Source organism: Leptodactylus fuscus, chromosome 5, assembly GCF_031893055.1.
Source record: "Leptodactylus fuscus isolate aLepFus1 chromosome 5, aLepFus1.hap2, whole genome shotgun sequence".
Taxonomy (NCBI): domain Eukaryota; kingdom Metazoa; phylum Chordata; class Amphibia; order Anura; family Leptodactylidae; genus Leptodactylus; species Leptodactylus fuscus.
Window position 1 is genome coordinate 126,176,588 of NC_134269.1, and position 1,147,561 is coordinate 127,324,148.

Below are 1,147,561 nucleotides of genomic sequence, written 5' to 3' on the forward strand. Positions count from 1 at the left end.
AGTGAATGGGAAGTGTTCGGCAGTCTGCCGTAATGCCGGCGTGTACGGCTCTCATACACGCCCGGCGTTACGTAGTCTGAATGCACCCTTAAGGTCGTTCTTTATGCTATGGGCATTTAATGGTTATAAGGCATGTTACAGTCCATTATATTATAAGATTATTTCAGGCATTTAAGACTTAAAGCATTTTTCTGATTTAATTATAAACATATAAATCCAAGGTCAACAAATTAATGGAAACCTAAGCATATAACATGAAATGTGAATGTCAGGAGGAGTGTTCTTATCTAGACTTTATCTTATCTTCGTTGCAAATTATTATTTAATTATAAAAGTATTGTGTTCGCATGTTAACCAAAAACAAATATTGAACTTTTTAATTAAGTAACAAAACTGCTGAAATATTTAAAAAAGATGATCCTGCAAGTTTACTTAGCTAGTAGTTAATCTTACTTTAATAGATACCAAGCACTTTACAAACAAAAATGAGAAACTATTATTAAACAGAATGAAAGATCAAACAGAGGAGAGGGTGAGAAAGTACAGGTAAGAAAATATAGAGCAGGCTATCAAGAGAAAAGAAGCTTCAACTTTTCTGTATTGACTAAGCTTATATTTCTAGGACAATTGAACCCCTAACTCATTGTGTCATACATGACAATTTAAAGAGTACCTGTCTCCAGGTACAAAATACTGAATTACATACTGTTACGGTTCTGTGTATATAAATAAAATAATTTTTAAACAACAGAACCTCTGGGCTGCAAGGCACTGCAGCGAGGTCCACAGGCCCTATGATGGGCGGCTGTCTGTCTGAGCGCAACAATATGACCGTACAGCACAGTGTGCACAAGGAGCAACACACATACGCCAGTTAAGTTCACTGAGCGGATGCGATGGTGCAGCTCCCAATGTGAACAGGGTGCAACTAAAACCTGCCAGTTAAACTCACTGGCCAGGTGCACCTGTACTGCAGAAGTAACAAGGCCGCCAAGGGTTAACGCCACCCCCGGTCAGCAACACAAATGTTCCTGCAACAGCTAGGAGTTTAACACTGAAGTTTGACAGTGCAGTAAGGCTATCTTCTGAGACCAACCTGCTGCAACTCTACAGGCTGGAACAGTCTCTACTGCTCCTAGCCTTGGTGTAGAGCTGACATAATTCAGGATTTACCGGTCCTAACTACCCAGTACCCAGATAACAGCAGAGGAACCCCACACAGAGGCCTAGTCTGGAACCCTGCCTGGACACTGGAGCCTTTCCCTGCAACTACTGTCATTAAGTTTTTCAGTCTTTCTGATACAAAATGTGAGCCCCGGGCGGGCGTCGGCTCACACTTTTTAAAGTGGAGTCCCCGCCCAACAGGGCGGTGGCCATGACCTCACTGCTCATGCTCAGTAGGCAAAAAGTGGCACTTAGCCTGTCAGTGACTCCAATAGGCCTGAGCATGCTCAGTGGGCCAAAATCTGGACTTACACTCCAGACACCTCACTACATGAGGCTGAGGGCGAGGGTTAGATTGACCTGCAGGTGGCGCTGTGCGCTGAGAGTGGACCCTGCGGGACCCAATCATAACACATACACCAAGTGATTGCCACTGCGCCCCTGAATATTTCCAAACTTATTTTCCCTTATTAAATCTATCCACTTGTACAAAGAAAGTAGCCCCCTGGAAGCTTATATGTAAATGATCTCTCATTCTCCAAGTGTCTGCCCACTTGTAGAATAAGAGTTATTTCACATACAACTTATCAGGGACTATATCTTTTGAACAGGTGGACAGATTAAAAAATAAAAACCAAATCATTCAATTATTCAGGGGCATAATGTTATTAGCATTTTAGTGACAGGTCTTCTTTGAGCACAAGATGCAAGGTGGTCAATATTTTTGAAATTCTAGGACCAAGTTCTTTGAAAGCCTCCATCAGCTACAGTAGCTGCACTCTATCAGTGACTATTCAATAAGTGACTGATACTACAGCCACTCTACATGTCTCTGCATCCCCACCAGACAGTTGTAAAATGAGGGGATGCTACACAATTAAAGACATGGCCCTGTTCCAACTTTTTTGAGATGTGTTGCTGTCGTTACTTTGTTCAAATAAAATAGAAAAATGTCTAACTTTCAACTTCTGATATGTGCTCTGTTTTCTACTTTGAATAAAATATGGTTATATGCAGGGGCGTAACTACCGTGGTAGCAGCAGTAGCAGCTGCCACAGGGCCCGGGCCATTAGGGGGCCCGGTGACAGCCGCTACCGCTGCGTTTTTTTTTTTTTTTTTTTTTAAAAGTCCGTTACGGGCCCCATTTACTTGCCGATCCTGGCTGGGCCGGGATCGGCAAGTGACACTGCGGGGCCCACAGAGGCTATCATTATACTCGGGGGTCTTTGCAGACCCCCGAGTATAATGATCGGCGCACCGGGAGGGGTAAGGTAACATAAAAAACAGTGTTACTTACCTCTCCACGATCCTGCCAGGCCTCCGTCATTCGTGTCTGACGTCACATGACCCAGGCCAGCTTCCCGGGTCATGTGACGTCTGACGTCATTAAAGCTGGACAAGAGCGGACAGGACAGCCGACAGGAACAGGTAAGCAACTGTCTCTGCTCTTTTAATGGTTTTAATCCCCCGGGTCTCCGATTATTATACTCTGGGGTCTTTTCAGACCCCAGAGTATAATAAATGTTTATAGGTGTCCACAGTGGGACATATGGGGACACTATGGGGGATAATACTGTGTGTGCAGGGGCACTATAGGGGTTAATACTGTGTGTACATTGGACACTATAGGGGTTAATAATACTGTGTGCATTGGACACTATAGGGGTTAATAATACTGTGTGCATTGGACACTATAGGGGTTAATACTGTGTGTGCATTGGACACTATAGGGGTTAATAATACTGTGTGTGCAGGGGACACTATGGGGGATAATACTGTGTGCATTGGACACTATAGGGGTTAATACTGTGTGCATTGGACACTATAGGGGTTAATACTGTGTGTGCAGGGGACACTATTGGGGATAATACTGTGTGCATTGGACACTATAGGGGTTAATACTGTGTGCATTGGACACTATAGGGGTTAATACTGTGTGTGCAGGGGACACTATTGGGGATAATACTGTGTGCAGGGCTTACTAAGGGACATAATAGAGTGCGGAGGAGGGGGTCAGTCGAGGTCTTCGGCATCGGTTTGGGGAGGGGGGGCCCCATGTCAAAAGTTCGCCACGGGGCCCCGCCATTCCTAGTTACGCCACTGGTTATATGATATTAGGGTTGCATATATTGGGAAATAGTTACATCATGAAAAAAAAGCACTGGAGGGCATATTTAAGGACACACTATCCAGTGGACAGAATTGACTGCTTTTGACTCCATCTACTCTATGATTACAATGCCTGGCGGCTGCTGAGTCTGTCAAGTTGGTGGCATTGCCGGGTGTCAAATCCCCACCAATCAGATATTAATGGCTTGTCTTGAGCATAGGTCATCAATATCTATTGCCGAAAAACCTCTAAGGCCCAGTTCACATCCATGTTCGGTATTCCATTTGGAATACTGCAAGTAGCATTTTTCTCTCCATGGACCCCATTATAGTCTATGGGGTCCATGTGGTTTCTTAGGTAACCGCTTTTTCATGTATATAGGTTTCCGTTTGGGAGGTCCCCAAGCAGATTTCCCGAACGGAATACCAAACGCAGATGTGAACCGGCCCTAAGTCTGAGGCCACATGTTGTGGAAAAGTTGCATTTTATTTTTCAGTTTTGAAGCAATTTTTAACCAAAGCCATGAATGGATTTAACGGAAGGGAAAAAAGGCTATATTCACATGACTAATGGACAAAATGACTGTGAAAAAGGGGATATTTTTCAAGTCCATTTTGCATACGAGAAGTGCCCGTTTATACTAATCCCTTAGAGATTTGAGTCTATTTACTGATCCATGAAAACAACTAGATATAGGGCATAATCTATTTATTTGATGCTTCTATCAATTATATTGAACTTAAAGCCTCCATGTAATGTCTGTTAACATTGATTGTGTGAATAAAGGCTTATGTGCTTTCTTTATATGTTCCATTCCACTGTTGGTATTGGCCCAAACCACAGCCTGAAAAACAGCAAAATCTGGAACTAAAAACACAGCTTTTCTGTTTTTTTTTTTTTTTTTTTTTTTTTTGTCTTTGTAAGGTAGGATTACCTATATTAGTTTATTGTTTGCATCTCCTTATATTTTATATCTTTGAGAAATAAGGAACCCCTTGAGCTATCTATGACTTTTCATTTAATTTTCTATTTAACGGTTTCATTAACATATTTTATTATATCTGAAACCTGCTGTAAGCCATTATGTAGCTCTCTAAATTAGGATTAGTAAGTACTGTAGCTTGAAAAGATGGTTAATGCAAACAGATTTTTTAAGAATAATCAGTTTTTATTAAGAACATAGAACACAAAGGTAACAATGACAGACGCCCATTGTGCACGGTGTTAGAAAGATAGCATGAAAATAAAGGAGCAGTACAATAGGCAATAAAGAGTGTTAGATCAGGTGCAAATGGTCAGCTGAATATAAAAAATGGAAACTACCGAGAGAAAACCAAATCAGACAGGGAGTAGAAGAAAAAGAGAAGGAAAGAAAAAGAGAGAGAATATGAGTGAGGGCAAAGAAAAAAGGAGGGGAAGGGGAGGGAGGTAAAAGGGCGCGGGGTGAGGAGAGAGACAGCCAAAGCTACCCATCCAATATCAACCAGACAGACCCCTGTCTGGGGGACACACAAATGTTATTGCTTCAAGTAGAGGAGGATTGAATCCAAGAGATGGAAAACATTGTGAGTTTTCATGAATTCTCGCCATAGTTACCAAAGCTGCAGGAAAGATTCTGTACAGCCACGCTCCTCTGCCAAAATCTCTTTGATCCGCATGATATGATGAGGAATTGAGCCTACCACATGCACATACTGTAGGTGGTACACAGGTATTTTCCTATAGATGGGAATTACCATGCTTGCTGATGATAAAAATAACAGAGCAAAGAATTCTTTAGCTTAGCTCCTGGGATCAGGGAGAGGCGTATAACCTGAGGAGTGAACAAGAGATCCGTCTCAAATGTACCACAAAATATATATGAATGCCTGTCATCCTCCAACTTCAACCGTATCGTATCATCTATCCCAAGTCAACAGGGTGCTAGAGCCTATTTTCAATTCTACAATTTTCCCCAATAAACTTAGCTTTTTACTCTGATATTATAATTACTTAACTCTTTCCCAACAACTGCCGTAATATCTGCCATATTTCTGTTGTACAGTAGAGAGGCAGCACTAATGCCCATTAACTTCCATGGTTAATGGTTCATTTTGTTGGGGATCGGCGGGTTTGGGTGGCGGAGAGTCAAAAATGAAAATTAAAAAAAGGTCACAGTGCAAGGGGGTTAAATATATCATTACATTCATATAAAGTTTCATTCAATTCCAAAAACTCCTTCTTGTATTATTTCTTTGGTCAACAAGTGCAGTTTTAAAAATCCCCACTGGGTGCCTCAAAGTGAATTCATTATCTGTAATCGTTTTGCAGTCTATGGAAAAATTGCTGTAAAGCTATTGAAACCTGCCACAGACAAAACTCAATAGCTGTATTTTTATAGCAGGCTTGGAAGCTTTTAGAAGGCTTCAGTCTGCTACAGTAATTGGACAGGAGCCGTGCTGGCACCTCAAAGTGACCAGAGTGGTGGAGGACAATTAGATGGGAGGGTCGGGAAAATTGGTTATTTTCAACAATCAGAATATCTCTGGTCAATAGCTATTCTAAACTGAATGTACCTGCCCTTGTCAGATTGCAGACACTATGCAGTTTCAGGCCTGGAAAGTACTAGAGTAAGAGACTGGCTGGGAATCCCTGGCTCTGTTGAAAAAAAAATATATATATGGCACCCTCTCTAGGTGCCATATTTAAAGACTGACATCATACTATTACAGCAGATGGCAGGAACGGGTTAAAATAAGCCATATTTCAGTGGCTTATGCTGGATGATAAATTTGATGTATTTTTAAATTGTCTACACTAGGCATATACCACATATTAGTTGTGCTGTATTACTTAGGGCTACAATTATGCATCAGGATTTTGTTAACTAAGTGCAGGGAAGCAGTAGCTGCAGGTCAGAGCAGCTGCTTGTCTGTCCTAAAGAGCTGCACTAATAAATTTAATTCCAGTGAGGTATAAAGAGGCAATTGTGTCTTTGGAACAATGCTATAGGTAAAGATTACTGTAAGTTAGTATGTTGATTTATGCAGTTATGATACAGTTTAATGGCTAACTGAAATAAATGATTTTACAAGGAAAGCTTTCAAGACTTCCTAGGCTTCTTTAACAGACATGGTATGACAACGCATATAAGCAAATGCAAACATATACAAAAAAGAACAGGAGAGAATTGTCAGAAATTTGAAAATGAGAAAAAAAACCACAATAATAAAATGAGTCAAAGAAGTAAATCCTTAATTTGTTTCCAGATAAGCAGTGTAAAAATGTTATTGTCTCTAAACTGATGTTAGTTAAGGAAAGTGATGACCCTACTGTGTTTGATGCCCTAACTATACCTTGAAGATATTTTTTTTATCAAGATATAAATGTCTACGACAGATTCCATCGTGTGTGTGTGTGTGTGTGTGTGTGTGTGTGTGTGTGTAAATTAGGTAGGAGTAGAGATGGGTGAACCTCTCTAGATTTGTTCTGGGTTCGGGTAGCTCAGGTCCAAGATTTGCTTGCGGTCAAACACAGTTGAAAAGATGTCAAATTGAAAGTGACATATATTTCTATGGAAAGCAGTGTATACAATCTCTGAGTTTAACCACTTGATTTTACGCATATTATCATTTAAAATGCTTCAAAAGATTACTCTTGTATTGGGAAAAAGTACAAGCCTGTGTTTTTTTTTAAACACACATGGCTGCTGTAATGCAAAAAGCAATGGTTTTGTAGAAAAATTGGTGCATTTTGTTGACTTGTAAGTGCAGCAGGCTTATTGTTATTTAGGAGATAAATTGGTGGCTCAGAAGCATTTAAAAGTGATGAAAAAAAACCACGAAAAATGATCTCTTTATGAAACAGAATGACGCACCAACATTGCATTGGGAATCATATACTGGTGCTCAAAATGACGCTCCAGCATATGCAACAGCATAACAACATAAATTCCACATGAAGTATAAATCCTTATGAGATGTGAGATTACCTTAATATATTGTATTCAGAATTTGATCAGGTGAAAACCTTCTGAATACTTTGTTTCTTATCTTGTAATCCCAGCATAGTAAATTAAACTTTGCCAGCTGTTTTCCATTAGTATGAATGGGTGAAAATCTATAAATATATCCTTGGAGAAATTTAGCATGGTGACATTGTAGGATAGAACAGTAAATTTCATTATTATTCTCACAATGGTCCACTGTCTCTTTCCTTCTCCCAACCAGTAGTATTTTCATTGTTTTCTACTGAATTCCTTATTCCTGATGTTTTGACCACTACGTGTGCCTTGATTTATGCTTAGAACCTTAATTTTTGGATATTGATCTTAGTTCAGTCTATCATTATTACTCGCATTTGCCAATTTCCTTGTACTGACCATAGACAGTCTTGAACTGCTCAACTGTAACATTGCCATGTGTTTGGGGATCCAGATGCGATCTCTTAGACTCTGTGTCATTGTTTGGCAGTGTCTAACAGCTGATGCACCAATATTGGTTGAGATATACAAGACATTTATTTTAATACCATTTATTGTGCACAAATATACTATAATGGGTTTAAAGTTCAACCATAAGTGTCATACTTTACGAAACATTTATATCATACCTTTGCATATAACAACTGGACTCGTATACAATACTGTATATGATGATTTTTGAAGGATGTTCTCCAATATAATAGTACTTATGCCAAATTCATGTATACCTGTGTGCTTTCTATAAATGTGGTGCATGTCTCATAGAATTTGTGTCATTTTTGCAGAAGGAAACTTGCTGGCAAAGCAATTATTCTAAATGTGCTCCATTATTCAATGCAAGTTCAAGGGTTTGCCCTTTCTTTTTATGGCTAAATATTTTATGATGTTTATTTTTACACTGCCAAACTAGATTGTTAAATTCACCATTGCAAATTGAACGCGTGCACTCATAATGTGTTATAATGCCCTGCTTTGTAGATAAAGTATTTTTGCAATCATTTAACACTATCCTGACAAATACCTTCTTGCAACAGTGCAAGACATAAACCTTTCCTTATTCAACTGTGATCGCACTGGATGCACTGCAACGATATCTGTAGCCGCTGTTGCACCAACCTGTCCTCAATGAATGTCCTGTATCACTGAAAACCTGACTATACCAAATTACAGCTCTAAAATGAAAGGGCATTCTTTAATAATAACTGAGTTTCCTTTAAAATATTTATAATCCAAACAGAACTACTTTTATTAAACAGGCACATTTTCTCTTGTGGCTCTTTACTCTTCTTTTCCAGCTATCTTAATATTCATGACTCTAAGATGTATATGTTTAAAGGTCATGCATTTTGTAATAAAATATTCAAAGTACATATAGAGGGCAGTATTTGAATGCATAATGGGCTGTGTGTACTGCTGCTGGAAATTGTTAACAGAGTACAAACCTACTCACTAGCTAATGAGAATACTGCTTATATTATACGTCAGTGAAAGCTAGTGTACTTTGGTGCCAGTTGTTCTTTAATAGCTCTCCTGCAAGCAAGTTCTTTCTCTTGGGGATTATTCACTTGCCTATTTTATATGGATGGAGGATGTGTTTGTTAAAGGGATTTTCCGGGCAGAAAATCTTTTTTTTTTTTTTTTTTTAAATAGAAATATCTGTTAGAGCTAGTAATGGGTTAATAAGTGCACCCATATACCTTTAGCAGTGTTTGGAGTGATTTGTGGGTGTCTCTGGAAGCTCCTGGCACCCTCTGTATTTGTTTACATAATGTAACTTCCTGATGTGCAGCTTCCTTTGTACCCTCCACACTAGTTCCCTTTCACTAAGCATCCCCTTCTCTCTCATTCTGTTCCTTCCCTGTCTCCCTAGCTAGGCTATCCAGCCCACTACTGGCCCCTCCCCCTGCCACTCTAAATTATCCCACCCATTACTAGCTCCTTCCTAAAAACGAAGCTATTCCGCCCACTACTGGCTCCTCCCCCAACCTCCAGCTAAGCTATTCCACCCAGAAACTGACAAAAAACAAATAAATCTCTACTAGAGATGAGCGAACACTAAAATGTTCGAGGTTCGAAATTCGATTCGAACAGCCGCTCACTGTTCGAGTGTTCGAATGGGTTTCGAACCCCATTATAGTCTATGGGGAACATAAACTCGTTAAGGGGGAAACCCAAATTCGTGTCTGGAGGGTCACCAAGTCCACTATGACACCCCAGGAAATGATACCAACACCCTGGAATGACACTGGGACAGCAGGGGAAGCATGTCTGGGGGCATAAAAGTCACTTTATTTCATGGAAATCCCTGTCAGTTTGCGATTTTCGCAAGCTAACTTTTCCCCATAGAAATGCATTGGCCAGTGCTGATTGGCCAGAGTACGGAACTCGACCAATCAGCGCTGGCTCTGCTGGAGGAGGCGGAGTCTAAGATCGCTCCACACCAGTCTCCATTCAGGTCCGACCTTAGACTCCGCCTCCTCCGGCAGAGCCAGCGCTGATTGGCCGAAGGCTGGCCAATGCATTCCTATGCGAATGCAGACTTAGCAGTGCTGAGTCAGTTTTGCTCAACTACACATCTGATGCACACTCGGCACTGCTACATCAGATGTAGCAATCTGATGTAGCAGAGCCGAGGGTGCACTAGAACCCCTGTGCAAACTCAGTTCACGCTAATAGAATGCATTGGCCAGCACTGATTGGCCAATGCATTCTATTAGCCCGATGAAGTAGAGCTGAATGTGTGTGCTAAGCACACTCATTCAGCACTGCTTCATCACGCCAATACAATGCATTAGCCAGTGCTGATTGGCCAGAGTACGGAATTCGGCCAATCAGCGCTGGCTCTGCTGGAGGAGGCGGAGTCTAAGGTCGGACCTGAATGGAGACTGGTGTGGAGCGATCTTAGACTCCGCCTCCTCCAGCAGAGCCAGCGCTGATTGGCCGAATTCCGTACTCTGGCCAAGCAGCGCTGGCCAATGCATTCTATTAGCCCGATGAAGTAGAGCTGAATGTGTGTGCTAAGCACACACATTCAGCACTGCTTCATCACGCCAATACAATGCATTAGCCAGTGCTGATTGGCCAGAGTACGGAATTCGGCCAATCAGCGCTGGCTCTGCTGGAGGAGGCGGAGTCTAAGATCGCTCCACACCAGTCTCCATTCAGGTCCGACCTTAGACTCCGCCTCCTCCGGCAGAGCCAGCGCTGATTGGCCGAAGGCTGGCCAATGCATTCCTATGCGAATGCAGACTTAGCAGTGCTGAGTCAGTTTTGCTCAACTACACATCTGATGCACACTCGGCACTGCTACATCAGATGTAGCAATCTGATGTAGCAGAGCCGAGGGTGCACTAGAACCCCTGTGCAAACTCAGTTCACGCTAATAGAATGCATTGGCCAGCGCTGATTGGCCAATGCATTCTATTAGCCCGATGAAGTAGAGCTGAATGTGTGTGCTAAACACACTCATTCAGCACTGCTTCATCACGCCAATACAATGCATTAGCCAGTGCTGATTGGCCAGAGTACGGAATTCGGCCAATCAGCGCTGGCTCTGCTGGAGGAGGCGGAGTCTAAGGTCGGACCTGAATGGAGACTGGTGTGGAGCGATCTTAGACTCCGCCTCCTCCAGCAGAGCCAGCGCTGATTGGCCGAATTCCGTACTCTGGCCAATCAGCACTGGCTAATGCATTGTATTGGCGTGATGAAGCAGTGCTGAATGTGTGTGCTTAGCACACACATTCAGCTCTACTTCATCGGGCTAATAGAATGCATTGGCCAGCGCTGATTGGCCGAATTCCGTACTCTGGCCAATCAGCACTGGCTAATGCATTGTATTGGCGTGATGAAGCAGTGCTGAATGTGTGTGCTTAGCACACACATTCAGCTCTACTTCATCGGGCTAATAGAATGCATTGGCCAGCGCTGATTGGCCGAATTCCGTACTCTGGCCAATCAGTGCTGGCCAATGCATTCTATTAGCTTGATGAAGCAGAGTGTGCACAAGGGTTCAAGCGCACCCTCGGCTCTGATGTAGCAGAGCCGAGGGTGCACAAGGGTTCAAGTGCACCCTCGGCTCTCCTACATCAGAGCCGAGGGTGCGCTTGAACCCTTGTGCAGCCTCGGCTCTGCTACATCAGAGCCGAGGGTGCGCTTGAACCCTTGTGCACACTCTGCTTCATCAAGCTAATAGAATGCATTGGCCAGCGCTGATTGGCCTATGTATTCTATTAGCCTGAAGAAGTAGAGCTGAATGTGTGTGCTAAGCACACACATTCAGCTCTACTTCATCGGGCTAATAGAATGCATTGGCCAGCGCTGATTGGCCAGAGTACGGAACTCGACCAATCAGCGCTGGCTCTGCTGGAGGAGGCGGAGTCTAAGATCGCTCCACACCAGTCTCCATTCAGGTCCGACCTTAGACTCCGCCTCCTCCAGCAGAGCAAGCGCTGATTGGCCGAATTCCGTACTCTGGCCAATCAGCACTGGCTAATGCATTGTATTGGCGTGATGAAGCAGTGCTGAATGTGTGTGCTTAGCACACACATTCAGCTCTACTTCATCGGGCTAATAGAATGCATTGGCCAATCAGCGCTGGCCAATGCATTCTATTAGCGTGAACTGAGTTTGCACAGGGGTTCTAGTGCACCCTCGGCTCTGCTACATCAGATTGCTACATCTGATGTAGCAGTGCCGAGTGTGCATCAGATGTGTAGTTGAGCAAAACTGACTCAGCACTGCTAAGTCTCTGCATTCGCATAGGAATGCATTGGCCAGCCTTCGGCCAATCAGCGCTGGCTCTGCCGGAGGAGGCGGAGTCTAAGGTCGGACCTGAATGGAGACTGGTGTGGAGCGATCTTAGACTCCGCCTCCTCCAGCAGAGCCAGCGCTGATTGGTCGAGTTCCGTACTCTGGCCAATCAGCGCTGGCCAATGCATTCTATTAGCCCGATGAAGTAGAGCTGAATGTGTGTGCTTAGCACACACATTCAGCTCTACTTCATCAGGCTAATAGAATACATTGGCCAATCAGCGCTGGCCAATGCATTCTATTAGCTTGATGAAGCAGAGTGTGCACAAGGGTTCAAGCGCACCCTCGGCTCTGATGTAGCAGAGCCGAGGCTGCACAAGGGTTCAAGCGCACCCTCGGCTCTGATGTAGGAGAGCCGAGGGTGCACTTGAACCCTTGTGCACCCTCGGCTCTGCTACATCAGAGCCGAGGGTGCGCTTGAACCCTTGTGCACACTCTGCTTCATCAAGCTAATAGAATGCATTGGCCAGCACTGATTGGCCAGAGTACGGAATTCGGCCAATCAGCGCTGGCCAATGCATCCCTATGGGAAAAAGTTTATCTCACAAAAATCACAATTACACACCCGATAGAGCCCCAAAAAGTTATTTTTAATAACATTCCCCCCTAAATAAAGGTTATCCCTAGCTATCCCTGTACAGCTATCCCTGTCTCATAGTCACAAAGTTCACATTCTCATATGACCCGGATTTGAAATCCACTATTCGTCTAAAATGGAGGTCACCTGATTTCGGCAGCCAATGACTTTTTCCAATTTTTTTCAATGCCCCCGGTGTCGTAGTTCCTGTCCCACCTCCCCTGCGCTGTTATTGGTGCAAAAAAGGCGCCAGGGAAGGTGGGAGGGGAATCGAATTTTGGCGCACTTTACCACGTGGTGTTCGATTCGATTCGAACATGGCGAACACCCTGATATCCGATCGAACATGTGTTCGATAGAACACTGTTCGCTCATCTCTAATCTCTACTAGTACCCAACTTATGAGCAAATCAGCAAAAACAACCAGTGGAAAAGTTCAAAACCCACTAGTTACAGGGTATTTTCTAAAATCATTAACTGTAAACAATAAAGTTATAGATTTTATAAATACCCTGTAAATAGTGGATTTTGGACTTTTCCACTGGTTGTTTTTGACCACTAGTAGCAGAGCAGAAGAGGGGAGGAGCCATTCCTGGACACAGGAAGGCTGGCAAGTATTGATGGGGATGGGGGGAGTAATGGTGATGTTCCATTTCGGAAGCGGTGAAACGGAACGTCACCAGTTTATCAGAAAGTGTCCCAGTGTCCCTGGGGTGGTTATATGACCACCCCAGAGATATTGATAATTATAGATTTTGTTTAACTGAAGTAAATTAGAAATTAGGTGGGTGGATGGGTGTTTTGTTTAGGGGTTAATTCTTAGTTTAACCTGGACAACCCCTTTAAGTACGGACTGCACACAAACCCATTGATTTAATGGATGCATGCAGTGGATACGCTCTATTTTGCAGACCACGGATGTCCATTAAAGTCTATGGGCCCATGAAAATCATGGCTAGCACAAAAATGCCATATGTGTGCTGTCCATTTTTCACAGGCCCTTCTTAAAACATTAAGAAGTAGAGAAAATTCTAAAAAAATGTATCTGTTCTTCACTGACTTAAAAAATAAATGAACCCCAAACAGCAAATGCCCATATACAGTTTTAGATGTAAATGTTAATACTGTGGCAGGCAAAGGTAAGATAACACTTTACATATACCATTACTTTAAAAAGTGTTTATGCTAAGTTATAATAAAGGTCTGTTATAAGTATACCCTGTTACAGAAGAAGGGTTACAGTTACTATTTAAATTATGAATACAGAAATAGCTGTGCTATATTGCAAATATATAGTGTATAGTACTAATATGTCACACACATACATAGTACTGCTATATGATAAATATATACTGTCTGCACATGCATATACATTGTGGACGTTTAACTCAGTAGAAGTATCTGCAGGTGGCCACCAGAAACACAGGCTCAGATTTAGTTCTGTGATTGGGAAAAGGTTTGTTAAAATCATCAACCCAACATGTCCAACTGAAAGCAGCTCTCTTCAGAAGTATGGCATCAAGTAGTACAGGGAAACATAAAAGTACTTACTTAAGGTGAAACATGCCAAAAAAAATGGTTAAATTTAACAAGTCCGTACAGTCGGAGTACAGCAGCTATTTAGCATGTCCATGAAAAAAAAAAATGCTTCTCCAGTGTCCAACTCCCTCAGCCTTGGTCTTTGGAGGATGGGATGGTACAGCTCTAGTGCCATACTTTATGCCAACTCTAACTCCTCAGCCTCTTCCAGCAGCAGATACTACAACGCCTCCTGTCAACGGACTTCACTGTGCCTCCTGGCACATAATTTAGACAACTGAACTCCCTAGCTCAGGGCTGACTTTAGTAGAGCCTTGGGCCATACTTTCCTCCAGTTGGGCTGTATTAGAAACCACTAGGTTTAAGAGCACAGAGTTAGCATTCTTTGCTCACTCCTAACTGCTACTAGTCACTAAACTGAGTCCCTAACAGTTTCTTGGAGATTTTCATCTCCCAGACCCCAACCAGTGGCCTGTGATAGGCCAGGGCTGTACCAAGTACAAGGTTTTTGAGTCACAGTAACTACAGGGAAAACAACATACAACAAACACAAGGAACACGGGACATTCAAACACAACCCAGAGGCACAAAAGACAAACAATAAAAGATGGGGCACTCTGGGATGCTGCATTTTGGATGGCAAGTGTAGTTAAAATAAAAAAAAAAGCAGGGGTAATGAATTAGGAAATAAAACTTAATATTTAATGTTAAAAATGTAAAATTTAATAAAACAGTTCCACAGAAAGTGGTCTTACCCACAAAAAGATGGAAGGAACAATCTTACCCTGGTTAGTAGAGCTGTTACCCAGATGACCACTATCTGGTCAGAAGTCAGTGTTAGTAAGCAAGATCTGGCAGGAGCATGTCCCTATGGCCACCCTATTGCCCTGCAAAAAATGATTCCCACCCTTACAAAGGAGGTCCCAAATCTTGCTCTATTCTAACCCTAGAGGTAGACAGTCTTCACTTTTCTTGACATGTTTCATCAAAATTCCCACATCAATATGGGGAACAAGGACTACTCAGTGGATTTAAAGAATAATGGTGAAAAGGGAAAGTTCCAAGCGAATTGACTAAGAGACCTTGTTCCCCATACTGATGTGGGAATTTTGATTAAACCAATTGGGTAAAAGGATTGTCTACCCCTAGGGCTAGAACAGGGCAAGCTTTGGGACCGTCTTTGTCATTTTTTGCGGATCAATAGGGTGGCCATAGGGACATGCACCTGTCAGATCTTCCTTATTAACACTGACTCCTGACCAGATAGCGGCCCTCTGGGTAACAGCTCTACAAACCAGGGTAAGATTATTCCTTCCATCTTTCTGTGGGTATGACCACTTTCTGTGGACCTGTTATTGAATTTTAAATGTATAACATTAAATGTTAAGTTTTAATTCCTCTTACAATACCCTTCTTTTTTAATTATAAATTTTGTCAGGTAATTCTTTGAGATTTTGATATTATATCTGCAGTCTCCATTCATAAATGCAATCAAAGCTGTATAAACATCTAGAAATATATTGTATGTAGTTATAATATATGAATGTCTGAAAGGAATATGGCTTAAAATATTGTTTCATATTTCAAAAATGTTTTAAATTCAACCAAGAAACATTTGTCTTAGAGTTGTTGATATTTAGAGATGTATATATTTAAGATGCTTAACTTTTTCAACTGGGTGCACTTCTCTGTGGAAATCTATAAAAAAGAAAATTACCATCAGAAAGCTACTACTTCAAATTTCAATTTATATTAATAAATTCTGATGTGCATGGCAACAGCATAGTATAGTCAGAAATACATAACTTTCATAAACCTATGTGCTGGAAAAAACGTATCCTAATTATAAATAAGTCTAGGTTTCTATTAGACTGTTATTCATATGAATTACAATAGGAAATACTGCATATTTTATTCTATTTTATTAGGTATTGGATTTAGCTAGAAAAAAAACACAACATATAGTTTAAGATAACATATAAAATAACACAGCCTACAGTCATTTCACTGTCAAGCAACTTCTTGGCAGCAGAGCACCAAGCTGACTTTCGCTGCTGAGTATCTGAGCCAATGTCTCTACTGAGCACAGCCCATCTGGCTTTTCTGCTGCTGAAAACTGAAATGGCGAAAATTAGGCTCAACTATCAACTCCCATACACACCACTAAGCACTGAAGATGCCTGATTGAGATATGTCACTGGGCCTTCAGCACATACACAGTGATGGAAAGATGCCGGGGAAATACACCCAGCTTCAGTACAGTGCTTAGGCTAGAAGGATTGTCCAGGAATTGGAAAAACTCCATAGGTGCCCTGGGCAGGTGTAACATAATAAAAAACATACTCACATGTCCCCAGAGTACTCCAGTGTGCCTCGATTCCCGGTAGTCCTACTCCCAATGTGACGGCTGAGGCCAATCAGCGACCTCAGCAGTAGTGGAATAGAGACCAGTGACATATTTGAGTGACCATCAATGAACGTACCTCATAAGTGAACTGCTGATTGGCCTCAGAGTGGAGTGCAGGGCTTATGGGGATGGAGGCACAGTGAATTATCGAATGGGCTATGATGGCAGTCCTCAGAATGGGACTCTAAAGGCACCAGCAACTTCAAATACCTGTTTGCTGTTTTGTAAATTTTTTTAGCAGCTGCTCTCTGACGGAAACCTTCCACATTATTCTTTAATATATACACAATCCTGTCTGTGCTCTGAATCAACCACAAATCTATTCACAGTACAATAATCATGATTACGTTTTTGTGAAATATGTAATTTTTCATGCCTTGTCCAAGGAATTGCACTATTTCATGCTTTTTGTCAGCAGAAAGAACCTTTTTCTTTTCTATATTGTTTGAAATCTGTGATCTGCTTAATATTGTGAAACATCCTTCCTAGGCTGAGGCTTTACGGAAACACAGCTATTTTTGTTGCAGATTTTAATGCATTTTTTCAGCCAAAGTCAGGGTTGACTCGAAAAGGAATGCAAAACATAAAAAATAGAACTTAGAGGTGTCCCTCTTGTTAAATCCACTCCTGGCTACAAAAAAAATGTATCAAAATCTCCAACCAAAAATGCTGCATTTTCGCAATATGGTGCTTTAGCCTTAAGTAGGTTTCCCTTAATTGGGCTCATCAGGCAAATTAATTAATTATCACAGGCATTTGAGACTGATTTCAGAAATCCAATGAGCCTTGGGATACAATAACAATCATGAGTATAATTAACCTCTTTCCAACATCTGCCATATTATTACTGCTGCAGAGCGGCTGCCATAGCTACTGGGTCTCTGCTGAATTTTTTTCCAGCTTCTCAGTAGGTCGTATAGAATATTAAATTATACCATTATGAAATACAATTTGTCCCACAAATACTAAGCCCTCACATATCTCTTTGAATAGGTTTGGAAGGCAGGGAGTCAAAAACGAAAATTTAAGACTGCCTGCCTGAAGGGGTTAAAAAACCAAAAAATTAAATCTTTATCACATTTAAATCCGATTTGTATAATAATTTGGAATGTGATGTATAAATTATGAAAACAAAAATAATAGAAGAATGATATGGGTACATATAGGGGAACTATGAGGAGAGTAAGAAGGAAAGGTCAAGGAAAGTGATAATCAGGGAGAAGAAGGAAAATGAAGGGAAGATGAGAGTATCCCCTCTCCTTGGCCGAACAACCTGCTCGACCAGCAGTGTACCCGTTGCAAGCCATGTAGGTAAGCCAGCAGATTCTTGAAATTATGTTCAAGAATACCATCTGAGAGCAATGGTGTATGATGCATTTAAATCAGATGCCTTTAAACGTTAAAGGTTTTGGACAGTATCCAATGGTTCTACCCACTGCAGCTTAGACTGAGGAGTAGGTTACCATAAGGACCAGGGAATGATTGGCTGCAAAACCAGCACAAAAAGTGTATAAGACCTTTTTTAACCTTGGATATCAACCACAAGAACATAGAATCAAAAAGCTTATATATAAGAGCCGTGATGTCCTGCCATAGAGACAAAACTCTGCAACACTCCCACCAGATATGTAACATTGAAACCAATGCCGTGGAAAATATCCAACACCTAATAGAGACTGAAGGGAGCATCAAATGTTGTTGAACAGAAGTTTTATACCATTGTGTCAAGATTATGAAGATTAGTTCCTATAAAACAAAAGACTGAAAGTTAGCGGAACAGAAAAAATTATTTAGCCCAGAGCCCCTCAGGGATAGACCTAACTAGGTCCTGATCACACTCCTCCACCATTTTGGGCCTAGCCTTGTTGGAAAACAGTCTTGAAGTATACCCTAAAACAGGAAAATGGCATGGGCGAGTGCAAAAATGTAAAGGCAAAGTTTCTCAAATGCTGTCAGGTCAGCAGAAAGCTGCAGAGTTGGAAATATTGGAAATAAGCTCCTTGTGGAGTTCTTCTACCCACATCTCAGAAAGGGGGCTATTTCCCCCTAGAGACATCATGTCTCTCACCCTAGGAATAGGATTCCTCAGCAATAATAGGACCGAAGTAAGATTACTGAAATAGGCAACCCCTGATAACCCACCAAAGGGACTAAAGGCCCAGGGGAGACTCCTGATCCACTCCATAGCTTAGGAATGAAGCTGACGTCCTATATCCACACAGAGGTTCACAATAGGACACCCGATTGTAAAGGAGGTCCAAGACATAGGTGCTGATACTGGCCCTGTGATACTTTGCAAGGTCAGCTCCACCCTGGATCTAGTGAGAAAACTAAATTCCAGACAAGGCCTAAAGTGTCTCCATATAAAGAGCAACACAATTCAACACAGCCAAGTGTAATAACATGGGGGATAGCAATAAGTATCATTTAGAACACGTATTGGAGTTTAAGCAAGGCATTCATTTTCAGTGTATGAATCTTACTGTTGTAGCAATTTGATATGCAGACAGAATTCTACTGAATACCTTCTGTGAAAACCTAATTAGTAAAACAAACATAGATCACAGACCCAGGAGACATAGATAAACGCAGTCTCATGGTATGTATCAATGTCTCATTTTATTGTAACTCAGTCTAGCTTTATATACCATTTTACAAATAAGACAACACAATGAACACAATACATAGACCAGATTCTAAGGTTGTACAAAATCTACAAGGATTGTAGATTGGCTGAGTCATCAAGTTTATTTGAGAGACAAATACAAACAATTGTAAAAATTGCCTGATATTGATTTTTTCAGATATAACTGTGTGTACTAAAAAAAAAAATCACAGAAAAGCACCTTCCCTCACAACAGGCACATTTTTGGGTCAAAGTTATCTGCTGTCATAAAGGAGTGCTCTAGATACTTGCTCCTGTTGTGTGTCTGGTTGGTACGGCAAAATGGAAAAATTTCTGGTTTATCATGTTCCAGATACTGTATTGCCAGCTGCTGCTTTTTCTGCTGCTATTTGTAGCACTGCACTGGCAGAGGAGGTGGAGTGCTCGCTGGGTGAGTTAAATTGGTTGGGGGCAAAGGCTACCTGAGCAGATATGCAACCGGCACTTGCAGTGGTCTCCCTAAAAGCTGCAACAAGCTGGGTATACAGCCTATTCTGATAATATGCCAATTTTGCCTCACTTTGGGATGCAGGGAACAATTCCTCTATTTTGGCTTTATAGCAAGGGTCTAAAAGCACATCTATCAAGTACTAATCCTTCTGCTTCATGCTAATAATACTTTTATCACTGTGTAAGCAGTAGAGCATACAGCCTGCCATTCTTGCAAGTGTATCCATGGACCCAGGGGACTACAATGGTTAGGCTTCTTGGGCAGCGTCGTTGTCATCATCATGAAACAAATAAGGGTCAGCCTTGGGTAAGCCCCTGGCTGTGAAATATTGAGACCCCCCCCCCCCAAATTAGAGTCTTCCTCCTCTTCTTCCAGTCTAGTAGTCCCAGAACCTTCACTACGATGATAACAGTGACCAAAAGGTGGTAGCTTTTCTTTTCTCATCTTGTGTGACATGTGTGTTTCCTGTAAGATGTATAAGGAGATGACCCCACTGATGCTTCGGTTGTGTCTGCTGACAAATTTGGTGGCCTCCTCAAAGGACTTTAGAATGCGACACACTTCCCTTATGAGCCTCCATCGTTGGATCTCATAACAACACATTGTTCACATGGTCTGATGCATGAGTAAACATTTGCTGCCTTCTGCTCACAGAGACTCTCCAGTATTCCGAGCCATACACGCGAGCGCTTCTAAACACTTCCCATTCACTTCAATGGGAGCGCTCGTGTGCTCCCATTAAAGTGAATGGGAAGTGTTTAGAAGCGCTTGCGTGTACGGCTCGGAATGAGCCGAGCGCTTACGCCGTGTCAAGGGGCCCTAAGAACAGCTGAAATGTAGAGACAATTTGCTGGTCATGAGCAGCACCTCCATCAAGTCACCGCGCTCCAAATTACTACAGGATTCTGATTTAAGGCATAACTAAACTTGATATTTTGGCAGTATTTCTGTCATTCATAAATTTTGTAGTACACTTTATTAACACCTTTTGGATCCTTTCTGTGAAATCCGTACTCCCATACACACTAACAGTAAGTGAGAGGCTGGACCAGCTTTCAATACAGAAGCAAGGGAAAGAGTGAAAAAATGCAGGAAATCACAGAAAGTATATTACAAAATTTATTAATGACACAAATACTGCCAGAAAATCAAAAGGTGCCATAAAGTTTAGTTCTGCGGCATAAAGGTTTATATTTTTGTTTTTTAATTAATTGCTGGTCATTACTGGTCTTGTGTCTCAGGGCTCTTTGAATCACTGAAGTCAATCTCCAACACCTGTGATAATTAGTTTGCCTGGTGAGCACAAGTAAAGGAAACCTACTCAAGAAGGATGTTGCACATTATTAAGCAGGCTACAGATTTCAAAACAATGTGGGAAAGAAAAAGGATCTCTCTGCAGCCGACAAGTGTGCAATGCCTTGGACAAGGAATGAAAACATTAGATATTACACGAAAACTTAAGCATGATCATCGCACTGTGAAGAGATTTGTGGCAGAGCACAGATGGGTTTGTGCACATGAAGACAAAATGAGGAAGGTTTCTGCCAGACAAATTCATCAGATTAAGAGAGCAGCTGCTTAAAAATATTACAAAGCAGCAGATATTTGAAGCTGCGGGAACCTCTGCAGTCCCACGAACCTCAAGGTGTAGTATCTTCCAGAGGCTTGCAATTAGGCATAAACCTACTATTAGTTCACCCCTAAACTTTGCTCACAAGCAGAAATGATTGCAGTGGGCCCAGTCATACATGAAGACCAATTTTTAAATAGTCTTGTCTATTGATGAGTGCCATGCAACGCAGGATGTTCCAGATGGAGTAACCGGTGGTGGGTTTATGGCCACCATGTCCCAGCACGGCTGCAACATCAGCGAGGAATCAAGTGGAGAGAACTGGAAGGTCGCTGAAGATGTGAAAATGATATTTGCAAAGTACATAGAGTTCCTGACTGACTACATTTTTCCATGGTACAAAAAGAAAAACTGTGTCTTCCATAGCAAAATCACCTTCATGCATGACAATGCACCATGTCATGCAGCAAAGAATATCTCTGCGTCATTTTAGTTGCCGTTCCTTCTGCTTGAACACAGATGATTTTGTCATGCTGCAACATATAAAATAATGCAATTAGATGCAATATGTATCCATTATGGTGTCTGCAGGGGTGAACCTGCCTTTTTTGCCGCCCGAGGCGGACGACAGAAAACGAAAGGGGCGTGGCGGAGCGGCGTTAGCAGGCACGGGGAGGACCTGCTCTCTGCCTGAGCGTGAGGGGAGGCCGCTGGAGCAGCGCTGCTCCAGCGGCCTTACCAATCCACCGCTCGGTGACGCTAAGGCAGTCCAGGACAGCTTGTCCTGGACTGGCTTAGGTCAGCAAAAATGCCACCCTCCCCGGGGCCCTGGCATAGCGCCGCCTGAAGCAGTCGCTTCAGGTCGCCTCATGGGAGGTGCGGCGCTGGGTGTCTGTCATTTGCTAGACAGAAAGTGCTACATATACAGTAGGTCTTTCTTAGCAGAGTTTTTTGGGAAAAAGTTGCACTGGAGGCTCCTAAAGTATCTCTGATGCACCCTTTGTAATCTCCTAGATAGCCTCCTAAAGTAATAATGCTCAAGCAGGGTGTCAATTCTTTCCTAAAAGGGTAGAGATACCTGGGCGTTTTTAAAAACCGCATGTGTTTTTATATTTGTTTTTGTGAAAACGCACTGTATAGACCAAGACTTTGGCATTATTCACACATCCGCATATCAAGTATGTGTGGCGTTCACATTTTTTCTGCTATATGTACCCATTCTCGGATATCCATGTTTTTTTTTCACTGATACCAGTGCATCAAATCAATTAAAGTCTATAGGTCTGTAAAAAAGAAGAGAAGACAAAGGTGTTTCATGTGTTTTTCACAGACCCAGACACATATGAAGTATTGAAGGTGAAGCACAAAAAAAAAATGTGATCTGTTTTTCACTTGTGAAAAGTAGATCATCCACGAACAGCAGCCTACCCTGCTCATTTGTGAGGGGAGATGGGTGAATGAGGCCCAGCACAGCACTTTTCTACTGAAGAACTGCATGCAGGTTTTATTTGCAGTAATGAGCCGCATGTTACTATGCACTAACCCCGCATTCACACACCCGTGATACTCGGTCCTTGTGTCTACCAGAACATCATATTGGGAGAGGGACTCCTAGCATTATAGCTATCTACGCTGCTAGGAGCCCCTGACCCCAGTAACATACTGCTATAATCACTACAGGACAGTATGTCACAGGGAGGCAGCATAGATAACTATAATGCTAGGAGTGCCCCTCCAGGTATGATGATCAGGCAGGTAATCATGGCGCACACACAGACTGAAGTTCACAGGTAAAACTCTGTGTGAACGCAGGGTAAGGGCAGCGTTTGTCCTGCGATTCCTTCACTAATCTTAAAGTGGTTTTCCAGGCAAAAAATCTTTTAGTGTTGGTCTGTTAGTGTTATTAATGGGATAAAAGTGCACCCATATACTTTTAGCAGTGTTATGAGTGATTTCTAGGTGTCTGTGGTATCTTCTGCATTTGTTTACGTGTGTAGCTTCCTACTATGTAACTTCCTGTCACTGCTCCCCACCGCTATCTCCCTAGCTAAACTACACTAAGTTATCCTGACCACTATTAGCCCCCCTCCTTCCCTAGCTATGCTAAGCTAGGCTATCCTGCCCACTGATAGCCCCCTCCCCAATCGATCCGATAGCATCTTCCTTACCTAGCTTCCATTGTGGGAGTTGGCTCCTCTTCACTGCGCACAGCCCGAAATGAACTGTGAGGCATGCATTGTAGAGATGGATTGCCATCTTTACTGCGCATGTCTTCAACTCACCTCCAGAGTGCGCAAAGTGATGGAAGAGAGGAGGATCCAACCCAGACACAGGAAGACACGTAAATATTGATGGGGATGGAGGGAATACTGGTGTTGTTCTGTTTCGGAAGCGGTGAAATGGAACATCACCGGATTATCAGGAAGTGTCCTTAGGTAGGTCACACGATCACCCCAGGGACATAGGTAAAAATACAATTTTTAAAATACAAGTAAATTAGAAGTTAGACAGGGGGAGGGGGTTTAGTTCATAGGAAGAATTTTTGTTTATCCCTTGACAACCCCTTTAATGATATACTGATGAAATTAACTGGTGCTTTACTAAGTGATAGTTACAACCAGTCCATTGTGTGCCACTTTATTCTACACATACAAACGTGTCAGGTAGAAGCAAGGGCTCTCCACAATTGTGCTGAGTGTGACTGAATTAGAAAAGATTATCACCCAGTCCAACAACAGGAGATTCATGGATGTGGGGGCGCCCTGGTGAGAATGCTCTACATGCAGCACTTGTATGGTGAGATAGTGGGCATACCAACACCCTACAGAGACGACTACGAGCCCACTAATCGGATCTGGAGGAGATATTTGGATGTGTGTGCCCATCAGACTACAAACATAAAGTTTCTCACTGGTAGGGACCACCATGACTGGCAAGGGCACCTCACTATATCTTTGCTTAGGATGCACCGGCCATTGTGTAATGTGTATAGCTGGCATACAAGGAGGCCCCTGCAGCTCTAACAGGGCAGCTGTGGCAGGTGGACCCCGCTCCTGGGAGGTGCCCTGCACTGTACTCGCTCACAGCCGGCAGCTGAGGTGACAGTGGAGCGGCACTGCTTGGCACTGGCGCGCAGCTATTCACAGGCTCGGGCGTGCGGTGTGTGGTCGCTCCCGGCCGCCTGGCACCACACTTGGCACTTTATGCCACTGGTACTCGGCTTGTAAGGGACTATTTCGGTCGGTGTAAATCACAGAGCCCTGGTCCCCTGGCCGGGCGCCGCTTGATGACGCGCTGTCTCCTCCTCCTTCTCCTCTGCCCTGCTGGAGAGTCGGCTGGCTGGCGGGGCGTTGCGCACGGTGAGAGCGCGTCGTTCGGTGGCCGTCTGGGTTGAGCTCTGGCGTGAGCCATGTTCCGGAGCCCATCTGTCGAGCCTGAGGTAATAACAATAACCCTCCATTCATGAGGCCGCCGCTTAGCCCCGCTCCCTCCCCTGTATGGCTGCTTGCTGCGCCTGATGCGCCCCAGCGCGCTCTCCTTGTCTGGCCTTCTTGGGTATAATGGATGGCGCAGACCCCCAGCGAGCGCCCCCCTCTCCTGTGCCGTGTAGAGAGTATAGCGGGAGGACAGGCACCTGCTGCCCCGGATACCGTGCCTCAGTCCAGGGCTTCCTGTAATGGCACCACTTGGGTTCCCTGCAGCCTGTGCCACTTGTCACGCACAGAAGAGGAAGGTGCAGGAAGGGTCTGTTGAGGGGCAGACAATCCCAGTGTGCGACCCCTCTGCCCTGTGCCTTACCTACATAGGGGTCTGCCCTATGGTACCCCCGTAGAACAGCCGGAAGAGCCGGGGCGCAGGGCGCTTCTCCACTCTTGTGTGCGCAATGCTCGCAGGCTGGAGCGCATGATCAGCTCTGTGTGGAGGAGAGCGCCGGCTCCTCAGCGCCAGCCCGTGCCATTGTGCTGTAGTCAGCAGGCAGTGTGACCCGGGCACAGCAGCAGAGAGTGACTGACCAAGCTCCTGCTATCACTCTGGGGGTCCTGTGTGAATATGGCCTAAATAAAGCTCCCTCATCCTGTAATAAAAAGTTCTGAAACTCTTCTTTACTTTTCAGTTCTTCACCATTAGTGTCCCTGCTTGTTGTCAGAATACAAACATCCAGTATTTGTGGCTAGAGGCTAAAACCTATCACTGGTCCTGGCAGATTTCTGGCATGTATATTGTGTATACAATTGTATCCATCTACACATGAAGATTCCAATGTCACAGGGCGGCATCACAACTACTGACTGCCTTTGTGTGGCATGACATTGCGGTGTAGCCCTTGCTTTAGGACTGGACTGTATTTTTTCCAAGCCTCTGGATGCAAATAAAGCTTTTTCCATTGAAACTGAGATTTACCATTGTACGTACGACTAAACCCTGCCGTAAACCAGAAGCATCTTTGGGCTAGAATTTTTTTCAACTGGCTATACATGTGGGTGTGCATAGTCAGAAGAAGTGTGCGTGGCTTAAATGCATCGCAATCCGCCAAAATAGTGTTGAGAAATTCTGGCATAAAGTAAGCCAACTAAAAGGTGGTAGAAAGGCAGAGTGGACCGTCTGAAGATACACCGAATTTATCATCCAGCATCAGTCACTGTGATAAATGTGGCTAAGGAGGCATTCATACTAGTGCCCTGTGTTTCTGCACTGGGCTTCCGTCCTCAGCCCTGAGAAACTGGACAGGGGAGGGATTCCCAGCGGTCAGTTTTAAAAACCCATTCATTAGATGAGTTTTAAAAGCAAACCGCCGGTGTCCACCAGCGGCCTCTCTGCGGGGAAACCGTTTTTTTTTGGCCGGACACAAAGTTGGACATGCTGGACTTTGTGCCTGGCCAAAAAAAAAAACGGTTTCCCCGCGGAGAGGCCGCAGGTGGACACTGGCGGTTTGCTTTTAAAACCCATTCAAATTAATGAGTTTTAAACTGACCACCGGGACGCCATCCCCTGTCCATTTTCTCAAGGCTGAGGACGGAAACCCAGCGCAATTGTGACTGCCCTCTAACTCCCAGATTGCCTAAGTCTACTATCTATTAGTAAATCTTTGCCATAGTACTTTACTATTGGATTAGAGACCCACCAGTTTTGGCCGGGTATATAGGATCCCACCAAAGTCAGGAAGATTACCTGGCGACTTTCTTCAAGAGTTGTGACTTTTATATGCATCTACAAAAGTCTGTGATACAATGGGGATGATATATCTAAAGTATCTGGAAAGTAAAATTAGGCAGTCTCCCATAACAACCAATTCAGACCTCAACTATTCAAAGCCCTTTTGAAAATGAAAGTACTAATCTGTGTGTAACTAGTAGATACATAGACAAAAAGTAGCCGGCGCTGACTTGGTATAAAGTGCGGGTCCAAAGGATCCCACCAAAGTTAGGAAGATCCCCTGGCAGCTGCTGCCCCTTCTTTAAAGAGGACCTTTCACCATATCCGGGCACAGGCAGTGTTATATACTGCCAGAAAGCTGACAGTGCGCTGAATTCAGCGCACTGTCGGCATTCCCGATCTGTGCCCGGTGTGAAGAGCTTACGACCCGGTACCGTAGCTCTTCTATGGTCAGAAGGGCGTTTCTGACTGTTAGCCAGAGACGTCCTTCTGCCTCGCGGCACCAATCGCGCTGTGCTGTGGAGCCGGGAGGAACGCCCCCTCCCTCTGCTCACACAGCTTGTCCATAGACTAGCATTATCAGGAGAGGGAGGGGGCGTTCCTCCCGGCTCCACAGCACAGCGCGATTGGCGCCGTGAGGCAGAAGGACGTCTCTGGCTAATGGTCAGAAACGCCCTTCTGACTGTAAAGCGCTACGGTACCAGGACCGATAGCGCTTTACACCGGGCATGGATCGGGAAAGCCGACAGTGCGCTGAATTCAGCGCACTGTCAGCTTTCTGGCAGTATATAACACTGCCTGTGCCCAGATATGGTGAAAGGTCCTCTTTAAGAGTTCTGACTGAAAACTTTAATATGTGCGTAAAGCGCATAAGATGCAGTGAGGGATGATTTATGGAAAATGGTATAAAAGAATAATGACGCAGTTGGCAATAGCAGCCAATCTGATGTCACGTGTCCCCTCTCCCATCCAATGAAAGTACTAATCTGATTAGTGATGCTAGACAACCCTGCAACTTCTCTTCTCATGTAGGATTATGTAGTAAAGTACACAATCTGTTACTAGCAGATACAAATTGTCAAATCCTTGAGAATGCTGCAGACAAAGGCTGATTTTCCACTAGTGTAATACAAGCCATGTTTGGGGTTATCTTCTAATAATGGTGTATGTCAGTGAAGCTAAGAATATGCAGTCTAGAGATAATGGCTAACAACAGTGAGAGCTATACTTCATAGGGACGTTATTTTTGGTCACTTCCACGTCACGTGGACCCACTAGATGGCACTGCCTTGGCTTTGGGTGTGTTAGCTGTGTGGTTAGTTGGGCTTGGCTAACACACCATCTGCCTCAGCATTTGGTGCTAGAGAATGGTCCAAGTGAAAACAATGGCCTATGTCTCTTCTAAATGTAGCCCAGACTGTAACCCTGCATGGTTGAACATTAGATTGTGCCCAATACTGACAAAGGAGGGGCTGTGGACACAGTATGTGGCGCCCAAGAAAACATCCTTATGGAATATGGTATTTAGTCACTATTGTGCTGCAGTCCTCTGATATTGGTGTATGTCAGATTATTAAAAATGAAGGCTCTGCAAACTTTCCATTAACTAATACGGGTCATGTGATATGCAGAAAGATCCTTGATTTCAAAGCCAAATGTGTTAGTTTTGCTTTTGAGAATATGCTGAGATGCTGCAATCCAATGTTAATGGTCTATGTCAGTGAAGCTAAGAATATACAATCTAGTTGCAACAGAGAGTGACTGCTGCAAAGCTGTGATAGTGGTGTATGCCTGTGAAGCTAACAAGAAAGGAGCAGCAAGCTTCTATTGGTTAATGCAGGTCATGTGATTAGTAGTACTAATTGTGAAACACACAATTTTTTTTTTCACTTTTGCACAAAAAAGGAGTTCCTGGATATATTTTTTATGTATTAGTACGGCTTTGACAGTCCTTCCAGACGGCACCCTAACTCATCACACAGAGTGCAGAATAACATATACCACAACATAAAATCTTCATAAGTGCCTGATTTAGCTATGTGGGGAAGAATGTTTGGCCATGCTAAGAATGTTTGGCCATGCACAAACAGACAACAGAAATACATTTTTCTATACAGAAGATAAGGCGAGGTTCACATTACCATTTATATCAAAGTAATGTACAATACATTTTTCCTTTTGACTGTTTTCTTGTTTTTTTAGACAAACAAAAACAGAAGCAGATAAAAGATACCTTGTGTTTTTAACGTGATGAAAACAAAGGCAGTCCTCTGATGGCATCAGTCAGTAAAACTTTTCTGTTTTGATCCTCTGATGGGTTAGAGCAATAGACTTTGTAGAGTCTGAGTCTGGGCTATGGAATCTGAGGCCTGGTTCACATTTGTGTTCGGTATTCCATTTGGGGAGTCCACTTGGAGACCCCCGAAGAGAATACCAAACGCTTTAAAAAGCGGTTAGCTAAGAAACCACACAGACCCCATAGACTATAATGGTGTCCATGTGTTTTCCACGTGGTGTGCAAGCAGTACTTTTCTCTCCCCATGACTCATGCGGACACGGCGCGGAAAACACAGACCCCATTATAGTGTATGGAGACCGTGTGTTTTCTTAGCTAACTGCTTTTTAATGTGTTCGGTACGCCATTCGGGGGATCCCAAGTGGACTCTCTGAACACTGATGTGAACCAGGCCTGAGGCCTGGTTCACATCTGCATTGGTAATCCGTTCGGGTGAACGGATGGGGACCCCCACCCCCGAATGGACTACCGAACGCGTTGGCAAGCGGCGTGCAGTGAAAGCACACAGACCCCATAGACTATAATAGGGTCCGTGTGCTTTCCACAGGTCTCCGCCCGAGTCATGCGGACAGGAAAGTAGATCGTGAACTACTTTTCTGTCCGCATGTTCCGTGCGGAAAGCACACGGACCCCATTATAGTCTATGGGGTCCATGTGCTTTCACTGCACACCGCTTGCTAATGCGTTCGGTAGTTCGTTCGGGGGGTCCCCTTGCGGTCTCCCCTGAATGGATTACCAACACAGATGTGAACGAGACCTAAGCTGGGACCGAATTTGTGTGGCAACACAGCTTCGGCTTTAAAATAAAATGATTATTTTGAATTATATTATACAGTTTTTATCAATATTGTATAATTGATAGATACATAATTGCATATTTATTTATCACTGGCATTGTAATGAATTAGAGAATTTTTACTGCTTCTGTCTGACCATATCAGCCATTTATGAAGCAATTGGAGTTGGTGGTTCAACCTACTAACTCCACAGTCTTGACCGTGCTAATGTAACCAAGTTCAAACAGGAAAATGAAGAGGACTCTGAGACGGACATCTGACTTGGATTCTTCTTCATTTTACTCTGAGGCGGAATGCCAGGCCAGAATCAAAGAATCACCAGGGAAGAATCACCAACAAGTGGGACAAAATTGTGTAGTGGAACAAAATTTATTGGATATTTTAAATTTAAACTTTTTTAACAAATAAAAAACTGAAAAGTGGGGTGTGCAAAATTATTCATCCCCTTTACTTTCAGTGCAGCAAACTCACGCCGTTCAGTTCAGTGAGGATCTCTGAATTATCCAATGTTGTCCTAAATGACTGATGATTATAAATAGAATCCAGCTGTGTGTACCCAAGTCTCCGTATAAATGAACCTGCTCTGTGATAGGCTCAGGGTTCTGTTTAAAGCACAGAAAGCATCATGAAGACCAAGGAACACACCAGGCAGGTCCGAGATACTGTTGTGGAGCAGTTTAAAGCTGGATTTGGATACAAAAATCATATTGAAATGGAAGGAGTATCAGACCACTGCAAATCTACCATAACCCAGTCGCCGCTCTAAGCTTTCATCTCAAACAAGGAGAAGACTGATCAGAGATGCAGCCAAGAGGCCCATGATCACTCTGGATGAACTGCAGAGATCTACAGCTGAGGTGGGAGAGTCTGTCCATAGGACACAGTCAGTCGTACACTGCGCAAATCTGGCCTTTATCGAAGAGTGGTAAGAAGAAAGCCATTTCTCAAAGATATTCATAAAAAGTCTTGTTTAAAGTTTTACAGAAGCCACCTGGGAGATGCACCAAACATGTGGAAGAAGGTGCTCTGGTCAGATGAAACCAAAATCGAACATTTTGGCCACAATGCAAAACGATATGTTTGGCGTAAAAGCAACACAGCTCATAACCCTGAACACACCATCCCCACTGTCAAACATGGTGGTGGCAGAATCAGGGTTTGGGCCTGCTTTTCTTCAGCAGGGACAGGGAAGATAGTTAAAATTGATGGGAAGATGGATGGACAGGACCAAGTACAGGACCATTCTGGAAGAAAACCTGTCGGAGTCTGCAAAAGACCTGATACTGGGACAGAGTTTTATGTTCCAACAAGACAATGGTCCAAAACATAAAGCAAAATCTACAATGGAATGTTTCACAAATAAACGTATCCAGGTTTTAGAATGGCCAAGTCAAAGTCCAGACCTGAATCCAAACGAGAATCTGTGGAAAGAGCTGAAAAGTGCTGTTCACAAACGCTCTCCATCCAACCTCACTGAGCTCCAGCTATTTTGGCAAAGAAGAATGAGCAAGAATTTCAGTCTCTCAATGTGCAAAACTAATAGAGACAAAGCCCAAGCAACTTGCAGCAAAAGGTGGGGCTACAAAGTATTAACGCAAGGGGGCCAAATACTTTTGCACGCCCCACTTTTCAGTTTTTTATTTGTTAAAAAAGTTTAAAATATCCAATGAGTTTCGTTCTACTTCACAATTGTGTCCAACTTATTGTTGATTCTTCCCCCCCAAAATTAAAATTTTATACCTTTGTTTGAAACCTGAAGTGTGGCAAAAGGTTGAAAAGTTCAAGGGGGCTGAATACTTTCGCAAGGCACTGTATATAAATTGGTTACACTGTTTGAGACTTTTTCAGGAAACTACAACTAGCTGACTTGATTTCAAGCGTAATCTAGATAACTCATTCCCCTCCAGAGAGGAGTGAGCCAGGTCTTCCATTCTGGATGAGATAAAAGGCCAGGTGCCTTGACAACAATGTGTATGGGAGGAGTAATTTCACTTAGCAGGCAAACAAAGCAGCATTTAGGAAAACTCTTGAATTTACATAAGCTAGCAGTATAGATAGGATACTTGAGGGGATACTCCTTTAAGGCAGCCTGCGTATACTTATATGCCAAAGTGGTTTCTCAAAGTGACATTACAGGTCCCCCCGCCTTTGAAATTTCACTGTGAACTGCTGCAACATGCTGTAACATCCCATGGCCACTGTAATAATGAGATGTCCAATTGTTATGCTGGAATCATAACACTATATAAAAAAAATTCACGGCATACTTTTTTTTTTTTTTTTTTTTACAACCCCCCCCCCCCCAAAAAAAAAAAAAAAAAACCCCAAAAACTTTAAAACCTATGAATGAGCAGTCCAAAGTTTCTGTGGTTTGGTAGCCCTGAATTCAGTTATTAAGATTTACATATCCGGTGACATCACTTTGGGGACTTTTATCATTTTCAGTATTTTTATAGTAATACATACCGTATATACTCGAGTATAAGCCGAGTTTTTCAGCACAGTTTTTGTGCTGAAAAAGCTCCCCTCAGCTTATAACGAGTCAAGCAAAAAAAAAAATTTTTTTTTTTTTGAGGTGGTCCCTATGACCAGCCGCAATAGTGATGTATAGAATCTCCCATGAAATAGTGAAAATAGAATACATATAAAAGTAGAAAATGACTGTGAAACACATGCACGTTAGGTATCCCTGTGTCTGAAAGTGCCCGGTCTACTGAATATAGGGTATCTGCAGTGCTCCTGTTCCGTCAGGAAGGGGTTAATAGGAGCACTGCAGATACCCTATATTCAGCCAGGCTGAATTCCAAATGGGGGAAAAAAAACCCAGTCCTCAAGAACAGGGAAAGGGCAGACAGACAACGAAAACACCCCCTCCCCTTCCCCAGCACCCAGCAACCACTGCACCCAAAATCTCCGACCATTTTAATTTTTGAGATTTTCCAGTAGCCACTGCATCCCCCCCCCCCTCGGCTTATACTCAAGTCAATAAGTTTTCCCAATTTTTTTTAGTAAAATTAGGGGCCTCGGCTTATATTCAGGTCGGCTTATACTCGAGTATATACGGTAGTTGAACATTTGTAAATTTATTATGGATAAATTATATTTTGCTTTTCTCCTTTTCCATGGTAAAGCTTTATACTTTGTATTACTGTATTTAGTTTGTCCATAGATTGAGATACTTTCAGTAAGGCTAGGTTCAAATCTGCATTGGAGTCCCCGTAGAAGACTGTGCTGCAGATTCCGTCTAAAATCAACAGAGAAAAGTCCTGATTTCAGTATAAAAGCAGTGGAAACCCAACGGACACCCAGCAGACTCCTTCTTGGTTAATGGAGTCCGTGGGTAACTGCTTTTTTTTTTCAGGTCCCCATGTGGACCCAAACAACAGAGAGACGAATGCCATTGTGATCCTAGCGTAAGGCTCTTTTTCATGTTCTGAGGACAATTCTGCCCATGTAGACTTGAGTGAAAAGTAGACTGTAAATTATCCTAACCAGACATCAACATGAGCAGAATGCAGTGCATGTATTTTCAAGATTGCTGAAACACTGTATCATGACTACAGATGAGCAGATCTTTAACGTTTGCTTTGTCAGCATTTTGCCGATCTATTATGTATCTGTTTTTGCCACATACATATGGTTTCATAACCTATTGACTTGTATACAACAAATAAAGAACCATAATAAACCTAATATTTGCTCATTGATAAAATGCCAACAAGACACATTTTTAGTGTTCTGCACATCTCTAGTTGTGATTTTAAGGCATTTTTCCTTTTCTTGCTTTCCTTGTCTATGAATCTAATGGAACATCTCCTGCCATTAGTCGTCTCATGGTGACTGCATAAAATATACTTTTCTCTTACAGTCTCTTGCAGCATCTATAGTAATACTGCCTTAAATTAAACCATGGAAAAAAATTCCATTACCCCCCGGAAGACACACTATTTGCGCAACAAGGTATTAACCAAATTTCTCCTTGTTTACCTGCATCCTTGCATGTGACTGCAAATTGCATGTGTGTATTTCAGTTGTACAATGTTTTGTGTTGGTGGAAATATAAAAAAAAAAAAACTTTTAAAATTTCAAAATTGTAATTCTTTCAACAGAGCAAACATGACATGGAGATGGAAGAAGCAAAGTCACCCACACAAAAACATTTAAAAGACAAGTATTGTCAGACTGACCACCATCGTGGTTGCTGCGTCTCAGGTATACTGCTTAATATTGAACGCTGCATTGTTAAACTAATGGAGCCTGTATTCTAACATCCTTTCTTTGCATATTTGCCAACTTTGGAGAAGGGGTATCAGAGAGGTTCTTAAGAGGGGGACAAAATGTAGTACCATTTACTTGTTTCCTTTCTTTTCTATTGGCTCAAAAAGTAGTATAGACCACACACCGTTCCCATCCCCCAAACAGAGACCTAACCAGGTCCCTAAAGGGTATTTCCTGCTCTCACAGTGTTTTTGTACTGATGACCTATCCATAGGATAGGCCCTCTTCATGTGGTCAGTGAGTGTACAACACCTGGATCCTGCACCAATCAGCTGAGCCATCCCAGTACTATAAACTACTGCACAGGTCGGAGCCAGAAACCGCCGTGCTCCTACTCAAGTAATAGGAACAGAGCTGCAACCCCGTCCACTATATAGTGATGGCACCTGGGTACAGCAATCCCAAGCCAACATCCTCTATATGGCAGAACTCTCCTGTATACAGAGCTCTGACTAGACCAGAGGCCTTAAATCCTTTAATCCCCTAATCTCGTAGCTCACACCAGCAGTGGAATGGATTAAGACTGTTATAGAAAATTACAGTCTTATAAATTCCCCCTGGTGTCTTTATTGTCCTTAAATTGTGTTTGGTACTGCAGATTATTCCATTGGGACTGAGGTGCAATACTATGTACAGCCCATAGATAAAACAGGTGCTGTTAATGGGTTGAAAAAAGACCTAGGTCCATCATTTTAAGTTGTTTTATATTTGTAATCCCACATTGATCCAGAGGAATACAAAGACCCAACCCAATTCACCATCAAGTAGACAAGATTTCCTTCCTGACTCATGTTGGCAAAGTGATAAATTCTAGAAAATATCTTTCCTTTTCTAAAGTTTATAAAGGGTTTGGTGTTGTTCACAGTATACCTAATACAGGGTATTGTGACTTTTTTATATATGTATTTCATGTCTATAGCATGATTTTAAGGTATATCCATTAAATGTTATGTTTTAGTTGTATCAGTGCTTGTTCTTTGCTGAATTTTTTGCTACAAAGGGACGCGGTCAAATATTTTGAGTACGCGTGGACTCAATTGCTTTGGTGCTTTTCTAAAGTTTACTGCTCTTTCTTTCCATTGCTCAATCGCTGAATAGCCCTTATTGCATATCTCTCAATTATTGAGGACCTAAGAGCAGATTCCTATTTAAAAAGAAATTGCAGTAGAAAATAAGTCATCAGGAATGTTTTTTTTTGCATATACGTAACCACCTGAGATCTCCATAAGACCATGGAGACTGGTCAGTGTCATCTGCTATCCATGAGCAGGAGCTGGAAACAAGTTGTCACTTTAAAAAATTGAACATCATTTTTTCCTGCGTAATACACCCATCACTTTCTGCAACATTACATATCTGCCACAACACATATGTCAAAGATCTCCAGCTGCACATGGCATGGAGCATGGTCTACTTCACACTGTTTATCATGCTGTGTGCTATTAATTTTTTTGTTATTATTTTCACTGTTTTGCTACGCTATCTAAGTCAATGGTGATCTTTCTATAGCTGTGTATTGCATTATAAGGTTTTAATCTATAGTAAAAATAATGCAGAGGATGTAGTGCAAAATGCACATTATAAACAGCCGCGTGTAACAATACTTACATATGTCAGAAGGATTATTGTGGCTATATTTATAATATGTATTGGACAGTTTCTTAAACATCATTTAAGTAGTGTTATATATATATATATATATATATATATATATATATACAGTATGTATATGTTATCATAACATATATATTTCTTAGTTTCAGGTTCCTGGGCAATTTTTTTCAGTAGCTAGAAATTGCTTACACATTTCAGGTGGTTTCCTGTTTTCAGTTTCTAGACTTCTTATTTCTCTGCAGAATTCTATGTAATGCACCAGTGTTTACTCCATCTACTCCTCTGCGCATGAAACTCACTTACAAGTCATTATTGTTAAAAGGAAACTGTGATCAGTAAGCTGCCTAGTAAGCTTTGATAGTATTTATTTGATGTTTTTCTTTATTTACCATGTCACTTACTATGTGAAAAAAGTCCTAGAAATATTGATATTTTCACACTGACTGCTAAGCATCTTAATAGTTTGAACCGTTTTCTAATAGCTACTTTTATGATTGTGAAATCCTATTTGTGCTTTTTATTGTGAATGTGTTCAAAAGAATGTGTTCAATAATTTCTTAGTATATCTTTAAAAAGGCCAGTGATCATTTTTCTAATGCAGAACTCCAGATTTCATGCATACACTTAGTTTGGGAACATAACATGTTCACTGCCTGGAGCTGCCAATAGAGGGAGCTTATTAGCTTACTTATTGCTGTTCTCTGCTCTATACAGCTGTAGTCTGAAATGACTTGCCCATAATTCTGTTGTATAAAATGTTCTGATAAAGGTGGAGACTCACTATATAGTGTGTCTCCAGTTCTAAACATCTTTTCCTAAGTGGATGGCACAGATTCGGATATAACACTTTGTTATAGCAGTTATTTTCTCTGTATCATTCTATAAAGGGGGGTGGGGGTGTTTCATAAGTCTATGAGAAAACACACTGAATTAATTGTTGCTGTTACACACTGCTGTTCTTTACTTTTTAAACACTTCTAAGAGGTAGATAAGAGGTCACTAGTTCACCATATGAGGCCATAAATCAATTAACCATCCTTCAAGGGGTTGTCTGGGATAGCTAGAAATCATTACACTAATCTAAACCCCCCCCCCCCCCCCCAACGTTCTCAATGACACCTAAACACCCCTGAACCGCCAGGGATATATGACAGAATTTATTTACAGTTTTACTATCTTATTTTTTAACTTCTGTGCCTTCATGTCCTGCTGACGCTAGGTTCACACCTGCGTTCAGCACTCCGCTCTACATGCAAGAAGACGGAAAGCACAGACCGGGTCCGGCCGTGAGTGGCGGTGAGCGTTTTATGCTCTCCACCGCGAAACCGTTTTTTAAAAATCGGGACACAGAGTACTGCATGTCCGGATTATAAAACCCGGTTTCGCGGCGGAGAGCATAAAACGCTCACCGCCGCTCACGGCCGGACAGCGTTCTCACCCATTCAAATGAATGGGTGAGAAAGAATCCTGCAGGTTTCCGTCTCCTGCTCAGTTTTGTGCAGGAAATGGAAACCTGCATAACGGAGTGCTGGGCGCAGATGTGAACGAGCCCTGAGATGGGGCTTACTCTGACTCTTGTACTGGCATATACTTGTTTGTTTTCCCTTGTTTGATTTCTTTTCATTTATTTTACTTCTGTAACCTGTAAAACCTTTCAGAAAAGAATGTGTTTCACTAAATGTTCTATGGATTTTCTGCTTTTCAGAAAATGTTGTGGAGCCAGGAGATCCACCCTTATTACAACAATCTGTTCCGACTTCAAAATCTGGCATACTACAAATTATTGAATGCTTTAGATCAGGTGTTGTATTTAACTTTTACCTAATTATTTTAAATATAATTTATAATTATATTATATTATAAATATTGTATTTTTTCATACTTAAGTAGCAAAACAGTAAAACAATGTTGTAATTGATTTTAAAGTCAACAGGAGAGGTCAGTATTCACTGGGTGGGACACCAGGACCCTGTGTCAACCAGCTGATTTCCATCCTGTTACTGCAAAGCTGAAATCCTGTCCACTGTATAGCAGTGGTACTGTAACTTTGTCCCTATTACTTGAATAGAAGTAGAGCTGCTTATGGTGCTGTGAGGCGGCTGAACCAGCTGATCAATTCAGGGTCTGGGTGTCAGACCCTCACTTGTGGGATACTGATGACATAAGAAACCAACTGAGGACCGAAAAACCCCTTTAGGCTAAGGCCCCACATTGCGGAAACGCAGCTTTTTTTTGTTTGAGATTTTGTTGCGGTTTTTTGAGCCAAAGCCAAGAATGGCTACAAATGGAATTGGAAATATATAGGAAGTCTTTAAACTTCTAACTTCTGCTCAATCTAGTCCTGGCTTTGACTCAAAAAACCGCAACAAAATCTGCAACAAAAAAAAGTTGTTTCCTCAACGTGGGGCCTTAGCCTTAGAGTATGTTCACACAGAGATTTTTGTAGACAAATTTTGAAGTAGGTTCCACCTCAAAAAAAAAAAAAAAAAATTTCTGCCTGCAATTCATTTTACCAGGGTTTGCAAGGTAGAATCTATCTGAGGATAGGTCATGACAGTTTTTTATTTTCCTCGAGCTGAAAAAATCTGCCAAATTCCCATTAAAAGGATTGTGAGTGTTGTGAGGCTTTTTTGAGGCAGATTATGTCTCAAACATCCACCTGCAAAAAACTGTGTGAACTCACCCTTCGACCAGGACACCATGTGGGGTAAACACAGCAGGAAAAATCGCAGCGTTTTACAGTCAGGGCAAAGTGGATGGGATTCTAGCAAATCCCTTGCTCACTTTGCAATAAAGTGCGTGCTGCGGACATGCCACAATTTTTAAAACCAGCATGGTTTTGGAAATCACAGTATGTCAATTATGGCGGTTTCCCCATAGGTATTATTGAAACAAAGGCCGCAGAGAAAATCTCTGCAAACTTTCTGTCTAAAAGTGCTGTGAGGAGAACTGCGATATGTTGCCGCCGCAGTTTTTGCTGCAGGACGCCACGTGGGGCCTTAGCCTTCGATAGTTATCTGAAACATACTTCTAATTAGGAACCAATTTTTCAGAAATAAATAGTACTGGTGAATTTAAAGTTTTTCTTTGAAAAGATATACTACAAAATTTCTTATTTTCTTGTACTATTCATTTATTACAAGTTACTTTATATGTACTCCATAAATTCTCAAATATAAAGGTACACTTTGAATTCTCAAATGATCAAAATTACGGGGCTTTTCAAATTGCCCCTCTTTTATTGAGTAATTTTTTTTTGTAGCAAACGCCTTTACTACAGTTTGTGAATGTGCTGCATGGACGTTGCTCAAAATTTGGGGGAACACTTAAAGGAAATTTACTGTATCACCAGAAAATTACCTATTTTTTAAACCACACTTTTATTTTAGACGTGTTCTTAACCCATACCCGACATTCGCCATAATAATACGATGGATGTCGAGCATTTAAATATTGTGGCCGCTCAGTAGAGACCTGGTGCTAATGTTCGCAATCAGTGCCCAAACTGATGGTGGGCATTAAGGCTCCCAGCTTTGACTGATGCGTCATTTTCCAGCAGTGCATGGTCTCCACCATTTTGGGGAGGATCATCAGTACCCGGAACGAGGTCTGGGGCTGGCGATCTCTTGCTATGACAGCCAGGAGCCATGACTGGTTTGGTGGTTGATCATGGATCGCCTGGGGAGGAATAGTCTTACAAAGTCTCCCAAATCTCCATGTGATGGCCAATGGTACACTGATATCTGTTGAATACGGAGATGAAATCCCCAGACCCATTGTCAGACCTTAGGCTACATGCACACAAACCGTGTAAAAGAAGAAAAAAAACAAAACATGAAAAACGTATTCAACTTTTTTTTTTTTTTTTACTTGTGTTTTGCATCCATGAGTTAGTCATATTCACAGATTTGCTAGAGTCTAGTGAAAGATCGTGAAAATGAACAAAATCAGACAGTCCATTAACAGACAGGCAAAAAAAATTGGACATGTGAGTAAGCGCCACTTCTAAACTGGAATGTTCTACTGGAATCTTTTGTTTGTGATCTGATGTGTGCTTTAAAGGGGTATTCCCACCTCGCATACTCACCAGTCTTCGCCCCTGTAAAATCTTCTTTCTTCCTGGTTTCTTGCATCATTTGGTGGGCGGGGATTCACATGCAACCTCCCGTTTAGCTCCGCCCCCAAATTCACGTGTAGCTCCGCCCACCCACATTGGACTATGAAGTACAGGCAGCAGCAACTCCATTCTGTGTTATATACAGAGACTGCCTGTCTCTGCCATAATGAACACAATTGAATTAGCTAGCCTGATAACTGGGAGAACAGAAGAAATGAAAGCAGCTCCTCTCCCCTATCTGATAGCAGGAAGATCACGTGGTGTAGACACAGGAATAGCTAGATACACAGGCTCGCTCCCTGCACTTAGCCCCTCCTCCCTCCCCCCCTGAGAGCAGGCAGATACATCACTTGACTTTTGAGCAGATATGTCAAGGGCTGTGTCAACAATGAATTGAATAAAGTAAGATAGTGGACAAACAAAGCAGTTTTGCTGAAGCAATGTATTTAGGAAAAGTCTTACATCCACATTAACAAGCAGTATAGATAGGATCCTTGTGATGGGACAACCCCTTTAAGTGTACAGTCTATAATTTGAGGTAATATGTTTTTGTCTATTTTTTGTTTAGGCACCAAACAGCTTAGACTGATGCTCTTACGAGAAGTAGATACTATATTTGAGTGCAGGTCTTGCCGCAGCCTTTTCCGTGGTTTGCCCAATCTGATCACACACAAGCAGTTTTACTGTTTATCCAAGCTCCATGTGGATGAAGGTAAGCAAAGAGCTAAGAAAATGTTGGGGAAGGGAGCTTATCCGAAGCATGGTTGTATTGACAATAGATGGAATTGGTCCAATCACACAAGCCGTTGACCGAAGAGTATTCACAGAAAATGTAGTCTGTGTTGTTTGCTAATATTTTTTGTCTATCAATTCTTAACAGATTTTTAGGATTTCTTTCACTAGTTATTGAATAACTTTTCATTGCATGTTTTCAGAGAATATAAATGTGTCCAGATTGTGTGATGGTCACACACCAGTTTTACAGTTGAGAAGCGTTTACACTTCTGAACGCCGAACACTAAAGATCTGATGAAGGGGTGGTGCCTGTGGAGCACCAAAGGACCCCGAAACACGTTATCTTAAATAAATCACGTTGTTGTTACATCAGCGTATCAGCATTTCATTCCACCGAAAGGAGCGCGCAACCGGTTCCTCCATTTTGAGGGTATATCCCTCAGAATAAGTTGCATTCATTGCAATCAGATTTAGGAAACGTAACCACTATTATTGCTGTTACATCTTATGACCTGAAGAGTATGATGTAGGTGTATGAGGACAAAAATGGCACATTAGGAATGTAAACAATACTTATGTATTATTTTATGTTCTGTCCTACAAGTAATTTGCTGATTATTTTTTCCTTGATATAGATCCTCCAAATGGGAATAATCAGAGCCAAGCAGTGAAAGATCTAGTGGAGTCTGTATATCCAAGAGCAAATAATCCTGACGTTGTCGTACAATTAGAATCTATTCAGACAAACCCGAATGCAGTTTTTCAAGTTGTTAGACCTGCCAGTGAAGTAAATCTTGATACCAATGTGTCCACCTCTACTGATATTCAAGAGGAGGAGTCTGTCCCTGACTCTCAACCATCCTTGACTGAAGAACCAGAAACTGTGATAACAGCTTCTGAGAATACTAAAAGAGAGGATAACTCTGGTTCTTCAAATGTAGAAAATGTGAATGTTTCCAGTTTTGGCTCAAGGTCTGTTAAGAAAGCTAGCAATAGCAATGCATTTTTATGTCGTGTTTGCAATAAAGATTTTAATTGTAGAAGGAGCATTCGTCGTCACATTAAAAAAGTACACAAGAAAAAGTTGGAAGATATTAAGAAATTTATTGAGGTACAACGAAATATACCCATGTCTTCTTCAAAAGGACTTGTTAGTATAATCCATTCAACAGGTAAAAGCTGCCACATATGCCAGAAATCATTTGCCACAAAAGCCAATACAAGGAGACACATTGATGAAGTTCACAAGGGTATGAGACGAGATTATATGACAACAGAAAGTAGTGCAAAGTCTAGTAAAAGTATGAATTCTGAAGTAGCGATTTCCAAAAAAGGAGCAAAGACAATTTCTCGTACAAAAAAGTCTTCAGCAAAGTCAGATTTCAGTCTTGCATCTTTTAGTTGTTCTATTTGCAATAGGCAATACAGCTCAAAGTACTTACTGAAGAAACATATGCAGATAGTACATCATAAACCAACTCAGTATGAAAAGAATACAAAGCCAGATGAGGGACATGTCACTATCACAAATGGTAAAATAAAACTTGAAGACTCCTCATCAAATTCTGGTACAAGTTCCCCTCAAAGTGAATCTAAGGCGGCAACAATGGAAAAAAAGAGTGCACCAGCAGCAAAGAGCAAAACAAAGGTGGATGGAGATTCTCCTAAAACTGGTTCTTCCCCTACCAGTGACAAAAAGAAATCTCGAAAGCCTAAATTATCAGCTGGCTTTGATTTCAAGCAACTTTACTGTAAACTTTGCAAACGGCAATTCACTTCCAAGCAGAACTTGACAAAACACATCGAGCTGCATACAGATGGAAACTGCATCTTTGTAAAATTTTACAGATGTCCTCTTTGCTCATATGAGACTCGTCGGAAGCGCGATGTGATTCGACATATAACAGTTGTACACAAAAAGACACAGCGTGCGCTGATTAAGATAACATCAAACTTGGAAAGTCGAGCCATCAAGAAACCAATTGAGTGTATTATGGATAAAGCCTCTAGAAAACATCTAAAGCAAGAAAAAAGTAAAAAAGCTGCTTCAAAAAAGGATTTCTCCATCAAAAAGAATGATGGGGGTGACACAAACATTGAGGTTAAAGTCACCAAAAACTTTTCATTACTGAAATGTAAAACCTGTGGTAAAGCCTTTGCTAAAAAGAAAGATTTAGAGCAACATAAAAAGAATCACAAAGTGAATTCAGTGGATATGAAAAAGAAAGGGAGAAGTACAAGGTCTAAAGCCCCAGTTTCCTAAGCAAACAAGAGCACTGAGAGATTCCATTCTCCAAGAGATGAATTATTTTATTTAGTCAACACAAGACGTTTTAGATTCTCCGTGCTAATGGACAACTAAGGAATTTGATCAAATCGAGTTTGGAAGACTTGAGATTGCTTCTCACTCTCTTACAGTGTTTTTTATAATTTTTATGTGCATTCTCTGCATGCTGCAAAAGTAAGCAGCCTGACCCAGTAGATTGCTTTACATCTTGTGTATTGTGTACATTTTTAATGTTAAAGGGGTTATCCATTTCAATAAAGTTGAACCTGTCATCAGAACCCAGCATATCAACCCAGACCCACAGATCGGTTAGGGTCACCTGAATCAATCTGGGCTGATGTGCTGGGTTCTCATGACAGACTCCCTTTTAAAGATAGTCGATCAGTTTTAGATTGGCAGGAGTTCCACTGCCAGAACCCACACAGATTATGCTGGGTTCACACCAGCGTCTGGGCTCCGTTAACAGGTTTCCGTCTTCTGCATGCAGAAGACGGAAACCTGTCATGCCGAGTCCGGCCGTGAGCTTTTTGAGCTTTTCCACGGCAAAACCGTTTTTTTTTTAAAACCGGACACAGAGTACTGCATGTCCGACTCTTTGTCCGGTGCTCACCAGCACTCACGGCTGGACACTTTTCAAACCCATTCAAATGAATGGGTTTGAAAAATGACTGCAGATTTCTGTCTCCTGCAGAACAGAGTCTCGGGCACAGATGTGAAATAGCCCTTAGCTGTTTTATCTGGACCACAGTTGCTGGCATTATTTTATATAGCAGAAACTAGAGTGCTCACACGTCATGTTTATATTAGTAGTGGTTATGAGTACAGCAACATTGTCCCCTATACTTGAATGTTACACTGTTACGGTACTTATAACCGCCTCCATAAGCCACAGTCTCATAAAAAAAAACCTAATCTACTGGGATCTGGACAGTTGCACTCCCACTAATCTATGATTGCTGGCCTATCTTAAGGCTAGGCCGTCAGATTTATTAACGTGGATAACCCCTTTAAGTTAGTAGAAACCTCATTTCTGTATGTAACTATATCACTTTCAGTCTATGTATTTTGTAAATACTGAACCATGCATTTGCATGAGATAGAATCACTGTAGATGGATATCCTCTTGCATAAGTCAGGAAGAATTCTCTCAAGAAAACCAGATTTTCCTGGAAGGCTATTATATTTTTCCAAAAAAAAAATAAATGTGAAGGAATCATCTATTGCTTTTTGAGATGCTCCTGTTTAGTACTTGAAGTTTTGAGATGATTTTTACTTTTTTGTTTTTAACATTATTGTTAACATAAATGTTATTTTTCTGCTTTCTAATACTTATTTTAGTGCTAAAAAATTTGTCTTTTATCTCATGACAATATTATGTATTTTAGATTTGAAATTAGGTTTGAAGCATTTTGTTTGAGAATAATAAAATCTACTTTTTGTTAAGCGTATGTAGCAAAACCAGGAGCTTGACACGTTATCTTTACTTGGTTCACTGGAATTTTTTTTTATGATGTTTGTGCTTGTATATGTGTATATAATTTATACACTCACTCGCCACAATGTAAAAATAGGATACTAAACTTGTCCATCATACTATAATTGGTAAGGTTATGGCATGTTTTGGTGTAATGTTCTTATGAGGCATGTAGTGTGTGTTCATATATGAGCTAAACTTTCATGGCGCAGTCCATCACACACACCATCCCTTTAAATTCAGACCAAAAGTACAATGATTGATTGTATTGAGCAAAGACCTTGGGGGGGAAATTTATTACATTTTTTGTCAGTTTTCAAAATTCTGCATGCAAATCCATGTTTTGTACAAAAAAAATTGCAACTTTTTCCTATTCTGCACTCCTGTCCACTTTATTCTCTGAAAAGTGTTTGGGGTTTAGTGGGAGGGGAGTGTCCTACTGGGGCCTGACAGATTTACTATAATTTATGCCAGCAACTGCCGTAAAGTGTAGCACAAACTGATACCAGCTCATAGGTTCTGCTGCCCTGACGCTTAGACTTCTAAGAGATCCTCCATGTTTATTAAGAGACTTATGCTTCCTGATAAGTTTGGTGAATCTCACTCTAGCACTAATGTTGAAACTGACGTAAAAAACCCACCAGTCTTAATAAATCTCCCTCCCCTCCAACCCTGCCACCCCACGTTTTGTAAGATGGTTTGTGTTCTTCCAGTTTTTTTTTTTCCTTTTTATTATTATTGATTTAATTCTTTAATTATGTATTTATTAGTTGTTTTTTTTTTTCTTTAGAAAAAGGTAGAGAAATTGTTTGGTTTCTTTATTATTGATTTTTTTTAATGTTCTTTTTTATTTTAAATGCTCATTTCATATATGGGTAATCCCATCAAAGACATTGCTGATATATCGCTGATAACTGCTAACTACGTACAATTTGTGGGAGCTCTGACCATATAGTTCAGTGTCTTCCTAGGGCAACTTCCACTTCCAGTAGTTCTAGTGATGCCACCAATGTCTGTGGAGAGACAGCACTTTTTAAGTTGTTATAAGCATCATCACTTCTTGTCATATTTCACCTAAATCAGTGAATGTAATTAGCTGTGACTATTTCTGTAAATTATACTTTAACATAAGTCATATTTGCAAACTTTAAGCTTTTTAGTTGTTTATATTGTAATAATAAATATAACTTATTTAATCTTGCTGTGCATAACTTGTTTTAATTCACATCCTTGCAAGTTAAAATTGTTACTAAGTGGTAACTTCAGACTGTTGGATGCTGCTCATGCTTTGTGATTAAACAAAATATATTGGCTGACCAATTGTTAGGAAACGTGAAGGATAGGACTGATTCACAAGATGGAAAGTAATAATGAAAGTAAACAAAACCATAAATTAAAACTATACACTATTTTTAAAAAATTTTCTTGAAAGTCTTCAACCTTTCCTTATTGCGTAGCCTATGCTAAGTTATGTAGCTTTAGGCTACAGGCCCCTCTTACAACATTTTGATCTCTGTCAGTCTTTGTACCACAAATCCTATCCCCCTACTCCGTGCATTATAGATTTTCAGATATGTCAGAAGTTCACTAACCTTGTAATCACAAAAGTAGCAGTAGGGTGGCTTTGGAGAAAAACATCTGCAAGTGGTACAGTATTCACATAGCACATATTGGTATTGAAGAAGCTGCCATATTTTACTCCATTCCTATTACTAAACCACCACTACTACTAATGTACTATGTAAGTGCACTACAGTAGTTTTTCACTGTGTACAACTGGTTTCTAAATAATAATTTGTGACTGCATTAAGATGTATACTACCATACATTGCGCTGAGCTGCTATATCTAAGCCCACCATGTTAAAACAGTGATCTTAGACTGAGGCCACATATTGTTGGAAAGTTGTAAGTTTTTTTGTTGAAGGTTTTTCCTGCACTTTTTGAGCCTAAGATAGGAGTGGATTTGCTAGAAGGACAAAGTTACTTTTATATGTTCCATTCCTGTCAAGATACTCTTGACCTTGGCTAAAAAAAAGTAGAAAATTGTGCAGCAACCAGTCAATAAAAGTTTAAAAACTTTTGAAATACTTGGAATTGTACCTCATTATGTAACACAAATATCTGAAATGGCAAACTTTGTGAAAACAAATTGTGAGGTTTGCATTCATGAGTCACTTAAAAGACACTGCAATATGACTGAAAGGTACAGACTGGCCATGGCTGGAGGACGAGAGAAGGTGCATAGAGGGCCCAAGTGAAAATTTTGCACCAAGACCCATGAGTCTTTAGCTATGTCCCTGCATTGACTGAATCTGTATTAAAAATAATAGTAACTTTATTTTTCACATCTATCTCCCCAAGCATATTCAACTGACTGAGAGCATTCTACAGTAATAAACAATATACCTTTTTTATGTATGTCATATTTCTGAAACCTATGTTGAACTCTTACGCCAATGAGGAAGTTGAAGCACTGGAGTCAGGATGGATTCACACCTGCGCCTGGTCTCCACTTTCAGGTTCCCGTCTTCTGCCCGAGAAACTGGACAGGAAACACTGACTGCCGGGTTTCCATCTCCTGTCAGAGTTTCTCGGTCAGAAGACGGAAACCCACAAAGCAGAGACCGGGTGCAGATTTGAACCCGCACTCAGGCTTTTAGCTTCTGGCACATTTCTCTTGCTGCTCAGACCACTGCTATCTCTTGCCTACACCAATCTGTGCAGTGGGAGGTAATTCTCCCCAATACTTATCCTACCCGAGCAGCAAGAGCAGTGCTTCAGCGACTTTAAAGGCCACTCCAACGCACCAATGACCTCCTCTGCTTTAGACTTCGTTATTTTTTTCCAAATTTACAAAAGTGATATATATAACAGAGCTAACAGATGTTTATCACTGTAATGTGCTCTATAACACTATGGTAGCAACTGAGTATATTTCGATGAGTGATAATTTCCCTTTAAAATGAGTATCACCAGTAATATGCAGTGTAATCTGCAGGCAGCATGTTATAGAGCAGGAGGAACTGGACAGATTAATAGATAAAAATTAAGTTTTTACGAGAACTTATTTATTCAGAATTCTGCTCTTTCTTTGCTATGAGCTTAAGGAGGTGATCTTGTCTTTTACTGACACCCACATCTCTGTCATTCACTGATAGAACCACCTCCTTGACTTTACAGTAAAGAACAAAGACTTCAATGAATAAATGAGAAGTTATACTAAATCTTTTCCCTCGAAATTTAGATCTCAATCTGCTCAGCTCCTCTTTCTCTATATAACACGCATCCAGCAGATTGCACTGCAGTTTCCTGGTAAGAGGTTTCCTTTAACAATCGGAGACATGGGAAATATTGAATATTGACTAAACAGGAAAATAAAAGCTCATCCTCAAAGATATTCTGATGGAGGGAGTTGTATAATTGAAATAAAATGAAAGCTGTGGGCAACGGATTATCCATTTTTATGTACAAAATGGGAAAATAAACTAATCTGACATTATCTGTGTCATAGTGATGCAATGAGGTTAGTAAGTTATGAGTTCCCTGTGACCAGGCAATTTTGTATGTTTTTGTAATTATTATATTATAATCCTTGAAGAAATTAATTTTCAGTGCACTCTTAGTTCTGAAAGCCAAAGCAGAGATCCATAGGATAGGTACAGCACAATATATTTATCTATATTTTACTAGAAATGATATAAATTCGTGTTTGACAGTGGATAGTGCAGCTATCATAACAATAGTTCAGATTGTGATGAGCTGTATGCTCATTTAGCTGAATGCTATTCCTCCTGATCCCTATACACATGAATGTTTACCTTAGCCTACAGTGTTGGCCAAAACTATTGGCACTCCTGCAATTCTGTCAGATAATACTCATTTTCTTCCAGAAAATGATTGCAATCATAAATTCTTTGGTATTATTATCTTCATTTAATTTGTCTTCAATGGAAAACCACAAAAAGAATTGTCAAAAAGTCAAATTGGATATAATTCCACAGCAAACATAAAAAAGGGGGTGGACAAAAGTATTGGCCCTGTTTGAAAAATCATGTGATGCTTCTCTAATTTGTGTAATTAACAGCACCTGTTACTTACCTGAGGCACCTAACAGGTGGTGGCAATAACCAAATCACACTTGCAGCCAGTTGAAATGGATTAAAGTTGACTCAACCTCTGTCCTGTGTCCTTGTGTGTACCACATTGAGCACAGAGAAAAGAAAGAAGACCAAAGAACTGTCTGAGGACTTGAGAAGCAAAATCGTGAGGAAGCATGAGCAATCTCAAGGCTACAAGTCCATCTCCAAAGACCTGAATGTTCCTGTGTCTACCGTGTGCAGTGTCATCAAGAAGTTTAAAGCCCATGGCACTATGGCTAACCTCCCTAGATGGGGATGGAAAAGAAAAATTGACGAGAGATTTCAATGCAAGATTGTGCGGATGGTGGATAAAGAACCTCGACTAACATCCAAATAAGTTCAAGCTGCCCTGCAGTCTGAGGGTACAACAGTGTCAACTCGTACTATCCGTCAGCATCTGAATGAAAAGGGACTGTATGGTAGGATACCCAGGAAGACCCCACTTCCTACCCAGAGACATAAAAAAACCAGGCTGGAGTTTGCCAAAACTTACCTGAGAGAGCCAAAAATCGTTTTGGAAGAATGTTCTCTGGTCAGATGAGACAAAAGTAGAGCTTTTTGGGAAAAGGCATCAACATAGAGTTTACAGGAAAAAAAAAAAGAGGCCTTCAAAGAAAAGAACACGGTCCCTACAGTCAAACATGGCGGAGGTTCCCTGATGTTTTGGGGTTGCTTTGCTGCCTCTGGCACTGGACTGCTTGACCGTGTGCATGGCATTATGAAGTCTAAAGACTACCAACAAATTTTGCAGCATAATGTAGGGCCCAGTGTGAGAAAGCTGGGTCTCCCTCAGAGGTCATGGGTCTTCCAGCAGGACAATGACCCAAAACACACTTCAAAAAGCACTAGAAAATGGTTTGAGAGAAAGCACTGGAGGCTTCTAAAGTGGCCAGTAATGAGTCTAGACCTGAATCCCATAGGACACCTGTGGAGTTTGGAGAAGGCACCCTTCAAATCTCAGGGACCTGGAGCAGTTTGCCAAAGAAGAATGGTCTAAAATTCCAGCAGAGCATTGTAAGAAATTCATTGATGGTTACCGGAAGCAGTTGTTCGCAGTTATTTTGTCTAAAGGTTGTGCTACCAAGTATTAGGCTGAGGGTGCCAATACTTTTGTCCGGCCCATTTTTGGAGTTTTGTGTAAAATGATCAATGATTTGACTTTTTTTTCATTCTCTTTTGTGTTTTTTCATTGCAAGCAAAATAAATGAAGATATTAATACCAAAGAGTTTGTGCTTGCAGTCATTTTCTGGAAGAACATGAGTATTATCTGACAGAATTGCAGGGGTGCCAATACTTTTGGCCAACACAGTAGCTCGCATTTGTTCTTAATAGGGAAATGGGTACAGACTGCTACCAGAAACTTTTGGCAGTGGCTTCTCTACCTTAATGGGTACCTGATATTTTCATGAAACGTTGAAAGATCTCCAGCGCATTATTGATCAATCTGGTCTTTGGCTGTATAAACCTCCATTAGTGGTATCATTTTCTTTTCTGCTGTTAATAGTCCCATTACGGCAACAACACATTTTGCATTTGTTGAGGCAGGGGGTGCGCATAATACAGAGAAGTCTGACAGTGAATTTCCTGACCCTAATTTCCCATGAGGTTTTGCATCTCCTTCTAAACAAAGAAATTACTCCTGACGCTGGGTTCACACCAGCGCCTGAATTCCGTTTTCAGGTTTCCGTCTTCTGCACGGCTGGAGAATTTTCAAACCCATTCAAATGAATGGGATTGAATCATGCTGGCAGGTTTCCGTCTCCTGCTCCTGTTTTGTGCAGGAAACGGAAACCTGCAGAATGGAGTACGGGCGCAGATGTGAACGAGCCCTTATACACAGACAATTGGAGATTCTCTGATATTCTGTCCGATACGTCCAGCACGGTGGATCAATAGTTAGCATTGTTGTTGATCCAGGGACACTGGAAACCAAATACATTTTATGATGCAGCTAACAAGATCCTTGACAATCAACAAAAGTGAGGTCTTGGCACAAAAAGAAAACCTGCTTGCTATCTGTGACTAAAATCCAATTCTCTCACCCACTTCTGTAAAACTGCTGAGACTGTGACAAGCTACAAAGTCCACTCTGAGACGTGTAAAGGCAGGGAGCACAGAGCATGTAAACATGCAGAGGCTTCAGAGAGAAGCCAGCGTGTGAAGAGAGAATTGTTCCTTCCTCTCCAATTCCTGTTTTCTGTCTTGAGCCTCTAGGTTTCTAAACTTAGACTTTCCCTAGTAACAAGGAGAGAACTTCAGAAGTGCAAGCAGCACTTTTCTCTCTGCTTGATTCGTGCGGACACCGCGTGGAAAACACACGGACTCCATTATAGTCTATGGAGTCCGTGTGCTTTCTTTGCTAACCACTTTTTAATGTGTTTGGTATTCCGAATTTCAAACGCAGATGTGAACCAGGCCTTAATCAAAACCGAACCCCCAATATTACAGACTAGTTCAGATGGAAAAACTTTATCTTCTCTAGATATAAACTGTTACTTTTAATGAATTCATCCATGAATGTGTTAAAGACTTTGGCAGACAATTTCTTTGTCCTTGATTTAATGGCACCAGAATATTTGCTTGTCGTAAGTGTTGACAGACAAGATATATTAGCAGTGCCTCTTTGTTAGAGTTTGTATTATTAATTGATTCACTTACACTAGCTGTATATAAATGTTCCTGATATTATACATCAACTATGGACCACAGAATATGTATACATGCATGTTGTTACATCAGAGTGGAGCAGCAACTGATTTTTATTTCTCTTTACTTTCAGTGTAAATTAATTTGGGTAAGAGGAAAGTTACGTTGAACTTTTAGTAGCATCAAACCTTATAGTTCCTAACTTCTATTACATCTGATGTTTTCTTTCACAAAATACATTTTTAAGTGGTGGCTTTGTGTTTGCATGTAAGAGTCATTTCCTGAACTGCGGTTGGATGCCAATTTCATTCCAATCTATGCAGTAGAAAATTATTTATACCATATTAGACATACATTATATATATATATAAGGATGTTCTAAGGAAAGGTATTATGATTAAGGCTGGAGCTACAGTCATCTTGGCACAGAGTCCTGTCACGCAGTCCAAGATCTCTCTCACTACTGATGTAGCAGTAGTAACTTTGATACATACAAATAGGCTAACACTAAATCACGTGTGGGAAATATAGAAAAAAAAAAAGGAAGCACACAAGAAAAATAATAAAGCGATGTAAGTTTATTATCCTATAAAAACATGTAAAGATATATAAAGACTAAAATACATGAATAACACACATAAAGGGGAGACTAGGAAGTCTAAATACCAGAATACCAAGACGGCAGGATAGGCAGGCAGGATATATTAAATGGAACTGGCAAAAAGATCACAAAGGTGTATATGTATATGAAAAAGCATCAGACACGAAAAGTACTGACATGTAATTAACAGAGAGAAAAAAAGCAGACAACAGTAAAAAAAAAAAAAAATCTATATCATGCCAGGAGAATCACATGGAAAGATAAATTATATCATAAGAACCTATCCACACTGCCACAGCAACGCCCATTGAGTTAATGCCAAAGAGCTCAATTTTTGACTCATCTGACCAATCTCGATGATTCTGAGAATGATTGGATTAAGGTGCTGTGGTCAGATGAGACAAAAATTTGGCATTAAGTCAACTCGCCATGTTTGGAGGAAGAGAAATGCTGCTATGACCCAAAGAACACCATACCTACTGTCAGGCATGGAGGTGGAAACATGTTTTGGGGTTTTTCTCTGCTAAGGGCACAGAACTACTTCACTGCATCAATGGGAGAATGGATGGAGCCATGTATTGTAAAATCCTGAGTGACAATCTCCTTTCCTCCGCCAGGACAGGTCGTGACGTGGTCTTCCAGCAGGACAATGACCCAAAACATACAGTCAAGGCAACAAAGGAGTGGCTCAAAATGAAGCACATTAAGGTCATGGAGTGGCCTAGCCAGTCTCCACACCTTAATCCCAGAGAAAACTTAGGGAGGGAGCTTAAGCTCTGAGTTGCCAAACGACAGTCTCAAAATCTTAATGATTTAGAGATGATCTGCAAAGAAGAGTGGACCAAAATTCCTCCAGACATGTGCGCGAACCTCATCATAAACTACAAAAAAACATCTGACTGCTGGGCTTGCCAACAAGGGTTTTACTACCAAGTATTAAGTCTTGTTTGCCAGAGGGATCAAATACTTATTTCTCAATGCAAATACATTTATAAAATTTATACAATGTGATTTTCTGGATTTTATTTTTGATATTCTATCTCTCACAGTTAAAATTAACCTGCCCTTAAAATTATAGACTGTTCATGTCTTTGTCAGTGGGCAAACTTACAAAATCAGTAAGGGATCAAATACCTATTCCCTTCACTGTAGATGTTATCATCTTTTTGTCATTCCATGATTTTATTTAACCACTCTTACATGTGTAAAGTGTCATTAAGGTGGATATATTGTTCCTGTTTGTACTTATGTGTATGTAATATTTTTTATATGCTAGTCAATTCAAAAAGAAACTAGATTTTCCATACCAATAATCTCATTGACCTTTAAAATCCAGAGGGAAAGAAAAGGGGGTTCCACTCTTTTTTTTAGCACTGCGGGATAAAAGCATGAGTCGCTATGACCCTATTTACCTGGTGTCCATAAGTTTAAAAAAAATTACTGAGCAGTTTAATGGATTTTGCTTTCATGTAGGATGCAACTAGGCCCTGTTATGTTTGCATGTAGTTGGTACAAGTGGGGTGCACGTCCATGGAGGTGCTGGGCAGCCCATTGGATCTAATAGTGTAGGGTGTGGCAAATAGGTTGCTCTTTGGCGCTGTGCACCTTGCATTATCATATGATTACCAATAGCACATATGAATAGTTTTATCTGTGTGCATTTGGAAATGCCGGCATCCACCCCCTCATGGATTGTAGGTGTGTGAGTGAGTGCTCTTAGAATTTTGTGTGTGTGCTTTTTCTACTAGAAGGGTCTGTCTGCATCCTGCACTGAGCCATGTTTCATCTGGCTTTGGGTAAGTGTGGCCTTATTCTGTGTATGTTTTTGTATGTTATCTCCTTTTTTTGTAATAATAATGTAATGTAATGTAATAATGATATGCCATTAATCTCTAACTAGTGATGTTACAGCTGCTGTATCCCCAGACCAATGGTCAGGAATAAGTGACAGCAGCACTAGGAAATCCTCAATCTATTTTGGTTTCTATTGGTTCACCATGTCTTTTTAAAAGCCATAATAGCCAGTCAAGTCATAATAGCCATAAGCATCTGACTTCAGATGTCACACAGCCAGATCAGGCTTTGATGGTCTTATATTTTGGTAATGCCATCAGTGTGTGCCTGTCATGGTGTATCACTGAAAGTCTAAACAATTTATTCTGTATAAAATACATAAAAATTACAACAGTGTGCTCAAATTCTATCATGAATGAAAATGCTTTAAAATATCCTATGCCCCTATTTTTTGTACAGTACACAGCCCTTGAATCTTCCCTAAAGAATAGATCCCTGAAAAGCACTATGTTGTATTTACACATAGACATGAAATCACACCCCAAGTACACACTTGGCTGGCAATAGTCTGATATCGTTCGCTACATCTTCATGTGCCTCTTGGAAACCACATTGAACCTTGTCATAATGGTGCCATGAAACACTTGACAACACTCTTTTAGGTTTACTGATTAGGACTGAGCTATAAATCTAATACTTGTGTTTTCCAAATATACGGCACACATGAAGGGTGCTTAAACTCCTTTATTTAAGGACAAGTTGCAGAAATAAAATGATATATTTATCACATAACATTCTTCTGTAGCTAAGAAAACTGAACTTGCTGTCCTGATATTGCCATATTAATTTTCTTTGTAACAAGAGCTGTCAAGTTTAATGTCTAATGAGCTAATTCATCTTACTTCAGAATGACATATTACATTGATTACAATTAATGTACTTGTTAATTGTAAGGCTACCGAGTGGCTCCAGGTCATTAAAACAGAGTGAAACCATGTTTTGTTTATTGAGAGCGATTTTACTTGTTACGAGAGTTTAACTAAAAAAAATTGAATGTTCCACGTTTCAGTGCATTGTGATTCTGCAATTGTTGCTCCTTCTTTTATTAGAATGCAGACAGTGAATACACAAATAATACATTCCATATATCACGAGAAGAGTTATATACCAAAATGCAACAAAAAAATGTCTTGTGTTTCATTTTCTTAAAAGTTTTGGACACTCTTTTGGGTTTTATAGTAGTTTGACAAGGAGGACTTGTGGGAAAGAGCCTAAGAGAGGCATAGTGGAAAAGAACAATCACTTAATATGTACCAACATGTGCCAAAAGTCACATCAAATCAAGATGCATCAGATTTATTACCTTGTTCAAAACAAAAAAAGTACACTTAAAAAGAAGTTTTTATTATGTATCCAATTAAAATGGCGAATATGCCATGCATCAATGATAAGATAAAAATGTGCACTGTTTCTAAAAAGCGTTTCAGGCTATGAGTAAGGAGCCCCTGTAGCGCTCCGAAACGCGTCAGCCAGACGCCGTCTTTTCCACTTGCCATCATGGACTATTTTTGAAATACTAATACCGACATATATTTTTTATTCTGGATATTTATCAAAATAAAGGCTACGTTTTAATCAGAGATTGTTTGCTGGATTCATCGTTTGCCCTTCTGTATAGCAGACATCTCAAGTTAAGCAGAAAAGCAGAATTAGGTATGTTTGCAAGGAATCAAAGTGACACAATGGCTGCCATTTAGATATTGCCCATAATGTATTCTTCAGGATATGGGTGATCAAGTAAAAGGTTGAGAAAGAGATCACTCAATTCCAAAATCTTTGTACAAAAGGGAAATCCCACAGGCAGTGGAAGAGTCTAGAGTTAAGGGCCTGACATCTCCACAGTGTCGCTCATCATATATCCCCATCCTATGGCTGCTGTGCGGAGTGGCACAGGAGTGATGTCATATTTGTAAATACAGAAGAGAGGTTTCTTCATGGGTTAAAGCCTTTAATAGCTTGGATGGAGTAAAGTCTGGCTGATCTAGCTACCGTTTAGTGAGTAAGCACTCCAAAGTGGAATAAGGGGATATCGTCACTCCATAAGGAGAGAACCACCATTTAGGTGTATGGAGTCTTATTATCATAGTTTGCTTGACTGAGAATATCTTCCTAATTACATCCTGGAAGATAGACTTGCACATTCTCAGTCAGCGCCCTCTATTGGTGTGCATACTTGAGGCACTGGCATCCTGATTACATCATGGAAGTCAGATTTGCATATTCTTCCCATGTTCCTTTGCACAGTGGAGCGCTCATGGCTTAATAAGACTCCACACACCTAAATGGTGTGTCTTTAAATTCTGAGATTATTAAAGGGCACCCATTCCCTGAACACGCTGTGGGTCCGTCCATCCTGGAATTAAGGATTCCTTATAAATGTTAAAAATATGCCAAAACTCCTCCATTTTAGCATTTATTCTAATTACATTCACGTTGTTTCCTTCAGTGACATTTCAGTCACATTGTTATGGAGTGTAATTGCTTTACCATGTATGAAAGAGTAGCCTTTATACAATATTCTCTTAACTTGTCTGTTCTAGCAAAGTCAGTTGAATTGTAGCAAGAAATTTGAATTGCTGACCTAAGGATCTCAGCCTTAATATACTTGCATCAAACTTCAGCTCCAACCTTCAAACCACATAAACCTGGAGATGACTGACGTGTATTGTTAACAGTCTTGAAGTATGTGGACACCTTTAACAGTTCTCTTAGCAGTATAGATGTGCGAGATCCCTTTTACATTCATAATTTATTGTTTATGGTCAATATACTGGATTGACATACAGCTCAGGTACATAAAATGCAATATACTGACAATAGAATTACATGACATCCACATCCACTACTATCTCATACCAGTGATTTTAATAAGTTAATAAAATGCCAGCGACACTGTAAAATCATTCACTTAGTCATACCAAAACCTGAGGGAATATATTTGTGCCACTAAAGCATGATTAAAAGTCAGAAGAATAATGCTCCCATTTTGTTGTGCTACATAGAAACTGACAGTTTTTGTGAAAATTCCAATAGAAATATTCTTAAATAACCAAGAATTATTCTAAATATGACTAATGATTTTGTTCATATCACTTTCACCGCTGACTTATCTTTGTCAACATTCTCATTGGTTTTGGACTGTTTTATTTTTTTCTAATGTTGTCTTATTCACTGCCTTATGAGTCGCTAACTAGTATATAAGGAATCTCATATGTCAATGTCATGAAAATTAACACAGAAGAAATGTAACTAGATAATATCAATTTGTCTAAGAATAAAAGGCGGTGGGAGAGAGAAGTTGATAAGTGAGATTACTTTAAAGTTTATATTGCTTTATTACTTAAAGGGGCTCTATCAGCAAAATTATGCTGATAGAGCCCCACATATGCGTGAATAGCCTTTAAAAAGGCCATTCAGGCATTGCTAATGTTATATTGAACTACCCCCCCGTTTCAAAATAATACCCTAAAAAAGAATATGATAATCATACCTTATCGTGGTCGCTGAGCGGGCATGCACGGTCCGACATCATCTTTAGCCATGCCTACATCTTCTTTCTTTTTGCAGCGATGTCCTTGGGTCCTGTCTTCCTAGTCTTATTCTTCCGGCGTCATTGCTTGTAATCCTGCGCCGGCACAGTAGCAGGGGAACTGAGCATACTGAGCATGCTCAGTTCCCCTGCTACTGTTCCCCTGCTACATCTCGGGTCCCAACTTCCTCGTCTTCTTCTTCTGGCATCATTGCTTGCATTCCCGTGCCGGCGCAGTAGCAGAGAAACAGTAGCAGGGGAACAGTATGCTCAGTTCCCCTGCTACTGTTCCCCTGCTACTGCGCCGACGCGGGATTACAAGCAATGACGCCGGAAGAAGAAGACGAGGAATTTAATTAAAGAGGAACTTTTATGTCCTCAGAGATAAGCGGTTATTATATACCACTAGACAGCCGACAGTCTGCTGAATTCAGCGCACTGTCGGCTTTACCGGTATGTGGCCCGCTGCTGGAGATATTAGTGCTGTTAATTTCAGCACCGATCTCTTGCCACTGTCAGAAAGGTGGGCCTTACTGAACTGTGAAGAATGTTCCCCCTTACAGTACTCTTCCATTGACCGGGAAAGCCGACAGTGTGCTGAATTCAGTCAGCTTTCTAGTGTTATATAATACCATGAGGATGTGAAAGGTCCTCTTAAAAGAAAGTTTTTGTACTATACTATAGCTAGGTGATCTATAGATAAGGGATGTGTAGTTACATCCATATACATTGTTTCTATACCAATTCTGTATTAGAAACAGTCTTGCTAGTTCTCTATTACTTTATACCTATAGTAAAATGTGCAGCTTATTTAATATTAAAACTACAGAAATTGTGAATATTTCATATGTCTTTCATAAATTAAAATTGGTGTTGATGACAACTTGTTATTGGCTTAGGCATCATGCACACCTTGTTCACAGACACTGTAAATCGGTGCATGGGGTCCTCAAGGCTCTGTATCGTGGACTGATGGGGCCCATATGGGACCATTGTATTAAGAAATTAAGTTAATTAATAAATAGATTTCTATGTGTCCTATGATCCACAATAGGCCTGTGTGGCAAGGCCTAAACCTCATAGTAAGGCTGGAATCACATCTGCATTGGAGTCTCCTTAGGAGAGACTCTGCCACAGACTCCACCTAAAATCGTCGGAGAGAAAAGTCCTGGGAGGAGGATTTATTAGAGTCTACGGGTCTGTGGGTAACCAGAGACCTGATCGCTAGTATGAATCTAGCGTAAGATGACTTGTATCCATTCATAAATGGCATATAGTCTATTGAACTTCATACAGGCTATATTAGGCTTAAGATGATCAGATATACTGGAATGGTGGGTAAAGGAATGCAATATCAATAGTCTTCAGAGCATAACAGATGAAATAAAAAATAACATTTAATCTGTTGTAAAATCCTCATTTGGTATCAGTCTTCATTTTAGTAAAATCAACTTTGTTTACTTCTTATATAAGAGCAACATGATTTCACAGGATTTTTAATATACACCTGCCAGTTCCACTTGCTGCCAACAAGCTGTTAATAAACAGATTTCTTCTGCAGAATACAGTTTGAAATATCATACTGAAAATGGTTAGGATATTATAATAGGAGAGGGAATTGCCAGGTGATGTATGGAGAAACAATAAATGTCATGACAATCCCCGGTGACAGTTTGCAATAATGATGTACTTGAAAATATCTGAATTTTAGCACTGCTAAATCACAATTTCAGGATTTATGGCTAGGCACAACAAATACATAACCAGCTGGCCTTAAAAAATGTTAATGAGATTTGTGCAAAGTGTAATGTTTACATCTGTTGCTATCATACTTCCTCTTGTAATATCCATGTGCATATAACATTTATGCTTGATAGCATCTGCAGATACCTTGAGAAGCTTGTGAAAAGAAAGCGAGTGTGCACAATGTTTCAAAACAGCAGAAAAAGGCAATTGGGCAGATTTACTAATCCTAAGCATGAAAAATGATTTCACTTTATTGGAGATTGGTCCAAACAATGGAAAATGTAGTCTTATGTTTACAAATGTAAAGTAATTCACTTGGGGAACCCTCTCTCTGGTATTGCATTGGCAGTTCTATATTAGCCAGGATTTCAGAAGAGAAGGATCTAGCGCTACTGATATCTGACAACCTAAAAATGAGTGCACAGTGCAGCCTGACAGCAGGGAAGGCAACACCTCCAACACGGCTTGCGGGGCAGAACTAGGCAGGCTCCCCCTATGGCTCACCATACAGAAGAGGGCACTAGTGTTCCAGGCACACATTCAGGGCAGCAACCCCGACTCCTACCACTACCAAGCATGGCTAAGCCACATAACTCGAAACAAACCCGACACCCCCCAACCAAACAACGGCCAACCACCAAACCAAAAACACCAACAGATGATGACCAGGGCCCAAATAAAGACGTCCATTGAGTCAAACAAAGAGTAGTACATCGAAGAATGGAATCTTGAATATAGGTGCTCCTTGTCCTTTAAAAATGTGAAAGACGTCCTCCAACAGGGATAGGGGCCACAGGGAGCTGCCCCATGTCAAAATTCAGGTTTCCTCTTTGGGTCCTCCCTGGGAGCACCTCGTCCGGACCCTCTAGGGTGGTATCTTGAGCGCCGCTATTGCAGTTGGCGGTTGTAACCAGAAGAAGAACCTCTGCCTCTAGGTGCACTTTCGGGGGAGGCCTCCAGGAATCCCACTGAGAAGGGTCCATTGGAAACAGAGACTTGAAAATCCTGGATAAGGAGTGTCCTTTCTCCGGTTGTTTCCATTGCTGACTCATAATATTGGCCAACGTAGCGTCCGCATGGAAGGTGATATGACCCCCAGAGGCAGACGTGGATGCTTCCCCATGAACATCCAGGTCCACTGTAGACCGGATGGACTTCAGCACCCTGGCAGTTTGATCATAATGAAACACAGGTCTGTTGGAAAGAACAGAGTCGTCCTCGGAGCATTCCTCATCAGCTACCCGAAGTCGTTCCAAGGAGGGAAGGGACAACGAACGGCTCTCTGGGCATGGTCTTTTGGAGAGCTGAGACAAGGTGGATTGGGAAACAACAAAAGAGTCCCAAAGGGATGTTCTTACCCTGTACCGAGGTGTAACCAGGTAGCTGAACAGTCAGAGTGGTTGAGCAGCTGACAGCAAAAGCTGCCAGCCAGAGGCTGGGTAGCCGGCTGGGAAGCGGCTGTAGCCAATACAGCAAGTAGCTGGAAGCTGGAAGGTAGAAGTTGAGCTGAAGCTGTACCAAAAGCAAGCTGTAGCTGAAGCAGCAGCAGAGCTGAGGCTGAAGCTGAATGCTCACAATCCTTCACATTGCTAGGAAGGTGAGGAGCATAGACACCAGCTGAACTATAACTGCCCCGAGTCGGAAGGGCCGGGGCTACCAGATGGCTCCCTGTCACAGTACTCCCTGGAGGAGAAGAAAGCCCCAGGGAAGCAGAGAAAAAAACCTTAACGGGGATTTAATCTTTTTGCCTTGTCTAAATATAATAAGTTTTTGTGGTCAGTCAGTACAGTAATTTTATGTCTGGCCCCCTCCAGGAAGTGTCTCCACTCTTCAAAGGCCCACTTAATCGCCAGAAGCCAACATCATAATTGGCCTCGGTAGTGGAGAACCTCCTGGAAAAGTAGGCGATAGGTTGGAGGTTGGTAAATGGTTCAGTGCCCTGAGACAGGACCGCTCCTACACCTACTTCTGAAGCGTCAACCTCTACAATAAAGGGCAATTCAGGATCAGGATGGACCAGGACTGGGGCAGAAGTAAAAAGTTGTTTTAAGGTGGCGAACGCTACCTCCATCTCTGGTGTCCAGGAGGCAGGATCCGCCCCCTTTTTGGTCAAATCGGTGAGAGGTTTAACAATAGAAGAAAAATTTCGGATAAATTTTCGGTAATAGTTGGCGAAACCTAGAAACCTTTGAACTTCTTTTAAGGTAGTAGGTTTCTCCCATTCAAGTACTGCAGATACCTTTCTGGGATCCATACCAATGGTACCAGGAGTAAGGATGTATCCCAAAAAACCTATCTCCTGGACTCCAAATTGACACTTGGATAACTTAGCACAGAGGTGGTTTTGACGTAGCCTAAGAAGAACCTCTTTTACATGTTGCTGATGTGACTCCCAATCCGGTGAGAATATGAGGATGTCATCTAAATAAATTACTAGATATCTACCTAACATATCCCTAAAAATGTAATTCACAAAACGTTGAAATACCGCCGGAGCATTGCTCAAACCAAAAGGCATAACTAGGTATTCAAAATGACCTTCCGGGGTATTAAATGCGGTTTTCCACTCATCCCCGTCTCTTATCCGAATCAAGTTGTAAGCTCCGCGGAGGTCAATTTTAGAAAACCACCGAGCCCCCACCACCTGGTTAAAAAGATCCGGGATGAGTGGCAGAGGATGTTGGTCTTTGACCGTAATTTTATTCAATTCCCTGTAGTCAATACAAGGTCGGAGGCCACCATCTTTTTTTTCAACAAAGAAAAACCCCGCCCCCACAGGAGAAACTGAAGGTCGGATATGTCCTTTAGATAAGATCTCTTTAGTGTACTGGCGCATGGACTCGCGCTCTGGAGCTGAAAGGTTAAAAATGCGACCTTTGTGTAGTTTAGCTCCAGGAACCAAATCAATTGCGCAGTCATAAGGTCGATGTGGAGGCAAGGCCTCCGCACTGAGCTCGTCAAAGACTTCTTTGAACTCTGTAATAAATTCCGGAATTTTGATATCATTTTTGATAGTACAAATAGTATTAATATGAGAAGTACAGGAATCTCCCCATCTAACCAACTCCGAAGTTTCCCAATTAAAGACTGGATTATGTACACGCAACCAGGGTAAACCAAGAATAACGTCTGCAGCCAGTTTTTTCATAACAAAAAATGACACTTTTTCAACATGTAAACTGCCGACAAAAAACTGCACCGACACCACATTTGAAGGAATACCATGCAGACGTAAAATGTGACGGATAAACAACCAGGCCAACAATTTAGCTGAAGGTAATTTTTTCAAGGCAACAAAGTGGGACATCTTAGAAAAACGATCTACTACAACCCAAATTACCGATTTCCCTTTAGAGGACGGGAGATCGGTAATAAAATCCATGGAGATGTGTGACCAGGGTCTATTGGGTAGCGGGAGTGGATGTAAAAGACCCGCTGGAAGTTCATGGGGCACCTTAGATCTGGCACAGGTCTCGCAAGAATGAACAACATTTTTAACATCTCGTTGCCAAGATGGCCACCAATACGTTCGTGATAACAGATTCCCAGTACCAGCAATGCCTGAATGACCCGCCAGAACAGAGGAGTGGATCTCCTCTAAGAGCTCCAAGCGGAGGTGACTAGGGACAAACAATTTACCTGGCGGTAGCGCACTAGGGGCAGCATCCTGAGTGTTGAGAATACGGGTTTCAAGATCCGAGGTCAAAACTGCCACTACCACCCCAGGAGCAAGTATATTTTCAGGTTCCCCATCAGAACTACCACTAAGACCAAAACTTCTAGACAAGGCATCTGCTTTAGTATTCTTTGAGCCGGGACGGTAGGTAATTACAAAGTGGAACCTAGTGAAAGAGTCCCTCTCTTATACTGTTCAGTTCAGTAAATCTGGCCAACACACAGACTGGTTTCATTGTGACATTCAGTCTTGTGAATGCAGGGTTAGATGATAGCAACTTGCAATGTTTCTCTGAAATGACTGATATGCAGACACTTATTTAATGTACAAAAATGAGGTACAAAAATTCCAAACCAGTGCAGTTAAGTGTGGTATGATTAATATTCATGATATTCCCATTTATGTTTCAAAGATCTACAAAAGGACCAACAATGGCTAACAGGGAAGCTACCTATAGATGGCACTAGAAAGCTTTCTTCCTTGTTTCCCATACAGGCTTGGATCTCCCCTGGAAAAATTTCCGCAGGGTATCTCTACAAAATAAATTTTTACCATAAGCCAAAAAAGTTAGTGTTTTTTTTTTTTTTGCACATCTTTTGAATTTACTGCTGAAACATACATTTATTTCACTTGCAAATTTAGAAAACCTCACCAAAAACCATATCAAATCTGCATACATTTTTGTCCGATGCAGTTTTGATGCAATGGTAACTGCATTACAACTGCATTGTGTGAATGCACCCTCAAAGTTATATTATTCTATACTGCCCACCCAGAACATAAAAATTCATAGCCCAACACAGTATATGGCTCCCCAGTGACCCCCTCTTTATAATGCTGTATCGTTGCCCAATTAACAATTTTCACCAAAGTCCCCAGACACCTAGTTATGTTTTCCAGTGAACCTCAGACACATAATAATGGTTCCCAGACACATTCTTATGCCACCCAGTTGTCTTCTTACACATAATAGTGCTCCCTAGTGGTCCCCAGAAGCCTTATAATGCTCTCTAGCGGTCCCAAAACATATAATAATGCTTCCTAGTTGCCCCTTCACAAGTAATAATGCTCTCCAGGGGGGCCACACGGTGGCTCAGTGGTTAGCACTGCAGCCTTGCAGCGCTGGAGTCTTGGTGTTCAAATCCCGCCAAGGGCAAAAAAACATCTGCAAGGAGTTTGTATGTTCTCCCCGTGTTTGCATGGATTTCCATCCCATATTCCAAAGACATACTGGTAGGGAAAAAATGTACATTGTGAGCTCTATGTTGGGCTCACAATCTACATTAAAAAAAAAAAAGTAATAATGCTTCCCAGTGGCCTTTAGACAAGTAGTAATGTTCCCCAGGGGTCTCACACTGTAGTTGTGACATATTAATAAAAACAAGCAATACTTACATTGGAGTTCTTTCCTTCTCTCCTGCACATGATGCATATACCACATGGTATAATGTCTCCTTAATGTCCCCCAAACAGTATGGTGTTCCCATAGTTTCCTGCAAACCAGTGTAAAGCTCCCTTAATAACCAACTCAGTATGATGCCCTCTTAATGCTTCCTACATACAGTAGTATGATGCCTCCATAGATTTTCTCACACTTAGCTGCTCTCTTAATGCTTACCATATAGTATGATGCCCTCTTAGTGCCTCAACACAGTGTGATGTCCCCTTAGTGTTTTCCCCAAACAGTATGATATCTCCGTAATACTCCTCACAGTATAATTTTTCCTTAGTGCTTCCCAACACAGTATAATGCCCATTATTGAACTCCAAAGCATTATAATGCCCCTACACAAAATAATGCCTCCTTAGTGCCTCTACACAGTATTGTCACTTAATGACTCTCACATCATATAGTTCCCCTTAGTAGATTACCTTTTAGTACCCCTCACATTGTCATGTCCTTTTAATGACTCCACACACTTTGATGCCCTTCAGCACCTCCCCACACAGTATGATGCCATCTCAGTATCTTACCATACAGTGATATCCCCTTATAATGCCTTATTAGATTCCCAAATACAACATAATGCCCCTTTAGCACTCTCTCTACATAGTATAATGTCCTCCTTAATGAGCTGTTATGGTAAGTACCCCCTTAGGCTTTCCTATGCAGACAAGGCAACGCAAGCATGATGTCTCCATAGCACCATACTTGCATGCACCAAGCCACAGATGGCAGGAGTCACAGGATGAATGACTGTGAGATCCCTTCTCTACCACTATATTCAAATGCATCTATTCTGAGGGCACAGATGAAATTGAAATACAGAACATGCATGCAGCCACTCAGAATTGTACCTGATATTTGGGATTGTCCTGCTGGCTCTGAGGTGGTAGTGAGGCATGCTTTTACTGAAGGGGAATCCAGGTCGGTATCCTGCTTCTCCCCACTTTTCTGAACCAACTGCTATCTTGACATTTTCTGTTGTTTTAACAATAATTTAAGCAGACCTGGTTGGATCCCACCTCATCTGTCACTCTATAGTGCTTAAGCACATCACTTCTATAATCTAATTTGCTAATATGCTATTAATTGTACATAACCTACTGCACTGAATATACAAATAATATAGGAAGGAAGTATATATCTTTACAATGACAATCTTCAAGAAAAATTTAGCTTACAAAACTGTAATTTTGCACTTACCGTATTTTTCGGACTATAAGACGCACTGGACTATAAGACGTTTTAGAGGAGAAAAATAGGGAAAAAAAAATTTCAGGCAAAAAATGGTAAAATATTTAATATATGGGAGTTGTAGTTTTGGAACAGCTGCAAGGCCACATTGACAGGTGACCCTGCAGCTGTACGGGGATGTATAGGGCGTTTTTTTTGTGGGGCCAGGTGTACTTTTTAGATATACCATTTTGGGAAATGTTTATTGCTTAGATCACCTTTTATTTATTTCAGAGGCAAAACAGACAGAAAAACCCGGCAGTTTAGCACTTTTGATTTTGACGTTCACTGTACATAAAACTATTAGTAGACCGGGCATTTTCAGACACAGGGATACCTAATGTGTATGTTTCACAGTAATGTTATACTTTTATATGTATTCTAGGGAAAGGAGGTGAACTTTTATTTATTTTATTTTTATTATATTTTTTTTAAGTGTTTTTTTTTTTTTTACTATTTTAATATCCCCCGCCTAGGGGGCTTGAACCTGCAATCATTTGATTGCAAGTCCCATAGACGGCAATACAAGTGTATTGCCGTCTATGGGAGATTCTATACATTACTATCGCGGAGGGTCATAGACCAGCCGCGATAGTAATATATATCTATGACAAGCCTCGGAGCCTTCATTAGGCTCCCAGCTGTCATCGGAACAGGTCGGCTCCTGCGGCCTCGCCGTGCAGGAGCCGGCCTGCATCACTAAAGGTATGAGGCCGGGGGGGGGGGCTAACTAACTGCCGGGACCTGCGGAGGAGGAGCGGATTTACAGCATGGCCGCGCTACTGCCACCGCTGGTTTTCTTCAGCGGCAGTAGCGTGGCAATCTGCAGGCCCCGGCAGCTAAGACAGTCCCCGGCATCTGCTATAATAGACCGGCGGATACCGGGGAGTGTCTTAGCTGCCGGGGCCTGCAGTATTGTCACGCTCCTGCCGCTGAAGAAAACCAGCGGTGGCAGTAGTGCGGCAATCTGCAGGCCCCGGCAGCTAAGACACTCCCCGGCATCCGCCGCTCTATTACAGCAGATGCCGGGGACTGTCTTAGCTGTCGGGGCCTGCAGATTGCCGCGCTACTGCCGCTGAAGAAAACCAGCGGTGGCAGTAGCACGGCCATGCTGCAAACCCACATTCAGACTATAAGACGCACCCTCATTTTCCTCCGAAATTTTGGGGAAAAAAAGTGCGTCTTATAGTCCAAAAAAATACGGTATATATAGAAGCAAAAGAACTAATTTCAATAATCTAAAAAGCATATTGTGATGTATTGGATTGGCTTGAGAGCCTCTAAATCACTGCATGCATAGGGCCACCAAACTAAATACTCTGCCATTGTAGCATGTCATGGCATGAAAACAGATAATTACCGTATGCAGCCAATTACTGAGAAGCCGTGTAGAATCACCCAGAAACTCATGTCGACCTTTGTCATATATTGATTTTTTTCAACTTGTTTAGACAAGAACTAGCTCACTAACAACCATTTATTACAAACAACATAGCCATTATTTGGAATGGATCTATAAATGCTGTAAATGTATTCTATCCATTGTTTGGCAATGTTATTTTTATCTGAACACTATTTAAGAGGGCATGAGGTGTATTACTGATAGTTGAACCTATCGTGTCCTCCATACATAAAATACTTCTGTCAAAATATGCTTGTGGGGTTCTGATATGAGTTTGGAATCATTAGTAGTGTCTACATACTGCATTGGGGATTATTAGTAGGTAATACACTCTTAATGCAGGTCATTATGAAAGAATATAGTCACCTTTATTGGTTGGTAACAACTACAGATAATACAGTCTTGGCCGTAAGTGTTGGCACCCCTGAAATTTTTCCTTAGAAGCTGGATCAAATACACTCTTTCAAGTGAGCTAACCACTGATTTGCTTCTATCCTTAGGATAGGTGGTCAATATTTGATTGGAGAGGGCCCATCACCTGGGACCCCCAAATTTTAGTTGTTTCAAGAGGCTGGCTGCATCACATTCATTGGTTACATAGTACAGCAGCAGCAGCAGCAGCTCAGTCTCATTCAAGTGAGTAGGGTTTAACTGCAATGCTAAGTTCCTATGCAATGCATGGTGCTGTGATTGCTATTCAGTGAAGAGGACGCAGTACTCATGTGAAGAAGCGGATCTATGAAGGTCTGGGGTGCCAAACTCCCATGAATTACACATTGATGAGTCATCCTAAAGATAACTCATCCATATATAAGTCACAGAAAATTCCTTTAATGATACCCAGTTGATGGAACACATTCGTACTAGTAATTACTAAGGAGATATCATATAGTCAGTTTTGGGCCCAGTTCTTTTCAACATATTTGTTTTATGTTGTAGAGGATTAATCTAGTTGAATTTAATTGAATTAAATTAATAAATGATGTTTAATGCAATTACCAAAAGTAAAACAGTCTTCTGTAACATGTGGACTTGAACATTTCGAGGTTTAGGAAATGAAATATCATTTAGATGTAAGGTTAATCATAGGTTACATGTGAGTGCATGTAACCAAGCTGTGATTAAATGGCATAGATGGCACATGGATTACATGGACCTTGCACACTACCAAGTCCCGTCCGTGGAAGATAGTCCATGTTAAGCATAGTTATGATGCATTGAGCTCCCAAATAGTTCAATCGCTAAAGTAATGAACTGACATAAGACTAAGCAACAGGGCCAATCGGGAGCTCCCTGTATCATAATTGACTAGTCCAGGTATTACAACCCACAACCTTTTTCTATGGATGGGACTTGGTCATGTGCAAGATAAAATTCTTTTACCATCAAAACAAAGACTTCTTCAATTAGAGAGCAGTAAAAATATGGAAGTTTCTTCACAGGATGGTATAACAGTTCAATGAAAGATTTAGTAGTCATTTCTCTTTGTCAGACAGTGACAAATATGTCAGTGTTGATTGAATTGCTGCCATTAGACACCAAGTCGACATTGGATGACTTCATATTGGAATGTAATAATCACACAAGGTTACGTATTTCCTTTGATCCTCTGCCTACTATGCTTCCAATGGATAAAAATCGTGTCATTGTCTCTGATTGTTTCTCTTTATTTTGACATAATTCTGCACTTACTACTTTACTGGGAATAAATCAGTCTTGTCCTAGCACATTAGATGGATGTTCTCAATGTCTTGGTGCTGTGAGTGTATAAATTATACTTTATGAAACCAGAGCACACAAGTTATGTTGATATTTCTAAAATGTCTGACTTAGTTTGATGAAATTACGACTGAAATCCAATAAAAAAGATAAACTAGTCCTTAGTGAGTGACTGCGCTCCCTTAACACTATACTACAAAGACGTTTTAAAACTTGCTGGAAACAGCTGCATTATTTCAAGTTGTGATCTAGTTTCAATGGGTCCTTTTTTTTATCAAGATACCGATTGTATTAATGGCATGTCACCTGGCAAAAAGCTTTGAACCAATTTCAACCTATGTGAACAACATGGCTCATTTTGTTTTTCTTCTACATGGTATAATATGGAGCAAGTATTCAGATACAGTAGAACTTGGGTTTTATCTTCTTCACTGTTTGTAACTGCTGGAATAGCTATGGTTAAGGGGTGACACGAAGGTAACATGTGCCCCCATGTGCTTAATCTATGAGTCCTGGGCCCCCGGATTAGGCAAATACTTATGGTTTAGCTGGATAATGGGTAGCATGCGTGCTCTTGTATATAGAGCGCTGCCTTATAATAATAAACAGAACTACTATTCTGTTTTTACCCTTGTTATGGGGGCACTATGGTATCGCTCTCCTGTTCAAAAGCTATACATGTCATGTCGAGAAAACCTATTAAATAAAATATATGCAAAAAACGTCAATCACAAAAAATGGCCATTTATTTGTGTGCTCCCATCCTTTCCGCCAACTCGTGAGAAATATACTACTATATGCGTCCTTTTGATGGAGAAGATAACAGTCACATTTATGGCTCCCATAATATATCGGGTTGATTAATATCATGCTGAGCCATTTAGGAATAAAAATATAACTTTGAAAAGGTCAATCACCTCATCGCAGCCTCCATGTCTGGTTAATTTAAAGGGAAAATACCATGTAGCGAGTGAAATCACTGAAATATTAACAGCAGTACAAAATAATTTTGAGGCATACCAATCCATAACTTATCCTGTCTAGGCCCTGTTCACATGGCTGGTTTTTAATCATCATTGGTGGTTCCACAATAAAAATAAAACAGCTACACATTGCTTGGGAATTGCATATTGATATATAGAAGCAGCAAAATGTAGAATTATACTATTGAGAAGGTGACAGGCAGAGTGATGGAATCTCGCTATATCGCCACCAGGTTTCTGACATATGTGTGATCCAGGGCAAATCTTGAGTAGGCCTCAGATCCAGGTGTAGATCCTTGGCTCATTACTGGATCAGAAAAAGGCTGCAGATTCTGCACTCCAATGCAAATCCATGGAGTGAAAGATGTGTGGTTCTTTTCTGTAAACCTGAGCTCAGTGATACAAAGTTGTGTTTGTTTTGTCTGTGTGGCTGTAAGTAAGCCACACGTATAGTTAGGCTAACCTACTGTTTTAGTTTGTCGCTCGGATGAGCAGGTTTTTATTTTGTTTTTGCCTGAAATTAAGGCTGTATTTTGTGTTGTTTATTTTATGCCTGAAGTCAAGGTTTATTTATTTTCCTGTTTTTTTCTAAATAAACCAGTTTGCTGCATATTTTGTGTCTCTGTCTTTACTGTTTAGGTCTGCACCACTGCTCCTACCGAGCTACATTCTCCACAACTGATAAAGACAAGAAAAGTCATTGAAATCTATTGAAAAGTTGAGTTACCACCTGGCACCACACTGTAGATAACCCATGATTCGTAATGTTAAAGATTGATAACTATGTATGCTATTCTGGATGTGAAAAACAAGAATAGGACATGCTGCATTTTTTCCATGAATGTTGTGGGTCTATGTGAAAAAAACAGAAGTGCATCTGGCCCCATTCACTGATATAGGCTTCATGTGCTGAGTCTAGTCCCTGCAAACACATGGATCTGAATCATTGCAGTTTCAATGAGTGCTGAGTATGAGTGTTTTCTCTTTGTACAGTATACTGTTCCACATGACATTGGTTGTATTGTGTAATGAGGTCTAAGGCTGGTCTTACATGGCCGTAATGTAATGCGGCAGGACACGGACGTCTGCGGAGTCTAAGTTGCCGATCAGCAACTAGTGTTGCTGATCAGCAATTTGCGGACTGTACATTCAATAGGGTCATGTAAGACCAGCCTAAGGGGTTAGGGTGCATTCACACTAAGTATACGCTGAGCTGATACTGAACATAAAGCACGTTCAGAATCAGCGCGTACAAAGCAGATCCCATTCATTTCTATGGGAGCCGGCATACAAGCGCTCCCCATTGAAATGAATGGGCTGATTTTTTTCCCTATTGATTTCAATGTATTACATGCGTATCACATTGAAACCAATAGGGAAAAAAGCAGCCCATTCATTTAAATGGGGAGCGCTTGTATGCCGGCTCCCATAGAAATGAATGGGATCTGCTTTGTACGTGCTGATTCTGAACGTGCTTTACGTTCAGAATAAGCTCAGTGTATACTTAGTTTGAATGCACCCATAATCTGATAGAATTCGAATTATCTTTGGCTCCAGGAGTAAGAGTCAGGTGCAGTATAATAATAACTCGATGGTCAGCATGACATAATAGTATGGCGCAGAGCAGTAAGGGGATTAATAGAATCTGTCAGTATACAAAACCTCTTAAAATTAAAGCATCAATGTGACACCATAATAGAGTTTAGAATAGAATTCTGTGTTAAATAATTGCTTCTTTGATATGATACAAGCAACTAGCAATTAGGGGCTGAAGTAGTTATACGGTACATTGTAACCCAGGCCTTTGACACTACAAAAGCTCTGATCCATGGATTAGATCAGATGATACATTTTGGCAATACAGGGATTAATATGCCAGAACTGTCCCAGATGAATTAGGAGATCACGCACCATGAGGACATTAGCCATCACAGTAGGTCAAGCATAGACTGTTGACAGTGTATAGAACATGTCTATAAACTCACACAGGTTATACAGAATTCTGACACCATATTTGTGATGGAACAAGTATCCATGAGATCAAGTGATACTTTTACAATTTTTGAGCTTTTTGGTTTTGTTGTAAAACTTAGACCATTATTTGGCCAACTGCTGTAATATCCATTCATCTCTATGGAACAATACGCTGTACATGTTAAAATGCCATACTTTTATTTAATGCCGAAGGGCGAGGTTATCAGCTAGCCTTTCCAGTTATTACAGAATCAGTAGGTAACATAATGATTTCTCTCGAATCCTCATAAGACTGCCTGGTCTCTCTTCATCACAGCTATTTTGACTAATATATCCGAGCTCAGTAATTGATAGCAGAAAGAAGGATGATTCATGTCTGAAGGCTGCTTCTAAATGCAGTTACAACCACTTTCCTGAAGATGGAACTTTTCTACCAAGTAAAATATCAACATTAAGGTCTGATACTTCATATGAAACCACTGGAAAATTGTATCATCCTGAAAATCAATATACAAGTTATTGGAAATGTTACATAATATTTAATCAACCATTTATATGAAATGGTGTTTATTGGTTATACAATATGACAGCCATTGAGTGTGTGATACCTTTGCTGCATGTATTAATTAGCATGCAGGATTAGCCATAGCTTTTAATGACAGAGAGCAGATGTTCAGAAAATAAATTCTCTTTAATTATAACGCAGTTGGATAAAGAGCGCTCCATCCTGGCAGACCATTCAGACTAGACCTGCACACATATGGATATGTTTTATCGTTCTTCCTATACTTGTACCTCTCTATGACCTATCTATGTAATTCAACTACACACATGCTATATATATATATATATATACAGTAAACCCTCCTCAAAAGACCACCATGTTGATATTATACATATATTATACTGGTTGTGTTTATTGAAAAGTCCAACCCTATAGAAGACCACTTTTCTGTGCAATTTTAGGTTATTGTCTCAAAGAGATTTCACTGTATAGTTTATTGTGCATATGTATATAGTTTATTTCCTGATCTTAGTGGGCACCCTATAGCTTCTGTGGTTGCTACATAGACAACCTCTTTATTATTTTTTCTTTTTTGACAGCCATATTGAGTTTTCTATATTACTTAAATAACAATTTCCTGAAATTGAATTGATGCTAAAATTTTAAATTAAGTTTCTGGATTTATTTATAAGGGCAGAAGAGACCACCGGAAAAAATATCTCTGTAACACACTACAAATGTCAGGTAAAAGACTATGAGCAATATTAACTGGGGAGTTGGTGAAAACAAGGAGACATTGTTCAGGTTGCATATACATGTGTTCGCAGTTGGCGAAACACGGTTATCCTAAAAGGGCTATTAAATTAGTCAGAATTTAAGTGCTTATTTCCATTATGAACAAGAAGGTTACAAATATAAAAACATATATTAATTGTAGAACATCTTGGGGTAACATATACTACATTTGTTATGTGCATTAAATGTAGCTATATCTTTTCTGATTGTAGATAACAACAAATCTAAACAGCATCTAAACCTTTTTTTTCAATGCTAGGAAGGGTCTCTCTCTTCATTCATCTTTACTGGTAGTGAGAGTGTTAACCTGCCTGCTAGGGGAGGGGAGGGTAGGAGGCTGCTGTGGAGCTGGGAAGCTTTCTGGATTTTTGTTTTGAACACTCGCATCTAGCAGGATTAAACAATAGGCAGGATCCCATCTATCAGTCCTGAGTTGTGGCCAGCGAGCTGCTTTGTAGTGCACATGTTCTCTTCTAGCTAGCCATACTCTTTCCAATACTATGACTATGTAGTGATGTGCTGGAATGACATGCTGGGTAATAGTGAGCTTCGCATGTCACCGTTGTGTTATTGCCTGCTGGGGAAGGGGGTGAGATCTCACAGCAATGTTTCTACATGCTATGATTAAGAACTTTCTTTAAGAACGTGTAAGCTAATGGAGATTCTGTTATCGTCTGGAAATAAAGCTGCAAGTTTTTCCTGCTCCGTGTCGAGTGCTGGATTGTATTGCTTCTGTTGGATAAGTCACTCGCTAGCTACTGCCGTGCACTGAACAGGGAGTGAACTCTGCAAGCTGGTGAGCTGACACTATATCTTTTCTCTCTTCCTATGGTTTGCCAGTGTCTCCTGGCTAGCTCGCAGCACTACACCTACTAGTTACTTATTAACAATGGAATCCCTGGGTGCGCTAATTGTGGTCATTGTTAAGGCGCTGAGATTCCTGTAGCCAGAGGATAGTATGAATGGAAGGATGCTGAAGAATACATAGCAGTCTGCAAATAAATAGACGACAGGATTGTCTTTCTGTCACTTAGGATAAGATTCCAGTGCCTGCCTGTGCCCTATGGATGTGGCAGCACCTATGCTTGCCAGTTGAGGGGAAGCTTTCCTTGCCCGTGGTCAGGGTGAGCGTCTGTTAAGAGGTGGATTAGGAGAGTTAGGAAGACCAATAGCTGCCAGTGGGAGTATTTGCAGTTCACATGGAAGAGAGGCTGTGGAGAGCTGTGGACGAGCAGCCTGCTTCAGCACCACGGACAGCTACAAGTGCGCTGCACACCAGCCGGGCAGCCCCAGCCATGCAGGACCAGGGACGGTGGGTACGACCAGCATGATATACACCAAATGTACATTGGTTCAATCTAGTGCATCAACTTACTGTAGCAATCCTGGGCTGCACGGGGTTATACTAATACTGTATTATATGCTCTATTAGTCAGTAATGCTAGCTTATTACCTGACTTATACTCTTTCTATCATGTTGCTCTCTTTCTGCAATGATGTTATCTAGTGAAGTGATTAGATATACAGGGCAGTGATACAGTGCTAATATTGGGAGTGCTTATCTGTGTATTTTCAATACCTACTTGGGTAGAAGGGACTTCCTAAAGAAAAGCAGTAAAAGTGGGAGTTGTGGGTGATCATATGTCTATGTCCTTTTAACAAGGCAGCTGTATAATCCCTCAAAGTGATCTCTTCAAGGAATTGATATAATTAATATAATGCAAAAGCCTAATCGCCTTATTATAAGAAGCCACTGTTTTTACTAATAGGAATGTGGTGCAGTTTTTTTTTTTTACACTACTTTGCCCCTCCTTTGCAGACTTGTTAAATACACCCTAAAGTGAATATGATGGTGACACCTTGGAGGAGTAAACAAGCAGTGGGGGATGGAGGGGGGCGTTATTTCAGGTTCATCTTGGGAAATTGGACGGTAGATTATGACTATGTATATATATATATATATATATATATATATATATATATATATATATATATGTAATATCCTGATCTGATCTTCTGATCTAGCTCTGCAGCTCGGCTTTCTTTAGATAAGACTTTTTTAATTGCCATTTAATATGTGAAGTCACCTCCCAGGGATAATATAACACTTCTTAATCATCCAATTCTTAGTGTAAATCCCATGATGTCTTATGCTTGAGCTAGGTTCAAAACTGGAGGCTTAAAACTTTATGTCTTTTTATATTAGAAAAAGCAGACTATTTGTAAAGAGAGTACTGTCATCCTTGATATGCTATGAGTCATTGCAGTCTTTACGTCTGAGCTAGGACCCCAGAAGATGAGGGGTGATATAAGATTTTTGGAATATATATGAAATTGAGAACCATGTTAGCAACAGTGAACCAAAATCCATCTGCTCAGCAGAATAGCGAGAAGATCCCTTGAGGCTTGTTCAGCTGGTGAAAATATAATAGAATCACACAGGACTCTGAATGTCTGACACATATTATTTTGTACAAATGAAATCCATTTGATTCTTTAACAATTATTTTATGAGGGGATGGTAATCCAATACATAGTTACAGCTCTGTATCCATTAATGCTTTTGTTGCTATACTTTCAGCATAGGTTCTCTCTTCATGGATTTACTTTACCCTTTAGGGTTTTAATTTTTCCTGTTTATAATGAGAATTTTTTTCGCATAATATAGGTTACAGCAGGAAACATTTGGGGCTGTGATTTTTTTTAAAGTTAATATATACCACACAATAGCAGATAATCGAAATCGATTACCAATGTAACTAGCACGTAAGGAAGGGTGCCCCTGACATTCAGGCTTCCAATACCTGTGACCTTTACAATGGGTCTTATTGGAAGAATATTACAGTCTCTTGGAAATAGAAGGAAGGTGTATTAAACTGTCTGTCTGGAATGATAGGAGTATAAAATGCATACAATGATCTTTATAGCATGAGCTAAACCATTAAATAGGATTTATGATTCAACATGTAATAGTGGATGGATTTTAGTATGTGTGGTTGAAAAATTGAAGATGCGAACATTCACCTCCTCTCTGTGGACAAAAGAGCAGAGTATAGGGAGATTCTCGAAGCCTGCTCCTTTTGATGAATAAATGCTAACATTTTGGACAAGTCTTTTCCTCTGATATCTGTAATGTTGAAAGAAATAGGAAAACATTGAACTGTATAGATTATACTTGGAACCAGAAAGTACATCACTTAAATTCGGCAAACTTGGAGCCATAATCGGTACAGAGTAATATATATAGTATCTAATTTTGGCTAGTGCATGGCACTGAAAGTAGTAGGACATTCATTGAGCACAGGGTTTCTCTACAGATAAATTAATGCTTATAAAAACCCTTTTTCCAGAAAACCGTCATTGTGTTCCATGGATGAATGATATTGGCAGTTTACTAGCCTTGTAAACTAATCCTGCAGATAATGGAGGAGATCTCTTGTAAATAAGTGTCTCAGGTAATTGACATTATAAGATATCTATAATCTATTTTTTCATTGTGTTGATTCTAGCATTTTCCTTTTTAGATTGACTTGGTATATACAAATCCCAAATGATTTACATGAGAATTCAGTCCATAGCAGGGAAGACTATTACGTTGAAGGGTGCAATAGTGAAATGCATTATGTAATCATCAGTATTTCTAGATTAATGTGATTTGCCATTATATTTCAGTAGCATAATGTTATACATTCAGAAGATAGTCATAAACCGATAATGTAAGGTGTTGTACCATTGAATATTACAGATGTATAATGTAATACAGACTACTATAACCATACATCAAGATACAAACAGATCTATTAAGTGGCAAGTTATAGGCCTGAAGTCTCCAGCAGAAATTTTGCCCCCCACACACTAGTCATTATCGCTATTTACAGTTAAGAAACGTGTATAACAATTTTGTAAGGGTTGTGTTGGATTGCAGTGGCTTTGGGTCTGTTGTGAGATGGAAAGATCTGTCCAGTCTCCATTTTATGGAGTACTGTTAGGGTGCGTTCACACGATGTAACGTGCCGCGTGATGTGGCACGTATATGGCGTGTGAGAGTTTGCACGCCGTAAAAGCTCCCATTCATTTCAATGGGAGTTAGGATTGTATACGTTGCGTTATTTTGCGGCACATTACATCGTGTGAATGCACCCTTAGACAGCCAAACCTCTCTTCTGCACTGATCTTTCAGACATTTGCATTGGGGCATTCTTCAATTTAAGGGAGTCTATCACTGCCCCCAGCTACTTTATACCGCTCCCATAGCGCTGTAGATCCTATCAGCAAAATAAAGATGATACCTTTATTATGTTTCAGAGCCCCAGGGATGCATAGAAAAAGCACTTTTATTCTTTATTCAAATGAGGATATTGGGGCACAGGGGGAGTTTTTTTCTATCACTGAGCACTGCTGCATGATCACTAATCACACCCATTCTGCATTCAGTTCAGTGTAAGTTGATCCTTGCAGTGTCCAGGGGGGTGGGTGGGGGAATGAGCTGAATGCAGGATTGTCCAGGTCTTCAAAATGTACAGGGTTTACGACTAAGTATCAGCTTATATAAGTTAAATGGCTACACAACATCTACCTGACACTGGGCAGGTAAGTCCAGATGTGCAGATGCGTGAGCACAATGTGTACATGTTGTGGTGAGCATAGGGGAATCTTTATACATATGACATAGGAATGTATTGTAATATAATTATTCTGGTCAGAAGATAATGACCTTATAGGTAACACTTTGGAGTTACCTTGGGTTTGTACTCCAGAAGTTAGGCTGCTGGGACTAATGAAGGACATTATTCCCACCAAGTATGGGAGGAAACTGTATAGCAGGAGTCAGCAACTTTCGGAACTCCAGCTGCGTGAAACTACAACTCCCAACATGCTCCACTCATTTTCATGGGAGTTCCAAGAACAGTAGAGCAAGTATGCATGTTAGGAGTTGTAATTTTACAACAGCTGGAGTGCCGAAGGTTGCCTACCCCTGCTGTATAGGCTTCTGCTCTTTTATGCAAAGAAAACTATCCTACTTAACTGGAAATCCCCCAAGGTCTCAATACTTTAACAATGGACACTGGTGGTTTGCTTTAATAATAACCCATTGAAATAAATAGGTTTTTAAACTGACTGTATGCAAGCCGCCCCCAAGCTGTTTTTCTGCTATTTTGGCAGAATCACGGCAGGTGGACAACAGCTCAAGTGTGAATGCTCCCTTAGACTTGTTGTAAGATGGTTTTGTAACCTATGTTTTCAAAAGCACAAATAAAGACTTAATAAAAATAAAGTACTGTAAATTGCAAAATGGAGTTTGACCTCTTGGTCTTGTTTCTCCAGCATAAGGCTCAATTGGACTAATATCTAGAGAAGCTAGAACCCATATCAAAATCTGTCACTATTTTTTCCTGTTCCTCAAACCATTCCTGAACAATTATCTAGCTAAAAGAGGTCACAGCCATTAGGGAATGCCATTACCTTGAAGGGATGTGCTTGGTCTACAACAATGCTTAGATATAAAAAAAAAGCTTAAAAATTGTTTTTTTCTGCATCTCCCACACCATTTTCATGAAAGATAAAGGTACTTGGGAGTTGAGATAGTTTTAATCCAGTTTACTAATGCAAATGATCAGTGAAATCTATACTAGCGCAGGAGCACAGCCTGTCGGAGGAGCCACTGCATTTATGAAGAAGCTTGTACCTCCTCATAAGTCAACCAGCCCTCCCCATTGCACTGAGGTATGTAAACCTGCATTTAATATGCCAGTCTTCATAAATATGCCACTATGTGCCATAGTAAAGTCAACAAGAACCAGAACTTAAAGAGAACCCATTTTTTTCCACCATAACCCGATGCCCAATCATGTTCAGGATCAAGTATCCTTTTCTGCGGCTTTGTAATTCTTATTTTGCTGCAAAGTCAAGTATACATGTTTGAAAACATATAAAGACAAATGCAAAGGAGAGAAGCTTGAGACTAGTCATGCTGTCTACCTGCTAAACAGGCCTCCTGGGCATCATTGACATCTCCCTTGTGATATCAATGGGACTGTGAGAGAGATGTCAATCATGGTTAGTGTGACTAGATTGAAGCTGCTCCCGCCTCCTGTGACTACTTAGGGTAATTTACATATGACTTTTTATGCTTTCAAACATTTAGAACTTCACTTTGCTACAACAGAAATATTACATAGGTCACCAATGGAAAGGGGATTATTTCATCCTGCACATGGGGGGAATAGTTTGTAGTGGAAAAGTTACCTGACAGGTTCCCTTCAAGGTTTCACTAAATATATTGCCCAGAACATCGCACTGCCTCCATTAACTCGCCTTACTCATATAGTGCATTTTGGTACCACTGTAAGATGGGGAACTAATCCCCATGTTTTGCATTATGTAGGTGGACCTTGTGACTTTTTAGGGCAATCTCTAATAAGTATGCTACTACTTAGGATGGGCACCTTAAATGCTCCAGGCAAGTATTTCTATTGTACCATGTTTGGGACTTATATATTTGTATGCAATTTACAGTATAATATATATGTTATACCATATGGTAATGAAATGGTTGAGTGGACTCTGTGTGTTGTGTATCACATATGTCCATTTAACCCTGCCATACCATACTTGAACAGGTCACAAAATCTACCATTTTTGGAGATGTTGAGATCCTTTTGTTTAGTCATCACAGTTAGGCCCTTGTCAAAAATGGAAAGATCATTAGGGCTAGTTCACACAGGGCAAGAGGGGATGGATTTTGGCATGGAATCCACCTCAAAATCCGCTCCCTCACATTAGAGGTCTATGTAGACCGCTAGCGTTCTTTTTTCTGCAAGCGGAAAAGAAGCAAGCTGCCCTATCTTGATGTGGAGGCCGCAGCGGAAACCGAAGTGGCGTGTCCGCGTCAAGACAATCCCTCCGGATTAAGGCCATTCATTTGGGCCTACTCCAGAGCGGGAAGCCACGACTGTTGGAAGTCACGACAGGTACATTTTGGTCCTGATTCTGACACGCTTCCTACGTCAAAATCAGGACTAAAATACGCAGTCACTATCCCGTGTGAACTAGGCCTTACATTTGCACATCTTTCTGTTGCTAACATCTTGGTCCCATATATCATGTCTCTCACGTGTTGTGAAATAAGGTGAAACATAACAAAAAAAAAATCGCACTCCCCTATCCCTTTGGCATCTGCTATCACTGTCCGTTCAGGCATGTGGCGTGAAACCACCACCTGAAGTCCTGTTCTGCATGTGACAACTGAGGGTAATAATTGACAGGAAAGGAACCAGTGACATATGGATGTCACACAGACTCACACTTACTGTATATCATATAAAAGTTGATTGAACATAAAAGGGCAGATTTACTAAAGTGGTCTAAAAGCAAAACTGTTTTAGTCATCCCTATATGCAGCTTTTACTTTTTTAGGAATACAAAATGAAAGTTGTTGTGGGCAACTAAGACAGTGTTAAGGTCAAAATTATTGACATGGATTTTAAGGATCAAGTTGTAAAGTGCTGTGGAATATGTTGACGCTATATAAATAAAATGTATTCTTCTTCTTTTTCTTCTTCTTCTTCTTATTAACCACTTCCGGACCGCCCATAGACTATATACGTCCAGGAAGTGGTTGCCTTGTTCTGACTGGATGTACCAGTACGTCCAGTCAGAACACAGTAGCTGCACAGAGATCGTGCAGCTACTGAAGCTGGGAGCGGCTTTAACTTCAGTCAGAGCTCCCAGAGAAATGGCAAGGAAGATTTATTACCTCCCCTGCCATCTCGATCGCTGTGTATACAGCGCTCAATGAGCGCTGTAAAAAACATTTCCCTGACTTTGGTTTTCTTGGTGACAATGCCACCAATTGTAATTTTTTTCTAGACGGATTCTAGTTTCAGTAACCATATAGTACCCAGCATTTGGGTTATGGGCCTTACAGGGATATCATGATCCCTACCACTTAGGTAAGAGATATGACTGTATAGATGTAAATGACTTAATCTATATAAATGGAATGCAAAAAGAATCAGCATCTCTATGAAGCTAAGGTCCCACAGCAAAAATGCTCTAGGGAAAAATCTGCGGCGGCAACGTATTGTAATTTTTCCTGCAATGCTTTTCACAGAAAATCCTCTGCGGAACTTCTGCTTCCATTATACCTATAGGGAAACTGCCACCGTTTCAGAAGGTATTATTCACGTTCTGCCATTTCCAAAACCGCATTTTTGCAAACACAGCATTTCCACTACAGATTTTTTCTGCAGTGTGTAGATGGAATTTGATAGAACCCCATCCACTTTGCAGGGACTGTAAAACGATATAACCTTATGAAGGGTCAGACCAGCATTCTGAATGTCTAATGCCAGACAGTTTGGCTTCCATAATTCCTTAGTTGTATGTAAATATCAATAAATATAGGGGTCTTTAAATGTAGCATAACTAAAAGCAACCATGCTTTTTTTGGGTGGTAATGTAAGGGTGCTTTCACACTAAGTATTCGCTGAGCTGATTCTGAACGTAAAACACGTTCAGAATCAGCACGTACAAAGCAGATCCCATTAATTTCGATGGGAGCCGGCATATGAGTGCACCCCATTGAAATGAATGGGCTGCATTTTTCCCTATTGGTTTCAATGTGATACGCGCGTTTCCCTATTGGTTTCAATGGGGAGCGCACGTATGCCGGCTCCCATTGAAATGAATGGGATCTGCTTTGTACGTGCTGATTCTGAATGTGTTTTACTTTCAGAATCAGCTCAGCGTATACATAGTGTGAATGCAGCCTTACATAATATTTTTAAAACCATTGGATATCTTTAAGTTTGTGAACATAAGTCTGTATACACAGCTGTTCAACTAAGCTTGGATCAGAAGTTCAGGACATGTTTTTTTACATTCTAGTAAAATAAAGCCTAGCTATAACTGTGATTATTTTGAGAAATATAAATTTACATTTATTACAGTTGTATAGTAACCATACACAGAGATTGGATTGGCTGACTACTAAATGTGTATCTGAGATTCCCAACTTGCCCCAAATTCAGGAATTACAACAAAATGCCTATGTATATGGCCACGTTACACCAATTGAAATATTTGTGAGATTGTTATCCAACATTATTATGGGATTGCTATGGAAATGGTTTTATGCAAATCAAGCCTTGTCCTCATTTTCTTTTTTTTTAAATGTAGATTGTGAGCCCCATATAGGTATCACAATGTACATTTTTTCCCTATCAGTATGTCTTTTTGTAAAAGGGGAGGAAATCCACGCAAACACTGGAAAAACATACAAACTCTTTGCAGATGTTGTTCTGGCGGGATTCAAATCCAGGACTCCGGCACTGCAAGGCAACAGTGCTAACCACTGAGCCACCGTGTTGCCCGCTTGTCCTTCTTTTTCTCATTAGTTCATATCTGCGACGGTACACCTAGTCACATTGTAGAATATTTATGATAGATTTGTACTTACAGTATAGTTGGAATAGATAAAATCCATCCCTATATCTCTTATTTATAAGATTACACCCAGCAGTGACCATGTGCATTGGTCACCAGTCCACTAACTACATATTAAGAACATTTTGGTAAGTACAGATTATAATGGCTATTTGTGGGGTTGAAACTTAATTACAAACCTAGGTTAAGTGTTGTCATCTTCGGACCAGATTTAGCAACACACTTAGTATCAACTGGACTATTAACAATAATCATGGGTATTTGAAGTTATCAGTGATACTGGGCCCACTGCCCAGCACAGCTGCCAATTTTAAAGTGTGCGTGACCAGCATTGATTCCAAATTATAACTTCAGTATATGAAACTTGAGTTTGTGATTTGCACTTCTAAGTCACCATATATACAGCCACATGTATGATAACAGGCTGTCCATGTACACTGTAAAGCAATAAGAAGTTAGTAGAGTTTATGTGCAGCAGACTTACACTATTCTCACTATCCACTGTACATCTGTACATACTTTCTATTACTTTGGCGAAAAAAAAACAAAAAACGCTGCAAAATCTGCAAAAACAAAAAACACTGCGTTTCCTTTAGGCCTTAGGATTACAAATTCCTTTATATTTGCCTGAAAGGGCAGTATGCAGTGCTATGAGGCTGCTTAAAGGATTTGAGTGGCCCCTTCACATGGCGTAAGCGCGCCGCTCATTTAGACACGTATACACGTGTCCGAGCGCAGCGCTTCAAAACAGAGCCCATTGATTTAAATGGGAAACATGTGTATATCAGCATATACGCGCGCTTCCCTTTGAAATCAATGGGCTCTGTTTTGAAGCGCCGTGCCCAGACACTTGTATATGTGTCTAAATGAGCGGCGCGCTTACGCCGTGTGAAAGGGCCCTAGACATATAGTTTCAGTAAAGGGTGATATTTATGCTACAGCATGTAAAGACATTTCAGGCATTTATAGGATTACAACTTTGTGGCAACAGTTTGAGGAACCTTCAAGTCATTTAATAGTGACTATCACTACTGCAAGGGTTATATACCAGCTCCTTTATAGAGCAATCACAAATGTCCTATCCCTTGAATATCAAACAGGCAATCGTTTAAGCCAGAGACATAATAATTATTCTTCCATTTCCATTTATTATCAGAAAGGTATAAAATTGATAATGAGAATAATAATCATAAATATGAATATGACAGACCTTAGTCCTTTGTTGTCCAGTTTGGCTATTTGAAGGAATCAACGGCCTTCACTCCTCATTGTGGCGGACTCCAGTGTACAATAGCTTTTTCTTATTTCAATCCATATATCCCAGCATATGTTGTAGCTTTGTTGACCTTTGTATGAAGTAGCCCATTCCTAACTTAGGGTGCATTCACAAGGAGGAAAATGGCGCTGAATTTGGTGTGGAATCTATGTCAGATTCAGCGCTGAAAAAAAAGCCTGCCATTGACTTCAATGTGTTCCTTTTTCTGCTAGCGGAAAAAGGAACCCATTGAAGTCAATAGGAGGCTTTTTTTCAGCGCTGAATGTAACAAGGGTTCCACACCAAATTCAGCGCCATTTTCCTCCGTCTGAATGCACCCTTAGGCTAAGACCCCACGTTGCAGAAATGCAGCATTTTTTGTTGCAGATTTTGCTGGATTTTATTGAGCCAAATTCAGGAGTCACCTAAAAGTAATGGAAAATATAAAGGAAGCTCTTGTTTCCCTTCTGTTAAACCTACTCCTGACTTTGGCTCAAAGAAACGCAGTAAAATCTGCAACAAAGAACACTATGTTTCCACAATGTTGGGCCTTAGCCTTAAAAAAGAAAAGCTACAACACGGTTATTTTCTGGGACTAATATAGATTGAAAGAAAAAAGCTATTGAATTCTGGAGTCCTCCACTCAAAGTGATAAATTCCGAGCTACCTGTCTATGTATCTATTATGTTAACTAGATATCCTTAACTAAATAAATATAACAAGATAGCTGTATGTGACCGTAGCCCTAGTTGTCATGTGGAATAATTTATTAAGCTATAAAAAGGTGAGCATGTAACGCCAATGGCAGTTCTTCCACATCTGTCACCTTTTGTCTGATTCTTTGAGCTCTACCTATTTGTATGTAGAAGCTTAATAAGTAAGCAATTCGTTGTTGCCATTTATTGTGATTCAAGCCTCTTTTCTTTATATTGAAAGAAGTGGATAGCGCTGATATTGGTTTTTCTTGAATAATTTAAGCCATGGAAACTAAAGCAAATACAAATGAAAAAGGTCATTTTAGTACATACCATGTAATTGAAATGTAGTTATTGTACTGTAAAAGGTAGTAGAACCTCACCAAAAAAAATAACCACACATAAAGGTTTTCTCAAGTTCTTTTTAATTGATGACCAGATATTTTTTTATTAATAAATAAAAGACCAGTGGGGGCCAACACCTGGTACTCCTGTTTGGAGGGGCCTAGAGTGGCATTTGCTGTTGTGCCTGTTGGTACCATAAGTAAGCAACCATTTCATGACTTACTTCTAACAACTTGGGCTTGATTCATACTAATGCTCCCTCTACATTCGGGGATTCTGTTCCCGAATCTGCTTAAAAATGTGGAGAGGAAAGTCCTGCAAGCAGGACTTTTTTCTTCGCATTTTTCAGGCAGAAACCTAGCAGACCCCGTTATAGTCTATGTGGTCCACGGTTTCCGCAGGTAACTGCTTTTTAAACAGATTGGGGTTCCGTTTTCTAGGTCCCCAAGCAGACCCGTAGAACGGAAAAAATAAGCGCTAGTGTGAACCTAGCATTAGCTGAACTCCCTATAAGCTGATGGCTGGTCAGGTAATGGAGGGGGTGTACATCTCACCCAGACTACTCAGGTGGGTGAGATGAGAAAACTCCAGGAATGTTTGTTCTCAGCAGACAACTTTCGTCTGCTGAGCATTTTGGTAAATGCTCAGTACTGGGCTGGATTTTTAGGAACGACAGGTAGGATTGGTAGTGGGACCTGCCATTCCATTCCCCCTCCAGTCCACACTTTGGGGATGTTCTGGCAGCGACTCAGCTGCAGAGAGTCTCCTCGTCAAGGAGGCTTAAGAAGCCAGCTCAAGCAGCAACACTTTGGCAGAGGTTGGCTGGAGAGCTGACAGAGAGGTCATATTTTTGGAGCTATGTCCTGAATAATTCTACTGGCTTTTTGGATTTCTGTTATTCTAAGTGAGGTAACCTATTCTATGTTTAGTTAGAGCGTAGCCGGGCAGGTATTTAATTTTGTATTGTTTCCTTTTGATGCTGCACTACCTTTTTGAGTGAAAATAAACTCTACCTTTGTTTTGAACTAAAAGAAACTGGACTTCTGTGTCTATGCCACCCCACCTAGCAACCCCAGACCCTGACATCCCATATATTAGATAGGCAGTTTTTCCTAATCTAGGAACAACACTTCCTAGAATGCTAATCACTAGCACACGTTCTGCGCATAATTATTGCCCATCGGGGTATAGCATTTAATCTCCATGTACTTATCATATCCCGTTAGATACATCCGCTGTGGCGGACTAATGAACAAAATAGCACAGCTAAAATCTTAAAATCTGGCAATTACTTCATATGCCTATTCTCTTATTCCTCGAATACCATTCCTCTGTGTCCTTCAGTGATTATCCATTCTGCATAGAATACAATACTTAATCTATGTGGTTTGTCCAACTACTGCCTATATTCATTCTCTAATTTCCAGATGCTTCCCTCTGTCTGTGAGAAAAGCCTTCTAATGTACGTATATCTTCTTCTGCTTGTGTGTTTACAGATGGGATAATATTCACAGAGAGTAAGCAGTTTTCCTCAAGTGCTCATAGATTACTCTTTTTCAGTGTCAGGGATCTTTGTATCTGCATGACGCCTTTTATTTGCCTTATATTAGCAGTTCAGTGTACCTGGATCTCCTACTATGCCCACTTTGCCTTTTCTCAGCTATTTGTTTGCCATTATACAGCTACTCCTGGCAGAATTACATATAAATAAACTAGCATTAGTTATAATGGATAGGAGGAAACATATTCTTTATTGTATCCACCCACAGCCTGAGAGAGAAATGTAAAACACGCTGCTAGAACACCATGCATGAAGACTAAGGGCCCGTGCACTCAGAGTAAATGCGCGCTCATTTTTGCATAATGCACGTGTAAAGAATGCATGTGTAAAAATCACACTCCCATTGACTTCAATGACATTTTTACACATGTAAAAAACACGCCAAAAAACGTGCGAAAGGCATTTTTTGTGCATTTTCTGGAACGTTTTTTACATGTGTTAAAAAATGAGAGTCTGATTTTTACACATGTATTCTTTACATGTGCGTTATGCAAAAATGAGCGCACGTTTAGTCCGTGTGCACAGGCCCTTATAAAGTCATAGACCAGATTGTCCAGCAAGACCCTGCAGGTATATCAACTTTTCATGAAATCTCTGGTACCCTGTAAAACTACCTTGAAAACTTATTTCTTCTCATAATCTGGTAAAGTCTCTTCTAACCTGCAGTGCCAGTGATGCCTCTACTCCACTCTCCAACTCATAATTCTGTTGTTGATATATTTCAACCCCAGATAGGTTGACAGATCTGGTCTATGGATAGATATGCAGCTGGACATTCATTTCAGTGTGTATTGGGTTGCTGTAATATCTATATGCGGTAATGCTTTGTTTCATTACAATGGTTACACCTAGATGTCAATTTATTTATAGACAAGTGACAGAAAAACAACACAACATAGAATTGCAACACAACTTCAGCATGGTTATTCATGGGGAATAAAAGTATTTTCTGAAACAATAGGGATAGCATGTCCTTTGGGGAAATGTAAGTGGGGCGGGGGACCCACAAAAAAAGATTTTTTTTGAGGGAAGCAGAAGCAGGACACAAAATCCACTGTCAGAAAAAAAGAAAAAGAAAAAAGGCACCGAGCCGACCAATGTGTAGTAATTTAGAACAGTGACTCAAGGTAAGCAGAATATTAGGCCGCTCACCTGGCAGGGTTGTATAGGATACAACAACCCTGATGGCATAAACATCGAATAGATTGGTAGGTCTAGGTAGCTGCAGGTCATATGCCAAGTGACGTCAAGGAATAACAATTAAGGACCGTCCTTCAATCAAGGAAAGGAGACCGCGCTCGCCCAAGAACCAACAAAATTTTATTATCACAGCACAACGCGTTTCGAGCTATAATGCTCTTTTTCAAGTGCATAGAATTCACCTTTTAGGTTGAAGGTTCAAGCAGGAACCTTCAACCTAAAAGGTGAATTCTATGCACTTGAAAAAGAGCATTATAGCTCGAAACGCGTTGTGCTGTGATAATAAAATTTTGTTGGTTCTTGGGCGAGCGCGGTCTCCTTTCCTTGATTGAAGGACGGTCCTTAATTGTTACAAAATCCACTGTGGAAACTTTCAGTCCATGCCCCTTTTAACACAAAGCCTCCATATATCACTACTCCCTCAATGTCTTCTGATGCCCCTCTAATGTCCTTCAATTCCCTTTATATTAATAGTCTCCCTAATGACCAAAAAACACCAATTATGCTCATCTACTTCTGATCTTCAATGCATACTACCACAGCCACTTTAGGGCAGTAGCTTATAAGAAGCCAAAATCACTGTTAGGACATGAATGTCCAGTCACAAGAGGCACAATGCAATGATATCAATTCACTACCTGGGCTGAGATGGAGACATCTGCTCCCAGCACCTTGTTGGCTGCAGGTCTAAGGTAGTTTGCAGTGGTAGGGCAGGAAGCCATTGACTTCATGCTCCACCTGTGAACCAGGATAATTTATAACAGGTTGAATACCTAAGCCTGTCACCCATATTAATGTTCCCCTTATATAAGTTATGTCTCCTTGTATTAATATTTTACCCAAATATCTCTCCTTATGTTAATAACAATGTCCTCTTGGATGTTTCCCCATACAGGATAATGCCCTATTGGTGCATGCACAAAGTATATTGTCTCCATCAGTGTCTCACAAAGTGTATTGTCCCCCTTAGTGCCCCCCCCCCAGTTTAATGTCTCCCTCAGTGCCCCCAAACAGACTAATGGCCTCTATCAGTGCCCCTACACAGTACAATAGCCCCCTTACTACCCCCACACAGTATGATACCTTTTCACTGGCCCCACACAGTTTAACTCTCCCTTTACAGCCCCTACACTGTTTAATATCCCCTTCAGTGCCATGCACTGCTTTTCGGCCCCACTTATACTCCTCACTTCCCAGTGCCTTATAGGCTGCAGGCCTAAGGCGGGTTGTGGTTTGAGAGTAGAGACATAGGCTTTCTCCTCTATCTGTGGTTTCAGAGCCAGGGTACTTCTTCTCCCCAGCCATGCAAGTCAGTAGAATGAGGGAGAACCTGCTGCATCAAACCCTTGCTTCTTTAGCTCCTTAAAATTTTGTCATATGGTTCAAGGAGCTATGACAACATGATTTACCTGTTGTGTGTTATTATGGAACATGAAAATGTAATAGTAGCATTTTGCATGTATACCATTTTAATACTAATTCATATGCGAGACAAATAAGTGATCCCTTTGGAATTACCTGTATTTCTATAATGATTACTGATAAAATGTGGGTTGATCATTACAGACAGGATCTAATAACTCATTAGCAGTTGCAATATTCATATCTTTTATTAAGCACAGTGAGTAAACTTCCACAGTACAGGGAGGAAAAATAATCCAACCTCTGTTAATAACTTCTCCAGTGGCCCCAGTATTTCAACTAAAGGTGCTGCTATAGTGTTCAGTACCCAGCCATAGGTGCATTCAGTGCGGGGCCTTACACTTATAAATAAGTGAAACACAAATTATTCACAGGCTACTCCTTTACTGGATCTGCAGTTTGCAGTTTTGTCTGCACTTATAAGTGAAAATACCTTTGGCCACATCATGAAATGTGGCTATGGGTGCATTCACACGGAGTAACGTGCCGCGTGACCTGGCACGTATACGCCGTGTTATTTCGCAAAATCACGTCCGCAAAATAATGCGGCGTATACGATCCAGGCTCCCATTGATCTTGGATGCAGATACAGGAAACATTTGGTGGGGATGATTATTCCTAAAGGTAGATCAACCTGTTATGCAATTCAAGGGTTAACTTACATTTTCTCCTTGCACTGCAATATTTCTCCCTGCAATGTTTGCTTAGTGGGGCAAATTACTATTGTGTCTGGAGTAAAGCGCACCAAAATGTCGTGCACTTTCGTGCATCTAAGTGCATTGTGGTATGTCTAGTTTGAATTAAAATTTTTCTGAACTTCCCGACAAGTTGGGGTGACTTTACTTGAAAATTTAGGTTTTCTTCTAGCTCAAAGTAAGTAATCTAATAGGTGGTTTACTCTTAGACTATACTGTCTATAAATGCTCCTGATTTATCAGTCAACATCAGCCACTATGAATAATCTGTCATGGGCTGTGCAACTGGTAGGAAATGTGTACTAAATAAAAGACATGAACACTAAAACTTTTTGTGTGTTATTAGTTTAGTTATCTTGTGTCTGTCTATACCTGTGATAATAATCAGAACATATTTATTAGCAATCCATGCATGTGGATATACACTCACCGGCCACTTTATTAGGTACACCTGTCCAACTGCTCGTTAACACTTAATTTCTAATCAGCCAATCACATGACGGCAACTCAGTGCATTTAGGCATGTAGACATGGTCAAGACAATCTCCTGCAGTTCAAACCGAGCATCAGTATGGGGAAGAAAGGTGATTTGAGTGCCTTTGAACGTGGCATGGTTGTTGGTGCCAGAAGGGCTGGTCTGAGTATTTCAGAAACTGCTGATCTACTGGGATTTTCACGCACAACCATCTCTAGGGTTTACAGAGAATGGTCCGAAAAAGAAAAAACATCCAGTGAGCGGCAGTTCTGTGGGCGGAAATGCGTTGTTGATGCCAGAGGTCAGAGGAGAATGGCCAGACTGGTTCGAGCTGATAGAAAGGCAACAGTGACTCAAATAGCCACCCGTTACAACCAAGGTAGCCAGAAGAGCATCTCTGAACGCACGGTACGTCGAACTTTGAGGCAGATGGGCTACAGCAGCAGAAGACCACACCGGGTGCCACTCCTTTCAGCTAAGAACAGGAAACTGAGGCTACAATTTGCACAAGCTCATCAAAATTGGACAATTGAAGATTGGAAAAACGTTGCCTGGTCTGATGAGTCTCGATTTCTGCTGCGACATTCGGATGGTAGGGTCAGAATTTGGCGTCAACAACATGAAAGCATGGATCCATCCTGCCTTGTATCAACGGTTCAGGCTGGTGGTGGTGGTGTCATGGTGTGGGGAATATTTTCTTGGCACTCTTTGGGCCCCTTGGTACCAATTGAGCATCGTTGCAACGCCAAAGCCTACCTGAGTATTGTTGCTAACCATGTCCATCCCTTTATGACCACAATGTACCCAACATCTGATGGCTACTTTCAGCAGGATAATGCGCCATGTCATAAAGCTGGAATCATCTCAGACTGGTTTCTTGAACATGACAATGAGTTCACTGTACTCCAATGGCCTCCACAGTCACCAGATCTCAATCCAATAGAGCATCTTTGGGATGTGGTGGAACGGGAGATTCGCATCATGGATGTGCAGCCGACAAATCTGCGGCAACTGTGTGATGCCATCATGTCAATATGGACCAAAATCTCTGAGGAATGCTTCCAGCACCTTGTTGAATCTATGCCACGAAGAATTGAGGAAGTTCTGAAGGCAAAAGGGGGTCCAACCCGTTACTAGCATGGTGTACCTAATAAAGTGGCCAGTGAGTGTAGACCATGCATGGATTGCTAATAAATCATCAGTGAGGGAGTTCATTTCTCTAATCTGTTTATTCCTTGAAATATGAAACACTGGTTTTATGTTTTGCAAGTTGGAAGCACTCATATCATCCGGATCTGCGGTTATTACAAAGAAGATTATTATTGATGAATTGAGGAGTAATACATGAACAAATGTCCACCTAGATGGCTAAAGGATCACTTACACTGGCCAGTCATCAACACATTTTGTGATGTAATGATTGTAATATGGATGTAATGATACAGGGCTTATAGGCTGAGGGGTCCCATTCAGATTCAAGAACATTGTTTCTTTTTGTGGCATAAACATGTTGATGGGTTCTGTTATCTAGTAGCATTATGTGCTATATATGGCAATATTATTATTTCCTTTTATTATCCTTAAAGGGATTGTACAATATATTTTGGTACTGTTGCTGTAGGGTGGAGAAGGAGAAACCTAGAAAAAAAAACATACTCACCTGTCCCTGGTGCTCTGGTGTCCGTTCCGCTGCTTGTTCACCACATGTGACTGCTGAAGCCAATCAGTGGCATCAGTGGTTACAGAAGAGAACCCCGGACATGGTTCAACTTCCCCGGCCTCCTGCCTCAGTACTAAAATATCCTAGACAACTCCTTTAATTATTACTACTTATGCTACAGTTTCAGATCACTACAGAGATGTCCTCCCTTGCCTGATCTACTAGCTAAATAAGTCCAGATATACTGTATGTGTCACAAGATGACTAGTTTTTGATGACAATATCGTTTAACAATATTGTGTCACAAAGTGATATGCTATATATGTCTATATACAGACACCTAGTGGTTGTGTTGCTAAAGTGGTTTTCTGTCTCCATATCCACAGGATAGGTCATCAATTTGTGATCTGTTTGGGTCCGTCACCCAGACCCCATACACAACAGCAGTTCAAGCAGCCTTCAAGTGATAGGAGTGTTGCTGCAATTCCCCCAAAACCACTAATATGCAGTCAATGGGGCTGTATATTGAATTGAATTGGCTTCAAGGAATTAGTTTTAGACTCTGTTCACACTAACCATATTCATGGGTAAATGATGGTTGTTATCTGTGAAAATTTGAGTTAGCTCTATAGCTCTACATTTTGATGGATTATAAACACGGCTCCATTTTCAAAGATCCAACTCTCCCATTGAAAGTCAATGTTAAAAAAACGATTGCCACACTGGTGCTGACCAGTTGTGAGCAATTATTTTTCTATGAGCCCTATGAAATGCCTGAACTGTAATGATAATGAAGTTGTCATTATTTATAAATGTCACTTGTAATGGCCATCACATTTGCAGTATGTCTTATTGCCCTGCACGCCCTTACTATTGCGACATGGATATGTTCATTAGCTAGATCCTTGCCAACAATTTCTCAGTTCACCGATTGGTACAGCCGCGCTCTTACAAAGTTCACACTAGAGAGTCTGTCCAGCTCCTTCTTTTTATGAATGGATTAGACTCATCCATTCTTTGCACCAACGTATTATATTCTTTATGTATAAGTACTCTACAGCGTAGACGTCTAATAGCAACTAGAATAGAAAATGTAGTAACTGTCTTCGTACCTCGAGTTTATACACATCGGGAAGACTAATGAAGATTAAACGCACAGTCATTCTTTTTATAACTGAACAGCAGATCATTCATTTTTAATCAGTTGTAAGTAGAGAAGAATAGATGTTTTTTATTCATTTGTCAAGGGATATTTTGCTAATATACTCACTAAATAAATGATAGTGAACAGCATCAACTTGAGGTTTGTATATAGTTTGATGGCACTAGCCTTTCTACTTAAAGAAAAGCCTGTATTTACAACATATGCCTAAGGGAAAGTTGGCCGTGGGCAATACTGTTAAAAGGCGCAGAAATGTTTATGTTAATTCTCTCTCACCATTTCTTTCTGTCTCTTATCCATTCATTAGCTTAGATGAAGCAAGTGAGACTGTATAAACCCTAAAGATGTACAGCAGCGGTTGGCAGACTACACTTGTAATATAACTGTTAAGTAATGTTTATTAACTCATAAATATATATACACGTACAGTATCTGAAGCCTAATACCGCAGCTAATAACAAGCAGTCTGATGGGACTGAAAACCTACTGCTTCCGTACACTTCCATCATCATCAGTCTTCATATTCAAAGGATGCCCACTATTATATTGTATAGTATGTACATCTGATAGACAGCAGAGGATAGGGTGGGAAAGGAAGAGGAGGCAGGAGCTGCCGGCAATTCATTTGAATTGAAGGGCAGCTCTTGCTATGAATTCTGGGGCATTGCTGGTAAAAATTATTGCTGCCAGCAACACACCAAAAATCATGTTAATGTTAGATGCATATATGTATTTTTTTTACTCTAGTCCATACTAAAACAATGTCATATACATATTAAATTAATCTTCCTACTTAAAATGTATTTTTCTTAAGAAAAGTAGAGAGAGTTCTCCTAGTAATCTATTTAATCATGACATAGTCTACTCATAAAAAAACACTTTTTTTTAACAGTAACCAACCCAGAGATAATCTAGTTGCCATACACAGGTATTGCTTCTCTAATACCGCTTGTCTATAACAATCTATAATACAAATAATGAGGGGATATTTATTAACTATTATCAATTCTCAAACTAGCGTGAGATGTGCTAGAATTATTAAGTGGGGTTTCCAAAGAAATTGATATTAATGATCTATCCTAAGGTTAAGTCATCAATATTAGATTGATGGGGTCCGACACCCCTGACTCCTGCTGTTCAACTGTTCTCACCAGTCAAAAGCAGGTAGCTCCATGTGGTGGCTGTGCTATACGAATGAATGGGAACTGAGCTGCAGTAACACAGCTGCTAGAATAGAATTATCATCTTTCAGCTCTCTTCTTTATATAATAGCCTCTGAGGCCAGCGATGTTGGACCCCCACCTATCTGTTGTTGGTGACCTTCCAGCACATCTCACACTAGAGGCACCCCACACTAGAAGCAGTACACGTATAAATATACTTTAAATAGGAAGATAGTTTATCACTATAATTTACCAGGAAATCCCCTTTAAATCCCCTGGCTACAATGAGCATATCACGTTCTGGAAAAACACAATACAGTTTTAAAGCTCTTCAACTTATCCAGCCAGGGAGCAGCAGAAGTTACCCCTGAATCCTCTTCCAGGAACTTCGGGTGATAGAAGAAAAAATAGAGTAAGAGCAAACCTTGTGCAAGGTCCTGCTGAGGGATTATTTTCCAAAAGTGAAATGCCCTCTGACCTCTGCTGCCTGCCAAGGCTCAATAAGCTTGCATTCCTCCTTTTTCTGCTGGCTCATGTTCTTCAATCGTGGTTGGTGGATGCCTCCCTATTGTGCCTCCTCCCTGTGTGCAGGGGGATTAACCATTCTTCTCCCAATAAACACATGCTCTCTGTAGTTCCTCACCCCCACTTTGACCTGCAGTATATATTACTGTCTTTTTTTTTTTTTTTAGCAGTCTTTAACCTCTTCCTCCCCCTCTAAGCAGTATAAATGGTAATAAAAGTTGACCACAACATCTGAGTGGCTAATGTGAAAAATTAAATAGTAGTTAGAAAAAAATATAAAAAGTATCAAAAGACCTTTTACAAATAATTTTATTATAGAAAAGATAAAAAAAAAAAAGACACATAATTGCTATACAATTGGTTCCTTGAAAAATGTCCCGCACAATACAATTTCTCATACAGTTACTCAGATGAGCCAATAAAACAATTAGGACTGCTGTAACACAGGAGGGAAAACATTTTTATTCTAAAAGCTAAAATTCCGTATTTTAAGGGGTTGAAATGCACTTAAAGGGGTTGTCCTATCTCAAGGATCCTATCTATACTAAAAACCCCTTAAAGGCACCTGTCATGTGGCAAGCAGATTTACTTCATATATAAATTCATAATCTACAATACATAAGGGACATTTTCAGAAGAGTTTTTACAATTTTAGGCTAAGGTCCTTCATAGTGAGCCATAGCCAAAAAACACGGTGATAAAAGCCGTGGTAGAAATGCATTGGGATTTTTCCAACAGTGTCTTTCACAGAAAGTCTGCAAAGTTTTCCTCTGTGAACTTTCTTTTCCTATAAACCAAAAAGGAAAATACCAATGTTTCTGCAGGTATAGTCGACTTGTGATTTTCTGCTTATCTGCTGTAGATTTTTTTCTGCAATGTATGGGATTAGCCAGAATCCCTTTGAATTTGCAGGTATTACAAAACATCAAGGTCAAATTGCGGAGTTTACATGACTTGGAGCCCCGGCCTTAATGAACTGTTAGGGGATTAAGAAGCACTAACCTAATAATAATCTGGCTGCTATGTCGGTGGTCCTGTGAATTGAATCCTAGATTTCAATTATAAATCCCACCAGTTTTCCCTGCCCCAGGCCACCTTGTTGCTCACCGCACTCTGCCCATTCTGTGATGAGAGTGGTGCAAGAACAGCATAGTGGTGCAGCTGTGCTGCAAACAGTGCCAAAGATGCACCATTTCTACACCACTTTTTGGCATAAATGTGATAATGTGGTAAGTTCCCTGTTATTCCTCATGAACACACGTCAACTTATAGATGTAGCAGAGTTTAACTTGACATTGATATCTTGTTGCAAAATAGGTAAGTTAAAGTTTGCTACATCTTTCCACTGAAATGTCACCTTAGGCCCAGCTCACATCTGCATTCGGTATTCCATTTGGGGGGGCCACTTGGGGACCCCCTGAACAGAATACCGAATACATTAAAAAGCGGTTAGCAAAGAAACCATACGGATCCCATAGACTATAATGGGGTCTGTGTGTTTTCCGCTCAGTGTCCACACGAATCATGCAGAGAGAAAAGTGCTGCTTGCTTGATTCGTGCAGACACCATGCGGATAACACAAGGATCCCATTATAGTCTATGAGGTCTCTGTGGTTTCTTTGCTAACCACTTTTTAATGAGTCTGGTAATCCTTTCAGTGGGTCCCCAAGCAGACTCTCAGAACAGAATACTGCATGTAGATGTGAACCAGGCCTAAAACAAGTTATGATTTAAAGAGAATCGTGTGTGTTTTTTTTAACATTTTCCAAGCTATTATTTATACTAAAAAATCCTAATAATTCTGCAATTCTGACTCTGGCTACTAAGCCAAATAATATTCTGAGACTTCCTGCTATTTGTAGGAGATTTCTTTGAGAAGCTACCTCCCTTCTCAGAACACTCATCACAGCTATCATGTATTTATAGACTTCAGACATAGAATCCACCAGTTACAATTGGTGATTTCAGCACTTATTTACTCTTCTCTAAGCATTGGTCAATAGGGTCTGCTCCAGATCATTGTGTCTGTGGCCTACAGTCCACCTCCAAGAGACAGGAAGTCACAAACTATATTAGACTTAGTGGCAAGAGTTGGAATTGCAAGATTTTTATGATTTTTAAAAGCATAGATAACATGTAAAACAACATCACCAAAAAATGTATCTAAAATATGTTCAACGTAAAAATGTGATTTAAACAATAGGTCATATCCTGATGACACTTTTCCTTTAAGGGCTCGTTCACATCTGCGTTCTCCTCTTTATACTGCAGGTTTCCATTTCCTGCATAAAACAGAGCAGGAGACGGAAACCTGCAGGAAAGATGTCCGGCCGTGAGCGGCGGTGAGCGTTTTATGCTCTCCGCCGCGAAACCGGGTTTTATAATCCGGACACAGAGTCGGACATGCAGTACTCTGTGTCCGGATAAAAAAAAAATGGTTTCGCGGCGGAGAGCATAAAACGCTCACCGCCGCTCACGGCTGGACCCGGTCTGTGGTTTCCGTCTTCTGGCATGCAGACGACGGAAACCACAGAACGGAGACCCAGAACGCAGGTGTGAACCTAGCGTAAGTAGGTTAGTTGACATGAATGTCAGTGTGGTGATGACTTTTACATTGAAATAATTTGCCCAATTTAAACTGAGATCCCAGTTTGACAATCCAACCAAAAACAAGCCCTCATAGAGCTACAGTGATGGAAAAAAACAAATTCTGACTCTTGGAATATAGTGATGTAGTAAATAGGGTTGAGCAATTGGGATCGGAAAAGATCAGATTCCACTCGGCGATCGAGTAAATTTCACAATCGCGATCAGAATTCCGATCCCAATCTTTTTAGGCAGGATCAAGGTCAGAGGTTATTTCCCACAATGCTTTGCTACTGGCCAAGCATTGTGGGAAAAGCTAACAATGTTACTAGCTAACATCTCTAGTAGCTAACACTTACTTGCACAGATCGCTGCCGCTCCCCGCTGTTCTTGCTCCTCTTCTCGCCTCTTCTCGCCTCACTGCCCCTGCCACCCAGGTTACTGTAACAGACCTATGACAAAGGCAGGGCTTGTGGATTAGGAGAGTGTGGAGGGTACTGGGAGGGGAGATGTGAGTGACGCCCTGTACCCGCCCAAACTCTCCTAAGCCACAAGCTCCGCCTTCTTCCTAGGTCTGTAACACTAACCTGGGAGGCAGGGGCAGCGAGGTGAGAAGAGGAGCGAGAATAGCAGGAGCGGCAGCGATCTGTGCAGGTAAGTGGACACCAGGGGGGACTAAGTAATCAGAGGATTATTTTTTAATCAATACACTGCGGGAAGTCTAAAAATTAAAGCGTTCAATTTTTAGACTCCATGCTGTGTAGTGAATTGGATCATTTTTAAAATCCGATCTTCAATTACTTAAAAAATCCCATTGACTTGCATTAGGATCAGAATTGGGATCAGGATTGGGTTTGAATGGAAAATGATCGGAAATCAGATTTTAAAACGATCCTGAAATCTCAAGATCGGCTCAACCCTAGTAGTAAACAAAAAAGAGCATTTTTGCTTCAAGGCCAAAATCTCCATGGTACCAAAGGTATAAGGCAGTGTAATGCACATTACTATTATTTATACCTCCAATGAGAGAAGGCTGGGCAATGAGTGAGATTGCAGAATATGTTCTTACAAAATTTACGCTATTCATATCTTTTCTAGAAATATGCAATTTAGCAGTTGTTTCAGCTCGAAAATATAACTGAATTCACAAGAAACTGGAATAACACTGAGTAAAAGTTTGGTCTCATAAGTCTGGTTCATGACTGTGGCAGTAGTTATTATCTCTAGGGTGTTCTGACACTGAATGGATTTGATACATACAAAGTGGTTTTTGCCCTAGGGCGGCTGATGGCCTATTTGAGTGAAGAAAATATAAGACACTATATTGCATTTTATTTTATTGTACATGTCCTCCCTTTAAAATACAACCAATATTAGAAAATATATCTTCATTGTGAGGAAGAGATTTAGGCACATCTATTTCGGTGAATAGATTATGTCTAACATTACGCATGTACTAGATTTACATATACACCATATATCATGAAAATATAGAAAGTGAGAATAAATGCTCTGGTTGCTCATGGCAACCAATCAAATCTCCTTTTGTAACCATCAGATAGAAAATATCATATCAAAATGGACTGCACTCGATAAATATAGACAATAATAAAATACTGGTTTTACTTTCTGTAAGGGGTTCAGGCACAGTATTTTCTACACCAAAAATAATATAGCCTGTAGAAAAGAGTCTAATGCTGAAATGTCATAAACAGACAATTATTTTCTAAAACATCTATAAAGTCATGTCCTAATAGTTAAAGGGTTTGTCCCATCTAAAGTATCCTATCTATACTAGTAGCCTATGTAAATTGAAGACTTTTCCTAAATATATTGCTTTAGAAATGCTGCTTTGTTTGCCTGCTATGTGACCTTATTCCTCCCATTGTTTACACAGTGTTGCTATAACCATGGACTTATAGGAAAAGTGAAGTCAGTCACTACTCTTGCCAGCAGGACAATCAGTTCAGCTAATTGAAGTTTGCTGATAAAGCTGAGTCTGTTATCTCTCTATGTAAACACACAAATAACACAGAGTCTGTTCTCTACAAGCATCTGCATATTATTTGATCTGTATAAGTTGTGGGATTTCTCAGGCCTGTTCAGCAAGAGGGAGGAGGGAGGAGACATACAGGAACTGAGAAGAAGAGACTGCAGGCAGCTTGGCTGAAATACTGAGATGGGAAAACCCCTTTATCCACTTCCGGACCGCCCATAGACAATATACGTCCGGGAAGTGGTTGCCTTGTTCTGACAGGACGTGCCGGTATGTCCAGTCAGAACACAGTAGCTGTACGGAGATCGTGCTGTTACTGAAGCTGGGAGCCGGCTGTAACTTCAGCCGGAGCTCCCAGAGAGATGGCAGGGAACATTTATTACCTCCCCTGCCATCTCGATTGCTGTGTATACAGCGCTCAATGAGTGCTGTATACACAGCTATGGACGCTGCCATAATTCAGCCGCCCTCTGACCCAGCGGACACGTGATCCACCAGGAGCAGAGTCTTACAAGGACTCAGATCAGCTCAGTAAGCTGTATATACAGCGTGCAGGAGGCTGGATTTCTCCTGCAACTAGGGTTAAATGTAGCAGCCCCAGTTATAATAGAAATCAGCCTCCAGTAGAAAAAAAAAGTGATCAGATGTCCCCAAGGGTCTCTTATCACCCTATGGGGACACAATCTGAAAAAAATAAATAAAATAAAAATATAATAAAGTTTTAAAAAATTTAAATAAAATAATAATAAAAAAATTAATAATACGCTAATAAAACGCTGTTATTAAAGGTTATACCCCCACCCCCAACGACACCATACAAAATAAAAATTACTGTAACGGAGAGGAAAAACTATATTATAAAGTTTTTCAGTGACAATTTGTGTTATTAAAAAAAAAATAAAAAATTGAAAACCAGACACAATTTCCCTCCTATTTTATTTATATTTAGCTGGATATAAAAAGTGGTTAATCCATGTTTTTCTAATTACTCATTGAGGTACCAAGTTCAACGCTTATTCTGGTTTGTACATTAATAGAAAAATATGCATGTAACATACATGAAAAAATACTACTACTACTTGCTACAAAATACTGCACTAGCAAGTCACTAAAACATTGTAATTATGGTAATTAAAATGCAGCTGAATCTAAAGCTGTATTCACACTGGCTGGATTTTCTGTTTTTCCCGTCTTGCCTTCACTGAAAATACTAAAGCAAGCTAGGCTGCGATATAAGAAAAAAGAGAGAATGTTTTCAAAGCCTTATTTCCGCCTTGTAGAACAAATCTGTGGGTTTGTTGCCGCCAATCTTTCATATGCAGAATGCTCTCTTCTGCTGCTGAAATGTGGTAAATTTTGCAGTGCCTACATTTGCATCATATTCCACATACATGGTACAAGCTTTTGAAGCAGATTACTTTGTGGCTTTAATACAGATTTCTCCAAATGTATAATGTAGCACATACAAAGCTACCTAGATGAGAAAGGTTGGATTACTCATAGCAACAATGGCATCTGTTGACATTCAATAATGTTGCAGTTTTTTTTTTTTTTAGGATATAGTAGTGTTTTTTCAGTGGGATTGTGGGGACAACACAATTGTATATCTTATCTATACGTTCATAAACATGTAATGAAAGTCATTTTTACATGGTAGTCCTTTGGATTTGCATAGGATCATTATAAAAATACTTGTCAGCAAAGATCTAATTCCCTGATATTACTGTTTATTTGTTTAACATGTAGATTTATCCATCATCTATCTTTATGCCAAACATACATATTCTCTTTTAGTGCTAATTATGTATGTGATGCTTACAATGTATGCAATAATGTTCATTATAATGTGTGGAAAACCAAGAAGAGAGAAAAATAAAATCATGCATTTCCATTCACAATAATGTCTTTAAATATTAAAAAATAGATGTGGGAATTGGTGCATAAAATGGTAAGCGTATCCTTGGAGATTTGCTGCATGTTCTATCTGATGATATATTGTATGTGTGCTGATGTCATTAATTGATGTTTAATAGCAAATGGAATAATGTGAAGTAAATATAGATTTCTTACATGAAATCTAAATATCTACAGGTTGGGTAGAGCTGTAATAAGACTTCCATAGAAATGTATTTTGTCTTTAATTCATCTCTGTCAAATGTTAGATTCATTTGGAAGCAAAAAACAGTTGCTTGTTCCATTGTTGCTTCTAGAAAAGAATATCTCTGTCCATATGGCACCCAATGAAGGGATTCCATATCATGCCATATCATGTGGCATCACCTTTTGTGTAATAGAGTTATGCTACCCTAGAAGCATTGCTTTTAAAGGGGTTGCCCTTGGGCAGGAGACTGGAGAAGGTGAAATATAAAAAAAAAATCATACTCACCTGCCCCTACACGTTGGGGCTTATGATGGCAGAGGTCCTCACCGCATGTGACTGCTGACGCCAATAAGTGGCCTAAGGAAAGGAACCAGTGATGTATGTGAGTGCCGGGGAATATCAGAGCACCAGGGACAGAAAAAGACGATTTGTTTTTTTATTTTTCATCTTCCCTGGCCTCCTTCCCAAGTATTGAAATTCCTGATAACCCTTTTAAGGGAGAATATCTGAGACCCACCTATTGCACTAATACATGTTATTATTAGTTTAGTGTTTTACTGGAATACTAAGTGTTTGGGGTATTTTAGGATAAGCAGACTGTATAAATTGCTATTCATGTCTTACAACCTATTACCTGCTTTTTGTTGGACATTTCCAGCTTATTTTCATGTATAGCACTTGGCTTGGGCTTGCTATACAACTGGAGTTTTATGAGACAGTTTAGTTGTTATGAACTAATGTGGCTTGAAATCTACACATATATGGTTCCCAAGTGATCGGCTCTGCCTGAAAACAAGTTAAAGCAGCTATTCTGTATCTGACTGCACAAATGTGGCCAACTCATTCATTTAATTACTACTACAAATGTCCAAGGTTGAGCAGATAGTTAAAGGGATTCTACCATTAAAAAACACATTTCAAACTAAAAGCAAGTAGGAATAGTCTTTATAAAGGCTATTCATCTCTTCCCTTAACTTGAAGGTCCGCGCTACCGTTTTTTAATTTTTCTTCATCCGTCATTGTGTTCAGAAAGTACAGGGGGTATTCCACCTGTGTTCTGAGCATAGCATTGTTATCCATCCCAGTGCTGCTTTTCTTCTGCTCTTTCGGCCAGTCTCCTCCTCTTCTTACAGGAGACCACCACAAAATGGCCAATGGAATAGCTTTCTACGCATGTCCTCCCGCCATTTTGTGGTGGTCTCATGTAAAAAAACCAAAATGGTCCACGGACATGCACAGTTGGCTGATCTGCCGGCCATTTTGTGGTGGCCTCCTGTAAGAAGAGGAGTGAAAAGGAGGAGAATGGCTGATGAAAGGTGTTTCTGGAATGGATAACAATGTTGTGCTCAGAGCACAGGTGGAATGCCCCCTGTACTTTGAGCACAATGAAGAATGAAGAAAAATTCAAAAATGGTGGAGCGGACTTTCTAGATGAAGGTAAGAGATAAATAGACTTTATAAAGGCTATTCCTACGTGTTTTGAGTTTAAAACAGGTTTTTTATGGTAGAATCCCTTTAAACCTAAGTAATGCAATGAATAAATCCAATCCACACATTTCTAATGAAAGCAACAGACGGTAAAGGCATCCATGTTATTAGGTAGTTAAAGGGGCTCTATCAGCAAAATTATGCTGTATGAGCCCCACATATGCGTGAATAGCCTTTGAAAAGGCTATTCAGGCACCGCTAATCTTATTTTAAACCTCTCCCCCCGTTTTAAAATAAAACCATAAAAACATATTTGTAAATCATACCTATCGTGCACAGTGGGCGGTCCTCCACAGTCTGACATCTTGCTGTCACGCCTTCCTCTTCTTTCTTCTTCCAGCGACGCCCTCCTGTCCTCGCTTTTCCCCACCTTCATCTTCTTTTCTTCCCGAATGAAAAAGTTTGCAAGCGCACTGCGCATGCGCAGTACGCTCGCGTAGTTTTAAGGGGTACTTAGAACTACAACAAAAATGACGCCGCGCATATATGGGGCTCATACAGCATAATTTTGCTCATAGAGCCCCTTTAATAATCACACAACCAAGTATAAAGACTTATGGAGTAGAAAAGTACTTTGATATGTGTTATTACTACCTTTGCATTTGGGTGCCGAGTTTCCTGCCAGTATACACATGAAACAGCTGGATACTTTGTAGACACTAGGATTGCAATACAACGTGAAATTTATTCCAGTGTAATGGCAGCTATTGCACAAGCAGTAAGGCTCTTAATCTCTTTTTATAAACAGCTGCTGTGTTTCCATTGTTAGAATATGTTATATATTTAATCTATAGGAAAGAGAAATAAATGAACTGTAAATGGGGGGAAATTGATTTGTTAATCCTTATATTCAGTTTGGTTTTGTAAAGAAAACAATACAGGAACTAAGTAGGTTTGGAAGTAAGGCTTTAGATATGACTATTCTGTATTTCTTATATATCTACCTCTCTCTTCTTCCCTCTTGATTCCTTGTGAGTTAGAAATAGCCTATTCAGTAGTAAGACAGTTGTGAATTTGGCCACTGTGCAGAAAGTATGCCTTTAGGCTGAGGCCCTACGTTGCGGAAACGCAGATTCTTTTGTTGCAGTTTTTTGAGCCAAAGTCAAGAATGGCTGCAAAAGGAATGGGTACTCTAAAAAAAAGTTCTTATACTTTTCCCTTCTACTCAATCCACTCCTGACTATGGCTCAAAAAACTGCATCAAAATCTGCAACAAAAAAAGCTGCGTTTCTGCACCGTGGGGGCTCAGCCTTAAAGGGGCTTCCAACATTAGGTAAGCAGGGCCACGTTCTTACAGAAACCACACCACAACTGTGCAAGGTTTTTTTTTTCCTTTTCGTATTCAGTTTGTTTTAATCCCAGAAATCCCTTTAAGAAGTAGCCAGTAATGGTCCTTTAATACTGTATTATAGAAACCCCAGTGGGATACTTCTTTTGCCATCTTTGTGCATGAACAAAGCAGGTAGTTGCAAGTGCCATCCTTCCATTTGCACTATGCAGAGAATAGAAAATGTTACAAGCTGTGAGTAGGGGAAAAAGAATAGCAAACACCATTTTTAGACGACCCAAGAAGAGTGATTTGTATAGTTAAAAGGGAAAAAAATTAGCCAATTTGTCCTGTTACTGGGAAGAATTTAGCCAATGATGTGGACACACACGAGTAAATGTCTAATGTCAGTTTGTAACGTTTCTGCGCCACCCTCCTCTTGCATATTGTGGCACAGGAAACGTGTTCAGTTTGATTGTTTGCTTAGGGTCCTTTCACACGGAGGAAAATGGTGAGGAATTTGGTGTGGAATTTCATCGCTGAAAAAAAAGCTTCCCATTGACTTCAATGGGTTCCTTTTTCTGCTAGCAGAAAAAAGAACCCATTGAAGTCAATAGGAGGCTTTTTTTTCAACGCTGAAATTCCACACCAAATTCCTCACCATTTTCCTCCATCTGAATGGACCTTTAGATTTTTTTGTTGCTCTGTGTGAACACTGCTATATTACCTATCCTCTGTAAATGAATTTCCACCATACCCATAACCTGCACATTGTTTCCCTCTGTTGATCAAATAGTTAATCTTAGCCTTGCCTGTGTGATTGACAACCTGTCTACCAGCCAAGTCTGGGGCAGGTCCTGGACTTCCTATTTACAGGTCATCAGTCCACACAGATTTGCTGGCTATTGTGACTCTGTCTTGAGACTTTGTCAATACTAAGCTCCACTTTCTGCTACTATTGTATTATTGACCACTGACCTTTGGCTTCCCTTGTGACTACTCTTTGGATTATGATTTTGTACTGCTTTGTCTCTCTGGCTTTGACCCTTTGCTTGCTGATTCCTCTTCTTTGTTGTTTGTCTTGTCAGCATTCTGTGTCATCATGTATATTTAGGAAGGGTTTTGCCGCCAAGTTTTCCTCTGTCTCCTAGGGGCAAGTAGGCTAGGGACAGGGGACAGGATCAGCTTAGAGCTCACTGTCTCTGTCTTCCCTTCTTCCATTTTTCCAACAACAGTACTAGGGAATTGCACAACTAGCAATTCCCTTACATAGTTATTCCAGCTTACAATACTCTCTTTTCTGCAACCATATCTGTTGTTTCCTCCAAAATATTTACCTGCACAGAATCTGTTTTTTGGACAGTGATATGGCAGTATCATTTGTTTCTAAAAACTTAAGGCATTCCCTCAATGAGTATTGAGCAAGGAGTTTGCATACACCCTGGTCAAGCCCTGAAAATATTGATTTATTTTATTTGTTACACTTCCAAGACGTGCAATAAGCAAACATATTGACGTAATATGTGTCTTTATTTTTTATTAAATATATCTAAAATATTGTAATTTATTTTTTAATTCTTGAATCTGCTTAAGGGAAAGTTATTTTTGGTTATAAAAACATAAGTATTTTTCTTCCCTTAAATGCTGAACATTATGATTTGGACTCGTAGTGATTGTAAACAACTCAGATTTCTCACATCAAATAATGAAGCAAATTATACTTGTTTTTCAGCACAAATCACATTTAATATTGTTTTCATGGTCATTGACCTGAATTAGGCAAGGTATGCAGTACAGGAAATGAGTCATGGCAATCTCAGAGCACAGTTGCATCTGTTATTTCGATGTATTTGTTAAGGTAATGCTAGTTATGTATTTGGCATAGCTGGAGGACAAATGTATATACTGAAGCATATTTTCTTTGTTCTCTTTTCAGGTGGACAGTACCTAATGAATATGACTTGGAGACGACTGCCTCACAATAAATCACTGAGAGACCTCTTGTATGTAATAATTTATCTGCATGATGTTCTGAATATGGAGAATGTACTATATTGAATCAGATGTTTATAGTTTTGGCTGTCTCTAGAAGTTGCTGCTGGTAGACCATCCCTTATTGTCACATACTGGGCACTGATGGTAGCATCTAGTAGATGCAACTTGAAAGGGTCTACGTCTTTGCATAATAAATTACAGCACTGGATTTTGGATTGTGAACATGTTTTCGTCAAGTTTGGCTTTGAAAAGAAAATCCTCAAAGTCTGGCGGCCTTTCCACCATGTTTCTGGTCATAAGGCTGTATTGGATCTTAAGCTTGATACATACAGTTGGAAGTCAAGAATATGCCCACTCTATCCGAGTGGAAGGGGACATTATACTTGGTGGTCTTTTCCCAGTCCATTCAAGAGGAGAACGAGGGGTGCCTTGTGGGGAACTTAAAAAAGAAAAGGGAATTCACAGACTTGAGGCAATGATGTATGCCGTAGACCAGATAAACAAAGACCAGGACCTTCTTCCAAACATTTCCTTAGGGGTACGGATCCTTGACACCTGTTCAAGGGATACTTATGCCTTGGAGCAATCTTTAACCTTTGTGCAAGCTTTAATAGAAAAAGATGCGACTGATGTCAGATGTGCAAATGGAGATTCACCTATTTTTACCAAGCCGGATAGAATATCTGCTGTCATAGGAGCTGCGGCAAGTTCTGTTTCCATTATGGTTGCTAATATATTAAGACTATTTAAGGTAAGGTATTTTGTTCAAATCCATATTTGCAGTTCTTTGTCTATGACTAACGCACTATTTCCTTCATGTAGAATAATTTATGCGGAGCATGCTTCTTTTTATGGTTCACATTGCCAAGCTCTGAAAGCAGCATGTGTTATTGGAGTACTGAAGTAAATGAAATGTTTGTCTGCCAAGAGTCTTTGCATTCTCACTTTCTTGTTTTAATGACCCATTTACCCCTGTTAGTGCTGGAATCATCTTTGTAGCAAGTGAATATAATCTGGTGACGCACAGTAATTTTGTACTTCTAGAAAAGATTTTTGCAATAAGATATGTTTTTGAGTTCCTCTTATAACCTCTTGCAAACAGGGAACACCATTAACAAAATACATGGATCAATAAAGTCAGTAAAGAACATTGTGTATATTGTGTCTAACAGAGGGATATGTAGATTAAATGAGAATCCTTTAGAATGCAGGAATAAATCAGGTCGCACTCGTAAACACTTCATCATTTCTTTTTACACCAGTGATGTCAGAAATGTCATAGAATTTCCAACCTTTCAGATGATCACTGCTAAAGGTTTATTGTATATCTGAAAATATAAATTTTTACTTTGCAGAATTTTGACAAATTAACAATAAATCAAGTTGAAAGTATTGATAATCTTGGTGTTATGAATGTCGTGCAGAAACCAAATGTCACAGTAATCCTGGTCATAGTCTTAGAATTTCTATATTCATGACAGGTGGAGTGATGAAAGTCCCCATATGTTTGAGAAGCTGTGTATATATATATACTGTATATATATATATATATATATACTGTATATATATATATAATGTATATTTACACGTTGTTAGAATTATTGTTCCATTTTATTTAGAAGTAAACTATTTTACTGTACCCCTAACTTTATTAAATGGGTACTGTTTTAATCTACTACATCAACCCCACACTATCTATGGGACTTTATGCGGTCCCCATATTAATATACACATATCCCTAATAATAATAATATGTATAATTGAAGATTTGCCAACTTCTACTTTAGTTCTGCACCCGGTTTGCATGCTGTGTTGCTTCTGCATTTTTCTACTACTACTACTACTAATGATAATAATACTTATAATAATACGTTATTTATATTGCACCAACATATCCCTAAAGTTGTTAATAAAATTACTTGTCATTCACTCACGCTGTCTTCAAACTCACAGGGAAAAATATGAATTGATAACAAACCCATTTCCATCTACAGCACTTGCAACAAAACCCAGACACCCCTCTGGGATTGCAATGAAATGACTTCCATTGGTGGACTGCAAACGTTGTTAGGATGGCAAATCACTAGCCTTTGAGAATCTACTATCAGATAACCAAATCTCATTAAGGGAACACTATCTCCAAATATGACATTTCCTTTCCTCACCTGTGTTTATCCCACATGTCTATTACATAATATCATTTGAGATCAGCTGTTAGACAAAGGACTTATTTTAATGCTATAGTGTTGACTTTGTGACACTATCTATACAGGTACAACTACCTACATGCAGGCTTTACAAGAGGAAACCCTAGTACCTTGCTTAAAGTCATATATTACCAACATATCTTTGATAGGACCAGTTCAGGGGAAATAGATAATCTGTCAGTAGTGAATATCAGAAAGAGTCACATAAAAGTTTAAAAATAAAAGCATCAAAAAATTGTTAAAAATATGTTTCTCATAAAAACTTGGTTTACAAAAATAGGCCATCTTAGGTGACACATCCCCTTTTTCTCTATTGCTTGTGCATTTGCAAATTGAAACCCTGATGTAGAGGCCAACTCTCCAAAGACATTAGCAAAAGAGATCTATACTCTTAAGATAACCTGACAGTTATTATGGTTGTGTGCTGCATCATTAAATCATTTTAGGATCACATTTATTATTCTTATTCTTCTTATTATTAATAATAATAAGAATAAAAAATGCATTTGTATCTTTGGAAGCTGATATGAACAATAGCATGGTTTATTGGAAGATATAGCTTTACAATGTAGATAAATATCAGGTATTCTTTAATAAACCTACAGAATCTGATAAGAAGCAGCTTTCGGTTGTCTCACTTGGTATCACCGATACAGCTTCCCACCCTTAGTTTAAACATGCCATATATAGACGTACAGACAGCCGTCAGTTGTCTGAATCAGCCTGTTATACATATAAATAAACTGTTATCTGCAGTCAGAGTTAGTCATAGTTGGCATCTTCAGGGGGGCCTGGATGACAAATACATAGCTCCTATACTGTTCCTGAGCGCCATCAGAAGAGGCAAGTACCAGGGCTTTATCTGACAGAATGATTAATCGATCCAGCCAAAGGGGCTCTTAGATTTACAGAAGATGTGTCTGCCCTTATGGGGTCCTCTTCTTAGAGAACATCTTATACAGTCATAGAACAAACACAAATATGTACATAGAAATATTGCTGTAATCATTGGTCAGTTGAAAGATATTTAAAGGGGTTGTCAGATAAACACCTGAGCATGTTATAAAATAACAAAAAAAGTCATATCTCACTGGTCCCACTGCTCCATTTATGACATATCTTGGGTCCCTCCCTGGTTTCTGTATTGCACAGAGGATGATGTTATGCCATGGAGCTGTGATTGCTGCCCCCAATTACTGATCATAGTAGTGTCTCCCTACATTGACTGCGTTGGTAGAGACCAGCAGGGGGATGCGGAAAGCTTCAGTGGCAGGGGATTGTGTAGTATGACTACTTATGATATTTATTAGAATGCATACAATATTTTTCTATTATTCCTGTACAGAGAATCCCTTTAAAGAACAGCTGCCCCCCATTTTGTGCTTTAAGAATTTGCCAGTCTGTGAATAAGTCTATAGATTGGATCTTATACAATTGTATAATGATTAGATTTTCTGCTGCATTCCTTTTCCCAGCAGTAAATGTGAGGTCATGTGGCAGGTGAGTCCACAGTCAGTGTGTCAAGCTGCTCAGTGATGTAATAATAATGCCGGAGGTCTGGACAAGGATAAGGCCCTTATCAGCTATTTTGATTATGAAACATGAAATTGCGAAATTATTCTCATTTGGAAAAAAACATATTTAATTTATCATTCTAAAGTGATTGCTCAACACCAATAGGAAAACATTACATTTATGACACATGCCCTATATGTATATAACCAAGATGTTAGTGAATAGTCAAACACACATGTATTAGAATTCTGTTTGTCCCAGGAATCATGTGACATGCAGTCAACCTGTACTTCAAAACTGTCTGTAGGATATTTAAGGGAGCCCTCCTAAGACTGCAGTCTTTACTGGCAGAAACTACTTTAGGCTAGGACCTCATCGCAGCATTTTATAGTCCCTGCAAAGTGGAATAGATTCCAGCGAATTTCATCCATACTGTTAGGAAATTGATGGAACAGCAATTCCCAGTAGCTGCTGGAAACCCTGGGAAAGGGGCACAAAAGACAGTGAGCCCTAAGCTGAAGCCCCCCACTGTCCCTTCCTGCTTGCCTGGTCCTATCCTACGTAATAGGCGGCAACTTGGAGACGGGCCCTTTCTATATATGTGAAACACAAAACGCATACAAGACAAAGAACAACAAAGGGAGGTCAGCTAGCCAAGGGTCAGGTAACAGTTGAGCAAAACAGTGTCAAAATTGATATCCAAAAGAGTAATCAATAGGGAAAGCCAGAGGTCAAGAATCAGAATACAAGAAAAAACAGCAAGAGAAAAGCCAGCACGCTCAAGGCAATAGCAAGCACCAATGTAAATGTGAGCCAAGAAAAAATAGGGTGGATGAACCCGCCCTGAACCTGATAGGAAGGCAGGTTGTCAATCACAGGGCAAGACTAAGCTTAACTATTAGAGGAGCAGAGGAAAATGAAGGTGAAGGCAGACGAGTGTGGTGGAAAATCAATTACAGAAATAGAGCCATGTTTATACTGTGCAACCAAAAACTTTAAGCAAGGAATGAAACTGCAAATGCCTCCTGTACTGCAGCATGCAAGCTGAGGGTGGCGCAGTGACCAGAACAGGCAGAGATGTTACAGATACATTGCAGAAAAATACAATGGTTTCCAAAACCGTCACGCTGGCGGTTTCCCTATAGGTATAATGAAAGCAGTAAATTCTGTGAAAAGTGACGTGGGCCTTAGCCTTGAGTACTAACTATACTTTTTTAAAAATTTTGGAACAAAAATCTGATTATACTATCAAAGAGATCAGACAGCTGAAACAAGATTTTCAATTATAAAAGGATCAAAAAGAGTTATAAAGGTGTAAGAAATATGTCAAGATTTGTCATATGTATTAATATGAATTCAGGAGAAGAACCTTAGCATTCTAAGCAATAAAGCCATTCAGCATCTCCCCCGAACATAAAGGTTAATAGGTTCTGATTACAGATGAGCGAACACCATTTGATCAAATAGGTATTCGATCGAATATCAGGCCATTCGAGGTATTCGTTCTCAATCGAATACCACGCGGCATATGCAGTAAAAATTCATATCCTCTTCCACCTTCCCTGGCATTTTTTTGCACCAATAACTGTGCAGGGGAGGTGGGACAGGAACTACGACAATGGAGGCAGTGAAAAAAATTGAAAAAACCTATTGGCTGCTGAAAACATGTGACCTCCCATTTATAAGAATGGCCACCGCCATATTCGCCATTTTTGCGGCCAGAGATAGGGAGAGAAACATATCTGCTGAGGGCTAGATAGGGTTTAGCTTCAGATAGGCAGGGAAAAACCGAAGAACAACAACAGCTCTTCTCAGAGCTATACACTGTAGGGACAGGAGTCCAGCTTTCCACGGACGGTGGAAAACAGGGATACAGAACAGTTACTTGTTGCTATATACGTGCAAACCAGCTTTTGTTAGGGTTGTCCCCACACAAAATAGCAGGAATCCACAGCAGTTACTTCTTGCTACATACGTGCAAACCAGCTTTTATTAGTGGTGTCCCCCAAAAATTGGAGGAATCCACAGCAGTTACTACTTGCTATATACGTGACAAACAGCTTTTATTAGGGGTGTCCCCCAAAAAAGAGCAGGAATCCACAGCAGTTGCTTCTTGCTATATACGTGACAAACAGCTTTTATTAGGGGTGTCCCCCCCAAAATAGCAGGAATCCACAGTAGTTACTTCTTGCTATATACATGCAAACCAGCTTTTCAGGCAGTGTGTAACCCCAAAACAGGGACACAGAGCAATTAGGTCCGGCTATGTACGCTCAATCCAGATATCCAGGGTGTGTACCCCCAAAACCTAGGTGGGAGACACCGAAATTCAATCCGGCTATGCACGCTCAATCCAGATATCCAGGGTGTGAACCCTCAAAACCTAGGTGGGAGACACCGAAATTCAGTCAGGCTATGTATGCTCAATACAGTTTTTCATGGTGTGCACCCCCAAAACCTAGGTGGGAGAGACAGAAATTCAGTCAGGCTATGTATGCTCAATACAGTTTTTCATGGTGTGTACCCCCAAAACCTAGGTGGGAGAGACAGAAATTCAGTCAGGCTATGTATGCTAAATCCAATTTTTAAGGGTCTACCCCCTGAAGCTAAGTGGGAGACAGACATTCTTTCAGTCAGGCCATGTATGGTCAATCCAATTTTTAAGGGTCTACCCCCCAAAAGCTAAGTGTGATACACAGCAATTCAGTCACGCTATATCAGCTTAATCCAATTTTTTGTTCAATCGAGTATTGTTTGCTCTCCATGATGTGAACTATGCCTTTGTCTCTTGAAAAGCAACCCAACATGAAGTCAGCCATGTGTGCCAGTGTGTTACTTGGCATGACTTCGCTGCCCCCAACTGTCACTCTCTATTTCCTCCATTTTACACTCCCCTTCACACCATCCGTGCTGAAGCAATGGGATGCACTGAACTTCACCCTTAAGCCTCGTGTGGGACAGTGACATGAAATGCCACTTCATCCCCCTCATCTTCCTCTAGCCAATGTTGAAAATATGACTGGAGTGTGCTCTGAATGTTTTCAGCCTAGCAGAGGCTACTTCTCACTTACAAAAATGGCCGCACTTTGACCAGTATATCAGGCACAATGGTGTAGGTTTCAAAGAACCTTTGCACCAACAATTTGAAAACATGGGCCATGTGTGGACCGTGTTTGAGTCTGGCAAGCTCCAGATCTGCTACCAGGTTCCGGCCATTATCACATAAGCAAACATGCCTGGGCCCAGGCGCAGCAGGGAAAACCATATTGCCATATCATCCTGGATGGCATCCTTCACCTCGGAGGCAGTCTGTCCCCAAGCTGATGAGCTTCAGCACATCCTGCTGACATCTCCCCACGCCAGTGGTACAGCGTTTCCAGTCGTAGTTGGGGTCGAGATTGCAGTGCAGGAGTAGGCTTTTAGAGAAACCCTGCCATGAATTTTGGGCTGGGAGAGGAGATAGACCACCCCAGTTTGCACCTCGGGCCCAGACTCCACTACATTCACCCGGCCTGTGATTAAAGATAAGCAGCAACCCTGACTGCAGGGGCTTGTCGATGCGTCGGTGGTCAAGTGGACCTTGCAGCAAAGCATGGAACTCTGGGCCCGACTGATGTTATGGGACATGTGCAGGCACAAGGCGGGGACAGCACACCAAGAGAAGTAGTAACGGCTAGGGCCAGCATAGGGAGGTGCCCCAGCTGCCATCTGGTGACGGAAGGCCTGGGTATTCAGAAGCATAAATGCCAACATCTCCAGGGCCAGCAGTTTTTAGATGAGGCTGTTAAAGGCTTGGGCATGTGGGTGGCTTGCGCTTTACTTCTGCCTGCAATGAAACGCCTGGGAGATGAGAAGTGGCTGGGAAGAGGCGTATGATGGTGCAGGCCAAAAGGGCGGATGAGGGTGAACTCCTCAATGTGTCAGAGACAGATGTGTATGTGTCCAGGCTGGTGTAAACAGTGGAAGAGGCAGTGTCGGCAATGCCGGGCGACGATTATCCTGCGTTTGCTCTCTCGCACTGAGCCCAGGGCTTGCCTTCCAAATAACAGTGCACGTAAAAGGTGGTAAGGTTGCTCTTTTCAGAGCCCCTACTCAGTTTAGACTTGCAAAGTGTGCAAACCGCACTAAATTTGTCATGTAACTGGTGACACTAGGCACCTCAGTGGCGGTAGTTTGGCCAGGGGGTGCCGCTAGCCTCCTGTGTGACAATGAAATCATCTGCCATTTCATCATCCTCCTCCTCCATCAATATACACTGTGAAGCGGACAGGAGTGTACACTGACTATCCTGCTAGAATGGTTCTGCTCCTATGCCCGACTACTCAGCGTACAATGTATTATCTCTGATGGTGATGAGGGATTCTTGCATCACACACAGGAGCGGGATTGTTAAAATCATTACTGCATCGTCAAAGCTGACCCTCTTGGTGGACTCCTCAAAGACACGGAGAGAGCTCGCATAAGTCTGGCAACATGGGCAAGTTTTGCATGAGTGGCTAGTACATGGAAAATCTTTGTCCTTGCTGCCTCTGGACATGCCTCTGCCTCTAGCCCCCTTTTTTCCTGCTTAGCTTGCCTCCACATCTACACTGCTTTCCCCGCTATACATCACCCCTGTCCATTTAGGGTCGGTGGCCTTGTCGTCCACCAACTCCTCTTTCAATTGCTCACTCTCCTCTTACTGCAAACCGCACATGACAACAGCATGCCCTGATGGCAACTGTGTCTCATCATCATCACTGAGGACGGAAAATGCTGGTTGCAGGTCCACAACCACAAAATCACCAGGTGATGGCGGATGCTCCAGTGTTTGGGCATCAGTACACACAGGGAGTTCCTGACAGTCTGTCAGGTACGTCCTTCTTCAAAGCAGCACCTATCGCACTGTACAGTGTGAGCAGGGAGGAACGCCCCCTCCCTCTGCTCACAGTGCTCGTCCATAGACGAGTATTATCAGGAGGGTAGGGGGCGTTTCTCCCTGCTCACACTGTACAGCGCGATAGGCATGGCTGTGGAGAAGGACATTCTTGACAGACTGTCAGGAACGCCCTTCTGACTGTAAAGAGCTATTGTATCGGGACCGAAAGCTCTTTACCCGGGACACAGATCGGGAAAGCCAATTGAATTCAGTGCACTGTCGACTTTCCAGCAGTATATAGAACTGCTTGTGCCCCAAACCATGAAAGGTCCTCTTTAAGGTCAGACTAAGAGGTTACAATATGCAATCATGTAGTTCAGTGTAGACCCTAAAGATCATCCTCACCTATTGAAGAAGAATGGAACTTTACGATTAACCTAGAAAATATGGGATTCCATTTTGATGAATACAAGATAGGTTTGTTGATCTTCCATAATTTTTGAGTGTCGCATACCTTCATTCAGTCAATTTATATTACAAATTGCAATGAAATTATCAATATGACTTTTTCATTTTCTAATTTATGTTATGTCAAATTCTGCAATTTCATATAGCCCCTAGATAATATGTATCATCTGAAATCTAATGATTTTATAATGCTGACGTTATATGCAGGAAACATGAGGATGCGGCATCTCTCACTGAAAGGCAATTGATATATTTTGGCTCCTGTCAGACAGTCTAGTTACTGTGGATATACTACAGGGTCGCTATCTCATTACTTTTGGAAACCTGCAATGTCCTTAGAGGCATTTTTTTGCCAGTCTGTCTGGCTTTGCTTTTTGTTACAGAGGTCCTGCCTCATAATCTGTTGGAGTGTAAGGAAAACAGCTATAGACAGAAGATTTCAGATAATCTTTCAAACCAGCAGGAAAAATGCTCCTTGAAAAACTCTATACCACCCAAAAGTTTTTCAGCAGCTATTTAGTTACTTATACTTTTGTTAATTTATGGGTGCTTTTAGGTATTAGTAATGGATACAACACATCCTCTTTAATGGCTGAAACCTTCATTTTCCTTTGCGCCACATAAACGTTCCAAGGATACCTTTCTCACATGCTAGAAACCATTCTAGACATAATACATTTCATATATTGAACTTAATATTTACATAGGTAACGTTGTTAAGGGTATGTTCACATGTGAAGTTTACACTTTAGATTTTTAGCATTTCCAGTAGCAGCAGGGTGATGAGATATCCATGCGGAAATTGACCTACATTGCGAATTTTAAATACACGGGATGCCAATTTATATTGTAGTTTCCACCATGGATTTAACTCTTCTGTTTGCAAAGGATGAAATTGACAGCAAACCTGCAACAAAATTCACATGCAAATATCCAGATTTTGCAATGAAATTTGCAGCAAATTCCATGGCTGTTTTCCAGTCCATATGTTCGAAGTGGATGTAATGTAAATTCTTTCCGCTACAGGAAACAAGGTTATTTAACCCCTGTTCCCAGTTTGGAGAAATGAATCTACAAGCAGCCACAGAAAGTCTGTAGAGGTTTCCTCTGTGGACCTTCTGTTTCTATTATACCTATAGGAAAACCACCGTCGATTCCATAAGTATAATTGTCATAATACAATTTCAAAACTGCAACGGTTTTGGAAATTGCAGCATGACTGCTGCACGTATTTTTCAGCATAGTGAGGATGGGATTTACTAGAATCTCATCCACTTTGCTGTGACTGTAAAATGCTGAGGGCAAACCACAGCGTTTACGCCACGTGGGGCCATGGCCTAAACCACTTATATGTAGGAAGCATTAAATAGTCAACATTCCTTTATGGTGTCAAAGTGCAGTCTTGTTACTGATAAAATCTAAATTTAATCCATAGGCAAATGAGTTGTATGGTGCACCATGGGCATGCATCAAAAAAGGTATGTTCACTATGCCACCAACAGCCCCTACAGCTCCATATAAGTGGTTTACAAGTGATTTTTCTGGTGGTCAACGCCACTTAATAGTTAATAAATAATTATGGTGGGAATTCCTCTTATACTCCCAGTATACAAATAAATTATGCTATAGTTTGTTGTGGGCGTTGGAAGTACAGAAAATAAATTTGAGAAAAAAAAAAAAAAAGAAAATTGCATTTCTAGAATATGTGATAATAACAAGCTGCAAGAAGACAGTAAGTAGTTGGCTTGAAATTCTTTGTGTGATATCTTTGAGGAAAAATACATCATTTCACAAAGAAGTGCTAAGGATAAAAAAAAAACTGAAAAACACAGTTTATCAAGCAACACCTTTAAAAATAAGCATTCCAATGGGATTTTCTTCTTGTAATAGTATTTCCGACTGCTGGTAAATAGGTAAAGCAGCTGTGAATGTGTATAGTATTTTTTATATGTGTATCAGAAAGAAGTAAAGGTTTGGCTCTGTTAATATTTGCCATTCATATTGATGTGATAGAGATACCATCACAAGTTAGTTTAATACATTGTAAGCAAGTTTGTGTTTTTAATAAGTAATTTTTTTTAACATTATGGTTCTGTGCAGGTTGCTGTCCTGAAAGTTTAGACAAGCTTTTCCAAAGCTCACTGAACTGGGTCGTGTGCATAGGAGCCACTGCATGATTCAGTGAGTTCCCGAATGGCCCGATCGCTACAGTAATGAACTGACATAACACTATCAGTTCATTACTATAGCATATGGAACATTCAGGAGCTCAATGTATCATAACTCATTATGATGTAGTGATCCTTATGCACAAGGCTGAGTTCAGTCCAGGTAATACGGCCTAAACACGTTCCCCATGGATAGGACTTTGTAGTATGCAAGAGCCCTACGGCTATATTCATACAATTGTGGATAGTAGTGGCCGTGAAAAATAGACTTCAGTCTATTGAGTGATCCGTGAATACAGGCAAAAAAAGACCTGTTCTAGCTTTTCATACACACAAAAAAAATGAAAAAAATATTGCAAAATACAGTGTATTAAAAAATATATATATATTTTTACAAGGGGCTGAAACTCGATTGAGTGAATCTAGGGATATTCTATCTTTGTCCATTTTGGCGGACATAAAGATAGCCATAGGAATAGACCCATAGACGTTCACACCGCCATTATTCTTTGTTATGTGAATAAGCCATTTCAACAAGCTTCAGTGAACTGACACTGCCATTTTTCATATATTGTCTCCTTTTTTGTCCCCCACGCTGTATGTTGTCCCTTTGTTTAGCCCACACACTGTATATTGGCCTTTTTTTGGCCATTCCATTGTATATTGCCCCTGGAGGACAAAGGAGAAGCGTAATGCAACCCACTATGGGGCTCCCCTGATTCCTGGAGCAACAAACAATTGTGAGGGTTGTGTTATGGCCAAAGCCACACCTGGTTTTAATAACATTGACATTGACCCAGATTTGCTATTGTGGTTATGACTAGACACTGGTGAAAAATAGGTACATTTTACCACAACCTGGTGCATCTAGTTTCTGCTAAATTCTAACTTGACATGTGAGCATGGCTTCTTAGGGGGCATTCACACTACCGTCGGTGTCCAACAGCTAGTGTCCGCTGCTAATGTCCATTCAAAATCTTGCGCGGACATTAGCATCAGACACTAGCTGTGTCCGTGACATTTTGCATTGATTTAAATGGACATCGGGTGCGTTTTTTTACAGTCCGTGCCTGTCCTTAACTGTCCGTTCCCAAAGATGTCCGACTTTTCAAGCGGACAGAAAAACCCGACATGTAGGTTTTTGCTGTCTGTTTGAAAAGTCAGACATCTTTGGGAATGGACAGTTAAGGACAGGCACAGACTGTAAAAAAACGCACCTGATGTCCATTTAAATCAATGCAAAATGTCACGGACACAGCTAGTGTCCGCTGCTAATGTCTGCACAAGATTTTTCACGGACATTAGCAGCAGACACTGGCTGTCGGACACCGACGGTAATGTTAACGCTCTCTTAGAAAACGGGACCTGGCTTAAGTGTACCAGTTCGTGAGAAATGCACTCCGATTTTGTTGGAAACTTTTGGCTCAGAGTAGGGTTACTACAACATGGTATGAACTTAGATTAGACAGTCTATAGATACATCAGATTTATCATCTAGCACCAGCAATTGTGTTATATCTGGTGCATTTTTAGACTTGCCATTTTTACACTATTTAACTACTAGTAATTCTGGGCCATAGTTTTGTTTTTCACTAATCTTCACGGTCTCCTTTTCATTGTTTACACCGCATGAGATCTGTATAATGGTGGCTGTGCAGGGAATTTCAGCCTTTTGTAATTCAAGTGAAACTACTTTTGTAGATGACAATGAAGAATACGAGCTTGAACAAGTGCCATGGCCCCTTCAAATAGCTTACTGATGTGTGTTTTGAGAATTTTACCCCATCAGTGTGATATAGATGACCTATCCCAAGGATAAAACACAGACATATGAAAAATTGCATTTATTGCATTTATGAAAAAGATTTTTTCAGACATGTTCAGTCAATATGTCTACAATGCTCTCCAAGTCCATGTCATTTGCAATACTGTAACATCCTAGCCCGTCCGAGCTTTGACGCCATCCCCCGGCCGCATGGAGACTTGTCCGGCTGTGATTTCTTCTTTTGTGTTCTTCTTGTATTGTCTGAACACTGTACTATGCCCTCACCTTGATAATTGATTTTCCACAACACCCATATCCTTCACCTTGGTTTCCCTCTGCTCTTCTAATAGTTAGTGTTAGCCTTGCCTGTGTGATTGGCAGCCTATCTTCCTATCAAGTATGGTGAAGGTTCTTACTTCCTATTTATTCTTGGCCCACATCCACATTGGTGCTTGCTATTGCCTTGTGCTTGCTGGCTATTTACTCTTGCAGATTTGTTACCTGTATTCTTATTTTTGACCTCTGGCTTTTTCCTTTAACTATTCTCTTGGATTACAATTTTGTACTGTGTTGCTCAACTATTACCAAACCCTTGGCTAGCTGATAGAGATGAGCGAGTAGTGTTCGATCGAGTAGGTGTTCGATCAAATACTACGGTATTCAAAATACTCGTACTCGATCGAACACTACTAGCTGTTCGAAGTTTAAGGTTCGATGCAGAACCAGGATTGATTGGCAGAATGCTATACATTCTGCCAATCAACGCTGGTTCTTCTCTTACCTTTAGGAGTCTTCTCCGCGCAGCGTCCCCGCGGCGTCTTCCAGCTGGAATTCACTCTGCCTAGGCATCCGGCCTAGGCAGAGCTGACTGCGCATGCGCGGGCATGCCCCCGCATGCGCAGTTGGCTCTGCCTAGGCCCCGATGCCTAGGCAGAGTGAATTCCGGCCGGAAGAAGACGCGGGGACGCTGCGCCGGGAGAAGACTTAAAGGAGAATCCAGCCTGACCATCACTCGTGGACTTGGTAATTTTATCGAATTTTGCATACCCCTGAAATGAGCATTTCCCCCCATAGACTATAATGGGGTTCAAAATCCATTCGAAAAGTCGAACAGTGTGTGGCTGTTCGAATCGGATTTCGAACCTCGGACATTTTAGTGTTCGCTCATCTCTACTTGCTGACCCTTGTGTGCGCTCTGTGTCACACATATACCTAGGAAGGGCTTGTTGACCAGTTTTCACCTGTCGCTTAAGGCAGAATAGGAAAGCAGGAAGAAATGGTGGTGGGGGTTTAGTTTAGGGCTCCCTGTCTTGTTGTGCCCCTCTCCCCAGGGTTCACCAGCAGATACTGGGGAATTACTACTCTAGTACAAACTAAAATAGTGCGTGCATCCTTTTTTTTGTATGTGGACCACTAGTCTGTATAAAAATATGATTGCTTGCATGTTATGGGCACAAGTGCTGTCTATGTGCAGTCTGTTGTACAGACACAGTTCATTGTGAACTGGTCTTCATTTTTTTATGATGGACTTTATTCATTGTTTGAAAAAAAAATGGATGTGTGAGTATTCTCATGGACTTTCATTGTTATGAAAATGGTTGTGTGCATGAGGCCTTAAAGTAAATCTATCAGGCTAAGGTGTCCCTGCCATGGTGAGAAGATCACATAATAGACAAAGCTTTGAGTCCGTGACACATTTTTTGGCTCAGTCATGCACCAGTTTTGCACTAGAAAATTCCTCCCCTATGTGTTATATGTGGTGCATCTTGAGATTAGGCACTCTCCTCTTCTTAATCCAACGCTTAGTTAATGTACTCTAGACCATTACTTTTCGCCCACGTCAGTAAAGACAACCGGCGCATTTTACGACTCGATCAAACTATACTGCCTTGTCTAGACATTTTTAGAAAGTTTCTCTTCAGTTTGTCAGAATCTGAAAGTTTACTGGTTTACACAATGCAACTCTAGTAGTTTTATAGCTTATGAGGTCATGACAGATTGAGGTACAGCTGTGATTCGTGGAATGGAAAGAAAAAGCTGGGATCATGAGAATGATTCTCGTAGGGAGTAATTTCCCTCAGTTATCAGGAATTTGTTGCAGGGCTGTGTATTAGGTTAACATTGCTCTGTTGAAACCTTAGCAGCTTTTCATCTCCTCCATTCTGAGCACGAGTATCAGATACTGTACTGCACAAGATTTGTGAGACTTATACCATGGCTTGAGGGGCTATCTTGGGATTATAGTGTGTTGCAAAAAACCAAGAACGAAAGAAAAAGCCTACAACTTCCAATAAGCCCTAGAGAAATTACTTAGCTTGTTCAGGCATGCCAAGGTGCACAAAAAAGAAATGAGATTAAAATGCTCCAGCTGGTTGGCTGTCTTTTTTCTCTGTCGTCTTATCTTAAATCTTCCTTTTCCCAATAACATAACTTGGAACATAATTATTTTTAATTGTTTATTCTTTATGTAATGATATGCTGTACATAATAGATCACGGTCAGATCAGATTTCAGTAGCCACATGCTTTGTCTACTTCTTTTTTCATATATATTCATATATATTAGCCACCGTATTGATTAAGATTTAATTGGGAAACTAAACTATAAACCTGAGATGAAAGTAACAGAGATGAGAATGAGGCTATGATTTGTCTCAAATACCAGCAATTTGTCTTCTGAAACCATGACAGCCAATGCCTGATTTCCATTATGCAATGCAACGGCATAGAACGTTCCACTGCAGTCTTGATCAATATGGGGTCACATGGTGTCTCCTGTGGGAAAATCTCCTATTTACCCATGTAATTGATGTTGTACAGTTTCCTGCAAAAGAAGGAGACATCTCCTTTAGATCTAATTATGGACTGCAGCTAAGTAGATTTTTTTTTGCTCAGAGAAAAACTCTATATTTGAAGAAATATATATATATATATATATATATATATATATATATATATATATATATATATTTAAATATATATTTAAATTAGGGTTTGATAAAAAAAAGGTTACAGATAAACCTGCACATTCATCCGATGCATAAAAACCTCATTAGAATTTTCTACAGCCATATGCGCCTGTGTTCTCATGTTAATTAGTGAATGTACACATCATAAATTAGATACAAAAGAGACAGCTCTAATTGTAGTGATAGGAGTAACATTGAGCGTAATCTTATGGAATTGTTTCTCTAGTTAATGAATTAGACTAAGTTCATATCTGCTTCTTTTACTGTATGTCCTGTGACGGCTCAGAACAACGGGTTAAAAAACTGATTATGGCCTGGGGTCCCACGTGGCATTTTTTTCCCTGGCGTTTTCCAGTCTCTGCAAAGGGGATGGGATTCTGGTGGAAAGTGGAGACAGAAGAAAGCTTCCATATTGTTTTATATATTACAGTGAAAGATGAAGTACTCAGACAGAATGTGCTCCCTCGGCATCCTTCTTTATTGTTGTTTTTTCAGTCCATTGTTCTGATCCTATGACAAATAATTACAACGTTTAAAAGAAGCAGAAGTGAATGTAACATTGTTAAATCCCATCCACTTTGCAGGACTGCAAACCGTGGTGTTTATGCCACGTGGGAACCAGGCCGTAAGGCTAGATTCCCTACAACTACATCTGGTTGGCACATTTGGAAAGTGATATCTAATGTGTGATGTAAAAAACTCCAATAAAGTTGTCACATTTAAAATTGACAGAAATTCTCACAATAAAAGAGGATAAATCAAGAAATATAAGTGCAGGGATCAGAGAATTTTTTTTTTTTTTTATCAAATCTGATAAGTGGACTAGAACCCCCAGCCATGTTGGGAAAAAGGTCCCAGCCACAAAACCCTAGTACATAGCTTGATTATTAGTCCACTTAGCCACCACCACTCATAGTGGTTTTTCATGGCGTGGCAGTAGTAGAGCAACTCAAACAGCCTTATTAGTATGGGGAACTATCCAGAAAGTGTTACCCAAAACTAAAGATGTATACTCCAAAGTTTAAGTTAATTGATCCAGAGAACTATATGAAAATTCTCTGAAAGGGAAATATTATAGATAAAGATGGAATCAATTCACTTTAAGGCTGACTAAATGCAAGCTAGGGTGCGCCAATATATCCCTAATCCCTGCAATGGTAACTGAAACAGTCAGATTCCCAGTGGATAAGCATAGGTTCTGGGGGCAGTCCCCTCAATATATGGAACTATATAAAACTCAACCCCCCCCCCCCCTGCTAATTCACTATGTTTTAATCCAAGTTGTTGTTTGACCCCAAACCAATAAGGATTTGAACCATTCTAACCTAAAAAAAAAAAAGAATCCTGAGGTTTTTACCATCTCCATAAGTGAAGCATGCTGTGTATTGACTCTTTATACTGGTATATATCTATCGGGGAAATATCTTCCTATGACTGCTTTTGCTGTAGATTACTACTTAGTTGCATTTTCTGTTTCCCCAGTGGAACCTTGGCTAGGCCAGGGAGAAAAGTGTTGGGTTAGGGATGTAAATATGGTTTACCTTTGACTATACAGTGCATCATTACCATACCAGTGGCTCTGCTATGGGAAGATGGTGTATATGAACCCCTTTCCTCTTTCCCTTTTATTGCCATCTCCATTCATGTGCCCTAGGCACAATTTTATGGGGGTAATTTTTATGGTATAGTGAGAGTTAAGTTTTAAGAGTGGTCTTCATTTCCATGCTGTGGTTAGCCATAAACCATGATGTCTCCTGTTATATATTAAGGAGTGCCTGCAGTCATTGTCACAAGGCATTATAGTGGAAAGGTTTTTAGTGAGCAAGTCATGTACTAAGCATTATCAGTTTATGTAAATGACAGATGATAGTCTGTGATTAGCTTTAAAGTCAAATAGGTCAATAGGCGTCTTGTAGCCTTCAAGATATTGAGTATCACTAAATGAATTCTACATTACAGCGGAGAGTCTTTCAGACTGGATACAAGTAATGTGCATCATATGCTTTTTCATTATCTATATGTGTGTAAGCTTCAGAAGAGAAGATCATCTGTGCTTTTTCCTCTACAAAGAAATATTCCCATTTAGCCTTTGTAATCATGCAAACACAGCAGCTTCCCTTGTGTTTAGAAATTCATAGTCTCAGCATTTATATTTTCCACTTGTAGGGCAATCCTAGGGAACACAATACAAATGCCTAATCTTGTTAGTGTGTTACTGAGTAGAGCTGAGCTGCATTAGCACGCTTTCTTTAGTTGGCGGCTCTAAAAATATGTATATGTTATATAAAGCACTAAATACATAAAGAGATATATACAGTGCAGTTAGATGTCTGGCTGCAAGCGCTAAACACTTTGGTGTAAAAAAAACCTCAATGCTCTATTCTGTACACAGACATACGTGCTCATGTGTTTTAGTGATCCTGGATGTATGGTGGTTTCTAAGGCCACAATTCTTTGACTTCTAAGCTGGATTAATCAAGATCTTAAGTGACCTTGGCATTCCTCTCAATTAGTTGACATGATGGGTTGCTTTAGGTCATCATAATCAGTATGTTATTTAACCACAAATAAGAGTTTCTAGTGCGGCTTGCAGGATTGCTTATTTCATTATGTCTGCAGAGGTTTGCTGAACGATAGCAACAAAATCACGGTTATTGTTCGACAGTATATAAGCAGCCCAAAAATCAATGCCTCCCTATGTAATTGCATTATGTATGCAGTACAGTAAGCGTAGTGCTTATGAGATATTTACTAATGGATAGTAATCTAGTAAATAATTGGACAAAGAAGATGTTTTTTTTAACGAACTGTTTTTTGCTCAATTTTCCACATTGCAGTTTGCAAAGATTTAACTGTCCTGATATAAAAATTTAAGCGAAAATGGAGCCCTACAATTTTATTGGAATAGGATAACTCCTGCACGGATGAACTTGAAATAGATTGACACAGTGGGAAATCTTGGAAATAAAAATCACTACTGGGTGTTCATGAAATTTTACTGTAGGCTATATCAGAATAACAAACTGATGGGTGACTATTTACCAAGAGTCAAGAGTCGGGTCAAATGCTTTTTCTATGGCATCAATAGACAAGGGCAGGCTCAGACTGGCTCACAGGGGAATCCCTTGGTGGATCTCCAAGCCAAGTGGGCACCCAGTTCACCCTGGCATGGCACAGTCACTGCACATCATACAGATACTTATCATACAACATTTCAATCAGGCTGTACATCAGTATAATATACTGGATAAATTATCCAGGAAATTACCAAGTTTATTCTAATATATTTTAAACTCATTGGGCAGCTGAGATGATATATAAGTGCAGAGTCAGACCAACCAGTATCCTTCCTCCTTGGGCCCATCTTCTCAATCACACTGTAGGAACTCTAGTTACCAATCATCTTGTAGTATTTTAGTGCAGCCTGAGGTCTGCTGGTGTATGGGCACATATATGGATTACATAGCTAGACTCTAGTGGCCTCCACATATTATAATATGCTCCCAAGTGGCTCCACACAGTATTATATGTTTCACAGTGGCCCCCACACAGGGTTATATTCTCTACAGTGGCCCCCCACACATTATTTAATGCTCTGAAGTAGCCCCCACAGTATTATATGCTACACAGTGCAGTATAATAAGTGGAGGCCCAGAAGAAGTGATTAAAAATAACAAACACTTATACTCACCTTACCTCATCTCTCCCAGCCATCCTCGCTCCGTCCTGCTGTCTGTGGCATCTTACTTGGTACTCTTCTGCCCGACAACTGAAGTCACGTTCCCCAGACGTCACTGCTGCGGCCTGTAACTGGGTCTCAGTGGGGCGCGATGATGTTATTATGTTGGCGCAGCAAATGTGACCGCTGGGGACCAATCATAGATCCCAACAGGGATGTTGGTGGCGTGCGACCTAAGTCACTGGCAGGAAGAGCCCCTGAAAGAATGCTAAGCCTAGGAGAGGTTAGTATAAGTTTTTTTTTTTTAGTCACCTCCTCTGGGCTGGCATCAGTTGGAAAGGGACCTGGCAATAGCTGGACACTTTTCCATTAGCGGTCAAGTAATCAGACTTTCCCCGACTGCTATCATGGTACCCGGAGCCATGACCATCTCCATCTGGCTATAGGCCCCTTACTCCTCCGGGCCCGGTCATAGTTGTACACACTGTGACCACAATTGTTACACCACTGCTTGTAGTCCATCTGCAGACTTTCTGCTTCAAGTATACACATGTAAAAAACATTACCGTTGCCGTAGGTATAACTGACATGCTGAGATGTTCAAAAATGCAACTGTTTTTGAAATTGCAGCATGTCCGCTGCAGATATTTTTCTGTAATGTGTGGATGGTATCAGGAAAAATCCTGTCCACTTTGCAGGTACTGTAAAACGCCACAGCAAAATCACGGTGTTTATGCTACGTGGAGCCGTGGCATTTTCTTGCATTAACTGGTTTCTTCTGTTGATATGTTTCATATTATTTCACTTGTGTCTGGCTAACTATCACACTATTAAGCCCCAGTGTAAATTCTGGATGATATCTGAGTACCAGGAGACAAAATGGATACCTAGGAAAAGCAACGGTAGGTGAAATCCAGTTTTGGCATCTGGTATATACCATTGTCGTGGGGCCACACGGTGGCTCAGTGGTTAGCACTGGAGTCCTGGTGTTCAAATCCCGCCATGGGCAAAAAACCATCTGCAAGGAGTTTGTATGTTCTCCCCGTGTTTGCATGGATTTCCATCCCATATTCCAAAAAAAGACATACTGATAGGGAAAAATGTACATTGTGAGCTCTATGTGGGGCTCACAATCTACAAAAAAAAAAAAAAAAAAAAATACCATTGTTGTTTCATTCCATTTGGATCTCTTTAAGTTGACACCAGAATCTTAGCATGGGGAGTTTTGGTCTCAGGTCTGGTTAACAGTAGAGATGAGCGAGTAGTGTTCAATCGAGTAGGTGTTTGATCGAATACTACAGTATTCGAAATACTCGTACTCGATTGACTAGCTGTTCGAAGTTTAAGGTTCGATGCAGAACCGGCGTTGATTGGCAGAATGCTATACATTCTGCCAATCAACGCTGGTTCTTCTCTTACTTTTAGAAGTCTTCTCCGTGCAGCGTCCCCGCGGCGTCTTCCGGCTGGAATTCACTCTGCCTAGGCATCCGGACGCTGCGCCGGGAGAAGACTTCAAGGAGAATCCAGCCCGACCGTCACTCGTGGACTTGGTAAGTATAATTTTATCGAATTTTGCGTACCCCTGAAACGAGCATTTCCCCCCATAGACTATAATGGGGTTCGAAATCCGTTCGAACAGTCAAACAGTGTGCGGCTGTTTGAATCGGATTTCGAACCTCAGACATTTTAGTGTTTGCTCATCTCTAGTTAACAGTACTTTATTTCTTTGACAATAAATTAAAAATACAGTATTCCCATTGTTCAAACAGTTTGGGTCTGATGAAAAACATGTATTAGAATTAGTCGAGTAGAAGATATCCTTTACAAATTTCACACATCCGTGCTTTAACTAGACATACAAAAGACCACCTATCTCTTGTATCTGTCCTTATTTACCAAAATACTCCCAAGGGAAACAGTATCAAACGTCTTACAGAACCGAATGACTTTGGAAAATCTTTCTACTTTAATAACTTTTGATTAAAGCATCTTTCAGCAAGAAGGGACACTTTAGTCAGCAGAAACTTTTCTGTAAGCATATGTTTTCATCACAAGTGATACATTTCCTTTCAGAGAGGTTATATTGAGCAGCGTGTTAATTACAACAACATAATTAATGTGACAACTAGCATTGGGTATGTGACACCACAGCTGATGTGATCCACTGTTAAAGGTACAACTTTCTCTTTGTGCCAATGTCATAGAATACCTTTGTGTAGAATAACCTATAATAGAGGACAAAAAATCTATTTTGATATTTGGTTCTCTCTCCCACAAGGAAGTAATGCATAAATTATGATGGCGTGTTTGTCATCGCATTTACATTCATTTACATCAGTTACAGTTTCTAACATTTCAGGTATAATAATCAGAAAAAAAAAACCATCTGAATAAACTTTTAGTAGGAATAAACAGCCTAGCTTTATCACAATTATAGCCTAATGCCTTAAAGTGAACCTGTCAGCTGATTTACACCCATTGATGCACCTAGATAGAAATATCGGATTCCTGTAAACCTCATCCTGCAGTTACATCTCAGGCAGACATGGAAAAGATTACATGTGTGGTCTGGCTAGAGACTGGATGTCTTCTTCAACAATTTGCCCATTTGGTGTGCTATTTTTTTTTTGCCAATGAATGTTGTACTACCTGAGAAGAAGATATCATATAGCAAAAAAGACTGGTCTCTACAAAACAGATGTAGCAATCACCAAAGGAACATTCAGCACATTGACTTACATTCAATTGACATTTTCTTTGTTAGAGAGAACCTAAAGGCTAAGAATAGTAGTAGCACAAACAGCAGTTGTCAAGGTGGCTTGTTGACTTAACCAAATCCTTGAGCTCTCCTCCTGTGCAGGTACAGGGTTCAGGGGGCCTGCAGGGTGCCTGATTGTGGTGGAAGTCATCTCGCTGAGCATGGGGTTGGAGTTGGAGTGCCCATGATAGTAAAGCAGAAAATTGCAACCATCATCTTCTAGGCAATGGAGGTACTACTCTTAGAAAATAGCGTCACTGTATGTATAGGATGAACTTGGTTGATAGTGGCGTACTAAGTGCCAGCCTCTTACCTTCTATTCCCAGGGTGCCTGTCTGTCCCATGGCTTGGCAGGGTCAATGCTCTGTGGTCCTTGTTACACTTGTCCTCAGACTCCACAGAAAAGCAGTTTACTGGCTCCAAAGTGTCTCTTTTAGAAGTTCTATTACCTGTACCAGAGCTGCGGTACAGTTCCGGGGATTCTTGGTACTAGCTCAGTTCACACACCCTTCATCTTTTCCACTGTCTCCTCCCAAACTCTAGAACATGCTGGCTAGACTATACCATTCCCTAATCCCCCACACACAGTGGATCAGCCCATTTAGGAGGGCACTATACAGGTTAACAAATACAACTAATTACTAATTAGTGACACAGTGCAGTGTCACAATCAATGTAGCAGTGTCCCCGGAAATGCCATTGAAAGTGAATGGCAGCTGCACTATGTAGTTTGCAAAAGTGAAAAATAAACGGTTAACCTGATATAAACTTTCATTCCAGTGCTGCTGCATCTGTATATAGGCTTATATGATTATTTCAAAGTAAAGAGCAGAATAAATCCTGACAGAACTCTGAATAGGGTCAATGGAATTCTTGAGTATTTTACCCACATTCACCAATTTCCTAATTTTGTTACTCATATCATTGTATATACACAGGACCAGGGTTGTCCTGGGCCCACCACCACATGGGCAGCACCTGACAAGTCACTAGATTATAATGGGTTTGTCAGGTTTCATCCTTGTGGTTTTTTGTGTTACCAGATAAAAAAAATAGTGCAACATTGTCTTTTTATATAGAGTGACTATAAAAGGAGGCAGGAAAAGGAGGCTGGGACAGGCCCACATAATTTTACTGGACCTAGGGCCTGTAATAGGCTAGGCTATGCCAGCTGGATACATAATGCGGGTTCGTGGGCGGGGAAGGGACTACATGACTGGGCTGCTTGGTATGAGCTACATGACTGGTGAATGCATATGGGCTACATGACTGGTGAATACATATGGGCTACATGACTGGTGAATACATATGGGCTGCATGACTGGTGAATGCATATGGGCTACATGACTAGGAGGGTGGACAGCTAGCAATGTAACATGGTGTTTGCTCAGAAGACCAGGCACGTGGTACAATAAGTGGTAGTGCAGCCCATTTTATTAGTATTCAGCAACATTATAAAACTCAGTGAATACTAATGAAGTGCCTTATAGTGGGCTAGATCACATAACTAAATGAAATATACATTTTGTCCTGACTGTTATTAACGTCACGCTGGCGCCACCCCTTTATAGATCACTGTGACCTAAATGGGGTGGAATTAGAGAAAAACTGTGCTTCTGCCACTTTCTAATGGGTGTTGATTTATGTTGTTCACCATGTAGACAAAATGACATGTTACCTGTATTTTCTGCGTCTCAGCATGATTACAGAAATACTACATTTTTATAGTTTTGTTTATGGTTTAACAGTTTGTTAACATGTCTTTATTTCCATATATATGGGGCTGCATAAGGTGGTTTTTTTGGGGAGCGATATGTACTTTTTATTTGTACCATTTTGGGGATTTTCTGATGTTTGGATTGCTTTTTTTTCAAAGTTTTGGCTAAACGGCAAAGTTTGTAGTTTGGGCATTTTTGGACACGCGGTTACCTAATCTGTTTATGTTTTACTTTATTTATATATTTTTATGTGTTCTAAGGAAACGGGGGTGGATTTTGAGTTCATATTAATATTTGTCCAAGGCATCAGCAGTGTTAATCCCTGAGATCAATGTGATGTGGCTGCCATATTTAAAGACGTGTCACCAACATACTCTTTTTGCAAATAACACATAGTAATATACTCTACACCACAGAAGTGTTATTTTCTTCACATACTTACAATCTGATCCTCTTTAATTTGTTTATAAATATTCATTAGAGGATGTTTCCCTGTCTAGCCTTTTACAATGCATGATTTACCAGTTTCCTTTATATATTGATATCCGAATGGCCTGATTTTCACTACTGAGCAACATGTAGAGGCAAGAAGTCCCTATAAATACTCATACTCGATCGAGTACCACTCACTATTTGAATGGAAAAATTCGATGCAGAACCAGCGTTGATTGGCCGAATGCTATATAGTCGGCCAATCAACACTGGTTCCTCTCCTACATTTAGAAGTCTTCTCCGCGCAGCGTCCCCCCGGCGTCTTCCTGTTCTGAATTCACTCTGCCAGGTATCGGGCCTGAGCAGAGCTGACTGCGCATGCCCGTGCTACAAGAAAATGGCCACTTTGACTGTAAGCGGCCATTTTCTTGTAGTGCAGGCATGCATAGTCGGCTCTGCCCAGGCCTGATGCCTGGCAGAGTGAATTCAGAGCCGGAAGACGCCGCGGGGACGCTGCACAGAGAAGACTTCTCAGAGAATCCAGCCCGACCATCACTCGTGGACTTGGTAAGTTCAATTTGATTGAATGTTGCCTACCCCTGAAACGAGCATTTTTCCCCCATAGAGTATAATAGGATTCAATATTCGATTCGAGTAGTCGAATATTGAGGGGCTACTTGAAACGAATATTGAATATTGAATATTTCACTGTTCGCTCATCTCTACCTATAAACTGTTATTTATTTTTCTTTCTTATATGTACTGACAATGTATTCCTTAGCACTTTACATACATTGTCATCTTTCACTCTCCCAAGTAGGGAGCCTAAATTGCCTTATCAGTATGTCTTTGGAGTGTGGGAGGAAACCCACATAAACACAGTGAGAAGGTATGAACTCCATGCAGATGTTGTCCTTAGTTAATCCAGGACCTCCATAATACGGGATATTTGGGCCGTTATTGTTGGCTGACAAGCATGCTGTTCTGATTTACTAAACAATATGTTCCAGAATTGGCGTACATATTTTACACCACATTTATTATGTGGTTTTTGTTGCAGCCTACTTGTCATGGACATGATTTACCCAGAACATAACTTGGTTTAAGATGCACTAATGTGTGTCCCATTGCTCTAAACTTTGGTTGTTCAACAAACTGTGCTGTACAACTTTAAACCTTGGACTGATTTGAACTTTTTTTTGTATTTTTTTAGAATTTTACTTTTTTCATTTATTTTTATTTATGTTTTTCTACATCCTAACCTTATGTATATAGTTAATGGACACGGCGGCAGACTGTACTACCTGAAGCACCATAATGCATGGAAATCATGAATCAGCTTTCAGAATTGAAGGGTTTATCAAAAGCGTATCCTGTAATGTACTTCATAATAGAAAGTATATTATCTACAGTGCTTTTAGCAAATGAAGTTTTATTAGTAGTGAAATCTACTGAGCAGTAGTAAAACATTTATTAGGGCTGTGTCATTTATTTTAAAGCAGAGGGATATTTAAGCTGGCTACAGGGAAATGTCTCCCATATGATGGATAACCATGTCACAAGCAATTAACTACATGTGTAGAATACTTTTGCTTAAAGTTTCAAACAACACAATTACAATTCATGCATGTTGTGCACGTAACGAAGAAAACTTTTTGGCTGCTAATTACAGAATACTCCGGCTACTATTGATTGTAACATATAATGGAACCAATTAACATTCAGAGGCTGAAAGGGGAGGAAATGAGAAAGATATAGCTCTTAGATCTTCCCTGCATATTGTGTGGCTGGTTGAGGCAAGGGAAGTGACAACATGTTACTTACCTTGCTACATTTTTCTACTAATATTTTTGTGTTTTTATCCTTCTCCGTCATTATTCACATTAAAGTGTCTTTTATTTTGACCAGGACTAATCTGGTCTTTAAATACATTTCTGCACAAAAATTTGAATCCTAGGGGAAACGCGGTGGCTCAGTGGTTAACACTGCAGCCTTGCAGCGCAGGAGTCCTGGGTCCAAATCCTGCCAGGAGCATCTGCAAGGAGCTTGTATGTTCTCCCCGTGTTTGTGTAGAATTCCTCCCATTCTGCAAAGACATACTGATAGGGAAAAAAAAGTACATTGTGATCCCTATATGGGGCTCACAATCTACATGAAAAAAAAAATAGAATAAAATTGAATCCTTGAGCTGACCGCCTACAATTGCATAGAAAAGTCACCTTTTACTGAAGTGGATTTCATTGGTCAGTGTGCATAATATACTGTATGATCGTCGTGAAAATCTGCCACAGGAAACATGGACTGGATGACGAGAATGTTTTTTCAAAAAGGTGTTCTTTTGAAGAGGTTTCGCAGTATTACTACTTTGGTTATGTGAGTCTTCTTACTTTAGTATAGTAAGGCATTCTAGTTACTTTGATGTAGACAATGCCCCATAAATAAAAAATATTAAATTATAGCCACATATAGTGGAATTAAGCAACTACAGATGACTTTATGTATCGACTCCATAACTAGGCAGTTTGACAAAAACTTTACATTTTCTATTGACTATATTGTTTTTCAAGCAGGTTTTAAAAAATAACTGAAGATAGGAATGTGGTCAGACCTAGGTACGTGGTGCTATCAATGTCACTTGTCCTCAGATATCGAGCCTAGAGAAGCAAACTGAATCTTACAGTATTAGCTATGCAGAACACACCTCAAGAAATTACATACACTGACTTAAAATACTTTTCAAGTCTAAAGGTAAAGTTCTTAAAGTGGCCATGCATATTAGTCTAAAGTTGGTGAAAGAACAATAGTCTATCAAAATTGTTCACTGAATAAAATTTACAGTAAACGATAATTTTAACTGACCAATGATAAGACTGTATTCATGGAAAAGAAGTTGAGTGTTTATATTTTTGGTCCTATAGTTACTTATCCATTTTTCAGATTGTCCGAAGCAAAATCCCAAAAAGATCCTTTGACCTTCATCTGCTTTCATTAAACATGTATGGTCAGTTTAAGCAAATGCAATGGCCAATATGGACTAAAATGATCTGCTGTTGTATTATAATTGTTCTCCAGACAATTGTTCGTTCAATGGTTGTTCAACCATCGGCGTGATTCTGTCTAATATGTATGGCCACCTTTACTATCTGCTTCATAATCTAATTCTCTACTTATATAGTAGTTTAACTTTACAAATAACATGTTAAAGAGGCTATCCAGGATTAGAAAACATGGCTTCTTTCTTCTCCTCAAGAAATGACATCCTGTTGATTAATCACAAAGCCATGCTGCAACTAAATCTCATTGTTAGGAGCTAGACCGGAGACTCCTCTACAGTGCACAGAGGCTGCCGGCCTGCTCCTCTGTTTGCACAGGGTCCAACGCTTCCGCGTACTTCAAGGGGAGGACCGGAACCTCTGCAATAGTTGCCGGTCTCCTCCTGGGACTGGAACCTGGACTTCTGGGGTTAGTAGGTTAGGTGGCAAGCTGGGGTCTATTTAAGTCTAACCCTAGCTCCGGCTCGCCGATGGTTATTCAGTTCTCTGATATCAGCTCCACTCTGCTTCATCCTGTTTGCCCCTGACCTTGTTTCCTGCCTTCCTATTGTGTATCTGCTGTTTGCCTCCTGTGTACAACCCTGCTTGCCTTCCAGACCTCTTCTTCTTGACCTGCAACTGTGTACCACGTAACCTCCTGTGTATGACCCAGCTTGCCTGAAGACCACCTCTCCTTGACCTGCTACTCTGTACCTCGTGACCTCCAGTGAATAACCCGGCTTGTCTGACTACACCCTGTCTCATCCCTGGAAACTGTGTGACCTTCTGATTACCGACTTGGCTAGTACGGCTACTCTGCTGTGTTTCGCCATATTCTGGCAAACTCCTATTACTGCATTCAACTCCGCTGACCAGCTTCATCTGTTTCTACACCCACCTAGGTCAGTGTTTTTTGGGTTTCTGGGTCCTGCTGTAACTTGTGGTGCGCTGTGTGTGTGTTACACCCTCTGGATGGCTGCGGTTCTGGGTCCCAGAACTTACCAGACTATCTACACCATCAGGAGCTCTGGCGAAGACCTCTGGGGCCTGGTTCTGCTCCACTTTGGAGGGCCTTGGATGCTCATTGCTGTTTTGCCTCAGTGTGCATTGGAGTCTGGTTGCACGGGACTAATTGTCCCTTCTATACTCTATTTGGTTCCTAACACTTATTCATTTGAATGGCGCTTAGCTGCATCATTGTCAAGTGACCAATGGATGAGATGATGTGATTTCCTGAGAAGAAGATAACAGCCCTGTTTTCTAATCTTGGATAATCCCTTTTACTACGCTGGCACAAAGTATTAACTTGACTTTATTTTTTAATAGATTTCAATTACTTTTGCTGTCTTCTGTAATATCATATCACATCACGGCACAGCAATGTATTCAGTGTAGTAAAAAATGTGCTACTTCAGCTGGTCATACTTTACCATTTAACAACTTCTACATCCACGGAATTCTTCTGAAACCCTTTTTTTTTTTCACTTTATTTCTTCATATAAAAGAAATGTCTTCATATATAAGCCATTTTCCTCTTTGAAAGTCTCCATGTAACTGTGATTTCTTGGTGCAATGCATCCTCAGCTTCCTTTTAGTAAAGAGCACAGTAAAGATGTGTTAGTACATCTTTCACTTACTTCCAAAAAGCGGTTGTTAAGAAAAAAATATAGTTTACCGGACTTTTTCACATTCATTTGAAATGCTGAAGAGCTGAAGTATATTTGCTATGTTACATAAATGGATTCATAATGAACTGAACTCATAAAACCTTATGTAAAGACCTAATTATTGGTTTTCATTTTATTTTCATGGTAACCATGGCAAGTGGCAGGCGCATTATCTGCCTAGAATTGCTGGTTAATGATTAGTCCATGCCCCTGTTACATATTTCAGAATGACCCCTGTTCTTGTTATTGCTCGCTGAGAATCTTCCTGTCTTCACCTTAGTACCAGAGTATCAGTAAACCGATTTAAGGAGTCCTCTTGGATAAATGAACCGCTGAAACCTTGTATTCCTAATGATGGAAAATAAGGAAAAACTTGTTTTCTTTGTAATCTTGTTAATCAGTGACAGGTGCACAAGGAAATATGAATATTTTATTCTACCAGCTTCTGGTTTATTGTCTCACCATTAATAAGAGGATTGTTCCCTTATCAATACATTTAGCTCCCTTGCCTTCATTTCTTTGAGTGTTCAAAGTAAAGGAGGGCAGGAACAACATCAAACAGTCACCAAAGTGAATATCAATCATTATGCTGTATTTTCATCAGCAGATCTCTACAAAGAGGAAGGAAGGCTTTTTTCTGCTTTGTTCTTGACCTTACATTTTAATTTGCCTTTGATAACTGTGGGTGCAGGTGGTTTGGTTTTATGAGCTGTATTGTTATTATTGTTTGTCTGGGAAATTATGATTGTAATTATGAAATGTCTACACATAACTTGAAATATCACCCACTGGTTTGCGGATGACTATTGATTGTCATTGACCTTGCACTCAAATCATGTGTTGTGTTGACAAGTGCACGTTGGGCTTTTTGTCACATTATTTATACAAAAGTCATAGGACAAAATATTCTTATAATTAAGAAAAAATAAAATCAGAAGAAAAGTGAAAACTTTTTATATAGGGAGTGTAATATGCGGTAAGGGTTTTGTTTGGTACATTACTTAATGAGATAGTGTGGGAGCCCTAAGGAACTATGAAAGCTTTAAGAATATTCAAGGGTTTATTGTGATTTTCAAACCCAAGACAAGCTTTTAGCAAATCTCAATAAAACTCTATTTTAGCCACTTTACAATATCCTCATGCCTAGTGGAAAGCTAAAAGTACCTTTCCTATACAATAGATATTAATAGATGTTCCCCTCTCAGAACCTTCTAAACCAAGGGGGCTATATTGGAAAAGCATGTTGTCAAATCTGAAAAACCCCTATTACAAGGTTATTCAAACAATAGTTTAGGTTGCTGAGAATTTATGAGATCCTATAATGTTTTTATACCTATGTTACAGGTACGTTGGAGTTGCTATTAAAACAAAACCGTTGTATAGATGACACTATTGTTACATTACATATTAACCTCTTATTTTTATGTATAAACTATGGTTTGCATTGTTCATTCTGTTCCATACAATGCATAATCTTGGAAAATTGGATGGTGGCTCAGTGGTTACTTCTAATGCTGTGGTCACCTGAGCACTTGAGTTTGAATATAACTAGAGATGAGCAGATTGAAGCTGACAAAATGGAATTAGATCCAAATTTCAGAAAATATTTGATTCGCATGGAATCCATATTTTCTCACACTTTGTGGTAATGAGTCGCATAGGTTCAGGTCCCGATCATGTAATGGTTGGGAGGCATTGGGAGTGGATGTTAGCTGTTACTGACAGCTAACACTCTTCTCCATAACCCCCGGTTGGAGCACATGACCACAGCTATGCTACATGTCTCTCTTGTCAATCCCCATGGCGAGATCAGGGGATGCTGACAGGGCCGGTGTCAGCAACACACATACCCGGGCAAGTGCTGGGGCCCCATGATAGCGATCAGAGAAAGCCTGGTTTCTCAACCGCTATACATACTGCTAATGGAGAGGGTCGGGTGATCGTTGGTCCCCTTTTCATTAGATGCCAGACCAGGGAAGGTGATTAAAAATAAAATACTGATATTCACCTTTCCTGGGCTCAGCATCCACTCCAAAGCCCTTCTGGTCGGTGACTGAAGTCTTGCTCCCCAGGCCTCACTGCTGGGTCCTGTGATTGAGTCCCAGCGATCATGTGGAGCGCGCCAGCGTAATGACAACATTGTGCTCCATGTGACCGCTGAGGCCCAATCACAAGCCCCAGCAGTGACGTCTGGGGAGCTGGACCTTTTTAGAAAGAAGAGAAGCGAGAAGGATACTTCAGACTGCTGGATACTCAGAAGAGGTGAGGTAAGGTGAGTATTAGTGTTTGTTATTTGTAATCACTTACCCTGGACCTCTGATTATTCTACTCTGGGGTCTGCCCTTGCAGATGCATAGGCTGACAGTCTCTATTCAATGCAGGATCAAGCAGGTATTCAGAAGCACAGTGATGGGGCAGACTTGAGTTCACTGGTCAGACTGAATAGGAGCAGGGGCACCTCCCCAAAACATTGCAGAACCCCAATATATAATAAAACAGATGAGATACCATGGTTATGTTTGACCATGGCATATCAGGGGTTAATGCCCACCATCGAACCTCAGCTTCAACATGGGGTATTAGAGGACAGTGTCAGACGGTATATAGGTTGACACCCACAAAGCATGTGTGCACATAGGTTAGCATCTACATGAAATTTGTATGTTGTAGAGCATATCTGTGCCTGGGGTCCCCAGTTGACAGGGACAATGTGATCAGCATATCTTGAGGGGAACTTCTAAGAAAAGTGGATTGTACAAAGTGGATAGTCTTTTTATTGTTACTATGAAGGTTTCTATCAAGTACCACTTTTATCTTTTTGAAACTCAGTATGCTTGTATAAGAAATCTTTAAAATCTCAGCAGAAATATTCTACAGGACTGTATTCTCCATGTTCTGTTTAGTTTATATACTAGGTATGAAAAATCCTAGCTTTCAAACTGATTAAACACTAGGTTATTGAATATTTGATATAATGACAAAACTCCAGATAACGTTTTTAGATTGACAGATCACCTGTAATAGGAATAATAAAAAGAAATGCAATTTTTATGGAAATAGCCAGAAAATATTAGAGAATTATTATTTTTCTATCTATACACTGTACAATGTAATTGTGTTTGCAGTATCATAGTATAGCAATTACTCCTAAAACAATCTGACAAGTAGGCCGGTAATAGTTGGTATGCAAAACTTTCAATAGAAAGCAGTAGTATACTTGTAAAATATTAGATTGTTGATCCACAGGTAATGAACATGTCAGACCTTAACCGGTTAAGGACCAGGCCCAAAAGTATGTTAAAGACCAGGCCTTTTTTTTCAAAACTGACATGTGTCACTTTAAATGGCAATAACTTTGAGACGGTTTAACTTACACAAATGATTTTGAGATTGTTTTTTTCGTAACACATTATACTTCATGTTAGTGGTAAATATTAATCAATATTTTTGTATTTATTTATAAAAAAAACTAGGAAATTTGATGGAAATTTGGAAAAAATTGCAATTTTCAAAATGTGAAATTCTCTGCTTTTCAGGCAGATAGTCATACCACCCAAATACATGAATAAATATTATCTCCCATATCTCTGCTTTATATCGGCATCATCTTTTGATTGTCTTTTAATTTATTTTGGACGTTACAAGGCTTACAAGTGTAACAGCGATTTTCTAGATTTGCAAGAAAATTCTCCAAACCAATTTTTAGGGACCGCTTCAGTTCTGTAAGGAATTATAAAGGCCTATATAATAGAAACCCCCATAAATCACCCCATTTTCAAAACTACACCCCTCAATTTATTCAAAACAGCATTTGGGATGTTTGTTAACCCTTTAAGTTTTTCATAAGAATAAACATAATATGGAAGTGAAATTTAGACATTTCATTTTTTTTCATTAATACATTCATTTAGACCTAAAATTAACACATTCACAAAGGGTTAAAGGAGAAAATGCATCTCACATTTTGTTATGCAATTTCTCCCGTACACAGAAATACCCCACATGTGGGCGTAAACTGATTTTTGGGTACACAGCAGTGCATGGAAGGGAAGGAGCGACACTGGGTGTGTGAACAGCAGATTTTGCTGGAATAATTTTCAGGCACCATACCTCATTTGCAGAGCCCCTAGAGTACCAAAACAATGGAAAACCTCCAAAAGTGACCCCATTTTAGAATCCACACCCCTCACAGAATTCATCAAGGGGTATAGTCAGCATTTTGACCCTACAGTTGTTCCACAGATTTTACTAACATTGGGATGTGTAAATGAAAAATTACTAAAATGTCACTTTATCCCCAAAGTTTTAATTTTCACAAGGGGATAAAGGAGTAAAAGCCCCCCACAGTTTGTTAAACAATTTCTCCTGAACACGGCAATACCCCATGTGTGGCCATATTCTGCTGTATGGGAACATGGCGGGGCTTGGAATGGAAGGAGCGCTATTTTGCTTTTGGATGGCAGATTTTGCTGGAATAATTTTTAGGTGCCATGTCTCATTAGCAGAGCCCCTAGAGTACCAATACAGTGGAAACCCCCTAAAAGTGACCCCATTTTGGAAACTACACCCCCCACAGAACATATGAAAGGGTAGAGTGAGCATTTTCACCCTACAGCTGTTTCACAGATTTTATTAACATTGGGGCATGAAAATGAAAAATTACTTTTTTTCCAATAAACTGTCAATTTAGCCCCAAATTTTTCATTTTCACAAGAGGATAAAGGGGAAAAAGCTCCATAAAGTTTGTTAAACAATTTCTCCTGAACACGGAAATGCCCCATATGTGGTAATAATCTGCTGTATGGGAACATGGCGGGGCTCAGAATGGAAAGAGCGCTATTTGGCTTTTGAAGGACAGATTTTGCTGGAATATTTTTCAAGTCCCATGTCGCATTTGCAGAGCCCCTAAAATATCTATATAGTGGAAACCCCCTAAAAGTGACCCCATTTTGGAAACTACACCCCTCATAGAATTTATCTAGGGGTTTGGTGAGCATTTTGGCCTCACAGCTGTTTCACAGATTTTATTAACATTGGGACGTAAAAATGAAAAATTACTTTTTTTTCACAATGTATCGTCCATTTAGCGCCATATTTTTAATTTTGCAAGTAGTTAAAGAATTAAAAGCCCCCCACAGTTTGTTACAAATTTTCTCCTGAACACGGCAATACCCCATATGTGGCCATAATCTGCTGTATGGGTACATGGTGAGGCTCAGAATGGAAAGAGAGGTATTTGGATTTTGGAGGGCAGATGTGGCTGGAATAGTTTTGAGGGGCCATGTCACATTTGCTGAGCCCCTAAAGTACCAATACAATGGAAACCCCTCAAAAGTGACCCCATTTTATAAACTACACCTGTCATGGAATGAATCAAGGGGTATTATCATTTTGTGCCTAAAATGCTTCCAAAAAATGAATGTCCAAAATGAAAATTGAAATTTTGAAAGAAATATGCCATTTCGGTGCCCAATACATTGCACCCACTTTGTGTTGTCAGAGACCTGCACTCCTAAAACTATTAAGGGGCCATCCCGAGGGGCAAAAAAATATATATGTGGGTGTAAACTGCTGCTTGGGTACACAGCAGGGCTCAGAAGGGAAGGAGCACTGCGCTTTTTAGCTTTTGGGGTACAGATTTAGAGGGACTTTCTGGGGGCCATGTTCCTTTTGGAGAGACCTGGAGGTAACTGTAAACCCCATTTTGTAGGGGCAAGTTTAGCGTCTCTGCAAAAGTGTCATGGCATCCAAAAACCAAACCATCTGTGCTCCAAAAACCCAATAACCCTTCTGTGTCCGTCTGTGCCCTAATATCAGTTTATAACCACTTATGACATTACGTACGTTATCCCGGGTACACCAGTGTCATACATGTGCCCTAATATCAGTTTATACCCACATATGACATTACGTCCGTTATCCCGGGTACACCAGTGTCATACATGTGTCATAAACTGTAGTTTGGGCACACAGCAGGGCGCAGAAGGGAAGGAGCGCTATTTTGGTTTCTGGAGCACAGTTTGGTTTTTGGACGTCACTTTTGCAAAGCCCCTGAATTGTCAATAAAGTGGAATCCGCAGACATGTCACCCTATTTTGGACACTAGCCCACTGATGGGATTTATCAAATGGAGTAGCGAGAATTTTTAACCCTTGAGTGTTGCATTTATTTAGTTTCCAGAAATGAAATCGCAACTGATAATGAGAAGTTAAAAATGAAAAATTTCCAGAGATTCGCCATTTCAGTACCCGATATGTTGTGCCCAACTTATGTCAGCAGAGACACTCCAAAAACTGGTAAGCGGGTGGTATCCTGGGCACAACAGCTTTCAGAGCGTTCATCTCTGATACAAGTCGGACACAACATATTACGCACTGAAATGACGGGTTCCTGGAAAAATGGTCATTTTCACCTCTCACAATCAGCTTCGTATTCATTTATGGATAATAAGTTATAGCAAAACTTGGGGGTTAAAAATGCTGTCTGTACCCCTGGATAAATCCTTCAGGGGTGTAGTTTCCAAAATAGGGTCTCATATCAGGGGATTCCACTTTACTGGCGTTTCAGCTGTGCAAAAGTGTCATGGCATCCAAAAACCAAACCGTCTGCGCTCCAAAAACCCAATAACCCTTCTGTGTCTGGCTGTGCCCTAATATCAGTTTATTACCACATATGACATTACGTCCGTTATCCGGGGTACACCAGTGTCATACATGTGGCATACATGTGGCATAAACTGCAGTTTGGGCGCACAGCAGGGCGCAGAAGGGAAGGAGCGCGATGAGGCTTTTGGAGTACAGATTCAGATGTTTGGTATCTGGACGCCATGTCATGTTTGTAGAGCCTGTAAAGGTACCAGAAAAGTGGATTCCCCAAAGGAGTGACCCCATTTTGAAAACTGCACCCCTCAAAGAATTTCTCAGGGGGTGTAGTGAGTATTAGTATCCGGACGTGACTGCACAGCGGATGGCGAAGAGGGAATGTATAAGCGGTGCGGAAAACATTGCAGACACCAAATTCCCTACTATGTCCCAGTAGCTCCTATGATTGGGGGAGTCACTCTGGGGGTCACTTTGGGGGTCACTTCTGGTGTCTGTTCCCTCATAAGCTGTAAATCTGGGGTGTCCCCTGATATTCGCTCACACTGCTTATACATTCCCTTCCTGACGCCGCCAGTTGTATTCTAATAATTTGGCGATTTTGGGGTTTTTTGTCTTCACATTGGTAGATGCTATATTTTCTTTATTCTTTTGGTGACGTGGCCATATAAGGGCTTGTTGTTTGCGGGATGTGATGTATTTTGTAATGACACCATTTTTGGGTGCCTACAACATACTGAATACATTTTATTAACTCTTTCTTGCTGGATTTAAAAAAAAAAAAAAAATCAATCCTGGCATTGAGTTGTACCCTTTAAATTTTGCACCATGCAGCGTACAGTATAAGTAACATGTAGCCTTTATTCTGCGGGTCAGTACGGTTACGGCGATACCTCATTTATAGTATTTTTTTATGCGATACTAATTCTGCAGAACAAAAACACATTTGGGGACATAAATCAGTGATTTTTGCATCGCCATCTTCTGAGAGGCGTAACATTTTTATTTTTCGGTTGACAGTGTTGGTTGAGGGCTTATTTTTTGCGGGACAACCTGCGCTTTTTATTGGTACTGTTGTGGGGTGCATATGATTTTTTGATCACTTTTTATAGCATATTTTGTAAGGTGATATGGTGAAAAATCATTACTTCCGGCGGGTTTTTTCCATTTTTTTTTTCAGATGTACACCGTATACATTAAATATTATTTCAGTTTTATTGTACAGGTTGTTACGGACGCGGCGATACCAAATATGCATTGTTTTTATTAATTTTTAGTACCTTTTTTTATATAATTCATTTTGTATAGAGAAAAAGGGATTTTTGGGCTTTATAACTTTATTACTTTTTTTTTTTTTTTTTTTAACTTTTTCATGTGTCCATTTAGGACACTTGAATCAGTTGATGCTTTGATGAAAGCACCAACTGATTCTGTATAGTAGCTTGCAAGACACGAGCAGGACATGAGCCTGCTCGTGTCCTGCAAGCAGCAGAGGAAGTGAGACACATCGCTCACTTCCTCCATCGGTCGGCAGGATCAACCAGGTATGTGGGGGCTCCGGTAGTCTGGGGTCACTGGCCAGACCCCAGACTACCTTCTACTGACATCGGCACCCCCCGATCTCGCCGCGGGGGGGTGCCGATCAGCTTCAATCTGCGGCGGATCCCTTTCGATCGCGCCGTGATGTTTCACGGCAGGATCGAAAGGGTTAAAGCGTTCAGTCGGAACTGAGTCCGACTGAACGTTGTTGAGGGGGTGGTTAGGTGTCAGTAACACCTAATACCTGCCCTCCCCCTGCCCCACCCCCTGCCTAGTGAGTCTCTGAAGACCGGCCGTAAATTTACTATCGGCTGGTCTTAGAGACCAGGACTGCTGGCCGTAAATTTACGGCCAGCGGTCCTTAACCGGTTAAAGGGGTTGTGCCATCTCAGGAATCCTATCTATACTGCTAGTTTATGTGGATTTAAGACTTTTCCTAAATACATTGCTTTATCAGAACTACTTTGTTTAGCCGCTATCTGTTACGGTTCTCTGTGTATATATAAAATAATAATAAACACAACCAGAACCGCTAAGCCGCAGAGCACTGTGGCAAGGTCCACAGGCCCAGATGGGCAGCCGTTAGTCTTAATTATGCACCACCAGTTGAACTGCACTGGCAGTGATGTTGTGCAACACAAATGTGAACAGGCGGAAACAGAGTCTCCTCAGTTAAACGACACTGGGAGAGCGTGCTAAAGTATACTAGTTGAGCAAGTGAAGCTTTGCCAGGAGCCCCTGCTATACAGCAGGAGAACCAGGCCTTAGCCTGTGCTTCACTCTACTGCAAACACACAAGGCTGCCAGGAGTTAGCTTCACTCCTGGTCAGTCACAAAACAAACTCCTAACTTTAAAGGAGATACAAAGCAATTGAGCTAGGAATGGGTAAACTGGTTTCAAAGGGCAGCTCCAAGGGATTCTAGCTGGATCCCTACTCAGCTCCTAGAATTGACAGGAACCTGGCCCTAACTTCCTGTCTCAACATATGTTAAGCAAAGTGTGAGCACTGGGCGGGCGTCGGCTCACACTTTTTAAAAGCTAATCCCCGCCCAACAGGGTGGTGGCATAACATCACTGATCATGCTCAGTAAGGCCAAACTGGGACTTAGCCTCAGAGCGGAGCCAAAATGCCTGAGCATGCTCAGTAGGGAGAGAATGGCACTTAGCCTCTGAGCGGCTCCAAAATGCCTGAGCATGCTCAGTGGGCCGAAAACTGGACTTAGACTCCAGACATCCTATTGCACAACGCCGAGGGCGAGGTTCGGATTAGCCCGCAGGTGGCGCTGTGCGCCATGATGGAACCCTGCGAGACCCGATCCTAACACTATCTTAATTTATTCACTTCATTGTTTACACTGTGTTTCCCTAACCATGGGCCTGATGATGAGCTTATCTCCTCGGTCCACAAGTGAGGTAGGTCCCTGCTCTTAGGGAGGGGGGGGGGCTGAGCTTGTATTTCTGAGCTGTGTATCTCTCTGCCACAGACAAGTAATGTAGCTCCTGCTCTCAGATAGGGGAGGGGGAAAGTGAGTGATCCGTGCTTGTATTTCTGAGACGTATGTCTCCTGCTCTTACAGTTATCAGTTGGTTTAATTGAATTTGGCTGATAAGGGGTGAGATAGGGAGTCCGGCACCTCTGTATGTAAACACAGACCTAAAACGGAGCTTATTGTAATCAAATCCAGCTCTGCTAAATCAGCTTCATATTGTGCATCTTCCAGTGATACTGTGGTAATTTATGTACAACCAATCCCTCATTACTGACTGCAAACATAATGCTATAAAGAGAGATAGCAAACCCTGCCCACCAATGTACCAAGAAAAGCAGGAAGTGAAGAGAGCATACAGCATACAGGTTGCTCAGCAAGTCAGTTGGGAATACTCCTTTTACATACATTGTGTAAGGCTGTAGAACTATAAAGACACTTTCCAGCTAAATATTGTATTTGATTGTGAACAACATTGAAATCTAAGGTATTGTTTAGCAAACATCCAATGATTGTGATGACAATACTTTAATGATATTCTGTCAAAAACCATGGGGCCATGCAAAACATCATTTTTCAATTGAAGCATCCAAAGCAACTGGACACTGGTAGTAGGTGTTCTGATAAGGGATTAAAACAACAGGAGATGCCATGACATGTATATAACAGCAATACTAGTGATAGCAGAACCACTTTGTCATGAACCAGATTCAACACGAATATTTCTAATGGCTATTCACTTTAGAGGAACAAAAATGGTTGCTGCCATGTGTTTCACTAGAAAATACAGAGGAGACAAGTGTGCAATGACTCAGACTCTGTCTGTGAGTTACTGTGACAATGTAACAACACTTGACAGTTTCTCAACCAATAGAAATCAATAGGTGGACCTTACAGTGCTAATGTCATATGGAGTATAAAAGTTTTTTACACTTGTGACCAGCCTTCAGTAGCTGTAAATGCTGGACATGCAAATAGATCTGTGGTCCATCTCTCAGGCTAGCACAGTCCAGAAAAACAACAGGAATTCCAGTAATAGTTAGAGGAATAGAATTTAGGGACTCAATCAATTACACAGATTAGTTTAGTGATAGAATTCATCAAGTGATAGGGTAGGTTCATAGTCAGTAACTGACAGTAAACCCTTTCATTGCAATAATCTAATTTTGTCTGTCTGTTCATAGCTTTTTGCAAAATAACTGCCATGTTTGTATAACCCCCCCCCCCAAAAAAAAAACAAAAAAAAAAAAAACAAAAACAGGGGTAGCATCTTTTCCCCCAAAAAAAGGATCATTTTGGAGCATTTTAAATGTTGAAATGTGTTAAGGCAAGTGTCAGTGCAGTGTGTGGTTACAGTTTGAGTTTGTATCCACTGCTTATCCTTCATTTTTCCATAGATATACATTTCACTTTCACTTCAACATAATTTCTGCTGTGTTTGCCTTAGAGAGCTAGAATTTGGATACAAAGGAGCTCTAAGAGAGTTGCAAACTATATTTTAAACCACTTTAAGGTGTGGTTCATATCGTACTTGTTCTATCTGACCTGAATCTTGGTCTTGAATTGAAGCTGAAACAAAACAAATCTTGAGAGTATCACCTATCTTTAAGCAATACTTGGATACAAGAGCATATTAAAAATGTATTTCCAAGTGAGAAATTGTTATGTATTACGTGATCTGTAAATACTATACGTGCCTACATGCACCCACCCAGATGTATTATGAAATTCTAACATATTGTTATATTGTACTAAATTGGTTTTGTGAGTCTGTAACCACAATGTAGCAGAGTTTAGGGTGGACATATCTGTACCTCCAGTGGCTGTGGGGTTTCATAGTAGCTGATTGGATGGGATGCCAAGAATCGAACTCCCGTGGATTAGACATTTATGACCTATCCTAAGGCGACACTGCAGTAAGCCATTACTATGAAGATCTTGAAAAAAACTTTACAATATATTCATTAGCACAATGCAATTCATTGCAATTCATACTTGCTGTTTTAAAGTGCAAGTCTCAAAGAAAGCACAAGTAACACAAAGTTTGTGGTCTTACTGTTCTTGTATGTTATTAAAAATCCTTTGCAGCCATTTCTTTCCTACACCTGTTTTTGATAGTTGAGAGACTACTTACATAGAAAGATATTGTAGTAGCATCAGTGGCGTAACTACCACCATAGCAGCGGTAGCAGCTGCCACAGGGCCCGGGGCATTAGGGGCCCGGTGACAGCTGCTACCGCTGCTATCATTATTCTCAGAGGTCTTTTCGGACCCCCGAGTATAATGATCGGGGCCCCCTGTTGGTGGAATACTTTCCACCAACAGGGGGCCCCGAAGCTGCAGCAACGGCTGAGACACAGGAGCTGCAGCTCTGGCTCCTGTCAGCGCTTCAGGATGCTCTCCCTCTCTCCCCCCTCCCTTTCTCTGCTGTCCTCTGCCCACCAATGAGAGGAGGAGGCGGGGCTTATCCCTGCCGAGCTCCTGCCGTCCTGCACTGGAGGAAGAAAGGAAGAAGGAAAATGAAACTAAAGCTACACAGGTACATACTGGGGTTACTTATTAATGTCAGGCATATGGGGTGATTACTTGTGTTTTAGTAACTCCATGTGCCTCATATTAATAGCAGTTAACCCCATCATCTCCCTCACATTAACCCCTGTGTGCCTCACCATAAGGGTTACTGATATGTGAGACATATGGGGGTAATAATAATGAAGATACTTTATTATTACCTCCATGTCTCTCACATATCAGTAACCCTTATGGTGAGGCACACAGGGGTTAATGTGAGGGAGATGATGGGGTTAACTGCTATTAATATGAGGCACATGGAGTTACTAAATTGTAATGCACATGACCAGATTTTTTATCCACAATTTGTCCTGGTATAGCGGTCAGCGGGTGACGTGACAGTATTTAGTCCTGTAGGGGCCACTATTGGGTATAATACTGTGTGCAGGGGACACTATTGGGTATAATACTGTGTGCAGGGGCCATTATTGGGTATAATACTGTGTGCAGGGGCCACTATTGGGTATAATACTGTGTACAGGGGCCACTATGGAACATAATAGAGCGCGCAGGAATGCGTAGGAGGGACTCGGTCGAGATCTTTGGTGTCGGGGGGGGGGGGGGCCCATGTCAAAAGTTCGCCACGGGGTCCCGCCATTCCTAGTTATGCCACTGGTAGCATAGTAATATATTAACATCAAATAGTAACCTACTACACGTGAAATGAGTTGTGGAAGGGCAAAAGAGGAGTTAAGTAAAGTATACGCTGCAGAGGCACTCCTGAAGATATATATATATATATATATATATATATATACAGTATATATATATATATATATATATATATATATATATATATTCACAAGTACACAAGTACATCTATTGCATGCAGTTTCTGAACCTTAAAATTCAATGGATTGTAAGGTTCTGCAAGAGACTGAAGAGACAATTATTGGAAAAATGTTTAGAAACGGTAAATAAAAGATTTTGCTCAAGGTCGCCGGCTTTATGGCACTTTTTAATTAGTGACTTAGCTTTAAATCTATTGATTAAACTGTTTTCTCCATCATAAACTACTATAGCACATTGACACATACTGTGCGTCATAATGTCTAGTGAGGGGTGCTTATTCCAGTAGAGGGGACAGGTGAGTGAACCTGCTCTGTCCTTTATGTACCTCCTATTCCTTTTAATGGACAGCGACCATGCCTGCATTGGGGTACATTGCTTAGGTGTGATGAATATACTTTAAATGAAAATCAATTTACATTTAATTTCTACAGTTCTTAAAATAGCCAAATATCACATATTTACATGTTAATACAGTGTGTATCAGGCAATTGCAAATAATGGTTCAGTCCATAAACTCAAATTACTCAACAATAAAGTACATGTCAGGTTGGTGGTAACTGAAATCTGCTGAAACATTGGTCATTTTGACCTTCAAATTCCCAGCTGGACCAAGATATATTCCTTCTTTTCTTCTTGACAGTGTCAACAGGGTGACTCGAAAATTGAACTACAGTATTATACTTTGAGTATACACATTTATAACAAAACAATAGGCTATAGCAAAAAAAAAACAAAAAAAAAAAAAAACACTACTGTGCTTCACAATACATGCATTAATATTGATTTCTTCAAAAAGTCCCGTTTCAGCAAAAAGTAAAAGAGCTGTCTGTGCCAATATTTTTCACTTAATTCTTGGAGAAATCATAATAGAACTATAAAAAATACAGGGTAATTTTACAAGGTTACTGATACTATACTTCCTGTATATACATTAGACACGTTTTAAGTTAATTCAGTTCTCTCCAAAATAAATGCAGGAATTGGAAAAAGTCACCAGAAAATAGACCTGCTAATTCCCTGACAAATCGGTAGCAAAATAAGCTGGAAAATAAAACCTTGGCAGGTATCTACATTACCATTAAGTGCATTTGATTAATCACCCCCATTATCTTTCTTAGCAGTCCTTGGATTTTTGCCCTTTTGTGCTTATACACAGAATGATTTAACTAATGCCACTTCTTTTATTAGAATATGTTCATGTTTCCTTCTCAAAAACAGAAACTTGCCATGCAAGATAGAAATGCAAATAATCATAATAGTAATTTGCATTATTATCATCATTATTTTGTATATTCTTCAACTAGCATATAATATAATATAATCGTGTCAGTAGAAAAATATTGTGTTAATAACATGACAAAATATAGCATATTTTCCTAAAAAAAAATTACAGCTTCAACACTGCCTAATATACAGTCAATTAAGGGACAATTATGAGCCTGAAACGTGTTGTGTTGAGGTTTTGAATAATGCATTCTACTAAGGAGATGCCTTGGTAAGCACAAATTTATTTTCTTTGCACCTTTTCTGACCCTGGAATTGGTGTTACTTTTGGTCTTCTTCTGATGATAGCTTCAAGCAAAAGTCATCTTCAATCCCATTCCTGCTGAAATCCCATTCCTGATAAAGGAACTGGCCAAATTGAGGCTATGTCACCATGTCTGCTGGAGGTTTCCTCTGTTGTAGATGAATCCAGCAAAATGACATAATAGATACCAAACTAACCCCATTACTATCAATGGAGTCAATCACGAACCCTTTGTTTTTATCAAATGGCAGAACCGTTGTGATTGGGGTTTCTACCTTTCTGTTTCTTCAATCAAGCAGAATAATGGAATCCCATTTGGCCTAATTAGGAGAAAAGTGAGAACGATGTGTAGTTTGGACTCTTTTTTTCCACATTCTTTCCATGCAAGGGGAAACCCAAGTTTCTGGAGGGAAGAGCTTCCCCTATGTGCGGCTACATGGGGGGATCCACTGTTCACATATGAGACAGAGGCATCTGCTTACATGTTTTGGATTACTGCTTACTTGGCATCTCATACATGATACTTGTATCCTTTTTTTGATTACTGCTTTAATAAAAATAGATAGACTGCTTGTTACAATATATCAAACTTGTGGTGGGACTCTTTAAATTGGTTAAAGGAGTTGTTTGGGGATATAAACATTTCTTTGGTTGTTTATGAAAGTACTGTCCAAGTAATAAAACCTTCTAATATAGTTTGTGTGAAAACTGCAATAATAGCCCAATTTTAGCGAAGGTCCTTAATCTGCACTTCTGCTATTGTTCTGACACAGGCTGGGAAAGTCAATGAATAGACCAGCACAAGGTGAGGATAAGTCTAGCAAACAAATCAGACACCATGGTATGGTTTACACTAAGTTCACACTTGAGCTAGGATTTCCATTCTTCGGATCCACTTGGGGACCCAAAGAATGGAAACCCAATCTGCTTACAAAGCGGTTACCAGTGGAAGTGCTTGCAAGACTTTTCTCTTTGCATTTTTCAAGTGGAGTGGAGAACATAATCCCCGAGCGCTCTCAGAGCGCAGATGTGAACACAGACTTACACATTTCAGATGATTAAATCTTACTCATAGGGGATACAGTCAGTTCTCTCTTTTTTTTGGTGACATACTTGAAGAGAGCTGGCTATCTGGCTTAGTTCATTAAATGGCTAGTCATGTCTCTGTGTCTGCCATTTTGAAGCATTGGCTTAGCTATTGACCTGAACCAGCTTTCTGCCTGTATCAGAATAAAAGTGGAACATCTGGATCTGCAAGAACGTCTGAAATTGGGCCATCGGTACAAATTTCATTATTAAATCTTATTAGTAAGTGTCACTATAATCTAAGACAGTTTGCATATTATAACTTTCACATCTATACTTTGGATTGAATTTCCGTCTCCATTTCCTCGATAAACTAAATGAAAAAAGATCGAAGGGAGACTGTAGATTATAGTATAAACTTTCCCGTGTCCATAACTATAATTTAATATCATTATTAGAGAGAGACACCATTTAGCACATCTTGTGTCTGTGGTGACTAATCTTTCTCAAAGAATAAGACTGCAGAACACAATATTAAGTATGATAATGTTAAGGTGCAGGAAATGTAGGTTAATGAAATGTTTTGCATTATGTTCTAGAGCTGTCAAATGTTTCCAATAATACAACGTATGACATTTACCTGTACCCTATGCAAGCAATGGACAATAACACGTTATTTGCAACACCCTAAAGCAATGCCATTTCATTTTATACAGCAAAATGTTTACAAAAGACAAAGTAACCATTGGTTCTATATTTCATGGCATCCAGTGATGCCGTTAATAATAAGCTGTCAATCCAGAATCCAGAATGGGTTAACAACATACTGTAAGGGTCATATGCTCTCTGAACATTAATCCAAAAGTGCCACAGGAGAACAGTAAAACAGACGGCAGAATGGCTGAGAGCAATATAAATCTTCCTGAAAACAGCCAGCTTACATTTTATAGTTGGTGTGGTTTTTACCAGTCCAGACATCAGAAATTCAAGTGCGCCAGATGAAACGTGCATAAATGTAGCATAATAAAACAGCTCTGATCTGTGCCCATAGGTGTACAATCATGATGGAGCACCTCAAGGAAATCTGTAAATCTGAAGAAAAGTGATGTATAGTGATGTATAGCAAGTTCTTTGGTTTCACATCTATTCACATATGATAGCATTGCTTTAAGCTCACCCCAAACATTTACCTAGGGTTACTTGTCTTGTAATTATAATGAGAGAATCTTTTCTTCTCTTCTTATATCCAAAGCATGTTTCTGTAATCTGTCTGGAGTTTATATGCACTTTGATGAATATGATCTAAGAGTATATATCTGTAAGTAGAGTTCTTTCATTCAAACTCCCATATTACATGGCACTAAAGGCAAGCAGAAGTGTGAATTTAGATGTGGATGAGAAGGAAAAAAATCATAAACTCAAAATCAGCATAGCATAAAGTAAAACAGATTATTGAACTGGTTGAGCAAATAAAGCCTATTCCTTGCATAATAAACAGTAATAATAAAGCATGCATCATTACATTAGTAAGGCTAGGACTTCGCAGCAACATGAGGACACCCTACAATTCATAGTAAAATAACAACATCCCAACAATTAATATATAACATTAAGGATTTGCAATGGAAATAGTGCAAGTTCATAAGGCCCATGAGGGTGACGGCTCACTCCTATGGTCACAGAGGCTTTGGAGCCAAATGACCTTACTGCCTACAGTGGCACAGTGATGAAGAGGTCACCCTTGTATGAAGTTAAAGGGTCTCCAGGGGTACTTCTTGTGTGTCTTCTGAATGCTGGTGTTTCAGAATGTTCTTGACACTTGTTGGTGAGTGTGAATGAAGCACAGGAGACAGTATGGCAGGTAAACAGGTGATGCTTACAGTACAGTTCCTTAGCCGTAGAGATGAGCGAACACTGTTCGGATCAGCCGATCCGAACAGCACGCTCCCATAGAAATGAATGGAAGCACCTGTGATGTTGACTTTGCCGGCGGCCGGCTGGCGTCACAGGTGCTTCCATTCATTTCTATGGGAGCGTGCTGTTCGGATCGGCTGATCCGAACAGTGTTCGCATCGGCTGATCCGAACAGTGTTCGCTCATCTCTACTTAGCAGGTTTCTTCCAGTCACAAAGCAACATGAAGGCACATTAATGTACAGTAAACAGTGACCTCATGTTGGATACTTTGTAAACACAAAAAGAAGCAGCATTTGTTCTTCCTTCCTTCTTCTAGTCCTCAGACTCTTGTGACCCTGGCGATCTGGCCATGGATACTAAAGATTATCAGTACATCAGTGATATTCACTTAGGCCCCGTTTACACGGGGCAAGAAGGGGCGGATTTTGGCGCTGAATCCACGTGATAATCCGCCCCCTCACAATAGCGGTCTATTTAGAAAAAAAAGAAGCGAGCTGCCCTTTCTTCAGGCAGATTCCGCGACTGACACAGATTTGCGTCCACCTCGCGACAGCACCCTCCGGACTAGACCCATTCATTTGGCCCTAATCCTTAGTAGAAAGTCGCAACGGGATGCCGTGTACTACACCGGCATCGCATCGTGGCAGCTGCGAAGGAATATGCACTGCGGCATCTCCGTGTGAACTAGCCCTTAGAATCAGTTACAGGAAGGTTTTTTTGTGATCAAAGGGGTCTGGTGATATGGGACTGCCCATTGTGGCCATAACTACCACTAAATAGCATGGAAAACTAAAGGCTCTTCCCCACAAACTAGTGCACTAACCTAAGGCTAATTCCAGACTCTCTGAAACAAGTCCAAACATACTAGCTAAAAGCTGGGATAAGCTTACAATGGCTAAGCTCCTCTACCATCTAGAGACCACTGAGCACGAGCCTGTTTTCAAAGCAGCATAGGAATGGTTTTGTTGAGCAAACAGTATAAAGCTGAGAAAGTGCAAAGATAGTAAATAACATTGCAAAACATATCACACATCAATAAAACGGTATACCACTATGAAGTAGCCCTTTTAGGAGAGTTATATATGCCACCTTTTTAAAAGAAAAGCAATTTAAGTTGAACAGCGACCAAAAATAGAAAGTTACAAAGCAAGAGCATATAAGACAGACAAAACAGCATCAAATACACAGGTCGAATAGTCACATTAAGTGTAAAATAGTCAAAGGTCAAAAGTCTCATTCACAGAAGAGTAATCCTATGAAGGCACCCAAGGTTGCTATAAACAAAGGTACATACTACACCTGGAAACAAGGACAAAACCAGTCGCCATAATAAAAGTAATTTCACATTATGAAGTGAAACCTGAGATTTTGCTTTGGAGTCATGGGTTTTAACAAATCAAATCAAATCAAAAAAGCTTTATTGGCACGTCCAAATGGGTATTTGGCATTGCCAAAGCTAGTAAAGTGGGCGGTGGGGGGGGGGGAAGTTGGCTTCGGGTGGGTGAGTGGTGGGTATAGGAGGTGGGGGGTGGGTGGTTTGGGTTATAACAGTCCATGGAGTTTCATCTTCCTTTTCGTTGGTGACCGCTATATGGGAAGGTGGGGTTGGAGGTGGTAGGTGGGGTGGATAAATATAACAGTCCATGGAGTCTCATCTTCCTCTTAGTTGGTGACCGCTATATGGAGAGTCTATCACCAGAATCCAGCATATCAATCCAGTCACATATAAGGTTAGGATAACTTGAAACGAAGTGTTTTCCCATTATGACTCATTGCCTCCATCGCCAAGGTATTGCCATTTTTGTCATCATGCAAATAAATTTTGGAGCAATGACAATGCCCGCATTGTTCCAAGAGCAGATTTGCAGGTTGATATAAACAATGATATGTAGGCCACAGACACACCACTTCACTAGGGGATAAATAAATTTGATTGGGTGACCCTAACCTATCTATCTGCAGGGCTGGGTTGATATACTGGTTTCTAGTGGCAGACTCCCTTTATGGGTTTATGAACTTTGGCATGGAGCTTATATGGCTTTCTATTCCAGAGCTTCACAGCCCCTGTGCAGGCTCCGTAAGGATAATGTATCTGTACATACAAAGTCTGAAAGAATGGCTTGGTAATTTCTATTGAATTTATATATAAGGCCTTGTATGCCTCTGTGTAATATCAGAGGTTACTGAAAGTACAGCACAAGACGTATGCACCTCTATCGCCATCTGCATGAAGTCTCACTGTACCTATTTGTGTGATCATCTCATGACCAAAAAAGATTGTCCTGTTCAAAGACTACAGGTAGAGATTTTTTCAAATTGAGAGGACCTACAAGGTTCTGTATCTCTAAAATATTATGACATGAAGCTGGATAGCTTTGTGAGTTGTTTTAGAATTCACATTCCTATTCCTGTGTAATGCCTCGTCTATTTTACCATTCTCTTTGTCTATCTGCTCTATCATTATTATTTGCATTCATAGTAAATCAACAAGTTCTAAGCAATGCAATCGAATGGATTTATTGGGTACACGTTCTTTCTTTGTGTACACTGTAAATCAACAAGCTGTAAACAAAGCAATAGATTGAAAGTCTTTGTTAAGAGGCCTAAATAACTAATGTACATTCGGGTAATTAAGGCCTCAAATATTGATGTGAATGCAGCTTTGCTTTTTTATGCGCTTATAATGACTTTGGTCTACCAGATTACATTTTTTGCCTTCATTGGTGGATCTCCTATTTAATGTATAAATTGCAATAGCTTTTTCAGCATTTTTTATTCATACTCTTTTTATTTTATTAGGATGATTATTTTGAAGCGCTTGGCATACATACCTTATGAAATATATATTTTATAGCCGTACAAATGATGTTCAGTTCAGAAGAAAAGGAAATTACATTATTTCATAAAATAAGTAAATTTATACATGGAATACCTTTCACCATCCAGATGCCTCAGATATTGCTAAATGACTTTAGCTTTGCCGTAGGTTGTTTAGATTCGATATATCTACATGTGTTGTACATCATTTATACCAATATTTGACTAAACAATTGTGAAAAGGCAACCAACATAAAAAAAAAGTTGCAAAAATTGTTGCAAATTCACTTCAGGATGGGGGTGATTTAAACAGCGGAGTAACATCTCAGGACAAAAATGGTAGGCTTAAAATTTCAGTAAATTTTTGAGACACAAAGAATTGTAGCATGCTGCATCAAATATTGTATAAAATATTCTTCTGCAGGGTAAAATAGATTAATAGTATAGCATCATGTGGAGCATCATACAAAGACACATGAAGCGCAAAAGGCTCTATAGTATTTTTTTGCTTGCATAGCATTTCCTTTTTGATCCGCACTTCAGCCTCCGACTCATAACTGTTCCCATCCAGTGTAACATGTACCTGGGATGTATTTCTCATAATGTTGATAGAAAATGCATAATACAGAAATATTTTCATACATTATCCATACATTCAAATGATTTACAGCACTTGACCTTAAGATTATAAAAGAACAGCTTCTAGTAAGAGCTGTATCTATCACTCAAACAAATGTATATACATGTATCTGGAGTTTTTCAAAACTACATATATGAGTGATAAAGTACTCAGAATATACTATATTCATGTGCACAGCAAAGAACACATTTCATGGCTTTAGTGCTGTTAGATACATTGTAGGTGACATGCTATATGGTTTGTCTAAATGTGATGTTTGCAAATGTAACCCTCTATTTGTCTCTACCTTTGCCTCATATCTAAAGAATAACATGCTATTATGATTACACTACACAACAACAAAAAACTTTCTGCGGATATCTTGGTATACAATAATTGATCTTAGTCAATTTGAACATGCTGATTTCGAATATGCAAACCGTTTTTCTGTATCACCCTCCATTCTTGAAATATCCACGATCTAACATTTTAAATTTCTATTAATTACTTCAAAACATAAGAAATGTAATTTTTGCACAACAACTTGTATTTTAAAAGTCATGGCTACATTAATTTTAAACGTAAACATGAACGTGGCTATAGCTACTGAAATGCTATATAACATACATAATTATATGATAATCAAAAATTTGGTTTGAATTCTAATATCTGTAAAATATGTGCAAAAATTTGTTAAACTTGTTTCCCTATCTCCCTTGTTTATAAAACAAATCCCTTAATAAAACTTGATTATACATAAAAATTCGTTAAACATGTTCATGGTTTAAATTTCTTGGCTGTGGACATCCGCTTATACTGATGAGTTGACAAATCACGCTGAAGCGTTCAACAGTAGTCTGCCAACATGGCTGCACTTCACCGACCCTGACAGAGTGACTCCTTCACCGAAATGACCTGCTGGTGGAAGCGCTCACCATGTTCATTGCTGACTGAGCCTAGGTTTTCTAGAAAGGCTATTCCACACATACTTTTTGTATGTAAATTGTCTCAGTAGATTTTGAATAAGTCCATTTTTATTCATATGCTACTGAGCCTTCTCCGTGCACCCGGAAATCTGTTCGTGCACTGTCTTCTGTTTATATAGCACAAGCTGCTGCTGCTGACTCCTCCCTGCTCTGTTCGGGGCACACCTAGGTATACTGCACATATACAGAGATGTGGCAGAGCTGAGACGCGGGCACAGGCGGATCTTCGGCAGCAACAATTGCATGCATATACGCGTGTCGTTGCTAACAACAACACGTGGACGAAGTCGCAGGCAGATGCTAGTATATACAGTGTTGGCCAAAAGTATTGGCACCCCTGAAATTCTGTCAGATAATACTTATTTTCTTCCAGAAAATGATTGCAATCACAAATTCTTTGGTATTATTATGTTCATTTAATTTGTCTTCAATGGAAAACCACGATAACTCGCGGCAGAATCAGCGCTGATAAAAAGACTCCCGCTAGGAACACATTGAAATCAATATGAAGCTTTTTTACCCACTGATTTCAATGTGTTCTGCGCAGAAAATGGAACCCATTGAAGTTAATGGGAGTCTTTTTATCAGCATTGATTCTTCCACAAGTTATCGTGGCAGAATCAGCGCCACTTTACTCCCCATCACAGGGAAAAGGCATTCAAAAGAAGATTACGCGGCTGTACTTGGGGCGCAGGGATAATACCCCCTGTACTCCGTGGAGCTAATTAGCATACGGATAAAAAGCTTTTTTTTTTACAAAATTACTGGGAGGCTCTTGCTAATAAAGAAATGCCTGGAATCGACTTTATAAAGGCTAATTCACTGTCTGATTACTTTCAAATTGAGTTTCTTAATAATAGACTTCTTTTAATTTTGCTTTAGTCAGATGAACAAAAACAAGCATTCAATGCCAAGGTGCGAATATCTTTAAAACTATGTCTCGCGGCAATGAGTAAGACTTTCATTACTTGTGAAGACCTTTGATTATAATCTATTAAATTTGTTTACGATTGTCATAGTAATTAGGAAAGTAGTAATAATCAAAAATATCGTAAAGAACTAAGCTAGTGCCAATTAAGTAAGCAAGAGACTTCAAAATCTTCAGGAATGGCCACCACTAGTGCATGCTACATTCTCGTACAACTACTGCACAATTCTTAGGTGCTTTCCATATTTTGGATCTGTAGGCATTTTATTTACTGCTGTATGGTTCCTCTCTATTTTAGTGGAGGACACTATGGAATTAGTCATGCAATTGAGTTCTACGTGATACAATTTTTCTCATGACTCTGTTTGAAATTAAAGGTATATATACCTCACATGCCAAATCACACTTGAATTTTTTACTTTTCAATTAAGCTGATGGCTGATTTTGTGTCTCAGGTTTCTTTCGATTACTGAAATCAATCTCAAACACCTGTTAGAATTAGTTTGAGCTCAACTAATGGAAACCTGCTTTAGGTTGGGGCCCCACGTGGCATAAACACTGTGGAAAAAAAAAAAAAAATTATAGTCACAGTAAAGTGGATGGGATTCTAGAGAATTCTATCCCAACATAGTGGAAAAAAATGCGTAACGGACATGCCACAATTTCCAAAACCATCGCGACTATGAAAATGGAATGCATGTCAATAATACCTATGGAAACCTCAGTGGTTTCCCTATAGGTAAAATTGAAACAGAAAGTCCACAGAGGAAACCAATGTGGACTTTCTATGAAGGGCATTGAGAGACGCTACGTGGGGTCTTAGCCCTTCCTATATGGAAATTAGGCACTGGGTGTACAGCAGGAAATCAAGTAAGCAAGTGTTCTAGGGATCAGTGTCAGTGCAAAATTAGGTTAGAATGAGAAAATTGAGCAATGTGAGCAACCTTGAATGAAGCATGGTCATTGGTGGTACATTAGCTGGGGCCATATTACACAGCAGCCAGACTTGTTTTCTTGTGCAATATTGTCATGTGTATATAGAGAGTGGTGAGACTGAGGAAAAACATCCAGAGAAGGGAGATCCTGTGGGTGTAAACAACTTCTTGACAAATGATGCGGGGAATCTGAAAAATCATCCTTCAGTTAGTGCAAAGTCGAGCACATTGCAGCCAAATTCAAAACTGGCGCTTCAACTAACTTGTCAGGGATAACAACTCAAGTTTTCTTGGCACAACCTTGGTTCCCTGAATACCTGTTAATGATATCTATGTATTTCATGAGACATTGCTGCAGTTCTGAAGGAGGAAACAACCCTGAGGCACTACTAGATGGGTATTTCTAATAAAGTGACCCTTCAGGGTATATACATATGTGAGAATGAATGTATTTATTATTCAGTCATACTCAACCTTCTCTGAGTTACTGCACCGCTATGGTTCACAATTAATAATGGATTGTAGCCTTTATTAGAAGGAGCAGAGGGAGAAAATGTGATTGTATTGTGTTCATCCTAATCTCTTTGGGGTAGTATTGATGGCTTTGCACTACTGAATTTCCCTCCTCAGATCATTTATACATCCTTCTTGATGGCTTCAGTAAGAACTGGCTGTAGTATGTGCTGATGAAACATATATATACACTAGTTTAGATAGATAGATAGATAGATAGATAGATAGATAGATAGATAGATAGATAGATAGATAGATATGTGTGTTTCACCTGGATTAGTTAATATTGCATCTTGAAATTCTCTTTCTCCCTATGCCATTATTCACACTGCCCTAATCTCTCAGCTCTCAGCAGGACGTACCACTGTTTGGTGCATTCTGCATTGTTTTCCTGCAGTGATATAATTAAAACATCACTGCAATGATAATTGGTGGAAGATATAGTGGAGGCTTTAATATTTTACTTTGTATCATAAAATAAAATCCGAATTCCCTGGGTTACTGTGAATTCAATGAGGTGCAGTTTATTTAGCAAATATTTACTCCAAGGGATGTAAAGCTTTGATGGAATGAAAACACATAAAACTCTTATTTTCAGTGTTCAGAGATACATAGTTTGCTTCCAACTTTGTGGTAATTGCCTCCGAAACATGAATAAATGACTTCAATATGGAGAGACATGGCAGAATAACACCCTCCCTCATGTATTGAATTTTTTGAGATGCATTCATTGTTTCCTAGAAGTGAAGGTAATATTTCTTGCTGTTCACTGTAACCCAAGCTGATGGGAACATAAAAACTCACAATGGTTTATATTGCATACTTTGCTTATGTATAGCAATATTCTTATTAATGAGCCATAGATTTGTCACTATAACGCCTTGCTATCTGCAGACATGTAAGCAGCATATGACACTTTCTACTTGCTGCCTATCTACAGGCTAATCCGAAATTGATATTTCAATTTCAGCAACAGCGTGCTGCACGCGTCATCTGCCACACACGGCGAGATTGCATTCGGCGTCTTAGGATATATGTAGAGACTATTTATGTTATTCCTTATGTATCATAACTCAAAATCAGGGAAGCCTACAAAAAAAATCACTACCATTGATGGATTATATATTTATTTTGCAGAATTAGGCTATTTCTCAGCTGAGGAGAAGTGACAGAGAGAAGTTAGAGTGACAGAGTTCAAAGCATCCTGAAAATGAAGTGAAATATGACCCAGCCGTACCATATAAAATGCCTTCTCGAGGATCCATTTTGTCTTAAACCGCTTCAACCATCATAAACATTCATCTCTATCTAGACCCTACAGCGGTGTTTGCTCATTCAATTTTACTAGACTTCTGTAAGGGATGATTAATAAGTCATCTGTATGTGCAGAGAGATGCAATGTGTCACCATTCTTAAGACTGCATTAAATCACAGAAGTACACTCAAATTTAGGAAAGCAAATGAAAACAAGTCATTGTAACAATAATTACAAAATAGTCTGTGAAAAAATAACTTTTATTATATTTAATATATATATATATATATATATATATATAAACTTTTTGGAATATCTTTAATGATTATTGATGCAAGTTTGGCAAAACTCAATAGGGTAAATGTTAGGGCTAGGATTTCCTATACCAGACTTGCACTGCCTAACTTATTAATAGGCTCATAAATTAGGTCTATATTTGGCACTCAGTGTGTTGGAAACTCAATTGTAAACCACCTAGGGATTGGCATAGAAATAAGCTAGAATTCTCATCAGTTTCTGGCATAAATTATAGAAAAGTATGTGTATCCTGGAAGGTCACTTCCCTTCTGCAAAAGTTGCATCAACATTTTAGAAAAGTGGCAAGTGCTGGGCAAAATATTAAAAAGTTGTAAATTGTTGAGCAAAAATGAACACGCACAAAAATGTCTGACTTTCTTCATGCCAACTGTAGCAGGGACCCCAGAATAAATTATTCCGCTGTGATCCTACATTTTTTATATAGTCTACAAAATGGAGTTTATACAAACTCCTTGCAGATGGTTTTTGCTCTTGGCGGGATTTGAACACCAGGCCTCCAGTGCTGCAAGGCTGCAGTGCTAACCACTGAGCCACCGTGTGGCCCCGCATGGGTTCCAGATCTTGACAAAACTGCTGCACTTACCCAAGTCCCAACTAGAAAGCTCCTCAAACCTACAGATGTGGTTGACCCTAGTAACCTATTCGAAAAGAGTAGGAGCGGTGGTCAGCAATAGAGTTGAGCTGATCTTGAGATTTCAGGATCGATTTTAAAATCCAATTTCTGATCATTTTCCATTCGAACCCGATCCTGATCAATGTAAGTCAATGGGATTTTTTTTAATAATCAAAGATCGGATGTTAAAAATGATCCTGTTCACTACACAGCGTGAAGACCAAAAATTGAAGCCTCCACGCTGTGTAGTGATTAAAAAATCAGCCGGCTACTTAGTCCCCCTACTTACCTGCACAGAACTGCTGCCTCTTCTCCCGGTGTGTACGCTGCTCCCCGGAGCTCCGTTGTTCTCTCCTCTCATCTTCGCACACCGGCATAGCGCTGTGCGCGCCCCCGCCTCACAAGCTAGTGTGACTGATGCTGTGAGAAGGCGGGGCTTGTTGTGGTTTAGGAGAGTGTGGGCGAGTACAGGGTGGGGAGACGTGAGTGCCTACTCCCAGCAGTAACACTAGCCTAGGGAGGCGGTGGTGTGCACAGCGCTCTGCCGGCATGAGAAGAGAGAGAGGAGAGGAGAGAACAACGACCCGGAGCTCCAGGGAGTGGCAGCGGTTCTGTGCAGGTAAATGGGGGTGAGCAATCAGGATCGGAATTCCATTCCCGATTCTTTTTTAGGTGGGATCGGAACCTGATCGTGATCGTGAAATTTACTCGATCGCCGATCGGGATCCAATCTTTTTCAATCCTGATCACTCAACTCTAGTCAGCAACCATCTCTGAGGAACAAGGAACTTCATTGCTGCAAGCAGGTGGGTCACCAAGTCACACTTGGAGGGAGTCAGATGGGTGTCAGGAAGAGCAAGTGCTATTTGGGAGAAAGAGATTTGGAAATTCGATCTGAGTATTACCCCCAGGGTGGATTCCTCTGACTTCCTGTACGTGTTTAGGACAGGACAGGACCACCAGATGTGAGAAAGAGAGCCAACTCCTTGACCGCAATGCTAGCAAAGATTACTATCCGCTAAGTTATATACATGCAATCACCCTGCACCACTGTGTCAAAAGCTTGTAATGATTCTCCTGCAGTCTCACACAGGAGGAGAACCTATGTGATGTTGTCAAAATCGTTTGACTTGGTCCTCTGTTAAGGAGAGACAGAGTTCTCGTTCCCAAGAGACTATAAAGGTGGGCCTAGTTAGGTCTCTTTTCTCTACATACATGTGAAGGATGTGAGCTATTTTCCGTAATTTGGGAAGGGGAGCTTGAATAAATTTTTCGAAGTTGGTGGATTCCTGCCGCATCGTAAATCTAGCATGAAAAAGCGAGGCTATGTGGAAAAGATGTTTCCAGTGCAGTATACTCAGAGTGGGTAGGTTTATGGGTTTTGAGAGTCGGACATCTGTCTGAAAGCGATTGGTCGTTGGGATGGACGACAGGGGAATTCCATTGAATTTGGACCAAAGATTACGAGGGCCATTGACCGAGAGCATGTCTGGAATCAAGGAGAGAGGCATCGCCACAGCCATCTGATATGTGCCAAAGAATGACTTATGTAGAAGTCATACATTTTCATAACATTAATTATTATTGTATAACTTCCCCAGTACTTTATGTAAACCTGTATATGGAAAACCCCTTTAGGCTAAGACCCCATATAGAGAGCTGCAGCCAAAAAACTTTGCGGGAAAAACCGTGGCAGAAACATATTGCATTTTTACCGCAGTGCTTTTTGCAGAAGATTTCCCCTGCGGACTTTCTGTTTCTATTATACCTATGCGGAATCCACCAGCATTTGTATAGGTATAATTGACATGATTTTTTGAAATCTGAGCATGTCCGTTGTGGATATTTTTCTGTAGTATGTGGATGGGATTAACCAGAATCTCATCCACTTTACAGGTACTGTAAAACACTGCGTTTTTTGCCGTGGCATTTATGCTACTTGGATCAATGTCCTCAAGGCAAAAGGAATAGGTTTGACAGTGTATTCTCTGATAACGCAGTGTTAAATATGTAATCATACACATGGAATCTAAGGATAAACTAGAGTATTATCTTATCTTGACTTTCCTAATCCTGTTATCACTTTGAAACTGTATTTTAGCAGTTCAGCTTCACAGTTAAGTGTTTGAAAGATCTTTGCAGCATTAAAAGATTTGATTTCTAAGAGTTGCTTTTATTTTATCAATTCCAGATTTATTTTTTCAATTACAAACCAACCAATTGACTAGATGTGTAAAGTTGACCAAGAACCCTTAATAGTTAAGCTGTGTATACACATGAATTGGCTGAATCAGCTGTTATCATCAGAACGGGCCTAATGTCTCGTATGTAGGGACCTTCCTTCTTCTTCAATGGCAGATTTTGAGGAAGATAAAGATCGGCCAGTTGGATGTCAACTTGTAGATAAGTCGCTGTCAGAGCAGCTAATATATAGAGCCAACGATAGAGTATTAGCCATGTTTTTTGGTACTTACTATGTGCATTTTTTATATCTATGTCCCTATGAAATTGTTCAATAAGCTTGTTTGGATTTGATTCCATGATTCGGAGGTGTGACCCTTGTTTGTCTCTTTTTGTTTAGTCCAGCATTAAGATAATATAAATTTAGTTCATACGGTTTTTGTGCTTTTCATTGGGTGTCACAATAAGGCATTACAATTACAGTAAAGGAATAATCGACACTTTCGAAAATTTATGGAACATATAAAAATGAGACTTCCTGAGTAGGAAAATGTTCTCTTTGGACCTATATCACCTTGTCTTTTAGGTTCTTTTCACACTTTATTGGAAATCATGGGTTTAATTTGTAAGGACACTAAAGAGATGAGGATTCTTGTAGAGGTAATTACTTGTCTTCAAGAAAATGTTGGACTTGTCAGATGTTCGGAGTTGGCTTCCCAAAGTCATTTTGCTTTCATTACCTTGTTACTTCTTTCCTGAACTTTAAACGTACAGCGGGCAGGGGGTCATGGGTTACAGTTCCTTTTCACTAAATTACATCTCATTCTAAATTGAACTAACGTTTAACACAGAACTGTGTTTTTTATTTTTTTTATTTCTCGCGCTATAATTTACAGTTATATCCTATTCTATTCTCATCCAAGTAAGAGCCTTTCTATTATTACTATTATCTTTATCATCCATTTTTTTATGTGTACGCACCTGCATATATGAATTAAGAGTCTGATCAAAATAATATTGCTGATATATTCCGGAAAATTTTTTTTGGAAAAAAAATATCAAATCTTAAGGAACAGATTGAATTTCGTTCTCAAAGTTATAAATTATTCAGTATTAAAATTTTGGACTAGACTAGCCAGCTACTCTCGTGACCCAATGTGCGTAGAGATCATGCTTTATTTTTCTTTTTCCTGTTGTAAACCCCATGAAGCCATGGTGAATTTAGTTCTGTCAGCTTTTGATGGAAATTCCCTGTGGTGCTGGCTTTTCATTAAAAATTGTATTGAAACGCGTTTCATAAGAGTTTATGGAGCATCCAAAATCAGCAGACAAGGAACATAGTGTATAGTATACATACAATAGCTTAGCACTGTGCAGCATGAACGAATAAAACAGATTCCCTTGGATCTTTAAAAATCTAATGTTTTAAGCGCAATGACAATGATATTGAAAGAGATATCAAGTAGATGACAGCAGGTTCCAGGTATAGCAATACTTTTTAGTTAACTTATTCTGACATCTAACTAAATGGGGACATGTTACCGACCCATTCATTCAGATATCATTGGGGAAATCATATGTCTAAGTCCCTTTTTTCTAACGTATTGTCTGACATTTGCATTATTCATATTTCTACTTCATCTAGCATAAGAATGTTTAGTCTCAAAGTTTCATTTTAGATGTAAATGTAAGAAAACGATTATATGATTTGACAGTTTTTTAAATTACGGTTTTATGGTTATGAAGATTATTTTATATTGTGTAGATATGGTCAGTTCAACATATATGGTGGTCTAGCATAAAAGTTTGGCACTATCGTTTTGTAAGGAAGGGTACAACACCTCTGCATTGAATCACTCTTTGTAGACAGTGTATTTTCTCTATTATGTAGTTTATTAGTAAACTTGCTATACACTACTAAAGTCATTCACATAATTTGCATCCATATTGCCCTTATAATAACTGCACCATTGACTATGGTTCTTACACAGTGGAGCTGCTGTAGATGTCATTCTGCTAGCACAATAGATGTAGGGAACATAATGGTCACTCTATTTGTGAAGGAGTCAAAAAGTTTTGTTTTTTTTTTACCCTGCAGAGTCATTATATTGTTAGTGAAGGAAAAATCACTGGTGACTGCTGCATTTTCTCTTCTCAGGCACAGTGACAGCTAAAGCAGCTCTACATGTCAGGATCCCTCATATCTCAGCTGAACTTCACTCATGAGAGTGTAATAGGGGAAAACTGTTGCCTAGTTAGTCTGTCTCTCTCCTTGTTCCACCTCTGCTTGTCCCTTCAACCAGTTCCTTGACTGACTGCCCATTGTCTAGTGAATTTAGCTAACGATATTAAATATGACATACAAGACTGTCCATAACCTGACCCTCAATACATCCCTTCATCTCCCCATAGAAAAACAGGTTCGCGCTCACTGGTGGGTCTTGAATCAGATGCAGTATTGGGAGGCAGGTTCTTTTTATTGTAAAACAATTAAAAAGCACGACGCGTTTCGGACCGCCACGGGTCCTTTCTCAAGTGCAAGTGTAGCTCTGTTAAATGATGATCACTAGCTTTACTCTTCTGTATTGTAGCTGCAAAGCATGAAGTTTGTGACCATATCTTTAAATATAGTCAGTAAATAAGCGCAAAAGCCAAGAAGCATGCCGATAGTCAAAGCAAATAACCTGGGACTGCAGGGATCGTCTCACCTCAGCAATAGCAGCAGCAGCAGTACTAGGAATTCATCTCCCCATACCTAGCTACATGTAAACTCTGATCCCACGACCTCCATTACTTATATAGTGCCAACATATTCTGCATTATTAACATTTCATGATTCACTTCAGATCCTAACCCCTTTGTGTCTCACAATCATATTCTAGTTTTATATATGCACACTAGGACCAGTATGTAAAGCTACTATCTACTAGTATGATACTGCAGTGCTCCTCCATTCTTATGATGATTGGGATCCCTGACTGTTATTCCTTACCAATTAGGCCTGGTTCACATCTGCGTTCGGTATTCAGTTCAGAACCCCATGAATGGTATACTGAATGCATTAAATAGTAGTAAGCAATGAAAGTACATGGACCCCATAGACTATAATGTGGTCTGTGTGTTTTCCGCGTGGTGTCCGCACAAATCATGTGGAGAGAAAAGTGGTGCTTGAAGTAGTCTATGGGGTCTGTGTGCTTTCATTGCTCACTGCTTTTTAATGCATTCGGTATTCCGTTAGGGGGATCCTCAAAAGGACTCTCCAAACAGAATACCGAACGCAGGCCTTAGAAGTGATGGCATACCCTAGCAATAGGACATATACTTTTAATGGTGGAAAAATCTTTAATAACTTTTGTAAATGGTGACAAGTACCAGTTATCATATTTACTGTTACATTACCATCCTCCCTTGTTTAAGACAATATAAGTCTGAAATATACAGTAAGCATCTTAGCCACAGTTCCCTTAGGGAATAAAGGACTTGCTATACAGCATATTAGCCTGCAAACCTACAGCCTTGTTTGGCAAGAGAATTGCCATTTCACCACACTCCTATAGGCTAGCCGTAATTCAAGTGACCTGCATTCTGATTTACCATAATTCCACAGTAACACCATTTTGAGCACAAGATGGCAGGAAGATTTGTGTTTGGCACAGGAATGAAGAACAGAGGTTGTCATAACAAGCTGCAAACATAGTGTAGTGATGTATTAGATTTTTACTTTGAGATTTTGGGAACCCTATCCAAGGTGATTATTCTAATGACTAAAAATACCCTGATGTATAATAACTTTTCATTGTTGGAAGGCACTAGCATACTCATGTCTCTTATGCTCAGAAGAGTCCTGCTCATAGACTCCCTCTGCATAAAAATTAAATCATTATCATTTACTTTAGAGCTTTCATTTTCATCTCAAGTAACATACGCTTGTCTCACAAGTGAACATTAGCCGGCACCATCATCTATCAGTGTCATTATTTTCCAAAGTCCTAATGAAAAAATTACACACGCTGCAGACTTAGAGGACAAGTCATTATTCTGAAACAAAATATTGACTTGTGAGCATTTTGAGAGCCGAGCGTAATGTTTGATGAATCAATCTTTTCTTCAATAGATGAATTGTAATATTTCAGTGCTGTTTTATTGTGTATGCTACCGCCGCGTTTTCCTTGTATGTGATTTGAATATGTTGCTGTATTCGCCAAACATCATCTGGATACGTGGCAGAATTGCTTGTCTCTCGTGCCAGCTTCCCTGTCTATTCATCCATGTCATTGCTGGCACGCTTTTCTTATGAAACACTCCTGCCACAATTCAATTCATTCTTGACATGCTTATGTTAATTAATGTGTTTTCATCATGTAAATTTCCTTGATCACCCAAAATAAAGCGCAAATGAAGAACATTTCACAGCTTATTTACCATGTGTACTGTTGTTTGTTTCTTTGGTACATTGCACCTAACCTTTAGACATTTATTGAGCATCACGAATGGCAACCCTCTGCTAAACCTTTGCTGCTTGTAGATTTCGAGGCATGACACTTGGGAACTGTACATGATATAGATGGTGATCTGTATTATTATTATTAAATGTGTTGCCTTTAAGAAGGGATTTGTTTACTCTTGTATTTCTGTAACTAAATAACACAACTTATTGGCATCTACTCCTGAAGCCCATCACCTAGGGCACATACCTCACTACCACATCTATAGTAAGCATGAATTATGACATATGTGAGCAATGTTCGTATATATAATAACTAGAGATGAGCGAACAGTGTTCTATCGAACACATGTTCGATCGGATATCAGGGTGTTCGCCATGTTCGAATCGAATCGAACACCGCGTGGTAAAGTGCGCCAAAATTCGATTCCCCTCCCACCTTCCCTGGCGCCTTTTTTGCACCAATAACAGCGCAGGGGAGGTGGGACAGGAACTACGACACTGGGGGCATTGAAAAAAAATGGAAAAAGTCATTGGCTGCCGAAATCAGGTGACCTCCATTTTAGACGAATAGTGGATTTCAAATCCGGGTCATATGAGAATGTGAACTTTGTGACTATGAGACAGGGATAGCTGTACAGGCAGGGATAGCTAGGGATAACCTTTATTTAGGGGGGAATGTTATTAAAAATAACTTTTTGGGGCTCTATCGGGTGTGTAATTGTGATTTTTGTGAGATAAACTTTTTCCCATAGGGATGCATTGGCCAGCGCTGATTGGCCGAATTCCGTACTCTGGCCAATCAGTGCTGGCCAATGCATTCTATTAGCTTGATGAAGCAGAGTGTGCACAAGGGTTCAAGCGCACCCTCGGCTCTGATGTAGCAGAGCCGAGGCTGCACAAGGGTTCAAGCGCACCCTCGGCTCTGATGTAGGAGAGCCGAGGGTGTACTTGAACCCTTGTGCACCCTCAGCTCTGCTACATCAGAGCCGAGGGTGCGCTTGAACCCTTGTGCACACTCTGCTTCATCAAGCTAATAGAATGCATTGGCCAGCGCTGATTGGCCAATGTATTCTATTAGCCTGATGAAGTAGAGCTGAATGTGTGTGCTAAGCACACACATTCAGCTCTACTTCATCGGGCTAATAGAATGCATTGGCCAGCGCTGATTGGCCAGAGTACGGAACTCGACCAATCAGCGCTGGCTCTGCTGGAGGAGGCGGAGTCTAAGGTCGGACCTGAATGGAGACTGGTGTGGAGCGATCTTAGACTCCGCCTCCTCCAGCAGAGCCAGCGCTGATTGGCCGAATTCCGTACTCTGGCCAATCAGCACTGGCTAATGCATTGTATTGGCGTGATGAAGCAGTGCTGAATGTGTGTGCTTAGCCAATACACGCCAATACAATGCATTAGCCAGTGCTGATTGGCCAGAGTACGGAATTCGGCCAATCAGCGCTGGCCAATGCATTCTATTAGCCCGATGAAGCAGTGCTGAATGTGTGTGCTTAGCACACACATTCAGCTCTACTTCATCGGGCTAATAGAATGCATTGGCCAGCGCTGATTGGCCGAATTCCGTACTCTGGCCAATCAGCACTGGCTAATGCATTGTATTGGCGTGATGAAGCAGTGCTGAATGTGTGTGCTTAGCCAATACACGCCAATACAATGCATTAGCCAGTGCTGATTGGCCAGAGTACGGAATTCGGCCAATCAGCGCTGGCCAATGCATTCTATTAGCCCGATGAAGCAGTGCTGAATGTGTGTGCTTAGCACACACATTCAGCTCTACTTCATCGGGCTAATAGAATGCATTAGCCAGCGCTGATTGGCCGAATTCCGTACTCTGGCCAATCAGCACTGGCTAATGCATTGTATTGGCGTGATGAAGCAGTGCTGAATGTGTGTGCTTAGCACACACATTCAGCTCTACTTCATCGGGCTAATAGAATGCATTGGCCAGCGCTGATTGGCCGAATTCCGTACTCTGGCCAATCAGCACTGGCTAATGCATTGTATTGGCGTGATGAAGCAGTGCTGAATGTGTGTGCTTAGCACACACATTCAGCTCTACTTCATCGGGCTAATAGAATGCATTGGCCAGCGCTGATTGGCCAGAGTACGGAATTCGGCCAATCAGCGCTGGCTCTGCTGGAGGAGGCGGAGTCTAAGATCGCTCCACACCAGTCTCCTTTCAGGTCCGACCTTAGACTCCGCCTCCTCCAGCAGAGCCAGCGCTGATTGGCCGAATTCCGTACTCTGGCCAATCAGCACTGGCTAATGCATTGTATTGGCGTGATGAAGCAGTGCTGAATGTGTGTGCTTAGCACACACATTCAGCTCTACTTCATCGGGCTAATAGAATGCATTGGCCAGCGCTGATTGGCCGAATTCCGTACTCTGGCCAATCAGCACTGGCTAATGCATTGTATTGGCGTGATGAAGCAGTGCTGAATGTGTGTGCTTAGCACACACATTCAGCTCTACTTCATCGGGCTAATAGAATGCATTGGCCAGCGCTGATTGGCCGAATTCCGTACTCTGGCCAATCAGCACTGGCTAATGCATTGTATTGGCGTGATGAAGCAGTGCTGAATGAGTGTGCTTAGCACACACATTCAGCTCTACTTCATCGGGCTAATAGAATGCATTGGCCAATCAGCGCTGGCCAATGCATTCTATTAGCGTGAACTGAGTTTGCACAGGGGTTCTAGTGCACCCTCGGCTCTGCTACATCAGATTGCTACATCTGATGTAGCAGTGCCGAGTGTGCATCAGATGTGTAGTTGAGCAAAACTGACTCAGCACTGCTAAGTCTCTGCATTCGCATAGGAATGCATTGGCCAGCCTTCGGCCAATCAGCGCTGGCTCTGCCGGAGGAGGCGGAGTCTAAGGTCGGACCTGAATGGAGACTGGTGTGGAGCGATCTTAGACTCCGCCTCCTCCAGCAGAGCCAGCGCTGATTGGTCGAGTTCCGTACTCTGGCCAATCAGCACTGGCCAATGCATTTCTATGGGGAAAAGTTAGCTTGCGAAAATCGCAAACTGACAGGGATTTCCATGAAATAAAGTGACTTTTATGCCCCCGACATGCTTCCCCTGCTGTCCCAGTGTCATTCCAGGGTGTTGGTATCATTTCCTGGGGTGTCATAGTGGACTTGGTGACCCTCCAGACACGAATTTGGGTTTCCCCCTTAACGAGTTTATGTTCCCCATAGACTATAATGGGGTTCGAAACCCATTCGAACACTCGAACAGTGAGCGGCTGTTCGAATCGAATTTCGAACCTCGAACATTTTAGTGTTCGCTCATCTCTAATAATAACTTTTTGTCAATCCATGAATTCCTTATGGTGTAGGGCTCTATTAAAGACAATTGATAACAATACTTGGATATTTAATACTACAAAAATTAGATTCAGAGGCTAATTTTACTTACAGTGTCATACCTAGTAACTTGTATTAGCTGAAATCCTAACCTTAAACTCCTATTGATATTATGTTATGCTAAATCGGAGCACTAAAAAGGTTGTTCAACTAGGACAACCACTTTCTTGTGACAAATCCTTCCAAGTTGCAATAATAGGTAGTGGTTAGAGATGTTAAACCATGTACTACATGGTCACAACAAGTCCTCCATGGTGATACAAATGGTTCTATTTTTATTTTAGCTCAAATTTGGGTAAGCATTCCAATTTGTCCTAAAGCCAGTTTAATACACTATCACATTAACCTTTGAGAGGCTGCAATTTACAATTAAACCATTTAGTGGCCAGACATACATTGGATAAACATTTTGTGACCGATTATCCTAGGATTGTGTTGTTTTGAAAATATGATCATCTCATCATATTCAAACTTTTGGATTAAAGGGATTCTATCATTAAAATACCCTTTTTAAGCTAAATACACGTATGAATAGCCTTAAGAAAGACTATTCTTCTCTTACCTTTATTATTCTGATCTGTGCCACCATTTCTTAGAAATATCTTCTTTCTTCCTTTTGCAAATGAGTTTTCTCGCAGCACTGGGGGCGTCCCCTGCGCTCAAACAGCACTGAGGGTGTCCCCAGTGCTGCTTGAAAACACTCCAGCGATGGACTCTGTCTTATTCTCCGCCTCCACAATTTCTCTCGTGCTCCTCTTCTCTTCTTTAAAAAGTGCCGACTGCACATGTCTGTCAGCCATTTTTCCTCTGGCCAAATGGGAGAGGCCACATGGAAATGGTTGACTGCGCCGACTGCACATGTGCGTCCGACATTTTCCTGTGGCCAAACAGGAGAGGCCATAGGAAAATGGCCGACGGACTTGCACAGTTGGTGCTTTTTGAAGAAGAGAAGAGGAGCGTAAGAGAAGAGACAGAGGTGGAGAAGAAGACAAAGTCTGTCACTGGAGAATTTTCAAGCAGCACTAGGGACGCCCCCGGTGCTGTTTGAGTGCTGGGGACGCCCCCATTGCTGCGAGAAAACTCATTTACATAAGGAAGAAAGAAGATATTTCTAAGGAATGGCAGCGTTGATCAGAATAATAAAAGTAAGAGAAGAATAGCCTTTCTTAAGGCTATTCCTATGTGTATTTAGTTTAAAAAGGGATTCCAATGATAGAATCACTTTAAACTTACTGAAGTATTTTAACCTATACACAGCTTCAGCTATCTTGCTTCATTTGTGTAATGCAGTTAAATATGCCTTCTCAATGTTTACCTAGGTTACAGACCACTTCTTTGGTTGGCTTTTTCTCAGGCATCTATATTCTCTTTTCTTTCTCTGTCTGCAAATTGCTAATCCTTGATAAGTGCAACTAAAGTTTCTTCATCAGGCCTTTTGTTATATCTGTATGTAAACCCAAAGGTAACTGTGCATTTACAATAAGCACAGAGGACACTGCTGGACTGAGATGAAAACAGGAAAGTGAAGGGGAGAGGAAACAGGAGAGCAGTTGTAATCCTGACATGGGAAATCTCATTTAAGCTTGCATTCACACAGAAATTAATGAAAACGGCCGTGAAAAATGTCCATTTTGCATGGCCATTTGACACATGAAGAGTGCCTGTTTTTACAGATGCTTCATATATTGAAGTGTATGGAGGGATCAAAAAGAAAGCTTGACCTATATTTTGACCATCTGTTACAATGGACCATCAAAATATCAGTCATGTGAATAGCTCCTGTGATAGTGATTAGCAGAATTAGTGTAATTAATGTGGCCATATGACGGTCTTTCCAAAAATGCCCATCACACGAGTGAATATAGGGTCGATGCATATATAGGAAGTGACATCACTTCCAGAACTTTTCATTATTTCATAAAATAATATTTTATTCCTGCTCTCTCTTATTGTTTTCTTTCAAATCTGTAACTCAGCGTGATTACCTCTTTTTGTAAAGCCTCAGGAATTATACTTCACTGTAGATATTCTGTATGGATTCCATAAATATCTATCTATGGCAAGGCTATATGTAGAGAGCCCATGTAGTGTAGTGTATGGAGAACCCTTTGGCACTGTGCTATGGAGTACTTTGTGGAATAATATCATGCCTCTGAACAACACTATTACAAATATTATGAAGCTATACTTCCCTTGAAGGATTTCTTGTGAAAGAGCATGGGAAGGATAGAAGTAGTGCTCTGAACCCGGGGTTGCTCTTCCACCTCTAACCATGTGACCTGAGGGTCAGGACAAGGCCCAGACTTCTGTGTCCATCATCATTATCCACCAGATTAGGTAAATTCATTTGAACTCCTCAGACAAACCCTTTGTAGTGTTTATTTGTTACATTTTTTTTTTCTCCCTAAAAGACTATTATGACTGCAAGAAGAGGTTTATAAAATAAACACAACAGTCTGCAATGGTAGGCTGGTGCTGTTAATTTGTAGAAGACATGTACTTGGATACATTACTTATGTGTCCCGGCATCTGTCATAGACAAATGAATTAAATTCCAAATACCGAGGTGATTTGCATAAAATGTATTTGCTATAATTGCACAGTGTATGTTTTGTAACTGGATGCAGATGGAAAGGGAAATGTTAAATTTAAGGTAATTGGATTTAGAATAAAACACATTCCCTCCGGTCTGGTCTTGCTTATTGTACCTTAAGTGTTTCTGGAATGTCATCCTCTCATTTAACCAGTTCATGGCTGACTCTAAGTGTATGCTAACATCTTGTCTATGTTCTGATAAATCAGTTCACCTGGAATATGTCTATCGTATCTCTGATGATACAATAGTCAGAGGCTCAAGAGCTAATGCTATTTATGCCGACTTGTTAAACAGTTGATCTTTTAATGAGTCAAAATTGTCTAATTTACATGAGAATGAGGAAGTAGCATATTGCGTAAATTATAACCGGGCATTTTCCCCCTCTATTAGTTACCTTATATGGTACATAAAGAGAGTTACTGAAAACATAAAATACAACTACAAATCTTAGATATTACACTTAAAAGAATAGTAGTTGTTTGTATTCTTTCAGTCCGATCATGCAAACATACTGGCACTTCACTCACAGGGAGAATGTAAGGGGAATTTCAGTCCTTCAATCTCCTGATTCATGGGGGTCACCGCGATCAGACCCCCAGTGAACTGACACTTATCCCTTGTCCTGTGGATAGGGTAAGTGTCTCTAATGGCACAACTCCTTTAAAATAAATATAATATACTCACTAGAGATGAGCGAACAGTGTTCTATCGAACTCATGTTCGATCGGATATTAGGCTGTTCGGCATGTTCGAATCGAATCGAACACCGCGTGGTAAAGTGCGCCATTACTCGATTCCCCTCCCACCTTCCCTGGCGCCTTTTTTGCTCCAATAACAGCGCAGGGTAGATGGGACAGGAACTACGACACCGGTGACGTTGAGAAAAGTAGGCAAAACCCATTGGCTGCCGAAAACATGTGACCTCTAATTTAAAAGAACAGCGACGCCCAGCTTCGCGTCATTCTGAGCTTGCAATTCACCGGGGACGGAGGTTTCCGTCCAGCTAGCTAGGGCTTAGATTCTGGGTAGGCAGGGACAGGCTAGGATAGGAAGGAGAAGACAACCAACAGCTCTTATAAGAGCTAAATTCCAGGGAGAAGCTTGTCAGTGTAACGTGGCACTGACGGGCTCAATCGCCGCAACCCAGCTTTCCCAGGATCCTGAATGGAATACACTGTCAGTGTATTCCCGTATACCCGATATATACCCCGATACCCGTTCCAACGGTGTGCCCCCCCACCTTCACCCCAGAAATACCCTGCAAGTCCCCTAGCAATAGAATTGGGGCTATATACACCCACAATTTTTACTACTGGTATACAGTGCCATTGTCTGACTGGGAATTCAAAGAATATATTGGGGTTATAAATACCCTCATTTCTTGCTACTGCCATATAGTGCCAGTTTCTGACTGGTAATTCAAAGAATATATTGGGGTTACGTGCACCCACAATTTTTACTACTGGTATACAGTGCCATTGTCTGACTGGGAATTCAAAGAATATATTGGGAATACAAATACCCTCATTTCTTGCTACTGCCATATAGTGCCAGTGTCTGACTGGGAATTCAAAGAATATATTGGGGTTACGTGCACCCACAATTTTTACTACTGGTATACAGTGCCATTGTCTGACTGGGAATTCAAAGAATATATTGGGAATACAAATACCCTCATTTCTTGCTACTGCCATATAGTGCCAGTTTCTGACTGGTAATTCAAAGAATATATTGGGGTTACGTGCACCCACAATTTTTACTACTGGTATACAGTGCCATTGTCTGACTGGGAATTCAAAGAATATATTGGGAATACAAATACCCTCATTTCTTGCTACTGCCATATAGTGCCAGTGTCTGACTGGGAATTCAAAGAATATATTGGGGTTACGTGCACCCACAATTTTTACTACTGGTATACAGTGCCATTGTCTGACTGGGAATTCAAAGAATATATTGGGAATACAAATACCCTCATTTCTTGCTACTGCCATATAGTGCCAGTTTCTGACTGGTAATTCAAAGAATATATTGGGGTTACGTGCACCCACAATTTTTACTACTGGTATACAGTGCCATTGTCTGACTGGGAATTCAAAGAATATATTGGGAATACAAATACCCTCATTTCTTGCTACTGCCATATAGTGCCAGTTTCTGACTGGTAATTCAAAGAATATATTGGGGTTACGTGCACCCACAATTTTTACTACTGGTATACAGTGCCATTGTCTGACTGGGAATTCAAAGAATATATTGGGAATACAAATACCCTCATTTCTTGCTACTGCCATATAGTGCCAGTGTCTGACTGGGAATTCAAAGAATATATTGGGGTTACGTGCACCCACAATTTTTACTACTGGTATACAGTGCCATTGTCTGACTGGGAATTCAAAGAATATATTGGGAATACAAATACCCTCATTTCTTGCTACTGCCATATAGTGCCAGTGTCTGACTGGGAATTCAAAGAATATATTGGGGTTACGTGCACCCACAATTTTTACTGCTGGTATACAGTGCCATTGTCTGACTGGGAATTCAAAGAATATATTGGGAATACAAATACCCTCATTTCTTGCTACTGCCATATAGTGCCAGTGTCTGACTGGGAATTCAAAGAATATATTGGGGTTACGTGCACCCACAATTTTTACTACTGGTATACAGTGCCATTGTCTGACTGGGAATTCAAAGAATATATTGGGAATACAAATACCCTCATTTCTTGCTACTGCCATATAGTGCCAGTTTCTGACTGGTAATTCAAAGAATATATTGGGGTTACGTGCACCCACAATTTATACTACTGGTATACAGTGCCATTGTCTGACTGGGAATTCAAAGAATATATTGGGAATACAAATACCCTCATTTCTTGCTACTGCCATATAGTGCCAGTTTCTGACTGGTAATTCAAAGAATATATTGGGGTTACGTGCACCCACAATTTTTACTACTGGTATACAGTGCCATTGTCTGACTGGGAATTCAAAGAATATATTGGGAATACAAATACCCTCATTTCTTGCTACTGCCATATAGTGCCAGTTTCTGACTGGTAATTCAAAGAATATATTGGGGTTACGTGCACCCACAATTTTTACTACTGGTATACAGTGCCATTGTCTGACTGGGAATTCAAAGAATATATTGGGGTTATAAATACCCTCATTTCTTGCTACTGCCATATAGTGCCAGTTTCTGACTGGTAATTCAAAGAATATATTGTGGTTACGTGCACCCACAATTTTTACTACTGGTATACAGTGCCATTGTCTGACTGGGAATTCAAAGAATATATTGGGAATACAAATACCCTCATTTCTTGCTACTGCCATATAGTGCCAGTTTCTGACTGGTAATTCAAAGAATATATTGTGGTTACGTGCACCCACAATTTTTACTACTGGTATACAGTGCCATTGTCTGACTGGGAATTCAAAGAATATATTGGGAATACAAATACCCTCATTTCTTGCTACTGCCATATAGTGCCAGTGTCTGACTGGGAATTCAAAGAATATATTGGGGTTACGTGCACCCACAATTTTTACTACTGGTATACAGTGCCATTGTCTGACTGGGAATTCAAAGAATATATTGGGGTTATAAATACCCTCATTTCTTGCTACTGCCATATAGTGCCAGTTTCTGACTGGTAATTCAAAGAATATATTGGGGTTACGTGCACCCACAATTTTTACTACTGGTATACAGTGCCAATTTCTAACTAGGAATTCAAAATGCGCAAGGCTCCCGGAAAGGGACGTGGACGAGGCCGTGGGCGAGGTCGGGGGAATGGTTCTGGGGAGCAAGGTAGCAGTGAAGCCACAGGGCGTCCCGTGCCTACTCCTGTGGGGCAGCAAGCATTGCGCCACTCCACAGTGCCAGGGTTGCTTGCCACATTAACTAAACTGCAGGGTACAAACCTTAGTAGGCCCGAGAACCAGGAACAGGTCTTGCAATGGCTGTCAGAGAACGCTTACAGCACATTGTCCAGCAGCCAGTCAGACTCTGCCTCCTCTCCTCCTATTACCCAACAGTCTTGTCTTCCTTCCTCCCAAAATTCCGAAGCTTTACAGAACAATAACCCAAACTGTCCCTGCTCCCCAGAGCTGTTCTCCGCTCCTTTCATTGTCCCTCAACCTGCCTCTCCACATCACGATTCCACGAACCTAACAGAGGAGCATCTGTGTCCAGATGCTCAAACACTAGAGTCTCCTCCATCTCCGTTCGATTTGGTGGTGGATGACCAGCAACCCACCCTCATCGACGATGATGTGACGCAGTTGCCGTCAGGGCATCCAGTTGACCGGCGCATTGTGCGGGAGGAGGAGATGAGACAGGAGTTGGAAGAGGAAGTGGTGGATGATGAGGACACTGACCCGACCTGGACAGGGGGGATGTCAAGCGGGGAAAGTAGTGTGGATGTTGAGGCAGGTGCAGCACCAAAAAGGGTAGCTAGAGGCAGAGGCAGAGGTCAGCAGCTTAGGCGAAGCCAGGCCACACCCGGAATCTCCCAAGATGTTCCAGTTCGTACCCAGCCCCGAAAAACTCCCACCTCGAGGGCACGTTTCTCGAAGGTGTGGAGTTTTTTCAAGGAATGCGCCGAGGACAGATATAGTGTTGTCTGCACAATTTGCCTCTCGAAATTGATTAGGGGCTCTGAGAAGAGCAACCTGTCCACCACTTCAATGCGCCGTCATTTGGAATCCAAGCACTGGAATCAGTGGCAGGCAGCAACGGCAGGACAAAGGCCGCCTGCCGTTCACGCCACTGCCACTGCCTCTGCCACTGCCTCTGCCTCTGCCACTGCCACTGCTGACTGTGCTGGCGATGCACTCCAGAGGACGAGCCAGGACACCACTTCATCTGCCTCCGCCACTTTGTTGACTTCTACCTCATCCTCCCCTGGTCCTGTCTTATCTCCTTCTCCTGCACCATCAAAGGCACCATCAGGCGTTTCTTTACAACAACCCACCATCTCTCAGACATTGGAGCGGTGGCAGAAATACACTGCTAACCACCCACACGCGCAAGCCTTGAACGCCAACATCGCTAAACTGCTGGCCCAGGAGATGTTGGCGTTCCGGCTTGTTGAAACTCCCGCCTTCCTGGACCTGATGGCAACTGCGGCACCTCGCTATGCCGTCCCTAGCCGTCACTACTTCTCCCAGTGTGCCGTCCCCGCCTTGCACCAGCACGTGTCACTCAACATCAGGCGGGCCCTTAGTTCCGCGCTTTGCACAAAGGTCCACTTGACCACCGACGCGTGGACAAGTGCATGCGGACAGGGACGCTACATTTCACTGACGGCACACTGGGTGAATGTAGTTGAGGCTGGGACTGCTTCCCAAACTGGCCCGGTGTACCTCGTCTCCCCGCCTAACATTCCTGGCAGGGACACGAGAAGAACACCCCCCTCCTCCTCCTCCTCTACCGCCTCCTCCTCCGCCACCGCCTCCTCCTCCGCCACCGCCTCCTCCTCCGCTGTTAGATTGACCCCAGCTACGAGTTGGAAACGTTGCAGCACTGGCGTTGGTAGACGTCAGCAGGCTGTGCTGAAGCTGATCAGCTTGGGGGACAGACAGCACACTGCCTCCGAGGTGAGGAATGCCCTCCTCGATGAGACGGCAATATGGTTTGAGCCGCTGCACCTGGGCCCAGGCATGGTCGTTTGTGATAACGGCCGGAACCTGGTAGCAGCTCTGGAGCTTGCCGGACTCCAACATGTTCCATGCCTGGCCCACGTCTTCAACCTAGTGGTGCAACGTTTCCTAAAGAGCTACCCCAATGTTCCAGAGCTACTGGTGAAAGTGCGGCGCATGTGCGCCCACTTTCGCAAGTCGACAGTAGCCGCTGCTAGCTTAAAATCTCTCCAGCAACGCCTGCATGTGCCACAACACCGGCTTTTGTGCGACGTCCCCACACGCTGGAACTCAACGTTTCAGATGTTGAATAGAGTGGTTGAGCAGCAGAGACCTTTGATGGAATACCAGCTACAAAACCCTAGGGTGCCACAAAGTCAGCTGCCTCAGTTTCACATCCATGAGTGGCCATGGATGAGAGACCTTTGTGACATCCTACGGGTCTTTGAGGAGTCCACAAGGAGGGTGAGCTCTGAGGATGCGATGGTGAGCCTTACAATCCCGCTCTTGTGTGTTCTGAGAGAATCCCTGATTGACATCAGGGATAACTCAGATCACACAGAGGAGTTAGGGATAGCATCCGATCCGTCACAGCTGGAGAGTAGGTCCACACATCTGTCCGCTTCACTGCGTTTAATGGAGGAGGAGGAGGAGGAGGAGGAGGAGGAAGAAGAGTTGTCCAATGATGTGATGGTGATACAGGAGGCTTCCGGGCAACTTCGAATCGTCCCATTGTTGCAGCGCGGATGGGTAGACATGGAGGATGAGGAGGAAATGGAGATTGAACTTTCCGGTGGGGCCAGAGGAGTCATGCCAACTAACACTGTGGCAGACATGGCTGAGTTCATGTTGGGGTGCTTTACAACCGACAAGCGTATTGTCAAAATCATGGAGGACAACCAGTACTGGATCTTTGCTATCCTTGACCCCCGGTATAAAAACAACATCTCGTCTTTTATTCCGGTAGAGGGGAGGGCCAATCGCATCAATGCTTGCCACAGGCAATTGGTGCAGAATATGATGGAGATGTTTCCAGCATGTGACGTTGGCGGCAGGGAGGGCAGTTCCTCCAGTAGGCAACCAAGTTCTCACCGGTCCACACAAACGAGGGGCACACTGTCTAAGGTCTGGGACACCTTGATGGCACCCCCTCGCCAAAGTGCCGCCACGGAGGGTCCTAGTGTCACCAGGCGTGAGAAGTATAGGCGCATGTTGCGGGAATACCTTTCCGACCACAGCCCTGTCCTCTCCGACCCCTCTGCGCCCTACACGTATTGGGTGTCGAAGTTGGACCTGTGGCTTGAACTTGCCCTATATGCCTTGGAGGTGCTGTCCTGTCCTGCCGCCAGCGTCCTATCTGAGAGGGTGTTCAGTGCAGCCGGTGGCATCATCACTGACAAGCGCACCCGTCTGTCAGCTGAGAGTGCCGACCGGCTCACTTTGATAAAAATGAACCACCACTGGGTAGAGCCGTCATTTTTGTGCCCACCTGTGTAAAGCACCCCAACATGAAACTCCATGTCTGTACTCAACCTCTCCAATTCCTCCGCATCCTCATACTCATCCACCATAAGCGTTGCACAATTCTGCTAATACTAGGCTCCCTCCACCCTGATTTCCCCCAACTCTGCTGGTTAGAGGCTCCCTCCACCCTGATTTCCACCAACTCTGCTGGTTAGAGGCTCCCTCCACCATGAATTTGCCCAAACTGGGCTGTTTAGAGGCTCCCTCCACCATGAATTGGTCCAAACTGGGGTTTTAGCGGCTCCCTCCACCATTAATTGGTCCAAACTGGGCTGGTTAGAGGCTCCCTCCACCATGAATTGGTCCAAACTGGGGTTTTTAGAGGCTCCCTCCACCATGAATTGGTCCAAACTGGGGTTTTTAGAGGCTCCTTCCACCATGAATTGGTCCAAACTTGGCTGTTTAGAGGCTCCCTCCACCATTAATTGGTCCAAACTGGGCTGGTTAGAGGCTCCCTCCACCATGAATTGGTCCAAACTGGGTTTTTTAGAGGCTCCCTCCACCATGAATTGGTCCAAACTGGGGTTTTTAGAGGCTCCCTCCACCATGAATTGGTCCAAACTGGGCTGTTTAGCGGCTCCCTCCACCATTAATTGGTCCAAACTGGGCTGGTTAGAGGCTCCCTCCACCATGAATTTGCCCAAACTGGGCTGTTTAGAGGCTCCCTCCACCATGAATTTGCCCAAACTGGGCTGGTTAGAGGCTCCCTCCACCATGAATTGGTCCAAACTGGGGTTTTTAGAGGCTCCCTCCACCATGAATTGGTCCAAACTGGGGTTTTTAGAGGCTCCCTCCACCATGAATTGGTCCAAACTGGGGTTTTTAGAGGCTCCCTCCACCATGAATTGGTCCAAACTCGGGTTTTTAGAGGCTCCCTCCACCATGAATTGGTCCAAGCTTGGCTGTTTAGAGGCTCCCTCCACCATTAATTGGTCCAAACTGGGCTGGTTAGAGGCTCCCTCCACCATGAATTGGTCCAAACTGGGTTTTTTAGAGGCTCTCTCCACCATGAATTGGTCCAAACTGGGGTTTTTAGAGGCTCCCTCCACCATGAATTGGTCCAAACTGGGGTTTTTAGAGGCTCCCTCCACCATGAATTGGTCCAAACTGGGGTTTTTAGAGGCTCCCTCCACCATGAATTGGTCCAAACTTGGCTGTTTAGAGGCTCCCTCCACCATTAATTGGTCCAAACTGGGCTGGTTAGAGGCTCCCTCCACCATGAATTGGTCCAAACTGGGTTTTTTAGAGGCTCCCTCCACCATGAATTGGTCCAAACTGGGGTTTTTAGAGGCTCCCTCCACCATGAATTGGTCCAAACTGGGCTGTTTAGCGGCTCCCTCCACCATTAATTGGTCCAAACTGGGCTGGTTAGAGGCTCCCTCCACCATGAATTGGTCCAAACTGGGTTTTTTAGAGGCTCCCTCCACCATGAATTGGTCCAAACTGGGGATTTTAGAGGCTCCCTCCACCATGAATTGGTCCAAACTGGGCTGTTTAGCGGCTCCCTCCACCATTAATTGGTCCAAACTGGGCTGGTTAGAGGCTCCCTCCACCATGAATTGGTCCAAACTGGGGTTTTTAGAGGCTCCCTCCACCATGAATTGGTCCAAACTGGGGTTTTTAGAGGTTCCCTCCACCATGAATTGGTCCAAACTTGGCTGTTTAGAGGCTCCCTCCACCATTAATTGGTCCAAACTGGGCTGGTTAGAGGCTCCCTCCACCATGAATTGGTCCAAACTGGGTTTTTTAGAGGCTCCCTCCACCATGAATTGGTCCAAACTGGGGTTTTTAGAGGCTCCCTCCACCATGAATTGGTCCAAACTGGGCTGTTTAGCGGCTCCCTCCACCATTAATTGGTCCAAACTGGGCTGGTTAGAGGCTCCCTCCACCATGAATTTGCCCAAACTGGGCTGTTTAGAGGCTCCCTCCACCATGAATTTGCCCAAACTGGGCTGGTTAGAGGCTCCCTCCACCATGAATTGGTCCAAACTGGGGTTTTTAGAGGCTCCCTCCACCATGAATTGGTCCAAACTTGGCTGTTTAGAGGCTCCCTCCACCATTAATTGGTCCAAACTGGGCTGGTTAGAGGCTCCCTCCACCATGAATTGGTCCAAACTGGGTTTTTTAGAGGCTCCCTCCACCATGAATTTGCCCAAACTGGGCTGTTTAGAGGCTCCCTCCACCATGAATTGGTCCAAACTGGGCTGGTTAGAGGCTCCCTCCACCATGAATTGGTCCAAACTGGGTTTTTTAGAGGCTCCCTCCACCATGAATTGGTCCAAACTGGGCTGTTTAGCGGCTCCCTCCACCATTAATTGGTCCAAACTGGGCTGGTTAGAGGCTCCCTCCACCATGAATTGGTCCAAACTGGGGTTTTTAGAGGCTCCCTCCACCATGAATTGGTCCAAACTGGGGTTTTTAGAGGCTCCCTCCACCATGAATTGGTCCAAACTTGGCTGTTTAGAGGCTCCCTCCACCATTAATTGGTCCAAACTGGGCTGGTTAGAGGCTCCCTCCACCATGAATTGGTCCAAACTGGGTTTTTTAGAGGCTCCCTCCACCATGAATTGGTCCAAACTGGGGTTTTTAGAGGCTCCCTCCACCATGAATTGGTCCAAACTGGGCTGTTTAGCGGCTCCCTCCACCATTAATTGGTCCAAACTGGGCTGGTTAGAGGCTCCCTCCACCATGAATTTGCCCAAACTGGGCTGTTTAGAGGCTCCCTCCACCATGAATTTGCCCAAACTGGGCTGGTTAGAGGCTCCCTCCACCATGAATTGGTCCAAACTGGGGTTTTTAGAGGCTCCCTCCACCATGAATTGGTCCAAACTTGGCTGTTTAGAGGCTCCCTCCACCATGAATTGGTCCAAACTGGGCTGGTTAGAGGCTCCCTCCACCATGAATTGGTCCAAACTGGGTTTTTTAGAGGCTCCCTCCACCATGAATTTGCCCAAACTGGGCTGTTTAGAGGCTCCCTCCACCATGAATTGGTCCAAACTGGGCTGGTTAGAGGCTCCCTCCACCATGAATTTCCCAAAACTTGGCTGTTTAGAGGCTCCCTCCACCATGAATTGGTCCAAACTGGGCTGGTTAGAGGCTCCCTCCACCATGAATTTGCCCAAACTGGGCTGTTTAGAGGCTCCCTCCACCATGAATTTGCCCAAACTGGGCTGGTTAGAGGCTCCCTCCACCATGAATTGGTCCAAACTGGGGTTTTTAGAGGCTCCCTCCACCATGAATTGGTCCAAACTTGGCTGTTTAGAGGCTCCCTCCACCATTAATTGGTCCAAACTGGGCTGGTTAGAGGCTCCCTCCACCATGAATTGGTCCAAACTGGGTTTTTTAGAGGCTCCCTCCACCATGAATTTGCCCAAACTGGGGTTTTTAGAGGCTCCCTCCACCATGAATTGGTCCAAACTGGGCTGGTTAGAGGCTCCCTCCACCATGAATTGGTCCAAACTGGGGTTTTTAGAGGCTCCCTCCACCATTAATTGGTCCAAACTGGGCTGGTTAGAGGCTCCCTCCACCATGAATTTGCCCAAACTGGGCTGTTTAGAGGCTCCCTCCACCATGAATTGGTCCAAACTGGGTTTTTTAGAGGCTCCCTCCACCATGAATTGGTCCAAACTGGGCTGTTTAGAGGCTCCCTCCACCATGAATTTGCCCAAACTGGGCTGGTTAGAGGCTCCCTCCACCATGAATTGGTCCAAACTGGGCTGGTTAGAGGCTCCCTCCACCATGAATTTGCCCAAACTGGGCTGTTTAGAGGCTCCCTCCACCATGAATTGGTCCAAACTGGGTTTTTTAGAGGCTCCCTCCACCATGAATTGGTCCAAACTGGGCTGTTTAGAGGCTCCCTCCACCATGAATTTGCCCAAACTGGGCTGGTTAGAGGCTCCCTCCACCATGAATTGGTCCAAACTGGGCTGGTTAGAGGCTCCCTCCACCATGAATTTGCCCAAACTGGGCTGTTTAGAGGCTCCCTCCACCATGAATTGGTCCAAACTGGGTTTTTTAGAGGCTCCCTCCACCATGAATTTGCCCAAACTGGGCTGTTTAGAGGCTCCCTCCACCATGAATTTGCCCAAACTGGGCTGTTTAGAGGCTCCCTCCACCATGAATTTGCCCAAACTGGGCTGGTTAGAGGCTCCCTCCACCATGAATTGGTCCAAACTGGGTTTTTTAGAGGCTCCCTCCACCATGAATTTGCCCAAACTGGGCTGGTTAGAGGCTCCCTCCACCATGAATTGGTCCAAACTGGGTTTTTTAGAGGCTCCCTCCACCATGAATTTGCCCAAACTGGGCTGGTTAGAGGCTCCCTCCACCATGAATTGGTCCAAACTGGGTTTTTTAGAGGCTCCCTCCACCATGAATTTGCCCAAACTGGGCTGGTTAGAGGCTCCCTCCACCATGAATTGGTCCAAACTGGGTTTTTTAGAGGCTCCCTCCACCATGAATTTGCCCAAACTGGGCTGGTTAGAGGCTCCCTCCACCATGAATTGGTCCAAACTGGGTTTTTTAGAGGCTCCCTCCACCATGAATTTGCCCAAACTGGGCTGGTTAGAGGCTCCCTCCACCATGAATTGGTCCAAACTGGGTTTTTTAGAGGCTCCCTCCACCATGAATTTGCCCAAACTGGGCTGGTTAGAGGCTCCCTCCACCATGAATTGGTCCAAACTGGGGTTTTTAGAGGCTCCCTCCACCATGAATTTGCCCAAACTGGGGTGTTTAGAGGCTCCCTCCACCATGAATTTGCCCAAACTCTGCTGGTTAGAGGCTCAATCCACCCTGATTTTCAAAACAAATGTTGGTGCCAACCTCAACTTACTACAAGGGCCAAATTCACTGCTGGTGACAAGCTCTCCTCACTGCAAGTGCCAAATACACATGTTTCAAGGTGTTTTCCTACTGTCAGAGAGGTGGTATTGAGTGTGTAAAGTGTGTAGTTGTTAGGCTGTGATGTTGGGGTAATAGAGGGTCTTTGGTGTGTTAGATGCCCCCAGACATGCTTCCCCTGCTGTCCCAGTGTCATTCCAGAGGTGTTGACATCATTTCCTGGGGTGTCATAGTGGACTTGGTGACCCTCCAGACACGGATTTGGGTTTCCCCCTTAACGAGTATCTGTTCCCCATAGACTATAATGGGGTTCGAAACCCATTCGAACACACGAACATTGAGCGGCTGTTCGAATCGAATTTCGAACCTCGAACATTTTAGTGTTCGCTCATCTCTAATACTCACCTGTCCATTTGGCTGGAGATACACCAGAGAGTCCTGGTCTTTGTTTACCACTTGCCTGTGCACGAGCGTGGCAGCACTGCTGAGCGGTTGAGTGCTGATGCTTTATTTCAGCAGAACAACCACTGATTGACTGACCTATCGGAGACCTGGAAAGACACTCTCTGCTGGATACACAGATGAAAAGACAGGTGTATATAGTGTTTGTTATTTAAGTCATACTAGGCAGTAAAAAAGAAATGGGAGACTACTTCAGCACTCAGCCTTACATCCTACTTATTGGATATGATATCTGTAGTTTGCTTTTTATTTATTTATAGTATGTAACATATTGAAGATGCATAGTGACACCATGTAAAAATGCATAAATTGTTTTATTTAAAATACATTCATAAAGAAACATTTTAGCAAAAAAAGACAGTCTTGAAAAGTAGGCCTATATTGTATACAACACATGTAACTGTGATTGAGAAGGCATACAGCAGAATATGGTCCCCTTTGCCAATCCCTTCACTGGTCACCCATTGCCCGGAGAATTGAGTTCAAGTTTCTAACGTTAACATACAAAGCCATCCACAACCTGTCCCCTCCATATATTGCCGACCTAATCTCCCACTACCTGCCCACACATAACCTCAGATCCTCCGAAGACCTCCTACTCTGCTCTGGTCTCATCCCCTATTCACATAACTGTCTCCAAGATTTCTCTTTTGCATCCCCCATACTCTGGAACTCCTTACCAAGACACATAAGACTGACCCCCACAATCACAAACTTCAAGAAGGCACTGAAGACTCGCCTATTCAGGAAGGCCTACAACCTCCAGTAACACTACTGTCACCACACCGCCATCTGAACAGCCTCTCCCCTCTCCTTCTGTGTCTATCCCTCTTCCCTCATAAATTGTAAACCCTTACGGGCAGGGCCCTCTGTTCCACTTGTTCCACTGTGCCAGTCGGTCATTGTTAATATTATATTTGTTTTTATATTTTGTGTACCATATGTAAACCCTCAAATGTAAAGCACCATGGAATTAATGGCGCTATATAAATAAACAGTAATAATAATAATAATATGGTCAAATAAATTAGGCATTAGTCAAGGAGGACTTGCAGGGGGATTAAGGGTATCATGGGTTCTTGGCTTGGGCATCCCTTTCATGACAAAGATCCCTGTGACAAAATAATGCCCCATAGTGGCCGTCAATGCAGTATAATGTCTAATAGTGGCCCCTCCATACAGTGTAATGTCCCATAGTGGCCCCTCCATGAAGTATAATGTCACATATCAGCAGAGCAGCACCTAGCCTTTCTTCTACCTGAGGTGAAAAGTAAAATGGCATCCCCCATATAATATTCCCCCACAAACAAGAACATATACTGAGAATTACACACAACATACAGGAAAAGAGAAGAGGTATTTTGCAGTGTCCATATATAAAGAATAAGGGCAGATACTAGGAATTATACTCAGCATACAGAACAAGAGTAGTAGTACTATGTACTGTCCTTATGTGCAGAATAAGAGAAATGGTACTGTACACCTTACATCGTTTGTGTGTAGTTTAAATATGTTTCAATTTATAATAATGCTGATATCCAGTATGGCAATCCAGTATAGGTGCAGTCTATTTATGGCTGTGTTGTTATGGAAACCTGGTAAATTAAATGTGAACTTATATTGGCTTATACACTTATACAATATTTAAAGACCTGCGAACTGCTATTGACTAGTACAGGTCCTAAATAGCTTGCTTGCTATGTCGTGTATGTCACCTGAAGAAACTGCAAGTTTTCATTGGTCCATAAGTGTCATGTGATCATGTGTATCTGTGTTTGGATATGAGCGAAAAACCTGCAATTGGTTGTTATGGAAACCTGGAGTAAAACTGTGTGTATGTGATCTTGTGTAACAGTGTCATGCACAGTGCCATGTCCCTTTAAGGCTGCTTTTCAGAAGTGAAGACAAATGGCTGGGTTGTTATGAAAACCTGGAGTAAAACTGTGTGCATGTGGAGACTAAGTGCCTGTGAGCTTCTATTGGCTGATAAGGGATATGTGATCATGTTTATGACAGTTGAAATATGAGTGAAAGACTTGCAGTCTTCTATTAGCTAATGCAGGTCATTTTTTTGGGGAATACTGTATCTCAGGAACAGTATGTCCTAGAGAGCTGAGATCCAGTCTAAAACTTTCCTGGACACCTGATGTACCTGTGTTTCAAATTTTGTGAAGATCGGTCCAGTCATTTGTTCGCGCATAAAGAATAGACGGACAGATGGACAGACAGATGGAGAGACAGGCAGACAGATAGACACTCAGACAAACAAAAACTCATATATATATATATATATATATATATATATATATTGAGATATGAGTAGATACTGAGAATTATAGCCAGCATACAGACTAGAGAAGTAGTACTATGCACCATCCATAACTACAGAATAAGAGCAGATTTAGCCACGTAATATTACAGAATTTTCTATGCAAAGATCTTGTAGTCATAGTCAAACCCCCCCCCCCAAAGAACCCCAGGCGATGGGAAGCTCCTGCACTGATCAGTATATGTGGGGACTAATGTACATTGCAGTCATGCACAATTTTTCCCTCATACACATGTGTTGGCTATACAAGTGTGTAGAACAGAAGACTTAATGACAACCCCCTCAAGACTGGGGTCATGCCACCTGAGGCCAGAGTCTCACCTTGCCTTATGAATGATGCAACCCTGCATAGCAATCTTTCATGCAGAATAATGTCCCATAGTGGCCCCTCCATGCAGTATAATGTCTCACTGTAGCCCCTCCACCCATGAATCATTAGTCTGGCATTACACATGTGACTGATGAGCCCCAATTACAGGTCTCAGCCCTCTCTGACATCATTCAGGAAGCCAAAAGAAGCCTGAAAAGGATACACCAGAGTCTAGGGGAGGTGAGTAACAACGTTCTTATATTTGCTGACCTCCCCTAGACCTCTGTTTATTATGCTCTGGCTCTGAAGTGTTAGGTATGAACGAAACTGCCGGTCGAATCTTGAGAATATTTCTAAGACAGATCTCACAATATTCAACCAACACATACTCGCCTCCAGTATACTCCGTGCCATGCCATAGTAATCAACTGTATTGTTGGATGCTAATGAAATTTATTACAATATTGGATCAAAATGGGGCAAATGTGCAGTTGCTGATGGACCCCCTTAAAGCATTTCCACTTGTTGGGTCATATGTTTGGGCAGCATTGACAAGGTGAAAAACCCTTATAACATACAGTAATATCCTCATGCAGATACCTGAGTGAAATGGCAGCAATAGAACATATCCTGAAGCACTGTGAAGAGATTGCTACCAGTCAAATCAGTCCCTGTGCTCAATCGGGCTTGCTATCTAATTTCCCTATCTCAGACAACACAAACTAGGGCCAATTTAATAGAAAGCCAATAATTCTACCTGTTAAAAAAATACAGAGTTATCCCAATGAAGTATCAATCCGTAGATCTCCAGGATTTCACAATAAAAGCAAAAACATTTTGAACTATTGCATCAGAGTGGATCTTTAATTGCTAGGTATGGAATGCTTTAATGCTAACATAAGCCTAATGAATGAAGATCTATTTGAAGCTATTACTTCATGCTATTGCTTTATGCTGCTTATTGCAAATTTCTTGAGTTGTGTGAGAGTACAGGGCTGAATCTTTGGCAATATTATTGTCATTATTGAGTTGTACAGTGGGGAAAATAAAAAAAAAGTTTTTCCACCTACAAAGAATAGAGAGGTCAGTAATGTTTATTGTTGGTACACTTCAACTGTGAGAGACAGAATATAGAAAAAAAAATCCAGAAAATCACATTGTATCATTTTTTAAAAAAATTAATTTGCATTTCATTGCATGAAATAAGCATTTGATCACATACCAACCAGCAGGAATTCTGGCTCTCACAGACCTGTTAGTTTTTCTTTAAAGGGGTATTCCCATGTACATAATTATTTTTAAATTTGTAAATAATTAAAAGTTAAACATTTTTGTAAATATAAGTAATTAAACATTTTGCAGAGTTTTAAAGATTTTCTCTAAATATCTTGTGGTCACAGTCCATGAATGCAGGAACTTTCTAAGGTCAGAAAATCAGCCATGATTTCTTTATTGTGGCCGGGATATCTTCTCATACATGTAATGTCCCTGCCTGATAACCCAGCTACAATAAGAAAATCATGGCTGGGTTCCTGACAAGTCCCAGACCGCAGAAAGTTACTGCATTATTGGTCGTAATCATTGGCAACCGATCAAGACAACAGACTGTCACCACTAAGAAAGTTGGAGAAAATCTTTAAAACTTTGCAGAATTTTTAATTACTTATATTTGCAAAAATGTTTAAATTTAATTATCTACAAATATAGATATGGTTATGTACATGGGAATACCCCTTTAAGAAGCCCTCCTAAGTCTACATTAATTAACTGTATTAATTACACCAGTTTGAACTTATATGTATAAAAGACACCTGCCCATGCACACAATCAATCACCCTCCAACCTCTTCCCTATGGCTAATACCAAAACGCTGTTGTACGAACACCAGGGATAAAATTGTAGATCTGCGCAAGGCTTTGATGGGCTACAGGACAATACGCAAGCAGTTTGGTGAGAAGGCAACACCTGTTGGTGCAATTATTAGAAAATGGAAGAAACACAAAATGACTGCCATTCTTCCCTGGTTTGGGGCTCCATGCAAAATCTCAGTTTGTGGGGTATGGATGATTCTGAGAAAAGTCAGGAATCAGCCCAGAACTACACAGGAGGATCAGGTCAATGAGTTGAAGTAAACTGTGACCACAGTCTCCAAGATTACTGTTAATAACACGCTATGCCTGAATGGATTAAAATCCTGCAGGGGATGCAAGGTCCCTCTGCTAATGCCAGCACATGTCAAGGCAAGTTTGTAGTTTGCCAATGACCATATGGATGATCCATAGGAGGCATGGGACAAGGTCATATGGACAGATGAGACCAAAATAGAACTTCTTGGTATCAACTCAACTCGCTGTGTTTGGAGGAAGAAGAAGGATGGGTAAAACTCCAAGAATACTGACCCAACCATGAAGCATGAAGGTGGAAACATCATACTTCAAGGGTGCTTTCCTGCAAAGTGGAGAAGGCGACAGAACTGTATTGAAGGGAGAATGGATGGGGACATGTATCACAAGATTTTGTCCAACAACCTACTTCCCTCAGTAAAAGCATTGAAGATGGGTCGTGGCTGGGTCTTCCAGCATGAAAATTACTTGAAACACACTGTCACTAAGGAATGGCTCCAAAAGAAGCAGTTCAAGGTCCTGGAGTGGCTTAGCCATTCTCCAGACCTGAAACAAATCAAACATCTTTGGAAGGAGCTACTCAATGTAGCCCAGCAACAGCCCAGAAACCTGAAAGATCTGGATCCCTGCTGCAGTGTGTGAAAACTTGGTCAAGAACTACAGGAAACATCTGACCTCTGTAATTGAAAACCAAGGTTTCTGTGCAATAAAATGCAAATTCATTATTTAAAAATCATACAATGTGATTTTACAGGATTTCTTTTTATATTCTGTCTTTCACAGTTGAAGTGTACATATCATAAAAATTACAGACCTCTCCATTCTTAGTAGGTGGGAAAAACTTGCAAAATCACCAGTGTATTAAATACTTGTTTTACCCATTGTATATGTATTTTTGTTGCTATGTTTACATCTGCTTATGTTCTATTTTTGGAGACTGTCGCAGAAACCACCGAAAATCGTCAGAGAGAAAACTCCTTCATGGAAGACATTTCTCTCTACCATTTTCAGTATAAAAACATTAGACACCCGATGGAGTCCATTATAGTCTACTAGCTGTTACCCGCGACTTCGTCTGCGGTGATTGTAGAAGTGGGTATATACAGGCGCGGGTAAGGTTTTCGTACTGTGTATAAGGTATGGGATATGAAATGTAACTTTGTATCTTGTTTTTGCTGTAATTCAGAGAATACATGAGACTTTTGTGTTGAAGTTAATTTGTATTTGAGCTGCTATATATACAGTGTTGTGAGAAACTTTACATAGTGACTTTGGGACAGAAGTATTTGAAGTTAACCCTTTCCTGCCGATGGCATTTTTTGATTTTCGTTTTTGACTCCCCTCCTTCTAAACCCCATAACTTTTTTATTTCTCTGCTCCCAGAGCCATATGAGGTCTTAATTTTTCCTGGGACAAATTTTTCTTCATGATGTCACCATTAATTATTCTATATAATGTACTGGGAAGCAGGGAAAAAATTCTGAATGGGGTGGATTTGAAGAAAAAATGCAGTTCTGCGACTTTCTTACGGGCTTTGGTTTTACGGCGTTCACTGTGCAACCAAAATGACATGTCCCCTGTATTCTGTGTTTCGTTACGATGCTGGGGATACCAGATTTATATGGTTTTATTTACAATTTGACCCCTAAAAAAATCCCAAACTGTGTTAAAAAATTATTTTTTGAAAAGGCGCCATATTCTGACAGCCGTAACTTTTTTATACGTGCGTGTACGGGGATGTATAGGGCGTCTTTTTTTGCGGGACCGGGTGTACTTTGTAGTTCTACCATTTTCGGGAAATGTTATTGCTTTGATCACTTTTTATTCAATTTTTTATCAGAATCAAAACAGTGAAAAAATGGCGGTTTGGCACTTTTGACCATTTTTCCCGCTACGGCGTTTACCGAACAGGAAAAATATTTGTATATCTTTGTAGAGCGGGCGATTTCGGACGTGGGGATACCTAACGTGTATGTGTTTCACAGTATTTAACTACTTTTATATGTGTTCTAAGGAAAGGGGGGTGATTTGAATTTTTAATCCTTTTTATTTATTTTTTTATATTTTTTTTACTTTTTGTAAACTTTTTTTTTTGCATTTATTAGACGGCCTAGGGGTATTGACATGGGTGGGCGGTGTTGCGGATTGTCAGAGTGGTGGGGGTCGGCAAACATGGCTGCTCCGGAGCGTTAAAGAGAGCCTCCTGAAGTATCGTTAAGGTGAGGGGCAAAGTGGTAAAGTGTATGTATATGTGATTGTGTGGGGTTAGGGGCGAGGCTGAAGAGGGCAATATGAATTTTGGGGCTTGCTATGGTCCAAAGTGTGTGAGATTGCAGAGATGGTGGTGTGAGTTTGGGTTTTGTGGGGGTCCTGGCACAAACGTATGTGCGCTATTATGACAAAAAGTAGCCTATTGCGCAATTGGGTGTATTAACTATGTTTGTGGAAAATTTCAGCCAAATCAGTGGAGCGGTTTTTCCGTGATTGAGGAACAAACATCCGAACATCCAAACTCACAAACCCACAAACTTTCACATTTATAATATTAATAGGATGAGGTCCACAAGGGTCTGCGGTTAACCACTGTTTTAATGGTTCAACTCTCCATTGTTCAGGTCCCGTGGCACACCCGAATAACAGATACTCATGCAAAGATGTGATCTTAGCCCCACTGGAAGAATGACGCTTCAGATTAATACATTTTACACCATATATAACCCTTGTTTTGTTAGAACTAGAGATGAGTGAGTACTATTCGAAACAGTAGTTTCGAATAGCATGCTCCCATAGGAATGAATGGACGCAGCCGGCACACAACCGGGGCCGGAGTCCTGCCGCTTAACCTCACTACCATTGAAACTACCGTTTCAAATAGCACTCACTCATCTCTAGTTATAACTATGTGTTGCTAACAATTTTGGCTTCATGGTGACTATGATGGACTAAACAATAATAGAAAAAAGTGTAATAATGATTTATTACAAAAATAAACAACAAGTATAAAAAAATTCCTTTAGCTAAATGTTTGTACCAAAATAAAAATAAAATACACATAATTGGTATCTCCATGTTCATAATGACCCCTATGATAAATTCTATATAAAAATACTAAAACAATGTTGAGATGTTTCCAATAATCCATAAAGAGGTTAACATAACGGGACGCCAATCCATGGTGCTACCCATACACTCACAATAAAACCTTGAATTATAAGCAAAATAGTTGTAAGATTTTACTTGTAATGCCAACTGTATGCATATCATGACTGCGGTGTCATGTTCTAAGCTTCAGCTGCCATTTTGTTACATTACACAACTAACTTTTTTTGGCTGCTATTTGGCTATTTGGAAGGAGAGGACCATTTTGAAATACATAACGGATGATATTGTTATATTGTACTAATAAGTTGTACTGCTATCTGCATCTCTATTCAATTAGAGGTTTGGTATAGTTTTAAGGATATTGCCATGCTCATATGCACCATTTTTATTCATGTATTAAGTTCAACACTGCTTCAGTGCATTGAGTTCTACTTAGATATACTTTAATCATTTTTAACGAATCCACTTTTATGAATGAAGTTAGCCTTTAAGTTACCACCATGGGTATAAATAATGTATGAAAATGGAAAATATTTAAATTGTAAAATCCATGTCTGAGGACATCTGCTGTAGAAAGTAGAAGTGTGATCACACTTTCCATAAATAAATCTGAAAAGTAGATCGGAGACTCATCAGTTCTGTTACCATAAATAAGACAAGATACATTATCCCAATCCCACAATCTGCTATATTTCTGTACACTTTTGGTGACTTGCAAGTTCATATTAACGTGAAAAGACATGTTTATGAGTCACATTGGTTCCTTCAATCCTTAACCATTCCAGCATTCCCAAAAACTGCTGTTAGAAGGCTACGAAAGACTACACCGCTACAGACAAATGCTATGTGCAGTAAATTGAGAGAATACGGCTCCTTTAAAAGACAGTGAGGGAAATGTATTGTTACTGGCACAGAGTAAGTCTGGTGTGTCTGTCATTTCCCCAGGGCGCGTGTGCCAGATTTATCAACCGAATGTGCATGCTGTTGATGTATCTGGCAGAAACAGAAAATAATGTCACGTTGGCATGGCGCTACTGTATAGCATCACCGATTTTATAGACACATTAGTTGTACAGATGCTTTATAAATATAGCTGTATAGATCCTCAAAAATATGTCAATGGAATCATAAAGCATCCATCAGTCTTTCATCTATTTTATGCTTTGGTGATACACTATCTTCAAGAGAGGAAGACAAATAAACTAGGGTGTGATCCATAATACAGACATCTTGAACTTTCTTTTTGATGTCCTGAATGTTTTTTAATGGGTATTTTCTCCTACAAAACTGAAATACATAGCCCATGCTGTTTATTTTATTCAATGATTCCTGTTTGAATGATAATATTGGTCCAACTGAGTTTGCACACAGTATTATAGACAGTATACTTCTGAATGGTTATTATATTACAGACTGTATTTTCTCCTAGGTACAAACACCCCTGACTCAATATCTATACTATATTCAGATGACAGCATGCCTAGGACAGTTTCCCATAGAAGTCACTGAACAACTCCACCTAATTATTAAAGGGGCTCTATCATTGGAAAAAGTCATTTTTAACTAATCACATCTTTGCTTAGCCTTTAGAAATGCTATTCCACACCTACCTTTAGTATGTAAATTGCCTCAGTGGTTTCTGAATAAGTCCGTTTTTATTCATATACTAATGAGCTTCCAGCCAGCACAGGAAGTTCCCAGCAGCACTCGTCCCTGCTATTATCTCCTATGCGTGTGTGCAAACAGGAAGCTGAGTCATAATCATCATCATCAGCAGCCTGTGCTGTATACACTCATAGGAAACTATAGCAAAGAGGGTGCACAATGCATCGTGCACCAGTCTAATTAGCATGTGAATAAAAACGGACTTATTAAAAAAACACTGAGGCAATTTGCATACAAAAGGTAGGTGTGGAATAGACTTTCTAAAGGCTATTCAAGGATGTGATTAGTTAAAAATGACTTTTCCCAATGATGGAGCCCCTTTAAGCTGCTTAGGCCATATGCCAAAACTTTCACCTTTTTACACCTTAACTGAGAAAAATAAATTGAAAAGGGATTTTGCTAAGTGTTTGTTCCATCCAAAACTCTTATACATGTAGTCTAAGACTGGTTGCAGATGACCGTGCTGCAACCAGCTAGCCGTGAAATAAAAGCACGGACTGTACATGGGGGACACAGTGATGTCCGCGTGTGCCACCCGTGCACTGGCCATGCTTCTGCAGCCCCTTTCATGAAATGAATAGGAGCCACGGAAGCAGGGCCTAAAAATAGGAAAGGAATAGGACCTGTCCTATCTGATGCGGCCCAAACTGACGGCTCGCACATGGGACCGTGAAAATCATGATCGTGTGTATGGACCCATAGAAAAGAATGGGGATAGCATATGGACAGCACACTGGCCCACAACATGGTCCTCTGCATGGGGCCTAAGATGGATTTTTCTAAAATTGAGTTGAAGATATTCAATAACTACATCTGAAATCTTTAAAGATTAGATGAGCAGTCCAAGAACCATGTTTGGTCCACGATCTGAGGAGTTAACTATGTAAATACATCTAGGTTGTAGATTCCTCAATTTAAAGTGTCATAAAATGCCATTGTATTCCCTTTTATTACACTTTAAGAATAATATGTGACAACTCCTGAACATAGTTATAAATGCAGACCGATAATGATGAGAAAATGTCACTATTTACATTTCAATTACAAAGAATTTTAATGTCACCGCTGCTTTTTTTTATTAGGAACTCAATAATTGACAGTTTTGGGCTTAATAAAAAAAAGAACAGAATCGCTCATTGTAGATGTACAGAAAATGCTAGGAATGACTAAGACATGCACTTCAGAGAAAAGTGTAATCTGGACACAGATAATTCGACGCTTGCTGGAATTTCCAGTTATAAATGTCATTTTTAATGATCTAGTCTATGTTTGTCATGACATTTGATATACGATTTTTATCTTTTAGTCTGCTACATGCCCCGATTTTCAACCTCATTTTGTGAGTAAATTTGTTAAATTAAATTGCCTCTTAATGTCAAGGTTAAAGGCATCCACCGCTATCCGTTTTTAAGGCAGCGCTTTTGTTACAATGACAATACATAACATTAGCTCAAACTAGGCACATACAGGCAATGTTTTGAATATACATTTAAAGTGTAAGACTATGTAGGGTGGAATGATAACATACACGACTGGATATAGAGGTAAAGTTGCTGTCTTACAAAGACATTTAAGATGTATTGACTGGTCAGCACCACAGAAGTGCAAATAATTCAATCATTTTAAGAATTATTTTTTTGTCTGGTTGTGACAATAAAAAAACTATTAAACCCAGAATCCAAAACTCATAAAACCTATGCATACAAAAGATTTGAACAAGTGCCAATAGAACTTTATATACCCATAGACCAGTATGAGAGTACAAAAATATAAATAGTTAAATAAATGCCCAGCAAACCTTAAATAAGTAATGTGGATACATATTATTTGTGCAGTTGGTTATAAGGTTTATAACAATATTGATGAATAAAGTGATGTTTCAGATCTTAAATCCTTTTTCAAACTTTCTAGTGTTACACCCCGTTCACACGGCGGAAAATGAAGAGAAAATTCCTCTTTATTTTCTGCCGCCGGCGTTTTCACATGGCTAGTCATGACGAGATGCCGATGCAGTGCATCAACATTCAGTCGTGGCATCCCACTCCTGATTAGGCCCGGATGAATGAGCCTGAGTCACAAGCCAAGGATGCCATGGCTGACCCAGCCGTGGAATCCGCCTGAAGATAGGTCATGTTGCTGAAAAAAATCACTGGTGGTAAAAAACTGCTAGTGACTGCCATTGAAATGAATGGGAGGCTTTTTTGCAGGCAGATTTTAAGAAAGATTCCTCATCAAAATCCACCTGAAAAGAACTCAGTGTGAACTGACCTTTAAAGGTCAGTAACTCAAGTGCGTTAGACTAAGTCCCCACATAGCGGACCGTAGCAAAAAAGTGCTGCGCTGCTCTGGCATTAGCCTGGAAATCCTATTACTAGACCCGCAACTGCAAAAAGCTGAATTGAAATAGCTGAGCCAGAGCTCACATGGCATTGAATGTCCGATTACGACCAGCAGCAGGAAACATAAAGCCCAATGGTTTGTTTGGACAACCATAGAATAGAGCAGATGTGATGCAATGGTACTACACGGTGCTGTAAGAACACTGCTATGAAACCAACAGACAGATTTAGGAAAATATCTAAAAGAAAAACTGTCATTGTTGCCCATTTTAATCAATCACAACACAACCTTCATTTTTAGAATGCACTGCATTGTGTTTGGTTACTATGAAGAATTAGAACATTTTATAAATCTGTCCCAAAGTCTGAGATTCTTTTCACAAGAAATAAGTGCAAAGACACTAGCAAGCACTGTGATCATGTAATAACAGATTAACTATGAAACTACCCATATGACGTAGAAAACATGCACGCTAGGTGTAAAGGCACCAATATAAATACACATCTTAGTAGTAACCATGACTGTTAAACTGGAAGCAGCAATAATGTCAGGGTCCGTATAGAGAATTTGTCAGTAGTACAGGTACAATAGTTATATGTAGTGATCCCAGATGATAGTGAAAGGCTTAAAGGTGAATGCAAGATAATGTTCGTGTAAGGCTGGGTTCACACTATTGCTCGGTTTTCGTCCTTCAGCTGTCCATGCGAAAACCATGCCTGCCTAAAAAAGCAGTTACCTGTGGAAACCCATGAACCCCATAGACTATAATGGGGTCTGCTGGGTATCCACACGGTTTCTGACGATTTTATACTGAAATATCTGGATTTAAGAGTAATCTCGGGCTGATTTGCCCAAACGCTAGTGTGAATCTAATGTAATTGATTACCATATTTTGCAATTACTGTATTCAGTAAACTAAAAGGAAGCAGAAGTATGCTGCATCAGAAAAAGCAATTTCTTTCATGATATTTTGCAGCACCACAATGTACCTTGTAGACAATATATACAGTCCTATGAAAAAGTTTGGGCACCCCTATTAATCTTAATCATTTTTAGTTCTAAATATTTTGGTGTTTGCAACAGCCATTTCAGTTTGATATATCTAATAACTGATGGACACAGTAATATTTCAGGATTGAAATGAGGTTTATTGTACTAACAGAAAAGGCGCAATATGCATTAAACCAAAATTTGACCGGTGCAAAAATATGGGCACCTCAACAGAAAAGTGACATTAATATTTAGTACATCCTCCTTTTGCAAAGATAACAGCCTCTAGTCACTTCCTGTAGCTTTTAATCAGTTCCTGGATCCTGGATGAAGGTATTTTGGACCATTTCTTTCTACAAAACAATTCAAGTTCAGTTAAGTTTGATGGTCGCCGAACATGGACAGCCCGCTCTCAAATGATCTGAAAACAAAGATTGTTCAACATAGTTGTTCAGGGGAAGGATACAAAAAGTTGTCTCAGAGATTTAACCTGTCAGTTTCCACTGTGAGGAACACAGTAAGGAAATGGAAGACCACAGGGACAGTTCTTGTTAAGCCCAGAAGTGGCAGGCCAAGAAAAATATCAGAAAGGCAGAGAAGAAGAATGGTGAGAACAGTCAAGGACAATCCACAGACCACCTCCAAAGAGCTGCAGCATCATCTTGCTGCAGATGGTGTCACTGTGCATCGGTAACAATACAGCGCACTTTGCACAAGGAGAAGCTGTATGGGAGAGTGATGAGAAAGAAGCCGTTTTTGCACGTACGCCACAAATAGAGTTGCCTGAGGTATGCAAAAGCACATTTGGAGAAGCCAACTTCATTTTGGAAACAAAGATTGAGTTGTTTGGTTATAAAAAAGGGCGTTATGCATGGCGTCCAAAAAGAAACAGCATTCCAAGAAAAACACATGCTACCCACTGTAAAATTTGGTGGAGGTTCCATCATGCTTTGGGGCTGTGTGGCCAATGCCGGCACCGGGAATCTTGTTAAAGTTGAGGGTCGCATGGATTCCACTCAGTATCAGCAGATTCTTGAGAATAATGTTCAAGAATCAGTGACAAAGTTGAAGTTACGCCGGGGATGGATATTTCAGCAAGACAATGATCCAAAACACTGCTCCAAATCAACTCAGGCATTCATGCAGAGTAACAATTACAATGTTCTGGAATGGCCATCCCAGTCCCCAGACCTGAATATCATTGAACATCTGTGGGATGATTTGAAGCGGGCTGTCCATGCTCGGCGACCATCTAACTTAACTGAACTTGAATTGTTTGTCCAAAATACCTTTATCCAGGATCCAGGAACTGATTAAAAGCTACAGGAAGCGACTAGAGGCTGTTATCTTTGCAAAAGGAGGATCTACTAAATATTAATGTCACTTTTCTGTTGAGGTGCCCATACTTTTGCACCGGTCAAATTTTGGTTTAATGCATATTGCACATTTTCTGTTAGTACAATAAACCTCATTTCAATCCTGAAATATTACTGTGTCCATCAGTTATTAGATATATCAAACTGAAATGGCTCTTGCAAATACCAAAATATTTAGAACTAAAAATGATTAAGATTAATAGGGGTGCCCAAACTTTTTCATAGGACTGTAAGGCCTTTTCCATAATGTGTGCTATCCACATCATTTGCAGGTAATAGGAGAGTATATATTGCAGAAAACCAAGATACATAAGTATCATGTAGGTATATAAGTTTACATCATAGCTAGAGATGAGCGAATACTGTTTGGATCAGCCGATCTGAACAGCACGCTCGCATAGAAATGAATGGACGTAGCCGACACGCGGGGGGTTAAGCGGCCGGCCGCCATCAAAGCGGAAGTACCAGGTGCTTCCATTCATTTCTATGGAGCGTGCTATTTGGATCGGCTGATCCGAACAGTACTCGCCCATCTCTAATCATAGCCTGTAGAACATGTAGATCAAATTTCTTATAATGGCTCCATTGTTTTTATTAGAGATGAGCGAACACTAAAATGTTCGAGGTTCGAAATTCGATTCGAACAGCCGCTCACTGTTCGAGTGTTCGAATGGGTTTCGAACCCCATTATAGTCTATGGGGAACATAAACTCGTTAAGGGGGAAACCCAAATTCGTGTCTGGAGGGTCACCAAGTCCACTATGACACCCCAGGAAATGATACCAACACCCTGGAATGACACTGGGACAGCAGGGGAAGCATGTCTGGGGGCATAAAAGTCACTTTATTTCATGGAAATCCCTGTCAGTTTGCGATTTTCGCAAGCTAACTTTTCCCCATAGAAATGCATTGGCCAGTGCTGATTGGCCAGAGTACGGAACTCGACCAATCAGCGCTGGCTCTGCTGGAGGAGGCGGAGTCTAAGATCGCTCCACACCAGACTCCATTCAGGTCCGACCTTAGACTCCGCCTCCTCCGGCAGAGCCAGCGCTGATTGGCCGAAGGCTGGCCAATGCATTCCTATGCGAATGCAGAGACTTAGCAGTGCTGAGCCAGTTCTGCTCAACTGCACATCTGATGCACACTCGGCACTGCTACATCAGATGTAGCAATCTGATGTAGCAGAGCCGAGGGTGCATTAGAACCCCTGTGCAAACTCAGTTCACGCTAATAGAATGCATTGGCCAGCGCTGATTGGCCAATGCATTCTATTAGCCCGATGAAGTAGAGCTGAATGTGTGTGCTAAGCACACACATTCAGCTCTACTTCATCGGGCTAATAGAATGCATTGGCCAGCGCTGATTGGCCAGAGTATGGAACTCGACCAATCAGCGCTGGCTCTGCTGGAGGAGGCGGAGTCTAAGATCGCTCCACACCAGTCTCCATTCAGGTCCGACCTTAGACTCCGCCTCCTCCAGCAGAGCCAGCGCTGATTGGCCGAATTCCGTACTCTGGCCAATCAGTGCTGGCCAATGCATTCTGTTGGCGTGATGAAGCAGTGCTGAATGTGTGTGTTTAGCTCAACTACACCGGTGGAGTAGTTGAGCTAAGCACACAGATTCAGCTCTGCTTCAATCAGCGCTGGCCAATGCATTCTATTAGTTTGATGAAGCAGAGTGTTCACAAGGGTTCAAGCGCACCCTCGGCTCTGATGTAGCAGAGCCGAGGGTGCACAAGGGTTCAAGTGCACCCTCGGCTCTGATGTAGCAGAGCCGAGGCTGCACAAGGGTTCAAGCGCACCCTCGGCTCTGATGTAGCAGAGCCGAGGGTGCACAAGGGTTCAAGCGCACCCTCGGCTCTGATGTAGCAGAGCCGAGGCTGCACAAGGGTTCAAGCGCATCCTCGGCTCTGATGTAGCAGAGCCGAGGGTGCACAAGGGTTCAAGTGCACCCTCGGCTCTGCTACATCAGAGCCGAGGGTGCGCTTGAACCCTTGTGCAGCCTCGGCTCTGCTACATCAGAGCCGAGGGTGCGCTTGAACCCTTGTGCACACTCTGCTTCATCAAGCTAATAGAATGCATTGGCCAGCGCTGATTGAAGCAGAGCTGAATCTGTGTGCTTAGCTCAACTACTACTACTAGTTGAGCTAAACACACACATTCAGCACTGCTTCATCACGCCAACAGAATGCATTGGCCAGCACTGATTGGCCAGAGTACGGAATTTGGCCAATCAGCGCTGGCTCTGCCGGAGGAGGTGGAGTCTAAGGTCGGACCTGAATGGAGACTGGTGTGGAGCGATCTTAGACTCCACCTCCTCCAGCAGAGCCAGCGCTGATTGGTCGAGTTCCGTACTCTGGCCAATCAGCGCTGGCCAATGCATTCTATTAGCGTGAACTGAGTTTGCACAGGGGTTCTAGTGCACCCTCGGCTCTGCTACATCAGATTGCTACATCTGATGTAGCAGTGCCGAGTGTGCATCAGATGTGTAGTTGAGCAGCATTGGCCAGCCTTCGGCCAATCAGCGCTGGCTCTGCCGGAGGAGGCGGAGTCTAAGGTCGGACCTGAATGGAGACTGGTGTGGAGCGATCTTAGACTCCGCCTCCTCCTTCAGAGCCAGCGCTGATTGGCCGAATTCCGTACTCTGGCCAATCAGCACTGGCTAATGCATTGTATTGGCGTGATGAAGCAGTGCTGAATGTGTGTGCTTAGCACACACATTCAGCTCTACTTCATCGGGCTAATAGAATGCATTGGCCAATCAGCGTTGGCCAATGCATTCTATTAGCTTGATGAAGCAGAGTGTGCACAAGGGTTCAAGCGCACCCTCGGCTCTGATGTAGCAGAGCCGAGGGTGCACAAGGGTTCAAGCGCACCCTCGGCTCTGATGTAGCAGAGCCGAGGGTGCACAAGGGTTAAAGTAGTTCATGATAGAAATCCTTTCTCCTCATATAAAGAATACATGACTTAAATCTAAAGTAGCCCTAGGTAATGTTATATAGTTATAGTGCACAGAGTTTTATGAATCTGAAAAGGCTTCTAAGTAGCCATCCATTTCTTAAGGAGTATACTGGACAAAAAATGTCAGATGGTTTTGTCATAGAACACTAAAGAGAAATAAAGGAACCATAATTTGGACAGATGGTCATAGTTCAGAGGGGAAAGAGAACCTGTCACTGGGAAACTGCAGTGCTATATCCAGGCAATGTGTTATACAGCGGGGGGAGATGAGCAGATTGATATATCATTTTACAGAAAAATATTTAATTCTGTGTAACCTGTCATTGAGTCATTAAAATCTCAGCTTTCTTTGCTCTTTTTCTTGCTATATATGCACAGCCAATCACCGAGGAACGCTCATTGATTTTAGGGCAAAGAAAAGGCAGAAATTTCCATAAATAAACTTTAAGTTTTAGTCAATTTTTTTCCCACATATCTACGTATTAATCTGCTCAGTTCCTATTGCTCTATAGTATGCTAACTGCAGATTACATTGCATTTTCTTGGTAACAGGTGCTCTTTAAATCCAATACATTTCTCTGTTTTTTAGGATCATTATATTGCCACCTTCTCTGTATGTATTGTGCTATAAGCAGTCATTAGTAACAACAATGCAAGAACAAGTTCCACTTCTGGAACATTCTCCTCTATATTAGGTAAAGTTTGGCCAGTAGTTTATTTAATCATATCTCCTCCGGACTCCTCATTGACTCCAATCACCTGGAACATTTTATCAAATTTTTTTTACCATAATATATCTGCAAAACCTCCATCAAAATAACCAGTATTGTTTTCTAAAGGAAAAAAGAAATCACTTGCCTTCCTTTCATTAGCCAGTATCCCATCCAATTTGCAGGTACTGTAAAATGCTGCATTTCTGCAAAGTGGGGTTTCAGCCTTAAGGCTTAAGCCACACGTTGCAGAAACACAGCTTTTTTTTGTTTCAGAATTGTACTGGTTTTTTTTTGTTAGCCATAACCAGCAGTGGATTGAGCAGGAGGTAGAAGTTTAAGAACTTCCTAAATATTTCCTATTCTTTTTGTAGCCATTCTTGACCTCAGCTCAAAAAAACTGCAGCAAAATCTGCGACAAAAAAATGCTGCGTTTCTGTAATGGGTGGCCTTAATCTCAAGGGGTTTGAACACTGGAAAACCACAGGTTCTGGGAACAACATGAAATAAAGAATAAAGTGATACCTGGTCCTCTGCTCAGGCTTTACCCCTCCCATTTTATCAGTTGCCAGCACTGGACAATCTGGAAATGAAATGGTTTAGGTAACTGCTGTGGAGGTAGATGAGTATCACTTTATTTTGATTATTTTACCCCACCTCCTTGGTTTTCTAGTGATTCTGAGAAACCCTTATTAGGTTAAGGCCAGGGCTTCATGTGGCGTAAACGCCACCCTTTATTTGCATCGAAAATACCACGTTAAAACCGGCTGCATTTTACAGTCACTGCAAAATGGATGGGATTCTAGTGAATCTGCATCTGCACATTGCAGATAAATACGCACAGTGGAAACGCTGCGACTTCCAAAACCATCCTGAAAATCGCAGCATGACAATTATACTTCTGGTAGTGCTGGTGGTTTCACTATAGCTATAACGGAAGCTGATGTTATGTGAAAAGCGTTGCGGGAAATACTGTGATGCATTGCCATTGCCGTTTTTCCCACAGCACTTTTGGCTGTCTGGAGACAAAGCAAAAAATCCCACTATGTTTAGAGCACTAGCTGTGCTTTATATAAGTGGGGCCTTGGCCTTAAAATATGCTTCTATGCAATAATCATCCATCCCTATTGTGCTAGCTGGTGCAGATTTGTCCACCATTAACTTTCTTTTAATTTGCTTAAAGACTGCAATTTCTTAACTGAAATCAACACAACACAATATTGTAATATACAAAACCCGTAAAAGACTGATGTGGCTAAACATAGCCACAAAAAGTATTTTATAAAGTATTGCATATCGTAAGCAAGCTACTTATCTTGTGACACATATCTGGACATGTCAAAAGAAGAGGAGACGAGGTAAGGAAGGAGACTGCATTTCTACATACACTTGGGCAGAACCTTTAATTAAACCAATCCTATACCCTCAGGGGTGAGCCTGCTCCTTTCGCCGCCCGAGGCTAACTGCAGAAAGCCGCTCCCCCCCTGCTGGGAGGAGGGGGCGGGTCGGGGCGTGGCCGAGTGAAGGGGCGGGGCTTAGCGCCATTCGCCGGCAGAGAGTAGGCCCGGAGACTGCCTGCTCTCTGCCTGAGCGTGAAGGGAGGCTGCTGGAGCAGCGCTGCTCCAGCGGCCTCCCCAAACCACTGCTCGGTGATAAGCCAGTCCAAGACAGCTTGTCCTGGACTGGCTTAGGGAAGCAAAAATGCCGCCCTCCCTGAGGCCCTGGCATAGTGCCGCCCGAAGCGCTCGCTTCAGGTCGCCTCATGGGAGGTGCGGCGCTGTATACCCTGAAGAAGAGTAGCTTACATGTTGGCTAATCCAGAATTCTCTATATTTTCCAAGAAAACTCTCTTGTGGAGTCTGTCTGACCATTTTCTCATTATTTCCCTAACTGAATAACTTCTTAAATAACTTTTCAAACACAAATTTAACTCTTGTTCCTTCCTTTGTCAGCAGCAGTATTCTGAACACTAGGTACCAGGTTACACACCGTATTATACAATATCCTGCGGCAGAAATGTGCCTGTATACTTCTAAATATAGTTCTGAACGGGGAACTGTAAGTATAAGCTTGCTGGGTCCCTCAGGGGGAAAAGTACTATATGAAATTAAGCCCTCAATCACTGAAACGTTCATTGTGCTTGTGCACAATTAGTTTTGATCAATACATACACTAATATGCAGCCTATGCAGTAAAGTATTCATTATCTCTGCTGTAAATTTAGCAAGCGGTATGAGGTTCATTTAGCTACATTTACTGGCTTAAAAGAGTACAAAATGTTAAATTACTTAAAATACATATATTTACTCTAGGCTTTATTATGTCTGCTCTGGGCAAAACGGCAAAGTGTATTTTACCTCTATATACATCTATTGAGAGAACTATATGTAGATAGACATGAAATAAAGGGACGACATGTGACAGTATACACCAATTAGCCATAACATTTAAATTTCTTGCCTAATATTGTATATGCCCAACAAAACCACACTGACTCATGGAGAGATACACTTCACAAGACCTCTGAAGACGCAGTATTTGCCACCGAAGCGTGGGCAGAAGATCCATTAAGCTGTGGAAGTTGCAAGATGAGGCTTTTTTAGAAAATTCCACAAACCAATTCATCACATTGAACTCTTTGTTTTATTTCTCAAACCATTTCTGAACATTATCCTGCTGAGAGAAACCATTAAAGGGATCCTATCATTAAAAAGCAATTTTTTGTCCCTAACACGTAGGAATAGGCTTAAGGCCTTCTCTTACCTCCTACCTTCACCTGTCTTCTCCGCGTCGCCATTCAGTGGAAATCTTGGTTTTCTTCTGTATGCAAATGAGTTCTCTCGCAGCACTGGGGGCGGTCCTCAGCGCTCAAACAGCACTGGGGCATCCCCAATGCTGTGAGAGAACTCCCCAGTGCCGCCTCTATCTTCGCCTTCGGCCTCTCCCTGTGTCTTCTTCCGGTATTGGCTTCAAACTACTGGGTATGCGCAGTTGGCTCTGCCATCAGGCCTCGGGCAGAGCCGTCTGCGCATTCTGGTGCCATGCTTTTATCAGGTAAGTGACATAAATGAAGGCCATTCTTATGATATTAAAGTAAACTTGATTCATGGGTCCAGACGACCTCCTACTCATTGCCCCATGGTCCAATTCTGATACCCACATGCCTATTGTAGGTAACTTGGGCTCAGTATGGTCACTCTGATTTAGTCTCCATGTCTATACACAGAGAAGCTATAATGCAGTCTGTTTAGACACCATCTTATTATAGTCAGAACTGCTTGGTATTCATGAAATGGTTGACATTAATAAAATGATATAAATTGCGCCTTATTTGTCATCCTTTTAAGCCATTTTCTGACAGTTTTGCACATGCCTAGAATTATTTGACTCTCAGAAAAAGTGGGCAAGGTGCTGAGAAAGTAGTCAAATTCAACAATCGGGCCTAATACAAAAATTGCATTTCTAGACACAAATTGTGTGGTGCAAAGCGAAATGATAAAAATGTTTACAGGTTTCATCCTATTTACCTGTTTTACCCGGCAGTATCTCATGTATTTCAAGCTGTTTTCATGCACTTTAACCCATAAATGTGTTGCCCACGGAGTAATTCTATTCCTTGGCATCTGGTCATATGACAGATAAATGAAAGGCATAGGGAAATCTCGCCTTTTCAGAAGACATAGTTTTTCAACCATGAATGTTTCATGAAAATGCCTCAATTAAATCACATTTCAGAGTTTATACTTTGCACTATTTGCAATCCTTAAGAATGTCCTAGAAGAAAACTGTCTGGATATTGTGTGCCCCAGGTGGCAATCTGCTACTAGAATAATCAACACAGCTTTTCAATTTGCTTTGCAAAGAATATGGCAATGCACATCAATTGGAAACAATCATATCCAGCGCAGGATTACTGTTCCAATATAGTTTTCTATATGAAAGACACGAAAATATCGCTACAGCAATTATATCCCTGGTTTACTTTATTCGGCGTAATAGAGAGACATGTGCATTTATTGGGATATTTGTGTTCTCAGACGATCTATCCGCATTCTGCCTTTCTTGTGTCGTTTTGTGGTAATTCACCGTATTGAGAAGCATGGAGAAAAGCTGTAGGCAAAGAATTCATTTCAGAAAATGAACTCACACTTATCTGACTATGAGACAAGCAATTAAATTAATATGATGTTTTAGTTTGCATCTTTCATCGAGTAATTATAGTGTCTTTTTATGATGTAGGAATAACATGGCGGTTAACATAATTGTACTGTGTGCCAAGAAGATGTCCACTTTGACATAAGCTCTCTCTGTACATGAGATCCAGAAGGAGATTATTATTATTGGAACAGGACAGAGTTATGCTTCCATGGCGAAGGAACTTCATAATTAACGTAACAAAAGGAAATGTGCTGACCAATGAACCACATTAAAATGTATTATGTTCTTTATGAGTGTGATGTGACAAAGGTTAAGAGAAGTGAAAATGAAGCCCTGTATTAATTTGTTCGCAGAAAGCAGAGGCTCTTCCAGTGCCGCGCTCAAGGTCTGAATTCCTAAATCCATTGCTTTGTACTTATTTGATCTTAAACTCTGGAGAACAAAATTTTGTTGGCAGACTTAAGGCTTAAGAATGTAAACAAACTGATATATTTAAGCCCGCATTCTTGAATTTCTCCTCTCCATCTAAATTCATTTTGCTGAAACTAAATCAAAGGCTCGGCCCAGAGGAATCTGTCATGATCTCCATGTCATATCGGTTTATTCAAGAGGCTGCCCATTGCTATAGTGAAGAAAGGTTGATGAACATTTTCTTTCAACTTGTATGTATTTTATTGGCATAAAATTGCTCGTGGCAGTCTGGAAGCAGAAAGTTACGGTATATCATTTTTACTAAGTAAATGATCTAATATCATTATTATTTGTGCTTGATGTCTTTGTGTAAGTCCCTGCTCGCCCTGTAATTTGCTTAAGGTTAGAACTAAGAAGTGGAACAAAATTGATTTTGTTGATTTGATTTTAGTTTTGATAGACAGCAGTATCCAGTTTCCAATCAGAAGTACTCCTGGTGCAGATGCTTACAATGAGTCTATCTGCGACAGCTTAATCCTCTGGGGATCGTCCCTAAGCTCGTACTTAATTGCAGATTGGATTAATAAAGCAAATATGGTTAGTTGGGTAGGTTAGAAAAATCAATAATGCCTAGCAAAATATTTTTACTCTGAATTTTTGAAATGATTTTAATGGTTTTAGTATATTACGTTTTATGATGATGTCTAGTATGAATATGGGATTTAAATGTTAGATGAGTTTAGATTTTTTTTCTTTATATTTATGCTTATGTTTAGAGTGTTTTACATACATATTGAGAGAGAAACGTTATTGCTTGCACAATTTTCCCAAATACTTTCTGTATCAATTTTTCTTGGTTTGTGGTCATTCATTCTGCTTACTTACAGGTGGTCATGTGATATACACTGGTGCACAGCTTGTTACAGTCACGGCACAGTAATCACACATCTGCCCGGAAATGAGCTGTGCACCCTGTATCCATCACATGACCATGGACCGTACATCATATGACCATCCATTGGAATTGTGCACAATGAATGAAAGCAAGCAAAGATCTAGAAAGCTGGGAAGATTGATTCAAAAAGTAAATTGGAAAATTGTAGATTTTTTTTTATTATATACAGAATAACATTTGGTTCTCAATATTTGCCTGCAACTAGACATCCATTTTAATATAAAATAAGTGAGGTCCACTGTGCATAAAGCCTTTTTTCACACATCAGTGCTATTGGTCTTGCATTGGTGTTTCTAATTCAAAACCAAAGCAAAAAAACATATAACAAATGTAAATCTTTCTTTAACTTGTATCTGAGTAATTTCCATTTCTGAATCTAAGTTGTATTTTCCAGGTATTTATTATATCTCATCATCAATATCATAATAAACTTGTATACACTTTATCCATCAATGCCTTGTTGATACAATGGAAGATGCAGGTTTTATGCTTTTCTAGCTGGATTCCAGAATGGATCCTAGAGAAAATGGTTTAGTGTGTGGTTACACGTATCAGATTCAACAAAGGCATTTTTGTGCCTAAGAAATTCATTCCATGAAGTTGCTTCTGTAGTGTGCATGGATTCTGCAAACACCTTTCAGTTAATGGGATAGTTGCAGAACATTCTGCATCAGATACTTTCCCTCTTTCTTTTGTATCTAAATCTCGATTCAGCTGAAGAGACCAAAAACTGAACTGTGAATCACGCCATACATGATTTTACTTGATTTTTACTTTTTCACTCCCTTAAGTATAAAATGTTATAAAACTCCCTATATAGAGCAGCTTGTGGTTTTAAAAAGGTGCATCATGCTCAAAATGTACTTACAGATATGTCAATCCTTACCTTATACTTGTTCAAATTAGGCATTGTCATGAAACCAGCTCAATACAATACAATAAAATGCTAACAATACCCTTGACAAGTGCACATAGAGATATATACAGTAGGTTGGCGTTCTCATACATATATTGCATAGAAATACAAGATATAGTGAAAGAACCTATTGCTTTAAAAAAAACTGGCCACAGTTCATTGAGGGAACTTATCAACCCATCTATGGCAGTTTTCTGGTGTAAATTGGTGTAAATGGAGTGTATATTTGGCACACAGCCCTTTTGTGCTCCAAAGAAATTTTATATCTTTTGTTCTTTTTGCAAAAGTGGGCAGAACAGGGTTAAGAGCGGGATAGGATGGGGGCAACTAGACCCAACATATTTTTTAAAACTCACGCCAGAAAACCAGAGTGAGCTACATTTACGCCATTGACTGCATTACCTCCATTATAGTACATGTCAATGTTCCTGATCTATGAAGAGGTCGGGACTTCTTAGTAACTCAGGAGTGCCTTGCATCAGTCGTGGACTTTATTAAGGCTTGCGAGGCAACTCCAGCCTTAATAAATTCTCTTTATATTTTTTTCCACATTTTTTTTAGTGCACTCTTGCATGCAATTTAAAGAGGACCTTTCATCAGATCGGGCACATGCAGTTTTATAAACTGCTGGAAAGCTGACAGTGCGCTGAATTCAGCCCGGTGTAAAGCGCTATCGGTCCTGGGACCGTAGCGCTTTAGTGTCAGAAGGGCGTTTCTGACACTTAGCCAGGGACGCCCTTCTGCCCAGCAGCGCCTATCGTGCTGTTCTGTGGAGCAGGGAGGAACGCCCCCTCCTTCTGCTCACACAGCTCGTCCATAGACGAGTATTATAAGGAGAGGGAGGGGGCGTTCCTCCCCGCACCACTGTACAGCGCGATAGGCGCTGCTGGGCAGAAGGGCGTCCCTGGCTAACTGTCAGAAATGCCCTTCTGACACTAAAGCGCTATGGTCCCGGGACCGATAGCGCTTTACACCGGGCACAGATCGGGAAAGCCGATAGTGCGCTGAATTCAGTGCACTGTCAGCTTTCCAGCAGTATATAGAACTGCATGTTCCAGATCTGATGAAAGGTCCTCTTTAAGTGAGACTAAGGCCCCATGTAGCGATCTACAGCCAAAATGTAGTGCGGGAAAACTGTGGCAGAAATGCATCCCGGTGTTGGTGTATCCCACAGCACTTTCACAGGGAAATTCTGTGGATTTTCTACATCAATTATACCTATACAAAAATTGCCATCATTACCATAGGTGTAATTGATTTGCTACAATTTACAAAGATGCAGCGGTTTTTGAGATCGCAGCATTTCTGCTGTGGGTATTTTTCTGCAATGTGTGGATGGGATTATCCAGAATCCATCCAGTTTGAAGGGACTGTAAAATGTTGCAGCAAAATTGTGCATTTACGCTATTTGGGGCCCTGGTCTGAAAGCCTTTCCTTCTATTTACTATCCTGCTCTGGTATTTACTTTAGAAAAAAAAAACATGCCCTGAATCTGCACAGTGTGATCAATGCAAATACAAATATATTTTCCCCTTCAAACACTGTACACATATTTGGACTACACACAGACTAATATAAAATTTGCTTCTACATATTTTACAAACGGAAATGATATTAAATGATGTCTTGAAAATGAGAACTTCAGTCATGCTATTTGACATGCAGAAAATCTTTGCACAGTTTCCGCTTCAGTGTAGCTACTTCTAATATATCTTCATCTTTCCGGTCTTTTATGTTTTTCCCTGATCTTTTTAGTGACCCTTTCTATTGATCATCATAGACTTTGGTTTTCTTTGTTTAGAACTGAGAACATATGTAGTTAGCTGTAGGAGCGGCAGGCAGTGATGACTCCTGTCATATTCTTTATATATTTTAGTGCTTACAATCCTCAAAGGGAGCGACCTCTGGTGCTTGATGGCTTTTCACATCTGACTATTTAATGTGAGGAAGTAGTTTACAATTGTATTTGTTGGTTGTGCCACTTGTCAAGACTTCGGCAGACTCTTACACTGTATTTACTTCATCAGGCTTTGTGAAGAATGTGGTCTCAATATAACAATTTGCTGTTTTATTTTCTATTGTTTATTACTTCCATTTTATTTGAATGGTAATGTACCGATGTAACACTTTATAACTTGAGATACACACTGCTAACATTTAACTCCGTTACGAGTCATGTTAACCTTTGCTACATATATAAAAATACTTAGTGTTGGATGAGTTCTCAAGGGTTATGTAGATAGTGCTCTAAAACTTGGATATATAGATTGAAGATAGACCCAGATCCATCAAGTTTAACCTTTATTTAGCAATTGTACATGATTAATTTTCAGATGAATAACCCTCAATGTCATGTTAATGAGATCACCTCTATGATATTTATAGAGCCATTACATTATATTGGGATCATGGGCTTTTTAGATTTTTTCGTCCACCATAAAATAGTTTTGCAGCTTCTGCTTGACACTGAGCATTGCTGCTTAGTTCACTTGTAATAACTAATATCCTTCTCATAATCTTTCATTCCGACATGTGTTACGTTTAATGTTCAGTATATGTAGTAACTTGATAAGTGAGTTACATAACAAATCAACATTAAAATTGATCTGCTATATCTCTGTCCATGATACCAGTTTATCTAGGTCTTTCTTAGGTATTTTTTTTAATGAAGCTGAGTTTTAACTAATCTTTAGGATGTTGTATTACCAACAAAATGGAAACATATTCTTTCAATCCCATTGCCAATGTTATTAACAGAGGGATTGAAGAGAGTTGGACCGAAAATATATATAAACCTATTTCCAAAAATTTCATTTTGTTTCTATCCCATAAACAGTTCTTTAACAGCAATATCAGCCACATACTGCTGCACTGACGCTGTTGCAAACAAATTCTAAGGCCTTATGCACATACATTAGCTGTCCCATTTTCACAGACCTAATGTCCATTAAAAATGGCTGTTTTTGTCCTTGCAAATCCACATATGCCACTTATTTACATGGCTGTGAATAATGGCCGTGCAATGGATGTTTTTGAAATGGTCATTTTGGAACCTATGAACTTCAATGGATCTATTTAATGGCCCACTATATGTCTGTTTTGATGGACGGACAAAATGGACCATCAAAAAAATGTACTTGTGTATTTTTGGAATAATAAGGTATGTTGTGTTCTGCCAAAAAAGACATAGAAGTAAGGAAAGATAAGGCCGTATGCACATGACAGTGATGTTTTTGAAGCATCTAACAGTACTTAAAATGGGAATAAATTTAACAGCCATTTTGCACCCGTTTTGCATTTCTACTTTTTTGCTTTCCTGTTTTTTGGTGGCCAGTTGTCATCCATTTTGTATAAGTTTTCAACCCTCAGTAAAAAAACTGATGAATTCTATTGGTCATTCTTCTTTTGATCGAACAAAACAACTGATCCATTTTCAACAGATAGAAAACAGATGTCAATCCATTTTACATCAGTTAAAAATGGATCTACTGATTTCTTTTGGTTCTGTGTATTTGTAAAGATGGATATAGATAGAACATGTCAATTTTTTGATGGCTGTTATGATGGTCAGTCATAACAAAAGGCATGTGTATAGACACATTGAATTCAATGTGTTCTCAGAACAGCTATGTGACAGGAGTTGCAAAAACAGCCATCAGATGTTGTGTGAATAAGCCTTCAGATGTAACCTTTCTTGTGTTAGGCCGTATGTTGCTGCAACGCAGCAGAAAACAACACTACATTTTACAGTACTAGCAAAGTGAATGAGATTTTGTATTTAAAAAAAAATGCATTTTTTCTGATAGACTTAGGGTCCATTCACACAGAGTTTTTTGGCGAGGAAAAAATCCACTTCAGGAATTAGGAAATGTTTTTTTTTTCTCCAGCACAGTGTATGGACCTTGAAAAAACTGCTAGAGTCTTCCATTGACTGCGTTGGTTGTTGCAGGCAGAATCTGCCAGAAGGAAGCTTTTTTTCTGCTAGTGGAAAAAATCCACTAGCGGAAACAAAAAAAGCTAGCGGAACCCATAGAACTCTATGAGGAGGCATTCTCTCTACGTGGATTCTGACACGGATTCAGCGCCAAAATCCTCACTAAAAAACTCAGTGTGAATGGACCCTTAGGGTGTAGGAAGGTAAAAATGAAAAACTCAAAGTAAAAGCAACAAAAAATGCAAACTTTTTGCTATATTTTTTCTGCTGCATTTCGGCAATGTTTGTCCTTAGTGTTAAGTTGCTTTGCTACGATTACATTTGCTTAATTGTTTTACTTTATACATCTATTACTGAGATGTTTGTAAGCCGGGATTGGTGTTTCTAAATCCTTTATTTGCAATAGGTTAAATGTGCTTGCTTTTGTCTTGTTACATTTAGTACGTCAATAATAATAAGTGTATTCTTAAGGTATGTGTACGTGCAGGGCTGCAGAGCCATGATAAAATGTACATGCTGTGTACTCCAGCGACTTCTTTGAGCCAGAAATTTATATGTTGCATTGGTTGTTTTAAAATGAATAAAGTTTTGTAAGCGTTTGTAGGTATGGAATAAGTAACGGCTTGTCTGTTTGCTATTTATGTATTAATGTTAGCACTTGGCTTATTACCTCTTAGTACAGTTGCTTGGTGAAGGGGCTCGGTAGGGATCTGTACATTGTACTTACTACTTCAGTGACCACTGCTCCACATGTAAGCTGTTAATGTACATCCCTGCAGCTTTATGTTGACTTTATTAGTACTATAACTAGAACAATTTTAAAGTTCATTCAAGCAAAACATTGGAAAATAAATGTGATGCAATATTTCTTATTTCTGCCTCAAGAAATTACACTTGTTGCTTCACTACTAACATAATAACTTGCTACCTGCTGTATAAAAGGAAGCCTGGTTTGGAGGTACTTTAATTGTAATATTAGAATATTACTTTAGGTTTATACTAGCGTCCGGGTCTCTGTCATTTGGGTCTGCAGGTTTCTGACAGTTTTATAGTGAAACCAGCAGAGATAAAAGTCCCCCTTGCAAGACACGGTCCTATGGACATTCCAATGTGAATATATCCGGACATTGAAAGCAATTACCTAAATTAGATTTATTTTCACATCTGCTGCAGGAGAGCCTTCAAAATGTTAGACATATATTTTTTCCGGCAAAATAAGGTATGTTGTGTTCTGCCATAAAACACACAGAAGTAAGGAAAGGTAAGTCCTTATACATGTGACTGCGATGTTTCTGAGATCTAATGGCAGTTAAAAATGGATATAAATGTCTTTAATGGCTGTTTTGTACCATTTTGTGTTCGTACTTTTCTGCTTTTCTGTTTTTGATGGCCATTTGTTATCCATTCTGTTTAAGTTTGTAACTGTCAGTAAATCTCATTGGTCATTCTTTTTTAATCAAACAAAGCAATTGTTCCATTTTTAATAGACATAAAACAGACATCAACCCATTTTACATCATCATTTTAAGACTACCTGGACACTCCGCAGGAGGGTGAGAGAACACGTGACTAGTAGGGTTGAGCCGATCTTGAGATTTCAAGATCGATTTTAAAAATTTCCGATCATTTTCCAGCCGATCTCGATCCCGATCTCGATCGTGAAATTTGCTCGATCGCCGATCGGAATCAGATCTTTTCCGATCCCGATCCTCAACCCTAGTCAATGCTTTTCTATGGGAAAAGTCACTTTTGGGGTTGAGCCGATCTTGAGATAACCTCCGATCTTGATCCCGCTGGAAAAGATCGGGTCGGAATTCCGATCGCAATCGTGAAATTTACTCGATCACCTATCGGAATCCGATCTTTTCCGATCCCGATCGCTCAACCCTAGTGACTAGTATAACTAGGCAGGATGATACAACGGTAGCACGACATGTGATAGACTGTCATTAGGGTGATGTGTCTCATATAAGTTTCCAGAGAATTGAGAGAGTGTTTCCCTCCCCCATAGGGGGTAATTATGATCAGAAACTTCTACAAAGAGAGGCTCGGTGGACATTTACTCTGAGGACGGTTAAGCCTTGGTGCTTTAACGATAACATCTCATACGCTTGCTTTATTTTACATCTATTCATTTAGGCATGGCGTGTTTATCATATGTCGATCATCAAGGAAAATGATGTTGAGTTCATTACGGCCTTGGATTGGGTCCTTGCAAAGGATTATTGTGAGATACATGTATTGGCTGTATATGAGATTACCATGCAATATATATGCTGGCCTTTTGACAGCACTTACTGATAATTCATTGTTCATTATCAAAAACTGGCAGTGATTATTATTATGGATATTGAGAGACTGTGGTATCCTCTAATGAGGAACTTCCGTGCTGGATTGCCTTTTTCTTTTCATCTATGGAGCGGTAGCAATATACTTCACTGCGTCTGGTTCCTGTGACACAACGATGCAGTGATCGTGTGTGCCTTTTTTTGGTCCTAGCCAGTGGGCAGGGCATACAGGGGAGTGGATGTAGCTCCTCTTTTCATTGGCAGGCGGCTGTCACATGTGCACAGAAGATAGGCCCCATCATGTTGCTGGGCTGGATTGCAGTAGGAGTAGGCGATTGGTCCAAACCAAGAGAAGGGGGCATTCCTCTGCCAATATAAGGCCGCACCTCTAGCTCTTTCACACGGCTGCACAATAACATTGGCGGGGAGCTGGGGGAATGACAGATAAGAATGGTACTCCGCTAGGTAGAAACCTTATTAATAGGGAGACTTTACTTTATAGCTGTTCTAGCTTACTTAGAAAGCACCTCTGATGAGATGTCTTGGCAGATTATTAGCCAGAGACATTGAAATGCGTTAGTAGCTTAGCAATTTGATATTAGGGAGATCTTGTTCCTTGATAATAGAAGTTCAATCCCCTGTTAGTATTGGCTTCAATCCCCACACTAGCAATGTTCTATGGGGGAGACACACTAGTCCCACTGTTCTCAGTGGTGATAGTTTCTGTGGGAAGCTAGGTGTGTAGTTATGTTCTACTATTAAGATTAGTGTTTAATCTAGGCTATCCTGTTTTTAAGTAAGGAGGTTCTTCTATATACTCTATGTTTTGGGACCATTTAGACAATTATTCTGCATCAGATAGTAAGGGGTGTATATACACATCAAATACCTGAGTGTTACCCCTGTCACTAATGTTTTTATTATTCACTAGTAGGGGTTCTTTTAATACATATAAAATAGTTTGTTTTTTAATACATCCATTTGGATAGATCCTCAATCCTGTCTTATGAATTAAATTAATGGTAGCACGTAGTACTTCCTAATTTTCATAATTGATTATTTAATCAAACAAAGCAACTGATACATTTTTAGTAAACATAAAACAGACATCAACCCATATTACATCAGTTAAAATGGATCTACTGATTTCTATTGGGTCTGTGTGTTGTTAGAAATGGACAAAGATAGAGCAAGTCAATTTTTTTATGCCAGTTATAAATGGTCAGTCAAAAAAAAACAGGCATGTGAATAGACACAATGAAATCAATGTGTTCTCAAAATGGCTATATGAAGGAGGTCGCAAAAACCGCAGATGAACGCTTTTGACTGCTGTATGAATAAGGTTTAGCTTGACCATGAAGTATGTAAACAGAGTCTAAGTATAGGAAATCTCTACAATAATAATCTCTCTTTTTATATATTCAACACCGGTGACGTTGAAAAAAGTAGGCAAAACCCATTGGCTGCCGAAAACATGTGACCTCTAATTTAAAAGAACAGCGACGCCCAGCTTCGCGTCATTCTGAGCTTGCAATTCACCGGGGACGGAGGTTTCCGTCCAGTTAGCTAGGGGTTAGATTCTGGGTAGGCAGGGACAGGCTAGGATAGGAAGGAGAAGACAACCAACAGCTCTTATAAGAGCTAAATTCCAGGGAGAAGCTTGTCAGTGTAACGTGGCACTGACGGGCTCAATCGCCGCAACCCAGCTTTCCGCGGATCCTGAATGGAATACACTGCCAGTGTATTCCCGTATACCCGATATATACCCCCGATACCCGTTCCAACGGTGTGCCCCCCCACCTTCACCCCAGAAATACCCTGCAAGTCCCCTAGCAATAGAATTGGGGCTATATACACCCACTATTTTTGCTACTGGTATATAGTGCCATTGTCTGACTGGGAATTCAAAGAATATATTGGGGTTACGTGCACCCACAATTTTTGCTACTGGTATATAGTGCCATTGTCTCACTGGGAATTCAAAGAATATATGGGGGTTACGTGCACCCACAATTTTTGCTACTGCTATACAGTGCCATTGTCTCACTGGGAATTCAAAGAATATATGGGGGTTACGTGCACCCACAATTTTTGCTACTGCTATACAGTGCCATTGTCTCACTGGGAATTCAAAGAATATATTGGGGTTACGTGCACCCACAATTTTTGCTACTGGTAGATAGTGCCATTGTCTCACTGGGAATTCAAAGAATATATGGGGGTTATGTGCACCCACAATTTTTGCTACTGGTATATAGTGCCATTGTCTGACTGGGAATTCAAAAAATATATGGGGGTTACGTGCAACCACAATTTTTGCTACTGCTATACAGTGCCATTGTCTCACTGGGAATTCAAAGAATATATTGGGGTTATGTGCACCCACAATTTTTACTACTGGTATATAGTGCCATTGTCTGACTGGGAATTCAAAGAATATATGGGGGTTACGTGCACCCACAATTTTTGCTACTGCTATATAGTGCCAGTTTCTGACTGGTAATTCAAAGAATATATTGGGGTTATGTGAACCCACAATTTTTACTACTTGTATATAGTGCCATTGTCTGACTGGGAATTCAAAGAATATATGGGGGTTACGTGCACCCACAATTTTTACTACTGGTATATAGTGCCATTGTCTGACTGGGAATTCAAAGAATATATGGGGGTTACGTGCACCCACAATTTTTGCTACTGCTATACAGTGCCATTGTCTCACTGGGAATTCAAAGAATATATTGGGGTTATGTGCACCCACAATTTTTACTACTGGTATATAGTGCCATTGTCTGACTGGGAATTCAAAGAATATATGGGGGTTACGTGCACCCACAATTTTTGCTACTGCTATACAGTGCCATTGTCTCACTGGGAATTCAAAGATTATATTGGGGTTATGTGCACCCACAATTTTTGCTACTGCTATATAGTGCCAGTTTCTGACTGGTAATTCAAAGAATATATTGGGGTTATGTGCACCCACAATTTTTACTACTGGTATATAGTGCCATTGTCTGACTGGGAATTCAAAGAATATATGGGGGTTACGTGCACCCACAATTTTTACTACTGGTATATAGTGCCATTGTCTGACTGGGAATTCAAAGAATATATGGGGGTTACGTGCACCCACAATTTTTGCTACTGCTATACAGTGCCATTGTCTCACTGGGAATTCAAAGATTATATTGGGGTTATGTGCACCCACAATTTTTGCTACTGGTAGATAGTGCCATTGTCTCACTGGGAATTCAAAGAATATATCGGGGTTACGTGCACCCACAATTTTTGCTACTGCTATACAGTGCCATTGTCTCACTGGGAATTCAAAGATTATATTGGGGTTATGTGCACCCACAATTTTTGCTACTGCTATATAGTGCCAGTTTCTGACTGGTAATTCAAAGAATATATTGGGGTTACGTGCACCCACAATTTTTACTACTGGTATATAGTGCCATTGTCTGACTGGGAATTCAAAGAATATATGGGGGTTACGTGCACCCACAATTTTTGCTACTGCTATACAGTGCCATTGTCTCACTGGGAATTCAAAGATTATATTGGGGTTATGTGCAACCACAATTTTTGCTACTGGTATATAGTGCCAGTGTCTGACTGGGAATTCAAAGAATATATTGGGGTTACGTGCACCCACAATTTTTGCTACTGGTATATAGTGCCATTGTCTGACTGGGAATTCAAAGAATATATGGGGGTTACGTGCACCCACAATTTTTGCTACTGCTATACAGTGCCATTGTCTCACTGGGAATTCCACAAATAATTTGGGGATTCATTCACCCTACATCTCAGGCTCTTGCAATATTCACCCAGGTTGTCAGTGCTGCACCAGCTCGTTCCCAGACAGCTCGGCCCGAAAAACACGTTACCTATATAGAGGATTTGGACAATGAAGACAACATGTTCTAAATCAAATGTCTGCACCTTCTCCAGAATTAAAATAAAGGCAGCGTTTAACTTTCAAATAGCACTGCACAAAGGAAGAGCTTATCAGCTTGTCTCATGACATGCTACTGAAAAGTGTCATTTGTGTATCTTAATGTAAATATAGTTGTATAAGCTTTTTGGGTTTTAGGCACTGCCAAGTTATTTATTACCACCCGCTCCCTTATAATGATGATGACGCCAAAGTCACTGTGGGTGTTCAGAGCTAACTCTGGTTGACATTTGTCTTGCTCTCTGTCGGTACCAGCTGTCTTTTTGGATACCGTAAAGTTATGTTGACTTTATTAACAGCTATAGAAGCTTTAGCCAGGTTGTGACGGTGTGTAACCCTAACAACACTAAGTGGGATACACATTAATAGTCAGTCTATGTACGCTAAACGTATCACTGAAGTAATTTTTTTCCCTCTCCCCTAATATAAGAAAAGAACAGACATTAGACCTAGACCGGGGTTCGAGGCTTGTAAAAATCCAGTATTATTTGTTCTTCATGATGTGAAATATGTGTTGAAAAGCAACCCAGGATGAAGTCAGCCATGTGTGCCAGTGTGTTACTTGGCATGCCTTTGCTGGCCCCAACTGTAAGGGTCACTCTCCATTTCCTCCATTTTCCACTCCCCTTCACACCATTTGTGGTGAAGCAATGGGATGCACTGAAGTGCACCCTCTAGCCTCGTGTGGGACAGGGACATCAGATGCCACTCCAACCCCCTCGTCTTCCTCCGCCAGCCAATGGTGCGAAGATGAGAGGAGTGTGCTCTGAATGTTTTCTGCCTAGCAGAGGCTAGTTCTCACTTACGAAAATGGCCCCACTTTGACCTGTATATCAGGCACAATGGTGTAGGTTTCAAAGAAACATGGCACCAACAAGTTGGAAAACGTGGGCCATGCGTGGACCGTGTTTGAGTCTGGCAAGCTCCAGATCTGCTACCAGGTTCCAGCCATTATCACAGGCGCAAAAATGCCAGGCCCCAGGTGTAGCAGGGAAAAAAAAATGCCATCTCAGCCAGGATGGCATCCCTGACCTCGGAGGCACTGTGCTGTCTGTCCCCCAAGCTGATCAGTTTCAGCACGGCCTGCTGACATCTCCCCATGCCAGTGTTACAGTGTTTTCTGCTAGTAGCTGGGGTGGAGGTTGCAGCATCGTAGGGTTTCAGTCTACTCCTGCCATGAATTTTGGCCTGGGAGAGGAGATAGGCCACCCCAGTTTGCACCCGGGGAACAGACTCCACCACATTCACCCTGCCTGTCATTAAAGATAAGCACTGCAGCATCCCTGACCACAGGCGCTTGTCCAAGTGTCGGTGGTCAAGTGGACCTTGCAGCAAAGCGTGGAACTAAGGGCCCACCTGATGTTGAGTGACACGTGCTGGTGCAAGGCGGGGACGCCACACCGGGAGAAGTTGAGACGGCTAGGGACGGCATAGTGAGGTGCCACAGTTGCCATCAGGTCCGGGAAGGCAGGAGTTTCAACAAGCTGGAACGCCAACCTCTCCTGGGCCAGCAGTTTAGCGATGTTGGCGTTCTAGGCTTGCGTGGGTGGGTGGTTAGCGGTGTATTTCTGCCGGCGCTCCAATGTCTGAGAGATGGTGGGTTGTTGTAAAGAAGCGCCTGATGGTGCCTTTGATGGTGCAGGAGAAGGAGATAAGACAGAAACAGGGGAGGATGAGGGAGAAGTCAACAAAGTGGCGGAGGCAGATGAAGTGATGTCCTGGCTCGTCCTCTGGAGTGCATCGCCAGCACTGTGAGCAGAGGCAGTGGCATGAACGGCGGGCGACGTTTGTCCTGCTGTTGCTGCCTGCCACTGATTCCATTGCTTGGATTCCAAATGACGGTGCATTGAAGTGGTGGACAGGTTGCTCTTCTCAGGGCCCCTACTCGATTTCGAGAGGCAAATTGTGTAGACGACACTATATCTGTCCTCGGCGCATTCCTTGAAAAAACTCTACACCTTCAAGAAACGTGCCCTCGATGGGGGAGTTTTTCTGGGCTGGGTACAAAAGGGAACATCTTCGGACATTCCGGGTCTGGCCTGGCTTCGGCAAAGCAGCTGACCTCTGCCTCTGGACATGTCTCTGCTTCTAGCTACCCTTTTTGGTGCTGCACCTGCCTCAACATCCACACTACTTTCCCAGCTTGACATCCGCCTTGTCCAGGTGGGGTCGGTGTCCTCGTCGTCCACCACCTCCTCTTCCAACTCCTGTCTCGCCTCCTCCTCCTGCACAATGCGCATGTCAACTGGCTGCCCTGACAGCAACTGCGTCTCATCGTCGTCGATGAGGGTGGGTTGCTGGTCATCCGCCACCAAATCGACCGGAGATGGAATGGAGGAGACTCTAGTGTTTGAGCATCTGGACACAGATACTCGTCTGTTAGGTCCGTGGAATCGCGAAATGGAGGGGCAGGTTGCGGTACAGTCAAAGGAAGGGAGAACAGCTCTGGGGAGCAGGGACAGTTGGGGTTATTGTTCTGGGAAGATTGGGAATTTTGGGTGGAAGGAGGACAAGACTGTTGGGTAAGAGGAGGTAGAGGCTGACTGGCTGGTGGACAATGTGCTTTAAGCGTTATCCGACAGCCATTGCAAGACCTGTTCCTGGTTCTCGGGCCTACTAATCTTTGTACCATTCAGCCTAGTTAATGTGGAACTTTTGTGCAAAGCGCAGAACTTAGGGCCCGCCTGATGTTAAGGGACACACGCTGGTACAAGGCTCAACTCACCCTAAGTGCCAAAAACACTGCTGGTGCAAGGCTCTACTCATGCCAAGGGCCTCAATCTCTGCTGGTAGCTCAGCTTAAGGTCCTGTAACTTTGTTTGGAAGGGCTCATGTTAAGGGCTAGAAAAGTGAATTTTGGAAGGTCTTACCACATCACACACACACACACACACACACACACACACACTCAAAATGACAGTTAAGGGTGAGGGCTTTTGGAATTCCCATTGCCTATTCCATTTGTGGTTGTCATGGGGAACGTGATTTAAAGGGGTGGTTGTTACTGTTTGTTGAGCTTAAATTGGGGTTTGTGTCCATCCATTTGGGGAGTAAAGAAGGTTTCCAGGTATTTTCCCACTTTGATAGAGGTTTTTTTGAATGTGGAAAGTGTGTAGTTGTTAGGCAGTGATGTTGGGGTAATAGAGGGTCTTTGGTGTGTTAGATGCCCCCAGACATGCTTCCCCTGCTGTCCCAGTGTCATTCCAGAGGTGTTGGCATAATTTCCTGGGGTGTCATAGTGGACTTGGTGACCCTCCAGACACGGATTTGGGTTTCCCCCTTAACGAGTATCTGTTCCCCATAGACTATAATGGGGTTTGAAACCCGTTCGAACACACGAACATTGAGCGGCTGTTCGAATCGAATTTCGAACCTCGAACATTTTAGTGTTCGCTCATCTCTAATACTAAACATACAAGTATAAAGTGCCTCATATACCTATGGCCTGTTATTAAGGACATCCATAGGATTTGTGAGGAACTCTGCTTGAAGCCTTCATAATACTTTCTGGACAATGCAGTGAATATCTGCTGCACAGTCCTGAAGGACAGAGTCATAGTGCTATGGTTCAAGTAACATGTTGGCTTATTAATTTGTTCAGCATCCTACAATGTACAGTATGTGGATCTCAACCATTTTGAGTATTCTTGTTACCAATAGTAAATCCTGGATAATCCATGTTACACATTATTGGGACCGGTCTGAAGACAATATCGCCTACAATATAACACTCCTAGGGCCCATGCACACGGAGTTTACATGCCCACATTTTAGCATAATACACGTGTATAGAATACATATGTAAAAATAGCAGTCCCATTGACTTCAAGGGAATTTTTTACATGTGTTAAAAAATGCGCCAAAAAACGCTCCAAAAAATGCGTTTTTTGATGCGTTTTTTACATGTGTAAAAAATTCCATTGAAGTCAATGGGACTGCTATTTTTACACATGTATTCTATACACGTTTATTATGCTAAAATGTGCGCACGTAAACTCCGTGTGCACGGGCCCTTACTTTAATAACTATATCCAAACCATAAAAACATGAATAACTTACACGCAAATCATTTCAAAATTCAAAATGGATTATTCATAAATAATAAGATGAATTCAACAGATCACCAAGAGAAATAAGCACAAAAAACAAATATGAAAATAAAATGTAACCGGCCTCCACTTCGAGGAACATGTCACAGTGGTAAGTGAATATTCATTCGACAGGGATCTCTGGCCGTATGTTAATCATTGTATCAACGGCCCAAACATGACGCCATAAATGTTTCTATTAACACAGCCTTAATTTGGCAGTATGTGGGATCTGTTTTATGGATCCCTTTAATAGATTCAAGTCTATAAGAAATCAGTGAAAAAGGTTACATTTGGGGCAACACGGTGGCTCAGTGGTTAGCACTGCTGCCTTGCAGTGCTGGAGTCCTGGATTCAAATTCCGCCAACAGGAACAACATCTGCAAGGAGTTAGTATGTTCTCCCCATGCTTGCATGGATTTCCTCCCATTCTACAAAGACATACTGATAGGAAAAAAAAAAAAGTACATTGTGATCGCTATATGGGGCTCACAATCTACAAAAAAAGAAAATAAAAAAATGGGTTACATTTGGCTGTACACTCTTCCAAGCAAAACGTTCTTTTTCACAGGAAAGTTCACGGCACATTCATGTGAGTATGCACTAAGACTGCAACAAACACTGGAGATATCAGGAAAAATTAGGATGCAAGTAATACAACTTATAACATACTTCCACCTTATGCAAGGTCATTGTCAGAATCCAGTATTTTGCTAATCTACCACTAGTGGCCACTAGTTCTCTCACTCTGAAATACTGTTGCACTTCAGCCTTTTCTCAAGTATTGTGACTTGTTCCAGTCTCCTGCTCCTCAGAACTGTCTTCCCAGATTGTTTCTACTCCATTGATGTATTACCCTTGCTATCTACACTTTAAGCCACACCTCAGACTACTACTCTTCAGTACCAATCTGCTCCTGGCTATTTCATCTGGCCATCCAATTCCAGCCGTGTATACCAGTATCGTAACATTCATGGATAATCTCAGCACACAAAAGAAAAAACATAAATGCATCTTTTATGGAACAGCAATAACTTATAGATAACAAATAATCATTTCATAAATACACCAACACAATACCACAGAATATATTATTGAATCAAACACGAGACAGCTGCATAACAGTTGCATATATACCAATGGACATAGCACCAACATGATTCAGGTCACCCCCAGTCAATGTGCATTTCACTGTCTCTAGGTTAGATCAACTCATGTGAATTGGTACTAATCCAGTATTATGGGATCTGAAGTCCCCAACTGCTTCATATAAAGTATTACATACAAAGAATGTACTCAACTAAAGTGTTTTATCTATCTACTATCTATCTACTATCTATCTAGCTATCTATTTATTTCTCTACCTATCTAATACAAAAAGCAAAAGAAAACAAAAAAAATTATTTTATTTTTATCCAAGAGCAAAATGGGATATTTCTCAGATAACATTACATTGCATAATACAGTATGTTCTGAAAAGCATCAAATGCAGAATCTCTTGAAACACTAAATGACCTTTCTCTAAAAATACAGTATATAAGAAGTGTATTAGAAATCGTTAATTATTGTAAATGACCTTAAACGTGTCTGATATGTGTTAAGGTTTCAGACTGACATCTTATGTCGTATTTCATAGAATTATTACCGTTTGGTTGATTAGAGGTTAGTCTGCAAGTAGATAGCTTGACCTTGGAATTTTCATAAAAGGTGCTTCAATGATTTAGTATATACCTGCCTGTCTATCTACCTATCTATGAATTCATGGTAGTCTGGGATAAAAGAATAAAGTTAACTCTTATATATATTGTACTTCTGCATCAAATCACTTAAAAGGGTTTTTCTATGGATCTTTAAATAATTAAATAGCATGTATTATTATTATTAATAATAATAATAATAATAATAATAATAATAATAATAATAATACATTTTAAAGGTTAGGAATCTCCGTGTGAAGCACTGCTCACTGCTATCACCTTAAGGTTGTCATGCCAAAATATGAAGCTTTCTATAGCTCTCAGAACTCTGTTTTGCTGAATCACTCAGCATTATAGGAGGAATAGTTAAGGTCTGTTCTCAATGTCTCAGGTGCCTGCTATTAGTAAATTATTATTAAATTTGACTCTAGAAGTATGATCACATCTGTTTGTTGCTGTTATACTGATCTTGGATTGATTGACTGGATATTCTCTTGTCTTCTGATTTTGGCATTGACTTTGACCTCTTGGATTTACCCCAGCATGGATTAATTTACTCTTTTGAGTTAACTCCCCAGTTATGATCTGCCTAGTGAGTAGTACTGTGGGTCTTGGATTGTATTCAGATTACAGATTATTTATTTTTTCTCTTATCTACTTGGGCGATAACTGGGTCCAAATTCAGCATAAACCCAGTGCCAATTGCCTAACAATAAATCCATTTATTAAGCTAAAAAAACATTATTTTGTTTAGTGTGTAGTTTTGTAAAGGCTAAAATGGCTGCCATCACATTGCTGGGTCAAAAACCTGTCCTACAATGCACATGTAGGAACAACACATAAGCAGATACCTATTCAGTCTCCTATTATAGTTCTGAGGTGAAGACAATCAGTCTCCTAGGATTCAACATACCAAAGACAGTAGCTGCAACTCAGAAGACGTAAAACTGAAGTTCTCCTCACCTAACTGAGCATGTGTGCTCTGCTCAGCCTCCTAAGATCTGAAGCTGACTTTGGAAAGAAAATACCTGCCTGACACCACTTTGAAGAGATAGACATGAGTCTCTGAGACGCTGCAGTACTTTCCCATAACAGCAGAGAAACCTAAAGCAAGTGCTCTTGGAGTATGTAGTTTTGAAACAGCACAAGCTAAATCTTATAGCTTTTATAAATAATTTAAACACTCCACTTTGACATATATTTACTGCGTATCTCAATTAGTTTTTGTTGGACACACAACCCCTTTAAGAATAAATGATGTAATATTTTTTTTATGGAAAGAGAAAACAGAAAATTCATTCACAGCGCTTTTAAGAGCCATGTAATTTTCACACATATGCTTCTGTCCTGATAGGTCTTGGCAAACTTGTTTTCTCCATCTGTAGCATAGCCTCAGGAAAAGATGTAGAGCCAAACTATTAGTTAACATCAGTTACAATAACTGTGTTGTTATATATTGTACATGCAGAAATTGCAGTACTTTATTAAATTTGTATGGGGTATATAAGTTAACTATGGGCATGATCTTCTATGGTATGTAACTATGGGCATGATCTTCTACAGTATATAACTATGGGCATGATCTTCTACTTTATATAGCTATGGGCATGATCTTCTATGGTATGTAACTATGGGCATGATCTTCTACGTTATATAACTATGGGCATGATCTTCTACGTTATATAACTATGGGCATGATCTTCTATGGTATGTAACTATGGACATGATCTTCTACGTTATATAACTATGGGCATGATCTTCTACATTATATAACTATGGGCATGATCTTCTATGGTATGTAACTATGGGCATGATCTTCTACGTTATATAACTATGGGCATTATCTTCTATGGTATATAACTATGGGCATGATCTTCTACTTTATATAACTATGGACATGATCTTCTACTTTATATAACTATAGGAATGATCTTCTTTGTTATATAACTATGGGCATGATCTTCTACGGTATATATAACCTCTTTATTATCCTAAACCAACTGTTCTGCCCCTCAAAAAGTCAAATAAACTGCAGTATTCTTTTCAATTCAAGGAACATAATTCATTAATATTGCACTAAGATTGTGAGAGTTATTTGTCATAAAAAATTTGCTGCTAATGTTCAAAAACATGTTCTTTTTGCTAAAAGTGCTATGTCTTATGTCTCATGCTCGATAGATTAGTTTTAACCTGTTGAAAAAACCTTTTAGTTATTCCCAAATTCTTTACAGAGAAAAAAATGTTTTCAATTCAATCTTTGTTAGATATCTGTAGACAAAAAGAAACTAATATTAAGACTTTGAATAAAAGAATCCTCTTATACTTTATGTGAAAATGGCCTTCATAGCAAGCTGTGATTAATCTTTCCTATTGAGATACTGTATCAAACAATAAGCACATTGTAAAAAGGAGTTCATTGTCACAGAGCTGTTGTGAGATTTTCAATTTTCCATTTATTGTCCATTTAATAATTCTATTTGATGTATTGTGTTAGACTATAGATTCACAGACATAGAATTTGAGTGATAACAATATGTTCAGTAATTAGATTAAATTAATGAGATATTATAACAAACTATGATGAAGGTACAACATTGATTGGAAACAATTAAACAAAAAATCTTTCAAAGTATAAGTCAGCCATAGAATAGCAAATTTTTACTAAGCAGACAAAAACACAATCTGAATTGTGGCTTTAAACAGGGTGGGATTTACGGCTCAAGACGCCCTACACCAGGGGTCAGCAACCTTCATCACACCAGCTGTTTTGAAACTACAACTCCCAACATGCTCCATTCATTTCTATGGGAGTTCCAAGAAAAATATGGTATGTATGCATGTTGGGAGTTGCAGTTTTACAATAGCTGAAGGGACGAAAGTTGCCTACCTCTGGCCTAGACAGTGAGACTTAATACATCCCTATTAAGTGATATATTTTCATGGAATTACACCACTTGTTTGAAAGAGATTGCATATGGACAAAAAACTAGATTGGGGATGAACTAAGTATACTTACTTAGCCAGAATGTCAGTTCACTTTAGACTGGTAAATTTACAAGTTATTGGAGAAGTATGATAAGTCTCACTACTGCTCCCACAATGGAATTGCTCAGATTAGAGCAGCAAAGTACACAACCTCAGACCCAAAATTCCAAAATGATGCATCTACTGTCAATTATGACCAAGACATCTATAATGTTAGCAGCCTCAATTGGTTCAGAAAGAGATTGCGCTGCTTGTGGCATTGTGGTAAACATACATCTTGCATTTACTGTGTATATAATGGGATCAACTCCTGAGATCGCTCCATACACCTTGTCCGATACCATGATGTATAGTTATGTATTGGAGTAGTGAAGGGGATTATCAGGCACAGTTACAGGCAGAATGAACAAAATTTAAATCCTATGTCTTATGGTAGATGTTTTAATTTATTAACTTTCATGGTATTCAATATTCATCCCAGACTATCAAGAAGACTCCTTCGTACCCACTATCATTTCTCCCTCTGCCGGCTGAAATGTGGTCCTACCTATGACAAATTTCTATTTAAATCCTTAGGGAAAAAGGTGCAAGGGTAGGAAAATGCTTACTTTGTGTATGCACCTGCCATCCCAGATAAGCATTGCCACAGTCATTGGACCTGTAGCGCCTTACACAAAATATAACAACTGTATATACAATCTGAAATAGTAGGCACAGCTAAGTCATGTGAACTTTGAAACATAAAGACTGTATATAGGCCAAAGACTACATTGAGGTGCAGCATTGTCACCTGGCTGTAGGGCTACATATCACACCATGTACTTTAGCCCTACCTTTAAAAGATATTTATTTTATTGTTTTGAATATTGGGCTTGAATATTCAGTTTGTTTGTAAATTATTTCATTGGCCGTATTGACTTGAGCCTGTTCACTTTTTGACCATCTTTTGTATGCTTCTCATCTCAAAAGAATAATTTGGCATTCAGTGAGACAGTTGTGGATTCCTTCTACTGATCCAGAACTCCACGTCTGATACATATAGATTTGTCCAGTTATGAACTTGGACTATGACGTTTACCAAAGGAAAAGAAGGCTACATTTACATTGTGTATACCTTCATTGTGGCGGCTGAAATCTAAGTTGCTATTGACTGTGTAGGACAGTTCAGGACCATGGAGAAGGTAGGCGTGTTGAATTCTAGAAGAACTGTGTCTGGCACAATAGGACGGGCACTGTTGTCTGGCTGGCACAATGTTGTGAATAATCATACATGGTGGATTAATGCTCTAGGCTATTCAGTTTAGATGTTATTGCTGTGCTGGCACTACCATTTTACCTGTACTATTGTATGAGAACTTGTGTAGAATATCTATGAGGTGAATCTAATGTGTAGCTGCTGTATGGTGCGGGGATAGTCTACTGCGAGCACTATTACTTGGAACAACAAAGCTCCAATTTCTGCTGCTAGATGTGAACACTTAAAGAATATAGTATTGTCTTTATTTGTTGGTTCTTGAAGTGCTGTCAGGTTAATATGGGGTAGCAATAATGCAGTAGGGGTTTCTGTACTTTCATAAGGCAGCAAACCAATATTGTAGCTCCATGAGGGCTGCTAGCTGACCTCCCTGGTGTCAAAGACAAATATATGAAATATTTTTCAACATGCAGTCACCCAAGTGATGAGAAAACCTTTGCAGCAGGTCTAGTGGTCCCCATTGCTTAGATGTCACTGGCAGCAATGCTTTGTGCCATCAATTCATGGAAAATGCAGTGTGACACAATGCAATCTCAAGTAATATACAGTACAGTCCTTAATAGTGGATGACACTTCATTGAGTGTCATCTCATCTGCTAATAAAGGGAACATTTTGAGCTAGGACACATGGAAAGGGGCTGCTCAGATACAGTGTATATACACTCACCGGCCACTTTATTAGGTACACCATGCTAGTAACGGGTTGGACCCCCTTTTGCCTTCAGAACTGCCTCAATTCTTCGTGGCATAGATTCAACAAGGTGCTGGAAACATTCCTCAGAGATTTTGGTCCATATTGACATGATGGCATCACACAGTTGCCGCAGATTTGTCGGCTGCACATCCATGATGCGAATCTCCCGTTCCACCACATCCCAAAGATGCTCTATTGGATTGAGATCTGGTGACTGTGGAGGCTATTGGAGTACAGTGAACTCATTGTCATGTTCAAGAAACCAGTCTGAGATGATTCCAGCTTTATGACATGGCGCATTATCCTGCTGAAAGTAGCCATCAGATGTTGGGTACATTGTGGTCATAAAGGGATGGACATGGTCAGCAACAATACTCAGGTAGGCTTTGGCATTGCAACGATGCTCAATTGGTACCAAGGGGCCCAAAGAGTGCCAAAAATATATTCCCCACACCATGACACCACCACCACCAGCCTGAACCGTTGATACAAGGCAGGATGGATCCATGCTTTCATGTTGTTGACGCCAAATTCTGACCCTACCATCCGAATGTCGCAGCAGAAATCGAGACTCATCAGACCAGGCAACGTTTTTCCAATCTTCAATTGTCCAATTTCGATGAGCTTATGCAAATTGTAGCCTCAGTTTCCTGTTCTTAGCTGAAAGGAGTGGCACCCGGTGTGGTCTTCTGCTGCTGTAGCCCATCTGTCTCAAAGTTCGATGTACTGTGCATTCAGAGATGCTCTGCTGGCTACCTTGGTTGTAACGGGTGGCTATTTGAGTCACTGTTGCCTTTCTATCAGCTCGAACCAGTCTGGCCATTCTCCTCTGACCTCTGGTATCAACAACGCATTTCCGCCCACAGAACTGCCGCTCACTGGATGTTTTTTCTTTTTCGGACCATTCTCTGTAAACCCTAGAGATGGTTGTGCGTGAAAATCCCAGTAGATCAGCAGTTTCTGAAATACTCAGACCAGCCCTTCTGGCACCAACAACCATGCCACGTTCAAAGGCACTCAAATCACCTTTCTTCCCCATACTGATGCTCGGTTTGAACTGCAGGAGATTGTCTTGACCATGTCTACATGCCTAAATGCACTGAGTTGCCGCCATGTGATTGGCTGATTAGAAATTAAGTGTTAATGAGCAGTTGGACAGGTGTACCTAATAAAGTGGCCGGTGAGTATATATATATATATATATATATATATATATACACTATTATATTCTTTCCTGTGTAAATAGCATGTGTTCATTGCAGTTTATAAATTCATATAAAAGTATTGTCAAGAAATATAGCCTATAGTTACATTTGACCTGTTCTTATATATTACTGTTTACAGAAACCGTAGAAAAACACAACACGATTGTCAAATAATCTTGAACTGTTCTGCACTGTATTGATTGAACTTGGTAGAACATTGCTAAAACTTTTACTATTTCACTTTACCATTTAATAATACGGTTGATGGAAAACATTTTACACTCTTTTTATGGAGACATTTGGAATAACAGCATTCATTTAAAGGGAGTCTGTCACCAGAATCCAGTACATCAACCCATCCCCACAGATAGGGAGGTTAGGGTCAGGAGCGTAACCACCGGGGTAGCAGTGGGGGCCTGACGACAACTGCAACTGCTGCGTTTTTTTTTTTTTTTTTTTTTTAAATAGGCCGTTACTGCCTGGAGTAACGGGTCCCACAAACACTATTATTATACTGATCGTAGGCCCAGGGGACAATAATACTGTGTGCAGGGGCCACTATGGGGGATAATACTGTGTGCAGGGGCCACTATGGGGCATAATACTGTGTGCAGGGGTCACTATGGGACAATGATACTGTGTGCTGGGGCCACTATGGGGTATAATACTGTGTGCAGGGGTTACTATGGAACATAATACTGTGTGCAGGGGCCACTATGGAGCATAATACTGTGTGCAGGGGTCACTATGGGACAATGATACTGTGTGCTGGGGCCACTATGGGGTATAATACTGTGTGCAGGGGTCACTATGGAACACAATACTGTGTGCAGGGGCCACTATGGAGCATAATACTGTGTGCAGGGGTCACTATGGGACAATGATACTGTGTGCTGGGGCCACTATGGGGCAATAATACCTTGTGCTGGGGCCACTATGGAGCAAGAATACTGTGTGCAGGAATGCGGGGGGGGGGGGTCATTCGGAGTCCTTGGCATCAGGTTCGGGGGGGGCATTTCGAAAGTTCTCCACGGGGCCCCACCATTCCTAGTTACGCCACTGGTTAGGGTCACCTGAATCAAACAGTGTTTTCCTGCGTCTGTTCCCCAGACATTGCTGTTGTTGTCAATATGCAAATTAAGTCTTTGAACAAACAGGGGCGTTGCTATTGCTCTAAAAATGTAAAAGGCAATACTGTCACTGCTCCAAAGAGTCACCCTAACCTCTCTATCTGCAAGGCTGGATTGATATGTTGGATTCTGGTGACAGACTCCTTTTAAACCTTTAACCCCTTTTAACCTTTAGCCCCTTGTAACCCTTTGTTCTCCTTGAATATAACCAGCTAGTAGACAGCCTAAATATATACACTTCTATATACTCATTGTTAGTGCATATTCTGCCTCTAGTGATCATAAATTTGCATCGTTGTAGCAGTTAATATGATTTTAAATGGCCTTGTCAATTATATTATTCAATATGCTAATAGTAATTACCTGTTATTTACTTATTCATAAAATACAAAGGTAGATGGATTGCTTTTCAATGTACTTGACATCCATTATAGTATGTACATGTGATAAATTGGTAGGCACTGTAGCTCACTAGCATGTAAATTATTTTGTCTTATATTTAGGTCATTGTACTTTACAATTATTATGTCGGGAAAGTATTTGGCGTGTTGATGCATCGTAGTGCCAGTAGGCTTCTTTACTTGTCACTTGTTTGCCATTCCTACTGAAACATAAACTATTCATAGCAGATCAGTCATTTTTTGTATTATTACCTTATGTTAACAAACTGGTTATTATAAACTAAAACGCTTACTTTCTGCTAAAAAAAAAAAAGAAAGTCATGTTACGCTATGATAGGTAAGTAAAGCAACACATTAGGAATGTAAGTAAATACCTAGAGTATTGGCTTTGTTATTGTGTGCAACATCACCTAGATAGAAATGGCCTTCTATTCATTTACTCCTTACAACAGCCTGACATTATTCTGTGTATAGAGCAGAATTACAGAAACTTTCCTCCTCAACTTCTCAAACATGCATTTATTGTTGTCTGATAAAGCTACCTGTTTCCATATGTCCCATAAGGATGGACATCACTGGGCTCACTGTGGCCCAGACAGTTTTGTAAGAAACACTTGACAATTACATTTGTAGTATGCAGAGTGTAGAGGATTTGTTTTATGGCTGTTTCTCCAGTATTTGTCAGGTGTTTTAGGTGCATCTCAACAATTGCGTGCCGAAAAAAAAAAGCACCCAAGCCACCACAAAAAACTAAACCGAAGTTTGATTGAATTTCATGGCATTTTTATCAAGCTCAGGCTAGATTCTCATCTGCATTTGGGGATTCCCAACTTTTTGGAACCCCATTATAGTCTATGGTGTCCACGGATTTCCACGTGTAACCACTTTTTTAAGCAGATTGGGTTTCCGTTTTTTGATCCGCAAGCAGACCCTAAGAACAGAAACCCTAATGCAGGTGTGAAACTAGCGTCAGTAAACTGACAATACTTGTGTGTAAAGGAAGCCTAAGGCTATATATACTTGACAATGAATACTGACCATGTCACGTACGTTTAAATGGCAGTGTTAATTTCACTGTCACTGAATAGAGGGCTATTCACATGACCATTATTTTGATGGTCTGTTGTCATGCACCTTCAGAATATAGCTCATGTCATTTTTTTGACCACTTTCACGGATCCCACTATACACTGAAATGTATGAGAGATCTGTGAAAACGAGTGCCCCTCAAGTGCAAGCCCATGACAAATGGATGTTTTTCGTAGCCATTTTGCACCTCTTTTGTGTTAATGTAGCCTAATACGGCTAAAGGTGTGAGTTGAAATGTCATATTCTGACCTGGTAAGTTTTGTAAGTTGTGAAATTTTTGATATTTCATTTATTTTGCACGGATGAATGTAGTAGTTACATTTACTCATAAGCATTAGGGTGCGTTCACATGATGTAACGTGGAGCGCAATCTGGCACGTATACATGTGCCGGCAGATGACGCGCTGAAAATGCTCCCATTCATTTCAATGGGAGTTAGGAGCATATACGCCGCGTTATTTTGTGCCCGTGATTTTGCGGCCGCAAAATCACGGGTGCAAAATAATGCGGCGTATACGCTCCTAACTTCCATTGAAATCAATGGGATCTTTTTCGGCGCGCAAACTCTGACACACCGTATACGTGCCAGATCACGTTCAACGTTACATCGTGTGAACTTACCCTCATCCTGGCATATACGTTTCCAGATACCTTCAAAATGAAGGGTTATCCCACAATAGGTGCCAATGTACACATTCATTTTCTTTCCTTACGGATAATGTGCGGTTATATCCTGCTGTCATATTTTTCATAGACTCTTGTCTTCAAAACACTTGGGTTTTCCCTCTTTTAAAATAGTTAAATCTAATCATATTTACAATTTGCTTATGAATAATTTTACCTGATTAAATTAGTAAATTGATGGAAACATCTGCTTAGTTCTCCACATAATTACTCTGCACTAAATGTTGGGGAATTGAGATTTCCAAAACAGACATTGTTCCCTGGAAATATCTGTATCCTTTTGAGCATATTCATACTTTTATGATGGTTACAGATTTTCTGAGCATATTTGAGCACGGATAGCTCAGCATGCACAGTCAGAAAATGATACTTATTGAGTACAGCCAAGGCTAATTTTGTTATATAATGTTAAGTATATTTTGTTCAGCAGCATTTACGTGCTTTGCAGTACCCCATGGCGAAATCTACAAAGTATTCCTATATATTCAGAAACCATCTAGATCAAAGGCACCATTGTGTAACTGCAATGCAAAAGGAAATTCATTACAGTTATGACTGTCAAAATGGGTGAGAATAGTATAGCAATGCTTCAATGGTATTCTGCTCTGATGTCTGGAAGTTATTCTCTCACTCCTATTTTTACACTGATGTGTTGCAACACTTTTTATCCCATTCATTTTGAGCTATGGTTTCAGCGCACTACACATTAAACCCATGGGGAACCTTCTTGTGATATTGCATTTACTCAATTATTTTTCTGACACAATTCATAAGTAGATGTATTATCTGCAGTGAAAAGTGCGAAAAAAAGTTTAATATGACCTGCCTGTCTGATGCTTATGTCGTAATATATAAAATATATGCAACAATCTAATATCTTCGCATATGAAGCAATAGACATTATATACATTACCAGTTACCCTAACTACGTGGATAGGAATAAGAAGCAACACTTGCCAAGTACTAGAGCTTAATAGAATCAATCTGTATATAATGTATTGTGCCAAATATATTACGTTATACGTCTATGCTGCGCAGTTCTTCTGCTTGCGGCTAAAAAAAAATGTGATTTAGGAGTTTATGAAAGGTCTCAATGTGCATTGTGCTTTATGAAGGATATTCATGTTGTCAAACTGCATGGAGTGTACATTCCCTATGGGGTAGTGGATTAGCACCCTGTCACAGAGAAAACAGAGATCAGGAAAAAAGGTCAGACAAGGACGGGAATGGATGTGAAGCCTTTACTAATTAAAATGGTGATGGTTACGTGTGATGTAATGGGATACAGGCAGCCCAGACTAAGAAGTTAGCAACACATGAGGCAAACAACAGTTGTGTGTCTATGATCAAGCGGTTAGAGCAAATTAACATCAGAAGAAGGATTACCATTAGAGTCCTTGACTAAAGGACCACAACATATAAATTACAATACGTAAACACAAGCGGGGTGATTTGTGAAGACCGTTATATTGAACACCGACCTTCATGTCTCTGGCGCTGAGGAGAATGGGCCTCCTTTATAACAAGGTATACACCTCCTCATAAATGATGTACGGAAATGAATTGCCTTGACTGAAATCTACCCTGACTTGTAGTTTGCATAGATTTCAGCCATCATGTATGTAATGTCCCACCCCTCATTTTAGGAAAGCGGTCAGGGCATTGAAAAATATTAAAAACATAATTTTTTTTTGCGTAAAACCGCAACATACCTAGAGGATTACACATTTTTGTACATACCTTGTACATCTGAAAACTGGTCGGCAAGGCATGATAAATCTGTCCCAGTGTCTGTAAATCTTACTGTATAACTAAAAGCTTGTGGTGTAGCAATACTTTTAAATAAAAAGTAAAGAACAGAGGTTTGGTATATAGTATGTGGTTTTTTCCATTTTAAAGGTTATTACTTATATTTATATTTGTAAATCTACTGTAAATCCTACCAAAACAAGGAGAGAAGATAAATTCTGCAAGTGCAAGTCTTTTCTCTGGGTTTGTCTGCCAGATTACTTAGGGCTTTAGTTATAGGTCAGTCAGAGAAATCAAATTATTCACCATCTCCTATACACCCAAAAACTTTTCCATAGGAGGGAGGAATCCAGATTCTATATAGAGTCTGGTTACATAGTAGATTAGGTTGGATGAAGACATCAGTCTATCAAGTCTAGCCTATAACCCTACAGTCCCCAACAGTGTTGATCCAGAGCAAACCCAATGAGGCTCATGCCAGTTGTCCCATTTCAGGGGAATAAATTCCTTCCCGACTCCAATCTGGCAGTCAGTATAAAAACCCTGGATCAATTTGTCCTTCAAATCTAGAGTCCATAACCTGTAATGAATCAATGGGGAAGGTCACCCTAAGTTTCTGGTTATATTGGATATCATTAACAATTATTATCTTGCCATTTCATTAATAGGTGCATTTCCTACTACCTCCCATGTGAGACAATGCAGGATGAAATCTGGGTCAATATTTTTACCATTTCTCCTTTATTATTTAAATGGTGGAAATATGTCTACCTAAAAGGAAGTTTGTCAATGAAACATCAGGATGGAACATTTTATAAACCTATACCGATTGTAGACAGGCAGATGGAAAAGTGGTAGATGGCAGGTACCTTCCACTGAGGTGGCTGGTACCTGCATGGTGACTGGCTGGAGTATGGGTCCAGGATTTAGGAGTTGTTGTAGACCGAGGCCTATACTCCAGTCCTGGTTTGGTAGGTGACGAAAGCTGTAAAAGAGCTGAGGCTGCCCAAGGGAACGGGGTGTGGTCATCTCTTGTGTGAGAAAGCTGGTGTACACACTGCCCTGGGGGTCTGGAGGAAAAAAGGCAAAAATCACTTTGTGCATTGGTGAAAAAGCTCTGGAGATTTACTTTCTTGTATCCTGAAGTAAGGACTGCTTATGTTATTTGATTTATCTTTGTGCTGAAGAAAGCCATTTTGTTTTATATACTGCTGCTTCCAATAAAGCTACAAGTGTGAGTTGATATCCTCGCCTCCATCGGATTGACCTAGCAACTTAACTTCTCTGAAGGTCCTGCATTTACACTATAATTTGTAATTTTATAGGTTCACTCATCTCTATTGGGGAATCCTATTCACAAAACTCATGATCAGCTGGTTTTTGCCATTAAGTTATATTATTGCTGGATTATTAATTTACTCTACACCTGTTGCATTCATCAAATTATATTTATTCTAGTCAATAATAAGTGGTTGGTAATGGAAATTGCAATCATGTTACATCCTCTTGCACATGAGGTCTTTTCATATAGAGACATATTGATACAAAGATTTATTCTTCTATATATACAAGCTTGATATGAATCCTGAGTAAATTGCTGCATTTTTATCCAATGTTCTAGTATTCAAGTATTGTTCTCTAGAAGCTTTGTCATTATGACTCTGCTGTCTACATAAGGCCTCGGTCTTCAAACTCCCCTTTTATCAAATAGAAGGGTTTAAGGATGTTTGGAGGGGTTTCTTTTTGGCATTGCTTAATGTCTATTTTTTTATTGCGTATTCTTGGTTTTGTTGTCTATATTTTGTTTTTTCTTTTTTATTTCACACTATGTCAGCCTGTAGGCATATCAGCCTCCTTTGTCTAGTAAGAATTATGTGCATATAAAGCAGTACACTAGTATACAGTACATACAGTAAAGCCCCAGAACAGGTTAGACTAACATTTAAGGAATAATAAAATAAGTGCTTTGGAAAATATAATTACATACATAGTATGTGTATATTCCATTATTTATGTCACCTCTCTATCAATGGATATAATTTATTGTATTATCTGTATTCAGAAAAAGCTAGTGTGGGATGTAGAGAAAAAAGTGAGGAGCGCGAGAGGCACCTTGTGAGGTTAATAAGAATTAGCAATATGCTGCTCTCCTTCATGTCAGACGGGGATGACACTTTGAGGATGATGTATGTGGATACTTTCTATGTTTTTACAGACAAGTCGAGAGATTTCCTTCATCGTATACCATTATTTTAAGCTATTGATTCAATATTGTAAATGTAACATAAAATCAGCTTTCCTTTCAGCTTAGTTTATTAATGTCTCCTTTGATAACATAATGCTGTTAATTCGAACAGTCAGTGTATTGCAGAGGAAAGGAACTGTCCCACAGGAGTTCTTGTATTGATGTCTGATATGGTGAATCTGTGGTGATTCATCCTAGTTTGAAGGTCATATTGGTCTTTTTTTACCTCTCCACTCAAAGATTCCCCACAGAGTTCACCCTACTCATCACTGCAAGGTATGCATGTTCTTTTTAATTGGTCTGGATGAAGCAACATATGAGCTGTTAAGAGCTCTGTACAATGACATCTCTTATGTTCTGTGTGCTATTGTTAATTTAGGCAAGTTTGTTTATTGCAGGGTATATATACTGAAGTCATAAATGCTATTATTGCAGCAGGATATGGGATTGAAAACTACAAAATATTACTGTGAGCGAAGTTGATGTGATATTTTACTATATATAACACCATAGTTATGCTTGGTATATTGCCTGCCTGCTAAGCTGTCACAGGAAGAAACATGTCAGGTGACATTGTTGCTGTGACATTGCCTCACATTTATAGCACATGTAGCACAGCTGAATTTAACTCTTATATCTTTAGCACTGTGTTAATTATGCATAGTGATAAGTCTAGTGTAGGTAGATCCACTGTAGATTCACTGATCTACAGTCACGTGCACAGTCATTCATCACATTATAGTGAATCATCTTGAGTGACAAACTATTCTCTGTACTATATATTATTTTGTATTTATTTTAACTGGAATATGAAAATAAAATTAAAGGTAAATATAGTCCATGTCTAGTTACAATCTATCAGGAAATAGAACTCCTCAAAAAAGTCCCAACATTTGGGATAAAGCTATCCTATCTTTTAAAGAGGACCTTTCAGGTCCTTGGGCACCTGTGGTTCTATATACCACTAGAAAGCAGACAGTGTACTGAATTCAGCGCACTATCGGCTTTCCCGTTGTGTGCACTTGATGAAGAGTTATCGGTGACATTACTGTACCATAGGGCATTTTTGACAGTTTGTGAAGAACACCCCTCCTGAAAGTAGCGTCCATAGCGCTGTACTGTCAGGGGGGCGATGACGCAGAGCGCTGAGGAACATCTCCCCCCCCCCCCAGTACTAGTCTATGGATGAGTAATATCAGAAGTAGGGTAGGCATCATTCAATATCCTGTGCAATGTATTGGAAAGCTGGAAAAAAATTCAGAATGAGATGGAATAGAAGAAAAAAACATTTGCGCCAATTTCACATGGGTTTAATTTTTACAGCATTGATTGTGTGGTAAAAATGTTACCTGTATTCTGTGGCGCAGTATGATTACAGTGATACCAAATTTATATAGTACTAGCAGGAGGACCCGGCCTCACACAGGTATATTTCATTTTTTGTTTGTATAGTATATTTTGTATGGTGTTTGTGTGTTTGTCCATAATAATTATGTGTATCTCAGTTTGGATATCAGTGAAAAGCCTGTGATCGGTTGTTATGGATACCTGGAGTAAAGTTGTGTGAATGTGAACTTGTGTAACAGTGTCATCAACAGTGCCCTGCCTCTTTAAAGCTGACCCACAGTAGTGAAAAAAAATGGCTGAGTTGTTATGGAAACTTGGTGTAAAGCTCTGATGTGTGATGGTGTGTGCTGAGCTGTGTATCTAATCCCCTAATGTGTTCTAGTGTAAGATGAGCATTGTATCTAATCCTCTATGTGTGATAATGTGTGATGAGCTGTGTATCTAATCTCCTGATGTGTGATAGTGTGTGCTGAGCATTGTAATTAATCCTCTGTGTGATAGTGTGTGCTGAGCTGTGTATCTAATCCTATGATGTGTGTATCTCAGTTTGGATATCAGTTATGGATACACCTGTAGTAAGGCTGTGTGCATGTGGAGTGACAGTGTGTTTGGCAGTTGGAATACGAGTGAAAGACATGCAGGTTTGTATTGGGAAGAATATGCAAATGTGTTTCCGAGAATGTAAATAAGGAAACTGCCTCAGTATGCTGCCCTCTATTGGAAGAAGCTCCCTTTAACCTTTAATTGCAATGATGTGGGATTTTGCCAAGTCAGTATCATCCCAACTGTGGACGGCCATTTCGATCTGATTGGATCTCATTAGAGATGAGCGAACAGTGTTCTATCGAACACATGTTCGATCGGATATCAGGGTGTTCGCCATGTTTGAATCGAATCGAACACCGCGTAGTAAAGTGCGCCAAAATTCGATTCCCCTTCCACCTTCCCTGGCGCCTTTTTTGCACCAATAACAGCGCAGGGGAGGTGGGACAGGAACTACGACACCGGGGGCATTGAAAAAAATTGGAAAAAGTCATTGGCTGCCGAAATCAGGTGACCTCCATTTTAGACGAATAGTGGATTTCAAATCCGGGTCATATGAGAATGTGAACTTTGTGACTATGAGACAGGGATAGCTGTACAGGCAGGGATAGCTAGGGATAACCTTTATTTAGGGGGGAATGTTATTAAAAATAACTTTTTGGAGCTCTATCGGGTGTGTAATTGTGATTTTTGTGAGATAAACTTTTTCCCATAGGGATGCATTGGCCAGCGCTGATTGGCCGAATTCCGTACTCTGGCCAATCAGTGCTGGCCAATGCATTCTATTAGCTTGATGAAGCAGAGTGTGCACAAGGGTTCAAGCGCACCCTCGGCTCTGATGTAGCAGAGCCGAGGCTGCACAAGGGTTCAAGCGCACCATCGGCTCTGATGTAGGAGAGCCGAGGGTGCACTTGAACCCTTGTTCGGGCTAATAGAATGCATTGGCCAATCAGCGCTGGCCAATGCATTCTATTAGCGTGAACTGAGTTTGCACAGGGGTTCTAGTGCACCCTCGGCTCTGCTACATCAGATTGCTACATCTGATGTAGCAGTGCCGAGTGTGCATCAGATGTGTAGTTGAGCAAAACTGACTCAGCACTGCTAAGTCTCTGCATTCGCATAGGAATGCATTGGCCAGCCTTCGGCCAATCAGCGCTGGCTCTGCCGGAGGAGGCGGAGTCTAAGGTCGGACCTGAATGGAGACTGGTGTGGAGCGATCTTAGACTCCGCCTCCTCCAGCAGAGCCAGCGCTGATTGGTCGAGTTCCGTACTCTGGCCAATCAGCACTGGCCAATGCATTTCTATGGGGAAAAGTTAGCTTGCGAAAATCGCAAACTGACAGGGAATTCCATGAAATAAAGTGACTTTTATGCCCCCAGACATGCTTCCCCTGCTGTCCCAGTGTCATTCCAGGGTGTTGGTATCATTTCCTGGGGTGTCATAGTGGACTTGGTGACCCTCCAGACACGAATTTGGGTTTCCCCCTTAACGAGTTTATGTTCCCCATAGACTATAATGGGGTTCGAAACCCATTCGAACACTCGAACAGTGAGCGGCTGTTCGAATCGAATTTCGAACCTCGAACATTTTAGTGTTCGCTCATCTCTAGATCTCATCAGCACAGTCTAGGAAGAACTGACATGACAGAGGTGAGAGACTTCTAGACCAGATTAAGGGGATATTGTCACTCCTTAGAGAGAAAATGGCTTTATAAGATTTCACACACCTACATGGTGGTCTCCCCCTAAGGAGTGACAATATCCCCTTAATCAGGTTTGTGTTGGCTAATGCAGGTTGTTGTTTTGGGAATACTGTATTTGCAGGAACAGTACATCTGAGAGAGTTGAGGACTGGTCTAAAACTTTCCCGGACACCTGGTGTATCTGTGTGCCATATTTGGTGAAGATTGATTAAGTCGTTTAGTCACACATAGAGGACAGACAGACAGAAACTCATTTTTATATATATGAGACTAGCAGGAGGACCTGGCTTCACATGGGTTAATTTCATTTTTTGTTTGTGTAGTGGCCCCATAAGGATTGCCCAGTATTGTACTAGTCTATTTTGTATGTAGGTTGTGTGTGTGTCCATAAGCATCATGTGTGTTACAGTTTGGATATCAGTGAAAAACCTCAATTGTAATGGATACCTGGGGTAAAGCTGTCTGTAGGTGACCTTCTGTAACAGTGTCATCTACAGCACCCTGCCACTTTAAAGCTGACCTACAGCAGTGAAAAAAATGGCTGTGTTGTTATGGAAACCTGGAGTAAAGCTCTGATGTGTGATGGTGTGTGTGGAGCTGTGTATCTAATCCATTGATGTGTGATAGTTTGTGCTGAGCTGTGTATCTAATCATCTGAGTGATAGTGTGTGCTGAACTTTGTATCTAATCTCATGATGTGTGATGGTGTGTGCTGAGCTGTGTATCTAATCCTATGATGTGTGCTGTCCTGTGTATCTAATCTTCTGATGTGTGTTGAGCTTTGTATCTAATGGATACACCTGGAGTAATGCTGTGTGCATGTGGAGTGACCTTGTGTATGGCAGTTGGAATATGAGTGAAAGACTTGCAGGTTTGTATTGGCTAATGCAGGTCATTGTTTTGAGAATACTTTATCTCAACTACGGTACATCCAAGAGAGTTGAGGTCTGGTCTAAAACCTTCCCAGACACCTGATGTATCCGTGTGCCAAATTTGGTGAAGATCAGTAAAGTCGTTTGCTCGTGCATAGAGGATAGACAGAAACTCATATATATGAGATTTGTAATGTTTTGTTGTCTTTAAAAAAAAAAATAAAAAATGAAAATTTTGCAAAATAAAAAGAAAAAATGTCACCATATTCTGACACCTGTAACTTTTTCAAATTTTCAAATATGGAGCTGGGCATGGCATCTTTCTATGTGGGACAAAATTACATATTTGTTGATACCATTTGGGGGAAGGTCTGATGGTTTGATCACTTTTCTTATCCAATTTTTTTATTTATTTTTTTTTTGAGGAAAAGTGTTGAAATAAATGCCATTTGGCTATTTTTATTTTTTGCCCTCGCTATTTCAACATTTTAATAGTTCAGGCATTTTTGAGCATGATGATGACTAAAGTGTTTCCTTTTGTTTACTTATATATGTGGTCTAGTTAAAGGGGATAACTTGAACTTATGTGTTTTTTTTTTTAATTTTTAGTACTTGCAAAAGTATGAAAAGTTGTAAAAGGGAACTTGAACCCTAGGGGGTATCATCGCTCATACCATTGTATTGAATTGAAGAGTGAAATTCATTCACTTCTATTACACGATGCCTTTGGCAGCGTGTGATAGAACTGATATGATGACAAGCCTGGGAACCCTTCAATAGGCTGTCAGCTGTCATGGAAACCAATCGAATGATGATCTGTACTATACAGCAGGAATCTGTCGTGTATGGAGAGAGCTCAGCTGTTAAAGTGGATCTGACAGCATATTACACACTTTTTAGATGCAAGTTGGTACTCCTAGTAGCTACAGTAGAATGACCCAACATTGTTGTAACATTTGGCAAATAGGAATAGTGAAATATCACGCTAAACACAAAACTATGAACTTGATGTATTCCTGAAATTGACAGAATACAGTATATATGTGAATATACTGCAGTCTGAGGAGTAGGGGGAGGTGAAATGTTTTCCTCATGAATACACTGAACTCATAAACTATGGGGCAGATTTATGAATCTCTCTGACAAAAAACTGGATGGATGACTTTGTGGTACACATTTGGTTCAAGGCCCTTCCTTCTGCAAAACTTGTGCTACACCCACTCTTCCACACCACTTGCCATGAGTAATAATTCTAGTACAGGGATATGGAGGAGAAAAGATTGGATCCTCTTCTAAATCCCTGGTTCCCTGTGCCAGTCGGGGCCTTTATTACAATACGTTAGTCTTAATAGATCTGCCTGTATGTGTCTGCTGTATTCTTTCAGTACTCTTAGTAGCCAAATGGCACAAAGTTTTTTTTACATTTTATTTATTTTACATTTTACATTTTATATTTTTTTTTACATACTATAGCATTTAAAGGTGACATATCTGCTTTAATGAGTATCATGGTACCCAAGTGTGGGGGTAGGGACTGAAATTTATAAATAGCAGCCAATTACTCTATTTTATGTTGTAGTCCTTGTCTACCGATTAGTTAAATCTTTTATACACAATAATACATATCTTCTATAAGAAAATATGTTGACACAGATTCCCATTTGGTAGGTGATGTAAAAATTTCTGAATTTTAATTGCTATACAGTCACATCCAGGGTGAAAGTCATTGTCAATTATCCTGTTTTGTACTTCCATGCTGTGCCTCTTTGTCTTATTACGTTACAAGACTTCTTTCTATTTGCAAATATACACTTCATTTTCTTTTATTGGATCTGCAGTCATGTCATGATACTGTCACTATATCTTTGCATAAGAAGCAATTTAATCTGGATTCCACTGCTCAAGTCAGGATTAGGGAACCTCATAAGACAAGACAAGCTCACCGAATCTGCATTGTTATTTCTTTTTGCCGGTAAAGGATAACATCTCTACAAGGGAACATCCATCTAAAGACAGGTTGATACTTACAATTTGCAGTCTGGAGATGTGTGAACGGAGATTCTTACATCACCCGGATGAATAATTTATGGTGTATGAGTATGTGTGTTCTACTTCAAACCAGAGTTTAAAATGTATAAATGATTTTGTTGGGAAAGGGCAATCGGGCTATGAGAATTTAACTCCCGATGTTAAGGTAGGAAGCTGGAAAAATGTTTTAATGCAAACCATAAAATAAGTCGAAAGAGAGCACAAGACAGGCTAAATTAGATGCAGTAGCACTGGGAAAAGGGGCTTTGGAGCTGTGAGGTTTTTGGCCAGAGTTGAAGGCATAAACTACCAAGGAAAAGTTTTGTGAATTGATTACAGGAGCTTTAAAGAGGATTTAATATTAGTTAGATGCTTGCATTTTATAGCTTTGTGCTGCCCAGATTCGCCTCACACTACAGTACATTAACAAACCATTATAACACTCAAAGTGCATTTGATAGTCCTTCTAATCTGATGCAAGGCATTTTACAAGGAAATTAAAATGCTAACATCTTAATTAAGTAACAGATGAAATTATGAGCGTATGAGAGTTTGGAGATGGCAACTGCAGAGAAAATAGAGCTTCTTATAGAACAAGCTCTTGCAGTTTCCATATTTATTACTGCTGAAATAAATTCTTATCTATTCTTAGGCAAAATGAATTACCTAAACATTGGCATGAACTGATTTTTCATAGTTTTATTTGAAAATATAGATGAAGTTTAGTAAGCCTATATATATATACAAATATATTAGGGGATTATAAACATCAATTCACCCTTACAATAAGGTTCTGGTAATACTGGTGCCTGGACAACTACTTATCTAATTCCAATGCAGAAAAGACTTCAGTAGGGTTGAGCCAATCTTGAGATTTCAGGATCGTTTTTAAAATCTGATTTCCGATCATTTTCCAATCAAACACAATCCCAATTCCGATCCTAATGATCGAAAATCGGATTTTAAAAATGATCCTATTCACTACACAGCGTGGAGTCCCAAAATTGAAGACTTCAATTTTTGTCCGCTTCTCTGCACAGAACTGCTGCCGCTTACCAGAGCTCCGGGCCGTCGTTCTCTGTCCTTTTCTCTCTCATTCATTTGCCGGCAGAGCGTCACATGCCCCCACCTCCCTAGGATAGTGTTACTGATGCTGGGAAAAGGTGGGGCTTGTTTTGGCATAGTAGAGTATGGGCGGGTACAGGGAGGGGCGACACAAGTGCAATATTGACAGACATACTTTTGCGCATGATATTGTGATTGTACATGATGTAAAAGTTTTTCAGTATTTTTGCTATTTACATCTTAAGAAATATGATTATAACTATTACTGAAGTAGCCAGTTATCCAGCTGAACATGTGGGAAAAAAGGCATAAGGGTCCATTCACACGGAGGAAAATGGAGCTTTATTTGGTGCTGAATTTTCCACGCTGAAAAAAAGCCTCCCATTGATTTCAATGGATTCTGCTAGCTTTTTTTTCCACTAGCGGAATTTTCCAGTAGTGGGGGGAAAAAATGCTAGCAGAACCCATTGAAATCAATGTGAGGTTTATTTTTCAGCATGGAAAATTCAGTGCCAAATAAAGCACCATTTTCCTCCATGTGAATGGACCCTAAAATTATGTTTTAATAGTTTGATAAGTCTGGATAGAAACAAGTGTTCCAATATATATTTAATAACATGAACTGCAGCTCTTGTATATGAATGAGAAAGAGGAGAACAACCCAGAAAATAGGTACAGCATGAGATAAATCTTGGAAATGTGTCTTGGAGGTTTTAAAATGAGGCAATGAAAGTGTCAGAATCTTGAATGCTATGGATTGAATACAGTGCAGTGACCAACAAAGAGCAGTGGTTAGTACAGTAGGCATAAAATCATTAGACAAGGAATCAATCTAGCTGTTATGGAGTTAATTGGAATACCATTGAGTTGAGTCTAAAAGAGGAGAGCACATTAATATGTACAGTAAGACTGAATGTTGCATAAATTCTTATTATATTGATGTAACAAGTGAGAATCTATTATGACCCCAGGGCAGTGGGTCTGCTAGAAATAACAGTGTATTCACACACTGTGGTCATAGCGGGATATGATTGCATTTTCTAAATACAGCAAGTGTTATGAATATTGCTTTTGCAAAGATAATAGAATGAGAGAAAGTTACATTTCAGGGTAAAGAGACACAAGGGTTGAGACAGCCGACCGGCATCACATCATTGAAAGTCTGTGTGTGAAAAAAATTGTTCTTTTCATAGACTTGAAAAGTGGATCAACCCTGGACAGCACACTACCCGAAAAGGAGCAGGGTGGTGTGCTGCCCTTCAATAGCACAGACTCACACATCTGTGGATGTGTGAATGAGGTCTAAAACAGAAACGGAAAATTCCATATTCCTATGTAAATTTCTCTTACAAAAGCACATATATCTTGGATGTGAATGAATGGTGGAAGAGTCATGTTTTAGTCAGTGGTATAAAACAAAAATAGAGGCAGCACTCTAGTAGATGTGACGTTGGTGGTAAGTTATATTGGGTTAATAAACTTCTCATGTGCAGTATCATCTATAAGAGAACTGTCTCAATTTTTGTTGTATTGTTTAGGTTGGGGCCCCACACAGCATTTTGGCTGTGGCAAAAAAACAGTGCATTTTATAGTACCTGTAAAAGGGGTGGGATTCTAGCTAATCCCATCTACACATTGCAAAAAAAACTGCAGCAGAAAAACTCCATTTTCAAAAATTGCAGCATGTCAATTATACCTGTGGAAAAGCTGATGTTTTATGTATAGGTATTATGGGGCAGAAAGTAAGCAGAAGAAATCAAAATGAAAAATTCTACGTAAAAAACACAACGCGTTTCTACCTTGGTGATTTTCCCACAGCACTTCACTACAGAGGGCATTAGCTTAAAGGAGAGTTACAGTCCTTAAAGGAATGTTGCCCTGCTCTTATCTTGATGATATTTGTGTCAATAATACTAGTACTAGTGACAGGACAATGTATAAAAAGACCTCTATCACTCTATCACTAACGTCTAAGAACTCTCACTATCAGATTCTTCTATTCTTCTTTAGTCAAGTCATATAATCCTGCTATAGAGTAACTGTCATGCAGTTGAGAGTATTCGGTCAAATGAAATGAAATGCAACAATTGTTTTGTGATATTTGCAGTATTTTTTTGCTATGCTTTTGTATGAAAAGGATTCATTTAATGGTTTGGTTCGATTCTTCTAATATAAATAGCAAATCACCAATTTAGCTTTAGCTTTTTGAAAGGGAGGTGGAAGAGATGAGCATCATTTTTAGCAAATGATCATAAAGTGAACAATGCATACCAGTTATAATATTTATAAATTTGGTTCAACCTGCTTGATTGTAGAATGTCAAATCACTTGCATGTTTCTAGAAAGGTCTATGCCCAATATCCATCTACACCAGAGACGTTATCTAAGCTCTGTGTACTGTACATCATAGTATATCGCTTATTCATAGACCTCATATTCCACAATGCTTTACAGATATCAATATGAGTCAGTCACTATCACAAGAATAATTTTATGTGGATGCATATATATGATTCATTCTAAATGTTTTTTTATGATATACTTGTGATATAAAGATAATCTTGTATTTATCAGTATTCATTTGGTGTAGTATATTTTGTGCCAGTTCAGGCTTTTTTGTTTTAATTGTGACAATTGTGTGTCATTGTAGGCTTATTACAACTTACTATACTTAAATATGGACCTGTTTTCAAGGAAATGTAGAAAATGAAGAGATACACAGTTTTGGTATAAATACAGTCCTATGAAAAAGTTTGGGCACCCCTATTAATCTTAATCATTTTTAGTTCTAAATATTTTGGTGTTTATAACAGCCATTTCAGTTTGATATATCTAATAACTGATGGACACAGTAATATTTCAGGATTGGAATGAGGTTTATTGTACTAACAGAAAATGTGCAATATGCATTAAACCAAAATTTGACCGGTGCAAAAGTATGGGCACCTCAACAGAAAAGTGACATTAATATTTAGTAGATCCTCCTTTTGCAAAGATAACAGCCTCTAGTCGCTTCCTGTAGCTTTTAATCAGTTCCTGGATCCTGGATAAAGGTATTTTGGACAAACAATTCAAGTTCAGTTAAGTTAGATGGTCGCCGAGCATGGACAGCCCGCTTCACATCATCCCACAGATGTTCAATGATATTCAGGTCTGGGGACTGGGATGGCCATTCCAGAACATTGTCATTGTTCCTCTGCATGAATGCCTGAGGATTTGGAGCGGTGTTTTGGATCATTGTCTTGCTGAAATATCCATCCCCGGCGTAACTTCAACTTCGCCACTGATTCTTGAACATTATTCTCAAGAATCTGCTGATACTGAGTGGAATCCATGCGACTCTCAACTTTAACAAGATTCCCGATGCCTGCATTGGCCACACAGCCCCAAAGCATGATGGAACCTCCACCAAATTTTACAGTGGGTAGCATGTGTTTTTCTTGGAATGCTGTTTCTTTTTGGACGCCATGCATAACGCCTTTTTTTATAACCAAACAACTCAATTTTTGTTTCCAAAATGAAGCTGCCTTGTCCAAATGTGCTTTTTCATACCTCAGGCAACTCTATTTGTGGCGTACGTGCAGAAACGGCTTCTTTCTCATCACTCTCCCATACAGCTTCTATTTGTGCAAAGTGCACTGTATAGTTGACCGATGCACAGTGACACCATCTGCAGCAAGATGATGCTGCAGCTCTTTGGAGGTGGTCTGTGGATTGTCCTTGACTGTTCTCACCATTCTTCTTCTCTGCCTTTCTGATATTTTTCTTGGCCTGCCACTTCTGGGCTTAACAAGAACTGTCCCTGTGGTCTTCCATTTCCTTACTATGTTCCTCACAGTGGAAACTGACAGGTTAAATCTCTGAGACAACTTTTTGTATCCTTCCCCTGAACAACTATGTTGAACAATCTTTGTTTTCAGATTATTTGAGAGTTGTTTTGAGTAGCCCATGATGCCACTCTTCAGAGGAGATTCAAATAGGAGATCAACTTGCAATTGGCCACCTTAAATACCTTTTCTTATGATTGGATACATCTGGCTATGAAGTTCAAAGCTCACTGAGGTTATAAAACCAATTTTGTGCTTCAGTAAGTCAGTAAAAAGTAGTTAGGGGAATTCAAATCAATAAAATGATAAGGGTGCCCATACTTTTGCACCGGTCAAATTTTGGTTTAATGCATATTGCACATTTTCTGTTAGTACAATAAACCTCATTTCAATCCTGAAATATTACTGTGTCCATCAGTTATTAGATAAATCAAACTGAAATGGCTGCTGCAAACACCAAAATATTTAGAACAAAAAATGATTAAGATTAATAGGGGTGCCCAAACTTTTTCATAGGACTGTATAATGTCATGTCAATATCATGTATAATATGTTTATGACTCTGAGAACTGTTCAACATCAAACAGGATAGATCATCAATGTTAGATCAGAGGAGATCTGACATATGACACCCTAGCGCAGGGATAGGGAACCTTGGCTCTCCAGCTGTGGCAAAACTACAATTCCCAGCATGCATACTTGCTCTACTGTTCTTGGCACTCTCATGGAAGTGAATGGAGCATGTTGGGAGTTGTAGTTTCACAGCAGCTGGAGAGCCAAGGTTCCCTACCCCTGCCCTAGCGCTTGCTCTTGTAATATTATGCATAGCCAATATGGATTGTGATGGCATTTTGAAAAACTGCTGCATCTCCTTTAAAAAATTGAAGAGTTGGACCCCACCGATCCATTAAATATGGCCTATCAATTGTATCTGCTTGGAAAACCCCTTTCTATGTTTTTATTATAGAGATCTTCCAAGATCCTATTCTCATAGTTTTAGGAGTAATAACCCTGCAGGATTCTTGTACTGTAACTATGTATTGATACATCAATTGCTGTTTCTGGAAAGATCTTTGCAATAATTATATAAAAAAAAGGTTTTCCAATACAGTACCATGCCTTACAGAATGGAGGGACAAGGTGAATCAGGTCACCCTGTGAAAAATGTGACTCTGAAATGTTATTAGGAGAACAGAAAATTTCTCTGTAAATGGCAAAGATGGATGGACTGGTAAGACCAGAATGAAAGAAAAAGCTTCATTTTTTTTATTACTTTATTTTTATATTTTATTTAGGCTATTTGGTTTACATAAGTTATAATGGTGGAAATAATAACTTGCCAGCCTTATCCACGCACACTCATCCCTATATACAAGGAGCAAAAAAGTTTACTCATTTTATTTTCATTCGTTTAATAAATAATGAATACCTATACATGTATAAGGTCCATTGTACACTAAACTGTTGTATCAAATCTGTGATATGTTGCATGGATCTTTGAGGTAAGGGTATAAAACTAACACCAAAGTGTACAGGGTGTTTAAAAAAAATATGGACCCATTTTCAAAGCAGTATATTTCACATTGGGTTTAATGTGTTATCAGGTTTTGGCAACCATTTTATAAATGCTACTCCTGGACTCCAATTGGAGTATGGATACAGTTGAGACATTGGTTGTTTTCATCCCAAAAACCTCCCAAAGTATCTTCATCCACTAAGGTCACCACTGCTGTGATTCTGTTTGAAGTCACCAAGATTAGTTGGTAATAATGGGCATAATCCCCCAATAAATAGTCACAGGACATAATGATGGGATCTTGGGGGCCAAGAGTATACAACTAAGTCTTGGGGTCCCATATAACCAACTTTGAGACAATTTGTCATTTAAAAATGTTTGCCCCATAAAAGTGGGGCCATAAATCTTACTATGAGAAATATAAAACACATTATCTTTTGAAGAATTACACTCATGCTGTATAGTTTAATGTGGAGTCTCTAATCCCCACATTGTCACATTGTGTCTGTTAACTTTATCACTTAGATGAAATATTATCTAAAAATGAAACTCTGTGTTCTGTAATATCACATCTCCTTTGTCTGAAAAAGTCTGTACCAGTTGCAAGGGATCTGGCCTCATGATTAAACATTGTCTAGGAAGTCGTATGAGGAATCTCAAGTTCTCGGCTGGCAAAACATGGATATGCACTGGTGAAGCAGAAAACTTTCTTGCATTCTTCTCACATTTACCTCTGAAGTATATGGTTACCCTGTGTTCTTTCCCTTACATAAACAGCCTATTTCCTAAAATTGCCATTACCAAGGACACTGCTGAAATGCAAGCTCAGCGATTACAGATTCCATCTTACTGAATTGCAGAACGCAAAACTTCATGTGTTGCCATCTTGTGAACGACTTAGGCTAAAAGGCATCTTGTAATATTCATTTGACAAGCTATGTCCTGCCATTTTACATGGCAAAAGTTTCATTCATGGGCAGTTTGTGCTTGCAGATCTATAGTGATCTCAAACTAGATCCATCACTTTGACATTTCCTATATTATAAAGTACATCCTGTATAATTGCAAGCACATACTAGCTGCTACACCTATAGAAGTACCTTCATTGGCCAAAGTACAATATACAAATATATCACAGTACACAAGGATTGAATAAATCTTATTATTGTGAATACAATTCTGACAATCACTTGTAGGAAAGGCAATATGCCATAATATCACAGTATGTTGATCAACATACAAAACCCTCTATAAACAATGTGCTGCATAGACATTTTGCTAGGAGCAGAGTGACATGTGGACAGGCCGGTGACAGTCTGGGGTCTTCCCCTATCTAAAGCATGCTTGTGGTTGTCAGAGATGAATGCACATAAATAGAGGTTTGTGTGTATTATGTAAAATGTATTAAATGTGTCCGTGAAGGTGAAAAAAATGAAGCTTATGTATATATGGATGTAGTAATGTTTAACCGTCACTTAACGCATTAACAAAACTGCAGTACGGAATGTTATGCGAACTCTTTCTGTGGCTATTCAATGGGGTTTGTCGTGTTCCTGAATGCTGCGGCATGATATTGATTAGTGACATGCCAACGCTGCTACATCTGTCATTTCTGATTATACTATATACTTTGCATGGAAGAAGAAATGAAAATCCATGAGATTTCCTGTGATTTCTGGTACTCAGGATGGGAGGTGGGGTGTGGAGGCAGTAGCCATTGGCCCATTGACTTTTTGGGATAAACATATGTCATACATTTAGTTATATCAGTGTCGGCAGGACACCAATATAGTTAAACTGCATCCTGCTACTCTAATTTGAAAACTGCAAGCTAAAGTGGCTACAAAGCACCATGACCATAGACAAGATATGGTTTCTCAGTGCAGGCGGGCGTGATGAAGTCAAAGTATCATGGCTTCTGTGCTGAGATGCAGACGTCTTGTGTCCAGTCATGGTACCCTGTAGTAAGACATAAGAAGTTGGTGGTGGCTCATGAAGTGATTCCCCTTGAATGTATAGCATTCTGCCAATCAACGCTGGTTCTGCATCGAACCTTAAACTTCGAACAGCTAGTAGTGTTCGATCGAGTACGAGTATTTTGAATACCGTAGTATTCGATCGAACACCTACTCGATTGAACACTACTCGCTCATCTCTATTACCTACTATTTAAGGAGGTTCACAGGGACAGTAATAATTTAAAGATGCACTTGTGGGTATTATTCATACTGGGTGGGGTTATATTGTATATTTTATACATTGAGTAGCAGTGAGATGGAGACTTTATATAGGTAAGGACAATGTGGGTCACATACCTATTAAAGTAAGGAACCAAACATATTTGTGTTGCGAAATTTACAGAGCCACATCTTTACTGGAAGTAGTGGTTATGGTTTTCTGTATGGAAGAGGCAGGAAATATAAATGGTTAAAGATGTCACTATTGTATTCTACTAAATGGCCTTGTGTAGAGCCAGTAACTAATGCTATATGGTAGTGATGACATTGGTAAACCTGAGATGGGGGCTACTTGGATGTGTTTGCCCCCATCTCCCCAGTTGCCTAACCTCTAGCTCTGCCTCTTCTGGTACTGTATGTGCTATAGTCAGGGAAAGACAATCGGTTGGGTATCAAGCCCTACACTTCAATATTCTGGTGTCAAGCATCAAAATAAGAATTTTCAATATTTTTTGCAAATATCTTGTGACTTTTTACTCTTTTACACCACTTACTCCATTTTGATAAGTAGAATGGTGTGAAAGGTTTGAAAAGAATAGAACATTTTTTACAGTCTCACTCCAGTCAGGGCATGGAATAGAAAGCGGAGATAACTTCTCTGGATAGAAGTGTTAGCCTTACAAATCTGCATAATACATATAACATTTTGCAGTATTTGAGAAATTTGGCATTTGAATCCAGTAAAACTGACTACAAAAATTCAGCTCTAGATAAATCCTCCCCATAGTCTGCATTTTTAAGCATTTTTGTGCATTAATTAATATTTAGACAATTGCCGTAGAATAATGATCTTTATTTATAATTTTGTATTTGACTTATTTCCATGTAGAGGAATTATGAATTAGTACAGAGCTCTTGGGACTATAGCTAATACATTCACCTCTATACGGGGCCCACGTACATGCCTTTTGTTTGTGTATTACACCTACAGTACAAAATAAAACATTTCCTAACATTGAAAAACATCATTCTGAACGGTCAAAATTTCCCAAATCCTGAATGATAAAGAAATCCTTGAGTTATTATATAGAGATGAGCGAGTAGTATTCGGTCGAGTAGGTATTTGATAGAATATTACGGTATTCGAAATACTCATACTCGATCGAGTACCACTCGCTATTTGAATGGAAAAGTTCGATGCAGAACTAGCATTAATTGGCCGAATGCTATACAGTCGGCCAATCAACGCTGGTTCTTCTCCTACCTTTAGAAGTCTTCTCCGTGCAGCTTCCCCGCGGCGTCTTCCGGCTCTGAATTTACTCTGCCAGGCATCGGGCTATGTCATAGTATGTATGTAATGCATATGTTATAGTGCGATCACAACATTAATCTTGCATTAGAAATTGCTATATTATACCAACTGGTAACTATATATCTAATAAATAATTGATGAAAATTACCAAATTACTTGTATATACAAACTTGCTACAAAAGATTTTTCTTCAAATATTCTAGTCTAACATTATGATCAGCTAGACTTCCTGAAATAGATCTTTGGAAAACATATACTATACAGAACATATTAAAACATCAATAATCTAAAAAGGAAAACAGTATATTGATCCATTATGTATATAAATCATGCAACTTCAAATAAATTGTATCACCAACAAAAAAATCTATAATATGAGTCATTAGCTGTATATTTTCACCCAGCAATATACTAAATATACAATGCTTAAATGTCACTTGCCTCAGTAGGAACAATTAGGGATGTTAATGTTGTAATATTGTTTTGGAGATAGTACTGGAAATGTTAATTGATTCTTATAACTTAAAATCTGAATCTACTCATACAGTAAGAACTAACTTTTAAGTTATACTGTTATTTAAGCATATAATGTATTTTAAAGGGAATGTATCCTATATTAGAGCATTCCCGCTAGAGCCATTTTTTTATTTTCTTTTTTAACTCCCCACCTTTCAAAGGCAGAACTTTTTATTTTTCTGTTCAGAGAGCCATATGCGGGCTCAATGTTTGCGGGATAAATTATACTTTATAAAAGGATGCCATTTAATATTCAGGGCGGAATTTGAAAAAAAACAACTTTTTTACAGTATTCACTGTGAAGCCAAAATGACAAATTAAACCAGAAGGGGTGTAGTGCAAAACAAAACTGTGTAAGTTAAAACAGAAATGTTATTAGAGCCTTATTAAAACAAAGGATCCCTTCATATTGCAGCCACCCAAAACAATTAAATTGCCCCCATTTCCAATTATTAGATCAGGCTAGTCAGAATATTGCAGGGATAATACCCTCACCTGAAGTTTCAATGTGTGAGCAATAATTCTGAATCCTGGTCTATAAGCCACATAAAGGGCACAAATACCAGGATGAAAGATCACGCTTCAATTCACTTATAGACACGGTAAGGTGAATAATAAGTACCACATTTGTATTGAGTGAACACTGGGAGTTAAATACACACATGGAAGGGGAGGTAGGGCACAAACTAATATGAATCTCAGGCTAAATGTATGTAATAAGTCTTGGCCTTGATATTAAAGTGTCTCAGTCCAAGCTCGTACAGCTTCAAGCAATGGCCCCTGTTTAGATCACCTCCCCCACCCATAGTAAGGTTCAGCTCCCGTATAGAAGATGGGCAGCTCCTGTATACAAGATAAACAGTCTAGCAACCTAGTTGTGGCATTGCTAACTATATGAACCTATCTCATATAGCGTAAACACTGGGAGTTAGATACACACACACATATACACATATGGAGGGGGAGGTAGGGCTTAGGCTTATATGAATTTCGGGCTAGATATAAGTAATAGTTCTCAGCCTTGATGATAAAGTGTCTCAGCCCAAGCCCCTGTTTAAATCACCACCCCCACCCCAGTCAGGTTCAACTCCTGTATACAAGATTGGCAGTCTAGCAACCTGATTGTGGCATTGCTAACTATATAATCCATCTCAAGGAGATAGGGGCTTGGGCTGAGACACTAACTTTTTAATGATTACTAGAGATGAGCGAACAGTAAAATGTTCGAGGTTCGATATTCGTTTTAAGTAGCCCCTCAATATTCGACTACTCGAATCGAATATCGAACCCTATTATAGTCTATGGGGGGGGGGAATGCTCGTTTCAGGGGTGGCAACGTTTGATCAAATTATACTTACCAAATCCACGAGTGAGGGTCGGGCTGGATCCTCCGAGCAGTCTTCTCCTTGCAGCGTCCCCGCGACGTCTTCAGGCTCTGAATTCACTCTGCCAGGCATCGGGCCTGGGCAGAGCCGACTGCGCATGCCTGCACTACAAGTGGACATGCGCAGTCGGCTCTGCCCAGGCCCAATGCCTGGCAGAGTGAATTCAGAGCCGGAAGACGCCGCGGGGAAGCTGCACGGAGAAGACTTCTAAAGGTAGGAGAAGAACCAGCATTGATTGGCCGACTGTATAGCATTCGGCCAATCAATGCTGGTTCTGCATCAAACTTTTACATTCGAACAGCGAGTGGTACTCGATCGAGTACGAGTATTTCGAATACCGTAGTATTCGATCGAATACCAACTCGATCGAGTACTACCCGCTCATCTCTAATGATTACATCTCACTGCAGTAATACTCAATGTATTATGACTATTATCTTCAATTTGTGTTGTAAGCTACGTTGATAAAAAATAGAAAATATATGTTATAAATGCCATAAACCATAACGGTATGACATATTGTGTACAACTGTTGTTTGGAAAATTCAATGAAAACTGAACACAAAACCTTGAACAAGAGGCATCTGGAAGTATTAGAGCACAAAGAAACCTTAAAGCGTTGAGACTGTTCTCTAAGGGTAGGTTCATGGTCTGTTGCTTATAATTTCTGAATGAAATTTTCGCTGCTAACTCGTGTTATGCATTCAAAAATGATATACTTCATATAATTATACATCCACAAAAACCTTGAGTGGAGGTTATTTTTATACACAACAAACCAATTAAATTGGAATATATTGTTTCTAAAAACCTTGACCCATTTACAGCCATCCACTAAGTTCTGAGTCTGCGGTACGATTGTCAAGACGCAATAAAAAAAAGTAACTTTGGTACGTGAATGAAATAATTATTTTAATAAATGCAAACACAAACTGACACGACTGCTGGTAAAATAAAAGCTAGGAAAGACATATCACAAAAATTTAGATTTTTTTTTTAGGGCATGTTTATATGGCAGATTGTGTATCGCCATGTATTGATGTATGGTATCAGTGTTCAATTACAAAACTAATTTTACATCAAAGCTTCCACATGTGAATGTAGAATAGGATACAATACATGGAGAATGGGGAGCTCTACAGCTAACATTTAAATAATGCCCCTTTGGGGAGTTCGTTGTAAATTATTTTCTGACTTCTTTGGTAACATTTCAGGAGGTTCTCATGTACGGGATTACTTGAAATAGTGGTCTCCTGGGCTGCCTCTGAAGTACATTTGACCTTGCCCTAGGCTGACAGTAAAGGAGTTTGAATTTTATATCTGCAGCATTAAAGCACTAATGCTTAAACAGTTATGCTCGCAACTTCTTTCTATTCTCGTAGCTAAGTATTTTACTTATTTTTAGCATTTGATTTACAAGCATGATATACCGTATATATTCGAGTACAAGCCAAGTTTTTCAGCACAGTTTTTGGGCTGAAAAAGTGCTCCTCGGCTTATACTAGTCATTACGGTTATTTTATGCTAGCAGGCCAGGAACGCAGAACCCTCACCGCTCCATCACACGCCAGGTGACGTGGCCACGTAAGCTCAGGTCCGCACTGGCGTGTGTCTGCTTCCTGGCGTGCTAGCAGAAGTGCCATAAGTACTTCTGCAGTTTGAAGTGTACAGCATCGTCACACTCCTGGCAGGAGCGTGGTGATGCTGCGGGCCCCAGCACCCGCCCCGGTGTCTGTATGCCGGGCCTGTAAGTGTAATGGCGCCGCTTTGCAGAGCGTTCGCCATAGTAACCGGCACCTCCGCTGTAACAGCGGTAATACCAAAGCATATGCTTGCAATCGGAGATCGTGGCTTCATGAGCGCTCCCATTGAAGTGAATGGGAAGTGTTTAGAAGCGCTCGCGTGTACGGCTCGGAATGAGCCGAGCGCTTACACCGTGTGAAGGGGCCCTTACAGTTTATTTTTACTCTCCTTCCTTGCGACTCCACTAATTATACTGTGTGATCTGAGGAGACCCATGAATATAATGATAGCACTACTGCTTTGTGCTTCACAAGTGTAGCCCGAAACGAACCAGAAGCCCGAATATTTGTCAAAGCTAATATTTGTTGAAACTAATCTTGTGAGGTTCTCCTATCTCTAGATAGCACCAGTTTCCGGAGCAAAAACCACTTGATGGGTTTCCTTTTATGGGTCATGTGGCAATAAGTAACTGGAAGGTATTTATACTGCTGAAGCTAAATTAATATTTGATATTATTATTACTACTATTATGTTGCAAAGTGAAGAAGTATTGGTGTTGGAGAACAAAGCTATCCATATTTTTTTGTGGACACAAACATATGTAATTTACTGTGTGGGGATGCTATTATTTTGTGGGACACAAAATAGGACACAACTACTGTTTGTTGAGAAACTGATAGGGTAGCAATAGAATATACAGTATCTACCACTTAGGGAAACAAAACACTGTTTGTCCGGAGGCTTGTGCCCTTGATCTTTTAAGACTTTAGTAATGCTTATAGATGGTTTGACTACCGTATCACATTTCCGGGGCATTTCTTTCTGACAGCCCCTTTAAGAAGACTTTTATATACTGGACTGTGAATAGTCTGCTCTTGGCAGAATATCTGAGAAAAATGATCTTGTTAGATTCAAAGAATATACAATGTTGTTCTGTGAACAGGGCTCTTAGTTTTATTTCTTTACTAAACGCATATGTATTCTCATAAGGCTATGGTGGCAGTTGAAATTTTAATAGCCAATGTATTCTATGGCTATTGAACGCAGGAATGTAAAATGTGATCAAATCTGAAGATTAGAATAGATCTCCTTCACGAAATGGAGGACACACAAGAAAATGTGGAAACCTTGGATGCTGCACAGAGGTTTTTATTGTTGGCTATACATAATTATTAGGAGAACCTCTAGAGACAAATGCCTTGGTTTATAAGCAGGGACAGTTTATTCCTACTAGAGAACATCAATAGATCTTGGTTCAGTCTTATCTTTTTTTTTTTTTTCTGGCCACTTTCTCTAGATGCTGATCAGAGGATATGGTATATACAGTATATTGTCTTTATTTTACCGATAGAGGGTTTCTTTATTACTGTTATTGACTCTTTACAATTTCCTGATTAGGTTAATTTAAAGGCCGTATGTAACCAAATACTGCAATGAAGGAATGAATCTCATATTTCAACATGGCCTTACAGACAATAAAAGAAATGGCTACCTTTGAGTGTTATCTAGAGATGAGCGAATAGTGAAATATTCGATATTAGTTATTAGTTTCGAGTGGACCCTCAATAGTCGACTATTCGACCGAATATCGAATCCCATTATAGTCTATGGGGAAAAAATGCTCGTTTCAGGGGAAACCACTATTCGACTAATGAGAGTCACCAAGTCCACAATGACACCCCAGGAAATGATGCCAACACCTCTGGAATGCAACTGGGACAGCAGAGGAAGCATGTCTGGGGGCATCTAACATGCCCAAGTCCCAGTATTACCCCACTATCACAGCCTATCATCTAGACACTCTCCAAACTCAATAGAACCTCTATGAAAGTGGAAAAATACTTGTAAACCTTCTTTCCTCTACATTAATATGGACAGAAATACAAATTTTAAGCTAAAGAAACATTAGCATGCACCCCTTTAAATCATGTTGCCCATGACAACCACAGATGGCATAGGCAATGGGAAATCCAACAGCCCCCACCCTTAACTGTCATTGTTTATGTGTGTGTGATGTGGGAAGACCTCCAAAAAATACTTTTATGGCCCTTCATGTGAGCCCTTCCAAATTAAGTTAGAGCCCCTTAAGCTGAGCCATACAAAAATTTACTTTTCAGGCCCTTGGGGTGAGCCCTCCCAAACTTAGCTTCAGACCCTTGGGGTGAGTCGAGCCTTGTACCAGCAGAGTATTAGGCCCTTGAAGTCAGTTGCGCCTTGTACCAGCAGAGTTTTAGGCCCTTAAAATTAGTTGAGCCTTGGTGGAGCGGTCATGTAGTGCTTGTATCATCAAAAAAGTGAGTTGAACCTTTAACCAGCAGTGTTTTTGGCCCTTGGGGTGAGTTGAGCTATGCACCAGCAGTTTTTACATTTTTGCCCCTTTGTGAGATTTCAGACTTGCACCAGCATCTTTTAAATTTTTGCCCCTTGGTGTGAGTTCTGACTTGCACCAGCAGTTTTTAATTTTGTGCCCCTTGGGGTGAGTTGAGCCTTGCACTAGCAGATATACTGTAGTAGATATATATACCAGATGACAGCATACAGGAATGAGTGAATTCACAAACTGATGTATACAAGTGTGTGGGTTTTTTGTATACACAGAGGGTAGATATATTGTGTATCTACTGCCATATATACTGGATGACAGTATACAGCGTGCTTCTCACCCAATAGAACAGTTATAATGAGTGAGTGCACAAACTGATATATATAAATGTTTTTGACTGAACTATATACAAAGGGTAGATATATTGAGTGTATGTACTGCCGTATATAACGGATGACAGTATACACGATAACAGTATACTGGTTTCTTCTCACCCAATGGCACAGGTACAATACACGAGTGAACAAAAACACTTGTATACATCAGCTTGAAGGATACACGGAGGGTAGATAGATATGGCACTTATCTACTACCGTATATAGCGGATGCAAGGACAACTGCTAGCTTCTCACCTCTATGGGACACACATGTACTGTATACCAGTGGTAGGGAATTGTAGCCCTAAAAAGGGCTTTTTGTCGAAATTAGCTGCAGGATGAGTGTATATACTGGAGGTGTATATACAGTCATCAAGAAGTGTAGCTCTGCCAATGTTTCCTGCCTGCCTAGCATTGGCTAATCCCTCTCTAGCCCTCAGCATGCCTCTCCCTATCAAATGACACGAACATGGCTGCCACTATTCTTATAAATCAGAGGTCACCTGATTTAGCCAGCCAGTGACTTTTTCCTATTTTTTTTTCCGCTCCCTACGTTTTCCTGCTTCCTGTCCCACCTCCCCTGCACAGTTATTGGTGCAAAAAAAGCGCCAGGGAAGGTGGGAGGGGATACAAATTTTTACTGCGTTTACCGCTTGGTATTCAATCGAAATCGAATATGTCGAATACCGTAATATTCAATTGAATACCTACTCGATCGAACGGTATTCGCTCATCTCTAGTGATATCTTATAGTTTACACTTAGAACAATATGTAATATGTTCAGTAACTTTGCATTTACATATATACATAAGGGGGGCGTTCACACTACCGCTGCTGTCCGCCCAGTAGTTTTTATTCTAAACCCCTAGGACACTGGACAGGGGGCGGCTTGCTGGTGGTCGGCTTTAAAACCCATTCATTTGAATGGGTTTTTAAAGGTAACCACCAGTGTTCATATGCAGCCTCTCCACCTGGAAACTGTTTTTGCACGGACACAAAGTGTTTGTTTTTGGATTTATTTATTTTTTTGTAAGATGATGGGGTACATAAACAACTTATAACTTTTATTGTTAGTCCTTCTATGATGTTTGAACCCTGATGGGTTTGATTTGCTCATACAATATACTATAAAACTCTGTATATACCCTACTTCTGGAAGTGTGTGATAGAATTTCTACAAGGTGGGATATGGAAGGATAGATATTGGTCTGTATTGCCTTTCTGCCTTGATGCAATGTCAGAGTGTATATAATGAAAGAATATACTAGGTAGTTTCTTAAAAAATCTACCCAATTCTTTATATGGACGCATAGGCTGACTGATGTTCTGTATACTGCTTATCTGTATTTTGTACAGTGAGTGTACTGTAAGTCATGCATTGCTCATGCCAGGGGTTAGGCTACTGGGGTATACTACTCAGGACCCTACTGGCTTAGGGGTCTACAAGGGGATTCACCTGCTCACCTGCAGGCCAGTCCAAGCCTGACACCAGCGAACCCTTCTGACATTGCAAAGACAGATGGCTGTTTCAAGATGGATGCTTAGATGTTAAAGTTAAGTTACTATGTTGACAATTGAGAGCAGTCCTGGCACCATTCACAGCTGTTACAGTTGGGTGCCTGTTGTATAGCACAGCTGGCATTTGTTATATATAGAGAGGGCTCAGTTTCATACATGTACATCAAATGTGAGGTAGGGGTAAATACAGGGTATTACTCATGACTGGTACAAGATGACTACGTAATTTAAAGTCCACTGTTCACAAATGTGTTTTCCTTATATAAATTAAGGCTGAACTTATGTTTTAAGAAAATGAATTAGGTATATTTTAATGTATGATGCAACAAATATCCATGTGATGAACAATTTCTTTATAGCTATGCTTTTAAATGTCTTTTGTCTTTGACATATTTGTCATATCAATGTAGGTCAAAGGAAAGACAATACACAGAAAGACATTTATGCTGACTATGAACCATTGAGCATGAACTTCAATATAGTAATTTTTTTTTATCATGGTCCAGACTTGCCTGGACCCTCTCTCCAATCCACTATTTTCTTTTTAAATGACTATCTTATATAGGGAACATCTGCTTAGTTTTATACAACTAGGTTCTCTCCTTTTGGATTAGTCAAGAGATGAATACTATGTTGTGTTTGTAAGGTAGAGTATTATGTATCATGGTAGAGAGTTTCAGAGACTGAAAAAATCTTATGAGGATCTGTAGAGTGTAATGCACAAAACTCAGATTGTAAGGGGTCCAAAAGTGAGTTGGCAGAGACATAGCAGATTAGACGAGAATAAACCCCTTCTGCAGTTACCGGGAAAAAGAATGAGAGTTCACAAGGAGGAACAAGGGAAGTAAGGGGACTGATACTGCTTGAAGATTGGGTTATTTCCTGACAGATTTTGTCAATTTTGTCTTTAAAGTACATGGTCATCTCTTGAGAACTGAGATCTGTGACAAGTACCTGTTCCTTCAGTGTAAAGAGAGAGTGACGAGTCATTTAGGGTTATTGGAGAGAGGAGATATAAAAACAGTGAAGTAGGCTTGTTTGAAGAGTTGAAAGGTAGTGTTGTAAACTTTAAGCATAAACTTGAAGTAAAGGAAATCTGCAGATATGTTTGATTTTCTCCAGAGTTGTTAAGCACACCTTGAGAACTGCTGAAGAAAATGTATTCTAGAATAGCCTTGGCTTCCCGTTGTCTGTTTTGGGAGGTCTAGTGGTGATACGTTAATCAGGGCTGTATTGAGAGTCTTCTACTGCATGGTGGACAAATCAGGATGGGATAGAAGAGATGGAGGACAGTAATGACTATATGGTGTCTGAGAGGTGTTGAGTGTTAGTAGCATGTAGATTCCTGCTTGTGTGGTAGATCGGTGTGTTTTGAGAAGGACAAGAGCCTTTGATAGTAAATGAAAGAAAGTTGAGATTAAAAATTGGTAGACAATTGTGTGAATAGGAGAGGCTATGTGTACAATTGGTAAAGTATAAAGAGATCAAGAAAGCCAAGTGAGTTTGTAACAGACATTAGTGCTCAGCAGTAAGACAGAAGATAGGTCTAGAAGGAGAACACCATATTGTTAGTTTGTTTTAGCACTTAGTGGGTTGTTTGCAACTTTGGTTAAGGCAGTTTTAGTGGAATGATGAAGTCAGAAGTCAGACTGTAGCTGGTCAGAGAATGAGTTGAGAGAAGTGAACAAGAAAATGGGGAGAGGCAAGATTGTTCGTGAGGACTGTTGGCTGAAACTTTCTCTTATATTGTCTCCAGCTAAGATGAGTGATGTCAGAGAGGACTGCTATAGACAGAGAAGGTAGATGTGAGAAGAGTGAAATGAATCTTTTCTGCAGAGGTGAGTCTGTCACCAAAATGAAGCATGTCAACCAAGCGTCGCCGATCAGTGGGTTAGGTTCAGCTGAATCAAATCGTGTTTCTCACTTGTGAAGCTGTTCTTCCATTGCCAAGATATCAATATTTTACCAATTATGAAAATGAGCAATGAGGATGATGAAGCTTAGTTTTCTGGCACAATGGAAGCCTCTTTTATGCTAATTTGTATATTGACAAAAAAGGGGGTATCTGAGGCCCCTAGTCACAAAGGGAAAGCAATGTTTGATTTAGGTCAGTCTAATGTTTCTGCAGGGCTTGGTTGATATGCTAGATTTTATGCTAGGACAAATTCCCTTTAAAGTTAATACCCGCTTGTTTTAAGTGTTCCTCAGCATGACTTTTCTTCCAATATTGTGTATGCCAAGGTTGCCACTAGTTTGGCCGAGCTCTGATGTGGGCGAGAGAGGGAATTTAGTCAAGAGCCGAGGTAACAGCGATGTTATTGAATGCAGAACTATATGTTAAAAAAATAAGATGGAGGTAGAAGAGAGTTCGTGACAATCAATGTCCTTACAGGAGTGTGTTACTTTCTGAACTGGGAGGGGGCTATTGAAAAGAAAAGAGATGGCAATGTAAGCTGTTATGTGACGGGTGGTGGAAGAGTTACAGATGTAAGATATGAATTGGAGGCAGGTGGAGGTGAGGCCAAGTGTGTGTCTCCCTTTGTGAGTCGGAGTGGAGGATTAGTGAGAAATGCCAAAGGAGATGAGAGAATTTTGGAGGCAATTAACTGGTATAAGTCAATGGAAATGTTGAACTGTTAATAGTATGGATATCTATTGAAAGAAAGTGTATGAGCCAGATAGTGAATTGGGTAATAAAAGCGGTGTTAGCTCGTGATGTCGGGTGTCTCGCAAATCTTCCACCTGCACTATACAGCATGGTGGCCCTTAGAACATTGATAATCATTTGCATTCAGAACAAAGAATGATATTAGCTGCTACTAATATAACATCTATGACAGCAGTGAATGTTATGGCTAATGATCTTTTATTAAAAATACTCTGGACACCCAATGAGTTGCAAGCACACTGAAGTGACATTAACGGATTATGTGACTTGGTCGAAATCCAGTAAATCCAGTAGCTGTAGGGAAGTTTAGCAAAGACAAAATTTACTAAATTCTACATTCATTATTGAATCTCCATCATTTTAAAGATACATCAGTAAGACCAAAAAGTGGTAGATTAAAAGAAAGAAAAGTTAACATTATTGATAGGAAGATTGTGTACACAATACTTTATTTACTTTGATATAAGCCAACAAAAATTGGTGATATTCTGGGCCTTGGAAACCGCTAGCGATAGGATGGAAATATATTATCTGTGTACAGTATGTTAGAGAATAGTTGCAGAGCTTTTAAGATGGAACAATTTTTCGTCACACATGCTGTAGCAATATGGGAATAATATTACATTATATATATCAAACCAGAAGCCTTTGTAAAGCCAGGGACACCCTGGACAAAGTTGTTGTGGTTTAGCCACCGTGAATTCAGTAGTCAACATAAAAATTCAATCTATGTGCTAGTTGAAAACCCCATAATACAAAGAGACTTGCCTTCTGGGTTGTAAACCCAAAATATATCAAATATTGTAGTGTGCTTTACTCGTGAATTTCAGCTTAGTGAGCATCGGTTAAAAACCACTACAAAAAAAAAAAAAAAACACAGCAGAAATGCACTACATTTTTTCCGCATTGCTTTTCATAGAAAGTTCAGAGTTTTCCTCTGCAAACTTTCTGTCCCATTATGCATAGACAGGAAACACCAGCATTTCCACAGGTATAGTTTACATGCTGCGATTTCCACTGCAGATATTTTCCTGCAATGTATGGATGGGATTAGACAATCAATTTGCAGGTAATGTAAAATGCTGCAGTTTTTGCCGCAGCGTTTCCTCCGTTGCCAAATCACTGTGTTTTTGCAATGTGTGGCCCCGGCCTTCCATTGGTTTTTGCCAAAGTGATTTAGCAGTGAAAAATGCTACTGAAATTCCCCATAGAGAGCTTCAATTCATCATATAAAATTGACTTGCATTCTCTGTAGCCAGCCAGGAAATCAAATGAATTGTAAACCCATAAAACGTTCAGTTTATTATTGTGACCATATAATTGACCATTTCAAAAATTCTGAAAAAAAAAATTAAAGCTGGATAACCAAAATATCTACTTTTGTACGTTTGCCACTGTCCTAGTACAGGACTGACAATACAATTCTGTGCCATCTGGGATGGAAAATCTCGGTAATAAAAGTTGATAGAGGGACAAATAGCCATTTACTCATGAGAGGGGAATGAAGTCTTTAGGCCATTCCCATTACAGAGTACCTTGCCAACTTAAAGATTATAAATGTCACTTTCTCATAGAGTTTGCGTCCTTGTTACATAGATGGCAACAATCTCCTTATTTTTTTTTTATGTGATGCTTGGAAATGTCATTGCTTTTACTAGGAGGAAAAAATAGGTGTTGGCTGCCATACAATGCCCCTCCACAGTGCAGTGGATTAGTGGATGCTACTTGGATGCAAATTTATTTGGAGAAAAAAATTAAACTCTTGCCTTAGGATTTCTAATACATCATACTTTATCATATTTCTACATCTCCTTTAAAAATATAATAAAATAAAAAATAAATCTGCTTTTACTTATACAATAATAGGAGGTGGCCAGGGGCATAACTTGAGGGGGTGCAGAGGGTTCACTCGCAGCAGGGCCCAGGAGTCTTAGAGGGCCCATAAGCACTGGCATCAGTATTGAGATTGCAGCTTCCATCTGGCTCATAAGTCAAGGAGACCCACAGATTATCCTAACTTAAACTAGATTAAACTCCTTAGACCCATAACCATCACTATCAAGAATTCGCTGTAGAGATAAGGGAGGGGGCGCTGGACAAAAGATTACACCAGGGCCCACAAGACTTTAGTTACACCACTGGAGGTGGAAGTGTCACAGGGCCCCAGAGATTGTGGGGCTTCTCATTGACCACATACTGGCCTACATTTTTTTTAAATGTGTTTTTACCTGCTGGATTATTTAAATAGGTAACAGCCAATATTAATTAATTCTCATATCTCCTTCCCTTGGATCCCTCTTTTCAACTCAACATGCTCCCAATCCTGATGCTGTCAGCTTTTAGATGTAACATGCAGCAACCTCTTAAGCCAATCCATCATGGCAGGACTAGACCCTTACAGCTAATGTGACTGTCAAGTGTGGGGACCACTTACGGGGCATTACAGTGTCTGTGGGGGCACTAAAATGTTTTGCTTGAGACTCCTAAAATGTCAAATCGGCCCCTGATCTCTAGACATTAAATTCTCTAAAAACTTTGCAGTTCCTGGTATTCCCCTTTTCCACTTTAAATTCACTTGTATATTTATAAAACCATCATTTTTAGAGAAATATGCATCTATTTGATTATATGAGGGTATGATCTTGCTTAGCATAATGTGCCCTACAAAGTCATATAGCTGTTTGAAGTAAATTTCATTGCTGACAGACTCCCTCTATGGACATGTCAAAAAAAGGTTCCTGGAAAACCTTTTGCCATGGAGCCTGGAGTTACTGTTGGGTGTCAACCTGTGTACTATCCCCATTCAATAGGGCTTATGAGTCTGTAGTTACCCATCACACAAAAAAATATTCTAATTATTATTTACTGTATGTTTGCTGTAAATATTGTCTATGCCTAACTAAGTTTGTGAGAATATACTTTGAAACCTACTTGTGAAATGTCTGATTTATAAGCACAAATACACAATTATTTAGAAAACAGAGAATAAACCTGACATCACTGGACTCATTATTCATCGTAGTATAAAATATGTACAAATATAACATGTTTTCCCTTCTTACGCTGTTCCTTGCAGAAAATCTCTCTCTCTCTCTGCTCTATTGTGCTAGTTTAATTTATTGTGAAATTGTCAAGCAAGGCACGGAGCTGGCTACAATTGAAAATGCATCATATTGATTTGGTGACATAATATAGCTTGAGTTACTAATACTGGAGGATACTGGCTCTGAATTCAGGAGGTTTTTATAAAGTTAATTCCTCAGAAGTTAATTCCTAAGAAGTTAATTCTTAAACCTTTTATGTCTCCTAATCTGGATATCCCTGAGCTGTGAAAACACTAAGAAGCTGATGGCTTTCAAAGAGTATAAGCTTTTTGGAGATTGGGTATTTTGCATTAAATGCCAACTGGGGATCAAAGTCCATTGGCAAAACATTCTTTGCAACTTTGTAAACAGAATAAATACATTTGGAATGTACCTAGCTATTTTCGCATTTTTAACTAAAACATTTCTCTGCTTTGGCTAGCGTATAGTATTGTAGACTGTACAATTTGTGTGACGCAATACAAGTCAACAACAGTGACAGTGCTCCATCTTCAATGGGAAGATGAAAATTTATACAACCTTTATCTAGTGAAGTTACAGTAATACTGTAGTAAAATATAAAGACATAGAGTAAGTCCTACCATACTCCTTTATCCCTAAGTTCCATGTTAGTTTACCATTTGCAGTTTTGGTTGATAGGGATTGCTTACCTGACAATCAGAGTAAGACCCCACATAGTGAGATGCAGCAAAAAAAAAAAACAACCTGCAGGTACTGTAAAACACAGCATTTTTTGCTGCAGTGTTTGAGCTGCAGCCAAAATGCTAAGTTTTCGCAACATTGGGCCCTGACCTAAAAGACGATAGTCTTAAGCAATGCCCCTTTAGGCAGTGAACTTTTAAAGACTTACTGAAAGCATTGACAGTAAGGTCACTTAAAGGGGTTGTCCCATCTCAAGGATCCAATCTATACTGATAGCTTATGTAAATTGAAACATTTTCATAAATATATTGCTTTAGACATTCTGCTTTCTTTGCCTGCAATGTGACCTTATTCCTCCCATTGTTTATATAGCGTTGCTATAGCCACGGACCTGGAAGATAGGACAAGTGACGTCACTTACTCAGTCGCGGCAGGACAATGGTTCAGCTAATTGCAATTTGCTTTTAAAGCCAAGTCTGTTATCTCTCTATGTAAACACACAGAAGGAGTCCATTCTATACAATAATCTGTGTAATATCTGATCTGCAGAAGGATTGTGTATCCCATTCAGCAGGGGGGAGGGGGAGGGAGGAGAAATACAGTAAGGGAGAAGCAGACACTGAATGCAGCCTGGCTGAAAGACTGAGATGGGCGAACCCCTTTAAGATCTGTTTTCACTAGCCTATTATCCTCATGATTCACTCATTTATGATTGATAAATTGTTCCACCATGAAAATTATCATTATTGGAGACATGATCTTTAAATGTGAAACTCACTGAAAGTGACACTTTCAATTAGAATTGATGCCTAGAACATGGTTCTCTCAAATGACATTTGTAGGCAACTACAGTATGATGCTTCTCATGTGGAGGGTAGACATTTCCATCCAGCCATACGTAAGAATTGTCCTGATATGAAAGTCCACAAAACTTATCCAAAATTTCCCATAAAAAATAGCTCATTGGGGGGAAAGATTTTACTCATAAAGGCAACTTCCTCCTTCTGGTTTACAGAAATGTCTCAAGATCAGTGGTGGTCCTATCTGTTCTCCCCATCAGCCTAGCTTTTATGGCATGCATGTCCAGCATACAGAATATAGATGCATTTTTAATATAGTTTAAATATAATATGGCTTACATATATTTGACTTTACCATCCTTTATAAGACAAGCCTACTGATTCATAGCTATAAAACTAATAACGGAACTTACTTTTTGAGCATTATGGCTCCATCTGTTTTTCCTACTCAATAGACTGTGAACCAGACATAAATAATCAGAAAATTAGAATATTCTGGCTATCACCGAGCTTTAACAACATGTAATTACATAAGTAATTAGGCTTAGGTACTTTACTAGCAGTAGCATTGACTTTTAATTTGAGAGGTTTTATTTTTGTTGGGTACAGTATAACTTTAAGATAATTAAAAATAATGAATCTTAACTAGACATCCGTATTAATAATTCATATCCCCAACAAAACGAAATCTTTTGGATTGTAGAAGGTGTGAAATTTTTCATTGGTTTATCCCATCAAGTGCAAGTTGTTTAGCCACAAAGTTATAACAGCATATTAATGTTCAAAAAAAGATAAAAATAGGAAAGTTTCTCCGTCAGTTTGTGAATGCGAGGGCTCAGATGTTCTCATTTACAAGCTATTAGTGATCTTCAGATTGAATAGAAATAATCTTTCCGCAAACAATTATTTAGGAGATGGAGATGCGGCATTAGGGTATTAAGAATATTCAGCATTCACAATGCTCTTCTTGAATATACTGAATGCTGACTCATTGCTTAACATGAGCACATTCATCCCATATGCTATACCTCTTCCCTTTGATGTGTGGTTGCTGTCAGTTTACTAACAGGGATATTGAATCCGAACCAACTTACATTTTTTCTTGCAGCATCAATTATTCAATCCACATCAAACACTTTCAATCAATAATCCTGAGTTGAAGTGTCTGATCAATCTGAAAAGTCACAATAACCATTTATAGATGTTGAAGGTATTGTGGGGCTAATGCAGGTCAAATCTAGTTCATTTATGTAAGCATACCTGAGATAGGTCATAAGCTTTACTTTACTATACTGTATGTCCATTTTACTAGTGTAATTATTTTCTGTCTGCTGAACACTGTTGTGACAACTCACGAAAGACTGCAAGATTACAATCCTGTGAAAACTGCAGATGTTACTAAATACTCAGCAATTATCACAATGCTAAACATGTCTTCATGATTGGCTGTGAAACAAAGCGGATTCAGAACCACTTAAGGCTAAGGGCCCACATAGCGAATCATTGTAAAAAAAATGCTGCTGTAAAAACTGCAATGGAAACACATTGTGTTTATTTGCACATTGTTTTTTATAGAAAGTCCACAGAGTTTTTCTCAGCAGACTTTCTGCCCCTATTATACCTGTAAGGAAAATGCCAGGGCTTCCGGAGGTATAATTGACATGCTCCTGTGGATTGGATTATAGATAATCCCATCCACTTTGCAGGTAGTGCAAAACACAGCGTTTTCACAACATGGGGCCCCAACCTAAAGAGGACATTTCTCTAACCTAAGAAACTGTTCCCATACTATATGGATTAATTTTTTGTTTTGTGCAATTGTTGTTATGTTAAAGGGGATAAGCCATCAATATCTATGGGAGTCAGACCCCCGGGAGCCCTGCAGATCACCTGTACCAGGAAAACATGGCTCTTGGTAATGTTTAACTAGGCAACTACATAGCTACACCAAAAAAGAAAGACAATGTTGTGTGCATGTGCAGAAAGGAATCCGCATCGGGCACTAGTAGGGGAAGCAGCAAAGAGAAGGATGGATCTCTATGCATGCGCTTTTGGCATCTCAATTTGTATCAGCTCGTAGCAATGTTCTAGGTAGGCATGGTTTTACCTATCAGGACATAATAAAAACATCTGGTCCTTAGAAGGTCTTAAAATCAGACAAATATAGCCTCCAGTGTACAGCAGCACATGCCATTATTTATTTAACAAAGACTAGGCCAAAATGTAGAAGCAGTGTGGGAAAAATGAAGTATATCCTCACTGCTTTCATAGGAATTAAGAGGGAACATATCAGCTGCCAATGAAACATCCTTGTTTAACCCCTTCCCGACATGCGCCGTAATAGTACGGCGCGTGTCGGGTCTGTAACTATGGCAACCGCCCGGGAGCCGGGCGGCCGTCATAGCCGCCGGGTGTCTACTGCTTTAAGCAGTAGACAACCGGCTCTGATGCCTCCGATCGGTCCCCGGACCGATCGGAGGCATTAACCCCTCCGGCGCTGCTGTCAAAGGCGCCGGAGGCGCCATTTTCCCGGCGGCGCATGGGCGCCGCCATTTTGGCAGGGATCGCCGGCTCCTGGAGCATTCTCCAGGGCCGACCCCCCATTGCCATGACAGCCGGGAGCCTTGTTAAAGGCTCCCAGCCGGTCTGCAAATTCTCTCTTTTGCAGGCTGGTGTATACAGCCTGCAAAAGAGATGATGATTTTTTGCAATGCATTGCAATGCATTAGCATTGTAATTAGAGATGAGCGAACAGTGTTCTATCGAACACATGTTCGATCGGATATCAGGGTGTTCGCCATGTTCGAATCGAATCGAACACCACGTGGTAAAGTGCGCCAAAATTCGATTCCCCTCCCACCTTCCCTGGCGCCTTTTTTGCACCAATAACAGCGCAGGGGAGGTGGGACAGGAACTACGACACTGGGGGCATTGAAAAAAATTGGAAAAAGTCATTGGCTGCCGAAATCAGGTGACCTCCATTTTAGACGAATAGTGGATTTCAAATCCGGGTCATATGAGAATGTGAACTTTGTGACTATGAGACAGGGATAGCTGTACAGGCAGGGATAGCTAGGGATAACCTTTATTTAGGGGGGAATGTTATTAAAAATAACTTTTTGGGGCTCTATCGGGTGTGTAATTGTGATTTTTGTGAGATAAACTTTTTCCCATAGGGATGCATTGGCCAGCGCTGATTGGCCGAATTCCGTACTCTGGCCAATCAGTGCTGGCCAATGCATTCTATTAGCTTGATGAAGCAGAGTGTGCACAAGGGTTCAAGCGCACCCTCGGCTCTGATGTAGCAGAGCCGAGGCTGCACAAGGGTTCAAGCGCACCCTCGGCTCTGATGTAGGAGAGCCGAGGGTGCACTTGAACCCTTGTGCACCCTCAGCTCTGCTACATCAGAGCCGAGGGTGCGCTTGAACCCTTGTGCACACTCTGCTTCATCAAGCTAATAGAATGCATTGGCCAGCGCTGATTGGCCAATGTATTCTATTAGCCTGATGAAGTAGAGCTGAATGTGTGTGCTAAGCACACACATTCAGCTCTACTTCATCGGGCTAATAGAATGCATTGGCCAGCGCTGATTGGCCAGAGTACGGAACTCGACCAATCAGCGCTGGCTCTGCTGGAGGAGGCGGAGTCTAAGATCGCTCCACACCAGTCTCCATTCAGGTCCGACCTTAGACTCCGCCTCCTCCAGCAGAGCCAGCGCTGATTGGCCGAATTCCGTACTCTGGCCAATCAGCACTGGCTAATGCATTGTATTGGCTTGATGAAGCAGTGCTGAATGTGTGTGCTTAGCACACACATTCAGCTCTACTTCATCGGGCTAATAGAATGCATTGGCCAGCGCTGATTGGCCGAATTCCGTACTCTGGCCAATCAGCACTGGCTAATGCATTGTATTGGCTTGATGAAGCAGTGCTGAATGTGTGTGCTTAGCACACACATTCAGCTCTACTTCATCGGGCTAATAGAATGCATTGGCCAATCAGCGCTGGCCAATGCATTCTATTAGCGTGAACTGAGTTTGCACAGGGGTTCTAGTGCACCCTCGGCTCTGCTACATCAGATTGCTACATCTGATGTAGCAGTGCCGAGTGTGCATCAGATGTGTAGTTGAGCAAAACTGACTCAGCACTGCTAAGTCTGCATTCGCATAGGAATGCATTGGCCAGCCTTCGGCCAATCAGCGCTGGCTCTGCCGGAGGAGGCGGAGTCTAAGGTCGGACCTGAATGGAGACTGGTGTGGAGCGATCTTAGACTCCGCCTCCTCCAGCAGAGCCAGCGCTGATTGGCCGAATTCCGTACTCTGGCCAATCAGCACTGGCTAATGCATTGTATTGGCTTGATGAAGCAGTGCTGAATGTGTGTGCTTAGCACACACATTCAGCTCTACTTCATCGGGCTAATAGAATGCATTGGCCAGCGCTGATTGGCCGAATTCCGTACTCTGGCCAATCAGCACTGGCTAATGCATTGTATTGGCTTGATGAAGCAGTGCTGAATGTGTGTGCTTAGCACACACATTCAGCTCTACTTCATCGGGCTAATAGAATGCATTGGCCAATCAGCGCTGGCCAATGCATTCTATTAGCGTGAACTGAGTTTGCACAGGGGTTCTAGTGCACCCTCGGCTCTGCTACATCAGATTGCTACATCTGATGTAGCAGTGCCGAGTGTGCATCAGATGTGTAGTTGAGCAAAACTGACTCAGCACTGCTAAGTCTGCATTCGCATAGGAATGCATTGGCCAGCCTTCGGCCAATCAGCGCTGGCTCTGCCGGAGGAGGCGGAGTCTAAGGTCGGACCTGAATGGAGACTGGTGTGGAGCTATCTTAGACTCCGCCTCCTCCAGCAGAGCCAGCGCTGATTGGTCGAGTTCCGTACTCTGGCCAATCAGCACTGGCTAATGCATTGTATTGGCTTGATGAAGCAGTGCTGAATGTGTGTGCTTAGCACACACATTCAGCTCTACTTCATCGGGCTAATAGAATGCATTGGCCAATCAGCGCTGGCCAATGCATTCTATTAGCGTGAACTGAGTTTGCACAGGGGTTCTAGTGCACCCTCGGCTCTGCTACATCAGATTGCTACATCTGATGTAGCAGTGCCGAGTGTGCATCAGATGTGTAGTTGAGCAAAACTGACTCAGCACTGCTAAGTCTGCATTCGCATAGGAATGCATTGGCCAGCCTTCGGCCAATCAGCGCTGGCTCTGCCGGAGGAGGCGGAGTCTAAGGTCGGACCTGAATGGAGACTGGTGTGGAGCGATCTTAGACTCCGCCTCCTCCAGCAGAGCCAGCGCTGATTGGCCGAATTCCGTACTCTGGCCAATCAGCACTGGCTAATGCATTGTATTGGCTTGATGAAGCAGTGCTGAATGTGTGTGCTTAGCACACACATTCAGCTCTACTTCATCGGGCTAATAGAATGCATTGGCCAGCGCTGATTGGCCGAATTCCGTACTCTGGCCAATCAGCACTGGCTAATGCATTGTATTGGCTTGATGAAGCAGTGCTGAATGTGTGTGCTTAGCACACACATTCAGCTCTACTTCATCGGGCTAATAGAATGCATTGGCCAATCAGCGCTGGCCAATGCATTCTATTAGCGTGAACTGAGTTTGCACAGGGGTTCTAGTGCACCCTCGGCTCTGCTACATCAGATTGCTACATCTGATGTAGCAGTGCCGAGTGTGCATCAGATGTGTAGTTGAGCAAAACTGACTCAGCACTGCTAAGTCTGCATTCGCATAGGAATGCATTGGCCAGCCTTCGGCCAATCAGCGCTGGCTCTGCCGGAGGAGGCGGAGTCTAAGGTCGGACCTGAATGGAGACTGGTGTGGAGCTATCTTAGACTCCGCCTCCTCCAGCAGAGCCAGCGCTGATTGGTCGAGTTCCGTACTCTGGCCAATCAGCACTGGCCAATGCATTTCTATGGGGAAAAGTTAGCTTGCGAAAATCGCAAACTGACAGGGATTTCCATGAAATAAAGTGACTTTTATGCCCCCAGACATGCTTCCCCTGCTGTCCCAGTGTCATTCCAGGGTGTTGGTATCATTTCCTGGGGTGTCATAGTGGACTTGGTGACCCTCCAGACACGAATTTGGGTTTCCCCCTTAACGAGTTTATGTTCCCCATAGACTATAATGGGGTTCGAAACCCATTCGAACACTCGAACAGTGAGCGGCTGTTCGAATCGAATTTCGAACCTCGAACATTTTAGTGTTCGCTCATCTCTAATTGTAATGCATTGCATTAGTGATCAGACCCCCTGGGGTTCAACACCCCTAGGGGGTCTAATAAATGCAAAAAAAAAAAAAAAAAAAAAAAAAAAGTTAAAAAAAATATTAAAAAATATTAAAAGAATTAAAAGTTCAAATCACCCCCCTTTCCCTAGAACACATATAAAAGTAGTTAAAAACTGTGAAACATATACATGTTAGGTATCCCCGCGTCCGAAATCGCCCGCTCTACAAATCTATAAAAATATTTCTCCTGTTCGGTAAACGCCGTAGCAGGAAAAATAGTCAAAAGTGCCAAACCGACGTTTTTTCACTGTTTTAATTCTGATAAAAATTTGAATAAAAAGTGATCAAAGCAATAACATTTCCCGAAAATGGTAGAACTAAAAAGTACACCTGGCCCCGCAAAAAAAGACGCCCTATACATCCCCGTACACGCACGTATAAAAAAGTTACGGCCATCGGAATATGGCGACTTTTAGAAAAAAAAAATTTTAACACCGTTTTGGAATTTTTTTTAGGGGTCAAAATGTAAATAAAACCATATAAATTTGGTATCCCTGGAACTGTACCGAAACACAGAATATAGGGGACATGTCATTTTGGCTGCACAGTGAACGCCGTAAAACCAAAGCCCGTAAGAAAGTCGCAAAAATGCATTTTTTCTTCAAATCCACCCCATTCTGAATTTTTTTCCTGCTTCCCAGTACATTATATAGAATAATTAATGGTGGCATCATGAAGAAAAAATTGTCCCGCAAAAATTAAGACCTCATATGACTCTGGGAGTGGAGAAATAAAAAAGTTATGGGGTTTAGAAGGAGGGGAGTCAAAAACGAAAAACGAAAATCAAAAAATGCCATCGGCGGGAAGGGGTTAAAGGGGTTTTCCCATCTCTCTCTCTCTCTCTCTCTCTCTCTCTCTCTCTCTCTCTCAGAAATTTGCTTGCTGTCTCTTCTTCTCACTTCCTTTATTCTTTGGCAAACTGGTGAGAGTCTTTATTTTATGAGCAGGACACTATGAAGTGTTACAATAGATATAGAGTTTGCCTTTATTATGATTATGATTACTAGAAATCTAAAATGAATGCAGATCAAATAATATGCACAGTAAACGAATACTACATTACCCTGGTTTGTATAGAACCCTTATCATGCTTCTAAAGAGAACGGACTCAGTGTTATGTTTGTGTTTACATAGAGGGATAACAGACATCCAGTGCCTTTATCGGCAAACTGTAATTAGATGACCTGATTGTCTTGACCAGAGAGCTATACATAACATCATCCATTCTGTCTTATCAAATACAGGCTATGCACCATGAACACGATGTGTAAACAATAAGAGGAATATTCCAATATGGCAGGAAAACAAAGCAGCATTGCTAAAGCAATTGTGAAAAGTTGACAGTCAGGGTGCTGGAATCACGGTATATCTCCACCAAATTTATTTATATTCCACAAAATTATTGTGGCTCCTATTTTTAAAGTGAGCTTATGTGGTGGCATTCCAGGAAGCTCCAAAGAATTCAGGAACTCCGATGGATACGTTACGGCTTGTTCACTCTCCATGACTGAATCAATGGACATGTATGTGGTTGCTAAACGAGGCAGTCTTCCCTGAATTAGTACATTTTTAGGCGCAAGGATTGCATGTTCACAAAGCCACTTAGGGTTGTTAAAATATCAGGGAAAACTTGGTCAATAAGCTCCATTAGCGAAGTTGTCATTTCACAAAAATCTTGCGGAAAGGAAATGAGACCAATAGTGAAATCAATAGGGAACCTGTCATTTCCAATACATAGTAGTAGGTGTGTAAATTTGTCCACAGTTGTATTTACCATCAAATGAACCCCCACATTAGTAGTAAGAGTTTTCTTCTGAACATGTGTCCACAGATAAGATTTTAGACAGGCATTCAGCTTATCCGCCGGTGTTGCTCCATTAAGAACAGGTAACATCAGGCAGAAGTCACCTGCAAAAATTACAACAATTCCCCCATTAAATAATTGGTTCCCTGCAGATCTTTCAAGGTGCAATCAAGGGCCTTGACTGCTTTCTTGTGTGCCATGGTACATTCATGCCAAACAATTAGTTTGTAATTTTTCAATCCCTTAACTTTCCCAGAGCCCTTAAGCTGGGTTCAGATGGGATTTTTTGAACTAGATTTTTACGCAGGGGCTGCCTTAGGGTAAGTTTGCATGGGCTTTTTAAATCCGGAACCTGAGGCTGAGGCCGCCTCAGGTTCTGGACCAAAAAACAGGTAGCCGCAACTGAATGCCGGTGCACTGCACCGGTATCCAGTCGCGCACTCTGCTCTGAATTAGGCCCAATGAATGGGCTTAGTCGGGAGGAGGGAGTGTCTTCAGGCCGAATCATGAGGCGAATTGTCCTGAAGAATGAGTATCTCGCTTTTTTTTCCAGGAGCCGGAACAAACGACTCCTGGAAAAAAGACCTGACTGGCTCCTATTGATTTCAATGGGAGCTGACTTTTTGGTCAGGATTTTGAGGCCGTATCCATATCCTCAAAACCCCGTGTGAACTTACCCTCAGAATTAGGTCCAAAAGACGGGTAGCCGAGACTGGATGCCGGTGCAGTGTATACAGTGCATCGGCATCCAGTCGCGGCATTCTGCTCCGGATTAAGCCCAAATGAATGAGCCTAGTCGGCAGAGAGTGTTGCACTGCGTACATCCGCCGCTGATTAAGCTGTGGAATCCGTGTCAAGAAAGGGCATGTCACTTCTTTTTTCCGTCAGCAGGAACAAACTGCTCGCGGAAAAAGGAATCCATTGAATTCAATGGGAGGTGTCATAATATGGACCAAAGAACCCTGTCTGAAACCAGCCTAAGTGATATTACAGACAACGCTAGATTAAAGGGCAATCCTAAAGCTGAATGAGTCGTGCACCCTCCATCTAAAAGAGTGGCCACAATCCCAGATGATGCAACAGTCAAGGCAATGTCATTGAAGAAGCCAATTTCTGCAAGCAGCAAATTAATTAAAAATGTTTTACCAGAACCTCCTGGTGCATCTAGGAAAAATAGTCCCCCCATTTCCACTGGATATCTGAGCCATAATTGCCAAAATTCACAGCTTTGTGCACAAAGAAATCTACGGAATTGCCAAATCCATGAGCCGGAGGCCCGTGAGAAATACTGTAGTGTGCAAACAGCCACTAAGGACGTGTTTTGTCAGTGCATGTCGTGTGTGTGTGTGTGTGCGCACACGTGTGATCCATGTGTATGTCTGTGTTTTTACATTCACGTCTGTGGTCCATGTATATGTATGCATGCATGTGCGCATGTGATCCATGTGTTTGTGCGTGCGCAGTGTAAGTGTCTATCCATGGGCTAGTTGTGTGTGAGTACCCATGTGCTCTGTTCATCCGTATGCATAGTATGCATTCATCTGAGTGTGTTTGCGTGTGTGTGTGGTCCTTGCGCGCGTGTGTGTATGGTGTGCATGTGGTATTTATGAGGTGGTGTTTGTGTTGTGTGTGTCTAGAGTGGTCTGGTGTTTGTGTGGTGTGTTGACATTTGTGTGGTGTTGTACTTGTGAGTTGGTGTATGTGTGCAGTCGGTGTGATGTTTATATGGTGTTTGTGAAATGTTTGTGTGTTGTGTGTGGTGGTGCGGCCCCTTTGGCAGTGACTCTTTGGAACCATCGCTATAATCCATCCCTGTCAGTCACAACTGTTTTTCCATCAGCACTTTTGCTTTTACTTTTCTCCATTACATGTATAGGGCTTAACTTCGGGGCCCCAATCTCATGACGGGGGGACGCTAACGAGATGTAACGTGCACAGTATTCTGCTCCTGTCCATGGAGAGGTGGCGTGCCAAATTTCACCCAAATCGGACGAGAACTGTGGATTTGTATAGAGCAGAATACTACAGATTTTGAGTTTTATATATATATAGATATATAAAGTTATTACTTATGAAGGTGGTTCTACAAGCTATTCATTCTTGGGGTGAACTTTATTTTTTGGACATAGTATTTCTATTTCAGCTTCATTTTTGTTGAATAAATAATAAAATGGTAGAATCTGTTGTTGGTTGTTAGTCTGTATTGACCTTTTATGATTACATTTTTTTTTTATGTTATGATACATAAAACCATAGAATTCAAAGAGAATGTCCTTTGTTTTTTTTTAACAGCAGTATGTATGTTTAGAATATAACAAGAAAAGGTGGTTTGTAGTCTCAGGCAACAAGCAATTGATTATAGATAGATTCACCAAAGATTGGGGTAAGATCAACTGACAGTCAAATGTGTTTGGATGGAAATAATGCTGGTAAGCCTAGTGGGTTTTGAAAGCTGCCTGGCTGACAAATGAGTTGCAGAAGCTGGCTGACACCTTTCCCCATAAATATGGATGGATAACCCAGCCCATTTCTGTCTACAATGGAAAAATAGCATTGAGTTATTAATATACAAAAATGGCATTTTATTTATTTCAAAGAACTTTCCCTGGTGATCTTTATGTCACCCTTGAACATATATGTTTTAGGTGTATTTATGCAAATATCTGTGTTGTGATGAAAAGTAGACAGATAGAAGCAAACACCTTGATCTGACTTGGTCTAACCCTCTTTTATTGAAAGTAACTGGATGTATCAGCAGATTCCGATAACTACTTTTCTTTGTTTATTTGGAATACACAGCAACATGGGGGCTCATGTCTCATTTGACTTGAAAAAGGGGCAGTTACTTCATCCAGTTGCTTTCAATAAAAGGATCAACACCATTCCAATGCCTTTCAATTCTACTTGTCTGCATAACATTCTATGAGACTCGTGGTCTTGTTTGATGACCTTTTACCAAACTACTTTTCTTTACTACAAACTAATCATGATTTACAAAGTCCATTATACATGGTCATAAAATACCTTAGCACTACAAAACTAAGGCAAGAAGCGCTTTTCTCTCCGTATTTTTCTGCCCTTCGAGGGTCACATTATAGTGTATGGGGTCTGTGAATTTCTGAGGGTAACTGCTTTTTTTAAGCCGATTAGGTTTCCGTTTGGGGGTCCTAAAGCAGACATCCCCCAATGGAAATCCAAATGTGAACCTAGCATTAGGCATTTACTAAACAGAAATAGAAATATTTTTATGTAACTTGTGTATATGAAATGTAATACTCAGAAAAGACTATTTGATCTAAGGAAATAAGCACCACCCTCATTTTCTTTATTATACTCATATCTGTAAACCACATTTACTCTTAAAGCAGTATTCAGTTGTACAAGAGTTAACATCTTAAACTAATGTAAAGGAATGAACTATGAAATATTGTATTTTTTATAGATTTTTATATTAATTACAATGAAAATGACAGAACCCTGAAATGTACTAAGACACTAGGGCTCGCTTAGAGTTAAGGCAACTGAAGACTGTCTTTATGAAGTTACAAGAGTATTAAGAGATACACAACCAAAGCAATTATTTGTATGCATCTGTTCTGCTCACTCGTGTGGATAAGTCTTGGCACTGCCAGTGACCAGAGGAACTGAATATATTATTATCCTGCAAACTGTTTTCTGAATATTTCATGAATAGCTATATGCCTATTTAAGTTGTGTCAAAATCATTTGAAGAAGTCCTTTGTTTTTTTTTCAATAATTTTCCTGTAATAAAATGCTTACTAAGCAATTCAACAAACAGCATTTGCTGTAATGTAGTAAATCAGTAATACCAACAGGTAGGAAAAACCAGGAATGGTGGAGAGAAAGGAGTTATACATTATAATAGTGTAAAAATAGGTTATTATAATAATGAAAACACTAAAATAGCGTTACTATATTCTTAAATGAAAGTGCTATCCCTAACATAAAAAGTAGAATACCAGTCGCTTATTGGCTTACAAGCACCATACGGCACACAAACATTTACATTTATGTTGTTAAATATCATTCAATAGCCATTTAAAAATCAAAACCACTTAAAATATTATAAATAATAAAAGAAGTGATAATCACCTTGCTGGTACTTCTCCGTTCCCACCAGTCTCTGTATGCAGGTCTCCGGAGATGAGGTCCCAACATGGACCTATGCAGCTAATTATTGGACATAGCATTGACTTCAATGGCGTTGACAAGTCATTGGCTATCTCTTTCACAGATGCTATGTTGGCTTTGCTGCACCATATAGTTCACAAGTTATTATTCAGAAATAATTACTTTTATCTTTATGATTAGAGATGAGCGAACAGTGTTCTATCGAACTCATGTTCGATCGGATATTAGGCTGTTCGGCATGTTCGAATCGAATCGAACACCGCGTGGTAAAGTGCGCCATTACTCGATTCCCCTCCCACCTTCCCTGGCGCCTTTTTTGCTCCAATAACAGCGCAGGGTAGGTGGGACAGGAACTACGACACCGGTGACGTTGAGAAAAGTAGGCAAAACCCATTGGCTGCCGAAAACATGTGACCTCTAATTTAAAAGAACAGCGCCGCCCAGGTTCGCGTCATTCTGAGCTTGCAATTCACCGAGGACGGAGGTTTCCGTCCAGCTAGCTAGGGCTTAGATTCTGGGTAGGCAGGGACAGGCTAGGATAGGAAGGAGAAGACAACCACAACAGCTCTTGTAAGAGCTAAATTCCAGGGAGAAGCTTGTCAGTGTAACGTGGCACTGACGGGCTCAATCGCCGCAACCCAGCTTTCCCAGGATCCTGAATGGAATACACTGTCAGTGTATTCCCGTATACCCGATATATACCCCCGATACCCGTTCCAACGGTGTGCCCCCCCACCTTCACCCCAGAAATACCCTGCAAGTCCCCTAGCAATAGAATTGGGGCTATATACACCCACTATTTTTACTACTGGTATACAGTGCCATTGTCTGACTGGGAATTCAAAGAATATATTGGGGTTACGTGCACCCACAATTTTTACTACTGGTATACAGTGCCATTGTCTGACTGGGAATTCAAAGAATATATTGGGAATACAAATACCCTCATTTCTTGCTACTGCCATATAGTGCCAGTGTCTGACTGGGAATTCAAAGAATATATTGGGGTTACGTGCACCCACAATTTTTACTACTGGTATACAGTGCCATTGTCTGACTGGGAATTCAAAGAATATATTGGGGTTATAAATACCCTCATTTCTTGCTACTGCCATATAGTGCCAGTTTCTGACTGGTAATTCAAAGAATATATTGGGGTTACGTGCACCCACAATTTTTACTACTGGTATACAGTGCCATTGTCTGACTGGGAATTCAAAGAATATATTGGGAATACAAATACCCTCATTTCTTGCTACTGCCATATAGTGCCAGTGTCTGACTGGGAATTCAAAGAATATATTGGGGTTACGTGCACCCACAATTTTTACTACTGGTATACAGTGCCATTGTCTGACTGGGAATTCAAAGAATATATTGGGGTTATAAATACCCTCATTTCTTGCTACTGCCATATAGTGCCAGTTTCTGACTGGTAATTCAAAGAATATATTGTGGTTACGTGCACCCACAATTTTTACTACTGGTATACAGTGCCATTGTCTGACTGGGAATTCAAAGAATATATTGGGAATACAAATACCCTCATTTCTTGCTACTGCCATATAGTGCCAGTGTCTGACTGGGAATTCAAAGAATATATTGGGGTTACGTGCACCCACAATTTTTACTACTGGTATACAGTGCCATTGTCTGACTGGGAATTCAAAGAATATATTGGGAATACAAATACCCTCATTTCTTGCTACTGCCATATAGTGCCAGTTTCTGACTGGTAATTCAAAGAATATATTGGGGTTACGTGCACCCACAATTTTTACTACTGGTATACAGTGCCATTGTCTGACTGGGAATTCAAAGAATATATTGGGATTACAAATACCCTCATTTCTTGCTACTGCCATATAGTGCCAGTTTCTGACTGGTAATTCAAAGAATATATTGTGGTTACGTGCACCCACAATTTTTACTACTGGTATACAGTGCCATTGTCTGACTGGGAATTCAAAGAATATATTGGGAATACAAATACCCTCATTTCTTGCTACTGCCATATAGTGCCAGTTTCTGACTGGTAATTCAAAGAATATATTGGGGTTACGTGCACCCACAATTTTTACTACTGGTATACAGTGCCATTGTCTGACTGGGAATTCAAAGAATATATTGGGAATACAAATACCCTCATTTCTTGCTACTGCCATATAGTGCCAGTGTCTGACTGGGAATTCAAAGAATATATTGGGGTTACGTGCACCCACAATTTTTACTACTGGTATACAGTGCCATTGTCTGACTGGGAATTCAAAGAATATATTGGGAATACAAATACCCTCATTTCTTGCTACTGCCATATAGTGCCAGTGTCTGACTGGGAATTCAAAGAATATATTGGGGTTACGTGCACCCACAATTTTTACTACTGGTATACAGTGCCATTGTCTGACTGGGAATTCAAAGAATATATTGGGGTTACAAATACCCTCATTTCTTGCTACTGCCATATAGTGCCAGTTTCTGACTGGTAATTCAAAGAATATATTGTGGTTACGTGCACCCACAATTTTTACTACTGGTATACAGTGCCATTGTCTGACTGGGAATTCAAAGAATATATTGGGAATACAAATACCCTCATTTCTTGCTACTGCCATATAGTGCCAGTGTCTGACTGGGAATTCAAAGAATATATTGGGAATACAAATACCCTCATTTCTTGCTACTGCCATATAGTGCCAGTTTCTGACTGGTAATTCAAAGAATATATTGGGGTTACGTGCACCCACAATTTTTACTACTGGTATACAGTGCCAATTTCTAACTAGGAATTCAAAATGCGCAAGGCTCCCGGAAAGGGACGTGGACGAGGCCGTGGGCGAGGTCGGGGGAATGGTTCTGGGGAGCAAGGTAGCAGTGAAGCCACAGGGCGTCCCGTGCCTACTCCTGTGGGGCAGCAAGCATTGCGCCACTCCACAGTGCCAGGGTTGCTTGCCACATTAACTAAACTGCAGGGTACAAACCTTAGTAGGCCCGAGAACCAGGAACAGGTCTTGCAATGGCTGTCAGAGAACGCTTACAGCACATTGTCCAGCAGCCAGTCAGACTCTGCCTCCTCTCCTCCTATTACCCAACAGTCTTGTCTTCCTTCCTCCCAAAATTCCGAAGCTTTACAGAACAATAACCCAAACTGTCCCTGCTCCCCAGAGCTGTTCTCCGCTCCTTTCATTGTCCCTCAACCTGCCTCTCCACGTCACGATTCCACGAACCTAACAGAGGAGCATCTGTGTCCAGATGCTCAAACACTAGAGTCTCCTCCATCTCCGTTCGATTTGGTGGTGGATGACCAGCAACCCACCCTCATCGACGATGATGTGACGCAGTTGCCGTCAGGGCATCCAGTTGACCGGCGCATTGTGCGGGAAGAGGAGATGAGACAGGAGTTGGAAGAGGAAGTGGTGGATGATGAGGACACTGACCCGACCTGGACAGGGGGGATGTCAAGCGGGGAAAGTAGTGTGGATGTTGAGGCAGGTGCAGCACCAAAAAGGGTAGCTAGAGGCAGAGGCAGAGGTCAGCAGCTTAGGCGAAGCCAGGCCACACCCGGAATCTCCCAAGATGTTCCAGTTCGTACCCAGCCCCGAAAAACTCCCACCTCGAGGGCACGTTTCTCGAAGGTGTGGAGTTTTTTCAAGGAATGCGCCGAGGACAGATATAGTGTTGTCTGCACAATTTGCCTCTCGAAATTGATTAGGGGCTCTGAGAAGAGCAACCTGTCCACCACTTCAATGCGCCGTCATTTGGAATCCAAGCACTGGAATCAGTGGCAGGCAGCAACGGCAGGACAAAGGCCGCCTGCCGTTCACGCCACTGCCACTGCCTCTGCCACTGCCTCTGCCTCTGCCACTGCCACTGCTGACTGTGCTGGCGATGCACTCCAGAGGACGAGCCAGGACACCACTTCATCTGCCTCCGCCACTTTGTTGACTTCTACCTCATCCTCCCCTGGTCCTGTCTTATCTCCTTCTCCTGCACCATCAAAGGCACCATCAGGCGTTTCTTTACAACAACCCACCATCTCTCAGACATTGGAGCGGCGGCAGAAATACACTGCTAACCACCCACACGCGCAAGCCTTGAACGCCAACATCGCTAAACTGCTGGCCCAGGAGATGTTGGCGTTCCGGCTTGTTGAAACTCCCGCCTTCCTGGACCTGATGGCAACTGCGGCACCTCGCTATGCCGTCCCTAGCCGTCACTACTTCTCCCGGTGTGCCATCCCCGCCTTGCACCAGCACGTGTCACTCAACATCAGGCGGGCCCTTAGTTCCGCGCTTTGCACAAAGGTCCACTTGACCACCGACGCGTGGACAAGTGCATGCGGACAGGGACGCTACATTTCACTGACGGCACACTGGGTGAATGTAGTTGAGGCTGGGACTGCTTCCCAAACTGGCCCGGTGTACCTCGTCTCCCCGCCTAACATTCCTGGCAGGGACACGAGAAGAACACCCCCCTCCTCCTCCTCCTCTACCGCCTCCTCCTCCGCCACCGCCTCCTCCTCCGCCACCGCCTCCTCCTCCGCTGTTAGATTGACCCCAGCTACGAGTTGGAAACGTTGCAGCACTGGCGTTGGTAGACGTCAGCAGGCTGTGCTGAAGCTGATCAGCTTGGGGGACAGACAGCACACTGCCTCCGAGGTGAGGGATGCCCTCCTCGATGAGACGGCAATATGGTTTGAGCCGCTGCACCTGGGCCCAGGCATGGTCGTTTGTGATAACGGCCGGAACCTGGTAGCAGCTCTGGAGCTTGCCGGACTCCAACATGTTCCATGCCTGGCCCACGTCTTCAACCTAGTGGTGCAACGTTTCCTAAAGAGCTACCCCAATGTTCCAGAGCTACTGGTGAAAGTGCGGCGCATGTGCGCCCACTTTCGCAAGTCGACAGTAGCCGCTGCTAGCTTAAAATCTCTCCAGCAACGCCTGCATGTGCCACAACACCGGCTTTTGTGCGACGTCCCCACACGCTGGAACTCAACGTTTCAGATGTTGAATAGAGTGGTTGAGCAGCAGAGACCTTTGATGGAATACCAGCTACAAAACCCTAGGGTGCCACAAAGTCAGCTGCCTCAGTTTCACATCCATGAGTGGCCATGGATGAGAGACCTTTGTGACATCCTACGGGTCTTTGAGGAGTCCACAAGGAGGGTGAGCTCTGAGGATGCGATGGTGAGCCTTACAATCCCGCTCTTGTGTGTTCTGAGAGAATCCCTGATTGACATCAGGGATAACTCAGATCACACAGAGGAGTTAGGGATAGCATCCGATCCGTCACAGCTGGAGAGTAGGTCCACACATCTGTCCGCTTCACTGCGTTTAATGGAGGAGGAGGAGGAGGAGGAAGAAGAGTTGTCCGATGATGTGATGGTGATACAGGAGGCTTCCGGGCAACTTTGAATCGTCCCATTGTTGCAGCGCGGATGGGTAGACATGGAGGATGAGGAGGAAATGGAGATTGAACTTTCCGGTGGGGCCAGAGGAGTCATGCCAACTAACACTGTGGCAGACATGGCTGAGTTCATGTTGGGGTGCTTTACAACCGACAAGCGTATTGTCAAAATCATGGAGGACAACCAGTACTGGATCTTTGCTATCCTTGACCCCCGGTATAAAAACAACATCTCGTCTTTTATTCCGGTAGAGGGGAGGGCCAATCGCATCAATGCTTGCCACAGGCAATTGGTGCAGAATATGATGGAGATGTTTCCAGCATGTGACGTTGGCGGCAGGGAGGGCAGTTCCTCCAGTAGGCAACCAAGTTCTCACCGGTCCACACAAACGAGGGGCACACTGTCTAAGGTCTGGGACACCTTGATGGCACCCCCTCGCCAAAGTGCCGCCACGGAGGGTCCTAGTGTCACCAGGCGTGAGAAGTATAGGCGCATGTTGCGGGAATACCTTTCCGACCACAGCCCTGTCCTCTCCGACCCCTCTGCGCCCTACACGTATTGGGTGTCGAAGTTGGACCTGTGGCTTGAACTTGCCCTATATGCCTTGGAGGTGCTGTCCTGTCCTGCCGCCAGCGTCCTATCTGAGAGGGTGTTCAGTGCAGCCGGTGGCATCATCACTGACAAGCGCACCCGTCTGTCAGCTGAGAGTGCCGACCGGCTCACTTTGATAAAAATGAACCACCACTGGATAGAGCCTTCATTTTTGTGCCCACCTGTGTAAAGCACCCCAACATGAAACTCCATGTCTGTACTCAACCTCTCCAATTCCTCCGCATCCTCATACTCATCCACCATAAGCGTTGCACAATTCTGCTAATACTAGGCTCCCTCCAACATGATTTCCCCCAACTCTGCTGGTTAGAGGCTCCCTCCACCCTGATTTCCACCAACTCTGCTGGTTAGAGGCTCCCTCCACCCTGCTTTCCCACAACTCTGCTGGTTAGAGGCTCCCTCCACCATGAATTTGCCCAAACTGGGCTGTTTAGAGGCTCCCTCCACCATGAATTGGTCCAAACTGGGGTTTTTAGAGGCTCCCTCCACCATGAATTTGCCAAAACTGGGCTGTTTAGAGGCTCCCTCCACCATGAATTGGTCCAAATTGGGGTTTTTAGAGGCTCCCTCCACCATGAATTTGCCCAAACTGGGCTGGTTAGAGGCTCCCTCCACCATGAATTGGTCCAAACTGGGCTGGTTAGAGGCTCCCTCCACCATGAATTGGTCCAAATTGGGGTTTTTAGAGGCTCCCTCCACCATGAATTGGTCCAAACTGGGCTGTTTAGAGGCTCCCTCCACCATGAATTGGTCCAAACTGGGGTTTTTAGAGGCTCCCTCCACCATGAATTTGTCCAAACTGGGCTGGTTAGAGGCTCCCTCCACCATGAATTGGTCCAAACTGGGTTTTTTAGAGGCTCCCTCCACCATGAATTGGTCCAAACTGGGGTTTTTAGAGGCTCCCTCCACCATGAATTGGTCCAAACTGGGGTTTTTAGAGGCTCCCTCCACCATGAATTGGTCCAAACTGGGGTTTTTAGAGGCTCCCTCCACCATGAATTTGCCCAAACTGGGCTGTTTAGAGGCTCCCTCCACCATGAATTGGTCCAAACTGGGTTTTTTAGAGGCTCCCTCCACCATGAATTGGTCCAAACTGGGGTTTTTAGAGGCTCCCTCCACCATGAATTGGTCCAAACTGGGGTTTTTAGAGGCTCCCTCCACCATGAATTTGCCCAAACTGGGCTGTTTAGAGGCTCCCTCCACCATGAATTTGCCCAAACTGGGCTGTTTAGAGGCTCCCTCCACCATGAATTTGCCCAAACTGGGCTGGTTAGAGGCTCCCTCCACCATGAATTGGTCCAATCTGGGGTTTTTAGAGGCTCCCTCCACCATGAATTGGTCCAAACTTGGCTGTTTAGAGGCTCCCTCCACCATTAATTGGTCCAAACTGGGCTGGTTAGAGGCTCCCTCCACCATGAATTGGTCCAAACTGGGTTTTTTAGAGGCTCCCTCCACCATGAATTGGTCCAAACTGGGGTTTTTAGAGGCTCCCTCCACCATGAATTGGTCCAAACTGGGCTGTTTAGCGGCTCCCTCCACCATTAATTGGTCCAAACTGGGCTGGTTAGAGGCTCCCTCCACCATGAATTTGCCCAAACTGGGCTGTTTAGAGGCTCCCTCCACCATGAATTTGCCCAAACTGGGCTGGTTAGAGGCTCCCTCCACCATGAATTGGTCCAAACTGGGGTTTTTAGAGGCTCCCTCCACCATGAATTGGTCCAAACTTGGCTGTTTAGAGGCTCCCTCCACCATGAATTGGTCCAAACTGGGGTGGTTAGAGGCTCCCTCCACCATTAATTGGTCCAAACTGGGCTGGTTAGAGGCTCCCTCCACCATTAATTGGTCCAAACTGGGCTGGTTAGAGGCTCCCTCCACCATTAATTGGTCCAAACTGGGCTGGTTAGAGGCTCCCTCCACCATTAATTGGTCCAAACTGGGCTGGTTAGAGGCTCCCTCCACCATGAATTTGCCCAAACTGGGCTGTTTAGAGGCTCCCTCCACCATGAATTTGCCCAAACTGGGCTGGTTAGAGGCTCCCTCCACCATGAATTGGTCCAAACTGGGTTTTTTAGAGGCTCCCTCCACCATGAATTTGCCCAAACTGGGCTGGTTAGAGGCTCCCTCCACCATGAATTGGTCCAAACTGGGTTTTTTAGAGGCTCCCTCCACCATGAATTTGCCCAAACTGGGCTGGTTAGAGGCTCCCTCCACCATGAATTGGTCCAAACTGGGTTTTTTAGAGGCTCCCTCCACCATGAATTTGCCCAAACTGGGCTGGTTAGAGGCTCCCTCCACCATGAATTGGTCCAAACTGGGTTTTTTAGAGGCTCCCTCCACCATGAATTTGCCCACACTGGGCTGGTTAGAGGCTCCCTCCACCATGAATTGGTCCAAACTGGGGTTTTTAGAGGCTCCCTCCACCATGAATTTGCCCAAACTGGGGTGTTTAGAGGCTCCCTCCACCATGAATTTGCCCAAACTCTGCTGGTTAGAGGCTCAATCCACCCTGATTTTCAAAACAAATGTTGGTGCCAACCTCAACTTACTACAAGGGCCAAATTCACTGCTGGTGACAAGCTCTCCTCACTGCAAGTGCCAAATACACATGTTTCAAGGTGTTTTCCTACTGTCAGAGATGTGGTATTGAGTGTGTAAAGTGTGTAGTTGTTAGGCTGTGATGTTGGGGTAATAGAGGGTCTTTGGTGTGTTAGATGCCCCCAGATATGCTTCCCCTGCTGTCCCAGTGTCATTCCAGAGGTGTTGGCATCATTTCCTGGGGTGTCATAGTGGACTTGGTGACCCTCCAGACACGGATTTGGGTTTCCCCCTTAACGAGTATCTGTTCCCCATAGACTATAATGGGGTTCGAAACCCATTCGAACACACGAACATTGAGCGGCTGTTCGAATCGAATTTCGAACCTCGAACATTTTAGTGTTCGCTCATCTCTATTTATGATTCTTCTTGTTTTTAAGTCTCTATATGTCTTCATGTGCACCATTTATATCGGCCCACACGTAACCTCAGATCCTCCAAAGACCTCCTACTCTGCTCTGCTCTTATCCGCTCCTCACACAACCATCACCAAGATTTCTCCTGTGCATCCCCCATACTCTGGAACTCCTTACCAAGACACATAAGACTGACCCCCACAATCACAGGCTTCAAGAAGGCCTACAACCTCCAATAACACTACTGTCACCACACCGCCATCTGAACAGCCTCTTCCCTCACCTTCTGTGTCTATCCCTCTTCCCTCATAGACTATAAGCCCTTCTGGGCAAGACCCTCTACCCCACTGTGCCAGTCGGTCATTGTTAGTATTATATTTGTTTTGTATATTTTGTGTATTGTATGTAAACCCTCAAATGTAAAGCACCATGGAGTTAATGATGATATATATATATATATATTAGCTGGTACCCGCGACTTCGTCTGTGGTGATTGTAGAAGTGTGTAAATACAGGCGCGGGTAAGGTTTTCATACTGTGTATAAGGTATGGGATAGAAAATATAACTTTGTATCTTGTTTTTTCTGTAATTCAGAGAATACGTGAGACTTTTGTGTTGAAGTTAATTTGTATTTGAGCTGCTATCCGGTGTTGGTATAAACTGTACATAGTGTCTTTGGGAGAGAGGTATTTGAAGTTAATATACCTCGATATACGACATTGTATGCTTTATTTTCTGCCAGTAGTGTGTTGACATTTTTTTGTTTGTAAAAGTTGCCATATTCTGACAGCAGTCACTTTTTTATTTGTCTGTGTCAGGGGATGTGTTTTTTTGCGGGGCCGGGTGTAGTTTGTAGTTGTTGCATTTTCGGGAAATGCTATTGGTTTGATCACTTTTGATTGATATTTGTATGATAATGAAAATAGTGAAAAAACAGCGGTTTTGGACTTTTCAGTATGTTTGCGGCTACGGCGTTAAGCATCCAGGCAAAATATTTGTATAGCTTTGTAGAGTGGGCGATTTCGGACACAGGGATACCTAACATGTATGTGTTTCACAGTATTTAACTACTTTTATATGTGTTCTAGGGAAAGGGGGTGATTTGAATTTGTAATACTTTTTATTTTTCATTTTATTTTTTTTTCCCTTTTTTTGTTTTTGTTTTTTTCATTTATTAGACTGCCTAGGGGTATTGACATGGGTGGGCGGTGTCGCGGATTGTCAGAGCGATGGGGTCGGCAAACATGGCTGCTCCGGAGCGTTAAAGAGAGCGTCCTGGAGTATCGTTAAGGTGAGGGGCAAAGTGGTAAAGTACACTCACCAGCCACTTTATTAGGTACACCATGCTAGTAACGGGTTGGACCCCCTTTTGCCTTCAGAACTGCCTCAATTCTTCGTGGCATAGATTCAACAAGGTGCTGGAAGCATTCCTCAGAGATTTTGGTCCATATTGACATGATGGCATCACACAGTTGCCGCAGATTTGTTGGCTGCACATCCATGATGCGAATCTCCCGTTCCACCACATCCCAAAGATGCTCTATTGGATTGAGATCTGGTGACTGTGGAGGCCATTGGAGTACAGTGAACTCATTGTCATGTTCAAGAAACCAGTCTGAGATGATTCCAGCTTTATGACATGGCGCATTATCCTGCTGAAAGTAGCCATCAGATGTTGGGTACATTGTGGTCATAAAGGGATGGACATGGTCAGCAACAATACTCAGGTAGGCTTTGGCGTTGCAACGATGCTCAATTGATACCAAGGGGCCCAAAGAGTGCCAAGAAAATATTCCCCACACCATGACACCACCACCACCATCCTGAACAGTTGATACAAGGCAGGATGGATCCATGCTTTCATGTTGTTGACGCCAAATTCTGACCCTACCATCCGAATGTCGCAGCAGAAATCGAGACTCATCAGACCAGGCAACGTTTTTCCAATCTTCAATTGTCCAATTTCGATGAGCTTGTGCAAACTGTAGCCTCAGTTTCCTGTTCTTAGCTGAAAGGAGTGGCACCCGGTGTGGTCTTCTGCTGCTGTAGCCCATCTGCCTCAAAGTTCGACGTACTGTGCGTTCAGAGATGCTCTTCTGGCTACCTTGGTTGTAACGGGTGGCTATTTGAGTCACTGTTGCCTTTCTATCAGCTCGAACCAGTCTGGCCATTCTCCTCTGACCTCTGGCATCAACAACGCATTTCCGCCCACAGAACTGCCACTCACTGGATGTTTTTTCTTTTTCGGACCATTCTCTGTAAACCCTAGAGATGGTTGTGCGTGAAAATCCCAGTAGATCAGCAGTTTCTGAAATACTCAGACCAGCCCTTCTGGCACCAACAACCATGCCACGTTCAAAGGCACTCAAATCACCTCTCTTCCCCATACTGATGCTCGGTTTGAACTGCAGGAGATTGTCTTGACCATGTCTACATGCCTAAATGCACTGAGTTGCCGCCATGTGATTGGCTGATTAGAAATTAAGCGTTAACGAGCAGTTGGACAGGTGTACCTAATAAAGTGGCCGGTGAGTGTATATGTATATGAGATTGTGTGGGGTTAGGGGCTAAGATGTAGAGGGCAATATGAATTTTGGGACTTGCTATGGTCCAAAGTGTGTGAGATTGCAGAGATGGTGGTGTGAGTTTGGGTTTTGTGGGGGTCCTGGCACAAACGTATGTGTGCTATTGTGGCGAAAAGTAGCCTATTGCGCAATCGGGTGTATTAACTATGTGTTAGGGAATAGCAGATGATAATTCCCCAGAAGCTGCTGGTGAACCCTGGAGGGAGGGGCACAAGGGACAGTGAGCCCTAAACTGAAGCCCCCCACTTTCCCTTCCTATTGCCAGACCCTATCCTAGGTGATAGGCGACAACCACGAGGACAAACCCTCCCTGAATACGTGAAACACAAAACGCAGACAAGACGCACAACAACAAAGGGAGGTCAGCTAGCCAGGGTTCGGTAACAAGAGAGCGATGCAGTGCCAAATCGGAGTCAAGAGAATAGTCAGTAGGAAGCCAGAGGTCAAGGATAAGCATACAAGTAAATAACAGCAAGCGATACCAGAAAGCAAGGGCAATAACCGGCACCAGTGTGACTGTGAGCCAAGACTAAATAGGGAAGGAAGAACCCGCCCAGAACCTGACAGGAAGAAAAGCTGTCAATCACAGGCAAGACAGATTAACCACTTAATGAACAGAGGTAACCTTGGCAGAAGACGGGTGTGGTGCAAATCCAATTAAGGACAGAGCCGTGTTCACACAGTGCAACTAAAAACCTTAAGCAAATTGTCAAACTGCACACGCCTCCGGCGCCGCAGCATGCGAGCAGAGGGTGGCGCAGAGGCCCGAACAGGCAGAGATGTTACACTATGTTTGTGGAAACTTTCAGCCAAATCGGTCGAGCGGGTTTTGCGTGATTGAGGAAGAAACATCCAAACATCCAGACACACAAACCCACAAACTCACAATATTAATAGGAGATATATACAGTATATATATATATATATATATATATATATATATATATATATATATATAATATTTATTATTATAATTTATAGCCGTAAACTCTCACTATTTTAAGCATCATGTGATCAGTTCTGTGAGGTCACCAATAGATGTACAGCTTAAAAGATAGAGCGCTACATGAACGTCACCTCATGCAGAACGAAGGGAACTTACAAACCCTTGGGGATTGCTAAAGGCAGTGCTTTTCATGAAACTTTAAATAAGCCTTTAGGCATAAAAAGGTTATGGATTCAGGTCACTGTGGTGTAAAAATCACATACACTTTGCTTACATGTACCGCTATAATCAATATATTTTTCAGGAGAAACACAATATATTTGTCACCTGGAATAAGATTTGATATTTTTACTAGAGCTATATAAAACATGAATGAGATTTTCCAAAAGAACAAATATTAAGAGCAAAATAAAAATCACATAGAACGGAAATGGCCAGATGACGGTTGGGTGTTCTATTCTTCATGCTGTTTGGAAATAATCTTATAATTTGATAGCAGAAAAGCATCTGTTGTTTTTTATGTCTTTGATTTGATCTAAACATATTGATCAATGAATAGTTAAAGAGTTAATAATATATACTCGGTGCTATTTATTCCACCATTGTAAACTGGATTTTCTAGTTGTCTAGCTGAATTTCTAATTGTAGTGAAGATAATATGTATGCATTTAAAGGCTGCCATGTGTGTCTCTTGAATGCAGATTAGGACAAGTTTTTGTGTTCCTAGTTCCGGAATCCACCCACTGTCCTCCTGTTAGAGAAACCTGCTGTTTCTTTCACCTTCTATTTCTGTCCTAAACTGCTTCTTCACATTGTTATTGTAGAGAATAAGTGCCTACACAGTCTAAAGCAAACAAGGTGCTTGCATACAATGAAAAATAAAATGTCTACAAGCTATTCACTAGTGTCTGGACCGTAGGAGCAACCTAATATTTTGCTATCTGATTAAAAATATAAAATGTACAATATAAATCTCCAAAAATGCAAATAATTGGAGTTTATCATTTTAGAATAATATATCGCAGTCTGAACTCCGAATAAAGTTCAGGGAATGTAAAGAAATAAGAACAACAAACGATAAAAGTATATACAATGCTAATGCAATTCTTATCATGAGAAGTAACCCAGGGATGCGTGATCTCATTGTAGCCCTATAGTGACAGAAGTCTGTGGATTACAAGAATTGGACACCCCTTACCCTTCTTACTGAGCATGCTAGTTATTTCAATCTTATTCTCATCCATTAGCAATGCAACTGGCAAATTAGAAATCTCTTACTGGCAAATCGCTTCATGTTCTTTGTCTCTGTCTATCAATGTGCCGAATTTTGATTGACTGACAGCATGAACATTTAGCTGATAAAATGCCAATACATCACAATAGGGGCAAGTAGAGTGAGTCAGCAGGTGCTGTAATACTGTAATATGTACATTGGTTGACTTTAACTGCACCTCACTGCAACTTAAACATAGTGCTACTTAAAGAGGACCTTTCATGTCCTCAGGCACATTTGGTTTTATATACCGCTAGAAAGCTGACAGTACGCTGAATTCAATGCACGTCAGCTTTCCTGTTATGTACCATCGGTGCCATTACTGATGTCTCTTCACTGTCAGAAGGGCATTCCTGACAGTCTATCTGGGCTATGAGGTCATTTGGTCATTCTGCAATCCAGCATGCAATCTAAGTGCATCTAAGTGTAGACTTCAGAATTATGCCAGAATTGAGCCAGAAGGGAACAGAAGGTAACACAATCCAACTGCTGTAAACTGCTCACTTGTCTACCAGAAATGTTTCTCATTTCAATCACTGTTGTTCCCCCACTCCATGTAAAAACCACCTTTCCACCCCAAACCAGCCTGGTCAGTAAAGAAATCCTCATCTCTCCCTCTCTCCTACCCCACCATATAACTTTCTCTGCACAGCTCCTCACAAACCTGCAGGCTTTCCGCCCCAGACACATACAACCCCCCCCCCGCACCCTCTCCTACCTACACCTGCTGTCCCTCTCCCTGCTCCTCCTTACTTCTGGTGACATATCTCCTAACCCTGGACCTCCACAGCAAATCTCCACTGTCAGCCGTTTCCCCACAACTGGCGCTAGAGCACGGAACCCCCGAAATCTCAAACCAATCTCACTCACTCCTACCCCTCCCCCTGCCCTCCCCGGTGCACTATGGAATGCCCGCTCCGTATGTAATAAACTTACCTACATCCATGACCTTTTCATTCTCAATGATCTTACATTTCTTGGTCTCACTGAAACATGGCTGACACCCTCAGACACAGCCTCCCCCGCCGCCCTCTCCTATGGAGGTCTGCAATTCTCACATACTCCCTGCCCCAACAACAAACCTGGCGGAGGCGGAGGCATCCTCCTGTCAGACAAGTGTTCATTTGCCCCTATCCAGGCGCTACCTGCCCTTAGCCCCCCCTCCTTTGAAGTGCATTCTGTTCGTATCTTCTCACCCGCCAACCTCCGACTGGCCGTCATATACCGACCGCCAGGACCTACCGCTGCCTTTATCGACCACTTCACCACCTGGCTCACACACTTCCTATCTACAGACACCCCCACCATCATCATGGGGGATTTCAACATCCCCATTAACACAGACCACCCTTCCGCCTCCAGTCTCTTGTCCCTCACCACCTCCTTTGGTCTCTCCCTCTGGTCCTCTTCTGCCACCCACACAAAGGGGGGCACACTAGACCTAATATTCACCCGCCTCTGCTCCATATGCAACCTTTCTAACTCTCCATCCACGCTCTCTGACCACAACCTGCTGACGTTCTCTGCCCTCTCTTCTCCAACGGACCCCCCACTCTCTAAACCACCACGCCCCCGCAGGAACCTCAACCACCTTGACACCTGCACCCTCTCAGACTCTCTCCTACCACTCGCTGACATATCCTCAATCCAGGACACAGATGCCGCTGCTGCCTTCTATAATACCACCATTACCTCAGCCCTTGATTCTGTAGCCCCCTACACAAACTCCAGAGCCCGACCAATCAATAGACAACCCTGGCACACCGACTAGACTAAAAAACTGAGACGTGCCTCGCGGGTTGCAGAGCGCCTCTGGAAGAAAAGCCACTCCCAGGAGGACTTCCTCAGGTACAAAGAGGCAGTTCTCACATTTAAGAACGCACTCACCGCCGCCAAGCAGGTCTACTTCACCACACTCATATCCGCACTCTCTCGCAACCCCAAACAACTATTCTCCACCTTCAACTCCCTCCTCCGTCCTCCCGCCCCCCCTCCGACATCACTTATCTCAGCTGACGACTTCGCCTCCTACTTTAAAACTAAAATTGACACCATCAGAGACAGCCTCACCCTACTCCCCCGACAATCCATCCACCCAACTACTCACTGCTCCCCATCCCTGACCTGTTTCTCCTCCATCACTGATGAAAAAATCTCCTCCCTAATCTCCAAATCCCACCTCACCTCCTGCGCGCTCGACCCGATTCAATCACATCTCATCCCCAAGCTCACTGATGTTACCACTCCAGCCCTAATCCATCTCTTCAATCTATCCCTAACCAATGGATCCTTCCCCTCAGCCTTCAAACACGCCACTGTCACTCCTATACTTAAGAAACCATCCCTCGACCCGTCCTCTCCTGCCAACTATCGTCCCATCTCACTACTCCCGTACGCCTCAAAACTTCTTGAGCAACACGTCCACTCAGAACTCTCCTCCTATCTCTCGTCCAACCTGCTCTTTGACAGACTTCAGTCAGGCTTCAGACCCCGGCACTCCACTGAAACTGCCCTAACAAAAGTCACCAATGACCTGCTAACCGCCAAAGCCAAGCGCCATTACTCTGTCCTCCTCCTCCTCCACCTCTCCTCTGCCTTTGACACAGTTGACCACTCCCTCCTGTTAGAAATTCTCTCATCCCTTGGTCTCTCAGACCTGGCCCATTCCTGGATCTCCTCATACCTCACCGACCGCACATTCAGCGTCTCCCACTCGCACACCACCTCCTCACCACGCCCTGTCTCTGTAGGTGTCCCCCAAGGCTCCGTCCTAGGACCCCTCCTGTTCTCCATCTACACCCTTGGCCTGGGCCAACTCATAGAATCTCATGGCTTTCAGTACCATTGCTATTCCGACGACACCCAAATATATATCTCTGGAACAGACATTACCTCCCTGCTGGCCAGAATTCCAGATTGTCTAGCGGCCGTAGGCTCCTTCCTCTCCTCCCGCTTTCTCAAACTCAACATGGAGAAAACAGAGTTCATCATCTTCAGCCCATCCTGTATGGCCCCATCCACCTGACCCATCTATCAAAGTTAATGGAACCCCACTTACCCCTGTCCCACATGCCCGATGCCTTGGGGTAACCCTGGACTCCGACTTATCCTTCAAACCACATATTCAAACCCTCAACACCTCTTGTCGCCTCCAGCTCAAGAACATCCACCGAATTCGCCCCTTCCTCACCCAGGAAACTACCAAGATGCTTGTCCAGGCCCTCATAATCTCCCGCCTAGACTACTGCAACACCCTTCTGCATGGACTCCCGGCTAACACCCTCGCCCCCCTCCAGTCCACCTTAAACTGCGCTGCTTGCTTAATCCACCTCACCCCCCGATCTTCATCAGCTGCTCCCCTCTGCCAGTCCCTCCACTGGTTACCCATAGCCCAGCGAATTGAGTTCAAGCTACTAACGCTAACATACAAAGCCATCCACAACCTGTCCCCTCCATATATCTCTGAACTAATCTCCCGCTACCTGCCCACACGTAACCTCAGATCCTCCAACGACCTCCTACTCCGCTCTGCCCTCATCTGCTCCTCACACAACCGTCTCCAAGACTTCACCCGTGCATCCCCCATACTCTGGAACTCCTTACCACGACACATAAGACTGACCCCCACAATCACAGGATTCAAGAAGGCCCTGAAGACTCACCTATTCAGGAAGGCCTACAACCTCCAATAACACTATCACCGCACTGCCATCTGTACAGTCTCCCCCTCTCCTTCTGTCTCTACTCCCCTTCCCTCATAGATTGTAAGCCCTCGCGGGCAGGGCCCTCTACCCCACTGTGCCAGCCGATCACTGTTAGTATGATATGTACCTATATATTTTGTGTATTGTATGTAACCCCCAAATGTAAAGCACCATGGAATTAATGGTGCTATATAAATAAACAATAATAATAATAATAATAATAATAATAATAATGACTATACTCGCCTATAGACTAGTACTGGTGGGGCGTTCCTCAGAGCTCATGGTCATAGCTGCGCTGTGAGGACTGCCCCCTCCGACTGTTCTTGTCCATAGCTCTGTACTGTCAGAGGGAGTTCCTTACCACCCAGCTATGATGCTGAGCTCTGAGGAATGCCCCTACATTACTAGTCTATGGACGAGTACAGTCAGGAGGGGCGTTCCTCACAGCCCAGCTATATTGTCAGGAATGCCCTTCTGACAGTGAAGAGATATCGGTAAGGGCACTGATATATCGTTCTCTGGGGCACATAATTGGAAAGACAAAAGTGAGTGTCTGCTGTCTAGCGGTATATAGAAACGCATGCTCAGGAGACATGAAAGGTCCTCTTTAAATAGAACCTGTCATATGGAAAATTGTATTCAATCTGTTAGCATGACAGATATCAGCATGTTATAGAACAGGAGTAGCTGAGCAGATTAATATATAGTTTTGTGCAAAAGAGAGCCCATATAACCTGTTTACTCATTAAGATCTCTGCTCTTTCTATTTTATAATGTCAAGGAGGCAGTCCTATTGACAACTATATTTGTATTTGCATTCAGAGATTAGAGGCTGTCAATCACTGATAGGAATACTTTCTTGACTTTGCAGCATGCAAAGAGCAGAGATTTCAATGACAGATCATACTGAATGTTTTACCATAAAAGCAGTGGCGAACTTTTGACATGGGGCCCCCCCCAACCGACACAGACATCGAAGACCTCGACTGGCCCCTTCCTCCGCACTCTATTATGTCCCTTAGTGGCCCCTGCACACGGTATTGTCCACCATAGTGGCCCCTGCACACAGTATTATGTCCCTTACTGGTCCCTGCACACAGTATTATAGCCCATAGTGGACACCCATAAACAGTTATTATACTCTGGGGTCTTTTCAGACCCCAGAGTATAATAATCAGAGACCTGGGGGAATAAAAACATAAAAAAATTACTGTTTCTTACTAGAGATGAGCGAACACTAAAATGTTCGAGGTTCGAAATTCGATTCGAACAGCCGCTCACTGTTCGAGTGTTCGAATGGGTTTCGAACCCCATTATAGTCTATGGGGAACATAAACTCGTTAAGGGGGAAACCCAAATTCGTGTCTGGAGGGTCACCAAGTCCACTATGACACCCCAGGAAATGATACCAACACCCTGGAATGACACTGGGACAGCAGGGGAAGCATGTCTGGGGGCATAAAAGTCACTTTATTTCATGGAAATCCCTGTCAGTTTGCGATTTTCGCAGGCTAACTTTTCCCCATAGAAATGCATTGGCCAGTGCTGATTGGCCAGAGTACGGAACTCGACCAATCAGCGCTGGCTCTGCTGGAGGAGGCGGAGTCTAAGATCGCTCCACACCAGTCTCCATTCAGGTCCGACCTTAGACTCCGCCTCCTCCGGCAGAGCCAGCGCTGATTGGCCGAAGGCTGGCCAATGCATTCCTATGCGAATGCAGAGACTTAGCAGTGCTGAGTCAGTTTTGCTCAACTACACATCTGATGCACACTCGGCACTGCTACATCAGATGTAGCAATCTGATGTAGCAGAGCCGAGGGTGCACTAGAACCCCTGTGCAAACTCAGTTCACGCTAATAGAATGCATTAGCCAGCGCTGATTGGCCAATGCATTCTATTAGCCCGATGAAGTAGAGCTGAATGTGTGTGTTAAGCACACACATTCAGCACTGCTTCATCACGCCAATACAATGCATTAGCCAGTGCTGATTGGCCAGAGTACGGAATTCGGCCAATCAGCGCTGGCTCTGCTGGAGGAGGCGGAGTCTAAGGTCGGACCTGAATGGAGACTGGTGTGGAGCGATCTTAGACTCCGCCTCCTCAAGCAGAGCCAGCGCTGATTGGCCGAATTCCGTACTCTGGCCAATCAGCGCTGGCCAATGCATTCTATTAGCCCGATGAAGTAGAGCTGAATGTGTGTGCTAAGCACACACATTCAGCACTGCTTCATCACGCCAATACAATGCATTAGCCAGTGCTGATTGGCCAGAGTACGGAATTCGGCCAATCAGCGCTGGCTCTGCTGGAGGAGGCGGAGTCTAAGGTCGGACCTGAATGGAGACTGGTGTGGAGCGATCTTAGACTCCGCCTCCTCCAGCAGAGCCAGCGCTGATTGGCCGAATTCCGTACTCTGGCCAATCAGCGCTGGCCAATGCATTCTATTAGCCCGATGAAGTAGAGCTGAATGTGTGTGCTAAGCACACACATTCAGCACTGCTTCATCACGCCAATACAATGCATTAGCCAGTGCTGATTGGCCAGAGTACGGAATTCGGCCAATCAGCGCTGGCTCTGCTGGAGGAGGCGGAGTCTAAGGTCGGACCTGAATGGAGACTGGTGTGGAGCGATCTTAGACTCCGCCTCCTCCAGCAGAGCCAGCGCTGATTGGCCGAATTCCGTACTCTGGCCAATCAGCGCTGGCCAATGCATTCTATTAGCCCGATGAAGTAGAGCTGAATGTGTGTGCTTAGCACACACATTCAGCTCTACTTCATCGGGCTAATAGAATGCATTGGCCAATCAGCGCTGGCCAATGCATTCTATTAGCTTGATGAAGCAGAGTGTGCACAAGGGTTCAAGCGCACCCTCGGCTCTGATGTAGCAGAGCCGAGGGTGCACAAGGGTTCAAGTGCACCCTCGGCTCTCCTACATCAGAGCCGAGGGTGCGCTTGAACCCTTGTGCAGCCTCAGCTCTGCTACATCAGAGCTGAGGGTGCGCTTGAACCCTTGTGCACACTCTGCTTCATCAAGCTAATAGAATGCATTGGCCAGCACTGATTGGCCAGAGTACGGAATTCGGCCAATCAGCGCTGGCCAATGCATCCCTATGGGAAAAAGTTTATCTCACAAAAATCACAATTACACACCCGATAGAGCCCCAAAAAGTTATTTTTAATAACATTCCCCCCTAAATAAAGGTTATCCCTAGATATCCCTGCCTGTACAGCTATCCCTGTCTCATAGTCACAAAGTTCACATTCTCATATGACCCGGATTTGAAATCCACTATTCGTCTAAAATGGAGGTCACCTGATTTCGGCAGCCAATGACTTTTTCCAATTTTTTTCAATGCCCCCAGTGTCGTAATTCCTGTCCCACCTCCCCTGCGCTGTTATTGGTGCAAAAAAGGCGCCAGGGAAGGTGGGAGGGGAATCGAATTTTGGCGCACTTTACCACGCGGTGTTCGATTCGATTCGAACATGGCGAACACCCTGATATCCGATCGAACATGTGTTCGATAGAACACTGTTCGCTCATCTCTATTTCTTACCTGTCCCCCGGGTCCTACGCTGTCTTCTCCGCTGCTGTCCTTCTGAAATTACGTCAGACGTCACATGACCTGGACGTAGGCCGGGTTCATGTGATGTCAGAGACGTCAGAAAGTACGTCAGGAAAGAGGCCTGGCAGGATCGTGGAGAGGTAAGTAACAGTGCTTGTTACGTTCCCTTACCTCTCCCGGGCCTCTGATCATTATACTCGGGGGTCTGCAAAGTATTTGTGGGGCCCGCGGTGTCACTTACCAATCCCGGCCCAGCCAGGATCGGCAAGTGAATAGGGCCCGTAACAGCCTATTAAAAAAAAAAAAAAAAACTGCAGCAGTAGCGGCTGTCATCGGGCCCCCTAATGGCCCGGGCCCTGTGGCAGCCGCCTCTGCTGCTTCTACGGTAGTTACGCCTCTGCATAAAAGTATATATTGATCTGTTTAGCTTCTGCTCTATAACATGCTGCCTGCCTTTTGAAGCAGTTTTACATGTGACAGATTCTCTTTATCTGCTCTCTACCTGTGCCAGTGCACAATGTTTGTCCCCCACATTGAAAGTGATAGCCCACCTCCCAGCAGTTCTTTTTGTCTTTGTAAAGCTTTCTGTTTATTTCTCTTTTTTATTTTATTTTTTATGTTTTGAGTAAACATTTTGGAGGCTTCTGAACCATTTGCCAGTTTTCAATAGTATTATGGTGTAAAGTAATTTCCCAGATACAATGATCGCACAAGAAATCATTATTATTGACAGTTAAGGGAACAAATATTCTTTATATATCTCATGTATTCATACTTTATCATAAACAATGTAATCTAGTTTTGGTCTTTTGTGTACATTACTTCTTTTGTATCATTGACCCTAGTAAAATCCATCCATGTTCTCAACCTAAGCACAGGAAAGCAGACTTATTTCTAATTTGGTCACTCTTGTGAGTTGCTGAAATCTGAATGATTGGTCCCCCAGGACATTTCTGTGGATTATGCCTGGCCCCATAGCAGCCTGTTAGTGACACTGACTCATACAGCTGCAGTACGGTAATTGCAATGTGCGCGGCAATAAGCCCTATGTCTGTTTTGGACAGTACTAATATTCTCTTTATTGACATCTGTAATTGAAAGTGCTTTGGTAAAACTTAGAAATTGACTTTGCTGAAATGTGACCTAGTTTACTATTTCCTACATATACAGGTGAACTGTTTTTACTATTGCACAGTGATATTCTTCCGACGCCTGGGTTAGGTACATCTCTAGCTACATACACAAACCATTACTCACTGCCGTAATTGAAGTCTCTCCAATTAGGAATACCTTTATTTTTTTCCTACAAAAACATCCTCCACAAATTGCTGCCTTGACATCTCTATACATGCTCTGTACTTGTGATGTGCACAAATTGCCGACTGAAGGACAGGTCCAATGCAATGTAGTTATAGTTGTAACTTTAAAATGATTAGAATAATGACTGTCCACCATTTCCAATGATAAAGATTTGTATCTCTCAATTTTCAGGTAAATCCAATCCTTTAATATTACCTATAAATTGTCATGTTCTAATCCATACGGTAGTTAAAGAGCACTTTTTCAGTATGTTATTACTTGGGAATACAAGTTATGCAGCCCCAAGGGTAAAGATAGTAGAGTAGTGGACCAAAACAGAACCATCTAGTGATTGCAAGAAGTAATGAAATGCTGCGCTCGGAGCTCCAGGTGCTGTGTTAGCACTGATACATGGCTCCCACTGTTTTCATGATTTTCAACAAAATCATTTTTCCTACAGTACACAGCATTGAACTTTCTTATCAGTCTATTTACTTTTTCTATATAACACATATTGGAGTACGCTGTGTGAGTCCTAATAACCTACAAATAACTGTTCTCGTCACTGATTGTGCCTGTAATCGGGTACTAAATTCAGCCACATAAAAGTAATTGTCTACTTGTTTAATGTATTTTCAATTTTTCTATCATTTGCAGAAGATTTTTCTAGACTTCATTTTTCCTTTACTGAATGTGACATGTCCTTTACAATTCTCTATGCAATTTATATTCACTTACAGGTATATCAACGTAATCCTCCATAGCCATTAGGAGTTGTCTAGATCATGTTGACTTCATTCAGTGATTTGTTTTCTTGTAATACTCTTATCAGTTATTGCTTTTTTCACTTCACTTTCACTTATCTTTTTATAATCTGTAAAACCCATTAGTAGTTTGTCCAAACTCTGCCAACCTCATTCATGGTTGTGGTTCTAGTGATTCCTCCATGAAATATTTATCCTTCCATTAAGAGTTCTACGTTCATCAGCATATGCAGGTTTCCTTAGAACAATATGTTCATTTCGAATGCAGTTTACAGTAGCATTTTGCAGGAGCATTGCTTTTCATTTAGTTTCCTTTGTTTATTTTTGTCACTCTTTAAATTGTTGATGGTACAGTCTATTGCCAAGCACCCGGCAATAAACATTACCTTCAAAGGCTTTCCCAACAGTTTGCAATGTATTAGTTGATATACTGTTGAAATTCTATCTGATAATCCAGTGTCAAGTATCAAAAAAGATATCTGGTGCCCACTGACAAGAAGACTAGCTGGCACTTCCTAAACCTTCACAATTGCTGCAGCTATGACCTGTAAGTAATGTGATGGAAGAACACTACAGTCAACCTCTTCCAATTTTAAAATATCCGATCATAGTCAACAATACATCAGGGGAATTTACTAATGCTGGTATGCCAGAAAACTGTCCTAGCGGTGCGGCATCTTCGGTGCATGTCAATGATTTGTACCTGCTCATCACATTTTAACTCTTGTAGGGAACCGCTCATGTAGATGCTCGTAGCAGTGCAGGAAACAGGGACACAGACACTGGATTGCACACAAGTTTAGGCTTTATTCACTTGAAGTGCATTAATTTCCTTTGCAAAGGCTCAAATGAATAAAACAAAACCCTTCTCGGCTGAGAACTAGACTAAACACAAACAAACTTTTCCCTGTCTATACAGGAGACTGGCTACCAGACTCCCACCTTGGCAACAACAATGGGTGGCACAGTACCTGCTTTGTATGTTCAGTCTGAACAGGTCAGCTCTGTCAGTGTGGTGCCACACTCCTAGTCTGCAAAGACCCCCGAGTATAATGATCATATTTGTGGGGCCCGCAATGTCAATTACCGATCCCAGCCCAGCCAGGATCGGCAAGTGAATAGGGCCCGTAACGGCCTATTAAAAAAAAAACTGCAGCAGTAGCGGCTGTCATCGGGCCCCCTAATGGCCCGGACCCTGTGGCAGCTGCCTCCGCTGCCTCTACGGTAGTTACACCCCTGCTGCTAGTGGTTAAATGGTGTCTGGTAAAGCCTTTATTGATTGCGGGTCTATAGCTCAGATTGCGGCGTTATCTTTCTTTCTTCTGTATATTCCAGTAGACATTTATCAGATAATATTGAACAAACTCAATTCTTTACAATGCATAAAACTTTTTATGAAGACGAAATATGAAACAGACAGTGCAGCTCATATCACTAAATTTTGGCAGGTGAAGGGCAAGTTGCATATGTAAGAATATTGAAATAGAGCTTGTCAGACAGAGAACTCAGCCCATGTCATAAAGAGATCATAAACTGATCTGCACACTAAGCACAATGTTCTACACTGACTGGAGTCAGCAGATTAAAGAAAGAACATTCACTATGGTACAATTGTACTTTTATTTCATGCATGTATAATGTCTATACTTTTACATGTTTTCAAAAACACATAGAACGTTAGAAAATGATACAACTAAAGTATAGTGTTGTTATACTATTAAGACATCTAGTACATGTTCCAATGACTCTTATCCTAATGACTTCATTATTATGTTTGCATAGTCTAGTTTAGCCTACAATGCAATTTCATTATCACAAGTGCAAGGAAATCCATGACTCTGTGTAATGGCTATTTCATAATGTAGCATAGCCTTAAAATGGCACATTCTTCATTTCATGACTGCTACCTCTGTAAGTCAAGTTGAAGTTGACTAAGTTGGTGATGTTTGGCCTGTAAAACACATGATGATTATTATAGCAGTTTATGTTCTAACTCGTGTGTGTGGAAGGAACAGTAATATAGTTTGATAAGGCGTGCAGGAAGTTGTCTTCTCTTCTGCCCCTCTATTTTTTTTCTAATAAGTCTCTGATTTCCCCGATGTCTATAAGCTTGATGGTTAATGCAGTATTCATTTTTAAATAATGTATATAGTTTTTTTTCCTTATAAAGTGTTTAAAACTTTTAGTCTATAAATATAGTTACATAATTAGTATGGGTTGGACAAAGACATTTGTCCATCAAGTTCAACCAGGGGATGGAAAATGTTACTAAATTCTCTGTATTTCCATTGAAATCAATTCTATTTTCTTCTAAAAAGCCACATAAGCCTTTTTGAATGTGTCAGCTTTTGTTACTGTTACCAGTTACTGGGGTAGGCTATTCCACAAATTCAGCCCTTGCTCCACAGTTTCTTCTGAAGCTTAAACCTTTTTTCCTTTAGACGGGGAGACCCATTTCTTATATAGGTCATTTATGCATTTATCATATCTCCCCTTAAATGCCTCTTCTCAAGACTAACCAAATTTAACTTTCCTCATAACTGAGGTCCTCCACGCCACTTTTGTTTTTTCCATTCTGTGAGCTGGTGCCCAGAACTGAAATGCATATGCCAATGTCTTATAAAGTGGCAATCTTACATCCCTGTCCCCTTTTAATGCAAGATAGTATCCTGCTGGCCTTAGAAGCAACTAATGGACATTGCATTCTATTAATTAAAGAGGACCTTTCATGTCCTCCGACAAATGTGGTTTATATTCCAGACATTGCTGAGCACCCCCTCTGACAGTATAGCATTATAGACACGACTGTCAGGAAAGTCGTTCCTCACAGACTGTCAGAAATGCCCTTCTGACAGTGAAGAGCTACGGTAACGGAACCGATATCTATTCCCTCAGGACACATAACGGGAAAGATAACAGTGTGCTGAATTCAGTGCACTGTTGGCTTTCTAGCGGTATATACCGTAATACTTCATGTGCAGGAGACCTGAAAGGTCCTCTTTAACCTATGATCTCTAAGTATTTTAAAGATGTATGTTTAACCTGAAGCATCATGTAGCTTGTTGGCTGAATGTGCAGTGTAGGACCTCACCCACATACTCCCTTTTATAAAGAACCATAATAGCGTGGAGAATACATAAGCAGCTTGGAGTGAATTATCCATAAATTTATATTAGTCCCTGACTGGCATAGATTTGAGATCAGATAACCTACATGCACTAGAATTACTACAAGGCCAGAGCCAGAGCTACTATTAATGGTAAAATCATGAGGCCAAATAACAATTTATATGACATAACCATAAGTTACATATTTATATTACGTGTCCATATGTGGACATGGTTATTGGTGGTGTGTTACCATTGCTGCGTAGATTGTAACTATGACTCTCATTGGAGGTACAAATGAAATACTACAATGATGTAATGTACTCAAATGTAATGTTCACATGCCGGGACTCGCACTGCTAACTCACCGTACAGTGTAACCATAGATTTTAGTATTGCAGCACTGCCCCAAAAAAGTCTATTACTATTCATTCATGCAAAGTTTAGTGAAAAGTTAATGACTGTATAAATTATCTCTGTTGATACTGTTCATTTAATGGAAATAATTGTATTAGCAGATTATCAACTAATTCTCCTCCTCATGTAATTGATAGACTGATGTGACCCCACTTGCTTCTGACCACCAAAAACTTACAGTACAGTCTGAGTTCAGGTTGCCGAACAAAATACCTAGTGAGGTCTCAATGTTTGTTGTTTTATTGCTAATGACTTGGTACAAGTAATCATATAAATAACCCATGTGAAAGTGATACAATAAAGACATTGCTCTTGACATTTACAAAATCACTTCAAACTATTTGTATCCCACAGATGTCAAATTATAGTACTTGCCATTGGTAAGCATAAGCTGCTTATTCGGTCCCTCTAATCAGTTGTGTCTCACTTACATGGTTTTCTCTGCTGGTATTTAAATTACTATGAAGCTCTAAAGCAATTAAGGTGTAACAGAGAAGCTCTACAGGACACTCATGGCTGCCTCAGAAGTTGTCCGCAACTTAATAATGTTCATATTCCGACTTACGTGATCATTCTAAAATTTGCAAATCGACCAAGATATGAAAAGATGAAGAGCAAACAACTGCAGCTCTGCACATACTAGGGCAACTTAATAAATTAGAATATCATCAAAAAGTTGTTTTTTTGGAATTCAATTGAAAAAGTGAAACCCATTTATTATATTGAGTCATTACAATCTGAGTGAACTTTTCAAGTGTTTCTATCTGTTAATGTTGATGATTATGACTTACGGCCAAGGAAAATCCAAATGTCATTATCTCAAAAAAATAGAATATTATATAAGACCAACTGTAAAAAAAAAAAAAAAATTCACTCAGAAATTTTGGCAAAATGAAAAGTATGTCCAGTAAATGCACTCAGTACTTGGTGGGGGCCCCTTTTGCATGAATGACTGCATCAATACAGCAATGTGACATGGGAGGCGATAAGCCTGTGGCACTGCAGAGGTGTTATGGAAGCCCAGGTTGTATGATAACAGCCTTCGGCTCGTCTGCATTGTTGGGTCTGGTGTCTCTCATCTTCTCTTGACAATACCCCATAGATTCTCTATAGGGTTAAGGTCAGGTGCGTTTGCAGGCCAATCAAGCACAGTAATACTGTGGTTATTAAAGGGGCTCTATCACTGGGAAAAGTCATTTTTGACTAATCACATCTTTGCATAGGCTTTAGAAAGTCTATTCCACACCTACCTTTAGTATGTAGATTGCCTCAGTGGATTCTGAATAAGTCTGTTTTTATTCATATGCAAATTAGACCGGTGCACTATTTGCTACTTGCTATTTTTTCTTATGGGAGGCTGCTGCTGCTGCTGACTCAGCTTCCTGTTTGCACACATAGATAGGAGATAATAGCAGGGACGAGTGCTGCTGGGAACTTCCTGCGCTGGCTGGAAGCTCATTAGCATATGAATAAAAATGGACTTATTCAGAAACCACTGAGGCAATTTACATATTAAAGGTAGGTGTGGAATAGCATTTCTAAAGCCTATGCAAGGATGTGATTAGATAAAAATGACTTTTCCCAGTGATAGAGCCCCTTTAAACCAGGACTTGGTACTTTTTTCAGTGTGGACAGGTGCCAAGTCCTGTTGGAAAATGAAAATGTAATCTCCAAAAGCTTGTTGACTGAGGGAAGCATGAAGTGCTCTAGAATTTCCTGGTAGACGGCTGCCCTGACTTTGGTCTTGATAAAACACAGTGAACCTACACCAGCAGATTACTGTACATGGTTCCCCAAACCATCACTGATTGTGGAAACTTCACACTAGATCTCAAGCAGCTTGGATTGTGTGCAGCAGCCTCTCCGCTCTTCCTCCAGACTCCGCGACCTTGATTTCCAAATGAAATGCAAAATTTACTTTTATCTGAAAACAACACCTTTGATAACTGAGCAACAGTCTGGTTCTTTATCTCCTTGGCCCAGGTAAGATGATTCTAGCATTGTCTATTGGTCATGAGTGGCTTGATACATGGGATTCGACACTTGTAGCCCATGTCATGGATACGTCTGTATGTGGCAGCTCTTGAAGCAGTGACTCCAGCAGCAGCCCACTCCTTGTGAATCTTCCCCATATTTTTGAATGGCCTTTTCTTAACAATCCTATCAAGGCTGCGGTTATCCCCGTTGATCGTTCAACTTTTTCTACCACACTTTTTCCTTCCACTCAACTTTCCATTAATATGCTTTGATATAGCGCTCTGTGAACAGCCAGCTTCTTTAGCAATAACTTTTTGTGGCTTACCCTCTTCATGGAGTGCTTCAATGACTGCCTTCTAGACATCTGTCAAGTCAGCAGTCTTCCCCATGATTGTGTCTCCTACTGAACCAGACTAAAGGACCTTTTTAAATGCTTAGGAAACCTTTGCAGCTGTTTTGGGTTAATTATTCTAATTTTCTGAGATACTGACTTTTGGGTTTTCCTTGGCTGTAAGTCATAATCATCAACATTAACAGAAATAAAGACTTGAAAATTTTTACTCTGTTTGTGATGACTCAATATAATATATGGGTTTCACTTTTTCAACTGCATTACTAAAAAAAAAAACAGTTTGATATTGTAATTTATTGAGGTGCTCTAGTAGTTCACCTGCTGCATTACATATTTATATATAAACTGTACTTTACTCTTCAGAAAGAAGTAATTACATTCCACCACATCCATCCTGCAAATTACAGATTAATTTTAATCTTCACTATGTAGAACTTTATACTAGCCTATGGGTCAATTGATAATGTTCTATCATTGCAATTTCCTACCTTTGACATGCTGCAATAAATAAGCTACTTAAATATAAGGGAGGAACACAGGTTTTAGTTTTGAATATGTTGCATGAAGGTGATTCTAAAAAGTAGAACACTAAATAACTAAGGTTCCATAATATGAAATCAGTCCATGTTCTACTCTAACAATAATTTTTATATATATAGTACCAACTTTTAGTGCAGCACTGTACATCGTAGGGTTCAAGTACAGCTACAATGAAACATTACAGAGTAATAAATCAAATCACACATTAGGAGTGATGGACCTGCTCACAAGAGCATACAATCTATGCGGTAAAGGGAGTGGTACAAGAGATAGCAGGAGGACATAGGAAGTGGCATTGCTTTTACAGTGGACCAGCCATTTTTAAAAAAATAAAATAAAATTAACTATACAATAATTATAACTGTATGCTAGTGTCCTTACATGGGTGCATGGACCTTTACATTTCTTTCTCCTATACTTGTAACAGCTATTTGTAGAGGCTTGAGTGCAGAACTTGCTGACTTGGTTTTCATCAGCTATTCTAATTCCTTTAATTGCCTATATGCTACCTTTTGACCCAGTAATGATCATCTGAATATCCATTTGTGGAAAAGTAATCACAATACATCTCAGTTATACGGTGTGTGTATACATAGGGTAATGAGTGTATCTTGTATTGATAGGCATCACAAGGTCTCTGCTTCACATTGTAACTATAATGTTATGTTTACACAGTTTTATATTCAATTATAAGAAATATGAGACAATATGCTTCTTTCAATCTTTGCATCTACCTTCTCTTTCTAAAAGTATATGAGGGGAATTCATCAAAATAGCATATTGTATGCCATTCTTGATAATCTCTACATTGCCAAAAATTGTGTCTGATTTATGACGTGGCGCGGGCCTCATCATAAATCAGGCACATCCTCATCTAGGTTGGGTGTCTAACTAAAATCTGTGCCAGCTCATAGCTGTCATAGATTTTAGACCTCATTTAAGCCATAAAGCAGACGTAAATTATGATAAACCTTGTGTGGTCGATGGATTTGCCTATATTATGCCCCCTTTTTGGAAAGTAGCAAGAATGGCATAAAAAGGCACTTTGTGACATTTTCAACACTACAAAAGTGGTTCTTAGTGACCCTACCTAATTTTGTTTTCATCACTACTACTCTATTGTTTCCATTATAAAAATGAAAGAGACAGTGTTGGACTGAGGTGTCTAGAGCATTCACTATGGAGCCCAACTATACAGCTAAATACAAATAATGCCTTCCATTTTTTCAATATCAGCCTGCTGCTTAACAGGGCCCATAGGAGGAGATGGGCCCAGGAGGGAGGACATTGGTCAACCTGCCTCTGTGCCTAGATGTTATTTCAGCTGCACAATGCATCTATACTGTATACATTAAACTGGGTAATTTTACATATTCTACACAGTTTATTATATAGGTGCATAGGCTATGTGATATACTGTAGTCTGCCTATCTGTAGTAAAGTAAATGTACTATTCCACTGTACGGTTTAATGTATCACATGCGTCGTCTACTTTTGTCAATTACACATTGTAATTTGTCTTCTCGTTATAAGTACAGGAAGTTTTATGGTGGTCTTTCAACTTCTTTGACATGTTTTAGAAAATATTTTTATTTTCCATAATGCAACAATTGTGTAACATCTTTTTTTAGTGCTAGACTTTGTACCATTCCTCTGTTGTCCCTCCAAGACCTGTATGAATGGACAACGGGTGTTACCATTTAACCAATTTAGGTTGAGTACATTGGAGTGCACTGGGTTTTTATCAGAAGTATGATTCTTCACTAATAAAAGGGACGTTTTAATCTGTTTGGATTTCGGATCATGAGTGCTGGATCATCACAGTTTCCTCTGTTGCTTGCACCATCTCAGCCAAGAGATTCGCTCCATGCACCTGCTTCCAGGATCCGACCTGAGTTATTCTAAGTACCAGCAATATATGTGAGTGAACGTATCTTTTTTTTTTTTTTTAACCCTTTGAACTTATTAATGTAAAATCATTAAGATTCATATGCCTAAAGAGCTGTGTGCACCTTCCTCCATTTGAAGTGTTCATACACAGTGTGACACTGTCCAGCCAGTGCATACAGTAGTAGACTATTCAGGGACAAACACTTTGACAAGCAGAACAGGGATGCCCAGTTGTTGATTCTTACATTTCACAGAGAAATATCAGAGGAATGGTACAATGCGGGGTTAGGCTGCTTTCACAATACTTCTTCAGGTACTGAATCAGTATTTTCCTGGATGAATCAGTTACGCTAGGTTCACACTAGTGTTCGGCTTTACGTTCTTTAGGTCCGCTTGGGGACTCAAAAAACAGAAACCTAATCCACTTAAAAACGGAAATGGAGACTATAATGGGGTTGCCTCGTTTCTGCTCAAACAATGCAAAGAGAAAAGTCCAGTTTGCAAACTGAGTTACACTTTATAAGTACAGATGTTTCATAATTAATTAATTACAATTAATATAAGTCTTTATAAAAACAAATGAAGTCAGAACAGTTGATAGCTCCTCTATAAAGCAACTGCAGGTAACCAATACATAACACTGCGCAGTGTACAATAGGTCTGTAATGTCGGGAAAGTACTGGAGCTCATTTCCTGTACTAGACTGCCAGTATTTCATGAATGAAGTGGTATATGGATTATATATTTTTTTCTCTTCCTCAAGTTAAATTAAAAAATATGAGAAAGAGTTGAGTTAACCTATACCACCACGTTGTTAACTCGACAAGCGCCAGTTAATCTTTGCTTCATCCATATATGTTTAGATCTTCTAAAATTATCTTGAGATAACTAAAGGCAGCCAAAAATAAGACTCTCCAGGTATTATGACTTAAAACTGTAACCTTAGCTGGGTGTTTTCACAAGGAAGCTCATAGTGAGAACGGTGAGCATTAATAAGCACCTTTTAATAACTTAAAAATCAAAGCCCAATTACAAAACAGATGTAGAGGATGAAGAGTTATGCAAAGCTCCACAACATGTAAAGTGTACCACCTTAACTCTTGGATGGATATGTCTAAGATGATCAGCTTTTTTTAAAAAAAATTTTTTTGCAATATTCCGTCCCAACGTTTTTGTATTATAAAGCAAAGATCTTGGCTTGTTTGACATAGACTTCTATTACAGACTGCTCTATGTAGCGGGAAAAAATCAAAAGAGCTGTACAACAGGTTTTTTTTCTGTTTTGCCGTCCGTAAAAATGTAGATCAAAAGCGTATAAATAGACATTGTTGTTATAATTAGTTTGACCCATGTCTGCAATTAAAGAGAATCCACTTAAGGCTGAGGCCCCACATTGTAGAAAAACTGCTTTTTTTATTGCTGATTTTTCAGTGTAAGGGGCAATACGGTGGCTCAGTGGTTAGCACTGCAGCCTTGCAGCGCTGGAGTCCTGGGTTCGAATCCCGCCAGGTTCAACATCTGAAAGGAGTTTGTATGTTCTTCCTGTGTTTGCATGGATTTCCTCCCATTCTACAAAGACATACTGGTAGGAAAAAAAAAAAAAAGTACATTGTGATCCCTACACGGGCTCACAATCTACATAAAAAAAATTAAAAAAAAGATTTTTCAGTGTTTTTTTTTTTTTTTTTTTTTTTTAGCCAAACCCAGGAGTAGTTAGAAAAGGAATGGGAAATACAATATTGGTAAGAAAAATAATCTCTCTGCTGCCACAAACACTTCAAATAGTGCAATATCTTGGATAAGGTATGAAAACATATATTTCATAAAAACTAGAGCACCATCATTGCACTGGGAAGAGAGTTGTGGCAGAGCACAGATGGGTTTGTGCAGATAAAGACAAAATGAGGAATGTTTCTTCTAAACAAATGCATCAGATTAAGAGAGAAGCTGCTAAAATACCATCACATAGCAGCAAACATATATTTAAAGCTGTTGATTAGAGATGAGCGAGTAGTACTCCGAGTAGGTATTCGATCGAATACTACGGTATTCGAAATACTTGTACTCGATCGAGTACCACTCGCTGTTCGAATGTAAAATTTCGATGCAGAACCAGCATTGATTGGCCGAATGCTATACAGTTGGCCAATCAACGCTGGTTCTTCTCCTACCTTTAGAAGTCTTCTCCGTGCAGCTTCCCCGCGGCATCTTCCGGCTCTGAATTCACTCTGCCAGGCATCGGGCCTGGGCAGAGCCGACTGCCCATGTCCGCTTGTACTGCAGGCATGCGCAGTCGGCTCTGCCCAGGCCCGATGCCTGGCAGAGTGAATGAAGAGCCGGAAGATGCCGCGGGGACGCTGCAAGGAGAAGACTGCTCGGAGGATCCAGCCGACCCTCACTTGTGGACTTGGTAAGTATAATTTGATCGAACGTTGCCTACCCCTGAAATGAGCATTTTCCCCCCATAGACTATAATAGGGTTCGATATTCGATTCGAGTAGTCGAATATTGAGGGGCTACTCAAAACAAATATCGAACCTCGAACATTTTACTATTTGCTCATCTCTACTGTTGATGCCTTTGGAGTCCCACAAACCTTAAAGTGTAGGATCCTCCAGAGGTTGCAGTTGTGCATAAACCTACTATTCGGCCAGCCCTAAAAAGTGCTTACAAGCAGACACAGGTGCATAGGGCCCAGGCATACATGAATACTAAGTTTGAAACAGTCTTGTTTACTGTTGAGTGCCATGCAACCCAGGATGGTCCATATAGATGGAGAAATGGATGGTTGGTGGATAGCCAGCATATCCCAACAAGGCTGTGACGTCAGCAAGGAGGTGGTAGAGTCATGTTTTGGAATGGAATCAGGGGAAGAGAGCTGGTAGGCCCCTTTAGGGTCATGGGATATGTGAAAATGACCTCTGCAAAGTGTATAGAGTTTCTGACCACTTTCTTCCATGGTACACAAAGAAGAAGCATACAATCCTTATCAGAATCCTCTGCATACATGACAATGCACCATCCCATGCACCAAAGAATACCTCTAAGTCATTAGTTCTATGGGTGTAAAACGATAAAACACATGGTGTGGCTGCTCGTTTAGGTGGTTTTGCATGCAACTTATATATGTATCTTCTTATTTTATATTGAGAGGCATCCGCATGAAAAATCTTTTGCTGATTTTATCAATAAAACAAAACACCTTGGATTCAGTGACTTGTTAACCATGTTAAAATGGAATTAGCATTACTGTATCTTTCATTGAAAAATGGCAGTACAATAAGATAGTTCTGTCGATTTTGCTAGGCTGAAAGCTGTATCAACATCCCTTGGGCAGCTTTGAAGAATAAGATGAGAGCCACTCTGATAACACGCTGGCAATTCATGCTGATTAGTATATTAGATTCAATAATTCTGACCCATTACATCGCCTGCAGTTGTTTGCATGTTCACATTTTTATGAGCCCTGTCTATCTGCAAAGAGAAGCTCAGATGTATACCAGATACAGCCTTTTATTTTTTTAGACTTGTCACATATTTTATATATCTATAAACATGAAAAAGACAACTGATAAAAGCTGTTGACGACACTTTATCTTTTAATAATACAGAAAGCCCTTGACCTCAACAAAATGTGTGATGCAGAATTAAATACACATTTTTTTCCTGTTAAGAAGACAGCGTTCAATTTTCCATTTTTAACCACTTAGTGACCACCAAGGTGCCTGTTTAAGGCAGTCACTAAGCAACTTTATTCCAATATACAGTATATGCATTTTTATGACACATGTATTGGATCCAGCATAGTTGGACAACTGCTTTTAATGCCCAGGATTGAAAAAAAAGAACACTATCCTGAGCATTTAACTGTTTAAAATGTACCATACATGTCCTCGGGAACATATGGTTTTATATACCGTTGGAAAGCTGACAGTGCACTGAATTGAGCACACTGTTGGCTTTCCTGTTATGTGCCACGAGCAAGAGATATTGGTACCGTTACTGATATCTCTTCACTGTCAGAAGGGTATTCTTGGCAGTCTATCTGGGCTGCGAGGCACATTCCCCCAGTACTAGGCTATGGATGTGTACAGTCGGGGGAAAAGGGGGTGAATGTTCCTCACAGTTTAGCATCATGGCTCTAACAGCCATGATGCCCTAACACCCCCTCTAACAGTACAGAGTTGTGGATAGTACTGTCAGTACTGTCACCAAAGGCATTCCTCACAGCCCAGACTGTCAGGAATGCCCTTCTACCAGTAAACAGACATCAGTAACTGCACCAGTATCTCTTGCCCCGGGGCACATAACGGTATATAAAACTGTATGTGCCCAAGGACATGAAAGGTCTCTAAATGCTGTGGTGAATGGCAAAAACAGCATTTAAATGGTTTTCAAGGCTCCGCATGATGCATGGCAGATGAGGACCTAATGAAGGATCCAGGTCTGATAACAGTACATGCCATAAGCAACTAAACGTTTGCAAACTGAAGGCCTCTGCAAGGCTAAAAAATAGTGTAAGAAAAATCAATACATTTTAATAAAAAATAAAAAAAAGTTCACAAATATTAAAACATTACCCCATCTTAAAAATTATGTGCAATTGAAAAAATATACGAATTGGATATTTGAGTCTGTAGTAATGCAGCAATCACCTTAGTTATTTCACATGGTGAGTGCCATAACAAAAAAAATCTAAAAAAAATAATGCCTTAATTAAAAAGCGATCAATAAGTATTATGTTTCCCAAAATGACACCTTCAGGTTTTCCCACAAAAAAAAGCAAATCTTTTACTAGAAAAATAAAATACTAGTCAATTGGGTAGTTCATTTTGTAGATTCTCAGATTGTATCAGGCATCGATGCACAACTATTTTTAGGTCTTGTTAGATCAGTTTCAAATCTGAGTGTGGCTAGACTCCTTGAGGAAATCTACAGACTTTTCCTGAAGCCACTTTTGGATTGTCTTGACTGATTGTATGCTTAGGATTGTTGCATTGTTGAAAGGTGAACGTTGTCTTGTTGCACCCTTTTTTATGTATCTTAGAAATCTACAGTGTTCATACATTTTGTACAATTACTGTACATAGTTTTGGTTTTGCTGTTTTGATGTTCATGCTCAACCACTTGGATTTATCAGAGATGGATTCCGATCAAGCTGTAGAAATGATCACCAGATTGAACTACACATGCCATACTGCTATCTACAGAACCTATATTATTGTATGTGCCGCTCTTTATTTGTGCAAGAACCGGTATTCTGTAATGAAAACACACAAATCCAATCCATTAAAGAGGAACATTGTTGTACTGTTTCTGTGACAGTTAAGACATTACCATCATGTGTGATACATATTGCTGAAGTGTTTTCCAAGCCAACAAATTAAAGTATTGAAAAACACTGCATCTATTGATAATTTTAGAAGCCAATATCTGTCATTTTACAGATGATATGGAAGAAGGCTACAACCTTTTAGCATTTGTTTTTATCAAACATTTGTTATTGCTAATTATGTTAGTACTAGATGACTGTGAAGTCCAAGATTCTGCAAGAAATTCTGTTTCTGAATGGCATAGAATGACATAGACACAGTGGTGTTAACAAAGATTCTGCTATTTCAATGTAATGGTAAATGTGAAATTTTGGAATTAATTATAACAGGTTGTAAGTGGCTTTGAGGCTGGTGTTGGTGAAGGAGTTTGGGTGTCTGGGATCTATCAATCAGCATTGTGTAAGAGTTAAACAGCTCTATTGTTATCTGTTCTCATCCAGTTCCTGCAATTGCTGATATTTTCTCCAGAGACTCAATCACAACACTTCTCATATGGTGAACACCATAAGGGGGGGAAACAAATCAAAACCGTTGAAACGCCATCTTTTTGGCATTCCAAGTGAAAAAAAAGCGATCAAAACATCAGACGTTCCCCAAAATTATATGAATATAAAGTACATGTGCCTCCTCCCCCCAAATAAAATACACCTTATACACCCCCATATTCAAAAATATAAACAAATTACAGGTGTCAGAATATGGTCAAGAAAAATATTCTTTTAAAGTTTTTTGCTTTTTTTTTAAAGTGTTAAAACACTATGATCATACGATCTGAACAATATAAGTAATATAGAGCAAATGCCGTTAAAACAAAACCCATAAAAAAGTTATGCAAAGACAGATTTTCTCTAATTCCACCCCATTCAGAATTTTTTGCAGCTTTCTAGTATGAGCAGGGGTGAACCTAATAATAATACATTTTATTTATATAGCGCCAACATATTCTGCAGCACTGTACAATTTATAGGGTTCAGATACAGACATACATAACAAAGAACGTCATTTCACACAATGGGACTGAGGGCCCTGCTCAAAAGAGCTTACAATCTATGAGGTAGAGGGGGTGACACAAGAGGTAGCAGGGGCAGCATTGCTTATACAGTGTTCAGACAATTTTGTGCATTAGGAATTGTGATAGGCTTGTCTGAAAAGATGCGTCTTTAGTTTGCGTTTGAAACTGTAGAAGTTGGGAGTTAATCTTATTGTCCGGGGTAGAGCATTCCAGAGAAGTGGTGCAGCTCGGGAGAAGTCTTGTATACGAGCATGGGAGGTTCTGATAATAGAGGATGTAAGTGTTAGATCATTGAGTGAGCGGAGAACACGGGCTGGGCGGTAGACAGAGATGAGGGAAGAAATATAGGGAGGTGCGGCATTATGGAGAGCCTTTTGGATGAGAGTAATAACTTTATATTTTATTCTATAATGAATAGGCAGCCAATGTAGTGACTGGCACAGACCGGAGGCATCGCTGTAGCGTCTAGCCTGATAGATGAGCCTGGCCGCTGCATTCAGAATAGATTGTAGAGGAGAGAGTTTAGTGAGGGGAAGACTGATTAGTAAGGAGTTACAGTAGTCAAGGCGAGAATGAATCAGAGAGACAATAAGTGTCTTTAGTGTATCTCTGGTAAGGAAAGGGCGTATTCTGGACATGTTTTTGAGGTGGAGGTGACATGAACGTGCGAGTGATTCAATATGAGGGGTGAAGGAAAGGTCTGCGTCAAATATGACCCCGAGGCAGCGGGGATGCTGCCTAGGAGTTATAGTAAGGCCTGAGACTGCAATGGATATATCAGGGACAGATCTGTTAGATGGTGGAAACAGTAGTAGTTCAGTCTTAGAGAGATTTAGTTTCAGATAGAGCGAGGACATGATATTAGAGACAGCAGAGAGACAGTCACTGGTGTTCTGTATGAGTGCAGGGGTGATGTCACGGGAAGATGTGTATAATTGGGTGTCATCAGCATAAAGATGGTACCTGAAGCCAAATCTGGCGATGGTTTGTCCAATGGGGGGCTGTGTAGAGAGAAAAGAGCAGGGGGCCGAGGACCGAGCCCTGAGGAACCCCAACAGCAAGGGAAAGAGGGGAGGAAAAAGAGCCCGCGAATGATACACTGAAAGTGCGGTCTGAGAGATAAGAGGAGAACCAGGAGAGCGCAGTGTCATTGAGTCCGACTGAGCGGAGCATAGTGAGGAGAAGTTGATGGTCAACAGTGTCAAAAGCTGCAGAGAGGTCCAGAAGAATAAGAAGAGAGAAGTCACCATTGGATTTAGCCTTTAGTAGATCATTAGAGACTTCTGTGAGCGTTGTTTCAGTAGAGTGCAGAGCGCGGAAACCAGATTGTAAGGGGTCAAGCAGAGAGTTAGCAGAGAGATAACGGATTAACCGAGAATAAACCAGGCGTTCCAAAAGTTTAGAGATGAAGGGGAGGTTAGAGACGGGTCGATAGTTAGCAGCACAGGATGGGTCCAGGGAGGGTTTTTTCAGTAGCAGGGTTATAACAGCATGCTTGAAGGAGGATGGGAAGATTCCAGAAGAGAGAGAGAGGTTAAATATTTTAGTAAGGTAAGTAGTGACAGCAGGGGACAGAGATTGGAGAAGGTGTGAGGGGAAGGGGTCACTACTGCAGGTTGTGGGGCGAGGGATGTTAAAGTCACCCATGATGAGGGTAGGAATGTCACTGGATAAAAAGTGGGGAAGCCAAGAAGCAAAGTGGTCCAAAAATTGGTAGGGTGAGCCAGGTGGGCGGTAGATCACAGCTACACGTAAGGAGAGTGGACGGAAAAGTCTGATAGCATGGACTTCAAATGAGGAGAATGTGAGTGAGGGGACCGGGGGAATGGACTGAAAAATGCACTGCGGTGACAGCAGTAATCCTACCCCACCACCCTGCCTATTATCAGGCCTAGAGGTGTGTGCGAATTGTAGGCCACCATGACACAGAGCAGCAGGGGAGGCCGTGTCTGCCTGCTGGATCCAAGTCTCAGTAAGGGCGAGCAGGCCGAGGGATTTAACCTACCCCTTTCACTGCCCAAAGCGAACCCGGAGGAGGGGGCATGGCCGAATGAAGGGGGCGTGGCTTAGCACCGTTCGCCGGCAGATAGCAGGCACGGAGGGGACCTGCTCTCTGCCTGAGCGTGAGGGGAGGCTGCTGGAGCAGCGTTGCTCCAGTGGCCTCCCCAAACCACCGCTTGATGCTAAGCCAGTCCAGGACAGCTTGTCCTGGACTGGCTTAGGTAATCAAAAATGCCTCCCTCCCTGAGGCCCTGGCATAGCGCCGCCTGAAGCACTCGCTTCAGGTCGCCTCATGGGAGGTGCGGCGCTGAGTATGAGGTATGGGATATTAAATGGTACCATTGAAAAGTGAAATTTTTCCTGCTTAAATTAAGCTGATATACAGATCTGTGAATGGAAAACCATAAAAGTTATGGCTTTTCAAAGACGGGAAGTAAAAAACAAAAATCTAAAAATTTAAAAAAATGACTGCCTCAGGAAAGAGTTAAAAGAACTTCACATAAACAAATGGCAACAAAATCTAATGCAATGAAGAAATGAAATGAAAATCGAGATTGTAAATAGAGATTGCGAGCTTTGGCCTTCTAGTTCATTTTGGGGAGAACTTGTTTGGCACACATTGGAAGTGCTATTATATTATATCCCCTATCCCTTATATTTTATAGCATATTCTTCCAGCCTTTTGCTGACATCACATGTCCCAGAGTCATGGCAGAGGCACAATTCATAGCGTGCCTGACATCATAATGTTTTGACCCAAGTTCATAACATTGGCACCCCCGGGTGACATCAGAGGCCCAATCACTAGTCATTCCTGTTAAAGGAGTTCTACAAGCTATTGATTCATGGGATGTACTTAGTTTTTCACACATGGATTTTCCATTTTGACTTCACTTTTCTTAAATAAACACACACAGCAATTTCTCATTGTTGTTGCTGATCTAAGGTTTTATTTGCCTAATTTTAAGAAAAGATGTTTTTTTTTTTTTTAATTATTATTATGCCGTGATATGTAAAACCATGGAATTTAAACAGGGTTTGTAATTGATGTATATATGTTGAGATCACCTATATGTAATGCAATTTGTTGTTACTGAATACAAACTAAAAAAATTATTCAGAGTATGACTGTATTGTAGGCCATGTAGACAGGTTCAGAGAAGCCTACCCCTGCATGTAACAGACACAGTAACTCAGCCTGGTCAGGCTATTTCCAGAGGCTCCATCCACTGTGTAAATCTGGCACCAATAGCCACTGTAAATAGCTGAATAGTGAGGTACCAGTTATTAGACCGCGCACTTCTCTTTCCAGATGATCCCTTTTGCTTTACTAGTAAATCTGAGATGATTTGTATATTATATGTTTATGTAGAATTGGGCTTGGATGGAGAGAACAATTAGCTTTTTCTTATTTCTTCGTAGGTTGAAAATAATGATAATAATTCTAACAATAACCGTAAAATAAATGGTAATGATTTTTAATAAATACTTACACTAGCATTGGTGTTCTCCATAGTTAGAATAGTATACTGTATATGGTAATTACTAGAGATGAGCGAACACTATTCAAAACAGCCGTTTCGAATAGCATGCTCCCATAGAAATGAATGGACGTAGCACGCGGGGGGTTAAGCAGCTGGCCTCCAGCAATGTCAGCGTGCTGGCCGCTTCCATTTATTTCTATGGGAGCGTGCGACTCAAAACGGCTGTTTCGAATAGTGTTCGCTCATCTCTAGTAATTACGCTAATTACAGCATTTGCATAAGTATAGCATTTAGCAGTCACTATAGGAAAGGAAATAGGACTCTGACCATGTAGCCAATAGTTATCATGTTGTTTCTGTAACTATAATTTTTTCTAATTTCAAGAAAACTGAAGAATACATTTTTTACTTTAGTTCTTGACCGATCCCATGTTACACAATTTATGCCATTTTCGTCTCTTTCTGATGTACATAAAACAGCGAATGCTTACAGGCCGGGCACTGTTGTGACAAATCACCTGAAAGCAGCCTTGTGTGAAAAGCTTCTCAAGAGCCTGACGACTTCAGAGTAAGAACGCTACACAGCGACACAGGGACAATTATGCACAGACTGATATTTGTGAAATATCCACACAATAACTGCATTGTATTTATCTTTTAAGGGCCATTTAGTACTGGGCAATTGAGTGCATGGAATGAATTCACTTTGTGTTGAGCTTGTTTTATTTTAGTGCTTTTACAAACTGAACTGCTTTGTGAAGTGCCATGAAGTATAGTTAAAACCCATCATTCTTTTTGTCAGCTTCCTACTGTTATAAAAGATGCACATGCGCTGCCGGTGTATTTATGCATATGTTGTAATTATATGCTAATGCACTTTGGAGCCGAGTTTTCTTGTGGCAACATTTAATACATCTATTAACAAAATCATGGTCAGCTCAGCACACCATCATATGCTTATCACAAGAGGTCAGCATATATATTAGAATATATTAGAATTATATATATTGTGAGAAGGTAACAGGCAGAGTGCTGGAGTCCCGGTATATCTTCCCCAGATTTCTAACTTGTGAGATCCAGGGCGGATCGGGAGTAGGCCTCAGCCTAGGTGTGGGTCATAGGATCATTACTGGGCCATAAAAAGCTGCAGAGCCTGCACTTCAGGGTGGATCGTGGAAGCAAGAGGAGATGCCTGGGCAGTAGCGTAACTAGGAATGGCGGGACCCCGTGGCGAACTTTTGACATGGGGCCCCCCGACACCGAAGATCTCGACCGAGTCCCTCCTACGCATTCCTGCGCGCTCTATTATGACCAACAGTGGACCCTGCACACAGTATTATGCCCCATAGTGGCCCCTGCACACAGTATTATGCCCCATAGAGGCCACTGCACACAGTATTATGTCCCATAGTGGCCCCTACAGGCCTAAATACTGTCACGTCACCCACTGACCGCTATACCAGGACAATTGTGGATAAAAAATCTGGTCATGTGCATTACAATTTAGTAACTCCATGTGCCTCATATTAATAGAAGTTAACCCCATCATGTCCCTCACATTAACCCTTGTGTACCTCACATAAGAGTTACTGATATGTGAGAGACATGGAGGTAATAATAAAGTATCTTCATTATTATTACCCCCATATGTCTCACATATTAGTAACTCTTATGGTGAGGCACACAGGGGTTAATGTGAGGGACATGATAGGGTTAACTGCTATTAATGTGAGGCACATGGAGTTACTAAAACAAAAGTAATCACCCCAAATGCCTGACATTAATAGGCATAGTAACCCCAGTATGTACCTGTGGACCTGTTTTCTTTCTTTAGTTTCATTTTCCTGGAGCAGCAGCTTCTTCTTCTCTTGTGTGCAGCTTGGCAGGGATAAGCCCCGCCTCCTGGGCTCTCCTCAGCCCTCTCATTGATGGGAAGAGGACAGGCACAGAAAGGGAGGGGGGAGAGAGGGGGAGCGTCCTGAAGCGCTGAGAGGAGCCAGACCTGCAGTTCCTGTGTGTCAGCCGTTGCTGCAGCTTCGGGGCCCCCTGTTGGTGGAAAGTATTCCACCAACAGGGGGCCCCGATCATTATACTCGGGGGTCCGAAAAGACCTCCGAGAATAATGATAGCAGCGGTAGCAGCTGTCACTGGCCCCCTAATGTCCCGGGCCCTGTGGCAGCTGCCTCTGCTGCTATGGTGGTAGTTACGCCACTGTACCTGGGTCTGTCCTGATACTGTAAGGCTAAGGCTAAAGCACTGAGGAAAGAACCGTGGCGTGAACGCATTGCGGTTCTTTCCACAGCGCTTTTAAGAGAAAGTTCAGAGTTTTCCTCTGCGGACTTTCTCTTAACATTATATCTATGGGAAAGCCGCTGGCATTTCTGTAGATATAATTGACATGCTGCGATTTGCAAAGCCGCAACGGCTTTGCAAATCACAGCGTGTCCGTGCTGTGATCTTTTCCGCAAAGTGGGGATGGGATTTGCATGAATGCCATCCACTTTGCCTGCACTGTACAATGCCGCAATTTTTCCTGCAGCGTCTACGTTGCGGGCAAATTGTGGCATTTATGTCCCGGTAGGCCCCTGGCCTAAGACAGTATTGTGCTATTTTTGGTTGATTCCTGTGGCTGGTAGCAAGCCCCACGTACAGTCAGTATTTACTGTTAGTACTCAGAGGAGCAGGATTTTGATTCATATTGTTTTTGCCTGAAGCTAAGGCTGTATTTTATCTTGCCCATTTTTGTGCCTGATGTGAAGATTTTTTTTTTTTTTTAAATAAAACCATTTGCTACAGCTTTATGTCCCTTTCTCTGACTGGTTGGGTCCACACCATTGCTGTTACCGAGCTACCTTCCCCACAATATTAATATTTACATTAATGTGACCACCTATCAAAATCCAGAATAACCACCTTTCGCAGAGAGGACCGCTGCGAGACGTGCAGGAAGAGAGAGGATGTTGTGATGATGTTCACTATGAAGTTGAGCCATGCCGACTCCAGTGCCGTAGCCAGCTGCGCTAGGTTACCCGATTGAGCATCTATGGAGTGAACAACCCGATGAGGTGGTCCCACAGATTCTCAATTGGGTTCAAGTCCCGGGAATTTGCTGGCCAAGGGAGTATGGTAAACTCATCCTGGTGCTCCTCCAACCACGCACATACACTGCAATCTTTATGACACGTCGCATTGTCCTGCTGGTAGATGCCATCATCCTGAGGAAAAACATTTTGCATGTAGGGGTGAACATGGTCCGCAAGGATAGATGCATACTTGTGTTGATCCATTCTGCCTTCCATAATGATGAGTGCACCCAGATGGCTGATGACATGTGCCTTCTACGATTGGTTATTTAATGTTGACGTCAAAAGTAGGCGGTGGTCACATTAATATGACTGGACTGTGTATATATATTTTATTAAGAATCTAAACCTAATTGTTACAGTCACTTGGTTATCGTCTGAACTGCATAGTTATATATTAGGTATTCGATGATTTTTTTTTTGGTTCATGTTTTCCCATTGGATAATATGAGTGCTGAAATACTGCATTAGGTTACCACTTTGCGTTGGTGGTTAGTTAACCACCAAGGCAAACATAACTTGCTAGATTATAGTGCTGTACCTGTCACAAAGAGTCTACTGCATAATGTGTATACACAGTATACTGTATGTTTCTTTGGGTACACTCATGTATAATATGTTTCTGTGTGAATAAATGAATAATAGTATATGTTTTTACTATGCACATGTCTATTGTGTATAATGTGTGTGTGTGTGTATATATATATATATATATATATATATATATATATATATATATATGTGTATGCATAATGTGTATGGCTTTATATAATATGGATGTCTAATATGGATGTGTGCATAATATGTATCAGGGATAGGCAACCTTTAGCACTCCAGCCGTTGTAAAACTACAACTCCCAGCATGCATACTCCCATGGAAGTGAATGGAGCATGTTGGGAGTTGTAGTTTAACACATTGTATATGTATTTGTGTGTACTATGTATGAGTAATTTGTATGCTTTACCTTAACGTGTGATGCATATGCATCTGTATGTTTATATTTTGATCTGTATAGTTGTATATGTGTGTAATTAGTATATGAATATGCAAATCTTTGTTCACATTTGGTTAAGTAGCGCTACATTCACATCACATTTTTATTCATTTAAAAATAAACGTTTTGGCAAAAAAATTGATGCTTTATACGGCATCCTTTTTATATAGACTTCAATGTTAAAAAGAAAAGTATTGTTCTCTGTCTGTTTTTTGCAAGGGAGGAAAACAGACTGGCAAGTTTTCTGTCCTACAAAAAAAATAAAAATGGAGAGAGACGTATACGTAAATGCCTTTTCCGTTGCGTCTATTTTTTTGTCATATGCTTTTTTTTCTAAACAGATGTGTGGAACAATGAAATTGATGTCCATAATAGCTTGCATTACAGTCATTAAAAATAATTCTGCAGCATGCTGCATCATTTTTGTTAAAGCATTTATGTTAGAATCTGCCATGTAAACAGATGCTAATGTGTATATGCATGTATTGTACACCGGTACAGGGGCTCTTTGCTGTCAATGTCCGTCCCTGCCCCTTCTGGCAGGACAAGAGCAGCTTCATACAAGCATAGGTATAAATGTTTTTTTTCTGCACAATGTTGAATCTGCTAGGAAACACAACATCATTGGAAACATATTATCTTCCTGGCTAATAGATCGGTTACAGCTTACTTCTACATGACAGATTCCCTTTAATGTATGGTGTAATTGAAGGATGGGATCCAGTCTAGACAGCTTACAGGCTTCTGAAATGTAAGTCTGGTACCACATTTACCTCTGAAACCACTGGACTTCATTTCCTTATATATCTTTTTTTTCTTTTGATATAGTTTGCATTAGATATCCAGCTCTGACAAGTACATCGGGTTTAAAAAATGAGAACCAAAAATGTTTTTTGGAATAAGCAACATTTTAGTGTAAAACAAGATATGAGTATATACAAAACAACTCAACCCGCATTATAGTTATATTAAATGGTATATTACAGACCAAAATGCAGGTGGTTCAGGGCCTAAAGCTGATGATAATTATTTGGGAAAATTGCTTAGATTGTCTACGTTATTATAGTGCTTGCGTCTGTCCATTTCATCTTTTTTATTAATTTTATCTTTTAGTATTCAAATGAGAAGAGCAGCCAGCATTGAGGGATTATTACAGTAATTATTAAGAAACAATGTCCCGTTGGCTTCTATAGCAGGCACACATGTCTTGGAACAAATATATAATACCATTATTGTGGATATAGTGCTATAATTATGTCACATTTACTATTAAAAGCAAATGCTGCAGGATATGGTGTAATGCATTTATATTACGCTTATGCTGTTACTGTATGACTAATATACACGCCTTAACATTGGAATTGTAATATCAAGAAGGGCAAGCCCCAAAGTTATGCAAATAAAACAAGTAGAAAGCGTCACTAAGATCTACAAATGATCAAACTTTCAAGCACCTAGTTTCAATCTATGGCATGTGGAGGTGAGCAAGCCAGATTAAAAGCAACATTGTTTAGCTATGTAAAACCTCAAAAATTTGTATGGGATGTTTGTGTAATGCTATCCCTCCATCGAGGTGCCATTTATTGCTACTAGTAGGGATAGAATTCTTGAACAGATCGCTACACACTTTGGTTGACATGTCAGAGCTTTTCAATGAGGATGAACAACAATAAGCTGTACTGACAGCTAGAGGTGCGGAGGAGAACCTATAGACTGTCTGGTTAGAAGAATGGCAAGTAAAGAATCCATTCTGTACTACAAGTGAAAATGGGTATCGTATCCTCAGCCTGGGGTTGCAAACACTGTGTCAGAAGGTATTACCATGACAGTGGGCAAAGAGCCATACGTCTAGTTGCAGGTATTCCATTGATCTCACTTCACTATTCTCAAGGGCTATCATGGCACACAGCAAGACAGCAATGGAGACCTGTATAGAGGTTTATCCTCTTCAGCCGATCTTGTCTTTGATGCAATGATAGCTGGAGATTGTTCTGCCCAATTGCATTCAACATTGCATAACATTTCCCAGTTAACCATTGATTGCCAAGGCATGCATGTGTGTGTATTTCTGCTTGTGGTACTCGTATTCGATACTGAATAAATCAAAATATTTGAATTTTTTTTTCATTTGCATATCATTTACATGTCCGTCAATCCTGTGATTTCCATAACTCCAAGACTTTTCCTCCTTGGTGTTGCAATTTAAATGTTGAGAAGTGTATAACCACCATTAATATCTTTACTGTACTTCCTTTACAAAGGCCCTGTCTGTCTATTTTAAAAACAACAATTCTGGAGTATCTCTACTAAGAACTCTGTATTGTGCCATTCCTCTGTTATTCCTCTAGGAAATGTATGAATAAATTAACAACTAGACAGTTTCATTTGGGGGATTATTGCTGTATAGTCTGACACGTTCCAACAAATGGGCACATTTAATTATAACACATTTGCATCTGTGTTTCCAGACATTATGCTGCATAGACATCCCAGAAAAACTGGTCTAAAAAAAGGAGACAAGATAATAAATCTCCCAATGTATAGACAATAGAGGAACTCACTGTTTGAGAGGGAATGGCATCTAATTATTAATTTCATAAATATTCAGGAGAAATAACAGATCCACACAATGTAGCGTTATAAGAAAAATGTTTTATGTGAAATACAAGTATTTACTAAAGTAGACTTGCCCAAAGAATGTGGTGACAACTCATATATATGTATTTATGTCACTGAGTCTGCTTGCTTTAGTGATGTAGCTCCTGGCAAAGATATGGACCAGTAATAATGGGATTACTGAGTGTTTTCTTTAAAGGGGTTTTCCTATCTCACTGTTTCAGCTTAGCATGCAGTCTTTTCTTCTCGCTTCCTGTATTTCTCCTCCCTCCCCCCTCACTAAACAGGTGTGAGATGGATCACAATATTTATGCAGATCAGATAATATGCAGATACTTGTAGAGAAGGACTCAGTGTTATCTATGTGCTTACATAGAGAGATAACAGACTGGGCTTTATCAGAACTGCAATTAGCTGAGCTAATTGTGCTGCCGGCACTGAGTAAGTGACTTCACTTGTCCTATCTCACAGGTCCGAAGTTACAGTAACGCTTTGTAAACAATGGGAGAAATAAGTTCACATAGCAAGAAAACAAAGCAGCATTTCTAAAGCAATATATTTAGGAAAAGTCTTCATAAGCTACAAGTATAGATAGGATCCTTGAGATGGGACAACCCATTTAACTGACTAAAATTTATGTTTTGGACTTAGGAGTGGCTAAAGACTGATTTAGGGTTATTCACCCACCTTTTTAAGAGGGCAGTGTGTGTGACTACTGTGAATGAGAACTAGAGCTGGACTAGTATTTTAGCTGAGCCTGCTTCTGTACCCCAACCATACAGATTGGTGAGATTAACACACTTTGATATACTTCACTTGAAGGAAGGACTTTTATGTTTCCCTGTACTCCTCGATGCCATACTGCTAAAGAGAGCTGCTTTTAGTTGGACTTCTTGGTTTGCTAAATTGATATGCTGTGCCTGGTAACAGAACTGAACCTGTGCCTGTGTTTACAGTTGCCAACAACAAATACTACTGCTGAGTTCAACCCCCAGAATATGTACAGTGACTTGTCTCTGATATATTTCTCAAATGTCATGCATATATATCCTATGTTATAAGTTAAAAGTGTAAATATCTAACAAAACAGAACTTTTACATAATTTATGTTGCGCTATCTGAGAATAGTATATAATAGAGACTATAAATTTATTTAATTTTAAGTAAAAAAGCAGAGTGCATTCTGATATGACATGAAAGTGGGTGAGAGTCAGCAGTGTAACTAGCAAACACTGGGCCCATTGCAAACCTTTGGTCCCCACACATCATAGTGCCCCCTTTCCTGGCCCCCACACGATATAACACCATATTTACACACACTATAATGTCCCAAAGCTACCTCCACACAGTATAATATCCCATCACTGCCCTTGCACATAGTGTAATGTGTCATAGTGGCCTACACACAGAATAATTTCTTACAGATGTCTTGTGAGTCATTATAGGACATTATGCAGTATGAAGATACAGCATAATGTCCTGTAATGACTCACATGACATCTTTGACATCACTAAAGAGGGTGAAGGGGCAGCAGCTTTACTTACTTATCCCCACTCCTTCCCATGGTTGCCTCTGCTTCCCCTTCTGGCCTCCAGGGGGTCCCATGCATCCAACATCATGTTTATATCGACCTATTTAAAAAAAATCTGCAGGGCCCAATGGGCTCCCTAAGGTCACTGGCACGCAACAGCCTCTACGGCTGCTATGGCAGTATGTATGCCAATAGTGAGAGTCCTGCTTATTCCCTTCACACAAGCTGATCGACAGCTTTCTCTGTATTAATATGTATACAGAGAAGGCTGTCAATCAACCTGCATGGGTGGCGTAATCAGGACTCTCACTGTCTCTCCGAGGAGTCTTATGCAAAAGATTTTCATCTATGTGGAAAAATGCAGAATAGCGAGAATGCTTTCAAAACTGGAAGTGTCAATAAACAAAATTAAGTGAATGAGCAAAAGAGAAATCTAAATCCAATCAATATTTGCAGGTTTGTACTTAATGGGTTTTGAAGGTATGTCTATATATCTATACATTAATGATAGTCCTGATATTATATACTATGTACTACATATTTGTTAAATATCCTTACAATAATGTTTGTTTGCATTCAAGGGATTCAAAAATTCCTTACACAGTTCTGTACATGAAGATATAGAAAGGTTTACATACAAATCCCATACAAAATGAGAACTAACAGTCTTTTTCTAATTCTACCATATTAGGATTTTATTTCAACTTCTGAGTAAATTGATTGTACAGTGTATCAACTGGTATAATTGTAAAGTGCAGTTTGTCCTGCAAAAAATAAACCCTGATATGTCTCTGTGAACAGGAAAATGAAAAAAGTTATGACTGTTGAAAGGCTTAGGGTTTAAAGTCAAAGGCAAAAATGAAAACTTTCTGTGACAGGAAGGGACTTTCTATGACAATAACTTCCTGCTGTGCAGACTTCCTCCTGTAGCTGCTGTACTAACTCCCTCTCTCTCAGCCCTCTTCCTTCTCCTCTCTCACTCCATTACAATACCAGAACAGTGTTTGTTATGTTGAATCATCTCCCACCTTATTATTTCTCAGATCCCATAATATAATTATAGCTCGTGAGTGGCAAACCTCAAACATTTGGGAACATTTGTAGGGGCCACTATGAGATACTATACTGTGTGGAGGAGCTACTGTGAAACATTATGGTGTGTGAAGGGGCCATTATGGGACATTATATTGTTTACTCTATGGAACATTATTCGTAAAGAGGTTTCCAGAAATTGGACAAATTCCCAGAGGGGCAGCGGCAGGTGTAACATTTAAAAAAACAAACATTCACTTGCACCTCAAATGTTTTCCCTTGAAGCATGTTAGGTCACATGCTGTGCCTCATTCACAAAGAGCCTTGCACTCCACATGACTGCTGAGCATATTTTTTTTTTATGTTACATCTGCCCAGGGCACTCTGGAGTTTTTTAATTTCTGGACAACCCCTTTAATTTGACCACTGAGGTTGGATGACTTTCAATCACTGTGCAAGCACCAGTGATGTATCTCATTCAGGCTTCAGTGGTATTCAAGCTTAATTTTCTATTTTCGGGGTAGGGGGCGTGCGTTTTCAAATTTCACCTCAGGCAACGGAAAAGCCAGAATAGGCCCTGTATGTTTTTTTTGTTTTTTTTTCTCGTTCATGACACCAATAGGTACGCTTCATAAATAGCTTCTAAAATCCTTTTTATACGGCAATGGGGAAATGCTTTTAAGGCCCCTGATAGGGACATATGGATCCCTCCGTATGTTGTAGAGGTCCTAATTAGATAATTAATTAACAGGCCTAGATGGACTGCAGCCATCTTCTTTAAGCCTGGAGAACTGATTAAAGACACAAGATGGTAGTGTATCAAAAGAGTTCTGATTTTATTATAAGAAAAAGGTAGTTTAAATACATTACAGACAAAGATCTGGCTTGGCTATTCTAATCAATACAACCATGATTGGTTATAGAGATATAAGACAAGCCTGGCACATGGCTATTGGCTGAGGCTCATTATAATCTGCATCTCATTATAACTTTCCACACTGGGATGGACTTTCCCATGAAACAAAGAAGGATTCAAAATACTTATGTGTGAGCTAACATCCCAGACTATGTCTATATGTATATATCATGGCAAAAGAGATAAGATGACACGTTCCATAGACTCTGTGTCTATACACTCTAAGTGACCGTCATATACCATAAAATATGACAGAGTGCCCAGATACCATAAGATTAATACTTTTGTTGGTTATGTGTCCATACATCATGTAAAGGAGATAAGAGATATACAAAGTCAGCTGCATCTTCTCAAAATGATGCCCTTGAGAGATAAGGATTAGCAACCTATGCATTAACGTTCATTATCACATTCCTTAAAGTCTAACAAAGGGCCTCCTTGACTTAAGCAGAAAATACATACTTATGTGAAAGAGTACAAGATGGCTGCCAAAATACAAAGATGGAGGACTTAACTCTAACACCCCACGTTGTGGAAAAGCATGTTTTGTTTGGGGGCCACACGGTGGCTCAGTGGTTAGCACTGCAGCCTTGCAGCACTGGAGTCCTGGCGTTCAAATCCCACCAAGGGCAAAAAACTATCTGTAAGGAGTGTGTATGTTCTCCCTGTGTTTGCATGGATTTCCATTCCAAAGACATACTGATAGGGAAAAAAATGTACATTTTGAGCTCTATGTCACAATCTACATTTAAACAAAAACATGTTTTGTTTGTGCTTTTTTGAGCCAAAGCCAAGAGTGGATACAAAAGTAGTGGGAAATATATAGGAAGTTCTTATACTTCTACCTTCTGCTCAATCCACTCCTGGCTTTGGCTCACAAGAATGCAGCAAAATCTGATAAAAAGATGCTTTTTGTTAATGTGGGACCTTGGCCTCATGTAGCTAGTCCCAGCCAAAACTTTGTTTGCCACAGCGCTTTCTGTTTCCCTTATACCTATACGGAAATCACCAGCATATTCTCTAGGTATAACTGACATGCTGAGATTTCGAAAACGCAAGCATTTTTTCTGTCATTTGTGGATGAATTAGAATCCCATCCACTTTGCAGTTAATGTAAAACACTGCACCAAAAATCATGGCGCTCACTCTGCATGGGCCCTGGCCTTAGGCTGAGACTCTGTGTTGCAGAAACAGAGTTTTCTTTTAGCAATTCCCAGTGTCCAGTCAGACCAGACCAGCGATCATTCCCATATCTGCCTGAGACATAACTGCATGCCAACTTTTCTGTTTTTTTTTTTTTGTTTGTTTTTTTTAATTTCTTTTATATAAAAAAAAACCTTAAAAAACCTCTTTATTTTTAGTCCTTCTGAATTTGTAGTCACTTAATTTATCATACAATAATCTAGGGTGTAATAGAAGATCTATGGTGATAGGCCAGGGACCCTTTAAGAAGTAATTCCAATAATTCTGTTTGTCTATGTATAAAAGCTGTTTTCTATATAAATGTTATTGCTGCATTTTTATGTAACATATTTTTTTTCTTGTTTTTCTTTTACTAGTAAGTGCCGTTTTTATTTGACTATCCCTTTAAACTTAAGGACACATATATACATTTTATATTTAGGATGTTTTTCTTCCATAAAGTTGCTTTATTTTCAGTGAGAATGGAAGTTTCTGCCAACCATATTTATCAAGGGAAAACTGTGTGAAATATGTCAGAAAGGATTTTGTTACTCATTTAAAATGGTGTAATAATAGTATAACATTTTCCTCCCAGAATATGATACATTGGTCATTTCTCTTGTGACAAACATCGCTATTCATATTCTATTGGTTTACCAAGAAGGTTGTGGCTCACATTAAAATTCTGCACACCGAATCGTTCCTTTTAATAGATTGCTGTGCTCTTTGTCATCGTCTTCCCCTGTAGGAACTGTGTTTGTCCCTCTTTTTACAGAAGTCTCATCAGTCACACTTGGTCCTAGTGATGAGCTCTTCAGTCGCACTCCTTCCGGGCATTTCGCTGGCCATAAATTAAAACCTATTTCTTGCCCTATAACATATATTTCAAACAGCCATCCTCAAGGGCCGGTATACTGTATTTTACACTTAGTTTAATTGAGAAGGGACAGTTAAAATTATTAAGTGCTTAGCCTTCTAGCAACAATATCTTTCTTTAATATATGGACTGTTACTGAGGCAGCACATGGCACTACACCTTCAATAAAAGGAATCTTTCATTCTCCAAGATAAATGTTTTTACATTATGCTGCTCCAATATTACCCAAGGATATCATCTCGTAATCTGACTTAAGATCTTATTTGAAATCTACAGCACTGCACTTAACATAACACTGAGCCCTCTACTGTATGTGTGTTCTTAGCCAAGGCAAGCACGTCCAAATAGAAGCACATCTTTTCGGTTTGTGATGTGAAGTTAACTTATAATCAAGTAGTAAGAGTTAATATCTGCTGTATATCCTTCTTCCTCCATGCCACACACATACGGCCTCCTACTGCAGAACTGGAGTGTTAGGCTAAGGTACTCCATTGAGAAAGCACGGTGCTTGTGGCTGCTGTGGAAACATGATGGAAATAAAAGTTGCATTTTACACTACCAGCAAAATGAATGAAATTTCATTTATCTCAACCACACATTTCTGAAAAAGAGCCGTGGAAAATATGATTTTTTAAAAATACATCATTTCACAGTACCAGCAAAGTGAGGGAGATTTTGGTTAATCTCATCTACGCTTGACGCGGAAAAAAACTGCTGCAGAAAAGCTGTGTTTTTGAAAAATGCAGCATGTCAATTTTACTGGTGAAAACACTTGCATTTTAAGATAAGGTAAGATAATCCTTTAATAGTCCAAAAAGGGGGAAATTCACAGTGTTACAGTAGCATGGATAATATAATATACAAATGCAAAAGCACCAAGGTAGAGGCATTGCAGAGACTGTAGGTACAGATAAAGAGAAAAAAAAAGGTAGTAGAAAGGATATCACAATTTAAAGATCTTTCAGGTCTCTGTATGGAGTTATCTCCGCTTAGCTCGGTGTTGGCTGTACAGCCTAAGCACAGTGGGGAGAATAGGCGCGGCTGTGGAGAAGGATGTACCTGACTAACTGTCAGGAACACCCTTCTGACTGTAAAGAGCTACGGTACCAGACCGATAGCTCTTTACCCAGGGCACAGATCTGGAAAGCTGACAGTGTGCTGAATTCGGCTTTCCAGCAGGATATAGAACTGCCTGTTCTCAAATCGGTGAAAGGTCCTCTTTAAAAAATATAGAATGTAAACAAAAGATATCCCCATGCACATATTAGTCCCCACCATGGAAGAATAGCGGTAATTATCTTGTGCGGTAAATGCCGTAAAAAATATATATACTGCGAAGTGCAAATTAAATTATTTTGGTCACTTTGCTTTCCCAAAAAATAACAATACAATGTGATCAGAAAGTCAAACATACCAAGCATTGGTACCAATAAAAAATGCAACTTGTCCTGCAAATAAAGAGCTCTGGCATATCTCTGTCAACGGTACAGTAAAAAAGTTATAGGCGTCCAGAATATAGTGATCCTAGAAAATTTGTTCCTTTTTCTGAAAGTGTTGTTTAAATTGTAAAAGCGATAAAACAATAAAAATCAATATAAATATGATATTGCTGTAATCGCACTGACCTGCAGGACAAAGTTGCCATGCCAAAGAATAAGCACTAACAAAGCAAAGTCAACAGAAAAATAAAAAAAAGTTATATATTTTGGTAGACGGGGATGGGAAAATATGAGAAATTCAGCGAGCATTAACGTACAAATTACCCAAAGAGTTATGCACATTAAGCTGATAAAAAATGTGCAAAAAGATGGACAACTTTGATCTCAAATATAATTTTTCAGAATTCATATTTCTCCTAACCCAGAAGATTTGGTGGAAATTTGTATTTAAGCTGTGCATCTTCTATTTTGATCTTACTGTTATCTGTTTGGCACAACCAAGTATTTCTTCAAGACTGTAAATTATAGTTATCTGGTGTTAAAAAAAAAATCAAGGTATGATCAATTTAACAATATGTTAATTTTCTAAGTAGCATACAAAAAACAGTGATGAAACGTGAATCCAAGTCAGGCATAAAATGATGTGATTATGCATTCACAGCCTCACACAAATGCGTAATTTAATATTTATTTTCAGTGGGTGGGCAGGATTGCCTTCACAGTAGCTAAGCTAATTTTACATTTTGCTACTTTTCTAATAAGACCATATTCATATTTACTAGAGATGAGCGAATGGCGTTTGATCGAATTGATATTCAATCGAATATCAGGCCGCTCGAGGTATTCCATTACAATCGGATACCACGAGGCAAACACGCTAAAAATTTGTATCCCCTCCCACCTTCCCTGGCACTTTTTTTGCACCAATAACTGTGCAGGGGAGGTGGGACAGGAACTACGAAAACAGAGGCATCGAAAAAAAAAATTAGAAAAAGTAATTGGCTGGCTAAATCAGGTGACCTCCGATTTATACGAATAGTGGATTTAAGATCTGGGTCATATGAGACTGTGAACTATGTGACTGTGAGACAGGGATAGATGTACAGGCAGGGTTAGCTAGGGATTACCTTTATTTAGGTGGGAATGTCACTCACACAGCTCTTTGGGGCTCTATCTCGTCGGGATCCCTGTCAGCTTGCGATACGCGGGAGCTGACTTTTTCCCATAGGAATGCAGTGACCAACGTTGATTGGCCGAATGCCATACAGAGTACAGCATTTGGCCAATCAATGCTAGTTCTGCCGGAGGAGGCGGAGTCTAAGATCGGTCCACAGCAGTCTCCGTTGTGGTCCGATCTCAGATGTAGCAGTGTTGAGCGCACAGCTCTGCTACAACAGAGATGTAACAGAGCTGGACGTGCGCTGAGCTCTGCTACACTGGAGATATGGATGGGATTCTAGAGTCGGGTTTTGGAAATCACAGCATGTCAATTATAACTATAGAAATGCTGGCGGTTTCCCTACAAGTATAATTGAAGCAGAAAGCCCGTAGAGGAAAACTCTGAAAACTTTCTGTCAAAAGCGCTGAGTGAAGAACCTTGATGCGTTGCCGCCACAACTTTTCCTGCAGCGCTTTTTTCCTGTGGGATACCTTACCATTAGGTTGATAATAAGGGAAGAAAAAACGAGAAGAGAAACGTAGCCAAAACACAAAACGCTGTGGAAAAAAAACGCAATGCTTTTCCGCTGTATTTTTTTCAGCTGGTTCGGCAACAAGCGGTCTCAGCCTAATACAGCTTTTACATATAAACGATTATTGTAAATTAGATAATATAAGATAAAAAATGATTCAGAAGAGAAGGAGCGACACACACTATGGATGTCATGTCCTTCTGATATAATTTCACACGTTTTCACAATGGTCAATTAAAGCTAAAATGAAAGTCTTATTTTAACTAGTGAATAGCAGAAATTCAGCTCCAGCTGTTTTCCATTAGCTGCTGACAGTCTGATGCGCAGAAATAATAAGTTGATGTTACATATTCACACTCCTTCTTTTATTTTACTTTGACAACTAAAACCTTTCTGTGGAATTGCCTGACAGGCCACTACAAATCTTGTTGATATGCGCAATTGAGTTTGGAATCCAATCTGACTCATGAAAAGCAGTGAGCCATGTATCAATTATACAAAAGAGATGTCAACTAGCAGTGTAACACTATTACTCAGTTTACTTTTCAAAAACAACCTAATAAAATAAGGGTTGTGCAGTCAATTTTACCCAGTAAAGTGTCAGAATATTGTTTGCCATAATACACATTTGTCTGATTGCAGAAGAAAAGAAATATTTTAGTTGAATCTACAATGCAATTGTCTATTATAGCCTGTGCAATGTATAGCACACAACATATTTTCTAGAATGTGTCTTTTGGTGCTGATGTTCAAATTTGTTACATTCTTTAAAGGGATCCTATCATTAGAATTCCCTTTTCTAACTAAGTACACGTAGGAATAACCTTAAGGAAAGGCTATTCTTCTCTTACTTTTATTAGTGTGATCCGTGCTGCCGTTCCTGATAAATTTCTTCTTTCTTCCATATGTAAATGAGTTTTCAGACAGCACTAAGGGCGTTCCCCAGCGCTCAAACAGCACATGTGCCATCCCCTGTGCTGTCCGAAAACTCTTCAGCGAGGTCACATGATGTAGAAAAGCTGAGGGTTTGTTGTTGTTGCTGGATTTGCTGCATTTTTAAAAAAAACTTTTTTTTGCCAAAGCTAGGCATAAATGTAGCAGAAATATACGTGCTCCCTTAATATGTTTCGCATTGCCTTTGAAGCCATTCTTGGCTTCAACCCAAAATACCACCACAAGATATGTAACAAAAAACTGTTTTTCTGGGGACCAACATGGTGGCTCAGTGGTTATCACTGTAGCCCTGCAACGCTGGAGTCCTGAGTTCAAATCCTGACAGGAACAACATCTGCAAGGAGTTTGTATGTTCTTCCTGTGTTTGCGTGGATTTCCTCCGATTCTACAAAGATATACTGATTGGAAAAAATAAAGTACATTGTGATCTCTATATGGGGCTCACAATCTACATTATATTAAAAAAAAAGCTTTTCTGTAATGTGTGACCTGAGACTAAAACTCAGAAAATCAGATTATAAAAATCAGAATGACTAGAAAATGTGCAATTTAATTTTGCAAAATAAAAAGTGTTTTATGAGTGTTATATATTGATTTCAATGTCTTACAAGAATCAAAACCTGTTTTATCAGCATTTTAATTTGTAACACATTTTAATAATGCGAATTCTAGATAGGAAGGAAATAAAGTCTCTAGGGGAGTAACATTTTCAAACTTTAATTTACAGATAGTAATAATTATATTATTTACAAGTTTTTGCATTTTGTGAAACAATATGTGAAGTTGAACAATGGGGCAATGAATGCATTAAACAATATATATGCAGATCAAATTTTGCTAATGTTCACAGTTCATTTAAATTCAAATAATGCTATAAAAGTGGGGCAATATGTGTAAAATGACTATAAAATGTAAATTAATGTGTAAAAAAAAAAAATCATCTGGAATTTTCTCACTTTACAAAGGGAGAACAACTTAAAGAGCCGATATGCTAAAGGCATACTAAACACTTGTGTTCTGTGTTTAGCACTAAATGGAACATCAGTATAATAAACTTTGACTCTAATATTATCTAATATTAAAATACAAAAGAAAATTGTGCAATGTAGCTTTCCATCCTTGCTTGACTGCAGGGGGAAGAATTTTGGCAGATACCTATCTCTGCACTTGTTCAATTTTGAAGATCGATCTATCTATCTATCTATCTATCTATCTATCTATCTATCTATCTATCTATCTCTCTCTCTCTCTCTCTCTCTCTCTCTCTCTCTCTATCTGTTTAAGCATAGAATGTAGTTTCCTTTGAAACCAGTGTGAGTTGCTATAGTAATATGACAAATTAGTTTTAGTATTTGCTTCTCCACTTCTTTGACCATAAAACAATACGTTTCATTAGCAAATTTTAGCACTCTTAATCTAGTGATAACCTTAAGAGGAAAACTAGAGCTGCTGAAATATTGTGTTAGTTATGCATGGTGTATATGTCACATCAGCTCAGATTCCTATACCTATAAGACTTTTCACTTCATGAAGCTTATTTAGTATAATTCTTTTTGTGGTGTTTCATCAATTTTCATTCATTTTAAAAATTAAAAGTATGACTATTTTTATTGAAGTGGCTACCATGTAGTGCATGTTACATAAACCAAGGAAAGCAGTTGGCAGACACAACTGTCTGCCATCCATAGAGCCTTTGTTTGTATGGTATCTAAATTAATTCACTAGTAAAGACAACATAGCTTTTGTCGCCCTCGTTGGCACACATTTATGTCCCTCTTTGGGGCACATGCCATTGTAACCATAGCCAACTTCCCTATGAACAGTACAGTACAGTGACTATATTGTAGAAGGATACATTTTACCTAAATTAAAAAAGATAACATTTTTCGTTTGGTTGTTTGTTGTTTTTTTAAGGGAGTCTATCACTGCCCCCAGCTACTCTAAACCACTCCCATACTGCAGAAAATACTGTTTTGAGAATAAAAGCCATACCTTTCATATGTTCCAGGGCCCCAGGGATGCAGAGAAAAATCACTTTTATTCTTTATTCAGATGAGGATCTTGGAGCACAGGGGCAGTTTTCTTCTATTACTGAGCATGGCTGCAACATCACTAAACACGCCCACCCTGCATTCCACTCCTCCCCTTGCGCAGTGTGGGTTGATCCAGTGTGATTTGATCCTCCCACTGTCCAGGGGAAAGAGCTGAATGCAGGATGAGCGTTTTTAATACAGCACTGCAGATTTTTTGACCGCACTTTAGCAACTGTTTCCTTCAAACACTATATATAGGAATAAGCATTAGTAATACAATATAAGGGTGAATTCACACTGAGTAAACGCTAGCTTATTCTGAACGTAAAACACGTTCAGAATAAGCGGCGTCTAAAGCAGCTCCATTCATTTCTATGGGAGCGGGGATACGAGCGCTCCCCATAGAAATGAATGGGCTGCTTCTTTCACTCCGTGCAGTCCCATTGAAGTGAATGGGGAGTGCCGGCATATACGGCAAGCTCTGCTCATGCCGGAGCGTACACGCCGGCACTCCCCATTCACTTCAATGGGACTGCACGGAGTGAAAGAAGCAGCCCATTCATTTCTATGGGGAGCGCTCGTATGCCGGCTCCCATAGAAATGAATGGAGCTGCTTTAGACGCCGCTTATTCTGAACGTGTTTTACGTTCAGAATAAGCTAGCGTTTACTCAGTGTGAATGCACCCTTATAGATATAGATTGCTCCATTGTTCTTTTCTTTATATTACAAAAAGATGTATTATAGCTTTGGCATTAAAACAATTGTTCAGTTTTGCTGCATTTCAGTATATTTTTTTAAAACTCTGGGATCCTGTTTGTTATCTGGATGAGCAATATGTAACTTCTCTATGTTTTGTGCAGTTGCTGTAAAAATGAGGCAAAAATCTGATTTGACACAAGAGGAACAAGATTTCATTTTAAACAGCATGTTCCTATTAAGAAGCTGGCGACTTTTGTTTCCATTTATAATATGCCATCTCTGTTGTGATCAGTAACATATTCATCTACTGTTATAGCTACTTGTAAAGCATGACCAGATCATATTTTCTCAGTGGTTTCTGGGGAATGCTGTAATGCAGTATGTCGCCTGTTGTATCAAAACCCAAGTAAAATATTATCCTTATGTGAATAGATAAAAACAAAACGTTTTCTTAATCTACTGACGACAAAATTACATTGTTTTAATTTATTTTTTTATTTTTTATCATTTAAAGACAAGGATGTGTATAGTCCAGCAAAACCACCTCCAGGTTAAGTTAAAATCTGGAGTCCAAATAATAAAGTTTACAACTGTGGTCAGTCCAACAGTGATCTACGTAGTGACACATATCGTAAGGATACAATACAGTGCTTGTCTGGACAAAAGATCATCTAGGTCAATGTGTACAGATATAGCCATTGAAATTTATAGCATTCAGCATGGTCACATCTTTTGTAAAGTGAGAATATAGTCTGAGCAGGTTAAATCATAACAGAGGCCTGGGAGGAACATTTTTAGCTTCCTTTTCTCTTCTGACCTCTTTTTGTTATGGTATCATTGGCTTTTAAAAGAAACTGCAAGAATAGTGTGTTTTTTTTAGGACATTTCATTCTTCTACTAACAAGACTGGACTGTGAGAAACAGCATCATCTTGGTTTTTTTTGTTTATGTGAGGTTGCAAACAGCCATGTTCCATTTTTCTTAGTTGGTCACAGACATGGATTCTTTGACAAAACAGATTCATGTTTTATGGACTTGCCCCAAAATCTATTTTTCAGATTCTATACCTTTCACTAAAAGTAATATTTCTCATAATCTTACTTTGGCCCTTTTACATGTGAGTCTTTCAGATTTACAGTAGCTCCCACTTTAAGATGGCTTCCTGTACATCCTGTTATAAACTTACTTAGATGGTGTTTTTCAGTCCAATGGAGAAGTAACGTGACCACGAATAATATTGAGCTATGTTATAACAGTTTAATACTCATATACATAAGCTGACCCTACTACAGAAGTACAACAGCAAGTTGATTGAGCATCTAAGCAGACTGTTTTATTTTCTGTGGATTTCCAACTAAGAGCCTTTACTTTCCTCTTAGTTCCTTCTCCTCTCTACTCTTGTCTGTATCCTATTTCTACGCTGATATCTAGGCCTAGTTTTAATTAGGTAGTCTTTCCAATGGCATTGGCAATGGCATTGTTATTGCTAGTTATTTGTCTTATAAGAAAAAGATCCAGTATCGAAGACGATCTCAAAAATAGTGCCATGAGTAAGAGGCTGATGCCTTGAAACATGTAGGCAAGTGTTTCACCATATGTGTTTGTTCCTTATTGTCCTGTGAACATATGTTGTAAGTTTTTTCACTTCAATTTTTGTCTGGAGTCTTGTGAACCTATGGACTTTATTTTTTCTTTAAAAGTGAAGTTTTAACTTTTTTTGAGCTTGTCTTCGGTGCTGGATCTTTTTCTTGCTTACTTGCCTTTGCCTAGACCAGGAGGTCTTTATTTCTCATGCACCAGATGAACTCTTTCTGATTCACACAATTGTTTCTTTGGGCCGTGGACTTTTTCTCTTTGTTATTTGCCTTATGTCTGGACTGAGTGCTAAACTTTTATTCCTACATATCAGTTATAGAGGTTGTCTGAGAGTTGTATGATTTAGGAAAGGCCATAAATATCTGATCAGTTGGGGGCTAACAATTTCCCCCCACATGGATCAGCTGTACAGGTCACATATTATACACAGCATGGAGTGGTTGGCTGTGAGCCTTGTATAGTGACTGAGAACCAGTACAGAAACTCGGCTGTCATTGACTTCAGAACCCAGATTATAACAAATTATATAGAATAGGAGGTTCAGAAAAATGATAAACATTTATACTCATCTTAACCCACCTCTGTTGAGCTCCCTTACAGCATTCTTTCGCATGTGACTGTAACATCAGCAGGCCCAAATCATTGCTGAGGCCTGAGATTAGGATTTGTGAGGCCATGTGGAGTGTGCCATTATCATGACTCTTATAGCCAAAGATGAAGACATGCCTCACATGACGACTGAGGTCCTATCACAGGCCTTAGCGATGACCGGTGGCTACTGATGCCAACCTTTAAGCCATTAAAAAGATGCAATAATTACAGATGTAAATCTTCTGATTGATGAATTCTAGCATGTTGTAAATAGCATTACTCTTTCAAAAATTGTAGTCTTCTTAGATCTTCTTGTGCCTTGTGTAGAGGAAGCTGTCCTTTCATTGTCCCTGTAGGCAGCAGTGCATATTTTTCTACTAAAGTAAAAATCTGTATTGCAATGACTTTAATTTACTGTGAAATCTAACTATGAGCATCTCCCAGATATGGTACTATTGGTGAACTATGTAGCTGCAGGGAAAAATATTCTCTGCAGATTATCTGGTTGATACCTATCAGTGAATATCTATCTCCATTACAAAGCATTCAATACATTTCTCTTTTGGTGTTGTAGTTCTATCTTCAAACTGGGGCCTTGAAGGTTTAAGCGAGTAATGAAGGGAAATTCTGCATCTGTGCTGTAGCATTTGTTATTATTGCTGTTATTAATATCTGAAAAAATAATCGGAATATTCAATAACAGAACAAATGTGTTATTCTATCAGATTTACTCAGCCATCTTGCAATCTCACCCTAATGTCTCATATAATGTGTTGAAGCTTAGACTATTTCACAGAACAGTAACACACTACTGAAGAGCTGGTCAATAAAATGAAACATAAAGTGAGAGTAATATTCATATACACAATTAGCATTCTCTCTTGGCAACGCTTTCAGCCAGAGAAGGGTTCTTATTATAGAAGACAGATGCAGAGAGGGGTTAAAAGTGTAATGTTATGCCTTCATATAAAATGGCCAGAACTACACAGCTTGTGTTCTTCACTCACTTTCACTCCATACTGAGATGCTCTAGAATAGTATCTATAATAGTAAAATGATGCTATTCTAAAATCTCTGATCAAATCGGATACTGAGGCAGATTTATTTAGACTTTGTATGTGAGGTCTCACTCACATCTGCATCGGTAATCCGTTCGGGAGTGCACATGGGGACCTCCCCGAACGGACTACTGAATGCATTGGCAAGCAATGTACAGTGAAAGCACACAGACCGCATAGAATATAATGGGGTCCGTGTGCTTTCAGCATGGTCTCCGCACGAGTCATGCAGACAGGAAAGTAGATCGTGAACTACTTTTCTGTCCGCAGTTTCCGTGCGGAGATTATGCGGAAAGCACACAGACCCCATTATAGTCTATGGGGTCAGTGTGCTTTTATTGTACACCGCTTGCCAATGTATTTGGTAGTCCGTTCGGGGGGGTCCTTATGTGGACTCCCCCGAATGATTACCAACACAGAATGGATTACTGACACAGATGTGAATGAGGCCATAAACCAGTATTAATAAAGCCTACGACTGGCAAAGGGGATGAAAGATTTAGGAAGAGGCCAAATCAGCCAAACGTCCCTGCATCACAATGGAAATTTACACCAGTTAGGAATTGGTGTAGATTTCCATTATAATTCGCTTTTGTCAGTTATAATGAATATGTTGGGCTGAGGCTTATTGTCGTTGCTGCTTTTTTTTAGTTGTGTTTCGCTACTTGGGGCCTTAGCGTTTAAGTTTTCATGCTTTTGTCTTGCATTCTGAAATAACTAAAAGCCACAATGTATAGTGTTGCCTAGTTCAGACACTGAGAGGGGAAGGAATGGCACAGGCTTTTTCTACCACTGTTGCCCTTTGAGTCCCTGAATAATACACTGCCCTTTTACTCCATGCACTGGATATAACACATGTAGTGTTACTGTCCTCACATACAGCAAGGAATCTGCTAAAAATTACTTAAGAAACCCATGTGGAACCCATGATACTAAAGAACCACAGGCCATTCCTTAGAAAATAATGGGCATGGCAGGGCCAGTTGATTTCTATGGGTGCCCTGTCATGTTCTGGAACACATAGAGAGATGAATGGAGATTCTTTCTACATAGTTGGATGAGGCTTAGATATGTGATGCCAATATTGTCTCAGTGACATAATGTTGGCACAAACAACTGAGATTTCAGAATCTAAGTGAATTGTTTCCAATAAAAATGTTGATCATCACAATATATATACTGATAATATTCAGCATACAAAGACCTGCCTACTGTATCCTGTGCCCATATTGCTTTCCCATTTATAAGAAATCCTTCCACTTTATTATGTCAGGACATTTTGTTATACTGCTTAAAATATCAAATTTTACACATCTTCATTACATCCATCAATGATAATCAGATGCTCTGGATGTTAACAAAAGCAGATCATAATGCATCTGGGCCCCTGAGCCTCAACTTAGATGTCACTAGCTACATTACAAAATAAAAACATCTGTGTCTTCAAGGTAAAAGGATTGGCCAGATATTTTGCTCTTTTTTGGCAGATGGCAAGTTGCAGATGTCACTGTTGGCCAGGAGACAGTAGCTGCAGCTGTCACCCTGTGAGTGTTCAGTCTCTGCACCCTAAGGATTCCTTTGTGACGCCATTCAGATGCTTAATCACAGGACACAGTTCACTTGAACATTTAATAAAAGCGTGGTTATGCAATAAGCACAATGCAAAACAATCTCTTTAAAGAATCATTGGCCAGAAATAGGACAATTTATGTTAGAAGATATTTATCTTCTTGTAATTGTATTACATTTCCTTAAATGAAGTTATTCTTATTAGAGGGTGAAGAAAAAGAACTTAAGACATTTTAATGAATTAATAGTTGGAATCTATGCATTGGATACTATATATTCCATACCGACATCTAATCACCTTATAAATAAAATATTATGTGTGACTACTCTACAAAGTTACAAAAAAAATGGGCATGAAAACTAATAAATGTTAATTCATCCTTTCTTGAATACGCTTCTAGTGAAATTTGAATTATCCAAATCAATCAAGAACTGGCCATATGTATGATAGCTGGTGTCTAAATGTTTTTAGTTGGTACTATCTTCCCGACCTTAAGTATTTAACCACTTCTGGACCACCCATTGAGTATATACGTCTGGAAGGTGGTTGCCTTGTTCTGCCTGGACGTGCTGCTGAAACTGGGAGCTGACTGTAACTTCAGCCGGAGCTCCTAGAGAGAAGGTAAGGAAGGTTTATTACCTTCCCTGCCTTCTCGATCGCTATGTATACAGTGCACAATGAGCCCTGTATACACAACTATGGGCACCACCATGATGCAACCGTCCTCTGACCCAGCGTTCACGTGATTCACAGGGCTCAGCATTTTGCAAGAGCTGCTGGGTCAAACAGCTCTATAAGATGTATATACTACCATGTAGGAGGCTGTAGGAAGCTGTATTCCTCCTGCAACTGGGGCCAAATGTACCAGCCCCAGTTGCAGGGGAAATCAGTCTCCAACACAACAAAAAAAGTGATCAGATTTCCCCAAAGGTCTATTATGACCTTATGGGGACACAATGTAAAAAAAATAATAGAAAAGTTAAGAAAAATGTAAATAAAATAATTTTAAAAAATAAATAAAAAAAAAATGTCAATAAAACACTGTTAATAAAGATTATAGCCCCACCCCCGATGACACCATACAAAGTAAAATTACCATAATGGAGAGGAAAAACTATTTTATGAAGTTTTTTTGTAGCACTTTGTGTAATTAAATAAAATAAAAGTGAAAAAAGGACACAATTTTCCTCCTATTTTGACTGACTATATTTTCCCGGATATAAAAAAATTAAAATGCATGCAAAGATAAAAACAACATAAAAATAAAGCCCTATCTGTCACTGAAAAAAGACGCAGAAATTAGTTTAACAACACATATGGTAAAAATGTTACAGCCCTCAAAACCACACATACAAAAAAAAAAAAATGTGTCTGGTCTGGAAGGAGGGGTAAAGGATCTGGTATGGAAGTGGCTAAAGGGACACTCCAGTAATTTGTTTTTACCTATTATACTGTTTGAAAGCCCATCACCTAAATAGATAGTTGTCTACTCAGTGTCTTTTCCTCTGCTGCTTTCATTCTCTTCAGTAAGTCGCATGGTCAGAGTGGGATCTCTTTTTTTTTTTTTTTCCCTAACATAAATTGCTGTGCAAACAGTAGATCTTTCTGATGGCTTCAGATCAGGGGTGTAACTACCTGGATAGCAGCAGAGGCAGCTGCCACAGGGCTCGGGACACTAGGGGGCACGGTGACAGCTGCTACTGCTGCAGATTTAAAAAAAAGAAAAAAATAGGCCATTACCTGCTGGTGTAACTCCAGCGCGTAACGGGCCCTATTTAGTGCAGTGCAGGGGGCTGCCTGAAAATGGAGCTGCCTCCTCCACAGTCCATCTTTTAACAGTAGTAAAAGCTAGCAATTGCTGCCTTTACTATTGTACCCAAGCAGCAGCTGTCGCCTGCTGTCCGGGCCCCTGCTGCCTCCCAGCACTTGCATAGTGACAGCGGGCAGGAGAAACTTCTATCTCCTGCCTGCAGTCAACAAGCCCTGTGCCCGGATTGTGCTTCCCGGATTGTACAGGTCAGTGTACAATGGGGGGAATGGGTTATATGCTGTGAGGAAGAGGGGTAAATGGATATGCAGGCTGTGTGTTAGAAAGTCTGCACCCTCATTCCTTCCTTTATCACATACAGCCTGCACACCTATGTACCCCCCTACTCACAGTCTGCACCCCCCATTCTGCCCTATGTCAGCAAGAGGAGCGAATGGGTGGTGTAGGCTGTGTGTGAGCAAGAGGGGTACATGCATATGCAGGCTGTGTGTGAGCAAAGAGGGTGACCTGGGGCGCAGGCTGTGTGTGAGAAAGAAGTGGGAATGGGGGTGCGGGCTTTGGGTGAGCAAGAGTGTGGTGGAATCGGGGGTTCCCCCCCAGATCACCCTCTTGCTCGCACACAGCTTGCACCCCCATTTCCCCTCTTGCTTATACACACCCCGCACCCCACATCACCCTCTTATTAACAAACAGCCTGCACGCCCATGTACCCCTCTTGGACGGCGCTCCATGTCAAAAGTTCACCACGGGTCCCCGCCATTCCTAGTAATGCCACTGCTTCATATACTATTGAGAGGTATCATGTGAGCTTAGATCTATTAAAGTCCTACCTACTCACCTCTACTGTAAAAATGCCTCTTCTGCATCTTACATAAGCTTCTCCCTATAGCCCTCTCTCTCACATACTGCCACATAGATCTCTTCCAAAGACACTTCGACACCATATAACTCTGCAGTAGTTGACACTTGGTTGAATAAAGGATAGGACAGTCAAAATGCTGTGACCAGATACTACTATACTGTGTATTGTGACACACTATGCTTACATAGCTAATAGCAACAGATAGTAAGGAAATTGCTGTGTCTTGTGACTTTCTGATGTCTTACTCTATTGTAGGAAACCACAGTGCCATAGAGGTCCTTGCGTGCTCAGCATCTATGCAGACCATGCACTGGTTTCTAGTGTCATCAATATAACAATCATCATATTGTAATCCGATGCTGGAAAAAAAACAACCATCTGGTTACGTTATACTATGGGAATACCCCAAAACTACTGTATACAGTAGGTTGAGTCAAGAAGGTTGTTGAATATTTCAAGTGATCGCCAGTAAATCTGAAATAATTAGGTATATTATATTCACAAATTTCTGAAAATGTTTCTTGTATTGGAGTGAATTGAATGAATTTTACAGGAATCCATGTACATGCTGAAGAAACACCCCCATTCAAATGTATAGTAATTTCTACAACTCTGTTTATGTCAATATACATTTTAGCTGAATCATTTTATATACTCTATGAATTAGAAATTGCTGGTGGAAAAATGTATTTGTTAACAATAAAAATAAGGAAAAGTAATTGAATATGATACAATGTGCTTACTTTCTTTTGTTAACTATACTTTAGTAAATTTGAGGCATGTTCCATTGTTAGTAAAAGTAATATATCTCCTATGTTCATTCACAATAGATACCTCAAATCAGCTATGCATCAACAGCCCCAGAACTAAGTGACAACAGCAGATATGACTTCTTTTCACGAGTGGTCCCACCAGACTCCTATCAAGCTCAAGCAATGGTCGATATTGTAACAGCCCTGGGATGGAATTATGTATCAACATTAGCTTCAGAAGGCAACTATGGAGAAAGTGGCGTTGAAGCCTTTACACAGATATCCCGGGAAATTGGTAAGATTGCATTAACCTGTATATTATACGTAATGCTGACAAGCTAGTAATGTGTTACATTTGTAAAGCAATGGATTTTCTCTATGGAACAGTAAATGTAACTGCAGATATATCTGACAGATTCTATTGTGCTACAGCTCAAGCCTAGAAGTATATTTTCTCTTCCAGTGTACATTAAAGTTATTGATAGAGATTTCTGACATAAAGCTATGCTGACAATGTCTGTATGAGCCATTTCTTGTTGACAGCTGGAAGGTGATGATTGTGTACCATGGCGCCCCCTCTTACTTCTAATAGAGTTTATGATGATGATAATAATAGTCATCATTATTACATTTAGATTTTATATGTAATGACATGCGTTTATGGTTTAATATGCAATCAAAAACTTTGATGCCATCTACTTTATAATCTGCTGGTTTGTTGATACAAAATCATTAACATGTGAAACATGAAAGTAATTGTGGTCGAGAACAAAGTAAAGCACTATCTATCTATCTATCTATCTATCTATCTATCTATCTATTTCCTATCTATCTATCTATCTATCTATCTATCTATCTATCGATCGTATATGACACGGTTTCATTTCTATTGCCAATTCGTATTGGCTGTTGGCATCACACATGTCAATTCTAATAGCATTAGGCAGGATTTGCATGGTGCAGTTTAGGATTGGTTAAAAGTTAACATCAAAATTGCATTAAAAAACATACAGTTTTGGGGATATGACCAAAACTTATGGGTTGTTTTAAAGTAAAGTAAACTTTCTAATTGTAGTCTATGGTACTACAATGCAGTCACTAATCTACTACTCTTAGATATTCTGCAAGACTGGTATGTGAGCGGACAGTCTCGGTTATTAGTACAGCACTCCAGGTCCATGATGGCTGCTGATGGAGGGTCATGTGGCTTCCATTGAATTACATTGTGCACTACAAGGGAAACAACTATGTGCACAGTGCAGTACATAATGTAATTCAATGTAGACTGTAGGTGGATGGATTGGTCACATGATCCTCCATCAGTGACCAGAGGAGCAGACTATACCAAAAACAGAGACAAGCACTTCACACATTAGGACAGCAACACAGGGAAGACAGTAATAATGACAGTATGTTAGTAAGCAGACAGAATAGTATCATTAGCAGTGCACTAAAGTGCTAAAATGGCCACCCCTTTTAAAGCAATGGTGGATTCTAGGCACAAAAAAGTACAATGGAAATATTTAACATATTTTGAAAAGTACCCTGATAATAGCTAAACATCGATTCAAAATTCTGATCAAGTTTGTATAAATATGTGTATGAGACTCAGCATCCCATCTATGATAAGAAAAGTTGCTGAGAATTCACACACCTCAAACTTTCAAAATGGACTTGGACACTAGGATGTGGATAGTTAGCCGGAGACACCACATAGCCACAGCCATGGTTGTGTGTGGAGTAAGGACCCGGGTAACAGTTTATGTACAAATGTATGCATGGACAGTACACAGATCTTTCCAATGATCTCTATACACCTAGTCCTGTATTAGGGGAAATCATGTTCTACATCCTCTCTAGATAAAAGGTTATACCATAGTCAGGGGTGGGGGCTTCTTTACAGTAAGAGTAGTGAGACTATGAAACTCTGCCACAGGATGTGGTGCTAGCTGATACCTTGTACAATTTCAACAGAAGCCTGAAAGTACACATAACACAAGTTATGGGAACTAACATTTTTCTATGGGATGTTCATACAGTGATTTATTCTGATTGCCATAATTGGGGTTGGGTAACAATCTATTCCCTTCTCGGTTGCACATTTCAGTAACCTGTACATAATAATATTAATCAGCAGTAAAAACAGCTTCACAAACTGAACAAAGCTGCAGGTGGGAATCTGGCCTATTTGGAAAAAATATGGATAGGGAGTGAATTCTACTGTACATCATTTTTATTATATTAATTCCTATTATAGAGTTGTCCTATTATCATATAAAGCTGTTCTGTACATAGCAGCCTGGCAATAGACTCTGATGCAGATCTTAACAAACATGAAAAACAACTAAAAAATGTAAAATATAATTGTGCAAATATAATCCAAAAATGAGACTTGCTGAATCTAGGTTCTAGTTTGCTATATGCTGTATGTTGCAGGAATAACATTGCTGTAGGAGAGTCAATTTTGCTTTCAAATGCTTCATAAATTTGATAATTCACAGTAAATAATTCCCTTTGATCAATAATCCCAGGATTTCGGACACAATGCAGTTTCTTTCACACTTTCTTCATAGTAGACTTCTATTAAAGGGTGTAACACAATATTCACATAATGATATTTAAGCTAGATCTGTACGCCGGATCATCTGGTAACACTCATCCTGTGACCGAAGATCACACTTTCCTTATGGTATATAGAAGATAAAAGAAAGTGAATGGAGTCATGTTGTGATTCATAGGTTGCTGCTACTATAACATTCTGGATAAAAGACATACAATGTGCTGTGGCATAGTGCAAGGCTGATCTTTGGTCATGTGATGGGTATTGTGGACATTTAGCCTTAACCTAACATTACATTTTCTGGAAAATCCAGCAAATGAATTTCACCAGATGTCCAGACACAAGTTCTATTCAGAGACATATGAAAAAAGAGCTAATCGTGTTGTCCATTGCTCAGCCCCAGATTATCTCCCATCATGCTTTTATCTCAGCACCTTTCTAAACCTGCGATGACAGATGTATTCTGTTCAGGAAACAAGGGACTGGCAACCATGGGAATTTCAATGTCTGCAGCTGCCCAGTCATTGCCTTCTAAAAGCTGTGTTTCATAAATGGAGCATGTAGTGTGTGCTATATCTGCAAATACATTGACGAACTGCTATAACATTGCTTAAAATAGAGTTTAATATGCCAGAAAGCAGTGATTTTGTAGTCCATTTCTATAATGCTGATTGTAGTGTCAAGCACAAGTCGTGATCCTGACGTAGGAGCCTAGTGCAAGCACCTAATGTTCGCTGAAGTCGACATGGTTGTGAACATAGTGATAAGATTCACTAGTTCTATGACATTGATGTTCTATAGTCTTTTAAGTGTATGTTCACATGGCAGAATTTGCATTCCACGTGTGAACATTACATGTGGCTAGCTGCGACAAGACGCCAGTGTACTGCACCAGTATCCCGTAGTGGCATTCCCTCCAGATTAGACCCAAATGAATGGCCCTAATCGGGAGGGAGCCTTGCGCTGATTCAGCCGCGGAATCCGCAGCAAGAGGGATCATCTCACTTCTTTTTTCTGCTACTAGCTACTGGAAAAAATAAGCAAGCGGCTCCCAATGAAGTCAACACAGGCCGGTTTGGCAGTGGATTTTGAGGCGGATTCTGCGTCATAATCGTCTGCCAAAAAACTCAGTCTGAACTGACCCTTACAATGTTGTGCACAAATAAGGTCATGAAGAGATATTGATGGACAATATTATTTGGAGCTATTGCATCTGCAGTTTGCAGCTATTGCATCTTTCAAATCAAACACGGCCACACATAGCGGGCTGTAATGAAAAAGCACTGCGGGAAAAACACAGCAACAATGCATTGCATTTTTTTCTGCAGTGCTTTTTATAGAAAGTTAGCAGAGGTTTCCTTTCTGAACTTTCTGCTTTAATTACACCTATAGGGAAACCGCTCGTGTTTCTGTAGGTATAATTGACATGTGCTCGTATTTTCTCGCAATGTGTGGATGAGATTAACTAGAAATCCAATTTTCAGAGACTTTAAAATGCCACGTTTTCTTCAACGGTATTTCCACCGCAGCCAAACCGCAGCGTTTACGCCAAGTGGGGCCCTGGCCTAAGACAGGCACCACACGTTGTGTGAACACAGCATGCATTTTACAATCATTGCAAAGTGGATTTCTAGCAAATCCTATCCACACATTGTGGAAAAAATACATGTAGCATGTCAATTATACCTACAGAAACACTGACAATTTCACTATAGGCACAGTAGAAGCAGAAAGTCTGCAGAGGAAACCTGTTTTGCTGCTGCCCTCTACGTGGGACCTTAGCCTTCAGCAGTCTAATGCGGGTATTTTTCCCTGATCTCTTCCCATTGCTAGGGTCATTATATTGTGAAGCTTGTTTGCAAGACATGAAGATATTTGCCTGTGCTGTCCTTTTCATTATGTGAACAAAATATTTAATTTGTAGTAGAAAATGAAATGTTCATGCAGTTAAGGGATTTCATGGTGCATTATTTCCATATGAAAGGATGGCACTGAATAATTTCTTCTAATAGTAAGCGGTATGATGGGTGACAGGCTGCTTTCCCAAGAGTACATACTCTAGTGCAGATTCTCAATTGTACTGTGTAATGTGTATCTGTCTTGAAACAACTGAAACAGTAACTTTAAGAAAGTTATTTGTTTAATGTGTGTCTGAATAATTGTTTCAGAAATTAACATTATGTCCATCAATAGAGATGAGCGAACACCGTTCGATCGAATACATATTCGATCGAATATCAGGCCGGTCAAGGTATTCGATTCCAATTGAATACCACGAAGCAAACGCAGAAAAAAATTGTATCCCCTCCCACCTTTCCTGGCGCTTTTTTTGCACCAATAACTGCGCGGGGAGGTGGGACAGGTGAAAAAAAATCGGAAAAAGGCTGGCTAAATCAGGTGACCTCCAATTTAGACGAATGGTGGATTTAACATTCAACTAATTTGGGACTGTGAACTATGTGACTGTGAGACAGGGATGCATGTACAGGCAGGGTTGGCTAGGGATTACCTTTATTTAGGGGGTAATGTTACTCACCCAGCTCTTTGGGGCTCTATCTGGTCAGGATCCCTTTCAGCTTGCGATATGCGCGAGCTGTCTTTTTCCCATAGGAATGCATTGACCAGCATTGATTGGCCAAATGCCAAATACAGAAGTACGGCATTCGGCCAATCAACGCTGGTCAATGCATTCCTATGCCGAGATGAAGCAGAGCTGAACCTGTTACACATTCAGCTCTTCTGCATCGGACTGCTACATTGAACACTGCTACATCGGAGAGGAAGCAGAGCTGGGCGTGCGCTCTGCTTGGCTGCATCTCCGGAGTAGTTGAGCTGAGCGCACGGCCCGATGTAGCAGTGTCCGATGCAGCAGAGCTTAGTGTGTAGCAGGTCCATTTGGAGATTGGATTTTAAAAACGATCTTATTCACTAAACAGCATGTAGTCCAAAAATTATTTAAATTTTTGGACCCCACGCTGTGTAGTGATTAACCCCCCCTACCGTTGTCCACTTTCCTGCATAGCTGCAGCTCCCAGCTCCTCTTCTTGGTCTGGTGCTCTGTCCACATGTCTTCAGAGCGCCCTGCCCCCGCCTCCCGAGACTAGTATTATGGAGAAGGCGGGGCTTAAGAGAGTGTGGGTGGGTACCGGGAAGGGAGACATGAGTGATGCACTCACGTCTCTCCGCCCACACTCTCCAGGGGTCCTCTGTCCTCTTCAGAGCGCCCTGCACTCTATACCAAAGTGTTTTGGTTGTGATAGAAAGCTCCTATTTAGCAGTACTATCACACTAAACCTGCTGCTATCTCTGTTCCTCTGTTCTGTCCTAACTCCTCCACTCTCCATAGATTAATATAGTCATATTTAATCAGGGTATTGTGACCTGCAGTGATATTGCAGAATTTTTATTGTCAGTTTTGCAGAGGAATGAAAAGCAAAGAAAAAGCCTGATATCACAGAAACATGCTTCTTTCTCCTGCTAAGGTATATGGCAAAGTTTCCTATAACTGTACTATTGATTTTTGCAAAGTGTGTTGAAAAGTTAATGACTAGAGATGAGTGAACAGTGAAATATTTGATATTCGTTTCAAATAGGGAGTCTAAGATTGGTCCACAGCAGTCTCCATTGTGGTCTGATCTCAGATGTAGCAGTGTTGAGCGCACAGCACTGCTACATCTGAGATGTAGCAGTGTTGAGCACACAGCACTGTTACATCTCAGGTGTAGCAGAGTTGACACAGTGCTGCTACATCTCAGGTATAGCAAACTTGAGTGGGAGCGGACTTTTTCCCATAGGAATGCATTGACAAGTGTTGATTGACCGAATGCCATAAAGTGTACCGCATTCAGCCAATCAACACTGGTTCTGCTGGAGGCTTGTCTGTGAGGAGGTGGAGTCTAAGATTAGTCCTCAGCAGTCTCCATTGTGGTCCGATCTCCGGTATAGCAGAGTTGACACAGCTCTGCCACACCTGAGATGCAGCAGAGCTGGCCGTGCGCAGAGCTCTGCTACACCTGAGATGCAGCAGAGCTGGCCATGCACTGAGCTCTGCTACACCTGAGATGCAGCACAGCTGGCCGTGTGCTGAGCTCTGCTACACCTGAGATGCAGCAGAGAGCTGGCCGTGTGCTGAGCTCTGCTACACCTGAGATGCAGCAGTGCCGTGCGCTCAACGCTGTGTCAACTCTGCTACATCTGAGATCGGACCACAATGGAGACTGCTGTGGACCGATCTTAGACTCCGCCTCCTCCGGCAGAACCAGCATTGGTTGAATGCTGTACATTGTATGGCATTCGGCCAATCAACACTGGTCAATGCATTCCTATGAGAAAAAGTCAGCTCCCGTATAACGCAAGCTGACAGGGATCCCTATGAGATAGAGCCCCAAAGAGCTGTTTTAGTAACATTCCTACCTAAATAAAGATAATCCCTAGCTAACGCTGCCAGTACATCTATCCCTGTCTCACAGTCACATAGTTCACAGTCTCATATGAACCGAATCTTAATTCCACCATTTGTATAATGTGGAGGTCACCTGATTTAGCCAGCCAATTACTTTTTCCGATTTTTTTTTTTTTTTTTTTTAATGCCTACATTATGTAGGGGAGGTGGGACAGGAATTCTGACAGTTATTTGTGCAAAAAAGCGCCAGGAAAGGTGGAAGGGGATATGAATTTTTAGTGCTTTTGCCGAGTGGTATTCAATTGGAATCGAATATCTCGAGCAGCCTGATATTTGATCGAATACCAATTCGATCGAATGCCGTTCGCTCATCTCTATTAGTGACCATTTAAAGGGGCTCTATCACTGGGAAAAGTCATTTTTATCTAAACACATGCTTGCATAGGCTTTAGAAAGGCTATTCCACACTTACCTTTTGTATGTAGATTGCTTCAGTGGTCTCTGAATAAGTCCGTTTTTATTCATATGCTAATGAGCCTCCAGCCAGTACAGGAAGTTCCCAGCAGCCTCCTCTCTCCCATTATCTTCTATGTGTGTGAAGCAAACAGGAAGCGAGTCATCAGCAGCAGCAGGAGCCGTCTCCCATAGAAGACAATAGGAGAGGTGTGCACCTTCTATCGTGCACTAGTCTAATTAGCATATGAATATAAACGGACTTATTCAGAAACCAGTGAGGCAATCTACATACAAAAGGTAGGTGTGAAATAGACTTTCTAAGGGCTATGCAAAGGTGTGATTAGTTAAAAATGACTTTTCCTAGTGATAGAGCCCCTTTAAGTACATTTATCACATTGCCATATTCCCTGCAAATTCTTTTTCTGCTCAAGTAACTAATAAATAAAGTATATTTTTGCACAGTTTATATTTTTGTGGACATTATTCATTGTTTTACTACCCTTGATACTAGATAGGTATATCATAGATTTATAAAAACTGCCCATAGGAACCAGTCACAACACAGGTTTCATTTTTGAAAGTCCATATACTATATGAAAGATGTGCTGTTATTGGCTGCTATGGGCAAGAAAAAATTATTTTTTTTCAGACAGTTTGACAACATTTCTCCATGGAGTCCATCAGAGCCTATAATGCTTTCATTTTGTAAAGCTGTGTACTATGGAGTTAAAGCAGGGTCTGTTCATAGGAATCTGGGTACTTGCTATTATTCAGAATATAAACAAACACGAGAACTTACCATTCTGTTCCAAATTGACTGTTTTGGAGAGATTAAGAGAGCTCCGAACTTGGCTTTTGACATTGGCTTCATGGTAATTAGTTTACTGGTCAGGAGTATAAGCCAGTGTTAACATAAAACTAATATTAGGACAACATTCTAGCCAAGCAATGCTTCATTTCTTTCTGATAAATCTGTGTTTATTCCTCTGTCTCTTTTCTTTACTTCTCCACCCTCTAGCTCTGTGTAAGTCATTCTGCTTTCTTCTCTGCCACCTGGGAGGTCATGCTGTTGTAGAAATGGCAGAGAGGGGTTGGCTTGTTTTCCCTTGTCCTTTTGATCATGTTACAATATGCTGACAGTATTAAGGTTCTCTTACTGTGAGCTTTATAAATATGTATAAACATTATAGTGATTCACATTGGAAGACTGCATTGTCATTTACACGATTTCTACTCAGAACACCAAATGGTGGGGATTTGTTGGCTAACATAAATCATCCATTTTGGTTATTGAACATTAACAGAAATAGAAAAACAAAGTATATATTTTTTTTTACCATAATGCTAATAACATTTTGTTTCACTTGGACCTGTTAAGGAGAAGGCTATTTGGACTTTGCCATGTTTTAAGCAGAACACACTAAGATTGTCTTCTCAATTCTACCGTCCAAAAATTCCATTCAATTATTTCCCCTCTTCTTTGAACCAAAGAGGTTGTAGAGGCTGTAAAATAACTATTCTATTAAACAAATACTGCATTGAGCTACAATGGCAGACAATATTACACCATTTAAAGCAATTGATGCTTACCGACTGTGCCCCCAGAAAGTTAATGCTGGATCACTGCAGAACAAAGCCGTGGACTCTCGACAAAAAAATAAATTTAAATCTATGAGAAAAAGGCGTACAGAATCAGTATTTTATTCTAAGGTAGATTTAAGCACTCCATCACTGTCCTTAAAAAGACTGTACATCAAAACATACCTTATTAATAACAAATTAATATGCTTCATATACTTTAATGGAACTGATGTGCATATACCTGAAAAGACTTGTAAGCATCAAGACACATGAGTGAATTTATTCATCAAACGTATTATATTAGACTCTCCTGTTTGTTTTCATTTTTTCTCAATTTAAATATCATTTACATTGTGAAAGGTCTCAAACTGTGCGCTGGTTAAATTTCAGATAAACCATTGAAAATAGAAATAAAAGCTTGTTACATAGTACACTGAATACTGCTGAGATGCTAAACAAATCGGACTACATATACTACTGAAATGATGGTTAAATGCATTATGTTTTTTACATAATTATTGAAAATGTTACTTAGACATGTACTTCAGGATTTTCCATATTTTCACATATTTCTCTCCCAAGCTGTGTTTCCAAAGCTGTGTTTTAGACACAACTCATCCAGCTGTTACTTAAAGAAGTACTCCGATGACTCTGCTATAATAGGCCTTATTACTGATGGCGACGATAGGGAATACAGAGACTTAAACCGGGATTTTGTTGAATGGTGCCAGCAGAACCAGCTCAGGATTAATGCTGGGAAGACCAAGGAGATGGTGGTGGACTTTAGTAAATGGAGAAGTGTTCTGGGTGGCTCCTCAACAATAAACTAGAATGGGCTGATCACCTGGAGGCGCTGCACATAAAGGTCCACAGCAGACTCTACCTGCTCTGGAGGCTGAGGGCCTTTGGAGTCCAGGGGCCACTTCTTAGGGCCTTCTTCAACTCTGTGGTTGCTTCAGCCATCTTTTTCGGTGTGGCCTGCTGGGGGAGCAGTATATCAACCAGGGACAGAAATAGACTTGACAGGCTGATCAGAAGGGCCAGCTCTGTCCTGGGGAGCCCCCTGGACTCAGTACAGGTGGTGGGTGACAGAAGGATACTGTCAGTGGTGACCTCCATGTGGGAGAACAAATCCCACCACCATGTATGAGACCTTGATGGGACTTGGCAGCACTGTAAGTGACCGTCTGCTTCACCCCAAGTGTGAGAAGGAGCGCTATCGCAGGTCCTTCCTTTCAACCGCGACCAGGCTGTATAATCTACATCAGTCCAAGCGAAGATCACTAATGATTATGATTATGAAGTCTTCCTTCTTTCTTCTTCTGTTCCTTAGCTGCTATAGACTCCTAGTATATCTTCTCTTCTCAGCATATGTGTGCCTACATCTGTAATATATTACTGTGTATTATCCTGTATCTGTATTACTATGCTGCTGTAACATGCTGAAATTTCCCCACTGTGGGACTATTAAAGGATTATCTTATCTTCTTCTATAGAAAAAAAAAATTCTAAAGAAAGTGCTCAGGGAACTTGCAAGCTGTCATGTTGTTCCTACCTAAATGTAAGAGTGCCATGCCAAAAGATTCTTGTATGAGCAAAAGTATTAGACGTGACCTAAGGATTCCCTGTGAACGTTTTAAAGTTGAGGGGTTGTCCAGGATTTAGGTTTTCATGACCATAAACATCTGATTGATGGAGGGCTGACAAGCAGCCCTCGCAATAATCTGCTATACAGTACAAACCAAAAGTAGGAGTTTCTGTATTTTCATGACTATGAAAATTGTAGATTCACACTGAAGGTATCAAAACTATGAATTAACACATGTGGAATTGTATACTTAACAAAAAAGTGTGAAACAACTGAAAATATGTCTTATATTCCAGGTTCTTAAAAGTAGCCACCTTTTGCTTTGATTACTGCTTTGCACACTCTTAGGGGCCACTATGTAATGGATTCCCACTCCTTGGAGGAAGCATAAGTGTGAAATGTACGTCAGGGTCCTTCTGATTCACATTATCAGGGTTCTGCTGAGTCACATTAACAGGGTCCTGCTGAGTCACATTATCAGGGTCCTGCTGATTCACATTATCAGGGTCCTGCTGAGTCACCTTATCAGGGTTCTGCTGAGTCACATTATCAGGGTCCTGTTGATTCACATTATCAGGGTCCTGCTGATTCACATTATCAGGATCCTGCTGATTCACATTGTCAGGGTTCTGCTGAGTCACATTATCAGGGTCCTGCTGAGTCACATTACAGGGTCCTGCTGATTCACATTATCAGGGTTCTGCTGAGTCACATATTCATGTTCATACAGGATGATATAATTGTATTTCTTACATTATACTGATCTCTGTTGGTTGGTTGTTTTATCTATTTTATATTGAGATGTATAATTTCTTATAAAGATGTTAATTAATGTTGTTTTTTGCACTTATTTTTGGTATGTTAATATACTTTTTGTGTAAAATATAATCTTGCTAGCAAGAAAAATCACAGCAAAATAAGATATTACACTGGATGTGGCCGCACCCTGGGTGCACAGAACAGATTATTTGCTTAAAGGTTGTATTTGTCAGTAATAAGATTGACACTAAAAAGGTCTGTTCACTAGGCCTCTAACAGCCCCTACAGCATCATGTAAGTGGTTTGGAAGTGATTTAGGTGGTGATAAAATCCCTTTAACTATGCTGTATTGCTAATGTTAGCATCATGTGAATGAGTTTCTCAAACTTGGTATATTCCACCTAAATCATGTTCATTTAAGGCATAACGCCACTTACATTCAGTTAATTTCATGCTCTAAATGTCATGTATTTTATACAAGAGTGCATTAAATACAATCCCAATATGTTCTCTGGGTTAAAAGGCTTACATAAAATCTTTGTCAAATCTTAATGGATGTAACAAATGATGAAAGTACTATAAAATATCTAGAGGCTCATTCATAATTGACCAATGCTGGCAAGCTAAGATACAATCAATGCTGTTTTGCATGAGGGAATCAGATGTGTAAGATCATGGCTTCAGTTTAAGCACTATAATATATAATAAACCGCGAATCTCAAAGTATTTTGAATTTATTTTTGGCAGTTTTATTGTAACCAATTTAATTTTAGGAATCTGGTATTGTCCTTTTAGGTACTAGCCACCACTCTTAGGCCAATTTAGTGGGGACAGTGGCGTAACTAGGAATGGCGGGGCCCTGTGGTGAACTTTTGACATGGGCCCCCTTGACCGATGACCAAGACCCCGATTGCCCCTTCTCCCCTCTGCATTGCTGTGTGCACTATTATGCCCCATAGTGGCCCCTGCACACAGTATTATTGCCCCATAGTGGCCCCTGCACACAGTATTATTGCCCCATAGTGGCTCCTGAACACAGTATTATTGCCTCATAGTGGCCTCTGCACACAGTATTATGCCCCATAGTGGCCCCTGCACACAGCATTATTGTCCCGTAGCGGCCTCTGCACAATATTATGCCCCATAGTGGCCCCTGCACACAGTATTATGTCCCATAGTGACCCCTGCACACAGTGTTATGGCCCACTGTAGACACCCATGAACAATTGTTAGGGTGTCTAAAAAGACCCCTAAGTATAATATTAGTGTTTGTGGGGCCCGTGGCGTGACTTACTGATCCCAGCCCCTGCCAGGATCGGTAAGTAAATAGGGCCTGTTACCGACTGGAGTAACTCCAGCCGGTAACGGCCTATTAAAAAAAAAAAGAATGCAAGGGTAGTGGCTGTCGCCGGGCCCCTAATGTCCCAGGCCCTGTGGCAGCTGCTACCGTTGCTACCCTGGTAGTTACGTCACTGGGGGGAGGCGTTCCTCACTGCTCAGCATCATCACTGGGCAGTAAGGAATGCCCCCTCTCACACTACAGAACAATAGACACTTGTCAGGATACGGAGTCGCCGCGGTCTCCTTGCTGCGCGGCGTCTCCCTGGGAGATGTGTTAGGAGTTCTATTGGGTGTGCTTAGGTCATTAAGGGTTAATCTTTTCCTTACCTTCAGTCTCCATGTCATTAGCCATCAGGTGTGTTCTCTGCTGCTATTTAAACTCCACCCAGGCATGGATCCTTGCCAGCCATTCACTTTGTGGTTCCTGGTCCCCCTGCTCAGTCTGATTCCCTGTCTGTTAATATTCGGTCTGTTCTCTTGGTTAATCTGCCCGGCTTGTATTTTTGACTATCCCTTGTCTTTTGATTTGGTAGGCGCACTTCAATTAGGAAGTGCATGGGTCTGCCTCATCTCAGATATTACAGCATAGTTATAGCTGCAGGGCCTGCGACCCCTTTTGTCATTAGTTGCACAGTGTTGCTTTCCCAGCTGTGTCACTTTGCACTGCCTGACCCTGACTCCAATCCTTACATAATGGCTGGCCCTTACCCTAGACAGGCCGCCCGGCAGTTTAGTATGGATGCCGAACACTCCGTAACTGACCGCCTGGATGAACTGTCAAGGCAGGTGCAGGGCATGGCTGGGTTAATTAACCAAGTCTCGCAGCGTCTGGAGGCTTTGCCTGATCCAGCATCAGCCGCTGCAGGTGCTTCTATTCAATCACCAGTTTTTCCCACATTGAATACCCGTCAGGATCCTAAAATGCTCTTGCCTGACCGTTTTGATGGTAAACCAGACAGATTCCGAACATTTCGGGAATCTTGCCGTTTATTTTTTCGTTTTAATTTCCTTTCTTCTGAAGCAGAGCAGGTGGCGCTGGTGGTGTCCCTTCTACGAGGGTCACCACAAGACTGGGCCTTGGCTCTACCTGCTGGAGCTCCTGAATGGAATTCATTAAATAAGTTTTTTCAAACATTAGGTCAGATTTATGATGACCCTAATAGAGTTGCCTTGGCCGAGTCCCATCTGTTGTCTATTCAGCAGGGAGTTAGAACTGCTGAGGACTATTCTACGGAGTTTCGCCAGTGGAGCTCGCAGTCAGGGTGAACAGACAGACCTTTGTTAACCCTTTTTAGACAAGGCTTATCAGATTCTGTAAAAGATGCTCTAGTAAGTCATCCAGTCCCTGAAAATCTAGGAGACTTTATGTCCTTGGCTATTTCTATTGATAGGAGGCTTAGGGAAAGGCGTAGAGAGAAATTAAGCAAACCTGGGTCCTCAGCTAAATCCTGGTCTGTCCTTTCGGAACCTATACCTCCTTTTGCTGTCCCTACCTCTAGTCCTATACCTAAAGAAGAACCAATGATATTGGGGTCCACAACCGCCTCCAGGAGAAAGTATCGCCTAGAAAACGCTCTGTGTCTGTATTGCGGCAAACCTGGACATATCCTGAGAAACTGTCCAACCAGACCTAAACCACCGCCGGGAAACGCCAATGCCTGAGTGATTGCCGGGAGGGTCACTCAGGCACACAGGTACCTCCTAATAATATTGAGAAATGTTTACTCCCTGCTATTCTTGTTAATGGTAATAAAACTTTTGCATGTCAGGCGATGGTGGATTCAGGTGCCGCCATGAACTTCATCCATGAAGTGGTGGCACAAGCCCTAGGAATTGAATTGATTCCCTTGAAATACCCATTTCAGGTATCTGGAGCAGATCTAACCCGTTTGTCTGAAGGGAAAATCTTAGCCCGTACTGCTGAGGTGCAGTTTTTTGTCGGCAGTTTACATGTTGAAAAAGTGTCATTTTTTGTTATGAAAAAACTGGCTGCAGACGTTATTCTTGGTTTACCCTGGTTGCGTGTACATAATCCAGTGTTTAATTGGGAAACTTCGGAGTTGGTTAGATGGGGAGATTCCTGTACTTCTCATATTAATTCTGTTTGTACTATCAAAAATGATATCAAAATTCCGGAATTTATTACCGAGTTCAAAGACGTCTTTGACGAGCTCAATGCGGAGGCATTGCCTCCACATCGACCTTATGACTGCGCAATTGATTTGGTTCCTGGAGCTAAACTACCCAAAGGTCGCATTTTTAACCTTTCAGCTCCAGAGCGCGAGTCCATGCGCCAGTACATTAAAGAGAGCCTATCTAAAGGACATATCCGACCTTCAGTTTCTCCTGTGGGGGCGGGGTTTTTCTTCGTTGAAAAAAAAGATGGTGGCCTCCGACCTTGTATTGACTACAGGGAGTTGAATAAGATTACGGTCAAAGACCAACATCCTCTGCCACTCATTCCGGATCTTTTTAACCAGGTGGTGGAGGCTCGATGGTTTTCTAAAATTGACCTCCGCGGAGCTTACAACTTGATTCAGATAAGAGACGGGGATGAGTGGAAAACCGCATTTAATACCCCTGAAGGTCATTTTGAATACCAAGTTATACCTTTTGGTTTGAGCAATGCTCCGGCAGTATTTCAACGTTTTGTGAATGACATTTTTAGGGATCTGTTAGGTAGATATCTAGTAATTTATTTAGATGACATCCTCATATTCTCACCGGACTGGGAGTCACATCAGCAACAAGAGGTTCTTCTTAGGCTACGTCAAAACCACCTCTGTGCTAAGTTATCCAAGTGTCAATTTGGAGTCCAGGAGATAGGTTTTTTGGGATACATCCTTACTCCTGGTACCATTGGTATGGATCCCAGAAAGGTATCTGCAGTACTTGAATGGGAGAAACCTACTACCTTAAAAGAAGTTCAGAGGTTTCTAGGTTTCGCCAACTATTACCGAAAATTTATCTGAAATTTTTCTTCCACTGTTAAACCTCTCACCGATTTGACCAAAAAGGGGGCGGATCCTGCCTCCTGGACACCAGAGACGGAGGTAGCGTTCACCACCTTAAAACAACTTTTTTCTTCTGCCCCAGTCCTGGTCCATCCTGATCCTGAATTGCCCTTTATTGTAGAGGTTGACGCTTCAGAAGAAGGTGGAGGAGCCATCCTGTCTCAGGGCACTGAACCATTGACTAAGAGACCACCACACGGGTCTCGAAACGCGTAGGCCTTCATGTTTTTATCTTCTGGATCCATGCTGTAAGAAAAATCTTTTTTCTTTTTTTAACAATGTGAAGTAAAAGTTATATTTTATTCATCCATTAGTGTGGGGCGTGCTGGATATTTTACCATTGGTTCATAGTCACGTTCATCCTTCAGTCGGAGGTTCCGTGCACCCCTTATCACTTACATTCCATTCGTACTTGATTGCAGAGTTGAGCGTTTTCTTTTTGTATTTTACTGAACCATTTACCAACCTCCAACCTATCGCCTACTTTTCCAGGAGCTTCTCCACTACCGAGGCCAATTATGATGTTGGCAATAGAGAGCTTCTGGCGATTAAGTGGGTCTTTGAAGAGTGGAGGCACTTCCTGGAGGGGGCCAGACATAAAATTACTGTACTGACTAACCACAAAAACTTATTATATTTAGACAAGGCGAAAAGATTAAATCCCCGTCAAGCCAGGTGGGCTCTATTTTTCACTAGGTTCCACTTTGTAATTACCTACCGTCCCGGCTCAAAGAATACTAAAGCAAATGCCTTGTCCAGAAGTTTTGGTCTTAGTGGTAGTTCTGATGGGGAACCTGAAAATATACTTGCTCCTGGGGTGGTAGTGGCAGTTGTGACCTCGGATCTTGAAACCCGTATCCTCAACACTCAGGATGCTGCCCCTAGTGCGCTACCGCCAGGTAAATTGTTTGTCCCTAGTCACCTCCGCTTGGAGCTCTTAGAGGAGATCCACTCCTCTGTTCTGGCAGGTCATCCAGGCATTACTGGTACTGGGAATCTGTTATCACGTACATATTGGTGGCCATCTTGGCAACGGGATGTTAAGTTTGTTCATTCTTGCGAGACCTGTGCCAGATCTAAGGTGCCCCATCAACTTCCAGCGGGTCTTTTACATGCACTCCCGCTACCCAATAGACCCTGGTCACACATCTCCATGGATTTTATTACCGATCTCCCGTCCTCTAAAGGGAAATCGGTAATTTGGGTTGTAGTAGATCGTTTTTCTAAGATGTCCCACTTTGTTGCCTTGAAAAAATTGCCTTCAGCTAAATTGTTGGCCTGGTTGTTTATCCGTCACATTTTACGTCTACATGGTATTCCTTCAAATGTGGTATCGGACAGGGGCGTACAGTTTGTGTCCAGGTTTTGGAAAGCCTTTTGTAACAGGTTGGGAGTCTCTCTTTCTTTCTCCTCAGCCTTCCACCCAGAGACTAATGGTCAAACAGAGAGATTGAATCAATCTTTGGAACAGTATTTGAGGTGCTTTGTGTCTGATTGCCAAGATAAATGGAGTGAATATTTGCCCATGGCTGAGTTTGCACTAAATAATCATGTCAACTCCTCGACTCAGTCATCTCCTTTCCACATTAACTATGGTTTTCACCCCAGATTCTCCTCAGGAACAGGTAATGAATTTGCCTTTTCCTCAGTAGAGGACATTGCTAAATCTCTCTGTACTGTATGGGCTGAAAGCCTGGCATCGCTGAGAAAAGCCCAGGCTAATCAAGTAAATTTCGCCAACAGAAAGCGCCACCCTGGACCTGACTTTGTGGTGGGTGACAAGGTCTGGTTATCCACTAAAAATCTCCAACTTCGTGTTCCATCTTCTAAGTTTGCCCCGCGTTTTATTGGTCCATATCCCATTTCTGAAATAATCAACCCTGTGTCATTCAAATTATCACTTCCTAGGTTCCTCCATATTCACCCAGTTTTTCATAAGTCCCTACTCAAAAAGTATGTTCCGGCAATGGTCACTCGTTCCCCACCCGAACCCGTGATCGTTCAGGGGGAACTAGAGTATGAGATGGAACGGGTCATTGATTCATGCAGAGTGCGGAATTCCCTTCAGTTCCTCATACATTGGAAGGGGTATGGACCGGAGGAGCGTGTTTGGGTGGCAGCCAGAGACCTTCACGCTCCTAGATTGGTGGAGAAGTTTTTCCGTTCTTATCCTACTAAGCCAGGGGGTCCTCTTGAGGGTCCGGAGGCCCCTCCTCAAAGGGGGGGGTACTGTCAGGATACGGAGTCGCCGCGGTCTCCTTGCTTGGTGACGTGTTAGGAGTTCTATTGGGTGTGCTTAGGTCATTAAGGGTTAATCTTTTCCTTACCTTCAGTCTCCATGTCATTAGCCATCAGGTGTGTTCTCTGCTGCTATTTAAACTCCACCCAGGCATGGATCCTTGCCAGCCATTCACTTTGTGGTTCCTGGTCCCCCTGCTCAGTCTGATTCCCTGTCTGTTAATATTCGGTCTGTTCTCTTGGTTAATCTGCCCGGCTTGTATTTTTGACTATCCCTTGTCTTTTGATTTGGTAGGCGCACTTCAATTAGGAAATGCATGGGTCTGGCTCATCTCAGATATTACAGCATAGTTATAGCTGCAGGCCCTGCGACCCCTTTTGTCATGAGTTGCACAGTGTTGCTTTCCCAGCTGTGTCACTTTGCACTGCCTGACCCTGACTCCAATCCTTACAACACTACTGTGAAGAAGGGTGTTCCTGACTGACTGTCAGAAATGCCCTTCTGACAGTGAAGAGCTCCGGTACTGCACCGATAGCTCTTCACTGGGGGCACAGAATAGGAAAGCCAATGCGCTGAATTCAGCATACTGTCGGCTTTCTAGCAGTGTAATACACCACATGTGCCCGAGGAGGTGGAAGGTCCTCTTTAACAAAACCTTAATGTAGACACATTCTAACATCTGTAATATGGCTTGCATAGTCCATCTTAAATGGACTTAGATTGCCTAGATGTGTGTACCCTTGCTCTAGTATGAATTTGGATAAGGACTCCAAGTTCTTATGAAGCCAAGTTAATCCATGATTGTGACATGCTAGCTAAGCCCTAAGCAGGCTCCTGCTCACATCACAGCCAATGGATGGTTGCTTATAGATGCATCTGCCATATCACCTTGTTGTTTTGAAAATATGTTAATCTAGTGACACACAAAATTTGTTAATCTAGTGATATATCCAACCAAGTGACACAGCAACAACTAACACATCTAAAGTAGTACTAACTTTCACTGACCACAAAGTATTCATAGCTATATTGGAGATAGTATTTGTCATTGCAAGCAACTTTTCTTTGCATTGTAAGTGAACAACTGGGTCCTTAAATTTTGTGATTAAAAACTGTTATTGAAAGTGTTGTTCAGATGTTACATCACAATTATGTTTCTCAAAGGGGTTTCAAGACATTTAGTGTGATCATGAGTCTGATGGCACTTGCTGTTAAAGGCCCACTAAAGCTAGAATCCAAGCAAATAGAGAATAAATAATTCCCTATATGACACTTCTCTACTGATTTTTCTTGTTCTTCTTTTGTCTTATATCATAATTGCAAAGCATGAAAAATAAACGAGAAAAGCTGCGTATTCTTCTCTATTGCAGCAGCCTTCCCTCTCCCCCTCCAATGCTAGTGGATGTGAGTCATAGAGATGAGGAGGTGATGGCAGGGTTTAGGCATACCTCCCAACATTTGAAGAACCGAAAGAGGGACAAAATGTGCGGCACGCGTAGCGCGCCACGGCACATTTAGCCCCACCCACTTTTGTGTTGACTCCGCCCACTTGTTAATTTTTCATGTGCCCGCACACAGTATAATCCTCCTACAGTCACCCGTAAATTATATGTCCCCCCTCTATCTCTCCCCCAGTTTCATATACACCCTTCATCTGCCCCCAGTTTCATGTCCCCCTTCCATCTCTGCCCCCAGTTTCATGTCCTCTCCATCTCTGCCCCCAGTTTCATGTCCTCTCCATCTCTGCCCCCAGATTCATGTCCCCTCCATCTCTGCCCCCAGATTCATGTCCCTCCATCTCTGCCCCCAGATTCATGTCCCCCATCTCTGCCCCCAGATTCATGTCTCCACATCTCTGCCCCCAGATTCATGTCTCCACATCTCTGCCCCCAGATTCATGTCCTCTCCATCTCTGCCCCCAGATTCATGTCCTCTCCATCTCTGCCCCCAGATTCATGTCCTCTCCATCTCTGCCCCCAGATTCATGTCCTCTCCATCTCTGCCCCCAGATTCATGTCCTCTCCATCTCTGCCCCCAGATTCATGTCCCCACATCTCTGCCCCCAGTGTCATGCCGTCCTCTCCATCTCTGCCCCCAGTGTCATGCCGTCCTCTCCATCTCTGCCCCCAGTGTCATGCCGTCCTCTCCTTCATCTGCCCCCAGTTTCACATTCCACCTCCACATTACACTTACCTTCTCCTCCGCTCCCTCACTGCTCTCTGTGCGCCTCTCTCGCTGACACATATGCGGCTGAAGCAAGGAGCTGACACAGGTCAGCTCCTCGCTTCGCCACTGCGCGCCTCTCTCGCTGACACACATGCGGCTGAAGCGAGGAGCTGACCTGTGTCAGCTCCTCGCTTCGCCGCTGCCGCCGGCTACTGGCTTGTAGACGCGATCATCACATCGTGTCTACAAGCCAGTAGCCGGCGGCGAAGCGAGGAGCTGACACAGGTCAGCTCCTCACTTCAGCCACATATGTGTCAGCGAGAGAGACGCGCAGCGGCGAAGCGAGGAGCTGACCTGTGTCAGCTCCTTGCTTCAGCCGCATATGTGTTCAACTCAGATCTGCGTCCTCTGGACGCAGATCTGAGTTGAAATCGGGACATACCTCCCTCCAACCGGGACCGCGGGACATGTCACCCAAATCGTGAATGTCCTGCGGAAATCGGGACGGTTGGGAGGTATGGTTTAGGATATACACTTATCTACTGCTAGTGTGGCCCTTGTGTTGGGAGGAATCCTCCAAGTAGCTGATAGCACGAAATAGATGTGAGTAAAAGGTATCACTAGTGCCAGCAGTAACATACACACAGGGGCACCAGTTAACTATACCTCACTCAACTCACAATGACAACAATATAACAGTACAACTCCACAGAGAAAGGAAAGTCATCCAACTCTCCCAAACTTCTGAATGGCAAATATATCTATGTATGCTTCGATAATTACCGTCATTCCTATATTCTTGTAATATTATTTATGCTTACCTTTCAGGAGCTTTGGAAAGCTGAGTAAAAAAACATATGTACTAAATAGTATGGTATACCATGCCATATTTGCTTTACAGGGCCTCAAGAAAGCTGGGTAGTGTATCAAGTAATACTGTAATAGGGAATAAATAATGCTGAATAAATAATGAAGTCATACAATATAACACAAATCTCCCTGATGGAAAGTTGGGTAAAGTAGAACGTAGAGCTGTTGTAAGAAATATTGAATACTATAGCAAAACAAATCTCAGATCTCTCTCCATAATTGTGCCACATCTTGCAGACATTGCTGTAATAGGAACTAGTGAGTACTAAATATACCTAAATGGTTCCCCCATCCCAGCTCTGTATTTGCTCAATAAACTGCCAGACATGTCCTTCAGAATCCCTGGAAAGCTGGGTAACATGACATGACTAGTTGTTACAGACACCACTTAAGAAAAATGCACCTAAATAAATTCCTCCCTCCTTTCTCTGTAATTGTGCCACTTTGTTAGATTTTTCTTTCAGGGTGCTGACATAGATAGCTAGCTAGCCACACTTTCTGTGATGTCATGCTAGTGCTTGTAGACAGTCTCCAGATGGTACTGGCACTGTCTGCCCACTCTGTGTCTGAAAGATGTCTGCTCAGAGCAGTTTATGAACTATCACACCACTTTTTTATCCTTGTTTTTCAGGGTTTAGTGTCCCTTTAAATCCTTAATTTGTTAGCCTGCTACAATTTCTCTCCTGTGACATCATACGGGATCACTGCTGAAGCCTGTGATGGGGCCACAGCTATGACATGGGCATGCCAAGCATCATGGCTCTTTGTAGGCTTGGAACTCTGTAGGTCAATCGTCCCTTTTACCCCTTGTACACATCAGTGTTTGGATTCTATTATGGGGAGTCCGCATGAGGACCCCCCCCCCCCAACGTAATACCAAACGCAAGTGCAAGCACTGGTGCAGTAAAAGCACACGGACCCCATAGACTATAATGGGGTCCATGTGCTTACTCCCAGATCTCCACAGGGATCTTGTGGACAGGAAAGTAGTTCACCATTTCCTTTCCTGTCCCCATAATTCATGAGGGCAGCGCGCGGCAAGAACACAGATCCCATTATAGTCTATGGGGTCCATGTGCTTTTACTGCACCAGCGCTTGCACTTACGTTTGGTATTCTGTTTGGGGGGGGTCCTCATGTGGACTCCCCCGGAAGGAATCCAAACGCTGATGTGAACGAGGGCTTAGACATTGACTGTTTTTCTTTATTGAATTCATTTTCTTCTTTAACGCCTTGTTCTCATTCTCAAATGAAGTGAAACTTGTCAGATTTGAAAAACAGGGTTTGAGCCTTTAAGGGGTTAAATACTTCATTTAGAAATTGGACATTGGTTTAGTTAAGGAAAAGGCGTTCATAATTTCTCATAAAAAATATCCAGAGAAGTTAGTGCACATAATTTTTCATCTGTTTGCTGAAGCTGCTAAAGTAGTATTCTGTTGTATTAAGGATGTATTGGTCTGAGGTTGTGATTAAATTTCTGGGATTGATTTACTATAGGGGGTCTAGTTGGGTCTGAACTAATTTTTGAGTCTGCAGTTTGGTTCTTGGTTTGGGTCAGATCTAATTAAGGTTTGACCTGTTAACTAAATTTATTAGTGTCGCTATAGAGGTTGGGCTGAGGCCAAAAATCTCTGGGTAACAAATTCTCCAGTTGTCAGGCAAAGTTGTAATAGCAGTCTGAGCAATATGAAGGAAAAAAAGAAAGAAAATGATAATAGAGAAAGAGACTAAGAGTCTACAGACAGAAAAAAAATCACTGAATATAAAAGGATTGGCTCATGAACTGTAATAGGTTGCAAAATGCTGTATAAAACATGCTAAGGAAATTTCAATACCATTGAGCATAAAAGCATGCCGCAAAATAGTGTTTCTTTAGTAGCTTATGCATAATTTAGTTTTCATGCTCTGTGCCTGAATGGTGGGCAGGGATCAGCACACACCACATATCTCTCCCCCCTAGGCATATACAGATGTGTCTATAAAGTCATCTCATCACAATGAAAACGCAGTGCAGTCTGCAGGCAGCATGTATAGATCAGGAGGAGCTGAGCAGATTTATATTTTTGTATAATTAGTATAGCTCCTTTATTCATTTAAAGCCCTGCTCTTTCTAGGCTTAAAACTCCAGTCAGTGGTCCTACGTAGTGACTGACAACTATCTTTGCATGAGTGGGCACTGAGTAGAACCACTCACTGGGCATCTAGAAAGAGCAGGGATATAAGCAAAAAATATGTACTGGAGGTTTTCTTATAAAATTTTTTTTATATATCTGATCTCATATATATATATATATATATATATATATATATATATATATATATATATATATATATATATGTGTGTGTGTGTGTCTGTCCTCTATGCTTGACAAAACAACTGGACCGATCTTCACCAAATTTGACACACAGGCACATCAGGTGTCCGGGAAGGCTTTAGACTGGGCCTCAAATCTCTCGGACGTACCGTTCCTGAGATACAGTATTCCTAAAACAATGACCTGCATTAGCCAATACAAACTCGCAAGTCTTTCACTCATATTCCAACTGCCATACAAACGGTCACTCCACATGCACACTGTCTTACTCCAGGTTTCCATAGATTTCCATAACTGATATCCAATATCCAACACTGATATTCAAACTAAGATACACACATCAAAGGATTAGATATACAGCTCATCACAAGCTATCACACATCAGAGGATTTAATACACAGCTCAGCACACAGTATCACGTATCAGAGGATTAGATACATAGGTCAGCATACACCATCACACATCAGGGAATTAGATACACAGCTCAGCGCACACTATCACACATTGGAGGATTAGATATACACCCCAGCACACAGTATCACACGTCAGATGATTAGATACACAGCTCAGCACACACTATCACACATAGGAGGATTAGATACATAGCTCAGCACACACTATCACACATCAGGGGATTAGTTACACAGCTCAACACACACCATCACACATCAGAGCTTTACTCCAGGTTTCCATAATAAACCAGTCATTTTTTCTTCACTGCTGTAAGTCAGCTTTACAGAGGCAGGACGCTGTTGATGACAGTGTTACACAAGGTCACATACACACTGCTTTACTCCAGGTAGCCATAACAACCAATCACAGGTTTTTCAACAATATCCAAACTGAGATACATATGATCACATGTGTATCTCATGCTACACAAACAGAAAAATTAAATATACCCGTGTGAAGCCGGGCCATCCTGCTAGTATATATACTTTCATACTATTTCTAGGGTGACTGCACATAGACACAAATAAGAAAGTGAGAATGTCACTGTGTTCATTTAACATCAACAAAATCATGTTTTTAGAGAAGCTCATATTTCAACATGTACTACTTAAAAGACAGAAAACATTTCTCTTTCTGTCTTATGACTCACCTAAGAAACTCATTTCCTTCCTCAAGCTTGTAGTGAAGTAGTGCTTCAATTCCCTTAGCCATGTTCATACTGCTAGCGTAAATGCAACAAAATTGTGCAAAAATTTTGGTTTACAATTCTGATACAAAGTAAGCCAACTAAGTGGTGGTATAATCAGTATTAGCCACTGTGATAAAACTGGTGCATCTTCAGACTGTCTAAGTTTGTACTAACTATTAGCAATTTGGGCAAATGTGTGTTGTGGGACAACTCTTTAAGGCTGAAGCCCTACATTGTGGAAACACAGCTTTTTTTTTGTTGCAGATTTTGCTGCATTTTTTTTTTTAGCCAAAGCCAGGAGTGGATTGAGCAGAAGGGAGACTTAAAAGAGCTTCAGTAGAGCTTCCCATTGCTTTTGTAGCCATTCTTGTCTTGCTCAAAAAACCACACCAAAATCTGCAACAACAAAAAAAAAGCTACATATCCACAACGTGGGGTCTCAGTCTTAAAGAAGATATTTCTGTTTTAGTAAATAGGTCTATTCCCTCTCCCCCTTGAAGTTGTATGACTAAATTGACTGGTGTCAGTCTCTAATTTTCTGCCATCTGTCACACCTCTGACCCCTCTGTAGCTGATGTCTTCTCGAAGTGATATATAGTGCTTCTGTGACAGCTGGTATATGAGTGGTCAGCAGATAAGTGATAGATAAGCAGTTAATTTGCTTATGTTTATAAATCAGTCCACTGTGCATTTCTTCTGTCCAGGAACTTGTAGTATGAGTCATTACAATAAATGTCCAGTGTAAAAGCATTGATAATTGATAAACCTCAACAGACCCCATGCAAATCAAGAAGGTTTTGCATAAATGTTCTGGTTTGCATTTATAACAGAATCCACAATGTGGATGGAAAAAGAACCTTAAATTGTATTTTATTTTGCATTAAAGGTTTGTTAAAAAGTACATTGAGACTACAAATAATGTTTTATATGTATGATAACTGAACTGATGTATGCATCCAACCACTTGTACAAGTAAGGCTAAGTTCACACTTTTCAGTTTGTTGTTCTGACAGAATGACAGATGAATCCTCCACTATTCAGTGCAATGTTAAAAACAAGACAGTCTTGTCTGTGCATATAGAGTACAGAGTATATGATCTTTATGAATCACAGCACTCAAGAGATTTAATTGACAGTCTTTCTCAGTATACCTGACAAGAGGCCCACTGAGACTCTGTCGCCCTTAGGCCCACCAAAATCTGGAGCCTGCCCCGAAATTGATAACTACGTATTACCATCCTCTTATCAGCAGGATGTGTTTCTAGACTTTCAGAGATGGCTGGACAGTATAAAACTGTCTAAGGACTTACTTTTTAAACAAGTAATACTCAGTTGTCAATTTATTTCTATCTTATAGGAGATAAAATAGAAGAATGCCATAATGACGAGTCATAGAAAAAAGAGGTTTATTGCTCAAACAGACAAATCAATAGTACATTTGGCATATCCTCTTTGATTTTTATTCTACCTTTGACTATGTCTGATTAGAAGCGTAAAAAATTGTATGGTATGCACATGATAAAATTCTGCAGAAAGCCAGAGTGAATCTGAGGCCACATGTTGCAGAAACACAATGTTTTTGTTTGATGTAGAAAGGCAGAAGAAAAAAAAAACCTCTGCATTTTACAGTTGCCGCAAAGTGAATGAGATTTTATTTATTTGCCTTTTGTTATGTGTAGCCTTAGCCTAAAACTGTTGCCTCACAAGGAAACGGTCTCTAGAGTAAACCAGGCTGGTGGTTAACATTGTGCATTTGATAAAGGGGAAGTTCTCCCCAAAATGTGTTGTGCTCTGTATCTGTTAAAAAAGAGACGTGGTTTGCATGTACGTGTCATTCGCTTTCTGCTTTATCCCTGTGAGCGCAAGTTGGTCCATTTTTTCTTTGGGTCTACTGTCCCACATTCTTCCTAAAACTGTTGTCTGACCAACATGTGCTCTTATTAGTTAAATTGGTGTTTGAATAGAGAAAGCCTAAACTTTCCCCTAAGTTAATAAGCAAGTGGGCAAACCTTTGAATATTTCTGTGTGTGGGGTTTAGGTGGTTTGGTCCAGAGATTTGTGTTGGATTGAATAAGCTGGTCACGAACTAGAGCTTAAATTTAATGACACTGTCATGGCTCCTAGCACTATACTTAACTGATTTATACTTCTCGAAACCTAGTCAAAATTATGTCATTGTGACAGAGACATGTATATTTGTCTGAAAACAGATGGCAAGCATTGGATACACACAGCTAGTTTAACTGTACACTGTGTGGCCGCTTGTTTTCATACATTTTAACATTTTAAATTATCCAAAAATTAGCGTGTTTGGGGGAAATTGCTTGCCTAAGGTTTTTAATACACATATACATTTGGGAGCAGACGTAGCACCAAGGGTTGATAATTACAGAGTTTCAAGACAAATTTCTAGCACAATCTCATGGTGCATGTCCAGCCAACTGAAAAAAAAAATAGAATGTCTCCTGAAATTTAAAGGAATCCATGACCGTGACAACAGTACTTTGGAGCCAGAAAAAAACCTGGACTATCCTTCCAGTTATCTGTGTATGGGAGAAAATGCCACTAGATAGCATTGGTGAACTGATAATTTATAGAGTTTCAAGAAAAAACGTTGGCACACTGAGAATACAAGCTAATTTAAAGGTGATATAAAATTGAGTTTATAAAAAAGCCAAAAAAATTATCCCTTTATGGAAGTGCACATAGCACCAAGGAAAGACAATTATAGAATTTGAGAAAAAATTCTGGCATACAGACAGTATACCTAGCCTGCCAGCTGAAAAAAACTAGACTATCTTCAAAGAGTGATTAAGATTTAGAAGTTATTCTTGTTCCTCATTGCCTAACCATAAATGTTTGCTGCCTGATATACACAAAAGGGATGACATAATTGTCACTGATGCTACATTTGTCCCTGCTGCTGAGACATTTGGTGGTCTCCTCAAAAGACTTACACTTCCCCTACGTGTCTTTACCAGCACAACTACCAGTATTACACTCCCTGCAACTATTTCCTCCACCACCAATAGTCATGTTTTCTACCTCTGTCTCCTCTACTTAAAAAAACACCATCTGTTCTCAGCCAAATCAGGCTAGGCTCCAATCAGTTAGGTGCCAGCCCAGCGGAGGCGACAAAATATGCTCACCAGTCCTGAGCTCAGCATCCTCTCCGGTGCTCTTCTGGATGGTGACTGAGGTCAAACCTCACTGTTGGGGCCTGTGATTGGGCCCCAGCAGTCGCCTGAAGCGTGTAGCGTAATGATGTCATCCCAACCCACTTGACTGCAGGAGAGCAGGACCTCAGTCACGGGCAGAAGAGGAGCAAGAAAGAAGAGAAAGACACATGGACGTATTGAGAGTGTCCTAGAGAGGTGAGGTAAGGTGCATATAAGTGTCTATTTTTAATCACTTTTCCTGAGCCTTTACTTATTATACTCTGGGAGGGGAGGGGGCTCTTAGGATCATATAATATTGTGTGGGGACCTCTATGGATTATTTAATACTTTGTTGGGGCTACTGTGGGCTATATAATAGTGTGTGGGGGGCACTGCAAAGCATATAATACTGTGTGTGGGCCAATGTGAGCATATAATACTGTGTGGGGTCACTGTGGGCAATATAATACTATGTGGGGGCCACTGCAGAGCATATAATACTGTTTGGGGGCCACTGTGGAGCATGTAATACTGTCCCAGTATTGTTTACATGCCGGGCGCTGCTCACAAGTCATATTCTTGATATCTGTAGTGGTGGGTGTTAAAACGGTATCTCTTTCAAGTATCTGAGATATTGCTACAGTTATAAACTTTGCTCCACTAATGCTCCTCCTACCATTTTTGTATCCTATTGCAATGTTGATTATGTTTTCCCACCAGCAATACTATAATCTCTCCACTTACCACTCATGGTAGTCAGGTGATGCCAGAAGCCTGCCTATGTCACACAGACCTCGTGGCCCTCTTCTTGTATTTTATCTCCATATTGCATGTCATAGCAGCCATTTTAGTTCACAGTAGACAAATCACAGAGGTATTGGCTTCATTAAAAACCTAAACTTTTGGAAAGTTAAGAATTTTGATTTTGAGTTGACAGCCTCTATAAAGAGGCATTATGAAATTGTAGTGTTCAGTTTCAGTGCAATATTAAATTGTGACCATTGTATGTATGGAGAAAATGAGAATAGCACAGATCAGACAAATTTCTAAATTGCAATACTAATAAAAAAAAAGCAAGTTTGTTTAAATCAAATTGCCCTATTGTACCATACATAATATGGTGCATGGGATATATTTTTTAAATGAAATTCATACAAGCTATTATTTTTTTTTATTTCTATGTTGATGCTTGGTTGTCAGTTTCTGCTTGCACAAGTTTTAACCATGTGTCAAGGAGAGCACATATCCAACTGGCAACTAATCGGATGATGAGACATTTACTAGCTGGGAAATATGTGACGTTGCAATAATTTCATTCTATGTGACTGACTGTGCCTATTTGAACGGCTTGTGCGAGGGAAGGAGCACGTCTACTTATAAAATGATAACTCTGCTCACACTACATCATTCTCTGGTTGCCTAGTTAGTTCATTCAAAGTTGACCTGTGTAGCTGCTTTACTTTTAATTATTCATTTATGGGATCCATCTTGCTCATGTACTGATATAGTTTTGTGTTACAGTCGCCCTGAGCTTCATAGAAAAAGACTGTTATTAGCATACGTGAACCTGCAACAATATATGTATAATTAAAGGACAACCCCATCCAAAATAGTTCTCTAATTCTCAGGATTCCATGTGTATTGGCAGGAGAAACACAAAAAAATGTCAGATCCAGGAACACACATTGTATTTTAAATTTTTTGGAACATTTTAATCTGCATTTTTTGGTGTTGGATAGAAATTATATAATTTAAGATAATAGGTAACGGGGACCTTGTAGTCATTTAAAGTTATTTAGACCTTTTTTCAAGTGTTTTATTTAAGAATATATGTATATTGGAGAATAATATGTTTTTAAATTTCAGATATGCAGCCTTAAGTTTATAAAAACTGGATAGTGGCTTTACATAAATAATTGTGCATGGCAAGCATAGGAAATGAGTGGTGAGGTGTAGAAACAATTCTTCTCCTTTACAACATTGTTAATGCTTCTCATTAATTTAAATTTTCTGTGGTTTAAATTTATCTGCCGGAGTTTCATGGAAGGCTGATTGACTATATCCCCGCTGCATTGTGTTATTAGCACAATTACACCATTATGAGCATAAATTATTGAGGTATTGTAAGACTTAATCCAGTGTAAAGATAAAACTAATTTGGTTTGTGGCGTAAAGATTCTTAAACAGGCTCTCTCCATTTTCTTGTGGAAAGTGGCGTGCTATCAGTTACAATAACAAGAAAAGTAATTAAAAAAAAAATACTGTAAGGTCATTATACTTTACTTCTACAGCAAAGTTACATGGTACATGATGTTGGGTGAATACATGGATCCGTCATGCTCAACCTATAACCCTGCATTGCTGATCCAGATGAGGTCAGACTAGAGGGAACGTAAGAATGGGAGGAAGTTGACCAGGTGAAAAGGAAGGCAGAATGGAGCAAGGGAACTAAAGAATCGACAAGAGATGTTGAGTGCCATACTTTTAAGTTAATTTTATAGATACTGAAGAAAGTATACGTGACAATTTCACAGGGAGAAAGGAGGGGAGCATTGTTAATTGTTGGGTGATGAAGAGCAGGACGATGTTCACAAATGTCGAGATATTGAAGTATAGGTCCCCAGTTTACACCGGATGACAACTAGGAGATGCTCCATTACTAGGGCATGTAGGATCGGGAAAAGAGGGCATCCTTGACTGATTCCATTGTAACTTTTTAGTCAAAACTGTGACATGGGTATGAAGGAAGGAGAAGGGGAAGGGTGTGACGAAGGAGACTTTTTTAAAGACTTTTAGTATAAAAAGGGATAATTCCATTTGTAGGGCTTTATACAATTGTGCCATGTATCCATCTGAGCCTGAGCTATTACCCGGGGAGACCATTAATGTCTAGTTCTATTTCTGTTTGGAGAAAGGAGCATCCAGTTGGGCTGTGGCATCCGCCTCGAGGGAAGGCAAGACTCAAGTATCAGTAATGTATTGAGAGACAAAGCGGAGGATCAGATTTCTGGTTCAAGGTATGAGATGGGGGAAAATTATAAAAGGGTTCAAAATAGTCTAGGAGGGTCAAGGCTATGTCTGTGGTAAGGTAGGTGACCCAACCGGAGGGCTTTATGATGAACATAACGTGCAAAGCCAATTGTGATTCCTGAATAGCATGAGTTAAGAGATGGCCTTCCATATTGCCCCATTCATAGACGCATTGCTGACCCCGTTGTCGCTGAGTCAGTGTTGGTTGTGCTCAAGGAGAGACCTGATCTCATGGCTCATCATAATCAGGGTGATAAGGGTGAAATTTTCTAGGGTTTGCTTATGTTGTGCCTCCAGAGTATTTAGAGCCTAAGGGTGCCTTCACACCGAGTTACACTCCATGCATTTTGTCCATTTTACACGTGTAAAAATACACGTGTAAAATGTAGTGAGCCATTGAGTTCAATGACTTACGCGCATATTTTTGAGAGTGTATTTTTGTGCGCATAATTTTACGTCCACAAAAATACGCGCGCAAAAATACGTGCGTAATCCATTGAACTCAATGGCTTATTACATTTTACACGTGTATTTTTACATGTGGAAAATGGACAAGATGCACGGAGCGTAACTCCGTGTGAAGGCACCCTTAGGCTGAGGCCCCACATTGTGGAAACGCAGCTGCTTTTGTTGCAGATTTTGTTGTGGCTTTTTGAGCCAAAGCCAAAAATGGTTACAGAGGGAACAGAGAATATAAAGGAAGTTCTTAAACTTCTCCCTTTTGCTCAATTCACTCCTGAGTTTGGCTCAAAAAACGCAACAAAATCTGCTATAAAAGAAGCTGCGTTTCTGCACCGTGGGGGCTCAGCCTTAAGGAGATATTTGAGTGTCAGAACCCCCCTCACTTCAGGGCCTACAACTGAATAGGTGAACTTGTTGGAGAGGTATTGTGATCTGTCAGACATTGATGACAAAAATTAAACCACTAAATTAATATTATGCCCTGTGCACAAAGAACAACAAATAAAGTGAGGGTAGGTCACAAAACAAGGGGCTAATAAAAATTCACAACTTTATTTACTACTAAAGTTTAAATGGAGTAAACGCTAAGTTAACTACTTAAAACACCTGGGGAGTACATCAGCCTGTCTCACTGTTAGGTAACATTCACACAAATGAATGTATATACCAGGTAAGGGGTGAAATGGCATGATATCCACCTGCTGCCCTTTCCTGCCCATATTTAACCCATTAGCTATCTTCAGTGAGGCTAGGCTGAAAAACGGACAGGTATAGGCCTCAGTTTTGCCTAGGGCTTATGGTGCTATAATGGACCTGTGATAATACACAGGTATATTTATGGAACTGTTAGAATATAAAGGGTCAGTGTGAAAGTCATGAAATCACTACTGGCACAATGACAAAGCACACATTTGTGTGCATAGAGCCTTAAAGGATATCTGCCCATAGGATGAATAATAAGAGCCCGATTACTGCCTGGAGGTTTCCACACTGGACTTCCACCAACTAAGAGAATAGAGATGATTTGTAAGCTGTTTGAATGGAACAGTGACCAAGTATACAGTACATGCTACCAGTCCATCCATTCTCTATAGGAAATTTAAGAGAAGTCTAAAGAAAAAATGGCAGAAAAATATGATACCCATAGTATGTTTGTTTGGAAAAAAAACAAACAAACCTATACTGACAAAAAACAGGTCTACAAAAACACACAGGAAGCTTTGAATGTAGACTTTTCAATTCATCATTATAGACAAAGTAAAATCTGATCAAAAATGTTTTTGACCTAAAAAAAGAATTACAGGATTAAAAAAAAATCCAATAAAATATTACAGGTCAGTGTTAACTTGTCACATCAAAAATCTATAATATTGCGCTTTTAGAGCAATGCGGATATATATCCAGAAGATTGGGATAAAGAACAGAATTTTAAGTTTATTCAATACACTGACCAAAAATGGCACACGCAATGACAAAATATTGTTTTAGACCAGAAACATCTGGAATTATTTTGTTTTGCTGAATTTGTGCTGGCAGACACAGAGGGGATCACTGATGAATTGCCGATAGGGATATTAGAGTCACAAAAGCTGCTAAACACTGTTGGATCATTTAGACCATTTTAGGTGACCTATATACAGTATATGGCTTGTTTAGCGGAACAACAAGGCTGGTTTTATTCGAAGAATAATAATTTGTGTTTTCAAGATAAATGTCAAATTATTTAGTTCCAAATCCAACTTTGAGCCTTTTTTGATTTATTATTCTGTTTAAAGGTCTTTGGCAGTCATTTTCTGTGATAAATTCTATTTTCCATATTTCAGGGCACATGGATTGTGGAAGTACATTGCAATGAAAGACACTAAAGCCATTAGAGTTCCTGTCAATATTTTAGCATGGTGCAGTATTTCTGATTTTTTGATGTGCATATTGTGATGTGTATTTTTTAGAAAGATATGTTAATGAGAACAGGTCAGCAAATATGAGTTTTCTCAAATTCATGAATTTAATTGAATAAAACAAAAGGTTATGGATCTCAATATTTTTTATTTTTTTTTTGCTGTAGCTCGCTACATGAGGTTTTAGCCTAAGGCTATGTTCACACAGCGGAAATGGTAAAGGGATTTGATGCAGAATTCAGCCTCCAATTCCCCTTTCATCTCTGCCCTTCCGGTTTTCACCTGCCGATCAGGCTCAGATGGATAAGCCTAAACAGCTCAGTGTATTCTGCCTTGGTCTCTGGCTGGATCAGATGTGGATTCCACGGCAAGATAGATCAGAATGCTTCAATCTCTGCTTCTCACTAAAAACAACGACAGGCGGAATTTGCCACGTATTCAACGACAGAATCCGTCACAGCATCCACATTCACTACACCAGCATCAAGTCGCAGCTAGCCATTTTTTTGGACTGGATTCTGAGGCAGCCTCCATGTCAAAATCCGGTCCAAAAATTGCTGTGTGAATCCAGCCTTAGGGTTCATGCACATTAGGTTTCATGAAGTGGCAATATGGCCCCCACAAAAGTAAACTTCAATATGGAAACCTATGATGATGCTTCTTGTTGGAATCCTTATGCGTCCAACAGAAAAAGGGCTATGTGCCATAATACTGAAGCCTTAATACAGAAGTAGAGATTGCTCACAACTTCTATTGAAGAATACCTCTCTTTGTGAAGGGAAATGATATGCATACAATTTGTTTCTTTAGTACAGAACAGGGATACAGAATTTTAGTTTTGACACAATCTTGGCATTTTGCTATTTGACACACAAAGAGTGAAATGAAAACATCCCTTTGTGTAGGGGCCACACTAGTCGATCATCTGCTTGGTGTTGTCATACCCTTCTTGAGGTACCCTAATATACTTCCATGCTAAGGAAACATCCATCTTTGAAACTGTTTTAGGGTGCATTCACACTGAGTAAACGCTAGCTTATTTTGTAGAGTAAAATTACACTTGTAAATTTTGCTATCCCATTGACTTCAATGATATTTTTTTACAAGTGTAAAAATACGCCTGTAAAAAATACGCCTGTAAAAAATACGCCTGTAAAAATACGCCTGTAAAATGTCATTGAAGTCAATGGGATAGCAAAATTTACAAGTGTAATTTTACTCTACAAAATCAGCTAGCGTTTACTCAGTGTGAATGCACCCTTAGGCTGAGGCCACACATTGCAGAGCAGCACATTTTTTGCTGCAGATTTTGCTGAGGTTTTTTGAACCAAAGTATATTCAGCAAAAGGGAGAAATGTAAACACTTGCTTTGATTCAAAAAGCCACAGAAAAATCTTCAACAAAAAATGCAGATCAACAGGATTTTTCTGTTATAAATCTCTTTCTCTCTCTCTAGTTCTAGATAAATAGATAGACAGAGAATTAGATAGATAGATAGATAGATAGATAGATAGATAGATAGATAGATAGATACTTTAAGAAGAGAACATTTTTTAGCAGTACATACACAACATTGCATATCACATGCTTTTCAACACCTTTGGTGTTACCTGTTTCTTATATTCAAAGCCCTAGTTGATGTTGAGCCATGCTTGTATAGCAGCAGACATAATCTGAGCAGGTTCAGTACATCAAGACTCCATTACCATGCTCAGCAGTGTCATACAGTCCCATGGGCTTGAGAGGTTGGAAAATCTATACTGGCTCTTTCAGACCTTACAACCAATAAATTATATTCACAAGAGGAATGTATGAGAAGCAGGGTTTAGGCAGCAGGAAATAGTCTACTGAGTTTCTTGTTTAAGATAGGGTTTTCTTAATAGTAGAACAAAACCACTACTGTACTAAAGAAAACTAGCTATTTAACTATTTTCTTAAAGGAATAATAAATACAATTTAGAGATGGTTAGTATGTAAAAATCTTATCACTGATTAAAATGGATAGATATCTCTCGGTCTACCTGACCAATACCTGCGGCCCTCCAGAGGCGACCTTGTAACTCATATGCGTTCAGCAGCTAAATTACTAATACCACCTCATATGGTTGCAATCGGGTCCCCCTACTAAACCTGAATGGTTTGCAAAAATTTATGAAATTTGCAGGTTTGAAGAGCTAACAGGTTTGTGCTTGCATAAACGAGACAAGTACCTTAAGACCTGGTCCCCCTGATTGAACTTTCTGCACACCTCCGCTGACCCAGGTAGGGGTGACCCATGACATGAGTGACCCAGGACATGAGTGACTGTCGCTGATTTGATTCCCTTTGTTTAATGTGATCTGATTTGATTTGGTCTACTTTTAATTTAATCTCATACAATATTGGCAACTGTATACACCTACTCCCCTTCCACCCTTTTTCCCCTCCCGACCCTCCTCTCATGTGTATTTATGTTTTGTAAAAATTTTAAAAACCTTGTTGGAGAAGAGACAGTTACGGCTTCTTCTCGCGCAGTAACACCTGTACTTCACCATCGTTTCCACATTCTGTGTAACTGATTTTTATGGTGTGGAAAAAATAGATAAACCAATCCGAGGAAGAGATTGGAGAAAATTACTTCTTAAAAAAGAGGCATATTGGATTCTTAAATTTAACAGCAGATCTCCAATAGGTATGAATATAAAATCTGACCTGACATACATCTATTCGTCTTTTTACTAAATGATGCTGAAAAAAAAGGTTATCATATGAGAGTTGGATATGGGCATAACACTAATTACATCATAGAATAGTTATATCTATTATAATAACACATCATTTAGTGTTATACTTACCTGTATTTATGCTCGAGTTTAAGTGTAGAGGGTAGCATGGCTTGTGTCTTGGACGAAGAAGAGCTTTTTTGCTTGAATGTGATTGGTGTCTTTTTGGTCACGTAACCAAGGAAAAGGAGTCAATGAGGATTTGTAGGAATTTTATGAATGGAAGGGGAGGAGTTATACTCTCACTGGCTTATAGTAGTCACGTGACTTTTCCTGGACAAACTTCAGGTTTCAGACTGTGTAGACTCGATACAGATTGTGTGAATAGGGTCATCACACGCCTCTAATCCTGCTTCTTTTCTAAAGACATGGAATAATTGAAAATAAATATAGAAAGGAGGAGGAAGGGAAGTAAGAAATAACGCAAATAAGTGTGAATCTTGATTTGTCATAAGAAATGGATCACTGAAATATAGTACAGACTAGCTGGTACCCGCGACTTCGTCTGCGGTGATTGTAGAAGTGGGTATATACAGCCGTGGGTAAGGTTTTCGTACTGTGTATAAGGTATGGGATATGAAATGTAACTTTGTATCTTGTTGTTGCTGTAATTCAGAGAATACGTGAGACTTTTGTGTTAAATGTAATTTGTATTTGAGCTGCTATACGGTGTTGTGAGAAACTTTACATAGTGACTTCGGGACAGAAGTATTTGAAGTTAACCCTTTCCCGCCGATGGCATTTTTGGATTTTCGTTTTTTGTTTTTGACTCACCTCCTTCTAAACCCCATAACTTTTTTTATTTCTCTGCTCCCAGAGCCATATGAGGTCTTAGTTATTGCGGGACAAATTTTTCTTTATGATGCCACCATTATTTATTCTATATATTGTACTGGGAAGCAAGGAAAAAATTCTGAATGGGGTGGATTTGAAGAAAAAATGCATTTCTGCGACTTTCTTACAGGCTTTGGTTTTACGACGTTCACTGTACAACCAAAATGACATGTTCCCTGTATTCTGTGTTTCGTTATGATGCCGGGGATACCAAATTTATATGGTTTTATTTACATTTTGACCCCTTAAAAAAAATCCAAAACTGTGTTAAAAATTTTTTTTTGAAAAGTCGCTATATTCCAACAGCCGTAACTTTTTTGTACGTGCGTGTACGGGGATGTATAGGGCGTCTTTTTTTGAGGGACCGGGTGTACTTTGTAGTTCTACCATTTTCGGGAAATGTTATTGCTTTGATCACTTTTTATTCAAATTTTTATCAGAATCAAAACAGTGAAAAAACGGCGGTTTGGCACTTTTGACCATTTTTCCCGCTACGGCGTTTACCGAACAGGAAAAATATTTGTATAGCTTTGTAGAGCGGGCAATTTCGGACACAGGGATACCTAACATGTATGTGTTTCACAGTTTTTAACTATTTTTATATGTGTTCTAGGGAAAGGGAGGTGATTTGAATTTTTAATCCTATTTATTTGTTTTTATTTTTTTTTTTACTTTTTTTAAACTTTTTTTTTTTGCATTTATTAGACCGCCTAGGGGTATTGACATGGGTGGGCGGTGTCGCGGATTGTCAGAGTGGTGGGGGTCGGCAAATATGGCTGCTCCGGGGCGTTAAAGAGAGCCTCCTGGAGTATCGTTAAGGTGAGGGGCAAAGTGGTAAAGTATATGTATATGAGATTGTGTGGGGTTAGGGGCGAGGCTGTAGAGGGCAATATGAATTTTGTGGCTTGCTATGGTCCAAAGTGTGTGAGATTGCAGAGATGGTGGTGTGAGTTTGGGTTTTGTGGGGGTCCTGGCACAAACGTATGTGCGGTATTGTGACGAAAAGTAGCCTATTGCGCAATCGGGTGTATTAGCTATGTTTGTGGAAAATTTCAGCCAAATCGGTCGAGCGGGTTTTGCGTGATTGAGGAACAAACATCCGAACATCCAAACTCACAAACCCACAAACTTTCACATTTATAATATTAATAGGATGTACATTGTGGATAATAATGATATTCTTGTATATGTATATATGTCCTTTTAGGTTTCTTTTTCCGCTCATCCTTGGGAAGTTAGAAAGTGTTAAGGGCAGGGGAAATCACCTGCTACACATTGATAAATCGGAAGTGATGTATGTGGGGGAATCCTATAGTATAAAAAGTGGAGTCATTCATTGTGTTGTATGCCTTGAAAAAGGAACTATGTTCCGAAATGCATTGGCGTTTGTTTATGGGTTTTTTTCTTGTTTTTGTTTTTTTCACTTTTTGTAATATCTTAATATGATTTATTAAAAGTTAATTTTTATAGAATTTTCCTTCGGAGAGTTGCCGGTTTTTCCAGTTTTCTTTGAGTATGCTAGGTTTGCACTAGCATTCAGGTTTCCATTCTTCAGGTATGCATGAGGGCCCAAAAGATGGAGAACCTGTCTGCTTAAAAAGAGGTTACACAGACTATAATGTCCTAGTAAGAATTTTCTCTCCACCAATTTTAAGCTGATTCTATGTTGGATTATCCTACAGAGACTCCAATGCAACTGTGAATCCAGTCTTACTTGGAATACTGTAAAATGTACAGAAAACCAGAATTCAATAAAACAATCCTCTATTCAAAATAATATAACCTAGAATATTATTATTATTATTATTATTATTATTATTATTATTATTATTATATACTGTAGATGGAGGCAAATTCAAAGTCTTTGCTACTTTTCATTGAAGAATATTTATCTTGTAAATTTGTAAGAATTTTGTTAGCATGTCACAATGTATCATATAAAATAAGTTTCATGAGGGGGCCACACGGTGGCTCAGTGGTTGGCACTGTAGCCCTGGAGTCCTGGTGTTCAATTCCCGCCAAGGATAAAAAACCATCTGCAAGGAGTTTGTATGTTCTCCCCATGTTTGCATGGATTTCAATCCCATATTCCAAAAAGACATACTGATAGGGGAAAAAATGTACATTGTGAGCTCTGTGTGGGGCTCACAATCTACATTAAAGAAAAAAAAAAAAAAGTTTCATGAGAAACTGGAATCCTTAAAGGGGTTTTCCAAAACATATTAGTACTGTGGCAAGACGCCAGGGAAGGTGAAAAAATTCACCTGTTCCCTGTGCTCCGGTGTCCCAGGCCGCTGTCCGAATGCTTTTTCTGACCAAAATCCATATGTGACCACTGAGGCTAATCAGCTGTCTCAGGAACCAGGATGTCACAGATCTGCAAGTGACGACCCGTGTCCTTTCCTTAGAGCACTGAAGCTGCTGATTGGCCTCAGTGGTCACATGTGGTTGTGGCTTCCACTGGAAAGTCCCCAGATCACTGCATAATCAGTCAGTGGTGGGAGACACAGGAGCATCGTGAACAGGTGAGTAGGTTTTTTTATATATATTTTTCACCTCCCCAACCTCAGCAGAGAAAAATGTTTTTCCTGGACAACATTTAACCACATTCCATCAAAGAAAGGGGTGTATCTGTAGATATTGGTCAAAACAAGCCTTTGAATAACAGCTTTTGAAGGTGTATAGGGCCTGCCTATAGATAGCTTCTTATGCATTATCTTAAAGTGCCTATGTCTGTATTTTCATAAAGGTTGCATTTCACGCTCATAGCAGTCAATTGGGTAACAGTTTCAAAACCATGTCTATGTTATGCTACTGGAGACTACAAAAAGCCCTGGCATATGGCAAGGATTGTTAGCTGCTGGGTTGTTAATCAGACAATCTTGCATTGCCAATCCCTCGTGAGAAACAAGCATGCTTTGTGAAGTTTCCAGAGTACCTTACATTACAAAGGTGATTTAAATGCTTAAAGGGGCTCTATCATTGGGAAAAGTCATTTTTAACCAAGCAGATACTTGCATAGCCTTTAGAACGGCTATTACACACATACCTTTTGTATGTAAATCCCCCCAGTAGTTTTTGAATAACTCCATTTTTATTCATATGCTAATTAGCCTCCAGCGAGCACAGGAAGTGTCAGTGAGCATGCCCCTCTCTGCTGTGTGTGAGTGCAGGGAGATTAGCCATCAGTAGCCTGTGCTGTACACATAGCAGACAGTGCTCGATGAGATTTCCGGAGTGCATGCTGAAGGCTAATTAGCATGTGAATAAAAACTGGCTCATTCAAAAACTACTGAGGGGATTAACATACAAAAGGTATGTGTGGGATAGCCTTTCTAAAGGTTATGCAAGTATATGTTTAGTTAAAAATGACTTTTCCCAATGATAGAGCCTCTTTAAATCCATTCGTTTGAAAGGGACTGAACTGCAGAATGACTGATCAATGGATGTGATATCACTAGCCTGAGAATAGGAAGTGAAGCTTAATATCACAGTTCAGGACAACCCCTTTAACCCCTTAACGCTAAATCATGTACCTGTACGTCAGGGAATGTGGTTAGTTCCCGCATTCCCACGTACCTGTACGTGATTGAGATTGCACGGGCTCAGAAGCAGAGCCCGTGCGATCTCCACGGGAGGCCGGCTGTATCTGACAGCCAGGCTTCCCCTGTAGCAGCGGGGACGGTGATTGCACCGACCCCCGCTGTTTAACCCTTAAGGTGCCATGATCCATAGTGATCATGGCACCCTAGGGGTTTGGCCGGGCTATAAAGCATGGTGCCGGCAGCATCAGGAGTCTGTGTGAGCTGTAATTTACAGCTACACGCTGCTCCTTAATCCCTCCCCCCATCGGAGCGAGCTCCGACGGGGGGAGGGTTAACCCCTTGGATGCCAGGACGAGTGGAAGCTAGTCTATGCATCTGCATAGCTAGCTTCCTCTATAGACTGCAATACACGTGTATTGCAAGTCTATAGTTAGTATAGAACCAGTGATCCTCTCTGATCGCAGGTTCTAGTGTGCTTACAGCACAAATGTAAAAAAGTTTAAAAAAATAAATAAATAAATAAAGTGTGTAAAACAAACAAACAAAACAAACAAAGTTACATTTCTTGTAAATCTGGAAAATCGCTGTTACACTTGTAAGCCTTGTAACGTTCAAAATAAATTAAAATACAATCAAAAGATGATGCCGATATAAAGCAGAGATATGGGAGATAATATTTATTCATGTATTTGGGTGGTATAACTATCTGCCTGAAAAGCAGAGAATTTCACATTTTGAAAATTGCAATTTTTTCCAAATTTCCATCAAATTTCCTATTTTTTTAATAAGTAAATACAAAAATATTGATTAGTGTTTACCACTAACATGAAGTATAATGTGTTACGAGAAAACATTCTCAAAATCACTTGCGTAAGTTAAAGCGTCTCAAAGTTATTGCCATTTAAAGTGACACATGTCAATTTTGAAAAAACAGGCCTGGTCCTTAACATACTTTTGGGCTGTGTCCTTAAGGGGTTAAAATCCATCTCTGGCTATTGCATATGTAATGTTCTGCCAGTTCTCAAGTCTTATTTTCAGTCACTTCTCTTGAAAGGATAGATTGTATCTTCATAATAAATGTATTTTAACAAGTTACTTTGCTTTCCTCAAGCAGATTACTCATTAAATACAACTGAACATTATAAAATGCTTTAATAGAATATCTGTTTATCTGATAGTGGCTTATTCTTGACATCTCTCGCTTTTATACATTGAATATAGAACGTATATCATGTAGTGTTATACTGTCTGGTATTGTCTGGTATATTGCCCTACAAAAAGTAACATTAAACATCAAAGTTCATGACATATTGAAGAACTGAAATTTGACATCTACAAACCCCTAGATGTTTGTTGAATTCCTTTGGGCAAAGTGAAAACTGGCTCCGATGTCTTCAACAGAGCTGCAAAGAATATTGACACATCAGAGAGAACTAAAATGAGAAATGGTAACAGTGCAAAGTAAAAGTGCCCCAAGGAAAAGAGCTGAACTCCGTATGTTTAGTACTATTGAAATATATTTGGAAGGTACAGTATACACTTTACATTAAAATAATACTGACCGAATAAACTGCAGAATTGGAAGTCTTATATTTCTTAAGATTATGTCTTTGTGGTTGTAACACGGTGGCTCAGTGGGCGCCCCAGTATTGTGGATAGGCACGCTACTGTCATTGTCATTATCTGCTGTATCACAACCTTATGCCTGGTTCTTTTCTGCTTTTCACATTGTGTATTCAAAACTGTATATTGTCAGTTATATTGTCCACTATGTTGGTTATGACTAATGTTATTTATTAGCACTTGTTATTATTCATTTTTCTGGAGAGTTTTCTCCTCTAGTTTCGCCTTTTCAACCAGGCATGGGACATGTATTTTTGACTCGTTATCAGGGTTGAACCATGGCTTTCTGCCACCTGAAGCAGACGCCAGAAAGCCGCCCCCCCCCCCTGCGGAGGAGGGGGCGGAGCCGAGAGGCGGAGCTGAGCAGAAGGGGACGGGTGGGCCGAGTGGAGGGGGCAGGGCCGAGCAGAGCGATCGTCTTTAGCAGGCAGAGAGCAAGCACAGAGAGGACCTGCTCTGGGGGCCATACGGTGGCTCAGTGGTTAGCACTGCAGCCTTGCAGCGCTGGAGTCCTGGTGTTCAAATCCCACCAAGGGCAAAAAACCATCTGCAAGGAGTTTGTATGTTCTCCCTGTGTTTGCATGGATTTCCTCCCACATTCCCAAGACATACTGATAGGGAAAAATGTACATTGTGAGCTCTATGTAGGGCTCACAATCCACAAAAAAAAAAAAAAAAAAAAAAAAAAGAGAGGACCTGCTCTCTGCCTGAGCATGAGGGGCGGCCGCTGGTGCAGCACTGCTCCAGCGACCTTCCCAATCCACCGCTCAGTGACGGTGACCCTAAGCCAGTCCAGGACAGCTTGTCCTGAGCTGGCTTAGGTCAGCAAAAATGCCGCCCTCCCCGTGGCCCTGGCATAGCGCCGCCTGAAGCGGTCGCTTCAGGTCGCCTCATGGGAGGTGCAGCACTGCTCGTTATATACCTGTGCCTCCCACTCTCTGGTCTATATTAGTACCATTGTCTGCCTTATCAATATTGTTATCATATTTATTAAAAACTTTTGTGGTTTTATACTATGTCAATAAATATACAAATTTTATAGTGATCCTGTCTTTTTGGACAATGTTTTCTATTAGATTTTGTTGGATTTTCACTCTATATTAAGCCTTTGCATTTTTTGTGTATATATTTATCACTGCAGAATTGAAAGTCTAATATTTCGTAGGATTATGTCTTTGTGGGGGTAACATGGTGGCTCAGTGGTTAGCACTGTAGCCTTCCAGTGCTGGAGTCCTGGGTTCGAATCCCGCCACGAACAACATCTGCAAGGTGTTTGTATGTTCTCCCCATCTGCGTAGAATGGGATTTCCTCCCATTCTACAAAGACATACTGATAGGAGAAAACAAATGTACAATGTGATCCATATATGTGGCTCACAAACTTAAAAAAAAATAAAAAAATGTCTTTGTGAGTTTAATACTATCATTTTGAAAAGGAATGCTGAGTGTTAAAACTGCATTGTTTAAGATGACTTTACTGTGCAATGAGTATTATTTACATAACGATATAATCTTAGATTATATGTTCTCATTCTGCTAAGGTCTTGTTTTTTGTTTTTTTTTTGTTTTTTTTAAAGACATAGCATTTTTCACAAGCCATTCTTGGTGGTGTTTTTTACTTTGCTGAATTAAATTTTGTCAGGCATTTTTCAAACCCAATAAACAAACTTAGGGCAAGAAGTTAGTAAATTGGCATATTTGGAGCATGCTATGTTTAGAAATAAGCAAGGGAAAAATGACATGACTGGGAAAAAGCTGTGTTTGCAATACAACTGAAATAAGCAGGAAAAATAAAAATGTCATAAAAAAAGTGCTACATAATGCTGTGTGTCAGTCTAAAATGATTACAGGGGCTTCTATAGTATGTAAATGCTATGTATTGCACCTACTGTTTTTGCAGATCTGACAAAGGGCTAATGCAGCAGTACATGGTGTGCACAGAACACAAGCTATTACTTTAGGCTTACACCAGAAAGGTGGCATAACTGTGTTGCATATTTGCTTTTCAACCAATATTAGCAGCAAAGATTCACCACTATGATGCTTTTCACTGCTTTTAAAGACAGTGGGCAAAGCAGGGAGCAAAGCAGTCATAACTTAGGTCAGGCGTTGGCAATCTTTTTTGCATGACATCCCAATATTTTACAGGGCATTAAAGATAAAGCACTTAGTGTCTCATCAAACAACTGCAATTGACATGAAATGCATACCATAATCGCAACCAGTTCATTAGTTTATTAAACTTATATTTCAATTGGAACCTTCCCTGGTGATAGGTTTGAATTTTGGATGAATGAAGGCTTGCTGTAGTTCTGCTTTGTGGGGGGCGGGGGATGATCCTGCCCATTTTTATTTTTTTTTAATAAATTGATACACTTCTGTCCAGCTTTGTTAAAGTGAATGGACACCCACTTTTGTTCACCTGCTTTATTATACTGTACTTTTGCACTTATATCAGTGTATTCAATATACATAAAATAATTGCTGTCCTCTGACAAGGCTAGCTCAGGCTTAGACCCTAGGATAACTCACACTTTACCCTGTAGTGCTTCTTACCCTCAGACTGTGTTTCCATGGTCTATGTGAGCGAGATTGCTACCTACAGCAGAGAGAGCCCTCTGCCATGTAAATATGCCTGAGGTCCAGCCTTGGAAAAGATGCCATAAGTTTCTGACCCCTGGTTTAAGGTAGGGATGTCTCAGCCCATCTCATTTACTATGTGCTGGGTGTGATTTCTGTTCAGGTGCTCTGAATTCCAGATATGCACCAGAACTATGAAGAACTCTGATACATCACATGCTAGCAGGTGAATGGGTTAAGGCTGACATATTGTTGCTTCCTTCAAAGACACATATTCTAACTGTTCTCCACTCTTGCATATTGATGAAGATCTTGGATGATCTGGTGTCATCTTTGGCATTGACCACCTACGGCACATGCTCCACCCACACCCCTCTAGCTTTGTCCTCGTCCTTTAATAGTATGAATTTCCCTAGTAGGATATTCAAAATTGAGGTTTCTATACCACAATGTTGGAGTTGTACCACAATTAAATATTGCATTTTGTCTTTTAGGCCATGACACTTTTAATGGATTTTTTTATTCTTATATTACTGTTACAAAACTTGTTGGCAACCTCTTCTCATCTTTCATTTGTCTTTTGGAATATTCAGTTTATGTGTTGAGTGCTGGTGAGAGTAAACTGCAGGTAGTGTGATGATTCTTGTTGACGGGACATTAGGCCATACTTCCAAGCAAAAGGAAGAGTGACCAATTACCTTGAAAGACTTGACCATAGACCATATGTCACATGGCCATGGACTGTATATCACATGACCATGCACTGATTTTTATCCACTGGAAGTCAGCAGAATGAATGAAAGCAAGCAAAGATCTAAAAAATAAAAATAAAAAAAAAACTCCAAAGATTTGATACAGAAAGTATATTGGAAAATTGTACAGCGTTTTATTATACAAACAGTAACACTAGTGTGTCAATATTGGACTGAAAGTGTCCAACTCCTTAAAAGATCTAAAACTATGAGCACAAGATGTAAGATATTATTCAGCTTGAATTATACAATATGCAGTATAAGGTGCACATATCAATCTTATCAATGTTACATATCGTGTATGGTTAAACAGTGTTAAGTGTTTCTATAGCATAGTAAATCTATAATCTGTGTTACAATGTTTTATCTCTTTTCTAGAGATGAGCGAGTAATAGTCGATCGAGTAGGTATTCGATTGAATACTATGGTATTCGAAATACTCGTATTCGATCGAATACCACTCTCTATTCGCAGTAAAGATTCGATTCAGAACCAGCGTTGATTTGCCGAATACTATGTATCACATTCGGCAAATCAACGCTGGTTCTGCAGCAGGCTCGTCCTTGCTAGTCGGGAGAGCTGGCAGCTTGCGTTTTTGCGGGAGCTGGCTTTTTCTCATAGGAATGCATTGACCAGCGTTGATTGGCCAGTGCACAGCATTCGGCCAATCAAGATAAGATAAGATAATCCTTTAATAGTGCCACAGTGGGGAAATTTCAGCATTCTCCATTGAAATTTCAGCAGTCTCCATTGTGGTCCGACCTTAGACTCTACCTCCTCACAGACGAGCCTCCCTCAGAACCAGTGTTGATTGGCCGAATGCTGTACACTGGCCAATCAACGCTGGTCAATACAATCCTATGAGAAAAAGTAAGCTCCCTCATAACAGCAAGCTGCCAGCTTTCCCAACTAGCAAGGACAAGCCTACTGCAGAACCAGCGTTGATTTACATCAGGCTCGTCTTTGGTAGTCGGGAGAGCTGGCAGCTTGCGGTTACGAGGTAGCTTACTTTTTATCAGCGCAACTGCAAGTGCTATGAAGTTAAAGCGCATGGAACCTATAGACTATAATGGGGTCTGTGCGCTTTAACTGCACAGCGCTCCTCCTAAACACTCTCCTCCTGCTACTCCTGGACTTGGTGACTCTCCTTTAGTCGAATAGTGGTTTCCCTTGAAATGAGCATTTTTTCCCATAGACTATAATGGGATTCGATATTCGATTGAGTAGTCGAATATTGAGGCTCTACTCGAAACAAATCTCGAATCTCGAATATTTAACTGCATGTATTTTCATTGTTCATTAGATGCAAAGCAGCATATGGCACATGCACAGGGAAATGGCTTTCTTCATCAAAATGTCAATTACAGTCCTGAAGAGAATGCAAAACCAATGGGAGTGATTTAGTGGTGAGGACAGGTGAGAACATGTCCTGAGATATTAGGTAAATGCACTTCCAGAGCTCATTAACTACTGTTACAATTAGCTGAAAAGTTTAGGCTGGATTACAGCAATGAATCAGCAATTACTATCAAGTTAAAATAAAGCAGACAATGAAAACCTGCTCTGGGTGGGGAGTAAATGTTGCACCTAAATGCAATGTCACTATATGAGCATTTCCATCTTACCAATTTGTAAAGAATGAAACTAAGTAAGACGTCTTATGAAGACAAGAAAACTGGGCGGAAAAAGATGATCAAATATAATGCAGAACGGTTTGGTATCAACAGTTGTCTTGCTGCTATTGACATGTGAACATGACTAGTGGGTCTGTGTCTGTTATAGAACATAGCTCCAACTTATATAGTTAAATCATTATTAGGTTGAAAAAGACCTAGGTCCATTAAATTTAGTTGTTTTAGAAATTCAAGTTGATCCAAAGGAAGGCAAATACCACGGTGTTAATGGCAAAGACCCAATTCACCATTAAGGGCTAGTTCACATGGCAGAAAATTTTTCCACCGTGTGATTTCCCAGTACGGCTAGCCGATGCAGTGCATTGGTATCCTGTCGTGGCATCCCACTCCTGATTAGCCGCAAATTAATAGACCTAATTGGGAGTGAATCTCACACCACGGAGCCCACAGCTGAGTCAGCCGCAGAATCCGCAGGAAGATAGGGCATGTTTCTTCTTTTTCCTGCTAGCTGAAAAAAATCGCTAGCAGGAAAAAAGAAGTGAATTGCTCCCATTGAAATGAATGGGAGCCTTTTTTGCAAGCTGATTTTGAGGCAGACTTCTCGACAAAATCCGCCTGCAAAAAACTTTGTGTGAACAGACTTTAGGCTAAGGCCCCATGGGCCGTATCTGCAACACTAAAGCGCTGCGGGAAGAACATGAATGCATTACGGTTCTTTCCGCAGCACTTTTAGGATAAAGTTTGCAGAGTTTTCCTCTGCGGACTTTCTGTTAACATTATATCTACGGGAAAGCCGCCGGTGTTTCCATAGATATAATTGACATGCTACAATTTGCAAAGCCACAACGGTTTTGCAAATTGCAGCGTGTCCGCGCTGCGATTTTTTTCCACAAAACTTTGCCTGCACTGCACAACGCCACGATTTTTCCCACAGCGTCTCCGCTGCGGGCAAATTGCGGCGTTTTCGGTCCGTGGGGCCCCGGCCTTAAGTAGAAAAAAAAATCCTTCCCAATCCCTGCTGGCAATTCATCATTTTCCTGCATAAACATTTAACATATACCAGTAGCCCCATAAGTTGTTGTTTCCATTGAAGATATCTAGCTCTTTTTTTGTAAAAGCTTGCCATCATTATGATTCATCATACCAAATTCCTTCATTACTAGAGATGAGTGAACAGTAAAATGTTCGAGATTCGATATTCGTTTCAAGTAGCCCCTCAATATTCGACTACTCGAATCGAATATCGAACCCTATTATAGTCTATGGGGGGAAATGCTCGTTTCAGGGGTAGGCAATGTTCGATCAAATTATACTTACCAAGTCCACAAGTGAGGGTCGGGCTGGATCCTCTGAGAAGTCTTCTCCGAGCAGCATCCCCGCGGCATCTTCCGGCTCTGAATTCACTCTGCCAGACATCGGGCCTGGGCAGAGCTGACTGCGCATGTCCGCACTGTATAGCATTCGGCCAATCAATGCTGGTTCTGCATCGAACTTTTCCATTCGAATAGATAGTAGTATTCGATCGAGTACGAGTATTTCAAATACCGTAGTATTCGATCGCATACCTACTCGATCGAATACTACTCACTCATCTCTATTCATTACCTAATTCTGCACCATAATTTTACAGTTCAGAAAGTAACGTTTCTAAACTTTGGGACAAAATTGGACTTTGTTTAACCCTAAGCTATGACCCAGTGTTATGTACTAACCTCATTAAACCTCATCTGTCATTTTTTAGTCTTATTTGGTTAGCTTATCCAGGTCACCCTGTAGGGATTGAACTTTCCATACTGTATTTACAACCCCAGTTCCCAAAAAGTTGGCATGCTGTGATGTTGCCATTAATTTCTATATGAGTTTTTTTTTAAAAAAAATGGTAAATGTCTTAACTTCTGATATTTGTTATATGTTATACTGTTAATAAAATATGATTATATGAGATTTCTTTACATTTTACACAGCATGCCAACCTTGGAATTGGGATATTACAACACTACAAATCTTAAGACGCTACAAAGCTGTGTGTCATGTATAAATAAGGATGACAATGACAAAATCTTCTGACCACATTGTTCTGAGATCACTAAGTGCTTTTCCTCATCATATTTGGCAATGATAGTCTTTTTTCTTTAAATTGATGGGATCTATGGTTTTTCAAAGGGGCTTCATGGCTTAAAGTGCAATGTAAGGCTATGTAGATACAATGCTACTCTGTTTGATATCATTTTTTTATTACATGAAAAACAAGATGTTTCAATAGGATGAAAATGCATCATGTGGATACTGTAACATTTGCTATTATTTGCTATAGTTCTAGGCAGTCTTCACTTTTTATAAAATATTTTTAATACAAGTCAACCACAAAGTTCAAAATGGACCTTATATTATATGGCTAGGAACAGCACATCTTAAAAGAAACAGCACATAAAGATAGATAATGGGTGATCTGTGAAATTGAGAAAATCAGATTATATGTATACTTATTGGCAAAAGAAAATATGGAACGGACAGGCCAATGAAATGTTGCAGTCTGGCAAAGACAATCCTGGGAAACACTTGCTGTGTGTGGGTGCACATTATTATACTGAAAAATGTTAGTAGTAAGCACTATAGTTAGAGGTAACCCATGTGTAGGCAATATATCCTTTACATATCACTGAGCTGTTAGTGTCCCTCATATCACTACTAGAGGTGACTGTAGGGACAATGTGTTACTCCTCAGCAATGGCAGGATTGAAGTGCTTACCACAAGACCTCCACACTTGAACTTGAACTGGATCATCGGTGGAACCAAAAAAAAAAACATGTATTCGTAGCTAAAGACAATATAGTTCCTGTCCGTTATGGTCCAGGTTTCTCCTTCACTACACTACTGCAAATGAAGGTGATGGTGGATGGCTATCATGGACTCTGGAACACTAAATATCCTTCCGTTAAGCCCCTGGAAATGGTCAAAACAGAAACAGGGGTGTGCAGTCAATGACCAACTGTATTTGGATGGTAGTCAAGGAAATTATGGGAGCTGCTTGTGCTTGTCAATGGATCAAACAATCTGCTAAGCCTAGGCTAAGTCTAATAGGCTGAATGACACTATAACACTGATATGTATAATATCCAGCAATACAGAAGTACTACAGAGTATTATGCAAGAAATCAAGAGATCACAGGTATAAGTTCCCTAAGGAGACTAAAAAAAACTTAAAATGGTTTCATTTAAAAAAATTATTTGTCTCGGCAAAATCAAGCAATCCTATGACTACATCAATGGCAAAATAAAAAGCTATGGCTCAAAAAGCCAAAAAATTGATTGTCCTGAAGGCCTCAATTAAGGGGTTAATGATTTGTCAACATTTTAAAACACTCCTTAATACTTTAGTGTACTTTGATTGATTATTCCTGATTGCTGTGTCTGTGAATCTATAACAATTACCCTTAATAAGTGAGATTTAAAATAAGCAAGTTGAGAAAAGCCTATGGTTAAAGGGGGTATCCAACTTACAAAAATGAACTGCAAATACATCCACAGCAGTGCTAAATACTAGAGATGAGCGAGTAGTGTTCGATTGAATAGGTGTTCGATCGAATACTACGGTATTCAAAATACTCGTACTCGATCGAACACTACTAGCTGTTCGAAGTTTAAGGTTCGATGCAGAACCAGCGTTGATTGGCAGAATGCTATACATTCTGCCAATCAACGCTGGTTCTTCTCTTACCTTTCTGAAGTCTTCTCCGCGCTGCGTCCCTGCGTCTTCTTCTGGGTGGAATTCACTCTGCCTAGGCATCCAGCCTAGGCAGAGCCGACTGCACATGTGCGGGCATGCACGTGCATACACGCGCATGCGCAGTCGGCTCTGCTCAGGCATCGGGCCTGGGCAGAGCCGACTGCGCATGCGCGAGCATGCGCGTGCATGCCCACACATGCGCAGTCGGCTCTGCCTAGGCCAGATGCCTAGGCAGAGTGAATTCCACCTGGAAGAAGACGCGAGGACCCTGCGCTGGGAGAAGACTGCAAGCAGAATCCAGCCCGACCGTCACTCGTGGACTTGGTAAGTATGATTTTATTGAATTTTGCGTACCCCTGAAACGAGCATTTCCCCCCCCATAGACTATAATGGGGTTCAAAATCCGTTCGAACAGTGGGCGGCTGTTCGAATTGGATTTTGAACCTCGGACATTTTAGTGTTCGCTCATCTCTACTAAATACTCACTGTTTCCTTGTGCACCCTCTTCTTGGATTTATTTTACTTGCTGCTCCTTGTAACACTGTTATATAAATGCAGTGAATCTGTGGACAAACTACATTTCCCATGATTCATCTTTCTGCTTTCTCACTCTCTGTGCCCCCCTTCTCCACTCTTCCCTGCAATGAAATCTCAAGTGATAAATCACTCCCACATCTGAGGTCACGTGCTGTTGTGATGTTTCATTTGCAAGCACATCCTCATCCTGAGAGCAGCAAACACAGAGAGTGAGAGCAGACAGATGAATTATGGGAAATGTAGTTTGTCCAAAGTTTGACAGCACGTAAAAACAGTGATACAAGGATCGGTAAGTAAATTAAAGCCAAGCAAAAGCTTCACAGGGGAACAGGGAGTATTTAGCACTGCTGTGGATGTATTTGCAGATAACTTTTTAGAAGCTGGATAACTCCTTTAAAGTCATGTTGAATTTCAAACAATGATAACATGGATTTATAAAGGATGGAATGATGCATTTACTTTTTGTTCTAATTATGTTTGATTTGTAGCAAAGGAGCCAAGTGATGTCTGCGTTACGATCATTGTGAAGTGATAAGCAGTAATGTTATGTACTGTCTAAAATACAGACTCTGGAAATGTTTACCATATATTGAATTTACAGCAGAATTGAACAAAATCATTGTTAACTGGAAAATAATTGCAGCACTTAGCATTACTCATTCAAAGAAGAAAATTACTGTTTGCTTTAGAGGTTGCAGAGATTGCCATACCTATTTCTTTAAAAGATGTTTGATTTAAATGCAAATTATAAGCTGTGATGCTATCACTATAAATCTGTATGGCAGGAATATGCATGTTTTCTGCATACTGAAAGTAATGTTTAGAACCTTGGCAGAGAACAAATGGCTCCTTGAGTTGCCATGTTATTTACAATGGTATCCTACTGCCTGCCGCTTTACATTGTAAGATTTGTGATGGTATAAAAGAAGTATTCATTAGTGGTGGAAAAATGCTGATTGTTCTTTGGAGCTAATGATGCTGCAGTCAGGGCCGCCATTACGAGTGATTGGACTAAGTGAAATGAGTTGCTTATTACAGACTTAAGTCATTACTAGCTTACAATTCATTTGGCATACTGTTAGGCAAAGGAAGGAAACTACTGGTTAAGGTAGTGTTTATTTACCTTCTAATACCCACAACATGGTATGATTTACTAATGTCTCTGGATTCTAGGCTATGTCAATCTACATCATTCATTTGATTTACTGTTAAAGAGGGAATACAGGCGAATAATAGCTATTTTATGAATGGGATATAATAGAACTGTTCACATGCTTTAAATTAAGTGACCGAAAGTTGGGTTATTATATGACAAAACTTTACTATACTAAATTATTAATAGTAGTAGAGGCAATAGTAACACTACCGTGTTTCTCCAACAGGGTCTTCAATTATTTTTTTCTACAACTACAGGGCTAAGGCTTATTTTCGGGGAAGGTCTTATTTTTCAGGCACCGGAGCGATTCAAAATCTTTTCTAATTGGCTCTAGATAAAACTTGTAAAATGACTAGGGTTAGAAACCCTAATCCTGACTTACATTCACATTGATGGTGCAGGATCAGTGGGTCTTATACAAACTTACTGGCACTCTCTATCTAAACACTCTATGTGGCAGTGACACTGGGTCTTCTCTATCTCCTCCACTTTATGGTAAGGGGGAGTGCTGTAGTTGAGTGGCTGAATCTATGGGAACAAGCAAGGGTGGCACCTGATGTCTGGTCACGTAGGTAGCCAAGCCCACAGTATAGTAGTGGTGGGGAGATGGGAACCAGGAGGCGGGACTTGGGAAGAACGAGGTGGAACTCGAGATTAGGTGAGCAGATTTGGCCCTATCATGGCAGGAGGTAGTGGGACACTTGTCCAGGACGGTGCTATGATATGCCTATTCTCCGTCTCTGTGGCATCATGTGGCATAACCTAGTGCATGGCCACATTTATGTGCCAGTCAAGTCTAGAAAAAAGGATATTACTGGAATGTTGTGTTTCTGTGCCACAAAAATAGACATGACCGTCACAAAAAAGGGTTTTTGCCTTGTCAAAATTTTTAATCCTGTCTTTGCAGTGAATCATTCCATAATGGATATCACATGATTGGCTCCATATCTCCCAACACTGTCTTCCCTCACAGACTCCATTGCCGTATAATGGGGTCTGCCAGGGTTACATAATGGCATCAGTCACTTTGGTGAGAAGGTTAGTGCTGTATGCTGTGCTATTCTTCCCATACAATCTGACATAATTGAAACCGTATTTTGTTAACAGCAAATGATCGTGGGGAGAACTTGGTTGGAACTTTTTTGCCTAGGCTTTAGTTTGCTTGACATAATAAGCTGGCTTACGTTGTCAATAATCACATTACATAACATTCATCTCGGTCACACGTGATGCCACTAACCTAACACACCAGAATTGAATTACTTTTATTTATACTTTTACTTACATTAAAATACTTACATTAATTGCTAACTTGCACACAGTATATAAGATGCATAATCAATAATAGGTAGCAAAAAAGTCAAAAATGCAGTTCATTCCCTCGCAATGCAGGCAAAACATCAAAATGTTTAATTTTTTGAATTATACTATAATAAAATTCTTAATGGTTGTGTTATGCAATGCCATTCACTTTGGCAGTTCCTCAATAGGCTGAGTAGTACTGTACAAAAGTGAATAACATCATATATGTGTGAAAATTATTAGAATTGTAATGTTATTTTTAACTGGTATCTAATCTATTATTTGCCTATATATTCTTTGCAGGCAAGATGTTAAACTGTAACTTTAGTCAATGCTGGTCCAACCATCATACTGTGACCTGTGTCTGAGTGTCCTGTGACATACAGTACATAGATCTTAGACCATTCTGATGATATCTCAACTCCAGCATCATAATGGCTGCTTTGTTGCAATCACTGCAGTTAACCAGCCATAGATATGTCATCAAGTTTACTGCCAACAGTTTTCTGTTTGCAGTGTTATTTTGTGAATACAAGTGTAAACCTTTCTACAAGGATACATTTATCAATAATTCATCACAGATGAAAGAGCCAAAAACCTAGCCCTTTTGTGGTGGCTGTATACAAAACATGAGCTCTTGTTAAATGACTAAAACACAGAGCATAGCCAAGCTATCAGCTATTGCGGTTTGTTAATATAGTCAAAAGCAAAAACAGAAGCTCTGCGTATGCAACAATATCTGTGCCATGTATCAAAATTTAGACCACCACTACACAACATATAGCACCATCCAACATAAAAAATATAAATATCATCAAACCCTATGGTTGGTATTCTCTATGATATACATATTATCGAGTCATGTGCATTTTCAAGTTATATTCATGGCTTATGTATTTATTCCATTTTTAAAGTATTAATTTCAAACCTTTTTCCTATGTGATACAAATTACTGACCATGCAGTCATTGTATGTGGTATCATTGAGAACTTTATGGGGGTTATTTATCAACTGCCCCTTTTCTGGCCATAGGTGTGCCTTTTTTTATACTAGTTTTACTGTGGTGCTTATTTAGGCGCACCTCCTTGATACATGTTGTGCACATGTTAGTTAATTTAGATGCACCTTTTTTTGGTTAGTGCACTTTGACCTTTTTTAATCATAAAGGAGCAATTTATAAAATGAACAATTGCCCCTTTTTAATACTTTGTAACCTGAAAACAGAGAAAAGCAAGTACTAACAATAAGAATGTGGCAATAGCAACATTACTTCTGGTTTTATGACACAACCAGAAGTAAATGTCAGGATACGGAGTCGCCGCGGTCTCCTTGCTGCGTGGCGTCTCCCTGGAAGACGTGTTAGGAGTTCTATTGGGTGTGCTTAGGTCATTAAGGGTTAATCTTTTCCTTGCTCTCAGTCTCCATGCCATTAGCCATCAGGTGTGTTTCTCTGCTGCTATTTAAACCCCACCCAGGCATGGATCCTTGCCAGCCATTCACTTTGTGTTTCCTGGTTCCCCTGCTCAGTCTGATTCCCTGTCTGTTTGTATTCGGTCTGTTCCTTGGTTTGTATCCCGGCTTGTATTTTTTGACTATCCCTTGTCTTTTGATTCAGTACCTTTATTATTATCTCCTGGCTCGACCTCTTGCTCATCTGACCTCGCCTTCTCTTCTGTGTCTTGCTGGGACTTGTGGTCCTCCCTGGTTCCATGCTGTTTAGTCTTTTGTTTTGCATTGCATTTACACTGTGCTTTCTGTTTAGGTGTGACCCCGTGACTCCAGTCCCTAGGACTTTCAGGGCCTCCTCTTTCCTTATCCTAGCTGCTGGGATAGAAGCGTAGGAGTCGTGGTAGGCGCACTTCAATTACGAAGTGCATTGGTCTGCCTCATCTCAGATACTACAGCATAGTCATAGCAGCAGGGCCTACGACCCCTTTTGTCATTAGTTGCACAGTGTTGCTTTCCCAGCTGTGTCACTTTGCACTGCCTGACCCTGACTCCAATCCTTACAGTAAAAGGATTATTGTTCTTCCTGAGAATGAAGATGAAGTTTGTGATTACTTACCTCACTCATTTCAGTCACTCATCAGTGATTTGATGACATTACCGATGATGATTCTTTTATGTATAGGACCTGGCAACTGGGTCAAGGTGACAATAGAAGAATAGAATGACGCTAGGGTGATAGTAATGATTCCAGCCAATGTACCACCCCAACATCCAAAAAGCCTGCCTAAGCCAAACCTAGTGAGCTAGACCATCCTACTCCTTCTCCCATTGATCTTCCTTGGACACAGGACATACCTACACCTAGCATATTTTCGTCATTATCATCATCAACAGCAACTGTTTCTCCTCCTTTTCCAAGCCAACATTAGTCATGTATATGGGAATATGTGTTCAGGAAACAACTATTCACGCCCAGTCACCTGGGTTCTGCAACTTAACTCACACCTGGCCAAGTTCCTGGAAGTGTAGTCATCAGCTTACCTTTTAATGGATTCCACTTCATTTCACCAACTGATGGCAGGCTATCAACCTCAAAGGAGGATACATATCCACCATTGTTTCTCTAGAAAAGCTGTCCGTGGGTTGAAGAATGTGGGCCTTTCCTTGGATTTTCTAGTGTGAGAGAGTCTGCATTCCTCCATCAACCTGTAGAACAGCAGTTATGGACAATACATTGCTTTTGTGGCCCAAAAACACAACAAGGCCAGTTGCTAGTTCCACCTCATTTGTCCAAGCCAGGTTCTAACACCATGTAGGGCCTCTGAACCTATTATGGATCCACCTCTCCAGACCATTTCCTGTCCCCATCTTCACAAGGGCAAAGTTTTGCTTCTACATATCCTTCCTCATTTCATGGGTGTAAAGTGAAGTGTTGGTATATGATTTTACAGCTATTGAGATGGAATCAGAGGACCCACATAGCAAAGATGCTCTTCTGCTGTATCTTGCACCAAGTTGCATGGTTCCTTGCCAACTACAACTGGCCATTGTTGTTACCGACAATGGCACCAATTTTGTTACTGAGCTGCAGTTAACAGGTTGTCCCTGTATGGCTTGTGCTGAATTTGTGGTATAGACATGATTTTGGATGTAGGACCCTACTTTGGGAACATACTATGTGTCTCAAAACTATATTTAGTTTTTCCCTCTTATGTGCTAGGTTTGTTTTTATCTTGCTTTATTAACATATATAGTGACTTATGTCACTAGTGCTCCATATGGCCAGAAAAATGGCTTTTTTCTCATTTCAGTTGTTCTTATGTCACTAAAACATCTCAGGTGTTCCAGAATTCAGTGCACGGCCAGCTCTGCTGCATCTCAGGTGTAGTAGAGCTCAGCGCATGGCCAGCTCTGCTGCATCTCAGGTGTAGCAGAGTTGAGCGCACATCTCTGCTACACCTGAGATGTAGAAGAACTGTATCAACTCTGCTATACCTGAGATTGGACCACAATGGAGACTGCTGTGGACTGATCTTAGACTCCACCGCCTTACAGATGAGCCTCCAGCAGAATCAGCGTTGATTGGCCGAATGCTATACTCTGTATGGCATTTGGCCAATCAACGCTGGCCAATGCATTCCTATGGGAAAAAGTCAGCTCCTGCATTATTAGTGGTGTAATACAGGGACTTGGGCATGTTAGATGCCCACAGGCATGCTTCCCCTGCTGTCCCAGTTGCATTCCAGAGGTGGTGTTCTCATTTGCTGAGGTGTCATAGTGGACTTGGTGACTCTCCTGAGTCGAAGAGTGGTTTCCCCTGAAACTAAGCTTTTTTCCCCATAGACTATAATGGGGTTCGATATTCGTTCGAATAGTCGAATATTGAGGGACTATTAGAAACAAATATTGAATATTTCACTGTTCGCTCATCTCTAATAAATAACTCTCTCTATTTGCTTTGAATCACGCATTGAAATGAATCACAGATCCAGCTGTACATCCACCATCGCTACAATGCTTCATGATCATGCTTACAGCACCTTTTATAGTGTACATGACATGAGCACTGTAAGGTGTTTGACTATTGGTTGAGAAGTTATCAGCTGATGTCAGGTGTCACCTGAACCTCATTGTGACTCACAAGGCAGGTGCTCATCTGTAATTTTCCTGTGCCCTTCTCTAACTATCATGATAGTTTGTGTACCTAGCTTACCACAGATTTTAGGCACACCAATGATAGTGCCAGTTGCATGTGTGCCCCTGTGGCCTGTGTCCACTCTCAGTCCACCTCACTCAGTCAGCATTCTACCTCTTCTATCAGTACCACACTCAGAAGTAGCAGGAGGAAAAGCATCAGCATCAGCAGCCAGATAGTATCTACAACATGATGAACTAGAAATTTCTCACCTTGCAATGTCAACCAGATTTACAACAGGCAACTTACACACTCTTGGCTGCACCATCAGGTATAGTTGTACATTTCAGCAGATAACTGTGATCCCATGGAATTGTGAGCCAAAAGGTTACAACTGTGGAAGGAACTGGCCCCGTTTGCCATGTTCCATTTTGCCATTTTATCTTGTCCATCCTTAAGTGTAATGGCTAAGGCGCTGGTTTTTACTCCCTGTGGCATTCTAACTCTTAGAAGGACCAAACTGTCCTCCACTAAAGGGGAAAATATTTCTTTTGTCAAATGAATCAGACATGGAACAATCCTGATTTTCATGTACCTCAGGATTATGCCTTGGAATAGAGCTGCCATTGTGTCCCTGTATCATGTTCCATTCACTGTAGTGTTGAGGCTTCCCGATACTCTTAAACTACCAGACATTATATCTTTTGGCCTGGTCCATCACATTATTCCATGCTGTACTGCCTCTCATGTTGCCACTAATACCAACACTGACACCACTCAGATCTGCACCCGGTCTCCGTTCTGCAGGTTTCCGTTTCCTGCACAAAACAGAGCAGGAGATGGAAAGTTGCAGGACTCTTTCTCACCCATGCATTTGAATGGGTTTGAAAGATGTCCGGCCGTGAGCGGCGTTGAGCGTTTTATGCTCTCCGCCACTAAACAGTTTTTTTTAAATCGGACAGAGAGTCGGACATGCAGTGTTCTGTGTCTGATTTTAAAAATCCGGTTTCGCGGCGGAGAGCATAAAACACTCACCACCGCTCACGGCCGGACCCGTTCTGACAGGTTTCCGTCTTCTGCATGCAGAAGACGGAAACCACAGAACGGAGATTGAACGCTAGTGTGAACCTAGCGTCAGTCAGATTTGTCCTGTGGCTTGGTCCATCGCATTCTACTACACCATATTGTTGTCAATACAGTGTTAGCATTAAAAAAAAAAAAAAAAAAAAAGCTGTATTGCAAAAGGCCCTTATTTATTTATTTATTTTTTAATAACAATACTCTTGCACATTTCAGTGCCAACACCATTTTGATTTCACATTTCCCCTCTGATGGTATCCTATTTGAATTTCTGGCCGCTTTTTGTTTTGGGAATCCACTTCATCATTGTTCAGCTAGGCACACAGCCAAAATCACAAGCCTGTAGCACCTACAAGTCAACAAAATGGCAAATTTTTATATAAAACCATTGCTTCTTGCGAAATAACAGCCACGTGTGTATAAACCATGGGCAATCGCCTTTCCCCAAAAAGAGTGATTTTTATATTTAAATGTTAAAATGCATAAAAGCAAGTGTCAGCGCAGTGTCAAACTAAGATTTTGTATCCTCTCCTAACAATCTGTTTTTCCATAGACATACATGTCACTTTCAGTTCAACATAACTTTGTCTGTGTTTGCTTTAGAGAGCTAGAAATAGGCTACACAGGTTCCTAGAAGCCCTGACAGCGTCACACATTATATTTCAAGCCAATTTAAGCTGTGGTTTATGCCAAACTTATTTGACCCAAAATGAATTATTAGACAGAACGACACAAAATGAAACAAATCTTCAGAGGTACAAAACGGTATAGAAACAATATTAATGCCCTTAATTCATTTTAATGTGTTAAGTTAACCCCGTTATGTCAGGATTTGAATGCTTTGATGTCCGAAGTATCTTGATCTTATATGCTACAAATCTATGAATTGACACTTGACATATTCCATTAAATAAAAACCCTCCCCTGTGATTCCAATTATTTTTTATGAAATGTTCCAACAAAGACAGATGCTATCAGTAAAAACATGGATTATTTTGGTTAGTCTGTAGCTCCAAAAACAGAACATCTCCTAGTCCTGTAGGCCTACTTGCACAGCTGATGTGCTTATAATATACCATTGCTATCAGTCAGGAGAAATGCCTGTAATGCTTTGTATGTATTGCAGCTTTCAGAAGATTGTTTACTTTGATATATACGCAGTTGTTTAGATATGGAGGCTCTTGTAGATTATCCATCAGGCAACCTTCTCACAATGTCCCTATTTTTATTGTACAGATTTTTTCAGTTTGCTATATCTATTAACCTCCAGCTTCCCCAGGTGATCTCTAGCAACCGGAGCCCCAAATGATCTTCTTAACTTTGGGGGAGCTACCATAAAAAAAAATCCCTAGGAAAAGTAAGTAATAAGAATAAATATGCTAAAAATGTTATAAAATTCCAACGTACAAACTAATTCAGCACTAAAAATAACGCCGTATCCTACCCCTGGATAATCATTAAATGCTCTTATGTTATGATTCACATGCATTAAAATGAGTCATTAGGTATTTTGTGTTTTAGAAATTGTGTTTTTAAGTAAAATTGCACTTACGTTTGTGAAGCTCTTGAATGTGTATGATTAATGTAGTTATATGTTGAATGCGTTTTCATCATTTGTAAAACAATTCTATAAAATGGTTTCTAATGAAACAACGGTGATTAAAATTAGGGCCTCGGATGGTAGTGGAGCTATTAATTAGTAGTTTGTCCTTCACAGATGGAATTTTGTAGCTTGAAGAACATGCAGAGGATGAGATACACAGCAGGATTATCAGTGCTACAGCAGTTCTGTTCTGTTTCCAAGACCAGCCAAAGAATGTTTAGTCATTATTTTCATGCTTTTCTCATACAGAACATGTGAAAAGTATTTATATCTCAGCTGACATGCTGTTAACACTTGTTTAAATCAGTCAGAGTCTTCCAAATCTCTTACTTTTGCGTTCTGCCATCTGGCCTGCCTCTGTTCCGGCACTGCTATAATGTTCTGCCTGAGAACTTTGTTGTTGGCTGCCTAGAATGTAGAACAATGTAGATGGGTTTGTAGGACCAGAAGAATGGACTAAACAGTCAAAACGCTGTGCAACAACAGATCCCCATTAACTGTAAATGAGTCTGTTTGGTAAACATTATATATTCCCTTACATCGCACAATGATATAGTCCTTCTTGCGGACAGATTTTGTGCAGATGTGAATATAGCCTTATAGTGTGCCGAGTGTTCATACAGATATAATAAACACTGATCAATGACTGTTTTAACCCTTAGCAGGGCTCAGATAAATGCACTTTTCCAGAGCTATTAGCCATCAATTAAGAGAATCATAAGAGAAGAAAATAGAGGTGGCCAAGAACAGGAACTGAGCCAACAAACAACTGTAACTAGATAGCTAGATAGGGATCTAAAACCTATCCAACGAACTGTGAAACAATGAGGAGACATATTCAGCCGTATCTGACAAACGGAGCAAGATAAATAAAGCCAGGTATAGGGTAAAACACTTCAGTCAGTTTATGGATATAAGCCTGAATATGATTCTGGAGATGGGCATACCCCTTTAAACCCCGATAAGGTTACATTGGCAATGTAATGAATAACCTTTCTGACCTCTAGTAGAAAACTAACAGCATCAACATGCTGCTTACTATAGACCTCTACTATTTTTCACAGCATATATGTAGATACACCTTTCTATTATTTATAGGGAGGCACAACATATAGTCTCAAAAAGGTTCCCACATCTGAAATCATAGAATTGCAGCTTTATTAAACCATGACAGGACAGGTAATAGGTATACTAGTATGTTTTTTAAGAACTGTGCACTTATGCATTTTGTCAGTAACATAATGTCACCATAACTAACCCCCTCCTCCACCCCCGCCCTGTACACCCCATCATACTTACCTGATTTTTCTGTCTGGATTTTCTGGGCATGAGATGTCACTACTGCGTATACCTGCACGTCAGCTCTATTGCATAGGCGTTGGCAGCACACAACAAGAAGAGAAGGTGCTGTCCCATGCCCAGAAATGGGTCACATGGTGGCTCAGTGGTTAGCACTGCAGCCTTGCAGCACTGGAGTCCTGGTGTTCAAATCCTAGTAAGGGTAAAAAAACATATGCAAGGAGTTTGTATGTTCTCTCCGTGTTTGCATGGATTTCTATCCCATATTCCAAAGACATACTGATAGGGGAAAAATGTACATTGTGAGCTCTATGTGGGGCTCACAATCTACATTAAAAAAAAAAAAAAAAAGTCCCATGCCCAGGAGATCCTGGACACAGGAAAGTATGATGGGGTGGGGAGGGGGTGAGTTATTTAGGAAGGGCTAGTTTTGGTTTAAGTAAAAGTGAAAATCTGTACCAAAAAGTCTCTCTTCTGTAATATGTGGCTTCAGCCTTAAGATAGTTGTTGCATAGGGACTATATAAAACAAGCTTTCCCTAGTAACAGAAGTGCAGTTGGAGACACTAGATAGGAGTCAAACACCAAAGTAAAGCTTTATTTTTTTTTTTTGTAATTCCTTCTGCTGTGTCCAACATTCACTAAACACTGAATATTTAGACGTCTAAATTAAAATAAAAAAATGCAGAAACAGTCTCCATGAACACGACCATAGCTTTCATGTATTATCTGCAATTATGGGTTCGTGACTAATATATGGATCCATTCATTTCTAGGGTCCCATACACACATCCTCAGAAAGGAGCCTCACAATACGAAACAACTTTTGGGGCTCTGTTTATGTATTCAAGTGTATGGGCCAGTGAAAATCACAGATGGCTCCCAAATATCAATCCATGTGTCATTCATTAAATATTCACTGACCAGTATACTACACATGGTTGTGTGCATGGCTCCTCAGTCTGTGTTTTCTTAAAGGACTAGAGTCACTTGCATTTTAGATATCTTGTGTATGATTCATGAATGAGACAGCACTCCCATGTGGCTAAGACATCAATTCTTCTAAGTACCAACTTATTAGTAATAAAAAGTGTAGCCATGTAAAACTCTTGAATCCTGCTGAGTTAGTAACACCTAGTCCATATGCTTTCCTATCAGTGACAGCTGTTTCAGTGCTGTCATCTTATGGCAGTCAGCAATAACATTAAACATATAGACCCTTTAAGTTGTGTGATGAGAATAAAGAGCAGCTGCTCAGGAACAGTACAGGTGCCATTCATTTTTCTTATGATAGTCTTTAATGTCTGTGTTTTCCATATCATAACAATAATGCAATGGTTATAAAGGGTGTATAAAAACTCAAACATTGTTAGCAGAATGGTCAATGTGACAGTATCTGCATGTTCCTATAGAGAGCTAGTAGTGTTACTCACATATGTAAGGGGTGCAGGCATGCTGTAATTGTCTATATTTTTTATAATATGTGGATTTGTGTATGTGTGTGTGTATATTTTTGTGTCGATAAAGCTATGTGAGAGCTTACTCTTTTTGTGACCAGTTGTACTTTCCATTGGCACCATTTTTGGTGCATATAATGTTTCTATTAATTTTTATTAACGTTTGAATCCATTTGAAAAAAAAACCCAAAAACTCAATCCAATCATTTTTTTCATTTTGTTTTAACGGTGTTCCCTCTGCATTATACATGACATGGCAGCTTTGTCCGGTGGGTCATTACGATGACAGTGATATATTTATATTGCTTTTATTATGTTTTACTTCATTTATTAAATAAAAGTATTTTTTTAATTAACAATTTGCCTGGGGTCACTGCATTCTGACATCTATACCTTTATATTCTGTTTGGTTGAGGGAGATATAACAGGACTCCTTATTTGCTGGATAAGTTGTAGTTTTCATTGGTATCCGTTTTTGGTATGAATGGAAGATTATGAATGATAATCTGTTTTCCCTTAGCCCAAACAGCAGCACAACTGGGGTATTTCTGCCCCTGTGAGCTGTTAGGACAGGTGGAACTTTTAATTAACTAACAGCTTTACCCCCTATAAAGAGGCTGCAAGACCTCCTCCCCCTGTGTTAGTATCAAAGTATACAAATACAAATCCAATATATACTATGACAAGGATCTGGGAGGGAGCCTTGTGCTGCTGTTTGGGCTAAGGGAAAACAGATTATCATTCATAATCTTCCATTCCCCCTACGCCCAACCAGCAGCACAACTGGGGATTTAGCAAGTATAGCTATTACCCTAGGGTGGGTGATCCTGGCAGGCTGATGCCAAGACAGACTGTCCAAATGCTGTGGAATCCGCCGCACGCCAATCCAGCCTGTAGTGCCTGGCGAAGGTCAGCTGTGAACTCCAGGAAGCAGCGGCACATATCTGTTCCAAGGAAAGGGAACGTCTTTCTGCCCAGGACGTCGCCACCGCCCTGGTGGCATGGGCACGGACAAACTCAGGTACCGGAAGGTCTTGAGCACGCAGGGAGCAGGTGATGGCCTCCTTGATCCATCTAGACAGAGTCACCTTCGATGCTTTGACACCTCTATTGTGGCTAAACACATTGATCAGCAGATTTTCTGATCTCCGGAAGGAGGCTGTACGGTCCAGGTAGATCCGCAGTGCCCTGACCAAGTCCAGCTTGTGCATCTTCTCCTCCCACTCAGAAGTGGGGGAGGGAAAGAAGGCCGGTAAAGAAATTACCTGGTTGATATTCTGAAGTGAAGGTACTTTTGGCAAGAATCCTGGAACAAACCTCAGCTGTACCCTGTCTGAGAAAAAGGTTATAAAGGGTTCAGAGGCCGCTAAGGCCTGTAGTTCTCCAACTCTTTTGGCGGAGGTTATTGCCAACAGAAAGGTAACCTTGTAAGACAGGTACTTCTGATCCACATCAGATAAAGGTTCGAAGGGGGGAGCACATAGCCCTTGTAGAACTGCAGCCAGATCCCACCGAGGGACTGGAGGTTGTACCTGGGGTCGGAGCCTGGCGGCCCCTCTTAGGAACTGCTTAATTAGAGGATCTTGTGATAGTCGAGTTTCCAGGAGAGCGGACAGCGCTGAAACTTGAACCTTCAGGGTGGCTGGTGAAAGCCCCCTCTCTAGGCCGTCTTGTAGGAACTCCACAATTGAATTCCTGTCGGAATTGCGCTGGTTCTCCTCACGCCAGCCTCGGAAAATTCGGGCGATCCTCTGATAGCTCCGGTTAGTAGATTCCGCTCTTGAATGGGCTAGTGTTCTTAGTGCTCCCTGGGACAATCCTCTATCTCCACATACGGCGCGGTTAACCTCCAGGCAGTGAGGTTGAACCTGTCCAGGTCCTGGCAGGGCTGTCTGTTTAGAGTTACCAGGTTGTGGACTGATGGAAGCCTCCAGTAGATCCCTCGACTCATCAGAATGAGGTGGGTAAACCATGCCCTTTTTGGCCAGAATGGCATGATCACTATTGCCGAGGTCTGGTCCTGCCTGAGTTTCGCCAATACCTTCGGAATCATCGGAATGGGAGGAAAAACGTATGCCAGTTTGAACCTCCAAGGTATTGACAGGGCATCCACCGTCAAAGGGTTGTCCTCCTGGTACAGGGAGCAAAACCTTTCTACTTTGGCGTTGTACTGGGTGGCCATCAGATCCACCTCGGGGAGACCCCACATCTCGGTAAGATGATGAAAGATTTCTGGATCCAGGGACCATTCACCTGACGTCACCAGGCCTCTGCTGAGCTGATCCGCAAGGATGTTCAAGCGACCTCGAATGTGAACAGCCGACAACTGGGACAGATTCCTTTCTGCCCAGGAAAATATTAGGTTGGTCACCTGCAGGAGAGAGGGGGAGTTGGTTCCCCCTTGTTTGTTGATGTAGTGAACTGCTGTTAAGTTGTCCGTCCTTATCTTCACCGCTTGTCCCTGCAGGTGATGTGCAAACGCCAGAAGAGCATGGTGAACTGCCGTAAGCTCGCGCCAATTGGACGAGCGCGTTTTCTCCAGACGATTCCATGTACCCTGTACTGGGGTCTCCCCTAGATGCGCTCCCCATCCTGTGAGGGAGGCATCTGTAGTCAACAGGGTCCAGGAGGTCTGGACCGTGGACTTCCCGTCTTGGAGATGAGACCACCAAGCCAGTGATCGACGGGTACTGATGGATAACTGGATAGGCTTCTGAAGTCCTGAAGGACTGTGGTTCCAGACTCTCAAGATCTCGCTTTGTAAGGAGCACATGTGCCACAGGGCCCAGGGAACTGCCTCGATGGTGGCGGACATGAGACCTAGGACCTTCATGGCCGTCCTGATAGTAACCTTCCGGGTAATGGAAAGGTGATGAGCCGCTCGACCAATCTTCTCCTTGCAAGGAGAGGGCAGGGAGATCGTCATACTGAGAGAGTCCAAGATGAATCCCAGGAACTGGATCCGGGTTGATGGAACCACTACTGACTTTTGCCAGTTTACTAGCCAGCCCAGCTCGTTCAGTAAAGCCACTGTGGTCTCTAGTTGTGTGGCGAGAACCTCCTTTGACCGAGCTTTTAGGAGCCAGTCGTCTAGATACGGAACTAAAAAGATCCCTTGGAGGCGCAGGGCGGCTGCGACCGGAGCCACTACCTTTGTGAAGGTGTGGGGGGCCGAGGATATACTGAATGGGAGATCCGTAAACTGGAAATGAGACAGCCTTCCGTTTAAGTACACAGCAATCCTTAGGAATTTCCTGTGGGCTGGAAAAACAGGTACGTGGAGATATGCGTCCCTTAGATCCAAGGTGACGAAGTGATCCCCGGGCTGCAGGAAGGGGAGTACCGATCTGATGGTTTCCATCCGGAACCATACCTTGTGGATGAACTGATTCAGGTACCTGAGATCGATGATCATCCGCCATCCGCCTGACGACTTGGGAACTAAGAAGACCGGAGAGTAGACGCCTTGGCCACGTTCTGAGAGAGGAACCGGTTCCAGCGCGGCTTTGTCCACGTACTCCTGAACGGACTTCTCTAGATGAAGTTGTTTGGTGCCCTGAAAAGGGCGAGTTGTTATAAATTTCTCTGCAGGGTGAGAGATGAAACTTATTCTGTAGCCTTCCTGGATCAGTTACAAGACCCAGGGGTCCTGAATGTGAAGAATCCAGGCGGCCAAATGATGGGAAAGCCGGCCGCCTACAGCTGCGGGGGCGCGGGGAAGGGAGGTCGGATAGTCAGAAGGATGAGCGCTTCTGCTGGTCACGGGAGGCGCCACGACCTCTCACTCTGGTCTGGGGGCCGGAGTGTCTCTGGCCTCGAGAACCCCTTCTGGAGAATCCGCGGCCCCGAAAGGAAGGTCTTCCGCTGTTGGAGGGTTGAGGGAGGTTCTTCCCCTTGGAATCCGCGAGGCCTTCCATAATTCGGTCTAATTCCCTACCGAATAGCCTCCCCGACTCGAAGGGGAGGGCGCACAAATTAAATTTGGAGGCATTATCGACTCTCCATGGTTTGAGCCATAATGGGCGTCTGGCTGCGGTGGAAAGCGCCATTGCCCTAGAAGCCAGCTTCGTTTGGTAAAAGGTAGCCTCAGATAGGTGGTCTACCATCAGATTAATATCTAACATGGCTGATAGCAGGTCGTCACGATGAACTCCGGTGTCGATGTCCCTAGCCAGGGAAGACAACTCAGCCCGAAGGCCTGACACTACTTCGCTGGCGGAGATGCCCACCGAAGCCTGGGCGGAGGAGGCTGCATATATCCGCCTCAGGGAGCCCTCGACGCGGCGGTCCATAGGATCCTGCAGATTCGATCCGTCTTCAGACGGCACCACCGTGCGCTTAGATAGCTTGGCCACGGCCATATCCACTTTGGGGGGAACCCCCCATGTTCCCTGCTGGGATTCGGCAATGGGGAACAAGGATCTAAAGCGTTTAGTGGCGTTAAACGCTTTTTCTGGCCGTCTCCATTCTGCCTCCATCTTTCGGACTAAATCCGAATTTGCTCTGAAGGATATGGATCTTCTGCTGGATCCTTCCCCGCTTTCACGGTCCCTTGCCCGGATGGTCTTGAGCAGCCTGGGCATCTTTTCCAATGGAAATACAGATTTCTCCACTTCTTCGGATTCCTCCTCTGAATCCAGCTCCCCAATATGGAGATCCTCCAATGGTGGGAGAGAGAGCTCACTGGGCTCCACTCGAGGTCTTTTTGCCATGTGGGAGATGGTATCCTTAACTTCTCTCATAGACTGATGAACGAAGTCTTTTACCCAGCCGACCACATCACGCAGGGGGGTATCCTCTGATGGGGGGCCTCTGCATCCATGGCAATCTCTATATTCATACCCGTCGGGTAAGGGAATCCTGCATTTACCGCAGGATAAATGCTTCCTCTGGGAGGTCGACTTACCCCGGGAGGGGAGCACGGAAGAAGAAGAGGAGGACATACTAAGGAGAAAAGCAAATACCAAGTTATTCAGGCTCCATATAAGTGACCAGGTCTGCCTGCCCTCCCCCCCTCTGCCAAACCTGAAAACAATACGGTCAATCACCCTACTGCTTGAGGGACAAACCGACAGCTTGAGCACCCAGAGAGTGAGCAAGCAAGGCAGTAATGACAGGGGGGAGTTTAAATAAGCCGGGCAAACCAAAAAGGGGCGGAGTTACGATGAGACCCCGCCCCCTCACAACAGAGCCCCGAAATACCGAAAACCCGGGGCCCCTGGAAACTGGAGACATCCAGGAGGAGACCTGAATACTTCCCCCCTCACCATCCGCACAGAGGGGGGAAGAAAAGCACAAAAAAACCCGCAGTTAGCGGCGACCAACGGCCGGAGAACTGCGCATGCGCGGCAAACCCGGAAGCGGAAGTTCCACCGCCCGGGAACACGGCCGCGCACTACAGTTCCCCCTATGCCGCCGGGGAAGAGAAGTTCCTCCCCGCCTCCTGACCCGCCGAAGTGCCGGCAGATACGCGCCGGCACAGGGGGAAGATGAGCGCACCCCAGACGGGAGGAGGCAAGGAGCGGAGGTAAGCTTAAAATCGGAGGGAGAGGTGCCCCCTAGTAAGAGGTTGTAACACCTCTCCCCCCCGCCACCTGTCCTGTCCGCACAGGACAGAAAAAAACACAGGGGGGAGGAGGTCTTGCAGCCTCTTTATAGGGGGTAAAGCTGTTAGTTAATTAAAAGTTCCACCTGTCCTAACAGCTCACAGGGGCAGAAATACCCCAGTTGTGCTGCTGGTTGGGCGTAGGGGGAATGACTTTTTATTCACTTTTTATTGCTATTTAGTAGGAATTGAGGTGACCAAAACACATTGTAGTAGATTTTTGAGGGGTTCACTGTATATTCACGGGGTATAACTAAAATGTCCGTTTATTTTCTTCACGTTTGCTTGTTTGTTTATGCTTTTTTAAAAATTATAAATGTTTTTAAACCTTTTCATTATTTATTTATTTTTTAAACATTTACCTTAACTTTTTTTTTTTTTTCCATTTTTTCCATGTCCTACAAGGTGACTGGAACCTGGGTTCCTTAATGAAATGTGCTGTAATTCATTTGTACTACAGTACATCACACATAAAATCCTTATGTGTGATAGCGAAAGGCAGCCAGGAGACTATTGACTAGCCCCCTGGCTGACATTGCAACCCCTTGGATTCAGCATTCTCATCAGTGGAGATGCGAGGGGTGGAAGGGGAATGATCTAGCTCCCTAAGCTCCTAAATGGCGTGATCACTATTGATCGCAGCATCTGAGAGGTTAAGTAGACAGAGTCGGATTATTTTCCGAGTCCTGCAGCTAGACCCAGGTCCTGGATGGGTAATACATCTGAGATTCGGTAGTCATGCTGCAGACACAGTTCCTGTACCTGTAGCATGAGAGTATCGTTCTACTATAAGATAAGATAATCCTTTAATAGTTCCACCATAGCCATGAGAATAAACTATAAACTCAGAGAGACCTAATGGTTTGATGTTAGGTATAACTGGAATATACAGTATTATTCAGAGGATAAATGGTATATTTGCTCTAGGGCCCCTACCATCTGAGGGGACCTTCACTACCATTTTTTTAAAAGTGGTTCAAAAAATTAAACTTTTCCAGACTACTCCAGTGCTGACACGCTGCGATTTTCAAAACTGTTGCGGTTTTGAAAATCGCAGCATATCAATTGTATCTACGGAAACGCCAGCGGCTTTCCCATAGATATATTTGTAACAGAAAGTCTGCGGAGGAAAACTCTGTGAACTTTCCGTTGAAAGCGCTCATGTAGCGGTTCTTCCTGCTGCACTTTAGTGCTGCGGATACGGCCCGTGGGGCCTTAGCCTTAAGAACATGGAACAGTTGAGTTTTTTACAAGGCAAACCCATTCTGATTTTTATTTAGTACAATTTGTCCTGCTAAAAATAAACCCCTAGGCCCGGGTTCCCACATGGCGTAAAAGCTGCGGTATGCCCACATCCGAAATGCTGTGGAATAAAATGCTTCGCTTGACAGTCCCCACAAAGTGGATGGGATTCCAGCAAACTGTTGTGGTTTTGGAAATCACAGCATGTTAGTTATACCTACGGAAATGCCGGCGGTTTTTCTATAGGTGTAATTGAAGAAGAATGTTTGCAGCTGATTCTGTGAAAAGAGCTGTGGTAAAAATCGCGGTGCATTTCCGTCATGCATTTTCCCTCAGCACTCTTTTGCTGTGACCCATTACATAGCCTAATATAGCTTTGTAAATGGAAAAATAAAAAAGTTATGGATTTTGGATAGTGGATCGTAAAATCCAAAAAGGAACAAATCAAAAAAGTCAGCAGCAGGAAGGGGTTAATGTGTTTTTTAGACTGCATTAAAGTGTGAATGACACTGAAAATCCAAAACCCAGCACAGTCTATTTTTGTTATTCCAACTCTTAATTGCGCAAACAGTCTTTGTAGAATGTACATTTGTTATATTTGTGTATTTTAGACGTGGCTGCTCTGTGTTTATATTGATGGTGTAATATTTATATCATTTTACAAGTATAGCTACTTTACACATAGTAGGTGACAACGCATATAAGCCATAAACCATTCACAATTGTTCCATTTCAATTTAGAACTAGTGATTAGAGATTTGGAAAGTCTCACATTGTCAAGCAGTGAAAAATATAGACACTTAGGCATATGCCACTGCACCTTGATCAAAGGGAAATGCTGCCCATCTATCACCTTGGTGGAAAGCTTTTAGGCTGTCTGAAAAAGTCATTTTGAATATTGTCTGCATTCATGCCAACATGAACTCAGGGAAAAGCAAGCTGTAAAATTAAACTCTGTGTGGTCAAAGGAGGAAATTCTCCTGGCTTAATTTTGCATTTTTCAAGCTAAACCTACACAGAGTATTGACTTTTTTTTCTAATATCAACTATTTCTTCTTAGGCAAGCCTTACACTTCTAAGGAACACGTTATCTGCAGGTCGCTGCCAGTTGCATGTGCAGCTGCACACAAATGTAGCAAAATTTAACATTACATGATAACTTTCTACAATGTGATATCCTGTCATGGAATAGAACAAAATCCTTTAAAATCTATTGAAAAATACGAATGTCACTTAGGTGTTATTTCTAATGTTTAACTTTCTACCTTTGTGTGTCTGTCACGGACTCTTATTGAAAAGACAACATATACAGTGTTATAAAGCATATATTGATAATTGTATATTGGCATATATTTACGGAACGTACCAAAACAACAATTGTTTGGCATAAGCCTTTGGGCATACTTACCCCTCCCCCCTATACACAACAACTTGAGGTAAATTGTTTTTTGCTTCCTGGGTTTATTCCAATTCACACAATTTTCCAAAATGGGTAACCCAAGGGTTAAAACTTCACTTTTAATTAAATTTAATAAAATAAAAGTCAGAGACTTTATCAAACGCTATAAAGAGGTAAGTATGCTCAGAGGAGGTCACTGAGAGGAATTACAGGCGGTGTGGAACAAAGTCAAGGAACGGGATGTCTAGAGGTAAGCATGCTCTGAAAAAGTCACTGAGAGGAACTACAAGCGATGTGGAACAAAGTAAAGAAATGGGATGTCTAAAGCTAAGTGCTCTTCTACAAGTAAAAAAAAGTGCCACGGCTGGAAATATATACTGGTAGCTGCTATGTCACCTAGCGAATTCAAAAGAGAGTTCCCTATACTTACAAAAATCTATCCATCCCAATCAGGGATGATGATGTCAAGGATATCACCTGGGTTTACTCCATCCCCTAAATCCACACTGCAAACTAAACTGGGTCTTTGTCAGCCTTGTAAACCATGTAACTCAAGATGTCCAACAGTGAACCACAGTTTAGAAGGTGGTTTGGGCATGTCACCACACCATAGTAAACTCTAATAAATATGCAGATAGTCTGTTGTGAATTATTTATATGAAAACATGTTCTAAGTGCAAACTGAAAATAATGGGAGTGCTGAGTCTTTTTAACTGTCTGTTATTGGGTTTTGGCGCTATTTCAAGCACCCTGATCTGGACCAAACAGAGTGCCACATATATCTACTTTATCATGTATTACCCAAATTGCATATACAGTGTTAGGGAAAATGGCTATGCTCATCATGCTGTTGTTCAAACTAGCAAACCAATCAAGATGCTAATATTTTTATATGACCCTTACTGGTTTGTGTGAACAAGTCATATAATGTAAGAGAAAGTCACAGGCAGTGTGCTGGAATCTCACTATATCTCCCCCAGGCTTTTAACTTATGTGTGGTCCAGTGTGGGTCTTGAGTAGGCCTCAGCTCCAGGTGTGAGTCCTTGGCTCATCACTGGGTCAGAACAAGGCTGCAGATTCTGCACTCCAATGCAGATCCAGGGAGTGAAAGGAGGTGTGTGGTTCTGTCTTGTAAACCTGAATCCAGTGAGACAATATTGTGCATGTTTTGTTTGTGTGGCTGTTAGTAAGCTATAATGGATTCATGTCAGCAGTACGCGGCATTATAGTCTATGGGGCCCGTGCACTTGAACTGCACAGCGCTTGCAGTTGCGCTTGTGTTCCATCCGTAGGGGTCCTCATGCGGACCCTTATGGACAGAACATATCAGCATGTGTGAACCGGGCATAAAATACCAAAGTCAAGAATTTTACACCGTTCCAAAAATATTTGGAGAAATATTAATAGAAAAGGACGTATTTTAAATAGTTGCATATCTTCCTGAGAGATCTCAGGTCATGCATATAAATTGTTTGAACCTTCCTTGATTTTTCTTTCAGGGTTATAATATAGAAAATGTGATAATTTGAAGTCTGTTGCTCTCATGAGTGTCAGATTAAAGAGAATAAACTGTAAATTTTTAATATTTTTCTTGTGCTGTGAAACTGCTTATTATGTAGCAAATTATCTATTTTAATTGAAGGAATGTGCTTTGGTGCTGGCGTGTTAACAATTGTATATAGATAGTACCTGGCTGGTATTAAAATATGGTCCATTCTGTGTATTCAACATATCTTCTGAATTTTGAAACTTAAGTATAAACAGTTTTTAATAAAAACATTTAAACATGACAAATACATTTCTTACCCAGAATGTCTAATGACTTAATGCCTGATTAATTTTTTTCTCCTTCAAAATGTGGCAATGCTCTTTTACTTGAATATATAAAATCTGCTTGTTATGGGAGTGAAGATATCCTTGTTTCTTTGAAGAGAGAAAAATCAGAGAACTGAAAGCTAGAGAATAGTACTGAATGCATGATGGGTGTGGGGCATGTCACTATATCCAGTATTGTTCAGCAGCAATGAAATAGGCAGCAGCCTACTCCAATCTCAGTGGCAGGGATAACATACTGCCTGTACAGCAGGTCCATATAAGTCAAGTGACCCACCCCCTTCCTTATACCCCCATACGTTGTTCTGTGATTGAACGTTGATGTTGTGTCTGTTTGCATGTTATCATTAGCCCCTTCACTTTTTATTCATTATTTCACAACCTTAGGTCACTGATATTAAGTGTTTGAAAAAGGCATAAAATGTCTTGATCCAATGGCAAAATCTGTAAGAAAATTATAAAACTCGTTTTCTTATATGACAGAGAAGCTTCTTGGCCCATCAGGCTACAGCTGATATTGATATGGTATGCCAAAATTTATTTTTGAATAAGTCTTACCTCAAACTTATAGGAGAAATAATATTGCCCAAATAATAATGTACCAACCACATAGGTATACTGCTAGGAGTAGTACATTGTGATGTACATGCTTGCATCATTCCTGGGGTCCTCCTCCCTTTCTTAAGCATGGCATATGTATATACACTACGCAGCACGCCTAATGATTTTAAAAGTCATATGGAACTGAAAGTCATACAAAGAATGGAAATTATCTTTTAAAGCCGTTTTTTTTTTTTTTTTTTCCATAAAATGACCTATTTTGTAACCCCATTCTTATGTTAAATGTCAGTCATTTTTAATTTTTTAATATATATTTTTCAGGTCACTAAATATGTTTTTTTTTTCTTTTAACTCCTCCCACCACCACAAATATATACACACACATACCAAATCCTGCAATTTTCATTCTGTACACTAAGCCTAGCAATAGACTAACACCTGCTAGTTCTGTAGGGCTTTTCCTTGCAGCAGTCAACATATTTACATCACAGATGAAACAAACAGGATTACAATGGATTATTTTATCCCCTGACAATAGATAGGTGTTTCAGATCCCACTCCCTGCACAGAGCAAGTCAAGAAAGATTTCCTATGGAAGTCAATGAGTCAGCTCTAGCATGTTACAGCCTATGCCCATGAGACTTCTGTAAAGCCTATCTATAAAAAAAAAAAAAAAAAAAAAAAAAAAAGTGATATATTTCAGTTTTTTTCATCTGGCTTTAATAAAAAAAAAAGGTGTTATGATCCCTTTAAACAGTTTTATACAGCACATCTTTGGCAACAATACCATAGTCTATGTCCACAAAATTCTAACCCAGTGGTTCTCAACCTTTCTAATGCCGTGACCCCGCCATACAGTTCCTCATGTTGCGGTGACCCCATTCAGTTTGGAACACGCATCCATAATGGCGTGCGTTCCAGCTGAATAGCGCTGCTGCAGACAGTAGCGCAGCTTCTCAGTGGCTAAAGCCATCAGAAATATGTATTTTCTGATGGCTTTAGGCATACCTCCCAACTTTTGAAGATTAGAAAGAGGGACAAAATATGAAATTTTTCATGTGCTCCCACACAGTATATGTCCCCCCGCCATCTCTCCCCCAGTTTCATATAACCCTTTCATCTGCCCCCAGTTTCATGTCCCCCCTCCATCTCTGCCCCCAGTTTCATGTCCCCCATTTCTTCCCCAGTTTCATGTCCCCCCATCTCTGCCTCCAGTGTCAAGCCGTACCCCCCTTCATCTGCCCACAGTTTCATGTCCCCCATCTCTTCCCCCAGTTTCATGTCTTCTATATTGTCATAATGACAAAATAACCTTTCAACTTACTCAGTATTCACATAGATGAGGCACTAGAGAGATCTGATATTTTGACCATGAATGTGTTCAGTCTGGGTGTTACACAAGTGGTAGTATACACTGTATACACAGGGAAATACACAGCATAATATGGAAGATAACATTGCCTCCATTTTCTACTGTGAATAAGAAGCTGCAATGACTAGATTACATTAGCAGCATTCCATAGTCTCTGTTGATATGAATGATAAGTTGTTTGGCCCAAGGCAAACTGTTTGCAGGCAGCTATTACATGTAATTGCTTGAAATAAATAATCCCAAGTGCAACTGTCTTTATTTAATATTAATGCGGCGAGAAAAAGAGTAAAAATTGGTTATGTGTGAAACATAGATAATTACAATCTGAGAAAGAAATTTGGCAAAATGAGCATAATGTCTTTTGCTGGCAAGTGAAACTCTAGTATTCCTCTATGTCCTATCCCACAACTGCAGAAGGAAATCTCAGCACAAACTATACGTTTTACACATCATGTTCACATTTAAGTGACGTGTATCTGCTGTGGTTATTACTAGAGATGAACGAACAGTAAAATGTTCGAGGTTCGATATTCATTTCGAGTAGCCCCTCAATATTCGACTACTCAAATCGAATATCGAACCCTATTATAGTCTCTGGGGGGAAAATGCTCATTTCAGGGGTAGGCAATATTTGATCAAATTATACTTACCAAGTCCACAGGTGAGGGTCGGGCTGGATCCTCCGAGAAGTCTTCTCCGTGCAGCGTTCCCGCGGTGTCTTCTGGCTCTGAATTCACTCTGCCAGGCATCGGGCCTGGGCAGAGTCGACTGCGCATGCCCGCACTACAAGCGGACATGCGCAGTCGGCTCTGTCCAGGCCCGATGCCTGGCAGAGTGAATTCAGAGCCGGAAGACGCCGCGGGGAAGCTGCACGGAGAAGACTTCTAAAGGTAGGAGAAGAACCAGTTTTGATTGGCCAACTGTATAGCATTCGGCCAATCAATGCTGGTTCTGCATTGAACTTTTCCATTCGAATAGCGAGTGGTACTCGATCGAGTACGAGTATTTCGAATACCGTAGTATTCGATCGAATACCTACTCGATCGAATACTACTCGCTCATCTCTAGTTATTACAGCTCAAAACTGCATTAAAATTTAGGGTGTAAAAAGTCTGCTAAAATGGATTTTAAAGGAATTCTGTTACTTGTCAAAAGCATATTTAATAGCCAGCACCATGTTAAAGAGCACATTATTGTGATAAGCAACATACTTTTGTTATGTATATCATTTTTGTAGATTTGGAGAAGAACAAATATTCAAATGAGGCAGTTGGTGAACTCAGGGCATATCTTGTACTTCTTGAGCATCATTTTGCTCAGTAGAATGGGTGACATCATAGCAGTGAAAGTCGGAAAAGTGTGGGGTGCTCTAGGGGCTTATGGCATGCCGTAAGTGCATCAACTTTTCATTAGCATATCATTTTAAAGATATATTCATGCTTGACTTTATTCCTGGGTCATGCTACTAGGCTTCTACAGAAAACTCCCTTCCAAATGTTGGGCTACAGTGATTTTATGTGTTATTAATAAATTATGTAATAAACTTTATTAACAAGTTTTGGCTCCTTTCTGTGAAATCCTGTATTTTGTTAATCTTTATCTTGCTTCTCTTGAAAGGTCTATATATGCTTCTCACTGTGTGTGGGGCACAGCCTTGTGTATAATGAAGATACAATACCATTGTAAAACATAGAAATGTGTCTAAAAATTATCCTCTTTCATATAACACACTAAGAATTTTATATCTATATAGTTCTGTCTGTTATTTCCAGGGATATGAATAGTGTAAAACACAATCAGGATTGGTATATTTATATGCAGTTGCAGCTATTACTAATCCCGACTGTTTTCAACTGATGATATCTCTGGAAATAATACAGGTAGAACTGTAACCTTAGCATTACCTCATCCATACAACATTAGTAGCATAATCCAATGATTTATAAAGACTGAGATATAAATGTTTGAAGTTACCCCCCCCCCCTTGGTTTCCCTCCCTCATACACACAAGTTTCTACACCGTGAGAAGCAGATACACCTCTCAATACCAAATAGGTTGCAGTATTTCACACAATGGAGCAAACATTTGGTAATAAAGTATATTCAAAATGAATGATACAAATGCTGCCAAAAAAATCTAAAGTTTAGTTACACTTTTAGGCTTTGCCTTTCTTACTGTTATATGTATTGCAGGAGTTTTGAATGTCTTCCATACATAAAAAATATTGTTATTGCCTGTGAAACTGCTATATTGAAATGGCTTTTCCTATTGAAGTGAAATTGCTTATGGAATTGGCCTTTGTAAGTACAATAATTATAATTATGTTATTGGGCATAATTGTCATTATCAAGAGTACAAGAGTTCAGAAGATTTACATTGACTGTGATTCAAGTTATACACATCTTATAGGTTCTCTATATAAATGTACGTCCAGAGATTGATGAGATGGACACCCAAAGCTTAATTTCTTTTTTACATGAATATCATCAAGACTCTTTTCACAGTAGAAAAAATTAATTGCCGACTGGAATTTCCAATTCTCTAAGCATGAACGATAGACAGCCTGAAAGTACTTACAGAAAACTTAGTGAACTAGAATAAAGTAAGAAATTATTGGAATGAGAACTAGAATAAGGTGAGAAACCACTGAAAAAAAAATAATTCCAGAATAGGGCAAGACTGTAGGAAAGAGAACTATTTCCGAAGATGCACAGGGGTGGGGGGGGGGGGGGAGGCACATTGATTCATGAGTTAGAAATCCTTGGACACCACAGATAACTCTTCAAGTTTACACATAACTACTGTAGGCAGGCAGTATTATTTTTTTTTTTTAGTGTATAGCTATATAGTACAGCCACCTACATTTTTTTATTGTTAAATTTGTGGCTGGTTAAATATCACCAAGCATATTTGCGTTCATGTGTCTTGTGAAGACAAACTAGTCAGTTCCTAATATAAACCTGAATAGAACCGTTAAAACATATAATTTATTACTATATATCGAAAATAATGGAAGAGTATGGAGAAACATAGATCTCCAATCAGGCTCAATTACAAGGAGGGTGTACCTACAAATCCCTTCACTGCTCTATATGCAGAGGTATATTAACAGATCAAACTCTGCCCTCCATTGTAGTACGAGTAGAGCCCCCTCCATATTGTACCATCAATATCATAAACTGGAGGGGGAGCCCTTGTTCTGGTAGAAGGTGGCATATGTCTTGTATGAGAAAATGGGAAGATGTACATTTCAGTTGGCCTTTTGATTAAGACTTATTAATGGTGTCCTTATTATTTGAAATGGAACTAGACAAGGAATCCTAGACTTTGTGAGTGAACTCAAGGAAAATGATGTAAGACTTTATTTTACATCTGAGATCAATGAGAATAAGAGACATTTCTTGGATATTACTATAGCCAACTCTGAGGGTGAAACTTCCATGTTTAGGAAACCAACTGCTACAACTTCCTGAAATGGTAAAGTTGGTACTCCCAAGCTCTGTGTAGAGGAATAGCAAAAGGCCAACATCTGAAGGCTTGCTGCTACTACTCATGCATGAAGAAATGTTAAATAGCACCAGGTGATCTTAGGGTGAGATTTAGAGGTTGACTTTCTACCCTGATTACATTCTGAGATTGGCCTTTCAACACTCACTCTCTCAGAAAAATGGCAAGATACTAAAGGTGATTGGGAGATGACATTGTATGAATTAGGGAGCCTTCACACGGAGTAAACGCTCCGCTCATTCTGAACGTAAACTCGTTCAGAGTGAGCGGTGTTCAAACAGATCCCATTGATTTCTATTTAGTGCCATCATATGCGTGCTCCCCATTGAAATCATTGGGAGGCTTTTTTACCTATTGCTTTCTATGTGATACGCACGTATCACATTGAAAGCAATAGGTAAAAAAGCCTCCCATTGATTTCAATGGGGAGCACGCGTATGCCGGAACCCATAGAAATCAATAGAATCTGTTTTAACACTGTTCACTCTGAAAGAGTTTACGTTCAAAATGAGCGGAGCGTTTACTCCATGTTGAGGCTCCCTTAATGAGATTTATGACGTGGCACACAAAAAGATTAAGGAAATTCTACAATCATATTGGGGAATTCTTCAATACAACCCCAATATTGGTAATGTGATAGGAGATGTACCTGCTATTACATTCATTACATTTTTACCATTCTATTCAGACTTATTTTAGGAATTGACAATACATTGGGAATGGCAAATGATTTTCATTTATTTCTAGTTATTGAAGACAAAATACCATAGAACTGTAATATCAAAATGTATAGCTGTACATTGGTCTTTGCATTTGTAAGCCTAGATTCACATAGAACATTTTTCCATGGCAATTTTATAAACATGTTTTGGTAGCTAGCTGTTGGGTCATAGTACTCCATTGCATGGTGTTATACTGGTATTTAAGAATATATGGCTTGTAGGAAGGCTCTGTGAGATTACTCTTATATAGGGTCATCTATATAATAGGGAACTCTGTGCACATAGCTTTGCCTTGTGTAGGAGGTATCATGTTCTATGCATATAGCTGTATTACATTTTTGTCCAAAAGTTGTGTATTTAGTGCATTCAAAAAGTATTTATGCGCTATACGTGCTCCAAGTATTACTACTGGTTCATCTGCTCTTATAACAAAATAAAGAATAAATATCTCTATTTGTAGTCATCCTGTATTTAATAGATACATGTCATAGAAAAAAAATAACTATTGGGTTATTGTGTTCTCTGAAAGTGCGAGAGTATAGATGAAGCTATAGATGAAAGTACTATAATGGCTGAGATTAAATTAATTTGGTGATCAGATCATAAAAGGTATATACTACCATTGTGTTTGTATTCTATATATATAGATCAAGCTCTTGTTTGAAGTCAGGCAGCATGACAAGATTCTTTATGTGTGAAATAAACATAAATTGTCCAAGTCACAATAACGTTTTAATGTGATTGTACTCATGCATAATGAGCAAATCTTCATTCCAAAAGATAATAGATGAGTATAATTGAAAACCAGGAACCTTCCTCTAAAATCCATAACTTGGTTATAATTCTTGAAGATGAAAACATAACATCATTTATTTTTAATTGCACTTCACTCATGTACATACATCACAGAATGGAAATCTTATAACAACAACTGAATTATGGTTAACACTTTCATTAACGAACATATAATACAACTGTAGTAGAGGTAGATTTAATGCTGCATATCCTTAAAGGTATAAAACTAAAGTAATGTCCAAAGTAAGATGAATATTTCCCAGTAGTAAATTAGTATTTTTCATCTAGATAGCCATGATAAACCATGAAAAGAACAATACAAACTTTTGTGCACTTTTATGTCTATGTTATAGCCACAACACCTAGATTCATGTTGGTTTTAACTTGGTTTGGGAGAACCATGACTGTTGGGTGTATTCTGTTAAACCCATAATAATGAGATTAGAATTAGGCCATATTTCATATAGGTGAAATTTTCATATTTGTAAATAAGACCATCTATACTTATGTGTCCACCCTTAACATAGCTTAATGCAATACAATACAATACAATACAATACATATTATATTTCTTTGCAGTATATAATCATAAAACAGTCTTGTTCAAATATGTGTATTGAAAATAATTTGATTTTCAAGACATGCCCGGTCAAGATAAATAGGAAAAGGGGAATTTTCCAATTTTGATTTTAATATCTGATATTTTAATTTCCCATGTAATTATCTATATTAAAATAATTAGTAGCAGGATGACACTTCCTGTTCTATAGAGATCACTTTTTAGTAATTATAACATTATCACAGGCAGAATCACAATGAATTATACCTCTGTTATACAACTGGGATGCAAAATCATTGACAGTTCACTATATTGCCATAGGTCTCAAATCAAAGGTCAGATTCATCTACCTTTACCCTAGCTTAGCTCAAATTTAAGGATTTAAATCTCTCCTTAATCCAATTCAATACAATATAGTGACATGTTAGCAAAACACATCTTGGGCTACAATTTATAATGCAACTACTGGGGGGTTACACATAGGCAGAAATAGCATATGCATCTCATAGTGCGTAACCATGTTGTTTTGTCTTAACCATGTTGAGCTGTTCATCTTGACATGTTCAGCAAAAAGAAAAAGGTAAGGAAGAACACATCTGTATGTTCATGTGACTGCCTTAAGACCTCCTTCACACAAATAATTTTTTTGATGCATTGTATTTCAAATATTTTTCAGTTATATTTTTTTAAGAATTTTTCTCTAGCATCTTTCATTTGTTGTCTTTTTCTTTCTGAACTCCTAGTGCCATACCTAGGGCATACTAGAGCTGATTTATCATGCCTTTTACACCACTTAAAAAAAAAAAAAAAAGTAGGAAGTAGGATGGAGTAGGGTGGAGTAGGAATGAACTAATTTATTATAACGCCAGGTAATTGGTGTAAGTTATATCTGAAATCTATGCCAGGCCAGATCATGGCACCACAATGCAACTGAATTAATAAAAGGCCAGACCCTCTTATTTATTTGAATTGTCACGTTAGCACACAAAGGGTTAAAACTGGCTCACAAAGCATCAGTTTAATAAATTGCTCCCACTATGTTTAGAAAAAGTAATTGACCAAATAAATGCTACAAAAAGCAAAAAAAAAAAAAAAAAAAAAAAAAAAAAAACATGTGTAGACTTCTATAACCCCTCCTTTAATTATTCTGCCATGGGCACCACTGGCACAAAATATAGAAACTGTATCTATTGAAGAGAAATTATGAATGTCACAGCAAATATCATTGGCAAACATCACATTAAATACACCTGGAAGAGTAAAGAGTCCTTCCCTCATAGATTGTAAGCCCTCGTGGGCAGGGCCCTCTACCCCACTGTGCCAGTCGGTCATTGTTAGTATTATATCTACCTGTATATTTTGTGTATTGTATGTAACCCTCAAATGTAAAGCACCATGGAATTAATGGTGCTATATAAATAAACAATAATAATAATAATAATAATAATAATAATAATAATTAATAATAAAAATGTTACAGCAAATATCATTATCAAACATCAAATAAATACACTGGCGATTAAAAGTTGGGTCTTACTACATGATGTTAGGGAATAACAGATATAAGAATCTTGCTCATTGCTTTTAGTTTCTTAACTTCTCATGGAGTCAATATTTTACATTCGATTTGCAGGTGTTCTAAGGTGAATTGGTTTGGAAAGTCTATATCGCTTTCCTCCAACTATGAATCAGACAGGCCATTTGTAATAATTACAGTTCTATATCATTTTAGCCAATAACTAAAGGTTTCATGTTCACAGTAATGGTGTATATTGAGCTTTCCATTTACATCAGTAACTAGAAACAATATCACCTATTTCCCTCACCCATGTGAATTATAACACTTGGCCTGCCTGAGATTTAAATGCATTTGTTGATCTTGACACTTTCTTCTCATTTGTTTGATGTATAATGCAATTATATGTCATGCAAATGATAGTTCTATTTACAATGAAGTTTAGCCATAGGCAGTTAACGTAGGGAAACTTTATCAAGCACGGCTCGGAGTTGTATCGTTCTAATACAATGCAAACACTTTTTTTTTATTAGAAAGAGACCTCTTCAGGGAAAATACTTGACATTGATTAAAGTGAGCAATTTTACATTGGAACACATAGTGAGCATGTTCTCTAAAGGGATCTTTAGGTTTTCTAGGTAGCAAAGAATGAGTAGACGATTGTTTTGTTACTTTTACTAAGTTGAAACTACACAATATAACAATTTACGTTGAACTAAAATGACATAAAAAACTATTTGCCGAGTACATTGTGCAATGCTTGTCATATTTTGTGGAAGCCATTTTGGTATTTTATACAGCTTTAAGTCACTTTTTAAGTTATGATATTGTCATTTTTTTAAACAGAAACTGTATTGATTTTTAACTTGTTCTAGTTTCTGCTAGGTTGGGTATCTATGTTATCTGAGACAAAGTGGTTAGGAAATCGATAAACAGGGCAGTACAAGAATAGGGAATTAGATCAAAACTGTTTTGAACAGCACAGATTAAATGGAAAACAAAAACATGGCTGTCTTTTTACAAGAATAAAAGGATGGCCTTTCTACAGGCACAAAGTTTTAGACTTGCAGTTTGCATTAAAAAATACAATAAAAAAAATACTTGAATTTACATTTTACATGTCAATAAATTCTATTTTGAAATACCAGTGAAATAGTGTAGCACTCGACAATTAAGTTTAACTGAACTTTCATAAAACTTTAGCTTTTTTGGGCAGTATTTTTACTTTTTTAATCTTTCTTCTATTTCTCGAATAAGACCTAAGATCTATACACCCCTTCTCACTGGTGTACAGTAAGTATATGGGCTTTTGTGTAATGTAGGGAAAGCTGATGTTGTGGTGGCTTCTTCAGTAGTTAGATCTCAAGCATTATAAAACATAGAGCAGTGTTTTCACAGCTTTTTTAATGTTCATATGATACCAGGATCACAGTTCTACATGCATTAGTTCAAGAGATATCACCAGTCGAAGACCGTCAGGATTGGGAACAGCTGCATACATTTTCTGAAAAAAATCATTATATACTATAAAATGCCCAAAATATAGCTATTTGAAGTGACACCCTCCCCCAGCCTCAGCTGCCCTGCATTTCACAAGAATGTTCCCTTGTACTCATAATGAAAGCAGCTACAGATTTCACCTCTCAATACAGAGGAAAGGGAAAGTATAACAAAGAAAATAATTTCATTGAAAAGAACCAAATTTAATAAAGTACCGTATATACTCGAGTATAAGCTGACCCGAATATAAGCCGACCCCCCTAATTTTACCACAAAAAACTGGGAAAACTTATTGACTCGAGTATAAGCCTAGGGGGGAAATGCAGCAGCTACTGGAAAATTTCAAAAATTAAAATGGTTGTCTGTCTGCCCCTTCCCTGAGCTTGAGGACTGGGTTTTTTCCCCCCACTTGGAAGTCAGCCTGGCTGAATATAGGGGATCTGCAGTGCTCTTATTAACCCCTTCACAATGGAATAGGAGCACTGCAGATCCCCTATATTCAGCCAGGCTGAATTCCAAGTGGGGGGAAAAAAACAGTCTCAGGGAAGGGGCAGTTAGACAACTTTGTTTTCCAGCTACAGCGTTTACCGTACACGAAAAATATTTTTATAGATTGGTAGAGCGGGCATTTTCGGACACAGGGCTACCTAATGTGTATATGTTTCACAGTATTAGTTTTATATGTGTTCTAGGGAAGGGGGGGAGGTGATTTGAATTTTTTATACTTTATTATTTATTTTTTTACTTAATTTTTTTTTTTTTGCATTTATTAGACCCCCTAGGGGTCTTGAACCCCAGGGGGTCTGATCACTAATGCAATGCATTACAATGCTAATGCATTGCAATACATTGCAAAAATCGTCATTTCTTTTGCAGGCTGCAAAGAGCAGCCTGAAAAAGAAAAGCACTGCAGCCGGGGAGCCTTTACAGAGGAGGTGAGGGGAATCCCCGGACGCAGGCAGGAGCGTGGACCTGAATGAAGACCTCTGCCGCCGGACCTGAAGGGGAACTGTAGCCGGCCACCGGCAAAAGCGCTGAGGGGAATCCCCAGCAGACTCGGCTGCCTGGATTTCCCCTCAGCGCTTCTGCCGACGGCCGGCTTTTCTTTTGCATGTCGAGGTCTTCAGGTACGTGCTCCTGCCGGGGATCTCTCCTTCAGCTCCGGCGGCCGAGGTACGCGCTCCTGCTGGCAGCCAGGGATCACCCCAGTGCTTCAGGGCCGCATTTGAGAGAGCGGTCGCGTCCGCTCTCTCCAGGGGCATGGCGGCATCTCCACTGTAACTCCGCCATTACCACTGTAAGAGTTACAGTGGAGGTGCCAATTCTAATGGCGACTGCTCTGGAGCAGAGCGGTCGCCATTATAGCTACAGACTACGCAGCAAAGACCCGGCATCCAGACCCCGGGGCGGGTGCCGGGCCCGCAGCATCGCCATGGCGATGCTGTTCATCGCAAACTACAGAAGTACTTACGGTACTTCTGCTAGAAGGCCCTGGTACTTCTGCCAGGAGCGTGGCGATGCTGCGGCCTGGCACAACCCCCATGTCTGTATGCCGGGTTTGTAACTACGGTATTACCGTAATGACCCGAATATAAGCCGAGGCAGACTTTTTCAGCCCAAAAACTGAGCTGAAAAACTCAGCTTATACTCGAGTATATACGGTATATTATAAAATATATTAATGACACAAATGCTTATTATGTTTGAATCCCCTGGGCCTCCACTTATTATATTCTAGGGTCTCTAGAGTCTGAAGAGACCCCCAAAGTATAATAAGGGCAGTTCCAGTTTGCAATGAACAACTTCAGTCTAAATCAAAACTGCTAGGCAAAATCCACCTTGTGAATATTTGTGATATTCATCTAATACCACTACCGATATTAGTCTATTGTCCCAATATGAGGAATAACCACTAAGTATTTTATGCCCTAACATTGATGTACTATATAATTTGCTCTTAAAATTCATATATTACAACCTCCTCTACACAAATTTTATGACCGTATCTGCCAATAGCTTGGTTAGGGCCTGATGAAGTCACATAATCCTGAAATGTGTAGCCTACATTATCAATAGAGACTCCTTCACTGGATCTTTCATGCAGATTTCCAGACTTCCAGCCATACTTAGTAAAACACTAAATTAGGCTATACTTCTGCAGAAAAAGGATTAGTAATTCAGTGGTAGTTTTGGTGAACGGTTTAATGACGCTTCTTTTGCATAACTTCAAATTGTCAAAACATAAAAATGTATGCAACCGAAATTCCCCACTAAAATCAATAGGTTGAATGTATAATCTCTGTTATGTAAAGTAATGGATTGATGGGTTGTAAATGGTATATTCTATGAATGTCAACAGCTTTGTCAAAAGCAAATCAATTAATTTATACTGAAGGGTGGAGGATAAAACATAGATGTTGACACTTCAAGCCGAAGCTATATTTTTGTCCATAAATAATTTCCACTATAATGTTTAATCCAGTAGGGTTTTTTTATTCACAGAACTGGATACCCAAATAGAATGATAAATTACTGATTAAAATATAACTTTTAATGAATATTAAATAAAATCTATACTGTAACTAAGACGTCCCCACATCCACAAGACAAAAAGTGAACATGAAACGTGTCTAAGGTGACATGATAATAGGCCCCAATAGAATAAGGTCTACGTATATCACCTAGAGAGAGTAAATAGATGTCTTCTTCTCCTCTAAATGTATTCCTGCACCACAGCACACGTAACAGTCCACTTAAATAAATAACTAATCCCTCCATATGTTAACGAGGAAAGTAAGCTGTGGACTGGCTAAAGATCAGCAATAGATGAATCTCATATAGCGATTTATCTATTATCGCCACCCCAAAATGACTCTTAGTTCTGCTGAGTATTGGCCAACGACACACAGCACCAATAACACTTGCAAAACCACAGCTGTTAGTGATAGTATCAAAAATTCGTGGCGAGTGATCGTAGCATGGTTAGTGCTAATGAAATAGGGATTAACATCAGCCACAATGCTAATCTATAGAGTTATCAATCAAAAAACATGCCGGCTGGTGAAGTTAGGTGCTGGTCGTTTATGATCATCATGAGAGTGATAGGACATAGATCTATCTATCAATGCCTGGCATAAAAGACGGTTCATATAGTAACCGGGATATTGCTTTATGATAATTCATGTATTTAGTTGAAAAGTTGCTCAACGCATTTCTCCTGAATAACCAGGTTCATCAGGATTCCTACTCTGCCTAACATAATGCATCAATGATACTAGCAATGGTTTAAAATTAAGCAAAACAAAAAAGATGCAGTGATAACTGCAGTTCCCAGTCCACTTACTTTGTAACTAGTACAGCTACCAGACCTGTTCTTGCACACAGGATGTATACATCTTCTGTTCTGCTCCCAGCACCTTTGATATTGTGCTACTGGGTCCAGGCAATAGAATAGAAGATGCGCAAGAACACATCACAGGACTTCAAAACAAATGTCAAGAATTCTGGAATCGGCTTCCTCCACTCTCCCTAGGAGAATTCTGCTTCACAAACAACTCCCAGGTTATGTTGGTATGTGCTGTCCTCTGTGTATTATATACATTTGTTATGCAGCTTTCCTATTGTTTTCCCCCCAGTGTTCAAACCTTATGCCTTGTTACAGCCCTGGCCAATTACAGGCCACTGGGCGGGGTTAAAGGAGACTTGTCTCCAGAATGTCTGTTGAAGTCCTCAGTCTAGTTGCAGTTGAGACCCTGTGTAGTTCCTGTGTGGCCTGTGCAGAGGAATGTATGCCAGCACTGAGTTTAGACTTCAGCGGCCATCCATACTGCCTCTAGCAGAAGAGATTATTGCTCTAAGCTCATCTAGAGACAGCCCTGAGAAGACAGCCTTAGAGCCTTTATCATCCCTGGTCACCCTCCTAAGACAAAGGCTGGGGAGTTGGACTGAGAGACTACTATCCTCATTTGGAAGCATCCTGTTGTACCTTCTCCAGTTGCTGAAGTAAAGCGTTATCCTGTTTCACTGCACTCTGGTTGCCTGAGTCATTCCTACTTTACCATCAGGGACCATCCAAACACCAACACACCAGTTCAGAGTAGAGAGGTCCCCTTTCCAACTGGAAACGCCACGGGGTAAACTGCTACCAACACCATCAAGTAGTGCTGCAGGACCCCCCTCAACGGTATTCAGGCCAGGAGTAGGCTGGGGTGCATGGTTGAGTGTGCTCTGCCTAGCATGTGGCACATCACTTGCCACTACTACTCCTATTCTCCCGTTCCCTCCATCTGGAATATAGTATAACTACCTTTTAGGAACATGTATAGAAGGAAATAAATTGGCTTCACCACACTTCATCTCTCTGCTGACTTATTTTCTTAGCAAGGCCTACTAACTCTTAACCTCCTGCATTTATATGTTTTATTAGGTTCTTCTAAAAGTCCAAAATCTGGCCTCTGGTGCTCAAAACAATCCACCTGTGCTAATAAAAAAGAACCATCTTACCAGGCTACATGGGGAGGGAACCATGTGGGGAATGTCAATATTAATTCAATGGGGGAGAGATAAATCTTACTCTTATTTTATTTTACCCCTCAACTCCAAACCATGACTCCTGTCCAGACAAGGACAGTGCCAATCTATCCCTATTATGCACTGGTAGATATTTTCTCTCCTACCCAAGGTGTTTCTTATCCTCCTAAAGGAAGTATATACATCAGGAGATTTAGGAGACAAAAAATATGCAAACTCCCATACCAATTATCACCATGTATAAATATATGCACTATTAGTTCACACAAATCCAGCACAATGGTTAGGTTTTACTTACTTAAGATGTTAGTGGAGATATAAACAGGTTTCTGGACCTGTGCTGAGCTCTGGTTGTGGGAAGCCAACGTCCTAAGTTCCAGGGAGTTCTGCTGTCAGCGTGAAAATGCACACTTCATATCAAGCCCCAACATTACTAATGGATGCGTGTCTATGAGAAACCTCCATTACTAATGCTGTTGATATAAAGTAGAAAAAAAATCCAAAGACTCAACAACATCAACCCCCATACATCAATATTATGAAGTAGTCTGGATGGCAGAGTATATGTAACCGTAGTATAACTAGCATAATGCAGCGGGCAGGGATGGTGGAGTATATGTAACTATAGTATAACCAGCACAATGCAGCAGGCATGGATGGCAGAGTATCTGTAACTGTACTATAACAAGCACAATGAATCAGGCAGGGATGGCAGAGTATCTGTACCTGTAGTATAACCAGCACAATGAAGCAGGCAGGGATGACAGAGTAATTGCAGTCCAACATTAATATTGTTGCTTTTAGCAGTGGAGCAAGTTTAAAAATGACTGGTATTTCTAAGCTCTCATACTAACAGTGAAGTATAATAGTTATTGCTGCTTTCGGTAAACAATGAGCTGGGGGAGACAAGAATACATACTGCAATTGATTCCCTCTATACACCAAGCATTAGGGCCTCAGTAATTCTACCTTAATGCTCCTCCAAGGGGCAGGTCATCTTGGAATATTCCAAGGCACAAGAAAAATTATACAGGGACACATCTGTAGATAAATGCAGTTTTCCGCATTCTCCCCAAAGGGCAGGCAATTTCCACAACTCCTAAATGTTAATGTTATTGAAGCTGTGTTTTCTGTTTATTCAAGTTATCAAATGCACAAGATACAAAGAATTTCCTCTGAATCTGTGACTAGCATTAGTAACTCTATGAAAACTCTGTTTTGTAAAATAATATCCAGTATTTTTGTACTGAAGAAATACTTAAGAGTTAGAAGACACACCTAATAGTTTTCTCATTGTCAGCCATCAGATCATTACACAAAGACTGTCATGAAGGAACAATTCTGTAATTAAAAAAAATATTTGGTCTTTTCATCTTCAAGGTATGAGACATAAATCAATTCCTTTTGTCATCCGTCCTGGACCAGTACCATTTTACAGTCACAGTGAATGATCAGTTGTAAGTAAAGGAGGGGATTGTCTGGTCTACTAAGTTCAGCAACAGTATGTTCAAGATATGGAGCTTTGTCTGGATTAAAACATTGATAATATAATGAATAGTGATAAAATAATTTCTTTACCCATGAAGCCTTTGAAGTCCATTCAGAATCATTAAAATATGATAAGTTACATTATGTCACTAAAATGAAACATTAAGTCTATTTGGAATTACATTTTGTAACTCACAAATTAATATGTTACCATTCGCTAATTAATCTATTGATAAATTGGATGATTGATTACCAATAGTCCCTCCCTAGAGTTAACTGCGTGGTCAAAGAGATTAATCTTCTAATTGCAAAATTGACTTACAAAGGGTAACATGTGGTTATGCATTTCAATTAGTCAGAAATTAGATACCGTATGTTACTTGTGTTCTAAATATACAAAAGGTATGCAGTGCGTCTCCAAACTAAATCATATAGAATCTATTTATCTACCTTGGTGTCTGTCTATGGCTAGAAAATTTAGTGAATAATTAACTGAGAAAATGCTTCTAACTATATACAACATACACACACACGTATATATATATATATATATATATATATATATATATATATATATATATTTCAAATTCAAACCAGATAAATGCTGTTTCAGTGCCCGATATACCAATCCTAGCATGTGAAAAGCCAGTTCTCCAGTTATTAGGCTCTGTTTCCTGATTTTGGAAACGCCCTACATACATTCAGCCCTAATTTTTTGCTTGGACAAGGCTCAGAAGTGAGAGTGCCATGCTCATATTATGCCTAGTTCAAGCATTTGCAGTGCCTTACAAAAGTATTTAATCTCAAAAACAAAAGGGGACACCGAGCCAACCGTAGTGTAATAACTTCTAGATAGGCAAATGTTCAAATGATGAAAAAGGCTCACCTTGGAGGGTTGTGGATAATATCACAACACTTTTTGTACATGCATATGTAAAATTCCTTCTCCTAGGTCGAGGCAGCAAAGTTCCTGACACCTCGCAGGTGTAATATTGTGTGGTATAAGGACCAATGGCTCAGATTTCTTCTGAATCCGAAATTAAGGAACTGCGCTCTCTTATTTTAGTGGTTAAAAGTACACGATTTTATTGACTTCAGACAAACTTTCACACAACGCGTTTCGGGCGTTACACTACGCCCTTCCTCAGGTGTATTAGTTTCTACAATTAAAACACAACAACATACGTCTAAGCAATATGCGGTTGCAGCTCTCCAATACATAGTTAAAACCAGCATCTCACTTTACATCAAATAAAACAAATATAAATCATGTACACAATGTACGCAATGGACCTCTTTGAAACTTAATTACAAAACGTCTCATTGTTAGCACCCTAAAGGTCCTCTAGTGGCCGTTTACCATGATACTCCCTACTATGTAGATAATACTGGGCAGGTAGACAACATTGTGTGAAACATTGCCCGCAATTTAGGGTGCTAACAATGAGACGTTTTGTAATTAAGTTTCAAAGAGGTCCATTGCGTACATTGTGTACATGATTTATATTTGTTTTATTTGATGTAAAGTGAGATGCTGGTTTTAACTATTTATTGGAGAGCTGCAACCGCATATTGCTTAGACGTATGTTGTTGTGTTTTAATTGTAGAAACTAATACACCTGAGGAAGGGCGTAGTGTAACGCCCGAAACGCGTTGTGTGAAAGTTTGTCTGAAGTCAATAAAATCGTGTACTTTTAACCACTAAAATAAGAGAGCGCAGTTCCTTAATTTCGGATTCAGAAGAAATCTGAGCCATTGGTCCTTATACCTTACAAAAGTATTTGGCACCCTTTTTAACTTTTCAACCTTCTGCCACATTTCAGGCTTCAAACATAAAGATATAAAATTTAAATGTTTGAGGGAATAATCAACAACAAGTGGACACAATTATGAAGTGGAATGAAATTTATTCGATGTTTTAAACTTTTTTTTTTACCAAAGAAAAAACTGAAAAGTGGTGCGTGCAATATTATTCTACCCCTTTACTTTCAGTGCAGAAAACTCACTCCAGAAGTTCAGTGAGGATCTCTGAATGATCCAGAGTTGTCCAATGTTTTCCTAAATGCCTGATGATAATAAAGTGCACCAGATCTGTGATAGTTTCAGTGTTCTGTTTAAAGTGCAAAGAGCATCATGAAGACCAAGGAACACACCAGGAAGGTCCGAGATACTGTTGTGGAGAAGTTTAAAGCTGGATTTGGATACATCAAAAATTTCCCAAGCTTTAACCCCTTCCCGCCGATGGCACTTTTTGACTTCCTGACCAAGCTCGATTTTTCAAAACTGACATGTGTCACTTTATATGGCAATAACTTTGGAACGCTTTAACTTACCAAAGTGATTTTAAGATTGTTTTTTCGTAACACATTGTACTTCATGTTAGTGGTAAATTGTGGTTGATATGTTTTGTTTTTAATTATGAAAAAATTTGAAATTTGGTGGAAATTTTGAAAAATATGCATTTTATAAAGTTTGAAATGATGTACATTACATACAGATAGTCAGACCGCCAAAATTATATCATAAATCTCATGTTCCAGATCTCTGCTTTATGTCGGCATCAAACTTTAGGCGCCCTTTTAATTTTTACGGACATTATAAGATTTACAAGTGAAACAACAATATTCAAAATTTTCAAGAAATTTCCAAAACCCATTTTTTAAAGGGCCTAATCCAGTTATGAAGGGGTTTTGAAAGACCCTTGTATTAAAGCCCCCCATAAATCACCCCATTTTCAAAACTGCACCCCTTAAATAAGCCAAAACAACATATACCTAGTAGTTTAACCCTATAAGTGCTTAACAGGAATTAATACAAAATGGAGGTGAAATTTTCAAAATTGAATTTATTTTACTAATATTTTCGTTTAGCCCTAGAATTTGCACATTCACAAGGGGTTAAAGGAGAAAACACATCCCACAATTTGTTAGGCAAGTTCTCTCGACTACCATAGTACCCCACTTGTGGGTGTAAACTAATATATGGACCCACAGTGAGACGCAGAAGGGAAGGCGCGCCAAAGAGCTTTTAGAGGGCAGATCTGGCTGCGATCAGTTTCAGGAGCCATGTCGCATTTACAAAGCCCTTGAGGTGTCAAAACAGTGGAAACCTCTAGAAAATGACCCCATTTTGAAAACCGCACCCCTCAAAGAATTTATCAAGTGATGTAGTGAGTATTAGTAACCCCGAAGTGAATATGTAAGCTGTGTGGAGTAAATTGGGTACACCAAATCCTATTTTATTTTCCCACTAGCTCCTATGACATGGACGAGGAAGAGGAGCATTCTGGGGGATCAGCGCTGGTGTATTATCCCTCATAAGCTCTAAATATGGAGCTCTAAATATGAAAACGCTCGCACCGCTTACACATTTCCTTCTAGTCGCAGCCACTTATGTCCTAATGATTTGGCGACTTTTAGTGTTTTTGTCTTCACATTGTACAAGCTAGATTTTTAATTTCTGGCAATGTGGCCATATGAGGGCTTGTTGTTTGCGGTATTAGATGTGATTTTCAATGCCGCCATTTTGGGGCCTGTAACTTATTGACTACACTTTATTAACTCTTTCTGGGTGGGATGTAAAAGGAAACATCAATTCTGGCATTGCTTTTTAGCATTTTTTTTTTTCCCGCGCAGCGTACAGCATAAGTAACATGTTACCTTTATTCTACGGGTTGGTACGGTTACGGCGATACCTCATTTATATGATTTTTTAATGCTTTGCTATTTGTGCAGAATAAAATTCAATTTAGGGAAAAAAATCATTATTTTTGCATCACCATCTTCTGAAAGGCATAACATTTTTATTTTTCGCTAGACAGAGCTGGTTGAGGGCTTATTTTTTGCGGGAACACCTCTTCTTTTTATTGGTACCATTTTGGTTTTCATCTGACCATTTGATTACTTTTTATTGAGCATTTTGTAAGGGAAAGGTGGTGAATAATCATTATTTTGTGCGGTTTTCTACGTTTTTTTTTTTACGCCGTTCGCCGTTCGGGTTAAATAATGATTTAATTTTATTGTTCAGGTTATTACGGACGCAGCGATACCAAATATGTAATGTTTTTTTCTATTTTTCTTTATTTTACATAATAAAACATTTTATATGGGGAAAATGGGATTTTTTGGGCTTTATTTATTTATAATTTATTTTAAACTTATTTAAACTTTTTTATTTTTATTTTTTTCTAACTTTTTTTTTCTGTCCCCATGGGGGATTGAAGCAGTGATCGGCTGATCACTGCTTCAATAGAGATACGCTGCAATACACGTGTTACACGTGTATTGCAGTGTATAGGAAGCTGTCAGCCTGTGTAGATGCACAGGCTGACAGCTTCATTTACGGCAGGATCAGCCAGGAGCGAGGACGGGGTAAGTGAAGGGGCAGACCCGGGGTCACTGATCAGACCCCGGGCTGCCCCCTACGAACACCGGCACCCCCCGAAACCGGCGCGGGGGGTGCCGATCGGCACCATACTACACTGTAACCCCGGAGGTGCCGGCGGTCATGTTGATCGCCGGTATATCAGGGGTTAACACCCGCGATCGGACCCGGTTCCGACCGCGGGTGTTACAGGGCATTGTCAGCCGTGTATTACGGCTGACACCCGCTGTGCATGGTGCGCACACAGTTTTTGTGTGCGCACCATGCATCCGCAGTAATAGTACGGCGGTTTGCGGGAAGCCCTTCCCTACAGCGCCGTACTATTACGGCGAATGTCGGGAAGGGGTTAAACATGCCAAGGAGGACTGTGCAAGCAATCATATTGAAATGGAAGGAGTATCAGACCACTGCAAATCTACCAAGACCCGGATGTCCCTCTAAACTTTCATCTCAAACAAGAAGACGACTGATCAGAGATACAGCCAAGAGGCCCATGATCACTCTGGATGAACTACAGAGATCTACAGCTGAGGTGGGAGAGTCTGTCCATAGGACGACAATCAGTTGTACACTGCACAAATCTGGTCTTTATGGAAGAGTGGCAAGAAGAAATCCATTTCTCAAAGATATTCATAAAAAGTCTTGTTTAAAGTTTGCCATAAGCCACCTGGGAGACACCAAACATGTGGAAGAAGGTGCTCTGGTCAGATGAAACCAAAATCCAACTTTTTGGCCACAATGCAAAACGATATGTTTGGCATGAAAACAACACAGCTCATCACCCTGAACACACCAATCGCACTGTCAAACATAGTGGTGGCAACATCATGGTTTGGGCCTATTTTTCTTCAGCAGGGACAGGGAAGATGGTTGAAATTGATGGAAAGATGGATGGAGCCAAATACAGGACCATTCTGGAAGAAAACCTGTTGGAGTCTGCAAAAGACCTGAGACTGGGATGAAGATTTATCTTCCAACAAGACAATGATCCAAAACATAAAGCAAAATATACAATAGAATGGTTCACAAATAAACGTATCCAGGTGTTAGAATGGCCAAGTCAAAGTCCAGACCTGAATCCAATCGAGAATCTGTGGAAAGAGCTGCAAACTGCTGTTCACAAACGCTCTCCATCCAACCTCACTGAGCTCCAGCTGTTTTGCAAGGAAGAATGGGCAAGAATTTCAGTCTCTCAATATGCAAAACTAATAGAGACATACCCCAAGCTACTTACAGATATAATTGCAGCAAAAGGTAGACCTACAAATTATTAACGCAAGGGGGCCAAATAATTTTGCACACTCAATTTTTCAGTTTTTTCTTTAAAAAAGTTTAAAATATCCAATAAATTTTGTTCCACTTCACAATTGAGTCCCACTTGTTGTTGATTCTTCCCCAATAAATGTAAATTGTATACCTTTATGTTTGTAACCTGAAATGTGGCAAAAGGTTGAAAAGTTCAAGGGGGCCGAATACCTTCGCAAGGCACTGTAGCAGTTACCTGCGGACCCCATAGACTACAATGAGGTCACAAGGTGTGCAACAATTTTATACTGAAACTGGCCTCAGAGAAAAATCCTCCATGCATCCTTCAGTGGAATCTGTGCTAGAGTCTATATAGCTTAAGTAAAAATGTAAAATTTCCAAATAATTTGCCATTACAGTACCCAATAGCCTTTGCCCACTTTTTGTCAACAGAGGCACACACTCAAAACTTTTAGTATAAAAAAGGTATTATTATAATACAAGTAAAGAGAATGCTTTACAAGTACAAAATGGATAAAACCCATGCAGGGAGCATAAAAACAAAGATTGGCGACGACGACGACACATAATGAAGTCAAGGCCATCAAAAATACCTTTGAACAGGTCGTATGTATCCAAACAGGTAGACTATCCTCCGAAATATCATAATAATATAAATTCTATGCAACACTGCAGAGTTACTGAAGCCAGGACTGGCACCATAGCCTAAGGGAGTGTATTGTAAAAGGAGAGGTGGAGGACAGTCTATTAGACAAAGGCACCAAGGCCCAGAGCAGACCTGAAAGGTGTAAGGAGAAGTGAGAGATGATTCAAGGCATACTCATCTAGGGGATCCTGCAAGGGCTGACACAGTTGTGAGTTGTGCTTGTTGGGAAGCCCTTGTATGGTGCAAAATTAGGGAATGAAAAACCTCCTACTCCTCGATGAAAAAACATTGGTTTATGGGAAATATGTGAGCGCTTACCATGCCATACGAAGTTAGAGATTTGGGAGTGCAAGAAGCAAAAGACTTGTCTAACAACAGGGGGGATAGGAGCACTATTAAAAGTTTTAAGTCGGTTATCCTGGATACAAAAACATTGTATATGTGGGTATAAAATTCTGTGGCTCAGTGGTTAGCACTGCACCACTGGAGTCCTGGGTTCAGATCCTGCCAAGGACAACATCTGCAAGGAGTTTGTATGTTCTCCCCGTGTTTGGGTGGATTTCCTCCCATACTCAAAAGACATACTGATAGGGAAAAATGTAGCCTGTGAGCCCTATATGGGGCTCACAATCTACATAAAAAGAGTATACTTTCAAGATTAATTCATATCAATTTCATAATAAAACAGCGATGAGTGTGTATGCATTTGAATGAATGGATGCATTTCTTTCAATTTTCATGTTGCTTTTCTATTGAAATGTATTTGTAGAGAGAGGTGTGACATTAAACACTAGTGAAAGCTATGTCTTAAAATATTAGACATACATCATTTACCAAAAGCAGTATGAATACATTTGCAAAGAATCCTATAATTTAGTTTAGGGTTTTAAATGTATTAAACACACTATTTTTAGTACATATTTTGTGGGTTTGTGTGATGTCAAATATGTTCTGACATCATTTTCAATGTTTTAGCTGTGTGGTTCCCAAAGGACCACCTAGACTACCAAAACCGTCTAAGGGCCCCTTCCCACAGCGTAGGCGCTCGGCTCATTTCGAGCCGTACACGCGAGCACTTCTAAACACTTCCCATTCACTTCAATGGGAGCGCTCGTAAGGCCGGCTTTACACGCGCTCCCATTGAAGTGAATGGGAAGTGTTTAGAAGCGCTCGCGTGTATGGCTCGGAATAAACCGAGCGCTTATGCCGTGTGAAGGAGCCCTAAAATTGGAGCAAACTTTCAGTATTAGAACTATACTTAGTCTAAGGTTTTGGGTATAAGCAAGAGAGTTTAGCATTTATTGACAGGAAACAAGAATTATAAAACGGACAAGAAATGTCAACTCATTAAAAAGAATATTAGAAAGTTTTATTGCGTTTGTTTCACAATTTAGCATATTTTCAATGAAAACAATTCGACCCTGCTCCGCAGTTGTATGTGATTTCATTATACAGAAGATATTTCTAATAGATCAATGTTATTCATACAAGATTGAGAAACTATTGCGTTATATAAAATTAAAATGCTAATTAAATTCTGGAAAACAAATGCAAACAAGTTAAAACCATCTACGGGTTTATTTTAAAGATATCAGCATAAATGATATTGAACAAGAGAAGGCAGAAAACAAAAATGGACAAATATGTCTGAAAATCTGCACAATGAGAATCCATTAGACAAATATGAATTACTGGTTTTGAAGCAGAGGTCTTGTTACAGGATACTATTTCACTGGTTAACATATGCAATATCAGTAAAGGAAACCACCAAGGATCATTTCTCCCAAGCGCAATATACAGTAATTAGCTGAAAGTCATTCTTAAACATTACAGAAAAAGTCAAGACAGCTGCAATTTACTGTAACGACATTACATCTGTGTGCCCTTCAATAATTGGAATGCAGATACATACAGTAGTACTGAGAACAAATTAAACTTGTTAACAAATTCTCTACATAAAGTATAGAGACACTGCTACTTTGTATATGGAAAATTGTTCTCAGATACCCTCTTCCAGTAATGACTTAATCACATTTTAACCCCTTGTGGATGCAGCCCAAAACGATTGGGCCTCATTTTTCAAATGTGAGATGTGTCACTTTATAATAAGTTTGAGACCCTTTAGGGCTAGTTCACATGGGCACAAAGGGGGCGGATTATGGCGTGGAATCCATGTCATAATCCGCCTCCTCACAATGGTGGTCTATGGAGACCGCAAGCGTTTTTTTTCTCCACTAGTGGCATGCTAGCAAGGGTTGCTAAAAGAAAAAAAAAGATGGCTTGTGTGTGTATTACATTAAAAAAGGCCTATCTAAAAAAAAATGTGTGTGTGTGTATATATAATATATATACACACACACACACACAAGACATATATATAGTGTTTCTATATTTATAGCAATGCAAAGTAAATCTAAAAAAAAAAAGCAGGATGCAAAAAAACCACAACAAGTAAAAATGAGAACAATAAAAAAAACTTTCCAGAAAGGGGCTGGTGCTGGTTGGGGGACATATTCCCTAGTCAGAAGCCAGCAGCGAGGGGGGGAATATTAAAAAATAAAATTAGGAGTTCAGGGATGGAGGGAGGCACAAATCGATCTGCCCGGAGGAACTACAGAAGAATCACACAGAATAAAGCTCAGAGAGGTAGCACGGGTACTATCCTATTTGCAATCCCAGAGGAAGTGACATGAACAGGGTAGTAAATATTATTTTACTTTGCCCACTTTGGCTGCAAATGCTCGATCTGCACAGACCGACCAAGTGCAACGGTCAGGGGAGGTGGTGCCACTATAAGCCCCCCTGATCCTCAGCAGTGATTGGTGCTATGTATAGCTCCAATCACTGCCAGTGTTTGAGTAATCTGCCGGCAATTGTCACCTAAATTAATATCTGTAATGGTTTTCCTGAACTGGATTGAGACTAGTTTATTAGGTGAGCTCATTGATTTAGTACAGCTGATGGATGTATGAGTATTGTGCCTATACTACAAACACATGTTTGAAGCAGCACAATAGAACAGTTGAATTTGCCCATAGACACATTTGTCCATGACAACTCTGAATCATATATCAAAAAGCAGCATACTCTCACCAATCCACACCTTCCTCCCAAACCTGTCATGAAGTGCGCAGCATAAAATACCTTACAAGATATGTTTTATGTGTGTTTGTAAGTATAATTAAGCTCACCAAAAATTCATGACTTGTTAAATGCTTTATTGCACCATATATGTATCCATCTATAAATTATCTCCAGTTTGGTTAAGAACTCCAACTTATTACAAAACCAATTCAATGCAATATCATAACCTTCTAACAAAACACTTGAAAGCTGAAGTATGTCACCATTAACTTTGGGAAGAATATGCAAATCCGCCTTCCATGATGTAATTAGGAAGACAGTTGCTGCCTCATTGTTGCAAACCAATAGAGGGCGCTCACTGGAATGTGCAAGCCTGTCTTAAGACAGGATTCCAGTGAAATAACCCAATAATGGCTGCTCCCTTTAGCCTCATGCCCGACCTTCCAAGAGGCCTTTGTTTAGCAATGACGCTGGGATTATTACCAGGTTATAGTCTCTTTAGCATGAGGCTAAAGGGAGCAGCCATTATTGGGTTATTTCACTGGAATCCTGTCTTAAGACAGGCTTGCACATTCCAGTGAGCGCCCTCTATTGGTTTGCAACAATGAGGCAGCAACTGTCTTCCTAATTACATCATGGAAGGCGGATTTGCATATTCTTCCCATAGTTCCTTGCAAAGTGGAGTGCTAAAGGCTTAACAAGTCTCCACACACCTATATGGTGGTCTCTCCCTAAGGAGTGACAATATCCCCCGAACCATTAACTTTGTGATACAATGTCACAAAACTATATTATCATGAAAACCTGTCACAGGACACAAAAATCTGTATATGTCTCAGAAAACAAAAAAGTTGCTATTTTTTTCACAGGAGTAGTTTTGCACTGAGAATGAAATCTTCTCAGACTGAGTGTATGGAGCTATTGCCAGGAGTTAGAGTGAAATTTATTTCTGTAATAAGGAGAAGGAGATACCGCTTTTGCATTGCTGGCAATGGTAAAATGGAATATTTGTTTCTTATGTAATGCAAACACTTAATGTGCACCCATATTACAGTTGTCTGAAAACAGCCCTAAGCGAATTTCTATTCTACTTAGCTGAGTCCCTATGTCTTTTCAAACCGTAAATTACAAAGTGGAGAACATGAAATTTACTAACTATTTGTAATCCGTTATAATAGAAAGATTTCCTTTATTCGTTTTTAATTTTACCTGCTTGTGAAAAGTCACAATTGAATTATTGTGATGCCCTGATAGAATTTTTCAACCCACCTACACCAGTTGTCTAGTGTAGATGGGTAATAATAATAATAATAATAACATCTTTGGTGAAAGGCCTTTGTCTCGCTCATCGATTTCTGTGAATGTGGGCAGAGAGGTGCGGTGAGCTAGACAGGCCAGGAAAACCGCAACCCAACATATTTATCATAATTCATATTAGTGTTAGGGCAAGATCTATATAGGAAATTTTTGGCAGCCTGATTTATTAAAAGACTGGAGCCTCAAGGTAATTCAGATGCACCTTGTGCCTGTTGAGGCCTTTTATTAAGACTAATGTTCAAACACTTGTCTGCCTAACAACTTTGCTGTATTGATAAACTGAGCCCGTCTATTTCTATAGGGTATGTTCACACGGAGTGTTTTGCAGGCAGATTTTGACGTGGAATCCGCCTCAAAATCCACCTATAAATAAGGCTCCCCTTCACTTCAATGGGAGCCACTCGCTTTTTTTTTCCTGCTAGCTAGTAACGGAAAAAAGAAGTGATAAGCCCTATCTTGCCGCAGATTCCGCAGCTGAGTCATCCGCGGTGTCCGTGGCTCAAGACACGCTCCTGTTTAGGCACATTCATTCAGTCCTAATCAGGAGAGGGATGCATCGGCACCCCGCCGCGGCTAGCTGCACCAATAAAAAAAAAAACACATGGCGGAAAAGTTTTCTGCCGTGGGAACTAGCCCTTAATGTAGTTTTGCTATCTGTTTTGGCAACATGTCTAGCACAGCTGAGATGTGTGCTTTTAAAATGTTTGATGGATATAAAAGGTGTGTGTCAGAAATCTTTAATATTTGCTGCCATTACCACTTCCACATTATTCTCCATTGATGCATTTGTGTGTCAGTAGACTAGTAGACTCAGTGCCAATATAAGGGTTACTGTTTGCACAATTGAACATATTGGTAGTATAAGACATGTTTACAGTTTCAAAATATATTCTGGAACTAAAACTGTATTAGGTTTATTTCCAAAATAATTCTGTATCCATGAAATATTAGAGAGCATTGTTAAATGCAATTTGTGCTTGACTCTATTGGACTGTGATAGCGTGGCTGGCAGACTTTGCAGTTTGTTAAATGGTAGTTTTACAGTTCAGTGTACATGGATTTTGGAACGTCTTGTTCAAACTGACAAATCTATGTTATAAACTGCCAAAATATTCTGTATATAATGTAATGCAATGTTACTTTACTCTTACAATGCTAAGGCTGCAGGGGTTCATATGAAGTCTGTTTATGTATTGCCTTAAAGGGGTATTCCCATGAACATAACTATATAACATTTTTGCAAATATAAGTTAATAAAAATTTTTGCAGTGTTTAAAGATTTTCTCTAATAATCTTAGTGGTGACATAGTGCTGTCCTAACAAGGTGCCAATGGATATGGCTACAAATGCAGTTAGTTTCTATGGTCAGGTTAATTTGTCATGCATGTAATGAGCTGGCCAGATAACCTTTCCACAATAAGAAAATCATGGCTTGGTTTCTGAAAAATCCCAGACCATAGACAGATCCTGAAGTTATGGTTGTACCCACTGACAGCTGATCAAGACACAAGAGTATCGTCAGTGAGATGGTTAGAGAAAATCTCTAAAAGTTTGCCAAATGTTTAATTACATATATTTGCAAAAATGTTTAACATTTTTTACAAATTCAACCACTTCCAGACATCTGCCATAATGGTACAGTGAATAACAATTATTCAAATACGGTGACCACTTAGCTCTTGGGTATTATACAGCAGAGACCCTGCACTAATGCCCGCAATCAGTGCCATCAGGGCTCTAGCTATGGGTGTCGGAATCCTTTTGGCATTACAACTGATATTTTGCAATGCAATAGCATTGTAATGCATTGCTTTAGTGATCAGTCCTCCTGGGGTTCAAGACCAGTAGGGCTTCTAATAAATGCAACCCCCCAAAAAAACATTCAAATTCAAATAACCCTCCATTTCCCTAGAAGACATATAAAAGTCCTTAAATACTATGAAACATTAGGTATCCATGTGGACAAAAACACTCAGTCTACAAGATTAAAAAAATATTTTTGCAGTATGTTGAATGACATAGCAGGAAGAAAAAAAAAAAATCAAAAGTGCCGAACCGCGGTTTTTTGCTCTTTTGCTGCTTATAAAAATTTGGATAATAAGTGATCAAAGCAATAGACATTCCCCAAAAGGGTATAACTGAAGAGTACACCTGGTGCTGCAAAAAAAAAAAAAAAAAAAAGTCAGAATATGGTAACTTTAAGAAAAAATATTTTTTTAGCAACGTTTTAGTCTTTGTTAAGGTGTTGAGATGGAAATAAAAGTATATAAATTTGGTATCTCCCAAATCATACAGAAGCATAGAATACAGATGACATGTTTTTTTGGCTACAGAGTGAACATTGTAAAAATGAAGCCCGTAAGAAAATTGCACAAATGCAATTTTTCTCTAATTTCACTCAATTCTGATTTTTTTTCTATCTTCCTAGTACTTTGTACAGAATAATAAATGATACCCTCATGAAGAACAATTTGTCCTGCAAACATTAAGCCCTAATATGGCTCTGTGCACATAAAAATTGAAAAAGTTATGAGGTTTGGGAGGCGCGTAGTCAAAAACGAAAATCGAAAATCAAAAAAATTTTACTGATGGGAAGGGGTTAAATAAGGATATGTTCATAGGAAAACCCCTTTAATGAAAAGTGTACACATAGATAAAACACCTCAGTGATTAGAATAATTCTGGCCAACCTCAAATACATCACATTCATTTTAAAGAAATATGGAATGTCATCAATCCAAAGAAACACTTTGTATATTCATGTCTAAGCACTCATCTGCAATTTACAGAAAACACAGTAATGGGCTGAATTTAAGACAATAAATGCAAGTGCCATTTTGTGTCGCCTCACTCTTTTGCCATATATTGCAACTTGTTGAACTAAGGGGATCCAATAGTTGAGCCTTACAATGTAGGGGCCATAAGGATACAGCAACCCCATTCACTTAAATTGAGTTCTGTTGCAATTGCTTTGGACCCTTTGTTCTCAGAATCAGAGAGAGTCCTATTGTTCAGCCCACAGTTATATAAGGGGAATACCTATGTTTAATTGTATATTCTTACTATTAAACTGCTACTAGTACTACTGTTACTACTGTTTATACTTCTATTATCGCTACTGTTTATTATTAGAGATGAGCGAACACTAAAATGTTCGAGGTTCGAAATTCGATTCGAACAGCCGCTCACTGTTCGAGTGTTCGAATGGGTTTCGAACCCCATTATAGTCTATGGGGAACATAAACTCGTTAAGGGGGAAACCCAAATTCGTGTCTGGAGGGTCACCAAGTCCACTATGACACCCCAGGAAATGATACCAACACCCTGGAATGACACTGGGACAGCAGGGGAAGCATGTCTGGGGGCATAAAAGTCACTTTATTTCATGGAAATCCCTGTCAGTTTGCGATTTTCGCAAGCTAACTTTTCCCCATAGAAATGCATTGGCCAGTGCTGATTGGCCAGAGTACGGAACTCGACCAATCAGCGCTGGCTCTGCTGGAGGAGGCGGAGTCTAAGATAGCTCCACACCAGTCTCCATTCAGGTCCGACCTTAGACTCCGCCTCCTCCGGCAGAGCCAGCGCTGATTGGCCGAAGGCTGGCCAATGCATTCCTATGCGAATGCAGACTTAGCAGTGCTGAGTCAGTTTTGCTCAACTACACATCTGATGCACACTCGGCACTGCTACATCAGATGTAGCAATCTGATGTAGCAGAGCCGAGGGTGCACTAGAACCCCTGTGCAAACTCAGTTCACGCTAATAGAATGCATTGGCCAGCGCTGATTGGCCAATGCATTCTATTAGCCCGATGAAGTAGAGCTGAATGTGTGTGCTAAGCACACACATTCAGCACTGCTTCATCAAGCCAATACAATGCATTAGCCAGTGCTGATTGGCCAGAGTACGGAATTCGCCAATCAGCGCTGGCCAATGCATTCTATTAGCCCGATGAAGTAGAGCTGAATGTGTGTGCTAAGCACACACATTCAGCACTGCTTCATCAAGCCAATACAATGCATTAGCCAGTGCTGATTGGCCAGAGTACGGAATTCGGCCAATCAGCGCTGGCTCTGCTGGAGGAGGCGGAGTCTAAGGTCGGACCTGAATGGAGACTGGTGTGGAGCGATCTTAGACTCCGCCTCCTCCAGCAGAGCCAGCGCTGATTGGCCGAATTCCGTACTCTGGCCAATCAGCACTGGCTAATGCATTGTATTGGCGTGATGAAGCAGTGCTGAATGTGTGTGCTTAGCACACACATTCAGCTCTACTTCATCGGGCTAATAGAATGCATTGGCCAATCAGCGCTGGCCAATGCATTCTATTAGCGTGAACTGAGTTTGCACAGGGGTTCTAGTGCACCCTCGGCTCTGCTACATCAGATTGCTACATCTGATGTAGCAGTGCCGAGTGTGCATCAGATGTGTAGTTGAGCAAAACTGACTCAGCACTGCTAAGTCTCTGCATTCGCATAGGAATGCATTGGCCAGCCTTCGGCCAATCAGCGCTGGCTCTGCCGGAGGAGGCGGAGTCTAAGGTCGGACCTGAATGGAGACTGGTGTGGAGCGATCTTAGACTCCGCCTCCTCCAGCAGAGCCAGCGCTGATTGGTCGAGTTCCGTACTCTGGCCAATCAGCGCTGGCCAATGCATTCTATTAGCCCGATGAAGTAGAGCTGAATGTGTGTGCTTAGCACACACATTCAGCTCTACTTCATCAGGCTAATAGAATACATTGGCCAATCAGCGCTGGCCAATGCATTCTATTAGCTTGATGAAGCAGAGTGTGCACAAGGGTTCAAGCGCACCCTCGGCTCTGATGTAGCAGAGCTGAGGGTGCACAAGGGTTCAAGTGCACCCTCGGCTCTCCTACATCAGAGCCGAGGGTGCGCTTGAACCCTTGTGCAGCCTCGGCTCTGCTACATCAGAGCCGAGGGTGCGCTTGAACCCTTGTGCACACTCTGCTTCATCAAGCTAATAGAATGCATTGGCCAGCACTGATTGGCCAGAGTACGGAATTCGGCCAATCAGCGCTGGCCAATGCATCCCTATGGGAAAAAGTTTATCTCACAAAAATCACAATTACACACCCGATAGAGCCCCAAAAAGTTATTTTTAATAACATTCCCCCCTAAATAAAGGTTATCCCTAGCTATCCCTGCCTGTACAGCTATCCCTGTCTCATAGTCACAAAGTTCACATTCTCATATGACCCGGATTTGAAATCCACTATTCGTCTAAAATGGAGGTCACCTGATTTCGGCAGCCAATGACTTTTTCCAATTTTTTTCAATGCCCCCAGTGTCGTAGTTCCTGTCCCACCTCCCCTGCGCTGTTATTGGTGCAAAAAAGGCGCCAGGGAAGGTGGGAGGGGAATCGAATTTTGGCGCACTTTACCACGTGGTGTTTGATTCGATTCGAACATGGCGAACACCCTGATATCCGATCGAACATGTGTTCGATAGAACACTGTTCGCTCATCTCTATTTATTATTTTAATTTACAATCTAGCTGTGCTTTAACCCCTTAACGCTAAATCACGTACCTGTACGTCAGGGAATGTGGTTAGTTCCCGCATTCCCACGTACCTGTACGTGATAGAGATCGCACGGGTTCAGAAGCAGAGCCCGTGCGATCTCCATGGGAGGCCGGCTGTATCTGACAGCCAGGCTTCCCCTGTAGCAGCAGGGACGGTGATTGCACCGACCCCCGCTGTTTAACCCTTAAGGTGCTATGATCCATAGTGATCATGGCACCCTAGGGGTTTGGCCGGGCTATAAATCATGTTGCCGGCAGCAGGAGTCTGTGTGAGCTGTAATTTACAGCTACACGCTGCTCCTTAATCCCTCCCCCCATCGGAGTGAGCTCCGATGGGGGGAGGGTTAACCCCTTGGATGCCAGGACGAGGGGAGCTAGTCTATGCATCTGCATAGCTAGCTTCCTCTATAGACTGCAATACACGTGTATTGCAGTCTGTAGTTAGTATAGAACCAGCGATCCTCTCTGATCACTGGTTCTAGTGTGCTTGCAGCACAAATAAAACAATGTAAAAAAGTTTTTTTTTTTTTTTTTTTAAATAAAGTGTAAAACAAAAAAAAAAAAACATAGTTACATTTCTTGTAAATCTGGAAAATCGCTGTTACACTTGTAAGCCTTATAACGTCCAAAATAAAATTAAAATACAATCAAAAGATGATGCCGATATAAAGCAGAGATATGGGAGATAATATTTATTACTGTATTTGGGTGGTATAACTATCTGCCTGAAAAACAGAGAATTTCACATTTTGAAAATTGCAATTTTTTCCAAATTTCCATCAAATTTCCTATTTTTTTAATAAGTAAATACAAAAATATTGATTAGTGTTTACCACTAACATGAAGTATAATGTGTTACGAGAAAATAATCCCAAAATCACTTGTGTAAATTAAAGCGTCTCAAAATTATTGCCATTTAAAGTGACACATGTCAATTTTGAAAAAATAGGCCTGGTCCTTAACATACATTTGGGCTGTGTCCTTAAGGGGTTAATAACATAATCTTAAATATATACTGTATTAATCCTCAGTTGGTGTGCAACATGGAAAGCAAGTTATCTTTAAAGAATAATATTCATCTTTTCTTTCACCAGTCTCTGAGATTTGACAGATATCTTAGTGCACCTTGACAAATGCAGACTGCATTCAGTACATTTAAGCTAGTATTGAAATTCAGGAAACTGCAATAAATTGCAGAATTGACTGGTATAACCATTCTCCTCTATCATATTTTTTTAAGAAATGATATATAATTTCACCTAAATTTCTTTGATGTTTCTAAGCACTCATCTGAGATAACAAATTTATAGACTAGTTCAAAAAGTTTCCTCTGGTAAAGTATAAAACTTTCTTTTGTATGATTTATGGCACATTTTATACACTGAAAATAAACTAAAATATATTTAGTACTTGTAAAGTAAAGTAATTTGTAAAGTACTATTAAAATTGTTATAATGTTACAATCTTGTTGTAATAATTTAAATGTTTTGTTTAATGTGGACTAAATAACATTAATATAACTGTAATTTAACCAATAATAGTAATAGTGTGTCTTTCTTTGAGAAAAATGGGCATACACAAATCAAATCAAACAGGCTTTATTGGCACGTCCAAATAGATATTTGGCATTGGCAAAGCTAGTAAAGTGTGTGTGTGTGTGTGTGTGTGGGGGGGGGGAGTTGGAGTCGGGGTGGGGGGTTTGATTTGGGGTATAACAGTCCATGGAGTCTTATCTTCCTCTTAGTTGGTGGCCGCTATATGGGGAGGTGGGGTGGGTGGTTTGGGGTATAACAGTCCATGGGATCTCATCTTCCTCTTGTTTGGTGACAGCTGGACACGTATTGGGCAGCGATCTCCGCAGTGGCCTCTTCTTCTCCCAGTAGGATGTAGAGTTTCCTCTTCTCGTCTGCAGATATGAAGTTTGGGATATGGGCAGAGAGTCTTTGGAAGTAGGCGGCCCTCACTGCTGAGTACACTAAGATCACTATATGGCAATGTTGTATATAGAATTTTATGGCATAAATTGACTTTTAATCCTTTCAATATTTTGGCTAGAAAACATTGGTATTTCGTAAAATATAGTGACACCATGCCTCCTACAATAAAAAAGAAGAGTACCTGTGTGTCTTCAGACATCCATAGCATAAAATTATATAAGCCTGTCATGCATTTTCTTATGTCTTTTAAGCTTTGCTGGTAAATTCTTTACTAGAAACTTGTAAATTATATGATTATACATTGGAAAATACAAAGCAAATTTTCCCATTTTGCAAATAAATAAAAACACATGAGCAGACTGCAGCCACAGCTCAACATTATAAGGACTAATAGACAGTTTCCAAACAACATGTGCTGTGGGTGAAATCTGTTCTGGAACATCAAGATGATTAAAAATAAAAGGCTGCTTTTTATATCATGGTAAGTAACAGGCCCACACCTGGTACCTACCATCCAGATTACCTCCATAATTAAGAGTCTGCACATTGCAGTCAAGGTTTCCCAACTGTAGGGGTCAATAGGTGTCAGGGAGGCTGAGTCTGAAGGTGCAGTTTCTTCTGCTCCAGTATGTTTTTCGGACTCTTCAGCTTTCCTCTATCTGTTGCTAAAAAAAATCAATCTGAAAACAGAACTACTACCGAGATAACTAACGCAAAGCAGAGAAGCCAAAGAGAGGAAGCACAGAAGCTGTATATTTCTATACATTTATATGATGTTCCTGGGGTGGGTGGCTTAATAAAAACTGCCATAGAGACTGTAATGTCAGTATCTTTTAGGCCAACTTAATTCAGAAATAGTTCAAAGGAATATCAAAATTGTTCAAAAATTAACCAACCCAGAAATGTGCAGTATACTGTATTTCCAAGTTATTTTTCTCCATTGGGGAACATCTTTATAATTATACAAGTAAGCTAACGTTTTTATTTATTTATCTGTAATAGAGATACTTTATTATTTTTCACACCAATCATATATTTAGACTTATTATTGGTGCATCATTATGTTAGTTAATAAAACATTTAATACCCACTTTAAATTTTTCAATTTCTATTAAGACTGACTTTACATTGTGCATAATTTTTTATGTTTAAATTATGTGCCTGATTTATGCATTTTTGCATATTCAACAAGAGTAGAGAATTATGTAACATAATTTGACGCAGAGGGATTATTTCTATGGTAATATTCTCTGAAAGTTATTGCATTAGCTCATTAGGCTGATATGACTTGTTTTCTTATAGCTACAATGCCTATAGGACAGTAACAAATTATATAGGACACAAACTCTGGCAAGTAAAATGGGGGAGTTATAGGCCATCATAGTTGTGGTTGAATCATGGCTAACTGAGATGCATGACTGGGTAGTTAGTATTCATGGTGTGAGAAGGTGAAAGGCAAAGTGATGGAGTCCTGCTATTTCAGCCCCAGATTCCTGACTTATGTGTGACCCAAGGCAGGTCTTGAATAGGCCTCAGTCCCAGGTGTGGGCCATAGGTTCATTATTGACCGATAAAAGCCTGCAGAGCCTGCACTTCAGGGCAGGTCCTGGGAGGAGAGGAAGTGTCTGGGTCTGTTCTGATACCATGAGCCTTGTGATACGGAACAGTGTTTGTTTGTTTTTTTTGGTTCATTTGTGTGGCTGGTAGTATTTTCTTTTTAGGGCTCATTCACATGTGCGCCCGGTCTCCGTTCTGCAGGTTTCCGTTTCCTGCACAAAACAGGCAGGATACGGAAACCTGCAGGACTCTTTCTCACCCATTCATGTGAATGGGTGAGAAAGCTGTCCGACCGTGAGTAGTGGTGAGTGTTTTATGCATTCCGCCGTGATACCGGGTTTTTTAATCCGGACACAGAATCGGACATGCAGTACTCTGTGTCCGGATTAAAAAAACTTGTTTTGCGGCAGAGAGCATAAAATGCTCAACGCTGGACCCGGTCTGTGCTTTCCGTCTTCTTGCATGCAAAACACGGAAACCACAGAACGGAGTGCCAAACGCAGGTGTGAACCTAGTGTTAGTTAGTGCTCAGACCAGCAGGATTATGGTTGATTTTGTCTGAAGTTAAGGCTGTATTTGATTCTGCTCATTTTTGTGCCTGATGTAAAGGTTTATTTATTTTGCTGTTTTTCTTAAATAAACCAGTTTGCTGCAAGATTTGTGTCCCTGTCTCTGACTGTTTGTTACGGTCAGCAGGATATATTAAAAAAAAAAAAACTAAAAGAAATGATATCCTGCGGAGCCCTCTGGTCTCTGACAGCTAACACCTAAGTGTGAATACTTTCTGACAGTTAGTGTCACTTCCAGCTAAACAAAAGGAAATGGCTTTGTGAATTTAACGATAACACACCCACCTGTGCAGATCAGAGCAGCTGCTACAATAACAAAAACTGCCTAGCCAGAACTCCTGGTCTAGACAGAGACTGACCAAACCCAGTGTGCTGCAGTTCCACCCAACCACAAGGCAACTACTGCCAAAGCAACTAGCTGTGTAAACACAGACTTAGAAGTACACAACTAGCTAAAGCCTACAGAGATTTTCCCCACTCAAACTCGCAAGGCACCATGCTGCCCAACTAACAGTGGCATTGCTATCACTGGGGGAATATTGCTAGCTAGGCCAACTAACATTTCTTGAGGCTGGAACCCATGCACGTGCACACACACACAGCAATTAGGTTTTGTGATTTGATCTTAGAGCGCTGGGCGTCCAGACCAGCCCCCTTATATAGGCAAGGGGCGGTCACAAGCAAATAGCCCAGCTGCCCACACCCGAGCGTCCATTGGATGCAAATTGCGAGGAGTGAGCCAGACATGACCCTCCCTGGGACAACTCAGTCCCTGACCTATGCTTTATGTCAGGTGTTGCTCCCCTCCTGTCCTTGGTCTGGCTTATGGCAAAATGTGTAAGCCATGGAGCTTTGTTATTTGGTACAGGACTTGGGAAGTCAGGGGTGTATACAAGTCTAGTCCCTTTATTCTGCCCAGAAATTGTGCCAACACTCTGCTTAAAGTTGTTTTTTTTCCACTGCAGACTGAGGGGGTAAACCCTCCTGCTTTGAATGCCTCACTGAAGGGACGGCTGATGGTATAGCCTCCATACACCTTCCCTTGCACTCAGGACTCTACTTAATAATCTCCCCTTGTCTCCAGTCCATGACTGGTGAGTGCCGGCGTAACCACGGGAAACCTAGCATTACTGCATCAGTTAAGCCCTCCATGATGTAAAAAGAGAGCTTCTCTGTGTGTAGTGTTCAATATAGTCAATTTATATTAATATAATTTCAAATAGAAAAATAGAAAAATAGTAAAGAAGCAGTATGTTATATGGAGATATCCAATCATTTTTCAGTCACCTGAAGGCCAGAGGAATAAAGTAGAGATATTTCAGATGACTAAAATAGACTAAAATTACTGGTGGAATTCCCTTCACCTTCTCTCCCACTATTTAGCCAAGAGGTACTTTGGATCGTTTTTTTCCAAGGTACTTAGGGACGTGAAATCATTAATATACCTAAGGGCTAAACACAAATTCACTACAAGAGAATATAATGCGTTAAAATGTATGGAAACACAAAATATATATAATTGTGAAAAAGGCAGAGAAAGGAGGCCTTATAATCCTGATGAGTAAATGATATTATACGAGGGAAGCAAAAAGACAATTATCTGACACAATGGTATACAGAAGGCTGGATTAACACCCCACTATTGGGCAAGCAAATTGATTATCTTCCTTATTGAGATGTTTTGTGGATATAGGAGTAATATCTGTATAATATAACTGGTAAAAATCAGCTGTTGGTACAGGGTTATTCTCAAAAGCGTGTAAATGAACCTCTGGAAAATATGTGACAGAAATGAAAAGAAAGGATCATAGGTTTGTTTTTCTCAAATACAGCCCCTTGGCATATCCATATGTGGGTGCAGGAGCCCTTTAAATTATTTGAAACATGGAATGGGTCTCCCAGGTTATACAACGTAAAAGGGAAGAATATCCCCCTGTTCTTCTCCCTTGCCTGTTTTGGACTTGAATGTCCACCGACACATACATTGTTATGATGTTCACACCTAAGGGAAGAACATCATGGCGATACATCTGTATTGCATTGTATGGGACTAGAAATTCATGACCCTCTTAGAGGAGGAAGAGAGACAAAAAGAACTCCAAAAAAGAGAAGTAGCACTCATTTGTAGAGATGAGCGAGTAGTTGTAAGGGGCTTATGGAATAACTGTGTCATTTGTCTGATCTTCTGCTGCCATCTACTGCTGAAAGACTAAATTGCAGGGCAAATCTATTCACAAAAGAACCCCCCCTACAGCTCAGAGAAAGATGGTATGTTCCAGAGAGGAAAAGCGTGTGCATACAGGAAGCTGCAGGCAGAAGGGGGACACATGTCATGCTAGGAGGACCTGCTGCAGGCTGCTTTGCCCATTAAGGACTTTCCTTTGCTGAACAAGGACCCTGAGAGACTTCACTATTCCTGCCTTGTGTCAGCTTGTAAACAGAGGTATGTTGGAGTGTGAGTAGAGTGAGGGGCCATACAGCTCGGTCAAGCATTAAAGCAGCTTTGTGTGCTGGAAGACAAAGCAGGCCCTGCCTGGAAGATAAAGCAGGCCCCTGCCTGGAAGATTAATAAGGTGCACCTTGTTACTGACTTACTTTAAGAGAGGCCTCTCCTAGCCAATGCATACAGGTTCTAACTAAAGACACTAGAGGGGTAACTACCACTATTTGTTGTGCACACTGTCATATTGAAGTTATATGTTTTGCTTAGCTACTGTATACTTATTTCTTACCTTCTCTCACGTTCCCATTCCCTTCCCCTCCTTTCTTTATTAAACTGTTATATATTGTTATTCCGTGGCTCTGTGCAGTTACTGCGTATATCATCACCTGCTCCCCATTACATAGTATTCAATCGAATACCTCCCCTGCATAGTTATTGGTGTAAAAAAGCGCCGGGGAAGGTGGGAGGGCATCAAATTTTTACTGCGTTTAATCCCTTGGTATTTGACCAGTTACACCAATAACTATGCAGGGGAGGTATTCGATCGAATACTACTCATTTGTAATGAAGTGCAGGATGCGCTAGGTCTAAATGATGAAAATGATCTAAGCAAATTTCTTTAAGCTATATATGTATTGTGTATATGTGTTACTATGACAAACTGTGCAAGATATTTACATGTCACCATGGTAGTGATGTTGAATTAATCCTATTTGAGGGTGGACTTTGCTGCTTTGAGATATGATTTTGAGGCATGGCATACATAAAACAACAGCTACTGTAAGGTTCATTGCTGATGTCCTCTTACCAAGATCTGAATTGCTTTTAATGAGCCAAAATAAAGGTAGATTTTCTGCATAAATGGTGAGTTGCCACGCTTCTTTGCTATTTACCTATTAAGATAAACTGCATGTAGTTTATTCGAGAGCATAATACTACCAGAACTCTAATATCACATGCAGAGAATGCAGATATTTTTCCTAATATGTCTGTTTTTAGTGCCTACTGTTTTATTGTTTTGTTATATTAATATATATTAACATGAATTACAGTAGTTTCCTGATACTGTTCTTTTTTTATGTCAATACTGTATAATATTATTTGCTTAGTTAATAAATGGTAGTTACCAGAAATATATTTTTAAGCCAATGGCTGGACAACCAATTTAGAATCCAAAATCCAGCTAGTATTTTATTTTATAGTCTACCCCCAGTCACCCACATTTAACATTTGGAGAATGAACACATAAGATTTGTTATGGACCTATGATGTAGTCTATACATGTTTTTTGTACCAATTGGAATTTATTTTTATTACTAGCTGGTACCCACGACTTCGTCTGCGGTGATTGTAGAAGTGGGTAGATACAGGCGCGGGTAAGGTTTTCGTACTGTGTATAAGGTATGGGATATGAAATGTAACTTTGTATCTTGTTTTTGCTATAATTCAGAGAATACGTGAGACTTTTGTGTTGAAGTTAATTTGTATTTGAGCTGCTATACGGTGTTGTGAGAAACTTTACATAGTGACTTTGGGACAGAAGTATTTGAAGTTAACCCTTTCCCGCGGATGGCATTTTTTGATTTTCGTTTTTCGTTTTTGACTCCCCTCCTTCTAAACCCCATAACTTTTTTATTTCTCCACTCCCAGAGCCATATGAGGTCTTAATTTTTCCTGGGACAAATTTTTCTTCATGATGCCACCATTATTTATTCTATATAATGTACTGGGAAGCAGGGAAAAAATTCAGAATGGGGTGGATTTGAAGAAAAAATGCATTTCTGCGACTTTCTTACGGACTTTGGTTTTACGGTGTTCACTGTGCAACCAAAATGACATGTCCCCTGTATTCTGTGTTTCATTACGATTCCGGGGATACCAAATTTATATGGTTTTATTTACATTTTGACCCCTTAAAAAAAATCCAAAACTGTGTTAAAAAATTTTTTGTTTGAAAAGTCGCCATATTCCGACAGCCGTAACTTTTTTTATACGTGCGTGTACGGGGATGTATAGGGCGTCTTTTTTTTCGGGACCGGGTGTACTTTGTAGTTCTACCATTTTCGGGAAATGTTATTGCTTTGATCACTTTTTATTCAAATTTTTATCAGAATCAAAACAGTGAAAAAACGGCGGTTTGGCGCTTTTGACCATTTTTACCGCTACGGAGTTTACCGAACAGGAAAAATAATTGTATAGCTTTGTAGAACAGGCGATTTCGGACGCAGGGATACCTAACATGTATGTGTTTCACAGTTTTTAACTACTTTTATATGTGTTCTAGGGAAAGGGGGGGTGATTTGAATCTTTAATCCTTTTTATTTTTTTTATTTTTTTTTTTACTTTTTTTAAACTTTTTTTTGCATTTATTAGACCGCCTAGGGGTATTGACATGGGTGGGCGGTGTCGCGGATTGTCAGAGCGGTGGGGGTCGGCAAACATGGCTGCTCCGGAGCGTTAAAGAGAGCCTCCTGGAGTATCGTTAAGGTGAGGGGCTAGGCTGTAGAGGGCAATATGAATTTTGTGGCTTGCTATGGTCCAAAGTGTGTGAGATTGCAGAGATAGTGGTGTGATTTTGGGTTTTGTGGGGGTCCTGGCACAAACGTATGTGCGCTATTGTGACAAAAAGTAGCCTATTGCGCAATCGGGTGTATTAACTATGTTTGTGGAAACTTTCAGCCAAATCGGTCGAGCGTGATTGAGGAACAAACATCCAAACATCCAAACCCACAAACTCACAAACTCACTAGGATTTGTTTTAGTTTGTGTTTCAAAGAAATTCAAAATGTGGTATGTCAGATCAACTAATATCGATCTTTAACTGGTCTGAAATCTGTGAAAATTTATTCATACATATAGAATGTTCAAAACTATGCAATATCCCATGTAGCAATTGTAGGCTATGCTAGGTGTAGGGTGACATTTATTAGTTTTAAATTGATTTATTTTAATTCATTATTTTGTTTTCTAAATTACCGTATATACTCGAGTATAAGCCGACCCCCCTAATCTTACTACAAAAAACTGGAAAATCTTATTGACTCGGGTATAAGCCTAGGAGGGAAATGTGGCAGCTACTGGAAAATTTCAAAAATTAAAATGGTCGGAGTTTTTGGGTGCAGTAGGTGCTGGGTGCTGAGGAATGGGAGGGGGTGTTTTGGTTGTCTGTCTGCCCCTTCCCTGAGCTTGAGGACTGGGTTTTTTTCCCCCCACTTGGAATTCAGCCTGGCTGAATGTAGGGTATCTGTAGTGCTCCTATTAACCCATTCCCGACAGAATAGGAGCACTGCAGATACCCTATATTCAGTCTGGCTGTAGTCAGACTGAATTCCAAGTGGTGGTGGTGGTGGTGGGGGTCTGCCCCTTTAAGCTCAGGGAAGGGGCAGACAGACAACCAACCCCCCCTTCCCCAGCACCTACTGCACCCCAAACCCTGACCCTCCATCAACATCAATCAATTAATCCTATGGATAGGGGATAAATAGTTGAAAGAGCACTCTTACTTATTCATTTCAAGGGGGGTGGGGGTGGAAGGGGATATTGTTATATACACTCCAGACACTATTGTTTGCACGGTGTACTCACATTCTGCTGCAGTTGTCCCAGGGAGAGAAGGTTGTCCAGCCAGAAGGTCCAGGGGAGTGCAGCAGGATGCTCTCACTGTCCGGCCTCTGCGACAGCTCCAGGTGATGGTTCAAGTGCAGCTGCTCGTCGCTCTCTGCCTTCATCTCCTGCCGGCCCAGACCTGCGGGGAGCGCTATCTTCCTGTGGACCCCGGCAATCTTTGTTCCTTAACTGAGAGCGTCAGCAGTTTTGGCGGCATGGTACGGACCCGCGCGAAGCGCCATCTTCCTGTGGACCCCACACTGCGCAGAATCAGGATCCCCTCACTGTCCGGCTCCTGCGGCAGCTACAGGCTGGTGATTGTTCAGGTGCAGCTGCTCCTCACTCTCTGCCTTCAGCTGCCGCCGGTACGGACCCTCGGGGAGCGCCATCTTCTTGTGGACTCGACGCCGAAACTGATGACTCTCTGCACAGTTAGTGACAATGCTGGTGCTCCCCGCGGGTCCGGACCGGCGGCAGCTGAAGGCAGAGAGCGAGGAGCTGCTGCAGGAGCCGGATAGTGAGGGAATCCCGCTGCACTCCCCGTGGACCTTCTGGCTGGAGTGCAACCTACACCGTGCAAACAATACAGTGTCCGGAGTGTATATAACAATATCCCCCCCCTGCGCTTGACTCGAGTATAAGCCGAGGGGGACTTTTTCAGCACAAAAATTGTGCTGAAAAACTCGGCTTATACTCGAGTATATACGGTATTTGAACAGTGATATATGACAATTCTTTAGATGAGAACATTTGTGAAGGATTTCATTTTCTATTGTAAACATGTTAGATTGAAGGTCACAGTACTTGGAAAAAGTGAATTGGCATATAGTGCAGGCCTTTTCACTTCATTGAAACATTTCCTATTGTCTGCTCACAACTGAAAGCGAAGCTAAGCCAGTTAATACACTAGTGCTAAAGAGTAGTTTTCCAACAGTTTAAAAGAGGGTATATCATGATTGGATTGAGTATTGTTTTTTTTTTCTTAATTAACCTATTAGATAAGAGGAGTAATTCAGTTGCTTGAAGGGAAGCACAGTATGCTTTACATACTAGTTAATGTATAAAATGAAAAATTATTTATTAGAATCAATAATCCCTCTAGCTCCATAAAAATCCATTCATATAGGTGAGATTATGTCCTGATAAAATTACATTCCATGTAATTACAAGTAAAATTACCCTGGAACCAAAATTGTGGCTTCATACTTACAATCTCCAATTACATTTTCAAGACAGGGCTTTAAAAAGGGATACATTTAGTTCTAGTCTGTACTTTATTATAAACGGCTAACAAATTTTATTTAAAAAAAATAAATATGTAATAGTGAAAAAGATCAATTTAATTTGAATTTAATTTCATTCTAATTTACCTTTAAACTATTAATGATGTGATGATAAAATAATAAATATTACTATGATAATATAAAACGGTAGAAGAAAAGGTTAGGAATTACATTTGAATTTCTTTTAGTTTCTGTTATTTGCCATTTGTAAATTTAAAAAATGTGTGCTTAATAGAAGATATGTACGGATGAAAGTAAGAAGTTAAGGCTCACTTCACTGCCAACCACCCAATATACTGCAAATATTATCACAAATCATATCATCAATTTAAACATTACAGATTAAGTGGACCAAAAAGTCTTGGGCTCAAAATGTGGGCCCTACCAGACCACCTCAACAGCATGTTAAACTTTTTTTGTACTGGCATTGACGAATGGGTGTTACCATTTTATGTTTCAAAGACTGTGCCCCTGCACACAGTGTCCATACATGACTGAAAGTAGGAAAAACTAAATACGGACACATACCCCCGACAAAGGGAATGCTATACAGGGACTTTTAGTTGAACACAAATAATTTCTAAACAAACATATCAGAATAAATATGTCCTCTATAAATCCTATGACTCACAGATTATGTCTCCCTCTGATTGTAATTATTTGTTTCTCATAACCTCCATCTAGCCAAGGCCGCCATGATAACTTCTCCTGACAATTAGAGGCAACTTTGTTCTCTTACTTCTGTAGCTGTCCTCAGCCTTTATAACATTACACATCAATTCAGAATAAATTCAGACCCAGAAATAAATGTGGATCCACCAAAACAAAAAGAAATCCTCTGGTTCAAAACTTCTGCAACATGTAAATATTCTAAAATAGATCACCAACTGGACTACTGAAGTGAATGCAAACTCCAAAGTTGGACTAATAAAATACAGATCCCTTAAATAAACTCACAATCCTAACTGCTTATGGACATACCTTAAAATAAAAGCAGACTGAAGACCCACTAGATCCCAAACACTTAACAATTACACAGGAGCTTGGATTCTCTAACTTCTCTCATACCATTTGTATGAAATGGGAACATTTACCTCCAATCGTTAGGGCATCAGTGATTGTGTGTGTGTGTCCCCCCCCCCCCCCCGCCCCCGCCCCCAGATGTTTCTTTTATACGCCCTTTCATAGCTGACCTCTTGGCTGGACATATTGAAATTTGTGAATCACAAGTTAAACAGCTTTTCTACACACGGCAGTCTCATAACAAATGATCACAAAGTGATATACTAACTATCCTATATGTGTCTATGTGTGACCATCCTATGGAGGCGGGTGAACTGCCGCCCTTCAATGCTATTGTGTTAAATTAAGCCAAAAAAATTGGAATCCTTAACCAAACTACAGATAACATAAATGTGGACACATCCATACTTATCTGTATGATCACCACTAAGTAACACTGCTTGTGCACTTGTCACATCATCTTTAGTTCTATAACTTTTTAGCCGGTAGAGATGATTCAGTCTTTTGCTTTTATTCATATTAGGCTTAGTACATGATCATCACTATACATTGATAGCTGCCCAATACTTTCACTACCAAATCACATTAGCAGTATTTCATTATTATCTACATCTTGCTTTTATCCTAGTAAATCCAAAAAAAGATCCAAAGGCTAATACATATCTAAGCAGGCAACATGTTGCTATAATATTTCATTTTGAATAATATTCTTCCAGTTCTGACCTCATTATCTAAAATGGCACCATTTCCTTTGTTGAACTGAAAACTGAGAGATACGTTATCCTGTTGAGACTAATATAAGCTGAATTTTCTGTGAAGTTAAGAACTTCTGACATTTGATCCTTGCAAGTATAATTCAAAAAATCATTCTGCATATTTTTAGTAGAAAAGCTTTAATGATTTGGATTTTTTTTTATAATACATTTATCATATTTTATGACAAGTGAACATCTTACCAAAGGGATCTGAAGTATTCAACAGTGCTTACAGTTTGTATATTTATTATAGCGGCAAACAAAGCTTGCAATTTAAAATAGAAAACCTTAGAAAACTATTGTTCTTTTCTACTGTATCTGGAAAGGTCTGTCATTAGCTAACCTTTATATTAACTTCAAACACAGAAATATTCCCACTGGGTGTAGTTTACTGGCCAGCCAATCAAACCCAGGGAGACAAAAGCTAATAGTCATTTCCCTTACTTCCATGCTTATTCGGCTGTCATGTAACATCAAAGTTTCTGATAAGTTAAAGACAAGTTCATGGGAATGTAGCAACATAACTATGTACTGGAGATGATAATAGTAATACAGATAGATGTCAGTCACTTTTAAGAAATGTGTTTATGTACAAATGTATCCACCTTTAATTGAGCTTCAATTTGGAAAGCTAATCATTATATGACTTGCATATAGATTCTGAACATTTCCTGCCAAGAAAAAAGGCCAAGGAGTATAAATCTGTATACAAAACACATAGTAGTTATGAAACAGTACAGCTATACTCCTCCAATATTATTGTCCAGGGCTTTGGAGTCAGTAGGTCAAACCCCAACTATGGCTCTAACTCCTCTATTTTTTTCACAGTCTGACTCTGACTCCTGCTTTTGACTTCAGCTCCTTCATAAATGGCTGATGATATGGTCAGACAAAAGCTGCAAAGCTCCTTTAATTCATGAAAAACACAACCCCCAAAATTGGGTAGTTTTTACCAAAACAACCTGCATTGCAAAGATTGAAAACCGTTGGTGAATTTTGGAGCTATAATTGACACCTTATGCCTCAATAAAGTATAATGTCCCCTTGTACCACAAGAGTGCCTTATGCCCCCATGCATTTTAGTGGCTTCCTTATACCCCATATAATTGCCCCTTTATGTTATATACAGTACAATGACTCATTTATGCTTCCATACAGTACAACACTCCCATACAATGGTCCCTTATAGCCCCATCTAGTAACCCTTTATTTCCCCATACATTGGCCCCTTATGTCCCATATAGTACAATGCCACCTAATGCCCCTATATAATGGCCCCTTAGAGTATGTCTCCATATATTACAATACCCAATATAATGGTCCTTTATGCCCCATACAGTACCCATTTACTTCCCCATATAATGGTTCCTCTTTAATAGTGCATTTGCATTGGAGTAACAGCCTTGTCCAAGAGAAGTGACTGGGATAAGGCTATAACTTCATTTCACAGCCATTATGAAACAGATGTGTGCAATGTAAACTGTGGGGAACAGCTAATCAACTGATGAGGATTAGGTGATCAATAAAAAAAGAACTGATCATCCTCTTTACCTGTACTATTCTCTATTAGGAGTCTATTTGGAAAGCAAATGACACCAAGATTCTTGTGAAATCAGCAGTGAAAAGTATAAAAAAGTGCAAATTAATCCAACTAGATAAAACCAGTTGTACTGATATCGGGGACGGAGAGGTTCAAGTTACACATGTAGGCCAAACGTCTCCAATGCTTGAATAATATTTAGGTATAGAAAGGAGCGGAGTATAACAATGAAACATCATGATACAAGTCACAGTAATGTATAAATTGTACATGATAAACAAAACTTCAATAATAAGAATAATGTATAGAGTAAGAAACTACATTTACTATTCGTATTTGGCAAACTTGTTCTCCAATATTTAATATTTTCATTTTTAAGAGAAAACATGGAGAATTACATATTTGACAGCACAATTAATTTGACACAGATTGAAAGCGTGGCAGTGAAAACTAAATTACGCAAAAGTGGCTCTTATTAGATATTTCTATGAATAACTTGTTTCAAATTATCATTTTATCTAAGAAATAGATTATATTAGAAATCAGGTCTGACAAAGTATTGATGTAAAACAATTGTACTGCCCATTTAATTCCTTTACAATGCGCTGACAATGTTCAGTTTAAATTAAAATTCTGAGTTTCAGTGTTTCAAATCTATTTTTTTCCTTAAGAGTCCATGCATTCAGTATTGTCATATGCACAAACTTGTGCCTACTGAACCATGCATTACCATATTCTTGCCTAGAGTGAAGACTTGTTTTGGGAAATACCTGTGCAACATGTGACAATGTATGATATATTTTTAGTTCAATTTCATGGTATCTCCTGTATTTGTTTATATTCTTCAGTTTCCTGCTATGCAACTTCCACACTAACCCCTCTCACCTTACTCCCCCCTCCTTCCTCTCTTCCCCATCCTGACTCTCTGTCTACCTCCTTTCTCTCTCTCTATCTCTCTCTTTCTCTCTCTCTCCTATACACCCTCTCCCTATCTCTCTAGTTATTCTGCCCTTCCCTACCTATTCAGCCCAACCCCTGACCCCATTATACAGCATACTTACCTTCCTGTGAGATGGCTCCTCCTTCTTTACTGATTCTGCAGGGCAAGCACTCTTCTCCATCACTACTCTGTTATTTGCAGTGATGATCTACCTCTACTGTACACGTAGAGCAGGTAGCAGTTGGAGAAGAGTTCATGCCCTGCAGAATCCGTAAAGAAGGAGGAGCCTTCTCACAGTAAAAAATTGGGGAGGGTAAGTATAATGTAGCGTATGGGGGAAGTAGTATTGATGATCCATTTTCAGAAATGGGGAAACTGATTGTCAATGGATAATCATGAAATGTGACCGCTTCAGGGATATGGGTAACTATACATTTTTGATTGTTACTTAGAATGTAGGACGGGTTTAAGATTAGTATGGGGATTTCCAGTTATCCTGGACAACCCCATTAATCTAATTACTATTTATATTGTCTAGAATCAATGAGACATAGCGTTTGTTAAAATTTCAGAACTAAAAACAGTATTTTTGGACAGCCCTGAAAGGATTCGAAAGATTGCAAATTCATACCTTTCCTCCAATGGGGTGAATTGACCATTATAGCACCCAGAAGGTTCCCAGTGGGCCACTTGAATAAGGCTATCCGCAGTGATGAACCTAGCCTTTCTGCTGCCTGAGGTGGATGACAGAAAGGCGCCCGCCCCCTGCCGGACTGAATACCGGGGGGGGGGGGGGGGATGGACAGCTGCTAGTGGTAACATTACAGTGAATACAGTGATATAGTGTGTAACGTTTTGTGGTGACTTACTGAAGACGTCTTTGACTAATCGCTCACATTTCTCGTCTCTTCCCTCTGGACCGCCATGACCACTTTTTCCTGCATGTGATTTGTCTCTCTAAAGTTTGCAACACAGACATCTTTGACTCCTCACTTCTCCAGGCACCCGACTCATATTGTCCTCACCTACACAAAGCCCCTTAAATAGTGTCCCTTATTAAGAATACCCCCTCATATTAATAATGCCCCTAATAGTCCTTATGTAAATAACTCCCCTTGTGTTAATGATATATGTTATTTATATAAAGGCTATTAGTAGCATTATTAATACAAGGGTGGTATTTATGTAAGGGCTATTAGGCTCAATATTATACCCCTATGAGCCCTTATATAAACCCCCCTTTGTATTAATGAAGACCCTAATATCCCTTATATAAATACTCTGCTTATGTTAATGATATGCAGTATTTATAAAAGAGCTTTTAGGGGCATTATTAATAAAAGAAGGGCATTTAAAATACCTTGCCTTGCATTAATAATGCTCCTAATAGCCCTTATATAAATAACTCCTGTTAATAAATAAAGTGTCCCCTCCTAACAACCCCTTAAATACCCACAACTCGCCTTAAAAAAAATAAAAATAAAAAGTTATTCTCACCTACCTAGGAGTGCTTGATGCAGCCGGCATCTCCTCTTCATTACCCGAGATCACAGTGCGCAGGATGTCTGTGTCTCAGCGTAAGAGGCGCGTGCCACACAGAGAAGCAGATGTGTTGTCTTTCTTCTCCATGTCTACAGCCACATGGAATTAGTTTTAAATAGATTGGTGTCTTGCAGACACCGATTTATTTAACAGCGCAACCTGGGACATTACTATCAGGAGGGGCGGCATATAATAATGGTCTGGAGCATGACAGAAAGCACGCAGATAGGTGGTGAACCTCCCAAAAAATTCAGGATCAGGCCATAACAGGGCATTATAGATTGTGGAATGGAAAATATGGAATATTTTACTATGTGGAGGGCCACTAAGGGATTTGTTATTGTGTGGAGGGACCACGATACAGCATTATATTGTGTGGAAGAACCACCATAGGTATTAAAGTGTGTTGAGGGGCCACAATATGGCATTATAGTGTGTGGAGGGGACACTATAGGGTATTATATTATGTTGAACAGTCACTATGGAACATTTTACTGCATGTAAGAAGCATTATAAGGTATTAGTGTGTGTAGGTGCCACTGTAGGACATTACACTGTGTGGAGGAGCCACTATGGGACATTAAGCTGTATGGAGGGGCCATTATGGGACATTTTACTGTGTGGAAGGGCCACAACAAAGCATTATACTGTGTGGAGGGGCCACTATGGGACATTTTATTATGTGGAGGGGCCAAGTTAGGGCATTATAGTGTGTGGAGGGGCCATTATACTATGTGCAGGGGCTATTGGGAAACATTATATTTTATGGAGACCACTATGGGAAATCATGCTGTGTGAAGGGGCCACTATTGGACATTCGACTGTGTGAGTGATGTGATGGTAGCGGTCTCTCCCTCCATGTATAGAAGTCAAGCTACTTGTGCTGGCCCGGCCTACTTGTATTGACTCCACCTACTTGCTTTGAACCCACCTATAAAATGGGGCCACTTTTTCCCACCCCCAAAGAGTGACCACACATAGACACAAATACAATAGCATAGTTAACATATCCCTTTGTATTAATGTATCAGGAAATCATGTTGGGTCAGTTGGGTCACTTGAGTCAGTGATTTCCAAATCTTACTATTTGAGAACCTCTGAAAAATGTACCAACTCTTAGGAACCCCTGTTTCTATTACAAATGCAAAATAGTCTTAGAAAATGTTTTTGATAGCATTCCTTAATCCTATATATTGCATAATAATTGCTGCTGTTTATGTATTTTGCTAGGTGTTTGAGGTGTGAATCAGTTTGCAGTCATGGTAAACGAAAAAGCTCTTCTGTGCAACACCTGAACTGGTTCCAAGGCATCCCGAGGATACAGAAAACCCTGGCTTGCAGAGCTTGCTTTACAGTAGATTTTTTGCATGTTAAGATAAACAGGGCCACATGAGAGTATGGCACACTGTAATGAAGTTATGATATACAGACATACCATCCAAGTATTCATGTATTTTTCTCATTAAATACACATATGCATACACAGACTTTACATATATGACTATAGGGCAATGTACAGTACCAGAATCTATCTCCCTAATGAATAATTACAGTCACACATTGTACATTTTACCAATAGTAGAAGAAATATATCTGAGCAGTATGCCCGGGCACCACATTGATCTCTACCTACAGTACAAACAGTATATGAACTCCCTTACCTCTGGTTATTGTAAGGTCTGGTTAAACAAATGTAATGCTTGACTATAAAAAAGAACTCAAGTAAGAAAGAAGGCCTATGCTTAGAAGAAAATAAGTTTTAAGTGTTCCTTGAAATTCTAGGTTAATGGATACTATTCTTGTAATGGCTGGACTGTGTGTAAACAGATGAAATGGAGTTTTAATAAATACATGAACCTTTTATTTTCCCATCATATTGTGGCAAATGCTGAGCGGCTGAAAATAAATGTATTATTGAGTAAAATCTTGGGTACATGATAGCTTTTTAGCAGAGGGAATACATAATTGTAAACTACATAGTAGAAACTGCAGGTAGGTATAATGCATTATCCTTCATCCAATATCTTAGATGGGTGATAGTAGCTAAGAGATGTCTTAAAATATAGAGTTTTGTGGAAGCGTTGTCCAACATTCGTAAACAGCACTAATACTGTATGTTGTAGGTGTATGCATAAGTGACTGGAAGGCAGGTAAAGCCTGTCTAGAGAGCACATATAGACTGGGAGAAGTAAATGGCTTTATACACAGTATACAGCTATAACATATTAGTCGAGGCAGCACGGCTGCATGTTTATTGAACGTCTCTGTGTGTAGTTCTGTAATTTATTTTATTTAGCTCGGCTTCTAATCAAGTACCAGCTTGATAGCAAAGAATTAATGATGGGTAATATAGCATTAATGGCATCTTGTTAGCAATCTAGCTTTGTTTATAGCTGAGAATAAATGAAGGGCATGCAGATCAGCAACATAGGTATAAGGACTATTAACTTCAATTAAGTGTACAGTGATCAAATGTAATAAATAGTAATATAATATACAGACAATGTAAAAATATTTTTTTTTTTTAAAAATGACATATATATATATATATATATATATATATATATATATATATATATATATATATGTCATTTTTTAGAAAAATATTTTTTTATGGGATTTCATTTTGCTGTCTGTGTTCAGCTTACAGGACAAATTCAAATGTAATGTTATAAGGAATTCCATAGGAATTTGTTGCTGAATTCATGGTCATATCCATTGGCAATTGTGCAAGCCACAACTTAATCATCAGTAAGATGGTTAGAGGAAAACTTTAATACACTGTAATTTTAAAATTAGTTATGTTTGCGCAATGTTCAACGCTTCATTGTCTCCAAATTTAAATATGGTTATGTTCATGGGAAACCTCATTTAAGCCTGTTCAATGAGACCTGTAAATGAATCGTCTACAATAGACATACCATATTTCTAGTAATATGAAAATTTGTCATTTGTATACCATTGTATATATTGTTGCTTTGTGTACTGTGCTATGTAAACTTTGGTGAAAGCGTCCTGTCTTTGTTGACATCAGCAAACTATTGAATAAGTTATGCAAATTCACACATTTTATAGAGATGAATGCTTATTTTTAAGTATTATACTTCTATATAAATTTGAATTGCAAATTGAATTCTCAAACTACATTACATTAAAAGTACATTAGCATGAAATAGGAAAAACACAAAGAAACTAGCAAAAGTTGAACAGTGTGTAGGGAATGAGCTTTTCCCCTCTGTGGATCCATTGTATAGCTGCAAACACAAAGAATTTCAACCCAAATATGCACAAAAGTATAAGACTATAAGTGGCACCTTATAGATTAATTCCTACTTTAGAAGGAGTATGCTGTAGAAGTAAATATTTTCCTACTTTAAGACATTGCTTGCTCAAGTGATCCCATGGGCAAATAATTACTTTAGTCTTTCACTATAAAATTGTTTACATTCATGACCAGGGGCAAGATGCCTTCTCCAATAGAATTTATGTCCCTTTGCATATTAAGGAATGATAGTTTCTGTGGTTTAATGAATTATAACAATTGAATTAACTTATGGATGCCCACAGAATTCTGCATTCAGCGCTTGTCAATGCTTAAGGAGTTTTTTCCCAGTGTTTTTTTTTTTTGGAGGGAAGAGGGGAGGAATTCATAGAATATTTCCTTGTATCATATGTAGCTAGATTTTCAATTAGTAAAGGAAAGGAGGTGGATCTGCATGTCTCAAGTAGAGAAACTGGCCAAAATAATGTAAATTCCATGATACAATTAGTTTATTAATATAATTTGTCCATTATCTTATATGAGTTTATTGTAAGCTATAAAAATAATGGAACCAACTTTTAGAAATTATTTTTATATACCGTATTTTTTGGACTATAAGACCTGACCATAAGACGCACCTAGGTGTTAGAGGAGGAAAATAAGGAAAAAAAATTTGAAGCAAAAAATGTGGTAAAATATTTAATATATGTGAGTTGTAGTTTTGCAGCAGCTGCAAGGCCACATTGACAGGTATCCCTGCAGCTGTACGGAGATGCTTAGAGCATCTTTCTTTGCGGGGGTCAGTTAGTTATGCCATTTTGGGGAATATCTATTGCTGTGATCACTTTTTACTCAAATCAAAGGCGAAACAGTGAAAAAAACAGCAGTTCGGAACTTTTGATTCGTTTTCCCGATACGACATTCACCCAGCAGGAAATATTGTATAATATTGTATAAGTTTGTAGACCGGGCATTTTTGGAGACAGGAGCACCAAATGTGTATATGTTTCAGTAAATTTGTACAGTAACATATAGAAGGATCCATTGTATTGTAAACAAAAAACAAAACATTTCAATTTCAACCTTTATAATGAACTTGAAAAATACATTGAAGCAGATGAAGGAGGCATTCACACTTGTGCCACTGTGCGCCCTGTGTCATTATGCTGGGTTTCTGTCTTAAGCCTCAGAGAAACTGCATTGAGGATGGCTTCCTGGCGGTCAGTTTTAAAATCCATTCATTTGAATGGGTTTTAAAAGCAAACCGCTGGTGTCCGTATGCATCACCTCCGCGGGAAAAAAAAAACATTTTTCCTGCTTGTCCAAATATATATATATTCTGATAAAATCTGAATTTCTTTTACATCCTGCCTTTGTTACCCATGTGGTGCAATGGCTTACGTGGTTAACAGTCACAATTGGTGCTGTGACTATTCTCAACTATGAGGTCTTATTTACACATTTATGGACTTATGAAGTCCATGTTTTTTCATAGACCCTGCTCATTTGTGAATGGTGTGCTATCAATCCGATTTTTAAGTCTATGAATAACAGATCGATTTTTTTTTAATGCAGACATTATGTGTATGTGAAATACGAATGTGTGAATGTGCCTTCTGTATAAGCCTCTGCATATTGGAGACCTTTCCATATCCCCATCAAACATATGACATACATGTCAGGAATGGGTTAAAGGTCATTGTCACGTTGCAGAGGCCAATGAGTTTATATCATTTTACAGATGATCTCACACTAGCCTCAAGCATCACTTGGTGCAAAGATGAATTAAAGCTTAGTGATACTGGACTGCCCAAGCCCTGATACAGCAAAGCCGCTGCAAACTAGAACATTATTCAACATGTATTACAGTTCATAGGATTGCTGAAACTCAATGAATATGTATTCTGGTACTGAGGCCAAATTATCTTTACTTTTTCTGTGATACTGTAGGTTAGTACACCACCTATATAGTGTTTAGAAATATACAAAAATATTTGTTTACAAAAGGGAAACTCTTGCTTTTAAGGTTTATGTTCTATTACAATATAATATCCAGCTTGCCACATCATATTGAACAAGGTATGTATTGCTCTGAATATAGTAGCAAACCTGAAAAATGCTCAGCCTGCACTTTTTATTCACATTTAACAATATATGCTGTAAGCATGATTTAATTTAGTAGATATGGTATGGTTTGTGACATTTATTAGGGAATGATAGAGTATTGTAATCATACATGCCTGTACAAGGTCATATTTTACCGTAAAGCTATGCGGGGAGCCACATTAGGACACACATAATAAACAGCAGGGTGCTTGGCCCAATATATGATTCAACAATGGGTGAAAATGACTCCGCTTACCTGTAATCACAAGATTTTTCATGGTTAGCATGTAAATATTGATATTCTAAGGTAATGACATGTCATACTAACTTGATTGAAATGCTATGTAGAAATATGTAAAATGTATTACCTTACCTGACACGGTTCATTTGAATTTTCAATATCACCATAGTGCGCAATATATGTATCAAACATTGCAATAATTGCAGCAATTATTCAGTATAATTGTGCATAACTGTGTAACTTGTAACTGTTTATACTGTTTAATCCATTATGGTCATGGTGCTATGTAGTTAACATAAAGCACGTATACAGTCCAGAAATGAAATTGTGCTCATGCCAAGTATAGCATTTAATTCCCTTTGTCAGAATTGCTCTACTGCACCATTTTCACCCCTAGGACATATTCATTGCGTGTTGATGGGTTGCCATGGCAGACATAAGACTCAATAAAGCCCCGTTCCCCTCTTATCTTTCATGTGAGCCTATTAAAAGACATCTTGACTGTTAAAGACTGATATGTATAATACACTACACTTACTGAAACACTCCTGGGGGTGGAGGCCATGCCTTCTGGGATAACATATTGTTAAATATTCCATAAAGTAAATATTTTACATTATTTATGACATTAGATACATAACAACTAGCAGTACATAACAATACACTATTTGGTACATACAGTATGATATTTAGTGAGTATTGCTGTCTCCCACGGAGTATCTGCCAGAATACATATATTTGTACGTGCTGTGTAAGAGTATACAGTATGCATGTAAGATTCAGTATGTGCATACTGTTATTTTATATATGACATTATGCATTTATATGTGTGTATGTATAACATTACTTCCAGCTGTATCAACTGTGATGTGTGAGAGTCCCAGAGAGTTTAGCAAAAATATATGTTGTACTAGACATCATTCAATTTGTTGATACCGTAATAATGATATAATGAAAAATACATAATTTATTATTTACTTTCACCAAGATCTTGTATATTGTGTGACACACGTTGCAGCAAACTGAGTGGGTTAATATAATACAGCAGTTGCTTGAAGAATAACAAGAAACCTGAAATTGCTTTCAGAAACCTTTCAACATCAATTTATTGGTTTGTTTCAATAATAAGCCAACCAGTTCAACCCTGATCTTTCTGAAGTATCATTACGGTAAACACTGGTCTATTGTGCCTGCCATTACATAGTTTATTATTAGTTAAGACGTCATGCTGTTTGCAATATTTTTCAAAGGGCAAATACAGCAATGGATTCCAAGTTGTGCCTCTCCAGATCTTGTATAAGTACAACTCCCAGAATACCTAGCACTTATCGGCTGTATGTGTCAGTACATTAGTAAAGACCACTAAGGTATAGTACAAATAAGCTACCAAAGTCAGAGAAACTGACCACCATTGTTGATACTGTATATACCATTCATTCCCCTTTTACGTTATTTTTCATGAAAAAATGGCTCACGCTAAATGGTCCACCTTTACTTCCCATATCATTTTTAATAAAATATTAAGCAAAAAAAAAAAAAAAAGTTTTGCTTGCATTAAGGGACCTAATTCATATTCAAATGTTTATGAAATTGTGCTACATTTTCTAATAGTGAATACATATAATAAATCAGGTTTTTGTATTTGTTTTCTTCCCCCCTGTTGAAGTTACCTAAAATACATATTTTATATATTTTATCCTGGGCATTGAATCTCAATAGATGACTTTTTAGCTTGTGTTGTGTTCACTGAAGACATGTCAGCCATCATCTCATTATCATCAGAGGATAGAATATAATAAAGCTGGAGGGTATATCACATCATATGTGATTTGCACAGCTAACATCTTCAACAATCTATGCACAGTAAATATTACATAATATTCCCCAAAAGGGTCATTGCTAGTAGTGAATAGTAGTATTATTATCATGTGACATGTTTTACAAGGTTTTATAGTATTTGTATGTGGCTAATTGTACTTTCCAGCTTTACGCTGGTTATACAACAATTTATATGCAATTCCTGTATTGCTGTACAAGTGGGAGTGTCTTGTGTCTGGGTAACCTAGCAGGTGGGAGGAGCTTAGGTGTTGCTAGAAGCCCCTAGCTTTTAGCCAGTAACTATCATTAGGTAAGGGCTGTCAAGTTTTCTTGCAGAATATCTTCAGCTCTGTCGGCTAGTTATCAGCAGTCAGAATGAGCAGGCAGCCCCATATCACTGGACCTAAGATCACAGAACCAAGACCATGTAACCTTGCTGATTAATGAACAACTCTGCTGAGCTGTCTGAGACATGCCCTGCATCTTCACAATAGACATTGAAAATGAACACTACATCCTGGGGGTGGCTCAGATCACCATAACAGAAATGGTCATAGGACTGAAGAAGGGGTGAAGAGCCATAGAGCCTCCTGTCCATGTGTGTGAAGTGCCATAAGTGTGAAACCAGTAAGTGAATTGTGTCTTCATGTTGTTTTGTTACTGGATGAATTAAACTGAGCCACGATCTGTACCTTAAAAACTATCACACAAGTAGCAGGGATTGCCATGGAGAACCATACATCACACCTCAGTGTGACCCCTTATCGCTGTGCTGGTCCAAGGCTTATAAGCGGATTTTGAGTTTAAAAAAAAAAAAAAAAAAAAAAAAACACTGTTACCAGTGGTGCTCTCTTATTGGGCATATTACTGACCGCACCATCTCCACACTGGATTGCCCTGGGTCTTTGCATATTTTACAACACTAACAGGACTAATATTTGCACCTTTAAACAAGATGAAGCTAAAGTGTCACCCAAAGCGTTAAATGAGGGTGCCTTCTTGGACCTAATCCCAACCGCACCATCTCCCCACTGCTGTGCCTTGGGTCATTGCAAAATTTACAACACAATCCCATAGAAATCAATAAGCAATTTTCTATTGTGTCCTAGAGTCTATGTGCCTTCTGTAAAGCACATCTCTTGAAATGGTCATGTAGCAACAAGCAAAATGGCTGCAAAATCATGCACAGTAAACACAAAACTGCACAATCTGAAAATGAAAACACAATAGCAAATATAAAAATAATATTCAGTTAGCGTATAGTTTTAATTTCTAGCATTAAAATAAGGCAATACACTTTAATTCATTTATGATTCCAATATTTTCACTTCTGCTTCCCAACATTTTTATGTATTCTGTTTTTTATGATTATTACTATGTCATTTTTTTTTTATAGCATAACATGTTGGATAGTTAAGGCTTGTGTTGCTTGGAATATTATGAAAAATACAGTGTATATTAAATTATGTAATATTAAAAATTGAAACAAAAAGCAATGCCATTCCAATATGTTAAGCATTATATGTTATCATAATGAAATCCAAGATCTTTGAGACAAGATGATATTAAAGCAAGATGTAACGTGACACAAAAGTCTTGTACTGGAAAAAATTCTAATCCTTTATCTTTGTGGCACGCAGATTGCGTTCAGGAACATTTAGCATAAAGCATATTGACTAAATAGATGGTTAGATGAAAGAAAACTTTGTTTTTCATTATCTTATCAAAGCTTTATACTTCAGCAATGACTTGATTATTGTCATTTTATTAATGATATATTAAAGTTTTATTTTCTTTAAAGAAAACAAAAATCTGCAAAAATAACAACATATATACTCACGTTGCATCACCTCTACTGGGCATCCAGCGGCATTGCAGCGTCCTCTTCAGGCCTCTTCCAGCTTCCTGCTGCTGCTGACATCACAGGCCCCAGGATCTTTGCTGAGGCCTGTGATTGGGCCTCAGCAGTCACATGGGGTGTGTTGATGTCACAAATCTGGGTTTCAGCATTCTGATGTTGATCCACTCCATGTGACAATTAAAGTCCAATCACAGGTCTCAGCAGTGACCTCAAGGCAGCTGGAGGCCCAAAAGAGGACTAAAATGAATGAAGAAAGACCGCTATATTCTGCAGGGATGCCCAGGAGAGGGCAGGCAAAGTGAGTATAACTGTTATTTTTCCTTACCTTCCCTGGGCTTCCACGTAATATACTCTGGGGTCCTCATAGTATAATAATAGCACTTCTGTTTCCATTTGAACAAGTGTGCTACAAAATGAACCGGAGGACCGAACATTACCGTTATTTGTGTGAAAACAGAGGTCAAAAAGGGATCCATCACTTTATCCTCAGCTTTCAAACTCGATATTTTAAGAAAAAGGGGCATTATAGACACTTATGCATACCAGTAGCACTGATACTTTGTGAATACAGAATATTAATTCTTAATTCGGTGTATATAAACACTCTTAAATACAGAGACTATTACCACCTCCCCAATATCTTGCATAATAGCATGGCTGATGTGTATTTAAATATGGCTTACCCGATGAGCAGGCGCCATAGCTGAGGGGTTTCTGCTCTTTCACACAGCTGGAACCAGGCGGCAAATCCTAGAGTCAAAGATATCGTAAGCATTTAATCCCAAAGATGCCGCGGTCTGATGCAACCACTGAGACCATTGGGGTTATTTTACTTTTACATTAACTTTGCAGGGCTGAACCGCTCCCATGCAGCAAGTTCACGTTGCTATAACAGCTGGGATCCTTTGGAAAGCTCCCAGGCTGCCGATGTTTTATTTTTACTAGATTACAAAGCTCAATAGTAGATTTTAACATAAACTGCGATAGTAGAACTATCTACAGAATGCAGGTTTGAGGCCCCAGGGGAGGCTTTAGAAAAGTTTCATAAAAAAATTAAAACTTCAAATCATCCTCAAACCCTAGAATATTCAGTATGTAAGATAAATATACAACAAACAAGGAACACATTAAACATCTCTGCATTACAAGCTGATATATATATATATATATATATATATATATATATATATATATATATATATATAATATCTCTGATATGATGAACGCCATATTGGGAAAAGTCATCAAAAATGACCAAATCGTTGTTTTTTTTCCCCGCCATTTTACCTTCTAGATATTTAACCCTTCCTGTCAAAACCATTTTTCCTTTTTGCATTTTTGTTTTTGACTCATTATCTTCCATAAGTCCATATCTTTTATCATATTTCCATTCACAGATTTGTACAAGGGTATATTTTTCTGCAGGACAATTACACTTTTTAATGGCACACACTGGTGAAGATATAGAGTGACAAAACTGATTGTTTCATGCACCCTTTTGCTCCATGTCTGCTTATTAGAGATGAGCGAAAAGCATTCGATCGAGTACATGTTCGATCGGATATCAGGCTGTTCGAGATGTTTGATTCCAATCGAACATCAGGTGGCAAACTCGCTAAAAATTCGATTCCCCTCCCACCTTCCCTTGCGCTTTTTTTGCACCAATAACTGCGCAGGGGAGGTGGGACAGGAGCTACGACAACGGAGGCATTGAAAAAAATCATAAAAAGTAATTGGCTGCCGAAATCAGGTGACCTCCAATTTATACGAACAGTGGATTTAATATCCAGGTCATATCAGCCTGTGAACTATGTGACTGTGAGACAGGGATAGATGTACTGGCAGGGTTAGCTAGGGATTACCTTTATTTATGTGGAAATATCACTCACCCAGCTCTTTGGGGCTCTATCTGGTCGGGATCCCTGTCAGCTAGCTTGCGATATGCGGGAGCTGACTTTTTCCCATAGGAATGCATTGACCAGCATTGATTGGCTGAATGCCATACAGCATGATACGAAGAAGGCAATAGACCACGCTCGAGGTCACAGTAGAATTTATTGGTTAAAAGGTACACAATGCTAAAACACCACGTTTCGGGCCCTCACACCCTTTTTCAAGTGCATAAACTTAATCCACAGATGGCGTAGCACAGACCAGCTTTCTATGACAGAAAGTGTCAGATGAAAAGCAGTGCTGTTTTCAGCTTCAGGTTGAAAACAGCACCGCTTTTCATCTACTGTGACCTCGAGCGCGGTTTATTGCCTTCTTCTTATCATTCTCTTTCCTGGTTGTTCCCTGATCGGTGCTCTTTGGACGTGCTGCTCCCTCCATATATATATACAAATAAAGAATTTCTTTATGTGGTTGTGAATGGGTTACAACCACATCAGGTGAGAGGCCATTTGGGTCACTATTATTACCATATATTTTGGATATCCTTCATTTTGGTTAACACAAATATCTACACTAGAAGTCTGCTCGGTGTCTTCTCTTTTTTGTTTTGAGAATGCCATACAAAGTACAGCATTCGGCCAATCAACGCTGGTTCTGCTGGAGGCTCGTCTGTGAAGAGTTGGAGTCTAATATCGTACCAGAATGGAGACTGCTGTGGACCGATATTAGACTCTGCTTCCTCCGGCAGAACCAGTGTTGATTGGCCGAATGCTGTAATCTGTATGGCATTCGGCCAATCAACGCTGGTCAATGCATTCCTATGCCAAAATGAAGCAGTGCTGGCCGTGCGCTCAGCTCGACTACACCGGAGATGTAGCCGAGCTGAGCGCATGGCCAGCACTGCTACACTGGATATGTGAACCCTGCTGCACACTCAGCTCTGCTGCATCAGAGATGCGCTGATGCAGCAGAGCTGAGTGTGCAGCAGGGTTCAGCGTATCTCTGATGCAGCAGAGCTGAGTGTGCAGCAGGGTTCGCATCTCCAGTGTAGCCCTGCTGAGCACATGGCCAGCACTGCTACATCTCGGCATAGGAATGCATTGACCAGCGTTGATTGGCCGTTACTTTTATAGTCAACACTGTGCTGCAATCTATATTCCTAAACCAGTATGCCATTGAAATGTGGGAGGAAACCCATGCAAGCATCACAAGAATATACAAACTCCATGCAGATGTCCTGATTTGGATTTGTAAGGCAACAATGCTAACCACTGATCCACCATGCTGTCTAGGATATCACAGTGATTGGTTTAATAAATAGATGCAACTGCAAAGTAAAATCAGACTAGGAAACATAGCAAAAACAAGCATGGTCAAATCACCTTTTGGCATTGCAACCTCATAGCAATAGTTGTCAGCAGTGCTGCAGTGGAGCAATATGATGGCTGCAAGAAGGATAACATATCTTAATAATCATAACAGTTGTAGTTGCTGTCTGTTGAGCTATGGCATTTACCCCACTTTCTGAGGATCAGATCAGTCAGAAACAAGTAGAATAGGATTAAACCAACTGTAGACAGTGCTTGACATTTCAGGAGATGACTGCTCAGGACTTACAGTACTTTAGGAGTGCTGTACCTCCTAATGCACAGCATCAATAGGTGAGTTCATTGGTACATTTATCCATACTGTTTAGTTAGTGGCTCAGACGAGCAGGTTTTTTTAAATTTTGTTTCTGCCTGAAGTTAAGGCTGTATTTTGTGTTTATTTTATGCCTGAAGTCAAGGTTTATTTAATTTCCTGTTTTTTTCTAAATAAACCAGTTTGCTGTATATCTTGTATCACTGTCTTGACAGTTTGGGTCTGCACCACTGCTTCTACCGAGCTAACTTTCCCACACTTAGTAGCCCCCCTCTGTGCTGCACCTTGGGATCTCTGGCAAGAGAAACTTTAGCTGAATCACTAACTTATTAGAATATATGAATATAAGCTTGTGCTGTTGATTTTAGTTTAACAGGTACATTTCTATGGTCTATGATTTATTATTTCACTGCTCATTGTTTCCCTTATTTTCAGTTATTATAATTCACCATGTGTATAACTGTTGTCTACTGAAAATGTTACATTACCACGCTTGATCATTGATTACATTTGGTAGATGTAAATTCCTTTCACAAATAATTGTTGCACTGCATTTTTTTTTTTTTTTTTTTTTGCATACTATTAGGGAATATCTAAAGCTGAACATTTCACCATTGGGAACCACAAATTGGGTTTATTAGAGAAAAGAAGTACTTAAAATATTTTGCTTCCCTATTAGCTGCTTAATTCTATTTCTAACCATGTTTTAATGAAATACCCATTTTAAAACGAAGCAAACATTTTGTTGTAGCAGTTTATTGTTCTCTTTTGAGTATCTTGTGGTTAATTACATTCTTGTGCACATGTTTTCTTTAGTTACAGTTAATTGATGCATGTTTGGTTCTTTAGAAATGGGAACAGTTTGTTTCCAAGATATTTCAGCATGCTGATCATTACAGAGCTGGTGCAATGAGAAGCATTGCTTGTGCGCTTAGCAATATAATACAGATGATACATTTCCTTATTCTTGCGTCAATTAAATGCTCATATATATATATATATATATATATATATATATATATATATATATATATATATAACCTATTTATTGCAAATATTCACAAGGTTCGTCTATCTGTATCATTTTGGGCATAATTTTAATTCCAAAGTACTATTATTATACTCTCTGTTCTCTTCGAACCCCAGAGTACAATAAATGGAGGTCCAGAAGAGATTCCTGAAACATAATAAACACTTAAACTCACCTTCCCTCTTTTCTCCTGGGCTGCCTTGCGGTATCCTGCTCTCATTTGGGTCCTCTTCTGACCTCTTCCTCCTGGGTGACATCTCATCCCCCACAGGACCACTAAGGCCTCTGATTGAGTCTCAGCGGTCACATGAGCCATGCCAACGCCATGATTCTTGCATTAAAATGCCATAATGTCACTTTGGTCCCCCAGACAGGTGACTACATCCATGAGGCCAGACAAGGCTGGAAGATGATCCAAAGAAGTGCCAGATGACACCAAGGGAGTCCACTAGATGTGAGGGAAAGTGAGTGTAAGTGTATATTATGCTTCTGTTCTTCCTCTGGACCTCTACTTAATATACTCTGGGGTCTGAGGAGACCAGAGTGAAGGGTTGAACCTCACGAATATCTGTTGAATTTTGTGGGGTTCACCTGAAGTGGCTTTAGGTGGCTCTTGAGAGCATTTTATACTGTGTGGGGCCACTGTTGGGAGCATATTATATTGTGTGGGGGCACTGTGCAGCATATTAAATTATGTGAGGGCCACTGTGGAGCATATTATACTGTTTTGAGGCCACTGTGGAGCACATTGTACTGTGTGTGAGCCACTGTGGGGCATATAATACTGTGTAGAGGCAACTGTGAAGAATATAATACTGCGTGGGGGCTACTGTGGAGCATATTATACTGTGTTGGGATCTCTTCACTATTCACACATCATGTGTTTTATAGCAGCCGTGCCCTATTATTACAGGCTGAAATAAAATTGCATGGTGATTATAAAACAGATACTGTGCAATATATTAGTGAAAGATTTACGATGCTTGAAGGGTAGCTTAGAGACAGGTGTATAGCTTCTCAAAGCATCTGAGCCCATGGAGGACTTCTTTAGAAGGGGCTTCATGATCAGATAAATCCCACTCTAGTCTAATTCACATGTTGTACCCTGTAGAATCTGACAGACGTTAGTGATCGCTGTTTCATGTACTTGGTCAAACTTCAGCTATCAATGTAAGGTTTATTATTGCTGGCATTAGGACTGTTAAGGTGGTTTGTTGTTGTTTTTTGATGCCATTCTGGATTACTGAAATGTTGTCCCTGAAGTAATAGGCAAATATTTCTGAGTTGTTGATAGGATAGTAAATCTTAGACAGTGTGGATTTCAGAGTTTACCTACTGTGTGGAACACCTGATGTCTGTATTTTTTTTTATCTCTGAAGGGTGGAATTTTATTTATGGCAGATTGGTATTTCCTGACATGTAGGATCAGTGAGATTGTGTCTCTATTTTACATGTATCAAGTTATAAAACAAGAAAATGCTATAGACCAAATGAAACATGAAAATATGTTTGGTTATAAACCAGGAACATAACTTGGTCATGACATAGTAAAAATAGAATGTGCAAATAATATACATATATATTGGATATATAAAGTATTGGAAGATTCTAAAACCAGTTGCATGTGAGTTGGAGGTGTTGTGCGCAGCACAGAACAAGAAGGGCTTCTATCTCTGAACAAGGTCTAAAGAAGTCAATGGAGATAGAAATGAAAGTGCTTATCATGGTTTATACTTGATGTGCTTATCTTCCATGTGGAGAGGAATCTGTATTATCGAAGACTAACACATCAATATGCTAATTCCTTATTGGCTTAAAGTTCAGGCTACCTGGCCCCTACTGACTTGAAATCCTGTCCAAAATATTCACAAAAGATTCTGTAGAAAAAGTATAAACCATAAGTATGATTTATATAAGAGAAGCCAGGCCGCTCACTGTGTGATTATAAGGAACAGCCTATCGGGAAAATATATAGCCATTCTGCCTTTGGTCAGCTGCTGACTGGTGGCGTTTATGTTTGACTATACAGCAATAAGCATGAATTATCCTTATTATCTACAAATGATAAGCCTGCTGCTTTCTCAACTGATATTAGAGTTGTAATAATATGCTATGCTGGCACTTCACACTGACATGTGAATTGTCTATTATAGAACCTTATGTCATAAACAAAGCAGGATTGAAATGCTGAATATGGTTGTCTCCTTGTATAGACAACTTTAACATCAAATGAGACAATATGCCCCACTAACAGGAAACCAGTTATAAAACCATGTAAATTATTTTTTTTATTTATCTATTTTTAATTGGTTTACTTTTAATATTTATAAACAAATTAAGTAAATATATAAACGCAGAGTCTGACTAATAGAAATATTATGCAATTGTATTGCTTATGTTTTAATCATATTATCCTCCTGCCAACATAGACCTTTTATTATGAGAAGAGCAATAATTACCATCCATCACTGCCTTCAACTGGCACCAAGTATCACAAGCTGGCAGAGTCACTGTATCAACTCAATACTTGTACATGTGCTAATGACATAGAGCTCGCAACATCTTTATGTATATATATGTTTTCTGATTCTTATAAACCAAAGTACACAATTAGAGGTTTATAGAGTAATTCTCTAGCCAGATACAAACATTTCTTACAATCTACCCATCTACCAGGTAGTAGTCATTTATTGTAATGTATTATTAATAATTGTACTTATTACTAGCTTCCTTACAGAGGTATTCTCATACTGGGTGTTTATATCCTTAATACTAAAAGTGAGAATATCCATTTAAATATTTATGATTTTATTTTGTTTGCTATCATAGAAATGTTCTAGGTAATAATTTAGTACATCGCCGACTATGTAGAACAACAGCCAATTCCATATTGTGATTTAGCCCGCCACTTCACTTTGTTATACAGGACAACCCTCACCTAGGCATTATCATAGGTAATTTTTCAATTTTCAATTATAATGTTTATAACATGACATTTAAAGATATGATTCAAAATATTATAAAAGACAAAAATATGGATTTAGAAAATCAATTTTAGAATGATACTACTACTACTAATAATAGTAATTTGTAATAATTATGAAATATTGATCAGTTAGGAATATGGGGATTTGAATGAAAACCTTTGAACTAACTCTATCGTATTGTTACACTTGCCTTTGAAATGAATAACATACTGTAAATACGCTATGAGCAGAAACAGATTGAACAAAAAATATTGGATTGCAATATCTAGATCAGTGTTTCCTAAATAATCCTGAAGAAGATCAGCGGGTTATTTCTTGAGACTTTCTGATACACATATCATATATGATAATTATTTGAAATCACCTGTGCAGCTGTACAATAGTGACATAACACCTACAGTAATTGACTTCTTCTGTCACACCATCAGCACCCGCATGAGATGATCATGGTTTGTCAATATGTTTTCATGCAGCCCCTAGGGTGAAGTCTGTGTAAAAGCAAGGTCAAATAGGTTACCTCCATAAAATGAAAAATATTAAAAGAATACTTTAAAAAGTGCTCATAACCGGTCTCACCACAACTGTAACAACCCATAATATATAACTGTTATTTATCCTGCAAAATCAATGTCATAAAATGTCAATGGCACAATAGCATTTTTTATATTCTCCCATCTCTAAAAATGAATGAAATTTAATCAATAAATTTCATGAATCATAAAATACTGTCAATGAAAACTACTACTCAACCCCCCCCCCAAAAAAAAAAAAAAAAAACTATTTTTTTAAATTGTTCATTGTGAAAAATTGGTTAGCATAAAATAACTACAGTATACACATTTGGTATCACTGTAGTAGTACCAGATCATAGGATAAGGTTGTATTGTCATTTATACAAAAATATCGTAAAAACAAAACTGGTGAATGCTATAAAACAGAGTTTTGTAAGAGACCATCAGGGCAACCTTCTAAAGCCCAAGTGTAACCTACAAATCATTTCCATATTATTTTTGGTATATGAATATTAGAGATGAGTGAATGGCATTCGATCGAATTGATATTCAATCGAATATCAGGCCATTTGAGGTATTCGATTCCAATTGAATACCACGAGGCAAATGCACTAAAAATTTGTATCCCCTCCCACCTTCCCTGGCACTTTTTTTGCACCAATAACTATGCAGGGGAGGTGGGACAGGAACTACGACAACGTAGGCATTGAAAAAAAATCGGAAAAAGTAATTGGTTGGTTAAATCAGGTGACCTCCAATTTATATGAATGATCGATTTCAGATTTGGATAATATGTGACTGTGAACTATGTGACTGTGAGACAGGGATAGTTGTACTGGCAGGGTTAGCTAGGGATTACCTTTATATAGGTGGGAATGTCACTCACACAGCTCTTTGGGGCTCTATCTGGTCGGGATCCCTGTCAGCTTGCGATATGCGGGAGCTGACTTTTTCCCATAGGAATGCATTGACCAGCGTTGATTGGCAGAATGCCATACAGAGTCTAAGATCGGTCCACAGCAGTCTCCATTGTGGTCCGATCTTTGACTCCGCCTCCTCCGGCAGAACCAGCGTTGATTGGCTGAATGCTGTACTCTGTATGGCATTCGGCCAATCAGTGCTGGTCAATGCAGCAAGCTGACTGGGATCCCGATGAGATAGTGGAGTAATACACGTACTTGGGCATGATATAGCATAGCTGAGTGTGTGCTGAGCTCTGCTACACCAGAGATGTAGCAGAGCTGAGTGTGCACTGAGCTCTGCTACACCTGAGATGTGTGAAACAGAAGGAGTAGATGGAGGGATGGTTGGGTGTAGTGCAAAGCTGTGTGTGACAGGAGGAGTAGATGGAGGGATTGTTGGGTGTAGCAGAGCTCAGCTCACGGTCAGCTCTGCTACATCTGAGATTGGACCACAATGGAGTACCGATGTTAGACTCCACCTCCTCACAGACGAGCCTCCGGCAGAACCAGCATTGATTGGCCGAATGCTGTACTCTGCCAATCAGCGCTGGTCAATGCATTGAAAAAGTCAGCTCCCGTATATCGCAAGCTGACAGGGATCCCGACGAGATAGTGTCGTAATACAGGTACTTGGGCTTGTTAGATGCCCCCAGGCATTCTTTCCCCGGCTGTCCCAGTTGCATTACTAGGTGTTGGCATTTCCTGGGGTGTCATAGTGGATTTGGTGACTCTCCTGAGTCGAGGTGTGGCTTCCCCTGAAATGAAGCACTTTTCCCCATAGACTATAATGGGGTTCGACATTCATTCAAATTGTCGAATATTGAGGGGCTATTTGAAACTAATATCGAATCTCAAATATTTCACTGTTCACTCATCTGTAATGAATATTATATATATATATATATATATATATATATATATATATATATATTTCAATATAATATAATAATATATATTATAATATAATATATAATAATAATATTCCAAATAGGATGTAATGTAAATTTAGGCTTCAAGAATTATGAATGATCCAACTGTACATACTGAAGTAATAGAGTGCCAAATACTGACAGGCTCCTAGGGATTACCTAGACTAGCTAAAACCTTCTGTGCTTTTTACAGTTACGGCAAATATCAGATGTTTAGTCTGAAGAAATTCCCTGGAGAATCTTCTAAGAAAGTTGGCTAATTGGCATACTAATGAGCTTAGGGGGACCATGAAAGTTAAAGGCAGTTTTTTATACACTTTTACATAGAGTATGTTATATATACAAAGTATTTGAAAATCTTATTACAAGGTTTACTTTTACTCACACAAAAAGTGTTGCGCTAACTTGAAAGGTCAACGAAATGGATTAACTACAGTTCTAGCAACCACTGAGTCTGATATATTTTACTGAACAGCTTTTCCTACTGGCTATGTATTCCATTGATTTCAATATACAGGAAGTCTATAAGCGGTGAATTCACTATAAACCTAATTGCAGTAACTACTGGGGTAGCAGCAGTAGCAGCTGCCACAGGGCCCGGGACATCAGGGTGCCTGGCGGCAGCCACTACCGTTATGGATTAAATTTTTTTCAATAGGTTGTTACCTGCTGGAATAACTCCATCGGGTAACTGGCCCTATTTACTTACTGATCCTGGCTCCTGCTCATGACCGCCTGCGCTTCCCCTTCTGCCATGTCATAAGTTCACCACAGGGCCCCTCCATTCCTAGTTATGCCACTAGTAGAGGTCTTTCTACTCTTCCTAAATATGCCTCTCTTTGTAAGTTTTGCAGCCCCGTTTCCATTAGAATTAACATTTTATTCATATTCTAATGATGGGAAAGTGCTTATTTTTTAAGTGATTCTACCCCAGGGTAAACTGTTAAACATTGTATAATGTAGTGAATTACATGTGGTCAAAACCCCGTCACTAGAAGTGATTGATCACTAGCTGACTTCCATTTAATCCCTTACCAACATCTGCCGTAATAGTATGGCGGATGTTGGGTATTTAAATATAACGACTGCTCAGGAGCAACAATTTTTGGAAATACAGATTTTCCGTAGTAGATTTTTCTGTGCAATGTGTGGATGGGATTATCTAGAATCGTATTCACTTTTGCAGGTACTGTAAAACATACGTTTTTTTCCGCTGCATTTCCCTAGCGTGATAAACTAAGTGTTTTTGCAATGTACGGCTTTAGCTTAAAGCTAAGGTCTTACATTGGGGAAAAGCTGTTTTCTTGTTACAGATAATGCCAAAGCCAGGAGTGGATTTAACAGAAGGGAAAAGTGCAAGTGTTATCTTTATATTTCTTATTCCTTTTCATGCCACTCTTGACATTGGCTCAAAAGAACACAGCAAAAGCTGAAACAAAAAGGCAACATGCGGCCTCAGCCTAAAGGGGTTATATAGGATTAGAAAAACATGACTGCTTTTTCCATAAAAAAAAATAGCACACCTATCCATGGGTTGTGTCCAGTATTGCAATTCATTTCCATTGATGTTAATAGGAGTGGGCTACAATAAACCACAAGCCTGTGGACGGAATGGGGCTGTTTTAGTTAAAACAAAACAGCCTTCTATTTTTTACCCTTTTCAACTCCCTTTAGACTCGGTTCACATAATGTTTTTTTTAATAGAAAATGCAAACTTATCATTTTTTGAATTGCAGTAATAAATAGCACATCACTATGCTTTTCTGCTATAAGATCCTGAAAATGAAAACCTAGAGTTTACTGGCTTATAAAAATCTGCTACTCAGCTGAAAAACATAGTAGAATGTGCTATTCATTACTAGAGATGAGCGAACAGTGTTCTATCGAACTCATGTTCGATCAGATATTAGGCTGTTCGGCATGTTCGAATCGAATCGAACACCGCGTGGTAAAGTGCGCCATTACTCGATTCCCCTCCCACCTTCCCTGGCGCCTTTTTTGCTCCAATAACAGCGCAGGGTAGGTGGGACAGGAACTACGACACCGGTGACGTTGAAAAAAGTAGGCAAAACCCATTGGCTGCCGAAAACATGTGACCTCTAATTTAAAAGAGCAGCGACGCCCAGCTTCGCGTCATTCTGAGCTTGCAATTCACCGAGGACGGAGGTTTCCGTCCAGTTAGCTAGGGGTTAGATTCTGGGTAGGCAGGGACAGGCTAGGATAGGAAGGAGAAGACAACCAACAGCTCTTATAAGAGCTAAATTCCAGGGAGAAGCTTGTCAGTGTAACGTGGCACTGACGGGCTCAATCGCCGCAACCCAGCTTTCCCAGGATCCTGAATGGAACACACTGACAGTGTATTCCCGTATACCCGATATATACCCCCGATACCCGTTCCAACGGTGTGCCCCCCCACCTTCACCCCAGAAATACCCTGCAAGTCCCCTAGCAATAGAATTGGGGCTATATACACCCACTATTTTTGCTACTGCCATATAGTGCCATTGTCTGACTGGGAATTCAAAGAATATATTGGGGTTATAAATACCCTCATTTCTTGCTACTGGTATATAGTGCCATTGTCTGACTGGGAATTCAAAGAATATATTGGGGTTACAAATACCCTCATTTCTTGCTACTGGTATATAGTGCCATTGTCTGACTGGGAATTCAAAGAATATATTGGGGTTACAAATACCCTCATTTCTTGCTACTGGTATATAGTGCCATTGTCTGACTGGGAATTCAAAGAATATATTGGGGTTACAAATACCCTCATTTCTTGCTACTGCCATATAGTGCCAGTTTCTGACTGGTAATTCAAAGAATATATTGGGGTTACGTGCACCCACAATTTTTGCTACTGGTATATAGTGCCATTGTCTGACTGGGAATTCAAAGAATATATTGGGGTTACAAATACCCTCATTTCTTGCTACTGCCATATAGTGCCAGTTTCTGACTGGTAATTCAAAGAATATATTGGGGTTACGTGCACCCACAATTTTTGCTACTGGTATATAGTGCCATTGTCTGACTGGGAATTCAAAGAATATATTGGGGTTACAAATACCCTCATTTCTTGCTACTGCCATATAGTGCCAGTTTCTGACTGGTAATTCAAAGAATATATTGGGGTTACAAATACCCTCATTTCTTGCTACTGGTATATAGTGCCATTGTCTGACTGGGAATTCAAAGAATATATTGGGGTTACAAATACCCTCATTTCTTGCTACTGGTATATAGTGCCATTGTCTGACTGGGAATTCAAAGAATATATTGGGGTTACAAATACCCTCATTTCTTGCTACTGGTATATACACTCACCGGCCACTTTATTAGGTACACCATGTTAGTAACGGGTTGGACCCCCTTTTGCCTTCAGAACTGCCTCAATTCTTCGTGGCATAGATTCAACAAGGTGCTGGAAGCATTCCTCAGAGATTTTGGTCCATATTGACATGATGGCATCACACAGTTGCCGCAGATTTGTCAGCTGCACATCCATGATGCGAATCTCCCGTTCCAACACATCCCAAAGATGCTCTATTGGATTGAGATCTGGTGACTGTGGAGGCCATTGGAGTACAGTGAACTCATTGTCATGTTCAAGAAACCAGTCTGAGATGATTCCAGCTTTATGACATGGCGCATTATCCTGCTGAAAGTAGCCATCAGATGTTGGGTACATTGTGGTCATAAAGGGATGGACATGGTCAGCAACAATACTCAGGTAGGCTTTGGCGTTGCAACGATGCTCAATTGGTACCAAGGGGCCCAAAGAGTGCCAAGAAAATATTCCCCACACCATGACACCACCACCACCAGCCTGAACCGTTGATACAAGGCAGGATGGATCCATGCTTTCATGTTGTTGACGCCAAATTCTGACCCTACCATCCGAATGTCACAGCAGAAATCGAGACTCATCAGACCAGGCAACGTTTTTCCAATCTTCAATTGTCCAATTTCGATGAGCTTGTGCAAATTGTAGCCTCAGTTTCCTGTTCTTAGCTGAAAGGAGTGGCACCCGGTGTGGTCTTCTGCTGCTGTAGCCCATCTGCCTCAAAGTTCGACGTACTGTGCGTTCAGAGATGCTCTTCTGGCTACCTTGGTTGTAACGGGTGGCTATTTGAGTCACTGTTGCCTTTCTATCAGCTCGAACCAGTCTGGCCATTCTCCTCTGACCTCTGGCATCAACAACGCATTTCCGCCCACAGAACTGCCGCTCACTGGATGTTTTTTCTTTTTCGGACCATTCTCTGTAAACCCTAGAGATGGTTGTGCGTGAAAATCCCAGTAGATCAGCAGTTTCTGAAATACTCAGACCAGCCCTTCTGGCACCAACAACCATGCCACGTTCAAAGGCACTCAAATCACCTTTCTTCCCCATACTGATGCTCGGTTTGAACTGCAGGAGATTGTCTTGACCATGTCTACATGCCTAAATGCACTGAGTTGCCGCCATGTGATTGGCTGATTAGAAATTAAGTGTTAACGAGCAGTTGGACAGGTGTACCTAATAAAGTGGCCGGTGAGTGTAGTGCCATTGTCTGACTGGGAATTCAAAGAATATATTGGGGTTACAAATACCCTCATTTCTTGCTACTGGTATATAGTGCCATTGTCTGACTGGGAATTCAAAGAATATATTGGGGTTACAAATACCCTCATTTCTTGCTACTGCCATATAGTGCCAGTTTCTGACTGGTAATTCAAAGAATATATTGGGGTTATAAATACCCTCATTTCTTGCTACTGGTATATAGTGCCATTGTCTGACTGGGAATTCAAAGAATATATTGGGGTTACAAATACCCTCATTTCTTGCTACTGCCATATAGTGCCAGTTTCTGACTGGTAATTCAAAGAATATATTGGGGTTACGTGCACCCACAATTTTTGCTACTGGTATATAGTGCCATTGTCTGACTGGGAATTCAAAGAATATATTGGGGTTACAAATACCCTCATTTCTTGCTACTGATATATAGTGCCATTGTCTGACTGGGAATTCAAAGAATATATTGGGGTTACAAATACCCTCATTTCTTGCTACTGCCATATAGTGCCAGTTTCTGACTGGTAATTCAAAGAATATATTGGGGTTACGTGCACCCACAATTTTTGCTACTGGTATATAGTGCCATTGTCTGACTGGGAATTCAAAGAATATATTGGGGTTACAAATACCCTCATTTCTTGCTACTGGTATATAGTGCCATTGTCTGACTGGGAATTCAAAGAATATATTGGGGTTACAAATACCCTCATTTCTTGCTACTGGTATATAGTGCCATTGTCTGACTGGGAATTCAAAGAATATATTGGGGTTACAAATACCCTCATTTCTTGCTACTGCCATATAGTGCCAGTTTCTGACTGGTAATTCAAAGAATATATTGGGGTTACGTGCACCCACAATTTTTGCTACTGGTATATAGTGCCATTGTCTGACTGGGAATTCAAAGAATATATTGGGGTTACAAATACCCTCATTTCTTGCTACTGGTATATAGTGCCATTGTCTGACTGGGAATTCAAAGAATATATTGGGGTTACAAATACCCTCATTTCTTGCTACTGCCATATAGTGCCAGTTTCTGACTGGTAATTCAAAGAATATATTGGGGTTACGTGCACCCACAATTTTTGCTACTGGTATATAGTGCCATTGTCTGACTGGGAATTCAAAGAATATATTGGGGTTACAAATACCCTCATTTCTTGCTACTGGTATATAGTGCCATTGTCTGACTGGGAATTCAAAGAATATATTGGGGTTACAAATACCCTCATTTCTTGCTACTGGTATATAGTGCCATTGTCTGACTGGGAATTCAAAGAATATATTGGGGTTATAAATACCCTCATTTCTTGCTACTGCCATATAGTGCCAGTTTCTGACTGGTAATTCAAAGAATATATTGGGGTTACGTGCACCCACAATTTTTGCTACTGGTATATAGTGCCATTGTCTGACTGGGAATTCAAAGAATATATTGGGGTTACAAATACCCTCATTTCTTGCTACTGGTATATAGTGCCATTGTCTGACTGGGAATTCAAAGAATATATTGGGGTTACAAATACCCTCATTTCTTGCTACTGGTATATAGTGCCATTGTCTGACTGGGAATTCAAAGAATATATTGGGGTTATAAATACCCTCATTTCTTGCTACTGCCATACAGTGCCAGTTTCTGACTGGTAATTCAAAGAATATATTGGGGTTACAAATACCCTCATTTCTTGCTACTGCCATATAGTGCCAGTTTCTGACTGGTAATTCAAAGAATATATTGGGGTTACGTGCACCCACAATTTTTGCTACTGGTATATAGTGCCATTGTCTGACTGGGAATTCAAAGAATATATTGGGGTTACAAATACCCTCATTTCTTGCTACTGGTATATAGTGCCATTGTCTGGGAATTCAAAGAATATATTGGGGTTACAAATACCCTCATTTCTTGCTACTGGTATATAGTGCCATTGTCTGACTGGGAATTCAAAGAATATATTGGGGTTATAAATACCCTCATTTCTTGCTACTGCCATATAGTGCCAGTTTCTGACTGGTAATTCAAAGAATATATTGGGGTTATAAATACCCTCATTTCTTGCTACTGGTATATAGTGCCATTGTCTGACTGGGAATTCAAAGAATATATTGGGGTTATAAATACCCTCATTTCTTGCTACTGGTATATAGTGCCATTGTCTGACTGGGAATTCAAAGAATATATTGGGGTTACAAATACCCTCATTTCTTGCTACTGCCATATAGTGCCAGTTTCTGACTGGTAATTCAAAGAATATATTGGGGTTATAAATACCCTCATTTCTTGCTACTGGTATATAGTGCCATTGTCTGACTGGGAATTCAAAGAATATATTGGGGTTACAAATACCCTCATTTCTTGCTACTGGTATATAGTGCCATTGTCTGACTGGGAATTCAAAGAATATATTGGGGTTATAAATACCCTCATTTCTTGCTACTGCCATATAGTGCCAGTTTCTGACTGGTAATTCAAAGAATATATTGGGGTTATAAATACCCTCATTTCTTGCTACTGGTATATAGTGCCATTGTCTGACTGGGAATTCAAAGAATATATTGGGGTTATAAATACCCTCATTTCTTGCTACTGGTATATAGTGCCATTGTCTGACTGGGAATTCAAAGAATATATTGGGGTTACGTGCACCCACAATTTTTGCTACTGGTATATAGTGCCAATTTCTAACTGGGAATTCAAAATGCGCAAGGCTCCCGGAAAGGGACGTGGACGAGGCCGTGGGCGAGGTCGGGGGAATGGTTCTGGGGAGCAAGGTAGCAGTGAAGCCACAGGGCGTCCCGTGCCTACTCCTGTGGGGCAGCAAGCATTGCGCCACTCCACAGTGCCAGGGTTGCTTGCCACATTAACTAAACTGCAGGGTACAAACCTTAGTAGGCCCGAGAACCAGGAACAGGTCTTGCAATGGCTGTCAGAGAACGCTTACAGCACATTGTCCAGCAGCCAGTCAGACTCTGCCTCCTCTCCTCCTATTACCCAACAGTCTTGTCCTCCTTCCTCCCAAAATTCCCAAGCTTCACAGAACAATAACCCCAACTGTCCCTGATCCCCAGAGCTGTTCTCCGCTCCTTTCATTGTCCCTCAACCTGCCCCTCCACGTCACGATTCCACGAACCTAACAGAGGAGCATCTGTGTCCAGATGCTCAAACACTAGAGTCTCCTCCATCTCCGTTCGATTTGGTGGTGGATGACCAGCAACCCACCCTCATCGACGATGATGTGACGCAGTTGCCGTCAGGGCATCCAGTTGACCGGCGCATTGTGCGGGAGGAGGAGATGAGACAGGAGTTGGAAGAGGAAGTGGTGGATGATGAGGACACTGACCCGACCTGGACAGGGGGGATGTCAAGCGGGGAAAGTAGTGTGGATGTTGAGGCAGGTGCAGCACCAAAAAGGGTAGCTAGAGGCAGAGGCAGAGGTCAGCAGCTTAGGCGAAGCCAGGCCACACCCGGAATCTCCCAAGATGTTCCAGTTCGTACCCAGCCCCGAAAAACTCCCACCTCGAGGGCACGTTTCTGGAAGGTGTGGAGTTTTTTCAAGGAATGCGCCGAGGACAGATATAGTGTTGTCTGCACAATTTGCCTCTCGAAATTGATTAGGGGCTCTGAGAAGAGCAACCTGTCCACCACTTCAATGCGCCGTCATTTGGAATCCAAGCACTGGAATCAGTGGCAGGCAGCAACGGCAGGACAAAGGCCGCCTGCCGTTCACGCCACTGCCACTGCCTCTGCCTCTGCCACTGCCACTGCTGACTGTGCTGGCGATGCACTCCAGAGGACGAGCCAGGACACCACTTCATCTGCCTCCGCCACTTTGTTGACTTCTCCCTCATCCTCCCCTGTTCCTTTCTTATCTCCTTCTCCTGCACCATCAAAGGCACCATCAGGCGCTTCTTTACAACAACCCACCATCTCTCAGACATTGGAGCGGCGGCAGAAATACACTGCTAACCACCCACACGCGCAAGCCTTGAACGCCAACATCGCTAAACTGCTGGCCCAGGAGATGTTGGCGTTCCGGCTTGTTGAAACTCCCGCCTTCCTGGACCTGATGGCAACTGCGGCACCTCGCTATGCCGTCCCTAGCCGTCACTACTTCTCCCGGTGTGCCGTCCCCGCCTTGCACCAGCACGTGTCACTCAACATCAGGCGGGCCCTTAGTTCCACGCTTTGCACAAAGGTCCACTTGACCTCCGACGCGTGGACAAGTGCATGCGGACAGGGATGCTACATTTCACTGACGGCACACTGGGTGAATGTAGTTGAGGCTGGGACTGCTTCCCAAACTGGCCCGGTGTACCTCGTCTCCCCGCCTAACATTCCTGGCAGGGACACGAGAAGAACACTCCCCTCCTCCTCCTCCTCCACCGCCTCCTCCTCCGCCACTGCCTCCTCCTCCGCCACCGCCTCCTCCTCCGCTGTTAGATTGACCCCAGCTACGAGTTGGAAACGTTGCAGCACTGGCGTTGGTAGACGTCAGCAGGCTGTGCTGAAGCTGATCAGCTTGGGGGACAGACAGCACACTGCCTCCGAGGTGAGGGATGCCCTCCTCGATGAGACGGCAATATGGTTTGAGCCGCTGCACCTGGGCCCAGGCATGGTCGTTTGTGATAACGGCCGGAACCTGGTAGCAGCTCTGGAGCTTGCCGGACTCCAACATGTTCCATGCCTGGCCCACGTCTTCAACCTAGTGGTGCAACGTTTCCTAAAGAGCTACCCCAATGTTCCAGAGCTACTGGTGAAAGTGCGGCGCATGTGCGCCCACTTTCGCAAGTCGACAGTAGCCGCTGCTAGCTTAAAATCTCTCCAGCAACGCCTGCATGTGCCACAACACCGGCTTTTGTGCGACGTCCCCACACGCTGGAACTCAACGTTTCAGATGTTGAATAGAGTGGTTGAGCAGCAGAGACCTTAGATGGAATACCAGCTACAAAACCCTAGGGTGCCACAAAGTCAGCTGCCTCAGTTTCACATCCATGAGTGGCCATGGATGAGAGACCTTTGTGACATCCTACGGGTCTTTGAGGAGTCCACAAGGAGGGTGAGCTCTGAGGATGCGATGGTGAGCCTTACAATCCCGCTCTTGTGTGTTCTGAGAGAATCCCTGATTGACATCAGGGATAACTCAGATCACACAGAGGAGTTAGGGATAGCATCCGATCCGTCACAGCTGGAGAGTAGGTCCACACATCTGTCCGCTTCACTGCGTTTAATGGAGGAGGAGGAGGAGGAGGAGGAGGAGGAAGAAGAGTTGTCCGATGATGTGATGGTGATACAGGAGGCTTCCGGGCAACTTCGAATCGTCCCATTGTTGCAGCGGGGATGGGTAGACATGGAGGATGAGGAGGAAATGGAGATTGAACTTTCCGGTGGGGCCAGAGGAGTCATGCCAACTAACACTGTGGCAGACATGGCTGAGTTCATGTTGGGGTGCTTTACAACCGACAAGCGTATTGTCAAAATCATGGAGGACAACCAGTACTGGATCTTTGCTATCCTTGACCCCCGGTATAAAAACAACATCTTGTCTTTTATTCCGGTAGAGGGGAGGACCAATCGCATCAATGCTTGCCACAGGCAATTGGTGCAGAATATGATGGAGATGTTTCCAGCATGTGACGTTGGCGGCAGGGAGGGCAGTTCCTCCAGTAGGCAACCAAGTTCTCACCGGTCCACACAAACGAGGGGCACACTGTCTAAGGTCTGGGACACCTTGATGGCACCCCCTCGCCAAAGTGCCGCCACGGAGGGTCCTAGTGTCACCAGGCGTGAGAAGTATAGGCGCATGTTGCGGGAATACCTTTCCGACCACAGCCCTGTCCTCTCCGACCCCTCTGCGCCCTACACGTATTGGGTGTCGAAGTTGGACCTGTGGCTTGAACTTGCCCTATATGCCTTGGAGGTGCTGTCCTGTCCTGCCGCCAGCGTCCTATCTGAGAGGGTGTTCAGTGCAGCCGGTGGCATCATCACTGACAAGCGCACCCGTCTGTCAGCTGAGAGTGCCGACCGGCTCACTTTGATAAAAATGAACCACCACTGGATAGAGCCTTCATTTTTGTGCCCACCTGTGTAAAGCACCCCAACATGAAACTCCATGTCTGTACTCAACCTCTCCAATTCCTCCGCATCCTCATACTCATCCACCATAAGCGTTGCACAATTCTGCTAATACTAGGCTCCCTCCACCCTGATTTCCCCCAACTCTGCTGGTTAGAGGCTCCCTCCACCCTGATTTCCACCAACTCTGCTGGTTAGAGGCTCCCTCCACCCTGCTTTCCCACAACTCTGCTGGTTAGAGGCTCCCTCCACCCTGCTTTCCCACAACTCTGCTGGTTAGAGGCTCCCTCCACCCTGCTTTCCCACAACTCTGCTGGTTAGAGGCTCCCTCCACCCTGATTTCCACCAACTCTGCTGGTTAGAGGCTCCCTCCACCCTGCTTTCCCACAACTCTGCTGGTTAGAGGCTCCCTCCACCCTGATTTCCACCAACTCTGCTGGTTAGAGGCTCCCTCCACCATGAATTGGTCCAAACTGGGCTGTTTAGAGGCTCCCTCCACCATGAATTGGTCCAAACTGGGCTGTTTAGAGGCTCCCTCCACCATGAATTGGTCCAAACTGGGCTGTTTAGAGGCTCCCTCCACCATGAATTGGTCCAAACTGGGGTTTTTAGAGGCTCCCTCCACCATGAATTGGTCCAAACTGGGCTGGTTAGAGGCTCCCTCCACCATGAATTTGCCCAAACTGGGCTGTTTAGAGGCTCCCTCCACCATGAATTTGCCCAAACTGGGCTGTTTAGAGGCTCCCTCCACCATGAATTGGTCCAAACTGGGGTTTTTAGAGGCTCCCTCCACCATGAATTGGTCCACACTGGGGTTTTTAGAGGCTCCCTCCACCATGAATTTGCCCAAACTGGGCTGTTTAGAGGCTCCCTCCACCATGAATTTGCCCAAACTGAGCTGTTTAGAGGCTCCCTCCACCATGAATTGGTCCAAACTGGGGTTTTTAGAGGCTCCCTCCACCATGAATTGGTCCAAACTGAGGGTTTTTAGAGGCTCCCTCCACCATGAATTTGCCCAAACTGGGCTGTTTAGAGGCTCCCTCCATCATGAATTGGTCCAAACTGGGGTTTTTAGAGGCTCCCTCCACCATGAATTGGTCCAAACTGGGGTTTTTAGAGGCTCCCTCCACCATGAATTTACCCAAACTGGGCTGTTTAGAGGCTCCCTCCACCATGAATTTGCCCAAACTGGGCTGTTTAGAGGCTCCCTCCATCATGAATTGGTCCAAACTGGGGTTTTTAGAGGCTCCCTCCACCATGAATTGGTACAAACTGGGGTTTTTAGAGGCTCCCTCCACCATGAATTTACCCAAACTGGGCTGTTTAGAGGCTCTCTCCACCATGAATTGGTCCAAACTGGGCTGTTTAGAGGCTCCCTCCACCATGAATTGGTCCAAACTGGGGTTTTTAGAGGCTCCCTCCACCATGAATTTGCCCAAACTGGGCTGTTTAGAGGCTCCCTCCACCATGAATTTGCCCAAACTGGGCTGTTTAGAGGCTCCCTCCACCATGAATTGGTCCAAACTGGGGTTTTTAGAGGCTCCCTCCACCATGAATTGGTCCAAACTGGGGTTTTTAGAGGCTCCCTCCACCATGAATTTGCCCAAACTGGGCTGTTTAGAGGCTCCCTCCACCATGAATTTGCCCAAACTGAGCTGTTTAGAGGCTCCCTCCACCATGAATTGGTCCAAACTGGGGTTTTTAGAGGCTCCCTCCACCATGAATTGGTCCAAACTGGGGGGTTTTAGAGGCTCCCTCCACCATGAATTTGCCCAAACTGGGCTGTTTAGAGGCTCCCTCCATCATGAATTGGTCCAAACTGGGGTTTTTAGAGGCTCCCTCCACCATGAATTGGTCCAAACTGGGGTTTTTAGAGGCTCCCTCCACCATGAATTGGTCCAAACTGGGGTTTTTAGAGGCTCCCTCCACCATGAATTGGTCCAAACTGGGGGTTTTTAGAGGCTCCCTCCACCATGAATTTGCCCAAACTGGGGGTTTTTAGAGGCTCCCTCCACCATGAATTTGCCCAAACTGGGCTGTTTAGAGGCTCCCTCCAGCATGAATTGGTCCAAACTGGGGATTTTAGAGGCTCCCTCCACCATGAGTTGGTCCAAACTGGGGTTTTTAGAGGCCCCCTCCACCATGAATTGGTCCAAACTGGGGTTTTTAGAGGCTCCCTCCACCATGAATTTGCCCAAACTGAGCTGTTTAGAGGCTCCCTCCACCATGAATTGGTCCAAACTGGGGATTTTAGAGGCTCCCTCCACCATGAGTTGGTCCAAACTGGGGTTTTTAGAGGCCCCCTCCACCATGAATTGGTCCAAACTGGGGTTTTTAGAGGCTCCCTCCACCATGAATTTGCCCAAACTGGGGTTTTTAGAGGCTCCCTCCACCATGAATTGGTCCAAACTGGGGGTTTTTAGAGGCTCCCTCCACCATGAATTTGCCCAAACTGGGCTGTTTAGAGGCTCCCTCCATCATGAATTGGTCCAAACTGGGGTTTTTAGAGGCTCCCTCCACCATGAATTGGTCCAAACTGGGGTTTTTAGAGGCTCCCTCCACCATGAATTGGCCCAAACTGGGCTGTTTAGAGGCTCCCTCCACCATGAATTTGCCCAAACTGAGCTGTTTAGAGGCTCCCTCCACCATGAATTGGTCCAAACTGGGGTTTTTAGAGGCTCCCTCCACCATGAATTTACCCAAACTGGGCTGTTTAGAGGCTCCCTCCACCATGAATTTGCCCAAACTGGGCTGTTTAGAGGCTCCCTCCATCATGAATTGGTCCAAACTGGGGTTTTTAGAGGCTCCCTCCACCATGAATTGGTCCAAACTGGGGTTTTTAGAGGCTCCCTCCACCATGAATTGGTCCAAACTGGGGTTTTTAGAGGCTCCCTCCACCATGAATTTACCCAAACTGGGCTGTTTAGAGGCTCACTCCACCATGAATTTGCCCAAACTGGGCTGTTTAGAGGCTCCCTCCACCATGAATTGGTCCAAACTGGGGTTTTTAGAGGCTCCCTCCACCATGAATTGGTCCAAACTGGGGTTTTTAGAGGCTCCCTCCACCATGAATTGGTCCAAACTGGGGTTTTTAGAGGCTCCCTCCACCATGAATTTGCCCAAACTGGGCTGTTTAGAGGCTCCCTCCACCATGAATTTGCCCAAACTGGGCTGTTTAGAGGCTCCCTCCATCATGAATTGGTCCAAACTGGGGTTTTTAGAGGCTCCCTCCACCATGAATTGGTCCAAACTGGGGTTTTTAGAGGCTCCCTCCACCATGAATTGGTCCAAACTGGGGTTTTTAGAGGCTCCCTCCACCATGAATTTACCCAAACTGGGCTGTTTAGAGGCTCACTCCACCATGAATTTGCCCAAACTGGGCTGTTTAGAGGCTCCCTCCACCATGAATTGGTCCAAACTGGGGTTTTTAGAGGCTCCCTCCACCATGAATTGGTCCAAACTGGGCTGTTTAGAGGCTCCCTCCAGCATGAATTGGTCCAAACTGGGGATTTTAGAGGCTCCCTCCACCATGAGTTGGTCCAAACTGGGGTTTTTAGAGGCCCCCTCCACCATGAATTGGTCTAAACTGGGGTTTTTAGAGGCTCCCTCCACCATGAATTTGCCCAAACTGAGCTGTTTAGAGGCTCCCTCCACCATGAATTGGTCCAAACTGGGGATTTTAGAGGCTCCCTCCACCATGAGTTGGTCCAAACTGGGGTTTTTAGAGGCCCCCTCCACCATGAATTGGTCCAAACTGGGGTTTTTAGAGGCTCCCTCCACCATGAATTTGCCCAAACTGGGGCTTTTAGAGGCTCCCTCCACCATGAATTGGTCCAAACTGGGGGTTTTCAGAGGCTCCCTCCACCATGAATTTGCCCAAACTGGGCTGTTTAGAGGCTCCCTCCATCATGAATTGGTCCAAACTGGGGTTTTTAGAGGCTCCCTCCACCATGAATTGGTCCAAACTGGGGTTTTTAGAGGCTCCCTCCACCATGAATTGGCCCAAACTGGGCTGTTTAGAGGCTCCCTCCACCATGAATTTGCCCAAACTGAGCTGTTTAGAGGCTCCCTCCACCATGAATTGGTCCAAACTGGGGTTTTTAGAGGCTCCCTCCACCATGAATTTACCCAAACTGGGCTGTTTAGAGGCTCCCTCCACCATGAATTTGCCCAAACTGGGCTGTTTAGAGGCTCCCTCCATCATGAATTGGTCCAAACTGGGGTTTTTAGAGGCTCCCTCCACCATGAATTGGTCCAAACTGGGGTTTTTAGAGGCTCCCTCCACCATGAATTGGTCCAAACTGGGGTTTTTAGAGGCTCCCTCCACCATGAATTTACCCAAACTGGGCTGTTTAGAGGCTCATTCCACCATGAATTTGCCCAAACTGGGCTGTTTAGAGGCTCCCTCCACCATGAATTGGTCCAAACTGGGGTTTTTAGAGGCTCCCTCCACCATGAATTGGTCCAAACTGGGGTTTTTAGAGGCTCCCTCCACCATGAATTGGTCCAAACTGGGGTTTTTAGAGGCTCCCTCCACCATGAATTTGCCCAAACTGGGCTGTTTAGAGGCTCCCTCCACCATGAATTTGCCCAAACTGGGCTGTTTAGAGGCTCCCTCCATCATGAATTGGTCCAAACTGGGGTTTTTAGAGGCTCCCTCCACCATGAATTGGTCCAAACTGGGGTTTTTAGAGGCTCCCTCCACCATGAATTGGTCCAAACTGGGGTTTTTAGAGGCTCCCTCCACCATGAATTTACCCAAACTGGGCTGTTTAGAGGCTCACTCCACCATGAATTTGCCCAAACTGGGCTGTTTAGAGGCTCCCTCCACCATGAATTGGTCCAAACTGGGGTTTTTAGAGGCTCCCTCCACCATGAATTGGTCCAAACTGGGGTTTTTAGAGGCTCCCTCCACCATGAATTGGTCCAAACTGGGGTTTTTAGAGGATCCCTCCACCATGAATTTGCCCAAACTGGGCTGTTTAGAGGCTCCCTCCACCATGAATTTGCCCAAACTGGGCTGTTTAGAGGCTCCCTCCACCATGAATTGGTCCAAACTGGGGTTTTTAGAGGCTCCCTCCACCATGAATTGGTCCAAACTGGGGGGTTTTAGAGGCTCCCTCCACCATGAATTGGTCCAAACTGGGGTTTTTAGAGGCTCCCTCCACCATGAATTGGTCCAAACTGGGGGTTTTTAGAGGCTCCCTCCACCATGAATTTGCCCAAACTGGGCTGTTTAGAGGCTCCCTCCATCATGAATTGGTCCAAACTGGGGTTTTTAGAGGCTCCCTCCACCATGAATTGGTCCAAACTGGGGTTTTTAGAGGCTCCCTCCACCATGAATTGGTCCAAACTGGGGTTTTTAGAGGCTCCCTCCACCATGAATTTGCCCAAACTGGGCTGTTTAGAGGCTCCCTCCACCATGAATTTGCCCAAACTGAGCTGTTTAGAGGCTCCCTCCACCATGAATTGGTCCAAACTGGGGTTTTTAGAGGCTCCCTCCACCATGAATTGGTCCAAACTGGGGGTTTTTAGAGGCTCCCTCCACCATGAGTTGGTCCAAACTGGGGTTTTTAGAGGCTCCCTCCACCATGAATTGGTCCAAACTGGGGTTTTTAGAGGCTCCCTCCATCATGAATTGGTCCAAACTGGGGGTTTTTAGAGGCTCCCTCCACCATGAATTTGCCCAAACTGGGCTGTTTAGAGGCTCCCTCCATCATGAATTGGTCCAAACTGGGGTTTTTAGAGGCTCCCTCCACCATGAATTTGCCCAAACTCTGCTGGTTAGAGGCTCAATCCACCCTGATTTTCAAAACAAATGTTGGTGCCAACCTCAACTTACTACAAGGGCCAAATTCACTGCTGGTGACAAGCTCTCCTCACTGCAAGTGCCAAATACACATGTTTCAAGGTGTTTTCCTACTGTCAGAGAGGTGGTATTGAGTGTGTAAAGTGTGTAGTTGTTAGGCTGTGATGTTGGGGTAATAGAGGGTCTTTGGTGTGTTAGATGCCCCCAGACATGCTTCCCCTGCTGTCCCAGTGTCATTCCAGAGGTGTTGGCATCATTTCCTGGGTTGTCATAGTGGACTTGGTGACCCTCCAGACACGGATTTGGGTTTCCCCCTTAACGAGTATATGTTCCCCATAGACTATAATGGGGTTCGAAACCCGTTCGAACACACGAACATTGAGCGGCTGTTCGAATCGAATTTCGAACCTCGAACATTTTAGTGTTCGCTCATCTCTATTCATTACTGCAATTAAAAAAAACATAACATGTAGTTAATGATTTATTAAAGTATTTTGTGAATGCAGCCGTAAGGTAAAAATCAATGCTTCCCACATGTGGCTGGTCCATTGTCAAGTAGAGATGAGCGAGTAGTTAAATATCCGATATTTGATATTTGTTTCGAGTAGCCCCTCAATATACGACTACTCGAATAGACTATAGACTATTATAGTCTATGGGGGAAAAATGCTCGTTTCAGGGGTAGGCAACATTCAATCAAAATGAACTTACCCAGTCCACGAGTGAGGGTCGGGCTGGATTCTCCGAGAAGTCTTCTCCGTGCAGCGTCCCCGCGTCTTCATCAGGTAATGAGTTCACTCTGCTAGGCATCGGGCCTGGGCATAGACAACTGCGCATGCCCGCACTACAAGAAAATGGCCACTTACAGTCAAAGCGGCCATTTTCTTGTAGCGCGGGCATGCGCAGTTGGCTCTGCCCAGGCCTGACGCCTAGCAGAGTGAATTCAGAGCCAGAAGACGCCGCAGGGACGCAGCGAGGAGAAGACTTCTAAAGGTAGGAGAAGAATCAGCGTTGATTGGCCGACTGTATAGCATTTGGCCAATCAATACTGGTTCTGCATCGAATTTTTCCATTCGAATAGTGAGTGGTACTTGATCGAGTACGAGTATTTTGAATAGCGTAGTATTCGATCGAATACCTACTCGATCGAATACTACTCGCTCATCTCTATTGTCAAGTCAACATAAAAGGAATGGGGTCATAATAAATATTAGTTTTTGACATAGAACAAAGTACCTTGATGAGAGGAGCATTTCAGAAAGAAGTGTAACCTCTTCTACAAGACTCATTTGAAATATTCATCCGGCAACCATCACAGTGGTGTCTTAACTTACTTTTATATTTTGACACTGAAAGTTGTGATCTTGCATGACAAAAAATATTTAGCTTTAATCTTGTATTATAACGTAGCTGTGCAGTTTGTCGCTGTTATGCCCATTTTAAAATAAATATATATATATCGGTATATTAAATAGCAAACCAGTGTCTTCAACATTGATTATTCAGTGAATCTATCTGCAGACTCCTTACCCGCTGTGCGACTTTGATTAAAAGTTTTACTTCTAATAGTCTAGAACAGTGTACAGTGTGTGCTCTAGCAAACATACTAAGATGCAAAACCAAATAGCTCCTCATTTACATTGTGCTGTCCAGATGCAAATATTTTATTTATGTTAACACATATATATCTAAATACTGTATATGAGTCTCATTTCATATTCTCATTATTATTATTTTGATCTAATGAGTTATGGATTATTATCTTTATTCAATATCCAAATAAATTGGATTAACCCTATATTCAGACTACAGTGAAAATTTGCCATGTGAGAGACATGCAACGGACCATCACAATATAGGTCATGCTCTGTTTTTGTCTGTTTTCACAAATCCCTCCATACACTACAAATTTGGATGCAAACCAGTCAAAAATGGGCATTTTCACCTTAGTCATGTGAATATAGGCTTAGAGTATCTGGACCTGCCAAGTTTGGTGGGCCTTGCTGATCACCTAATGGCTACGAGTGGTTCTCCTGACACGTCTCTGGTTGCAGATTACAAGAGTTGTTAGATTTTAACACACCCAATAATTTTGCTCTTAGTGGAATAAGCAGAGGAATCTGGTGGTTTCTTTCTTCCTAACCCCATTAAGAACACATGTCTTTGTCTGAAGAAACAAATTTCAGCCTACCGAGTGCTTGGCCAATATTTAACTATAGTGTATGGCAACAATTCCTAAGCTGAGTGGAGACCCCCTGGGGTGCCGTGACAACCTGGAGGGGAAATAGCTGCATTCCCTCATTTAACTACATCTGCATCTATAGAATTTCTGGGGCCATTGGTGGACATTACTTGTTTGAGGGTCACAAGGGAGCATTATTATTTGTCTGGGGCCATAGGGGGACATTATTACTTTCCTGGAGGTCACTGGAAACATTATTTATTGCCTGAGGGCCATAAGGGGACATTATTGCTTATGTGAGGACAACTAGGAGACATTATTACTTGCCTTGGGACCACTGGGGAAAAATATTGCTTGCATGGGTGCTACTGTGGGACATTATTATTTGTCTGGGGGCCACTGGGGGACATTATTATTTGTCTGGGGGCCACTGGGGGACATTATTAACTGCCTGGGGACTACTGATGGACATTATTACTTGACTTGAGGCCAACAGGGGACAGTATTTCTTGCCTGGAGATTAGTATGGGAAAATTATTAATTTCCTGAGGGCCATTGGGGGACATTATTACTTGCCTGAGGACCACTGGGGGACATTATTACTTGCTTTGGGATCACTGTAGGACAGTATTACTTGCATGGGGGATCCTGGGGGACATTATGACTTATCTGGCAGCGACTGGGAGACATTATTACTTACCTGGGGGTTACTGGTGGACATTATTTCTTGCCTTGGGGCCACTGGGAAACCGTATTACTTGCCTGGGGACTAGTGGGGGAAATTATTACTTGCCTAAGGGCTACTTGGGGACATTATTTCTTGTCTGGGAGCCACTGAGGGACATTATTATTTGTCTGAGGGACATTGGGAAGCTTTACTATTTGGGGACCATTGAAAAACATCACTACTTACCTGTGTGCCACTGGTAGCATTATCAGGTTCCTGGGGCCACAAGGGAGTATCATCCTGTGTTGGACAACTAGGAAAAGATATACTGCATGTATACATGTCTACTTTCTATGACTAAAGGTTTGTTGTAAAACATCCTCCTGGAGTCATGTACTATCTGGATTTCATGTTATCTGTTAAAGCTGAAGTTCTTTTTAACTGTAGCTAGTATAAACCCTGAAGATATTATTAATCTCCTACCAATTAGTTCTGTTTTATTTTAAGACCAGCTCAGGCGTGGGGTTTAGCAAACGGGCAGATCTTAACAATCTTTATGTCTTCTTGTTGATTTTTCTTACTTGTATTGCACATATACCACAAAGCTTTACAGGCATTGCCTATCACTGTCCCATATAGGGATCACAATCTAAGTTCTCTATCAATTTGTCTTTGGGATGTGGGATGAAATGGGAATACCCAGATGAAACCTATCCAAACTCAGGGAGAAACTTTGTGCAAACTCCTTGAAGATGTTGTCCTTTCTCAGATTTGAACCGTTGGACACAAGCCAGTGAAGAAGAGTAGGCAGAGCATGACTGGACTTCTCAAAAACAAAGAGATTTCCTTTGTGAATTGCAACAGGAGATAAAATTGTATCAAATAAAAGGACATCAAAAGAGGAAATACTCATATATGTATTAGTGGATTTTCTTTAAAATGCATGTATTTCTAAGACCATTTAAATGCTACAAAATTGTTTGGCTGTTATTCTTTTATTCCTCCAGATTTTATGCAGAATAAAATAGTACTGTATGTATCACACCAATTTTCAAGTGACCTGTGTGGTTAAGATTAAGCTTAATCGCAAAATGTTTCAGTGTTCTGCAGGAATTAGGCGCTAATCCAAGACTTTCTGTAGCACCACATCTTACATATTGTAATTCAAAGATAATACCACATTGGCAAACCCTGAGTCTTCTTTTCTGTTTCTTAATGCTAACTAAAATTTCATTTACTGAAATACTTTTTAATTATGAATCCCAGTAGACAGATGATAGACTTGAAATATGCTTGGCTTTTGTGCTTTTTGCATAATGAACATAGTCAAAGCATTTAGTGCAAATGGATTACAATTCCCAGTACCAAACTGAAATCCTTTAAACTTTTAGTATTCTTTTGTCTAGGTTAACATCCCAGTGTCCTCGGTGCTTTTCTAATCCTATTATTAGTTCCTTTATAGAGAAGTGCAGCATATCCACATTGCTTAAAAGAAAGGACAAACTGACAAGATCTGTTACTGTATTACTCTTTGTTGACGCTCTGGTTAAATCCCATATTTGTAATGCAGATTGGAATACTCATAGCTCTGGTCAAAGCTGATTATAGAATTTAGTGGCAATATTTGTAGCAAAGAAAGAGCTCATTTATGTTGAATACTGCTTGAAGGGATTAAGAAAAATAGTTAATTCCAATAAAGGAAGACATTATGGCCAAAAGCTACTAAATACGCTGCAAAAGAAAGGATTTTCTTGAATGCAGATTAAATAAAGTGTGACTATAAAATATGGGGGGGTGTTACTGGGGGCCTAATAATGTTCCCAAGTCTGCCACATACATGAACCAATTAGGGCCTACATGATAAATGCCAAAAAAACAAATCTTAAAAACAATGCAGGATTTCTTTTTTAACCCCTTTAACCCCTCAATTATCTTTTTTCACTTCCCACTTCCCAAACCCCATAACTTTATTTTTAAATTCACAGAGTCATATGAGAGCTTAATGTTTGTGGCACAAATTGCTCTTTCTTACAGGCTTTGACTTTACAGCATTCACAATGCAGCCAAATTTAACATTAAAGTTTATTGAAGGTTTTTCAAATTTTGCAATGAAGGACGGGAAGTCCAGGGGAGGGAGAGGGAAAGGGGGGGAGGGGGAAAGCCCGTTATGATGGGTCAGATGAACCAAATCAAATGCAAGGGAAAAGGGGGAAGGGGGGTGGGAAAGAAAGACTCTGACGCAGCAGAGCCAAAACATTTGAGAAGTACAGAGAAAAAGATAATATCCAATATTAACCCCTTAAGGACCAGGCCATTTTTTGGTTTCGCATTTTCGTTTTTCCCTCCTCACATTTCAAGAGCCATAACTTTTTCATTTTTCAGTTCACAGAGTCACATGATAGCTTATTGTTTGCGGGACAAATTGTACTTTGTAATGGCACCATTCAATATGCTGTGCAATGTACTGGGAAGCTGGAAAAAAATTCAGAATGAGGCGCAATTGGAGAAAAAATGCATTTGCGCCATTTTCTTATGGGTTTAATTTTTACAGCATTCACTGTTTGGTACAAATGACATGTTACCTGTGTTCTACGTGTCAGTACAAACGCGGTGATACCAAATTTATATAGTATTTGAAATTTTTGTGATACTTTTAAAAAAATGATAAACTTTGCAAAATAGAAAAAAAAATTTGTGTCATCATGTTCTAACACCTGTAACTTTTTCATATTTCCATGTATGGAGCTGGTTGTGGTGTCTTTTTATGCGGGACAAGATGACGTTTCTATTGATACCATTTGAGGAAAGATCTGATGGTTTGATCACTTTTTATTCAATTTTTTATAGGAGGCAAAGTGTTGAAAAAAACGCTTTTTGGCTGTTTTTATTTTTTTTGCCGCTACGCCGTTCGCAGTACGGGATAAATGTTTTAATATTCTAATAGTTCAGGCATTTTGGAGCGCAGGGATATCTAATATGTTTAATGTTCTTTAATTACTTTTATAGCTGATCTAGGGAAAGGGGGGTGATTTGAACTTTTATATTTTTTTTATTTTTTTAATACTTTTAAAAACTTTTTTTTTTCTTCTGTTACATTTATGATCAGACCCCTTAGGTACCTTGAAACCTAGGGAGTCTGATCGCTCATACTATTCACTGCAATACTACAGTATTGCAGTGAATAGGAAAATCGCAGCACTTCTATTAGACGATGCCTCTGGCATCGTCTAATAGATCTCGGGCAGAGACAAGCCTGGAAGCCTTCAATAGGCTTCCGGCTGTCATAGCAACCGATCACCGCCCTCTTGTGACATTAAGGAGGGCGGCGATCGGCAAAACATGGCGGCGCCCATGCCGCCGGCGCCGTTTACACACTGCGGTCGCGTTTGACCGCAGTGTGTAAAGGGTTAACAGCAGCGATCGGCTCGGGCACCGACCGCTGCTGTTAGTGGCAGGTCCTGGCTGTATTATACAGCCGGCATCTGCCGTGTATGGAGCGAGCTCAGCGTGTGAGCTCGCTCCATACATCCCCATGCGACCCATGACGTACAGTTACGTCAAGGGTCGCTAAGGGGTTAATGGCAATAAACAGAAGAAAACGGTAACACAGAACACAAAGACAAGGACATTCGACAACATTACAAGGACACATAAGGTGTGGAAGTCAGTGGAGTAATAGAAGTAGTTCCACAGCAGCCAAGTCTGCTGATGCATCCCCTCATTAGGACGGAGCTGAGCCATCAAGTCCTCCATCATGCGCAAGTGTAGAAACTCTTTTAGCCAGGAGAGAAAGGTGGGAGGAGTCTGAGATTTCCACAGTCTAAGGATAACTGACCGAACCACCACCAGCATGAAGCCCAGGAGTCTGCGGTGGATTTCCTAAATAAACAGGAGAATATGGAAAGGAGCAAAGGAGCAGGTCGTCCTCCAAGTCCACTCCTGTCACCTGGCGAACAACCTGTCTAACCCCGGACCAAAAAGGGCGCAGGAGGAGACATCCTCACCAGATGTGGGCCATCGTGCCTTGGTAGATCGCATAGATCGCGTGAAGGAGCACCAGGACTCTATACCATCTGGAGAGAATTTCACAAAAAGCAAGCCCTTGTGTATCAAGGTTAAGATGAAAATGATGGGTCTGTGTATCTGCAAATGAAAAAATTACGAAAGCTTCTTCAGGCCCATAGTAGGCCATATCTTTATAGAGAATCTGGCACAACTCCTGACATGTCTGTTTTAGTGAATGCTTGAATGTACCAATTCTGGATCATCTTTCCTCATAATTTTGTGTAGTATTTTTGGACTATAGACGCACTGATGCACTGGACTATAAGACGCACCTAGGTTTTAGAGGAGAAAAATAGGGAAAAAATGTTCAAGCAAAAAATGGTAAAATATTTAATGTATCGGAGTTGTTGTTTTGCAATGGCTGCAAGGCAACATTGACAGGTGACCCTGCAACTGTATGAGGATGTATAGGGCGGTTTTTTTTTTTTTGTGGGGCCAGATGTACTTTTTAGTTATACCATTTTGGGAAATGTCTATTGCTTAGATCACCTTTTATTTAAATCAGAGGCAAAATGGTGAGAAAAACCCGGCAGTTTAGCACTTTTGATTTTGACGTTCACTGTACAGGAAAAATATTAGTAGACCGGGTATTTTCGGACACAGGGATACCTAGTGTATATATGTTTCACAGTAATGTTATACTTTTGTATTCTAGGGAAAGGAGGTGAACTTTTCTTTATTTTATTTTTTATTATATATATATATATATATATATATATATATATATATATATATATATATATATTACTATATTATTAGCGCCACCTAGGGGGCTTGAACATGTAATCATTTTGATTACAAGTGTATTGCTGTCTATGGAAGATTTTATACATTACTATTGTGGCTGGTCATAGACCTGCCGCAATAGTAATATAGCGATGGCAGGCCTGGGAGCCTTCAGTAGGCTCCCGGCTGTCATGGGAACAGGTTGGCTCCTGCAAATTCACCGCGCAGGAGCTGGCCTGCAACTTTAAAGGTATGGGGCAGTTGGGGACCGGCCCCGGGGTTAACTTTAAACTTTTTTTGGGGGGTGGGGTGACATCTCCTGAGGGCATCTCTGCTGTTAACTCTTAATCTTAATCTCTGATTGCAGGCATAAGCTTCAGTATTACCGCTGTAAGCGTTACAGTGGAGGTGCCGGTTGCTATGGCCGCAAAATAACGGCCGCAAAATAGCGCCACGTATACGATCCCAGCTCCCATTGAAATCAATGGGAGCGTATACGGCCCACTAAATCTCACGCGGCGTATACGTGCCACATCACGCAGCACTTTACTCTGTGTAAACTCACCTTAAGGGTAATGTACTTTTAAAACTACTGTGGATCACTACTGTTTGATATTGTTAAAATGTAGAAATAAATAAGTACATTAATAAATCTGACCTGTATACATCACCCACTCATCAGATCACTGAGTATACTTCTACAAAGGAATGGAAAATAAAGTAATACAATTTTTGGCGTTACTGATGGCATCAATACAGCTACAACAATTTTATACAAGTGACCCTTCAGTATATTACATACCAGAGTCAAAAAGTTCATCAATAACATCAATTCATAGCAAAGATATAAAGTCTATGGCTGAAATTGGTTCTTAAAATAGAACTGAAAATAGTGTAACAAGAATACCAGTCATGAGTGAGAAGTAATAGAAATAAGTAGAAGTTTTGTAATGATTTCTATTGTATTGGATGTTAAACCACTACAGAAGATAATGGTAATGCAGGAAACACGGAGGCTCAGTGTTTAGCACTGCAGCCTTGCAAATTTGGAGTCCTGGGTTCAAATCCTGCGAAGGAAAGTGTCTGTAAGGAGTTTGTATGTTCTCCCTGTGTTTGTGTGGGTTTCTTCCCATACTCCAAAGTCATACTGATTGAAAAAAAAAATGATAAAATATCAATACTTTTTTAAAAATTACAATGTAATTATCTGGAATTAGAAGCAGTTTGTACAGAAGAAGCAGATAATTTACATATACAAATCTCATATAATGAATACTGTAAAATCTGTAATTATTCATTAGCGTTCATACATTGCAAAAAATAAAAAAAGATGACAACCGAAAATTGCAGTGAGCCGATATTTCAGTGTAAAATATTCTTTTTTTAATAAGTGATGTAGGAAGCAAGTAGCTGCAGGGTTGTCTCAAATATAAACTGCCGTCTCTGTGTTTTTTCATGACTAATTAGCAGTTCATGAAAGAAATGTGATCCTTCAAGCTTTCTGTATAGATCACACGTCTTTGCCTTGCACTTGCCTGTTCTTCAAAAGAAATATGTAACCCTTATGCTGCCATAACAATTTCCATGCTTTTGTCAAACACAAAACTAAATTATAATACAACAAACTTATGTAATTTCTCTGCACCCATACATTTTCTGAAAGTGGGCACCTGACAAACAGTAAAAATGCTAACCATGCTAACTTTACTTTCAAGGGCAAATGTGTGAATACAAATATGTAAACAGTAATATCAGTGGCTAAAAGTCTCACTGAAGTAGAACCTAAGATGCTTCATTTGGGCTCTGCATTGCCACCAGGGCCATTAGGAGCGATAGTACACTTGAACAGGGCCCCATGGTAGTGGGGGACCAATTGGAACAGCGAGGAAGTCCTACATTTGCTTTCCCACCATTACTGGTTGCCCCAATTTCACTCATCAGTGTCCTTACGATGACTATGTGTTGCATGCAATGATGAAGCAGTAGGCTGTCTGCTTAATGCTTCACCATTCACTCTTCTTGGGAGAAGATAGAAATTTTAAATAGCATATTAGGCACCAAAACTAACAGCATTGGTTGCTTTGGAATGGTGGGGGCCAGAGAAAAAATTTCCACCTGTGGTAGAACCAGTGGAGCAGTGCCTATTACTTTATGCAAAGAGTTGGACTTGGTGGTGGTGAAAGGTCCTCTTTAAGGTTTGTCTTAAATAAGTGAAAGTCATGCTCAATCAGGTTGAGATCTGGTGATTTACTCAGCCATTGCAGAATATTCCATTTCTATTCTTTAAAAAAACTCCTGAGTTGCTTTCACTGTTTGTTTTGGGTCATTGTCCATCTGTACTGTTAAATGCCATCCAATTAACCTTGATGCATTTGGTTAAATCTGAACAGGAAGTAAATCCCTGTACATTTCAGAATTCATCCAGCTGCTTCTGTCTTCTGTCACATCATCAATAATCACCAGTGACCCAGTGCCATTGAAAGCCATGCATAGCCATGCCATCACATTGACTCCACCATGTTTTACAGAGGATGTGGTGTGCTTTGGATTATTAGCCATCCCAAGACTTTGCCATACTATCTTCCTATCATTTTGATACAGGTTGCTCATTGTTTCATCTGTCCAAAGAATGCTGTTCCAGAACTGGGCTGGCTTTTTTAGATGTTTTTTTTGGCAAAGTGTTGGTCTTTCTGTATTTGAGGCTGGTTAATGGTTTACATCTTGTGTTGAAGCCTCTGTATTTGCTCTCAAGAAGCCTTCATTTTTATGATAGACTTAGATACTGATGTACCTACATCCTGGAGGATGCTTTTCACTTGTGTTGATGTTGTGAAGAGGAATCAATTCCAGACCTTTTATTTGCTTAATTGATGATGGATTAACGAGAGAATAGCCCAGGCAGCCCATAAATAGTTCTTGAGATTATTGTCCAATTACCTTTGGTCCTTTGAAAAAGAGACAGCTATATATTACAGAGCTGTAATTCCTAAACCCTTCCTCCAATTGGGATGTTAATACCCTTAACTTAAATCTCAGAGTCTGCACTTTAAGCATATATTGCTTATATAACTGCATATGGCTAAAATGTCAAAACTTGTGTCAGTGTCCAAATACTTCTGGACCTAAACTGTATATAGCTTTACTAAATAAACCAACAATTTACATCATCCAGATGCTAGTAAATATTTGAGTCAATGAAGAACTGCTAATTTTCTTTTCCTGATGGTAAAAATAGGAAAGCTCTTCCATAAATATGGCAATTGGAGACTGTAACCAGTAGACTCCCTGGTTACATAATCAACAGTTCCTGTGGAAGTTGTGCAGGGACATTAAAGTTGGCCGTACACTTATATAGCTATTGGACCAATAATACTTTGTAAACATATGCACACTTGGCTGTAAAATGGAAATCTTTGAACTGAATGACGTTAATTTATCATGCTGGCAGATAACTATGCACCTAGGCCAAATTCAATGTTGCATATCCCAGTAGTTGGGAAAGCAAAGACAAACTAGTATGACTGTAAGAGTTGTGCAGAGGAGAACCTCTACATGGACAGATTGTCTGGTTGGGTGAATGAAGCATGGTGATCCATTCTGTAGTGCAAGTGAAGTTGAACCTCATATTCCAAGCCTAGAACAGAAAACAATGTTGACAAAAACCATCAGAAGGCGTATGTCCAGCTAATTTTACTGCCCATGACACACAGCAAGAAAACAATGGAGGATGGAATGGAGGACTATCCTCTTCAGCCTGAGATTTGTCTGGAGGCCATATGAGAAACACTGTGAACAGGCCTCCAGAAGGGAATGTCACTCTGGTTCTAATTCTGGGACTCTGGTGTGGGGTAGACTAATGTATGGGAGCCAGACCCTTCTTGCCTTTTTTTTTCAGGTCTACTAACCGATCAGCATTGCATTAATGAGAGTGTGGAACCATTTCTCCAAAGTGTCTCAGAAGCTGTTTTTCAACTCGACTATGCCAGGTCTCCTGTTACTTGCACTGCTGTGAGAAATGTACATGGTCTAAATGTGCTACCATTGCCTGCAGAATCTCCTGCCTTCTCTCACATCAAACACATCTGGGACATCATTGAAAAGGGAGCTTGCCAGTAGCCAATGTGGATGATTTGTGTGCCCAAGTCCAGTCAGCGTGGCATAACAATCCACAGACAATGATTAATAAAAAATTAATAATTAATAACCTCACTGATATCATGACAAGGCTTGTATGTGAATTTATGGGTGTCGCAAATACTTTGTACTGACTATGGAGATGCTAACATGTACTGATGCTGTGATTTTTAGAATCTTTAGTGTTGCAATTTCCATTTTGAGGTATGTATATGCCGGTAGACACAGACTTAAGTAATATGAAATTTTACATCTTGCTTTTTTATCCCTATGGTCTGACTCTATTTGGATTGTAATTTTAGCCACCAACAAGGACATTTATTTTATTTCTATTTTTTTTTTATAACAAAGCTGTTTATTGTTTATACTTGTCTGTTGTTTTCACAACATGCGAAGTGTCTACTTTGGGAAATGATAAAGGCATAGGGGCATATAATGATATTTAATCACTGTTATGATTCAGGATTTATTTGTATTTGTCAAAAGTGTGAAAAAATTTCTGGCAGCAAAAAATGAATAGAAAAAACATCATATGGTCATATTCTTCTTCCTTAAGCATTCTTGTTTTAAGGATCAGTGGAAATAGAAGCCGTCTGATTCTCACTAATCAAATATTTTTTGGAGAAAAAACGTTAGATGTAGATTTGTGTGTCTATGTGTCTTTGTGTGTGTGTGTCTGTATCTTTGTGTGTGTCTTTGTGTGTGTCTGTGTGTGTATGTGTGTTTGTGTGTGTTTACGTGTGTCTTTGTGTGTGTGTATCTTTGTGTGTGTCTTTGTGTGTGTATGTGTGTTTGTGTGTGTTTACGTGTGTCTTTGTGTGTGTGTCCATGTATGTGAGTGTGTATGACTTACTTTATGATAATTTCTGTTTGAAGTTTGATTCCGTTCACTTCCACTCAAGTTTAACAAAAATCAATAAATAATTTCATCAAACTACAATGGTCTTCTAGAAGAGCACTTCACATTATAAAGCAATCAAAACTTCTGTTTACCAAGTGACAGTGTCCCAATGCTACAAATGAATCCATTTCTTTATGAACTATATGAAATACAGTAACATTATTGTAATCTCTGTTGTGTTGGTTGCTCCCCACCACTGCTTGTATGATTCTTGCAACTTACATACAACTAACAAAAAGTAAAGCTGACCATAGATGTGAAGATTGCTTTCAGTTCAGGACACTGGTTAGGAAAGTAGCATTCACATATAGATATGTCCCATAATATCAGGAACTCTCTATGGAAAGTTGTTAGTGTTGTGGGAAATGATATTTGTAATTGAGTCATTGTCTTGGCCAAAATATTAAACTGAAATTGCAATGTATAAAAATAACTAAATGAAAACACAATGTATAAATGGTAACAGTAAGAACATAAATTCAGGTTTTGTTGATACCACTGGATTGTATTGAAAAAAAGAGGAGAAGTATTATCTGTCCATTATAGGTTCTCATCCTTTATGATCCACATATGATTTTGGTTTTGGAAACTGCATCAAAAATGGAATATAAATAATATCAATAATGATGATGTAATAATGATGATGATGGTTGATTCATTATTGAAAAGTTTTCACCTATAGTCAGTTTAAGGGGCTACCGACACTTAATACTGTAGAAAAGTGCAATAAATACTTTCATTGATAAAGTGTTAATATTACAGTTTCTTATTAATAGGGCTAAATATATGAATTAGCCCTTATTCATCAGGTAAATATAATTCCATTAATAAATTCTACTGCATTGCTTTATCAAGAGATACAATAAGACAGAGAAAAGTGTCATTGCTTACAGTGACCTGTCTGCATAGATCATTGTGAGATGCAATGTCCTTATTTATAGTAAAACATTCAGGACAAATTATTAATAATGAAAAGTTATTTGGAAAGACCTTCAATTTTAGATTGGCAGGGGTCTGGCTGTCAAGGCTTTTGCAGATCAGTTGCTTCCTTGAGTGCATCGCCTCAGGCATTGTTTACATGCTGCTGCTCACGCACTTTACTCTTGATATCGTAACAGCGGTTGTTGGTGGTGTAGTGGTGTCCTATTCATGTCTATGAAACATTGTTGTAGTACCCCCAACTGCTATCAAAGATATGGTGAGTGAGCAGCACAAAGCCCAGCTTATAAACAATGCAGCGAGTCCACACTCTGGGAAACAGCAGATATGCTGGGCAAGCGATGGTTGGACCTCAACAATCTAAAATGTATTACCCATCTGAAAGAGAACAATTCACTACCTCTGCCAAGTCTGGCTTTCTGTGACATTTTATAGGCACTGCACCATTGACTCCAGTGAAGTTGGAATGTTATTTTCTCCTTATTGTTCCAGAGTTGCACAGACTATAGCTGAGGACCAGAAATTTCTGCGAGATATAACTTAAAGCTTTTTTTCCCACAATGTATATTAATTCCCTATCCACAGAATTATGAGTTTGACCACTGGGAGACCACAAGTTACCCCGAGGACCCCATGTGAATGGAGTGTGGTTGTTTATTTTTTGCCAGCAATCCATTGACTTTTATGTGACATCTGGGACAGCTATGTCCAGCATTCCCATAGCAGTGAATGGAGTCACTTTGAAGTGTACACATCACCATTCAGTTCACATGGAACACTTAGTGGCACTCGCTGTCCTCTCTTCTCGTAAACATGTTTTTAGTGGGAAAGCCCCTTTAAAAAATAGAAATAAAATTTGGCTGAACCAATGAATTTTAGCAGGAACAACGGGCTACTTAACTGACAACTTTCAAAGATATATGGTCACCTTAAGAAAGCAGCAGCAAAGTATATGAAAAATCATGGCAAAATCTTTTCTATTTTACCATTATATTAAATTGAACATATGCATTGATGGTTCTCCGCTGCAACAAAATCAGAAAATTAACAGTATAACTGGAATGAATATATATATATATATATATATATATATATATATATATATATATATATATATATTATATTGTCAGGGTCTGGGGTTGTTAGGTGGGGTAGCATAGTCACACGAGTCCAGTTTGTTTAGTCCAAAACAAAAGTCGAGTTTTATTTTCACTCAAAAAAAGGTAGTGCAGCAACAAAAGGAAACAATACAAAAACAAATACCTGCCCGGCTAGGCGCTTACTATACACATAAATAGGTTACCTCACCTATAATAGCAGATTCAAAAATTGAATGATACAAGACACAGCTCCCACAGCGTGACCTTCCAGCTGGCTCTCCAGCCAGGCTCTATCCATAGTCTTGCTGCTGGAGCTGTCCTTTTAAACCTCACTGATGAGGACAATCCACAGCAGCTGACACGCTGCAGAAACATCCACAATGTGTGGACTGGAGGGGGTGTGGGATGACAGGTCCTACTGCCAATCCTACCTGCCATTCCTAAAAAATCCAGCCCAATACTGAGCATGTAACAAAATGCTCAGTAGACAAAAGCTGTCTGCTGAGAACAAGTCATTCCTGGACTTTCTCTCATCTTGCCCACCTGAGTAGTCTGGCGAGATGTAGACCCCCTCCTTTATTTTGCCTTCCATTGGCTTACAATATATATAAAAAACAAAAAGAAGAAACTGAATTTCACATGACCTGTTATCTCTCTTATCAAAGTGTTGAGGACAGAGAACATCTCTGCTTGGTAATTACAGGATTGTTTTCTGTGACATCAATAAGAAAGTCAGCAAAGCAAGGCCAGATTGTGGACATCATGAAAACAAAGCCAGTTAATAACTCATTTCATTCCAGTAATGTCTTCAGTTGTTCTAGAAATTATTCAGATGTCTTTCTCTTCTTCATTTTGTAAGTCATATGTTGCTGTACATCAGTGTTTTCTTAATTTTGTCCCTGGAGCTTTGTCTCTAATGACTTTTCTATGGTAAACATTCAATATAATTTCACAGTTGTGTCTTTATAAAGCAAATAAACAATTTATGAGAAAATTATAATGCAATGTTCATGCTGCAAAAAAATATTTGAAATGTAAATGGTTTATGATTGAAGAGTATTACAGCAGCTTCCCTGTTAATGAAAAGCCTTACATTAATAGGATTTTTTTTAGAAAGATGTTTAAAAGTCTGTGAAGATTCGCACATGCAAATTATTTCATCCTAACTCAAGTCTAACAGGTCTAACTTAAGTTATGCAGACATTATATTCACCTCTAGAATAAACTCACATGGCTCCAGAAGCTGAGAGCTGTAGTGAGGTTTGATCTGTCTGGTAATCTGCTTTAAAGAGAGTCTGTCGGGGGAGTGGCCTGAGACCCCGGTTTAGCTAGACATGTCTATCTGAGCTCTTGCTCTATCTGCTTGTGCTAAGAGACACATCTAGCTACTGCTTCCTCTATGGGCAAGAAACTGCCCCAGAAGATTTCCTCTGGAGCCCCCTCTCCTCCCGAACAGCCCATTCAACTGACCATCACTACTTACCTATCGCTTCCATATTGCGGCATCCATCTTGGTCATTTGCATCCTCAGCTCCTGCACCCTCTCAGCCTGGTTTGGCGGCTCCACTGACTCTCCTGCCAACCGCTGTAATTTCCAATGCCCCCTGTAATGCCCACACTTTGTTCCTCTGTAGAGCCCACAAACTCCCGCTGTTGGAGATGGAATGGACCTGGATCCATTTCTGATTCCTTCTCTGGTACCTGCTACACCCATGGCACCACTGCCTGCAGACTGCCAAGGTGGTCCTCAAACGCTTCCTCTACTCCAGCACTTGCTTCATGCACTGATCAATCTCTCCAGAGCCTCCTGCAGGTTAGTTCCCTTGACCCTGACTGTCCAACAGAGCCTATAGATTCCCCCATCTCCTCTGCTCATCCTGCTGTACCTTCTCTCACCTCCCCAGCACCAGAGGAGTTCTTCATCAATGTGGCACCACTACAATTTGCTCTATTGCCTCCATCACACCCATGGGAGGGTGACATAGATTTAGCGGCGACCCCATCAAAGTCCCCTTATGCATTACCTGAGCATGAGGACCCTGACCCACTGCCATCACTCCAGGCCCAGGAGAATGGAGCTCTTCCTGCTCTTTACCTCTATAATTGCTCCAGCTACTTGCTGGAATACTCAGAAGTCTAAGACATGCCAGGTCACAGGTGAACCCACCACCTCCATGACTTCTCCTTTTTATAATGCTCTTTCTTTTTCTAGGTCCTTGATTGATCCCTTTTGCTATTGTTTTCACTTGCTACATTTTGCTATATCTTACTACAGATGTATGTCTATCCCTTTATTCTCAACATTAGCTGATTTCCTTTTTTTGCAGACACGGTAGGCCACTTCCTTCCCCATTACCTGCTTACTCTTCCACATACTTCCTCTTAATCACCTATAGGGAAAATAGTACGGTTGTCTGATGATGATGAACCCCACCCTTCCATATTGGGGGCATTACCCAGCTCTGTGTCTTTACTATGGACTCACTTGGTAGTCCTGCTTAGTCTTGCTAAGCCTTTCACTCCTGACCAGGAAATTTTGTCATATCCATGATGCACTACTTGATTGTTTATATGTTATGTTCTATGTGTCCTGGTCTCTTGTTTGTCTCTCTCCACCCTCATCTCTTCTCCTCTTCTTTACTTAGGCTTGGAGATCTTCTCTTCCTGGAAACACCTGTTCTTCTTGCTTTTCATACATCCCTTTGATCTTGGTCCTTCCTGGATCCATGTCTACTGGGTGAGAGCTGCTTTGGTACTAGCTGCTCTGCCTACTTTGCTTCCCTATGGCTAAGTGTGTTACTCTGAATGTTAAAGGTCTAGGCTCTAAATCTAAGTGATACATGGTTCTACAAGAACTTCGGTCCCTCCTGTTGGATGTTACCTTTCTCCAGGAAACACATTATGACCATACAAGTACATTCAATTCTGCTAGACATACTTCCCCACTGTCTACACAGCCTACCACAACCATCGGAGGGCTGGTGTCCCATTCTACTGTCCTCATCTCAATTTCTTCCTCCCACTTAGATACCAAAGGTGGAAGGTCTTTTGTATGAGCAACCTGTTGAGCACTTCTCAGCCTTGGATCGCCAGAGAAATACGCCATCTGAATAGGCCTTCTATGTTCTTTGGAGCATTAACAACCCTACTGCCTGGTCCTATAGCTTTTTCTCTCACCCTTACAACACACACTCTAGAACTGATTACTTTTTTGGTAATGCCCTTGTCCTTGCCCTAATTACTATCTCATGTCCAATTATTCCCTGGTAACCGTTTACCTGTCTTCTATGCCAATCTCACCTAGATGTTGCCACTGGCATCTTTATGGGTCTCTACCGCATTCTCCATCTACAAGTATTACATTATATACACATCTTCTTGATTACTTTAGAAATATTGAAAACTCAGTCTCCTCCAGTTCTGTCCTTTGGGAAGCACATAAGGCAGTTGTACAAATATAGCTCTAACGTCACAACTCAAGAAGGATAGAAAAGCTAGGGAGTTTTCCCTATCTACTAAAATACAAGGTTTTAATGATTTCTTACCAGCAAATCCCTCCCTTCTGCTAATGCGCCAATTGGTAGTGGCTTGGGCCAATTTATGTGACCTAGCTACACATGGCACTCAACGCCTCCTTCTTTAAAGCTCATGCTTTGCTGGCTAAAAGTCTGCAAGAACATTAAGCCTCCTCCACCCCTTATGTGGTCCTCAACTCTACCAGTATTCTTCAGCATCATCAATGCTATCACTACTCCATTGCAGAATTGTTATAGTGAAATATATAATCTCCCATGTTCTGCTCCTTGGTACTTGCAAGAGTACATAGTTATGTGTCACCTGCCCAGGCTTCCTCCTTTTGCACTCAGTTCTCTTAAAAGGGTTTTCCCATGACCATAATCCTATCTGTATCTGTAGATAATTCAAAGTTAAACATTTTTGCAATTATAAGTAATTAAAAATTCTGCAGAGTTTTAAAGATTTTCTCTAACTATCTTAGTGGTGACATCTGTTATCTTGATCAGTTGCTAATGGATACAAACACAAATGCAGAAACTTTCTATGGTCTGGGACTTTTCAGGAACCCAGCCATGATTTTCTTATAGTAGCAGGGTCATCAGACAGGGACAATACATGTATGAAAAGTGGCTTTCATCCGTTCATCTTTGTGTAGCTACTCATTGTTTGTTTATCATAATATTATATTCAATTGGTTTCATGAAAAAATGGATTGTCTAATCTAATACAAGTTAAGCTAAGGTGAGCACATCAGTAAATCAGGTTTTAATATTAAACATAATTTATAAGTCTTTTTAGTGATTTTTTTTTTTCATTTTCCATGTCACTATTTTTATGAAGAAGTCTAAATTTAGCATTTTTACATGGGCCACTGGAGCCTCATAATTTGCTGGCACTTTTACCATAAAAGTCAGTGAACTTCTATTGTCCATAGAGTCAAATGGTTAATGTGTTTTCTGGCTTGTTTTTTTTCTCATACAATGCACAATTCTGAGTCCCCTTTTCATTGATATCCACCAAAGAAACTATCTGACAACTCTGTCTGTTCTGTAACTCTTAGTCTGATAGCAATAAATGCTATTTTGTGTGCTCATAATAGGTGTGATATAATAATAATAATAATAATAATAATAATAATAATAATAATAATAATAATAATAATAATTAATTTATGTAAAATGTTCCTGAAGGTCTATCATTTTACCGTCTTATTTTACTGCAAGCCTGCGCAAAGTGCTATTTATTGTATTAAGATGATGTGTCTGGACAAGCCACTTTATTAAACAATATTTGATATTTTTCCTGGTGACATTTCTGGAGTAATTTAATTTTGTGACACAGAGCACTATTGTGTTAACAAAATATAATACAGAACCACTGCTGTCATGGAGAGATGAATGTGAACAAGTCGAAGTCCTACAACATTCATACAGTAAGTTGTCATGGTGTTGAGGATATTCTATAAATTTTAAACACACACTAACACATTATTATCAGACCAATGCAGTCACAGGGTGCGACTCTGACACTTTCCACCTTTGTCACACTCACCTCTTTTACACTCACACTACTTTCCTGCTCCTGCCTGACATATCAAACATAAAAATTAACTAGACTAATTACTCAGGAATGGTGGGTGGAGAAAAATGTCCAAAATAGTACCATATATGGATTTTTAACTTAGTGGAATTCTTGCTTAAGAACTATAAGGGTATGTTCACACAGGCGGATTTTGACATAGAATCCGCCTCAAAATCCACCTCCAAAAAGGATTCCCATTCATTTCAATGGGAATCCCTTGCTTTTTTTTTTTCCCCGATAGCGATTTTTTTTCAGCTAGTGGGAAAAAGAAGTGACATGCCCTAGCTTCCCACGGATTCCACGTCTGAGTCTGCCTAATCAGGAGCGAGATGCCGTGATGAGACACCAATACACTGCATCGGCATCTTGTTGGGCTAGCCGTACAGGAAAGTCACACGGCAGAAAAGGTTTCAGCTGTGTGAACATACCTTAAATTAAAACAGACTGTATTCTGTTAGTCAAGTATATTCTGCATAATAATTTTTGAATTATGGCTTAGTTGCATATATATATATATATATATATATATATATATATATATATATATAGTAAGCCGATGGCTGGTCAGGTAATGGAGGGGGTGTACCTCTCACCCAGACTACTACCCCAGAAGGAATGTTTATTCCCAGCAGACAACTTTCGTTGCTCAGTATTGGGCTGGATTTTTAGGAATGGCAGGTAGGTTGGTAGTGGGACCTGTCATTCCACCCCCCTCCAGTTCATACTTTGGGGATGTTCCAGCAGAAACTCGGCTGCAGAGAGTCTGCTCATAAAGGGAGGTTAAGAAGCCAGTTCCAGCAGCAGACTTTGGGCAGAGCTTGGCTGGAGAGCCAAAGAAAGAGGTCATATTTTTGGAGCTGTGTCCTGAGTGATTCAACTGGCTTTTTGATTTCTGTTATTCTAGGTGAGATAACCTAGTCCATGTTTAGTTAGAGCCTAGCCGGGCAGATATTTATTTTTGTATTGATTCCTTTGTTGCTGCACTATACTTTTTAGTGAAAATAAAACTCTACCTTTGTTTTGGACTAAAAAATCTGGACTTGTGTGTCTGTGCCACCCAACCTGGCAACCCCAGACTTTGAATATATATATATATATATATATATATATATACACACACACACACTTTGATGCCTCCTTGTTTTCTATAGCCATTATAAGTGCTCCTGTGCTGTTATATAATAGTCATTGCAATTCATCAATTAGTCCCTGCAAAACCAAACAGTTGCACAGACTATAGGTGGAGACCAGAAATTTCTTGCTGGATGTAGATATTCTCCACAATGTATACTTATCCCCTATCCACAGGATTATGGGGAATTGTTTGACCACTAGGAGACCACAAGTTGTTCCGAGTAACCCCATATGAATAGAGTGCTGTTGTTCAAGTGCTGCTAGCACTCCATTCACTTCTATGTGACTTCAGAAACAGCTATGTCTAGTAGACCCATAGCAGTGAAAGGAGTAGCTGATGCAGAGTAGATTGTACATTAATTTTCGACAACTTTTTCATATTTTCACTTTTTTTATTTTTTTATTTTTTGTGTTTGTTTTTACTATATGTGTGTGTTTTTTTCACTTTTTTTCATGTACCACAAGAGGAACTTGAAGCTGGGCTATTAGATACCCTGTGCAAGGTATGCAATATATTGTATTGCAGAATATCGCACAGTAGTTCCTATTGGAACTATCCATAATCAGTCAGGAGGCCGTGGCCCGACCTTCTGGCTGCTATGTCAACTTCTCTGAACCGGTGATCTTATTGCAGGAGTCTAAAGGGCAACAGGGTGGGCAATCTTGTCCCTGGACCTCCTGTATGCTGTGATTTCTATTAATGTTTAATCTCCCTCAAACCAGAATAGATGCAGCAAACACACATGGATAGTACGGGATTTTCACATTTGCAGTGAGTGAACTTGGCTGTCACTACATTGAATCAAGTATCCTTTTAGTATGTCACATGAGTTCATGCTACATCGCCTCCCAAGTTTGTCAATTCTAAATCACCTCTTTGCTCCTAAACTCACATTTTCTTCAGACTACTTCATTTTCAAAATAAGACAGCGGCTAAACCTTAATTTAAAAGTCTCTAGGGAAAATGCTTTGTTTTCAAATACTTGAAAAATCCATTACAACAATTTAGATCTTTAACGGTTTATCAGCAAGGGACACAACAGTTTTGTTCTCTCTGACTTTCTTGTGCAATACTCTGCATTGAAATTCTTTACTTGACCCCATTGCAAATGTGACTTTCGAAAACTGTTTCCACGGTGTTAAATCCCTTGCAAAGTAGAGCAAACATATTTTTGCATGTGTTATCATGCAGGCTATTAGCACTTTTATTGCCTTTTAGCATTAACATGAAAGACTTGTATCTTGTGAGTATATCTTATAAAAATTTGAATACTAAAAAGAATGTTTTCAAATATCAAGGATGTTCGGTTAGAAATGATTTAATGTAGAGATAACTTACTTAACTTAATTTCCCCATAATATCATTTGTCAAATAGGAATGTCATAAGGGTCATACTAGGAATGGAAGATCTGGTGCTGGTGTTAAGAATGAGTAAATACCATGCATCTTCTGAAAAATGAGAAAATAAAAAAAAATAGGTACTGAAATCCCTGTACTACTTTTAACTGAGAGAGAACCAAATATAGTAAAGGAACGTAGACTCTTTCCTGTATTTCTCCTTCTTTTTAAAAGTAAAGTTATACTATATAGATCATTAGACCTCAGAATGTGAGAGCCCAGGGGCTGTGTCTAACAATGTGATCTGTAGTATGGGGGCACCACAAGGTACAGTTCTTACCCCTTTCCTCTTCACACTGTACACTGCTGACTTTAGGCGCAACTCATCTAGCTACTTGCTACAAAAGTACTCCGACAACTCTGCAATAGTAGGCCTCATCACAGACTGAGATGACAGGGAGTACAGAGACTCAAACCAGGACTTTATGGAGTTGTGCCAGTGGAACAACCTCAGGATTAATGCTGGGAAGACCAATGAGATGGTGGCAGACTTTAGTAAGTGGTGTATCCTGAATTCAGAGGACATCCAAGGGACAGGCATTGACAAAGTCATGACCTTTAAGTACCTGGGTGTTCTCCTCAATAAAAGGCTGGACTGGGCTGATCACCTGGATGCGCTGCACAGAAAGGGTCACAGCAGGCTCTACCTGATCAGGAGGCTGAGGGCCTTTGGAGTCCAGGGGGCACTTCTTAGGGCTTTTTTCAACTCTGTGGTAGCATCAGACATCTTCTTCAGAGTGTCCTCCTGGGGGGTAACATACCCGCCACGGATAGAAATAGACTTGACAGGCTGATTAGAAGGGCTACTTCTGTCCTGGGGAGCCCCCTGGACCCAGTACATGTGGTGGGTGACAGAAAAATACTGCCTGTGGTGAGCTCTGTGCTGGAGGAAAACTCCCATCCCATGTAGCATGATAGCACTTGGCAGTACTGTCAGTGACGACTGTTTCACCCCAAATATGAGAAGGAGTGGTATCGCAGTTCCTTCCTACCAGCCGCAGTCCGGCTGTATAATAAGCATCAGAGGCACACCGCACAGAAAACTAAATGATCCTGAAGTTTTTCTTTTTCTTCTTAGTTGCTATGACTCCTAGTATGCTTTTTCTATCTGCTATGAGCTTGTATGTGTTCTTTCTTGAATATATTACTGTACTCTTGGTGCCATATTATAGCACTGTATAACTTGGAAGCAGTATGGAACCATAGCCTGTCTATGTGCTAAAGGGCTAAATAAATCATACTGTTACAAAATGAGTTGAAATAGGCATAGGCCTATCGTATTCAACCGTTTTATACTTATAAAGTTAATCAAGGACGAAGGCAAAAACCACTGTGTTAATGCACAGACCCAGATAATAGACATATACAAACAGGTAGTGAAATGCTCATTAAATCTTAAGTATATTTTTATCTCCATGTTTTTTGCAGTTCTATTTTTCACCTGAAATAAATTACAATAGTGTGAATATTTCCAGAAAGTCTATAAAATGTTCTGTACTCTCAGCAGCTTTTAGAAATTCTAGACACTTTTATATACAGATGTGTGAATGATAGCAGCCGCTCCTTTTAAAAGCTTCACTTTGATAGACTTTGTGCTTTAGCTTTAGTGCTCCTTTAAGGAAACATTAGAAGCTTCATTCATTTCAGTTTTGTTCTGTATGGAAGAATATGAATAACTACAATCTTAAAATGACTTGGCTATTAATGTATATCATGCATGCAAGGCATTGCAGTTCACACGCTTTTAAGAAGCACTTAAACAGTCTTTAGTCATATTATAAGCCATTCTCTTAGATAATTAATGTATTATTTTTGATTTATGTTCACTGTTACAGTATATACTACCTGAAACAGAGGCTTGAGTTAAAAGAGGAAATGTGAAAATCCACTATTCCTTGCGCTAATCTGCATAGACAGATTTTACATAATAGACTTATTAATGAAGACTTGAAGCAAAATGTAGTGGAGACTCGTACTGTATATAGTCATAGATTATATTAATAAGAAATAAACCCCATTTTTCATGTGTTGGAGATTCCCAAGCAGGGGATGAACTTCTTTTCATTCTCCAAACTATTTAAAACAAATAAAAAATGTGAATTACACAGTTGAAAATATGATATTCAAAGGTGATTTATAATGTCAAAATAACAAATGACCAAATCACATGGCAAAATCATATTAAGGGGGCGTTCACACTTAGACCCAGTGTCGGCCCTGTGCCATTCCGCCGGGTTTCTGTCCTCAGCCCCTAGAAACTGGACAGGGGATGGCTTCCGGGCAATTAGCTTTAACGTTTTTCGTTTTTGACTGGCAATTAGCTCTATCGTTTTTTCGTTTTTGACTCCCCTCCTTCTAAACCCCATAACTTTTTTTATTTCTCTGCTCCCAGAGCCATTTGAGGTCTTAATCTTTGCGGGAAAAATTGTTCTTCATGATGCCGCCATTAATTATTCTGTACAATATACTGGGAAGCTGGAAAAAAAATCAGAATGGGGGAGATTTGAAGAAAAAAATGCATTGCTGCGACTTTCTTATGGGCTTCGGTTTTACGGCGTTCACTGTGCAGCCACAATGGCATGTCATCTGTATTTTACATTTTGGTATGATTCTGGGGATACCAAATTTATATGCTTTTATTTTCATTTTAACTAGAGATGAGCGAACAGTAAAATATTCAATATTCATTCCGAATAGCACCTCAATATTCGACTATTCGAATGAATATCCAACCCCATTATAGTCTATGGGGAAAAAATGCTCGTTTCAGGGGATCCCACTCTTCGACTCAGGAGAGTCACCAAGTCCACTATGACACCCCAGGAAATGATGCCAACACCCTGGAATGCAACTAGGACAGCAGAGGAAGCATGTCTGGGGGCATCTAACAAGCCCATATCAGTGTATTACATCGGGATCCCTGTCAGCTTGCGATATGGAGGAGCTGACTTTTTTCCATAGGAATGCATTGACCACCGTTGATTGGCCGAATGCCATACAGAGTACAGCATTCGGCCACTCAACGCTGGTTCTGCTGGAGGCCCTTCTGTGAGGAGGCGGAGTCTAAAATCAGACCAGAATGGAGACTGCTGTGAACCGATCTTAGACTCCGTCTCCTCAGGCAGAACCAGCATTGATTGGCCAAATGCTGTACTCTTATGGCATTCGGCCAATCAACGCTGGTCAATGCATTCCTATGCCAAGATGTAGCAGTGCTGGTCGTGCGCTCAGCTCGGCTACACCGAAGATGCAGCCGCGCTGGGTTTTAAAGCTGACCTCTGGGAATCTGTCTCATGATCAGTTTTTCGAGGCTGAGGATGGAAACCCGGCGGAATAGCACAGGACGGACACTGGATGCAAGTGTGAACATCCTCTTAGTCCTATGGAGCCAATCCTTTTGGTTGAGCATTTCTAGATATGTGAATCAGAAGCTAAGCAACTTTATTAAAGACAATGTGGTTTAATGACAAGTTATCATAAAGTTTATCTATGTATGACCAAGCAGTGGGTGATAGTAAATTGCTGTTTTTCAAGGAGGCTTTTATTAGCATGTTGTGATATTGTGTTTAATTGGTTTCTAGGCAAATTAAAATCATTAACCAAAGTGGAAAGTGGTTAAATGAGGACACGAAGCACAAGTACAGTGTTGTTCTCTACACTTGAGCAGCTTACACAGTTATAAGTATATACTCTAGTTGATGCTCTTTTGAATTTTTACATGGATATTTGCTAATGTAACTTTCTGTATATACACATGTAAAACATCTAAACCTATGAGTATATGCACATAGAAGTATGCACTCTTTCTTATTAAATTCTTTCAGAAATTTTGAACTAGGTCAAAATCCCACATTAAATTTTGATTTCCAAACTTGATTTAATACCAGTTTGACTGTAGTATGCATTGTTACACGTACATTATTAATAGTATCCAAAAGTGAATTGTTCCTCAGTGTTCTGGGAGACTTTCAATTCATTAATTATTTGCTATATAATTAAATCATTATTTAGCATGATATATTTATACCTTGCTGTAAATTTGCTTAAAAAAACATGTAAACAGAAGAGGCTTCATTAAAATCTAAGCTAACTAGAGTAAGAAATCCACAGTTTACCAAAGGAAAGATGTTCCTTCAAGACATTCTCTGATGCAGGAAATATATTGTAAAGACAAATTCTTCTACATTGTCCAAAGTTTTGTTTCCCTCAAGTTTTTACCTCTATAATCCCTCTTTCATGGGCATATACACAGTCCAGTCACATTAATGTGACCACCACCTACTTTTGACCTCAACGTTAAATAACCAATCGCAGAAGGCACGTGTCAACAGCCATCTGGGTGCACTCATCATTGTGGAAGGCATGATGGATCAACACAAGTATGTATCTACTCTTGAGGACCATGTTCACCCCTGCAGGACAATGCGACGTGTCATAAAGCTCACAGTGTACGTGCGTGGTTCGAGGAGCACCATTATGAGTTTACTGTACTCCCTTGGCCAGCAAATTCCCCAGACTTGAACCCAATCGAGAATCTGTGGGACCACCTCAATCGGGTTGTCCGCGCCATGGATGCTCAACCGCGTAACCTAGCACAGCTGGACACGGCACTGTAGTTGGAATGGCTCTACATCCCAGTAGAGATGAGCGAACAGTGTTCTATCGAACTCATGTTCGATCGGATATTAGGCTGTTCGGCATGTTCGAATCGAATCGAACACCGCGTGGTAAAGTGCGCCATTACTCGATTCCCCTCCCACCTTCCCTGGCGCCTTTTTTGCTCCAATAACAGCGCAGGGTAGGTGGGACAGGAACTACGACACCGGTGACGTTGAGAAAAGTAGGCAAAACCCATTGGCTGCCGAAAACATGTGACCTCTAATTTAAAAGAACAGCGCCGCCCAGGTTCGCGTCATTCTGAGCTTGCAATTCACCGAGGACGGAGGTTTCCGTCCAGCTAGCTAGGGCTTAGATTCTGGGTAGGCAGGGACAGGCTAGGATAGGAAGGAGAAGACAACCACAACAGCTCTTGTAAGAGCTAAATTCCAGGGAGAAGCTTGTCAGTGTAACGTGGCACTGACGGGCTCAATCGCCGCAACCCAGCTTTCCCAGGATCCTGAATGGAATACACTGTCAGTGTATTCCCGTATACCCGATATATACCCCCGATACCCGTTCCAACGGTGTGCCCCCCCACCTTCACCCCAGAAATACCCTGCAAGTCCCCTAGCAATAGAATTGGGGCTATATACACCCACTATTTTTGCTACTGCCATATAGTGCCATTGTCTGACTGGGAATTCAAAGAATATATTGGGGTTACGTGCACCCACAATTTTTACTACTGGTATACAGTGCCAGTTTCTGACTGGGAATTCAAAGAATATATTGGGGTTATAAATACCCTCATTTCTTGCTACTGGTATATAGTGCCATTGTCTGACTGGGAATTCAAAGAATATATTGGGGTTACGTGCACCCACAATTTTTACTACTGGTATACAGTGCCAGTTTCTGACTGGGAATTCAAAGAATATATTGGGGTTACGTGCACCCACAATTTTTACTACTGGTATACAGTGCCAGTTTCTGACTGGGAATTCAAAGAATATATTGGGGTTATAAATACCCTCATTTCTTGCTACTGCCATATAGTGCCAGTTTCTGACTGGGAATTCAAAGAATATATTGGGGTTACGTGCACCCACAATTTTTACTACTGGTATACAGTGCCAGTGTCTGACTGGGAATTCAAAGAATATATTGGGGTTACGTGCACCCACAATTTTTACCACTGGTATACAGTGCCAGTTTCTGACTGGTAATTCAAAGAATATATTGGGGTTACGTGCACCCACAATTTTTACTACTGGTATACAGTGCCATTGTCTGACTGGGAATTCAAAGAATATATTGGGGTTATAAATACCCTCATTTCTTGCTACTGCCATATAGTGCCAGTTTCTGACTGGGAATTCAAAGAATATATTGGGGTTACGTGCACCCACAATTTTTAATACTGGTATACAGTGCCATTGTCTGACTGGGAATTCAAAGAATATACTGGGGTTATAAATACCCTCATTTCTTGCTACTGGTATATAGTGCCATTGTCTGACTGGGAATTCAAAGAATATATTGGGGTTACGTGCACCCACAATTTTTACTACTGGTATACAGTGCCAGTTTCTGACTGGGAATTCAAAGAATATATTGGGGTTACAAATACCCTCATTTCTTGCTACTGCCATATAGTGCCAGTTTCTGACTGGTAATTCAAAGAATATATTGGGGTTACGTGCACCCACAATTTTTACTACTGGTATACAGTGCCAGTTTCTGACTGGGAATTCAAAGAATATATTGGGGTTACGTGCACCCACAATTTTTACTACTGGTATACAGTGCCAGTTTCTGACTGGGAATTCAAAGAATATATTGGGGTTATAAATACCCTCATTTCTTGCTACTGCCATATAGTGCCAGTTTCTGACTGGGAATTCAAAGAATATATTGGGGTTACGTGCACCCACAATTTTTACTACTGGTATACAGTGCCAGTTTCTGACTGGGAATTCAAAGAATATATTGGGGTTACGTGCACCCACAATTTTTACTACTGGTAAACAGTGCCAGTTTCTGACTGGTAATTCAAAGAATATATTGGGGTTACGTGCACCCACAATTTTTACTACTGGTATACAGTGCCATTGTCTGACTGGGAATTCAAAGAATATATTGGGGTTATAAATACCCTCATTTCTTGCTACTGCCATATAGTGCCAGTTTCTGACTGGGAATTCAAAGAATATATTGGGGTTACGTGCACCCACAATTTTTACTACTGGTATACAGTGCCATTGTCTGACTGGGAATTCAAAGAATATATTGGGGTTACGTGCACCCACAATTTTTACTACTGGTATACAGTGCCATTGTCTGACTGGGAATTCAAAGAATATATTGGGGTTATAAATACCCTCATTTCTTGCTACTGCCATATAGTGCCAGTTTCTGACTGGGAATTCAAAGAATATATTGGGGTTACGTGCACCCACAATTTTTACTACTGGTATACAGTGCCATTGTCTGACTGGGAATTCAAAGAATATATTGGGGTTATAAATACCCTCATTTCTTGCTACTGGTATATAGTGCCATTGTCTGACTGGGAATTCAAAGAATATATTGGGGTTACGTGCACCCACAATTTTTACTACTGGTATACAGTGCCAGTTTCTGACTGGGAATTCAAAGAATATATTGGGGTTACGTGCACCCACAATTTTTACTACTGGTATACAGTGCCAGTTTCTGACTGGGAATTCAAAGAATATATTAGGGTTACGTGCACCCACAATTTTTACTACTGGTATACAGTGCCAGTTTCTGACTGGTAATTCAAAGAATATATTGGGGTTACGTGCACCCACAATTTTTACTACTGGTATACAGTGCCAGTTTCTGACTGGGAATTCAAAGAATATATTGGGGTTACGTGCACCCACAATTTTTACTACTGGTATACAGTGCCAGTTTCTGACTGGGAATTCAAAGAATATATTGGGGTTACGTGCACCCACAATTTTTACTACTGGTATACAGTGCCATTGTCTGACTGGGAATTCAAAGAATATATTGGGGTTATAAATACCCTCATTTCTTGCTACTGCCATATAGTGCCAGTTTCTGACTGGGAATTCAAAGAATATATTGGGGTTACGTGCACCCACAATTTTTACTACTGGTATACAGTGCCAGTTTCTGACTGGGAATTCAAAGAATATATTGGGGTTACGTGCACCCACAATTTTTACCACTGGTATACAGTGCCAGTTTCTGACTGGTAATTCAAAGAATATATTGGGGTTACGTGCACCCACAATTTTTACTACTGGTATACAGTGCCATTGTCTGACTGGGAATTCAAAGAGTATATTGGGGTTATAAATACCCTCATTTCTTGCTACTGCCATATAGTGCCAGTTTCTGACTGGGAATTCAAAGAATATATTGGGGTTACGTGCACCCACAATTTTTACTACTGGTATACAGTGCCATTGTCTGACTGGGAATTCAAAGAATATACTGGGGTTATAAATACCCTCATTTCTTGCTACTGGTATATAGTGCCATTGTCTGACTGGGAATTCAAAGAATATATTGGGGTTACGTGCACCCACAATTTTTACTACTGGTATACAGTGCCAGTTTCTGACTGGGAATTCAAAGAATATATTGGGGTTACAAATACCCTCATTTCTTGCTACTGCCATATAGTGCCAGTTTCTGACTGGGAATTCAAAGAATATATTGGGGTTACGTGCACCCACAATTTTTACTACTGGTATACAGTGCCAGTTTCTGACTGGGAATTCAAAGAATATATTGGGGTTACGTGCACCCACAATTTTTACCACTGGTATACAGTGCCAGTTTCTGACTGGTAATTCAAAGAATATATTGGGGTTACGTGCACCCACAATTTTTACTACTGGTATACAGTGCCATTGTCTGACTGGGAATTCAAAGAATATATTGGGGTTATAAATACCCTCATTTCTTGCTACTGCCATATAGTGCCAGTTTCTGACTGGGAATTCAAAGAATATATTGGGGTTACGTGCACCCACAATTTTTACTACTGGTATACAGTGCCATTGTCTGACTGGGAATTCAAAGAATATACTGGGGTTATAAATACCCTCATTTCTTGCTACTGGTATATAGTGCCATTGTCTGACTGGGAATTCAAAGAATATATTGGGGTTACGTGCACCCACAATTTTTACTACTGGTATACAGTGCCAGTTTCTGACTGGGAATTCAAAGAATATATTGGGGTTACAAATACCCTCATTTCTTGCTACTGCCATATAGTGCCAGTTTCTGACTGGTAATTCAAAGAATATATTGGGGTTACGTGCACCCACAATTTTTACTACTGGTATACAGTGCCAGTTTCTGACTGGGAATTCAAAGAATATATTGGGGTTACGTGCACCCACAATTTTTACTACTGGTATACAGTGCCAGTTTCTGACTGGGAATTCAAAGAATATATTGGGGTTACAAATACCCTCATTTCTTGCTACTGCCATATAGTGCCAGTTTCTGACTGGTAATTCAAAGAATATATTGGGGTTACGTGCACCCACAATTTTTACTACTGGTATACAGTGCCAGTTTCTGACTGGGAATTCAAAGAATATATTGGGGTTACGTGCACCCACAATTTTTACTACTGGTATACAGTGCCAGTTTCTGACTGGGAATTCAAAGAATATATTGGGGTTACGTGCACCCACAATTTTTACTACTGGTATACAGTGCCAGTTTCTGACTGGGAATTCAAAGAATATATTGGGGTTATAAATACCCTCATTTCTTGCTACTGCCATATAGTGCCAGTTTCTGACTGGGAATTCAAAGAATATATTGGGGTTACGTGCACCCACAATTTTTACTACTGGTATACAGTGCCAGTTTCTGACTGGGAATTCAAAGAATATATTGGGGTTACGTGCACCCACAATTTTTACTACTGGTAAACAGTGCCAGTTTCTGACTGGTAATTCAAAGAATATATTGGGGTTACGTGCACCCACAATTTTTACTACTGGTATACAGTGCCATTGTCTGACTGGGAATTCAAAGAATATATTGGGGTTATAAATACCCTCATTTCTTGCTACTGCCATATAGTGCCAGTTTCTGACTGGGAATTCAAAGAATATATTGGGGTTACGTGCACCCACAATTTTTACTACTGGTATACAGTGCCATTGTCTGACTGGGAATTCAAAGAATATATTGGGGTTATAAATACCCTCATTTCTTGCTACTGCCATATAGTGCCAGTTTCTGACTGGTAATTCAAAGAATATATTGGGGTTACGTGCACCCACAATTTTTACTACTGGTATACAGTGCCAGTTTCTGACTGGGAATTCAAAGAATATATTGGGGTTACGTGCACCCACAATTTTTACTACTGGTATACAGTGCCAGTTTCTGACTGGTTATTCAAAGAATATATTGGGGTTACAAATACCCTCATTTCTTGCTACTGCCATATAGTGCCAGTTTCTGACTGGTAATTCAAAGAATATATTGGGGTTACGTGCACCCACAATTTTTACTACTGGTATACAGTGCCAGTTTCTGACTGGGAATTCAAAGAATATATTGGGGTTACGTGCACCCACAATTTTTACTACTGGTATACAGTGCCAGTTTCTGACTGGGAATTCAAAGAATATATTGGGGTTACGTGCACCCACAATTTTTACTACTGGTATACAGTGCCAGTTTCTGACTGGGAATTCAAAGAATATATTGGGGTTATAAATACCCTCATTTCTTGCTACTGCCATATAGTGCCAGTTTCTGACTGGGAATTCAAAGAATATATTGGGGTTACGTGCACCCACAATTTTTACTACTGGTAAACAGTGCCAGTTTCTGACTGGTAATTCAAAGAATATATTGGGGTTACGTGCACCCACAATTTTTACTACTGGTATACAGTGCCATTGTCTGACTGGGAATTCAAAGAATATATTGGGGTTATAAATACCCTCATTTCTTGCTACTGCCATAAAGTGCCAGTTTCTGACTGGGAATTCAAAGAATATATTGGGGTTACGTGCACCCACAATTTTTACTACTGGTATACAGTGCCATTGTCTGACTGGGAATTCAAAGAATATATTGGGGTTATAAATACCCTCATTTCTTGCTACTGGTATATAGTGCCATTGTCTGACTGGGAATTCAAAGAATATATTGGGGTTACGTGCACCCACAATTTTTACTACTGGTATACAGTGCCAGTTTCTGACTGGGAATTCAAAGAATATATTGGGGTTACAAATACCCTCATTTCTTGCTACTGCCATATAGTGCCAGTTTCTGACTGGGAATTCAAAGAATATATTGGGGTTACGTGCACCCACAATTTTTACTACTGGTATACAGTGCCAGTTTCTGACTGGGAATTCAAAGAATATATTGGGGTTACGTGCACCCACAATTTTTACCACTGGTATACAGTGCCAGTTTCTGACTGGTAATTCAAAGAATATATTGGGGTTACGTGCACCCACAATTTTTACTACTGGTATACAGTGCCATTGTCTGACTGGGAATTCAAAGAATATATTGGGGTTATAAATACCCTCATTTCTTGCTACTGCCATATAGTGCCAGTTTCTGACTGGGAATTCAAAGAATATATTGGGGTTACGTGCACCCACAATTTTTACTACTGGTATACAGTGCCATTGTCTGACTGGGAATTCAAAGAATATACTGGGGTTATAAATACCCTCATTTCTTGCTACTGGTATATAGTGCCATTGTCTGACTGGGAATTCAAAGAATATATTGGGGTTACGTGCACCCACAATTTTTACTACTGGTATACAGTGCCAGTTTCTGACTGGGAATTCAAAGAATATATTGGGGTTACAAATACCCTCATTTCTTGCTACTGCCATATAGTGCCAGTTTCTGACTGGTAATTCAAAGAATATATTGGGGTTACGTGCACCCACAATTTTTACTACTGGTATACAGTGCCAGTTTCTGACTGGGAATTCAAAGAATATATTGGGGTTACGTGCACCCACAATTTTTACTACTGGTATACAGTGCCAGTTTCTGACTGGGAATTCAAAGAATATATTGGGGTTACAAATACCCTCATTTCTTGCTACTGCCATATAGTGCCAGTTTCTGACTGGGAATTCAAAGAATATATTGGGGTTACGTGCACCCACAATTTTTACTACTGGTATACAGTGCCAGTTTCTGACTGGGAATTCAAAGAATATATTGGGGTTACGTGCACCCACAATTTTTACTACTGGTATACAGTGCCAGTTTCTGACTGGGAATTCAAAGAATATATTGGGGTTACGTGCACCCACAATTTTTACTACTGGTATACAGTGCCAGTTTCTGACTGGGAATTCAAAGAATATATTGGGGTTATAAATACCCTCATTTCTTGCTACTGCCATATAGTGCCAGTTTCTGACTGGGAATTCAAAGAATATATTGGGGTTACGTGCACCCACAATTTTTACTACTGGTATACAGTGCCAGTTTCTGACTGGGAATTCAAAGAATATATTGGGGTTACGTGCACCCACAATTTTTACTACTGGTAAACAGTGCCAGTTTCTGACTGGTAATTCAAAGAATATATTGGGGTTACGTGCACCCACAATTTTTACTACTGGTATACAGTGCCATTGTCTGACTGGGAATTCAAAGAATATATTGGGGTTATAAATACCCTCATTTCTTGCTACTGCCATATAGTGCCAGTTTCTGACTGGGAATTCAAAGAATATATTGGGGTTACGTGCACCCACAATTTTTACTACTGGTATACAGTGCCATTGTCTGACTGGGAATTCAAAGAATATATTGGGGTTATAAATACCCTCATTTCTTGCTACTGCCATATAGTGCCAGTTTCTGACTGGTAATTCAAAGAATATATTGGGGTTACGTGCACCCACAATTTTTACTACTGGTATACAGTGCCAGTTTCTGACTGGGAATTCAAAGAATATATTGGGGTTACGTGCACCCACAATTTTTACTACTGGTATACAGTGCCAGTTTCTGACTGGGAATTCAAAGAATATATTGGGGTTACAAATACCCTCATTTCTTGCTACTGCCATATAGTGCCAGTTTCTGACTGGTAATTCAAAGAATATATTGGGGTTACGTGCACCCACAATTTTTACTACTGGTATACAGTGCCAGTTTCTGACTGGGAATTCAAAGAATATATTGGGGTTACGTGCACCCACAATTTTTACTACTGGTATACAGTGCCAGTTTCTGACTGGGAATTCAAAGAATATATTGGGGTTATAAATACCCTCATTTCTTGCTACTGCCATATAGTGCCAGTTTCTGACTGGGAATTCAAAGAATATATTGGGGTTACGTGCACCCACAATTTTTACTACTGGTAAACAGTGCCAGTTTCTGACTGGTAATTCAAAGAATATATTGGGGTTACGTGCACCCACAATTTTTACTACTGGTATACAGTGCCATTGTCTGACTGGGAATTCAAAGAATATATTGGGGTTATAAATACCCTCATTTCTTGCTACTGCCATATAGTGCCAGTTTCTGACTGGGAATTCAAAGAATATATTGGGGTTACGTGCACCCACAATTTTTACTACTGGTATACAGTGCCATTGTCTGACTGGGAATTCAAAGAATATATTGGGGTTATAAATACCCTCATTTCTTGCTACTGGTATATAGTGCCATTGTCTGACTGGGAATTCAAAGAATATATTGGGGTTACGTGCACCCACAATTTTTACTACTGGTATACAGTGCCAGTTTCTGACTGGGAATTCAAAGAATATATTGGGGTTACGTGCACCCACAATTTTTACTACTGGTATACAGTGCCAGTTTCTGACTGGTAATTCAAAGAATATATTGGGGTTACGTGCACCCACAATTTTTACTACTGGTATACAGTGCCAGTTTCAGACTGGGAATTCAAAGAATATATTGGGGTTACGTGCACCCACAATTTTTACTACTGGTATACAGTGCCAGTTTCTGACTGGGAATTCAAAGAATATATTGGGGTTACGTGCACCCACAATTTTTACTACTGGTATACAGTGCCAGTTTCTGACTGGGAATTCAAAGAATATATTGGGGTTACGTGCACCCACAATTTTTACTACTGGTATACAGTGCCATTGTCTGACTGGGAATTCAAAGAATATATTGGGGTTATAAATACCCTCATTTCTTGCTACTGCCATATAGTGCCAGTTTCTGACTGGGAATTCAAAGAATATATTGGGGTTACGTGCACCCACAATTTTTACTACTGGTATACAGTGCCATTGTCTGACTGGGAATTCAAAGAATATATTGGGGTTATAAATACCCTCATTTCTTGCTACTGCCATATAGTGCCAGTTTCTGACTGGTAATTCAAAGAATATATTGGGGTTATAAATACCCTCATTTCTTGCTACTGGTATATAGTGCCATTGTCTGACTGGGAATTCAAAGAATATATTGGGGTTACGTGCACCCACAATTTTTACTACTGGTATATAGTGCCAATTTCTAACTGGGAATTTAAAATGCGCAAGGCTCCCGGAAAGGGACGTGGACGAGGCCGTGGGCGAGGTCGGGGGATTGGTTCTGGGGAGCAAGGTAGCAGTGAAGCCACAGGGCGTCCCGTGCCTACTCCTGTGGGGCAGCAAGCATTGCGCCACTCCACAGTGCCAGGGTTGCTTGACACATTAACTAAACTGCAGAGTACAAACCTTAGTAGGCCCGAGAACCAGGAACAGGTCTTGCAATGGCTGTCAGAGAACGCTTACAGCACATTGTCCAGCAGCCAGTCAGACTCTGCCTCCTCTCCTCCTATTACCCAACAGTCTTGTCCTCCTTCCTCCCAAAATTCCCAAGCTTCACAGAACAATAACCCCAACGGTTCCTGCTCCCCAGAGCTGTTCTCCGCTCCTTTCATTGTCCCTCAACCTGCCTCTCCACGTCACGATTCCACGAACCTAACAGAGGAGCATCTGTGTCCAGATGCTCAAACACTAGAGTCTCCTCCATCTCCGTTCGATTTGGTGGTGGATGACCAGCAACCCACCCTCATCGACGATGATGTGACGCAGTTGCCGTCAGGGCATCCAGTTGACCGGCGCATTGTGCGGGAGGAGGAGATGAGACAGGAGTTGGAAGAGGAAGTGGTGGATGATGAGGACACTGACCCGACCTGGACAGGGGGGATGTCAAGCGGGGAAAGTAGTGTGGATGTTGAGGCAAGTGCAGCACCAAAAAGGGTAGCTAGAGGCAGAGGCAGAGGTCAGCAGCTTAGGCGAAGCCAGGCCACACCCGGAATCTCCCAAGATGTTCCAGTTCGTACCCAGCCCCGAAAAACTCCCACCTCGAGGGCACGTTTCTCGAAGGTGTGGAGTTTTTTCAAGGAATGCGCCGAGGACAGATATAGTGTTGTCTGCACAATTTGCCTCTCGAAATTGATTAGGGGCTCTGAGAAGAGCAACCTGTCCACCACTTCAATGCGCCGTCATTTGGAATCCAAGCACTGGAATCAGTGGCAGGCAGCAACGGCAGGACAAAGGCCGCCTGCCGTTCACGCCACTGCCTCTGCCTCTGCCACTGCCTCTGCCTCTGCCACTGCCACTGCTGACTGTGCTGGCGATGCACTCCAGAGGACGAGCCAGGACACCACTTCATCTGCCTCCGCCACTTTGTTGACTTCTCCCTCATCCTCCCCTGTTCCTGTCTTATCTCCTTCTCCTGCACCATCAAAGGCACCATCAGGCGCTTCTTTACAACAACCCACCATCTCTCAGACATTGGAGCGGCGGCAGAAATACACTGCTAACCACCCACACGCGCAAGCCTTGAACGCCAACATCGCTAAACTGCTGGCCCAGGAGATGTTGGCGTTCCGGCTTGTTGAAACTCCCGCCTTCCTGGACCTGATGGCAACTGCGGCACCTCACTATGCCGTCCATAGCCGTCACTACTTCTCCCGGTGTGCCGTCCCCGCCTTGCACCAGCACGTGTCACTCAACATCAGGCGGGCCCTTAGTTCCGGGCTTTGCAAAAAGGTCCACTTGACCACCGACGCGTGGACAAGTGCCTGCGGACAGGGATGCTACATTTCACTGACGGCACACTGGGTGAATGTAGTTGAGGCTGGGACTGCTTCCCAAACTGGCCCGGTGTACCTCGTCTCCCCGCCTAACATTCCTGGCAGGGACACGAGAAGAACACCCCCCTCCTCCTCCTCCTCTACCGCCTCCTCCTCCGCCACCGCCTCCTCCTCCGCCACCGCCTCCTCCTCCGCTGTTAGATTGACCCCAGCTACGAGTTGGAAACGTTGCAGCACTGGCGTTGGTAGACGTCAGCAGGCTGTGCTGAAGCTGATCAGCTTGGGGGACAGACAGCACACTGCCTCCGAGGTGAGGGATGCCCTCCTCGATGAGACGGCAATATGGTTTGAGCCGCTGCACCTGGGCCCAGGCATGGTCGTTTGTGATAACGGCCGGAACCTGGTAGCAGCTCTGGAGCTTGCCGGACTCCAACATGTTCCATGCCTGGCCCACGTCTTCAACCTAGTGGTGCAACGTTTCCTAAAGAGCTACCCCAATGTTCCAGAGCTACTGGTGAAAGTGCGGCGCATGTGCGCCCACTTTCGCAAGTCGACAGTAGCCGCTGCTAGCTTAAAATCTCTCCAGCAACGCCTGCATGTGCCACAACACCGGCTTTTGTGCGACGTCCCCACACGCTGGAACTCAACGTTTCAGATGTTGAATAGAGTGGTTGAGCAGCAGAGACCTTTGATGGAATACCAGCTACAAAACCCTAGGGTGCCACAAAGTCAGCTGCCTCAGTTTCTCATCCATGAGTGGCCATGGATGAGAGACCTTTGTGACATCCTACGGGTGTTTGAGGAGTCCACAAGGAGGGTGAGCTCTGAGGATGCGATGGTGAGCCTTACAATCCCGCTCTTGTGTGTTCTGAGAGAATCCCTGATTGACATCAGGGATAACTCAGATCACACAGAGGAGTCAGGGATAGCATCCGATCCGTCACAGCTGGAGAGTAGGTCCACACATCTGTCCGCTTCATCGCGTTTAATGGAGGAGGAGGAGGAGGAAGAAGAGTTGTCCGATGATGTGATGGTGATACAGGAGGCTTCCGGGCAACTTCGAATCGTCCCATTGTTGCAGCGCGGATGGGTAGACATGGAGGATGAGGAGGAAATGGAGATTGAACTTTCCGGTGGGGCCAGAGGAGTCATGCCAACTAACACTGTGGCAGACATGGCTGAGTTCATGTTGGGGTGCTTTACAACCGACAAGCGTATTGTCAAAATCATGGAGGACAACCAGTACTGGATCTTTGCTATCCTTGACCCCCGGTATAAAAACAACATCTCGTCTTTTATTCCGGTAGAGGGGAGGGCCAATCGCATCAATGCTTGCCACAGGCAATTGGTGCAGAATATGATGGAGATGTTTCCAGCATGTGACGTTGGCGGCAGGGAGGACAGTTCCTCCAGTAGGCGACCAAGTTCTCACCGGTCCACACAAACGAGGGGCACACTGTCTAAGGTCTGGGACACCTTGATGGCACCCCCTCGCCAAAGTGCCGCCACAGAGGGTCCTAGTGTCACCAGGCGTGAGAAGTATAGGCGCATGTTGCGGGAATACCTTTCCGACCACAGCCCTGTCCTCTCCGACCCCTCTGCGCCCTACACGTATTGGGTGTTGAAGTTGGACCTGTGGCTTGAACTTGCCCTATATGCCTTGGAGGTGCTGTCCTGTCCTGCCGCCAGCGTCCTATCTGAGAGGGTGTTCAGTGCAGCTGGTGGCATCATCACTGACAAGCGCACCCGTCTGTCAGCTGAGAGTGCCGACCGGCTCACTTTGATAAAAATGAACCACCACTGGATAGAGCCTTCATTTTTGTGCCCACCTGTGTAAAGCACCCCAACATGAAACTCCATGTCTGTACTCAACCTCTCCAATTCCTCCGCATCCTCATACTCATCCACCATAAGCGTTGCACAATTCTGCTAATACTAGGCTCCCTCCAACTCTGCTGGTTAGAGGCTCCCTCCACCCTGATTTCCACCAACTCTGCTGGTTAGAGGCTCCCTCCACCCTGCTTTCCCACAACTCTGCTGGTTAGAGGCTCCCTCCACCATGAATTTGCCCAAACTGGGCTGGTTAGAGGCTCCCTCCACCATGAATTGGTCCAAATTGGGGTTTTTAGAGGCTCCCTCCACCATGAATTGGTCCAAATTGGGGTTTTTAGAGGCTCCCTCCACCATGAATTGGTCCAAACTGGGCTGGTTAGAGGCTCCCTCCACCATGAATTGGTCCAAACTGGGCTGGTTAGAGGCTCCCTCCACCATGAATTGGTCCAAATTGGGGTTTTTAGAGGCTCCCTCCACCATGAATTGGTCCAAACTGGGCTGTTTAGAGGCTCCCTCCACCATGAATTGGTCCAAACTGGGGTTTTTAGAGGCTCCCTCCACCATGTATTGGTCCAAACTGGGGTTTTTAGAGGCTCCCTCCACCATGAATTGGTCCAAACTGGGGTTTTTAGAGGCTCCCTCCACCATGAATTGGTCCAAACTGGGGTTTTTAGAGGCTCCCTCCACCATGAATTTGCCCAAACTGGGCTGTTTAGAGGCTCCCTCCACCATGAATTGGTCCAAACTGGGTTTTTTAGAGGCTCCCTCCACCATGAATTGGTCCAAACTGGGGTTTTTAGAGGCTCCCTCCACCATGAATTGGTCCAAACTGGGGTTTTTAGGGGCTCCCTCCACCATGAATTTGCCCAAACTGGGCTGGTTAGAGGCTCCCTCCACCATGAATTGGTCCAAACTGGGCTGGTTAGAGGCTCCCTCCACCATGAATTGGTCCAAATTGGGGTTTTTAGAGGCTCCCTCCACCATGAATTGGTCCAAACTGGGCTGTTTAGAGGCTCCCTCCACCATGAATTGGTCCAAACTGGGGTTTTTAGAGGCTCCCTCCACCATGAATTGGTCCAAACTGGGGTTTTTAGAGGCTCCCTCCACCATGAATTTGCCCAAACTGGGCTGTTTAGAGGCTCCCTCCACCATGAATTGGTCCAAACTGGGTTTTTTAGAGGCTCCCTCCACCATGAATTGGTCCAAACTGGGGTTTTTAGAGGCTCCCTCCACCATGAATTGGTCCAAACTGGGGTTTTTAGAGGCTCCCTCCACCATGAATTTGCCCAAACTGGGCTGTTTAGAGGCTCCCTCCACCATGAATTGGTCCAAATTGGGGTTTTTAGAGGCTCCCTCCACCATGAATTGGTCCAAATTGGGGTTTTTAGAGGCTCCCTCCACCATGAATTGGTCCAAACTGGGGTTTTTAGAGGCTCCCTCCACCATGAATTTGCCCAAACTGGGCTGTTTAGAGGCTCCCTCCAGCATGAATTGGTCCAAACTGGGGTTTTTAGAGGCTCCCTCCACCATGAATTGGTCCAAACTGGGGTTTTTAGAGGCTCCCTCCACCATGAATTTGCCCAAACTGGGCTGTTTAGAGGCTCCCTCCACCATGAATTGGTCCAAACTGGGTTTTTTAGAGGCTCCCTCCACCATGAATTGGTCCAAACTGGGGTTTTTAGAGGCTCCCCCCACCATGAATTTGCCCAAACTGGGCTGTTTAGAGGCTCCCTCCACCATGAATTGGTCCAAACTGGGCTGTTGAGAGGCTCCCTCCACCATGAATTGGTCCAAACTGGGGTTTTTAGAGGCTCCCTCCACCATGAATTTGCCCAAACTGGGCTGTTTAGAGGCTCCCTCCACCATGAATTGGTCCAAACTGGGTTTTTTAGAGGCTCCCTCCACCATGAATTGGTCCAAACTGGGGTTTTTAGAGGCTCCCTCCACCATGAATTGGTCCAAACTGGGGTTTTTAGAGGCTCCCTCCACCATGAATTTGCCCAAACTGGGCTGTTGAGAGGCTCCCTCCACCATGAATTGGTCCAAACTGGGGTTTTTAGAGGCTCCCTCCACCATGAATTGGTCCAAACTGGGGTTTTTAGAGGCTCCCTCCACCATGAATTTGCCCAAACTGGGCTGTTGAGAGGCTCCCTCCAGCATGAATTGGTCCAAACTGGGGTTTTTAGAGGCTCCCTCCACCATGAATTGGTCCAAACTGGGGTTTTTAGAGGCTCCCTCCACCATGAATTGGTCCAAATTGGGGTTTTTAGAGGCTCCCTCCACCATGAATTGGTCCAAACTGGGGTTTTTAGAGGCTCCCTCCACCATGAATTTGCCCAAACTGGGCTGTTTAGAGGCTCCCTCCAGCATGAATTGGTCCAAACTGGGGTTTTTAGAGGCTCCCTCCACCATGAATTGGTCCAAACTGGGGTTTTTAGAGGCTCCCTCCACCATGAATTTGCCCAAACTGGGCTGTTTAGAGGCTCCCTCCACCATGAATTGGTCCAAACTGGGTTTTTTAGAGGCTCCCTCCACCATGAATTGGTCCAAACTGGGGTTTTTAGAGGCTCCCTCCACCATGAATTGGTCCAAACTGGGGTTTTTAGAGGCTCCCTCCATTATGAATTTGCCCAAACTGGGCTGTGTAGAGGCTCCCTCCACCATGAATTGGTCCAAATTGGGGTTTTTAGAGGCTCCCTCCACCATGGATTGGTCCAAACTGGGGTTTTTAGAGGCTCCCTCCACCATGAATTTGCCCAAACTGGGCTGTTTAGAGGCTCCCTCCAGCATGAATTGGTCCAAACTGGGGTTTTTAGAGGCTCCCTCCACCATGAATTGGTCCAAACTGGGCTGGTTAGAGGCTCCCTCCACCATGAATTGGTCCAAACTGGGCTGGTTAGAGGCTCCCTCCACCATGAATTGGTCCAAATTGGGGTTTTTAGAGGCTCCCTCCACCATGAATTGGTCCAAACTGGGCTGTTTAGAGGCTCCCTCCACCATGAATTGGTCCAAACTGGGCTGTTTAGAGGCTCCCTCCACCATGAATTGGTCCAAATTGGGGTTTTTAGAGGCTCCCTCCACCATGAATTGGTCCAAATTGGGGTTTTTAGAGGCTCCCTCCACCATGAATTGGTCCAAACTGGGGTTTTTAGAGGCTCCCTCCACCATGAATTTGCCCAAACTGGGCTGTTTAGAGGCTCCCTCCAGCATGAATTGGTCCAAACTGGGGTTTTTAGAGGCTCCCTCCACCATGAATTGGTCCAAACTGGGGTTTTTAGAGGCTCCCTCCACCATGAATTTGCCCAAACTGGGCTGTTTAGAGGCTCCCTCCACCATGAATTGGTCCAAACTGGGTTTTTTAGAGGCTCCCTCCACCATGAATTGGTCCAAACTGGGGTTTTTAGAGGCTCCCTCCACCATGAATTGGTCCAAACTGGGGTTTTTAGAGGCTCCCTCCACCATGAATTTGCCCAAACTGGGCTGTTTAGAGGCTCCCTCCACCATGAATTGGTCCAAATTGGGGTTTTTAGAGGCTCCCTCCACCATGAATTGGTCCAAACTGGGGTTTTTAGAGGCTCCCTCCACCATGAATTTGCCCAAACTGGGCTGTTGAGAGGCTCCCTCCAGCATGAATTGGTCCAAACTGGGGTTTTTAGAGGCTCCCTCCACCATGAATTGGTCCAAACTGGGGTTTTTAGAGGCTCCCTCCACCATGAATTGGTCCAAATTGGGGTTTTTAGAGGCTCCCTCCACCATGAATTGGTCCAAACTGGGGTTTTTAGAGGCTCCCTCCACCATGAATTTGCCCAAACTGGGCTGTTTAGAGGCTCCCTCCAGCATGAATTGGTCCAAACTGGGGTTTTTAGAGGCTCCCTCCACCATGAATTGGTCCAAACTGGGGTTTTTAGAGGCTCCCTCCACCATGAATTGGTCCAAACTGGGGTTTTTAGAGGCTCCCTCCACCATGAATTGGTCCAAATTGGGGTTTTTAGAGGCTCCGTCCACCATGAATTGGTCCAAACTGGGCTGTTTAGAGGCTCCCTCCACCATGAATTGGTCCAAACTGGGCTGTTTAGAGGCTCCCTCCACCATGAATTGGTCCAAATTGGGGTTTTTAGAGGCTCCCTCCACCATGAATTGGTCCAAATTGGGGTTTTTAGAGGCTCCCTCCACCATGAATTGGTCCAAACTGGGGTTTTTAGAGGCTCCCTCCACCATGAATTTGCCCAAACTGGGCTGTTTAGAGGCTCCCTCCACCATGAATTGGTCCAAATTGGGGTTTTTAGAGGCTCCCTCCACCATGAATTGGTCCAAACTGGGGTTTTTAGAGGCTCCCTCCACCATGAATTTGCCCAAACTGGGCTGTTTAGAGGCTCCCTCCAGCATGAATTGGTCCAAACTGGGGTTTTTAGAGGCTCCCTCCACCATGAATTGGTCCAAACTGGGGTTTTTAGAGGCTCCCTCCACCATGAATTTGCCCAAACTGGGCTGTTTAGAGGCTCCCTCCACCATGAATTGGTCCAAACTGGGTTTTTTAGAGGCTCCCTCCACCATGAATTGGTCCAAACTGGGGTTTTTAGAGGCTCCCTCCACCATGAATTGGTCCAAACTGGGGTTTTTAGAGGCTCCCTCCACCATGAATTTGCCCAAACTGGGCTGTGTAGAGGCTCCCTCCACCATGAATTGGTCCAAATTGGGGTTTTTAGAGGCTCCCTCCACCATGAATTGGTCCAAACTGGGGTTTTTAGAGGCTCCCTCCACCATGAATTTGCCCAAACTGGGCTGTTTAGAGGCTCCCTCCAGCATGAATTGGTCCAAACTGGGGTTTTTAGAGGCTCCCTCCACCATGAATTGGTCCAAACTGGGCTGTTTAGAGGCTCCCTCCACCATGAATTGGTCCAAACTGGGCTGGTTAGAGGCTCCCTCCACCATGAATTGGTCCAAATTGGGGTTTTTAGAGGCTCCCTCCACCATGAATTGGTCCAAACTGGGCTGTTTAGAGGCTCCCTCCACCATGAATTGGTCCAAACTGGGCTGGTTAGAGGCTCCCTCCACCATGAATTGGTCCAAATTGGGGTTTTTAGAGGCTCCCTCCACCATGAATTGGTCCAAACTGGGCTGTTTAGAGGCTCCCTCTACCCTGCTTTCCCACAACTCTGCTGGTTAGAGGCTCCCTCCACCATGAATTGGTCCAAACTGGGCTGTTTAGAGGCTCCCTCCACCATGAATTGGTCCAAACTGGGTTTTTTAGAGGCTCCCTTCACCATGAATTGGTCCAAACTGGGGTTTTTAGAGGCTCCCTCCACCATGAATTTGCCCAAACTCTGCTGGTTAGAGGCTCAATCCACCCTGATTTTCAAAACAAATGTTGGTGCCAACCTCAACTTACTACAAGGGCCAAATTCACTGCTGGTGACAAGCTCTCCTCACTGCAAGTGCCAAATACACATGTTTCAAGGTGTTTTCCTACTGTCAGAGAGGTGGTATTGAGTGTGTAAAGTGTGTAGTTGTTAGGCTGTGATGTTGGGGTAATAGAGGGTCTTTGGTGTGTTAGATGCCCCCAGACATGCTTCCCCTGCTGTCCCAGTGTCATTCCAGAGGTGTTGGCATCATTTCCTGGGGTGTCATAGTGGACTTGGTGACCCTCCAGACACGGATTTGGGTTTCCCCCTTAACGAGTATATGTTCCCCATAGACTATAATGGGGTTCGAAACCCGTTCGAACACACGAACAGTGAGCGGCTGTTCGATTCGAATTTCGAACTTCGAACATTTTAGTGTTCGCTCATCTCTACATCCCAGTGAACATCATCACAACATTCCCTCTTTTCCTGCACGTCTTGCAGCGGTCTGCTCTGAGAAAGGTGGTTATTCTGAATTTTGACAGGTGGTGAATATGTCTACAAGGAATAAAACTATAACAGTTAAGGGGAACCATCTGTACTGGAAGGGGAATAAGTATTCACTCTGGATAATGAAGTGGGGGATGGAAAGAGGTTACTGGAATTCAGATCACTAAAAACAGGAAGAGTAGGCAACAAAAGATCACTACTTTGTTGCTGGTTGAGGTCCAGGAGGAGTATAACATTTATTTTTTTTGCAGTGAGTCCCTATTTCAGACCCCTGTCTTTTTTTACCCAACATTCTTCCATTCAACATGACCTAATGTAGAAATTTGTCTATTCTTGATCTCATTCCCCAAAAAACCCTCATGGATGACTCTCAGTTTCCCACTCAATATTAGGATTGTGCAGCTTGTGCGGCCATGATATCACAGTCGCAGCCTGTTCTACTACTTGATTCTGTCCTACTTGCAGGTGTTAACTTTCCTTGCAGCAGCTGGGCATGGTTGGTTGGCTGTCTGACTGACCAGGGTGTCAGCCAATGTGCGCTCAGCATGTGCAGCTGGGCTGGTTGCTTGGGACCGCCCTTTCCCTATTTAAGGAGCTAGATTCCTCAGCCCGCTGCCCTAATGTCATTCCAGATCCTGATTGCTGTTTGTGTGTGTGAATGGGTTCCAGTGTGAAGAATTGTTAGTTGTCCTTAGCTAGAAATTACCCCTGAGTCAGTTAAGCCACTGTTAGTTAGGCAGTAAGCTGCCTTGTCCTGAGTTCACTAGTAGCATACTCTGGGTACTGGTCTTTGTCTAGTTCTGAGGTCCAGACTAGACTGACTTGTTTGTAGTAGCGGCTGCTCTGAGCTGCACAGGCCTCTGTGATTTAACAAAGCACACCCGGTTGGTGTAGTGGTCTGACAATGACACTAACTGTCAGACCTTGTTTCACACCAGGGTGTTCCTGCGGTTCAGAGCCCAGTAGGGCTCCACAGGGTTTTTGTTTATTAGTTTGTTGTTTTTTTTAATAAACCCTACTGAACATAACAGTCAGTCACATCCAACGTGAAGTCACAACTGTTTTATAGCAACTGATCACCTTATTGTTGTATTCTTGCTGAGTAGAAAACCTTAAAGTTAATGTTCACGAGTAGGAAATAGTTTTGCATGCAAATTACCTACATAAAGTCGTTTCCTTCTACTATTATGCAATGTAAGAACAAAAAGCAACTTACCTAAGGAGCATGTGAATGAAACTAAAGCACAAAAGGCTTATTCCCATGATACATTTGCACTAGTTGCATAGAACATAATATAAGCCTATAATTTTATGATTAAAAATAACTCTATCTATGTATCCCCTGGGGAATAATGCCAATTGTTTTAATAATTTCCTAAACTAATGTTCCTCACACTTTTGCTTTTACTATAATCTAATCTAATTAGGAATTGTAAACAATAAACAAGCTGTAGCCTGAGGAGAGAGGAAATTACATACAACTAAGACGATTCTCCTTAAGAAACATGTCCAGTGTTGTAGAAAATAGATAAAGGAAAATGTTAGCTAGAAAAAGTCTTTCTTTTTTGTGAGGTTTTTCTCTTATAGGATTCAGTACGTAGTGCAATAAATTTAAGCTGACAAGGTTTGAATAGGATTTTGATGTAAAGGAAACTGAATGCTACATATAGCAAGGAACACTAAAATTAGTCCAAAACAACATTCTTCCCGTTTACAGATGGTAAATGAACGTTTGTGAAATTGCTGCATAGGTTTAATGGAGACTACCACTGTATGTCCAGTAACTTATGTATAGTTGATCACCACACAATAAATAACAATTTTCTATTCACTATTATCTGTGAAGGGTTTTTTTTCTTAATGTCTAATGTCAGAGCCCCCTTATTCTCCTTTCAATATTAGTCACTGTCTATACTGTAGGATACATCATTAATGGTGAACTTACAAGAGGAGTGTCATTACTGTTCAGTGCCAATGGAATGTCACGTCAGACTTTGATACTGAAGAGCGGACTCCGCCTTCTTGACAGTCCGCTAGTATGCAGCCCAGATTCCACCAATTTCAGGTCAAATAGATCTGAATAAGGAAGGTACATATTTACCTACATTATGGTTGACTTTCTTCTAACCAGGCCTCACATGTAGTCAAAATTCCCAAACACAAAATACAAAGACTTTTTTTGTCTCTTGTGTTAATTCACATACCTCACAGATTGTAAACTGTTGTGGACATTCCTAGTGTGTGACTTGATGTTTAAGTTACTATGCTGTAGTCTCTCATTGTAGTTTTAGCTCATTCTGTATATGAACCCTATGATTTGTAAAGTGCTGAGAAATGGGTGCAATATAAATAAAAAAAAATATTATGTGTAGTAGCAGTAGTAGTAGTAATGCTATTTTTATTATTAATAAAGACAACAGGGAGAATAAGATGGAGAAAGCTCCAATTCAGGATGCACTCATCAATGGGTTTTTTTCCATTGTCCTTCTTATATTTACGACTTTGATATGTGAGGTCTGAAGTTATTGGTTAAAATAATTGATACCCTCTTAATTTTTTAATGCACACTTGAAGATGTCTATGTATTATGCATAAACAAGTTTCCTCCTGGAGTGTATAATTTAATGTATATACTGTATAATGTATTGCTACTGCTTGTAGGGGTTTCCAGGACCTGAAGGTAATTGATACTGATGTCTTATCCACAGGATAAGTCATCAGTATCAGATTAGCCGATTTCCAACACCTGGACCCAACCCTGATCAGTTGTTTCAGCCACCAGAAGCTATATATGGGGTATCTGGATAGAAGCAGCCCTTTTCCTATTCAAGTGAATGGGAGCGATCCGGCGGTTACAGGTGACAACTGCTACACTGTAAGCACTTGAGGTTATGTACAGTGTACTGAGCTACTATAGTAATGGTGCCCGGAACTTCAACCCTGTTTCATTTCAATTGAATTAATGGAGATGAGAAAATTGGTTAACAATGAACCTGATTCAACATGAATATTACAAGATGTTCAGTTACAAAATGGTTCCCAAACCAATAATAATAATAATAATATAGAATATAAAAATGTAGCTTGTGGCCAAAGACCCATGAAACAATGCAGAGATAATCATGTTTCTATGGATATGCCATTCAGCCTACAAGTGCATTGAGGGCAGACCTGATTTCCCAAATTTATCCGTGCACAGCTCCAAACGCTCTGAAAATTGCAGTCCAATATTGTTCCTTTAGCTATTACTGACTTTATCAGCTATTGCTTGCACCACAGATTTCTGTAGGCAAATCTAGTAAATCTGGCGAACCCAATGCAATTTACATATCCATAATAATATGATTATGTCTGAATTGCTTCAATGATTTGTGTCCATAAAGGTTGTGCTCCTATTAGAGGTACGCATATGGCCTTATTATTGATTTGGGAGGCACCCAGAATATGTCACAAAAATTAAGTGCACTACTGGAGCAAATTTTGCACAAATTCCGCATGTTGTGGTATACAGCTTAAAACACTGAGGAAAAAAGTAGCAGGAATGCAGTGTTTTTCATTGTGTTTTTGCTGAATTTTTCTCTGTGTTTCTTTTCCTTATTAAATCTATAAGGAAAACACGAGACTCTATGTGCCAGATTTATTATATATCATGAGCCACTGTTGTAACTCTGGTGAATATATTCAGGCTGACTAGGTTTATTCTGTCTAGTATTAACTAATGCAGGCTTTTATAGCCAGTAAATGCTGTATATTCTGCTTTACCTTGTGTCTCATATTCTAAATTTGAAATACACCATATTTATTAACAAATTTACATGATCATACAGTAGTTAAAGTAAAGCAGCGGTCTCTGGCCTTTTTTGTACCAAGGATAACTTTCATGCAAGCCAATTTTTTGGCGGCCAGCTGGGGTTGTGGGGTTTGGTGTGAAATATCACCTGTGGGGGCAATACTAGGGCACTATTACTGTAATAATGCCCCCCACAGTTATTAACATTACCTGTGTGGGGGGACTGTTATTACCAGTGGGGGGCACTATAACAGTAAATTGGTCTGCGGTTCGGTGATTGGGAACCTCTGCCTTATACGACATTGTCTATAATATTTGCAGTACCCCAGCTAAGAATATAACTCTTTTGTGCATGAATTGCTCTAAAAATAAAAGCTATGTAGTTGCTGGAAGCTGGTAAAAATGTTTTATAGATGACTGGCATTTAGTCAATTCGTTCTGTTTTAAAAGCACCATCTTTATTTAATGCAGTTGATCTACAATAAAAAGTCATTTTTTACTTTGATAATTTAACATCACTGAATTCCTAACAACCAAATTTAAGAGTTTAATAAAATCTGTGACCTTTATTATAGAATTAACATCGTATCATGCTATTCTTGTTAATACCCTGAGGGTTTAAATTATAAATAAAGCTATGCTGTATTTTCTTCATCTATCACTAAAGGTTAAAAATAAAGTAGATTAAAGTCATACTAATACCCAAAGGCCCCTATTACAAGGCCATAAAATATTTGATGAAATGGGATACAGTACAATGATTAATTCCTAAATACTTCATTAGACTTTTTTTTATTTGGCCTAGGAAATGTTAAAATACACTTAGAAGAAATCCTCTGCCCTTTTCTAGTGTAACTAACTAACTTTACTTTCCTGGATTTCACAGCAATCTTAAAGACATTTTACTATATGCCAAGAATGTAATCCAAGCTAAGCAGATTTACTGTGCATTGACAGATCTTGTTTCTTAGTGTATATACAACATGCCCAGAGTATTTGGGGAATAATGTGAAAATAGAGTAAACTTAACTTTTTAGTGGCCACTATAAAAAATAGAAATTGATGTCTTATAAGAACACATTATCTTGAGTAACTTTCCTAGTCGAGAGAATTACTGGTATTTTTTTTTAAAGCTAGGATTTCTGAAGGACTTTAAAGTATACAGATTTTTTTTTTTTTTTTTTTTTTTTTTTTTTTAATCTATAAGCCATAATAGAAATCTCTTAGGGTAAGTTCACACAGCTGAAAGTGAAGAGGATCACTTTCTGCCACCGTCTTTTTCGTGTGCCTAGCTGCAACGGGATGGTGATGCAGTGCAACAACATTCCGTCATGGCATCCTACTCCTGATTACGTCCAGATGAATAGTGTGAACACTCTGCGATTTCCGAAACCGGCGCAGTTTTGGAAATCGCAGCATGTTAATTATATCTACAGAAACGCTGGCAGCTTTCCCATAGATATAATTGTAACAGAAAGTCTGCGGAGGAAGACTTTGTGAATAGAGATGAGCGAACACTGTTCAGATCAGCCAATCCGAACAGCACGGTCCCATAGAAATGAATGGAAGCACCTGGCATGCAGACTTTGCCGGCGGCCGGCCGCTTAACCCCCCGCGTGCCGGCCACTTCCATTCATTTCTATGGGAGCGTGCTGTGAGCGTGCTGTTTGAAACGGCTGTTCTGAACAGTGTTCACTCATCTCTATTTGTGAACTTTCTCTTCAAAGCGCTGCGGGAAGAACCGTGATGCGTTCCCACCGTGGGGCATGAGCCTAAGGGTAAACCCCCACATCCACATAATGGGTCATAGCAAAAAAAACTATAACATAAATTCATCACGTTTTTTTCTGCAGCATTTTTCACAGAGAATCTACAGGGTTTACCTCTCTAGATTTATTTACCTACTCTTGACTATAATATAAAAAACATAATGGACAACGGATTCTGCCTCAAAATCCTCCCGTAAAAAACTCTGTGTGAGCATACCCTTATTTTGACATAGTGCAAAATACATTGACTCCTATATAAGGATTTGCTACAAATTTACAGACAAACATCTTCTAGTTAAGCTGCCTGGAGACTACTCTCTTATTTACACTTTTTCATACTTTGATACATTGTAGTTAGCCATCAGAATAAGAGAGAGGTTCGTGCTGATGCATTGACAAAAAAGTATTGCAAAGATGCATTATTTAATTATAGCATGATTGTAGAGAATAAGAGATAGGTGAACCTTTCACATTTCCATAGACATTGACAAGAGGTCCAAAAATTGATCGAGAGGTTGGATGTTTGAGTAAAGTAAAGAAGCTTAAAAACAAGTTGAAACAAAAAGTTAAATTTTCAAAAGAACTTTCTTTTAGGACTTTATTAATTTAAAAACAAATAAATGAAAAAGGAAATTCTGAAAAAATGGCAAGAATTTATTTATTTATTTTTTAAGTTAAATTTGGAAAATGCTGATATTGAGACTACTGCCTTATGATAGGGCTGACTGAACCAAAGAGTAAACTCCTTTCCAAACTTACACTGAGTTAAGGGCAACTATGAGCCATAAGTATTCTCTATTTCTCACCCTACAGTCAAGGACTTACAGGAACAAATGAGAACTAGTGTGAGACAAACAAGCAGAAAGTAAGGCGCAAACACTACAACAGAACAACAAGACAGAGAAGATCCAAAAAACCTTGACCTCGGATTACCCAGCATACTGAGGTTCCTAAAAAGCAGAACACCTTTGAAGTCATAATAAAATTGTAGATAACTGTTAGGTCAGTAGATGTTGAGTCCAACCATTAAGAGCAAGTTTAGTAGCTGACGCTGGGTTCACACCAGTGCCCGATCTCGTTTTCCGGTTTCCGTCTTCTGCCGACAGAAAACGGAAACCTGGTAGACCGTGTCCGGTCGTGAGCGCTGATGAGCGTTTAGTGCTCTCCGTGGCAAAACCATTTTTTTTAACCGGACACAAAGTCCTGCAGGTCCAACTTTGTGTCTGGTTAAAAAAAAAACTGGTTTCACCACGGAGAGCACAAAACGTTCACAGGCGCTCACCGTAGGTTTCCATCTCCTGTCCAGTTTTGGGCAGGAAATGGAAACCTGCAAAACGGAGAACGGGGCGCAGGTGTGAACGAGCCCATACAGATATTTTATGTTATGTTTATAATGACTTAAGATGGAGTTTGGATTATCTTCCGAGATGAAACATATGTGTCCTAGAGATCAATTCAATGTGAAGCTCCTATGTAGAAATCTCATTATGATCGAGAGTACTTGAACTACAAAGACGTTATAATTGAACACTTATGTGAACACTTTTTGTGTTTTGAATTATTCATAAATTTACATATTTAATACACTAATTTATTTAGTAAAATTGGCATCTTTACCATTTTTATACATTACCAACAACCTATTTACAAAACAAGAAAATTAATTCTGTACAGATGGCAATGCAATAGTTTTCTATTAATCCTAGTAGGCAGCAGAAGTGTAGCATACAGTGTAGATATGAAATTCTGAGAATGGGAAGAATGACAGACAACTAGTTTGTTTTCAGTGAACTCTCAGTGACAATAGCAGGATAATTGTCATAAACACAGTGCAACTGCTGGGAGACACATAGATAATTTGGCAGAATGCCACTCTATCTTGACTTTTTGAGGCGACACAGCACAACAGCTGCCTACTGTTTTTTTCACATGCTCTACTTTATAATATCTAAAACACAATAGTAAAAGTCCACCACTTAAGAATATTGAGGAGATTGTTTATTGCATCAATACGTTGAACGTGATTGCTAATTTTTCATTTTCCGTGTATTGATTAATGTGAAACCTCAGGATAAAATCCTTTATTTTACACTTACATAAAGCAAACGTTTACCCTAATAACCAGGCGCAATGAATTCTCAGCAAGCTATCTAAAAATAATGTTTCCAGGACATTGAGACATTGTTATGTTTTGTTTACAGTAAAGTTACCTGCCTCATTTTCTGCTTGCCTAGACAATTACAATTCTAATTGATGAATCACTGTCTCCACACTGTTCTGCATTCTAGACCCTTGCAATGAAGGTGACTCAAGTATTGTTTGCCTTTCTGATTCTTCACAGAATTATGCCTGACAACCATGGCTTGTTTCTATCCTTTACATTGCTTTTCAAATTTCAGCAGGGTTTACATATTCAAGGACTGTTCAAGCCACAGGCACTTTTAGCTGCTATGATAACAAAGGAATTATGTCACATTTAATTACATAAAAAGCCTACTACACTTTTTTACAAATGTGTTACACTTTACCAATTTTGCCCATTATTATTATTAGTAGTGATAATATAAATCGATCCACTGTCACAGACTGTAGAGATAGAGTCATTTCATAGGATACGAGATCAAACATTACATTCTAATAAAGCAAGGAGTATGGAAAATACACCCAGCCATGAACTGCATTCATGATTTTTCCTTCATCTCCAACTACTTTGTATTCACTTCATTTTGATTAGGTATTGAGATAGAAAAAAACGTAACCAAACAGACTTTACTTTGTTGTTTGTGAAGTCTAAGCAAGAAGCCTAGCGGAACCGTGATTGCAGCGTGGAGTTAATAAGGAAAAGATTTACTAGAAAATATACCGCTAGCGACTCATGACAGGGATGGGTTTTCATAACCTCTGAGGCATAGCACCGACTAGTCAGAGGAAAACATCATATTGCCTGTAAGTCATAGGAAAAAATCCACACATGTAATTGCATCTAAATGTAATTTTATTATTGTAGATATTCTCATTTAACTTTGAGTTTAATGTATCGCTTTTTTGATAACTCATACAATGGAGTCATAAGATGTATAACGGATATGATAATATGATTCGGGAAGGGCGCAGAGTAAAAAAGAAAAACCTATTTGTCAATATAATAAGACATTGTCTCTTCTCTCTCGGTCCTTGATCATTGTACCAAACCTCCATATGTGTCCTAAGAGAAAAGTTACATGAACCTTAGTGGGTTCCCATGTCTTGTTTGCTCCTGTACATAATTCATTACCTAGCACTTGTGCCTTTTAATGTAGGAGTCCTTCTCCTAGTGTTTGTGTAGGTTTTCTTATTATAAAGATGTAGCCAAGTGTAATCTGACTTTTATTGCAACTTTTTATATAAACAGTTGTTAATCACTTTAATGCGACATTTTTCTATTGCTTATCATGCTTCAGTGAGTTGTCAGATTGAAGTTGAAGATGGCTACATTTGTACTCTTCTGCATCCAGCATAATTTCACAATAAAATAATCATGGTTTTACTCATAGCTTGTCATGGCTGAAGGCTGCAATGGCCTGAAACATGGAAATATTCTGTACCTTGTGTTTTTAGAGTTTAACACTTTATGAGAGCTGTGACATTTGTATATGGTTCGTACTGGATTTTTAAACGACTTAATAGAACAATCCAAAAACCTACTAAAGGGTTAATTAAGTTTTCATGAAATTGGATCTAGTGTGTGTCTGAGATAGAGAAGATTGTGCAAGAGCAGCATAGGGCAGGCAGGAAATGTGCCCTGGGCTCATTTAGGAGGAAGACAAGGGGGTGATGGCATGCAGAAGAGAAAAACAGTGCTGTAGAACTAAATACTCTAGTAGACTAGGCACTCGCATCCCAAAACACAGACCCTCATTAACTATTATCACTAAACCAGAAAAGTGTCTAAAATTGTACCTCAACTTGGCACATTTTAAACACTACAGTGGCATATTCAATCACTTGCCCTCTGTTTGCCAACTTTTAAGACATTGGGGCAAAGTGGTACAGGAATCTATATGGGCTGAGGCAGGGATGTTTTGGATTTACTATAACTCACCCCAGAAAACTTGTGTGGTGTACCATAAGTCTACACCAGCCCCTGAGTCTACATAAGTCTCATAAGTCCACCAGTCCCATAAGTCTACACCAGTCCCTGAGTGCATGGGATCACCTGACATACCTCAGAACTCCAAAGCTCTCTGGAACTTCTTAGTCACTTTGGCACATCTACCTGTATGGAAATGGATTAAGACTGCTATAGAAAACTTCAGTCTTAATAAATTCCCCCTAGCAGCTGTTTTATTTAGCAGATAGAGCTGCTGTGTGTGCGGGGAAGGAGCAGCTCTGTGTTGGTTGGTTGCTCCAGCGATCACTACAGCATCTCGCCAACATATAGAACTGTCCCTACCCAGTGCAGGGGGCGCTATGACCAATTCTTTTTACTATCCCTGTACTCTGAGATGATAGTATCACAGCACAAGGATAGATGGTAGCGCGACCACTATTGCTATTATTAGTGGTGGTCCCGCTATTACAGAAGAGCCACTGTGAATATTGAATTAGATGGCGGTATTGACTCTCACATGGTTGGCCCATTTGAATTTAGAGCCAGAGAAAATGTTTCAGTGCTACATTAAAATGGCCAAGGATGCTCACAACAACATATATATATATATATATATATATATATATATATAATTGTTTTCCACAAATAAATGGAAACATTGATGTTATTCTGACTAAAACACAAAAACTAACAAGATATCACCAAAAAGGAAGGAACTCAGTGGTGTTAACATAGTGCAATGAAAACCGTTAAATCAATTGCATCATTTACAATTCTAAAACAATGTAAAAGAGTTTCATCAAATCTCGTACTAGTATAGGAAAGAGTGTTGCATATCATTAACTTACAGTACAATTACTCCTCTTTAACTTTAGATTTTTATTCCACTGCAAATGACTTTTCCGTGCTGCTGAATCTTCTTGATTAAAACCAAAGTCTTCCTACTAAAAGGAGAAAATGGTAAATATTTTTACTACTAAATCGACTGCTGAAAAAGCCATAGAGATATAGACAAGCGACTCTTCGGAGGTCAGAATTGCTTCTCCTTTATCCTAATTAAATACAGTAGAAAGCTGTTTGCATTGGCTGGAACATCAGGTGGGAGAAAACAGAGCTCAATCTGTAATAACGTCAGGCTTGATAGAACATAAAACATAACAAAGGCTCAAGAAAATTGTGGATTTGAATGAAGCAGTCCATTGATATTGTACAGTGCTGAAGAAGTGACAAGGTGAAGTGTTATAGTTCATCGTTTTCTGAAATTGTAAGGAAACATGCCCGCTCTCATTATCCACTACTGACTATTCACACATCCCTTCTGATCATTACAATTAATTGGTATGACAAAACAGAATCAATGGCTGTTAAGTGAACTGAATGAAATGTCACGTTTTCTACGGCAGTAAAGCATGTTGTAGAGCAAATTCTAAAATCCTCTGGACAGCTATAAAATTTAATACCCTTCTCTAATTCTTCAAATGATAACATGCATGAACGTGAAACAAATACTGTACTAGCAATTAAGAAATGTCCGTTCTGCTCTGATGTGTTATAGATGTACTCTGCATTGGGAAGCGTTTTTATATATATATTTTTTTTTTAAGAGACAGAAAGCTTCTCAGATGCAGAAAGAGTTCTTGAACATAGCTTATTTATGGCTCTGTTTAGGCACTTAAAAGTTTATGGGCCTTTACCTATTTCTCGATAGGCTTTCAATTTCATATGAAGGCATGCAGAGGCCTCTTCCGTACCAGCAGAAAATCTAGAAAATTGTATTGTCATTGTATGGATGCTGTAATAGGGAAAAGTTCTATTTAGAGGAAAATACATTTGTAATACAGTTCCATTTAAAGGTATCACAGTGCAGTGTAGTACAGAACAATACAGACTCCATGTCTCACCATATGGGCTCTGTAGTTTATGCAGAAAGACGCGTAGAGGAAAAAAATGTAAGTCCTTGCTTTTATTTTTATTGTTGAAACTTTATGCTTAGTTCACACAGTTTTTTGGACTGGATTTTGACGCGGAATCTGCCTCAGAATCCAGCTCCAAAAAAATGCCTCCCATTGACTTCAATGGGAGCCATTCCCTTCTTTTTTCTGCTAGTGTTTTTTCCTGCTCGCAGAAAAAAGAAGTGAGCTGCTCTATCTTGCCATGGATTCCACGTCTGAATCCACCAGGGCGTCCACGGTGCGACACTCCCTCCCGACTAGGCCCATTCATTTGGGCCTAATCTGGAGTGGAATGCCGCAGCTAGCCGTGGGAAGTGTTTTTTGGATGAGGATTCTGAGGCAGCTTCCGCATCAAAATCCGGTCCAAAAAACTGTGTGTGAACTCAGCATTACTTAAGTTTTTTCCCCAATAAAAGTGGCAGTGACTCACCACACCCTGCTTCTTTGATTTACTTCCATGTCTTACTATTGTAAACATATGGGTGGTTATATCCTTTCTGGTCATAAATGATTTCTATAATGTGTCTGGGTGGTTTATTGGTTTAGGATCAGGACACCATGGGATCTGCTGCTCTATATTATCAGTATCTTGCATAGTCTAGTTGAAGAAAAGATGTAAGACATGTTCAACCAAGGGATGGGAGAAGGAATATGGCTGGCGCATAGTGAAAACTACAGTTGTATGCAGTGACTTAATCATCAATGTTAATTTCTAGAGATGAGCGAGTAGTACTCGATCGAGTAGGTGTTCGATCGAATACTATGGTATTCGAAATACTCGTACTTGATCAAGTACTACTAGCTGTTCGAAGTTAAGATTCAATGCAGAACCAGCGTTGATTGGCAGAATGCTATACATTGCCAATCAACGCTGGTTCTTCTCCTACCTTTAGAAGTCTTCTCCCTGCGCAGCGTTCCGCATCCTCTTCCGGCTCTGAATTCACTCTGCCAGGCATTGGGCCTGGGCAGAGCCGACTGCGCATGTCCGCTTGTAGTACGGGCATGAGCAGTCGGCTCTGCCCAGGCCCGATGTCTAGCAGAGTGAATTCAAGGCCGGAAGAGGACGCGGGGACGCTGCGCAGGGAGAAGAATCCAGCCCGACCCTCACTCATGGACTTGGTAAGTAGAATTTGATTGAATGTTGCGTACCCCTGAAACGAGCATTTTCCCCCATAGACTATAATGGGGCTCGAAACCCGTTCGAACAGTCAAACAGTGTGCGGCTGTTCGAATCGGATTTCGAACCCCGAACATTTTAGTGTTCGCTCATCTCTATTAATTTCCTATAAGTGACTGTGGTCAATTCCTGCTCACCACAGCAGTACTACAGACTCCCATATACCCATTAATGCCAATATTATGTATGTACACTCACCGGCCACTTTATTAGGTACACCTGTCCAACTGCTCGTTAACACTTAATTTCTAATCAGCCAATCACATGGCAGCAACTCAGTGCATTTAGGCATGTAGACATGGTCAAGACAATCTCCTGCAGTTCAAACCGAGCATCAGTATGGGGAAGAAAGGTGATTTGAGTGCCTTTGAACGTGGCATGGTTGTTGGTGCCAGAAGGGCTGGTCTGAGTATTTCAGAAACTGCTGATCTACTGGGATTTTCACGCACAACCATCTCTAGGGTTTACAGAGAATGGTCCGAAAAAGAAAAAACATCCAGTGAGCGGCAGTTCTGAGGGCGGAAATGCGTTGTTGATACCAGAGGTCAGAGGAGAATTGCCAGACTGGTTCGAGCTGATAGAAAGGCAACAGTGACTCAAATAGCCACCCGTTACAACCAAGGTAGCCAGAATAGCATCTCTGAACGCACAGTACGTCGAACTTTGAGGCAGATGGGCTACAGCAGCAGAAGACCACACCGGGTGCCACTCCTTTCAGCTAAGAACAGGAAACTGAGGCTACAATTTTCACAAGCTCATCGAAATTGGACAATTGAAGATTGGAAAAACGTTGCCTGGTCTGATGAGTCTCGATTTCTGCTGCGACATTCGGATGGTAGGGTCAGAATTTGGCGTCAACAACATGAAAGCATGGATCCATCCTGCCTTGTATCAACGGTTCAGGCTGGTGGTGGTGGTGGTGTCATGGTGTGGGGAATATTTTCTTGGCACTCTTTGGGCCCCTTGGCACCAATTGAGCATCGTTGCAACGCCAAAGCCTGCCTGAGTATTGTTGCTGACCATGTCCATCCCTTTATGACCACAATGTACCCAACATCTGATGGCTACTTTCAGCAGGATAATGCGCCATGTCATAAAGCTGGTATCATCTCAGACTGGTTTCTTGAACATGACAATGAGTTCACTGTACTCCAATGGCCTCCACAGTCACCAGATCTCAATCCAATAGAGCATCTTTGGGATGTGGTGGAACGGGAGATTCGCATCATGGATGTGCAGCCGACAAATCTGCGGCAACTGTGTGATGCCATCATGTCAATATGGACCAAAATCTCTGAGGAATGCTTCCAGCACCTTGTTGAATCTGTGCCACGAAGAATTGAGGCAGTTCTGAAGGCAAAAGGGGGTCCAACCCGTTACTAGCATGGTGTACCTAATAAAGTGGCCGGTGAGTGTAGCTTATTGTTGCAACTGAGTCCTTGTACATTTCAGGCATTTAATACCTATCTTAGATTCATGCTCATACAATGGAATTTATTAAAAGTGTCATTTATTATGCCAATCTTAGGCCTGGTTCACATCTGCATTTGGGTTTCCGTTCCGGAAGTTCGCTTGCGGACCCCCTGAATGGAAACCTAAACGTATTAAAAAGCGGTTACCTTCAGGAAAGATGTGGACCCCATAGACTATAATGAGATTTGTGTGGTTTATACGAAACATGCAGAGAGAAAAGTGCTGCTTGCCTAAAATATGCCCTAAAGTGTACTGGAGTATCTAGTGCTAAATGTGTTAAGAAGCGACACCTCTTAATAAATTTGGTGTTCTTTTTGATGTTCTGTGTATGAGGAGTTAAATCTTTCTCTGCTATGAGTAAGTATATATTTGTGCTATAATTTAAGCCAATTTCTGGTAAATCTGTCAGTATGTGGAATACCCTGTCCCCATTTTTCCCAATTTTCAAAAGGGTAAAAAGTTTAAAAATTTAATGTATATGTAGTGTACACCCTAATATGCAACTTTTCTATGCAACAAAATCATAAAGCCTTTGATAAATGGCCCCTGAATTGGCTTCAGCTCTGTGTTATATTAAGCTGAGTTAAAAGAAAGCAAACTATATTCCTTAGTTATGCTTAATTTGAGAAAATATTCCAATACTATATTATTTCCTGCCAGAAAACGCATTATGCTGTAATAAACGCCATGCAAATTCATATTAGATAAGGTATATTACTTCAGCAATGCCTATTTTCCACTATAAAGTAGGTTAATATATGTGTATTATATGTGGAAATGCATAGTGTGAATGGATATAAAGCTGTAGTAATGCATAACTTTTACATAATAAATACAGAAGAGATGTGATGTTAAAGACTATGATAGCTGTGTTTGTGAACTTCACATCTTCTCTTTAAGAAGTATTGTAATTATGTCAACATAATTGGAAGACTTAGATTTTCTTATTCCGTATATCTCTTACCACTTTGCTAAAACTTTAGAGTAAACAATGTCTTTCCTCGGCATAAGCTGAGCAGTGATTTATTTGTTTCCTCCTTCCAGCAAATGAGATAAATAATTTAACACATATGCAGTACAGCTCTTCAAGGAATGGTAGCGTAATGTGTTGTTTCTGGATGTGCCTATTGTAAAGCTAAAGGTTTAGAAAATGTATTATTACAAATTCATACTACGCATGATATTTACTTGAGAAAATATAATCAAGAAATCCCTGTATGGGACAAAATCACTCACAAAGATAGAATATGTAGCAATGTGCTTTAGCAAAAACAGAATTAAAGGGCAAGTCCACCCGAACTGAAATTTGTGCATAGAGAATTATATATCCTGCCTAGCAGCATACAGAGTCCCTATGGGCCTGTATATATTCCATGTGAATCAGTATGGTGCCTCTGTGCAGCATCATATTCTGCCCTTTAGTAGTTATTCTGTAGGAGCTTACATATGTAATACAGCATATGATAAAATATGTAAATACTGTTCTCCCAGGTTCCATTTGTCATCGTTGTGTCAATGTCCAGCAACCGTGGTATTGAATGCTGCTTGCACTACTAAGGAAACTGGGTAGGTAAGCTGTCCCTAGTGCTACGACGGCTGACTAGGCCCTGCCTGAGGGTGTTGGTCAGCTGTTCCTGAGCTAAGCTTGGCCCCGACAACTACTGGCTCTCTAAACATGAAGATCTAACAGACAGGTAGGATGAGAGCTGAAAGAGGCTAGGGACTAGGAAACTAGAAGCGGTCACCTCCTAGCGAAATGAGTGCAGCTGCAAACAGTACTAACTAGGATGGGACGTGCTGGAGAACTAACAGGTGCAGCACAACCATAAACACACAACAGGAGTTGAGAAGAAGAGTGGAGTAGTGAGGAAAGGTAACACAGGACAGGGGCAAAATAAACTTGGAACCCCAAAACAGAAACTCACTAATACCACAATGTGACAGACAGCAATAAATGCAGGACAGGGGTTGAGTAGGGACAAAGGCTATTCTACTCCTACCATTACATATATGATTATCCCTGCCATTTCTTCAAAATGTGGTTTCTTCTGGTATGCTAATGAGGATCATGGAGCACCAGGGGTGTTCCCCCAGCACTCGGAGTACCCCCACATCATACATGTCTACCACCCCTTTCATGCTTGTGCCCTCCTCCTCTTCTCCAGAACTTGGGTCTTGCACAGGCCTCTGACAACACGCTGTATCCGTATAAAATCTTGTGCATGCGCAATCACCTCTGCCACTCCGGGTTTACTTTTTTTCAGTAAGAGTTATGACTATGGAACTCACTGTCACATAATGTGATGACTGATAAATTTTACGAATTCGAGAGGGGTCTAGATGCCTTTTCTTCAAAGTATAACATAGGTTATGAGATACAAGAATTTTTGGGGTAGGATGTGATCCAAGATCAGACTGCCATATTTCGAATTTGGAAGGAATTTTATCCTGTGATGGAGCAACTTGATAGGTTCATAGGTTGTGCATGATGGCTTGTGTCTTTAGCAACCTTATCTTGTATGTTACCATGTTACTTCTAGTGGAAAAATACTATTGTACAATGTTATTTGAAGGGAAGCATAGGTAAGTACAAGGGATACAGTATCTATGTCTATATGGAAACTTCCTGTGCCACTGTACAGAGCCTATGTCCCAGTGCATAAAGCTCTACACTGTTCATAATCCCTTAAGTGATGTAACTCCTAAAATGTATCCTTGTGCAACATATGATATTATATATATTTTCAAAAACACAATTTCTATTAAATTTATAAAAGTAAGAAGAATGAGCAAAACACCATTTCATATCATATTGTATGTATCACTGTCATTATGGTTGACTTATTCCATTGTCCATTCTAACCTTTAATGTTTACAGATCAGAGTATGAAATAACTTTTTAGTTCTGGTTCAGCACATAATGGTATAAATCTGTGAAAGAGCTAAAGCTGACATACATTGCCTATAAAAACAAATATGTATTACTCTTGTGACTAGGGGGTAGAAACTATTATTACAACATTTGTAAAAGGCACATGAATTGTATATCACTTCTTTGTAGTCAAATACAAATCAAACTCAGTTATAGTTGAGACTTTATTTGTTATTTCCTTTTTATCTTAGGATACACATGTAATTATCCCACATTCCCTTACTGTAACTGTAGATTTCCCAACCATATCTCCTAAATGTGGGTTACACTATGTGACATTATATTGCATGGAGATCTTCTCCGCGGCATAATTCTGTCTCAGAGATATTTGGCGTGAAAGGGGAGTCCTGCGGTTTCACCCTTAATCTGTCCCTGACTCTGCTAGGCCTGGGCAGAGCCGACTGCGCATGCCCTCGCTACAAGAAGATGGCCGCTTTGACTGTAAGTGGCCATTTTCTTGTAGTGCAGGCATGCGCAGTCATCTATGCCCAGGCCCGATGCCTAGCAGAGTGAATTCATTGCCTGATGACGATGTGGGGACGCTGCGCGGAGAAGACTTCTCAGAGAATCCAGCCCGACCCTCACTTGTGGACTTTCTAAGTTCAGTTTGATTGAATGTTGCCCACCCCTGAAACGAGCATTTTTCCCCCATAGAGTATAATAGGATTCGATATTCGATTCGAGTAGTCGAATATTGAGGGGCTACTCGAAACGAATATTGAATATCGAATACTTAATTACTCGCTCATCTCTATTGCTTACACATACAACCGTATGTTTATTATTTTTTTTAAATGAAATTGTACTTAACAGATGGTATATGCTATTTTGGATTGTACCTAAAGATGGTTTTCTTTCTTTGTATTGGCTGATTTTTTTTTTTTTTTTAAATCAATAAAACTTTTGAATAAAAAAAAAATAATAATTAAAAAAAAAAAAAAAAAAGTTGGATAACCCCTTTAAACCCTTAGGCTGGGAACTTATGTGGTGTAATCATAGCAATCTACAGTCGCAGCATTGAGGATGAACATGTCATTTTCATGCTGTGATTTGTACTCTAAGAGTTAAACCAGTAAGTTTGTTAAGCTGTAATGTCAATTAGTTAGATTTTACCCGTGGATTACAAGTTTTGCAATACAAAGGTACCAGCAGCAAGCTGCCACAAAAAAAAAAAACACGCAATTTTGGGTAATTTTTATGTTATGGAGATTTAGCAGTGTGTCCATCCCAGCCTTACTGTCTTTTCCAAATAATAGATGTCCTAAAATCAAAATCTTTGCCCATAGCTAATGAAGTAACTTATCTCTGTATTAAATCTACACAAGAATTGCTCCTAATTACTTTCCATTAATCATGTACATTACTTCTAAGCAGCTTAACTCATAAAGATTCATTCTACTTTAATTTTAAAAAATTATTTGATTTGAAATAATGTAAAGAAACTTAAAAAATAAAATAAGTGCGCTCCATTTTCTAAAATGTTAATCATCCTAATACAAATCTCAAACCTTTCTAATTCTGACATATCTACTAAGAACTGGTATAAAGTTACGTAATCTCTGTCTCATATGCTGTAAATCTCATGTGGGTCATATGTAAATTGCTACCAGATGGTTACGCTTAACACTGATAAAGGCAATTTAAAAATTACTAATAATAAAGGAATGGCACACATTGCCTATATAGAATGCAAACGCAACAATAAACTAACCATATGTTTGTGCTACAAATCTTAGTAGTAACTGTACAGAAAAATACTACATGTAAACTAGTAACTTTACAGCAAGTCAAGTTGTCAAGTATGTTTCAAGACACACATACCATTCACTTCTTTAAATCTATATTTTATATTTACTTATATTTGAACCTTTTTCATGTTACATTGACCTGACCTCAATAAAATGTATTTGTTTTGAGGAAAGAGCATGTTCAGTTGACTTTTATACAGTATGGTATCTGATTCTTTTTTTTAATGTAGATTGTGAGCCCCATATAGGGATCACAATGTACATTTTTTTGTCCTATCAGTATGTCTTTGTAGAATGGGAGGAAATTCAGGCAAACATAGGGAGAACATTCAAACTCCTTGCAGATGTTGTTCCTGGCGAGATCAGAACCCAGGAATCCAGCGCTGCAAGGCTGCAGTGCTAACCAGTGAACCACCGCGTTGCCCTGTATCTGTCTTAGTTTTGTTGCACTAGATTGTAAGTCTACATACCAATATTAAAAACATCCATACAATTCTTGCCAAAAGGGAAGAAATACTAAACAGACACAATGCAAACTAAACGCAGTAAAAGAATTTTGCCCGTGCAAGCACACAATGCATAACAAAGTAAAGGTTAATACATTATGTATAGGATTGGGATAATGAGTATTGTCATGGGTTAACTAGTATTTGATGAATGTAGACAATATCCAGATTGAAAAAAGCCTTGTAAAGCAATAAGAGAAAATGTAAATGATTTGAGTAGTAATGGTTAAGACACACTAGACAGGTGCAAGTTTGTGTGCCATGATATTATGATGTATTTTCTCTTATGATGTTGTGTTATAGGCAGCATAGTGGTTCAGTGTTTTCAGCGTTTTCTTTTTTTTTTTACTCCCTGCCATCCAAAAGTCATAATAGTGAATTTTTTTAAAAAATTTGATTTGGCAGTTTCGCTGAATTTTCTGTTACTATTTTATTCGATCTGAATTAATTTACGTTGAATCACATTAACCCCTTCACGACATCCACCCTAATAGTACGGTGCTGCTAGATAGGACTTCCCGCAAAGCATGCAGAAGCATGAAGTACACACAGAAACTGTGTGCGCACCCTGCTTTGCAAGTGTCAGCTGTATATAATGGATGGCTGTCCTCTAACATCCCCGGTTGGAAGGCAAACAGTCACAAAAATGACTGCGGCATGTTAAGGGTTTTATCATGTATTGGGCCCTGATCGCCCCCCCCCCCCCCCGTGATGTTTTTGGGGGATGCTGCTAGTCCTATTCAACAGCCCAGGGTTGTACATGTGTATTGCAGTGTATACCTATTGAAGCAGCGCTCAGAATATCGCTGCTTGAATTCCCTATTGGGACAAAAAATGTAAAAAAGTAATGCTCCCAAGACCCCCCACCTCCAACCCAGAGCTGGTGCTATTATTATACTCTGGATTCTCATCAGAGTATAATAATCAGAGGCCCAGGGATAGTGATTAAAAATAACAAACACTTATACTCACCTTACCTCACCTCTTCTGGGTATCCAGCAGTTTGTAGCACCTCCTCGCTCCTCTTCTTCCTTGCTACTGAGGTCCTGTTCCCCAGACGTCACTGCTAGGGCCTGTGAGTTAGCTTTAGTGGACATGTGGGGCGCAATGACATCATTACGCCAGTGGTGAACCTAGCCTTTCTGCTGCCTGAGGCGGATGACAGAAAGGTGCCCCCCCCCGCCGGACTGAATACCGAGCGGGGGCTGCTAGCGGTAACATTACAGTGAATACAGTGGTACAGTAGTGCGTAACATTTTGTGGTGACTTACCGGCGACATCCCTGACTAATCGCTCACATTTCCCGTCTCTTCACTCTGGACCGCCATGACCACTTCTTCACAGCTGATTTGTCTCTGTAAAGTTCGCAACACATACATCTTTGTCTCCTCACTTCTCCATGCACCCGACCCATATAGTCCTCACCTACACAAAGCCCCTTAAAGAGGACCTTTCATGAGTTGGGGCACATGCGGTTTTATATACCGCTGGAAAGCCGACAGTGCACTGAATTCAGCGCACTGTCGGCTTTCCCATTTTTGAATGTCTGTCTGGCCCTTGAGGACTGTTTTTTTTTTTTTTTTTCACCCACTTGCAGTTCTTGCTCTTGGGGGTTAACAGGAGCACTACTGTCTGTAGTGTTCCTATTAACCGCCAAGTGCAAGAATTACAAGTGGGTGGGAAAAAAACAGTCCTCAAGGGCCAGACAGACATTCAAAGCCCCCCTCCCCAGCACCCCAAACCCCCCCCCAAGCACTACAAACCCCCCCATCATCATCAATCTCATATTTATCCCCTGATCTTCAGCCTGCATAGCGGTCTTGTGACTGGAGAACGCATAGGAGTGCAGGCGCACATCGGGTGCGGGCTGGATTTACGTGGCCATGTCACCATGTGTGTGGGGAGGAGAGAGAGGAGGGGGCGGCGTTAGCATGCAGAGAGAAGGCAGGGAGACGACCTTCCCTATGCTAGGGATGAGGGGCGGCCGCTGGAGCAGCGCTGCTGCTAATAGGTGAGAGTTAAAGCAGCGCTGCGTCTACAGGCCCGCCCCAAGTCACCGCTGGCTTCCCCTGCCAGGCTGCTGTAACGCTAAGGCAGTCCAGGACAGTTTTCACGCAGCTTGTCCTGGACTGGCTTAGGTCAGTAAAAAGGCCGCCGCTCGGCATAGCGCCGCCTGAGGCAGTCGTCTCAGGTCGCCTCATTAGAGGTGCGGCACTGCATTATGCTTGCGCACTGATGTCATTACCCCAGCATGCTCCACATGACCACTGGAGTGCAGTCACATGCCCCAGTAGTGAGGCCTGGGGAGCAGGAGCACAGTCACCAGACGGAAGAGCTCCAGAGTGGATGCTGAGCCCAGGACAAGTGAGTATCAGTATTTTTTTATTTTTAAACATGGCCGTGACCTCAGTCTCACTGTAGGGGGTGCCGAGGAGGACATGTAACATGGTGGAACCCCTTTGATGCCACGGTCATGTTTGACTGCAGCATCCAAGGGGTAAGAACCCTGATTGGAGCTGTTCAATTTGTTACCACGAAATGTGAGGAAATCTGGATTCAATGTGAATAGAATATTTACTGAAATTCGGATTGAATTCCACTTTGTCAGCTTTGATTAGCTCATCTCTAGGTGTTATCTAAAGCATTGTCCACCTCTTTTGATTCTGTGATAGTGTTATAGCATCAAGTTGTCAGACTTTGTCTTTGTTATCATTATTCATCTACAGTACTTCATATTTTTCCATCAAGGTACATAAGAGTGGGATATTTATTTGGTTGTTGTGTTTGATCAGATGAACTTCATACACCAACATATTTACAGCAAACACCGATTTCTTTACTTTCATTCATAGGAGAAGGTGAACATAAATATAGATGGAGACTCTAGTGCTGCAAGCCAAGAAAATAGCAGGATTGTGCCAGAAGTGTCATTCGCAGTTAATTAAGGCAGAATGTGCCCTGGATTAAGTCAGACAATGGTCTGGACTCTACAAAGGATTACAATTATTTAGCACTATACCTGACTAAGAATAAATGACACCACATTAATTGGACAATTCAGTATTGCTAAAAAGATAGCAGAATAAAATTTCACTTCAATACAAGTTTATAATGGATGGTGATATCAAAGATAGTCAAAGCAAGTATTAGATATGTTAGCATTAACAGTAGGACAAATACATATAAACTCTATCATGGTTAGTTCTTGCTTTGAATTATTTAATATTTCAATATTGAATAAAAATAAAACCATAAAGAACATTTAAAGTGGTATTCCCACATAAAAAGATAGTGTATTGTGAGTCCACTAATTATAATAATGCATTATTTTACACAACTGCTCCTATAGCTATCCAGTGTTTTAGAAGACAGCAGTCAGCTACGTTTATTTGAATGAAGCCACTCATTAATGTGCAGTATAATGTATCTTCCCTTACTCATCTTCTTGGTTAAGCAGGTCTAGATCTGAGTAACATAAGATTATTTTCTATATACAATATAGGTTTGTGACAAGTCATCACAAGGTGATATGCTAACTATTCTATGTGTGTCTACCTGTGACCACCCAGTGGGGAAGTGTGAATTACAGTCTTCCGTTAGCTTGTCAAGATGTTGTGTTGAATTAACTTCAAGACAAATTGGACTCCCTAAATAATTTGGAGATCAATTATGTCTGGAAACAACCAGAGCAGATGCACCAGTAACATTACATAATGAAGGGCAATGAGTAAGGAATCCAAGGATCCTAAGGATCTACCGTACTCTGTTTACAATAGTATAATGATTTCCATATGAATATAGCAATAACAGTTATGGTGGATCCCTTTATAAAAAACATAGAATCCAGATAGACAGCATTGATTTTAATGGAGTCCATTGGGACAGTACTCCCTCTAAACTATGTAGCCTAGAGGGAAAATTGTAAACTATGTTCTAATGAGGTCAACAAGCCCACTAGCCTTACCTGTTGGCAAAGTGTGAAGTATTAAACTATCATTTCCAAAGTGGAAAATTTATAGGGAACAATGATTCAGGCTTGTGATATTTTTTTACAAAAGAAAACCACAAAAGCTAGATCTTGGAAATTATTTACAACACAGTCCAAAAGATGAATAAGGAATAACTTATTGTTAATGATGAGCTTGCAAATATTGTTCCATACTAAGAATTTATTACAACTATATTATCGTAAGCCAGTCTTAAATGACCCAACTGACGCAGGGACCGACAGATTTATGAGGAGCATTTGTCTGCCATCCCTGCTTCGAAATGGAAATTTATGCCCATTAGGAACTTCTGTAGATTTCCACTGTAACTCTTGCCAGAAAACTATCAGACTGAGGTTCAGTAGCCTTGTCCCTCCCCAATTCCCTCCATGCTCTGTACACGTTCACACAATTTGGCTAACAAGGTACAAATCAGGGCACAAAATTGGTGCAACAAGCCCTTAGCCAAACATTTGCCTCAATATTATCTGGTGAAGAAGGATTGATGAATTTGCTACAGGAATTGTAGATTTGGACAGTGCAAAGTTCGATAGTATTGATAAATGTTCCCCATTGAACAGTATATGCATCAATGCGAACAACTCTTGGCATCAATTTTAATTATCCTAATTATAGTCACATGATTGGTTACTGCACTCAATTATTCAGGTATTTGCAAAGATTATCATTAATATTGTAGCAAATCATATTAAGGTGATCTTCAAACATAATATTCACTTTTCTATTTCCCCAAGGAGGAAAACAATATTTACATGTACTTTGTCAAATTTTCTTCAGTAAGAGGTTGAAAACTCAAGTGTCTGGAGAATTTATCTGTCTGACAAGTTATAATGAAGAAAAGAGGGAACAGAATGGAAAGTAACCACAGACGGCATGTTTCCTCACTGGTTCAAAGCTTGTCAGGAAAAAATCCTAGGCCAAAAACAGCAAGAGTCAGGAATTAAAAACTGATAAATGAAGATTTTCTTAAATTCCAGTTCATCTCTCCAATTAAATTAATTAAATTTATATTTTTTCCTCAATGTCTCCATAAAACTTTGCAATTCATAACTTTATATGTATTATCTTTCAATAGCTACATTTTTTTTCCATAAGCAAGCTAGCGTAGGTAGCTTTTTCTATTTTTGTCTTCAAAAGTACTGTTGGTTTTTTCAAAGTTCAGATGAAATAAAAAAAAAAAAAGAGAAAGTAAACAATAGCTTCAATATAGTCGGGTACTGTAAATAGCAATCCTTTCCAGGAAATATGAATTTCTCCAAGCAAATAAACAAAAAAATGAAACAAACACATTAAAAAGGAAAAACATGGGACCTCGACTATTGGTCAGAGAAGTTGGACATGAAGATACTAAATAACCATGGATCTCTCACATTCTTGTCCAAAGCTGTAGATGTAGTGTAAGTCTAAAATCTCACTTCCTATAGACATGTATTTTTGTAAATATATAAAAGTAGGGTCTTACAAGTGGATGACAGATATACTGTAACATTTACCTCTAAAGCCTTCAACATTGATGACTTGTTTACTAAACTAATTTTCCTAGAATGTAACTCATCAATTAATTAGAATCCAATCCATTTGTTAGGCAGGTCTCTAGGCCATTATACAGGAGTCCTTTAATTATGCTATTGGCTTGCTGCAAATTGATAGGTTACATGTTACTGCATCCTGCAAATGATACCCCCCAGCACCACCACCACCACCACCTCTGTGTGTAGGAGACAATATCGACATGTAAACAAGTTGAGTGAAACAAGTAAACAAGTGAAATATATGGATATGTTTTATCATTGTGCCTGCATTCCCAATAGATTTTGCTTATTACAAACTATCTTAATAAAATATACTGATGCTTTCATACAGTATATAGTGAAGGAGTTTTTATTTGTCTTCTCTTTATTTTATTTTTTGACATTAAAATCTGCCATCAAAATTGTTCACCAAAATATTTTACCATCCTAATAAGCCTAACAAAGAATGCACACAATGGATTACACACTAAAGGTCAGTATTTACAAGGGATTCTCGTGTTGTTTACTGAAGTTGTATGCAAAGTAGTGTTATATTAGACAAGTAGAAATAATTGCTCTTCTATAGAAATGTATCATTGTCAGTATTTAATAAAACACAATTACACAAAATCCTCATAGCTTGTTCGGATTTCTCAGCAATAGTAAAAAGAAAATGCTACAAATAGCTGGAGGCTCAGACTGAAAATGGTATAGTACAATAGGTGGGAAAGATATAGGATAAATAGATATGTAATGTCCCGATACTGCTCGTCCCATTCCCTAATAGTCCTTGCAGACCGAGATGGTATGGACATTTGCATATAGGGAAAAGAGGTATTTCCCCATTCCTTCTTATATATTTAACATATGTTTCTATTTCACAAGAGCCAGCACACAGGGGGGTCTATTAATGCACCATCTTGTGGATGTTTTGTGAACTGCACTTGCCTATACTTTCCATTGTAATTTAGGTCAGTGATTTCATCATCCTAGTGTGCTAATGTAAAGGAGTGTCCAGTATGATCAAGCTCCCTTGATTGGCCTGGAGGGGGAGTTGAGTTACGGCCTCTCTAGAGAGTGGGGGTTGGAAACCCTGTGTTCTTTGTTCTGTGTGTGAAGACAGCTACACATGTAGAGTAAAAGATGTGAGCCAAGCATCAGGGCTCTTCAACCAGAGATGTCTTTTCCTCTGTGCTCAAGCTTTCTCCTCAGAGAGCGTTTTCCTCTGAAGCTCCAAGTCTGCAAGTACTAAAGTATTCTGACCTGTTATCCATACATCTGGGAACTCCACACGTATCTCTATGCAAGTAAGTCTTTGGGACAAATCTATAGTTAAGGAGCCCATAGCTAGTCTGACAGAAATTGAGGGTCTCCTGCTGTCAACACCCCTATTTCCTCTTCTACATACGTGTACCCAGTTTGTTGAGAACTAACCCCCTGGATACAGGCCATCTTTACAAGTATATCCAAGTTTAACTACCCAAGCAACTACTAGTCAATCAAGCCCAAAGTATTCTCTACTCCAAGCTCCATCACCTGCTTAACTGGACACTACCTGCAGGGATCACAGAATTGTATGTGAAGAATTACTCCATCTATACATTTGTATTACCTTGTCCTGCTAGTAAAAGAGCAACGACTACCCCCGAGATCTGGTTGTCCGTTGTCATTGTCAGGTACCACGTGGGCGCGGGTAGTCGGGGACATCAAAAAGAGGCTTTGTGCACATTTGGGATCCAGGGCCTCTCTACAAGCTGGCCACATCTGACATAGTACCCGTGACATCAGTCCTGGCCCTCCTGAGTGTTACAGATAGATAGATAGATAGATAGATAGATAGATAGATAGATAGATAGATAGAAGCACTCCAATGAAGTAGTGGAAAAATGTTTGTCAACCCACTTTGTTCTGATCGAATATTTAAGTAGAGGTATGGATTCCTCTGAAGTGTATATATATATATATATATATATATATATATATATATACATATATATATATATATATATATACACACATTCACAAAAGTGACTGCACAAATAGGTGTATGAAAAGTGCCCTTTGATTTTTTATTTTATTTTGTGATTTATTTTATTGTTATTTTTAAATAATAATAATAATTATTATTATTATTTTTTTCTATGATATGTGTTACATCAACCTTCACACGTATATCTTATGTTATTTATATATTTGGCCAAGCTTTTATGCCATATAATATCTGGGTAATACTACCTAAAGTATCTCAGGACTCAGGCTGTTTTGCTCATGCACGGACATGCACTGTGGGTTCAGACCTCTGTGTATTAATCCATTTCTGGATATGTACTTGTTGAAACATCAGATGGTATGGTAATAGCCAAGATTAAGATGTTATATATGCTATATATTTAAATTACAAACTCCTGAGGCAATAGAAATGTATGAATGAAATACTGTTTCACTATATAAGGTACATGTTTATTAATTAGTAGAGATGAGCGAACAGTGTTCTATCGAACACATGTTCGATCGGATTTCAGGCTGTTCAATGTGTTCGATTCGAATCGAACATCACGTGGCAAACTCCAAAAAAATTTGATTCCCCTCCCACCTTCCCTGGCGCCTTTTTTACACCAATAACAGCGCAGGGGAGGTGGGACAGGAACTACGACACCGGAGGCATCGAAAAAAATCGGAAAAAGTCATTGGCTGCCGAAATCAGGTGACCTCCATTTTAGACGAATAGTGGATTTCGAATCCGGGTCATATGAGAATGTGAACTTTGTGACTATGAGACAGGGATAGCTGTACAGGCAGGGATAGCTAGGGATAACCTTTATTTAGGTAGGAATGTTATTAAAAATAACTTTTTGGGGCTCTATCGGGTGTGTAATTGTGATTTTTGTGACATAAACTTTTTCCAATAGGAATGCATTGGACAGCGCTGATTCTATTAGCCCAATGAAGTAGAGCTGAATGTGTGTGCTTAGCTCAACTATGCCGGTGGAGTAGTTGAGCTAAGCACACACATTCAGCTCTACTTCATCGGGCTAATAGAATGCATTGGCCAATCAGCGCTGGCCAATGCATTCTATTAGCGTGAACTGAGTTTGCACAGGGGTTCTAGTGCACCCTCGGCTCTGCTACATCAGATTGCTACATCTGATGTAGCAGTGCCGAGTGTGCATCAGATGTGTAGTTGAGCAGAACTGGCTCAGCACTGCTAAGTCTCTGCATTCGCATAGGAATGCATTGGCCAGCCTTCGGCCAATCAGCGCTGGCTCTGCCGGAGGAGGCGGAGTCTAAATTCGTACCTGAATGGAGACTGGTGTGGAGCGATCTTAGACTCCGCCTCCTCCAGCAGAGCCAGCACTGATTGGTCGAGTTCCGTACTCTGGCCAATCAGCACTGGCCAATGCATTTCTATGGGGAAAAGTTAGCTTGCGAAAATCGCAAACTGACAGGGATTTCCATGAAATAAAGTGACTTTTATGCCCCCAGACATACTTCCCCTGCTGTCCCAGTGTCATTCCAGGGTGTTGGTATCATTTCCTGGGGTGTCATAGTGGACTTGGTGACCCTCCAGACACGGATTTGGGTTTCCCCCTTAACGAGTATATGTTCCCCATAGACTATAATGGGGTTCGAAACCCATTCGAACACTCGAACAGTGAGCGGCTGTTCGAATCGAATTTCGAACCTCGAACATTTTAGTGTTCGCTCATCTCTATTAATTAGACTAATTTATATTATATATACACTTTTTTTGAAATGTGATGGACTGTATTACAAATGTATTACTCAGATCATTTGCACTATGTTTGGCACTTTATATATGGAGATGAATTATTAATTATATGTAATTGATAATTATGCATGTACAGTGTTGTATATCACTATAAAAAGATAATATAATGCCGATTTGCTTGGAAAAAGTCCTGTGTGTTTAGGACTGAAATGTTACAGTCGGAGTAAACCCACATTTTCTTCTTTCACTAAATTGGATTGTTGCCTGTTTCTACTATATTTTTTTTGATAGATGGATGGATGGATGGATGGATGGATGGATGGATGGATGGATGGATGGATAGATAGATAGAAAACCTAACCAAAAAGATGACCTAATAAACTGTAAAAAGAACATTTAGAAATAACTTTTCTGAATAGGATTAAAATGCTCCAAAACATTTGCGTCACTGAAAGCAAATCTCTTTCTTTCAGAAATGTCTCCTGTAAAATACACTAAAGTGGTGTCTTTTTGATTATTATTTAGGTATAAGTTGTCTGCATACAATTCAGTAAAGTATGACAAGTAGATGAGAACGTGTGCTTATTATATTTCAAGTATATAATTTCCCAGCTCCCCCTTCACAAAAAGAACAGTAAAGCTTCAGGTAGTTTTCAGCTATAAACCATCATTTATGTGATTTTCCATCTTCCACATACTGTAGCAAGGAAATGTATCAAACATTTCTTACTTTATATGGAATACTAGTATGCTACTTGTAGTTTTTAATGCACGTTTTAATGGGTTGTCTTACTTACTTTCTTAATCCATTGTTTAAGAAGAGTCAATGCAGATCTGGTTCCTTAAACGATCAAGAATTTACTGATATTATCAAGGAAATCTTAGTCTACCACACAATGCCGTACCACAATAGGATCTACTCTAAGTTACGATACCATAAAATCCCTAAGATTACATTTAGCTGGAAATCCTAACAATAGTTACACACTATACGCATACTACATTAAATGACATGTTATAGGACTTCAGCTAATTCTAAAGCTCTTCACTGTCATGAATATATACAATGCTTCATTAGTTTATGCCGTTATTGTGATGCAGATATAAAGAGTAGAACTTAGTCTAGATCAAATCAACCTGAATATTAGTTTCTAAATAACACTGCTTTTACAGTATATCTCTATATACAATAGTTAGTTTGCAGTATTCACTTGTAGGCAGGGAACAGCATGAAAAGTTTTGCTTTCTGGATCTCTGAGGGATGGGAGGGGATTGTTTCAAGTGACATCCGAAGGTAAGATCACAGCCTGTTACTGTCATTGTCTCCTCCTGGACCTTATATAGTGACTCCATAGTGATATGGAAGCTTTTTTTACACCTTCCCAGGAGAATGTACTCTCTGGTTGATACATTTGGTAGTTAGACTTTGTTTTCTACTAAAGGAGTGAGAGAGTAAGCAGTTTTAAATATAACCCCCCAATATACCACTCAAATGTACATGAAATCACTTATCCGAATCACAGTACAGATGAGGCTTCTCTTAAATATTTGTTTTTTTTATGAAACTAGCTACATAGTTGCTGTAACATCACATTTATAACCAGCATCAGCATAATACCATCAATTAATAAAATGACAGCTACTAAATTTGTTCGTTTTCTAAAGTAGTGTGTTACTGCATGGTGAATTTAACATGGCAAAGAGGACCTGTCACTGTTCATGACTAGTGTTGGGTAAATCGGTTCACAACAAATTAGAAACAATTGGTTTTTGTTTCAGATTAACTAAAATGTCCACTAGGATATAATTTGCAATAAATTATAATACTCTGGGGTCTCTTCAGACTCCAGAGTATAATAGGTATAAGCCCAAAGGAGGTGTAAAAAAAAAAAAAACATATATTAGAGGTCTTCTCTCACCTCTTTTGGGCCTCCTCATCTGGCGACCTTCGTCTTCTTCCTCCAGTTGCTCTGATGCTCTTCTGGTGCTCACTGCTAAAGCCCAATCAAAGGCCTCAGCGGGAACCCTGGGTGCATGATGTCACTGAAGCGTGACAGTCACCAGCTATGATTCTCTTGTGTGATGTCATGTGACCAGAGAAGGAGGACACAGATTTTCAGATGCTATGATCATCTATCACCATGAAATGAATTTTCAGAGGTTCGACCATCCTTACACATGACATGTCTGTGTCAGAACATACTTATATTCTCCATGAAATAATTTTGGGGCTTGTTTTCTTATTACTGTGTGGTGCCATTCCTATGTTATATCTTCTATCAATTAGGTGAGTTCTTTCACAGCTTGGCGTTCATTGTACAATATTATACTATGTAGGCACACACCCCTAACTGGTTGAACATTTACTGCAAATGACAAGCATGAACTCTGCATACTGTATAGCATTTTGGAATTTTAAATTTTTTGGAGGTGATGTGCGTGTATACAGCTTTGCTTGGGAAAAAACATTCTGCTTTTATACACAATATATGAAGATGACCATAAGTACTGTATAAAAGTTCTGGGGTCATTTATCATAATGTAGCTAGTGCTTATATTAAGAAAATATATGGGGATATAATGTGACTATTTAATTCTCACATTCAGGTTTCATATATTAAAAAGTGTGAAAATTGTCCTAAAACTCCTGGCAGTAAAAGAGTTAAATGGAGTCAGTAGCTTTGAGCTCATGATATTGATGTCAGCGCATTATAGTTTAGATATAAGCAGTTAAAACTTCCATATAGTAATGTAAAAAAAAGTACACCCTCTTAGAATTGTAAAGTTTTAGATATCAAGAGATCTAAGGGCAAGATTTTTTTCATGTTTTGACACATTAAACCATAGCACGTTAAGAGGATATACCTTACTTTCTTTTTTTCTTGACTGCATTTTCTCATGCTAGTTGCCTAAAAATAAAATGAAGTTCGACTCAATATGCCAAGTGTCCACTAAGAGCTCCCCTTCTATGAGCGGCCTCTTTCCTTTGCTTTTCAGCGATGCGTCTACCATGTATGCAGGAGAGAGGATGGTAAAGGTCTGCTGCAGAGAGCTCAGGAAACTCTTTTTATTACTTATGTAGCTAGTATGGCCATCCACAAAGGTATTCTTCCAAAGCTTTTTTACACCTCACCTATTTAGCGCACTCAGCAATTTTGTGGGATCTAAAACTGATGACAGATTAAAGGAAATTTAAGATAAGATAATCCCTTAATAGTCCTACCATGGGGAAATTCAGTGTGTTACAGCAGCAGGGGGGATACAGTAATAGAAAGAACACATACAAGCTCGGAATAGCAGACAGAAAAGATAATAGAATTCATATTAACTAAAAAGAAAAAGAAAGACTCAGGATCATTTAGTTATCTGTGCGGAGTGATCTTCGATTGGTCTGATGTTGATTATACAGCCTGAACACGGTTGGGAGGAATGACCTCTGATAGCGCTCCTTCTCACACTTGGGGTGAAGCTGTCAGTCACTGACAGTACTGTCCAGTGTTATCATGGTTTCATACATGGGATGGGAGTTATTCTCCAGCATGGAACTCACCACGGACAGCATCCTTCTGTCACCCACCAACTGTACTGGGTCCAGGGGTCTCCCCAGGACAGAGCTGGCCCTTCTGATCAGCCTGTCAAGTCTATTGACAGGCAAAACTAATACAGTGTAGATCCTGATAGGATGGGATATTACTGTATTTTGTCCACGAATCTCTGTGTCATAAACCAGCCTGTGATGACCTACTTTAGGAATACCGTTATATATAATATTTGCCCGGAGAATCCTTTACATAGAGCTTGTGAATTATGACGGGATTTTTAAATAACTTTGTCAGCATTCTCTTTCTTTTGTCACATTGCAAGAAGATACTGGCATTTTATTTTGTTCAGGTTTTATCTTCCAGTTAGTGACAAGATATGTCTAAAGGGAGACATAATACATGGCATTACGATTTATGTAGAGTGTAAAGCTCTTGTCCTTTGACTACCACCATCAAAGAGAACACAGTCATGCCCTGACCCTTTCTGCTGAGATACTTGTTGTAGTTTATCCTTTCAAAACACTGTGCATTGCTTTAGTATGATTCCAACAATTAAATATTGTTATATTGTGAAATGGCAGCATGCGCTATTGAAAAGGTCAAGGGCATTCATAACCTAACAGAAGTGTTTTTGCGCTGAGCTGGATGGCATTCATCTTGTGTCTTCTAATCAAACCGAGACCTTGTAATGTTCTGACAATAATCACTTAAAGCTGACTATAAAATGATACAGGCATTAGGAGACTATAACAGTTTAATTACACATTGCGGTATGCCTCACACACGTGGAATTACACAGTGTTGACACAATAAATGTATACTGTTTGCTTTATATTATTGCTCTGGTCTATTCTTGACTCAAGCCAAAAGAACTATTTCTTCTTCAATATGTGAAAGACAAAAGGAGAAATGGGCAAACATATATTTATAACGTCTGTGCCTTTTTCTTTGTAAGTGTCATTGACTAAATTAATATAAAAGGCATAAGTGCTTTTAGCTCTGCTTCCATCTGTGACATGTTTCTATGACTTGGAAGAAAGAACTACGAAATCCGAAAGCATTCATTGTTGCCCGCAGTAGGAATCAATCATTAAACTCATGAATTCATTCATCACGTAACATTTATACTGATATAATGAAGCAAGAAACCGTAAGATCATCACATTTTTTTTGTCTTATTCAATGGAGACATATTATACAGTTTTGGAGAAAATATAAGAATTTAGATAGGTCTGTAAACTATAATAGCTAAATATTTAAGGGGAGATGTCAGAGAATCCCTATCAATAATGTTTGCTGTGTGTACAAGGAAATTGATTGTATTAGTGAAATTAGCTCTTGCACAGAACTGATTATCTGTGATTGATACCTTTGGGATTTGTCCTGCTTGAATTGCTTGCCAATGGTGGCCATTTTACAAATCAAAAGACACAGAAGAAGGATTGCATGAGCTTTGGCAGCAGCCGGAGGACTTCTCCATGATGCCTTGGAACAGCTCTTTCTCTAACACAGTCAGTCATATGTGTGGATCACTATGTAGAGTCAGTTTTACTAATTCAGTCTTCAATTTCAGGAAATTCACTCATGTCTAAATAGATAGTGAGATGATAGATAGATAGATAGATAGATAGTGATGTACACAGAACAACAAAAAAAAAATAAATAGAAAGATCACCATTTATTAATAAGGATAGGGTTATCCCTATCATTAGGAAAAGGTAAACCCCATGTTTATTCTGTCAAAGTAATGGAGCCAGTGACTGTCATAATGGGATGTTAAGCTGCATCCTCTTCCAGTATTGACTGATGTTAATGGGGCATTATCCTGCTAATCAACCATGAGAGGGACTATTCTCACAGTATTAGATGGTTAATATCGGATTTCTTCTTTGCTCGGAACCAAGGACTTCCTAATTTCATGCTAGTTAATAGGTGATAATTTCTTAATATTTATCAAAGTGCTCCACATTGGAATTGTATTGTACATGCACACCTTTATATTTCCATTTAAACAGCCCCAAAAATGACTTGGTAACAGTATAAAAGTTAGTTGCACAATTCTGTATACAGGAAAAACGTCCCCGCTTCTCACGGAATCAGTCTAGTTACTTCTACGTGGCTTATTTTCAGATGTGCCTGAACCTTTTGCAGAAAGCAGCTAAAGTACATAATTGGTTTGCTAGATACACTTCTGTTGATAGTCAGGTGAAGGAGAACATGCCTAATATATGATAAAAAATCCATATCTTCTTGTCTACTTATACCTCAAATATGTAATCCCTTTGACTTGCTGGAGACATGGTATTCTAGAATCAGCCTTGTTTCATCATGTCTAGGATTGCTTGGTTGTTTGGTCTAAAGTTAGGATCCTTATTAACCAGGTTCTAGACATACTTACTAACATAACATTTCTGAGTCCTACTGGGCTTTGAGAAAAATAGCTAATAGTTTAGCCTGAGCACAAGACCAGTATGAAACTGCAGAAGAAGCAGTTAGTAAAAAGCCCTTCAGCACACCTACTGAATAGTTGTTCTCAGCTGTCACAAGTGCCCAAAATATACAGAAAGCCCAGAGTCTGCTTAGAATTTGTATGTTCTCCCTGTGTCTACAAGGGTTTCCTCCTTTCTGTACTCCTTTTTTTCTACTATACTCCAGAGACATACTAATAGGGAATTTTGATTTTCGAAACCTAGTTGGGACAGTAAGCTAACTGTAAAACACTGCAGAATATGTCAGCACTATATAAGTAAAATAAATACGTGTCTAAGTGCCCGTTCATGGAAAGTTGAAAGGAGTCTAGAATACATTACCACCTTACTGCAACATAGTGTGGATTGTTTTTATTCAATCTGGATTCCATGGGATTCCTTATGTCTTACACCCCATCTGTAGATCTTCAACTAACTTTAAATATAAGCCTTGTTCCATATGCTCAGTCACCATCCTACTCTACACCTTATCTTTCTAAGTATTTATTTGACTTACCTATGTTTGATGACTTATTTGACTTATTTTTGGCATACATTCTGTTGATACAATATGTTCCGTGGGGCCGTAATCTTTTATTGTAAAATTACCTCTGATGAGACGCCAGAGTATCATAATACCAGTTCTGGGTCTCACTGATTTGAAACTGGCAAGTGAACCTTGCAAATATTTCTGCTCTAGGGGTACAACTAGCCAAGTTACTTTTCTGTGAGAAAGTGCCAATATTATACAGGCGCTTAACTTAACAATGCTGCCTACATAGCCCATTGACAACATATTTGCCATAATTCCAACCTTGAAGTCCGTTGCTCTCACCCATCAGAGATTCATCATAACATAGATTCTGACATAATGATTGATGCAGACTCAGCATCTCTGATACATTTTATTGGAAGCAAGAAGCTTGCACTTCTACTCTTCATATCTCTCTTGTGGTACAGTGGCTACAAAGAATTTACTTGTGTCTATTTTAAATACTGATAGATTTTCTTCACTGCATATGTCAGTATTTTTCAATATATGGGTCTATTGTAGATATAAAAAGTGCACCATGCACCCATTTGTGGTAAGAAAATGCCCACTGAGGTCTATGAATTGTGTTTATCAGAATGTTATCTGTAATTCAGACAGACTGATAGGGAAGTGCCAGACAGCAGTTCCCCAGCGATGTAGATGAACCCTAGAGGAAGGGGCACAAAAGACAGTGAGCCCTGGTCTGAAACCCCCCACTGTTCCTTCCTGCTTGCCGGTCCTATCCTATGTAATAGGCGACAACTGGACAACAGGACCTTCCTAAATACGCGGGCCTCAAAATGTGGACAAGACAAATAACAACAAGGGAGGTCAGCTAGCCAGGGGTCAGAAACAGTCGAGCGATGCAGTGTCAAAATTGATATCCAAGAGAGTAGTCAATAGGGAAAGCCAGAGGTCAAGAATCAGAATACAAGAATAAACAGCGAGAGAAAAGCCAGCATGCACAAGGCAATAGCAAGCACCAAAGTGAATGTGAGCCAAGAATAAATAGGGAGGAAGAACCCTCCCTGGAGTTGATAGGTGGATAGGCTGTCAATCACAGGGCAAGGCTAAACTTAACTATTAGAGGAGCAGAGGGAAACCAAGGTGAAGGAAATGGGTGTGGTGGAAAATCAATTACCAAGGTGAGGAAATAGGACAGTGTTCAGACAATGCAAGAAGAACCCAAGAGTAGAAATCACAGCTGGACACGTCTCCTGTGCTGCAGCATGCGGCCGGAGGATGATCCCGAGGCCCAGATAGGCAAACATGTTACACAGACACTTTATGAGTTTTACTTTCCTCAACAAAAGACAGTACATTAGGAATCAATATGTATGATATAATGATACAGTATAACCCATGATATATATTTCACACTGTGCAAAGTGGTTTAATTTGTTTATGGGGCAGTATTCTTCTTAGGAGATGTATTCTGAATGTACTAACTGCATTCCTTTCATCTGCTATATGTCAGCAGAGGAAAATGAAATAATACAGACTTCTATAATTAAAGAATAGTTATGATATAGACCTGTTTGCATGGTGTACGGCTGTTTCAAATGTGTTAACAAGCCTACAATGGATATATGGCAGTGTTGACACCTCCTCACACTTTGCCTCAAGGAACAAGATGCTTCCCTGACTTAATTCCTGCAGTAAATTCCGGCTACATACTATGTAGGAGGCAAAACATCTGTATTGTTAAAGAATTAGAGGAATGAAATACCCAGAGGCAATATTTGCAGCTTAGCATGTAACCACCAAAGGTTACACAAGTTCTAAGCTATTTTATGCACTTTGAAAGCTGTGTCTGATCTCTCTGGATATAAACTTTTGTGTTTCTAAAATCTGATCAATAATATTGCGGCTGGAACACTGATGTCAATAGTTCTTGTTAAACTCTGCCTGTTATCTGCAGATCCTTGCGCAGATTTCTTCTCCCACCTCACCGATAAATACTATTATTTTGTAATTAGTAGCTGAAATGGCATAAATTTCTGTGGATTTGCATGTCATATGACCTGACACTTTCTACATTCTCAGTTTATTAACTTTGATGAAGCTCATTTTTGTGTAGTAGGAGTATGTATGTTTCTAGCAAACAAGCAGATGTTAAGTCAATAAATATATTCCTACTGGAATTCTCTTCAAACTGAAGACGTATGCGTATGTGTGTGTGTTGGAGCACAGAGAGGATTGTGGTCTCCTCCAGGAGCTCTGATTTCAATGCATTTCTCTGCTTTTTCAACTTTGTATTGTCTTGAATATGACAGACTGTCTAACCGATATGCAGCAGTGAGAAATAATGAAAAGAGATAGAAAAATAAATATAAACGTGGTTATGAATTCCAGTAAAATGGAAATGGTAATAAATAAGGTCAAAACATGAATGCACTGGACAGAAATGATTTATTATTAACATTTATACATAATTTCAAGTGAAAATTGGGAAACAAAGAGACTGGAGTTCCTCATTACTGTTCTATAGGGCTAATGAATATATCTTTTGCAAATCATTTTGTAGACAGTCCCTAATTATGTTTAGGTTTGGGTCTGGCTACATGCCCTATAGGCCAAAGATCATCACATAGGAGCTCTGAAGTGATCTTACACCAATCTGAAGAAGTGATGATGATGCATATGGATTATATAACATAATGGTGAACATTAAGTTTTAGATTGTGCAAACTTAGACTAGACAGTCTTAAACGGTGACAAAATTGTGACATTCAACATCTACCTTTATCCCAGTTAATAGTTGGCTTACTTTTTCACAAAAAAATATGCCAGAATTTTGGTGCCTTTTTTTTGGGACAAAACACATTTAAAAAATAAGGTGTAATGAATGTATACCAGTATTTTAGTCTACATTACACCACATTTTTGGGGACATTTGCATTAGTGAATCAACCTTTTCTTGTGTTCAACCTTCTTAACACTACATATTTAAAATAGGTGTTAATTTTACTATTATTTACTTCAATACTGGTCAAGATGAACTGAGTCTATACAGATTTATAAACACTTAACCAACTCTAGTTTGCTGTAAAGCTCCAAATTCTCATGAAACCAATTCAACACAATAACACTACATGTTGACAAAAACTTGACAGGTTACAATTCACAAACACTCCCACTATGTGTGATTGATGCTAGGTGTACACTAGCATTGCAAACTGCAAAAACAGCAGTGAAACTCAGAGCCTGATGGATCCCATTGACTATAAAGGAATCTGTTTGGTGTCGTTCCTTCTTAGGGAGCCTTCACACGAATATAAGCTCCACTCATTCTGAACGTAAAAAACGTTCAGAATGAGCGTGTAAAAACAAGCTCCCATTGACTTGAATGGGAGCCGACATACGTGCGCTACCCATTGAAATCAATGGGAGGCTTTTTTCCCTATTGCTTTCAATGTGATATGGACATATTACATTGAAATCAATAGGGAAAAAAGCCTCCCATTGATTTCAATGGGGAGCGCTCGTATGCTGGCACCCATTCAAGTCAATGGGAGATGTTTTTTACGCGCTCATTCTGAACATGTTTTATGTTTAGAATGAGCGGAGTGTATACTCCATGTGAAGGCTCCCTTAAACTGAAACATGCAGAGGAAAAAGTCCATATTAGAACATAGCCTTAAAGAGGACCTTTCACCACTTTTGGGCACATGCAGTGTTATATACTGCTGGAAAGCTGACAGTGCGCTGAATTCAGCGCACTGTCGGCTTTCCCGATCTGTGCCCAGTGTAAAGAGCTTACGGTGCCGGTACCGTAGTGCTCTATGGTCAGAAGGGCGTTTCTGACCATTAGCCAGAGACGTCCTTCTGCCTCGCGGCGCCAATCGCGCTGTACTGTGGAGCGGGGAGGAACGCCCCCTCCCTCTGCTCACAGCGCTCGTCCATAGACGAGTATTATCAGGAGGGGGAGGGGGGAGTTCCTCCCTGCTCCACAGCACAGCATGATAGGCGCCGCGAGGCAGAAGGACGTCTCTGGCTAATGGTCAGAAACGCCCTTCTGACCATAGAGCACTACGGTACTGGCACCGTAAGCTCTTTACACCGGGCACAGATCGGGAAAGCCGACAGAGAATTCAGCGCACTGTCAGCTTTCCAGCAGTATATAACACTGCATGTGCCCAAAAGTGGTGAAAGGTCCTCTTTAAGTGGTACAGTAGAATCAAAGACTTCTGTATGTGTGATCTTACATTGTGCATGTGCCTTTGCCTGGTAATTCATGATTATAGCATTTATATTTTACATCAGTGATAAAATCACTATAATTCACCAATTCAATGCAGTATCGCAACATGTTAGGAAAACCCTGTCAGGTTATAATTTACAATACTACCACAGAGGCTCCAGCCTTATAGTTGAATGATAAAATTCTGTCTGCATACAGCTAAATTGTCAGACAACTCAGTCTCATTTAATACATGTGATTCCGGACAAAAACGTAATGCATTTTATTTAAAAATGCTGCTGTTTTCTGCCCGTAAAACCTCTCTAAAGTTCCTGCCATTAGGTGTCTTGCTACCTTTTAATTTGCTGTTTACTCCCTGTTCCTATAGACAGTCCATCTTTACAAACCAACAGGCTCAGACCAGAACAAACTGTGTGTGAGGGGAGGGGGCACTTTTAGGGAATTATTACATTAATAGTCCAAGGAAAATATTTGTTTTTGCACCGTGTTAGCCAGTGGGTATGAAATATAAAAAACAAAAAACTTGTGAGTCTTCAGTAGGTGATACCTTTTTTAATGGCTAACTCATAATGATGACAGAATATAACATTTCAAAGCTATTCTTTCATCATTATGAGTTAGCCATTAAAAAAAGGTATCACCTACTGAAGATTTGCAAGTTTTTTGTTTTTTCTATTAATAGTCCAGTAATAGCACTCCTCACCTAAGTAATAGTATTACCTCTATGGGAGGGAGCTATTACTGGTGGAAATTAACTATAAAATTAATAGTGCCCCTCATCTACATAATAGTATTACTTAAGTGGAGGTACTATTATCTAGGAGCACTATTACAGTAGTAGTGCACTAATAAGGCTCCCAAAGGTAATAGTGCATATCATACTATTATCTGGAGGGGCAATGTCTTTCAATGGGAAACTATTAACTGTAGGGGGACAATTACATGTGAGTGAACTATTACTTTGCTGGGGATACTGTTGCCTTCTGGAAGTTATGAACTTTAATTTGTTGAATAGGGGCACTGATAGTCTGAAGAGGGCGATAAATAACAAAAGGGAAGAGTATTTAGTACCATCTTCGTTCCCTTTGCCACCTATTGCCCCTTTAGTGTGTTTCTGTTCAGTACCTTCTTGATGCTCATTTGCAATTTATTTTCCTTTTAGTGTTCTGTGACCACCAAAAATATGTCTTCTGTTTATTTCAATGGGAGAAGAAACAATTGTTTTCTGCTAATTAAAAAAGATCAGATGGCATAAAAAACGAAATATCCTGCTAAGAGTAAGTTCACGTGGCTAGTCACGATGGGATGACGATCCAGTGCATTGGCATTCAGTCGCGGTATCCCGCCACTGATTAGGCCTGGGTAAATGGGCCTAATCAGGAGGGAGTTTTGAGCCGTGGAATCCACGTGAAGATGGGGCATGCTGCTAGTGACTCTCATTGAAATGAATGGGAGGAAGTTTTGTAGGCAGATTTTGAGGCAAAGATTTTTGTGGCAGATTTTACATGGCAGATCCCACCACAAAATCCATTGTGTGAACTTACCCTTAGCTGTCCCATGACTTCTTCTCAGAAAGGGGGGCTTTCTATAGCTAACCTCATGCTGCACAGAGGCTAGATTCATCTCTGCTCATGTGTTAGTCAAAGACAGCAAGCAGCTTTCTTCATTGTGCTGAGGTCTAGGAAAAGCCAGAACATATGCATGCAATGAATGTAGTGAAAAGTAAAAAGCTATTCAGAACTTGTATCAAACTCAATTACATATTTGAAAGTCAGGGGGCATTTTCTACGAGAAAATTATTTATCATTATTAGTAATAATAATAATAATAATAATAATAATAATAATAATAATAATAATAATCTCACCTTGTCTACGCAATAAATTTATTTAAAAATACAAAGTTTCCCCCTTCGTTCTTGCATTGTTTGCATACAGTATGACTCTAAGCACATGTTGGCAATGATGTCTGTCGCAGATTTGGGATATTTGTGATTAAAATGTTTCTCTAATTATTTTGATTGTAAATAATTAACTGTCAGATGGATTATGCTTGACTCCAACTGTACTAAAAATATCTGTACTGTTTAGTAGGATCCCAATGTGTGATAATAAGCTAAAAAAACAAGCAATCTGTTTCATGACATTCCTACCACTAAAGCAAGTCATCATTTTTGTAAATATGTACAGACCACAATGCAGCATATTACATGTGTAGTTCTCTTGTTTTAGTAATATTTATTACATTATGAATTAGTAGATCACACATATCTACCAAAATCACTGCTCCGTCCAATTAGAATGATATGTGTAATATTAAATTAGGTAAAGACTGGTAAAAAAGTTTATCAAAAATCAGCTTTCAGAGTCTTTTTTTCTGTGCCCCTTACCTACACTCTAGAAACTTATTGATAGATTAAATGGTTTTCTATGAGTTTGAACTCTATGTCCATGGTGTGTGTCTGAGATTGATAAATTGTGATATACAGTATATTGCATATTGGTGACACCCTATGAACAGCGATGTGGATTATGTTAGTTCTATATAAGCAGGAGTTAACTGCAATAAAACTGCAATATATTTACAGATGAATGTATTCAATATTAATATGCTAAGCATAGTCTGCTGTAAGGTAGTAACTAATAAACTACTAAAGCATTTGCATCTAAGGTTCCTTATAGCTCCAAAGAGAAAAACAGGATTTCTAGATGGTGCCTTCATCATACACATTCCTTAAGCTTGATAAAATAGAAGAAACTGCAATAAACCATTCTTCAGCTCATATGAGAGACCATTTGTTCTTTTTGTGCATTTTCCATTATTCTACCTTTTTTTTGCATTTACTTCTTAACATCTAAATAGCTATTTATATTTATAAAGTATTGATAAGTATAATACTGGCAGAAGTATGTGGGAACTTGAGATTCACACCTATATGTTCGGTGGCCATGCCATACATTATCTAATAAATAACTGTGCATAATACATTATGCCTAGTTATACCATTTTCATACTGTTTTATGCCTGTTTATACCATTTGTATACTATGCTCATTTCCCAAATACATAGGGATACGTAGGCTCTGAATACCATTGTATGTTGAATATGTGTAGTAAAGGAACTTAAATCTCCAGTCTAAATGTAAAAGACGTACTTAGCCCCTCACCATCGTACACATTTCCTTGGAATGCACTGCCCTTGTATAAGACATCCATCTACTCACGTCAAAGAAGGGCCAGCGTACAATGTCAATATTTTGAGTGTAATTGTAGCAAATTCTGTTGTCTTAGTTCATTTCACCAAAGAATAACCATGTCGAGTCTTTGCAATGAAAAAGTGTTGAAATTGGACTCTTTAAAAATGACATTATAAATGTTCTGAGAAATACTGAATACGTTCACTTGCTTTTTAATAAGCCAAACTCCATAGATACAACATTATAGGAGTTTCGGTCTTCCCGTGCAATATACTATTAGCCATGATATGTACACATGTTGAGGTAATTGATGTGCATTTCTGCCAGATCTATTTATACAACCAAATGGAGTTTACAAGAAGCATTAGCGAGTAATCCTCGATGTGTGGCTTTTCTGAGATGAAGTGTATTATGTCTTTACAGGTGGTGTTTGCATTGCCCAATCACTGAAAATCCCCCGAGAACCCAAGCCAGGAGAATATGATAAAATCATTAAGCGCCTGCTGGAAACCCCTCATGCTCGGGCAATAATCATTTTTGCAAATGAAGATGACATAAGGTGATGCTTTCCTCCTATTGTTTGTGGCATGTTTGATCTTTTCCAGTGGCAGGAGAATTGCACAAACCTATTTCTTTCTTATCAGTTTTACATTAACTCGTCAAGGAGACCCTTGTGAGACTGGAGGTGTAGCAAATTTCAATTGCATTTAGACAAATGCTATTCAGCTGTTCCTATGAGACAGTCTGGCTGTCTTTCGGTAACGGTGGAATATCCTGTGGATTAAGACACAAGATTGAATGAGATAAATGAAATGAGAATGATAGACAATGTATGGTACATTAGGGTTAGACAAAAACAAATTAACATGAACTGCAGACACACAGAGGTGCAATGGCTTTTTTCTTTCTTTATGTCTGAAGTTAGAGTCAAGTTGACAGAATGATTGACTAATCGTTTCCTCCCTGGATGTTTAGTGAATATGGTTAATGTGTCCTGACTGAAATCAATGGCCATTTCTTTATTTCTTTTCCTTTTTCCTGTAGACGAATCCTTGAAGCAGCTAAAAGAAACAATCAAACTGGACATTTCCTTTGGATTGGTTCGGACAGCTGGGGCTCTAAAATCGCACCGGTTTACCAACAAGAGGAGATAGCGGAAGGAGCCGTTACAATCCTACCAAAGAGAGCCTCGATAGATGGTAAGATTTCCTTATTCCATTAAGTATAGAATAACAATTAACATGACACTATACACATCATTTATGGTAGCCATTAAACCCTTCATATAATATCAAATTCAAGTCTACATGACCACACAGTTTGTTAAATGGCTATAAACTTTCTGCATGACAGGACTCTATTTTTACACAGACAATATTTATTTCATTGGCATATTAATTATTAGAAATCATTTTCTTATGCAGGTCTAGAAAAAGAATTTATAATAGTTAACATGAATGGAGATAGTCCTGCGTGATTAGTGAACTAGCCATTCTTAACCGTCAAAGAACCCCATCCTTGAGAGGGGCACAGGTCCAGGTGATGGTCTTGCATATCAGATTTATGGCATATTTTGTGCCTATATTATTATTGTGAGATGGAGATAGGCTTTTCATAGGTTATTGTGTTTTTATAATGTTATTACAACTTGAACCTTGTAGCTCCACCACATAGTAGCTGCCCAGGTTACCACAAGATCATCATGACCTCTTTTGTAAAACACCACTGAGCCCTGTCTATATACTGTTAAACTATTTCTGCCTTCTCTAATGGCTTCCTGGCTACCTGTGACTTCAGGGACCAATTTTTAGCTACATGAGACTCTGCTTAATTCCCCTTAAAAGCCACAATAAATACACATCACACTGTTGTTAAGGGGTTAAATCTATTAAACTGGCCACACACATAAAATATTTATCTGCAGACCTTTGGCAGTTGCAGATAAACTTGTCAAAATCTGACAAGAACCTGAAGGTAGTGATAGTCATACACTTAAGATTGACAGTAGTTGCTGCTGAAGCTGGCCATAAACTTGAGATATTTATCTGCAGATCACTGGAAGATCCAGCTTATTTTAGTAGCATTATGTGTTTGACCACCATAATCATCAGATCAGAGGTGTAACAAGAGGTTCCTGGACCTGAATGCAAAATCTGTACCGGGTCCCAACTGTAATGTATCATTACAGAACTGGTATCTTCATATTGGGAATGAACATTTAATAGGTCCTAAAGCTCCTAGGCCCAGGTGCAACAGTACCCCCCCCCCTTCCCCTCAAGTTATGCCCAGTATCAGATTCTTGGCATTTGTATTCTTGGTTCAAAAATTTGGAAAATTGTAAATAAATATAAAATGTATTTTATGTCATTGAAATAGTAGCCAAAAGTTTGCTGTAACATGGTATAGTATGTGATACATTAAGTGTCAATTTAAAGCTTGCTACATCTGTATAGTGAATGGTTACTTCAGTTTAGTCTGTTATTAAGCATGATGTGGGTTTAAAAGCTGATACTACAGACATCACTGTACATTTCTTGGTTGATGAAGGTAATAAATAATGTAAGTATAAGAAATTGTAGCAAGATCAAACAAATTCCCTTCCTGACTGACTGTATTACCCGTCCAGATAAACATATGGTAGAGCAGATGGCATCATTTTCTGTGGGACACTTTTATTGGTCATTATGTGTATTGATGATGATTTTTGTTTTTATGAAATAGGATTTGATAGATATTTTAGAAGTCGGTCATTAGCCAATAACCGGAGAAATGTATGGTTTGCAGAGTTTTGGGAAGAGAATTTTAACTGCAAACTGGGATCACATGGCAAAAAGAACAGTCATTTAAAGAAATGTACAGGTAAGCAAACTATTATTCCCAATTTATGTATGTTCAACAAATATATATATTTTGCTGTGCTTGTAGCAGGAGGACTAACAGACGTCATACATGTGAATATGTCACATTGCTAATTTTTACAAATGTCCTATTGTTACAGCATAACAATGGATTTTCCTTTAATAAGCAACTATGAGAACAATAGGTAAAATGTTTTCTGTTCTTGTAAATTGCCGTATCTAGCACATTCTAAATTGCCTGTCATTTTAATTGCTTGATCTTCTTGGTTTACTATACAGATACTTAGTTAAAAGATATTTGTCTTCTTCATGTTGGGTCAATTTTATTGAAGGTTTTGCGTGGATTTGTTACTAACCTATGGATTACTGGCAAACCGTTTGGGTATACAATACCAGAGAGGCTGTTGATCTTTTCTGATTGATGACAGTTACATTCAAGCACATCCAGCAGACAAATCCTGGCACATAATGGTTAGCTATGAAGTACAAAGTTGTTGTTTTTTTTTTTTCTAAACACCGAATCTGAACTTTGCTCTTCTGCAACTCTGTGCAGTCCTCTCAATGTAAATGATGTTCTAGTAATTGTTTCTTAACTTTTGGAGATCATGACTTTAATGGAAAGTTAACTTCAGAGCAAAGCCGTTTCATGCAGTACTTGTTTTCTCATTATTTTTTAGTCTCATGATTCATTTTCAAATATTAGTATTTTTTAAGTAGTTTTTATCTGTTACATCTGCCTATTATATAATTAATGCCTGAACTATCGTTATAAGTTTATTAAAATTCCCATCTATTACTTAGGAAATAATATAAATGTATTGCCATCTTGGGAGGAGTTGTAGTTTTAGATATTTAAGATAGCAGACATTGAATTATCTAAGCTCACAGATATGTACTTTTTTAAGTGTCGCATAGAGAACTTCCTTGTAAACAGTGTTGTTTATATTATAAACTAACTTATGGTATTTCTTTAGTACTACATCTGCACAATGTACATTAGCAGCATGGTGAATAAGATTTCTTAAATTCTTATTCAAACACTGTGAAAAAACAACCCCTACACTACAGGTTTACATCGTGCAGCATGTCAGTTATCGGTTTCAGGGCAGGTTCACACCTGCGACCGGTCTCTGCTTTGTGAATGGGTTTGAAAACTGACTGCTGGGTCTCCGTCTCCTGTCCAGTTTCTCGGACAGAAGATGGAAACCCACCAGATTGCCTAAAACGGAGACCAGGCGTTGGTGTGAACCTGACCTTACTAGTGGCCTTCAAGCTTTGCCCTACACAAGCTGAAAATAGTGGGAGACCCACAATGATTCCTGCAGGTATACCACTGCAAAAATCACCAAATTTTAAGTAGTTTTTGCACCTGCTGCTTTCAGAAAAAAAAAAAAAAAAAACCTACTTCCTTGTGGAAATGTTGTAATGTATTCTCTTCATATGACCTCCAAGGATTGTCTTCTGCAGCATTTTTGAGCCCAGTATTATCTTTGCCTAGTCCCATTGGAAGGATTCTCTGCCACTCTGACAACTTTGAGCCTACTTGCTAAAATACAAAATGACACTCATGTCATTGTGACATAACTCAAATTATGTTTTTCTCTAAACTGTTGCATTTACAGTAGATTGACACTAGAGGTACAGATATGTTCACATTTTACTGATCTCTATTTTCATTAAGCAATGCAATTTCTTATTAAATCATTTCAAGACAGTATCACAGCATGCCTGCAAAAGTCTTGTAAGGCTATAAATCACACCTTCATCCATAGGGTGACCACACATGGATATACATAGAATAAACTACCTTATCCCTTTGTGTTAACTTATGAGATCATGTTGGTTTTAGAAAATTTGCTTTACCCTTTCCCACCACAGCTATTTCTTTTTCTGCTTCCCACCTTCTGAAAGCCATAATTTTATTTTATTTTTCCACTCACAGAGCTATGTGAGGGTTTAATGTTTTGAAGCTAGCTTGTACCTCATAGTGATACTGTTTAATATTTTATACAATATACGTGAAGCTGTAGAATGGGGAAGATTAATTTTTTTAAAAAAAACACATTTGTGTCATTTTCTTTCATGTTGTCTTTTTACATTGTTGACTGTGTAGTCCAAATTACATGTTTCTTATACTCTTTGGGTTGTCACAATTACAGCAATACCAAATTTTTATACAGCAGTTCTTGTTACATTTTAACATCTTAAAAAAAAAAAATCACAATTTTGAAAAATTGTAGAATTCCATATACAGCGCTGAGTAAGGTGACTTTTTTGCAGTGATAGATGTACTTTTTTTTAACTTATACCATTTTGGTGAATGTGCACTGTTTTAATTGCTTTTTATTCACATTTTTTGGGAGTTGAAATAACAAAAACACAGAGGTTTGGCCATTTGGATTTTTCCCCTGCTAGGATGTTCACCATGTGGGAAAAATACTTTTTTTTTATGTTGGTGACTTAGGCATTTTCAAACATTGCAATGCATAATTTGTTTATTTGTGTTTATTTTTATATGGAATCTACAGAAGAGGGTGATATGAACTTTTGTATTGTTTTAATAGTTTTAAAAACTTGTTTAATTCCTTTGTTAAGCTCAACTAGGGGCTTAAACCTGCAATCATTAGATCACTTAGATTAAAATACAATTGTATTGCTGTCTAGGGCAAATGTATTGCTGTCCTGTTATGGCAGATGTCGGGATGGGGTTAAAGAGTTATTCCCACAAACTTGCTAATACTTAAATTTGTAGACAAGTAAAAGTTAAATATTGTCACCATTAAGATGGTTAGAGAATATCTCTCTATATTATAAAAATAAATTCCTGTCTGTTCTTTATTAGAGATGAGCGAACACTAAAATGTCCGAGGTTCGAAATCCGATTCGAACAGCCGCACACTGTTCGACTGTTCGAACGGATTTCGAACCCCATTAATAGTCTATGGGGGGAAATGCTTGTTTCAGGGGTACGCAAAATTCGATAAAATTATACTTACCAAGTCCACGAGTGACGGTCGGGCTGGATTCTCCTTGAAGTCTTCTCCTGGCGCAGCGCCCCCGCGGTGTCTTCCGGCTGGAATTCACTCTGCCTAGGCATCGGGGCCTAAGCAGAGCCAACTGCCTATGCGCGGTCGGCTCTCCCGGCCCGACGCCTGAGCAGAGCCGACTGCGCATGCGAGGGCATGCCCACGCATACGCAGTCGGCTCTGCCTAGGCCGGATGCCTAGGCAGAGTGAATTCCAGCCAGAAGACGCCGCGGGGACGCTGCACAGAGAAGACTTCTAAAGGTAAGAGAAGAACCAGTGTTGATTGGCAGAATGTATAGCATTCTGCCAATCAACGCTGGTTCTGCATCGAACCTTAAACTTCGAACAGCTAGTAGTGTTCGATCAAGTATGAGTATTTCGAATACCGTAGTATTCGATCGAACACCTACTCGATCGAACACTACTCAATCATCTCTATTCTTTATGTGTGACCAAACGACTGGACCGATCTTCACCAAATTTGGTACACAGATACTTCAGGTGTCCGGGAAGGTTTAAGACGAGAACTCAACTTACTCGGACGTACTAAGTATGACTATGTCCAAGAAGGGACAGAAGCAACACAATAAATAAAACAACAATTTTTATTAAGTGATAATAAATATGAAAACATAAATGACACATAAACAACAGGGGCTAAATGCACGGTACGGGTGGTAGGTGCTTTACATTGTAACTATGGTCTTAGGGTTGGTTCTTTACCTTCTATGTATGCAATTTTCACATATGTCTCTCTGTTGTGCATTCTTACTGATGTGATATTATTATCTGCTTTGGAACTGCCACACTTGCAATAACATGTGAACCCTTATTATTTGGCTGTGATATACATACTTTTTTCACCCTAGACCTATGTACTATTTATTACCGCACACCAAAATACCACACGCCAAAGGATTAGATACGTGCCACTGCACACAATACCACATGCTGGAGATTAGATACGCATGTCTGCACACAGTTCCACACACCGCAGGATTAGATACGTGCCACTCCACAAAGGCTTAGGCCTTCATACTCCAGGAAAGATGGTTAGAAACTATAACAAATGTAGCAAAGTTTAACATGATTTTAATAAGTGTGGCATCACAAAAGACAACAAAATCCATTGAAAATCCATTACAAGAAATGATTGAAAGTTTATTTAACCCTTCAAGGACACTGCCTAAAGCATTCTATGGACACAGATCCTTTTTTTTTTTTCAAATCCTACATGTCACTTTATGTTGAAAGTTAATTTGAGAGATTTGTTTTTGATAGCCCCAGTTTGAGGCCGTTAAGAGGTAAGCTTTAAGTACAAATCTGGGTGGTATGACTCTTTCTATGCTGAGGGTGAATGAGGTACCACACTCCGAGTGGCCGAGTTCACCAAGAATCTCTGGATTGGAGAGTTAATGGTAGAACTTAGATTGTTGCCTGGTGGGAAATTGAAGAGAAGTGCTTCATTTGGCAGCCATAATCAGGACCACCCTTAATACAGAAGTACATTCAGTGCTTTTCGTAGGACTGTGACAGCTCAGTTAATGAAAAGGGATATACATAGTTCTACTGAATACTAGAATAAGATTTGGACTGCAATATTCTGAAAAATATCAGTGTTGAGTTACTGTTGAATAAGTTGGTTGTTTACTAATAGAGATGAGCGAACAGTGAAATATTCAAGATTCGATATTCGTTTCGAGTAGAGCCTCAATATTCGACTACTTGATCGAATATCAAATTCCATTATAGTCTATGGGAAAAAATGCTCATTTCAGGGCAAACCACTATTCGACTAAAGGAGAGTCACCAAGTCCACGAATAGCAGGAGGAGAGTGTTTAGGAGGAGCACTGTGCAGTTAAAGCGCACGGACCTCATTATAGTCTATGGGGACCGTGCGCTTTAACTGCACAGCGCTTGCAGTTGTGCTGATAAAAAGTCAGCTCCCTCGTAACAGCAAGCTGTCAGCTCTCCTGACTAGCAAGGATGAGCCTGCTGCAGAACCAGTGTTGATTTGCCGCAGGCTCGTCCTTGCTAGTCAGGAGAGCTGGCAGCGTGCTGTTACGAGTGAGCTTTCTTTTTCTCATAGGAATGAATAGACCAGCATTGATTGGCCAGTGTACAGTATTCGGACAATCAACGCTGGTTCTGCCGGAGGCTTGTATGTGAGGAGGCGGAGCCTAAGATCAGACCACAGCAGTCTCCATTGTGGTCTGATTTTAGACTCTGCCTCCTCACAGACGAGCCTCCGGCAGCGTTGATTGGCCGAATACTGTACACTGGCCAATCAATGCTGGTTAATTCATTCCTATGAGAAAGAGAGTCTGCTCCCTCATAACAGCAAGCTGCCAGCTCTCCCAGTTAGCAAAGACGAGCCTGCAGCAAATCAACACGGTGTCGCCCTTACTAGTGAGAGAGCTGGCAGCTTGCTGTTATGAGGGAGCAGACTCTCTTTCTCATAGGAATGAATTGACCAGCGTTGAATGACCAATGTACAGTATTCGGCCAATCAATGCTGATCCTGCTGGAGGCTCATCTGTGAGGAGGCGGAGTCTAAAATTGGACCACAATGGAGACTGCTGTGGTCCGATCTTAGACTCCTCACAGACGAGCCTCCGGCAGAACCAGCATTGATTGGCCGAATGCTGTACACTGGCCAATCAATGCTGGTCTATTCATTCCTATGAGAAATAGTAAGTTCACTCGTAACAGCAAGCTGCCAGCTCTCTCACTAGCACGGATGAGCCTGCTGCAGAACCAGCATTGATTTGCCGAATGCTATACACTGTATAGCATTCGGCCAATCAACGCTGGTTCTGAATCGAATATTTACTGTGAATAGCTAGTAGTATTCGATCAAGTACGAATATTTTGAATACTGTAGTATTCGATCGAATACCTACTCGATCGAATACTAATCGCTTATCTCTATTTACTAATATTTGGAAAACTGAAAAATACATTCTACCCCTAATTTTGTCAACTGAATACTGTCAAACCAATAGTACAACATGAAAGTCAAATAACCTTAAGTATTCTCAGTATATTAACAATATAATCTTTTAGAACTGGTTCCAGCAACAATCCAGTAACCTAAATCTGATTGTTGCTGGTACCGGTTCTGAAAGATTGTTGTCAGGAAACGGAGTCGCTGTGGTCTCCCTGCTGCGCGGCGTCTCCCCAGGAGACGTGTTAAGAGTTTTATTGGTTGTGCTTAGGTGACTAAGGGTTAAATCTTTTCCTTGCTCTCAGTACTCCATGCCATTAGCCATCATAGGTGTTGTGGGTGTGTTTTCTCTGCTGCTATTTAAACCCCACCCAGGCATGGATCCTTGCCAGCCATTCACTTAGTGTTTCCTGGTCTCCTGCTCTGTCAGATATCCTGTCTGTGTGTCTTTTAGTTTGTGTATTGGTTATTGTTTACCCGGCTTGTATTTGACTATTCCTTGTCTTCTGATTTGGTACTTTAATCTTATCTCCTGGCTTGACCTCTTGCTCGTCCGACCTAGCCATCTCTACTGTGTTTTTGCTGGGACTTGTTGTCCTCCCTTGTTCCATGCTATTTTGTATTTTTGCATTGCATTTTACACTGTGCTTTCTGCTTAGGTGTGACCCTCGTTATTCCAGCCCCTAGCACTTTCAGGGCCTCCTATTCCCTGACCCTAGCCGCCTGGACAGTAGAGTAGAAGTCGTGGCAGGCGCACTTCAATTAGGAAGTGCATTGGTCTGCCTCATCTCAGATCTACAACATAGTTCTAGCCTCAGGGCCTACGACCCCTTTTGTCATTAGTTGCACAGTATTGCTTTCCCAGCTTTGTCACTTTGCACTGCCTGACCCTGACTCCAATCCTTACAATTGTATTGTTACTAGAGATGAGCGAACAGTGAAATGTTCGAAGTTCGATTCGAGTAACCGCTCAATACTCGACTGTTAGATCGAAAATCGAACCCCATTATAGTCTATGGAGAATAAATATTTGTTTAGGGGAAACCACTATTCGACTCAGGAGGGTCACCAAGTCCACTATGACACCCCAGGAAATGATGCCAACACCCTGGAATGCAACTGGGACAGCAGGGGAAGCATGTCTGGGGGCATCTAACATGCTCAAGTCACTGTATTACGGCGGGATCCCTGTCAGCTTGTGATATACGAGAGCTGACTTTTTCCCATAGTAATGCATTTACCAGCGTTGATTGGCCGAATGCCATACAGAGTACAGCATTCGGCCAATCAACGCCGTCTCTGCCGGTGGCTCGTCTTTGAGGAGGCGGAGTCTAAGATCGGACCAGAATGGAGACTGCTGTGGACTGATCTTAGACTCCGCCTCCTCCAGCAGAACCAGCGTTGATTGGCCGAATGCTGTACTCTGTATGGCATTCGGCCAATCAACGGTGGTCAATGCATTCCAATGGGAAAAAGTCAGCTCCTGCATATTGCAAGCTGACAGGGATCCCGACAAGAGAGAGCTGGGTGAGTGACATTCCCACCTAAATAAAGGTAATCCCTAGCTAACCCTGCCTGTACATCTCTCCCTGTCTCACAGTTACATAGTTCACAGTCTCATATGAACCGAATATTAAATCCACTGTTCGTATAAATTGGAGGTCACCTGAATTAGCCAGCCAATTACTTTTTCCGATTTTTTTCCGATGCCTTCGTTGTCATAGTTCCTGTCCCACCTCCCCTGTGCAGTTATTGGTGCAACAAAAGCGCCGGGGAAGGTGGGAGGGGATTCAAATTTTTAGTGAGTTTGCCATGTGGTGCTCAACTTGAATCAAACATCTCGAACAGCCTGATATCCGATCGAACATGTACTCGATCGAACGCTGTTCGCTCATCTCTAATTGTTACTTATGGGTATGATGACTGAATTCGTCAAACAAGTCCAATTTATTAAAAGCAAGCTCCTTCCTGAGAAAGCCAGGAAGCCTAATGTTTCACTGGTGTATACTTCAAAGTTTATATATTGATATTTTGGTTATGAAATTTTTTAATTAAGTTTTCTTATTATAGGTCATTATTGACTAGATACTCTAAAGCATATTGCTTTTTAGTCTTTAATCTTTTATAATTGTATTCTATATACGTCTTGTTTTCTATAACTATTGTTTTGACTTCCAATTTAAAGTTTTGAATGAATCCTTCATTTTTTTCTTTAACATTTTTAAAACTCTGTCAAAGCTTTGTATCCTCCTATGGGCACTTTATTGATGTTTAGCTATGTAACAGTAATTGTTGGTGGGTGAGTTCACAAATAGTGTCAAAGCACAACAAAAAAATTAAGTAAACTTTATTTATAGACATTTAGTGTGAAGACATAATAGATATAATGGCTACTGTTATTTGGAGAGCCATAGACAATCAATACTATGATGAGAAAAGATGCTTTGACTAAGACATGTATTAAGTAGAGTCTTCAATCCCCCAAACTTGCAGTTTTCTTTAATTTCACAAGTATTTTGTGATTCAATAAATACATCCGCTAAATGGGATATATACTTAATGTTTACAATCTTCATTCGCATCTTGTTAAAACCCATCATGTATAGAAATCTATGACAAATCAACAATTTTGCATTTTTCATTAAACTGGTTTTCAGATCCATCTCTAGGTAAGTATAAAGGTTTTTGGTTTGCTTGGTTGGTATAAAGGCTGTTGTTGTTGTTTTTTTTTTTTTTTTTTTAAATGCAGGCATAGATTTAAAATGCGGCAATACTAGATCCCCAGTCTATAGAGGCCTATGAGTGGTTTAGTGTTCTAAATTGAATTAACCTTACAGGTTCCCTTTAAATGGAATACTGAATGGTTGAAAGGATTGCCTCTGTGTTATGGTGAGCAGGGTTCATTAAAAAATAAATAAATAAATAAATAAATGAAAACCCTACGGAGCCCTCTGGGCCACTAACTACTAACCAACCTGGTGTGAACACAGGCTAACAGTTCCTGTCACTGCCAGCTAAAATAAAGAACCAGATGCGCTCTGTTAACATTCACAGAGGCATGCAGTCAGAGCAGCCGCACAAATAAACAAACTGGCTAGCCTGAACTCCAGGACTAGCCAGAGACCAAGTAAACCCTGTGTGTGGTAGTTCCACCCAACCACCCAAGCAACTACTGCCAAGCCCACTCCCAGTCACCCTGTCTGGGAAGTTTTGCTAGCTGACCCTACAGAGTTGTACCACACATTCAAGGCAGCATGCTGCCTGACTAACTGTGGAATTGCTAGCTCAGGGGTCATTTGCTAACTAGGGCAATTCTAGTTTACAGGCTGGAACCCATACATACACACACACACATCATTTCAGGTTTGGAATGAGATCATAGAGCGCCGGGCGTCCAGACCAGCCCCCTTATATAGGCAAGGGGCGGTCACCAGCAGATAGCCCAGCTGCCCAATCCGAGCGTCCATAGGTCGACACACATGTTGATCAACCAGTCGACCACGCCCGGCTGTTGCAAGGCAGGTTAACCCTTGCAACCCTGGATTGTACAGAGGAACAGACAGCAACGCCCATATCATGGCCGCAGTCTCTGCACAATCCTGATACTCTGTTATTCCGTTCTTGCCTAATTATACTGATATTTTTTTCTGAATCTGGTAGTGATTTGCTTCCGTCTAACAGATGTTATGATTGTACTATTGATCTTCTTCCTGATGCTAAATTCACTGAGGGACAGTTATATAATCTTTACTGATCACTTCCCTTCTGACACCACAGTCAAAGCTGACCGAGGCGCCATTTTGTCTTTTGCTTTTTACTGTGAAACATATACATATTAGGCATTATTGTGTCCAAAAATGCCCAGTCTACAAATCTCTAAAAATATTTTTCCCATACGGTGAAAGTCATAGCGGGGGGGAAAAAAAAAATCAAAAGTGCTGATTTGATTTGCTACTTTGCCTCTGATAAAAATTTGAAGAAAAGTGATCAAAGCAATAGGCATTCTCCAAAATGGTATAACTAAAAAGTACACCTAGATAACAGATGCAAATTTACACAGGGGTCGAAATTGTACAATTCAAGTATCTTGAATCCTGAAGTTAAAACATATTTGTAAATTTACCATCAAATCCATTCACTAGATATTCAAAAAATACATTTGTTTTCAAGATGCCAGTATCTGAAATTGACATGATAAAAAATTGATTTGTAAATTTGAAATTGCCAAACGTCCATGTTTTAAGGCTTTCTGTTCCTACACCAAATTAAATTATTTATTAAAGACTCAATAAGCCTAAACCATTTATCTTGGACAGTGCATTCCTATGAGAAAAAGTCAGCTCCCGCATAACCGCAAGCTGCCAGCTCTCCCGACTAGCAAACCAGCGTTGATTGGCTGAATGCTATACACTGTACACAGGAGGACCCCCTGGACAGTTAAGCCCACGGACCCCATTGCATATACTGGGCTCCATGTGCTTGCTGCACACTGACCGCATGAATGATTCATGCAGGCAATGCGCGGCAAGCACACGGAGCCCATTATATGCTATGGGATCCGTGGGCTTAACTGTCCAGCGCTTGCATTTGCACTGATATTCTGTTCGGGGGGTCCTCCTGCGGACTCCTTCTGGACGGGATAAAAAGCGCTAATATGAACCAGCCCATAGTCTATGGGGTCTGTGCGCTTTAACTGCACATCGCTCCTCCTAAACATTCTCCTCCTGCTACTCATGGACTTGGTGACTCTCCTTTAGTCAAATAGTGGTTTACCCTGAAATGAGCATTTTTTCCCATAGACTATAATGGGATTCGATATTCGATCGAGTAGTCGAATATTGAGGCTCTACTCAAAACGAACATCTAATCTCGAATATTTCACTACATATCCAAATTGTTCCATAATTTCCAGCACTCTATGATTAGAACTCTGTGAATGTGCCAAACAAAGCAGAAGAATTTTTACATACAATAGGATGTTTTTCCCACGTCCCCCACAACCAAAACATGCTCCACTCACTTCCATGTGAGTTCCAAGAACATCAGAGCAAGGAATTATAGTTTTACATCAGCTGGAGTGATTAAGGTTGCTTACTACTGTTCTAGGCTTTCCCTTCCCTAAATGTACAACTTTTCTTTCTTCGCTAAGCCTACTATATTTACAGGATATACTCTTTCTGACTATGTAGTAAATATTTCTTTATGTTGGTTATTTTCCTGTTTTGATTTCTAGTCTGTTTAATTTTATGTGATAGCGGACCTACTGTTCTCCTCCACCGTACGCTTTTTCATATACTGTTCACCTTTTAGAATTACTAGTACACCTTTTTTACTGTAATGACTTTCCTATACATGTGCTTTGTATTCTTAAAAAATAATAAAAAAATGTCAAAATTAAAAAAAAGTTGTGTTTTTACCTTTGGTACCATAGTAACTTTTCTACAATATAGAGATTTGTAGCTTTACTATTTTTCTTTCTTGTAATTCTATTCATTTCTATTGCACCATTTACAGTTGTAGAAAAGTTTTTCAATTGATTTCAATGTTGACTTTTACTAATCGGTTAAAATCGACAAAGTGTACTATCAAAATAGGTGAGGAGGGGACTACGGAAATGAATCCCGACAGAGTAGTAAATGGGGATGAAATGAAGGGAGGGCAATCCAAAATCAGTCTCCTAAACACTGTCAGATTTCATTGTCACACTGCTACCAAAATCTAAGTTTGCAGCCGACTGAGTTCCACTGGATAGATAATTGTTACTAGATCAGCAAGTGACTGGGTAGGAATGACCTAATAATTCACCAATGAGGGTAGATGCAAAAACCCACTATTATAAGGGTGAACAAAATAGTGTTAGAGGTACTCACCACTCCCTATTGACAAGCCCCTTCCCCCTTAGACAAAGGGAATACCCTGTGATTAAAAAGTTAGCTAAGTATAGGGGTTCAATCATGATTCCATTGGGACACTAGTTAATGATAGCCCCCGATATGCTCATTCTCTCGACACGTTTATAAATCATCAGGAGAGGTGGTATTGTTGCAAGCCTAAATATTTCTAATAGCTTGCAGTTACAACCGCAGTTCCTGGTGCCCTAATGGTGGACACCAGTACTTTCAATCTTCTAGGCATGCGCAGTCAGCTCTGCCATCGGACAGAGCCGACTGCGATTGCCATCGGCCACAAGAAAGGCACAAGAAAATGGCTGCTTGCCTAGAAGATTGAAACCCAGGACGGAAGAAAACACAGGGAGAGGGCGTTCCAGAAGAAGATTATCCATAATCCCTATTGCCAGAATTAAATCTCTCCCATAAAACAATTAAAAAAAAGATTTATTGCCTTCTTGGCTCCAGTTGGGCAAAACATATTATAAAGATCCCGCAATTGGCACAAGCTTTTTCCAACTTTGCCAAGGTCGTCATAGTTGATGGACCAAGTCACTTGTGCACATTTTACACTTAATAGATGTCTCTGTCTTTCAATATCCCATTATATTTACTCTTCTAGGGGTGCAATGGAAAATATGCTAATTAAAAAATTGATTGATCATATTGTTAAATTTCAAACTCCCTTTCTAACAGCATCAATAATAACTTACCGTGTCCAATTCCTTAAAACTTAGCCTTTATTTTCACTGATTAAAAATCCATGTTCCATGCAATATGGAACAGGCTACGACTAAGAGGATCAGTTTATCCTCTAAAAGCATCAGCTAGATGCTTTTCCCAGTATGATGGAATTTTTGTGATAGCAATATTGCATTCTTCAGACGTATCCCAAGCCGATGGGTTTATTATCCGGGCACCTACCATCCTAACCATTGTGGCATTCACCTTTTATGAACTATATGCAGAGAAGGTCACGTAAGTGGGCTGTGATTCCCTTTCCTTTATCCCTTTGCAAGTTTTACCTATTAGCAATACAGTTGCTAGATCAGGAAGATACCAAATCTCTGAGTTTCATCATAGTAAAACTATTAATCATATACTACGTACAAGTGCAATACATCCACAAACACTGTAATCCATCTTGTGTTAGAATAATTTTCTCTGAAAAATTAAAAAAAAATAAATAAATAATAATTTTCTCTGAAATACATGTCTATGTCATCTGTGCAGAAAAAAGTGCATCATCTTTTGGCATGAAGCATGCACACACTGCTAACACCGTCTGCTAAGTTTGATATTCCAGGATTTTTTGCCTTTGTCCAGTTGCAATTGAATATTCGACTACACAAATCTTTAAAGAAATAATACATATCCTGAAATATTGAAATATTTTCATTGCAGTTTTAGGTTGAATTCACGTATAATCTGTTAAAAGACACAGCTATTTTTGGGCCCAAAACACTGCATCCTTAGTTCATAATGAAATATACAATGCACTACATAGAAAGTATTTTGCTTTTATAAAAAAAAATTTTTACACACCATAGCATGCACTGGGTATGTAGCACACATTTGTAATGCTCTTTTCAGGCATAAAGGACTTACAAGCATTTGAAAAATGTTAGTAGCCCTACCTGTATTGGTATCACCATGTTCCTTATTTCCTTTTTGTGTAGTGAGTGATACCAGTTGCGTTATTTTGTATAGTTTTTATATTCTTTACAATAAGTATGTTTATTAGGTGAATACTTTGTCAGTTTTAATGAATGACATTTTACAGAAACATATTCTTTTTATTTAAAGGTTAACTCCACTCAAAAATGATATTGAATAATGAAACTCTTTGTAACCGATTGTAACTGTTCCCGGAGAAACTGCTGATGCTTGAAATAGGACGAGTACCTGAAATCATTTCGTGAAACCTGGAAATGTAATAGTTATTTCAGAGATTGTACATTTCACACCATCCTTAACAACATATTTAACTTTATTTCAGTCAACATTTTACATCCATGATGTAGCTGTGGCCGTAGAGTAGTGACCTATAATAGACACATGTATGTCTTATATATCTGTAAATACAGTACAGCAATTATACAGAATGTGCACTTAGTGTCTGTGTTATAGAACATATAATAAAACTTCCCTAACAAGGGAATAACTGAGAGAAGTACATCCCTGGAGTAGTCTTCAATTGCAAATGCTTATGGATTGCAAGTGATATTTCCAAAGTGTAGTGCCAGAATCAATAAACAGGTCTGGTCTGGCTGTGATCCAAAGGCAGTCCTGGAAACAGTCTGGATTAAATACAAGCAAACAAACAAAATCCAAAGAACTTTGGTGTTCAGGTTGGTTTAAGTAACCAGATGTGATCAGCCACTGGAATAGCAATTACTGGTTAACTCAGACCAGTTTTAAAAAAAATGCAGCTTATGTGGTCACTAGAGATGAGCGAATAGTGAAATGTTCGAAGTTCGAAATTCGATTCGAGTAGCTGCTCAATACTTGACTGTTTGATCGAATATCGAACCCCATTATAGTCTATGGGGAAAAAAATACTCGTTAAGGGGGAAACCACTATTTGACTCAGGAAATGATGCCAACACCCTGGAATGCAACTGGGACAGCAGGGGAAGCATGGCTGGGGGCATCTAACATGCCCAATTCACTGTATTATGTCGGGATCCCTGTCAGCTTGCAATATGCGGTAGCTGACTTTTTCCCATGGGAATGCATTGACCAGCGTTGATTGGCAGAATGCCATACAGAATACAGCATTCGGCCAATCAATGCTGGTTGTGCTGGAGGCTCGTCTGTAAGGAGGCGGAGTCTAAGATCGGACCAGAATGGAGACTGCTGTGGACGATCTTAGACTCCGCCTCCTTCAGCAGAACCAGCGTTGATTGGCCGAATGCTGTACTCTGTATGGCATCTGGTCAATGCATTCCTATGGGAAAAAGTCAGCTCCCGAATATCACAAGCTGACAGGGATTCCTGACGAGATATAGCCCCAAAGAGCTGGGTGAGTGACATTCCCACCTAAATAAAGGTAATCCCTAGCTAACCCTGCCTGTACATCTATCCCTGTCTCACAGTCACATAGTTCACAGTCTGATATGAACTGGATATTAAATCCACTATTCGTATAAATTGGAGGTCACCTGATTTGGCCAGCCAATTACTTTTTCCTATTTCTTTTCGATGCCTCCATTGTCGTAGTTCCTGTCCCACCTCCCCTGCATAGTTATTGGTGCAAAAAAAGCACCAGGGAAGGTGGGAAGAGAATCAAATTTTTAGTGAGTTTGCCACCTGGTGTTCGACTGGAATCGAACATCTCGAACAGCCTGATATCCGATCGAGCATGTACTCGATTGAACGCTGTTTGCTCATCTCTAGTGGTCACTGCTATGAAGGGGCCAGCAAAGACCATGGTGATAAGGGTAATAAGTCTTACTTTTTTATTTACGTTCCATAGTTAGTGGACATTCACATTGTAATTTTAGGCAACTATAACTCCTTGACCATGGTTCCAGTAACATTAAGTTAGACACAATTCAGCATGCTTCTACATAGCACTGACATTCAAGTGTAAAATGTCAATATTACTATAGTCTATTCTTGGTCTTGTATCTTACTGTCCCTCAGAAGACTAGAAAGTAATCAATGTTAGATTAGGATTCCTTAGGCCCACTAGAGAAATGACTGTGCCATCTACTTTTAATTATATTGGAAAACAAACAACGTTCTTATCATTTCACATGCAGGACAGTCTAAAACTTAGATCTAGATCATTTAGAAACAACTCATAAAAAAACTGATTCTAATGGTACCTAAGTCAGGTTCAAATAGAGTTGTAGTCTGTTAGGCTGAGTTCACACTGAGTTTTTTGGTCAGAAATTTGGTCAGGAATTGAAGTTCTATTGGGAGTTTTTTTTTTGGAGACTGATTTTGAGGCGGATTCCTGCCCAAATTCCTAACCAAAAAACTCTGTGTGAAACCTTAAACCTTTGGATTTTGTATCAGAATACAAAGGATATTCTGGTACCCTGATGGTCCACTTTATACCTAAAAATGAAGGACAATGCAATATCGTAGAAAATCTGTTCAGCTGTATTTGACGATAATCAGTTTTATTTTTTAACAGATTCACAATTTTTTTGAAAAAAATAAAACATTCTGGAAAGGAAATTACATAAATTGTATTTTAAAGAATTTCAAAGCACAGTTTTACTTTAACAGTATAGATAACTTAATTATACTCAGTTTTACATGCAATATTCTCTATACAAGTATATATTCTGCATTTTTTGTGAATCAAAAGTTAAAAGAAACTGAATATATTTTCTAAACTTATTTTCTGAAAAATAAAGTTTACTTCCACATTCTTCAGAGGTTTACTATAATCCTGTATGGTATTCAGTAGGTACACTACTATGTAATTTGTGTTCCTTAGTTAGTAGGTGTCAGCCCTGTTATTTTAAATCATACGTGCTCTAAGGGTAACAGAGAATGAAGTTTCTGACCTTTAAGTGACATTTGAAAGGATTTTAAACAAAGTGTAACAGTAGCTTAGTTCTAGCTGTGCGGTGTTATTGCTGCGCCAGAGACCTACATATTCATTTGGTGCAAATACATCCGCACTCAACCTATCTCAAATTTGGTTAAAGTTTCCAATTTTTCTTAAAACCTATTTAACACAATATTTTGGCATTCTTACAAAAGCCTTGAGAGGGTGCAATGGCTTAAAATCCTTTTTCCCCATCGGGGTACCACACATAGAAACAAAGAGTAAAATTAATGGGGCCACACGGTGGCTCAGTGGTTAGCACTGCAGCCTTGCAGCGCTGGAGTTCTGGTGTTCAAATCCCGCCAAGGACAGAAAACCATCTGCAAGGAGTTTGTATGTTCTCCCCGTGTTTGCATGGATTTCCATCCCATATTCCAAAAAAAAAGACATACTGATAGGGAAAAATGTACATTGTGAGCTCTACGTGGGGCTTACAATCTACATTTAAAAAAAAAAAACAAAACAAAAAAAAAAAAAAAACAAAGAGTAAAATTAATGTATCACTTTGTGATAACTTGTCATGAATCCATGTTGTGTTGAAAAAAGTAGAATATTTTGTGTTCTACAAATCTCAACATGTCCAGCCGATAGGACACAGGAGGACATATTGGTGCAATTCATAATGATATCATAGAAATGCATTAAACATTTTGTGGATTTTTAACCATTAATTGGTCATAAAGTCATTTTTCTACTTTTCATTAATCATCATCATTTACCTGTGTCTCATGGAATTTAACGTAGAATTTCACAATGTTTCCTACCATAAAACAAAAGACTAGGAATGTGCCTAAGCAAGGAAGATAGAAATAAGACCTCCTTGGTGGGAAAAAAAGAATTTTCTCTAGCGTACGTTTTTGTTTTTTTTTTTAAACCTTATAGGTTATCTGGGAATTTAGTTAAGCCAAAATTGTATGATTGTATGGGTTCTTTAAGTGGCTCTTCATCATTTATGTGTTTTACTAGGATAAATCCTATCATACTTGGCCAATAAAATTCTTGTTCTATCCAGACGTCCAGAAGCAATAGCGGCCCATGGCTCTTTTCTGCCTAATAGACCACTTAAATTCACATGGAAGCATAAGCTTTGTGGTTAACAGTAGAGCTGTTAAACACTTATAGCTTTATACATTAAACCAGATGAACAAAGAAAACAAGGGCTGAAGAAAGTCAGTGTAAAACATTTTACCAGTCACCATGCTTAAAGAGGTGTGCTCACTTAAACCAAACATAAAAGTGAAATATTCAGGCTTATGAGTGTTGCAGCATACATGGAAAGTGCTGGCTGAGTTCTACAGATGAATTCCAGAAGATTAACCAGGTATATATATATTCCTATTAAGCTCAACACACATACACACACGCACACATAATAAATTGAAATACCTTTAATATCTGTGTGCATAATTAAATAAGTTTTAAAACTTAGATTAAAAAAAGAAAATTAAGAAAAGTATTAAGACTTCAAAATATTAATTTTCCTATTTTAAGTATAAAGTCTAACCCATGAAATGAAACAAAAAGCAATATAACAAAAAAATCTAAAAAGTAAAGAAAAATAAACATATTTCATGTGCATCTGAAAAAAAAGCAGAACTACTGAGAATGACACAAATATTATATTTTCACATGATCTGCTGCCCTCTGGTTTCTATGTGTGTTTGTCAGATGGTTTTTATCACATCCAGAAATATAATTGCAATCATAGTATGAGTAACAAAAGCTCATATTGACAGTTAGAATGAGTTAATGCAGCAAGTCAATATTTGCAGTGTTGACCCTTCTTCTTCAGGACCTCTGCAATTCTCCCTGGCATGCTCTCAATCAACTTCTGGACCAAATCCTGACTGATAGCAGTCCATTCTTGCACAATCAATGCTTGCATTTTGTCAGAATTTGTAGGTTTTTGTTTGTCCACCCGTCTCTTGATGATTGACCACAAGTTCTCAATGGGATTAAGATCTGGGGATTTTCCAGGCCATGGACCCAAAATCTCGGTGTTTTTTTTCCCTGAGCCATTTAGTTATCACCTTTGCTTTATGGCAAGGTGCTCCATCATCCTGGAAAAGGCATTGTTGATTGCCAAACTGCTCTTGGACAGTTGGGAGAAGTTGATCTTGGAGGACATTTTGGTACCATTCTTTATTCATGGCTGTGTTTTTAGGCAAGACTGTGAGAGAGCCGATTCCCTTGGCTGAGAAGCAACCCCACACATGAATGGTTTCAGGATGCTTTACAATTGGCATGAGACAAGACTGGTGGTAGCGCTCACCTCGTCTTCTCCGAATAAGCTGTTTTCCAGATGTCCCAAACAATCGAAAAGGGGATTCATCAGAGAAAATGACTTTATCCCAGTCCTCAGCAATCCACTCCCTGTACCTTTTGCAGAATATCAGTCTGTCCCTGATATTTTTTCTGGAGAGAAGTGGCTTCGTTGCTGCCCTCCTTGAGACCAGGCCTTGCTCCAAGAGTCTCCGCCTCACAGTGCGTGCAGATGCACTCACACCTGCCTGCTGCCATTCCTCAGCAAGCTCTGCACTGCTGGTCGCCTGATCCCGCAGATAAAACACTTTTAAGAGACGGTCCTGGTGCTTGCTGGTCTTTCTTGTGCACCCTGGAGCCTTTTTGCCAACAATGGAACCTCTCTCCTTGAAGTTCTTGATGATGCGATAGATTGTTGACTGAGGTGCAATCTTTCTAGCTGCAATACTCTTCCCTGTTAGGCCATTTTTGTGCAGTGCAATGATGACTGCACGTGTTTCTTTAGAGATAACCATGGTTAACATAAGAGAAACAATGATGCCAAGCACCAGCCTCCTTTTGTGTGCAGTGGTGTCATTCTTACTTAATCATGACTGATTAATCTCCAGCCCTGTCCTCATCAACACCCACACCTGTGTTAATGGAGCAATCACTGAAACAATGTTAGCTGGTCCTTTTAAGGAAAGGGCTGCAATGATGTTGAAATGTGTTTTGGGGGATAAAGTTCATTTTCTAGGCAAATATTGACTTTGCAAGTAATTGCTGTTAAGCTGATCACTCTTTATAACATTCTGGAGTATATATTGAAATTGCCATTAGAAAAACTGAAGCAGTAGACTTTGTAAAAATTAATATTTGTATCATTCTCAAAACGTTTGGCCATGACTGTATAATAAACATAAAAACCTTAATAAAGGGTGAGGTGTATTGCTTTATATAGCTCATATGAACCTGCTGCTGATCTTCTGCTGAAGTAAAGGTTCAGTGATACCCTGAGTCATTAGGGTAAGTAAATAACCTAAACACCCCTATTATGCATAATGAAATAATATAAGGTGACACCTTAAAAAGGCAAACAAAATGGCTGCCTTTCCATAGTTCATTGCCCTACATCTTTCTGTAGAAGTAGGCTTCATCATGGGGGGGATCAGGACAAATCAACAAAACAACAAAGTGGACTGAAGAAGTGGAATTAGTGTGACCATACTGAAACTGTAGACTCTTCCTCTTTTTACATGATCCTGAAAGTGCACCCTATCCCAGCATGGGAACGCTCCTGTAAGATATGGTCTATTTTCAGAATATAAACAACTGTAATTCTATACAACAGTACATGTAAAGGGTTCCCAAGCAAGTGGAGGTTGCTAGTTTATGTAGACTTTATTTGGGTTACTCTGTGATTCCTGAGAAAACATGGGTCACACTGAATGATCATCTGCCAATGACAGTGGATAGTATGATCTATTGAATGAATGTGCCAGTTGTCTAGTCCTGCATTTTAGGGTGGCCCATTCAGTGACCTTCAGTGAATCATAGCAAGCTGTGAAGACAAAGTATTCAGGCGGACATATACAAACATTATACTTCCAAAACTCATCACTCTATGTAGATGAAAACTAGTTCCAATAGAGGTCTGTCCAGCTGTGGGTGCATTGTCTAACCAATAAACGTAAATTATTTAAGGCTTCACACTACTGTCACTCTATTACAATCAGGAGATCTACTTAGTAGCCTTAATGCTTGCCCCTCACCAGCTAAATCCCCTATTGTTAAGTAGATAACATGAGACATTTGAGTACTTTAACAATGATCTAGAAGATCAGCTTAGTAGCCCCCATTCTCATCTTCCGCCACCAGCCAGGGATTCATTTTATTTGCATAAATATCTCTCCTAGTACATGAAGTCAAAAACACCAACAAAGGACTATATATCCATTATCATTAATATACTGTGATGTATTTTTAAGTGATTTTTTTTCTTTTGCAATTATGCAATTATCAAAACTTGGATTAGTAAAATATATTAATTTGCAAACATATTTTTCAGCTGTAGGGAAAGCAATTGCTAGGTATACTGATATCTTCTCTCACTCTCTAAAAACTAATTTTATGTGGAAAACAAATAAATTATAAAAAAGAAAATTGTATTAGCAGTGTTGAGTCAGAACTGTTACTATCACCAAAACTGCATCCGTTATTGTGATTGGAAATGCACAAAATAAGAAAATTACAGAAGGATTAATAAATCATCCGACAATACCAAATACAGGGGCATTAATCAACTGAACATAACAACTAATATGTATCAGTTTTTCCTAAACCTAGTAAATTATATTATTTTGTATGAACCTGTAGATTAATCATTGGTTTGATATTTGGTATGAGTATTGGCCCGTTAAAGATGGGCAAATATTTATCTAAAATATGCTAAATTATGCATTAATATTAAACATTAAGCTATAAACAACATGCATGATTGATCAAGCTTTATATTACTGTAAATTATATGATAACAATATTTTCATTTTTCTTGTTTTCGAAATAAATGGGCTTATTAGAATGTTTATTGTTTTATTAACCTAGGCATGAGAAACTTCAGTTTAGTTATATCAGTATTAAAAAGAGAATCCTTTGTTTCTGAAACTTGTGATATTAGTGATGTCCAGAAATCCATTCTGAAGGCAATATTGTGCTTTACAATATTTCATTGGAAGTTTTTTTTTGTTTTATACAATCATATTTTATAGCTGTTACGTCCACACATATTTGAACCTCTGCACTATCGGCTCAGAAAGCATGTTCAGTTTTGATTCCTTGGCTTAGGGCTCTTTGTGTTTTGTCTCACCTTGGTAACTGATTTACCACCAAACCCATCTCCTTCACCTCGGTTTCCCTCTGCCCTTCTAATAGTTAATGCTAGTCTTGCCTGTGTGATTGGCAGCCTATCTTCCTATGAGGTCTGGGACGGGTTCTTCCTACCTATTTATTGTTTGCTCGTTTTTACAATGATTATTGCTATTGCTTTGTGCATGCTGGAGTTACTCTTGCTGTTTTGTTACTTGTATTCTTATTCTTGACCTCTGGCTTACCTTTGACTATTCTCTTGGATTTTGATTTTGTACTGCATTTTTTGACTGTTACTGGACCCTTGACTAGTTGACTTCCCTTTTTTGTTGTTTGTCTTGTCTGCATTCTGTATTGTTACATACATAGGAAGGGCTTGTCGACCAGATGTCGCCTGTTGCTTAGGACAAGCCCGGCAAACAGGAAGGGGGGCTTCCGCTTAGGGCTCACTGTCTTGTCATGCCCCTCCCCCTAGGGTTTATAAGCAGCTACTGGGGAATTTCTTCTCTAGCAATTCCCTTACAATAACTCTGGTTAGCTGCCAATTCTATTTGCATATATCCAAACTTTTCACATATGATACACATTTTAAGAACTATTAAGAAATATTGTATAGATAACTAGGGCACAAAAATAAGTTAGTGCAAACATAATAGTACATCTTAGATATTTTTCTATGCGAATATTGTCAAAGTCTGTTTATTTGATGGTATGACAGCAAATTTGCTAAAGTCATAATTATATATCTTTTAGATCCACACACAAAATAGTGAGATAAAACACAAAAAAAGAGAGACAACCTAGCAAATATTTCACTCGCCAGAAGTCTCTTACTAAGTTGCAGTATCAATCTTACCATTTCCACACCACTAAGTTCATTTCTTGTCAGACAGTTCACTGCAAAAACAAGGTAGAATAATAGAAAAATATAGTTTCATGTGCTTTCCCTTTCACGGTGCTCTTTTTACAATTTCTGAACCAGGAAAATCATCATCAGATATATTAGATATAATAATAAACTGAAACTAGAAGTACTATCACATATATCAGCTATAAGTGCAGGACCAAGTTTGCAGTCTCTGGTAAACTTGTACAACTTTGTAAATAGACTTAAAAATGTTACCGATAAAAGTTACATTATTTTAACATCTACATTTGTCAATTCTCTTGTTAATAAACATATAACTAAAATGAATTACTAAAAGTATTGGCATTTTATGTCCTAATTCATACTTGCATATTCAGTAAGAAATCTGTGAGTGTTGCACACAGATTCTGCTATGGATCCAGTCAGGGGTGAACCTGCTCCTTTCGCCGCCCGAGCAAAGTGCAGAAAGCCGCCCCCCCCCCGCCGAGAGGAGGGGGTGGAGTGGGGCGTGGCTTAGCGGAGGGGGCGTCACATCTCGAAAGGGGGCGGGGCTTAACACCGTTCACTGGCAGAGAGCAGGCCCGGAGACTGCCTGCGCTCTGCCTCAGCGTGAGGGGAGGCTGCTGGAGCAGTGCTGCTCCAGTGGCCTCCCCAAACCACCGCTCCGTGCTAAGCCAGTCCAGGACAGCTTGTCCTGGACTGGCTTAGGTTAGCAAAAATGCCGCCCTCCCTGAGGCCCTGGCATAGTGCCGCCTGAAGCGCTCGCTTCAGGTCGCCTCATGGGAGGTGCGGCACTGGATCCAGTGCAGCATTACTGGAAAATCTGCATGGAAATCTGGGCAGAAAATTTGCATTAGCTCAATGCATATAGACTCCAATAATTTTTGCGTGAGGATTCCCACTGCACTGAAAATCTACAGAATTTCTGAAAAAATCTACAACTACAATTTTTGTTAATTATTTTGTCAGACTATGGATGAGATTTAGTGACATTTTCTGCACATATTTCTGAAACAACATTGGTTTATATGTTAAATTGAACTCATGTTATCTACGTCTACATTAACTTCACTTTGACTTTGTCATAATTGGTTATAGTGGGTACATAATGCAGTAAGTGGCCTTGAATTTTTATTTATTTATGAATTTATTAAAATTGTAATATTTTTGTGCATTGCAGTCATGTGCTGTAGTACCTTAAGGGCTATAACTTGTGCACATCTCCAAACTAAAGATTTTGGTAGATTCTCATTTCGATATTCTTAAGATATGAGTGTACTGCATATGAAAGGCCTTCAGAGAAAGTACTTTCTTAAGAATGTGCCTTTAGAGTCTTATTAGTAATAATAATCTAAAACATGTTTTGCTTTGGATAATGCATTTGTTAAGCTGATAAGAGCATTTTAAAGGAGGAAATGGCACAAACTTGAAATAAAAGGGTTAAGAATATAGATTGCAAAGATGTGTCCACACTTACCTGATCTCCACATTGCTTAGGAATTTGAGTTTGTCTTAAAACCAATTAAACACAATAGCACAACCTGCTAGCAAAAGCCTGAAAGGCTGCGAATCCCATTACCTATTCTAGACAAAAAAGCAGCAGGTTCCCAACGGATCCCCTAAGGTTGCAGGTCCTGTAGCAGCTGCTGTGGTTGCTACAGTGCTATACTCCACTGTAGGGGTAAACAAAAAAAAAACGGAAAGAAAATGCTACCAATAATCATAAAATTTATTATTTATTAATTACAAAAGACAAGGGACAACATATTAAAAAGTGACAGGACATATTCTACCAACAGGTAGGTATGAGGGCAGGTTCAGTAAGTAAAGGGTGTGTATACATCAAACAATGGGTTAAATGCTCCAATGTATCTGAAAAAGTTTGGCAAAGTAAAACATAGTTAGATAATCCCTAACATATGTCATAAAGTGACAAATTCATGGCTAGTGCAAAAAGGGACAATCCAATTTGTATAGAATGTCAGATATCAGATATATCCACAGTCATATCTATATACTCATAGCTGGCTAGTCCAGCCAGCAAGGGTGGAATAGTCACAAAGCAAATGCATATGGTCAATCAAAAGACCAGTAAGGGATAGACTGCATGGAGCAGGAAACATAATAGCTGAAAAGTTTTTCTACATACCCATAGATACAGCATGCATGTATGCTGACCAGCCCACACACCAGGCCCCTATGCACGTTTCGGCTACAAAGCCTTCTTCCGGCATGCTTCCGGCTTTTCAGCTATTATGTTTCCTGCTCCATGCAGTCTATCCCTTACTGGTGTTTTGATTGACCATATGCATTTGCTTTGTGACTATTCCACCCTTGCTGGCTGGACTAGCCATCTATGAGTATATAGATATGACTGTGGATACATCTGATATCTGACATTCTATACAAAATGGATTGTCCCTTTTTGCACTAGCCATGAATTTGTCACTTTATGACATATGTTAGGGATTATCTAACTACACTCACCGGCCACTTTATTAGGTACACCTGTCCAACTGCTCGTTAACACTTAATTTCTAATCAGCCAATCACATGGCGGCAACTCAGTGCATTTAGGCATGTAGACATGGTCAAGACAATCTCCTGCAGTTCAAACCGAGCATCAGTATGGGGAAGAAAGGTGATTTGAGTGCCTTTGAACGTGGCATGGTTGTTGGTGCCAGAAGGGCTGGTCTGAGTATTTCAGAAACTGCTGATCTACTGGGATTTTCACGCACAACCATCTCTAGGGTTTACAGAGAATGGTCCGAAAAAGAAAAAACATCCAGTGAGCGGCAGTTCTGTGGGCGGAAATGCGTTGTTGATGCCAGAGGTCAGAGGAGAATGGCCAGACTGGTTCGAGCTGATAGAAAGGCAACAGTGACTCAAATAGCCACCCGTTACAGCCAAGGTAGCCAGAAGAGCATCTCTGAACGCACAGTACGTTGAACTTTGAGGCAGATGGGCTACAGCAGCAGAAGACCACACCGGGTGCCACTCCTTTCAGCTAAGAACAGGAAACTGAGGCTACAATTTGCACAAGCTCATCAAAATTGGACAATTGAAGATTGGAAAAACGTTGCCTGGTCTGATGAGTCTCGATTTCTGCTGCGACATTCGGATGGTAGGGTCAGAATTTGGCGTCAACAACATGAAAGCATGGATCCATCCTGCCTTGTATCAACGGTTCAGGCTGGTGGTGGTGGTGTCATGGTGTGGGGAATATTTTCTTTGCACTCTTTGGGCCCCTTGGTACCAATTGAGCATCGTTGCAACTCCAAAGCCTACCTGAGTATTGTTGCTGACCATGTCCATCCCTTTATGACCCCAATGTACCCAACATCTGATGGCTACTTTCAGCAGGATAATGCGCCATGTCATAAAGCTGGAATCATCTCAGACTGGTTTCTTGAACATGACAATGAGTTCACTGTACTCCAATGGCCTCCACAGTCACCAGATCTCAATCCAATAGAGCATCTTTGGGATGTGGTGGAACGGGAGATTCGCATCATGGATGTGCAGCCGACAAATCTGCGGCAACTGTGTGATGCCATCATGTCAATATGGACCAAAATCTCTGAGGAATGCTTCCAGCACCTTGTTGAATCTATGCCACGAAGAATTGAGGCAGTTCTGAAGGCAAAAGGGGGTCCAACCCGTTACTAGCATGGTGTACCTAATAAAGTGGACGGTGAGTGTATGTTTTACTTTGCCAAACTTTTTCAGATACATTGGAGCATTTAACCCATTGTTTGATGTATACACACCCTTTACTTACTGAACCTGCCCTCATACCTACCTGTTGGTAGAATATGTCCTGTCACTTTTTAATATGTTTTCCCTTGTCTTTTGTAATTAATAAATAATAAATTTTATGATTATTGGTAGCATTTTCTTTCCGTTTTTTGTGTTTACCCCTACAGTGGAGTATAGCACTGTAGCAACCACAGCAGCTGCTACAGGACCTGCAACCTTAGGGGATCCGTTGGGAACCTGCTGCTTTTTTGTCTAGAATAGGTCATTACCTTCTGAATTGACTGCAGCAGGTAATGGGTCCTATTTGCTGACCGATGTTCCATTACTGGTCATGGCTACTTCTGCTTCATCTTCTGCCCTCTGAAAAGACCCCCGAATACAACAATAGTCCATGGGTTGTGAAACCCAAAAATTTTAAGTTTTACCAAACGCCAGACTTTTGAAATATTTGCAATGTGTACCAAAGAGAGCACTGTTGGACATTATACTTTATGAAGTCTCTATGGGACATTAGACTGTGTGAAAGGGAGACTATAGAATATTATACTGTGTGGAGGTGCTGTTATGGGACATTATACTGTGTGGAGTGGCAAATATGGAACTTTATACTGTGTGACAAAGCCACTTTGGGACATTATACTCTGTGTAGGGGCCCCTATGGGACATTATACGGTAGGGGCCACTGTGGGCTATTATACTGTCTGGAGGCCACTTTGGGACATTATAATGTGTGAATGGCACATTATACTGTGTGGGGTCCTGGAACGAGTGAAATATGGCACGTGAGGTTACACCAAATTTACCATGCAGATAAAACCACTGTGACAAATGTAGTGCATTTTTAGACTGTCTATGTGTACATGTACACAGGATAAGTAAATCTGTTCCAATGGTTCTCTGTTGGGATGAGGCTTTGGCATTGTTGAGCAGTGCTATTTTTCCAGAAAATAACATGCCTATATAACATATAGATACAGTATATTAAATATAAATATATGCAGTGCAATTTTCTGGCAAAATTATGCAAACATTTCATATTTTCAAAACGTGTACAGTATGCTGTACAAACTGGCAACATTATACATTATATTTCATTTCTTTTGGTAAGAACTATGAAGCAATAGTTAATATGTTGTCAGTCACAGGTCTCTGAATTCAGTTCCTGTCTGAGCCTCTTATACTTTAGGGAATTCAGGTCAAATCAATTTCTTTCTACACATTTTAAGACACATCAGAAGCATTTCTCAGTACATCTTCCATGCTAAAATATTGCAATAAACCATATCTTATGATATTCATTTGCGTCATAAATATGAGTCAGACAAACTAATCTTGTACTTTGTATTTTTAAAAGATTCCATTTTAAAATGGAAAGTCAATATTTCTTTTGAGAATTACTTCATGAGCAAGAAATAAATAAGAAAGTCTAAGTCCACAAGCATTTTAGTGTTTCTGAAGGGCTTATGTTGTCTCTGCTACTGTTTTACAAAAATCCATTAGCCAAAGGATACATCATCTAAAATTACTAGATAAATCTGCTCTGCATAATATAGATAGATGAAAGATAGGTAGGTAGGTAGGTAGGTAGATAGATAGATAGATAGATAGATAGATAGATAGATACTACACAGATTTATAAGCTATGTATGTGTGAAATCCGGCATTGTATACAAAGCCTAGGACTTGTATAGAAGGCCTAAAACTAGCCGGCAATGTATGAAATGATTCGTCATTTCACACATTGCCTAGGCATTCTATACAATGCCGAACGAGAATCCGGCAAAGAATGAAATGCTAAGCAACCTTCGTTCTCGCTTCACTTCTAGCATGAAGTCGCTGCCGCCGCTACTTCCACGCACGCACAATACAGATGACGTTCTCTCTCTGCTGTTGCCTCAAGCTTACACTTCGGTCAGCAGCATCTCCGATGATCTCTCACTCTGTCTCTCTCTCTTGTGCGTGCGCGCTTTGCTTTGCTTCTAGCATGATACCCGACGGTCTTCTCTGTTCTGCCATTGCCTCAGATGTTAGAAATTCCACTTAGTTTGGTTTTGTTTGTGAAAGAAAATGTGGTAGGGGGGGAGGAGGAGCAAGCTGGAGGGTCAGAGAAGGACATGAAACAACAATTCGATGAGGAACTGTCCAAAATTCGAGGAAACACTGCCAAAAACAGTATTTGCTTAAGCCAAACTACTTACCAGAATTTAATCAATGATGGCCAAAACACACACGCCAAAAAATGATTACTAAGAAGGAACCCAGGGACTATTGGTTGCTGAATCGCTACAATGTGATGATGATTGTAGGAAACAAAAGTCAACTCATTTCTCCTGTTACAGAATGCGTCAGTAACTACTATCCAGGATGACATCACGGACTGTTTTCATTACATTTCACGCACTTCACGGAGCTCGTTTGGGGGGTTTCATACTTTGCCTAAATAGCATTCGGCATTCTATGAATGCTTAGGTATTCTATACAATGCCTAGGCAAAGTACGGAACGATTCTCCCGTTTCATACATTGCCTAAAAACGCCAGGCATTCTATAGAATGCCTGCTTTTCATACATTGCCTGTAACATATACAGTACACTCATTGGTAGAAAACAATACACCAAGATGGAATTTTTTGAATCAAATGAAACGTTATACTCTATGAGTGAATGTAATGAATATATATATATATATATATATATATATATATATATATATATATATATATATATATATGTATATATTGCAATATTAGAGTGACGGATAGTTTATTGAGGAAACTACAATTGAAAAGAGGTTCTAGTACCAACTCTGGTCTGGACGCAAGATGAGATACAGTTGGACATGGAGGTAGACCCATTCTGTATTGTATCATATACAGAACATTGCCCACAGATGTAACGGCTGGACTTGGACACTTGTAGGTTGCCATAGATGACATCCGAGCTGGTGCTCTATAAGCGATCAATGTTTTGACTGAACAAGCCACAGAAGTGTTGCAGTCTAGCAGAGACATTCTTGAGAAGCTAAGGGCTCATTCACATCTGCGCCCGGGAGTCCGTTTTTCAGGTTTCTGTTTTCTGCACAAAACAGAGCAGGAGACGGAAAGCTGCAGGACTCTTTCAAACCCATTCAATTGAATGCGTTTGAAAGGTGTCCAGCTGTGAGCGCCGTTGAGCGTTTTATGCTCTCCGCGGCGAAACAGTTTTTTTTTTATTATTTAAACGGACACAGAGTCAGACATGGAGTACTCTGTGTCCGGTTAAAAAAAAAAACGGTTTCGCCGCGGAGAGCATAAAACGCTCACTAGCGCTCACGGCCGGACTCGGCATGACAGGTTTCCGAGTCCGGGGTTTCAGGCAGGAAACGGAAACCTGCATAACGGAGGCCGGGGCACAGATGTGAACGAGCCCTAAGCTAAAACAAGGAGCTGTTGTTAAAGCACACAACAGATGCAGAACTTTCCATTATACTTTACCATATCTCTTGTTTTTTTCATACAAACACGAACCAATCAAGATATGTAGCTTGTGTAATGAGATTACTGTATTTATTAAATTGTTTCCTTTATTTTTTTAAGTATTGTTTCATAAGCATTTGTTTTCTTCTTTAATGTCCACTATCCTGGTAGCAATGGTTTTATTATACCACAACCGTACATATAAATGTTCAATTTTTCATAAAGTTTTTTTTATCACTGAGACCACACAACAAACTGTATCTCTATAATGGCACTGCACATTCCAAACATTTTATACAGACAATATCCCTCATATATCAATAATGTTACAGTCATGCTCAACTATGTACTGTTTCCCAAAGGATCCTACGTAAAAATTAGTTTTTGTAGAGGTGAATTCAGACTATATAATCATTATTGGACATTTAAAATACTACCAGAGGTTGATTTTCTATAAAGGAGCTGAGTCAGAGGAATTACACTATAATACACTAGTATTATTACATATTTAACAATGAGGTCACATTTAGGAGCTTGAGACTGACTTTCAGCTGCCTCCTGAAATTATTTTCAGTTTTATCTTTTCTGCATACTCTACATACACTTTACAACACAACATACAGTCCATTAGCTCAATATGATCCAAAGTTCAAAATTCCTAAGTACTGTAGCCAATCTGTAACCACATTTGTAGGGCACTGCTATGAGAGTACATAGTATTTTTTGTGTATGAAACTTTTTATTTATGGATACATTTGTGAAAATGTGAAACGCCATGATTTGACAAGTAAAAAGTTATAATGATTTACTTGATCTTATAGTGCAGAGCAAGTAGTACTGGAAAGTCTCGGCAGCTACATAATACAATAGCTTATACATACTTGAAGAAAGCGCACAACTAGATGGTGTTCTCAAAGGTATGAAAATATTTCTCACATATCTATACAAAACTAAACCCAGTCTCTTAAAAGAATAAGCAAAAATAAGATCTTGTAGCATTGCTTAAGGGTACCTTCATTTAGAGACAAGAGGTTTATACAGTAGTTTACGGTCCTAATGCTATATTCTTATATGTCCTTAAGTCATGGCCACAGATGCATTAAACTGGATCTTCAATTAGGGCTACAATACATTTTACTAGAAGAAAAAGAACAGAATTAAACACAACCATTCTCTATTTTCATGGTTATATTTTGCTTTATTAAATTGCCATTGCAAATGTTTCTACTAAATGGCATTGCTAAGCTTCAGATTGTTTCTACTATATTGAATACTAGACATTAAACAGTGATACAATTTTAAATGTGCTTCTTTGCTTCACAAACTTCATTACTATTTCTACAATGAAATGAGCCAAGCATCTACACTGCTTTTGCATGGAAGTAGTAGACTGTCTAATTAAACTAACATAATCCTGAGTACCCTGAGTCAATCTTTGTTAACCCTGCTGTTCTGTTCGGGTCAATATGACCCGAAATGATTTTTGAGACCCTGCAGATTTTTTAAAATGAGGATTTGAAACTAGTGGTTCCTTGACTTTTCCTCATTTGTGGAGCTCTACATTTTTTTGTTTTGTTTTTGTCTTTTTTTTGTTTACTTTTTGCTACACGCTGATTGTTACACTTGTACTGTTCGGGTCAATATGACCCGATAGCATTTTATACTGTTCTACAGGTCTCTGATTATTTCTGACTGCAAAAGTTATGTTTTTTTATGTGTACTTCATTCCCAAATGGTAGTGGTTTCACTGTTCTTATCAGTAGGCAATTAATTATCTAGTCTGTTTGTGAGAGAGGAGACTGGTTGTCTATCATTCAAAGGGTAAAAGTTTGTGGAATTGCGAAACCGGTCGCCACATATTTAGAGCTACAATGTGTCTTGAAAGGTTTCATGACATTTCGAGAGTACTGCGGTTTGATTCTAAAACAGATAGAATGGAAAGAAGAGCTAATGATAAACTAGCCCCTATTAGAAATGTTTGGAATCAACGGGTAGAGATTCTACCAAAATTGTATAACAGTGGTGAAAATGTAACTGTTGATGAGCAACTGGTGGCATTCCGAGGTAGGTGCCCATTCAGACAATATATACCAAGTAAGCCAGCAAAATATGGCATCAAGATCTGGACACTTTGCGACCGCAAAAGTTCATATGCTCTAAATGTTTTAGTGTATAAAGGAAAAGCCCCTGATGAAAGACCTGAAAAAAAATCAGGGTATGCGTGTTGTTCTAGATTTGACTCATGGACTAAAAGGACAAAATATCACATGTGACAATTTTTTTACATCCTATCAACTAGGCCAGATGTTGAAGAAAAAACAAATTACCATGCTGGGTACTATGAGAAAAAAGAAACCTGAACTACCGCAAGGTATCCTTAGCAAGAGAGAGGTGTGCAGTTCAACTTTTTATTTTTCTGGAAATACAACTGTTGTTTCTTATGTTCCAAAAAAACCCAAACAGGTAATTCTCATGAGCACAATGCACCATGACAATGCTGTAAGTGATAGAGAAGACAGAAAGCCTGACAATATTTTGGATTATAATGCCACAAAGGGAACAGTTGATACTTTAGACCAAGTAATATCAACATATACATGCAAACGCAAAACCAATCGGTGGCCAATGGACGTTTCTGCATACAATGCATTTGTCTTATGGAGAGAAATCTACCCCGATTGGAACCGGAATAAGCTGCATAAAAGAAGATTATTTCTTGAGGAATTGGGAAAATCCCTGGTGAGGCCATATATTGAGAGCAGAAAAGTGACCCCCAGAAGTGAGGGAGCAGCAGCCATTGTAAAAAGTGTCCAGCATGCTCAAGAAAGAGACTCCACATCCACGGCCTCCACCAGCACAGCTACCAGCAAAAAAAGGAAGAGATGGAGCTTCTGTCCATCTACCTGTGACAATAAGACTAATCTGACATGTGCTGGATGTTCAAAAGATCTGTGTAAAGGACATGGGTCTTATTATTGTGTTCAGTGTAAAAACGCATGAACATGTTCAGTTTTTTCTTTTTTCTTTCTAAAATGGTTGAAGTTTTTATGATTTTTCATTTATTGATTTATAAAATTTGTTTTCAAAAAGTTAAATTTCATGTTTTAGTAATGTAAAGCTTCTTTATTATTTGTGTGCAGAATGTCAACAATCGAAGATAATTGCAAAAAGCCTGTGTAACCTTTTTATGAAAAAAAAAAAAAAAAATTTAGTTTGAATTTAAATTTTTCTTTTGTTTATGATCAAACATGTTCACATACAGTATTTCAATGAAAAAAGTATTCAAATAAAACAATTAGAGTAGCTAAAAATCAAGAATTAATAGGTCGGGTCATATTGACCCGGGAACAGTACAAGTGTATAGCAAATGCGAACAGAACAGCAGGGTTAATAGATTTAATGTTTATTTCCTGTGAACGTAAGAACATAAGAAGCCTGGTCACAATGTTAATATAATAAAAAAATATTGCATTTCTAAAGTTTTTGTTAGATTGTTTACCATACATTTTTTATTGTCATACTCATATCACCCTTCTTCCAGAGAGGCACACAAAGAGAGATGTTCAACTTCAAGGACAGTGAGCCATAGCTACAGAGATCATTACTGTTGTATAATGTTCCTCATGCTGCTGCTTCTGATGACGTGCTATAGAGAGCTGGGATAGTGGAATCTCTTCCTTTCTATGCGCTGTAAGACATTATAACAACTAATCTCTCTACTACTTCAGAAAATGTTGCATTTAGAGAGGGAGAGAGCCTGCAGAGGGGAAAACTGGTGAAAACTGCTACAGATATTGCAAATTTTTAGCATTAAATATAACATGTTTATTAAAGTGCACATATACAGCGTCATTTTCCTTAATGATCTCTGGCTATCAAGGATGATCTTTGAGGGGCAAAGGACCAATAACCCAATGTTAGCAGCTGTCTCGTAAATGTGGAAAAACGTGCAGCCCCAACTGGCACCCTTCCCATTATGATCGATGCCTACATCTTTGCTTCCCAAATTTTTTTTTTATTTAAGCTAACACCTAAGGACTTCTGGGTTAGTCTAGAGGCATTGCCGATTCACTCTTCTCTCTTTAAATTTAGCCACCTACTGACCAGCACTCAGCTCTGTGAACTTATGGGCTAGACTCAGATAAATCTACTACAACAATTAACCACTTCCATTCCTGTTTCCACTTCAAATTCAAATACCCAATGTTATCAAATTCCACAGAGTTTGAGAAATTGGTATGAGCCCCAAACTCAGAAAGGTATCACATATTTACCATATTTATATTGTGAAAAGAGAGCTCACAAGACCGGTCTTTCTACAGTCCTGGGATAAAGAACTGGACATATTCCTATCCAATGAGGATATCAAATTTATCCTATTTGGCATCCCATTGTTTCTCTGACTATATCATAATTTAGGAAAACCATTATAATTTCCTTACTAGATAGCTTCTAATCTTTGTTGGCATTGCAATCAGTATGTTGACTCTTTCTCCCACCTGTGGTGGTCATATTGAGTTTTATTGGAAATAAGTCGAGTCTGCAATCCAGAATATCAGAGTTTTTTTTTTGTTTTTTTGGTAGAGTTGGAAGGGACCTCAAGGGCCATCGGGTCCAACCCCCTGCGAGTGCAGGTTTTCCTAAATCATCCCAGCTATATGTTTATCCAGATTCCGCTTGAAGATTTCCATTGATGGAGCGCCCACCACCTCCCGTGGCAGCCTATTCCACTCTCTTACTTAAGTATAGGCGGTTTTAAAAGGTCCGCGCGCATGCGCGAGACTTGGTGAGACGTAATGAAGGGGGTTGGTTATCTGACCGGGTACATCTGCACAGTATTGACTGTGCATGGAAGGAAGGGTGAAATGTGACGAGTACCTTATAATCCTATATGGATGGTGCGGTATACAGGTCCCAATTGGAGAGGTGGGTTTGGCAGTTGCCAACCAATCGGCTATGATACCGCCCATAGTAGACCATGTGTTTTCACACACGTGAACAAATAAGTGGGTTGAGTATGTATACTAAGCATGATTGGCTTAGCATGGTGTCGGGGGGAGTGACTACAGGTTTAAATACATCGGCATGAGCAGTATGCTTCACCGCTGCTGGTGAGCGGTCCTGCCGACGGTCAGCACATCTACCGCCAATAATTTATCTTTGCAGATTTGTGCTGCTGTAAACAACTATTCCTGTAAATTGCCCCTGAAGAGTCTGGAATGAGACGAAACGCGTAGGACTGCTTTAGGAGTTATATGTATGGCTGGGGTGACTGGTCTGAAGCTCTGTTATCCACTGGTGTAGTGTGGCCAGCTTCCTTTCCTGTTGGTGTGGCGTTAGGCCAGTATCCTCTGGGGGGGTTGGTACGCTCACCAACTTTATCATATTGATCTCAGAGTCAAAGTATTCAGAAACAGTGTTCCCTGACATGCCAACATACGATATATAGGGAGTGAGGGTACTAGTATATAGGGACGTACAACAGTCTATGGTCCCCTATTATACCTATCTCCCTAGTGTACATACCATTATAGGTACACAATGATATTGGCTTAATGAACATCAGGTTGGCCGATCCTATTTAGTGTTTTACCTTTTATACTCACAGTTGGTTTTTAACTGATCTAAATAAAGGTGAAGTTTTATTTTTCTTTTGTTTATACCCTATCTTTGGGATCTAGGTCCTTTCAGTGATGCAATCCAGAATATCACCTCAACATGATTTCAGCTTTTTCTCCCAAAGGTCCTGCTAGCTCTTTCAGATCAGAACTATAGACCATCCAAAAATTATCTTATCATTCATTTACTTTCTGCTGCAAAGCTTGCAAATCCCCTGAAATTGCTACAGTGCCATTCACCAACTTTTTCTGATGGATCACTAAAACCCACTAGATTTGCATATTTGAGGAGAGTTCCAGTTGGGCTGTGAGCTGTAATGATAAATTTCTTAGACCTGGTCTCCTTGGCTCAGTTTTCAGGTTTGAATTAGAGCTCTATGGTATTTGTGAGTACCTACTCGTGATCTCCCATTGCCTTCCCAATTCCTTCTGGGATTTGATGTAGTCCTATTAATCTAATACCTCTAATAAAATATGACATTTATATACTGTATGCATTTCCTTGTTCATTCAATACACCGGGTGAACTTAGACAGCCATGTTTCCCCCTTCCCCCCATTTTTTTTTACACTTGCCTTCCTCTTTCTCTTCCTTCCTTCCCACCATCATCACCTGCTCTCACTCTCCATACCTCCACGCTCTTCCCTATAAATTTCGAAAAATCTTGAATTTTTTTTTTTTTCATTTAATTTCAATTACTAGAGATCAGATTCTGTGATGCCATTTTTTGGCAAGTATTTCACAGTGTTTGATTTTGCTACCTGTACTTTGTTTCATAAATATAGAATTGATAAAAATACTATCTAATGTTCCAACTAAATTCCATTAACACACTTTAACAGTTACAATTCAATCAAGATTAAACACCCCTAATTGAAACAAGGTAGTAGGATGGTCAGCTCTATCCCCTCTGTGATCCAAACAGGAAAGACACACAACAAAAGTTATCAAAAGCATGTATTATAAATTTCAATAGGCCTCTAGGCAACGCTATATGTGTATATTCTCTAGCAAATGGGGAAATGTAATTGAGACTGTTCTGAACTGTGCAGAACTCATTTGAGGTTTGTGTTTAATGCACACATGTTTTTCAAGTTTTAACAATAAAATAAAACCTGTTTTATGTATTCTATTGTTAATTATATAGATTTGTACCATCTTTCTCTTAAACAGTAGCAAATTCCTTAGCCTAGGAGATGCTTAATGACAAATGAGTTGGTAACCAAATACAAAGAACAGAAGACAAAAAAACAAAAAACAAACAATAAGTTCACTTATATCTCAGCTTTAGTGGCTGGTGATTTCATATAAAAAATTACATTTATAAAAGCTTAATTATATCATAGATGGGGTCACAAACTATGAAATAAGATGATTGGAGTTAACTGTTTATTGCTGCTAACATCTGGGTCTGAGTCTTTAGAGACTCAGTTTCAGATTCTGGGATGTTTGATCTGAAAAGTACTGCATGAAAAGCAATGGACACCTGACAGCACTAAATAGTACACGTGTGATGAAGAGACCATCAGTTATGTATTTCCTGTATTTTCTTTTGTGTATTACACCTTGTTCATATTAACCCTGTTGGCAGGAATGCGGTATTTCTGCTCTGCAAGGAAGCCCTGTTTGTTGTAACACAGCCCTTTTGTTCTTCCATGTCTGGCTTCATTTGCATAACTGTGCTAAACTCATTATCACAGTGGACATCCTTGAGTTGTGTATTGAAAGACTTTTGAATACGCAAACCCCAGACTTGGGGTCTGTAAACCAAACTTCAAAAGGAATATGGTTTTCTAATAATATTTCCCTGGGAGGAAATGCCACAGTTGCACGTTAAATTCCTCAGGTGCACAAGGTGGAACCAAACACTTCAGGTCCAAAATCAGTATTGTTGAGAGCAGGAGAAAGGTCCAGGCACTAAATTCATTACCCAGTGGGAATGGGCGTGTCATTCTTGGTGTCTACACAATGGGGATCTTGCAACAAGCCCCATCATACTCATATAATAATACATGATTATTTGGTTTCAAGGATGGAGGGTTGGAATTCCCCTAATGACATCACTCAGGGAGGAACATATGAGGAGACTGGTAGGACATATGTCTGTAGGACACATGCCCTTTGAGTTTTGACCATGGAACTTATGTGAGCAGATTTAATTTTATGTATTGGATTGTGCTTTTATCTGTATTTGCTTATCATCCACTGATATGTATCGATTCATATTATCCTATAAGCCCAGGCAAGCTCATGGGTTGTGAGTGGAAAGTAAGAGGGGTGATCACAGGTGGTGTAGTAGGTCTGTTTAGTAACAGTGTGATGGGGTAAAACTGGGTTATGCATTTGTCTTTGTCATTGCCTGATAGACCTTTCACTTGGGGATTATATTTGGTTCTTTGTAGCCATATAATATATACTATGGTCTTATGGGCATATGTATTGCTTTTTGTGGATACTCTACTCATTGCCTATTACCTATTGTGTTATCCTGTACTACAGATACCACCTTGGTGTTTACTGGTACTATTATCTCTTTGATTCCCCACAATATTTGTATCTGTATTGGACGATGTTATTTGTACCTGTATGTTTTTTTTATATTTAGACACTAATAAACTTGAATAGTTTTATACTATTAAAGTGGAAGTTTTTTTCTATTTATTCTTATGTGAGTTTCTCCACACTTGCTATGCAGTATTGGACTCTTATGTGTTAATACATAACTATCATTAAAGAATTTGTTCATTTTCCAATGCTGCCCAGATCCCATATAATTCTCTGTTTTCCCTTTTCTACTCACAGGAAACTCCACTCAACTTCTGCTGCAGAAGTGACCATAGTGACCATAGATACAAATCTAACATAAAAGCATTATTTATACTGCAGAAAGAGATAGAAGAAATCAATGCAAAAAAAAAAATATATAACATTGATAACATTCCATTAGCAACTATCAAAAGAGTGAACAGTATTCCATATGTGATGTTCTGGTCAGAGTGACCAGATTTTTCTCAGACTTATAAGTACAACATTATACTGAACTTGTGTTTGTGTTTTTACAATAAACTTAAACAATAAAATAATACATTAGTAAATTATAGCAACAGCTAATATTTTGAAAAGGCTGTTCCCAATGGAGAGCAAGATTAGTACCGTATAGTTAAATAAAATCCCTACTATATACCAACTCTGAAGTTAGCATATTAAAAAAAGGCGCCTCTGGCACTTGCAAATTCTAACAGTGCTTTCTGTCCAGCTACAGACTTTATTGCTTTACTAGTTGCCATAGAAACAATGGTATCTTTAAAAACTCAATAGTCAAGTGTACATGAATGTCGGCTGAGGGATTCTGCTGCATCCTTCTGTTGTGATTTCTAGGTAAAGTAATCCATAAATACTAAATAAAAGGTACAAATACAGGAAAATGCAGCAAAAATCTGATTCTTATCAAATGTATGCAAAATGCAATGTAGTATTAAGGAATGTAGAATTGCAAATGAATATTCTAAAGTAGGTTAATAATATTTTGCTTCATTACTAATTTACATGGGAATTTAGACTCTATTCAGATGATGCTTTTTTTACATCTGTTTAACGGACACAAGAAATGGATACAGACTGATGTAAATGGATGGACACACAAGTAAGCTTTACTACATATTTATGTCTAAAAAAAAACGGATAGAAAGGGATCTTCCTTTAACATTGATGCCTATGTAATTAGACGGCCATCTGTTTGCATACATTTTTGGCATCCGTTAAACAGATGTGCTAAATAGTTGTAAAAATGTGATCTGAATGAAGCTTTAGACATGCGATGCCTTTGATTGTTTTCTTTGATCAGCAGAAATATGTTTGATATTGTGACTCATTGATTTCATGCTCAATGTATTCATATACAGTCTTACTTGAAAGCTTGTGAACCCTTCAGAATTTCAGATATTTTTGCATAAATATAACCTAAAATTACATCAGATTTTCAGAAAAGTCCTAAAAGTAAATAAAGAAAACCAAATGTAACAAATTAGTCAAAAATCTTAGAATTTTCTGTGTCATCTATGAGTGGCAAATACCTCTTATATATATAAAAATGACTTTCTGCCTGTCAGACCAGGTGTCTGGGAATGTTTAAGACTGGGCCTCAACTCTTTCGGATGTACCATTCCAGAGATACAGTATTCCCAAAACAATGACTGGCATTAATCAATACAAACCTGCAAATCTTTCACTCATAATACAACTGCCATACTCACGATCACTCCACATGCACAATCCAACACTAATATTCAAACTGAGATACACGCATCAGAGGATTAGATACACAGCTCTGCACACAGTACCGCACAACAGAGGATTAGATACGCGCCTCTGCACACAGTACTGTAAGTCGGAGGATTAGATACGTGCCTCTTCACACAGTACCACATGCCGGAGGATTAGATATGTGCCTCAGCACACAGTACCACATGCCAGAGGATTACATACGTGCCTCAGCACACAGTACCACTTGCCGGAAGATTAGATACCCGGCTCAGCACACAGTATCACACGCCAGAGCAGTAAATACGTGCCTCTGTACACAGTACCACACGCCGAAGAATCCATAACAATTGATTGTACATTTTTCACTGATATCCAAACTGAGATTCACATGATGCTTATGGACACACACAAACGATATACAAAATACACCAGTTCAAAACTGGGCAATTCTTATGGGGCAACTACACAAACAAAAAATTAAATATACCCATGCAAAGTCAGGTCCTCCTACTAGTATTATATATATTAAAGGGGTTGTCCAAGTACAATAAAAAAAATTATACTAATGTATGTTGTTTGTGTATTTGAATATACATTTTAAACTTTTTTAACTGTATTATTTGTATTCATTTGTGCCTTAGTTACTTGATGCAGGAAGTGATGTCTTTTCTTAATCTTGATGATGACACAACACCTGAATCAAATCACATGAGTTCAGATCAGTCACATGACTGCAAGGGGCCGGAAGCTACAGTGTAACCAGTCCCTTGCAGTCATGGGATAAATGACAATGTCTCCCATAGGAGGTGGAGCACAAGTCAGCACTTTATTATGTTTAAATGCAAATGGGTCAATCACAGAAAGGCTACTGCCACTGGTGACGATGGTTCTTCTAAGATTGGCTCTTTAGAATTCAGCACCAAAGCAGGTTCAACAGCAGCTCTTTTGTGATTGGCCTATTTAGGGGCTTAATGTTTGTGGGGCAAATTGTGCTCTGTAATAATACCATTTATTTATCTGTAGGATGTAATGGGAAGATGGAAAAAAATCAGAATGTGGTGGAATTTGAGAAAAACTACATTTATGTAATTTCTTATGTTTTTCCTTATGTTTTTATGACGCTCACCGTGCAGCCAAAATTACATGTCACCTGTATTCTATTGGTCCATTCTACTCCTGGGATACCAACATTATATAGTTTTAGTTTATGTTTAAACCCCTTTTAAAAAAAAATCCCAAACTTTGTGTGTTTATTTGTGGAGTGAGATATACCTTTTAGTTACACCATTTTGGTGAATGACTGATGTTTTGATCCCTTTTTATTCAAAGGCAAAATGGCAAAGAAAAAAAAAACTATTTGGCTCTTTTGATTTTTTTTTTCCTTGCTACAGTGTTCACCCTATGGGAAAAATATTTTAAATGCTTTTAGATGGGAGGTTTCAGATGTTTATGTTTGTTTTTAGTTATTTTTATTTCAAATCTAGGGAAAGGGGGTGTTTTGAATTTTTAGGCTTTTATATTTTTAAAAACTTTTTATATACTTTTTTAAAATATTATATCAGCCTCCCTAGGGAGCTTGAAACTATAATCTTTTTATTGCATGTCCCATGTACTGTAATTCAACAGTATTGCAGACTATGGGAAAATCACGCCATAGCTATTGAGAATGGACATAGCTGGCAGTCTAATTTACAGTTTGGGGGGCAGTTTGAGTGGGGAAAGGGGTTAACAAATAGCAATGCCCAAGTATGGGCAATAGCATTGAGATTCTGCTGTGAAATGTATATTTATAGACCCACCTTCCGCCATACAATTATAGCAGGTGTTGTAAGTGGGTTAAACACTGTCAGGTACTGTGACATGATTGTGTCACTGCACAGGGATAGATATTACCGGACCACTGCCTCTGTTACCAGTGGTGGTCCTTCTATTTTCTGTGATTGATCCATTTGAATTTAGCACCAAAGTGGGTGTTTTAGTGCGACAATTTAATTGGCCAATCACAGAAGAGCTGATGGCTGCTATTGATCTCAGTAGTGGCAGTGGCTCTTCTTTGATTGGTCAGTCTGCGCAGTGCTGGCTACATTTGAAAGCCGTGCTGCATTATACTATGATCTGCTGGTTCTCATTTGCAAATCTCTGTCAACTGCAGTCAGATTCTTGCATTCGCTAAGGGTAAGAGGAAAAAATAAATATCTAGACCTATTTTCAGGTGGATTCAATACAGAAAAAAACTGCTAGCAGTTTTTGCAGTGGTTTTTGTAAAAAAATTTGCAAAATTGTGTTAAGGTTTTAGTTGTAGGGGACGAGGCTAGGGAAGTAGGGGGTGGAATACAAGATGAATTGGGCAGGAATGAATTAGATGATGTGAGCCAGTAAAAATGAAGCAGCGAGACTACAGAAGATGACACGGGGAAGTTGATGGATATAGCAAAGGAACCTTGGTAAATGGATTTGACAGGATAAAAAGGTCCCTTCCATACAAACAAGTCAAGTGACAGTACAGCCAGCAAAATAGGGACATGGAAAACACCAAACAAATTGCAAATGGAGGGAAAAGCAAGCCTCATGGCATTGCAGTACATGCAAGTAAACATCATGCATTTAATAGTTATTTACAACAGTCCATGGAAAACTGTTAATGGTTACATAAGGAATGGGAAATATATAGACCAGACTTATACTTTTCCCATCTGCTCAATCACTCCTTGCAATATTTGGAATTTACGATCTTAAAAACACTATTATTATAGTATTGTGGTATGCTATTGTTATGTTGATGATCAAATCAGTGAACTTGCAAATTGTTAGTGTTCACCTCATCATGAGACCTCATCTTCTATTTCTTTTTTTAATGGGAGTTTATATATATATATATATATATATATATATATATATATATATATATATATATAGTGAGAAGGTGACAGGCAGAGTGCTGGAGTAATGGTATATCTCCCCCAGATTCCTGACACATGTGTGGTCCAGGGTGGATCTTGAATAAGCAGCCCAGATGTGGGTCATAGGCTTGTTACTGGCCCATAAAAGGCTGCAGAGCCTGCACTTCAGGATAGGTCCTGGGAGGAGAGGAAGTGACTGGGTCTGTTTTGTAATCCTGAGAGTCTGGTAAGATGATACTGTACTACTGTTTTGGTTGATTTGTGTGGTTGGTAGTAAACCACACGTACAGTTAGTATTTTCTGTTTAATTAGTGCTCAGATGAGCAGGTTTTGCTTTGCCTTTTTGCCTTAAGTTAAGGCTATATTTTATTTTGCTTATCATGTGCCTGACGTAAAGGTTTATTTACTCTTCTGTTTTTTTTGTTTTTTTTTTAAGTAAACTGGCTTTTGCTGTAAGATGTATTTCCCTGTCTCTGGTTGGGTCTGCTCTACTGCTTCTAATGAACCAACCTCCCCAATATATATATTGTCAGGGTCTGGGGTTGCTAAGTGGGGTGGCATAGACACACAAGTCCAGATTATTTAGTCCAAAACAAAGGTAGAGTTTATTTTCACTCAAAAAGGTAGTGCACCAACATAAGGAAACAATACAAAAATAAATACCTGCCCGACTAGGCTCTAACTAAACATAGAATAGGTTACCTCACCTAGAATAACAGAAATCAAAAAGCCAGTTGAGTCATTCAGCTCACAGCTCCAAAAATATGACCCCTCTCTTTGGCTCTCCAGCTAAACTCTGCCCAGAGTCTGCTGCTGGAGCTGACTTCTTAAACCTCCTTGACGAGAACTCTCAGCGGCTGAGTCACTACCGGAACATCCCCAAAGTGTGGACTGGAGGTGGGTGGAATGACAGGTCCCACTACCAACCTACCTGCCATTCCTAAAAATCCAGCCCAATACTGAGCATTTACCAAAATGCTCAGCAGACGAAAGTTTTCTGCTGAGAACAAACATTCCTTCTGGAGTTTTCTCATCTCACGCACCTTAGTAGTCTGGGCAAGATGTACACCCCCTCCAGTACCTGACCAGCCATTGGTTTACAATATATATATATATATATATATATATATATATATATATATATATATATATATATATTCACACAAATTCATTTTCACAGTGTCACATATAATATTGAAGATGATGAAGTTCATGATATTAGTATTAAAATTATTATATATGAAATCTCCAAGGATGCCATCATTATTAAAATGGTTCATATAACATAGCAAAGGCTTTCATTTATCATGGGTATGTTCATCCAATCATATCCAGTGTGATGTCTGCTGTGGTTGACTTAATTTAATTATAAAATTAATGAGAGAACAAAATTCATGATCTTATATACATTTAAGTAATGACATGTCTTTTCTTAATACACTGGCAAATGCCAGACTACAATACCTGACAGCGAAGCATATTCAGTAAATTCTTATGGGAAATGTGAATTGGATGGGCAAATATACTTAAGTTGTTACCTAGTGTCAAGTTCCTTTGTAGTGTTTTTCTGCTTATTATAATGTTTTTCTTGAAATCTGATGTCTTTATATTTACTGTACCCTAAATAAAACTATTAGCCAATTGTTAAGACATCAGGGAACAACCTAAGTCCTAACCCAAGGATATAAAACTATGAAGCCATTACTGTCTAAGCTGTTAAATTTATTTTTTTTCCAGAAGGTTACTCACCCCAGTATACATTTTTGCGTTACGTGAGCCTTAGGGTATCTACAGGGGACATCATATTTTCTAAAGTAGCTGACCTGTCTGTCTTAAGAATTATGCCTAGGGTTAAGCTTTCAAGTGTTCAGGGATGTTTGGAAAAGTTATAGCACAGAAAAATTAGAAAAAAATGGGATGCTTTGGGTATGAAGTGTTTAATTTTATCAGCAGTTTTTTGATTAATATACAGTGTATAAATCCAGATTTCTTTACTGAAAAATCTCTTTTTAGACTTAGACATTCTACTAAATAGGAACCATGTATTTTTGTAATTGTAATATGAACGTGATACACCTCTGCTATACTGAACCAAATTTAGATCACCATTGAGAGGTATGAGTTTTTGTGTTTATTTTAAAGATGGATAGCAAAGTTCATGGGGTATAACTTTTATGAAACACTACATTAAATATTCACTTGCAGTTCTTGCACTATAATCATGCACAGTAGGGCAGACTACTTTAAGATCACCGGTTCATTGAGTGATATTAATACACCATGCTGCATTTCCTGGAATAAATTACATTTTACATTTGATACATAAGATAATAAAAGTTGATTAAGTTGTTTATCTTTATATCTTGCCTTCTCATAAGAGACATGTTTATAACACTTCATGTGAAGGTGAAACCATTTAGTTAGAATACTGTGTATTCCTAAGCTGAATAATATACATTATATAATTGAAAGGTTTATGCTTAATTAAATCCATCCATCCATTTGGTTTCCTCTGAAGCGCTTTAGGAAGGGCTTCCAGTATAAATATGTTAGACATGCTTACAGTTCTGAAATACTTAACTATTATTATTGTATACTAGATATTGTATTTAAAAAATGACCATATTTGGGAAACTTCACTAATAATCTGGAAAGATTTGAGTTTTAAGATGTGGTGTTTAAGGTATGAGGATAAAAATTTTACCATATTAAAATGCTAGCCATGATCTTCCATCTTTCGTATAGGGTGACATATAGGTTACATTGCTCTGCGATCAATGTCTCAATAAAGAGAATATACATTTTTCATTCTCTCTTTGGGCACATTCTTTTCTCTTCTATTTTGGATATAGTCTGTTAGCAACACATATTGTATTGATTTTAGACTAATTAGTTAATGCACAATTTTATCTTCCATTACAAAAGTAAACAAACAGGATGGAAGATAGGTTCCCTTATGTTGTTTATATGAGTGTCAATGGAAACCGGCACACACTCAGTCTGTGACCATTCTCTGTGACAGTTTATGTTCGTTGATGTTATTCTATGATGGAAGACAGAAACAGACATTAGCAATAGTAGTGTTAACACCCCCTTAGTTGGAATAAGAATCACAAAAACTTTAGTCCTTTGCAATTGTAATCCCATCCAAGCTCGGGAGTGCTTCATATAGCTGAGCCAGATAGTGATAATTAAAAATTATTTTGTCTAAGATATGATAGCATCATCTGGTTTGCATTTAGAAGAATTTAGGTATTTTACTGTAGTTTTGTATAAAATAGGAAAAACCCTTTAAACTTCCCTGACTTGTAAATGTGTGCAACTGTAGGTAAGAAGTTGGTGCTTATTAGGTGTGCACAGAAGATAGTGACTGTGTGTGAATCCACCTAGCCTCCGTGAATTTACAAGCTTGTCTTTTCCTATTAACACTAATAAACACAAAACAACTATTGATTATATATAGCCAAGCAGTTGGCAACTAACTCTACAAGAATGGATGTATGGGACCGCATGATATTGTACAGCTGCAGGAGTGTGGAAGTGGCTGTCAGTGACAGTTTACCTCCTAAAGAGAAGGCCGGGATGCTTTAGTACCATTCAGGCCTATCCAATGGCCGTATAAACAGCAATCAATGAGCAATGTGCATACAGCTATGAAAAACTCCATATTGTGATTTCCTGCTGGCCCCAAAGGTCACATCATTGCAGGGTGCTAAGGAACTGCAGGAGCTGCTGGGTCTGGACTAAAACGGTTCTGCCCTGTATGTGAGATGGCTGTATTCCTCTTGTAAATTGGTCTAAAATATTAGCCTTAGTTAAAGTATATATCAGCAAAGGAAGAATAATATAATGTTGAAATGCCCCTCACAGGTCTATGATAACCTTATTGGGGTAACATACTAAATAAAAATTTAGTAAAAAAATGTAGTAAAAAAATAAAGCAAAATATAAAAACCCACTACCATGCCCATATCACAGGTTCTAACCCTACTTTCGAAGACACAAAACTAACACTAATGGAGAATGTGATATTAAAAAATTTATCTAAATTGTGTAAAACAGGCAAGACCTTCTTAAACATTTTCTTGATATTACAAAAAGGAAATAGTGCTAAACTATGACATAAAGATAAAGCCATAGGTATCACAAAAAAATACGTAAAATAATTGGAGTAAGACTTCAAGCACATGACTATGTGCATTGTCAGTGTGCTAACTGTGTTTTTCATGGCTATCACACTGGCCCATTATATTCTATGGCCCCAAACACATGCCTGTATATTATCACGGGCCTGGGAACCTTAGGCAAAACTCAGGACAAGTTCTATTCTTGTCTGTTTTGCGGCCCAAGCTCACTGAAGTGGAAGTGAATCCATGGTGGCATGCGCAGCATATGGACATCATCCATGTGCTGTCCATGCCATTCAAATATAAACCCAATACATGCCCACTAAAGCAAACGAATAGAAAATACATACATTTCAATGGTCCATATACCAACAAAGCAAGAAGGTCTCTGGTCATGAACCAAGAGAAATTAGCTACTCGTATACTTAATAAGCATTTAATTCCTGTAAACTTTGTTCCTTTTATCACATAAAGCAAACTATAGCAGTATTACTCATCAGTTATAGGCTTTATAAAAATGTGGGTCACACCAGCAATGTTTGATTGTTTGAGAGCAAGGCAATGACATTTCTTAGCACAATGACATATCTCTTTGTGATATTCCTTTGAAAATGTCTGACTCAACATGTCTGTTCTTTATCCTGAGGCTACTGGAGGTTAGTGAATGTGTGGCTAAGAATTTTGTTAATAGCACAAATAAAGTGACATTCCCTACACTAATGTACTGAGTTAACAAAAACACTCCAAAACTCATTTTCAATAAATATTAAGAGTCTTCTCAATTTAGTTTTGGTAACAGAAATCAGATATTGATATGTATATTCATGCTTAATGAGACTATACTGTTTATGAAATATGCAAGAAAATAATTAGCCCAAATGATGGCATGTTTATCTTATTTATCAAGCTATGTCCCAGACACAATTTATTATGGTAATATAAGTAAATATCTAAATCAATGAATAAATACATGACGGCATCCATTTTGTTCCCTCTCCTTCTCCCTGAAACAATATATGGGAAAGTCTGTTTGTTTAAGATACTGTAAGAAAGAATTGTCTTTTCTCTCTATTTTCACGTATTTGCAGGTTTCATAGTCTCCTAATATTAACTTCAAATGTTAATTGTATTTCTTTCTCATAGCCACTATAAAGAGTTTCCTTCCCACCAGTAGCTGAGAAAATAGCAGCTTAATATTAACAGCAACTTACAAGGGCGGCTAATGATATATTATTATATAAATGTATGGAAAATTTATTGTTCAAAATATTAGGCAATCATTTTTCTGGTTAATTGCTTGTTACTTGAGAAGGAAATTGATGTAATTAGTTTTTCTAATTGACTTGCCTCAATAACAGTGGCCATCTCTCTATCAAACTACTTGATAGCTACTTGACTAGCAGGATTTCTCTATGTGATACATTATTGAATTATATGTTATCATAAAACAGTAATTAATTAAATAATGTCTCAGCTGAATTATGATATAGGTTATAGGCAGTAAAGATGAATATTTCAGAGAAACGTACGAATATTAAGCCATAGCACTTAGCTGTATTAAAGGGGCTCTATCAGCAAATATAATGCTGTAAGAGCCTCACATATGTGTGAATAGCCTTTAGAGGGAGCGATACTGCACATGCAGGGGATTTGAACACAACCCGCCGGAAGAACAGAAGATGAAGGCGGGGCAGAGCCAGGACAGGAGGATGTCGCTGGAAGAAGAAAGAAGAGGAAGGCATGACAGCAAGATGACGTCAGACCATGGAGGACCGCCCACCATGCACGATAGGTATGATTTACAAATATGTTTTTATGGTTTTATTTTAAAACGGGGGGAGGTTTAAAATAACATTTGCGGTGCCTGAATAGCCTTTTTAAAGGCTATTCACGCATATGTGGGGCTCTTACAGCATCATTTTGCTGATAGAGCCCCTTTAAAATATTTGTTCTAATAGTTGATTTGACCATTGGTTGTGAAAAATGGGATTTGCTACTGAGGCTAATGTAACAAAGGAAAAAAAGAAATATATTAAAAAAAATGATGCACATCAAATAGTCCTGTACCTCCTGGTGCCTCATTGGATTATGCCCTTTTTGGGTATTCTATTAACTACTTGCAGGGTTGAACCTACCTATTTCGCCATCCAAGGCGGACGACAGAAAGCCGCCCCCTAACACCCCCCCCCCACACACACACACACACCGGGCGGAGCAAAGGGGGCGTGGCGTGGCGGAGCAGCTTTAGCAGGCAGAGAGCAGGCACGGAGAGGACCTGCTCTCTGCCTGAGTGTGAGGGGAGCCCGCTGCAGCAGCACTGCTCCAGCGGCCTCCCCAATCCACCGCTCGGTGACTGTGACGCTAAGCCAGTCCAGGACAGCCCTGGCATAGTGCTGCCTGAAGCGGTCGCTTCAGGTCACCTCATTGGAGGTGTGGCGCTGACTACTTGGCAAACTTTACGTGTACCAGTTTGTGCGTCTTTGCAATCCAACTTTACATGTGCTATTCTATGTCTTTAAACTTCCAAATGGCAAAAATAGAATTCCTCTATAAATCAAGTACCATTGGAAATTGCATTTCATATGTACTATTTTCACAAGTCTTGAATGCACAATAGTAGTAGTACACTATTCACTTTGCTGTGCTCCTGTGCTGCCACGTTCCCTTCAACCTCACAGCAAGCTGAAGGCAATATAACTATCTACACATATTAATGCAAAAGTCTATTAGTTCTGTAGATTTAGTCCCATGTTCAGAACTGAAAAGATATAAACCTTAGGGGCTTAAGGGCTGAAAAATCCCTTCAATGTAAATTGAAATGAGAATATATTTCCACAATTTCAATGACTTGTCTGAACATTATGTGGAAAACATCTCGTTGTTTTATCTACACCAGGACAGAATATACTTTTTCATTTAGATCTTTTCTTCTGAGACTACATATGACTCTTTTAAAACAAACAGCTTTATGTTTTATTTATGGACTCTGAGACATACATGTTCTGGATTTTTATATTTTTTCCCTCACAGTTCTTTTTTTTTTATTTGCAAATTTATAGCTTTTACAATTTTTTTTATCATATTACTTTTAAAAAGTAGCAAATTACAAGACCCTTGACAATAGAGTTTTATAGTTTTTCTGATAAAGATACAAATGCTAGATTCTTTCATTTCCTGAACCCTGGATCAGAACCTGTACCAGCTAACTACCAAGGTAAGAGACAAATTGAGTAGTAAACTGTGTCTTGTCTCTGTGGACTCTGTAGACGTATCTACTACTGTCATGTTAGTGTATTCTACAGTACTAGGTTAAAAATTCAAATTTATCTTGAAACCAATTCAACACAATATCAAATTATGCTAACAAAAGCATTGAAGGGCTACAGCTCACCCTTCCCCACTGCGTACTCATTCATACACCCAAATAAGAAAGGTAGCATATTATTGTGTTGTCATGTCCAGCCAAAAGGACAACTAAGAAAGAGCACATCTGAACTCAGTTTGATACCAAGCAGTAGTAATGAGCGAATCTCTCAAGATTGGTTTAGTGGCCAAGTGGCTTGGCTCGTTCATTGACTTCTGCAGCTTCATTTTGGGTCTAACAAATTTGACAAATTGGCTTAAAACATAGTATATAACACTGACAGGACTCCTAGTAACTTATCTATGCAATTTCTGGCTCTCTAAGTCAAACATAGCAGAAGTTATGTAAAAGTGAAAGTGACATGTATATCTAGGGAAAAACAAATGTTAAACAATGAATATAAACTCCTGGAGATGTAAACCAAATACTGAGCTGCAACGCGCTATATTGCAAAAAGCAATGGTTCTATAGAAAAATTAACCCATTTTGATGACTTGTAAGGGCTACAGGCTCATTGTTATTTGGGAGACAAATTTGTGACAGAGACTAGTTGAAAAGTTGAAAAACCAGCAAAAAAACTTTATGAGAGTAAATATGAAATCATTTTTTTTTTTTTAATACCAACACTTTGCCATCAACACTGTGCAATAAAGGAATGTAATGGACCCAGCCACTGAATAAGTCTGGCTGAGTGGTGGCAGTGGTAAAAACTATGGCAACATGAGTGGGCATGGACTAATATGAACCAGAACATAGGACATTTCTGACTGAGTGGTGATACCTGTGGCAACTTATGTAACAGAGCAGCATGAGAAGGTATGATGGGCCAGACGCAGGACCAGTGTCAGGAGTATCAGCTCTAATGTTGTGGATTTAAAGTTTCCTTATTGACCTGAGAAGTGAAAGTTCTCTGGTCTTGGACAATTATCAGCTGATGAGGCCTATTTCTTTTCTCTTCACCCATCAGTCTGCAGTTGTTTTCCTTTGCGAACTGTTACTCTGTGTGCCACTGCTTCATATTGATCTCCTGGAATACCAACTTTCTGGCTATTTATCACTTAATACAACTTTTCTTCTGATTCTTCTGCCTATGCGATCTTCTGGAATATGAATTTATTTTTTTTTGGCCGACTATAAGAGTATCACTTTTTCCTGGCACAAACGTCTCTTGTAACAGACTGCTACCGGGACCTTACCTTATCGTCCTTCTGGTCCAGAGATTCCCAATAAGTGAATTGTGAGTTCTGGATTAATTTTTAGGAAGTGGATCATTTATTTCCCTTATGGTTTATGGTGGTGATAACTTGGATGCATAGATTCAGCAAGTCTCATTTGGCCTTTTAGCTGGGGTTGGTGAAGGCATTTGGGGGTCTTGGCCTATCTTGCAGTGTTGTACTGGATTTAAATAGCTTGTTTCTGCTGTTTGCTGTTATCAGCCAGTTTCTGCTTTTTGCTGAAATTTGCCCTTTGAACTCAACCATAGCAAGATGTCTGGGTGTGTGGTGGTGGTAGTAGGAGTGACTGTAGCAGTAGGGGTGACTGTAGCAGCAGGAGTGGCAGTACATCTTGAAACGATGGACCAGGCACAGGACATGTCTGGCTCATTATTAGCTGTGGCAACATGAGTGTCAATGCAGACCATGTCTCGAGTCAGTGGCAGCAGTGGTGGTAACTGTTTAGGAATTAGAGATTATCACAGATGGAATCAGTGTTTTACTGTTAGAAAAGCAGTTTTGTAAATTCTTGCCCAAAAAACACATAACAAGATTTTTCACAGGGCTGACTGTCAGTAAAAATTCTGTTTAAACACTGTAGACCAGTGGTGCCCAATATGTCGATCACGATCTACCGGTCGATCACAAAGGAAGTATGGGTCAATCGCGTGACATTTTTTATTTATTTATTTTTTACTTTTTTTGTTTGAACCAGCGCAGGAGAGCTTCTGCTCTCCTTGCGCTGGTACACACATCTACGTTTCAGCGTAGAGAGAGAACATAATAAACAATGTTACTTACCTCTCCGTGATCCGATGTCAATCTGACAATGCTGTTGCCCAGGCCCCGCCCACAATAAATGGGTAGTAGATCTTTTGATTTGGTCATTTTATAAGTAGCTTGCATGCTGAAAAGGTGTGAGCACCCCTGCTGTAGACAGATGAAACATCTTTAGAAAAAATAGATTGGCAATGGTAGAGTTAACTGTCCTTTATCTGGTTGTAATAGTGAAGCATTGTAAGGGAATTGCTAAGACAGCAATTCCCAGAACGGTTAAACCCTGGGAGGGGCACAAGAGACAGTGAGCCCTAAGCTGAAGCCCCCCGCTTTCCCTTCCTATTGCCAGGCCCTATCCTAGGTAATAGGCGACAACCACGAGGACAATCCCTCCCTGAATATGTGAAACACAAAACGCAGACAAGACGAACAACAACAAAGGGAGGTCAGCTAGCCAGGGTTCGGTAACAGGAGAGCGATGCAGTGCCAAATCGGAGTAAAGAGAATAGTCAATGAGAAAAGCCAAAGGTCAGGTATAATAGTATAAGCAACAGGTACAGTAAGAGCAGGTATGCGCACGGCAATAACAAGCACTGGTGTGAATGGGAACCAAGGCTAAATAGGGAGGAAGAACCCGCCCATGGAGTTCACAGGAAGGCAGGCTGTCAATCAAAGGGCAAGGCCAGATTAACCACTTAATGGACAGAGGCAACCTTGGCAGAAGACGGGTGTGGTGCAAATCCAATTAAGGACTAGAGCCGTGTTCACACAGTGCAACTAAAAACTTTAAGCAGATTATCAAACTGCACGCGCCTCCTGCGCCACAGCACACGAGCAGAGGGTGGCGCAGGGGCCCAAACAGGCAGAGATGTTACAAGCATTACTAGTGTCAGTGTCACAATGTCACATATATTCTCCCTCAGTCCAATCACTGATTCTTTCACTAATTTGCCTGTAATTGATTAAATCTGACTAAACTAAACCATCCTATTCCTAAGATTTTCCAGCTCTATTGCTTTCAATTTGTAAACTTTTAACAACTCAGTGCTCTGTATCACACAGTGAAATGAATCACAGATCCATCTGTACATCTACCTTCACTGCAATGCCTCATGATCATGAATATTTGGGTCAAACCTAGCTTGTGACGATTGGTTCACCCATCTCTAGTCATCAGACGCATTTAGCAACAAATAGGGTTGAGCAATCGGGATTGGAAAAGATCGGATTCCGATCGGCGATCGAGAAAATTTCACAATCGCGATCGGAATTCGATCGGAATTTCGGGCGGGATCGAGATCGGGGCTTATTTCCCACAATGCTTGTCTACTGGCCAATCATTGTGGGAAAAGCTTAGCACCCATAGGAATGAATCGAAGCAGCCGGCCGCTTAACCCCCTGCGTGCCAGCTGTGTCCATTCATTCCTATGGATTTACCACAGCCTGCCACTCTTCTGCTTCGTCCCTGTTTTACTGTATACTCAGCTGAATATACGGTAAAACAGGGACGAAGCAGAAGAGTGGCAGGCTGCGGTAAGTCACTGTGTGCTGTGCTGCTGTGAGGACGACAAGGCAAGTTCACAAGTAGATAGATACTACTGTACATTGACTTGTCTATCTACTAGACAAGTCAATGTACAGTAATATCTATCTACTTGTGAACTTTGCTCAACTTACCTGCTCAGAAGTGCTGCAGCTGCCCTCTGCTGGTCTTGTTCACTGTCCTTCATGTGGCTTCAGAGCGCCCTGTGCCCCGCCCCCACCTCCGCCTCCCTAGACTAGTATTATAGAGAACGCGGGGCTTAGGAGAGTGTGGGCGGGTACTGGGAGGGGGGACATGAGTGATGCACTCACGTCTCCCCGCCCACACTCTCCAGGTGCAGGGCAGGGCGCTCTGAAGATGTGAAGGACGGAGGACCGGACCGGACGAAGAAGAACTGGGAGCTGCACGTAAGCGAACACCCGGGAGGGGGGGTTAATCACTACACAGCGTGGGGTCCAAAAATTGAATCAATTTTTGGACTACATGCTGTGTAGAGAATAGGATCATGTTTTTAAATCCGTTCTCCGATTATTTAAAAAATCCCTTTGATTTGCATTGGGATCAGAATTGGGATTGGGATCAGGTTCGAATGGAAAATGATCGGAAATCGGATTTTAAAAATGATCCTGAAATTTCAAGATTGTCTCAAGCCTAGCAACAAATTGTATGATAAAATGAAATTGACTAAATCATAGAATTAAGCAGAGAGGACAGATTATGATGCTACAATAACTGAATAACAAAACCAAAGTGTCATATTTTGTGACTTTTTTTCTTTCTACTGTTGTGCGCATTTCTCTTAACAAGTAGAGTACCGTACATTTTCTATGTCTAATAATACAACTTAATCAAATTACATCAATGCTGTTTTTATTGAAATTTATTGTTTCTAAGAATGCCACACTAAAATTATCTGGTTATTCTTGTAGAAACTTCAAGAAGCCAAAGTCACCTTGCACATAAACAGTTACTTTCCATTTCTACATATGTTACCTGAATATGTGTTTCCTTTTTTTCATAGGTTATATTTTATGGCTATTAAAGATAAGGAGAAACTACCTTCCCTGACTGTGTTACTCAGAGCAATATTAAACTAATATCTCAGCACTATGCATTATGTGCTAGGTTGCTGTGAAAAACTGACTGGCAACCCTTCAATGAAATTCATGTCTATTTCATTTTCATTGCAGTCTATGTCAATTTCAGTCTATATGAATACATTTTCTTTTCATTGTTAATCTGCATATTCTGTGCTGTTCACAAACAGGGTCTTTTCATGGCAGAAATCCTGGAATGCAGTCAAGTGAAACTGATACACGGCTCTCATTTATTAATGTTGGTATCTCCATTGTAATAAAACTCCTGTGTACCAATACGCAATATGAAAATCAAATATTGTACAACTAGAGCCCCTGGTGTGTTGTGGAAAATGTTCACATTTCTATTCTGTAGACATTGAAAATAAAGTGCCTTAGCGTCTAAAAGATCTTTATTCTGCATCACAAGATATAAAAACCAACTACTTAAACGTGTTGTCCCATCACAAGGATCCTATCTATACTGCTTGTTAATGTGAATCATACGAAAAATCACCAGGCATAAATTAATGCAAAAATACAAAATCTTTAATTCAATAAAAATACACATAACAAAAGCACATATAACAATGCATATAAAAGATACAGGGAAACTGATATACCTAAAAACAGAGGCACAAGATGGTATGGAAAGATGTTACAACGAGTATTGTAGCAGCAAAAAGTGACACAGAGTACATACAATTAGCTGGGTGTGCAAGTAGAACAACAACAAGGGATATCCCTTGACAAAGCCGTATAGGCGAAACACGTGTCGGGTGTCAGACACAGCTGATACGGTACGGTATGTAGCAGTAGTGTTCATGCATTTATTTATACATTAGATTTATGGTGTGTATTGGTTTATTGTCTAGCAGAGTTAGGTGAGGTGATTATGCAACTTGGCAGTTCACCCCTGGAAGTATTTGGGGAATCTCTCACATACCCATTCATATGGATACATAGAATGCATAATTAACCCTGGATTGTTGGGCAAAAGTCCTTTTGTCTATAGGTTCATGCATGCAGTCACATGCATTGCACAGTTAACCCCTCTATTAGGTCTTTCATGTGAGTTACTTTCTGCATGCAGGCATATATACTGCACAATTGATTTTTGGGGCAAGTCTTTGACCTTTCTGGTTATAACATGCAGGTATCCTTTTTGCACAGTTAACCCTTTTTTACTAACTGGTACACAGGGCCATCTTAATGGGTCATTATATATCTTCCTTAAGGGGTTTTAGTGTTCTACTTGCACACCCAGCTAATTGTATGTACTCTGTGTCACTTTTTGCTGCTACAATACTCGTTGTAACATCTTTCCATACCATCTTGTGCCTCTGTTTTTAGGTATATCAGTTTCCCTGTATCTTTTATATGTATTGTTATATGTGCTTTTGTTATGTGTATTTTTATTGAATTAAAGATTTTGTATTTTTGCATTAATTTATGCCTGGTGATTTTTCGTATGCTTTGCGTTTATACACACCAGATGGTCTACCTTTTTTTAGGTAGTTTGACATATATTGTTAATGTGAATGTAAGACTTTTCCTAAATACATTGCTTCAGCAAAACTGCTTTGTTTGTCCACTATCTTACTTTATTCATTTTTTTTTTTACACATCCCTTGACTTATCTGGTCATAAGTCAAGTGATGTATCTGCTGCTCTCAGGGGGGAGGGATGAGGGGCTAAGTGCATGGGAGCGAGCCTGGAGGGGGGGTAGTTTACCCTTTGGGGGGAAGGGGCCGCCAATACAGACCCGGCATCCGCTGTAATAGAGAGGCGGATGCCAGGGACGGTTAGAAGCCAGCACAGATGCCTGCAAAATCGCTGCTGGCTTCATGCAGGGCAGGAGCATAGCGATGTCACAGGCATCTATGCATCTGTGCCGGCGTCTAACCGTCCCCAGCATCCGCCTCTCTATTACAAGGTCTGTATTCACATATGCAAAGCCAGCGGCGAGATGCCGCTGGCCCTGCGTGCATGCTCATAGATGGTGAGACCAGTCTAGCCCTCACAATGTGAATACAGACCCGGCATCCGCTGTAATAGAGAGAGGCGGATGCCGGGTCTGTATATGTAACCCCGCCCACCAATGACGCAACAAAGCAGGAAGACAGAGTATTTTACAGCAACGAAGACTGGTGAGTATGCGACGTAGGAATACCCCTTTAAGGATTGTCATCTGCTCACCTATATTGTACCATACAGTAACCTAAATTAGGTAAAACGCCGACTTTAAATGATGAAACAGCTGAAACACTTAATATCAGAAAAAGGGTATATGTGACAGAGGACATCCTTGAGTGGGATATATTGCACCAATATGACACTAAGGGTCACCTAGTACATTTAAACCATACATCTAACAAACCGGTAGAGTTTTACATGGTAAAGAAGCTAAAATGGTACCTGCAGAGCTATTATTCTGATATTTATGAAACAATTCTCTTCTGAGCAATTTGTCAGCTCTACCTGCATCAAGAAAACGAGAGTAAGTGCTTAGTGCACTCTAAGAAGCACATCAAAGAGCATCCCATTTCTTGGCTTCTCTGTAGTATAATTGGAGGTAAGGATAGGATATTATAGGTAATGTTAAGCTGTGAAGTTTGGCTGTAAGTGTGTTTTGAATATGCATGTCAATTATCATTATGCAGAATTTTCACAATATGCAAATTAAGAGATTAGGACATAATATTCGGACATATCTATAACATATAATAGTCTGGGACATGTGTGAATACATGCACAGTACCAACCATAGCTGACGAGATCATGCAAAAAATTAAGTTACTACACCGCAGATTCTTGACAATCACAGTCTAGCATTACCACTACCTTTAGTATTCCACTTTGTACCTACTGAATTACAGTATAAACTGTACTTGGAGATCTGTGGAACAAAACGCTGCACGGGAGCAGGATGAAAAAGATACCTCAGAACAAATTCAAGATTTCAGCAAGGGATTTTTATAATATTTGCAGTTGCACCACCAGTTCTCCTTTCTCCAAGTCAACATTCATGCCTTTAAGTCACCATATAACTCATACTTATTAATTCTTATGATTTCAGGTAAAGGAATCTCAAGAGCATACATACAATCCTGCATGCTTGTTGAGGATCAATGGCTGCAGGCATTTCGGATCATTGGCTGTAGGCATATTGGGTCAGTGGTTGTAACTCTAGTTGTGTTAACCATTTAGTAGCAATCATGAAATTTCTGCCCACTTGTTCCTCACACCTTGCAAAATCTTCCAGGCACTGCTAGTATGCGTGAGGTGCATTACCAAATTATCATTGGAATTTGATATTGCATGGTGACCATGTAGAGCATTATCATCTTTAGATCCAGAATCCTTGACTATACCAGACCTCACCATTTTAATGCTTATTCTGGCAACCTTTAGGCGATGTATAGCCAGACATTGTAAATTCTCTGAGATCTTTTCAGTATCAGAAGTTCTGAACATGGTATGCAACAATTGCAATATGGACCTTGTTGCTTGCATCCATAACCACCAGTCTTTAGGAGACTTTAGACTTCCTGCTTTCATTTCGTAGGTTATTCTCGCTGATATTATTTATAGTGAATACTTTATGATTCTATTAATTCTTTGGCTTTCTGATGATCAGAGGTTATCTTTGCCTAATTATTTCAGGTTAATCGATCTGGTTGTTAAGTGATAGGGGATTTATCGGGTAACATTTGTATAGGGTTTGTATGTTCATCCTGAGTTTAGATGGGTTTCTTCCTATACTTTGATGTAAAATTATAAAGCAAACTAATCGTCTCATTATACAATTAACCCTAAGGTATATTAGTAACATAGCTAAAAGAAATTGAGACTAACCAAGGAATTGTTTTGAGTGATGACAATTAGACATGAGAGAACAGTAAAATGTTCGAGATTCGAGATTCATTTTGAGTAGCCCCTCAATATTTGTCTACTCGAATCGAATATCGAACCCTATTATAGTCTATGGGGGGAAAATGCTCGTTTCAGGGGTAGGCAACATTCGATCAAATTATACTTTCCAAGTCCATGAGTGAGGGTCGTCCTGGATCCTCCGAGAAGTCTTCTCTGTGCAGTGTCCCCGCGGCATCTTCCGACTCTGAATTCACTCTGCCAGGCATCGAGCCTGGGCAGAGCCGACTGCGCATGTCCGTACTACAAGCGGGCATGCGCAGTCGGCTCTGCCCAGCCAGGTCCGATGCCTGGCAGAGTGAATTCAGAGCCGGAAGACGCCGCGGGGAAGCTGCACGGAGAAGACTTCTAAAGGTAGAAGAAGAACCAGCGTTGATTGGCCGACTGTATAGCATTCGGCCAATCAATGCTGGTTCTGCATCAAACTTTTCCATTCAAATAGCGAGTGGTACTCGATCGAGTATGAGTATTTTGATTACCGTAGTATTCGATCGAATACCTACTCGATCAAATACTACTCGCTCATCTCTAATGACAATCTCTCTGCAGTACTGGGGAATATAGGCGCACATTACATATCTAAACAATGGGTAATAAGTAGAGATGAGCGAACAGTGAAATGGTCTAAGTTCAAAGTTCGATTCGAGTAGCCGCTTAATACTCGACTGTTCGATCGAACATCAAACCCCATTATAGTCTATGGGGAAAAATACTTGTTTAGGGGGGAAACCAATGTTCGAGGAGGGTCACCAAGTCCACTATAACACCTCAGCAAATGATGCCAACACCTCTGGAATGCAACTGGGACAGCAGGGGAAGCATGCCTGGGGGAATCTAACAAGCTCAAGTCACAGTTTTACCCCAACATCACAGCCTATCAACTACACACTTTCCACACTCAAAAAACAACTATGAAAGTGGGAAAATACCTGGAAACCTTTTTTCCTCCCCAATTGGATGGACAGAAACCCAAATTTTACTCTAATGAAACCTTAACAAGCACCCCTTTAAATCACATTGCCCATGACAACCACAGATGGAATAGGCAATGAGAAATCCAATAGTACCCACCCTTAACTGTCATTGTGGATGTGTGTGTGTGTGTGATGTGGTAAGACCTTCCAAAATTCACTTTCCTGGCCCTTAACGTGAGCCCTTCCAAAATTAAGTTAGAGGCCCATAAGCTGACTTACCAGCAGAGATTCAGGCCCTTTAGGTGACTTCAGCCTCTTACCAGCAGAGTTTTAGGCCCTTTAACTTAGTTGAGCCTTGCACCAGCAGTGTTTTTGGCCCTTGGAGTAAGTTGAGCTTCTAACCAGCAGAGTTTGGTGAAATCAGGGTGGATTCAGCCTCTAACCAGCAGAGTTTGGGGAAATCAGGGTGTATTTAGCCTCTAACCAGCAGAGTTTGGGGAAATCAGGGTGGATTTAATCTCTAACCAGCAGAGTTTGGGGAAATCAGGGTGGATTTAGCCTAGAAGGATGAGAATTGTGCAACGCAGATGGTGGAGGAATATGAGGAGGAATTGTAGAGGTTGAGCGCAGACATGACAATTCATGTTGGGGTGCTTGACACTGGTGGGCAAGAAAATGATGGGTCTATCCAGTGGCTGTTCATTTTGATGAAAGTCAGCCAGTCGGCACTCTCAGTTGACAGCCGGCTGCGCTTATCCGTGATGATACCACCGGCTGCTCTGAAAACCCTTTCAGATAGAATGCTGGTGGCAGGACAGGACAGCACCTCTAAGGTGTATAGGGCAAGTTCAAGCCACAGGTCCAACTTCGACACCCAATACGTGTAGGGCGCAGAGGGATCGAAGAGGACAGGGCTGTGGTCGGACAGGTATTCCCGCAACATGTGCCTATACTTTTCCCACCTGGTGACACTAGACCCCTCTGTGGTGAAAGTTTGGCGAGGGGGTGCCATTAACGTGTCCCAGAGCTTAAACAGTGTACCCCTTGTGGGTGTGGACTGGACGGCACTTGTTCGCCTCATGGAGGAACTGTCCTCTCTGCCGCCAATGACACTTGATGGAAACATCTCCATCATGTTCTGCACCAATTGCTTGTGGCAGTCATTAATGCGATTGGCCCTCCCCTCTACTGGAATAAAAGATGAGATGTTATTTTTATACCGGGGGTCAAGGATTGCAAATATCCAGTATTGGTTGCTCTCCATTATTTTGACTATGCGCTTGTCACTTGAAAAGCAACCCAACATGAAGTCAGCCATGTGTGCCAGAGTGTTACTTGGCATGACTTCGCTGCCCCCACCGGAAAGGTCACTCTCCATTTCCTCCTCTTCCTCCTCCTCCCCCCTTTCGCCCCATCCGCGCTGCAAGAATGGGACGCATTGAACTTCCCCGGTAGCCTCCTGTGTCACAATCATATCATCTGCCAGGACTTCATCCTCCTCCGCCTCCTCCATCATTAAATGCTGTGAAGCAGACAGGTAGGTGGAACTACTCTCCTGCTGTGACGGTTCTGCTGCTATCCCTGACTCCTCAGTGTGATCTGCGTTATCCCTGATGGCAATGAGGGATTCTCACATCACACACAAGAGTGGTATTGTTACGCTCACTAGTGCGTCATCACAGCTGACCCTCTTTGTGGACTCCTCAAACACCCGTAGGATTTCACATAGAGTTGTTTGAGAAACTGAGGGAGCTGACTTTGTGGCACCCTAGGGTTTTGGAGATGGTACTTCATCAAAGGTCTCTGCTGCTCAACCATTCTGCTCAACATATATGTTGAGTTCCAGCGTGTGGGGACGTCACACAACAGCCAGAGTTCGAGCAGATGTAGGCATTGCTGGAGTTTTTTGATGCTAGCAGCGGCTACTGTAGACTTGCGAAAGTGGTTGCACAAGTGCCACACTTTCACCAGTAGCTCGTGCACATTTGGGTATGTATTTAAAAAACGTTGCACCGCTAGGTTAAAGACGTGGGTCAGGCATGGAACATGTTGGAGTCCGGCAAGCTTCAGAGCTGCTACCAGGTTCCTGCCGTTATCAGACATGACCATGCCTGGGCCCAGGTACAGCGGCTCAAACCATATTGCTGTCTCATCGAGGAGGGCATCCCTCACCTCAGAGGCAGTGTGCTATCTGTCACCCAAGCTGATGAGCTTCAGCACGGCCTGCTGACGTCTACCCACGCCAGTGATGCAACGTTTCCAGCTCGTAGCTGGAGTCAATTTAACGGTGGCGGAGGAGGAGGGTGTTGTTTCAGAGCCCCTTCCAGGAATGATAGGCAGGGAGACAAGGTATATGGTCCAGTTTGTGACCCAGTCCCAGCCTCAACTACATTCACCCAGTGTGCACTTGTCCACGCGTCAGTGGTCAAGTGGACCTTTGCGCAAGGCGCGGAACTTAGTTCCCACCTGATGTTGAGTGACACGTGCTGGTGCAAGGCACACTGGGAGAAGTAGTGACGGATAGGGACGACATAGCGGGGTGCCGCACTTGCCATCAGGTCCCAGAAGGCCGGAGTTTCCACAAGCCGGAACGGCAACATCTCCTGGGCCAGGAGTTTGGAGATGTGCGTGTTCAAGGCTTGAGCATGTGGGTGGTTAGTGCTGTATTTTTGCCTGCGCTCAAATGTTTGAGAAATAGTGGGTCGCTGGGAGGAGGTGCATGATGGTGCAGGAGAAGGAGCTGAGATAGGAACAGGGGAGGATGAGGGAGAAGTCCCCAAAGTGGCAGAGCCAGATTTTGCGGTGTCCTGGCTGGTGCTCTGGACTGCATCGCCAGCACTGGCAACAGTGGGAGAGGCAGTGGCAGCAATGCCAGATGACGATTGTCCTGTGTTTCCTCTCTCCCACTGAGCCCAGTGCTTGGATTCCAGATGACGGCACAAGGAAGTGGTCGAAATGTTGCTCTTTTCAGAGCCCCTACTCAGTTTCGAGTGGCAAATTGTGCAAACCGCATTATATTTGTCCTCCGCGCATTCCTTGAAAAATCTCCACACCAGCGAGGAACGTGCCTTCGATGGGGGAGTTTATCTGGGCTGGCTATAATAGGGAACATCTTAGGCCATTTTGGGTGTTGTCTGGCTTCGGCGAAGCAGCTGACCTCTTCCTCTGGACATGCCGATGCCTCTAGTTACCCTCTTTGGTGCTGCACCTCCCTCAACATCGACACTGCTTTCTCCACTTGACATACCCCCTGTCCAGGTTGGGTCAGTGTCCTCGTCATCCACCACCTCCTCTGCCAATTCCTCTCTCACCTCCTCCTCCTGCACACCGAACATGGAAACAGGCTGCCCTGATGGCAACTGTGTCTCATATCATCATCACTGAGGGTGGGTTGCTGGTCAACCTCCACAAAATCAACAGGAGATGGAGGAGACTTCAGTGCTTGGGCATCTGGACACAGAAAGTCATCTGGTAGCTCTGTGGAATCGGGAAATGAAGGGACAGGGAGAGGGACAGCGCCTACAGCCTGTGAATTAGAATGTAAATCCCACTGATTTTTTTGTGGGTAAACACTATGACAACCTGGATGAAGTATATATAGCCTGAGAATTAGAATGTATACCCCACTGATTTTTTGTGGGTACATACCGTGACAACCTGGATGAAGCGTATATAGCCTGAGAATTAGAATGAATAGCCCACTGCTTTTTTGGGGGTACACACCATGACAACCTGGATGAAGCATATATATTGCATATGAGCTGAGAATTTCAGTGTATACCCCTTAGTTAAAGGGGGGGGGGGAACACACTGTCGAACCCTGGATTAAGTGTGTATATAGGGTATATGGGCATACAATTTCAGTGTATCCCACTTAGCTTAATCTCCACTGCAGAAAGCTGGGTTGCGCAGATACAGCCTGGCTTAATTGCTGTGAATCCCACTTTAGCGTTTGTGGGTAGACGCTGTACCAAGCTTGTTTGGGCTTCTCCCTTTAGTGTAGCTCTTAAAAGAGCTGTTGTGGTTCTTCTTCTTTGATATTCCTGCCTAGCAGAATCTAAAAACCTAACTAGCCCTCAGCAGATGTCTGTCTCTAACTAAGTGCAAGCACAGAATGAATCAGAGCTGATGCCGCCTGTTCGTTTGAATCTGAGGTCACATGTCCTCGGCAGCCAATGGCTTTTTCCTAGTTTTTTCAATGCCTTCGTTATCATAGTTCCTGTCCCACCTCCCCTGCGCTGTTATTGGTGCAGAAAAAGCGCCAGGGAAGGTGGGAGGGGAATCAAACTATAAGTGCATTTTTTGAGGCAAAAACAAAGGAGGAGTTATCGAATAGACATCATGGGGCCCTGTACCAGAAAATTCCATGTCGATTTAATATTCTTATTTTTTTTTACTTTTTTCATCAACTCCTGTTTTTCGTTAAAAATAAAAAAATGCATCAAAACCATGTGAATAAATCCTAAGAGAAAAACAATATAATAGAAAACTCGTGAATAAATTAAGTGCTTTTATAAAATTATATATATTACCAGCAGGCCTCTTTATTTTCAGGAATGATGGGGGTCCCAAAGTTAGACAAATTGTAGCATAAGATTGGAACACAATGTACTCTGTTACTTAGACTAAACAGACTGTCCATGTAAAACTTTCCCCCACTGTCTCATGAAGCAGGAGGTCCCCATCTAAGATCAGCACATGCCCATATTCCCTAATAGGGTATTTGGATAAGTGTGGTCTTTATGAGACAACCCGTTTTAGTTTAAAGCAATACATCCCATTAAAGAACGTGACTAAGGAAGGTTTTGGGAAGCAACACAAATGGTAGAAAGTGTTCTTTTAGCTTAATTTTCAGCAAATTTGATAGACTTTTCTTTAAACCTTTTGCACTTAATACATTTGTAAGTAACATTTTCTTGCGTAGAAGTATCTGTTTTATTACTTTGTGAGAAAGAAAGGAAAAGTATATCTTGATATCTTAAGATGGTAGCATAGTAAGAAAATATTTCCACTTAGAATTAGGATTTGCATTCTATAAATTGTACTGCTTTCTAGAAATATTCATTGTATATGAGTCTTTGTGTAATGTAAATATTGCCACTATTTTCACAAATCTCCAATATTCCAGAGATGACAATGCATCGGGATAGGCATTTGTTATAAATTGAACTAGACGAAGAGCTAAATCGCTGGAATTATCCTAACTGCACGTATCATGTTTACTCTACGCATTGTGCTGGCTTTCCCATCAATCTTTTAGGAACTGATACTTCACAGATAACAGAAAAATGTTAATTTTTACACTCTTGCTTTATTTCTTCTAGTAAAACAGGAAAAGTAAAATATAGTCATGGAAATGATGGAAAAATAAATAATGTTCCGAAAGACTTATATATGATGCAATTATGGTCCCTGCAGATATTTGATAAATGTCCAATGCATTAGATGAACTATTTTTTAGAACATTTTCATTTATATTTATCTATAATTCTTTCCCTAAAGGAATATTATTGAGTGCAGCAAAAATGAATGAGTAAGCCTATGCTAAGTTATAAATGAAATGTTCCAGTATTCAGCACTTCAATTAAAAAAGAGACAGCAGGAAGAAGCAGTACATGCTATAAAACGAACACCAATCATCTCATGTCTATAACACCGGAACATCTTGTGCTGCAAAGAAAACAAACATATTAAAATAGCATAAGAAATAAAACATGCAGAAGTCGCACTAACAAAAAAAAAATATATATACTGCATTCTCTGATTCACTGGAGAAAAGAGCTAATGGATCAAGCCCTGAATGACACTTGTTGAAAGTCTTCCAGCTGAGTTACTGTACCATACTCGTATAAATATAACACTAGGGAACAGAAACCATGATTAAACTAGAAAACAGAGCAAAAATATCCCAAACTGTATTCACAGAAAAATTAGAATTTGCAAAAATTAAACAGTAATTCTTAAATTTAATGGAGACTCTTTACTGGATCCTTGGCCAAAAGTCTGGGGGCATTGGCAGAGCTTGTTATTTTAAGACTTTCCAGAGACTGAAAAACATAAGAACACCCCATTAATTGTAGTCAATTTCTAAAAATAACATGACTAAATTATGTATATTCTATATAAAGTTCACATTGTTAACCATAGTTTTGACCATTATTATTTAAAGAGGGTTTCCATTTTGTTTTACATGTGATATATGCATATAAAACTTCATAACTAGGGCAAAAAATAACATTAAAGGGGTTCTCCCATCTCATCCTTTCAGAGAGGCTGCATGCAGTGTCTGCTTCTCACTTCCTGTATTTCTCTCCCTCCCCCTTCCCCTGCTGAAAGAGACAAACAATGCTTCTGCAGGTCAGATAATCTGCAGATTCTTCTACAGCATGGACTCCGTGTTATCTGTGTGTTTACTTAAAAGGAAAATGTTCGTTGTTGTACCGGTGTTAGCCAGTGGGTTGGAAATATAAAAAAAACACGAAAACTTGGTGATCTTCAGTAGTTGATACCTTTTTAATGGCTAACTCATAATGATGACAAATGGCTAACGTTTTGAAGCGCAAAGGCTCCTTTGTCAAAGCAAATTTAAAAACATTTTTGAAGGATATATATATATATATATATATACAGAGCAGGCACAAAGGGTGTTAGATTTCAGGAGGGGAGGGGGGGGGGTTGTTAGTAGTTGGTGAGAATGTAAGCAATTGGTGGAGACATTTGCTAGAGACAATGTGGTAATTGGTGGAGACAATGTAAACACTTACAGGTCCTTATCAGATCACACGCTACTGTAAAAAGACATGAACCCCTGTGATGCATTAAGCCCACACTCTAGTGTCTGAAACAGTGTCATGAATTTATATTCATGTATGCGCCTTTCTCTCTTAGATCTGAAATTCCCTCTCAAAATCAGAATTTTCATGTCATTGGTGATGTTGTGGTCCCCCCTGCAAAAATGTTTTGACACGGGAAGGTCAGATCTTTGTTCTTTAATAGTATGGCGATGTGAGTTCATGCGCAGTCTAAGCTACTGTCCGGTCTCTCCAACATACAGATTTTCAGTGGAGCATTTGGTACACATAATTAAATACACTACATTGGATGTGCTGCAGGTGAAGGTACCTGGAATGTTATATTCCTTGTTCGAGTTAGGTATCTCTATCCTGTCGGTGGTCAGTATGTGGGGACAGGTTGCAATAAGAGGTGCAACCTGTTTCAGACACTAGAGTGTGGGCTTAATGCATCACAGGGGTTCATGTCTTTTTACAGTAGCGTGTGATCTGATAAGGACCTGTAAGTGTTTACATTGTCTCCACCAATTACCACATTGTCTCTAGCAAATGTCTCCACCAATTGCTTACATTGTCTCACCAACTACTAACAACCCCCCCCTCCCCTCCTGAAATCTAACACCCTTTGTGCCTGCTCTGTGTATATATATATATATATATATATATATATATATATATATATATATGCATCCTTCAAAAATGTTTTTAAATTTGCTTTGACAAAGGAGCCTTTGCGCTTCGAAACGTTAGCCATTTGTCATCATTATGAGTTAGCCATTAAAAAGGTATCAACTACTGAAGATCACCAAGTTTTCGTGTTTTTTTGTGTTTACTTAGAGAGATAACAAATAGAGATGAGCGAACAGTGTTCTATCGAACTCATGTTCGATCGGATATTAGGCTGTTCGGCATGTTCGAATCGAACACCGCGTGGTAAAGTGCGCCATTACTCGATTCCCCTCCCACCTTCCCTGGCGCCTTTTTTGCTCCAATAACAGCGCAGGGTAGGTGGGACAGGAACTACGACACCGGTGACGTTGAGAAAAGTAGGCAAAACCCATTGGCTGCCGAAAACATGTGACCTCTAATTTAAAAGAACAGCGCCGCCCAGGTTCGCGTCATTCTGAGCTTGCAATTCACCGAGGACGGAGGTTTCCGTCCAGCTAGCTAGGGCTTAGATTCTGGGTAGGCAGGGACAGGCTAGGATAGGAAGGAGAAGACAACCACAACAGCTCTTGTAAGAGCTAAATTCCAGGGAGAAGCTTGTCAGTGTAACGTGGCACTGACGGGCTCAATCGCCGCAACCCAGCTTTCCCAGGATCCTGAATGGAATACACTGTCAGTGTATTCCCGTATACCCGATATATACCCCCGATACCCGTTCCAACGGTGTGCCCCCCCACCTTCACCCCAGAAATACCCTGCAAGTCCCCTAGCAATAGAATTGGGGCTATATACACCCACTATTTTTGCTACTGCCATATAGTGCCAGTTTCTGACTGGTAATTCAAAGAATATATTGGGGTTATAAATACCCTCATTTCTTGCTACTGGTATATAGTGCCATTGATTGACTGGTAATTCAAATAATATATTGGGGTTACGTGCACCCACAATTTTTACTACTGGTATACAGTGCCATTGTCTGACTGGGAATTCAAAGAATATATTGGGGTTATAAATACCCTCATTTCTTGCTACTGCCATATAGTGCCAGTTTCTGACTGGTAATTCAAAGAATATATTGGGGTTACGTGCACCCACAATTTTTACTACTGGTATACAGTGCCATTGTCTGACTGGGAATTCAAAGAATATATTGGGGTTATAAATACCCTCATTTCTTGCTACTGGTATATAGTGCCATTGTCTGACTGGGAATTCAAAGAATATATTGGGGTTACGTGCACCCACAATTTTTACTACTGGTATACAGTGCCATTGTCTGACTGGGAATTCAAAGAATATATTGGGGTTATAAATACCCTCATTTCTTGCTACTGCCATATAGTGCCATTGTCTGACTGGGAATTCAAAGAATATATTGGGGTTATAAATACCCTCATTTCTTGCTACTGGTATATAGTGCCATTGTCTGACTGGGAATTCAAAGAATATATTGGGGTTACGTGCACCCACAATTTTTACTACTGGTATACAGTGCCATTGTCTGACTGGGAATTCAAAGAATATATTGGGGTTACGTGCACCCACAATTTTTACTACTGGTATACAGTGCCATTGTCTGACTGGGAATTCAAAGAATATATTGGGGTTATAAATACCCTCATTTCTTGCTACTGCCATATAGTGCCAGTTTCTGACTGGGAATTCAAAGAATATATTGGGGTTACGTGCACCCACAATTTTTACTACTGGTATACAGTGCCATTGTCTGACTGGGAATTCAAAGAATATATTGGGGTTATAAATACCCTCATTTCTTGCTACTGGTATATAGTGCCATTGTCTGACTGGGAATTCAAAGAATATATTGGGGTTATAAATACCCTCATTTCTTGCTACTGCCATATAGTGCCAGTTTCTGACTGGTAATTCAAAGAATATATAGGGGTTACGTGCACCCACAATTTTTACTACTGGTATACAGTGCCAATTTCTAACTAGGAATTCAAAATGCGCAAGGCTCCCGGAAAGGGACGTGGACGAGGCCGTGGGCGAGGTCGGGGGAATGGTTCTGGGGAGCAAGGTAGCAGTGAAGCCACAGGGCGTCCCGTGCCTACTCCTGTGGGGCAGCAAGCATTGCGCCACTCCACAGTGCCAGGGTTGCTTGCCACATTAACTAAACTGCAGGGTACAAACCTTAGTAGGCCCGAGAACCAGGAACAGGTCTTGCAATGGCTGTCAGAGAACGCTTACAGCACATTGTCCAGCAGCCAGTCAGACTCTGCCTCCTCTCCTCCTATTACCCAACAGTCTTGTCTTCCTTCCTCCCAAAATTCCGAAGCTTTACAGAACAATAACCCAAACTGTCCCTGCTCCCCAGAGCTGTTCTCCGCTCCTTTCATTGTCCCTCAACCTGCCTCTCCACGTCACGATTCCACGAACCTAACAGAGGAGCATCTGTGTCCAGATGCTCAAACACTAGAGTCTCCTCCATCTCCGTTCGATTTGGTGGTGGATGACCAGCAACCCACCCTCATCGACGATGATGTGACGCAGTTGCCGTCAGGGCATCCAGTTGACCGGCGCATTGTGCGGGAGGAGGAGATGAGACAGGAGTTGGAAGAGGAAGTGGTGGATGATGAGGACACTGACCCGACCTGGACAGGGGGGATGTCAAGCGGGGAAAGTAGTGTGGATGTTGAGGCAAGTGCAGCACCAAAAAGGGTAGCTAGAGGCAGAGGCAGAGGTCAGCAGCTTAGGCGAAGCCAGGCCACACCCGGAATCTCCCAAGATGTTCCAGTTCGTACCCAGCCCCGAAAAACTCCCACCTCGAGGGCACGTTTCTCGAAGGTGTGGAGTTTTTTCAAGGAATGCGCCGAGGACAGATATAGTGTTGTCTGCACAATTTGCCTCTCGAAATTGATTAGGGGCTCTGAGAAGAGCAACCTGTCCACCACTTCAATGCGCCGTCATTTGGAATCCAAGCACTGGAATCAGTGGCAGGCAGCAACGGCAGGACAAAGGCCGCCTGCCGTTCACGCCACTGCCACTGCCTCTGCCTCTGCCACTGCCACTGCTGACTGTGCTGGCGATGCACTCCAGAGGACGAGCCAGGACACCACTTCATCTGCCTCCGCCACTTTGTTGACTTCTCCCTCATCCTCCCCTGTTCCTGTCTTATCTCCTTCTCCTGCACCATCAAAGGCACCATCAGGCGCTTCTTTACAACAACCCACCATCTCTCAGACATTGGAGCGGCGGCAGAAATACACTGCTAACCACCCACACGCGCAAGCCTTGAACGCCAACATCGCTAAACTGCTGGCCCAGGAGATGTTGGCGTTCCGGCTTGTTGAAACTCCCGCCTTCCTGGACCTGATGGCAACTGCGGCACCTCGCTATGCCGTCCCTAGCCGTCACTACTTCTCCCGGTGTGCCGTCCCCGCCTTGCACCAGCACGTGTCACTCAACATCAGGCGGGCCCTTAGTTCCGCGCTTTGCACAAAGGTCCACTTGACCACCGACGCGTGGACAAGTGCATGCGGACAGGGACGCTACATTTCACTGACGGCACACTGGGTGAATGTAGTTGAGGCTGGGACTGCTTCCCAAACTGGCCCGGTGTACCTCGTCTCCCCGCCTAACATTCCTGGCAGGGACACGAGAAGAACACCCCCCTCCTCCTCCTCCTCTACCGCCTCCTCCTCCGCCACCGCCTCCTCCTCCGCTGTTAGATTGACCCCAGCTACGAGTTGGAAACGTTGCAGCACTGGCGTTGGTAGACGTCAGCAGGCTGTGCTGAAGCTGATCAGCTTGGGGGACAGACAGCACACTGCCTCCGAGGTGAGGGATGCCCTCCTCGATGAGACGGCAATATGGTTTGAGCCGCTGCACCTGGGCCCAGGCATGGTCGTTTGTGATAACGGCAGGAACCTGGTAGCAGCTCTGGAGCTTGCCGGACTCCAACATGTTCCATGCCTGGCCCACGTCTTCAACCTAGTGGTGCAACGTTTCCTAAAGAGCTACCCCAATGTTCCAGAGCTACTGGTGAAAGTGCGGCGCATGTGCGCCCACTTTCGCAAGTCGACAATAGCCGCTGCTAGCTTAAAATCTCTCCAGCAACGCCTGCATGTGCCACAACACCGGCTTTTGTGCGACGTCCCCACACGCTGGAACTCAACGTTTCAGATGTTGAATAGAGTGGTTGAGCAGCAGAGACCTTTGATGGAATACCAGCTACAAAACCCTAGGGTGCCACAAAGTCAGCTGCCTCAGTTTCACATCCATGAGTGGCCATGGATGAGAGACCTTTGTGACATCCTACGGGTCTTTGAGGAGTCCACAAGGAAGGTGAGCTCTGAGGATGCGATGGTGAGCCTTACAATCCCGCTCGTGTGTTCTGAGAGAATCCCTGATTGACATCAGGGATAACTCAGATCACACAGAGGAGTTAGGGATAGCATCCGATCCGTCACAGCTGGAGAGTAGGTCCACACATCTGTCCGCTTCACTGCGTTTAATGGAGGAGGAGGAGGAGGAGGAGGAGGAGGAGGAGGAGGAGGAGGAAGAAGAGTTGTCCGATGATGTGATGGTGATACAGGAGGCTTCCGGGCAACTTCGAATCGTCCCATTGTTGCAGCGCGGATGGGTAGACATGGAGGATGAGGAGGAAATGGAGATTGAACTTTCCGGTGGGGCCAGAGGAGTCATGCCAACTAACACTGTGGCAGACATGGCTGAGTTCATGTTGGGGTGCTTTACAACCGACAAGCGTATTGTCAAAATCATGGAGGACAACCAGTACTGGATCTTTGCTATCCTTGACCCCCGGTATAAAAACAACATCTCGTCTTTTATTCCGGTAGAGGGGAGGGCCAATCGCATCAATGCTTGCCACAGGCAATTGGTGCAGAATATGATGGAGATGTTTCCAGCATGTGACATTGGCGGCAGGGAGGGCAGTTCCTCCAGTAGGCAACCAAGTTCTCACCGGTCCACACAAACGAGGGGCACACTGTCTAAGGTCTGGGACACCTTGATGGCACCCCCTCGCCAAAGTGCCGCCACGGAGGGTCCTAGTGTCACCAGGCGTGAGAAGTATAGGCGCATGTTGCGGGAATACCTTTCCGACCACAGCCCTGTCCTCTCCGACCCCTCTGCGCCCTACACGTATTGGGTGTCGAAGTTGGACCTGTGGCTTGAACTTGCCCTATATGCCTTGGAGGTGCTGTCCTGTCCTGCCGCCAGCGTCCTATCTGAGAGGGTGTTCAGTGCAGCCGGTGGCATCATCACTGACAAGCGCACCCGTCTGTCAGCTGAGAGTGCCGACCGGCTCACTTTGATAAAAATGAACCACCACTGGGTAGAGCCGTCATTTTTGTGCCCACCTGTGTAAAGCACCCCAACATGAAACTCCATGTCTGTACTCAACCTCTCCAATTCCTCCGCATCCTCATACTCATCCACCATAAGCGTTGCACAATTCTGCTAATACTAGGCTCCCTCCACCCTGATTTCCCCCAACTCTGCTGGTTAGAGGCTCCCTCCACCCTGATTTCCACCAACTCTGCTGGTTAGAGGCTCCCTCCACCATGAATTGGTCCAAACTGGGCTGTTTAGCGGCTCCCTCCACCATGAATTGGTCCAAACTGGGGTTTTTAGAGGCTCCCTCCACCATGAATTGGTCCAAACTGGGTTTTTTAGAGGCTCCCTCCACCATGAATTTGCCCAAACTGGGCTGGTTAGAGGCTCCCTCCACCATGAATTGGTCCAAACTGGGCTGGTTAGAGGCTCCCTCCACCATGAATTTGCCCAAACTGGGCTGGTTAGAGGCTCCCTCCACCATGAATTTGCCCAAACTGGGCTGGTTAGAGGCTCCCTCCACCATGAATTGGTCCAAACTGGGTTTTTTAGAGGCTCCCTCCACCATGAATTTGCCCAAACTGGGCTGGTTAGAGGCTCCCTCCACCATGAATTGGTCCAAACTGGGCTGGTTAGAGGCTCCCTCCACCATGAATTTCCCAAAACTGGGCTGGTTAGAGGCTCCCTCCACCATGAATTTGCCCAAACTGGGCTGTTTAGAGGCTCCCTCCACCATGAATTTGCCCAAACTGGGCTGGTTAGAGGCTCCCTCCACCATGAATTGGTCCAAACTGGGTTTTTTTAGAGGCTCCCTCCACCATGAATTGGTCCAAACTGGGCTGGTTAGAGGCTCCCTCCACCATGAATTGGTCCAAACTGGGTTTTTTAGAGGCTCCCTCCACCATGAATTTGCCCAAACTGGGCTGGTTAGAGGCTCCCTCCACCATGAATTGGTCCAAACTGGGCTGGTTAGAGGCTCCCTCCACCATGAATTTCCCAAAACTTGGCTGTTTAGAGGCTCCCTCCACCATTAATTGGTCCAAACTGGGCTGGTTAGAGGCTCCCTCCACCATGAATTTGCCCAAACTGGGCTGTTTAGAGGCTCCCTCCACCATGAATTTCCCAAAACTTGGCTGTTTAGAGGCTCCCTCCACCATGAATTTGCCCAAACTGGGCTGTTTAGAGGCTCCCTCCACAATGAATTTGCCCAAACTGGGCTGGTTAGAGGCTCCCTCCACCATGAATTGGTCCAAACTGGGTTTTTTAGAGGCTCCCTCCACCATGAATTTGCCCAAACTGGGCTGGTTAGAGGCTCCCTCCACCATGAATTGGTCCAAACTGGGCTGGTTAGAGGCTCCCTCCACCATTAATTGGTCCAAACTGGGCTGTTTAGAGGCTCCCTCCACCATGAATTTGCCCAAACTGGGCTGGTTAGAGGCTCCCTCCACCATGAATTGGTCCAAACTGGGTTTTTTAGAGGCTCCCTCCACCATGAATTTGCCCAAACTGGGCTGGTTAGAGGCTCCCTCCACCATGAATTGGTCCAAACTGGGTTTTTTAGAGGCTCCCTCCACCATGAATTTGCCCAAACTGGGCTGTTTAGAGGCTCCCTCCACCATGAATTTGCCCAAACTGGGGTGTTTAGAGGCTCCCTCCACCATGAATTTGCCCAAACTCTGCTGGTTAGAGGCTCAATCCACCCTGATTTTCAAAACAAATGTTGGTGCCAACCTCAACTTACTACAAGGGCCAAATTCACTGCTGGTGACAAGCTCTCCTCACTGCAAGTGCCAAATACACATGTTTCAAGGTGTTTTCCTACTGTCAGAGAGGTGGTATTGAGTGTGTAAAGTGTGTAGTTGTTAGGCTGTGATGTTGGGGTAATAGAGGGTCTTTGGTGTGTTAGATGCCCCCAGACATGCTTCCCCTGCTGTCCCAGTGTCATTCCAGAGGTGTTGGCATCATTTCCTGGGGTGTCATAGTGGACTTGGTGACCCTCCAGACACGGATTTGGGTTTCCCCCTTAACGAGTATCTGTTCCCCATAGACTATAATGGGGTTCGAAACCCGTTCGAACACACGAACATTGAGCGGCTGTTCGAATCGAATTTCGAACCTCGAACATTTTAGTGTTCGCTCATCTCTAATAACAAACTCAGATTTATCAGCAAAGTGCAATTATCTGAATGATTGTCCTGCTGGCACTGAGTAAGTGACATCACTTGTCCCATCTCCCAGGTCCATGGTTATAGCAATGCTGTGTAAATAATGGAAGGAATAAATTCACATACCAGGCAAAGCAGTATTTCTAAAGCAATATAACTTAGAAAAAGGCTTCAATTTACATAAGCTACCAGTATAGGTGGAATCCTTGAGATGGGACAACCCGTTTAATAGATTTGTCACATTTGGATTGATAACTCCAAAATGTATCTACTAGTGCAGTACAGTGATCTGAAAAAAAGAAGTGTGTGAATCCAGTTCAGCCCAATAACTTGCAGTGTAAAACCATAAAAAGGAAAACCTCCCCATGAAGCAGAAGACATTTTTTCTCACGTTTTAGAAAAAAATAAAACATTTCTCCATTGTACATTACTTAAGATGCAGAGTATAGTCCACTTCTACAAACTTTCAGTAAGTAACCACCACAATTTCCACTACAACTATATAGGAATAGGTTCTTTACAGTTAGACTAGTAAAACTATAGAATGCCCTACCTCAAGAGGTAGTAATAGCAGATATCATGTCAACATTTGAGAAAGGGTTAGATTTATTGAGTATTGTAATCAATAATACTGAGGCTTATAACGCATCTAACTATAATACATAGAAGCTAGATGTTTGGAGATTAGAGGTTGGACCAGGGATTTATTCTCATTGGCAGCTTTGGAGTCAGGGAGGAATTTTTAATTGATGCCTGCCTCATAGGGATTTCTGCCCTCCTCTGGATCAATACTGTAGGGTTATAGGCTAGACTTGATGGATCTTCATATTTATGCAACTTTATTAAGTAGGTTATTCTGGCATAAAATTATCTAGTCTCACTGCTTTTCCAGTAAAGAATTCCCATCTATGCTGACATAGTTATGATATTGTGTTTTAGATTGGCGGTAGTCGATACAATTCATACCTGTACTTATATAAATGAGATTCTGTTTATATTGTTGATCATGTCTTATCTATACTACACACTTAATATTATATATATATATATATATATATATATATATATATATTGACTTGGGTCTCAAATTACATGTTATCTACAATTGTGATGCTTTTGACATTGTTATTAGTGATGAGTGAGAAGTATTCGATCGAGTAGGTGTTCAATCGAATACTATGGTATTTGAAATACTCGTACTTGATCGAGTACCACTCGCTATTCGAATGGAAAAGTTCGATGCAGAACCAGCATTGATTGGCCGAATGCTATACAGTCGGCCAATCAACGCTGGTTCTTCTCCTACCTTTAGAAGTCTTCTCCATGCAGCCTCCCCGTGGTGTCTTCCGGCTCTGAATTCACTCTTCCAGGCATCTGGCCTGGGCAGAGCCGACTGCGCATGCCCGCTTGTAGTGCATTCAGAATCGGAAGACGCCGCGGGGACGCTGCATGGAGAAGACTTCTCGGAGGATCCAGCCCGACCCTCACTCGTGTACTTGGTAAGTGTAATTTGATCAAACGTTGCCTACCCCTGAAACGAGTATTTTCCCTCCATAGAGTATAGCAGGATTTGATATTCGATTCGAGTAGTCGAATATTGAGGGGCTACTCGAAACAAATATCGAACCTCGAACATTTTACTGTTCACTCATCTCTAATTGTTATACTTTATATTCATGTCTATATAAGTTGAGTATACAGTCTGGTTGTTCAATGGTTATTTTATCAGATGTTATGGGGTGCAGTTTTGTTGTATTTGGGTTATATTCATCACGTCCGTTCAACAGTTTGCTATGAATAAGGACACTAATGTCCTGAAACGCGTAAGCTATTCAGTTGCTTTTATTGACCATGTAACTCTATATTGATTTCTTTAAATCATGGATTAAAAATTATATTATATATGAAGATCATAGTTTGATGCTGGATCAAATGTTGGTGGAAACTCATTTCTCATTCCCTTGAGTCCTTGGCTGAATAGTGAGAGTTTTTCTTTTTCTTTTGTTAAGGTTATTGTCTAGCTGAGGGTTATTGCTCATAATTTTAAAGGTGGTCAGTTCATTTGCAATGGAATGATCCAGCTCTCTGTAGTCACTTCTGTAAAGGCCTAACTTGTTGATAAATTATTTGCAACCTGCATCTTTAAATAAGACTAGGACTCGTGCTATTCATTTGGAATGTCATTTACATGAACATAAAAAGGAACAGTCTTCCGTTTTTACACCTCTACCTTCACCTGAGTCTACTCATGAGTTACTCCCTTAACCAATGTAACTAGGATCCAGTATGTCAATACATGAGAATTTTCTGGAGACAGCACAATCTTTGTTTTTATTGCAGGGATGCCGATTATGTTCTAAAACACTGTCCCAAGTGCTCAGTGGTGGAAAATACCAACACCTAGGTAGATCTTGGACAGACCACTTAGGCAAATTGGTCTTTCCCATCATGTCTCAACAGAAAATAATTGTACAACTTAAAATACAATTTTTTGAAAATTATCTCTTTCATAATACTTTTCTTGAATGTGGGTCAGCGGACAACTTTTTGGATTTGGGGTTAACATAGACATTATGTATTCTTTTGATTCCTCTTGCAATTCCAGTCCATGTGACTGCAATCGATAACACAACTCTTTCCAAGAGTACAGTTAAGTTACAACACCTCTGACAGATCCAAACAAAGTCCAAGCTATCGTGAATTGGATATGCTTACATCTCTATAGGCATTGCAGACATTTCTGGGCTTTCCTAATTACTGTATGAAGTTCATTAGTAATTTCTCTTTTATAGCTAAACCAGTAGCTGTTTGATCTGTTGAGGCATTTGGAGAAAAAGAACCCTCCTTTGGTTAAGGCCCCACTTAGCTGGCTTAAATGCATTTTTTTTTTTTTTGCACCATTTTTAACAGAGAGTTCACAGACTTTAGCTCTGCAGACTTTCTTTCTCTATTATACCTTTATGGAAAAAAACATAATTTCCTTAGGTATAATTTACATGCTGCGATTTACTGCACATTTTTCTTTGCAATGTGTGGATGGGATTCGCCAGGATCCCATCCACTTTGAAGGTACTGTAATACACAGTGATTTTTTTTCCCAAACACTGCGTATTCGCAACGTGGGGTCCCATCTTCTAATTATTTTTACAAAGTTTGCCTTATTGGTTACAAATCTATATGTATAAACCCAGTAATTATTATAGTGATTTTGATAGCAGTGTATGCATATAAATTACACATGAATTATGTAAGAAATAAAGATCATAGCAGGGGCCGTACTAGAAACAATAAAATTTACTGAAGACAAGTGCTTGTGGCCCAAAACACATATAAAATATTATCTGAATTATAGTATTGTAAAATGCTTAACTAAAAATTAATCTCATAGACAAGACATGGTAAAACCACCAGCGGCATATCACACAATCCATTCATCTAGTAAGTCCGTTAAATACTGCACTTCTCCATATTAACAGTGATGAAATTCATCATACATACACTGCTAAGGTACAGTAAAAAAAAAAATTAATGTATTAGTAATATATTTGTACTGTCAGCGGTGTCAACCATTAACTTCCATTTTGATATGCTAACAATCCTACTTGATATGCTAACTATTCCATTTGCGTATGTGTGACCATGCAGGGAGAATGTAAACTGCAGCCTTTCAAGACTGTTGTTAGCATGTTGTGTTTAATGTACTGTAACATATTGACACATATATTATACAGTGATGTCACAATTAGTGGAGTTATGGCTGACTCAAGGTTTACACAGATCCTTGGTTGATGAAAGTCATGTAGGTCCTATAAACATCAGGGGGGGTTTTTGTTCACCCAGTACTGTACAATATTTTTGCCAGTGCAGTTTATGCTGCACTTTTTTTTTTTTTTAAGTAAAAATGGCATATATAAATTTTCATGTCATTCTTACTAAAATGCACAACAAAACAAAATATTAACATACCCCCAAATTCATGCATAGTGCTGAACCTCCTTAAATCTCCTCCCTCGTCACTGGTTACTGCCCTAACCATCCTCTGTGTTCTGCCAATGATCTTAGACTTGCATCCGAAAATCCCATTTCTGTCTCCAAGACTTTTTTCAAGCTGCACCTGTACTCTGGAATTATTTACCCTGGACACTCTGATTAATATCCAACTACAGTGCCCTAAAGGGACATCTGTTTAGGCAGACTTATCTAACCTGACACATGGCTACATTGTTCCATACTTCCACACACTACACCAACATTTCTTATCCTATTCTATTCTTCTTCCTCTATTCCTTATATCCTGACCCGTCCATTTAGAAATTACACTGCACTCTCCCTGAACTTAGTAACTGTATATGTACCATACCATTGGTGACAGGCTTATATAGCTTCAGTTACATGACTCATTTATTAAAAGATGGCCGGACAATTGTACCCAACAAGCACTCTGACCTCTTGTGTCTTCCAATTTCTTCAAAGATTGTAAGCTCTTGTGAGCAGGGCCATCACCCCTAGTGTTTGATATGTTCATTTCTATGTCACATTGTAATGTCTTTTGTTGTCTGCTCATGTGTTGTCTGAGTTATAAAGGGCTGAGGAATATATTGGTCCTATATAAAGTTATTATTATTTATTATAACCTAAAAAAGGAAAAGGTTCATGCTGCAAAGTATGTGATTTAACCCTTTCATTGGTGAAAACGCGCTCAGAGGGCCATAAGAATCTTTTTGTCCTCCAATGTTCATATACATAAGAGCCGTATCTGTTTTATTTTTACAACAGTATAACCGCGCAATGTCTTGCTTTTTAGTTAGGCACATAAATAAGTATTCAATTTATATTAGCTTGTATTATTGGATAAATATAAAAAACAAACGATTGCACCATTTTTATTTGCACATATTCAGGTTGTTACAGTTAGCTGATGTGAAATATGAATATGATGTTTACTCTTTTGATGTTAATTTCATTCAATGTCTTACACGCATCTAATTTATTTTAGATTAAAAAATACCTTTACTTTTGTTTGTTCGCTATTTTTTTTCCAAACAATTGGCTTTATTGAAGACAATACCATATTACATGGTAGAACAGATTCTCAACACATTATCAACAGAGAGACAATAAAATACAATGAAATATAAAGTCTGTTATATGCCTTTGTGGGACAGGCCAGCCTCGGAGAAGAACATAAACTGAATAATTTGTAAATAACAGACTTTTTAAAGATCCACCATAAAGATATATAGAAGAAGAATACTGGAGGAAAAAGAATAGTATTGGGTTGGTTTATTTATTAAAAATCGTTCCATGGAGCACATTTGAGACTGTGGCTTGGTGATAATGCTTCTGCTTCCTATATGTAGACTTTAATGGGACAGCACTGCAGTACTTATATTTGTTGGTATATTTTGTGTAGTGAATGAACAGCACAGCGTGTGATATGTAAATATTACAAAGAGCCATGTTTCCTCAGTACAGGTGATCTGTGGTGGTCCCATGTAAATACATTGGGGCAACAGTGTCAGAGTGCTAGAGAATCCCTAACTTGAATATCCCCCTGTTCTGTCATCTGCTAGTCATTTATGTTAGTCTCGGATCCTGGGATTGTCCATAATAGAGCAGAGAGTAGCAATCCCTCCCCTCACCCCTTCATCATCAAGTTGACTCTGGCATCTTTTCTGGGTGGGATTCTGATGCCAGCCTGCAGAGAGACCAGCTGTCACAATACCCTTACTAGTAGTCTAGAGACCCGTGGCTGGGAACAGGGAGTATAACAATATCAATGCACAGATAGACTTACAGTCCATTCAATGGAAGGCAGGGAGGCTTGGCCGGAAGCAGCGGTCCTATTATCAGCAGGAGGGCTTGCTGGAGGCAGTGGTTCCACGGCTCCTATGGACCAGGTAGATAGCAAGTAGAAGGAGGACTTGCTGAGGCCAGTAGTTCCACAGCTCCTATGGATCAGGTGGATAGCAAGGTCTTTTAGTAGAAGGAGGACTTGCTGGGGCCAGTAGTTCCACGGCTCCTATGGACCAGGTGGATGGCAAGTCTTTGGTAGCAGGAGGACTTGCTGGGGTAGTAGTTACAGGTAGCAACCAACTTGGCAGGTGAATAACTAACTTGGAACAGTCAGTTAGAGCTTGAGGAACTTGGTAGAAGACAGGCTTCTGGAACCAATACTCAGGTAACTTGGGTAATCACAACACACATGCTAAATAGTCAAGAATCAGGAAACCAGGGTAAGTCACAGGCAGGAAACACAAAAAACTCCATCTTGACTGCTGGCAAAAAAGAGTTTAACAAAACAAGATCCTGACACCAGCTCACCTTTTTCAACTTTTTCAAACACAGACATTCTACGTCTATAGTATACCAGTATACCTGAATTCACTATATATATATATATATATATATATATATATATATATATATATATATACACTCACCGGCCACTTTATTAGGTACACCATGCTAGTAACGGGTTGGACCCCCTTTTGCCTTCAGAACTGCCTCAATTCTTCGTGGCATAGATTCAACAAGGTGCTGGAAGCATTCCTCAGAGATTTTGGTCCATATTGACAGGATGGCATCACACAGTTGCCGCAGATTTGTCGGCTGCACATCCATGATGCGAATCTCCCGTTCCACCACATCCCAAAGATGCTCTATTGGATTGAGATCTGGTGACTGTGGAGGCCATTGGAGTACAGTGAACTCATTGTCATGTTCAAGAAACCAGTCTGAGATGATTCCAGCTTTATGACATGGCGCATTATACTGCTGAAAGTAGCCATCAGATGTTGGGTACATTGTGGTCATAAAGGGATGGACATGGTCAGCAATAGAGATGAGCGAACACTAAAATGTTCGAGGTTCGAAATTCGATTCGAACAGCCGCTCACTGTTCGAGTGTTCGAATGGGTTTCGAACCCCATTATAGTCTATGGGGAACATAAACTCGTTAAGGGGGAAACCCAAATTCGTGTCTGGAGGGTCACCAAGTCCACTATGACACCCCAGGAAATGATACCAACACCCTGGAATGACACTGGGACAGCAGGGGAAGCATGTCTGGGGGCATAAAAGTCACTTTATTTCATGGAAATCCCTGTCAGTTTGCGATTTTCGCAAGCTAACTTTTCCCCATAGAAATGCATTGGCCAGTGCTGATTGGCCAGAGTACGGAACTCGACCAATCAGCGCTGGCTCTGCTGGAGGAGGCGGAGTCTAAGATAGCTCCACACCAGTCTCCATTCAGGTCCGACCTTAGACTCCGCCTCCTCCGGCAGAGCCAGCGCTGATTGGCCGAAGGCTGGCCAATGCATTCCTATGCGAATGCAGACTTAGCAGTGCTGAGTCAGTTTTGCTCAACTACACATCTGATGCACACTCGGCACTGCTACATCAGATGTAGCAATCTGATGTAGCAGAGCCGAGGGTGCACTAGAACCCCTGTGCAAACTCAGTTCACGCTAATAGAATGCATTGGCCAGCGCTGATTGGCCAATGCATTCTATTAGCCCGATGAAGTAGAGCTGAATGTGTGTGCTAAGCACACACATTCAGCACTGCTTCATCAAGCCAATACAATGCATTAGCCAGTGCTGATTGGCCAGAGTACGGAATTCGGCCAATCAGCGCTGGCCAATGCATTCTATTAGCCCGATGAAGTAGAGCTGAATGTGTGTGCTAAGCACACACATTCAGCACTGCTTCATCAAGCCAATACAATGCATTAGCCAGTGCTGATTGGCCAGAGTACGGAATTCGGCCAATCAGCGCTGGCTCTGCTGGAGGAGGCGGAGTCTAAGGTCGCTCCACACCAGTCTCCATTCAGGTCCGACCTTAGACTCCGCCTCCTCCGGCAGAGCCAGCGCTGATTGGCCGAAGGCTGGCCAATGCATTCCTATGCGAATGCAGACTTAGCAGTGCTGAGTCAGTTTTGCTCAACTACACATCTGATGCACACTCGGCACTGCTACATCAGATGTAGCAATCTGATGTAGCAGAGCCGAGGGTGCACTAGAACCCCTGTGCAAACTCAGTTCACGCTAATAGAATGCATTGGCCAGCGCTGATTGGCCAATGCATTCTATTAGCCCGATGAAGTAGAGCTGAATGTGTGTGCTAAGCACACACATTCAGCACTGCTTCATCAAGCCAATACAATGCATTAGCCAGTGCTGATTGGCCAGAGTACGGAATTCGGCCAATCAGCGCTGGCCAATGCATTCTATTAGCCCGATGAAGTAGAGCTGAATGTGTGTGCTAAGCACACACATTCAGCTCTACTTCATCGGGCTAATAGAATGCATTGGCCAGCGCTGATTGGCCAGAGTACGGAACTCGACCAATCAGCGCTGGCTCTGCTGGAGGAGGCGGAGTCTAAGGTCGGACCTGAATGGAGACTGGTGTGGAGCGATCTTAGACTCCGCCTCCTCCAGCAGAGCCAGCGCTGATTGGCCGAATTCCGTACTCTGGCCAATCAGCACTGGCTAATGCATTGTATTGGCGTGATGAAGCAGTGCTGAATGTGTGTGCTTAGCACACACATTCAGCTCTACTTCATCGGGCTAATAGAATGCATTGGCCAGCGCTGATTGGCCGAATTCCGTACTCTGGCCAATCAGTGCTGGCCAATGCATTCTATTAGCTTGATGAAGCAGAGTGTGCACAAGGGTTCAAGCGCACCCTCGGCTCTGATGTAGGAGAGCCGAGGGTGCACTTGAACCCTTGTGCACCCTCAGCTCTGCTACATCAGAGCCGAGGGTGCGCTTGAACCCTTGTGCACACTCTGCTTCATCAAGCTAATAGAATGCATTGGCCAGCGCTGATTGGCCAATGTATTCTATTAGCCTGATGAAGTAGAGCTGAATGTGTGTGCTAAGCACACACATTCAGCTCTACTTCATCGGGCTAATAGAATGCATTGGCCAGCGCTGATTGGCCAGAGTACGGAACTCGACCAATCAGCGCTGGCTCTGCTGGAGGAGGCGGAGTCTAAGATCGCTCCACACCAGTCTCCATTCAGGTCCGACCTTAGACTCCGCCTCCTCCAGCAGAGCCAGCGCTGATTGGCCGAATTCCGTACTCTGGCCAATCAGCACTGGCTAATGCATTGTATTGGCTTGATGAAGCAGTGCTGAATGTGTGTGCTTAGCACACACATTCAGCTCTACTTCATCGGGCTAATAGAATGCATTGGCCAATCAGCGCTGGCCAATGCATTCTATTAGCGTGAACTGAGTTTGCACAGGGGTTCTAGTGCACCCTCGGCTCTGCTACATCAGATTGCTACATCTGATGTAGCAGTGCCGAGTGTGCATCAGATGTGTAGTTGAGCAAAACTGACTCAGCACTGCTAAGTATGCATTCGCATAGGAATGCATTGGCCAGCCTTCGGCCAATCAGCGCTGGCTCTGCCGGAGGAGGCGGAGTCTAAGGTCGGACCTGAATGGAGACTGGTGTGGAGCGACCTTAGACTCCGCCTCCTCCAGCAGAGCCAGCGCTGATTGGCCGAATTCCGTACTCTGGCCAATCAGCACTGGCTAATGCATTGTATTGGCTTGATGAAGCAGTGCTGAATGTGTGTGCTTAGCACACACATTCAGCTCTACTTCATCGGGCTAATAGAATGCATTGGCCAATCAGCGCTGGCCAATGCATTCTATTAGCGTGAACTGAGTTTGCACAGGGGTTCTAGTGCACCCTCGGCTCTGCTACATCAGATTGCTACATCTGATGTAGCAGTGCCGAGTGTGCATCAGATGTGTAGTTGAGCAAAACTGACTCAGCACTGCTAAGTCTCTGCATTCGCATAGGAATGCATTGGCCAGCCTTCGGCCAATCAGCGCTGGCTCTGCCGGAGGAGGCGGAGTCTAAGGTCGGACCTGAATGGAGACTGGTGTGGAGCGATCTTAGACTCCGCCTCCTCCAGCAGAGCCAGCGCTGATTGGTCGAGTTCCGTACTCTGGCCAATCAGCGCTGGCCAATGCATTCTATTAGCCCGATGAAGTAGAGCTGAATGTGTGTGCTTAGCACACACATTCAGCTCTACTTCATCAGGCTAATAGAATACATTGGCCAATCAGCGCTGGCCAATGCATTCTATTAGCTTGATGAAGCAGAGTGTGCACAAGGGTTCAAGCGCACCCTCGGCTCTGATGTAGCAGAGCTGAGGGTGCACAAGGGTTCAAGTGCACCCTCGGCTCTCCTACATCAGAGCCGAGGGTGCGCTTGAACCCTTGTGCAGCCTCGGCTCTGCTACATCAGAGCCGAGGGTGCGCTTGAACCCTTGTGCACACTCTGCTTCATCAAGCTAATAGAATGCATTGGCCAGCACTGATTGGCCAGAGTACGGAATTCGGCCAATCAGCGCTGGCCAATGCATCCCTATGGGAAAAAGTTTATCTCACAAAAATCACAATTAAACACCCGATAGAGCCCCAAAAAGTTATTTTTAATAACATTCCCCCCTAAATAAAGGTTATCCCTAGCTATCCCTGCCTGTACAGCTATCCCTGTCTCATAGTCACAAAGTTCACATTCTCATATGACCCGGATTTGAAATCCACTATTCGTCTAAAATGGAGGTCACCTGATTTCGGCAGCCAATGACTTTTTCCAATTTTTTTCAATGCCCCCAGTGTCGTAGTTCCTGTCCCACCTCCCCTGCGCTGTTATTGGTGCAAAAAAGGCGCCAGGGAAGGTGGGAGGGGAATCGAATTTTGGCGCACTTTACCACGTGGTGTTCGATTCGATTCGAACATGGCGAACACCCTGATATCCGATCGAACATGTGTTCGATAGAACACTGTTCGCTCATCTCTAGTCAGCAACAATACTCAGGTAGGCTTTGGCGTTGCAACGATGCTCAATTGGTACCAAGGGGCCCAAAGAGTGCCAAGAAAATATTCCCCACACCATGACACCACCACCACCAGCCTGAACCGTTGATACAAGGCAGGATGGATCCATGCTTTCATGTTGTTGACGCCAAATTCTGACCCTACCATCCGAATGTCGCAGCAGAAATCGAGACTCATCAGACCAGGCAACGTTTTTCCAATCTTCAATTGTCCAATTTCGATGAGCTTGTGCAAATTGTAGCCTCAGTTTCCTGTTCTTAGCTGAAAGGAGTGGCACCCGGTGTGGTCTTCTGCTGCTGTAGCCCATCTGCCTCAAAGTTCGACGTACTGTGCGTTCAGAGATGCTCTTCTGGCTACCTTGGTTGTAACGGGTGGCTATTTGAGTCACTGTTGCCTTTCTATCAGCTCGAACCAGTCTGGCCATTCTCCTCTGACCTCTGGCATCAACAACGCATTTCCGCCCACAGAACTGCCGCTCACTGGATGTTTTTTCTTTTTCGGACCATTCTCTGTAAACCCTAGAGATGGTTGTGCGTGAAAATCCCAGTAGATCAGCAGTTTCTGAAATACTCAGACCAGCCAACAACCATGCCACGTTCAAAGGCACTCAAATCACCTTTCTTCCCCATACTGATGCTCGGTTTGAACTGCAGGAGATTGTCTTGACCATGTCTACATGCCTAAATGCACTGAGTTGCCGCCATGTGATTGGCTGATTAGAAATTAAGTGTTAGCGAGCAGTTGGACAGGTGTACCTAATAAAGTGGCCGGTGAGTGTATATATATATATATATATATATATATATATATATATATATATATAAAACTATCTTCCAAGTTACTACATATAGCAGTTTCAATGTTATTCCATAGTCCATGCTGTCATCTATTAGACTCCCACAATGCCCCAGCACACTGGATGACAATATGTTCCCAACTACATTGTATTAGCTTCCAAGTTTTACTGTGATTTAGCACCATCTGATATTGTGATTCTGGCACATGTACTGTCAGTGAGTGTAAGCTGTTACCTGCTATTATCTCTTCTAGATTTGTATTTTGTACTTGCTTCTTCAATATGCCAACAATTGTGCCATCAATACAAATGACAATAGAGCGACTGAATGTGCATTTTAAAGTAACTTTGCAAATAAAGTACTGTTGTTACAAAAAAAAAAAATCTTTCTCCATGGAAATATCACAATTATTTGCTGTGTGGTGTAAATTAATAGATACAAATTTTATCCACCATTCATTCATCTGTGGATCATCTTCCTTCTATGTGTGCGAGCTATCCATTCCCTCCAGAGGTTTCACCCTGGTTTTCTCTACTGCCTGACGCTTCCTCGTGATGTGGGATAGTTTCGCTGCCACCTCTAGTCCAGGTTTTATATCAAGCGACATTAGTTGTTGTGGTTATTTCTAGAGATGAGCGATCACTAAAATGTTCGAGGTTCAAAATCCGATTCGAACAGCCGCTCACTGTTCGACTGTTCAAACGGGTTTTGAACCCCATTATAGTCTATGGGCAACATATACTTGTTAAGGGGGAAACCCAAATCCGTGTCTGGAGGGTCACCAAGTCCACTATGACACCACAGGAAATGATGCCAAACTCTCTGGAATGCAACTGGGACAGCAGGGGAAGCATGTCTGGGGGCATCTAACACACCAAAGACCCTCTATTACCCCAACATCACAGCCTGTGTGAGATGTGGTAAGACCTTCCAAAATTCACTTTTCTGGCCCTTAACATGAGCCCTTCGAAACAAAGTAACAGGGCCTTAAGCTGAGCTACCAGCAGAGATTGAGGCCCTTGGCATGAGTAGAGCCTTGCACCAGCAGTGTTTTTGGCCCTTGGAGTGAGTAGAGCCTTCAACATACAGTGCTTTTGGCCCTTGGAGTGAGTAGAGCCTTGCACCAGCAGAGTGTTAGCCCCTTTAAAACTCTTTGCCCCTAAAACAGTGGTTTCAGAACCATCACTCTCATTGTGTTGGATTGATGCAGTGGATTGGACTGAGGACCCAGACATTGACCTTCATTTTGACTGTCAAATTGATAACATTTTGGCATCAAGTCCTGGGGGTAACTTTTATTACCACTGGGCCATTATAAGATAAGACTTTGTCATGTAACCAACCACTCGTAGAAGTTACTATCATTCAATTCTCTATTGTACAATATTATGAAATATTCTATGCATTCTGTTTCATCTGCCTTATTAAATATGCCTTGTGATCCACCTAACTATATATTTTAAAATCATGAGCTCAGCTGAAAGTAATTTAGGCTTCCTAATTATGGAAGGCTGTGGACGATGATTTTTCCAATTTTATCTATTTTCATATTAAAGCTGTACTATACTGTTCTTTACAATGTAATGCATCCATCCACACATTCACCTGTGGGGGTAGAACTTAGGGAGCCATTGCATTATTTGTTCTGTAATTTTAAGCTTTTTCTCACTTTCAATAATATAGTCCCTTTAGTTTAACCTCTTCATGTTATGCATCGTACTATTACATTACACTAAACGTAAATAGTTAATGATTAGTGCTGTGTCTACAGTATGATTTCTGAGTCTCGGCTGTTTAACATAGCCAGGACCAAAGACTAGCTATTTGTTTGGAAAATATTGCAGCATGTTAAAACATCATTAACCCCTTCCCGACATACACCGTACTAGTACGGCGGACGCCGGGTGTTTAACTATGGCGGCCGCCCAAGAACTGCCAGGTGTCTACTGTTTTACACTGTTTTATACAGTAGACACCCAACGCTAATGCCTCCAGTCGGTGCCCAAACCGATCGGAGGCATTAAACCCTCCGGCGCCTCAATCAAAGTTGACCGAGTCGCAATTTTCCTGGCGGCGCATGGGCACCGCCATTTTGCCAGTTGTCGCTGGCGCCTGGAGCATGCTCCAGGGCCGATGTCACATTGACATGACAGCCAGGAGCCTTGTAAATGCTCCCAGGCTTGTTCTGCAATGATATTCTTTTGCAAGCTGCTGTATGCTGTATATTGACAATTTTTTTGCAATGTATTGCAATGCATCGGCATTGTAATGCATTGCATTACTGATCAGACCCCCTAGGGTTCAGCACCCCTAGGGGGTTTAATAAATGCAAAAAAAAAAAAAAAAAAAGTATAAAAAATTCAAATCACCCCCTTTCCCTAGAACACATATAAAAGTAGTTAAATACTGTGAAACACGTACATGTTAGGTATCCCTGTGTCAGAAAATGCCTGGTCTACAAATCTATAAAAATAATTTTCCTGTACTGTAAACGCCATAGCAGGAAAAAGAGTCAAAAGTGCCAAACTGCCGTTTTTTCACTGTTTTGCTTCTGATAAAAATTTTAATAAAAATAGATCAAAGCAATAGCATTTCCCCAAAATGGTAGAACTGAAAAGTACACCCAGCCCCGCAAAAAAAGACACTTTATACATCCTCGCACATGGAAGTATAAAAAAGTAATGGGTGTCAGAATATGGTGACTTTTAGAAAAAAATTTATCACAGTTTTGGATTTTTGTTAAGGGGTTAAAATGTAAATAAAACCATATAAATTTGGTATCCCTGGAATCGTACTGAAACATATAATACAGATTACATGTCATTTTGGATGCACAGTGAACGCCGTAAAACCGAAGCCCGTAAGAAAGTTGCAGAAATGCATTTTTTCTTCAAATCCACCCCATTCTGAATTTTTTTCCAGCTTCCCAGTACATTATACAGAATAATTAATGGTGGCATCATAAACAACAATTTGTCCCACAAATATTAAGACCTCAGATGGCTCCTGGAGCAGAGAAATAAAAAAAGTTATGGGGTTTAGAAAGAGGGGAGTCAAAAACGAAAAACGCAAATCAAAATATGCCGTTGGCAGGAAGGGGTTAATGTATTATTATCATCTTTCATCCCCTAAACATGGCAATAAAAAGTGATGAAAAGTTTTATATATTTAAAATTGGAACCAATAAAAACTACAACTAGCCCTGCAAAAAAAGAGCTGTCACATACCTCCATCAACAAAACAGTAAAAAGTTATACATGTCAGAATACGGTAACCCAAGGCAATTTATTTTCAAAAAATGGCGTTTATTTAATAAAAGTGGCAAAACATAAAAAACAATTCAGTACATGGTAATGTTGTAATTGTAATGACCTGCTGGGCAAAGTCTCCATGTTATTTCTGAATCCTGGGTGAGAAAAACACAGACCCCATAATATTAATAAAATAAAAATAAAAGCTAATCAAAACATAAGTCTTCACGGTCCTATGTAAAAAAAAAAAAAAAAACTTATGAGTTTTGTAATGCAGTGATGAAGAACATGAACACTAGTTATTAAACAAAACTGTGTGAGGATGAATGGTATGTATTGCAAAATATGTTCCCTATGGCTAAAACAATAACTAATATAAGTATCGGAAGATTATGGACACCAGGAACTGTATTTGCAACCACATCCTCTGAAATGTAATTTAATTCTGCTTTTTCTGTTAAGGACCATTACACATGATCTTCTTCTAATCTTGAGTTAAAAAAGTAATGTTACATCCAAGTTATATTCAAATGGCTTTATAGCCTAAAGTCTGTTGTTATTTGCTTTTAATTGAGGATCATTACATTTATTAGAATTAAACAGGAATACATAGAAAAACGAATGCAAAGAAAAAGTAACGAAGTTTAATGTAGTCAAACAGGTTTCTGCTTTCATTTTTAGACACAGCTGGAAGTGAAACTTTAGGGTATTGTTCACACATATGATATTGCTATTTCACGTTAAATACTTCCTCATTATATAGGTGCAGGATTCAGATATGTAGGCGTCACAAGTAAAATTTTGATTTTTGCTGCCTTCTTCCAGTGCATCCTATGTGTTCTCCAGGTAAGCACCTGTATCATGTTTATAAGTCAGAAATAATGGGGGTTTTTCTTTAACCTATAAGCAGATGTTTCTAAATGAAACCGTTTCCTTTTAAATATACATTATCTTATTTTGGTTGTAATGCTATTGAATTTGTAGCTAAACTCACCATAAACATCAATGATGTTAAAAAACAAGTTTTTAAAAAATATTACCCATATAAGAAAAAACATGTTAACAGGAATGACTTTCGCAACATTCTATTACTGTATATGAGATTAAGTCATTGTGTGACACTATCTTGGTGAGAAAAGTGGACAGAAAGAATCAGAATATAATGATTTTTTTTATTGTTTTTTCAGTAATTGGGATACTTTTATTTAATAAACAACTTTTTCACACAAGTGCAATTTTTATTCAGAATTCTGTTGTTTTTGACAGAAAGGATAGCAAAGTCTTTATTGCTAAAATGTGGTAATTTGCCTTGGCACCTCAATAGAAACCAAACAGATAACTTAAAGGGGTATTCCTATAACTCTTGTTCTGCAGCCTGAAGGCTCTGTGCTTTCTTTACTTCCTGGATTTCTCGGCACATTGGTGGGCGGGGTTTCACTTGCTCTGCTATCCATTACCACAGTATGAAGATGATGTGCAAACTGATGTAGCAGAGCTGGATTTGAGTCAGCTTGCATTACATACAGAGGTAACGGACTCCTTATCTCAGCCTTTATCAGCCAAATTCAATTAAACTGGCTGATAAGTGGAAAAGCTGAAGATAGACAGCACAGTAATCCTGGAGCTCTCACCTTCCCCCCTCCCCTATCAGAGGAGCTCCGTTGCTTGTCAGCCTCTCCCTCCCCCCCTGAGAGCAGGCAGCTACATCACTTGGGAAATGAGCAGATAATCCCAAGGGCCAGTGTCAACAATGAAGTGAATAAATTAAGATAGCGGCCAAACAAAACAGTTTTGATAAAGCAATGTATTTAGGAAAAGTCTTAAATCCACATAAACTAGCAGTATAGATAGGATACTTTTCATGGGACAACCCCTTTAAGTCGTTGACTATAAGTCAATGGAATCCATTTAAAAACGGATCAGTCATGCTAGCTATAGAAGCCAGGTTTTTGGCATGATCAAAGCCTAACATGTAAAATGATCCTAATTTAGCTATTGAATTGTTTCCTCTGTAAAGACTATTACTTCCTATCAAATGCATGCACAAATGAAACCTCTTTATTGTGTTGCAAGCCATCTCATGCCTCGAAAGCCAAATTATCACTCAGTATTGCTAATACTTAAAGAGGACCTTTCATGTCCTCAGGCATATGTGTTATTATATACCACTAGAAAGCTGACAGTGCGCTGAATTCAGGGGCTTTCCCGTTTTGTGCCCCTTCTGAAGAGCTATCGGTGCTATTGCCATAGCTCTTCAGTGTCAGAAGGGCGTTTGTGACAGTCTGTTAGAAACACCCCTCCTAGGGGCCACACGGTGGCTCAGTGGTTAGCACTGCAGCCTTGCAGCGCTGGAGTCCTGGTGTTCAAATCCCGCCAAGGGCATAAAACCATCTGAAAGGAGTTTGTATGTTCTCCCCGTGTCTGCATGGATTTCCATCCCATATTTCAAAAAAACATACTGATAGGTAAAAATGTACATTGTGAGCTCTATGTGGGGCTCACAATCTACATAAAAAAAAAAAGAAAAAAAAAAAAAAGAAACACCCCTCCTGACAGTAGAGTCTATAGATCTATGGTGTCAGAGGGATTGTTCCTTACCACCCAGCCATGATGCCATCATTGATGGGCTTTAAGGAACGCCTCCTCACAGAACAGCGCTACACACAGTACTGTCAGGAGGGGAGTTCCTCACAGACTGTCACAAACGCCCTTCTGACACTGAAGAGTTACGATAACGACACAGATATCTCTTCAGCAGGGGCAACATGGTGGCTCAGTGGTTAGTACTGCAGCCTTGCAGCGCTGGAGTCCTGAGTTTGAATCCTGCCAAGGACAAAACATCTGCAAGGAGTTTGTATGTTCTCCCCGTGTTTGCGTGGATTTCCTCCCATACTCCAAAGACATACTGATAGGAAAAATGTACATTGTGAGCCCTATATGGGGCTCACAATGTACATAAAAAATAAAAAAAAAGATATAACTTCAGCAGGGGCACATAATAGGAAAGCGTATAGTGCACTGAATTCTTTGGGCTTTCCAGCGGTATATAATACCGCATGTGACAAAGGACAGAGAGATGATGTATAGTTAGACACCAATGTGGGCTGCATCATTGCCATAATGGATAGACCATAGGCAAATGTGTGGGCTCTTATCTGTAACAATCCTTTCTCTTTGTTCTTATTTATTTTGTTGAAGTCGTTTTGTATAAGTAAAGTTTGGCATAGGTCCATTGCTCCTACTTGAGCTTTACTAGCATCAAAGGGTCTGATAGAATATAGTTTATATTTCTATTTCTCTGTACCATAAAGTAATAGAGGATGGATGTGACATACTTTCTCCTTTGTAAGGTTGGTATTAGCAGCTCTTCTCCAGTGATATACAAACTATAATTAGTGTCTAATTATTAAAAATGCTTTCCCGTTCTGATATTCTTCATTGTCAGGCACACTATGAACGCAAGTTAGATGAAAATAATATAGAACATGATCTTGTAATTGTATTTCAATTGTATGCATTTCGCGCAAGGTAGTGATGAATGACAGATCTTTGTGAGAGCGTCTGAGGTTATCAGCTTGAAGCAGATAATTAGGCATTGAGTATTTTCCTAAGTGGTTGCATTTTAAGATATGAGGATGGATGGATGAACAAAAAGGAAGAAAGAATTGAACATAATGTTTAGAACGAATACAAACAAAAGGAACACAAGCTCATGTTTCTTGGAGTCAATACTCTTGTCTCTGCCATGTTAACACCTACACATAGACTGTGGATAATTACAGTTGTAATGGGGTTGGCAGGCATTAATATATGTTAAACTGTTGTGATAATTATCCCCTCAATTAGCTTTCATAGTTTGAGCATCCAACACATAAAATCTACTGTATTGTACTATTCAGACATGTTCTGAAACCAATGTCATGAGTCAGACTGATTTGACATGTCTTAGTACTGTATTGGGACAGAACGTACAGAACCTACCTAGAGTCTATGAAAAGCACTCACATCATAGTAGGAATAAATATATTGGCCCAGATTAACTAATATTGTCTAAAAGTTAGACAGTACAAACTCAGACTAGACAATCTGCTAGATTTATCAATGTGTCTGATGCTCTTTGATAGTTCTGGAGTATTCTTAGACTGTCTATTCTAAGTTTACACCTCCTATAAGTTGACTTAAAAGTTATTTTCGCATCTTTGTTGCACAGAGGTGTCGGGACATACCCCGTTCTCATGAAGCCACACCCATTTCCTGTGAGGTCACACCCTGTTAGGAAACTGACTAGGTAACTGGTTAGGTAACTGCGGCCATGATATGGGCGTCAATGTCATTTCTTCTGCACAGTCCAGGGTTGCAAGGGTTAACCTGCCTTGCAACAGCCGGGTGTGGTCGACTGGTTGATCGACATGTGTGTCAATCAATGGGCGCTCGGTTTGGGCAGCTGGGCTATTTGCTGGTGACCGCCCCTTGCCTATATAAGGGGGCTGGTCTGGACGCCCGGCGCTCTATGATCACATTTGAAACATGAAATGATGTGTGTGTGTACATGTATGGGTTCCAACCTGTAAAACTGAATTGACCCTAGCTAGTAAATGACCCCTGAGATAGTAATGCCACTGTTAGTCAGGCAGCATGCTGCCTTGAATGTGTGTGGTGTAACTCAGTAGGGTCAGCTAGCATTCCTTCTCAGACAGGGTGACTGGGAGTGGACTTGGCAGTAGTTGCCTGGGTGGTTGGGTGGAACTGCACACAGGGTTTACTTGGTCTCTGGATAGTCCTGGAGTTCAGGCTAGCCAGTTTGTTTATTTGTGCGGCTGCTCTGACTGCACAGGGCTCTGTGAATTGCAACAGAGCACACCTGGTCATTTAATTTAGCTGCAGTGACAGGAACTGTTAGCCTTTGTTCACACCAGGTTGGTTAGTAGTCAGTGGCCCAGAAGGCTCCGTGGGGTTTTCATTTAAGTTTTTTTTTTATAAACCCTGCTGACCATAACACACCCCTTGCACTCAAATTGGAAAAAGTATCTGAAACATTCGATAAATGTAGCACACACCATGCTAGACTGTTTTTAAAAAAAAAAAAAAAAAAAATCAGTGGCACTGGGCAAGATCTGTAAGCAAAAAACTTATTAGGAATGACATCTCTACATACTCACATGAAAAGGCATCACGATCTTGTTTGCCAGGGGAAGTGAGCAAGGCTGTTCTATTCCCCCTGGTGGTCTTTCTTATAGTCAGGGCACATCTATGCCTTGCACATGGTGGTTATCATCATCACCAACTGTTTCTCCTACTCCTCCTATTTCATGCCAACGTCTAATTTTTCTACAAAACCATTGCCTTTTCTAATATAACTTCCATGTGTGTCTATAAAACCATGGCAAGTGCCTTTTCCTAAAAAAAAAAAGTGATATTGCATCATGTTGTAGATTTTATGCTATGATTAAGAGACTTATGCCTTGAAATGCACAAGCAGAGTGATATGCATGATTTTCCCACTAACCTTTAAGGTGCAGGACAGAGCAATCCTGGGTTACACATTAGATGGAATATAAGATGCCTTTGGTATAAAGTGCTAAAGATTTAGAGCCAAAGTGTTTAAAATTCTGCTGCATTATTTTCTCACTATCACTTATGTCTTGTATTATATCTATGCATATTAAAGGGTTCTACAGGGAATAATAAAGTTTACCAGTGTTATATAGGGAATAATAAGGTTTACCAGTGCATTCCCTGTACTGGTTAAGGTTTACTATGGAGCCCCTTTTATTACCTGTGCAGTGGGGAGGTATGGAGGTGGGAACTCTTGTTCCAATCTGTCTTCCCCTTCCTGCCACTTAACTGACAATGATGCCACTGACTTAACCCTATTTGGGCTGCAGGCCAATTGAGTGGAGTTGGTCATGTAACCAAGTGTCAGAGCTTCAGCATGGGAGGCGAGGGAAAGAGAGTGCAGTAATGTATTGCTAATCTTTATTGTTCCCAGGATGACCCTCTAAGAGGATGGTCGGTCCTCTTTTTCAGAATCTGACTGGTTGATGATGTCACATGATACAGTATTATACTGAATCTGCTTGATCCAAAGCTTCCATGCAGTTCTATTCTATTAGGCTCATCCAAATATAAGTCAACCTTTCAGACTTTCGGAATATTTAAGTAACTGAAAAATGAAAGGATATGATATTTTATTTCCTTTAATGTCCATAAAGAAAAAATATCAAAAAAAGATACAAATTAAACTTCAAAATTTAGTGACAGATAAACTTTCAGTATGATGTTCCATTTGTAGTAATTTGTACAATATTTCGAGATTTTCCTTCAAATATTATGTTTATGTTGTACGTATTCAAATTACTTAAAAGTATCAACTCTCAAGACGATGTAATTAAACTAGCTTCAATTGTGATTCATGTGAAACATATATTGGTAAAGACACTGATAGAATAGTAAGCAACAAATAGGTTGTTAAAATGCAAACCATGTAATTTACATTTTATTGAGAATTGAAAAGCATTTTATTGCTTTGATTTGCATGGATAGGGGAATGCACAATGGAATGAAGCCTAAATGGAAAAATAAAAATTCTGGCAGGTCTCAATGTTTTGATGTTCTTCAGTTAAATCCAACAATTTAGGATCTTTATTACCGCAGAGAGCTTGCAAATTTCTGAGCATGCTATTGAAATAGTTTATTTTCCACACCTTCTTTACAACCCTGGCAACCGTTTTATTAATCACTGTAAACGAGATTTTTAAAGCATGACTAGCAAAAAGTTTATTTTTGTTACATCAAATTTATATTAACATCCCACCTCCTAATAGACCTACAAAATTGTGGCTGTTGGAGCTTTCCTCTTTGGACATAATTTTGAAATATTGTCATGTTATTTTCCTAACATTAATTGGAATGGAAATATCTATCAATAGCGTAATGAATTTAATGTTGATCATACTAGAAAACTAAATCTCAGAGATGATCATTCTGCTGTGTGCTATTGTACATTCAGACTATACTGCTCACTGGATATTGTGAAGCTCTGTAATCATGAATTACGACCTTCTGTTATCAGGGACGATAAACCATAGCGAGAGGTTCCTGGGGCAGTTTATATCTCACCCCATTCTTAACACATGGATGCCTGGTAGAGCATTCATGTGTATGGGGGTCAGGAGAAATAGCTAATGGCTCAACAAGTACACAGCTCATATCTATTATAGGAGTATAGGCACCTTAAATATAGCTTGGGTATGGTGCATAAATGTACTAAATATTGTTTTCTATAAGCCACAAAGCTAGTTTTCTATTAGAAAGTTCTGATACAGTTCATTAGAACCAAATGGTGAAACTATACTTTTGATGACTTGGAACACCAATAGCAAGCACCACAACTAATAACTGGCCTGTTAGGCTTAGAGTTCACATGAGGTTTTTTGGGCCAGATTTTGATGCAGAATCCGCTCAGAATCCGGCTCAAAAAAATGCCTTCCATTGACTTTAATGGGAGCCGTTCACTTCTTTTTTCTGCAAGTAATTTGTTCCTACTTGCCGAACAAAGAAGCGACCTGTTCTTTATTGCCGTGGATTCCATGGCAGAATCCGCTGCAGCGTCCGTGGCGTGACACCTACCTCCTGACTAGGCCCATTCATTTGGGCCTAATCTGGAGCAGAATGCCAGGATTGGATCCCGGTGCACTGCACTGGCATCCAGTCACAGCCAGCCGTTTTTTGGATGGGATTTTGAGGCAGCCTCCACCTCAAAATCCAGTACAAAGAACTCTGTGTGACTCCAGCCTTAAAACTACTCCAGCTTTTTTGGAAAGTTACAAAATGAACTGGTACACCAAGAGGACCATTTTCTACAACAATATTATCTGAACAAGAAACAGTGGACAAAAATGTATTTAAAGCCGGGGGAACACTTTGTGAAAATACAGTGTGTTGGCCACGTTGCAAATGCTGCAGCTGTGTTTTATATTACCTGCAAACTATAAATCCCATCCAGACATTGCAAAAAAAAATTTGGTGTTTTCCGTATAGATATAAAAGAGGCTGAAAGTTCACAGGCTGAAAAGAACGCGATCCATTTCCACTGCAGTCTTTTTCCGCAGCATTTTTTGGCTGTGGCTCAGTATGTGGGGTCTTAGGCTAAGGGAGATTATGAAGGTTAAAAAAACATTGTTATAGAAAAATAACTGAATAAAAATGGAACCTTGAATTGTGGCAATTTTTGCACAAAGGAAAGAGAGATGTAATTTTTTTCTGATATAAAATTGATTTTCAGACATATATTTGAATATTATTCCATTGTATAAATGTAATGTATTAACATTTTGTGATGGCATATTATATGTCATTCAGAGAAGATTCATGGGTCTAAATGTGGCAAAAAAATGTAAGGTGACTTATTTTGTGTTCTAATAATGGAACTAAAAGGGGGCAGGTATGGCTGCAGTTAACTGCCTCTGGTCTGGGTGCCAACATTGGAACCTGATTGGAGAATTATATCTGGATCAGGTCCTGACAACAGCACCTGGATTAGATGCATGTAACAGCAGCCATCTATCAGACACTCATGTGCTGCAGGAACATTGTAATTGTTGGGTGACTGCAAATAACATTGGTACCAATATTGGTATCTGGTCAGAGACTGCCTGAAAAGACTATAATATCCTTTCCTATCTGAAGTAGGAAAGCGGCACTCACAGGAAAAAGAGGCTCCCCAAATGAAAACCCCTATGCAAGTGTGAACCTAGCGTCATGCAAAACTTACTGTACAAATTCCTTCTCGAGATAATCCCCCTACAGTCTTTCTTCCTCATATTCTCTCTCTCTTTCCATATACAGTATATGTACTGTTCTAGAAATTTTGTTAGGGCGGGCTCATATCTGAAAAAGGAACCCATTGAAATTAATGGGAGGCTTTTTTTCAAGTGCTGAAATTCCACACCAAATTCCTCTCCTTTTTCCTATGTGTGAATGGACCCGAATAGTACCATTTCATATTTTGTACCATGTAGTGGAAAGCCCAAAATGGCTCCTCCTTAAGACAGACCGAGGCGGATAATGCCCTCAATCAGTGCGACCGCCTGTATAATACAGCAAAGACAAGTTCTTTTTTTTTTTACCCTAGCATGGGTCAATTAGCATAAGCATGATGGGTTTTTTCCTTCCTTTGGATCAAAAGTGTAGGATTATAGGTTGTACTTAATAGAAAGGTGTGTTCATCCGACCTAATGTAAGTTACTATATAGCTGTGTGTTGCGGTTCTGTATATACATAAAAATATTATTAATGATGACACAATCGCTAGACTGCAGAACACTGCAGTGAGGTCTACAAGCCCCAAAGAGGACAGCCGTCTGCCTAAATACTCACTATCAGTTAAACTGCACTGGCAGTGGTGTTTGTGCAGTTCTAAATGTGAACAGACTGCAACCAAACCTCACCAGTTGGCTTCACTGGAAAAGAGCACCTGTGTATGGCTGATACAGCAAGGCTGCCAAGGGTTAAGCGTCACCCCAGGTCAGCAACAGAACATGCTCTGCAACAGCTAAGAGCTACAAAGTGAGTAGACAGTTAAATGGGCTACTGATTCCCACTGGCAGAGCAAAGGAATCCTACCTAGATCCCTAGACACTGCTCCTACCATTAACTGGAACCTGGCCCTAACCTCCTGTCTTAAGGTACTTAGTCAAAGTGTGAGCACCGAGCGGGTGTTGTCTCACACCATATAAAGGCTAGTCCCCGCCCAACAGGGCGGTGGTCATGATGATGTCACCGATCATGCTCAGTATGGGCAAAACGGGACTTAGCCTCTGAGCGGCTCCAAAATGTCTGAGCATGCTCAGTGGGCCGAAAGCTGGACTTAGACTCCAGACACTTAACTGCACAATGCCAAGGGCGAGGGTTGGATTGGCCCGCAGGTGGCGCTATGCGCTGGAAGCTTGCGGGACCCAATCCTAACACTGTGTCACCAATATGCTGTAACAGTGAAACATTAATACAAAGTGATATGCTGTCCATCCTGTATGTGTCCATGAGTTGCCATCCATGGCATTGTGCTGTTAATAACAACCTGTTGAGTATTTTGCTAGCATGTTGAGATATTATATGCAATTTACTAATGAGAAATTGGAATAATTAACCAAATTAAGTGGTTTCTGTGCTGTGTATCATGCAGTGAGGAATAACATAAATCCTGTACTTCCACCATCACTGATATGCCTCATTTCGCAGTCCATACAACCATGTATAGTACATAAGACATCAGCACTATAAGGCTTCCACCAACCACTGAATATTGGCTGAGACATGGTGCCAGAACATCACACTGACTCACAAGACACGTGTCTCTTTTGTGTTTTGAATGTGTAATACATCTGACGGTAGCTAATTGAAGTAATCCAAGATGAATTGCCATTTATTCGTTTTTTTTTCTTGTTTGTTAGTTTTTAAATTAACATATTGGAATATTCAGACCTGACCTGTGATGAAGCAGTTCGCCCATCTTTAGTTAATGTACTGTAACTTGTTCATATATGGTCCTAGGTTACCATTTACATGACTTCAGTTATACCATGTGTTGAAATAACACATAGATAGATAGATAGATAGATAGATAGATAGATAGATAGATAGATAGATAAAAAAAAATAAAAAAATAAGTGGCACTCCAAAAACTTTAAACCCGAAAATTAAAAAAAATAGTTGGATTTATTCCAAAAAGTGACTATTTGGTCCTGACAAAATAAGCCTTTTTTGAGGCCTATATGAGGACTGAGCTGTCACTTTTTGGAATAAATCCATAAGTTGTTTTTTTTTTACTTAAGTTTTTGGAGTGCTGTCTATTTTTTGATTATTTATATGGGATTATATAGCCTGATTCTGAGGCTTGCAACCAAATACTGCGTTGAATTCTTGTATGTATGTATGTATGTAGATAGATAGATAGATAGATAGATAGATAGATAGATAGATAGATAGATTTTTACTATTATGTAGCTTTTTGACTAAACAAATCTGTATGCACATATTTTACCTGATCGTCTTTAGTATAACTAATGTGGTAGTGACAAATTATCTGAAAAAAATAATCTGCATGACAAATTTGCAATGGGTACATTAAGGTGATCATTGTTCAATAGAGTAATCACACAAATTACATGCCATACTTATAATTCTTCTGGATATATTTCAGAAGACTCACTATTTTTTTGATATGTTCGTGATTCCTATCGTTGAAGACAATTATCTGTAACATCAGGTCATAAATCAGTTTTATTGGTGAGTGTTATCTTTCAGTAGATTTAAATGATTCACTCTAATCTTTTTTGCCTCTCGATTTTATCCACAGTAATTCATTGTGAATTCATCATAGCCTATCACGAACTTCCCTTAATAACCTTAGATAAATGCAAATATTAGAAAGAATATAAATATTTGGAACATTCCTTATAAGATATTAAAATATACAAGAACATCATCAATTTTATATTTTAGATATGAATAGATATATATATCCAGACTGTAATATGGATTGCAATCATATTTAGTGGGGGATATTACATATGGTAGAAATTCTAAAGTTCTCCCTGCCTATTCCTTTTTGGGGGTGGGGGTGGGGGTGGGGGGTTCTTGTTGAATGGTTAGGGTAAGTTCACATGTGGTTTTTGGATTGGAACCTCAAGCGGAGGGCACCTCAGGTTCTGATCCAAAAACCGGGTAGTCACGAATGAAAGCTGGTGCACTGCATCAGCATCCAGCCACGCACTATGCTCCGGATTTTGCTGCATTTTTTTAAGCCAAAGCCAAGAATGGCTACAAAAGAAATGGGAAATATATAGAAAATTCTTATACTTCTACCTTCTGCTCAATCCACTCCTGGATTTGGCTCAAAAAGCTACAACAAAATCTGCAACAAAAAAAAGCTGCGTTTCCGCAACATGGGGCCTTAGCCTTAATGAGGGTTTGGTAATGATTTTTTTTTACACACCGTGCCCCAATAAGATATATTGACCCCAGTAACAGGAGAAATACAGTTCCTATAATTACTGCAGAGCTGATCTGTGTCCTCTAGGACCCAGCATCTCAGCAACGCACCTTACAAATACAGAATGTCAATTAAAGAAAATAACCATATATCCCCTTTTTTACAATCAATGTAAAAAGACACTTTGAGACTAAGGCCCCATGTAGTGAGCCACAGCCAAAAAATGCTGCAAAAAAAGTCTGCAAAATTTTTCTCTGTGGACTTTGTGCTGCTATTATACTTATTCAGAATACACCATTGTTTCTGTAGGTATAATTGACATGCCGTGATTTTCAAAAATGCAAGTGTTTTTGAAATCGCATTTTTTCTGCTCAATTTTTTTTTATCAAGATAAGATTAGTCAGAACCCCACCCACTCTACAGGTAAGTCAAAACGCAATGTTTTCGCAACGTGGGGCCCTAGCTTCAAGCTGTCTTCTCTTTTATTCTGTATTAGCAAACTAAAATAAAGTATACCGCCTAACAGATGGTTTCCCCAGATTCATTAGTTGGTAGACAGCATGAATTCTTGTTAATTTGCTTAAATAATGTGACCAAATAAAAATAAAAATTAGTGTCTCATTCTCTAGATTATGCTAAAATAAATGTGAATGGTGTGTAAGATGACCTTTAAATAACAGCAGTCAGCTGCTAGCTACTGAACAAAAGTCTACAAATCTGGATTACTTCAGTGATGAAAAAAAAATAAATCAATGATAGTTGTTGCTTTCCCTAAATTAGTGTTTGCTAAAGACAAGAGAAACTTTAGTTTCCATTTATAATATGGTATATAAAGTAAAAAAATGAAACACCACAAACAGCAGCACACTGTAAATAATAAGCATTAACTTACATTGTAAACTGGAAATATGTTATAGCAATGCAAATAGAAGAGTCAAAACAATGAGGGGAATTTATTATACAAGAAATCTGCAGGAAAAAGATGTACATTTCTGTACAAAAGTTTGCAATGTTTTCTCTTTTAATCTGCTCTCACCACTTTCCAGAAACCGAGCATGTCATGCATGGGTATGAAAATGCCAGGCTTCATAAATCTACTCCTCTGTGCCAACATGTCAGACATTCTCCTTTCTGGCTTATAGATAGGAATCACTCCTATGACATCAATATGACCTAACTGGGCATATAAAAGGGATGGTCTTGTTGATGTATATGTTCAAATACCTATGGGCAATCCTGGAAACAATTCACTATATAGATATATTTATACAACTACAATTATAAAATTCATACATGTCCCTTACTTTATATCGCCATCTATAAAGGACTCAAAATTCTACAGTGGCAGCCAAAAAAAATGCACCACCAGTGGATTTTGTCAATTGTATGTGATATGTATAAATTGAGTCCCTACAGATGATATGTATACCTCCTACTACGAAATCGACTGAAAAAGGTACAAAATGTACATGTACAAAATTGCCAAATACTCGTCATACAGGAGAGAAGAGGATAGAAATAGAAAAAGACAAGAAAACATTTTCGCTACAATCATTAGATTTTGGGAAATGGTGCGGGTTTTTTTGGCCGCCACTGTATATATATATTAGGAAGTTGGTTTTACAGTGCAGTGTATCAGTTAAACTGTTAGGTCACAAATTTTTAGTCATGTCCTGGGGAATTTATTGTAGTCTGGTCATGCTTATTGTGGGTGAGCTCTTCTTTACTTTCCTTTATTTACTCATATTTGTTTCAATAACTCAGCAGCAAAGCAACAATGTCTGCATGTTCTTATGACCAAGTGTCACTTCTTATAGCAGTGGTTGTTAAACTTGATGCACAAATAAAATTGTAAGTGTTGTACTAAAAAGCAACAGTCTTTCAGACAAAGTCTCATCAACAATTAACTTTAGGTAAAGTCCTTATGGGCACACAGTCTGGAAGAAGCACTGCACAGGATGACAGCTTCCTGTGCTCTGCAATACACGTGTAACACGTGTTTTGCAGCTACATCTAGTGAAGCAGTGATCAGCAGATCACTGCTTCAATCCCCCATGGGGACAGAAAAAAAAGTTAGAAAAAAGTAAAAAGAAAAAAATTTAAATAAGTTTAAAATAAATTAGAAATATATAAATCCCCAAAAATCCCTTTTTCCCCATATAAAATGTTTCTTTATGTAAAATAAAGAAAAATAGAAAAAAAACATTACATATTTGGTATCACCGCATCCGTAATAACCTGAACAATAAAATTAAAACATTATTTAACCCGAACGGCCAATGGCATAAAAAAAACCGTACAAAACCGCACAAAATAATGATTATTCACCAACTTTGCCTTACAAAATGTTCAATAAAAAGTAATCAAATGGTCAGATGAAAACCAAAATGGTACCAATAATAATAAGAGGTCATCCCGCAAAAAATAAGCCCTCAACCAGCTCTGTCTACCGAAAAATAAAAATGTTATGCCTTTCAGAAGATGGCGATGCAAAAATAATTGATTTTTTCCCTTAAATTGAATTTTATTCTGCACAAATAGCAACGCATTAAAAAATAATGTAAATGAGGTATCGCTTTAACCGTACCAACCCACAGAATAAAGGTAACATGTTACTTATGCTGTACGCTGCGCGGGAAAAAATGCTAAAAAGCAATGCCAGAATTGATGTTTCCTTTTACATCCCACCCAGAAAGAGTTAATAAAATGTAGTCAATAAGTTACAGGCACCCAAAAATGGTGGCATTGAGAAGCACATCTAATACCGCAAACACCAAGCCCTCATATGGCCACATTGCCAGAAAATAAAAATAAAAATCTAGCTTCTACAATGTGAAGACAAAAACCCCAAAAGTCGCCAAATCATTAGGACATAAGTGGCTGTGACTAGAAGGAAATGTATAAGCTGTGCGAGCGTTTTCAGGGGACACCCCATATTTAGAGCTTATGAGCGATAATACACCAGCACTGACCCCCCAGAATGCCCCTGTTCCCCGTCTGTGTCATAGGAGCTAGTGGGAAGATAGAATGGGATTTGGTGTAACCAATTTACTCTGCACAGCTTAAATATTCACTTCGGGGTTACTAATGCTTACTACATCACTTGATAAATTCTTTGAGGGGTGCGGTTTTCAAAACAGGTTCACTTTCTAGAGGTTTTCACTGTTTTGTCACCTCAAGGGCTTTGTAAATGCGACATGGTTCCTGAAACTGATCACAGCCAGATCCACCCTCTAAAAGCTCCTTGGCACGCCTTCCCTTCTGCGTCTCGCTGTGCGTCCATATGGGGTACTATGGTAGTCTGGAGAACTTGCATAACAAATTGTGGGATGTTTTCTCCTTTAACCTATTGTGAATATGCAAATTCTAGGGCTAAACGAAAATATTAGTAAAATAAAATCAAATTTGAAAATTTCACCTCCATTTTGTCTTAATTCCTGTTAAGCATTTATAGGGCTGAAATACTTGATATATGTTGTTTTGGCTTATTTAAGGGGTGCAGTTTTTAAAATGGGGTGATTTATGGGGGGTTTAATACAAGGGTCTTTCAAAACCCCTTCATAACTGGATTAGTTATTTTGAATATTGTTGTTTCACTTGTAAATCTTATAATGTCTGTAAAAAATAAAAGGGTGACTAAAGTTTGATGCCGACATAAAGTAGAGATCTGGGACATGAGATTTATGATATAATTTTAGCGGTCTGACTATCTGTATGCAATGCACATCATTTCAAACTTTATAAAATGCATATTTTTCTAAATTTCCACCAAATTTGCTATTTTTTTCATAATTAAACACAAAACATATCAACCAAAATTTACTACTAACATGAAGTACAATGTGTTACGAAACCACAATCTCAATCACTTTGGTAAGTTAAAGCGTTCCAAAGTTGTTGCCACATAAAGTGACAGATGTCAGTTTTGAAAAATCGAGCTTGGCTAGGAAGTCAAAAAGCGCCATCGGCGGGAAGGGGTTAAATAGATATTGTTAATTACAATAATCACATTGCGTCTTTGGTCGCTGTTCATATGTATTATTATGACATATGTATTTCATAAAGGGAGATTACAGATTCGATGACTCCCTCACTATGATATCCATATGCACTCAGGTTCCCTCTCTATTAGCCAATGCAGAAAGTGTATGCAGAGAACATCTACTACTCTCATGGCAACAGCTCAAAACTCAAGACCACTATCAGGGCTCCTGGGCCACAAAGCAAAATATTTATTGTATATGTAGGACTCTCAATTACCATGTGTTATCTGTAATAGTGATGTTTTCTATTGTGTTGCCGAGTCCTTTGGACTCCCTATCGCTCTAGGGTTCGGTATCAAATGCTACCTCTGCACCTCCCTATTGATATGTTTCTGCATATAAGTAGAACCCTTTTTTTGCTATAGTTGGATTACATTAACTTCCCTTATTAGTATGTTCAACATATTTTACTATATCCGATCTATAAGCCAGAAAATTAATTAAACTGATACTTAAGGTTACAATAATGTTTAAATATATTCCATGGTATATCAGTCACTGGTGAATAAAACCAATGGCAAAGTTTGCTTTATAACATCATCTGTAAGTAAGAATTGCTTTTATACTTTATTTCAGGATTAGAACGCATTGGGAGAGATTCCAGCTATGAACAAGAGGGAAAGGTCCAGTTTGTTATTGATGCAGTGTATTCATTGGCTCACGCACTCCATAGCATGCACAGAGATTTTTGCCCTGGATATGTGGGTCTTTGTCCAAGAATGAAACCTGTGGATGGGAAAGATCTTCTTGGCTATATACGGGCTGTCAACTTTAATGGTGAGTAATCTTTTTGCATATACAATAGTTTTGGATAAACAACAGTTTAACTTGTACTATATACTGTGTTCTTAAATGTTTTTCTCAAGACATAGAGTACACGTAGTTTCAAAGGTATTTATTGAATTGCAGCAACAGAACATCAGCAAGACAAAATAACGCTATGTAAGACAATAGGGATAAAATTAAATAAACAAGAACAAAGTGGAAGAGAAAAAGGATGGAAAGCGCTATAGTTCATGGGTCTAGGAGGAATGGTGGTCCCTGCCATTGGTGAAAGAACTGAATACTCGGACATATCAACAAATTGGAGCTAAAGGCAATATGACAGATCAGGGATAAGATAAGACAATCCTTTAATAGTCCCACAGTGAGGAAATTTCAGTGTGTTACAGCAGCATGATAATAAGGATACAGGACAATAACAAGTAATATATTACAGAAGGAGACACACATAAGCTCAGAATAGCAGATAGGAGAAAAAAACTAGGAGTCATAGCAGCTAAAGAAAGAAGACTTCAGGATCATTTAGCTCTCTCTTTTCGCTTGATCTGATGTAGATTATACAGCCTGGTCGCGGTTGGAAGGAAGGACCTGCGATAACGCTCCTTCTCACACTTGGGGTGAAGCAGTTGGTCACTTACAGTGCTGCCAAGTGCCGTCAAGGTCTCATACATGGGGTGGGATTTATTCTCTAGCATGGAACTCACCACAGACAGTATCCTTCTGTCATCCACCACCTGTACTTGCTCCAGGGGTCTCCCCAGGACAGAGCTGGCTCTTCTAATCAGCCTGTCAGGTCTATTTCTGTCTCTGGTTAATATACTGCTCCCCCAGCAGGACACACCAAAAAAGAGGGCTGATGCAACCATACAGTTGAAAAAGGCCTTAAGAAGTGGCCCCTGGACTCCGAAGGCCCTCAGCCTCCTGAGCAGGTAGAGTCTGCTGTGGCCCTTTCTGTGCAGCACATCCAGGTGATCATCCCAGTCCAGTTTATTATTGCGGAGCACACCCAGGTAGTTATAGGTCTTGACTATCTCAATGCCTGACCCTTAGGGCTAGTTCACACGTGAGTATAAGGGGAGGTTTTTGACAGCGGATTTCGCGTCCAAAACCTCCCCTTATAATGGTGGTCTATGGAGACCGCTGGGCTTCTGTTCTCCGCTAGCGGCGAGCTGCTGCTAGTGGAGAAAAGAAAGGACATGTCCTTTCTTCAGGCGGAAGCCGCGCTGTCTCAGTCGCGCGGCTTCCGCCCCCCGCAGCTCCCTCCTATGTCGGCTCATTCATTTGAGCCGACAGCAGAGGGTTAAGCCGCGACAGCGATGGTCGCGGCGGGCGGGTTTTGACAAGAGAGAGACGCGGCTCGCCGCGGCTCTCTCTGTGTCAAAACCCGCGCGGGCAGTTCACGTGTGAACTAGCCCTTAGATCTCCACCGGAATTGGAGCACTTCTCTGCTTACTAAAGTCCACCACCATCTCATTGGTCTTCCCAGCATTAATCCTGAGGTGGTTCTGCTGGCACCAGTCCACAAAATCCCAGTTTAAGTCTCTGTACTCCCTGTCATCTCCATCAGTGATGAGGCCTACTATTGCAGAGTCATCAGAGTACTATTGTAAGTAACAGCTGGATGAGTTCCACCTAAATTCAGCAGTGTACAGTGTGAAGAGAAATGGGGCAAGAACTGTACCTTGTAGTGCCCCCATACTACAGATCACAGTGTCAGACACACAGTCCTGGGCTCTCACATACTGTGGTCAGTTTGTGAGGTAGTCGGATATTAAACCTATTAGTCCAGAGAGACCATATCCTGTCAAAATGTGGGTGGGTATCCGAAATAGTGGCATTGATCTTTCATGGAGCATGGTTGTATCAACATGTCTAATGACATCGGATAACAAAAAACTTAAATATTTCCAATTAGAAGCTATTAGTACATATTGGAGTAATTTATATTGTTCAGATCTAATAACAGGAGGCTTAAGGACAAGTAGGAAAACTGGATCAGTTAAAACATAGTGTATATTTAAAGGGAACCTGTCAGGTGTTGTTTCATTATAAAATAGGCCCATCACGGACAGGATGAAGTATTTAGGTTTCCATTGCTGTGACTAGCAAGAGAATGGCATGACAAGGCTGAAGCTGCTGTCTGCCCACTGTGATTATTTAAGTCAAGTTTCATATGACATTTCATGCTGTCAAGCATATATAACTTTACTTTGTTGCAACAAAAACATTACAGAGCAGTCCCAATGGTACGGGGATTAGTTTATATTTCACATGATATTACTGGTTTATGGTGAAAGACCACTGGACAGGATCACTTTAAGTGCTGCAGTTCACTCCTTGATGCCATATTGATCAGACAAAGAACTAGTTTTCTACCACTTTTTACATGTTATTAAAGTCTATATAAATATTAATAAGATTAGTATTGCAATCAGTTACATATATAGACTAATTGTGTACTACAACAACATGGTGAGAGTTATTAGCTTCTTGTTTTTTTAAGAGGTTTTAAATATATTTAAAAAACAAACATGCAATTGCCCACCTTTCCCAATTATACATACAAAAATAAATAAATATATTAAAATCCACAATTTGTATCGAAAATAGTCCAAAAAAAAGCTATGGTCAATAGAAGGGTGTCATAAGCGTTGGAACTACCTCTATGACAAATCAAACTTTGTGACTAGTTTTTTTGCTCAATATAACACAACATTATTTTAAATTAGTTTAATGGGGAGTGATATGACTTGTTGTATATTGGTTTTCTTAGACTTAACATAACAAAGGGACCCCAAAGCTCCTGCGAGTAGTGTGCAGTATTCATGCTTGCTACAGGCACATTGGTTCTAGAAGGAATAAAATTCATTACATTTGGTCTTTTTTTTTTTCCTCTGGTCCTTGTTTTAATATATTGAATGAATTGCAATACTTGGCAAATAATTAGAACAAACACATTCATAATTTATTCTGAGATTTGCAGTATTACTAAATCTTCATGTTCTATGTTTTCTGGGTTAATACTCAAATGCTGAGCACTGATATTAGAAGTGGACTTTCAATTAGTTTATATAAACAAGTAAAATGTGGATTTATACTAAATGTCAGTCCTATTAGAATTAGTCTTGAATATCTATGTACTTGCAGTGCCTCTAAACCTAATAGATATCAGGAACACTGTTTATCACAATACACTTCACTGACCGCAGCTGGCAGCCTTTTTGAGAATGCACAAGGTCATTCTGAATTTAGTTTCCAAGTGGAAACAGTTTTTAGCTTCAGGTGAAATACCCAAAGTGCTTGGTTGCTATAGATATACTCCAGGTAGCGATTTGGTATTCAGGCTATTTGAGTTGGTAACCTTTATAAGAGCTTTTCACAATTTTTTTTTTTACCATATAAAAATCAAGCAAAGCATGAGATGACATATAATTGCAGACTTTGGAAATAATCAATGTATTTTATTTAAAATTTCAAAAAAAGTAGTATATACGCACACACTATATTTATATATATATAGCTACATATATATCTCATCCTATAGTGGCTTGCAAAAGTATACATACCCCATGAACTTTTTCACATTTTGTCACCATACAACCACAAACTTAAATGTATTTTACTGAAATTTTAAGTGATAGACGACACATAGTAACATAATTGCAAAGTGCAAGGAAAATGATACATGGTTTTCAAAATTTAAATCAAATAAAAATCTGAAAAGTGTGACATACAAAAGTATTCAGTCCCCCATTTTCTGATACTCCTAAATAAAATCCAGTGTGCACAATTGCCTTCAGAAGTCACTTAATTAGTTAATAGAGTCCAGCTCTGTGTAATTTAGTCTCAATATAAATATACCTGTTCTGTGAGGCCTCAGTGGTTTGTTAGAGAACACTAGTGAAAAAACAGCATCATAAAGACCAAGGAACTCACCAGACATGGATAAAGTTAGTTTACAGCATGGTTAGGTTATAAAAACATATCTCAAGGAGCACTGTTCAATTCATCATCAAAAATAGAAAAATTATTCTACAACTGCAAACCTACAAAGACATGGTTGTCCTCCTACATTGACAGATCGAGCAAGGAGAGCAGAAGTCAAAGAAGCAGACATGAGTCCCATGGTCACTCTGGGGAAGCTACAGAAGTCCAAAGCTCAGGTGGGAGAATCTGTCCACAGGACAACTTTAAGTTGTGCACTCCATCTGGCATTTGTGGAAGAGTGGCAAGAAGAAAATCAGAGCTTAAAAAAAGACATAAGAAGTATTGTTTGCAGTTTTCCACAAGCTATATAGGGGACACAGCAAACATATGGCAGAAGAATCTAGTCAAATAAGACCAAAGTTGAAATTCTTGGCCTAAACGCAAAGCGCTATGTGTGGCACTGCTCATCATCCTGAACACAATCTACGGTGAACCAAGGTGATGGCAGCATCATGCTGTGGGGATGCTTTTCTTCAGCAGGAACATGGAAGATGTTCACAGTTGATAGGAAGGTGGAGGGAGATAAATACAGGGCAATCCTGGAAGAAAACCTGTTGGAGGCTGAAAAAGACTTGACACTGGGAAGAAGATTCACCTTCCAACAAGACTATGCCTCTAAACATACAGCCAGAGCTACGGTGGAATTGTTTAGATCAAAGAATATTCATGTGTTAGAAAAGCCCAGTCACAGTCCAGACCTAAATCCCCTTGAGCATCTTTGGCAAGACATGAAAATTGCTGTTCACAGACGCTCTCCATCCAATCTGGATGAGCTTGAGCTTTTCTGCAAAGAAGAATGGGCAACAATCTCAGTCTGCAGATGTGCAAAACTTGTGGATACATACCCCAAAGATCTGAAGCTGTAATTGCAGCGAGAGGTGGTGCTACAAAGTATTGATATAGGAGGCTGAATATTTTAGGTCATCACACTTTTTAGATTTTTATTAGAGATGAGCGAGTAGTATTTGATTGAGTAGGTATTCGATCGAATACTACTAGTATTTGATTCAGAGCCAGTGTTGATTGGTGAATGCTATACATTGCTGTTATGAGGGAGCTGACTCTCTTTCTCATAGGAATGAATTGACCAGCATTGATTGGCCAGTGTACAGCATTCGGCCTAACATCGCTGGTTCTGCCCGAGGCTCGTCTGTGAGGAGGCGGAGTCTAAAATCAGACCACAATGGAGACTGCTGTGGTCTGATCTTAGACTCCACCTCCTCACAGATGAGCTTCCGGTAGAACCAGCATTGATTGGCCGAATGCTGTACACTGGCCAATCAACGCTGGTCTATTCATTCCTATGAGAAAAAGTAAGCTCGCTCATAACAGCAAGCTGCCAGCTCTCCTGACTAGCAAGGATGAGCCTGCGACAAATCAACGCTGGTTCTGCAACAGGTTCATCCTTGCTAGTCAGGAGAGCTGGTAGCTTGCTGTTACGAGGGAGCTGACTTTTTATCAGCGCAACTGCAAGTGCTGTGCAGTTAAAGTGCACGGTCCCCATAGACTATAATGGGGTCCGTGCGCTTTAACTGCACAGTGCTCCTCCTAAACACTCTCCTCCTGCTACTCGTGGACTTGCTGACTCTCCTTTAGTCGAATAGTGGTTTCCCCTGAAACAAGCATTTTTTCCCATAGACTATAATGGGATTCGATATTCGATCGAGTAATCAAATATTGAGGCTCTTCTGGAAACGAATATCAAATCTCAAATATTTCACTGTTTGCTCATCTCTAATTTTTATTTGATGAAAATTTTGAAAATCATTTTGCTCCACTTCACAATTATCTGCTACTTTGTGTTGATCTATCACTTAAATTCGCTACAAAATACATTTAAGCTTGTGGTTTTAAGGTGACAAAATGTGATAAAGTTCAAAGGATATGAATTAGAGATGAGCGACAGTTTCGAATAGCACGCACACTTAGGAATGAATGAAAGCGGCCTGCTACGTCCATTTATTCCTATGGGTGCGTGCTATTCAAAACTGAGTTTCGAATAGTACTCGCTCATCTCTAGTATGAATACATTCAGTCCAAAGAAAGAGTATATTATATTAATGGTACTTTATTTCTGTCAAAATATCCTGCATAGAAGTGATGGAGACTAAATCTGAGAAAATGTAGATGAGAGGATTAAGCTATGTTCACAAACAACATTTTCTTGGTGTGAAAAAGTGTGTGCCAAAGTGCTTAGGGCTATGGATACCCTCATACTATCTTCAGGTTGTCAATTATTGTGGCAGGATTTTCCCACAAAGTTCAGAATTTGCAATGGAAAATAAAGGTTAAAAACCCATGGGTGGACTGAGGAGAAATCTGCAAGTTAACCGCAGGAAAGTCAATCTGATTTTACAGAGAAAAACTCTGCTGAAATTCTCTAAGGACACTCCCTGTGGAACATTTGTGTAACTTTAGCCTGAGAACTTTTAATTGTATTTTAGCATTTTTAATATGTTATCTTATATTTTGTAAGTGTGTTCTAGGGACCCTTAAAACTGCCATTAATGAAAACACTATAGAGAGAAATTATGATCTGCAGTATTGCAAAAGATTTTCATTACATTAGAGGCTAAATCATAAATATAAGCACATCTGAAAGGGCACATAGTCAGGTTTTACAAATCTCCAACAATGCAGATGTCTACAGACTTAACTGATCGCCAGTTTGGTTAAAAAAGAAGGATACAGCTTTATGTAATATGACCCCTACTGTTTGAACTTCAATGATTCCAAAATGTACCTCTGTATGCCTCCAATTTCTTTAGACATGTACAGAATTCAGACTCAACAGAAGAATATTGTGTATATATATATAATGCATCATGGAGCGCTATATGGTGGCATTTGGAGTCCCTGTCACTCAATAGTATAGAACTGCAGGGCTCTCCATGTGGTACCATACAAAGTCTAACAACTTGCAGGGAACTGGCTTTTTATCCCCAACTCCTACCAAGGTAACTTTCAGTCTGTAGTGTGGCCATAGGAGTCTCAGTGGTCTCACTTGTGACCAGGCCCCTAAGCAAGGGGACCACACAACCATCCTCACCAAACTCCTGCTCTAGTGAATTGTATACTTAACTTACCTTCCTCCACAACACTGATGTGGCACTCAGTTGTATGTTTACTAATGTCCTCCCAGCTCCGCAGCTTCTCAGAACCATTATAGCAGGAAACAGTGTAGTCAGGAGAACAAAAGAGAAGGGACACAGCTAGACAACACCATGCTATGTATGAAGAGAAGTTAAGTATACAATTCACTAACGTGGTCTGGACAATTTCTGGTTTGAGGGGATGGCGGTTATTATCAATATGGGGGATGGGTAGAACTATTACCTGTGGGTAATGTTTGTGAATGGAGTCAATTTGCAATTTGTAATGTAATGAAAATAATACAATGGTAAAGTTTTCTAAATGGTTTTGGAAACACCCATGTTACTGTGGACAGAGCAGGAATAATACAGGGTGGAGACTTCCGGAATTTGTTTAAAGCAGGGAGAAAGAAAGTCAAACTATATAACTCAAGATATTTGTCTATATTTTTTAGTTGCCTGCAGAAATACACGTAACAATGTTCTATATACTGTATGTAGAATGCAACAAGCATGTAACATGACTATAATGTTTACCAACCTGCTCTTATTCAGTGGTGAGAAAATGCACAAAAAAGAGCCATGTGTCTGTATATATTAAAAATCTTTGTATCTAAAGAAGCATTGACTGCTTTTGCTTAGAGATAGACTATAATACTATAACTAAAGAAGCTGTGTTCAGCTATTGTTACACTTGAGCAGAATCCAGAAAGGGATATAAAAACAACCTTTTCAAGCAATAAATACATAAACAAACATAGAAGTAAAATGAAACGCTTAAAAAATAAACTATTTCATTACTACATACTGAAACCATTAATATAGATAATAAAGGGGGAGGACAAGCACTGATGGCTGGATGAAGAAATGAGATGTTACTCGAGATCATTTTGAAAAAAAAAAAAAAGATCTTCCACAAAGATGCAATTTCAAACAACTGGAAAGTTTCTTTTGTTTTTGACTTTTCTCAGTGTGTTCTGTTTTTTTATAGTATAGTTTGAGACTCTGTAGTTTCAGATAATTATAGTTGTTTCCCCCATAGTTCTGCTCATGCATGCTGGAAGGTGCTTCACTCGTGAATGTCTGAGTAATCTGTCTAGTTCCAATTTATTTCAGAACTGTCAGTGTACAGGTATTTACTACATCTACAAACATAATATCTAGCAGGACCAACTAGTATGAACATTGAAGCTAGTACATTTCATATGTAAATCTTCTTAAAAAACAAAAAAAAAATAGAATTTTACGATTATTGTATTTATATTGGGGTATTTCTTCATGTCTGAGTATACAAACGTGTTCTTTAGTTGAACAATAAATCTGCATAATCAAAAAACAGCACCTTGTTCATTTATAAGCTGTGGCTGGCATTACAGGACAGTTCTTTCTCTTAAATGCTGATTAGTTTTTCTAAAAATCTGACCTGTTTTCTGTCTTTAAGCAACCCTTTTAAGGTAATCTCTACAATCTTTCCTTATAGACAGAGGGAGTAAGTGTAACAGTATTTGATATAGGTACAAAAAAAAAACAGGAGTTCCTCATTTGGACAGTTTGGACCTTTACAAGGATTTCCTAATGCACCCCACAGGTCTATCAGTGGGGGTGTAACGTATTGAGCAAATAGACAAAAATAAGCGGCACCACTGAAATATTATGACTTTTGTTTTGATTCTGTATCACTTTTATACCATTTCTAGTATGTGAAGCAAAAGCCGGATAGCCACGTTGTCACATTGAAAAAAGCCGCAAGGCCAATTAGGTGGTGCTGTCTGTATACATAGTCCATACAAAATAGTAAAAAAGTAGAGCAAAAACAGGGCACTCAGTGAGACAACAGGTCTACAAACAGTAGACTTAATTTCATTTCTTTCAAATCCAGCGCATAGGGACAGAGTGGATGGAAATACATATAGTTAAGCGACGATCGTTTCATGCATTCTGCATTTCATCAGGCTTAACTTGGTAAGCCTGACGAAATGCGGAATGCAAGAAATGATCGTCACTTAACTATATGTATTTCCATCCACTCTGTCCCTATGCGCTGGATTTGAAAGAAATGAAATAAAGTCTACTGGTTTTAGACCAGTTGTCTCGGTGAGTGCCCTGTTTTTGCTCTACGTTTTTACTATTGTGTAACGTATTCAGATAAGGATAGTAGTAGCAGCAGGGGAGAATTCATATTGACAAAATTCTTCTGTCACCCCAGTGCTTTATCTATCCGGGTGTGTAGGCCATGTAGAGAGAATCAATAGGGGAATTTTTTGAACTGCCTGAAACCCCTGTGCCCCTTACACCTGTCAAATGTATTTTTCCAAATAGGAATTGATGATACACCACTCAAGGGCAGAGTGTAGGCTGCTATACTGCTCATCCTGAGCATAAAATCCCTCTGTTCAAACAAAACTACATTATGGTGCATTACTGCATCTCAAATTAACTTTCTATTTTTGCACCAGTACTACTTACAGGAACACCAGAAATCTGTAGGGAGAATACTCTAAGGATACTTGTGTGTTATTCACGTGACTGACATGTTCAGAGTTAGAACAAAAATTTGTATGCATATAATGAGAAAATTAAACTCTTGAGATTATTACTATCATTCCTTTGCTCTATTGCAAGTTTTGCTGCTGTGTATTGCTGAAGAAAATAAAGTAATTGCTTTGGATTATAAGATGAATAACATATCCAACCCCTAGTTTCACCATCACTGAAATACCTTGTGTTCCTGCCCACATCTTATATACTTTATGTGAGATCAGCACTCTATGGTGACCACCTAACCCAGGGTATAATAGGTGTAGGCCCAAGAGAGGTGTAAAAAAACAAAACATTTATGCTCACCTTCCCTCACCTCTTTCTGGCCTCCTTGCATAGTCTGGCAAGCTCTGTCTTCCTTCCCTGCGCATGTGATGTCTTAGAAGTGCCCCAGATACCAGCTCTGTTGCTCTTCTGAGACATCAAGCTTCCAAAGAAGGAAAAAACAGATCGATTAAAGATGTGAGGAGCCCCGCAAAAGGTGAGGGAAAGTGGGTATAAACAAATTTTATTTTTTACACTCCACTTGGGCATGCTTCTATGATACTCTGGTGTTTGAAGAGACCTCAGAGCATAATTAAATGAACTCCAAAGAAAAAATTAATCCAGCACAAAGGAGCATACTGTAAAATGTAAAGCTCAACTTTTAATACCATCGCCAAAATCTGCACCAAAATACTCTGTGTGAATGCACCCTTAAACTATATAGATAAGAGAAATCTTATGCAAGGTGACTAATCCTGACATGCTCTTTAAGACTTCAGGCATGGCCCAACAGTGTCTGTGTCTGATTTATAAGACAGCATGTACCTCTTAATAAATCAGATGCAATATATGATAGTGCAGGAGATAAGAACACTGGCATTGAAAATGCAGTTTTTCATAAATCTCCCCAACAATCTGTGCACAGGCCATATTTCTAGACCTTAACATAGCTAGTGAGCTATGACAGAGTGAACTACTGAGTAGCCGGAGTATTACAGTATATGGAATAAAAATGTCAGTTCGATAACACCGTGGCCATTTGAAAGGTCACTGCTTCATAACTCACTATGATGCAGTGAGTTCCATTCACACAGCTGTGTTCAGTGCGGGAAATACAATATGCGCATGAAATGTTGGGGAGCTTTATGAAGATTGGTACTTTCAATGTAAGTCTTCATATCTCACGTACCAGCTTGGTGAAATTTGCAAATTCTTAGTTGGGTTGGTTACCTTGACCAGTTATATAACAAATGACATATATATCACACAACGACAGTTACAATATAATTTCATGTTACTTGTGATCATCTCAACTGTTAAAATATTATAACAATATATATTGTGGTATATTCCCAGGATCCTTTCTTGTCCAAGGAAATGCTTGAGGTCATGCTAGGCGTCGTGTTACATCCAATGTCAAAGTGTTTTGGGTGATTAATTGGATTTTCTATGGTAAACTTGCAAAACTGTTTGTCAGCTAAGCCTCTGCAGCGCCGTGTGCTATGAACTGGAATGCCAGAGTTTAAAATTAGAGAGAAGATCTCAGAAAACCTTAGGCATTCAGAAAGGCTAATTGTTGTGAAATGATGTTTTCACTTATTTCTGAGAAACGAGTGCGTGAGCAGTTCTGAACCTAACATCCAGTTAACAGTTTAAGATGAGCAGCCTCTTGGCTGCTGAATATATCTTTTCAAGTGAATTTGCAGTGTAAGCACCCTCTTCATTGCTATAATTATAACTACTTGACCATGTAGGAGAATACCAACAGCTTACAGGTAAACAAAATTTGTTATTGTAACACAGTGTCACAAACACAATGCCAAAATAGAACACTAGAAATCTACTCAACACAGTAACATGATGTACCATTATAGTCTGACAGCTCTCACTATTAGAGATGAGCGAACAGTGTTCTATCGAACTCATGTTCGATCGGATATTAGGCTGTTCGGCATGTTCGAATCGAATCGAACACCGCGTGGTAAAGTGCGCCATTACTCGATTCCCCTCCCACCTTCCCTGGCGCCTTTTTTGCTCCAATAACAGCGCAGGGTAGGTGGGACAGGAACTACGACACCGGTGACGTTGAGAAAAGTAGGCAAAACCCATTGGCTGCCGAAAACATGTGACCTCTAATTTAAAAGAACAGCGCCGCCCAGGTTCGCGTCATTCTGAGCTTGCAATTCACCGAGGACGGAGGTTTCCGTCCAGCTAGCTAGGGCTTAGATTCTGGGTAGGCAGGGACAGGCTAGGATAGGAAGGAGAAGACAACCACAACAGCTCTTGTAAGAGCTAAATTCCAGGGAGAAGCTTGTCAGTGTAACGTGGCACTGACGGGCTCAATCGCCGCAACCCAGCTTTCCCAGGATCCTGAATGGAATACACTGTCAGTGTATTCCCGTATACCCGATATATACCCCCGATACCCGTTCCAACGGTGTGCCCCCCCACCTTCACCCCAGAAATACCCTGCAAGTCCCCTAGCAATAGAATTGGGGCTATATACACCCACTATTTTTGCTACTGCCATATAGTGCCATTGTCTGACTGGGAATTCAAAGAATATATTGGGGTTACGTGCACCCACAATTTTTACTACTGGTATACAGTGCCAGTTTCTGACTGGGAATTCAAAGAATACATTGGGGTTATAAATACCCTCATTTCTTGCTACTGCCATATAGTGCCAGTTTCTGACTGGGAATTCAAAGAATATATTGGGGTTATAAATACCCTCATTTCTTGCTACTGGTATATAGTGCCATTGTCTGACTGGGAATTCAAAGAATATATTGGGGTTACGTGCACCCACAATTTTTACTACTGGTATACAGTGCCAGTTTCTGACTGGGAATTCAAAGAATATATTGGGGTTACAAATACCCTCATTTCTTGCTACTGCCATATAGTGCCAGTTTCTGACTGGTAATTCAAAGAATATATTGGGGTTACGTGCACCCACAATTTTTACTACTGGTATACAGTGCCATTGTCTGACTGGGAATTCAAAGAATATATTGGGGTTATAAATACCCTCATTTCTTGCTACTGCCATATAGTGCCAGTTTCTGACTGGGAATTCAAAGAATATATTGGGGTTACGTGCACCCACAATTTTTACTACTGGTATACAGTGCCATTGTCTGACTGGGAATTCAAAGAATATATTGGGGTTATAAATACCCTCATTTCTTGCTACTGGTATATAGTGCCATTGTCTGACTGGGAATTCAAAGAATATAGTGGGGTTACGTGCACCCACAATTTTTACTACTGGTATACAGTGCCAGTTTCTGACTGGGAATTCAAAGAATATATTGGGGTTACAAATACCCTCATTTCTTGCTACTGCCATATAGTGCCAGTTTCTGACTGGTAATTCAAAGAATATATTGGGGATACGTGCACCCACAATTTTTACTACTGGTATACAGTGCCATTGTCTGACTGGGAATTCAAAGAATATATTGGGGTTATAAATACCCTCATTTCTTGCTACTGCCATATAGTGCCAGTTTCTGACTGGGAATTCAAAGAATATATTGGGGTTACGTGCACCCACAATTTTTACTACTGGTATACAGTGCCATTGTCTGACTGGGAATTCAAAGAATATATTGGGAATACAAATACCCTCATTTCTTGCTACTGGTATATAGTGCCATTGTCTGACTGGGAATTCAAAGAATATATTGGGGTTATAAATACCCTCATTTCTTGCTACTGGTATATAGTGCCATTGTCTGACTGGGAATTCAAAGAATATATTGGGGTTACGTGCACCCACAATTTTTACTACTGGTATACAGTGCCAGTTTCTGACTGGGAATTCAAAGAATATATTGGGGTTACAAATACCCTCATTTCTTGCTACTGCCATATAGTGCCAGTTTCTGACTGGTAATTCAAAGAATATATTGGGGTTACGTGCACCCACAATTTTTACTACTGGTATACAGTGCCATTGTCTGACTGGGAATTCAAAGAATATATTGGGGTTATAAATACCCTCATTTCTTGCTACTGCCATATAGTGCCAGTTTCTGACTGGGAATTCAAAGAATATATTGGGGTTACGTGCACCCACAATTTTTACTACTGGTATACAGTGCCATTGTCTGACTGGGAATTCAAAGAATATATTGGGGTTATAAATACCCTCATTTCTTGCTACTGGTATATAGTGCCATTGTCTGACTGGGAATTCAAAGAATATATTGGGGTTACGTGCACCCACAATTTTTACTACTGGTATACAGTGCCAGTTTCTGACTGGGAATTCAAAGAATATATTGGGGTTACAAATACCCTCATTTCTTGCTACTGCCATATAGTGCCAGTTTCTGACTGGTAATTCAAAGAATATATTGGGGTTACGTGCACCCACAATTTTTACTACTGGTATACAGTGCCAGTTTCTGACTGGGAATTCAAAGAATATATTGGGGTTACAAATACCCTCATTTCTTGCTACTGCCATATAGTGCCAGTTTCTGACTGGTAATTCAAAGAATATATTGGGGATACGTGCACCCACAATTTTTACTACTGGTATACAGTGCCATTGTCTGACTGGGAATTCAAAGAATATATTGGGGTTATAAATACCCTCATTTCTTGCTACTGCCATATAGTGCCAGTTTCTGACTGGGAATTCAAAGAATATATTGGGGTTATAAATACCCTCATTTCTTGCTACTGGTATATAGTGCCATTGTCTGACTGGGAATTCAAAGAATATATTGGGGTTACGTGCACCCACAATTTTTGCTACTGGTATATAGTGCCAATTTCTAACTGGGAATTCAAAATGCGCAAGGCTCCCGGAAAGGGACGTGGACGAGGCCGTGGGCGAGGTCGGGGGAATGGTTCTGGGGAGCAAGGTAGCAGTGAAGCCACAGGGCGTCCCGTGCCTACTCCTGTGGGGCAGCAAGCATTGCGCCACTCCACAGTGCCAGGGTTGCTTGCCACATTAACTAAACTGCAGGGTACAAACCTTAGTAGGCCCGAGAACCAGGAACAGGTCTTGCAATGGCTGTCAGAGAACGCTTACAGCACATTGTCCAGCAGCCAGTCAGACTCTGCCTCCTCTCCTCCTATTACCCAACAGTCTTGTCCTCCTTCCTCCCAAAATTCCCAAGCTTCACAGAACAATAACCCCAACTGTCCCTGCTCCCCAGAGCTGTTCTCCGCTCCTTTCATTGTCCCTCAACCTGCCTCTCCACGTCACGATTCCACGAACCTAACAGAGGAGCATCTGTGTCCAGATGCTCAAACACTAGAGTCTCCTCCATCTCCGTTCGATTTGGTGGTGGATGACCAGCAACCCACCCTCATCGACGATGATGTGACGCAGTTGCCGTCAGGGCATCCAGTTGACCGGCGCATTGTGCGGGAGGAGGAGATGAGACAGGAGTTGGAAGAGGAAGTGGTGGATGATGAGGACACTGACCCGACCTGGACAGGGGGGATGTCAAGCGGGGAAAGTAGTGTGGATGTTGAGGCAAGTGCAGCACCAAAAAGGGTAGCTAGAGGCAGAGGTCAGCAGCTTAGGCGAAGCCAGGCCACACCCGGAATCTCCCAAGATGTTCCAGTTCGTACCCAGCCCCGAAAAACTCCCACCTCGAGGGCACGTTTCTCGAAGGTGTGGAGTTTTTTCAAGGAATGCGCCGAGGACAGATATAGTGTTGTCTGCACAATTTGCCTCTCGAAATTGATTAGGGGCTCTGAGAAGAGCAACCTGTCCACCACTTCAATGCGCCGTCATTTGGAATCCAAGCACTGGAATCAGTGGCAGGCAGCAACGGCAGGACAAAGGCCGCCTGCCGTTCACGCCACTGCCACTGCCTCTGCCACTGCCTCTGCCTCTGCCACTGCCACTGCTGACTGTGCTGGCGATGCACTCCAGAGGACGAGCCAGGACACCACTTCATCTGCCTCCGCCACTTTGTTGACTTCTCCCTCATCCTCCCCTGTTCCTGTCTTATCTCCTTCTCCTGCACCATCAAAGGCACCATCAGGCGCTTCTTTACAACAACCCACCATCTCTCAGACATTGGAGCGGCGGCAGAAATACACTGCTAACCACCCACACGTGCAAGCCTTGAACGCCAACATCGCTAAACTGCTGGCCCAGGAGATGTTGGCGTTCCGGCTTGTTGAAACTCCCGCCTTCCTGGACCTGATGGCAACTGCGGCACCTCGCTATGCCGTCCCTAGCCGTCACTACTTCTCCCGGTGTGCCGTCCCCGCCTTGCACCAGCACGTGTCACTCAACATCAGGCGGGCCCTTAGTTCCGCGCTTTGCACAAAGGTCCACTTGACCACCGACGCGTGGACAAGTGCATGCGGACAGGGACGCTACATTTCACTGACGGCACACTGGGTGAATGTAGTTGAGGCTGGGACTGCTTCCCAAACTGGCCCGGTGTACCTCGTCTCCCCGCCTAACATTCCTGGCAGGGACACGAGAAGAACACCCCCCTCCTCCTCCTCCTCTACCGCCTCCTCCTCCGCCACCGCCTCCTCCTCCGCCACCGCCTCCTCCTCCGCTGTTAGATTGACCCCAGCTACGAGTTGGAAACGTTGCAGCACTGGCGTTGGTAGACGTCAGCAGGCTGTGCTGAAGCTGATCAGCTTGGGGGACAGACAGCACACTGCCTCCGAGGTGAGGGATGCCCTCCTCGATGAGACGGCAATATGGTTTGAGCCGCTGCACCTGGGCCCAGGCATGGTCGTTTGTGATAACGGCCGGAACCTGGTAGCAGCTCTGGAGCTTGCCGGACTCCAACATGTTCCATGCCTGGCCCACGTCTTCAACCTAGTGGTGCAACGTTTCCTAAAGAGCTACCCCAATGTTCCAGAGCTACTGGTGAAAGTGCGGCGCATGTGCGCCCACTTTCGCAAGTCGACAGTAGCCGCTGCTAGCTTAAAATCTCTCCAGCAACGCCTGCATGTGCCACAACACCGGCTTTTGTGCGACGTCCCCACACGCTGGAACTCAACGTTTCAGATGTTGAATAGAGTGGTTGAGCAGCAGAGACCTTTGATGGAATACCAGCTACAAAACCCTAGGGTGCCACAAAGTCAGCTGCCTCAGTTTAACATCCATGAGTGGCCATGGATGAGAGACCTTTGTGACATCCTACGGGTCTTTGAGGAGTCCACAAGGAGGGTGAGCTCTGAGGATGCGATGGTGAGCCTTACAATCCCGCTCTTGTGTGTTCTGAGAGAATCCCTGATTGACATCAGGGATAACTCAGATCACACAGAGGAGTTAGGGATAGCATCCGATCCGTCACAGCTGGAGAGTAGGTCCACACATCTGTCCGCTTCACTGCGTTTAATGGAGGAGGAGGAGGAGGAGGAGGAGGAGGAAGAAGAGTTGTCCGATGATGTGATGGTGATACAGGAGGCTTCCGGGCAACTTCGAATCGTCCCATTGTTGCAGCGCGGATGGGTAGACATGGAGGATGAGGAGGAAATGGAGATTGAACTTTCCGGTGGGGCCAGAGGAGTCATGCCAACTAACACTGTGGCAGACATGGCTGAGTTCATGTTGGGGTGCTTTACAACCGACAAGCGTATTGTCAAAATCATGGAGGACAACCAGTACTGGATCTTTGCTATCCTTGACCCCCAGTATAAAAACAACATCTCGTCTTTTATTCCGGTAGAGGGGAGGGCCAATCGCATCAATGCTTGCCACAGGCAATTGGTGCAGAATATGATGGAGATGTTTCCAGCATGTGACGTTGGCGGCAGGGAGGGCAGTTCCTCCAGTAGGCAACCAAGTTCTCACCGGTCCACACAAACGAGGGGCACACTGTCTAAGGTCTGGGACACCTTGATGGCACCCCCTCGCCAAAGTGCCGCCACGGAGGGTCCTAGTGTCACCAGGCGTGAGAAGTATAGGCGCATGTTGCGGGAATACCTTTCCGACCACAGCCCTGTCCTCTCCGACCCCTCTGCGCCCTACACGTATTGGGTGTCGAAGTTGGACCTGTGGCTTGAACTTGCCCTATATGCCTTGGAGGTGCTGTCCTGTCCTGCCGCCAGCGTCCTATCTGAGAGGGTGTTCAGTGCAGCCGGTGGCATCATCACTGACAAGCGCACCCGTCTGTCAGCTGAGAGTGCCGACCGGCTCACTTTGATAAAAATGAACCACCACTGGATAGAGCCTTCATTTTTGGGCCCACCTGTGTAAAGCACCCCAACATGAAACTCCATGTCTGTACTCAACCTCTCCAATTCCTCCGCATCCTCATACTCATCCACCATAAGCGTTGCACAATTCTGCTAATACTAGGCTCCCTCCACCCTGATTTCCCCCAACTCTGCTGGTTAGAGGCTCCCTCCACCCTGATTTCCACCAACTCTGCTGGTTAGAGGCTCCCTCCACCCTGCTTTCCAACAACTCTGCTGGTTAGAGGCTCCCTCCACCCTGATTTCCACCAACTCTGCTGGTTAGAGGCTCCCTCCACCCTGCTTTCCCACAACTCTGCTGGTTAGAGGCTCCCTCCACCCTGCTTTCCCACAACTCTGCTGGTTAGAGGCTCCCTCCACCCTGCTTTCCCACAACTCTGCTGGTTAGAGGCTCCCTCCACCCTGATTTCCACCAACTCTGCTGGTTAGAGGCTCCCTCCACCCTGATTTCCACCAACTCTGCTGGTTAGAGGCTCCCTCCACCATGAATTGGTCCAAACTGGGGTTTTTAGAGGCTCCCTCCACCATGAATTGGTCCAAACTGGGCTGTTTAGAGGCTCCCTCCACCATGAATTGGTCCAAACTGGGCTGTTTAGAGGCTCCCTCCACCATGAATTGGTCCAAACTGGGGTTTTTAGAGGCTCCCTCCACCATGAATTGGTCCAAACTGGGGTTTTTAGAGGCTCCCTCCACCATGAATTTGCCCAAACTGGGCTGTTTAGAGGCTCCCTCCACCATGAATTTGCCCAAACTGGGCTGTTTAGAGGCTCCCTCCACCATGAATTGGTCCAAACTGGGGTTTTTAGAGGCTCCCTGCACCATGAATTGGTCCAAACTGGGGGTTTTTAGAGGCTCCCTCCACCATGAATTGGTCCAAACTGGGGTTTTTAGAGGCTCCCTCCACCATGAATTGGTCCAAACTGGGGTTTTTAGAGGCTCCCTCCACCATGAATTGGTCCAAACTGGGGTTTTTAGACGCTCCCTCCACCATGAATTTGCCCAAACTGGGGTTTTTAGAGGCTCCCTCCACCATGAATTGGTCCAAACTGGGGTTTTTAGAGGCTCCCTCCACCATGAATTGGTCCAAACTGGGGTTTTTAGAGGCTCCCTCCACCATGAATTGGTCCAAACTGGGGTTTTTAGAGGCTCCCTCCACCATGAATTGGTCCAAACTGGGCTGTTTAGAGGCTCCCTCCACCATGAATTTGCCCAAACTGGGCTGTTTAGAGGCTCCCTCCATCATGAATTGGTCCAAACTGGGGTTTTTAGAGGCTCCCTCCACCATGAATTGGTCCAAACTGGGGTTTTTAGAGGCTCCCTCCACCATGAATTGGTCCAAACAGGGGTTTTTAGAGGCTCCCTCCACCATGAATTGGTCCAAACTGGGGTTTTTAGAGGCTCCCTCCACCATGAATTGGTCCAAACTGGGGTTTTTAGAGGCTCCCTCCACCATGAATTGGTCCAAACTGGGCTGTTTAGAGGCTCCCTCCACCATGAATTTGCCCAAACTGGGCTGTTTAGAGGCTCCCTCCATCATGAATTGGTCCAAACTGGGGTTTTTAGAGGCTCCCTCCACCATGAATTGGTCCAAACTGGGGTTTTTAGAGGCTCCCTCCACCATGAATTGGTCCAAACTGGGGTTTTTAGAGGCTCCCTCCACCATGAATTTGCCCAAACTGAGCTGTTTAGAGGCTCCCTCCACCACGAATTGGTCCAAACTGGGGTTTTTAGAGGCTCCCTCCACCATGAATTGGTCCAAACTGGGGGTTTTTAGAGGCTCCCTCCACCATGAATTTGCCCAAACTGGGCTGTTTAGAGGCTCCCTCCATCATGAATTGGTCCAAACTGGGGTTTTTAGAGGCTCCCTCCACCATGAATTGGTCCAAACTGGGGTTTTTAGAGGCTCCCTCCACCATGAATTGGTCCAAACTGGGCTGTTTAGAGGCTCCCTCCACCATGAATTGGTCCAAACTGGGTTTTTTAGAGGCTCCCTCCACCATGAATTGGTCCAAACTGGGGTTTTTAGAGGCTCCCTCCACCATGAATTGGTCCAAACTCTGCTGGTTAGAGGCTCAATCCACCCTGATTTTCAAAACAAATGTTGGTGCCAACCTCAACTTACTACAAGGGCCAAATTCACTGCTGGTGACAAGCTCTCCTCACTGCAAGTGCCAAATACACATGTTTCAAGGTGTTTTCCTACTGTCAGAGAGGTGGTATTGAGTGTGTAAAGTGTGTAGTTGTTAGGCTGTGATGTTGGGGTAATAGAGGGTCTTTGGTGTGTTAGATGCCCCCAGACATGCTTCCCCTGCTGTCCCAGTGTCATTCCAGAGGTGTTGGCATCATTTCCTGGGTTGTCATAGTGGACTTGGTGACCCTCCAGACACGGATTTGGGTTTCCCCCTTAACGAGTATCTGTTCCCCATAGACTATAATGGGGTTCGAAACCCGTTCGAACACACGAACATTGAGCGGCTGTTCGAATCGAATTTCGAACCTCGAACATTTTAGTGTTCGCTCATCTCTACTCACTATGACTGGGACAACTAGTTTCCTACCTTATGAAATGGTATTAACATTAATTAGTTTATGGTGCTATAATTCCACAGAAACTAATACTCAACACAATTTCTTCTTTAGAAAGTTGTGGACATTAGATCCAATGTCTAAGTATTAAAAGTTGTAATTTTCACTTGATATTTGGATACCCAATACATTTTACACATGCAAAAGAGAAGTATACAACAATTTATGGTACAGTCAGTAAAACAGAGAAATGTCCTTGTTCATAAGAATGAAAAGAGAACACAGCACTCCAATACAGCAAAGTAACCTATTTATTCACGAGATATGAAGTGCAATATTTCAGGGTCTTTGACAAGTACATGTAATTGAGACTTATAGTCTCAATGTTCCTTATAGTAACATAACATATGACATCACTTCCTACACCACAGTGAGGGGACGTTCACACTTGCGCCCCATGTCCACCCTGTGTCACTCCACCGGGTTTCCATCCTCAGCCCCAAGAAACTGGATAGGGGACGGCTTCCCGGCGGTCAGCTTTAAAACCCATTCATTTGAATGAATTTTTAAAAGTAATCACCAGTGTTCACCTGCAGCCTCTCAACGGGAAACCATTTTTTTTTGGCCAGACATATAGTTGGACATGCAGGACTTTGTGTCCAGCTTAAAAAAAAAAACGGAGAGGCACAGGTGGACACCGGCGGTTATCTTTAAAAACCCATTCAAATGAATGGGTTTTAAAGCTGACCACCAGGAAACCGTCCCCTGTCCAGTTTCTTGGGGGCCGAGGATGGAAAACCTGTGGAATGGTACAGGGCGGACACTGGGTGCCTTATACGTATAACTCTATATGCAAATATATAAATTTATTAATACTATATCACAACATACAAATACAGCAAACAATATTATCCAATTGGGTTAAAAGTATACTGTTGGAAGATTGCTATTTTATTAAGGTCAGAATAAGAAAAATAAATGAGTATCAATATTTTAGCATCTAGCTAAATCCATTACACATACTGTAAAATATATATATAATAGCAAAAGACAGACCAAATATTCCAAGCACACTCCACACTCACTCCACACTGTCCTTGTTCAAACAGAGATCTTCAAACAGTATGTGTAGGATTTCTTATGACTGTTGTTTAATAAGCCACTGTTCATAATCCTTGTGCCATTGGGGATTTGCCGGATTTCTGATAAGGCTCACATCTTATTATAAATTTGGTGCATCCTCCTGTGACACTGTGACCTCCAGCGGCACTGAACTCTATACCCACTCACTTGAAACATCATTTAGGCCACTAAACTGACATAAATGATCATGATTCTGACAAAGACAGTGGCACTTACATATGCATTGTCCCCTCACGACCCCTTCACTTCTCTCAAAAATGGATCTGGGAGGCATTAAAAAAAAGTCCCAATTTTTTGTGCATAATTGAGTATACATTTCATGACATCCGTCTCAACAGTATGTTGGATATTGGCTATTTAAATATGGCAGCTGCTCAGGAACTAAGCAGGTGCCATAGCTACTAGGTTTTTGCTGTATTGCCACCCTGACCAGGGGCATTAACCCCCCCCCCCTGATGCCTCTGTCAAAGTTGACCAAGGCACCATTTTTCCCAGCTGCAAATCCATTCAAGGCGATTAATCTATTCCAATGAAAGCCGGGACCCTATTAAAGGCTCCCAGACTTGCTATTAGATCAATTCTATCACAGGGGCCTGTAATAGAATGATAACAATTTTACAATGTGTTACAAGAGACATTCCCGAAAAATGAGTACATCTGGCCCTTCAAAAAAAAAAAAAAAAAGGCCCTTATGCATTCCCGTATACAGAAATATGGATGTCAAACTAAGGAACTTTTGCAAAATTTTAAGTATTTTTAAGGGATTAAAAGGTTGAAAAAAAAAAAAACTATAGACCTTTGTCATCCTCAGACGTGTATCAACATATAGAATACAAGCTATGAAGCCCATAAAAGTCACACAAAGTTAGTTTTTCTCCACTTCCACTCCATTTTGAATTTTTCCAGCTTCCCAGTATTAAATGACACCATTACAAAGTATACTTTGTCCCACAAAAATTTAGCACTCATATTGTACAGTTCTGTACGCAGAAATATAAAAAATGTATGACTATGGGAAGGCGGTAAGGAGTTAAAACCAAAGATGGTGTATACCTGACTGATGAACACATACTTGAACTTCCGTTAAAGAGGACCTTTCATCAGATTGGGCACAGGCAGTTCTATATATTGCTGGAAAGCTGACCGTGCGCTGAATTCAGTGCACTGTTAGCTTTCCTGATCTGCGCCCGGGTAAAGCGCTATCGGTCCCGGTACCGTAGCGCTTTACAGTCAGAAGGGCATTTCTGACAGTTAGCCAGGGACGCCCTTCTGCCCAGCAGCGCTTATCGTGCTGTACAGTGTGAGCGGGGAGGAACGCCTCCTCCCTCTGCTCACACAGCTCATCCATAGACGAGTATTATCAGGAGAGGTAGGGGGGAGTTCCTCCCCGCTCCACAGTACAGTGCGATAGGCGCTGCTGGGCAGAAGGGCATCCCTGGCTAACTGTCAGAAACGCCCTTCTGACTGTAAAGCACTACGGTACCGGGACTGATAGCGCTTTACCTGGGGCACTGAATTCAGCACACGGTCAGCTTTCCAGCAGTATATAGAACTGCCTGTTCCCAATCTGATTGTCACGATACTAGTGGCACAGGATCAGGAGTCCAGTTGTCGGGTAATGCAGAGGAGGCTGGAGACAGCACGTGGGTAGCCCACAGGTGGGCTGAGGTATAGTCCAAGATCAGATGAGCAAGTAACAGATATGAGTCTGTAGAAATTCAGGAGCTGTATAGAGATACAGTGAGCAGGCAGCCAGCAGGTAAAGTTCCAAAGGAATTTAAGAAGATCTCTAGCAGAGAGATCCCCTAGGTGTCCACGCTGTATTCGGATATTCAGAACACAATACCAACACAACAGGAAGTGTCAGTCACCTATATATAGGCAACCCAATCAGGTTAATACAGAGCGGGTTCCAATCATTAGAAGCAGCTGATGTGCCTCAGGAGTAGGCTCCACACAGAAGTCCAACAGGCCATTATTCAACAAGCTGGATAGCTCAGGGAACAAGGAGACACCGGGCAAGACAGCAGGTCACAGGTTCAAATCCTGATACTGATGAAAGGTCCTCTTTAAGTTTGGGATCATGCCCAACACTATATCATGGCTCCGAGTACTCTTCAAGTTGTATAAAGCAGTAATAAGTGTATGAGACCTTACTGTACCTTTACATGCTCCATGGAGTACTCTATGGAGGAAGCATACAGTGGTACACAGAGTGCCAATGACTCCATACTGTGGAGCTGCAGAAACTCTGTGTAACTCTGCACTGTGGGCGATGCTTGAACAATGGATGACAACCGATGCATATTTCAAAGCAATGCATAACACTGTATAAGCCTCTATAATTTTATATATATAATAATTATATATATGAAAGGTCTCCAAAATGTTAAAGATAATGACAGATAATTTCTCTTGGGTGGAAATGATTGTTATAGCGCTCATGTATAATTAATAAACACTGTCTATATTATAGGGCTAGAGTATATTATGTAATTGGTGCTTGGGGAGTTGAACTTTTATTAGCCATCATTAAAAATGTTCAAGATTCAAGAAAAGAAGTCATGATTAATTTTTATGAACAGCATACGATCTGGAAGTAACTTACTCCCATCTTGCAAATAGTTTCACAGACCATTTGTTATCCACCTCTTTGGTACTTTGTATTTTTATTAGCTGCTCGTGTCATTTGATAATTTGCTCAGTATAAATTCTGGACAGGTATCTCCTGTGGCTTTGTTAACAGGGCAGACAATTGATTTTGCTCAATCTATTATTTGTTTTGGGCTCTCAGAACTTGAGATGTTCACTAGATATACATATTGAATTTACAGCCCTTGAACTTTACAGTTTTTCAGTAGTCTACCAAGAATATACAGCTGTGTCTTCCCTTACCTGTCTCTTGGCTGCTCATATTCAGATATGTGTATCATACGGTAATCAGATTTTCTAAGTATAACATGCTTTTGTATTATCACAAATTGATACATTAAGTATCCTATTTGACCTTGTGTGATCACCCATGGTTTGATGTGGAATTGTAACTTTTCTGGGGTCTGAAGAGTCATATAACATAATTTAAGACCCTCTATTTCTCCAATAAATTATTGTTGCATAATCTTTAGCCAGTTCTTCAATACAATTATTCTAGATGTAAGCAACTTATTGCCCACAATTTTCTCCATATTTACCAGTTCACAATAAACCATTAGACCCCAAAATTCAGTTAGCTGTAGTATAGTCCATTTTATATCCTTATACAGTACCACTCAACAGTTTTTATAGCAGGCTAATAATAATGGAGATGTTAAAATAAATTGTGCAGAGCCGGAATTCTAAATCAAATAATATATTTTATTTAGGCTTTTTTTTTTTTTACTCTTTCCAAATGTTTTCTACTGACAGTAGAGGCAAACATAATAAAAAGACATTCACAGAGCTACATGAAGAAAAAAGGGTACATATTTGTGCCATTTTGTTTCTATTTTAGCACATGCTGAGCTAGAAAAGAAATCCCCTGTTTGAACTTTCAAACATACTAGAGCAGATATATTTTGAGACATACAGTTTCTCCTAAAATATTGAGATATAAATACTTGAACTTCCATCATAGGCTAAAGAGCAACATATTCTAAAGGAATATATCACAACACTGAAAATTGTAAAGGCAAAAGGAAAGCACCTGATATGACCATTCACTACAGACTACTCAGCAGTGCAGAAAAGAACACAAATTTCCCTATATTATGTACAAATTGTACAACAGTTCCATTAAATGCTTCGTGGCCAGGAGTCTGATACGGTAATGGTCTAATGGTCCAGTAAAGCAACACCTGGTGTCTGCTTAGTAAAAACTTGTAGGCAGTGGCGTTAAAACATTTTATAAGATGATGCCCTTATGGTCTGGTAAACCATGTCACCATGGTTCATAACATTATAAAAGGCTGTACATTGTGGAAACAACAAGCCCAAAACATATATATACATTTTGTCTACATTAATTGAACAATAATTCACCCCATCCTTCTATTACTCAGTCATATAGTGCACAATGCTAAGAGGTTCATGGGTATTTCATTTTCCTAACTCTGTTCCTCCATATGCTGTTTTTGAGAAACCAGCACTGTTATATTATTCTGCAATGTTCATTACTTGGGGTAGTTACTTATTGAGAGTTTCCTTCTATTTTGGTCCTGACGTCCAACTGTATACCTTTTTGTCCTCTCAAGTATCTCCTAGCTTACTGTAACTTATTACACTATTACTAGCATACATTCTAGACTTTCATATTTTTTCAACATTTTTTCTAGTGTTTTCTAATAATTCCTTAGTGAGACATCCAATATTGTACACGATTATTTATAGATGTTACTTAACTATTATTAATTTATTGGATGCACCATTTTGTGCAAATTGGTAAAAAAACACATGAATAAATTAATAGTTAATACCTTTGCCAGAAACTAAAACATTAAATTTATTTATAATGTGCCCTTAAAGTGAAAAAACATGGTAGGTCAAGTAAGATTTGTTAAAGGGAATCTATCACCTCCCCCAAGTATATTCAACAGCCACCACGGTATTGCAGAGTACATTAGTATAGTATACTATATACTTTCTATATCATTTTCTCACAGTTTTTTCTGCTTGCTATCATTCATTCTCTTACTTCTAATGGATGAAATTCTGATCATGGTCATGTGATTTACAGTCCATGGTCATGTGATGAGCACACAGGTGCACAGTTCGTTACCAAGCAGATGCCTGATTACTTTGTTGTGACTAGAACGAGCAGCACCTGTCACATAACCGTGGTCAAAATTTCATAAACTAGATACAATCAGAATAAATGAGAGCAAGTATTCTATAACAGAATAAGTCTTTCAGGTCCTTTCTTCTTCTCATCCTGATAGTGCCTCACTATGCTCCACTCTATTGGCCTCAGGGTCATTGCGCTCTCTTGGTTTTCTTCCTATCTTTCTGACTGCTCATTTAGGGTATCATTTGCTGGTGCTATTTCTTCTCTTCCCCTCGCTGTTGGGGTTCTTCAGGGCTCAGCCCTAGGCCCCCTTCTCTTCTCTCTCTACACAGTCTCTATTGGACAAACCATCTGCAGATTTGGCTTTCAATACCATCTTGATAAGATCCAGCTTTATACCTCATCCCATGACATCACCCCTGCACTACTACAGAACACCAGTGACTGTCTCTCTGTTGTCTCTAACATTTTCTTCTCTATATCTAAAATTTAATCTTTTAAAAACTGAACTTCTGGTGTTCCCTTCATCTACTAGTGATCTAATAGTGATCTTACTATAAAACCTGAGGCAGAATGCCCTCTAGTTTCGGGGTTGTATTTGACTTGGATCTCACCTTCACCCCACATTTCCAAACATCTTCATGCTCTTGTCACCTGCACCTCAAAAACATCTCCAAAATCTGCTCTTTTCTCACTGTAAAAACATCCAAACCTTCTTCTAATTAGGCTTCATCTTACTAAACTTGCTCTTACCCATTAAATGATCCATAACACTTTGCCTCCCTACATCTCCTTTCTAGTCTACCACCTTCACTGTTCTCTCCTTTCTGCCAATGACCTTAGAATTGTATCCTCTGTTATCTGAAGATCCCATTCCTGTCTCCAAGACTTTTGTTCAGTTGTGCTGGTGCTCTGGAATGCTCTACTCAGGACAGTCCAATAAGCACCCAGCTGTAGTTGCTTCACATCTGTTTAGACAGGCTTATAACAAGACCTGATCACATTGTTCTAAATCTTTTAACACTAAGATGAGATTTCTTAGCCTAAGCTATCCTTCCTACTGTATTCTTCAGAACCTGACCCCTCCGTTTAAAGGTTACCATGCACTCCATGCCTTTCGTATTTGTATATTCACAGGTATCGGCTGTTCACTGGCTTATACTGCTTCAGTTATAAAAGCATATCTATTAATAGATGCCTGCACCACTGAACCAAATAATATCTTTTATCTCTGTGTCCCCATATTTCCTCATAGATTGTAAGTCCTCACAAGCAGGGCCCTCACTCCTATTGTCTGGTATAGTAATTTTTCTCACATTGTAATGTCAAATATTGCCTGTTCATGTACCCTCTGATTTGTTAGTGTTACAGAATATGTTGGCGCTTTATAAAATGATTAATATTAATAAATTTTCTGTCTACACCCATTGCAAAGGGGTGCATGAAAAAAAAGCACAGACATGTAAGTATGTGCTAGTAGTAATGTTACAGCACAGTCAACAGGGTCTAATGTTTGTATGTAATGCACAGCACAAGAACTATGTACATACACATTATTGTCAGTGTATATTCATATCATAGCACAGGAAAGAACAAATAAAAATAAAAATCCTGAGACCCCCACCAATTCTGAGAACAGGGAGGTTATAAATGCATCCGGGCTGAATAAAGGCATTTCCGTGATAGACAAAACACATTACTGTTCTCATTCACTTTAATGGGAGCACCAGAGATAACCGACTGCTACACTAGTTATGATGTTCCCATTTCAGTGACTGGGAGCGAGGATGTGTCCTGTCCAGCAGGAGTATGCATATATTCACCTCGAATGCATTGACATCAATGATCAGCCCCCCTTTCATCAACTACTTATCATCTATCCTATGGATAGGGAATAATTATGCTTTGTGGCATAGCCCTTTAATAAATAAATTGGCAGCACATAAGTATTAAATTATTTCATTTATTACAATGCATGTAAATAGTAGGATAAGAAAGGTAATAACCATCTAGCTCGCAGAGACATTTTATTCAATGGGTATACATTTGAGTCTTAGTAGTGTCAAGCAGAAAAAAGTAGACCTTTTGCTTATATATGGGTTTTAATGCTGGGATGAGAGCCAAAGTCTATTATATTCAGTCAGTATTGCACACTGTAGATTTCGATTTATCTCACTCCATGATTATGCCATCCTCTGGAGTAATGTCCATGCTCTTCAATCACCTTTGCAGATCCTGTGTGGAGTTAAATATACAGCTGTACTTCCCACTGATACAAAAATTAGCTTACCTAGGTTTTATCTTTGTGTACCATCTGTCCAGGTAAAAAAGAACAACCCTATTTAACTTAAACCAGAACTTCCAGATAGAAATACAATATATATATATATATATATATATATATATATATATATATATATACAGAACGTATTGTGTTCCCTCCATCACACTGGAAAAATACAAAACTGTCCTACGTAATAAAGTATTACAAGAATGTCTCTGTAAGAAGAGATCATAAGACAATAATAAATAGATCCTTTAGAGTGTATTAAGAAGCACTGTACAGTGTTATGACCAATATTTCAGAAACAACATCTGCTTTAGTGTTATTATGTTTAAGCATATTACAGAATTAGTCAGTGTCCACTCATTGGTTCAGAGCTATTGAAACCAATTATAGTCTTCTAGGATGCAACGGTAACTTGTATCTGCTATGAGCCATTTCACACTAATTTAATTGCACCCTACAGCGCACAATGGCAACACTGTTTATTGTACCATTAGTACTGTAGGTAAGCATGAAGAAAATAGCAATGTAGCATGCTCGAGTAGGGAAACTAGAAAAGGCGGCGACCATTCTTAATAGCATCTGATACTGTTAGCATTTATTAACATTGGAGTTCATTTGTTTTCTGTTTCGTATTGGACTTTCACATAATACAATACTATATTGAAACTACTCAGATTTTTTTTCTTAATTCTGTTATACTTTTTAAGTTTTAATTAAAACTTGTATTATGGTTTCCACTCATATTAGAGCCATGATCTGACGACTTAAAATGTATCTCTGATGGCAAGAACTAGGTTGCAAAATATTATTTACTCGCCATAAAAGCAGTTGAAACCTTGCCATAATAGTGAACAATGTCTTATTTCTCTACTTGTCATACACTTCACTTCAGTACTACTATCACATTGGCACCTAACCTGTAATCAAATGGTTTATAGTAGAAGTTGCCTGCATTGCATCAAAATTACATTTTATAGAAACATTCTTAAGGGGGACCTGTCAAATGAGTTTTCCAACACAAACTGATACCATGATGTGTGGGATTGAATAATTACCTTTCTATTGGTGACTCTTTATAATATTTATGTTAATGCATAAAAAATCATATGAAAACTAACCTAAGTAGTAATGGGGGTGGGGAGGAGCTCCAGCCTAGTCACACTGTTCTCCTGGATTGACATCTCCTTGACATCACAAGGTAGATGTCAATCATGCCCAGGAAGACACCGTAATCAGACTGAAGATGATTCGGCTCTCTGTGACTTCCTAAGCTAATTTACATAGGACTTTTTAATGTTTTCATACATTTAGAACTTCACTTTCTAGCAACATAAACATTACAAGGGGGCACAAATGGAAAGGTAAGTACTTCATCCTGCGCATATTGGAGCCAGTTTATGGTGGATAAGTACTCTTTATATTTTCTAACTACACACTGGTAAATATCTCTTTACCAGACAACTCTGATTACTGAGCTGTGCAACTGTGTATCATTCACAATACCATGGACTGATTTCTATACACTGGAAGATAGCAATGAATAACAGCAAGCAGAGATCTAGAAAACTGTGAGGAACTGACACAGAAAGCAAACTTTTGACTCCTCCACCCCCCCACACACACACAGGAAGTGCCCCTTTCCTGACCCCACACAGTATAATGCCCCATTTCCACAAACTATAATGTCCCAAAGTAGCCTCTAGATAGTATAATGTCCCATAGTGTACCCTCCACACACTATAATGTCCCATAGTGGCCTCTCCGCACAGTATAATCTTCTATAGCAACCCTGCCTCTTTTCAGACCCCAGCGTATAATGATCAGAAGCCCAGGGGAGGTGAAAAACATAAAAAAACATACTCACCTCTCCTGCACTCCGCCAGAACTCCCTGCTGTTTTTGGAGCTCTTCAATGTTGGCACATATGTGAGTTATGCGAGCGTCATTATGTGTTGTGACATCACTTAAAGAGGCCCAAACGTGGCAGGGAGTGCAGTGAACCCCAGGAGAGGTAAGTAACACTAGTTATGTTTACTCACCCCCTTTGGGTCTCCAATCATTATACTTTGGGGTTTAAAGAGACCCCACAAGATAATAGCAATACTTATTGATTTCCACCCAAAAAATAGTCTTGCCACAGGTCCGCAGCCTTACTTAACCAATCCCAGCTTCTGCTCACAGAGGTTGTGAACAGGAGCGGGGTTCAGTAAGTAAATAGGGCCCATTACCTGCTTACCTACCCATTACACATGCAAGAAACAGCCTATTTAAAAAAAAAAAAAAAAAAAAAAAATTAGGGGCCCAGCAGGTCGCTTAAGGCCCTGTGCAGCCAATATGGCTACTACGGCAGCACTTACCCAATAATCATACTATATTTGGAGTCTGATACTGTATATCAAGAAGTTATTTCCACACACAGATGTGTCCTTTACTTCATTTATCTCAAAATGACCAGCTATTTAACCCCGTAAGGATGCAGGATAGTTTGTACCTTATATGTTTGGCGACTTTTTTCATATATTCCACATCACACATAAGTTCCATATGTGTAAAGTACATAGGGAGTCAGGAGGTCATTGCTCAATCTCCTGGCTGCCTTAGCAACCCCTTGGATCCCGTAATCGGATGAGGTCACAGGGGCTCCTGATGTATGTGTCCATTATATGTGCCGTAGAAACTATAATGAACACTCTCTATGTGATAGACGATGCCCAATTAAGATGGAAAGTTACTCAGCGATAGAAAGAGGTGACTATTCTAGATAATCATGCTATAGATCTCTATCTCCAATACCTCTGCTCCCATACTTTATAGGGAATGATGGGTGCTGGTCCCCTGATACAGGGGTCTAACATATTAGATACATTTATCAATGTATTTATTTTTATAATGCATTAAGTTCTGTTTACTAGGAGTCCAGTCCATTTTAAGAAAAAAAAGTACATTTTAATCTTTGTAAAGCACGTTATTTCCTCTGCTTGAATACTGTGAAATGTGGGGATAAGAGCTATCCCTAGGTTTGTTAATGTTTATATTGCTTTTAATATATTGTGTTCAAGTTGTCATATTTTATGTAGCCACAAAGGAAAGCGTCTTAGATTTTCTTAAAATTAGAGAGTACACATTCAATGCAGATTTCTGTTGTGCTCAAATAATTACAGTATCTTTCAATGGTAAGAGCTCTTCACTCTGCAGGTTTTTGACATTTACCATCTGTCTGCCATTGTTTCTGCAACCTATTGTATTTTAAGTTCCTCCGTTATAAACGTTAGATGTTCTGTAAAGTGACTGCAGAGTGCCTTTCTTGTATGCGTATGTGCTATTTTATATGCCTTGGGTAGTTTACAATTGCCATCTGTCCAATTCTCTTTTGTAATTTTTGTTTCTTTGTATCTATTTTCTAAATGCTTTTTCTGCCCTAAAGCTAACTATAGACAGAAAGTTCTAAACTACTGCACAATCTGAATTATTATTAACAGATAAGATTAGATTAAGAGATAAATAGAGCAAATTTCAATTTGCTATTTTACTATTTGCTTTGCACAAACAGTTCACATAATATAGAGGACCTTTCACCTATGTGCTCCATGTGTGGTGTGGATGTCTGATGTATACTGCTCATATGTAGTATGACAACTCATTCTAGCTCACTGCATAGCTTTTTCTTTATCACGATGGTTTGTGCATCAGAGACCTCCAATAAATTCTCACCAATAAATTTTTTGTTTAAAAATTGACCTTACTCAGCTTTATTCTTCTGTTTCACAGCAAAACAGCATACATCAATAATCCTCAGCAGTCTGGCTATGGACTAATACATTGATTGTCCTTCATATAAGACCCTAAGTCTACTACCCAGTATTTCCACAAACACAGTGGTTCTCACCAACTCACACGGTCCCAAAGGCCTTGGCACAACCTGTCTTCCCCAGACCCGCATTATGGGAAGGGTTGACATCTTACTTGGAGAGTCCTTCCAAATGGCTTCTAATTAACCTCATTAACAACCAAATTATCTGCAAACCAATGAAACAACCAACTTTCAGGAGACTTTTCTCTTCCAGTCTGGTTTCCTAGGATGAAATACATATTTTTCTGCACCTCCAGTGGCACAAATATGCTACTCCGGCAGTCACACTAATATGAAATATGTTATACTGCTCTGGTCTAAAAACAAATCACTTCCTAAATCTTATTTCTTGTATTTTATTTGTTCAATATTTTATACTGTTTGTATTTTTTGCGTACTATGTATGCATGGAAAAAAACTAAACACATTTAACTGTTATTATACTAAGCAATAAAAGCAGGTATTATGCTTTTCTTTCCAAATTGCTCTCATTTTACATGATTTTATAGCCTATTCTACACATTCCCATCTAAATATGTTGTCTTATGAAAATACCTCTTGTTATATATGATATGTTGTTCTAGTATATGAAGATATGAAAAAAGTAAAATGTTATGATTAAAGTAAAAGTTCTGAACAGTACACAAAATTCCCAATTATATGGAAAGAAGTTTTTTTTCAGTAATAGATGATTAACCCTTTAGGGACCGGCCTGGTCATTACTTAATGACAAAAAAATTGTTTATCTTTGCATCATCATATATACGTTATTCTGGGTATATCAGTGTCATACATGTGGGCATAAACAGGGTGCAGATGTAAAGGAGCGCTATTTGATTTGGAACGTTTATATAGATTGTTGTTCTTTGGACGCCATGTCACGTCTTCAGAGACCGTAAAACTGCCGCTACAAAATGAAGTCACTTAATGGGGAATTCTAATTTATTAGCACCTCCAGGTCTCTGCAAAAACAACATGGCATCCAGAAAGTCCTTCAAAATCTATACTCAAAAACTAAGAAGTGCATTGCTCCTTCACTTCTCACCCCTGCCGTGTGCCCAAAAAGTAGTTTACACCCACATATACAACTTTGTTATACCTAGAATAACCCACTTAAAAGCTTTATGAGTAAGTGTCTCTGATGGCACAAAGTGGGCACAATATGTTGGCACTAAAATGGCATATTTCTTTAAAAACTTCAATGTTCACTTTGTACATTAAGCATAGGGGCATTATTTCCTCTTACATTTGACACATGCAAATAAGCATCTGTTTTTTTTCTTCATTGCACTTGCTACTGAAAGACATTTTTTGTATCTTTGCATAGTAAACTGCTCATGGCGAGTTCCATGTGCCTTGATGAGAACACATTTATGTATTCTGACAACAGACATAACTTTTCACATTTACATGTAATCTCCTCAAAATATGCAATTGGCAATATCCATGCAGCCCCAACTGTCAATGTCTATTGAAATATCTTCTAGCACTTATGATTTATTATTACCAGACAATGTAGTTTGAAATGACTTCATCATTTTCTGTTTACAATTAGTTTAGAATGAATTGTCACCATTTATCATCATGTCGGAACTATGTTTTTGTTTTCCAGACCTCCAAATGTCCCCTACCATAGCCAGACACCTCTAGTCTTCATTTCAGGCACACCATCATTTACGTTGCTTTGATCATAGGACCAGTGGTATTAATATTTTTTCATAGTGTTCCAGGAGCTGTGTTTCAAAAGAACAATGCCGGTCTGAATTTGGGCTTTGCGCACTCTGAGCAGCCTTTGTGGCCTAAACATGCTACCAAGGCCTGCCATGTCTCTGCCAGAAGCCAGTCTTGATGATTTGGGTTCATTCAGCATGGTGTAGCATTCCTCAAACAACCATTAATAGCCTCATCCTAGCAGGGCAAGGTACATACTGATTTATCAAGATAGTTTGAGTATTGTTTTCATTTTTTATTAATTGCATATTATTAAAGGGTACCTGAGTTTTTGATGCAACTTACAAATCATGCAGTCTTCCTGGGGACATAGTTCATTAATTCTTTTTTTCTGGGGATAATCGCCCCACTTTGCTTTCACATTGATCTGCAGTTCACTGTAAGGGAATGGGTACGTAGTGTGCATATCTGACAGTAGTTTGCGATTATGATCAGGAGTGGGTATTCTATAAATGTTTTGGTTCTAAGGCTATTGTTGGACACCTCCTGCTTGGCCTGAAGAAGACACCCGCCCCGGTGTTGAAACGCATAGCTTTGTCTCCACTATCATTAGAACCGAATAAACATGGCCTTCCAGCCTAAAGTTACTTTTTGTGTTGCACCCTTCCACAGTAGTGCTCTATACAATCTCATGTTTATTTTTTTCACCTCATTTTCTGTGTCCACCACCCTTCTTGACTGGTGTCTGGGTAGGAGCTGCAACTGTCACCATTGGGTCCACAACAGAACCCATCTACAGGCACCAGGTTTTCTTTTTATTGGTCCATTATATAAATGGAGCATACATTGTGAGAAAAGTGATCATTTAACACGTCTATTAATCCTGTGATATTCATAATTCTAAAACTTGTCCTTTTTGGTTTTGTAATTTCAATATTTAAGAGTATAATTAGCCTAAATAAAATTAGTGTTGACAGTCATGCGAACCTCTTCTAACTCATTGCACGTAATGATACCTTTGATCTAATGAGCTATATTCTGTTATGTATCAATTGTATCTGAAGCTACTGTACATATAACAAATGTGGAAATTCTATCCTGGATTAAGAATTTCAATACATTTTTATGACTGTCTACTGGTTGTATTATTTATTTGCATCACTGACCAACATCAATAGCAGGTCTTGGGTTCTTTGATAAAGGAAATATTTTCTTGAGATAGAAATACACAAAATTATTTTAAGGTTCAAGTTGCAGAACAAATCTGAACTGCTCAAACTGATTCCTTTATTTTGTTGCAATTGAAAAATGAATCTGGACATACTGTGAAGAAGTGTGTCCAATCCATACTTTTCTTTTGATCTACACATGGTTCTTAAACCATTCTAATAAAATAAACCAATTATATGGCATAGCATTCCATCAAGTCATATTAGAGCCATACAAAAATAAATATATGGATATTAAAGACTTTAGCACAAAGAAGTACAAACCTGTTTTTTATACTGGGACTGAAAAAAAAAAACCTTGTGAATGCGTATAATCTGATACGGAGAAGCATTATTTATCTGCTACACAAAATATACACAGTATACATATATATGTATATATACCATACAAAATCTGGTATATTTTTTATATGTCAATATATTCATGTTTAACCTTTAGCTAAAGATAAATACTGTAATTTAACAGCAAAGAAATTAACTTTGCAATGAGTTATAAATCAGACAAAGCAAATAAGAATGAAAACAAGAACAAACTAAATTGTTTACTTAGGTATTATTATTATCTATTTTCTTATGATTTCATTATTTACATATTGTAATGATTTTGTCGTGTCATTCCTAATGTAAATGATTAAACGGTATAATAACAATTACATAGACATCAACTTGGCAGGGTGATGGGCAAATGAAAGAAGCCTTTTTAATAGGTGTGGCCTTTATAAAAGGGCAAACTTAAATATATCCAGACCCCATATAATAATACTAGGCCCCCACATTGTTAGTGGTAAGTTGAAATAAACAATCATGCCATTTTTTTTAATGCCATTTAGTGATCACTTTAAATATTTTGGTCAATATCTATCTATCCGTCTATCTATCTACTTCTCTATAAAATAATTTCATATCAAATAATTGCTAAATCCTTATTTTAATAATTCTTAAAGAGAAAATGCTTAGAAAATATAGTATGTAAGTATACTGAGATATTAAGATATCTCTATAGGCCAATACATTCCATAGACACAGTACAATACTATTGCAGCTTGGTATAAGAAAAAAACCTCTAGTGAAACTAATAGAGCTTGTGGCTCAGTCAGTACTCTGGTTCATGGGTTCTAAACACCACCGATACCTAATGACAAAATGAATGAAGTTAAACTTTAAATTGATGATCTTCTGGCAACTTCCTCATTAATATTCACTGAGGTGACCTCACTCTGCAGTGAATATTAAAGAGGCATCAACTGGGTGAAAGAGACTATTCATCGGGTTAGGGGACTTGTAATTATGTTGACTTGTAAACATCCTTTAAAACTAATAAAGAGTACTCACTGAATAGCAGTATTGTCAAGGTCACTTTTGGGTTAATCTAGCCACCATTGTCCATTGGAGCTTGGAATCAAAATGTAGATATTTCTTACATAAAATTCTATTATAAAAGGCTCATGGAATACTGATTTACTAAACTAATATTTTGTGCATCTCATATTGCCTTGCAGACTATGTATATGTATAGTAATCTTGTTATTTGACCTTTGGATCTCGAAAGCTTTGGTACATCACCAACCTCGCTCGTACCAGAGAAAACTTCTCAGGCAAACAGTGAACATATTGCTGTCAGAACAGTGTTTGTAAGGGCTAGAAGATAAATTGCAAGCATCAGCTGCATACTAACTTTTCTGTTCTTTTATATTGGCTTGAAACATTTGGTTCTACTGGATTCTATTGTGTTCATAATAGTAAATGTTACAATGTTAAATTTTAACACACAAATCAAAAAATAGAAAAAGTGTGTATATTAATAGTTAATATAATAAGTCAACAAAATATACAATATTTCTTAATACAATAATGGTAGTAACATTTTTTCATATTTACAGTAGATCAGTTTGGCTTTTCTGCTACTTCATTCGTTCTCTTTCCAATAACACAGTGGTCTTTAATAACTTGTTCTTGTCATATCATATGATATATCAGAGGCACTTTAATGTAGTAATTCAGTAAAAACAATACATATTAAAGAAGACCGTCAAATGCAGACAACATAATGTGAGCAGAACAGAATATGTAAGTAATATATGAAACATCAAGCCATCCAGTGAATCCCAGATGTTTTGGTCATGTGACCTTCAGTGGTATTTAAATTTTTTTCATTGGCTGGTTTTGGACATGTTGTCTGGAAGGTTACTCATGGTCAATGAAACTAGACCATTCAGTGTCTTTCTAGCATGGATCTAATTACTCAGACTCCTGCTGAAAACAGGGCTCCCATGTGCTTGGTTGATGCTCCATTTATTTCCAAGTCACCCTAGCTTCAGTGACCAAGGTTAACCAATAAGATCACATGATGAAAACCAACCAATTAAATTACAGATATTGTTGCCTGGTTTTGATCATGTGGTAAGGGAGGATTTAATTGGTCACTGAAACTAGATCAATGATCTTGTTTCGATAACTGAGGGTAACCTCTCAAACCACATGATTAAATACAGCCAATTAAAGCTGAAATCAGCTTATAGCTCTCATTGATTGGTTTAGATGTAGTCTAGAAGGTTATTATGGCTTACTGAAATTAGGTTGTATATCCAAAAGGTCTTTTCTGGACAAATGGGGCACTTTTAATTCCAGCTGAGTAAATTCAGCCAAAATTGAACTTGGGTGTCACGAACATATCAGTATTAGAGATGAGCGAACACTGTTCGGATCAGCCAATCTGAACAGCACGCACCCATAGAAATGAATGGAAGCACCTGTGATGCCGGCCGGCCGCCGGCAAAGTCAGTGTCACAGGTGCTTCCATTCATTTCTATGGGTGCGTGCTGTTCGGATCGGCTGATCCGAACATTGTTCACTCATCTCTAATCAGTATGACCCACCTAAGGGATCAGGGGCAGCCAGGAATGGGGAAAGCAGGCAAGACTCCATAGGAGGGAATCCAAGAGAAAAGTCAGCACCAAAGTAAATCACATGTGGGGGATGTACAAGATACTAACAAAGGGGGGATAGAAGATTTTTTTTATATATAAAGTTTACATACATATTGGAATGATAAAAAAAATTGCTGCTGTTTAGAATAGCAAAATATAATCATTATTTGGTAAGGATTATGGTATGTTAACATGAAATATCCAATTTACAATTGTCAATCATATTATCTATGTTATTATTCTTCAAATATTCACATTGTCATACTGTTGGAGATTTAAATATGCAATATACTTACAGTATGTATCTGATAAGTAAACATAAAAACATCAAAAGAGTTTCCTCATCTTAGACCCATTGTACAATAGCCAGAGTGAAGGGAGATGTGCCCTCTTATTTAGGTGTTTACATAAACTTCCATGGAATTGAATTGAATTGAATTGAGAGTCACATTGCACAGCCATCCATTTATTCACTACAACTGCAGGATGGAGGACCCTTGTTCTCAAGATAGGTGTGAGCTCCAGGTTTAACCTTCAGACATGGCATAAATGCCTCATAGAAAAACGCCTAAGGAAACACTTTTTACATTCACTTGTTCATGATGTACTGATAAACATTGACTTTAGAGGACGTTTTAGTGCTGTAATATTAACAGAATACTACATATGTATATTGTGACAATCTGGGGGTGAAACAGCTCACTGGACTGCCATCTCCATCTTAAGATGGTTAGCACATCCAAGAACTTCAGTTCCACTTCAGGTTCAGAACTAACCTCACCAGCTTTATTTCTCCATCCAGTGCGCAGAGATACAACACAGGTTCACAAAACAGCAACAAAAAAACAAATCCTGGTCACCTGACCACTAACTACACATTATAGTGTCCTTTACTATCAGGGTGTAGGCCAAGCACCTAGAAGCCCAAAACATAATGTTCATACCCAAACACATGAGTAGAGCTCTCAAGGCCCTTGGCTCAGCCTGTCTTCTTCAGAGTCAAACATGTCTCATTGATGATCTCCTTTTTTCAGGAGTCTTCCCAACTGACTTCTAATGAGGTCCATTAAGGAACCCAAACCTTGGACTGTCTTGCTATATGGAGTGGAACCTGCTCTTTTCTTTCTACTCCAGCAATCCCACCGTTTGAAAAGCTGCACTGCCACAAACTGTATATTATTACACCTAGAGGTCAAAATTTAATGCATTGCTATTCAGTTAGTACTGTATTTCACCATTTTTTAAGTTAATTTATATTTTTAATTGCATTTGTAAACTAGGTATAAACTATGATATTATACATTACATTCATTTTATAGATGTATTAAGATTTTACCTACTAAAGAACAAAACATGCGGTATATCATGTTTATGCTGCGTTTCAAATCTGAGAGTCTCCTTGACTAAAGTACTGTAAGTCATAGAGGCAGAAAATGACTTTTTTTTGTAAGATGTGTTTTATGTTTTGATTCATTTTTTATTTATTTACTTTGAATGATTATACACGTGTCATCACATATTGCTTATGCAGTGTATGGTAGCTAGTATCCACCCACCAGCTCACAATGAACTGCAAATTCCAGATACAGCATGCAGAGAGGGAAACCGCTTATAGAGTTTCTCTTAATGTACACACACATAAAAGCTTACCCTAAAAGTCAAGTGAAACAACATGCATGCTGTTCCTCAATTTTATAGCACATTTTTTCTATACAAAAACAAATATCTTGGTAATGGAAATCCACCCTGTAGGTAACACTACGAAAAACTCTTTTGAGGCCTCACACGGAGTAAATGCAATAAAATGATATGCTGAGTTTTACAGTCCCTGTAAAGTGGATGGGAGTCTACGAGTGCCATCCAAACACTGCGGAAAAATACATACCGAGGAAATGCTGTGATTTCCAAAACTATTGTGGATTTGAAAATCTCAGCATATCAGTTTTAGGCTGAGGCCCCACATTGCGGAAATGCAGCTTTTTCTGTTGCAGATTTTGCTGCGTTTTTTTGAGCCAAAGCCAAGAATGTCTACAAAAGGAATGGGGATTATAAAGGAAGTTCTTATACATCTCCCTTCTGCTCAATCCACTCCTTGCTTTGGCTTAAAAAAACACAACAAAATCTGCAACAAAAAAAGCTGCTTTTCCGCAATGTGGGGCCTTAGCCTTACCAACGAAAACACCGGGAGTTTCCATAGAGGTTTAATAGAAGCAAAAAGTCGATGGTAGAAACCTCTTTGAACTTTCTATGAAAGGTGCTGCAGGAAAAACAGTAATGCGTTGCTGCTGTAATGCGCTGCAGCGCTTTTTTGCTACCCCTTGTGGGGCCTTAGCCTAAAAATTTCTTTGAGGGATAGGGTAACACTCTTGATTTAGAGTACAATAAGCATGTATAACATTATTATGCATAAGAAGATAATATTTCAAGGCATACGTACAGGATATGTTCATATTTACTGAAGTTCACCTAAAATAAATATAAATTTTACATATACATGTATGCTTGATTATAAAATGTGTACTATTTTCACTTCTACATAACCTATATTTATGTCACTGTGGTTACTACAAATAACACTGACCACAAAGTCAAAATGTTTTTGATACATTTCTCAGGTTAAGGCTGCCTTCACACGGAGTAACGGCGGGCTCAATTTGAGCTTCTTTTTACAGGCGTAGAACTCTGAGGGTCGTGTTAACGTTGCATTCACGCAGCGTTTTTTTTACTATGAGCGCATACGCAACGTTTTTTGCTCGCATACACGCTCCACGTTTTTTAACGGAGCATGTACGCGAGCAAAAAACGCCGTGTATGCGCTCATAGTATAAAAACGCTGCTTGAATGCAATGTTAACGCGACCCTTGGAGTTCTACACCTGTAAAAAGAAGCTCAAATTGAGCCCGCCGTTACTCTGTGTGAAGGCAGCCTAAGAATGGAATAATACATTTATAACAATGTCAATTCTTTGGTGAATACTGCAGAAACTTGCAGAAACCTCACAACTTTTATCTACTTTATTAGTATTCAGTGTACTGTATGTTTGTACAGATGTATCTATATGTATACAGATGGAGATTTTATTTGTTGATAATATTCCCTAATAATACAATATTAAAATCTGTTTTATCTTTTAGGCAGTGCTGGCACACCAGTCACTTACAATGAAAATGGAGATGCGCCTGGACGCTATGATATTTACCAGTATCAAATAGTAAATAAAACTGCAGAATACAAGGTCATTGGACACTGGACAAACCAGCTACATCTTAACGTAAGTCATACAATTATTTATAAGCTTTACTTTTTTTGTGTAAAAGAATGATATAATTAAATAAACAAAACATTAGATTGCTAGAAATCAGAGTGTTTTTATTTTAAAAGTTCCAGAGTAAATAAGGGTTAAAGAAGATAATGATTTCATTTAAAGGGATTCTACCACTAAAACATTTTTTTTTCTAGTTACCACGTCGGAATAGCCTTTAAAAAGGCTATTCGTCTCTTACCTGTGGAAGTGCTCTCCGCCGCGCCGTTCGTTCAAAATACCGGTTTGTACCGGTATGCTAATGAGTTCTCTCGCAGCGATGGGGGCGTCCCCATCGCAGGAGCAGCGATGGGGGCGTCCCCATTGCAGCTCGAAAACTCACTGCAGCGCCGCCTCTCCGGTCTTCGGTGTCCTCCCCTTGCTTCTTCAGCGTACTGTCGGACGCCTGCGCAGTACGCTCTGTTCGACGAAGATTGCCGAACGTACTGCGCATGCGCGAAATAGCGGTCCCAGCCATAGTGCACCGCACTTTCGCGCATGCGCAGTACGTTCGGCAATCTTCGCCGAACAGAGAGCATACTGCGCAGGCGTCCGACAGACGCTGAAGAGGCAAGGGGAGGACACCGAAGACCGGAGAGGCGGCGCTGCGGTGAGTTTTCGAGCTGCAATGGGGACGCCCCCATCGCTGCTCCTGCGATGGGGACGCCCCCATTGCTGCGAGAGAACTCATTAGCATACCGGTACAAACCGGTATTTTGAACGAACGGCGCGGCGGAGAGCACTTCCACAGGTAAGAGACGAATAGCCTTTTTAAAGGCTATTCCGACGTGGTAACTAGAAAAAAAAGTGTTTTAGTGGTAGAATCCCTTTAAGCATAGGGAAATCCAATATAATAATTGGTTTTATAAATGCAAATGTCTGTGGGAATAAGTGCCCATTCTTCCAGTAAAGCATTTGGAAGGTCAGAAACTGATGTTGGACAAGAGGGCCTGAATGGCATTCTTGTCCAATCAAAGGGTGTCCAATGGGGTTGTGATGCAGACTGTGAGTAGGTTAACACCAATATGGACATTGCTTTGTCCACCTCTGAGGTAAAGTCATGTTGGAACAGAAAATGGGTTATCTGAAACTGCTCCAACAAAGTTGGAAGCAGATACTTGTCTGAAATATCTTGTTATGATGAAACATTAATATTTCCCTTCACAAGAATTACATGGCCAAGACCTAGAAAACAACCCCATAGAATTACTCCTCCTCCACCAAAATTTACAGTTGGGAAAATGCAGACAGGCAGGTGATGTTCTCCTGGCATTTTCCAAATCCAAACTTGTCCCACAGACTAATAGGGAGAGAAATGTGATTTCTCACTCCACAGAACGCTTTTCCACATCTTCACAGTCCAGTGACAACAAGCATTACACCACTGAATATTATGTTTGGTACAACGCAACTAACCACTTGACATCTTTATAACTTAATGTTGTTTGCCACTTCATGGATACATTGCTGTGATTCCTAAATTCTTTCTCACTTCAATAATTCCACTAAAAATGAAAAGGAACACCTACGAAGGAAGATATTTCATGAATCAACTTGTTGCAATGGTGGCATCCTATCACAGTACCACGCTCAAAGTCAGTGAACTCTTTAGAGTGACCCATTCTTTCAGATAAGTTTTTAAAGCCAGATTACATGGCTAAGTGCTGGATTTTTTTTAATGTAGATTGTGAGTCAGTATGTCTTTTTGGAATATGGGATGGAAATCCATGCAAACATGGGGAGAACATACAAACTCCTTGCAGATGTTTTTTTTTTTTGCCATTGGTAGGATTTGAACACCAGGACCCAGCACTGCAAGGCTCCAGTGCTAACCACTGAGCCACCGTGTGCCCCCTCTAAGTGCTGTATGTTGTACACCTGTAGAAATGGGACTGAATGAAACACCTGAATACAATGATAAAGATGTAGGTCCCAATACTTTTGTCCATTTAATGCTTTACATTACTTTTAAGTTTACTGAAAGTGATTGTCATAGTCCAAGTGTTGACAGCTCTTTAACTGCTTCCTGCTGTTATGGTTAGATGCAAGGACACAATAAAAGCAACTTCAAGAAATTGGCTGATAAATATGAGAAGAAGAAACAGCTATCTACAACTAGCGCACCTCTTCAAAACAAGACAGACTCCCAGACACCTTCACGAGAGCTCGCCACAAAGAGAGATGGATTGAGCTGGGTCTGGGGATCTGAATTGTCACCAAACAATTATAAATGCGCTTCAGCAGAAACCAATACACAGTCCAGCAAGCTTACAAAGTGGCATGGATGCAGAGAAGTCATATTAGAAGAGTCAAATACCAGGAGAGAACGTAGTAAGCAGAGATGGGAGACAAAAGCAAAATCCAACAGAGCTGTAGATAACAGTGAAAACAGTGAGTGACGTCACTTATTCTATCACACAAGTCCGGCGTTATGGAAACTCTTTCTAAACAATAAGAGGAATAAGTTCACATAGCAGGCAAACAAAGCAGCCTTTGTAAAGCAATATATTTACGACAAGTCTTCAATTTACATAAGCTATCAATGTAGATAGGATGCCTAAGAAAAAAAACATTTTATAAGTTTGTAAACAAGGTGTTTTTGGATGCAGGGATACCTAATGTCTATGTGTTTAAATTTTTTCTACTTTTTTTAAGCTGTTTATTTATTTATTTTTTTTTAATTTTACTTTTAGATCCACAATTTCTAGGGGTCTTAAATCCCAGGGGGTCTGATCATTAATTCACATAGTGTAATGGTAATAATGCATTGTGTAGCAGTTTTCCCATTTGCAGACTCCCTTTCAGTTGTCACTATACTAGTGAGTGGAGACTTTCTGCTATAATTTCACCAACAGACACACGGGGACTCACTCAGAACATGAACAGAAGACATTATAGAGAATTAATGAACAGCAGAATAAGGTTTAAAAACATTACAATTAGCTGCAGCAGCATGTCTATATTTTTATAGGTTACTTCTCCCTCTCTCTCATTATGGACATTTATGAGAGACATGTAAACATATACTTGGGAGACTAAGTCAAATTCAGCAGAGTGAGTGAGCAGTTTTGGGAGGAATGGGGTAGCTGGAATGAACTTTTCTCTGATAAGATATATTACAAAGTTTTTTTATATTTGATTCTGCTATTGATTAATGCACGGCTTGTTGGTGAACGTTTAATGATGTAAACCTTAAAGAAGAAAGGTCGAAACATGTTATTTGGAAAGGACGATTTGGGGTTGGGGTTATATTCATATACATTAATGTAGGTTTTTTTTCTACAAAAGGTTTTCTGGGAGTAAACAATTACTCTCCCTCAAAAAAGACCTTTAAGCTGAAATACCAGTTGTTATGGAATAATAAATGGGATTTATGAAACCCTGTTGATACATTACAATTGAAAACTAAGCAATCTGTTTCAGATTTATTTCTTGTGTCTGTGTTTTTGAGACATTTGTTTATATTGACTATTTTTGAGTTAAACTTAAAAAAAGAAGTAAAAATTTACAAAAATGTAATTTATGTAGATTTTTTTTATTTTTATAATAAAATTAGGACTATAATTATGACAATACAACAGTTAAATGTCATCACTTTTTAACTCTTTATTGGAGTAACTTGTACATTTCTTAACACCAAGAACCACACTCTTTGGATCAAATAGTAAAGTGAGATAACAGTTGGTTTTAAAGAAAGCCCCCCTTCCTACAATATCTCTCAGACTGCAGAATTCTCTTATAGTCTGTACAGTAGTTCAGAGAACTCATTTAAGTTGTAATATAATTAACCATTATTAATTCAGAACATTACACTGTAGGAGAGGATCATTCCCATGGCCCAAAGACAAAGCTGTTTCGAGGAACTATAAATGTACCCTTCTGTAGGCTGCAGAAGTAATTGAGTATGCATCATTAAAATATTATATTGACGTTAACCAGTATTATTTTATACTAAACTATCTGCAGTTTCATTATTTCACTGTGCCTATAGTACCACTCCCAACTTGTCCCTAGTGTTCTAAAATTTCTCTAGTCGTATTTATAGCAAACATAAAATATATCAATTTTGATTTTTTTAAATTCCCAAAAATGTTTTTTGGGGGATGAAATAGGGGTCATGTACATGGGCTATATATGGTGTATATGGGACATATTGCTCACATTTCCCAAACTGAATTTAGCACAGATAAAGTCTCCAGGTATCATGGTGATGTGTAATGCTAAGTAAAGATGAGCGAACAGTGTTCTATCGAACACGTTTGATCAGATATCAGGCTGTTCGAGATGTTCGATTCCATACGGACACCACGTGGCAAACTTCCAAAAAATTTGATTCCCCTCCCACCTTCCCTGGCGCTGTTTTTGCCCCAATAACAGCGCAGGGGAGGTGGGACAGGAACTACGACAATGGGGGCATTGAAAAAAATTGGAAAAAGTCATTGGCTGACGAAATCAGGTGACCCCCATTTTAGACGAATAGTGGATTTCAAATCCGGGTCATAGGAGACTGTGAACTTTGTGACTATGAGACAGGTATAGATGTACAGGCAGGGATAGCTAGGGATAACCTTTATTTATGTGGGAAAGTTATTAAAAATAACTTTTTGGGGCTCTATCAGGTGTGTAATTGTGTTTTTTGTGAGATAAACTTTTTTCCCATAGGAATGCATTGGCCAGCGCTGATTGGCCGAATGAGATACAGAAGACGTGCAGAGACTCAGCAGTGTTGAGCCAGTTCTGCTCAACTACATCGTGTGCTGGTCAGCTCTGCTGTGCGAGCTCGGCACACACTCAGCTCTGCATCACCGCTGGCATTGGCCAGCGTTGATTGGCCAGTATGCAGAATCAGTATACAGAATCAGCAGAGCTGAGTGTGTGCCGAGTTCGCACAGCAGAGCCGACCGGCACACGGTGTAGTTGAGCAGAACTGGCTCAACACTGCTGAGTCTCTGCACAGCAGAGGTGAGTGTGTGCACTCGCTCAGCACGGCTGCATCACCGCATACCCATAGGAATGCATTGGCCAGCGTTGATTGGCCATTCTCCAGCCAATCAGGGCTGGCTCTGCCGGAGGAGGCGGAGTCTAAGGTCGGACCTGAATGGGGACTGGTGTGGAGCGATCTTAGACTCCACCTCCTCCGGCAGAGCCAGCGCTGATTGGCCGAAGGCTGGCCAATCAACGCTGGCCAATGCATTCCTATGGGTATGCGGTGATGCAGCAGAGCTGAGCGAGTGCACACACTCACCTCTGCTGTGCAGAGACTCAGCAGTGTTGAGCCAGTTCTGCTCAACTACACCGTGTGCCGGTCAGCTCTGCTGTGCGAGCTCGGCACACACTCAGCTCTGCATCACCGCTGGCATTGGCCAGCGTTGATTGGCCAGTATACAGAATCAGTATACAGAATCAGCAGAGCTGTGTGTGTGCCGAGCTCGCACAGCAGAGTCGACCGGCACATGGTGTAGTTGAGCAGAACTGGCTCAACACTGCTGAGTCTCTGCACAGCAGAGGTGAGTGTGTGCACTCGCTCATTTCGGCTGCATCACCGCATACCTATAGGAATGCATTGGCTAGCGTTGATTGGCCAGTCTCCAGCCAATCAGCGCTGACTCTGCCGGAGGAGGCGGAGTCTAAGGTCGGACCTGAATGGAGACTGGTGTGGAGCGATCTTAGACTCCTCCTCCTCTGGCAGAGAAACCGCTGATTGGTCGAATTCTGAAGACTGGCCAATCAACGCTGGCCAATGCATTCCTATGGGAAAAAAGTTAGCTTGTGAAAATCGCAAGCTGACAGGGATTTCCATGTAATAAAGGGACTTATATGCCCCCAGACATGCTTCCCCTGCTGTCCCAGTGTCATTCCAGGGTCTTGGTATCATTACCTGGGGTGTCATAGTGGACTTGGTGACCCTCCTGAGACAGATTTGGGTTTCCCCCTTAACAGGTATATGTTCCCCATAGACTATAATGGGGTTCGAAACCCATTTGAACAGTCGAACAGTGAGCGGCTGTTCGAATCGGATTTCGAACTTCGAACATTTGGGTGTTCACTCATCTTTAATGCTAAGGGCTCCTGCCTCCCTGCAGCTCTATAGCCTTGTACTCTATAAAGTATAGGACAGCAGGGCTATGGAGATGAAGGGACTCTAAGGATCATAAATAAGTATGATGCAAGTAAGTATGGGTGAACCTCTGGAGATTAATTTCATCTAGTATTCAGACAAAGCGATTCTCTTATTCGGTTCATTCATTCCAAACATATTGAGATAGAATGGGACATTAATTTATTATACTCTGGGTTCTCTACAAACCCTAGAGCAGGGGTCCTCAAACTGCGGCCTGAGGGCCACATGCGGCCCGCCAAGCACTTCTGTCTGACCCCGCCAACAACGCCGGCAGGCTTGCATTTATAATGAAGCTCCTGGGGAGCTCGGGCCAGGCCATAGAGCGCACTTCACTTTACCTATTGGAGGGCACCGCTCCCGATGTCTGTGCGACCTGATCTGCCTCCGGCCCACTGTTTAAAAAGTTTGAGGACCCCTGCCCTAGAGTATAATAGGGGTAGACTCAAGTTTTAAAAAATAAAAAATATTAATGCTCACCTTCCCTCACACCTTTCAGGCCTCCTAGCAGCGTCTATCTGTTTTTTCCTCCTCTGGGTGTAAGATGTTTCACAGGAGATCACCAAATCTGGCATCTCCTGCTTTTCTGTGCATTTTCTGTGATTCACATGTCTAGATTCAAGGTCTGTGATTGAGCCTCAGTGGGGACATGAACATGCTGAGCGTCATGATGTGGAAGCCATTTTCGTTTGTCAAAATGGAATCCAAATTGTTCGTTTTCAGTAAAAACCGAACAATTTGAAATATTTTGGATGAATCAGGCTCTTTGTGAGCCGATGTGCCCAACACTAGATACAAGGAGTCCCGATCTCTGGAATAGATTCAGTCCGTAAAATGTAGGTAATATACGGTACAGATTTTATAGAACATATTTATCTGTGTGCTGGAGGCTTTACTCAGGTAAAACTTAAAACCAATGATAACTTGCACTTTTCACATTACTTCAAATTTGTGAATAGTGATATGATGGTATTCTGGAACCTCTCCTCAGGTTCTTTTACCCTATAAAAATGGTATTGACTTAAATAGTGTATTTTATACATCTATAGTATGACACAGCATTATTAATGCTTGATGTATAGGTTTACCTCTTGCCATAAGCAAAATTACTAAAGTTGCACTTTTCATACAACTTTTCAAACAACCCAATTCTGTTACATATTTCAATCTCGTAAAAATGTTTCATTTTCCATTCCTTATCAATGTTATAATTAGTGATGAGTGAACAGTAAAATGTTCAAGATTCAATATTCATTTCGAGTAGCCCCTCAATATTCGACTACTTGAATCGAATATCAAATCCTATTATACTCTATGGGGGGAAAATGCTCGTTTCAGGGGTAGGCAACGTTCGATCAAATTACACTTACCAAGTCCACGAGTCGGCTCTGCCCAGGCCCGATGCCTGGCAGAGTGAATTCAGAGCCGGAAGACTCCGTGGGGATGCTGCACGGAGAAGACTTCTAAAGGTAGGAGAAGAACCAGTGTTGATTGGCCGACTGTATAGCATTCGGCCAATCAATGCTGGTTCTGCACCAAACTTTTCCATTCGAATAGTGAGTGGTACTCGATCGAGTACGAGTATTTTGAATACCATAGTATTTGATCGAATACCTACTTGATCAAATACTACTCACTCATCTCTAGTTATAATCACTTTTTACAAAAGAACATGATAAAAGTCAATAATAGAAAGCATAAGTTGGTTTTCAGTTTCATTCATTGTACATTCTGTCCCCTTTAGAAAGACAAAGCTATATTCTTCCTACCCATATTTGGAAATAGAGACACACTAGTATATCGATGAACTAATGGTTCTATGTTTTCTATCTAATGTGCACAACAGATAGACTGTGTTATGGTAACTATAGAACCTGAAGCTCTGAAGGATATTCGCTTGACACAGGAAGTTTCTCTTTTTGGTATTCAAATAATCTTTTTGTCGTGCACCCCCCTCCCCCACCAGCCCTGCTCTAAGCTTAACACAGTGCATTGTTCTGTACGTCAATAAAAACCTGAGATACGATCCCAATTCCAAAAAAGTCGAGATTGCGTAAAAAGTAACGAAAACAAGAATACAATGATTTGGGAATCTCATATAAACATATTTTACTCTCAATAGGACATATAATGCATATCAGAAATTCAAAGTTAGATATTTTTTGTTTCAATTGAAAATATTAATTTATTTAGAAATTGATGGCAGCAAGATATCCCATAAAAGTACAGCGCCATGTAGGGTAGTGTCACCTCTACAACAGTGTGTAAACATCTGGGAAGTGAAGAGACCAATTACTAAAATTTTGGGAGAGGAATCTTGCCCTATTCTTGTCTGATGTAGTGATTTTCATTACCGATTCATGTCTGTTTTTAATGCAGTATTGCCTGAGGGCCCATAAACCCCAAGCATCAAATATTGTCCATTGTGTACATAGATTTCTCCAGATTCCCACAATATTTTGATGATATATTGCACTGTAGATGGTGGGATTTGAGGAGGATTTTTCTGAAATTATTCCAAAATTTTCAGATTAGTGAACCTCTGACCATCTTTGTTTCTGAGTCATGAGACTTAGTTGAAAATTGCCCCTCCAGTTTTTTGTCATTAGCACCACTTCCACTTTCCAACCTTTTGCTAACCATGTCTCAACTTCTTTTTAGATGTGTCGCTGCCATCAATTTCTAAATTAGTTATTCTTTCAAATGAAATGAAAAGTTGTCTAAGTTAGTTTCATCTTCTGAAATGTGTTCTATGTTCCATTGTGAATAAAATTATATAGTTATATGATATTTCCAAATCATTGTATTCATTTTGCACAGTTTCATTGTTAGGATTCACAATATGTATGCCCCTTCCTGCAACACTGGTCACTGCTGTTGCTTTAAGGTTGTCATACCAACATGTGAAGCCTTCTATGACGTTGCAACTAGTAAGAGCTCTGAGATGCTGAACCAATCAGCAGCTGAGGAGGGATATTTAAAATCTGGTTTCCTGTATTCTTGACCTTAGCCTGTTTACGTGATATCCATTTGTTTATGATTTGGCTTTGACTGTTAACTCTTGAAATTAACTTTAGCTTGGCCATGCTTATTCCTTTGGCTCTCCCAGTTTGACCTGGTTTAAGAGTTTTTTGCTGTAGTTAACTAGTCTGAATTTAATCTGAATTTTCACCTATCTTGTGCACTAGCTGCTGGTCTGATAACTGGGTCTATAATCTGGCTGAGATCATCAGGCCATGTGGCCAACTCTGGTGAAGATATCTGAGTAGCCTAAGACTTTAGCAGCCAGAGCATTGTGAGGTTTAGATAGCTTGTTCTACTGCTTTTTTCTTATCTGCCAGTTTTTGCATTATTGGGAATTGCTTTGGAGATAATTTTGTAATAGTCCTTCCTTATTTGGTTGTACATATTTATTGAATTTATTTGGAAATGGAAATTGCTCCTTAAAGCTAGATTATTATGTCAAAACAATGCTGTACCATTTTTAAGCTTTTACTCATTACAACCCTTTTAAAGTAATACTGTATTTAAATTTATTTTTATTTTGTTAATTGTCTTATCGCATATTTGTTTAGAGTGTACATTGACAATCTACTGGAATAAACCTGAACTACATACAATTCTGTTGTATAAATAAGTAAAGAAATAAAGTACTGTAGAAAAATCTATTGTCTGCTTCCAAATGCAGCTGCTGAAGGATAGCTTAGAACTCAGAGGAGGCTCTGGTCTCTTTAGGGAATGGCTCAGGTGTTCAAAAGGACCGCCAGATGAGTGTTATTCATATTATTTTTCTCGCTGCTACTGGGCAATGTCTGTAAGAATGGGATCAATATTCATCGGGGGAAGTATTTCTCAAGAAATACAGATGGCTTTCTCTAGAGCTTAGAATATGCCAAATCATTCGGAGCTATATGCAGTGAAACAATTCATAAGATGGAAAACCATGGATTGCACCAGAATCAGGAATTGAAACTGTCAAGAAAGTTAAATTAAACATGAAAATTGTTGTTTTCATTTTTTCATCTTCTCAGATAATATGTTTCAAAAATTACCCCATGGTTTAAAATAGTGCATTTTATGAAGCAATTGAACACAAGTGCATTGGGAATACACTTATGGAAGGCTGCATAAAGCATATTATTTTTCAGTTCAATAAACCTGTGCAGTGAATGGATAATGGTAAAAGTAGGTTTCAAATCCTGTTTGTTTTAGAATGACAGTGAAATAGAAGGTATTTATATTCTCTGTAGATGAAAAAGAAATCGTCACATTGAAAATTCAATGCATTGTGCAAAATAGTTCTCCAGTCATTGCCATCTGCACGGAAGGATTTCTTACCTTAATATACAGCGCTCAAGTATTTAAATATTTAAAGACATTTCATTTGTAATTTAAAGCAATTCATGATAGTGTTATCGCATTCTCCACTTTACTGCTGCAGGAACAGCGTATAGATGTATGTTTACTAGAGCTATTCATTTAAAATGCACATGCACAATGCCTGCCATGGGAATGGAAGGTTCTCAGCATGCACTCATAAAACCATTGCTGTAGAAATACTAGCCCTCTAACATATGTGAACTTGTCTAGTAGCATGTATGCCTCTATCCATGTACTGTATAGTCATATGTTATAATTTAGCCTATTTCATACTATACTAGACTAAGATAGATATAATTTGATTGTGAATAAGTAGCTTTCATGTGTTTAATCTATAACCGATTAAAAATTGTGAAGCACTGAACACAATAAGACCAATGAAGCGACTATGTCATGAAAATATCCCATACTGCAAATCATTGTGCGTCCAATATACTAGTATATCCACCCTAACGGTTAACGACTATGATTTAATAGGCTGTGATTATAATTGGACATGTATGTTATAACGCTATGTCTTCTGTTGCATCTATGACCATTTATTTGTTTCCAGTATGTATTTCTACTCAGAGCTCTACAATCCCTTTGCCACTTTCCCTGCTTATTATGCTTTCTGAGTCCTTAGCCTTTGCCCTCGCCATTTTTCAGCAACAATTTATTGACCCTAAGCTTTAGCACGTGGGCATAGCCCCCTACCTTATTGGGTCCTCTAGCATTTTTTGTATATATGTTATCCTAGCTACAGTCTGCCTCTGAGCTAGCATATTATACAGTGATTTAACACAGCTCATTATAGTCACAGCACAGTAATAAGACATCTGTCTGGTAAGGAGCTGTGCATCTGTGTGTTCATCACATGACCATGGACTGTACATCACATGACCATGGACTGATTTTTATCCACTGGGAGTAAGCAGAATAAATGACAGTAAGAAGAGATCTAAAAATTTGTGAGGAATTGATACAGAAAGTATATTGGAAAATTGTATAACTCTTTTCTATACAAACAAAAACCTTTGCCTCTCAATATTTGTCTGAAACTGGACAACCCCTTTAAGCATAAGCTGCACTCACACTATAATGTTTCTCATTGCTTACACAGTATATCTTGCATGTTTTATCATAAGCATTACTAAGGAGCCTACGGGCCATTTCTGGTTGTCATTTTTAAATATAGCAAAACCACCATGTCATCTCAAATTATTAAAATTATTAGCTTTAAAAGGTTTGTCGAACTCTTTTTTTTTATTGATGACTGATCCTTAGGGTCGGACATCATCAAGCTATTAGAGGTAGTCAAACACACAGAATCCCTGCTGGTCAGCTGTCAGAAGGCGCTGTATCACATGAGCACCATGACCTCTTTACTGTTTACATTGAATGGTGCCTGTTTTATAGAGGATGTGCAATGCAAGTACAGAAGTGAACTGCAACAATCCCACTGTCTGGACTTTCTATAATTCTTAGAATGAATGGAATATATGACAAGTTTAAGTCTGTAGTTGTGCTACAGTTTTCCAAACATTGGGGTACCAGGAGTACTGTACAGGAAAGTAATTGAAGTTGCTTCTGCTTCTTTGTTTCCATGATCAATGGAAGTCCAAAAGGTTAAAGTCTCATTGATGCTAAAAGGTTTGTGCCAAGTTATAACATTATCCCCTATCCACAGGATAGGGAATAATAACATTGTCATTAGGATATGACTACTGGAACTCCTACTGATCCTGTGAACAGTGCTCCAATTTTCTTGTTCTGATGGAGAAGAAGAATGAGCATGTGCCCTGCCACCCCATTCATTCCATGTGGGCGCGTCAGATATATAGCCAAGTAGAGCTCAAATATTTCTGGTGCTCGCATAAAAAATTACTGAAAAGCAGGATACATGAGCCGTCTGCATTTTGATCATGAGCCCTGTTCCTGGGATCAGTGGGGGGTCCCAGTAGTTGAACCATCACCAATAAAATGTCTTACCTATACTGTTAACTGGAGGTAACTTCATAACTTTGGTACAGCCCTTTTCATGTTTTGGCATAAAATAGTGCCACAAATTTTTGTGCTTGGAATACCTCTTTAAGACCATGGCCTGACATGTCATAAATTGTTTCTGCATAGTGTTTGGGATTTTAGTGAATCCCAAACACAAACTCAGGAAACCATTGCAATTTTGGAAATTGTAACATGTCAATTACACCTATGGAAATGCCAGTGGCTTCTCTACAGGTATATTGGAAGCAGAATGTCTACAGAGGAAACTTCTGCAGACTTTCTGTGAAAAGCTTTGCTGTTTTTCTCCCATCATTTTTTGCTGCGTCTCGCTACGTGAAATCTTAACCTAAGGATCCATTGTACTGACTCCAATTTTGACACTACCATTTTATGCCAGCAATACAGGCATGCACCTACATTCAGGAACAGTCTAATGGGAACAAGACATACAGTTATAATGCCATAACATCAGCTGCTACTTCTCCTGCTATAGATTGAATATTTTTACCTTTTTAAAACATTTATACATATACATAAGAATGTATTATTTATTTCATATCTATATTAATAAATAATAAAGTGTATGTTTTAAAGTGATGACAGATGGTTTACATCTTCAGCCCATGAAATCAATAATAATTGAGCTCCGATAGCAGTACCCTGTATATACACTACATATTAGTCATTTGTAATTTAAGTAAAGAAGATAACATACATGATGATTTATTATATTCTATCACATTTGCATAAGAAAAAGGTTTTCGTGAATGTTCCATGTATGTCAAAGAAAAGGCCGCCATTAAATACCCTATATTTGTAAAGGGGTGACACTGCCTATTTAGATAGTGTAGCAGTTCATCGGTTAGCATATGGGTATAAGGATGCCGCAGCTCAGCCAGAGATCTGTGTACAAAAGAAGAAACAAACGTACATTACTTATTGCCTCCCCCCTTCTATATATTGCATCAGTGACACAGAGATGGTAGAATGTTAGGAGCTGGGAATGTGAAGGGAGCTTATAGAATGAGTAATGGATGAAGGACTTAAAAAGAATAAATCTGTTGAAGATACATTACTTTATATTGTGATATTGTGAACTCAAGTGGTAAGGGCATGTATATTCTCTAGATTACAAAATAGCTTTTTTCCCCCAAAGGTCTCCACATCATTTGCAAGTAGCATGTAAGATTTATATATGAATTCATAATAATCCGTACCTAAGGACTGTATACATTGGGTGTGAATATCCTCTCACTGTAAAACATTCATGTCATGAGCCTGATCTCTGAGATTTATGTAAGCTATAGAGTATAGATAAAAGCACTTCCTATGATTATTTCTTTTTATTCCTTCTGGTGTAACAAACAATCATACAGCTTTGTTTTCAGCCAATTGTAGAGAGTGATGCTATACTGCATAGTGTAATAATATAATAATAATCAATTTTATTTATATAGCGCCAACATATTCCGCAGCGCTGTACAATTTGTAGGGTACAAATACAGACAGATACATAACAAAGAACGTCATTTCACACAATGGGACTGAGGGCCCTGCTCGCAAGAGCTTACAATCTATGAGTATTTTAATAGAAACATTACACACTCTTTGGAAAAGTTGCCACATCTTTAAGTTTAATAGTTTTTTCTTGAGATGCCTCAATTTCTTTACCATCTCTTTACTAGAGGGAGATTATAAAAAAATGACAGTTGATTAATCTGGTGTACAACAGATTGACAGGCTAAAAATGTCCACTTCCCCTACCAAGTATTTTCTGGATTGCAGGACTTGATAAGTTCACCCTTCCCATGTGTTTTTTCTGCCCATCTTTAAATACACATCCTCTTCCTAAGATCAGGGGATAGTAGGCAATGGGGATAGCATGAAAGCAGAGCTGAGGAGGGAGAATAGAGAATAAGGCATTGATTTGTCTCATTCTAATTAAACGAGCTGACCATCCTCTAGTTCTTCAATAGTATTGATATATCTTCCATTTATGTCCTACTAGCTGTTTCGATATTCAATATTCCTAAAATAAAATGTCATTGGTCTTAATGCATTTCTGGTTTTTCATTTGAGGTTCATCCTGTTGATAGGAGTAATTTCCTAGGTCCAGAGAATATTAACCACCTATTGGGTGTTTGCATCCGGAAGGTGGTTGGCTTGCTGTGCAAGGATGTACCGAAACATCCAAGTAAATTTCAGCAGCTGCACAAAATCGTGCAGCTGCTGAAACAGGGAGCCAGTTGTAACTTCAGCTAGAGCTCCCAGAAAGAAGGCAGGAAAAGTTTATTACCTTTCCTGCCTTCCCGATCGCTGTGTATACAATGTTTGATGAGCTCTGTGTACACCGCTATGGGTACCACCATGAAGTGGCTGCCAAGATCAGAGTATGTTAGAGAAGCTCTATAGAAATGGTAAGAGGCTACATTCCTCCTGCAACTGGGGCTAAATGTATCAGTCCCAGTTATAGGGGAAATTAGCCTCCCCCCCAAAAAAAAAACAAGTCATCAGATAGAAAAGTAAAAATAAATAAAATAATAGTATTAATTATTAGAGATGAGTGAACACCAAAATGTTCGAGGTTCGAAATCCGATTCGAACAGTCGCTTACTGTTCGACTGTTCGAATGGGTTTCGAACCCCATTATAGTCTATGGGGAACATATACTCGTTAAGGGGGAATCCCAAATCCGTCTCTGGAGGGTCACCAAGTCCACTATGATACCCCAGGAAATGATGCCAACACCCTGGAATGACACTGGGACAGCAGGGGAAGCATGTCTGGGGGCATATAAATCACTTTATTACATGGAAATCCCTGTCAGCTTGCGATTGTCGCAAGCTAACTTTTTCCCATAGGAATGCATTGGACAGCGCTGATTGGCCGAATTCCGTACTTTGGCCATTTAGCGCTGGCGATGCTGGAGGAGGCGGAGTCTAAGATCGCTCCACACCAGTCTCCATTCTGGTCCGACCTTAGACTCCGCCTCCTCCAGCAGAGCCAGCGCTGATTGGCCGAATTCCGTACTCTGGCCAATCAGTGCTGGCCAATGCATTCTATTGGCGTGATGAAGCAGTGCTGAATGTGTGTGTTTAGCTCAACTACACCGGTGGAGTAGTTGAGCTAAGCACACAGATTCAGCTCTGCTTCAATCAGCGCTGGCCAATGCATTCTATTAGCTTGATGAAGCAGAGTGTGCACAAGGGTTCAAGCGCACACTCGGCTCTGATGTAGCAGAGCCGAGGGTGCACAAGGGTTCAAGCGCACCCTCGGCTCTGATGTAGCAGAGCCGAGGGTGCACTTGAACCCTTGTGCACCCTCGGCTCTGCTACATCAGAGCCAAGGGTGCACTTGAACCCTTGTGCACACTTGGCTCTGCTACATCAGAGTTGATGGTGCGCTTGAACCCTTGTGCACACTCTGCTTCATCAAGCTAATAGAATGCATTGGCCAGCGCTGATTGAAGCAGAGCTGAATCTGTGTGCTTAGCTCAACTACTCCACCGGTGTAGTTGAGCTAAACACACACATTCAGCACTGCTTCATCACGCCAATACAATGCATTAGCCAGTGCTGATTGGCCAGAGTACGGAATTCGGCCAATCAGCGCTGGCTCGGCTGGAGGAGGCGGAGTCTAAGGTCGGACCAGAATGGAGACTGGTGTGGAGCAATCTTAGACTCCGCCTCCTCCAGCAGAGCCAGCGCTGATTGGCCGAATTCCGTACTCTGGCCAATCAGCGCTGGCCAGTGCATTCTATTGGCGTGATGAAGAAGTGCTGAATGTGTGTGCTTAGCTCAACTACGCCGGTGGAGTACTTGAGCTAAGCACACAGATTCAGCTCTGCTTCAATCAGCACTGGCCAATGCATTCTATTGGCGTGATGAAGCAGTGCTGAATGCGTGTGTTTAGCTCAACTACGCCGATGGAGTAGTTGAGCTAAGCACACAGATTCAGCTCTGCTTCAATCAGCACTGGCCAATGCATTCTATTGGCGTGGTGAAGCAGTGCTGAATGTGTGTGTTTAGCTCAACTACGCTGGTGGAGTAGTTGAGCTAAGCACACAGATTCAGCTCTGCTTCAATCAGCACTGGCCAATGCATTCTATTGGCGTGATGAAGCAGTGCTGAATATGTGTGTTTAGCTCAACTACGCCGGTGGAGTAGTTGAGCTAAACACACACATTCAGCACTGCTTCATCACGCCAATAGAATGCATTGGCCAGCGCTGATTGAAGCAGAGCTGAATCTGTGTGCTTAGCTCAACTACTCCACCGGCATAGTTGAGCTAAACACACACATTCAGCACTGCTTCATCACGCCAATAGAATGCACTGGCCAGCGCTGATTGGCCAAAGTACGGAATTCGGCCAATCAGCGCTGGCTCTGCTGGAGGAGGCGGAGTCTAAGGTCGGACCAGAATGGAGACTGGTGTGGAGCGATCTTAGACTCCGCCTCCTCCAGCAGAGCCAGCGCTGATTGGCCAAAGTACGGAATTCGGCCAATCAGCGCTGGCCAATGCATCCCTATGGGAAAAAGTTTATCTCACAAAAATCACAATTACACACCCGATAGAGCCGCAAAAAGGTATTTTTAATAACATTCCCCCCTAAATAAAGGTTATCCCTAGCTATCCCTGCCTGTACAGCTATCCCTGTCTCATAGTCACAAAGTTCACATTCTCATATGACCCAGATTTGAAATCCACTATTCGTCTAAAATGGAGGTCACCTGATTTCGGCAGCCAATGACTTTTTCCAATTTTTTTCAATGCCCCCGTTGTCGTAGTTCCTGTCCCACCTCCCCTGCGCTGTTATTGGTGCAAAAAAGGCGCCAGGGAAGGTGGGAGGGGAATCAAATTTTGGCGCACTTTACCACGCGGTGTTCGATTCGATTCGAACATGGCGAACACCCTGATATCCGATCGAACATGTGTTCGATAGAACACTGTTCGCTCATCTCTATTAATTATAAATAATAATATGTCAATAAACTGCTCTCATTAAAGGTTCTAGCTCCACCCCCAAAGACACTTTGCACTTGTGTTATTAAATTTAAAAAAAAATGAAAAGTGAAAAAGACATTTTTTCCATCATCTTTTGTTTAAATTTTTCCTGATATAAAAGAAAATTAAAACACATGCAAAAACAAAAACATAAAAATAAAGCCCTATGCATCACCGAAAAAAAGATGCAGAAATTAGTGGAATAACCCAAATGATAAAAATGTTACAGCCCTCAAAACCGCACATACAAAAATTCCGAAAATGTGTCTGAACCAGAAATTGACCCGGTGGTTAAGCAGTTGGGTTGCATGTTATCAAGTTAAGGAGGGGTGATTAGCCAGTAAGATATCAACAAGGCCCATTCATCTCTTTGACAATGGTCCCTTCAATATTTCTGAATTCACCCTAAAATAAACTGTCATTAGTCCTGACACATTTACCTTTTTTCACTTGAGATTTATTGGAGGACTTAAAACATAAAAAAAAGCAAAAAAAAAAAAAGCGAATTTTATAGACTTTAAAATACTCCACTGTTACAGATAGGTGACACCCATGTTGGAATATAATAAAATCACTGCATATGTTTGCTATAAATCACATGACCTACATATCTTTAAATGCATTTAATGCCCCTGCCTTCCAGACAGATTGATTTCTATTAAAACTCAAGTATGAGGAAAAGCTGGTTAGTTTATCCCTGGAATGCTGCTATTGATCTGCACTTCCCAGCATTGCTTGTTGTTAACTTGTTTAAAACTTGTAAAACCTTGTAACCTTACAGGTTGTAAATTTGGGTGAAGTTTCTGATCTGTCTGATGCAAATAAGCATTTGTTAAGATCATATTTCCCTCTCTACATGGGCACATTCAAGATGATAAGCCATTGTGCAGCGAGTGGGAGACAGGGAGAACTCTGTGAATGGGACTGAGCGCCAGGGAACAGAGACCAGTAGCCATAAGGAGAAGCGGAGTGGACTGCCAAAGCTAACATTTTTCATTAGGGTCCATAATCCTGGGAGACCTTGGAGACCTTTCAAAAAGTTCCACTTTTGTCTCGTCAGTCCACTTGAGGGTTATCAAGATGTTTTTTGGCAATTGTCAGACTTTGTGTTCATTTTGGTCTGCAGGGTTTTCAACTTGGAACTCTCCCATGGATGTCAATTTTGCCCAGGATCTTTCTTATTGTTGAATTACAAACACAGTGCTTTAGATGTTGTACTGGGTTCTTTTGTGACCTGCTAGATGAGTCGTCATTGCGCTCTTAGAGTAATTTTGGTAGGCCAGCCACTACTGGGAAGGTTCCCCACTGTTGCATTTTTTGGCATTTGTAGATAAATATTGTTACTATGACTTACTAGAGTATGGGAAGAATATGCAAATCTGTCTCCCAAGATGTAAACAGGGAGACAGTGCCTTGGTTATGCTGCCCTCTATAGCAAGCACCCTGAACAACATGCCCGACTTCCCAGAAGTCTTTACTGCATGATGCGAGGTTATAACCAAATCAATTTCTCAGCTACGGATGGCACCGTTTCTGTCTCTTTGGACTTCATCAGCGCAGCCTAGAGAGAATTGATTTGGTTTAAGTGAGAGGCTGAGAGACCAGATTATGGGGATAACGTCTATCCTTAGGGAGAGACCACCTTCTCAGGTATGTGGAGACTTATACAGCCATAGTTGCTCCACTGCAAGGGAACATGGGAAGAATATACAAATCTGTCTTCCAAGATGTAAACAGGGTCAGGGGACAATCGTACACATCAGGGAGAGTGTTTGCCTACATAGGCAGTACGGAGACTTACAAGTCATTCCTGCTCCGCTAGGGATTCTGGGTAAAAAATATGCAAATCTATTCTCCAGGATGTAATTAGGAGAACAGTACACTCTGTACGCCACCCTATAGAGGGCAGCATCCTTAACATCATGAACAACTCAGTTGTAAAGTCTTTTTAATCATAATGTGGATTTAATTGCCAAATCAGTATTTCTGTCCCAAAGCAGCAAAAAAGGTGGCTACAGGCAGAGGTATGTCCAGAGGCAGAAAGGCCAAAGATTTTCCGTGTACTAGCCACTCATGCAAAACTCACCCATGCTGCCAGACTAATTCCTCCAACAGGCTAACAACTGCCATCCGGTCCACACCCACCAGGGGCACACTCTCCAAGGTCTGGGACACATTAATGGCACCCCCTGGCCAAACTACCGCCACTGAGGGGCCTAGTGTCACCAGGAGGGACAAGTATAGGCGCATGTTGCGGAAGGACCTGACCGACACCAGCCCTGTCCTCTCCAATCCCTCTGAGCCCTACATTTAGTGGGTCTCCAAGTTGGATTTGTGGCTGAAACTTGCGCTCTACGCATTGGAGGTCCTTTCCTGCCTTGACACCAGTGTGCTATCGGAAAATGTCTTCGGCGCAGCTGGTGGCATCATCATGGATAAGCACAGTCAGCTGTCAGCTGTCAGTGCTGACCGGCTGACGCTGATCAAAATGAACAGCCACTGGATAGACCCATCATTTTCATGTCCAGCAGTGTCAAGCACCCTGACATGAAGTTTGATATGTGTGCTCACCCTCTACAATTCTTCCTCCTCCTCATACTCCTCCACCATCAGTGTTGCACAATTCTGCTCCTGCTAGGTTCAATTCACACTAATGCCCCCAAACTCTTCTGGTTAGAGGCTCAATCCACCCTGATTCCCCCAACTGTGCTGATTAGAAGCTCATTATAAGTCATGCTAAGTAACACACTGGCACACATGGCTGACTTCATGTTAGGTTGCTTTTCAAGAGAAAAAGGCATAGTTTTTATTATTTCATTATTTAAGTATCCCCAAAACACCTATCAAAATAAACCTAGAATTACAAAATGGGTGATATTTCAATGCAGCTGCAAATACTGTAGCACTATTAATATATATGCAAAGTTTTCATAATCTTGAATAATGTATAGATACAGTATTTGACACGCACATGAAAAATGCTTCCTGTAATCCTATTTAAGGAGATATGATGTGTTAATCTCTGTAAGGTGTGAGGGATAAATTTAGTAACTTCTTAGAATATTATACATATAGCCACATATTGCTTTAGCTAAATATCCTTATCAAATTGACTGTAATTACCATCATTTCCTAATGTGTATGGCACAAACTATCAATAAAATTATTTGACTAATATTAACCAACCACATCATTAAGAAAAATATGGAGCTTGTAGCACCACTGCTGCTTTTAGACATAATGATTAGAGATGAGCGAACACTAAAATGTTCGAGGTTCGAAATTCGATTCGAACAGCCGCTCACTGTTCGAGTGTTCGAATGGGTTTCGAACCCCATTATAGTCTATGGGGAACATAAACTCGTTAAGGGGGAAACCCAAATTCGTGTCTGGAGGGTCACCAAGTCCACTATGACACCCCAGGAAATGATACCAACACCCTGGAATGACACTGGGACAGCAGGGGAAGCATGTCTGGGGGCATAAAAGTCACTTTATTTCATGGAAATCCCTGTCAGTTTGCGATTTTCGCAAGCTAACTTTTCCCCATAGAAATGCATTGGCCAGTGCTGATTGGCCAGAGTACGGAACTCGACCAATCAGCGCTGGCTCTGCTGGAGGAGGCGGAGTCTAAGATAGCTCCACACCAGTCTCCATTCAGGTCCGACCTTAGACTCCGCCTCCTCCGGCAGAGCCAGCGCTGATTGGCCGAAGGCTGGCCAATGCATTCCTATGCGAATGCAGACTTAGCAGTGCTGAGTCAGTTTTGCTCAACTACACATCTGATGCACACTCGGCACTGCTACATCAGATGTAGCAATCTGATGTAGCAGAGCCGAGGGTGCACTAGAACCCCTGTGCAAACTCAGTTCACGCTAATAGAATGCATTGGCCAGCGCTGATTGGCCAATGCATTCTATTAGCCCGATGAAGTAGAGCTGAATGTGTGTGCTAAGCACACACATTCAGCACTGCTTCATCAAGCCAATACAATGCATTAGCCAGTGCTGATTGGCCAGAGTACGGAATTCGGCCAATCAGCGCTGGCCAATGCATTCTATTAGCCCGATGAAGTAGAGCTGAATGTGTGTGCTAAGCACACACATTCAGCACTGCTTCATCAAGCCAATACAATGCATTAGCCAGTGCTGATTGGCCAGAGTACGGAATTCGGCCAATCAGCGCTGGCTCTGCTGGAGGAGGCGGAGTCTAAGGTCGCTCCACACCAGTCTCCATTCAGGTCCGACCTTAGACTCCGCCTCCTCCGGCAGAGCCAGCGCTGATTGGCCGAAGGCTGGCCAATGCATTCCTATGCGAATGCAGACTTAGCAGTGCTGAGTCAGTTTTGCTCAACTACACATCTGATGCACACTCGGCACTGCTACATCAGATGTAGCAATCTGATGTAGCAGAGCCGAGGGTGCACTAGAACCCCTGTGCAAACTCAGTTCACGCTAATAGAATGCATTGGCCAGCGCTGATTGGCCAATGCATTCTATTAGCCCGATGAAGTAGAGCTGAATGTGTGTGCTAAGCACACACATTCAGCACTGCTTCATCAAGCCAATACAATGCATTAGCCAGTGCTGATTGGCCAGAGTACGGAATTCGGCCAATCAGCGCTGGCCAATGCATTCTATTAGCCCGATGAAGTAGAGCTGAATGTGTGTGCTAAGCACACACATTCAGCTCTACTTCATCGGGCTAATAGAATGCATTGGCCAGCGCTGATTGGCCAGAGTACGGAACTCGACCAATCAGCGCTGGCTCTGCTGGAGGAGGCGGAGTCTAAGGTCGGACCTGAATGGAGACTGGTGTGGAGCGATCTTAGACTCCGCCTCCTCCAGCAGAGCCAGCGCTGATTGGCCGAATTCCGTACTCTGGCCAATCAGCACTGGCTAATGCATTGTATTGGCGTGATGAAGCAGTGCTGAATGTGTGTGCTTAGCACACACATTCAGCTCTACTTCATCGGGCTAATAGAATGCATTGGCCAGCGCTGATTGGCCGAATTCCGTACTCTGGCCAATCAGTGCTGGCCAATGCATTCTATTAGCTTGATGAAGCAGAGTGTGCACAAGGGTTCAAGCGCACCCTCGGCTCTGATGTAGGAGAGCCGAGGGTGCACTTGAACCCTTGTGCACCCTCAGCTCTGCTACATCAGAGCCGAGGGTGCGCTTGAACCCTTGTGCACACTCTGCTTCATCAAGCTAATAGAATGCATTGGCCAGCGCTGATTGGCCAATGTATTCTATTAGCCTGATGAAGTAGAGCTGAATGTGTGTGCTAAGCACACACATTCAGCTCTACTTCATCGGGCTAATAGAATGCATTGGCCAGCGCTGATTGGCCAGAGTACGGAACTCGACCAATCAGCGCTGGCTCTGCTGGAGGAGGCGGAGTCTAAGATCGCTCCACACCAGTCTCCATTCAGGTCCGACCTTAGACTCCGCCTCCTCCAGCAGAGCCAGCGCTGATTGGCCGAATTCCGTACTCTGGCCAATCAGCACTGGCTAATGCATTGTATTGGCTTGATGAAGCAGTGCTGAATGTGTGTGCTTAGCACACACATTCAGCTCTACTTCATCGGGCTAATAGAATGCATTGGCCAATCAGCGCTGGCCAATGCATTCTATTAGCGTGAACTGAGTTTGCACAGGGGTTCTAGTGCACCCTCGGCTCTGCTACATCAGATTGCTACATCTGATGTAGCAGTGCCGAGTGTGCATCAGATGTGTAGTTGAGCAAAACTGACTCAGCACTGCTAAGTATGCATTCGCATAGGAATGCATTGGCCAGCCTTCGGCCAATCAGCGCTGGCTCTGCCGGAGGAGGCGGAGTCTAAGGTCGGACCTGAATGGAGACTGGTGTGGAGCGACCTTAGACTCCGCCTCCTCCAGCAGAGCCAGCGCTGATTGGCCGAATTCCGTACTCTGGCCAATCAGCACTGGCTAATGCATTGTATTGGCTTGATGAAGCAGTGCTGAATGTGTGTGCTTAGCACACACATTCAGCTCTACTTCATCGGGCTAATAGAATGCATTGGCCAATCAGCGCTGGCCAATGCATTCTATTAGCGTGAACTGAGTTTGCACAGGGGTTCTAGTGCACCCTCGGCTCTGCTACATCAGATTGCTACATCTGATGTAGCAGTGCCGAGTGTGCATCAGATGTGTAGTTGAGCAAAACTGACTCAGCACTGCTAAGTCTGCATTCGCATAGGAATGCATTGGCCAGCCTTCGGCCAATCAGCGCTGGCTCTGCCGGAGGAGGCGGAGTCTAAGGTCGGACCTGAATGGAGACTGGTGTGGAGCGATCTTAGACTCCGCCTCCTCCAGCAGAGCCAGCGCTGATTGGTCGAGTTCCGTACTCTGGCCAATCAGCGCTGGCCAATGCATTCTATTAGCCCGATGAAGTAGAGCTGAATGTGTGTGCTTAGCACACACATTCAGCTCTACTTCATCAGGCTAATAGAATACATTGGCCAATCAGCGCTGGCCAATGCATTCTATTAGCTTGATGAAGCAGAGTGTGCACAAGGGTTCAAGCGCACCCTCGGCTCTGATGTAGCAGAGCTGAGGGTGCACAAGGGTTCAAGTGCACCCTCGGCTCTCCTACATCAGAGCCGAGGGTGCGCTTGAACCCTTGTGCAGCCTCGGCTCTGCTACATCAGAGCCGAGGGTGCGCTTGAACCCTTGTGCACACTCTGCTTCATCAAGCTAATAGAATGCATTGGCCAGCACTGATTGGCCAGAGTACGGAATTCGGCCAATCAGCGCTGGCCAATGCATCCCTATGGGAAAAAGTTTATCTCACAAAAATCACAATTACACACCCGATAGAGCCCCAAAAAGTTATTTTTAATAACATTCCCCCCTAAATAAAGGTTATCCCTAGCTATCCCTGCCTGTACAGCTATCCCTGTCTCATAGTCACAAAGTTCACATTCTCATATGACCCGGATTTGAAATCCACTATTCGTCTAAAATGGAGGTCACCTGATTTCGGCAGCCAATGACTTTTTCCAATTTTTTTCAATGCCCCCAGTGTCGTAGTTCCTGTCCCACCTCCCCTGCGCTGTTATTGGTGCAAAAAAGGCGCCAGGGAAGGTGGGAGGGGAATCGAATTTTGGCGCACTTTACCACGTGGTGTTCGATTCGATTCGAACATGGCGAACACCCTGATATCCGATCGAACATGTGTTCGATAGAACACTGTTCGCTCATCTCTAATAATGATATTACTGTATGTTACTGATTTGTTACTGATCCATAATACAACACACATAGAATTGTATGAAACTTTACTGTTTCTCCATGCCTGTAAGATTTTATATGGATTATGATGAAATGCTGTAAGGCATGCTATATCATGGATTTATGGTGCACTAATATACCCTAGAAGCATTCTTTATAAAATATGGTATCTAAGGCTTTGTGTACATTTTCAACAAATCTAATGGCTGTTAAATACGTATATACATGTCTATTTTAACAGACATTCTACATTCATTTTGCATCTACTCTTTTCCATTTCTAATGGCCAAGTATCATCCATTTTGCATCAGTTTTTAACTGTCATTGAAAAAAAAAATTCATTGGTCTTTCTTTTTTCACTCAATGCAGTGATCTGTTCTTAAAGGGGTTCTTCCATTTCAGTCTTTCAGCCAGGCTGCATGCAGTGTCTGCTTCTCACTTCCTGTATTTCTCCCTCCCCCCCCCCTCCTGCTGGCAGGACACACAACACTTCTGCAGGTCAGATAATATGCTGATTCTTACTCAAAATAGGCTCAGTGTTATCTGTGTGTTTACATAGAGAGTTAACAGACTGGGCTTTATCAGCAAACTGCACTTAACTGAATGATTGTCCTGCTTGCAATGAGAAAGTGACATCACTTGTCCTATCTCCCAGGTCCAACGCAGTGTAAACATGGGAGGATTAAATTCACATAGCAGGCAAACAAAGCACCATTTCAATTAGGGGCCACACGGTGGCTCAGTGGTTAGCACTGCAGCCTTGCAGCATTGGAGTCCTGGTGTTCAAATCCCGCCATGGGCATAAAACCATCTGCAAGGAGTTTGTATGTTCTCCCCATGTTTGCATGGATTTCCATCCCATATTCTAAAGACATACTGATAGGGAAAAAAAAATGTACATTGTGAGCTCTATGTAGGGCTCACAATCTACATTAAAGGGGCTCTATCAGCAAAATCATGCTGATAGAGCCCCACATATGCGTGCATAGCCTTTAAAAAGGCTATTCAGGCACTGTAAAAGTTAAATTAAACTACCCCCCCGTTTTAAAATAATAACTTATATAAGAATGTGATTTACTTACGGAACGTGCACCCTGGGCGGGCATTCAGGGTGCGCCGTCTTCTTCTTCCCCGCCTCTTCTTCCTCTGACGTCTTCGGGTCCCGTCCTCCTCTGGCGCTTGCTCGCAGACACTGATAAAAAAAAATAGCCCGGGCGCATGCGCAGTAGCACGCAGCTTCTACTACGGCCACTGCGCATGCGCCCGGGCTATATTTTTTTATCAGTGTCCGCGAGCAAGCGCCGGAGGAGGACGGGACCCGAAGACATCGGAGGAAGAAGAGGCGGGGAAGAAGATGAAGACACACCCTGAATGCCCGCCCAGCGTGCACGTTCCGTAAGTAAATCACATTCTTTTTTAAGTTATTATTTTAAAACGGGGGGGGGGGGGTAGTTTAATTTAACATTTACAGTGCCTGAATAGCCTTTTTAAAGGCTATGCACGCATATGTGGGGCTCTATCAGCATGATTTTGCTGATAGAGCCCCTTAAAAAAAAAAAAAAAAAGTCTTCAATTGACACAAACTACCAGTATAGATAGGATACTTGAGATGGGACAACCCCTGTAACAGATGCAAAACAGATGTCAATCCTTCTTACATAATTTAAAAACAGATCCATTGGTTTAAGTTAGGTCTTGAAAACAGACAAAGATAGAAACACTGAAATCAATGTGTGACTAAGGCCTAAGAGTTCATTCACATGGAGGAAAATGGTGAGGAATCTGGTGTGGAATTGCAGTACTAAAAAAAAAGCCTCCCATTGACTTCAATGGCTTCCTTTATCTGCTAGCATAAAAAGGAACCCATTGAAGTCAATGGGAGGCTTTTTTTTTCAGCGCTGAAATTCCACACCAAATTGCTCACCATTTTCCTCCGTGTGAATGGGCCCTCACTCTTGGGATTCAAAATACCATTTAGTGATAAGGACCACAGTACATATGTAGACCTATTGCGTCCATTTCAAATGAACCATTTCACTTCTCAAACTTACCACATTCTGCCATTTGGTGTTGATGTTGCAGATTAGGCTACATTCATAGGAAAGTTGTGCAAAATGAACAGAAAAAATTAACATTTTTCAAGGCTGTTTTGCTCCTGAAGTGCACCAGTTTTCACAGATCCATTATACATTTCAGTGTATGGAGGAAATCCATAAAATCAAGTAAAGATAGAATATTTATATACATTTTGACGGTCCATTACAATGGACTGTCAAAATATCAGTCATGTGAATAGCCACCTCTCACATGAACACATTTTAAAACAACTGTTAAAAAATGGCCGCCACACGCCAACTATGATGTTAGTGGGAACATAGGTTTACATTTTGTTGACATACAAATGGATGTCATACAAATTTGATCCTGGACCAAAAAGGGCAATTGCACATATGTAGGAGATGAAAAAAAAAAATCACTGTTGAGGGAATTTTGAGGCTTGAAAGAAATTTTACTATCATCTTTGTCTTATCTCTTATTTTTAAAGCAAATTCCTTTTCTATAATTTTGATTATTACTCATGTGTAAAAGGTTTCCTTACTTTCCACTAGCAGTGACATATAAGAAAGGGCACAACAGACAGTCCAATATATTTTGTTAAGAACAGACTGGTTTACAAGCAAAATAATGTAATGCTTTAAACCTTTTGGTCCTTGTCACTTCTGTGAACTGCTCACATTGGCAGTAAAATCTTGACAGTTACTAACTTGACAGTACTAATACAACTCAAGCTTTCCACTACCATATAGTAACCATTTACTAACTTACAAGACCTAAAGATTTCATGAAATGTATACTGTAGTTATTAATAGAGTGGTACATGTTCCTGGATGGCATCTTCCCATGTCATATGGGAGCGATTACTCTCTCTACAAGTTATGTCCCCTTTCACATTGTGTCAAAACTGGAGTTATTGAGGCTTGTTTAAACTATTGCCTTTCCAGACAGAATTCAGCCACACTAAAAGAACCTGTCTGCTTTTAACATTTCTTCTGATATTCAGCTTCTAGATTCTTCACTAAATTCTTGGGTGAATACCTGAATGTTTTCTTTTAGCAATATGTTAAGATTATTAACCTTATAAATAAGAGAGCAGTATTTTTTCTTCTTGATTTAAGAAGTTTAGTGGCTTTATGAACATTTACTCTTACTAGTACGTCCAGTATTAATGTTCATACCTACAAAATCGCAGGCAAAATCCAATTATTCACTTTGCTTTATATGCCGAAAAAATATTTCAGGAGTTGTCCAATTTAATATTAGATTTTTTTTCTCTTCAGTTCTTAATCTTTCCTACATAGTCATTACTTCATTTACTTGTGTATACAGTCCTATGAAAAAGTTTGGGCACCCCTATTAATCTTAATCATTTTTTGTTCTAAATATTTTGGTGTTTGCAACAGCCATTTCAGTTTGATATATCTAATAACTGATGGACACAGTAATATTTCAGGATTGAAATGAGGTTTATTGTACTAACAGAAAATGTGCAATATGCATTAAACCAAAATTTGACTGGTGCAAAAGTATGGGCACCCTTATCATTTTATTGATTTGAATTCCCCTAACTACTTTTTACTGACTTACTGAAGCACAAAATTGGTTTTGTAACCTCAGTGAGCTTTGAACTTCATAGCCAGATGTATCCAATCATAAGAAAAGGTATTTAAGGTGGCCAATTGCAAGTTGATCTCCTATTTGAATCTCCTCTGAAGAGTGGCATCATGGGCTACTCAAAACAACTCTCAAATGATCTGAAAACAAAGATTGTTCAACATAGTTGTTCAGGGGAAGGATACAAAAAGTTGTCTCTGAGATTTAACCTGTCAGTTTCCACTGTGAGGAACATAGTAAGGAAATGGAAGACCACAGGGACAGTTCTTGTTAAGCCCAGAAGTGGCAGGCCAAGAAAAATATCAGAAAGGCAGAGAAGAAGAATGGTGAGAACAGTCAAGGACAATCCACAGACCACCTCCAAAGAGCTGCAGCATCATCTTGCTGCAGATGGTGTCACTGTGCATCGGTCAACTATACAGCGCACTTTGCACAAATAGAAGCTGTATGGGAGAGTGATGAGAAAGAAGCCGTTTCTGCACATACGCCACAAATAGAGTTGCCTGAGGTATGAAAAAGCACATTTGGACAAGGCAGCTTCATTTTGGAAACAAAAATTGAGTTGTTTGGTTATAAAAAAAAGGCGTTATGCATGGCGTCCAAAAAGAAACAGCATTCCAAGAAAAACACATGCTACCCACTGTAAAATTTGGTGGAAGTTCCATCATGCTTTGGGGCTGTGTGGCCAATGCCGGCATCGGGAATCTTGTTAAAGTTGAGGGTCGCATGGATTCCACTCAGTATCAGCAGATTCTTGAGAATAATGTTCAAGAATCAGTGACGAAGTTGAAGTTACGCCGGGGATGGATATTTCAGCAAGACAATGATCCAAAACACAGCTCCAAATCCTCAGGCATTCATGCAGAGGAACAATTACAATGTTCTGGAATGGCCATCCCAGTCCCCAGACCTGAATATCATTGAACATCTGTGGGATGATTTGAAGCGGGCTGTCCATGCTCGGCGACCATCTAACTTAACTGAACTTAAAAAACTGCTGCAGAGTATTGCAGTTTTTTTTTATTTATTTGTAAAGTCCCTATTAGTTTATATAGTATGTAGCGTGAGATGCTGCAGATAGCATTTCATAGGGTCGCAAGAAGAAATTGCACAGAATCAGGTCAGAATTATTGCAGTATTAGAATATTCAATGAGGTCTGTTGCCAAGGAGATGTATGGACTTTTCATGTCCTCGGGCACACGTGAATTTATAAACCACTAGAAAGCCTTTCCCGTTATGTTCCCTTGATGAAGAGCTATCGATGCCATTACCGTAGCTCTTCACTGTCAGAAGTGCGTTCCTGACAGTCTAACTGGGAATACCCCTCCTGACTGTTTGTCCATAGCTCTGTACTGTCAGAGGGGGCATTCCTTTCCCCACTTTGGAAGCCTTCAGACAATAAGAAAATAGTTATGAAGACATTTTTTTTTTTTATAAGTAATCCATTTAGGATCTAGAATAATGAATTACTTATATGCTGTACATTATATGTGGACAGCCCAGGGACCAGGCAACATAGGATTGATGTACTCTATATATGTACTATGTATTTATGTCAGGAATTATTTAATCTTTTTAAAGATAGTCTGTTACCAGGGTGAAACATATTACTCCCTTATGGACACAGCCTAAAAGTATCATATCATGCAGCCTCGTTTTTCATATCTGATGTGTCACTTTATGTGGCAAGTTGACTCAACCTCTGTCCTGTGTCCTTGTGTGTACCACATTGAGCATGGAGAAAAGAAAGAAGACCAAATAACTGTCTGAGGACTTGAGAAGCAAAATTGTGAGGAAGCATGAGCAATCTCAAGGCTACAAGTCCATCTCCAAAAACCTTAATGTTCCTGTGTCTACCGTGCGCAGTGTCATCAAGAAGTTTAAAGCCCATGGCACTATGGCTAACCTCCCTAGATGTGGACGGAAAAGAAAAATTGATGAGAGATTTAAATGCAAGATTGTGCAGATGGTGGATAAAGAACCTTGACTAACATCCAAACAAGTTCAAGCTGCCCTGCAGTCCGAGGGTACAACAGTGTCAACCCGTACTATCCATCGGCGTCTGAATGAAAAGGGACTGTATGGTAGGATACCCAAGAAGACCCCACTTCTTACCCAGAGACATAAAAAAGCCAGGCTGGAGTTTGCCAAAACATACCTGAGAAAGCCAAAAACATTTTGGAAGAATGGTCACATGAGACAAAAGTAGAGCTTTTTGGGAAAAGGCATCAACATATAGTTTACAAAGAAAAGAACACGGTCCCTACATTCAAACATGGTGGAGGTTCCCTGATGTTTTGGGGTTGTTTTGCTGCCTCTGGCACTGGACTGTTTGACCGTGTGCATGGCATTAAGGAGTCTGAAGACTAACAACAAATTTTGCAGCATAATGTAGGGCCCAGTGTGAGAAAGCTGGGTCTCCCTCAGAGGTCATGGGTCTTCCAGCAGGACAATGACCCAAAACACACTTCAAAAAGCACTAGAAAATGGTTTGAGAGAAAGCACTGGAGGCTTCTAAAGTGGCCAGTAATGAGTCCAGACCTGAATCCCATAGAACACCTGTGGAGAGATCTCAAAATGGCAAAATGGCCCCCTTCACATCTCAGGGACCTGGAGCAGTTTGCCAAAGAAGAATGGTCTAAAATTCCAGCAGAGCATTGTAAGAAACTCATTGATGGTTACTGGAAGCGGTTGTTCACAGTTATTTTGTCTAAAGGTTGTGCTACCAAGTATTAGGCTGAGGGTGCCAATACCTTTGTCTGGCCCATTTGTGGAGTTTTGTGTAAAATGATCAATGATTTTACTTTTTTTCCATTCTCTTTTGTGTTTTTTTCATTGCAAGCAAAATAAATGAAGATATTAATACCAAAGAGTTTGTGCTTGCAATCATTTTCTGGAAGAAAATGAGTATTATCTGACAGAATTGCAGGGGTGCCAATACTTTTGGCCAACACCGTAAATATATGGGGTAGAGGAGAATTCACAATAATAGTATAGTGTAGATCAAGCGGCCAAGTATCAATGCCAAGAGTGGAGCAGGAATGTATGGTGGTGAAGGCTCAGCATGCAAAAAAGAATTCATAACATACTTACCTTAACTCTGATAATGAATATGTCAGCATCCCAATGTGCCTTGACATTAGAAATGTTAGCTGTGTCTAATGACTATTTTTAGAGAGCACTGTTGTTACACAGTATCTGTGTTGGTCTACTTGAAAGGCTGCTGCTCTAAGGAGACCTAGTATTAGTCCTGCTTTGAAGGAGATTTAATACCAGTCCTGCTGTTCTAAAAAACCTCTGGGACTGGTAGTTCTGCTAAAAGTAAGCAGGATTGAGTAATTCTAGGATACAGTACCCTGTATGTTTGTTTTAGAAGGGGTTCTGAGGGTAAAAATATGATAATAGCACTAGGTCTGGGGTGGGGGTCTATAATACTGTGTAGGGGCCACTACTTTTTTGCATTTTTTATTTTTGTCCTCATAGGGGATTGAAGCTGCGATATTCTGATTTTATTACATTACATTACAAATTACATTTGTATTTCAGTGTAAAGGAGGCTGTCAGCCCGTGCAGAAGCATAGGCTGACAGTCTCCATTCAAAGCAGGATCAACCAGGTATGTAGAGATACATTGATTGGGCAGACCCAGGGTCAATGGTCAGACCCCGGGGTGCCGAATAGGAGCAGTTGCCGGGTGGGGCAATCGGGACTCCAATATACAATAAAGCCACTGAGATGTCACAGTCATGTTTGACTGCAGCATCTCAAGGTGAAGAAAAGTCCCACAAGAGTGTAAATAAAATTCATATTTATTGATACTCACTAGAGATGAGCGAGTACTATTAAAAACAGCCATTTCGAATAGCACGCACCCATAAGAATGAATGGAAGCGGCTGGCACGCTGACTTTGCCGGCGTCCGGCTGCTTAACCCCCTGTATGCCGGCTGCGGCCATTAATTCCTATGGGTACGTGCTATTCGAAACGGGAGTTTCGAATAGTACTCGCTCATCTCTAATACTCACTAAAAACAAGAATGAGCATAATTGGATACAAATAGTATAGAAAATGTAAAATGGGGGAAGAGACTAATAAGCCTCAAGACTGAACAAGCCAGCAACCAAAGATGTTCTAAGTGGGTTGGCAAACACAGGGATTAGTAACTATGTCAAAGTATGCAATGGAGTCAGGCTGGTAGATATAAGCTATGCTGCAAATAGGTTACAAGCAATGAACAATATGCACAATGCAATAAATGAATGCAGACAGTATAAATAACAGCTAATGTTACAGACAGGACATAACAGTAAACCACACTGACCCACTACCACTCATGTTCATCTCAGGGCAGAATCTCAGGAATTAACACCCTCAATCTGAGCTCAGTGTTAGAGGACAGTGTCGACTATCACATACGGCTGACACCCACAAAGTGAGGTATGTACACAGTTTCTCTGTGCACACCATGTTTCCTCAGTGGATTGCAGGAAGTCTTTGCCGTTAGAACCGTACTAATAGTGCTGCTGTCAGGAAGAGGTTAACATGATTTGCCGCAAATTAATTCAATCGTTATGGAAAATCGCCTGAATCAAATTTTTGAAAAATTCACTCATCTCTACTTGTGACCAATTTGTTGAAGATATTTTTAGAACTTATCTTCTATTTTATACATCTGAATTCAGAAGTTTCTGCAACACGTACTGTACATGGATATCTGTTGCTTATCGAAAATAAAGGGTTACTGTTTTTAAAGTAGGTAGGCATTCAGGATACTGCAGCAATGCATATGAGAAGAGTATGGATAGATTTAGCACTCCATTTATAGCTTATACAGTAATTGCACCTAAGCCAATCATGGAGTTGTGCACTGTAATATATACATTTCAAGTATTCCTTAACATAATGTGTAGTTAGGCATTATATAATTAGATAGTCAGCAAAGATGATAAAATGTACAAATCCATCTAATTTAGTGTTTCTTAAATGTCAAATCTTTCACAGCCTGGGAAGGCTTAATAATAACCCAATCAAGACTGCAACCAATTTAACCTCATAGAGGGAAAGAGATTTCTTCCTGACCCCATAAACGGTAGTCATATTAATTCCATGGATCAATCAATCAACTAGTTTAATTACTAATTAGAGTTATGAGTTCAGCTTCTTACAGACATGGCATTTGAAACCTGATTATTGAAATTGGCACTAAATGGAAACTTTTTTTGCAGAAAGATTATAGAGTAATACTATATATGTGCTACAATATAGTGGTTAGTTAGCATCATGATACCAATAAGTAAAGTTTAATATGATATGCGTTGCATGGATCTGTCAGCTTTTCAGACATGTCTGTATTAGTGAATAATTGTATTATCCATAACGTACCGTTCTGTAAGAATCTTTCCTTATATTTAGCATTTTGCCATTCCTCTGTTATTAAGATTAAATTACCAGTTGTGTGTATGTCCCACACAGTCTGATATTGTCCGATTAACATTACCAGTATCAGATACTGTAAGGATATCCACTTAGACGAAGTGAATAGTAGCATCCAGTTGTACATTTATTCATTAATTTCTCAAAGATGAACAGCAGAATGTAGAGGTATAAGAAAAGATGTTGAGGAACTAATAAAGAAAGCCCAAGAGTCTTGCTTCCCTTGCCCACTCAGGATGGCTACCCACCAAGCTAACCATAGACAGGATCACATCTAGTAGCCTAATTTCGACCATACAATTACATGCTGCAGTTTAATATTCAAAATGAAAGGTTCCACAGGTTAAATAACCCACATAAGTGACAACCATATTGTATATTTCCTCTTTAACAGTGAAAACCATAGACCCCCATAACAGTGGTGGTCATAAACACAGCTTCATAATAATGACAGTCATAAACAAGAAGGGCAGTCATACAGCCCAGCAACAATGGGAGCTGCAAATCATCCTCATAACAGTCATAAACCATTACCATAGCAATGTCAGCCATAGACCATTCCTTCTATAATAGTGAGGACCATTGATTCCTTTGTAAATGAGGCACATACTGCCCCTCCGCTGCAAAAGAGACATCTATTGTTTGCATCTCCACTGTGTACCGCCCATACAGAGTGAGTTGAAGACCCTGAGTAGTAACAGTAGTGATCACACAGGAAACCACCAGTAATAAGGGCCAAGAATAACTCACATTTTACAGTATGTATTCATTTTAGGCACAGTCTAGTTAGTTTGAACTAAGAAGTCTGAATTATTTGTGTGTGATGTTGTCACTTGATGGATCTACCAGTTATGCCACCTTTCGGTGGAGAAAACAAAACCGTCACATTGGATAGTTTACAGTATGATAAGTAGTCCACTCACATAGTGTGGAGAAATGCATGGACGCTCAGAGCAGAGGAGTCAGAAAGTACCTAGTCTGCAGCATGTAGAGTTGACACAGCGCTCGTTATTCTCCTTGGCAGTCCACGCTCTCCAGCTTGTTGTGCGCTGAAGTGGGTATCTCCAAGAGTGAGAATGAATGGATTATCTTTAGGATAGGCTATTAACTGGAGATCAGTGGAGGCCAGACACCCAGGTCCTCCACCAAACAGCCGATTGCAGCACAAGGCACAGAGATGAAATCAGTTAGCGCTGTACAAAGTGTTGTGGTCCAGCTCTGCTCCCAATGAAATTATCACGACCCCTACAAAGAATCACAAGCCAACTGGATCCAGCTCTGTATACTGATATCAGCTGATCAATGCATGGCCAAGTGTTGAATGCCCACACCCACCAATCTACAATTATTAGCTTATCCTATGGATATCAAGATTGTGAGTCTTGGAGCATTCTTTTAGGCAGAGGTCCCGTGTTGTGGAAAGGAAGCATTTTCCTGCTGAAAAGCAACAGAAAAAAATGCTGCATTTTACATTACCAACAAAGTGAATGAGATTCTGGCTAATCCCATCCACACATTTCAGAAAAAGAACGCTGCAGAAATCTGCTTTCTCAAAAACAAAGCAATTATGTTTTCCTTATAGATTTAATAAAGGTAGAGAAAATTGCAGAGAAAGGCTCAGCAAAATGCAATGAAAAACACTGCAGAAGAAAATGCTATGTGTTTCAGCTGCATTATTTTTGTACGCAGCAGTTTTTAGCTTAGCCTTAAAGAAATATGATAAGGTGAAAACTGAACAAGATGAAATAGACTCTTAGTAGTGAAAACAAAAGTGAAAAAACAGGTTGAATAACAATTGTAGGCAACTTTACTTCATCAGAGGAAAAAAAAAAAAAAAAATTATATATATATATATATATATATATATATATATATATATATATGTATATATATATATTATACACACACACACATATATATGAATCTAAATACATCAGTTTCCTAGCTCTAGCACATAACCAGCTTAACTTAACACCCAATGCATAAAGTGTAGTTAACAAGAAGATTTATTGCCCGTTCTAGAATTCAGAAGCATTTCAATTTATATATGTCACTCCAAATGTCAGAAGGCAGCTGAGCATTTCCTAACAGAAATGGGTGGTACTAAATAGTTTACTGATATTCAAGGTTAAAAAGATAGTGAATGAATAAAGAAATATCCAACAAAACCATGGTCCTTGCCATCCTCAGTTTCCAAAGGGTGAAATGAACAATTTTAACAATTTCTTGCTTGATTAGAAAGTGTATCCGTTATACCAGACACAATATATTCATTTGATTTAATTAAAACATTGTGTCATTGTCTCTTCCTTATTACTTAGTTTCTGTACACTTCTCTCCACAGACGTCTCTCCTCTCCATAGACTTATACCATGAATTGTAACATGACGCCTCTGTAACCTTCTCCATGTGTTGCGCTACAAAGTTTCTCACATTTGCTTCTACTTTTTCTTTATGCAAAGTTTGTTGAAAAGTTAATGACCATTTGAAGGTAACCTGTCAGCAGGTTCATGCTAGCAGAAGGAAATAGTAGAAACACATGAAATACAATGGACTATGTTTCACTCTGAACATTGTTTAGCAATGAACTAGGTCTCTCCCTATTGCTCTTTGCCAATAGGGAGAGACCTGTCAGTCTGCTCAAACCAGACAGGCAGAAGCTGGAGGAGAACCATCCTAACCGATACTACTCCCTGTGGCAAACTCTTCTTAAGGCCACGGAGCCACGTTGTGAAAACCCAGCATAAAAACACTGCATTTTACAATACCAGCTAAGTGAATGAAATTCTGGATAATCTCATCTACAAGTTTGGTAAAAGAAAAAACAAACGCTGATGAAAAGTATGTCAGTTTTACCTGCAGAAACACTTGTGCTTACCCAATAGATTTAATAAAGGGGAAAAAACAGAGCAAAAATCAGAGAAAAATGCAGTAATAATACAATGAAAAACACTGTGGGAAAAAAAAACAATCCATTTCCACTGCTTTTTTTTTCTGCAGTGTTTTTTTAGCTGCATTCTGCAACATGGGGTCTTATCCTAAAGTATATTTTCTCTAAAACACCGCAGCATTTCAGAGTAAAATGTAGTTCTTTATAAAGAAGATGCTTGTGAGTGTTTCGTGCTGCCAGTGGGTGGGGTGGAATGAATCTGCTCACATGTTTCCTTTAAATAACTCAAATAAATAGTGTGTTTGCATTGTATAGAACTCATTTTATGTATGGTACTTGTTATACAATACGAATAAATTGCACATTTATGCCTCCCATAAAGACAGCTATTCAAGCATACAGACTTAAGTTCTGAGCACCTATTAATTTGCGTGATAGTTTAGCCCTGGTGTCTACAGGTTTAATTACAGACTACTTATATTCATAATGTCATTGATTTTCCAATTCTTTCCTGTTAATAAATGGGTACATCATAAGAAAATTCTGTTTTTGAATATTACATAAATGGTAAAAACCTTATTCCATTTAATATGTCATAAAATTGGAAATCCAATTGATTTGATATGTGAATTAATCACTCATGACTTGTCCGTTGATGCAGTTTCCACGTAATAAAATAGCCTCATTAAATTGTGTTATATAAAACTTAACATTCCTTGGCAAACATGGCAGATTTCTAAGTAGAGAAAATTCCGTTTAGCCAAACATCTTATTTCATTTTAGTTTACATCATTTTAAGGACATTAGTTGCTAGGGATGTAAGAACGCTCAATTATAATTAATACATTGTGGTATTATGAGATCTTTCAGTGTTGACCTACTGTCTACACTGCAGAACAATCCACTAGTATGCCATCATTCTTGTATGCATTTCCATTGCCACCACCTCAGTGAGGCTGTCATATGTTTCTACATAACACAGTAACATAGCTGATAAGGTTGGCTAAAGATCTAGCTCCATCAAGTCTGACCTATAATCCTACCATGTTAGTCCATATGAAGGCAAACACCCAACTCCCGTCAGTTGGATGGTAATGCAGCATTTTAGACTCTAAATACAGCCATCAGAATAAATACCTGGATGTCCCATCCCTAAAACATTGCTCCCATAACTTATAATATGGCTACCATTTACTATTTTTTGTGTTTCGAGTGTTTATTCAATATATAACACTTGCAAGGAAGATAGCAAAATAGATATTACCTTTTTTATTAGTGTGTTCTCGAACTTCCTTGTTTTTTCAACTGTGACATAGACAGAGTGCTCTACCAAATAATGCATTTGTAGTGTTCTTTTTCTGTAGCGTTCAATGAATTTGTTTCTGTAGCATGGGCAGAACGCAGTGTTAGTATAGTTACATAGTAGATGAGGTTGGAAAAATTCACAGGTCCATCAAGGCCAACCTATAACCGAAATTCACAGAAAGTAGTATATACTAAATTCCTACAACATAAACTTCACTGCAGGAGGATGGACAGTCCACCATAGGAATTAACTATTACTAGCCTCGGAGGGGTGGAGTAGTTTTCTGTTGAGCCTTTGTACGGTTCCTGTTTGGGCGACACTTGGTGTATATGGCCACTATTTGAATGTTTCTAGGGAGGTAGCCATAGGTGATATATGGAGTAAGCTCCTTGATAGGGCTCCTTCCTACTTATTATTCTCACTATAAGTGAAATGGTATTTATGGTGATTATACGTTTATAACTTTTTGACGTTTTTAATAAGGGAACAATAAAAGTGAAGTTTTAAACAATAGTTAATCCCTATGGTGGACTGTCCATCCTCCAACCTATAACCCAGTGTAGATCCAGAGGAAGTCAAATAAAACCCATGCAGTTGATACCAATTGTCGCATGTCAAGAGAACAAAAAATTCCATCCTAACTCGAAATTTGACAATCATTATAAAAGTCTGGATTAATTTGTCCATAATATTTTTCTGTTCAAGAAACTTGCACAATGAATTCACTAATCACCACTTCCTGCAGCAGTAAGTTCTATGGCTTCAATTCTCTTACAGTAAAGAATCTATGTTGCTGGTATCATTTCCTCTAGATCCTCTCTTGTCATTGTCACTGGACTGCAACCAATTTAACCTCATAGAGGGAAAGAGATTTTTTCCTGACCCCATAAACGGTAGTCATATTAATTCCATGGATCAATCAATCAACTAGTTTAATTACTAATTAGAGTTATGAGTTCAGCTTCTTACAGACATGACATTTGAAACCTGATTATTGAAATTGGCACCAAATGAAAACTTTTTTTGCAGAAAGATTATAGAGTAATACTATATATGTGCTACAATAAAGTGGTTAGTTAGCATCATGATACCAATAAGTAAAGTTTAATATGATGTGCGTTGTACGGATCTGTCAGCTTTTCAGACATGTCTGTATTAGTGAATAATTGTATTATCCATAACATACCGTTCTGTAAGAATCTTTCCTTATATTTAGCATCTTGCCATCCCTCTGTTATTAAGATTAAATTACCAGTTGTGTGTATGTCTCGCACAGTCTGATATTGTCCGATTAACATTACCAGTATCAGATACTGTAAGGACTGGTAGCATCCAGTTGTATATTTACGCATTAATTTCTCAAAGAATAACAGATGAACAGCAGAATGTAGAGGTATAACAAAAGATGTTGAGGAACTAATAAAGAAATCCCGAGAGTCTTGCTTCCCTTGCCCACTCAGGGTGGCTACCCACCAAGCTAACCATAGACAGGCTCACATCTAGTAGCCTAATTTCGAGAATACAGTTACATGCTGCAGTTTAATATTCAAAATGAAAGGTTCCACTGGTTAAATAACCCACATAAGTGACAATCATATTGTATATTTCCTCTTTAAGGCTGCCTTCACACGGAGTAACGCAGGGCTTCATTCACAGCCGTACACGCACGGAAGGCTCCCGAACCCTTCCCATTCACTTCAATGGGAGCAGTTGTAATGCCGGATTTACGAGCGCTCCCATTGAAGTGAATGGGAAGGGTTCGGGAGGCTTCCACAGCGCTCACGTGTACGGCTGTGAATGAGGATTTTTACAAGCTCGGCGTTACTCCATGTGAAGGTAGCCTAACAGTGAAAACCATAGACCCCCATAACAGTGGTGGTCATAAACACAGCTTCATAATAATGAAAGTCACAAACACCCTTCCCAATAAGAGGGGCAGTCATACAGCTCAGCAACAATGGGAGCTGCAAATCATCATTTTAGTAAAAGATTTTTCTACTGTGTGTTCATGGAATTGTACATTGTGATTAGGTCTCCTCATACTTATTGAATAACCAATAACCAATTCCCCTATTATTATTCCTAATTCTTTTTTCTCTGCACTCTCTCTAGTTCAGTTATCGCCTTCCTGTACATCGTGGTCCAAAATTGTACACAATAATCTTTGTATAGTTGTACTAATGTTTTTTTTTTTATAAAGGCATATCTATGTTCTTGTCTTGAGCATCTTAAATCCCACAATTTTATTTGCCTTGGCAGCAGCTGCCTGGCACTGGTTGCTAAAGGTAAGCTTACTATCCATCAAAATGAGCATGAGTTGATTTTTATCCGCTGGAAGCAAGCAATGAGTGACAGCAAGGGATCTAGAAATCTGTGAGGAATGTATACAAAAAGTTTATTGGAAAATTGTATAACTTTTCATTGTACAAAAAAATAACTTTTTTTTTTCTCCACAAAATGGCACTTTAAAAATAATAATTATATAAATACAATAATGTATGTAATATTGTATATAATATAACCATTACTTTCTACAATAACATCCAAAAATAAAATTTAAATATCAGTAAAATATGTAATAACTGATTTTATTTGTTGAATTTTTAGTTTAGAAATGTGAATGAATCAGAAACCATAGTTATAAATGTTTTATTCTTACAGGTGGAAGACATGCAGTGGACAAGCAGAGAACATACACAGCCAGCATCTGTTTGTAGCCTGCCGTGCAAACCTGGAGAACGAAAGAAAACTGTAAAAGGAGTCCCTTGCTGTTGGAATTGTGAGAGATGTGAAGGCTATCATTACCAGGCAGACGAGTTGACCTGTGAACTATGTCCTTTAGATCAAAAACCAAACACCAACCGCACTGGCTGCGCACTAATCCCTATTATCAAACTTGAATGGCACTCTCCTTGGGCTGTTGTCCCTGTCTTCATAGCCATTTTGGGAATAGTGGCGACAACATTCGTAATTGTCACATTTGTACGATACAACGATACGCCCATTGTGAGAGCATCTGGGCGTGAGCTGAGCTATGTGTTACTGACTGGGATTTTTTTGTGTTATGCAATCACATTTTTAATGATTGGAACTCCTGACATGGTAGTTTGTTCTCTGAGACGTATATTCTTGGGGCTCGGCATGTGCTTCAGCTATGCTGCATTGCTCACAAAAACCAACAGGATTCATCGAATATTTGAGCAAGGAAAGAAATCTGTGACTGCCCCAAAGTGTATTAGCCCAGCTTCTCAGCTAGTCATTACTTTCAGCCTTATATCCGTTCAGTTGCTTGGAGTTTTCATATGGTTTATAGTAGATCCTCCCCATATCATAGTAGACTATGGAGAACAAAGAACACCTGACCCCGAGAATGCCCGAGGTGTTCTTAAGTGTGACATTTCAGAACTTTCTTTAATCTGTTCACTGGGATACAGTATTTTACTGATGGTTACATGTACTATTTATGCCATTAAAACTAGAGGAGTACCAGAAACCTTCAATGAAGCCAAACCCATCGGATTTACAATGTACACAACCTGCATCATTTGGTTAGCTTTTATTCCAATATTTTTTGGAACAGCACAATCAGCAGAAAGGGTAAGTACCAAGAAATCTGTAATATCTCCTGCCTATATTGCGCTAAAGTATATTCAATAAATATAAAAAAAAAATAATTTAAAGAGGTAAATTTCTTAATTTAATATATTATAAAATGAGTCTGAGCCCAAAATGCCTCTCAAACCAATAATAATGCCTTGTAGTGGTGTTTTATAGGAACAGAAATATATCTCTGTGACTGCAAACTGATGAAGTGAAAAAGAGATAATCTTCCTTGCACTTTTGCCAAAGTGCAAAGAAATTAGAGATTGAATTGTATATCTATTCTAGAAAAGATTATGTGGCCACAACAACAACACCACACCAGGTATGCCTGTGTGCTATGTGTGTTGTGTCTCCATTCCCTACATGGCACAATTATTGTACTGGGAGGCATTTTGGACCTAGTAGATTCTCTTTTATCATCAACTCTAGTTTTTAGCATCTGTTAATAGGTGATTCCAGTGCTGTTGATTTTTCTCTCTAGCCCTCACTGTTCCCAAGCAATCAATGTGGTTAATTGTGGTACCTGATGTGCTACTTAGGCTCTGTACTGTGAGGTGGGCAGTGTCAGATAGAAGTAGGCTTGGGGCATGATTCAGAGGTCTATTCAGAGGTGGACAGTGCTTTACATCACCCAACTGACAGTACATAGCCTTAAAAGCACATATGGCACCAAAACTAACAGCACTGTTTGCTTGGGAATGGTGAGGGCTAGAGAAAAAATTTCAACTGTGCCAGAATCAGTGGAGCAGCATCTATTACATGATGCACGATGGACTTGTCAGAGGTGGTAAATGATCCTCTTTAAACTCAAAATTTGATGCTTAGTTTGTCAATGATAATGACTGATACTTGGTAGCAACAAATACCTAGTTTCATTTACTCACATATTTTGCACCAAACATGTAATTTTGTACTGCCTTTGACCTAAGTCTTCTGTAAGAAAAACGGATGTAAGAACTCTATAAGGTGAAAGATCTAAGAAAATTTCTCCTCCACCATTCAATCTATTGTTCATTATATTTGCTCAGATTCAATGGTACTCAGTAATCACTTGCAAAGTTACTGTTGTGTAGAAAAACTATAGAAAAGTCATTGAAGGTTCAAGTACCACTATCAAAAATGATTAAGTATTACTCAGACATCTCCTATTACGTGTAAAAGAAGAACCACACCATTTTAGTACATTATTTATGTGTACAGTACTCATATATAGCATGCAAAGCAAATCTTTTGAGCTGAAATTCCTTGTTAGGATTCTCATCGCGACCATAACAACTTCTACATACTTATGTAATTCATGTCACTCTGGTTATCAGTCACAGTTCAGCTAGCAACATGAGCTAAGAAAATGGGCCACAGTGGCCTGGAATGCTTATGAAGGTGGCAAGTTTATGACACAGAATAAATAAATCAAGGATTTTTAACAGGAATTGTGCTGGTTCATGTCCGACATGTTTGCATCCAGTAGGCACAAGAATAATAAAAAAAAGTTCAAGTACTTTTAAAGCAAGAAAAAACCTACTAAACACAGTGTAAGCAAAATCTATTGGAAACAGAATTTGGCATGTGCCTCAATTGAATAGACTGGGCTAATATTATAGTTATTGTTATAGAATAAACAGAATTTTAATTTTAGTATTTTTAATGAAATACATATTACTTAATTTAAAAAAAAAAGACAAAAATACACTGTTTAGCAATAAGTATTTGGACACCTGTGGTAGAAAAGAAAAACAACATTTATTCATATTCAATAGTTGGTAGAACCCAGCAGATACTTCCTTACGGATGGTATTGATCAACACAATACTCCCGTATGCCTGTTGAAACTCCTGGTATATGTGAGCCATCGGTTGGATGCGGTTTCTCTGACCAGCACCCATCGGTCTCTATCTCCCAGTTTTGGGGGTCTGCCAAATCTGGGCACATTCTGACAATCATCGTTCACCTTCCACTTCATAATCACATAGGCTACTGATGATTTTGGGTAATTCAGTTCACTTGCTATGTGCCTTAAGGATCGACCATTTCTATGGTACCCACAATTACCCCTTTCTCGAAATCGGACAACGCTGCACTTCATGGCATCTTGCATGCGACTAATGCCAATGCCTAATGCTGTTTCCTATTTAAGGGCGGAAGGCGTGACGTACATCACAGATACAGATAACTTCATTTGCATGGATGTCCAAATACTTATTGGCAGACAGTGTATAAAAATTATATGTTGATTGGAGGAAAGCACTTTTTTCTTCTATGTAGTCATGGAAGGTATAGCATCAAATGAGTCAGCCACTCTGAGCAGATATGTGATAGTTTGTAACTCCTAGACTAAGACACCACATAAAAAAAGTGATGCAGGAAAAACTGTGGCGAAAATGCATTGCAGGTATTTCAGTAGCGTTTTTTTTTTGTTTGTTTTTCTGATTCCATTATACCTACATGGAAAATTCCAGCTTTTCCATAGGTATAAATGACATGCTGCGATTCCCAAAAATGCAATAGTTTTGGAAATTGCAGTATTTCTGCCGCAAATACTTTTCTGCTGCAAATATTTTTCTGCAATGTGTGGATGGGATTCAATAGAATCCACTTTGCTGGGACTGGAAAACACTTTGTTTTTTGCTGCAGTGTTTCTGGTATGGCAATGCTTACGTCATGTGGGGATTCAGTCTTACTCAGGTCTTGTCACATGATCCATTTCAGACTTCCTGAGTGACAGAAAGGGATCCTGTTACAAGTGATACCATTTGTTTTCAAAGCAAAAAAGGCAACATATGACTACTCTAAATAATCAGTGGTGTGAAGTGGAGGAATCCCCTTAAAGTCCCTTGCAGACGACAGTGTGAAATATCAGTGTGCCATCCAGGTTTTCCGGGGTAGCACACTGACCCGTTCATTTCTATGGGTCTGTATACATGGCTATGAATTACATGGTCCCATGTGTGGGCTGACTGTCTAGTCCAGAAAATATGGAACAGGTCCCATTTCTGTCCAATTTTGCAGCCCTGCTTCTGCATCTTCTATTCACTGAATGAATGGGTCGCAGGGAACACGGCTGGTGCACGGACGGCACAGGGATTAAATCCATGTGCCGCCCTTGCACCGGCTCTGCCTTACATTCACGCCCAGCGGTAAGCGCACCTCCCTTAGAGACAACTCATTCTATATATAGTATATTTAAATTTCCTATGTCACTATCTGATTTTTTTTTAAAAAAGTACTACATTGTGTTTTCTTTCCAGCCATTAAGTCTAATGATAGACTGACACCAATTCTGTCAGGGTTTTCTAGTAGTCACCTTATTCATATGAGAGACATGATAAGACAAGATAGCAGAACAATAGTACAAAATACTTCTATATTACAATAGATGATAACAGCTCTATAGGTAACATCACATAGCAACCATCATTTCAACTACTTCTGGCATTAAATAATGTAACTAAAGATGAGCAAATAAGGGGGCCACATGGTGGCTCAGTGGTTAGCACTGCAGCCTTGCAGCGCTGGAGTCCTCGGTTCAAATCCCGCCAAGGGCAAAAAAAACATCTGCAAGGAGTTTGTATGTTCTCCCCGTGTTTGCATGGATTTCCATCCCATACTCCAAAAACATACTGATAGGGAAAAATGTACATTGTGAGCTCTATGTGAGGCTCACAATCTACATTAAAAAAATAAAATAAAATAAAAAAAAATAAAGATGAGCAAATCGAAACTGACAAAGTGGAATTCGATCTGAAATTTAGGAAACATAGAATTCGGATTTCCTAAACGCACAGCTCCGATCGGGGGTTAACCACCTGGATGCCTAAGTAAAATATGACCACGGCATCTCTGGGGTTCTATCATGCTAAATGTCTCCCTCGGTACCCCCTGCAACCACAATCGGAGCTCAGCTCCGACCAGGGGTTTTAGAGGACAGTGTCAGCAGTTACATACAGTGGATACTCGCAAAGCAGGGTGCACACACAGTTTCTGTGTGTGTTCCATGCTTCCACGTGGTTTGCGGGAAGTCCTTCCTGACAGCTTTGTACTATTAGGGTGGATATCAGGAAGGGGTTAACATGTTTTGTCACAAATTAATTCAGATCAAATAGTATCAGAAAACTTAGCGAAGTTGCCAAATTGAATTTTTTTAAAAATTTGCTCGTCTGTCAATGTAACATCTGATACACTGCCTTTCTCTGCACTTTACAAACCTAGAAAATTCTACCATAGATCTCAATTAGTTGGTTCCAGATTATTGCTGCCAATTTTCATGGCTATGCTGTATAACTCATTATACTAGATACTGTTTACAGAGCAAAGGAAAAGCTCAGGCAAGATGGCTACTCTCATAATCATGTACAGAAAATAGATTTAAAAAAAAAAAAAATTGAAAAAAGTGTTATATTTTTACAATCTGGTTTTAAGAAATAAATAAATAAATATATACATTTTGTATTAACATGTCAATATTATGTTCCAATAATTATTTCCAATAGTAAAATAAAAGCACATAGCCACAGTCAACTAGCTGAAACCTAATTTCAATATATATTACTTCTTGGTAAATTACAGTAGAACCAATTTCTTGAGATTTGCTCACTTGTAATGTCATTTTATGTATTTCATACAGTATAGAGAGAGATGACTACAAACAAAATTTCAATTATTTTGTTGTATGTTTTTACTATCTTTGAATTTGAAGTCAACTGCCAAATAGTTTCTATAATACACATTTATCTTATAGCTGCAAAGCAGTTTAATATTTAATGGCACATCAAAGTGAATGGTCAGTGAATCTGTGGGCGTCCTATATATTCAAGTGTGAAAATAATGAGCAAAGCGGAAGCAGGATTTTAACAAAATGTCAGTTGCCGTAATATATTATAATGTTCACTTATAAGTCTACCCTTATTTTCAATACCTATGCTAAGTAAGAATAGTTACCATCTGTTATTCTTGTGAAGTGTATTCATTGGTATGGACTTACTGAATTACAGGATTTAGAAGTTTCACAAATTATAATATCTTTACAATGAATACATTTGTATGAAAATAAGGGAAATGATATAGTTAAAGGGAGTCTCTCATTGGTAAAACTCTTTTATATTCTATTCTACTGCTACCTTTATATTTTTAAGACTCCCCGCCATTTCATTATAAATCCCTATAAACGTTTATGCTAATCAACCCCACAGTGGACCCTGGGCGTTCCTCAGGGCCTCCGAGCACGCCCCACGTCATACCTCCACTGTTTGTGCTCCATCTGCCTCCTCCTCCCTGGATGTTGGTCCACCCAGATCGTGCTCCTGCAGTTGAAAACTCAGGCATGCGCAGTTCTGCTCCATTCAGAGAGGTATTGCGCATGTCCAATGGTAATTTTGGTGTAGCCTGCTGGAGAACTAAGCATACTGCTCAGTATACTCAGTTCTATAGTGAATTATAACAATATTGCGCATGCCCGAGATTTCAAAGGCAAGAGTGCGATCTGACTCTTAAAAATATAAAGACAGCAGTAGAATAACCTTTTTAAAGTCTATACAGAAATGTGTTTACTTAAAAATGAATTTTACCAATGAGACTCCGTTTAAACAAATTTCTACAATTAATTAATCTTAAGGCAGATAGAAATACAGCCTACATAGAATGTTCTTTATTAGAGATGAGCAAACAGTGAAATGTTCTGTTCGAAATTTGATTCGAGTAGCCACTCAATACTTGACTGTTTGATCGATTATCGAACCCCATTATAGTCTAGGGGGAAAAAATACTCGTTAAGGTGGAAACCACTATTCGACTCAGGAGGGTCACCAAGTCCAGTATGAAAAAACACTTGGCCAATGGATGGACACTGCACTACTCCAGAGGCGTTGAATTAACATGCACTTTATTGGAATTTCTTACACACGACGCATTCGAAATAGCGTTTCGGGGATTACCCCTTTCTCAAGTGTATAACCAGTACACACACGTTATCCTTACAGGTGTTTTGATGGTGAATTCCTGTAGGGGCTCATGATATGTATTAAAGTGCAGAGTAGATGCACTTTAATACATATCACGAGCCCCTACAGGAATTCACCATCAAAACACCTGTAAGGATAACGTGTGTGTACTGGTTATGCACTTGAGAAAGGCGTAATCCCCGAAACGCTGTTTTGAATGCGTCGTGTGTAAGAAATTCCAATAAAGTGCATGTTAATTGAACGCCTCTGGAGTAGCGCAGTGTCCATCCATCGGTCAAGTGTTTTTCCTAGTTGTTTCTCCCCGAGGGGGTGCTGGATATTTCTACTGCTGCTGTTGTCTCCAGGAATACAAGTCGTCAGGCTGTCAACAACTACCCACTACCATAGGAAGTGACAGCGAGGAGTTGCTCGGTACACCAATTATTACGTCACCAAGTCCACTATGACACCCCAGGAAATGATGCTAACACCCTGGAATGTAACTGGGACAGCAGGGGAAGCATGTCTGAGGGCATCTAACATGCCCAAGTCACTGTATTATGTCGGGATCCCTGTCAACTTGTGATATGCCGGAGCTGACTTTTTCAAGAATGCATTGACCAGCGTTGATTGGCCGAATGCCATAAAGAGTACAGCATTCGGCCAATCAACACTGGTTCTGCCGGAGGCTCGTCTATGAGGAGGCAGAGTCTAAGATCGGTCCACAGCAGTCTCCACTCTCCAGAGCTGCAGTCACTATTCTCCTGTACATCATGTCTTATACTCCAGTCACCTCTGGAGCTGCAGTCACTATTCTGCTGTTACATTATGTCTTATACTCCAGTCACATCTAGAGCTGCAGTCACTTTTCTGCTGTACATCATGGCTTATACTCCAGTCACATCTAGAGCTGCAGTCACTATTCTGCTGTTACATTATGTCTTATACTCCAGTCACATCTAGAGCTGCAGTCACTATTCTGCTGTTACATCATGTCTTATACTCCAGTCACAGCCAGTTCTGCTACATCTGAGATGTAGCAGGGTTCAGCACACAGTCAGCGGGTGCTCAATGCAGCTACATCTGAGATCGGACCAGAGTGGAGACTGCTGTGGACCGATGTTAGACTCCGCCTCCTCTGGCAGAACCAGCGTTGATTGGCCAAATGCTGTATTATGTATGGCATTCGGCCAATCAACACTGGTCAATGCATTCCTATGGGAAAAAGTCAGCTCGCTCATATCGCAAGCTGACAGGGATCCCGACCAGATAGCGCCCCAAAGAGCTGGGTGAGTAACATTCCCCCCTAAATAAAGGTGATCCCTAGCTAACCCTGCCTGTACATCTATCCCTGTCTCACAGTCACATACTTCACAGTCTGATATGACCCGGATAGTAAATCCACTATTCGTATGAATTGGAGGTCACCTGAATTAGCCAGCCAATTACTTTTTCTGATTTCTTTTCAATGCCTCCATTGTCGTAGTTCCTGTCCCACCTCCCCTGCGCAGTTATTGGTGCAAAAAAAAGCGCCAGTGAATGTGGGAGGGGAATCAAATTTTTATTGAGTTTGCCACCTGGTGTTTGACTGGAATCGAACATCTTGAACAGCCTGATATCCGATTGAACATGTACTCGGTCGAACGCTGTTCGCTCATCTCTATTCTTAATTTCTCTCTTGCTGTTCTAATAGTGACATTATTACTAATGAGTTAACTGATAGGTCTCCATTTTTCCTATTTACTATATTTCATTGTACATGCTTACAATACTTTACTACTTCTAAATAGAACACAGTAAAGGAAAGGAAAAAGGGAAATACAATGCTGACTTTCATTTATCCTCCTATTCATATTGCGTACTGCCAAAGTCAATTTAAAACATTACTCTGTAGGTCATGCCCTACATGGACCTAAAGCTCTGAGTCACAAAATGAGATCCTAGATATTACCCTATTTATATATTACCACAATCCTCACTGTATCTTAAAGAACACGGATTATAGAGGGTCAAGAATAGGATTTGGAATTTAGAATATTTGAAATTTCATGACCATTCTCACTCTAATACTTATGAGTAAGTCCTTTTTAGCACAATCCATCCACATTAGAGGATTATCATTACACAGTCCATATCCTGCTGCCTTTATGCTTTATATACAAAATGGTCCAGAAATCATTCTCATGGATGTTTATTAATAATAATAATAATAATAATAATAATAATAATAATAAGAAGAAGAAGAAGAAGAAGAAGAATTAATAATAATAATAATAATAATAATAATAATAATAATAATAATAATAATAATAATAATAATCTAACAATCAAAAATATATATTTTTTAATAATTAAGCAATTCTTTCTGTCTGGAATTGATCATTGTTACACAAAGCAACCAGCTGCCATATTATGAGATATATCTAAGGGATATATAATACAACAGACAGAATGTACATATTAATTTAAATATTAAAACTATATACAATTTAGATGACTTCAGACTATTCAGAAGTATTAGATAAAGTTATTGCTTTTACAAATACTGTAATTTAATATTATCATTTGACATCACGCTCTAGACATTATAGTGCAAAAAATATTCTCCAATATAGGTTGGGGTGTCAGGAATTTTGAAAATTCTCCAGAAGGACCAAAGGAATAAAGCATCTGCACTCACCAGGACATCTTCAGAACCATTCGCTTGGTCCTTCTGGAGAATTTCTGATGTCCTTCACATTTGTGATGGTGATCCAATGGCTACCCTGGAAAAGACAAACTAATAATATATCTGCAGTTTGAGGTGTTGAGACCTGATCACAGCACCTAGAGGTGAGCATATACTTACTTATTTATCTCTGGTTGTTTTTTGGTCTGACAGTACGGCACAAGGATTTGTGCGGTGTTGTGTTTATTTTATCTTGTCAGTAGGAACTTTGAAAAGTCTTTCTATATAAATTTGTAGGCCTAAATGAATCATATAATATTGGAAAAGAGTTACTTTAGGCTCTAATGGGAATCTATATTACAGTAATTCAGCCTTCATTGTGTTATTTCTAGAAAATATAGCTCTTGAACAGGAAACTCAAACAAGAAAACATTGGCAACACAACATTTCTACTTATAGCTTGAAACTGATAGATGACTTATGAATTCATTCATTAGTGAAAGTGATTAGTAAAATTGTAATATATACAGTTATGAGATATATTTATAGCTAAACAGTATTTTGGAAGTACTTAGAAAAAAAATATTTCCATAACCAGTTAAAAAATTTCAAATTAATTTGGTTGATTACTATGGGCAAGGATAGCACTTTAAGATATTCATGTAAAATACATTTATCAATGAAAGCTGTAATTAATGTCATACTCTATATTTTTCATCACAAGCCAATTACGAATAGTGCCAGGAAATAAAAACAATTGTTTACTGGGAGAGGACATATAAAAAACTTTCCATCAAATTTAATAATTGTAAACACAGAAAAATTGGGACTGCATCACATTTACATTTGTTTAAGATGAAAAAGAACCTTTCACCGCCTTCACCAACTCTTTACGTTTGTCAATAGTTGCAGCTCCATTGATTCTGACACAGTTATTTTTTTTGCAAGCCACATGACTTACAGTCCCTGCAAAGTGGATGGGATTCTATGGACTAACATCTACAAATTGCAAAAAAAATATGATATGCGCATTGGAAATGCTGTGATTTCCAAAACCATTGTGTGTTTGGAAATCACAGCATGTCAATTATACCTATGGAAATGCCAACAGAATGCCTATAGATGTAATTGAAGCAAAAAGTCCCTAGAGTTCCTTTGAGGACTTTCTGTGAAAATTGTTGTGAAAAAAAATGTGAAGCGTTTACGCCACAGTTTCTCCTGTTGCTCTTTTTCACTGTTGTCTGCTACTGTAGCCTTAGGCCTCATTCACATCTGTGTCGGTAATCCGTTCGGGGGAGTCCGCAATGGTCTATCTAATGCGTTGGCAAGCGGAGTGCAGTGAAAGCAAACGGACCCCATAGACTATAATGGGGTCCGTGTGCTTTCCGCACGAAACATGCAGAGAGAAAAGTAATTCACAATCTACTTTCCTGTCCGCATAACTCGACACAGTGGCTTCCTGTTGTTGGAAAATACAGTACAGTTTACAGTGCGGAGGAAAGCTCTGTGAACTTTCTGTGTAAAGCGCTGTGGAAATAATGCATTGCCGCCGCATTTTTTCCCGCAGAGCTTTTTTGATGCGGACATTTCATGGGGCCTTAGCCTAAAGCAGTACTGTTCACCTGTTTAGGTAAATTCCACCCTGGTGGTTGGGACTTAAAAGCAGTTATTCCCATTTTGTCAGCGGTTTGCTGAGATGAAAATAACCCTTTAAGACCCGGGCCCATTGGGAAGTAAACTCTGTGATTTGGCCGCGGCAGAAATCCCTTTGGAAAAACCGCGGTGTTTTACAGTCAGGGCAAAGTGGATGGCATTCTAGTGAATCCCATGGCCACTTTGCAGTAAAAACTGCTGTGCGGACCTGCCACGATTTCTAAAACCCGTACAGTTTTGGAAATCGCAGCAAGTCAATTTATGCCCAAGGAAACGCCAGCAGTTTCCCCATATGTATAATTGTAACAGAAGGTCCGCAGAGGAAACTTCTGCAACATTTCTGTCTAAAGCGCTTTGGGAAGAACCACGATGTGTTGCTGCCTTGGATTTTCCCGCAATGCTTTTTCACTGCGGGATGCCCCATGGGGCCTTAGCCTAAGGGGTTAAAAAATTACATTTAGTGCATGGCTACAAAGTTCAACAAGGATCTCCATACTTTTTATGCAAAGATGACAAAAATCAGTGTTTCAGATGGAATATGCACATCGGATACATCTCACTTCTCTGCCCTTATTATATTATAGCTATAAATTGTATTTATCATGTGTCTATAGTTAGCCTGTATTTACTACATTTGCATTACTTCACATAGCACTGAGCCAAAATGAACATGCTCTGCAACATTTATAGACAATCAATGCATGTCCGATCTTTCATTGGGCTCAGCAGGCTTTATTCACTGTCTAAACATTTTATAAAAATGCCTGACGGTTTTAGAATTTGATGCTTTGTTAACAAGGTCAAAGCCTGGTAAATGCTGGTAGGGTATGGTTGGCATTTATCAGGCTTTTCTCCTTCATCTTCAGTAATATATCAAGGTTAGCTCTGCAGATTTTTTTTACATTATGATATCTTTATTCCTACAATGTTCAGATATTTGCCTTGTGCAATCAATATCATATGCAGACAATATAATAAGTAAGATGTTATCAGAGCTTTGTACTCAATACACTGTGCCATTTCTGTATGCTGTTTTACAGTATATATATATATATATATATATATATATATATATATATATATATATATAATCTCTATATAATGTGTAGTGGCTCCAATAAAGAGGCAGCAATAGGTGCCAGTATTAATTTTGCGGTTACTAGTCGGTATCTTCTGCTTGGTAAACAAACTCATTTGAAAAAGGTCATAACATACAATATTGTAATAATTGGAGATATTACTAAGTATTTCATTTCAAGAGTGCAAGGGTGGATATAGCCTGCCGGCTGCCGTGGCCCTTGTGCCCTAGGAAGATTATGCCCATCCCCCACCATGCAAACATTTTCAGGCCTTTAAAATGGGCTGATTATCAGTGGAATGAGAGGGCATAGTATTGCTAACTCTCAATAAATTCCCACCATTAGGCTAAGGGGGCATTCACACTACCTTTTGATTCCGTCTGCAGTGTCTTTGGCTATTGTACGAACAAGATTTTAGCAACGGACACTAGCTGAACCGTCAGAATGTCCATTCATTTCAATGAGATTTTATGTTGTGTCCATTAGTGTCCAGTTTGTGTCCGTTTACACCCATGTCAATTTTTTCAAGTGGACAAAAAATCCTTAATGCAGGACTGTCCGTTTGAAAAAATGGAAAGCAAGTGTCCGTTATTGTTTTAACATTGAAGTCTATGGGCAAAGGACTTCTAACGTACAGTAACTGATAGCCATCAGTTACTGTCTGTTTGAGTCTGTTATGATAGGTGTCCGTTTTTTTGTTGTTTTGTTTTTAAACAGACACCTTCTGAACAGAATCCAATGGTAATGTGAACCCTACCAAAGACTTCATGCAACTAAATGCAGCTAAAAATACTATGGAAGAAATGCAGCAGAAATGCATCACATGTATTGTAAAAACCAGTGGTTTTTACTGCGTCCCAAGCCTAAAACGTCACCATATGGACACCGTTGGTATTGGAGTCACTAGTCTTTTCTCATTAGGACTAACTCCATTGCAAATCCTCTTTAGGCTAACGCTCCATGTAGCGGACTGCAGCTATAAAACGCTGTAGGAAAAACCATGGTTGAAACGCAATGGATTTTCCTGCAGCGTTTTTTTAATAGAAAGTCTACGGAGTTTTCCTCTGCTGACTTTTTGCTTTAAACTTTGCAAGGACTGTAAAACTCTGTAGGTTTTCCACAGCATTTCTGTGGCGGACAAACTACGGCATTTTTACACCACTTGGGGCCCACAGCCTTAAGTTGCAATTAAAATATTCCTTGCATTCTTAGTATACAAGAAAAATGACAACAAGACCTTCACTCAATTAGTATTTAAAGCATGGTTTGCAAATGTATTACTTGGGCAGATCTCCAACCAGTATAATACTGTACATCAAAGTCAATGTCATGACCTATTTTTACAGCAGTTTGTGTTCACATTGTGCTAAGACTGGCAGTCTTTAAGGGAGTAAGCCAGATCCAACCTGTCAGGTTAGCAAGCGGCGATGTATATCTCTATACTTTTGTGCTTGCCTGTCTTCAGATCTGTTTTTCTTCTTGTCATTTAAGCTGAACAACACTTGAATTTCACAGATAGTCATCATGTCTACCTAACAATGTATTCACAAGGACCCAAGAACAAGTATTAATTTGAAGCTGGTAGTGATTTATTTTCATTGGTGGGTCATCATGATTTCAGCCTGTCATTCCGAAATAGCTATTGTTTTCCCACTAACAGCAAGCAAATGTCAGCTTTTCATCACTGAGGAAGGTGAATCGCAAATTAACTCTTCAGGAGAAAGACAAAGTACACCCCTTTGAATGCTATAATTTTACATATCAGGACATACAGAATTAAAAATAAATAAGCCAATAAAAAACATCTCTGAGAAAGATTATTTAAAAGTGGAAAACTTACAAGACAGTCGACATTGCAAGGCTCAAAAAAATCTCAAAGATATCCTCAGACATCTTGTTAAATGTTCAAGTTCCTGATAATACAATTAGAAAAAGACTGAACATGTATGTCTTCTTTGGAAAGATTGCCAGGAGAAAATCTCTTCTTTCTAAGGCTCAGTCCACATCTGTATTCAATATTCCATTCGGGGTGTCCGCCTGGGGACCCCCAAATGGAAACTTAAACGTATTAAAAACCAGTTAGCTAAGAAACCACAAGGACCCCATATACTATAATGGGGTCTGTGTGGCCTCCACACAAAAAAATGCAGAGAGAAAAGTGCCACTTGCTGTACTTTTCTCTCTGCATGATTCGTGCGAACACCACATGGACCCAATTATAGTCTATGGGGTCCATGTGGTTACATAGCTAACCGCTTTTTAATGCGTATAGGTTTCTGTTCAAGGATCCACAAGTGGACTCCCCAGATGGAATGCCAAACTCAGATGTGAACCGGGCCTAACTAGGCAGCATGGCATCTGCAACTTACAACAAACCAAAAGACTTCTGGAATAATGTCCTTTGGACAGATCAGAGCAGAGTGGTGAGGTTTGGCCATAATGCACAGCGGCATGTTTGACAATAACACAGTATATGAGCACAAACATCTCTGCTTGTTTAGCAGCCACAGGATCTGTGCACCTTGTAGTTATTTAGTCAACCATGGACTCCTTTGTATACCAAAGTTTACCAGAGCCAAATAGAGGGCCATCTAACCAGAAGCCCAAGCTTGGCTGAAACCTGGTCATGCTAAAAATTCAAAAAAGGAATCACTATAGGAAGGAAGACTATTGTCAAAACAAAAAAAAAAAACAAAAAAAAAAAAAGAACTATTTTTTATCATGCAACAATAAAATAACAGGAACCGGAGTGTATACACCACTGAACTTCTGCCCACACTAGACACATGGACCAGTAAGGCTCACAGGCTGTGCTTTATATTTCTGAGTGCTACATTATGTTGGCTGTGTTAGATTTGGACCAGCATGGCCTTTTTTGATTGGACATAAATTGTATCCTACAGTATATGCTTACAAACTACTTGTCTAGTGTTTGCACAAATACATACATACATATTTAGGGCTAGTTCACACGGGCACAGAGGGGGTGGATTATGGCGCAGAATCCATGTCATAGTCCGCCTCCTCACAATGGTGGTTTATGTAGACCGCTTGCGAGCTGCCCTTTCTTCAGGCAGATTCCTTGGCTTGTTGAGCCATGGCATCCGCCCGCGGCAGCAACCTCCTGAGCCGTCCCATTCATTTGAGCCTACTCCAGAGTGAGAAGCTGCGACAGTTGTGCTAGGCGTATTTTGGCCCGAGAGTGACGCAGCTCCCCGTGTCACTCTCGGTGCCAAAATCCACCCTTCCGCTCCCCGTGTGAACGGGACCTTAATGACACTATTTGTTCGAATACTGGTTATATAACAGAACAAGAATACCAAGCACACAGGCAAATCTACTTTACAACAGAATGGCTGAAAAACAAATGAATCAAGGCGTTGCAATAGCCATGTGAAAGTCCACACCTTAACCCAAACAAATACCCATAAATATCAATGAACTACAGCTGCTAACATAGGTTCTATAAGTCATAGACTTTTCACACTTGGGCTTGTGAAACACACGACATTGCTGTAACCTGATACCCCTTGTTGATGTACCTGCTTTACATGGCATAAACTGCTTTTGTACACAGATGACAAGTGCCATAGTTTTACTTATTCTGAACGTCATTTTTTAATATAATGCTGCTAAACATTTCCTTGGATAGAGCTCTGTGCACCTCTGCTCTGTTGAATGCTATAAGACAGTGCAAGCTGATTACTCTAGTTTGTTGGGGTTTTTACCTTATGTTTTCCGTTTTCTAGATACTTACTTGTCTTCCTGTCCGTATCTTCTGCGCACAGGACATCACTTCCTTCTGTACCCCTCTTCTTCTTGACATCTTCCAGCCACCTATGCCTGAGCAACATAGCCAAAGTGCTGGCTACAGCGCATGCTGGCACTGCAGCTCTATTGCGTGGACATTGGCAGATGTCAAGAAGAGGAGGAGTTGGCCCCCCCAGAAGGAAGTGATGTCTCATGCCCAGAAGATCTGGACATGAAGACAGGTAAGTATGATGGAGTTGGGGGTGAGTTGAATTAGTTACTTGGGAAGGGCTAGTAGTGGGCGAGCTAGCTAGGGAAACAGGGAGAGAGTGTGAGGGAATTAAAGAGGGAGGTACTGTGAGTCAGCTCACATGGCATCATGTAAACAAATGCATACGATGACAGGAGCTCCCAGAGAAACCCAGAAATCACTCAAAACACTGCTAAAGGTATTTGGTTGCACCTAGTAATAGCTCTAACAGACCTTTTCTGAAAAATGATTTTTTTTTTTGCCCAGAAAACCCCTCTTAGATAGCGATCCTTTTACATTCCCCAGTTGTCCTTTTTATTTTTGGAACTCTTCTATCAACATCAGGTTATAGAAAGCTTGACTAAAAAATGTGTCATTAATATCATACCTTATACTTTATGTAATCTGATGGAATTCTTTATTACTAGATAAAAGCAAAGGCAGATTCTATTTATGCTGGCATGAATGAGAATGTTAGCATTTAGAGATATCATCTCCAAAAAGAAATGAGATTATAGGATTTAATGATAAAATCAGACAGCGCTAAGGTATTGTAGAAGTAGTGACTGTAATTGCATAGAAACACTATTGCATTAGCATGAGAGTCATTTACAATTTATTATAACAGTAAACAAAGCTTTGAAAAAAATATATTATACGACATAAGAACCTGAATATTCTAATACAATGTCTGTATGTATCAATATTATTGTCTACCAAACACTAAAATAGACATTTACAATATTATTGGTACTAATAACAGTATTATTGAAAAGGCAAAAAATAATGACTATGATTCTATAAATGTATTGATCAGCAAAAATGTATAGGTGTAGCCAATATAAAATGAAGTCAGGTTCATTCATGTACTAGAAGAGTGCCTTGACAATTTTTGTTTGGTCTCCCCTTTCTACCACAACAGAAAAAGATAGCCAGGTTCATTCAGGAACGGTGATTGATGAGGTCACGATGGATAGTTTAAAATTTAACTTTTATTTCATGTTGAGGCCTACCACAGGCCTCCTCTTTAAGGAGGACCTTTCATGTCCTCATACATATACAGTTTTATAAACCTCTAGATAGTTGACAGTGAGCTGAATTCAGCGGCTTTCCCATTATGTGCCCTAGTGGAGAAGATAAAGGTGCCTTTAATTTAAGCACTGATATGTCTCCACTACCAGAAGGGCATTCCTCATAGCTCAGCATCATCCCTGGACTGTGAGGAACGCTGTCAAAGTAGGTGTTCTTTACCACCCAGCGATGATGCTAGTTTGTGAGGAACGCTCTTCTAACAGTGGGGAGATATCTGTGCCAATATTAACAGCACCGATATCTCTAGCCCCGGGCACATAATGGGAAAGCCAACAGTGCGCTGAATTCAGCACACTGTCAGATTTCTAGTGGTATATAAAACTGCAAGTGCATGAGGACATGAAGTGTTTAAATGTCAGCTGTGGGGGGAGAGAGATGACATGCCTACAGTGTGCTACTGCATAAGCCAGGTACACATGATTTGCAGAACACAGTCTTGGTATTAACCCCTAGTACAGGGTCACCTGTTAACCTCACATCTTTGTTTTTTTTTTTTTTTTTTAAATAAGATATTATTTAAAAAAAATAGTGGTCATTGACTGGTAATAACAAAGGCCGTGTGATTTAATATGTGGTTTATAATATTGCTTACAGAGGTTATACCATAGACCAGTGGATAGTCATCTCCTCCTACTGTTCCACCCTGGGAGAGAAAATCCTACTGCCGACTTGCTATTTCACACAAAATAACACACCTACAGATAACATGGTGAGGGCTATGACTGTACATCCAAAGTGCCACATTCTCATTTAAGTTTACAATATTCTATATAATTACTTTGTGTTGTATCTTTGTATTGTTCGCGTAAGTAAAATGTGTCCAATACCATTGCAAGCAAAAAAAATAGATAAAGACTGAATACGGAGTAAAATTCAATTGGATAGTGACATGACACTTTATGCATTACGCATTATGCAGTACATGTAGATCATTTAAATACTTATCAATGAAATTAGACAGAAAGTGATCTTGTATATTAAATGAAAGTGTGACATTATGGAGAATTCCATCCTCAGGCTGTGAAAGGGGGTGTTCACACTTGCGTCCATGTCCGCCCACTGGATCTTCATCCTATTCCCAAGAGAAACTGGACCGGGAACGGCTTCCCGACAGTCAGTTTAAGACCCATTCATTTGAATGAGTTTTAAAAGCAAACCACCAGTGTCCGTACCAAGCCTCTCCATGGGGAAACCGTTTTTTTTTTGCACAGACACAAAGTCAGACATGCAGGAATTTGCATCCAGCTGAAAAAAACTGTTTCACTGCAGAGAGGCTGCATATGGACACCGGCGGTTTACTTTTAAAATCCATTCAAATGAATGGGTTTTCAAACTGACCACTGGGAAGCGATCCCCAGTCCAGTTTATTTGGGGAATAGGATGGAGATCCAGTGGGTGGACATGGGCACAAGTGTGAACACCCCCCTGAGTGGAAAGTCTCCACTATATGGAAGAATCAGGGTAGAATCTGGGAAAGGGGCTAAGACTTCTTATCACTGTGTTATTATGTTTACCTATTGCTCAGGTAACCACAAAGACCCTTCCCTATCTGTCTTTGGTTGGTTTCAGTACTTTTGCAAATGGGCATAAAGCTATGGAGGTTTAGTTTTTAGCTGATACTATTACCAGCACCAGTGACGTAACCAAGTCTTGTGGGCCCCCAGTGCAATCTTTTATCCGGGGGCCCTACCTCATCCCAACAATGAATTCTTGATTGTGGTGGTTGCAGGTATTAAGTAGTCAAACGAGTAGGTATTCGATCGAATACTATGGTATTCGAAATACTCGTACTTGATCGAATACCACTCGCTATTCGAATGTAAAAGTTCAATGCAGAACCAGCATTGATTGGCCGAATGCTATACAGTCGGCCAATTAACGCTGGTTCTTCTCATACCTTTAGAAGTCTTCTCAGTGCAGCTTCCCACGCGGCGGCGTCCGGCTCTGAATTCACTCTGCCAGGCATCGGGCTTGGGCAGAGCCGACTGTGCATGTTCGTTTGTAGTGCGGGCATGCGCAGTCGGCTCTGCCCAGGCCCGATGCCTGGCAGAGTGAATTCAAAGCCGGAAGATGCCGCGGGGATGGTGCAAGGAGAAGACTTCTCGGAGGATCCAGCCCGACCCTCACTTGTGGACTTGGTAAGTATAATTTGATCGAATGTTGCCTACCCCTGAAACGAGCAATTTCCCCCCATAGACTATAATAGGGTTCGATATTCGATTCGAGGAGTCGAATATTGAGGGACTACTCGAAACGAATATCGAACCTCGAACATTTTACTGTTCGCTCATCTCTAATCCTTAGTGTGGTTAAGGTAATCTATGGGTCTCCTTGATTTATGGGCCAGATGGAAGCTGCAATCTCAGTACTAATTCCATTGCTTATGGGTCCTCTAAGGCTCCTGGGCCCCGATGTGACTGCACCCTCAGTCATGCCCCCGACCACCACACTTAACACCAACAGCCATGTCAAAGCGAGAAAGTGTATATGAATTTTGCTCATTTTTAATGACATAGACCAAAAACTGATAAATTGTCAGGCTCCCTGATATTAAAGCTAAAATATACTAGCATGATGTGGTTGAAGAGGAGGGTGCGCTTAATAAATTACTCATTCACTGTATATTTATGAGACAGCTAAATGATTTATTGTCAAGAATCCTATTCAAACATTCTGTCCAATACCATGGCTACAATACCTAGGCTTCTGTATTACTGAACATTTTCATTTTTCATTTGACAAAGCGCTCATGACAAGAAAGTGTTTTATGTTAGAATAAATAATTGTAAGTTATATAACTGAAGCAAATGTCAAATACTCAGGGGCAAACTGAATAATTTCATTTAAAAAACTGAAAATTATGATGAATAACAAATCATATCCCTCATGGACTAATTAAGCCCGTTTTACATTGTAGACTATTAGTCAACACAGTTAAAAAAAAAAAAAAAAATCAGATTCTTAATAGCACAAGCAATGTTTGGTGAATATGTGTGCAGTTTGCCAATAAGATCTGGAGTCACTGTATAGTCATAAACTATGTAAAAATTGTCATTTTCTATATAAGGTTGTGGATTAGACATTTTGTTATTATCTCGCTTTGCTTATTACACTGATCTGATTAGCATAACACAATGGTTGTGTTTCTGTGACTTCTATTTGCCATAGGCTGCCCTGCAGTTCTGCAGACATTGCGGTAACCAGCTGTTACATATTTAAGCCTCAATCATTTTATATGACAGACTAACTTAATTATGCTCCGCTTTCAGGATGCTAAACACAATTATCCTCCGAACAAGTACACTTCATTTAATATTTTGTCTATCAAGTACTTGAACTGTGACACATAGGGCTATATGTGCTAAATAATTCAGCACTTTCCAGTTTTTAACTTATCTGACCAAAAATTATCCCTGAATCTGTGTTCCTTCATTTATCTGTAATGCGCATTTCCCTCGTCGACCATAAAATCCATTAAAATTAAGGTGATATTGATTGTATAGAAGTTATCAGACCGTATAAAAGCTTTTAGTAAAGTGTAAGGAATTTCATTACCTAAGATCTTGATCAGCAGCTATCAGTGTGATATAGTATCTTTAATGTTCTTTGTAGGTTTCACTTTATTCACTTTTTCGCATTTTTCAACTTTTTTAAACATCAGCCCCTGTGTCTCATATTATGTCGCTGATGCAGGAACAATGTCAGAACGTCACTGAAAGTGGTGTGATATGTGACGTATGGAGGGCTGGCGGGCTAAAGAGGAGGTGACCTTGGACAGGAGTGGGGATCATTAGTAAGGCTGTAGGCCTGCACCAACAGTATTTTTTGGATGAACCACATGAGATTCATCTCACAGGGATTGCCTGGTGGTTTCATTCTGTCTGAACACGCCAAACCAAAACTGCTATTATTATACTTTGAGGTCTCTTTAGACCCCATAGTATAATGATCAGATGTCCAGGGGAGGTGAAAAAACATGAACACTGTTATTCACCTCTCCGTGGCTCTGGCATGACTGCCTGCCAACTTCAGCCATCTACAATTATGGCACACACATGACATGGGTCAGGCAGGCATCACAATGGATAATGATGCTCACATCTCTGACATCATTGAAGAGGTTCAGAAACAGCAGGAAGTTATGCCGGAACCCAGGGAGGTAAGTAACACAGGTTTTTATGATTTTCACCTCCTCTGGGCCTCCAGTCATTATACTCGGGGGTCTAAAGAGATCCCCCACCAGTATAATAATAGTTTATGGGTGGTATTTTCAAGTAACACAGTAGGGGCCATTATGGAACATAATACTGTTTGCAAGAGCCACTATGGGACATTATACTGTGTGCAGGAGCTGCTTTGGGACATTATACTGTGTGGAGTGGCCTATATGTGACATTATACTGTGTACAGGGGCCATTATAGAAAATTATACTGTGTGCAGGGGCACTATGGGACATTATATTGTGTGGAGAGGTGACTATAGAAAATTATACCGTGTGGAGGGGCCTCTATAGGACATTATACTGCGATCAGGGGCTGCTATGTGACATTACACAGTATGCAGGGGCTGCTATGGGACATTATACTGTGTGGAGGGGCCACTATGGGACATTATACTGTGAGCAGGGTCCACTATGTTACATTACACTTTGTGCAGGGATCACTATGGGACATTATATTGTGTGCGGTCCAGGACTCTATGCTGTCAGGGGGAGGGCCCCAGGTCAAAAGTTTGCTATTCATAACTTTCCCTTGAATTTCCTGATTTATGTATCTTCTATATACTTTGTTTAAACTAACCAGAACTTCACACATTTGAAGGGTATCCACATAACATGACGCATATATTATGTACTGATCACTTAGCGCTGTAATACTGATTTAGACAAGTTCATTCAACTGAGAGTTGGTAAGCATTACTACCTTTTGGCCTCATGATATGGCCACAGGTTTTTAAGTTACTTTACTTTGGTTTCAATATCAGAAGTGTATATTCTAGGAATATACATATTTGTGTATTCTAATTCAAGGATTCCAAGAATCAATATAATGATTGTTCTTGAACAGGTGGGAAACATGTAATCTCTCCCGTTAATGAACATGACCCCTCTTTGGTCATGGAGGTCTTTGTACTGTAGATCAAATCCTGTTGCCTACATTGCATTTCACAGAAAATGTCTTGAAGGTGTCCATCTGGAATACTACTATGAATAATCTTTTTAGCAATAACCAATGTAAATTTTGTGAAGGCAACTATTTAACTGCATTGTTTGGCACAAGTTCTGAAAATTGGATGAGCTTATAAGAAAAATGAAATGTAAGGCATTTGGCTAGCGTAATGAGACCAGAAGCGGGTAGAAATTAATACAGGAAAATGAAACTGGAAGATAGCCACCAAACATATGTTACAATGTTATTTGTATAGTTTTATAGAAGAAAATTAACAGCCTTTATCATGTATATACACTTATCTCCACTTAATTCTAAAATAATTTCATTTTAAGTATATATTCTCCATAGATTAAAAATGATAGAAAATGTAAATGACCCTCGCATGGTAAAAGTGAACACTTGCACTTGAATTTGACTCATAATAACTCTGCTCCTAGGCATGATGGGAAACAGTGGTTGTTCAAGTGTTAGAGGTACTCGTAGCTCGGCAGGTAGCAAGTGAGATTTGAGAAAATCTAACTTTGTTACAAAGTACACTAAAGTAGAGCCATTTCCTCTATAGAAGTAAACTGATTCTAGTGGACTTTCTCCGAGCGACTCACCTCACACAACCTTCAACATTTTTGCATTCATTAAAAAATCATGAAGAACTACCTTACGTTATTTCTGTCTTTAACAAACACTGACCTATTACTGTAGGTTGAGTGAATAAAATACAGCCGTAGGGGCTAATTAAAAAATAAGTTGCGGAATTTTTACATATTTATGAATGTAATTATCAATGTGTGTTCATATTGTCTTCAGTAGAAGAGCAAATAATGCTATCAAATTAGAAAATCTGTTGTTTTGTCATTCTAACTGTGTTATATCTTCAAATACATTATGTGAAGAGTCCCATTGTTCCTGGAGTACAGATAAGACAAATTATTGCATTAAATTTTTCTGCCAAAGCTAATCACTTTTTTTTAACTTTTGAAAAGAAAACAAGGAAGTAAAAACATAGTTATGATAATTATCAGACATATACATAGCTTAGAGTCAACATAATTAATATTTTATATTTGTATTTTACATTTTTATATATTTTTTTTACTTCAGCTTCAGAAGTATTACTTTTTATTATGCTAAAAATAATTTACATAATTAATAAGAACAGAAATAAACTTAATAGAAACAAAGAAACAGGAGTTTCTAGCCATAGCCAGATAGGCATGTCATAAATCATAATGGTGTAGACTAGAGATGAGCGAACAGTGTTCTATCGAACACATGTTCGATCGGATATCAGGGTGTTCGCCATGTTCGAATCGAATCGAACACCGCGTGGTAAAGTGCGCCAAAATTTGATTCCCCTCCCACCTTCCCTGGTGCCTTTTTTGCACCAATAACAGCGCAGGGGAGGTGGGACAGGAACTACGACACCGGGGGCATTGAAAAAAATTGGAAAAAGTCATTGGCTGCCGAAATCAGGTGACCTCCATTTTAGACGAATAGTGGATTTCAAATCCGGGTCATATGAGAATGTGAACTTTGTGACTATGAGACAGGGATAGCTGTACAGGCAGGGATAGATAGGGATAACCTTTATTTAGGGGGGAATGTTATTAAAAATAACTTTTTGGGGCTCTATCGGGTGTGTAATTGTGATTTTTGTGAGATAAACTTTTTCCCATAGGGATGCATTGGCCAGCGCTGATTGGCCGAATTCCGTACTCTGGCCAATCAGTGCTGGCCAATGCATTCTATTGGCGTGATGAAGCAGTGCTGAATGTGTGTGCTTAGCTCAACTACACCTTGTGCACCCTCGGCTCTGCTACATCAGAGCCGAGGGTGCGCTTGAACCCTTGTGCACACTCTGCTTCATCAAGCTAATAGAATGCATTGGCCAGCGCTGATTGGCCAATGCATTCTATTAGCCCGAAGAAGTAGAGCTGAATGTGTGTGCTAAGCACACACATTCAGCACTGCTTCATCACGCCAATACAATGCATTAGCCAGTGCTGATTGGCCAGAGTACGGAATTCGGCCAATCAGCGCTGGCTCTGCTGGAGGAGGCGGAGTCTAAGGTCGGACCTGAATGGAGACTGGTGTGGAGCGATCTTAGACTCCGCCTCCTCCAGCAGAGCCAGCGCTGATTGGTCGAGTTCCGTACTCTGTCCAATCAGCGCTGGCCAATGCATTCTATTAGCGTGAACTGAGTTTGCACAGTGGTTCTAGTGCACCCTCGGCTCTGCTACATCAGATTGCTACATCTGATGTAGCAGTGCCGAGTGTGCATCAGATGTGTAGTTGAGCAGAACTGGCTCAGCACTGCTAAGTCTCTGCATTCGCATAGGAATGCATTGGCCAGCCTTCGGCCAATCAGCGCTGGCTCTGCCGGAGGAGGCGGAGTCTAAGGTCGGACCTGAATGGAGACTGGTGTGGAGCGATCTTAGACTCCGCCTCCTCCAGCAGAGCCAGCGCTGATTGGTCGAGTTCCGTACTCTGGCCAATCAGCACTGGCTAATGCATTGTATTGGCGTGATGAAGCAGTGCTGAATGTGTGTGCTTAGCACACACATTCAGCTCTACTTCATCGGGCTAATAGAATGCATTGGCCAATCAGCGCTGGCCAATGCATTCTATTAGCGTGAACTGAGTTTGCACAGGGGTTCTAGTGCACCCTCGGCTCTGCTACTTCAGATTAGTACATCTGATGTAGCAGTGCCGAGTGTGCATCAGATGTGTAGTTGAGCAAAACTGACTCAGCACTGCTAAGTCTCTGCATTCGCATAGGAATGCATTGGCCAGCCTTCGGCCAATCAGCGCTGGCTCTGCCGGAGGAGGCGGAGTCTAAGGTCGGACCTGAATGGAGACTGGTGTGGAGCGATCTTAGACTCCGCCTCCTCCAGCAGAGCCAGCGCTGATTGGTCGAGTTCCGTACTGTACAATCAGCACTGGCCAATGCATTTCTATGGGGAAAAGTTAGCTTGCGAAAATAGCAAACTGACAGGGATTTCCATGAAATAAAGTGACTTTATGCCCCCAGACATGCTTCCCCTGCTGTCCCAGTGTCATTCCAGGGTGTTGGTATCATTTCCTGGGGTGTCATAGTGGACTTGGTGACCCTCCAGACACGGATTTGGGTTTCCCCCTTAACGAGTTTATGTTCCCCATAGACTATAATGGGGTTCGAAACCCATTCGAACACTCGAACAGTGAGCGGCGAATCGAATTTCGAACCTCGAACATTTTAGTGTTCGCTCATCTCTAGTGTAGACCCAAAAGTATGAATCCATACCACTCATAAGGTAATCAGATACTATTTTTTTGAGAAGTCTATTGGCACTACTTAAAGGGTCTATATGATTGGGGAAAGTAATTTTTAACTAAGCACATCCTTGCATAGCCTTTAGAAAGGCTATTCCACACCTACCGTTAGTATGTAAATTGCCTCGGTGGTTTTTGGATGAGTCTGTTTTTATACATATGCTAAATAGCTTCCAGCAAGCACCGGAAGTCTCATCGAGCACCCTCTCTGCTATTCTCTCCTATGTGTGTGTGCAAACAGGAAACTGAGTTGTCATCAGCAGCAGCAGCCTGTGCTGTACACACACATAGGAGAGAATAGCAGAAGGTGCACAATGAGACTTCCAGGGTGCACGCTGGAGGCTAATTAGCATATGAATAAATAAATGGGCTCATTCAAAAACTACTGAGGTGATTTACATACAAAAGGTAGGTGTGGAATAGCTTTTCTAAAGGCTATGCAAGTATGTGCTTAGTTAAAATTACTTTTCCCAATCATAGAGCCCCTTTAAGGTTAAGGCCCCACATAATGTCCCGCAGTGTGATTTTTCATGCAGGCTTTCTGCTTCAATTATACTTATAGGGAAATCACCGGTGTTTCCATATGTATAATTGACATGCTGCAATTTCTAAAACTGCAACTGTTTTAGAAATTGCATCGCATATTTTTCCACAAGGTGTGGTTGGGATTCTCTAGAATCTCATATACATTGCTGTAAAAACCAAACTGAGGTGTTTACGCCACATGGGGCGTAATATTTTCATTATTGTTTTTTTCTTTACAATTAGGCTCAGTTCCCACAGAGTAACGCGCCGCACATTCAGACACGTATACACGTGTCAGAGTGTTGGCGCTCAAAACAGATCCCATTCACTTCAATGTGTGCCAGCTTACAGGCGCTACACATTGAAATCAATGGGAGGCTTTTTAACCCATTGATTTCAATGTGTAGTGCCCGTAAGCCGACACACATTGAAGTGTATAGGATCTGAACGCGCGGCGCATTACTCGGTGGGAACGGAGCCTCAATGGGGCTATGTTTGGATCTGCGTCTCAGTGATTAGATAAACACATTTTAAATACCAAATAGCAAATTATGTTCCTTCATATAATAATTTTAGTAATGATTACATTACTAAATTTATTAATCGTAGTCAAATAGTTGACACTAAATATCCACATATATTTGTAAAATGTAGATGCCTCCTACCATGAAAATAATTTATACTGAGACGCTATTAAAATAATAATTTTATTTATTTAAACACTATAAAATTGTTGTACATCGGACGAACTACAAAAACAAACAGCTAGTAATCAACTTTGTGGCAGATTGTCATAGTATTGGAAGTAACAAAGCAGCTGATGGTTGTAATATTTTATAACCGACTAATGTGCTGCTGTCCCTTTGAATATTATCCAGTAATATGTCCTTCCATGCTACTAGAGACACACTCATTGCCGATTTAACCACAGGGCCAAAATTGCACTTGCAAAGGGCCCTATAATTGCAGCAGCCCCCTTAGGAAAGCAGGTCAGTCCTGCATTTCTTGTCCCTGATGTAGGCAGAGGCAGAGCAGTGCTGCCCCAACTCCTCTGGACAGTGATGTGTTGAAAACAATAGTGAAACAGGAAGTTGTCTACTGTAGGGGCAACCTGGGGGGACATAACACTGTGGGCGCAGCCTGAAAGGCTATATGAAACTATGGGGGCAACCTGAAGGGGGGATATTTAGCCGTGAGGGCAGCCTTGAGGGGGTCATGAAACTATGGGACAACTGGTGGAAGACATTATAATATGTACTAGTGTCTACAAATGTACAATTGCTGATGCACCACACTAAGATATTGTGATTTTCTGCTGTCAGCACTGGATATGGTTGAAATGTATGACATACATAGATATATGACAGATATACATGTATTTTACAGTACATTGTTTACATTGTTTTAACTATTTTATCTGAGTTTGATATAGGTTTGCAAGCTACATTTTAATGGTAGTTTAGAAAATGGTTTGAGTTGCTTTAGGACAAATTGTAAATATAACCAAACCACCAAACTTTACAGTTGGCATAATGTAGTCAGGCAGGTAACATTTTCCTAGAATTACCCAAAACTAGACTCATCCACCAGACTGCCAAGAAGAGAATAGAGCGTTGTTTCTCTAAAGGACACCATCCAAAGCTCCAGAGTCCAGTAATAACATAGTTTTACCACTCCATCTGATGCTTGGCATTGTGCTTGGGGATGTAAAGCTTACAAGCAATTTCTCAACCATGGAAACGCATGCCATGAAGTTTTTGGCACAGTTTTTATTTTGATTTTAATGTCAGAGCAGATTTAGAGCTCTGCATAAGCAGTATTGGTGTCATCTTATTACAGTACATGGTAGAATTCAGTAAGTACTTTAGAAAAAGCCAGGTAAAGGCAGACTCCATGGCGAGGTAGTTGATTTTATTTATCTGTGGCCATAACACACCTGAACTCAAAGAGTAAGAGGTCTGTCATAAAAATGTTGTTAACATAGTATATGTGATATATATGTGTAAACGTGTATGTCACAATTTAGATGCTGCAAAAGGTACAATAGCTAGCATACCAAGACAAATCTAATCATGTTTGCTTTCTAGTTTCTTCATCATATCATGGTTCTACTGTATATTTCATCAAAGAGACAGGGAAATTTAATCAGGTAAAGGAATTTTTTCTGCTGTGGAGCAGATTGGTCCATGAATAGTATTTAGACCACAGATTGGAAATTTGTTGAAGATTAAAAACAATTTTTCCCATCTTTAAAACAAGCAATTTTACAAATGACTGCACATTCTGTATCGCCTTGTGCATAAAATTTAATAGCAATGTTTTAAAAGCTAAAATTACACAACTATGTGATTCCAGTTTTAAGAGCTTCAATTCAATTTTTAATATTTGGAATTGATTTTCTTTATAGTTCTGTGTAGTGTTATCAACTATATAATGTTACAGGATACAGGAAGAAATGATTATTTCAGGGTATTAGTATATTAATCCTATCCTGTTTCCTGTTAACTGTTCAATCCAATATTCCTAATTTTATTGGACAGTTTTGATCATAGGGACATGTCTTTCAGTGCTTTATTTGATGATGTAAAATTATCACTAAATATATTCTACATACTACATCCTAAAATGGGTTATCTGGGGAATAAAAAGCATTTGCTGCGTATTCACTACAATAGATGATCCCACTTACCAATATACATGTTGTTCTCCTACCACACCAATTTTGAGGATTTTCTAGCACTGCCTATGGGGTAAATATTTTCTAGGTTAGCTCCCCGATGATGCGCAGACTATGAACCATGTGCCAGACTGATCTCAATTCCAAAGACAAGCAGGAGGGGTAGAGCTGGGCATATTATTCAGAATTGATGTATTGGAGGGCAGCTGAACTAGAACACCTCTGTCCCCAGGCATTTGTAGAAAATCCTCAGAATCGGTGTAACGGTGCAGAAACATGTACGTTAGTAAGTCTTTATTTCCTGGTTATTCCATTTAAAGAGGACCTTTCATCAGATCGGACACATGCAGTTTTATATACTGCTGGAAAGCTGACAGTGCGCTGAATTCAGCGCACTATCGGCTTTCCCGATCTGTGCCCGGTGTAAAGCACTATCGGGCCCGGGACCGTAGTGCTTTAGTGTCAGAAGGGCGTTTCTGATAGTTAGCCAGGGACGCCCTTCTGCCCAGCAGCGCCTATCGCGCTGTACTGTGGAGCGGGGAGGAACGCCCCCTCCCTCTGCTCACACAGCTCGTCCATAGATGAGTGTTATCAGGAGGGGAGGAGGCGTTCCTCCCTGCTCCACAGTACAGCGTGATAGGTGCTGCTGTGCAGAAGGGCGTCCCTGGCTAACTGTCAGAAACGCCCTTCTGACACTAAAGCGCTACGGTCCCGGGACCGATAGCACTTTACACCGGGCACAGATCGGGAAAGCCGATAGCTGTCAGCTTTCCAGCAGTATATAGAACTGCCTGTGTCCAATCTGATGAAAGGTCCTCTTTAAATTACATTTGCTCAAACTGTCTTGATAAATCAGTATTAACATATTATCATTTGCTTTGTTTTGTCTATAACAAGGTAAAAAAATGTGTGTTTTCAGCTCACCATGAATAATCACATAGTCCAATCCCTGGGACAGACAATGGGGTGCATGGAACCTCTCCATACGCAAAAGAGTGCAGCATCAAAATAAAAAAAAAAAAATAAATTTAAAAAAAAAACAGAATCGTTCCGAAATCACAATATAAAAAATAATTTCTAATCAACCATTAAAAGACAAAAAGAACAAAAAAAAAGAAGGAAAAACACTATTTAAAATGTGAAACATCTTACGCGTTTCAAATGCTTTATTGGGCCATGAGTAAGGGGCTAACAGCCTTGAAACGCGTAGGTTTCACATTTTGAGTAGAAGTTTTTTCCTACTTTTTTCTTTTGTTTGTTCTTTTAGCTTTTAATGACTGATTAAAAGTTATTTATTATATTCTTTTGTCTGTATTTACTGTGCAGTATCAAATAAATTAGTTCAACATTTCTCACCTTCGGAAAGTATCACAAGGTACATTTTATTTCTATAGGCAAGAAATCAAATATAATATTATCCCAACCTAGCTGTGGAAATGCATCAACATTACAGAGGGAACTGCAGGAAAATACAAACACAGCAAATATGCCAGAATACCTAGTTCTATTGTATCTATACTTTCCAGCTCATTGACTAACTTGGACTTTGAAAAATGTTCCTACACTACAAGGCGACAAGACTATAAATGCATGTTAAATAGAGTTTTAAATTAAGAAAAAAACTTGTATTTAATATATTTGCAGTCTCATTTCATAAATAATGTTTACTAATACAAGTTTTATTACACTGTCAGCAAAGCAGCGTCAATGCTACTTGTATTAAATAAGGTGATGTAAAGTTTTATTATTAGATATGAAAAGGCGAGAATTTGCAGTATGTACATTACAGGATTCTGACTAAGTAAACTAACCCTTATAAAATATTTTCGGTAGTAAGCTTATCAATGCTCCAGTATACTTTGGGAACAATACTGTGTAAACATATTAAGATACAATGTTTGAAAGTAGAGGACAATCGAAAATATGTTAATATGTAATATATTGCATATTTGCTCAGTCAATTGAATTTGTGTCATGCAATACAATATTTACTGTAGCAGAGGGCATTGGAAGGGAAATACTGTATGGTCGACCACAAAATTATCTGTATGCTAGAAGTTTCAGGAAGCTGTCCCATGTTGATCATCTGAAACCTACAATCCAGGCAATTTACGATTTTCAGTAACAAATCAGAGGACCGAACCTCATAAATATTCATTGAAACAAATCTAGTGAGGTTTACCCATCTCTAGTTGCTATTACCAGATACACTGAAATTCTCAGCCCATATACACTATATACTCTTCATCCAGGTTGTCACGGTGTGTACCCCCAAAAAAGCAGTGGGATATTCATACTAATTCTCAGGCTAAATACACTTCATCCAGGTTGTCACGGTATGTACCCACAAAAATATCAGTGGGATATACATTCTAATTCTCAGGCTATAGACGCTTCATCCAGGTTGTGACAGTGTGTACCCACAAAAAATCAGTATGATATACATTCTAATTTTCAGGCTATAGACGCTGGATTTGATATCCATACCACTTAATGAAATTCATTCTCAGTTATGAGATGTAAGAGTTATGGAGAACTGTACACCTGTAAGTAAAAAAATAAAATAGTATCATTGAAAAAAAATAATAATTCACAATCACTCCATTGGCAGATTTCCATGTATTAGATATAATACAGTCAGAAATGTTGCGTCTGACCTAAATATTTTGGATGTATGCTTTCCTTCTGCTAGTTTGCTAGGTCGACTGGCTATTGGTAATGTGGAGCCATGCTGTGTGTTCTAACCCATCAGTAGTTTCCTCTCTACTGCTCCTCTTCCCCTCTCACAGCATGCGACTCACACAAAGGCAAATGCACAAACAAGGGAAGAAGTTTTTTTTAATGTTATAAAGACATGAATGAACACATGTGGCATTTAAATATTCAAATGAATATGGCTTGAATTTTTTTAGTCTTCCATAGTCTAGGAAAAATAAATGATAAAGCATCTTGAAGGATCCCTATAAGGGAGTACAGTAATACAAATTTCCACCAACTCTGTCTAGACAGGCAGTATTATTATTGTATTCATATGCCTATAATTGACAAATAGTAGGTTTGAAAAGTTTATAAATGATCAAATGTGGCTTTTTGGGTTAAATACTTCTTTTTTTTTTTTCTGTAGCAGATAGTGAGTATACAGTATTATCTCTCCCTAACTGGCATTTCAAGGTACGTTCAGGCTATTAAAATGAACAGGCTTAACTTTGATCTTATATTCTACTTAAGAATACATTGTCATCACAGTGTGTTCTCTGCAGAGAATGAAAAGGGAAATTAGGGCATGCAAATGTATTTTGCTTGAACACACTCTAAAGATTATTTCACATTTGATTGATACTTAGGCAAAGTATATTGAGTGTTATGAAAATGTATTTGATAGATTATTTTGTGAAAGGAAGTGCTGCTGCATCACAAAGTAAAGGAATACAATTGTATCATGCGAAGAGATAGCCATAGCGTATAGTGCTATGATTTGGAATTATGTTTGCACATTTAATACTGTTTGGCACATTTAACCAATTAAAAACAAGCAGATAATGGAAAAATCTTTCTTCTTAGAAAGTTGTATTTGTGCTAACATTTTATCACATGAGAGAAAATGTTTTAACAACAAAATATTTCCTTTATCAAATTATTAATATTTTGTGTCACTGTGTTCCTGCTGGTCAAGTGACAGCAATACTGCTAACCAATGGTGTAGCTATGGGGGTGCAGAGTTAGCATTTTTACCAGGCCCCAGAGCCTCATCTGTCCCAAAGGTCTCTTTACAACAGAAGAAGACAATAGTATTTTAGATAGTACACAGTAGGTGAGGACCAAGTTACATATTGTGCATTGGGGTGCAAGAGATTAGAAGTATGGCTCTGCTGCTAACCAAAAGAACCCCAGACCTCTCCTGATATCTTAGTAAAGAAGAACATGAGACATCACAGTTGTTTAAAGAGGACTTGTCATCAGGTCTGAAAAACCCAATGTACCTCATCTGATAGGCGCTGTCACCCTGAGCATTTTGGAGTTTCATTTATCCAAATGTATTTAACCATTCCAAAGATATAAGCCCTTTTATTGTGGATACGCAAATTAGAGTATATTAGCCAAGTGGGCAGTGACATGTAATGACATAAAGGAAATAGAGCCCCCATCCCAAGAGAAACTACACTGTTATTGCCCACTTTCCAATTATATCCTAATATATATCAACACAAAAAAAGGCTTAGATCTTTGGAATGGCCGAACAGATTTGGAAATCAAAACACCAAAAATGATCATGGTGACAACACCTATCAAATGAGGTAAGTCATTGGTGTCCCTTTGCTGTAAAAAGAATTGTTGCCAAACCAGTGTGTACAAATGTGTAACTAGAACCAAATAACTAGAAGGTTTGGTAATACATTTATTACTGTGTTTTACATAAACTAATTTGCATTCTCTAGTCAATGAATGTTGACTTCATTATTTTGAAGGGATATTCTCATTTTAGGAACATAGGGCACATCCATAGGGTAAGTCATAAAGGTCTGGCAGACACAAGATGGTCGAGTGCTTGGGCATCAAGCAAGCCATATTTATCTTCATTTACGTCACTTCAAAGAAAATCATCAAAACTGAAGGAAAGAAAAGCCTCTATGATCCAGATGCCAGTAAACATTTATATCCCGGGGACTACATAGGTCCAAATTATGTGCATGGGGGGTTATTAGCTGGGAAAATGCCCATTTTCTAATTTCTTTATTAGGAACATTAAATGGCAAGATGGGGAACTAAAAAGTAAAAAAGTTCCTGTATAAACCCCATAATCCCAGATTAGTGACACTCCCTGAATATTACACCTAAAATATGTATATCATCGACTAATCCTTAATACCTTATCCTTATATAGCAATTAAGCCATACAAATGATATATTAATACATGTCCTTGGAATATATCTTTAACCAAGAGTTAAAAGAATTTTTTTTCTAAAAATAAATAGCACAGTGAGTACCTTTAGTAAAGAGTTGTGCAACATGTTTGTATCATAGAAAAATCAATGCTTTTTAACCCAGTCATGCCACCAAACCAAATGGCTATGGGAAGAAACATAACCTTGGTTGTCACTTAATATGAAGGGAATCTGTCTCCAGGGTGGAGCATATTAAACCAGCAATACAGTTAGGCCTCTTTCACATCTGCATTCCCCCCCCCCCCCCCAAAAGGACTACCGAAGACATTTGCAAGCAGTGTGCAGTGAAAGCACAAGGATCCCCATAGACTATAATGGGATCTGTGTGCTTGCTGCAAAATCTCCCCAGGGAACATGCGGACAGAAAAGTACTTCACAATATACTTTTCTGTCTGCATGTTCCGTGCAGGCAGCGCACGGAGAGCACATAGACCCCATTATAGTCTATGGGGTCCATGTGCTTTCACTGCACACAGTTTGCAAATGTGTTCGGTAGTCCTTTTGGGGGTCCCCGTGTAGACTCCCCGTATGGATTACTAAACGCAGATGTGAACCAAGGGTTAGATAGGTCAGGCTCACCTAAATGTAATACCTTTTTCTCCATGAAAATTGGTAACTCAATTGGTGAGATATTCCTTTATTTCAAAGTGTGCTAATAACCAGTCTGGAGCACTAAGGATGGCTCCATAGCTCCAGACTACCACTCCCATGCTGTTCTAAAGCCTCGTTCACATCTGTGTCAGTAATCCGTTCAGGGAGTCCGCAAGGGAATCCCCCGAATGGACTACTAAACACATTTGCAAGCAGTGTGCAGTGATCCCCATAGACTATAATGGGGTCCGTGTGCTTGCCGCGAGATCTCCGCACGAGTCATGCAAACAGGAAAGTAGATTGTGAAGTACTTTTCTGTCTGCATGTTCCCTGCGGAGATCTCGCGGCAAGCACACGGACCCCATTACAGTCTATGGGGATCCATGTGCTTTCACTGCACACCGCTTGCAAATGCGTTTGGTAGTCCGTTTCGGGGGGTGCCCATGCGGACACCCCGAATGGATTAACAAACGCAGATGTGAACCAAAGGTTATATGTCCTCCCTCCCCATTCCTTCTTTGAGTAACAGGGCCAGAAAGTTATGGTGAAATGTCACCTGGCCTTGTCACCGTGGCCAGTTTGGAGAAACGGAGTCGCCCTTAGTGCACCACATTGCACATCTGCATACTGTGAAATAAATGAATATCTCTGCAAAAACAAGCACACATTTTCATGGGAAAAACTCATTACAATCAGGTGAACATGACCTATCTAACTGTGTTGCTGGTTAAATATGCTTCCCCCTGATGATAGACTCCCTTTAATCAGAATGATATTTGTTCTTCTTTGACCTTTCTAGAGTTTACAAATGAATTCTCTTTCCTCCTTTCTCACAAGTATAGATCTTATGTGAGAAAGAGCTACAGTAAGTGAACCAATGAAATAGCTTTTTATAGTAAAAGGTCAGACAGGTAGAAATCTCTGGTGTTTAAGTAACCTTATTCTATAATATTATTTTACGCCGATTAAATAAAATCCACACATACATTCCCTTCTTCATATTGTATTAATGTTGTTTAATTATATCTATTATTATGATATATAGTTTTATATGCTAAAGGAAAAAAGCTCTTTTATTGAATATTTCAAATTATTTATATATATAAATCTATAGTCTATAGAAGCAAACATATACAATTTTACTAAGAGTACTCAATATATGAACAAATTACCCTTATGAGAAATCGCAGCTAAAGGGAATACTGAATCGCCAAAAAAGTCTGTTTTTTTTTAATATTCATAATAATATTTAAACATGTATCTGATATTGTCTTTTCTTTAAGTTTCCCATGTCATTATCTAGGACTATGAATTTATCCTGAACTTATGTATGGTATTACATTATCCATTGAACATTATAATATATTGACATTTCCTGTTCTAGAGATCAGTAGCATACAATAAAGTGTGTAGAATTAATGTAATTTATTGTATAAGTAATTTATTATATAATCCTGAGAACATATGTCAGTTATAGGTGCTCCTTATTCTTAATGTAAAATTCAGGTAAATTAAGTATAAACACAGCAACAATATTCGATATTAAATCTTTATTAAACATTAGAGATGAGCGAACACTAAAATGTTCGAGGTTCGAAATTCGATTCGAACAGCCGCTCACTGTTCGAGTGTTCGAATGGGTTTCGAACCCCATTATAGTCTATGGGGAACATAAACTCATTAAGGGGGAAACCCAAATTCGTGTCTGGAGGGTCACCAAGTCCACTATGACACCACAGGAAATGATACCAACACCCTGGAATGACACTGGGACAGCAGGGGAAGCATGTCTGGGGGCATAAAAGTCACTTTATTTCATGGAAATCCCTGTCAGTTTGCGATTTTCGCAAGCTAACTTTTCCCCATAGAAATGCATTGGCCAGTGCTGATTGGCCAGAGTACGGAACTCGACCAATCAGCGCTGGCTCTGCTGGAGGAGGCGGAGTCTAAGATCGCTCCACACCAGTCTCCATTCAGGTCCGACCTTAGACTCCGCCTCCTCCAGCAGAGCCAGCGCTGATTGGCCGAATTCCGTACTCTGGCCAATCAGCGCTGGCCAATGCATTCTATTAGCCCGATGAAGTAGAGCTGAATGTGTGTGCTAAGCACACACATTCAGCACTGCTTCATCATGCCAATACAATGCATTAGCCAGTGCTGATTGGCCAGAGTACGGAATTCGGCCAATCAGCGCTGGCTCTGCTGGAGGAGGCGGAGTCTAAGGTCGGACCTGAATGGAGACTGGTGTGGAGCGATCTTAGACTCCGCCTCCTCCAGCAGAGCCAGCGCTGATTGGCCGAATTCCGTACTCTGGCCAATCAGCACTGGCTAATGCATTGTATTGGCGTGATGAAGCAGTGCTGAATGTGTGTGCTTAGCACACACATTCAGCTCTACTTCATCGGGCTAATAGAATGCATTGGCTAGCGCTGATTGGCCGAATTCCGTACTCTGGCCAATCAGCACTGGCTAATGCATTGTATTGGCGTGATGAAGCAGTGCTGAATGTGTGTGCTTAGCACACACATTCAGCTCTACTTCATCGGGCTAATAGAATGCATTGGCCAATCAGCGCTGGCCAATGCATTCTATTAGCGTGAACTGAGTTTGCACAGGGGTTCTAGTGCACCCTCGCCTCTGCTACATCAGATTGCTACATCTGATGTAGCAGTGCCGAGTGTGCATCAGATGTGTAGTTGAGCAAAACTGACTCAGCACTGCTAAGTCTCTGCATTCGCATAGGAATGCATTGGCCAGCCTTCGGCCAATCAGCGCTGGCTCTGCCGGAGGAGGCGGAGTCTAAGGTCGGACCTGAATGGAGACTGGTGTGGAGCGATCTTAGACTCCGCCTCCTCCAGCAGAGCCAGCGCTGATTGGTCGAGTTCCGTACTCTGGCCAATCAGCGCTGGCCAATGCATTCTATTAGCCCGATGAAGTAGAGCTGAATGTGTGTGCTTAGCACACACATTCAGCTCTACTTCATCAGGCTAATAGAATACATTGGCCAATCAGCGCTGGCCAATGCATTCTATTAGCTTGATGAAGCAGAGTGTGCACAAGGGTTCAAGCGCACCCTCGGCTCTGATGTAGCAGAGCTGAGGGTGCACAAGGGTTCAAGTGCACCCTCGGCTCTCCTACATCAGAGCCGAGGGTGCGCTTGAACCCTTGTGCAGCCTCGGCTCTGCTACATCAGAGCCGAGGGTGCGCTTGAACCCTTGTGCACACTCTGCTTCATCAAGCTAATAGAATGCATTGGCCAGCACTGATTGGCCAGAGTACGGAATTCGGCCAATCAGCGCTGGCCAATGCATCCCTATGGGAAAAAGTTTATCTCACAAAAATCACAATTACACACCCGATAGAGCCCCAAAAAGTTATTTTTAATAACATTCCCCCCTAAATAAAGGTTATCCCTAGCTATCCCTGCCTGTACAGCTATCCCTGTCTCATAGTCACAAAGTTCACATTCTCATATGACCCGGATTTGAAATCCACTATTCGTCTAAAATGGAGGTCACCTGATTTCGGCAGCCAATGACTTTTTCCAATTTTTTTCAATGCCCCCGGTGTCGTAGTTCCTGTCCCACCTCCCCTGCGCTGTTATTGGTGCAAAAAAGGCGCCAGGGAAGGTGGGAGGGGAATCGAATTTTGGCGCACTTTACCACGCGGTGTTCGATTCGATTCGAACATGGTGAACACCCTGATATCCGATCGAACATGTGTTCGATAGAACACTGTTCGCTCATCTCTATTAAACATCAAAATACAGCAAAAATAATGAAGTTTCAACCCCTTTTGACAGTAGGGTCTTTTATAACATGTATACTTTTTCAATTAAGAAAATTAAGAAAATGAACAAAAGGGAAATCAAAATAAGTACCAATTTTTGGTGTGACAACTAGAGATGAGCGAACACTGTTCGGAACAGCCGTTCCGAACAGCACGCTCACATAGAAATGAATGGAAGCAGCCAGCACGCGGGGGGTTAAGCGACCAGCCGCCGGCAAAGCGTATGTGCCAGGTGCTTCCATTCATTTCTATGGGAGCGTGCTGTTCGGATCGGCTGATCCGAACAGTGTTCGCTCATCTCTAGTGACAACCCTTTAGAGGAGGTGATGATATGACTCCCACAGAGCTCTGATCTCAATATTATTGAATCTGTTTGGGATTCTATGAAGAGACAGAAGGATTTGAACCAGTCTACATTCACAGAAGATCTGTGTTTAGCTCTCCAAGATGTTTGGAATAACTTCTCTGCCGAGCTCCTTCAAAAACTGTGAAAGTATCTAGAAGACTTTCTTCTACTTTGAAGGCAAAGCAAGGTTTATTAACTGACAAAAATGATCTGTTAATACTTCTATTTTTTTATCAAATTCTCACTAAGTAATATATATATATAGATTTTTTTTTTTTTTTTTGAAGGCAGCTCAGTAGAAGCAGTCGGAGACAGGGAGAAAATCTTGCAGCAAACTGGTTTATTTAAGAAAGCAACAAAATAAATAAACATTTACGTCAGGCACAGGATAAGCAGAATAAAATACAGGCTTAACTTCAGGCAAAAAGGCAAAACAAAACCTGCTCGTCTGAGCACTAACCAACCAGAAAATACGAACTGTACATGTGATTTACTATCAGCCACACGAATCAACCAAAACAGTAGTACAGTATCATCTTACCAGATTCTCAGGGGTTCAAAACAGAACCAGACACTTTTTCTCTTCCCAGGATCTGCCCTGAAGTGCAGGCTCTGCAGCCTTTTATGTCCCAGTAACAAGCCTATGACCCACACATGGGCTGCAGCTTATTCAAGATCCTGGACCACACATATGTCAGGAATCTGGGGGAGATATACCATGGCTCCAGCACTCTGCCTGTCACACACTATATATAAGCAGTATATATAAATATGCATGAATCAGTATTATAGGGGTAGCACCATTATTATCATTATTATTATTACACTATGACTAGCTGACTTTTTTGGGAGAAACGTGGCATCATAGAAAATATGCTGTATGGCTGTATGCTGTATGGCTTTTTCTTCAGTTAGTTGTACAATATTATATAAGGTCGGGGCCCTGCATAGCATAAATACCACAGTGTTTTACAGTCTCCGCAAAGTGGATGGTATTCTGGCTAATCCCATCCACACTTTGCAGAAAATATGCAGTGGAAATTCTGCAATTTGAAAAGTGCTCTCATTTAGCCATGTTTGTGTAATGTGTGGTCTTGCCTAAAAATGCTTGTCCATAGAGAGATCCCTTTATTCAGAGCTTTACTGTTATAAAATGCCTGTGCAAAGCTGTAACTGGAAACCGTAATAGCTAACAGGGGATAAGTGGCAGCTACATCAATCTTGTCATTCACCTGAGCTTCTATTTTTAATTAAAATGGTATACCTATACCTTTAACTAAATTGTATTATAATGATGCGTGCTTTTAATGTAATTTATGTTTTACATTAATATAGCAAATTTAATCCAATACATGGGTTTCCAATAAGCAAAATAAAATTCACTTGCAAACAATATAATTCACTATGTAATCAGCTTTTCAAAAATAATGTGTTTTTGATAAGTAATAGGCTTGATGGTATCCTATCCTATTAATATTATAAATGTGAAAGTCTGTGAGTTTGTGGGTTTGTGGGTTTGTGTGTTTGGATGTTTGCATGTTCGGATGTTTGTTCCTCAATCACGGAAAAACCTCTCCACCGATTTGGCTGAAATTTTCCACAAACATAGTTAATACACCCGATTAAACAATAGGCTACTTTTCGTCACAATAGCGCACATATGTTTGTGCCAGGACCCCCACAAAACCCAAACTCACACCACCATCTCTGCAATCTCACACACTTTGGACCATAGCAAGCCACAAAATTCATATTGCCCTTTAAAGCCTCGCCCCTAACCCCACACAATCACATACACATATACTTTACCACTTTGCCCCTCACCTTAACGATACTCCAGGAGGCTCTCTTTAACGCTCTGGAGCAGCCATGTTTGCCGACCCCCACCGCTCTGACAATCCGTCACGCCGCCCACCCATGTCAATACCCCTAGGCGGTCTAATAAATGCAAAAAAAAAAGTTTAAAAAAGTTAAAAAAAATATAAAAAAAATAATAAAAAGGATTAAAAATTCAAATCACCCCCCTTTCCCTAGAACACATATAAAAGTAGTTAAAAACTGTGAAACACATACATGTTAGGTATCCCCACGTCCGAAATCGCCCGCTCTACAAAGCTCTACAAATATTTTTCCTGTTCGGTAAACGCTGTAGCGGGAAAAATGGTCAAAAGTGCCAAACCGCCATTTTTTCACTGTTTTGATTCTGATAAAAATTTGAATAAAAAGTGATCAAAGCAATAACATTTCCCGAAAATGGTAGAACTACAAAGTACACCCGCTCCCGCAAAAAAAAGACACCCTATACATCCCCGTACACGCACGTATAAAAAAGTTACGGCTGTCAGAATATGGCGACTTTTCAAAAAATAATTTTTTAACACAGTTTTGGATTTTTTTTATTAAGGGGTCAAAATGTAAATAAAACCATATAAATTTGGTATCCCCGGAATCATAACGAAACACAGAATACAGGGGACATGTCATTTTAGTTGCACAGTGAACGCCGTAAAACCAAAGCCCGTAAGAAAGTCGCAGAAATGCATTTTTTCTTCAAATCCACCCCATTCTGAATTTTTTCCCTGCTTCCCAGAATATTATATAGAATAAATAATGGTGGCATCATGAAGAAAAATTTGTCCCAGGAAAAATTAAGACCTCATATGGCTCTGGGAGCGGAGAAATAAAAAAGTTATGGGGTTTAGAAGGAGGGGAGTCAAAAAACCAGAATCAAAAATGCCATCGGCGGGAAAGGGTTAACTTCCAATCCCTCTGTCCCAAAGTCACTATGTAAAGTTTCTCAGAACACTGTATCGCAGCTCAAATACAAATTAACTTCAACACAAAAGTCTCACGTATTCTCTGAATTACAGCAAAAACAAGATACAAAGTTACACTTCATATCCCATACCTTATACACACTACGAAAACCTTACCCACGCCTGTATATACCCACTTCTACAATCACCGCAGACGAAGTCGCGGGTACCAGCTAGTATAAGAATAAAGGAGCTTGAAGTTGTTTTCTAATTTTCTTCATAAATGAGTCTGGAAATTATTTTGTTCAAATCAAACTTGTTAAAAAAAACCCTCACTGCTGCAGGCAACACTTAGCAATAGCAGTTCTCTGCAAGCTTCAAGGCAGAACATCTCATTAGATCACGTGTTAACACTTTCATTTCCAAAGTGACCATGCAATTGAAAATGAGCATTGCTTTCTATAAAATGGTATTCAACCCATTAATAACCAAGCTTGTTTAGGACTTAATAGCAAGTAATTTTTCAGCTGTTTCATTACTGCATTGTAAGACCTATAATCAAGGGCGTAGCTGGGGGAAGAGATGGGGCATTTGCCCTTGGCACAATTAGGAGGGGGTAGGCACCAAGCCTTATCAGCCTGAAACACAGAACAGCAATAAGATTTGTCTTACACAGACATTGAGGCTCTCTGTGTTAGACATGTGCTGCAGCAATCTGCTGTGTTATTCACAGGGGCGTATTCACAGATGGAGATGGCCAGGCCCCAGACCACTATGATAGCAGTTGGGCAAAGCCCAAGACCTGGCATTACATCAGGTTTGTACATGCTGCTTGGCCCCTTTCCAATAGAAGCCTGCCCAGGGGAGGTGATATAGACGAGACTCCACGGACTGTTATACCCTAAACAAACCGCCCTGCCCCACCCCACCTCCAACCCCCCCCATATAGCAGTCACCAACGAAGAGGAAGATGAGACTCCATGGACTGTTATAACCCAAACCCCCCCCCCCATACCCACCACCCACCCAACCCAACTCCCCCCCCCACACACACACACACACTTTACTAGCTTTGGCAATGCCAAATACCTATTTGGACGTGCCAATAAAGCATTTTTTGATTTGATTTGATTTGATTTGAGAATTAACAAATACTTATACTCACCTCTCCAGGATTTCTGAAGGTCACCACCATCCTCTTCGTGGCTCTTCCAACCTGTGACTGAGGTCACACACCCCAGGGAGTCACTGCTGGGGCCTGTGATTGGACCTCAGCGGGCATCTGGGGTTCTCCGGTATAATGATGTCAGCGCACCCCATATGACCGCTGAGGCCCAATCACAGGCCCCAGCAGTGATCTCTGGGGTGCATGACCACAGTCACAAGGAAGAAGAGGACCAAATAAGATGTTGACAGAGCAAGGATGCCCAGGAGAGGTAAGGTGAGTATAAGTGTTTGTTATGTTTACTTACCTTCCCTGGGCCTCTAGTTATTCTACTGTTGGGTCTGTGGAGTTTTAAAGTTTTACAACAAATTAACGTAATGATTTAATTCAGTTAATAAATACGTTTTTTATCATCATTATTATTATTATTATTTATATAGCACCATTAATTCCATGGTGCTTTACATTTGGGGGTTACATACAATACACAGAATGTACAGGTAGATATAATGCTAACAATGACCGACTGGCACAGTGGGGTAGAGGGCCCTGCCCGCGAGGGCTTACAATCTATGAGGGAAAGGGGGTAGAGACAGAAGGAGAGGGGGAGACTGTACAGATGGTGGTGCGGTGATAGTGTTATTGGAGGTTGTAGGCCTTCCTGAATAGATGAGTCTTCAGGGCCTTCTTGAAGCCTGTGATTGTGGGGGTCAGTCTAATGTGTCTTGGTAAGGAGTTCCAGAGTATGGGGGATGCACGAGAGAAATCTTGGAGACGGTTGTGTGAGGAGCGGATGAGAGGGTAATACCCTTCATCAGACATATGCATATATGTTGCATTGGAGAGAAAGATGAGTAAAGGAATAGTCAGGTTGGTTTTGTAGACCATTAGTTCAGACACCTTGGTATCAGATCATAGATGTAGATACATCAGTATGAGATCTTAGGTGGTTGGCAGATGAGCTTTCAAATGCGTATATGTATAACCCTGTGGTTCTATTTCCTTTCTTCTATCAGTATTGAAAAGGCAGTGTGTAAGTGCTGGAGCTGTACCTGATGTCTGCAGTACATGTACATGCCCACCACATCCATGATACAAGCCCATAACAAATAAGTGAACATCATAAACAAGTTTAATTCCTTAAGGACGCAGGGTAGTTTTTAGGTTAATGCTCGTGAGTTTTCTCTTATCCCCCTTCCTTTAGATGTCTTCTCCTCACCGCTGTTCCGTGGTTTATGTTAAAGGGATCATATCATTCAGAAGGAATTTATTCTCCCTAACATGTCGGAATAGCCTTAAGAAAGGCTATTCGTCTTCTACCTTTAGACTTCTTCTCTGCGCCGGCGTTCCGTAGAAATACCGGTTTTCGCCGGTATGCAAATGAGTTCTTTCACAGCACTGGGGCAGGCCCCAGTGCTCAAACAGCACTGGAGGCATCCTCAATGCTGCCAGAGAACTGTCCACCGCCGCCTCCATCTTCTTCAGAAACATCCTCTTCTTGTGTCTTCTTCCGGCATTGGCGGTGAAGATGAGAAGATGGAGGCGGCGCTGGAGAGTTCTCTGGCAGCATTGAGGACACCCCCAGTGCTGCCAGAGAACTCATTTGCATACTGGCGAAAACCGGTATTTCTACGGAACAGCGGCGTGGAGAAGGCATCTAAAGGTAGGAGACGAATAGCCTTTCTTAAGGCTATTCCAACCTGTTAGGGAGAAAAAAAAAATACTTACCTTGCCTCAGCCCTTCTGGACTCCCTTGGGGTCATGTTCCAGCCCCCTGGAAGACATCATGGGTCATCTAGGGAATGCTGAAGCCTATGGTTATGTGAGGCACAACATCAGCATGCCCTACTTGACCAATAAGACCCAATCAGAAATCTCAGTAGCCCTCAGTGAGCCAGGAGTAGCTGAAAAATCACTGAAGAGGACTTCAAGAGAGCCCAAAAGACAGGTAAGGTAAGTGTAAGGGTTTATTATGTTTGTATACTTCCCCTGGGCCTCTGATTATTATACTATGTGGTCTGTAGAGATCCCACAGTTTAATACTGATTCACTGGAGGTGAATCCTCAAAGTTTTACCTTAGCGTAAAGCCTGGAAAATTTGGGTCAAATCTGGATTGGTGAGAATCGGAATGTTCATCTTTCAAAGCGAGCCTGCTGCAGATGGGTGACTGGGGCACACAAAACATGATGTTACATACTAACATGATTGTGGTATATATTTGATACATATGTTAGGACTATTGAATTGTTCATTAATTCAAATAAGCTGTTAGTCAATACTAAGTGCATTTATTGTTTTACAGTGAATGCAGAGAGAGATTTTTCGACTACTCATTTTTTCTTGTTTGTTTATTTTTCTATCACTCCAGATGTATATCCAGACCACTACACTCACGGTGTCTATGAGTTTAAGTGCATCCGTATCTCTGGGAATGCTCTACATGCCCAAGGTTTACATTATCATTTTCCACCCAGAGCAAAATGTTCAAAAGCGAAAGAGGAGTTTCAAGGCTGTTGTGACAGCTGCCACCATGCAGAGCAAGCTTATCCAAAAAGGGAATGACAGGCCCAATGGTGAAGTCAAAACGGAACTCTGTGAAAGTCTTGAAACAAACAGTAAGTAATGTATCTATGTAAATGTTTTACCACTTGCGCAGTCAATGCAGACATCTGTTAAAAGCCTTGTTCACATTATGTGGAGAAGACCATGATGGAAATACATTTATTTTTAGCATAGTTTTTCACAGAAAGTTCACAAAGTTTTCCTCTGCGGACTTTCTGCCTCTTTTATACCTATGTGAAAAACACCATCATTTGGGGCTCCGACCTAAAAATTTTTTGCAATATGTATATATTTTTGTTACCTGATTTAGTCCAGGGCCCCATGTGGTGTCAACACTGCGGTAAAAAACAGCAGTATTTTACAGTCCTTGGAAAGTGAATGATGGGTGAAATCCTATGCACACATTGCAGAAAAATACTGCTTCACGTTTTTGGAAATCGCCGCATGTCAATTATACCCACAGAAATGTTGGATTCTCTGTAGGTACAAGTGAAGCAGAAAGTCTGCAGAGGAAAACTCTGTGTACAAGTGCAATGCGCTTCTGCTGAGGTTTATCCTGCAGTGCTTTTTGTCTACAAGGAACCTTAGCTTTAGTCTTCTGTAGTGTTCCAAAGGATCCTGCCAAGGTGTCATGAAGCAAAATGGCAGCATGGTTGCATGTATTCAGCAGAATTTTCTACTGTCAATAGCATCATACCTTTCAATATTTATGTTTCAAATCACAGGACTATTTCAGCCCAACCATTGCTAAGCTCATGTAAATGTCCTCTGTTATGCCACTTTGCATAAGTACGCGGGGAGTTATAGAGATTACTTAAAAACAACAATAGATCACATTTTAGCTAGTGGTATTGGATCGAATACCTCGCTGGCATAGGAATGCTTGTAATCGTCCGAACACCAAGGGGTTACACGCATTGAATATTCGAAGTGTTTAACCCTTTGGTGTTCGACCGATTACACGCATGCCTATGCCGGTGAGGTATTCGATCCCATACTACTCGCTCATCACTATAGATCACTATAAATACTCGGTAAATATTAGTAAGGGATTTAGATTACAGCAGAATATAACAGGATCTCTTTAAAAAACAAAGATCAATAGTATTGAACATGGAATGTATGACATATTTTACAGCTTTTTTTTTTTTAATAAAGCATATTCTTTACTATCTATTACTGTCTATATATGTTTTTAAACAGTAATCTGCCTAAATAAAGAAAATCCACCTACATTTTGCTCAGCTATTGGTTTACACACTGCTTTTGGGAAATGTTATGCTTTTCGTTCTGTAGATTACTTAGGATCAATGCGATAAGTAGGTTGTTCTTCTGATGTACACAGCAACACAAAATAAAAATGGTAACAAAGCTGCTACTAAAATACATACCGTAGCAAACAAACAAATTTCAAATGTGTTTTTTCTTGCAGTTTAGAATGCCAGAAAATAACATTGACTAAAGGAAGTCTTAAGAAGGTTTACATTTTCCTAAGGCTGCACTCAACAATTGGATGTGTCTGAGAGAAAATTAATAGACAGTTGGCTCACCTCGCAAGCCTTCTGTACTGATCCAAAATGATTATTCACTTAATAAATCGTAAATTGCTCACCCTCTCTGATCTCATATGATTTAAACTTGGCAGACAGTAAAAAACTGTGTATTTGAATTCTAAACTCTTCAAGTTGAACATTACTGAGGTTAGATATTCTTACACTATTTGGATATGGAGTTATGCAGATAAAGTAGTGCTTACAGCTTGTGGCCTTGTCTGATAGTGTTTAATCACTATGTAGAAAATTTATAGGCTATGATTTAAGCGCAATAGCAAGGTGCATATAAGTGGTGCAAAAATACATAGCTTTTTAATCTAGCTGCATTCTTACGCTTCTCTAAAGGGGTTGGCCACTTTAAGACCGAGATCGAGAGACCAATGTAAACGTTGTACAATTTTCCTGTACACTTTCTGTATCATTTCCTCTCCAGTTTTCTAGATGCTGTTATTCATTCTGCTTAAAAATCAGTCCATGGTCATGTGAAATACAGTCCATGGTCATGTGATGAACACAGGTGTACAGCTCGTTACAGTTCCAACACAATAATCGGACTTCTGACTGGTAATCAGCTGTGCACTTGTGTTTGCATCACGTGACTATGGACTGTAAATCACATGACCATGGACCATAAATCACATGACCATGGTCTGATTTTTATGCACTAGAAGTAACAGAATGAGTGACAGCAGGCAGTGATCTAAAAGACTGTGAGAAATTGTTACAGAAATTATATTTCAAAGTTATACAACCTTTTATTATACAAACAATAACATTAATCTCTCAGTTTTGGTGTGAAAATCACCATCCTCTTTAATCATATTTGGAAATAGTAGAAAGATCTTGAGAGGAGTACAGTTCCAGGTCTGCGTACAGATGCAGAACTATTCTACTTTACCAGTGGCACAATATTATAAATTAGACTATAACTTTAGGTTTAATTTACGTTTATACTTTAGATGTTTTTTTCCAGTAGTCAGCATTATTCTGGCTTTATCATTAAGTATTTTATAAGTTTAGATGAATCATCTGCAGAATTCACTTTGTAAATCAATTGTATCTGATATAAGGAAGTTCAAACAAGTGAAACATTGTACCTGAAAGATAATAACATGTCTTCCTTCTGAAACTTTATACCAAAGAGGGAATACAGTGACATTCTATTAATGAAAAGCAAATGTTGATATTATATTGCAGCTTTTACAGAATTTTCTAGGGTTAAACAGGCAGACAAGGCAGCTGACCAGCCCACAAGCTTAGAAAAGCAATTTCAGTCTCAAGTATGAACAGCATGACTCAAAAGGCATGCCCAAAATCCCAGGGTTTTACAGGAGTAGACCCTTCTCTGCTCATGGTGACTATTTTGGCAACAACATACCTGAATGAGCATATTAAGGAAATTATACATTATTCAATACCTGAAATTATAATTTAATAGTATAGAAAAAAGTGCTGGTGTACTATTTAGCAAAATTCAATACATTTGTATTGTATATGTATCAATGCATGTAAAGTATATTTGTTTGTTTTTGTATGTTTATGTACCTTCCCTTACTGAACTATAGAAACATTGTCTAGAGAGGGTCATTCTTAAAAAAAAAGCCCCTAAAGCTGTACTGGCACTATGCATTTTTTAAGCAAGATCAAATGTTACACAAGACCTTTCACGTCCTCATCGATGTGTGGCGTTATATACCATAGACTTGCATTGTCATGGACGTGCATTCTTCACAGCCCAGCAATGACGCTAGGCTGTAAGGTTTGCCCTTCTGACAGGGGGTAGATATGGGTGCCCAAAATTAGCAATTGGGACATACCAAATTCAGCGCTTTCTAATGGTATATAATGCCGTACTTCAATGAGGATGTGAAAGCTCCTTTTAGGGCTAGTTCACACGGGCACAGAGGGGGGCGCATTATGGCATGGAATCCACGTCATAATCCGCCCCCTCACAATGGTGGTCTATAGAGACCATTAGCGTTCTTTTTTTCCGCTAGCGGCATGTTGCTGCTAGCAGAAAAAAGAAGCGAGCTGCCCTTTCTTCAGGTGGATTCCACGGCTGCATCAACCGTGGTGTCCGCCTTGCAGCAGCAACCTCCGGGGTAGGCCCATTCATTTCAGCCTACTCCGGAGGGGAAGCCGCGACTGTCTGCGTCACTCTCGGTGCCAAAATCTGCCCTATTATTTATCAAATGTTGTTTAAACACTTCACATATAGCTTATACTAATACTGTACATTGTATATTATGTACTAATGCTTCAGACCAAGTGAAGTATTTATGTACAGTGAGATCAGTACTGCCCTGGAGATGGACTTCTTAATAGACAACAAAATTCTCTTCCCAACTCCTGTAGCAGGGGGTCCTTAAACTTTAAAACTACAATTTATAATAACTCTTGGACTTTAAAAAATGTATTTTAATTGCTGCTTTAATGAAGAGTCTTGCTGAAATGTGTGCCATATTTTACCACTTATAGAGCGCATCTGCTGACCTCTAATGAGATTAGATTTTTGTATTCTCTGATATCAAGGTTAGCTTCTGGCAATTTTCGCCAAATGTTTACATTGCATGCATGTCTCCAAGTTAGCACTACAGATAATGGATTTCTACAGTGCCATGAACTATTTTTATTTTGCACATGGCAATGTTCAAATAACAAAATGTGAATAAATAAGTTTATATATATATATATATATATATATATATATATATATATATAGTTCGCATCAGTCATTTGTAGTTCAGGCTTGCTTCTTTCATCCAAGTGAATTGTGTCACGTGATATTTAAGCTCTAATAATGTATAATTTATGAAACAGATGTTCCCTGCACAAGTTACGCTATCTTAAGCTTCTGTGCACAGTATCACTTAGTAGGTTGGATAAAGATCTAATTAAATAAATAAATAAATATATATATATATATATATATATATATATATATATTAACAGAATTAGCTCAGGGATCGTCGTCTCCTCAGATAGACGAGCGCTTTTTGGCACAAAATTAAAGTCCAATCCAGCCAAGTATAGTGCAACTGGCCGAAACCAGTTTTATTAGCAATTTTCCAGGAAAACCAAAAACAGAAACTATACAAAATTAAATCCTAGCCGTCCGGCTTCTACCTACAACACAGGTTACGTAACTAAGAGAGCTGGGCCTTCTGCACAGCTCCCTGAACACAAAATACAGCAGTATTAGGGTGCATTCACACTGAGTAAACGCTAGCTTATTCTGAACGTAAAACACGTTCAGAATAAGCGGCGTCTAAAGCAGCTCCATTCATTTCTATGGGAGCGGGGATACGAGCGCTCCCCATAGAAATGAATGGGCTGCTCATGCCGGAGCGTGTACGCTCCGGCATGAGCAGAGCTTGCCGTATACGCCGGCACTCCCCATTCACTTCAATGGGACTGCACGGAGTGAAAGAAGCAGCCCATTCATTTCTATGGGGAGCGCTCGTATCCCCGCTCCCATAGAAATGAATGGAGCTGCTTTAGACGCCGCTTATTCTGAATGTGTTTTACGTTCAGAATAAGCTAGCGTTTACTCAGTGTGAATGCACCCTTACCCACAAGTAGTTTCCCAGGAGTAGACAGAGCCATATATCTGTGGGCTGACTGCCCTTTTACACACATACTTCTGGATTGCAAGGATTTAACCCCACATATCCCAAAACCTGGAGTGGCTGAATGGAGTAGAGACACCAATACTCCCTGCTCCAGCAGCCAGACCTTTACCAGGGTTTTGGTAAGACCCACCAGCAAGGAGAACAGCTTTGCTCAGATGCACCTAGATTGTGTATGACACAATCCTTCTCCTTCTCCCACTTTTCTCCTGGTCCTGTCAATATATATATATATATATATATATATATATAGAGAGAGAGAGAGAGTCAAGGGTATACTGCTCTTGTGGCATATTTTAGATTTACAGCAAATGTCATGGAAATGTTCACCTAGTTGTAATTTCTGCGATTTTTACAGCACAAATAATCAATTGTGTGTATATTATAATTTAATATGAGATTGCTTGTATTCCCAGATGAAGTTGTTATCTTATGCTATTAATAGTTCTTGCATTTATAGTGTTACCGTCATTGACCATCTGTAAATATACATGCACAAAATATATTGAACTTCTACTTTGTATACATAAGGAATTAAAAACCAATAACCTATGACCCCATCAACAATTCTTTCTATAATACTTTGTTTTATTTTTAGGCAATTTATTTTATGAATGACTTATTCAAAGAAAGAAGACAAAAAGTTCTGTTTTAATCCTTTTTCTTTCTTGGATAGATTGATGTGATTCATATTAAAAATAAACCATGGAAGACATGGAAAAAATTAATAACATCTAGTGACTGTATAACTTCTACGGCCTCTTAAAGAAAAATTTACAGAACAGTATTGTGGCCCATCCATCTTCTGTAGCCAATATTTTTACCTTTTTCTACAAATTCTCATACTAGTAATTTAGCCATTTTTCTCTTAAATATGTATCACACAGAATATATTTTGTTTACCATTTTTAAGCTAAGCCCTCGTGTAGAAGTCTGCAGCAAAAAAAGTGATGCGGGAAAAACCGCAGCAGCAATGCATTATGGTTTTTCCTGCAACACTTTTCACAGAAAATCTTACAGAGGTTTCCATTGCAGACTTTCTGCTTCCATTACACCTATAGAGAAAACACTGATGTTTCCGTATGTATAACTGACATGCTGCCATTTCCGAAACCGGGATGGTGAGCCACAAATATTGAGTGAGAGTTCTGTGTACTCCTTTTCAACATGTAATATACCGTGCAGTCTTTTTGTACTGTCAACCATGTCTTCTACTATGTCTTCACTGACATAAATACTATTCCTTAGTGGTCATGTGGCATGAGAAATTCCTCATAGCCCAAAACTTTTTCTTCTTTCTACCTCTTTTTGATGAGTTGAATGAGAAATGTGAGTGGTTTTTTGATGCAGAGGAAGTAGAGGTGGAAGTGTTGAGCAGTTCTGCTACTAGTGGTAGTGGTGATAGGGGCACTAGGAAAAAATCTGTTAAGAAGGGCATATACAAATCCCATTGCCACACTGAGTTGCAAAAAAGTGAGGAATGTAATATGATGATTCTATTACAAATAAGACTTTTCAACCAGTTCAGGGAGACAGGAGGCCACAGCAAGAGGGTTGGTAGCTGCAATTATTCCACTCAATGCAGAGTCCCAAGGCAAACCCAGGTGGTGGTGGTGGTGGCACTGGTAGACACATTTCTGGGTTTGGTGGCAGCAGCTACATGCGGTCATCTCCTGTATGGGAACTGTTTTGTCCCAAATGACAAATTGATGCCCTGAAAACATAATTATTCATGGGCATAAAGCCACACATGTAGGAACTAGGTATTTTCGTACTCTCATGAAATGGCATCACCAGCATATTTTTCATATAAGTCGAATTATCAGTGGCACCATGGGAGAAAGACCATTCTATTCTTTTTCCCCATGTTCATCTTATTAGCAGGCCACATTAATGCCACACCTAGCATATGGTAAGCATTGTCACATTATCATAATTATCCTCCTCATCATCATCTGATTTTCCGCCTTCTCCTCCACGCAATCTACATTCAGTCATCTAGCTGGTCTGCAAGTTTAACTCCCACCTCATCAAGTTACTGACGGTGCAGTCACTGCTGTGCCACCTAGAGGAAACCACTGCATTTTGCCAGCTGATGGCAGCTTGATGACCATGTGGGTTTTACTTATGAAAAGTTTTGCCAGTTATCACTCATTCACTGACACTACACAACTTGCTTGGAAGATGAAGTGCACAATGAGTGGCAGGGTTGCTCATGCTGGAGCACCAGTTTGAGCATAAATATACCATTACTGCATGAAACAAACCACAACTTAATGATTACTTTTAGAAGATAGTCCAGCTTTTCAGCTTGCATAAGACCAAGCATGCTCATAGCATGCCCCAAATATGTCTGGAAATTTTGTTAATTGTCACTCCACCAACACAATGTTGATGGGGCATTTTTCCCATACAGGGATAACCAGCAGGCTCCTCCTGGTACTTTTCTGCTTCCCAAGTGTTGTTCTCAGGTACATAGAATCTTTTCCATTTCAGAAGATATTCTAACTTTTTTCATCTGACAGGCCAGGCACATCTCCTTTATCATCATCTTCCATTACTGTATTGCTGCTGATACTGGCTGTTACATCTAAATAGCTACCAACACTGTCGTCACTCACAGACAAGTCCTGCAACCTGTTCTATCATATTATGCCCTAATGCACTGCCACACAGGTGGTCACAGCTGCTTAGTGCCTACCATCAGTGTCATCTCTCACAGACAAGTCCTGCTACCTGGTCCATCATACTATGCCCTAATTCATTGCCACACATGTAGTCACAGCTGCTTAGTGCCTACTACCACTGCCACCACTCAGTCACACATGTCCTGCAGCCTAGTACATCATATTATGCTCTGATGCACTGACACAACTGTTGCTCCAACTACCAGCACTGCCACCAGTCAGTCAGACATGTCTTGTGACCAATTCCATCATATTAGACCCTGCCTCACTGCCATACATGTTGTTACAGCTGCCACCACTGCCACAACTCAGGAAGACATGGCCTGGTCCACCATTACTTTCCACTATACCACACTGTTGGTGTCAGAGTGTTGGAATAAAAAAAAAAAAAAACTATTTTGATTTGACATGTGATTCTACACTTTTAACAACCTTTATCCATAAAGAGGTTTCACAAGATATACAGATTTGTCCACTTGACTGGATATTTCCAGATATGTGCGAGGTCAGACTAGTCCGCCAGAGGATCAGCAGAGAATCCTTCAATGTGTCCGACACATAATAATGAATCTCAAAGTTTAAGCAGAAGGCAAACAAATTTGAAGTTAACTGTGCAGCAATGACTTAACATCAGATGTTATTCCTTTTAGGATGACTGACAAATTTTATAGATTATTAGGTCTTATTGCTGACATGTTCTATATGTCCTACATGAATGTTCACAAGTCCTCTTTAGATGGAGGGTAAACCCTCAGAATAATCAGGTCTGTTTCACCCAATGTACTCTAGCCTGACAAGTAATATGTGTATAAAAATTCAGGCAACTTTTTTAACATGATTTCATAATAGGTTAATACAAAGGGACATGGTGACTATCCTATTTGTCTCTAAGTGTGGGCACCTAGTAAGGGTACGAGGAGGAAAAGATGTGTATTGTAGTCTTTCAAGGTTTTGTTAGCATGCTGAGATACTGTGATGACATGGTTTCATCAGATTGTGGGGATAACGTCTATCCTTAGGGAGAGACCACCTTCTCAGGTGTGTGTAGACTTATAGCCATAGTTGCTCCACTGCAAAGGAACATAGTTTCATCAGGAATTTAAGTCCTTAACCAAACTGGAGATTAGTTAAGTGTGGATAGATCTATAAGATGTTTAGCTACCAGGACTGGCAAAAGTGTGCTTACATTCTTTGTGGGGCATTGATTTTTATGGATCAGGGACCTCAAGAAAAAAGCCCCTATAAAATCAACAAGTCATAAAAGACCACATGAGAATGAATTGTCTGTAGAAAACAACCTGTTTGAACTGATCCATTCAGATGTATAAGGAAGCATATGTCAGTCATTTTCCTATGAAACCTTACACATGATCCTCTTTTGGATCTTTTTTGTAAGATTTTTGTTCAATAGTCTGCACATTTTTGCAGTCTGTCTTAACATTTCCTCTCATGTCTGAGAATTTTTATCTGAATGAATTCTTCAGAACTAATCATAATTAGAGATGAGCGAACACTAAAATGTTCGAGGTTCGAAATTCGATTCGAACAGCCGCTCACTGTTCGAGTGTTCGAACGGGTTTCGAACCCCATTATAGTCTATGGGGAACATATACTCGTTAAGGGGGAAACCCAAATCCGTGTCTGGAGGGTCACCAAGTCCACTATGACACCCCAGGAAATGATACCAACACCCTGGAATGACACTGGGACAGCAGGGGAAGCATGTCTGGGGGCATAAAAGTCACTTTATTTCATTGAAATCCCTGTCAGCTTGCGATTTTTGCAAGCTAACTTTTCCCCATAGGAATGCATTGGACAGCGCTGATTGGCCAGAGTACGGAATTCGACCAATCAGCGCTGGCTCTGCTGGAGGAGGCAGAGTCTAAGATCGCTCCACACCAGTCTCCATTCAGGTCCGACCTTAGACTCCGCCTCCTCCGGCAGAGCCAGCGCTGATTGGTCGAAGGCTGGCCAATGCATTCCTATGGGTATGCAGAGACTTAGCAGTGCTGAGCCAGTTCTGCTCAACTACACCGTGTGCCGGTCAGCCCATCTGATATAGCAGAGCCGAGTGTGCACACTCGGCTCTGCTACATCAGATGTAGCAGAGCCGAGGGTGCACTAGAACCCTTATGCACACTTGGCTCTGCTACATCAGATGTAGCAGAGCCGAGGGTGCACTGGAACCCCTGTGCAAACTCAGCTCACGCTAATAGAATGCATTGGCCAGCGCTGATTGGCCAATGCATTCTATTAGCCCTATGAAGTAGAGCTGAATGTGTGTGCTTAGCTCAACTACTCCACCGGCGTAGTGGAGCTAAGCACACACATTCAGCTCTACTTCATCGGGCTAATAGAATGCATTGGCCAGCCCTGATTGGCCAGAGTACGGAATTCGACCAATCAGCGCTGGCTCTGCTGGAGGAGGCGGAGTCTAAGATCGCTCCACACCAGTCTCCATTCAGGTCCGACCTTAGACTCCGCCTCCTCCGGCAGAGCCAGCGCTGATTGGCCGAAGGCTGGCCAATGCATTCCTATGGGAATGCAGAGACTTAGCAGTGCTGAGCCAGTTCTGCTCAACTACACCGTGTGCCGGTCAGCCCATCAGATGTAGCAGAGCCGAGGGTGCACTAGAACCCTTATGCACACTCGGCTCTGCTACATCAGATGTAGCAGAGCCGAGGGTGCACTAGAACCCTTATGCACACTCGGCTTTGCTACATCAGATGTAGCAGAGCCGAGGGTGCACTAGAACCCTTATGCACACTCGGCTCTGCTACATCAGATGTAGCAGAGCCGAGGGTGCACTAGAACCCTTATGCACACTCGGCTCTGCTACATCTGATGTAGCAGAGCCGAGGGTGCACTAGAACCCTTATGCACACTCGGCTCTGCTACATCTGATGTAGCAGAGCCGAGTGTGCATAAGGGTTCTAGTGCACCCTCGGCTCTGCTACATTTTATGGGCTGACCGGCACACGGTGTAGTTGAGCAGAACTGGCTCAGCACTGCTAAGTCTCTGCATTCCCATAGGAATGCATTGGCCAGCCTTCGGCCAATCAGCACTGGCTCTGCCGGAGGAGGCGGAGTCTAAGGTCGTACCTGAATGGAGACTGGTGTGGAGCGATCTTAGACTCTGCCTCCTCCAGCAGAGCCAGCACTGATTGGTCGAATTCCGTACTCTGGCCAATGCATTCTATTAGCCCGATGAAGTAGAGCTGAATGTGTGTGCTTAGCTCAACTACGCCGGTGGAGTAGTTGAGCTAAGCACACACATTCAGCTCTACTTCATTGGGCTAATAGAATGCATTGGCCAATCAGCGCTGGCCAATGCATTCTATTAGCGTGATCTGAGTTTGCACAGGGGTTCCAGTGCACCCTCGGCTCTGCTACATCTGATGTAGCAGAGCCGAGTGTGTATAAGGGTTCCAGTGCACCCTCGGCTCTGCTACATCTGATGGGCTGACCGGAACATGGTGTAGTTGAGCAGAACTGGCTCAGCACTGCTAAGTCTCTGCATACCCATAGGAATGCATTGGACAGCCTTCGGCCAATCAGCGCTGGCTCTGCCGGAGGAGGCGGAGTCTAAGGTCGGACCTGAATGGAGACTGGTGTGGAGCGATCTTAGACTCCGCCTCCTCCAGCAGAGCCAGCGCTGATTGGTCGAATTCTGTACTCTGGCCAATCAGCGCTGTCCAATGCATTCCTATGGGGAAAAGTTTATGTCACAAAAATCACAATTACACACCCGATAGAGCCCCAAAAAGTTATTTTTAATAACATTCCTACCTAAATAAAGGTTATCCCTAGCTATCCCTTCCTGTACAGCTATCCCTGTCTCATAGTCACAAAGTTCACATTCTCACATTTGAAATCCACTATTCGTCTAAAATGGAGGTCACCTGATTTCGGCAGTCAATGACTTTTTCCGATTTTTTTCGATGCCTCCCGTGTCGTAGTTCCTGTCCCACCTCCCCTGCGCTGTTATTGGTGCAAAAAAAGCGCCAGGGAAGGTGGGAGGGGAATCAAATTTTTTTGGAGTTTGCCATGTGATGTTCGATTTGAATCAAACACATCGAACAGCCTGATATCCGATCGAACATGTGTTTGATAGAACACTGTTCGCTCATCTCTAATCATAATACTTTAAGTGAGGATTAGCTCGAGCTGTGAGCATAAGAGTCAAGACCTTGTACCTTCTTCTCCTAATCCAGCTGTATGTATCACAAGAAGTTTGTCTGTAATAACCTCAATTCTTTCTCTATAATTGTAGCAATCAGCAGTCTTGGCAGTACCAAACCCTTGTACCACAGAAACATTTTTTTATTCAATAATGAAATAAATTAGAGAAAAAATACAGTGTTAAGGAAAATTAAAATATAATCAATAGGCAGATCAATAACTTTGCACTACATTTGAGGTCCTTCTAGTTAAAGAGGTTTACAAATAGCAACATTTTAGTAAAGAGAGAAGCCTGCAATTAACTTCTGGTGACGGATAGATTTGTCAGAAAACAGAATGCATTCAACAGCAAAGGAAATTAGTAGTGAAACTGATTTTATTTATTGATTTCTTTCTTAATTATTTATTACAATACCTAATTTCTCTGTGAACTCTATAATGACTTGATAAAAAAAGATAATACAAATGGACAGTTATTTATTAGTCATAAATGTGTCCTGAACATTTAGTCGGAACTCTCACTGACTTATTGAAAAGGCTATTCTTTAGAATTCTTCTCTGTGCCGCAGTTTGGTATATATTTCCGGTTTCTTCATTATGGTAGATTTTTAACTATTTTGGAATAGTCACTGATGAGAAATGATGTCAGCACAGACAGGAGGTGTGTAATACGGTGCTCGATGTAATTTATCAAAAATTTATCAAAAAATTGTTTTAGAAAAGGTGAAGTCATGTGTAGTCTTGCAAATGCCAGGGCAGACAGAATTTTTGAGGTAACAAGGCACAGGGTCAGGATAGACAACACATATAAAATGAAATCTTGAGTTAAGCTAACTAGTCTATCAGGTCCACAATGCATCCTAAACCAATAAAGTGCAGTGTAGGAGCCTGTAGAAGGAACATAAACATACATTTATGGCTAGAAACTGATGAAGAAAATATTCAAATCAGCCTGGAAGTTCCTAAGGGGAAGAGTCTAATTTGCCTACAGATAGAAGTGATGCAGTAAAAGGCTGAGAATGTTACAGCTAATGGGATGGTGATTTTAAAGGAGACTCGGAGGGCTTGTTCTATCTCTAGGCAAACCTAGGCAAATTACTGGTGCTCTTGTAGGCTGATTTACATGTCCAGAAAAAGATGATTGTCTATGCATAGGTTCATCAGACTATGGCCACAAAGCTACGTTTCTGCACCTATCAAAGGTCCATACACCACCTGATTAGTTTCCTTAGACCTGATAGATTCCCTTGAAATACTTAGTGGTTCTCAGCTGTACAATTTCAATTCATACTTATTTAAATATGATCACAATATTAATATGGTTATGAACTGACTACCATATTTTTTGTCCTACAATAAATGATACAAAAGTCTCAATAATTTTGTTTTCTTTTAAAAATAATTGACCATGTTACGGTTTTATAAATAGTGTAAACTTCTTTATTGTTTCAATACATCACATACCCCATACAACACAAGCCGGAGAAGTAGAAAATGGAAATATCTCTGTTTGCAGGCTGAGCGAACTATTTAATTATTTAATACAATGTTAGGTTGAGTGGGAAATTCATCTGCAATAATTGCAGTATTAACAAGAATTCATTTGTCTGCACAACAAATATATGGTTATGTGAAGAAGTAAATGCAGATGGAATGTGGAAAATCTATTACCAAGTGCCACGGCATTAATACACGTAACGAGAAAACCGCTGCTTACAAGAGGTCATCTCAGTTGCTGTAATGAGATGTTTGATAATACATTAGGACTTCTTTTTAATGCATTGTTATCTCTGTTTTTATAGCCTCTTCTACAAAGACTACATATGTCAGCTACAGCAACCACGCCACCTGAGTTACAAAGGATTGTCACCAGATAACCAACACCAAATCTTGGGATGTATCACACGTTCTACAGTGTAAACTATCAGAACCGAACAAGTAAACATAAAAGACATAATTTATGGAAAATGCCTGAATTTATTTTTCAAATGAAAGTGTCAAAATATTTTAAAGCACATGAAAGGAAAATATTAATGTGCACAAGAAGAGATAACAGAGTCAATGCTATTGTTCACAGATGATACTGCATTTTATGAAAAAAAAAAAGTCTGTCATATGTTACACCATAATTGTAAGTACTTTTTGTGATTTGTGAGAACTTTCATTCCTGTCCTATATTGTTCTATCTGTATAGGAGATGAGTTTGTGCATTGTATTGACTGATTGACATGAAGCCCTGGGTTGTGTTCAATAACTGCAATGGTTTACGCATGCACATTTTTTATACAAAAGATATTTCTAATAATAAAGGAATGTTTTGCAAATGGCGAGACTTTGGTATTGTTTTGTATTTCTCAATTCTGGTTAAGATATTTTATTCCATACTAGCCAAATATTTATGTAACTACACTGAAGCTGACAATACTTTTCATAAGGTTTTAAAAATAAATAAATAAAATTTAACTTTTTTAAGCAGTGATGGCAAAAAATACAGCTGCAGGGGGCAATATGGTGGCTCAGTGGTTAGCACTGAAGCTTTGCAATGTTGGAGCCCTGGGTTCAAGCCCTGCAAAGGACAAAATCCGTAAAGAGTATGTATGTTCTCCCTATGTTTGTGTGGATTTCCTCCCATACGCCAAAGACATACTGATAAGGAAAAATGTAGATTGTGAGCCCTATATGCGGCTCACAATCTATATTAAAGGGAAAAAATAGCTGCAGATTCTTGAAGTGTAACTAAGCTGTCAAACAACTTTTGATTTTCTTGTAGCTTTTGTGACATTAATAAATATTAAAATATTAATTAATTAATTAATTAATTAATTAACAAGTATTGTCTATCCTTGAACTCCTGTGCTGAATATTGTAGATTTTATCATGTAGAAAATTGAATTTTCAACTGGTGAAATCACCAGTAATAATAAAGATAACACTGCAAAGAACCTGCATAGAAAGGTAGACTCTTGGTGCCTTATTAAAGATAAGAATCTCATCTTCCATATGACATAATGTTAGGACTGTGCGACAGGTGCAGCCATGGCATTAGGGTCACAGCCTGTTCCGTTGGTTCTGTTCAGTCCAGCATGCATGGGGTTAATCCCCTTGCAGCCGATAGGTGTGGTCAGTCTGCTGACTTGTCAGCCTATCGGCATCAGGCTTTAAGCACCTGGTCTGACTGATCATTCCCGCCTTCCCTCCATTTAAGGAGGCTGTTTTGGGCCGTCGGGTGCTCTAGCCTCAAATTCCACAATGTACACGTCAGTGCAGTACTTTAGTTTGGCAGAGTACTGCCTTAGCTAGGTAGGCCTTTAGTCAGTATTGTTGCCCTAGAATTGTCCAGGGAATTCCCACCTAGCTAGCCTCTAATCTCCATTGTTACATGTGCTGCTGCTGTGTGTTTGGTCCAGCACTGTTATATGTTTGTCTATCTTCTATATATTTGTGGAAGTGGGTCTCCCTTCCGGAAATTGTAGCTTAGTGTAGGACATAGTTCACACAGTCTGTCAGTTACTTTAGGTAGGCTGTTACCTGTGGTACTCCACAGCAGGTGGCTGTGGTGTCGGAGCGGCCCAGTAAGCTGCTGGCAGCACACGCTCATAGTTTATTTTGTGTTAGTCTTGCAGTGCAGTAACTGCAAGACTTTGGAATTCATTTAAGCGGCTGCTTTGTGCTGCAGTGGCAGCTGCCCTGTGAGGTAACAGGGAGCACCTAGTTTGTGGTATAGCCCGGCAGTGAGGTTAACTGTCGGGCCTTATTCACACCAGTGTGCCCTGCAGTTCTGAGCCCAGTGGGCTCCGCAGGATATATTTATTATTTAGTTTTTTTTAATACATCCTGACAGTCATAACACATAATCACTGGTTTTATGTTACAAAATGTATAATATATATCTGTTTGAAGTGCCCCCCCCCCCCCCCCAACTACATTGCATTAAACATGAGCTCTTCTACCCATAGCACAATTACAAGCCATGTACAGATTTTAGCTGGCAAAAAACAGGAAAACACACTGGCTTTTAATGCAGGATTTCAAGGAAAGGAGACAAAATTTACTTAAAGAGGACCTTTCACCATTTTGCCCATAGGCAGTTCTATATACTGCCGGAAAGCTGACAGTGCGCTGAGTTCAGCGCACTGTCGGGTTTCCTGATCTGGGCCCGGTGTGAAGAGCTTACGGTCTCGGTACTGTAGCTCTTCTATGGTCAGAAGGGCGTTTCTGACAGTTAGCCAGAGACGTCCTTCTTCACAGCACAGCCAATCGCGCTGTGCTCTGAGATCAGGGAGGAACTCCCCCCTCCCTCCCTGATAATGCTCGTCTATCGACGAGTACTGCGAGCAGAGGGAGGGGGCGTTCCTCCCGGCTCTCACAGCACAGCGCGATTGGCTGTGCTGTGAAGAAGGACGTCTCTGGCTAACTGTCAGAAACGCCCTTCTGACCATAGAAGAGCTACGGTACCAGGACCGTAAGCTCTTCACACCGGGCCCACATCGGGAAAGCTGACAGTGCGCTGAACTCAGCGCACTGTCAGCTTTCCGGCAGTATATAGAACTGCCTATGGGCAAAATGGTGAAAGGTCCTCTTTAAGTATGCTTCAATATTTATTAATGTTACCAAAGTTGCCAGAAAATCAAAAGTTGTTTCAATGACATTTTTTTTTCTATTCACAGAACAGGGTTGCATTTCTGATTGCCCAGTTTCTGACTGTTGGGATCTCCAATCAGGAGGACATTTAGTAAGAGCCACCAAGTGCTCCATATGAAACCCTTTCCATATACCCTGCTATGGTTGTTTAAACCACAGCATCTTTTGGGAAAAAAAAATGCATAGTTTTGGTTGTTTTAATGATTTTTTTTTTTTTTATCCAAAACAAAATGTGAATTTAAAATGAATGAGAAGTATACATTAACCGGTTAAGGACCAGGCCCAAAAGTATGTTAAAGACCAGGCCTTTTTTTTCAAAACTGACATGTGTCACTTTAAATGGCAATAACTTTGAGACGCTTTAACATAGACAAGTGATTCTGAGATTGTTTTTTCGTAACACATTGTACTTCATGTCAATAGTAAATTTTGGTCGGTATGTTATGTCTTTGATTATTAAAAAATATGAAATTTGGCGAAAATTTCGAAAAAAATGCAGTTTTCAAACTTTGAAATTGCAAGTCTTCCAAATAGAAAGTCATACCAACCAAATTTTTTCATAAATCTAATTAACCATGTCTTTCATTTATGTTGCAATCAAATTTTAATCACTCTTTAAATTTTTTCAGATATTATAAGGCTTACAAGTCAAGCAGTAATTTTCCAAATTTTCAAGAATATTTCCAAAACACAATTTTCAAGGGACCAGTTCAGTTCAGAAGGGAACTTGAAAGGCCTCTGTAATAAAACCCCCCATAAGTCACCCCATTCTAAAAACTGCACTCCTGAAAGAATCCAAAACAGCAGGTAGAAAGTTTTTTAACCCTTTCAGCATTTCACAGCAATTAAAACAAAATGGAGGTCAAATTTACATTTTTCAATTTCTATCACTAATATATTCATTTAGCCCTAGAATTTACACATTTACTAAGGGTTAAAAGTGGAAATGCACCCCACATTTTGTTGCACAATTTCTTCCGAACACGACAATACCACATATGTGCTGTTACCCTAATGTACGGGCACACGGTCGCTCTCAGAACAGATGGAGCGCTAATTGGATTTTGTAGGCCAGATTTTGATAAAATAGTTTGCAGGCACCATGTCCCATTTGCAGAGCTCCCAAGGTGCCAAAATAGTGGAAACCCCCAAAATGTGACCCCATTTTGGAAACTAGACCCTTCAAGGAATTTATCAAGGGGTATAGTGAGCTCTTTGACCCTACAGGTGTCTCACAGATTTTTTTACCATTGAGACGTGAAAATGAAAAATTACTTTTTTCGTAATAAAATGTTACTGTAGCCCCAAATTTTTCATCTTTACAAGGGGTTAAAGGAGAAACTGCACCCCATATTTTGTTACACAATTTCTCCCGAACACGACAATACCACATATGTGCTGTTACCCTAATGTACGGGCACACGGTCGCTCTCAGAACAGATGGAGCGCTAATTGGATTTTGTAGGCCAGATTTTGATAAAATAGTTTGCAGGCACCATGTCCCATTTGCAGAGCTCCCAAGGTGCCAAAATAGTGGAAACCCCCAAAATGTGACCCCATTTTGGAAACTAGACCCTTCAAGGAATTTATCAAGGGGTATAGTGAGCTCTTTGACCCTACAGGTGTCTCACAGATTTTTTTACCATTGAGACGTGAAAATGAAAAATTACTTTTTTCGTAATAAAATGTTACTGTAGCCCCAAATTTTTCATCTTTACAAGGGGTTAAAGGAGAAACTGCACCCCATATTTTGTTGCACAATTTCTCCCGAACACGACAATACCACATATGTGCTGTTACCCTAATGTACGGGCACACGGTCGCTCTCAGAACAGATGGAGCGCTAATTGGATTTTGTAGGCCAGATTTTGATAAAATAGTTTGCAGGCACCATGTCCCATTTGCAGAGCTCCCAAGGTGCCAAAATAGTGGAAACCCCCAAAATATGACCCCATTTTGGAAACTAGACCCTTCAAGGAATTTATCAAGGGGTATAGTGAGCTCTTTGACCCTACAGGTGTCTCACAGATTTTTTTACCATTGAGACGTGAAAATGAAAAATTACTTTTTTCGTAATAAAATGTTACTGTAGCCCCAAATTTTTCATCTTTACAAGGGGTTAAAGGAGAAACTGCACCCCATATTTTGTTGCACAATTTCTCCCGAACACGACAATACCACATATGTGCTGTTACCCTAATGTACGGGCACACGGTCGCTCTCAGAACAGATGGAGCGCTAATTGGATTTTGTAGGCCAGATTTTGATAAAATAGTTTGCAGGCACCATGTCCCATTTGCAGAGCTCCCAAGGTGCCAAAATAGTGGAAACCCCCAAAATGTGACCCCATTTTGGAAACTAGACCCTTCAAGGAATTTATCAAGGGGTATAGTGAGCACTTTGACCCTACAGGAGTTTCACAGAATTGGCCCAGCAAATTGGAAAATTACATTTTTTGCTATAAAATGTTGCTTTAACCCAAAATTTTGCATTTCCACAAGGGGTTAAAGGAGAAAATGCACCCCACAATTTGTTACGCATTTTCCCCCAACTACAGAAATGCCCCACATGTGGCTGTAAAGTGATGTATGGGTACACTGTAAGGTCCAGAGCAGAAAGAGCGCTGTTGGGATTTTGGCGGGCAAATTTAGCTGGAATATCTTTCAGGCACCATGTTGCATTTGGAGAGCCCTTGAAGTGCCAGAACAGTAGAAACATCCCCAAAATGACCCCATTTTGGAAACTAGACCCCTCAAGGAAGTTATCAAGGGGTATAGTGAGCACTTTGACCCTACAGGAGTTTCACAGAATTGGCCCAGCAAATTGGAAAATGACATTTTTTGCTATAAAATGTTGTTTTAACCCCAAATTTTGCATTTCCACAAGGGGTTAAAGGAGAAATTGCACCCCACATTTTGTTACCCAATTCATCCCGAACGTGACAATACCCCATATGTGCTGGTAATCTAATGTACGAACGGATGGAGCGCTAATTGGATTTTGTAGGCCAGATTTTGCTAGAATAGTTTGCAGGCATCATGTCCCTTTTGCAGAGCCCCCAAAGTGCCAAAACAGTGGAAACCCCCAAAATATCACCCCATTTTGGAAACTAGACCCTTCAAGGAATTTATCAAGGGGTATATTGAGCACTTTGACCCTACAGTTGTTTCACAGAATTGGCCCAGCAAATGGGAAAATGACATTTTTTGCTATAAAATGTTGCTTTACCCCAAATTTTGCATTTCCACAAGGGGTTAAAGGAGAAATTGCACCCCACATTTTGTTACCCAATTTCTCCCGAACGTGACAATACCCCATATGTGCTGGTACCCGAATGTACGGGCACACGGTCGCTCTCAGAACGGATGGAGCGCTAATTGGATTTTGCAGGCCAGATTTTGCTAGAATAGTTTGCAGGCATTCAATAAGTGCTGTAGCATCTTCTTAGAGTATCCAGATTTTTTGTGAAAGGTTGAAAAAGATGCAAAAAATGTAATTAGTATTTTTGTTCCCCAATGTATTCATCTAGGGGTATAATTTAGGGAATTTAGAGTTTATAACAATAGGAATTTGCAGGTTTATGCAAAAAATGTAATTAGTATTTTTGTTCCCCAATGTATTCATCTAGGGGTATAATTTAGGGAATTTAGAGTTTATAACAATAGGAATTTGCAGGTTTATGCAAAAAATGGGGCTTGGTGGCAACCACAAAATTAGAAGTGGAATATTTTCTGGGGAAGAGCTCTAATAATGAACAACAGTGTGGTATCTCTCAAAACAAGAAATACACAGGCCTGGTTGTGAGGGGCATGAGGGACAAAAGTAACGGGTATCTCTGCGTCGCCCATTTTTGGCGCAGACACGGCATTTTTTTTGCACGTTAGCTCGTGTTGTTGTGGAGGGAATTAGACTGATAAAATGCCTTTCAGTTAGTCGTTTGACATTTTCAGACTGGGGGTTCTCTATGGGGTCCTGAGGGTCAAAAAGGAGGTTGTGAATTATTTTTTCCTGGAAATCCAGATATTTGTCGGTGCCTCCCTTCTTTTTATAAAGTAAAAAGGCATTGTGAATTCCAATTTGTATTAGGTAGATGGCCACTTTTTTATACCAGGTTTTGGTTTTCCTTTTTATCAAATAGGGCTGTAAGATTTGATCACTTAAATCCACCCCCCCCCCATGTGTTTGTTATACTCGGACACACTTATTGGCTTATGCTTGTCTGCTGTTGCCCCTCTTTCCCTCACTGCCACTGTTCCTGTGGGGTGTATTGTGCTCAACACATATACATCTCTCCTATCTCTGTATTTCACCGCCAACAGCTCCTCACAAGAATAAGAACAGGACTCCCCCTTTTGTATGCCCTTCCCCACTAGCTGCTGCGGAAAACCAATTCGGTTTTTGCGCATGGTTCCACATGCTCCTGTGTTTGCACAATGCAAGTGTCTAAATAGGGCCACACCTGAATAGAAGTTGTCACAATACAAGTGGTACCCTTTGTGTAGCAGGGGCTGCATTATCTCCACCACTATTTTACTACTGATGGGAAAATTTGGGGGGCATCCTGGGGAATTAATTTTTTTATCTCGTCCCTCATATATTCTGAAGGCGGCGGTGTAGCCAGAACTGCTTTCGCAAAGCTTATATAGCTTTATGCCATATCTTGCCCGTTTGGAAGGGAGATATTGGCGAAAGCTCAGTCTGCCGTGAAAACTAAGGAGGGATTCGTCCACACTGACGTTTTGCTCTGGGGTGTAATGTTGTAAAAAGGAGTGGTTCAAATAATTTATGAGGGGTCTCAGTTTGAATAACCGATCACGGTTTGGATCATCACTTGGGGGGGCCTGTGAATTATCACTGAAGTGAAGGAACCTCATTATTCGCTCATAGCGAAGCCTGGACATGACTGCCGAATATATTGGGGTTGACTGTGCGGGACTTTTTGACCAATATGATCTGATTGAGGGCTTTTTTACAATACCCATATTTAGGGTGAGGCCCCAAAATTTTTTCATTTCCACTAGATCTGTGGGTGTCCAATCTTTGGCATGGGCAGAGGAAGGTTTTTGGGTTATGTACTGGGTGGCATATAAATTCGTTTGAAGGACAATTTCATTGAGGAGGTCGTCGCTTATGAATAAACTAAAATAATTCATGTGGGTAAACTGGGAATCATCCACTGTTATGCCAGGAGATGCAGTAAATGGGTGGACTCTAGGGGCAAAAGATGGAGCAGGTGCCCACTGGAGGGAACGCACATCAATTAGTGGGAAAGTGTCACTGTGTGCTGCCGCACTGCTAGTTCCTGCACCTTCACCATCTGAAGAGTCAATGTCATCAGGGAGAACGTCCCCTGAAGACATATCGGAATTGACACTTATATTGTCATTTTCATTGTCTGCAAATGTTTCAGTGTCAGACGCATCTGATGCATCTGACCAAAGAATGGCGTATGCCTCCTCACTAGTATAAAACCTCCTCGCCATAATCGCTATACAGGGGACAGATATATATATATATACCTATATGGCGGGTATATATATATATATATATATATTTTATACGGTAGATATATATATATGTATTTAGCTAGAGAGCTGATTACTGCGAGCCCTCTTTGACACTTTGGCTGACAATGTCTGTAAAGCGCCACAGAATATGTTAGCGCTATACAGGGGACAGATATATATATATATATACCTATATGGCGGGTATATATATATATATCTATATTTTATACGGTAGATATATATATATATGTATTTAGCTAGAGAGCTGATTACTGCGAGCCCTCTTTGACACTTTGGCTGACAATGTCTGTAAAGCGCCACAGAATATGTTAGCACTATACAGGGGACAGATATATATATATATATACCTATATGGCGGGTATATATATATATATATATATATATATATATATATTTTATACGGTAGATATATATATATGTATTTAGCTAGAGAGCTGATTACTGCGAGCCCTCTTTGACACTTTGGCTGACAATGTCTGTAAAGCGCCACAGAATATGTTAGCACTATACAGGGGACAGATATATATATATACCTATATGGCGGGTATATATATATATATATATATATATATATATATATATATATATATATATATTTTATACGGTAGATATATATATATGTATTTAGCTAGAGAGCTGATTACTGCGAGCCCTCTTTGACACTTTGGCTGACAATGTCTGTAAAGCGCCACAGAATATGTTAGCGCTATACAGGGGACAGATATATATATATACCTATATGGCGGGTATATATATATATATATATATATATATATATTTTATACGGTAGATATATATATATGTATTTAGCTAGAGAGCTGATTACTGCGAGCCCTCTTTGGCACAGTGGCTGTAAAGCGCCGCAGAATATGTTAGCGCTATACAGGGGACAGATATATATATATATATATACCTATATGGCGGGTATATATATATATATAGATATATCTCCCTATCTAGATCTGATATACAGAGATATATATATATATTTATTTTTTTATATATATATATATGATCTATGTATAAGGTGATATGGGGTGGGAATTAGGGGTTTTTGGGCAGTGGATGGGGTGATCGATGGGTTTTTGGGCAGTGGAAACAAAGTATAGTGCTTTGTGACAGCTGCTGCTCTAAAATATCGCTTCTTCTTCTCTTCTCCTCACAAAAGAAACTAAGTGTAAGAAGAAGAGGAGAAGGAGGAGACTTAGAAGCAGCCGTCACTACAGTAAATAGAACGGATCGCTGTGACTTGCTGTCACAGCGATCACATGACCGGGGACCAATCAGATCGGTCCCCGGCATGTTCACCAAGTCCCGCGCCGGTAGTGGGGGCGGGACTGTCGCCGGGGGGACGCGCGATCCCCTCTAAAATGGAGTCTAAAGACCGGCCGTATTTTTACAATCGGCCGGTCTTTAGGTACCAGGATCACTGGCCGTAATTTTACGGCCAGCGGTCCTTAACCGGTTAAGGACTTAAAGTATACATTAAAGGGGTTGTGCAGGATGAACTGATAATTAACCCCTAAACTAAACTCCATCCCAACACCTAATTTTTAATTTACATCAATTAAAGAAAATCTATAATTACCCATATCCTTGGAGCAGTCATGTGACCACTCCAGAAACACTTTATGATAATCCGGTGACGTTCCATTTCGCCACTTCCAAAATGGAATGTCACCATCACTTTTCCCCCTCCTCTATCCCCATCAATACTTACCAAGCCTTCCTGTGTCCAGGGAATGGCTCCTCCCCTCTTTCTGTCTTCTAGTAGTGGGCGGAATAGCTTAGCTAGGGAGACAGAGACAGAAGGAGGGGCTAGTAATGGGCCCAATCGCTAGTCAGTGAGAGCGGGAGGGGCTAGGCTTAGTGAGACAGGCAGGTTGGGATGGGCTAGGCTAGTGAGATGGAGGGTCTTGTAATGGAGTGAGAGAGTAGGAGGGGGGATGAGTGAGATTTATTGCAGCAACGACACAGGAAGCAGCACAGGAGGAAGCCACAGCATTAAAACAAACACAGAGGATGCCAGCAGCAGCCAGAGACACCCAGAAATCACTGCTAAAGGTGTATGGGAGTACTTATTAACCCATAAATAGCACTAACAGACCTTTCTAAAAAAAAAAAAAAAAAAAAAAAAGATTTAAGGTTACTCACATATTGTATTTCAAATATCACTGCAAGCAAAATGTATGTCCTTATACAATGTAAAATTCATATTAACAATCATTTTATATGTAAAGCGTAAGGAATATACAAAAACAAAATGTAAAATTCTTAAGTGGTGCCCATGAGCTGAGACATTTTCTGATGTTTACTAGATTGTTTCTTTCTGCAAGGTCTACGGCTTAGAATGAGCTACAGGATAATGAAATGCAAATGTGCATAGCAGGCACGTCACTTAACTTTTTGACCCCCATTTGTTATACATAAAAGATGTGTCATTTTATAGACATATGGGGTATTTAAGAACAGTTAATGTGCTTTTATTCAGCTTTCAATTAATTTCCAAAGGATGCATTTATTCCAATTGAACCTGCTGGCATAGTTTACCTCTGGCTGCAGTGAGCTAATAGTGAACAACCTTATCTTTTAATGAGGATATGAGATTAATACAAATGTTAGTAATATGCACAAGGAACAATCATTACAATACTCAGCACTAATAAACAGCACTATATTAAAGGGCTAATAATACATCTCCTTAAAGAAAGCTTTAAGAACTAGTTTTTACATAACCTTAAATTGCTAATAGCGCAGCGGAAGCTTAGACTATTATTTGTTACTTGCATTAGCTCGGTGGAGGTCTCTTAACATCAAATCATTGGTGAGGAAATTTACTCAAAGCTAAAAATACAATTTAGTTTTTACAAAAAAATAGGTAATTCTTTGGAAGAAGCAGTACTGTAAATGCATGAGTAGAATTTTCAATATTGACACTGATGTTACTATTGGTCTCACATATGAAATTAAGATAAAAATGTATTGTTCCAGAATCGACTGATGCATTGTTCAAGCATAAAATATCAAAGAAAACAATCATTAATTACTTACTTACTTAGTAAATCCGGTACTATTCCGTTATCGGGCCAGCAGCAGCGCATTTCAGCACCAGCTTTCGGGACAGCAGTTCAGTTCAGCAGCGGGAATTACAATGACATCCGAGGACTGCTGGCCCGATGCTTGTGCCCAGTAGCCAGTACATCAATGACCCCCCCTCCATCTCCTCCTCCTTCCAGTGCTGCCCCCCAGCTCTCCTTACATCTACCCCGTACCCTCTCCCCGCCACATGACTAAGCCGATGCTGGCCCGATGATAGAGGCCGTGCTTGTGTGTAGTAGGCAGTACATCGATCGATGCCCTCATCCTCCTCTTCCTTCCAGTGCTGCCCCCCAGCTCTTCTTACATCTGCCCCGTACCCTCTCCCTGTAATAGGCCTCACCGTAAATCTTGAGCAATGAATGCTACTAGATAGCCGCCGGACGCTGCAGAAAGTTTGTCCCTCCGGCTCGCTGTAGCTCACCGTTCCTATAGTCGGCGTGTTTCTTGTCAGGGCCTGGATTGAGCCCCGGTGTCTTTCCTTTCGGTCTCGGTACTAGCGCTGAGGTGAGGCCTAGTCGTGTGGCGGGGAGAGGGTACGGGGAAGATGTAAGGAGAGCTGGGGGGCAGCACTGGCAGGAGGAGAAGGATGGGGGAGGGGGGTCATCGATGTACTGGTTACTGGGCACAAGCATCGGGCCAGCAGTCCTCGGATGTCATTGTAATTCCCGCTGCTGAACTGCTGTCCCGAAAGCTGCTGCTGAACTGCGCTGCTGCTGGCCCGATAACGGAATAGTACCGTAAATCCTAATAAGCATAATGACAACATTAAGAGCTTGCTGATTTCTTGCTAAATGCTAGTGTTAAAAAAAAGAATAGTTTAGCACATGCCAAAATTATTCAAACATTTGTGACTTTTGTTTCTCTTACATTTGTCTTCCTGATTTTTACAAGTGATGAGATAAGTGTGTAGAATTTAGTGGCAGGGGTTAGAGCCTCTGCAGCCTTATATTCATGATGCACTTGTGTACGACATATACTGTAACCAGTGTTGGAACTAAGACTATAGCAGCCATATTGGCTACTACAGGGCCCATGGACATGAGTAGAGATCAGTAAGTAGGGCAACAGTAGTTGGTATTTGTTGGAGAACCTCGCCAAGTTCGCCTGGCGGTTTTGTTCAGACCGAATACGTCTGAATGGAAACTGGTATTATTCTGACTCAATAGCTTGACTGCAAGTGTGAGGTTGTGAGAGAGAGCCCTGAAGTCCTCTGTATGTAACCAATACTCACATCAGATATCTTGCCAGACAGTGTTCAACTCAGCTGAGGAGGTGTAGAGAAGATTCCAAATGCTTTATTCTGGGTAAATCTTGTTAAATCCTCATTAACAGCAGGTGAAAAAATGTTGAATTTCCAGAGGCTGTGCAGACATGTTACATGCATCAAGATGAACTACACATACACAGAGAACTAGGAGGAGCTATTACACACAGCTAAGAATACAGGAAGACAGGAGGGACACACCAAAAAAAGGCAAAACATAATATCACAGATAGATGTCAGTGAATGAACAAAGTCCTGGGGCATGACACTCCCCGTCTGAAATCTTTAGATTTCACTGAAAGTAGTATCAAAATAATGTCCTCAGATGTCCATAAGGATGAAACCTGAAAAACAAGAAAATAAGCATGCACAATGAACAGTAATCAACAATTAGTCCAAACCTTGTAAACGAAAGTCTTGAAGCTGTAGGCTACAACTAAGAACTTTGCATAGGGTCCATATAACCAATCTTCGGATCGGGGAAGCCGCAATTTGCCAACACTTCCACCAACCCAAATTGTAATCCAAAAGAGTATTTCAGATTGATGTTCCTTAAGATACTGTCAGTCTCTTGGTGATATACCTCTTGTTGAACACTCCTGATGATACCATGCTCAGCATGTTCGATGTCCGCTGCTGTAGGGTGTTCCGGACACATATGCCAGCCACAACACTTTGTCAACCTGTCCTTTGCAAAGCACTGAGCAATGTGAAACAGTCGGGCGATGGCTCTCACAATAGATGACCAGGTTGAGAAACGCTCAAAGCGGTGTGACTTCAGCTTCGTCTTTGGAATCACAGAGGTGTACAGTGTAGAGGTCGTAGGCCTGATTTCCTTGTCGGAGTTGAGATCCACCAAATCATAGACAGTGTTGGTAGGAGTCAAGTAGGAATCATCATATAGGAAACTTGGAGGTGATAGCCACGAATGGTCTAGTGGGTGTGCTGTCGGTGCAGGCCTTGTACCACAGTCAGCTGGGTTAAGTTCTGTGGAGACGTAATGCCAATGATCAGGAGCAGAGAAACTTCTAATACGTTCTACTCTGTTGCCAACATACACATAAAACTGTCTTGTTTGGTTGTGTATATATCCGAGGACAACTCTGCTGTCAGTATAGAATGTAAATGAATCAATGGCAATGTCCATTTCACCTTCAATTACTTCGGCAATTTCTACAGCTAGCACGGCTGCACAAAGTTCGAGTCGTGGAACAGAGTGAGCAGATTTAGGAGTCAGTTTGGTCCTACCTAGGACGAATCCACAGAATGGCTCATGATTGGCTCCTAAAGTCCTCAGATAGGCCACTGCAGCTATAGCTTCCGCCGATGCATCAGAGAAGATGTGGATTTCCTTCCTGACTGCAGCTGAAAGGGAGCCGGGCACATAACAACGTGGAACCTGGAGTTTTTCCAATACTTCCAAAGATCTTTTCCATTTTTCCCACTTTTGTTGTTTCTCAGCAGGCAGTGGAGTGTCCCAGTCGCTGTTCTCAGTAGTAAGATGTCTTAGCAGTAGCTTGCCTTGAATGGTGATGGGGCCTATGAAACCAAGAGGATCATAAATGCTGTTTACCACAGATAAAACTCCTCGCTTGGTAAAAGGTTTGTCACAGGCTGACACTTGGAATGTAAATGTGTCTTGTCCAATGTTCCACCGCAGTCCTAGGCTGCGTTGCATAGGAGGAGTATCAGAACTGAGATCAAGGTCTTTGAGGTTGACTGCATGGTCATCAGAGGGAAATGCTTCCATTACCTCCGGATTATTGGAGATGATCTTGTGAAGTCTGAGGTTTGCTACAGATAACATTTCCTGTGTCCTGGAAAGAAGGGCAATCGCTTCTTCACTTGTGGGTAAAGATTTAAGACCATCATCAACGTAGAAGTTCCTTTCAACAAACTGACGAGCGTCAGACCCATACTCTTTCTCGCCTTCCTGAGCAGTCCTTTTTAGTCCATAGATCGCTACTGCAGGGGATGGACTATTGCCAAAGACATGCACTTTCATGCGGTAGTTATGACTTCATTGTTGACATCATTATCTTTGTGCCATAGGAACCTGAGATAATTTCTGTTGTCTTCCTTCACTATGAAGCAATGAAACATCTGCTGGATATCAGCCATCACTGTGACAGGTTCTTGTCTGAAGCGGATTAAGACTCCTATGAGGCTGTTATTAAGGTTAGGACCAGTGAGGAGCACGTTGTTCAGAGAAACGCCTTCACACTGAGCGCTAGAATCGAACACAACCCTGATCTGGTCAGGTTTGCGAGGGTGATATACGCCAAATGATGGAAGGTACCAGCATTCTTCTCCTTCCTTTAGTGGAGGTGCAGGTTCCGCATGATCTCTCTCAAATACCTTCTGCATGAAACCTACAAAATGTTTCTCCATCTCTGGTTTCCTCTTGAGGGTACGTTTAAGAGACAAAAGTCTAGAAACTGCTTGCTTCCGATTGTTTGGTAGTTTTGATCTCGGAGAGCGAAAGGGTAAAGGTGCAACCCAGCTGTTGGAGTCGTCTTGAGTGAATTCCTCAGCCATAAGTTTGAGAAATTCCTTATCTTCCATGGACGGTGCCAACTTGTTGTCATCACTTGTAGTACTGAACACTGTTAATCCAAGGGTGTCATCCCAGGGTAAGGAAGTATTCATGTTGTCTTGATGACTGTGCAACCACTTACTGTTGCTTATTTTCTCTTTCACTTGATAGTGATGTGGACATGGCTGGAAATAAGAACTGCGACCATTTGGTAAGATATGCGTCTTAAATGAAGAAATCTTGGTGGGCCTTTTCATCATATCTATGCAGACATTGCCTATGATAACCCATCCTAGATCAAGGCGCTGGGCAAATGGTGCATCATGTGGTCCATCAATTTGCTGGCGTACTTTATGTAGTCTGAGAACGTCTCTACCTAGCAGAAGTAGAATATCTGCATGTTTGTCAAGGGCTGGTATTTCATCAGCTATAGCCCTTAGATGAGGGTGATGAAAGGCTGCCTCTGGTGTAGGTATCTCCTCTCTGTTGGATGGTATCTGATTGCACTCAACAAGCGTGGGTAAAGGTATTTCCAGATTGCCTTTGAGAGAAGCTATTATGAGTCCACTGGCTCTTCTCCCAGAAACCTCTGATATGCCACTACACGTACGCAAGGTATAAGGATAAGTATCTCCCTTTAAGTTAAACAGATCAAAGAGTTCTGATCTTGCAAGTGATCGATTGCTCTGGTCGTCCAAGATGGCATACACCCTCAACGTCTTTTCTGGCTGACTCTTGGGGTATATGTTGACTAGGCAAATCTTTGCACAGGACCTGTCACAAAGGTCTTCTCCGCAGACTTCTGTACATGAAGAAGATACCATGGGAATATTTGTTGCTTGATCAGTGTTCTCCCCGCCATGATCTGTTGGGGGAAGGGAAACTGTAGGTGGCGTGGCACTAGGTTGGGATGGATGAAGAGCTTGTACGTGGTCTTCGCTGCCACACTCTATACACTTGATAGCGATTTTACAGTCTTTAGCAATATGTTCGGTAGAGGCACAACATTTGAAACATATACCAAATTTCTTTAGAAGCTCTCTACGTTCCTGGATTGGTTTCCTCCTGAAGCCAATACACTTCCTGAGGGGATGAGGCGTCTTGTGAATAGGACACAGGCGATTAGGATTTTCTACCTTTATGCCTTCTATATTCTTGCCACTGCTTACTTCTGGGGCAGGTGTAGAAAGAATGTCGGTCTTTTTTACTGACACTGGACCTCTGCGACTTCTGTAGCTAGAATGTGAGCTGCCATATTTAACAGGAGGTGATCCAGGGACACTGGGTTCACCATAGGAAAAGCTTGGGTCATTCTTGGATTCTGCAATATTCTTGATAAACTCACAGAAGTAGGAAAATGGAGGAAAGGAGACTTGATTCTCATTTTTGTACCTTGACCCAACTGTAGTCCACCTTTCTTGAATATTATAAGGCAACTTGGCGACTATTGGGTTTATGCCACGAGCAGTATCTAGGTAACTGAGGCCTGGTAGGTGAATGTCTGCCTTAGCTAGTAGAAGCTCCATGAGTAGGTCACTGAGCTCTTGGAATTTCTGGTTATCCTTGCCGGATATCTTTGGAAACTCTTGCAATCGTTTGAACAGAGCATTCTCTATTGCTTCGGGACTGCCGTAAGTTTTCTCCAGTCTTTCCCAGGCAGCAGTGAGGCCTGCTGTGGGATTGTGAATGTGGACAGATCTGAGTCTTTTTACACGTTCTGCAGACTGTGGACCAAGCCACCGAATAAGCAAGTCTAGTTCTTCGGCTGCAGTAATGCCGAGGTCATTAGTTGTGGTTTTAAAGGTGCATTTCCATCCTCTGTAGTTCTCAGGTTGGTCATCAAACCTTATAAGTCCAGTTTTCGTAAGCTCACGGCGAGCCATGTACCTTGCAAACTCAGACATGTCTGTTCTCTCTGACTTTACATATTGAATCGCTGGCTGAGTAGCGGTGTTTACATTATTAGTGGGGTTCTGGTTAACAGACATGGGTGGAAATGGTTCTGCATAGGCATTCAGCCTAGAAGCTAGCTTAAAGTCCATAGGTTTAGCCACATGTGGGTGTGAAACTGGATGGTTACTTACAGTCTGGTGGTATGGTAAGACATTGGTATTTGTCTGCGTATCGGTATATTGAATTTGCTGAGCTGTAGAGCTTTGGGGATCCATGAAGGAAGAAGAAACTGTATGCTGGATTGGCAGGACATCGTGTTGAGCTTGAATGCGGTGTGCTGCAGAAGATACTGTGCCCTGTTGCTCTGTGGTGATGTCATTTTTGACAGGAACATTTGTGGCAAATAAGGGTTCACTGTTTTGGCTTAGCACATAGTCTCTAGTGCGCTTGAGAGGATCCTCGACATCCACATCACTCAGACTAATGCTGTCGCTTTCACTTCCGCTTGCAGCTTGCTCAAAGACCTTTAACCTTGCCATGGCTGTAGCGTGTTCACACTGTTTTTCTAGAGCTTCCAACTCTGCCCTCTGCTGAGCTGCGCTAGCTTCCATGGCTGCCTTCTCCTGGGCTACTTTGGCTTCCATGGCGGCCTTCTCTTGGGCTGCTTTGGCTTCCATGGCGGCCTTCTCTTGGGCTGCCTTGGCTTCCATGGCTGCCTTCTCCAGTGCAAAGGCCGCCTGTATCTTAGTAGCTTCTGCCTCTGCACGTGCTTTTATAAGTTGCTCACTGAGTGTAGAGGATTTTGAGGACCGCGACTTAGATGTGTGTTTTGAACGTCTGGTAGACTCAGAAACATGGGATGCCATTTCTTGCAGTTGCGCAATTCTTGACTCTGCCCTTAACTTAGCTTCATGCACTAGGTGGTTCCTTTCTGAACAGAGGTGTTGGAATCTTTGCAATTCTTTTAAGGAGTCGTCTGTAGCTAGTGCTTTCAATACACTTTGATATTCACCAGATATTTCCTCATAATGTCCATGCATAGCACATAGTTGTTGCAGAGCTCCCTCTAGTGGTGATGCACTGTGTGCAGGCAAGCACATTGCAGACATGTGAGACTGTATTTTCTGCCACCATTTTGAGAGTTCAGAGGAAAGTTCATGCTTTAAACATTCTAGATTCTCTCTAACTTTCCAAGTAGGTTTAACAGGGCGTTTAGTCTTTACACTGGGCTGCAGATCCTTGTCCATGCTACTTTCAGGGTTGCCTTCAGCCATGATACAATACAGGATGAGCTATACTGGAGTGAAATGGCTGCTTGCTAGAAAGTTCTATGGAGAGGGGATGCAGGTTACACACTGCTATTTCCTTCTGAATCTGCAGGTAACTTGCTGTGACTGGATCTTGAAACTTAGTGAGCTGTCTCACAGCTGAATCTGGGAGTCTTTAAACATCATTTTTTCACTATTCTGACTCAATAGCTTGACTGCAAGTGTGAGGTTGTGAGAGAGAGCCCTGAAGTCCTCTGTATATAACCAGTACTCACATCAGATATCTTGCCAGACAGTGTTCAACTCAGCTGAGGAGGTGTAGAGAAGATTCCAAATGCTTTATTCTGGGTAAATCTTGTTAAATCCTCATTAACAGCAGGTGAAAAAATGTTGAATTTCCAGAGGCTGTGCAGACATGTTACATGCATCAAGATGAACTACACATACACAGAGAACTAGGAGGAGCTATTACACACAGCTAAGAATACAGGAAGACAGGAGGGACACACCAAAAAAAGGCAAAACATAATATCACAGATAGATGTCAGTGAATGAACAAAGTCCTGGGGCATGACAGGTATTATTATACTCAGAAGTCTCTTCAGTCACCCAAGTATAATAACTGGAGGACACTATAGGACATTATCCTGTGTGAAAGGGCCACTATGGGACATTACACGGTGTGGACGGGCTGCTATGAGAGATTATACTGTATGAAACTGCCTTTATGGGACATTATACTATATGAAGGGGCCGCTATGTGACATTGTGCTGTGTGGAGGAGCCTCTATGGGACATTATACTATGTGAAGGGGCCACTGTGGGACATATTGTGTGTGAAACAGGGCATTACATGATGTGGAAGTCAGCAAAGGGGCTGCTATGCTGTGAGTGTGGGGGCCCAAGTCAAAAGTTGGCTATGGGCCCATTCAGTGCTAGTTATGCCCTTAAATGTAATCTTGTATAGAATTCAGAAACCATCTCTGTAGAGATGACTGTATATTAGGAGAAAAGACTGATTCAACTATTTTGTGCCAAATGTTAGCAGTTTTTCAAGTGTAACAGAAACTGCCTAGAGTGAAACTATTGATGAATATTTATCAGCAGACATTTTTGTTAAGATACATAGATACAATTCAAGACAGTGGTTGTTAAACTTATAGAAGAAAATTATTTACATCAAACAGAATGCCTTTATTATTTAATTTCATAATAATTGCCCCAAAGGCATAGCTTTAGTTGGCAGATACTTTATAAACACTATTCAATCAGATTTAAAGACCCTACTTCAAATATGTAGATGTCAACCTAGCTTCCTCGTATAATACTATCTGCTGGCACACAAAATACTGAATATCGGGGCAACACGTTGGCTCAGTGCTTGGCACTGCAGCCTTAGAGCGCTGGAGTCCCGCAAGGAGTTTGTATGTTCTCCATGTGTTTACTGTACTGTGTGTACTGATAGGGAAAAATGTACATTGTGAACCTTATATGGGGCATAAAAAAAAATACTCAATATCCTGGCATGAAATTACAAACCAATTCTCAAAATGGAGAAACCTTCACTACTTGTCCTTATGCAGAGTTTCCCTGATTAAAATGGACATCATTTTTACATTTCTGGTTATATACAAGATTTTACCAGTAAATGATCACATCTGAGATCATGGAGTTGCAAACCACCTATCTTTGTTTAATATGGTCCAACACAATGGATTTCTAAGTCTATCCTCCTATCAAGTGTATCCCAAGGATGGAATGCAGTGAGTCACAGATAAAATCTAATTGTCATCACAATTGTGGCATATAAACTCCTTGGCCTATACTGGAGGAAATGCTTCCCCTCCTTCTAGCATTGGCTCTGAGATACTAGGTCTTGAACCCAAGACCTCTTATATGTAAAGTTCTTTAGAGACCTTCTATCTAAACTGGGGCACAATTATGCTTTAACAGAAAAGGTTCTTCCTCAATCTGTTCCCATAAAATTAATAGCATACAATTGTTCAAAGTGACTGGGTATGTTAAAGCATTAAGCTTTTCTTTCACTGTTACTAAGGGGCCTATGGTTTGTCACTCCATTATTTCACTCCATAGTGGCACATTTTCATATCACTGAAAAGAGGCCACATATATGTAATGTGAGATGAAGCCATGGCTCTCTGCAGGATGCGTAAACGCCCATGTATTATATGGTGAAGATAGTATATGGTGAAGGTTCCAGTCACATCATAGTGTAAGATGCACAGTGCTGGCTAACAGTAGGGCTCATACTATTAGGCCAGGTGGGCTATTCAGCACCTATATACGTGCACCTCCCTAGTACCCCCATTTTATTAATTTATCAATAACATAACTGGTCTGGCTGCAACCTGCAAAAATTTAGTTAATAACCATGAGGTATTTGTTAATATTTTGGCCAAACTATCCAGGTAGCCAAAGAAGAAAAAACAGGTTTTCATCAAAATTAAGCAGCCATTCTACAAACTAATTCTAGCTCTGCGCTCATAGCTCTGAGCACTATAAGGTACTGGGGCTGGTTTAAAAACCTTTTTGGTGCTGACAGACTCCTTTTAACATTGTGGTAGTGATGTAAGGCTTGCAAGCAGGTGGTTGGCCAAGGAAACTCATGCTATGAAGTTTCTGGTGCACAGTACTGATGTTAATGCCAGATGAGCTTTGTATTAATTTTATACTGAAGTTGGGGGCAACACGGTGGCTCAGTGGTTAGCACTGCAGCCTTGCAGCACTGGAGTCCTGGGTTTCACTCCCGCCAGGAACAACATCTGCAAGGAGTTTGTATGTTCTTCCCCTGATTGCATGGATTTCCTCCCATTCTACAAAGACATACTGATAGGGAAAAAAATATACATTGTGATCTCTATATGGGGCTCACAATCTACATTTAAAAAAATAAATAAAAATAAAATAATATATATATATATATATATATATATATATATATATATATATATATATATACACTGAAGTTTTTGCTAGAGGAAGTTGCTGACTTTTATGCACTATACACCTCAACATTCAGTAACCCTGCTCGGTTATTTTACTTGGTCTGTTACTTCATGGCTAACTTACTGTTCTTCTTAAACACTTCCACTTTTCAGTAGTACCACCCACAGTTGATCATGGCATATCTAGAAGGGAAGAAATGTCTAGAAAAGAATACATTTCACAAATTGACAAAACACTGGCATTCAATTACAGAAACATGATGGAATTTAGTGAGCTCTTTAGAATGACTCATTCACAAATGTGTGTAATGGCTGAGGAGAAGTTAGCTTGGTAGACTTGGTAGACACTAAATATGCAGCAAACAGGTTTATTTAGAAAAAAAAAAACTCAGAAAAATAAATAAACCTAAACTTAAGGCACAAAATGAGCCTTAACTTCAGACAAAAACAAAATAAAAAGCTGCTCATCTGAGCAACTAACTAAACTGTAAACTTAACCTAACCATACATGTGGCTTACTACCAGCCACACAGATAAAATATGCACAACTTTGTCTCACCAGACTCAGGGTTACAGGATAAGCCCACACACCTCATTTCACTCCATGGATCTGCATTGGAGTGCAGAATCTGCAGCCTTTTTCTGGGCCAGTAATGAGCCAAGGACTCACACCTGGAGCTGAGGCCTACTCAAGACCCGCACTGGACCACACTTAAGTTAAAAAGCTGGGGGAGATAAAGCGAGATTCAAGCACCCTGCCTGTCACCTTCTCACATGGCAGACTGTATGGTTAGGTACTTGATTTTATAATATTATGGCAATGGGACTGAATGAAACACCTGAATTCAACAACTAAGAGGTGTGTCCCAAATTTGTGATTATATAGTGTATATAGATATACATATTAAACCTACAGCGAATAAGTATAATTGTATACATCATCTATGGGTTTTCCAGTTTTTATTTTATTACCATTTGTTTGCATGCAGTATTATTTTATAGGGAGCCAAGAAATATCTACTTTGCTGACTTTATTCTACTTAAAGCTCACTAGTATGTGACAACAAAAACAGCAACTGACACTAATGGATTTTAAAGCGAAATAAGTGGGATCTTTTCTCGTTTGCCTATAACTTCATGCTGAGATTTTGACCTTTATTAGTTCAAGACTCAATGAAAACTGCATAGTAAGGTATTTTGCATCTATTTTGCTGTATAAAAAGTGTAGCTGTGCTGGCAATGACAGGAAAAATAAAAATAAATATACGGTGAAATGCTTATTTTGCAGTATGATTAGATTTTTCACATGCAAACGCTCAAGGTAAAATAAAATAGCTCTTATTCTGGATGGGTAGGATTTATAATCTTTATCATACTTGTGACAACAAAGTTTATCATTTTATACCTTGAAACATTTTCCAAAAATATGTAAACACAAATGGAATTGTTTTTGTTTTTATGTTCCAATATGCTAAATGCTTCCAATGAAATCAGTAAGACATTTCACTGCTAGCTCATAGGTAGTCCATGGACTATGGTGTGGACATGTCTTCTTTAGTCCAGTAAGTCATGCTTAAGCATAGGAATTGATCACAATCTGTGAACTAAACGGCTATTGAATTCTCTGGTATTTGGCCTTTAACCTCCATACAAAGTTTTGGTTTTCTCTGGCATTGCTCCATAGAGTAGACTTGGATTGATGGCAGTAAAATACTACACAGTCCAGTTACATTAATGTGACCACCTGTCAAAAATCCAGAATAACCACCTTTGGCAGAGCGGACCGCTGCGACATGTGCAGGAAGAGAGGGGATGTTGTGATGATGTTCACTGGGATGTTGAGCCATGCTGACTCCAGTGCTGTGTCCAGCTGCGCTAGGTTACGTTGTTTGAGCATCCATGGCGCGAACAACCCGATCGAGGTGGTCCCACAGATTCTCCATTGGGTTCAAGTCCTGGGAATTTGCTGGCCAAGGGAGTACGGTAAACTCATCCTGGTGCTCCTTGAACCACGCACGTACACTGCAAGGTTTATGACACGTCGCATTGTCCTGCTGGTAGATGCCATCATCCTGAGAAACAATTTGCATGTAGGGATGAGCATGGTCGGCAAGGATAGATGCATACTTGTGTTGATCCATCGTGCCTTCCACAATGATGAGTGCACCCAGATGGCTGATGACACGTGCCTTCTGCGATTGGTTATTTAACGTTGACGTCAAAAGTAGGCAGTGGTCACATTAATATGACTGGACTGTATATATTAGCAAACACAGCTAGTCAGCAATCATCAACAGATAGTCAGCAAGAGCATATAGAAATAAACTCCTCCCCCTTTCGTATTGGTACGCTCCTTTTAAACATACTGTACCCCATAGCTTGAGTCCAGCCATGTCTAACTTATCCCCTCTATTTCATATTTTTCATCTATCTTTTTCCTTCTTGTTAGTGAAACTTTTGGTGTTAGTATACATACATTTTATGGGTTTATATGTATCCCTACTCTTCCTCTGCCTACTGACTGTTCTCACCCCACCTCACTCCACCCCCAGTTACAATATTTAGCTCTCTTTCCATGCCTACACTACATTGCTCTTTACATCTGTTATCCCCCCAGTCTCTAGTTTAAACACTCCTCCAACTATCTAGCCATCTTCTCCCCCAAAACAATTGCACCCTCTCCATTGAGGTGCATATCATCACAGCTCCCTCTCAGTAATCTATCAACCCAATCCGCAATGCGTCAAACTCTAACACCAGGAAGGCAACACACCACTCAACGATCCCAATCTTTGTGACAGATTTCCCTGTCTGTTCCTCTAATAATTGAATCCCACTACCAGCACCTGTCTGGCCTGGTCTACACTCATATCTGCCTTCTTACTGTAGCAGACATAGCAGTCATTCCCCTGGCTGTCAGAGGAAGTGTCATGCTGCAGCAGTGTTACACCTATATTACCATCCCCCTCATCTTCCAATTTAGCAAACTTGTTGGGTATTGACAGTTCAAGACTAACCTTCCTGATACTCTTCCCTCTACCACGCTGCTTTCTAACTGTCACCCAGCTAGCTGCTTCCTGTTCCTGCACCTCACAAAAGCAATAGCAGGAGACTTTCTGATTACTGTGACGCTAGGTTCACACCTGCGTTCTGGTTTCCGTTCTGTGCTTTCCGTCTTCTGCATGCCAGAAGATGGAAAGCACAGACCGGGTCCGGCCATGAGTGGCGGTGAGCGTTTTATGCTCTCTGCCGCAAAACCAGATTTTTTAATCCGGACACAGAGTACTGCATGTCCGACTCTGTGTCCGGATTAAAAAAAAAAAACGGTTTCGCGGCGGAGAGCAAATGAATGGGTGAGAAAGACTCCTGCAGGTTTCCGTCTCTTGCTCTGTTTTATGCAGGAAACGGAAACCTGCATAACGGAGACCGGGCGCAGATGTGAACGAGCCCTGAGCAGTATATACAGCTATTTATACCTAGCACACTTCTGCAAGCCAAGAAATCTCCCCAAACACCTTCACCAGAGCCCACCATGAGGCTGGGAGGAATTGTACTGAATCTGGGAATCTGAATTGTCACCAAACAGATAGATGTACGAATTATATACACCTGGCCTAGGTCATAATTGTTCATGGGTTGTCCACAATGGAGCATAATATTGTGTACAAGGGCCACTGTGGGGCTTAATAATGTGTGCAGGGACCACTATATGGCATACTACTGTGTGCAAGGGCCACTGTGGGGCATAATATTGTGCAAGGGCCAATATTGTGCATAATAGTGTGTGTGTATTGGCCACTATGGGACATAATAGTGTGTGCAGGAAAACAGTTTCTGCAGGGGAGGGGGTGTCAGCGGGCTGGGGGGTGGGGGCATGTCAAATGTTCGCCTTGGGGATCTGACATTCCTAGTTACTGGTATGTAATGATTGTCTTCCTGCCCTGTTCCTGATTTCCTACAAGTTCTAGCATGCCAGCAATACACCAGAACTTTGCAGGAGATCTGTTGTCAACAAATGACAGAACCATGTAACCATCCCCTCGTGTATAACCTGGGTTCTCCTAGCTTCATATTCACAATGAATAAGTTGAACCTGAACATGTGGAACTATAATAGAGGACAACATAATGTATGCCAAAATTGAGATCTGTTTTAACATAACTGTAATGAACCAATTAAGGAAACGTAGACAATATGATGCAAGAGGAAAATAAAATGAAGATGAAATTGAAATTAGCAATTTGTTTTGATGCAGAATATATAAAAGAATTATACCAGGTCCGCATATGAAGGTGTTTGTTGTCACGGGCTGATTGACATCTCTATATCATAAGCAGAAATTTCAGTGAATTTCCTACTATTATATCCATTCATCTTCTGGTCCTTTGAATCTGACAGATTGCAGAAACGAGAGCTGTCAGCACAAGCTACTGAAATGGCTAAAATGTGTGTAGGTGGCAGATGATTAGACTGGCCACAGCTCTTGTTTCATCAGCTGCCTGATGTTACATGAACCACTGGAGCTGGATGGATTCAATTGCTGATCTAGCTATACTGATGGCATTGTTCTCTTTTACACCATCTGTCAGCACAGTTTGACCAGGTGCTAGACATAGGTAACTATGGGGATCACTTATCATAAGAATCGTAAGAATATTTGAATGGTACAGATCAAAAAGCAGATGTTATGTGTAAGTAGGACTTTTGTAAACCTAACTGGCCTGCCAGTAAGTTGGTTTGACCTAAACAATTCTCTTACAAATTAGTGAATACCATTGAACACCTTATATTTCTGGAGAGAAGGAATTCCAGGTAAAAATATGTTCAATACATTTTTTTAAACCAAAATCTCCCCTTTCATTTTACATTATGTATTGAATATATCAGTGATATAGGCTACCTCTAATCCACCTCTTATTTTACTCCCTTACTCACCCCTGTCAGGGTTGCTGAAAGAGTAGGGTTCACTCCAATATCGCATCACAAAGTGGCGGTCATGTACTAGACGTGCTGCAGGCTTTTTTTATTATGGTGGAAAAATCCAAGAAATGCACATTTTCCAATTCTGGTAATGCCAGATTACGGCTTCTTTATTGAATTGGACTGATTATGAAAAAAGGGGGAGGTGGGCGGCCATGTCAATTTTTTAAAAAAATGTCCGCACATTTTTCATAACCAGCCAGATCCAAAAAAGCAGCAGAAGATTGAGGGTATGTTCACACAGAGTTTTTTGCAGGCGGATTTTGATGCAGAATCAGTCTCAAAATCCACCGGCAAAAATGGCTCCCATTGACTTCAATAGGAGTCGCTCACTTTTTTTTCCCACTAGTAGCAAAAAAAAGAAGCAAGATGACCTATCTTGCTGCGGATTCTGTAGCTGATTCAGCCGCGGCGCCCACGTTTCAAGACCCACTCCTGTTTAGGCCCGTTCATTCGGGCCTAATCAGTAGTAGGATGCTGCGATGGAATGCTGACACTGCATCGGCATCCCGTCATGGCTAGCCACATGGAATGTTCACAAGGGGGAAAAGGTTTGACCACGATTAACTACTTCCAAGGAGTCTCTGCACTACAGGGTTTACCCATGGTCATGACTTGACAGGGACTTCTTCTATAGCAGAAGGAGATGTTCCTAAACTCAGGGTTAGTTGCGGTAAACATGATTAATTCCTTCTAGTGCAGGGATTCTTTTAATCTTTATTGAACAATCAGCGTTTCCATCAATATAATGGAAGTACTCCTTGCAAATAGCTGCATTATAAGAATAATGCACAGTGCCCATCTTGAGATGCCCCCAACTTTGCTCACCTATTCAAAATCAAACTACTCATTGACCACTAATCAAATTCAAATGGATTAAATTCCGCTAATACCTGCCTATGTGCCCATACATCAATTCACAGAAGTATTCAATAGGTCTAATAATAAACTGGTTTAAAATCTAATGTTTATTGAAAGACGGAAAAAAATAACAAAAAACAAAACAAAAATGTTTTTGTGCCCAAAGTAACGTGTCAAAAAGAAAGTAAGTGTGATAAAGTACTCACTTTACCCTATGATAAATACTTTGAGGGCTCTGATTTATAAAATGGGGTCACACTTGCAGGGTTTCCACTATTTTGGTACCTTGGGGGCTCCATAAATGGCACAAGGTATCTGAAAACCATTCCAATAAAATCTAGCCTCCAAAAGCCAATTAGCACTCTCTGTTCTGAGCACTACCATGTGCCCGTACAACAGTGTACCAGCACACATGGGGTACTGTCCTGTTCACAAAAAATTGTGAAACAGAATATGGGGTGACATTTCTCCTTAAACCCATTGTGAAGATCAAAAATTTGGGGCTAAAGTGACATTTTATTGTAATAAAGTAATTTTTCATTTTCATGTCTCAGTAGTAAAAAAAAATCTCTGAAACACCTGTATAGTCAAAGTGCTTATTATACAGCTTAATAAATTCCTTAAAGGGTCTAGATTTCCCATTTTTGGGGGGGTTTCCGCTGTTCTGACATGTCAAGGGGTCTGCAAATGCAACATGGTGCTTGAAACAGATTCCAGCAAAATCTCCTCTCTGATGTCCCAATAGTGCTACTTATGTTCTTTACACTACTGTGTGCCCATAAATCAGTTTACATCCTCATGTGGAATAATTTCATGCTCAGAAGATATTCCATAACAGATTGTGGAATGCATTTTCTGCTTTAACCTACATGAATATAAATATATAGATATATATGTATATTACAGAATTGAAAAGTGTAAAGTTCACCTCCATTTTGTTTTAATGACTGTGAAATGCTGAAAGGGTTCAGAGACTTCCTAAATACTGTTTTGAGTTCTTTCAGGAGTTCTTTCAGGTAGTTTTGAGAATGGGGTGACTTATGGGGGTTTATATTACAGAGGCCTTCCAAGACCCCTTCAGAACTGAATTGGTCCCTTGAAAAATGTGCTTTGGAAATATTCTCGAAAATTTGTAAAATTATTGTTTCACTTGTAAGCCTTATAATATCTAAAATATTTATTATATATAAAAAAAATAAAGTGTGATTAAAGTTTAATTTCAATATAAATTAGAGATATGGTAAATAATATTTATGGAGTAGTTTGGGTATTATGACACTCTATATGAATATGGAATTTGGCATGGCATAGAATTTCAAAGTTTGAAAACTACATATTTTTTCCAAATTTTCACCAAATTTCTAATTTTTTCATAATCAGACCAAACATATTGACAAAAATTTACCACTGACACAAAGTACAATGTGTCATAAAAAAAACTATGAATCACTTTGATAACTTAATGTATCTCAAAGTTATGACAACATAAAGTGACACATGTCAGATTCGAAAAATGAGGCCTGGTCCTTAAGATACTTTTGGGCTGTGCCCTCTGGGGTTAATAAAAGCTATCAGAAAAGGGAACAGCCATCAATATGTTAAATTATAAGCACAGAGGTGATCCAACAATGGCTTAACAGTATGTCTCTTTGCTACAGTGGTAGAGGCGATATCTAGATAGAAAGCTCTATGTTCTTTCACCTTATGTAATAGTTCCATAGTATCTACATAATTTAGCAACCCACAGATCACGTCTCTTGGTGGATCATCTGAACAATTTCTAGAGCTCAATGCTCTGTGCATTCTTTCAATAAGCTGTGGTCAGGGCCTAATAACTGCACAAAGATAGCTTTCACTACTTTTGGAAGAGACTCAGAAGAATATAACTTAGGAAAGCCCTAAAGTTGAAGATTTCTCCTAGAGTTTCTATTCTCTTGGTCCTCCAGGAAAATAATTGCAACATTTAAATATTTTTGGTGAGCATAAAGATTACTGCAAGTAACCTTGCTGAAGGCCACTAAAGACTCCTGAGTTTGTTCAAATGTCTCAACATGTTCCTATTTGCCTCAAATCTGATTTAATATCCAGAAGCTACTTCATAATAGGTGAAATTGCTTCTGCAATAGTGCGTTTATCTGCTATGGACATAGCCTAAAACTACCTAGAGGACACAGCCTCATTTTTCAAATCTGACGTGTCACTTTATGTGGAACTTTGAGATGCTTTCATTTATCAAAGGGTTTTTTTGTGACACATTATACTGCACATAAGGGGTAAATTTCGTTTGATATGTTTTGTGTTTAATTATGAAAAAATAGGAAATGTGATGAAAATATAATTTACCATATCTCTGCTTTATGTTGACATCAAACTTTAATCACCTTTTATTTTTTTTATTTTTTTAGCTGCGGTATTATAAGGCTTACAAGTCAAACTACAATTTTCAGAACATTTACAATACCCATTTTTCAAAGGTCCAGTTCAGTTCTATAGGGGCTTTGAAAGGCCTATGTAATATACCCCCATAAATCATCCCATTCTCAATACTGCAGTCATGAAAATTTTTTAATTTGCATTCAGCCCTTTCTGATTTTTCCAAAAAGTAAAACAAAATGTAGGTGAAATTTAAACATTTCAACATCTGTCACTAATATATTACTACATATTTACAAGGGGTTAAAGAAGGAAATAAATTTCAAAATCTGTTATGCAGTTTCTCTTGAGCATGATATTATACAACATTTGGTTATAAACTGATGTATGGACACACAGCAAGGCACAAAATGGAAGGGGTACTATTGAGATTTTGGAGTCCACATTATCAGTATCATTTTCAGGTACAATGTTGAATTTGCTGAGCCCCTGAGACATCAGAATAGTTCAAATCCCCAAGAAGTGATCACATTTTTTTTTAAACTAGACCCCAAAAGGAATTTAACAATAGGTAAATTGAGCATTTTTACCCCAAAACTGTTTCAGTAAAATATTTTTTACCATTGCTATGTGAAACTAAAAAAATACTTTTTTTTCCCAATAAAACGGCAGTTTAGCCCCAAATTTTTCATCTTCAGAAGGAGAAATTGCATTCTACAGTTTGTTAAACAATTTCTCCTAAACATGACAATATCCCATATGTATGGCATGGCAGTTCTTGAAACAGAAAGAGCACTAGTTGGCTTTTGGAGGACAGTTTTTGTTGGATGCAAAACATGTCCCATTTGCAGATCCCCAAAGTGCCAAAACAGTTGAAATCCCCAAAATATGACTACATTTTGTAAACTATACCCCTCAATGTATGTATAAAGGGGTCTAGTGAGTACTATGACCTTTCATGTCTTTCACAGAATTGGTCTGCAAAAATGGAAAGTGTCATTCTTTACCTAGAAAATGTTGGAGTACAAGAGAAAATTAACTTAAACCTAGTTAAGCATTTTCTTCTGACTGCTGGAATATCCTACATGTAAACTGTTGTATGGGCACACTTTTTGGAGGGCAGATTTTGCTGTAATAGTTTTCAGGGAAAGAAAGTATCCATATCTCATTTGTAGGGCCCCTGAGTCTCCAAATAGTGGAAACAAACAACATATTCCCATATTGTGGAAACTAGACCCCTCAAGGGATTTATAAAGGGGTATAGTGAGCATTTTGACCATGCAGGTGATTTATAGGATTGGGCAGTAAATTTGGAACATGGCCTATTTTCCAATAAAATGTTGCATTACCCCCTTTTTTTCATTTCCACAAGGAGTTAAAGTAGAAAAGCACTCATAATTTGTTAGGCAATGTTGGCGTATACTGCTGTATAGGCACACAGCAGGACTCTGAAGGGACAAAATGCTATTTGTAGGGCAGATTTTCCAGAAATAGTTTTCAGGCACCATGTTGTATTTGCAGTGCCCATGAAGTCCCAGTACAGTGAAAAACCCCAACAAATGACTTCAGCTAGGAAACTAAATGCCTAAGAAATGTATTTAGGGGTATAGTGAGAATTTGGACCCCACAGGTATGAAATTAAATTATTGTCCAGAAATTAATACACAACAGCAGTGGGTGCAGCAAATCCCACACTATTTTTCAACCAACTCCTAGCAGTGGCAGGTGGTGACACACGGATGAAAAAAGAGGGGGTTTAAAAAAAAACCACAAAAAGCCAGCAGAGGTAAGGACACAGGAATAAAATAAAAAAAAAACAAGGGGATGGTGATGAATGGAAGTAGAAAGGAATATGCCAGGAAGTACTATAGAGGCACCAGAGGCTTACAGGGCAGCACCGTGACTGTCCTGCTCGCAATTCCCAGAGGAAGTGATGCGAGTAGAGCAGTGGCCAGCTTACCTGAAGGCACAGATCATTGGATCAGATTTGATTAGCCAATAGCAGTGATCACGTTGCCTGGGGTCATGACTAATTCCCATATTTGTTGACAGGATTATCTGCTGTGATGGACAGTAGCAATCCTCTAACAGTCACCGTGTTAGGGTGGGTTGACATAAAACCTTGGTGGCTGCCGCGACTTTCCCTATCAATGGAAAAGAGAAAGCGTCACATATTTTTGGGTATTGCTCTGACTATCCCGAGCTCTCATTTGTACTCTATGAATTATGTCACACTTTTGAATAAGGTATCTTGCCTTCTGGCATCATTCTCCAAACCTTTGTTGACTTGGGCAAGCAAAATAGCCATTGTCAAAATGATGGCTTTGCCCCTGATTTTGTACATGTTTCGAATGGTGGCAATCCCCCTTCCTGACTCCCTTAACGAAACTACAGTGTATTTTATCTCTCTTTATTTGGGAGGGTAAAAGGTCCAGAATCCACCTCCATGTCATGCACAGGCCATGGTCTTGTGGGGGAGCGGGAGTTCCAGATCTTAAAAAATATTATGCAGCAACGGTCCTGGAGCAGCTCAAAGTTAGCTGGGCTGAGTTGTCTGATTGGAGATGGGCAGAGATAGAGGAAACGTTGTTGGAAGCCCCGCTCATGAGTCTTCTTCACTCCAGGTCCTTCCTGTAGCCAGGTCCCACTGTTGAGCATTAAAGCCTCTACTTGGGGTTGGAGCTATCTCCTGTCACACACTGCCATTGAGGACCTGGTCCCCTTGATAAAAATGCCTCTGCTTTACATGACCACATTCCTTCCCCAGCTGAAAGTCTGTGGTTGGATAGATAGAGGTCTCTATACGATTTCACAATTATATGATAATGACTGCCTCAAATCTTTTGCTATGTTGCGTACTGAGTTTGATCTCCTTAGCAATGATTTCTTTAAGTACCTCCAAATTGGGCACCTTCTACAAACTCTCGGAGCCTCAAGACTTGTTTTTCCAAGACTAGCCTTTCAGTTATGGAGACAGTCTCCTCCTGCCCGTGGTGGCACCTCTGCATTCTATAGTTTTCTTTTGACTCCATCTACGCAGGTCAAACCCCTTTGCCTATTGCGTTGGGAAGCTGACCTAGCCAGAACCATTCCCCTGATGGAGTGGCATGAGTCCTTTGAATTTATTAAGAAGGTGTCCAGGGGTGCTTCCCATTGGGAGACGGCGCAAAAAAATTATGCTGCGCTGGTATAGGATTCCTGTTCATTTGGCTCATATGAATTCCTATACCTCAAGGCTATGTTGGCGGGGCTGCCGTCGTGTAGGCTCATTTATTCATATGTGGTGGGAAGGTCCCCCAATTCAGGCGTTTTGGGAAGCAGTGTTTATTTCTTCCATTGTTGGTCTGCCTATGCCTCCCTCCCCAGGGTTAGCACTGTGTTTCTTGGATCCTGGCTCTTTTCCAACGCATACGCAGGTAGTCTTGGGCCAAATAATCCTAGCGGCTAGGTGTATGATTGGCCGACAATGAAAATCAGCATTATGTTTGACTGTAAGGGGGGAACAATTACATAGAATGGTTTTCAATTATATTACTAGGTTATAGTGTAGAACACCTGATGTCGGTATTGAGAATAATGATAATAATACACAAGGTTATTAATTAAAAAATAAAATCTGATATCAAGAATGTGGTACAGAACTTAACAATCAGTGATAAGCAGATCTTAAAAATGAATGGCAAAAGAAACACCCAACCCTGAGCCAACATATTCACATCACATCTCATATCTGCAGATAGAAATGAGTATCAATAGGAATCCAATCAGGAACAACTGGCTAAAAGAGAAACTATGGATGTGTAGAAGCCACTGCAGTCTAGCAATATCTCTGGGTTGAATATGTATCTGTATTGTTTATTTCACCGGTTGTTTACTTGCTGCATAATAAAGGATATCCGTAATTTGTCAGTTGAAAGGTGATTCCATGTTCCTATTGTATAAGTCTTATTGTATTGTAAAATATATAAATTCTATCCAATTTTTGTATGAAAAAAAAGGTTTCTTCTAAATGACAGAAAGTAGAAATCTTGGAAATGTGAGGATACGGAAACCGTACAAACAGTCATTGTACAAGGAATACCATATATATTTAACTATTGTTGTTAAATCTAGAAATGATCACCAATAATTAATCTTTAGAGGTTCCTGTATAGCATCCTCTTTAGTTATGTAATTCAGCATTCTCAATTGTTGTAATTCATGGGTTACAAACTTAGTGGCTTTACTTGTATATAGAAGTTTCTAAAATCAGTAGTAATAACGTAAGAAAATCCTCTGTTGTTTATTATAGATGAGCGAACAGTGAAATATTCAAGATTCGATATTCGTTTTGAGTAGAGCCTCAATATTCGACTACTCTATCGAATATCGAATCCCATTATAGTCTATGGGAAAAAATGCTAGTTTCAGGGGAAACCACTATTCGACTAAAGGAGAGTGACCAAGTCCACGAATAGCAGGAGGAGAGCGTTTAGGAGGAGCGCTGTGCAGTTAAAGCGCATGGACCCCATTATAGTCTATGGGGACTGTGCACTTTAACTGCACAGCGCTTGCAGTTGCGCTGATAAAAAGTCAGCTCCCTCGTAACAGCAAGCTGCCAGCTCTCCTGACTAGCAAGGACGAGCCTGCTGCAGAACCAGCGTTGATTTGCCGCAGGCTCGTCCTTGCTAGTCAGGAGAGCTGGCAGCTTGCTGTTACGAGCGAGCTTACTTTTTCTCATAGGAATGAATTGACCAGCATTGATTGGCCAGTGTACAGCATTTGACCAATCAACGCTGGTTCTGCCGGAGGCTCGTCTGTGAGGAGGCGGAGTCTAAGATCGGACTACAACAGTCTTCATTGTGGTCCGATTTTAGACTCCGCCTCCTCACAGACGAGCCTCCGGCAGGACTAGCGTTGATTGGCCGAATGCTGTACACTGGCCAATCAACGCTGGTCTATTCATTCCTATGAGAAAAAGTAAGCTCGCTTGTAACAGCAAGCTGCCAGCTCTCTTGACTAGCAAGGACGAGCCTGCTGCAGAACCAGCATTGATTTTCTGAATGCTATACACTGTACAGCATTCAGCCAATCAATGCTGGCTCTGAATCGAATATTTACTGCGAATAACTAGCAGTTGAATAACTAGTATTTGATTACAAATATTTCGTATACCGTAGTATTCGATCGAATACCTACTCGATCGAATACTACTCGCTCATCTCTATTGTTTATCATTTGACTTCTGGTATTTCTGTGTTTTAGAACTATTGTACATTTCTGGCATAGTGGCCCTTCATATTTTAATACATCACACTGCTTCTTGCATTTCTTGGAGAAAATAAAATCCATATGTACATACATATCTTATCAAATAAAGATAAAACAAATAAATATTTGAAGACAACTCATACAATAAGAAACAATTGAAAACCCCAAAGACTGTGACATAAGTCAGTACACAGTGTCAGCAGTAATTTTTTTGTATAGTATTTGAGAAAACAGCACAAAGGGACCTTAAAGTATAAAATGATTACTTTTCTTTGCTAGTGCTTCTAGTCTGCGCTGTTAAGTGACAATGTAAAGTAAATTTTGGTTGAATTGATATACAGAGGTTATCATTCCATCTAAGGATTTCATCTGTCATCATTATCTCCATGGAGATTGTGAATGGAGCTGACAGAATGATTAGTTTTATTTCAAATTCTCAATATCTTTTGGTTTGAGTGGCATTTAGAAAAGGAATATTTAGAAAAAAATGGATCCAAAAGTTGTGTTTTAGGTGTAATATTTTTGGTAATTAGTGCAACCTTGTGAAGGATTAAAACATTGCAATGATTTTGTTTACATTTTCAAGACTTGTGCAGAATATCTTTATTAAGTTAGGAGTAACTCTTGTAAGGAGGAAGGAGCTGAAAACCAGGGAATAGAGGAGAGAGGGGACAGGAGGGCAGGTTAAAGCCTGAGATAAGGAAACCCCTTTAAAGGGGCTCTATCAGCAAAATCATGCTGATAGAGCCCCAAATATGCGTGAATAAAAAAAATGGCCTGGGCGCATGCGCAGTAGCATGCGGTTTCTACTACGGCTACTGCGCAGGCACCCAGGACATTTTTTTTTATCAGTGTCAGTTCGCGAGCGCTGGAGGAGGACGGGACCGGAGGACATCGGAGGAAGAAGAGGCGTAGATGAAGAAGACGGCGCACCCTGAATGCCTGCCCATCGTGCACGATGTGTAAGTAGATCATATTCTTTTTTAGGGTTTTATTTTAAAACGGGGGGGGGGTAGTTTAATATAACATTTACGGTGCCTGAATAGCCTTTTTAAAGGCTATTCACGCATATGTGGTGCTCTATCAGCATGATTTTGCTGATAGAGCCCCTTTAAGGCTAAGGACCACTCAAAGTCCCGCCGTAAAAACGCACTGCGAGAATAAACGCAGCGGCAACACATCACAGTTCTTTCCGCAGCACTTTAAACAGAAAGTTTGTGGAGTGTTCCTCTGCGCACTTTCTGTTACAATTATACTGCAATTTCCAAAACCGCAGCGGCTTTGGAAATCGCGGTGTGTCCGCACAGCAGTTTTTACCGCAGCGTGAGCATGGGATTCACTAGAATCCGATCCACTTTGCCTGTACTGTAAAACGCTGTGATTTTTCCTGTGGTCTTTCCGCCACTGGCAAATCGCAACCTTTCCATCCCGTGGGGCCCCCTAACACTGTGCCTGATGCATCATTTACATATTTTGGGTGTATTATACAGATAGGACCCAGGAATAGCTTATGGGAGCTCCTCTCTTCTCTTACTCTCTATTCTTCTCGCTTTGAAATTTAAGAGTTCTGATAGGTTGCCATTAGAGATGAGCGAATGGTATTTGATGAATAGTTTTGAATACCTCCACTCCCATAGGAGTGCATGTAAGCGGTCGAACACCAAGTGGATAGACGCCAGCTGCTAACACACATTCCTATGGGAGTATTCAAATCTACTATTCGCTCAACACTAGTTGCGGTTGATCTCCTATCTGTCAAGAACGAGTGTGTAATAGACGTTGGCCTAACATACATATACAATAATGTATAATATACTGCAATACAGATGTATTGCAGTAAATGGTACAGGGGATCAAATTATCTCAGGTTCAAGTATAAAAATTTTATAAAACATGTATAAAAATAAATAAAATTTTAAAAAGCCCTTTTCCATTTCTAAAAAAAAATAATGTAATCAAAAATAAATATATGTATACAGCAATACCTATTACATTTGTTTATGTCTGAACTATCCATAAATAATGTTATTTATCCTATAAGGTGAAAGACATAAAAAGAAAAAAAATTAAAGGGGTTGTCCGGGAATTTGACAATTCACAGGGATGCCTGGAAGGTGCGAGCAGAGTTATCCATTTGGGCACATGCAGGAAAGGTCCCAGTGACCTATATGAGCGATGTCTCCAAGTCCTTTCTAGTCACTCCTCCGTGGTAACATGCGGCACAGAACTTCAGCAAAGGCACTGACTTGACGGGCAGTGGAGCATCGGGGAAAGGTGAATATGATTTTTTTTTTTCTTTTATATATTACACCTTCCCTGGCCTCCTCTGTAATCTCTTTAAAGTGATCAAAAAGTTGAACATATCTGAAAAGGGTACCAATAAAAACTACAAAAAAGAGCCCTCACATAGCTCCATCAACAAAAAAAGTAAATTATGACATTATGGATGTCAGAATACGGTGTCCCAACGCAAACTGTTTATTTTTGTAAAATGGTTTTGTATTTAATAAAAGTGCTAAAAAATAATAAAACCAATATAATTATGGCATCTCCGTAATCATGATGACCAGTAATAGACTGCATACCTTTGTTGTATATATGACACTTTATGTATTGTACTTTTGTAGATTTGGAGGAAAAAGCTTAAAGTCTTATGCAAATGAGGTGCACTGGGGTCGGGTCCTTAGCCCTGAGAGCACTTCTGTTGCAGCTCAAGCAGGATGGGTGATCGAAAGAATCAATTCCTATTGCATAAGGTGGCACAGGCAGAAGATTCTGGGTGTCAGAGTCATAAGGTACGTGCTCCAAGGCCTACAAAAGCGACATACATACCGAAGGTATGTTATTATCACTGTAATGTGTATTGTAACATAGCAGAGTTACTCTTTAATACAGAAAGAATGCCAGAAAATAGCAAAACACAAAAAATAATGACAGAATTGTGCATTTTTTCATCTAGACCTACAAAAAATGTTAGACTTGATTAAAATGGTGCCAAATAAAAATATACCTTGTCATGCAAAGAATAAACCAACAGAATAATAAAATAGTTATACATTTTGAAAAGAGGAGATGGAAAATATGAAAACGTTGTCTCAGAGGGGCTGTCCAGGATTTGTTTTTTTTAGGTCAAGAAGCTCAAATCTTTATGCGTAGATAATAACTAAAGTAGTAATGTATTTTAACTTTACATACTTATTATAAATATTATTATTATTATTATTATTATTATTATTATTATTATTATTTAAAACAACATATTATAAAATTAGCAAAAGGAACAAAATACTCTGCTGATTAAAGTTTTACCCTTTCCATTTTTTGGCTAATCTCTGCAGGTATTATAGGTAAAATGAACAGTTACTTATCATTTCTCCATTAAAAAAACAAAAAACAAAACAGCAGGTCAACACACCATTTCTCTAATGATGAATATTGTTAGTTCAAAGACGAGAGAAATATTTGGGATCCAGTTACCAGACCCTCTACCTTGAGGAAAGCAGATCCTGTACCTTGAAGATGCAAAAAAGACATACCCCCGCCTTCGTCGACCACTTCACCACTTGGCTCATTCATTTCCTATTGACTGATACCTTCACTATCATCCTGTGTGATTCCAACATCTCCAGTCACTCAAACTATCCTTCTGCACCGTTGATTCTAACTTATCTTTCAAGCCTCACATCCAAGCTCTCAACACCTCCTGCTGCCTCCAACTCAAGAACATTCATCAAATCTGCTCCTCCTCACCCCTGAAACTATAAAAATGCTAGTCCAAACCCTCATAATCATCCAATTAGACTACTGTAACACCCTTCTCCATGAATTTCCCATTGGTGAGACTATTAAAGGATTATCTTATCTTTTCTCCATGGCCTCCCAGCAAATGCTCTTGCCCACTTAATTAATCACTCCCCCCATTTTTTATAAGCCCTTCCTGTCTGTCAAACCCTTCACTGGCTACCCATCACCCAGCGAATAGAGTTTAAAATGTTAGCACTAACGTACAAGGCCATCCACAACCTGTATATACTGTATCTCTGACCTAATCTCCCACTACCTATCCACGCATAATCGCCGATCTTCTCAAGAACTCCTACTCTAATCTATTCTTATCCATTCTTCACAAAATTGCCTCCAACACTTCTTCTGTGCAACCATCACAATCTAGCATTCGCTACCGCAATACATAAGACTCCAGAATAACAAGCTTCAAGAAGATCTTGAAGATGCATCATTTTAGGAAGGCGTACAACCTTCAATCATCATCTGAACAGCTTCTAACTTCACCTACCTTCTCCGTCCCCCTTCCCACATAGATTGTAAGCCCTTGTGGGGAGGCTGTCTATCCCACTGTACCAGTTAGGCATTGTTAGTACTGTACTTGTTTTTCTGTATTGTATGTAAACCCTCAAATGTACAGTACCATGGAATGAACGGTGCTCTATACATAAATAATAATACAAATGAAAGGTCCTTCTGCTACATAAAACATACCACTACTCTAAATGGTACAGGGTAAGTAAGGGCCCCATTATAGATTTTGGCAATAACAAGAGCGCTCAATGGGGCAAACATCACTGTATAAAATCATTAGATCTAAAAACGCATATATAGTACTTATGATATATATTATATTTTTGCATTCATTAATAAAGTACACACTATATATATATATATACATATATATATATATATTAGAGATGAGCGAACACTAAAATGTTCGAGGTTCGAAATTCGATTCGAACAGCCGCTCAATGTTCGTGTGTTCGAACGGGTTTCGAACCCCATTATAGTCTATGGGGAACAGATACTCGTTAAGGGGGAAACCCAAATCCGTGTCTGGAGGGTCACCAAGTCCACTATGACACCCCAGGAAATGATGCCAACACCTCTGGAATGACACTGGGACAGCAGGGGAAGCATGTCTGGGGGCATCTAACACACCAAAGACCCTCTATTACCCCAACATCACAGCCTAACAACTACACACTTTACACACTCAATACCACCTCTCTGACAGTAGGAAAACACCTTGAAACATGTGTATTTGGCACTTGCAGTGAGGAGAGCTTGTCACCAGCAGTGAATTTGGCCCTTGTAGTAAGTTGAGGTTGGCACCAACATTTGTTTTGAAAATCAGGGTGGATTGAGCCTCTAACCAGCAGAGTTTGGGCAAATTCATGGTGGAGGGAGCCTCTAAACACCCCAGTTTGGGCAAATTCATGGTGGAGGGAGCCTCTAAAAACCCCAGTTTGGACCAATTCATGGTGGAGGGAGCCTCTAACCAGCCCAGTTTGGGCAAATTCATGGTGGAGGGAGCCTCTAAAAAACCCAGTTTGGACCAATTCATGGTGGAGGGAGCCTCTAACCAGCCCAGTTTGGGCAAATTCATGGTGGAGGGAGCCTCTAACCAGCCCAGTTTGGACCAATTAATGGTGGAGGGAGCCTCTAACCAGCCCAGTTTGGACCAATTAATGGTGGAGGGAGCCTCTAACCAGCCCAGTTTGGACCAATTCATGGTGGAGGGAGCCTCTAAACAGCCCAGTTTGGGCAAATTCATGGTGGAGGGAGCCTCTAAAAAACCCAGTTTGGACCAATTCATGGTGGAGGGAGCCTCTAACCAGCCCAGTTTGGACCAATTAATGGTGGAGGGAGCCTCTAACCAGCCCAGTTTGGACCAATTCATGGTGGAGGGAGCCTCTAAACAGCCAAGTTTTGGGAAATTCATGGTGGAGGGAGCCTCTAACCAGCCCAGTTTGGACCAATTCATGGTGGAGGGAGCCTCTAAACAGCCAAGTTTTGGGAAATTCATGGTGGAGGGAGCCTCTAACCAGCCCAGTTTGGACCAATTCATGGTGGAGGGAGCCTCTAAAAAACCCAGTTTGGACCAATTCATGGTGGAGGGAGCCTCTAAACAGCCCAGTTTGGGCAAATTCATGGTGGAGGGAGCCTCTAACCAGCCCAGTTTGGACCAATTAATGGTGGAGGGAGCCTCTAAACAGCCCAGTTTGGGCAAATTCATGGTGGAGGGAGCCTCTAAAAAACCCAGTTTGGACCAATTCATGGTGGAGGGAGCCTCTAACCAGCCCAGTTTGGACCAATTAATGGTGGAGGGAGCCTCTAAACAGCCCAGTTTGGGCAAATTCATGGTGGAGGGAGCCTCTAACCAGCCCAGTTTGGACCAATTCATGGTGGAGGGAGCCTCTAACCAGCCCAGTTTGGGCAAATTCATGGTGGAGGGAGCCTCTAAAAAACCCAGTTTGGACCAATTCATGGTGGAGGGAGCCTCTAACCAGCCCAGTTTGGGCAAATTCATGGTGGAGGGAGCCTCTAAAAAACCCAGCTTGGACCAATTCATGGTGGAGGGAGCCTCTAACCAGCCCAGTTTGGGCAAATTCATGGTGGAGGGAGCCTCTAAAAAACCCAGTTTGGACCAATTCATGGTGGAGGGAGCCTCTAAACAGCCCAGTTTGGGCAAATTCATGGTGGAGGGAGCCTCTAACCAGCCCAGTTTGGACCAATTAATGGTGGAGGGAGCCTCTAAACAGCCCAGTTTGGACCAATTAATGGTGGAGGGAGCCTCTAACCAGCCCAGTTTGGACCAATTAATGGTGGAGGGAGCCTCTAACCAGCCCAGTTTGGACCAATTAATGGTGGAGGGAGCCTCTAACCACCCCAGTTTGGACCAATTAATGGTGGAGGGAGCCTCTAACCAGCCCAGTTTGGACCAATTCATGGTGGAGGGAGCCTCTAAAAAACCCAGTTTGGACCAATTCATGGTGGAGGGAGCCTCTAAACAGCCCAGTTTGGGCAAATTCATGGTGGAGGGAGGCTCTAACCAGCCCAGTTTGGACCAATTAATGGTGGAGGGAGCCTCTAAACAGCCCAGTTTGGGCAAATTCATGGTGGAGGGAGCCTCTAACCAGCCCAGTTTGGACCAATTCATGGTGGAGGGAGCCTCTAACCAGCCCAGTTTGGACCAATTAATGGTGGAGGGAGCCTCTAACCAGCCCAGTTTGGACCAATTCATGGTGGAGGGAGCCTCTAAACAGCCCAGTTTGGGCAAATTCATGGTGGAGGGAGCCTCTAAAAAACCCAGTTTGGACCAATTAATGGTGGAGGGAGCCTCTAACCAGCCCAGTTTGGACCAATTCATGGTGGAGGGAGCCTCTAAACAGCCCAGTTTGGGCAAATTCATGGTGGAGGGAGCCTCTAACCAGCCCAGTTTGGACCAATTCATGGTGGAGGGAGCCTCTAAAAAACCCAGTTTGGACCAATTCATGGTGGAGGGAGCCTCTAAACAGCCCAGTTTGGGCAAATTCATGGTGGAGGGAGCCTCTAACCAGCCCAGTTTGGACCAATTAATGGTGGAGGGAGCCTCTAAACAGCCCAGTTTGGGCAAATTCATGGTGGAGGGAGCCTCTAACCAGCCCAGTTTGGACCAATTCATGGTGGAGGGAGCCTCTAACCAGCCCAGTTTGGACCAATTAATGGTGGAGGGAGCCTCTAACCAGCCCAGTTTGGACCAATTCATGGTGGAGGGAGCCTCTAAACAGCCCAGTTTGGGCAAATTCATGGTGGAGGGAGCCTCTAAAAAACCCAGTTTGGACCAATTCATGGTGGAGGGAGCCTCTAACCAGCCCAGTTTGGACCAATTAATGGTGGAGGGAGCCTCTAACCAGCCCAGTTTGGACCAATTCATGGTGGAGGGAGCCTCTAACCAGCCCAGTTTGGACCAATTCATGGTGGAGGGAGCCTCTAAACAGCCCAGTTTGGGCAAATTCATGGTGGAGGGAGCCTCTAAAAAAACCAGTTTGGACCAATTCATGGTGGAGGGAGCCTCTAAACAGCCCAGTTTGGGCAAATTCATGGTGGAGGAAGCCTCTAACCAGCCCAGTTTGGACCAATTAATGGTGGAGGGAGCCTCTAAACAGCCCAGTTTGGGCAAATTCATGGTGGAGGGAGCCTCTAACCAGCCCAGTTTGGACCAATTCATGGTGGAGGGAGCCTCTAACCAGCCCAGTTTGGGCAAATTCATGGTGGAGGGAGCCTCTAAAAAACCCAGTTTGGACCAATTCATGGTGGAGGGAGCCTCTAACCAGCCCAGTTTGGGCAAATTCATGGTGGAGGGAGCCTCTAAAAAACCCAGCTTGGACCAATTCATGGTGGAGGGAGCCTCTAACCAGCCCAGTTTGGGCAAATTCATGGTGGAGGGAGCCTCTAAAAAACCCAGTTTGGACCAATTCATGGTGGAGGGAGCCTCTAAACAGCCCAGTTTGGGCAAATTCATGGTGGAGGGAGCCTCTAACCAGCCCAGTTTGGACCAATTAATGGTGGAGGGAGCCTCTAAACAGCCCAGTTTGGACCAATTAATGGTGGAGGGAGCCTCTAACCAGCCCAGTTTGGACCAATTAATGGTGGAGGGAGCCTCTAACCAGCCCAGTTTGGACCAATTAATGGTGGAGGGAGCCTCTAACCACCCCAGTTTGGACCAATTAATGGTGAAGGGAGCCTCTAACCAGCCCAGTTTGGACCAATTCATGGTGGAGGGAGCCTCTAAAAAACCCAGTTTGGACCAATTCATGGTGGAGGGAGCCTCTAAACAGCCCAGTTTGGGCAAATTCATGGTGGAGGGAGCCTCTAAACAGCCCAGTTTGGGCAAATTCATGGTGGAGGGAGCCTCTAACCAGCCCAGTTTGGACCAATTCATGGTGGAGGGAGCCTCTAAACAGCCAAGTTTGGACCAATTCATGGTGGAGGGAGCCTCTAAAAAACCCAGTTTGGACCAATTCATGGTGGAGGGAGCCTCTAACCAGCCCAGTTTGGACCAATTAATGGTGGAGGGAGCCTCTAACCAGCCCAGTTTGGACCAATTAATGGTGGAGGGAGCCTCTAACCAGCCCAGTTTGGACCAATTCATGGTGGAGGGAGCCTCTAAACAGCCCAGTTTGGGCAAATTCATGGTGGAGGGAGCCTCTAACCAGCCCAGTTTGAACCAATTCATGGTGGAGGGAGCCTCTAAAAAACCCAGTTTGGACCAATTCATGGTGGAGGGAGCCTCTAAACAGCCCAGTTTGGGCAAATTCATGGTGGAGGGAGCCTCTAACCAGCCCATTTTGGACCAATTAATGGTGGAGGGAGCCTCTAAACAGCCCAGTTTGGGCAAATTCATGGTGGAGGGAGCCTCTAACCAGCCCAGTTTGGACCAATTCATGGTGGAGGGAGCCTCTAACCAGCCCAGTTTGGACCAATTAATGGTGGAGGGAGCCTCTAACCAGCCCAGTTTGGACCAATTCATGGTGGAGGGAGCCTCTAAACAGCCCAGTTTGGGCAAATTCATGGTGGAGGGAGCCTCTAAAAAACCCAGTTTGGACCAATTCATGGTGGAGGGAGCCTCTAACCAGCCCAGTTTGGACCAATTAATGGTGGAGGGAGCCTCTAACCAGCCCAGTTTGGACCAATTCATGGTGGAGGGAGCCTCTAACCAGCCCAGTTTGGACCAATTCATGGTGGAGGGAGCCTCTAAACAGCCCAGTTTGGGCAAATTCATGGTGGAGGGAGCCTCTAAAAAACCCAGTTTGGACCAATCCATGGTGGAGGGAGCCTCTAAACAGCCCAGTTTGGGCAAATTCATGGTGGAGGAAGCCTCTAACCAGCCCAGTTTGGACCAATTAATGGTGGAGGGAGCCTCTAAACAGCCCAGTTTGGGCAAATTCATGGTGGAGGGAGCCTCTAACCAGCCCAGTTTGGACCAATTCATGGTGGAGGGAGCCTCTAACCAGCCCAGTTTGGGCAAATTCATGGTGGAGGGAGCCTCTAAAAAACCCAGTTTGGACCAATTCATGGTGGAGGGAGCCTCTAACCAGCCCAGTTTGGGCAAATTCATGGTGGAGGGAGCCTCCAAAAAACCCAGCTTGGACCAATTCATGGTGGAGGGAGCCTCTAACCAGCCCAGTTTGGGCAAATTCATGGTGGAGGGAGCCTCTAAAAAACCCAGTTTGGACCAATTCATGGTGGAGGGAGCCTCTAAACAGCCCAGTTTGGGCAAATTCATGGTGGAGGGAGCCTCTAAACAGCCCAGTTTGGGCAAATTCATGGTGGAGGGAGCCTCTAACCAGCCCAGTTTGGACCAATTCATGGTGGAGGGAGCCTCTAAACAGCCAAGTTTGGACCAATTCATGGTGGAGGGAGCCTCTAAAAAACCCAGTTTGGACCAATTCATGGTGGAGGGAGCCTCTAACCAGCCCAGTTTGGACCAATTAATGGTGGAGGGAGCCTCTAACCAGCCCAGTTTGGACCAATTAATGGTGGAGGGAGCCTCTAACCAGCCCAGTTTGGACCAATTCATGGTGGAGGGAGCCTCTAAACAGCCCAGTTTGGGCAAATTCATGGTGGAGGGAGCCTCTAACCAGCCCAGTTTGAACCAATTCATGGTGGAGGGAGCCTCTAAAAAACCCAGTTTGGACCAATTCATGGTGGAGGGAGCCTCTAAACAGCCCAGTTTGGGCAAATTCATGGTGGAGGGAGCCTCTAACCAGCCCATTTTGGACCAATTAATGGTGGAGGGAGCCTCTAACCAGCCCAGTTTGGGCAAATTCATGGTGGAGGGAGCCTCTAACCAGCCCAGTTTGGACCAATTCATGGTGGAGGGAGCCTCTAACCAGCCCAGTTTGGACCAATTAATGGTGGAGGGAGCCTCTAACCAGCCCAGTTTGGACCAATTCATGGTGGAGGGAGCCTCTAAACAGCCCAGTTTGGGCAAATTCATGGTGGAGGGAGCCTCTAAAAAACCCAGTTTGGACCAATTCATGGTGGAGGGAGCCTCTAACCAGCCCAGTTTGGACCAATTAATGGTGGAGGGAGCCTCTAACCAGCCCAGTTTGGACCAATTCATGGTGGAGGGAGCCTCTAACCAGCCCAGTTTGGACCAATTCATGGTGGAGGGAGCCTCTAAACAGCCCAGTTTGGGCAAATTCATGGTGGAGGGAGCCTCTAAAAAACCCAGTTTGGACCAATTCATGGTGGAGGGAGCCTCTAAACAGCCCAGTTTGGGCAAATTCATGGTGGAGGAAGCCTCTAACCAGCCCAGTTTGGACCAATTAATGGTGGAGGGAGCCTCTAAACAGCCCAGTTTGGGCAAATTCATGGTGGAGGGAGCCTCTAACCAGCCCAGTTTGGACCAATTCATGGTGGAGGGAGCCTCTAACCAGCCCAGTTTGGGCAAATTCATGGTGGAGGGAGCCTCTAAAAAACCCAGTTTGGACCAATTCATGGTGGAGGGAGCCTCTAACCAGCCCAGTTTGGGCAAATTCATGGTGGAGGGAGCCTCCAAAAAACCCAGCTTGGACCAATTCATGGTGGAGGGAGCCTCTAACCAGCCCAGTTTGGGCAAATTCATGGTGGAGGGAGCCTCTAAAAAACCCAGTTTGGACCAATTCATGGTGGAGGGAGCCTCTAAACAGCCCAGTTTGGGCAAATTCATGGTGGAGGGAGCCTCTAACCAGCCCAGTTTGGACCAATTAATGGTGGAGGGAGCCTCTAAACAGCCCAGTTTGGACCAATTAATGGTGGAGGGAGCCTCTAACCAGCCCAGTTTGGACCAATTAATGGTGGAGGGAGCCTCTAACCAGCCCAGTTTGGACCAATTAATGGTGGAGGGAGCCTCTAACCACCCCAGTTTGGACCAATTAATGGTGAAGGGAGCCTCTAACCAGCCCAGTTTGGACCAATTCATGGTGGAGGGAGCCTCTAAAAAACCCAGTTTGGACCAATTCATGGTGGAGGGAGCCTCTAAACAGCCCAGTTTGGGCAAATTCATGGTGGAGGGAGCCTCTAAACAGCCCAGTTTGGGCAAATTCATGGTGGAGGGAGCCTCTAACCAGCCCAGTTTGGACCAATTCATGGTGGAGGGAGCCTCTAAACAGCCAAGTTTGGACCAATTCATGGTGGAGGGAGCCTCTAAAAAACCCAGTTTGGACCAATTCATGGTGGAGGGAGCCTCTAACCAGCCCAGTTTGGACCAATTAATGGTGGAGGGAGCCTCTAACCAGCCCAGTTTGGACCAATTAATGGTGGAGGGAGCCTCTAACCAGCCCAGTTTGGACCAATTCATGGTGGAGGGAGCCTCTAAACAGCCCAGTTTGGGCAAATTCATGGTGGAGGGAGCCTCTAACCAGCCCAGTTTGGACCAATTCATGGTGGAGGGAGCCTCTAAAAAACCCAGTTTGGACCAATTCATGGTGGAGGGAGCCTCTAAACAGCCCAGTTTGGGCAAATTCATGGTGGAGGGAGCCTCTAACCAGCCCATTTTGGACCAATTAATGGTGGAAGGAGCCTCTAAACAGCCCAGTTTGGGCAAATTCATGGTGGAGGGAGCCTCTAACCAGCCCAGTTTGGACCAATTCATGGTGGAGGGAGCCTCTAACCAGCCCAGTTTGGACCAATTAATGGTGGAGGGAGCCTCTAACCAGCCCAGTTTGGACCAATTCATGGTGGAGGGAGCCTCTAAACAGCCCAGTTTGGGCAAATTCATGGTGGAGGGAGCCTCTAAAAAACCCAGTTTGGACCAATTCATGGTGGAGGGAGCCTCTAACCAGCCCAGTTTGGACCAATTAATGGTGGAGGGAGCCTCTAACCAGCCCAGTTTGGACCAATTCATGGTGGAGGGAGCCTCTAACCAGCCCAGTTTGGACCAATTCATGGTGGAGGGAGCCTCTAAACAGCCCAGTTTGGGCAAATTCATGGTGGAGGGAGCCTCTAAAAAACCCAGTTTGGACCAATTCATGGTGGAGGGAGCCTCTAAACAGCCCAGTTTGGGCAAATTCATGGTGGAGGAAGCCTCTAACCAGCCCAGTTTGGACCAATTAATGGTGGAGGGAGCCTCTAAACAGCCCAGTTTGGGCAAATTCATGGTGGAGGGAGCCTCTAACCAGCCCAGTTTGGACCAATTCATGGTGGAGGGAGCCTCTAACCAGCCCAGTTTGGGCAAATTCATGGTGGAGGGAGCCTCTAAAAAACCCAGTTTGGACCAATTCATGGTGGAGGGAGCCTCTAACCAGCCCAGTTTGGGCAAATTCATGGTGGAGGGAGCCTCTAAAAAACCCAGTTTGGACCAATTCATGGTGGAGGGAGCCTCTAAACAGCCCAGTTTGGGCAAATTCATGGTGGAGGGAGCCTCTAACCAGCCCAGTTTGGACCAATTAATGGTGGAGGGAGCCTCTAAACAGCCCAGTTTGGACCAATTAATGGTGGAGGGAGCCTCTAACCAGCCCAGTTTGGACCAATTAATGGTGGAGGGAGCCTCTAACCAGCCCAGTTTGGACCAATTAATGGTGGAGGGAGCCTCTAACCACCCCAGTTTGGACCAATTAATGGTGGACGGAGCCTCTAACCAGCCCAGTTTGGACCAATTCATGGTGGAGGGAGCCTCTAAAAAACCCAGTTTGGACCAATTCATGGTGGAGGGAGCCTCTAAACAGCCCAGTTTGGGCAAATTCATGGTGGAGGGAGCCTCTAAACAGCCCAGTTTGGGCAAATTCATGGTGGAGGGAGCCTCTAACCAGCCCAGTTTGGACCAATTAATGGTGGAGGGAGCCTCTAACCAGCCCAGTTTGGACCAATTCATGGTGGAGGGAGCCTCTAAACAGCCAAGTTTGGACCAATTCATGGTGGAGGGAGCCTCTAAAAAACCCAGTTTGGACCAATTCATGGTGGAGGGAGCCTCTAACCAGCCCAGTTTGGACCAATTCATGGTGGAGGGAGCCTCTAACCAGCCCAGTTTGGACCAATTAATGGTGGAGGGAGCCTCTAACCAGCCCAGTTTGGACCAATTCATGGTGGAGGGAGCCTCTAAACAGCCCAGTTTGGGCAAATTCATGGTGGAGGGAGCCTCTAACCAGCCCAGTTTGGACCAATTCATGGTAGAGGGAGCCTCTAAAAAACCCAGTTTGGACCAATTCATGGTGGAGGGAGCCTCTAAACAGCCCAGTTTGGGCAAATTCATGGTGGAGGGAGCCTCTAAACAGCCCAGTTTGGGCAAATTCATGGTGGAGGGAGCCTCTAACCAGCAGAGTTGGTGGAAATCAGGGTGGAGGGAGCCTCTAACCAGCAGAGTTGGGGGAAATCAGGGTGGAGGGAGCCTAGTATTAGCAGAATTGTGCAACGCTTATGGTGGATGAGTATGAGGATGCGGAGGAATTGGAGAGGTTGAGTACAGACATGGAGTTTCATGTTGGGGTGCTTTACACAGGTGGGCACAAAAATGACGGCTCTACCCAGTGGTGGTTCATTTTTATCAAAGTGAGCCGGTCGGCACTCTCAGCTGACAGACGGGTGCGCTTGTCAGTGATGATGCCACCGGCTGCACTGAACACCCTCTCAGATAGGACGCTGGCGGCAGGACAGGACAGCACCTCCAAGGCATATAGGGCAAGTTCAAGCCACAGGTCCAACTTCGACACCCAATACGTGTAGGGCGCAGAGGGGTCGGAGAGGACAGGGCTGTGGTCGGAAAGGTATTCCCGCAACATGCGCCTATACTTCTCACGCCTGGTGACACTAGGACCCTCCGTGGCGGCACTTTGGCGAGGGGGTGCCATCAAGGTGTCCCAGACCTTAGACAGTGTGCCCCTCGTTTGTGTGGACCGGTGAGAACTTGGTTGCCTACTGGAGGAACTGCCCTCCCTGCCGCCAACGTCACATGCTGGAAACATCTCCATCATATTCTGCACCAATTGCCTGTGGCAAGCATTGATGCGATTGGCCCTCCCCTCTACCGGAATAAAAGACGAGATGTTGTTTTTATACCGGGGGTCAAGGATAGCAAAGATCCAGTACTGGTTGTCCTCCATGATTTTGACAATACGCTTGTCGGTTGTAAAGCACCCCAACATGAACTCAGCCATGTCTGCCACAGTGTTAGTTGGCATGACTCCTCTGGCCCCACCGGAAAGTTCAATCTCCATTTCCTCCTCATCCTCCATGTCTACCCATCCGCGCTGCAACAATGGGACGATTCGAAGTTGCCCGGAAGCCTCCTGTATCACCATCACATCATCGGACAACTCTTCTTCCTCCTCCTCCTCCTCCTCCTCCATTAAACGCAGTGAAGCGGACAGATGTGTGGACCTACTCTCCAGCTGTGACGGATCGGATGCTATCCCTAACTCCTCTGTATGATCTGAGTTATCCCTGATGTCAATCAGGGATTCTCTCAGAACACACAACAGCGGGATTGTAAGGCTCACCATCGCATCCTCAGAGCTCACCCTCCTTGTGGACTCCTCAAAGACCCGTAGGATGTCACAAAGGTCTCTCATCCATGGCCACTCATGGATGTGAAACTGAGGCAGCTGACTTTGTGGCACCCTAGGGTTTTGTAGCTGGTATTCCATCAAAGGTCTCTGCTGCTCAACCACTCTATTCAACATCTGAAACGTTGAGTTCCAGCGTGTGGGGACGTCGCACAAAAGCCGGTGTTGTGGCACATGCAGGCGTTGCTGGAGAGATTTTAAGCTAGCAGCGGCTACTGTCGACTTGCGAAAGTGGGCGCACATGCGCCGCACTTTCACCAGTAGCTCTGGAACATTGGGGTAGCTCTTTAGGAAACGTTGCACCACTAGGTTGAAGACGTGGGCCAGGCATGGAACATGTTGGAGTCCGGCAAGCTCCAGAGCTGCTACCAGGTTCCGGCCGTTATCACAAACGACCATGCCTGGGCCCAGGTGCAGCGGCTCAAACCATATTGCCGTCTCATCGAGGAGGGCATCCCTCACCTCGGAGGCAGTGTGCTGTCTGTCCCCCAAGCTGATCAGCTTCAGCACAGCCTGCTGACGTCTACCAACGCCAGTGCTGCAACGTTTCCAACTCGTAGCTGGGGTCAATCTAACAGCGGAGGAGGAGGCGGTGGCGGAGGAGGAGGCGGTGGCGGAGGAGGAGGCGGTAGAGGAGGAGGAGGAGGGGGGTGTTCTTCTCGTGTCCCTGCCAGGAATGTTAGGCGGGGAGACGAGGTACACCGGGCCAGTTTGGGAAGCAGTCCCAGCCTCAACTACATTCACCCAGTGTGCCGTCAGTGAAATGTAGCGTCGGTGGTCAAGTGGACCTTTGTGCAAAGCGCGGAACTAAGGGCCCGCCTGATGTTGAGTGACACGTGCTGGTGCAAGGCGGGGACGGCACACCGGGAGAAGTAGTGACGGCTAGGGACGGCATAGCGAGGTGCCGCAGTTGCCATCAGGTCCAGGAAGGAGGGAGTTTCAACAAGCCGGAACGCCAACATCTCCTGGGCCAGCAGTTTAGCGATGTTGGCGTTCAAGGCTTGCGCGTGTGGGTGGTTAGCAGTGTATTTCTGCCGCCGCTCCAATGTCTGAGAGATGGTGGGTTGTTGTAAAGAAACGCCTGATGGTGCCTTTGATGGTGCAGGAGAAGGAGATAAGACAGGACCAGGGGAGGATGAGGTAGAAGTCAACAAAGTGGCGGAGGCAGATGAAGTGGTGTCCTGGCTCGTCCTCTGGAGTGCATCGCCAGCACAGTCAGCAGTGGCAGTGGCAGAGGCAGTGGCAGAGGCAGTGGCAGTGGCGTGAACGGCAGGCGGCCTTTGTCCTGCCGTTGCTGCCTGCCACTGATTCCAGTGCTTGGATTCCAAATGACGGCGCATTGAAGTGGTGGACAGGTTGCTCTTCTCAGAGCCCCTAATCAATTTCGAGAGGCAAATTGTGCAGACAACACTATATCTGTCCTCGGCGCATTCCTTGAAAAAACTCCACACCTTCGAGAAACGTGCCCTCGAGGTGGGAGTTTTTCGGGGCTGGGTACGAACTGGAACATCTTGGGAGATTCCGGGTGTGGCCTGGCTTCGCCTAAGCTGCTGACCTCTGCCTCTGCCTCTAGCTACCCTTTTTGGTGCTGCACCTGCCTCAACATCCACACTACTTTCCCCGCTTGACATCCCCCCTGTCCAGGTCGGGTCAGTGTCCTCATCATCCACCACTTCCTCTTCCAACTCCTGTCTCATCTCCTCCTCCCGCACAATGCGCCGGTCAACTGGATGCCCTGACGGCAACTGCGTCACATCATCGTCGATGAGGGTGGGTTGCTGGTCATCCACCACCAAATCGAACGGAGATGGAGGAGACTCTAGTGTTTGAGCATCTGGACACAGATGCTCCTCTGTTAGGTTCGTGGAATCGTGACGTGGAGAGGCAGGTTGAGGGACAATGAAAGGAGCGGAGAACAGCTCTGGGGAGCAGGGACAGTTTGGGTTATTGTTCTGTAAAGCTTCGGAATTTTGGGAGGAAGGAAGACAAGACTGTTGGGTAATAGGAGGAGAGGAGGCAGAGTCTGACTGGCTGCTGGACAATGTGCTGTAAGCGTTCTCTGACAGCCATTGCAAGACCTGTTCCTGGTTCTCGGGCCTACTAAGGTTTGTACCCTGCAGTTTAGTTAATGTGGCAAGCAACCCTGGCACTGTGGAGTGGCGCAATGCTTGCTGCCCCATAGGAGTAGGCACGGGACGCCCTGTGGCTTCACTGCTACCTTGCTCCCCAGAACCATTCCCCCGACCTCGCCCACGGCCTCGTCCACGTCCCTTTCCGGGAGCCTTGCGCATTTTGAATTCCTAGTTAGAAATTGGCACTGTATACCAGTAGTAAAAATTGTGGGTGCACGTAACCCCAATATATTCTTTGAATTCCCAGTCAGACACTGGCACTATATGGCAGTAGCAAGAAATGAGGGTATTTGTATTCCCAATATACTCTTTGAATTCCCAGTCAGACAATGGCACTGTATACCAGTAGTAAAAATTGTGGGTGCACGTAACCCCAATATATTCTTTGAATTCCCAGTCAGAAACTGGCACTATATGGCAGTAGCAAGAAATGAGGGTATTTGTATTCCCAATATACTCTTTGAATTCCCAGTCAGACAATGGCACTGTATACCAGTAGTAAAAATTGTGGGTGCACGTAACCCCAATATATTCTTTGAATTCCCAGTCAGAAACTGGCACTATATGGCAGTAGCAAGAAATGAGGGTATTTGTATTCCCAATATACTCTTTGAATTCCCAGTCAGACAATGGCACTGTATACCAGTAGTAAAAATTGTGGGTGCACGTAACCCCAATATATTCTTTGAATTACCAGTCAGAAACTGGCACTATATGGCAGTAGCAAGAAATGAGGGTATTTATAACCCCAATATATTCTTTGAATTCCCAGTCAGACAATGGCACTGTATACCAGTAGTAAAAATTGTGGGTGCACGTAACCCCAATATATTCTTTGAATTCCCAGTCAGAAACTGGCACTATATGGCAGTAGCAAGAAATGAGGGTATTTGTATTCCCAATATACTCTTTGAATTCCCAGTCAGACAATGGCACTGTATACCAGAAGTAAAAATTGTGGGTGCACGTAACCCCAATATATTCTTTGAATTCCCAGTCAGACAATGGCACTGTATACCAGTAGTAAAAATTGTGGGTGCACGTAACCCCAATATATTCTTTGAATTCCCAGTCAGAAACTGGCACTATATGGCAGTAGCAAGAAATGAGGGTATTTGTATTCCCAATATACTCTTTGAATTCCCAGTCAGACAATGGCACTGTATACCAGTAGTAAAAATTGTGGGTGCACGTAACCCCAATATATTCTTTGAATTCCCAGTCAGAAACTGGCACTATATGGCAGTAGCAAGAAATGAGGGTATTTGTATTCCCAATATACTCTTTGAATTCCCAGTCAGACAATGGCACTGTATACCAGTAGTAAAAATTGTGGGTGCACGTAACCCCAATATATTCTTTGAATTACCAGTCAGAAACTGGCACTATATGGCAGTAGCAAGAAATGAGGGTATTTATAACCCCAATATATTCTTTGAATTCCCAGTCAGACAATGGCACTGTATACCAGTAGTAAAAATTGTGGGTGCACGTAACCCCAATATATTCTTTGAATTCCCAGTCAGAAACTGGCACTATATGGCAGTAGCAAGAAATGAGGGTATTTGTATTCCCAATATACTCTTTGAATTCCCAGTCAGACAATGGCACTGTATACCAGTAGTAAAAATTGTGGGTGCACGTAACCCCAATATATTCTTTGAATTCCCAGTCAGACAATGGCACTGTATACCAGTAGTAAAAATTGTGGGTGCACGTAACCCCAATATAGTCTTTGAATTCCCAGTCAGAAACTGGCACTATATGGCAGTAGCAAGAAATGAGGGTATTTGTATTCCCAATATACTCTTTGAATTCCCAGTCAGACAATGGCACTGTATACCAGTAGTAAAAATTGTGGGTGCACGTAACCCCAATATATTCTTTGAATTCCCAGTCAGAAACTGGCACTATATGGCAGTAGCAAGAAATGAGGGTATTTGTATTCCCAATATACTCTTTGAATTCCCAGTCAGACAATGGCACTGTATACCAGTAGTAAAAATTGTGGGTGCACGTAACCCCAATATATTCTTTGAATTACCAGTCAGAAACTGGCACTATATGGCAGTAGCAAGAAATGAGGGTATTTATAACCCCAATATATTCTTTGAATTCCCAGTCAGACAATGGCACTGTATACCAGTAGTAAAAATTGTGGGTGCACGTAACCCCAATATATTCTTTGAATTACCAGTCAGAAACTGGCACTATATGGCAGTAGCAAGAAATGAGGGTATTTGTATTCCCAATATACTCTTTGAATTCCCAGTCAGACAATGGCACTGTATACCAGTAGTAAAAATTGTGGGTGCACGTAACCCCAATATATTCTTTGAATTACCAGTCAGACACTGGCACTATATGGCAGTAGCAAGAAATGAGGGTATTTGTATTCCCAATATACTCTTTGAATTCCCAGTCAGACAATGGCACTGTATACCAGTAGTAAAAATTGTGGGTGCACGTAACCCCAATATATTCTTTGAATTCCCAGTCAGACAATGGCACTATATGGCAGTAGCAAGAAATGAGGGTATTTATAACCCCAATATATTCTTTGAATTCCCAGTCAGACAATGGCACTGTATACCAGTAGTAAAAATTGTGGGTGCACGTAACCCCAATATATTCTTTGAATTACCAGTCAGAAACTGGCACTATATGGCAGTAGCAAGAAATGAGGGTATTTATAACCCCAATATATTCTTTGAATTCCCAGTCAGACAATGGCACTGTATACCAGTAGTAAAAATTGTGGGTGCACGTAACCCCAATATATTCTTTGAATTACCAGTCAGAAACTGGCACTATATGGCAGTAGCAAGAAATGAGGGTATTTATAACCCCAATATATTCTTTGAATTCCCAGTCAGACAATGGCACTGTATACCAGTAGTAAAAATTGTGGGTGCACGTAACCCCAATATATTCTTTGAATTCCCAGTCAGACACTGGCACTATATGGCAGTAGCAAGAAATGAGGGTATTTATAACCCCAATATATTCTTTGAATTCCCAGTCAGACAATGGCACTGTATACCAGTAGTAAAAATTGTGGGTGCACGTAACCCCAATATATTCTTTGAATTCCCAGTCAGAAACTGGCACTATATGGCAGTAGCAAGAAATGAGGGTATTTGTATTCCCAATATACTCTTTGAATTCCCAGTCAGACAATGGCACTGTATACCAGTAGTAAAAATTGTGGGTGCACGTAACCCCAATATATTCTTTGAATTACCAGTCAGAAACTGGCACTATATGGCAGTAGCAAGAAATGAGGGTATTTATAACCCCAATATATTCTTTGAATTCCCAGTCAGACAATGGCACTGTATACCAGTAGTAAAAATTGTGGGTGCACGTAACCCCAATATATTCTTTGAATTACCAGTCAGAAACTGGCACTATATGGCAGTAGCAAGAAATGAGGGTATTTGTATTCCCAATATACTCTTTGAATTCCCAGTCAGACAATGGCACTGTATACCAGTAGTAAAAATTGTGGGTGCACGTAACCCCAATATATTCTTTGAATTACCAGTCAGACACTGGCACTATATGGCAGTAGCAAGAAATGAGGGTATTTGTATTCCCAATATACTCTTTGAATTCCCAGTCAGACAATGACACTGTATACCAGTAGTAAAAATTGTGGGTGCACGTAACCCCAATATATTCTTTGAATTCCCAGTCAGACAATGGCACTATATGGCAGTAGCAAGAAATGAGGGTATTTATAACCCCAATATATTCTTTGAATTCCCAGTCAGACAATGGCACTGTATACCAGTAGTAAAAATTGTGGGTGCACGTAACCCCAATATATTCTTTGAATTACCAGTCAGAAACTGGCACTATATGGCAGTAGCAAGAAATGAGGGTATTTATAACCCCAATATATTCTTTGAATTCCCAGTCAGACAATGGCACTGTATACCAGTAGTAAAAACTGTGGGTGCACGTAACCCCAATATATTCTTTGAATTACCAGTCAGAAACTGGCACTATATGGCAGTAGCAAGAAATGAGGGTATTTATAACCCCAATATATTCTTTGAATTCCCAGTCAGACAATGGCACTGTATACCAGTAGTAAAAATTGTGGGTGCACGTAACCCCAATATATTCTTTGAATTCCCAGTCAGACACTGGCACTATATGGCAGTAGCAAGAAATGAGGGTATTTATAACCCCAATATATTCTTTGAATTCCCAGTCAGACAATGGCACTGTATACCAGTAGTAAAAATTGTGGGTGCACGTAACCCCAATATATTCTTTGAATTCCCAGTCAGAAACTGGCACTATATGGCAGTAGCAAGAAATGAGGGTATTTGTATTCCCAATATACTCTTTGAATTCCCAGTCAGACAATGGCACTGTATACCAGTAGTAAAAATTGTGGGTGCACGTAACCCCAATATATTCTTTGAATTACCAGTCAGAAACTGGCACTATATGGCAGTAGCAAGAAATGAGGGTATTTATAACCCCAATATATTCTTTGAATTCCCAGTCAGACAATGGCACTGTATACCAGTAGTAAAAATTGTGGGTGCACGTAACCCCAATATATTCTTTGAATTACCAGTCAGAAACTGGCACTATATGGCAGTAGCAAGAAATGAGGGTATTTGTATTCCCAATATACTCTTTGAATTCCCAGTCAGACAATGGCACTGTATACCAGTAGTAAAAATTGTGGGTGCACGTAACCCCAATATATTCTTTGAATTACCAGTCAGAAACTGGCACTATATGGCAGTAGCAAGAAATGAGGGTATTTATAACCCCAATATATTCTTTGAATTCCCAGTCAGACAATGGCACTGTATACCAGTAGTAAAAATTGTGGGTGCACGTAACCCCAATATATTCTTTGAATTACCAGTCAGAAACTGGCACTATATGGCAGTAGCAAGAAATGAGGGTATTTATAACCCCAATATATTCTTTGAATTCCCAGTCAGACAATGGCACTGTATACCAGTAGTAAAAATTGTGGGTGCACGTAACCCCAATATATTCTTTGAATTCCCAGTCAGAAACTGGCACTATATGGCAGTAGCAAGAAATGAGGGTATTTGTATTCCCAATATACTCTTTGAATTCCCAGTCAGACAATGGCACTGTATACCAGTAGTAAAAATTGTGGGTGCACGTAACCCCAATATATTCTTTGAATTACCAGTCAGAAACTGGCACTATATGGCAGTAGCAAGAAATGAGGGTATTTATAACCCCAATATATTCTTTGAATTCCCAGTCAGACAATGGCACTGTATACCAGTAGTAAAAATTGTGGGTGCACGTAACCCCAATATATTCTTTGAATTACCAGTCAGAAACTGGCACTATATGGCAGTAGCAAGAAATGAGGGTATTTGTATTCCCAATATACTCTTTGAATTCCCAGTCAGACAATGGCACTGTATACCAGTAGTAAAAATTGTGGGTGCACGTAACCCCAATATATTCTTTGAATTACCAGTCAGACACTGGCACTATATGGCAGTAGCAAGAAATGAGGGTATTTGTATTCCCAATATACTCTTTGAATTCCCAGTCAGACAATGGCACTGTATACCAGTAGTAAAAATTGTGGGTGCACGTAACCCCAATATATTCTTTGAATTCCCAGTCAGACAATGGCACTATATGGCAATAGCAAGAAATGAGGGTATTTATAACCCCAATATATTCTTTGAATTCCCAGTCAGACAATGGCACTGTATACCAGTAGTAAAAATTGTGGGTGCACGTAACCCCAATATATTCTTTGAATTACCAGTCAGAAACTGGCACTATATGGCAGTAGCAAGAAATGAGGGTATTTATAACCCCAATATATTCTTTGAATTCCCAGTCAGACAATGGCACTGTATACCAGTAGTAAAAATTGTGGGTGCACGTAACCCCAATATATTCTTTGAATTACCAGTCAGAAACTGGCACTATATGGCAGTAGCAAGAAATGAGGGTATTTATAACCCCAATATATTCTTTGAATTCCCAGTCAGACAATGGCACTGTATACCAGTAGTAAAAATTGTGGGTGCACGTAACCCCAATATATTCTTTGAATTCCCAGTCAGACACTGGCACTATATGGCAGTAGCAAGAAATGAGGGTATTTATAACCCCAATATATTCTTTGAATTCCCAGTCAGACAATGGCACTGTATACCAGTAGTAAAAATTGTGGGTGCACGTAACCCCAATATATTCTTTGAATTCCCAGTCAGAAACTGGCACTATATGGCAGTAGCAAGAAATGAGGGTATTTGTATTCCCAATATACTCTTTGAATTCCCAGTCAGACAATGGCACTGTATACCAGTAGTAAAAATTGTGGGTGCACGTAACCCCAATATATTCTTTGAATTACCAGTCAGACACTGGCACTATATGGCAGTAGCAAGAAATGAGGGTATTTATAACCCCAATATATTCTTTGAATTCCCAGTCAGACAATGGCACTGTATACCAGTAGTAAAAATTGTGGGTGCACGTAACCCCAATATATTCTTTGAATTACCAGTCAGAAACTGGCACTATATGGCAGTAGCAAGAAATGAGGGTATTTGTATTCCCAATATACTCTTTGAATTCCCAGTCAGACAATGGCACTGTATACCAGTAGTAAAAATTGTGGGTGCACGTAACCCCAATATATTCTTTGAATTACCAGTCAGACACTGGCACTATATGGCAGTAGCAAGAAATGAGGGTATTTGTATTCCCAATATACTCTTTGAATTCCCAGTCAGACAATGGCACTGTATACCAGTAGTAAAAATTGTGGGTGCACGTAACCCCAATATATTCTTTGAATTCCCAGTCAGACAATGGCACTATATGGCAGTAGCAAGAAATGAGGGTATTTATAACCCCAATATATTCTTTGAATTCCCAGTCAGACAATGGCACTGTATACCAGTAGTAAAAATTGTGGGTGCACGTAACCCCAATATATTCTTTGAATTACCAGTCAGAAACTGGCACTATATGGCAGTAGCAAGAAATGAGGGTATTTATAACCCCAATATATTCTTTGAATTCCCAGTCAGACAATGGCACTGTATACCAGTAGTAAAAATTGTGGGTGCACGTAACCCCAATATATTCTTTGAATTCCCAGTCAGAAACTGGCACTATATGGCAGTAGCAAGAAATGAGGGTATTTGTATTCCCAATATACTCTTTGAATTCCCAGTCAGACAATGGCACTGTATACCAGTAGTAAAAATTGTGGGTGCACGTAACCCCAATATATTCTTTGAATTACCAGTCAGAAACTGGCACTATATGGCAGTAGCAAGAAATGAGGGTATTTATAACCCCAATATATTCTTTGAATTCCCAGTCAGACAATGGCACTGTATACCAGTAGTAAAAATTGTGGGTGCACGTAACCCCAATATATTCTTTGAATTACCAGTCAGAAACTGGCACTATATGGCAGTAGCAAGAAATGAGGGTATTTGTATTCCCAATATACTCTTTGAATTCCCAGTCAGACAATGGCACTGTATACCAGTAGTAAAAATTGTGGGTGCACGTAACCCCAATATATTCTTTGAATTACCAGTCAGACACTGGCACTATATGGCAGTAGCAAGAAATGAGGGTATTTGTATTCCCAATATACTCTTTGAATTCCCAGTCAGACAATGGCACTGTATACCAGTAGTAAAAATTGTGGGTGCACGTAACCCCAATATATTCTTTGAATTCCCAGTCAGACAATGGCACTATATGGCAGTAGCAAGAAATGAGGGTATTTATAACCCCAATATATTCTTTGAATTCCCAGTCAGACAATGGCACTGTATACCAGTAGTAAAAATTGTGGGTGCACGTAACCCCAATATATTCTTATAATTACCAGTCAGAAACTGGCACTATATGGCAGTAGCAAGAAATGAGGGTATTTATAACCCCAATATATTCTTTGAATTCCCAGTCAGACACTGGCACTATATGGCAGTAGCAAGAAATGAGGGTATTTATAACCCCAATATATTCTTTGAATTCCCAGTCAGACAATGGCACTGTATACCAGTAGTAAAAATTGTGGGTGCACGTAACCCCAATATATTCTTTGAATTCCCAGTCAGAAACTGGCACTATATGGCAGTAGCAAGAAATGAGGGTATTTGTATTCCCAATATACTCTTTGAATTCCCAGTCAGACAATGGTACTGTATACCAGTAGTAAAAATTGTGGGTGCACGTAACCCCAATATATTCTTTGAATTACCAGTCAGAAACTGGCACTATATGGCAGTAGCAAGAAATGAGGGTATTTATAACCCCAATATATTCTTTGAATTCCCAGTCAGACAATGGCACTGTATACCAGTAGTAAAAATTGTGGGTGCACGTAACCCCAATATATTCTTTGAATTACCAGTCAGAAACTGGCACTATATGGCAGTAGCAAGAAATGAGGGTATTTGTATTCCCAATATACTCTTTGAATTCCCAGTCAGACAATGGCACTGTATACCAGTAGTAAAAATTGTGGGTGCACGTAACCCCAATATATTCTTTGAATTACCAGTCAGACACTGGCACTATATGGCAGTAGCAAGAAATGAGGGTATTTGTATTCCCAATATACTCTTTGAATTCCCAGTCAGACAATGGCACTGTATACCAGTAGTAAAAATTGTGGGTGCACGTAACCCCAATATATTCTTTGAATTCCCAGTCAGACAATGGCACTATATGGCAGTAGCAAGAAATGAGGGTATTTATAACCCCAATATATTCTTTGAATTCCCAGTCAGACAATGGCACTGTATACCAGTAGTAAAAATTGTGGGTGCACGTAACCCCAATATATTCTTTGAATTACCAGTCAGAAACTGGCACTATATGGCAGTAGCAAGAAATGAGGGTATTTATAACCCCAATATATTCTTTGAATTCCCAGTCAGACAATGGCACTGTATACCAGTAGTAAAAATTGTGGGTGCACGTAACCCCAATATATTCTTTGAATTACCAGTCAGAAACTGGCACTATATGGCAGTAGCAAGAAATGAGGGTATTTATAACCCCAATATATTCTTTGAATTCCCAGTCAGACAATGGCACTGTATACCAGTAGTAAAAATTGTGGGTGCACGTAACCCCAATATATTCTTTGAATTCCCAGTCAGACACTGGCACTATATGGCAGTAGCAAGAAATGAGGGTATTTGTATTCCCAATATATTCTTTGAATTCCCAGTCAGACAATGGCACTGTATACCAGTAGTAAAAATTGTGGGTGCACGTAACCCCAATATATTCTTTGAATTCCCAGTCAGACACTGGCACTATATGGCAGTAGCAAGAAATGAGGGTATTTGTATTCCCAATATATTCTTTGAATTCCCAGTCAGACAATGGCACTGTATACCAGTAGTAAAAATTGTGGGTGTATATAGCCCCAATTCTATTGCTAGGGGACTTGCAGGGTATTTCTGGGGTGATGGTGGGGGGGCACACCGTTGGAACGGGTATCGGGGTATATATCGGGTATACGGGAATACACTGACAGTGTATTCCATTCAGGATCCTGGGAAAGCTGGGTTGCGGCGATTGAGCCCGTCAGTGCCACGTTACACTGACAAGCTTCTCCCTGGAATTTAGCTCTTATAAGAGCTGTTGGTTGTCTTCTACTTCCTATCCTAGCCTGTCCCTGCCTACCCAGAATCTAAGCCCTAGCTAGCTGGACGGAAACCTCCGTCCTCGGTGAATTGCAAGCTCAGAATGACGCGAAGCTGGGCGTCGCTGTTCTTTTAAATTAGAGGTCACATGTTTTCGGCAGCCAATGGGTTTTGCCTACTTTTCTCAACGTCACCGGTGTCGTAGTTCCTGTCCCACCTACCCTGCGCTGTTATTGGAGCAAAAAAGGCGCCAGGGAAGGTGGGAGGGGAATCGAGTAATGGCGCACTTTACCACGCGGTGTTCGATTCGATTCGAACATGCCGAACAGCCTAATATCCGATCGAACATGAGTTCGATAGAACACTGTTCGCTCATCTCTAATATATATATATACATATATATATATATATACATATATATATATATATATATATATATATATATATATATATATATATATATATGATCTTATCAGACCAGTATTTCTCTGTACTGCTCTTAAGTTGCTAGACTGCAAGGTAGAATTACAGCTCTTTAGGATTCTAGCCATGTAATGCAACACAGTGCTACAACAAACATAAAAGGGCAGCACTTAACAGTAAAGGTCAATAGAAAGACATATCTGATAACTAGACAATACCTGGCCTATAGATAAAAATAGGGACTTATTTAACTCCTTGTCTTATTGTCACATGTAACTTTCCACAATAGCATCAGTGTCAACAGACTCATTCTGTTCCTATTAGTCAGTCATGTAAAACAGAAGCTACAGTAGATTTTATTCTTTATCCTTTAATTGTGTTACTTCATGCAAAACCAATTAAGTCTACTTTATTTTCTTCATTTTTGAATGGTAGTCTGTCAACCTATTTTATTATGTAATGGATTCTGACAATGGATCTTACAGTCTCAACATTTTATGTTTGTTCAAAAATTGCTTTTTAAACCATGAGCGTGGCTGATATATTGAACTACAAATGTTGTGAGGGAAAGGTCATTGGAATATTGAACAGTTTCATTGTTCTTTTTATTTTTAGATATCAATAACTCACTTTACTGTAATCAATATACCTTGTTAAAGGCCACTATAAGCATTTCACTGGAGCAACCTCTATCTAAAGCGGTTTCACAAGTAGTTTACATAAAGTCAGTAGAGAAATGTGAATGATTTCAACCTCTGTGCAGAATAGATTTTTTACAATGTAGAGATGGATCCTTCTGTTTAAGTAATTAATATTAATAGTATTTTATTCTGTATTAGATTCTTCCAGTTCTCATAAAAATCAACTTACATATACTGTATCTGTAGGAAAGTGAATTTAGTAGTGGATGGCCAACTTTCCAAGAGATTCATTAGGAAGAATTTATTAATATGAGTTTTCTGGCACATTTTGGGGGCATGTTCATTTGTGCCAAAAATGCAAAACTTTTTCCATTTTCTGACCTGCTGTGTATACGCTCGTAACTCCCATTGAAATCAATGGGATCTTTTTGAGCGCTCAAACTCTGACACGCCGTATATTTGCCAGATCACGCTACACGTTACATCGTGTGAATGCACCCTAAGGCTAAGGCTCTACTTTGCGGAAACAAGCTTTTATTGTTGCAGTTTTTTCAGCCAAATCCAGGACTGGATTGAGAAGATGGTAGAAATATAAGTACTTCTTATATGTTCCCCATTCCCTTTAACACAAACTGCAACAAAAAAAGCTGTGATTCCGCAACATGGGCCCTTAGCCTTAGGTTGAGGCCCCAGGTTGCAAAAATGCAGCCTTTCGGTTCCAGATTTTGTTGCATTTTTTTAAGCCAAAGCCAAGGGAATTGAGAATATATAGGAAGGTGTGTAACTAGCAAAGACTGGGCCCATGGAAAACTTTTGATCCCACATGGCCTAGGGCCCCATTTACTGGCCCCACACTGTAAAATGCTCCCTTTGCTGGCCCCCATATGACATAATGTCCCATTTACACACAGTATAATTTCCCATAATGGTCCCTTCATAAATTATAGTGTACTACAGTGGCACCTTCATACTGTATTATGTCCCATAGTGGCCTCCATACAGTATAATGTCCCACAGTGGTCCCTTCATTCAACAATGTGTCCCTAGTGGCCTCCATGCAATATAATACCCTACAGTGACCCCTGTGCACAGAATAATGTCCTATAGTGGCCTCCATATAGATAGAATAATGTTCCACAGTGGTTCCTTCATGCAGTATAATGCCCCTCAATGGCTTCTACACAATAGAATGTCCCAAAGTGACCTCTTTACAAGGTATAATGTCCCATAGTGGCCTCCATACAGCATAATGTCCCAGAGTGATATAATGTTTCAAAGTAGCCTCCATACAATATAATGTCCCACGATGGCTCCTTCACACATAGTATAATGTCCCAGAGTGGCCTTCATACAGCAAAAATATCACACAGTTGACCACTTAATACAGTGTAATATCCCATAGTGGCCTCCATACAATATAATGTACCACAGCAGCCTCTTCACAAGGTATAATGTTCCAAAGTGGCCTTCACACAGTATAATGTCCCATAGTGGCCCCCATAGTGTCTATCGCACTTCATTTCTCAGAACCCTGAAATATTTGGGGTTCATCACTCTCCAGGGGAGGTGATCAAACATAAAAAACTGTGTTACTTACCTCTTCTGGGCTCCGGCTCAACTCTCTGTTCTCCTTAGGTGTATTAAAAGAATTAGAAACTTTTCTCTCCTGGGCTACGGTGAAACTCCATGTTCTCTTCAGGCTTCTTTAAAGACATTAGAGACTGCTGAGGCCAGTAATTGTGCCTCAGCAGTCACATGGGTTACACCAGCCTCAATGGTCTCTAACATCATTGAAGAGGCCCGAAGACCCATGCCAGAACCAAGGAAGGGTATATATCACTGTCCCCTGGGACTCCGATTATTATAGTCTGGGGTATGAAGAGACCCAGAGTATAATAATAGCAGTTTAGTTTGGTATGTGTTTGTCCGAATAAAACCATTAGGGTCACAAGCTTCACACAACAAATACTCTTGCCAACGCTTAACTACTTATTCCCACTCCTGCTGCTACAGCGGTAGTTCTGCCACTGCCTAGCTTTTAAAAATACTGCCATTTCGCAGAACCAAGGAGAAGAGGTGTCCCAATCCAGTCCTGTCCCTGGTAGAGTCATAGGCTTCTTGCTTAGATAGTTTTAGACCTTTTAGGCCTCATGCTGGGTTAGTCCTTTAGCCTACAAGCTGCAGTGACCGAGTGTAAGTATCAGTTATTTACTCACTACCAGCTCCTTCCTGCTCTGGGAACACATAACCTGTAACAGCAGTAAGTCCAGGGCAGAGAAAGTGCCAGGAAACACAGCGATGAGTAAGTAACTCACCACTGGGGCCATTATCCTGTGTGAAGGCATTGAATGGCGCATTACCTTGTGTGGAACATTAGAGGAAATAGTAAAGGGATTTTATTCCTTTCTAATATTGATGGTCAGAGCAGTCAGGACCCACACGGGTCAGCAGTTCTCAGACAGCATGGCTACAGGTAAGGTCATGCACACTCACTGTATGGCATTCACTATTGGCACTGCTGCCATATCTAAACCCACTGCTACACATCATATGGTGATCAGAGTGTCTCCTGGCATACCAGTTGCTGCGTTATCCCAGAACATTTCACCAGCAAGGCTCTTGGATGTTGGGGTCAAGACTTTGTTTTAAAGAGAGCATGACCTGAAAATTTTCATAGCATGTTGCATACCTTTTGCATTCTCTCTCCAACCTCAAATTTTTTGATGTTGACCACACCTCCCCCTAGCTTGTAACCCATTTGAAACCCAAAAATTTGAATCCCACCCTTGCAGTTAAGGTATGGACCCTCGATAGTATTTTGTCAAGGTTTTCTATTGAATTTCAGACAGATTCAGAATATATTTGTGTGGATTAAGTTTAACCTTAGAGTTATTTTTTCATTGCACTGTCCACAATATTTTTCCCTCATATTAAAATATATAAGTTGTAGAGAAGATTTCCTTTGACCAAGTATAAATTTTAAGTTCAAAAGCAATATAAAGGTCCCTACCGAGATGTATTTAGTATTATACACATGGTAGAAATGACCCATAGATATCTATTACTGGTTTGGAAGGTGACTTTATGAATAAGTTATAATCTCCATCAACCACTGACTAGTATCAATGCTTTTAGCTTACAGGCAATTCTGTCCCTATTATTGATATTGATACAAAGCAAAGTCTCATCTGTAGATAAATTTGAGACATTTATAGATTTCTACCCAAGACTATGGGGAGCTATGATGAATGTAACATTCAACAGATGCAGACTAAGCATAAAAATGAAAAACTATTTGTTCAGTGCTGTTACTTATGTATGAATTTACAAAAAAAATAAATCTGTTTCATAGTAACAAAATATATATAAGTACACACAACTGTTTATTGATACATACTGTACATACATACTGTAGGGTTATTTGTATGCCTTGTTTATAAACATTTTCCTTTTTTTATATATATGTGCTTAGATACACAGCTACTATACAATATCCTAAAACATACTTAATAACTATTCAATGCACCTTGATGTAATAGTATTTCAAGATCTTCAGGTAGCTGAAGCACAAGGTGTCTGTGACAAATGTGCCCATATAATCGCTGGCAGAAGGTCACACTTCTGTCACAATGTGTAAGACTGGAAAAAACTTTAAGGCTAAGGCCCCACATAGTGAGTCACAGCAACAGCAAAAAAAATGCTGCATTAAATCCTGCATCATTTTTTTTCCACAGCATTTTTCATTGCAATCGCGCAGGTTTCCTCTGCAGACTTTCTGCACCTATTATACCTATACGGGAAAAAAAACAGCATTTCCATAAGATAACTGACATGCTGCGATTTTCAAGAACAGAACCATTTTTAAAAATGCACCTTTTCCACTGTGGATTTTTTTCTGCAATGTATTGATGCGATTAAGCAAAATCCCATTCACTTTGCAGGTATTATAAAACTCACCTTCTTTTGCCACAGCGTTTTTATCCCATTCAATTCCACACTCAAAACTGGGAGTGCCATTGTGCATGCTCTATGGAGGCAGCCTAGGACCATATAAAAGTACACATGGTAGACTTTTGTTAAAGTCTGTCAGGACATACCAGAGGTAAACAGGTAAACTCCTAATCTTGAAAGGTTTGCTCATTTCTAGGTCATTCAGTTTGGGTTTGGTTTGCTGATTTGCACCCAAACTTATATCGGTGTCAAAACTGGAAATGCAAAATGCCTTTTAAAGTTGTGGATGGAACTCTGTTATGTATATAACTTTACATCACTATAACTATTTTGGGATGGTCTTGCTGGCCATGGAAAAATTACAGACTTATTTTTACTGAACAAATGAACAACGTTTAGAAAAAAAAAATACACAGATAGTATACTTAACTACTTGGCAAGTTTGGCAAGGAAACAAATCCATGGTTGAAAGCCATTTAAGATACAATATGGATCTCAAGGTGACCAGATGGACTGGAATGTTTTCACACTGTTAGGATAGTGATAAAGGTATTAAAGGAAGACAGGGCATCCAACGACAACCATGGTAATTGGTAATTGCTAAGGTAGTCTGAAAGTTGGGAGTGTCGGTCAGCAGAGGTTAGAGTATGAGGGGAGGAAAAGTTATAACATTTGTAATAGTAAGGGTGCATTCACACTGAGTAAACGCTAGCTTATTTTGTAGAGTAAAATTACACTTGTAAATTTTGCTATCCCATTGACTTCAATGACATTTTACAGGCGTATTTTTACAGGCGTATTTTTACAGGCGTATTTTTACACTTGTAAAAAAATATCATTGAAGTCAATGGGATAGCAAAATTTACAAGTGTAATTTTACTCTACAAAATAAGCTAGCGTTTACTCAGTGTGAATGCACCCTAAGAGTGAAAGGTAGACATGATAGCCTGCAGATGATGTTGGAGATGGCCTAAGGAGTCAGTGTGACTCAGAGACAGTGTGGGGAACGGAGGTTGCATGGTGTTCCCTGAAGGTCTTAGCCAACAATGTGAGTTTTATTATCTCTCTTATAAATCAAATCAAATCAAACAAGTTTTATTGGCACGTCCGAATAGATATTTGGCATTGTAGTAAAGAAAAATGGAAAAAGAGTCAAGTGAACTCTGTCCTGCACAAAAATAGTTTAAATTTAAAAGCAGGAAAAGTAACTTGTGGACCTGAAAAATAAAGAGATAAACAATGCAACATGAACTATGAACAATTGCAGGCTAATCAAGGGAAAAAGTGAAGGTGCAAAAGTTCACTCAAAGAGTTCCCCCCAGGTGGGGCCTATGGAAGGATGGCACCAAGGAGGGCTGTTGGTATCTCTTAGGCCTCTGTGGTTCCAACATCGGAGTAGTGGTGGAGGAAGGAATGACAGTTCCCAGTCCGATAGCTTAGGGAAGGGAATCTCCAGTTGGTCACAGAAAAATGGTAGATCTTAGTAGGCACAGAAAGTAGATGAGCGTCCAGCCTTGTGAGCAGTGATGGCGAACGGAAAACACCAGCAATAGGGGATCTGATGGTCTTGCAGGATCCTTAGTAAAGGGTGAAGATGGAAATGTTTCTGGAGAACAAGCAGGGAAAGATCCTGGTATATCTACAGTTTAGCTCCATCAAAGTCAAAGTCCTTGAGCCTCCTGGCTCTATTTACAATGATCTCTCTCAGGGTAAAGTCCTGGACACAACAGATAACATCATGGGGAGTAAAGAAGGAGCACGATGAGCCCAATTTTTTGTGATGAGGTTCCTGAAGGATGGAATTAAAAAATGGCTTCAAGTGTAACAGGAACAAATTTGTCATGAGTGACATCCAGAAGACCCTTGATCTGTATTTCATTGTGCCTGCCCCTATTGTCCAGGTCCTCCAAATGTCACTGCATATCCCAGAGATTGAGGAACTGCAGTATCATGGATATGCATTACATAGGCTATAGAGTGGTTGTGGTCATCATCTAGGGTTTCCACTCTGGTGTCTATAGAGTGCAGGTCTTTGCATACTGCAGAAATTTTCACTTGGTACTTCAGAAACAAGGGTTTGAAAATCCCACGTAGTGGGTAGCTGAGAGAGGAAATCCGGCCAATCAGAAGAACAGGAGGAGCAGGAGCAACACCTACATGGAGTTTGGGGGGGTCTGGGAAGGGTTCCCCTATATCTGATTCCATTGATTCAATATCAGTATCCCCCTCAGGCTCCAGGGAAGGAGAGGAAGCAGCTGGTGGTACATGCAGGAGCTGGAGGAAGGAAGGCATCTCTTCAGAGATGGAACAGCAGAAGAGGGCACACTGACCCTAGGAGAGGAGGCAGGGGAGCCGGAGCTCAGTACTGCAATCAGTTCCAGTTATGGAGGGGTGATGAGGTCTCCATCACATAGAATGAGGGGGTCCTGTGTTAGGGATCACCAAGGCTGCCCCGGGACTGACCTGGAGAGAAGAGAGCCTGAGGAAAGATGCTGTGCAGTGCTGGCTGTGCAGATGAGGAAGGCCCCGGCCTGTGCAAAAATGGCCGTGGCCCCGTGGAGGCAAGGAAGCTGTCGGGGTCAGATACCCATCTAGGATGGCTCGGATCAGGCGATCGCCGGGCACAGGAGTGCCAGGAAGCATTTTCTTTTGAATTTGCTTGCCCATAGAGACAGTAGGGAGAGCAGAGGGGTCTACAAGAAGCTAAACTGTGCGGAGACAATGTTGAGGAGATGCACGTCTCACATCAGTGGTCAGGCCACACACCCCAGGTTGAAGTTAAAATTTGAAAAGTGCGAATTTGTGATGGATTGATGAAACGGCAGCAGCATGGGCATCAATGACAGCAATTGTTACTAGGCCCTGGAATTTAATGCCCAAAGGCCTCTCTACAACATGAAAAAACACCAGTATTAAAGATAGCAAATGGTAAGTGGAAGAGGATCGGAACCTACTAAGCAGTTATTTTGACAGTTTGAGCTGCAGTTATTAATTTGTAAAAAATTTTTGGAATGAGCATAGCAGCAAATACTGGATGAATACATTAGATTTATTGAATACATGTCATCAGGGTACTGCTATAAGGAATATGTATATACTTTTATTCCCTGGGGGTTAGTGTTGACTCCTGGACATTAGATTATATAGATTTGGACTTTTTTGTTATATTAGTTTACTGTATTATATTTCTACATCATAATAAAATGTATTTGTAATAAAAAAAAAATATTGACCATCTGTCCAGAATCATACGATAATAATAATAAATTTTATATACATAGCACCAACATATTCTACAGTACTTTATAAATAGTAGGGTTAAAGTACTGATAAAAGGAGACATTGCAATAAATCAATTTGCACAATGGGATTGAGAGTTTTGCTCACAAGAGCTTACAATCTATGAACTATCTACACTACACATACAAAGCTTCAGCTGATCACCTCTAGGGAGACATTAACCAGTCAACAACTATAAGGCAAGATATTCAAATGTTAATTAGCAGAAAAGGACATAATCTTAATTTGTAACCTATAGTGGAAGTTGACCTTTGCTGCCCAGAAGTTGAGTCTAATAGACAGCCTTTCAATATAGAAATGACAGCTATAATACACTATAAGGGTGCATTCACACTGAGTAAACGCTAGCTTATTTTGTAGAGTAAAATTACACTTGTAAATTTTGCTATCCCATTGACTTCAATGACATTTTACAGGCGTATTTTTACAGGCGTATTTTTTACAGGCGTATTTTTTACAGGCGTATTTTTACACTTGTAAAAAAATATCATTGAAGGCAATGGGATAGCAAAATTTACAAGTGTAATTTTACTCTACAAAATAAGCTAGCGTTTACTCAGTGTGAATGCACCCTAATACAGGAATCATCACTCTGCATTATACCAATTATACCAATTTTCTGATTATGAATTGCTATAAATGGTATAAGCACAAATATTTGCTATGACAACCTCCATAGTGACATGAGCTATACAATTATCATGTTATTTAAGAGGTATATACAACTTCCCCAAGCATATTCACCCACTAACAGCACATTATAGGGCACATTACAGTCATACAAAACACACCTCTAGGTGTATATATATATATATATATATATATATATATATGTTAGCAGGAGGACACGGCTTCGTATGGGTATATTTAATATTTTGTTTATGTAGTGGCTCCATAAGAATTGTCCAATTTTGCACTAGTGTATTTTGTATATCGTTTGTGTGCATCCATAAGCATCATGTGATCATGTGTATCTCATTTCGAATATCAGAGAAAAACATATGATCAGTTGTTATGGAGACCTGGAGTAAAGCTGTGTGTATGTGACCTTGTGTAACAGTGTCATTCACAGGGCCCTTCCCCTTTAAGGCTGACATAAAGCAGTGAAGAAAAATGGATGGGTTGCTATGGAAACCTGAAGTAAAACTCTAATATGTGGTAGAACTAGCAAAAAACGTAGGTATAAAAACACTTAATTTTTTTTTATATCAATGAAACAAAAAGCAATCATTAGATAAAACATCAATTTTATTAATATGATTAAAACATATAATTATAAGATGCGAATGACGTAGTAACAATACAGATCATGAGTATGGCGTGCACTAAAATAGTCCCTCAAACAAATTTCTCCATGAGAATATATGTATATCATGGATCACAATAATGTGGTAATCAACAATGCAATTATATAGTAATATATACCTTCTGAATGTGAGAGCAAGATATTTATAATAAACTCCAAAACACTATATATAAATGTGATGCTGTTAGCCAAACAAACCAGAGGTATATTCCACATCATGTGTATGCATTTGTAAATAGTAAACCAAAACCACAAAGAGTCATAAATGTAGTATAAAAATAACTGTATATATACAACTAACTGTCAGGATCTTGTTTTGTTGAACTCTTTTTTGCCATCAGTCAAGATGGAGTTTTTTGTGTTTCCTGCCTGTGACTTACCCTGCTTTCCTGATTCTTCATTATTTAGCATGTGTGTTCTGATTACCCAGTTGCCTGAGTATTGTTTTCAGAAGCCTGTCTTCTACAAGGACCTCAAGCTCAAACTGACTGTTCCAAGTTGGTTAATTACCTGCAAGTTGGTTCCTACCTAGAACCACTACCCCCAGGAAGTCCTCCTGCTACTAAGACTTGCTATCCACCCGGTCCACAGGAGCCGTGGAACTACTGACCCCAGCAAGCCCTCCTGCTGAGTATAGGACCACTGCTTCCGGCCAAGCCTCCCTGCCTTCCACAGAACGGACTGTAAGTCTATTTGTGTACTACTATTGCTAGACTCACTGTTCCCAGCCATTGGTCTCTAGAAAATAGAAAGGGTATTGTGACACTAACAAATTACCCCATTAGGGTTAAGGCTTACCCATAGTGACTGTGGTGAATCAAGACTACAGGGGAACTAGGTGTGGACGCCGACTCTCACCCGACGCGCGTGTTTCGGCACGCCTGCCTTCGTCTGGCCACCCCTGCTGTGAGAGAACTCATTTACATACCGACAAGAACTGGGATTCCTACGGAATGGCGGCACGGAGAAGACAACGAAAGGTAGGAGAATAGCAGCCTTTCTTAAGGCTATTCCACGTGTTAGGGTGCATTCAGACTACGTAACGCCGGGCGTGTATGAGAGCCGTACACGCCGGCATTACGGCAGACTGCCGAACACTTCCCATTCACTTCAATGGGAGCGCTCGTAAACGCCGCTGTTACGAGCGCTCCCATTGAAGTGAATGGGAAGTGTTCGGCAGTCTGCCGTAATGCCGGCGTGTACGGCTCTCATACACGCCCGGCGTTACGTAGTCTGAATGCACCCTTACTCAGAAAAAAAAGGGGTTGTATGATAGGATTCCTTTAACATAATGGTTAAACACTGTAAAATAAAATTGCAGACCATAACGTCTAAGCAATTTTCTAATTTTTTTTTCATTACCACTTTTCAAGAGACATTTTGTAGACAATTTACAAGGTATACATAAAAACTAATGATGTAACTTCTAAACATTGTATACATTATATGTACACTAAATACGGACATAAACTTCAAATAGCAATATCATTGTCATAGGTTCTCCATACTAAGAGTTGACTAGGTAGCATATTGCCTGAGACAAAACAAACATTTCCAATTATTTTGAGCTTTACCAGTCTCATAAAAAATGATATTTTTCTTTATCCAACAGGAAATTGTACCTCTGCAGAAAAGGTAAATATCATTCCCGTCTATTGCATGTACATTGATCTTGGGTTAATGTAACTACTGAGATTCCTGGAAATGTTCGGGGTCACACAAAGGGATGCTCAAGTCTTTCAAGTCGCCTTTACAAACTTTAACACTGTCCTGTTCTGGGTGAACCTTTTTCATTTCCACTTCAGTAACATGATGTGACAGATACACCCTTATGTGACACATCACAGTGTAACTCTTCAACCAGGAAATTTAAATGGACAACAGCTCCAAAACTGCTCTAGGGGAAATAGAAAAACTAGTTTTCTTCTGCAGAAGGAGAGAAAATCCATAAAGCATGAATGTGATCTTGCGCTATATATTTTTAGAACATTTAACTCAAGGAGTGTTCTACTTGATTTTTTACACATTCTATATTACATGACTTTGGTTATAAGTCTTGTAATGTCATTATACACAAGTGTACTATACTACCGTGGATGTTGTATGTAATACAGTTCTTTTCTGAAGGATGACCTAAACCTGTGTACTAAAAGAGAAAAATATGATTCAGTATGTTGTATGCTGTACATTAGTTGGTACATATTCTTTGATAGTTTGTTATCAAGCTTAGACAAGCCAGCATTATGTTTCTGATTTCTTTCACCTCTGCAGAGCATCACTGAAAAAGCAGTAAGATAGTCAAAGAGATATGTACCAGTGAGATAAATGGAAAAAAAAGTAAGAATGGTCTTACACAAGTATAGCACAGAAAGGAAGGGTAACCAGAGATTTCACTATAGAAAGTGATCGCTAATGATAATATACTGGAATCAATAGCAGATACACATACAACATTGCCATTAATTGGTTGGTAGATTCTAAATGAATGCCTGATCTTGTGGCAAACATTTGGACAGAATATGGTCAGCATACCTAGCATCCCAATCCGATCTTCCTTGATAGATGCTTGAACTGGCTTATGTGTTGCAGAGTTTAATCTTCCTATTTGCTGTCTTGCTATTTATTGGTATCAGATCTTTTATTTGGATGTCGGAAAAGGGCCAGTCCACTCTGACCATGCCAACTGTTACCCTGGGATAGGTTCACCTCCCCCTACTCCAGCCTACCTAAGAACAGGGTAGCAAGATCTCTGCTTTTTGAGTTTACTAGCATTGCAGCTAAGAAACACACTCTACATACACAGTCATGTTGTCACGAGTAGATATAGATTAGAGATGAGCGAACAGTGTTCTATCGAACTCATGTTCGATCGGATATTAGGCTGTTCGGCATGTTCGAATCGAATCGAACACCGCGTGGTAAAGTGCGCCATTACTCGATTCACCTCCCACCTTCCCTGGCGCCTTTTTTGCTCCAATAACAGCGCAGGGTAGGTGGGACAGGAACTACGACACCGGTGACGTTGAGAAAAGTAGGCAAAACCCATTGGCTGCCGAAAACATGTGACCTCTAATTTAAAAGAACAGCGCCGCCCAGGTTCGCGTCATTCTGAGCTTGCAATTCACCGAGGACGGAGGTTTCCGTCCAGTTAGCTAGGGCTTAGATTCTGGGTAGGCAGGGACAGGCTAGGATAGGAAGGAGAAGACAACCACAACAGCTCTTGTAAGAGCTAAATTCCAGGGAGAAGCTTGTCAGTGTAACGTGGCACTGACGGGCTCAATCGCCGCAACCCAGCTTTCCCAGGATCCTGAATGGAATACACTGTCAGTGTATTCCCGTATACCCCCGATACCCGTTCCAACGGTGTGCCCCCCCACCTTCACCCCAGAAATACCCTGCAAGTCCCCTAGCAATAGAATTGGGGCTATATACACCCACTATTTTTGCTACTGCCATATAGTGCCATTGTCTGACTGGGAATTCAAAGAATATATTGGGGTTACGTGCACCCACAATTTTTACTACTGGTATACAGTGCCAGTTTCTGACTGGGAATTCAAAGAATATATTGGGGTTATAAATACCCTCATTTCTTGCTACTGGTATATAGTGCCATTGTCTGACTGGGAATTCAAAGAATATATTGGGGTTACGTGCACCCACAATTTTTACTACTGGTATACAGTGCCAGTTTCTGACTGGGAATTCAAAGAATATATTGGGGTTACAAATACCCTCATTTCTTGCTACTGCCATATAGTGCCAGTTTCTGACTGGTAATTCAAAGAATATATTGGGGTTACGTGCACCCACAATTTTTACTACTGGTATACAGTGCCAGTTTCTGACTGGGAATTCAAAGAATATATTGGGGTTAAGTGCACCCACAATTTTTACTACTGGTATACAGTGCCAGTTTCTGACTGGGAATTCAAAGAATATATTGGGGTTACGTGCACCCACAATTTTTACTACTGGTATACAGCGCCAGTTTCTGACTGGGAATTCAAAGAATATATTGGGGTTAAGTGCACCCACAATTTTTACTACTGGTATACAGTGCCAGTTTCTGACTGGGAATTCAAAGAATATATTGGGGTTACGTGCACCCACAATTTTTACTACTGGTATACAGCGCCAGTTTCTGACTGGGAATTCAAAGAATATATTGGGGTTATAAATACCCTCATTTCTTGCTACTGCCATATAGTGCCAGTTTCTGACTGGTAATTCAAAGAATATATTGGGGTTACGTGCACCCACAATTTTTACTACTGGTATACAGTGCCAGTTTCTGACTGGTAATTCAAAGAATATATTGGGGTTACGTGCACCCACAATTTTTACTACTGGTATACAGTGCCATTGTCTGACTGGGAATTCAAAGAATATATTGGGGTTAAAAATACCCTCATTTCTTGCTACTGCCATATAGTGCCAGTTTCTGACTGGGAATTCAAAGAATATATTGGGGTTACGTGCACCCACAATTTTTACTACTGGTATACAGTGCCAGTTTCTGACTGGTAATTCAAAGAATATATTGGGGTTACGTGCACCCACAATTTTTACTACTGGTATACAGTGCCATTGTCTGACTGGGAATTCAAAGAATATATTGGGGTTATAAATACCCTCATTTCTTGCTACTGCCATATAGTGCCAGTTTCTGACTGGGAATTCAAAGAATATATTGGGGTTACGTGCACCCACAATTTTTACTACTGGTATACAGTGCCAGTTTCTGACTGGTAATTCAAAGAATATATTGGGGTTACGTGCACCCACAATTTTTACTACTGGTATACAGTGCCAGTTTCTGACTGGGAATTCAAAGAATATATTGGGGTTACGTGCACCCACAATTTTTACTACTGGTATACAGTGCCAGTTTCTGACTGGGAATTCAAAGAATATATTGGGGTTACGTGCACCCACAATTTTTACTACTGGTATACAGTGCCAGTTTCTGACTGGGAATTCAAAGAATATATTGGGGTTATAAATACCCTCATTTCTTGCTACTGCCATATAGTGCCAGTTTCTGACTGGGAATTCAAAGAATATATTGGGGTTACGTGCACCCACAATTTTTACTACTGGTATACAGTGCCAGTTTCTGACTGGGAATTCAAAGAATATATTGGGGTTACGTGCACCCACAATTTTTACTACTGGTATACAGTGCCAGTTTCTGACTGGGAATTCAAAGAATATATTGGGGTTACGTGCACCCACAATTTTTACTACTGGTATACAGTGCCAGTTTCTGACTGGGAATTCAAAGAATATATTGGGGTTACGTGCACCCACAATTTTTACTACTGGTATACAGTGCCAGTTTCTGACTGGGAATTCAAAGAATATATTGGGGTTATAAATACCCTCATTTCTTGCTACTGGTATACAGTGCCAGTTTCTGACTGGGAATTCAAAGAATATATTGGGGTTACGTGCACCCACAATTTTTACTACTGGTATACAGTGCCAGTTTCTGACTGGGAATTCAAAGAATATATTGGGGTTACGTGCACCCACAATTTTTACTACTGGTATACAGTGCCAGTTTCTGACTGGTAATTCAAAGAATATATTGGGGTTACGTGCACCCACAATTTTTACTACTGGTATGCAGTGCCATTGTCTGACTGGGAATTCAAAGAATATATTGGGGTTATAAATACCCTCATTTCTTGCTACTGCCATATAGTGCCAGTTTCTGACTGGGAATTCAAAGAATATATTGGGGTTACGTGCACCCACAATTTTTACTACTGGTATACAGTGCCATTGTCTGACTGGGAATTCAAAGAATATATTGGGGTTATAAATACCCTCATTTCTTGCTACTGGTATATAGTGCCATTGTCTGACTGGGAATTCAAAGAATATATTGGGGTTACGTGCACCCACAATTTTTACTACTGGTATACAGTGCCATTGTCTGACTGGGAATTCAAAGAATATATTGGGGTTATAAATACCCTCATTTCTTGCTACTGGTATATAGTGCCAGTTTCTGACTGGGAATTCAAAGAATATATTGGGGTTACGTGCACCCACAATTTTTACTACTGGTATACAGTGCCATTGTCTGACTGGGAATTCAAAGAATATATTGGGGTTATAAATACCCTCATTTCTTGCTACTGGTATATAGTGCCATTGTCTGACTGGGAATTCAAAGAATATATTGGGGTTACGTGCACCCACAATTTTTACTACTGGTATACAGTGCCAGTTTCTGACTGGGAATTCAAAGAATATATTGGGGTTACAAATACCCTCATTTCTTGCTACTGCCATATAGTGCCAGTTTCTGACTGGTAATTCAAAGAATATATTGGGGTTACGTGCACCCACAATTTTTACTACTGGTATACAGTGCCAGTTTCTGACTGGGAATTCAAAGAATATATTGGGGTTACGTGCACCCACAATTTTTACTACTGGTATACAGTGCCAGTTTCTGACTGGGAATTCAAAGAATATATTGGGGTTATAAATACCCTCATTTCTTGCTACTGCCATATAGTGCCAGTTTCTGACTGGGAATTCAAAGAATATATTGGGGTTACGTGCACCCACAATTTTTACTACTGGTATACAGTGCCAGTTTCTGACTGGGAATTCAAAGAATATATTGGGGTTACGAGCACCCACAATTTTTACTACTGGTATACAGTGCCAGTTTCTGACTGGGAATTCAAAGAATATATTGGGGTTATAAATACCCTCATTTCTTGCTACTGGTATACAGTGCCAGTTTCTGACTGGGAATTCAAAGAATATATTGGGGTTACGTGCACCCACAATTTTTACTACTGGTATACAGTGCCAGTTTCTGACTGGGAATTCAAAGAATATATTGGGGTTACGTGCACCCACAATTTTTACTACTGGTATACAGTGCCAGTTTCTGACTGGTAATTCAAAGAATATATTGGGGTTACGTGCACCCACAATTTTTACTACTGGTATACAGTGCCATTGTCTGACTGGGAATTCAAAGAATATATTGGGGTTATAAATACCCTCATTTCTTGCTACTGGTATATAGTGCCATTGTCTGACTGGGAATTCAAAGAATATATTGGGGTTACGTGCACCCACAATTTTTACTACTGGTATACAGTGCCAGTTTCTGACTGGGAATTCAAAGAATATATTGGGGTTACGTGCACCCACAATTTTTACTACTGGTATACAGTGCCAGTTTCTGACTGGGAATTCAAAGAATATATTGGGGTTACGTGAACCCACAATTTTTACTACTGGTATACAGTGCCAGTTTCTGACTGGGAATTCAAAGAATATATTGGGGTTACGTGCACCCACAATTTTTACTACTGGTATACAGTGCCAGTTTCTGACTGGGAATTCAAAGAATATATTGGGGTTATAAATACCCTCATTTCTTGCTACTGGTATATAGTGCCATTGTCTGACTGGGAATTCAAAGAATATATTGGGGTTACGTGCACCCACAATTTTTACTACTGGTATACAGTGCCAGTTTCTGACTGGGAATTCAAAGAATATATTGGGGTTACGTGCACCCACAATTTTTACTACTGGTATACAGTGCCAGTTTCTGACTGGTAATTCAAAGAATATATTGGGGTTATAAATACCCTCATTTCTTGCTACTGGTATATAGTGCCATTGTCTGACTGGGAATTCAAAGAATATATTGGGGTTACGTGCACCCACAATTTTTGCTACTGGTATATAGTGCCAATTTCTAACTGGGAATTCAAAATGCGCAAGGCTCCCGGAAAGGGACGTGGACGAGGCCGTGGGCGAGGTCGGGGGAATGGTTCTGGGGAGCAAGGTAGCAGTGAAGCCACAGGGCGTCCCGTGCCTACTTCTGTGGGGCAGCAAGCATTGCGCCACTCCACAGTGCCAGGGTTGCTTGCCACATTAACTAAACTGCAGGGTACAAACCTTAGTAGGCCCGAGAACCAGGAACAGGTCTTGCAATGGCTGTCAGAGAACGCTTACAGCACATTGTCCAGCAGCCAGTCAGACTCTGCCTCCTCTCCTCCTATTACCCAACAGTCTTGTCCTCCTTCCTCCCAAAATTCCCAAGCTTCACAGAACAATAACCCCAACTGTTCCTGCTCCCCAGAGCTGTTCTCCGCTCCTTTCATTGTCCCTCAACCTGCCTCTCCACGTCACGATTCCACGAACCTAACAGAGGAGCATCTGTGTCCAGATGCTCAAACACTAGAGTCTCCTCCATCTCCGTTCGATTTGGTGGTGGATGACCAGCAACCCACCCTCATCGACGATGATGTGACGCAGTTGCCGTCAGGGCATCCAGTTGACCGGCGCATTGTGCGGGAGGAGGAGATGAGACAGGAGTTGGAAGAGGAAGTGGTGGATGATGAGGACACTGACCCGACCTGGACAGGGGGGATGTCAAGCGGGGAAAGTAGTGTGGATGTTGAGGCAAGTGCAGCACCAAAAAGGGTAGCTAGAGGCAGAGGCAGAGGTCAGCAGCTTAGGCGAAGCCAGGCCACACCCGGAATCTCCCAAGATGTTCCAGTTCGTACCCAGCCCCGAAAAACTCCCACCTCGAGGGCACGTTTCTCGAAGGTGTGGAGTTTTTTCAAGGAATGCGCCGAGGACAGATATAGTGTTGTCTGCACAATTTGCCTCTCGAAATTGATTAGGGGCTCTGAGAAGAGCAACCTGTCCACCACTTCAATGCGCCGTCATTTGGAATCCAAGCACTGGAATCAGTGGCAGGCAGCAACGGCAGGACAAAGGCCGCCTGCCGTTCACGCCACTGCCACTGCCTCTGCCACTGCCTCTGCCTCTGCCTCTGCCACTGCTGACTGTGCTGGCGATGCACTCCAGAGGACGAGCCAGGACACCACTTCATCTGCCTCCGCCACTTTGTTGACTTCTCCCTCATCCTCCCCTGTTCCTGTCTTATCTCCTTCTCCTGCACCATCAAAGGCACCATCAGGCGCTTCTTTCAACAACCCACCATCTCTCAGACATTGGAGCGGCGGCAGAAATACACTGCTAACCACCCACACGCGCAAGCCTTGAACGCCAACATCGCTAAACTGCTGGCCCAGGAGATGTTGGCGTTCCGGCTTGTTGAAACTCCCGCCTTCCTGGACCTGATGGCAACTGCGGCACCTCGCTATGCCGTCCCTAGCCGTCACTACTTCTCCCGGTGTGCCGTCCCCGCCTTGCACCAGCACGTGTCACTCAACATCAGGCGGGCCCTTAGTTCCGCGCTTTGCACAAAGGTCCACTTGACCACCGACGCGTGGACAAGTGCATGCGGACAGGGACGCTACATTTCACTGACGGCACACTGGGTGAATGTAGTTGAGGCTGGGACTGCTTCCCAAACTGGCCCGGTGTACCTCGTCTCCCCGCCTAACATTCCTGGCAGGGACACGAGAAGAACACCCCCCTCCTCCTCCTCCGCCACCGCCTCCTCCTCCGCTGTTAGATTGACCCCAGCTACGAGTTGGAAACGTTGCAGCACTGGCGTTGGTAGACGTCAGCAGGCTGTGCTGAAGCTGATCAGCTTGGGGGACAGACAGCACACTGCCTCCGAGGTGAGGGATGCCCTCCTCGATGAGACGGCAATATGGTTTGAGCCACTGCACCTGGGCCCAGGCATGGTCGTTTGTGATAACGGCCGGAACCTGGTAGCAGCTCTGGAGCTTGCCGGACTCCAACATGTTCCATGCCTGGCCCACGTCTTCAACCTAGTGGTGCAACGTTTCCTAAAGAGCTACCCCAATGTTCCAGAGCTACTGGTGAAAGTGCGGCGCATGTGCGCCCACTTTCGCAAGTCGACAGTAGCCGCTGCTAGCTTAAAATCTCTCCAGCAACGCCTGCATGTGCCACAACACCGGTCCCCACACGCTGGAACTCAACGTTTCAGATGTTGAATAGAGTGGTTGAGCAGCAGAGACCTTTGATGGAATACCAGCTACAAAACCCTAGGGTGCCACAAAGTCAGCTGCCTCAGTTTCTCATCCATGAGTGGCCATGGATGAGAGACCTTTGTGACATCCTACGGGTCTTTGAGGAGTCCACAAGGAGGGTGAGCTCTGAGGATGCGATGGTGAGCCTTACAATCCCGCTCTTGTGTGTTCTGAGAGAATCCCTGATTGACATCAGGGATAACTCAGATCACACAGAGGAGTCAGGGATAGCATCCGATCCGTCACAGCTGGAGAGTAGGTCCACACATCTGTCCGCTTCATCGCGTTTAATGGAGGAGGAGGAGGAGGAGGAGGAGGAGGAAGAAGAGTTGTCCGATGATGTGATGGTGATACAGGAGGCTTCCGGGCAACTTCGAATCGTCCCATTGTTGCAGCGCGGATGGGTAGACATGGAGGATGAGGAGGAAATGGAGATTGAACTTTCCGGTGGGGCCAGAGGAGTCATGCCAACTAACACTGTGGCAGACATGGCTGAGTTCATGTTGGGGGGCTTTACAACCGACAAGCGTATTGTCAAAATCATGGAGGACAACCAGTACTGGATCTTTGCTATCCTTGACCCCCGGTATAAAAACAACATCTCGTCTTTTATTCCGGTAGAGGGGAGGGCCAATCGCATCAATGCTTGCCACAGGCAATTGGTGCAGAATATGATGGAGATGTTTCCAGCATGTGACGTTGGCGGCAGGGAGGACAGTTCCTCCAGTAGGCGACCAAGTTCTCACCGGTCCACACAAACGAGGGGCACACTGTCTAAGGTCTGGGACACCTTGATGGCACCCCCTCGCCAAAGTGCCGCCACAGAGGGTCCTAGTGTCACCAGGCGTGAGAAGTATAGGCGCATGTTGCGGGAATACCTTTCCGACCACAGCCCTGTCCTCTCCGACCCCTCTGCGCCCTACACGTATTGGGTGTCGAAGTTGGACCTGTGGCTTGAACTTGCCCTATATGCCTTGGAGGTGCTGTCCTGTCCTGCCGCCAGCGTCCTATCTGAGAGGGTGTTCAGTGCAGCCGGTGGCATCATCACTGACAAGCGCACCCGTCTCTCAGCTGAGAGTGCCGACCGGCTCACTTTGATAAAAATGAACCACCACTGGATAGAGCCTTCATTTTTGTGCCCACCTGTGTAAAGCACCCCAACATGAAACTCCATGTCTGTACTCAACCTCTCCAATTCCTCCGCATCCTCATACTCATCCACCATAAGCGTTGCACAATTCTGCTAATACTAGGCTCCCTCCAACATGATTTCCCCCAACTCTGCTGGTTAGAGGCTCCCTCCACCATGAATTGGTCCAAACTGGGGTTTTTAGAGGCTCCCTCCACCATGAATTTGCCCAAACTGGGCTGTTTAGAGGCTCCCTCCACCATGAATTGGTCCAAACTGGGGTTTTTAGAGGCTCCCTCCACCATGAATTTGCCCAAACTGGGCTGTTTAGAGGCTCCCTCCAGCATGAATTGGTCCAAACTGGGGTTTTTAGAGGCTCCCTCCACCATGAATTGGTCCAAACTGGGGTTTTTAGAGGCTCCCTCCACCATGAATTGGTCCAAACTGGGGGTTTTAGAGGCTCCCTCCACCATGAATTGGTCCAAACTGGGGTTTTTAGAGGCTCCCTCCACCATGAATTTGCCCAAACTGGGCTGTTTAGAGGCTCCCTCCACCATGAATTGGTCCAAACTGGGGTTTTTAGAGGCTCCCTCCACCATGAATTTGCCCAAACTGGGCTGTTTAGAGGCTCCCTCCACCATGAATTGGTCCAAACTGGGTTTTTTAGAGGCTCCCTCCACCATGAATTGGTCCAAACTGGGGTTTTTAGAGGCTCCCTCCACCATGAATTGGTCCAAACTGGGGTTTTTAGAGGCTCCCTCCACCATGAATTTGCCCAAACTGGGCTGTTTAGAGGCTCCCTCCACCATGAATTGGTCCAAACTGGGTTTTTTAGAGGCTCCCTCCACCATGAATTGGTCCAAACTGGGGTTTTTAGAGGCTCCCTCCACCATGAATTGGTCCAAACTGGGGTTTTTAGAGGCTCCCTCCACCATGAATTTGCCCAAACTGGGCTGTTTAGAGGCTCCCTCCACCATGAATTGGTCCAAATTGGGGTTTTTAGAGGCTCCCTCCACCATGAATTGGTCCAAACTGGGGTTTTTAGAGGCTCCCTCCACCATGAATTTGCCCAAACTGGGCTGTTTAGAGGCTCCCTCCACCATGAATTGGTCCAAACTGGGTTTTTTAGAGGCTCCCTCCACCATGAATTGGTCCAAACTGGGGTTTTTAGAGGCTCCCTCCACCATGAATTTGCCCAAACTGGGCTGTTTAGAGGCTCCCTCCACCATGAATTGGTCCAAACTGGGGTTTTTAGAGGCTCCCTCCACCATGAATTTGCCCAAACTGGGCTGTTTAGAGGCTCCCTCCAGCATGAATTGGTCCAAACTGGGGTTTTTAGAGGCTCCCTCCACCATGAATTGGTCCAAACTGGGGTTTTTAGAGGCTCCCTCCACCATGAATTTGCCCAAACTGGGCTGTTTAGAGGCTCCCTCCACCATGAATTGGTCCAAACTGGGTTTTTTAGAGGCTCCCTCCACCATGAATTGGTCCAAACTGGGCTGTTTAGAGGCTCCCTCCACCATGAATTGGTCCAAACTGGGCTGGTTAGAGGCTCCCTCCACCATGAATTGGTCCAAATTGGGGTTTTTAGAGGCTCCCTCCACCATGAATTGGTCCAAACTGGGGTTTTTAGAGGCTCCCTCCACCATGAATTTGCCCAAACTGGGGTTTTTAGAGGCTCCCTCCACCATGAATTTGCCCAAACTGGGCTGTTTAGAGGCTCCCTCCAGCATGAATTGGTCCAAACTGGGGTTTTTAGAGGCTCCCTCCACCATGAATTGGTCCAAACTGGGGTTTTTAGAGGCTCCCTCCACCATGAATTTGCCCAAACTGGGCTGTTTAGAGGCTCCCTCCACCATGAATTGGTCCAAACTGGGTTTTTTAGAGGCTCCCTCCACCATGAATTGGTCCAAACTGGGCTGTTTAGAGGCTCCCTCCACCATGAATTGGTCCAAACTGGGCTGGTTAGAGGCTCCCTCCACCATGAATTGGTCCAAATTGGGGTTTTTAGAGGCTCCCTCCACCATGAATTGGTCCAAACTGGGCTGTTTAGAGGCTCCCTCCACCCTGCTTTCCCACAACTCTGCTGGTTAGAGGCTCCCTCCACCATGAATTGGTCCAAACTGGGCTGTGTAGAGGCTCCCTCCACCATGAATTGGTCCAAACTGGGTTTTTTAGAGGCTCCCTCCACCATGAATTGGTCCAAACTGGGGTTTTTAGAGGCTCCCTCCACCATGAATTTGCCCAAACTCTGCTGGTTAGAGGCTCAATCCACCCTGATTTTCAAAACAAATGTTGGTGCCAACCTCAACTTACTACAAGGGCCAAATTCACTGCTGGTGACAAGCTCTCCTCACTGCAAGTGCCAAATACACATGTTTCAAGGTGTTTTTCTACTGTCAGAGAGGTGGTATTGAGTGTGTAAAGTGTGTAGTTGTTAGGCTGTGATGTTGGGGTAATAGAGGGTCTTTGGTGTGTTAGATGCCCCCAGACATGCTTCCCCTGCTGTCCCAGTGTCATTCCAGAGGTGTTGGCATCATTTCCTGTGGTGTCATAGTGGACTTGGTGACCCTCCAGACACGGATTTGGGTTTCCCCCTTAACGAGTATATGTTCCCCATAGACTATAATGGGGTTCGAAACCCGTTCGAACACACGAACAGTGAGCGGCTGTTCGATTCGAATTTCGAACCTCGAACATTTTAGTGTTTGCTCATCTCTAATATACACTCACCGGCCACTTTATTAGGTACACCTGTCCAACTGCTCGTTAACACTTCATTTCTAATCAGCCAATCACATGGCGGCAACTCAGTGCATTTAGGCATGTAGACATGGTCAAGACAATCTCCTGCAGGTCAAACCGAGCATCAGTATGGGGAAGAAAGGTGATTTGAGTGCCTTTGAACGTGGCATGGTTGTTGGTGCCAAAAGGGCTGGTCTGAGTATTTCAGAAACTGCTGATCTACTGGGATTTTCACGCACAACCATCTCTAGGGTTTACAGAGAATGGTCCGAAAAAGAAAAAAACATCCAGTGAGCGGCAGTTCTGTGGGTGGAAATGCGTTGTTGATGCCAGAGGTCAGAGGAGAATGGCCAGACTGGTTCGAGCTGATAGAAAGGCAACAGTGACTCAAATAGCCACCCGTTACAACCAAGGTAGCCAGAAGAGCATCTCTGAACGCACAGTACGTCGAACTTTGAGGCAGATGGGCTACAGCAGCAGAAGACCACACCGGGTGCCACTCCTTTCAGCTAAGAACAGGAAACTGAGGCTACAATTTGCACAAGCTCATCGAAATTGGACAATTGAAGATTGGAAAAACGTTGCCTGGTCTGATGAGTCTCGATTTCTGCTGCGACATTCGGATGGTAGGGTCAGAATTTGGCATCAACAACATGAAAGCATAGATCCATCCTGCCTTGTATCAACGGTTCAGGCTGGTGGTGGTGGTGTCATGATGTGGGGAATATTTTCTTGACACTCTTTGGGCCCCTTGGTACCAATTGAGCATCGTTGCAACGCCAAAGCCTACCTGAGTATTGTTGCTGACCATGTCCATCCCTTTATGACCACAATGTACCCAACATCTGATGGCTACTTTCAGCAGGATAATGCGCCATGTCATAAAGCTGGAATCATCTCAGACTGGTTTCTTGAACATGACAATGAGTTCACTGTACTCCAATGGCCTCCACAGTCACCAGATCTCAATCCAATAGAGCATCTTTGGGATGTGGTGGAACGGGAGATTCGCATCATGGATGTGCAGCCGACAAATCTGCGGCAACTGTGTGATGCCATCATGTCAATATGGACCAAAATCTCTGAGGAATGCTTCCAGCACCTTGTTGAATCTATGCCACGAAGAATTGAGGCAGTTCTGAAGGCAAAAGGGGGTCCAACCCGTTACTAGCATGGTGTACCTAATAAAGTGGCCGGTGAGTGTAGATGGTGCTCAGCACAATACAGATTAATGTCACGTGCTCAACAGCAAGAAACAGCCAGGATCAACATCAGCAGTCCAACACAGAAGTAACAGAACACTTTGCTCATTGTTTGAATGATTGTCCCTGCGCTCACTCAGTGATCACAGGGCCTTTGTGCTCAATACTCACTGTAACCAGTTCAGGCACACAATGGATTTGCCACACTAGTCTTCAGAGACAACAAGCTCAGCTCTGGAATTGAACCTCATACATTGAATGCTGGACTTCTGGTAATGGAGGTTTGGACAAAAGATCCAAAGGCCTGGAAAGTCCTCCTTTTTATATGAGAGTTTTTCCTCCTGAAGTTATTACAAGGCATCAGGCAATACCACACAAAGACTGTATTTCTAGTTGTGCTACACAGCCAATGTGATGGTGCAGCCTGGTTTCACCCATTTTGGAGAATGTCTTTCCAGAAAGGATCATGTTGAGGGAGGTACAATGACTCAAAAGCTAATAAAAAACAGGGACACTGTTATGTCCCACCGTGCAATAAGTCATCATATTTAGAGATGAGCGAGTAGTACTTGATCGAGTAGGTATTCAATCGAATACTACGGTTTTCGAGTAGTCGAATATTGAGGGGCTACTCGAAACGAATATCGAACCTCGAACATTTTACTGTTCGCTCATCTCTAATCATATTCAATGGAACACACTTCATAAATCATATAACACAAAGAAAGCACATATAAATATACAAAAAACTTCCACAAGCTAATAATGGGAAAGTGGCCATTTTGTAGAAGGTGTTGGCTTCTATGACCTTACAGGAACACTCTTGATAATAATTTCTGACTTTTGTTGACTGGAATACTTAACTTATATTTATTTAACTTACTTATATAGCGCCATTCAATTCTGCAGCTCTTTACAGAGATATCAAGAGGGCTCACAATCTACATTCCCTATAAGCTTGTCTGAAGTATAGGAAGAAATCGGAGTACTGGAGGAAACCAATACAAACACAGGAAGAACATACAAACCTAGGACTCTAGTTCTGCAAGGACCCCAGTACTGCGTGCTGACCAACTTTTACTACACTTGATCTTAGCCAAAAGGCCGAGAAGCGATGCGTGCTGACCAACTTTTATCCATATTCTGTCATTATCTTTTTCAAGCACAATTTCCCATCTATCTAATTGGATACCATCTCAGAGATGCAACTACATCATAATATTTGGTAAGGGCATTAACAGTGTACAAGGAATGTGTCCTTTAATAGGGATTGTCTATTATATTGGATGAACCATACATTTTTGCGTGCTTTTTAATTGCTTTTAATGTTTTAGTTGTGTCTGTGTTTGTCAATATTTAAAATGGGTGTGTGCATTGTTCCAACATAGGTGTTCTTTGTTGGCTTAGTATATTAAAAGCATACTATTTTTAGATAATACAGTATATATGAAAATATAGTCTAGTTTGCCTTCTATTACAAGGGCATCACACAGAAAAAGATGTGCTACATGGTATATGTAACTGAGCAAAAATAATGCAGTAGGTTTACATACAGTCCTAACTAAACTCACATAATTTTAAAGCACTGAATTAAAGAGGAACCTTCATGACTTTAGGCACAGGCAGTTCTATATACTGCTGGAAATCCGACAGTGCGCTGAATTCAGCGCACTGTCAGCTTTGCCGATCTGCGCCCCGGGTAAAGAGCTAGTGGTTCCGGTACCGTCGTTCTTTACAGTCAGAAGGGCGTTCCTGACAGTCTGTCAGGAACTTCCTTCTACACAACAGCGCCTATCGCGCTGTACTGTGAGACCAGGGAATAACGCCCTTCTGATTGTAAAGAGCTACCGTACCGGCACCGATAGCTCTTTACCCGGGGCACAGATCGGGAAAGCCGACAGTGCGCTGAATTCAGCGCACTGTCGGCTTTCCAGAAGTATATAGAACTGCCTGTTCCCAAAGTCACGAAAGGTTCTCTTTAAGTATTTGCAAAGAGAGTCAATCTGTCAATAAAATAGATTAAAAAAGTGAAATTTTTGTACAAAAGTAATATGTACCACAATTTATAATTTACTTTTCTTTTTTTTACACTAGAAAACTGGCGCAAATCGCTTCATAAATAACCCCATAGTGTGTTCAATAAGATGAATAGGGCTCCACTCAGAATAACGCAATACATCATTACATCAAGTACTGACAATGTCAAGCAGTCTGATCACATTTCTAAATAATGATTATGAATACTCTCAACGCACTAAATGAACTATATAAATGGAGCTTTAATTAGAGGAAATACGCCAACAATTAGTAAAACAGCAGTGTTCATTATCTAATGAACTTTATTTTACATTAGGGATGCTAGAATGTTCTGCTAGATTGGATTTGGCTATAGCTTTAAGAATAAACAGATGAGAAATCCAAGCCATTGCAAGATGATTTGTACATAAGCATGTGTGACTATATGTTTTCACATCAATCTAACTGACAACCAACATAGTACTGTATATTGGCAAAATATTTACTGTACTATTGTCTTCCAAAATCAGTACTTAGAGGTTGTAGGAATAGGACTGAGCTACTGTACAATGCTAGATACATCCCATGGACTAAAGTGGTGCAGTTTCTGCAAAAAAAGCTAATTTTTTTTTTTTTACCCTTTGTGTTTTAATATCATATGTATGTGACGTATTTGCATATTCTTCCCATAGTTCCTTGCAAAGTGGAGTGCTAAAGGCTTAACAAGTCTCCACACACCTATATGGTGGTCTCTCCCTAAGGAGTGACAATATCCCCCGAACCCTGTCTAAGCCTCTCACCTCTACCAGGTTATAGTCCTCTCTACATCGGGCTGATGAGATCCAACCAGATCGAAACAGCTGTCCTCGATTGAGAGACTATACCTGGTATTAATCCCAGCGTCATTGCTAAATAAAGGCCTCTTGGAAGGTCGGGCATGAGGCTAAAGGGAGCAGCCATTATTGGGTTTTTTCACTGGAATCCTGTCTTAAGACGGGCTTGCACATTCCAGTGAGCGCCCTCTATTGGTTTGCAACAATGAGGCAGCAACTGTCTTCCTAATTACATCATGGAAGGTGGATTTGCATATTCTTCCCATAGTTCCTTGGAAAGTGGAGTGCTAAAGGCTTAACAAGTCTCCACACACCTATATGGTGGTCTCTCCCTAAGGAGTGACAATATCCCCCGAACCCTGTGACGCTAGATTCACGCTTGCGCCTGGTATCTGTATGCTACGAAACAGTTAAAAAAAAAAAAAAAAAAGGACTGATCCAGAAAGGATTCCAAATGGTTACATAGCAGATAATCCATCTGTTTAGTCAATGGTTATCCGTCAAAAAAGCTGTCCATTTTTCGCAAATCCGATTTTTCCTTCCTTCATTCTGAGGCTGTGCAGAGAGAAAAACGGATTGCAAACTGGACACAAATAGATTACTATCCATTGGTAATCTGGTTGTGTCAGCCTTACATAGACCTCAATGTAAAAAAAAAAAAAAAAAAAATGGATTAGTTGCTTTCCGTCTGGTATCCTTATTTTTTAGATGGAAAAAAAGTCCTGCAAGTCTGACTTTTTTTCTCTGCCCAAAAGAGCAGATACCAGATGGAAATGCTCCAAATGAATACCTGCAGATGGTTTCGACAACACATTAAAATCAATGGGTTTTTTAATGAACTGTTTGAAATCAGTTTTTGAGGATTTTGAGACGGTTTCAAAAACTTATTTTTCATAGAGAGCGAAACGAAAATGTGAACCCAGCTTTAGATGTGCAAGCCTCCTTCCCTAATATAGCTGACAATGGTAATGTCAATGCTGAAAAATAGACATGTATTTCAGACGATAAGCACCCTTGTAAAAGCAGCATGACCTAATGGTAAGTTAAAACAAAGAGATATACTATCTATCCTATTTGTGTTCTATGTCTAACCATCCTGAGAGGGGGTGGGGGAAGTGAGGATTGAAGCCCTTTGTTAGCATGTTGCTATATTCTGTTAAATTGGTTTCATTATAAATTGCTTTGGTTAACCAAACAAGATAATTACATTTGGACACGTCTATGGTCAGTGAGTCCAACCATTGGAAACTAGTTGTGGAGCAGCTATAGTAACTGTCTCATGGGCTGTTCAGCTGACAAGGAGTAATATAACTGCATTAACATGCTGACAATGATAGATTTTTATCATTTGGTACTGAAAGTAATAAAAACTCTTACCACCAGTCTGTAAAACATCTACTGACCCCCCCCCCCCCCCCCCCCCCCACACACACACACACACACACACACACACAAACACACACACACACTTTATCCATTAGACACTGGAGATTATTATTCAAATTTATTTTCTGGAGTCTTGTTCCCATCCACAAGACTCCAGAAAATAAATTTTATTCCCTTATTCTCACCTTGCAAACATCAAGGAGACTAATGCACTGTTTCCCTTCAATATTCCCTGCCTACTAAAAAATAAAACCTATTCTTAAGATTCCTGGGGACTGATCGGAGGCATTAGAGCCGGTTGTCTACTGCTTAAAGGGCAGTCGCCATAGTTACAGACCTGACATGTGCCGTACTATTACGGCGCATGTCAGGAAGGGGTTAATAAACTCTTGAGTTGCTTTGGCTTTATGTTTTGAGTCATTGTCTATCTGGATTATAAAATGCCGACCAAGCCGTCTGGCAGCATTTGGCTGATTTGAGCACATAGTACGTTTCTGAATACCTCAGAATTCATCCGACTGCTTCTGTCCTGTGTCGCATCATCAGTAAACACTAGTGATCCAGTGCCACTAGCAGCCGTGTATACCCAAGCCATCACACTGCTCCGCCGTGTTTTATAGATGATGTGGTGTGCTTTGGATTATGAACTGTACCACATCTTCACCAGACCTTTTGATTTCCATCATCCTTGTGGAGGTTGATCTTGGTTTTATCTGTCCAAAGAATGCTCTTCCAGAACTGTGCTGGCTTTTTTAGATTTTTTTTTTTTTTTTTTTTTTTTTTTTTAGCAAAGTCCAATCTATCCATTTTATTTTGCCACTCCTAATATTGTAGCAATTTATTTGATGTTTTTTTTGTTTGTGTTTTCACAGCTTAACCCCTTCCCGCCGATGGCATTTTTTGATTTTCGTTTTTGACTCCCCTCCTTCTAAACCCCATAACTTTTTTATTTCTCCGCTCCCAGAGTCATATGAGGTCTTAATTTTTGCGGGACAATTTTTTCTTCATGATGCCACCATTAATTATTCTATATAATGTACTGGGAAGCAGGAAAAAAATTCAGAATGGGGTGGATTTGAAGAAAAAATGCATTTCTGCGACTTTCTTACGGGCTTTGGTTTTACGGCGTTCACTGTGCAGCCAAAATGACATGTCCCCTATATTCTGTGTTTCGGTACGGTTCCAGGGATACCAAATTTATATGGTTTTATTTACATTTTCACCCCTAAAAAAAATTCCAAAACGGTGTTAATTTTTTTTTTCTAAAAGTCGCCATATTCCGACGGCCGTAACTTTTTTATACATAGGTGTACGGGGATGCATAGGGCGTCTTTTTTTGCGGGGACGGGTGTACTTTTTAGTTCTACCATTTTCGGGAAATGTTATTGCTTTGATCACTTTTTATTCAAATTTTTATCAGAATTAAAACAGTGAAAAAACGGCGGTTTGGCACTTTTGACTATTTTTCCTGCTATGGCGTTTACCGAACAGGAAAAATATTTTTATAGATTTGTAGAGCGGGGGATTTCGGACGCGGGGATACCTAACATGTATATGTTTCACAGTTTTTAACTACTTTTATATTTGTTCTAGGGAAAGGGGGGGTGATTTGAACTTTTAATACTTTTTATATTTTTTTATATTTTTTTTACTTTATTTATTTTTTTTTTTTTGCATTTATTAGACCCCCTAGGGGTGTTGAACCCCAGGGGGTCTGATCACTAATGCAATGCATTACAATGCTAATGCATTGCAATGCATTGCAAAAAATCATCATCTCTTTTGCAGGCTGTATACACCAGCCTGCAAAAGAGAGAATTTGCAGACCAGCTGGGAGCCTTTAACAAGGCTCCCGGCTGTCATGGCAACGGTGGGTCGGCCCTGGAGCATGCTCCAGGAGCCGGCGATCCCTGCCAAAATGGTGGCGCCCATGCGCCGCCGGGAAAATGGCGCCTCCGGCGCTTTTGACAGCAGCGCCGGAGGGGTTAATGCCTCCGATCGGTCCGGGGACCGATCGGAGGCATTAGAGCCGGTTGTCTACTGCTTAAAGCAGTAGACACCCGGCGGCTATGACGGCCGCCCGGCTCCCGGGCGGTCGCCATAGTTACAGACCTGACACGCGCCGTACTATTACGGCGCATGTCGGGAAGGGGTTAAGGATGCTGTGTTTCAACTGCATGGAGATGTTATGGTCTGGGGATCTCAGACCATGGACTGGCCCCTGACTGATAACTTCTCAGTCAGGTTAAAGAAAAAAAAAACAGAAGTATGAGCAGTTGCACAACTAGAAGTAGCTGTGGGCCCGACTAACTTGCCTGAGCGGGTGTGGACATAGCCAGAGAGATAACTAACCTAATAGAGAAACAGAAATCCCTGGCTAGTTTCAGATTTATGAAGGAGAAGCAGATACAGAAAAAGCCCCCCACAGAGGTCCGACTGGACGCGGTGAATTTGAGGGAACACAAAGTATAGGGTAGCAAATAAATGTGAAATACAGGAAAACTGAACTAAAGCAAAAGGACAGGATAAATAGAACTTAGTATCACACACAAAAAACTCTGCCAAAATATCCAAACCTCCAAACAGCAAAAATAACCTAGGGTTCACTGCACCCCGAACACTATGTTTGGAGAAGGAGCTCAATACTCAGCCAAATCTGGATAGTGTGAACAGGCAGCAAGGACTGAATTGCCAGGGCTCAGATGCAGATGATATTGCAGGCTTCAGGCAGACAGACCATGTCTGGGACCAGGCACTGAAGATTTAAGACCGGCACTGACAAAATGCAAGGCGGAGTATAAATAGCAAAAAGCAGGAGCAGGACTTAGAACCGCCCACAGCTTGAACAATCAGCACTGCAGGGAACTTAACCCTGCAGAGGCCAAGACACACCAGGCACTGATGTGTTTCACACAGGCACATGTTTTCCTCACAGCAAAATCTTCCAAATGCAAGCACCGCACCTCAAATTAACTCCAGGCTTTTTATCTGCTTAATTGTGAATGACTGTCGCGGGGTGTTTAGAGTCTATACTATAGGCCATGTGTAATATATATTTCATGTGGAATGTATTCTCTAACCTGTTGTATACATCAATGTGTAGTTGGCTGATTAGGGTCTAGTGTGTTAGCACATTGTATGCAAATACCTCTAACTAGTGAGGACAATGGGTGGAGATAATCTGCTCGGTGTCCCCAAGAAGATGTTGGAAGGTGCATTGTCCACAGGAGACAGGGAGTCTGCTCTCCTTGGTATAGGTGAGGGGGGAAGGATCTGTGACTCAGCCCTTCTCACCCACAGATATAGGATGTAACAGTCTTAGTATATAGCTGGCAGTTAGTATGTGTTAGCCGGCCTGTGCACAGCTCTGCAGAGAGCCAGGATTTAGTTACAGGACCAAAGAACCAAGCTATCATTGAGTTGTGACTTCTGTGGACTTAATATTATTACGGTTAATGTGACTGCTGCCGGCTACTAACTTTGTGGATTACAATAAATTGCTGTTGTCTCCCGACCTCTTGCGTCCCTGTTGATTCAAGATATCCTCCGGAGGAAGGACGTATACTTTCGCTCCGTGACAACTGGTTGGCAGCGGTGGGATCAACAGCGGACAGCGAGATGGACTACAACAGCCCAGCGATTAATGGAGCCACAACCTCAGAATACAGGAACTGGACTATGGCAAGTCTACAATTAAGGGCCCGGGAACTAAACCTGAGTTACCAGGGAAGAACTAAAGAGCAACTGATCGAGGCACTGGAGGAGATGACCCTGCAAAGCGACCATGAGGAGGGCTGCCCCCAGGAGACAGTAGAGATACGGGAGTGGCAGGTACAGACCCAAAAGAGCAGATGGGTTGTTTTGTATGAGGAGGAATTGGCAGTGCTGGGGCTAGAAGCAACTGCAGAGCAAAGGAGTAGAGCATTACAGAGGGCTCAGGAAACGGAGAAGGAGGAACAGAGAATGGCACATGAAAAGGAAAGAATGGCGCATGAAATGCGAATGGCTGAGATAACTAAGGGGAATTATAATCAAACGCCGACCCCCAGCCAAACAGTGAGAGAACCACCATATGTCTCCCATAAACAATTCAAGACCTTTGAGGAAGCGGCTGGGGATGTTGATGGATATTTTCAGGACTTCGAACACCAGTGCCACCTGATGGAAATCCCAGAGAAGGATTGGGTCCGGTATCTGGTGGGGCACCTACGAGATGGGGCTGCGGAAGCTCTCAGAGCCATGGACCCTAGTGATCAGCGGGACTATGAGGCCATTAAAAGAGCGGTGCAGAAGTATTATGCAGTCACTCCGGAGACCTACCGAGTTCAGTTCCGCTCTTTGTCTTACAATGGGGGAAGCTCCTTCCACATGTTCGCCCACAAGTTGAAGCAAGCATGCAAGCGCTGGCTAGAAGGAGAGGAGGCTGTCACAGTCGATAAGGTTCTCCAAGTCATACTTAAGGAACAGTTCTTTTCCCAGTGCCCCACTGAGATCCGTGAGTGGGTGCTGGAACGGAACCCAGCCACAGTGGAGCAAGCTGCTTCTCTTGCAGATGAGTCTTGCAGATGATCAAGCCGCAGTGGAAGAGGTTGTTTGCAGAGGAGCGGAAAACTACCACAGTCCGCCAAACACCCTTCAGCCAGTCACCCACCTTTCGTGCCCGGCCTCAGGATTACAATTCCCCCTCTACCCCTGCCCCAGCCCATCGGCCTCCAGCTATGAACAACCCTGTCCCTAGACAACGACCTACTGGAAGAATGCTAGAGCGCAGATGTTTTGGGTGCGGGCGGCCTGGACATTTGCAAGCTAGTTGCCCTGCTAACATGGGGGCACGGGCCACCGTGGCATCCCGGCCTATTCACTACCTGGGAACCACCCCTAGGACAGAAAGTTTGGCCTCATTTCCAGATGACTCCATGAATGACCCATCTGTTCCACCTCCAGGGGTCTATGGGATTCAGCCTTCCGCCACGCATCCCGCAAACCTTCAGCGGAAGCACTTGCAGGCGGTCCTACTGGATGGCCGAACAGTTGTTGGATTCCGGGACTCGGGAGCTTTCCTAACGGTAGCGGACCCCCGAGTTGTGCGACCCGAGGCCCTAGAGGAGGGCCCTGGCATTTCTATCAAGTTGGCAGGGGGTACTCGGAGACGTATTCCTAAAGCTACCGTGGAACTCGACTATGGTTATGGACCAAAACGATGCACAATTGGTGTGATGAGCGGGCTGCCGGCCGATGTTCTGTTAGGCAACGATGTTGGAAATCTACAGTGCCACTTTGTGGGAGCAGTGACCCGAAGCCAAGCTCAGGGAGAAGCCAACATGGATCCACCGGATTTTCTGCCAGATGCCAGCCCTTCAACCCTACAACTTTACCATTCAGTACCGCCGAGGGAGCCAACACCGGAATGCAGATGGGTTATCCCGGCAGGAGGACATATGAGCTATAGAGACTGATGTGCACTGCACAATTTACCTGTGTAGGCCAATTGTGTCATGCACATGTTTTGAGAGGGGGAGGGGTTGTCGCGGGGTGTTTAGAGTCTATACTATAGGCCATGTGTAATATATATTTCATGTGGAATGTACAGTCATGGCCAAAAGTTTTGAGAATGACACAAATATTATATTTTTACATGATCTGCTGTCCTCTGGTTTTTATGTGTGTTTGTCAGATGTTTTTATCACATACAGAAATATAATTGCAATCATATTATGAGTAACAAAAGCTTATAGTGACAGTTAGAATAAGTTAATGCAGCAAGTCAAAAATTTGCAGTGTTGACCCTTCTTCTTCAGGACCTCTGCAATTCTCCCTGGCATGCTCTCAATCAACTTCTGGACCAAATCCTGACTGATAGCAGTCCATTCTTGCACAATCAATGCTTGCATTTTGTCAGAATTTGTAGGTTTTTGTTTGTCCACCCGTCTCTTGATGATTGACCACAAGTTCTCAATGGGATTAAGATCTGGGGAGTTTCCAGGCCATGGACGCAAAATCTCTATGTTTTTTTCCCTTAGCCATTTAGTTATCACCTTTGCTTTATGGCAAGGTGCTCCATCATGCTGGAAAAGGCATTGTTGATCGCCAAACTGCTCTTGGACGGTTGGGAGAAGTTGATCTTGGAGGACATTCTGGTACCATTCTTTATTCATGGCTGTGTTTTTAGGCAAGATTGTGAGAGAGCCGATTCCCTTGGCTGAGAAGCAACACCACACATGAATGGTTTCAGGATGCTTTACAGTTGGCATGAGACAAGACTGTGGTAGCGCTCACCTCGTCTTCTCCGAATAAGCTGTTTTCCAGATGTCCAAAACAATCGAAAAGGGGACTTTACCCCAGTCCTCAGCAGTCCACTCCCTGTACCTTTTGCGGAATATCAGTCTGTCCCTGTTGTTTTTTCTGGAGAGAAGTGACTTCTTTGCTGCCCTCCTTGAGACCAGGCCTTGCTCCAAGAGTCTCCGCCTCACAGTGTGTGCAGATGCACTCACACCTGCCTGCTGCCATTCCTGAGCAAGCTCTGCACTGCTGGTAGCCCGATCCCGCAGCTGAAACACTTTTAAGAGATGGTCCTGGCGCTTGCTGGTCTTTCTTGGGCACCCTGGAGCCTTTTTGCCAACAATGGAACCTCTCTCCTTGAAGTTCTTGATGATGCAATAGATTGTTGACTGAGGTGCAATCTTTCTAGCTGCGATACTCTTCCCTGTTAGGCCATTTTTGTACGGTGCAATGATGACTGCACGTGTTTCTTTAGAGATAACCATGGCTACCAGAAGAGAAACAATGATGCCAAGCACCAGCCTCCTTTTAAAGTGTCCAGTGGTGTCATTCTTACTTAATCATGACAGATTGATCTCCAGCCCTGTCCTCATCAACACCCACACCTGTGTTAATGGAGCAATCACTGAAACGATGTTAGCTGGTCCTTTTAAGGCAGGGCTGCAATGATGTTGAAATGTGTTTTGGGGGATAAAGTTAATTTTCTAGGCAAATATTGACTTTGCAAGTAATTGCTGTTAAGCTGATCACTCTTTATAACATTCTGGAGTATATGCAAATTGCCATTAGAAAAACTGAAGCAGTAAACTTTGTAAAAATTAATATTTGTATCATTCTCAAAACTTTTGGCCATGGCTGTATTCTCTAACCTGTTGTATACATCAATGTGTAGTTGGCTGATTAGGGTCTAGTGTGTTAGCACATTGTATGCAAATACCTCTAACTAGTGAGGACAATGGGTGGAGATAATCTGCTCGGTGTCCCCAAGAAGATGTTGGAAGGTGCATTGTCCACAGGAGACAGGGAGTCTGCTCTCCTTGGTATAGGTGAGGGGGGAAGGATCTGTGACTCAGCCCTTCCCACCCACAGATATAGGATGTAACAGTCTTAGTATATAGTATGTAGCTAGCAGTTAGTATGTGTTAGCCGGCCTGTGCACAGCTCTGCAGAGAGCCAGGATTTAGTTACAGGACCAAAGAACCAAGCTATCATTGAGTTGTGACTTCTGTGGACTTATTATTATTACGGTTGATGTGACTGCCGCCGGCTACTAACTTTGTGGATTACAATAAATTTCTGTTGTCTCCCGACCTCTTGCGTCCCTGTTGATTCAAGATATCCTCCGGAGGAAGGACGTATACCTTCACTCCATGACAATGACATTCTGAAGGAATTGCCCCCACCTGCCCAAGAAACTGCCACAGAGTCAATTGTCCAATTACTTCTGGTCCCTTTGCAAACAGGGTGGCATATGTTATGGAGCTGAAACTTCTAAACCCTTCATCCAATTTTAATGTGGATACCCTCAAATGAAACCTGAAAGTCTGGACTTTACAGTATGTCCATGTCAAATATTTTACAATAACTTGAATATGTTTCAGTAAACAGGTAAAAAACTAAATTTGTATCAGTGTCCAAATATATATGGACCTAACTGTATATTACAAAATTTATTAATGACACAAATAGTGTCAAAAAATCAAAAGTTGTCTGAAGGTTTACGTACACTTTAAACAAGTTAGGCAGTATACTGTACATTTGTGGCACATCCAGTGGTTATGACTAAGATAGAAATACCTCTTTAATTCTTAATTAATATTATTTATCATACTTAAAGGGGTTGTCCAAGATATACTGAGAATTATCCCCTAAACTAAACTCCCTCCCCCTGCCTAACTTCTAATTTACCAAGAAAAAAAGGAGGAATTTGGAGCTCACCGTGAATAATCCATAGTCCTAACGGGGTGAACGACCAGCTTTGGGACCCAAAAAGCAACGATGTAAGCAAAGAAAAAGAAGGAGAATCGGCATCACTCCGTGGACGGTAAAAAATTATGCTTTAATCCATATCAATAACAAAAAATGAAAATGTAACAAAAGAGATGAAAAAAAAAAAAAAAAATTAAAAAACTCCAACGCGTTTCAGAACACGCAGTTCCTTGATTGTGCCATGATTAAGGAACTGCGTGTTCTGAAACGCGTTGGCATTTTTTAATGTTTTTTCTTTTTCTTTTTTTTCGTCTCTTTTGTTACATTTTCATTTTTTGTTATTGATATGGATTAAAGCATAATTTTTTACCGTCCACGGAGTGATGCCGATTCTCCTTCTTTTTCTTTGCTAACTTCTAATTTACTTCAATTTAAAAAAAAAATCTATAATTACCCATTTTCTTAGAGCGGTCATGTGACCAACCCAGGGACACTTTCTGATAATCCGGTGACTTTCTGTTTCACCACTTCCAAAACAGAATGTCACCATTACTCTTCCCCCTCCCCTATCCCCATCAATACTTACCGAGCCTTCCTGTCTTCTAGTAGTGGGTGGAATAAGTTAGCTAGGGAGACAGGGGTAGGATACTTCAGTCCTTGAGGTTTTACACCATTTTCTATGTCAGCTTCTTATTAGAGTGAGTTTGTGACAATGTTTGCACCTTTTTAAAAGTTGGGTTTTAATAAACCCGTTGTACAGACAGCTAGGCATCCTAACTATACCCACTTCTCCACCCAGATTTACCAGTTTTTGCACAAATAAATTCAAAAAATGGCAAAATTCTACTTTGCAACTTTTTTACTCTAGAATTCTGGAGTTCACAGCTTAATACCTCCTATAACTGTGGAATATGGTAATCCATTTGATTTTTTTTATCACTTTTTTTCAATAAGTTGTTTTAGCAACCATAGGCAAAAGATATTTATAATTATATATTTTCAGAGTTTTTAGTACTTGCATTGAAGTTCTATTTTTGAATAGAATGTTGCTAATTTTATGTGTTTTTTTTCATATATATTTTTTAACTGAATAAGTTATTTATTGCTACTACAGTGGCCTTTTGTAATATTATGTGCTTTAAATTATATATGGCATGGTAAATAATATATTTGAGAGTTTATTCAAAATGAATTAACATAGAAATTTCTTGGATCTTGCTTTTAGTAAATAGTTTACAATGAGTAGGCAAAATTATATATAGAAGGAAAAAATAATCATATATACAGGATTTTAAAGATTATTCTGTGATTTATTACAAGGTGCAGAACAACCTCCACACAAGATGTCTAACAATCCTTGCAGAATGATAGATTTCAACTTGCATTAACATAGTATAAGCTCAAATATATTTAAATAACTTATTCAGGTGACACATAGACAAATAGTTAAGGTAGTAAGGAGGGGTATCACATGTAAATATGGGGCCCTATGGTAAAACTTGTAATAGGACCCCACTTTACCATGGCCACTTTAAGCAGTATAGGAACAGTACGTCCGAGAGAATTGAGACCTGGTCTAAAACCTTCCTGGACAACTAATGTACCTGTATGCCAAATTTGGTGAAGATTGGTCCTTTCGTTTGGTCACGCATAAAGAACTAACAGACATACAGACAGTCAGAAACTCATTTTTATATATACATTGGGGGAAAAAAGTATTTAGTCAGCCACCAAATGTGCAAGTTCTCTCACTTAAAAAGATGAGAGAGGCCTGTAATTGACATCATACCCTGTTTCCCCGAAAATAAGACATGTTCTTATAATTAATTAGCTAACGAAATATATGACCTTTCTTATTTTCGGGGGATGTTTTATGCAGCGGCTGGAGCGGGGAACAATTGGCAAACAAAGCGGGCAACAATTAACGGAGTGCCGGCATGACTGCCGGTTGCATGTGATCCAGAAGGTGAAGGGGGGGGGTCTTATTTTCGGGGAAACAGGGTAGGTAGACCTCAACTATGAGAGACAAAATAAGAAAACAATGAGAAAATAAAATTATTTGCAAAGTTTTGGATTTTTGTTAAGGGGTTAAAATGTAAATAAAACTATACATTTGTTATCCCCAGAATTGTACCGTGCACAAGTGCACTTTTTATCAAATTCAACCCCATTCTGGTTTGTTTTTCCAGATTCCCAGTACATTCTACAGGATAATAAATGGCACTATTTTGAAGAAAAATTTGTCCTGCAAACAATAAGCCCTCATAGGGCTCTGTGAATGGAAAATAAAAAAAAGTTATGGGGTTTGGAAGACCAGGAGCTTAAAACAAAAATTAAAAAATTCCTCTGGCCCAGAAAGGGTTAAAGTTATGCCAGATTTAACATCCAGCATTAGCCACTTTGATAAGCCTGGAGTATTTTCAGCAAATATTAGCAAATATGGTCCAGTGTTTTTGGATTTGTGGGATCTTTTTTAATCTAAGGCCCCATGTAGTGAAACACAGCTAAAAATACTGCAGAAAAAAACACAGCATTTTTCACAGAAAGTTCGGAGAGTTTTCTTCTGTGGACTTTCTGACCCTATTATGCCTATAGGGAAAATGTCAGTGTTTCTACAGGTATAATTGACATGCTGTGTTTTCAAAAAAGTGGGTGTTTTTGAAAACACAGCTTTTCCTCTCAGCAGATTTTTTTCTGCAATATGTGGATGAGATTAGCCAGAATCTCGTACTTTGCAGGTACTGTAAAATGCAGTGTTCTGGCAGTGGCGTAACTATGGCAGGTCCCCATGGAGAACTTTTGACATGCCCCCCCCCCAAAGACCCCGACCGACCCCTACCCCCGCATTCCTGCGCTCTCTATTATTCCCCATAGTGGCCCCTGTACACAGTATTATGCCCCATGGTGGCCCCTACACAGTATTATGTCCTATAGTGACCCCTACACAAAGTATTATTCCCCATAGTGGCCCCTGTACACAGTATTATATAACATAGTGACCCCTACACACAGTATTATGCCCCATAGTGGCCCCTACAAACACTATTATGTCCCATAGTGGCCCCTACACACACTAGTATGTCCCACTGTGGACACCCATGAACAATTATTATACTCTGGGGTCTTTTCAGACCCCAGAGAATAATAATCGGAGACCGAGGGGGCGATACCAACATAAAAAACAATGTTACTTACCTATCTCCGGCTCTGCTGCAGTCCTTGGTGGTGTCGGCCATCTTTAATGACGTCCAGGTCCCGGTCATGTGATGTCAGGGAACGTCCGCAAGTAGGCCTGAACCTGCCTAGAGAGGTAAGTAACACTTTTTTATGTTACTTTACCTCCCCTGGACCTCCAAAAAGATCCCTGAGTATAATAATGATGTTTGAGGGGCCCGTGGCGTCACTTACTGATCACGACCACTGCCAGGATCGGTAAGTAAATAGGGCCCGTAACAGTTGGAGTAACTCCAGCCGGTAACGGCCTATTAAGAAAAGAAAAAAAACGCAGCGGTAGTGGCTGTTTCTGGGCCCCCTAATGTCTTGGGCCCTGTGGCAACTGCTACCCCTGCTACCCCGGTAATTAAGCCACTGGACTCTGGTCTTATAGGGCTTTTCTTGATACAGTTTTTTTTAGCTAAAGCCACAAGAGGATAAAGCAGGAAAATAATTGCAAGTCATTCATTTATATTTTTACTTACTGTATATTATATACATCCCTTGTGGATCAAAATCTGACTTTCGCTTCATAATCTGCATTAGGCTAAGGACCCGCATAGCGTGACACAGAAAAAAATACTACACAAAAGAACACAGTAGATATGCATCTCGTTTTTATCCCCAGCGTCTTGCATTGTATTTTCGCAAAGTTTTCCTTCTGCGGATTTTCTGCCCCATTATACCTGTATGGGAAACACCAGCATTTCCACAGGTATAATTCACATGCAGCGATTTAAAAAAAAAACAGGGACTTTTTTGAAAACAGTTTTTTCACTATGGATTTTTTTCCTGCAATGTATGGAAGGGAATAACCAGAATCCCATCCACTTTGCAGGCGCTGTAAAATGCAGATTTTTTTTACAATGGGGGGCTTTGTAACAAAGATGCAGTAACCGCAGAACAAAAATACCAGTGATTTACTTTAACTGTGTAATTTTGTATCATCATAAAACTGAAAACATGTATGCCATGTCATTGATACCTTCTTGTAGCATCCCCCCCCCACACACACACACACACACACACAAACAGTCTGTGCTCTTGTAGATCTTTGTGTTGTACACAGAGTTTAAAAAAAAAATGCCACTGCAGTTTTTGATGTAGTGTTTAAACACTACACCTTAAACACTACATCAAAAACTCCAGTGGCATTTGTTGTTTTTTTAAACTCTTTGTACAACAACCCAAAGATCTACAAGAGCACAGACTGTATGTGTGTGTGGGGAGGATGCTATCAGTTTTATGATGATACAAAATGACACAATTAAAGTAAATTACTGGTATTTTTGTTCTGTGGTTACTGGGTCTTCCTTACTTTTCCGTAAATATAAATGTTTAGAACATAACTTGAAAATGAAAATGAAAAGCTCACAATTTACTTCTGTGTATTTTGCAGATTTATAAACTTTTGAACAAACTATAATTATGAATCAGTTGAAGCCTTAGTGTATTTCATCTCCCATGGAATTCTAAATAGTATTGCACCCTAAGGTGTAGCTTTGTACTTTCTCAGCAACATATTAAAAGGTTTTACTGCAACAATCATGTGTCTTGAAACATGCATACAGTACTGAAAGTGAAGATTCTTTACTTGTAGCAGAGAAGTTGACCTGTTAATAAAGCTGGTTAATGAAGTCCACCATTTTGTTCTGATTCTAAAGGGCTATATAATCCATTTTAAGTGTCACCTCACTGACAACTAATTCACAATACATAAGCTAAGTTGGGGGGGGGGGGGGGTCATTCGCTTACCTCATTCTCTTGAACAGAGCCATTCCGTAATTCCCTGGCCAGAAGCAAAATATTAAGGAGCATGGTGCTAAGCAAACATTGCACCCTCTTTATTCTTAGGCTCTGTTCCCATGGAATAACGCGCCACTCATTCTGACAAGTAAACATGTGTCAGAGTGAGCCCTTCAAAACAGATCCCATTGTCTTCAATGGGTGCCGTATTACGCGCGCTATGCATTGAAATCAATGGGAGGCTTTTTAACCCATTTATTTAAATGTGTAGCGCATGTAAGATGGCACCCATTAAAGTCAATGAGATCTGTTTTGAAGCGCTCACTCTGACACATGTTTACGTGTCAGAATGAGCGGCACGTTACTCCCTGGGAACGGAGCCTTAGATTCATTGGATGCGACATCCTTAACCATAAGAAAGTGAATGTATAGTCTAACATTACACTATCATTTTGTCTGATTGGAAAACACCTTTAATATTTTCATAAGTATTATTATTATTATTATTATTATTATTATTATTGTTTATTTATATAACACCATTAATTCCATGGTGCTTTACATTTGGGGGTTTACATACAATACACAAAATATACAGGTAGATATAACACTAACAATAACGGACTGGCACAGGTGGGTAGAGGGCCCTGCCCACAAGGGCTTACAATGTATGAGGGAAGGGGGATAGAGACTGAAGGAGAGGGGGAGACTGTTTAGATTTTGGTGTGGTGGTAATGTTATTGGAGGTTTTAGGCCTTCCTGAATAGGTAAGTCTTCAGGGCCTTGTTGAATCCTTTGATTGTGGGGGTCCGTCTTATGTGTCTTGGTAAGGAGTTCCAGAGTATGGGGGATGCACGGGAAAAATCTTGGAGACGGTTGTGTGAGGAACAGATGAGAGCAGAGTGGAGTAGAAGGTCATTGGAGGATTTGAGGTTATGTGTAGGCCGGTAGCAGGAGATTAGTTTGGAGATATATGGAGGGGACAGGTTGTAGATCACTTTATATGTTAACGTTAGTAGCTTGAACTCAATTCGCTGGGCTATGGGTAGCCAGTGGAGGGACTGGCATAGGGGACCAGCTGATGAAGATCGGGCGGTGAGGTGAATTAAGCGAGCAGCACAGTTTAAGGTGGACTGGAGAGGGGCGAGGGTGTTTATTGGGAGTCCATGGAGAACAGTGTTGCAGTAATCTAAGCAGGAGATTATGAGGGCCTGGACGAGCATCTTAATAGTTTCAGGGGTGAGGAAGAAGCAGATTCGATGGATGTTCTTGAGTTGGTGGCAGCAGGAAATGTTGAGGGTTTGAATGTGTGAATTGAAGGATAGGTCGAGGTCCAGTGTTATCCCAAGGCATCAGGCCTGTGGGACAGGGGGTAAGTGTGGTTCCGTTAACTTTGATAGATGGGTCAGGTGGAGGGACCATAGGGGGTGGGGCGAAGATGATGAACTCCATTTTCTCCATATTGAGTTTGAGAAAGCGGAAGGAGAGGAAGGAGGCTACGGCCGCTAAACATTCTGAAACTCTGGCCAGCAGGGAGGTAAGTTCTGGTCCAGAGATGTATATTTGGGTGTTATCGGCATAGCAATGGTATTGAAAACCATGAGATTCTATGAGTTGGCCCAGGCCAAGATGTAAATGGAGAACATGAGGGGTCCTAGGACAGAGCCTTGGGGGACACCTACAGAGAGAGGGCGTCGTGAGGAGGTGGTGTGTGAGTGGGAGACTCTGAATGTGCGGTTGGTGAGGTATGAGGAGATCCAGGAAAGAGCCAGGTCTGAGATACCAAGGGATGAGAGAATTTCTAACAAGAGGGAGTGGTCGAGTGTGTCAAAGGCAGAGGAGAGGTCAAGGAGGAGAAGGACAGAGTAATGGTGCTTGACTTTGGCGGTTAGAAGGTCATTAGTGGCTTTTGTTAGGGCAGTTTCAGTGGAGTGACGGGGTCTGAAGCCTGACTGTAGTCTGTCAAAGAGCAGGTTGGATGAGAGAAAAGAGGAGAGTTCTGAGTGGACATGTTGCTCAAGCAGTTTTGAGGCGTACGGGAGCAGTGAGATGGGACGGTAGTTGGCTGGAGAGGATGGTTTGAGGGATGGTTTCTTAAGTATAGGTGTAACTGTGGCATGTTTGAAGGCAAAGAGGAAGGATCCATTGGCTAGGGATAGGTTGAAAAGATGGGTTAGGGCCGGAGTAATGACTTCAGTGAGTTTGGGGATGAGATGTGACTGTATCAGGTCAAGCGCGCAGTAGGTGAGGTGGGATTTGGAGATTAGGGAGGAGAGTTTTTCATCAGTGATGGTGGAGAAACAGGTCAAGGATGATGAGCAGTGAGCTGTTGGGTAGCGGTGTTGCCGAGGGTGTAGGGTGAGACTATCTCTGATGGTGTCAATTTTAGTTTTGAAGTAAGAGGCAAAGTCTTCAGTTGAGATAAGTGATGTAGGTGGGGGGGGGCGCAGGAGAATGGAGGAGGGAGTTGAAGGTAGTGAATAGCTGTTTGGGATTGCGAGAGAGTACAGATATGTGTGTGGTGAAGTAGACCTGCTTTGTGGAGGTCAGTGCGTTATTAAATGTGAGAACTGCCTCTTTGTAACTGAGGAAGTCTTCCTGTGAGTGGCTTTTTTTCCAGAGGCGTTCTGCAACCCATGAGTCACGTCTCAGTTTTTTTGTCAGGTCGGTGTGCCAGGGTTGCCTATTGATTGGTCGGGCTCTGGTGTTTGTGTAGGGGGCCACAGAGTCAAGGGCTGAGGTAATGGTGGTGTTTTAGAAGGCAGCAGTGGCATCTGTGTCCTGGAATGAGGATATGTCAGCAAGTGGTAGGAGTGAGTCTGAGAGGGTGCAGGTGTCAAGGCAGTTGAGGTTCATGCGGGGGCGTGTTGGTTTAGAGGTTGGGGTGTCTATTGGAGAGGAGAGGGCAGAGAATGTCAGCAAGTTGTGGTAAGAGAGCATGGATGGAGAGTTAGAGAGGCTGCATATGGAGCAGAGGCGGGTGAATATGAGGCATGTGCCCCTTTATGTGGGTGGCAGAGGAGGACCATTGGGAGAGACCAAAGGAGGCGGTGAGGGACAGGAGACTGGAAGCAGGGGTGGTGGTCTGTGTTAATGGGGAAGTTGAAATCACCCATGATGATGGTGGGGGTGTCTGTGGATAGGATGTGTGTAAGCCAGGTGGTGAAGTGGTCGATGAAGGCAGCGGTAGTTCCTGGTAGTAGATCTGATAGATGAATGTGCTGCCTTATGTAAGGTTCAGTACTCCTTTACATAAAAAATGCCACAAAAATATTTACTAATAGGAACATTATAAGAATACATGATATAGCTTTTCCTCACAGCTCCTCATTACAGTAATTGATAGGTTGATATATATGCAGTTAGTCCATCACCCATGGAGAGGGTCGTATATTCAGCTGACAGATCAGCTTAATATAGAGTGGGGTATTCTTCTTTGAACCCATACTTATATGTATTTACAGCACAAATTTACCCCCTTGAGGAGACAGCCTTAAAGCACCTTAAGGACCAGGCCTCATTTTTCAAATCTGACATGTGTCACTTTATGTAGAAATAACTTTGAGACGCTAAGTTATCAAAGTGATTCTGAGATCGTTTTTTTTAGACATATTGTAATTCCAGTCAGTGATAAATGTTAGTCAATATGTTTTGTCTTTGATTATGAAAAATAGGAAAGTATAGGAAAATAAGAAAAATAGAAAGTCATACTTCCCAAATTACTTCATAAATTTAACTTACCACATCGCTGCTTTATGTTGCAAATGTTAATCCCCCTTTCATGTTTTTCAGACATTATAAGGCTTACAAGTTAAGCAAAATTAAATGACAAAGTGGAATATTACTCGGGATTAGAATGTATCACTGAAGGGAGTAATGGTTAAATTAAAATTTAAAGTTTATTGATGAATGATATAATATGGAGCTCGAAATGGTCATAAAAAAAACAAAATACAAACAAGTAATGGGGTTAACCGGGCCCTGTGTTCACTCATTGTCAATCTAAGAACACTGGTGGATGAAACAGACACTAGTGGAACCCCAAATGGGATAGGCGTTACTACCGCTGCAACCCTGGGTATCCACTGTATACAATGCCCTCCCCTAAGGGGTGATAACCAAAAGGTATAATGAATTATCTTAGTATCCTTCTCCTCGACACATTTCGCTGCTAAGGCTCATCAGGAGTATAAAATAGGGGGATTCCAACTGGGTTTTGAATCAATACTGGCCACACATCTAGCAGTAAGCTCAGAATGATGTGCGATCTCCCAGTGGACTAAACAGATATGAGGGTGTATGCTATTAGCCTAGCATCTAGAGGCATGTGAATGCGAATAGCATACCGTAGTTGTACACACAACTGTTATCAGCTAGAGACTCAATAAATGTGCTTTAGGTCATACATAAAATTCAGCTTTCCCATGCTACAAAGGAGTTTTTTCCCCATTTTAGCATATCATGGTGTATAGTCAAAACTTGTTGACTAAAAATCTGGTTAGACCCTCTGTCAACATTTTTTCTGTATTGCGTTGCTCTCATCCAGTCACTATATAGAGAACTTCAGTTGAGTCCTGTTCTATCCAGTTGGACAGAAGAAGCTCCAAGCAAATAACTATATGTATATTTTATATCTTTTTTCTTTATGAGCTGAAGGAGTTACCAAAAATTCCTCCCAATGTGTGCGTAAAGGATTCAGCCACAATTCTTTAATGTTACAACAACCCAGTATAACTTGTAATATGTAGCATAATAACCAAAGGCTCTCTCCTGACTCATGACATGAGTCATTTGCATTAATGAGCCCCTATAGAAAAATAAATACAAAATAAAAAGATAGCCATTAATATTGTTTCCAGTATCGCTACATAAGCAAAGGGTGGTGACGGACTCCTTTATAGACAGAGCATAATTTATGTCTTGTGGGTATCAGTTTTTCATTCATATTATTCTGTCTGCAAGTTGGAACTTTATTACATTTTATGGTTTGTTTCATAATATCGCTCTACACTAACCTGCCTACACTGTACAACACTCTGTATAGAATTCATGAAAAAAATGTTTAAATATTTTAATGACAGACTATGGTTCTCCAAAAAAAGAGAATCTATGTTACATTGTCTGATTGACAAGCTAAAATTAGTTTCTTTTACAAATGGCAAACATATTCCAGCTGCTTTGTTGTCGAAAGCCAATTATGAGACGTATATCATGAGGAGGAAGCAATTACATTCATTTTCTTGGTCCCTGGGAAATTTGATAAGCTTGACACTTAGCACATTGGCTTCAATAACAGTTTATTTTGAAAAGTAAGAAAGAGTGAAAACAGAATTTAAGAAAATGAATGAATGAATATTAAGATTCGAGGTCAGCAAGGGTAATATGACTTCTTATACCCTAGCAGGGTTGCCAAAGTCTATAAATTCCAGGACAGCCACTATAAACTGGAGACTTTTTTGCAGTGTCTTTTATAAGAAATAAATGTGCCCATGATTTTTTTTTTTTTTTTTTTTTTTAGGCTGGAGAAGCTTTTACAATTGATGGTGATTGTATTTGTCAATTTGCTGTTCATAGGAAATTACTTCAAAGCTAATGTCTTAAAATTGTCAACAAAAAAAGAAAAAAACATTCAGTTTGGCAATCTTATACCTTAGGCTCACAAAATGTGGAAAATGTACCCTGGATGGTATACACCATATCTTTAGGAAGTGTTTGTGTTGTCATTATACTCTACCTTAAGGACAGGGCCATTTTAACCAAATGGCAAACGGTGCATTGCACCCGGCCCTATGGTTGCAGGGGCCTCATCTCTAGAACTGAACAACAGACTTTCTGCCTGGGAGAGCTCCACTTACAACTGTATAGGCATGCTATGTATACTGTAGGCAGACAGTGGAAATGGTTGTGGAGGGGAGATATATCCCATTGAGATGGCTCCTCTCCACCTGGTGAGGGACGAATCCATGTCCAGGTTTTGGGGTTTGTTGGTAGACCCGGGCCCGATGCTCTATCCCAGGGTTTGGTAATAGCAGCAGTGGGAGCCTTAAACCCTGTCCAACAGTTGGGTGTGTCTCTGACTTTCATTGTTGCTGCTGCTGTTGAGAGCTGAGGACCCAAACCCAGTATAGCTCTGGAGAACCAGAAGGGCCAGCCTGTTAAGTTTATGGACTGCATTGCCTTGTGGCTAAAGTAAGCCTTTTCTTTTCCTTTGTTGCTGAAGAAAGCTGTTTATGTTGAACTTTGTGAATTTGCTCCTAATAAACCGAACATCCGTTGAACCTGAAGACCAAGCTTCACGTGTATTTTACTTGCCTAACAACCAGCCCCAAGCACCCGCTTTTACAATACCAAAACCTCTAAAGTCTATGAAAGAGCAGGGAGCTGTAAAGTCCCTGCTCTGCCATAAAAGATAGTTATGTGCAGGACATCCCAGCACTGGTGATGACATCACTGCATCACATCATCTGCGCCAGGCCTGCACCAGAGTGCAACAGCAGGGGAAAGAGTCAGCTGCTCCACAGGATCACGCTAAGGTGACTATAGGATTGATTTTATTTTATTTTCTTCTTCACTTATAAGCAATAGTTCCCCTTAAAAAGCCCCCCTTAAAACAAGTTCATAATAGTTCCCCTTCTTATAAATAATAGTTCCCCCTTATAATAGTTATAAATAAAGGGTAACTATTAGAGATGAGCGAACACTAAAATGTTCGAGGTTCGAAATTCGATTCGAACAGCCACTCAATGTTCGTGTGTTCGAACGGGTTTCGAACCCCATTATAGTCTATGGGGAACAGATACTCGTTAAGGGGGAAACCCAAATCCGTGTCTGGAGGGTCACCAAGTCCACTATGACACTCCAGGAAATGATGCCAACACCTCTGGAATGACACTGGGACAGCAGGGGAAGCATGTCTGGGGCCATCTAACACACCAAAGACCCTCTATTACCCCAACATCACTGCCTAACAACTACACACTTTCCACATTCAAAAAAACCTCTATCAAAGTGGGAAAATACCTGGAAACCTTCTTTACTCCCCAAATGGATGGACACAAACCCCAATTTAAGCTCAACAAACAGTAAAAACCACCCCTTTAAATCACGTTCCCCATGACAACCACAAATGGAATAGGCAATGGGAATTCCAAAAGCCCTCACCCTTAACTGTCATTTTGAGTGTGTGTGTGTGTGTGATGTGGTAAGACCTTCCAAAATTCACTTTTCTAGCCCTTAACATGAGCCCTTCCAAACAAAGTTACAGGACCTTAAGCTGAGCTACCAGCAGAGATTGAGGCCCTTGGCATGAGTAGAGCCTTGCACCAGCAGTGTTTTTGGCACTTAGGGTGAGTTGAGCCTTGTACCAGCGTGTGTCCCTTAACATCAGGCGGGCCCTAAGTTCTGCGCTTTGCACAAAAGTTCCACATTAACTAGGCTGAATGGTACAAAGATTAGTAGGCCCGAGAACCAGGAACAGGTCTTGCAATGGCTGTCGGATAACGCTTAAAGCACATTGTCCACCAGCCAGTCAGCCTCTACCTCCTCTTACCCAACAGTCTTGTCCTCCTTCCACCCAAAATTCCCAATCTTCCCAGAACAATAACCCCAACTGTCCCTGCTCCCCAGAGCTGTTCTCCCTTCCTTTGACTGTACCGCAACCTGCCCCTCCATTTCGCGATTCCACGGACCTAACAGATGAGTATCTGTGTCCAGATGCTCAAACACTAGAGTCTCCTCCATCTCCGGTCGATTTGGTGGCGGATGACCAGCAACCCACCCTCATTGACGACGATGAGATGCAGTTGCTGTCAGGGCAGCCAGTTGACATGCGCATTGTGCAGGAGGAGGAGGCGAGACAGGAGTTGGAAGAGGAGGTGGTGGACGACGAGGACACCGACCCCACCTGGACAAGGCGGATGTCAAGCTGGGAAAGTAGTGTGGATGTTGAGGCAGGTGCAGCACCAAAAAGGGTAGCTAGAGGCAGAGGTCAACAGCTTCGCCGAAGCCAGGCCAGACCCGGAATGTCCGAAGATGTTCCCTTTTGTACCCAGCCCAGAAAACTCCCCCATCGAGGGCACGTTTCTCGAAGGTGTAGAGTTTTTTCAAGGAATGCGCCAAGGACAGATATAGTGTCGTCTACACAATTTGCCTCTCGAAATCGAGTAGGGGCCCTGAGAAGAGCAACCTGTCCACCACTTCAATGCACCGTCATTTGGAATCCAAGCAATGGAATCAGTGGCAGGCAGCAACGGCAGGACAAACGTCGCCCGCCGTTCATGCCACTGCCTCTGCTCACAGTGCTGGCGATGCACTCCAGAGGACGAGCCAGGACATCACTTCATCTGCCTCCGCCACTTTGTTGACTTCTCCCTCATCCTCCCCTGTTTCTGTCTTATCTCCTTCTCCTGCACCATCAAAGGCACCATCAGGCGCTTCTTTACAACAACCCACCATCTCTCAGACATTGGAGCGCCGGCAGAAATACACCGCTAACCACCCACCCACGCAAGCCTAGAACGCCAACATCGCTAAACTGCTGGCCCAGGAGAGGTTGGCGTTCCGGCTTGTTGAAACTCCCGCCTTCCCGGACCTGATGGCAACTGTGGCACCTCACTATGCCGTCCCTAGCCGTCTCAACTTCTCCCGGTGTGGCGTCCCCGCCTTGCACCAGCACGTGTCACTCAACATCAGGTGGGCCCTTAGTTCCGCGCTTTGCTGCAAGGTCCACTTGACCACCGACACTTGGACAAGCGCCTGTGGTCAGGGATGCTGCTTATCTTTAAGGACAGGCAGGGTGAATGTGGTGGAGTCTGGTCCCGGGGTGCAAACTGAGGTACCCTATCTCCTCTCCCAGGCCAAAATTCATGGCAGGAGTAGACTGAAACCCTACGACGCTGCAACCTCCACCCCAGCTACTAGCGGCAAACGCTAAAACACTGGTGTGGGGAGACGTCAGCAGGCGGTGCTGAAGCTCATCAGCTTGGGGGACAGACAGCACAGTGCCTCCGAGGTCAGGGATGCCATCCTGGCTGAGATGGCATTTTTTTTTCCCTGCTACACCTGGGGCCTGGCATTTTTACGCCTGTGATAATGGCTGGAACCTGGTAGCGGCTCTGGAGCTTGCCAGCCTCAAACACGTTCCATGTTTGGCCCACGTCTAACCTAGTGGTGCAAAGTTTTTTGAAAACATACCCAAATGTACCGAAGCTACTGTTGAAAATGCGGCGCTTGTGCGCCCACTTTTGCAAGTGCACAGGAGTCGCTGCTAGCCTAAAAACACTCTAGCAAGGCCTACATCTGTCCAAACACAGGCTGTTGTCCGTCATTCACACACGCTGAAACCCTACAATACCATATCTTGAGCAGGGTGTGTGAGCTGCACAGACCTTTGATGGAGTTCCATCTACAAAACCCAAGGGTTCCTCAAAGTCAGCTCCCAAAGTTTCTGCACCATGAGTTTCCAGGGGTGGCAGAGTTATGGCTAGGGGCAGAGGCATGGATAGGGATGATGTCTAGGGGCAAAAGCAGTGTGGATGTGGAGGCAAGCTAAGCAGGAAAAACTGGGGGTACAAGCTAAGGCATGGACTGGGGTGATGTCTAGGGGCAAAAGCAGTGTGGATGTGGAGGCAAGCTAAGCAGGAAAAACTGGGGGTACAAGCTAAGGCATGGACTGGGGTGATGTCTAGGGGCAAAAGCAGTGTGGATGTGGAGGCAAGCAAAGCAGGGAAAATGGTGGCTAGAGGCAAAGGGATGTCCATAGGCAGCAAGGGCAAAGATGCAAAACTCTCCCCTGTTTCAAGAATTTTCCTGACTTGTCTCCCCACAAAACATTCCTGGGAGGAGGGCTGAAACACCACCCTCCTCCTCCTCCGCTGTTAGATTGACCCCAGCTACGAGCTGGAAACGCTGCAACACTGGTGTGGGGAGACGTCAGCAGGCTGGGCTGAAGCTCATCAGCTTGGGAGACGGACAGCACACTGCCTCTGAGGTCAGGGATGCCATCCTGGATGAGATGGCAATTTGTTTATCCCCGCTGCCCCTGGGGCCAGGCTTTTTTGTCTTGTTGGAGGGCTCTGGAGCTTGCCAGCCTCCAACACGTTCCATGCCTGGCCCACGTGTTCAATGTAGTGGTGCAATGATTTTTAAAAACATACCCCAAATTAGCTGAGCTAAGGGTGAAAGTGCGGCACTTGGACACCCACTTTCCCAAGTCTACAAATGAAAAAGTTTGGGCACCCCTATTAATCTTAATCATTTTTAGTTCTAAATATTTTGGTGTTTGCAGCAGCCATTTCAGTTTGATATATCTAATAACTGATGGACACAGTAATATTTCAGGATTGAAATGAGGTTTATTGTACTAACAGAAAATGTGCAATATGCATTAAACCAAAATTTGACTGATGCAAAAGTATGGGCACCCTTATCATTTTATTGATTTGAATACTCCTAACTACTTTTTACTGATTTACTGAAGCACAAAATTGGTTTTGTAACCTCACTGAGCTTTGAATTTCATAGCCAGGTGTATCCAATCATGAGAAAAGGTATTTAAGGTGGCCAATTGCAAGTTGTTCTCCTATTTGAATCTCCTCTGAAGAGTGGCATCATGGGCTACTCAAAACAACTCTCAAATGATCTGAAAACAAAGATTGTCCAACATAGTTGTTCAGGGGAAGGATACAAAAAGTTGTCTCAGAGATTTAACTTGTCAGTTTCCACTGTGAGGAACATAGTAAGGAAATGGAAGACCACAGGGACAGTTCTTGTTAAGTCCAGAAGTGGCAGGCCAAGAAAAATATCAGAAAGGCAGAGAAGAAGAATGGTGAGAACAGTCAAGGACAATCCACAGACCACCTCCAAAGAGCTGCAGCATCATCTTGCTGCAGATGGTGTCACTGTGCATCGGTCAAAAATACAGCGCACTTTGCACAAGGAGAAGCTGTATGGGAGAGTGATGAGAAAGAAGCCGTTTCTGCAAGCACACCACAAACAGAGTCGCCTGAGGTATGCAGAAGCACATTTGGACAAGCCAGCTTCATTTTGGAAGAAGTTCCTGTGGACTGATGAAACAAAGATTGAGTTGTTTGGTCATACAAAAAGGCATTATGCATGGCGTCCAAAAAAAACAGCATTACAAGAAAAACACATGCTACCCACTGTAAAATTTGGTGGAGGTTCCATCATGCTTTGGGGCTGTGTGGCCAATGCCGGCACCGGGAATCTTGTTAAAGTTGAGTGTCGCATGGATTCCACTCAGTATCAGCAGATTCTTCAGAATAATGTTCAAGAATCAGTGATGAAGTTGAAGTTACCCCGGGGATGGATATTTCAGCAAGACAATGATCCAAAACACCGCTCCAAATCAACTCAGGCATTCATGCAGAGGAACAATTACAATGTTCTGGAATGGCCATCCCAGTCCCCAGACCTGAATATCATTGAACATCTGTGGGATGATCTGAAGCGGGCTGTCCATGGTCGGCCACCATCAAACTTAACTGAACTTGAATTGTTTTGTAAAGAGGAATGGTCCAAAATACCTTCATCCAGGATCCAGGAACTGATTAAAAGCTACAGGAGGCGACTAGAGGCTGTTATCTTTGCAAAAGGAGGATCTACTAAATATTAATGTCACTTTTCTGTTGAGGTGCCCATACTTTTGCACCAGTCAAATTTTGGTTTAATGCATATTGCACATTTTCTGTTAGTACAATAAACCTCATTTCAATCCTGAAATATTACTGTGTCCATCAGTTATTAGATATATCAAACTGAAATGGCTGTTGCAAACACCAAAATATTTAGAACAAAAAATGATTAAGATTAATAGGGGTGCCCAAACTTTTTCATAGGACTGTATGTGAAATCCCATCCCATCCATTGCACTGGACACGAAACATTAGCATGCGCTCAGCACAACTTCGGATATGGCAGCTGCGTTAAGCAGGGTGCAGGGTACAACACAGACCAGGCCCGAGCACCAGGAACAGGTGTTAGAAATACTGCAGCATCCGCCATTTCCTTCCAATTTTGGGGTTTTGGACCCGCCACCGACTTGTCTGGACCTAAGTGGGGATCATGAGACACAGTTGGCATCAGGGCAAGCTGTGGTCATGTGCGGTTTGCAGTAAGGGGCCAGTGCGCAATTGGAAGAGGAGTTGGTGGATGACGAGGCCACCGACCCCACATGGACAGGGGTGATGTCTAGGGGCTAAAGCAGTGTAGATGTAGAGGGAAGCTAAATCAACAAAAAACCTGGGTAGAAGCAAAGGCATAAACTGGGGTGATGTTTAGGGGCTAAAGCAGTGTAGATGTGGAGGGAAGCTAATTCAACAAAAAAAACAGGGTAGAAGCAAAGGCATAAACTGGGGTGATGTTTAGGGGCTAAAGCAGTGTAGATGTGGAGGGAAGCTAATTCAACAAAAAAAACAGGGTAGAAACAAAGGCATAAACTGGGGTGATGTTTAGGGGTGAAAGCAGTGTAGATGTGGAGGGAAGCTAAGCAGCAAAAACAGTGGGTAGAAGCAAAGGCATGCAAAACTCTACCCTGTTGGAAGACTTATTCCTAGGTCTGGAACACGTTAATGGCCCCCCTGGACAAATTACTGCCACTCAGGGGCCTAGTGTCACCAGGAGGGACAAGTATAGGCGCATGTTGTGGGAATACCTGGCCGACACCAGCTCTGTCCTCTCCGATCCCTCTGTGCTCTACAGCCTACACTTATTTTCTCATCTTTTTTTCTGCACTGCACATCTCTTGCCTGCTTCCTTTGGGATCTTACAAGTGGTGGTCCACTTCCAAAGATGGTAATTTCACTAGACAGTGTAACGGGAGTAGCTGAGGGATCGCTGTCTTAACCACTTTTTGGCACAAAATTAACTTCCAAAGCCAAATATGGTGCAAGTATATGATGCAAGGACACCTATCTCTGACACATTGGGGAGTTCACCCTCATGCGCCCTTTTGGCCTGCACCATCATGCGCCTCTTCCCAGCCACTCCACATTTCCCAAGCTTTTCATTGCAGGCAGAAGTACAACACAACCCACCCCCATGCCCAAGCCTTTAACAGCCTCATCGATAAACTGCTGGCCCTGGAGATGTTGGTGTTTGTTTATGCTTCTGGAGACCCAGGCCTTCCGTCAGCAGATGGCAGCTGGGGCACCTCCCTATGCTGGACCTAGCCGTTACAACTTCTCTTGGTGTGCTGTCCCTGCCTTGCGCCTGCATGTGTCCCATAACATCAGTCGGGCCCAGAGCTCTGCGCTTTGCTGCAAGGTCCACTTGACCACCGACACATGGACAAGCGCCTGTGGTCAGGGATGCTGCAGTGCTTATCTTTAATGACAGGCAGGGTGAATGTGGTGGAGTCTGTTCCCCGGGTGCAAACTGGGGTGGCCTATCTCCTCTCCCAGGCCAAAATTCATGGCAGGAGTAGACTGAAACCCTACGATGCTGCAACCTCCACCCCAGCTACTAGCGGAAAACACTGTAACACTGGCATGGGGAGATGTCAGCAGGCCGTGCTGAAACTGATCAGCTTGGGGGACAGACAGCACAGTGCCTCCGAGGTCAGGGATGCCATCCTGGCTGAGATGGCATTTTTTTTTCCCTGCTACACCTGGGGCCTGGCATTTTTGCACCTGTGATAATGGCTGGAACCTGGTAGCAGATCTGGAGCTTGCCAGACTCAAACACGGTCCACGCATGGCCCACGTTTTTCAACTTGTTGGTGCCATGTTTCTTTGAAACCTACACCATTGTGCCTGATATACAGGTCAAAGTGGGGCCATTTTCGTAAGTGAGAACTAGCCTCTGCTAGGCAGAAAACATTCAGAGCACACTCCTCTCATCTTCGCACCGTTGGCTGGCGGAGGAAGACGAGGGGGTTGGAGTGGCATCTGATGTCCCTGTCCCACACGAGGCTAGAGGGTGCACTTCAGTGCATCCCATTGCTTCACCACAAATGGTGTGAAGGGGAGTGGAAAATGGAGGAAATGGAGAGTGACCCTTACAGTTGGGGCCAGCAAAGGCATGCCAAGTAACACACTGCCACACATGGCTGACTTCATCTTGGGTTGCTTTTCAACACATATTTCACATCATGAAGAACAAATAATACTGGATTTTTACAAGCCTCGAACCCCGGTCTAGGTCTAATGTCTGTTCCTTTCTTATATTAGGGGAGAGGGAAAAAAAATTACTTCAGTGATACGTTTAGCGTACATAGACTGACTATTAATGTGCATCCCACTTAGTGTTGTTAGGGTTACACACCGTCACAACCTGGCTAAAGCTTCTATAGCTGTTAATAAAGTCAACATAACTTTACGGTATCCAAAAAGACAGCAGGTACCGACAGAGAGCAAGACAAATGTCAACCAAAGCTGTGAGCTCTGAACACCCACAGTGACTTTGGTGTCATCATCATTATAAGGGAGCGGGTGGTAATAAATAACTTGGCAGTGCCTAAAACCCAAAAAGCTTATACAACTATATTTACATTAAGATACACAAATGACACTTTTCAGTAGCATGTCATGAGACAAGCTGATAACCTCTTCCTTTGTGCAGTGCTATTTGAAAGTTAAACGCTGCTTTTATTTTAATTCTGGAGAAGGTGCAGACATTAGATTTAGAACATGTTGTCTTCATTGTCCAAATCCTCTATATAGGTAACGTGTTTTTCGGGCCGAGCTGTCTGGGAACGAGCTGGTGCAGCACTGACAACCTGGGTGAATATGGCAAGAGCCTGAGATGTAGGGTGAATGAATCCCCAAATTATTTGTGGAATTCCCAGTGAGACAATGGCACTATCTACCAGTAGCAAAAATTGTGGGTGCACGTAACCCCAATATATTCTTTGAATTCCCAGTCAGACAATGGCACTGTATAGCAGTAGCAAAAATTGTGGGTGCACGTAACCCCCATATATTCTTTGAATTCCCAGTCAGACAATGGCACTATATACCAGTAGCAAAAATTGTGGGTGCACGTAACCCCAATATATTCTTTGAATTACCAGTCAGAAACTGGCACTATATAGCAGTAGCAAAAATTGTGGGTGCACATAACCCCAATATATTCTTTGAATTCCCAGTGAGACAATGGCACTGTATAGCAGTAGCAAAAATTGTGGGTGCACGTAACCCCCATATATTCTTTGAATTCCCAGTCAGACAATGGCACTATATACCAGTAGCAAAAATTGTGGGTGCACATAACCCCAATATATTCTTTGAATTCCCAGTGAGACAATGGCACTGTATAGCAGTAGCAAAAATTGTGGGTGCACGTAACCCCCATATATTCTTTGAATTCCCAGTCAGACAATGGCACTATATACCAGTAGCAAAAATTGTGGGTGCACGTAACCCCAATATATTCTTTAAATTCCCAGTGAGACAATGGCACTGTATAGCAGTAGCAAAAATTGTGGGTGCACGTAACCCCCATATATTCTTTGAATTCCCAGTCAGACAATGGCACTATATACCAGTAGCAAAAATTGTGGGTGCACGTAACCCCAATATATTCTTTGAATTACCAGTCAGAAACTGGCACTATATAGCAGTAGCAAAAAATGTGGGTGCACATAACCCCAATATATTCTTTGAATTCCCAGTGAGACAATGGCACTGTATAGCAGTAGCAAAAATTGTGGGTGCACGTAACCCCCATATATTCTTTGAATTCCCAGTCAGACAATGGCACTATATACCAGTAGCAAAAATTGTGGGTGCACGTAACCCCAATATATTCTTTGAATTCCCAGTGAGACAATGGCACTGTATAGCAGTAGCAAAAATTGTGGGTGCACGTAACCCCCATATATTCTTTGAATTCCCAGTGAGACAATGGCACTGTATAGCAGTAGCAAAAATTGTGGGTGCACGTAACCCCCATATATTCTTTGAATTCCCAGTCAGACAATGGCACTATATACCAGTAGCAAAAATTGTGGGTGCACGTAACCCCAATATATTCTTTGAATTACCAGTCAGAAACTGGCACTATATAGCAGTAGCAAAAATTGTGGGTGCACATAACCCCAATATATTCTTTGAATTCCCAGTGAGACAATGGCACTATATACCAGTAGCAAAAATTGTGGGTGCACGTAACCCCAATATATTCTTTGAATTCCCAGTCAGACAATGGCACTATATACCAGTAGCAAGAAATGAGGGTATTTGTAACCCCAATATATTCTTTGAATTCCCAGTCAGACAATGGCACTATATACCAGTAGCAAAAATTGTGGGTGCACGTAACCCCAATATATTCTTTGAATTACCAGTCAGAAACTGGCACTATATGGCAGTAGCAAGAAATGAGGGTATTTGTAACCCCAATATATTCTTTGAATTCCCAGTCAGACAATGGCACTGTATACCAGTAGCAAAAATTGTGGGTGCACATAACCCCAATATATTCTTTGAATTCCCAGTGAGACAATGGCACTGTATAGCAGTAGCAAAAATTGTGGGTGCACGTAACCCCCATATATTCTTTGAATTCCCAGTCAGACAATGGCACTATATACCAGTAGCAAAAATTGTGGGTGCACATAACCCCAATATATTCTTTGAATTCCCATTGAGACAATGGCACTGTATAGCAGTAGCAAAAATTGTGGGTGCACATAACCCCCATATATTCTTTGAATTCCCAGTCAGACAATGGCACTATATACCAGTAGCAAAAATTGTGGGTGCATGTAACCCCAATATATTCTTTGAATTCCCAGTGAGACAATGGCACTGTATAGCAGTAGCAAAAATTGTGGGTGCACGTAACCCCCATATATTCTTTGAATTCCCAGTGAGACAATGGCACTATATACCAGTAGCAAAAATTGTGGGTGCACGTAACCCCAATATATTCTTTGAATTCCCAGTCAGACAATGGCACTATATACCAGTAGCAAAAATTGTGGGTGCACGTAACCCCAATATATTCTTTGAATTCCCAGTCAGACAATGGCACTATATACCAGTAGCAAAAATAGTGGGTGTATATAGCCCCAATTCTATTGCTAGGGGACTTGCAGGGTATTTCTGAGGTGAAGGTTGGGGGGCATACCGTTGGAACGGGGATTTGGGGTGTATATATGGGGTATACGGGAATACACTGTCAGTGTGTTCCATTCAGGATCCTGGGAAAGCTGGGTTGCGGCGATTGAGCCCGTCAGTGCCACGTTACACTGACAAGCTTCTCCCTGGAATTGAAGTTATATGTAAGCCCAATATATTCTTTGAATTCCCAGTGAGACAATGGCACTATATACAAGTAGCAAAAATTGTGGGTGCACGTAACCCCAATATATTCTTTGAATTCCCAGTGAGACAATGGCACTATCTACCAGTAGCAAAAATTGTGGGTGCACGTAACCCCAATATATTCTTTGAATTCACAGTGAGACAATGACACTGTATAGCAGTAGCAAAAATTGTGGGTGCACGTAACCCCAATATATTCTTTGAATTCCCAGTGAGACAATGGCACTGTATACCAGTAGCAAAAATTGTGGGTGCACATAACCCCCATATATTCTTTGAATTCCCAGTGAGACAATGGCACTATATACCAGTAGCAAAAATTGTGGGTGCACGTAACCCCCATTTATTCTTTGAATTCCCAGTGAGACAATGGCACTATATAGCAGTAGCAAAAATTGTGGGTGCACGTAACCCCCATATATTCTTTGAATTCCCAGTCAGAAACTGGCACTATATACCAGTAGCAAAAATTGTGGGTGCACGTAACCCCAATATATTCTTTGAATTACCAGTCAGAAACTGGCACTATATAGCAGTAGCAAAAATTGTGGGTGCACATAACCCCAATATATTCTTTGAATTCCCAGTGAGACAATGGCACTGTATAGCAGTAGCAAAAATTGTGGGTGCACGTAACCCCCATATATTCTTTGAATTCCCAGTCAGACAATGGCACTATATACCAGTAGCAAAAATTGTGGGTGCACATAACCCCAATATATTCTTTGAATTCCCATTGAGACAATGGCACTGTATAGCAGTAGCAAAAATTGTGGGTGCACATAACCCCCATATATTCTTTGAATTCCCAGTCAGACAATGGCACTATATACCAGTAGCAAAAATTGTGGGTGCATGTAACCCCAATATATTCTTTGAATTCCCAGTGAGACAATGGCACTGTATAGCAGTAGCAAAAATTGTGGGTGCACGTAACCCCCATATATTCTTTGAATTCCCAGTGAGACAATGGCACTATATACCAGTAGCAAAAATTGTGGGTGCACGTAACCCCAATATATTCTTTGAATTCCCAGTCAGACAATGGCACTATATACCAGTAGCAAAAATTGTGGGTGCACGTAACCCCAATATATTCTTTGAATTCCCAGTCAGACAATGGCACTATATACCAGTAGCAAAAATAGTGGGTGTATATAGCCCCAATTCTATTGCTAGGGGACTTGCAGGGTATTTCTGAGGTGAAGGTTGGGGGGCACACCGTTGGAACGGGGATTTGGGGTGTATATATGGGGTATACGGGAATACACTGTCAGTGTGTTCCATTCAGGATCCTGGGAAAGCTGGGTTGCGGCGATTGAGCCCGTCAGTGCCACGTTACACTGACAAGCTTCTCCCTGGAATTGAAGTTATATGTAAGCCCAATATATTCTTTGAATTCCCAGTGAGACAATGGCACTATATACAAGTAGCAAAAATTGTGGGTGCACGTAACCCCAATATATTCTTTGAATTCCCAGTGAGACAATGGCACTATCTACCAGTAGCAAAAATTGTGGGTGCACGTAACCCCAATATATTCTTTGAATTCACAGTGAGACAATGACACTGTATAGCAGTAGCAAAAATTGTGGGTGCACGTAACCCCAATATATTCTTTGAATTCCCAGTGAGACAATGGCACTGTATACCAGTAGCAAAAATTGTGGGTGCACATAACCCCCATATATTCTTTGAATTCCCAGTGAGACAATGGCACTATATACCAGTAGCAAAAATTGTGGGTGCACGTAACCCCCATTTATTCTTTGAATTCCCAGTGAGACAATGGCACTATATAGCAGTAGCAAAAATTGTGGGTGCACGTAACCCCCATATATTCTTTGAATTCCCAGTCAGAAACTGGCACTATATACCAGTAGCAAAAATTGTGGGTGCACGTAACCCCAATATATTCTTTGAATTACCAGTCAGAAACTGGCACTATATAGCAGTAGCAAAAATTGTGGGTGCACATAACCCCAATATATTCTTTGAATTCCCAGTGAGACAATGGCACTATATACCAGCAGCAAAAATTGTGGGTGCACGTAATCCCTAATAATTAGGGATTCTTTACATTAAGAACAGCGAGGCTATGGAACTCACATGCCTAAGAAGTGGTGATGGTGGATTCATTGAGCAAGTTCAAAGAGGGCCTTTCTTGAACAGAAAGATATTATGGGTTATAAGTTCTAGATTTTGTTAAGGACAAGTTAATCAAAGGTTTTATAATGATCGCTGGATTGAAGGCGGGAAGGATTTTTTTTCCCCTGACTTTGGGGCAATTAGCATATAAGCCTTATGGGGGTTTTTTTTGCCTTCCTCTGGATCAACACTATAGGGCTATAGGTTGGACTTGATGGACCCATGTCTTCATCCAACCTCCTCTACTATGTATCTATATAACATTAATGTGAATTTATATGGTATTTTGTGGATTTCATTTGAGCTGTTCAAGTAAACTTACACTATATCTTTGTTTTTAGATAACATAAGATAACTGTTCACTGAACACTTCTTTACTCAAAACATTTTTTTCTTATTATATGCCATTGTGACTATATTGAATAGAATTATATGTTTAGGAATCTGAACAGACAATAATATTATCAAAGGTCTGAAAACGGTTTCTATAGTTAATATGTCTATGTACATGTATGTATAGTTAATAGGAGACTTATATATCACTTATTATCTTGCACAGAAACTGTAGATATTTATAGTAATTAACATTTCAAAGGCTCCTGAGGTCACATTTACGTCCATGCCGTCATGGTAGTACATGATCTCTTCTGTGGGATCAAATCAATTCTTTGATCAACGATGAGAGAAAATGGATTCTGAAGGAGAGAAGCATACACTGGAAGAATAAAATACCCACATTGGGATCATTAAGGGAGGCTTGGAAGAGAGAATAGGCTGAATAAGAAAAACCTGCAGAAAACTCTGTTCAGATCTTGTTGACTATATTAAGGACTTTTCAATATTGAATTATTATTGTTTATATGTGAGATTATATGTGGATTTTTTATTAACGGGGTTTTTTGTTGATCTCTTGTTTGATTTCTGTTCTATTACATGAACCATCTTCCTTTGATTTAATGTTATTGTGGAATTAGGGTGTAAATATTGTGGGGAAGTTAGCTCAGTAGAAGCAGTGGTGCGGACCCAGACAGTCAAGAAAGGGACACAAAATATGCAGCAAAAACTGTTTTGTTTAGAAAAATACAGGGAGATAAATAAACATTGACTTCAGGCACAAAACTAACAAAGCAAAATACTGCCTTAACTTCAGGCAAAAAAAACAAACAAAAAAAAAACCTGCTCGTCTGAGCAACTAACTAAACAGAATTGATAACCTAACTATACGTGTGGCTTACTTCTAGCTACCCAAACACAACAAGCGCAATATTGTGTCACCAGATCAGGGTTACAGGAGAGAACCACTCACCTCCCTTCACTCCATGGAACTGCACTGGAGTGCAGGATCTGCAGCCTTTTTCTGGCCCAGTAATGAGCCAAAGATCTACACTTGGGCTGAGGACAACTCCAGATACGCCCTAGACCACACATGTCAGAAACCTGGGGTTGATATATCTGGACTCCAGCACTCTACCTGTCACCTTCTCACAATATATAGTGCAATATTGGAGTATTGCTGTGTGTGGCATGAACTGCCTATTTGTGTAGTTGTGGTTGTGAAGCTATTGGTTATTTCACCTTTACACTAATCAATAAATTATGTGTATAATATACTTTGTCTTCTAATCTTTACACACTGTTGGGGATTTTGTTGTTTCAAATTATTAGTAGTTAATAGTTAATATTGTCAATAGTAATATTTCTTACATACATGTCTAGACAATGTAGTCCAAAAATTCATTGACATCAAAGGATACGCAAACATTCTGGATTAGGAATCATTCAACATTAGAGTACAAGTTAATTTTGTTGTTTTCTATTATAGAAACAAATGTCTTAGGCAGTTGGGTTTAAAGATGTCAAGCTTTTTATTCTTACAATAGGAAAGAAAAGGTTTATTTCTATTAATTTTCAGTATAACACATTACTTTACCATTGGTTTATGTTACGGTACTTTACTTTTGCATTGCCATTTATTCATTTTCTAGGTATTGAAAATAATTTATTCTGTTGAGTATGGAGATTGGAGGTGTAGAATATTTTAAAATGTCATTGAGCAACTGTGAAATAGGTTTACTGTGGCAGTCAGATAACATTCAATCACATCGATTCTGGTGGCAGTTAAGACAGGTTTGTCATATAGACGACTATAGGCATGGAATACTGTACAGATTTTTCAATTTGAAGATCTGACAGCAGCAGTGAAAAAATATTCTTTCGCACACAGCAGGTAGTATATTGCAGAATGCAGCAAATAAAGTAATGAAAGCAAATCTTCAGCTTCCATTGTATAAGTGAAATATGGCACTATCTGTTCTGTTTCTTGTGTAAGTTTTACAGGACAAGACTGCTCAATTGACAAACTGGACACATAAACTTTTATACGCCAACAATTTTCCCTCTGCAAACACTACAATTTCAGACACAAACATCAGTTTCTACAAAAAAAATGAATGATTTAAAGGCTCTATGGAGTGCACCAGTTGTTTTGTCAGTTGACCACAAAAGTAGGAATGTAGAAAGCAAAAGTCATATTATATTCTTTTTTGTTGACTGGGAATGCTTTATAGAGAAATATTGGGTTTAATGTTAAAGGGGTTGTCCCATCACAAGGATCCTATCTATACTGCTTGTTAATGTGAATGTAAGACTTTTCCTAAATACACTGCTTCAGAAAAACTGCTTTGTTTCGCCACTATCTTACTTTATTCAATTTTTTGTGGCCACAGCCCTGACCTAGCTGCTCCTGAGTCAAATGATGTATCTGCTGCTCTCAGGGGGGAGGGAGGAGGGGCTAAGTGCAGGGAGCGAGCCTGTGTATCTAGCTAATCCTGTGTCTGCACCACGTGACCTAGGTCCTGCACTCAGATAGAGGAGCTGCTTTCATTTCTTCTGTTCTCCCAGTTATCAGGCTAGCTAATTCAATTGTGTTCATTATGGCAGAGACAGGCAGTCTCTGTATGTAACACAGAATGGAGTTGCTGCTGCCTGTACTTCATAGTCCAATATGGGTGGGTGGAGCTACACATGAATTTGGGGGTGGGGCTAAATGGCAGGTTGCCTGTGAAACCCCGCCCACCAAATGATGCAAGCAACCAGGAAGAAAGAAGATTTTAAAAGAGTGAAGACTGCTGAGTATGTGAGGTGGGAATACCCCTTTAAGTAGTTCTCTACCTTTTTCAAAGAAATTGATAATTAATAGAGATGAGCAAGTAGTACTCGATCGAGTAGGTATTCGATTAAATACTACGGTATTCGAAATACTCGTACTCAATCGAGTACCACTCGCTGTTCGAATGTAAAAGTTCGATGCAGAACCAGCATTGATTGGCCGAATGCTATACCGTCGGCCAATCAATGCTGGTTCTTCTCCTACCTTTAGAAGTCTTCTCCGTGCAGCTTCCCCGTGACGTCTTCCGGCTCTTCATTCACTCTGCCAGGCATCAGGCCTGGGCAGAGCCGAATGCGCATGTCCGCTTGTAGTGCAGGCATTCGCAGTGGGGCTCTGCCCAGGACCGATGCCTGGCAGAGTGAATGACACTGCAAGGAGAAGACTGCACGGAGGATCCAGCCCGACCCTCACTCATGGACTTGGTAAGTATAATTTGATTGAACGTTGCCTACCCCTGAAATGAGCATTTTCCCCCCATAGACTATGATAGGGTTCAATATTCGATTCGAGTAGTCGAATATTGAGGGGCTACTCGAAACGAATATCGAACCTCGGACATTTTACTTTTCGCTCATCTCTAATAATTAACTATGCTGAAATGACTTATGTTGCTTTGTCAAGTCAATGTTTCTATCACCTGTCTTAAGATGAGCTGGCCCATCCGAGTTCCAAATGCTTCTTCAGTAAGTTATTTTCTGTAAGTCTTCACATGGTTCTTTAAAGAACTTTCTCCTTAATATGTTACCACAATTAGAACAATTTAAGGAAGGAAAATTACCACGTGTAAAAGGTCCCAATAGTGATTGCCTGAAACAAAATCTGCTTCTGCAAAAGAACCTAAAATCTGCATCCCCTCCTATATGATAACAAAGAGTGCCTTAAATCTCTATATTATCAGACAACCCTGCCTGACTACTGTCCAATATCTATACATAAGCCCTTTAATCTGATTTTCCTACTAACCATAAGTTGATACAAAAGATATCTGTGTATCTAACTTCTTATTCACCTTCAAAAACATATACTATTTATCCCCTATAACTTCTTACAATCTCCATCATTTCTCTTGGATATCTGTTCTCATGGAATTTCTTATACATTCTGTTAACCTACTCCTTTACTTAATTATCATCACTCACTACAGATCTTACTCACAGTAGTTGACTCCAGGTTAGAGAATGGATCATGTTCCTAGGGTGTATGCTCTAGAATTTTAGCAAACTAATACAATCTGTTGATTTAAGAAACACATCACAATAGAGTCTACCCTGTTCAACATAAACCAATGTATCCAAAAATTGAAACTCTATGTATAATTAACCCCTTAGTGACCAGTCTATTTTAGACCTTAATGACCAAGCCAAATTTTGGAAATTTGCCCTGTGTGACTTTATCAGTGAATAATTCTGTAACAGTATAGCGTATACAAGCGATTATGATATTGTTTTTTCGTGACATGTTGTACTTTACTGAGAAGGTAAAATTAGACTGATATAACTTGTGTAAATTTATAAAAAAAAAACTCGCAAATGCTGAAAATTTTGAAATTTTTTCAATGTTTTCCATTTTCAGCTGCGATATCTCACATATGCTTAATAATACAGGGCAAAAAAGTTACTAGTTATATATTTCCAAATGTTCCTTTTGTGTTTCAAGCATATTTGAAATAATTTTAGCATATTTGAGTAACGTAGACAATTTAGAAGTTTATCAAGTTTATAAGCAAATTTTGGAAATTTTGAGTTTGTGATTTTTTCCTGTACCAAGCTCTGTTTGCAGACAGGAATAGGTGACATAATGACATAACCTCCCATTAAATGACCCAATTTGTAAAACTAGACCCCTTCAGGTATTCTTTGAGGGGTATAGTGAGCATTTTGATCAAACAAATATTGTTTTGCAAGAATTATTACAAATGCTGAAAAAAATTACATTTTCATTTTCTTCAAATATGTGTCATTTTAAAGCCAGTTTTTTTGCACACAACACATCAAAAAGAAGAAACACACCCCAAAATATATCACTCCACTTCTCCCGTGTTAAAAAATGTTCACTTTGTGGCCTTAGTCCTATATACGCACGTACAGTAGGGCCTAAGAGGTAGGGAAGGCCAAATGGATTTCAAAGCACAAATTTTGCTTGCAGATATTTTAGGCCCATTGCACATTTGAACAAGATTTTAGTTACCAAAGCAACTGAAAACCCCCATAAATGACACCATTTTATAAACTAGACCCCTTAAGGTATTCATTGAGGGGTATAGTGAGTACTTTGACCCCATAAGTTTTTAGAAAATTTGCGTAAAACAAAAAAATGTCATTTTGTTACACAAAAGTGTCATTTTATAGGCAGTTTTTTTGCAAATAACACATGAAAATGAAGAAAAAACACTCCAAAATAGATGACCCCATTTCTCCCGTGGTCAAAAATGTACACTTTGTGGCCTTAATTCTATGTACGGACGCCCGGTAGGGCCCAAAAAGATGGGAGCACAAACTGGATTTCAAGACACAATTTTTGCTTCCAAATGTTTCAGGCCCATTGCGCATTCAAGCAAGATTTGAGTTACCTAAACAATTGAAACCTCCCATAAATGACCCCATTTTATAAACTAGACCCCTTGAGGTATTCATTGAGGGTATAGTGAGTATTTTGACCCCATAGGTTTTAAAAGAATTTGTGTCAAACAAAAAATTGTTATATTCTTTACACAAAAGAGTCATTTTAAAGGCCGTTTTTTTGCACACAAGGCATGAAAATAAAGAAAAACACCCCAAAATAGATGGCCCCATTTCTCCCGTGTTCAAAAATGTACACTTTGTGGCCTTAATCCTATGTACGGACGCACGGTAGGGCCCAAAAAGATGGGAGCACCAACTAGATTTCAAGACACAAATTTTGCTTGCAGATATTTCAGGCCCATTGCACATTCAAACAAAGATTTGAAAACCCCCCATAAATGACCCCATTTTATAAACTAGACCCCTTAAGGTATAGATTGAGGAGTATAGTGAGTATTTTGACCCTATAGCCTTTTCACAGATTTTACTAACCTTGGGATGTGTAGGTTAAAAATTACTAAAATGTCCCTTTATCCCCAAAGTTTTCATTTTCACAAGGGGTTAAAAGAGAAAAAGCCCCCCACAGTTTGTTACACAATTTCTCCTGAACACGGCAATACCCCATATGTGGCCATAATCTGCTGTATGGGTACATGGTGGGGCTCAGAATGGAAAGAGCGCTATTTGGGTTTTGGAGGGCAGATTTTGCTGGAATAGTTTTCAGGTGCCATGTCGCATTTGCTGAGCCCCTAAAGTATCAATACAATGGAAACCCCTCAAATGTGACCCCATTTTAAAAACTACACCCATCAAAGAATGTATCAAGGTGTATTATCACTCTGAGCCTAAAAATGCTTCCCAAAAATTAATGTACAAAATGAAAATTGAAATTTTGAAAGAAATCTGCCATTTCGGTGCCCAATACATTGCACCCACTTTGTGTTGTCAAAGACTTGCACTCCTAAAACTATTAAGGGGCCATCCCGAGGGTCAAAAAATTATATATGTGGGTGTAAACTGCTGCTTGGGAACACAGCAGGGCTCAGAAGGGAAGGAGCAGTGCGCTTTTTAGCTTTTGGGGTACAGATTTAGAGGGACCCTCTGGGCGCCATGATGTTTTTGCAGAGCCCTGGAGGTTCCAGTAAACTGGAATTCCCCAATAAGTGACCCCATTTTGTAGGGGCAATTTTAGGGTCTCTGCAAATGTGACATGGTGTCCAAACACCAACAATCTAAAGCTGCACTCCAAAAGCACATAGCGCGCCTTCACATCTGCGCCCTGCTGTGTACCCAAATGGCGGTGTATGCGCACTATTTTGTTTTTTGGCGCACAGTTTGGTTTTTGTACATCACTTTTGCAAAGCCCCTGAATTGCCAATAAAGTGGAATCTGCAGACATGTCACCCCATTTTGGACACTAGCCCACTGATGGGATTTATCAAGTGGTGTAGCAAGCGCTTTTAACCCTTGAGGGTTGCATTTATTTAGTTTCCAGAAATGAAATCGCAACTGACAATGAGAAGTTAAAAATGAAATTTTTCCAGAGATTCGCCATTTTAGTGCCCGATATGTTGTGCCCAACTTATGTCAGCAGAGAAACTCCAAAAACTGGTAGGGGGTATCCCGGGCACAACAGATTTTAGAGCGTTCATCTCTGATACAAGTCGGGCACAATATATTACGCACAGAAATGACGGATTCCTGGAAAAATTGGTATTTTCACTTCTCACAATCAGCTTCGTATTCATTTATGGATAATAAGTTATAGCAACACTTGGGGGTTAAAAATGCTCTCTTTACCCCTGGAGAAATCCTTCAGGGGTGTAGTTTCCAAAATAAGGTCTCATATCAGGGGATCCCACTCTACTGGCATTTCAGCTCTACAAAAGTGTCATGGCATCCAAAAACCAAACCATCTGTGCTCCAAAAACCCAATAACCCTTCTTCCCTTCTGTGTCCGGCTGTGCCCTAATATCAGTTTATAACCACATATGACATTACGTCCGTTATCCTGGGTACACCAGTGCCATACATGTGTCATACCTGTGGCATAAACTGCAGTTTAAGGACATATAAGGACTTGTTGTTTGCGGGATGAGGTGTATTTTGTAATGACACCATTTTTGGGTGCTTACAATCTATTGAGTACATTTTATTAACTCTTTTTTTGCTGGATTTAAAAAAAATAAAATCAATTCTGGCATTGAGTTTTCCCTTTTAAATTTTTCGCCATGCAGCGTACAGTAAAAGTAACATGTTCACTTTATTCTGCGGGTCGGTACGGTTACGGCGATACCTCATTTATAGTATTTTTTTATGCGATACTAAGTCTGCAGAACAAAAACACATTTGGGGACATAAATCAGTGATTTTTGTATTGCCATCTTCTGAGAGGCGTAACATTTTTATTTTTCCGTGGACAGTGTTAGTTGGGGGCTTATTTTTTGCGGGACAACCTGTGCTTTTTATTGGTACTGTTGTGGGGTGCATATGACTTTTTGATCACTTTTTATAGCATATTTTCTAAGGTGAGATGGTGAAAAATCACTACTTCTGGCGGGGTTTTTCCGTTTTTTTTCCCCGACGTTTACCGTATACATTAAATATTATTTCAGTTTTATTGTACAGATTGTTACGGACGCGGCGATACCAAATATGTATTGTTTTTATTAATTTTTAGGGTTTTTTTTACATAACTCATTTTCTATAGAAAAAAAGGGATTTTGGGGGCTTTATAACTTTATTCATTTTTTTCAAAAGCTTTATTTATTTATTTTTCACTTTTTTTCACTTTTTATTTCACTTTTTTATGTGTCCCTCTTAGGACACTTGATTCAGCAATGATTTCATTGCTGAATCAGTATTACAGGCTGGAGACACAGGAGACACAGGCTGCACGTGTCTTCAGTCTGTAACAGGAAGCCAAGCGATGTAGATGCATCGCTTGGCTTCCTGAATCTGGGGCAGGATCAACCAGGTAACGGGGGGCTCAGGCAGTCTGGGGTCACTGGCCAGACCCCAGGCTGCATGTTTTTCATATCGGCACCCCCCGATCTCGCCGCGGGGGGTGCCGATACCGCCGGCACCATCACGGAACCGCTTCAGTTCCGTGATCATGTTTGATCACGGAACTGAAGGGGTTAAACCCCCCTCATCGGAGCCCCCTCCGATGGGGGGTTATGGAGCAAGGTCTTAGCTGTAAGATACAGCTAAGATCCGCTCCATTTACATCGGCACTGACAGGGAATCCTTCCCTGACTGCCCGACGTAGTTTTCCTATAGGGCAGTCAGGAAGGACCTGTCAGTGCTGACGTAGATTCCCTATGGGCCGGTCGTTAAGGATTTAAGGGTTAATTGTACCTCAGAATTAATACTGTTGCATTCCCACCCAAATTAGGAAGATGTCGTCGATGTATCTGAACTAACACCTGGTCCAGCGTTAAACAGATATTTAAATGACTGAATCTTTCAATAAAACACGAGTAAGTTTGTCATACAGAATTGTCATTGCTATCCCAACAACAAGCCTTTACAGATGTGATAAAATGCTTTATAATTACTTACAAGCAGCTAATCAATGTGTATCAAAAAGAACTGAAACAGCACTAGAGATTATGTCCTAGTGTGCGAAGCAGATTATGCAAAGACGCTTCTCTTTCATCTTCCTGAGAGGAGCTTGTACGCTGTATTTTTGACTCTTGTGATCTCTATTATAAGCCAAGCAAGCATTATAAATACATTATGCATTAGAAGGCAAACAAAAATAAATGGAAAACAATCTAATGGAAGAATGTTCTAAATCCATGAGTGGCATCAATGGCAGCTTTACATTTGAGTTATGAATGGTAAGGAACTATTTTCTTCTAAAACTGATTTTTCGATATGACCAGTTTTGCTTTTTTCTCCTATATTGTCAGTTTTTGTCTCCCAATTGTGCAATTAGAACTATTTAAATAAGTGAACACTGATTGCAAACTTCTTGGCTTACAACCAGCTCTCCCAAGGTTACTAATTTGGCATCTACATAACACACATTTTAATTTTCATAATTAACTGTTAAGGGACATGAATATTATGCCTGGATTGAATTATGAATTTAAAAATGTTCTTATTGTTTATACCTAAGGATTCTAGCATTTGTAAAGGGATATCTCCTCCTAGCTGATTATTAAAGGGAGCATGTATTCATAGTCATAGTCTACCACCAACCCATGCTCATCATAACTTAATGCCCTATTACATTAACGTTACTAAAAAACCGGAGCTACTTTCTATATACAGCTCATGTTAATGTTCAAGTATTTACAAATACAAGTACATTGATATAGATTGAATCCATGTTAGTACCTACTAGTATTATCTTTTTTAATGCTATTCATAATTCAATGCCATAGCTGAGCTAATGCCCTGCAATTTTTTAGCATGGCTCTAATCCAGATGCTACTGTGCAAAAAGGTCAGTCTGCTTGGCTCAGCAAGGGGAATGATTGACTGCAATAAAGCCTAGAAGGAAGCAAGTCAGCTAAAGTACAATGCTCAACTGAAGCTGGTAGAACCATTTCTCATGCCCGTAAATGGCCAGTACTGGAACTAATTAATTATCACCTGATTTTTTTTTTTTTACATTTTTTGAAGTGCAAATTTACAACTATATTTTATCTCCACAGTCATAACAACCATTGCAGAGAAAATGTCAGTATGTATAGGAAATATTCAGTCCTTTATTCTCCCAATTAGGAACATTTATTTTTCTTAAACAGACGCTGTTTATCATCCGACTTTGCATAAATGAATAGTACAGGTCATTATAGGAATCTTACTCTTCTTTCTCCCATCCTTCTGCTAAACCACCTTTCATTCTGAAAATCACTGCTTTTTTTTTTTTTGATGGTTCGCAGTTCACATTTCTCAATTTACACATATCTATGAAAAGGGGAAGGGAGAGGAATGAGCAATGAATGCAGAGGATAATGGAAGAAACATAGACTGATGGTCCAGCTCAATAAGAGATTTCCATCCAAGTCACTATTTTCTCATCAGTATTTCTGCAGCAGATTCTACTTTACTTACTGTGTGCAGCGTATTATAGATAGTTTCTACCACCAGCTCAAAAAGAACTACACGTTACACATAGATAGAAGTGGAAAACTGCAAATAATGCAAAATACATTGTATTGCAGTACATTGCACATAGGCTCCTGATTTGTAATAGGGATAGGTACCCCTTCAGATCCCGTGATCTCATCACAGGGAATCCGAAGGGTGATGGAGGGTAATCTTGCCTCCAAACCTCCTAGATTGATCACAGCATCTAGGGGATAAGCTGCTGGTGTAGTTCCCAGATCTCAGCTGTGCAATACAACTGAGACCCGCTCCTGTGCCCACGGCAAGACTGCACTCTACTGTTGTAATGTTGTGCATTAACTATACATTCAGTGTACTTTCTCCTACTGTTTTAATTGATGGTTAATTTATTACTCAGTACTTTCTCATTTTGTCTTTGTATTTACCCGCTAATATACAAAATGCTTTATAATATACAAAGAAAGTATATCTCACTAGGATAGGTCATCAGATTGATGGATGTTGGACACTTGGCAACCTCATGGATCGACTGGTCACATAAGCTGATATAAAAGCTAAAAGACAATAGTGCTGGAAGCACAGCCCCATTTTTTGTGTAATGATTGTTCAATAGAACAGGTGCTAAGCTGCAATAACCCAGCTCAGCCATTATACATACTCTAGATCTGTGATTCCATATCAATGCAAGCAGCTGATCATATGGGGGTGAGGCGTGTTAGGTGATGACCAAATGTATCCTAAGGTACATCATCAATATCTGGAAACTAAAATAAATTTTAACATGTACTATATAACCCATAAAAACATAAAACAAAAACAACCAATCAAACTATTCTGTGTATTGTATGTAACCCCCAAATGTAAAGCACCATGGAATTAATGGTGCTATATAAATAAATAAATAAATAATAATAATAATAATAAACTTAAAAGAATTGTCCTAGTAAGTGCATCATTTCAGTAAGCTTCAGCATTGTGTGGGACATTTATGTTATGTACTTCATTAAGTCAATGACTCTAATTTTTCTCCTCAGAGACGTTCTAACTGATCCATCCTAAAGAAAATCTCCATTCATCGCGGATAGTATGTACTAGTAGATACACTGCATACGGCTTACAGTTACATGCAGAGGCAGATTCTTTAGACTGCCTCTCATCTCCCTGCTATATCTACTGCATTGTGTAGTGATTTATGCAGCTATTCCAACCTTTATTACATGTTCTATGTCTATCACTTACTATTAGCACTGATTGTTAACAGCACATCTTATCTATCGTTTCCCAGTACGCCAATACATCTCTCATTTCTAGCCAACAGATGGTAAGAGACATCTCAGGCAGGGGAGAGAAGCTGTGCTTTTAGTGATCAGTGCTAACAGCATGTAGTCCCTGTCAACTTATAGATGTTATCAGGGGGACACGATTTTATGGCCCCCCTTAAAAATGTGATACAATTTTTCAAATCAAGTAACAATTCCCAGACTTAACAAACAGCATCAGACACTTTTATAAATTGGTGTAGGCTTAGACTGTCTAGTCTAAATTTACACTGTGTAAAACTTACACCCAATGTGGGAGATTTATTATACAAAATGCACCAGAATTCTGGAATACTTTTCACCAAAAAACTATTTGGCATGCTGTTCACCACATTTATCTCTTTTTGGCTGAGACCCCATGTTGCAGAAATGCAACTTTTTCTTATGCAGATTTTGCCGCAGTTTTTTTAGTCAAAAAAGCTGTAAGGGAATTTCTAGAGGATCAATTGCCCAGTAGTTGCTGGTGAACTCTGGGGGGAGGGGCATGACAAGACAGTGAGCCCTAAGGGGCCACACGGTGGCTCAGTGGTTAGCACTGCAGTCTTGCAGCGCTGGAGTCCTGGTGTTCAAATCCCTCCAAGGGCAAAAAACCATCTGCAAGGAGTTTGTATGTTCTCCCCATGTTTGCATGGATTTCCATCCCATATTCCAAAAAAGACATACTGTTAGGGAAAATGTATATTGTGAGCACTATGTGGGGCTCACAATCTACATAAAAAAAAAAAAGACAGTGAGCCCTAAGCTGCTTGCCTATCCTGTCTTAATCGACAGGTGACAACCCTACCTAGATATAGGTGATGACACAAAACACAGTCACGACAAACAACAAGGGAAGTCAGCTAGCCAAGGGGTTGGTGACAGTCGAGCAATGCAGTACAGAAACAAGATTCAAGAGAATAGTCAAAGGTTAGCTAGGTTCAGTCAGAGAGTCTATTAGGGAAAGTTTCTGAATACGTTTCTTCCCGCGTTCCTGGATTTGCACCCAGCTGTAATTAAATTTGGTCAGAGGTAGCAGGGACGTCCGGGACTCTCCTTGGCCATGGATTTCCAGGAGCTCCAGGTCAGTGCCTCAAAGGGGGAATATGACAGTGTTCACACAGAGTAACAAAAAACTCTAAGCAAAGAATGAAACAGAACATGCCTCCTGTACTGCAGTGTGTGAGTGGAGGGTGGTGTAGAGACCTGAACAGCCATAGACATTACAGAAGCAGTGGTTTGAGAAGAAGGTAGAAATATAAGAATTTCCTATATGTTTCCCATTACTATTTTAGCTATTCTTGACTTTGGCTCAAAAAATTCATTAAAATGTGCGCCAAAAAAACCTGTGTTTCTGCAATGGGGGCTTTAGACTTAGACAGTATTAGTAAATCTGCCCCTAATAACAAATTTTCCCCACTGTATACAATAGCACATGTTGGCTTCTGGGCATCTGATATTATAGCTTTGATGTCTTCAATAAATTCATGAACATGCATATAAAAAGCCCCTGTCTGAAGAATAACCTTGAAACCTAATGTCCTCCCATAATGAAACGATATGAAGTTGAAAATTATGGTTAGAAATTGAGTTTTGAACTTCACTTATATTTTCTTCCAGACTAGTGTAGTTGAAAGATCACACTTTTGGCTAGCTTTTCAGAGTCATCAATAACATGCTAGTTTTCCAACAAAAGACACAAGGGAGTGTTATTAATTATAACACACTCTGTACAGAACATTTCTCTCCACACTGTAAAAGTCTACAGTATTTTGAGAGGCTAAAATTCTATTATAAATGTCAAGAGATTCAACTAGGGACAGGGACAGTAGGAAAAGTAATCTTGTTCCGAAAGGTAGCATTACCATGATATAATAAATTGAACAGCATTAGAAAATAGTAGATTAAATAAAACAAAAGTTTCATTGTTTCATTTACGCATGGAAAGTACAGAAAAGGGATTTAATTTACCAAAAGCTTAAAGTCTCATTTTATTGCTAGAGGAGGTCCATAACACTTAAATACTAACATCTAGAAAAAAATATCCCACATTCATTACAAAATATACACTGTCTACCAATAAGCAGTTGGACATCCATGCAAATGAAGATATCTGTGGTCGTGATGTACGTCAAGCCTTCCGCCGTTAAATAGGAAACAGCATTGGCATTAGTTGCATGCAAGATGCAACAAAGTGCAGAGTTGTCTGATCTCAAGAAAGGGGTAATTGTGGGGTACCAGAGAAATGATTGACCCTTAAGGGACATAGCAAGCTAACTAAATTACCCAAAAATCGACAGTGGCCTATGTGATTACGAAGTGAAAGGTGAATGGTGATTGTCGGAATGTGCCCCGGGTCGGCAAACCCCCGAAACTGGGAGATTGAGACCGACGAGTGCTGGCCAGAGAAACCGCACCCAACTGATGGCTCACATGCACCAGGAGTTTCAACAAGCATACGGGAGTATTGTGTCGATCAATACCATCTGTAAGGAAGCATTTGCTGGGTTCTACCAGCTATTGAATATGAATAAATGTTGTTTTTCTATTCTACCACAGGTGTCCAAATAATTATTGGTAGACAGTGTACAGTGGGTTTTTGCTTTTACCTGCCTTTGCTTCATTTGTGTGTTTTTACAGTATCTTGTAACTATTTGTATATGTGCACAATTTATACACTTATATGCAGTATATGTATACCTTCTATGTGTGTGTGTACATGTGTATATTTATTTAAAAACGTATGCAAATTAATGTGTTGTCTTGGCATGTGTTAATCTATGTGTGCAGTGAAGCAACTTTGTATATGTTCTTTATTAAAAAAAAAAAAAAAAAAACATACCCTCTCCATTTAGTGTCTACAACTCCTGTAGATATGTATTTCAATGATTACAGACTATAAACAAGTCCTGTATAGTCTAATTCTGCAGTCATACAATATATTCTTCTATCAATCCCATACTGAACATTTTGCTGATTTTCATTTGTTAGATTAGCAAGAAGAGAGACAAAGGGGAGTATGGCTGTAGGACAGGGGGCAGCAATACTTTTTGTAGCATGTTCCAATTTTTGTGAAAAATGTCAAATGTCACACCATGACTGTAACCACTTAACTGCTTGATTACATTTCCATTTCAATGTGATCCTTGTACTGGACTTTATTTATTTTTACTTCAATATTTTCATAAGAAGTGTTGGCTCGAGTTTGCATAAAAGTATGAAAAGTGGGCAGCAGAATATTTGAAGCAATGGGACAAAAGTCAATAGACAGGGCTCTACTGGGTACAAATGGGTCAGGAAGAAACAAGGTAAAAATGGGCAACAGATCAAGAAATAGAAGGAACTGTCAAGTTTTGTGGAAGAAGCCTGATGATATTGATTTGCTTCACAGCCAAAGGCTTTGGATACTTGATCAGGTTCAATGTTTATATGAATGCTAAGCTATAAGTGAATATACTACAAGATGAGTTACTCTATACAATCCAGAACTATGGGTATGAAAAGGATGACATAGTGTTCCAGGAGGACAATGACCCAAAGCATATGTCGTAATTAGCAAAGAAATGGTTCAATGACAATAAACTAGAGGTGCTAGGTTAGCCCCACAGTGCCCAGACCTCAACCCAATTGAACACTTGTGGGTAGAGCTGAAGAAAAAACTGTGAATCAACCAGTGTATACCAACATTGGGAACGAGTAGAAGAGACCTGGAACCAAATTTCGGTCAAGACATGCTTGAATCTGATCAAGGTGGATTTGCAAAATAATAAAAATTAAAATTTAGATTTTTATTAACAAAACATTAATAATGCAGTTACATGACAAGAATCTGTATAACTAATCATATGCTAAATAACTGCAAGTCAAATTTATGTATGAGATAGCCAAGATGATTGTCTATAAAATGATGGTAGTCTCATATTCAAGCTGTAGTGGATGGTGAGATATGGATCCTGAAATTATAAAGTTCAAAGCATTTTTACCCTTTTACTCATCAGTGTATCATTGTAGATTCATTGGAACAAAGCAAAACAGGCATATATACCCCCAGTGCTAAGAGAGTGACTCTTCAAATTTTTACAGATTTTCTTCTTCTATATTTAATCCATATCTATTGATGTACTGTATAATATAACTATGCGTTGATTTTAAGAGTCAATTAAAATAATGAAGCAACAGTATTAAAAAAAAAAGTCCAAAAGAAAAAAGTAACACATCACATACAGAGGTATTATTGTGTAAAAAATAAAATAAAATGAAGGATATGGAACAACAAAACTTTAAAGGGAGCTTATCACTGCCCATCTTCGAGCACAGGGGGAGTTTTCTTCTATTACTGAGCACAGCTGCATCATCACTAAACATGACCATCCTGCCATCAGCTTAGTGTGAATTGATTCTCCCACTGCCCAGGGGATGAGCTGAATGTGCAGGATGTGCATGTTTAGTGATAATGCAGCAGTGCTTAGTAATAGAAGAAAACTTCGCCTGTGCTCTTAGATCTTCATTTCAATAAAGAATAAAAGTGATTTCTCTCTGCATCCCTGGGACCCTGAAACATACAAAACATATCAGTTTTATTCTGCTAACAGCATCTACAACATTATGAGAGTGGTTTAAAGCAGCTGGGGCAGTGATAGACTATTTCAATATTTGGAAAGTTTAACATAAAATATAACCGTGATGAACATTCGACAACTAGCCAGGTTTTTACCCAATCCATTATTAAAGCTTAATGCAATCAGAGAAAGAGAGAGCACTGAAAATAGCATATACTATATATGTAAAGAAAATATATGAAATATATAAAGCTCAATATTTCCAATGGTTGAGTTATTATTTGAAATGATTGAATTATCATAATCTATAGATCAATTCTTTTACTAATAGCAATACTATGATATGTGAAAATATAGTAATTTTGCCATTGTAATTTACTGTAGTTGGCTGTCTGTGAAAAATAGGCTTAATATTAATCTGCTAAAAACATAAAATTTGAAAGGAATAGCTTAGCTTTCTGAAGACAAAACTGCAATGCCGAAGGGCACATCCAACAATGGCAGAGCAGCTGCCCTGGATGCTTGCCAAGGTAATGTGAAAGCTGGAAGGATGGTTCTCACATGACATACGGGGTTTTTGAAAGAATAGAGGGGGCATCTGGGTTATCACATGTGCTGACCCTTTCACAACTAGAGGGAAAAGAAAAATGAAAAAAGAAAGCAGTCAGCAGCCTCATTATAGATTCAATTATAAAGGTAATGGAGATTTATCTTTACAGAAAAGGAAAATGATCTATGACCCGGCGCCCACTAATTAAGATATTCCAACCTATTAAGACAATCATATTTATTGCACTAGATGTTTTCATAAAGTTAAAAAATGAAAAATAAAGTAAAATATTGCATGATTGGAATTGCAAAAAATGTGTATATTTATAAAAGAATAGATTTTACTGAACTGACCAGAAATTAATGCCAATAATTTAACATTAAATGTCATAACTTATTATTAGAGATGAGCGAACAGTAAAATGTTCGAGGTTCGATATTTGTTTCGAGTAGCCCCTTAATATTCGACTACTCAAATCGAATATCGAACCCTATTATAGTCTATGGGGGGGAAAACGCTCGTTTCAGGGGTAGGCAACATTCAATCAAATTATACTTACCAAGTCCATGAGTGAGGGTCGGGCTGGATCCTCCGAGCAGTCTTCTCCGTGCAGCTTCCCCGCGGCGTCTTCCGGCTCTTCATTCACTCTGCCAGGCATCGGGCCTGGGCAGAGCCGACTGCGCATGCCCACACTACAAGCGGACATGTGCAGTCGGCTCTGCCCAGGCCCAATGCCTGGCAGAGTGAATGAAGAGCCGGAAGACGCCGCGGGGAAGCTGCACGGAGAAGACTTCTAAAGGTAAGAGAAGAACCAGCGTTGATTGGCCGACTATATAGCATTCAGCCAATTAATGTTGGTTCTGCATCAAACTTTTCCATTCGAATAGCAAATGGTACTCGATTGAGTACGAGTATTTCAAATACCGTAGTATTCGATCAAACACCTACTCGATCGAGTACTACTCGTTCATCTCTACTTATAATCTGACTTTATATAAAAATTATAATTAAACAATACATTCATCTAACAATCAGCAGTAACATGGCTCCCTTGCTCCAGTTTGACAAATGTGTTATAACTAACACAGTTTTCTGGGGCGAGCTATAATGGAAATCTAACTGGCATGGATTTCCATTCTGAAGCAAGGATGTCAAGCTGATTTATGAAGACGCTGCAGCCTCTTCTTAAATCCATAAGTCAGGCCCTTTGTTAAGACTGGTGGACTTTACTAGCAAGAGAGCCTACCTTAGCTTGCCATAAAAGTGAGAGAATTGCAAGGCCTGTTTCGCAGCAACTGGGCAAGGACAGCTTGCCAAAATTAATGAAACAATGAATTATACCAGGAAATTCTAAAGGAAAATGTCAGGGCATCTGTCTGGTCTTTGAGGGTCATATGTATTGTCAGATCAGTCATATGATAGACATAAGTGGTGCACAATGGACCCCACTGACCTATAATATGGCTGTCAGGTTTTCATACTGATCTTAGACAAGATGTCGCTTAGAATAATGTAGCATTGCTATTTCTCCTGTAAAATATGATGGAATTTCCATCAGAGCCTTCACCTGATATGTTAACAAAGCCTTAAACATTCTTCTCTTGCACTGTTAACACTGAAATAACTCCTTAAGATGTTCATTTTTTTTCTCGTTGTATAAAACTCTCTGAATGATGTAAAACTTACTGTATAAACTAAAATAGTTCAGTGTGAAAGCAATCATTCCATTTCTCTATGCAAGTTCTGAGCACAGACATCCTAAAGATATAGGTGAAATGAGATGTTATAAGCTATTAGTTTTAATGTTACTTTCAGTATTCTACATTACTGTTCCAGATGAGAGCAAAGTGAATGCAGCAGCAATGTTTATTTAGGTGGAGCATGCTTGTTATACTAATATACTATACGTGTATAATACATTATTGGAGGCATGCACTGATATATTGGATTTATACACTATGTACATTTATTTCCCCAAAGACAAATAATCAAAATTATATCAAATCACATTTATGTTATCATTCCGGGTTCACGGAAATCCAAAGTCAACTGCCAAAATGCATCAAGCATACATCTCTTTGACAATTTTGGCAGCATATTTGAAGGGCAGCACATTCTATCTTGAGGCCAGGGCCACACATTGCAAATCCGCAGCAGGTATTGTCCACATATGACAGTACCTGCAAAGGGAATGGGATGCTGACTAATTCACACATTGCAAAAAAAATCTACAGTGGAATGCTGAGATTAATAAACCCAATGGGATTTTGTAAATCATGTTATCTATACCTATGGAAATGCTGGCATTTGCCGTATTGTTGTAATAGAGATATAAACACTTTCTGTGAAAAGTGCTGCAGAAAAAAACATCCTGTAGTCTTTTCCTGCAGCACTTTTTGGCTATGGCTGGCTACGTGGGGCCTTAGCCTAAACCAATTAATTTGAACCAGGATCACTGGATAAGCACCTATATATAGAGATGAGCGAGTACTGTTCGGATCAGCCAATCCGAACAGCACGCTCGCATAGAAATGAATGGACGTAGCGGGCACGTGGGGGGTTAAGCGGCCAGCCGCCGTCAAAGCGGAAGTACCAGGTGCATCCATTCATTTCTATGGAGCGTGCTGTTCGGATCGGCTGATCCGAACAGTACTCGCTCATCTCTACCTACATATAAATGGAGCCCTAAAGCAAGACTTCAAAATACAGTGCGTTATGGGTGCGTTATGTAGAGATGGGCAAACATATTCATTCTGAGCAGGTTCAACCCAAGTATTCAAAATTGTTCATTTTTTAATGTTCATTGTTCATTTTTTGTATCTTACAAACCCTTTTTTTATGAGTAACATGTCGGAATAGCCTTAAGAAAGGCTACTCTTCTCCTACCTTTCGTTGTCTTCTCTGCGCCCCCATTCCATAGGAATCCTGGTTCAAGTCGGTATGCAAATAAGTTCTCTCGCAAAACTGGGGCCGGGCCCCAGTGCTCAAACAGCACTGGGGGCATCCCCAATGCTGCGAGAGAACTCTCTCCAGCGCCGCCTCCATCTTCGTCAGCAGCGTCCTCTTCATCCTCTTCTTCCGGCGGTGGCTTGTAACTTCTAGGCCTCAGGCCTTGGGCAGAGCAGACTGAGCCCCGGGTCAGCCCGTGACAACCTGGATGAAGCTTATATAGCCTGATAATTAGAATGTATATCCCACTACTTTTTGGGGGGTACACACTGTGACAACCTGGATGAAGCATATATAGCCTGATAATTAGAATGTATATCCCACTGATATTTTGTGGGTACACATCGTGACAACCTGGATGAAGCGTATATAGCCTGAGAATTAGAATGTACATCCCACTGCTTTTTTATGGGTACACACCGTGACAACCTGGATGAAGCGTATATAGCCTAATAATTAGAATACATATCCCACTGCTTTTTGTGGGTACACACCGTGACAACCTGGATGAAGCGCATATAGCCTGAAAATTAGAATGTATATCCCACTGATTTTTTGAGGGTACATACCGTGACAACCTGGATGAAGCGTCTATAGCCCAAGAATTAGAATGTATATCCCACTGATTTTTTGTGGGTACACACCGTGACAACCTGAATGAAGCATCTATAGCCTGAGAATTAGAATGTATATCTCACTGATTTTTTGTGGGTACACACCGTGACAACCTGGATGAAGTGTATATAGCCTGAGAATTAGAATGTATATCCCACTGCTTTTTTGGGGGTACACACCGTGACAACCTGGATGAAGCGTATATAGCCTGCTAATTAGAATGTATATCCCACTGCTTTTTTGGGGGTACACACCGTGACAACCTGGATGAAGCATCTATAGCCTGAGCATTAGAATGAATATCCCACTGCTTTTTTGGGGGTACACACCGTGACAACCTGGATGAAGTGTATATAGTGTATATGGGCTGAGAATTTCAGTGTATACCACTTAGTTTAAGGGGGGGGAACACACTGTTGAATCTTGGATTAAGCGTATATATGGTATACTAGCTTTTACCCGCGACTTCGTCTGCGGTGTTTGGAGAATTGGGTGGAGACAGACGTGTGAAACTGTCAGAGCATTTGAGAAATCTTGCTATAGAAATCTTTGAATTTTTGGATTTTTTTTTTTTTTTTTTTAGGTCAGGTGGTAGATGGTAAATTTGAAATGTACATACTATATTCGTGAGCATGGATTTTCAAGTTAATATACTTCTATATACCACATTGTAGGATTTGTTATTTTCTGCCAAGACATGTAAGTTTTCAGGGCTGGATACGCAGGAGCAAGCGACATAAAGCTGACCATGAGAGAAGCACGGTGTGGCTAAATGTATTCCTGCCACTTTTAGTGTTTGTCCTTGGGACTTATTAATAGTCATTGTAAATGCCAACTTGAGTGGAAATTGGAGTCTTTTAAATTGAAATGGCAAATTAGTTGGTATAATTGGTATTCGGGAGATCAAGACGCTTTCATCTTTAACTGCTCCTGTAAGTATAGTGGCTTCAATGACATTTTTCCCCAGCTGTGTGACACGTAGCCTTGTGCCATTGCATAATCTGGGTGCATCAAGATTGCGCATGAGCAGAATTGGGACGCCAAGCTTTAGCTCCAGTGTATGGGAAGGCACGCCTGGTAATTCCAAGGTGTTAAGGAATTCGACAGGGTAATGGCGTATTTTATTTATAGGAAATGTTTTGTGTGACTTTTTGTTTTAGTGAACTTTTGGGGTTTGAACTTACTTGTGTATGTATTGTAGTGGCTTGTTTTATATATAGGAAGTGTTTTGTGTGACTTTTAGTTTTACTGCACTGTTTGGGTTTGAACCTGCAATCATGTGATTGCAAGTCCCATAGACGGCAATCCAAGTGTATTGCCGTGTATGGGATATAGAGTGTGTTAGCACTCAGTTAGTCTTCAGTAGGCTCCCGGCTGGGCGCGGAACAGGTCGGCTCCTGCGAGTTCGCAGACAGGAGCCGGTCTGCAACGTAGAAGGTATGGGCGGGGGGGTCCAGGAGGGGGGTAGGTGAGGGGGGGAGTTAACTGTTCATGCCTGCAGTCAAACAGCATTTTGATTGCAGGCATGTTACTATTGAAGGTATGGGGGGGGGGTTAAGTGTGCATGCCTGCAATCAAAGTACATTTTGATTGCTGGCATGGGGTATACCCGGCAAGCAAAGGAGATTGTATGTGTCTTACTATCACGGCTGGTGTTAGGGCAGCCGCGATGGTAAGATGTGAATGAGCATGCTCGGAGGCGGGAATATGCTGGCGGCTGGAAGCGAAACAGGTCGGCAGGCAGGAGTCGGCCTGCGAATGAAAGGGTGGGTGGGTTAATGGCGGCCATGAGCAGCGGGGCTCTGCGTGTGGCGGAGACCCGGTTGCTAAGGTCACCACAGGTTAGGAATGCAGGAAAGTGGCCGCCGTGAGGTGGAGCGTGGCGGGGGATGTGGCGGTGGGCCGTGATGGTTGAGATGGTCGTCCCATACGCCGTGGGGCACTGTGGAAGAGCTTGTGAGGTGTTTTTTTTTATTTTTGAGGGGGGGAAGTGGTGTTGTAGGCCGGAGGTGATGTGGTGTGCCGGATGGCCGGGTTGACTGAGGAGAAGGACAGAGGAGGAAGAGCAGGGCAGCTTATGTGTGTGCTGAGAACTTACCGGTGAGTGTGCAGACAGTGAAGAAAGTTGCCGGGTCGGGGCTGAGTGGCGGTGCGGGCCAGACTGTGTGTGCGCTCTGCGGTCTGATGTGTGCTGTGCAGGTCAGACTGTGTGAGGGCTCTGCGCGGGAACTGTGCATGTGGCATCATCAGTGAATCAGTGAAGTGCAGTTGGTGTGAGTGGCCAAGCGGTGGTGCGCGGCTGATAAGAGAAGATGGCGGTGGCATGCGGCTGATGAGAGAAGATGGCGGTGGCAGAGCGGGACCTTTGTTTTTGGGGTTATGTGAGTGTGTAAGGTGTGGAAATACATGAAAATGTGATGGAGTGGGGTTAGGGCTACCGTAGAGGCAACAATATGGAGTGTGGAGGTATTTTGGGGCCGGAAATGCAAGGAAGTGTGTGTGTGGGGCTAGGAGTCCTACTTTTGGGACTGTCCTGCTAAGGAGCCATGTTGTTTAGCGGCACGAAAAGTAGCCTAGGTTTCAATCGCAAGGAATAACTATGTTTCTGGAAAATTTTAGGGAAATCTGTCCAGCCGTTTTAGCGTGATTGAGGAACAAACATCCAAACATTCAAACATCCAAACACACAAACTTTCACATTATTAGTAGGATAGGCATACAATTTCAGTGTATCCCACTTAGCTTAATCCCCACCACAGAAAGCTGGGTTGCACAGATACAGCCTGGCTTAATTGCTGTGAATCCCACTTTAGCGTTTGTGGGTAGACACTGTGCCAAGCTTGTTTCAGCTTCTCCCTTTAGTGTAGCTCTTAAAAGAGCTGTTGTGGTTCTTCTTCTTTGCTATTCCTGCCTAGCAGAATCTAAAACCTAACTAGCCCTCAACAGATGTCTGTCTCTAACTAAGTGCAAGTACAGAATGAATCAGAGCTGATGCCGCCTGTTCATTTGAATCTGAGGTCACATGTCCTCGGCAGCCAATGGCTTTTTCCGAGTTTTTTCAATGCCTCCGTTGTCATAGTTCCTGTCCCACCTCCCCTGCGCTGTTATTGGTGCAGAAAAAGCGCCAGGGAAAGTGGGAGGGGAATCGAACTTTAAGTGCATTTTTGTATGGAATTGAACATTGTGAACAGCGTGATGTCCGATCGAACATGTACTCAATCGAGCGCTGTTTGCCCATCTCTAGTAATTAGTAGTTGTGCTGTTAGAACTGCAGTTGGTATGTATTTAAAGAAGATGTTTATCAAAAAATATATAAAGCTTTATTTAAATACATTTTAAAACATATATAAGACAGATATAATGAATGGGGTGATACAGCCAAACAGAACAATGAAGGCCCAAGATAGAATACTAATGGTTGATGATGAATAAATGACACTTACATTACATATATATAAGGATATGTAAAACATCCATAGTTTCTAAAGTGCATATATAACATACATAGTTTTTTAAAGTGCAAATATTCTGTGAAATAATATGATACCAAGTAATAAATTACCTATGAATGGACCTTCATGTAGTGAACGCACCGCGACGCGGGTTTCGCCACTACCATGGCTTCGTCTTTTTTTCCCCCTGACGAAGCCACGGTAGTGGCGAAACCCGCGTCGGGGCGCGTTCACTACATGAAGGTCCACTCATAGGTAATTTACTACTTGGTATCATGTTATTTCACAGAATATTTGCACTTTAAAAAAACTATGTATGTTATATATGCACTTTAGAAACTATGGATGTTTTACATATCCTTATATATATGTAATGTAAGTGTCATTTATTCATCATCAACCATTAGTATTCCATCTTGGGCCTTCATTGTTCTGTTTGGTTGTATCACCCCATTCATTATTTCTGTCTTATATATGTTTTAAAATTTATTTAAATAAAGCTTTATATATTTTTTGCTAAACATTTTCTGTGGCAGTGCGCTTTTTTAGCATAGTGTTCTATTTACATTGCTTTGCCAATCTTTGCCCTATATTTAGTTGTGTATATTTTATGAATTTAAAGAAAACAAAACAAATGTAGACATAATTAGATTATTGGCAATGAAAGGGTGAACTGTCCTTTGCTTGTCTGTTTTAATGCAGCAGTCTACACAAATATTCTCCCTCGCTCCTATCTATGAGTTCTATCACTAATCTGCCTGTAATTGATTACATCTGACTAAATTGTATTCTAATTCTTCTGCTCCTAAATTCTATAGTTGTATTGCAAGTTTTACAACACTCAATGCTTGCATCATGCAGTGATGAATAACACATCCATCCCCTACTGCCACCAATACTGCCTCCAATACTGGAGTGCCACAACACCTTTTTAGAAGACATCAGCCCTGTAAGGTGTGAACCTACCACTGACTATTGGCTTAGAGGCTGTCAGCTGATATCAGGCAGTGCAGGAATGTCACAGTGACTCACAGACATGTGTCTCTTCTGTATTTTTACTGCCCAATACATGTTGTTATGGTAATTTAAAATATTCATTTCAACCCCAGTTTGTGATAAATTGGTTTACCCATTTCTATTTTAGACGCTAAACTCCATGTGCTTTAGGGTGCATTCACACGAATGAAAATGTTATGGATTCCGTGCGGATTTTGGCACGATTCTGTGTGGAAAAAAGCCTCCCCATAGAATCTGAGCCATTTTAATCCATGTGAATGCACCCTAACACTATGCTGACGGTTTAGTGGTCCTAAATAGGTAACCTTTAAAAAAATTATAATAATAATGCAGATTTCCTACAATGTATATTCTTAGCCTTAAATAAGAATATAAATTATGATTAAATGTGTCATTTTAAGTATCATCAGGATTCTTTTATTTCATTCTATGGTATTCATTAAGTGCGACATAACAATATAAATTAAACTTCCATTAGTGATTTTTAAGAACATTGTGCCATGCTCTGCAAACCATTTCATAAACACTTTAAAATTCCCATAATGTATTTCTTGAATCGAGAATGGAATTTTGAGTTCTACTTTGCATTACATTTATTCACTTTTAGATTCCATCTTATGTTAAAACATTGAAATAAGAACTGGAATAACATAAATATAAGGAAAAAAAAACAAAAAACGCCAATTCTAATCCAGTCATGCTTTTAGTTGCTAATTGGGGAAGATGGAAAGATGATTCTTATTACATTTTCATTAACTATTTGGTCTGTTGAAGCATCAAATTCAATTTTTTTTGCCAAAATGTTCACTAAAACTGTAAGATGTGGGACAAAATAATGAATCGGAATAAATTGAAGCTGGGGTCCTTCAAGGCTGGAGTTACTGAGCATCCTATTTTATGCAGACAATTCATTGAAACATAGAACCAGTTTTGTGGTGAAGTTTCTATCTTCTACATTTTAAGTCTAAAGTCAGTTTTTTTAATCTGTGCTAAAATTCCAAACATGGAGCTTGCATTATGCATTATACATGTCATTTTATCAGATATGGCTGCATGAGATCCTTGTGAACTATACAGTCTGAAATTAATGGAATCTTGAGTTCTTAATGCACTTAAAATCTTTTCTTATATATTCTTATAAATTTTTGTGGGTCATCATCGTAATATCCTCTTAGGTAAGATTCACACTACCGTTGGACTCCTTTCAGAAGGTGTCCATTTTAAGAAAGAAAAAAAACAGCGGACACCTATCATAGAATTTTTTTGTGTTTTATGGGTGTAAATGGACACAAAATAAAATCCCTTTGACCACTTTTCCGGATTTCCCAAAAAGATTTGATTCTTTCCAAATTGATTTTTGACAAATAACAGCTATTTCCTGGCTGCAAAGAGCCTGTATAATAGTGTAGAATACTGTGCCTTGCAGTAAGACACATGGGGAGTCTGCTGTGGTAGTCAGACAATACAGTGAGTGAGTAGGACATGCACATGACAGGCTTTGCTCTTAGAACCGCTGCACACTTCACTTATTTGGACACAGTGGCAGAGTGTGGAGGTAGCAGTAGCCTTATGAGGCCATACAGTCATACAGTGAACCAGTGGCAGAGTGTGTAGGTTGCAGTAGCCTTATGAGGCCATACAGTCATACAGTGAACCAGTGGCAGAGTGTGTAGGTTGCAGCAGCCTTATGAGGCCATACAGTAACCCAGTGGCAGAGTGTTGATGTTGCAGAAGCCTTATGAGGTCATACAGTGACTCAGTGGCAGAGTGTGGAGTTTGCAGCAGCCTTATGAGGTCATACAGTTACTGAGTGGCAGAGTGTGGAGGTTGCAGCAGCCTTATGAGGCCATACAGTTACTGAGTGGCAGAGTGTGGAGGTTGCAGCCTTATAAGGCCATACAGTGATTCAGGGGCAGAGTGTGGAGGTTGCAGCAGCTTTATGAGGTCATACAGTTACTGAGTGGCAGAGTGTGGAGGTGGCAGTAGCCTTATGAGGCTATGCAGTGAACCAGTGGCAGAGTATGGAGGTTGCAGGAGCCTTATGAGGCCACACAGTAACCCAGTGGCAGAGTGTGGAGGTTGCAGCAGCCTTATGAGGTCATACAGTTACTGAGTGGCAGAGTGTGGAGGTTGCAGCCTTATAAGGCCATACAGTGATTCAGGGGCAGAGTGTGGAGGTTGCAGCAGCCTTATGAGGTCATACAGTTACTGAGTGGCAAAGTGTGGAGGTGGCAGTAGCCTTATGAGGCTATGCAGTGAACCAGTGGCAGAGTATGGAGGTTGCAGGAGCCTTATGAGGCCATACAGTGGATGATAATTCACTGTTTTTGGCTGTAACAGGCTTGTTGTGCTCCACCTTGAACACACAGGTATGAGTAATGAGCAGCAGTATAGCGGCAGTGAGCGCTGCAATATGTATTAAATTTATTTCTGTTAACGACACTACAACCACCCCAAATTCTTCTTTGATTTCCTCCTTTGATTTTGAAGTGTAAAGAAATTCGGATTCTTGGCAAATCAAAGATTTCCTGAGATTCGCATTGAATTCCACTTCTGCAGAATTGATTTGCTCATCTCTGGTGAACAATGTGAACTAAGGATAAAGAATACATGCTTTTATCAGATTGTTTAAAGGCCCTATAAAATAGTGTTTTATCATTGGCCATGCTTGTCCGATCCCATGTAAAAGTATAATAATAATAGTAATAATAATAATAATAATAATAATAATAATAAAGTCTATTACAGTTTATACATCAGTGATTTCCTAACAAATTGAACTGGTGATGTTAACAAATTGGGAATCAGCCTCCCCTGAATTCATCCTTTAAAGGGAGTCTATAGCCTTCCTTAACCCTTCGAAGCTGCTACCATAGAGCTGTAGACACTGTGACATGTTTCACACTACCATGGATGACAAAAAAATAGACATTTTCTTCATTATGTAAATTAGGTTCTTGGATAACAGTTGGGTGTCCCCAATGGCCAATGGAAAACGATAGTCCCGCTGCTGCAATGTCATCATCTGGTCGGTGAATTATCGCACAAGTGCAGGATGCGCCATGAAATCTTGCAATGCATAGCTACATATGAGCTGTATGCTCCTATATGTCATATATACATATTGCGCATGCATGAGACTTATATGAGCAGGTGATGACATCACAGCAGCAAAAAAACTCATTTTCCAATGGTCAGGGAATGGCACAAAAATGTACAGGGGCATATTTTCAACAGAGAAAGCTGTGCTTAGAGATCTCTGGGAACGCCCCCTTACTCAAGTACCTAATTTGCATAATGAATAAAATATCTTTTTTCTCTGTATCCAGGGGAAGGTGAAACATAATGAAGGTATGATATCTAAGGATGTCACCGTGCCTACAGTGCTATGGTGGCAGCTTAAAGGAGGTGGGGTAGGGGACTCCTATTAACCACTTCTCAGGGATGTGGACTATGCTGTGGAAAGACTGCCAGGTTGCTACCACCTGAAGTGGTCCCAGTGTTGGTAGCAGCTGGCTCAGTAAGACCAGTGTGAAGTACTACAGGACAGATACAAGAATGGTCATGTAAAGGAATAGCAGACAGGAATGTAGTCAACTGAGGGTTAATTCACAGGTCAGGAAAGGTAAGATATTAAAGGTCAGCAAGTCTAGCATGCTAAAAGCTTACTGCTCATGTGTAGGGCAGAGGGATTATCAGACTTGAATAGGATAAGGTCAGCAGGGATTAGCTGGGCCTACAATTACTGGTGTGCTCTATTGCTCTTTAGAAGATGGAGAGAGCCGGCATACACCTTACAAACAGTACTGCCAGCAAAGGGGGAAGAGGAAGAAAGCAGCTGGGTGCAGGGAAGGGCAAGGTTCTGGAACAGGTGAACCAGTGGGTGCAGGAGCAGGGGGAGATAGGACATTGGCAGCAATCACCTACCAGTATTACAAATTATACATGCTATTAAACTATCAGACTCTTAGACAAATTTACCTATGATAATAGACAGAATATAGAGGTTTTATGACAGTTTTTTCCCCCTCGTTTACTTACTGAATACTGTATAACAGGATTTTTTTTGTCTCTCTTTAGCTTAGGTCATTTCGAAATATTCATTATTCTTTTACTGTTATTCAGGCATCCCTGTGACATTTATTGTCAGTTATAGAAGCTGTTATATATGCACTGCTCTATTATGTAATCTTACTTATTCTATGGTTCCATTTACTGTACTGGAAATTGGAATAGGTCTTTCAAAGAAAAGTCATTAAACACTATAAATATCAGACCTGTTTATAAACACAAAAACATATTTCAAGATTTTTGAGATTTCAGATTTTCATTCTGCCCAGCGATACAGTTGGAGGTTTCCATCAAAAAATCTATTACATCTATTTTTGATGAGAAAATTGAACTGGCTGTATTCCCAATTTTGCCTCTGTTCATCAAGTCTCCATGTATCTGCCACTCATCCTTCAACCTGTAATAAGATATTTTTGTGTTGCTGAGTAGCCTTCAAAGAGCTGAATGTAGCTTTCTTTCCTTTCATCCAATTCAACTATTTAATGTATTGGTGCAACACAGCAAAGGGACAACGGCATTTAAACATTCTTAAGATTTCACCAAGTACCTAATATCAAACAAGAATGGCTTTTGGTTTATTTTTCAGTGGTCACTCGATCTTCCAAATGTACTGAATTATAGTGCAGATCAAACTTATGAAATTACTACATTTGATTATTATGTAACACAATATATTGTAATAAATGATTTGCAAACTAATAGAACTAAAATACTTTGAAAATACATTTATGGGCAAAATTTGTAAACTATATTTTTTCTACTTTTAAGTCAATGTACTGTAGCTGTTTGAAGGGTTGTATTTTATGACATATATTTTTCAATGGCACCTCTCTAGGATGCCTATAACTTAATTACTACATTTTACTAACATTTTCTGGGAAAGATGGGAAAAAATACAAATTTCAACACTATTTTACATGATAAATCTTGCAACCTTTTTCTATAGGTCAGTGTGATTGCAGTGTTACCAAATATATAGATTTTTTTTTAAGAACTAGAGAGGAAAGACCTGTCAGCTGTACTATTTTATGGCATGAAGAAAGGAAGGGACATTCATATACTGGTGAGTGTCGGTCTGTGTACTTCTCCTTTGTACTAACAGATGTTGTTTGGTATGAACTCCACCCACATTTAGTGACTTCAAGTTCAAAGGCCTCCAGAAGTGCCACCACTGTTATCTTCTCCTTCTACTTCCGTTCATTTCTTTAATGTTTTATTCATTTTGTATAACATTAACTTCTCTAGAAAAAAATATTCTTTTTTAGACCTCTTGCAGATGAACATGGGGTAGTTCAGTGTTCTATTTGGGTTTGTCCCGGATATCACACTGACCCATAAATTTCTGTGGGCCCATGCACATGATGTATAGTTTTATGATCAGTATGAGGCCTATAGTCCAGGCTCAAAATTCAGGACAGGTCGTATTCCTGTCCTCCGCAACTTGTATTCATTGAATGAACAGGGCTTCCAAAGCACAACCTGTGCATTGGTAGCACACAGTGCCACTCAATTACGGCCAGCCCATGACTATCTGCAAGGGGCCTTAGTGTTGTCCTGTTCAGAGAGCCATAGAGTGTTATATTCAATGGAGCTGGTGGAGGGCTTACTTTTTGCAAGAAGAGCTGTACTTTTTATTCTGAGGTACGTACAACTTGTTGATCACTTTTTATTCCATTTCTCATTTCATTAGTTTTTTTTATTTTTTATAGGTGTATGTAAAAGTGATGATCCTAAAAGAGTTTTTTATTTTTATTTTCTTTCATTTTACATAACAAACATGAAGAACATTTTTGACCAGTGTTTTTTTAAGATTTTAAATTTTTTTTAACATCTTTAATTCTTTTGTTTGTTTCTTTGCAGACTAAACTATCTGATATTCTTATCCCTGACAAAATACACTTTAGTACTAATATGTGATTTTATTGGATACCATTATTTTTCATATCTTTGTCATAGACAATCTTAAACTAGCACAACTGCTGTTTCTAGAGGTCATTGAGGCCTGCAGATCAATGACAAATCTTTTGAGCCTGGTTTAAGAAAAGGTTACATTGTTTATCAATTACATAATTACAGAACTATAGATCAGTCCATGGCTATTAGCAATGTCAATTGCGAATCAGAGAAACGAGTGGTCAGAATACTAAAGGAAACAATGGTGAAAGTACTAAACCTTGTGGGACACCAGAGTGGCACTAGTTTCAGATGTCCTCCATTGTTCTTTTATGCCACCAGTTTCACATGAAAAAATTTGTGGCATGCTCCATTAGATTTTGTGCATGTAGAATTTTTTTTACCAAAAATATAGCTTCTAGGGAAGAATGGCCATTGACAGAACAGCCCAGAAATGTAATACATTCAGAAGGATTGTCCAGTTATGTAAAGTTTTTCTGAAAACTGCCTTAAATGTTTTAACATAAACCTTACTTTCTGCTTTCTACATCTTTGTCTCCAATGATGACATCCTGACACAGACATGTGGTTGCAGTAGCGAAGACCACAGCAGTGTTGACAGGTTAATACTAAATATGGGCGAACTTCTGAAGACTCGTATTGCTTTACTCTGACCACAACCAAAGTTGCGTTAACGTGCAATGGATACAAACCCCTAGTTTAACCATTCACTGTGCTGCCACTTTTTTTTTTTTTTTACACATTTTAACATTTAAAATGCTCCAAAAGGTACCCTTTTTGTGCAAATGTGCTTGCCTGTGGTTTTTATACACACATGACAGTTAAACTAAAAAAAAAACTATGGTTTTATATAAAAATTAGCCCATTCTGGCTTGTTATTTTGTAGAAAATTTGTGGCAGTATGCCTGATTGAGCACTTATGAAGAGGAAACATGCCTGACCTTCCAGAAGCCGGAATATCCTTCCTGATATGAATAACACTTTAGCTAGAAGAGAACCTGGACTGACCTGCTAATCATGCCTTTATTGAACAACTACATGGCATTAGCAAAATGACAATTTACAGCATAAAAAAAAAAAAAAAAAAAAAATTCTGCACACTCTCAGCATGCATGACCTGCCAGATGAAAAATCTTGAATTGTTTTTTTGAAGAGAAGAAAATTTGGAGGCCAAAAGAAAAACTGTACTGTCATACATGTCATCCCTTTATTGAAGCAAATGCAACAACAACATTGATGAAGTGATTTGCAGAGTTTCTAGAACATTTTGTAGACCAGTCTACCAGATGAAAAAGCTGAACTATCTTCCAAGAGTGACCAAGAGGTAGATTTTATTCTTCTTCTTCCAACTCTTTGCCTAACTCTAAATGTTTTCTGTAAGACATATATAAAGAGATGACAACAATGATGCTGCAGTTGTCCCTGCTGCTGACAAATTTGGTGGTCTGAACCTCCTCAAAAAGCTACAAAAGGTGTTGCACTTCACTTAGGAGATTTAAGTGGAGGATATCAAAATAACACATTGTTCCTGAAGTTTGATATATGCAGATTCACTATCTTCTGCTGCTCAGACATTCCAGCATGTTCCACCATGCACTGCAAAGTGAACTTCACCTTACAACCATGATATGGGGGGGGGGGGGAGTGGAAGCAGGGGCTTGCGCTGGTGAAGTTGGCTGTCGCTCAACACATTGACCCAGTGAGCCATGAATGCCATGCATTGTCCCTGCCCATAGTTGCTTTCCTAGAGAAATAGTATATTCTCCATCAAGATGGTGAACATGCCAATGGTTGGTGAAATACAATGTTATCCACTAAGTGGTTCGGTAGAGAATGCACTGCCAGTAACTCCGCCAGGTGTGGGTTATAGTTGCATACCATCTATATGACTGTACTCATACTGCCATTTCCTAGACACACATTCCGTTATAGATGACTGACATTCACGTGGAAGAGGAGGAGAAGAAGACGCAGATGATAATATTAATAACAATGTATTAAGAGTGGATGTGGCCCGCCTACAAGTAAGATCATGGGGAGAATGAGAAGGCAATTGTTGAGTATGAATTTTATTATATTTTAAACAGTATTCCTAATAAAAACAAGGTTATACAACCCCTTTAAGCTATAAAACTGTCCTTTTAGCCTTATATTATATAGTTAGGTCAATTAACACAAATTCTTCTGATTCAAATATTAAGATTGGTGGTTTATTTTTTTGTTCACCAACATTTCTCAATCTATTTCAACATATTCTTTTTTACACATCTATTATTTAATTCAGATTACCATAAACATAAGAAATAGGTTTTAAAGAAAATCCATAACCTCTTTATTTTAGGACATCTTTATTGTAAGAACAGATGGTGTGTGAACCAGCATGCTTTTAACAACATTGTATCTTCAAAAGATTCCCTGCAAAGTATACAAAAGAGCCATCATGTGAGTCTTCTCATGTACCCATTCTTTTTCCTTTAACAGGACATCTCATTCTTGTCATAAAATGTACCAGTTTTTACAAAATATTAGTAATTTTGAGGAGGCATAAGAAAGAGAAATGTCTAAGGGGGGCGTTCACACTTGTGCTGCTGCCCGCCTGCTGTGATTCCACCGAAATAGCAAGAAAAACAGCTTGGGGACGGCTTGCATACAGTACAGTCAGTTTAAAAGCCCATCCATTTCAATAGGTTTTTAAAGCAAAAGTGTCTGTATGCAGTTTCTCTGCTGTGAAACAGCTTTTTTTGCATGGACACAAAGTCGGACATGCAGGACTTTGTGTCCATGTAAAAAAAAAAAACAGTTTTGTGGGGAAGAGGCTTCATATGGAAATTGGAAATGGAATCACGGAAGGCAGACAGCAGCGCAAGTGTGAATGCCCCCTAACAGGTAATTCCTACATTTATGCACTAAATGTTATTGTTATTGTCTTCCACAATTTATCAATTTAAAGCTGTAACAAAAATAACCTGCCCCAACTCCATTATAACTGGGGCATTTTACAATGAAGGGTGTCACAATTGGCAATTATAGATAATATTAGAAATTTATAATAGTATAATATTGTTTTGTGGGGACAAATCGCAAAAATTTCTGGTTCTGCTGAACCCTGAATTTTTAGTAAAATTTATAAGAAACTTGACTAATTACAAACTTGTTCTTGCACTGTGATCTGTGACTGTCCACGAAGTTTCTCCGGTTATTTTGATTGTCCGAGTCACCCTTTCAGTGCAAAATCTCATTTTGTCAAAGGGATGATCCAGAATATTTTTTTAAACATAAGGAGATAAGGAGGCCTAACAAAACAGTATATACTCAATTGACTCTCAGCCGGAGATCCAACGCAGGTTCTCCAATTGGGTCCCCAGTGTTCCTGACAAAAACTAACTACAATTAAACTAAATAATACATATTTGCAGACCTAAATAGACAAGTACCTGCCAGAAAAAAAAAAAAAAACGCAAAAACCTCCAATGGCTAATACTCCTCAAGAATCAAGCTTCAAGATGGGGACCTAGGTAAAAACAATAAGTAGAAGCTGCCAATATGTAATAATGAATTTGGGCAGTCTAGGTGTGTGCGCTTACAAGAACTCCACTATAAAGTTTTAACAAGGTGGTATCGCACGCCGGACTGGCTCTTTAGACATGGTCTTAAAGATTCTAATAAGTGTTGGCATTGTAATTCTGAAGTAGGCACGATGTTACACATCTGGTGGTCGTGTGATCTAATTGAACCCTTTTGGAGAAAGATATCAGACTTTATTAACAGACTTTTCAAAACATCACAGGTGCTTTTCCCGGACCAAGTTTTTCTCATGGGCCCTGCAGGTTCTTTGAGCCCACACAAACGAGAGCTGTGGTTCCACTTGATTGGCGCAGCAAAGTCGCTGATTCCCCTACACTAGTTAAATTCTTCCCCCCTACCTTTCATGCATGGCTGGAGAAATCACACCAAATTGCCCGTTTCGAGGAGTTAGTTAGTTGGAAAGATAGATCTCACGATCGATATGTCAAGGTTTGGACGAAATGGTGGAAATTGGTATCGTGATTCCTTCTGGGATTTCTTCCTTTTATGAATCAGGTCCTCTTTTCCTGTTTCTTCACTCCTTTCTTTTATCGTTCCCTCCCCCCCCCCCCTACTTGCCTTCTTATGCTTGCATCTGAAGTTTTCAGGTAGTTGCTTAATACTTATACAGGATGACCTACACAACTGTATATGTTCTTTTGACATAATGTGTTTTTATACTGCTCAACTTATATGTTGAATTTTGTTCACTTGTTTTATTTGTAATTTTTCAAGAAATTATCGGTGTTTGTTTTCTTGACTGTTTGCACCTAATTGTCACTGTACTTACTTATGTATAAAATATATAAATAAATAATAAATAAAAAATATGTAATAATGAATTAATGATAACTACTTTGCCATCCTCCCCTGTAGTAAATTCTAGGCTCCTAATCTAGACAGACTGCAGTTATATACAAACTCCACATAAATATTAAATGCAAGGCTCAGTTGCTAGGTTTTAGTATGATACTAGTAGACAGAGACCAATCATAGATGCCAGATTTAGCACTAGGAGGCACAGCCTTCTTCAATATTACTTTGAATATTTATGTGGCGTGTGAATATGACTACAGTCTCAGTCTACCTTGGGAGTATAGAATTTATTACCAGCAAGAAGGGAAAGGTAACTACTACTATCAGTGTCACAGTGTGTTATTGTCATTTTCATTGGCCAGATCACCTTTTAAGTGAGAATCTCTTATTGACCTTCTTATTGAGTATTTTTGTAACAGTGTTTTTTGTTGATAAAAATATAGAAAACTCCCATTGTAACTCCAAAAATCTAGTCTTACTGTGGCTCTGTGTTTTACTATATTTTTCACTATCCAGGTCACCCAAATATAATTTATTTCCTAATTTTCTTGAAATAGTGTTCTTCAGCAAACATATATGACTCAGAACAGATAGCAAGTAGGTAGGACATGACTGTTTACAGGGGTCCATGCAATAGATATAGGAGGCTGATCTCCTCCTTATATCAGGCCCTGTGCTTTGAGCATTGTTACTCATCATTAACTATAGTAAAAGTTTTCTAGCTTAATAAGAACTATATTTTCCAAAGTAACAGATTTTATTTGGAAATAACTTATCTCCAATACACTGAATATTTCAAAGTAATATTATTAATTGTGTCTTGATCCCCTCCAAATGGAGTGAGCAATAGGGGTATTTTATGATGATATATATTATACATAAAACTGCAGGATTATAATTTAATATAGAGTTGAGTAGTCTCTGCTGCTTACACACAAAACCATATTTTCTGAATACTGAAATCATGGAACATTTTCTACTGTAGAACTGGGAACATCAGATTGCTAGTTATTGTTATTAACACCAGTAACTACTGTAATTGGACACATTCAGTCTCCTGTATAGTAGATGAGAGGCTCAGAGAGCTATTTTGATATATGTCACATCAAAGAGATTACCTTAGCTGTGCTATAATAGACAAACACTTCAGCAGATGTTCTCCCTTGTCAAGGGAGAAAAGCCTGATAATGAAGACTGCATTACTTCTTGAAAACGAGATGTAAAATATTATCAAACTTCCGATTTTGTGTATCATGACATCATATTCTTTGGTAACATTGTATATCATGCAGTGAATTTTATATTAAAGAGGTTGGAATGTTTTTGTTTTTTTTTCTACAGTATCAGAATTAGTAAAATATTTTTGTACCTTAGAGTTTAAAAGGTTTTATTTACAAAAAAAGCGCAAAAGGAAATGAGAAAAACAAAATAACTGAAGTATTTAAAGGACACAACGTTTTTCCACTGTTCAATCGTCCAATGTTTATGCTCCTTACACCAAGCGAGGCGTCGTTTGGCATTGACCTGCGTGATGTGTGGCACCCAATCACCTGACCACGTTCAAAGTCCATGAGTTCCGCGGAGCGCCCCATTCTGCTCTCTCACGATATCTAATGTCTACTGAGGTCGCTGATATGGAGTACCTGGTAGGTGGCAGCACAATGCACCTAATATGAAAAACGTATGTTTTTGGGGGTGTCTGGATACTTTTGATCACATAGTGTAGGTATGGAGGAATGTATAGAATGGAGATCCCAAGGCTGGTAAATCCAAATACTTTTATTCCATTAAAAATTAACAGGCATCGCATTTTGACATTGAACAAACGTCTTCATCGGGCCAATAAGGCAGATCATGGAATTACAGTGTCTTCTAGCTATATATTATAATCCACTGTAATTCCATGATCTGCACTGCATAAAGCTAGGGTTGACTTTAGGTTGACTAAGTCATTGTGCAGTACCTTTTTATTATTTCCTTTACCTTTTATCATACAGTAACAAAATACATCAACAGAATGCTCTAATGACATTGCCATAAAGTTGCCAAATAATAGTTTTCTAGCCAAAAACCTAGAAAATGTAACTGCTCAGCTCCCTTTAAATTGCTTCTGGCACAAAGTGCAAGATCAAGTATTTTATCTCTGTGTGCCCATGCCACCATTGCTAATGGCACCCAATTCAGACTGCCTCTAAAGTTGTAAGACATCAATATTATCTATACAAGTAGCAGAGATGTAAGCAGAGGATAGCATTCCGTTATGTATAGAAGAAACAATCAGTAAAAATGTGTACTCTAAAGAACAAAAAATAATCCTTTAGAGTACAAAATTAAAATGGACTAACACTTGTCCGTGACATCCCGAGCAGAAACCTCAGCTCCAAATATCCATTTTAGGTGAGACTGCTGTTTACTGCACAAGCTTATTTTCTAGCCAACAGGTCACAATTACTTCATTGTGGCTTCTGTAGTTAAAGATTTAAAGGAAGGACTGGATAAGATACATTAGATTTGAATTATTTATGCAGAGTCTGCTTGTCCATTCTTCAATGTGAATGCTAACAGCATCAGCCCTGTACACTGTGAGTGATTGTCTCGGCTTTTTGCTTACTTGCACTGCAATTACCAAGCTGTGGCGAGTACCAAGTACTTGATTCTACATAATAGACTATTTGAAACTATATTCTATACATTATGTACAAAAAGTTTTTATTTTTGCTGTCATAATGTATACTTGACATAATAGAAGATAATTAATGATTTCCAGCATTTGCTATATGTAATACAGAATATCTTGCAGCCTATAAACACATTATACAACTTTTATGGGCGTGATTTATAAAACTTCCATGGGCATGGTCACATTATATTAAGTACATGTCAGAGAAATATGCCACGTACTGTATTTTCAGCGGACTCTGTGGGTGACCCTTGTATTGTCACCATTTTACTCTGTATTGGAACATCCTACTGATTATCCCTTTTTCCCTTTTAACCCTTTCCTACCACAACCATTTTTTCCTTTCAAAAGCCATAACTTTTTTTAATTCTATGTTTATAGAACCATATAATGGTTTATTTTTTTCTCAGGACAAATGATGCTATTTAATGTTTCATACAATATACAGGTAAATTTGATACAAAATTCAGAATGGGAGGGATTTAGAAAAAAAAACTATATTTGTGCCATTTTCTTATGGGTTGTGCAACTAAAATAACAAGTTCTAATTATAGTGATACCAAATTTATATAGTTTTTGTTGTGTTTTAATACCTTAACAAAGAACCAAAACTTTGAAAGAAAATTTCTCAGGGTCACTGTATTCTGAACACCTATAATATTTTTTATATTTCCATATATGGGGTTTATGTTTACTACTGATGTTTGGTAAGAGGAATACCTTCCTTACATGCCTTATTTATATCACCATTAGGTATCATTCTCAGTTCAAAACCTTTCTCCTAATAAAAAGTACACAGACTAAGACTTTATCCCCTTCCCGACATCTGTAAAGATGGTGGCTGCTCTTCTGCTGCACAGCCTCCATAGCAAATGAGTCACTGCTGTATTCTACAGCAGAGACCCAGCACTAGTGCCCATGACCAGAGTTCACTAGTCCCCACCGGCCCCGTACCTTTACTGATGCAGGCCGGCTCCCGCTCGGCAAGCTCATGGTAGCCGACCTGTTCTTCGGACAGCTAGGAGTCTTATGAAGGCTCTTCGGAAAGCCACAGTCTGAGAAAATCTGTTCCTGAAAAGCTCCTGGGATATTAAGAAATAACGCTTCTGTTTTATCAGAATTTACCTTCAAAGTTGTGTAGTAAATTAACTAAACTGGGCAAACTAATATGATTCATTAATAGGATGTCATCCACAAATGAACTCAGCTTGTAGGAGTGGGAACTTGTATCAAAACCTGAAACAAACAAAATTCATTTAAAACTCTAAAACTTGTCTAAGTCTGAAAACTTTTGAAAAAAAGAATATAGATTTTGATTAAGGGGTCTTAGCCCACTAGCTGATCTCCATTGGTGATTTCTGTATAGATAGTGGGACCCAACTATATTGATTGCAACACAACAACCGTCACTGCATTACAGCATCACAGCACTCATATGAGGAGAAACGCAACAGTACCCCTGATGCCAGGATAAGTCCCAAAACTCTGAACCGTATCACCTTAAAGGCAGAGCACCATGGCAGCAGTCACCATGCAGCACATCACCATATAAACAGATTCCAAATAGTTCACCTTGCCATGTGGTCTGTCTATAAATCCCTTATACAGATCCTTTATGTCTAGGTAGATGCCTTATGTAGGTAGATCCCTTATGTGTCCATTATGTAGGTACATCCCTCATGCAGTCATAAACACTTGGGCCAAATGGCAGGATTGCTGGTACCAAGGCAAAAAAAACAAAAAAGTACAGTGTTTTAGAAAACAAAAACACGTGGATGGCACATCTCAATAATATACATTTATCTATGCTTCCAGCAAAATCTACGAAAATGAATACTAGCCACTTCACTAACAATTTTTCCTCTTTTTACAATCTACTGTACATGAAGCATGCGCCTAAATGTTCCCTGTCATCTGTCCTGCATTGCTTTATTCTGTTACATATCAGAGCACCATAAAATACCATGACAGGCTGTACAAAATATTGCCTGTCTTGTACTGTACTTCAGATGGCACAGATCAGGCAACTTGTCATGTGGAACAGCTGCAGGATGAAAATCCTTAACTTGTTACATCTCTATGAAAGAAGGAAAGTAGAAAAGCAACCTGCAATATCTGCAAATTTTCCATTTCTGTTACGACAACCTCTCAGAAAGCAATAAGACATTGATATCTTGGAGTAACCAATACTTGTTTCCTATTACAATAGAACAATACTGCATTACATGTTCACCATTCCAATACAGTATATGCTATCAGGCAGTCAGACTTATTGAATTTATTGAAATAAGTTGCATTGTTATTGATTGACACGTAATAACTAAAGTACAGATACTTAGAATGACAAAGACATCAGTTTCAATTATTCTGTTCTAGGGGCTTTAATGTCTGATATAAGACCTTATTGTTTTTTAATGACTCTTAAATTTAATTAAAACTCACAATTACAAAACAACTTAAATTTTTGTTCTATATGTCTGGAAACAAAGAAAATTTGATAAGTGAATATGAACTACTAACAATTAATATTTTTATTATTGTAGCAATCGTTAAATCCCAGTATGTGGTATAGCTATAAGTGTAACTTGAGAGTGCTGTAAATTGAATTGACTGCAAAAAGGCTTACGGTTATATTATAAAAATAAATTAGAGGGTTTTATTCCAACTGAAATCAGCCAGCAGGACTTGCAATATAATCGAATGAAAGTAATTAAGTCTTTAAATGAAATTAAATTTCAAATTTTAGAATAATAGAGAAAGATATTACTTTGTCATTTAATTCATTCCGAGTTAGTTACTTTAATTAGTTTAGTTATCTGTTTGCATTAAGTGGAATGAATGAGAATACAATGCCATTAAATTTATGAATTAGTATTTTAGTCTGGATACAGAGTAATGCTAGATAAATGTAATTATTCAGTAATGTAGAAAAATGTATAATGCTTCAGTGCAGATACATACTAAAATAATCCAGTTAGAGCTATAATGAATACATAATTCATGAAGGATTTTACATGTCTCCGCCTGCAATCACTACAGTATGTGAAGTGGTGTTACACGTCTCACTTAGAGATCTAGGTAGATATAATATAGTATTTTATCTCACTAATGTAATAACTAAGACTCCAATGATATCTCATAAGTGTAAATCATTTCCCACTAAATATATTGTATCTGTGAATATGTCATTTACATCTGTCTAAGGTTAAAGTTTGTATTGCAGTCTGAACTCACAATATTCATCTTGGTACCATCAATTAAATATCTGCTGATAGATTTGACTCTAATAGTAGACTATGAGGGTGGGTTATTAATGGCCAATCTGCTTTGATGTAAAAAGGCTGAAGATTTTGACTCATGTGGCTTATAAAGGATTTTGCCATTTTTAAAAAGTTGAATGAAGTGTGGGTAGTAGAGATGAGCGAGTACTGTTTGGATCAGCCGATCCGAACAGCACGCTCCATAGAAATGAATGGATGCACCTGGTACTTCCGCTTTGACGGCGGCCGGCTGTTTAATCCCCCGCGTCCATTCATTTCTATGCGAGCGTGCTGTTCGGATCGGCTGATCCGAACAGTACTCGCTCATCTCTAGTGGGTAGGCCTTGCTGAGAGTAGACATGTTTAGGGCTATGGGTATGAACACCAAAAAAAGCCACTAAACCAATATATCAAATTGACTGGAACCGAATCAAATATATGAAAAACTGAAAAGGAAAAAGTCAAAAAAGTATCAAAAAATTGTAAAAAATATAAAAATTTAAGAAATAATAAATAAAAACATATATTAATAAAAACAATCTATTACAGCAGAATCAGACAAAAAGACACATATGACAAAAGACACAAAACTCACAGGCATGACATACTGATAGACAATATGACATAAAAGTCAAGAGGACATATATGGATGAAACACACTCATATCATGCACAGAAACGTGCATGCCATGTCTATATATGAAGAAAAAATAATCATTAATCATACACAAATATCACATCATATGAAAAACCTATATACGTGTGTCCAAATAAAAAAAAAAAAACATGCCCAATGAACAACAAATAATATATATAATATATATGTAAAGGGTGACCAGCAACTAGGAGGCAAAGCCAAAGTCAAATAACATAAGTCACATAAGATATGAAGATATACCTATACCTAGTGACATGGTCCCACTGTGATAGTCCAGAGTCAATGAATGTCCACCTAGTATGGGTAGGCTTTGCTGAGAATAGACATGTTTAGGGCTATGGCTATGCCTAGCCCAATAGATTTACTAGTACATACACCAGAAATTGGTAGGGTAAATATAAACAGAAACTATTAGTAATGTATTTTTAAAGATTAGTACGCATTCTGTGATGCATTCACATCGGAAAATCCAATCTTACTCCATTCCACTGAATAATGGGCCCCGCATTGGAAGCAGACTCAGTTGTGTGCATGGGGTCCTCATGGGGCCATCTAGTGAACTGAATATTTACATATATTCATTCTGGTAGAACAATACTCAATGTCACGTTGGGCATCAAACTGCAGCAAACAGTGCTAGTTTTATATTGACTGTACATCTTTAATCTTCAATGAAGTGAGCTCAGGAAAGGCAAAGTGCACAGTATCTGAGACATTTTCCTTCCTTTTTACAGCAAGTGCTGAAAAGAAAAGATAATGCTGAGGCTGAGATCTAGTTAGCTTTACTTCCGAACCAGGATAAAGGAAAAGGCCAAAGTGAACAAACACTAGGGCATGAACTGCACTCAGTAACTAGAAATTCAAAGCTGCCCAAATAATGGAGGCACCAGTTTAGAAATACTACTGCTTTTGCACGTACTACATCTATTTTCAAAATGACAGCGTACAAAAGTAGATCTTTAGCAAAAGAAATCTTGTTTTGCCAGAAAATAAAAGTTAACATACTAATCACAATGTAAATGGAGTAACTAACAGACTATAGATATGTATTACTATTAGGCAACGTGCACAGGACCATGTGTGTGTCACTGATCAATGATTTAATGACATGGACGTCACATGGATGACTTCTGTGTGCCACCCATTCCTCACGAATCATTCGCACAAAATCATTTGATGGACCCCATTAATTGTGTTTGTATTCCATTCGGGGGGTCTCCATGCGGACTCTCCCCGGATGGAATACAAAAGCAGATGTGAATAGGGCATTAGACACTTATGTTTACCAACAGTGTATAATGCAACCATGTGTATACATGTACATACAAAGAACATACACACATAGATAACACTTCTGAAAGCAGCAATTAAAAGGGCAAAGGTAATAGATGATATAGTAGATGAGAGGTCCCCAAAAAATACTACTAAATAAAAGGGTTCATTTTTTTATCCCTATTTGTCAGTTCCTTGCTGGGCCACTTGCAGACTCTTATATCCTCTATGAGTAAAGTGGGTACCCAGTGTCCTCAATATTTATAATTAGTTGCCCTAATATCTATTTCAAGCTGGGAATACCTGAACCCAAACAGCACTATTAGGGTAAGTTCACACAAGGTTTTTTGGATCGGAACCTGAGGTGGAGGCCGCCTCAGGTTCCGATCTGAAAACAGGTAGGCGCGACTGAAAGCCAGTGCATCCAGCCGCGCACTCCGTTCCAGATGAGGCCCAATGAATGGGTCTAGTCCAGAAGAGGGAGTTTCTTTAAGCCAAATCGCGAGGCGAAAGGGCCTGAAGAATGAGCACCTCGCTTCTTTTTTCCGGGAGCAGGAAGAAACGGCTCCCAGAAAAAAAACCTACGTGGCTCCCATTGTGTGAACTTACCCTTAAGCAATCCTCTTGATTTGAGAATTGTGAATGCAGCAGAGAGATGGAATGTGCTAGAATATTTTTAACAACAAAAATCATAAAATTTTAAAGAGTTTGGCGAGGATTTTTTTATTCATAAGATGCATAAAAATTTCTACAAACCCCTTTAAATATCAAATGAAATTGTTCAATGCGTTCTAAAATCTGCATTTCTTTGCTTTTCCCTTTTTAACACATTAAGCAAAGCTATAAGACATCATTGCTATTACCTGAAAAATAATTTTTTTCAAAGTTCTAGCCATTCTGAACAATTTAGATTTTATTCAAAAACTCTGGTAAACTGTCAAGTGAGACACTTACATTAAGCCAATCAATTCCGTTGTTGAAAAGTAATACATTCCTAATATGAAATTTAAATGAGATTGTGCCTTTTCCCAGATCTGCAAAGCTGACTGACTTACATGCAATTTAGCAAAAAAAAACCCTTTATGTGCTTAATAAAACATATTCTTATGATAGAAATTGCAGCATTCAATATTATACACTTGTACAACCAGATCGAGTAGGATCTAATAAACCCGTCAAACTACAAATAGTTCTAGAAGGTTTACGGATATTATTGAACTACAGGTAGTCCTCGACTTACGACGTTGATCCGTTCCTGCGCGGCGTCGTAAACCGAATTTCGACGTAAGTCGGAACCTACCATACCGACGCCGCGTAGGAACGGATCAACCTCCCCCCCCCCCCCTTTAAAACTTACTGTACGGTGCAGGGTGGGCATTCAGGCCTCCTCTTCCTCCGATGTTCCGTCCTCCTCCGGCGCTCGCAAGCTGATAATGGCCTGGGCGCATGCGCAGTAGCCGTAATAGAAGCATCATGATACTGCACATGTGCCCTGGCCATTATCAGCTTGCGAGCGCCGGAGGAGGACGGAACATCAGAGGAAGAGGAGGCCTGAATGCCCGCCCGCCCACCCTGCACCGTACGGTAAGTTTCACATTCTGTTTCAGGGTTTTATTTTACAAGCTCACTTGTAACAGCAAGCTGCCAGCATTGATTTTCCGCAGGCTAGTCCTTGCTAGCTGGGAGTGCTGGCAGTTTTTTGTTACAAGGGAGCTGTCGTAACGACGAAACGTCGTAACCCGAGACCGTCGGAACCCGAGGACTACCTGTAATCTACTTTGATGGGGCAACTGGTCTGCTCCTATCTCAGGATGCAGAGAAGCATTTGACAAAGTACATTGGGGCTACCTGAGTCCAACATCTCATTTAATAGTTGCCCTTCTCATGTAGCCCTTTGCAAAATACATTAGATCCTCCCTAACATTCAGGTATCTACTATAGATGGGCAAATCAGTTTGTATCAGGTTTGTCCTAAATATTCCAAATTGTTTGTTTTTTTAAAACGATTAAATGAACAATAATGAGCGTGCTACGAGAATATGATTGCCACCACGTGTTTGACCGGGAAATATAGAGCAGATGTGTGCAGTGAAAGACACATGTCTGTGACATGGTAGCAAAATCTGACAGTCTCTCATCCAATAAACAGTGGTCGACCTTAGGCTGCATGCACACAGAGTTACGTCGGGCTTGTAAAAATACTCATTCACAGCTGTACACGCGAGCGCTGCGGACGGCTCCCAAACACTTCCCATTCACTTCAATGGGAGCGCTCGTAACGCCGGCGTTACGAGCATTCCCATTGAAGTGAATGGGAAGTGTTCGGCTGTGCACGGCTGTGTATGGTTCGCGTGTATGGCTGTGAATGAGTATTTTTACAAGCCCGGTGTAACTCTGTGTGCATGCAGCCTTAGCCTTAGTGTATATGGTGTATTAAAGCTTTGATGTACGTATCAGCCTTCAGTTGCTGTAATGGTGGATATGCAAATAGATCTGTGATCCATCTCACTGCATCATAGGCTATAGGTAGAACAGTTTAGAAAATTCAGGAACTCCATCAATAGGAGGATTAGGAGAACTAGGAAAATCAAGCAATTATTACACAGACCAATAGACTGGAATCTATGTTGCTGCTTACACAAACAGTTAACTCTATCATTGCCAGTAATCTATCTGACAATTTGAGAATGATAAATTTCATCTCTTTATACATTATTTGAACATAATTTTTTTTACTCAAGATAATCTTGCTACTGAAAAATGTTTTGTTAAGGACTTTTTTTGGACGAGTTTTTTTTTTTAACTTAAGTACATACTTCTATTTTAACAGCAAAGTGCTTCTGATTTTGCCTGCATAAATCTTAAAAAAAATATCTCTGCCATACTATAGCCAAATATTTTTTGTTAAAAAAATAACAAAAAAAAAAAATACAGAGTGTCGGAATTGTACAAAATCACTAAGGGCTCGTTCACATCTGTGACTGGGGTCTCCGCTTTCACGTTTCCGTTTCCTGCCCGAAAATGGGCAGGAGACGGACACCTGCAGGCATTTTTCAAACCCATTCATTTGAATGGGTTTGAAAAGTGTCCAGCCGTGAGCGCCGTTGATCGTTTTATGCTCTTCGCGGCAAAACCTTTTTTTTTTTAATCGGACACAAAGCTGGACATGCAGGACTTTGTGTCCGTTTTTTTTAAAAAAAAAAAACGGTTTAGCCACGGAGAGCATAAAACGCTCACCGGCGCTTATGGCCGTACACGGTCTGACAGGTTTCCGTCTTCTGCCGGCAGAAGATGGAAACCTGAGTACGGAGACCGAATGCTGGTGTAAACCCAGCGTAAGCAGTGTGCGTAAAATGACTGGGAAAATCCAGGGGACAAGCAATAGGGGAAGGAGGAAACACTTCACGTATAACTATAAGAATGTTGTTGGCAACGTTAGCACTACTTCTGGTCTTGACAACCCACCAGCAGCCACAGTGTTGTTGTAACTCCTGAGAATAAAGATTTTTTTGAAAGTAGTGAACCACAAATATTGAGTGAAGGCTCTGCATGTTCCTCCTTAACTTGCCATTTACCATGTCTTTTCCTTTATTTTCACAGGTACAAATCCCATTCTCTAGAAGTCATGTGGTTCTGCTGAGAGAGAAACTCCTCATAGCCTAAGACTTCCTCTTCTTTTTGATGATACCTGCCAGGAAGACACTGAGGCGGATCCAGGGCCGGGCGAGCCGGGCAACCGCGCCCAGCGGGGCCCGCGGCAGGGCCCGGACCTAACAAAACGCAGGTCGGGTCGGTCCGCAGGGCAATTGCCGAGGGCCCCAGCACTTGCAGGGGCACCCTGTCGGTCCTCTATCAGTAGCTGCAGCTCCCTGCGTTGGCTGCTCTCTATTAGCCGATGCTGCAGGTACACAGTGTGCTTCCGACATATAATTTCCCTATTAGGAAGTATATGTGTGAAGCACACTGTGTACCAGCAGCATCGGCTAACAGAGAGTAGCCAGCGCAGGAAGCTGCAGCTATGGATAGAGGACGCGCCACTCAGTGCTCTCAGGAAGCTCCCAGGAGGCGGAGCTTATCACTGTACAGAAGATGGACCCTGCCATCCTGCATCTTGCACAGTAATGAAGATACTTTATTATTACCTCCATGTCTCTCACATATCAGTAACTGTTATGTGAGTCACACAGGGGGTTAATGTGAAGGACCTGATAGGGTTAATTGCTATTAATATGAGGCACATGGAGTATCTTAAGGGACGTTCACACTACCGTCAGTGTCCACTGCTAATGTAGTTTTTTCTTTGCTTAGCCTGGTCTTTTCTGTTGGAGTAAATAGTTTATGGATCTCATCTGACCTGTGGCCAATCACAGTATAGAAATCCCTATATAAATCCACAGCATACCCTTCATTCACATCTGCATTAGGTATTCCATTCGGGGAGTCAGCATGGGGAGCCCCCGAACAGAATGCCAAACGCAACTGCAAGCAGTGTGCAGTAAAAGCCCCATAGACTATAATGAGGTCCGTGTGCTTGCTGCGTGCTGCCTGCATGAATGATGCGGGCAGGAAAGTAGATTGTGAACTACTTTCTTGTCCACATGATCCCTGCGGAGATCTGGCAGCAAGCACACAGACCCCATTATAGTCTGTGGGGTCCATGTGCTTTCACTGGCACACCGCTTGCAGTTGCATTCGGTATTCTGTTTGGGCGGGGTCCTCATGCGCCCTGAGCCTCATGACTATTCTACTGCTCCTACGTACCAAATTCTGCATATGGCTCATCCACTGCTTCTGTGTACCAAATCCTTGGGAATGTCCATGTAAACAAAGGTGTATGCCACCCTCAATATATGGAACTTAAAAAATAGATAGGGGACAATATAGTGGCCCCAAACTAGAAATACAGCCAGGCTCCATGCTCCCCAGATGGAATACCAACGCTGATGTGAACGAGGCTTTACTCCTTTCAGAGTCCTGCTGTAATCTCTGAGTCCCATAAAAAAAACAATGAGAGGCAGAGTCTGTTCTTGATTTGGGGGCAGAATCCACCCCCAAATCTGTGGCGAATTCCTCTGTGTGAACTTACGCTTAGAGGAGGCAATTTGTGGAGACTGTTCTGCTGCTGATTCTGGAGACTCCTACCTGAATAGAGTCAACCCTATGATTTATTGGACTGAGTCTGAATTTAGTTAAAAGGACTGTAGATTCCTTTGGAATTTCATTTGTACAGCCTGAAAAGATTACTTCTGTTGTCTTCTTGCTGAAAAAAAGCTTCTTTCTGTTTGTGAAGTCACTCCTTGGTGAAAATAAGGCTGCTGAGAATTGATTTTGAAAAGAAATCTGCACTGAAAGTCTTAACATGCCCATAGATATATAACAGGTAGCACAAAATGTGCAAAAACTGATGGTTACTAAGACACCATGCACATGACCAATTGTGTTTCCAAAGTGGGGCCAAGTTTGCAGTAGAATGCACTCAGATGACACTCGGAGTGACATCCAAGCGCATTCCATGATGTGTTCACATTTATAGACTTTCCATTCAATTCTGTTCCAATGACACAAATAATTATAGAGCAGGTTGTATCTTACTCTGTGTCATCAGAACAAATTGGATCAGAAACCCCCATAGACATGAATTCATGATGAAATGCACTCGGATGTATTACAAGTGTCAAACCGGACCCTGCATTGGAAGCACACTTGGTCATTTGCATAGGACCTAAATCTAATAATAATGAAGTTATTTTACAACAGATAATGGTGTTACCAGCTATCTTTTGTAAAAAAAACTCCAACGCATTTCAAAACTCCATTGTTCCTTGTTGAAAAAGGAACAATGGAGTTCTGAAACGCGTTGGAGTGTTTTTAGGAGTTTTTCTTTTTTCTTTTTGTGTTCTTTCATTTGCAATTATCATGATTTGGTCATTTTTATGATATCTATTAAAAGTTACATTTTATCTACTATCGGAAGAGTTGCCGGACTTCACATTTTTTCTATCTGTCATATATTTCCAGCACTTTTGGAGTGAAGTGCAAGCCGTGCACCCCGAAGAGACTTTTTCAGCATTAGAGGTGAGCAGGAACAAACTTTGACTTTTTTATAAGGGGAAAAATCAAACCACAAAACAAACACACACAGAGAAATGTATCCTCACAAAAACTCTCTGATGTACGGGTGGCAGTCCTGTAATAAGGAATTATCATTCTGTCCCAGCTCATTGACTAAATGGTTTGAATTAGATATTGATCTGTTTAATTTCTTTTGGTCTCTGACACTGAACAGTGATTTGCTGAGACAAGTACCTCGTTAGTAGTTTATAAATCCAAAATGTGTTTACATGATTTTAATCTGCACGTTAAATGCTCATTTATCCACCTACTTCTGTTCCAGTTATTGAGGCATTTATTGATACTATTAAATCTGATATTTTTTCATTAAAGAATAATGTGATTGGAAGTTTTTTCCACCCAAATAGCACTATAGAGGCTGCAGCCCTAAGTGATTTGTCTTATGACACCAACCTCACTAAACGCACTAACAAGAAGGTGTGGTCATCATCATGAACACAAATTTAGCTGAAATTACAGACAATTGCTGACTAGAGATGAGTGAACCGCTCAAGATTTGTTTAGTTTTGGGTTTGGGTTCCCAGATTTGTTTCGGGTCTGTAAGGGATGCCAACTTGTGTCTTTAGCCATCTTACATTCCTTTCTCAAGCGCTGTCCAGAGCGCATCCTCTCCTTGCAGAAAATTGTTATCTATAATAGAATGAAACTTCATCTTGTGCCTTATCCGATAGTTGTGTGCTGAAACTTATGTGACAGCTTTATACCCAATCAGGTTTTGTTAATTATACTAATTACACCTTTGTCTATGCACTGTATAACCTCACCTAGAATGTATAAAAACCTAATCATCCACTATTAAACAACAGATTCCATATTGGTCACCTAATTGCACCGTGTGTATGGTTCATTGTAGGTTTCTCATCAATATTCAAATCAATGTCTTCAAAGGAAAATGAGACTAAAATATAACTTTTAATAAATTTTAAAAGCAAAAGAGGGCCCAAGGCTCGATAGTGACCAAAGTGAAGGAACTAATCACATCTGAAGATAAAATAGCGTCAATGACAGTGAATATACAGCTAAAGGTATTTAGTGCAGGGAAGATGTCATATTCCTGCACCAACATATAGCTGAAAAAACAGTGTATATAATATGAACATATTGTATACACTGTTTATTGTACATATCACTTAGTATTTGCACTTTTATCATATCCAAAGGTCTGATGAAGGTCCTTTGTGGACCACAAATGTTAACAATATTTCCTAGCACACCTCAGATTTATATATTATTTCTCATGGACCGGCCTTCAGCATCTGTGGCTTAATCTTTCAGCTATTTAACATCATCCTCCAGTGCGTTGTGAGTGTCTACAAACTCATTGTGAAAAGGCCCTTACACAGCACTATTAGTCATTTGGGAGGAATTTTAGACACAGCAGACTCCTTCTAGGTTGTCCCAACAATGTGTCCTGTGTATTGACCAAACATATGTACGTCATATTATGGAGTATCAAGAGTCATGTGGATAACACCATATTCAATCCTACTCAGCTATCTCATGGATCCAATGCACAGGACTGATTTATGGGTTCTACTTTTCTATTGTGCAGGTAGGACTGCAACTTCATTGACTGTGAGCAAAATATTAAAACCTACCTGATGGCACCAAGGTTGAGAAGGGAATAGACTGACTATAAGGATGTGGGCCCTGTCTAGGTTTTCTGGGTGCTGCTGCTAGCACTGTTTTTCATGTACAGTATAACTATTGTATAGACATATGTTCACCTAACCCACCTTCAGTGATCATATATCACTATTGTAAATCTATGTGACCACTGCTACCAGCTCTATTTTATGCTGAGCCATAACATAGGCAATGCATTATCCTGACTGAATGTTCTTCCTTCTTCCAAGTCCCACGCAAACAAGCATAGACCGAGAATATTTCGCCCACCTTGCAATTACAGGGAGAAAACATCACAAATTGCTCCCTATTTGGAGCTTTAAGAATTTTCATCCACTGATATCAAATTGCAGAAAATAGCACTTTGATACTTAGAGCTAAGTGTCTTCAAAAACCTTCACAGTACAGATGAAGTGGCATTAATAAATCTAATTCAATTAGCTATTCCCATTGTGTTTGGTGATTTTTAGTCAATATCCTTAATTACAGTTAAATATTTTTGTGTCATTCAAGAGCACTAATAAAATCAGGGCCCTTATATGGAGCAATTGCATCTGTAGCTAATAGAACACGTTATCACTGTTTATGATGTGATTCCATAGCAATTCCAAGTATAACAGCCCAATCTTTGAAATATGTAGGTATAAAGAGATGCAACACTATAGCAAAGCTGTAAACCCTTTTAAAACTGTTAAACTGTGCAGCATTAGATATTAGACTTGTGAATGTTGTAAATTATATGAAAGGCTTGATGGCATTAAACAGACTGTCCCCAGAGGTTTTTTTTTTCAAGGGGACTATTTTATCCCAGTGTCAGGGAGCATGTTCCCCTGCATGCATACTTCCTGCACTACCACTAGTCGGTGCCCCTGCCCTACTCAGGACAACACAGTTGGTTTCTGTGTAGTCTCAGACAAGACTTCTGACCACTGAGTTCCAAGACAACCTGCCTGATACAGGCAGCTCAAATATTCCCAGCCAATGCTTCAGGAAGCAAGAAGCAAGAAGATTGACTAATGGCTGTGTCCCCTTTGGTGGACAATATGTCATTTGGAACGGAGAGTGAATCCAGAATAAACGTGACCAAGGGAAACTAGAGAAAGGAGGGAGGAACTCAGCAAAAAACAAGGAGAAAGATATTCTGGGCCAGAAAGATAGCTGCTGAAAAAAACTGTTGACCTGAGACTAAGCAGACTGAAAACCAAGCTGCAAGGAGAAGCTGCAAGAAAGATGGTCCTGAGTACAGGGCAAAAAGGTGTTCAAATCAACTAGAAGGATTCACACTTGTCATAAACAGCAAGTACCAGAAAGGGATTTCTGAGGGAGTTCTAGCCACTGTAGTTCTCAATGACCATTTACATGAAGAGCTTTGACTTCTGTTATTCATAATAGCAATGTATTTCCTTATTAGATATGACATTCTGCTAGTATCCAATATGAAATTACCCTTTTGCAAATCCTATCTGACTACAAGTGACAGTAAAACATTGTATGAAAAACTATAAAGAATAAATAGCCATTAAAATATCCCTCACAATATCTTATTGGTCATCATTGTGCAGCATTCTAATGGACGCTGCTTAACCACATTTCTATTGCACTATATAGTGTATAGACTATATGCACTGTATATACACTGCTCAAAAAAATAAAGGGAACACTCAAATAACACATCCTAGATCTGAATGAATGAAATATTCTCATTGAATACTTTATTCTGTACAAAGTTAAATGTGATGACAACAAAATTACACAAAAATCATCAATGGAAATCAAATGTATTAACCAATGGAGGCCTGGATTTGGCATCACCCCCAAAATTAAAGTGGAAAAACAACCTACAGGCTGATCCAACTTTGAAGTAATGTCTTTAAAACATGTCAAAATGAGGCTGAGTAGTGTGTGTGGCCTCCACGTGCCTGTATGACCTTCTCTTCATTGCCTGGGCATGCTCCTGATGAGGATGCAGATGGTCTCCTGAAGGATCTCCTCCCTCACCTAGACTAAAGCATCTGCCAACTCCTGGACAGTCTGTGGTGCAACGTGACGTTGGAGGATGGAGCGAGACATGATGTCCCAGATATGCTCAATCGGATTCAAGTCTGGGGAACGGGCGGACAAGTCCATAGCTTCAATGCCTTCATCTTGCAGGAACTGCTGACACACTCCAGCCACATGAGGTCTGGCATTGTCCTGCATTAGGAGGAACTCAGGGCCAACCGCACCAGCATATGGTCTCACAAGAGGTCTGAGGATCTCATCTCGGTACCTAATGGCAGTCAGGCTACCTCTGGCGAACACATGGAGGGCTGTGCGGCCCTCCATGTTTACATGCTTCCATATGTAAAAATATCTACAGGGAAAGACTTTTTTCATTCAGCACTGTAACTGTGGCTCCCACTATATATTGGCCAACGTTTCAACCTTCACTAATAAAGTACCTGAATTCTCTATTGAGTCTTGGCCCAGAACTCACCATTTACCTCATATACAGGTAAAGATGAAGCATAAAGTTGCCAGGAAACAAATGTATCACACCACCATAAGGATCTGAAATTTTAACCAAATGCAACAAAACCATTAATGAAATAATTCTGAAACAAATATATCAAAACCTGATAGAAGTCAGATCTTTTGATATTAATATACATCTTATATATTGAGAGTTAGTATTGTACTAATTTTTGGTATAGAATCCGCATTAAAAATTCATTTTATATACCTGCCATTTCCCAGCATGCCCAAGGGTGGCATTTCATATCCATAATAGAGTTTCCATAAAGCGAATTGTTTATACAGGTACAGTAATATTAACTGGATTTCCTTTATTATACAGCAAAAAAGCAAAAAGTGGGATGCACGGCAATTTATACTATCTGCCAAATGCAGTAAAATTTAGAATTTTTAATCTATAGAACATCAATTCAATCAACACTGGAACACATTTGTAATTGTAATTTTCTTTAGATGTCTAATTTAAATATCCTGTTTAGTTTAGCTGTATAATGGAGGCGTTATTAAATTCACGATAACACGTCAATTGTGCATTAAGACCACATCAACTTATTTCAAAATTGGCACAAAAAAGCAAGCTGGCATTTGAGTTTTTGCCATCAGCCTGAATTATGATTAAAGAGGGAACGCATATAAAATAGAGCCTAGAGACAATTTACACAATGAAATATGTTTGTTGACAATAGAATCTACAAGCTTGAACCAAACATCACAACCCATCAAATCTGTTCTATTACACTTTCCAAGGGAGTTTTTAGTAAAAATGATTACTGATTGCAATATAAAGAGCCATGGAAATTAATGTAATTGTGAGCTTTTTGTTATAACTGGGAATTGGATAACACTTTGATTTTTTTAGGTAACTTACTGTTGTTAATGGGTAGAGATGGGCAAATCTCCGAACGCTTGTTTCGTTTCAGGTTTGAGGGGTTTGGTCTAAAGCATTGTTCATCACGACCAGAACTTAAAGAGGACCTGTCATGTCCTTGTGCATATGCGGTTTTATATACCGCTAGAAAGCCGACCGTGTGCTGAATTCAGCACAATGTCGGCTTTCCCATTATGTGCTTCCAGGCCAGAGATATAATGCAGTTAATTTCAGCACTGATAATTATATCAAAGACCACAAACACATGTATAAGGGGATTTACAAAAGGTATAGATATGTCAGATTAGTCAGCTACCATACCTAATAATACCATACCTAATAATAGATACTATGCACAATCTAAAGTCATGGACTTTATGCAACAATGCACCAAGTTCCAGGTGAACCATTGTTTCACTGTATATCAGGTTAATATGGCCTAATTATAAGAATGTCAGTTTTAGCGTATTGTTAAATGTAACATATACTTTTATATTATTAGGAGGGTTGTTCTCAATAGCAAAGGGGCTGTCCCACAATAGATGTTTATCAATTATCCAAAGAACAGGTAATACATTCCTGATCTCTGGGATCCCCAAGACTGGGACCTACACCAATGGACAGAACAGGGGTTCCAAGTCTCCTGTTTATCGTCAATGCATGACCACAGTGAATAAGAGTTTGAATGGATTGGAATTAAAAAAAGTCCTTTGCCACTCCATTCATTGTGTATGGGGCCTATTTAGCTTTGTTGTTTCCATCACCCCCATAGACAGTGAGTGAAGTAACTGGGCACATGTTTGGTCATTACTCCATTGAAATTCCTGCTCACTGTGGTCATACAGTGAGAAAAAAGTAGGGGGCTGACACTTCTGTTTAACAGATTGGTCAAATGATGGATTTGAGACTCCAGTGACCAGGCAATTATCACATATCCTGTCAATAGATTATAAGGGTTCATTGTGGAATATCCCTTTAATTCAAGCAAATAGTTTGTTATATCTGTTAAAATTCACTCTTTGTTGCAGCTCCATTCGTGAGTACCCCTGCGAATATTGACTGAAGAGGGAAATCTTTCTATACATACCAAAGGAAGTCTTTCTACAATTACAAAAACATACGTGCCAACATGTAGAATCTAGTTTACAGCCAGATATATGTTAGAAATTAGAGATGAGTGAACATTAAAATGTTTGAGATTCGATATTCGTTTCGAGCAGCCCCTCAATATTCGACTACTCAAATCGAATATCGAACCCTATTATAGTGTATGGGGGGGAAAATGTTCGTTTCAGGGGTAAGCAACGTTCGATAAAATTACACTTACCAAGTCCACGAGTGAGGGTCGGGCTGGATCCTTCAAGAAGTCTTCTCCGTGCAGCGTTCCCCCGGCGTCTTCCGGCTCCGAATTCACTCTGCCAGGCATCGAGCCTGGGCAGAGCCGACTGCGCATGTCCGCACTACAAGCGGGCATGCGCAGTCGGCTCTGCCCATGCCTGATACCTGGCAGAGTGAATTCAGAGCCGGAAGACGCCGCGGGGAAGCTGCACGGAGAAGACTTCTAAAGGTAGGAGAAGAACCAGCGTTGATTGGCCGACTGTATAGCATTCGGCCAATCAATGCTGGTTCTGCATCGAACTTTTCCAGTCGAATAGTGAGTGGTACTCGATCAAGTACGAGTATTTCAAATACCGTAATATTCGATTGAATACCTACTCGATCGAGTACTACTCGCTCATCTCTATTAGATATATTTTAGATTATTAAATAAATATAAGTATCTAATGTCTGTTTTCTCAAAAATCAACTGGAAACTATAAAAATACTGTGAGACTTGAAGATTAATATCCAAAAGGAACCATAAAACAACTATTTTAAACTAAGCCAATTGAATGGTAATGGTCTCCAGGCATAAAAGTAACAATAAATCACTTGAAAAGAAAAATACACCAACCTATGGGTGGCATGCTGCAATGTTTATAGCGTAAGTTAATCTCCAGGAGGAAGACACTCAGTATCTATTCTTCACTCTTCCATAGAATGAAAACAAGACTGCGGGCATATTTACAAAAACTTTCTTTGTTGCCCATAACAACCAATCACAATACAGTTTTAATTATTCTTCAAGAGCACTCTAAGAATTCAAAGCTGTGATTGGTTGCTATTGACAACAAAGATGTTATTTTTAAAGACAATCTTATAAATCTTCCACAATGTGTCAATGTCACCTGCAGATGAGAAATAGTGGTGCACCATTACAAACCATACATGACACTATTATGTTAATATGGAACACTATTATGTTAATATGGTATACATGTAGTGATGTAAACAGACTATGTAAAACACTATGCAAGACCACAGGACCATCAGTGCTTTACTATATGAGTATAGGTTTATTTGTCATCTGTTTCTCTGCCAAGAATGCATCTCTCACATTCTGTTTTGGGTTGGAAGGGGGGGGGGGGGGAGTAGACCTAGGGTACTCTCATAGAATAACACAACAAAAGAATAAGCACTAACACACCCTCATGCTTCCTTCTCCCTCCTAAGTGGGGTCTCACCTCCAAACGTCTATAGTTTTGCTATCAGATAGGAACAACACTAATGGTATGCTTGTGAGGAACAATCCTGGAAGCTTATCGGTCCAATGTCCTGGAATGGTTCAACCAACCAGTATATGACCCACAGTAGAGATAAATTTGCACATTATTCCCCAGAATTCTTAGGAAATCAACTTGACTCTGCAAGGTTGTTTGAAGAGATGGGCAAACCACTTTGTCCCAGTTCTTAATGCAACCAAACAATTGGGATTCGTCTTGGATGATCTAAAATGGCCAAAGTGACAATAACAAGGTACAGGTCTAGGGGAGGTGAAAATAAAAAAATAAAAAAATAAATATATATATATATATATATATATACTTACCTTCCCTGTTGGATCTCCTCATGACATCCAGCCCTCTCTTGGTAACGTCATGTGCATGGAGTCACCACAGTCACATAGGCATGCAAGTGTCCTGATGCTCAGTGTGTCCATATAACCACTGAGGCCTCAGCAGTGATCCCTGGTACATGACATTACCAAGGGGGCCGAGAGAGTCCACCGGATACCAGAGTCCCAAAAGAGGAAAGGGAAGGTGAGTATAAATGTTTTTTTATTTTTTACACCTTCCCTGTGCCTCCACCTATTATACTCTAAAGAGACCCCCAAAGTATAATATTTTTACTCCTGGCTCTATCTGAACTTGTTTGTCCCAAAAAATGTATCAGGGACTGGAGCCACTGGAAATTAAATGACTCTTGGGAGGTTTGCCAATCTCTAGTAGCTTGCAAAGGCAAGTAAGTACTAAGTACAGTAATGAGCAAAAGAAATGCAGTTACTTAGAATGAAAGATTAATGTTAGTGAGGGACTTGTACTTATGTACTAATTGTACCATCACTTTCTCTTCAACTTTTACAGATATGTGTGGGCAAACCCTAAGAGTATGTTTTTCTTAAATACAGTATAGAACAAATGTTTTTTGGAAATTGCTGTTGGTTAACCCTTTAATCATTTAAATCTGCTGCGGGCAGTGAAAAAAAAGTGCATACTCACCTGTCCCCATTGCTCTGGGGTCTTCCTGCACCTCCTAGCTCTTCTACTCCGGCAGCGTCTTCCTGAGTCACATGACTACTGATGCCAATCTGAAGAAGACCTGGGAGACATCGCTGAAGCAGAAGATCCGGGAGGTGCGGGAGGACACTGAAGGATCAAATACAGGTGAGTATATATTTAAAAAAAAAAACTTTCACTGCCCCCAACAGATTTAAATGTTAAAAGGGTTGTCTATTTTTGCCTGGACAACCCCTTTAAGATGAAACAAACTATAGAGAGAGTCCTGTAATCATGGTTTGCAAAGCTTTATAAACCTTGCTCATCAGTAGAATAGGACTGAAGACTGCATTTCATGTGTCTGCTGGACTTCATTTTTAGAAGCTAGTTACTGATGTAAATTTTGGTTATTATTTACATTTTTGCTATAAATTATAATAACTCTGATGTGCCAAGATTGCCCCACCACACTTTGTAAAGTCATGATTACTTTTTAACAAATCTCATGAGTGGAAGAGAATTGTGAAATGTCATAAAATATTTGCCGTAATTGCACAAAGTCACAAGTTATTGTAAAAAAAAAAAAATATATGGTTTAGACAAGCCACCTGAATTATAAATACAAAATATGTATTATTAATAAAAAATATTAATAAGGAAATTAAGCAAAATCTAACAAATATAGTTCATTTTTATGACATAATATTATTAGAGATGAGCGAACAGTGTTCTAACGAACTCATATTCGATCGGATATTAGGCTGTTCGGCATGTTCGAATCGAATCGAACACCGCGTGGTAAAGTGCGCCATTACTCGATTCCCCTCCCACCTTCCCTGGCACCTTTTTTGCTCCAATAACAGCGCAGGGTAGATGGGACAGGAACTACGACACCGGTGACGTTGAGAAAAGTAGGCAAAACCCATTGGCTGCCGAAAACATGTAACCTCTAATTTAAAAGAACAGCGACGCCCAGCTTCGCGTCATTCTGAGCTTGCAATTCACCGGGGACGGAGGTTTCCGTCCAGTTAGCTAGGGCTTAGATTCTGGGTAGGCAGGGACAGGCTAGGATAGGAAGGAGAAGACAACCAACAACTCTTGTAAGAGCTAAATTCCAGGGAGAAGCTTGTCAGTGTAACGTGGCACTGACGGGCTCAATCGCCGCAACCCAGCTTTCCCAGGATCCTGAATGGAATACACTGACAGTGTATTCCCATATACCCTATATATACACCCCAAATCCCCGTTCCAACGGTGTGCCCCACCCCACCTTCACCCCAGAAATACCCTGCAAGTCCCCTAGCAATAGAATTGGGGCTATATACACCCACTATTTTTGCTACTGCCATATAGTGCCATTGTCTGACTGGGAATTCAAAGAATATATTGGGGTTACAAATACCTTCAAGTCCTGCCACTGCCATATAGTGCCAGTTTCTCACTGGGAATTCAAAGAATATATTGGGGTTACAAATACCTTCAAGTCCTGCCACTGCCATATAGTGCCATTGTCTGACTGGGAATGCAAAGAATATATTGGGGTTACAAATACCTTCAAGTCCTGCCACTGCCATATAGTGCCATTGTCTGACTGGGAATGCAAAGAATATATTGGGGTTACAAATACCTTCAAGTCCTGCCACTGCCATATAGTGCCATTGTCTGACTGGGAATGTAAAGAATATATTGGGGTTACAAATACCTTCAAGTCCTGCCACTGCCATATAGTGCCATTGTCTGACTGGGAATTCAAAGAATATATTGGGGTTACAAATACCTTCAAGTCCTGCCACTGCCATATAGTGCCATTGTCTGATTGGGAATTCAAAGAATATATTGGGGTTACAAATACCTTCAAGTCCTGCCACTGCCATATAGTGCCAGTTTCTCACTGGGAATTCAAAGAATATATTGGGGTTATAAATACCTTCAAGTCCTAATATAGTGTTATATTTATCCCAATACACCCGCCCCACCCCCACCCCACTCACCCCCACCTCCCCATATAGCAGTCACCACCCCACCCACCCCCACCTCCCCATATAGCAGTCACTAACAAAGAGGAAGATGAAACTCCATGGACTGCTATACCCCAAACCAACCGCCCCACCCCACCCCCACCACTCACCCACCCGAGTCCAACTCCCCCCCCCCCACACACTTTACTAGCTTTGGCAATGCCAAATATCTATTCGGACGTGCCAATAAAGCTTTTTGATTTGATTTGATTAGTGCCAGTTTCTGAGTGGAAATTCCCCAAATAATTTGGGGATTCATTCATCCTACATCTCAGGCTCTTGCCATATTCACCCAGGTTGTCAGTGCTGCACCAGCTCGTTCCCAGACAGCTCGGCCCGAAAAACACATTACCTATATAGAGGATTTGGACAATGAAGACAACATGTTCTAAATCTAATGTCTGCACCTTCTCCAGAATTAAAATAAAGGCAGCGTTTAACTTTCAAATAGCACTGCACAAAGGAAGATCTTATCAGCTTGTCTCATGACATGCTACTAAAAAGTGTCATTTGTGTATCTTAATGTAAATATAGTTGCATAAGCTTTTTGGGTTTTAGGCACTGCCAAGTTATTTATTACCACCCGCTCCCTTATAATGATGATGACGCCAAAGTCACTGTGGGTGTTCAGAGCTCACAGCTTTGGTTGACATTTGTCTTGCTCTCTGTCGGTACCAGCTGTCTTTTTGGATACCGTAAAGTTATGTTGACTTTATTAACAGCTATAGAAGCTTTAGCCAGGTTGTGACGGTGTGTAACCCTAACAACACTAAGTGGGATACACATTAATAGTCAGTCTATGTACGCTAAACGTATCACTGAAGTAATTTTTTTTTCCCTCTCCCCTAATATAAGAAAGGAACAGACATTAGACCTAGACCGGGGTTCGAGGCTTGTAAAAATCCAGTATTATTTGTTCTTCATGATGTGAAATATGTGTTGAAAAGCAACCCAAGATGAAGTCAGCCATGTGTGCCAGTGTGTTACTTGGCATGCCTTTGCTGGCCCCAACTGTAAGGGTCACTCTCCATTTCCTCAATTTTCCACTCCCCTTCACACCATTTGTGGTGAAGCAATGGGATGCACTGAAGTGCACCCTCTAGCCTCGTGTGGGACAGGGACATCAGATGCCACTCCAACCCCCTCGTCTTCCTCCGCCAGCCAACGGTGCGAAGATGAGAGGAGTGTGCTCTGAATGTTTTCTGCCTAGCAGAGGCTAGTTCTCACTTACGAAAATGGCCCCACTTTGACCTGTATATCAGGCACAATGGTGTAGGTTTCAAAGAAACATGGCACCAACAAATTGAAAAACGTGGGCCATGCGTGGACCGTGTTTGAGTCTGGCAAGCTCCAGATCTGCTACCAGGTTCCAGCCATTATCACAGGCGCAAAAATGCCAGGCCCCAGGTGTAGCAGGGAAAAAAAAAATGCCATCTCAGCGAGGATGGCATCCCTGACCTCGGAGGCACTGTGCTGTCTGTCCCCCAAGCTGATGAGCTTCAGCACTGCCTGCTGACGTCTCCCCACACCAGTGTTTTAGCGTTTGCCGCTAGTAGCTGGGGTGGAGGTTGCAGCGTCGTAGGGTTTCAGTCTACTCCTGCCATGAATTTTGGCCTGGGAGAGGAGATAGGGTACCTCAGTTTGCACCCCGGGACCAGACTCCACCACATTCACCCTGCCTGTCCTTAAAGATAAGCAGCATCCCTGACCACAGGCGCTTGTCCAAGTGTCGGTGGTCAAGTGGACCTTGCAGCAAAGCGCGGAACTAAGGGCCCACCTGATGTTGAGTGACACGTGCTGGTGCAAGGCGGGGACGCCACACTGGGAGAAGTTGTGACGGCTAGGGACGGCATAGTGAGGTGCCACAGTTGCCATCAGGTCCGGGAAGGCGGGAGTTTCAACAAGCCGGAACGCCAACATCTCCTGAGCCAGCAGTTTAGCGATGTTGGCGTTCTAGGCTTGCGTGGGTGGGTGGTTAGCGGTGTATTTCTGCCGGCGCTCCAATGTCTGAGAGATGGTGGGTTGTTGTAAAGAAGCGCCTGATGGTGCCTTTGATGGTGCAGGAGAAGGAGATAAGACAGAAACAGGGGAGGATGAGGGAGAAGTCAACAAAGTGGCAGAAGCAGATGAAGTGATGTCCTGGCTCGTCCTCTGGAGTGCATCGCCAGCACTATGAGCAGAGGCAGTGGCATGAACGGCGGGCGACGTTTTTCCTGCCGTTGCTGCCTGCCACTGATTCCAGTGCTTGGATTCCAAATGACGGTGCATTGAAGTGGTGGACAGGTTGCTCTTCTCAGGGCCCCTACTCGATTTCGAGAGGCAAATTGTGTAGACGACACTATATCTGTCCTCGGCGCATTCCTTGAAAAAACTCTACACCTTCGAGAAACGTGCCCTCGATGGGGGAGTTTTTCTGGGCTGGGTACAAAAGGGAACATCTTCGGACATTCCGGGTCTGGCCTGGCTTCGGCAAAGCTGTTGACCTCTGCCTCTAGCTACCCTTTTTGGTGCTGCACCTGCCTCAACATCCACACTACTTTCCCAGCTTGACATCCGCCTTGTCCAGGTGGGGTCGGTGTCCTCGTCGTCCACCACCTCCTCTTCCAACTCCTGTCTCGCCTCCTCCTCCTGCACAATGCGCATGTCAACTGGCTGCCCTGACAGCAACTGCATCTCATCGTCGTCGATGAGGGTGGGTTGCTGGTCATCCGCCACCAAATCGACCGGAGATGGAGGAGACTCTAGTGTTTGAGCATCTGGACACAGATACTCGTCTGTTAGGTCCGTGGAATCGCGAAATGGAGGGGCAGGTTGCGGTACAGTCAAAGGAAGGGAGAACAGCTCTGGGGAGCAGGGACAGTTGGGGTTATTGTTCTGGGAAGATTGGGAATTTTGGGTGGAAGGAGGACAAGACTGTTGGGTAAGAGGAGGTAGAGGCTGACTGGCTGGTGGACAATGTGCTTTAAGCGTTATCCGACAGCCATTGTAAGACCTGTTCCTGGTTCTCGGGCCTACTAAGGTATGTACCATTCAGCCTAGTTAATGTGGAACTTTTGTGCAAAGTGCAGAACTTAGGGCCTGCCTGATGTTAAGGGACACACGCTGGTACAAGGCTCAACTCACCCTAAGTGCCAAAAACACTGCTGGTGCAAGGCTCTACTCATGCCAAGGGCCTCAATCTCTGCTGGAAGCTCAGCTTAAGGTCCTGTAACTTTGTTTGGAAGGGCTCATGTTAAGGGCTAGAAAAGTGAATTTTGGAAGGTCTTACCACATCACATCACACACACACACACACACACACACACACTCAAAATGACAGTTAAGGGTGAGGGCTTTTGGATTTCCCATTGTCTATTCCATCCGTGGTTGTCATGGGGAACGTGATTTAAAGGGGTGGTTGTTACTGTTTGTTGAGCTTAAATTGGGGTTTGTGTCCATCCATTTGGGGAGTAAAGAAGGTTTCCAGGTATTTTCCCACTTTGATAGAGGTTTTTTTGAATGTGTAAAGTGTGTAGTTGTTAGGCTGTGATGCTGGGGTAATAGAGGGTCTTTGGTGTGTTAGATGCCCCCAGACATGCTTCCCCTGCTGTCCCAGTGTCATTCCAGAGGTGTTGGCATCATTTCCTGGGGTGTCATAGTGGACTTGGTGACCCTCCAGACACGGATTTGGGTTTCCCCCTTAACGAGTATATGTTCCCCATAGACTATAATGGGGTTCGAAACCCGTTTGAACACACGAACAGTGAGCGGCTGTTCGAATCGAATTTCGAACCTTGAACATTTTAGTGTTCGCTCATCTCTAAATATTATCACTAGAGATGAGCGAACAGTAAAATGTTTGAGATTCAATATTCGTTTCGAATAGCCCCACAATATACAACTATTTGAATGAATATCGAACCACATTATAGTCTATGGGGAAAAATGCTTCGTTTCAGGGGAAGCCACACTTCGACTCAGGAGAGTCACCAAGTCCACTATGACACCCCAGGAAATTATGCCAACACCCTGGAATGCAACTGGGACAGCAGGGGAAGCATGCCAGCGGGCATCTAACAAGCCCAAGTACCTGTATTACGCCACTATATTGTCGGCATCCATGTCAGCTTGCGATATCCGGCAGCTGACTTTTTCCCATAGGAATGAATTGACCAGCGTTGATTGGCCGAATGCCATACAGAGTACAGCATTCAGTCAATCGGCGCTGGTTCTGCTGGAGGCTCGTCTGTGAGGAGGCGGAGTCTAAGATCAGTCCACAGCAGTCTCCATTGTGGTCCGATCTCAGATGTAGCAGAGCTGGCCATGCGCTCAGCTCTACTACATCCAACAATCCCTCCATCTACTCCTTCTGTCACACACAGCTCTGCACTATACCCAACCATCCCTCCATCTACTCCTCCTGTCACACACAGCTCTGCACTACACCCAACCATCCCTCCATCTACTCCTCCTGTCACACAGCTCTGCACTACACCCAACCATTCCTCCATCTACTCCTCCTGTCACACACAGCTCTGCACTACACCCAACCATTCCTCCATCTACTCCTCCTGTCACACACAGCTCTGCACTACACTCAACCATCCCTCCATCTACTCCTCCTGTCACACACAGCTCTTCACTACACCCAACCATCCATCCATCTACTCCTCCTGTCACACACAGCTCTGCACTACACCCAACCATCCCTCCATCTACTCCTCTTGTCACACACACAGCTCTGCACTACACCCAACGACCATTCTATCTACTCCTCCTGTCACACACACAGCTCTGCACTACACCCAATATTCCCTCCATCTACTCCTCCTGTCACACACATCTCGGGTGTAGCAGAGCTCAGCGCACACTCAGCTCTTCTACATCATGCCAAAGTACCTGTATTGCGCCACTATCTCGTCGGGATCCCTGTCAGCTTGCGATATGCAGGAGCTGAATTTTTCCATAGGAATGCATTGACCAGCACTGATTGGCCGAATTCCATACAGAGTACAGCATTCGGCCAATCAACGCTGGTTCTGCCAGAGGAGGCGGAGTCTAAGATTGGACCACAATGGAGACTGCTGTGGACCGATCTTAGACTCCGCCTCCTCACAGATGAGCCTCCATCAGAACCAGCGTTGATTGGCCGAATTCTGTACTCTGTATGGCATTCAGACAATCAACACTGGTCAATGCATTCCTATGGGAAAAAGTCAGCTCCCGCACATTGCAAGCTGACAGGGATCCTGACCAGATAGAGCCCCAAAGAGCTGTGTGAGTAACATTCCCACCTAAATAAAGGTAATCCCTAGCTAACCCTGTCAGTACATCTATCCCTGTCTCACAGTTACATAGTTTATGGTCTCATATTACCCGAATCTGGTGCAAAAAAAGCGACAGGGAAGGTGGGAGGGGATACAAATTTTTAGTGCGTTTGCCACATGGTATTCGATTGTAATCGAATACCTCAAACAACCTGATATTCGATTGAATATCAATTCAATCGAACGCTGTTCGCTCATCTCTAATTATCACACACAATGGGGGGCGTTTATCAGGCCTCTTGCACCTTTTTACTTCTTATTCTGCAGGTTTTTTAATGTTTAAGGCTGGGTTCAAACAGGGATTTTTGAACCAGATTTTGACGTGGAGGCCACCTCAGAATCCGGTCCAATAAACGGTTTGCCACAACAGGATGGCAGTGCAGTGCATTGGCATCCAGTCACAGCATTCCGCTCCGGATTAGGCCCAAATGAGTGGGCCTAGTCGGGATGAAGTGTTCACACCACGGACGCTATGGCGGATTCCACAGCAAGAAAGGGTAGGTAGCTTCTTTTTTCCATGAGCAGCACAATCACGTCAATGGGTGGCATTTTTTGGACCAGATTCTGAGACGGATTCCGCGTCAAAATCCGGTCCAAAAATCCTCGTGTGAACCAAGCTTTACACTGTGTGTTCAGGATTTATTTTTCTTTTTTTTGTTTTTGCTTATTTCATGATGGAGAAAGTGGGTGTGATTTATCTGGTGTAACATTTTACATTACATTCATAACGTGAGCAAACAAAGCACAACTGCACTCCACTACCTGGGTAATTTAAAACCATTCAAAATATACGACAGCACTGGTATCACAATTTCATCTCGATATCAATTTGCACAAGACTTATTAAATCTCGTGCGCTTTTTTAGTAAATTTGGCATATGAGAATAAATCTCAGAAAAAAAGATCTATGCAACTAGAAAAGCTGTAAAAAGATGAGGATAATAAATTCCACCCACTGCTTCTTATAGCTGTAATCTTTCATCAAATAAATTGCAATTTATTTTTCCAGGCCTTACATTGGACATACACGACTATAAAATACAAACAAAACATTATGTGATCTTGTAGTACGGTATTGGATGAACTTGTGTTTTTGGTGTACCTGTTATCATATATCATAAGAAAAACAAATGTCTTTCCATCAAAGTATGCTTTAATCATTCGGAGGAAGTTCTGTGGCACAGCTACTCAACTGAAATGTTATTTGCTGGATATATGCTTTGTAACTTTGTTGCCAAATGGAAGTGATTTCACATTTTTTCCTTACAGATACATTTAGAACAATAATGAACTATGCCACATCCTTTGCAAGCTCCATTAAAAGTGTATATAAAAACATCTTTAAGTGTCCCAGATTGTTGTATAATGGAAGAAAATTATATCCAAGTGTACAAAAACTTTTATCCTCCATTAGCTGTACAGCTAAATTGTTAGTTCTCTTAGATTTCTATTTGAGTGAGGAAGATACACTATGTGAATGTCTGTGCTTATAAGTACCAGGGAAAAAAGCTACTACTTATGTATTATACATTGTACACCCTGTCGGCCTCAAATATTATCAGCAGGTTTGCACTTACAAAAAGTGACTATTTTAGCCCCAAATTAGTTTTACCAATACTAGCTCTGAGAAAATCCTGTAAAAATGGATGAAGCATACCTAGCCCTGTATAACATGAACCATCTGTTCTACAGGAAGGATATGTGTTATCCTTGGCAACCAATCTGATGTGAATGGTGAGGTTTTTTGTGGAATAAACAGAAATGAATATTCAGGCAATATAAGCGGACACTAGGGATTACACAACAAAAGACAGAGGGACATACACTCACCGGCCACTTTATTAGGTACACCATGCTAGTAACGGGTTGGACCCCCTTTTGCCTTCAGAACTGCCTCAATTCTTCGTGGCATAGATTCAACAAGGTGCTGGAAGCATTCCTCAGAGATTTTGGTCCATATTGACATGATGGCATCACACAGTTGCCGCAGATTTGTCGGCTGCACATCCATGATGCGAATCTCCCGTTCCACCACATCCCAAAGATGCTCTATTGGATTGAGATCTGGTGACTGTGGAGGCCATTGGAGTACAGTGAACTCATTGTCATGTTCAAGAAACCAGTCTGAGATGATTCCAGCTTTATGACATGGCGCATTATCCTGCTGAAAGTAGCCATCAGATGTTGGGTACATTGTGGTCATAAAGGGATGGACATGGTCAGCAACAATACTCAGGTAGGCTTTGGCGTTGCAACGATGCTCAATTGGTACCAAGGGGCCCAAAGAGTGCCAAGAAAATATTCCCCACACCATGACACCACCACCACCAGCCTGAACCGTTGATACAAGGCAGGATGGATCCATGCTTTCATGTTGTTGACGCCAAATTCTGACCCTACCATCCGAATGTCGCAGCAGAAATCGAGACTCATCAGACCAGGCAACGTTTTTCCAGTCTTCAATTGTCCAATTTCGATGAGCTTGTGCAAATTGTAGCCTCAGTTTCCTGTTCTTAGCTGAAAGGAGTGGCACCCGGTGTGGTCTTCTGCTGCTGTAGCCCATCTGCCTCAAAGTTCGACGTACTGTGCGTTCAGAGATGCTCTTCTGGCTACCTTGGTTGTAACGGGTGGCTATTTGAGTCACTGTTGCCTTTCTATCAGCTCGAACCAGTCTGGCCATTCTCCTCTGACCTCTGGCATCAACAACGCATTTCCGCCCACAGAACTGCCGCTCACTGGATGTTTTTTCTTTTTCGGACCATTCTCTGTAAACCCTAGAGATGGTTGTGCGTGAAAATCCCAGTAGATCAGCAGTTTCTGAAATACTCAGACCAGCCCTTCTGGCACCAACAACCATGCCACGTTCAAAGGCACTCAAATCACCTTTCTTCCCCATACTGATACTCGGTTTGAACTGCAGGAGATTGTCTTGACCATGTCTACATGCCTAAATGCACTGAGTTGCCGCCATGTGATTGGCTGATTAGAAATTAAGTGTTAATGAGCAGTTGGACAGGTGTACCTAATAAAGTGGCCGGTGAGTGTATTTGCTATCGAAAATTCACTGGTATTCTTGCACAATTTGTTCCCAAAACCTGTCCTACATGCTTAACACCACATTTATTAACTGTTTTAGACAATTTCTGACAGTTTCTGCACCTTGTATGACTAATTGGCAGGACTTAGAGAAAAAGGGAAGGGCTTACCAGGAAAGTGGGCAAAGCTTATCTCCTTCCCAGTCATATAGTGAGGGCAAAGGAGCTGTAGCCCTGCTTACACAGTGGACAGTGGCTGTATTGAACAGCAGACACCCGACTCTAATAGCCACAATCAGTGGCAGCACAATCCTGGCTTATAAACCAATTGGTTGCTATGGTGAATTACAAACTGCAGCATTATTTTATCCATGGTAGAAGCATAAAATCTGTAATGGCACCATAGTACTGGGATGATCTCTTTTACCCAGAATGTCTGAGGCAGGTGGTGATCAATGTCATACTTAGCTTTTCCTTGTATGAAAGACAGGCAAATGACCCCAAAGTATATAATAAAATCATGTGGGCAAGTTTTGCATGGATCCTCCCACATTATAGCAAACCAAGCAACCTGAGCAGTTGTCATCAATGTTTGAGTAACCCAGGTCAGTATCTTAGATACTGTCAACTTTGTCAGGTTTTCTCATGCAACAATGTCAAGAGTATGCTACAAAGGGAGAACATCAAGCAATAGAGAATCCTGTGGATGTAAACAGTTCATCAATAAAAGGAGTAAGAGGAGTACGTCAAAAATCCACAGGTTGTGCATGGTCAAGCAAATACAGCCAAATACAATCCCACCAGCCTCCAATATACCCGAAACAGAAAACTGTCTTTATTAGAGATGGGCTGAAATTAGAGTGATGGAAGCAAGTAGGCAAGACTCCAGTGGGAAAAGAGAACAGCAATCAAATCATGAATAGTAAAAAAAAATATATTACATCTGGTTATGAGAAGATGAATCTAGATTTCTGATGTACCATGCTAATAGGAGGGTCATATTTTGGTGCAAGTAGCACACATTAATGAACTTTATCAATCAGATGTCAATAGTTCAGATTCATGGAGGTAGAGTAAGGGCGTTTGTTGGATTGTTTTTTTGGCATTTCTTGGATGCTCAGATTCTTGTAGATGATATCCATGTATCCAGTGCCGCACCTCCCATGAGGCGACCTGAAGCGAGCGCTTCAGGCGGCACTATGCCAGGGCGGCATTTTTGCTAACCTAAGCCAGTCCAGGACAAGCTGTCCTGGACTGGCTTATCACCGAGCGGTGGTTTGGGGAGGCCGCTGGAGCAGCGCTGCTCCAGCAGCCTCCCCTCACGCTCAGGCAGAGAGCAGGCAGTCTCCGGGCCTACTCTCTGCCGGCGAACGGGGCTAAACCCCGCCCTCTTCACTCGGCCACGCCCCGATCCGCACGGCCACACCCCTGATCCGCCCGACCACGCCCCTGATCCGCCCCCTCCTCCGGCGGGGGGGGGCGGCTTTCTGCAGTTAGCCTCGGGCGGCGAAAGGAGCAGGCTCACCCCTGCATGTATCCCATGGCAAATTATTGAGGTTCTCAAGTTCTACAGTGTATACAGAATACTTGGAGTTAAAGCAGTTTTCCAGTTCTTTTTAATTGATGATCTGCCCTCAGGATGGGGTCATCAATAACATATAAATAGAGGCTCAACAGCTAGACACCCGATACGCCCACCAATCAGATGTTTGAAGGTGTCAGATGCAAAGTTGCATCTGTACAGACCACAAAACTTTTGGAACAATGCCCTGTGGACAGAAGAAGCCAAATGCTTGTCCATAGTGCACAGCACCATAAATAGACACAGCATATCAGTGCACAAATCTAATACTGACCATCTAGCATGGTGGTGAAGGACTGGTGATTTCGGTTTGTTTTTCAGCCATCTAAGGCTTTTCCATTTTGTCTTCATGTTTGTCAAATAATGAAACATTAGAATCTGTTGTGTGCTGTTATACATCTTAGATAGTTATCTAACTGTAAGACCTTCTAAAGAACTAGTGTTTTTCTATTATGTCTTGATTTGTATAACTATTGACTTCACAAAGGGTGTAGTTTGGTTTTCCCTAGGCTGCATCATATATCCAGAGTGCATGACACCACATATAAAATATTGCTGTGCTGTGCTTCCTATATCCAGTATGCTTCATAAGTTATATTTTTGTAAAAGCAACTTTCGGACAAATGAAATGTATTGTTGCACGCAAGATTCATGTCTTGTGACACCAATCATATTAAAACCTCCTGCCTATAATGGTGTCAGGCTGTCTCATGCCACCAAAAGAGCTCTGACCCATTGAGAAGGTGTCCTGAAGGCGTCCTGTGGATCTGGTGCCGGCAAATGCTGTCAGTTCTGTAACTTGAATTTTGGCACCTACATGAATAAAAATATATATATATATATATATATATATATATATATATATATATATATATATATATCCTACAGCTGTGAAAACCATTCCTGAAAATTTTTCTTTTACATGTAGAAGGGTACATTATCCTGCAGGAATAGATCACCGAAATTAGGAAATACCATTACAATGAAAATGTTTATAGATCTGTCTCTCCTTACCTGTTCTCTTGGTTGGACATGCTCAGATACTATATGTGTGTGTAAAAAAATAAGTAACTTTTTCTAAAAACAACCTGATTTTATGCTATGTTATTATGAAGTGATAGACTATCATATACATATAAATGTATAGCTATTCAGTTTGGGGGCGGGGGATCACAGCCTTTTAAAGCTTTTGTTAAAATGTTTTTATATTGTGTTGAATTAGGTTCATGAAGAACTGGAATCTTTAACAAAACTGGTTGGATACATCTGTACTTGGTTTTGCCCAAAGCATAAAACGTTCTTTGCTTGCTTGCCTTCTTCCTATAGTGCCATTCTTTGCCAGGTAAACAATGCACAAGCACCTAGCCATCTATATGATATAAGGGTCAGTTCACACGTGAAAACCGCCTAGCTTATTTGTGCGAGGTAAAAAACCTCGAGGAGTTTTTTTGATGCTGTTTTTTGCATTCCACGCGGTTTTTGACGAGGTTTTTGACGCGGTTTTCGCTAGCGGTTTTCGCTAGGGTTTTTTTTTCCTATATGTGCTATAGAAACTGCAGGCGAAAACCGCGCGTTTTTTTGCAAAAAACCGCGCGGTTTTGTGTGCAAAAAACCGCGCGGTTTTTTACCGCGCGGTTTTCGCCTCCCATTCACTTCTATGCAATTCTTCAGGCGTTTTCCGCCTGAAGAAAGGTCATGTCGCTTCTTCAGGCGGAAAACGCTAGGAGGAAAAAAAAAGCTAGTGGTCTACATAGACCACCATGTTAAAGGAGAGGTTTTTGAAGCGAATTCCGCTGTCAAAAACCTCCCCTTTGCCCACGTGTGAACTAGCCCTAAACATGTGGTTTAACAGATCACCATTATCCCATTCTGATGCTCACATATCCATTGAAGGTTCTTTCAGGGTTGGACAGTGAACATCATAAGTACTCTGACTATGCAGCCACATAGCACATTGCTATGCACGGTTCTGACAACTTTTTATCATAGCCAGCAATTTTTGCTACAGAAATTCAGTGGAATTAGACTGAATAGACTAGTCTTTGCTCCCTATGTGCCTCAATGAGCCTTCAGTGTCTATCAATCTATTACTGGTCAGTTGTCTTCTTACTGAGAATACCTCAGAAGACCTAGCATTTTGGAGTTGTTCTGACTCAAGTCATCAAGCTATCACCGAAACAGCGCTGTCTATAGCTGGGAATCTGTTCCTTTTGGAATAGAAATACTAATTTGGCAAGTAAATCCGCATCATGATAGTAGACTTATTAACTGAGTCATGCATGATGTTAAGGATGCTGCCCTCTAGAGGACGGCGTACAGAGTGCACTTTTCTCCTAATTACATCCTGGAGAATAGATTTGCATATTTTTTACCCAGAATCCCTAGCGGAGCAGGAATGACTTGTAAGTCTCCGTACTGCCTATATAGGCACACACTCTCCCTGATGTGTACGATTATCCCCTGACCGTGGTCTATAGTCTCTCACTCTGCCAAATCAGTATCCCTGCGCTATGTTGAGGAGGTCCAAAAGACCGAAACAGCGCTGTCCTTAGCTGGGAATCTGTTCCTTTTGGAATAGAAATACTAATTTGGCAATTAAATCCGCATCATGATAGTAGACTTATTAACTGAGTCATGTATGATGTTAAGGATGCTGCCCTCTAGAGGGAAGCATACAGAGGCACTGTTCTCCTAATTACATCCTGGAGAATAGATTTGCATATTTTTTACCCAAATGACCCTTGTGACGGTCAGTCAGATTCTTTCATTTTTTGAAGATTTTGTTATGTTGTGTCCTAAGGGCCATTTTTTTTCTAACACTACACATTTGCAAATGGGTAATTGAAATAATAAAATTAGAGGGGGTTCTCTTCTGGATTAGGCCCCCTATGGATATTGCCAAACTAATTTGAGGTGACCAATTGAAACAGCATTTATATGGTCAGTATCATATAGATATAGGCTTATTCACATTCTGTTGCAATACTAACCATCAAACTTACAATACGTTCTTTGCTACTTTTCCTCAAACTACTTTTCTATACATCCTCTTCATATCATTCTAGTCATTTTATGCTTCTCCCAGATACAATTTAAAAATAGATGTGTACAGAAGCTTTTACTTTATGTGTTCTGTCAATCTGATGTGTTTACCTGCATCACACTGCAGACAGAACTGACTTTTAAAATACAGAAAATGGCTCTTAATACAATGCTTTCTGCAAATGCTCTCTAGCATTTAATAGGAATTAACCAGATATTTGTTTGATGCAAGCTACAATCTAACGTTATCATCTCTTTTCTATGTCCATTGGGAAATAACGCTTTGGGGTCATGAAACATTCTTAAGAATCAAGAAATGCTAGCACTTTGTTAGGAAAATCAAGAAAACCCATTTAATTTGTTCTTACATATAATAAAAAAGAAAAGTAGATAAAACATTATGGACATTATAAAATAGTTATAGTGTAGTAAAGAGTAAAAGGATGTACTCGCACTTAAAGCTAAAGTCCCATGCTGCATTTTCTGTTGCAGATTTTGTTGCCTTTTTTTTGTACCAAACCTATTAGTGGTTACAGAAGGAATGAGAAATATATAGGAAGCTCTTATACTTCTCTCTTCTGCTCAATGCACTTCCTGGCGTTGGCTCAAAAAATGCATCAAAATCTATAAAGGATGAAGTCAAAGGATGGTCACACCAAATATTGATTTGATTTAGATTTCTCTTTTGTTCATTCACTTCATTCTGTTAGTTGACGAAAACAAACTATTAACATTTACCTTTTTTTTTAAATTTAAATTTTATTAATTTTTTTTGACAAGTAACAAATATCCATGAGACATTTGATACAATAGAAGGATGTTGCAGAAGACATTAATACAGAGAAGCCCAAGAGTCCAAACAGCTGGTGTACAGAAATATAAGTGGCCTGTCCTTAATGAAGTATTAAAACTAGAGATGAGCGGACACTAAAATGTTCAAGGTTCGAAATCTGATTCGAGTAGCCCCTCAATACTCGACTACTCAAATCGAATATCGAACCCTATTATAGTCTATGGGGGGGAAAGTGCTCGTTTCAGGGGTAGGCAACATTCGATCAAATTATACTTACCAAGTCCATGAGTGAGGGTCGGGCTGGATCCTCCGAGAAGTCTTCTCTGTGCAGCGTCCCCGCGGCATCTTCCAGCTCTAAATTCACTCTGCCAGGCATCGGGCCTGGACAGAGCCGACTGCGCATGTCCGCTCTACAAGCGGGCATGCGCAGTCGGCTCTGCCCAGGCCCAATGCCTGGCAGAGTAAATTCAGAGCCAGAAGACGCCGCGAGGAAGCTGCACGGAGAAGACTTCTAAAGGTAGGAGAAGAACCAGCGTTGATTGGCCGACTGTATAGCATTCGGCCAATCAATGCTGGTTCTGCATCAAACTTTTCCATTCGAATAGCGAGTGGTACTCGATTGAGTACGAGTATTTAGAATACCGTAGTATTTGATCGAATACCTACTCGATCAAATACTACTCACTCATCTCTAATTAAAACACATGAACAATAAATATAATAAAGCAACTATTGTGAATAAATTCCTACTACAGTGTTATAATTTGTAAAATGATAAAAGGAAGGATTGGCCATTGGGCCATACAATTCTTCTGCTGTTAAAGGGGTGTTAACTTTTCAGAAACTAGCAAGGAATAAACGAGCAGCCAGGATGATGTTGCCCACCAAGTCTAGGCCCATAAAGCACAAGAAGAGGTAGCTTGAGTAACAGTAGAAATAAAGTGGGAGACTGCCAACCAGAGGTTGTACACAAAGGCGCAATGCCACCACATATGGAGGTAGGAGCCAGGTTGACTACATTCTCGCCAAACTGAGTCATGCATGATGTTAAGAATGCTGCCCTCTAGAGGGAGGCGTACAGAGTGCACTGTTCTCCTAATTATATCCTGGAGAATAGATTTGCATATTTTTTACCCAGAATCCCTAGCGGAGCAGGAATGACTTGTAAGTCTCTGTACTGCCTATGTAGGCACACACTCTCCCTGATGCGTACGATTATCCCCTGACCCTACATTCTCACCAACATAGAGAGTAGCCAGGCAGTTGTAATCTCATAATTTTACTTAGAGCTGCTGAGTATCTAAGATCGGTCATGTGAAGCATGCTTTCCTCTCAGTACTACTGTTTGTCAAACTATGGTTAATTTCTAATATGTTTGCCACAGTGACAAGTTCACTTTAAACCACAAAAAATAATCCATAATCAGACGGAACAGCATTAATCTGCATGGCTAGAAAAGTCTCTGTAGTATGATAATTACTAACCGTAGGATAAATCTATACAGCACATACAGAACACAACATAAAAGAATCTATTTAAAGCTAATAAATATACATCTGTAATTTCTACATTCACGACCAATTGAACTGTCTATTGGAATCCCACTGGTTTATGGCTCTCTTAATCTCTGTGTAGAATTATACCATTATGCTTATACTGTTTTTTTTTAAGACATAGCAGGCTTAAAACCCAAATGAGAAAGTAATTTGCACTAATGGTAATGGCAAATTCTGTTCTCACTTCAATCTCATTTTACACCACTTGTAACAAACCAACAACACAAAGCAATAAACACTTTCTCTTCTAAATGTTATACCATTGCATTTCTAAAACTTTCAACTTACAGAAAATTGATAAGCTGTCACCGAGAATCCCATACTATACTTACTAACACATTTTTGATGAATTTATGATTTTTCATACATCATAAGTTTTCAAGACGTGTCTCCTGTTGTTTGTATTATGTATATATTTTTAGATTGATTACATGTTCACTTCTGAAAACTGTAAATGTTAAGATATATATATATATATATATATATATATATATATGTATTTTATAATATAGCTACATCTGCATATATGTGTAACATGTGGTACAACATAGGCTTTGGAATATGTGCATAGGTTACAGAGCAACTTGGACAGACTGAGTTCTCAATGTGGATAAATGTAAATGCACACACTTGGGTAAAAATAATCTGACCCAATATTAATTTGTCCCAGAGGATAAAGCTGATGAGCTACACATAGAAAATTTTACTATATTATTTATTTAATAAAAAGCTAGGCTAAACTGCAGAAGTAGTGTGGGAAAAATTAAGTTCATCCCTTAGAATTTAAGGGGGTGAATAGCCGCCAAGTGCTGTTGATCAAATGCCCGCACGTTTAAATGACCATTATGTGACCACCTGTATAAAAGCAGAAGTTTTAGAATTTTGAGAATTGAGGCATACTGTACATTAACACAATCAACAACCTATATAGCAAGAGATCTCATGATAATATACTAATATACAATACATATATGTAGAATAAATATACCATACTAATATAAATACAAGGAAAGGTAACAAACAATACACTGTGAAACACAGCCTCTATGATACAATAATCCTCAGCCCCTAAAGAGTAGAGGATTATGACCCCCAGACAGATCACCTACTGAGTATGATCCTATTGTAGGTATGAAAAATGCTATGTCAAATGATCCTTCTAGTAACATGTAATCTGGGCAAGAAAAACTTCCACATTGATAATATAATTAGATCGTATACATGACCCATCTACTTACAGGGGTTCTCCCATCTCAGTCTTTCAGCCAGGCTGCATGCAGTGTCTGCTTTTCACTTCCTGTATTTCTCTCCCCCTCCCCATCCCCTCCTGCTGAACGGGACAAACAACACTTCTGCAGATTATACACTATGTATGTTCTTGTACAGAGTGGACTCAGTGTTATCAAATGTGTTTAATAGAGAAATAAAAGACTCGGCTTTATCAGCAAAGTGCAATTAACTGAATGGATTGCCCTGTCAGCATTGAGTAAGTGATGTCACTTGTTACCTAATTCCCAGATCTGTGGTTATAGCAATGTTGTGTAAACAATGGGAGGAATAAGGTCACATTGCAGCCAAACAAAGCAGAATTTCTAAAGCAACATATTTAGGAAAAGTCTTTAATTTACATAGTAAAACATGGGCATATATGCTTTATAAGCGAGTGAGGATTATCTGGCATAGGGAAAGAGTTTGGCAAAAGGAATTTGGCAACACCGTTAGCCACAAAAAGCACCAAAATTATGGAGCATATTTGTTGGAATCTAAGTCAAGTAAGACTTGCTTTAACATTAGATTGAATACTATTAAACTGCATCAGATTTTTGAAAACAGAGACTTTGAAAAATGTGGCCCAGTTTATGACTAGTAGTTAGTAAAACAAGAAAAAAGATGTTTAACATTACAGGTTATACTGATTCAAGATAAAGACATGTGCATATAGAACTCTATTAGCCCTTAAGTACTATAGACATAGTGTCTATCATATACCACTACCATACACATATCATTATGATAGATGCCATGATAATACTTAAGGGTTAATATAGGTTTTACCTTGTGCTTATCTGTGTATGACCACTGCTCAGAGGTATGCTGACCCCACAAATCTGGTAAATCCAGGAAGAAAGCATCCATTGCATTAGGAAGAATGGTCAAGTTATGACCCTAAAGTAATAAGAAATGTTATGTGCTATTCTCTATAACAATGAAATTACACAAACCAGAATTAACCATTACAATTAATGTGTCCTAACAGCTCCCCAGAATATCACTGTGTGAATATAACTACCACTGTTACTTTTCTTGAGCTCCTTTATATCACACATGAAATTAGATTTGTTCCATTCACTATCAGTAGAAGTTCATCCCAAACATTTGATTTTTCTGTGAATCACTGAATTCGCCGAGGAGTAAATTAAATCCATAATGAAATTATTTATTGCTAGCTGCATGCTAATAGCAAGCACATTCCTCTGGAATAAAATGTGACTCTCTACCAGGATCCCAACATACCGTATTAAATGTTTATGCACGCTTCTCATGCATTTGCATAATTCCCCTTACACTAAGTTCATGTAACTATTAATTCAGAGTTACAAAAACGTAAAAGTGAGACATAATTACATCTGATATGTTAACAACTCCCCAGTCTAAAATCAGAAACATATCTTTCTGCAGATGGTAAGGACTTTTGATTTCCTGTTAGCCAGAAGCTACACAAAATACTGCAGTATATGCATGGTTTTTGAATTCTGACAAATTTCATTAGTTTGCTAAGGATTATTCTGTCAGGCGTTTTAGGTAGACATTTTATTAGACTTGTCTTTTTAAACATTAAGTGACAGCAAGACAGCTGCATGCTTACCTTGGAAACAACATGCCTAATTTCTGCACCACTGAATGGTTCATCTCTGCATTCATTTCTTTTCCTTTCATAAAAATCAACAAATATTCTTTTATTAGCAGAAATCCATGAATTTGTAAAATGTGAAGTATATTGTCTGGACGTATAATAATAATAAGTATGTTATTTCCTTGAGTCCATCATCTAGAACAAATCTAGTTATCAGAAAGAACTGAACAAGCTACAATAGGATATGATGAAAGGTGAACTCTAGTGGATGCCTTCCAGGGCGTACAATTACATATCCAGGACAAAGCTTTTAGTAATGTACCACTAAATGAACCTTCTGCTGTATGTGAGCAAACAGATTGTGTAATGCTAGTTCCTCTACACACAAAATGACAACTTGTGTTAACAGAATCTTATGACTCATTTTCCAAGATTAAAAAAACATAGACATAAAGGATGAAAATAGAATCGGTCCAACCACTGTGTATTAAATAGTTAAAGAGACAATGAGACTTTATGGCACTAACAAAGTAAGATCTTGAGGTGGTATGTTTATGGCTAAAGCCCCACGTAGCAGGACGCAAAAAAAGCGCTGCGAAAAAAACCGTGTTGGCTCCGTATTTCAGTTTTTCCTGCAGTGCTTTTCGCAGAAAGTCCAAAAAGGACTCTGCGGACTTTCTGCTTCAATTATAGCTATAGAGAAACTGCCAGCATTTCCGTAGGTATAACTAACATGCTGCGATTTCCAAAACTGCAAGGATTTTGGAAGTTGCAGCATGTCCACTGCGTGTTTTTTTCCACAGCCTGTGGATGGCATTTTCCACTATGCAGGGATTGTTTCCACCACGTGGGGTCCTAGCCTTAAAATGGCTTTCAGAGATAGGTCATTAACATAATATCGGTGGGATCTGACACCTGGCACCCTCACCAATCAGCCGTATGAAGAGACTGCAAAGCAAAGCACCACACATTGTATAGCAGCTGTGCTTGTCATTTTCTGAACAAGACTGAGTGGCACACTGACCAACGTGACTAACGTACATAATGGCACTGGCCTGTGAGGCAGATATTGGACTCACAGGAGTGCTGCTGCTTCAGTCAACGGATCTGTGGGGTTCCAGTGTTGGTCCCCCAGCAATAAGATACTTAAATCCTGAAAACCCTTTCAAGTCTTTTTGTTTAAGGTTCAGTCATAAACTGTACAAAATTCTTACTTACATATTTACCATATTTTCCGGCTTATAAGACGACTGAGCATATAAGACGACCCCAACTTTTCCAGTTAACATATAGAGTTTGGGATATACTCACCGTATAAGACTATCCCCTCTTCTGTGGGGTACCTCTTTTTAATGCATACTTACGCCTTGGCATACTCTTTAATGTTTTTTTTTATTTGCTTTCCAGTCCCAAATAGAGATGAGCGAATAGTATTTGAAACTATAGTTTCGAATACCTTGCTCCATAGAAATGAATGGAAGCAGCAGATGCCGGCGCTTAACCCCTTGGTGTTCAGGCACTTCCATTTGTTCCTTCATTCATCCCTTCATTCATTCCATTCATTCCTATGGAGCTTCCATTCATTCCTATGGACTATTCGATCATCTCTAGTCCCGAACCATCTTTTATGTAAAGGAGGGTTCACACTACCGCCGCTGTCAGCCCTGGGATTTCCATCCTAAACCCCGGAGAAACTGGACAGGCGGCGGCTTGCCTGCGGTCTGCTTTACAACCCATTCAGAAAAGTTTTGAGGGTTAAAAAGTCGTTTTATACGCTAGATAATGCGGTACAACTGGATAGTGTCACCGTGTTAAATAGCATGATGGAGAGGATGTTTGGACTCTCAGCACCCTGGGCTGAACCTTGCTACCACCCTTCTCTATCAGTCATACTGCAAGATTCTTCTATTTATCAAGCTCCAGAAGAAGGTCCTAGACTGGCTATAATGAAGTTTCTGCCCATCCAAGACTCTTTTATCTGATACATAATTTGATATTGGCCCATTGGAGAGATGCTGTTCCTTCTAAGATGTCTCATTTGAAAGCTAAAGTAAACACTGTTCTCTGGTTGCAGAATTTTGTGTATCTAAAAGGAGGCATATAAAATAAATTTAAAGACCTTTGAGCCCTGTGGTTACATTCCGCTGGCTCGGCTCAGAGGACTCTCCTTGCTGATTGAAACCAGCTACAGCTTTGATACCTCTATGGGAAGCTGGACACTGGCCCGCCTAATGATACTTTCTACCCGATGCACTAACTGAGGTTATATTCACTCTTCAGTGCTGTACCAATCTCTAAAATGTGTGTTGTAGATATCTCTGCTCTGTAATTATACCCATTTTAATCCTAGGATTTATTTGGTAATGCTTCCCCTATGTATTGGACTTGTTGGTAACCTCAGGGACTCTAGACTACTCCAGGTTATCTGTTGGTGACCATGTTCACACAATTCATGTTTACTGTGGATGGACAGAGTTGGGATTGAGGGATGAGGTAGGGAAGACTGGGGGATGGGGCTTTTGGAAATAGTTTTTCTTTTTTGTTTTTGAAAAGTTCAATAAAAACTCAGTCTTCTGTATTAAACATGGTATTTTTATATGTTTAGAACGGCAACAAATGTCTTTTTTTCTAAGTTATTTTATTCATATTTCATTTTTATTATCTTTATTTTAAACATTGTAATAACAAAATGTTGATATTTCCATAGAGGCAAATTTGAAATTAAAATGTGGAGCTGTAGTACAGGAATATTCATCACATCACTGGACTTTCTGCTATGCAGAGAACTGTAACAGAGATAACTCTTTTATGGTAAGATAATGATTAATCCATTGTGTTGTCATGCATGATTTCTCTTTATATCACAGCCAGCCTTATATTTCAATAACTTTAAAGCAAGTCATTAAATGATAATTTGTATGCGTCGCTACATTTATTTAGAAATATAGTGTACTAAACAGTTAATGCTGCTCCAGATGAATTAGTTTAAAATATTGCGTTTTATTTCCCAAGTCTGTAAATTTGCTCTGAAGATGGACATAAAAAAAAGTTGTAAAGCTGTAAAATATAAAGTAATTCTCATGTCAAATGTATGGGTAGAAACATAATACTTAATATCAAGAGACGTGTTTTTATTTGTGTGCAGTGAGATCGGCTAACACATGAACTGTGTACATCAAGGCTGTCATGGGTTAAGTATATTTGCAATTATATGAAATAAACCTAAATCTTAAATTAGAGAAAAAAATTATAAAGAAAATTGCATACAGATAGATGCGTTATGCAGAAATATTGTAGATTATATTAAAGATAGATGTTATATTCTAAAATGAAGCTCCTGTACGTTACCATATCCTTCTCAGCTGACTGATTCTTAGCAGTGTCAGATAAATATATGCTTATATACACCTAAATAACACTCTATACAGCAGCAGGATACAAAGTGCCATAGAGTTTGATATAGAATCCAGATAAATTTTCTAATAGTATCTTGAATCTAGACAGTACAAGACTCTAGAAACATATTACTTGCAGAGCTCAGATAAATCAGAAAAGTCAATAGGATTTCTAAGGGCCATAACAAAAAACATTGCCTACTTGGTATTCTATTAGGTAAAGCTGTAATGGTAATAACTTTTGTTATCACAAGTACTTAAGACATTAATAATTATAGTCCCAGTCTAGTTATATAGGACAGTGAAGTGGACTATAGTTAGATCCTTGGGTTCTAGGTCAGTAAAGAGGTTAATTTATTAGTCACTAAGGTATTCAAAGATTAAAACCAGATTTTAGGTTGTTCTAAGGAGTGGAACAAGTTCACACCAATATCCCTGATTCTCTATGGTAGTGAAGTATTTCATAGTAAAATCCATGGGGTCTAGTGTAGTGAAATATTTAATGACCACCTACCTAGTGGTCTATATTAGTGAAGGGTTTAAAACTCATTTTTCTGATGTCAAGGATATTTAAAAACAAGTTCATGAATATGTGGTAAGGGTATGTACTTGACAACTTTACTTGAACTATCACACCTTCCCATACTGTGTAGCAGCCGGGAAAAGCACTACAAGCTCAATCCCATTGACTTTGTTAGACAACAGAAATGTAGTTTCTGCTGTAAAATGTGAGAGTTTGACAAAGCCTAAGGCGATGTCAGGATTCTCAGTTCAGCTGCTATACCGTTAAGGTTACCATGTCAACCTAGAAAGCTTCTGCAGTTTCAAAAGTTCCCTGAGATTGAAAATTAGTATCTGGGGAGGCATATATAAGACCCCTCCCTCCTGACCCAGGTTGCCTGCTAATTTAGTTCTCTAGTTTGGTTCAAGAACTGATCGTGTGTATATTGGATTGCTGCATTCTGACCATTGCTTGTTTTCTGGTTGTTTGTTTGCCTGCTGATTCTGCCATTAACGTACCCCTTCGGATTTGTCCCTGGGCTTCCTATTTGATATCATTTTTTTCTCCTAATTCTGTACCCGATTATTTTGTTTTTGATGCTTTTTCTGGATGATTATTCTCCTGTTTCTGATCTGCTCTGCAAGTTAATTGTGGGTTCCAGTTTGGTTTCACTTAGTGGTGTGTTTATTTTTGGAACAGTTTCTGTTGTTGATAATTCAGCAAAGACCAACTAGCCTTGCCGCTGATATAAGAGAGTTAGGGGTCTGTTGCTATATCGCAGTCCTGTGCTGGTTTTAGATAGCTTGTTCTTCTGCTCATAGTCAACCAGTTTCTGCTTTTGCTGAAATTTGCTCTTGCATCTCAACCAAAAAAGGCGACAGTTAGCTTTCTCACCATCTCTGTGTATGTGACATGATAAGGTTGTGTATCTGGCTCAACTCAGTCAAACCCCTTCTCTATCACTGTTGAGGTTGAAACAATGAAAGGGTACTGGATTAGCTATTGAAGTGAGCCAGACAGAAGCCCCTTCATTATATCATCAACGGGGCAAGAGTTAAGAAGTTTTTTAACGCAAACTGAGGTTGTATAGGAACATCAGAGCTTACAGAAGAAATTCCATTTCCAGAACCCTGTAATAGGAACTGAAACCAGGCTATCAGTTTTCAGAATTAAAGTACATTGTATTGGTGAGTTTCATTAATTTACATGTGCAAAACTGACTTATGTCGTCGGACATCCGATTTATTAGAAACTAACATGAAACCTAAAGTCAATTTTCATTAAAACAATGTATCAGTCTGCGTATAATATCACTTTAAAAGCTTTCTTTTAAGACTGACAAGATAACTTTAGAGTCTGTTGAGGTCTGACGGCATCACTAAAACTAAAAGAGTACTGTTCTTCTGCTACTACAGAAGGATGACAACTACAAACAGGCTTTTCCATGCTGCATCTAAAACTGTATTCAGATGAATAATTTATTTAGATAAAACAAACAGTGCAGGCCTTTGTATGTTTACAGTGTAGCCTGAGAAAATCTCAGACTGCAAACACTGATATGTACTACCGACATTGCGGGTCTGAATGAAAAACTAAAATGGTAAACAGAGTCAAAGGCTGAGTTCACACAGAGTTTTTTGGTCAGGAATTTGGTCAGGAATCCGCTTCAAAATCAGCCTCCAAAAAAAGCCTCCCAATACAACTCTATTGGGAGGCTTTTTTTGGAGGCGGATTTTGAGCCGGATTCCTTACCAAATTCCTGACCAAAAATAACACTGAAGCAACCTCTTGATTAAAAACTTGATAATGTTTATTATTAATCCAGTAAATCATATTCAACACAAACCCTTGCATATGTTTAACATGTTTCAGACAGAAGTCTTTGATAGAGGAATTGAAAAAAACGGAATTGTGTATGGCCGAATTCACTAAAGAGGACCTTTCACCACCTCCAACAATTTAGGTTCTTAGCATCTGTTAATAGTCACCACCCTTCTGATTCCAGCACTGTTGGAATTTTCTCTCAAGGCCCCGCCATTGCTGAGCAACAAGTGCAGTTAATTTTGGTGCCTGATGTGCTATTTAAAGTCGTTAATGTAGGAAGGGTAGTGTCAGGCAGGGAGTGTGGTTCAGAGCTCCAATCAGAGGCAGCCGGTGTCAGAGCTCAGAATTAAACCCCTTGTCTGCTTTTGCATGATACCACCCTCCTGACCGAAAGAGACTAAAAAACATATCAGGGAACAAAACTAACAGCATTGATTGCTTGGGAACAGTGGGGCTAGAGAAAAAATTCCAACTGTGCCAAAATAACAGACGCTAAACACTGAAGTTGATCGTAAAAGGTCCTCTTTAACTTCTAGTCTCTCAGGATGAGACTGCTCCAAGGATGTAAAAATCGTTTGTCTGAATGGTCCCTACCACCATTCAGAAAATGTGTTACTGGTACTTTCAAACCATTTCTACAATCCTGTCTATATATTCCATTGGTAGAAAGTAAACACTATAAACAATCTATAGACATTTGTGAAGCCACAATGAAAAACTACTTTATGCAGCAGAGGTAATTTGGTACTATAGTGGTAGTTCCTCTCCTACCTCTCAAAAGCTAAGAAAAAATAAGAATAAATTAAACACTGAAAACATGTCAGGAGAAAAACTAAATATTACAGGGTACTAGAAGTAAGTCTCGGATAGAATAATGATGAGAATCTTATTATATTGATAAAATTTCCACTATAAGACATAGTACAGTGACACAGATTTCATTTGTACTTTATAACAGTCACATAATTAGTGGAAGGGAGAGATTACCAATTAAAATGAGATCTATGTTCCTGAGAAACTGCAGTAAATTAATATAAATATTCCCATTTATAGTTATATTGAATGATGTATAATTAAAAATTCAATTACACTGATTCAGCTTAATTTCTTCAAAGACTTGTGACTATGAAATGGTAATGACAAAATAATTCTGCAGTAATTATAGGGCACAATTACAATCTTAGGAAATAATTCTAAACACCATTGGCTATAGCTGGTGAATGATTTTTACAATTGTGCAAATGCAGGTGCATGTTTTATAGGCGTTCCCTTTAGTGAGTAGTAGGTAACTTCACAATTGTAGTTTATCGAAAGCTTTTATTGGTTTAAAGTAATATTTGTTCTACAAAGTACATGATTTTAATAATAAGTTTGTAATCCTGCCATTAGAATGTTTTAATCATGTAGACATTATGGATATCAATGGATATCAATCTATTAATTATCGAACTGAGATCCCCAAATCAGAGGCTTAAAGACAGGGTGCTAGCTATGTACCGATTATCCTGAGTCACTATTCCACTGATAGCACTCACTGAAGATATCTTGGTGTCTCTACCCACCTTTATAACACTGTCTGCTGCACCTGTAATGGGAGTCTGAGCATTATGGGAAGTTCATGAAAGTAAACGTGGATACTATACACTGATGAAACTGTAAGAGAGACTTTCAAGTAGAAATAAAGGACAAATATTCTAAGATGAAAGGTATTGGGTAGTCTAATTAAATCACAGTTAACTTATCCCCAGTTGTGTAAGGACATGCTAGTGGTTTAGTGGCTCCTAAACATGGTGACCCTTTAACTATTGTAAAGCTTTTAATGCGCAGTGCCAGTTCTAAAGCTGAGCTGGCACCATAAGAGTCTCAGGGTGGGTTAACACCTGCGCCCGGTCTCCGCTATGCAGGTTTCCATCTTCTGCTTGAGAAACTGGACAGAAGATGGAAACCAGCAGAAAGTTTTCAAACCCATTCACTTGCCTGTGAGTGTTTTCTGCCTCTCTGCAGCAAAACCGTTTTCTTTTAACTGGACGCAAAGAAGGACTTGCAGGACTTTGTGTCTGGTTAAAAAAAAAATGGTTTCGCCACGGAGAGGCACAAGACGCTCACGGGCGGATACTGACTGCCGGGTTTCCGTCTCCTGTCCAGTTTCTCGGGCAGGAAGCGGAAACCCACAAAGCGGAGACTGGGCGCAGGTGTGAACCCGCCCTCAGCTGTAACTTGCAGTGGCACATGTGCCAGTAGAAAACACCAATTGCAGTTGTTTACTGTGAATTATGACTGGCACTATCTAAGTAATTGTGTATTATTGTGGCCGCCAAACAAGGCCTGTCATCTTTACTTATCCGGCCATGTATGATTTATTCTTTATAGTTGTATATGCACTTGAGAAAGGGATACCTGCCCGAAATGCATCGTGATCAATTATCAATAAAGTTCTTGAAGATTATTGATCCGGTTGATGGTTTGTGTGTGCTTCACCCCACTCCTCAGCTACCTGATTGGTCCTAGACCCTGAGGGACTCTTGTCTATCTTTACCCATCCATCAATTTGTTCTCAAGACAAAAAAATATTGTACTGTAGGGTATTGTATTAGGAATCAGAAGATCTCATAATCCAATTCCCCCGGACTAAAAAAAGAAAAGAAGAAATTTTAATAAAATGATTTTATAATGTTAAAAACATAAAAAGATTCAAAATAAAGAAAAGACAGTTAAAAACATGTTCACATTCTTTATAATATACAAATAAATAATAAATAATGCAAACTGGTACATATTTAGTATGATCGTGTTTGGAACTCACTATAAAAATAATGCATTACATAGTAAACACCATAAAAAATATAGCTAAAAAAATGCCAGAAATGCTGTGTTTTGGTCATTTTCCTGTACACAAATTTTATGAAAAAGTGATCAAAAGTACTATGTGTGCTAGAATAGTATTAATAAAAACTATAGCTCCCTCGCAAAAATCAGCACAATGGAGAAATAAAAAAAATGTATGACTCTCAAACCGTGAGGTCACAACTCATGTTATTATTTTTTTTAAATAACAGTACATATTGTGAAAAGTGAGTAAAACATCAGATAACAATATATGTTTGATAGCCAGGTAATCATATTGACCAATAGAATAAGAATAAGAAAAAGTAGTTATTTATGTTAGTTAGTTAGTTAGTTAGTTAGTTATGTGCTTTACGGTGAATGGTACAAAATTTATAATTTTTCATCCCTGTCAGAAAGTGTTAATAACATTTTTCCAATATGAGATAGGCATCCCAATAAGTTACCAACAAGAAATAAAAAATATCCCACATAATACAAGCTACATTGGCATTACAAAGTGAGGGCTAGTTCACACGTGGCAAAATGGTCAGGATTTTGACGCGGAATATGCATCAAAATCCTGCCGAATCCCATTGAAATCAATGAGAGCCGGTCATTTCCTTTTTCCATGAGCGATTTGCTCCCGCTTATGGAAAAAAGAAGCGAGCTGCCCTTTCTTCAGGTGGATTCCACGGCTGATTCAGTCATATGACTCATGTACTAATTGTGCCAATTATTATTTATAATAATTAAAATTAATAAAAAATAATTAATACAAATAAAATAAACTAATTCTTATGTGTTATTATAAACCCTAGTTGATTGTTGTATACTTTGTCTGTTACACAAATTATTTACATTGGGTTGACAATAGTAAGTCTTGTTAATCTATAACTACCTGTGATCACAATCTTTACCACTGACCACATGATGTGGACAACACTGAAATGCAATAGCTGAACATTTTTAGGCTACATCACCGTACACAGTAGGATCAAATAGTTTTATACTAGGCAATCTGGGAAACATCCTTCTCTTCCTTAAAGGGGTTGTCCAGGATAAACTAAAAATTTACCCCTAAAATAAACTCCCTCCCTCCACCTAACTTCTAATTTACTTCAATTGAAAAACTCTATAATGAACCATATCCCTGGAGTGGGCATGTGAGGTCATGTGAAGGGGAGTGTAGGTGATAGAGAGGAAGGGGAGCTGAAATGGAGTTAGTGCAGCAGCTTTCACAGGAAGTCTGCACAGTAGGAAGATACACAAACAGAGGATGCAGCAGCAACCAGAGACACCCAGAAATCACTCCAAGCCCTGCTAACGGTATATGGGTGCACTTATTAACCCATTACTAGTACTCTCACACCCTTGTTTTCATTTAATATTTCTGTATGTGAGCCATAATCTGATGGCTAATGTTTTATTGTTCTACTTCTTGAGTAAGATTTATATATTGTAGAAAGCCATAATTATAGGAAATATTACAAATACTATATATAAATAACACATAAAGAATAACATGTACAATTTCACCTAATACTAACTAAAGATAACAAACTGCTACTAAAAATGTTCTCAATTCAGCAAATCTGAATAGCTACCATAAAAACCTAAAGACAAACAATTACATGTGAGCACATATTTTAGAATTCTGTTTATAGCCAGACTTAAGCGATGACGAATCTTATTAGCCAAAAGAATTGCTCAGTTTAGCATCCTTTTCACTGAAATGAGGAGCATATAACATCACAAGGACTAGCCTTTAGCTGAAAATATTGTAGGAGACTTGGAGTCAAAGTCACTTTGGTAATCTCAGCTGGCATTTTCTCCTCATAAAAATAAGTTAATTACATCGACAAATACAAAACAGTCCAAGAAAATAATTATGGCTTAATAAATGCTGAATAAGTGCTGTGTTGTTGAGATAGCTGGATGTTTTACCAGTGTGTTAACATGCAAATGGGCATGGAAAAAATAATACTGTTACTAAGGCTGGAATTTCTGGTTAGAAAGCATGTTATTTTTCATCATTTATGAAGAGGTCCCAAATCTTTTGAACAATAAGATTGCTGTTCTACCTAAGAAGATGGACTTATTTCATAGAACTCTATCATTAAACATGGGCTCTCAGAGTTTAAAGAGGTATCACAGCCTTTGCATATGTTATCAATTGAAGATTAGCAGCCATCTGCTTTTTGAAGACACCACAACATTTGGACAAGCACTGTGGTCTCTTCACTAAAAACCAAGCACAGCGCCATCCTCTGTACTATGTCTGTGCTTGGTAATGCAGTTCAGCTCCGTTGACTTGGATGAAACTGAAATGCAAACAGGTCATGTGACAGATGAGCATGATGTCAAATGATCTGCAAGATGGAAGTGGCACTCATGAAATGCCACTGTCACTTCACAGATAAATAATAATAATAATAAATTTTATTTCTATAGCGCCAACATATTCCGCAGTGCTGTACAATTTGTAGGGTTCAAATACAGACAGAAAGATACATTACAAAGAAAGTCGTTTCACACAATGGGACTGAGGGCCCTGCTCGCAAGAACTTACAATCTATGAGATTCCTAGGGGTCTTTGGTGTCAGTGCCCAACAATCTTTGATTGATGATGATCTATCCTAATCTTATAATCCTGGAAAACCATTTAAATGGAGTTTGTCAAGTCCAAAATGTCTTCCAAACCATTAATAGTACCATGCAGGGGCCTTCAATAAGGGGAAAGCTACCTTTGTTGCCCAAACCAACAAAGCAATTCCGAGAAAATCATCTTTTTATGAATATGCAAATCAATTGCATTGGAGGCAGGGTCTGATTTATCCAATTAAGTCTAAGGCCCCACATTGTGGAAACACAGCTTTATTTTTGTTGCAGATTTTGCAGTATTTTTATTGATCCAAAGCCAAGAGAGGATTGAGAAGAAAGGTAGAGGTATAAGTAGTTTTTATATTTCCCATTCCTTTTGTAGCCATTCTTGGCTTTAGCTAAAAAAAAAAAAAAAATGCTGCAAAATCTGCAACAAAAACAGCAACATTTCCGCAACATGGGGTCTCAGCCTAAAATGGTGGAAATTTTCTTGGAAATTGCATACATACATTTTGCAAGATTTGCTGACAGACAACTGTAATGCAGACAGAGGCTGAAAATGTCAGTCATGCTAAGGGGAGACATGCATAGCTAATCACATGGTTACTGTCCCCCAATCATATCATGAGATAAATCCCATTCATAAATTTCTTCATTAGCTCAAGTGCTTAAAAATAAAGCCATTCACATACTTGTAACTTTTTTTCCCAACTAGTCGTTTCCCTTTTTTTCTAGTATTTTAAAATTTCATAACGGAGATACATACCCTAGTTATAAGTTTCTTTTAAAATTGTTAAATTATTTTGGAGTTTATAAGTTTACCAGGAAGGGATATGTATTGGGGAATAATATGGTAAAGAGACTACAGGTTACATGCCCTTGGAGTGTATAATAGAAGACGAGAGGGATGAAAAAGGGGGCATTAAACTTTTGAACTGAACATCTCAACAGAAAAAGCTAAAAGTACAACAAACCTACTATACAATTTGTGGAGGTGGCACAGACATAGTGGAAATGAGCAAAAAATTGGGATTTAGCTGTTGAAGTTGTCAAGTCTGAGAACATGAATCAAGATTCTTATACTTTATATTGTAGAAATACTAATTTTTCCTTAATAAGGTTACATAGATCTGAGACAAAGGATCTTAAAACCAAGATGGGGCTTGATTCCTATTTGGCACACCCAGTAACAGAATTCCACAGACTGGAGCAAGGAGGTGTCTGGCTGGACATTGAAGTTTGGAGCCAATGGGAGATGGACAGCAGCTCAGGAATGCCAAGGAGGCAGTAACCCCCTCCTTTCTTTGTTTCTTAAGTGTGTGAACTTTCAATAAAGAGTCAGTAATGCTGAGCTGGGCTAAGGGGCAAGGCATGGCTGATATTTGATACGGAAATGAAGTGTCTGTGTCATTATTAGTAGTTTAAACATGCTCATTAATTTGGACTGACTGATTGATCCATGATATAGTCAATATTTTGACTTTAACAATGTGAAGTCTGGAGTGTGGTGGAATCTGGGCACATCTCATGACACACAGAGGAGAGGTAAGGGAGGATTCATCAAACAATTGGATTAGCGGATCAACCACACCTACTGTAAACAGAACGAGAGAATATACGAAAAAGTTACCACCATGCTATTGAGCTACCAGACAGAGTGAATGGAGCAGGAGCCTATCCTTCTCTATCCTAACTGTGACGGTGCCCCACCACAACTGTCCCGACCCTTTTCAGTTCTTATACCTTTTCTGTATTCCATGCACCCTGGTTGCCTGTACCATCATATTCCATGGACATAACTCTATGACTCCAGCAGCTTCCCTGCCACACCAAACATATATATAATTGTAATATATCAATGCAATAACACAATTCAGGTGCATTTCATGAGGTGTCCTTGGAGGCTATAGTAGCTATTTGAGATCTAATACCAGGTGCGCAGATACACATGTAGTTTGTAGATTTGTTAATTTAACCTTTGAATTTTATTACTGCATAATATGAATTGTGGTGTAGAACACATTGCATCAATAAACAGTTGATAATTGAATTGAAGAAGTTAGTGTTTCTTGTTTGGCTTGAAATAAATACCTTCTGCTCCCAGTTCTGGTTTCGTATCTTGTCCTCCAGTCATTTTTCATAGTAGCTTTTCAGCTTACACAGTTAATTCAATTTTTTCTCTTGCTTTCAGCTGTGCTGTTTCAGGTACCTTATAAATTTTGTTCTGTCTTCTTTGTGTTCTAGATATCATTCATGCTTACGAGAAGCTAAGTTGCAATTGGCAAAAAAAAAAAAAAAAAAAATCATTTTGGAATATCTGAGAGTCTGGTGGTTCTGCGACACTTAAAAAGGACTATCTACTGCAAACATTTCATGACTGTGTAAATCAACTTTGCACTTAAATCATGGGAGGTAAAATTTTATTTCAGTTCTATTATAAAGATATGGGAGATATGATTGTGTCGTATGAATACTATCAACAAATCTATCAGATCTGCAGCCAGGGGATGAACATTATGTATTATGCAAGATTCTGTATACTAGAAGTATTCCTTTATGAGGAATCACTCCTGTCACACTAATCTGATCCGCTTCTATGAAGAGGACATGGGTTCTGGACATGGGTAATGCGGTAGATGAAGTATATCTGGACTTTTCCAAGGCTTTTGATACTGTACCATATAAAAGGTTGGTATGCAAAATGAGAATGTTGGGACTGGGAGAAAACATAAGCATTTAGGTTAGCAACTGGCTCACTGATAGGAAACAGAGGGTATTTGTTAATGGTAAATATTCAGACTGGGTCACAGTCACCAGTGGGGTGCCACAGGGGTCAGTATTAGGTCCTCTCTTGTTTAATATTTTTATTAATGACCTGGTAAAGGGTTTACAAAGCAGGGTGTCCATATTTGCAGATGATAAGGGTGTCTATAGTTGCAGATGATACTAAACTGTGTAAGGTGATCAAAAATGAGGAGGATAGAAGAATATCACAGGAGGATCTAAGGAAACTGGAAGCATGGGGGGAGACTTGGCAAATGTAGTTTAATGTAGACAAATGTAAGGCTATACATTTTGGTTAAAGAAATAACATGTATAATTGTGTACATGACAATAAATTACTGGATAAGACTGATACTGAAAGAGACTTGGTGATTTTAGTGGACAGTAAGCTTACCTTTAGTGACCAGTGCCAGGCAGCTACCATCAAGGCACATAAACTTTTGGTATGCATCAAAAGAAGTATAGATTCTCATAACAAGAATATAGTTATACCTCTATACAAATCACTGGTATGGACACACATAGACTATTGTGCACAATTTTGGGCCCCAGTATACGAGAAAGACATAATTGATCTAGAGGGGATTCAGAGAAGGGCAATGAAGATTATTAGGGTAATGAGTGGATTTGAGTACAACGAGAGAATAACAAACTTGGGCTTATTCAGTATAGAAACAGACGTCTACGGGGAGATCTAATAACAATGTACAAGTATATGAGAGGACAGCAAAAAGAACTTTCTAATGATCTTTTTACTTCTAGGCCATTGACAATGACAAACAGAGATTCTCTACATTTGTAGGGGAGAAAATTTCACCAGCAACATAAACATGAATTTTTAGTACAAGATCAGTGAGGCTATGGAACTCTCTTCCCCAGGAAATGGTGAGGGTGGATTCACTGTACAACTTCAAAGAGGGGCTGGATGCCTCAAACAGAAAATGTTATGGGTTATAGGTCTTCGATTTTGGTAAGTAGTAAGTACATGCTGATCCAGGGTTGTATACTGATTGCCACACTGGAGTTAGAAACAAACTTTTCACCTGACATAGCGCAAATGGCATAAGCCTCATGGGGTTTTCTTTGGATCAACACTGAAGGGTTATAGGTTAGACTTGATGAACCTGTATTTTCATATAACCTCATCTACTATGTAAGCCATCTTTATGAAGGAATACGTTTTCATATTTCAAGATTCAACCACTGTCTACATTTCTAGTAATAATTCTTACATTTAAAAGTCACTGATGAGTTATGAATTTATGAGCAACATATTTTCTGTAATATGGTTTTAATGCATATCTTGCTATTATCAGGTTACTGGGCAGTATAAGTATATGAAATCAATCAGTAACTACCGAGGTGGGTAGGAGGTTGTGGGGGAAATGCTGGAGACATTTCTGAACTTGTACATTGTTCCAGAATAAGGCTAAATTCACAAGGCTGCACAAGGCCGACTTTCACCCCTGAAACTCCATCTGAATGTTCATCGTATTTACCGACTTGATCCTCATACCAGGAATGCGAATCCTAGCATTACGATTATCTATGACACTAGGAGTCTCTGTCTCCCAGCAAAATATTGTCCTGTGCTGTAATCGGTGAATTTAGCCTAAGATATCCTAAAGTTTTCAGCAAGTAAACTATAGTAGAAAACATTTAAGGGCTCGTTCAGATCTGCGTCCTGGCCTCCGTTCTGCAGGTTTCTGTTTCCTGCTCGAAACTGGGCAGGAGACGGAAACCTACAGCCATTTTTCAAACCCATTCATTTGAATGGGTTTGAAAAGTGTGTGGCTGTGAGCACTGGTGAGCGTTTCCTGCGCTCCGCGGCGAAACAGTTTTTTTTTTAAACCGGACATGCAGGACTTTGTCTCCAGTTTTAAAAAAACGGTTTTGCCGCGGAGCGCACAAAAAGCTCAATAGCGCTCACGGCCAGACTCGGTTTGACAGATTTAGGAAATCTCATAACAGAGCCCCGAACGCTGGTGTGAACCCAGCGTTACAGTCACATAATAGATAGATCATTTTAATCAAATATTATGTCAAATGGCATACACTGTGGACATTCTAAGATATGGATACAACAGGTGGTTAAATATTGAGAAGACCAGCATGATACACTGGCCAGCAAAGTATAGGCTTGTATTTACCATTGAAAATGTCTGCAAAGGAAAGGAACAACAATGGATACATTGTAATTGACATTGATTGTAAAAACAGCTGTCTGCCCTTTACATAAAACAGACAATTGTGAATCCCTGGAAAACCTGCTTTATGAAATATACTTCTACCTAAAGCAATATTTAGTCTATCACAAAAATACAACCTATGTCAAATGTAATCTGCCAAGTTTATTCAAAAATCCAATAGCTTATATCCAGCATTGATTGCTAGTCGTATATTATTTGTTATTGTCAGTGAAAAAAAAGTATTTTTACTTTGGCCTTGTGTCAAGCTATTTTCTTGGTGTTAATAAATACTGCGTCTTTGGCCTTTTTCACATGTTCAGTATTTAGTTATCTTACATCAGTATTTGTAAGCCAAAAGCTGAAGTGGAACCTATAATGAATGAAATTTATAATAGAAAAGTTGAACATTGTTTATTTACTTTCTTATGGTATTACTTTACATCTTTTTGTATTTTTGAATTGTTTTGAAAGTAAAACTGCGTACATTGCTTTTCCTCTTGTACAATTTTTCTGGTTGGTCTCGATGTAGTGAACAGCAGTAGTCTCCCATCATTGCAACGTTCCAACGACCCTGATATCTTTTCCTTCATCACCTTTTTTTTTTTTTTTTTTTTTTTTTGAAGATTGTGAGCCCCACATAGAGCTCACAATGTACATTTTTTCTTTGGAATATGGGATGGAAATCCATGCAAACACAGGGAGAACATACAAGCTCCTTGCAGATGGTTTGCTGCAATGCTAACCACTGAGCCACTGTGTGGCCCCTCTCCATCACCTTTATATCCTGATGGAAGCGTTTGTCTTGTTCACTTACTGCTCCAAGATTTTCAGGGAAAAATCTCACATGCAAATTCAAAAAGCGAAGTTTGAGGCTCATCAGACATCCTAGATTTTGAAATGTTTGCAGCATATTTTGAATGATTTTTTCATAGTCTGGATCTTTGTGATTTCCAAGAAACTTGGTTACCACATCTTTGAATGCTTTCCATGCCTCCTTTTCATCTTCTGTCGCTTCAAAGTTAACATCAAACATCAGATTTCAGATATCAGGCCCAACGAAAACACCTTCTTTAAGTTTCGCTTCTGAGAGGTGAGGACATTTCTCACTCAAATATGTGAAACATGGTCTAGTCTTAGGAAAGGCTTTCATAATTTGTTTCATAATACCTAAATTGATGTGAAGAGGAGGGAACAAAATTTTTTTTCGGATCAACCAAGCTCCTCCGCAGAACATTTTTCTCTCCAGGAGTAAGGGGTTGACGAACAGGACATTCTCTTTTTATCCAATGAAGGTCATGAGCTCTACAGTCCCACTCACACAAAAAAACATTCGAATTTGTAGAGATGAGCGAGTACTGTTCAGATCAGCCGATCCGAACAGCACGCACGCATTGAAATGAATGGACATAGCCGGCACGCAGGGGGTTAAGCGGCTGGTCGGCGTCAAAGCGGAAGTACCAGTTGCTTCCATTCATTTCAATGCGTGCGTGCTGTTCGGATCGGCTGATCCAAACAGTACTCGCTCATCTCTAGAATTTAGTAAATCCTGACTGCTGACCTAGTAGCATGCACAGTACCTTTAAATCTCCACAGAGTACCCATTCATGTTCTGCATACTCTATCTTGTCTAGGATTAGTTGAAGATTTTCATAACTTTATTTAAGGCCCACAGAATGAGCAACAGGAACACAAGCATAATGATGCCATTATTGAGCAGAACAGCTTTCAAGCTTCTTTTGGAGGAATGAATGAAGAGCCTCCATGCATCTGCTTCGTACTGTATACCAAAAGCAGTCATCAATCCAGGGACATCATGACAAAACACTAGGTTCTCTTCCTGTTTAAAAGGAGTAAACTTGAGTTCTCTCTTTCTATAAAAATACACTGATGTTCCTTCAACCAATACATTTTTTTCTTGTAAACGTGAACCCAGTAGTTCTGAATTTTCTTCTTAAGTCCAAGATCCCTCACTAGGTCATTCAACTCATCTTGGGAGAACAACTGGGGCTGAGCGCTCGAACCACATTCAAACTCTGGATCCGTTTCACCTTTCTGTCCCTCACTTTCAGGAGAATCTGTATCCAAAGGCATCTCTAACAATACAGAGGGTTGAGGCACAGGAATTTCTTCACTGTGAGGCACTGGACGAATGGCAGATGGAAGGTTTGGGTACAAAATATTCTTTTTGTTCTTGGAATTGTAACCACTTACGTCAGTGCAGCAGAAATAGCAATCATTAAGGTGATCTCTCTGTTCCCTCCAAATCATCAGGATGCCAAATTTGAAAGCTTTCTTCTTTCCTTTCGACCATCTGCTCAAATCTTCACCACAAATATAGCACACTTTGTGAGGTGCCCAAGTCTTGTCTTGATCTCCAAGTCTAATGCCAAAGTAGGCAAAATACACTCTCTTAACAAACTCAGGCCGCTGTTGTTTTTAACACTAAATTCACCACATATATAGCAAAAGAAATTTGGAGATGTAACACAACCACGAACGGCATGGGATGCCATTTTAAAAAATACTGAATGAAAATATAATATAAAACAGGAACAGACCTTATGCAGTAATACGCGGCTTTATATAGCCAGGATAAAATAGCGTTTAACCAATCGACTTTTGATGACTTGTAAATGAATTAATTACATTGGAAGATAATGATACGTAAAATAGAACTTAGCTCTGATTGGCTTAAACGCGCTTCCAATAATGAAAAGGGGGCGGGGCTTTTGTCTAAAATTGAGACGTGATAGACAAATTTGGAGGTCACTTTCAGTTTCAGTGCACAAAAATACATGGAAATAGCCTATTATTCAAAAAAAAGTTTTTTGGTCATTGGTCTGTGTTGGCTTGTGATCATGTGAAAACAGCCTTTATTTATAGTCTTACTTATGTTTGCACAGATATAGAAGACTTAGACCAGTTTCAGACGACTGTGCTGCAACTGGCCTGCTGTGAATTAAAAGCATGGGCTGCACACGTGTTTCCACGGCTATTTTCATTAAATGAATAGGAGCCCCTGAAGTACGGGCCGCAAAATAGGACAGGATTAGGACCTGTCCTATCTGCTGCAGCCTGCACTGTCAGCCCACACATGGGACCGTGAAAATCATGGTCGTGTATACTGTCTCATTAAAAAGAATGGGTCAGTGTGCTATCAGTGAAATACACAGCTAGCACACTGACCCGCGCCACAGTCAACTGCAAGGGGCTTTAGAGCACAGCTACTGCTATGATCACACATGGCCAAAGCTGATCTTCCCTTCCCACTACTTTTAGGGGTATAAATCAACCTTACTTGCAGAATTGCATACCCTTTGGGCAGCTTGGGGGAGGGGGACAGAGATCCAGGTGTTTGTGATCACAGCACTGTCTGGCTGATAAGGACACATGATCAGCTTTTATTAAGGCCAAGGCCACATAATGCGGAAATACAGCGCTTTTTTGCAGATTTTCCTGTGGTTTTTTGATCCAAAGCCAGAAATGGATTGAGCAGGAGGTAGAAATATAAGGGTAAGTTCACATGAAGATTTTTGGTCAGGGTTTCAGGCTATATCCACCTCAAAACCCTGACCAAAAAGATGGCTCCCATGGAAATCAATGGGTTGGGTGCCACTCAGGTCTTTTTTCTGGGAGCTGTTTCTTCCGGAAAAAAAGAAACAAGATGCTCATTCTTCAGGCCGAGTCACCTCGCGATTCAGCCTGAAGACTCACCCTCCTCCGGACTACGGCCATTCATTGGGCATTATCCGGAGCAGAGTGCGCAGCTGGATGCTGGTGCAGTGCACCGGCTTTCAGTCGCGGCTGCCCAGTTTTGGATCGAAACCTGAGACGGGCTCCACCTTAGGTTCCGATCCAAAAAACCCTGTGTGAACTTACCCTAAGAGCTTCCATCATACTTCCCATTCCTATTGTGTACACTCTTGGCTTCAGCGCCTTAAAAATGCAGGAAAATTTGCAACAGAAAAAGCTACATTTCAAAGAAAGGCCTCAGCCTTGTACAGTTTTGAAAGCCAAACCCAAGACTGGATCATAAAAGGTGAAAACCTGTAAAGGGCAGATGGTACTTCTCGTTTTTTCATATAGTTGTGGTTTTGACTTTAAAAAACTGTATCAATAAAACCTGGACATGTGTTCTTATCCTCAGAGCGCATTTTCGCATTGAAAAAATTACTATCTGTCCTTTATATGTCTTTTCCTATTATGATGCACACTTAGCATTTGGCTTCAAAAAACTGCATTAAAAAAACATACCCTAAAATTGGTTGCTTAAGCCTAAGGACCCACATTGCAGAAATGCTGCTTTTTTAAGACAAAGTCAAGAGCTCATGGCTTGAAAAGGAATTAGAGATATAAAGGAAGCATTTATACTAGCAAATCCCATCTACACATTGCAAAAAATATGATCAGCAGACATGCTGCGATTTCCAAAACGATTACGTTTTTGGAAAACACAGCATGTCAATTATACTTTATGGAAACACTGGCAGTTGCCCTACTGTTGTAATTGAAGCAGAAAGGCTTTATTTGAAAAACAGTGAAAAATGGTCATGTGGCAGCCATATTTACAACGTGGCCATTTTGGGAATACATTAATTTCAGTGTGTCTATTCATATGTCCATTTTTTTAGGGATCATTTATTACGACCATCAAAAAAACTGACATGCTCTATTTTTCCCTATATTCACGCCAATGTCATAATTAGCCATGTGATGGCCATTTTTTAACAGCTCTCTGTCACAAGGCTGCATTACAATTTATTAATGTGAATGGGAGCTGTTCACATGACTGAAATTTGACAGTCCATTGTAACGGAAAGCAAAAATATATGTCATGTTACAATGTATGAGTGATCTGTGAAAACAATTGCTCATAAAGTGCAAGACAGCTGTAAAAATTAAAAATTTTGCTAAATGTTTGCAAGAATGTAGCCTTTGTCCATAAAAAACGATATAGATAAAGCTGTGTTAATAGACCCATTGACAAACATAGTTTCTATAATTAGCATGCTATGTGAGTAAGGCCGGGGCCCCACATGGCGAATCCTATCCATACATTGCATAATAATACCTGCAGCAGAAATACTGCAATTTCCAGAACCATCGAGTTTTTGGAAATCGCAGCATGTCAATTATACCTAAGGAGGAAAACTCTGCAGACTTTCTGTGAAAAGCATTGAGGGAAAAACCATGAAGCGTTTCTGTTGCATTTTTTTTTAGATGTTTTTCTTGAAATGAAGAATGCATCAAAAATGCAACTGAAAAACACTGGGGGAATTTATCAAAGTGATCCCAGTTTTCTGATGCAAATCTTGCACATTTTTTGCACGAAGCTGTTTTGTGCCAACTAATGGACCAGTCTGTGTCTTTTCCACTCATCATTTTTAAGGGCTGACCAACCACTTCCTTGCATCTGTTCCTACCGTATGGCAAGGAAACTGGTATCTTTGCCAGCCTAACTATTTCTTCTTTGCAGTTTGGCAAATTCTTCAAGTTTATCTGCAGTCCTATGAAACACACAACGTATTTTTGTTGTATCAGAGGAAACTTCAGCCTACTACATTCTATTATCTGAGCTCCGCTATATCTACCAGATTCAAAGCCCATTGAAAATCAAAGAAAGAAAAAGGCAACTGATGTACGTATTCAATGTTCTTCAGCTACCTTCCCACTTAACTCATTTACAATGCACTATTCACAAAATACATTTTATACAGTACAGTGCTATTGAAGTAGGTTGACCTTGTACACTACATAAAAAGTCAGAATAAAATAAATTTACATATGATTAAATGGCTGTTTAAAAGTACTAAATGCAAATTCATTGTGTGATTTCCATATAGTCACTAATACATACATCATACATTAATATTTACATTACACTTATATGATGCAGAGCCAATGACAGACATATAAGGGCACCTTTATAAAGCTACTTGCGTTTTTTTTTTAGCGTAAAGTGCGCCTTTTTTAGGTCTTTTTCTGCCCTATGCTTTATTTATGAAGCATTTGCATTTCCTTTCATGCTATGATGCTCTTACCACTTTGGCTTGCAGTACTTTTCTCTCCACGTGATTCGTGTGGCCACCAAGCAGAAGCCACATAGACCCCATTATAGTATATGAGGTCCGTGTGGTCTCTTAACTAACCACTTTTTAATGCGTTTAGGTTTTCATTCGGGGGGTCCCCAAGTCTTCCTAGGGTTAAGTACACTTTGTGTTTCATAAAAATACCACATTGAGCTTTTTAGGTTTTCTAGCATATTATCATATACAGTCTGCAGTCTTACCCCCGGTTCACATCTGCATTTGGGACTCCCGAATTGAATCCCAGACGCAGTTGTGAACCAGGGGTAAGACTGCAGACTGTATATGATAATATGCTAAAAAGCCTAAAGAGCTCAGCCAATTATCAAGGTATTGAAGTGTGTTAGAAATGTATTCTCATCTTTTTCCCATGTTGTATAATTACTAAAGTACCAGTCTGTAATAATAGATTTTGGAATTCACAGACTTTACATTTTTCTTTTGGAAGTGAATCAAAAAAATAAAAGTTTTCTGCAAGAACAATAAATCCATTTAAATGTTCACACAGCTGGTATATATGTGAACCTGACAGTTTACTACTGGGGCTTGTACAAACCGATTAAACCAAGATCAATCAATAATGTCTACTTGTCAGAGATTGGTGCCAAGGTAATGACTTGTTTTACATTCTAGTTGATATCTAAGCCAACAGAATGATAATTTAAGGAAAATTATAAACTGTTGAAAGTTTGGTTTCTGGGTATATAATGCTATTGCATTGCAAACATAAAATATCTAACCATGTAGTACAGAGCAAATTCAATAGAATAATTATCAGCTTGTTACAGAACACAATCACTATGGATATATGTGGCGGTATTCATTTTTATGAAACATAAAGTGTATTTATCCCTAGTAAGGCAGGGCAGAATAGAAGAGGTAGGCCCTATTCACACATCCGCATTTTGTACATTGTGTTTGCTATTCAAAAATAAGAATAAAGCTGGTTCACTTTGCTGAGTAAGAATTTCATGAAGTTATACACCATGTTTATAAGGCTTCTGGTTTCCTGGTTTTGTAGGTTTTCCTCTTGTGTGACATGTTTCTGGTATAGGTCGCATTTATTATTAATAGTTTACCTGCTTGGGCTTTGAGCCAAGTAGCTAACAGTCTAGCCTAAGCAGGAGACAGGCATGGAAAGTGCAGAGGTTGCAGTCACTTAAATGGCTTTAGCTCCAGAGTCACGGGGACCAGAGACATGATCTTGGTCTAGTTTCAAAATAAGACAAAGATCATGCTTGTATTCCCAGCAGAACCTTGGTTATCTCTGGGAACAGGGGAACTCATGAGAGGTTTTACAGAAAAAGTAAAAACCGGGAGAAGACTTCAAGGAGAATCCAGCCCGATCGTCACTCGTGGACTTGGTAAGTATAATTTTATTGAATTTTGCGTACCCCTGAAACGATCATTTCCCCCCATAGACTATAATGGGGTTCGAAATCCGTTCGAACAATGTGTGGCTGTTCGAATCGGATTTTGAACCTCGGACATTTTAGTGTTCGCTCATCGCTAATCTCCAGCATTGGAGCACATACTGGAAAGCCAACAGTGCACTGAATTCAGCACACTGTTGGCTCTCTAGCTGTATATAAAACCGTACGTAGATGAAGGTTCCTCTTTAAGCCATAAATTCAAAATCTGCAATTACAAAAGCTATATTTTGGGAAGGGCTTTTTCAATTGTAATGTAACTGTTAGGGGTTAAGCATATTGGATATTTTTAATGTCAAAAAGGTACAGCAGTATATAGAATACAGGAACTATTAATTGTATATGACACACGATAATGTGCTTCATGAATAGAGATGAGCGAACAGTGTTCTATCGAACTCATGTTCGATCGGATATTAGGCTGTTCGGCATGTTCGAATCGAATCGAACACCGCGTGGTAAAGTGCGCCATTACTCGATTCCCCTCCCACCTTCCCTGGCGCCTTTTTTGCTCCAATAACAGCACAGGGTAGGTGGGACAGGAACTACGACACCGGTGACGTTGAAAAAAGTAGGCAAAACCCATTGGCTGCCGAAAACATGTGACCTCTAATTTAAAAGAACAGCGACGCCCAGGTTCGCGTCATTCTGAGCTTGCAATTCACCGGGGACGGAGGTTTCCGTCCAGTTAGCTACGGCTTAGATTCTGGGTAGGCAGGGACAGGCTAGGATAGGAAGGAGAAGACAACCAACAGCTCTTATAAGAGCTAAATTCCAGGGAGAAGCTTGTCAGTGTAACGTGGCACTGACGGGCTCAATCGCCGCAACCCAGCTTTCCGCGGATCCTGAATGGAATACACTGACAGTGTATTCCCGTATACCCGATATATACCCCCGATACCCGTTCCAACGGTGTGCCCCCCCACCTTCACCCCAGAAATACCCTGCAAGTCCCCTAGCAATAGAATTGGGGCTATATACACCCACTATTTTTACTACTGCTATATAGTGCCATTGTCTCACTGGGAATTCAAAGAATATATTGGGCTTACATATAACTTCAATTCTAGGGAGAAGCTTGTCAGTGTAACGTGGCACTGACGGGCTCAATCGCCGCAACCCAGCTTTCCCAGGATCCTGAATGGAACACACTGACAGTGTATTCCCGTATACCCCATATATACACCCCAAATCCCCGTTCCAACAGTGTGCCCCCCCACCTTCACCTCAGAAATACCCTGCAAGTCCCCTAGCAATAGAATTGGGGCTATATACACCCACTATTTTTGCTACCGGTATACAGTGCCATTGTCTCACTGGGAATTCAAAGAATATATTGGGGTTATGTGCACCCACAATTTTTACTACTGGTATACAGTGCCATTGTCTGACTGGGAATTCAAAGAATATATGGGGGTTACGTGCACCCACAATTTTTGCTACTGCTATACAGTGCCATTGTCTCACTGGGAATTCAAAGAATATATTGGGGTTATGTGCACCCACAATTTTTACTACTGGTATACAGTGCCATTGTCTGACTGGGAATTCAAAGAATATATGGGGGTTACGTGCACCCACAATTTTTGCTACTGCTATACAGTGCCATTGTCTCACTGGGAATTCAAAGAATATATTGGGGTTATGTGCACCCACAATTTTTACTACTGGTATATAGTGCCATTGTCTGAATGGGAATTCAAAGAATATATGGGGGTTACGTGCACCCACAATTTTTGCTACTGCTATACAGTGCCATTGTCTGACTGGGAATTCAAAGAATATATGGGGGTTACGTGCACCCACAATTTTTGCTACTGCTATACAGTGCCATTGTCTCACTGGGAATTCAAAGAATATATTGGGGTTATGTGCACCCACAATTTTTACTACTGGTATATAGTGCCATTGTCTGACTGGGAATTCAAAGAATATATGGGGGTTACGTGCACCCACAATTTTTGCTACTGCTATACAGTGCCATTGTCTCACTGGGAATTCAAAGAATATATTGGGGTTATGTGCACCCACAATTTTTACTACTGGTATATAGTGCCATTGTCTGACTGGGAATTCAAAGAATATATGGGGGTTACGTGCACCCACAATTTTTGCTACTGCTATACAGTGCCATTGTCTCACTGGGAATTCAAAGATTATATTGGGGTTATGTGCACCCACAATTTTTACTACTGGTATATAGTGCCATTGTCTGACTGGGAATTCAAAGAATATATGGGGGTTACGTGCACCCACAATTTTTGCTACTGCTATAAGGTGCCATTGTCTCACTGGGAATTCAAAGATTATATTGGGGTTATGTGCACCCACAATTTTTACTACTGGTATATAGTGCCATTGTCTGACTTGGAATTCAAAGAATATATGGGGGTTACGTGCACCCACAATTTTTGCTACTGCTATACAGTGCCATTGTCTCACTGGGAATTCAAAGAATATATTGGGGTTATGTGCACCCACAATTTTTACTACTGGTATACAGTGCCATTGTCTGACTGGGAATTCAAAGAATATATGGGGGTTACGTGCACCCACAATTTTTGCTACTGCTATACAGTGCCATTGTCTGACTGGGAATTCAAAGAATATATGGAGGTTACGTGCACCCACAATTTTTGCTACTGCTATACAGTGCCATTGTCTCACTGGGAATTCAAAGATTATATTGGGGTTATGTGCACCCACAATTTTTACTACTGGTATACAGTGCCATTGTCTGACTGGGAATTCAAAGAATATATGGGGGTTACGTGCACCCACAATTTTTGCTACTGCTATACAGTGCCATTGTCTCACTGGGAATTCAAAGATTATATTGGGATTATGTGCACCCACAATTTTTACTACTGGTATATAGTGCCATTGTCTGACTGGGAATTCAAAGAATATATGGGGGTTACGTGCACCCACAATTTTTGCTACTGCTATACAGTGTCATTGTCTCACTGGGAATTCAAAGAATATATTGGGGTTATGTGCACCCACAATTTTTACTACTGGTATACAGTGCCATTGTCTGACTGGGAATTCAAAGAATATATGGGGGTTACGTGCACCCACAATTTTTGCTACTGCTATACAGTGCCATTGTCTCACTGGGAATTCAAAGAATATATGGGGGTTACGTGCACCCACAATTTTTGCTACTGCTATACAGTGCCATTGTCTCACTGGGAATTCAAAGATTATATTGGGGTTATGTGCACCCACAATTTTTACTACTGGTATACAGTGCCATTGTCTGACTGGGAATTCAAAGAATATATGGGGGTTACGTGCACCCACAATTTTTGCTACTGCTATACAGTGCCATTGTCTCACTGGGAATTCAAAGAATATATTGGGGTTATGTGCACCCACAATTTTTACTACTGGTATATAGTGCCATTGTCTGACTGGGAATTCAAAGAATATATGGGGGTTACGTGCACCCACAATTTTTGCTACTGCTATACAGTGCCATTGTCTCACTGGGAATTCAAAGATTATATTGGGGTTATGTGCACCCACAATTTTTACTACTGGTATATAGTGCCATTGTCTGACTGGGAATTCAAAGAATATATGGGGGTTATGTGCACCCACAATTTTTACTACTGGTATATAGTGCCATTGTCTGACTGGGAATTCAAAGAATATATGGGGGTTACGTGCACCCACAATTTTTGCTACTGCTATACAGTGCCATTGTCTCACTGGGAATTCAAAGAATATATTGGGGTTACGTGCACCCACAATTTTTGCTACTGGTATATAGTGCCATTGTCTGACTGGGAATTCAAAGAATATATGGGGGTTACGTGCACCCACAATTTTTGCTACTGGTAGATAGTGCCATTGTCTCACTGGGAATTCCACAAATAATTTGGGGATTCATTCACCCTACATCTCAGGCTCTTGCCATATTCACCCAGGTTGTCAGTGCTGCACCAGCTCGTTCCCAGACAGCTCGGCCCGAAAAACACGTTACCTATATAGAGGATTTGGACAATGAAGACAACATGTTCTAAATCTAATGTCTGCACCTTCTCCAGAATTAAAATAAAGGCAGCGTTTAACTTTCAAATAGCACTGCACAAAGGAAGAGCTTATCAGCTTGTCTCATGACATGCTACTGAAAAGTGCCATTTGTGTATCTTAATGTAAATATAGTTGTATAAGCTTTTTGGGTTTTAGGCACTGCCAAGTTATTTATTACCACCCGCTCCCTTATAATGATGATGACGCCAAAGTCACTGTGGGTGTTCAGAGCTCACAGCTTTGGTTGACATTTGTCTTGCTCTCTGTCGGTACCAGCTGTCTTTTTGGATACCGTAAACTTATGTTGACTTTATTAACAGATATAGAAGCTTTAGCCAGGTTGTGACGGTGTGTAACCCTAACAACACTAAGTGGGATACACATTAATAGTCAGTCTATGTACGCTAAACGTATCACTGAAGTAATTTTTTTTCCCTCTCCCCTAATATAAGAAAGGAACAGACATTAGACCTAGACCGGGGTTCGAGGCTTGTAAAAATCCAGTATTATTTGTTCTTCATGATGTGAAATATGTGTTGAAAAGCAACCCAAGATGAAGTCAGCCATGTGCGCCAGTGTGTTACTTGGCATGCCTTTGCTGGCCCCAACTATAAGGGTCACTCTCCATTTCCTCCATTTTCCACTCCCCTTCACACCATTTGTGGTGAAGCAATGGGATGCACTGAAGTGCACCCTCTAGCCTCGTGTGGGATAGGGACATCAGATGCCACTCCAACCCCCTCGTCTTCCTCCGCCAGCCAACGGTGCGAAGATGAGAGGAGTGTGCTCTGAATGTTTTCTGCCTAGCAGAGGCTAGTTCTCACTTACGAAAATGGCCCCACTTTGACCTGTATATCAGGCACAATGGTGTAGGTTTCAAAGAAACATGGCACCAACAAGTTGGAAAACGTGGGCCATGCGTGGACCGTGTTTGAGTCTGGCAAGCTCCAGATCTGCTACCAGGTTCCAGCCATTATCACAGGCGCAAAAATGCCAGGCCCCAGGTGTAGCAGGGAAAAAAAAATGCCATCTCAGCCAGGATGGCATCCCTGACCTCGGAGGCACTGTGCTGTCTGTCCCCCAAGCTGATGAGCTTCAGCACCGCCTGCTGACGTCTCCCCACGCCAGTGTTTTAGCGTTTGCCGCTAGTAGCTGTGGTGGAGGTTGCAGCGTCGTAGGGTTTCAGTCTACTCCTGCCATGGCCTGGGAGAGGAGATAGGCCACCCCAGTTTGCACCCGGGGAACAGACTCCACCACATTCACCCTGCCTGTCATTAAAGATAAGCACTGCAGCATCCCTGACCACAGGCGCTTGTCCATGTGTCGGTGGTCAAGTGGACCTTGCAGCAAAGCGCGGAACTAAGGGCCCACCTGATGTTGAGTGACACGTGCTGGTGCAAGGCGGGGACGCCACACCGGGAGAAGTTGAGACGGCTAGGGACGGCATAGTGAGGTGCCACAGTTGCCATCAGGTCCGGGAAGGCGGGAGTTTCAACAAGCCGGAACGCCAACCTCTCCTGCGCCAGCAGTTTAGCGATGTTGGCGTTCTAGGCTTGCGTGGGTGGGTGGTTAGCGGTGTATTTCTGCCGGAGCTCCAATGTCTGAGAGATGGTGGGTTGTTGTAAAGAAGCGCCTGATGGTGCCTTTGATGGTGCAGGAGAAGGAGATAAGACAGAAACAGGGGAGGATGAGGGAGAAGTCAACAAAGTGGCGGAGGCAGATGAAGTGATGTCCTGGCTCGTCCTCTGGAGTGCATCGCCAGCACTGTGAGCAGAGGCAGTGGCATGAACGGCGGGCGACGTTTGTCCTGCCGTTGCTGCCTGCCACTGATTCCATTGCTTGGATTCCAAATGACGGTGCATTGAAGTGGTGGACAGGTTGCTCTTCTCAGGGCCCCTACTCGATTTCGAGAGGCAAATTGTGTAGACGACACTATATCTGTCCTCGGCGCATTCCTTGAAAAAACTCTACACCTTCAAGAAACGTGCCCTCGATGGGGGAGTTTTTCTGGGCTGGGTACAAAAGGGAACATCTTCGGACATTCCGGGTCTGGCCTGGCTTCGGCAAAGCAGCTGACCTCTGCCTCTGGACATGTCTCTGCCTCTAGCTACCCTTTTTGGTGCTGCACCTGCCTCAACATCCACACTACTTTCCCAGCTTGACATCCGCCTTGTCCAGGTGGGGTCGGTGTCCTCGTCGTCCACCACCTCCTCTTCCAACTCCTGTCTCGCCTCCTCCTCCTGCACAATGCGCATGTCAACTGGCTGCCCTGACAGCAACTGCGTCTCATCGTCGTTGATGAGGGTGGGTTGCTGGTCATCCGCCACCAAATCGACCGGAGATGGAATGGAGGAGACTCTAGTGTTTGAGCATCTGGACACAGATACTCGTCTGTTAGGTCCGTGGAATCGCGAAATGGAGGGGCAGGTTGCGGTACAGTCAAAGGAAGGGAGAACAGCTCTGGGGAGCAGGGACAGTTGGGGTTATTGTTCTGGGAAGATTGGGAATTTTGGGTGGAAGGAGGACAAGACTGTTGGGTAAGAGGAGGTAGAGGCTGCCTGGCTGGTGGACAATGTGCTTTAAGCGTTATCCGACAGCCATTGCAAGACCTGTTCCTGGTTCTCGGGCCTACTAATCTTTGTACCATTCAGCCTAGTTAATGTGGAACTTTTGTGCAAAGCGCAGAACTTAGGGCCCGCCTGATGTTAAGGGACACACGCTGGTACAAGGCTCAACTCACCCTAAGTGCCAAAAACACTGCTGGTGCAAGGCTCTACTCATGCCAAGGGCCTCAATCTCTGCTGGTAGCTCAGCTTAAGGTCCTGTAACTTTGTTTGGAAGGGCTCATGTTAAGGGCTAGAAAAGTGAATTTTGGAAGGTCTTACCACATCACACACACACACACACTCAAAATGACAGTTAAGGGTGAGGGCTTTTGGAATTCCCATTGCCTATTCCATTTGTGGTTGTCATGGGGAACGTGATTTAAAGGGGTGGTTGTTACTGTTTGTTGAGCTTAAATTGGGGTTTGTGTCCATCCATTTGGGGAGTAAAGAAGGTTTCCAGGTATTTTCCCACTTTGATAGAGGTTTTTTTGAATGTTTAAAGTGTGTAGTTGTTAGGCTGTGATGTTGGGGTAATAGAGGGTCTTTGGTGTGTTAGATGCCCCCAGACATGCTTCCCCTGCTGTCCCAGTGTCATTCCAGAGGTGTTGGCATCATTTCCTGGGGTGTCATAGTGGACTTGGTGACCCTCCAGACACGGATTTGGGTTTCCCCCTTAACGAGTATCTGTTCCCCATAGACTATAATGGGGTTCGAAACCCGTTCGAACACATGAACATTGAGCGGCTGTTCGAATCGAATTTCGAACCTCGAACATTTTAGTGTTCGCTCATCTCTATTCATGAACAAAATCCAAAATGATATTGAAGATAACTGATAAATAAGCCAACACAACAAAACGACTCTTCTTACTTAAAGGAGTATTCCCTCTTTAGTTAAAGCCACCTTCAGACCACCAAGTTGGCTGTTTTATGCTGTTTATTTAATTACCATAGGTGTTACCGCCCTCGGTTTCCATAACTTAAGGATTTTCTCCACATCTGGGTGTCCAGATACCACAGCCTTTTTAACTAAAGCAAGTTCAGCAGAAAAATCACAGCTTTCCAGTTTTTGGTTCACTTTTTGGGATGCAGTGTGCATAGCTGGAAATGGGTGGACAGCTCAAGGTTTGTTTAATTTTGGGTTCAAGTGGTTCAGTCCAAAAATTTGTTTTGGATAAAACAAGTTTAGTACTAACTACAGCTGAACTACATTAAGTTGGCTTAAAAGTTATTGTATAGCACTTTCATGGCTCTCATAACCTATCTAGTTTCTAGTTTTCTAAGGCAAACACAGCTGATGTCATGTCAAAGAGAAAGTGACATGGGACAACTCAGTGGTTAGTACTGCAGCCTTGCAGTGCTAGAGTCTTGGGTTCAAATCCTGCCAAGGACAAAATCTGCAAGGAGTTTGTATGTTCTCCCTGTGTTTATGTGGATTTCCTCCCATACTCCAAAAAGACATACTAATAGGTGCAAAAAACATAGATTGTGAGCCCTATATGGGGAAATGGATAGTTAGCAATTTAACCATAGTCATACACTCATTTTAACATTTAAAATGCTCCTAAAATTATCCTTTTTTGGGGAGGTGCTTTCCCATTGTTTTTTTTAGACACACATGGTGGTTATATTGCCAAATGCAATAGTTTTATTGAAAAGTGAGCCTGTTTTGAAGACTTGTAAGTGCTACAGGATCGCTGTTACTTGAGAGAATATTTTTAGCTGTGAACCACTTGAAAAGTGATGAAGTAGAAGTGACTTTACAAAACAAAAAAACTGTCAAAAATATCCCTTCATGGGAGCAAATGAAATATATATATATATATATATATATATATATATTTATGCTAACACTGTGGCACCAACCACATTGCAACCACATTGCTGGTAGCTGGGCTAACAAGAGTGGCATTATGTCTTTGGCCCACAAAAGATGATGTTGACTCTTTAGGAGTAGCAGGCAGCATCATTAGTATAGTATATGGAACATGATACAGGGAGACAGTAGCATCTCTATTCAGATGCATTAACCATAGGTGTTTGAAAATCCACACGGATGCATGTCTGATTCATTTTACTGAAAGTATTTTTTTCCATACTAACAGTAGACAGTTTGATTCTTCTAAGTGTTACAACACCACCTGGAACACTGAACATCATCTTGGCCATTACTTTTGAGGCTGAACAAGATAAAACTCCCATTGCAAACTGACCCAGTTCCTTCCCCTGCTCTAACCTATTGGCCCAGAATTACTTAGGGTCACAGTTATTTGCAGGAATATATATGCACTCTAATTACGACTGTACCTGCAGATGGTGGGTGTCAGTTGTCTTTTGTGAGTCTAGTTGGTGCTGCAAGTTGAAAAATTTCATTATGTTCCAAATAGTATACTAACTGGTGATGCTGGTTCTTTTACTCCTGCTACTGGTAGGAGAGACAATGGGACAGGAGATGGAGTTCTGGCTTGGTATGTAACTTGGGATACAATCTATCTTGATAATATTCCAATTTTGTGGGGCCATACGGTGACTCAGTGGTTAGCACTGCAACCTTGCAGCGCTGGGGTCCTGGTGCTCAAATCCTGCCAAGGGCAAAAAACATCTGCAAGGAGTTTGTATGTTTTCCCAGTGTTTGCATGGATCTCCATCCCATATTCCAAAAGACTGATAGGGACAAAAATGTACATTGTGAGCTCTATATGGAACTCGCAATCTACATTTTAAAAAATATTCCAATTTTGCTTCTCTTTGAGAGGCAGGCAAGAATGCCCCCATTTTAGCTTTATGGTGAGGGACTAAGAGCACTGCTATACATTACTCATCCTTCTACTTGATGCTAAAAATACAGAAGATCATGGAGAGAAGGAGTAGGATGGTCCTGCACACTTCCCCTACTAGTAACACTGACAAGTCTATTTTGCCAAATAAGATGGCCACATTCTCTCACTTGATGTCTTATACTGCACATTTTTAATATGTATTGTATCAAATCAGATGTCTCCAACTCATGAGCCTCAGTGCAGACCTGTTTCTGGTTGTACAATAACTGGCTGCAGCAGGATCAATTCTTTTGTTGCTCTGTCTGTATTAGGGTCCAGTCACATGGAGAAAAATGATGAGGAATTTGGTGTGGAAACTCAGCACTGAAAAAAAGCTTCCCATTGACTTCAATAGGTTCCTTTTGCTGCTAGCAGAAAAAGGAACCTATTGAAGTCAATGGGAGGCCTTTTTTTCAGCGCTGAAATTCCACACCAAATTCCTCACCATTTTCCCCCAAGTGAAAGGACCTTTAGCAATGCAAAGTATGTAAGTCAGGAGTGACTTCACTAATAATTAACTAAACAGGTGGTCAAAAATGCATGAGTCTCTGTTTCAAAGTCTAGGACAATGTTCAGACTCTGAGGATTCTATTATTAATTAAATACCTATCCTGACATTCTGCTAGCAATGCACAGGAATGGGGTACTTTATACCCAATTCACATGCCCAAAAAATATCTGCATAGAAAAATGAAAGTGCTGCAGATTTTTTAAAACCATAGAATGTTCATTACTTCTGAGGATTCTGTACTGAATATACATTGGTTAGCCACATTAAATTACAAAGGGGATAATCTGTGTATAGATTCACCTGTACAGTTCATAGAACAATTCTGAGATTAAGCTGCAGATTTTCTAGTATATCAATATAGGAAATGTCTTTAGCAACTTCATGCCATATGAACAAGGTCTTAAAGAGTCCATGGCTATGTAAATGCTACAGGCTGGTCACATTTACTATACACGAGTGAGATACAGGGTTAAATAACATTCCAGTCTGATAATGGAGGTTGCAGATGCCACCAAATAATTTGCATAAGTATTCTTCCACCAACCTAAAAACTTAGGGAAGAGTTTTCTTAGCCTAGTGTGTCTTAATGGGAAGAATGGGTTAAAAAAGAGTACAGTTTAATGAGTTATTCAAGTATAATCAACAGCAAAGGAATTCATTATTGCTATGCCGTACAAAAGAGTAATATTACTGTAGAAGACAAATTACACAAGACCTCTGAAGCTTTTAGTATTAGTTTTTGTCTTAATTCACCCACGAAACATGTCCTCATTCAACAATAATTTAATTTTATGTCTGTGAAAAATTTGGTATAAGGACAGATTTGCCAGAATTAACATTATGTTTCACAGTTGTATAAGTTATTAGATGTAAATAGTTTTATATCCCGCTAATGTTTTTAAGAAGTAGGTCCATAGCACATATTAATATACTACTACTTACAATATTAATGCTTTAATGTAACACCAACATCACATTTCACAAAAATGCAAATTCAAAGAATTAAACAGGAACCAAGTCATAAAATGCAAAATAAAATTGTCAAGGTATCTTTTTTTTTGTATCGCTCTCATAAAGTGTCTGATCTGAATTACATAAAGTTTTATTCATAGACAATAAGGCTGTCAATTAAAATGCTATATTTTGTGCATACGAGACGTTCATCAGTCATGGCGGTAAATAAAATATTTTATAGAATTTTTTTCTAATACAAGGAATGAGTTATATTGTAGAAATAAATAAAAGTGTAATAGTTCTGAAATGAAACCTAAAGCTTATATTTCAGGCCACAGGCTATTAGCAGCATAATCATACTTTCAGTATTATAACCACTTGTAGTCTTTCATATCATAAGACCTTATGCACACGACAGATCTAACTGCCAATAAGAATGGATGCTACTGTTCGTTTTTGACAGCCATTTTGCATCTATTTTGCATACCATTTTACCATTTTTGAGCGCTGAGTGCCATCCTTTTTGTATAATTTTTTAACTGTGAATAAAAAAAAAATAATGAATTTAATTGGACTTTCTTTTTTGACCCAACTTACTGATCCATTTTTAACAGCCATCAATCCATTTTACATCTGTTCTAAACGGATCCATTGATTTCTATTGAGTTGTGTATCCATGAAAACGAACAAAGATAGAGCATGTCAATGTGAATAGGGGCTAAGTTAGGCGTCTAAGAGATTTTTTACATGTTAAACCTGACTCATGACTCATGTTAAACGTGCGCTGATGAAGTCCAACCAGACAGAAATGGTGCCGTCCATAGCTGAGAAATTGATTTGGTTATAACCTCGCATCATGCAGTAAAGACTTATGGGAAAGTCGGCATGATGTTGAGGGTGCTTCCCATAGAGGGCTGCATAACAGAGGCACTGTCTCCCGGTTTACATCTTGGGAGACAGATTTGTATATTCTTCCCATGTTCCCTTGCAGTGGAGCAACTATGGCTGTATAAGTCTCCACACACCTGAGAAGGTGGTCTCTCCCTAAGGATAGACGTTATCCCCATAATCTGGTCTTTCAGCCTCTCACTTCTACCAAATCAGTTCTCTCTAGGCTGCGCTGATGACGTCCAAAGAGACAGAAACGGTGCCGTCCGTAGCTGAGAAATTGATTTGGTTATAACCTCGCATCATGCAGCAAAGGCTTCTGGGAAAGTCGGGCATGATGTTCAGGGTGCTTCCCATAGAGGGCAGCATAACAGAGGCGCTGTCTCCCTGTTTACATCTTGGGAGACAGATTTGCATATTCTTCTCATATACAATAATAATACATACTAATAGCATAGGTGCAGAGCTATAATATTATTAGATTTATCACCAGCATGTTTTAACATGCTTAGTTATTAAGAGATAAAATGTGCTAACAATGGTCATTGCTATAAGGGTTTTATCACCCAAAAAATCTAATGACTGGTATATTCACTTACGTAGACAAGCTAAGGAGCAAGACACCATGATGCACTTCATGGCCAGTGTCATATACAATGTTCTTAATCTGTGACTTGAGTTCATCAGGTGAGTCACAAATATTAAGAGGTACATGCCTAACTGCAAGGAGCTAGAGTGGATTCCAAGTGATACTTCTGCCAATTTTCTACAGTAAGTAATCTTATAGAGGACCTTTCATGACTTTGGGCACAGGCAGTTCTATGAATTCAGCGCACTGTCGGCTTTCCTGATCTGTGCCCCGGGTAAAGAGCTAGCGGTGCCGATACCGTAGCTCTTTACAGTCAGAAGGGTGTTGCTGACAGTCTGTCAGGAAAGTCCTTCTCCCCAGCAGCGCGTATCGCGCTGTACAGTGTGAGCGGGGAGGAACGCCCCCCTCCCCTCCTGATATTATCCATCTATGGACGAGTACTGTGAGCAGAGGGAGGGGACGTTCCTCCCCGCTCACACTGTACAGCGCGATAGGCGCTGCTGTAGAGAAGGACGTTCCTGACAGACTGTCAGGAACGCCCTTCTGACTGTAAAAAGCTACGGTACCGGGACCACTAGCTCTTTACCCAGGGCACAGATCGGGAAAGCCAACACTGCGCTGAATTCAGCGCACTGTCTGCTTTCCAGCAGTATATAGAACTGCCTGTGCCCAAAATCATGAAAGGTCCTCTTTAAATGCGGTGGGCAGTGAAGGCAGTGAAGGCCACCTCCTATTTTCACCAACTTTTTTAGAAAGTAGCATGAGCATTGAGAAAAGCAAAAACAGGCACACTTTTCAACACATAACTGGTATCCAACTTTGTGTTTGGTTAAAAAAAAAACGGTTTTGCCGTGCAGAGCACAAAACGCTCACAGGAGCTCACGGCCGGGCACTTTCCAAACCCATTCAAATGAATGGGTTTGAAAAATGACTGCAGGTTTCAGTCTCCTGTCCAGTTTCGGGCAGGAAACGGAAACCTGCAAAACAGAGACTGGGGCGCAGATGTGAACCCGCCCTCAGGTGTATTTATTTTTCTGTTTTTTTTTTTTTTTTTTTAACAAGCCTGTGTTTACCAGACCACTGTGACCCTGTCTCTGACTACTTATCTATTTGCCTGATGCCTATCTCTTTATGCATCTATTTATCTAGATGCCTAGTTTTCCACGTATTATTCACCATTCTATCTTGTATATCTGTCTGTCTAACCAATTAGCTCCTGTCTATCTGCCTTTTTCATCTTTCTTTATACTATTTGCCTATCTATCTGTATGTTTATCTATGCAGCTATCTCTTATGCAGTGTATATATTTCCTAGCTATATATCTGTCTCTCTATCTGCAATTTATCTATATGTCCTCCCATCTATCTATCTATCTGTCATTTATCTATATACCTGTCTCTTATTCATCTGCTGTCTGCTGTGTGTCTCTTCTAGCTGTATATCTGTCTTTCTTTCTCCTATTCACCTACTGTATTTCGATTTCTAGTATTTATCCATCTATTTTACTATACAGCATGCAGCTCTGGTCTACTCTCCAAATTCGGCAGCTATGGTAACTTATGGATATGCCATAAATGTCTGCTGTGGGACAACCACTTTCACAAAAATATAAGGAGCCTCTGCCAACTATAATCCAGCCCTGAGAACACACTATCATTAGCAATATTTAGTAAATTTAATAACAATCTAAGTCCCTAAACCCATTGCATATAAAAAGGGGAAAAAATGGAGAGCCACTTTATAATCCATTGTAAAATAATGCATTCATTACCTTTCATTTAAAGTTAATATATTCAAGAGATGGCATCAAACCAGGATTATGAATGCAAATATGTATTTACATTTCATGAAGGAAGTGACCTGTGTGATAACTCCTCTAACAGGCCATCAGGTTGCTGTTTTGACTTAATTTCTATGATGTTGGGCTTTTTTTGTTTGTTTTTTTTTCCCAGGTAAATGTGCCATATTTCTCTTAGATATTCATTGTCTCAAAAATTTTCATTTCACAGTAATGGTTCGTTGCTTAAGTAATAATTACAGTCTGTGTTCCTATGGTAACAGAATCAAACGTGTAAGAAGCGCATTTCATGTACCTTTGCTCTACACATTTGTCAGATAAATAATTTAGCGAATTTCTCTCATTGAGTTAAAAAGTCTGCTTGTCAGTGATATAGCATGGTATGCCCATTGTCTTATTATGCAATAAGGAGTTAATTCAACGCTTTAAACATACGAGTCAAGTGGAAGCCAAGTTCAAAGAAAAGTCAACAGATGTCAAAATGCAAATTCCATAACTACAGTACAATTAAAATGAATCAATCACTGTCTTTATTCAGTAGTTCACATAAAATGACCATATTCTATCCATTCAGTAACAGAAAAATATGTTTATTGTCAGAGAATTCGCTCAGACTTTGCCCCTGTAAAGAATACTGCTTGCTGGGACAACTCCTTGCTGCCATCTGCTGGTGATTTCGCTATTATCCTACAGATATATTACAAGTGCCTCACATAGTCTATTAAACTGTTGAATGTAATTGTGTCACATGCCACTTGGGCTCCTTGCAAACGTTATAGGTTAATATTTGTGTTTTCTTTATGGGTTTGATTAATAATGATCACTTTACAGCATATTGAGAAGTTGTGCACCTTTCTTTGCAATTCAATTTCTTACTATTTTTTAAATGTCTAATGGCTGTCATATAAGAGGAACCCTTTCACCTTCATACAGATGCTGAAACCAGTACAGACCTTAATGATATGTTTCACAGCTAATTGTTTGTTACATTGGTTCACTTTAATCACTTTAATGAGCTAAGCACATCAAAAGTACACACCTTTCTCTTTTGTGCCCTTGTAATATGCTACAAAGAATAAAGGTAGATAAAGCATAGCATGTAGCCCAGATTTATCAACTTTAGTGTTGTTTACACCATATATGGTTAATAGTTTTGTATGTAAAAAAAAATTATGTATAAACGTTTACTGTAAAATTTCAATAAGCTTCAGTGGGGCCAACCTACTTCAGTTCTGTAATTAGCTACAGGGTCATAACGATCATGGTCACAGGGAGTGTGACCGTGACTGGGCCCGACAAGGTATGGGGCTCACGGCCAGCTGGAGATGGCTGAGGCCGCATACAACTATGACAGCAGTTGGGGAAAGCCTGGTTCCCTGACCGCTATACATACTAGGCCAGGGAAGGTGACTTAAAATAATAAATACATATACTCACCTCTCCTGGGCTCAGCGTCCTCTTCAGTGCTCTTCCATCTTGCGACTGAGGCCAGGGATTAGGCCCCAGTAGGGACGTCGGAAAGACGACCTAAGATGCTGAAGACAGACGGAGCCAGGATGCCCAGGAAAGGTGAGGCGAGGTGATTATTAGTGTTTGTTAATATTATTCACCTACCCTGGACCTTCAAATATTATACTCTAGGGTCTGAAAAGACTCCAGAACATAATAATAACACCGGAGTGGAGGGGGTCTGTTGGGAGCATATAATACTGTGAGGGGGTAGGGGACACTGCTGGGCATGTAATACTGTGTGCTCGAGGGGTGAAAGGGCGCTGTGGGGGGGGGGGAAGCCAGGATGAAAGTTTGCACCTGGGCCCACAAGACACTCGTTCCGTCATTGACTAGCTACATACTATGGGTTTTGTTTTACTTTCAAGTGTGGTAGATCAGAGACTGCTACATTATTTTGCACCACAAATATATATATATATATATATATATATATATATATATATATATGTATATATTTGTACAATAGAAGGCTACTTGAAGATAGCAGGGTGCTCATCCACTTGAAAAAAATGGCAGAGCAGTAATGGAAATGTGGGGAGGCTAGGTGCATCTGGAAGGAGTCATCATGGTGGTTGGGACTGGATGAAGAGTAAAAAAGAAAGTGAACGACTGAAATCAGATAAGACCTCACTGAGTCTAAGGTATTCACTGCTGTAGAACAGGTGTCTACCATTATATGGTCACTGTAAAGTAATGGTATTGGTTGTTGTCATTTGTATAATGGTATTGTTAGTAAGATTGACCTTGGCTACTTGGTTTTGTTTAGTGTAATGATATTTGTTATAGTAATATTTGATAACTCTATAACTATATTATTTAGAGGTATATATTTGTAAAATATATTTTGGGAAATGGATGGACATATATATTTATAACCCCAGTAACACTGTTGTGCATTGAAGCAACAAACTGGTGGGGGTGCCCGGGTCATTGGGGTTTTACTTATGCCGCTGCAAAAAGGCAAGAATTATGGCATCTGTTTGCATGTTTCTGCACATTCCTAGTTTGTGTCTGAAAAATGCAAGAAATTGATCAGAACATCTTAAGGAGAGGAATATATTAAGCAGTAAGCTATCAGTTTTTGAAGTTTGTGTTGAAAGTAGGAAAATTCCACCAGTTGCAACTAGTTGTCTGCTAACAGTTACTGTACATTGCTTACCCTGAAGATTGCAATTGGCTACGATGCCCACTTCATGGCCCACAACTGGTGAGGTGTCGGGCAAAAATGTGAAAATGTATAGATTTTACTTAACAAAGTAATGTTAAACCTAAACGCCATGTGTTATCACATAGCAATATCTAATAGTGTCAACAACGCATCTACAAAGTTTTAGTTCTATTTATTGTGTCAAGGATAACAGACATCACTATTTAGAATGTTACTGACATTATATCGAGCAAGTATCTAGTAGCATTCACAAGCAATATGTCAATAAACATCAAAAACAGTATAGCCAGACATTCTAACATTTATGGTAAGTTTCTACTTTCATTGCTGCCTATCAGTAAAATAACAAGTCATACTGATCTGCTAAACTCCATTGTTTGCAGACTGATTTTAATAACTGTTAACAGTTGAAAAACAAGCTATTTTATGAGTTCAACCTTTTTTTCACTCTGATCAGTAATGTTATCACTTACACTGATACAAAAACATTTTGCTTTTAAAGGTCAAGTATTTATCTGCAAGAAGCAAATGGCATTGTATTGGCAGGTACCCTTTCAGATGAGGCTTCGGGCATTAACATTTGAAATTGTTGAATGCGCTGAAACGTTGTTTTGCTCATATCAGATTTTAAAAACAAGCAGAAAAAGTGAATGTTCTAATTCTACCCAAAGTATATATGTACAGCATAATAAATCATCCAGTTATTATAGTCAACCCTATAAGATGTGACAAACTGAGTATTGTATATTGTACATATACTTCAGCCTAGGACTCCTCTACTGACAGCAAACAGTGAGTAATAATACCGTAATAACACCTCAATTACTTATACTAGCTTTTGAAAGACAGAGGAGTAGCTTGAAGTTGTCACCTAACAATCACAAATTATTTATAGTACTGATCATTTCATATACAGTATGTAAGACCTGGTTCACACCTGCGTTCAGTATTCTGTTCGGAGAGTTTGCTTGGGGACCCCCCAAACGAAATACTGAACGCATTAACAAGCGGTGAGCTTATGAAAGCACATGGACCCCATAGACTATAATGGGGTCCATGTGTTTTCCACACGGTATCCACACGAGTCATGTGGAGAGTAAAGTACTTCATGAACTACTTTCCTCTCTGCATGACTCATGCAGGCAGCATGCAGAAAACACACGGACCCCACTATAGTCTATGGGGTCTGTGTTCTTTCATCAGTTCACCGCTTGTCAATGCATTCAGTATTCCGTTTGGGGGTGTCCCCAAGTGGCACAGATGTGAACCAGGCCTAAGTCTGGCATTACAATTCCATAGGGTTTATGTATAACTACAACCTCTGCATCCCATGCAGTGATAATTCTGTTTGAGGATTCTTCAATTATATAGTTACATAAATAAGTATGCTCATAAAAAACACAAGGTTATGTAATTCAATTTATTTTTCTCTAGTGTCTATCCATAGGTAAATGACATAATACCTATAAGGTAGCAGACAATTTCACCACATTGTGTGGGTAACACAATCTACAGCCGCCTACAAAACTTGCAATGTTTTCTTCCAGAAGTAAATGTAGTTCCCTTTTTTAAACCTTAAGTTCCCTGGTGCACTGAGATTTATCTGTATTTCAAGGACTGACTTGTTTAAAAAGTTCAATGACGTAGTTTTGTCAGGAGGATCATATGGGTACACTACTGCTTTGACTGGCAGCCACTCTTCCACCGTAATACCCTGAATCAGAGAAACTGCTGTGATGTTGTACTGCTAGCATGCTGCAAACGATACTGATTTCAGCAGCCATATGGTATAAACAAAAGGACTGACAATTTATAGGGACTATATAGCATAGTCATCCTCTATCTATAGGATATCCTCTATCCAGCAGGGTCACATCTAGATAAAGCTCGACTGACCGGCCGTATTTGAGCACTTTCTGGACCATTACCCCTTCCCCTCCACCAAACCCCTTTGTGTGTGATCTTCACATAAATACAGACCAGGTTACCTTTGAATGGGTGGGAGTCGGCCACAGCTTTATTACATATATATATATATATATATATATATATATATATATATATATATATATATATATAACATAACATATGCAGTAACCCTGTCACCCTCCTCCTCAGCGAACGTTGTGGTGTGTGCCCCCCCGAGTGCCCCACCTCCTGGTGGCACGCGTTGGATTTGTCTCCGGTGGGGCACGTCGCTGGTCCTCTTCATCGCTGAGAAAGGGGGCCAAGGTCCTGCTAATATGCCTGCTTTGACAACAATTTCATGCAAATATATATTTACAGCATGTCATTAGCTAACAGAAACAAACAAACAAACAAAACTTTTATCTGCACGGTACATAGTTACATAGTTAATGAGGTTGGATAAGGACATTAGTCCCTACAAACGCTATAGTGTTGATCCAGAGGAAGGCGAAAAACCCCATGAGGCTCATGCCAATTTGCCCTATTTCAGGGGGAAAATTCCTTCCCGACTCTAAATCTGGCAGTCAGTATGAAAACCCAGTATCAACGTGTCCTTAAAATCTAGAGTCCATAACCTGTTATATTTTACTCTTCAAGAAAGGCATCCAGGCCCTCTTTGAAAGGGGTACAATCATAAATGAGAAGAAATGACTTAGCGGCTCGGCTTAGGGGTGGGTGGGTGGGAAGTTGCTTTGTCAGCGCTGGCAGGTATCTAAAGGGAACTTCCCCGCCCAGTGCTGCCCTGGATAAACCTGTGGGTGGCCCCACCCCCCTCCCTGGGCCACCAATGAATGGAAAGCCCCCCTTGACGGGAAGGGGGAGGACCCCCCTTGGACACAACGGCCGCTCAATATCCAGCTGGCTTATACAGCCAGCCGGCTTGCAGCATTCTCAATGAGGTAACCCCGGACCTTTCTTAGGATCTGTGAGGGTCTCAGTGGTCAGGTCAAAGCAAATATGCTTTGTAACATATCCAGAGATGTTACTTGAAACTCCCACTTTCGATGTACTGATCCTAGATCTTGAGAGGTTTTTGGGTCCTTTCAAGATCTAAGACCAGGTAGTGATTGCTACATCTAGACCTCCCATAGCCATGCGTCTGTGCATAAACCCTTTGAACTGCCATCTCAAAGACTTAATAAGCTCATGAAATCTGTCCAAGTAGTGATCCTTGTAAGCTCTAACATAGGCATGTGCTTTCTTATCTTCACTTGGATTTATTTATCATTTTTAATATAGAATAATCAAGTAACAAGCAGAAGGAGATAACTAATATCTGTATATATATATATATATATATATATATATATATATATATATATATATATATATACAAATATGTCAAAGATAAAGTCTTCTAGCAGGACTAAAACTAAATTCTGATTGACCCAGGTAGCTATAGTCTAGATCAGGGGAAAAAAAATTGTGCCAATTTAAATAAAAAAAATTAAAGATGAGATACTTGGAGAGCCAGTCGATAATTGTAAGACTGCCCCTTTACTAAAGTCATATACCAGGAAAAATACAAAAAAAACAACTAAAGGCAAACAAATCCCCTGACGAAGCCTTTACGGCGAAACGCGCGTCGGGACGCGGTCTTATTGTGGTATGTACTATCCTTTATGATTTGACTTCATTTACTCCACTGTTCTCCAGCATCCACAGTATTTTTTACACTTGTCCTTATGAAGAGCTAACTATATTAACTCCCATATGAAATCTGCCACTATGACTTCACTACATATAAACACTCACTTATGTTGATCTCTGCTATAGGCTATTATTTATCACCATACTCTATTGCTGGATTACATTTTTGTTACATATTTACACATTTTTTCAACTACCATGTATGTTTTTTGACAGGTAGCATTGGTCCCCTTATATGTATATGTTTATGTCTTTGCACTGTGTTGTATCAATGTTTTTTAATATTTTCAAATAAATATTTTTTTTACGTATGATGATTGCATTGTCCATGTTCTATATAAAGTCATATACCACAAACTATACCACAGACTTGCTGCCACAAGATGCTTCAGGACACATGCATTTACTGATATTTCCATAGACACATCAGTATTTTCCCACTAGAAGCAATGAAAGTACATGTGCAGCCCTCAATTAGTGGTAAATATATGAGTCCACGAGCACCATGGGACAGCATCCTTAGGTTGGTAAAACACTATGTATCTGGATGCAACTATAGCTGCATCCAGTCCTAGACCACTGGTACTTTCACTTTGATGTAAAGCTATGTTGACATAATGCATTTATGGACAAAAATGTATGCATTTTTATTGAAAAACTTGTTTTTTTCTGCAAAAACAAACCATCATAAAGAATAATGTCCCATAGTGCCCCCACACAATTTATAGTATCCCATTGAATTTTCCAAAAATTTCAGGTTTAGCCAAACTATTATTACATTCTGGGGCCTCTTCAGATCACAGAGTATAATAAGTAAATAAGTTTTCTTACAGCACTGGGGGCGTTTCCCAGTGCTGCCTGAAAACTCTCCAGCTACAGCCTCTGTCTTATTCTCCGCCTCCCGCCTCTTCTCTCATGCTCCTCTTCTCTGCTTCAAAAAGTGCCGACTGCGCATGTCCGTTGACCATTTTCCTGTGGTCGAATGGAAGAGACCACAGGAAAATGGCCGATGAACATGTGCAATCAGCGCTTTTTGAAGCAGAGAAGAGGAGCGCGAGAGAAAAAGTGAAAGGCGGGGAAAAAGACGGAGGCCGTCGCTGGAGAGTTTTCAAGCAGCACTGGGAAATGCCCCCAGTGCTGCGAGAAAACTTATTTGCATAAGAAAGAAAGAAGGAACAGCGGCACAGATCAAAATAATAAAGGTAAGATAAGAATAGCCTTTTTTAAGGCTATTCCTACGTGTATTTATTTTAAGTCTCCCTTTAAGTGTGATCATCATGCTGTAAAGAGATTTGTGGCTCATTTAGAGCACAGATGGGTTTGTGCAGGTAAAGACATAATGAGTTAGGTTTATGCGAGACAAATTCATCAAATTAAGAAAGTAGCTGCTAGAATACGATTACAAAGCAGCTAAGAGGTATTTGAAGCTGCCGGAGCCTGTGGAATACCTTAAGTTGTAGGATCCTCCAGAGGCTTGCAGTTGTGCATAACCATTCTATTCACCACCTCTAAACAGTGCTTACAAGCAGACATGGTTGCAGTGAGCCCAGACATACATTAAGACTATTTTTGAAACAGTCTTGGTTACTGATGAGTCACATGTAACCCTGGATGGTGCAGATGGATGGAGTAGTGGATGACCACCGTGCCCCAGCAAGACTGTGACATCTGAAGGCAGTTGGCGGAGACATATTCTGGGACAGAATTAGGGGGATAGAGCCAGTAGGCCCCGTTAGGTGTGAAAATGGTCTCTGCAAAGTATATATAATTTCTCACTGACCACTTTCTTCTCTGGTACAAAAAGAAGAACCGTGCCGTCAGTAGCAAAATCATCTTCACACATAACTATGTCCCATCTCATGAAACTTTGAGTGTTCGTCACCTGTGAATTGGAAGTGAAATTATTATATTTTGGGATCTCTTCAATTAATAGTTGGTGGCCAAAGGGAGGTGTAAAAAAAACCGAACAAACAATTATACTCCCTTCCCTCTCCTCTTCTGGACCTCTTTGCAGCATCTGCTATGCTCTCTGAGTCTTTTGATTGTGCCTTAGTAGTGACATGGGGAACACCGAAAAGACCCCCAAGAATAATAATTTCACTTCCTATTCTATCCAAACTTTGGGCTGAACCATCCACACCTGAGGTTTGCCATCTCTAGCAGCTACTAATAGCGAATGGCCATCTTAAGTCTCTAGAAGTAGACTAGAACTTTTATTGGTGGATGCCATTATTACCTAAAGACGGAACCCTGCCTAAGATACTTGACTACTTCTGGGCTACCTGTTTATGAATTCTTTGTAGCAAACACTGGTTATTGCAAATCAGGGCTAAAAGACATACAGATTGTATTTCCTGGTCTAGAAATTTATCATTACATTGATATATGTGGGTATGGCTATAAAAAGAAGGTTCAAATGAATGTCAGCCAACATATAAAACTCCCATTGATTAAGTTACAAATGTAGACCTTAACAAGTCATAAATCAAATAAATCATTTAATCTAAATCAGATGCAATACTATGCAAATTACATCTGGCATGACCATTATTGAATTCAACTGTGTCAGGCTCAAATTAAGGTAAGCTTATTTATTGCTTTTTCTATAATGTGAAATATTTCGTTTTCAATATAAAGGAAATATAAACAAATAAGTTTTTAGATTATCACAAGACTTCTGGCCCGGTTTTTAGTTAGATGAGTCGTTCTATGTCACTGATAATAGAACAGAAATCCTATTTAGTGAATATATTTCACTATGTAATTCTTAATAGTGTACTGAAAGATGCAGTCAGTCCCCTTTCTCCACACTCCAGTTCAGTCAATATTCCCTTGATAAATGAAAGCTTGAAATGTGTTAGCAAAGCAGGCAGCCTGTCTCACATTAGCAATGACAAATGAAGATCACTTTCACCTCACCAAGTGCAAAATTGAAAAACAAACTACACTTTGCCTAATAAAGTATACCATATTGGACTATGATTATTTTCATTTTTTTTTTACCATTTTAATATTTGTTATTGCAGTACTTATAAATTGATGTGAGTGTCAACGCAAAGACTTTTTCATTTTCGATATGCTCACCAAGCTAAGAGTAGATGTATAGGAGAGGCACAGAAATACTTTTCAGCACAAAGGCCTTTTCCGCTTATATAACAGTACACATTATCAGATGATATAGGGAGGCGGTAAGGCTTTTGGATGCTGGTTAGTTATGATTAGTGAAGGATAAGTAAAGCTTCAGAGCTCTACTGAACAATCTAATTCATTTTACTCTATGTACTAGGTCAACAGACTCTAAACGCAGGCACATATACAATATAAGGATGTATCAGACAAACATAATGTGGTTTACATTTTACTATCTGTATTAGGGCAATATCTGAACCTCTCATGGTTATACTGTACTGAACTAAGGTAACCACAGAGGGCTATAGTAATCTAAGGTAACACTGAACACCATGTTCCAAGTACTCTGCGAGGTATGGACCAGATCATCTCATATTTCTTTCATATCATACCAAAATTGCAGTATTAACAGTGCTGGCTGCTACAGGGCCCATGTCCTTAGGGGACCCCTGCCCCTTTCTTTTTTTTTTTTTTTTTTTTTTTAAAAAAAAAGGAAGAATATGCAAATCTGTCTCCCAAGATGTAAACAGGGAGACAGTGCCTCTGTTATGCTGCCCTCTATTGGCAAGCACCCTGAACATCATGCCCGACTTTCCCAGAAGTCTTTACTGCATAATGCGGGGTTATAACCAAATCAATTTCTCAGCTACGGACAGCACCATTTCTGTTTCTTTGGACTTCATCAGCGCTGCCTGATTTGGTAGAAGTGAGAGGCTGAGAGACCAGATTATGGGGATAATGTCACTCCTTAGGGAGAGACCACCTTTTCAGGTGTGTGGAGACTTATACAGCCATAGTTGCTCCACTGCAAGGGAACATGGGAAGAATATGCAAATCTGTCTCCCAAGATGTAAACAAGGAGACAGTGCCTCTGTTATGCTGCCCTCTATTAGCAAGCACCCTGAACATCATGTCCGACTTTCCCAGAAGTCTTTACTGCATAATGCGGGGTACAGTATTATGCAGTAAAGACTTCTGTTCAGGGTGCTTGCCAATAGAGGGCAGTATAACAGAGGCACTGTCTCCCTGTTTACATCTTGGGAGACAGATTTGCATATTCTTCCCATGTTCCCTTGCAGTGGAGCAACCATGGCTGTATAAGTCTCCACACACCTGAAAAGGTGGTCTCTTCCTAAGGAGTGACATTATACCCATAAAAAAAAATAGGCAGTTACCTGCTGGAGTAACCCCGGCAGGTAATGGGTCCTATTTACATAAAGGTCCCTACTCCTGCCCACAGCCACCTACGCTTCCCTTTCAACCCTCCAGGGGACTCTGTGCGTCCCATAACATGTCCCTGCCACTAAACAGTATCAGGATATCTTTAACGGAGTAGGGACTGGTAAGTCGAGTTGTGTTATTTGCTTGACCTCATGAGATTTATCTTGCGAGATTCGTCTGGCACTTTCCTTCAGTTGAACCAAAACTGCTATTATTATACTCAAGTGGTGGCCCAGGGGTGGTGAAAAAAATAAAAGCTAGTCTTATTCACCTCTTCTGGGCTCCTCTGTGATTCCTGCTGTCTTCAATGACGTCAGCATGATGATACCAATGTAACCATGTAACAATCAGTCAGAAACACCAAAGATAGCAAGGAGTAACGCAGGAGCTAAAGAGAGGTGATAAAACTGTTTTTTGAGATTGCTCACTTCCCCTGGGACAGCGATCATTATACTCTGGAGCCTGAAAAGACCCCAAAGTATAATAATAATTCATGGGGGTTTTCAGGTCCTGTGGAATATTTGCACCTAACACTGTAGAGACCGCTATGGGACATTATACTGTGGGGAGAATCCACTATGGGTCATTATGCTTAGTGAAGGGACCATTATGAGACATTAATATGTATGGAGGGAGATTATACTTGGTGAAGGGGCCACCATGGGATATCATAGTGTGAGTAAATGGGGCATTATAATCTGTGGGGACCAGGAAAGGGGGCACTAAACTGTGTGGGGCTAGGGGGTCCAAGTCATAAGTTTGCTATGGGGCTCGGTCTTTGCTATTTACGCTTCTGAGTATTAGCTATAAAATACCCTGTGATACCACTAGTTTAAAACACAGTCAGGAATTTGAGCTTTATATGCAGTCAAAAATGACTAACAAATTTACTCCTAAAAGTTTTGGAGCAGTGTCGGGAATACATTGAAGGGGAAGCAGCACTAGCCAAAGTAACATAGCCCCTTCAAAAAGCTGAACATCAACTGGACTCAGAGATGCAGAGGTGGTCCCCAGAAGATGTAATATTAATGGCTGTTATTAAGTTTAACCCACCAACTTCAAAGTGCTCAATAAACCTTTTACTTTAAAATACTAAACAGTTTATGTATGCAGATCTATACATCTCCCTGATAACAGAAAATAAATTTCACGTGTTGATCACAGTCATGTGCTACTCAGTTGCATTGGTCCATTGCTCTTGAAAATTCTTAGCCTGTGGACAGAAACACTGAAGTGATAATAACACTGAGGGATCTGACTTCACATAGGTATTTGTTGTAGAAGACATATGAGCAAAACATTTGTACAATTTTTCAACAATTTTTTTTTTATATTTGAGATGCATAGACAGAAGCCATAAAAATTTACATTTCCATAAAAGCCTTTGCAGGTCATGGCTAAATATCTGATACACTCATAACTTATAGCTCCTGCGCTCCAAAGCAAAAGCTTCTGCCTTTTAGAATGGTAGTATAGTTTATATAGTAAAGGGATTTTTGGGGCCTTCTCAGGGTCAGGGCTTGGAGCAACTGCTACTGCTTCACCCCCCTATAGCTATGCTCCTATACTAACCAGTACACTACACTTATTATTTTGTCATACAAATGATGACCATGAGATGATATACAAAAAAAAATGGACCTAGTATATGCTCAGTTAAATAATTGTGCTATTCAAGCAGTCTCGAAAAGAAGTGATCTGATGGATAGTTATGGGCAATGCTGACATCTTTTGTTGATAGTGTATGAATGGTGCCTATTATATTTAAATACAATGGGGGGATTTATCAAGCTCACTTTTTGAAATAATTTGCTCCCAAATTTTGTAACTTTGATTTTTGCACCACTCATTCCAGTGGGCGTGGTTAGCCTGCTTAGTTATCTGTATTCCAGATTTATCATTTGGGACTTTTTTAAAAAGTTGCAAAATTGTTGCACATTCATTCCAGTCAGTGGGTAGCATAAAGAGTGAAGTAACACTTCATGACAGATTTGTCAGACTTAAAGATGCACCTAATTTGTCAAACATAATGTGACATTTTTTAAAAAAATTTGATGCAAATTATGTAAACCCCAGGAAACTGAGGAAAAGCTGCTTTTTACAGTACCTGCAAAGTGAATGGTATTCTGGCTTTTTCATCTACGCATTTAGGAAAAAAATCTGCAGCTGAAAAGTTGCTTTTTCATAAACATCCCCTTTTCTAAATTGCAGCATGTCAATTACACCTGCTGAAATGCTGCCATTTTCTGTATAGGTATAATAGGGACAGAAGATTTGATTTTCCGCAGCGTTGTCTTTGCTGCGGTCTGCTACATGGGGACTTACCCCATACATTCCCCTAATAATAAATATCCCCCATTCTGCTTATTTCATATAAATCATATTTTAGAATGGGAAATCGCTTTTGTCTTTAACCCTGCAGCATTTATTTAGGAATTAGATGCCCTACAGAACATTTTTTACAATGCAGCCATAATATGAAAAGAAACAGACCTTTAAAAACTAATTGACAAAATAAACTGTCAGCAAACATTACAATCAGAAGTGGCAAGTAAGAAAAGGTTATGTCACTTCCGAATACATTAAACATTTATTATCTTGGTTTCAAGGGGAAAAAAGTTTACACAGATTCCACAATCATAAATATCTAGTATTTCTGATGAATGCAATAAATGCTGTGTAGAAAAGTTGTGGGTTTTTTTTGTTGCTTAGTAAATTGTTCTTTAGTCGATATCTTAGTGTTCAAAAGGCAGAAATTTGTGAGGAGATAGAGAAAAAGTTTTCTTGCTTCCCAACAGAATAGTCAAAGGAATTAAATGTTAGCTGTTCACTGTCTACATAAAGTAAAGATAATCTGAAGCAAATAATAAAATTTAACACAGTTTAAGATATAAAGACTATCTCTAATTTAGAAGATTATAAATCTTCATTTACAAAAATGTAACCCTTCTGGCATGGCTGCTGTGCTTGTCAGCCATACTGCCACAACATAGTACAGGTTCTGGCCTAACCATTTTTTTCCCTATCATTATGTCTTTGTAGTATGGGAGGAAATCCACGCAAACACGGGGAGAACATACAAACTCCTTGCAGATGTTGGTCCTGGCGTTATTCAAACCCAGGACTCTAGTGCTGCAAGGCGGCAGTGCTAACCACTGAGCCACTGTGTTGCTCCTGGGTTAACCCTTTTAATACCAAGATATATACTGTATCAATAGTGGTGGCAAAAAAAGAGGTTTCCATCTAAGACCTGGTTCACATCTGTATTCAGTATTCCATTTGGGGAGTCTGCTGGGGTACCCCTGAATGGAATAACGAACACATTGACAAACGGTGAGCTTCTGAAAGCACATAGACCCCATAGACTATAATGGGGTTCGTGTGTTTTCCTTGCAGTGTATTGCAATAAAATAGAATTTTTATTGCAATACACAAACTCTCTTCTTTAGAAGTACTGGGGCTCAACCTCTTCTGATTGCCTTAATATTAGGGACCTAATTACTACCTCTTGAAAATGAAGGTATGTCTCCATCTTGCCTGTTCAAATTAGATGTTTCATAGTAATACACGGTATCACAGATTATAGTGAGTGACAGAAGTTTTTATTCATTTTCTACAAGAAAATATTTTAAAAAAAGAAGAATATGTAATTAAGCACCAAAAGGGTAGCCTAGTCTATATAAATTGCAGCAAAACACATTGCTTCACAATCAGATTTTTGGAGTGACAATGGCAGTTTTTTGTTTATTTATTTATTTTTACCAAAAAATACTATTGTAAAACACACTTTGTCACAGTGAAACTGGAACTCTGAGTCAGTCAGGGCTCTGTGTAGATGAATTAATTTCTTCCACATGAAATTCACTATGCTTAAGCATTAAGATTTCCTATTACTGGCCTAAGCCAACTGCTGAAAAACAGTTACACTTGTTGATGTAAGGCTTGCATGCAGTTCAATGGTCATGGAAACCTGTGCCATAAAGTTCCTCACACATAGTTTTTGTGTTGATGTCAATGCCAGGGGAGGTTTAGAATTCTGTAGCTATTAAGACAGAAAAACATTTTGAGGAGATATCGTCACTCCATAAGGAGAGACCACCATTTAGGTGTGTGGAGTCTTATTAAGCCACTCCACACACCTCCACTGTGCAAAGGAACATGGGAAGAATATGCAAATCTGACTTCCATGATGTAATTAGGATGCCAGTGCTTCAAGTGTGCACACCAATAGAGGGCGCTGACTGAGAATGTGCAAGTCTGTCTTCCATGATGTAATTAGGAAGACAGAGTCTCAGTCAAACAAATGCAAATACATCGAAACTATCGCCCTTGGCTGAGAAGACTGTATCTGGTATAATCCCAACATCATTGCAAACAAAGGCCTCTGAGAAGATCGGCATGATGTTAAAGGGAACGCCCTCTATAGGGTTGTTTGACTAAGACTTTGTCTTCCTAATTACATCATGGAAGATAGACTTGCACATTCTCAGTCAGCGCCCTCTATTGGTCTTGCTGACAAGAACCCTCCCCCCTCCACTATCATAGGGCCCAAAGTGAGATGCATCTTTTGCCCTATTGTTAAAATGACAGACCCTGGCAGAACTGGAATTAAGTAAAATTTCGTAGACTGAACCAACAATGTACTTTATACTATCATTTTTATTGTAGTTGTAAGGCATTTTTCTTTCTCATAAATAAACTGGTTCATGAATGTCTGTCTAACACAAACCTAGTGTGTATTTTACTGCATGCTTTTACGGAGAATATGCAATGAACTAAAGTAGTGTAAAATAAGAGCACTAATGTAAGAAACCAGCACAGCTTTAGGCTAGTTCAAATTACTAGAGTTGTCATAGTAAAGAGCTGCTTGTGTATTTTGGAAGTAATATATATTCATACATATATATCAATGCATCTATTTAAAACGTAGCAAAACAGATGGAAATACAGTAGAAGCCATTTTGTCTTTTTGGTTGAATCGTTTTATGCGTCTATAACAGTTGGTGCTGTTAGCTCACAGCTGATAATATTTAAGTGGCAACATGGATTTACATATGGTTTATTCAGGTGCACTATAGGTTTTCTCTGGTCGTCTGCCAGGTTAATGTAGTTTATAAATACAGCTATTTTATAGACTTAATTAAGGAGCTATTTATGTCTAGTGGTGCATTGTATTCCACAGTTTATATGCTAATGCCAACTTCTACATAGTAGCTTGAAATCTTAGCTGAATAGAGCACTAAGAGCAAAGATACTCACTTATATAGTTATAGTCACGCATAGTTAACGCAACATAATCTAGTCAATACAGGCAATAATAAAATCACACGTGAAATGCAGAAATGTATGCTACTTGCTAATGGCATATATTAAATGGTTGTCAGAAGTGACCCTAAACATACATTTTAGCCAATGGAAAGTGATTTCAGCTGTCCAAAACACTTTTAATGAGGTATGCCTGATGATTAGAAATTATTTTGATCTTGAAAAGGGACTATTATTATTATTATTATTATTATTATTATTATTATTATTATGATCCTCCGGTACAAATGAATTTATCTATTTTAATTAGTTATAGCATACTTTACATATGCATAAGTACATACAGTATCAGTCAAAAGTTTGGATGCAACTTTTTATTACATGGTTTAAAATATTTCTTACATTGTAGATTCATATTAAATATAAGAAATCTATGAAGCAACATAAATTGAATTAAAGAGGACCTTTCATGACCTCCACGCACTCCAACTCTTTGCAGCTTTCAACAGATACAGATTCAGTGATTTCAGAGCAGTACGTTTTAGGGTGCTTTTACACAGAGTAAACACTCGCTCATTATGACACGTAAACACGTTCAGAGTGAGCGCAGTAAAACAGAATCCCATTGAGTTTAATGGGTTCGGTCTTGCGTGCGCTGCCCATTGAACTGAATGGGAGGCTTTTTTACCTATTGCTTTCAATGTGATACACGCATATCACATTGAAAGCAATAGGTAAAAAAGCCTCCCATTCAGTTCAATGGGCAGCGCACGTAAGACCGAACCCATTAAACTCAATGGGATTCTGTTTTACTGCTCTCACTCTGAACGTGTTTATGTGTCAGAATGAACGGAGTGTTAACTCCGTGTGAAAGCAGCCTTAGTGCCTAATAAGGCTTTCTATTGCAAGGTGCGAGTTTCTAAGTTGTCTGCTCTAGCCTAGGACCACCCACTTGACAGTAGAAAGTCTAATTAAAGAGGACCTTTCACCATTTTGCCCATAGGCAGTTTTATATACTGCCGGAAAGCTGACAGTGCGCTGAGTTCAGCGCACTGTCGGCTTTCCCGATCTGGACCCAGTGTGAAGAGCTTACGGTCCGGTACCGTAGCTCTTCTATGGTCAGAAGGGCGTTTCTGACACTTAGCCAGAGACGTCCTTCTTCACAGCACAGCCAATCGCACTGTGCTGTGAGAGCCGGGAGAAACTCCCCCCTCCCTCCTTGATAATGCTCGTCTATGGACGAGTACTGCAAGCAGATGGAGGGGGCGTTCCTTCCGGCTCTCACAGTGCCAGCGCGATTGGCTGTGCTGTGAAGAAGGATGTCTCTGGCTAACTGTCAGAAATGCCCTTCTGACCATAGAAGAGCTATGGTACCGGGACCATAAGCTCTTCACACCGGGCCCAGATCGGGAAAGCCGACAGTGCGCTGAACTCAGCGCACTGTCAGCTTTCCGGCAGTATATAGAACTGTCTATGGGCAAAATAGTGAAAGGTCCTCTTTAAGGTGCTGAAGCTAACAGCACCTATTGCTCAGAAGTTATATGGGCTAAAGAAAAAAATCCAAGTGCGTAGAAATCAATGAAGGAGCACCCATTAAAGTATACATAGAATTGCAGTAGGTGGAGGTCATGAAACGTCATCTTTAAACAGTATTGCCAATGGAAATTGGCATTCTGAAAGTCTCATAAAAGTGAATGGCTGAGTAATCACACCACTATTTCATTTACATGGGGCACTTGGGGGATCTCTGTTCTCATGAACACTGGATCATATAGATAGGGTTTAAATGTCAGTGGGAAAGCCAGTTTTTATGCCTAATTACCCTCACATCATATATAATATAATTCAACCCTCGTGACCCACAAGTAGTTTCTCCTCGAGTAGTCCTATGTATTGTCCCCTGTCCTCTTAGAGACCATTCAATCAGAATATTGCATGCAAATTTTTTTTTATAAAAAGTATACTTGGGTATCTGTCTGCAGGCTTCAGGTGAGGAGATTAGAGATGAGCGAACAGTGTTCTATCGAACTCATGTTCGATCGGATATTAGGCTGTTCGGCATGTTCGAATCGAATCAAACACCGCGTGGTAAAGGGCGCCATTACTCGATTCCCCTCCCACCTTCCCTGGCGCCTTTTTTGCTCCAATAACAGCGCAGGGTAGGTGGGACAGGAACTACGACACCGGTGACGTTGAAAAAAGTAGGCAAAACCCATTAGCTGCCGAAAACATGTGACCTCTAATTTAAAAGAACAGCGACGCCCAGCTTCGCGTCATTCTGAGCTTGCAATTCACCGAGGACGGAGATTTCCATCCAGTTAGCTAGGGCTTAGATTCTGGGTAGGCAGGGACAGGCTAGGATAGGAAGGAGAAGACAACCAACAGCTCTTATAAGAGCTAAATTCCAGGGAGAAGCTTGTCAGTGTAACGTGGCACTGACAGGCTCAATCGCCGCAACCCAGCTTTCCGCGGATCCTGAATGGAATACACTGACAGTGTATTCCCGTATACCCCATATATACACCCGAAATCCCCGTTCCAACGGTGTGCCCCCCCACCTTCACCCCAGAAATACCCTGCAAGTCCCCTAGCAATAGAATTGGGGCTATATACACCCACTATTTTTGCTATTGCCATATAGTGCCATTGTCTGACTGGGAATTCAAAGAATATATTGGGGTTATAAATACCCAAATTTCTTGCTACTGGTATATAGTGCCATTGTCTGACTGGGAATTCAAAGAATATATTGGGGTTATAAATACCCTCATTTCTTGCTACTGGTATATAGTGCCATTGTCTGACTGGGAATTCAAAGAATATATTGGGGTTATAAATACCCTCATTTCTTGCTACTGGTATATAGTGCCATTGTCTGACTGGGAATTCAAAGAATATATTGGGGTTACAAATACCCTCATTTCTTGCTACTGGTATATAGTGCCATTGTCTGACTGGGAATTCAAAGAATATATTGGGGTTACAAATACCCTCATTTCTTGCTACTGCCATATAGTGCCATTGTCTGACTGGTAATTCAAAGAATATATTGGGGTTACGTGCACCCACAATTTTTACTACTGGTATACAGTGCCATTGTCTGACTGGGAATTCAAAGAATATATTGGGAATACAAATACCCTCATTTCTTGCTACTGCCATATAGTGCCAGTTTCTGACTGGTAATTCAAAGAATATATTGGGGTTACGTGCACCCACAATTTTTGCTACTGGTATAGAGTGCCATTGTCTGACTGGGAATTCAAAGAATATATTGGGGTTACAAATACCCTCATTTCTTGCTACTGGTATATAGTGCCATTGTCTGACTGGGAATTCAAAGAATATATTGGGGTTATAAATACCCTCATTTCTTGCTACTGGTATATAGTGCCATTGTCTGACTGGGAATTCAAAGAATATATTTGGGTTATAAATACCCTCATTTCTTGCTACTGGTATATAGTGCCATTGTCTGACTGGGAATTCAAAGAATATATTGGGGTTACAAATACCCTCATTTCTTGCTACTGGTATATAGTGCCATTGTCTGACTGGGAATTCAAAGAATATATTGGGGTTACAAATACCCTCATTTCTTGCTACTGCCATATAGTGCCAGTTTCTGACTGGTAATTCAAAGAATATATTGGGGTTACGTGCACCCACAATTTTTGCTACTGGTATATAGTGCCATTGTCTGACTGGGAATTCAAAGAATATATTGGGGTTACAAATACCCTCATTTCTTGCTACTGGTATATAGTGCCATTGTCTGACTGGGAATTCAAAGAATATATTGGGGTTATAAATACCCTCATTTCTTGCTACTGGTATATAGTGCCATTGTCTGACTGGGAATTCAAAGAATATATTGGGGTTACAAATACCCTCATTTCTTGCTACTGGTATATAGTGCCAGTTTCTGACTGGGAATTCAAAGAATATATTGGGGTTATAAATACCCTCATTTCTTGCTACTGGTATATTGTGCCATTGTCTGACTGGGAATTCAAAGAATATATTGGGGTTACAAATACCCTCATTTCTTGCTACTGGTATATAGTGCCATTGTCTGACTGGGAATTCAAAGAATATATTGGGGTTACAAATACCCTCATTTCTTGCTACTGGTATATAGTGCCATTGTCTGACTGGGAATTCAAAGAATATATTGGGGTTACAAATACCCTCATTTCTTGCTACTGCCATATAGTGCCAGTTTCTGACTGGTAATTCAAAGAATATATTGGGGTTACGTGCACCCACAATTTTTGCTACTGGTATAGAGTGCTGGGAATTCAAAGAATATATTGGGGTTACAAATACCCTCATTTCTTGCTACTGGTATATAGTGCCATTGTCTGACTGGGAATTCAAAGAATATATTGGGGTTATAAATACCCTCATTTCTTGCTACTGGTATATAGTGCCATTGTCTGACTGGGAATTCAAAGAATATATTGGGGTTATAAATACCCTCATTTCTTGCTACTGGTATATAGTGCCATTGTCTGACTGGGAATTCAAAGAATATATTGGGGTTACAAATACCCTCATTTCTTGCTACTGGTATATAGTGCCATTGTCTGACTGGGAATTCAAAGAATATATTGGGGTTACAAATACCCTCATTTCTTGCTACTGCCATATAGTGCCAGTTTCTGACTGGTAATTCAAAGAATATATTGGGGTTACGTGCACCCACAATTTTTGCTACTGGTATATAGTGCCATTGTCTGACTGGGAATTCAAAGAATATATTGGGGTTACAAATACCCTCATTTCTTGCTACTGGTATATAGTGCCATTGTCTGACTGGGAATTCAAAGAATATATTGGGGTTATAAATACCCTCATTTCTTGCTACTGGTATATAGTGCCATTGTCTGACTGGGAATTCAAAGAATATATTGGGGTTACAAATACCCTCATTTCTTGCTACTGGTATATAGTGCCAGTTTCGGACTGGGAATTCAAAGAATATATTAGGGTTATAAATACCCTCATTTCTTGCTACTGGTATATAGTGCCATTGTCTGACTGGGAATTCAAAGAATATATTGGGGTTACAAATACCCTCATTTCTTGCTACTGGTATATAGTGCCATTGTCTGACTGGGAATTCAAAGAATATATTGGGGTTACAAATACCCTCATTTCTTGCTACTGCCATACAGTGCCAGTTTCTGACTGGTAATTCAAAGAATATATTGGGGTTACGTGCACCCACAATTTTTGCTACTGGTATATAGTGCCATTGTCTGACTGGGAATTCAAAGAATATATTGGGGTTACAAATACCCTCATTTCTTGCTACTGGTATATAGTGCCATTGTCGGACTGGGAATTCAAAGAATATAATGGGGTTACAAATACCCTCATTTCTTGCTACTGGTACATAGTGCCATTGTCTGACTGGGAATTCAAAGAATATATTGGGGTTACAAATACCCTCATTTCTTGCTACTGCCATATAGTGCCAGTTTCTGACTGTAGGTGATACCTTTTTTAATGGCTAACTCATAATGATGACAGAATATGACGTTTCGAAGCTTTCCTCTGAGCTTCTTCTTCAGATATAACTAAAAAACACTCTGTAGAGGCTGCATATTTATGTACAACAGGACACAGGGCTAGAATTACAGGAGGGAGGGGGGAAGAGGCTTATTACTATATACTTATATAGTAATAAGCCTCTTCCCCCCTCCCTCCTGTAATTCTAGCCCTGTGTCCTGTTGTACATAAATATGCAGCCTCTACAGAGTGTTTTTTAGTTATATCTGAAGAAGAAGCTCAGAGGAAAGCTTCGAAACGTCATATTCTGTCATCATTATGAGTTAGCCATTAAAAAAGGTATCACCTACTGAAGACTTGCAAAGTTTTTTTTTGTTTTTTATATTTTATAACCACTGGCTAACACGGTACCAAAACAAACAGTTTCTGACTGGTAATTCAAAGAATATATTGGGGTTATAAATACCCTCATTTCTTGCTACTGCCATATAGTGCCAGTTTCTGACTGGTAATTCAAAGAATATATTGGGGTTACGTGCACCCAAAATTTTTGCTACTGGTATATAGTGCCATTGTCTGACTGGGAATTCAAAGAATATATTGGGGTTACAAATACCCTCATTTCTTGCTACTGCCATATAGTGCCAGTTTCTGACTGGTAATTCAAAGAATATATTGGGGTTACGTGCACCCACAATTTTTGCTACTGGTATATAGTGCCATTGTCTGACTGGGAATTCAAAAAATATATTGGGGTTACAAATACCCTCATTTCTTGCTACTGGTATATAGTGCCATTGTCTGACTGGGAATTCAAAGAATATATTGGGGTTATAAATACCCTCATTTCTTGCTACTGGTATATAGTGCCATTGTCTGACTGGGAATTCAAATAATATATTGGGGTTACAAATACCCTCATTTCTTGCTACTGGTATATAGTGCCAGTTTCTGACTGGGAATTCAAAGAATATATTGGGGTTATAAATACCCTCATTTCTTGCTACTGGTATATAGTGCCATTGTCTGACTGGGAATTCAAAGAATATATTGGGGTTACAAATACCCTCATTTCTTGCTACTGGTATATAGTGCCATTGTCTGACTGGGAATTCAAAGAATATATTGGGGTTACAAATACCCTCATTTCTTGCTACTACCATATAGTGCCAGTTTCTGACTGGTAATTCAAAGAATATATTGGGGTTACGTGCACCCACAATTTTTGCTACTGGTATATAGTGCCAATTTCTAACTGGGAATTCAAAATGTGCAAGGCTCCCGGAAAGGGACGTGGACGACGCCGTGGGCGAGGTCGGGGGAATGGTTCTGGGGAGCAAGGTAGCAGTGAAGCCACAGGGCGTCCCGTGCCTACTCCTGTGGGGCAGCAAGCATTGCGCCACTCCACAGTGCCAGGGTTGCTTGCCACATTAACTAAACTGCAGGGTACAAACCTTAGTAGGCCCGAGAACCAGGAACAGGTCTTGCAATGGCTGTCAGAGAATGCTTACAGCACATTGTCCAGCAGCCAGTCAGACTCTGCCTCCTCTCCTCCTATTACCCAACAGTCTTGTCCTCCTTCCTCCCAAAATTCCCAAGCTTCACAGAACAATAACCCCAACTGTCCCTGCTCCCCAGAGCTGTTCTCCGCTCCTTTCATTGTCCCTCAACCTGCCCCTCCACGTCACGATTCCACGAACCTAACAGAGGAGCATCTGTGTCCAGATGCTCAAACACTAGAGTCTCCTCCATCTCCGTTCGATTTGGTGGTGGATGACCAGCAACCCACCCTCATCGACGATGATGTGACGCAGTTGCCGTCAGGGCATCCAGTTAACCGGCACATTGTGCGGGAGGAGGAGATGAGACAGGAGTTGGAAGAGGAAGTGGTGGATGATGAGGACACTGACCCGACCTGGACAGGGGGGATGTCAAGCGGGGAAAGTAGTGTGGATGTTGAGGCAGGTGCAGCACCAAAAAGGGTAGCTAGAGGCAGAGGCAGAGGTCAGCAGCTTAGGCGAAGCCAGGCCACACCCGGAATCTCCCAAGATGTTCCAGTTCGTACCCAGCCCCGAAAAACTCCCACCTCGAGGGCACATTTCTCGAAGGTGTGGAGTTTTTTCAAGGAATGCGCCGAGGACAGATATAGTGTTGTCTGCACAATTTGCCTCTCGAAATTGATTAGGGACTCTGAGAAGAGCAACCTGTCCACCACTTCAATGCGCCGTCATTTGGAATCCAAGCACTGGAATCAGTGGCAGGCAGCAACGGCAGGACAAAGGCCGCCTGCCGTTCACGCCACTGCCACTGCCTCTGCCACTGCCACTGCTGACTGTGCTGGCGATGCACTCCAGAGGACGAGCCAGGACACCACTTCATCTGCCTCCGCCACTTTGTTGACTTCTTCCTCATCCTCCCCTGTTCCTGTCTTATCTCCTTCTCCTGCACCATCAAAGGCACCATCAGGCGCTTCTTTACAACAACCCACCATCTCTCAGACATTGGAGCGGCGACAGAAATACACTGCTAACCACCCACACGCGCAAGCCTTGAACGCCAACATCGCTAAACTGCTGGCCCAGGAGATGTTGGCGTTCCGGCTTGTTGAAACTCCCGCCTTCCTGGACCTGATGGCAACTGCGGCACCTCGCTATGCCGTCCCTAGCCGTCACTACTTCTCCCGGTGTGCCATCCCCGCCTTGCACCAGCACGTGTCACTCAACATCAGGCGGGCCCTTAGTTCCGCGCTTTGCACAAAGGTCCACTTGACCACCGACGCGTGGACAAGTGCATGCGGACAGGGACGCTACATTTCACTGACGGCACACTGGGTGAATGTAGTTGAGGCTGGGACTGCTTCCCAAACTGGCCCGGTGTACCTCGTCTCCCCGCCTAACATTCCTGGCAGGGACACGAGAAGAACACTCCCCTCCTCCTCCTCCTCCACCGCCTCCTCCTCCGCCACCGCCTCCTCCTCCGCCACCGCCTCCTCCTCTGCTGTTAGATTGACCCCAGCTACGAGTTGGAAACGTTGCAGCACTGGCGTTGGTAGACGTCAGCAGGCTGTGCTGAAGCTGATCAGCTTGGGGGACAGACAGCACACTGCCTCCGAGGTGAGGGATGCCCTCCTCGATGAGACGGCAATATGGTTTGAGCCGCTGCACCAGGGCCCAGGCATGGTCGTTTGTGATAACGGCCGGAACCTGGTAGCAGCTCTGGAGCTTGCCGGACTCCAACATGTTCCATGCCTGGCCCACGTCTTCAACCTAGTGGTGCAACGTTTCCTAAAGAGCTACCCCAATGTTCCAGAGCTACTGGTGAAAGTGCGGCGCATGTGCGCCCACTTTCGCAAGTTGACAGTAGCCGCTGCTAGCTTAAAATCTCTCCAGCAACGCCTGCATGTGCCACAACACCGGCTTTTGTGCGACGTCCCCACACGCTGGAACTCAACGTTTCAGATGTTGAATAGAGTGGTTGAGCAGCAGAGACCTTTGATGGAATACCAGCTACAAAACCCTAGGGTGCCACAAAGTCAGCTGCCTCAGTTTCACATCCATGAGTGGCCATGGATGAGAGACCTTTGTGACATCCTACGGGTCTTTGAGGAGTCCACAAGGAGGGTGAGCTCTGAGGATGCGATGGTGAGCCTTACAATCCCGCTCTTGTGTGTTCTGAGAGAATCCCTGATTGACATCAGGGATAACTCAGATCACACAGAGGAGTCAGGGATAGCATCCGATCCATCACAGCTGGAGAGTAGGTCCACACATCTGTCCGCTTCATCGCGTTTAATGGAGGAGGAGGAGGAGGAGGAGGAGGAAGAAGAGTTGTCCGATGATGTGATGGTGATACAGGAGGCTTCCGGGCAACTTCGAATCGTCCCATTGTTGCAGCGCGGATGGGTAGACATGGAGGATGAGGAGGAAATGGAGATTGAACTTTCCGGTGGGGCCAGAGGAGTCATGCCAACTAACACTGTGGCAGACATGGCTGAGTTCATGTTGGGGTGCTTTACAACCGACAAGCGTATTTTCAAAATCATGGAGGACAACCAGTACTGGATCTTTGCTATCCTTGACCCCCGGTATAAAAACAACATCTCGTCTTTTATTCTGGTAGAGGGGAGGGCCAATCGCATCAATGCTTGCCACAGGCAATTGATGCAGAATATGATGGAGATGTTTCCAGCATGTGACGTTGGCGGCAGGGAGGGCAGTTCCTCCAGTAGGCAACCAAGTTCTCACCGGTCCACACAAACGAGGGGCACACTGTCTAAGGTCTGGGACACCTTGATGGCACCCCCTCGCCAAAGTGCCGCCACGGAGGGTCCTAGTGTCACCAGGCGTGAGAAGTATAGGCGCATGTTGCGGGAATACCTTTCCGACCACAGCCCTGTCCTCTCTGACCCCTCTGCGCCCTACACGTATTGGGTGTCGAAGTTGGACCTGTGGCTTGAACTTGCCCTATATGCCTTGGAGGTGCTGTCCTGTCCTGCCGCCAGCGTCCTATCTGAGAGGGTGTTCAGTGCAGCCGGTGGCATCATCACTGACAAGCGCACCCGTCTGTCAGCTGAGAGTGCCGACCGGCTCACTTTGAACCACCACTGGATAGAGCCTTCATTTTTGTGCCCAACTGTGTAAAGCACCCCAACATGAAACTCCATGTCTGTACTCAACCTCTCCAATTCCTCCGCATCCTCATACTCATCCACCATAAGCGTTGCACAATTCTGCTAATACTAGGCTCCCTCCACCCTGATTTCCCCCAACTCTGCTGGTTAGAGGCTCCCTCCACCCTGATTTCCACCAACTCTGCTGGTTAGAGGCTCCCTCCACCCTGCTTTCCCACAACTCTGCTGGTTAGAGGCTCCCTCCACCCTGCTTTCCCACAACTCTGCTGGTTAGAGGCTCCCTCCACCCTGCTTTCCCACAACTCTGCTGGTTAGAGGCTCCCTCCACCCTGATTTCCACCAACTCTGCTGGTTAGAGGCTCCTTCCACCCTGCTTTCCCACAACTCTGCTGGTTAGAGGCTCCCTCCACCCTGATTTCCACCAACTCTGCTGGTTAGAGGCTCCCTCCACCCTGATTTCCACCAACTCTGCTGGTTAGAGGCTCCCTCCACCATGAATTGGTCCAAACTGGGCTGTTTAGAGGCTCCCTCCACCATGAATTGGTCCAAACTGGGCTGTTTAGAGGCTCCCTCAACCATGAATTGGTCCAAACTGGGGGTTTTAGAGGCTCCCTCCACCATGAATTGGTCCAAACTGGGGTTTTTAGAGGCTCCCTCCACCATGAATTTGCCCAAACTGGGCTGTTTAAAGACTCCCTCCACCATGAATTAGTCCAAACTGGGCTGGTTAGAGGCTCCCTCCACCATGAATTTGCCCAAACTGGGCTGTTTAGAGGCTCCCTCCACCATGAATTAGTCCAAACTGGGCTGGTTAGAGGCTCCCTCCACCATGAATTTGCCCAAACTGGGCTGGTTAGAGGCTCCCTCTACCATGAATTTGCCCAAACTGGGCTGGTTAGAGGCTCCCTCCACCATGAATTTGCCCAAACTGGGCTGGTTAGAGGCTCCCTCCACCATGAATTTGCCCAAACTGGGCTGGTTAGAGGCTCCCTCCACCATGAATTTGCCCAAACTGGGCTGTTTAGAGGCTCCCTCCATCATGAATTGGTCCAAACTGGGGTTTTAGAGGTTCCCTCCACCATGAATTGGTCCAAAATGGGTTTTTTAGAGACTCCCTCCACCATGAATTTGCCCAAACTGGGCTGGTTAGAGGCTCCCTCCACCATTAATTGGTCCAAACTGGGCTGGTTAGAGGCTCCCTCCACCACGAATTTGCCCAGACTGGGCTGTTTAGAGGCTCCCTCCACCATTATTTGGTCCAAACTGGGCTGGTTAGAGGCTCCCTCCACCATGAATTAGTCCAAACTGGGCTGGTTAGAGGCTCCCTCCACCATGAATTGGTCCAAACTGGGTTTTTTAGAGGCTCCCTCCACCATGAATTGGTCCAAACTGGGCTGGTTAGAGGTTCCCTCCACCATGAATTTGCCCAAACTGGGCTGGTTAGAGGCTCCCTCCACCATGAATTTGCCCAAACTGGGCTGGTTAGAGGCTCCCTCCACCATGAATTTGCCCAAACTGGGCTGGTTAGAGGCTCCCTCCACCATGAATTGGTCCAAACTGGGCTGTTTAGAGGCTCCCTCCACCATGAATTGGTCCAAACTGGGGTTTTTAGAGGCTCCCTCCACCATGAATTTGCCCAAACTGGGCTGTTTAGAGGCTCCCTCCATCATGAATTGGTCCAAACTGGGCTGGTTAGAGGCTCCCTCCACCATGAATTTGCCCAAACTGGGCTGTTTAGAGGCTCCCTCCATCATTAATTGGTCCAAACTGGGGTTTTAGAGGTTCCCTCCACCATGAATTGGTCCAAAATGGGTTTTTTAGAGGCTCCCTCCACCATGACTTTGCCCAAACTGGGCTGGTTAGAGGCTCCCTCCACCATTAATTGGTCCAAACTGGGCTGGTTAGAGGCTCCCTCCACCATGAATTTGCCCAAACTGGGCTGTTTAGAGGCTCCCTCCACCATGAAATGGTCCAAACTGGACTGGTTAGAGGCTCCCTCCACCATGAATTGGTCCAAACTGGGTTTTTTAGAGGCTCCCTCCACCATGAATTGGTCCAAACTGGGCTGGTTAGAGGCTCCCTCCACCATGAATTGGTCCAAACTGGGCTGGTTAGAGGCTCCCTCCACCATGAATTGGTCCAAACTGGGCTGGTTAGAGGCTCCCTCCACCATGAATTTGCCCAAACTGGGCTGGTTAGAGGCTCCCTCCACCATGAATTTGCCCAAACTGGGCTGGTTAGAGGCTCCCTCCACCATGAATTTGCCCAAACTGGGCTGGTTAGAGGCTCCCTCCACCATGAATTTGCCCAAACTGGGCTGGTTAGAGGCTCCCTCCATCATGAATTGGTCCAAAATGGGTTTTTTAGAGACTCCCTCCACCATGAATTTGCCCAAACTGGGCTGGTTAGAGGCTCCCTCCACCATGAATTTGCCCAAACTGGGCTGTTTAGAGGCTCCCTCCATCATGAATTGGTCCAAACTGGGCTGGTTAGAGGCTCCCTCCACCATGAATTTGCCCAAACTAGGCTGTTTAGAGGCTCCCTCCATCATGAATTGGTCCAAACTGGGGTTTTAGAGGTTCCCTCCACCATGAATTGGTCCAAAATGGGTTTTTTAGAGACTCCCTCCACCATGAATTTGCCCAAACTGGGCTGGTTAGAGGCTCCCTCCACCATTAATTGGTCCAAACTGGGCTGGTTAGAGGCTCCCTCCACCATGAATTTGCCCAAACTGGGCTGTTTAGAGACTCCCTCCACCATGAATTAGTCCAAACTGGGCTGGTTAGAGGCTCCCTCCACCATGAATTGGTCCAAACTGGGTTTTTTAGAGGCTTCCTCCCCCATGAATTGGTCCAAACTGGGCTGGTTAGAGGCTCCCTCCACCATGAATTGGTCCAAACTGGGCTGGTTAGAGGCTCCCTCCACCATGAATTGGTCCAAACTGGGCTGGTTAGAGGCTCCCTCCACCATGAATTTGCCCAACCTGGGCTGGTTAGAGGCTCCCTCCACCATGAATTTGCCCAAACTGGGCTGGTTAGAGGCTCCCTCCACCATGAATTTGCCCAAACTGGGCTGGTTAGAGTCTCCCTCCACCATGAATTTGCCCAAACTGGGCTGTTTAGAGGCTCCCTCCATCATGAATTGGTCCAAACTGGGGTTTTAGAGGTTCCCTCCACCATGAATTGGTCCAAATTGGGTTTTTTAGAGACTCCCTCCACCATGAATTTGCCCAAACTGGGCTGGTTAGAGGCTCCCTCCACCATTAATTGGTCCAAACTGGGCTGGTTAGAGGCTCCCTCCACCATGAATTTGCCCAAACTGGGCTGTTTAGAGGCTCCCTCCACCATGAATTAGTCCAAACTGGGCTGGTTAGAGGCTCCCTCCACCATGAATTTGCCCAAACTGGGCTGTTTAGAGACTCCCTCCACCATGAATTAGTCCAAACTGGGCTGGTTAGAGGCTCCCTCCACCATGAATTTGCCCAAACTGGGCTGTTTAGAGGCTCCCTCCACCATGAATTAGTCCAAACTGGGCTGGTTAGAGGCTCCCTCCACCATGAATTTGCCCAAACTGGGCTGTTTAGAGGCTCCCTCCATCATGAATTGGTCCAAACTGGGGTTTTAGAGGTTCCCTCCACCATGAATTGGTCCAAAATGGGTTTTTTAGAGACTCCCTCCACCATGAATTTGCCCAAACTGGGCTGGTTAGAGGCTCCCTCCACCATTAATTGGTCCAAACTGGGCTGGTTAGAGGCTCCCTCCACCATGAATTTGCCCAAACTGGGCTGTTTAGAGACTCCCTCCACCATGAATTAGTCCAAACTGGGCTGGTTAGAGGCTCCCTCCACCATGAATTGGTCCAAACTGGGTTTTTTAGAGGCTCCCTCCACCATGAATTGGTCCAAACTGGGCTGGTTAGAGGCTCCCTCCACCATGAATTGGTCCAAACTGGGCTGGTTAGAGGCTCCCTCCACCATGAATTGGTCCAAACTGGGCTGGTTAGAGGCTCCCTCCACCATGAATTTGCCCAAACTGGGCTGGTTAGAGGCTCCCTCCACCATGAATTTGCCCAAACTGGGCTGGTTAGAGGCTCCCTCCACCATGAATTTGCCCAAACTGGGCTGTTTAGAGGCTCCCTCCATCATGAATTGGTCCAAACTGGGGTTTTAGAGGTTCCCTCCACCATGAATTGGTCCAAAATGGGTTTTTTAGAGACTCCCTCCACCATGAATTTGCCCAAACTGGGCTGGTTAGAGGCTCCCTCCACCATTAATTGGTCCAAACTGGGCTGGTTAGAGGCTCCCTCCACCATGAATTTGCCCAAACTGGGCTGTTTAGAGGCTCCCTCCACCATGAATTAGTCCAAACTGGGCTGGTTAGAGGCTCCCTCCACCATGAATTGGTCCAAACTGGGTTTTTTAGAGGCTCCCTCCACCATGAATTGGTCCAAACTGAGCTGGTTAGAGGCTCCCTCCACCATGAATTGGTCCAAACTGGGCTGGTTAGAGGCTCCCTCCACCATGAATTGGTCCAAACTGGGCTGGTTAGAGGCTCCCTCCACCATGAATTTGCCCAAACTGGGCTGGTTAGAGGCTCCCTCCACCATGAATTTGCCCAAACTGGGCTGTTTAGAGGCTCCTTCCATCATGAATTGGTCCAAACTGGGGTTTTAGAGGCTCCCTCTACCATGAATTGGTCCAAAATGGGTTTTTTAGAGACTCCCTCCACCATGAATTTGCCCAAACTGGGCTGGTTAGAGGCTCCCTCCACCATTAATTGGTCCAAACTGGGCTGGTTAGAGGCTCCCTCCACCATGAATTTGCCCAAACTGGGCTGTTTAGAGGCTCCCTCCATCATGAATTGGTCCAAACTGGGCTGGTTAGAGGCTCCCTCCACCATGAATTGGTCCAAACTGGGTTTTTTAGAGGCTCCCTCCACCATGAATTGGTCCAAACTGGGCTGGTTAGAGGCTCCCTCCACCATGAATTGGTCCAAACTGGGTTTTTTAGAGGCTCCCTCCACCATGAATTGGTCCAAACTGGGGTTTTTAGAGGCTCCCTCCACCATGAATTTGCCCAAACTGGGCTGGTTAGAGGCTCCCTCCACCATGAATTGGTCCAAACTGGGGTTCGAAACTCGTTCGAACACACGAACATTGAGCGGCTGTTCGAATCGAATTTCGAACCACGAACATTTTAGTGTTCGCTCATCTCTAGAGGAGATGTCTCCAATTTGGCATTCATTGTGCCTCCATGCAGCCCGAATGTTAGAACAAGGAGCTAATAACTCTGTGCTCCATCATTTTATTCAAGTTTATCTAATTCCTAAGGATGCAGATAGACTTGAAATTGCAACCTACTACCCTGAACAGTGAGACAGCAACCAAAACTTTCCTACTTGGTTGGCTGAGCGAGCATCTATTGTCATAGGGCCCAGTGCAAATGCATCATTTGCCCTATGGTTAAAGTAGTCCATATATAAAATTGCCCAAGACATAAGTAAGGCTGGATTCACACATGCATTGGAGTGTCTGTAGGAAACTCTGCACCAGAATCCACTTAAAATCGGCAGGGAGAAAAGTCCTGCAATGAGAACTTTTCAGTTTCAGCATAAAACTGGCGCAACCTTGGCAGACACCATTATAATCTATGGTTTCCGTATGTAACTGCTTTTATAAGCAGATAGTGTCTCCTTCTTTCAGGTCCCTATGTGTACCTGAGGACGGAAACCTGAATGCTAGTGTGAACCTAGCATAACAAAAGGATAGGGATTAAAGCTTAACTTTCAATAGTATATGATCTCTAAAATCTCTGAACTATAGTACACCAACTGAATTTGCAGGTTAGAAGAATAGACCCGTCCCTTAATAATGAACCTGAATCTTCACTAAGTAGGGCAAAGCCATGATTTTTGTTGCAATAATTAAAGGCATAGTATTAGAACAGTGCAATAACCCTTAGAGATATGAAATATCCTTGGAAACACAAACCACAAACTGAGGGCTTAGGTGTTTGATTGATATTAGCCCTTTTAAAATATTATGTGTTTCTCTGTCCAAAGTGTAAAGGCCTTATGTCTTAGTACGCAGTACTGTACAGCAAGTCATCACAGTTACATTGCTTCTATACGCCTGCTTACACTGTCTGTTAAACTGATAGAAATTGATGTAAGCTAAAAGCATGTTACAGATTCCCTGCTAGCTGTACTTTGGCACCCATCCACAAGTTATTACCATATGCTGTTGTTTTTTTTTTCCTGTATGTTTTTATTTTTACCTTGAGAAGTGTCTGCTGCGAAAGATTCATGATATATCATGTCTGATTAATATTTTTTTTTTTTTTATCATGAAATACAAAAAAGGTTGATTGTAATACAGGGATGTCTGCAAAATATCAGCGTCTCCCACTGTAATTAGGCATTGTGACATTATAATAGCACTTGATTTACCAAAAACAAATAATCCACAACTCAATGAAGGTTTCATCACTTTGCTATTGTGTTGATCCATTCTAATCTGAAAGAAAGAAGAAAATAATCTTTGGCATAGCAGAGTGTGCATCTGTTTTTAATACTGTGATTTGATGCTTCAGACGATACATTTAATTTTCCTTGGGCAATCTGTAGACGGAAATAAGAAATTAGGTTTTGATTCATTGACTGTGACATATCCACAATTTATATATGCACAAGTTTAGTTTAAAACTAATTATATATTTTCATTTTCCATTTATAGTTTACCAAATGTCATGCATACATGCATTTAATAGCGGTCATTTAAAAATATATATATATATATTACAATATCTGAGAATAGTATGTCAGTATTTTATCCTAAAAACAATAAACAAAATAACTAGACAAATCCACTATTCATTAAATGTACAGATTTACATACATACACACATGCACAGCTTTAAATGTACCCTGCTTGAGGTTTGAGCAAAGTACATTACAGTTTACTCCAGTAGGATACATTCAGGGAGTCTACAGAGGGAGGTTAAAGGTAAACAGTAGAGATGAGCGAGTAGTATTCGATCGAGTAGGTAATACCGTAATACTACAGTATTCGAAATATTCGTACTCGATCGAATACTACTGCTGCTATTTGCAGTAAATATTCGATTCAGAGCCAGCGTTATTGGCCGAATGCTATACAGTGTATAGCATTCGGCCAATCAACGCTGGTTCTGCAGCAGGCTCGTCCTTGCCAGTCAGGAGAGCTGGTAGCTTGCTGTTACGAGTGAACTTACTTTTTCTCAAAGAATGAATTGACCAGCGTTGATAGGCCAATGTATAGCATTCGGCCAATCAACTCTGGTCCTGCCGGAGGCTCGTCTGTGAGGAGACGGAGTCTAAGATCGGACCACAGCAGTATCCATTGTGGTCCAATTTTAGACTCCACCTCCTCACAGACGAGCCTCCGGCAGAACCAGTATTGATTGGCCAAATGACAGCTGACAATATGCAGGAAGAGGAGAACGATTTTATTATTCTCCTGTCTCGTCACTTCAGATAGGCCCAGGGGAGGGGGAAATCATGATATCATGCACCTAAGTTATTTTACAGATAAAAAGTAAAAAAAAGACTCTCCCTTGTTAGTTAAAAAAATAATAATAAACACATAATTGGTATTACCACATCCACATTGACTCCTAAAATAAAATTAGTACGTTATTTATTCTACTTAATATATGCTATAAACCTTAAAATTCAGATGCCAGATTCATGTTGTCTGATCATTTCACCTCTCAAAAAAAAAAAAAAAAAAAGTTAAGAATATTGGAATGAGGGATAAAAAGCTGCTGATTTAAGGATAAAAGCTAGATCGCTAAAGGGTTGAAATGCACATATGGCACCACAGTTATGTGCCAGCAATATTTATTCAAAATAAATTCAAAATCTGCAATAAAAAAATTTCAGGAGAGTTTTTGCAATTTTTAATGTGATTGTCAGGCTAAATTCCAATAAATAACTGAACTAATAAACTAGTAAACCAAGACCTTTTGGGGAGGGGAATGGGAGTAGTACGGCGGATGTCGGGAAGGGGTTAATCATGTAATAGTTCATTTGAAATCTAGTTTAGGAAAAATGGAGAGTAGACTGTTTCTATAAGCATGTAATATACAGTACATCTGTCCTTCCATGCTTAACTGGAAAGATATTGTCAGGATTCTCAATGTAACTGCTATGCCTTTAAGGTTAACTTGTCAACTTGGCAGTTTGGAAGTTTCAGAAGTGTCCTAGGCTTGTCCAATTAGCAACTGAGGAGGCATCTATAAGACCCCTCCCTACTAACACAGGTTGACGATTAATTTAGCTTCTTTAGTTTGACCACCTGATCGTCTGTGTATTTGATTGCTATACTGACCCTTAGCTTGTTCTTTAGATTTTCATTTGCCTACTGATTCTGCCATTGACATACTTGTCCAGATTTGATCCTTGACCTTCCAATGGATATCACTTTTGTCTCCTAATTATGCCTCTGACATCTTCTCCTGTTTTTGACCCTTTGCCTGTACAACTATTCTCCTGTTTCTGATCTGCCTTGTAAGTCAATTGTGGGTTCTAGGTTTGGGTTTCAGTTTGCAGATTATTTATTATCTGTACAATAACAGTTTGGTGACAATTCAGACCATTAGATTCTGCAAAGTCCAACTTGCCCTGCGGCTAGCGATGACGAAGGTGTCAGGGGGTATGCCTTTGGCTCGCACTGCTGTGCTGACTTTAAATAGCTTGTTCCACTGCTTCATGGTTATCAGCCTGTTCCCTCTTTTGCTTTTGTTTGGCCTTGCAGTTCACATATACCCTGTTTCCCCGAAAATAAGTCATCCCCCGAAAGTAAGACATAGCAGAGGTTTTGTTGAATTGCCTAATATAAGGCATCCCCCCAAAAGTAAGACATCCCCCAATAATAATAATCTTTCTGCGTAAAGATTGTATGAAGAAAAACATTGCAGCCGGCTGAACACTGTGTGCAATGTTCCGTGTGCACAGGTATGCCGGCTGCTGACACTGCTACGATACGTTGTATCCACTGTTCCTTTGACTGTAGGATGAGCTGGGAGATGCCCGTTGTGCATACACTAAGCATAGTACGCTCATCCCACAGCAGCAGGAACAGTGGATACAACGTACGGTATCACAGCAGCAGCCGGCTTTCCTGCGCACACAGAGCACCGCACACAGCGTTCAGTCGGCTGCAATGGGGTTTTTTTCATACAACCTTTGCGCAGCAAGCACATATCAGCGTAGCGCAGTAGTGGCAGCAGCACAAAAAAATAAAATAAGACATCCTCTGAAAATAAGACATAGCACATATTTAGGACCAAAATTTAATATAAGACACTGTCTTATTTTCGGGGAAACACGGTAGGTGTTGTGAGAGGTCTAGCTTTTCAATACAATAGAATGCTGTGATAATATGTCACAAGAGTCTACCCTATATGTTTTTATATGTAACCATGATTATAGTGTGGATTGCAACCTGTAAAGGGTTTTGCTAGAATGTTGGATTATTATTTTATTTTAAATATGATTTTTATTGAAAAGAAGAAAACTTTTACAATATAATAGAAAAACAGTTACAAACATAAGAAGAATCGGCATAGGTCCAATCAGTAGGACAGGAATTGCAAGTTGGAACTTCGGGCTGCAACCCAAATACATGGATGACACAAACATGACCAAATAAACAGAGACCAAAGGACCAGATATACAAACTCAACAAAGACACCAATTCTACGAGAAGGAATGAAAAGAATGAAGAAGGGAACACAACCAGAGAGGAACAGGAAGGGAAAAGGGAAAAGAAAAAATAGGGAAGATGGAATAGGGACAGAAGAGAACGAGAAAACCAAACAATAACATAAACAACATAACCACATACCTGAATACAATACTGAAGAAACACAAGATACATCAAAAAAAAAAAGAAAAGAAAATAAAGCCACCTGGAATAACAACATAGTAGGTAAATAGTGATCAAGGGGTCCCCATGGGAGCAGCCTGAGGCCGAGGAGAAGGGAACTCCCTTATTAGACTCCACATACGAAATCCAGAGGGACCACTGGGATCGAAACTTGGCGTAAGTATGGTTTTTGTTGGACAACAGACGTTCCAAGGTGCATGCCAAGTTCACATGGTGGAATAATTCAGCTACGGTCAAGCAGAGAGCAGACTTCCACTGACGAGCGATCATGGCCCGAGCTGCGAGCACAATCTGACCCAGAACGACCTGCATCTCTGTGGGAAAACTACCAACGTCTAAGAAGCATAGGGCGAGACCAGGGGAAGGACTGATATCAAAACCGGCTATGGTGGACATGAAGTGAAATACCGCTATCCAGAAGGCTCGGACCGGAGGGCAATCCCACCACAAATGCAAGAAGGAACCTACTTGGCCGCACCCCCTCCAGCAGAGTCTGGAACAAGAAGAATCAATGTGCGCCATTTGGGTCGGGGTCCTATACCACCGCAGCATAATTTTCAAAGCCGTTTCCCAATGAGACGCCCCCCTAGATACACGCTTAACAAACCCAGCTGCCGTATACCAGTCCGACAGAGTGATGGTTCTGGCAAGATCCGTTTCTCAACGGAGCAGGTGAAGAGGCTTGACCCGCTCCGGGGGGACAGAGAAAAAGCCATAAAACACAGATAACCCACCTCTAACAGGCAAGGACCTATTCCACAGCTTTAAAGCTAGTCTGGGAAAGGTCAATCTAGAAGGCTCGTAGGATTGAAAAAAATGACGCAACTGTAAATATTTAAAGAAGTCTGTTTTAGGGAGCTGAAACTCTTCTTGTAACATGGAGAACGACTTAAACCCATCATCAGAGTACAGATGGGCCACTTTATAGAGACCCCTAGAGACCCATCCACGGAGTCGTAGCTGGGGGAGAAAAGAGGTCAAATATAATAGAGGTAACTTCGACAAAGGGACCAGGTCTTCCCTAGAGGTATATGACAAAAAGTAACGCCAAGCAGACACTGAGGCCCTAATACTCAGCAAGGGAGGGGAAGTGATGGGGGGCCCAAGTCCTTAGGACGTAAAATACTCAAAAGTGGGGCATCTAGAAGGCTTTCCTCAATTTCGGCCCAACGCCATTTAGAAGTCTCATCCCACCCAACCTTAAGTTGCTCAAGGATAGACGCCATATAATATTTTCTAACATCTGGGACACCCGCACCCCCATGGGACCAAGGGCGCGTCATCACCTTAAGTCGGACCCTGGACCTCTTACCCTCCCATATATAATTGGAAAGAATAGACTGAAGCTTAGTAAAATATGAGTCAGGGAGGGGGATGGCAACTGTACGAAACATATACAAAATTAAAGGTAACACCATCATTTTGACAATGGCGATTCTGCTAGCCCAAGACAACATCGGTTGTGAGAACGAGGCAAGGAGAGAAGTAATTTTGGTCTGAAGGGGGATATAATTGGCAGAGAACAGATCCGAACTAGGGGCCGTCAGGGAGATGCCAAGGTAAGCTATACGGGAATCATTCCATTGGTAGGGGAATTGAACACTAAGGTCCCGTCTCAACGAGGGAGAGATGATAACAGGCAAGATCTGTGATTTGGAGGAATTTACCTTATAGTACGAAACTTTACCAAATCTCTTTAGAACCTCCGTAGCAGCACTCAAGGAGGAACCAGGGGAAGTCAGGGCCAGTATAACATCATCAGCGTATAGGCCAATTTTATGCTGTTGGCGGTGGGGTTAAGCTTATTAATGGCAGAGAGGGAGGATAGGGAGCGAAGTGCAGCATCTATGTCTTTAGATCGTTCTTTTTTAGCTCTCGCGCATGCCTGAATAAGTATCCCTCGCATATATGCCTTATGGGCATTCCAGAGCACATGAGGATCAGACACGGAGGGAGAGTTGAGGGAAAAGTATTCCCTCAGGGCCTCACGGAGGTGCTCACCATAGGAGGGGTGATCTAGGATATACTCATTCAAGCGCCACTGGGTAGGCATGGCAGTGGAGAATTTCTCATGTAGAGAGAGGGACACCGGAGCATGATCAGTCCAAGTGATCAGCCCAATATCTGTAGATTCCGCCTGCATCAGCCCAATTTTGTCAGTAAGAAAAAGTCAATACGAGAATAGGAGGAGGACGAAGAGGAGAAATAACTATAATCTCGCTCCCCGCCATGTTGACAACGCCAGACGTCATAAAGGCCCTGGTCTATCAAAGAGGAGGATAATATAGGGGAGCGTCTCTTGGGGTTGGAAGAGTCTAGAGAATTATCTATTAAGCAATTAAAATCCCCACCAATGATCAACATACCAGTAGCAAAAGTTCAGATCTTGGAAAGCACAGATTTCCAATATTGCGACCTGGGAACGATTCGGGAGATAAACAGCTACCAAAGTATATTTAACATTGTTAATAAGGCAATTAAGCCCCAGAAACCGACCCCCGGGATCAACTAAAGTGGATTCAAGGGAAAAGGCCACTGAGTCCCGCACAGCAATAAGAACACCCTTACGCTTAGCATTGCAAGAAGCCTGATATATATGAGGGAAAGAGGACTTAGGACTTTTGCCAGCACAAAAATGAGTCTCCTGGAGAAAAAGCACATCGCAGCGAAGGCGACGGGCCTCTCTCCAGACAGAACTCCGCTTACAGGGGCTATTTAGACCTCTAACATTAAGTGAAGATATACGGAGTACCATAATAACAGACTAAGGAGAAATGGCGGAGGACCCAGGTGACTACACCAAAAGACAAGGATGCATAAAGTATGTATGAACAGGCATAAAAACCATACAGGATTCCAGGTATGAGACAAAAACAAAGAATGCAAACAAAATAGCATAGTGTCAACAAACACCGAATAACCAAAAGTACTCAGTTGGGGGGGGGGGGAGAAAAACAGGTCAGTAACACTCAGTGAGAGTGAGTATTAGAAAGGCACACAGGTCACCTAAATCAAACAATAAAGTCATAACATTAGGCAAGGCGAGTCAGTCCGCCGAAGCGGATAAAGGATTCACTTACGACCGCCCACCACAGTCCATTCCTTGGTGAGATGGGAAGGCCGCACTGAGGATTCAGGAACAGAGGGGTGAGAGTCAGCAGGGGCAAGCTTCCATTTACGGAGGAGGGACATGCCCGCCTCCACATCAGGGACAGAATGGAAAACCCCATTGCGGGGAATCAGCAGTTTGGTAGGGAAGCCCCAACGATACCGTATGCCCCGGTCTCTGAGGATCTTGGTAATGGGAGCCAGTTCACGCCTAGCCTGCATAGTAGCTGCGGATAAATCGGGGAACAGGGAAATGGATGCAAACAGAGCTGGTAAGGTACCACATTTTCTGGCTTCCGCAAGAATCGAGTCCTTAACTTGATAGAAATGGACCCTCGTCAACACATCTCTCGGGACATCTACAGGAGCAGAGTTCGCTTTTGGAATACGATGGGTCCAATCCAGGGTGAGCTCCAGTTCAGTAAGTTGCGGGAGAATTTTCTTAAAGAGACGCTGGACATAGGCCACCAAGTCCTCCGATGCTACATCCTCGGGGACACCACGGATCTTAATATTATTGCGTCTAGACCGATCCTCAGCGTCAGCAGCTTTAATTTTGAGCCATCTGACCTCCGCTTCCAGGGTTTTATGAGCGTCAACCAGGTCATTATGAGCAGACGAAAATTCCTCCATTTTATTTTCAAGATGGTCAGTCCGCTCTCCCAAAGCATCGATATCCTGTCGCAATTTGCCCACCGCAGAGGAGACAGTCTTGTTAATCCCCGCCTGTAGCAGAACAAGCATCCCTTTCAATGTATCACACGTTACAGGGTCTGAGGAGGCCGGGAAATCAGAAATGTCCGAATGAACAAAATCAGGGGGAGTATCAGAGGCAGGTAGAGCATCAGCGACCCATTTACACAATGGCTCCTTGCCAGATGGAGAACCCTGAGGAGACACAACAAAACTTCTCTTGCCAACATCAACCAGCAGGGGAGGACGTTCAGCTGAAAGAGAGCCCTCTTCAGGTAAAGAATCCACCAATTCAGACCGTGGAGGCGACTTCGCTGGGGAGCGGGAACCTGACGGTGAGGAAGGCAAAGAGTGCGACATGGTGCTCAAGAAGAAGTCAGAAAGCTTCCTAGGGGTTTTGGAGGAGGATGGTTTCTTCCGAGGCATAATAGAAACAGCAGGGAAGGTCAGAGACGCAACTGAAGCTGGTAGTGCTGGAGGGTAGTTCTATACGGCAGGGGCAAAGTTCGCGGAGCAGTGCAGGAGGTCAGACAGCAGCAAATTCCAACAGGGCTGTGGGGGCCATATAACAAGAAGCCTAACAATCAGCTGAGAGCCGCCAGAGGTGACACTGTTAGCGATTTAATCGATCATGGTAAAACAAGTGGCCTGCAGTAGGGACACACTGGCAATTGTAAGTCCACGGGAGCCCAGTGTGAGGAGCCCCCCCTGGTGGTGGAGTAGGGGCTCTGCACTCACAAAGGGCTCAACCAGAATAGGCAGGGAGCAGGCCCAGTAATATGTAAAGTCCAGTCCAGGTGGAAGGTGAGGAGCCCCCCCTGATGGTGGTGTAGGGGCTCAGCACTCACTTAAAGTAATGGCACTCAAACAGGGGAGCAGGAGGCAATGTCCAGTAAAGTCCAGGGGGAGAGAGAGGAGCCCCCCTGATGGTAGTGTAGGGGCTCAACACTCTCTCAACCCCCCCTGAAGCCACAGAACACAAGTGCATCACAAAATGGCCGCCGTCACCGCCAGTTCCAATGCAGGAGTATACAGGTCATACAGCAGGTTCCACACAGGCCGGGAGCAGATGCAGGACACTGGAGGCAGCGTGCAGGGGGCCAGGAGAAACACCGCTCACCTCTACACACCAGCCGTAGAAGCAGTACAGGGAAGGAGGACGGGAGCTAGCCGCCGCGATCCACAGGAGGGAGCCGGAAGTGGAGAAGGCGCAGCAGGACAGGCCGGTGAGTAGGCCGCTGAGTAGGCCGCAAAGCCTCCGATGCCAACAGGTCCTGGGGGAGCAGGAGAAGACAGCCCAAGACGTTCCGCCAGGGTCCAAGGATATACCGCCGGGTGCCACCGACCTGAATCAGGTAAGTAAGGTCCAGATGCCGAAGGGAGAAGGCCGCAGACGCCGGGAGCTCCAGCAGACGCGTCCTCTCTCCTTGCCGGCTAGCCACGCCCCCAGAATGTTGGATTATTATATTGAATTGGTTTTATGACAAATTGGATTCCTTAACCAAAGTAGAACTTATATACTGTAAGGCTGCAATCATCTGTAGTTTGTTTTACAGCCAAAAAAGAAATTATAAAGGTTCTTGGCACAAGAGACCCATTCAATGTCTTTATTGTAGAGAGTTTCTCATGGAGACTTATTTAAATTGTAGTCTTGGAGAAAGAGTTAAAACTTAGACCAAAAATCAGATACTTTAAAATAATAAATGTCATTTTAGATAAGTATAAAGACATGTACCAGACAAACTGAGTTAAGTTTATTTCAGAAAGAGGATTATTAAAGACCACTTATTTGTTAAGTATAATACATAAACTGTAAGATTTGTACTTTAACTTTTGCACAGGTTTTCACCTACTGTGCAAATTGCACACTAGTCTAATAAAGTCTAATAAATAGAACTGTCTAAAGTGGTTAACAAGGTTGTTAAAAAAAAGTGCCTCAACCTTTCCTTTAAACAAAAGTCCTTTAAATGGGTTTTAAACTTTTGTATAATATATATATATATATATATATATATATATATATATATATATATATATACACATATATATATAGACAGTACAAACTTAGGCAGTCTGAAATCAACCAGATTTATCCCAGTGGTTTATCCCAATCTGGTGTATCCTTAGACTGTCTAATCTACATTTATACCACTTTTTAGTTGGCTTACTTTGAGCCAGAATCCACACCCACATGTCTAGCATGTTGAAAAAAGATATGCCACTTTGCACCAAAGACGCGTCACACTGAGCCAACTGCGTAATAATTATTGACATTATGAGTTGAGACATTCTTTGTGTTATATGTTGAATATATTGTGTATGCTTGTCCTAGAATACAGCGAACTTTGCCTCTCTATTAAGTTTCTTATGTTTTTTTATTGTTTTTAAATATATGTTTACTTATAATAATAACTAGAGATGAGCGAGTAGTGTTCGATCGAGTAGGTGTTCGATCGAATACTACAGTATTCAAAATACTCGTACTCGATCGAACACTACTAGCTGTTCGAAGTTTAATGTTCGATGCAGAACCAGCGTTGATTGGCAGAATGCTATACATTCTGCCAATCAACGCTGGTTCTTCTCTTACCTTTCCGAAGTCTTCTCTGCGCTGCGTCCCCGCGTCTTCTTCTGGGTGAAATTCACTCTGCCTAGGCATGCGCAGTCGGCTCTGCCTAGGCCGGATGCCTAGGCAGAGTGAATTCCACCTGGAAGAAGACGCGGGGACCCTGCACCGGGAGAAGACTTCAAGCAGAATCCAGCCCGACCGTCACTCGTGGACTTGGTAAGTATGATTTCATCGAATGTTAGCTACCCCTGAAACGAGCATTTTCCCCCATAGACTATAATGGGGTTCGAACAGTTGAACAGTGTGCGGCTGTTCGAATCGGATTTCGAACCTCGGACACTTTAGTGTTCGCTCATCTCTAATAATAACATTTTTTGACACAGCTTTGTGGTTGCATAATTATTGCTGGATATTGAGTTTCGGTTTGTGATTAGGTCATTCTACAATTTCCCCCTAATAGAGAGAAATATAGGGTTCACACTTTTTTGGAAAAGCCAAATCTTAATCATGTTTCATCTAGTCTCACAGACAAAAATTTGTCAAATAACAATAAGCCTGTAGCACTTAAAAGTCATCAAAACAAGCTTATCTCTCTATTACCATTGCTTTTTGCAATATAACCATCATGTGTGTCTAAAAAACCATGGGCAAGCACCTTTTTCCCCAAAAAAAGGATCATTTTTGGAACGATTTTAATGTTAAAATGTGTAAAAGTAAGTAGCAGCATAGTATATGGTTAAACTCAGAGTTTGTATCCTCTGCTTTACGAGGACCTTTCATGGTTTGGGACACAGGCAGTTCTATATACTGCTGGAAAGCCGACAGTGCGCTGAATTCAGCACACTGTCGGCTTTCCCGATCTGTGCTCCGGGTAAAGAGCTATCGGTCCCAGTACCGTAGCTCTTAACAGTCAGAAGGGCGTTCCTGACAGTCTGTCAGGAACGTCCTTCTTCACAGCAGCGCCTATTGTGCTGTACAGTGTGAGCGGGGAGGAACACCCCCTCCCTCTCCTGATAATACTCGTCTATGGATGAGCACTGTGAGCAGAGAGAGGGGGCGTTCCTCCCCACTCACACTGTACAGCGTGATACGCACTGTTGTGGAGAAGGACATTCCTGACAGACTGTCAGGAATGCCCTTCTGACTGTAAAGAGCTACGGTACCGAGACCACTAGCTCTTTACCTGGGGCACAGATCGGGAAAGCCGACAGTGCCCTGAATTCAGCACACTGTCGGCTTTCCAGCAGTATATAGAACTGCCTGTGCCCAAACCCATGAAGGTCCTCTTTAATTGTTGGTTTTCTCTAGAAATACATGTCACTTTCACTTTGACATAACTTCCCTTGTTTTTGCCTTACAGAGCTAGAAATTGGATAGATAGATAGATAGATAGATAGATAGATAGATACCCAAATTTTGAGATGTTCACCTATCTCTAACACTAACATTTAGGGCAAGGTAAATTGATGCTTAGAATTCAATGCAGCAGACATAAGGGCTAAATACACAGCAGGATTTCCTCTCAGTCTCCTCAACCAAGCAGTGCAAACACTATTACCCCCTTCCCATATATCCTAACTGCAGGATCAAACAGAGTGTGAAGTGAACAAGATTATAGATGGGGCAAGAGAAAATTTTTAAGGAAGCACGGGGAAGATTAATTTAAGGAAGCATCATACCATGCAGTGAAAGAGCTCCTAGCTGCAGCCTGTCGCCAGAGGTGACATGTTCAAGTTGCCTCATGGTTGGTGTGGCCCTGCTTTTCACTGGTGATATCAAAACTATTTTTATATGATCTTTTTTCTTAAAGCAAACCTTAGCGGGTGGGAAGATAAGCTTGGAGTTATATGTTTATGTGATTTGGAGCAGCATTTCTTACTAAAAAGTACAATAAATCCTGACAGGACTACTAGGTAACAGCATAACAAGTAACAATGCTATCATGACCATCTTAACCAGCAAGTTCAAAACTTGTAAAGTGCACAATTATTTTGATCTTATGTATTTAAACAGAAATTACACACAACAACTGGTATGGGTTTTGTCTGCAATCACCAAAATTGTATGGCAAAATACGTGATTTAAAACTTCAAAACTTTATTAGAATTACTTAAAATAACACATATATAGTGATGTTATAATGTTACTAGCATGTAGTCCTTAATCTGATATGATCCTTGTGTTTATATAGACAAAAAGCCTATGGACTAAACGCTAAAGTTTCCTACACTACAACTCCTTCAGTGTAGGATAAAGGATATAGACGCTTCTGATAAAAGAACGCATGTGTACCTAGCATCCACATATGATGTACAGGATTTTTAGGAGTAACACCCAACCACGCCCTCACATTAACCCCAGCCATCATTTACATTTCCATCCAGGAACAGTAAGGGACATACGATTCTGTGGGATATATAAGGAACATGCGATTCTATGGGATATAGACGAGGGGAATTACAATCGTTGACTTCCACTCAATACAGAGCAATCTATTCATGGTATATTATTCCCCTATTGTCACTGAGCAAATTAGCTACCATATACTGTAGACATTGCTTGTTTCTAGTCTATAGCAGCAAGTTGCAACAATATTTCCTATTTCCAAAGATACATGTGGATGTATTAATAAGCCACATCAATTCATACACATTTGGGTCAGGCAGAGATTAATGTATATATCCCTGCCTAAAAACTACTCCCAATAGTTTTACGGGGCAAGGTATTAGGCATCTGCTATTAGTATTATAGCCCTCAATAAAGCCCAACCCCGATGTTTAGCAATAAGCTTCTTCTCTACGCGTTTCCCTTGGCATTTCCCTATCTACCAAGTTCATCAGCAGAATATCATATGCCTAGGAGATAAATAGAGAACCCAAAAACAAAATAGTTGCGGTAAGAACCACAGTTCTCGGCACCCTGGTGGTGGACACCGATACTTGATGTAAGCCAGCGAGTTCTATATATATAAGAACTCCAAGTGCCAAGCGGTTCTATATATATGTTCATTGCAAGAGCCGCCAACCAATGCTGGAGCGGTTAGGTACGGGGGTGTGGTGGCAAGTCTCCACCCCACTTTCCCATTGGTTATCGTCTCCGGACCAAAGCTCTGCAGTCGTCTACTTATAGACACATACTGCAGACACCAATAATTACACAAGATGTTCCCATAATGAAAATTAAGTAAGTTCAAGACATAGCAGAGGGTAATGTCATCATTGGTTCAGGAATTAGACTGGGTGATGTACATTCACTGTCGATTGTAGATCTATAAGTAATCCCTCGGGTTAACCTTCAAGGTGAAATTGATAACGCTCACCGGAAAGAAAACCGCACTGCTTCAATAAACGCTGCAGTGTGAATCATAACCTACAGAGATCACAAGAACAGACCAAAAATGTTAAGTATATATCCATCTATTGAAGACTGCACCTTCTACCTCCAATTGAGTCGTCGTACAACCCTCTTAGGATGTAAATTGTGATTATATTCAATTAATATTCCAATACCTATCCCACATATCTGGTGAATTCATATTTAAAGACTGATGTAAACCAGGAAAACAAGACAAATATTTGTTAATAGACATATATCCTTCTGGTGTGAATTATGCCCTATATCCGATCTACAAAGGGCACCTCCTGGTAGGTATAGATCTATATAGATGAATTTTAAGGTATCAAATGGATATACATATATGTATAATTTAATCAACATTGCCTCATCTCGAATCACCTTGGACCTGCAAGATAATGTTTTAGGACCGAGGAACCATAATATAAATTACACCCTGACAGAAAATGTTGTAAATTATACATTTAGCACATGATGTTGGGTATATATAAATATACATCAATCAACAGTCCCTTCACATCAATAAAACTAGATTTTTATGTACAAACAGCCCCCCAAAAAACCCTAAAAGAAACAACAGGACATGAAAAACTACATCCTGCCCATTGTGACTAGTATACGTCCATCTATTAGATTATGTATAAATACCATCTCACATCAGGGACCTTGGATGTAACAATGACATGTTCCATATCTAAATAAATGGCGCAAATGAAATTGCATCGTTCAATCCTTGAGGCTTAACTGTCTTTAGACGATACGTCCATTGTGCCTCTCTCAGTAATAAACAACAGTCAAGATCCCCTCCCCTGATGTTTGTTTTAGCCATATCAATGCCTTGGAAAGAAAATTACATACATAATGATTTGACAGACAGATAATGCATACAGTGATGTCACAGAAAAGGACTAATATAAAGTAAATAGTGATGTCATAGTAAAAGGACAATGCCCACTATGACTTCATACAACAGGGATAATTCACACATAAGAGATCACTGTGTCCACATCCCTCTCCCTCATTCATAGTTATCAATGTGTTCGGTATTCCGTTCGGGGTCCCCATGCGGACTCCCCGAACGGAATACCGAACACAGATGTGAACCAGGCCTTAGGCGTCCTGTCAGGATTCTCTTTGTTTTTTGCTCAGAAATGTTGCTTTAAAGCATACAGTATAAATATACATATCGCAGCGGTTAATTTATCACCCTCTATCAATATTGACATAAATAGGATTGCAAACTGCACCAAATGGATGTCCTTTGAAAATATGATCATAACACTAAAGAAGTTCAGAAAACTAGCTTACCAAATGTAATATAAACATTCCAGAATCGCAGCAATGCATCACGGCTCAATTTTAAAGTTGCTGTTCTGCCATCTCTTTGTGTTAATAATCCCATATTGCAAAACTTTATGAATTTGTAACAATCCTTAGCAAAAGAAGCTTTGATAGCTTATGCAAGATGTTTATTAAACCTACTTTCCGTGAAAAATAAGCCATATTTGGATATGCATCCCAACCTGTCACTTTAGTTTAATTACTTTGCATCATTCAAATTGTGTCTTTGTCTTTTATCTTAAACACTTTCATATTTGCATATTCTTCTATATCACCCTTGACATATGAATCATGCACTTGACAACATCCTTTATTACTTGACAGAAAATACAAAGTCTTCAATGTGATAAGAAAATCTATATACATTCTTCATACCTCATCAAAGTATAAGCTATGTAATTAAAGGGATATGCTCAGCGCAGTCTCCAAGGCTGAGACAACAATACTCATGTCTCTCGAGGAGATTGGAAGTTAAGAAAACAGTTGAACATCGCTGTTCTATACTGTATCTGTAACTGACATAAAGGCAAATAGCATTGGCAGAAACAGTGTAGTACAGCAAGCCACATGGTTTATGTAATTTCAAGCTTGCTGTACTATGCTGTTTCTGTAATAACTATTTACTTCACTGGGGTTATGAAAGCAGCGTAGGACAGCTGCATTCTGTTGTTTCTGAAAGTCCTAGCCTGGTGGTTATGGCATCAAGAGCCATATTCGCATTGCAGCCGTCAGGGCCGCCACCAGGAATTTTGGGGCCCCATACACCCTAAGTGTCTGGGCCCCCCCCCCCCCCCCCGCCATTTTAACACCACTTTATTTTGTGACATACCAATTATGTATTACCTCCCAACTTTTGAAGAGTAGAAAGAGGTAGAAAATGTGCGGAGCGCTCCGCGCGCCGCAACAAGTTTAGCTCCGCCCACTTTTCTGTTGACTCCACCCATTCTCATTCATTTTCATGTGCTCCCACACAGTATAATCCTCCTACAGTCACCTGTAAATTATATGTCCCCCCCTCTATCTCTCCCCCAGTTTCATATACACCCTTCATCTGCCCCGTTTCATGTCCCCCCCTCCATCTCTGTCCCCAGTTTCATGCTGTTCTCCCCCTTTCAACTGCCCACAGTTTCATGTCCCCCCATCTCTGCCCCAGTGTCATGCCATTCCTCCCCCTTCATCTGCCCCAGTGTCCATGCCATTCTCTCCCCACCCCCTTCATCTGCCCCAGTGTCATGCCATTCTCCCCCCTTCATCTGCCCCAGTGTCATGCCATTCTCCCCCCTTCATCTGCCCCAGTGTCATGCCATTCTCCCCCCTTCATCTGCCCCAGTGTCATGCCATTCTCCCCCTTCATCTGCCCCAGTGTCATTCCATTCTCCCCCCTTCATTTGCCCCAGTTTAATGCCATTCTCCCACTTCATCTGCCCCAGTGTAATGCCATTCTCCCACTTCATCTGCCCCAGTGTAATGCCATTCTCCCACTTCATCTGCCCCAGTGTAATGCCATTCTCCCACTTCATCTGCCCCAGTGTAATGCCATTCTCCCCCCCCCTCATCTGCCCCAGTGTAATGCCATTCTCCCCCCCTCATCTGCCCCAGTGTAATGTCATCCCCCCCTTCATTTGCCCCAGTGTCATGCCATTCTCTCCCCACCCCCTTCATCTTGCACAGTGTCATGCCGTCCCCCCCCCTTCATTTGCCCCCCAGTTTCATGGGCCCCCTTCATTATGTTAAACACTAAACAAACACTTATTTACACTCACCCTTCCTTCATCGCTCCCTCGCCGCTCCTCTCTCTGACGCTCATCTCACTTCACTGACAGGTGTAAGCGCGATGTGACGTCGTGACGTCATGCCGTCACGCCGTCACGCGCGATGTGACACACGCCGAAGCGCAGCATTAAACCAGGAGCTGAGCTGAGCTCCTGCTTTAATCGCCTGTGTATTGAGCTCAACGGCGTCCGACGGACGCCGATGAGCTGAAATCGGGACAGGCAAGTGCCGGGGGGCCCCAAGAGGCTCTGTGGGCCCCGGCACTTGCCCGACTATACTATAGTGACGCCGGCCCAGGGCACAATTGCTGCTGCGGGCGCCAGGGGTCCGGCCAAAACCGGGCCCCCCCCATTTTTCAATTTGGCCGGGCCCCTGACACCAGTAGTGGTAATACTGCCCTATCGGCGGCCCTGGCAGCCGTGCCTGGACGAGGTAGGAATCACTGATTAATGCCGTATATACATTATCACCATACAAATACATAAAAGATCATAATTAAAACTGTCAATATACATTAGATTGCAGTGGCCGAGCCCTGATTTGGCAGGACCTATAAACATATAATGTATATGGTGCCTCACCTTAATGGCAGATGTTGGGGAAAGTAAGGATAGGGCTCTTACTATCTAATGTGTATGATCAGACTAAGATGTGTACTGTCATATGGCATTAAAGACTGTATTTCATTATGGTTTTCAAAGTTGGAAACTATTTTTAAAAACTTCTATGGTTGTCTTGAAGGAACATGCTGTTACAGTACACAAGGCCAGGGCGAAAGGAATGCCATGGTAGGCAACCGCCTAAGGTGCCACCTATGATCAAGCTGAAGAGGCAATCTTCACAAACTACTATAACATCCTGGACTGCCGCATATGTGGGGCAATTCTACATACAGTATATTGCGCATCTTAAGCACCAATCAACGTGGTTGGGCATCAGGACGAGGCAAGGCAGTTATAATTGAAATTTTTTCCACTTCTAACAGGGACACTGCAGACTCTTCATAAATCTCTCAGTCCCAGCACCATTCAGACCCCTTATTAAGACTGTCATATGGTACACCAGTCTTCAAGGGGTATTCCGAAATCGCTCGCTCACCAGCTTGCTGGCTGTAAACACTGTTCTCTTCCGGGTTTTCTCCGTAAATTGGTGGGCAGGGTCTCAAATGCAAAGCCAGCGGGGAGATGACATTGCTTCTATGCCGCTGGCCTTGCGTGCAGCTAGGCATCAGACAGTCAGCTGCTCCGAGCACTCAGCTCCCCCTCCCTTCCCGAGAGCAGGGGGCTACGTCACTTGTCCAATGCGGGAGCTGACTTTTTCTCATAGGAATGCATTGACCAGCATTGATTGGCCGAATTCCATACAATGTACAGTATTCTGCCAATCAACGCTGGTTCTGCCGGAGGAGGCTGAGTCTAAGATCGGTCCACAGCACCGATCTCAGATGTAGCAGAGCTGGCCGTACACTGAGCTTTGATACACCTGAGATGCAGCAGAGCTGGCTGTGTGCTGAACCCTGCTACATCTGAGATGCAGCAGAGCTGAATGTGTGCTGAACCCTGATACATCTGAGTTGCAGCAGAGCTGACTGTGTGCTGAACCCTGCTACATCTGAGATGCAGCAGAGCTGACTGTGTGCTGAACCCTGCTGCATCTCAGATGTTACAGAGCTGACTGTGTGCTGAACCCTGCTACATCTGAGCTGCAGTAGAGCTGACTGTGCGCTGAACCCTGCTGCATCTAAGAGGTAGCAGAGCTGACTGTGCACTGAACCCTGCTACATCTGAGATGAATCAGAGCTGACTGTGTGCTGAACCCTGCTACATCTGAGATTCAGCAGAGCTGACTGTGTGCTGAACCCTGCTGCATCTCAGATGTAGCAGAGCTGACTGTGCGCTGAACCTTGCTACATCTGAGATGCTGCAGAGCTGACTGTGCTGAACCCTGCTACATATGAGATACAGCAGATGCGCACAGTCAGCTCTGCTGCATCTCAGATGTAGCTGGGTTCAGCGCACAATCAGCTCTGCTATATCTCAGAGGCAGCAAAAGATTCTAGATGGGACCGAAACGTTGCTGCTTGGAATAAACAACACTTTACTTATTTGGAAGTAGTGGAGTGCTGTCGTTTTTTTATGGTACGAAAAGAAGGTCCAATATCCAAGTCCCCACACATATCACTCGCTAACGATAAGTTGTAACATGTTCATGGATAAAGAACAACACTAATTCTTCCATAAATTTACAGCTGGTGACTGGAGACATACACTGCTGATATACACCACACATAAGTAGAGGAGAATCTCAGACAGAAACTATTCCAGGATCATGCAGAGTAGTAGTGCATGTATAGAGAAGTACTTATCTAAACCAATGTGAATAAAGTACTTTGGTTGTGACAGCTTCTAATTAGCTCCAGTATCTTAGTAAGTTTTAACTTCGGTTAGCTAACCGGAGATTTAACATGCGTTGGTGAAACCGGCCATTAGTATCTTAGTAATAAGCTTCTATATCTGCTTCTATTTCTCTCTTGTTGTGCTTACTCCAGCCCCCTTACATAGACATGTATCATCTGAGCCATATGAGCTACGGTCCAGGATTTAGCAGAGAGTGAAAGTCATATTAGTAGGGGTGAGTGCAGGGAGGCACCCTGATAAGAGGAGGAGAGAGCTCTGATCACCGGAATTTAACCTCTCAGATGTCAAGGTCAGATACAACCATGACATCTGAGAGGTTGTTTACTTGAAATTTCATTATGAAGGTGGCCTTTTCCCCTTTGGTAAAAGCTACAGCTCTACATACTGCATTGATTAAAGGGGTATGAGGCACACTCTCCATAGCAATGCTTACAGCATTGCTAGTGGAAACTTTTTTGTCTATTTTTCTATTAAAAGGAAGGTAGATTAATTAATTAAAAGTTAGGTTAATATAATGTACTACAAGAATATTCACCACACCCCCCAACACAATAGCAAAAAATAGATAAATAAAAGTTTAGCATATAAGACGGTGAAGGAAAATGTAGGTTTCACAATCAGCAGGAAAATCTTTTATTCAGAATGGTATATTTGAACATCAGCATGCATATAATTTGGAAGACATTGATAATTTTGATAATGTTCCAAACTGAGAACATATAACAAGATCATAAAGTTTCATTATGTGCCTATGTTCCAGGTAATAATAATCTGACCAGTCAGCCCTTTATTGTCCCCCATAGAATGAAACAAAATATTCAGATATTATTTGGTACAATGGATCATTTTGTCGTTTTAGAATAATAGTTTTTTTTAAGAAAGGAAAAGAAAATGGATTAATAATATAAATAATAACATGGCACAAGTTTGTAGAAGAGAGAGTACACAGTTTGTGGTGCTTAAAGCTATTAAAGCAATTTAAAGCTTCTGTGCTGTCAAATCCTTCAAATTACAGGGATTAAAGTAAGAGATTCAGGCATTTCATATAGTGTACCTGAATTCAAGTTGAATTATTATCTACAAAACCACACTACCGCATTCAAGTATCTTAACCTTTTCTATTCATGCGGTTTCAATCCTCCTTGATTTAATTTATTGTTTTAATTTCCCTGGACATTTAGAAGCAAATAATATCCAATATTTTATCTCTGACTTTGCTTAATTGCACATCTTAATTGATTTTGTCCTTATGCAAAGATATGTTAAAAGGGGTTGTCCAGCCGTAATTAGAATTTTTATAGGTCATTAGTACGTGATCTGTGGGGCTCCAACATCTGCACGGGTCAGCTGTTCTGGTAGCCTGCAGGTATCTGAAGTAACAACAAAGGATTGGGAGTATGTGCAGGCTGCTACTATTCAAGTAATAGGAGCAATACTGCAATTTCCCAGAACCACCGCTATACAGTGGATTTGGTTTACAGCGCCGCTCCTATTGGTACTTGAATACCAGCAGCCTGCATGCACTGTGGATAGTCATCAGTATAAAAATTAATCAATCTGAGGATAAAAAATTGATTTGATTGAATTTATTAGTTTGGTTAGCATCTCCTAAAATACAGTAGCTCCATGTATATTATGGTGGTTTTATATCTTAATCTAATCTTCTCTGGTATGAGATGCACCACAAATATAATGAGATGCAGGCAGGTGTGAACCTAGCCACTCTGCTGCCCGAGACAACCTATAGTAAGGACCTTCAACCCCACAAAATAGCTGTCACAGCAACCTTTGGTTCTATGAATGGGCACACACACTAAGGGTTGGTTCACACTAGCGCTTGTATTCCGTCCGCAAGGAGTCCACATGAGACCCCCTTCCCCCCCCCCCCCCCGGACAGAATGCAATCGCAATTGCCCGCACGAATGAATTGTGCGGGCAGTGCGCGGCAAGCACATGGAGCCCATTATAGTCTATGGGCTCCGTGTGCTTAACTGCACAGCGCTTGCATTAGCGTTGGTATTCCATTCGGGGGAGTCTTCATGCGCACAACTTGCGGACGGAGGACGAACGCTAATGTGAACCGGGCATAAGATATAATAACATGTTAGGACCGGTTCACATTAGCGCTTGCCTCCCGTCCAGAAGGAGTCCGCAGGAGGACCCCCGCAAACGGAATAGCAGCGCAACTGCAAGCGCTGGACAGTTAAGCACACAGACCCCATAGCATATAATGGGCTCCGTGTGCTTGCCGCACACTGCCCACATGAATGATTCATGCGGGCAGTGTGCGGCAAGCACACGGAGCCCATTATATGTTATGCGTTCCGTGTGCTTAACTGTCCACCTCTTGCAGTTGTGCTGCTATTCCGTTTGGGGGGGTCCTCCTGCGGATTCCGTCTGGATAGGAGGCAAGCACTAATGTGAACAGGCCCTTAGCCATATAGTGTGGAGGCAAACCCTTGACTGCCTCAGCTGACATGAATTACTCTCGATATATAGGAACCAGGGAGTATCAATATCCCTCTCAATTGCTTACAAAATCTCAACCAAACTATGCTGGCTAAGAGAATATATAAACCAGACTATCCAAGATATGCTGGTACACTAGGTTTTTCTACACAGGTAAGGACACAGCTAGCTTCAAGATCAATGCATCGGCTTATTAGAATCAGTTGAATTCCCTACACCCTCCCTGCACACTGTGATAATAGTGCTGTGGGATGAAACAATAAACTGTGTGCACTAATGGTCATATAGATCATATAAATCAGACCAGCATTATTAAGTTCTAAATCCAAAATGTCATTATCTCAACGCGTTTTTCTTGTTGAATAAGCAAGATCATCAGGATATATCAAAGAAAATGCCCTAATAAGAGAGTAATGCAGTAAAAAACACAGTACCTGGAGCCCTGATGGTGTGCTCCAGTGCTTAGAATAGCCGATGCTGAAAGCTAGCACTACAGATCCTTATATAGGTCCAAGCGCCATTAGCCACACCCACCAACACGCCCACAACCTAGAAGAGCCAATGAGTAATACCTGACCTCCTACAGCCGATCATGTGGGCCATATTACATAAAAATATGAAAATATAAACAGATAATAAACTAGGTATAATGGTAGGCATGCTAATTTCTCTATTCTATTACTTTTAACTGCCTGAGTGCCTCTATCAGGGTTTTCCATTAGGGTGGCCATACATACATACATACAGGGACAGGTTCCTGTCAGGTCATGAGCCATTAGGGCTATGGTGCTGAGTTAGGTATGTAGGGTTTGGTAGAATCGCATTCTGTCTAGACATCTTGCTTTTTCTACATTTTCCCTATTTTGCATATTGTTATGGCCTCCACCATTTTTGGCTAAACCCATGTTTGTGGTCTGGCGTGCAGCACTGCGAGTTTCTCCATACATGCGAGTTCATCTGAACGGTGAGTCTACTTGGTTTAATTTCTTGGAAGCTGCCGTGTCTGTGTGGGTTCATTGACCTATGTGTCCTTAGATTATACACACGCACCTGAAGTGTTTTGCTTGTTAACAAACTTTCCCCGATCACCACCAGCTCATATCCCAGTTAAAAGGCTGAATAAAGTACACAGAAGGACCTGTCTGATATCCTGACTAGGAGTGTTTCTCTATTCTGTGCAGTGCAGGAAGATGGATAGTTGGTGTAAGGTACTGGAGGGGAAGGGGGGTTGTGGGGTGTAGGGTGGGAATGGGCAGGGTTAATTTAGAAGTGAGTGGAGCTAAATTTGCCATGGCCCGCCCACATTGTGTCCCTCTTCCTGTCCTTTAAAACTTGGGAGGTATGGTTTTTAGCTGACTACGTTTTTATTTCTCCACTCAGATCCCTAAAGACCTTTCACACCATATGTCTGCACATTCTCTGATACCTGACCACAGCCGTCATCACCAACAAGAATGTAAGGAACGGATGGCAGGTCCTGAAAGATCTGGTGAAGGTGACCAGCAGGTGAGAGTACCACAATTCTGTTTAGAAGTAGTCTAATATAAGGAACCACCATGTTGTCCAAAACAACCAATCACAGCGCAGCTTTTATATTTCCAGAGCAGATTATGAAATGAAAGCTAACAAAAAAAAAATAGTATTGAATATGTTGGCAGCCATCACTAGAGACGCACAGTGCTGCTAATGCAGTGGTTCTCAACCTTTCTAATGCCGTGACCCCGCAATACAGTTCCTCATGTTGCGGTGACCCAATTCAGTTTGGAATGTGCGTCCATAACGGCATGCGTTCCAGCTGAATAGCGTTGCTGCAGACAGTAGCGCGGCTTCTGAGTGGCTAAAGCCATCGGAAATATGTACTTTCTGATGGCTCTAAGCATACCTCCCAACTTTTGAAGATTAGAAAGAGGGACAAAATATGCGGCGCGCTGAGCGCGCCGTGGCGAATTTGGCTCTGCCCACTTTTATGTTGACTCCGCCCATTCTCATTCATTTTCATGTGCTCCCACACAGTATAATCCACCTACAGTCACCTGTACATTATATGTCCCCTCGCCATCCCTCCCCCAGTTTCATATAACCCCTTCATCTGCCCCCAGTTTCATGTCCCCCCATCTCTGCCCCGTTTCATGCCATCCCCCCTTCATCTGCCCAGAGTTTTATGTCCCTCCATCTCTGTCCCCAGTGTCATGCCGTTCCCCCCTTCATCTGCCCACAGTTTCATGTCCCCCCCATCTCTTCCCCCAGTTTCATGTCCCCATCTGTTCCCCAGTTTCATGTTCCCCCATCTCTGCCCAGAGCTTCATGTCCCTCCATCTCTGCCCCCAGTGTCATGCCGTTCCCCCCCCCTTCATTATGTTCCACCTTAATGTTTAAAACAAAAAAAACCTACTTATACTCACCTTCCAACGCTTCCCCGCTGCTCTCTCCGCAGTCTCGCTTACTCATATAGTTGTAGGCGCGATGTGACGTCATCATATCGCGGCTACACATGCAGAAGCCGCAGCGCAGCGTTAAAGCAGGAGCTCAGCTGTGACAGCTCTTGCTTTAATTGCCTGTGTGTTCAACTGATTGGCGTCCTCCAGGCGCCAATAAGTTGAAACCGGGACATACCTCCCACCGACCGGGGCGGTTGGGAGGTATGCTTTAGGCGACCCCTGTGTTTTGGTCGTTCGACCCCCGCCGGGGTCGCGACCCACAGGTTGAGAACTGCTGTGCTAATGGATGCTGTCATCTGTATGTCTGGTGTGTGGCGCCATCTTCACTGTAGGGTGGGAGCTGCTCATTACCTGATAGTGCTGCCTATATATATATATATATCATGTGTTACCTCTACAGGAATCTTACACCTTCAAGGAGCCTATTGCCGAATTTGTGGAGTGTTTATATGGTCATTTCGTCTTTGATGGCACACAAAAGAAACTACAGAGTGCTAATCAGTAAGTGGCAGCAGCGCAATGACTGTGGATATTGTGATGGGACCGAGAATCCATGGCCATAGATATTACACCATAAATTCACTATGTAAAAAACTATACCATGTAGCATATGTTATAGGTGAGTTATTACACTGAGCTTAGCACATGACAGTAACTAAATGTTATATGGTCACCAGATGACCACCCCCTCCAGAGCACAAAACCACCCCTTATCCTACAAACCCCAGAGTATAATAGGTGCAGGCCCAGGGGAGATGTGCAAAATAATAAAAAAAACATTTAAACTCACCTTCCATTACCTCTTTGGTACCTCATGGTGATGTCTGGCGCTCTTCTTCCACAGCTGAGACCACCAGCGGTCACATGGGCATGCCGAGTGTCATGACATCATGATGCTTGCCATGCCCAGGTCACTACTGAGGTCAGCGCTGAGCCCAGGCCAAAGATGTCACAGAAGAGCGCCAGATACTACAAGGAGGCCCAAAAGTGGTAGTGAAGATGAGTATGAATTTTTCGTACATTTTTTTCATCTCCCATGGGCCTCCACCTATCACACTTTTAGGTCTGAAGAGACCCCAGACTATATTGTGGCAGCCATTTTAGTTCATCCAAGACAAATCTCAATTTGTTCATCAGTTTTGAAATATTTGGGACGAACCCGGGTCCTGGTGAACCGTTTCACCCATCTCTATTGGTGACCTATTCTTAGGATCACTTAGGTGTCCCCGCAACTGATAAGCCGATATCTGCAGCCGCCAGGACTAGCCGTGTACAGAGCCAGAATCATACAGCTCTGTACACTGTGTAGTGGTTATGCAGGGTTACTGCAGCTCAGCCCTCATTGGCTTGAATGGGATCTGAGGTGTAGTAAACAGAATGGGTTTATCTTCAGTTTTCAGGATATGTTCTCATGTAATGTGTACACTGCATCTTTTCCAGCTAGATTAGTGGGTGCAAAATCTGTAGCGTATTCAGAAACCACAAAGTGGGTGAGAAAACATTTCATGTAGATGTAGACGCTGCATGGAAAATAACCAGCAGTGCAGATCTTCTATCTGCAGCATGTCTCTCTTTTTTTTTTTCTCTTTTTTTTTTTCTCTTTTTTTTGGAGTTTTTGGCTGGAGTTTTTCACTGTGGATTTCAGTTTGTTTTGGATTTGCTGCAGGTTTCACCCTATGTACTGCAAAACTGTGAAACAGGAGCGATCATGATCACTGTGTTATTGTGTAAGTTTTAGACAAAAGACAGACGCCAAAATATTATTTTCTTTTTTTTATTAGCAATAAGCAACATTGTAATGAAATATTACTGGCACATATTAAAATAATGGGCACACTGACTCTGACTTCAGACCCAGAGGTCACTACAGAACTTGCCGCATTCCACTATTAGCCTGAATTAGAAGCCACTGTAGCCAAAGATCCAGAGAAAGGCGAAGAAACCTCCCAGAGTTTTTCTTTTTCTCAGGGAGGAAAAAAATTCCTTTCTGACCCCATACCAGGCGATCGGTCTACACCCTGGATCTAATCTGTCCTGCTGCAGATTGCTGTATATTTTTATTCATATTTTGTAGAAAGCTGAAAAGCAATAGGAACATTATCCTGCCCCGAAGAGCGCACAATCTAATAATAGAATCCATGTCCTGCTCGTATGAGCTTACAGACTAATAGTACAATAAGTGGAGACAGTGTGATAAGGGCAGCGTGATGAAAGTCGCACAAGGAACAACTCAAGCCCCTTGGAGGGGGGACGAGGGAGACCGCATAAGTCTCTTGGGAGGTGGGTACAACAAGTGACATCGCAGTTTGGACTGCATAAGCCACTTGGTTGGGGTGAACGAAAGACAGTGCAGTAGGGGCCGCATAAGCCCCTTGGAAAGGAGGAAGACAAGGGACAATACAGTTGGGCCACACAAGCCCCTTGGAGGGGGTAGACGAGGGATAGTGTGGTTGGTACCACACAAGCCCCATGGG

General features: G+C 40.9%; 2 protein-coding genes, 1 long non-coding RNA gene and 1 pseudogene across 4 annotated transcripts; 3 read left to right on the forward strand and 1 right to left on the reverse strand.

Annotated features, from left to right (window-relative positions):
• Positions 1-24,589: 24,589 nt before the first annotated feature.
• On the forward strand, positions 24,590-42,946 carry ZNF800 (zinc finger protein 800). Its single transcript, XM_075274173.1, has 6 exons — positions 24,590-24,692; positions 33,369-33,460; positions 33,610-33,712; positions 37,098-37,193; positions 40,078-40,221; positions 40,880-42,946. The coding sequence occupies exons 2-6, from the start codon at positions 33,410-33,412 to the stop codon at positions 42,505-42,507; spliced, it is 2,022 nt and encodes a 673-aa protein (XP_075130274.1). The 5' UTR covers positions 24,590-24,692; positions 33,369-33,409; the 3' UTR covers positions 42,508-42,946.
• Positions 42,947-105,376: 62,430 nt separating this feature from the next.
• Positions 105,377-849,743, forward strand: GRM8 (glutamate metabotropic receptor 8). The gene is made up of 10 exons (XM_075274172.1): positions 105,377-106,042; positions 352,087-352,303; positions 599,502-599,637; positions 600,123-600,277; positions 601,800-601,937; positions 707,753-707,953; positions 749,295-749,431; positions 790,167-791,102; positions 835,177-835,423; positions 849,224-849,743. Exons 1-10 carry the CDS (start codon positions 105,515-105,517, stop codon positions 849,271-849,273), a joined length of 2,745 nt encoding a protein of 914 aa, XP_075130273.1. The 5' UTR covers positions 105,377-105,514; the 3' UTR covers positions 849,274-849,743.
• LOC142205428 (small nucleolar RNA SNORA17) lies at positions 144,871-145,012 on the forward strand (annotated as a pseudogene).
• Positions 186,740-370,409, reverse strand: LOC142203452 (uncharacterized). Of its 2 annotated transcripts, none has more exons than XR_012716110.1 (3): positions 370,400-370,409; positions 292,746-292,793; positions 186,740-186,852 (listed from the first exon to the last, which is right to left on the reverse strand). It is a non-coding gene; the product is annotated as an uncharacterized LOC142203452 (long non-coding RNA). The 2 variants fall into 2 exon arrangements; XR_012716109.1 differs by lacking the exon at positions 370,400-370,409 and adding an exon at positions 301,004-301,016 and having other exon boundaries at positions 292,746-292,786.
• Positions 849,744-1,147,561: the final 297,818 nt, after the last annotated feature.

What these genes read in the sequence shown, in the direction of transcription:
- ZNF800 (XM_075274173.1), top strand. Translation starts at nt 33,410, where the DNA reads ATGGAAAAAAATTCCATTACCCCCCGGAAGACACACTATTTGCGCAAC. An exon ending in TCGTGGTTGCTGCGTCTCAG is followed by an intron (nt 33,713 to 37,097) that starts GTATACTGCTTA and finishes TCTGCTTTTCAG; the next exon opens with AAAATGTTGTGGAGCCAGGA. An exon ending in TATTGAATGCTTTAGATCAG is followed by an intron (nt 37,194 to 40,077) that starts GTGTTGTATTTA and finishes TTTTTTGTTTAG; the next exon opens with GCACCAAACAGCTTAGACTG.
- GRM8 (XM_075274172.1), top strand. Translation starts at nt 105,515, where the DNA reads ATGTTTTCGTCAAGTTTGGCTTTGAAAAGAAAATCCTCAAAGTCTGGC. An exon ending in ATATATTAAGACTATTTAAG is followed by an intron (nt 106,043 to 352,086) that starts GTAAGGTATTTT and finishes CATTCACAATAG; the next exon opens with ATACCTCAAATCAGCTATGC. An exon ending in CAAACCAGCTACATCTTAAC is followed by an intron (nt 749,432 to 790,166) that starts GTAAGTCATACA and finishes TTATTCTTACAG; the next exon opens with GTGGAAGACATGCAGTGGAC.